This window comes from Lissotriton vulgaris, chromosome 3_1, assembly GCF_964263255.1.
Source record: "Lissotriton vulgaris chromosome 3_1, aLisVul1.2, whole genome shotgun sequence".
NCBI classification, from domain to species: Eukaryota; Metazoa; Chordata; class Amphibia; order Caudata; family Salamandridae; genus Lissotriton; species Lissotriton vulgaris.
In genome coordinates this window covers 708,413,692-709,544,276 of record NC_141689.1, presented here as the reverse complement: position 1 = coordinate 709,544,276, position 1,130,585 = coordinate 708,413,692, and the positions used below count along the sequence as shown (strand labels likewise).

General features: G+C 44.8%; 1 protein-coding gene across 1 annotated transcript; it reads left to right on the top strand.

Moving 5' to 3' along the window:
• The first annotated feature begins 194,049 nt into the window (after window positions 1-194,049).
• On the top strand, window positions 194,050-1,037,659 carry TMEM232 (transmembrane protein 232). The gene is made up of 14 exons (XM_086963014.1): window positions 194,050-194,174; window positions 194,948-195,087; window positions 456,798-456,909; window positions 526,565-526,670; window positions 541,930-542,087; window positions 598,214-598,313; window positions 607,972-608,135; window positions 616,938-617,116; window positions 633,793-633,916; window positions 639,591-639,813; window positions 686,879-687,057; window positions 788,528-788,766; window positions 949,602-949,686; window positions 1,037,301-1,037,659. Exons 2-14 carry the CDS (start codon window positions 194,969-194,971, stop codon window positions 1,037,490-1,037,492), a joined length of 1,980 nt encoding a protein of 659 aa, XP_086819140.1. The 5' UTR covers window positions 194,050-194,174; window positions 194,948-194,968; the 3' UTR covers window positions 1,037,493-1,037,659.
• The last annotated feature ends 92,926 nt before the right edge of the window (window positions 1,037,660-1,130,585 follow it).

The following is a 1,130,585-nucleotide window of genomic DNA, read 5'->3' as shown; positions in this document are numbered from 1 at the left end:
GACAATTATATTCTGATTGTGAACTTTACAATATTAGCTCATTGTGCATTATACAGTTTGTAAAGAACATTTTGGGGGTGTTGTCAAGGAGCAATTTTAAAATACTTTTATTTATAAAAATTTGATTTGAAGAATTTGTGCAGCACAGACATTCACATTAACACATGTGCTCTTAGCCTGTTGCTTGTTCTGGGACGCCATCTTGGGTGTGGACGAGCCGTTCTAGAGTTTCCTGACCGAGCGCTCTAGTCTTGCGGCTCTCCTCCGCCCGCCCTTCTTAAACCTTCCCTCTAGCGCGCAGCGGTGACGCGCAGCGGTCGCGCCTTCACTGCGCCTGAGTCGTGCCAGAGTCCTGCCCGTCTGCGCCCATCAGCGCTTAGGAAGTGCTAGGGCAGGGCTCCACAGCTCTTATTATTCTGCGTCGTTTTCCCCTTTGTTGTAAGTATGTACTCCAGAGCTGAGCTGCTTTGCCTACGTCCGACTCTGTCCCCCTGCTCTGATGTTTCTCTACATCCTCTGTGTGGCCCTTTTCGCTACCCCGGGTGTGCTTTTTCTCTTTCATCCCCTGTTCCAATTTCTGTACATAGCTTAGTCTCCTTAAGAGCGTCTAACAACATTAGCTCTTCTCAGGAGCAAGACTCCTCTGTTTTTAAAGTATGCCATCTTAATGTTAGATCCTTGGTTAAGCATCATTTAGATATCCATGACCTATTATTAGAGGAGACTCCTGACATTCTTTTCATGTCAGAAACATGGCTCCATGACGTTGCTTTGGCGGCGGTTAATCTGGCACTCCCTCCTGAGTATATCATTTACACCCTCAATCGTAACTCCAGAGGTGGTGGCATTGCGGCGGCTGTTAAATCTTGTTAGCCGTGTATCTGGAAGGCCATAGATATAGCTGGCTGCGAAAGCGCCCACTTTTCCGTCTCTGTTAACCATCATTTTACTTTCTCTGGCCTGCTCATTTACCGGCCCCCGGGTCCGGATGCTGCCTTCAGGGCTGCTCTTCCTGACGTAGTTAGTTCTTCGGCCCTAAAAGCTGCTTATTTTAGCATTATCGGTGATCTAAATCTCCATTTTGACTCTCCATGCCCTCCGGCGGTTAGCAGCACTCTTGCCGATCTGGAGGCTCTTCAGCTATTTCAACTAGTCGAACATCACACACATGTTGGCGGTCATATTCTGGTCCCCTTTTTTACTAACCTTACAAGGGTTAAGGTATTGTCTCCGAGGCCTATGGCCTGGACGGACCACCATTTAATTGAATTACATCTTATGTTAAATGATCCACCTCTCAAAGCCCCTACTCCTACTATTCTCAGACGCCCTTGGAAAAAATTGAAATTGAATGACTTCCATCAGCTTCTCGGTGCTCTCCCCTTGGGCCCTTTTACCGATGTGGAGTCTGGCTATGATCTTTATTGCAACTGGCTGACTAAAGCCTTGGATAGGCTGATCCCTATCGCTGAGAGCAAACAGCGGCGTACCGATTCCAGCCCCTGGTATGATGATTCGCTTGGGCTCTTAAAAAAATCTTGCAAACAAGCCGAAAGAGCCTGGCGTAAATCATACCAACCTGAAAGAAAAACACTGTACCTTGCTGCTATCAAGAAGTATCATAGAGCGATCTGCAGGGCTCGGGCCGGCTACTTCTCTCGTGAATTTAGTGCCAGTGCCAATCCGACCAAACTCATTTTCAAGGTGCTTAAGGATCTCACTACTAGCAGAGGATCAGCTGCTGAGATCTGCTCCTCCTCCCATTGTGAGGATTTAGCTGCTTTTTTTATCGGTAAGGTGGAGGGTATCTACCGTGCTTTTTCCAGCTCTACAGGGTCTTCGCAGAAACTGACACCTGCATCGAAAGCTACTTTATCTCTATCTCACCTGCCTGAGCTTTCTATGGAGGATTTCAACAAACTTGTAGCGAAAGTTAAATCAGGTTCTCCTAAGGATCTGCTACGACCTGCTCAATTTAGAGAATCTGCCTCCCTCTGTTTTCCTCCTTTATGTGAGCTCATTAATTTGTCCCTATCCTCAGGCTCAGTCCCTGGCACTTGGAAACAGGCCCAGGTGATTCCCATTTAAAAAAAACCTGCCCGGGACCCACAAAAATTGGAGAATTACCGTCCCATTTCCCTCCTTCCGTGGGCAGCTAAATTGACCGAGGCCCATGTTAACACCATCTTAGCTAACCATCTCCATTCTGCCAATATTTTAGATCCATCGCAGAGTGGCTTTCGGCCCGGTCATAGTACCGAGACTGCGTTTCGCTCTATGGCTGAACACCTTTGCATGCTGGTTGATTCTGATTACACTGCGGCACTGGTTCTTCTTGATCTCAGTGCCGCTTTCGACACGGTCTCCCACGATATTTTACTTCAGCGTTTGGTTGAGGAGGGTGTCGACAATATGGCATTTGAGTGGTTTCGATCTTTTCTATCTGGTCGTACCTTCAAGGCTGCCACTCCACCTTTTGAATCTAAACCTTATTCGATTGACCAGGGAGTCCCGCAGGGATCGGCTCTTAGCCCCACTTTGTTCAACCTCTATGTGCAGCCACTGGCTGCTGTCGCCAAGCGTGGGAACCTGACTATGGTGTCCTACGCTGACGACACGCAGCTGGCGGTTGCAATAAGCGGGGCTTCCGATCTTGAGGCTGCCAAGTTCCGTGAGGGGCTTATTTCGGTGGCTCGTTGGATGACTGATAATTTCCTTCAACTGAACGCCAAGAAAACCGAGGTGCTCATTGTTGGGAAACAGACTCACCTATGGGGCGACAATTGGTGGCCATCTGAGCTCAGTCCTACTCCTATCTCTGTCACTGAGGTTAAAAATCTAGGGGTCTGGTTCGATTCCAAACTCAGTTTCTCCACCCACACTAAAAAGGTTGCTGCCATGTGTTTCGGGACTCTGCGTAAGCTTAAATCTATTTTTAAATTCTTTGATGCGCCGACTAGACAGCTTATTGTACAAGCTATGATTCTGTCTAAGATAGATTATGCCAGTTCTCTTCTTTTGGGAGCTAATCAGGCTGAACTCTCTAGACTCCAACGCGTTCAGAACGCCGCTGCCAGGGCTCTGGTTGGCTTACCCAGATTCTGCTCAGCCAAAAAAACTATTCACAAGCTCCACTGGCTCCCTGTTGCTCAGAAAATTAAGTTCAAGTCTCTTTGTCTTTCGTTCAAAATCCTTAAACACTCTTCCCCTCAGATTTTGAAGCACCTCATCTCTTCATATGTTCCATCATGGTCTCTGAGGTCCTCTGGTCTCCACTTGGCTATAGTACCGCGTTTCAAGAGGTCTAGGATTGGCGGCCGCTCCTTTAGAGTTTTTGCTGCCAAGTTATGGAACTCCCTTCCTGTCCATATGCGTGCGATTGACGGACTTCTGTCTTTCAGGGAGGCTGTAAAACTTTCCTTTTTCCTCTAGACCCCTAGTGTTGTTGTGTTTTGAGTTCCTGTTATCGCTTTTGCCCGGTTTTTCTGCTCTGTTAGCGCCAGGACGCCCCTTTGCTGGGGCATCTGTGCGCTCTACAAATCCGGCTAACGTAACATAATATAACATAACACATCTGATTCCATTTTTACCAGATCCCTGTGAGCCACGCATGAAGTGGCAAGAATGGAAATACTACCTTATAAATTATATGGTTACCATTAACAATGAGAGTCTAACACCTGACATTAACAACGGTAAAGCACCAGCCCCCGATCAAATCCCTGGTGATTTATTGAAGCATGATACAGCAGTATGGGACCCATATATTGATCTTCTATGCAATGCTGTGGCGGCAGAAGCGCCACTATCAGAATCTTGGAAGGGGGCTGAAATTATCCCAATCTTCAAAAAGGGGTGCATCAAAAACCAGCAAACTATCGCTTCATAAGTCTCATCGATACTCTACAAATGATCTATGCAAGACAGCTCCTATCAAAACTGAATAATTGGATAGAGAGAAATAGTATTTTAACACAATACCAGGCTGGGTTCAGAGCTAGAACTAGCACAATTGATCAGGTTCTTAGACTTCTCTGTTTGGGCTAGAAATACACAGTTCTTTAGAAAATACTTCTGTGCATAGCTTTTATTGATCTGAAGGCGGCCTTCGATTTGATTCCCCAAAACACGCTCTGGAAATCCTTAAAAGTACTAGGCGCACCAGAGGACCTACTTACCCAAATAATGAGATTTCATGAAGATAATTTCGCAAAAAAGTTAGGTGGGGACCAAGGGGAGAACTAACAGATGCAACCCCATTAAGGAGGGGTTTAAGGCAGGGTTGCATGTTGGCATCCATCCATTTCTCATTATTTGTAAATGACGCGCCTAAATATTTATTAGGATGCAGCCATAACTCTCCAAAGCTAACAGGGGTTCCTGTTCCGGCTCATTTATTTGCCGATGATACAATTTTAGTTTTACAAACTCCAAAAGGCCTCCAAAATTTGCTAAACACATTTAGTAATTACTGTGCTACTTAGAAATAACCTCCAATAAAACAAAATACATGGCAGTAAAACTACACAAATCATTTAAGAAGAATATCACCCTTTTAGAACAGAGGTTAGAGTGTGTGCCGAATTTGAACTATCTAGGTATTACATTAGAAACACATTTGATGTGGTTTTCCCAATTGCAAAAAAGTAGATCTATTCTGATTCAAAATGCAGTCCTGATACTAAAAAAACACAAGAACAGCATCACTAAAGCTGTTTCCCCTGCATGAGAAGTCTACAAACACAGGGCTCAATCTGCTGCCCTATATGGAGCTGAACTATGGGATTCTCTTGTAAGAACACATTCTTGGGGGCAGAAAACAAGTTTCTTGGAAGCTTACTATGCCTCCCTGTAAGGACGCCCTTGATCCCCATTACTATTGATCTAAACTTAGGGCGCCTAAATCATCAAGCAATCTTAAGACCGCTGCTATTTTTGGTGCTCCCCAGAGTTAATTAGGTATGGGGAGGATTAGAAGAGATGCTAGGACTAGATAATCTGCTTCTCTACCGAGGGTCAAACACATACGTACATGGTTTTGCAGATTGGGGCTGAAACACCTCTGGGAAACTCTGTCTATAATGATAACATCCATGAAAAAGACGCTTAAAAGTAGTCTCTGGGCGTTAATGCAAAATAGCATTTCCGAAAGCTCTACAAACAGCAGGCTGACACACCAGTTTATTTTAACAAATCATCTCCTGTTATACGAACAATTTCTGGATGAAGTTCAACCCCAAGTAGCAAAATCCTTATACATGAAACTTTGGTATAACATTCTACATTACCAAAGATAACATAAGATGGATGGACAGTACAAGACATGTGGAGTGGTCACTTGAAGTTGTCAAGGGCAACATCATTAAAGCACAGCAAGTGTACAAAAGGAACTATGATAAAAGGAATGCTACTAAGGGTGAGACATTAAGAGTAGGAGATTCGGTAAAAAAAAAAATGGGGTAAAGTGCCTAAAGGGCAGAGCGTATTTTCAGAAGCGTTAAGAGATGTGGAATGTTTGAGGAACTCGGCGAGATTGAGTGATAATCAGGTGTGGCACATAAGTCCCTAAGCATCTTGTGAACAAAGCATGGAAGCGTGCCTCGAATAACAACCGCGAGGCACTAATTGAAAAACGCCCATCCAAACCACCAATTGAGCGCCTGACATTTGTCAGTACATTCAATACAATGTCTAACTCTGTCCAGAAACTGGTTCGCAAACACTGGACGATTTTGAATAGTACTGATGCAAACCTTCCGTTACCATTGTTTTCATTTAAAAGGGCACCTAGTCTTCGAGACACTCTTGTCCATACAAGACCCAGGACAACCAGGACTGACAGCTGAACAACCCTATGGAACCTTCCTCCGGTTTCTGGTCATTACCCTTGTGGGTCATGTAGTGTCTGCCCCCAGACTGAGAAAACCACTACAGTCGACATAGGGACAGGGAGGACATGGTTGCTCAAAAAACATACTAATTGCAACACTGACAATGTCATCTATATGATAACCTGTCCTTGTTCCCTTAGATATGTCGGCTACACCACCCGCAAGATCAAAACAAGAATAGGGGAGCATAAAAGCACTATTAGGTGTCGCAAACAGGCCACTAAATTAACAAATCACTTTTTAGATCAAGGACATACTGCTGATGAAATGAAATGGGTCATTCTAGAACGGCCATTTATTCCATCTCACATCAGTGACGTGGCCAAATTTCTGTTCAAGAAGGAGCAGAAATGGATTTTTCTTCTGAAAAGTCACATTCAAGGTTTAAATGATGACATACCATGGACATCGCTGTAATCAACAAGTCCTGAGTTCTTGTCATCTCCTCATTACATTAATTCATTTTGTTATCATCCCTGTGGTCATCCAAGATACTTCATCTCTGACTAATCATGTCATTCTGCCCTTGATGCAGTACTCCACACTTATATCTGCTTTGCTTTAGCACATATAGTCTAATTATGGTCACTACCTATAGTCATCAGGAGTATACATATTGTTGCTCCAACTCTGGATCAATCACTGTACACAATATTTACTTTTTCCTGTATTGGCTTTAGTGATCGGATATTAGCACATGCGCTGCTTTTTCAACCACACCTTCCAGCGCATGCCCTTAGAATTGACCACATTTGTATGCCCTTGATGCTGCTTTGTGTTTATATGACGCCAGCAGTGCTCCTTTTATTATAACGGTGGCACGCAACTTACACTCGCAATGTGATCGGCATCATACGTGAGTGATCCAATATCCGTGCCTGCGTAGTATACTTTAGCAGATCCTATAGCGCATGCGCAGTTCGATATAAACAAACTTGATGTCCACGCATGCGTATTCCAGCCGGGATACTGAACGCATGCGCATAACAACTTACGCTCTCAGTCTACTCATGCGCAGTCTTGCCGGGATGCCTAGCGCATGCGTACAATAGCGCGGGCATCCTGTTACTGAAGCGTTTTTCCTGAATATCGGACACAGCTGCAGCCCATTGCCCAATTAACTTGGGTATAAATAGACATGCGCGCTGAGTGTCGGTACCTCCGTTCCTTCTCGGACGCTGGTGTCGAGGTACCGACGGACAGGTAGGGCAGTACACCACTCTCTGTTCCTCCTTTAGTGTTAGTTCCTTTTTAAGTCATCTCAGCGCCAGAAAGAGTCCTCTAAGTAGTGGCTCTACTCTTAGACCTTGGTTAACTAATTCCTGCAGAGTTTTTAGCCATTTGCCTCATATTAGGTTGAGTCTTTTTTCTGTTTATAGCTAGGTTTTGTTAGGAAAATTGTTGGAAATGACAACAATTATTGTTTTAGTCCCTTTGCTATTTCTCAGAGGTTCTTTTCTCCATTTCCATCCTTAACTAGAGCGGCGCCTCCCTTTTTCCCGAGTGGGTACCGGTTGAGGTGAGGCGTACTCCCACATAATGCTGGGTAAGTTATCACATCTATTCTCACATGCGTGATTTTATACACGGATTAAAATACAGTAGTCTAACTAGCGGTGAGAGACTGTCTCCATCGCACTGTTCGTGTGCTTAGCAACTTGTTCTTGTTTCCCTAATTCTGTTGTACACTATATGGTTTTTGATTCACGCTTACGTCTCTTTCTTAGGAGATACATAAAGTTCTGGACTTCCTACAGTATTCATCTGGGCTCAGAGGAACTGGTAGGACTTATCCAATGTACATAAGCGTGTATTATTATTTTGATTTGCAGTCGCAGTTTCCCAATGGTCCTGAAGAAAGCTAAGACCAACAGTCAATACAGCTGAAACATGTCGACCTTCACTCACTTTGCCCATATATAGTTATTATTTCAAACTATTTTGGCAATTTTTAATCTTGACCCGAGCGCCATACTGATTAAAATTAATTTTGGCCCTTGGAGTCAATTTTACCTTCACGTTTTTCACTTTAATTTTTCCACTTGCACTGCACCCCATTAGCATCACCAGTGAAGCCCAGTGGTCTGTATTCACACCATGATAATCCATCTCTGCACCATGACTGGGTGCACTGTCTGAGATCTGGATTGGTGACATCTCCCACATGACGACATTCCACCAAATGGGTGGGCTGATGGGAATTTCCTTATCAGACCTGGGTCATCACTTCTAGTGTTACTAATGGCCTTGGGGTTATAGTTCAGTTGCGGCACACTTACAGTTTCCTGACCAGGCCACTTCTTCGTGTGTTGATAGTCATTATTAGGGCGTGAGTGGTCTTGGTCGTTAAATATAGCCCTTTTTGACCCTCCCCACGTTTATCTTTTGTGGCACATAAGTCGTCTTGCTACATGCAAGGTGTTAGACCTGTCTGCCTTTGGGTAGCCCCTCCTATTAATTATTTATTTTGTCCCCTTTTTGCCCCTCAAACCCTTTTTACCTTTTTTTATGTCCACTGGATTTTTATGGTATTGACTAGGGGTTAGATGCTCTTTTTGCCTCACAGTCCTTTTTCCTGAGGCCTAGGTGCCTTTTCTGACTAGAAAGTTTAGGTCACGCAAAATGGTGGCTATTAACTGCCACAACTGCCAACTCAGGGACTGGGCCCATAGGGTAGAATAGGAATTTTCCAGAACCTTCTGGCCTGTTCTGGACCCTTGGAACTAGGGGTATAAATAGGACAACTGTAGGGCGAACATTTTGTCTTGTCAGTGAAGGACAGCTGGAGTACAGGCTGTGGGTCTGGAAGGGGTAGGGCCTTCAGAGGGTGGACTACTTTTCAAGGGTTGCCTCCCTACTGGGATCTCCACCCCCATTCCTGTTGACCAGACGTAGTTAGTACCGTCCTGCTGACCCTGGACAGGAAGTTACCTCAAGTTGGGAGTAGGAACTGACCCTAGCTAGAGGTGAGGCGCAGGAGATCTCTGCTGAGGTGAGGGAATTGAGAAGCAGACCCCCTTCTCCCCCTGTCCAGTATTGAGGGCTAGTTCGACCCTTGAAGAAGTTGGAGGACTGGGGCCCAAAAGCGAGGGATTTCATCACTACCCCCCTTCTCTGACTGTTGTGCTATCTGCTGCCTTCGCTTAGCTCCTGACCTCTCACTTGTGTCGAGAGGCGCAGCCAGGGATTACACCCCTCCACCTATGGAGCCCGGGGTGAGGAGAGTCAGGGCTCCGGTGGGGTGTTCCGCTCGTCATGTGGTCCATTGTTGACGGGCCAGGCTGGGGACCGTTGGCGCTGCAGTGGTAGCGTGGCTGAGCAGAGCGGGTGGTCAATCGAGCCTGAGGCAGCGCGCTTCTGCGCATTCTCCAAACGGAGACTACTTTCCCTGTCAGGAGGGGCCTAGGATCGCGGAGGCCCAAAGGAAAGCCACTTCCTGCGCAAGTTGTTCGGAGCAGCCTCCGTTCGGGGCCGCTACTCTCCCGCGCCTGCGCAGGAGCGCCGCCTGTGAGGAAAACGACGAAGGCGGCCTGAGGCGGGATTTCGGGAGGAGCGGGCTTCGGAGGCCGTCCTAGTGCGACCTCTCCTCGGGGCTGGCTTGGGTAATTTACAGCCTGGCCCTCGAGGGAGGCGCTGCTGGGAAAGACGGAGCCTACTGAGGAGAGCTGAACCTCTGGGCTGGAACAGTGTTCAGGGACAGACTTTATGACTGTCTATAACAAGTAAGGAGTGAATCGGGAGCTGTTGGGGGGTCTGAGGTCTTCCACCTAAGAGGTTCCAGAAAGGAGAGTCTTCCCCCATTTCTCCTGATCCCTGACTGGAAGCAGAGAGAATAGAGGCGGGAGAAAGTTCTTGGCACGCAGTGGAGAATGGTTGTATAACTTTTGCTTTGCAGAGTCAGAGGGGGAGTTCTTCAACCTAACTGATGTATTGATGCCCTGGTTCAAGTTACAAATGAAATGTCTTCCAATCTGTGCCTCGCATAATAACCAGAAATCGCCTAACAAGGGAATTTCAGTATAGTTGTTAATCCTTTGATTCTTGGAAACCTGGTACAAGAAAACCTCCTCTTGTAAGTGCAATCCATTGTTGTAGGAGGTGCCGATTCTGAGTATTAAGACAGTGCATCCTATGTAAAATCATTGTAGGAAGTTGAAATGCTAAGAGATCGCTGAACTGAGCACTACTGATGTTACAGGATATGTTTGGAGAGAACAGGTCAAGATGTACAGTGTATTAAATTGTTGAACTACTGAAGAGAGAGAAAATTTAACAAAGTATTTTTATAAAACAGCTCTTATTTTCCTACAAAAGAATTGGTGTAGTGTCATTTTGAGTGGATTGACGTTTGATTACTGAAGGGTGTGACACAAACTTAGCACATGTACTTTGGGATTAGGCCTTCCTACTTAGTGCAAAGCTACCCTTGTGACTTAAGTGTTCCCTAAGTCCAACACAAGGGTTATGGAAAAGGAGAAGGAGAAGATGTTGGTGGTTCTCTTGATTTGAATGATTGGTTGTGGGAAGATGAAGTGGATGAGGAAATTGGGCAGATGCTGCGTGAAGCAGCATGTGCGCAGGAGGTGTTGGATGGATCAGTGGTTGAACAGGAGTGTGTGGATACCAGTACAAGGAGGTTGGGAAGGATGGGTAGAGTAATTCGTATTCATTACAAGCTTAAAGATGTTGTGCTGTGTTAGCCTTTATCTTTAAAATATACTTTTTTTTCTTCGTCATGTGTATAGTATTAGTTGTACTGTAAATAGTTGTTTTGTTTTCTTTCACTAGTTGCTAACTGTATGCAGGAGGGGGATGTGTGGTGTTGCTGCATTCCACATTTGGAATGCATTCTGCATCTTTGTGAGGTATGTTGGAATTAAGGGTTGTGGGAGTTCTGGGGCCGGCAGTTAGGATGTAGCTTTGTCGTGTTACGCTGTACTTGCTGTCCTGTGCTGGCAGAGTTGTTAATAAAGAAAGTTACACTTAATACTTGGAGTTGTACTTTACAAGAACTTATGAATTGATGTTTGTGTACAACTTTACGACAGCGTTGGCATAATTGATCACTGCACTACATTGCACCCATCCTCAATCTGCAAAGAATGGCCAGTGACACTCAAGCCCCCTTCCAAAAAGCCAGTTCCACCCACCAGCATGACGCATCAAAATGGTTCTCCGAAGAGCTAAAGACAGCTAAACTAAAAAATGACAGGCAAAACAGAAATGACGAAGTTCTTACTTGCCAGAAAACAAAGAACTCTTCATACAAAGTATGAAAGATTATAAAAAAGCTATCCTTCAAGCCACAACTACTTTCTTCTCAACCAAAGTATTAAACTCCAACAATAGAACAAAAGACATATTCAAATTAATGGGAGAATTATCTGCCCCAGATCGACTAATACTACTGGTCATTCCAACACAGAAATTATGTGATGACCTAAACCTTTTCTTCGTAGACAAAATAAAGAAAATACAAGCTATTGTTCCCCTAGCAAATCAGACACGAAGTCCCGCTCAGGAAATAGGAACCAAACATCCATTTCTACTTTTCCCTACATCAGCAAAGACCACCTGGCAGAACTAATAATACAAATAAAATATGTCTCTCCCAAAGACATATGCCCGTCAAATACAAAAAATCATCCTCTCATCCTTCCCAGAAGTGATTCTTTCAAATTTAAAGTAATCTCTCTCACAAGGCTATGTTCCCCAATCGTTCAAAGAAGCCGTAATAATCCTGCTACAGAAAACACATGGAGAGGACCCACAGCTGTTAAAAAATTACAGACCTGTCTCCCTCCTCCCCTAACCCAGCTAAAGTCTTAGAAGCACATGTTGCAAAACACCTGTGTTCTTTTGTAGAAGAGAAATTACCTCGACCCCCACCAGGGGGGTTTGCGCCTTTCCCACTCTACCGAATAAGTCATTCTTTCAGTGGTTGACAATATGAGGAATGGGACGGATGACAGCAGTACTCAAGCACTGGTCCTGCTGGATCTATCTGTGGCTTTTGACGCTATATCATAGCATTCTGATGGACTGAATTGCCAAAGCAGGCTTAAAAGGCTTAGCCCTACAATGGATGAAATCATTCCTGAAAGACAGCACCCTGTCATTTCTTCTCTCCTTATATTGCTCATCTAAAGCCCACGTGAATTGTGGAGTACATCAGGGTTCTTCCCTATCCCCCTCACCTGTTTAACCTTTATATCTGCCCCTTGATAAACAATCCCCAGCAGAAGAATGTTAAAATATATAATTATGTTGATGACATGCAACTGATCTTCACCATTGATGGAGCATGATTATTCAATAAATGTTTGCTCGATCAATTCCTGATCATTCGTATGACTCTAAATTGCATACTGTAATTGCAATGTGTTTTTCTCTCTCCCTCTTCCCTTTTCACCATGTACTCAATTTGTGAAGTATTTGCTCCGAACTGTGATGTTTTGTGATTTTACCTGCATACAAATAAATAACTGTTATTAAATGAATCTGATGTAAATTTATACTTTGATCATTTATCTTGAAATTTGATAAAGGTATATTGATAACTTATCCATGTGTTTGTCCTTACTTATTGATGATTTATTGATATTGTATGATTATTGTTATTAGATTGGCACTTCTTTATTACGGTCCTCATGAAGGAGTGGCTTTCCGTATCTAGTTATCTTAGTCCCTTTTAGCTCACGCAAAGATCTATCAGAGGACCTAATGGTTATGTTTTATTGTAGAGTTTTTATTGGCCAAACTGAGTGTTACAGTGAATTGTCAAGCTCTGAATAGAGTTCAGGGTGTGGTGGGAAACTCATTGTCTTAGCCTACAAAATTTACACCGCTTCCGTTGGATCAGTTTTCTGGTAGCAGAGGGTGGTTATTTTTGACTAAAAATATTAGGTAATGAAGACACGGAGTTAAGAGACATTGATGGAGTTAAGATACATTGACAGACTATAGAAAATGTGTTCTTATGTATTTGATGTTGTGGTCCATCATTGACTTTAATGGAAAGTAAATGGGTCCGTCGTGGCCTAAGATCCGGGGATAAAGCCTAAGGGCGGTCTTAGTGTGGCATAAACTACGCATGTTTTGTCTTCTGGGGAAGTAGTACTGTGCATAGGCCTTGCTGGTGCTAGCATAGGGAACTTGAATTGTGACAAGTGGAGATTTTTTAGGTTTATTTAAAAGAGCCCATTTGGAGAGATCTTGAAAGTTTCATTAAGTGAGGGTGAAATCGCGCAGGTCGAGATTTTGCTGGAAGCAAAGGAAATTCTCAGATTGTGTGGTTCTATCGTTTTCCTTTTAGATAAGCAGACACATTGTTTTATGTCATTTGTTTGTGAAAGACTTTGTAAAGATGACAATGACTTTGTAAAGGGAGGGTCAGTCGCAGGAGTTAAACTGATGTCACTAGATGACGCGCTGGTATTGATTGGCCGGCAGGAGATCGTCATCAGGTGCCACGTTGGTATTGGTTGGTTAGTGTGGAGCCACGCTAATATTGGACAGTGTGATCAGTTTTGATTGGTGGCAAAAAATCGTAACACTGAAAAGAAAATTCTTGAAGATTTTCCTTGTAAAGATTTGACATTTAGAGCATAGAATAATTAAGTTTTTTAACTTGATAAAAACCTTGTTTAGTAAAGATGAGCCAATGCCAATTAGAGGAGGAGCTCCCCTGGCTCCGGAAGGCACCTCTGCTACATTTATGGCATTTGAGAAGAGCTATCACACATGTACATGGTTGGAGAACTGGATGAAATATAATGAGCAAGATGGTAGTTTAGCATTTCCAGAGAATGGGACTTTTAATACTAGAATTTTAGAAAATGTATGGACCGGCTGGTAGCGGGGATTTAGCCATGGCCGAAATCTCCACCTCCGGGCCGGAAGTCCCACCTCCGGTCCGGAAGTCCCACCTACGGGCCGGAATCTCGGCCTCCGGGCCAGAATCTCTGGCCTGAGTGCGGACGTAAAGTTAGTAGTTGTAAATCCATTCTGTGAATACCAAAAGTAGTAAGTGCATTCTGTGAATACCAAAAGTAGTAAGTGCATTCTGTGAATACCGAAAGTAGGACGTTTAGGATTTTGTCTTAAGTTAGTTCTGTGAATCGGGCCCAATATATCTTGCAAGTAAACATTGCAATACCACCTCAGCATCAGTACAGAACCATTTCAGCGCCAGTCAGCATTACTCTGCACCACGTCAGCAGCACTGCTACAGCAAAATCTGAGTATCACTCAGCAGCACCCGAGCCCCACCACAACGCCAGCACAGCACCACCTCATCATCACTCACCCCACGCAGAGCACCACTTCAGCACCAGCGCACCACCTCCGCACAAGCACGGCACCACTTCTGCACCAGTGCAGTACCACCTTACTACCAGCACAGCACTACTTCAGCATCAGTGCATCACCACCACCTTAACATCAGCACAGCATCACACTGTACCACTACAGCATCACTCAGCACTACCTCAGTATCAGAGAAGCACCACTACCTCAGCCTCAGCACATCACCAGCACAGCATCACTCAGTGCCACAACAGCATCACTCAACGCCACCACAGCACCACCTAAGCATCAGCGCAGCACCACCTCAGCATCAGCACAGCACCACCTCAGCATTAGCACAACACCGCCTCAGCATCAGCACAGTACCACCACAGCACCACCTCAGCATCAACACCCCACCTTCTGAGCACAGCACCACCTCCACTTCAATGCACCAGCAACAGTGCAGCACCAACTCAGCATCAGCGCAAAACAACCTCAACACCAACGTAGCACCACCTCATCCCCTGCACAGCACCACCTCAACATCAGCATAGCACCATCTCAACATCAGCAGAGCACTACCTCTGCATCAGTGCACCACCACTAGCACAGCCCCATGCCAGTACCAGCACAGCCCCACCTCATGAGCAATTCAGCAGCAGCGCAGCACCACTTCAGCATCAGTGCAGCATCACCTCAGCATCAGCGCAGCATAAACTCAGCACAGCAACAACTCAGCATTACCTAGCAACACATGAGCTCAGTCTCAGCACCACCTGAGCCCTAGTGCAGCACCACCACCTCAGCATGATTCGGCATCACCTCAGCATCACCCAGGACCACCTCAGCATCACTCAGCGCCACCTTAGTATCACTCAGCATCACCTGTGCACCACTACAGGCCCACCTCAGGATCGGCACTGTCTCAGCATCAGCACAGCATCATCTAAGAACAGCACCAACTCAGCATCACTCAGCACCACCTAAGAACCAGCACAGCATCACTTGAGCACCAACACAGCACTGTCTCAGCATCAGCACAGCAGCATCTCCTCATCAGTGCACCACCACCAGGGCAACACCAACTCAGCATCAGCACAGCACCACCTCAGCACTAGCACAGTACCACATCAACACAAGCGCAGCACCACCTCAAAATCAGCACAGCAACACCTCATCGTCAGTGCAGCATCATCTCAGAACAGCACCAACTCAGCATCACCTGAGCACCAGCGTAGCACTACCAAGACAGCATCACTCAGCGGAACCTCAGCATCACTCAGCATCACCTCAATACAGCACCACCTGAGCACCACCACAGCACCACCTGAGCATCAGCACAACACCATCTCCTCATCAGTGCACCACCACCAGTGTGGCACCCAGCCGCGGCCGCTTCAGGTAAGAGCAGTTGGGCAGGAGGCCAGGTGAGGGGGATTTTGAGAGACGACCACAAAATCCCCCCTCACCTGTCCCAACCGTCCCACTGCTCTTACCTGCAGTGGCCATGGCTGGTGACACCACCTCAGCACAAACGCATCACCACCTGAGAACCGGCGCAGCACCACCTCAGCAGCAGCAGCACAGCAACACCTCAACATCAGCACATCTCAGCATCAATGCACCACCACCAGCGCAGTCCCACTTCAGCAGCAACTCAGCACCAACGCAGCACCCCCTAGCATCAGCTCAGCACCACCTGATCACCAGCGCAGCACCACCACCTCGGCATGACTCAGCACCAGCACAGCATAACTCAGCACCACCACAGCATCACTCAGCACCAATACAGCATCACTCAGCACCAATACAGCATCACTCAGCATCGCCCCAGCACTAACACAGCATCTCCTCAGTATCACTCAAAACCAAGCGTGGGCGTAAAATCCGCTTCGCGGGTGAATTTGCGAATTTTTGACGATTTTGCGATCCGCGAATCGCGCGAATTTACCCAATAATTCGCAAATTCGCAAGCTACGAATTATTTTGCTTGGTCGCGCTTGAAAAATACAATATCGCACGCGGGGCGTTGACTCTGAGCCTGCTGAGTTGTTTTTCTCCCGGTTTTGCGTGGTCTGCGCCATATTCAATCTTGCTGCGTGATCGCACAAGAGTTTTTTGAACGCAATTACGTCATCGCGGCTTGCCATCTTGCACGGCGAACGTGAGTACGTCATAAATGCCCGCGACGGCGGCAGCTGACTTCCGATGGGAGGTTTGAACAGCTCGCGTTCCCGAAATTGCAAAAATTGCAATTCTGCACAAGAAATCCACACAAGGACGCATAAACCTTGTGAAAATGATGATTTTGATCAGAATAACTCCTCAGATTGACATTTGACTGCACTTTTTGGTGCAGGAGTCCATTTTTTGGGGTGGGGTGGGAGGAAGGAAGTGCCTCAGAGTCTCCAACTTCCTGTTCCTGTCCAGCAGGCTCTTCCTAGTGCTTTGTGCATGTACTGGTCACTTTTCATTTGGCGGTTGAGCTGGAAGAATTACTTTCTGTGACTGCTGCTGGATTTGTATTTGAGAACTTTTTGGACTTTGGAGTTTGGATCACTTTTGGACTTGAGATTTTACAAGTAAGTTGGTGTTGTTTGTTTGGAGCATTGCAGTTGAGGCAACTACAGTTCTAAAACTTTTTTCACAACTTTAACAAAATATATATTGTGGTGGGCAGCCACAACATCCAGTAGGCCCAGGGTTAGTCATGGGTGCATGATACAACTGTTTCTGTGATTTTTTAAAACTTAATTCTCATTTATGTCATGGAATTTTAGCTCGCTGTTATATGTTGATTTTTTTTTTCATTTTGGGTTGCCTGTAAAGCCTCACTAGCCAGTAGGCCCAGGTGTAGTGAGTGGTGCATGGGCCTAGTCTTTCAGTGGGGTGTCTTGAATTTAACATCATTGAGGGCATGATGGCATGGGATTGTGGTGATTTTTGATTGTTTTTCGACTTTTTGGGGTGTTGTTGGGGACTGGCCATGTGGGTGGGGGCCATTTTGAGGGCTGGTACAGGCAGGGCCTGGCCATGTGCTGGGGGTCAAGGGGCCATTTTGAAGGCAGGCAGTGTGCACAGGCCTGCACCCAGTTTGCCTTGCTTTCAACCATTATGCCCAGGGGTACTCAGTCGTGCATGGGCCTAGTCTTTCTGTGGGGTGTCTTGAATGTAAACATCATCGAGGGCATGGATGGCATGGGATTGTGGTGATTTTTATGTGTTTTACGATTTTTTGGGGTGTTGTTGGGGACGGGCCATGTGAGTGGAGGCCATTTTGAGGACTGGTACAGGCAGGGCCTGGCCATGTGCTGAGGGTCAAGGGGCCATTTTGAAGGCAGGCAGTGTGCTCAGGCCTGCACCCAGTTTGCCTAGCTTTCATCCATTATGCCCAGGGGTACTCAGTGGTGCATGGGCCTAGTCTTTCTGTGGGGTGTCTTGAATTTAAACATCATTGAGGGCATGGACAGCATGGGATTGTGGTGATTTGTATGTGTTTTTTGATTTTTTTGGGGTGTTGTTGGAGACTGGCCATGTGGGTGGGGGCCATTTTGAGGGCTGGTACAGGCAGGGCCTGGCCATGTGCTGTGGGTCATGGACCATTTTGAAGGCAGGCAGTGTGCTCAGGCCTGCACCTAGTTTGCCTAGCTTTCATCCATTATGCCCAGGGGTACTAAGTGGTACATGGGCCTAGTCTTTCTGTGGGGTTTTCTTAAATGTAAACATCATTGAGGGCATGGATGGCATGGGATTGTAGTGATTTTTGAGTGTTTTTCGACTTTTTGGGGTGTTGTTGGGGCCTGGCCATGTGGGTGGGGGACATTTTGAGGCCTGGTACAGGCAGGGTCTGGCCATGTGGTGGCGGTCAAAGGCCATTTTGAAGCCAGGCAGTGTGTTCAGGCCTGCACCCAGTTTGCCTTGCTTTCAACCATTATGCCCAGGGGTAATCAGTGGTGCATGGGCCTAATCTTTCTGTGGGGTGTCTTGAATTTAATCATCATTGAGGGCATGGATGGCATGGGATTGTGGTGATTTTTGAGTGTTTTTCGACTTTTTGGGGTGTTGTTGGGGCCTGGCCATGTGGGTGGGGGGCATTTTGAGGCCTGGTACAGGCAGGGCCTGGCAATGTGGTAGGGGTCAAGGGGCCATTTTGAAGCCAGGCAGGGTGCTCAGGCCTGCACCCAGTTTGCCTTGCTTTTAACCATTATGCCCAGGGGTACTCAGTGGTGCATGGGCCTAGTCTTTCTGCGGGGTGTCTTGAATTTAAGCATCATTGAGGGCATGGATGGCAAGGGAATTGTTGTGATTTTTGAGTGTTTTTCGACTTTTGGGGGTGTATAACTTATGTTCCTCTGGCTTCCATTGCCTTTAGGTGCACAAGAGAACCACCCGTGCCAGGAAGAAGACCTGCAGCGGTGTGTGCAGCACAACGTCACGTGATGTCACGTGTGGCCACCGACAAGACAACTCTGCAACTCGTGCAACTGCGGCCTGCTGTTCTGACATCACAAGAGGATGGCCCCAAAGAAAGTCGGCCATAGCGCCTCAGCGAAAAAACTTGCCAGTGCCACTGCCAGTAAGAAGGAGCTGAAGAAGCAAGTGGCACCCCCTACCAAGGAGACTGGTGTGCCTACCGACACCTTTTTTGGGAGAAAAAAAACTACGCCTGCAGCAGCAGCGGGGCCTGCCGGGGACCAAGCTGGAAGCACCTCTGCTTCATTGGGCTCAGTGCCACCACGCCAACTTAGGTCCAAGACCATGAGTGCTGCTGAGGCAGCCACTTTACTTTCTCAATCACCATCGACCAGTTATGTTGGCTCATCACAAGAAAGTACCATCCAATCAACGCGGGGTGTAACTCAGCTGTCAAGTGTTCAACAACCACAGCCTCAACGACAACCACAAGTGCAACTAGTACAAGCGCAAGTACATGGGCAAGGAGAGGCGCAAGTACATGGGCAAGGAGAGGCGCAAGTACATGGGCAAGGAGAGGCGCAAGTACATGGGCAAGGAGAGGCGCAAGTACATGCACAAGGAGAGGCGCAAGTAGAGGTGCATGGAGAGGTGCAAGTAGAGGTTCATGGTGCGGCACAACTTCCTACAACGCTTGTTCCTCCAGAAGTAGGGGCACATCAGGAAATTGATATTGAAGCAGAGGTATCATCCGAGGGAGGCACTCCTCCAGATGATGATCCACCATTGTCTACCAGATCCCCAGCAAGAAAAAGGTCATGGAGGGCTACTACTACTACAAGTTCTTCTTCAAGCCCCCTTCATTCTGATGACCTTGATCTTGATTGGAACCCACAAATTCAGTCTGAGAGTGAGGCAAGCCATGGGCCGACAAAGGTAGCTAAGCCTAAAAGGAAGGTTCCCGCAAGGCTTCGACTTATGGGTGATGACGACGAACAAGAAGTGGTGTCTTGTGCTGCTGATGAACAGTCTGATGATGACCCAGACATCACAGACGTCACTCCAGCCCCAGCGGGCATGCAGCAGACTTACATTTTCACCCTATTCCGAATGGCTGCTGAGCGGGATGATCATGTGGGCGGTGTGGCACTGGTACCACCACCAACGCAGTTAACTACAACACCAAAACGACCTACAGCTTCCATATTTTCTCGTCAGAAGGGCTGGCAGGGACCTCCATCCAGCTCGACCTCCATTACCTCAAGCAGTGGTGCTGTAAGTCAAGTACAGAAACAAATTCAGCCCAACCCATTTTCCACTTCATCTGGCATTGAAAGTCAAAGTAGCTCCTCCACCACCAGCAGACATCTCCAGTCCCCAGTTTGGGACTTCTTTACTGTCAGCAAAAAGGCGGAAAGCATGGTCGTTTGTTCGATTTGTAAAGTATTAGTTAGTCGGGGTAAGCTTGGTACCGGAGGCCAGAGAGGTCATCTCAAACAACACCACCCTATCTAGTGGTATAAGCACCTAAGTGACATTGAGGAAGCCAAAACAAATCCAAATGTATCCCTTGATATTGCATCTGATGATGATGAGAGGCTGATCGTGCAGGGGGGAAGTGAAGAAGCGACAGCCATTTTTTCTGGTACACCCAGTACCCCTGGCAGCAGCACTGCAGTGGTAGCGCCCACACCCTCTACCCCTGCAACATGTATGAGGAACACTAAGAGTTTGGGACAGACACCAATGCCAAAAACGAAATCACTGAGCCTAACTGGTTTGACGTCTGCATCATCATTATCATCATCATCATCATCACGTAAAATGGTCCAGCCCACCATTACCAGCATGTTTTGGTCGGAACCGCCATTTGAAAGCAACCACCCAACGGTGCGTCTGTATAATGCCAAGCTGGCTAAAATGCTAGCCCTGGACCTTCTCCCTTTCTCTTTCGTGGAAGGGGTGGGTTTTCGTGAATTGGTGGCAACAGTCCGCCCTAAATGGAAGGTTCCTAGCCGGTCCTATTTTGCAAGGGTTGCTGTTCCAGCACTACATCAAGATGTGCTGGAGGTGATTGGCGCAGCTATTCTGAAGAGTGCTGTTCACACTATCCACATGACAACAGACATGTGGACCAGTTGCCAAGCCCTTGATTACATGTGCATCACTGCACACTGGGTCTCTTTTGCAGGAGTCGAAAAACCGTTAAAACACAAAGATGTTGACACAAAGGAAGTTTTTCAAGCTACTCGCAAACATGCAACAGTAGGCATATTTGGCATGGAGAAATCTCACACTGAATCACTACTTGTGTCTTTAATGGGACACTAAAGACATCCCTTTGGGCACACCTTTTCTCCTCAATATAAAAAGAGGATTCCAGACAATTATTCCTTTTGTTGTGTACGTTTTTTTATTATTCTTCTTTCATTTCTCTTTTGATGCATTTAACATTTTGATTATTGTATGTCTTTTATCGTGTTTATATCGGCGACACAGTTATATTTCAAATCCAATGCATTTCGGGCGTGTTTATACCACCCTTCATCAGGGAATCAACACTACAAACAAAATATGAAAACCATGAGTAAATGTACTGTGTGTGCATCACGTTCAACTAAGCAGTGTCCAATTCAAAAAGCGAAACAAAACTAAGCCTGTGTGTATTTTACCGACTTCACCATGAAAACCTTAAATGCCCGTGACGACAGAACCGAATATTGCCTCTTTAAATATCACTTACGTGTCGCATATGTACATGTTCATACTCCATACTTAAATCGCTGCAACGAAAACCAATACAAACTATAAGGCTCCAAGTTAGATGTTGGATCACATCTCACAAGCTTTACACCACATAATTTAACTTCCTTTTGTGAACTAACCTGAATTGCGGTATAATGGCATCTCATCGCCTCCTTCCCGCCAAGCTTACAACAACCTCCTTTCGGATCATTCACCATATTGACAACCAACGCGGTCCGCTATAGGTTAGTGTTCCGATCACGTGCTCATTAAACTCGATGAAATACTACGGACTCCGTACCTGCGTGTCCAACCTAAAACTTCACCTCTAGACTACGTGCCTGTGTCTTCTACCATAAAGCTAAGAATAACCGGTCCTAATTACGGGAGGTGAAACATTAATTAATGGTTCAATTCCAAAAGTTTCTAAAACAAACCTTGGGGGAATAGAACCCCACCGTACCAAGGTGTCAAAAACAATAACTATACTAGTGTGCTATCTCTATTGAGGAGAGAATGTGTGTAATGTGAAGTGACATGGTTACACAGTGAATGCTTTTTTACTCATTCATCAACAATTAAAATTCAACCTCACAGGTTTCCCCTATCTGAATAAGGAAACACAAAACATAAAGTCTATTAAAGGTAACAAGACAGTTCCATACGTTCATTGAGCCCATTCGGACTCTGGGTATTCAGTTTGTGAATCCAGAAATTCTCTTGTTGCAATAAAATTTGGGGTTGTCCCTTCCTTCAGTTTTTTCCACCGTCTCCAGTCCCATATATTTTAATTGGGAGATGTTATGCTGCGCCTCCATAAAATGTGTGGCTACTGATGATTTAGTGTTCTTCATACGGATATTTGACTTGTGCTCGGTTAATCTTGTCTTTACACTTCTTTTCTGTTTTACCAATATATAATTTTCCACATGGACATTTCAATGCGTAAATTACATTTTTGGTTTCACATGTCGCATTGACCCTCACTTTAATCTCATGTCCTTTCATGGGGTGGTTTATTTTATTGCCTTTGATGATACTGTTGCAATTCCCACAGTTTAGACATGGTTTCGTACCCTTGTATGTTCTGATTTCAGGTTGACGTTGTTTCAAGATTTCTCCCAAGTTTTGGGCTCTGGTGTAAGCAAATAACGGTATTTGATCAAAAGATTTTTGAAAATCTGGTTCGAGCTTGAGCATCTTCCAATGTTTGGTGATGATTTTCTTGAAGTTATGGCTTTGTGTCGAATACTTGGATACCGCTACAATCCGAGCTTCTTCATGTTTTGGTGTTGATTTTAAAAGTTCCCTTCTCTCAGTGGCATCGACCCTTCATTTTGCATTCTCTATAACTTCTTTTGGATAATCTCTGTTCAAAAATCTTGTTGACATTTCTTCCAATGTTACATCCACTTTAGTGCTATCAGACGTGATTCTCTTGACTCTTGTCATCTGTGAATAGGGTAAGTGCTTTTTAAGACTGGGTTGATGAAAACTTGCAAAATGCAACATGTTGTTCCTATCCGTTTCTTTTCGGTACATGCTGGTTTCAAATCCTTCTTCCGTGATTGTTATTCTGACATCCAAAAAGGTTACTGTTGTGTCCGAAATATCCCATGTTAGTTGTATCCGGCTGTCCGTTTAGTTGAATTCACATAGAGCAGACTCCAACAACTCTTTTGATGATTTCCAAATGATGAATATATCATCAATGTATCGTACAATAAATTTGATGTTATCTTTCCATACTGCTTTAGAGAAAATATTAGTTTCTTCGTAGTCCTGCATAAAGATGTTGACGTATACCGGCGCCGCCGAATTTCCCATGGCCGTTCCTGTGAGTTGTTGATACCATGAGTCTTTATATCTAAAATAACTTTGGTACAATGTAAATGTCATAAGCTCCATTAGAAATGTTTGTAGATCATGGCTCAAATCCGTGTTTAATAGAGCTTTCTCTATTGCTTCCATTCCCACAGATGTGGTATCGAGGTATATAAGGAATGTACATCAGCTGTACACATAATGAGAGGTTCTTCCGGCTCTATGGTCATGGTCTCCAGTTTTAATAAGAAATCCGTGGTATCTTTGACATAAGTTCTCATGTTTTTTACCGTGGGTTGTAGATGTCTGTCTAATAGTTGACCGATGGGTTCATGGATACTTCCTCGTGTCGAGACGATTGGGCGTAAAGGTGGATCCATTAGGTTCTTATGTATTTTCGGTATCATATAAAGTACCGGGCTCTTGGGATTTGGTTTAGTGAGAACGATTTTTGTCTTCATGTTGATGGAACGCATTTCATACGCTCTTTCAATGATAGTTACTAAGGTCTTTGAGAATTCCATTGTGGGATTTCCACTTAACTGCATGTAGTTGTTTCCATCTGAGATATGCTCCAAAACATTCATCTCGTACATAGAGTTATTCATGATGACTAAGGCTCCACCCTTGCCTGCTTTGGTGAACCTTAGGTCTGGGTTAGAAGCCAATTTCTTCAAGCAGTTCAATTCCTTCTGGGTGATGTTTTTCTTGATACGCTTGTCACATTTTAAATGGGATAGGTCTTGTTTCACCATTTTAAAAAAAATATCCAACGTCTTGTGGCTCACTGGAGCTTGGAAGGTACTTGTGGCTCGTAGTCCACATTGTTGGTCTTCAGGTTCTTTATCTAGTTGGGGAAGAATATTGTCAAAGAAATGACGTAGTCTTATTTTTCGCATGAGTTTAAAAAAACTCACCTCAAGTTCCAATATATCCGTGTTGGTCGTTGGTACAAATGATGTTCCTCTTTGCAACAGATTAAGTTCATATTTGCTAAGTTGATAGTCACTGATGTTTATGACCAGTTGGTTTAGATTTGAGTATTTTTCTTGTCCTTGTCTTTCCTCGGTATCGTGGTGCTCCTCGTAATGGGATATTCCTTCTCTTAGTCTTTTTCTTTTGTTCTTTCATCTCCGGGGTCTCCTTTTTGGGCTTGGCCTTGTTCTAAAAAAGGATTGACTGTTACTGGAATACTCATGGTAGGCTGTTCAGTTTGAGTGTTATCCTGTAATCTTCCTTCTGATTGAGACCTTTGATCTGTCCGGGTAGGATCCTGTTGTTTTGAACTTGGTTGTGGTCTTTGGGTTCTCTGTGAAGTGTCACTTCCTGAGGATGACGTGTCTGTGTTGGGAGAATATGGACGAAGGAAGGGACAACACCAAATTTATGCTGCAACGAGAGAATTTCTGGATTCACAAACTGAATACCAAGAGTCCGAATGGGCTCAATGAACGTATGGAACTGTCTTGTTACCTTTAATAGACTTTATGTTTTGTGTTTCCTTATTCAGATAGGGGAAACCTGTGAGGTTGAATTTTAATTGTTGATGCATGAGTAAAAAAGCATTCACTGTGTAACCATGTCACTTCACATTACACACACTCTCTCCTCAATAGAGATAGCACACTAGTGTGGTTATCGTTTTTGACACCTTGGTACGGTGGGGTTCTATTCCCCCAAGGTTTGTTTTAGAAACTTTTGGAATTGAACCATTAATTAATGTTTCATCTCCCGTAATTAGGACCGGTTATTCTTAGCTTTATGGTAGAAGACACAGGCACGTAGTCTAGAGGTGAAGGTTTAGCTTGGATGCGCAGGTACGGAGGCCGTAGTATTTCATCGAGTTTAATGAGCACGTGATCGGAACACTAACCTATAGCGGAACACGTTGGTTGTCAATATGGTGAACGATCCAAAAGGAGGTTGTTTTAAGCTTGGCGGGAAGGAGGCGATGAGATGCCATTATACCGCAATTCAGGTTAGTTCACAAAAGGAAGTTAAATTATGTGGTGTAAAGCTTGTAAGATGTGATCCAACATCTAACTTGGAGCCTTATAGTTTGTATTGGTTTTCGTTGCAGCGATTTAAGTACGGAGTATGAACATGTACATATGCGACACGTAAGTGATATTTAAAGAGGCAATACTCAATTCTGTTGTCACGGGCATTTAAGGTTTTCATGGTGAAGTCGGTAAAATACACACAGGCTTAGTTTTGTTTCGTTTTTTGAATTGGACACTGCTTAGTTGAACATGATGCACACACAGTACATTTACTCATGGTTTTCATATTTTGTTTGTAGTGTTGATTCCCTGATGAAGGGCGGTATAAACACGCCCGAAATGCATTGGATTTGAAATATAACTGTGTCACCGATTTAAACACGATAAAAGACTTACAATGATCAAAATGTTAAATGCATCAAAAGAGAAATTAAAGTAGAATAATAAAAAAACGTACACAACAAAAGGAATAATTGTCTGGAATCCTCTTTTTATATTGAGGAGAAAAGGTGTGCCCAAAGGGATGTCTTTAGTGTCCCCTTAAAGACACAAGTAGTGATTCAGAATCAGGTGCCCAGGGACGTTGGTCGCCACCTACGGAGCACCCACAACGGATACTAACTTTCATATAATAATTGTCAGAGCTGTGCACTAATCCCTATCTGAAGTATTGAAATCTCACACTGCACCTAACCTTTTGGAGGAGTTTAACAGGAAGGTCAATGAATGGCTGTATCCAAGAAATAGCACAGTTGGTTATGTTTCCACGGATAATGGCAGTAATATAGTTAAGGCCATGGAGCACGGCGGCTATTTCAGAGTGCCGTGTTTGGCACACAGTATTAACATCGTGGTGCAAGCCTTCTTGAAAACAGAAGCGCCAGTCGTCAAATTACTGACCATCTGCCAAAGAATCTGCACACATTTCAGCCATTCTTTTAAGGCCCGGAAGCAGCTGAGGAGCCTTCAATATGAACGTAAACTGCCAGTCAAAGGACTAATCCAGGAGGTGGCAATACGTTGAACTCAACCTTTTACATGCTTGAGCGTCTGTCTGAGCAGTGGGAGGTAATACATGAGTTTGTCTTTAAACTGGGTTCTACTCATAAAGACATGAGGCTAGAGTTGGAGGAATGGAAGCTAATTGCAAGCCTGACAGACATGCTTCGTCCTTTTGAGCTATTCACGCGTGAAGTCAGCAGGGAGGACTGTTCTTTGAGCAAAGCTATCCCATTGTTGCACATGCTAGAGCACCAACTGAAGGAGGTGTGTTCAATGTTCCGAGATGATGGTGCAAAGCGAGAAGCATATTATTTGGCGGAGAAGTTATTAAGGCGCCTATTTGACAATAAAAGACTTAAAAAGATACATACAGAACAACATTACATTTGTGCCACTATTCTTGATCCACGGTACAAAAAGGCAGTGGCTAGCAAAGCATTCATTCCTTTTGATGAAGCAGATGTTTCAAAGTACAAACATTGGCTCGCTTTGTCAGCCACTCGGTTCGAATGAGAGCGGCAGAACCTTCAAGGAGGCAGCACAAGTACAACTGAATCAGCAGGCTATCAGGCATCAAGTTCCACTTCTCAATCCGTGGCCGAAGGGAGTCACTTTCCCTCACAGCCGTTAACGACACCAGCAACCATATCATCATCCTCACCTGCACCAGGCCGCAAACAAATATTGTCGGAAGGGGATTGGCTAACTCAGCAAGGGTTAGCTCGGTCCACTGATGAAAAGGTCGCAGATGGTACGCAAAGTGGATCAACCCTGGAGAACCTTCAGTCGGTGGTGCAGGCCTATCTGGATGACCCAACAGAGGTCTGTCATAATGAGAACCCATTGGGATATTGGTATACGAAAAGCTCTGTATGGCGACTGATCACCAACCTGGCTCTAAATTAATTGTCTTGCTCACTCGCAAGAGTGTCTTCTGAACGTGTTTTCAGTGCTGCTGGTGCCATTGTTACTTCAAAAAGGACCCGCCTTTTGCCCACAAATGTGTAGAGGTTAACAATAATCAAGATGAATCAGCACTTCATACCAACCGATTACAAAATACGTGAATGCACGCAGGAAGAAGAGGACACCAACTTAGGTGAAGCCGACGGAAGTTCTTCTCAGTCACCAGACCTACTCCCGTCTCAATTCGTAGACTTGGAGGACGAGCTCCGTTTCCCTGACACAGAGGCCTGAAAATTACTTCCTTTTTTTCCGTACTCATTCACTTTTATTCCTGTGTGTCTTTCTTTGTTTTGCTACTTTTACCACAACAAAACTCTAATCACCTAATCACAATAAGTCCATCATCAGCACTGTCTTCATCTTATTTTCCTTATTGATTTGAAGGTGCCGCAGTCTGCATTCAGATGTTCACAAGTTCACAACTCAATCATGCTCCTCTAACCTCCTCCTCCAGACTCCCCCTATCCATTTCCCTCAAGGCAGATGGATGGATTATGGAGAAAAAACAAACTTTGTCTTCGTAGACGAGTCCCCTCAAGTGGGACTGAAATAACTGATTGACTACATGGTTGCTGATTGTTGACAGACCTACTTCTGAAATTTAAAGGAGAGGCTGCCCTAAGGGACCTCACTTTCCAAAGAAGATGCTGACAAAAAGTAGAACAGGTAATGAATAATGAGAAGATGGCATGCAGTGGACAGCAATGTTTGTCTGTCTCTATTGAAACCAATTGCTGTTTGTTTTTTGTGAACAGCGCAATTTGCCATGTTTTGAATATACCAGTATTGCAGGTTTTTTGGGGTTTCTTTGGGGGTGTTCTAGATTTGCGGTGCTGGGTCGGGGTATCTGGGAGCACTGCTTGCACAGTCTAATGTTGATTGCATTTCTTTTTCAGGAAATCCATGGTGGAAAAGGGGAGTTAGGGCCTAGCTGCACAGCGTATTTGGACTGAATTGAAGGTAGTAGGCCCATTTTTGCTTTGGCCTGTTTGGGGGTGTTCTGCTTTTTTGCGGGTGGCTGCAGGGTCTGGGGGTATAGCTCGGAACGTCTAATATCGGAATCAAGTGTTTTGGACAAAATCCATGTTGAATTTTTTTTGCGTTTTTGCTCACTTGCCTATGTTTGAGTGCAGTTTGGGGGGCTTCCAGGTTTTTGTGGGTGGGTTTTGGGGTCTGGGAGCACTGCTGGCACAGTCTAATGTTGATTGCATTTGTTTTTCAGGAAATCCATGGTGGACAAGGGGAGTTAGGGCCTAGCTGCACAGCGTATTTGGACTGAATTGAAGGTAGTAGGCCCATTTTTGCTTTTTGCCTTTTTGGGGGTGTTCAGCTTTTTTGAGGGTGGCTGCAGGGGTCTGGGGGCATAGCTCAGAAGGTCTAATATTGGATTCAAGTGTTTTGGACCAAATCCATGGTGAAATGTTTTTTGCGTTTTTGCTCACTTGCCTGTGTTTGGGGTGCTGTTTGGGGGGCTTCCAGGTTGTTGTGGGTGGGTTTGAGGGTCTGGGAGCACTGATGGCACAGTCTAATGTTGATTGCATTTGTTTTTCAGGAAATCCATATTGGAAAAGGGGAGTTAGGGCCTAGCTGCAGAGCGCGCGCGGAGTGATTTTGGACATTTGCCTCAAAATTTCTAAGTCCCCATTTTTGTATTTTTGCTTTTTGGCTGTTTGGGGGTCTTCTACTTGTTTCCGCCTGGGTTGACGGGTCTGGGGCCATTGCTGGGAATGTCTAATACCGGATAAAAGTGTTTGGATAAAATATATGGTGAAAAAGTTTTTCACTTTTTAGAGTTTTCGCTCGCTTTCGTGTTTTTGGGGGCATGTTTGTGGGGGGTTCCTGGTGGTTGGGGGTGGGTTTTGGGGTCTTGGAGCAATGCTGGGTATGGATAATTGTCATTGCAAGAGGTTTCAAGCAAATCCATGGTGGCAATGGAGAGTTAGGGCCTAGCTGCTGAGCGCGCGCGGAGTGATTTTGGAAATTTGCCTCAAAATTCCCCCATTTTTTTATTTTTGCTTTTTGGCTGTTTGGGGGTCTTCTACTTGTTTCCGCCTGGGTTGACGTGTCTGGGGCCATTGCTGGGAATGTCTAATACCGGATAAAAATGTTTTGGAGAAAATCTGAGGAGAAAAAGTTTTTGCGTTTTTGCTCACTTGCTTGTCTTTGGGGTGCTGTTTGGGGGGGTTCCTGGTGTTTGGGGGTGGGTTTTGGGGTCTGGGAGCAACGCTGGGTATGGATACTTTTGATTGCAAGAGGTTTGAAGCAAATCCATGGTGGCTTGTCCTTCCACACTTACTTACACCCTTCTTTCCCTTTTCGTTCATCCCATCCATTAAATTCATCTCTGATCTGACTTGGATTCTCATAAAAACTTTCACAGCTGAGTTGAAGTCAATTAGAGGAGGCTACTACCTGGTTAATAAAAACTTAGTTCTAAATTTGTAAGTCTTCTTAACAGTATAGTATACTTGTACTGTACAATATACACCCGTGCAGAGAGCACACTCTGCAGTCTGCTATCTCAATAAGTAAGGAATATAATAGCTTACCACTGTCCGCCACTACCGTGGCATCCCCCACAGCATCTTCCGCTGGCTGTTGCACCGCCTCCGCCCCAGGAGTGCCCACCTCCGCACTGGCCCCGGCACCGGTGGATGGTTCTGCCGATGTTCCGCCTAGAAAATACATTTCAGATTCTTAGATGCCATATACACCACTCCCTAGTATTTTGTCTAGGAATGAAAAAATGTCACTACGACTACACAAAGAAATGTAATAATTTGTGACTGTCTAGTCAAAACTAAAAATTGCACTTTTTTTTCAGGGAAGGGTGTTGCTTGTCTTGCTACAGTTTTTGGCACAGCTGACGAATTCTTGCTTTTTAACATGCACCGTTTTTCTCATAACAAACAGAAGCTTCCTTTCTAAGAACAAGAGCAACATCAGATCATCATCACTAGGACGCAGTGAGCAACAATTCAGCACCACAAAGAAGATTTGAAGTTCCAACCAGGTGAGGGCTCGCCCACAATTAATGTGTGAGATCACTAAGCACTTTTCCATTTTCAATCCACCGTTTATGTTGTATGATGAACTTGGTTTTAATAAATGTTTTTACTTTTAATAAAGCTTTAAAACTTACATAGACTCTGTGGTTTTTAGTCATGAGTGAGTGAGCGAAAGGGTTTGCAATTTGCAAGCATGAGTCCGTGGCTCTGACAATTCTGGACTCTGAATCCGTAGTCTTATGTCCTGGGTTGGATAATCATCATTGGGGATCAATCACAATGAATTAGGGAGCTAAATGACTCTGTCACACTAGCTAGTCAGTGAGGAGATGGGGGGTTCAAATTCTGTTATGACTGAGGTATGTGGAAAGTCTAACTGCGCCTATTATAAATTGATAAACAATGCACTATTTAGTGTCCATAGTTCTGTTTGTGAAGAATTGTCCCTGCAACAATAGTAGTATGGATTGTCCTCCTATCCAATCAAAAAGTAAACTAGTATCTTATTCTTTCTTGGTGGTCATTGACAGTTTGTTGTTGGGAATTGTCAAAGCATAAACATTTAGAAGACTTCAAAATACATTATGGACAACCCAGAGGACTGCACTCAGTGCATAGAGCTATTGATGAATAGAATGGGAGTTTCGTTTAACACCTTTTGCCAACTGTGCAAGCTTAGTTAGCTACACAGACAGACTAATAATAATAATCTAGTAGTACCACAGGGAGTCATAGTAGAGGCAGGATAAGAATTTTGAAACAGTCTACAAGAAGATCAAAGATGATGTAGGAAAAATCGAATAAGGAACGTCAGTAAAAAATAGGTACTCTAAAAGGTAGGGAAGTATAATTATTAATATAAACATGAAAACTTACTGGGGCCAGCAGAGGAGCCCTCGCGGGACCGATCCTGGCCTTCTTGGTCCTCGTCCACCGGCGCCGCTACCTCCTCCTCCTCTGTCCTCTTGCCCATGGGGGGAGCTGATGTACAACATGAAAGAAAGACCCAAACATGGGTGATTGTTGTCAACCAAATCAAACATTTCAAAAGACCAATAACAAATTATTTCGGGGAAATAGCAAATAGACAACAATTGCACTACATTTATTGACCTATCTGGTGTGGTCTACTAGGATATTAGTATTGCTGGATTCGCGGACCGTCGACTTGGAAAGTTATGTAACTCACTAAACCAACTGCAAAAAGGTTCGTCTAGGACTGGCAGGCAGCACTCCGCAGCACGCGAAGTGACAGACAAAGTTCATTGTGATTGCAGACCAGTGATAACACTAAAAAGTAAGTTTCCTACTACATAACCAGTCATTAAAATACTCAAACTATCAATCCACCACCACTCTTATTAGTGGCAGGTGTACAAAGGAAGGACTGGACTTGAGTCTCTATTGGCAGATTTACAAGTCCCTTGCGGCTCTTTTGCTCCGTCTTTGCGTGACTTTTGTGATGCAGCGGCAGCGCAAAAGAGGTGCCATGGTGCGGGATATATTAACAACGTGACGCATCTGGGAGATGCATCACATTGTAAAGCCCTGCGCCATCAGGGGGCGTTCCGGCGCAAGGGTGGGCGTTCCTGCGCAGGAACGCATCCTAAAAGTGGCTGAGTGAAATCTACAAGATTTCACTCAGTCACTTTTAGTCCAATGCTGCGTCACTCTAAACCCTGCGGCTGCTTGAAGCAGACGTATGGCTTGACGCAGCATTGGGGAGATAGGGCACCCAAGAGCATTGCTGGAGCTGCGTTGTGGTTGCGACGCAACTCTGGCAATGCGCTGACTTTAGGGCACAGATGCGTGACGCTTCTGTGTCGTTTTTGCCCCATGGTGCACCGCATTGTAAATGCGGCGCACCATGGATGGTGGAGGCGTGGCACACAATTACGGGCGCATCCCTGATAATTTGCAGGGATGCGCCAGTAATTGTAAATCTGCCCCTTGGTGTCTAGCATTACGCAGTTCTGTAAAGTACACTCCTACATAATTACTCAGGCCAATGAAATTAACACAAAAAATAAAAAACAAATAAGCATAGTAGCACCGCCACTGAGCAGGAGAGCAGTGCACCTGAAATGCAATCACAGAACATTTTGAAACATAATTTACCTACAATGTAATCGGCAGCATTATTGCTCTTCGGAAACAAAATTTGCAATATGATAACACATAGAGCAGGAGAAAACAGAGTAGTGATTAAATAGCTACTACTACTCACCAAGCCCGGGGATCTCGACGCCTAGCTGATCGAGCAGGTCGCGTTCACGGTCCAGGATGTTGGACCACCGGTGCGTGGCCTGGTTGTAGGTGCGCCAGACCCGAGAGTGTTGAAACATGGCCCGGCACACCTTCTCCCACCGCTTCCGACGCTCCCGGAGCCCGTACCCGCCAGCAATCCTGCTGCCTGCCGCAATGGTTTTGGGGAGGTAGCGCTGGACATAAAAAAACAGTGCGGCCACCTCCTCTGTACTAAAGATCTCCCGGACTGTGACGTTCTCCCCCCGCAATCGCCCGCATGGGAGCCAGGTACGGGGTGCGGGACCCTTGCCCTTATCCTTCCCGGCTCCCTTTGCCATAGTCCTGTACAGCAGGAAGAAAAAAAAAAGGAAAGAATAGGGAACAAGTAAAGTAAAAATCTTCTTTTAAAAAGTAGCTTTAAAAGTAACGAAAAGTTGAAAAAAACACAAAATATAGATCTAGAAAAAAAAAGGGATAGATATAGAGTAGAAAAGATAAAAAAAGTCCAAAGAAACAAAGGATTGCACAGATGAAAGAAGGATTAGAAAGCATGCACAGAACCATAACAATGAATGAAAAACAAGATGGCCGTGCCCATTGAGGACCGCGTGGGTAAGTTTGCGCGATATTTCCCTTGCGAGCACGCGAAAACGCCCGCGAATACTAATCGCGCGCCGCATACGACGTGAGCATGCAACTAGAGGCCGGAAACGGAAACACGTTACGCAAACAAGATGGCCGCGCCCATACACGACCGCATGGGCAATCTCGGGGTCGGTGCACTGCAAGCGGTCCGTGAATAAGCAAAAAAAGCGCGAACACTCAAAAAAAAAGAAATCCGCAAATTCGCACGAATTCTCGGATTGCAAGTTCAATTTCGCACCAATTTGCGCCCCACGAATCTCGCGAAATGGCAGAAAAACGAATTTTGGAAAACTGAAAGCACTTAGCAGGTGCAAAAGTTTGTAACCATTCCCTGTTGTGCTTCCTGAGGGGCCCCTCCAGAGTTCAGTTGCCTATTTTCAACTATTCTCTGACCCTGCTCTGACCCTCAAAGCAGGGTTAGAGAATAGTTACAAGTATGGCACAATGCTCTTGTAAAAATGTTTTAACTGCAACAGGAAGCTCTTACAGCTAAGGAAGCAGGTGCCAGACTTGAAGCTCAAAATCAGTGACACAGTAACCAGCCCCAAATTAATTCATCTCAGTTGAGGCTGGGCAGGTGTGTTTTCCCCCCATGATCTACAGTGGTGAACCAGAGGGTGCTGTGATGAACCAGAGGGTGGCAGTGCTGAACCAGAGGGTTCGTATGACTCTAAATTGCATACTGTAATTGCAATGTGTTTTTCTCTCTCCCTCTTCCCTTTTCACCATGTACTCAATTTGTGAAGTATTTGCTCCGAACTGTGATGTTTTGTGATTTTACCTGCATACAAATAAATAACTGTTATTAAATGAATCTGATGTAAATTTATACTTTGATCATTTATCTTGAAATTTGATAAAGGTATATTGATAACTTATCCATGTGTTTGTCCTTACTTATTGATGATTTATTGATATTGTATGATTATTGTTATTAGATTGGCACTTCTTTATTACGGTCCTCATGAAGGAGTGGCTTTCCGTATCTAGTTATCTTAGTCCCTTTTAGCTCACGCAAAGATCTATCAGAGGACCTAATGGTTATGTTTTATTGTAGAGTTTTTATTGGCCAAACTGAGTGTTACAGTGAATTGTCAAGCTCTGAATAGAGTTCAGGGTGTGGTGGGAAACTCATTGTCTTAGCCTACAAAATTTACACCGCTTCCGTTGGATCAGTTTTCTGGTAGCAGAGGGTGGTTATTTTTGACTAAAAATATTAGGTAATGAAGACACGGAGTTAAGAGACATTGATGGAGTTAAGATACATTGACAGACTATAGAAAATGTGTTCTTATGTATTTGATGTTGTGGTCCATCATTGACTTTAATGGAAAGTAAATGGGTCCGTCGTGGCCTAAGATCCGGGGATAAAGCCTAAGGGCGGTCTTAGTGTGGCATAAACTACGCATGTTTTGTCTTCTGGGGAAGTAGTACTGTGCATAGGCCTTGCTGGTGCTAGCATAGGGAACTTGAATTGTGACAAGTGGAGATTTTTTAGGTTTATTTAAAAGAGCCCATTTGGAGAGATCTTGAAAGTTTCATTAAGTGAGGGTGAAATCGCGCAGGTCGAGATTTTGCTGGAAGCAAAGGAAATTCTCAGATTGTGTGGTTCTATTGTTTTCCTTTTAGATAAGCAGACACATTGTTTTATGTCATTTGTTTGTGAAAGACTTTGTAAAGATGACAATGACTTTGTAAAGGGAGGGTCAGTCGCAGGAGTTAAACTGATGTCACTAGATGACGCGCTGGTATTGATTGGCCGGCAGGAGATCGTCATCAGGTGCCACGTTGGTATTGGTTGGTTAGTGTGGAGCCACGCTAATATTGGACAGTGTGATCAGTTTTGATTGGTGGCAAAAAATCGTAACACTGAAAAGAAAAATCTTGAAGATTTTCCTTGTAAAGATTTGACATTTAGAGCATAGAATAATTAAGTTTTTTAACTTGATAAAAACCTTGTTTAGTAAAGATGAGCCAATGCCAATTAGAGGAGGAGCTCCCCTGGCTCCGGAAGGCACCTCTGCTACATTTATGGCATTTGAGAAGAGCTATCACACATGTACATGGTTGGAGAACTGGATGAAATATAATGAGCAAGATGGTAGTTTAGCATTTCCAGAGAATGGGACTTTTAATACTAGAATTTTAGAAAATGTACGGACCGGCTGGTAGCGGGGATTTAGCCATGGCCGAAATCTCCACCTCCGGGCCGGAAGTCCCACCTCCGGTCCGGAAGTCCCACCTACGGGCCGGAATCTCGGCCTCCGGGCCAGAATCTCTGGCCTGAGTGCGGACGTAAAGTTAGTAGTTGTAAATCCATTCTGTGAATACCAAAAGTAGTAAGTGCATTCTGTGAATACCAAAAGTAGTAAGTGCATTCTGTGAATACCGAAAGTAGGACGTTTAGGATTTTGTCTTAAGTTAGTTCTGTGAATCGGGCCCAATATATCTTGCAAGTAAACATTGCAATACCACCTCAGCATCAGTACAGAACCATTTCAGCGCCAGTCAGCATTACTCTGCACCACGTCAGCAGCACTGCTACAGCAAAATCTGAGTATCACTCAGCAGCACCCGAGCCCCACCACAACGCCAGCACAGCACCACCTCATCATCACTCACCCCACGCAGAGCACCACTTCAGCACCAGCGCACCACCTCCGCACAAGCACGGCACCACTTCTGCACCAGTGCAGTACCACCTTACTACCAGCACAGCACTACTTCAGCATCAGTGCATCACCACCACCTTAACATCAGCACAGCATCACACTGTACCACTACAGCATCACTCAGCACTACCTCAGTATCAGAGAAGCACCACTACCTCAGCCTCAGCACATCACCAGCACAGCATCACTCAGTGCCACAACAGCATCACTCAACGCCACCACAGCACCACCTAAGCATCAGCGCAGCACCACCTCAGCATCAGCACAGCACCACCTCAGCATTAGCACAACACCGCCTCAGCATCAGCACAGTACCACCACAGCACCACCTCAGCATCAACACCCCACCTTCTGAGCACAGCACCACCTCCACTTCAATGCACCAGCAACAGTGCAGCACCAACTCAGCATCAGCGCAAAACAACCTCAACACCAACGTAGCACCACCTCATCCCCTGCACAGCACCACCTCAACATCAGCATAGCACCATCACAACATCAGCAGAGCACTACCTCTGCATCAGTGCACCACCACTAGCACAGCCCCATGCCAGTACCAGCACAGCCCCACCTCATGAGCAATTCAGCAGCAGCGCAGCACCACTTCAGCATCAGTGCAGCATCACCTCAGCATCAGCGCAGCATAAACTCAGCACAGCAACAACTCAGCATTACCTAGCAACACATGAGCTCAGTCTCAGCACCACCTGAGCCCTAGTGCAGCACCACCACCTCAGCATGATTCGGCATCACCTCAGCATCACCCAGGACCACCTCAGCATCACTCAGCGCCACCTTAGTATCACTCAGCATCACCTGTGCACCACTACAGGCCCACCTCAGGATCGGCACCGTCTCAGCATCAGCACAGCATCATCTAAGAACAGCACCAACTCAGCATCACTCAGCACCACCTAAGAACCAGCACAGCATCACTTGAGCACCAACACAGCACTGTCTCAGCATCAGCACAGCAGCATCTCCTCATCAGTGCACCACCACCAGGGCAACACCAACTCAGCATCAGCACAGCACCACCTCAGCACTAGCACAGTACCACATCAACACAAGCGCAGCACCACCTCAAAATCAGCACAGCAACACCTCATCGTCAGTGCAGCATCATCTCAGAACAGCACCAACTCAGCATCACCTGAGCACCAGCGTAGCACTACCAAGACAGCATCACTCAGCGGAACCTCAGCATCACTCAGCATCACCTCAATACAGCACCACCTGAGCACCACCACAGCACCACCTGAGCATCAGCACAACACCATCTCCTCATCAGTGCACCACCACCAGTGTGGCACCCAGCCGCGGCCGCTTCAGGTAAGAGCAGTTGGGCAGGAGGCCAGGTGAGGGGGATTTTGAGAGACGACCACAAAATCCCCCCTCACCTGTCCCAACCGTCCCACTGCTCTTACCTGCAGTGGCCATGGCTGGTGACACCACCTCAGCACAAACGCATCACCACCTGAGAACCGGCGCAGCACCACCTCAGCAGCAGCAGCACAGCAACACCTCAACATCAGCACATCTCAGCATCAATGCCCCACCACCATCGCAGTCCCACTTCAGCAGCAACTCAGCACCAACGCAGCACCCCCTAGCATCAGCTCAGCACCACCTGATCACCAGCGCAGCACCACCACCTCGGCATGACTCAGCACCAGCACAGCATAACTCAGCACCACCACAGCATCACTCAGCACCAATACAGCATCACTCAGCATCGCCCCAGCACTAACACAGCATCTCCTCAGTATCACTCAAAACCAAGCGTGGGCGTAAAATCCGCTTCGCGGGTGAATTTGCGAATTTTTGACGATTTTGCGATCCGCGAATCGTGCGAATTTACCCAATAATTCGCAAATTCGCAAGCTACGAATTATTTTGCTTGGTCGCGCTTGAAAAATACAATATCGCACGCGGGGGGTTGACTCTGAGCCTGCTGAGTTGTTTTTCTCCCGGTTTTGCGTGGTCTGCGCCATATTCGATCTTGCTGCGTGATCGCACAGGAGTTTTTTGAACGCAATTACGTCATCGCGGCTTGCCATCTTGCACGGCGAACGTGAGTACGTCATAAATGCCCGCGACGGCGGCAGCTGACTTCCGATGGGAGGTTTGAACAGCTCGCGTTCCCGAAATTGCAAAAATTGCAATTCTGCACAAGAAATCCACACAAGGACGCATAAACCTTGTGAAAATGATGATTTTGATCAGAATAACTCCTCAGATTGACATTTGACTGCACTTTTTGGTGCAGGAGTCCATTTTTTGGGGTGGGGTGGGAGGAAGGAAGTGCCTCAGAGTCTCCAACTTCCTGTTCCTGTCCAGCAGGCTCCTCCTAGTGCTTTGTGCATGTACTGGTCACTTTTCATTTGGCGGTTGAGCTGGAAGAATTACTTTCTGTGACTGCTGCTGGATTTGTATTTGAGAACTTTTTGGACTTTGGAGTTTGGATCACTTTTGGACTTGAGATTTTACAAGTAAGTTGGTGTTGTTTGTTTGGAGCATTGCAGTTGAGGCAACTACAGTTCTAAAACTTTTTTCACAACTTTAACAAAATATATATTGTGGTGGGCAGCCACAACATCCAGTAGGCCCAGGGTTAGTCATGGGTGCATGATACAACTGTTTCTGTGATTTTTTAAAACTTAATTCTCATTTATGTCATGGAATTTTAGCTCGCTGTTATATGTTGATTTTTTTTTTCATTTTGGGTTGCCTGTAAAGCCTCACTAGCCAGTAGGCCCAGGTGTAGTGAGTGGTGCATGGGCCTAGTCTTTCAGTGGGGTGTCTTGAATTTAACATCATTGAGGGCATGATGGCATGGGATTGTGGTGATTTTTGATTGTTTTTCGACTTTTTGGGGTGTTGTTGGGGACTGGCCATGTGGGTGGGGGCCATTTTGAGGGCTGGTACAGGCAGGGCCTGGCCATGTGCTGGGGGTCAAGGGGCCATTTTGAAGGCAGGCAGTGTGCACAGGCCTGCACCCAGTTTGCCTTGCTTTCAACCATTATGCCCAGGGGTACTCAGTCGTGCATGGGCCTAGTCTTTCTGTGGGGTGTCTTGAATTTAAACATCATTGAGGGCATGGACAGCATGGGATTGTGGTGATTTGTATGTGTTTTTCGATTTTTTGGGGTGTTGTTGGGGACTGGCCATGTGAGTGGAGGCCATTTTGAGGACTGGTACAGGCAGGGCCTGGCCATGTGCTGAGGGTCAAGGGGCCATTTTGAAGGCAGGCAGTGTGCTCAGGCCTGCACCCAGTTTGCCTAGCTTTCATCCATTATGCCCAGGGGTACTCAGTGGTGCATGGGCCTAGTCTTTCTGTGGGGTGTCTTGAATTTAAACATCATTGAGGGCATGGACAGCATGGGATTGTGGTGATTTGTATGTGTTTTTTGATTTTTTTTGGGGTGTTGTTGGAGACTGGCCATGTGGGTGGGGGCCATTTTGAGGGCTGGTACAGGCAGGGCCTGGCCATGTGCTGTGGGTCATGGGCCATTTTGAAGGCAGGCAGTGTGCTCAGGCCTGCACCTAGTTTGCCTAGCTTTCATCCATTATGCCCAGGGGTACTAAGTGGTATGTGGGCCTAGTCTTTCTGTGGGGTTTTCTTAAATGTAAACATCATTGAGGGCATGGATGGCATGGGATTGTAGTGATTTTTGAGTGTTTTTCGACTTTTTGGGGTGTTGTTGGGGCCTGGCCATGTGGGTGGGGGACATTTTGAGGCCTGGTACAGGCAGGGTCTGGCCATGTGGTGGCGGTCAAAGGCCATTTTGAAGCCAGGCAGTGTGTTCAGGCCTGCACCCAGTTTGCCTTGCTTTCAACCATTATGCCCAGGGGTAATCAGTGGTGCATGGGCCTAATCTTTCTGTGGGGTGTCTTGAATTTAATCATCATTGAGGGCATGGATGGCATGGGATTGTGGTGATTTTTGAGTGTTTTTCGACTTTTTGGGGTGTTGTTGGGGCCTGGCCATGTGGGTGGGGGGCATTTTGAGGCCTGGTACAGGCAGGGCCTGGCAATGTGGTAGGGGTCAAGGGGCCATTTTGAAGCCAGGCAGGGTGCTCAGGCCTGCACCCAGTTTGCCTTGCTTTTAACCATTATGCCCAGGGGTACTCAGTGGTGCATGGGCCTAGTCTTTCTGCGGGGTGTCTTGAATTTAAGCATCATTGAGGGCATGGATGGCAAGGGAATTGTTGTGATTTTTGAGTGTTTTTCGACTTTTGGGGGTGTATAACTGATGTTCCTCTGGCTTCCATTGCTTTTAGGTGCACAAGAGAACCACCCGTGCCAGGAAGAAGACCTGCAGCGGTGTGTGCAGCACAACGTCACGTGATGTCACGTGTGGCCACCGACAAGACAACTCTGCAACTCGTGCAACTGCGGCCTGCTGTTCTGACATCACAAGAGGATGGCCCCAAAGAAAGTCGGCCATAGCGCCTCAGCGAAAAAACTTGCCAGTGCCACTGCCAGTAAGAAGGAGCTGAAGAAGCAAGTGGCACCCCCTACCAAGGAGACTGGTGTGCCTACCGACACCTTTTTTGGGAGAAAAAAAACTACGCCTGCAGCAGCAGCGGGGCCTGCCGGGGACCAAGCTGGAAGCACCTCTGCTTCATTGGGCTCAGTGCCACCACACCAACTTAGGTCCAAGACCATGAGTGCTGCTGAGGCAGCCACTTTACTTTCTCAATCACCATCGACCAGTTATGTTGGCTCATCACAAGAAAGTACCATCCAATCAACGCGGGGTGTAACTCAGCTGTCAAGTGTTCAACAACCACAGCCTCAACGACAACCACAAGTGCAACTAGTACAAGCGCAAGTACATGGGCAAGGAGAGGCGCAAGTACATGGGCAAGGAGAGGCGCAAGTACATGGGCAAGGAGAGGCGCAAGTACATGGGCAAGGAGAGGCGCAAGTACATGCACAAGGAGAGGCGCAAGTAGAGGTGCATGGAGAGGTGCAAGTAGAGGTTCATGGTGCGGCACAACTTCCTACAACGCTTGTTCCTCCAGAAGTAGGGGCACATCAGGAAATTGATATTGAAGCAGAGGTATCATCCGAGGAAGGCACTCCTCCAGATGATGATCCACCATTGTCTACCAGATCCCCAGCAAGAAAAAGGTCAAGGAGGGCTACTACTACTACAAGTTCTTCTTCAAGCCCCCTTCATTCTGATGACCTTGATCTTGATTGGAACCCACAAATGCAGTCTGAGAGTGAGGCAAGCCATGGGCCGACAAAGGTAGCTAAGCCTAAAAGGAAGGTTCCCGCAAGGCTTCGACTTATGGGTGATGACGACGAACAAGAAGTGGTGTCTTGTGCTGCTGATGAACAGTCTGATGATGACCCAGACATCACAGACGTCACTCCAGCCCCAGCGGGCATGCAGCAGACTTACATTTTCACCCTATTCCGAATGGCTGCTGAGCGGGATGATCATGTGGGCGGTGTGGCACTGGTACCACCACCAACGCAGTTAACTACAACACCAAAACGACCTACAGCTTCCATATTTTCTCGTCAGAAGGGCTGGCAGGGACCTCCATCCAGCTCGACCTCCATTACCTCAAGTAGTGGTGCTGTAAGTCAAGTACAGAAACAAATTCAGCCCAACCCATTTTCCACTTCATCTGGCATTGAAAGTCAAAGTAGCTCCTCCACCACCAGCAGACATCTCCAGTCCCCAGTTTGGGACTTCTTTACTGTCAGCAAAAAGGCGGAAAGCATGGTCGTTTGTTCGATTTGTAAAGTATTAGTTAGTCGGGGTAAGCTTGGTACCGGAGGCCAGAGAGGTCATCTCAAACAACACCACCCTATCTAGTGGTATAAGCACCTAAGTGACATTGAGGAAGCCAAAACAAATCCAAATGTATCCCTTGATATTGCATCTGATGATGATGAGAGGCTGATCGTGCAGGGGGGAAGTGAAGAAGCGACAGCCATTTTTTCTGGTACACCCAGTACCCCTGGCAGCAGCACTGCAGTGGTAGCGCCCACACCCTCTACCCCTGCAACATGTATGAGGAACACTAAGAGTTTGGGACAGACACCAATGCCAAAAACGAAATCACTGAGCCTAACTGGTTTGACGTCTGCATCATCATTATCATCATCATCATCATCACGTAAAATGGTCCAGCCCACCATTACCAGCATGTTTTGGTCGGAACCGCCATTTGAAAGCAACCACCCAACGGTGCGTCTGTATAATGCCAAGCTGGCTAAAATGCTAGCCCTGGACCTTCTCCCTTTCTCTTTCGTGGAAGGGGTGGGTTTTCGTGAATTGGTGGCAACAGTCCGCCCTAAATGGAAGGTTCCTAGCCGGTCCTATTTTGCAAGGGTTGCTGTTCCAGCACTACATCAAGATGTGCTGGAGGTGATTGGCGCAGCTATTCTGAAGAGTGCTGTGCACACTATCCACATGACAACAGACATGTGGACCAGTTGCCAAGCCCTTGATTACATGTGCATCACTGCACACTGGGTCTCTTTTGCAGGAGTCGAAAAACCGTTAAAACACAAAGATGTTGACACAAAGGAAGTTTTTCAAGCTACTCGCAAACATGCAACAGTAGGCATATTTGGCATGGAGAAATCTCACACTGAATCACTACTTGTGTCTTTAATGGGACACTAAAGACATCCCTTTGGGCACACCTTTTCTCCTCAATATAAAAAGAGGATTCCAGACAATTATTCCTTTTGTTGTGTACGTTTTTTTATTATTCTTCTTTCATTTCTCTTTTGATGCATTTAACATTTTGATTATTGTATGTCTTTTATCGTGTTTATATCGGCGACACAGTTATATTTCAAATCCAATGCATTTCGGGCGTGTTTATACCACCCTTCATCAGGGAATCAACACTACAAACAAAATATGAAAACCATGAGTAAATGTACTGTGTGTGCATCACGTTCAACTAAGCAGTGTCCAATTCAAAAAGCGAAACAAAACTAAGCCTGTGTGTATTTTACCGACTTCACCATGAAAACCTTAAATGCCCGTGACGACAGAACCGAATATTGCCTCTTTAAATATCACTTACGTGTCGCATATGTACATGTTCATACTCCATACTTAAATCGCTGCAACGAAAACCAATACAAACTATAAGGCTCCAAGTTAGATGTTGGATCACATCTCACAAGCTTTACACCACATAATTTAACTTCCTTTTGTGAACTAACCTGAATTGCGGTATAATGGCATCTCATCGCCTCCTTCCCGCCAAGCTTACAACAACCTCCTTTCGGATCATTCACCATATTGACAACCAACGGGGTCCGCTATAGGTTAGTGTTCCGATCACGTGCTCATTAAACTCGATGAAATACTACGGACTCCGTACCTGCGTGTCCAACCTAAAACTTCACCTCTAGACTACGTGCCTGTGTCTTCTACCATAAAGCTAAGAATAACCGGTCCTAATTACGGGAGGTGAAACATTAATTAATGGTTCAATTCCAAAAGTTTCTAAAACAAACCTTGGGGGAATAGAACCCCACCGTACCAAGGTGTCAAAAACAATAACTATACTAGTGTGCTATCTCTATTGAGGAGAGAATGTGTGTAATGTGAAGTGACATGGTTACACAGTGAATGCTTTTTTACTCATTCATCAACAATTAAAATTCAACCTCACAGGTTTCCCCTATCTGAATAAGGAAACACAAAACATAAAGTCTATTAAAGGTAACAAGACAGTTCCATACGTTCATTGAGCCCATTCGGACTCTGGGTATTCAGTTTGTGAATCCAGAAATTCTCTTGTTGCAATAAAATTTGGGGTTGTCCCTTCCTTCAGTTTTTTCCACCGTCTCCAGTCCCATATATTTTAATTGGGAGATGTTATGCTGTGCCTCCATAAAATGTGTGGCTACTGATGATTTAGTGTTCTTCATACGGATATTTGACTTGTGCTCGGTTAATCTTGTCTTTACACTTCTTTTCTGTTTTACCAATATATAATTTTCCACATGGACATTTCAATGCGTAAATTACATTTTTGGTTTCACATGTCGCATTGACCCTCACTTTAATCTCATGTCCTTTCATGGGGTGGTTTATTTTATTGCCTTTGATGATACTGTTGCAATTCCCACAGTTTAGACATGGTTTCGTACCCTTGTATGTTCTGATTTCAGGTTGACGTTGTTTCAAGATTTCTCCCAAGTTTTGGGCTCTGGTGTAAGCAAATAACGGTATTTGATCAAAAGATTTTTGAAAATCTGGTTCGAGCTTGAGCATCTTCCAATGTTTGGTGATGATTTTCTTGAAGTTATGGCTTTGTGTCGAATACTTGGATACCGCTACAATCCGAGCTTCTTCATGTTTTGGTGTTGATTTTAAAAGTTCCCTTCTCTCAGTGGCATCGACCCTTCATTTTGCATTCTCTATAACTTCTTTTGGATAATCTCTGTTCAAAAATCTTGTTGACATTTCTTCCAATGTTACATCCACTTTAGTGCTATCAGACGTGATTCTCTTGACTCTTGTCATCTGTGAATAGGGTAAGTGCTTTTTAAGACTGGGTTGATGAAAACTTGCAAAATGCAACATGTTGTTCCTATCCGTTTCTTTTCGGTACATGCTGGTTTCAAATCCTTCTTCCGTGATTGTTATTCTGACATCCAAAAAGGTTACTGTTGTGTCCGAAATATCCCATGTTAGTTGTATCCGGCTGTCCGTTTAGTTGAATTCACATAGAGCAGACTCCAACAACTCTTTTGATGATTTCCAAATGATGAATATATCATCAATGTATCGTACAATAAATTTGATGTTATCTTTCCATACTGCTTTAGAGAAAATATTAGTTTCTTCGTAGTCCTGCATAAAGATGTTGGCGTATACCGGCGCCGCCGAATTTCCCATGGCCGTTCCTGTGAGTTGTTGATACCATGAGTCTTTATATCTAAAATAACTTTGGTACAATGTAAATGTCATAAGCTCCATTAGAAATGTTTGTAGATCATGGCTCAAATCCGTGTTTAATAGAGCTTTCTCTATTGCTTCCATTCCCACAGATGTGGTATCGAGGTATATAAGGAATGTACATCAGCTGTACACATAATGAGAGGTTCTTCCGGCTCTATGGTCATGGTCTCCAGTTTTAATAAGAAATCCGTGGTATCTTTGACATAAGTTCTCATGTTTTTTACCGTGGGTTGTAGATGTCTGTCTAATAGTTGACCGATGGGTTCATGGATACTTCCTCGTGTCGAGACGATTGGGCGTAAAGGTGGATCCATTAGGTTCTTATGTATTTTCGGTATCATATAAAGTACCGGCCTCTTGGGATTTGGTTTAGTGAGAACGTTTTTTGTCTTCATGTTGATGGAACCCATTTCATACGCTCTTTCAATGATAGTTACTAAGGTCTTTGAGAATTCCATTGTGGGATTTCCACTTAACTGCATGTAGTTGTTTCCATCTGAGATATGCTCCAAAACATTCATCTTGTACATAGAGTTATTCATGATGACTAAGGCTCCACCCTTGCCTGCTTTGGTGAACCTTAGGTCTGGGTTAGAAGCCAATTTCTTCAAGCAGTTCAATTCCTTCTGGGTGATGTTTTTCTTGATACGCTTGTCACATTTTAAATGGGATAGGTCTTGTTTCACCATTTTTTTAAAAATATCCAACGTCTTGTGGCTCACTGGAGCTTGGAAGGTACTTGTGGCTCGTAGTCCACATTGTTGGTCTTCAGGTTCTTTATCTAGTTGGGGAAGAATATTGTCAAAGAAATGACGTAGTCTTATTTTTCGCATGAGTTTAAAAAAACTCACCTCAAGTTCCAATATATCCGTGTTGGTCGTTGGTACAAATGATGTTCCTCTTTGCAACAGATTAAGTTCATATTTGCTAAGTTGATAGTCACTGATGTTTATGACCAGTTGGTTTAGATTTGAGTATTTTTCTTGTCCTTGTCTTTCCTCGGTATCGTGGTGCTCCTCGTAATGGGATATTCCTTCTCTTAGTCTTTTTCTTTTGTTCTTTCATCTCCGGGGTCTCCTTTTTGGGCTTGGCCTTGTTCTAAAAAAGGATTGACTGTTACTGGAATACTCATGGTAGGCTGTTCAGTTTGAGTGTTATCCTGTAATCTTCCTTCTGATTGAGACCTTTGATCTGTCCGGGTAGGATCCTGTTGTTTTGAACTTGGTTGTGGTCTTTGGGTTCTCTGTGAAGTGTCACTTCCTGAGGATGACGTGTCTGTGTTGGGAGAATATGGACGAAGGAAGGGACAACACCAAATTTATGCTGCAACGAGAGAATTTCTGGATTCACAAACTGAATACCAAGAGTCCGAATGGGCTCAATGAACGTATGGAACTGTCTTGTTACCTTTAATAGACTTTATGTTTTGTGTTTCCTTATTCAGATAGGGGAAACCTGTGAGGTTGAATTTTAATTGTTGATGCATGAGTAAAAAAGCATTCACTGTGTAACCATGTCACTTCACATTACACACACTCTCTCCTCAATAGAGATAGCACACTAGTGTGGTTATCGTTTTTGACACCTTGGTACGGTGGGGTTCTATTCCCCCAAGGTTTGTTTTAGAAACTTTTGGAATTGAACCATTAATTAATGTTTCATCTCCCGTAATTAGGACCGGTTATTCTTAGCTTTATGGTAGAAGACACAGGCACTTAGTCTAGAGGTGAAGTTTTAGCTTGGATGCGCAGGTACGGAGGCCGTAGTATTTCATCGAGTTTAATGAGCACGTGATCGGAACACTAACCTATAGCGGAACACGTTGGTTGTCAATATGGTGAACGATCCAAAAGGAGGTTGTTTTAAGCTTGGCGGGAAGGAGGCGATGAGATGCCATTATACCGCAATTCAGGTTAGTTCACAAAAGGAAGTTAAATTATGTGGTGTAAAGCTTGTAAGATGTGATCCAACATCTAACTTGGAGCCTTATAGTTTGTATTGGTTTTCGTTGCAGCGATTTAAGTACGGAGTATGAACATGTACATATGCGACACGTAAGTGATATTTAAAGAGGCAATACTCAATTCTGTTGTCACGGGCATTTAAGGTTTTCATGGTGAAGTCGGTAAAATACACACAGGCTTAGTTTTGTTTCGTTTTTTGAATTGGACACTGCTTAGTTGAACATGATGCACACACAGTACATTTACTCATGGTTTTCATATTTTGTTTGTAGTGTTGATTCCCTGATGAAGGGCGGTATAAACACGCCCGAAATGCATTGGATTTGAAATATAACTGTGTCACCGATTTAAACACGATAAAAGACTTACAATGATCAAAATGTTAAATGCATCAAAAGAGAAATTAAAGTAGAATAATAAAAAAACGTACACAACAAAAGGAATAATTGTCTGGAATCCTCTTTTTATATTGAGGAGAAAAGGTGTGCCCAAAGGGATGTCTTTAGTGTCCCCTTAAAGACACAAGTAGTGATTCAGAATCAGGTGCCCAGGGACGTTGGTCGCCACCTACGGAGCACCCACAACGGATACTAACTTTCATATAATAATTGTCAGAGCTGTGCACTAATCCCTATCTGAAGTATTGAAATCTCACACTGCACCTAACCTTTTGGAGGAGTTTAACAGGAAGGTCAATGAATGGCTGTATCCAAGAAATAGCACAGTTGGTTATGTTTCCACGGATAATGGCAGTAATATAGTTAAGGCCATGGAGCACAGCGGCTATTTCAGAGTGCCGTGTTTGGCACACAGTATTAACATCGTGGTGCAAGCCTTCTTGAAAACAGAAGCGCCAGTCGTCAAATTACTGACCATCTGCCAAAGAATCTGCACACATTTCAGCCATTCTTTTAAGGCCCGGAAGCAGCTGAGGAGCCTTCAATATGAACGTAAACTGCCAGTCAAAGGACTAATCCAGGAGGTGGCAATACGTTGAACTCAACCTTTTACATGCTTGAGCGTCTGTCTGAGCAGTGGGAGGTAATACATGAGTTTGTCTTTAAACTGGGTTCTACTCATAAAGACATGAGGCTAGAGTTGGAGGAATGGAAGCTAATTGCAAGCCTGACAGACATGCTTCGTCCTTTTGAGCTATTCACGCGTGAAGTCAGCAGGGAGGACTGTTCTTTGAGCAAAGCTATCCCATTGTTGCACATGCTAGAGCACCAACTGAAGGAGGTGTGTTCAATGTTCCGAGATGATGGTGCAAAGCGAGAAGCATATTATTTGGCGGAGAAGTTATTAAGGCGCCTATTTGACAATAAAAGACTTAAAAAGATACATACAGAACAACATTACATTTGTGCCACTATTCTTGATCCACGGTACAAAAAGGCAGTGGCTAGCAAAGCATTCATTCCTTTTGATGAAGCAGATGTTTCAAAGTACAAACATTGGCTAGCTTTGTCAGCCACTCGGTTCGAATGAGAGCGGCAGAACCTTCAAGGAGGCAGCACAAGTACAACTGAATCAGCAGGCTATCAGGCATCAAGTTCCACTTCTCAATCCGTGGCCGAAGGGAGTCACTTTCCCTCACAGCCGTTAACGACACCAGCAACCATATCATCATCCTCACCTGCACCAGGCCGCAAACAAATATTGTCGGAAGGGGATTGGCTAACTCAGCAAGGGTTAGCTCGGTCCACTGATGAAAAGGTCGCAGATGGTACGCAAAGTGGATCAACCCTGGAGAACCTTCAGTCGGTGGTGCAGGCCTATCTGGATGACCCAACAGAGGTCTGTCATAATGAGAACCCATTGGGATATTGGTATACGAAAAGCTCTGTATGGCGACTGATCACCAACCTGGCTCTAAATTAATTGTCTTGCTCACTCGCAAGAGTGTCTTCTGAACGTGTTTTCAGTGCTGCTGGTGCCATTGTTACTTCAAAAAGGACCCGCCTTTTGCCCACAAATGTGTAGAGGTTAACAATAATCAAGATGAATCAGCACTTCATACCAACCGATTACAAAATACGTGAATGCACGCAGGAAGAAGAGGACACCAACTTAGGTGAAGCCGACGGAAGTTCTTCTCAGTCACCAGACCTACTCCCGTCTCAATTCGTAGACTTGGAGGACGAGCTCCGTTTCCCTGACACCGAGGCCTGAAAATTACTTCCTTTTTTTCCGTACTCATTCACTTTTATTCCTGTGTGTCTTTCTTTGTTTTGCTACTTTTACCACAACAAAACTCTAATCACCTAATCACAATAAGTCCATCATCAGCACTGTCTTCATCTTATTTTCCTTATTGATTTGAAGGTGCCGCAGTCTGCATTCAGATGTTCACAAGTTCACAACTCAATCATGCTCCTCTAACCTCCTCCTCCAGACTCCCCCTATCCATTTCCCTCAAGGCAGATGGATGGATTATGGAGAAAAAACAAACTTTGTCTTCGTAGACGAGTCCCCTCAAGTGGGACTGAAATAACTGATTGACTACATGGTTGCTGATTGTTGACAGACCTACTTCTGAAATTTAAAGGAGAGGCTGCCCTAAGGGACCTCACTTTCCAAAGAAGATGCTGACAAAAAGTAGAACAGGTAATGAATAATGAGAAGATGGCATGCAGTGGACAGCAATGTTTGTCTGTCTCTATTGAAACCAATTGCTGTTTGTTTTTTGTGAACAGCGCAATTTGCCATGTTTTGAATATACCAGTATTGCAGGTTTTTTGGGGTTTCTTTGGGGGTGTTCTAGATTTGCGGTGCTGGGTCGGGGTATCTGGGAGCACTGCTTGCACAGTCTAATGTTGATTGCATTTCTTTTTCAGGAAATCCATGGTGGAAAAGGGGAGTTAGGGCCTAGCTGCACAGCGTATTTGGACTGAATTGAAGGTAGTAGGCCCATTTTTGCTTTGGCCTGTTTGGGGGTGTTCTGCTTTTTTGCGGGTGGCTGCAGGGTCTGGGGGTATAGCTCGGAACGTCTAATATCGGAATCAAGTGTTTTGGACAAAATCCATGTTGAATTTTTTTTGCGTTTTTGCTCACTTGCCTATGTTTGGAGTGCAGTTTGGGGGGCTTCCAGGTTTTTGTGGGTGGGTTTTGGGGTCTGGGAGCACTGCTGGCACAGTCTAATGTTGATTGCATTTGTTTTTCAGGAAATCCATGGTGGACAAGGGGAGTTAGGGCCTAGCTGCACAGCGTATTTGGACTGAATTGAAGGTAGTAGGCCCATTTTTGCTTTTTGCCTTTTTGGGGGTGTTCAGCTTTTTTGAGGGTGGCTGCAGGGGTCTGGGGGCATAGCTCAGAAGGTCTAATATTGGATTCAAGTGTTTTGGACCAAATCCATGGTGAAATGTTTTTTGCGTTTTTGCTCACTTGCCTGTGTTTGGGGTGCTGTTTGGGGGGCTTCCAGGTTTTTGTGGGTGGGTTTGAGGGTCTGGGAGCACTGATGGCACAGTCTAATGTTGATTGCATTTGTTTTTCAGGAAATCCATGGTGGAAAAGGGGAGTTAGGGCCTAGCTGCACAGCGTATTTGGACTGAATTGAAGGTAGTAGGCCCATTTTTGCTTTTTGCCTGTTTGGGGTGTTCTGCTTTTTTGCGGGGGGCTGCAGGGGTCTGGGGGCATAGCTCGGAAGGTCTAATATCGGTGTAAAGTGTTTTGGACCAAATTCAAGGTGAAATGTTTTTTGAGTTTTTGCTCACTTGCCTGTGCTTGGGGTGCTGTTTGGGGGGCTTCCAGGTTTTTGTGGGTGGGTTTTGGGGTCTGGGAGCACTGCTGGCACAGTCTAATGTTGATTGCATTTGTTTTTCAGGAAATCCATATTGGAAAAGGGGAGTTAGGGCCTAGCTGCAGAGCGCGCGCGGAGTGATTTTGGACATTTGCCTCAAAATTTCTAAGTCCCCATTTTTGTATTTTTGCTTTTTGGCTGTTTGGGGGTCTTCTACTTGTTTCCGCCTGGGTTGACGGGTCTGGGGCCATTGCTGGGAATGTCTAATACCGGATAAAAGTGTTTGGATAAAATATATGGTGAAAAAGTTTTTCACTTTTTAGAGTTTTCGCTCGCTTTCGTGTTTTTGGGGGCATGTTTGTGGGGGGTTCCTGGTGGTTGGGGGTGGGTTTTGGGGTCTTGGAGCAATGCTGGGTATGGATAATTTTCATTGCAAGAGGTTTCAAGCAAATCCATGGTGGCAATGGAGAGTTAGGGCCTAGCTGCTGAGCGCGCGCGGAGTGATTTTGGAAATTTGCCTCAAAATTCCCCCATTTTTTTATTTTTGCTTTTTGGCTGTTTGGGGGTCTTCTACTTGTTTCCGCCTGGGTTGACGTGTCTGGGGCCATTGCTGAGAATGTCTAATACCGGATAAAAATGTTTTGGAGAAAATCTGAGGAGAAAAAGTTTTTGCGTTTTTGCTCACTTGCTTGTCTTTGGGGTGCTGTTTGTGGGGGTTCCTGGTGTTTGGGGGTGGGTTTTGGGGTCTGGGAGCAACGCTGGGTATGGATACTTTTGATTGCAAGAGGTTTGAAGCAAATCCATGGTGGCTTGTCCTTCCACACTTACTTACACCCTTCTTTCCCTTTTCGTTCATCCCATCCATTAAATTCATCTCTGATCTGACTTGGATTCTCATAAAAACTTTCACAGCTGAGTTGAAGTCAATTAGAGGAGGCTACTACCTGGTTAATAAAAACTTAGTTCTAAATTTGTAAGTCTTCTTAACAGTATAGTATACTTGTACTGTACAATATACACCCGTGCAGAGAGCACACTCTGCAGTCTGCTATCTCAATAAGTAAGGAATATAATAGCTTACCACTGTCCGCCACTACCGTGGCATCCCCCACAGCATCTTCCGCTGGCTGTTGCACCGCCTCCGCCCCAGGAGTGCCCACCTCCGCACTGGCCCCGGCACCGGTGGATGGTTCTGCCGATGTTCCGCCTAGAAAATACATTTCAGATTCTTAGATGCCATATACACCACTCCCTAGTATTTTGTCTAGGAATGAAAAAATGTCACTACGACTACACAAAGAAATGTAATAATTTGTGACTGTCTAGTCAAAACTAAAAATTGCACTTTTTTTTCAGGGAAGGGTGTTGCTTGTCTTGCTACAGTTTTTGGCACAGCTGACGAATTCTTGCTTTTTAACATGCACCGTTTTTCTCATAACAAACAGAAGCTTCCTTTCTAAGAACAAGAGCAACATCAGATCATCATCACTAGGACGCAGTGAGCAACAATTCAGCACCACAAAGAAGATTTGAAGTTCCAACCAGGTGAGGGCTCGCCCACAATTAATGTGTGAGATCACTAAGCACTTTTCCATTTTCAATCCACCGTTTATGTTGTATGATGAACTTGGTTTTAATAAATGTTTTTACTTTTAATAAAGCTTTAAAACTTACATAGACTCTGTGGTTTTTAGTCATGAGTGAGTGAGCGAAAGGGTTTGCAATTTGCAAGCATGAGTCCGTGGCTCTGACAATTCTGGACTCTGAATCCGTAGTCTTATGTCCTGGGTTGGATAATCATCATTGGGGATCAATCACGATGAATTAGGGAGCTAAATGACTCTGTCACACTAGCTAGTCAGTGAGGAGATGGGGGGTTCAAATTCTGTTATGACTGAGGTATGTGGAAAGTCTAACTGCGCCTATTATAAATTGATAAACAATGCACTATTTAGTGTCCATAGTTCTGTTTGTGAAGAATTGTCCCTGCAACAATAGTAGTATGGATTGTCCTCCTATCCAATCAAAAAGTAAACTAGTATCTTATTCTTTCTTGGTGGTCATTGACAGTTTGTTGTTGGGAATTGTCAAAGCATAAACATTTAGAAGACTTCAAAATACATTATGGACAACCCAGAGGACTGCACTCAGTGCATAGAGCTATTGATGAATAGAATGGGAGTTTCGTTTAACACCTTTTGCCAACTGTGCAAGCTTAGTTAGCTACACAGACAGACTAATAATAATAATCTAGTAGTACCACAGGGAGTCATAGTAGAGGCAGGATAAGAATTTTGAAACAGTCTACAAGAAGATCAAAGATGATGTAGGAAAAATCGAATAAGGAACGTCAGTAAAAAATAGGTACTCTAAAAGGTAGGGAAGTATAATTATTAATATAAACATGAAAACTTACTGGGGCCAGCAGAGGAGCCCTCGCGGGACCGATCCTGGCCTTCTTGGTCCTCGTCCACCGGCGCCGCTACCTCCTCCTCCTCTGTCCTCTTGCCCATGGGGGGAGCTGATGTACAACATGAAAGAAAGACCCAAACATGGGTGATTGTTGTCAACCAAATCAAACATTTCAAAAGACCAATAACAAATTATTTCGGGGAAATAGCAAATAGACAACAATTGCACTACATTTATTGACCTATCTGGTGTGGTCTACTAGGATATTAGTATTGCTGGATTCGCGGACCGTCGACTTGGAAAGTTATGTAACTCACTAAACCAACTGCAAAAAGGTTCGTCTAGGACTGGCAGGCAGCACTCCGCAGCACGCGAAGTGACAGACAAAGTTCATTGTGATTGCAGACCAGTGATAACACTAAAAAGTAAGTTTCCTACTACATAACCAGTCATTAAAATACTCAAACTATCAATCCACCACCACTCTTATTAGTGGCAGGTGTACAAAGGAAGGACTGGACTTGAGTCTCTATTGGCAGATTTACAAGTCCCTTGCGGCTCTTTTGCTCCGTCTTTGCGTGACTTTTGTGATGCAGCGGCAGCGCAAAAGAGGTGCCATGGTGCGGGATATATTAACAACGTGACGCATCTGGGAGATGCATCACATTGTAAAGCCCTGCGCCATCAGGGGGCGTTCCGGCGCAAGGGTGGGCGTTCCTGCGCAGGAACGCATCCTAAAAGTGGCTGAGTGAAATCTACAAGATTTCACTCAGTCACTTTTAGTCCAATGCTGCGTCACTCTAAACCCTGCGGCTGCTTGAAGCAGACGTATGGCTTGACGCAGCATTGGGGAGATAGGGCACCCAAGAGCATTGCTGGAGCTGCGTTGTGGTTGCGACGCAACTCTGGCAATGCGCTGACTTTAGGGCACAGATGCGTGACGCTTCTGTGTCGTTTTTGCCCCATGGTGCACCGCATTGTAAATGCGGCGCACCATGGATGGTGGAGGCGTGGCACACAATTACGGGCGCATCCCTGATAATTTGCAGGGATGCGCCAGTAATTGTAAATCTGCCCCTTGGTGTCTAGCATTACGCAGTTCTGTAAAGTACACTCCTACATAATTACTCAGGCCAATGAAATTAACACAAAAAATAAAAAACAAATAAGCATAGTAGCACCGCCACTGAGCAGGAGAGCAGTGCACCTGAAATGCAATCACAGAACATTTTGAAACATAATTTACCTACAATGTAATCGGCAGCATTATTGCTCTTCGGAAACAAAATTTGCAATATGATAACACATAGAGCAGGAGAAAACAGAGTAGTGATTAAATAGCTACTACTACTCACCAAGCCCGGGGATCTCGACACCTAGCTGATCGAGCAGGTCGCGTTCACGGTCCAGGATGTTGGACCACCGGTGCGTGGCCTGGTTGTAGGTGCGCCAGACCCGAGAGTGTTGAAACATGGCCCGGCACACCTTCTCCCACCGCTTCCGACGCTCCCGGAGCCCGTACCCGCCAGCGATCCTGCTGCCTGCCGCAATGGTTTTGGGGAGGTAGCGCTGGACATAAAAAAACAGTGCGGCCACCTCCTCTGTGCTAAAGATCTCCCGGACTGTGACGTTCTCCCCCCGCAATCGCCCGCATGGGAGCCAGGTACGGGGTGCGGGACCCTTGCCCTTATCCTTCCCGGCTCCCTTTGCCATAGTCCTGTACAGCAGGAAGAAAAAAAAAAGGAAAGAATAGGGAACAAGTAAAGTAAAAATCTTCTTTTAAAAAGTAGCTTTAAAAGTAACGAAAAGTTGAAAAAAACACAAAATATAGATCTAGAAAAAAAAAGGGATAGATATAGAGTAGAAAAGATAAAAAAAGTCCAAAGAAACAAAGGATTGCACAGATGAAAGAAGGATTAGAAAGCATGCACAGAACCATAACAATGAATGAAAAACAAGATGGCCGTGCCCATTGAGGACCGCGTGGGTAAGTTCGCGCGATATTTCCCTTGCGAGCACGCGAAAACGCCCGCGAATACTAATCGCGCGCCGCATACGACGTGAGCATGCAACTAGAGGCCGGAAACGGAAACACGTTACGCAAACAAGATGGCCGCGCCCATACACGACCGCATGGGCAATCTCGGGGTCGGTGCACTGCAAGCGGGCCGTGAATAAGCAAAAAAAGCGCGAACACTCAAAAAAAAAGAAATCCGCAAATTCGCACGAATTCTCGGATTGCAAGTTCAATTTCGCACCAATTTGCGCCCCACGAATCTCGCGAAATGGCAGAAAAACGAATGTTGGAAAACTGAAAGCACTTAGCAGGTGCAAAAGTTTGTAACCATTCCCTGTAGTGCTTCCTGAGGGGCCCCTCCAGAGTTCAGTTGCCTATTTGCAACTATTCTCTGACCCTGCTCTGACCCTCAAAGCAGGGTTAGAGAATAGTTACAAGTATGGCACAATGCTCTTGTAAAAATGTTTTAACTGCAACAGGAAGCTCTTACAGCTAAGGAAGCAGGTGCCAGACTTGAAGCTCAAAATCAGTGACACAGTAACCAGCCCCAAATTAATTCATCTCAGTTGAGGCTGGGCAGGTGTGTTTTCCCCCCATGATCTACAGTGGTGAACCAGAGGGTGCTGTGATGAACCAGAGGGTGGCAGTGCTGAACCAGAGGGTGACAGTGCTGAACCAGAGGGTGGCAGTGGTGAGTGCTGAAACAGAGGGTGGCAGCAGGGGTGAACCAGAGAGTGCTGTGATGAACCAGAGGGTGGCAGTTATGAACCAGGGGGGACAGTGATGATCCAGAGGGTGGCACTGGTGAACCAGAGGGTGCTGTGATGAGCCAGAGGGTGGCAGGGATGAACCAGAGGGTGGCAGTGATCAACCAGAGGGTGGAAGCCTTGAACCAGAGGGTGGCAGTGATGAACCAGAGGGTGGCAGTGATGATCCAGAGGGTGGCAGTGGTGAACCAGAGGGTGGCAGTGATGAACCAGAGGGTGGCAGTGATGAACCAGAGGGTGGCAGTGGTGAACCACAAGGTGATGAACCAGATGATAGCAGTGATGAACCAGAGGGTGGCAGTGGTGAACCAGAGGGTGGCAGTGATGATCCAGAGGGTGGCAGTGGCAAACCAGAGGGTGGCAGTGATGAAACAGAGGGTGGCAGTGATGATCCAGAGGGTGGCAGTGGCGAACCAGAGGGTGGCAGTAATGAACCAGAGGGTGGCAGTGATGAACCAGAGGTTGGCAGTGGTGAACCACAAGGTGATGAACCAGAGGATAGCAGTGATGAACCAGAGGGTGGCAGTGATGAACCAGAGGGTGGCCGCGATGAACCACATGGTCGCAAACAGGCTGGACACGTAGAAGCAACATGGTCGCGACCGTTGCGACCACATAAGTAAGTTTGCGTTCCTGAACTTGTACAAAACCCTCGCGAACTGGCAAAAACAGCAAATTCACAAATTTGCACGAATTCGCAAATTTTGTGAATTGCGAGTTCACTTTCGCGCAAATACGCAGATCGCAAATTCACAAATTTCACCCATGATTACTCAAAACCACCACACCACCACCTCTGCATCAGTACACCACCACCAGCGCAGCACCAATTCAGCCCCAGCGCAGCTCCACCACTACCAAACTATTACCCAGCACCACCTCAGGATCACTCAGCAGCACCTCAGTATAACTTAGCACCACGTGAGCAGCCCCAGAACAAGCACACCACCACCTCAGTATCACCCAGCGCCACCTCAGTACTAGTGCTGCACCACCTCAGCATCACTGCAGCACCACCTCAGTATCAGCACAGCACTACCTCAGCATCAGCACAGCACCACCTCGGCATCATCACATCACCACAACTTTATCAGTGTACCAGTGCGGCACCAACTCAGCTTCAGCACATCACCACCTCAGCTCTAGCACACATCACCACCTCAACATCTGCGCAGCACCACTATCAGCGCAGCTCCACCTCAGCATGAGCGCAGCCCCAACTAAGTGCCAGAGTTGCCCCACCTGAGCAGCAATTCAGCACCAATGCAGCACCACTTCAGCATCAGTGAAGCTCCACCTCAGCGTCAGCAAACCATCACCTCAGCACAGCACCAACTCAGCATCACCTGAGCACCATTGCAGCATCACCACCTCTGCATCACTCAGCACCACCTCAGTGTCACTCAGCTTCACCTGAGCATCACCTCTGCACCAGCACACCACCGCCTCAGCATCACTAAGTACCACCTGAGTTTCATTCAGCATCACCTGAGCATCACCTGAGCATCAGCATCCCTCAGCACCTCCTAATTCTGACCTCAGAATCTAGAATTTGTTTATTCTCTCCTAGTGCCCATCCTCTGCCCGTGTTGAAATTGAGGTACTATTTCCCAACCTTACCTCCCAATGTTGATATTCCCCCACCCCATGACAAAAAAAATGCTTTAAAAAGTTTCCAGCATTGCAAGGACCCAAAAACTAGAAGACCTTTTTTATGGTAATTATTTTTTTATAGATTCGTTCAGCTGTACACAATGTACATTATAATGTTTCAACATGCTGCACAACCACCACACTGCTTACAACATAGATTAAAGATATTGGTAAAGCCAATAGCGTTGGCTAAGTACGTATAAGGTCCCAAAGCAAGACCTAATGGTTATGCCAATGCTTGTTTATTTTACGTTATTGTGTGAAGAAGGGGCCCAAGAAAGGTAAACAAGGCAGATAATTACACTATTCTTGAAGAAGAAGAGTGTAGAGGGACCATAAAGCTTAAAGCAACTTAGAAGAGACAGTAAATAACTATACTAATATTTCTTCCTTAAACATGCATTGTCCAACCATGACCAGTAATGAATGAATCTGTCTGCTGCATGCTTCCATGTGCTGCAGAAGTTCAGGAGCTGGTACTCTTGACACTATCATTAAAGGAGTGATTGGATGATCTGTGAGGGAAATACAGTTGCTAAGTTACAAAGTCTGTCAGCCCTAGCTATTGAACTGACAGCACTTTGCATGTTAAGAGTTTCAACACCTATTGACATGGTAAAACTATTAGTCCCAGAATGCAAAATGCTGCAGGTTCATAGCCAAGAGTGCCAGAAGTTGCCACACTTGATATTCAGCTATACCAATAGTCTGCCTTGAAAGAAGGGCTCAGGAGCACAGGAAGAAGGTCTTGGATAACAAAGGAAATGGTACTAGTACACAGTGCGAAGGGGGATGTGCTAGAATGAATGCTTCTGGAGGAGTGTTGCGAGAAAGACGGGGCCGGCATTGGCCACCCCACAAGTATGGCGGGCACATCGGCCCCCACCTCACGATCACGGAGGCGAGCCTGTCGCGCAGTGATGACGCGACAGGCGAGCCTCGACGCTGGTTGGTCTACGGTCCGGAGCGTGACCCGTAAGTGCTAGAATCACTTCCGGGTCACGCGATGGGCGAAAGTCAGGCCGGTTAGAACCGGCCTGGTAGGTGAGGTTTAAAAGGCTGGGGAATGCGGGAGTCTGTCTCTTGACTTGTCTCAGGCTGCGGCAGGCTTCACAGCCTGCCGCACCAGCCTCGCTAGGAGGCTATAACTGTTTTCTCTATTTTTCTCTTTCAGGTGATTTGGATGTCCTTACAGAAATCGCATCCGAGGCGGCGGAGGAAAGAGTTGCAGCAATGTGGGAGAACCGGCTTTGCTTTTTCTCCCTTTTGTCGTCCCTTTGCAGGCGCGGCATTGAAGATACGGGCGGCAGCTGTGAAAGGCATCGAGGGATATCAGCGTGTTTGTTGAGGAGAGGCGCATACAGCGCTTCTCAAAGGTACCGCGGGGCTGTGTTGGAAGGAGCTTGTTCGAGCCACACGTTGGGCAAAAGCGAGTTACTTTGATAGCGCAAAAGGGAAGTATTGTACCTTTGGTGGTGCCAGCCCTCAGAGGCCAGGGTTCGAATCCGGTCAATACATAAAAGTATCCCCAGGTGGAAAAAATTTTGCACAGTGAATCTATAATAGTGCTGGGGTATAATAGCCCGTATTGTGGGGAGTTTTCAAATGACAGATAGACTGTTTTAAGTGTGAGGCATAGTGCAACAAAAGCACAGTTAGAGAGTGGTGTGTAACTTTGGCTGAGCGCTGTATTACGGGGACAAGCACATTTACATAAATTGTGGATTACTTTAGGGACAAGTATTGTTCTTTGCCCAGGTGCATTAGTAGAGTGGCTTACATCAGCACACTCAATTGATGATCAATTCTGCAGGCAACTGTTTTAACAGAGTGTGTGGGCCCAAGTGCAAGTACATTTATATAGCAGTGTGTAACCTTTCCTTGCTTGCCGGGGCTGACCTTTATGGGAGTGTACAATAAGCAAAACAGAATACATTTTGAGGTGTTGTCAGTGAACTAATCTTCTGCTTCTCCCGATTACAGAGTCCAAATACAAAGAGTCTCACCGGGGTAGCGCATCTGAAGCGACACGAGAGGCATTGGTTAAAGAGAACACAGACAGGCCTGCATTTTCACCACTTCTGTGGGCCGCATGGGATTGAGATTACTCGCCTAACCCCCAGGTTAGCTGGTGTGGCGCAGCTCCAGTTGCGTGAGTTCTTACGGCCGGTTTGTGTACCTCTAACAGTACTAAGGTAAGGACCTGGACAAGGTACCAGGCCTGTAAAATATTGTGGGGTCTCTCTCAGTAAGAGTAAATACTTAAGTGCAGATAGCATTGTGTACGTGGTGTTATTGTTTAACATTTTATAAGTGACCCTGCAAGTTGGTGTAGAAGCTATGGCCAGTAAGGCAAAGCGTGGCAAGAAGCGCTCCCGCATGGAGCACATGATGGAGACAATGATGCGCAAGATGGTGACTATGGATAGAAGGTGGAAAAGGTTGATAAAATAGGGCAGAGCCTTGCAGATCTCAGAGAGAGATTTGAGGGTCAGGGTGAGGCGGTTGAGATGCCTAAGCAAACCATAGTGCCCCCCAAGCTCAGGGGAGAATTAGATTCACTCCCCAGGCGGGCTAGGCCCAGGAAAGAGAACAGTCTGCCAAAAGCACCCATGCCAGTCCCCCATCTCGGTGGAGATGGGGAAATTCCTGGTGCATCGGGTGTGGTTCCTCTGGAGGAGTCCTTTGGGGTCCCGGTGGTCCCTGTGAGGGGAGTCCTGCAGGGGGGGTTGCACCAGTCCCAGTGGTCCCTGCACCTGTCTCAGTGGTCCCTGTGGGGGGGCCCCGCAGGGTGGGGTTCCATTAGGTGCCCCTAAAAGGCATGGTTCAAGCAGGTAGCTGCGCCCAGGATCCATTAGCCACAGGGGGCAGGGATCAAAAGGATGTTCCTGCGGGTGCCAATCAGGTCCTACACGACTTAGTGGCACAGTTAACAGCAGTTCGCCCTTGGTTAGGGAGGGCGGGGATGTTGTCAACATCAGTTGGGGCAAAAGAAATAGGGGAAGACCCTTTGGCTGAGGCAAAAAAGATGGTGGCACAGTTTGTAGCAACACCGGGGGTGTGCCAGACAAAGGGTCGGGTACTCCTTCTCTTTCCCCACATGGAATCAACAAAGAAGTGCCAGTAAGCAGCCTGGCGAAGTAGAAGTTGACGGAGCCAGCTGGAGTGGCTTCAATAGGTAAGGGAGTGACATTGCCATTGTTGGGCGTCGGTGAATCACGCACCAGGAGGGAACATTTGGCCAGGCATGTAACACGAGAAGGGAAAGAAATGATATGGTCTGGTAGTTACGTTAACATGTTCTCTCTGCTCCTGGATGAAAGAGAAAGGGAGGAAGCAAGGAAACAGAAGGATTGGATGCTTCTTAGGGAATAGCATAGTGAATTGTTGAAATTTAGGATTTTCAGGGAACACCTACCCTCTGCAGAAGCTCCCCCAACATCCTTCCCGGAAGTACTTTGGCAGATTGAGTCCCCCAGCTACAGAACCTCGTGGCTGCTAGCCTAGCTCCCAAGACCAAGAAAGCTTATGAAGGGGCATTTTGGGCATACTGTGCATTTTTGGGGAAGGATTGGGCTGAAAGATGGCATGACACAGGGGCACTCCTGCTTTACTTAAATGCATTGAATAAGGAGGGACGCTCAGCGGCGGCAGCCAAGCGACATGTTGCAGCAATCTCCTTCTTCACTCAAACTAGGGGCAGGAAGACCCCGCCAACAGTTTCATTGTTAGGAAGGCCTTGAAAGGGTGGCAACGCCTACAGGGGTCAGCATCAGACACGAGAAGTCCAATTGGGGTAGAGCTGCTAACATCTCTACTGGCGGCTCTGGACGTCAGATGCAGAACTACAGGGGAAGCTTTGCTATTCAAAACCACCTTTTCACTGGCTTTTTATGGGGCTTTTAGGATAGGGGAGTTGGTGGTGCAGAATAAGCAGTATGTGCAAGGGGGTCTGCAGTTTGAACATGCATAGGTGCACCGTAGTATGTCTCAAATGGTACCCAGATTTAAATGGAGGGGTGGAGATTCTGTGAAGGCGTTGAAAAAGAAGGATCAACAATAAAATAGAAAAGTTGTTCAGGTCTCCTCAATTACAGACGATCGCCCATGGGTGTATCAGGGGGGAGCCGTGCTTCTTAAAATACGGTGTCCACTTGTCTAAGGTAGGGAATGAATGAGAATCTATTGGCTTGGTTAGGGGGTTTCAGAGGCAGGGCATGACCTTTCAGTGAGCAATTTGGGTTGGCCAGATAGTTGGCTGGCCTGTGGCGGTAAGGTCATGATTGGTGAGCAGTAAATTTAAGGTCCTTAGAGGGCAGCGTCATTCTTGGATGGGGTCGCCCAAGGGAAGGGACAAGTGGTCTCTCCTAGAACTCCAGGGGCAGTTACAGACGGTTGGCTGGATGAGTGCGGGGGAGGGGGAAGTCACGCTTTCTCTAGGCTGGTTGGCCACTCCGAACTTGCACAATGATGCCAGTAAACTGCGCAGAACTGCAAGGGCTCCCTTTATGGAGTTAATAGAGCATACGGGGGAAGTACCCTCACGGTAAACGGGCCCTCTGCCCATGTGCACTTCGGCTGCAAGGCGTGGTTAATTGATAAGGATCTGACACCAGTTAGGGACTTTTCCGTAGGCCCAAATAGGATACACAGAAAAGTAAATGCTGTATGATTATGGATGATGTGTTAGATTTGGATAGGAAATACCTTTGTACTAGAACTATGTTAAGGTTAGCCATCTGACATCTGTACTTATCAATTGTAATCAATGTAATGCAAATGTGTTCTGCGTAATCATGTAAATATTTGTTATCATACATTTTTTGTTTATTTTTATGTTTAATAAATACGGCCGGGGGTTGTACGACCCCTGCTTCCAAAGAATTCTTGTCATATCATTAAATAAGGTTTGATAAGGGAGGAGGGGGTATAGGAAGTCCCTGGCCATATAGAACCTGGAACCCTGGAAAATAATTGAGATACTGCCCTTCTGGCCTGTATACATTGAGCATGGGCGTAAAATCCGTTCCGCTCACGGAATTTGCGGATTTTTTGCAAATTCGTAATCCGCGAACTCTTGCGAATTTGCCGAAAATTCGCACGCAGCGGTTTTTTTTGAATGGTTATACAATATTGCGGCGCGCGGCGCTCACTTACCGTCATTTAGCGTTTGCAGAGTTGTTTTTTCTCCATATTTTGCGTGTGGTGCACCATTTTGGATCTTGCTGCGGGATTCCACGGGAGTTTGGCGACCGCGATTACGTCATCGCGGCTTGCCACTTTGCACAGCATGCATCGCGAGAGCTCGCAATTGCGAACACGTAGATGCGGCGGGCAGCAATAATCTCGCACTCGCGAAATGGGAATTTGCAATTCTACACAACAAATCCACCAGCAAGCAGCATAAACCTTCTGAAAATGATGATTTTTATCAGAATAACTTCTCAGGTTGACATTTGCCTGCACTTGTTTTTGCAAGGAGTCCATTTTTGGGGGGGGGGGGGGTGGGAGGAAGGAAATGCCCCACAGTCTCCAACTTCCTGTTCCTGTCCAGCAGGCTCCTCCCAGTGCTTTCTTCATGTGCTGGTCACTTTGATTTGGATCTTGACCTGTAAGGATTACTTTTTGTGGATGCTGCTGGATATTTGGATTTGAGGCCTTTTTGACTTTCTTTGGATCACTTTTGGATTAGAAATTTCACAAGTAAGTTTGTTTGGGGTATTACAGTTGCTGCAACTACAATTTTGGAATTTTCGATTTTTGGGCTGTTGTTGGGGCCTTTTGTCCAAGGGTACTCAGTGGTGGATGGACTGAGTCTTTCTGTGGGGTCTCTTTAATGTAAACATCATTGAGGGCATGGATGGCATGGGATTGTGCTGATTTTTGTGTGTTTTTCAATTTTTGGGGTGTTGATGGGGACTGGCCATGTGGGTGGGGGCCATTTTGAGTGCTGGTACAGGCAGGCCCTGGCCATGTGCTGGGGGGCAAGGGGCCATTTTGAATGCAGGCAGTGTTCTCAGGCCTGCACCCATTTTGCCTAGCTTTCATCCATTATGCCCAGGGATAGTGAGTGGTGCATGGGCCTAGTCTTTCTGTGGGGTGTCTTGAATTTAAACATCATTGAGGGCATGGATGGCATGGGATTGTGCTGATTTTTGTGTGTTTTTCGATTTTTTTGGCTGCTGTTAGGGCCTTTTGCCCAGGGCTAGTGAGTGGTGCATGGACTGAGTCTTTCTGTGGGGTTTCTGTCTTTAATGTAAACATCATGGAGGGCATGGATGGCATGGGATTGTGCTGATTTGTGTGTGTTTTTCGACTTTTTGGGGTGTGTAACTGATGTTCCTCTGTCTTCCAATGCTTTTAGGTGCACAAGAGAACCACCAGTGCCAGGAAGAAGTCCTGCAGCGGTGTGTGCAGCATAACGTCACAGACGTCACGTGTGGCCACAGTCAAGACAACTCTGCAACTACGGCCTGCTGTTCTGACATCTGAAGAAGATGGCCCCAAAAAAAGTTCCCCGTAGCTCCTCTAGCAAGAAAGTTGCCAGTAAGGAGCAGAAGAAGCAAGTGGCGCCACTGTCATGATTCTTCACTTGGTTCCATGCCTATTTAGGAGGCAGAACCAATTATCTTTAAAAATCCCGCCCCATTCCCGTGCACCTGCACGTCCTGAGTGTGAACTGTATTTATTGCTTGTTTTTGTGCTTAAAGGACAAATACGTGACATTTTGTTTCATTTCGTTTTCTAATGTCTAATTTCACTGTCATTCTTTGATGTCTGGCATGATGGTATTGTACGCTGTAATGGTTGAAGTATAGACCTGGTTTGTTTGAAAAGCCTTTCAGAGAATTCGGGGAACATTTGCTTAGCAGCTGCTTCGAGCGCATTCTGCTAGCAGCAGCCTTGCGCGCTAACGTGCGCACTATTTCTTCTGGGTGCGGTCTACTATTTAAACCGCACCCAGGCTTCTGGAAGACGCTTTGCCTTCCAGATTTCATCACAGAAGGATCGCATCTGGGGGTTCCTTCTGCAAACCCACCTGGGACTCTGAATTCTTCAGCAGGACGACCTCGTTTTGGCTAATCCTAGCTTCCTGTACCTGTAAAGACAAAGGACAAGGACATTCAAGATAAGTACATTTGTGTTTAAAAGGGACAGGCGCTCAACGCAAGCAAGTCCTTTGGAAACATTTTCGTTTTTACAGAAAATAAGGAAAAAACGTTTGAAATCATTTAAAGACAAAGAAACCTTTTAAAGAATCGTTTTTTGATTGTGATTTAAGGATATTATGTGGAAAAGACATTGCAAGAGTATATTGTGATGCATTAAAAACATAGAAACATGAAAAAGACTGTTTAGAATTGTTTTGTCATATCTTTAGGGTGTTGGCATAGAAGTTGTGTTTTCTTCTTTTGTGTTGACAACAGGTTTGGACACAAAGAAAAAACAGAAACTCAAATGAAGGCTTTGAATGAAAGCAATTGCAAGTAAGTCTAAATAGGAGAAGAGTATAAAGAAGAAATATTTTAAAGAATGTAATTTAAGGGTTTTGTTTTCATCTTTCCTTAGATAATCTTTGCTTCACCCCTCAAATTAAAGAACCCCTAACAAGAACTCAGACGACTCACACACACAAGACAAAGAAATACTGGACTAAGGACTAAACAACGCTGATCGCAGGTAGGAGTCTAGTTAGATAAAAGTGATAAGTAAGATTTCGATGAAAGATCTCGTTTTAGGATTTCTTAAGAATTAAAAGGGGAAAGGTTAGGTAACTACTAAAGTCCTTGCTACTTGTTGTTTCGCAGGTCGACAGCAAGAAACCTTTCCAGAACGTCCAGTACCGGCCCTCCTCCCAAATTTCTAGTTTTATTTTAGATGTTATTTTAAATCAGCAAGTTTATAGTTAGATATTGGGGAAGTTGGTCCCTTGCGTCTCTGCGAAATCTTCTACATCCTCCAAGAGAAGTCTGGTGCAGGTTAAGGTAAGGGACGACGTAGCTTTGTTTGACAGCCACTTACCAAGGAGACTGGTGTGCCGCCCGCCACATTTTTTGGGATTAAAAAAAAAAGTACGCCTGCAGCAGCAGCCGGATCTGCTGGGGACCATGCTGGGAGCAGCACCCCCGCTCCATTGGGCTCAGTGCCACCACCACGCCAAGTCCAAGCCCTTGAGTGCTTTAGAGGCAGCCAGTCTAGTTGTTCAATCACCATCGACCAGTGATGTTGGCTCATCGCAAGAAAGTAGCAGTATCCCTCAATCAACACAGGTTGTTGTAACTCATCTGACGAGTGTTCAACAACCACAGCCGCAACAACAACCACATGTGCAAGTACAAGCCCAAGTACATGTGGAAGGAGAGGCAGCGCAATGAGATGCGCAAGCAGAGGTGCATGGAGCGGCACAAGTGCCCACAATCAGGAAATCGACATTGAAGCCGAGGTATCATTTGAGGAAGCCACTACTCCTGATCATTCATTGTCTTCCACATCCCTAGTAAGGAAAAGATCAAGGATAGTGTCTACATCTTCTTCAAGCCCCCTTCCTTCTGATGATATGGATCCAAATTGGGAACCACCACTGCCATCTGAGAGTGAGGCACACCATGATCTGACAAAGGTAGCTAAGCGTAAAAGGAAGGTCCCCGAAAGTCTCATAGTTATGGGGTGTGATGATGACGCTGAAGAAGAAGTGGCGTATACTACTCCTGCTGATGAAGAATCTCACAAAGACGACGCAGTCATCATACACGCCACTCCAGCCTCAGCGGGCATGCAGCAAACAGACATTTGTACCCTAGCCCGAAAAGCTGCTGAGCGTGATGTTGTCGACGAGGAGGCAATGGAACCACCACCATTGGAGTTAACTAGTACACCACCACCTACTGCTTCCATATTTTGTCGCCAGAAGGGGCCTCCATCCACCTCGACCTCCATTTCCTCAATTAGTGGTGCTGCAAGTGCACAACGTAGTAAAGTTCAGCAACACACATCCTCCACTTCATCTGGCATTAGCAGCATGACCAGTATGGCCTCCTCCGCCCCCCACAGACATTTGAAGTCCGCAGTTTGGGACTTCTTTAGTGTTTGCACAACAAGGGAAAACATAGCCATTTGTAGCATTTGTAAGCTTGCAGTTAGTCGTGGTAAGCTTGGTACCAACTATGGTACCGGAGGCCAGAGAGGTCATCTTGAGAGACAGCACACTGTCTAATGGCATGCGCACCTAAAGGAGATCAAGGAAGCCCGAATTGCAAGTCACCAAACTATATCCGTTGATGTTTCATCTGATGATGACGAGGAGGAAGAAGCGTCAAACACTTCACTTACACCCAGTAACCCTGTCAGCAGCACACCCCCTGTGAGCCACCCTAAGAGTGTGGGAGAGAGTGAGACACCAATGCGAAAAAGTTCATCATCACCGAGCATAACTGGGTCGAAGAAGTCATCATCATCATCCCGTAAAATCATGGTCCAGCCCACCATTAGAAGCATGTTGTTTTCAGATGCGCCATTTGAACGCAACCACCCAACGGCGCGTCTGTATAACACTAAGCTGGCTAAAATGCTAGCGCTGGACCTTCTGTGCTGTTCACACTATACATCTGACAACAGGCATGCGGACCAGTTGCGCAGCCACTGATTACATTTGCATCACTGAACACTGGGTCTCTTTTTCAGGGGTTAAAGCAAAGCTAAACGCAGGTGTTGACCCGGAGAACGTTTTTAAAGCTGCTCGGAAACATGCAACACTAGCCATGTTTGGCATGGAGACAAGTCATACAGGAGAAAACATTTTGCAGGAGTTTAACACAAGGGTCTTTCAATGGCTGTCCCCAAGAAATCGCAAGATTGGTTATGTTTCCACGGATAATGGCGCCATTGTAGTTAAGGCCATGGATATGAGTAACTATTTCAGAGTGCCGTGTTTTGCGCACTGTATAAACCTGGTTGTTAAAAAATTCTTGAGTGAAGAAAGTCCAGTGTGCGAGTTACTGACCACCTGCCGAAGAATGTGCACACATTTCAGCCATTCTTTTAAGGCCCGGAAGCATCTGAGGGTCCTGCTACATCAACATAAACTGCCAGTGAAAGCACTCATCCAGGAGGTGGCAACACGTTGGAACTCAACCTTCTACATGCTTGAGCGTCTGTATGAGCAGTGTGCGGTAGTCGATCAGTATTTCTTTAGACAGGGTGCAGCTATGAAGGACCTGAGGATACATGCGGAGCAATGGAAGCTAGTTCAAAGCCTGACAGACATGCTTCGTCCTTTTGAGGTCTTCACGCGTGCAGTCAGCAGGGAGGACTGCAATTTGTGAAAAGCTATCCCATTGATGCGTATGCTAGAGCACCAACTGAAGGTGGTGTCTTCTACATTTCAAAAAGATGAAGAAAAGCAAGAAGCTTTGGATTTGGCGGAGAAATTATTAGAGCACCTACTTTGCGATGAACGTTTTCAAAAGATCCACACAGAACAGCATTACATTTGTGCTACTATTCTGGATCCACGCTACAAAAAGGCACTGGCAGGCAGAGTATTCTTTCCTTTTGGTGACGCAGAAGTTTCAAAGTACAAACGTTGGCTAGCTATGTCAGCCATGAGGCTTGAAAGAGAACAGCAGGAAATTGAAGGAAAAGACAGTACATCAGCATCAGCAGGCCATCCGGAGTCAAAAGAATCCACTTCTGCACCTGTGGCTGTGGCAGAAGTGAGCGATTTTCCCTCTCAGCCGTTAAAGACACCAGCAACCGGATCATCTGCACCAGACACAACAGTAAAATTGTGTGAAGAAGAGGATTGGCTAACTCAGCTTGGGTTTGCTTCTCAAAAGGTCCCAGAAAAAGTAAGCAAAGTGGAGGAATAGTGGAGAACCTTGAGTCGATGGTGCAGGACTATCTGAATGACTCAACAGAGGTCTATGTTCATGATGACCCATTGGCGTATTGGCATGGGAAAAAAGAACTGTTGCCAGAGATCTCCAACCTGGCTATAAATTACTTGTCTTGCCCACTCACAAGCGTGTCTTCTGAACGTGTTTTCAGTGCTGCTGGTGGCATTGTAACTTCCAAAACCTAGCTGCACAGCGCGTTTGGACTGAAGGCCGAAAAATATTGTAAGTATGAGATTTTCCATTTTTGCTTTTTGCCTGTTGGGGGGTGTTGTGCTTTTTTGCAGGTGGATTGGTGGGTCTTGGGGCATTGCTGGGAAGGTCTAATACCGGATAAAAGTGGTTTGGAGAAAATCCATGTGGAAAAAGTTTTTGCCTTTTTGCTCACTATCATGTTTTCGTGGGCCTGTTTGGCTGGGTTCCTGGTATTTGGGGGTGGGTTTTGGGGTCTGGGAGCACTGCTGGCACAGTCTAATGTTGATTGCATTTGTTTTCCAGGACATCCATGGTGGAAAGGTGGAGTTATGACCTAGCTGCACAGCGCGTTTGGACAGAAGGCCGAAAAATATTGCAAGTATGAGATTTTCCATTTTTGCTTTTTGCCTGTTTGGGGGTGTTGTGCTTTTTTGCGGGTGGATTGTCGGGTCTTGGGGCATTGCTGGGAAGGTCTAATACTGTATAAAAGTGGTTTGGAGAAAATCCATGCTGAAAAGCGTTTTGGCACATTAACTTAGGGCTCGTTAGGGTTAGCACTAGCAGCAGGATTGCATGTGTTTCGGGGTGTTCTAGATTTATGCTACTGAGTTCTGGGGTCTTAGAGCACTCTTGGGAATGTGTAATTTTGGTTGCAAGTGGTTTGAAGAAAATCCATGGTGGGAAAGGGGGGATTTGGCCTAGTTAAAGAAAGCGTTTGACACTATTCTTAACTTAGGGCTTGTTAGGGTTAGCAGTATTGTATTGCATGTGTTTGGGCGGAGGGCTGTTTGTGGGGGGGTTTGTGAGTCTTGGAGCGATGCTGGGTATGGATACTTTTGCTTGCTTGCAAGTGGTTTGAATACAATCCACTGTGGGTAAGGGGGGATTTGGGCCTACTTTACTTTCAAAGTACGTTTTGTCACCATTTTTCTACTAGGCCTCGTTTTTGGAGATCTGATTGGGGTCTTCTACATTTTTGCGACTGGGTTTAGTAAGGGTCTGGAAGCACTGCTGGGAAGGTCTAATTTTGTTCTAAAACACAGTTTACAGTACACCTAGCTTGAGGGGAAAGATCCGCTAAAATAATTCGCCCATTCTTATTTATCCTTTAAAAGGAGACTCAGACAGAGTACGCACTTTCAAAAATATTGTACTGTCTATTAGGAAACTCAAAGTGTGACTTTTTGCACTACACAGCGTACATACCTTATATTTATTTGTCAGTGGTGTTCTAATATCACTTCCTGTTTTTCCATCAATAAGTACAGGCCGGGTTTCAGTCTGTGCAATGGGAAAAAAAGGATGAAGTCAGGCTTCACATTAGCGAGCCGCAATTCAGCATACGCCAGGCAGGCAGTGGACAGGGTGTCTTCTGGTCACCAACATTGATGGACGGAGCGTCAGCTGGAATGGAGGAGTCCCGCTAATAAGAGGAATGGTTTGATGCATACAACTTACCAAATTCAACAGGACAACTACAACAACATACAGATACAGTATCTGTTCTTTTCTAATTATCTTTTAAGTAATGTTATTGCTGTGAACTTCTATGAGTGTGACTCTGCATTTCTTTGATCTCTGCTTCTAAATTCATCCCTACAGCCATTCTATAGGTTTTACTTGTGCTATTTTCTAAACCTAATTTAATGTAAGAAGTGTTTCTCTGAGTGCAGAGATAGGCAAGTGAAAACGCATAATTATTACTGCAGCCCTGTACTGTCTCATTCTTTCATTCACGGTTGTCGAAAGTACTACTTACTTTTCAGTAACCATGCATGCAGTAGTGCATGCACTTCCTTTATGTCACTTAAAAGATTTATGGTTAGCTTTGTACCCAAAGATTTATTTATCTTCAATTATTGTTTGTCCATGCTGTGCTTTTTTTTTTTTCTCAACAAAACTTTCCCAAAATTCCCCATTCCCATCCATTTTCCCAACCCTAACCCTCTTCCCCCGGGCTGTATGGTTTTTATTGATGTGTGACTAAATGACAGCAATAATTCCACACACTTGCTGGGGAGGATAAGGTCATAGCAACAGGCTGGTGAAGGAATCCGAGGATATATTCTATTCTTGCTCAGCTTGACACTCAGTCACTATTGGCAAATGAAAGCAGATTTTCATGTGTGCCATCAACTTGATTGGTCATCAAGAACATCCTCCTCCTAGACGTGGCAAATTATTACGCTGCTGTGTCCTTCACCTTCGGTACTATTTCTTGTAGTAGTAGCCATTGTCAAAGAAATTCAACGCAAGTACTAGTTATACTTTCAATACTTTACCATTTGTTAGGCTACATTGTGGCACTGTTCTAGTGTACTGTCACCTGCTATATTCTCTATCGTACCGTTCTAATGCTACGGTAAGGACAAACAAGGTTTCATTTTCTTTTTTTCCAGATGCTGCAACTGCCACTGTGTAACACCACAAGTACCACCGCAAGGATGACATTTCATCCACCCAGGATTGCCAACCTTAATCGCCATTTCGCATACACAAATTACAGGTAAGATAAGCGTTTTGGGAGAGGTAGTTTAATGGAGTATTAGGACTCGGAGAGACGAGAGACTGACGGTCCTAGGACTATTGAATTCACTTACTCTGTGAGAGGCACTTAGTTTTGAAAACATTTGGGCCATTAGTACTTACACAACTTGAATCAAGATGCCACTTAAGTTTCTGGACTGTTAAACCCCCACCCACCAGCCTCAAAAGCAGTAAAAAACACGTATGCTAAGATAAAGTTTAAAGTATATTTATATATCCCTAACATAAATAATCTCCCGCAAGACCAACCCACCCCCCCTCCCGAACCCCAACGAATGTCCCTGAAAACGAAGTCCAAAAAAGTAGAAAACCCAACTCCCAATTCCCACCCCCCAGAAGTCTCCTCCTACTGCTGGCTGCTGTTGACTTTTTGGGCCGGGTCGGCATGCTCCTTGCGGAGGGTCTCGAGCAGGGATTTGGTGTTGAGGAGCTCCTGCTCGACGTAGGAAACCCTCAGGGAAAGGCTGTGCATCCTTTTTTGTAACTGCTGTGGGGGCAGCTGATTTCTCTGCTGCTCGGCGGTGGCGGGTGGCTGCGGTACCCCGGCTCCGTACCGCTGGAGACCTGCAGCGCTGACTGGCTCACCCAGGGAGCGCGGAGGAGGATGCAGGTGTCGCCGTGGATGTTGTTGACGTACTAGTCTGCGTGTCCTCCTCCTCCTGGGCCACCAGCCGGCGATATTCGGCGACTGTGGCCTCCAGCCTCCGTTGCCGGGCCCTTTTAGCCAGCTCCTTCGGGTTGGTTTGTAAGGAGCATCTATATGAATAAAGAAAGACATAGTCTGTAACCAATGCTCTTTAAGATTAACACAAAATGATTCAGCAGAAAGTTGTGTCACAGTAGAACTAGCAACTTGCAAGCGCAGTACATAACTATTGTGGCCAGTATCTATCTAACCTCCCACTTCTTCATCCTTGCTCTAACATTAGTGGGAGTTTAAGGAATCAATTCTACGAGCACTATGGACTCACTCCATTAGAGTCGACTATGACAGTACACCACTCTTATTCTTCTTCTTCTCTCTTGTTTAGCAAAATTGGTACGTTAACTTCTGCACGCCATCATAATGCCAGCGCAGTCAACTTGCACCCGGGAAAAACAGACGCCCACCACGATGAGTGAGACAGGCTTGCGTTACTGTACCAGTCCAGTACATGCAGGTGGTGATGCTCTTACTTTTCTATTATGGGTGGCACTGAGAATACTCTGTTACAAGGGCTACTGCTTAATTAATTTAACTTTCACCCTACAGTGCCAATGAATACTAGAAAAGGAAAATGACGAAGATAAATAATCTGAATATCTATCACTGCACATGGTATGTATTTGCTTATATATGGGATGACTTTAGGTGCTTTGGTTTTTATTGAGTGAACAGTGATACATCCACACATGAATGACCGAGTTCTACTAAACTTATCAACAGAGGCAGTGAGTGAGTGGCCATCGTAATAGCCGGATATATGCTGTGCTTGCAATACAAACTACTGCTACTATTCATGGTAGTATTCGGCCAAAATGACAACTTCTTTTCCTTGCCTTTCCTACACTGGGACGGACGTGCGGGTGCGGTGTTACATGCTCTTCAAAGTAACACTTAGTTCATTCAGTGACCGTCTTCTCTCTCTAAATACACATATGCTATCTAAGAGTCAGATAGTACCATGATCCAGGCATCCATCCATTCAAACTATATGTCAATCATTCTTCTTCATGTCTCTCATCTGTACAAACCTTACGCTTTCTCACGGGGAGCACACTATGCAGTCTGCAATCTCAATAAGTAAGGAATATAAGAGCTTACCACAGCCCGCCACTACCGTGGCAACCCGCACAGCAGTTTCGTCCGGCACTTGCACCGCCTCCTCCCCTGAAGTCTCCTCCACCTCCGCGCTGGGCCCAGCAATAGATGTTCCACCTACAAAGTACATTTAAGAATGTTAGTTACTAAGGGACTAATGGGCGTTTGCTAAAAGAGTGCGTATGAAAGAAGGGCATACAGAGGACAAATTAAAAGAGGATCTAGGGGCATGATTTCAGGCGTTGACGGACCTCAAAGAGGAGCCAGGCTCAGGGGCTCAGGCGTCGGGGAGTGAGAATGGGGTTGCCATGACGAGGAGGAACTAGGACAGGGAGATGGAATGCACTAATGCTTAGTACTGGTGAATGATGTACAATAACCATGCACACAATACATTGACAGGATGGCTTCATGTTGGAGGTGGGAACTAGGAGGGATGGATGGGTAGGGGAAACTTGGAAGTTGGGTTTGGCATGGTCCATATAGCCTTCACAAGTGTGTATTATGCACATGAGACATTACGGAATGGACCAGTAGTCCGGAAGATGGTCTCCCCCATGTCAGTTCTCCTTGAGTTGTAAGATGGATTCTTCCCATTGCAAAATCGTGATATTCCATTGTACAGGGGCTTCTAGGGGGAGATCGGAGGGGGGGGGGGGAATTTTTGACACAGGATATGTGCTTGTCTCTGATGTCTGGGTGATTCATAAATGCCAATATAGGGCCAGATGTAGGTAGGCCGTTACCGATCGGTAACGGCCGAAAATCCCGATTTTGGGCCCTTACCGATCGGTAAACAGCCATCGAGATGTAGGGCAATGAAAAAACTCAAAATCGGAGCGAAAACCGAATCGGAATGAGTACCGAATGGGAAAGAATCCGATACGTACATACCGAAAATCGGATATGTAACGAATCGGTAATACACCGAATCGGATGCAAATACCGATTCGGTCCACATACCGAATCGGTAGTGACACCGAATCGGAAATTATCCGATTCGGTCCATGTACCGAATCGGTAGTGACACCGAATCGGAAATTATCCGATTCGGTCCATGTACCGAATCGGTAGTGACACCGATTCGGAAATTATCCGATTCGGTCCATGTACCGAATCGGTAGATGAACCGATTCGGAAATTATCCGATTCGGTCCATGTACCGAATCGGTAGATGAACCGAATCGGACATAAGCCGAATCGGAGAACCTACCGATTCGGTAGAATCACCGATCGGGAAATTCCCCGATTCGGACAGATGGGGAGATGTAGGGAGGCACAGAAACACCGATTTCGGCTCAAAATCGGTAGAATTCACTCGGTATTTACCATGGATTACAATCAGGTGGTAACCAACTCCAACCCATAAAAACAGCCCCAAAATGCATTGCAACTTGCAGGATGGCAGCTTGTTATGTCATTGCGAGGCGGCTACGGCTACAGCAGGAAGGACAGAGGGAATGGCTAAGAAATGAACAGGTCTACAGACAGAGGATAACCCTGTTCATGCTCACAGAGGCTGAGATCCTACAGAGATACAGGCTGGACTCTGACACCATACTTGAGCTCATCAGGGACCTCAAACCATTGTTGGACCACCCCACCCCAAGGGCACACGCCATCCCAGCACACGTCCAGGTGCTATGCAGCCTACACCTGCTGGCGTCTGGCAGCTATCAAAGTGGAGTTGCAGCGGCAGGAGGAGTGACCCAGAGCAGCCTGTCAAGGTTCTTCCACACATTCCTTGACGCCATGATACACAGGATGGACCAATACATCTCGTTCCCTGCAACCCACGCAGAACTGCTACAAACTAAAGCTGACTTCTACCAGATGGCACAATTTCCCCAAATCATTGGCTGCATAGATGGCACGCACATTCCGATATGCCCACCAGCGGACACAGAATACATATACCGCAATATATTTGATTTACCGTCTTAATTTCTATGCAGGTAAGTACTTAAACAAAAATAACTCAATCGGAAAGAAAGAGGCAGAGTCCGTGGTGTTAGAGTTCTTCGGGGTTTTATTCCTTAAAAAGGAATGGGTCAGGTAACGGATATCGGGTTCCTGCCACCACAGGGGTGCAGGAAGGGATAGAGCATAGTTTATTGACATTACATTACTTTTATACTTAATATACACAATAGAAGTCAATGCAGAAGGCGTAACAGCTGAGAGAGACAAGATAAAGATACACACGTGTTAGCAATACGTAATCAAAAGGCATGAACTAAGGCGTGCACAGAGGTGTGTTCTAGAAACGTCACATGTAAGTGTCAGAAGTGGGTGGCTCTATGACAGAATAGTGCAGAGTCAGCAGGAATCGTTAGCTAGGATGCGCGCGCAGCTGCATGACGTGAGACTGACGTAAAGTTGGAGGGTGCAGGGGACTTGACATTTACACTAGAGGAAAGAGACAGAAGTCTGGCATGTCAGATCAGCTCGTTCCTATATCATATCTGGTATCTGATGTTTGGGAACCATATTATCTAGAAGGAAAAGGTCTCTCGAACAGAGGCTATTCTATACTGACTGTGAGTGCGTGTATAAGCGTCTAGGTGTCTGCATGAGATGCGAGGGGGCATGGGCCTACCATGGTAACAGAGACTATGAATTACTTTGGACGGAGACAGTGAGGCCGGGCCCTTTGCTCTGCAGCTGGAAGGATGTTTACTTAAACTAGTAGGCAGGAATGTATTTTCGAGGAGCGGAACAGATAATTCGAAGGTTGAATACAGTCTTGGCAGGCAGCAGGCTGAGCTAAGCGCCGTGAGCCGCGCAGGAGTAAGGCAGAGGTCACGGGTACAGAGGCCGGCTCAGGCTGAGGCATTTCAGAGTCTGAAGGCAGGAAAAGGCTCGATGGCAGAATTCAGGGCCTACTTCGCCTGGGCTGGAAAACGTGTAAAGTACACCACAAAAAGACGTTGGCAAGGCATACTTAGAAACGGAATATTCAACCCGTTCAGGGTGGGTCTGAGAGAGGACATGTTAACGTTGGACGCAAATGTGTTTGCGTCTCCATAACTGGCACAGGAGGGAAGTTACATGCACTTTAAGTTCGTACATGGAGACGGTGGGGTACACGTTAGGGAACATTTCTTGACAATAAAATTTATATTTCCTCATTCCCTCCTTGTTCCCTACGGACCCTTCCTGATATATCGATCCTCATGAACCGATCAGTCTGTTCACGTAACATCATTTGCTCTTCTTTCTTCTTTTCGCGTTTTGCATGAAAACTGGAATGCGGAATACATGATGTGGCGCACAGACCGCAAATCGCTGGCCCACATTGTAGACATAAGCAACAACTGAATACTATGAGAAGGGCAATGCCTAGGAAGGATAGGATCTTCCATCCCCAAGCAGTCAATGTTGTCCAGAACCAACCGGACCAAGTCCAGGTGCCTGGATTCTGATGTATCAAACTTGCAATTTTATGAAGACGTGTGATAGCTTTATATACAGTTGGCGCGTTTTCTGGAATGAAAACACAGCAACTTGACCCGATGACCTTACAAGCTCCGCCTCTATCTGCCAAGATGACGTCAATAACGAGACGATTCTGAAGAACAACAACCCGCATGGCGGACTGCTCTTCTGTTAAGTTGCCTAGAGCGGAGGTAGTTTCATTCACTACTGCTTCGAGGGTTCTAGTTAATTTGCGTATCAGTTTACTATTGAAAACAGCACCGAAGTAGGGAAAGAAACCTTTATTAAAGTCTGTGTATTGCTCCCATGCCGTTTCAGTATAGTCGACAATCGGGAGATCTCTTCTGAGTCTACTGTTTACTAGATTTGTATTTCTGTGATAATCAGGAGGAGCTAGGAAAACAGGGGGCAGAAGAAAGGCAATGTAACAGGTACCATCCCAATCTAGAGGTAAGCGTATGTATGCGGTATGGCCACAAACAAAGTAGGAATGACGAGTAGCTCTAAATAAAGACCTGCCTTGATCACTGAATTCGATCACAGTGGTACATTTACTATGACCTAAGTGTACTGAACCCTTCTTTCTGAGACATAAATCACTTCGGATTCAACAGTAAGAATCATGAGGTTAATTGTGTAATTACCTAAACCATATACTTCATTTTCTAGATCAGTTCCTGTCCTAGTGGGAAGTCCCTTCTTGTCAGGGTAGCAGGCGTTAAGCAGAACTAAGTTCAGGTTTCCCCAAACCCAATTCCCTTCGAAAATAGCAATATCAGAATCTAAAGAATTAATTAATCTGAACCATGCACCACAGGAGCCATTGTGAGTGAACGGGTACGGAAAAAGAGGCAGAACTCCCTTGTATTTCTGGTAGGGAGGGAGTCGGCCACATATCCAACAGTTGGTAGCATTGTTAGTCTGATGGGAGTGATGTAACATACTAATGAATGTATTGTTGCGCAGCGCGAGTCTGTAAGATAACTCATGTAATGGTAATTCACTAAAAGAATGTTCGGCAGAGACATTGTAAGCAGATTGTGTATGCTTGAAGATAGGGTAATATACAGGCAACAATATACTAGCAGCAATAATCAGAAGGCTCAGAAAAAACAAAATCAATAATGTCACTATACAGTGACTACGGAGTGATTTACAATATGCACGTTTCTTGAATTGTCTCTCTCTCTCTCTATCTCGATCTAGGGGATACATGTCAGAAACTAATTTAACCGATTCACCTAGGGGAGGACTTAAACAATTAAACTGTCTGACTTGCTAGATCGTAATTTAGTTCTGTACCTAGAGTCTAGGCAGTCCTTTGAGGGGGTGGACGAGTCAGTTTCGGGTAAAAGTTTGTTAAATTTTTTTATATGACTCGTGTGGATCCACCCCTTGCGGCCTTCAACCTTGATAGCGGTCCTCGTGGTCAGAAGGACGAGCTTCGGCTCCTGCCAGCGGGGCTCCAGGGGACTCCTCCTGTCGAAGTTGCGGATCAACACCGTGTCCCCTGGATGGACATCGTGTGGCTTTACATCAGTGTTGTCGGGAAAGGCTGCAGCAACCTGTGAACGACATGATTGGAGTGCAGACATCAAGGAGGCAAGGTAATCTGTCAGCATATTGCAATCAACATCAGTTATTTTCTTAGGCATAGGCGTCCCCCACATATTTGGTGGCCTGCCAAAAACCACCTCATACGGGGATAGCCCTGATCTCGAATGAGGAACAATCCTCATGTAGAATAATGCAACTGGCAGGGCGACTATCCAGTCGACCCCTTTCTCTTTACAAACTTTAGCAAGACGGGTCTTTAATGTCTGATTATGCCTTTCTACAAGGCCAGCTGCCTCGGGATGTCGGACGCAATGGAATTTCCACTGGTATCCTAGCAGAAGTGAAACCTGCTTCATGAGCTCGGACGAGAAGGGCTGTCCGTTATCTGAGTACACGATACGAGGCAAGCCGTACCGTGGGAAGAATTCTCGAACCAGCTGCCTGGCAGTGGTCGGAGCAGTGTAGTCTGGGACTGGATATGCTTCGGTCCAACGGGAAAGTGCACAAACAACTACGAGGACATACTTAAATCCTCGACATCGGTCCATCTGGATATAATCCATCTGGAGGACTTCAAAAGGGTGATCGGGAGGATGAAATCCACCTTGCTCTACAGGGACGCTTTTACCTGGATTGAACTGACAACAGATCATGCAAGTACGCACTTTCTGTTTTGCTGCTGCTCGTAAGTGTTTGTTGTACCAGAGATTCTGTAAGCTGTCTAACATGGCTTTTTCTCCTAGGTGAGCTGGACTATGTGCAGTATTTATTATGACTTGAACCATAGAGTCGGGGAGAAACCATGTAGATTTTCCCTTCGTCATCCATCCCTGATCTGTCTGGATCCCTCCTAGTTCAGTCCATTTCTTGATTTCATCTGAAGTGGCATGTGTCTGAATATCGATTACATCTAGTGTGGGATCCTTAACAGTCATACAATGTGTCGGTACTATAATCTTCGTCACATCAGTTGTCTGGGTGTGAGTCAATGCTGTATGCTTTGCTGTTTGATCTGCCAGGTCATTACCCTGGGAAACAGAGTCTGTAACTTTAGTATGTGCTTTACACTTCATGATAGATATGCCCGAAGGCAGATGTATTGCTTCTAACAGTGCTTGAATGAGAAGACCGTGTTGAATCTTGGCTCCGTGGGAAGTCAAGAAACCTCGTTCTTGCCATAACATTCCGAAGTCGTGTACGACTCCGAAAGCATAACGAGAATCAGTGTATATGTTAACATTTCTGTTCTTGGCTAGTATACAGGCTCGGGTCAGAGCGATGAGCTCTGCTGCTTGAGCGGACAGTGTGTCAATACGGTGTGTTTCTTTGACTTCAGTTTCAGTGGTTACTGCGTATGCTGCCACTAACTCTCCTGTACTTGTTCTCATGCATGAACCGTCCACATAAAGTGTCAGGTCTGGGTTGGTCAGTGGAACATCTGTCAAGTCTCGTCGGGGCTTTGTTACTGCATTAATAATCTCTATACAATCATGCGGGGCTGAATCTGTTATAATCGAGGGTAACAGTGTGGCAGGATTTAGAATGTTACAGCGTCTGATTTCTATGTAAGGCTGGAATAGTGTCAATTCATAACCTGTCAATCGTGCTATAGTCAAGTGTTGAGTCTGGGTTCGGTTTAGAAGGACCTCTACAGAGTGTGGAACTTGTACTGTCAATGGATGTCCTAATACAATTGAGTCGCTCTTTCTGATTGCTAAGGCTGTCGCTGCAACTGACTTTAAGCACGCAGGGAGTGCCTGGGCTACTGAATCCAATGTACTCGAAAAATAAGCGCAAGGCTTATGTGAACCTGCTTGGTCTTGAGTGAGGACAGACAACGCTGTACCATCACGTTCTGTAACAAAAAGTGTAAAAGGTTTGCTGTAACATGGTGTCGCTAGAACTGGTGCCTGACATAAAGCTTTCTTCAATTCCTCAAAAGCCTGTGTATGTTCCTGAGTCCAAGGAAGGGCAGTCGAAATCGCTGCCTCCTGTGTTGTCAACTGAATGAGTGGTTTAGCTAGAAATGCATACTGGGGAATCCATTGTCTGCAGTACGAGGTGAGGCCTATAAAGGCCTGCACTTCCTTTTGTGTCTTTCATACGTCTTTGTTCATGTTCTTCTCTAATTCTGTTCTGATGATATTGTAACATTTGTAACATCTGGGATGGCGTATTTGCTTGCCATGTACTTTCGACTTTATATACTCGATTCTTAACCTGCGTTAGTGAATTCTCTACTAATTTACTTACAAAAAGGTGTGGGTATGACTCGCTACTTGGTTTCAGGCCACTATTAATAATAAAACATTTCTCGAATCTTGAATAGAAGTCACTAGTATCTTCGTCGTGTTTCTGTTTACAGGCTGAGATCGCGTCCCAGTCTTCCTTCTTAGTTGTCAATAATCTTGGCAAAACCTGTACTATCAAACCTGGTAATGCTTTAGCTTTTTCCCCAAGGCCTAGCCCTGGAGTGCGAAGTTTTTCCTCGTCCTCTATTTCAGCCCATATAATCTTTTTCTCTCCCACCTCCCATTCTTTTTCTTTTAGTTTCTCGTAAATGCCAGTAGGCAGCAGTACCTTTAACAATTTCATAATATCCATATATGTGTAGTCTCCCATGAGTAACATATCCTTAAGTTCTCGGTGAAAACCTGCAGGGTCTTTATCGTGACAGGGTACTAGTTTCTTCATTTCTAACAATTCTAACTTTGTCAAAGGTGTGTACACATACACGCGTTTTAGAGTATTATCTGTACCCATGACTGGGTGCACTTCTCGTAAAGGATTCTGTCTGTCCAAATGCTCCATATGAAACATTTTTCTTTCTGGGGGCGGAGCTGAAACATGTTGAGGGCCTAAGAAAGCGTTATATCTGTGTCGTTGTTCTAGAATTATTTGAATCAATTTGGTACTTAGGCCTCTCCATCTATTCATAAGTAGTGCTTCTAATGTATCAGGTAAAGGACCTGGGTCCGAATGTTCGTTTCTGTATAACGTGAGAAGATGCTGAATCATGTATACACTCGCTAATTTCTGCTCGTCTGGGGAAAGGTTCAGAAATGTCTGTGCTACGGTATCATCATTGTATATGCTAGGATTGTCAGCCCATAATACTGCTGATCGGGCTAGTTCTTGTTCATCCATAGAATTGAGTACATGGTACCCCATTAGTTCTTGAAGCATTTTATCGGTATCTTGAAACAGATATTCAGAAGAATTCGGTTTTGATATACCAGACATAAAAACTCTCTTGCTTTCTGGGCGAATACCTTTCCTAAGATAATTTCCCTTACCTACGTACGCTATTGTTTCTTTAGGTTGTTGTTCGGGTTCCTCTCGGTCTTCCTCCCCGGAGGAATCAAGCCGGTTGCTATCTGCTTCACTTTCTTGTTTCTTTCTTTCATGTATCTCTATTACTTCTTTCCTGATCTTTTTGTACATACTTGCTATACAATTCTGTTTATCGTGTTTTCCCTCGGCTATGTTCTGGCCCCACTTGTTTAGTGCATCCAATTCGTCTTGGTCTACCCCAGGCCTGTCTCGTTCTCTTATTAAACAGTTTATTAAGAACCGTAATATACAACCTTGAGTGTCAACTTTCTGGTAAGCCAGGGCCTCTTTAATACAGTCAGGATCTTCCCCAGTCTGGATAAAATGATATATTCTATCTAAGTGATCAGTCATTCCTGGGAACAACATTAAGTAATCTGTGACTTTTCGTAAACGAAGGGATGCTAATAACATCCTATCGTCTTTACCGGGTACTGGATCGTATCTGCAAACCGGAAGGGGTTCTTTAAGCATGTCAAAATTTGTGGTTCGGGGTGTACGGTTCTTTAATATGTCCCTTATGTTTAACCTAGGTTGTGGTGGCGGGGTCTGGTGACCTCCTGTCGCACCTCCAGAGGCGGATGCTTGAGCATGACTTGTCTGTGGGGACTGTGTAAGTAACTGAACTGGTGTTCTTCCAGGGTCAGGCCTAAACGGATTCAGAGTATCCATCTTAGGTGTAGGAAGTGGTGGGGGAATAGGTGGAGCAGGATTCCGGACGGGTGAACTTTGTTGTGGTAAGGGCGGGATATGGTCTTGGGGTGGGTTGCCACCTCCGTCACCACCAGCAGGTGGTACCTGGGCAGGTGGATTGGTGTAAGCGGGAGCTACATCATCTAGATAGGAGGCAAGGAATATATCTTTTGTAGTTCGGTGATTTACTTTAGTTGGAACCAATGGCGGTGGCAGATCTTTCGGTATTTCTGAAGTGGCTTCAGGCGAACCCTCGGTCACTAAGTACATGCCATTTACAAGGTTATTTCGCATGCGGTCTACTTGTTCTGCCTTTACTCGGATCCCCTCATTAACTAATTCATTTTCTCGGACTTTATCCGACTCTTCTCTATGTCTGTCTTCTCTTCGGAGTGCTTTTTCGGCACGTTTATGTGATTCTTTTCGCCAAATTCTATGGCATCTTTCTGAGATTGTCTGGCTTTCTTTTTCCATAACGCTTCTTCTACTTTTAGGATGCACTCGGCATCCCACGTTCCTGTAACGGGCCATCTGTGTCTTTCTTCTAGATGCTTAGTATAATCGGCCCATAAATCTAGTTACAGTATGGCATCTAAGCCATGCTTATGATACATAAAATTTCCAGGAGTGTCCCTAGGGGGGATAGGAATTTCTTCCTCTAGCATCCCTTTCCTAGTTCCTATCTGTCTTAACTTATTGAAAAGCGGCATCTTGTTACTTAGTACTGGATACTCGATACTTGTTACTTACTTCTGGATACAGCTAGTTACACAAAAACACAGTAATGTACACAAAACAGTCACTCATACCACGACATTAATCACATGAAACATTTTGAACACATATGACTCCCCTTTACACTAGATGTACTGCTAAACAGCACAGATACACTGTTTGAAAACAGTGCAAGAACTTGTATGCTAGATGTACTGCTAAACAGCACAGATACACTGTCTAAAACAGTGCAGACCGCGTTTGCGTACCCAAACCCGTCTTTACCGGATACATAATAATGCACCCGTCTTGATGCGTCCCCAGCAACGGTACTCACCGGGAAGCACGGAACACAAGGCCTCGGAAAACTCGACTGGACTGGACCGGACTGGACTCGACTCGACTCGATACGTGAATACTTCGGAACTTCGGAACTGGTGGGCCTCTTGACACCTCGGACCTTGCTTCTTTCGGCTAGGCTCTGGTCGGGATCCTCCGCACTCCTCACCGCCTCGTCTGGGTGCTGATCGCAGTCTCCGTCACCTCCGTAGGCCTGAGGGAGATACAGGAAATCCTGCGGGTACGCGTAGTGTCCGTCACGACTGTGGCAGGGGACCAAAGCTGCAACGCACCAACCGGCGCGTGGGTTGGGGGAGGGGTCCCTATTCGGGCACCAGAATAATGTGGTAAATATTTGATTTACCGTCTTAATTTCTATGCAGGTAAGTACTTAAACAAAAATAACTCAATCGGAAAGAAAGAGGCAGAGTCCGTGGTGTTAGAGTTCTTAGGGGTTTTATTCCTTAAAAAGGAATGGGTCCGGTAACGGATATCGGGTTCCTGCCACCACAGGGGTGCAGGAAGGGATAGAGCATAGTTTATTGACATTACATTACTTTTATACTTAATATACACAATAGAAGTCAATGCAGAAGGCGTAACAGCTGAGAGAGACAAGATAAAGATACACACGTGTTAGCAATACGTAATCAGAAGGCGTGAACTAAGGCGTGCACAGAGGTGTGTTCTAGAAACGTCACATGTAAGTGTCAGAAGTGGGTGGCTCTATGACAGAATAGTGCAGAGTCAGCAGGAATCGTTAGCTAGGATGCGCGCGCAGCTGCATGACGTGAGACTGACGTAAAGTTGGAGGGTGCAGGGGACTTGACATTTACACTAGAGGAAAGAGACAGAAGTCTGGCATGTCAGATCAGCTCGTTCCTATATCATATCTGGTATCTGATGTTTGGGAACCATATTATCTAGAAGGAAAAGGTCTCTCGAACAGAGGCTATTCTATACTGACTGTGAGTGCGTGTATAAGCGTCTAGGTGTCTGCATGAGATGCGAGGGGGCATGGGCCTACCATGGTAACAGAGACTATAAATTACTTTGGACGGAGACAGTGAGGCCGGGCCCTTTGCTCTGCAGCTGGAAGGATGTTTACTTAAACTAGTAGGCAGGAATGTATTTTCGAGGAGCGGAACAGATAATTCGAAGGTTGAATACAGTCTTGGCAGGCAGCAGGCTGAGCTAAGCGCCGTGAGCCGCGCAGGAGTAAGGCAGAGGTCACGGGTACAGAGGCCGGCTCAGGCTGAGGCATTTCAGAGTCTGAAGGCAGGAAAAGGCTCGATGGCAGAATTCAGGGCCTACTTCGCCTGGGCTGGAAAACGTGTAAAGTACACCACAAAAAGACGTTGGCAAGGCATACTTAGAAACGGAATATTCAACCCGTTCAGGGTGGGTCTGAAAGAGGACATGTTAACGTTGGACGCAAATGTGTTTGCGTCTCCATAACTGGCACAGGAGGGAAGTTACATGCACTTTAAGTTCGTACATGGAGACGGTGGGGTACACGTTAGGGAACATTTCTTGACCATAAAATTTATATTTCCTCACACACACCATCAACGTGCAGGTGATCTGCAATGCAAAGTGCACCATCACAGACCTGGTAGCAAAATTTCCAGGGAGTACCCACGACTCCTATATTTTCCAACAGAGCGGCATCTATGCACGGCTGATGGCTGGCGAATTTGGTGAAGGATACCTCCTAGGTGAGACACATCATCAGACCCCCATAACACAAAGTAGCTAGGTGTAATACATGTATGCATGTGTGTAATGTTACTCCTTTCCCTTCCAGGCGACAGTGCATATGCCCTCCGCTCATTCATACTCACCCCCTACCTCAACCCCTCCACACCCAGCCAAAGGAGGTATAACCGGGCCCACAAAAGCACAAGGAATGTCGTCGAACGGACCTTTGGCATCTGGAAAAGTCAATTCAGATGCCTGCACAAGAGTGGAGGTGCAAGGCAGTATACCCCCATCACCTGCTGCAAGATCATAGCTGTATGTGCAATGTTACACAACCTTGCGGTGAAGAAGGGCACTGAGGTGGAGTTGTCTGACTACGAGGACCATGACAACGACGAAGCTGTGCCACCAACACAGCCAGCTGGGGTGTCTACGCCAAGTGATGGCAGATACAGACGTGAGGAGATTACAGAAAACTATTTCTGAGTGAGTACAGATGCACAGACAGGTAAATGGTTGTGGTGAAAAGCAAATTTTAATACTGTTGCAACACAGTTACTGCACTGATGTGCAACAAAACAAAATAGTGTAACAGCTTGGAAAACAAAAGTCTAAGGTCCAGGTTGCCTCACCCGCCCTTGCAAGCCTACTTCTTTGAGCGCTTGGCAGCCCCACTGGGGTGTCCCTCACCCCCTTCAGGATGGCCAGCGGCTTCTGCGGAGCGCCTGGTGCTCCTGCGTGGCTCTGACGCAGCGCTGACCGGGCTGCTGCGGCTGCTGCTGTCCCCAGCATCCCCCAGGTCCAGGGCAGGATTTGCGGCAGTGTTAGAGATGATCATGGCCTCCATTGCCGTGGTGATGCGGGCCATTCCCCTTGTTAACTCCGCGGTATTTTGGGTGAGGCTTGACTCCATGTTGGCACTGCGCTGACAGAGTTGCGCAGTTGCAGCTGCAAGGCGGCTCATGGAGCGGTTTAGCACGCGGGCATCCCGCCTGCGCGAGAGCTCATGCTCCTCTAGCCTCCCGCATAACTGGGTAATGGCAGTGGTTAGCCTGCCTAGACCTGCTGCTACCTCCTTGTTGCTATCTACAAAGGCCTTGAATCCTGTCGCCATCTCCCCCATCTGCAGGTTGTGCTGCCTGAGCTGGCGTTGGCAGGCCATGATGGACTTCGCCTGCTGCCTTTGGATCTTCACCATCTTCCCTTCAAGGCCCAGGAAGACACTGCCCTCCGGTGCTGGTGCTGCAGTGCTGGGAATGGCACGGCGACGGGTACTGCTGCTGCCGGCCTGCTGAGTGGGCTGGGGTGCCACTGGTGGGGGTGTGGTGCTGGCCGGGGCCTGAGCCCCTGCTCCCAGGACAGGGTGTACTGGAGCCACAGCCATGATCGTGGCAGGAGCTGGTGTAGGTGGAAGGAGGTCCCTTGTCGGGGAGTTCTCTGGGGAGAACTGCAAGGGGGGTGTGCTCTGCATTTGTGGGGAGTGAAGTGAATCAAAGTCAATTGCCAGGTCTCCCTCAATACCCAGCCCTATGGTGTTTTCCTCCTCCTCCTCCTCGGCAGCCTGACTCGTGCTCGGCCCTGCGAGTGCAGTGGTTGATGGTGCTGCTGCCTCTGTTGTCAGTGGTTGTTCGCCTGATGGTGCCCCTAGGTACAAAGAAGCATTTGTAAATTGAGTGCCGATGTATTACAGTCAGTACAATTAAAGCATACCACATGTCCTTGCATCTCCGTAGAATGTGTTCCACTGTTTCCTGTCTTGTGATTCTGCACTGCCATATTTTGCTAACTTCTGCTGACTACATGTACCATGATGCTTGTCTCTTGTATGTTGGTTACAGTACTGTGCTGGGGATTGGCTGTGCATTGTGTCTAATGGGGAGGTGTCTGGTAGGGTGTGTCATGATGCGCATGCTTCTTACCTGTAGCTGTGGCTCTGGCTGAGCTGTCTAGGGTCCCAATTCCGATCACGCTCTCCCTCTCAATGGTGCTGGAGACCAGTTCCTCCAGCTCGGTGAGGGGTGGCGCCGGGTTCCTGCCTCCACCAGTGCCTCCAGCTTGCCTCTGGATCTCAGCCATCTTCCGTTTGGTCAGGCTGCGGATATCATAGAAGCGCTTCTTCAGCTCTTCAAGGGACCTGGGGGTGACACCCACAGCATTGACCTTTTGGGCGATTTCGCTCCAGAGCCTCCTCTTGGTGCTGTCTGGCACATTGAGGGACAGCTTCCCAAATAGCTGACGGTGCTCCCTCACCACCTCCTCAACCAACACCTGCAGCTCGGTGCTGCTGAACTTTGGCTTCCTCTTCTGGCTGGATTTCTGGCTCTCACTAGGGTTTGCCATCTTGATCTGCACAGTTCACTACCTCCTACTCCCACTGCTGCTAACTGTGAGTGTTCGGCTCAGGCTGGCTCTCCAGAAAGTTCTTAATTAGCTGCACCTGCCAGGGTTGCCACTCCCTGTTTGGGTGGGGGAGGGGGAGCCACCTCATTGGCTGAATCGGCTTTTACCGAATCGGCTTTAACCGAATCGGATATTACCGAATCGGTAAAATACGAATCGGATTTTACCGAATCGGTTTGTTCAATGCATTCCTATGGGCTTTTTATTATTATTATTATTATTATTATTATTCCGAGTTTTGTATAGCGCCTGGTTACCAATAGGCATCCCCGCGCTTATCAGAACATAACACAGCTACAAGAATGCAAGGATTAAACAGAGAACAAAAACGTTTTTAAAAGTTTACGAAACCTGAAGAGACTGGCTTTTTGGCCATGGGTGTGTTTCCATACCTCCGATTCGGTAATTGCCGAATCGGATTTTACCGACTCGGCTATTTCCGAATCGGTGGTAGCCGATTCGGCTATTTCCTATTCGGTGGTAGCCGATTCGGTACTTTCCGATTCGGCCCGTGCCGATTCGGTACGTAGCGATTCACATTACCGATGCCGACCGATTCGCTATAATTTCGCGGTTTGTTTGCTACATCTCGTTTTCCGATTTCAGAATACTGATTCGGCCCGCCTCGGTATTTTGAAATCGGAAAATCCCTTTTACCTACATCGGGCCCATAGTTACTAGAAAAAAAATGTGAAAGAAAACATGGATCTGGTTTCAAAACTACTGCATCATCCAAACACTTTAGCAAATGCAGACGACACAAAAGATCTGAATGTTCACCCAAACATTGTTCAGAAGTGATAGCCACAAGAAAAGACACTTTTACAGGGAGAACAATTAGGTCAAGTATTTCTTAAGGATCAACGGGGTGAGATTGGAGACATTTTTAAAACCAAAGGAACATCCAAAGGAAGAGCCACATTACAAGGTAAATGGTATAGTTATGGGGGAATTCTTGAATAGCCTCAAAACCAGAGTCTCATCTCATTGTAAGGAAGAATCATCACTACTGAAAGCTTTTATCGAAAATCACTGCAACTTAAGAGTTGCAAGACATAGGGCCTGATTTGGATCTTGGCGGTATTACCATCGTTCTACCACAGCTGATGTCCCAAGTACTCCATTGAGTTGACGGCAGCCCGCACGCCTTATGTAGATGTTGCGGCAATAGAGCGGAAACCATGGCGGTCTTCTCTGCTGGCTGGCAGTATTCTATCAGGCTGGTGGCATTGCGCTGTGCCACTATAGATGTTCCTGTTGTGCTGGCGGTGTCCTGGCGTTGGAGTCCTGACGAAGTGACGCAATGGTGACGTGGGACAGGTAAGTGCTACTTTTTTGCATCTCAATACACATATATGTGTGTACATGTCAATATGTATATGTAGTTAATGTGTACTGCCCATTTATTAAACAGATATCATTGCACACCAGTAACAATACACATACCATTGACTGTACACGCACACCCACCAGAAAAGTCTAGCTTACATTTCGGGGGCAACAGGGTAGCTGAGCATTGAGGTCAAGGAGCAGCAGCCCAACAAGGACCAGGACAATGATATTGAAGACAAAATCGGAGATGGGACCACAAAAAAGGTGAGTTTTCACCTAATTTTCTTTGTTTCCGCCAACCCGAGCTTGGAGGTTGCCGTGCCACAGTTGTCTTGACAGAAATGCACATCGTAATCTGGATGGCAGGAATCTCCCTGAGACTCTCTCCAGCAGCCGCTTCAGCCTCTGAAGCCATTGACATGGGACACAGATCCTGGCAGAATCTGCAGGACCATGACAGTCTTCCCCTGGTACCCAGCCGACATCTGATTCAGGCAGGCGGACTGCCAAGGCGACAGGAGGGAAGACATAAAAAAAAACCAGAGCGGGACCAGTCCCACCAAGATCTAAATCAGGCCCTGCGATTTTTGTCAAATCCTTCTAGCAAGAATTCCAAACTAGCAAAACTTAGGCACAAAGTGGAAGAGATATTATAAGATAAAAACGAAGAGTTGAAAATTGACAAATGTCTAGTATAAGATTTTATTTTTTTAAGGTCTTCTAGAACAGCCTCAACAACACTGGAGGATAAGCCTCTTTGCAATACATTCAGTCCTTCGACCTCTGGACTGAAAGGTTCAGCTTTAGGAAACCCAGTGTGTTCCCAGACTTCAGAGGAGGTGGACATAGAGGTAAAACCCATCAAGGCTGAAGGGCCATCCTCTTTAAGAGAATAAACCAATTTCTGCAAAGCCAAAGTGGGCAATAAGGTCCAGAAATAGGGCTCTGAATCTTTTGCAAATTTTGCCACAAACACAATTTTTGATAGAACCCAATTCTGCAAGAAGAAAAGCAGTCTGCTCAGGCGATCCACTTCCAGATTATCCTCCCCCTTTGTAGATACTGATGATATTTGTTAGACCTGTCAGCCATAGGGTGGTCGTCCCCCAATTTTTGCCTTCCAACACAATTTTGTGCTGAACTTGTTTTTGCTGTCCGTAGGACTCGGTACACTTTATCACTGCTAACCAGTGCTAAAGTGCATGCGCTCACTCCTTAAAACATGAAAACATTGGCATGTACCCAATTCTGTAAATTAAATGCTACCAGTGGGCTACCAACTTAGGTAGCTCTTTAAAATATGCATCAGGCCAGCCACTGCAGACTGTTTTAAACTGCCATTTCGACCTCGCAAAATAAACCTTTTGCTATGCCCAAACCTTCCTATTTCATCGGTATAAGTCAGACTTAGGCCTTTGAGAGCCCAGACGGCAAGGTGTAGTATTTAAAAAGTACTTTTAAGTCCTGGTATTGAAAAACTCTGAAATTCGTTTTTCGCTACTGCAAGGCCTACCTCTCCTATAGGATAACATTGGAGTTACCTTATTACATTTAGTAAGCTATAACCTCTAAATGGGAACAGGTAACCAGTTCATGTTTGGTGTCTTTGGAATTGTAATGGAAAGTTCTCTCTTATGGTAAAGTTGGATTTTTATTACAATTTGAAAATGACACTTTTAGAAAATTAAACCAAAGGGGAAGATTGACGGAGTGTTGAATATTGCAAGCACTCACCCCCAGTCAACTGATCTTGGTTTAATCCATCATCATTCTTTAGCTTACTCCGCCACACCAGTTCAGACATAGCCATATGCAAATCAATCTGACCATGTGCCTCATGAGAACAGTCCTACCCGAACTGCCAAGCCATGTGTTCCCTGGACTGGAAACAAGCATCCAGGGACCGGTTTCTGGCTAATCAGCCGTTAGCAGCCAGGCTAGCTTTAATCCAGTGTCAAAGTGAGCAAGGGACCCGCGTCTGGGCATACCTTGCCAACTTAGGGTGAACAATGCAAAACCAAAGGGAATGATGGACGGAGTGTTGATTATTGTAAGAACTCACCTCCAGTCAACTGATCTGGGTTTAATCCATCATCATTCTTTAGCTCACTCCGCCACCCCAGTTCAGACATGGCCAGGGTTAAGACTGATTTGCATATGGCTACACCAAACTGGGGTGGTGAGCAAAAAAATTATGGATTAAACACAGATCCTTGGGACTGGGGGTGAATGTTTGCATTGTCCAGCATTCCTTCCATCAATTGTTTCTTTTGCATACGTCACCCTAAGTGGGAAGGGTATGCCCAGACATGGGTCCCGTGCTCACTACACCACTGGATTCAAGCTAGCCTGGCTGATGAAGGGTAATCCCCTGAAACCGGGCCCAGGATGCTTGTTTCCGGTCCAGGGAGGATTTGGCTTGGCAGTTCGGGCTAGACTGTTCCCACAAGGAACATGGTCAAGACTGATTTGCATATGGCTGCATCTAAACTGGCGGGAGTGATGGATTAAACCCAGATCCTTGTGACTGGGGGTGAATGTTTGCATTGTCCAGCATTCCGTCCATCAATTATTTATTTTACACACTTTTAGAAAGTTGGAATTTTCATGCCTTAGCCATTTGGTGTCTGAAGCATGTCTCTGGGTCACATTACTGGGTGTAGGTGACAGGTGGGCTTTGTGTATTCCTCCTAGATAGCCATACACAATGGAAGGCTTAGTTGTGCCTGTATGGCCACCCCTACCAGGATGGGAGGGAAGAGCTGGGCAAATCTCTACTTACACTTGAATTGGCTGTCTCCTGCCTCCAGAAAAAGCGCTGCCTACCTTCTATAGTTAGTCTGGACCCAGGACCAGGATGGCAGGGCAGCTGTGCATTTCAAAGAAGAACCTCTATAAGCTTCTCCCACTTCCAAGTTAGAACTTGACACCAATTCTTCAGTACACTTCTGGAACTGCGGATACTCTTCCAGGAAGAAAGGACAAGTGGGGTGGCGGACTAGCAATTGTTATTCAGGACACAATGCTGAGAAAGAGCTCCCTAACAGGAAGCTGTCCCGAATGTGAACTACTTTCATTCAGAATCACACTAAGTGACAACTATACCTTAAATGGTACATTACTTTACAGACCTCTGGGAGAAAAAATTAAATTCGAAGAAACAAATAGTCATATCATTTGATCTAGTATAGATTCACAGGATTTCTCCATCTTGGGTGATTTTAATTATCATCTTGAAAATGAAAATTTTAGAGTTGATGGCTAGTGCATCGATGCAACAGTTGGTCAAGTATTCTACGCATGAGGCCGGTCACACTAGATGGAATGTTCAAGTCCAATTCCCACTTGGAAGTACAGGAATTTCTGCCAATCTCATGGTCAGATCACCAGGCCATCTTGTTTGTACTTACCTCCTCCCACCATGTACCACGTGCTCACTGTTATGATATTAAATTATTTATTGAGCGCACTATCACTGATTATTTTCTCGGCGCTAAGATCAACAGTAACAAAGTCAAGGTGAAGGGTGGAGAGTTAATTAACATGCTTGTCTAAATAGCCAGGTCTTCAACGCTTTCCGGAAAGATAAAAGATCTTGGCAATACCGGATCTCCAGAGGAAAGGTATTCCACAAGCAAGGGGCAAGTGTTGCAAACCTACGTCCACCAGCACGTTTCAGTTTGAAAGGGAGAGTCTGGAGAAGGCCTTGGTGGAGTGAGCGGAGGTTTCGAGGGGGAACGTATCTAGTGATTAGTTGGTTGATGAATTTAGGGCTTTTGCCATGCAGCGACTTAAAAATCATGCAACCCACTTTAAAGGCACAACGTTGCGTGACCGGAAGCCAGTGCAGTTTGATAAGTAGTGGAGTGGCTGCATGCCACCTTGGTTGCTTTAAGATCAGCCTAGCGCATAGTTATGCACCATCTGGAGACGCTTGAGTAGATAGTTTGGAAGACCCAGGTAGATGGCATTTGCGTAGTCCAGATGGGACAGAACAGTGGCGATCACAACCTGGGTGATTGCTTCTGACGTTAAAAGTCGCCGGACCTTCCTAATTTTTTTTAGCTGAAAGAAGCATTTGGAAACCACCTGGCCCACTTGTGCTTTTAGTGAGAGGTCACTGTCCACGACGACTCCAAGCGTTTTGGCCGATGGTGATGGTAGTGGAGCTTGACCCAGGTCTAACGGCCAGTAGTGGGGGCCCCAATGCTTGGTGCTGTCCCCAGTCAGTACCAGTTCGGTTTTACCTGGGTTTAATTTCAGCTGGTTTTGATCCATCCAGGATTTAATAAACCTCATGGTTGACTGGAAATGGCTAATGGATTTTATAGAGTTGTCAATGGTAAAGAGTAGCTGCAAATCGTCAGCATAATTGAAGACTCTCACATGTTTGTCTCTGAGGGTTTGTATGAGAGGGAGTATATATATATTAAAAAGGTGAGGTGACAGGGAGGAGCCCTGTGGCACTCCACATAAGATGGGATGTTTAACACCGGTTAGGTCTCCCAGGCGCACCGCTGGAGAGCGGTCCTCCAAGAAGGACCTCAGCCAGCATGCCGCCGTGTCCCGTATGCCGGCCTGTCCGACACGGTTGATCAAGATGTTGTGGTCGACCGTGTCGAACGCGGCCGACAAATCTAGGAGCACCAGGGCCTGGGGGGAGCGTCTATCTGCACAGTCTCGAAGTGTATCCAGCACTGTGGTGACCACTGCCTCTGTTGAGTGTGCTGGCCGGAATCCAGCCTGATGGGGGTCAAAACAGGAGGACTCCTCCAGGAAATTAGAGAGGCTTTTCGCCACGTTTGCCTCCAGGACTTTTGCCAAGTAAGGCAGTAAGGAGATGGGCCGGTAATTTGCCTTACATGCCGGGTCAGCCCCTGGTTTTTTTAATAGAGGTATGACCGTGGCTTCTTTAAAGGCAGACGGGACTATGCCCGAGGTGAGGGAGTCGTTTAAAAGTGCAAGGGCAGGGGCTGGGTAGGTAGAGAAGCACTCTTTTAAGATGCGGGGGGCAGATGTCCAATGGGGAGCCGGATTTGACTCTTGTCATTAGTTCCAGGAGCTGGACCTGAGTTATAGGCTGAAAGTTGGTAAGGATGGCAGTACTGGTCTTAATTGCCATACCGGTCGTGATTGGAGTCATAGATTGGGGAATGCTAGTTTTTATATCTGGGATTTTATCACTAAAGTAGGTGTTAAGTGAATCATACAGGCACTGGGTAGGAATTACTTTAGGGCGGACATTCTCTAGATTCGTCAGTTCGTTAAAAATTGAAAAAATATCCTTAGATTTGTTTGAGGAGTCTAGGATTCGAGAAGAAAAGTACTCCGCCTTTGCTGCGGAGATGGCATTCATATATTCGTTTCTCGCCCTGATATATTTAATTTTTTCCTCAGGATCATATTTGCGAGGGCAAAGGCGTTCAAGGTGCCGAAGGGCCAGTTTCCTATTTTTCAGGTCAGAGGGGAACCATCTATTGGCATCCGTGCGTCTTGCCAGTCTAATTCTTTTATACGGGGCATAGAGATTACTAGCCACTTGTAGCCAGCCAGTGAGAGTGGATACTGACATGTTTATATCGTTGTCCAAGGAAGGGATGGCATTAGCTAGTGACTGTAAAAAAGCGGATTTATCCATTGCATTCCAATTTCTAGCTGACCTGCCGGCGACTGGCACCGTGGTCCTAATGGGGGTGATACAAACCTTAAATTTAAGAATAAGGTGGTCTGACCAGAGGCATGGCAAGGTTATCGGGGTGGTTACGCATGTGGTATTGGACCACACATGATCCAATATGTGACCTTTGCAGTGAGTGGGATAGAGCACTAGTTGGTTAAAATTTAGATTAGACAGAAGATCAGTCAGTTCTGCCGATTGAGGGCCCTCTGAAGGATCTTTGTGCCAGTAATTAAAATCACCTACTAAAAAGAACCTGGCGGGGGCGTGGCTAAGATGGCGGTGTGAGCAGTCGTGCCTGGCTGAGCTCCCGCCGCCGGACGCCGTCTTACAGCACCAACACAGCATCCATCCCGGCCCAAAGACTCCCTCACGGCGCCTAATCCCAGCGGGGCAGCGGCGGGGGGGCCTGCGGTGGTGGAGACAGCGGAGGAAGCCCAGCCCTGACCCGATCGTCCGCCGCGGCCGTTGAGGCCTGGAGGGTGCGGAGCGGCGACAGCGAGGCCGCGGTGGGCGGAGCTTGTAGGCCGCCTCGGTGACTTCCCGGGCGGGCGGCGGTAGTGACGGCAGGTCCACCCACGGAGGCTTCTGCGGACCTGCTGCCCCAGCCCAGCCATCGGAGCCGCCCCTGCCCGGACGATTACCGGCGGGTAGCAGCGGTCTGCACTGCAGCGCCGAGAGGCCACCAGAGAACCCAGAGGTGAGGAGCAGGGGACGCACGACGGGCCCCCACGGCAGCGGCACTTGAGTGGGAAGTCGGGGGGGGGGCGCAACGGTGACAGTAGGCCCCCCCCTCCTGCGGAGCGTCCACCTTTCCCTCGCCCAGTCGGGGCCGAGCAACGAGACAGGCCGCCATCTTGCGAGGCCTAGCACCACGCATTGGAGAACAAGGGCAGTCGGCCTGTGCTTCCCTATCGGGTGGCCGCGACTAAGGGACCGGGCGCCCCCCCAAACTGCGCGTGGGGCACTGAACTGAAGCGACACAGCCACCACAGCGCCCAAGAGCACGTGGGGTACCCGACCATTGGGGGCCCGAGACCACTAGAGCCAGGGGCATCAGCACAGCCAGCTAGGGGAGGCCTCGTTGGGTCATGTCCAACGGGAAGACCCGGAAGACCCGCACTATCACAGAGCTTTTTACCCCTGGCACAATGGGGAAGCGAACAGACATTGCGTCAACTAGCCAACGAGCGGGCCCCGAGAAGAAGGCCCCAGACTCTCCGTCGTTGGGAAAGACAGACTCTGAGGCCCCAGTCACACGCTCCTTCCTGGAGTCTCTCTTTACCAGCCCGCGCGAGGACATCCACGCCCTGAAGAAGGAGCTTCAGGAAGAAATAAAGGAGGTGCGCCGTGACACCGACGCCATTGGGGAGAGAGTAGCTGATTTGGAGGCGAAGTGCGACACACGCGATGCGGAACTCGAGGCGCTGCGCCAGGAACTGGTTCGCGTCAATGACCAACAAGTGGACCTACAGACCCACGCCTAGGACCTGGAGAATCGCTCCAGGCGGCACAACATCAGGATTCGGGGTGTGAAACACTCCCCGGACACGGAGGATCTTTTTCACTTTACTCAGAGCCTGTTTAATCACATACTGGGCCGCCCGGCAGACGCTCCCCTAGTTCTCGACAGAGTACACCGGACGGGCCCACCCAGGGCTAACACGGCGCAACCGGCGGACATACTGGTATGTGTGCAAGACTTCCGAACCAAAGAGGAGATCCTCAACAAGGCGCGCCAGATAGCGTCCCTCACCTTCGGCGCACACACCCCAACTTTGTACCAAGACCTTGCAGCCCTTACCCTGGAGAAGCGCCGCATCTTCCGGCCGATCACGGCAGAGCTGCGTAGACGCAACATCTCTTACAGTTGGGGCCACCCCTTCAGACTGGTGTTTAGAATGGGCAACAACCTCCACCAACTGCGCTCCCTCAGGGAGGCTTGTACCCTCCTGGGCATCGACGAGCCGACGATGGACGGAGACACCCCGGGCGGGGGCGCCTCCAGCGAGGACACAACCGGGAGATGGAAGCAGCAACGGCGCCGTCACAAACCGCGGCGCCCCGCCACCAAGGAGATAGAAGAGGGCCGGCGGGCAGCTGTGGAGACTGTCGCGCAGGGCCTAGCGAAGCCGGACAGTGGCTGACTCCCACGTGAGCTGCACAGATCGCGTCAGCTTTGATAAGACCGGGATGGCTCGCGCCGGCGGCGGGAGTGGCGGCATCGGACCCACCACCCTTTCTTTGTTGTCCCGGTCCCACTCTGCCCACAAAGGCGGCCGGGACCGTGCTTCATCCACCTACACCGCTGCCATTGCCAGCTTACCAAGAGACTTCCCTACCACGGGTCCAGCGGACTTCCACCTGGACCTGGGACTATGTTTGCTCGAATCCTTTTCAACGTTGGGACTACGGGGAGGGGGGGGATCCGTGAGGGGGGAGTTGCACCAGTTGGGGTTGGGGCTGGGGGGGAGTTGGGGGAAGAGGGGGAGGGGCGGGGGGGGCTCTCCTTGTCCAGGGGGTTCTAACGTCACTGACGGAGTCAGTGGGCATTCACGCGCAATGTCTTTCATGGTCTTTCAGCTCGCGCCCATCGCCCTTGGGTGGGACCTAGCACCTCTCCTGTTCCTTCAGACATGACACGTCACCTGACGGTACTCTCACTTAATGTACGGGGCCTTAATAGCCCAAACAAGCGCAGGGCGATACTGTCCTTTTTGGAGCGTTCAAAAGCGGACATATGCCTCCTCCAGGAAACACACCTTGTCCGCAGTGACCAACACAGGCTTAAATCGCGCGCCTTTCCCTGGCAGTTCTTCTCCTCCTCCCAGAAAAAGGTAGCCGGGTTAGCAATTCTGGTGGCCAAATCGTTCGAGGGGAGGGTCCTCCAGAAAGTAGCTGAACTTAAAGGGCGGCTTCTACTTTACAACTTCCAGGTCGCAGGTCGCACTCTGCTTGTGGGTTCGGTCTACGCCCCGAATGAGGGACAGGAAAAGTTCTTGCACACGGCACTAGAAGCCGCCACATCCACCACGCACGCACACTTACTGCTCAGTGGGGACCTCAACATTGTGTTTCACAACACGGCAGATCGCTCAGGTCAGAGATCCGGACAAGTAGGGGCACTCACGGCCGCAGGGCACGCACACATAGCAGACCTGGGCCTCATAGATTTATGGAGACATACTCACCCACAAACGACGGCCTACACATATTACTCGGCGGCGCGCAAGTCCTATGCGAGGCTGGACTATTTTTTGTGCTCCTCTCAACTGGCGCCTCAGGCCAAGGAGGTGGAGATACTACCGGCCTCGCTGTCGGATCATTCCCCAGTCGTGGCGACATTTCGAGTGGGGACCACACCAGCTCCACAACGGCACTGGAGGCTGCGTGATGGCCTTCTGCAACTGCCCGACACCCAAGAACGGCTCAAAACCGCGATTGACCACTTCTTGGAACACACCGCTAATGACGACACTACAAAGGCCACTCAATGGGCAGCCCTCAAGGCGGTCCTACGCGGTGAACTTATTTCCATTGCCACCGCCAACAACAGGGAAAGGGCTCTGAAGCGAGCCGAACTTACCCAACGGGTGGCAGAGCTGGAACAAATGCACCAACGCACAGGGGCGGCACTGGCATGGCGCCAATTATGCGCCAAGCGGAAAATGTTAGCTGCCCTGGACCAAGATGTGGCGGAATATGCCGCCATGCGCCTCAAACACGCATACTACACCGGGGGCGCCCGCTGCGGGAAGCTTCTGGCGAGCAGGCTACGGGCACAGACCCAACGGCAGCAGGTGCGCTCCCTCCAATCTGCTAGTGGCAGCCAGATCACGGAGGATGCAGCTATAGCGGCAGCCTTCGGCAACTTTTACGCAGCACTTTACGATGCGGACCGCCTGGACCCCGATGCCGGACCGGCCTATCTGCAAGGCGCTGTGCTCCCCACCCTTAATCAGGCCCAAGCGGACTTCCTAGAGCGGCCTATCGGCCTGGAGGAGGTCATCTCGGCGATATCTCGCCTCAAGGTGGGGAAATCCCCGGGACCCGACGGCTATACTGCGGCCTTCTACAAGGCCTTTTGTCAGCAGATCGCCCCCCTCCTGCGCGACCTGTTTAACACCTTCGATAAGCCTGGTGCCATACACCCGGATCTGCTGGAGGCGTCTATCTCTGTGATTCCCAAACCGGGCCGCGACCCGACAAATTGCGGCTCATACAGGTCTATCTCGCTGCTGAACATAGACCTGAAGCTCTACATTGGCATACTCGCAGGTCGCATAGCGCCGTACATGCAGCAGCTGATAGACCCTGACCAGTCCGGCTTTATCCCCCAACGGCAGACCAGTCACAACACTCGGCGGGTTGTATGCTCCTCACCATCGATGCTGAGAAACCATTCGATAGGGTGCATTGGCCCTACCATGACCAAGTGCTGTACCACTTCGGGTTTGGGGAGAAACTCCGTCACCGCATCTTCAATTGCTACCGCCGGCCCAACGCCATGGTGCGGGTGATCGGTCATACCTTCCCGAGGATCGACATTGGCAGAGGTACGCGCCAGGGTTGCCCACTCTCGCCGCTCCTATTCGCGCTCTACATGGAGCCGATGGCACAGAGGGTGCGGCACCACACGCTCATCTCTGGCATTCGGTTCGGTGCTGACACGCACAAAATCAGCCTTTACGCTGACGACATACTACTGTCCCTCACCAACCCGATGCAATCCCTGCGTGCTCTCTTTGTGGAGCTTCATGCCTTTGCCCTGGCCTCGGGCTTTAAAATCAACGAAGCGAAATCGGAAGCCCTAAACATCTCACTGCGACCAGACGTGGTGGACGAGATCAAGGCCGAGTTCCAAATGCAGTGGTCGGACGCCTCCGTCTCCTATTTGGGCATCCGCCTGTCCCCGACAGTGCGGGGTACTGCACGGGTCAACTATGAGGCACTCACGAGGAAACTCCGGGAGCAGCTAAGGCGTTGGAAACCACTTACGTTATCATGGCTAGGCAGAATTGCCGCAGTCAAAATTACGCTGCTGCCGCAGATCTTATGTCTGTTCCAGACGCTCCCCTTGAATCCCCCAGCTGGATGGCTTCAACAGACCCAATCGGAGCTGTCGCGATTCATTTGGAATGGCTGTCGGCCACGGTTTAAGCATACCCTCGCCACTCTGCCCCCTGCTAATGGGGGGTTGGTGTGCCTGACCTCACCCTGTACTTCCAGGCGGCACAGCTACGCACCTTAGTGGAGTGGTATCAACTGGAGTCAGGCAAGCACTGGCTCTTCCAGGACCAGGCAGTGGCCGGCCGTACCCTTCAGGGCGTGCCTTTCCTGCCGCGCCGGCATAGACCCCCTAACCTTTACGCCTCTGAAATCACGAGCACCGCCCTGGGGGTATGGGACAGAGTGGCCGTGGTCAAGGGATTGACCACCTTTCCCTCGCCTATGACCCCCATTTTCGAAAATCCAGACTTCACGCCTGGTTTGGACACCAGAGCGTTCACGACTTGGCGTGCGACGCCCTGTAAAGCGGCGGGACACATGTTTGACCTCAAAGGGATCCTCCCGTTCCATCAAGTTAAGACGGACTACGGCATTGCCGAGTCAGAACGCCTACAGTACCTGCAAGTGCGACACTGGGTGCTTCACCCCTCGATCCAACCTGGTGCCCAACGACACCACACGCCTTACGAAAAGTGGCTGCTGACTCGCACCCATTGCAGAACAGATCTCTCTCATAGTCAGAGCAGATAAATCAGGAGCACCATCAGTTCCATGCCCCCCAAAAATATACCAGCTGGCATCTGATGATATTAGTGAGCAACTCAGCCTTCTTTTTAAAGAGATTATCAGTGCTGGGTTTTTTCCAGTGGCATGGAAAAAGGTCTCAATCCTTCCTCTATTAAAAAAACCATATCTGGATCCTAGTGAACATCACAAATATAGACCTATTGCAAGGATTCCTTTTCCACCTAAGGTCCTCATAAACTCCCAATTCACCACATTTGTGTCTTCCGAAGACTTGCTGGACCCCTCACAATACGGTTTCCGTCAAGGACATGGCACGGACACTGCCCTGGTAATGGCAGCAGAGGAGTTTTGTACCACGCTGGATTCAGGTGCAAGGGTCGCCTTGATCTTATTGAATCTATTGGCGGCTTTTGACACCGTGAACCACGACATTCTTATTAAAAGGTTCCAAAAAGTGGGAGTCAAGAACTCAGCTTTAAACCTGATTAAATCCTATTTAAATAACAGGCTACAATTTGTTCAGATAGGTGACTCTTGCTCAGAACAGTTTACACTTCCATGTGGGGTGCCGCAGGGCTCATCATTGAGTCATACTTTGTTCAATCTCTTAGCTGATGTTATCAGGCAGTTTGGCTTCATATTGTTTTCCTAGGCAGACGATACCCAGATTGTAGTGTCCATCTCAAGCAATCTGGAGGATACCGCTGCTCGCTTTAATCAATGCATGTCCCATGTAGACCACTGGATGAGCTCAAACTGCCTAAAGCTCAATGGAAGTAAAACAGAGGTTCTGTTGATGGGATCTAATACCTCTTTTTGGTCACTGAACGGGTGGCCTCTGTTCATGGGAACTCTTCCTACTCCAGTACACAAGGTTAAGAACCTCGGCATCATCTTTGACGACAGACTTACCTTTCATTATCAACTTAATAAAGTCGCCTCTCAGGTTAATTTAACACCGAAGTTAATTCGGAAAGTGAGAACATTTATTACCTCAGATGCAGTAAAAAACACAAGTGACAAGTTTAGCAATGTCCAGAATAGACTATGGAAATGCCCTTTATTTGGGCCTTCAGAAACAGCACTTGCTGAAACTTTAGGAGGGTCAAAATGCTGCCGCCATTCCTAAGTACCAGTCAGTTTCTCAAGGTTTAAAAACACTTCATTGGCTCCCAGCAAAGAGAAGAACAGAGTTTAAATCTCTTTGCCTGGCGTACAAAGCTGTACAAGGAACAGGACCTGCGTACCTGAAACAGCACTTTTCATGGTACCATCCTTGTAGAACACTACGCTCAGCGCAAAGTAAACTTCTTTAGATACCCAAATTTAGGAATGCTTGCTGGGGAGGTAGCAGCTTTATCCTGAACACCGCAAAATTGTGGAACATGCTCCCTCTAGCCATTAAAACCTGCCCAACTCTGCTTTCCTTCAGAAAAGTGCTCAAAACTTGGCTCTTTTCAAACCAAATCCGCCTCCTTCCTACATTACTGGCAGATTCCTCCATTGCAGTGCCTAGACGCCCCTGGGCATTCGAGCGCCATATAAATCTCAAAATCAAATCAAAATCAAAGAAGGACTGAATTTCTGCTGAAATAATTGACAACTCTGCTGCTCTGATGGACTTTTTCCAAGCTATGCTGACCTGCTACCCTCTTGACTTGGTGAAAAGTAGTGCACCTTCATTTATTGTACCCAGGACCCCAGACTGACCCCAAGGGCTAACTGGCTGTCCTCCTGACTTGAGTCTCAGGGACAGAAGGCTCCAATAACCTAGAACCCAACACCTGAACTCTGCCACTTTTGAGTCTACCCTGCCAAGGGCTGCCACCCCAGCCATGGGCCCTTGGAAGTAGGCCTAAGTTGCTGTGCTATCCTCTATAGATCCAACAGAACCAATGCATCCATTATGCTATGCCCTGCAACCCTGAGCAGAACTGGTTCATCGTCGCTGCTGCATGGATTGCCTCTGTTTCAAAGACCTGCATCGTATCACAACTTGTCACCTCATTGGAATAGCTGCTGTGCGAGGCATCCTTAGAACATGTCCTCACCTCCCTCGTCGACGGCAGCCTCAACGAAGATGCTAAACTCTGCATTGCAGCCCTGCAACTCTTCTTAACTGACGCATCCCTGACTGTGCAATCCATCCTTGACAATGGACTTCGCATCGCAAGCTCTTGAAGATGACACAGGTCCCCACACCACAGCCTCGCTTTATCACAGACCTGGTGCATCATTTCTGCTGCGCAACACATCTTCGACGTTGACCCTCGCAATGCTTTCCAAATCAGGATTTGGGGTTCTTTGTTCAGCGGGCCTAACTGGGTCCCTGTAGCTGTCCCGCACTCTATCAAGCTTAGAGAGGGGATGGACTCCAACTTGCCCCCAGGCCCTTGTCCTCCTTGATTTGTCCGCCGCCTTTGACACGGTTGATCATTCCATCCTTCTTACCCGTGTCAGGGCGGCGGGCATCGGGGGGTCGGACCTGGCTTGGCTCAGCTCCTTCCTCATGAGAAGCCAAATTGGCTGATAACATTAGCTAAGGGGGTCACATATAGATTGAACAAAGTAGGACTCAATGATGAGCCCTGCGGCACCCCACATGGAAGTGTAAACTGTTCTGAGCAAGAGTCACCTATCTGAACAAATTGTAGCCTGTTATTTAAATAGGATTTAATCAGGTTTAAAGCTGAGTTCTTGACTCCCACTTTTTGGAGCCTTTTAATAAGAATGTCCTTCCTCAGCGATCGTACTCAGTCTGTCCATCTCGGTGACTTCTCTGCCCCTCCTCGCAAGGTGCAGTGCGGTGTTCCTCAGGGCTCTTCCCTCTCCCCTTTATTGTTGAATCTGTACATTTTTCCCCTGATTTTTGCTTTACAGCACATGGAGGTCACGGTGTTCAACTATGCCGATGACCTCCAACTTATTTTCAATCTTTCACACTCCTGGCTCCATTCACAACTTTCAATCAGTCATGACCTTCATCAGGGACTGGATGAACTACAACCATCTCAAGTTGAACCCGGATAAAACCGAGCTTGTACTTACCGGAGGTCATCGCAGTCCCTGGACTCCTACGTTCCGGCCCCCTTCTCTTGGTTCCCCTCCGTCACCTTCTCCCTCAGTCAAAACATTAGGGATCACACTGAATCAACACCTCACATTACACTCCCAGATTAGCGCCGTAGTCTCATCTTGCTTTTTCACCCTCCGCACCATTCGAAAGATTTCTCGCTTCATTTCCTTCCCAGCTTTAAATTCATTCTCATGGCGCTGGTCTTATCGCGTCTGAACTACGGCAACATTCTGTATAATGGCATCCCTGCATTATGCCCTCCAACGCCTCCAACTGGTCCAGAACCAGGCTGCCCGCCTTGTCTATGGCCTCTCCAAATCTCATCATGTGACCCCTCTGCTTAAGGCCCTGCACTGGCTTCCTATTAAAGAACGTGCCCTCTTCATGCTGGGTTGTATAACTTTTCTGGCTAGTGCCGGGAGTGCTCCTGCTTTCATTAGCTCTGACATTAAGACGCATACTCCCTGCAGAGAGCTACGCTCTTCCTCTCAGTCCCTTCTTTGCGTACCACGGTTCAAGAAAAATAAATCTGGGGGGATGAAATTTGCGGTTCTTGCGCCCACCTTTTGGAACACCCTACCCCCTCATATAAGATCCGCAGACTGCTATCTTAAGTTTCTCAGGGCACTTAAAACTTTCCTCTTCTGGCAAGCCTTCCTCTCCTAGTACCCGCCCCCATAACTTCTAGGGTCTGCGTCCTTCAGCGCCAAGAAACCGCCTGGTAATCGTGCGCTTAATAAATATTTTTAAATTCAAATTCTATCGCAGTCGGCCTGAACTTGTGATTTTGTACCAGTCCGGCGCAACTAAATATCCATAGTTGGCACTTTGTGCTATTGGCACCATTTTTACCGAAATCTTTCAAATTTACTATCTTCGGTCCAGAACAATGTTCTTGGTCTGTGAGTTACCTCCTTGTTGATGTAATAGTAATGGTCTCAAAGCACATGTCACTTTATAATGTTCATCACTTTATACTGTCATCCAAGGTTAGTTTACCTTGCACCAGTGCTACGCAAGGCAAAAGTCAGACAACATCGAGCAGCCCTAGAGTTTTTACAAAAACAATCAACGAAAGAGATCTGCTATGCTGTCTAAATTTCAGTAAGAAAGCTATGGGTATCAGGAAAAAAATGGAGTTATTAATTTAACATACCTTCATTTGTTTTTGCATGCCCTTAAGAAATGACTGTTGTATGGCCTGGGATTTTAAGTTGATACGTATGTTTTATGTAATTTATAATATTTGCATATTGAATTATTTTATATTTTTATGGCGCATCGCCGAATGAAGTTGTTCTGATTGACTATCTCCGGTACTACTGATTGGATTTTTGTAGTTTTGCTCTTGTTTCATTTATGAAAAATTACTCTATTCTAATTTTGTGTTGGGGCCTTTCGTGGTGTGTTTTCACTTTGTTACTGTTTGAAGAGTTCCACAAATACTTTACACATTGCCTCTGAGTTAAGCCTGACTGTTCTGTGCCAAGCTACCCGAGGGTTGCGCACATGTTAATTTAGTGATTGATTGTGACCTACCCCTGAGAAGGATTGCGGTTCCGTTTTGAGTAGGTCCCATCCCCCTCTCAACCAGTAACCCAATATCTTACACTGGTGTTCACCTGGGAGGATTTGAACTTACATTTGTACAGTGCCATACAATAATTTTGTTTTACACTACCATCCCAGATAAATAACTTGAGACCAATTTGAGTTTGAAATTCACCCTGATTGGCTTTTTTCCAAAACCACTCACATTACTACTACCTGACTGTCTGTGACCATGCCTGCAGTAATAGAATTTGAACTGGCTAACCTGGAAAATTACACTGTGGTTGAGCTCAAGCCCTTCTTCCAGCAAAGGAGGCACCCCACCAGGAAGGGTACAAATACGTTTGAGCTATAGTAGGTCTGATGCCCTGGTAGGAGGTTCAAAAGTCACTAACAGCCACAGAGGTGCAGGATGATGAGGATGATCTGGATGAGCAGGACTAGGATCTGGACATCAGCCCTGAAACACAGCTGTCAGAGGTGGAGGATGACTTAACACCTGAGCTGGAACTCCCTGCCAGAGCAGGAAGCAGTTTGTGCTCACATAGCCTGACCCCAGAGGAGTTGGTAGGCAGGAAGACACATAGTGAGTTTGGGGTCCAAATGACCCAACACAGGGTGGAGGAAAAGAAATTGTCTCTGAAGGAGAAAAAGTGGGCTCATTAAACAACCCTCAGAGTGAGGGACACTCTTCTGACCATAGAAGTAGAGACCAAACCAGGTATACATCCATAACGCCATTCTTCTAGCCAAATTTACTCTGACCCCTGAGAAGTACCATCAGATGTTCAGGCACAGTCACAAGCTCCCAAATCAGTCTTGGGTGGATTTCTTGAACTACTACTCTAAGGCACTGAAGGGCTTGATGGGGAACAGCAATGTCAATGCACCTGAACTCTGCCACTTGTGAGTCTACCCTGCCAAGGAGTGCCACCCCAGCCCTGGCTGTACAACTTGATTCTTACGGAGCACCTGCTCAATATTTGTTTTCCAGAGCTGCACCAACACCTAGTGAAAAGCAAGCTGACTGGGAAGCTTGTTGGGAAGGTGGACCCCTGGGTCAGCACCAGAGTATTCAAAGGCATCTGGAGGATACTCCAGGAGGGTAGTCAGGGGTCCCACCAGAAGAAACAGAGTGCAGAAAAGCTTTAAAGTAAGGCATTTTCCAAAGGCCCCCAAAATAGCTCCCAGGGGAACAGTGGTAATCGGTCCCAATCTGAAATAAAGAAGGGATTCTTTGATAAACAGACAGGGTGGTTTTAACCCCAATGTACTGAGTGATACAAATATGGGCACTCCAAGGGAGACTCCAAATGTCCCAAGAGGGCACTGCCCCCTACCGCTGGGCAGACACCTGGGCTGGTGAGTGTATTTGGGATGAGGTGGTCTCAGTTAGTTTTGGCGAGTAGATAGAGGTTACTCTAGAGTAGCTGGCGGATAAGGAAATGGCACTAAAAGCCCATGGGCCTGCAAATACTTCCAAGTATAACTAGTGGGTCACCTCCAATGGGCATCGTGGGGAGGCTCTGAGGGACACAGGAGCCAACATGACTACATTGTGGTGTTAGCTGGTGTCCTCAGAGCAGGTCCTCCCTATCACAGGGTAACAAATGATAGTCGTAGACAACTGTGAGAGTGATAAACCAGTGGCTCTGGTTGCCTTTGAGTGGAACAGGGTCTCAGGTTCTCTAAAAGTAGCTGTCAGCCCAGCCTGTAGATTGTCTTTTTTAGGCAATGACCTGGAGCACACTATCTCGAAGGGGATAGGGCTCGGGTGTCACTTGAAGATGTTGGGATTGTCTGAGTGTCCACAAGGTCCATGCCTGCCCAGGAAGGGAGTTAAGGTCGCCTGGAGGCTGGAACCTGGAACAATGGCACAGGCAAGAGTAAGGGAAAGGGCGTGTCAAATCCGCCCCTGAAGTTCCTGTAGTCCAGGATGATGGGGCACCTGAGGAGGATGCTCTACAGCGTACCAGGGAGGACATTGCCACCCTTGGTGACTTGCCAGAGTATGCTGGATGGCAAGTTAAGGGTGAGCCAACCAGGTAGGAGTGCAGACAGAGCACCCCACTCTAGAGTTCTTGAGGTGGCAAGCTGAGTCCCAGGCAGCAGGTGAGACCTCTGGAGATCACCTTATCTATTGGGAGAATAACCTCCTATTGAGCGAGTCTAAGGTTCCTGCACCCGGGGCAGCCTGGGTGCTATGATCTCCACTGGTAAAGGACCTCCCAAGTGGGGTTGGCTCATGATTTCTCCCTGGCAGGACATCTGTGTCAAGAGAAGACCTTCGCCAGGCTTGTTGCCCACTTTTATTGTCCCCTGATGAAGATAGCCTCAAATACATTGTATAGGTCTGTCCCAGATGTCAGCCTGGGGGAGGTCAGGGAAAAAGCTCAAAGCTCCCCTGACCATATTACCTCTCGTTGGCACTCTATTTGAGAGAGTGGACATTGACATTGTTGGTCCCTTGGACCCCAAAACAGCTGTGGGCAACAAGTTCATCCCGGTCTTGGTGGAGAGTGCCACCCGCTACCTAGATGCCATCACTCTGAGGTTGGTGACTGCACCTGCTGTGGGGAGCTACTAACTAACCGAACCGACGAGGCCCAGGCGCCCAAAGTCAATGTGCCCCCCAGAAGCCATAATGTAGATTTTCTCAGATTTCTCGGATTCAAATAAAGACCCGATCATTCCCCAAAGACCTGCATAATATGAAGCAACCGGGGGCCTGTCCGATTAACGTCTGTGAGAAAAAATAACACGTCATCGGCATATAGTGCAATACGATCCAACAATCTGTGCGCTTACTCAAAGCCGGTCATCTGCGCATCCATACGTACCCAGGCAGCCAGCGAGCGGTTCAACCTCCAACGCAAACAAGTAGGGAGACAGCGGACAGCCCTACTGGGTACCCCGTTGAAGAGAGAAGGTGGAGGAAGTAGAGCCAGCAACACGTACCAACGCAGTAGGATCAGTGTAGAGTAGGGACAGGTAGGACAAAAAGAGCGTTCCGCGATTCAGTCAGTCAAAATACTTTATTCGATTTCATTAAAATCATAAAAAGGTATAAAACATTTATGTACATATAAAAAATGTATATTACACTTGCGTTATAATCAGTACATTGGGTTATAATCAATACATTGGGTCAAAACTTAAGCTACATGAGGTATGCAATTAATAAAAACTTCTTACAATATACTCAGTGGTGCTTTACGTGATCTAATTCTGGACGCCGCCACTAGATAATTTGCCATGCAAAATATGATACGAGTGTTGCTCAATGACTGGAGGTAAAGTAGTGCCGGCCTCAATTGCAGGAAGCCTGCCTCCCTTCAAGTGAGGCCGGCACTACTTTACCTTCCGCGATTCAATCTACATAGCAGAGCGAATAAGTATACCTAACTAAGGGAATCAAATGCCCGGTTCATATCAGCCAGCAAGAGCACCGCCCGGTCACTATGCCCCCGAATGGCCGCCACTGCTACCTGTGCATGGCGACTATTATGTTGGGTCGCCCTCTGGGGCATGAACCCAGATTGGGCGGGGTTAACCAAGGTGGTAATGTGGGACCGCAAGTGGTTGGCCAGTTCCTTGGCTAATATTTTAGCTTCTACAATCAGGAGCGAGATGGGACGGTACTTTGCATGCTGGTCTGGGGGTCTGCCAGGCTTACGGAACACCTCCACCTCCCATTGTCTCCAATCCTGAGGAAGAAAGCGCCGGTCGCTGGACTCCTCCACCACTTTAAGGTAACGGGTCCTAGTTGCAGGAAAATTTTCTTAAAGAACTCACAAGGGAACCCGTTGGGTTCCCTTGTGAGGGATTAAGGTCTCCCAGGGCTGCACCCAATTCCTCCTACGTGAGTGGGAGATCAATCTCTGCACTCGCCTCATCGGACAAGGCCCAAGGCGGGAGGTCGTTCAGGAACCAGCATATATCATCTTCGTAAAGACATTCTTTGAGGGCATATAGCTCCGCGAAATATGTAGAGAAGCTTTCAGCGATAGCAAAGGAGTCCCAGCCCCTTCGCTATCCCAGGGAGGGGCTGGGAATGGAACATCCTCTGCCAGAGCCTATGAACCATCTTGCAAGATTTATACCCTCATTGGTAGATCCTGCTGCGCATTACCAGCCAGGTAAGGCGGGCCTCATCTATGAGAAGGGCTGCATAGTTATGTTGCGCCAGCAGCAGCTGTTGCCGTATTTGGGTACCCCCCACTCCTCGACTACGATGCTTGAGGTCCACCATATTCGCCTCTGCTTGGAGCAGAGCCTCCCTCCGTGTCCTACGGGCTGCCACACTAAAAGAAATATCTACTCCCCGCAGGGTGAGCTTCATTACCTCCCACAGAGGTTCGGCCTCTGTAACCGACCCCACATTAAGCGTCAAATATTGATCCAGCGCGCTCTCCAGGTACTCCATGCAATCTGACTTCTGGAGGTTCAACGTCAAGAGGCACCAGCGGAAGGGCAGTTTTGCCCAGCTGATCTGTACCGTAAGAGTAATTGGCGAGTGACCAGAAAGACCACTCGGAAGTATATCCGCCTCCACCACCCTATCTGCAACCGCCCGGGGTACAAACAGATATTGAAGATGAGAGTAGGAATTGTGAACCGCAGAGAGATATGTATAGCCCTGGACCCTTCAGTGCATCCGGCACCAGGGGTCCACCCAGTCCAGCCCCGATACTAATGAGGAAAGTTTTGTAACTTCGCTAGCAACCGCACCCTCCCTAGGCCTCCAACGATCGCCTGGCCACATCTAGCATGTCATTCCAGTCGCCCCATATCACGGACAAACCCGCCGGCATGTCTGCCCATAGGAACATAAGCCGCTCAACTACACCCCATGAAAGATGAAGAAGGGCATAGACCCAGCCCAGCACCACGGGTTCCTCTCTGACCTTGCCTTGCAGAAATAGGTAGCGCCCCTGGGTGTCCGCCCACGTCTTAATATGTGCATAAAGGACTCGTTGGTGAAACAAAGTCGCCCCCGTGACTCCCGCAAAACCTGGGAATGGAACCCCTGAGCGTAACTATAATGCTGGAGACAGAGCGCCTTTGAGCCCATAAGATGTGTTTCCTGTAGCATGAGTATGTCCACATGGGCCCTCTTAGCATATTGGAGAATAGCTTGATTTTATTGAGTATACGCCTGACATTTCAGCTTACCACCTGGAGAGTCCCAGGGAATACCCGGGCGCCATTAAGTGGGTCTGCCGGAGAACCCTAATAAAATAGACTGGTGCAAAAGAAAACATGTGGTGCGAACATAGAGGCCTTACAACACAACAATACAGTGCGACTTGTTGATAAAAACATAAATAACCCAACGAACCCCCCACCCTATACTTCAACAATGAGAAGCATCTGTCACGGCGGGTGCCGCCCGCGGACCCCAACAGGGTGTCTCGGTGCACCTTGACCAATCGATCCCCAAAGTACAACCCAAACTCAGCAGGCACCCTCTTCGCTGGAAGCCCAACAGAGAAGCCGGCCCTCACTTGAACACCTCAGATCCAAGCAGCAATGTCTAAGTTGCCAGGGACTGTGAACTCCCCTTCTGATTAGGAGACCGATGTAGTCTGCCGGGAGGCCGATCCAGCCTGTGAGGATGCACTGCAGGAGCGGGATCGGCAGCGGGATCTAGAACGTCTGCGATCTTTAAGCTTTGAATGAGGCTGCTTCTGAGTTGCCTCACTGGAGCAAGAGTCTGATTTCCGTTGAGGCGGTTTATGAGAACTCAGCAGTATGGTCTCATCTGTCCACTGAAACACCTCCTCCGGTGAGTCAAAGAAATGATTCCAGGACCTATGCACCACCTGCAGCCGGGATGGATACAGCAGAGCGTATGGAAGCTTGAGATCTCGAAGTCAAGCCTTGGCCGCAAGAAACAATGGTCTCTGTTGTTGGACCAACTTCGTGTAGTCAGCAAAGATCAAGATGCGTGCATTATCAAATAGCAAAGGTTATTTGGACCTGGCCTGCTTAAGTATAACATCTTGAGCATGGTGATTTAGCAACTTTGCGATGACTGACCTCAGACGGGCCCCAGGCGGAGGTTTCTGTATAAGAGCCCTGTGGGCCCTCTCTATCATGAAGCAGCGGGACAGCTCTCCAACCATTGAGTAAGGAACTGCTCCATATCCCCCCTCACAACCCTCCAGAAAACCAACAAAGCGGAGGTTATTACACCTGGCCCATCCCTTTGCATCCTCCACGTGTGTCACCAGGCCCCGCTGGGTTGTCCCAAGGGTGGCCAACCGTTTCTGCAGGATGGCGACTTCATCTTCTACTGCAGAGACCCGTGTTTCTGTCTCCGTGATGCGGGTCACAGCATTCCGCAAGTTTTGGCAGAGGAGCATAACATCTGAGCCGACCGTCCCGATTTTAGCATCAAGGACATCTCTGGACTGTGTGATAGAAGCCATGAGCACAGCATTGTCTGGTGCGTCCGACCCAGTCCCCTGCGCCCCTCCAGGCTCCACAGCGGCGGCCCTAGGGCTGGTATATTTATTGAGCGTGCTCTGTTTGGCCGAGCCACCACTCATCTTATCCCTCGTCATAATATCCCCTAGGCCTTCCTGTCCGCAGGCCACTCAGCACCAACTTGCCTGGCCACTGCATCCGAGAACCACAAGCTCACCAGCGTAAGGGTGAGATCGTCACCCTCCTGTGCATGTAGTCGATTCACTCAATTCCCCAGGTATGGGAAAACGCAAGGTGGAGAGGACCCTTGCACCGCGAATCCGGGTCCACCGCGGCCCAAAATGGCCTCCAAGCGCGGGAACGCAGCAGGCCTCAAGGAAATAGCGACAAACAGAGGGGGCCCAGGGAATGACCAGAATCCGGTAGACTGGTGTCCAAGGTGATCTCTCAGGGCAGAGGGGTCATCTAGCCGCAAACAGGCCCCCCAACCATCTCAGCAATACTAACGGCCGCCGCCAGCAGGGATCAAGGACCGGGAACTGGCGGGTCACCCACGCTCTCTTCAGGGCCCTTGAAGTGGCTGCCCTTCTCTGATCAGGGCTCTAGGCAGCAGCCATGGACCACCACTAGCTCCAGAGGTCTCACCAGGCACCCCCTCCGCCACCTTGCGTGACCCGATATGGCTGCCGGATTGAGAGCACAATGCCAGAGGGAGAGCTAGGCCAAGATCGGCCCTCCAAGCATCCAGCAACTCTGGGGGACTGGCCCAACTCCCGTCTTAATTCAGCCAGGCACTCACAGCGCCTCCCTTGGTCGACCACCCCCGCGGCCCGAGAAGACTGCCGATCACTCAATGCTGTGTCTCCCCACGGCCAGAGAAAGCCACCAATAGTCCTGCCACAATCCCAGCAGTAGAGCGGGGGGAAGGTGAGGAGGCTGCAGATGTCCAGAAGCTATCACCGCCGCCCAACCCCCTCACCGCTCAAGCCGCAGCTGCAAGCAGAACATCCTGAGCCCCAAGGACATCGCTCCTCATATGCCATCCACCGCCTCAGGCTATGGCGCCGCTCCACCTCTTGCCAGGCCACACCCCAGGCCACCACCTCCGCAGCTCACCTCGCTGAGATGGGGGGTTAGAACGGGAACAGATTGCAGACCCTGAGCGCGCCCCACCAGGGACACGATCCAAATGTGTTTAAAGGATCGGAGGTAAGGATAAATTAAGGATAAATGTGCAGGCTGGACGGAGCTCGACTACCACACATCCACCATCTTCGCTGCCAGGCCACGCCCCCCCTTCGAAAGGCATTTTTAATTAAGTTACTCTCTGTGCAGCATCTGTGTTAGAATTTTTCAAGAACAGGTTCTGAAAATAAATGTCAGACAAAAATTCCACCTGGCATGCTATTTTCTCCAGCAAGTCAGTGGAATCTTGACCATGTTGAATTGCCTTAAATAGAGATTTCAAATAAGTTATCCGAGATTGAGAGGTGTGCGCACTATAAACTCCAGCCTGGAAAGCTAATTGACAAACTACATACACTTTTTTTTAGGGTTGCATCATTTTTTTTCTCCTTCGGATGTTTGGAAAATATCCTCTGGTTTGGAAGATCTGCCAACCAAGCTTGCCACAACCAAGTCCACGTGTATTGATTGGATCAGGCAAGTTAACCTTCATATTTTCTGAAGGATATATTTTGGCCATGAATCTTGGGAGAATATCATCCAGATTTTCCCACTCATTCAATGTAACTTACTTCACAAAATCATAAATTGGTATAGCAATACATGGCAATTTTCAATATTGCCTCAAAACACATTCATTGGCGTTACCAGGAACATCATCAATCAGGGGCGCAACTAGGTCTTAATTTCGGGGGGGGCTAACATGGCAGATGAAGGGGCGTGTCTAATGTAAATCAATGGGGCGGAGCTAAAATGGCAAATAATCAGGATCGGTTAATGCTCAGGTCAAGCTGAGAAAAAAATGTGGTGAATTCTGCATTTGAAACTGGACAACAATTAAAGCAAACATTTTTGTTAGTTTGATGCATTGCCCCCCAAAACCCATATTCACCCTGAATCGTAAAATTTCCCCTGGCACACCAAAACACATACCCACGCTGAACCCTAAAATTAACCCCTTCACACCCTAAAACCCATACCCGCCCTGAAATCTATAATTACCCCTGGCACCCCAAAACCCATACCCATCCTATCCCTAAAATTATCCCTCCCCGGCACCCCAAAACCCATACCCACCCCACACCCTAAAATTACCCCCTGGCACCCCAAAACCCAATACCACCCTGAACCCTAAAATCACCCCCCTGGAGCCCCAAAACCCATACCTGCCCTGAACCTTAAATTACCCCTGGCACCCCAGAAACCATACCCATGCTGAACCATAAATTCCCCCTTGCCCCCCAAAACCCAAACCCACCCTGAACCTTAAAATTACCCCAGGCACCCCAAAACCCATACCCATGCTGAACCATAAATTCCCACCTGGCACCCCATAACCCATACCCACCCTGAACCCTAAAATTGCCCCTGACACCCCAAAACCCACACCTGCCCTGAAACCTAAAATTACCCCTGGCACACCAAAACACATACCCACGCTGAACCCTAAAATTAATCCCATGGCACCCCAAAACCCACACCCACCCTGTACCTTAAAATTACCCCTGGCACCCCAAACCCCATACCCATGCTGAACCATAAATTCCCCCCCGGCACCTCATAACCCATACCCACCCTGAACCATAAATTCCCCGCTGGCACCCCATAACCCATACCCACCCTGAACCCTAAAATTGCCCCTGACACCCCAAAACCCACACCTGCCCTGAAACCTAAAATGACCCCTGGCATACCAAAACACATACCCACGCTGAACCCTAAAATGTCCCCTGGCACCCCATACCCACCCTGAACCCTAAAATAGCCCCCTGACATCCAAAAACCCACACCTCCCCTAAACCCTAAAATTACCCCTGGCACCCCCATACCCATGCTGAACCATAAATTCCCCCGGCACCCCATAACCCATACCCACCCTGAACCATAAATTCCCCCCTGGCACCCCATAACCCATACCCACCCTGAACTCTAAAATTACCCACTAGCACCCCAAAAAAAAATGAACACTACAAACTTACACTACATTTGCATATTTGGAGGGGACTGTCCTCTTTGACGTTTCTATGTATGTAAGTCAAGAACAACATTCACAGTAACCTTGATATGCAGGCAGTAGGTAATGCTGTGCTGAAAAATGCATTAAAGTTACTGGAACTTACACAAAAAACTGCTGCCTGCTCTTCTGATACTATACTGTGGACTCTGGCTGATCAGCAGCACTGTGTCCTGGCATCCAGCCCCTCCCGAAGGTCTCACTGTGTAGATCAATGTGGGTCAAATGCACAGACAGCAGGGGGAAAGGGATGGCCAGTGCAGGTGAAGCTTTTCCTTTGTAAATTAATTCCTGCTGGCGTCATAGGGTTTGCTGTCTGTGCACTTGTATGGAATACACATCTATACAAGTGCACAGACAGCACACCCTGGGCTAAGATGCCAGCAGAAATTCCTTTACAAAGGAAAAGCATCACCTTAACTGGCCATGCCTTCCCCCTGCTGTGCACATCTTCACACCCCATGCTCACAACCCATCAAGTGCTTAGGTGAAATCCCTGCCTTCAGGCAAGGATTTCACCTCTGCGCCACTCTAAAGAAAACACAAGAGGTCAGGCCAGGGGGGTCGGTTCACTCGCTGAAACCTTTCAGAGGCTCGCTGTCTGGCTCGGGCTGCTGGGCCTCTCAGAAATCATTAAAACAATCACATTCTCGGATCGGATGCGCAGCCTTCCTGCACCATTTCAGTGCGTGTCATCTTAGCCCGGGCAGAGGAGGCGACGGGGGGGGCTGAAGCCCGGTGAGCCCAATGGGTGTTGCGCGCCTGTCATCAATCCCATATACCAAACGCAGTTGTCAATTGCAATGCATATAGCCTTATTTTGTTTTAGTTTTGAAAACCTTTATTGAGAAACAATTTGCACTTTGAGTTACAGTATTACAGGCGGGAGGTTCGCAATCGCAAAGAAAAACACATTTGTTACATACATCACATGGGCCATCATATGCAGGAAACTCACGGCATTACACAGAAAGAGAAATACTAAGGTGGAGCAGGGGGGTGCCCAGGGGAGACCCCACATAGATTGGAGAGTGCACACAGGGCCCAGGGGGCGCAAGAGTAGGGGAACGGCACCGGTGGCCGCCGCGGGTGGAGTGTCGGGGAGGAGTGCCGGCGCAGAGCCGGGAGAGGTCGCATAGGGCAAGGCATCCCATCGCACAAGATAGGAATACGGGACTCCTGATATCAATCGGACCTCAAGTGGCTGGCACCAAGTCCCAGAATTCAGACAGAAGTGTCTGACAGCAGGAAGCATCCTCGAGCCAAGCGCTAACTTTGGGCACAGACTTGCGACCCCAGCACAGGGATACCCTGCGCCTTGCGAGAATGAGAAGCATTGCAGTCAGCCTGCGAGTAGCGTCTGGGCAGAATTTGACAAAGCCTAGGAGGCAGACCAGTGGGTTAGGCATGACGGAATAGAGGTAATCTCAGTTATAGCGACGCATATGTCTCACCAGTATGCTGAGACCTTAGGGCATAGCCAGGCGAGATGGGAGAAGTCTGCAGCAGGAACAGAGCACTGCAAGCATCTGTCACTGGGAATGAGGCCCATTTTGTGCAGCTGAGCAGGAGAACGGTATAGTCTATGCAAATATTTAAAATGTATGAGGCGCAAACGATAATTTGAGGATAGGTGCTTGGTCTGATTACAGCAGTACAACCAGTCCTCAAGAGAGAGATCGGTGCCCAGGTCTGCACTCCACGCTGCACGGGCGCAGTCAGTGGCGATAGAGGAGTCCGCTAGCACAATGGCGTAGATCTTAGTGACCAGCTTATGGGGGGAAGGGGAAGTATAGAGGAAGTGAAGGCCAGTCATTGAAGTGGGGCAGAGGAAACGTGGGTGAAGTTACCTGCAGAGAGCTCTGAGTTGAAAATAAAGCAGAGTACCCATGGGACCGGAATCAGCCAGTAGAGAAAAGAAAGTGTTGCTGGGGTAAAGGTCCGATACCACGAGAGAGTCCCAAGCGAGAAGCGCGCTTGACCATACCCCCCATCTGTAGGGGGGGTATGCCGGGTAGTGCGTAATGGGCATAGCATTTGCACAGAGCAAACTAAAGCCAGAATATCTCCGGAGCCCGTCCCAGGCCCATCGCAACATCTCAACCATGTCTATCTCGCTGCATGGGGGCTTTGATGGGGCAAAAAGAGCGGTTGAGAGCGGCCAGGGGGCTGCGAGATCAGCCTCCATGCAACATGCATCTGGAAAGGCATCAGGTGTAGCCAGAAGTGGAGAAAGCTAGCTTGGGCGCTGAGGTTGTAGATTTGGAAATCCGGGGCACCCAGTCCGACACACGACAGAGGGAGAATAAGTATATTATATGCAATTCTAGGTTGCCGTGCCGCCCAGACTAGGGTGATTATGAGTGAGTGGAGTCTGCCGCAGAAGTGAACTCTAAGGGGGATGGGGACGTTCACAAATTAATACAAAAACTTCGGGAGCTCCACCATCTTGGCAAAGGCTATGCAGCCAGCTAGAGACAAAGGTAGCCGTCGCCAGAGTTAGATCTTAGACTCCAGCCAGCCTACAACGCAGCCGAAATTGGTCTTCCAAAGTTCGTCCACATCCCAGCTGAGCTAAATGCCGAGGTATCTGGTAGGTCCTGATGCCTATATAAATGGGTAGTCCGGGGTGAAGGGGAAGTGGTGTCAGTAAGGGGAAAAAGAATGGATTTGCTCCAGTTAACCTGGATGCCGGAAAGGCCCCTGATTCAACCATAGCGCAGCGGTGCTCCTGGGGGTTACGGACATAGAGTGTTACGTCGTCCGCATACATGGAGACGACAAGACACGACCCGCGAAGCCGAGGCCCCTCTGGGTATGGTGTTGCCGGAGCCTCGCGGCAAGGGGTTCCATGGTGATGGCGAATAGCATGGGTGAAAGCGGGCACCCCTGCCTTGTGCCCGGACAGATGGGAATAGGCTCCGTGGTCAGACCATTGATCCGAAGGCGAGCCATGGAGAGGGTGCAGAGGAGCTGGACTTTGCTGAGAAAAATTGGGCTGAAGCCCAAGCGAGGGACAAGATTTTAAAAAAGGGCCTCTCCAGACTATCGAATGCTGGCATACAAAAGGGCCGCACAGCCAGAGGAGAGGGATTAATTTGATGAAGGACGGAAATAATGGTCCTGAGATTATGTGAACTAGCACGGCCAGGGATGAAGCCGGATTGGTCCGGGCGAGCTATAAGCGTCATGAGGGGGAGAAGGCGGGAGAAGGCGGGAGGCCAGCAATATGGCAAAGGTCTTATTATCAGTATTGAGAAAAGAGAGAAAAAGTGATCAGAGTCGTGGAGCTCGGGGGCCTGTCTGGCTTTAGGAGAAGCATTAGCAGAGCCTCGCAGAGTAAGAGAGGGAATTGGCCACACTCAAACGGGTCGTTGTACATGGCAGCGAGGTGCGGGACTAGAATGGGTGTGAACACCTTTTAATAGGATGCAGGTAAGCCGTCAGAGCCGGGAGCCCTTGTCTCTGGGCAGAGTGTTGATAGCCGCCATAATCTCCACCTTCGAGAAAGGTTTGTCCAGGTGTTCCTGGTGCAATTGCCCAGCCATAGAAGCTCGAGGGTATCAAAATATTGATCAAGAATATCACACTGGGGCACAAACACAGCTGTATAGAGCTGGGAATAAAATGCGGTGAATTGAGCCAACACTTCCTCAGGAGAGGCAATTCAATCCGGACCACCGTCTTGAAGTGCAGTGATATAAGAGGCTGCGTGAGGCTGCCATAAGAGATTAGCCAAAGTCTTGCCAGGACAGTCCAGAGTACTGCGAATGGAAGGCAGCATGCCAGATTGTTTGGAAATGCCCTCACCTTGGATCACCACATTAAAGCCCTCACAAAGTGTAGAAGGAGAGTCAACAGAGCCTTCGTTGAGGTCAAAGTAATTCTTTATTGCGGTCTGGATTTCATCACAAAATACGGAGTCTCGGAGTGCGTTGGTGGGGCAGCCGCCAAGAGAACGCATGCCATGGGAAGAGGGGAGTTGCATACAGAGGCAAACGGGAGCGTGGTTGGAGAGGGTGCGCGCCATGTGTTTCACCGAGGTGAGCCACGCGAAGGCATCAGGTGTCGTGATCCAGAGGTCCAAGCGGGACCAGCAGCTCCAGGAGCCCATCATGCAAGTACCCTCGCACACCAAAGGGCGAACATGCCACCACATATCAAGCCATGAGTTGTAGGTGAGTATGGAGTTTAGAAGAGAAGTCCTGTGCGGGTGGAGAGCATGAGATGAGATGTGCTGCCAAACCTGCGCAAAGAAGTCAGGGTCATCGGATTGGGACCAAAGAGCGCCGCAAGTGTCAATGACTAATGGGGGAGAGTGCCAAGTAGGAGAATGAATCGCCCCCGGGGTCCGTAATCACCCAAGAAGCGGGCCAGGGGAGCACTCTGCGCAATAAGATAGACACCCAGCAAGAGTAATTGGAATAGAAGTGTTGTGTATCGAATTAGATTTTGTATGAATTTCCCGGTTCATGCGCTTATATAGGTATAATTACCATTGCCCTTATATAGGCATAGAAATCCAGTCCTTATTTAGGCATAATCTATGCTACCCAAATACAGGCATGGCTACTTCCATCCGTTCATCTACGTCACAACGAGTTCTTGGAAAACCAGACTCTTAAGCTTTAGGGACTTCCCCTTGCCTGGATATTGATTTCTCCAAGAACTCATTTATTATGCATGAACATCTATTCCTTAGGGGTTCATTCATTACGTTCATATGCCAGACTTTTATGGCAAAGCACAGTGTGGTTCGGTGCAGTTCGACTACCTACTTGCACAACGCAGCTCGCCACAGCAAGTACCGAAGGAAGCTAACTCCCCAGCTGACGCACTGACTAGACGCTGTCATCCTCCTGCAGAGAATCCAACTTCAGTGTTTCTGACTCCCCTTGCGGGGTGTTGGGAAATTGAGTCCCGGGAAAGAGATACCAACCTCTCTCATTCTATGGTATGAAGCTGATTAGAACCTAGAGAAAACTTTGGCAATTCTTGGCGAAACTAAACTAAACTTATGCTAAAGCAGCACCTACTTCTTCCCTTGTACTAGACTTAGGTTAGGTACAATGGGTTAGGATTATTTAGAAGCACCAGTTGAGTATTTTAGCCTGTGTTATTTATGTATGTATTTTTATATATGTCATAGCAACAGACCATGCTATTACAGTAATATTTTATATTACTGTTTACGCTGTACGCATTATACGTCGCATTCTGTTTTACGATTGTAGCAGTTCATATCTCTTGCATGAGAAAAAAGACTGTTCAATAAACCCTTTTTATTGAAACACCCGTCTCTCTATTTTTGTGCAACTCTGTAGAAACGAAGCATGCACGATTGACTGAGTGAAATAGTTATCTATTGTTTCCACACTCTGAAGATATTGTCCCGACTCTAAGGGAAACAAAGTTGTCATGTCTATGCGGTTGTCAGAAACTAATCCCTTCTTGTTTATTCTAGAAGTTTCTAGTGACCTCTGAGTTAGCTGGCACACACACACAATTAGTTTAATATACTCACTAGGGACATACTGACCTCAGTCCTATGTCAAATCTATAGTGTATATTATTCCAATGCGCTGAGCCTATCAGGGATATAGGAACTACAGTACATGGCACCCAACAGTTTGGTAAGGCACTAATTTAATGCTAGATACTGAAGTAACTCAGACCTCTTTTCCCGTAATAATCCAATAGACGTCTGGATTGGGTAAGGGATAATATCCGCCATAGCTAAGTAGAACGGAAAATCCTATGTTTTAGCTTTAATTTAATTTAATTTAAAAGAATTTATAAAGCGCACGTATGCCATGCGGCTTCATGGTGCTGATGAACACTAAAACCAGAAACAGGGGAACAAGAAGATTTTTAGGCTGGGAAAGGTTTCAGGAAGAGGAAGGTCTTGAGTTGAGTTAGCTTTTTGGTTTGTTCAACGTTGAAGGATACAGTGTTCCAAAATATTGTACACCTTATCTTTGTTCCCTTGAAACTAGCTCTGCAAAACTTTCAGTAAACAATGGCTGACGAGGTCAATAACACCGAAGCCGGTAGAGCTACAGGCTACAACGCTGAAACAGCTTTAAACTATACAGGTTTCCAGGAAACCAATGGAAATGCTGTTATTATTCCTCCAAATTTAAGGAAAGCCATCACTGTAAAACTTATAAAACATGGCCTATTATCAAGAGGAGGTAGAGCAATTTTTGTGATAGAGGCACATGAATATCACCAGACAGAGGTATTCTATTCATGCATAGTCTTCCCAGAAGCAAATCCAGTAAAACGTATGTTTCACTTCTACAAAGAAGATGATCCACCGGATGAATATATATTCCTTATGAGGATAATAAAATTCCACACACATACCAGGAGCATGAACTCTGGTTTAAAGGCGCCCTAAAACATTTTCATCACATTACAAGGCTCAGGCCACTAGGTAGACCAGGAGCAACATGGCCGGTTTTAGCAGGTTACACACCTCATCCTGAAATCGAAGACATGACAGATGTAGACTTACTTACTCAACTCAAAGAGCTAATCAAAATCTGTAGACAATTGATCCAATATGTCATGCAGACTCTCACAATCCAACCTCCAGTAGTTATTCCACAACAAACCTCTCACCAGGGGAATACATTAAAAATTACACCACAGACTTTACACGCAGTCATGGGTAAAATACCCGCAAAATGTGAACAAATTCCGTTGTGGCTAAAAAAATTACTCAAATTGATGCAGTATTTACTAATACCAGCCCTCATGAGAAACACTGAATTTTAACAATCTGTTTACCAATGGGGAACACACCACATCTGGAGGACTGCACCACTTGGGGTACAGTCTTTGCTGCAATCTACACTAAAACAGATGGTGTTCCGTCGATGGCGGTAATACCTGATGTCCTGAAACAGATTCAAAACAAATACGGGTCAGAGCCTGCTCTAAATTTAGGTATGAAATGACTGAAAATTTTTAGCCAGGTCTCAGCAATAACATTATCTAATATTAAAGGAGAAGCAGCAACAGTGGCGATCCACCAAAAATTAAGGGACGTTGATGTAACAGAACAACACAAGAACTAGCCAGAATAATTGAAAAATTCTATGAAGAATTAGGCAGAGACAGTTTAGGTGGAAAACCAGTAAAACCACAACTGTCGAAAGTTCTGAAAAGGTCTTTACTAAAAACACTCCTACCTCTTTTAAAAAGAAGTGGGAGAATAGCAAACAAACTTCCAAAGAGAAGCGTTCTCATTCCCGCGGCAGGTCTCCTCAAAATAAGCCCTCTGAAATGAGGTAAAACCTCAGGAATAGGGATAATTTGAGAAAACCTTATAGATATCAAAATACTGATACACGTTCCTCTCGTACGTTTCAGAATTCGTCACAGAAATCTGAAAGAAGAGGACGGTCAGAAAACAAGGAAAAACGCGTGAAGTCCAAAGACGATCAACAAGTAAATCAAAACCCCAATTCACAAAAAAGAAGGTCGCAGGTCTAAAAATCAGACATGTCGCGGATTTTGAGGACACAACTCAAGAACGGAGAATGGGCTCAGACAATGCTGGACAGCGCAGCAGAAAGTAACAATAGCTCGCCAGAACTTGAAGGGACTTCTGGAGACAGTGGACTTGAATGAAGACATAGAAGTTGAAACTGCAGATACCAGGGTTAGCTCTTCACATAGGTTATATGAGATAACACTCCGGATGGAGGGAGACATACCAAGAAAAGTGAAAGCACTCTTTTGGGAGCGACTTTCAAAGGGCTATGATATACTTCTAACTGAAGAAGACTGGCCACCAGAATTTGTCAGGGAGTTCCCACATGGCGAATACATCATTATGCCAGCCTCCTCTAATCATATTCCAATACATTTAAAATATACTTATGCCAGGAAATGGGCAGTTGCCCAAACCCCAGCATTACCCAAAAATCATTTAGGATGGGATGAGGATTCTCCTCATCTCAAAATCCAGTTGAAAAATCAACCAACTGTCAAAAGGCAATATCCAGTTAAGCAAGAAGCAAAAAACAGGTCAGGGAGATCTTAGATCAACTTGAATACCAAGGGGTGATTGAAACATGCACCTCATCAATGACCAATCCTTTGTTACCTGTCTCCAAACCAGACAATACATATCATCCAGTATTGGATTACAGACATCTAAACTCTTGTTGCAAAACATTTGCAGTGCAAAATGCACACAGTACAGCATTAATGAATAACATTGTACGTAATAAATACAAAACCTCATTAGACATATCAAATGGTTTCTTTTGTCAAAAAATTGCCCCTGAAAGTAGGTATTTGACGGCTTTCTCAATATTGGGGACACAGCGTCACTTCTGTCGTCTCCCTCAAGGATTCAAGAATAGTCCTGAGTTATTCTTACCAAGCGTAACAGAGTTACTACAAACTTATGATGATGAGGCATTGTCATATGTCGATGACCTGGATAGGCACTTGAACAGGGTGAACACCATTATACTGGGCTTCGCCTCTGAAGGGTAACAATTCAATTAAAAAAAATCAAGAATTGCCCATCTCAACGTCCTTTTTCTAGGATATGAAATATCAAGTGAAGTCAAAAGCCTGGCAGCCAACTTTTTAGAAAAGTATGTGCTGCTCCAACCACCAAAAACGCTGAAAAACTTACAGTTGATTCTAGGTTACCTGAATTTCAGAAGAACTTACATTCTAAACTACGCAGAAAGGGTTAAACCTCTCTACGAATTAATAAAACCTGATTTTAAAATCATTCATTGGAAAAAAGAACACACAGAAATTTTACGTTCACTCCAAACGGAAATGTTAGCAACTAAACATTTACAAACACGCTTAAATGTATGCAATTTAGTGATCCGAATCATCCTGGGTCAATGCTGATTCACCTACTTAACTTTTAATGAAGGTGAAAAAGTACCAATCGCATACAAATCAAATTTGTATACATAAGCAGAAATGAAATTTACATCGACAGAAAAAATTCTGACAGCTGTTCAAACTGCTGTAGTAAAAGAGAGAGCCCTAGCGCAGGGAAAATGCATTATGGTCGTGACACCTGCACTTGTACAAAAAATGGTTAATCTGGCCCACAGACATGAACAACTGTCAAGGTAGATTCTTGAACAAAACACAAGGGTTTAAAATCAATAGGCCAGACCCAAGATATGTTCAAAGACAGCATCCTGGAATAGTAACAACATACAGTGTAGGGAAACTCTGTCTTGATTGGTTACAGGGATCTACACTTAAGGATGTAAAGCAACACTTATCTTTACTTAACGATGGCGCAGACCTTAGGGAATTCTTGCTAGGATCAGAAGACCGCGTCAAAAACGTTTCATATATGCCGGTATATATGCTGCATATAATGAAGTATGGAAGGTTACGCAAGCAGAGACTGCAGAACGAATACGAGAAATTGATCGTATTCATTTAGAGAAATCTCTCTCTGTAGTTGACAATGGGTTAACGACTCTGTCGTCCAGGATATATTCATGGGACAGCATAATGTCTTCTGCCATAGACATCATGGAACAAGACTTGGTCATGTTGCAATATGGTCAGTCACAATTGCGTTCTATCATGCTATTAGGCTGGACGTTAAAAAACCTTTGTTCAGGCTATGTGCCTTGGCGTTTAATCAATACTACGTTACTGTTTTCAGGATTTAATCTCACTAATAAACAGATCAAATTGGCACAAAGGGGAGCAGACTATACGGTGCTGAGCATTGAAAACTTGAAAGATTACCATTCACAGTGGCAGAAAAACCAGCTACTGAATGGATAATACATGGAACAATCACTCTGCCTGTTATAATTTTCCATTTTCAGTATTGCCTAAAACACATACCAGCAGGCAAATACATCCAGACATCCTGGGATTTATCATACACACGCAGGTGTTGGAGTGGGGAGCATGAAGCGGTTCAAACTGTGAAAACGTACTAAGCGGTTCTCTCCTTTGTCAGGGTATTCATTAACCCTGTGACGGTTCCTCTAACAACTTATCCTCTCACGTGCAAGCTTCACCAGCTGCATTGATTGATCCAATTTTTGGACAACTTTCAAATGGAAGTTACCTCATGTTGAACATCACAGCTGCTGTGCCATGTTGCCAGGTATTCCATATCTAGTAACAGTGTCCTCCAGGGTCACTTGCTGTATTGTTTCCAAAAACTAAGACAGTTAGGGAGTTGCCACTTTGGCCTTCACTGAACATCTCGTCTATATGAATTGATACTGTAAACAGAATGAAAGTTATTCTTTTGCAGAAAACTGTGCCACTGACCTCGGCCAGAGAAACCTATGATCTACAAGTCGCAAGGACTTCTGCCGAGATACATGCCCTTTTGAGTACAAACTGCCATACATTTCTCAGAAATGTTAAGTCGTATCTTAAACAAGTCTGATACGAGCAAAATTGACATCTATTTAAGAACATATCTTTCAAGCAGTCCTCTGAATAATTCCAAACTTCGTGCACTCTGTGTTTGGCGGACTGCCCCTCTTTTTTGGGAGTCGTTGCACGGATACTATTTTTGCTCCTACTGCTACGATATGGCAAGCCAAATCACCAGCGACACCCAGTTCTCCATGGAGACAACTCTACTGGCAATGAAGTGTCGTGAGCGCATTGTCCAAATTCTGGAGTTACCTCGTCTACGAGAATTAAACACCACATGGTTTCTGTCATTCAGACCAATGTGGCAAGATTGCATCTTACCTGTTCTACGCTGCCTGCTTTGCGGTGAAGAATGCATGCTAGATATCTGTCTAACACTCCCATCAGTCATGCCTACGGATATCGATACTCTGCTGGACCCTTTAACTGCCCATGCTCTGTGTTGTCCCGAGCGGCTACCAATTCTGATGACGGCATTCATTGAGATCTCACAGACGCAAAATGCTGATGCTGAGGTACGAGAGGAAATAACAGGCGCACGGTAACATCCGATACGAACATTGCTGTTGCGACCAATGCTGAAGGCGATACTTCACATCTATGTGCAGTTGATCTTCTAAACGAGGTAATCCAACTTTCGCCTACAATGATAGACAACTTTTTGTCTACAGACATAGAAGATTTCATGTTTTCTCCAAGCCCTAACAATGACTGTTGATTTTGGCACACAGTGGGGCATATAATCAAGGACCGGTGTTAAAATTATCGGTTTTATCCGCAGGAAACTGCAGATAAAACGGCGAAAATGGGCTTGATAATACGCCCTTGTTAATTCCCAGAAAAGCCCATGTGAACATCAGAACCTGGGCTTCTATAGGAATTAACAAGGGCGTATTATCAAGCCCATTTTTGCCATAATTGTAACACCGGTCCTTGATAATATGCCCCAGTGTTCTCAAAAACTTTTAATTTGACCTTCATTTTTAAAAACAAGGTACTAACTTTGGAACGTTCTTCTATGATTAATTTTGCTTTCCCAAATTAGTTTTTTTCATTTTTTGGCACAAGTAATCTGCTTAAGGTAGAACTATTCTTTTTTTTTTTTTTTATTTAGACAACTTCATTAGAATTGAATATAAACTTTTCACCACAGAATTAATACAATCATATAAAATGCAAAAAACACATAAATGAGAGAACAAAATACGAGAGAAAAAAAAAATATATATATATATTTTGCAAAAGAAAATAGGTTACTTTTTCCATAAAGAAAAATAGAATGAAGGGGAAATTGAAAAAGAAAATGTTTTAAGGGGATCATAGCTATTATACATATACATATACATATGACTGAGCATACCCAATTTAAACCATTCAATTTGAAGTTGCCGAGGCACTCCAAGCCATGATAGAAGCCCACATTTTTTCCCCTTGCTTTTTAGACTTCACCCCCCTAGTGGCATAGATTGCTATCTCTTGATTATAAACGCCCAAGAATCGGGCTAGCCACATTTGAAAACTAGGAGAATCCTTCTCCTTCCATCGTGCAGCGAGTATAATACGGTATAAGAATAGCTTCCTCTCTATGATTCAGGTTTAACGTGCCATCATATCCGAGCATACAAATAGCGGAAGATATGGGCAATTCACACCCAAAAACCTCTTTCCAAAATTCCCATATCATTTTCTTTAGTATTGTTAATTTGGTGCAATCGTAAAACATATGTAAAAGTGTTGCTGGACCCTGATTACATCTGGGACAAAGGTCATTAATTCTTTTTCCCCATACATAAAGTTTTGCGGGGGTATAGTAAAGATTAAATAATGTTTTATACAGTTGCGCTTTTAAGTTGGTGGATAGTAGTAATTGTGATGCAAGAGCCAGAACTTTATCAATATCTATATCTGGATTATCCAGTCTTGTTGGCCAAGCTACTTCGGTATGTTCCATATCATCAGGTGACTTTTCAAGGAGGGTAGAATAAAAAGTGCCAATTCTAGTAGATGGTCTAAGAATATCTTCTATTAGAGGTATTCTATCCCAATTTATGCGGGGCAGCCGACAGTATAAACCTGTTCTTATTTGGTAAAATTTAAAATAGTCTGTTGCAGATATATTAAACTGATTTTGCAGGGTGGCAAAGCTGCAGTTCTTGTCTACACCTAAAAAGTCGAAGAGGGAAACTATCCCCTGTCTTTCCCAGTTAGCTGAAGTTCTATCATTTACACTTAGTGGTAGTGCCGATGAGTGCCAAAGTGAAGTGTATCGGGTTAATTTGAGGATTTGCATGTGTTTAGTAACTTTTGTCCACACTTTCCATGCTCCATTTATTATTTTAAACTTAACTTTTTTGAAGTAACTGGGCTTGAGTTGCCTTAGAAGTAATCCTCTGGCTTTATGACCCAGGGCCAGTTCATATATTGATGGGATGCCCCCTACTTCACTGCTACATGCTATGTTAATCATCGGGGCGAACTGTTGCAGGTAGGCTGACCAAAAATAAAACTGTAGATTCGGTATTGCGAGTCCCCTTCTATCAAATGGCAGAGATAAGAGTTTTATTGATCTCCTGATCTTACCATATTGCCACACAAATTTAGAAATTTGGGAGTCAAGATTTTTGATCAGATTGTCCTCCACTATTAAGGGAATCGCTCGAAATAAATACAATATTTTAGGAAAAATAGTCATTTTTATATAATTCCCTCGCCCTATAGTAGATAAGTGTAGACTATTAACTCTTGTTAAATCTTGTTTAATTAAATTAATGAGGGGTTCGTAGTTATTTTTAGTGATATTTTGAATTTCAGCCGATATGCAAACCCCAAGATATGTCGCCTTCTCTGACCGTCTAGAGTCAATGCAATGTATGTTTTCTGTACATAATATGACCGTTTTGTTTTTATTAAGAGAGTAGCCTGAATAGGACCCAAATTGTTGCGTGATTGCCTCTATCTCAATTATATCTGCGTCAGGATCAGGTGTTAAAATGGCGACATCGTCTGCGTAGGCTAAGACTTTGGTTTCAAACGCTCCTGTCACCATTGGCTTAATTCTGGTATTTGCTAAAATTTCCAAAATCAAAGGATTGATATATAGGGCAAATAGAATCGGGGAGCACGGGCATCCCTGTCGCGTTCCCCTTGAGATGCAAATACTGCCCGAATCGCGTCCCATAATTTGAAGCCTAGGCTTAGGATCAACATACATTGCTTTTGCAGATTTAATAAAGCCTTGTCCAAATTTGTAGTGTATTGAAATAGCCACATAAATTCCCACGACACTCGGTCAAATGCCTTCTCGGCATCAAGGAGAATCATTGACATCTGGCCGCCCGTAGCTGACATAATATCAAATAATGCAATTGCTCTGCGGGTGTGGTCGGTGGTACCCTTCCCGGGAATGAATCCATGCTGCCACGGGCTAGCCAGATGCTCAATGACTCCCCCCAACCGATTGGCCAAAATTTTCGAGTATAGCTTAGAATCAGAATGTATTAATGAAATTGGGCGGTAAGATGCTGGGGAATTGGTTAGTTTTCCCTTTTTAGCGAAGATGATAATATTGGTCTCTTTCCAAGAGGTGGGTGTATTAACGTTCCACTGTACCCCTAGAAAAAGATCAAGCAACGTTGGCAAAATAATTTTACCTAGGATTTGGTATAGCTCCAGCGGAATTTTGTCCGGGCCCGCAGCCTTCCCAGGGGCAAGTTCTGCAAGTGCAAGCTCGACTTCGGCCATTGAGATCTCTCTCTCCAAATCATTCTTTGTCGTTTCATCTAAACTATTGTCTGAGCAGGTTAGAAAACTGCTAAGGAAATTCTTTATATCTTCCCCACTATGAGTAATATCACTTTGATATAAATCTTGATAGTACTTCTGGAATATCTCCAGTATATCCTCTGCTTGCGTGTAATCTTGGTCACCTATTTTAATAGAAGAGATTACATTAAGGGAGGCCTTTTGTCTTGTTCGTAAGGCTAATTGTCTGCCGACCTTTTCCCCATTCTCATAAAGAATTCTTTGATGAGTTCTAAAGGTTTCGGCTGACTTCTGGGTTAACCCCTTATTTAGATGAGTGTTGAGGATTAAAATCTGATGAAGTAAGTTTGATCCATCTGTTTTCTCTACAATTGACCTTGTGTGAGCAGTTTCCAATCTGGCTAGTTCAGCTAGTTTCTCGGAATACTCAGAGGACTGCAATTTCTTGAGCCTGGCTACATAACTAAGGGTTTCTCCCCTGAGTGCAGCTTTAAATCTGTCCCATACTATGTTCCTTGGAGCACTATAACGATTGATATCAAAGTAGCCCTGAGCCCAGTTTCTAATGAAGTTAATATATTCACTATTAACCAATAGTTTTCTGTTGAATGTCCAGGTTGAGGGTTTCCGGGTGGAGCTATTGAAATTTATTGTAAGAGCCAGAGCATTGTGATCGGATATTAGTTTAGGGTATTTAATAATAGTTGTAAGACTTGAAATGTCTCTGGTAGTGAAAATATAGTCGATTCTGGTGTATTTCCTATGGGGATGAGAAAAAAATGCGTAGCCCGGGTCATCTTGATGTTTAAGGGGCCAAATATCAACAAGATTATGGCTAGTTATAAGTGAGGAAATTGCCTTATATACTCTGGAATAGTTATGTTCGGCTGAGCTGCTACCATGCGTTCCAAGTGCAATATTAAAATCACCGGCAAAGATTAAAGGGCCGGGCCAACCAGCCAGCTCTAGTTCTAGACTCTCAAAGACCGCTGGGTCGTCCAAGTTAGAGCCATATGCTGAGCACAAGGTTAAACCTAGAGCTAGCTCTACAATTACCCATCTTCCATATTGGTCTAGGGCCTGACGTTTAGGGGTCCCAATGTGATTCTTACCTAATACGGCTACCCCCCGAGTATTTGTCGTATGATTTGTTGTGGCTAAAACATTATAGCCCTGTGTTTTTAGTAAGCTCCGCTTAGCCCAAGGTATGTGCGTCTCTTGCAGACAGATAATGTCTGGCGGGTTGCGCTTAATTATCTCGAACAGCCGCCCCTGTTTATCTCTATCATGTAGCCCAGCCACATTCCAGCTACAGATAGTTATCTTCCCCATGGAACTAGATTGTTTGACTCCTTGTTCATATTGTTGCTCACATTATTGTATGTGTTGATAAGTGTGTTCGTTTTATAATCAGTAGTTTGGTGACTAAAAGATTCGATTCGTTCTTTTTGAAATGAAGTTGTCTGCGTTTTTTGTGTTTCCCCCCTCCCCCCCCACTTCCCCCCTTCTCCACCGACCCACTTCCACCCCCCTTGCTCCCAAATTAAAGCAAAAAGACTCCATTGGAGTCTAAAAAGTGATGGAGGTGCCCGTGCTGTCAGGCCCCCGACCAAGTGTAAAAAAAAAAGGAAAAAAACAGCGAGAGAGAAAAAGAAAACCCAGAAGGAGCTCAATTGCGGAAAAAACATCTGTCAAATCATAGTCATTTGGCACAGCGAGTACTGACTGTCGAACTACCAGACTGGTGTGCTAACAAAAAAAACTCATCTGCAGGAAATAATGCTCCACGCCTTATGCGGAACCATTAAAATCCCACACCTGTGCCACTATATACGTATCTCACCCCTCGTGCAATACCGACAATCTTACATTTGTTACATTGCTCAGTAAGGCTCAACAGTCTCGGGGAGATAGGGAGAAGTTTAGTTCACATTTCCCTAAAAGCAAGTCTCCATTTTATCCATTTTATCAATTCGCTTTAAGCTATTTTAAACTATCAAGGTATTCCTGGGCAATAATCTCGGATACAAAAAACTTTGTCTGACCACCAAATATAACCTTGAGTCTTGCAGGATTGTTAAGGTATACAACTGCGTTTTTATCCTGAAAGGGTTTTATAAGCTGGCGTAGCCTCCACCTTCTTTCAACGGTGGTATGGCAGAAATCTGGACGTGTAAAGTATGAAATGTCTTTGAAAGAGCGCTTGGCTTCAGGTCTGGCCTTCTCGAAGATCGCCTGTCTAAGAAGAAAATTTCCAATATAGACTAGGATGGCCCTAGGATACGCGCCAGGTTTGGGAGGGACTCTTTGGGTTAGTGGCATTCGGTGGGCTCGCTGTATTTCAATGTCCCAGTTCCAATCGGAACGCTCAGGGAGGGAGGCTCGAAGAAGGTTAATCACAAAAGTGCGAAAATCCTCTCCCTCAGATTTTACCGGGATCCCCAAAATGCGCAAATTATTTCTGCGCTGGCGGTTTTCAAAGTCCTCCAGCTTCCACCTGATGTCTCCTATCTGGGCTTCATTGGACTCAACTCGTTCCCTGATGGCACCGACTTCCATCTCATTTGCTAGGGTTCTAGACTCTACCTCAGTTAGCCGGTCCCAAAGGCGCTGCATGTTTTAACGAGCTTTTGTACAACTCCTTGAACCTTACGTAGCGCTGCTTGAGCCCTGCGCCCGTCCTGGGAGGTCTCTTCCCGGTGTGCTGCTATCGCCTGCAAGACAGCATCTATATATGCGGGTACTGGGGGAGTTGTAGAGTTGGATGCTGCGGGGGTCAGCTGTTCAGTATGGGTATGGTCCCAGTCAAGGACTGCCCCCTGAGACTTATTCCCTCGCTTTCTGGTGACTTTACGCTTTGGTTTAACAGTAAGAGTAATAGCCTCCTCGCCTATATCGGTCAGGCTATCTGATTCATCTGTAGCACAAGGTGTATCCCCCCATTCATCTTCCATTTCATCAGAGAAGGAGAAGAATTCAGGGTCTTTTTCTGTGATATTTTGCACAGGGCCTGGTTTCCCTGTAGTGGTGCGCCTTGCTCTACATTAGTCTCTTTTTGGTCACTACAATCATTAATTAATATCCAATATCCAATATAAATAATATAACTATAAAAGAAATATTACCCCTTACCTGGACTGACCATTTTGCTATTCTAAGCAGTGTTAGCATAAACAAGGCCATTAAAACTAATCAGAACACCCTACCTTCAGAACCTTTCAGAGTTTGGAAGGACGCGGATACCAAGATGTTGAGAACATCGCTAGCCGATACTTGGCCACCCATTTCTGAGGATCCCAACGTAGCTGTGCAGCAATTCTCAGATTGGCTAACTTTGGCAGTAGAAACTTCGGTGCCTCTAAAAACCATATCTAAAAACCGGAGGACGCCCTCAGCCCCCTGGTTTTCGGAATCCTTGAGAAAACAGAAACAGGTTTGTAGGAGTTTCGAGAGGAAATGGCGTGAAAATTACGATAATGACTCAAGAACACTTTATAAGCAGACACTGGCATTATACAAAAATATGATCTTGGAGGCCAAGAAAACCTTTTACGAAGAACAAATTAATGGCGCGAAAAACTCCAGTAAACAACTATATGAGGTAGTGAAATCCTTAACTGGAAATCAACCTGACCTGACCCCTCCCCCCTCACAGACCTTCTGTGACGCCTTAGCAAACTTCTTCTACTCCAAAGTGAACGATATCTATGCCGAGTTTGCCACGATCAGCTCATCCAGCAATTCGGCACCTAAAATGATAGATAAACAAACTACATGTTCACTCACCCAATTTAGAGAGGCGACAGAGGATCAAATAATAGATTTGATTAAATCTGTTAAAACAGGTTCCGCACTGGACACTTGTCCACCTAAGATTTTTCCTCCAGTGATGGACCTGATCGGTGCATTTGTAAAGCAAATTTGTAACAATATGTTCACCTCGGGTGTCTTTCCGGATAAATTGAAGACTACACTATTAAAACCACTATTGAAGAAACCAGGCCTAGATAAAGAGCTATTAAAAAACTATAGACCTATTGCAAGCCTTCCCTTTGTAGCGAAAGTGGTGGAAAAGGTCATGAATGCCCAGCTATCGGATTATATTGATCAAAATGACTTACTGGATGAGTCGCAGTTTGGTTTTCGGAAATTACATGGAACCGAAACTGCGCTCATCAAGGCAGCTGATGATATCAGGGCCATTAAAGATCAAGGTGGCACGGCGGTCCTGATCATGCTGGATCTATCGGCGGCCTTCGACACGGTCAATCATTCTATATTGATTGACCGTGTCGAGGAGCTGGGCATCCAGGCCGTGGCTAGGGCTCTGCTCGCTTCCTTCCTTTCAGGAAGAACACAGGCAGTAACAATGGGGCCTTTTCGATCAACGAACCTGGCTCTCCCATGCGGTGTGCCTCAAGGCTCATCCCTAAGTCCGACCCTTTTTAACATTTATGTGGCGGACTTAGCTAAGGTCATCAACATCTACCGGATGAGCCTTACCACCTATGCTGACGATACTCAGCTGGTCCTGGCCATCAACGATGACGGCGAGGAGGTGGCAGCTAGGTTTCAAGATGGCATGCTGGCCATCAAGGAATGGATGGCTTGTAATTGCCTAAGGTTGAACTCAGAAAAAACTGAGGTGATCATTTTTGGAAAGCTTTTCCCGATCTGGTCCTCAATATGGTGGCCCCCGTTGCTAGGGGCACTGCCATCCCCGGTGCAGAAAGTCAGAAATCTAGGGGTGATTTTTGATGAGAAACTCAACTTTGTTCAACACGCCAATCAAGTAGCCTCTACAGCTTTTTTCAAGCTCAAACTCCTGAGGAAAATTATACCATTTCTTTCAGACAAAGGAGGAAAAACAGTGGTGAGCTCATTGGTACTGTCCGCCTTGGATTATTGCAACGGCCTGTTCCTGAATGCTCAGGCCCGGGTTGTGGCTAAAATGCAAATGGTCCAGAATGCGGCGGCAAGGCTGCTGTCTGGCACCCCGAAATTTCAACCAATCAAACAGACTATCAGGAGCTATCATTGGCTGACGGTGACAAATAGAATCAAGTTTAAGACCTTATGTATCACTTTTAAAGCTACTCGTCACCAAGGGCCAAAGTTCCTGAAGGAGAAGCTTATACTCTACCGGCCTGCTAGACAACTAAGGTCAGTAAATGCTCACCTCCTCACTGTACCGAGAACAAAGACTGTTACTTGGGGAGACAGATCTTTTACCATCGCCGCAGCCAGACTCTGGAATACACTTCCACTGGAAATCAGATCCTCCCCCACTCTGCTACAGTTTAGGAAACGGTTAAAGACGTGGCTTTTTAACCAATAATACCCTCCCTTTCCCGCATGGTTAAATTGAATATATATCCTGAGCCTAGGCCATAATTGAGTCACAGCGCCAAGACGCCCATGGGCATACGTTGCGCTTTATAAATTTTAAAAATAAATAAATAAATAAATAATTGGGCTTTGATTAGTGTTAGTAAGATTGATTGTAAGACAATCTTGTGCCTGTGCCACATTATCACCTTGCTCCAATAGTCGATCCTTGGTCGATCCAAACGTTGTACATATGTCTGTGCCTGTATCAGTACCTGTATCTGCACACTCATCAATGATTACCTCTAAGCCAGGGTTTGGCTCCAAGGTACCTGCGTTATCATAAATAGTCACTATGTTACTGTGCAAGCCAAGAATCACAGCAGAGCTCACCTTTACAGCTGTAGGTGTTTGTTGTGGATTCAGGCAACTTGTTTCTATGCCTGCTTCACTGGAGCCTTCAATCCCTTCAATCCTGGCGTTAACAGTATTGCTGCCGGTAAGTGCTGGTTGTACGGCATGGTTATTCAGGTTGCTCGGCAATGAGGGGCTGTGTGAGTCACTTGTGCTGCCGCTGCGCGTGGACTGATGCTGCTTCCCCTGGCCCGGAAGCATACTCGCCCCCCTTCGCATCAGCTCCACCACTGTAGGTCCCGCGGCATCTTTGCAGGTTTCCTTTTTCTTCCGGTTCGCCGTTGGCTTGTTCGGCTCGGTTACTATCTCGCTCCGAGGTAACCGTGTGGGTGTTGCTTTGGGTGTTGCTGCCTTCTCCTTTGCATTGATGTCCTTCTGTCCTTCACCTCCGCGCTCCGCCGCCTCACGTTGTACCTGTCTCGCAGCCCTCGCCCGAGCGGCCGCCGTTAAAGCAGGTGGAGCTACAACCTTTGGGGCCATCACCGCCGGATCAGAAGCCGGAGTCCGACTCTGCTTGTCGCTGCTCCCAGAGGTAATTACACAGTGAGTTCTGCAGGCACTGTACGGTGTCTTAGGCGGTCTTCGCAGCAGGTGTCTTATGGCTGCCCAGCCGATATATGAGTAACAGACCCAGATTGCATGGCGTGTGGATGGGCTGAGATCCATTCGGGTTAGAGTTGGTCCCCACGGAGTTTTAGGCGGGCAATTAATTCTTATGTAGAACTATTCATAGAGAACAAGAATTCTTTTAATACTTCCAGAGACAATATTTGACCTTGTCCATTGTCAGGATTTGGGTCAAGTCCCCTTTCAGTGCCCATGGTCTGTCATCACATGATCTACCAGTACAGGGATATAGGTCAGTCCTACCTTTCTTTCCTTGCTTGATATTGCTAGTGTGTGGGTTCCTGGTTCCTGGTTCCTGAGATTGTTGGTTTTCGATTCAGTTTCCTCACGGGCTCGTGAGTGATTCTGGATCCCCTTCTGATTTGTATTTAGCCCTTTCTGTTCCCTCTTTTCCCTATTCCTTGCTTCCTGGTTTAGTTAGGTAGTTAGTTCCCTTCCCTCCCCTCCCGTTTTTGCCAGTTCCCGTCATTTGATTCAATTCGGGGTTTGTTGGGGCTACAGCTCCCCCTTTTGAAAGCCTTTTGTTTTCATTTGTAATTGCCTCGGTGTTCTTTGGAGCATTCTGCAGACATGCTGTCAAACGAACGTTTTGTTTGTTTCCTTCCGCGTCATCATTACCGCTCCATATCGTTGTGTGCGGAAATAACGTTTTGGGTCATTCCGCGAGTTTGCTTCTGAACCGAGTGCTGGTACAGTCGGCTTTCCTTGTTCCTTACGTCTTGTTCCTTCCCTTGTTGAAACGAGAACGAGTAGGGTTTTTTAATGCCGGTAACAAGGCATTTTTTCCCCTGATGGCCAGAGAGACACTGTGGAACCATTGATTAGTGCTTATTATTTCCACGAATCTGAGGAGTTATCTTGGATCGGTTTTGGCATTCTCTGCTGCCTGAAGCCTCCATGAAGCAAAGCCTGCATCCCTGACTGGTAAGAGAAACATGAATGTTGTGGCAGAACATGGTCAGTGGTTCTGGATCTATTTGAAAAGTACATGAAGTGTATTTTTGTTTGTTTAGGTGCAGAGGCGTGGAGGAGGGAGCAGTGATCTCATCGTCCTAACAAGGGTGGAAGTTGACTTGGTGTCTCCTTCTATTTATTCCACCCTCTTTCCTGGTTCATCTGGGCACTCATAGTTATAACCTTGTGAGCGGCATATGGGCAGGGGAAGTGGATTGGGTCATACTACGTTCCTGCAGTGTGCAGGCTAAGTGGACGGAATTCAACATCCATAAACAAATGATTATGCAATCTGACATGAAATGGTTTCGGCACCTTTTCTTCTGTATTTACGAGCCATTTCATAAATGTATATTTTCATGATTGATTCAATTAGCATTCAAATATAAATATATGCTTAGAATGAACCATTGCTTTAATGTGTACAGCACCAATGTATTTTTATGCTTACAACCAGTTCTAATGCATTTTTAATGTATTTTGGACATATGTTTATAGACATATTTTAGATATGTTATCATGTTTAGAATTTAGTAACATCATACATAAGAAAGTGGAGTGGATGTTGTGTATCGATTTAGATTCCGTATGAATTTCCCTCTTCATGCCCTTATATAGCTATAATTCACATTGCCCTTATATAGGCATAGAAATCCAGTAATTTTTTAGGCATAGTCCATGCTACCCAAATACAGGCATCGCTACTTCCATCTGTTCATCTACGTCACAATGAGTTCTTGGAAAACCAGACTCTTAAGCTTCAGGGACTTCCCCTTGCCTGGATATTGATTTCTCCATGAACTCATTTATTATGCATGAACATCTATTCTTTAGGGGTTCATTCAAGACTTTCATGGCCCGACTTTTACGTCAATCCTGGCATTCCTAAACGCCTACAAGGTATAAATATATCTTCACTTGCTATGGCAAAGCACAGTGTGGTTCAGTTAAGTTCGACTACCTATTTGCATGACGCAGCTCGCCACAGCAAGTACTGAAGGAAGCCAACCTCCCAGCTGACGCACTGACTAGACGCTGTCATTCTCCGGCCGACAATCCAGCTCCAATGTTTCCAAATCCCCTTGCGGGGTGTTGGGAAATCGAGTCCCAGGAAAGAGATACCAACCTCTCTCATTATAAGGTATGGGGCTGATTAGAACCTAGAGAAACCTTTGGCAGTTTTTGGCAAAACTAAACTAAACTAAACTTATGCTAAAGCAGCACCTACTTCTTCCTTCGTACTAGAATTAGGTTAGGTACACTTTGGTAGGATTATTTAGAAGCACCAGTTGAGTATTTTAGCCCGGTTATTTGTGTATGTTTTTTTATATATGTCATAGCAACAGACCATGCTATTACAGTATTATTTTATAATACTGTTTACGCTGTACGCATTATACTTCGCATTTCATTTTACGATTGTAGCAGTTCATATCTCTTGCATGAGAAAGAAGACTGTTCAATAAACCCTTTTTATTGAAACGCCTGTCTCTCTATTTCTGTGCAACTCTGTAGAAACGAAGCATGCATGATTGACTGAGTGAAATAACTATCTATTGTTTCCACGACTCTGAAGATATTGTTCCGACTCTAAGGAAATAAAGTTGTCATGTTTCTGCGGTTGTCAGAAACTAATTCCTTCTTGTTTATTTGGGAAGTTTCTAGTGACCTGTGAGTTAGCTGGCACACACACACAATTAAGTTTGATATACTCGATAGAGTCATACTTACCTTAGTCCTATGTAAAATCTATAGTGTATACTATTCAAATGCGCAGAGTCTATCAGGAATATAGGAACTACACTACAGAAGGAGGAATGAATTTCACCCCAGTGTCTGGAGAGGAGCCTGGAGGAGGTGGCAGGCAGCAAATGGGTCTCTTGAAGGAAACAGATGTCAACCTTATGCCAGATAAGGTGGGCGTGCACCAGGTGGGCCTAGCGGTGGTCATTAAGACCACGGACGTTCCAAAGTCCAGAGAATGGTATCTGTCATGTCTGTGTGCCAAGGGAGTGAATGACGGATAGAGCCAATGTGTAATGGGGAACATGAGCAGAGGAAATGAGAAGTGCAGTGTGAAGCGAAATGTAGCAGTTATCATGTTACAGAGAAGTACAAAAGACAAAACAATCAACAAAGCCTTGCAAGGAGGCAACAAACCCAGAGAACCCATCCACCCACTCCAACCCCCCCAAATAGGCTGGGAGACCAACCCCACCCACCCGAGGGAACCACAACTGGGCAACTCAGTGTCCAGGAAGGGAATTATCCCTTGGAGGCATGGTTTTGCCCGGCGTACACCCCTGCTGAAGAGACAGGGTGGCCAAGCTGTGAGTGTGGCAGATAGCGTTTTGATCAGAGAGAACCGCCGGGAGACAGGGAAACCCAGCATGAGAGCGAGCGGAGAACATAGGGGAAAGGAGATGAGGGGGAGGCCTAAACGGCTGGAGAGGCGAGTGGCCCCACAGCCATGTCAAGCCTCTGGGCCAAATGAACAACAAGCAGGAGCCTGACAAAGAAGAAGAGAGCCACCTGCAATGGGTGGAGCAAAGTGGAAGTCAGCCATGGAAGGCAACACTACACCAAGAAGCATAGATTACAACGACACAATAACAATAGCAGGAGTCAATCATTGTCACTTAAGTTGCTGTCAGCAACAGCCTGGGAACCAGAAGGGGAAGAGCGGTGTGCCTGGTCAGGTTTTTTCTCATAGGTCAATGTGGCCTTCAGTTCCAGGAAGGCATGCATCTTGGAGCCCTGCCTGACTTGCAGCTTAGCAGGGTACCCCCATGTGTAGGAGCTGTCAAGTTTTTGAAGTATTCTCTTGGCCGGGAGGAATTTGCGGCAGGCAGCCTGCACGTGCCATTGTGTAGTCGGGGAAAAAGGCCAGGGAATTCTCTTGATGACTTATTTTCCCCTTTCTCCCTGGCCGCACGAAGAACAGCATCTCGGTCCCTGAAGTTCAGCAGCTTGGTGATGATGGGGCGGGCTGGCAGGCCGGGAGCAGGATGAGGGCCAAGGGAGCGGTGGGCGCGCTCAACAATAAAAACACTGGAGAGGACTTCGCCAAAGAGATCATGGGGGAGCTGATCCACAAAATCTTCCATTTTGGATATGTTGGAGGATTTGGGCACACCAGTGATGCGGAGGTTGCTCCTACAGGAACGCGCCTCCAAGTCCTTGTTCTTATTCTTCATCAGCTCAAGCACCTTGTCCATTTGGAGAAGTGATGGTCTTGTGTCAGGGCATCTTCAGCATCTGAAACCCTCGCCTCTATCTGAGTCAAGCGTGTGTCATGCAAGTCGACCCGGGCCTTAATAGTGTGCAGGCGGGCAGACAGCTGGTCGAGTTGGGGGGCGATTCCAGTAACAGTGGTCTGCACTTCCAGCATGATGGCCTTCAGATCATCCTCCCTGGTCGGACCAGCATCGGACTGGCGGGCCGACTCGCCCGCATCGGTGACCACTCCATCTTGCTGCGTCTTCCGGCGTTGCTCAAACGCGATTTTAGGTTTTTTGGGGTCAGCTTTCCCTATGGCAAGGCAAGGTGCGTAGACGGAGACGCCGAGGATTGGGAGAGAAGAGGCAACAGCACCAACCGAGGCAGATGATAGTGGGAAATGGAACATTGCGGCAAGTGATAGTCACCAAGGGAGGCTGGTGAGGGTGGAAATCAGGCCAGCTGCTCAGTGTCACAGATTCTAGTCCCACTTTAGAGAGCTGCGTGAAGCAAGGCCCCCCAGGGAAAGGAAATGGCAGAAGAGAGGGCTACTCTTACCAAGTCAAAATCCAACAGGCATCAGCAGACGAATTAACAGAGTCAGGCAAGGGGAGCCAAGCGGGCGGGAATCAGGTAGTATCATTGTTTGGAGAGGCAGACAAAACAGTAGCCGACCGCCGAGGTCGGATCACCCACCAGGCCAGCCCAGCACCAGTCGCAATGGGAATACAATGGGAGTCTGCGAGGGCCGCTGCCCCAACGGAGATAGGTGGAGGCAGCATTAGCCGGTCCGCAGGCCTCGACGAGGGAGGAGTGTCGGCGTGGAAGGTCAAGAGCACCAGCGGCGGACGAAGAGGAGACGGCCGCGTGGTCCCCGGTCTCTTAAGGTGAGCGCAGCAGGAAATGCAAGACCGCGGGGGTAGACACAGCAGGGATACACGGTGGGCGCGCTCACCACATTGCAGGGCCCAGGGAAGGCAACGAGAAGTGGTAGGCCTCAACTGGGGGACGGGGAGGCCCAGGCTCGCTGTATGGTGCATGCCACCACTCCACTGCAGGAAGTCCCTGTGGCAGCATGACTCAAGAGGAGAATAAGAGGCCAGGCGGCAAGCAGGGTCCGATGGAGTGGTCTGGTCCCTGCTGGTCAGCAGAGGCAATGGGGAGAGGCAGCGACATCTCAGCGGTGTGGCGCGGGCTCCAGCCGCATGCTCGCAGGAGGGCCCAGCAGCCGCGCCAGGCCTCAGTGGCTGGCATTGGGTGCATCGACAGCGGTTAGGGCCCAAAGGGAGACCGATCAACGCCCCTGTGCAAAGAGGAGGATCAGGATTTCGGGTAGCAGGAGGGCAGCTCCCCTAATGTCCGCAGGATCATGGCGGATTAAAGGCTTGACCGGCAGAGCCCACTCAAGGTGTGGCAATCTTGCAATTGGCTAAGCCACGCCCCATATAGCCTTATTTTTAAAAGGAGAACGTAACAATACCCCTATGATATATCCTCACAATTCCTGAATGAGCTGGGAAAGAGGTTCCCATCTTCCCGTGCTCACATTCTGGAGGCAATAAGACTCTCTCACAAGTCCAGATGGCCTTCTAGGATAATTGCATGGATTACAGTAAGCAAAAAACCCTCATCACGTAATACTCTGTATCCTCATTTGAGCTGAGAATCCTTTCCCTCGCCTTCCCTTATTCAGTTTAAAGGGAGCAAGGTTTCACCACATGCCCAGCAGAGAGGCTCCTTGCTCCACAGTGGGGAAACCGAGGGCAGCTGGCATGTCAGCCGTCCCTTGGCCTCCTCCCAGACAGGAAAATGCCAGTCTTTTTTAGCTCCCAGCGGATGGTCAATGGGGTTGGCCATAACATTTCCTGTTTTGTCTCCTGTTGTGTGGTAGGGTCACGCCTCAAAGGTGATGAATAGGATGTCGGAGTAGAGGTAATTGCATTTATATATCGCTTACAAACCCTGATGTGGCAATGAAGTACTTTAATGAAAACTGCTTCCTAAATGTTTGACTTCACACTCATTGGAAAGTGTTTGCCAGGTATAATGTCACAATTACCATAGTATTTTTGAATTGCCTAGTAAAACTCGCACCTAATTTTACTGGGAGAATATGGGGCCATATGTATGAAATTTACATTTTGCGATTCTCAAATAGCGATTTTTAGGGAATCGCTATTTGAGAATCGCAAAATGCTATGTATATAGGATTTGCAAATAATTGAGCAAATCCTACATATTCCTTAATTCCGAATCGCAAATTGCAATTCGCAATTAAGGAATACCTCCCCATTCATTCCTATAGGAATGAATGGGAAGACATTCTCAATTTGCGATTCTCAATTAGAGAATGGCAAATTGAGAATGCAAATTCAAGGGTGCCAGGGTGTCAAAAGGACACCCTGTTGCACCCGTGAAATGTGCATGAGTGCCAATGTGGCACACATACATGCCCTAAGGGCATGTATGTGTGCCACTTGGCACCTTGAAAAATGCAAAAAAGTGCATTTTTCAAAGAAATCGCAAATTACCACCAACTTGAAGTTGGTGGTAATTTGCGATTCCTTAAATGCAATCGCAAAATAGGGAATCGCAAATTTGCAATTTCCGAAATTCTGCGAATTTCAGCGTTTGCGATCGCAAAATTGCCTTCATACATATGGGCCTTAGTCCAATGCTGTATGCTTAGATGAGGTTTAAAATGGCCAAAATATATATCAAAAAGATGGGCACTTCCTTCAGCAAATGCTTCCTTCACATATTTATTATAATCTTCAAATTAATCAGTTTTTTTCTTCCATCTCTTTCTGATGCACCACATTCTTAATTTTTTACATTTTCCAGGATGACCTCAATGAGCTCAGTGTATCACTACTAGACAAAACAAATTGTGGCACCCTAAATTATCGTAGGCCAACCCTCTGGTAACTTGGCACAGAGCATTCAGGCTTAACTTAAGAGCCATTGCGTAAAGTATTTGTACAGCACTTCAAACAGTAACATAGTTAAAATGCCACAGAAAGACTCCACATCAGATTAGAAAAATAGAACATGACTTTATAAATAAAACAAGACCAAAACAACAGAAATCAAACAAGTAGAAGTTGAGATATGAATTTTCAAAGAATACACTGTCAAATGGGTGATCTGGACGCGCTGGACCGGGAGAAAGTCAAAAGTTCAGTATGACTGCGATGGAGCACGGGTCGGCTACAGTGACCCACTTAGGCCTGCTGAACAACAGTACTTCGATCTGGGAAACGTTGACTTCGAAAAAGATGCAAGGTACAGCCAAAGCGATGCTTCTGTGTCGAGCCATGCAGTGGGCGAGATGCATAGGAATTCTCCACACAAATGGTGGCGAGGCATTGGTTCCGAGAACAATGTGCTGGTTTCCAATGCGATGCATGGCTATTGCTTCCGCCGCAGAGGATAAATCGATTCCAAAAGCAATGCGCTGGGGCAGTGAGGTGCGCTGGTTCCGTTCCTCGATTTGAAAAAAAGATGTGCCAGATCTAACCCACGCAAAATCAAAGATGCACTGGTTCAGATGAGGATACATGGGCTGGCTTGAGAAAGCTCCTTACGCCTCACTTCCAGTGGTCCAAGATTGGGGTGGCACAACTTGGCAGGGAAGACTCACAGCTTGCAGAGTCCAGATGCAGATGCAGGTAGTTGGAAGTCTTTTGTATTCCTGAGACTTCAATCAAGAGTCAAGCCAGCAAGTCCTTGGTGTCACTCGGGGTTCAAGTGATTCAGGTCCAGACTTTCTCACCCAGGCAGGAGAAGAGCAGGCAGCAGGGCAGATCTGCAACACAAGAGCACAACAGCAAGAGTCCAGCATAGTAGCAGTCCAGCAGATTGGTAGTCCTTCCAGCAGCACAGCTGTTCTTCTTCCTGGCAGAGTGGTCCAAAAGTGTACTAATGTCATGATGTCATTAATCCAGTACTTATACCCAGTTGTGCCTAGTGCAGGAGAATTAAAAGAAAGCTTAGAAGTGCACAGAGGCCCTTTCTTCCTGCCCTGGTTCCAGACTCTCTACAGAGGGGTATGCAGCCTTTTGTGTGTGGACAGGACATAGTATATTCAGGTGTAACTATGAGGCTGTGCCCAGCTCCTCCATCCCATTTCCCAGGTTGGCCCAACAAGACACACCTAAGCTCCCTTGGTGTGTGGCTGTCTAGAGGGAACACAAAGCCCAGCTGATAGCTAACACTATTAACACTGGGGCTTATATGTAATCAGAGTCCAGACAACACCCAGCTGCACATTTCATTAAGAAATACAGGAGATTACCTAACTGAGTTCTAGAACCTCCCTTCTTTTTAAAGGTGTACTATGCGCGTGTTTCCTTTTCAAACTAAGTTCTGTGTAGTATATGACTACCTATTACAAGCATCCTCCATGATGGACACGGATCACAATTGATCCATGTTGGGTTAAATTAAACATAATACCCTGTTATCACGGTCTTTCTCTTTCCAGTTATAGGTACTATTAAGACCTGTAACTATTGAGAAGAAGGGTAAGTGACCAACTTTCCTTTGCGCGTCACTAAATTAGAAACAAGCTTCATACTGGTCCTGAAGAAGGCCCCCCGACCCGACTGGGTGACGCATGGGCTGAAACATGTCAACCATTCACTTTTGTATACAGGTGCTATAGAACAGTAGCGCTTTTTTATCTGCACCGCCTTTTATTTTAACCTTGCCCCATCTCCAACTGAATAAACCACTACTTTTTGAGAGATGAAGGTAATGTTAAATTCACTTCACTTACACTTACACGATTACTGAGCACTACTGTAATTACCAGTTGGTGTCCCTCCAGGAGAAGGAAAGCATATTTTAAAGACTCTATGATGATGCTTTTCACATAGCCTCAGAAGCGGATAATCAAGATATACCGCTCCTTTACGTGAATGAGGGTTTTTTAAGTCGGTTAGAACTCCAGACACTGGTTACAATACAGTGATTCATTCTCCTTTGATTATCTATCTAAAGTAAGTAAATGCCAACTTTCTAGGTGTTCATAAACGGGGAGAGAGGGGTGCACTTATCTCGACTGTTGTTCCTGAGCTAATAAACTGACCATAAACAGATCGGGAATGTAGTAAACAATTTATGCCTTTGACTTGCATGTGCAAAACAAAATATATTTGTTTGCAACTCACAAAAATAGTTTGAGTGTGACTGCTATTTAACAAACACTAACAAGAATAACTGTTGATGAAGATCTCAAAGTATTCTTATTAGAGCTGAGGCCTTTCACACTATATCACAGTGTTTCCAATGGGACGATAAATATTATTGCAACTCACAGGAACATCCATGGGAAATTGTGAAGCTCCATGCTATGCTAATGTGTTTATGCAAATATTTCAAGATGATCAAATTTTTTCCAAGGCCATGCGGTACAACAATTTAAAGGTGTGTTTGAGATTCATTGATGATATCTTCCTTGTATGGAAAGGAGCCAGAGGTGAATTCGAGGATGCCGTCAGACATTTGAATGAAGAAGAAATCGATTGGGGTTTACACATGAAATCAGTGAGAATCAAGTGAAATTTTTAGACGTGGAGCTCACATTAAAGGAGAGTAAATTCAGTACTAACATATTTGTGAAACAAACTGACCGTAACAATTTACTGCCCTTTCAGAGTTTTTAACAATTTACATTAAAAAGACACTTACCCTGTTTGCAATTTTTACATATAAAGAGAATCACTGCAGATAATGATTTAAACTAAACAGGCAAATCCATGATGTCCAATGAGTCCAAAGAAAGAGATTATCCAGAGGGTATAATTGGTAAGGCAGTGGAAAGAGCAGATGAAAAGAATAGATTATGATTATTGGCAAACAAGAAACAAAAGAAAGATTCCACTAGAATGATATTTGTGGTATCTACAAAGAATTTCAAAATCAAGAAAATAATTCTTAAACATTGGCAAATGTTACAACAGAGCCGTATTTTAAAGGAATATTTGGTCAATTACCAACGTTTGCATATGAATGGTCAAAAAACTAAAAGGAACTACTATATCCAAAGAAGGAAATTAATGAATCCACCAATCAAACTAAAGCATGCATGGGTACCATGCTATGCCTGAATTGCAACAATTGCAACAACATCATAAAAGTGATTAAAATAAACCATCCTTCTAAGGGCACATAAATTAAATTGAGAACAAATGAAATCTGTGAGTCAAAACATTTGGTGTGCATGCTAAAGTGCCCATGCTATTTGGCACACGTGGGCAAAACAGAATGACTGAACATAAAGCAATATAAGAACAAAAAATGAGAAATCATCAGTGGAAAGCACTTCAATATTAAGGTCACAATATCAGCCAACTGAGATTTATTTATTAAAACAAGTAAAGATACATGGGAATATGGATAACAGAAAAACATTATTAAAGATAGAAATATACTGGATAAAAAATTGGACACTGTTGCAAAGTCATCCTGTGCCCTGGGACCCCCCAACTTTTTTCTGACTGATACTGGTGGTAACTGGCATGACCTACCCTATAGGCTCCTAGTACATATTAGAGGCAGGGGGATTTAAACTACCTAGAAGTCCCTACTGAGGTGCCGGGTTTTTAGGAACCCGGTGGTGCCAGGGGATAACACCTGAAGACCTCTGAGTTCTTCCTGTTCCGGACCACAGAAACCAAGAGTCTTCTAGTTGAAGTCAGAGATCGAGTTTTATTGGCTGCAACCAAGTAACATGTGTCCTAGAAGCACGACAGCACGGGTCGTAAGTTCTCAGGAGACTGTTCGTTTTTACAGAACCAGCCTTCTCCTTTTATACACAATATTACACTTCAGGCAAGACTTCTTGAGTTTACAATACGGTCATAGACATATTTACACAATAGAGCAAAACGCACAGTCATGTTGGCCAACCCATATTTTAGATGTCCAGTTTGTGATAGATGACCCAACCCAGCCCGGAATTACAATCAGATATCGATGAAACCCCAATAAAACAGGGCACCTCCTCGTCATAAAACTGGCCATAAACAAGGAACATGGACAGGTGTATGTGTGTAGAAAACATGGTCTGTATGTGGTGAATGGTTTATGGCATCTTGTGCTTTGATGATATCTTACTCGGCCACTGGGCGAGGAGCTGCCCAAACAGGTTTGGCTGGAGGCGGTGGAGTCAGTTCGGCCAGGTCATGGGGAAGTCAGCTAAGGTGGACGTGTCCTTTCAGATCAAGCTCGACCTTAATCAATTGACTTATATGAGGGCAAGGCATAAGATGGATGCCGTTCACAAAATGGAGTCCGAGGGTTCAGAACGGAAACCACGATTTGAGGGTGTTGGCATCGCTCAATCACGACGCAAATGCACAGGGATAATGTCCTAATCATTACCGGTCTGCCAATACCAAATTCGTCATGGTACGACGATATTTTGTGGCACGAGTTTTGGACCTCGGTACCGGTATTACAGCAGGGTCCAGAATTTCAGAACCACAGCCCCTCCTTTTGCCCTCATATTAGGCAATAACTCATGCTAATCTGAGTCCAAATCTGTATTAATGAATTCTTGGATATGCTGCTGTAGCATCATTCTGTTGCTCAATTCGTCCCTGGACACAGGCTTCCTTACACATGAGGTAGCACAGAGGCCACATATTGCAGGAGCGCACTGTGCAAACAGGCAGAACATAAACAGAACGGCTAAGATCATCCCAATGAAGATCAGAGTTTTCCATCCCCAGTCAGAGATCAGTTCCCAGAACCACCCTAGCAGGGACCAATCCCCTTTATCCACATGAAGGCAATCAGAGATTTTGTGCAGTTTGGAGATGGCCTGATACACTGTCGGAGCATTATCAGGGATGAAAATGCAGCAACTGGATAGGATCACCCTACATACACCACCACGGTCTGCAAGTATGACATCTAGGGCAACCCGGTTCTGAAGAGTCATAAGCCGGTCCGACTGGAGCTCAGCTGTCAAATTACTAAGCAAAAACAACAGGTGATGGACCGAATGTGGATCAATGCCACACACGCACCCCAGTCCAAGGATCTGGGCCCAAATCCATCGTTTTTTTGCACTCCACACCACCCTGGGTTAGACAATGGCGATATGCAAATCAGCTCTGACCCTGTGCCCCATGGGAACAGTCCAGTCCAAACTACAAAAGCCATGTCCTTCCCAGAACGGAATCAAGCATCCGAGGACCGGACCGGTTTCGAGGTAACACCTCTCATCAGCCCGGCTAGCTTGACTCCAGTGGTGTGGAGTGCCTGGGACCCACGTCTGGGCATCCCCAGCGCACTAGACCCTAGCAGCAGAACCGGATGGCGGTTCGAAAATCAAAAATGAGCAAGTTCCCTGGGCGAGAGAGCTGTAAAATCAAAAATAGTTCTTAGGAGAAGAGAGAATCGTAGTAATTTGTTTTTATTAGTCTCTTGTTCTTGACCTCAGATTATATTGTTGTTTCCCAGGTACAGTGTGGTCTTCGAACAATGTTTCAGGTTCTGTAGTGTCCAACTGCATTGACGGAGGCACAAATCCTTGCAAAATACGATCACTCTCCTTTTCTGTACCAGTTCCTTTCAGTCGTGCATCGCTGAAGAGTGCAAAGCGAGGTACAGCTTCGGTCTCAGAGTCAGCGATTCCGTCCTGGACCCACCGGTCATATGGAAGAGGCAGAGGGACCTGTTTACAGTGGGTCCCGTGGATCCAGTTCTTCTTACCTTCCACCCGAACGGCTGATCTTGTGGAAAGAAGGACGAGGTACGGTATGGTCCACCTGGGCTGTTCGTTGTTCGTGCGCTGAAAATTCCGCACCAGCACCCAGGTGCCGGGTTCAATGGAGTGACCTGGATCATCAGAGGCTGGCGGAGAGGAACTGTGAACCTGTTGTTGTAAAACACGCAATTTAGTTGTCAATTCGTGTAAATAGCTATAACCAAAAAACTTAGGGGTCTAAATTAGAAATCCTTTGGTGATTCTTTGTTATTGTACCTATGCCAACTAGTGGGAACAGAAGACAAGTTAAACTAACAAACCATATCAATAGAATGCGAAACACCAGCAACCGTCAGTCAAACTTAGTTGAGGATTCCCATCAAAGTCTTGTATTAATCAATATTCTCATCTGGTAATCCTTCCAGGGTATTATGTCTCTTGATTATTGAGACACCCAGCATACCCTGCTGACCGGTTCGGGGTGACGACCCACAGTCACTCGGTTGTACCACATGGTATTGATATGATGGGAAGGTGCAGTGCAAAAAATAATATGTGTGGTGATTAAAAGAGGATAGGGAACTTAACAAAAACCTATTTAATAAACGTAAGCCCCTTCCAATTTAAAAGCAAGAACAGTATAACACAATACTCGCAGTACACACAAATAGCTGCGAAAGGACCAACATGTTTCAGCCTCAAACGGAAATGTCCCAGGCTTTCATCAGGGTCTCTGTTCTATTACAGTGCTACTGCCTATCAGTGAATAAATGTGTGAAAAACTATATGAAAAAAACACACAAGTGAAACAACAACAGTAAAGGATATAGTGTTCCCTCATCTGTCTAGAATCCTCTCTTCGGCACCTGGTGTCTTAGTAGTGTCTGTTGAAGACAAACGTGCAAGTGAGTCACATTCATCTATCATGGTCTGTTAGAAACATTCATAGTTAGTGAATATATACAAATTGATGACTCACCCAGTGTGTCCGGGGAGTGGACCTCACCTCTTCCTGGACCTGGCTCAGGATATGTGAGACCCCGCTCTGCAAGAACAGAAACCGACTACGTGACTATCGTGAGCAGAGAGATCAGTAACTGATCTGCTCTGACAATTCACAATCTACGAGGTCGCATGGTCTTCTGCACACAGAGTTAACTAGCATATAGCAACTAGTCCCTAATAAAAACCTCACATCCACTCTCTCATTAACTATAAACTAAAGATGTAGCCAAGTTTTGCCACATGGTCAAAAGGAAATAAAAACGATGAAAAAACTGGAAAAACATATATCCAGACTCACTATCTCTATTAATTATCCAAGTAATAATGGTAGAGCCAAATTCCACACAGCAAACCTCTATAGCTGTGTTCCTACCTGTCCGTCGTTGTCTCGAACAGTGACTGAGTCGTTGTCTCGAACAGTGACTGAGTCAGGGGGAGGCACTGGGCTCTCATCGTCACTCCCATTTCAAATATTCCAATAATTCTGTCATCACTTCTGCTGCCAATCCGTGACTCGGAGGGGAGGGGCTGGAAGAAAAGACCATGGTGGGGAACCCTGCCTCCTTGCAAATATTAATTATACATGCTAAGAATATTTTGGTTGTTAGGAGTATCGGGTTGCACTCGATGAAGACTGGAAACAGGAAATGCTCTTGCGCGTAGTCCCGCGAGGCCACCGTGCCGAGAACTACAAAATGATGTAACGCGTGAAGCGTATGTAGTTCACTGGCTCAGCCATAGCTAGGAATAGCGCTGTTGTACGCTCGCTCGTAAAGAACTACAAAATGAGATCACACATTCGATGCGTGTAGTTCAGATTGAGCGCTATTTAAGTATGAGCCGTTCATGGGTCGACAAGGAATTCCGTTAGACGAAATTCCCATATTTATTAGAACTAGATACAAAAGGAGTGGATTGAGCCTCTGTTTTGGGTTCTAACCATATGATCACAGCGACGAGAGTTCGTATACATCGCGTGATCTCGCGAGATATTACAAAGAACTACCAAATGACGTGGTGTTTCCAAAGTTGGTAGTACAAACCTACATTCACCCATCCAGGAACACAATGAATGCAATCCTCATGTTTACAATGGAAAGTCAGCCAATTAAATAAAGATACAGTAAATCAGTATCCACAACTTCGTGAGGGTCTCAGCAAGATCATATATTTAATACATAAACTTTCTATTGGTGACAGATTGAGTTGATGACAAAAGTTACATCAAATCAACAGGGTGTCACAGTTAAGAGTAAATGTATTGATATAGTCCTGTGGGGGCAGAGCATGCTAATCTCCATAAATATGCTCAAGCCAGATTGAACCAGGGTATGTCATCATTCAGTCCGTGTCTATCTGTGCCCAATTTGAAGACCCACTTCTGCTCTTTCAGGAACAGAAATTTGGACAAAGGGGGTTTGTCAGGTCGTGGTTCGAGTAATGCAGCATGGTGATTATTGGCTGCTCGTTTATATGAACGCTGAACAAGCCTTCTAGGGTAATGTCTAGAGGTCAGCTGTTTAGATAGATCGCCGGCGTGGCGTTCAAAAGTTTCTGAAGTTGAGAAGTTCCGTCGGTTCTTCTTTTCCATCAATTGCTTAATACACAGAACAACTATCTGCGTTTTACCATCGAAATAAGCAAAGAAAGGGTATCCTTTCTGGACCTCTTGATCTACATCACCGAGACAGGCTTAGAGAGTGAACTATACTGCAAGCCGATGGCAAGAAATTCTCTTTTGCTGTATGGAAGCCAGCACCCTAAGTCACTACGAGATAACTTGCCCTTTGGGCAGTTTCTTTGAGTCCGACGGAACTGCTCAACTTCAGAAACTTTTGAACGCCACGCCGGCGATCTATCTAAACAGCTGACCTCTAGACATTACCCTAGAAGGCTTGTTCAGCGTTCATATAAACGAGCAGCCAATAATCACCGTGCTGCATTACCCCCTTTGAACCGTTTGACATTGGTCAGCACTTTTAATACCAAATCGAACTGCGTCCAAAAAATCATAAGACGACACCGGTGTATTCTGAACAGCGGCAAAGATAAGATTGAGTTCCCACTTTTTGCCTTTAAACGGTCCAGAAACCTCAGGGACCGTTTAGTACACACTTGCCCGAAAGATACACCCAGAAGAGAGGTGGGCACTTTGTGGGACCTGCCCCCAGTGCTGGGCCACCATCCCTGTGGAGGTTGTTCCGTTTGCCCTCTAACGTCCAAAATCACCAGTATTGATATTGGCACCGATCGGCCTTGGGAACTGAGACAGTTTTCTAACTGTAACAGTACCAACCTGATCTATCTCCTCACATGCACGCGTAATGAACGGTATGTGGGGATGACCACAAGAAAGGTGCGTGTGAGGATGCAAGAGCACAAAAGCACGTTCCGGTGCAAAAAAGACATCTCGAAACTGACTAAACACTTCATAATACAGAACCACAGCGAAACAGATTTTAAGTGGCATGTCCTTGAAAAACCGTTCATTCCATCACATGTGAGTGATGTGTCCAAATTTCTGTTCCTGAAAGAGCAGAAGTGGGTCTTCAAATTAGGCACAGATAGACACGGACTGAATGATGACATACCCTGGTTCAATCTGGCTTGAGCATATTTATGGAGATTAGCATGCTCTGCCCCCACAGGACTATATCAATACATTTACTCTTAACTGTGACACCCTGTTGATTTGATGTAACTTTTGTCATCAACTCAATCTGTCACCAATAGAAAGTTTATATATTAAATATATGATCTTGCTGAGACCCTCACGAAGTTGTGGATACTGATTTACTGTATCTTTATTTAATTGGCTGACTTTCCATTGTAAACATGAGGATTGCATTCATTGTGTTCCTGGATGGGTGAATGTAGGTTTGTACTACCAACTTTGGAAACACCACGTCATTTGGTAGTTCTTTGTAATATCTCGCGAGATCACGCGATTTATACGAACTCTCGTCGCCGTGATCATATGGTTAGAACCCAAAACAGAGGCTCAATCCACTCCTTTTGTATCTAGTTCTAATAAATATGGGAATTTCGTCTAACGGAATTCCTTGTCGACCCATGAACGGCTCATACTTAAAAAGCGCTCAATCTGAACTACACGCATCGAATGTGTGATCTCATTTTGTAGTTCTTTACGAGCGAGCGTACAACAGCGCTATTCCTAGCTATGGCTGAGCCAGTGAACTACATACGCTTCACGCGTTACATCATTTTGTAGTTCTCGGCACGGTGGCCTCGCGGGACTACGCGCAAGAGCATTTCCTGTTTCCAGTCTTCATAGAGTGCAACCCGATACTCCTAACAACCAAAATATTCTTAGCATGTATAATTAACATTTGCAAGGAGGCAGGGTTCCCCACAATGGTCTTTTCTTCCAGCCCCTCCCCTCCGAGTCACGGATTGGCAGCAGAATTGATGACAGTATTATTGGAATATTTGAAATGGGAGTGACGATGAGAGCCCAGTGCCTCCCCCTGACTCAGTCACTGTTCGAGACAACGACGAACAGGTAGGAACACAGCTATAGAGGTTTGCTGTGTGGAATTTGGCTCTACCATTATTACTTGGATAATTAATAGAGATAGTGAGTCTGAATATATGTTTTTCCAGTTTTTTCATCGTTTTTATTTCCTTTTGACCATGTGGCAAAACTTGGCTACATCTTTAGTTTATAGTTAATGAGAGAGTGGATGTGAGGTTTTTATTAGGGACTAGTTGCTATATGCTAGTTAACTCTGTGTGCAGAAGACCATGCGACCTCGTAGATTGTGAATTGCCAGAGCAGATCAGTTACTGATCTCTCTGCTCACGATAGTCACGTAGTCGGTTTCTGTTCTTGCAGAGCGGGGTCTCACATATCCTGAGCCAGGTCCAGGATGAGGTGAGGTCCACTCCCCGGACACACTGGGTGAGTCATCAATTTGTATATATTCACTAACTATGAATGTTTCTAACAGACCATGATAGATGAATGTGACTCACTTGCACGTTTGTCTTCAACAGACACTACTAAGACACCAGGTGCCGAAGAGAGGATTCTAGACAGATGAGGGAACACTATATACTTTACTGTTGTTGTTTCACTTGTGTGTTTTTTCATATAGATTTTCACACATTTATTCACTGATAGGCAGTAGCACTATAATAGAACAGAGACCCTGATGAAAGCCTGGGATATTTCCGTTTGAGGCTGAAACATGTTGGTCCTTTCGCAGCTATTTGTGTGTACTGCGAGTATTGTGTTATACTGTTCTTGCTTTTAAATTGGAAGGGGCTTACGTTTATTAAATAGGTTTTTGTTAAGTTCCCTATGCTCTTTTAATCACCACACATATTATTTTTTGCACTGCACCTTCCCATCATATCAATACCATGTGGTACAACCGAGTGACTGTGGGTCGTCACCCCGAACCGGTCAGCAGGGTATGCTGGGTGTCTCAATAATCAAGAGACATAATACCCTGGAAGGATTACCAGATGAGAATATTGATTAATACAAGACTTTGATGGGAATCCTCAACTAAGTTTGACTGACGGTGGCTGGTGTTTCGCAATCTATTGATATCGTTTGTTAGTTTAACTTGTCTTCTGTTCCTACGCACACTAGTTGGCATAGGTACAATAACAAAGAATCACCAAAGGATTTCTAATTTAGACCCCTACGTTTTTTGGTTATAGCTGTAGTTTCCCTGGGGGATAATACTTAGGCAGGTCTCTAAACATCCCTCGAGCCCTATACTACCGTATGGTTTTTCAATTCATGTAAATAGTCAAGCAGTACAGGATGCTCTACTTCGCTTAGCCTCTTTGGCCTTGGCACGCCCCAGATGTTAGCTGGGCAGCCAAACACTATTTCGTGAGGGCTGAGTCCTAATCTAGAATGGACAATCATTCTGGTAGACAGGAGTGCTAAAGGCAGGGCGTCAGGCCATTTAAGACCTGTGCTGGCTTGGATCTTGGCTAATTTCAGTTTTAACGTGCCGTTGTAGCACTCTACTAATCCTGCTGATTGGGGGTGATTTGCAGCGTGAAATTTCTGGTGGATGCCTAGACATTCGCACACTCTCTTCATTACCCGTCCCACGAATTCACTTCCATTATCACTCCAGACCATTCTAGGCATCCCAAACCTAGGGAAGAATTCCTTGACAAGGGCTTTGGCAGTTGACAAGGCAGTGTTGTCCTTGAGGGGATACGCTTCCACCCACCTGGAGAAGGCGCAAACAACAACAAGCACGTATTTCAGATTGTTGCACCTCTCCATGTGGATGAAATCGAGCTGCAATACCTCGAACGGGTACTTTGGAGGCGCAAAATGACCAGCTGGAGTTGGGGTCCCCCTACCGGGATTGTACTTCAAACACACCATACAATTCCTGACCAAATTCTCTGTGTATTTCGGGATACCACTATTCTGCCATACTGGGGCCAACAGTTTACAGATTCCTTTTACACTGATGTGCGCCATTCCATGGGCCATTGTCACCACTGCGAGTACATATGCGTCGGGTAACAGCCATCGTTGGTGCTCTGACAATTCGACCCAACAACCATTCGCATCCAATCTTCCCTTGCATTCTCTCCATTCATTCACCTCTTTTTCAGTGGCATCAGCTTGTATGGACTTCACACTTTCAATAGTGTCCTCACACATACCCACATCAGCGATCCATCTAGCAGGACCTACAACATACATCCGACTCATTGTGTTCCTTGCAGTCTCTTTCGCAACCTCGTCTGCAAATGCATTCCCACGACCAACATCATCTTGAATCTTTCGGTGTGCACTGCATTTTACAATCGCAACTTGTAGTGGCAAGGTCAGTGACTCGAGGAGCTCGTTAACTAGCTGACCATGTTGGATTTTTGCACCATGTGACGTCAGGAACCCACGTTCACGCCACAATCTTCCAAAACTATGGGCTACGCCAAAGGCGTATTGGCTATCTGTATACACATTCACTCGCTTTCCTTTTGCCAACACACATGCTCTTGTAAGTGCTATTAACTCTGCTGCTTGCGCGGAATTCTGGGGGATGCGTGCGGTCTCTACAATAGTGTGCAATGTTGTTACAGCATGTGCTGCAGTCGTATCACCATTCGGCAACTTGAAGCATGAACCATCAACCCATAAATTATCATTACATTCAGGAAGGGGTGTGTCCTGCAAGTCTACTCTCCCGTTTGTCTCTTCTTCTGTCCTAAAGCAGCAATCATGTTTTTCAACCTCATCTGTCTCTGCCGGAATAGGTAATAACGTGGCGGGGTTGAGTGTATCACACCTCTTTATGTGTTTGTGGCTCGCTAATAGTGTCAGCTCATAGCTGGACAGTTGAGCACTAGTTAAATGCTGCGTCTTCGTTCTGTTTAGTAAAATGTCTACTGCATGTGGGACCATAACGATCAGAGTATTATTCATGACTAACCCAGCAGACTGTCGAATACAGACAGCTGCTGCAGCAGTGGCCCTCAAGCAACTTGGTAATGCCTTAGCTACAGGATCTAGAGTCGCTGAGAAATACGCGCATGGGCGCTGTTTGTCTCCAAAGTATTGTGTCAGTACTGATAATGCGCAACCTTCCTTCTCATGGACATATAACGTAAAAGGCTTACTGTAGTCGGGGTTGCCCAACACAGGAGCCGAACACAATGCTTCGCGCAACTCATGGAAACTTGTCTGACAATCTTCAGACCAAGGCATAGGATTGGGTGTGTCTTTGCAGAGTAGTGCCAGCAAAGGTTTGGCCAATAGGGAGAAATTCGGTATCCATTGTCTACAGTATGATGTAATGCCCAAGAAAGCCCGAACTTCTCTTTGTGTCCTTGGGGCACTCAATCTTGCAATTGCCTGTATTCTTTCTGGGGTCAGTCTCCTTCCCTCCTTCGATAAGATGTGACCTAGGTAGGTCACTTCTTGTCGGCAAAATTGTAATTTTGAAAGAGAGACTTTATGCTTCATGTCACATAAATGACGCAACAACGACAGTGTGGCTTGCTTGCAAATCTCTTCAGTATCTGCAGCGATCAGCAGATCGTCTACATACTGAATCAGAGTCGCACCATCAGGTAGAACAATCGTATCAAGTTGTGTTTTCAGAGCTTGGCTGAATATAGATGGGCTTTCACAGTAGCCCTGAGGAGCGCGTTTGAAACGGAAGCTTCGCCCTCCTAAATTGAAGCCGAAAATATCTCTGCTCTCCTCGGCAATCGGGATGCTGAAGAAAGCGTTCTTCAGGTCAATCACCGAAAACCAAGAGGCTGAAGCTGGAACCATTGTCAATAAGGCAGTAATGTCAGGGACAACTGGAAACTGTGGTACGACAATCTTATTTACTTCTCTAAGATCAATCACGAATCTGTATACAGGGGGCTGTGAAGGATCAGTACGCTTTAAGACAGGCAAAATAGGACTGTTACAAATGTTGCCTGTTGTTTCCTCAATGACATCTTTCTCAATCAGATCGTAAATGATCGCTAACAACGCCTTTTCACATTCGCTAGAGATCTTGTATTGGGGAATACATGGCAACCTAACATTGGCTTTCAATGTTATTACATACGGTGCTATCTCCAAACGACCTACATCATTAGAACCGGTAGCCCAAAGTATATCTGGAAGAGATGACAATTCGGTTGGAGTATCTTCCTTTGACAAATACATTGGGGAAATCACTTTCTTACCAAGGGTAAGTTGTACTCCCGAAGGAGAACAGTACAAAGTCGCATATAATCTTTTTAACAAATCCAAACCTAACAAATTTTCGCCACAACCTGTTGTAAGGATGAGGGGTGCTTCTAATTCGCATGGGCCAACAGAAAGGGGCATAGGACTAGAGATCGGGTTTCTAACAGGGGCGCCAGAGAAACCTACTGAAATATTCATTTCGCCAGACAAAGGTGCGCCAGGAAGTTTTGAGTGCATAATAGAACTTTTTGTAGCACCAGTATCCAGCAGAAATGGCTCTGACACTCCGGATGTAATCACCTCAACATAAGGTCCATTCTGATCTACTGGAACTGAAACAACTCCCTCTCTTTGTCCATGGCCGTCCTAGCAATTATTACCCTCATTCACGTTTTCTGCGTAATAGTCATCGGCATAGTACTGAGCTGACCTAGAGGATGCATTATTCTGTTGATCAAAGCTATTCATAGAATTCTGAGGCGGAAAAGAAGTGTTATTCTGGGGGAAATTTCCACGGCCCCTACCCCTAGGAGCCTGTTGAAAACCTCTACCTCTTGCACCAGAAATACCAGAAACACCATTCAGACGTCGTGCCAAAGCTGGACAATTATTCTTAAAATGACCCTCTTCTTTGCAATAGGCACACTGATTCGGGCCGTACGGTAAACGCTGATGGGAAAACTCGTTCCCTTGCGAGTTTCTTGAATACTGCTGTGGTTGCTGATAATTGGCTGACTAGGCGTGCGAGGCGGATAGGCTTGTTGGAGAAGAACTTTGGTCTTTAAATCTTTAGTCTTTTTATCTGCCTTATCTAGCTCGTCTTTGCGCCTATTTTCGTAGTACTGGGCTGTGGCTAAAATCTGCGCTGACGTGGAAACAGCCCAAGCACTCTCTGAATCTTTCAATTTATTGCACAGTTCAGGAAGCAAATTATGTACGAATTTGTCTACGAACAATCTTTGACCACCTTCGGTAGCCATATCCTGACCACTATGATCGACGAAAGTCTCTTCAAATCTCGTGAAAAAGTCAGACACATTCTCATCTTTCTTTTGCTTGCACGCAGATAACTTATCCCAATTGACAAGCAATTCAGGCATTAAGGTCTTCATGCACGTGATAATTCTACCAGGAAGTTCAGCTATTAAAGGCTCAGGTTTGGAACCACCAACTTGTCTAGTATCCGTAGCAGTAATATTAGCCCATGTGTCACCTAATTCTTGATCATGATCTGCATGACGAATTTTACTCCATAAAGGCTGTGGAACGACGTTCCCAAACAACATGTCTACATCTGCTAAATTCATTATACATGAGCTGGCAGTCTGTGATAATTCCTTATAATACCCTGCGGGATTTTTACGTGGATCAGGTAATGTCTGCTTGAGTGCTAAGACTTCAGATCTTTTCCAGGGGACATGTACCCATACACGCTGGAAATGCGGTGGAACAGGTGGATGTGCATTCGCATCACCTTCCCTCCAAACTGGAGGAACCTCTCTCATAGGGTACTGTCGCGCCTTTTTCCTACCTGACACGTCATCTTCATACAATGATCTAGAGACATTTCCCTTACTCCTATAGGATAATAACAGATCTATTGCTTTTTCAACATCGGCACCTACAATCATGCCTTCATAGAACTTAAAACGCATACGAAATAATTCCTGCATTTTGCGCTTTGGATCGTTTGTCTCCAAATCTTCACAAAGATATACACACATCTCTTCGAATACATATCTCTGAGTGGGTGCATCCCATTGTCGGAAAACTTCCATAACAGACTGAACATCGTATCTAACAGTGTCAGTAACCCATTTGCGTGCCAACTCATTCAGTACTTCTCTTTCCTCATAATCAGGCAGTTGACTACGCAACTGTCTACGTCCTGTTTTAGGGGTCGTTCTAGGCGACCCAAAGAAAGGTGAGAACAGACCAGTGACAGTACTTGCTACTCTCTGTCGAACGGAAGGAGAAGCTTACGGAGAGGCAGATGCGCCAGAAAAGACAGGCTGATGTAAAGAGGAAGTCGAAGCAACAGCAGAAGAAGTCGAGGCAGTGGCAGAAGTAGTATCAGGATAAACAGGTGGAGCGGTAGGCAAAGTTGTAGGAGAAGTAGACGGAGTATGTAGCAAAGGCGGCGGCCCTTGAGAAGGCTGCGCCGGAGAAGTAGGAACCAGCTGAAGAGGAGCTGGTGGTTGTGCAAGAGCTGCATTTTGTGCGCCGGGGAGCGGTATAACCATATGCTTCGGGGGTACAACAATACTCGATGTATATGGGGGTGGTGAATTCAACAAATGGGACATTAATGGATCTTTGTCAGATGCTCCCTTTGAATCTTGTCCCTCATGGGGCAACATCGGGTAGCATTTATCTGCTGCTAGTTTCTTGCTTCTGAGCATTTGTTCACTTTCCTGCTCTTCCTCATTATCCCTGTATGCGATGGCAGCTTGCACCATCGACATACCTCTTTTATTTTTCTTAGCTAATTTCATTTCTTTCTGTTTGGCTTCTTTGCGCCATAAGCGAAAAGAGTCAAACATCGCCGGCCGGGCTTTCTTCTTAAACAATTTGACCTCGAGGTTATCTAAAATTTCTGAGTCAAAGCTACCATATTGGGGCCATTTTAAAACACCATCCTTGCGGGTGTATTTTATCCATACTTCATTATACGTGATAGGGCCTACGCCATGCTTGATATATAACTCATATGTTGGAGTTCCAATCGGAGGAACCGGACACGAATCCTCTAATCGGGAGTCCTTACTACAACCAAGACAAAACAAGTTTCCAAGTCTGCTAAGACCAGGCATTTTCGCTCACTAGTCTAGCTTCAAACTTCAAGGGATTATCTAACTATGATATTTTCGTGAATACACGAATCCTTCGGTTTTGGCGCTTGCAAGTTCCAAACAAGGTGTACCTCAAGGATACCAAAGACTAAGAACCAAACTAAGGACTAGGAGACGCTCCACTTATACTTAACTGAAGTATTGAAGATCGGTGACGTCACTAGAAGACTCGTCTATCGTTTCGCTCTACCAAGGATCACTGGGTCCAAAACAGGGCGATAGTCAGGGCAGCAGTCCTTCGTAGCCGTCGGGACGCGGGGAACCTCGCAGCAAAGACCTTCGGAACCACGTCGACATACAGGGGTCGCTGAAGTGGCTGGCCGTCCTCTGGAATTTTCACACGAAGCTCCTCACGAACATCTGGCTTGGACCGTCACCGCTTGATACCGCCCTGAGTTGGGCGCCAACTGAGGTGCCGGGTTTTTAGGAACCCGGTGGTGCCAGGGGATAACACCCGAAGATCTCTGAGTTCTCCCTGTTCCGGACCACAGAAACCAAGAGTCTTCTAGTTGAAGTCAGAGATCGAGTTTTATTGGCTGCAACAAAGTAACATGTGTCCTAGAAGCACGACAGCACGGGTCGTAAGTTCTCAGGAGACTGTTCGTTTTTACAGAACCAGCCTTCTCCTTTTATACACAATATTACACTTCAGGCAAGAATTCTTGAGTTTACAATTCGGTCATAGACATATTTACACAATAGAGCAAAACGCACAGTCATGTTGGCCAACCCATATTTTAGATGTCCAGTTTGTGATAGATGACCCAGCCCAGCCCGGAATTACAATCAGATATTGATGAAACCCCAATAAAACAGGGCTCCTCCTCGTCATAAAACTGGCCATAAACAAGGAACATGGACAGGTGTATGTGTGTAGAAAACATGGTCTGTATGTGGTGAATGGTTTATGGCATGTTTTGCTTTGATGATATCTTACTCGGCCACTGGGCGAGCAGCTGCCCAAACAGGTTTGGCTGGAGGCGGTGGAGTCAGTTCGGCCAGGTCATGGGAAAGTCAGCTAAGGTGGACGTGTCCTTTCAGATCAAGCTCGACCTTAATCAATTGACTTATATGAGGGCAAGGCATAAGATGGATGCCGTTCACAAAATGGAGTCCGAGGGTTCAGAACGGAAACCACGATTTGAGGGTGTTGGCATCGCTCAATCACGACGCAAATGCACAGGGATAATGTCCTAATCATTACCGGTCTGCCGATACCAAATTCGTCATGGTACGACGATATTTTGTGACACGAGTGTTGGACCTCGGTACCGGTATTACAGCAGGGTCCAGAATTTCAGAACCACACCTAGTACCCTAGGGCATGGCAGATTAGAGGCCAGCAGCTCTTTTTCCACTTGCATGTGTGCACTGTTGAAGCCTGAGGTCAGTTTAAAAGCAGCCTTGGGTTCCAGGACTGCTTTTAAAAAGTAAATTGTGCTCAAACTCGACTTTGGGGTTTGGGGCACTTTACTATGGATAACCTGCAATGTTGTGGCATATATGGCGACCCCCAGGGTCTCCCCTAGGTATCCCGGGGGAGTGGGGGGGGGGTCAGGTATTTATAAGTTACATTCTTATAAAATTAGTTTTTGTATGCCTGGGTAAAGTGAGAGTTCACATTTTGCTCCCCACATTGTGGTAAAGTGCTGCCCAAATTTGACTTTGATACTAGGAGCACTGTGGAGGGAGAATCTGCAATATTTCTACAGATTCAGAACCCATAAAGTCTCTCATGTTGCACATAGGATGGGGCTCCTCTAGATATAAAGCAAATACTTATAAAATATGTTTTTGTAAGTCCTGGTGCTGGAAAAACGGCCCAAGTCATTTTTCCGATTGCAAATCCCCTGTTGCACAGGTTAACATGGTAGGACGTTATTGATTAATAACTCTTGATAGGAGAGGGATAGAAATGCCACTCTAAGACTTCAAAGAATGGTATTAATAAATCCAACAATATCATATTGTTGAATTTCTCTTAAAATGCACATATAAGAAGTTATAAGACTTTCTTGTTTGTAAGTCCAAATTCAGCCTTCCAGTGATGTGCCCTGATTGGTCAGAATTAAGTGGATTAGCCAGGCTGCCTTGTGGAGGTGAGAAAGAGCCCATGGGGTTAACCAGCTCTGCTGGCAGGGCAGTGTGCTGTTCCATAGGAATGCCAGGCCAGGGGGAGGAGTCGTACACTATGTTCTTCAAAAAGGAGAGCAGAGACCAGTGTCATTTACACCTCTGAACTTCCCACCTTAGGCAGATGGTAGGATTAAGGAAGGTATGATCAGATGCAGGGGGGAGAGTCCATGTAAATTAGCCATCCTAGGGGTGTGTTTAGCCAGCTTTTACCTCCTTGCTGGAAATTCAGCCATTTTAGATTTGGAAGATTTGATGCACTTTGGGACAAAAACAATGCCACATTCTACAGGATGTGGTCATATATTGGATGAGTTACCCTGCTCCCATTGGTCAGAAGTGACCTCCTGCTTAACCTACAGAACTAGAAATAAGTATCTGAGAGGGGCAGAGCCCTCCAGATCTGCTGCTTGAAACTTACTGAAGCAAGAAGTGCCCTGTTGAGAAGTGTTCCTGTGCAAAGATTTCTAAGGCAAGACCTCTGAAGACGGCACTATCTGAAACTACAGCCCTGTGGATTATCTTGCTGAGAGAGAACTAAAGAGGGGACTCCATGAAAGCTACAGGTTAAAAGAGCTCACCTGGAACATCACCAACTAAATACGCACCTTGGAGAACCACCAGTATATTTGTAAGGGGTTTGTACCAGTGGATTGTGGGAACCGAAGTCCTCAACTTTCAAGGACCATTTTGGAGCTTTTCAGACCCTTGGAGTGAGTTTGAGACACTTTGGGCCCCCATGAGGAACTTCAGGAAGAAGTTCAAGAACTTTGGAGAACTTTGGAGCAACTGTGGAAAAAAGCTCCATAGAGGAACCGACTCAACCTGGCCAGCCTTCAACCGCGAACCCGCCAAGCCATCCAGGTTTGTCCCACTAAATGCTTCCAGAGTTTGACCGGGACTAGAATAAATCTGAAGCCGGTGAACCCTCACCAGATCCGGCTATATGAAGAGCATTGAGAGACCCCGTGAGAAAAAGCTCCAGAAAAGTTCGCTTGTAGAAAAGGTGACCGGAGCAACCGCAAATGCCAAGCCGCCTGCCTTCGATTGCATGTCCGCCTGGATTCCTGGGTTGCCCTGCTGAAGGGTAAATAAAAAATTTCTAAGTCTGCTCCAGGGAAGTTGACCGGGAGCTTGTTGAAAGGCAATCCGGCAAACCCTCACTGAATCCGGAATGGCTGGGAGCTTCGAGGGACCTCAGGGAGAAAAGCTCCAGAAAAGTGTGAAGGTAGAAACCGAGACCGGGACCTGCCGCAAGCTGTAGCCGCTCAGGGCTCCATTGCGTTCGGCCTGAAACTTTGACTTTGGCCTGGTATCTCGCGAGTAGGTATCACAATATGGTGCTACCATCTTTTATGTGCTATATTTTATTAAATCTTTGAAAATTCATATCTCCGGTTCCCTACATTGGATTTTAGTCGTTTTCGTTTCATTTTAAAGATACAAATATTTGCTATATTTATAAATTGGTGTTGGATTTTTATTATGTGTTGTGTCTTCATTATTTACTGAAATTGTGTTTTTAAATGCTTTGCATACCTGTTTTTGAAGTTAAGCCTGTCTGCTCGCAGCATCGTTACCAAGGGTTGAGCATAAGAATAATTTTCTAAGACCTATGCTGAGTCCGTCCATGTGTTAGTGGCCTTATTGGCAGTGGCAGACCTACATTTGCCCCTACCAATAACCCACTTTCCAACAGACAGATTGGTGTCTACTGGGTTAAATGATGGAACGGAATATGCTTGTTTCCTATAAACTCAAAAGCATGACATCAATGTATCACAGGTGAAATATAAACAAGAATTTTTCAGGACACCAAGAAGGTTCATGATTTATTACAAGAAAGATAGCAGCGATAAGAGAAATAGATAATGAACTCCTATGGCTACTAAGTGTGTTTTACTGAGTCAGAGTAATTATGATTTGTCAATTTTATTACATATCATAAGGAATGTTTTAAGATTTTTTAATGATTGCTTTTTATGTTTAGGAATCTAAGGAATCAGGGTTCATGATTTTGTATTATTTTAGTTTTTATTATCTTATTTCAGGGAATAGATGGGTAATTGAAGAGACCAAATGAATATAAAGGATGAGACAGGCCATGCAACACTGAGAAATGTTGCAGTCGTAGCTAGAAATAATTGTTGATAGGGTAAGCACCTATTTTGAGGGGAATCTTGACACTTCTGATATTTATTGAAGTCTTATATTTATGTTCACTAAACACTCGACCAGAGTTTACTTTCAAACTTGAGTGCCAGTATTTGGAAGGAATATTCAATTTGATTAACATTTATATTTTCATCTGTCTAATACTTACCATGAATATTAATACACATCACGTTCTATATAGAACACGCCAATGAAATACACAGTAGTCTTAATGATTTATTCATATATCATGTAATTCCAACACAATTGCATTAGAATTTTTTTATATTATCAGGACAATTTGTCCTTGTTCTATTTCAATTAAATACGATCCTTGACTACAGTTTTTATTTTTCATAATCATTATATTTTACACAAAGCATAGTAAGGAAACATAAGGAAGCACCCTGCAATTGAGTGATTACTGAAAGTCTCAGGGCCCGATTTACAGAACTAACTTAAGACAAAATCCTAAATTGACTACTTTTGGTATACACAGCACGCATTTAGTAGTAGTAAAGTTAGGATTTTGTCTTAAGTCTGTCTTAAATCTGTCTTAAGTCTGTCTTAAGGCTGTCCTAAGTTTGTCCTAATATTGTCTTAAGTCTGTTGTAAGCCTGTCTTAAGTTTGTCTTAAGTCTGTCCTCTCTCCTACTACTTTTGGTATTCACAGAAGGCATTTAGTAGTAGTAAAGTTATGGTTTTGTCTTAAGTTTGACTTAAGACAGCCTTAAGACAGACTTAAGACAGACTTAAGACAGTCTTAAGACAAACTTAAGACAAACTTAAGACAAACTTAGGATAGACTTAAGACAGACTTAAGACAGACTTAAGACAAACTTAGGACAGACTTAAGACAGAGCTAAGACAGACTTAAGACAAAATCCTAACTTTACTACTACTAAATGCCTTCTTTGAATACCAAAAGTAGTACCTTTATGATTTTGTCTTAAGTTAGTTCTGTGAATCGGACCCTCAATCTCGTTTCATCTGTATGTGAGCAAACTTAAATCCCAGGACAGGTTGTCCTCTTTTCTTGACCATACCACATGAATAACAACAGGGTATAAATAATCTAAAAAGTTGGTGCCCACACACAACACCAAGAGAACGACGTGGAGCAGTGTGTATGGAGCGGCTCACACTGCACCGGTAAGATTTTATGACTAGCGCATTAGAATGAATGATGTTCAACGTTAGCCAGATAGATCGGTTTGACATGGACTACAGTGGCTCACACCGCACCAATAAGCTTATTAAGATTTACACATTATAATGAACAAGTTTTCCATATTAGTTTAATAGATTAGTTTTAACGTAGATTGCAGCCTTTTAGTATTTGTATAAATATTGATAACAGGATTGTAGCGAGCTTAAACTTGAAAGGTTTACACTCAATTCAATGAGTGTACATATACATGTGTGAGAGGTTTGTCACATGATTATATATATTCAGCATAGAATTGTTGGTTTTGTGAAGTACATTGCAGTATTTAGCTTTAAACATTTCGAAATAATTTGATGTTATTCAGCTAGGACTTATGAAGGAAATTGCACATCACATTACCTTTTTCCATTACACATAAAAAACCGCCTAATGAAAGACCTGGGGGGTTGGAAAAGGCATTGGGGATTAAGTTGGATGAAAATAACATATATAAATAGCAACCCATAATGGCAAATTGATGTTTAAGATGAAAATGGATGAATAAAGCATACACATTTGATGGAACACAGATTTGAACACTTTATTTTCAGTATATGTTTAAATAGTATTAACTATTAAGAATATAGATTGAAACCCAATAAGGGACCACAATTAGTGCTGGGTGGCAGACAGCATTTGTGTGAAGGTAAAGTGTGAAAGCTCAAAATTTGTCACAAGGAGACAGTATTTGAACCTTAACCTTGCTACCTCTGGGTGCAATATAGACTATTGAAGTGCATTCATACACACCACTTAACGCTTTCAAAAATTGTGGTTGGGACAGGCAAGAAATGACCATGCTCTAGGTACATGTTTTTTGCAATTATATAATCACTTGTGAGTAAATATTAATGTTGTCCATTTGTGACTGTTTATATGTATTTTTATAATTTTGTACTACTAAACATCCCTGTATGCATTATACCAAAATAAATGCACACAGGGTTGTGCACCAAGATAGTTGGTAATTGGCTGTCACTTCAATACTTTGAGCCTCACACAAATTATTTTTGTGAATTGCAAACAAATATATTTAGTTTTGCACACGCAGGTCAATTACATAATTTGATTCCTGTATTCCCCATCTCTTTATGGTCAATTTTCTAAAAGTGGAATTTTACAATACTGTAGTTTAAAGTCTGACTTTACCATAGGTTGTGATTTAAAATTGTGAGTCCTGGACACCAAACCTGAAAAGTCCATCTCTTCACAATTGGGAATTACACTTCAAATAAATAGGGTGCAGGCTAGAGCCACAAGTTCTTGCTTTCCTCTCTGAAGAAGAATTGTCCACTAGAGCACAGCCTTGAGCAGTAAGCAGGAGCAGTGAGCTGCGGCGCGGAGGCGAGGAGGCGCGGAGGCGCGGAGGCGAGGGACACGAAAGAAGCGGAGTAAGCGAGAGCGAGGGCTCCGGTGGTCTGCAGCAGGGTTGAGACCCCCGCAGGGCACCGTTATGCACTGTTGTGTACCGCGGAGCCAGAAATGAAAGTGTGGTTCTCTGCGTGCCGCTCTGAGCTCCGAGCTCCAAGGGGGAGTGACCTTGTGACCTCGTGAACCTGAGATCCTGCATTGACTAGGAGAGACCTTCTGTTTCTTAGGCTGTTCGGCTGTTCCTCTGCGCTGTATATCGCTCTGAGCTTCAAGTATTGAAGGGACCAGTGAGGCGTGATTCTGGTGAGAAGCTTAAATCAAAACTTACATTTTATTTGATTGACTCTGGCTGCTTGAACACTAAGTGGTCACACCGTAGTGGTCTCGGCGGCTCTGAGGTTGAAACTGTTTGCAACTTCTACGAGTGCCACAAGTCTCACTTTGTTTCACTTTACTTTGCTTTGCTGCAGGTGGTATTTCAACCTTTATTACCTGTATTACCTGCATTGGCAGAATCACTGCCCCAGGGTCTGAGAATCTGAGAGTCTGAGGTCGAGTCAGAGAAACCACAGCATAAGATATTTAGTTACTAGCTAAACTAAACAACTAAGCAAACAATACAAACCAATAATGAAATAATATACCCCCACAAGAGGACATATTTGTGCTTTGCTACCAAGTTGCCGAGCTGCGGCGAGTGTAATTTAAGCCCCTGGAAAGAAGGAACTCCAGCCGGCTGCCTGTTGCCAGTGCTTTTACCAACCCCGACGGCTGCTGCTTCTGGTGCCTGTTACTGCCTCCATACTGCCACTACGTCCCACTTTTGCAATTTGAGGGTTTGGCAGACAGGCAGGTAGTGAGCAGACAGGCTGGGGTGGTAGTGCGGGTGGCAGTAGGCTTTACGGGATTGGGACGCTAAGCCAGTGTGCGATTTACTGGTTCTATATGTAGCCGGCGGCGGTGGCAGAGGTAGGTTCCAATACCTTCCATATAATAAGGGGGGAAGGAGCCACGGTCTCTGCTGGTAAATAATGAGGAATTTTTCTCCCTACTGTCAAACCTCCTACATAGCAGTATACAATATGCAATAATCCAAATCAATGTTATGTTATGTTATATTAATAACATTTATTAGGCGCAACAGCTGCCCCAGCAAAGGGGCGTCCTGGCGCCTGATCATATGCAACAACACAACAGATCATAGCTGACAGAGGGGGATATTAGCCTACAGAGATGAACAAGTGGGTTTTGATGGCCCTTCTAAAAAGGGTCAAGCTGTTGAGGGCCCGAATGTGAACAGGAAGGGAATTCCATAAATCTGCCGCCAACACGCGGAAGGAACGTCCTCCCATCCTGCTAAGCCTGAACCTAGGCTTGTTCGCCAGATACTGGGCTTCGGATCTAAGGGATCGCGAAGGGACATAAGAAGAAATAAGGCCTGTCAGGGCCGGAGGTGAAGACAGCTTTAAGATCTTAAATGCCAGACAGAGAACCTTAAATTTGATTCTCTGTCTGACCGGAAGCCAGTGCAGAGAGGCCAAGACAGGAGAGACAGAACATCGTCTCGGGAGACCTACAATGGCCCGTGCAGCAGCATTCTGCACCCTCTGAAGCCTCGTCGCCTCAGCCTGATTGACTCCAAGGAGCAAGGCACTCCCGTAGTCTATCCGAGAGAGGATAGAGGCCTGAACCACCAGTTGACGTGTGGGAGGGTCGAAAAATTTGAGAACTGGTCTAAGTCCTCGCAGAATGCCATAGCAGGTGGCTGCTGTCTTCTTTCTATGGCTGGCAAAGGAAAGGTTAGAATCCAGCCATACCCCCAGATTTTTAACTTCGTCCACTGGAATAGGCATCGCCCCCAGTTCAAGAGGCCACCACTGGTCTCCCCAGAGTTCCGCCTGCTTCCCCACAATCAGAACCTCGGTCTTTTTTGCATTAAGCTGTAAGCAGTTGTTACGCATCCAGCTAGCCACAGCTATCAGTCCTGCCCGGAATCTGGGCGCAGTCACCTCAGGGTCCCCACTGAGTGTCACCGCCAGCTGCGTGTCGTCGGCATACGATGTCATCGTAAGGCCATATTGCCTAACGACAGCAGCCAGCGGTTTCACATACAAGTTGAATAATGTGGGGCTGAGGGCAGAGCCCTGAGGGACTCCCAGTTCCAGAGAATGGTACGAGGACTGGCCAGGTGGAATGGCTACTTTAAAAGACCGGTCCGAGAGGAATGAGCGGAACCACTTAAGAGCCTTCCCGACAATCCCCACTTCCTCCAGACGCCGCAGCAAAATGTCATGAGACACCGTGTCGAACGCGGCGCTCAGGTCTAACAATAGGAGCGCCGCGGTCTGCCCCGCGTCTAGCACTGATCGCAAGTGCTCAATCATGAAGAGCAAAGCCGTTTCAGTGCTATGTTGAGCACGAAACCCATTTTGAGTCTCGTCAAGGATGTTATTACGCGAGAGGTGGGCAGACAGAATGGTATTCACGTGTGCCTCCGTGACCTTGGCGGTCCAAGGCAGGAGGGAGATGGGCCGGTAGTTCTCCGGGAGCAGGGGGTCTGAATTCGGTTTCTTCAAAATGGGTTTGACCACAGCCTGTTTCCAAACATAAGTAATAAAACACAGGAAAACTAGGGCTTGCAATCTTAAGCGGCCTATGAGCCAGAAACCTCTCCGGAAAAATCTTGTAACCTGCATAAGTTCTTTTGAAGCCTTTGGGGAAAAAAACAAGGGGGCTTCTACCAGCCGAACATTTGATATCTGACATTGTGTTGACCAAATTACTATTTACAATTTAAAACTGTTTACTGGCTGCAACATCTGTGACAAGAATACTTTCCTTGTTCAACATTTGCTGATTACTTGTTGAGTATCTACCCAGGCCTAATATCTGTTGTTCAGTTGCATAGGGGTGCATATGGTTGCATAAGGTACTGTTGAACGGTTGGTCTCTTTTTCAATTTCTCTTCCTGTGATTGTTTCTGCATACTAAATTACATAATCGTCTTCAAAAACAATGCACTCTGGAAAGGAGAGGGTGCCTGGTCTCCCACCACGTAGATCCCATAAATCGAAAGTTACAAGCATAACAAAAAAAGTCAAAGTACAACCTAAGGAGCTGAGTCAAACACTCATATCGCCAATAGCAAGAATGTTTGAATAAAGTACAAAAGTTCTTCAGAAATGTGATTTTCTAAAGGATCCAGCAGGAGTTTTGTAGCAATACAAAGTGATCCAGCAATAGGGAATCTGCAGTCACCTATTTTACCTATCAGTAATCAGAAAGTCATGACTCAACAATTGGGACTAAAACAAGGTTTTGTAGCGGAAAGTAATGCTGTCATCGAACCTAACAAACTGGTTAAATTAGTAAACCATACAGCTATGAAAACTAATAACCTGGAACCACTACACATAAAGAACATACAGGAAGGGGATGTCTTAGTGATTAGTATGGAAAAAACAAAAACTGAGGTCTCATATGTTGATCATTCTACGGATCCAGGCATAGTAACCATTTCATCTAGGATGCCGATAGAGGTTAATGTCGAAATAAGGAAAAACAATGCTCAAAGTATGGCACCTATGACTAATAGCCTCAATATAGGGGATGACTCTCCGTGGAAAAGTCTGTCTAGAAAAAAACAAATTGCTTCACCTACATTGGAAATACCTATGCTGCCATACAAGAATAAGAGCATAGGCCTTATAACACTACATAATGAACAGGGTACTCAAATTCAGGAATCATTGGATTTTAAATCAATTAGAGTACTGAATCAACCAGACAAATTAAAATCAGATAAAGCAAAATGGGGCATAGAAATGACACAACCTGTGGGAGAGAGAGCAAGACGTAACTCTGAACCAGTGCAATCAATACAATACGATGACTATAATATGATCCATTTAAATAATATCCCCTCCAACGATCAAAAACCACTGCTGAGTAATAGCATCAAAACCACTGATAACCAGGATTTGGGTTCTATTTGGGATATTTTTTATCAAACCTCAACACCTACTCTTGAAGCTTTGTCACTACAGTCCAATAAAATGGATGTTCAAATTGACATATTAGGGACAATGGCAAAAGCAGTTGCGGGAATAGATCTCAAATTAGCGGACCTCAATTCATTAATAACCAGAGTTCAAGCAGACAAATCCGGTTCTTACTTAGAATGTTCATGTGGGCCCATAATCAACGAACTAATAGCCATACCAGAAGTTATTAGTACAATCCTAGAGGACGCTAAGTAACTCTCAAAAGGGATCAAAGCTGTAAAAAAGAGGAAGATAACAAAGGTATCAAAGGTATAAGTTGTTTAACGGAAAATGAACACACCAAAAAGGATTATCCTCCAGTCCAAAATGAGCTGGTAGCTAATTATCAACCATCCGTTACAACAACATTTCATACTCAAGAGAACACTAAAAAAACTGAAAGTAAGAAACGCACTAATCAAACAGAGGAAAATAAAAAAGGGGACAATGACGACGAGGACAAAACTGATCCGGACCCAAATCCCTTTCAAATGTCAAAACGGTGCAAAAAAAAGTTAGGTAAAGCACGAAATAAAGCAAAGTTACAGGATCAACATGATCAAGGATCATTTGAAGAATCATCTAGAAATATACCCATCCAGGGAACTAAGGGAAAACAATCTTTAAGGGATACAATATTGCATATAGGTAAAGACTCGCTAACAAAACCGAATGCAACAAACACTAAGTATTATGACATCTTTGCACACCATGGAAAACATACAAACACGGCAAATGATCAAGAAAATAGGATTGCCACAGATAAGAAACTTAAAAGTGGCACAGTCAATCCTGTAAGTGATACATGTGATCTTGTTTCCGAAAAAGTCGTTAAATCTTGGAAAAACTTAACATCAAATAAATCCCCTGATTATAAGAATAGAATTGACTCTGGGGAAAAAACACTTAAAGTGGGAACCCTGGTTGGCACCCTACTTAAATGTGGCCCACAATCAGTGCAACAAAACAGGAAATAGGCAAGATAGTGCCAGAAAGAAAGATTTCAGTTCCTCCGAAAGTTGATGTCATGGAACAACAAATAAATACACAAATTTCAAATGAAGAATCAAATATCACCCAACTATCGTCTACAAACATTGAAACAAACTATAAATAACATAACAGAAAATAAACAACTTCCAATTATCAAACAGGCGAAATCATTGGAAGCAATTAATATAACAGAGGATGCGGTTGATTTAACAAAGGGAGACCAAATAGTAATAGTTAGAAGTGGTAATAAAAAACGAGTCATAAATATTGTCAAAAAGGAATTGAATCTAGATAAAGAAAGTGATATGGAAAATCAGAGGAAAGTACAACTAATCTTTAAGCCAGTATATGAGTCCAGAGGACATCAAGATACGTTAAATAGAGGAAATCTCTTGTGTCTATTCAAATCAGGTCCAACCTTGGCAAATCTTACAACTAAAGCAATAGACTGTGTCGGCTTCATAGAAAATTCGAATGTATTACCGCCACTAACAGTACTAACAGTCACATCCCCGGCTGTAGCAGAACAAATTATGAAGGAAGAGGACACTTTCCGCAGTTGGGGAATAATGATCAGTACAATCAAGCCAAAACAATACCCCACACCATTTTTAAAAGTACAAAATTTACCAAGCTTTGAGAAAGGAAAAAAGAAGCAATCAACATTCTCTGTGCTAAAAAATCCAATTCAAAAAATAGACATAGGAGTTGAAAATCGACCAGAAGATATTAGAGTAGACAATGAAAACAGGATAAATGATTCATGGATTAAAAGTGCCCTACATGGCAACAACGCACAGTGACAAGCAAACCAGGAAACATCAGATGAAAACTCATCTGATAACGAAAAGGCCATAACAATGTGCTGTTGGAACATTAACGGTATAGGTAATAAAATGGAGAAAATAACTGATTAATTAAAGAACTATCAGATAATTCTCTTACAGGAAACCTGGGCTACAGCCCCGTTTAAAATCGATGGCTATAAAGGATACTATGAACCTGCTACTAAGTTAAGTAATTTCGGATGCCCTTCAGGAGGTCTAGCAATTTTTATGTCAATTGATATAAATACGAAACATATGGAACTAGTCACGAATAACCGTAATGTTCAATCAGTATTGCTAAAATATACGATCCACAAACAAAAAAGATCATTCATTTTGGTTAATATCTACATTCCACCTACACCTATTTCTAGGAAGAGCAAAGGATAAAGGACCCCTTTATAGTTTTTATTATTACAGGTGATTTCAATCTGAATCTCTTAGCACCATTCATTAGAGATGAGGTGACACAGTCACAAGACCACAATGGTTAATTACGGCCCAAGTATTAGAGCCCTTAGCTAAGCCAGGACAAAATCAAATAGGTATACATTTTGTGAAAGATATAGAAGCTTCAGGGTTACGGATACTAAATGGCCGATTTTCAACGGATTCGCCTCCATCATGGTCTTTTAAAATCCGTAGCAGTAAATCTCGTATTGACTATACCATGGTATCACTAAACATTTTTAACTACTGCACCTCATACTATTTAAAGAAGGTCCTGGAGAGTGATCATAGTCAGAAAGTAATCACCACATCATTTACAAACAAAGGACATCAAACTTATTTAACAACTTTAGGTCAGATCGGAACTACCAACTACCAGAAACCAACCTGGGAAACAAAGTCACAAGACAAAAGATTGACATTTGATTTGGCATTAAAACAGGCTAGGGAATGTCTCAATGAAACCGCAGCTACATCTATAATTGATCAATGGGCTAGTTTCATTTCAAAATTACCTGCACATAAAAGGAATTATAACAAACCTAGAGATAGCTGTGTGACTCGGGCATTAAAAGGAGTAATCCATATTAACCTTCCGTATGCAGTTATGCAGTACAGAAAATGAAACGAACTCGAAAACGACTCAGGAGAGAGTTGACTAACTTCCCAAATAAAGAAGAAATTAAAACCGCCCTAAGGGAGCTAAATCAAACCATAAGGAAATTAATCTGGAATGAAAAAATGGCAGCTAATAATGTTCTTTGAACTCGTATTTTTTATGCTAGTAACCAAGGAAACTCAAGGGAGTCCTGGAAAATGATAAATAGCTTAACCAGGCCAGATAAAACCATAGTCTCATCAGTATTAACTGAGATGGAATGGGGGAATTTTTTGGGGCACCACCTAAACCCAAATTCTACAATATCCGGAAGTGTAGAACATTTTCCAAAGGATGAAATTGTATTTACAAGGCAAGAACTTGGCCTTGAAACAATACGAGAATTTGATCTAGAAATAACTCAAGAATAAGTTGCCAAGTTAATAAAAAAACAGAAAGATGGAGCACCAGGGCCAAACGGTATACCCTTTGCCCTATATAAAGCAGATCCGGAAGCATGGGCAGAACATCTCGTAAGGTCTTCAAAGAAGTAGTTAGGAAAGGGGAAATACCGGAGAGTTGGAGAGGTTCCTTAATATCCCCCATATATAAAAAAGGAGACTGGGCGCTGCCAGAAAATTACCGTCTGATAACCTTACAGGATACCGACGCAAAAATATTCGCAGGTCAGCTATTAACAACTTTATCTGATTGGGTAAAGACTAATAACATTCTCCAGCCAAATCAAACCGGCTTCATAAAAGGACTAGGAACAACTACCAATATCCTAGCCCTATCAGTTTTAATCGATAAAACAATTACAAATGGCCAATCCTTATATTTATGCTTTATTGATTTTAAGTCAGCTTTTGACTGTGTAAACAGAGAATGCCTTTGGGGAAAGTTACATGCTCAAGGGATTCCCTCCTGGCAAATATACCTAATCCGTCTTCTGTATACAAAAACATGGGCCAGAGTACTTATCGGTAATGGTCACTCATTAACTAAAGAAATACCAACACTAGGTGGAGTGAAACAAGGGTGTGTATTGGCTCCCTTATTATTTAATTTGTTTTTAGCCGACTTAACTGAGGCCTTAAACAACATAAATGCATACCCCCCAAGCTTGCTGATAAACATTTATCTAATCTACTGTATGCAGACGACATCATCCTGCTAAGTAACACAAAGGTGGGTTTGCAACGGTTAATAACACTCATACAGGAATATGCGATAGAAAACGAAATGGTAATAAATGAATCCAAATTCAAAGTTATGGTTGTTACAAAAAACTTAAGGAACAAGTATATTTCTAAATGGTTCTTGGGAAAGGAAAATTTGGAGCAAGTTAAAACCTATAGATACCTTGGAGTTATATTTAACAATAATGGTAACTTTAACCCTCAAAAACTGGATATCACCAGGAAAGCAAACGCACTAACGGTTTGCAACCTTTACAACGCAACTTTTACCACGGAGTGCTGTTACAACGCATGTATTACAACGAAAACCATTACAACGCATTACACTGGGGGGTGCTCTAGGATAAGGAATAGTTTTAATTTATTATCCAACACCTTCCCTAGTGGCCACGGGGACTGGAGTTGGAATAGTAAATTAAACTATTCACTATCCAGCACCCCCAAGTGTAATGTGTTGTAAGGGTTTTGTTGTAATACTTGCGTTGTAACAGCATGCGTGGTAAAAGCATGCGTTGTAACGTCATACATCTGCACTAACAGGAGCATTCGGGATAAATAAAAAATCTACTAGCAATTTAACTTACCGACCGCTACTTAAGGTGATATCGGCAAAATTGCTACCTTCATTAACCTATGGAAGTGAGGCATTAAACGGAAAAGATGTAAAAATCATAAATAAAGCTGTCTCAAAAACCTATCGGTCTCTCTTTCTCTTACCAAAAAATGCCTCACAAGGCCAAGTCAGACTGGAATTCGGCCTGAATAAACAACTATATGCACGAAAGGGTCATACAATTAAAGTATGGAACAGAGTAAAAAATGATAAGGAGAACTTAATCTCACAACTCTTATGGAAAGAAATTGAGGGTAATACTAAATCTTCTGCCTGGAAATATCTGAATAAGGCTCTGGACGAGTTTGGGGTCAGGGGTATTTGGACTACTACCATAAACCAGGAATCCTTTAAAAAAGTTGTGAATAAAACAACAGATCACCTATCATTGATAAGCGATAAAGAGACCTTTGTTAAAAGGAAACACGCTTGGTCCATAATAAATAATTAATTACAAAAAGAAGAGGCCTCAGCAGTATCTGGACACAGCATGGTCTTGGGTAAATAAAAATATATTCATGAAAGCAAGATTTGGAATTTTGCCAGGAGAAATCCATGCACTTCCTTGGAAAAAACTCGGAAAATAACATATCATGTCGGTTGTGCAAAACTGGAGAGGAAAATATTATACATCTTCTGTGCATCTGTCCAGAATTAAAAAATGAAAGACTAACACTATTAAAAAGGCTTTTTAATGAAAGAGTGATAAGGACTTGTAGACAAGCACTGCTTTGGTGTCTTTGCCCGGATGATGTACTTATTAATTCTGCTTTTACAAAATTTCTAAAAATTGCATGGAAAAAATTAGAATGATATTATCTTAATTTTCAAACTGAGTGTACTTTCTGCCAATTTTCTTTAAACATATGAACTAGCGTTATTCAAAAGAATTTTTATAATACATGTGAATAATTTTAAAAGTTTTATTGTGATTTAAAAGTTTTTTTATTGAGTTAACTTAATTGAAAGACCATAAATGTGTACCCATTCTTTGTAATGATTTTAAATAATCAATCAATACATTACTTACTTACTTACTTACTTGAAAGAAATAATAAGGTAGTTCCAATGTTATCCCATAAGAGACATAGTCATTGCAGTAGTAAAAAACAAATGTCAGGTTTTTTCACTACCAAGAGATGTAAAACTTAAAAGTACATGTCCTGCCTTTTTAAATTAATGATATCCTGCCCTGTTGTTAGAAAGGGCTTACCTTAGGAGAGACTTATATGTATAAAGAGGGAAGGTTCAGGTCTGGCAAGGGGTTTATCTTGAAATATGGGGGGGTCTGCATACCTATTGTAAACTCAATCTGTTCAAAATTAAAGAACTGTAACTCCTATTGTCAATGTATAAGCGTGCATGAACATTGGGGAAGAGTACCACCCCCCCTATGTAACATGTGTTTTTGAGGAGTGTGAGAAGTTGGCCTGGTATGTGATGCTCACTAATTCTAGTGATCACCTTGTACCATGCCAAGCAACCCTTATGATGATTGGTTGTAAGTCAACCTTATAGACCAGCTATCCTAGAGTTAGCTTGGACAAAGTAGTATTAGGCTAAACTCTGAAAGGCATGTGAAGCAAGCTGTTTTACCATATGCAACCCCCTTGAATACCAAATGAAAGGACACCACACAGATATATATTGAAAATATATATATATATTTATTAACTACAAATATCCCCTATACTCTTTAAGAGCACAGAAGCACAAGCGTTAAAACAAAACACAGTTGAAATACACAAAAGTTGCACAATATGGATGAGCCCTGGGGGCCACCTAAGCCATATACTAAGAAAGTGGTATAAGGGATACCAATCGAAAAGGAAATAGGCATAAGGCCTTGGGAATCGCTGGAGCTGGACGGGACTAGCAGTGACTAAGTCGGGAAAGGCCCGCGGGACTCGGGTGCAGTGTTTAAAGTGCACGCACTCACCAATGCAATGTCTATGGTGCGTAAAAGTTAAAAGGTTAGTTAGTTAGGAACCTTCCGAGTGACCTAGAGGAGTGAAACTTAAGACACAGACACTAGAGGTGTGTTTCAGTGTGGGAACACCAGCGTTGCTGAGTTACCTCACCCACAGGACGCGGGTGCATAGGGTCGAAGTAGTGTCGGGTTTCGTCACGCTGGTCGATGGTGCTTGGAGCTGAAGATGCTGCAGGCGGCTCGATGTGAAGAGTTCCGGTGGATCCAAGGGTGGATCTGTAGTGGTGAAGACCTGAAAGCAGAGGGGACAATGTTCCAAGTGACTAGCCAGTGACTACCGTGGAACCAGATTGGAACCAGGCGATGTCGGGTGCAAACAGGTGTTGAGGTGTAGCTTCTCTCAGCAGCCACATGGACACGAAGAGGTCGAGGACGTCCAGGCATCAATCACCAGCTGTTCCATGCAGGTTTCTCGCTGTTGGCGGTGTCGGCAACTTGATTGGAGCAAACAGGCCTTGGCTAATGCAAGCCACGCAAGAATCAAAAAAGGCTTATCACTCGGACCAGCAAGGTCAGAGCAGGTGCTCCCTTTTACAGGAGCGAGGGCAAGTCTGGAGCAACCAGACCCGCAGTGTAGTTTGTAGATTTTGTCACCAAGGTGGCCGCTGACCACGTGGCAAGTGACCGGGATGGCGCATCGAGTGGCACGATACAAAAGGGCCCCACGCAGATCGTGGAGATACTGGGGGGCTGATCTTTGGTGCAAGGGCTGCTCGTTGGTGGGGCTTCTAAGTCCCCAAAGCACAATGTCAAAGGGTGCCTCGGATGCTGCGCAGTCAGCTTCTCGGGGGTCTTTCAAGAGGTCCGGTCCCACGTCTCTCGGTGCCTCCACGGGTCCCTTCTTTGCAGGGACTGTGGATCGGGCTGTGAGAAGTCTGGGAGTCTGGGTCTTGTCAGGCTCTGGGCTCGGGCTCTGGCGGGAGGCGGCGGCAAAGCAGATGTTGAGTTGCTGGATGGTGCCTGTGTTCACAGGGTGGCCACTCCTAGGCCACAAGGGAGATTCTCTTCAGTCTTCTGTGCAGCAGAATGTCGAAGTCCAGTTGTCTTCTCAGTTTAAAGTTGATTTCAGGATGGTCTGAGGTGCTATGGCACTGCTCTCACTCTTATTCCCAATCTGAGGGGTGGATCACCTGCTAGGTCCCTCCTCTGGGTGGGACCAGGAAGGGGGGCGGTTATACCCCCTTTACTTTGTCCAGCTCCTCGCCAGGCCTGGGTCTGGAAAGTCCCAGGACCGGTTTGGATTGGATTATGCACGGGGACACCTTGTGTGCCCTGGGCATGTCTCAATCTATTCGGCCCTGTCCTACCCAATAAACAAAATCCTGTCTGGGGTGGTGCTCGCACCTCCCAAGGCAGGAAACCCTTTGTCTAAGCCTCCCTCGCTGGAAGGACTCCCAGCAGCAGGAGGTCAGACTTGTGTCTGTGGTGGCAGCATCCATTTTGTGATGCTGAGGCTCTGGTTAACTTTAACCGGTGTTAAGGCTATGTACATGTCGTGTCCCTCTAGAAGGGTGGAATGCTATCCCCGTCGACAGAACTGTGGAGGGGATAGTATTCCAAATCGTATGACACCTTACTCGACATGTTTTGATAAAGCCAAACCAAAGTTAGCATATAACCGCAAGGATTATAATGCACTTAAGAGTATATTGTATGGCAATATCCCGGAACAGCTAAGGGAGTTGTTCCCGACAGCTGCAGACAGGCTCAGCTCATGCTAGAGCACCATCTCACATGAAACCACGCATTCTGCCCCCAGGATTGCAGGGGCCTTCCCTAGGAATGGCTTATAGGTTAACATGTGTCCAGTTAAGGTTAGATATAGGGATACTAAATCTAAGCAAGAGGTGATTACACCAACTTACCCCATCTGAGTGATCAGCCAGTTGTGACAAATATGGAGGCCAGGCCAGGGGTGGCACAATACATGCTGCAGCCCCTGGTAGGCCTTGGAAACACCTATGCCCTGGGTACCTAGGGTACACTGTTACAGGGGCCAATAAGGTGAACCAGTTCCAATTCGTAATGCACCTAGAGTGCATTGACAGTAATTTAGAGAGAGAAAAGCAGGCTGTGGGTCTGATTAGCAGGCCCACAGCCACATTAAGTCATAAACCAGTGAAGCAAAAAGCAAAAATTTGGGGTGACCATAGGATAGCAGACCCTACTCTCCTACAAGGAGACCCCGGAAACCAGGGACTATGTTCTGCACAGCTAATTGGCGATAACGCCTATAAACTCATTAATGAACGTTAAATGCACTTTTATTCATGTATTTATAGCAATTTCATTGCATAATTAGAACTTCATAATTCTAACTTCATTGAAAACAACGTATCTCATGTTTCATTGTACACAAAACGTGGGTATATCAAGACAATTTATGAAAAACTGTATTCATCATACTAAGTAAACAAAAAATACAGAAAAAAGAACCCAATGCATTTGGGGTTCACACTGAACCCTTCATCAGGGGTTATAATAACTTTGGTGGTTGTGGTAAGTCTTCAAGGGAGTGCGGTTCTGGTGTCTACAACAAAATTCACAGTTCATAAAAATTAGAAAACTGACGGTTTCAACAACTGCATCATACACATGTAATCACCTTCACCAACTGTCTCAATGTTTGCATTCTCCGTAATATAAATCAATAAATACCCAAGAATTGAAGAGTGCCTCATGTTTAATCAATAACCTCTCAACATGTGTGCCCAAGGCCAAGAAACCAAGAAACCCCCTTGGTGCATAAGGTGGTGAGTATCATCCAAAAGTGAAATGTGATGGATAAAATTAAAAGAAGCTGTGTGAAGAAATTACCTCCCGATTACAGAAGGTCTATTTCATCATATGCAGGCCAAATACTCAATGGGTTCATGAATGTCTTCTAAAAGTAAATATAGTTCAACTCAACGTTACTGATCCTTAACGTGCAAGTATGCCAAGGTTATTAAAATACGAGACTGAAAGATAAATAAACGTACCACTCTAGAAGCTCCGTGTCAAATACGAGTGTAACTTCGCTGACAAAAAATGTTAACTTCTGTATATAGTCTGAAAATAAAAAAGTATGCTGTGGATGTTCTAAATAACCCCTAGTTCATCTCGTGATCACTTACTTATAAATCCGGGACAAGCGTCTCCCTCTTACCTACTGACGAAAATCTCTTCTATGACGTGAATGAGTACTGCAAGATGACGTCCATTATTTATTGAGCGGTTTTCCACCTGAGAACAAATATGTAAACCTCAGTAATCTCCTCGAGAGGCGATAACATTTTCCCTAAATAACTACTTAATGATAGTTACTCTAGTCACTGCGGGACATACCTTAATCAGCCATTCCTGATGTCAATTCTCCTCAGTCTCCACAATTAATCCGAACGTCAAGTCGCCGAACCGGTGAACAAACAGCTATTTAAAGTGGCGTATGCCGTGTAGCTAGTGATCATAAAAAGTGGACTGTACAGGTCGAGAGGCCCGGTCCAAAATGGTGGTCACATCACGTTTCAAATGTCAGGGTTCGAGACTCCTGACGGGGGTGTTTTTGATGAAGTGTATGAAGTATTTAAATAAACTAAAGAAAACTAAGATATGTGTCCTAATGTGAGGCATCTATGTTCTTATATTATGAAGAATACAATATTACCCCGTACATTCTGAATTTGCAAGGTAATTTATAAAAAGCACAACAGTTCATAGTGGTCATTGAGACCCCCCGGAATAACTGTTCCAAGTTTTTGGATCCATTCTGTTTCTTTAAGAGCCAGTGTAGTGTGAATGTCTGTGCCTGCTGTTGGGGTAATGTGTTCTAGAATGGGTGAATAGTGCCCATTCTATTCCTCAACTTAGATTCACCATTCTAGAACACATTACCCCAACAGCAGGCACAAACATTCACACTACACTGGCTCGTAAAGAAACAGAATAGATCAAAAAACTTGGAACAGTTATCCCGGGGGGTCTCAATGACCACTATGAACTGTTGTGCTTTTTATAAATCACCTTGCAAATTCAGAATGTACGGGTTAATATTGCATTCTTCATAATATAAGAACATAGATGCCTCAAATTAGGACACATATCTTAGTTTTCTTTAGTTTATTTAAATACTTCATACACTTCAACAAAAACACCCCCGTCAGGAGTCTCGAAGCCTGACATTTGAAACGCGATGTGACCACCATTTTGGACCGGGCCTCTCGACCTGTACAGTCCACTTTCTATGATCACTAGCTACATGGCACACGCCACTTTAAATAGCTGTTTGTTCGCCGGTTCGGCGACTTGACGTTCGGATTAATTGTGGAGACTGGGGAGAATTGACATCAGGAATGGCTGTTTAAGGTGCGTCCCGCAGTGAATAGAGTAACTATCATTCAGTAGTTATTTAGGGAAAATGTTATCGCCTCTCGAGGAGATTACTGAGGTTTACATATTTGTTCTCAGGTGGAAAACCGCTCAATATATAATGGACGTCATCTTGCAGTACTCATTCACGTCATAGAAGAGATTTTCGTCAGTAGGTAAGAGGGAGACGCTTTTCCCGGATGTATAACTAAGTGATCACGAGATGAACTAGGGGTTATTTAGAACATCCACAGCAAACTTTTTTGTTTTCAGACTGTTAGACCTGTCAGCCTTTGGGTAGTCCCTCCAATTTATTATTTATTTTGTCCCCTTTTTGCCCCTCAAAACCTTTTCAATCTTTTTGTGTCCACTGGATTATTTTTACGGCGTCGTCCTAGGGGTTAGGTGCTCTTTGCCCTCATGGTTCTTTTCCTTGAGGCCTAGGCGCCTTTTCTGACTAAAAACTGAGGATACCTAAAATGGTGGCTACTAACTGCCATAACTGCCAACCTCTGAGAAAGCCCCATAGGATAACATAGAGACCTTCCAGAACCTTCTGGACCCTACTGGACCCTGGGTGGACAGGCTATTAAAGGGCAGAGGTCAGGTAGCCATTTTGTTCAGTTCACTGAGCTTGAGGAGAGGGGCAGTGGTGTGGGGAGGTGGACGCGCAAGAAGTAGTTAGCTTGTCAGTGAGATAGGCAGCCTCTTCGTGAAGACGTTCACCCGCTCGCCCCTGACCAAACACTCTTGCTAGACTTGGTCGTCTGAAGGAATCGGTTGGTAACTGATTGGCCCCTTTCGGCCCTCCGACTCCTGCTTTCTGAGTCGCTGACTGGAGGAAGCCCCCACCCCCCCCTCGCCAGATCACCTCACCGATTATTCAGGAGAAGACCGGAGAGAGTTGAGGCGCCCTGCGCTGCCCGAGGAGCCTCTGAAGTGGAGGTGTGTGTCTTTTGAGGCAGTGCCAGGCTCGGCGCATGAGCAAGGGAGCGCTGAACCTCGCGCAGGCTCCGTGGTGCCATAATTTGTGAGGAATTGGAGTAGCGCTGAGCTCTGCGCAGGCCCAGGAAGCGAAGCGGATCCCTGCGCGGCTGAGGCGGCGCTGGTCGGAGACGCTACTCTTCCGCGCATGGGCAGTGGCGCAAACGACGAGGGATCGACGCGAGCAGCGCTGGTGACTGGATCAGACACTCTGTTCATCACCACCCCCTTTTCTAAATCGGTGACTGGATCACCGGCAGCCCCAGTCTGGCCTCCCTTCGGTGCTGGCGTGAGTGCGCTGGTCCCGTTATCCGTGTGAGGAGCAGATGGGAAACGAGAGCAGAAGGACTGTGCCCTCACTCTACACCAAGCAACTCCAAGTAAGGTGGAGAAAGGGGGGAAAGATTGACGAGTGACTGGGGAAATTAATGGTGAGGCCAGAAAGGAGTTCTTTCATGCCCGATCCCAGGAGTAACTGGAGGAGCTCTCTTACATCCCCCTGACTCCCTGAATTCCCGCAAGACAGCCCTGACAGAGTGAAGGAAGACTGAGTTGAAAAGTCATCTGGGTCAGACGTACAGAGGAGAAAGTATAGTAGAGGGATACTAAAGGGCTGAGGACGTGAACAGCGTCATTGGGATTGATAAAGTTGGTGACTGGGGTGTAAGGTGGGATTCTCTTTCAGAGGAGGAGGGGAATCTGCGACTTCACCTTGTGCTAACGTCTAAATAAGTTATAACAGAGCTGTTTTCTGGTATTGTTCTGACAACTGAAAATTTGGGGTTACTCATCTAATGTGAGAAAGGTGCCACACAGTGGTTAGAAAGGTAACCTTCCAGGGTCCTATGGCCTGGACACTCCCAAAGTAGTAGGCTGGAGTGAGTTAAGTGTTAAAAGGTTGGGATTGTTCTCTTGTGTAACCAGAAAACATCAGTTTGTGTGGGCAATTTATTGCTGAAGGAGGTCTATAGCTGAACGTTGAGAAAGTGTTTCCCAGACTAATTCACTGCAAAAAGATTATTCAACTACTGAACTGGGTTCTTCTGATGTTACAGGTTATGTGTGAAAAGAATTGGTAAAAATTGTACAGTGTATTAAATTGTAAGACTACGGAGAAGAGAGAAAAGCTAACAAAGTATTTTTATAAATCAGCTCATATTTTTCCAAACTTGGTGTAGTGTCCTTATTTCTGTAGTGGTGGATGTCTTGTTACTGATGTGTATGACGCAAACTTAGCACATGTTCCTGGAGATAGGCCTACCCACTTAGTGCCAAGCTACCTTATGTGACTTGGGGTTCCCTAGGTCCAACACAGACTATGTACAGAAGTTAACATTTTTCGTCAGCGAAGTTACACTCGGATTTGACACGGAGCTTCTAGAGTGGTACGTTTATTTATCTTTCAGTCTCGTATTTTAATAACCTTGGCATACTTGCACGTTAATGATCAGTAACATTGAGTTGAACTATATTTACTTTTAGAAGACATTCATGAACCCATCGAGTATTTGGCCTGCATATGATGAAATAGACCTTCTGTAATCGGGAGGTAATTTCTTCACACAGCTTCTTTTAATTTTATCCATCACATTTCATTTTTGGATGATACTCACCACCTTATGCACCAAGGGGGTTTCTTGGTTTCTTGGCCTTGGGCACACATGTTGAGAGGTTATTGATTAAACATGAGGCACTCTTCAATTCTTGGATATTTATTGATTTATATTACAGAGAATGCAAACCTTGAGACAGTTGGTGAAGGTGATTACATGTGTATGATGCAGTTCTTGAAACTGTCAGTTTTCTAATTTTTATGAACTGTGAATTTTGTTGTAGACACCAGAACCGCACTCTCTTGAAGACTTACCACAACCACCAAAGTTATTATAACCCCTGATGAAGTGGTCAGTGTGAACCCGAAATGCATTGGGTTCTTTTTTCTGATGAATACAGTTTTGCATAAATTGTCATGATATACCCACGTTTTGTGTACAATGAAACATGAGATACTTTGTTTTCAATGAAGTTAGAATTATGAAGTTCTAATTATGCAATGAAATTGCTATAAATACATAAAAGTGCATTTACCATTCATTAATGAGTTTATAGGCTTTATCGCCAATTGGCTATGCAGAACATAGTCCCTGGTTTCCGGGGTCTCCACAAAAACAAGGGGTTTATCTTGCCAGGTCGTAGTGGCAGTGTAAAACTGCTATGACAGGCTCTATAATGGCAGATCTGAGCCATGGTTAGAGGGCTAATTAAGTGGGTGGCACAATGAGTATGCAGACCTACCAGTAGCATCTATTTTACAGGCCCTGGACACATTGAGTGCACTTTATTAGGGACTTATACGTACATTAAAAATGCCAATTGGGGTTAAGCCAATATTACCATGTTTAGGGGAGATAGCACAAGCACGTTAGCCCTGGTCAGCATTTGTAAAGTGCACTGAGTCCTGAAGCCAGCAAAAGCGAGGTCAGAAAATAGAGGGAGGTAGACAAAAAGTTGAGGCAAGGCCACTCTAAGGGTGTCAGGTCTAACATGTGGCTTCCCAAGCTGAAATTGGGTAGAGCTAACTAACCCCTTGGGGTTCTCTTCACTTAGGCTGAAGAATCTAGAGAGACCATCAGCTTTGGCGTGGTCAGTTCCCGGGCGATCCTCCGCTGTAAAATCCATTCCCTGTATAGAGATGAACCACCTCACCAGTTTGTAATTTTCACTCCTCATCTGCAAGAGCCATCCGAGGGCCTGTAGTCTGTCTGAACCAGAAAGTGAGTCCCAAACAGGTATTGCCTCAACTTCTTTAGTGCCCAGACCACAGGAAAGGTTTCTCTTTCCATGGCACTCCTACGGCGTTCCTGTGGAAGAAACCACCTACTAATGAAGTCTACCTTTTGGTCTAGGCCCTCCTCATTCAGTTGTGCTAACACTGCCCCAAGCCATGCACTGAAAAGTCCATTTGCACAAAGAATTCCTTGGAAAAATAAGGGACTGTGAGCACAGGTGCAGTGCACCTGGTTTTCTTGAGTTAGTCAAAGGCTTTCTGACAAGCCTCTGTCCAGGTCACCAATTTGGGCTGCTTCTAAGAAGTCACCTCAGTCAAGGGGACAACCATGGTGCCACAGACCTCAACAAATCTTTGTTAAGAGCGTGTGAGGCCTAGGAAGGCTCTCACTTCTATTTGGGTTTTAGGCGGTTACCAGGCCATGATGGTTTACATCTTGACCTGGAGGGGCTGGACTTTGCCTCTACCTATCAGGTGTCCTAAATACATCACAGAACCCTGCCTAATTTGGCACTTACTGGCCTTAATAGTCAGGCCTACCTGTTGCAGAGCCTGCAGCACCTCATGAAGGTGAAGCAGGTGTTCCTCCCAGCTGGAACTATTGATACGAATGTCATCTAAATAGGCGGCACAGAACGCCTCCTTAACAGCCAAGACCTTTTCATCCAACCTGTGGAAGGTAGCAGATGCATTTTTCAAGCCAAAGGGCATCACCCGAAATCGTTTGTGACCCTCTGGGATGGAAAATTCTGACCTCTCTTTAGCTCCCTAAGTCAGAGAGATCTGCCAGTACCCTAAAGTCAAATCAAAGGTACTGAGGAATTTGGCAGCGCCCAGCCTATCAATGATCTCATCAGCTCTGGAGATGGAGTGATGCATCTGTCCTAGTGATGGAATTGAGTCCTCAGTAGTCCACTTGCAAGCCTTACACCTTTTTAACACTGAGTACTGATGATGGTGTCGGAGATCGAAATTATAGTACCTGGGTTGAAAGCAATGTGTTTAGTGAGAATTATTCGATGCATAAGGCATCTGCTGACCCTTTTGTGCAGACGTGTTTTGACTTTGTAGCAGGCTTTACTCCTTTTCAACACTGAGTCCAGATGATGGTCTGGCAGACCTGTTGTGCCAAAACATCGACAGTCTGTCCTTTTTAACATCATTGCTTACACATTATGGTGCTCCAGTCCTTCTTCAAAAGTTGACAGATAATGATTTGAATCACATTGACTGTGGATTTGTGGAACTGTATAGTTAGGAGGATTTTGCCCTTCCCTAGATCCCCAGATTGAATAACTGTTATTAAACTTACAGGGATCATAAGGTGGCGCCAGTGTTATCCTACTGACGTACTACTATGTTTTATATTATTATTTGTATGGAAATTATGTATAATAGATGTGAAGTTATGATGATGTATTCTCCATAAATACATTCATGTTCATAACAATACATCGTTGGTACAGTACATGAGTGATTTCCTGATTTTATATAGTTGGATCATATTAATGACAAGTATAATATTGAATTTAGTATAAATAATTCCTCCAGGAACATATTTTCTGTAAATTACATTACCCAGTTCCTTGGGGAAATATTGGATTGCCCTGTCTTATAAAGCATATCTTTCTAAAAGTGGCATTTTTAGACTTGCAATTTAAAAACCAACTTCACTAAAAGATGTATTTTTAAATTGTGAGTCCTAAGACACCAAAGTCCAATTTTCTAGCAGCTCCCAATTGGAAGATACGCTTGTAAGATGTTACAAGGCAGCTCCAATGCTAACCTATGGGAGAGATAGGCCTAGTAAAAGTGACTTTAGCATTTTTTCACTACCAGGACCTGTAAAACTTAAAAACACATGTCCTAGCTTTTAAATACATTGCACCCTGCCCACGGGGCTACCTAGAGGCTACCATAAGGGTGCCTTACATGTAATAAAAGGGACGGTGTTGGCGTGGCAATTAGGGGCACTTTCCAGGTTGACATGGCATTAAAACTGTGCACACAGGCACTGCGGTGGCAGGCCTGAAACACATTTGAAGGACTACTTATGTGGCTGGCGCAATCAGTGCATATTGTTATTGCCATTTTATTTTATTATTGAAGTGAGTGGCGCTTGAGGAGGGGTGGGGCTGGCCATAGCATTGAGAGGAGTGGTTTGCACTCCTTAAGTGTGCATGACTGCTTGGCCGGCCAGAGAGTCCTGTGTACTTTGCATCTTCTCCACTGTGCTTGGTTTACACAGCTGGGCGAGGAATATGCAAAGCTTCCCAGTAACCGTCTGAGTGCCGTGATTTGGTGCTCAGACCAATCACAACACTGCATTGCAGCGTTATAATTGCCTATGCGGAGCACAGGTGCTTTCTCATCTGCTGGAGCTAGCGGAGACAGGAAGAAGAGGACGGAGAAGAGGGGGCGGCTGGCCAGCCCAGGTGTTTTTTTCTTTTGATTTCGTTCTGTCCAGCACACTCGCGCCACTCCCCCACCCCTCCCGATCGGTAGCAGATTTGTAGCAATATTTGTTCTAGTGCAGAAGATGTGTTTGAAAACATACATATTGTAGAATAATGACACATTTTCTAAATGGATTTTGTTGCAACTGTTTTAATTTACTTAATGCTGATTGGCTAAATGTGTGGGAACGATGTTCAACTATGCTAATGTATGAAATCCTTTGTTCAGAATTTCATAAAAGTATATCATTCTTTGTGTTTATTGGAACCCTTCCCTCTATCGTTAGGAGACTAATTTATGTCTGACTGCTCTCCCGTATTATACTTGTACTTTGCTGACCTGAACTTTGCTGAGTTCTTTGATTGGCTCTGTATGTTGACTGATTTTTGCACTCTGATTATTGATTAATTAAATCTGGCTACATTACTCTATTTCTGTATGACTTTAAAATCTTAAAATAAACCATTAAGGTTGAATCTTTCTCTGTCTGCCATCCTTCTAAGACCAAATGGGCTCTTCGGGCCTCAGGCCTCATTTATGAGGAAACCACGCAGTGCAGTGCAGCAAGTCACCTTGCTGCGCTGCACTGCTTGACAGGGAAAGGGCATGAATGCGCTGTATTTAAGACAATATGATGCATTCCTGTCCTTTCCCTTGCGCGGGCGCCCTTTTGGCAGTCTAGCACCAATAATGCTTTGATTACTGGAGGTAATCCCCATTACTCTTAGTCCTACTCGTCCTCGACCCAGTCATACACATGAGGTATTCCACCCGACAGGAAACAAAACAGGAAACGCTTTTTAGACTCCACCCACCCTCCTGTCAGGTGCTATAATACACCTCACCACCAGAAGCAAATCCTGATGTCCCAAGCACCAAAGGCCAGGAAAGGGAGGGCGGGCGGGTTGTATGACTGGGTCGAGGACGAGTAGGACTAAGAGTAATGGGGATTACCTCCAGTAATCAAAGCATTACCTCTACGTCCCTCGTCCTCGACCCAGTCATAACACATGAGGCATACCAAAGCAACCCCAAAAGGCCTTTGGCACACCAGATACAGAAACAGAACAGACACAAAGGAGTGCAGCAAGACAGAGTTTAATAATAAACAGAAACAAAACAGAATCAAACAGGGGGGGGGAACCCCCACAGCTTGCAACACACCCGAACCAAAATTAGGGCGGCCAGATAGAGCACAATTCAAGCGATAATGTCGCACAAAAGTGGATTCGGACTCCCACGTCCCCGCCCTACAAATCTCGTCAAGGGGAACCCCATGGAAAGCAGCCCACGAAGCAGAAACACCCCTGGTAGATCTCGCCTGAACACCAGAAGGGCAAGGCAAACCAGAGCCCCGGTAAGCCAAAGATATCACAGCCTTGATCCAACGACCCAAAGTAAGGCGAGAGGCAGCTTTCCCCCTACCAGCCAGACCAAAAGTAACGAAGAGGGAGTCAGAAGACCGAAACCCAGCAGAACGTGCAACATAAACAGACAAAGCACGCCTCACATCCAAAGAATGGAGCAAGATGTCAGAAGGCGAGGAAGGAGAAGGACAGAGAGAAGGAAGAATCAATTCCTGGGAGGAATGGAAACGTGAACGAATTTTAGGCAAAAACCCGGGGTCCAAAGAAAGGACCACCGCATCATCCAGAAACCTCAAGAAGGGGGGAGAACAGCGCAACGCCGTAAGCTCGCCCAACCTCCGAGCAGATGTAACAGCGACCAAAAAGGCCACCTTGAAAGAGAGGAACTTCAAGTCCACGGACTCCAAAGGCTCAAAGGGAGGTGACTGTAAGGCACTCAAAACCAAAGAAAGATCCCAGGGAGGAACCGGGGAGCGGACCAAAGGAGCAGAAAGAGAGAAACTCCGAAACAGACGGGAAACCAACAACCCGTCTGAAGGCAGAAGAGAAGCTGGATCCCGAAAGGCCCGGATAGCAGCCCACTGACCCTTCAAAGTGGACAAAGCATAGTGTTTTTGAAAGCCATCCAGAAAAAACTAAAGAATAGAAGAAACATCACAGGAGGCAGGGGACAGGGCCAGGGAAGCACACCAAGAAGAAAAGGAAACCCAGTGCTTGGAATAGGAGGAAAGAGTGGACTTCCGACGGGAAGCCTGCATCACAGTGATGAGGTGATCGGGCAAACCCCGGACACCAAGAGACAGCCGTTCAACCTCCAGACCGCCAAGGTGAGAGGGACCAACAGGGAGGTTGACTGGGAACTCAGAGGAGACGGGTAGCGGGGCAGGATCCAAGGAGGGCCCACCGCCAGACTCAGCAGTAGAGGGAACCAGGAGCGGCGAGGCCAATAAGGCAGAACAGCCACCACCTGAGCCCCCACCCGCTGAACCTTCAGCAAGAAGGCAGGGATCAGAGGAAAGGGGGGGAATGCATAGAGGAACCAAGGAGGCCAAAGGACAGTCAATGCATCCACTCCCCAAGCCCCCGACTCCGGAGTCCTGGAGCAGAACAGGGGAAGCAGGGCATCCTTCCGCGAGGCAAACAGATCCAGCACCGGAGTCCCGAACCTCAGGCACAGCAACCGGAAAATCCGAGGGGACAGACACAGGGTGAGAGAGGACGGGAACCGCCGACTCAAGGAATCTGCCACCACGTTGTCCACACCCCGGATGTGCTGAGCAGAAAGGGCCACCAGATGACACTCAGCCCAACTCGCAATTGCACACGCCACCAAGTTCAGGGAAAGGCAGCGGGTACTGCCCTGGTGGTTGATGTAGGCCACGGTCAAAGTGTTGTCCGACCTCACCAACACGTTGCACCCCAGAAGACGATCCTTGAAAAGGCGAAGAGCCATCTCCACCGCAGACAGCTCCCTCCAATTCGATGAACGGTGCGACTCCGAAGGAAGCCAACGCGCCTGCACCGCCCAAGGACCCAGAGTCGTACCCCAACCGGAAGCGCTGGCATCCGTCGTCAACACCAAAGGGGGCGGAGGATGGAACCACATGCCCCTCGCCAGATTTGAAGAATCCAGCCACCACTGGAGAGCAGACACCAACTCTGGAGACACAGGAACAGGAATCGAGAAGTCCTGGACAGGAAAAGGCACCCAACGCTGAATATGCCACAACAGAGGTCGAAGATGAACCCTGGCCCAGGGCACTGTGAACACAGTGGCAGACATGTGGCCCTGAACCACCAGCCACTGCAGGAGAGGAGGCGAAACCTTGGAAAGCAACCTCCTCAGCAAAGACTGAAGACGTAGAATCCGGGACTCCGGGAGAAAGACCTTGCCCAGCACAGAGTCGAACACTGCCCCAATGAAGGTCCTCCGAGTAGCAGGGTCTAGGTGACTCTTCGGCAGATTGACAAGGAAGCCATGATCCTCGAGCGTACGCATGGTTAAGGAAAGGTGGTGGGACATGACCTCCGAAGACGGAGCCTCAAGCAGCCAATCGTCCAAGTACGGAAACACGGACACTCCCAGGAGATGGAGATGAGCCACCAAAGGGGCAGCCACTTTGGTGAACACCCTGGGGGCAGACCGGAGACCGAAAGGAAGGACGCAGAACTGCCAATGACGACCATCCAGGCAAAAGCGCAGGAACATCTGATCCTCCAACGCCATCGGGGCATGCAGGTAGGCATCCTGGAGATCCAGCGACGTGAACACCCAACCCTCCTGGATCAGGGGAATCACTTTCTGTAACGTCTCCATTTTGAATGGTATTTTCTGAACAAACAAGTTCAAGGCCCGAAGATTGATGACAACACGGAACCCCCCGTGATCTTCGGAACTACAAAAACAACGTAATAAGTCCCCAGCCCACGTTCCAGGGGGGGGACCGGGACAATCGCCTGTTTGTCGAACAGCAACTGAACCCCCTCCAGCAACGCCATACGGCGAGCAGGGTCCGCCGGCAAAGAGGTCACCACCACACCCGAGGGAGGAGGAGGGGACAGGAACTCCATCCGGTAACCCCGTGAAAGAACATCCAGCACCCACTGGTCCGAGGTCGTCAGCAGCCAAGCTTGTAGGAACAGCCGCAGTCTCCCACCAACCGCGGGCTGACCACCAGCGAGAACGGGTACTGGAACGGAGTAGTCGGGAGCGAGGAGCACCAGACCCACCATCGGGCTGGGGCTTTTTCTGGAACCTCCGAGGAAAGGACCTGCGAGCACCACGTTGGCCCCTAAACGAGGACTGCTGGAACCTGGAAGGCTGGCGAAAGGACCTGGCATTCGAGAAGGAGGACCCCTTCCGAGAAGGAGTATGACGGAAAGACAACGAATGCTTCCTCTCGTTGAAGACCGTATGGAGCTTGATCTCCAGGGCGTCCCCAAAAAGATGAGTACCAGAAAACGGCAGCCTCAAAGCCATAGAACGCTGCGCAGCATCCGTCTTCCAACCACGCAGAAGTAAGTTCCGACGGGCAGCAACCGAGGAACCACAAGATAGAGCAGAAGCCCTGACAGAGTCAAAAGCGATGTCCGAAAGGAACTCAGTTTGACGTTCCATAGACTCCAGCAACTCCGGACAACTGATCCCTTCCTGCATAGCAGAGAACAAAGTCTTGAAGTCAGCTAGCAAAGACTGCACAACATAAGCACCATATACTCCTGACCGCAGCGCCAAGTGAGAGCCAGCATAGGACTTTTTTAGAGCAGAGTCAATCTTTTTATCAACGCCATCCTGCAGGATATTATCATCAGCCATGGAAGGCCGACCAACCAGAGAAGCAACCACAGAGTCCACCTGCACTGAATCAGGCAGGGCAACCTCCAAATGCTGCAAAGGATATAGCTTAGACATGAATCTGGGCACAGAAATATGGTCCGGGTCCTTCCATTCCTTAAGTAGGACATCCATGACAAATGGGTGGATGGGCATAGAAGAGGATGCAGGCTTCCTAAACTGCGGCAAAACAGCATCCTGGGAGCTACTGGGCACAGACTCCACAGGGAACCCCATATTCTCCCGAACATGGCAAAGCAGATCAGGCATCAACTCCCTCGAAATGTATTTGCCCTGTAGATCCACCGCACCCAAAGTAGACTCATCAGAGGAAGCAGAGGAAGAAATATCCGAATAGAGGGGGGCAGCCGCCCCAGAGCGACCCCCCGCACCTTTCTTCGAAGCCTTGAGACTGGACAGTGTCTCCAAAAGCAGGCGCTTCAGGCGCCTAGAGCCCCCCAGACCAGCACTCCGACCAGCAGGCGCAGAATCACGACTGTCGGAGGAGGATGAGGAGGAGGAAGATGACCTAACAGGAGAGACATGTTTTCTCTTCCTGTGGTGTTTCCCCATCATAAGCAACGATCTCCACCAAACACAGGAAACAGCCACACGCAAAACACAACAACACAATAGCGTCACAGGAGAGAACTGAACTCCCGCCAAAATATAGGAGGAAAACACTCACCCCTGCAGCTGCAGCCACTACGAACGAAGAAGGAGGGGCAGAAACCAGCCTCCCAGGAGCGGCCAGCGAGGGAAAGCCTGCCAGGTCACACAGGCCGAAATGAGCCGATGACGTCACCGTTTAACGCCATCCAGCCAATCAGGTGAGGAGGCAGGGAACCCGGAGCCCATCCAGGCGCCCGCCCAGGCAGAAATGAGGAATCGAAGCCCGGAAACGTCCTGCTGATTCCTGACAGCACCAGGCCCTGGGAAACACCGTAGAACCGGCGCCCGCCAACCAGGGGCATCCGCACCAGAAGGGAGGGCGTCCCCGACTCCTCCGAAGCAAGCGCGTCCCGCCCACAAACACCGGCAAAGGCAGGACGCGCGGGCAGCAGTCTGCCCCTCCCAGCAGCAGCCAGCCCACCGGAGCCCTGGAAACGGGTTGAAAGCTCCTTAGTTCCTTGAAGCCAGGCCGAAAAGAAAATCCACGGGGACCCGAGAAGCCCCGCAACCCAGGGTCCCCGTCAGGAGGAAAGTACAGGAAGCCCAGCAGCCTGACTTTGCAAGAGGTCCCACGTAGGTCCATGAGCACCCCCAAGGCCCCGCCAAGGAAGAAACCACAGGACAATCGTAGCAGGTAAGTGCCCGGCACTCACCCCAGCGTCACCCATCAGTAGTCCAACCGACAGGAAACAAAACAGGATTTGCTTCTGGTGGTGAGGTGTATTATAGCACCTGACAGGAGGGTGGGTGGAGTCTAAAAAGCGTTTCCTGTTTTGTTTCCTGTCGGGTGGAATACCTCATGTGTATGACTGGGTCGAGGAAGAGGGACGTAGAGGTAATGGCACCCTTGCACTGTGGTGCAAGGGTGCCTGTGTTGCATACAGGATTGTTTTTGTGCAGTAAGGGGCAACTTCCTGCACTAAACATGTCCTGGGAGGCATATTCCTGTTTCTATGTGTGCTGCAAAATGCAGCACAGATAGAAGAATGAAGAAACTCCTCGTTATGCCTCCTCTGGGAAGGTATCCGTTTTTGGCACATCGCCAAGTTTACAAGTTCTTTCAAATCTGAGGATGCGTCAAAATCCATGGGAGTGGCATGGGAACACCCACGTAATGCCCATGGAACGCCTACCAAGATCAAAGTAACGCAACACAGCGATTTACGTTGCATTGCATTGCTCCTCATGTTTTTAAGTCACTCAAAGACACGCAAAGTAAGTGACTTTCAAAATCTGACTCTGTGGTCTGCGTCACACATGTAACCACTTTGTGTGGTGCAAACGTAAGGCCCCCCTCTCATAAATGAGGCACTCCGTATCTACATTAAAATGAATTTTTAGAGATTCCACGCGTCCAGCGGGGGGCACAGCTCCTGGCGCATACATTAGTGCAGTAGAATCATAATACCGGTTTCCTACCTAGCCTGTAAAATCATGTCACGCTCTTAACAATGTGTTGCTTCTGGGGCGCTTACGCTAAAAACGTCGCAACTTTTATTGTTACCAAGGAACCGCTGGTTAAAATGCGTTTATGGAGTAGCAGCAGACCTCGTGTATAACCGTCTTTACCATCTGCCATAAAACAGGGAAGTGAGGGCCGTTTGCAGTGTTGACTTTATTCCAGCATGGCGGACAGAGCTGTTGCTAAGGCGCCAGTTGCTACAACAATACGGAATTCTGACTGACCAGTAAAACGAGTCCTATGTGAGCGCTGGTTCTGAATGTTTCTACAATTATAATCTGTGGGATTGACAAGAGTCCAGACAAAACTGCTGATACGGAGATTAATAATTACAGTAAGTATCTTCTCATCCCACAGATTTTAAGCACACAGGACTAGGTGTAATTCAATGACCTTGAGAGAGATGCGAGAGAGCGAGCGAGAGAGAGTGAGAGAGAGTGCGCGCGCGCGAGAGAGAGAGAGAGAGCAGGAAAGGAGAAGGGGGGAATTACATAAGAGAGCCAGAGAGGTCGTCAGAAAGAGATTGATTTTGACTGTCAATGTTACATGCGAGACATGTGCGTCACCAGATAACATTTTTGGGGCTTATTTACTAGCCTCTTGCGCCACTTATGCGTCATTTTTATGATGGGAAAACTGTCGTAAGGGTGGCGCAAGGGGCTTGTAAATCTGCCCCTTTGTATTTACGTTTTGAATATGCGTGAAATGTGATATTACATCATATTGTTTTATTGGGTTTATATGCGCTTGCTGATATTCAGCCTTTTGCTCTATTCACAAAATACATTTTCAAGCATGCCTTCAAACATTTGACATTAATATCACATGCTGACAACCTAAGTAAGTATTCAAAACGAATTATTCTGCTGTATTGTTGTTCGGAACCGCAACACGATTTGAGGACTTGAATTACAGCGCACTGACATTAATTACACATACCATGTATTTGTAAAATGTGAAACTTCATTGTAGGCACTTTAAATAAAGTGCTTCAGAAATACGTTAACATTTTGTTGACCTGCAGGTGGAGATGGCCTAATTAATGTGTATACATTGTTAGGGTTGTTTAAATAGTAAATTTTCATTTCCATTTCCGTTTACATATAGGGTGGCCTTCGGAAAGACAACATGCCGATCATTAAAGTGCCACCGGTTCACAAATTTGGAATAATAGCCAAAAGACGGTATCAAGATTTACAACAGAAATATTTAGAAAAAACAATGGAACGTCCCCGTGCAGAACTGAGGTATGAGTTAATATTTGTGATTTAATAGGTCTTTGAGTAAACATACACTAAATTTTACTGCAGAATAGCAGCAGAAAGAAAGTAATGCCTGTAGAAACACAGAGTTATTAACTGAGTAGCACAACTGCTTGTGGGAGAGTGAAGGTTTTGGGTTTCAAATCAAGGGTCACATGTAAAAGAAAAAAACCCGAAAAGACATACCATGGTCATGAGACTGAAGATGGTTTTGACCAAAAGCTCAGGAGATGTGTTTTAGTTCAGGGCTGGATTCTTTTATAATCCTCACCGGTTAGTGTTTCCTTCTTCTGATTTTTAGGTTAAAATGTTTTTATTATGGAGCAACACAAAGAAAAAGGGCAATAAGATCGGGCCACGCAGGGCCCGGTAAATCCAATGATAAATGCGCTAAGGTACGAGAGCTCCATTAAAAAAAATACGTTCCCACCACCCACCCAAATTGAGAAGAAGAAAGAAAACTAGAAGAAGGAGATACCGAAAAAAAAAACCACCCTTCACCCTCCCAAGGTTCATTGCCTCTGAATAGCGCAACATAGAACGGCTTGTCCTAAATAAGACTGAGATGACTCATGTATGGGTGTCCGGAGTAGTAAGGTGTGTTGTATTTCTATCTAGGACCCTAATTCGATATTCCTGATTCATTCCCTTATGTGGTTATAATAAATAATATCCTTATAAAGGCATAAGAATCATATCAATATTTAGTAATAGCCCATGCAGTCCAAAGCACGGCAAGGCTACTCCCATAGACTCCTAGAAAGCACAACGCGTTCTTTAAACAAACCAAGCTCCAGCAGCCCGGGAAAACCCCCTGCTTTTGTTTTGATTTGCACAAGAACTCCTGGAGTCCAGAAAGAACTGTTAGTTCTTAGTGACGTCTTAAGTCCAACCTTACGTCAAACCCGGCACCTTTCAGGTATAAATATACCAACGTTGCCTTAAGCAAACACACAGTGGTGGGGAGCAGAGCGACGTTCTACTTGTCCGAGAGCCCAGCTGTTGCCAGAGCCGAAGAAAGCCGCCCCTCCCTTTTTGACGCGGAGGAGAAGCTGCCTTTTCTCACGCCGAGAAATCCAGCTCCGGGGTTCCCAAGTTACCCTCGCGGGTTGCTGGGAGATCGAGTCCTGAGAAGCGAGATACAAGACCTCCTTCATTCTATAACCAAGGTACGGAGCTGATTAAGACCTTAGAGAGAATTCTTGAATCCGATCCTTGGCAAAAACCTAACTTTAACTTAAAACTGCTAATTACTTACACTTTCCCACTTATTAGGCTTAGGTCAGGTACACTGGGGTAGGCGTATCTTAGAAGCATCAGTTGAGTATGTATATATTTTATCCATTTTAAAGTATCATATGGCTAAGAAACCATATCAATGCTTTTACAGTATTATTTCATAATACTACTTTTACTGTACGCCCTTTACTTTATAATAAGTATTGCAATTGTGGCAATTCATTTCTCTTGCATGAGAAAGAAGACTGCTCAATAAAATAACACCTTTTTATTGAAAACGCCCGTCTCTCTATTTCTCTGCATTCTGGTGGAACTAAGCATGCACAATTGACTGAGTGAAATAGCTGTCTATTGTTTTCACACGACTCTAGAGATACACTCTTTATTCTGAGGGAGCAAAGTTGTCATGTTTATGCGGTTGTCAGAAACTAATCCCTTCTTGTCTAAATAAGGACGGTTAACTCTTTCCTGAACATTCGAGAAAGCTTCTAGTGACCTCTGAGCTAGCTGGCAAAACTAATTAAGTCTAACATAGTCAGTAGAGACCTGGATGACCTCAGTCCTACGTCTACACTGCTGTTTATGTTATTCCAATGCGCAGAGCCTATTGGGAATATAGGAACTACACTACAGGTGCAGGAGGCATAGGTATTTGGAGCAGTGCAATTCCCTAAATTCTGAAGCAATCAGGGCTAAAAAGGGTTTCCAAAGGTCACTGAAGGAAAAGCCCTTGCCGGCCATGGTGAGAGAGATCCTTTCCATGCCCAACACGTGCCACAGACGCTGGTACCACCCTGTGTGTGTGGGAACCCGGGTTGTCTTCCAATGTATGAGTATGTTCTGGGTGGCCGTGCCTAGGGCAATGGCTATCTGTTTACCCCTTCTGGATTTCAGGGGGTAAGTGAGTAGATTTGGCGCTCCCAGCAGTACGTATGCAGGGAACCTGGAGAGTTCAGTGTCCAAATATTGATCAATCTCGTCAAGAACATGTGACCAGTAAGTCTGAGTGTGTGTGCAGTTCCATAGTAGGTGAACCAACGAGCCCCTCTGTCCACACCTCCTCCAACAGTCGGGACTATGTGTGGGGTCGGCACGGTGCAGCCTCTCTGGGGTGTAGTACCAGTGGTATACGAGTTTGGTGAGGGTTTTGGTCAGGACTATATTGGTTTTGCTGTGTGGCGTGCCCTATAACATGCACCTTCCCATTCCTGGGAGCTAAGGTCACGCCCCAGGTCTCTCTCCCATCGTGCCCACCCGGCATGATAAGTGTGAGTATATCTAGATAGGAGTAATTTGTGTAAGTCCGGGGTACATTTTGTGTCTGAGGACCCCGTGATGAGCCATTGCTCACAATGGGTGAGGAGCCACAACACCTGCGCCCGGTTAACGGGGCGCATGGCCCAGTGTCGGACCTGAAGGTAGCGCATGCGTTTCGATTCAGGGAGGCCATGGCCGGTTCAGAGTTGCGAGAAGGGAACGATCTCGCCTTTTGGGAATAATTGACCTAGAGTGCGGCAGCCTGCTTCTCTTCACAGCGGGAAGGTCCGTTGGCCCACACAAGGTTTGAAATCTGGGTTATCATAAAGGGAGGTGAGTGGGGAGGCAAAGTGGTGAGGGCATGCCATATGTTAGTCCGGTCCAAGAAATTTAGGATGGAGCGCGTCACCTGAGAAGCATACAAGTTGGGTTGGTGATGGGGTTTCAGCAGAAAGGGAATCTTCATAAAAGACGTACCAGCCACTACCCGGTCTTGAAAGAGCCAATGCTTCTCAGAATCTGCTCTGCTCCATTCGACCAGGTTCCGGCGTTGTTTGGCGTTATAATAAAGTGTGAGGTCTGGGACTCCACTGCCTCCCCCGTGAGGTGGAAGGAAGCTCACCAATCGCTTCATTCTCGGTTTAGGTCCCTGCCAGATGAAGGAAGAGAGGTCAGACTGGACCCTTTGTAGTCATCCAGTGGGGGTTGGAAGTGGTAGGGTCTGGAAGAGGTACAAAATCTTGGGGAGGATTGCCATTTTAACGGCTGTGACTCACCCCAACCACGATATTGGGTAGTGTTTCCATTTCTGCAACGCAGAGCGGAGGTGTGCCTGTAAGAGGGAGCAATTAACTTGTCTCATAGCCTGCAGAGTCAGGGCCAATGTATGCCCAGATAGGGAACTGTCTCATTGGACCAGTTCAGGGGGTGTCAGGTCTGAAGGTCTGCCAGCACTGCCGATGGCAGAGACAGGTTTAGTGCCATGGATTTTGCCAGGTTGACTTTGAAACCAGAGGCTCTCCCAAACGCCTCTAGCTCCTCCAAGAAGCTCTCCAAGGCGGTCGTGGGGTTTGTGAGAGTGGCCAGCACGTCATCCTCATATAGGCTTATTTTAAGCGTATCCCCTCTGAAGCGGATACCCGTAATCAGGAGGTGGTCCCAGACCCTCTGAGCCAACGGTTCCATGTAGAGTGCAAAGAGTAGGGGTGACAGAGGGCACCCCTGTCTAGTGCCTCTATGGATAGGGAATGGTGCAGATGTGTGGTCATTAACGCAGACAGTAGCGGTAGGAGAGCGATAACAATAAAAAATGTGCATCTGCATTTTGTCCCGGATACCAGCGCGTATCAGTGCCTGTTCGAGATATGGCCAGTGGACGTGGTAGAAGGCTTTCTCCGCATCTACTGTTAAGAGCATGTATTCTCCAGGAATGCGGAAAGCCTTTTCTATCAGATGCGTGACTTGTTTGGTGTTATCACTCATTTGACTCAGTATGAATCAGTATGAATCTTGCCTGGTCAGGGTCTACCAGCCCCTGCATGTAAGGGCCCAGTCGGGTGGCCAGGATCCAGGTATATACCTTCAGATCAATATTTAGAAGTGAAATAGGTCGTTTTATCTTTCCCAGGATTTGGGATAACGGCCACTGCAGCCTCTAGCATAGGCACAGGGATTGCTCCATGGGCCGCGTTAAGGTGGGAAGACAAGCTTGAGCTAGGTACATATCGATGTCCGCTGCCTCTAAGAGCTGTTCATCATATAGCTGCGTATAAAACTCGCTGAATGTCTTGGCTATGGCCGTGTCATCCACGTAAAGTATTCCTGAGCAATCCCTGATCTCCCAGACCCCTTCTCTTTGACGAACTTCCCTCAGTTTGTGCGCAAGTAACCGCCCAAACTTAACCCCATCCACATAGAAGGAATGTCGCAAGGGCATCGCAGCCTATTCTGTCCTGTCACGATCCAGGGCAGCCAACTGCGTCCTGGCCGCGGTAAATTGTCTCCAACCCCGTGGAGCCCTGGTGCGCTGGTGTATCTGCTCCAGTTCTCGAAATTTAAGGGTCAGTTCCTCCATCTTCCGTTTCTGCTCTATATTGTCAGCCATGGATATAGCTATTACTTCACCCCTGAGTACTGCCTTGAGGGCCTCCCACCTAGTAGAGAGGACTGCTTCTGAGTTATTGTTGTATTGCAAGTAATCGTCTAGTGCTCGCTGTAGCTGTGTGACCGTGCCTGGCCGGTGTAGGAGGGCATCCCTGATTCACCAGTGTCTGTGCCTGTGGGAAGGCTAAGGTGATCACCACCGGGAAATGGTTGGACAGGGTCGCCACAAGTATGTCAGCTGAGAGCATGGTATCTAGAATAGGTTTGGTGCCCAGAAGGTAATCTAATCTAGCGTAGGTTTTATGTGCATTGGAGTAAAATGAAAAGTCTCTTGTGCCGGGGTGGAGGTGTCGCCACAGGCCTAGGTCATGTAATTTGGCTTTTCCAGTCAGGGAAAGGGCACCAACCTGACTAGTGCACTGCTCAGAGCGATACATGTCATTATTGAACACCAAGTTGAGGTCACCCCCAATCAATATGTGGCGGCCCTTAGTGGCCATTGCTTCTACCAGTGCCTCATCTAGAAAACGATCTTGGTCTTCATTTGGTGCGTAAATATCCCGTATTTCAGCCGCCTTTGTCCGCCACCCTCCCTTAAAAACCCTTCAAAACTAATATGGCCACCCCGGATTTCTAAGTGGGTCTGGAGGAGTGAAATTGGGTTGGGAAGGACCGAGACCGGAGTCTGTGACAGTCCTTGGAGAGTAGATGTGTTTCCTGGAGGAGACAAATATCCACCCATGCTTTCAAGATAAGAGAGTAATGCCATCTGCTTAACAGGGTTATTAAGGCCCCTCACATTGAGAATGAGGATCTTAATCGAGGGAGGCGGCATTCAGATCTGAGAATGGTAAGGGTGCCACTCAAGAGTCCCTGCATTGCCAGGACCCCGGACTAGCTGGGGAATATTTATACACAGTAGCGGCCTTGCAAATAAAAGGTGAGAGTGCCCTGTGGGCCAAAGGAAACCCTGTGCTGTAAAGAGAGGAAAAAGGGTGAAGAATGGAAGGAGACCCCAACTATAAAAAGGAAAAAAAAACATAAGGCGCAACAGGTGCCAGAAATAGTTCAGTGTTTGAACATTGTCCGTCATCCAGGGATGAACAGAGAGGAAGCCTGTCAGGCGATTGCGTGGCCATTATCAGCTCTTCTTCCTCCCCCCTCCATCCCAAGTATGTTAAAGAAAGGATACATCAAAATAACCAGGATTGGTCATTCAGTTGACGCCTTGGCCAAGGCCCCTGTCAAGGCCTCCAGAGCAGCTTGTTGCTCCATCTTGATCACTGTAGGATCCGGTCGACGGGCACAACACCGTCGTCTCTGCTGTCTCCACTGCGGTCTGAGTGACCCCCATCATCCGTATCCTCCGGGAGAGTGATCCCAAGGAGCTTGCTGGTTTCAGACAAAGAGTGGAGTTGGAACAGTTTACCATCGGGTCGGAACACTAGGCAGAACGGGTGTCCCCAGGAGTAGGGGATGTTGCGTTGACGGAGGACTTCTGTGATGGGCCAGAAGGTTCTGCGATTCTAGAGAGTGATTGCTGCAAGATCCTGGTAAAGGTTGGGCGTCTGGTTGCGAAAGGTGATTTGTTGTTGGGAGCAAGCTTTGCGCAAGATCTCTTCCTTAGTGGGGAAGTCCTGGACACAAACCAGTATGTCAGCGTGGGGTGCTGTCGCTGCTCTGGGTGGACCCACCCTGTGAGCGCAGGCTAACTTCAGCGGGGTGTCCAAGGGGTTGCCTAGGATGTGGTTGAAGAGTTCTCGCACATAGACAAAAATGTCCCACGCTTCCTCATTAGAGCCCACTCCTCGGATCCTGATATCATGGCGTCGGGAGCGGTTATATAGGTCCTCTAAGTGAGACTGCACATCCACCTGTTGTTCGTGAATGCAGAGTACCTCCTGTTGTAGTACTGCCATCTCAGTGTCTCGGGAGTCACTCTTGTCTTCCAGGGTTGCCACTCTTTCCCCTATGTCAATCACATCCTTGTGGTCATCTTTAAGTTCCGCTGTGAGATCGCGCTTCCCAGTTTGGAGATCCTCGCGCAGTATGGCAAAAAGAGATTCCAGAAAGGCCCGCATCACTGGTGCCTCCGTCGATGTTGGGCTCAGTCGATCCAAATCACCGGGCCGCCCACTTTGTGCTTTGGCGAACAGGTCTTTCAGCAAGTTTTTTCTCTAGTAGCAGACTTATCCTTCCTACCCCATGTCATGGTCAGAACCTCTGGTGCTCTAGCTGTGACGGCCGCAAGAGGGGTGGAACAGGGTCCTTTCAATGTTGTGTCAAGCGGTCCGGTAGATCAGAGCTGTCCCCCTGATGCACTGGCTGTGAGGGCTGGCAAGGGTCCTTGCCAAATGGTGCTAGGGTGCCCCGGGATCTCGCGCCAACGGGCTTTGGAACTGCTTTGTTGTGGGTGGGCTAGCTGGTAACTCCTAGAGAGCCCACTATGAAAAAGTCCCACCTGTACTGGCCACGGGGGCCGGCCTCACCTGTGTCCCTCAGAGGCACTGGGCCCATTTTAGCTGGGGTCACAGAGTCGTGTGGTCGTTGGCCTCAAGGCCTAGTCCAACCTGGGAGCGGCAAGAGGGCAGCGCAGCTCACCAAGGTGGGCCGCTGACAAGGGCTACAGGCCCGGAGGCCGAAATGTCCCCTGATTGACCGTCCCACGTTGCACCATTTCAACCTCTGTATGGGGGATGCCTTGTGTCGCAGTTGTGCAAGTGGGGTGAGGTGTCATCCAAAATGGCGCCCGATGCACGATTAATCTGCTTTCACTCACCGCGTTCGGTTGAGGGTTATAGGCACACGCGGCTTGCCGGGTCCTGGACACCAGATGAGGGAGAGGGCCAGAACCTCAGGGTTCAGGAAGGCTCCCGGTGCTATGTAGTGCATCAGGTTCCATGGGGTAAGGAGCGGCGGGTGCAGGGATATTGCCAGGACTCACCACCCTGGCTCTGAAGGTTCTTCCCGTGGTGTCGGAGCTCTGAGCGTCTCCCTAGGCACCACCTCACACGCCAGCAGCACCACAGCTCTCGTGGGAGTCGCCTAGGTTGCCAAGGCTCGCTGACGGGCCTCCGTGTCTGCTCCCCGGGGTCACGAACTGGAGTAGAGGAAGCGCTGCTAATTCCGGGAACGTCCTGGGCGGGGTAGAGTCCTCCTCCAGCCGGAGGTTAGGACAGCGGTCTCTTTCCTTGAGACGCGCAGGCCACCATCGACACCATTCCCGAGGCCTAGGATGGGCCCGGCCCGGCAGCTGAAAACACGACCGCAGGAACCCGGGGATCGCCCGGTAGGTCGTCTGTTGTTCCTGGGTGCGTTAGGAAGCACAACAGCCATTCCTTGTGCTGATCATGGCCGATGGCCGGTGCTGAAAGTCGGTGGGTGGAGGAGCGAAGACAAAGCACATCTCAGCTCTCCGCCATCTTGGCCACGCCTCTCTTTCTTCTGATTTTTGAAGGCTGTGTTCATTACCCAATTCTCTTTAGTGGTCCTGGCAGTCATCATCATTGCAACAGCTGCACGGTTTCTGACAGGCTCCCGCCCTGGCTACACTCTTCACTTGTTAGTGACTATATAGTGATGGTAGAAGTGGAGGTCACATGAAGCTGGAGTAGGAAATTGTTGAACAATTCCTTTTTTAGGCACCCTTGGTTTGGACTTTAAGGAAGGGCTCCAGGGCATACCTGTTAGTGAATGCTCTTCCAAATTTCACTTGCTTTTTTTTATTTTTTTTAATTTATTTATTCATTGGTAAATTCAGAAAATCAAAGCAAATGCTCAAAAAAAAAGAACAATAATGCAACCAATAATGTAAATAGATGCAATAAGCATGAGATACAAAAATAGGAACACGTTATATATTGCAATGAATAGTTAACATAGTACCTAGAGAGTAATGAGCATTCATGAATTAAATAATTAAAAAAAAATAAAATAAATAAACTCTGCCCATATCTTATATTTTTAACCAGAACTAAACATCGCTATGATGCAAACTCAAACACATAGAAAAATCAAAATAATTAATTAGGGAAAAAAGAACATGATACATCGAAAACAATGTTATAACAAAAATAGATAATTAAATAGTTACAAAATTTGATTTCCGCTTTCGATACTATACCATCTAGTGATGGGCTCCCACAGCTGTTTCCCTATTGCCCTCATTTTTCTACCTCTTGTGAGATAGATTGCAGTTTCTTGTTTATAGATGGCAATAAACCGACTAAGCCACATATGAAAGGTGGGGGGCTCTACATCTTTCCATCTAGCTGCCAAAATTATTCGAAGCACGGCATATCCTAAAAAGATTACCGCCTGTTCTTCACTGTTGTGATCCAAAGAATCATCATGACCTAATAGGAGCAGGGTTATAGAGTCTCTAATTTGATGCCCAAAGACCTTGGCCCAATATTCCAGTATCATAGCCTTAATTGTTGCCAATGCCGGGCATTCAGAAAACATGTGCAGGAGGTTTGCAAGTGACTGATTACATCTAGGGCAATTATCATCTGTCCTGAGCCCCCAAGCAAACAATTTAGCTGGCGTATAGTATAGATTAAAAATGGTTCTGTAATATTGGGCCTTTAGATTAGAAGCTATAAAATACTTTGCCGAAAGAGCTAGTGAAAGATCTATATCTACATTGGGGTTGGCTAGTTTTGTGGCCCAGGATTGTTCCGTACGCTCAATATCGTCAGGGGCTTTTACCATAAACATCTGATATAAGACCCCAATTCTTGTAGACTTTTTCCCTATAATATCCAATAATGGTATGTTATCTAATAGAATTTTTGGTCTAATATTACAGATATTAGATGAAATTTGATAGAATTTTAGAAAATCACGATCAAGAATGTTATATCTTAATTGGAATGACTCAAAAGCTGATGGAATGCTATTACCCAAAAAATCGCCTATTGTTCTAATGCCTAAGAGCTCCCACCTCTGTAATCCAATATCATTAAGAAGGGGAGAGAGAGTTTTGCATTGCCATAGTGGTGTATATTTCGTAAATGTAGGTATGTCCAGATGTTTACAAATAGCTTTCCATACCGCACGTGCGTCTAAGACTGTCTTTAATTTGATTTTTTTGTAGTATGATGGTTCTACTTGTCTTAAAAACAGTCCCTTGTATTTCTCACCTAAGCTTAGTTCGTATATTGATGGAATATATGTAACTATAGGGATTAAAACTCCAGATTTGGCAGTTAGGAGAGGGTCCATATGCTGTACTAATGTTGCCCAAAAATATAGTTTTAAGTTCGGTAAAGCCAGGCCACCTCTATTTTGGGGGAGCGCCAGCAGGTGAAGAGCCCGTCTTATTTTACCATAGCTCCACATGAACTTTGAGATAAGGGAATCTATTGTCTTAATAAAATGTTCTCCCGGTAGTAAGGGAATTGCTCTAAAAAAATATAGAACTCGTGGAAATATATTCATTTTAACATAATTAGCCCTTCCTATTATCGAAAGGTGCAGGGTGTCTATCCTTCGAAGGTCGCTTTTGATTTTGTTAATAAGGGGAGAATAATTTAGGTCGGTAATCTTATCTACCTCCACCGACAGGCATACTCCCAGGTATGTGGCCTGTTTGACCCTAAGTATGCTTTCATAATGAGTATTATTAGTGGCTAATACCATTGTTTTATCTCTATTCAAAGAGTACCCTGAATACATCCCAAATGCTTGCGTAATTGTCTCGATTTCAGAGATTGCTTCAGCCGGATTGGTTGTTATAACGGCGACATCATCAGCTTATGCCATGACTTTAGTGGAGAATTGCCCAGTGATGACTGGTTGAATTGCAAGTGAGGTTAATAGTTTCTGAATAAGGGGATCAATATACAAGGCGAATAATCCTGGAGAGCAAGGGCAGCCCTGCCTTGTACCTCTTTGAACCCTGATAGACTCCGACTCGTCACCAGCAATACAGATTTTGGCCATGGGATTAGTGTAAATGGCTTTAATAGCTTTAATGAAATTATTTCCCAAATTTTTATTTTCCAAGATGTTCCAAAGAAATTGCCATGATACTCGGTCGAATGCTTTTTCAGCATCGAGGAGGATCATCGACATCTCGCCCCCCGTGGCGCCCATGATGTCAAATAGGGTTATGGCTCTCCGAGTGTGGTCTGTGGTGCTCTTGCCGGGGATAAAGCCATGTTGCCACGGGGACACAAGGTGTTCGATGACCCCACTCAGTCGATTTGCAAGTATCTTAGCATATAGTTTTGAGTCTGAATTAATCAGGGATATGGGCCTGTATGAAGAAGGAAGGTGAGGTGGTTTGCCCTTTTTATGAAAGATGACTATATTTGTTTGCTTCCATGATTCTGGTGGGTTTGTATTGTATTGCACTCCAAGAAACAAATCGAGCAGGAAAGGGGTTATTTGATCACCCAGGATTTTATATAGGTCTAGTGGGATCTTATCCGGACCAGCCGCTTTACCATTCGCCAAACCGGCTAGAGCAATCTCCACTTCGGTGAGCGTAATTTCTCTATCTAAATTAGCTTTGGTCTCATCATCAACGGATTTATGTGAAGCCTGATCTGGGAGCCAATTATTTAAAAATGCTGTAATTATGTTATCAGAATGTGAGATTTCACTGCTATAAAGCTTTTGATAGTATTTTTGAAATACTTTAATAATCTCTTTAGGGGTTATATACTCTTTACCCTCAAATTCTATCTTCTTAATACTACCCAATGATTGTTTTTGTCGGGTGCGTAGTGCTAATTGCTTCCCCACATTTTCTCCTGATTCATACAGTCTAGTCTTATTAGCCTGATAAGTTTCGGCAGCTTTTTGAATAAGCGTACTATTGATCTCATTTTTAAGTATCATTATTTTGTTTAAAGTTTTCCCAGGATCTGAGGTTAAATCTACTAGCCCTCTTTGAACCTGATTTATTTCCAAAGCATGATGAGTTTCAAGATTAGAGAGTTCTTGCATCATTTGTATGTTAGTGTGTTTTTCCTTTTTTCGTTTATTAGCTACAAATGAGATCGTTTCTCCCCTCAGTGCTGCCTTAAAACAGTCCCATACTATCAGACGGGGTGCACTATACTGGTTACAATCGAAGAATGACTGGGCCCATGATTTAATATAAATTATATATTCCTGATTAACCAATAACCTCCTATCGAAAGTCCATTGGGGCATCGACTTAACCAAACTGGCGGTATCAAAGATGAAGGTCAGTGCATTGTGATCGGATATTGTTTTCGGGGATTTCGTTATTTCTAGAATGTCCCCTTTCCCTATGGATGACATAATATAATCAATTCGGACGTACTTATTGTGGGGGAAGGAAAAGTACGTGAAGCCATCTATATTTGGCCCTTGAAGTAACCCCCAGACGTCCACTAGATTATGACTTTTCATCATCCGGCCTAATGCGCTATATACCTTCGGTTTTCGCCCTTTATACTTTAGCAGTAGGTGATTATCTAGGGGCAGCCCAATATCGATATTAAAGTCCCCGCACAGGATAAGAGAACCAGGCCAAGAAGCCAGTTCTATTTCAAGCTCCTGAAAAATATCAGGATCGTCTAGGTTTGATCCGTAAATTGCACAGATAGTAATGCCCAACTGCAATTGAATTATGACCCATCTACCTTGTTTATCGGCTAATTTGCGGATTGGGGAACCTAAAATTGGTTTGGCTAAGATGGCCACCCCTCTAGTTTTAGATGTTTGAGATGTAGTTACCATTAGGTTATATCCAGGTAATTTGAGTAAATCTCTGTCTGTATATGCTATATGTGTCTCTTGAAGACATATTATATCAGCTGGATTTTGGCGTGTTAATTGAAATAGCTGAGCCCTTTTATTTTTATGATTGAGGCCAGCCACATTCCACGAGCATAAACTTATTCTCCCCATTTACTAACAAGAAGGCCTAACCCAGGTTTAATGTATTGAATCCAGAGACCACAAATATACTTAATAAGCATAATACAGTTTTGCTTTTTGTTTTTTAGAATTTTGTTTTTCGTTTGGTTATGTTGGTTAACATCACGCCATAATCCCTGTGTGCATCTTGACTCGTGACTGAACTTACCAATTTTTTTTAGTTTTTCTCCCGCACCCCCCTTGCCCCCCTTGCCCCCCTTCCCACCCTTACCCACCATTCCCCTCCCCGAATCCCTCCCCACACCCCTCCCCTCACACGCCACCCTTTGAGGCGTATAGACTCTCAGTAGAGTCTGTAGCGATGGAGAGATACCTCTGTGCCGTGCCATATTGTTACTCCGTGTTTATCTAATAAGACATGTACGGGCTACCGGAGGAATATAAAGCAAGAAACAGATATATCCTAGGTAAAGTAATCAATTTAGGACCCTATAGCACCCACTAAGCAAAAAAAAAAAAAAAAGAACCCAAAAGTGCCAAACAATAAATCATTGAAAACAGCGATAGTAGCAGCATATTCAACAAGAGACAATCATGTTCTAGATGACTATGGGAAAAAATGGATGTTAGTGTCAGGCCTATAATTCATTTAAATATACATATACCATCTCTGTCATTAAACATAACCCGCCGTCAAGTAATCCTCTTTCGTACTTATGTCAGGCTATCTAGAAAGGCCTTTGCTTTGATTTCGGAGGTGAAGAATTTAACCTGACCATTATACAAAACTTTAAGTGTAGCTGGATTATTCAAATAGACCTTGGCTTTTTTGTCTAGAACGGGTTTAATTAACTGTCGGAGCCGCCATCTCCGCTCCACAGTTGTGTGACAAAAATCTGGCCTGACAAAATATGAAATATCTCCTCGAGAGCGGTGGGCATCAGGTCTCGCTTTCTCTGCAATAGCCTGGCGTAGAAGAAAGTTGCCAAAATATACCAGTATCGCCCTAGGATATTTGCTTTGTGAGTTAGAAGCCCGTACAGTGGCAGGGGTCCTGTGGACACGTTGAACTTCCAGCTCCCAATTCCATGAAGATAACTCAGGAAATGTATCTTTTAGAAGTTGAATCACAAAAGTGCGTACGTTATCTCCCTCACTTTTCTCCGGAACCCCCAAAATTCGGAGGTTGTTGCGGCGCATACGATTTTCCATCTCCTCAAGTTTCCACTTTACGTCAATCAGTTCTGCATCGTGGGAGTCAACCTGTTCTTTCACTACTGTTGCTTCGGCCTCGTTAACCACTATTCGATCTTCCATATCAGCCATTCTTGCGTTGGAGGCCGCCACAGTCTTAGAGAGCTTACGTACCACCCCTTGTACCTTTTGTAGGGCTTGCTGTGCCTTCCGGCCATCTTTGGAGGTTTGTTCCCTATGGGATGCGATCGCCTGTAGAACCGTGTCCATTACCGAGGTTAGAGTAGTGCTCTGCTCCTCCAAAAAAGAGGGACGCTGGCTGTTGAAGGCTGTTGCGGGAGCATGTTCACGATGGGGACCTGGTGTACCATGGCGATTTCTCTTTTTTTTTTAATCACTGTGTGCCTTCCTGTAGCAATTTCGCCCAATAGCTCATCCACATCGCTATCTTGTGTGCTGGAGCTGGAACCTGTTTGCAGATCAGATAGAGACTCTAGATCGGAATCCAGGTCATGGTGCCATCCTAATTCCTCACGCCCTTCAGAAATGGTATAGAATTCTAACGGTTCCAGGTCCGTGTCTGAAGGGATCCCGGTCCCCCCAATGGGGTCTGGCATGAGTGCTGATGGCACATCTTCATTTTTATTTTATTTTCCGCCTAACTTGCCAGGAGTGCCTTGTGTCTGAGCCAGTGTCTGTACCAGAGGGAGCGAAGAGATGTCCCCCACATTAGCCGAGTTGAGTGGTGCAAGGTGTGTTTCAGACTGTGGCTGGTTGGCGATGTTACCTGTGCACGTTGTAGGGCTATGTATAGCATCAACTTGTAAAAGCAGTTGTGTCCCCGGTTGTACAATCACTGCTTGCAGAGCCTTGTTTGTAATAGGTGTTTCGGTTTCGGTTAGTACTGAGCCTAGGTCCTGAGTCTGTAAGTCTGCACCCGTTAGTGCTACTAAATCTTGTGCCGGTTTAGTTGCATTTTCTTTTTGGCCTGTAATCTCTACAGTGAAGCCCCCTGGAGTGTCTGATATCACTGCTAACCCTTGCCGCGATGTGGGCACGTCAGCTGCAGAAGGAAGACTTACTGTGTTACTCTCCACCTCCGGAGACTCAGAAAGGACTGCTGCTGCTGCTGCTGGCTCTGGCGAATCCGTGCTGGAAGTGCTGGAAGGCGCCACCGGGGTTACTGGCGGCGCTGCAATCAGCGGTCCGCTTGTTGCGTGGTGAATGGAGGGGGAGGATGCAGCTCCAGCCGGCGTTTTCCGAAGTAGGTCCACAACAGAGGGACCCGGACCCGGGGTGTTGGCGATTCGTGCCGCCTTGTGCTGCTTCTGTTGAGGCTGAGGCTGTCCTCCATCAGACCCGATGATCTCGTCCGTCAAGGAACCAGCGCGCCTCGCCGCTAGCTTTTGATCGCGAAGCGCTTGTTTAGCAGCTCGGGTCTTCGAGGCGGCTGCCACCGCAGCAGCGTTTTTCGGGGCCATCTGGGTGTCCTGTAATGTGAAGCCAGTTACAGGAGAACTTTTAGGCTTGTCCTGCTCGCCAGCACAAAGTTGTATGAAGAGTCTTAACACCGTAAGACCGAGGGCTGTTGCTATATAATGAAGTAGCGGCCGTGATTCTGATGAAAATGCTGAGTCTTCTGGCACATCAAGGTAAGCACCAATCATCTCTGCGCTGCATCCTTGTAATATCACAGTTATCCCAGGTTAATTATTTCTAGTGTCGCATGTAGCCGCTGTACTGTTTTTCAACATGCCTCAGTATGCCTCAGTAGGTGCGGAAAGGATCCTAACCCTCCTCGTAGCCCATTAATCTGGCACGGCACGAGAGAGTGTCTCACAGCGGTCTAGTGAGCCGCCGCCATCTTGCCTCCCCTCTCCAAATTTCACTTGCAATGTATTTATAACTCAATCTATATAGCTCGCTGATAGCCCTCAAGATCTTTAGTCCTGAGATACTACTCCCTCCAGATGTTGGGTCATCAAGGATTGGTCACTGCCCACGCTCCTGTGTACCACTCTGTCTATTTGTTCTGTTGATTTTGCAAGTTTCTGCATATTGCTCCAAATCCTAACAACTGTGCTCATGCCTACATCTTCAGTATTTATTCCCTAAAGTATTCCTTTCTGACACCTATGTGTTTAGTGACGCTGAGGGCTTCACCATTTCTCATGCGTTGTGCTCTTTGTGACACTATTGGGTCTGGTGGCTTAGTGGACTAATATGCCCACTGTAGGGGCCTGTGTTCCACCTCCTGGTCACAGGTTCAAATCCCAGCAGGTCCACTCAGCCTTTCATACTTCGATGGTAGATAAAAGGTGTACCACTGAGTTTGGTAACAATAAACATATGGTATTCAGCACCAATATACCTGTTGTGGTGAACCTGTGCTTTACAAATACACATCTTATTTTATCTGTTTAACGTGATACATTAATTCCTCACCAACAGGCTGGAACTGCCATTGAAGGGCAAGTCATTATATGAATCCTCACATCATCTCCTCTCCTCCCCATTGGGTGCTCCCTTTTTAGCTAACTCCCTATCTCAACCCTTCTATTCCTTCCCTTTGGATATCTGTGGTGATTCCCTATTCCTTTTTCATACTTGCATGTCCTCAGAACCACAGTATGGTCGAGAACCCATTGAAATGTACATACTCCTTATATTTTGGCTCGTGATCTCGGTTAACCCATTATTCCAATTCGGACAATCCTTTGAAAATGTAATATGTGAGGTAAACTGCTTTTTACAATTTGTACTCTGGGCCTGCACCCAGTAAAGCTGGAACTGCCTAAAAAATGAATACTCATCCCCTTTCATATTTCCTCTAATTTAATTCTGGAAATGTCCTAACGTCTGATACGTGCTTGAAATAAATACAACAGCATAGTGTGGGTAACTTTGCCAACATTTTGAGAAAAAGAGAATTATTATCTGGCTATGAGTGAAACAGTTGGAGGACAAAATAATACCCACAGGGATGATTTAGAAGGATTTGAGTACCTTACAGCTTTCAGCAATCCACAACTAAAGGATGTTCCTGGATTGGTTTGTCGTCAACATGCTCAGGACCCTCAGATAACGAGATTATGTGCCTAATAATAGTTCCAGAGAACTTTCTGTGGGATGACAATGATTATAAGGAATTAATACCTGTGACAATACTTTCCCAAATGGGATTAGGACTTCTTTCCATGCACCAGGTAGACCATAATTTCCAAACAGGCTATTAAGCCTTGGAGGTCCCTTGTGCCTAAGATGAATGGATGAGGCCAGTAGCTGAATCCAAAAATCTTGAGAGGTCAGGTTGTCCGGAAAGATTCCAGGAATCAGCTGGAGACTGCTAATAGAATGCATTAATGAGTTACTCCCCAAACATTCAATAGTAATCTTGAATAAAAGGTGAGAAGAACAGGAATGTCCATGGGCAACTACGGAAGAGAGTGAAACAGGAGCTGAGCCCTACATAAACTAGCAATTATAACCACACAAGCCTCTTTCATGCGACTCTGAGCTGTTGACGAGTTCTGCTGAAAAGTATCTGTTGCCAGGGCTCTTGGTTCCAGTTTCCAGCAGCAAATGAGGTTTAACTAAGGTTTCAGATTGGAAGCAAATAGATCGATAATATAAATTAAATTAATGGAACATCCGTAAATGCAGTAGTAACTGTGGTCCCTCACAGGTCTGGAATACCAATCTGCAAACATATTGTGCGCATTCAAAAGGTATCCTGCTCTAACTAAAACACTTTGCTTGAGGCAGAAATCTCAAAAGGCTTTCTCAATCTAAGCCAAAGGCTTTGATTCAGTGACTCCCAGTTGATTTATATATCTCATTGTGAAGCTATCCATTCGTAAAAGCAGTACACAACTAGCCCTGTTTTTCGTGAAACTGCGAATCGCTTAGGAGCCTGCAAGTAGCTCTACACACTTGGGGCTATATGTATCAAGCCTTTTTTGATTCACAAAGGCCGGAATTCGCAGAATTTCGGCCTTTGCGAATCGCAAAAGTCTGTTTTGCATTTATTGATATCTATCAAAAACATTGCATCTTAAGGAATCGCAAATATTTGCGATTCCTTATTTTGCTATAGCATTTAAGGAATCGCAATTTTGCGATTACTTAAATGCTATGTATGAAGCATTTAACTGTAGCGAATTTAGCTTAAGAAATCGCAATTTACCACCAACTTTCAATTGGTGGTAAATTGCGATTTCTTTTCAAAATACACTAATTGGCATTTTTGAATGTGGCATGTGACGCACATACATGCCCATAGGGCATGTATGTGCGCCATATGCAGACACATGCTGATTTCAGGGGTGCAGCAGGGTGTCCTTGAGACACCCCTGCACCCTTGAAATCAATCTCATTTTGCGATTAGCAAATTGTGAATCGCAAAATGAAATGCATTTCACAATCTTTCCTATGGGCCTCCTGGCCCATAGGAATGAATGGGAAATTATTCCTTATTTGCGAATTCGCAACTGGCGAATTCGCAAATAAGGAAGATTAAGGATTTTTTTCATACATACCGTTTTGTGATTTCTAAATAGTGATTCCTTAAAAATCGCTATTTAGAAATCGTAAAACCGAACTATGATACATATAGCCCTTGATGTGCATCCATGACTCTTGGCCATGTTCTGCCACCTGAGAACTGGCCAAACTGAGCTCCCCGCGGCCGCTGACTGGTGTCTTTCTTAGAAAAGATCTGGGCATGCACAACCATTCCAACATTGGTGGATGCTGTAAAATTAAAGTCGGGAGGAGCAGCCTGGGGCAGCGCGGGTGAAAATATTTTAAATAAAATAACACTTACTGGCAGCCACCACTTCAGTGTTCTTTTGTTTTTCTCCTCCTCTCTACTCTCGGCAGTCCATGCACAGGCTCCCAGAGTCCCTACACCAATCCTGACGCTGCTCTCATACTGGTAATACCAGCATGAGAGGAAAGCAGTGATTGTTCTGAGCAGTCTGTTTGACACTCATTCAGGCCCTGGGATCCATGCTGCTGCTGCTGCTGACCATTAGAATACATTGCCCCCAGCTCTAGACTCAGCTCAGTGAAAAAAATAAAATGATAATAAGCTTTTTATTATCATTTTATTTTCCATGTTTTCACTTCTAAGAGAGCAGTGGAGCGACGCTCCTCCGCCTTAACAGAGGAGCCGCCGCTGCATTCGAAGCATCTCGAGGATCCAGCTACCCATTTTTTTCTCCCAGCGTCTTTGTGTCCAGAGGGACATGATCCCTTTTATATTTTTGCGTTGATTTGCATAATAATGGAAAGGCTATGATAATGATTGAGTGAATGGAAGAAGGACAAGAATTTGCAATGCAATTGGTCTCGCATTTGCTAGAGTTTGAGCTATTGGCATTGTAAATGACAAAGCGTTTTATTTACGTGTTTAAAAACCCTGCAATGATAAAAGGCATTGTGATTTACAATACCAATAGGTCAAATTTTGAAAATGCAAGACCTATTGCATTGCAAATGCTTGTTTTATTTAATATCCAGAACAAAGGAAGCCTACGCGCGCTGGTCTAGGTTAGTTTAGTACTGGGATCTAATTAGCAAACCTTTAGTTTTGTGTGTTATGTTATGCAGATTTGTATAGGACGCCTGGAAAGCTCGTGGAGGTATCCAGGCGCTTTGCAGGAGGGTAGGTGGGGGCGTCTTCCCCGTTAGCCCTGAAAACATCCCTCCTTCAAAATATGCTCTTACAATGCCCATGCTGGAACAGCAACAACGTACATAACTTCAAAGCCAAGACAAAACTGAACACAGCCTAAAACCTACCACAAAAGTCTGTCATTAGCACTGCATATTTCATCTCCACGCAGCCCTCTGATCTGAAAGCTTAGCTGCTAATTAGTGCCAACAAGCTTAACCGGTCAAAGGTTTGGAAAATATTTCCGAAAGAAGGAAGAAGTTCAGGCGAAGAGTTTTAGGTTAAAAAAGCATAGCTGAATAAAAAGGGCCGCAAGTTGTTTGCAGGAACGTTTAAAATGTTTTAATTGATGGTAAGGTACACACAGGTTGCACCCCTTAGAAGAGTCTCTAGTTTGTACCAAAGGGCTGCTCGGTTTCCCTTCTCCCCCACATTTCGATAAAGCTCTTTAAAAATACCTCGTTGTTTTAGAGATATCTCTGCGGAGAAAATAGTTGATTTCCCGCTTTGTTCCTCATTCTTTGCACAAACTGCGTGTTTTTAATGCAGACCATCTGGATAAAAAGTATTTAAAAAAATGCCTGGACCGAGGTCTCCAGCTGTCTGACCTCTCATTTCCCCTACCCACCCCCGACCAAGGTCTCCAGTTGTCTGACCTCTCATGACCCCTACTCACCCCTGACAGAGCCGGCGCGGCTCCTGATACAACGTGTGGTTCTGATGAAAAGCGTCACCAGAGAAAGCGCTACACCTTTCATGTCACAGTGCAAGCGCATACACAGCATCTTCTCAAGGAGCCTACCCCTGCCTCCTTTTATCACTGCTCACAAACAGGGCAGTGCCTTGGGTTTTGAATTATACATGCGTCCTATTACTCAAAATGAATTATGCATTTTAGCGACCTCGCAAGGATGAAATATTGATCGTTTTTGGCGAAATTGGAGCCTGTGAACTGCTAGGTTATACACAAGCCTCTAAACAGGTGAGTTAACCAACCGAGCTATCTGAAGAAATAAAGAAGTCCAGTAGACAGTTCTTGTAGTTGTAGTTTATTCTTCAAGTTACAGCTTGGTAAATTCCAATGTAAGTCTTAATATAAGCCCCACCAGGAGCAGCCTCCTGGCTGCTCATCCCATCTTCTCCTACAGCTCCACCTTCAAGTACAAACATCCATAACATTCCAAATGACATCATATAGCTAGAGCATCAGGCAGAGAATCAGGGCCAGGGAGATGCATTACATAAGAAGCAGATTACTACACAATCCTCTTGGGTCATTATATCTGGATAGTGCAGGGTGCACCCCCATTCGCATGCACGCATGCACTTACTTCCTGAAGGGTGGGGTGGTGTCTCTCCTGAGCAGCTGGCCTGTCCCGCTCCTGCAGATATGGGTGGCCCTCCGAGCCTCCCGCCCAAACCCAGGCTGTTCTCCACGTATTCGAGAAGCGCTGCCTCAATATATACATCCCTGCACCTCCCCTTCCCGATTCTAGGAGGGGCCAAGTGGGGGCACCTGAGCGTCCCGTCCCCCTCCACAACAGTTCCAGCCTCAATGGGGGCTGGGGGTGACATGACATTTAGTTAAGCTCCGAGAAGGATCTGTTTGTAATTGTTCAGCCAGCAATTCTGGAACACAAGAGACGAGTATAGGGCTGCGGGCGGCACCCTCGACTGTAGGCACTTTGAGGGTTTAGCACCTGGGAGTGAACAGGAGAGTTTTTGAGCTTTTGTTTGGACCAAAGTCATATCCTCGAACTTCCCGGGGTACTTTTGCTGCGGCTCTGGCCACACAGCTGATCATGTCCATCACCGACCCCTGACCGAGGTCTCCAGCTGTCTGACCTCTCATGTCCCCTACTCATCCCTGACAGAGCCGGCGCAGCTCCTTATCCAGGCTGGAAGACCTCAGCCTGCAGAGAACAACAAGGAGCTAGGGGTGCGAACCAGGCGCCATGGGAAAAAACACAACAAAGTAGTGCCTACATTAAAAGATGCCGCCCTGCAGCGCATGTTAACAGTAGTTGATCGATGCTGCTCCGCCACAAACAGAAGAAAACGGAAATGACGTGACGGACCACCAGCCAACAAAGAGCACGTTAGGAAAAGCAATGACAGATTTCATTAATGGTAAGTGACGAAGCAAAGAGAAATTCAATGGGTGGAGTTTAACTAGTAATGCTAATTACTTGATGCCTCGTAGAGACAGCGCCATGCGCTGCCCTATGCGAGACCTAAAAATGACCCACCAGTTTTGCCAACTGGTTAATGGATATAACAGAGAGGGATGGCATCTATCTCAACTCCCTCTAGAATATATTTATTTTGGTTGCCAGGATTTGCAGAATTTCCCTCTTGCAGTTCTCTAGGAACTCCAGAAATTCCATTAGTTGAGATAGGATTAGATCCCATTTCTCCCAATTCACTACAAACACAAGTTCCCGCATGGGATGTGTTAGACCTGACATCCTTGACATGGTATTCCCCTAGACTTTTTGCCTTAAGTCCCCTATTTTTGTCTGAGCCTGTGTTTGTTGATTTAGGATTCTCTGCACTTCCCCTTGCTAACCAATTATAAAGTGTTTGTGCTCTCTCCATTAAACGTGGTAAAACTGGTACACACCCAATTGGCACTGGATTGTACAAAGAAGCCCAAATGTACACATTAGATCATTACAAATAGGTCATACTGTGCATTCCACTCACTACAAGTTTGGAAATATTGACTTGCTGACAAGTTACTACCATAATGAAATAAACTTTATATTAAAAATGTTTTTCATATTTTTATATCTGGTACAAAATATTGAACAATTATGAAGCAGTCCTAATTTTTCGATATTCTTTGGTAAGAATTACTATTCCCACTCCAGTGAGTGCAACAGTAGGAAAAGTGCTGGATAGCAGAGAAAAACAAATTACTAATAATATTTAAACAATAGAATTTTTTTAAAAAAAATCATAAAAATAAATACACAATAGAAAAAAATTATACAATTAAATATATGAACCATATAAAAAGAACACATATCAAATTACAAATTACATATAACAAAAAGCTACAAATGTTACATAAAATAAATTAATACATTTATAAACAATAATTATTTAAAAAGGAGCAAATATTAACAAACAAAAACATTATTTAAAACATAAATGTATTTATTTTATTTCCTACCCTATAACACCACACCAATAAAAAAACACTTTAAAAGTTTTATTTAAATGTATATCCAGAATTAACATAATTAATAATCAATTCAAAAAATATTATTAATAAAACAATAATAAACATTCATCACATACTTTAACACCAGAATATCCACAACACACACCTAAAATGAATTACACCAATACCATCATTTATTAAATTAAATTCATTAACAATGAATAATTAATTTATCAATTCCAAATAAATTACTTCCCACCATTTACACCTATAAACACCACAATACACAACTGAAGACTAATTACGCAAATACCATAATTAATTACTAATTAATTCTTTAAAATTAAAAACAATAAACTATTAATTAATTCATAATAAATTACTTTACATATGACACTATCACATCTCGTTTAAACAAAAATTAATAAATAAAAATTAATAAATAAAAATATTCAATACATTTAACATAATTAAATTACTTCCCACCCTATTCCCCTATAAACCCACAACATGCTACGGAATCAAAAATGCAAATTTCAAATAAAAAAATATTAATAACAAGTAAAAATAATCTATAAATGTTATATAATTACATTACTTCCCACCCTATTCCCCTATAAACCCACAACCCGCTACAGAACTAAAAATTCAAAATCCAAATCAAAAAATGTAATGACTACTATCATTGTAAAACATGATAAAAATACAAACAATTCTTATACAAAAAAATACATCACATTCATATAAAATATATACTAAAAGAAATTACATTAATAAAAAATTGATATTTTTAACAACTATATTTTTGCAAATGATATTAAACACTTCGATATTTTAAACATCGATATTACTGACATAACATCGATATTCTTGACCATCATATATTGTCTGTCGATATTTTTACCTCGATATTTGTGCAACTCTATATTTTTGTATCAATATTCTGTCTCTGCCCCAAACTGGCATTAGGTTAGATGCTATGCTGACTTCATCAATAATTAGTAGCTTTGATTTCTTTAATACTTTTTCCACTTCATGACAAGCATCACCAGATGATTTGTTGTATTCTAATTTGTTTTCATGTCCTACAGGCAGCATTAATAATCAGTGAAGGGTAACTCCTTTAAAATTATGTGCAGCTAAGCCTGTTGATGCAGTACCTACTCACAACAAATTGGAATCTATTGACTTCTGTAGTTAACATGTCAGTACTTTAACCATGAATTTTTTTCTAGTTCCATCGTGACCGCTTATGTACACTAGAACTGGTTTATATGTAGAACAGGAACACTCTTTTTTCATAAGCAAAAATACATGTTCTACTTTACCTTTTATGTCTTCAAATATTTCTTTCTGATATGTATTCAATTGCTGCTTTAGTTGTTCTACATCCGCAGTTTCCTGTCTTGCTTGCTACATTGCATTCTCAACCTCATTAATAGCTCTTTCAGCTTCATTTTGAATTATTGGCTGTCCAAGAGGATCATGAGTTCCAGGAGATAAACTTTGGCTGCTTAGATTATTTTCTCTAGCTATCTCATCAGCAATTTTTTTATTCTTGTTCAATCTCATCAACATTTGAAGATACACTGGAAACACTCAATAGTGCCTTTCACAGTGTTGAATGAGTTTTCATAACAGTCAAGTTCTCTAAGTAGCTCACTTTCAGTTCGCAAGGCTTGAACAACTAAATAGAAAAATTCTCTTTTGTCTGGAGTTTGGCAACTTAGCTTCCGATGGTTGATTAAATTTCCTTTGTTATGTCTTACCAAACACCCTTCACATCTATCAACAGAAAATGTTCCTTCTTCTATAGTTTCACTGACATTTTTTCTGTATGTATAATGTTGAAGTATTTCATACAGCAAATCCTTTCAATATGAGGACTCCTTCTTGGATAATACATATCCACCTTGTTCATCTTGATAATATCTGTACTATGTGGCTCAAATTCTGTAAGATATTGGATTTCAGGAAAAGACAACAGTGCTCTATTACGACTACTAGCAAGCCTGTTTTGATCCAAATAAAGCCTCTAGCTTTTGAAAAGAAACTAGCTGAGCTTAACTGGCCTGCACATAATAGCCGATCTCTCCGTGAGAAAGCATTTTCAAACTAAAACTGCACAATTTATTTGTAAGAGTCCTTTCCGCTAAAATCTCTCCCACATCTCCTTCATCTCAGTTTTTCTGACTTTGCTTTATAAGAGGTGACATACAGAGCAACAGCAATTTAATTATCTGCAAAATACTGTAGATCCATATTTACATTCCACATCTTAAAAATCACAGGATTGTAGACATTGATGTATTTTGAGGCTTCTGTTCTTCTGAGGTTGTATGTTTTCTTTGATGATTTCAATGTGAGAGTGTGTCTGACTGAAGACAAAACCTGTTAACTCTTCCTTCTGAGGTCATAGGCAGTGGAAATCAAAAACAACATCTTGTATAAAATTTTGCTTTCGATGTATATTTTCTCCGACATTATTTCCAACACCTATAGTTTTGGAATTGCAGAACTTGTTGTCTTAACATTTTGCCATCAGTCTCCTTTAGGATGATGTAAGTGACATACTGCTCTATGAAAGACAACACAGACCCATCAGTATCTGTTCCAAACTTTCGGGCATCTTTTACCCAAAATAGCATGTGAATATGTGGAGCACCTGTGGCTTCATATTCTTTGCGCCAAAAGAAATCTGTCACTTCAGCGAGAGATGGATCACTCTTGTTGCAGATAAAAGCCATCATGACTTGAAATCTGTGGTTAAAATATCTGCAAAAGTTTGCAAGGTCCAATGAGCAGGGTTCTCCTGGTGTCTTTAGATCGATGTCTTTTATATTTGAATTTGCCTCTCGCAAGAATTGAAGCAGGTCTTTCCAGGCATACTCAGTACAACTGAGTTTTAGAAACCATGTAGGTGCTCCTAAATTTCCCAACATGTATTTTAGTTCCCCATCATGACAATGCCGATAATTTATTGGACCCAAGTTGACATGCTATGAGGTTAATCAAGTTGTATTCTAGTTGTTCATCTTTTCCATGCATTTTCCCAACAAATTCTCTTGCAGATAGATTTTGCAGATAGATTTTGCAGATTTACACCTGTTGTCAAAATGTAGTTTACAGAATAAGACAATGAAGACAAATCACTTTCAAATATTAGATTAAACATATAAGGGATACATTGACCAAATCTACAATCCCCTGAATAGAGTCTAGTACATCTGTACTCGGCAGCAGGGATTTGTACAGACCAATCATCTTACCTACCACCTACTCCAGTATGAAAGAAATGAGGGAAACAGCAAGCTTCAATTTTTTTTCCCATACACTTAAGGGAGTTATTTTTGCTTCTTTTAATTGATATAGATGGACAGCATCACCAACAATTTCTTTTGAATGTAGGGGATGTATGCTGTAATGTTCATACCTTTCCTCTACTCTGCATCAATCCACTTTTTCTATCTGACCTGTTGATGATGATGTATTGTCCTCCAGATGTGTGTGATATCTTGAGGAATTTCTGCATTTTTATAATATGTGTTATTTTGTATGAGATATGCAGTTGCATTTTTAACTTTGCTAACTTCTACTAACTCTTGCCATATTTTTTGCTCTTGGTCGGGCACCATTCACTAGAATTACAAGTCCCTCTTTCAAATTTCTCTGTACCACTATAGTTTTAATATTTTCCTTAAAATCCAATGGCAAGTATACAAATCTACCCTTGAGATCTTTCTGGACCTCAGTTGGGGGTAATTTCCCTGTCTTTGGCTCCTTGAGAACTATAGCTTGAAATGGATGTATAGATTGTATGACCATGGATTCATAAACATTCAAATCTTTAAGTACTTTTGGAACAGGTTCGATTTCTAAGTTGGTGTCTACTGCTCTGGCAGGCATTTTGTTTTCCTCTAACTTATTATAGCAGTACTTACATATAACTTGTCGCGTGGACAAGTCAAATCGTCCCTCTACAAATAAAAAAACAACAAATCATTCTCCTTTTTAGTTTTCATGTAGCAATCCATATTATGAATTTGATTTTTGTAGTGAGTGCATCAACAACATATAAAACACTGTTTAGTTGCTCTGAAGAAACTTTCTAATCTCTTTGACAAAATTGGGAACACTAATACATCTGTTCTGTTCCACAACTCCTGTTGTTACTAACTCTTCATTTTCCCTACATTCCTGTTCTGGTCCCAAAAAATGAAATTCAAAATCATCACAAACTGTTTCTACTTCTACTACACTACCATCCAAAAGAGCACTATTAATTTATCTTTAACTTAGAGCAGGAGTTTTTACATAATAATGCTTTCTAACAAAAGTTCTCCTTATTGAATGGTGAACACCTAACATTCTAAAATGATGAAAACTACTTTGATACACATTTTCTGACAGACAATCTAGTTAGTGTCCATATAAATTAGTATAAGTATGCTTTCTTACTTGGCATGGATCTAATCCTTGCAAAGTACTTAATTTCTGTTTTTAAACTTTTGGAGGCAAACATAAGGAGGACATTTCTCAATATATCAATTGACAAATACTACAAACACAGCTGCGATTCCATTTGTACACAGGGGCCTGTCTACACCTTCCTTGCATCTCTTCAGCAATCTCGTCCTCAACATTACTAGGTACCATTACTCCCTATAAACGTATATGGGGCCAATGGCTGGGACCTCTGGTTTGAATTTCCACTATTTGGGTGGAGGAAGATTACATACGAGCAGATTAGGGAAATGTCTTGTAACTGTATTGCAGTATTCATCATGTCTGAATGGTGCTACTTCTATGTTGTTGCTGCTGATTCCCTCTTAAAAATTTAAAAATGCAGATAAAATTGGTTATCAAAAAAAACATTACTCTCTTTGGAACAGGAATACCATTATTCATCCCTTAACATTGTCCAGAATCATCAACCGCATGCACTAATGTGTTGTCCTCAAAATAGCCTTCTTCATTAAAGAAAGGCTCAGTACTTGAATTATGTATCCATTCACCACTTAAAACTTTGCAAAAATTACTTCTATTAACAAGTCTTTTCTTTTGGCTCTGTCTCCTCATAGACAAGACTATTTTGTCCAGTGTCTTCATTCTGTATTAAACCAAGATAAATAGTTTTCTCTTAAAGAGCAAACACTTTATCAACTACATCTTCAACATATTCCTTCTGTCTGATTGCTTGTGGTCTTCTGTTATACTTTTTCATAGATGCTAACAATTTGCAAACTACTCTAGTACAGAGCATTCTACTGATTTCCTTTTTACTGCTTCTGCCTTCTGCCTTTCCAATGACTCTTTACTTTTTACAGGAGTGATTTTTTGTGCTTTAGTACTCGGTGTTGTCATTTTCTTTTTCTTTACTTCTTTTTGCTCTTTTTCCAGTTGTGCACAAACAATTTTAAGAAACGTCTTGATCCTTTTACCACCAAGCCTTTTGTCTTTCACAATCTTTTCTGCATTTTGCCCCTTTGTTTCTTTGGGGTTCATTATGATGGTGAGAGGATCGCCACGGCCAGGATGGCGGTGGCGATCCTCCCGCAATGAGAATGAGATTTACCCACTGCCAAATTATGATGGCGGTGGGAATCACAATGGTTCCGTGACGGACAGAAAGTCCATCCGCCATGGTTCCACAAGGCGGTCCTTTACCGCCCACCTTGTGGAACCCGGAAGCAGGGCAACGTTGTGGCGGTGTCGTGCAGGCACCGCCATAGTGATTATAATATTCCCTTCTGACTGTCTTTCTGCGGCGGATGTGCAGCTGCAAAAAGACAGGCGGAAACTGGCTTTGGAGGCCCATGGCGGGCCCCCTCTGTGCAGCACTGGGAGGGTACCCATGGTACCCTCCTGCAGTTCCATGCACCAAGTGACAGGCATCACGTGGTGCCTGCCACATGGTGCAGGGAAATGCTGTTCATGCTCTTTACTCATTGCGGATGGTGCTGCACCCAGCAGCATCGTCAGCAATGTTAAAAGGCCAGGATGCGCCCGCCAGTATGGCAGGCGCATCCTGATTGCACTGGTGGGACCGTCGCACGTCTGATGAGCCCCTAAGTTCTAAGGAAACGCTCTATTTGCTGTTGCTTCTTTCTTCTCTGAGTTTTTGTTGGCATGATAATTCTGTGTAGATAACTATATATTTATGTCTGAAATCAAAAATAGAAAACTACATTCATCACTTAATTATATAGTATCACATTTCATATTTTAACTATTTAAACCTTTAGTTTATATGGGGATATATATCTTAGGCAATTTTCAGACTATATTTGTTCACTTTTAAATACATAGCACCCATCCTATTAACTACCGACAGCCTATGTCATTGCTTAGTTATGTGTATGGGTGAGTAGGAGGTTTCTCATACAGCTACTCACACACACACACCTAATCACCCATAAAGTTACTTACACACACTCTTACTCACCCATAAACCTACTTACACAGACATTAACTTAAAGGGGCATACCCTATTTACTACCTCAGCCTACTTCAGAGGACAGTCGTATGTTGTAGAAGAGTAGCTTAAAACTTGAGAAGGGCTTTACATGTTAGACTTGAATGTCTAATTTTTTTCACATATATGTCAATAACTGTGTGAGTCCCTATCAGGAGCTCATGTTCCTTAAGTTTGTCCGTTTGTTGATAAATGGCCATCTATCTTCGTGATACTACTGGTCCTCTAAATGTGTCTGTAAAAAATTTGACTATTTAAGCATGTGAAACTGCCTTTATTTGCACAACATACATAGAAGTTGTGCATGGGTGTGAATGAACCTTTGCATGCCTCTTTAACTACCACATTGGGTGTTTCAGTGTCTGGCTTCTTTTTTCCTTAGGTATGTCAGATTTTAGTCTGGATGAAGGCTGGATGTATAATGTGCACATACATTTCTATGAGTGCAAACACCAAAGGGCATCTTTTAAGTTTTTAAGCAAATAGGTCCCTGCACTATGGCGTAGCTACAGCCTACCTTAGTGCTCACTCATGTCTGGTACAAGAACAGTTATACCTTGTCTAGCAGTTTTAAGTGATAAGACAGCTCTACCCGTAAAGCTACATGCCCTAGCTTAACTATACCAGGCCGGAAACATAATGCGAGGGCTACTTGTCTGCATGGTAAACCTGAAAGTGTCAGTTGTTAAGCAGATACCTGAATGAGTTTTTCTTTTGTTAATCTGTTTATTAGTTTAATCAGTGTTCCATCATCACAATACAAACAACAAAGCAATACGTTATAGTCCATCTGTACCCAATAACTAGACTCCGTACAAAGCTCACAATACGCATGTTGTGGGAGGTGTCATTTAAGGATTAATATGCACATTTACATTGTGGCCTAGGCCATACATGTTGACACTGCTTCTTGATAGGTACTACTATAACTATTTGACAGCTTCTGGCGGAATGGGTGACCCTCCTCGAGTTACAGTGGTGCACCCTGTCACTGCGTGTAGGCGCAGTCTCAGTGTGATGCAGCTTCTCATGCTCCCAACCCCCCCACCCACCACCGGGCACACCAACGTGGGGGGAGCAGGGAGGGCCGGGGTCCGCACTGAAGGGCAACGCCCCAACCACGGGCCGGCACCGCGGCACAGCCCATCCGCGGGGGGGAGCCAAGCAAAAGTCCACAGGGGCCAGGGGAGCCCGGGTGCATGCATATGTTGCCTCTGCGCGTGGTGAATGAGTTTATCACTTCCTATCTGAGGCTGTGATTCCATATGTTTGTAAATCATTTACCAAATCAATGCCTCTCCTTATGTGATATGTGATTATGTGAATGTGTCTGTAAGGGCTTGCATAAATTGCTTCCTGGGTGTACGAGTGACTATTGAGTTATTTAAGTATGTAGGAAACTGCCTTTTTATACCAGAAGATACATAACACGTGTGCCTGTCTGTGTGAGTAAATCTTTGTGTGCTTCTATACTACTTCACTAGGTCTTTCAGTGTCTGTCTGGTTTTCTACTTAGATATCTCGGATTTTAGTCTGGGTGTAGGATGGATGTATAATCAGGCACATATATTTATATGAGTCTACATAACTCACTGAAACTTCAAAGTGCATCTTTTACTTTTTAAGTGAATGGCTCCCTGCGCTATGGCCTAACTAAGCCTACCTTAGTGTCACTTATATCTGGTAAAAGAACAGTTAACGCCTTGTGTAGCACTTTTAAGTGATAAGAGTGCCCTACAAGTAAAGCTACATACCTAACATGAAGTATACCCGGCATGAGACATAATGCACGCACTACTTGTCTGCCTGATAAACTTGAAAATGTCACTTGTTTAGCACACATGTGAATGAGTGTTTCAATTTCTGTCTAGAGCTGTGATTCCATATGTATGTAAATATACTACTAAATCTCTGCCTGTTTTATGTGATATGTGGTTGTCTAAATTTGTCTGTAACGTCCTGCATAGATTGCCTTCTGGCTTTACTAGTGAATATTGGGTTATTTAAGTGTGTGAGAAACTTTCTTTATTACCAAAAGGTACATGTTTGTTGTACCTGTCTGTGTGAGCGAATCGTTGTGTGCTTGTCTATCTACTTCAGTAGGTCTTTCAGTGTCTGTCTAGTTTTCTACTTAGGTATCTCAGATATAATTCTGTGTGAGGCTGGATACATACTTAGGCACATATGTTTATATGAGTGCACATAACTCACTGAAATATTCAATGCATCTTTTACTTTTAAAGCAAATAGCTCCATGCGCTATGGCCTAGCTACAGTCTACCTTAGTGCTCACTTATATCTGGTACAATAACAGTTTACACCTTGTGTAGCACTTTTAAAAAATAAGAGAGCTCTACCAGTAAAACTACATAACTAACCTGAAGTATACCTGGTCTGGGACATAATGCATGCACTACTTGTCTGCCTGATAAACTTGAAAGGGTCACTTGTTTAGCACACATGTGAATTAGTGTTTCAGTTCCTATCTGGGGCTGTGATTCCATATGTAGGTAACTGTTTCACTAAATCTCTGCCTCTCTTTATGTGATATGTGGTTCTCTAAATGTGTCTGTAACGGCCTGCATAGATTGCCTCCTGGGTGTACTAATGCTATTGGGTTATTTCAGTGTGTGAGAAACTGCCTTTATTACCAGAAGAACATATCAGTTGTGCCTGACTGTGTGAGGTATCTCAGATATAATTCTGTGTGAGGCTGGATGCATAATTAGGCACATATGTTTATATGAGTGCACATAACTCACTGAAACATTCAATGCATCTTTTACTTTTAAAGCAAATAGCTCCATGCGCTATGGCCTAGCTACAGTCTACCTTAGTGCTCACCTATATCTGGTACAATAACAGTTTACACCTTGTGTAGCACTTTTAAGAAATAAAAGAGCTCTACCAGTAAAACTACATAACTAACCTGAAGTATACCCGGTCTGGGACATAATGCATGCACTACTTGTCTGCATGATAAACTTGAAAGGGTCACTTGTTTAGCACACATGTGAATTAGTGTTTCAGTTCCTATCTGGGGCTGTGATTCCATATGTAGGTAACATTTTTACAAAATCTCTGCCTCTCTTTATGTGATATGTGGTTCTCTAAATGTGTCTGTAACGGCCTGCATAGATTGCCTCCTGGGTGTACTAATGATATTGGGTTATTTCAGTTGTGCCTGACTGTGTGAGTGAATCTTTACATGCTTCTCTAAATGCCTCACTAGGGGGCATATTTATAAGCCCCTATCGCCACCACAACATCACTTTTTGTGACGCTGTGGTGAGCATTTGATGGGCCTTGCCTTATTTTCAAGGCAGTGTAACGTGGCTTAACACGGCCTCGTAAATAAGGCACCCTTTCACGCTTTACTTAGCATGAAAGAGGTGGAGAATGGGTGTTGCAGTGGGCGTTCTACCACAACATCCATTGATTTTGATGCTGCCCCATATATACAAGAGCAGCACAAATATGGGGCAGCTCCAAAATTAAGACCAGAACAAACCTGGTCCTAAACAGGCGCAATGAGGAGAAAGGTTTCATTTATCCTTGTTTTTGCTGTTTCTATGTGTGCTGCATTTTGCAGCACACATAGAAACAGGGACACTATACTGTAAAATAAACAATCTTTCCCTGCAACGCCGGCATCCTTGCACTATGGTTCAAGGGTGTCTACGTTGGCACTAGGTAGCTAAAATTAGCACCAGCACAGGGGGAAATACAGGGCTGCACCATATCCTTGTAAATATGGTGCAGCCCTTTGTTTTGAAAGTGGCGGTGCGCGTTGTTAAGCCAAGGTAGCTAACGCCGCACTCTGCCACTTCCTAGTAAATATGCCCCTAGGTCTTTCAGTGTCTGTCTGGTTTTCTACTTAGGTATCCCAGATTTAAGTATTGGTGTAGACTGAATACATAATTAGGCACATATGTTTATACGAGGGCATATAACTCACTGAAACTCCGAGTGAATGTTTTACTTTTTAAGCAAATAGCTCCATCCGTATTGCCTACCTACAGCTTACCTCAGTGTTAAAGTTAATTTGGTACAATAACAGTTTACACCTTGTCTAGCAGTTTTAAGTGATAACACACTTCTACCAGTAAAACTATATGCCCAAGCTCAAGTATACAATTTGTGAGACATAAGGCAAGCACTACTTGTCTGCATGGTAAACTTGAAAGTCTCATTTGTTTAGCAGATATCTGAATACGTGTTTCATTTCCTATCTGGGGCTGTGCTTCCATGTGTAAGTAAATGTATTACTAAATAACTGCCTCTCTTTATGTGACATGTGATTGTCGAAATGTGTCTGTAAAGGCATACATAGATTGCCTCCTGGGTGTACTAGTGAATATTGGGTCATGTAAGTGTGTAAGAAACTGCCTTCATTATCCCAAAATACATATCAGTTGTGTTTGTCTGTGTGAATGAATCTGTGTGTGCTTCTCTAACTACCTCACTAGGTGTTTCAGTGTCCGTCTGCTTTTCTACTTAGATATCTCAGATTTAAGCCGGTGTAGGCTAGATGTATAATTGGGCACATAGGTTTCTATGAGTGCATATAGTTCACTGAAACATCAAATTGCTTCTTTTACTTTTTAAGCGAATAGCTTCCTGCGCTAAGGCCTAGCTACAGCCCACCTTACTGTTCAGTTATATATGTTTAAGAAAAATGTGTACCTTGTGTAGCAGTTTTTAGTGATAAGACAACCCTACCACTAAACCTCTAAACACTGATCAATTCAGATTTATAATTCAAATACAGCAATAGTGCATAGTTTCCACTTTCAAAACTGTGTTAAATTAATCTTTTATAATGGAACAAATAAGAGTACATTTTCCAGAATTCAAATAAAAACATTAGTTATACTCAGCATATTGTATATATGCATATAAAACTTTGACATCATACACTACAAGATTACAGATAGGTGTAATCATCAGTGCAGTTATTTCTCCTACCACTTCCAGAATGCAGTAAAGCAATACAAGTGCAACAGTGACTTCCGTGGAAACACATTCTAAACTAACTTGGCAGATACCTGATCTGCACCTGAGACAAACTATGTCTTACTTACCTATTAATAGATGTATAAAAACACTTACAATTCAATTTATATGTCATCCTTTCTTTTTTTACATAATTATATATATATATTTCAAAATTGTTTATTACAATATGACCTAATTATATTCCTTATCAATTATTCTTTTGATTTTTTAAAATTAACATACCAGAAGATTGAGTTATTTGATAATATTCTCTTGGTTTTCTCTTATTAGATAGATGCAATATTCTCAGTGTTTGTGAAAACATAGCACAAGAATGGCACACCACTCTCATACAAAGCAACCATAAATGGCAATCTTCTGAACTTTGGATTTCCTGATACTGCAAAAGTCAGCAAATAAAAACATTGCTTTCATATTTCAGTCTTGTAACTGTATTTATGAATGGGTACTCTCTATTAACCATATCCCTCCTGTTTGAGGTAGCCCCAATATGCATGCTTTTGTGTCAATAATCGTTACGTAATTGCGATCATCACGATGAATTTGCGTCAAAAAAGCGGAGTCTGAAAACCTACTTCTCTTAATACTTTTATATTTCTATCACTATACTATAGTTTCTTGGAATGTCCTCACTAGGGAATCTTACCTGCCTTATAAAACAATAAACCTAAACCTCTCCAATTTATCAAAATAAATACCTGTTTTTTAACACCCTTCTGCAGATTCTCCATGGAAACCCACTAGAACCAGTAGATCACAAGTTCACAACACATTTCAGAAGGACCATGCTAGTTACAAATTAAATGACAGCAGGTGTGGTTTACTGCACATACTGTAAAGCATATCCAACTCTCTATTGCTTTTTTCTATGTACTAGAGCCAATGAAACATCTATTTACTAATCATTTCCAAATGCAACCTACTTTTATTCACCTGCATATTACCTTCATCCAATCAAATTTCAAGTTTTTTCAAACCACCAGCACGGATACATTTTCACTGTCTTTCATAGTACCAAGTGTGATATTCAGCTGCGGACCTGTGTGCTACTCTTCCTTTCTACAAAATGCTTAAAGTGTTGATTGTTGCCCACAGCTATGTCTAATGGGTTAAGAGGCTGCAAAAAACAAAGGTATTGACAGCAGCTTGGGTTTGCCAAATGTGAAGTTTAGTTGGTTTGGCCAGAGAGGGTTAAAGTTTCATCAGCTGCTGGCTTTGGTTAACACTATTGTGCATTTCCAAAATCCTCACATGATTGTGCACTGTGGTGGCAATTACCTATGCACATTGACTGGGGTGAGGCTGGAAATACTAATGAAGGACTCCTTTGCAGAACTGATGTGGCGTTTCCCTCATACTATCTTGGTGTATTCGAATTTATGCCAAAGACAGAAATGGAAGAGGTCAAATCAATTCTGTCCACAGATTGACAAAGCCAGGAAACATGTTAATAAAACAGTTTTTGCTTTCCCCAGAGACCATAAAATGTTCTCTATCTACAGCAACAATCAGAGTTTTGGCATGCATGTAATATGTAGAGATGATAGAGTTCACTTTACAGACAAAGGGAACAGGGTGTTTCCAGGCAATCTGAAACTTTGCATACAGTCTTATATGTAGCTGCACCCAAGCGCCTGAACTGTTGTTCATTTCTTGTTAAATTATTTTGGGGGGGAATTTTAAAAATTTCCGGCAACCTCACGATGATCGTGATTGTGGTGCAAAATCATTAAAAAAATGCAAACATTCAACACCCACCACATCATTCAAAAATTATAACTAGAAAAATTCATTCTAACTATTACAATACACACATTGCTAACTTAAAGAACATGTTTGTACACATATATTTGTAATAACGTTTCTAAAACCAGTATGAACCCTACTTCCTATTTTCGCAGTGACGCCAAGAGTCACAATGACTTCGGTATCCGTGAGGATCACAGCTTTTTTAAGAGATGTAAAACACATATATGCACACATTTTACAGTATTATAGACACTAGGGGTTTATTACTGCACTGTTTAAAGGAAAATTTTTGTAGGGACTTTGTATAAAAACAATCATTTAAACCGATATTCCATTTTCGCATTGACACCAAGCGTCGCAATGATATCGGTAGCCAAGATCTCAGCGAATATGTCATGAAATTTCCAAACAAATACAGACATTCAATAGCCACAATCACATTCAAAACTTATAACTGCAAAATGGATTATAACCAACAGACTAAACACATTACTATCTAAATGACTGTATAACAGCATGTACAACTACTCCCTTAGTATCTCTATAGCACAGTGCATAACTTTTTCAATTTTCAATGTAATCTATAACTGCATGCACTGTATCAATAAATCTCTCATTCACTGTGTAAGTATTTTAGTGAATCTGTAGGACGGCACATCAGTCTATCAATGCTTCTATAACGAACCTCGTGACTGCCTCAGTGTATCTATGAGTGGGTGAATCAGTGTTGAAAAGGGTCTGTGATTGGTTGCATAAGTCTCTCACTCAATCTTTAAGTAGGTGCATGAGTGTCTTTGGGCATTTATAAGTAAGTATATAACGGTCTGTCTGGATCTGTGAGTGGCTACATGAATGTCTAAGTGGGTGTCTGAGTGGGTGAGAGAGTGGGTGCATGAGTGTCTGAGTATGACTGTGAGTGAGTGCATAAGTCTCTCCGTGGGTCCATCATTGGCAGGGTGAATGTCTGAGTGGTTCTGTCAGTGCGTGCCTAGGTCTCTGAGTGTGACTGTGTGTGGGTACATGAGTCTCTGAGTATATAACTGACTGGGCGAATGCATGAGTGTCTGAGTGGGTCTGTGACAAGGAGGTTGAGTGCCTGGGTAGGGCAGTGAGTGAATTCAGAAGCGTGATTGGGCGATTGAGTGGGTGTGTATCTATCTGAGTGAGTTTGTGAGTGGGTGTGTGAGTTTCTGAGTGTGTGCCCATAGGTCCCTGAGAGGGTCTTGTATTGAGTGTTAGAGTGACTGTATGGGGTGTGAGTGGGTGTATGAGTGTTTGAGTGGATCTGTAAGTAGACATATTAGTGTCTCAGTGGTCTGTGAGTACAAATGTGAGTGCATAAGTGGGTCTGTAAGTGGGTGCGCAAGTCTCCAAGTGGTCTGTAACTGGATGCATGAGTAGCTGAGTGGGTCTGTGAGTAGGTGCATGAGTGCCCACGTGGGTCTGTGAGTGGGTGTAAAAGTTTCTTAGTGGGTACGAGACTGTACACATGAGTTTATGAGTGGGTCCCTAAGTAGGTGCACAAGTCTCTGAGTGGGTCTGTACACTGCATCTCTGAGTGAGTTAGTAAGGGGGTGCATGAGTACCCGAATGGGTATGTGAGTGGGTGCATGAGCATCTGAGTGGGTATGTGACTGAATGTATAAGTGTGTGAGTGGGTATGTGAATGGGTGTATACGTGTCTGAGTGAGTTAGTGAGTGCACACATGAGTGTGTGACAGTGACCAGCGGGTGTCTACAAATATATATATTTATATATTTTTACCAATATTCGCAATGAGGTCGTGATACTCGGGATGTCCCCATGATGATACATGGGGGCTGAGATGGCAATCGTGTCGTCATCGTGAATATTGTTCTAAGTTAATAAAATCAATTTTCTACACATAATTTGTGTCGCTAATATTCCCATTTTTCAAACACGGGGTCAGAGTACCTCCACCCTGATCCCTTTTGTTAGATTTCACAGAAATGTTCATCCCCAGGAACTGTTCCCAATCAATAAAATGGCAGGGGCAACTTTTTGTTCAGATTGCGTCCAGACAATCATAGAATTCCTGGTTAATTAGCGAAATCGTCACAAAATATCTGTGGTCTGAGATATCACTATAATTTTTGGCTTACATTTTGCAAAAAGTACTGAACAGATTTGCACCAAACAATCTGCATAACAACATCTACCTTTCTACCAAATTTGGTGTAATTCCGTCCAGCAGTTCAGGCTGTAGGTTCGACAAAGTGTTCCTATGGAAATTAACATTACACATGTACCTTTATTTCGCGCCTTTATTTCTCGGTCCCCACTGCACGGATCACTCCTAAATGTCCCATGACACACAGACTCTACTTTGACACTTTTTGGGAAAATTTCAAGCAGATTGTTCAAACAACACCAACGTTATAGGCAAGTAAAAAAATGCTTTTCCTATGGAAACTAGGTCCTAACTATAACTACCTACCAGCAACTGCCAGTAGGTAATATATATATATATATATATATTATATATATATATATATATATATATATATATATATATATATATATATATATATATATATATATATATATATCTGTATACAAAAGAGGCGGCACAACCAGGATACTTTTAAGCCTTTTTATTTAGACTTCACCCCACCAACGCGTTTCAGCCACAACTGGCCTTGCTCACGGTCGGTTAGTACCTCCACAGTGTTGCTTTTTATTGTCCCATAGTGAGCCAATTATGAGGCATTATGGGATTTGTATTTACTCTTAGTGAAATAAAATTAAAAACAAAAGAAAGACTTTGTGTGCTATTCAATTATTGCACTCATGTGACTGATAGTCCACTGTGGCTTATTTAGATAAGGCATTTATCGGGTATAGTACCCTAAGTCTTTAGTTCACAGTTCTTTTGAAATTCCAGGGTATAGTACCCATTTCCAGAACAATTCACTCCAGATGAATATGCAGATCCTCTCCGAAATTCATCCCTTTCGGATGTTTCGTTCTGAGCTTGATTATCATTCTTGATTCGATTTGACGGAGTTTTCGGACTGTATCTCCGCCTCTTTCCAGTTTGTCAAGCATTTTTACTCCGTAGAACTGCATCTGTCTCCAGTCTCCATTTTGACACAAACTCATGTGTTTAGCAGTGGCATATTGCATGTTTGAGTTTTTCACCGCTCGGATATGTTCTAAGATTCGTTTCTTTAGCATACAGGTTGTACATCCCACGTACTTCATTCCGCATTTACATTCAACAATGTATATCACATTTTTAGAAGAACACGTGATCTGTTGGTCAATTCTCATTATTTTTCCATCTGGTTCTTCGATTGCTTTCAAGCTTTTACCGATTTTACATGCCTTGCATGAATTGCATGGTTGAAAACCTTTTCGCTGATTCTGTAACCAGTTTGATTTCGGTTTTTCTTGAAAATAACTTTTGACCAGTAAGTCCTTCAGGGATGTATTCTTTTTGTAGGTTATTAGTGGTGCTTTACCGAGGGTGGTTCCAATGTCAGGATCTCCTGACAGAAGGTGCCAGTATTTTTTCATAATACGAGCAATGTTACCACTCTCTTTGCTAAATGTCGTTATGAATCTTGGAGAAACACTAATTTCTGTTTTTTTGTTCTGTTCTATTAGTGTTTGAGTCCTAGTTTTAAATCGATTTTTCTTTTACATTTATTTAGCACTCTTTCTTTATATCCTCTCGATCTAAACCTGCATTTACTTTCCTCTATTACTCTTTCAGCATCCTCTGGTACTGAGCAATTTCTCTTCAAGCGCGTGAATTCCCCATACGGTATGCTGTTAAGAAGGGATTTAGGGTGAAAACTGGTCCCGTGCAACACACTATTTGTTGCTGTTTTCTTGCGGAATAGTGTGGATTCAAGTTTGTCATTAGACACGTATATCTTAGTGTCTAAGAAGTCTATTTCTTTAGTGCTGGTGTTGCAAGTAAATTGTAGACCCAGTTCATTTTCATTCAATTTGTTGAAATAGCTTTGGAACTGGATATCTGTCCCATGCCAAATAACAAACAGGTCGTCTATATAACATACCCATAATATTATTCGGTCTAGATCTTGTTGATTGTCCTGGTTCCATGCTATGGTCTTCTCCCACCATCCCATGGTGATATTCGCATAATTGGGAGATAGAGAAATGCCCATGGCAGTACCACATATCTGTTTAAACAATTGCTTTTCAAAGAGAAATACGTTATTCTTCAAACACAAGTCAATCATTGTGATTAGCATTTCTGAATGTTCCAGATACACAATGCTACGTTGTCTAAGGTAGTACTCACATGCTTGCAGCCCGACTTCATGGCGGATCGAAGTGTATAGCGACACCACATCAATGGTCACTAGCAGGTATTCCGAACTCCAATTTACATTCATAAGAATTCTCAAAAAGTCGCCAGTGTCCTTGATGTAAGAAGGTAGACTTTGGGCAATAGGAGCTAGAAACTTATCAACATAGTTGGACATGTTTTCATATAGTGAGCCACACGATGAGACAATAGGTCTTCCAGGAGGGTTATTTAGGGTCCTGTGAATCTTTGGAAGAAAGTATATGCAGGGTGTTATTGGATAATCAACAGTTAAGTATTTCTTTTCGTCCTCATCAATTAAACCCTTCGCATACCAGGTTTCCAAATGTTCTTGTAATTCCTTCTTCATATTCATGAAGGGGTTTGTTTCCATTATCTGGTAATTGTTTTCCTGTTTCAATTGTCTCATGGCTTCACGTTTATAGTCTGTTGTTCTCATTAGCACGATATTGCCCCCCTTGTCTGCCGGCTTTATGGTAACTTGTTCATTCTCCATTAATTTTTTAATGGCTTCACGTTCAGTTTTTGAGAGGTTTTCACGTGTGCTATTCCTCACTTTCGACAGATTGTCCAATTCCTTTATGATCGCTTCTGAAAACAGATCTTTTTTATTTCCTGGTGATAGTATCGGATAGTATCTGGATTTCCGTTTTAATCCGGTTGTTGGTCTTTCATCTGTTGGAATGCTTAATTCCTCCAGCATTTCTTTGTCTGACATTGAGGTGCCATTCGAGTCAAAGAGTGATTCAAAACAGTTTCTTAAATCCGGTATTTCAGCAATAGTGTTGAACTGGACATTATCCATTAGTTCTTCCTGTGTGTTTACTGGTTCGTTCTGTTTTCCAGGATGTACTTTAGCCAATTTGAGCTTTCTGATATACTTGTAGAAGTCAATCCGGGTTTCTGTGTAGTCGAAATGGGTTTCAGGACAGAATGACAGTCCTTTATTCAAAACATTCCGTTCTGTTTCAGTTAGCTGATAATCCGAAAGATTTACTATTAAGTTGGTCTCGGATTGCGATTGCGAAGGGGTACTGTCGTCTTTCTCCGTTTCGCCCTGCGGGTTTTTCTGACGTTTGGGCGGGGGCTGCCTGGTTTGGAGTCCCCCTTCCTCTTCCTCTTCTGTTGGGGTATGGTCGTCTTCCCCTTCCCCTTCCTCCGCCTCTCGAAATGCTTTTCTCCAAGTTGATAAGCTCGACTTCCTCTAAAACAGTCCAGTTTTTTGACTGGTAAGTACCACGTGTTGAACCATCATCGCTGATACTTGATTCACTTGCACTAGATGCCAGTTTTTGTGAAGGGTAGTTCTTTTTCAAATTGTCATATCTCCTGGCGAACGTTAGAATTCTACCATGGATGTAATCCAGTTCGTCTCTTTGAAATTTCCGTTCTTTTCGCTCTTCGATTTCACTCTCATAGGAGTCCAGTCTCACTTCCATTTCTTTCCGTAGTTTGACAACTTCTTCTTGGTTGCTGTCATTTGATATTTTGTCTTCGAGTTCTTTTATTTTTTGAGTGATCTCACCCACTTCAATCCGTGCATGTTTTACCAGGATGCGCATCATATTTAATGAGCATTGCGTGTTATTGTCAATCCATTCCTCTATTAGTTCTTTCTTTACTTCAGAATGTGTAGGCATTGGCGAAAATCCTTAGACCGCGTGGAATACGTTTCACTTCCACATACTTCTCTAAGGCGATGGCTTCCCAACTCTTGTTGATTTCTTTCTTATATAATTTCTCCAAAGCATTCAGCTGTTATTTCACAGTACTCTCCGACGTTATGGGAGTTGCGGGAGCCGCCTGAGTTTCATCTGTTTTCGCCCCAGTTTGGAAGCTCTCTTAGCTACACGGGCTTCCATTCTTTCAGTGATTTTCTTGCTGCACACTTCAACTTTAAGGGTGAAAAAACATTTGAGTCTGTCACTTTAAGGCTATTCTCCCGGTCTGGCAAACTTCGCGGAGCCGCCCGTACTGTTTACGGAGTCGGCGTTTCGTTGCGGAGTTTTTCGGCCAGCCACTTCAATGTCCTGCTTTGATCATCACGGAGATTTGTACTCCGCTTACCTTGTGCGGAACTTCACCACTGACGGAGGTTTGTCGCTCACAGCTCCTCCGTTGGTTCGGCACAGGTAATCTTACTTCAGCTGCTTTGCAGTGCAGGAAATTGGGCGCTTCTCTCGGCTTAATTTGTCGATACACAAAGAGATCCTGAAGCCAAACGAGAGCGCTCCGCAGTGTGTGCTCCGCCCAGGGATCGGATCCTGACCCTGGAAATTTCTGTATACAAAAGAGGCGGCACAACCAGGATACTTTTAAGCCTTTTTATTTAGACTTCACCCCACCAACGCGTTTCAGCCACAACTGGCCTTGCTCACGGTCGGTTAGTCCCTCCACAGTGTTGCTTTTTATTGTCCCATAGTGAGCCAATTATGAGGCATTATGGGATTTGTAGTTACTCTTAGTGAAATAAAATTAAAAACAAAAGAAAGACTTTGTGTGCTATTCAATTATTGCACTCATGTGACTGATAGTCCACTGTGGCTTATTTAGATAAGGCATTTATCGGGTATAGTACCCTAAGTCTTTAGTTCACAGTTCTTTTGAAATTCCAGGGTATAGTACCCATTTTCCAGAACAATTCACTCCAGATGAATATGCAGATCCTCTCCGAAATTCATCCCTTTCGGATGCTTCGTTCTGAGCTTGATTATCATTCTTGATTCGATTTGACGGAGTTTTCGGACTGTATCTCCGCCTCTTTCCAGTTTGTCAAGCATTTTTACTCCGTAGAACTGCATCTGTCTCCAGTCTCCATTTTGACACAAACTCATGTGTTTAGCAGTGGCATATTGCATGTTTGAGTTTTTCACCGCTCGGATATGTTCTAAGATTCGTTTCTTTAGCATACAGGTTGTACATCCCACATACTTCATTCCGCATTTACATTCAACAATGTATATCACATTTTTAGAAGAACACGTGATCTGTTGGTCAATTCTCATTATTTTTCCATCTGGTTCTTCGATTGCTCTCATGCTTTTACCGATTTTACATGCCTTGCATGAATTGCATGGTTGAAAACCATTTCGCTGATTCTGTAACCAGTTTGATTTCGGTTTTTCTTGAAAATAACTTTTGACCAGTAAGTCCTTCAGGGATGTATTCTTTTTGTAGGTTATTAGTGGTGCTTCACCGAGGGTGGTTCCAATGTCAGGATCTCCTGACAGAAGGTGCCAGTATTTTTTCATAATACGAGCAATGTTACCACTCTCTTTGCTAAATGTCGTTATGAATCTTGGAGAAACACTAATTTCTGTTTTTTTGTTCTGTTCTATTAGTGTTTGAGTCCTAGTTTTCAAATCGATTTTTCTTTTACATTTATTTAGCACTTTTTCTTTATATCCTCTCGATCTAAACCTGCATTAACTTTCCTCTATTACTCTTTCAGCATCCTCTGGTACTGAGCAATTTCTCTTCAAGCGCGAAGGGGTTTGTTTCCATTATCTGGTAATTGTTTTCCTGTTTCAATTGTCTCATGGCTTCACGTTTATAGTCTGTTGTTCTCATTAGCACGATATTGCCCCCCTTGTCTGCCGGCTTTATGGTAACTTGTTCATTCTCCATTAATTTTTTAATGGCTTCACGTTCAGTTTTTGAGAGGTTTTCACGTGTGCTATTCCTCACTTTCGACAGATTGTCCAATTCCTTTATGATTCCTTTATTCCTTTATGATCGCTTCAGAAAACAGATCTATTTTATTTCCTGGTGATAGTATCTGGATTTCCGTTTTAATCCGGTTGTTGGTCTTTCACCTGTTGGAATGTTTAATTCCTCCAGCATTTCTTGAGCCATGAGACAATTGAAACAGGAAAACAATTACCAGATAATGGAAACAAACCCCTTCATGAATATGAAGAAGGAATTACAAGAACATTTGGAAACCTGGAATGCGAAGGGTTTAATTGATGAGGACGAAAAGAAATACTGAACTGTTGATTATCCAATAACACCCTGCATATACTTTCTTCCAAAGATTCAGAAGACTCTAAATAACCCTCCTGGAAGACCTATTGTCTCATCGTGTGGCTCACTATATGAAAACATGTCCAACTATGTTGTATGTTGATAAGTTTCTAGCTCCTATTGCCCAAAGTCTACCTTCTTACATCAAGGACACTGGCGACTTTTTGAGAATTCTTATGAATGTAAATTGGAGTTCGGAATACCTGCTAGTGACCATTGATGTGGTGTCGCTATACACTTCGATCCGCCATGAGGTCGGGATGCAAGCATGTGAGTACTACCTTAGACAACGTAGCATTGTGTATCTGGAACATTCAGAAATGCTAATCACAATGATTGACTTGTGTTTGAAGAATAACGTATTTCTCTTTGAAAAGCAATTGTTTAAACAGATATGTGGTACTGCCATGGGCATTTCTCTATCTCCCAATTATGCGAATATCACCATGGGATGGTGGGAGAAGACCATAGCATGGAACCAGGACAATCAACAAGATCTAGACCGAATAACATTATGGGTACGTTATATAGAAGACCTGTTTGTTATTTGGCATGGGACAGATATCCAGTTCCAAAGCTATTTCAACAAATTGAATGAAAATGAACTGGGTCTACAATTTACTTGCAACACCAGCACTAAAGAAATAGACTTCTTAGACACTAAGATATACGTGTCTAATGACAAACTTGAATCCACACTATTCCGCAAGAAAACAGCAACAAATAGTGTGTTGCACGGGACCAGTTTTCACCCTAAATCCCTTCTTAACAGCATACCGTTTGGGGAATTCACGCGCTTGAAGAGAAATTGCTCAGTACCCGAGGATGCTGAAAGAGTAATAGAGGAAAGTAAATGCAGGTTTAGATCGAGAGGATATAAAGAAAGAGTACTAAATAAATGTAAAAGAAAAATCGATTTGAAAACTAGGACTCAAACACTAATAGAACAGAACAAAAAAACAGAAATTAGTGTTTCTCCAAGATTCATAACGACATTTAGCAAAGAGAGTGGTAACATTGCTCGTATTATGAAAAAATACTGGCACCTTCTGTCAGGAGATCCTGACATTGGAACCACCCTCGGTGAAGCACCACTAATAACCTACAAAAAGAATACATCCATGAAGGACTTACTGGTCAAAAGTTATTTTCAAGAAAAACCGAAATCAAACTGGTTACAGAATCAGCGAAAAGGTTTTCAACCATGCAATTCATTCAAGGCATGTAAAATCGGTAAAAGTATGAAAGCAATTGAAGAACCAGATGGAAAAATAATGAGAATTGACCAACAGATCACGTGTTCTTCTAAAAATGTGATATACATTATTGAATGTAAATGCGGAATGAAGTACGTGGGATGTACAACCTGTATGCTAAAGAAACGAATCTTAGAACATATCCGAGCGGTGAAAAACTCAAACATGCAATATGCCACTGCTAAACACATTAGTTTGTGTCAAAATGGAGACTGGAGACAGATGCAGTTCTACGGAGTAAAAATGCTTGACAAACTGGAAAGAGGCGGAGATACAGTCCGAAAACTCCGTCAAATCGAATCAAGAATGATAATCAAGCTCAGAACGAAGCATCCGAAAGGGATGAATTTCGGAGAGGATCTGCATATTCATCTGGAGTGAATTGTTCTGGAAATGGGTACTATACCCTGGAATTTCAAAAGAACTGTGAACTAAAGACTTAGGGTACTATACCCGATAAATGCCTTATCTAAATAAGCCACAGTGGACTATCAGTCACATGAGTGCAATAATTGAATAGCACACAAAGTCTTTCTTTTGTTTTTAATTTTATTTCACTAAGAGTAACTACAAATCCCATAATGCCTCATAATTGGCTCACTATGGGACAATAAAAAGCAACACTGTGGAGGGACTAACCGACCGTGAGCAAGGCCAGTTGTGGCTGAAACGCGTTGGTGGGGTGAAGTCTAAATAAAAAGGCTTAAAAGTATCCTGGTTGTGCCGCCTCTTTTGTATACAGAAATTTCCAGGGTCAGGATCCGACCCCTGGGCGGAGCACACACTGCGGAGCGCTCTCGTTTGGCTTCAGGATCTCTTTGTGTATCGACAAATTAAGCCGAGAGAAGCGCCCAATTTCCTGCACTGCAAAGCAGCTGAAGTAAGATTACCTGTGCCGAACCAACGGAGGAGCTGTGAGCGACAAACCTCCGTCAGTGGTGAAGTTCCGCACAAGGTAAGCGGAGTACAAATCTCCGTGATGATCAAAGCAGGACATTGAAGTGGCTGGCCGAAAAACTCCGCAACGAAACGCCGACTCCGTAAACAGTACAGGCGGCTCCGCGAAGTTTGCCAGACCGGGAGAATAGCCTTAAAGTGACAGACTCAAATGTTTTTTCACCCTTAAAGTTGAAGTGTGCAGCAAGAAAATCACTGAAAGAATGGAAGCCCGTGTGGCTAAGAGAGCTTCCAAAGTGACTAACATGTTTAAAACTGGGCGAAACCAGATGAAACTCAGGCGGCTCCCGCAACTCCCATAACGTCGGAGAGTACTGTGAAACAACAGCTGAATGCTTTGGAGAAATTATATAAGAAAGAAATCAACAAGAGTTGGGAAGCCATCGCATTAGAGAAGTATGTGGAAGTGAAACGTATTCCACGCGGTCTAAGGATTTTCACAATGCCTACACATTCTGAAGTAAAGAAAGAACTAATAGAGGAATGGATTGACAATAACACGCAATGCTCATTAAATATGATGCGCATCCTGGTAAAACATGCACGGATTGAAGTGGGTGAGATCACTCAAAAAATAAAAGAACTTGAAGACAAAATATCAAATGACAGCAACCAAGAAGAAGTTGTCAAACTACGGAAAGAAATGGAAGTGAGACTGGACTCCTATGAGAGTGAAATCGAAGAGCGAAAAGAACGGAAATTTCAAAGAGACGAACAGGATTACATCCATGGTAGAATTCTAACGTTCGCCAGGAGATATGACAATTTGAAAAAGAACTACCCTTCACAAAAACTGGCATCTAGTGCAAGTGAATCAAGTATCAGCGATGATGGTTCAACACATGGTACTTACCAGTCAAAAAACTGGACTGTTTTAGAGGAAGTCGAGCTTATCAACTTGGAGAAAAGCATTTCGAGAGGCGGAGGAAGGGGAAGGGGAAGAGGACCATACCCCAACAGAAGAGGAAGAGGAAGGGGGACACCAAACCAGGCAGCCCCCGCCCAAACGTCAGAAAAACCCGCAGGGCCAAGCGGAGAAAGACGACAGTACCCCCTTCGCAATCGCAATCCGAGACCAACTTAATAGTAAATCTTTCGGATTATCAGCTAACTGAAACAGAACGGAATGTTTTGAATAAAGGACTGTCATTCTGTCCTGAAACCCATTTCGACTACACAGAAACCCGGATTGACTTCTACAAGTATATCAGAAAGCTCAAATTGGCTAAAGTACATGCTGGAAAACAGAACGAACCAGTAAACACACAGGAAGAACTAATGGATAATGTCCAGTTCAACACTATTGCTGAAATACCGGATTTAAGAAACTGTTTTGAATCACTCTTCGACTCGAATGGCACCTCAATGTCAGACAAAGAAATGCTGGAGGAATTAAACATTCCAACAGATGAAAGACCAACAACCGGATTAAAACGGAAATCCAGATACTATCCGATACTATCACCAGGAAATAAAATAGATCTGTTTTCTGAAGCGATCATAAAGGAATTGGACAATCTGTCGAAAGTGAGGAATAGCACACGTGAAAACCTCTCAAAAACTGAACGTGAAGCCATTAAAAAATTTATGGAGAATGAACAAGTTACCATAAAGCCGGCAGACAAGGGGGGCAATATCGTGCTAATGAGAACAACAGACTATAAACGTGAAGCCATGAGACAATTGAAACAGGAAGACAATTACCAGATAATGGAAACAAACCCCTTCATGAATATGAAGAAGGAATTACAAGAACATTTGGAAACCTGGTATGCGAAGGGTTTAATTGATGAGGACGAAAAGAAATACTTAACTGTTGATTATCCAATAACACCCTGCATATACTTTCTTCCAAAGATTCACAAGACTCTAAATAACCCTCCTGGAAGACCTATTGTCTCATCGTGTGGCTCACTATATGAAAACATGTCCAACTATGTTGATAAGTTTCTAGCTCCTATTGCCCAAAGTCTACCTTCTTACATCAAGGACACTGGCGACTTTTTGAGAATTCTTATGAATGTAAATTGGAGTTCGGAATACCTGCTAGTGACCATTGATGTGGTGTCGCTATACACTTCGATCCGCCATGAAGTCGGGATGCAAGCATGTGAGTACTACCTTAGACAACGTAGCATTGTGTATCTGGAACATTCAGAAATGCTAATCACAATGATTGACTTGTGTTTGAAGAATAACGTATTTCTCTTTGAAAAGCAATTGTTTAAACAGATATGTGGTACTGCCATGGGCATTTCTCTATCTCCCAATTATGCGAATATCACCATGGGATGGTGGGAGAAGACCATAGCATGGAACCAGGACAATCAACAAGATCTAGACCGAATAATATTATGGGTACGTTATATAGACGACCTGTTTGTTATTTGGCATGGGACAGATATCCAGTTCCAAAGCTATTTCAACAAATTGAATGAAAATGAACTGGGTCTACAATTTACTTGCAACACCAGCACTAAAGAAATAGACTTCTTAGACACTAAGATATACGTGTCTAATGACAAACTTGAATCCACACTATTCCGCAAGAAAACAGCAACAAATAGTGTGTTGCACGGGACCAGTTTTCACCCTAAATCCCTTCTTAACAGCATACCGTATGGGGAATTCACGCGCTTGAAGAGAAATTGCTCAGCACCAGAGGATGCTGAAAGAGTAATAGAGGAAAGTAAATGCAGGTTTAGATCGAGAGGATATAAAGAAAGAGTGCTAAATAAATGTAAAAGAAAAATCGATTTGAAAACTAGGACTCAAACACTAATAGAACAGAACAAAAAAACAGAAATTAGTGTTTCTCCAAGATTCATAACGACATTTAGCAAAGAGAGTGGTAACATTGCTCGTATTATGAAAAAATACTGGCACCTTCTGTCAGGAGATCCTGACATTGGAACCACCCTCGGTGAAGCACCACTAATAACCTACAAAAAGAATACATCCCTGAAGGACTTACTGGTCAAAAGTTATTTTCAAGAAAAACCGAAATCAAACTGGTTACAGAATCAGCGAAAAGGTTTTCAACCATGCAATTCATGCGAGGCATGTAAAATCGGTAAAAGCATGAAAGCAATTGAAGAACCAGATGGAAAAATAATGAGAATTGACCAACAGATCACGTGTTCTTCTAAAAATGTAATATACATTGTTGAATGTAAATGCGGAATGAAGTACGTGGGATGTACAACCTGTATGCTAAAGAAACGAATCTTAGAACATATCCGAGCGGTGAAAAACTCAAACATGCAATATGCCACTGCTAAACACATGAGTTTGTGTCAAAATGGAGACTAGAGACAGATGCAGTTCTACGGAGTAAAAATGCTTGACAAACTGGAAAGAGGCGGAGATACAGTCCGAAAACTCCGTCAAATCGAATCAAGAATGATAATCAAGCTCAGAACGAAGCATCCGAAAGGGATGAATTTCGGAGAGGATCTGCATATTCATCTGGAGTGAATTGTTCTGGAAATGGGAACTATACCCTGGAATTTCAAAAGAACTGTGAACTAAAGACTTAGGGTACTATACCCGATAAATGCCTTATCTAAATAAGCCACAGTGGACTATCAGTCACATGAGTACAATAATTGAATAGCACACAAAGTCTTTCTTTTGTTTTTAATTTTATTTCACTAAGAGTAACTACAAATCCCATAATGCCTCATAATTGGCTCACTATGGGACAATAAAAAGCAACACTGTGGAGGGACTAACCGACCGTGAGCAAGGCCAGTTGTGGCTGAAACGCGTTGGTGGGGTGAAGTCTAAATAAAAAGGCTTAAAAGTATCCTGGTTGTGCCGCCTCTTTTGTATAGAGAAATTTCCAGGGTCAGGATCCGACCCCTGGGCGGAGCACACACTCCGGAGCGCTCTCGTTTGGCTTCAGGATTTCTTTGTGTATCGATATATATATATATATATCCAAGTTCAAAACTCTGTTTCTCTCCAAACAAAGAAGAAGCACTCCATGGTGGGTGATCCGAACGTATTTAATCCGGTAAAAACAGACGCGTTTCGGACGTCCGAAACGCGTCTGTTTTTACTGGATTTTTAAACTTGGATTTTGACACGCGGTACCGGCATGTTGAAGCACCCGTCCACGAGTGCCCTGGGATTACTATGGTACAATGGGAGCCGGAATATATAAATATATATATATATATATATATATATATATATATATATATATATATATATATATATATATATATATATATATATATATATGTATGTATATATATATATATTCAATGAAAAAACCATTGGTTATAGAACATATATAGTTAGGAATTTGCATTTCAAAACCTTATTTTACTCGCATAAAACCATTGAAATTCCATATATAGTTAGATGCGCTAACTATATATCGCGCACCCGCAATCCACTGCTGATGATGTCACATATTACATCATTCATGACATGGTCAGTGACATCACTGATGACATCACTGATGACATCTCAAATGACATCACTGATGACAACATCCAGTGACTGTATGTTTCTGTTGTAGCCTGAGATCGCCCCCGACATAGGCGGCCGGCTCCCGGGGTCCGGCGGAACTTTTTGCCTTTTGATGACTCTTCTATTCTGGACCTTGTCCCACAATCCGTTTGACCTGAAGACACGCTGTAGTGGGGCGCCCCTTTACCGTTTTAGTTGCCATTCCGCCCGCTTTTGCTACACTGTGCCTCTTCCGCCATTCAGCTGTTTACCGCCCGCTCTTGCAACTACAGCGTCTCGCTCACCATGTAGTTGAGTTGCTCCCGCTCTTGCGATGCAACGATAAGCGACTGCCACAGGACTCTCAAAATGGCGGCCGGCTCTTCAGATTTGGGCGTGGTCCACTAAAATGGCCCTGGGACACCTTGGAACTCGGACGCTTCCCTGATAGGGCTTGGGTCCCATTCTCGAAAGCGTCCCCTCAGCCGTGAAGATTCTACAAAAGTCTTGGGGGCCCCCGACTCCCGCAGGCTTCTGGTGGGGAGCGGCTGCCATGTTTGCTCGTGGAATGGCCACAACGGACCTACGAGATGGTAGTGCTCTCATGCTGACGCCAGCTTTAGTCTGAAACATCCAGAAACACTGTAGACTACCAATTCGATCAGTTCCGGTAGCGCCCCAACATGACCCGGTAGAGAAGAACTTGCCCTCCCCTCTTTGACTGATGGTTCTTGTTGCCTGTCCCCTCTGTTGTCATTTTACAGAACTTTTTGGACTGCTGAAAGGGGTTGTGTTCCGAACGCTGGTTGGTGGAGACATTTTGACTATATTCTTGACCTACGTTGTCGCGTAATGCGTTATATGACACGCCGCGTTAGCGCACCCGGAAGTAATCCGGGGTGCGGCGCGCAGCGCGTAACGTAAGCATAACCGGTCATGTGACTTGTTAATAAAACTTTTTATTGGTTCATTTTACTTTTGTTATTTTAATAATGAAAAGCTTGGTCATATGACCTAAAAAATACGCTTTTTATTGATTTCGAACTTTTTTTTTTAAAACATATATGTTATAATATTCCAGGCTAATGTACTTTCCCCGAAAATGTACAACTGTCCTGTAAGTAAAATATATTCCTTTTTCGAGAAAAAGGGCGTTTCTTCGTTCCATGACGGAGCCGTTGAGTAAAAGAGACTCGGCCTGCTGTCTTAGTCGCCGATACGCCTGATTATCAGATTCTTATCGATCACTTTATGTTGCAGGAGAGGAAAACACAACTGCCCTTGACCATTTATCTTTACTGCGTTCCTACATATTATACCTTTTATCCGTCATGTAATTGGACTGCTTTATTTCACTTGCCTTTTACTGATTCGAAAACAGTGACTAAAAGTAAAAACTTTACCAATGTAAATACTACTACCATGTTTTGTTTTAAAAACCTTTATTGTGAAAATGTCAGCATACAAATACGGGCCTATAACCACGTGGGCCGGCCACGGAGCAAACTGAAATTCAAACTTTCAATAGTACAGTAATCAATAACACATCAGAACTTAATATCAATAGGGATGTCGAAATATTCAATCAATTCTCGTCCCCGCCCGCCATGAGCATCACAACTGCATTCATATCTCGTGATATCAAGGTTGTTCAACCAGTACACAACAATGAGTTACGAGTCCCATTTATACCGGCGCCATTTTGGACGAGGCCGGGCAGGTCCAAGATATAGTCAAAATGTCTCCACCAACAATCGGCCAGACCTGAACCCCTTTCGGCCCTTTATGCTACAAGATGGTGTCTTCCATTCAGAAAATATTGTTGGCAGCATTTTGAAAGGAAACATAAACAGCCGTTCTCCTAGTGAGTCTCACATTGTTACATTTAGGAAGAATGTTGAAGAGTAGTATGTGGAAAATCTGAAGCCATTTTTCTACAAACTCTCAATCAGCCTTGGATGGAAAAAAAATCCTGAAGAATGTACAAACTGAAAACCAATTTTTGTCTGTATAGCATCAACAGCAACGCTTGAGTCAGCTTTATGTCAAGCCGCCATTTTGATTCAATCAATAACGTCCCCCTGCACACATTCAGGGACCTGGTCATGTCTTCAGATGCAACGGATTCTGGGACAAGAAGCAAAAAGGAAAAGGAAAAAAGTTCCGTCGGACCTCAGGAGCCGGCCGCCTATGTCATGTGCGACCTTTGGCCACACCAGGGCAATAGTGAAGCTGCAGCAGGTGCAAATAAGCTTCAGACAGTCTTCAACTTAGTCTGATTCTTATAATAAGTGCGTCGACAACACACACAAGTGAAATTAGGCCTCTCACATGAATTCATTTGACTTTCGGCGCAGCATTGTAGGATGGCCACACCAGTGCGGCAACTTGCTGGACACCACCTCGGTGCCATCCGGATCTCGGCGCGTTCGAGTCACTGTACCGCAAGAGTGACCGGAACTCAGCTGGACACGCCGTCTTTCGGCGCAGCATTGTAGGATGGCCACACCAGTGCGGCAACTTGCTGGACACCACCTCGGTGCCATCCGGATCTCGGCGCGTTCGAGTCACTGTACCGCAAGAGTGACCGCAACTCAGCTGGACACGCCGTCTTTCGGCGCAGCATTGTAGGATGGCCACACCAGTGCGGCAATTTGCTGGACACCACCTCGGTGCCATCCGGATCTCGGCGCGTTGTGCTGCCTTTGGCCTACTGTAGCCGCAAGTGCGGACGCAACTCAGTTGGACGGCGAGTGAAACGCTAAGGGGCGCCGCACTGCAGCCGAGGAGCCTCCATCTTGGGGGAGACGCACAGCCCCCACTGACTGACGCGACCTCACAGGCCAACGGGGCGCCCCACGCCGACTTTCGGCGCAGCATTGTAGGATAGCCACACCAGTGCAGCAACTTGCTGGACACTAACTCGGTGCCATCCGGATCTCGGCGCGTTGTGCTGCCTTCGGCCTATTCGCACATCGGTCCGCTACTGACGCCGCCTCACGTGCCAACGGATTTTCTACGCTTTTTGTAGCCCTATGCCGCATAACAGGTCATGTGACTTGTTTATAAAACTTTTCATTGGTTCATTTTACTTTTGGTTTCCTAAAGATGGAAGGCTTGGTCATATGACCTAAAAATAACACTTTTCATTGGTTTAGAACATTTTTTTTTCCCAAACGATGAAAGCCCCACCTTGTTTCTGGATGATTCAGACTGAAGCTGGCGTCAGCATGAGAGCACCACCATCTCGTGGCTCCGTCGTGGTCATTCCGCGAGCAATCATGGCAGCCGCTCCCCACCGGAAGCCTGCAGGAGTCGAGGGCCCCCAAGACTTTTGTAGAATCTTCACGGCTGAGGGGACGCTTTCGAGAATGGAGCCCAAGCCCTAGCAGGCAAGCGTCCGAGTTCCATTTTAGTGGACCAGGCCCAAAACCGAAGAGCCGTCCGCCATTTTAAGAGTCATGTGGCAGCCGCCTATCGCTGCACCGCAAGAGTGGGAGCAACTCAACAACATGGTGAGCGAGACGCTGTAGCCGCAAGAGCGGGCGCAACTCAGCTGGATGGCCGCCACCTGGGGAGGCCCGTTCATGCCGCCTCCCCCACGCCACCCCCCGGGCCGCCCCACGCCAATTTTCGGAGCAGCGTTGTAGGATACCAAAACCAGTGCAGCAGTTTACTGGACATCACCTGGGTGCCATCAACATCTCAGCGCGTTCTGCTGCCTTGGAACTATTTGCACAACAGACCGCTACTGACGAGGCCTCCTCCGCACCACCCGGGACGCCCCACGCTGTTTTTCTTTGCTGCATTGTAGGATCCCAAAAACCAGTGCGGCACCCAGGTGACATCACCTGGGTGCCGTCCAGAACTCAGCACGTTGTGCTGCCTTGGGACTATTCGCACAAAAGACAGCTTCTGACCATTGTTGCTTTTTTTGTCAAAAATGTTTAAATGTTTGTTACAGTTTTTGTTTCGTTCGTTATATTTAAAAGTTAATAAAGTTTTATAATCCCACTTTATTGGAGTGCTATATATTTTTAAAAAATCGGGTGAATGGGGCCTTGAATCGGGTTATTGTCATGTGTGGGCTTTGCAAGTGTACTGCTACAGGATCGGACATTTCAAACTCAAATGCACGTTCTTTTTCTTACCTTTCCGAAGCATGGAGCGCAATAGCAGGCAGAGAAAGGGTGATGCAAGTGTTGAACACTGCCTGGCCTGGCAAGTTGCTGGCAGTGCCCCCCCCCCCGCCCGCTCCTGAAAGAGGACACACACACACCGCCGCCCCGAGTACTTCACAGATCATTAAAAGACCATGCGCTTGTTCATGAGGCTTAAATGGTTTATCACCCCTTCTAGAACCCCTGCATCGACCCTCTGACGTTTCCTGGAAAAATTACCACGTAACACAATACCAAGCCCTGTCAGCTGAAACCCCCGAGGAATCGTGGGGCATATTATCAAGGGGGTTTATCTCCGCTTTTTTGGCTTTAAAAGCCAAGAAAGCGGAGATAAAATTATCTCCCTATTACCAAGCTGTCGCTAACACCAGTTAGTGACAGCTAAAAGGAGATAGCGACCATCTTGGGCCCCGCTTTGCATGTCTGTGATATTTATCACTAATGACATGCAAAGTGGGCGTGCCAAGATGTTACCGACTGGAAACAGTCCCTAACATCGCTAACTCCTATTACCAACTTTTGGAGATATTCGCGCTAAGCGCGAATATCTCCACAAGCTAACACCTGACCTGAGCAGTTCTTAGCCATGTTATCCAATGGGAGGTGGATAACATGGCTAAGAGCATTTGCTCGATAATGCATGAATATCGCTGACTTTTCAGCGATATTCATGCATTGCGGCCGTTTTTTTCGCATTTGCGATAAACCTTGCTAATAGCAAGGTTTATCTGCGATAAAAATCGCCGATGTGCGGCGATAATTTTTGTCTCTAAACAAGTTAGAGACAAAAATTATCGCTAGTTGTTGGTAATATGCCCCCGGGTTTTTGCTTGCAGAAATCGGGAGGCGGGAGACTAGCACTGAAATCAGTAGTCTCACGCCTGAATCGGGAGGGTTGGTATGTCTGGATTCTCTACAGCTGGGGCCATAAACTACATCCGCAGGGCTAGGTGATAGCCTGGGTCCGGCCTGGACAATCGGACACAGAGGAAGAGGAGTGTCAGAGGGTGCGGTAGTGAATAGGGTGAAAGGGAGGTGTCGGGCGGGCACAGGGTGTGATTCTCAGGGAAGAGCAGCGCAGATGGGGAGAAGTATATGGCCCATGCATGAGAGAGAGAGCGGGGGTGACCAGTGCGTGGGGGAGATGCTTGCGAGGGTGGGGAGCCGTGCTGAGAATCGACAGCGTGCAGAGAGTGGGTCTGGTCAAGGCATCTAAAATGGCTGCCGTGCACGACAAAAGTGTGGCATTGGAAAAAAAGCAAGATGGCGCAGACAATGTTTATCAATACGAATTAATTTATAACAATTATTTTTAACAATATATTTACTCGCAGTGTCAAAATGGCGGTCAACACTTCCTGATTTCCATCGAATCGAACGTTAACAGACGCCACGCAGCAAAAAAAAAAAAAAAAGCTCACGCACAGCCGCTGGAAGACATGTATCAACATATATGAGCCTCCTCAGCCACCCTCAGAAAACATAAGGGGTCAGGATACGTCTCCCGCACCCCCTTATACCTAGTAATTTAATTAAAACGAAACACAAAATGGCGAATTCCCGTTTCGCTACCAGTTTGCGGCCCAGTTCGCGGCCCGGGAAGCGCTTCTACCGTGAAAAATATATATTTTTTTATTTTCCCCACGGGACCCTTTAATAACCCCAACATCATTCCTAGGGGGTCAAGAGAGGTATACCTTGCCCCCTTTCATTAAATTCCCCCTTCGTTTTTCACCTCTTCTTCTCTCTCGATCCTACCGAGAGATAAGATGGCGGCCGCTCCGGACTGTTTAGAATGTTGACAGACACCGGAGAGCCAATCAGCTTTCTGCACGCAAAGTTCAGTTTCGCGAAAAGTAAGCGGACCGGAGCGCAGCCCGGAGCGCTGTTACAGATATATATCTTGTTTTGAACGTTAATTTCTCAAAATCCACTGGAGCACATATATTGAGACCTAGCAAAGGCACATCGGGCTAACAGTCCCTACAATTTTGCCAAGTTTCGTGCAAATCCATTCAGCCGTTCGAGCTAAAAGTGAGGCCAAAGGCCCTATGGAAATTAACATGGGAAAAACGCGTTTTGGGACCCCCCTTTTTTCTCGGCCCCCCCTTGACGAAACCCCCCCAAATTTTCGGGGGCTGCTCAGAAACAAAATGTGCCATTTTCCTGAAAATTTCAGCCGATTCCGTCCACAAACGCCAAAGTTATTAGACATAGAATTTTCAAAAGTTCCATAGACAAATAATCCTAACTATATATACCTACTGGCGATAGCCAGTAGGTAATATATATATATTGTTATACCGTCAGTTACAGGAGGTGGAGATGGGGGCCAGCTTCTCCCCAAGCTTCGCGTGTTTGCACATGGGAGCTTGGGAGGATCTGGTCCTCAAAACCACATACCTGCAGACAATTCGGAACAATGTGATTGGATGGTATCGTTTTATTGACGATTTACTAGTAGTATTGAGGGGTACTGAGGTAGAAGCAATGAGATTTATTGATGACATCAATCAGAACAACCTCAACCTCAAGTTTACAGCTACTCTCAGTCAAAGTTCTGTTACATTTTTAGACACTGAGTTATTCATAAAAGATGGACGGTTGGAGACAAGGATTTATCGCAAAGCCACCGCGGGCAACAGTATTTTACATGCTGCTAGTGCGCACCCAGCTCATCTTGTTTCCAGCATTCCCTACGGGGAGATGCTACGGATGAGATGTGTATGCAGTAACCCCAGTGATCTTGAGGTGGCCCAACAAGAGAGTAAGGCCAGGTTCTTAGAAAGGGGCTATACTGAATCGGTGATTGAGAGGGCCAGAGTTAAATCTATGGCCAGAACTAGGGATGAGCTCCTTACAAAACACAGTACAAGCAGTCAAACTGTGCTACAGCCAGTTGAAAACAAGAGACATAATGATGAAGCCAAAAGTTTCAGAACTATCACTGGCTATAGCAAGCAACATAAAGAGATTTACAGGATTGTGAATAAAAACTGGCCTATTGTAGCCAGTGACCCTGTTATCGGTGCTACCTTACCTAAGAGAGTATCATTAACATTCAGTAAGGCGCCATCACTTAAAGATCAACTGGTGGACACTAGACCTGAGCGTATTGAGAGATCTACGTGGTTCCAAAACAACAGGGGGTTTTATAGGTGTAAGACCTGCAAGGCCTGCAACCATGGTATCAATGTTAAAACATTTACAGATGGATTTAGTGGCCAGGAACACCCCATAACTCAGGTTTTAACATGCAAGACCGAGTTTGCAATATATGTTTTGCAATGTCCCTGCCCACTGAAATATGTGGGTAGCACTAAGTTACCGCTACATAAACGTATCCTCCAGCATTTAAGGACCATCACTAATGGGGATAACACATACCCGGTGGCTAGGCATTTTCGAGACTGTCATCAAAGTGTGAATACTAATCTAAAATACTTTGTAATTGATGCAGTCAAGGCAAACAGACTGGGTGGTGACAGAGAGGCCAAACTCAGAAAACTGGAAACCCGGTATATCCTCCAGCTTGACACCAAGGCCCCAGGGGGGCTGAACGTAACTGAGGACATGTACACGTGCCTCCCATGAGAGATATCCACACATTTTATACTCATAGTTACTCGTGACTGTCCTATTGGATTATGTCTCAAGTCAATTCAAGTCAAGTCAAAGATTTATATAGCGAACTACATACCCGTAGGGTCTCAAGGCGCTTGAAGAGGGTGGGGAATTACTTGTCGAATATCCAAGTTTTAAGTTGCTTTCTGAATGCTAGGTGGTTCTGAGTGAGACGAAGGTGAGTGGGGAGTGAGTTCCAGGTTTTAGCTGCGAGGTAGGAGAAGGATCTACCTCCCATGGTGGTTTTGTTGATGCGAGGTACGGTAGCAAGGGCTTGGTTGGAGGAACGAAGCTGGCGGGAGGGGGTGTAGAAGGAAAGTCGTGTGTTGAGGCATTCGGGACCAAGTTCGTAAAGTGCTTTGTGTGCGTGGGTTAGGAAGCGGAAAGTGATCCTCTTATTGACGGGAAGCCAGTGGAGGTTTTTCAGGTGACTAGAGATGTGGTCTTTACGCGGGATGTCTAGTATGAGTCTGGCTGATGCGTTCTGGATGCGTTGGAGTTTTTTCTGGAATTTTGCGGTGATACCGGCGTAAAGGGTGTTTCCGTAGTCCAGGCGGCTTGTAACCAGTGCATGGGTGACCGTTTTTCTGGTTTCGGTGGGGATCCAGCGAAATGTTTTTTTGAGCATGCGGAGAATGTTGAAGCAAGATGATGAAACGGCGTTGACTTGTCTGTTCATAGAGAGTGAGGAGTCGAGGATGACGCCCAGGTTCCGTGCGTGGTCCGTCGGGGTGGGTGCTTTTCCAAGGGCCTCTGGCCACCAAGAGTCATCCCAGGAGGAGGGGGAGGTACCTAGGATAAGGACTTCTGTTTTGTCTGAGTTTAGTTTCAGACGGCTGTGCTTCATCCACTCGGCCACTTCTTTCATTCCTTCATGTAAGTTGGTTTTGGCGGTGTTAGGGTCTTTGGTGAGTGAGAGTATCAGTTGAGTGTTGTCAGCGTAGGAGATGATGTTGAGGTTGTGTTGGCGTGCGATGGCCGCGAGGGGGCTCATGTATACGTTGAAGAGGGTGGGGCTGAGTGAAGATCCTTGTGGCACGCCGCAGATGACTTCAGTGGCCTCTGATACTAGACATAAGGTTTTAAATATTTTAGGTGTTTTACCTATGTATGATGAAATGATCTATGCAGATTTTAACGTTTTACCTACTAGAAAGACTATTTGCACATATCAGTAATTAACTAAATTGGCGGGCTTTGCACAGTTTAAATACTATTTGCACTTTGAATGTCAGTATTATTATGACAAGCTATTTGCACAGTAGCGTATTTTGCACATATCTCAAAAATTATTTATTTGATGATATAATATTTGCACTATTACGTAATATGCACAATCTTCATGCATTAGCACTTTAGTCTGACTGATTTGTATTCTGGTAGGTATAAGCAAGAAAATATATCGTTGACTGCACTACTGTATGGCAACAATAGGTACTTGTATTTAACCATGACTTTTGCCTAGTTTCACCATTAACTGATTTAACTGAATTTTAAATTGATTTTCCTCGTTTTACACAAGTTTTACGGTATTTTACCATGATTGTATCACTTTGTGTTAAATATCGCAACATATTTATGTTGAAGCTTTATTTATGAGGTGTCTCTAACAACATACTACTATGAAGTATTTTGTCCATATTTACTCTCAGCATTATCACGTGACGCTTTTACATTTGAATTCTGGCACTTTAAAAAGAGCATTTTTTCATTGAGCACGTTGTCATGTGAGCAAGGCTCCTCAGAGCCGAAACGTCATGCGGCTGAATTTGCACTAAATAAAATTCATGCTCTTAACTGGTCCGTGTCCGTGCTAGCCTTGCCTGGGCGAAATTCTGCGTGCTGGGAGCGAGACGCAGCTCTTTGGATATATATATATATATATATATATATATATATATATATATATATATATATATATATATATATATATATATATATTTTATTGCTGGAGCAAATAATTCTTCAGTAAAGAAGACGCCGCACACCACTTTGGATTACGTTGATTTGTTTATTCTCCTGTAGGTTTTACCCCACCTACGCGTTTCGGACTGTTGCAAGTCCCTGATCACGGTTTACAAACATTTGTCCTTTGTTTGTGTTGCATATTTATACTGTTTAGCCCAGTGAGCACATTATGATTCATTGTGGGAACAGTAGGCAAACTGATTACTTGCTAATGTTGTTAGCGTGGTCACTGTGCAGTAACGCCACTGTTTGGCGCTTTGCATTATTTTATTTTGGGATGTTGACCCAAGGATTTAACCTTGATATATGCATTAGATTGGCGTTTAGTACGTCAATATCCAATTAACTTAAAGCGTTATAAATTGGAATAATGCTTGGACATTTTAATATCATGTCATGAGGTCATGGTGGCTGAGTGCCAAATTTAGATCCTATATATGCATGCGTCAACCTATACAGCATCCCCACACCGTGACAATATATCAATTTCAGTTAGAATCTTTGTATCATCTGTGTCATATTTAGTTCATTGAAGCAAGTTAAAGCATTACTATTCATACATGTAAGTTTCAACAAGGAATATCATTAAATGGTGCAACATTTGATTTCAGTTTTTCACTGTTCGGTGAGAATATATATATATATATGTGTGTATATATGGCAGTGGCCACTGGATAGTGATAGTCAGGATTGTGTTTCCATAGGAAATTTATTTTTTGTGTTGCTAATAACTTTGCCCCCGTTTGTTAAATCCCAACAAAACTAACCCAAAAAGTGCTACCTTTTGACTAGTTTGTAAATGGAAAGTTTTGGGGCGATCCGTCAAGCAGGGGCTGAGAAAAAGGGGGGATTCAAAATGCATTTCACAATTCATTTTTCCATAGGAACTTTACACACAGCTACAGCCCAAACCGCTGAATTGATATCAGCCAAATTTGCCCGAAAGCTAGGTCTTGGCCCAGAAAGAGTGCTTTTTTTAATTTGGTGACATTTCATTCAGTAGTTTGTGAGCAATTAATGCTCTAATACTTTGCATATCTAGGGACGCAGAAGATCCGTGGAGCGGACAGATCTCCTGCTGAGATCTGTTTAGCTGCCACCACATCAACAAAGAAGTTGTGGCAGCCATCTTAGGGCTCAGGATTAATTTCTGAGTCCTTAAGGAATTGCAAAGAAAGACTAACGGGGCAAGATAGGGATTACCTGATCCCCTAGGCATGGTGGTGGGGTCTCAGAAGGACCCTGTACATGGCAAAATACATTTATTAAAATAATTTGCAGTGAATTTGCAGAGCATCTGTGAACTGTGGTAAAATGTAAATAAAAAAGTGTGGTCTCCCACTTCTATTTTAACCCCCCCCCCGGTGTTGTACAGGGCCTAGGGGGGTGACATGTTTATTTGTTGGGGTAGGGGAACATGTGGAACCCCCTCCACTGGACTATTTCAGCCCATGGTCCCCATTCCCTGATTCCAATGTATTTATTGGGGGATGGAGATGCGCGCGCCCCCCCTGCCCAGGCTGTACTTGACCTTGGGAACACCAGGGCCCAATGTATTATTTTGGGCTGGAGGTGCGTGTGGTCCCCCTGCCCAGGCTGTATTTGGCCCCAGGAGCACCAGGGCCCAATGTATTTTCTAAGGGGAGGAGGGCCTTACTGCCTCTCTCCCAAGCTTTTGAAGGGCCCGGGTACTCCATCTCTAAAGGCTGCAAACTAAGCAAAAGGGAAGGGGGCCACTTGGCCCCCCGCCCTGAGCCATTACTGGCCTTGTGGATACCATCCCTCAGGGCCACTTCACTAGCTATGTCCAGGGAGTCCACCGTAGGGCCTAGTGATTTTCCTGCCTTCACTTCTGCGGGCAGGGGAACCTGTCTTTGCTCCCGCTTGGCAGGAGCATTTTCAAAACATCTGGCATGTAGGAGCAAACACAAAGTTTGCTCTCAGAAGGCGGGAGCCTTGGAAATGCTTTCGCTGGCTGGGAGCAGGCTTTTGATCTGTTTCTGAACCAGATCCAAATATTGTTTCCACCCGGAGGGAGCAGCATAAGTATCTGCTCCCAGCGGGTGAGAGCAGTGCCGGCTAGCGCTTCAAGCGAGGCCCTGGCTGGGGATGTAGAAGTCTTGGGGCGCACCCGAGGCCCCCAGTGAATGTATAGTGTGTGCCCTGGGTGGGATAGGTTCTCAAGGTTGGTAAAGACTCTGGAGGGGGATTGTGAAAAAGCTTTGCTTCACATAAAGTATAGCAAATGGATTCAGTATAAAAATAAAAAGATTGTAATATTTAGCTGTTGGTGCACTTTGGAGCACATTGTCAAACCGTTTGGGAAACACTGCTGTAACATGTATACCTTTTGCCAGGACTAAACCTACTTTCTTTAATAACATAAAATACCCCTACTGTAGGCTCTAAAGGCTCATAGAGCAGAGTGCATGGTATTTGAAAACCATAGGGTACACCTGTACCAAAGATTTATATGTCCTAACAGTGACAAACTGTTGCAAGGCTATCTCTCCCATATACGTGCCCCAATACACATAATACATAATAACTTCAGTTTGGGAACAGATAGAAAAATGCTTATTTCACTCATTTAAATTGTAGTTTAAAATCCTCTATGATGGTAAAGTCATATTTAAGGTTACTCTTGTTGGCGTTTTTCTCCCTAAACCAAATGTGTTTTTCATTCATTGTACAGGGTCACATGACTTTAATAGCTCTTCTGTGGTTTGTTGTGGTAGTTTTTCCAGACACGGGGACAAAACAACTTTGGGTGTTGGGCAATGTGTTCCCCTCCTGGACAGGATGTCGTGGAGTATTGTATGCAGCACTTCCTGAGATTTAAATGTATAGCCAGAAACTTGTGCCCACTCCCTTATCTGTCTTCTAAGGCTGCCTGCTCAGCCCTGACAAATTCAGCTCACACCTAAACCTGCCAGCCTTTGTCCCCCAAGGCAGATTGTAGCCAAACCCACAAAAGGGGAACGGATAGGCAAAGGGGGCAGCCCCCTCCCACAGGCTGGCGCCGGGCGTAAGGATGGCAACTCCAGAACCTCTTGTCAGAACACTCCTGGAACTGTAGACGATTCAGAAGGTCTGATCTTACTGTTTGAAGAAAAAAAAGACTGGACCTGCTTGCCTTGAACTCGGGACTCCCATAAGTGACTCCAAGGGTCAGTTAGCTGACCCCCTGCTTAAGCTAAAAGGACACAAGAAGCTTCCTGAAGCTTTCTTCTTTGAAACTGCCCAGCTGACCAGCACCAAATAAACCTGCTTGAGCCCTGCTCTTGGCCACAGTTGGAGTGAGTCCTGATCCCCAAGAGGTGCCCCCCGTGTAGCATTTCCCCTTTCGGGCCCACTTTGGCTCACCCTTGGTGACACGTATTAGCAGCTTTAGGCTGCCTTTGCTTTGCACAGTCACACATAATACATTTGTTTTTGTGACATGATATTATTTCAGCCCGCTATGCATAATATTTGTTATACAGTGACGTTTCTTGGAATGTAGTCTGAACATTTCGTACAAGGTTGAACAATATGGAGTATTGTTTTTCTTGTGCCCAGTCAGCAATATCTCCTACCATTTTTTGACATAACACAGTAGCAGAGTTGCAGGTTTTTAAATCCAACAGGTTCCACAATATAAACTGTGCCCTTGGAAGCTAGAGGGGAAAATTCCAGCAGAGAGACAAGTCCTGGAACAGGGGCAGCCGCTATGGGTAAACTGAATTTACACCTACGATGCAGACCATCTAACTGAGCACACTAGGTATGGGATTCGGCACAAAACCCAGAGATCACTGATATATACCTGTGCTCACAAGTCAGGGTCGTCTAAGATAGATATATTAGCCATGGTCGGGCTGTTCATAGTTTATAGTCTGTTAGTAATGTTAATCACTTTTCTTAGTAGTATTTGTTTACTAATTGTAGCAAACCTGCTTCAAACTACACTATGATAGTTTCAATTAATACATTCTAATCTTTATTTGTGTCTTTCTTCTGTTTACTATGCACATGCATAAGTGAGGACGAAAGGTGATGATCTGTTTCCACTGTTGCCTGGAGGGCTAGATGTTCATGTTTTAGGTTTGCCAAAATCACCTGTTATTCTGGAAAGGGTAGGAATGCAGGTGAGGCATTGTGAGCTAGTCAGATTTAGGCCTACTGGTACTTATGTGGTAGTGAGTCTCAGTCCCTACATCCGGATGTCCTCTTCGCCCAAGGTACAGTTCTATTTCAAAACAGAGTCTCTGCAACATGGCGCCAACTATGATAGTCTGGTACTAATTCAAAGGGTCTCCTGAGTAGTGCTTGTGTGTACCCTTGGGTCAATTTCCGTCTGTGCATGTTAACCACATCGCTGCTTGATAGTTTCCCCTGCTGTGCTGGACAGCAACGAAAACGGGTGTGGTCATGACAAGCTCAGCTCGGCATGAGCACCTGAGAGGTATATGCCATGACGAGCTGAGCTCGTCATGTGCTTGGAAGGGGTTAATACAAAACATTTCATAAATGCACTAATGTTAACCTACCACAACAATTTAGAGTGTATGAGCATTTAGAAATTACACTTTCACATTGGAAACATCGAAATTAGTTCAGATGCGCCCTTGTACATGTCCTTGCATCAGTACGCACATGCCCTTAGTAACGAAAGGGCAAACTAGTCTATGTTAGCTGGTAATACACCATTCCTTAAGTTACAGTGCCTCAATGTTAATGATCTACATGGCTTAGTTAGACAATATAGGTGCCAAACTCAATATGCTTAGTGCACCTTGGTGGATGCCCTTGCCATCACCCGACCTGCTATGGCAATCCTAGTTGCCTGCAGTGCCTACAATAAGCCCTGTGATTGTTTATTCAATTATGGGCAAAATTACCTCAAATCATGAAGAAATTCCATTTTGAATCAACAAAAAAACTCGACCAAATTGAAGCTGTGTATCCCCTTATGGGACCCCATGACACGCACAGAATCTTGACTATTTGCTTACCCCATGGGATGGTTCCCATAATAGGTTACTGCGCCACTTGGGGCACAGTCTTTGCCGCTGTCTATACCATAATGCATGGTACTCTGTCTATGTCAGTCTTAACTGAGGTGTTATAACAAATACAGAACAAACAAGGGGCAGCTGTGGCCCTTGATTTGGGGATGAAACTAATGGGAAATTGTCCCTTAGTGCCTGCAGATTCTGGCTAACATTAAAAGTAAAGTGGCTTCTATCGCTATATGCCAGCGGCTCAGGCAGGTTGTACAAGTTGACCGAAAACATGAGCTACCTTTAAATATTGCGGATGTCTATACTTCTTTGGGACACAATAATTTGAGAACCAGACTAAACACACTACAGCTTGGCAAACCTAGTTCTGACAAGGAAACTGCCAAGTTGAACCCAAAGTTTTTGATGAGATAAACTAAAACCTAAAAAAAAATGTAAATCTTGCAGGGGATCTCCGCCTCCAAGTCCTCAGACTGTCGCTATAATTTGTGTGGTCGCAAACAGATAAAGGCACCAAAAAGGTATCAAATTTCTGATACTCATCCTTCTTGTTCCTTTCAGGCCTCATCTGACAAGCAGTATGAGAGAGGAGGGCGTTCTGTTTTCAGACAGGAAGAGTATGTGAAACCGAAGAGTGACTCACAATGCTCGTCTGACTTGAAGATGAAGAAGGAAGAAAAAAAAAAACCTCAATTTAACTCCGAATTTCAGAAAAAGAAAGTTGCAGCTATTTTTATGTTTCATATAGGTACCCCAATATACAGACCCTCCAGCATTTCGCCATTTCGCGATTCACAAAAAAATTGCGAAATCGGCTGAATAGCGCGATGGCCACGATATTTATAATTCTCGCCGCGATATTTGCCAAAGTGACTGCAAAACAAACAATGCCCGATAATAGGCTGTGCGCGCACACGTCACTACGTGCCGCCGTCCAATACCTGCTTCCTCCTGTCCAAGATCTGTCTGTTATTCTGCCATTACATCTGCCAAAGAACAACAAAAGCGCAGTAGCGCCAACAAAGTTGCCAAAGTAAAAGTATTTTCTTTTGTCGGTAAAATCTTATTGAAGAGGCAATTTCCTCATAATCCTTTCCGCCGCCGTCAGCATTGGAGCACCGGAGCTGCAGCCGTAACGGTTGTGGTGGCAGCCGAGTAGGATTCGACATTGGCTATTTTGACATCGTTTGTTGTGTTTGCCCCCACCCCCCCTACTCCCCCCTAGCCTCTTGTAGGTAAGGGACTGTGCCGTGCAGGTAGTTTTTCACTGATAATCCCACCACAGTGTAACACATTTTAAAGTGAGCCAGGAAAAATATGTCGGAGCTGAAAGTTGGGGAAGGATGTTGCAATGTAAGATGCACTTCGTAACCTAAAAGAAATTAGTATGGTTAGTGTTTTAGACAAGACTTTAATTTCAAAATGCTAAACACCTTAGGTCTTCGGATCCCCCTCGTTCCCCCTTTATCGTTTCTTCAAGCAGTAATTAACAAAATGGATATATCAGGTCAAAAGGCATGAGTTTGGAAAATACACGGAGACAGGAGATAGCAAGTCTGAGAACCATAGAGGACTTTTTTGCAGGGCCTTTTACCACTGTTACTTCAGCTACATACCTCTTTCTGCTCTGAGGTCACCAAAATGTGTTTTTGAAGGAAGCGTTATTAGACATATAAGTGTAGCTTTTATATGTAACAAAACATGTTCCATTTAATAAAATTGTCATTCAATCAACTGACGTAATGTTATGTAAATATTAAATGTTTAAAATGTTTTTACTAGCAAAACAAATATTTTAAAAACGTCCACCCAAAGACACTGACTTACTGTGGTATTAACTGTGCACAAGACCGACCTTTCTTCAAGTGACACAGGCTCATACAAAACTAACAATCCAGCCACCTATTGGCAGCATTGTCTCAGGCGATTTTTGTACTTATAGCTACCAGCTTTCAACACTGCTTGTGTCTGAGTCAGCATCTGTTTTTTAACTGTTATTTCACGGACCTCTGTGTGCATGACACTCACTCATGCCCTTGATATGTGGGACCTGGAGGCAAGCCATCAAGGAGGAAAGCAGCAAGCCCCTGGTATGTATTTCTTTGCTGCAGTTTCAAGATATTCATAGAGTTTCTACTTGCTCAAATTGGAGGTAATATCTGAGATTTATTTGTTTCCCTAGACTTCATTGCTTGATTTTGTTCAGGAGAAATTGTCAGTCATTGAATTTTACTCATATGTCACTCATATGTACAGTGAATTTATGAAAATGTCCCACATAAGCAATCTGAAACCTTGGCAGCTTGTACACTGCAGCAGCGCTTCAGAACTGCTCGGGATGTTTTAAGGCCCCTTTTAGACCATTGGGTTTCAGAAAAGAGGAAAGTTTTTTAAATGAATATCCTTGTCTTCGTCCACTCACAGATTTGCTGCATTACTTTCTAGTAAATCTAGTGCTCCAGCAGCTAAGCAGAGCTTCCACTATGGGTCATATTTGTATTATCAATATATTTTCAATGTTAAAAAGGGTAATAGAATTTTTTTTTTAAACTGACGGGTCCAGGAGGCAGCGGTGCCCTGGTAGGGGTGCATACATGGGTGCTAGAACACCCAAGGGAGAAATACAGCCCCCTCTCAAGAGTTACAGATTGAAGCTGTGCTTCCATAGAGTCACAGACACTTTAAACATGTCAGTTTCACAGTGGAATACCCTGCTCAATCAGTTTACATTGATTTAAGGCTGAAAAGGAATGATTACGAAAAAGATAAGGTGCCGCAATAATGCCGCTAAATTTCCACTTTTGTGCCGCTAAATTTCCATTTTTGTGCCCCGAAATTTGACAATCTATGCCACTATATCCTGGGGGGTCTGATTAGCTCAGGTAGCAACATAACCTCTCACCTATATTTGTCCTGCCATTACACTACATAAAGGTTCTTGGTACTGACCTTTTGCCTAGTTACGGTACTGCTAACAGGTCGTGGGGTTTTCCTTGACAACTGCCCTCATTCATTATGCATTCAGATTCTTGGAAACTCAGCAAGACTACCATCTCCTGCATAATAACTATGTATAATGGTCATTCCTTCTGTCATCCTAAGTCTGACATGACACAGCAAGGTAGATCCCCCTGAGGGTACCACTTTAAGTATATAAGCACCATATCTTTGCTGAGGCAAGGAAAGGAAAAAAAGGACTTCCGTGTTGACACACTGACGTGAGACGCTGAGGTTCCTGCATGCAGACACTCTAGCTCCCAGTGGTGTGACATCCCTCACGGGGTGTCCATCTCAAGTCCAAGACAGGGTCCCACAGTCTCTCATTTCAGGTAATGGGGTTGACTTTATCCTAAAGGCATTCTTACCTTTACACTTACATGCATGCTAGTACACATTTTATTGACATGCATTTTTATACCTGCCTATATTCATCGTTTTAGCACTATGGTAGAAATCTACCATCCTTTTACTCTATGGGTGCTTATAATAATTTATATCAGTTTAGTTTACAGCCCATTGGAAGTATTTTACAAGAAGACGCAAACAAGAGGCATGCATTTAACACCAGCGACATCCTATAATCCACTGCAAGGAAAAAGTCATCAAATCACAACAAAAACCTCTTCACAAATGCAATTTGTTCAGGCACGTGTTAATCAAGTAACATCTTTTGAATGCAAGACAGCATCAATTATTAACCTTAATTGAAATCACTGAGTTCCAGTTTCTGCCAGCATATTCAGAGGGTGATTACTGTAAAGTAAACAATGCTTATTAGCAGTGAGATGAAAACTGTTCAGCTAATGGTGTTTGTCAATCCTCTGCCAATTTTGCTGCCTGCCACAGATGTTTTCTGAGCTGCTTCATAAAAACAGAAATGAACTTGGGATGAGGAAAGTTTTTATGTCTGTCTGGATAAGAGTACAATGCCAAGCCTGTACACAGCAGATCCATCTGCTACAAGCTCACAACTCCACATGGAGTTTTAGGATTTTGTGCTGCAGGTAGCTGCACAGTGTTTGTACAGACATCATCAGCATAAAAGGAAGGGAAATCCAAACCTGTGCATGTCACAGTAAAGTCTACAGCCAGTGCTCCCCATACTGCCAAAGCAGACTTCAGCAAACTAAAGATTGTTTGCTATTTTTTTCCACCAGGGTTTCAAGATGTGTTTTTATATAATCTGCACCCTTGTTTTGGAAATGTGGCCTGATAAAAGCACTATTTTGCAAAATGTTTCCTATTTTTTAAATACCTTGCAACATAAGATTTGTAAACCCCTGCAATCCCTGGCAGCAGAGCACCCAGGATAATGTCCTGCATGTTCAAACACTTATGAGGCCCCAAAGGCGGGACCTATTGACTATGCCAGTGCTTGTTTTAAAGTAGTTTGGGGTTTGTCTTGTGTTCTGTTTTCACTTTATTACTGTTTGAGTGCTGCAATAATACTTTACACATTGACTCTTTGTTAAGCCTGACTGTTTTGTGCCTAACTACCAGAAGGTAAAGCACAGGTGTATATAGTGCCTTTTTTGGCTCATCCTGACAGGACTGTTTGTTACTTGAATGGGTCTGTCACCCCTCTAAACTAATAACCCAATTTCTTACAAGATGTATGGCAGATTGAGGTTGAGAGTGCAGCGATGGACACTCTCCTGCCAGAAATATTATTGTGACATGCTAACATAAAAAGACCTGAGTTTGAAGCACTACTACCAAAGGTTTGTAGAGATTGGCGGGGCGCCAAAGAGGATGAGAATAGCCTAAAAGCAAGGGATTGTGATTAATTGGAAAACATATGTGTCTTTTAGACCCATTTCACCATTCAATCCGCTTTGAGGAGAACATCTGTGGCAAGTGTAATTGTTTCAATTTTGAAGGGACAATAAAGGATAAATTAATGTATAACTGCATTGTATCTATGTTTATGGTATTTCTATAGCTTGAACCTATCCATCAGGCCTGATGGATACTAAGATGTTGTTTCAGATTCTGAGTGCATAGATGGAAAAGGCCTGCTGTCTTGTCTTTTTTCTTTTTTACACTGCTTAATCTTAAGAATGATGATGTCCTGGCTGAGCTATGATGAGCTTGACAGCAAGACAAGCAGGGGTGATGTTTGTGATAGCTTTGTAAATGATGCAGCTGGTTTTGAAGATGTTTCGGCGGGCAAGGCGTTCTAAAGGAGTTCAATCAGGTGAAGTGATCATAGTTCTTCAGGCTCTGGATGAGACATGTTGGAGCATGGAGGATGCCACTAAGTGGTGCCAATGTGGACCACCACCATCCAGATGCAAGCATATGAAGAATTGCAATTGTAAAGTCAGTCAGTCAGACATTGTTTGGCTTTTTTTTAGCATTGGAGCTGTTGTTTTCTTTTGGCAATGTGCTCCTTAAGGGTTAGATTTGGGTTCAGAGTGAATCCAAGTGACTTGGCATTAGCTGAAAGTTGGGATTCGAAGCTGTCAAGGTACATGCCATTGAGCCAGGTTTGTAGTTTATCATGTTTATTGTTGTTGGCAAATAACAACAATTCTGTCATGGATAGGCTAAGCTTCAGCTAGGCACTGTACATTCAGGTCAGGATAATGTGCAAGGTGTATTTGAGGTGTTCGATGTCTGAAGGAGAGGAGACATGCAGGTAGAGTAGTGTATGATTGGCATATTGGTGAGTGTTGATGCTGTTATCTGTGATTAATGCAAAAACCACAGTTGATGGACAGAATGCAGAACAATGTCATACATTCACCCCAGTACAGAGATCTGGGCCTAAATCCATCGTTTTTGTGCACTCCACACCACCCCAGTTCGGACATGGACATATGCAAATCATTCTGACCCTGTGCCTCATGGGAACAGTCCGTGGTACAAAAGGGGGTGGTGATGGACGGAGCATCTGAATCAATCAAACACTCACACCCAGTCAAAAGATCTGGGTTTAGTCCATCACCGTTCTTTAACCCACTCTGCCACCCCAGTTCAGACATGGCTATATGGAAATCAGTCTGACCCTGTGCCTCATCGGAACAGTCCAGCCCGAACTGTCAAGCCATGTCTTCCCTGGACCAGAAACAAGCTTCCAAGGACCGGTTTCTGGCATTCCAGCCGTCTTCAGCCGGCTTGCTTGAATCCAGTGGCAAAGTGAGCAAGGGACTCACGTCTGAGCATACCCTGTCACACTAATGGCGGCCAAAAGCGGTACAAAAGGGCATGGTGATGGACGGAGCATCTGAATCAATCAAACACTCACACCCAGTCAAAAGATCTGGGTTTAATCCATCACCGTTCTTTAGCCCACTCTGCCACCCCAGTTCAGACATGGCTATATGCAAAAAAGTGACCCTGTGCCTTATGGCAACAGTCCAGCCCGAACTGCCAAGCCATGTCTTCCCTGGACCGGAAACAAGCTTCCGAGGACCGGATTCTGGCATTCCAGCTGTCTTCAGCTCGGCTTGCTTGAATCCAGTGGCAAAGTGAGTAAGGGACTCACGTCTGTGCCTACCCTGCCAACTTATGGCGAACAAAGAAAAACCAAAGGAAATGATGGACGGAGCGTTGACAATACAAGCACTCACCCCCAGTCAACTGATCTAGGCTTAATCCATCACCGTTCTTTAGCCCACTCTGCCACCCCAGTTCAGACATGGCCATATGCAAATCAGTCTGACCCTGTGCCTCATGGGAACAGTCCAGCCCGAACTGCCAAGCCATGCCTTCCCTTGACTGGAAACAAGCTACGAGGACCGGTTTCTGGCATTTCAGCCGTCTTCAGCCCGACTTGCTTGAATCCAGTGGTGTGGAGAGCATGGGACTCACGTCTGAGCATACCCATACCACTCGGGGTGACAAATGCAAAAACCACAGTTGATGGACAGAATGCAGAACAATGTCATACATTCACCCCAGTACAGAGATCAGACACTCGCCAGGCTCTGAAAGCCACCAATTCGGAGACCAAGCAATGGGTTTGGCGCCTAGCAACAATACTTCAGTCTTACTGCCATTAAGTTTAAGACAGTTGGATTGCATCCAAGCATAAACAAGCGGGCAGCAGTTTCCTCCTCATTATTGGTAACTGAGACGACTATCTGCGTGTCGTCAGAGTAGGAAATTACCGAAAATCTGTGCTGTCTTATCAATGCTGCCAAAAGTGTCACATAAATGTTGAATAGCGTTCTAAGCATTAGCTACTGCATACATAAAGTGAACGTAACGACAATCTGTAAAGGATATACATAAATAGTCCAAAATCGTGTTCCTCTGTACCAAACGGTGTCTCTTACATCTGTTAACAAGAAACAAGAAATAAATTGTAGTAAGTCCTATCAAAACAGGAAAGACATGGCACTGGCTTCTACTAATTAAGCCAATTTTTTTTACTAATGTTACTCACCTGAATAGTACAGGGAGTGTACCTCACCTCTCCTGGAACCCAGCTCAGGAAAAAGGAGGCCCCGCTCTGTGAAGGCAAGGAAGGGGTAATGAACGGAAGGGTGGACAGTACTACTCTATCTCTCCCTCCAATACATATTATAGCCCCTATAACAGTCAAGCTTCACAGAGCCACAAAAAATCCTAAGGGTGGAATAAGTCACAGAGCCCATAAAAGTCCCAGGTTCCCAAGATCCATCACTTAATGTAAAAAGCTTTCCTCTAAATATGAGTGTCCTCAATAGGATGGAGCTAAACTGTAGCACATTTAGATCTGGGCTAGCAAAAGTTCGACAGACCAAGCCTGCTCTCATATCCCAGAAACATAGGTGAACCAGTCTATGCCACCCCAAAAGAAAAAAAGGCCAAAAATAAATCCTAATGAGCCACTAACCTGTCTGGCGTTGTCTCATTGCAGGACCTGAGCTTCGTGGGAGGCAAAAATGGCTGCCCACAGGAAGCTTATAAAGGAGATAGGGCCGGAGTATCACGTACTCTCGCGGGATTCGATTGAACTACAGAGTGATGTCACAATCCACTGTGTTGTAGTTCACCCAAGAACTACAAGATGACATCATTACGGCCATCTTTGTAGTTTGAACTGGTTAAAAAATAAAGGTGCTTTATTTAACCATAGCGCAAGTGTTTGCAAGCACGAAATAGTCGACCGAGCTGATGTCTATTTATAAAGATCCATCAAAGTGATCTCTGATAATGATCCCCAAATGAACCCAAAGAAAGGTAGCCAATGGTGGGAAGGGGGAGGAGGAGGGGGTTGAATCATCCGCCCCTCACTTCAAAAACTGAAGTGGTAGAGGGCTGTCAAAACAGTACAATATTGTGCTGTGCCTGCCATATCAGAATAATGATGTTGCTTGTTAGTTCAAACTCACCTATAGGCAAACAGTGTGCCAAGGGTACATCTGTAGAGAGCCCTAAAGGACCAAAGTGAAGGTGGGTGACCCTAGACTCAAAGGAAACTGAACCTAATACCTCCCCAGAAGATTCAGTGGTGCGGACTAGAGCACACAGTGTCCCTAGCGAAAGAACTACCTCCATAAAGTGTAGTCTAAGAGAAAGACCCGCAGCTGGCAGCTGCTCTAAACAGTAAAACACAAACAATTGAAGAAGGGTCTGAGGGAAATTTAAAGACCTGCCCAGTTCGTATCCCCCTAACTGTAATCCTAACAACAAAAGAACCGGGGGTCTATAACGGAGCTTCAAGTACTCCGAGCTGCTGCAAAACTCCTACATAAGTGAGTTAGGCGCTAATAGAGCTATATAAGTCTCTATATCAGAATGTGTGCCAGGACAAACCTGTCGAAGGACCTACTGAGATTGTTGGTAAGACCCGTACAGAGATGTGTTGGATTCCCATCAAATAGGTATGTAGATCAAGTGTTCTCATTTGGTCATCCAAAAATGGGGTGATATGTCTCTTGATCAATGAGACCCATCCATCGCCCTTACTCAATTGGGTCGCACCATCAATCGCTAAGGTACCCATGAACAAATGATAAAGATGGGATCGAGTGCAGTGCAAAAATCAAAAGATGTGTGAGTTAAAAACAAGGGGTAAAAGGATCAATAGGCGAAAAACTCTAATGTAATTTGTCCTTTCCCTCAAACAAACAAGAACAATGCAGAGGAAGCAGTCTAAACATATAACTGCATTTACAATGCCAACATGTTTCAGCCGGTAGGGACAAGATCCCATGGCTTTCTTCAGGGCCAGAGTTCTAAGCATTAGCTACTGCATACATAAAGTGAACGTGACGACAATCTGTAAAAGATATACATAAATAGTCCAAAATCGTGTTCCTCTGTACCAAACAGTGTCTCTTACATCTGTGAACAAGAAACAAGAAATACATTGTAGTAAGTCCTATCAAAACAGGAAAGACCTGGCACTGGCTTCTACTAATTAAGCCAATTTATTTTACTAATGTTACTCACCTGAATAGTACAGGGAGTGTACCTCACCTCTCCTGGAACCCAGCTCAGGAAAAAGGAGGCCCCGCTCTGTGAAGGCAAGGAAGGGGTAATGAACGGAAGGGTGGACAGTACTACTCTATCTCTCCCTCCAATACATATTATAGCCCCTATAACAGTCAAGCTTCACAGAGCCACAAAAATCCTAAGGGTGGAATAAGTCACAGAGCCCATAAAAGTCCCAGGTTCCCAAGATCCATCACTTAATGTAAAAAGCTTTCCTCTAAATATGAGTGTCCTCAATAGAATGGAGCTAAACTGTAGCAGGTTTAGATCTGGGCTAGCAAAAGTTTGACAGACCAAGCCTGCTCTCATATCCCAGAAACATAGGTGAACCAGTCTATGCCACCCCAAAAGAAAAAAAGGCCAAAAAAAAATCCTAATGAGCCACTAACCTGTCCGGCGTTGTCTCATTGCAGGACCCGAGCTTCGTGGGAGGCAAAAATGGCTGCCCACAGGAAGCTTATAAAGGAGATAGGGCCGGAGTATCACGTACTCTCGCGGGATTCGATTGAACTACAGAGTGATGTCACAATCCACTGTGTTGTAGTTCACCCAAGAACTACAAGATGACATCATTACGGCCATCTTTGTAGTTTGAACTGGTTAAAAAATAAAGGTGCTTTATTTAACCATAGCGCAAGTGTTTGCAAGCGCGAAATAGTCGACCGAGCTGATGTCTATTTATAAAGATCCATCAAAGTGGTCTCTGATAATGATCCCCAAATGAACCCAAAGAAAGGTAGCCAATGGTGGGAAGGGGGAGGAGGAGGCGGGCTGAATCATCCGCCCCTCACTTCAAAAACTGAAGTGGTAGAGGGCTGTCAAAACAGTACAATATTGTGCTGTGCCTGCCATATCAGAATAATGATGTTGCTTGTTAGTTCAAACTCACCTATAGGCAAACAGTGTGCCAAGGGTACATCTGTAGAGAGCCCTAAAGGACCAAAGTGAAGGTGGGTGACCCTAGACTCAAAGGAAACTGAACCTAATACCTCCCCAGAAGATTCAGTGGTGCAGACTAGAGCACACAGTGTCCCTAGCGAAAGAACTACCTCCATAAAGTGTAGACTAAGAGAAAGACCCGCAGCTGGCAGCTGCTCTAAACAGTAAAACACAAACAATTGAAGAAGGGTCTGAGGGAAATTTAAAGACCTGCCCAGTTCGTATCCCCCTACCCTGTAATTCTCCTGAGGCGGAAGCCGGGAGACATCTTGTATTTTAAAATTGTTTTCTTGAATTTTCACTTTGCGCATTACTTGCTTTTAAAAAACTTCACTCACCCCCTGCCAGCACGAATCAGGCGACAGAAGCGCCGAACAGCGACCCTTCGCTGCAACGTAGGAACCGGCATTGTAACTATTGTGCCGCCATTGACGGCGAGGTAAACAGGCCACGCCTACCCCGAGGCCACGCCCACCCGCCCTCCACAGTATAAATACGCTGCCTTCAGCGCCACCAAAGCAGACCCTGTAATTCTCCTGAGGCGGAAGCCGGGAGACATCTTGTATTTTGAAATTGTTTTCTTGAATTTTCACTTTGCGCATTACTTGCTTTTAAAAAACTTCACTCACCCCCTGCCAGCACGAATCAGGCGACAGAAGCGCCGAACAGCGACCCTTCGCTGCAACGTAGGAACCGGCATTGTAACTATTGTGCCGCCATTGACGGCGAGGTAGACAGGCCACGCCTACCCCGAGGCCACGCCCACCCGCCCTCCACAGTATAAATACGCTGCCTTCAGCGCCACCAAAGCAGACCCTGTAATTCTCCTGAGGCGGAAGCCGGGAGACATCTTGTATTTTAAAATTGTTTTCTTGAATTTTCACTTTGCGCATTACTTGCTTTTAAAAAACTTCACTCACCCCCTGCCAGCACGAATCAGGCGACAGAAGCGCCGAACAGCGATCCTTCGCTGCAACGTAGGAACCGGCATTGTAACTATTGTGCCGCCATTGACGGCGAGGTAAACAGGCCACGCCTACCCCGAGGCCACGCCCACCCGCCCTCCACAGTATAAATACGCTGCCTTCAGCGCCACCAAAGCAGACCCTGTAATTCTCCTGAGGCGGAAGCCGGGAGACATCTTGTATTTTAAAATTGTTTTCTTGAATTTTCACTTTGCGCATTACTTGCTTTTAAAAAACTTCACTCACCCCCTGCCAGCACGAATCAGGCGACAGAAGCGCCGAACAGCGACCCTTCGCTGCAACGTAGGAACCGGCATTGTAACTATTGTGCCGCCATTGACGGCGAGGTAAACAGGCCACGCCTACCCCGAGGCCACGCCCACCCGCCCTCCACAGTATAAATACGCTGCCTTCAGCACCACCAAAGCAGACCCTGTAATTCTCCTGAGGCGGAAGCCGGGAGACATCTTGTATTTTAAAATTGTTTTCTTGAATTTTCACTTTGCGCATTACTTGCTTTTAAAAAACTTCACTCACCCCCTGCCAGCACGAATCAGGCGACAGAAGCGCCGAACAGCGACCCTTCGCTGCAACGTAGGAACCGGCATTGTAACTATTGTGCCGCCATTGACGGCGAGGTAAACAGGCCACGCCTACCCCGAGGCCACGCCCACCCGCCCTCCACAGTATAAATACGCTGCCTTCAGCGCCACCAAAGCAGACCCTGTAATTCTCCTGAGGCGGAAGCCGGGAGACATCTTGTATTTTAAAATTGTTTTCTTGAATTTTCACTTTGCGCATTACTTGCTTTTAAAAAACTTCACTCACCCCCTGCCAGCACGAATCAGGCGACAGAAGCGCCGAACAGCGACCCTTCGCTGCAACGTAGGAACCGGCATTGTAACTATTGTGCCGCCATTGACGGCGAGGTAAACAGGCCACGCCTACCCCGAGGCCACGCCCACCCGCCCTCCACAGTATAAATACGCTGCCTTCAGCGCCACCAAAGCAGACCCTGTAATTCTCCTGAGGCGGAAGCCGGGAGACATCTTGTATTTTAAAATTGTTTTCTTGAATTTTCACTTTGCGCATTACTTGCTTTTAAAAAACTTCACTCACCCCCTGCCAGCACGAATCAGGCGACAGAAGCGCCGAACAGCGACCCTTCGCTGCAACGTAGGAACCGGCATTGTAACTATTGTGCCGCCATTGACGGCGAGGTAAACAGGCCACGCCTACCCCGAGGCCACGCCCACCCGCCCTCCACAGTATAAATACGCTGCCTTCAGCGCCACCAAAGCAGACCCTGTAATTCTCCTGAGGCGGAAGCCGGGAGACATCTTGTATTTTAAAATTGTTTTCTTGAATTTTCACTTTGCGCATTACTTGCTTTTAAAAAACTTCACTCACCCCCTGCCAGCACGAATCAGGCGACAGAAGCGCCGAACAGCGACCCTTCACTGCAACGTAGGAACCGGCATTGTAACTATTGTGCCGCCATTGACGGCGAGGTAAACAGGCCACGCCTACCCCGAGGCCACGCCCACCCGCCCTCCACAGTATAAATACGCTGCCTTCAGCGCCACCAAAGCAGACCCTGTAATTCTCCTGAGGCGGAAGCCGGGAGACATCTTGTATTTTAAAATTGTTTTCTTGAATTTTCACTTTGCGCATTACTTGCTTTTAAAAAACTTCACTCACCCCCTGCCAGCACGAATCAGGCGACAGAAGCGCCGAACAGCGACCCTTCGCTGCAACGTAGGAACCGGCATTGTAACTATTGTGCCGCCATTGACGGCGAGGTAAACAGGCCACGCCTACCCCGAGGCCACGCCCACCCGCCCTCCACAGTATAATTACGCTGCCTTCAGCGCCACCAAAGCAGACCCTGTAATTCTCCTGAGGCGGAAGCCGGGAGACATCTTGTATTTTAAAATTGTTTTCTTGAATTTTCACTTTGCGCATTACTTGCTTTTAAAAAACTTCACTCACCCCCTGCCAGCACGAATCAGGCGACAGAAGCGCCGAACAGCGACCCTTCGCTGCAACGTAGGAACCGGCATTGTAACTATTGTGCCGTCATTGACGGCGAGGTAAACAGGCCACGCCTACCCCGAGGCCACGCCCACCCGCCCTCCACAGCATAAATACGCTGCCTTCAGCGCCACCAAAGCAGACCCTGTAATTCTCCCGAGGCGGAAGCCGGGAGACATCTTGTATTTTAAAATTGTTTTCTTGAATTTTCACTTTGCGCATTACTTGCTTTTAAAAAACTTCACTCACCCCCTGCCAGCACGAATCAGGCGACAGAAGCGCCGAACAGCGACCCTTCGCTGCAACGTAGGAACCGGCATTGTAACTATTGTGCCGCCATTGACGGCGAGGTAAACAGGCCACGCCTACCCCGAGGCCACGCCCACCCGCCCTCCACAGTATAAATACGCTGCCTTCAGCGCCACCAAAGCAGACCCTGTAATTCTCCTGAGGCGGAAGCCGGGAGACATCTTGTATTTTAAAATTGTTTTCTTGAATTTTCACTTTGCGAATTACTTGCTTTTAAAAAACTTCACTCACCCCCTGCCAGCACGAATCAGGCGACAGAAGCGCCGAACAGCGACCCTTCGCTGCAACGTAGGAACCGGCATTGTAACTATTGTGCCGCCATTGACGGCGAGGTAAACAGGCCACGCCTACCCCGAGGCCACGCCCACCCGCCCTCCACAGTATAAATACGCTGCCTTCAGCGCCACCAAAGCAGACCCTGTAATTCTCCTGAGGCGGAAGCCGGGAGACATCTTGTATTTTAAAATTGTTTTCTTGAATTTTCACTTTGCGCATTACTTGCTTTTAAAAAACTTCACTCACCCCCTGCCAGCACGAATCAGGCGACAGAAGCGCCGAACAGCGACCCTTCGCTGCAACGTAGGAACCGGCATTGTAACTATTGTGCCGCCATTGACGGCGAGGTAAACAGGCCACGCCTACCCCGAGGCCACGCCCACCCGCCCTCCACAGTATAAATACGCTGCCTTCAGCGCCACCAAAGCAGACCCTGTAATTCTCCTGAGGCGGAAGCCGGGAGACATCTTGTATTTTAAAATTGTTTTCTTGAATTTTCACTTTGCGCATTACTTGCTTTTAAAAAACTTCACTCACCCCCTGCCAGCACGAATCAGGCGACAGAAGCGCCGAACAGCGACCCTTCGCTGCAACGTAGGAACCGGCATTGTAACTATTGTGCCGCCATTGACGGCGAGGTAAACAGGCCACGCCTACCCCGAGGCCACGCCCACCCGCCCTCCACAGTATAAATGCGCTGCCTTCAGCGCCACCAAAGCAGACCCTGTAATTCTCTTGAGGCGGAAGCCGGGAGACATCTTGTATTTTAAAATTGTTTTCTTGAATTTTCACTTTGCGCATTACTTGCTTTTAAAAAACTTCACTCACCCCCTGCCAGCACGAATCAGGCGACAGAAGCGCCGAACAGCGACCCTTCGCTGCAACGTAGGAACCGGCATTGTAACTATTGTGCCGCCATTGACGGCGAGGTAAACAGGCCACGCCTACCCCGAGGCCACGCCCACCCGCCCTCCACAGTATAAATACGCTGCCTTCAGCGCCACCAAAGCAGACCCTGTAATTCTCCTGAGGCGGAAGCCGGGAGACATCTTGTATTTTAAAATTGTTTTCTTGAATTTTCACTTTGCGCATTACTTGCTTTTAAAAAACTTCACTCACCCCCTGCCAGCACGAATCAGGCGACAGAAGCGCCGAACAGCGACCCTTCGCTGCAACGTAGGAACCGGCATTGTAACTATTGTGCCTCCATTGACGGCGAGGTAAACAGGCCACGCCTACCCCGAGGCCACGCCCACCCGCCCTCCACAGTATAAATACGCTGCCTTCAGCACCACCAAAGCAGACCCTGTAATTCTCCTGAGGCGGAAGCCGGGAGACATCTTGTATTTTAAAATTGTTTTCTTGAATTTTCACTTTGCGCATTACTTGCTTTTAAAAAACTTCACTCACCCCCTGCCAGCACGAATCAGGCGACAGAAGCGCCGAACAGCGACCCTTCGCTGCAACGTAGGAACCGGCATTGTAACTATTGTGCCGCCATTGACGGCGAGGTAAACAGGCCACGCCTACCCCGAGGCCACGCCCACCCGCCCTCCACAGTATAAATACGCTGCCTTCAGCACCACCAAAGCAGACCCTGTAATTCTCCTGAGGCGGAAGCCGGGAGACATCTTGTATTTTAAAATTGTTTTCTTGAATTTTCACTTTGCGCATTACTTGCTTTTAAAAAACTTCACTCACCCCCTGCCAGCACGAATCAGGCGACAGAAGCGCCGAACAGCGACCCTTCGCTGCAACGTAGGAACCGGCATTGTAACTATTGTGCCGCCATTGACGGCGAGGTAAACAGGCCACCCCTACCCCGAGGCCACGCCCACCCGCCCTCCACAGTATAAATACGCTGCCTTCAGCACCACCAAAGCAGACCCTGTAATTCTCCTGAGGCGGAAGCCGGGAGACATCTTGTATTTTAAAATTGTTTTCTTGAATTTTCACTTTGCGCATTACTTGCTTTTAAAAAACTTCACTCACCCCCTGCCAGCACGAATCAGGCGACAGAAGCGCCGAACAGCGACCCTTCGCTGCAACGTAGGAACCGGCATTGTAACTATTGTGCCGCCATTGACGGCGAGGTAAACAGGCCACGCCTACCCCGAGGCCACGCCCACCCGCCCCCTTTCCACCTATTAAAAAATGTGCAATTACCGGACGCGCAGCGGACGGGCGCAGTGGGCGCGCCGTCAGCGCGCCGAAGGCGCGCCAAAGGCAAGCCCGTCTGGGCCCGTCCGGGCCCAGCCGGCCCTAGGACCAGACACTATGCCCAAATCTCAGCCCCATCTATCCTACTCCTCGGACACCCTCCGTCTCTGGAACACTAAGAAAAGTCCTCAATGCGACTTCATCCTACAGGATGACACCCCGTTCAGAGGATGTCCCTGTTGCGACACCCACAAAGCTATGGAACCCTGCCATATGCTTCGACTAGGCCTCCTGAATTGCAGGTCGCTAGCAAAACACTCACATGAGATCAACCTTCTCACTCAAACCCTCTCACTATATGCCTTGTTCCTGACCGAAACCTGGCTGACCCCCAGCAACGGCTCGGACCTGTTCAATGCTACCCCCCCCGGCTATCAAATCTGCTGCCTTGATAGACCAGTGTGAAGGGGTGGCGGGCTCGCTATTCTCTATAAAAGTAATTTTAGCTGCAGGCTCAGCGAGGGCACGGTCAAGGACTGTGAAAACGGCAATTTCATCCTCCAGATCTCCCCCACCACTTCACTATCGGGTCTGCTGATATACCGACCACCAGGCGCGATAGGTGACTTCCCAAGCACGCTGATGGACCACATCCTCTTAAAAACATTAGAAACGCCCAATTTCCTTCTTTTAGGGGACTTGAACCTACACTTTTTAGATAAAGCAGATAACATAGCCGCCAATCTCCAAGCAGATCTCTTGTCAGCTGACCTCCTGCTGCTGAACTCGAAACCCACGCACGAGAAAGGGCACCTTCTGGACCCCGTTTTCTCTAATATCAATAATCTCCAAACACATGACCCTACCCCTCTTCCATGGACCGACCACTTTCTGGTCCCCATGCACTGGTCCTATCAGCCCGCCACGGTTCCGAAACAAAAAACTAAGATTCTAACTAGACGTTGGAACAAACTAAGACCAGAAGAATGGGAAGGGAAGCTGAGGGAATCCGAAGGTCCCCTCTCCACTGACCCCAACTCCGCTGATAGGGAGTTTAACAGCTGGCTCACCAACCCCCTAGACAGCCTCATCCCACTTACAAGCGCCCTCAAGCACGTAAAAAGGATTAACCCTGCCCCCTGGTACACTCCGGCCCTGAACATCCTCAGGAAGGAGTGCAAAAGGACGGAGCGGACTTGGAGAAAAAATAAATCGGTAACGAACAAAAACGCCTACCAAACAACCATGAAGGCATACAAACAAGCCCTCCACAGCACAAAAAGCTCCTTCTTTGAAGAAAGAATAAAGAGTTCAGCATGCTCTGCTAAGGAGACTTTTTCCATCCTTAAAGAGCTCCTCCATGTTCCAGCTCCCCCGCAGATAGCCCTGGACCCCAAAGCAGCCGAGGAAAAATGTGCCAACCTGGCCACTTTCTTTGATAACAAAATAAAAAAAATCCTTTCCTCCCTACCCACCACCAATCAGGCCCCCCCCGGATCAGCCAAGGATTGTACCCCCACTTCAAGAAATCCCACGGACTCTTCCGAACTTCCACGTTTAGCCTCATTCGGACCATTTACAGAAGAAGAAGTGGCAACCACCCTAGCAGCCACGAAAAGCGGCGCCCCCAGCGACTCAGTGCCCGTACGGTTCACAAAAAGCATCGCTCGGACCATCGTAGCTAGACTCACGGCCCTCATTAACACCTCTCTCTCCCAAGGAGAAGTCCCTCTAAGCTGGAAGGAGGCCGTGGTCAAGGGATTACTAAAGAAGCCGTCTCTAGACCCCATGGACTTGTCCAACTATCGACCCATCTCGCTCCTCCCCTGGATAGGGAAGGTTGCAGAGAAGCTGGTAAATAAACAACTGTCCCACTTCCTGGAGGCTAACCTTCTCTTAAAAAACTCCCAAACCGGCTTCAGACCAGGTCAGGGGACAGACACCGCCCTCCTGGTGGCCGTAGAGAAAGCGAGAGAGATCATTGACACAGGAGGATCAGTGGCAGTGGTCCTCCTGGACCTCAGCGCGGCATTTGACACTGTCAACCATCAGGTCCTAGCCCAGCGCCTAGACAACATAGGTATACAAGACAGTGCTCTGAGATGGCTCACATCTTTCCTCTCCCAACGCTCCTTCCAAGTCTGGGAAGGAGAAAGCCGCTCCCCCCCAATTCCCCTCCGGTGTGGAGTGCCCCAGGGCTCCTCACTGAGCCCCACGCTTTTCAACGTGTATATGGCCCCACTGGAGGAATTGGTCGCCCCATTCGGAGTCACGATCGTCAGCTACGCTGACGACACCCAGCTGGTGGTGACTCTCTCACACTCCAAGCTAAAACCCTCCAACCTGCGTGACTGTCTCTCCACCGTCCACCAATGGATGAGCGACTCTGACCTAAAGCTCAACGGGTCAAAAACAGAGATCCTGCTCCTCGGCCACAAATCCCCGAGTCTTCCACCTGACATCTGGCCCGCCTGTATGGGTGACCCCCCCTCCCCCAAAACAGAGGTCAAGAGTCTAGGAGTGTGGCTTGAGACAGACCTCACCTTCAGGACTCAGGCTAGGAAAACTGCCGGCATCTGCTATGGGCTTCTAAGATCATGCAGAAAGGTACTGCCCCTACTACCATTTAAATCTCGCCTCCTGCTAATCCAAGGCCTAGTGCTAGCAAGGCTAGATTATAGCAACGCCATTTACCTCGGCGCACCGGAAGCCACCTACCAGATCTTACAAAAAACCCAAAATGCCGCAGCCCGCCTGCTCACAAACACCCCATCAAGAACATCGGCCAAACCAGCGTTGAGAAAACTTCATTGGCTCCCCGTGAGGGAAAGAGTCGCATTCAAAGCCCTCTGCCTGGCCCACAAGACCCTGCACAACGCTGGCCCTCCCATTCTGAGCACATGGATCACCCCATACAAACCACCGAGAGCGCTCCGGTCTGAACAGGGAAACCTTATTGTGGTCCCTAGGGTGAAGAAAACCCGCGTTGGCGGCCGCAGATTCTCTGTGAACACAGCCAGAAAATGGAACGCACTTCCCCCGAACCTTAGAGCGGAACCAAACCTTTTAAGATTTAGGAAATCCCTCAAAACCCTCCTCTTTCCTTGATCTACTCGAAGTTTTCTTTGCCCCCCCCTTTAGGAGTACGAGGTTCAGCGCTGGGATACTCAAGGGTGACTATGCGCTCTATAAAAACCTAAAAATAAATAAATAAACTGTAATCCTAACAACAAAAGAACCGGGGGTCTATAACGGAGCTTCAAGTACTCCGAGCTGCTGCAAAACTCCTACATAAGTGAGTTAGGCGCTAATAGAGCTATATAAGTCTCTATATCAGAATGTGTGCCAGGACAAACCTGTCGAAGGACCTACTGAGATTGTTGGTAAGACCCGTACAGAGATGTGTTGGATTCCCATCAAATAGGTATGTAGATCAAGTGTTCTCATTTGGTCATCCAAAAATGGGGTGGTATGTCTCTTGATCAATGAGACCCATCCATCGCCCTTACTCAATTGGGTCGCACCATCAATCGCTAAGGTACCCATTAACAAATGATAAAGATGGGATCGAGTGCAGTGCAAAAATCAAAAGATGTGTGTTAAAAACAAGGGGTAAAAGGATCAATAGGCGAAAAACTCTAATGTAATTTGTCCTTTCCCTCAAACAAACAAGAACAATGCAGAGGAAGCAGTATAAACATATAACTGCATTTACAAGGCCAACATGTTTCAGCCGGTAGGGACAAGATCCCATGGCTTTCTTCAGGGCCAGAGTTCTAAGCATTAGCTACTGCATACATAAAGTGAACGTAACGACAATCTGTAAATGATATACATAAATAGTCCAAAATCGTGTTCCTCTGTACCAAACAGTGTCTCTTACATCTGTGAACAAGAAACAAGAAATAAATTGTAGTAAGTCCTATCAAAACAGGAAAGACCTGGCACTGGCTTCTACTAATTAAGCCAATTTATTTTACTAATGTTACTCACCTGAATAGTACAGGGAGTGTACCTCACCTCTCCTGGAACCCAGCTCAGGAAAAAGGAGGCCCCGCTCTGTGAAGGCAAGGAAGGGGTAATGAACGGAAGGGTGGACAGTACTACTGGGTGTTTTAGCTCTATGCACTGTGTGTGTGTGCCCGCTGAAGGGTGCTTTAGCACTATGGACATCTACATCATAGAAATAAAGGAATACGCGTACTAAGAAAATAGAGGTACAGCTGGAGACCATTCGGAGTCTGAGTTTAACTGGTAGGCAGGCAATTGTCAGGCTGGATGAACTTAGCTGTCTTAAAGGACCATGTCTACTTGTAAAGCGACTGGTCGCCAGTTTATCTTGGCGCTGTCAACATCTGATCTCATACTCCCTCTACCTATAAAAATAGAATTCAAGAGGTCTGATTGATATGTATTTACCAACAAGCTTTTTTTCTTTTTTTTTTGTAAGACCTTTATTATTACAAGATATATTTACACAGCTAGGAGCCTACAACCCTCGGGCCGGCTGCGAGACAAGAAATAGCACACTTCCATGATGAAATTACACAGCTTTTCAGCCGACAACTTGATGTTCGGCGGCGTGATGCATATCATCGTGTCTTACTTTTTTCTGGTTTTTGGTTATGTCTAATGACAAACGATTAACACTAACTCATAAACCTGAAAATGAGACCATTACAATCTAGCATTCATATCAATGAAGTTCAAATAAATCACAGTGTATTTGTGCAGACAGAACCATAAGGCACTCAACCACAGCGGCACCAACAGAATCATGTAGTATCGCTCTCATAGGTGACTCATCCGTGGCAATCCCCAATGTTCGCACATATTCCGTGAGGTAACACCAGAAATCTTTAGGCCTAGATTTCGCCGAAAGTTCTTCCTCATACGTCAGAAGCTTATCTCTGCAGCTGGACATATGTCGTAACCATCTAGATGTTAATGGTACCTTTGTACTGTGCCAACATTGTGCAATTTGTCTCTTGGCAAGCAACAGTGAAACAATACAAAATTTACGTTTGGTGGCTTTGAGGTGTTGTGTGATACCTAGCAGGCAGGTAAGTATCATGCAGTCTACCTCCACCCCTATCATAATAGATAGTTTTGCAGTTACAGCTGCCCAGTACTCCTGGATCTGCGGACAGGACCAAGCTAAGTGTGTAAAATTCTCACCCTCTGTACCACATCGTTTACATCTATCTTCATCTTGCAGACCATATTTACACATTCGTGCAGGTGTGTAGTATGCCTGGTGAAGAAACTTATAATGTATAATTCTCAGATTGCCATTAGGAGTGAGAATTTGTATTAATGCGCACGTCTGCTGCCATTCCCGTTCTGTTAGTGGAACCTCTAGTACCGAGTCCCATCTTTTTTAGCCTTCTCCGAGGTGTGTGGTATTTCTGTCTGTGCTATGGTGTACAGCCTCGACACCAGGTGTGATAGGTCTTGGGTTGTGATGATCATCTGCAGCGCATTAAGACTTTCCGGTTCGTTGGGAAAGGTGGGATTGAGCTCCTTCAATGCACGCTTCAATCTGTTATGAGTAAAGCAGAACAGTTGCGATTTGTTTTGGATATATGTCAGGTCCCCAATGTCTATAAATTTGCCATCGTGAAATAGGTCCCCCATCTTTTCTATGCCTACCTGTTGTAATAGTGACATGCCCACTCCTTCACCCGTGACCGACAACGCCTGATGATGATGTAGGGGCATTTCTGGTGTGTATAGGGGGGTTTTATGCGCCATTTGTCTCAATTTCGGCCACCCTTTGACTGTGGTGTCGATCGTATTTATGTCTTGAGCATGTAGGGGCTGTCTTACATGTGTCAGGATAGCTGTCAGCGGTATTGGTTTTGCGTCCCCTTCCTCTATAGCAGTATGAGTGAGGTACGGTAGCTCGTGGTACCAATAAGCAGCATATTGGGCCTGTGCACATAAATAATACAATAGGAAGTCCGGCACCCCGAAACCTCCCCTAATATATGGAAGTGTCAGTGTCTGGAGGTCTATGCAAGCTTGTTTGCCCGCCCATATGAGCTGTAGTATGAGTGATTTTATTCGGCGGAAGACTTCCCCAGGAGGCGTAATAGGTATGTTATTAAAAAGGTATAGGAACTTGGGTAATACATTCATTTTCACGATCGCTATGCGATCTGCCAAAGATAATGGTAATTGTATCCAGCGTTGCACTTTGTCTTCCAACTTGGAGATCGTGATCCCATAATTTGAACGGATCACCACCTCAGGGTCTCTATGATATAGAACCCCCAAATACCGTATAGCAATCAGATAGCTCCACTCTATAGAATCGAATGCCATGGCGGCATCTAGCATCACCGCCACTGCCTTGGTAGAAGGCTTAAGATAGTGGGAGAGGGCAAATAGTGTCCTAGTGTTATGGGATGTGGACTGTGTCGGTATAAATCCCGCCTGATCGGGGAGCACCAAGTTTGTCATCAGTGGCGTCAGTCGAACCGCCAACATTTTTGCCACAATTTTGGAATCAACATTGATAAGCGACAGTGGCCTGTAGGATTTTCATAATTCTGGGTCTTTGGAAGGCTTCAGAAGGGCGATTATGACTGCTTCCCTAAGTGTTGGGGGCAACTCTGCTTGGTCAAATGCTGCACCGTACATTGCCACCAGGTGAGGAGCCAATATATCCATGTATTGTTTATAAAATTCGTTTGTGTACCCGTCCGGACCGGGTGCCTTCCCATTCGGCAGTGATTTTATCACATCCGTGACTTCCTCTACCGTTATGGGTGACACTAGGTATTCCCTCTGGCCATCCGATAACCACGCTATTGCCACATCTTCCAAGTAGCTAAAGATCTCCTCCGCCGACGCTATTGGTTGTGATTTATATAATGCCCCATAAGTGTCAACAAAACTGTTCAAAATGTCAGATGCTTGTGTCTGTAGCGTACCATCCCTTGATTTGATACGTAGAATGGCCGAATGTCACCTGCCCTCGCATATTTTGGCTGCCAGTACTCTGCCAGGTCTGCCTCCCTCTCCATAAGATCTAGCCGTGTGTTTCTTATCTAAATATTTTATCTCATCGTCGACAAATGTTTGATGCTCTGTGTGGATTTGACGCAGATCCCCCAGAAGAGTGATATCATGCGTGGTCTCAAAGGCCATCTCTAAGTCCTTCATACATGTTTCACAGCGCTTTATTTGCTGCCTTATGTCCCTGAGTATGCCTACTGTGGTGCTCATACACACGCCACGTAGCGTAGCCTTAAAGGCTTCCCCCAGGAGACCCGGGTTTTCCACCACCGGTACATTTATCTGAAAGTATTCCTTGATCGCTTTATGAATGGTGTCAGCGTAAACTGTGTCTGTCAGGGCACGTGAATTGAATCTCCATTGAAAGGGGGGGTGGTACGTAATTCGGGATTGTGAGTTTTTTTTTTTTAAAAACCTTTATTGTGCGAATAGAAGCATACAAATACGGGCCTACAACCAATCAGGCTGGCCACGACACATTATGAACGCACAAGAGTCAACATTTAAGTTCCCCAGCAGTCATCCAGTTGTATATAGACAAGCAATCCAAGATGAAGAGGCCGAGTGTAACCGCTAGAAGCAGGATTAAATAAGGTTACGTTTTTTTATTATAATAGGAAGTATAGTAGGATCAGTTGCAACTGTCGACATCTAAAGTCCCATGGCGGACTATAGGTAAAGCATCAATACAAAGGGGCCTTGATAAACGGAAATACTAGCAGCAATTGACAGAAATCAACTTATGATCGCCCCATTTCAGGTCAGTTCCCACCACGGCCCGCCACACACCCGCTACCACCTGAATACGAGCTGGCACAGATCAGAAGAGTCGGATCAGCAACGTAATAACCATCCACTATACTAACCCAAATAAAGAAAAAAAGCGGGGAGGGGTAGAGAAGAGAATGTCAGAAAGAGGGAAAGAAAGAACGCAGCGCCATTGCACTCGCCCCACGGCGAGCAAAGCACGCAGAGATGGAGGACCCGCTATCGAGCAAGGCATGTAAAACATGTTGTATGTGCAGTCGATATCGTAGAAGCGGGAAAGCAACTCCTTACTATCCACCAACGCTCCATGGAAGACGCGCGCAGACACCACGTCCTGATAAAGGGATACAAAAGAGCCATAGAACTAAAGAAAAAGGAAAACCAACATCAGAAAGATCCCGTCCCTCCCACACCACCCTGCACCCCTGCAGAAGACTACGGACTACCCCCCCAGCAGCGTGCCTGTCGCCCTAATTAGAACCCGAAATATAGAAGAATCAGAAAGTAAGAAAAAGAATACACCAGACCAAAAGAAGAAGAAGAGAAGGGAAAGGGGAAGGGAATCCAGTGGGAGAGGAGATCTACAATCGAACATTCAGCTCCTACCCCCGCCTTAACACAGCTGAAACCCACAGCAAAGCGAGAGAGACACAACCTCAAAAATCAGGAACAGGAAAAGGAGTCGGCCATATTGTCCCAACTACGGGTAGTCCTCGTCCATGTACATTAACCAGTAGTTAGCCGAAGCAATCCCGTCTCACCCCTGTCCTTTCCTAAGTATAGCTTTCGTGCGCAATAAGGTGGTAGGTAGCAAGCAGTTAGGCATAGAGTACACACAGGATCGAAACAAGGCAGGCCAAGGGTGCAGTCTAGAGGACCCCAGTCTCAAACAGCGAAGCAAGTAGTGGCTGCGATGAACCAGACTGTCAAGTAGCAATATCAGGAGCAGCAAACAGATTGGGTGCGGCCCCGCCGTCCAAAACAGCGAGGTAACCCCTGTAAAGCAGCCACGGGACCGCACTAAAGCAGTTCGATTCAAACATCCGCCGGGCTCCCAAGCCCGACCGGCATGGACGGGTCTCAATGTGGGGCCCCTGCTCCTGGTCGCCACAGCCAAAGCCTCCTGGAGATTCGGGGCCGCTGACATACAGTCTCGTGGGTGCACGACTGCATCGCTCTTCGCAGCAGCCGAGGGGAGCGAATCAACACTCACCATCAGTCGAGCCATACTCATGGGGGACGGGCCAGCAGGCATGGCGGCAGAACCGCTGTCTAGCAGAACAGCGTCGAGGGCCATGGCCGTATGCAGAGAACATAGGGCGGCCAAGACATCACCGATCGTGGGCTCACGCCCACAAGCCTCAGCCATCGTGTGGCTCGACAAACTAGGTTCGCCGCCCCAAGCCGGTCCGGGACCCGGGGCGCCGGCGGCCATCTTGTCAGTGCAGCAGGGACTCTCCGCTCCTTAACTTCTGGACCGGGCGTTCGAATGAGGCCCACCGGAGTCTCATCGAACCCCAGCAATGGCAATCTTGGTGCAGAAAGATGGGCCACCAGAAAACAGGGGTCGCCGGCGCCACCGTCTCACGGGCGCCGCCCGCCGAGTCCGGGCGGAGGGCTTCAAGATGGCTGGACAAGGCAACAAAGGGGGGACCAGCCTCCCATACGGTCCACCCCGTCCGAGGCGGGCCGCGCCCCGCCACAGAGCCCTCGGGCCACCAGACCGGGCCCGGTCAGTCGCCACCGGAACAACCGCACAACGGCCTCTTCAGCCGACCCCTCTCCACCACCGGGGGCCGGCGTTGACACACCACTCCGGCCGGCCGTCACATGCGAGTCCCCGGCCTGCACGCCATGGAGGCTCCGGAACAAACAGGGGCACAACTCCAGATCCACAGCACCCAGGAGTCCCCGGGACGGACGGTAAGTGCCAGCAATGTTTGACCTTCCCATATTTAGTCGATTGGTTCTCCTCTGGGCAGGATGAGGTGCAGGATATGTGCTTCAGGCAAGAAGGTTGACGGAGCCGAGCTACAGTGCGGCCATCAAAGAGTGATCTGTATTGTCCACCAAAGCCACATTCCAGTCGCCGCCGCATATGAGGTGTGTGTCTGTTAGCGTCTGTATATGCCCCACAGCTCTTGAAAAAATTCTGGTGTATCCACATTTGGACCGTACACATTAAGCAATGTTAATCTTTGCCCACGCAGTGTGCCTGTCACAATAACATATCTACCATTTGGGTCCTGTATAACCTGTTGTGTTGTGAAGTTCATGCCCTTCCGAATCAGCGTTATCACCCCTCTTGAGTATGATGAGTAATTGGCTGTATAGGACGATTCCGCCCAGCGCTTGCCTATGGATTGATGTGTGTTAGGTGCAATGGGTGTCTCTTGCAACAAGGCCACGTCTATATACCATCTGTTTAAGTAGGCAAATACCGGTCTTATTTTCTTGGGCTGTGTGAAACCCCTAACATTCCACGTGAGGAAATTTACATGATTTCTACTCGAATCTATGACAGAATTTCGACAGACAGAATTTCGACCTACACAAATATCGGCGTAATTATATCGATAGCAAAAATATCAACGCCCTATGTACAACATGGTAAGTACCAAAATATCGAAAAAATAATATCGATGTTAAAAATATCGTTGTCAAATATATCGATTTTTTTTGGATTTCAAATAATATAAAAAATACTGTAAATAATACTTATTAATTACTTAAACATATTTAAATATATGTAATAATGGTAAAAAAAATAATAATACATATTTAATAAAAAAAAATAATATTTAAAATTCATATATAATATATACTTACTTAAAAATAATTACTATTCCCACTCCAGTGGGTGCAACAGTAGGGAAAACTGACCCTGAACCCTAAAAATACCCCTTTACCCAAAAACCTAAAACTGACCCTGAACCCTAAAAATACCCCTTTACCCAAAAACTGAAAACTGACCCTGAACTCAAAAAATACCCCTTTACCCAAGAACTGAAAACTGACCCTGAACCCAAAAAATACCCCTTTACCCAAAACTGAAAACTGACCCTGAACCCTAAAAATACCCCTTTACCCAAAAACTGAAAACCGACCCTGAACCCTAAAAATACCCCTTTACCCAAAAACTGAAAACTGACCCTGAACCCTAAAAATACCCCTTTACCCAAAAACTAAAAACTGACCCTGAACCCTAAAAATACCCCTTTACCCAAAAAATGAAAACTGACCCTGAACCCAAAAAATACCCCTTTTCCCAAAAACTGAAAACTGTCCCTGAACCCTAAAAATACCCCTTTACCCAAAAACTGAAAACTGACCCGAAACCCTAAAAATACCCCTTTACCCAAAAACTGAAAACTGACCCTGAACCCTAAAAATACCCCTTTACCCAAAAACTGAAAACTGACCCTGAACCCTAAAAATACCCCTTTACCCAAAATTAATTAATATTACAAATAAATTACTTCCCACCCTATTCCCCTATAAACCCACAACCCGCTCCAGTAGTAAAACATATAATTTAGTTAAAAATATACATAAATTATCAATTAATTATTCAATTAATCAATTAAAATAATTCATTGCCAATTAATATTTAATAGCAAAATAAATTAATCATTAAAAAGTAATTATTTAATTACAAATAAATTACTTCCCACCCTATTCCCCTATAAACCCACAACCCGCTCCAGTAGTAAAACATATAATTTACTTAAAAATATACATAAATTATCAATTAATTAATCAATTAATCAATTAAAATAATTCATTGCCAATTAATATTTAATTGCAAAATAAATTAATCATTAAAAAATAATTATTTAATTACAAATAAATTACTTCCCACCCTATTCCCCAATAAACCCACAACCCGCTCCAGTAGTAAAACATATAATGTACTTAAAAATATACATAAGTTATCAATTAATTAATCAATTAATCAATTAAAATAATTCATTGCCAATTAATATGTAATTGCAAAATAAATTAATCATTAAAAAATAATTATTTAATTACAAATAAATTACTTCCCACCCTATTCCCCTAAAAACCCACAACCCGCTCTGGTAGTAAAACATATTATTTACTTTTATATATTTTTTATTTATAGAAACATGTTAAACACATATTATAACAATTAATTTAAATACTTAACTAAAATTTCTAACACATATTAGTAAATCGAAATTACTTACATCAATATATATGCTATCGATATAAGTAATTTCGATATTACTTACCTTAGGGTCGATATTCTGGCCATCGATATTCTGGACATCGATATTCTGTCCCATCGATATTAGCAACTCGATATAAGTGTAAGTCGAAATAAAAAATTCGATATTTTGACTGTGAACCTTTCTACTCGTACCACTAACCCCTTGTGTCATTGATAGGGCAAAGATAGACTATCCTTCAGAAAAGTACAAGCATGAACAGGACCAGTAGACATTTCAATGCTTGTGTTCGCAAGTGTCAGAGTAACCATCTGCCGCATAACAAGAAATAGATTGACATATTCCAGTTGTCTTGGTCTCACAACATTAACAATACCCCAACCCCTCCCTCCCCACCCACTCCAGCAACCCAATCCTGCCGAAGCCATTTACCCTTCAGAACAAAACCCTTTAACATAGCTAGTCACTCAACAATTCCCATCTGAACAGAACTCTTTTGGGGAACACCCTTGTAGAGGACCGCTTGGGGCACAACTCAGCATCCAACTTAATGGATGTGGACGACTCAAATAACATTTGTGTTACTCATATGCGTTTCTTCTGGATGCTCCAGTGCCTCTTACACCCAACACATACCTGTTCATAGCCTGTGAATAGCATCAAACACTACATTATTGCAATATCGCTCTTAGTGAAGTCAGAAGTAAGTTAGGACAGATATGCAAAGTTGCCAATATTGTTCATGGGATTTAACAGCCTGTTTCCCGCCCAGTGCAAACGTTATCCCTTTTAACCCACGTATTGCTAATGCATCTTGACACGTGTGTATCTCACCACAACAAAGGGCTACAATGAGTTTGTCACGCTCCGCAGGTCATGTGCGTAGCTGCCATTATGCACTTAACCCAGTGTACCAAGCCAAAATCAGTTTATGTAGTGTACAGTTGCGTTCAACATTGAGTCTTAAGCTGTCCATAACTGTATGTGTGTTGTGTCAATTCTGGCTCAGTATCTCCTAAAATCAGGGAACTCAACGCACCCCAGCAGCAAGTGTTGCCGTGTATCGAAAATGATCTACATCACCTAATCCCCCACGTCTTGGGGGCAAGAAGCGCGCCGTGTATCACAACAGTGAAACCTTACCACTGTCTATGAAGGATCATGCACCAGCCGAGATCGTCCCTCAGTCCGATTCTAGTTGCTGCTCTTCATGTGCTTTAGCTTTATTCTGTTTCGCTATTTTTTTCACAAACTCTTGCGCTACCTTTGGGCTCGACAGGATAATTGCTTTACCTTTCCATGTTACTCTCAGACGAGCTGGGTATAGCATAGAATAAACAATGTGAAGGTCTCTGAGCTGGCTTTTACTGATGCAAATTCCTTCCTCGCCTGCTGGACAGCGACAGTGTGATCCGGATAGAATTCCAACTTGTTTCCCTGATGGGTCCCTTCTCACGTGCAAGTCTCAGGATTGTATCCCTGTCCCGATAATTCAATATTCTCGCCACGATGGGCCGTGGTGCAGCACCTGGTGGAGGACGTGGCACGAGGAACCTATGTGCCCTTTCAACTATGAAGATAGACAATAGTGCTTCTGATCCGAATAATTCTGTGCACAGCTGCTCTATATATAATTCCATGCATCCCGTGTTTGTCGTCTCCGGCAGGCCTGTGATGCGTCTATTATTGCGTCTTTATTGCGCTTCCAATTCCTCCTCCTTCGCTCGTATCACATCTAGAACACGTTCCATGTTGGTACATTTGGTGGAAGTAGTGCGTGCCTCATCCTCTATCTCTGATATGCGAGTCTCAGCCGTTTCTAATCTTTCGCCATGTTTTTCTAGTTTGGCAGTCATTCCATCCATTCTACATGTCAAGTGGTCCAGCTTCCCATTAATATCTTGTAAGTTCGACTGTATGGCAGAAGTATTTTCTCCTTGTTGTTGCTGGGCGGTAACTCGTTCCGCTCACCTCCCTCTGCTATTGTTTCGGTGCTTTTAGGTGTTTTCTTGGCTTCGAAGTTGATTTTCTGCTGTTGCTTGTCCGGCCTCACCATCGTCACTGGCAAGGTAGTTGGTGGTTTTGCGTTTTGCAGTGAGGACCTCGTTTTCCTGATTGACGTCGCCGTTTTGACGCCCAGATCGGCTAATAAGTGTGAATGTCTGCGGTCCGGCAATGATCTGAGGACCCTTTGCGACTGCAGGCTACCCTTGGCCTGTGAAGGTAACCTGGAGATTATAGTAACAAAGTGGAAGTACAAAGTTCCCCAGAAAAAAAAAAAAAACCTGGAGATTATGCATGCACCTATGCAGAGCTGGAGTGCAAGGGCAGTGTCCTTGTGTGATTGGTGGTATGTCGTCGCTCACAATGATCGCGAAGTGACGCTTTGTAACCAGTTCAAATGCGTGTGGAGAAGGGGAGGACTGTGCGCCAAACACTACTCGCGCCCAACTCTGTGCGTACTCACGGCTTCACAATGTGCCAGGATTCGTTGCAGGTCAAGAACCCCTCGGTGGTATCTCTTTTGCAGCCCCAGCGCTCCCCGACCGCACACAGACTGCAAGCTCCGATGTCCTTGGTTTGCGCCTTTTTTTAAAGTGCCGCTCGGGCTATCCACGCCGGCCAGCCAACCTCGCACTGCATGTTTCCATTTCGCCCTCGTCAATACCAGAGCCAAGCCACGTTTTGTAGCACTTCTTAACGCTCTTCCTCAGAGCCCTTCGTGAACCCAAAATCAATATTTCTGCTTTCTGATCACCGAGCCACTGGGCGCCGCCATCTTGTCCCAACAAAGCTCCGTATGGTGAATTAACAGTACTTCGCTGTGTTCGGGCTCAAAATCTGTTCATATGTCCCAGCGACTCTCATTTCCACCACATTACGGTCCTCACCTCCTGGTCTCATGGTGTCTCAGTCCGTTGCTTTACTCACTGCGAGGTGCTGGGGGAGTTCTATTCATTATATGCGGCGACCGCCATCTTAGCTGTTGTTGCATTCTGGCCTCCGTTTTCCGCTGTTATCACCAGTCCGCGCTCACTTTAACTACTCGCTCTCTATCCACCATGTTCCTGATGCGTTCACACGCCATAAATTATTTCTTGGTGGCGTTTTTACGGGCATTTAGGCGGGCACCATCCATAATGCTTTTGGTCGTCTGGCGTAGCTGCGGTCTCACCCAGCCATCCCGCTGTGCGCCCCCTAGCGCCTCCATTTACCAACAAGCTTTGATCATTATCATTAATGGTGCCATACCTAATATGCAAACAAACATTTCAAGCTGACTTAAATAGGAAAACCATGGGCCACATTGCATGAAATACATTGAAGCAAACAAGTGTAAACATACTGTACATTCTTTTTTTACCAGTTTTGTGTTAGTTTCACTTGATGTATTGCAGAAGGGGTTCAGAGTGTAGGAAGTTGGCTCTGTATTTACTATACCAAAGTGAGGTATAGTGTGCATTGAGTGCAGTGGAACCTCAAAGGTAAGCAGTGGTAAAGTTAGATAGCACCTTACCCTCTATTTGTGGTAGTGTGTCGAGCAGTCAGGCTTTAACAGAGGACAGTGTTAAGCATTTGTTGTACACACTCTGTCAGCAAATGATGTCACACACTCAAAGACTGAACTTCAGACCAATTGTTTTTGTATAAAAATATTCTTTTAGTTATTTTATTTCCTAGAACCAAGCAAGCCTGGCAAAGGTAAGTAATAAATACTTTGCATTAATAATCCAGTTTGCAATTGTAAATGTACTTTGATTTGACTTACAGTATTGTTTCAGAGAATTGCAATGCTTTGTAAATTCAGTGCATGAACTTGAATGGGGTTTTCTGCAAAATACCAGGTAAGTTACTTTTTGGATTAATTTTCTTACACAGAGTAGTATAACTGGACACTACTCTATGACATTTCCTGTAAAGAGGTAAGTAAAATAGTTTTTGTTAAACAGTACAAATTCAAAGAATTTGTTTAGGTTTTCAAACTCCACACTTGAAAACTTTTCCAAGAAAAACAGTCAATGTTATCATATGGAGGAAAATAGTGTTATCGGTTTTAAGGTAAGTATTCGTTAGTGGGAGTTTAGGTTCTGGGGTAGACTGTGTGGTCCCCCAGGGTCAAGGTTGTACTCTCATTAGACCCTCAGCAGCACTAGGGTGGCTGGACCGATAGGGGTCCTCCGGTTGGTGGCTGCTGACAAGCAGGCCACTAGGCCGTGGGAGCCAAGCTCCTGGTGTTCGGCTCAGGGCAAAGGGGGATCTGGGTTAGCACACAAAGTGCACCTGCAGCGGCACAGGGGCGGCTGAGTGCATGGTGCTGTTTTGGTGTCTGGTGCCCTATTTTTTTCAATGGGGATTTTTGGTTTTGGTTTTTAACTGCAAGCTCGGTCCAGGAAGACTTCTGGGAGGAACCAACAGCTGGGCAGGAAATTTGAAGGGCTCGGGGAAGTAGGTGCATCTCAGGTTCTGTTCTCCCGGGCGCAGGGCGGCTGGATGCAGGGGTGTCTTTTGAAGTCGGATTTCACCTTAGTGGGCCACTTGCTTTTGGGGGGTCTCCGTGTAGAGGTTGCAGGCAGGGCGTAACACAGGCCCCCGCAACCCACACGGTGCGGGGGCCCCCTCAGCATAGTTCTCTGGCCTGAGAGCTCTGGATTAAATCTGGAGGAGGGGTCCCTCTGTGTACCTTGCAGGGGGCCCCCTTCAACTTTCGTTACGCCACTGCACATTATATGAATGCTATCAGCATTCCTTATACAGATGAGGATATGAAAACCCACTGATACAGGCTGCACGATTGTATTTGTTCCAACCTTGTTTTTATCCCTTTGTATTTCGCTAATGGCACATTTCACGCAGTAGCAATATACTTTTTGTATGGTCCTAAAGAACGCCAAGGATTGATCTAATCCAAGTGGCTGAAACATGTATAGCTGTCTTTGTTCCAATCCCTGACAGTTATTATGCTAAAACTGTTGTTGCACTGTTTTTACTCGGGGCAGTAGGAGATACCCATTAAAGTTGTTCTCTCCTGTTAATTTTTAATTCACTTTTTTGTACTGTGTCCATCAATCTTTAAAACATCTCTTCACATCTAGTGGATCTGATAGAGCGCTCTATCGCGCAATAGGTCTTTGTGTAAACATCCGTGAACCCCCCTTTACACTGAAAGGGTTGTAGCCCTTGGCGCCACTAGGGTGTTGCTAGGATGAGACCCAGTTGATGAAATATGTCACCTTGGTGAGTGATGGGAATCCGTCCTCCTGAAAGAAATTGTCCTGGTCTGTATACTGTTCATTCTGAATAGGGACACGTATCTTTAAGCCCACTTGTGGGACACCCCCGCGCCGCACGGCCACCAGCTGCTGCGTGTGTTCCCCTCTGCCTGCCTTCTGCCTCGCCGCCGGCCTCGCTGACGCCGTGGTCGCTCCCCTCTGGTTTCCCAGTTGTTTTGCCCTAAATTTGTGCTTGTCTGTTTCTGCCGTCTGCTCGCGTATTTCGCTGTTTTTCCTCGTTTTGCCCGTAATTTGTGCTTGTCTGTTTCTGCCGTCTGCTCGCGTATTTTGCCGTTTTTATCTGTTTTGCCCTAAATTTGTGCCTGTTAATTTCTTTGTATCCCCTGTGCCGTGTCCAGTTTCCTTCCTGATTGGCCGCCTACCTCGCCGCCCTCCGCTCTCGCTTCCCGCCACCGCCATTGGCCCCGCCCCTTTTTCTCTTCTGTTCCCTCCCCGCTCCCGCCTCCCAGCTGCTCCGCCCACCCGCGCACTTCGCCTTAAATGGCGACCGTGCGGACGCGCAGCGGTCATGCGCAGCGGGCGCGCCGATTGTGCGCCGAAGGCGCGCCAAAGGTAAGCCCGTCTACGCCCGTCCGCGACCGGATCGCGACCAGCGCCAGGACCCCTGGCCCACGAAGACCCCGACCGACCCGCCTGACGTACTCCGCCGCCACCCTCACCGCTCTCAACACCGGCCGACTCCCAGAATGCCATCAAGCCTCTCCACGACGTACCCACGGACCCTTCAGCTGCCACGCCTGCAAGTTCACCTGCATCCGGACCTGCCTCGCACCAGCACCCACCAAGCCGAACACCAGCAGTACCCACCTCAAGTGCATCCTGCTCAACACCCGCTCCATCCACAGACATGCCATCGAACTCTGGAACCTCCTCGACACCACAGCTCCAGACGTTGCCTTCCTCACGGAGACCTGGATGAACGCCTCTTCAGCTCCCGACATCGCCATCGCCATCCCAGAGGGCTACAAGATCGTCCGGAGGGACCGAAACGCCAACCAGATGGGAGGAGGCATCGCCATCATCCACAGGAGCACCATCCGTCTCACGACCAGCACCGACAACTCCCTGACCACCGCCGAACACCTACATTTCCAGATCCACACCAACCCGAACACCACCCTCAGAGGCACCCTGATCTACCGACCCCCTGGACCACGCACACAATTCAGCGAGGACATCGCCGACTTCGTCAGCCCACATGCCCTCCCCTCCGCTGACTACATCCTCCTGGGAGACCTCAACTTCCATCTGGAGAACAACAACGACCGCAACACCAGCACCCTGCTCGACAACCTCACCAACCTGGGACTCAAGCAACTGGTGTCCACCCCCACCCACCTCGCCGGACACACACTCGACGCTGTCTTCTCATCCAGCAAGGACATCAACTTCAGCCACACCACAGAGCTTCAATGGACGGACCACAGCTGCGTCCACTTCACCTTCAAGAAAACAACGACCCACCACCACCAGCAACAGACCGCCCGCAGAAGCTGGAACAAGATCACAGCAGACCAGCTCGCCACCTCCCTGAGCCAGCACCCTCCTGCCAGCTCAGCGAACCCCAGCCAGGCCGCCGACAACCTCACGAAGTGGATCAGCAACTGCGCGGACGAACTCGCCCCACTGAGGACCCCGCCCAGCAGACCCGGCAGCAAGAAAGCCCCATGGTTCACCGACGAACTCAAGAGCTCCAAGAAGAACTGCCGAGCCCTCGAGAAAGTCTGGAGAAGGGAACCGACACCGGACAACAGGACCTCCTTCAAACTTGCCACCCGGAAACACCACCAGCTGATCCGCGCCGCCAAGAAAACAGCATTCAAAGACCGGTTGGATAACAACGCACACAACTGCAAGGAACTCTTCAACATCGTCAAAGAGCTTTCCAACCCCAGCGCAGGAAACAACGACATCACCCCATCGCAAGACCTCTGCAACTCCCTGGCTTCATACTTCCACAACAAGATCGCGGACATACACAACAGCTTCAACAACCAACCAACGCACACCATGACCGAACAACCACCCCCCACCACCACCCTCCACGCCTGGACCCCGATCAGCACCGAAGACACCATCCGCACGATGAACTCCATCCACTCCGGATCACCGACCGACCCCTGCCCTCACCACGTCTTCAACAAAGCCGACGCTGTCATCGCACCCCACCTGCGAGACATCATCAACACATCCCTCGACACCACCATCTTCCCCGAGAGCTGGAAACACGCCGAACTCAGCGCCCTACTCAAGAAACCAACAGCGGACCCCACCGACCTCAAGAATTACCGCCCCATCTCGCTCCTCCCGTTTCCAGCCAAAGTCATCGAGAAGACCGTCAACAAGCAGATGGCCGCTTTCCTCGAGACGAACGGATCCCTCGACCCCTCACAGTCCGGCTTCCGAGCCAACCACAGCACCGAGACCGCCCTCATCGCCGCCACCGACGACATCCGAGCCCTGATGAACAATGGAGAAACAGCGGCCCTCATCCTCCTAGACCTCTCCGCGGCATTCGACACGGTCTGCCACCGAACCCTAGTACGGCGCCTCAGCAACGTCGGAATCCAGGACAAGGCGATGGAGTGGATCACCTCCTTCCTCGACGGGAGAACACAGAGAGTCCGCCTACCACCGTACAAGTCAGAGGCCACCGAAGTCATCTGCGGCGTCCCCCAAGGATCATCTCTGAGCCCCACCCTCTTCAACGTCTACATGAGCCCCCTCGCGGCCATCGTACGCAAACACAACCTCAGCATAATCTCCTACGCCGACGACACCCAGCTGATCCTCTCCCTGACCAACGACCCCGCCGCCGCCAGAGCCAACCTGCACGAAGGGATGAAAGAGGTAGCCGAGCGGATGACGACCAGCCGCCTGAAACTGAACTCGGACAAGACGGAGGTCCTCATCCTGGGCTCCTCTCCCTCCGCCTGGGACGACTCCTGGTGGCCTCCCGCCCTGGGCACCGCACCCAAACCGACAGACCATGCACGCAACCTGGGCTTCATCCTGGACTCCTCCCTCTCCATGACCAGGCAAGTCAACAACGTCTCCTCGGCATGCTTCAACATCCTACGCATGCTACGGCTGATCTTCTGGTGGATCCCCACCGAGACCAGGAAGACCGTCACCCAGGCCCTCGTCACCAGCCGACTGGACTACGGCAACGCCCTCTACGCCGGGACCACCGCCAAGCTCCAGAAGAGACTCCAGCGGATCCAGAACGCCTCAGCCAGACTCATCCTCGACATCCCACGAACCAGCCACATCTCCGGACATCTGCGAGACCTTCACTGGCTCCCCGTCAACAAAAGAATCACCTTCCGCCTCCTCACCCACGCACACAAAGCCCTACACGACCAAGGCCCGAGCTACCTCAACAGCCGAGTCAACTTCTACGCTCCCAAACGCCACCTCCGATCAGCCAACCACGCCCTCGCCGCCGTCCCCCGCATCCGAAGAGCGACTACAGGAGGAAGGTCCTTCTCCCACCTGGCCGCCAAGACCTGGAACTCCCTCCCGACCGACCTGCGCCTGACCCAAGACCACCTCTCCTTCAGGAAGAAGCTGAAGACCTGGCTGTTCGAGCAGTAGCGGCTCCCCCCCCCCCAGCGCCTTGAGACTCCAGGGGTATGTAGCGCGCTTTATAAGTGTCACTGATTGATTGATTGATTGAGTGTTGCTCTAAGTCTGATTAGACTTGTGGATACTTTAGTTGTGTTATGTACTAGTTTAAATAACCTTTTGTAGTCAGAAAGCACCAAGTAGCAGCATGATTGAGATCAATGTTGGGCATGTTGAAGCACAACATCATTTTATGTATTGTTTATGGTCAGTATTGTTATTTGTGTTTTTGTTCATTTTCCTTTCAGAAACATCAAGTTTTCAGAAATCCTGAAGACATATTAAAAAAAAACGTGAGTTATTGAAGTCCTTTTTTCCCACAACGGTTAGGGTGCGCCTTAGCGTGTGCACCCCGCCGGGGTGGTTCAGTCCTGATGAATTCCTGGTGAATATCGCGGAGAGGCAGATACATGTTAACCACCTTTGTTTTTTTCACTTTAGGATAAAACTGGTATAATTAACCAGTAATTTTATATCCTTTTTACTTATGCCTGGTTTTCCACCAATAAGGTTTTTTTGGATAAAATCTAGGCATTTTTAAATCACACACCTTTTTGCACTCATTACTTTTGCACACTCCCACCATCCACAAAATAACCTGCTCCGTTGTAAACAGGCGTTGTAGAACACCAGGGAGGCACTAGGCCTCTCTGGTGGGAACCCAATGATAAAGAATGTCACTAACTAGGTTGGTGAGTGAGGATACTTTTTACAATTTTAAAGTGACCTTATGCTGCTAGCTCTTTATTTCTATGTTGCACTCTTTTGTTGTTTATATAAGAATGTTCCAGGGGGAGTAAGAGTGACTTGTATACCCTCTCTCTCCTGTTGTTGAACTATATTTCAAATACACATGCCAGAGAAATCTAACTTGATCATGAGAAAACAAGGCCTATACATATCCTCCTTTCTCTTTTATAAAGTGACTACCAAGGAGAAAACTCTGCGTTGGAATTGGATTATGAGCTCGTACGTTTTCTCTGCCTTGTATCAGTCTTAAACAGTAACCCCCTACATTTGTCTGTAGATATAATCTTATGGGCATTTCCCAAAAAAGAGAAAGCCCTCTGGGCCTAATTAGCTAAAATATCAGAATCAGTTTGTGGATCCTTGCCCTGTTCTGCAGTACTTCAAATTTTTGCAAGAGGGGCAATCAGTTTCAAAATGCTTTATTCGGTATATATATGTATATAACCATATAGCAACAAGATAACAAGACATGAAATATTACAGATACAAGATATATTTAACCCGACAATGTTACATTCAAATCTTAAACCATCAAATGACGAGTCCAAGCTAAAATTTCTCCTTCTTAAGCCAAAAAGTACACATGGTAAAGTGCGGTTTACCTTTATAATGCATGTGCAAAATTCGCAAATAAAGTGACATATGGTAACAGTCAATGAAGGTAAAAACGCAATACATATTGTATAATTTTAAACATATGTGCAAAATTCGCATTCAAAAATTCAATCTTCGTCTTTCGGTATATGTGCAAAACTAGCAATATTAAAGTGCATATAAATTTAGGACAGATATTTACCATTTAAAATTCACAATGTCACTGATGTACCGAACACATAATAAATTTGGAACACAGATTTAAAACTCACAATGTCATTAATATACCAAACTCATAATATGGCCATATCCATACAATCATCGATTTCCGTGTAAATATGCATTTTAAAATATATGTAGCTACATAAAAACATATGTCTGGACTCTGCAGGTTAAACATTGTCTGCATAGCTGTCTTATTGCGTCATAGCTCATATTTTAAAAAGATGGGCTTTAAATAAAATTTCCTAAATGAAATATAAAATTTGCAAAATGACAGCTACTCTCCTTAGAAGTACCATCACAAGGGCATGGGGAGGTTCTGTACTGATTAATCAAAGGGAATGCCACCAAGTGGTGCACAGTGCCCAAGCGTAAGCGAGTTAATACAAAGCGATGTGAGCTTTTTGTAACTGTTGTCAGGTACGATGGAAAGCCTTCGCTTACGCTATACTCCTGATAAAGAGAAAACGTGCTTTATTTCCCGTATTCAATGGTTCTGGTGTTTCTTTTATGTTTTAAAAAGGATTCTACAAGTTCTTTTTTAGATATACAAGCCCCCATCTCAGGTTCATGAAAAGCGTCGAAATCATAGAGTATTTTATATAATATTGAATGTGGCTAAGCCATGGTATACGTGTACAATAGTCGAGCTTTATTTATCATGTCCTGGGTAAATTTGGTTTCGATTTTTGGCCAAATTGATCGCCATAAGGCCAATGGGCGCAGAGCTGTTAAATCCTTGGCATAATTAAGGCCCACCTCTCTATGGATTATCTCAGTGGAGGCTGAAGCCGGGGCACAGAGCAAACGTTTCAGAAATGAGTTTTCCTCAGTCTGAATGAGGGCTGATGAGAGACACCTTGAATTATAGATCAACACCATCTCCTTTATTCTATGACCCCCTAATTTAACAGCAAATCTAAAAGTACGCTTTCCTGTTCGTTGGCCCACCTTCCATCTTCAGAAAATTTAATGCCTAGGTAGGAGAACTTTTTAACAGTTTCTAATTTCTCCCCATCTAAATAAAAAGTCCTGTTTTTTCTGGTCTTCTTCCCACATGACATTACAAATATTTTACCTTTATTAATTATCAATTTCCTACTAGTTATAAAGGTCTGGAATTTATTAATGAGATATTGCAGACCATTTTGGGTACGAGACAGGAGGACCGCGTCGTCTGCGTACAGCAAAATTGGGATGGGGTTACCATTAATAATTGGGGCATCCGCTGGGGTTAATCTGAGGGTTTGGTCAATTTGATTTATAAATAGAGAAAATAAATGAGGTGCCAAAACGCATCCTTGCCGAGTGCCTCTATTGATCTTAAAAAAAGGGTTACATTCACCGGCAGTACCGAATCGAACTTTACTAGACAAGTTTTCGTAGAGTCTTGCCAGAAAATGAATGATCTCTATTGGTGCTCTCATTTCTAATAAAACTGGCCATAAAAGAGAATATTCAACCAAAACAAATGCAGAACTTAAATCGGCGAAACATAAAAATAAGTTACCTTCCTTAGCTCTTGTATATTTGCTAATAATAAGCTCGAAGTTTACACATTGCTCCATCGTTCCCATCCCCCATCTGAACCCGTACTGCACTGGTGATAAAATAGTGTTTTCCTCAGCCCAGGCTTCTAATCGCTCTCTAAGAGGACTCTACTAAGAACCTTAATTGACGAGTCCAGGAGGGAGATGGGACGATAATTGCATGCCTCTGACCTCGAGCCCTTCTTAAAAAGGGGAACAATGATCGACTGACCCCATGTCGGTGGTAACCTATCTTCAATAGCAGCATTAAATAAACATGTCAATATGGGTGCCCATAAATCCATTATAGAGGTCCACTGGTGCCCCATCGGGGCCCGGGGTTTTACCGCCCTTGCTCTTTCTTAGTCCCTCGTATACCTCAGTCAAACCGACAGATAACTGCTTTTTCTGCCCTTTCGATTTATTTTCCATAATTGTGTCTAAAATCAACCCATCTGAAATAAAAATACTAGAACAAGCATTTGTAAATGCAAAGGTCTTGCCTTTGTGATAAATGAATAAACAATTTGTTGTTGTAGCTTGTAGCTTGGTGAGCAGTTGTTCAATATAAGTTAGTCTGTTAAATTGTTATATCTTGTTTATTGAGAAAGGCAGTATATTGTGCTGTTACTGGTGGCACTATAAAGCGGGGAGATTAGGTAAAGGGCAGAGGCAAATTAAAAAAACATGCACCAGATAAGTACGCTTAAAATGTGTGCAGCAATGGGGAGATTAGGTAAAGGCCATAAAAAGGCCCACAATCTACTAAAAACTGATCCACACACTTATGTGTCGGATCAGCCGAATGGGCACTTCCACATTGCTTTATAGACCACACCGACCCTGGACGGGTGACTGGAGTTTTCTCCTGAAACCTGCCTGCGGACTAGCCGCGGTCCATGCAGGTAACAGCGGTGGGGCGGTTAGGCAGTGTTGGAAGGCTTTTGAGGGACGAAGCCAATGGAAAATGATTTATTTAATTTTCCCCTCGGCATCGTCCCTCGGAATCCCCCCCCCCCCCCCCCCTCACTCAACACCGCCCCACCGCTGTTACCCGCACGGACTGTTGCCGCTGCGGTCAATGATCTGAAAAACCAAGGTCAGTACAGCAGTGGTCTGGAGAACTACTGCTGACCTCAAAGCTTTTACCCTCTATACCCACAGGCTCAAGGCGTGTGACGCTTCGCTTGAAGGTCAGCGGTGAAAAATATTCTTAAAGTGTTTCAATACCTTGTCATGGTAGTAAGAGCAACTATATACATACAATACAACAGCAGCTCCTGAGCGCACAGGCCATTATGTGGACATGCAAAGCTACAAGATCTTTCCTCACCATGTAAAAGCCTGGAGCCCCACACCACTTTTATTTTGTTGCAGTTTAATGCAGTGCGAACCCTCCTCAAAGGTACTGGAGCACTTTACATGAGCATCAGTTACATTACACGAGTTCACATTCATTTCAACGCTCCCGGGAGTAAAGTTGACTTGGATTTGCCCATATTCACAGGATGTTGAGCCGACGCCAGACTCGAACCTGGATCCCCAGTTTCAAACCCAGCAGCTCTGATCCTGCACTCCAAAGCCACACCAACAACATTGCGTTTGTTAGGAATTAAATAAACTAAATACACCTGTGAAAGAATGAAATGTCTTAGCGAACTAACACGTCTGCAAAGTCTCACGAAGTTAAATAGGTGCATATTTTGAAAGGAGAACGGGGCTTGTTCCCATTATGGTCTGCAGTGCGCACGTATTGAAACACAGAATAAAAAATCAATGTTAAGCAGTACTGAAGAAAGCCACGCACTCACGAAGCATCAACCCTTTCTTGTGAAGTGCCTCTCATTTGAAAACCAACACTGAAAATGCATTCTAACAGTGAATTTCAACGCCGTGCCTGGTAATCAAGTGTAAAAGTGCGTAAAGTTAAAGAAAGAAGAAACTTGACATTTTGCAAAAAAAAAAAAAAGAAATAGAAAGAAAAGCAAATGTGTTGCCAAACCATTCTCTGCAATATGCAGATATTTGTTGAACAAAAAGGCATGTTACACTTGAATTGGACTGTGTGAAAGCACACAGCCTGTAATATCGCTTGTAATACGCTGCTGTTCTATGCTGGTGTCAGTGCTCCTTTATGCAAGAGGTGTGCAGGGTGATCTTAGGGTGCTTCAAGCCTCACACACAGTAGGCTGGCATTTTTCCGACTACCATTCAAACGCATTGCATTTAAGCGTTCCAAAGTGGCACCGGGTTAACGCTAGACCTCAATACACACTATTACTAGGTTAATACTGGAGCTGCCACCCTGCTAATGCACCCCTCCACTGCCACTGATTTACCACTGCCAGTGCACTCGCTTAACACTATTCCTGCTGCTTGGTGAACACCATATCCGCCATTCGTTTAAGGCTGTCATTTTCTTTCTCTTTAACAGTAAAATATGTCCATCGTGATTTTTTAATTAATTTGCATTTGACTGTGAATTTAATTATAACACTTGACCGCATATGAAGCGGATTACACATTTAAAAGATCAATAATTCAGTGCTGCACCTATGTCATGACTTTGACAGTTTATTATGCGCACTGTATCGTTCCTTTTGCACATTTCAGGGCTTCTATTTGTTTTTGTTTTATTTCACCTGCCTCTGAGGGTGTTAGTTCCTGTCAGTCTGTGACGCAGCAGGCTTTGCTGTTTATCCCCTCCTAGTCCTCGTCCACACTCCCACGACTGGCCTCAGAGGAGGCACCGGCGATGTCAGGGGAATCCAGGCCTGAAATAACCCCCGCCCCCGCCCTGAAACCGGACGCTAAGGAGCACCTGCCGGGACTCGAATGTTCATCAAGATGCCTGGCAGGGCACCCGCTGGCATAGACCCAGCAGCGCCCGGTATGCCAGGCACGCGCCACCACAGCTATATCTGGGCCCTGTCAGGGTTCCTGTGTTGTCACACTGGGCAGCAGCTCCCCCTCCCCTCCCCACCGAAAAGGGGCGGCCATCTTCGTGGTGTCCTTAGACGGAGGCAAGAAACATACCCGAAATAATAATTTCTTTTTAACGCGCACCTCACACATTCATCCCCGCTCCTTCACAAAATAAAGAGAAACTGATTGGCAGGAATCTGCTTACCGGGGGCTCGTGCGCCTGCAATTCGTTTTGCAGTGATGTAGAAGCCAGGAGTATGTTTGGAAGGCACTCGGGCACTCGGATTGTGTAGGCAATTCTACTGGCTTATAATGACACGTTCGAAAATACCGAGCCAAAGCAAATTCTAATCAAAATAAAGAATCACTAAATTCAAGTTACAAAACAAGTCAGGTCCCGGCCGCGCTGTGATTAGCTGACGTCACGGGGGTGTCCCGGGCCGGCAGCCAATCACAGCGCGGCCCGGGGAATGACATCACGGGGGTGTCCCGGGCCGGCAGCCAATCGCAGCGCGGCCCGGGACAAAGGGGCGGGGCTTAAAAAAAGCACCAGAAACGCCCCCGAATCGCGTTTTCGAGAGAAAGCGAGATTGACAGCCTCTGTCTCCCAATGGCTAGCCTCCATTTATGGAGCTAGCCAATGAGAGGCAGAGGCGGGTCATCGATCATATATAGAACTCAATAGGTTTTTTAGCGAAATGCTCACTACGTGAGCATTTGCATGCACAACCTAAAAATGAGCTATCCAGGCACTACAGCTTACATGGGAGGTAATTTCAGAGATATTTTCTTTTTTTTTTAAAGGACAATTAATAGTGTCCCAGAATAACTTATGTTTTTTGGTAGCTGCCGCCATATCCAATTTAAACCAAGCCTCATTTTGTAATTCCTTTTTCCGCTTTACCAACGAGGTCTTATAGTTATGGCGCTCCTCTCTAATTCTTTCTATGTCTCTGGGCTTGACAACTAGGGCCAGTTTTAGTTTAGTTAATGCCAAGGCACATTTTTTGTCGAACCAAACCACCTGGGTTTTCCTCAACTTTCGACTCCTAGCAGTCAATAAGTCCTAAATTACCATATTTAGTTTTTAATAAGTTGGTAAGCAAATTACCAGGGGTCACCTCGGTACCTAGACAGTAGTTTATTTCTGCAATACATGTGGAGTGAACATCCTCCAAAAGTTGGTCGGGGTTAATATTGACCCATTTTATTCTCATGCCGTTCGGTCTTTCGGCTATAATCCCTTGAACAGGTCTCCCATGAGTATAGGTTTTACGTCCCCAACCATACAATGTGAGTGAAATGCTGGTATGATCACTTACAGTCTGCTCAACTACCCATAGTTCAGAATAAGCTGAACCACAGGACACAAGAATATGGTCAATATTAGAATGGGCATCCCTTCCCTTAAAAGATGGACACTCTCTGTTGTCACTATTTTTTGTGCAGTCTAGCAACTCCAAGTCCAATTTGGCAACTAAGTTGTTCAAGGCATTTCCATAGTTAGTATGAGGGAAATGGTTATGTGGGGTGCTGTCTCTACTATCCAACTCGCCTAGGTGACCACAAATCCCCTTTTCTGCATATTTACAGGCTTGTACGTTAAAATCTCCTGCCCAAACGATGACCGGTAAGTCTCTAGGTTGGGATAGGATTCCCTCTATTGCCCTCTTGTATTATCGGTTCCCGGTTAACTCCTGAGATATTATTATAAAAATTTATTATAACCAAGTCCCTACCTTTATCATGTACCAAACGCAATATCTGTGCGGAGCAACCTCAGAACAACTCCCAAATTTAAACTCAGTTAGCATAGTTAACACCAAAGTTAAAAGCCCACCTTTTGCCCTGCCCGCTGCAGGGGTTAATGCATCCACACTATAAGATATATACCCCTCAACATGGGTTTGTTCTCTATGCCATGTCTCTTGGAGACAAATTATATTGTACCCTTGTGTAATAAAGGTCTTCCAGAATGGGGTAATTAATTTTCCGGCAATACCCGCTAAATTCCATGTGGTGATCTTAAGACCTTCATCGGTTATGTCATGCGAAATAATATGAGGTTGGGCTATTACTAAGTTCTCAGTTAGGCTGGCATCTATAACAGAGGTAGTATCACGTTGGACTGTTGTTACAGTTATGTACATGCCATCTCTCGCTAGCCTCTCTATATTGTCCCCACTTGCACTCTTTGAGCCGGCCACTTCAGGGTCAGTTTCATATCTAAGCAATTTCTCCTTCGAGACGGCTATGCTTCCGAGAGAGGCCTTTCCCCTGCTGTCGGCTATTACATTGTCTGCATGCAATAGTTCAGGTTGGTCCCTAAGTCAGTCAACCTCCTTTATTGAATCAAATACCTGGAATCTATTGTAAGTGGGAATTGGAAAGCTGTCCCAAGGCTTAGGTAAAGGGGTACAGTTGTGAGCTGTATTATAATGGTTAGCTCTAAAGCGATTGATCATACGCACTTTGTGTTGATTGCCTAACTGGCCCCTATAGAAATAATCTAACGGGAGTAAAGTTGTGTCATATTCCCAGTTAGAAGGCAGGGGTGCATTAAGGATTGTGTCCCTAGCCCAATCTGGCGTCCTGAAATTGATAACGATACAATCGCCATCAATTTCCTTTTTACTGGGGCCCAACCAACCTACTCTCTGAGTCATAATTATCTGATTTGCCCCGTGCAGGGGAAAGCCACAATTTCTTGAAAGCCAATGTAATGTTTTGTTTTTGAGTGTTTCTTGATTTTCGGGTTGGGTAGGCTTTAACTTTGGTACATTGGCAAGAGTAGCTACAAAGGCACTACTTTCAGGGGGTAAATGTATCACCGCAGGAATTGCATTATATATTTTTTGCACAGGAACTGCCCTGCTCATGTTAGTAAGTTCGAAATTACCTTTCTTTATTTGTCCTGTGGCACCTATATGCCCTGTGATCATAGTAGGGTCATTTGATGCTACTTTTTCCAGGATAGTGGCTGTGCTAGTTGGTGCAGGGCGACTAATTTCTCTCGGTCCACCACTTGCTGGTTTATTTATGGATTTTTTCATGGGGAAATTTTCTTGAGCTGACTTAACTTGTGTGTTCATGTTTTTCAGTGTATCTGAGGTGGCTATGCCCAACTTTTCTAGCTTCCCTACTTTGTCTACTAGGACCTTTAGTCTTTCCACTATCGGCAAAGTAAGTGACTTGACTAACTGCTCAATTTGAGTCATAAGGTCCGCTACAATTAGGGATGATATTTCTTTTTGGGCAGTACACCTGTCTTCATTAATCTGTAGATCAGTACTATGATCTGGCTTACTCTTATCACCTTTTTGTTTCGAGGAAGTGGGTACTATTTTCTTCTGTTTACCCTTTGGTTTCCCCCTAAGTTTGTTTACAGTCAGCAATTTCCTACTAGTTGCCGGTTTACCTTTAAAACCTTTGCCACCTGGGCTTTGTGGGGGAATCATGTTATCCATTGTGTCTAAGTTAATATTATTATTACTGCATTCATCCAACCCCTCCATAGCGTCAGATACATTAATTAAAGGAGGAGATTTCTCATTTGAGCGCATATTGGGGGTTAGTGACAACCTACTTTCCCGACATGTGAAATCAATGGGGGATGTTTGTTGTTGTATAATAGCGCAGTTAGAATCTTTCCCCGGGAAGTCCACGTATGTTTCCATAAGGATGGAATCCTGTGAATACGCCGTGACTGTGGATCTATATACCTATATATTTTTATCTTGTGTGGGTTGAGTTGGTAAACACATGCTTGGGGGTAGTGAGAGACACCTCTCAGTACTCTCTATTGCATTGACAACAACCCCTATAGTTTTTTTGTAGCATCTTGTCTATCGCAGTCAGGCTTGGAAGTGGGGTAGTTGCTTGCGCTTTTTTCCTCGATGTTGAATGAGTTGGCATAGGACTATTTTTACCCATGTTTTGCATTTCCACCTATTGATGTACTATGTAATATTATCATTCGCTTACAGTCTAATGTTGCAACATAGTTTACCTTGTACAGAGTCCCAAATGAAAGAGCCAAGAGAGGTGGCCCAGCCCAGCCTCTGCCGGCCCCGGACAGCCACAGCCGGCCCGCCCTTTGCCCGGACTTAGCCCGGGGCAGTCCCGCGACATGGGGTCTGTGGTGCTTCTTATGTGCCTCCTGGCACGAGAGGTGCCGTGTCGGCGGGTTCCGCTTCCGGTGCTGGGAAGTCTGGAGATTGTGGTGCAGGATTCTCCCTCCACTCTGCGGCCGCTCTGGGGTGTTTCCTGCGGTGGGAAGGAGTCAAGCAGGCATTAGCTGGTCCGGTAAGCCCCTAAACAAACAACAAACAAGGTCGCCCACTCTGCCGGGGCTGTGGTGCTTCTTATGCGCCTCCTGGCGTGAGAGTTGCTGGTGTCGGTGGGTTCCGCTTCCGGTGCTGGGAAGTCTGGGGATTGTGGTGCAGGATTCTCCCTCCGCTCTGCGGCCTCTCTGGGGTATTTACTGAGGCGGCGGGAGGGAGTCAAGCAGGCAGTAGCTGGTCCGGTAAGCCCCTAAACAAACAACAAACAAGGTCACCCACTCTGCCGGGTCTGTGGTGCTTCTTATGCGCCTCCTGGCAAACAGCAAACAAGGGGCAATCATATCTAAAAGCTTATCCTGGCATGATTGCACTGTTCTATCAAAACTCTTTCTCATGTCAAGATCACTGTTACATAAATAAGAATCCATCTTTGGTTTAAGGTAGGAGTAGTTACCACCTCGGTTTGAACAATGTACCTGGGACATTCAGTTTTCATCTTGAAATGGATATATTTATTCAGATGCTGTCTTGGTTTATTTTTAATGTTCTCAGCCACATGTTTGGGTGATATCCAATTTGATACGTTAAGATGTTGAATAAGTGCCAGATTAAATGTGGGCTGACCACTAGCATCTGGAATAAACATACGTAAATCATCTTTAGTAGAAATCCAGATAGATACTTTTTGCTTTTTTCGAGGTATCAATGACATCAAATTACGAGGCAATGCCATCATATATAAATCAATCTCTATCATTATCATCATCATTAGCATTGTCATCCATTTGTGGCTTAATAAACAGTCATTATTGGCGTTTTGCTCCTTCTGTGTGTGCTGCAGAATGCATCTAACATAGAAAGAGCAAAAAACAAGAAAAAATTAAATCATTTCTCCTCGTTGCACCACATTAATGCCTCCTTTTGAAAGGCTTTAGTTTTTAGTGCTGCCTTAGATGTACAGATTCTTATAAATTTGGGGCAGTGTCAAAAAAGCAATGGGTGTTGCGTGGGAATGACCAGAGCAACTCCCATTGCACACCCTTTTGCTGCAGAAAACTGCGTTGAGGAGGGCCATATTTTCAAGGCGGCTTTAAGCCATGCAAAGTGGCTTAGTGCCGCCTTGTAAATATAGAGCAGGCCACAGTGCCACTGGAGTGTCGGAAAAAGTAATGCTCCGGTGGCCCTATTCCCTTGTAAATATGCCTCCCGGTTTCCAGGCTAGAGGGTCATGGGTTTGACCGTACAATGTCATGAGGCGGTTGAGAACCACTAATCACAACTCTGACAAAGTCAGATATCCAGTGTGCTTTAAAGTACAAAGGGACCACTGCTTTTAATCTTGATGTATATTTTTACCACCATGTGAAGTAGATGGAGAACCCTTTTCTAAACAATATTCAACCCAATCCTTGTGAAATGCCGTGGAACATACAGTACTACTAACAGCATTAGGGGACAATTAATCAGACAGTAATTTCAGCACAGATGTGTCAATATCAGAGACCACAGATTTGAATGTTAAGGTCATGGCTTCTTGTTTGATTGGAAAACTGAGTTGTCCAACAAGAAATATAAATTCCTGTTTACCAACTCCTTCTCCGCAAGCTCAAACTCCTGCTCTTATTGTTGGTCTTCGCCTCTCTAATGTTAGACAACAAAAAGGAATCTATCAAACCCTGAGTGAGCAGCTGTTTCAGCTCCATATAAGCATTACAAGGCAACACAAATGTGAGTACTCTATCTCAAAATAACTCCCTCTCTTGCAGAACTGAAAACTAAAACTCTCTATACCACCGACACCCCAAATGTGCTCGCCTCAAATGTCTGTTTTTCCTTGCAGAGTTTTAAGCATAGCTGAGCCCATTGAGAAAGTGACAAATGCTGCGACCACGCTCAGGCTGCACATGGGGGCAAAGTCTAGTCAAAGTCATTTAGATATTTAAACTTGTAAACAGAGATCTCATGAAGAACACTGCATAGAAAAGAAAGGCGAGGTGGAGGTCTTTGAACGTATGTTTGTGAAAGGCATTTTGCAGTGTGTGACTAATGTAACAATACACACGGACTACAACATTTGTAAAAGGCCCCTTTAACTTGTGTAATAGATTTGTACACAATAGCTACTGTAACAGCTGAGTTATATCGTTTACATTACCAACATTATTTGGTTCTTAGTAAGAATGTTAGAGTTAGGGATTGACTAGTATTATTGTTTCTAATTGACTGTAAATAGAGCTCTAGGCCAGTACTACTTTTGATAGGTAAGTCCTTCCTAATGAGTTCTGTAGCTCTGTTCGGTCTTGGATATCAACACACATATTCTTGAAGTGCATCTTTAACCATATCCTATCAGTTTTAGTAATAGTGTTTGAAGTAGTAAAGGAGCATTGGCAAAGCCAATAGGCCTTGGTGCTAAAAAACGATTTGTTTTCTATTAACGCGTGCATATCACACATATGATGTGGCGTGAGTAGGTTATGTATGAACTTCAATGTATGAACTCCTGCAGACCCTAAGAGAGAAGGGTACACACAGAAGAGTGCACATGTATACTTAGGTCTAAATTACCTTATATACTGCTATAGGCATGTGTCACCTGTGTACTATGTTGTGATCTAATTTTATGGTTACAGCCATATAGTTACATTTTTACAATAAATAAATTGCAATCAAGAAAATAGAATATTACACACCTAAAATACTATACGGACGACATTTCTTTGTGTTTAAATTTTAGGGGGAGTTTTTTTTTTACCTTAGGTAAAAACGGATGTGGGCACCTTTAAGAGGCACACACTGGTTTGTTCTCCTTATGGAGCTTTCGTAATATACAATGGTGATTATGTCCTCATCCAACTCTCCAGGATTTTGCGATTTGAAAAAAAATTGCTAAATCAACACTTTTGTAAAAAGGCTGTGCTTTTTCACAAAACTGCCCCCAAAATCTGGGCCTACCACGTTCCCATACTGTTTTTAATGCACTTAGACCGCTGCTTGGGACACGGAGCACGAAGTGAAGCAAGCACCACCTGCATAATTGCCAGAACACTTTCACTCACTGTAGGAATGGGGCTTGTTTTGCCCCAAAAATGGAGGTGGGTCTTAATGCTTAGAAAATTAAAATAATAATGTCAGCCTGAATGGACGTCCTAGCGCACCAAGTACTCAGAGGCTGAGCTGGAGAACTCTTTGATTGGAAGAAGAGCAGCTGAGAAGCTTTGGGTGCCCCAGGGAAAAAGCGACATTGACATTTTACTCAAAACAAATGTCATGAAAATTACAAAGCGTGCTATCACACAAGATAGTAAAATAATGACTTCTAAACAAAATAGTAACACACCAGTAAAGTAAATAAGGAATTGAGAGGTTACTTAATTACATGCTAGAGGCAAGAAAGAGGAAATGGCGGGCTTTGGATGGCAGAGCAGGTCTATTTATAGTGCTATAATGCTGAGCCTATGTAACCTACTTTGTAGTCCAAAATATATGACTTCTACTACATTATACTGGAATTACTTGGTGGTTCAGTCTAATTGAATATCTACATTTGTGAATTTTGGCTCAAGATCTGATCAGACTGAACCTCCAAGTAATTCCAGTATAATGTATAAGAAGTCATTTATTTTGAGTAAAATCCCTTGAGGGCACCCAGACCTGACACTACTTGAACTGCCCAAGCCTCCAAGGATATATTGGATCTTCCCACGTTCTCAACTTACTTTGTAGTCCAGCACCAGGATCTGCTGGGCATTGTAGTTTCTTTTTTTTATTGCTATGTTACTGTCACTATCTGGCTGTTTTACACATGGGTTTCGATTCACCAAAATTGCAGGGGTGGCAGAAGTGACATCACATGCCTCTGACCTCAATGACATCACAGAAAGTGACATCATATGACCTATGGCCCTGATCTGTTCCAGATTTGGCCTGTCACATGACATAACAGCTCAACAATTGAGGATGTGTGTTGGATACAATCACAAAATGACACAAAGTTGTGCTATGCACTACTTTGCATTATTTTGTATCACAGAGGAGTTTATAACCATCCATCTGCCTTGCACACATCATGGTCAGATTGTTTTCCCCTGGGGTTTCAGTCGGATCTACACCAGATCTCCCTATGGGACATAGCGAGTGGATTTCTTTGAACAATCATTATCAAATGCTATTTTCCAAAGTAGATAATGGCATTCATTATATAACGATTTTAACTGCAACAAAAAACTCAAATGCATGCTACAAATCCTCAGTTTGAAAGAGAGATTTTAACTGGGCCCAACCCATTACCAGAGAACTTCAGGACATATTTGTAGCAGCAGAGGCATGTACAAACATAGCAAATTAGAGGCTGAAGACTGTAAATACAAAGTCATATTCATAAATAAGACTACTAGGTATAAAAACACGTAGAATGAGGCACAACTGTGGAAGACAACTTTACAAAAAGAAAACAAATTTGCTCTATAAATCACATTGAAGCCAGGGTTCCCGAGCATCAGCTAGGCCTTTGTTAGATAAAATATTACAACAGGCAGAGGTGATTTTTTGCTATGCTAACCAACAGAGAAACACTCCACCCCCTCCCACTTTCCTTGTTAATCGGGGTGTTTCTCCTGAGCAGGAAGCCCACCACATTTAGTGAATTAGGTAGATAAAACAGTGGCCTTCTTGATGCCTCATTCAAAAAGGTGACTGCACACAATGCCATATCAAACATTCTGGATACTTCAGCACCCGAGCCCTGCCTTTCCAGGCGTTATTTACACCTTCACTTCTCCTACACACACTTATTTCTACCTCTTGGTAGACACAGGTCATCAGAATGAGGGGCTGGTAATTACCAAACTGCAGATTAAACTACCATTTCACATTTGATGGTAACTTTTCAAACAATCTTGGACCCAAAATCTGGTCCGGTGATAAGTAATACTGTAGAAATACCAAATGCAAAAGCAGCAAACACTTTAAACATGCCTATTTCAAAGTGGAATACTCTGCTAAAACAGTTTCCATTGATTTAAGGCTGTAAAGTAATGATTGCGGGTAAAATAAGTTCAAAGGTAATTTTATTGAGAAAGCATAGAGTAAACATACATAATACAATAGGCAATAGAGAATCGTAACTAAGCATTTAAGTAGGCTTATTTAAGTAAATAATATCAGGCTGACATGGTTGAGATGGATTGAAAGAGCAACAAGAAAATAGTATAGTCAATAAGATATTACAGTTCTTCTAAAATATACAATAATGACATTAACAGAAATATACCAATATGCTACTAAGGTGAGGAATGTTATGGAGGTTTTGCAACTTCTTGCTGAATAGGGGGCTTGGGAGAAAGGTTTAGCGCTGGCATCTTAATATAATGCATATCACGAGGCCTGAAATGATAGTTTAGCAACATATTTCCAATTTTTGGTAATCTGCTGAAAGGCAACTGCTAACAATAGATCTACAATTTTAATATTATAATTGCAATCATCCTAAGCAGGTGATAGACGTCCCAAAAATAAGTGATCAACATAGAAAGGGATGTTGGAGCCAAAAATTAAGTTAATTTGAGCCCAAACACTTTTCCAGAATGTGTGCACATGTGGGCATGTAAAAACTAAGTGTTTCAGATCAGCAGAAGTGGAAAAACATGTCCAACAGGCATCAGTAATGTCAGTATGTCTTTTATTTAAGATAACCGGATATAATAAAAGTCTATTATAAATAAAAAATAGTGTTTGTGTAGTGTTTGCCGTGCTAGAGGATTTTAGGGCATATTTTGTTCCACAAGAGAATCATCCATTCTACCTCAAGATCCTGTTCCCAAGATAGTCCTACCTCAGTTTTCCCTCTATAAGGTACGTAGATGAGTGTAAATAGTTGATGCTCCAGGGCACATGTAAAGGATAGTGTGCAAACTATTGACAGGGTGAGGAGTGGGATGGCTGTTGGAAAACACTTGAGTATACGTAATGGAGAGGACCTGCTTTAGAAGAAAATACTTAGACTGGAAAGAGGATGGTTAGTCAAAAAGCTGACTGGCCTGTGAGAAGGACATGACTTCATCTTGAAGAAAATGTTAGTGTATCTAAATTAAGCCCTTGTGTCTCCAAGATTTCCAATAAAAGGGTTTGCCACGGATCAGTACAGACTTATTATGCCATATTGTGGAATTGAGAAAAGATTTTGAATCTGTAGAGGGTATTGCTGGACCAGATTCTAAAATTTAGCAGGTATGTTTAAGGATGGGAGTAGTTATGGATTGTGGTCTGTGGGTGAAAGAAAGATATTCCTGAAATGAGATAAATATGAATGTTCAAGGTCCACCCACAAAGGACAATCCAAAGGGGATTCAGTAAGCCATCTCGCGGATTGGCGGAGTAATAAAGATTTTTGGTAGGTGGGAAAATCATGAAAGTTAACACCACCTTCTAACATTGGCCTTGTTAATCTTAGTAATGACATGCAAGCCCTTTTATTATTCCACAAGAATGATGATAGTATAGTTAATTTGTTTCAAATTTGTTAACGGAATGGGTATTGGAATATTGGAAATTGTACATAATATTATGGGAGTTAGCATAATTTTAATGGTGTCTAAGTGATCCCACCATGAGAGATAGAAGGGGTGCCATTTGGTCATTAATGTGAAGATTTTCTATTTACATTTCTCCATACACAGAGAAAGTGTTGTTGAAATTGAAGAGGTAAAATATAGTCCTAAGTATTTTATGTGCTGAGAATTCCAAGTAAAGTACTAAAATCATCCTTGAAAGTATACTTGCTCAAAGGTAGCATTTCGCGTTTATCTCTATTTAGTTTGTAGCCTGAAACAGAGACAAAGAACTCTACCTCATGTAAAAAGGTAGGGATAGTGGATTGCGATCTTGATATAAATATTAGTATATCATTTGCGTACGCTGCCAATTTAATTTGTTAGTTATTAAAGTCAAAACCGTATATGTCTTTATTTTGACAAATTCTAGACAGAAAATGCTCAAGAGCTAGGTTAAAAAGGAACGGGGACAAAGGTCAGCCTTGAGGAAAACCTCTTCCCAAACCAAAGTAAGGGGATGTGTTACCGTTTACACATACGGCTCTCCATGGATAAGAGTATAGAACTGAAATTAAGGATATCATATTTGGCACAAAACCAAAGCATTAAGTGTTGGTAAGAGATATGACCAGTTAACTCAGTCAACACTTTTTCAGTGTCTAAGGCCACAGCTGCTAGTGAATGAGGTAAGTGAGAGGATTTTGATAGAATATCCAAAAACAGGCAAGTGTTATCTGAGATAAGGTGACCTACAAAAAATACGGATTGTTCTGCGCCTTGTAATTCGAGGGAGGAATGGTTCCAGGCGCATGGACAAAGCCTTAGAATTTTTTTTTAGTCAAATTTGATCAGTGAGATGGCCTGTACATTTTTACAGTATTTTAAATTTTTCCCTTCTTTAGGAATGAGACAAATTAGGGCTTCCAAAAAAGAACCAGAGGAGTCATCTGAGTGTAGAATTGTTTTTTTAGAGGGTATGTAATTTGGTAAGAAGTAGTTGTGCGAAATGTTTGAAGAACTCCACTGTAAAACCGTCTGTACCTGTGGCCTTGTCTTTCTTGAGTGTTTGTAAAGTGATGAGGAGTTTCTGTTGTGACATGTCAGATTCTAAGGGGGTGAAATCTATTTGATTGTCGGAAGAACGTTGGATGCCTGAAAGGAATTGAGAAATCCATAGTTCCGAGGCTAGAGTTTCTAGCGTATATAATGATTTATAAAAAAGAAGAAATTTGTTTAATAATTCGGGATCTTTGAACATTAATATTTTTTGCTCATTCAATATTAAACTTGTTATGTTTAACTTTTAAATATTTCACCCAGAGTTTACCAGCTTTGTTCTGGCCGCCATAAAACTTTGCACTAAATTTGAATAAATATAGAGAGGAATTGTCTGTTGATTCTTTGTTGAATGGAAACTTTGCATTAATAAGCGGAGACAAACAACCTTTCGATTTCGAAGAATAAAAGGAATGCTCCAAATTCTTTATCTTAGCCAAGAGATATCTGGTTAGCTTACATGAGATTTTGAGCTTTTGGATACAAAGCTAAATCTCAGGTGGCTGCTTTAAGTGCATCCCAAATAAAGGGGAATGGTAAGGTATCAGTTTGATTGAAGGAGAAATATTCATTAAAGAAGGAAACAAAAGAAGAATTAAACTTGGGGTCTAAAAGGCGAACATTATTAAAACACCATCTCTTAGGTAGATTAGATTTTGGCAGTATATCCAATTGAATAGAAATGGGAGCATGATTAGATATTAGAATGAATCCAATATCTGCATCTCTTAAAAATTGAGATACATTTTGTGATACAAAAAATGGTCTATTCATGAGTGGGTTTGATGAGCCGGAAAGTAGTCAGTATATTCTCTCGTGGTAGGATTACAAAGTCATATTGGATGCTGTCAAGCTTGACAGAATGGCCAATCGCACTCCTTAGGGAGATGTGTTGATCTCTCCAATGTTTAGACCAAAGTGAATGAAAACGTACTCCAAAGTATGCCAAAGAAAAGGGACTTTTCACTCAGCTTTATTCATATGTTCAAAGTTATTCTCGATGTATACTGTTACATCACAGCTGTATAATGGTTCCAAAAAGTTCCAAGATATTTAAACAATCCATTCAATTGATATTACAATCCTCCAAATACCAAATGCATTTCGTGCAGTCCGCACTTCATCAGGGGAAATACATTATCATCTATAAAGCAAATTCAAATAAGGTTTTTGTCAAAGAAAGTGGAGCAGACCACAGTCTATCATAGAAAGAACAATAACAAATGTTACAAAACATTGATAACCAATCTGTTTACATGCGGAATGAGAGAAACTGAAAAAGAGTGTGAAAATGATAACAAAACGTGTTCAGTGTGAAAATATTTTAAAAGCTAGTGGGTTCGCATGTGTGTTAAATGACCCCCTCGTGGATTTAAACTGAAATTCCGGTGTAAGTTAAACAAAGATGGTAGTGCACATTGTGGTTCACTCAGTTACTCAGTGTATACAAAGCACTGTGAACATGGTCACTGAAGCAGAAATTACATGCAGGTGATATCATGTACCTTAATCATCGTGACTACGCCAAGGTTTTTTTAAAATATGCACCGTCTGTCACTTACCGATGGGTAATCGGGTATGGAAACGTCCTATCTTCTAGCTCAGTCGGGATTGAGCTTGAGCGTACTACGCATGCGCTTACACGAGATGTATGTAACCTATCCCCTCGTAACCCGGAAGTGTGTTACATGTCGGTGAATCTAAAAAATCGTGCGTAATTTGCAATTATGGGATGAAAATCATTACGATGTTGTCAACAAAAAGATGTGGCGAACAGAGCTAATTTAAATCGACCGAGTGTAGCTCTTTATTGTTGGTGGTACCAAGGAGTGTATAAAGGTAGCGGCCATGTCGGTGAAGTATGGTTCGCGTAAAATGGTACTATTGACTACAATGAGAGTCAAGAATGTATGAAAAGGGTGTCAACTATGTAAGAGGGTGTAGTGTAAAACTAAATATCCATATTGTAAACAGAAAGTTGTCAAATAAATCAGGGTAAAAAACGGTATGAACACAATGGTATTCTGCAGATAGTAAAGTGGTGGAAAGTTGAATAACAACGTGAGGGTTATACAATTAGTTTTGTAAACATGCTGGAAAGGTATGTCTATTGAAGTTATAGAAAGCAACTATAGTCAAGCCGTTCATTTAACCCTGTTGGGTTGCAAGAGTTCAGTTTTTTAATCCAAAACATTTCACGTTGAAGCAGTCTTTTCTTGTTCTCACAGCCTTGTTTCACAGGAACACACTCCAAAACCATAAATCGAATCTGACTGATGTTGTGGCTGTTAGAAATGAAGTGTGCAGCTACAGGAGCTTTGGTAGTCTTGTTTCTTATAGTGCTCTTATGTTCTGTCATGCAAATTTTTATTTTCCTCTCTGTTTTCCCCACATATGGGAATCCATATGGACATTTTAGTAGATATACCACATTTTTAGAGTCACAAGTGGCATTGGTAAAGAGTTCAATAGGTCTTCCTGTGGTAGGATGGTTGATGATGTTACCACGGATTATATTATTACAGTGTTCGCAGTTAGCACATGGAATCGTGCCTGTGTACCTTGCAGTTTTGTTTCGTATATCCGTTTCAATTATATCCTTGAGGTTTCTCGAACTTTGATAGGCGAACAGAGGTTTTGTGAAGAGTCCTTCAAAGTCAGGTTCTTTTTCAACCATTTGCCAATTTTTCAAAATAATTCTCTTTATCTGCTCACTTCGGTTTGAGAATTTAGACACAAAAACTGGTCTATTCTGATTGGTGTCTTTTGGGTGTGTCTTGAGCAACTCTGATCTGGAAATGGTTTGTGTTCTCGCTTTCGCTTCTTCAAGAACATTTTCCGGATATTTCCGTTCACGAAATTTTGCAATCATCTGATTTTCCTTTAATTCATAAATTTGATCATTCGATGATATTCTTTTCATTCTTAGCAGCTGAGAATAGGGTAAATGGCGTTTCAAAGACATGGGATGACAACTGTCGAAGATCAGCATGTTGTTTCTGTCTGTACTTTTAATGTGCAAGTCTGTTTGAAAACAATTATTCTCTAGAGAAACTAGCACATCCAAGTATGGAATGGATCTGGTATTGATAGATTACAAAGTCTCCAGGCATCTATATGCTTATATTGTTGAATTGTTTGAGTAAATAGTTTATGTGTTGTATGCTGTTTTAAAGGAGTCCAGTGACTTGCGATCTATGAAGAGATCAACTACTTGATTGGAGTCTCCAGTAAGGATGAAATTATCATCAATGCAAGATGAGATCTGTTGAGCTAGAGACGTCCAAAAAGAGGGGTCTCCGTTAGCGGGAGCATAGTTATAAAGCAAAGAAACAGGAGCATTTCTAATTTGTAAATTAGTATATAACCATCTTCCATCTTCATCAGATATCTGAGAAAGCAAATCAACAGAAAGCGATTCATGACAGAGAGTTAATGCCCCATTTCATTTGCCATCGCCTGGTGAGCAAAAGACTTCCCCTACCTGCCCTCTTTTCAGTTTCAAGGATTCAGTTGCCGTTAAATGAGACTCTTGTATAAGAGCTATATCAGCCTCCAATTTAGATAAGTGTGTTAAAATACTTTGTCGTTAAGTGTGTTAAAATACTTTGTCGTTTAACGGGAGGCTTCACACCTCTGACATCCCACGAGACAATTTTCAAAGACATGGGCACAACTACAAGAATGTAAAAAATACAATAGTGTAGATAAACCGATCACTGAAATAATATCGAGCCCATTAATATCGATGTGCAAAAATATCGATGAGAAAATATCGAGGGACAAAATATCGAGTTTCTATCTTTATACAGGTAAGTACAAAAATATTGACTCTAAAATATCGACTGTAAATAATATAGACTGTCAAAATATCGTTTTTTTTTATATATCTTTAAATTAAGTTAAAACTAATATAAATATATTTAATATAAACTTAGTTAAAATGATTAAATAAATGTAATATTAATAAATAATTAATGTAAATTACAAAATTAAAAAAATAACAATAAATATATATATATAATTACATATAATTAACTAAACATATATAATATTTTTACCGTAGCATAGCAAATTGGTTAAAATTTATTGTAACAACTATAGTGAATTCAACAGTAGAAAAACGCTGGATAGCGTAGGGGTAAAAATTACTATTCCCACTCCAGTGGGTGCAACAGTAGGGAAAACGTTGGATAGCGTAGGGGTAAAAATTACTATTCCCACTCCAGTGGGTGCAACAGTAGGGAAAGCGTTGGATAGCGTAGGGGTAACAATTACTATTCCCACTCCAGTGGGTGCAACAGTAGGGAAAGAGTTGGATAGCGTAGGGGTTAAAATTACTATTCCCACTCCAGTGGGTGCAACAGTAGGGAAAATATTGGATAGCATAAGGGTTAAAATTACTATTCCCACTCCAGTGGGCGCAACAGTAGGGAAAATATTGGATAGCGTAAGGGTTAAAATTACTATTCCCACTCCAGTGGGTGCAACAGTAGGGAAAGCGTTGGATAGCGTAGGGGTGAAAATCACTATTTCCACTCCAGTGGGTGCAACAGTAGGGAAAGCGTTGGATAGCGTAGGGGTTAAAATTACTATTCCCACTCCAGTGGGTGCAACAGTAGGGAAAATATTGGATAGCGTAAGGGTTAAAATTACTATTCCCACTCCAGTGGGCGCAACAGTAGGGAAAGCGTTGGATAGCGTAGGGGTAAAAATTACTATTCCCACTCCAGTGGGTGCAACAGTAGGGAAAGCGTTGGATAGCGTAGGGGTCAAAATTACTATTCCCACTCCAGTGGGTGCAACAGTAGGGAAAGCGTTGGATAGCGTAGGGGTTAAAATTACTATTCCCACTCCAGTGGGTGCAACAGTAGGGAAAGCCCTGGATAGCGTAGGGGTTAAAATTACTAATAATTAATTAACAATTAACAATTTTAATTAATTTACATAATTAATTAATTATTATTAAATAACTTCCCACCCTATCCCCCTATAAACTCACAACCCACTAAAGAAAATAATTTACTAAATATTAATTATTTATCAATTAAATATTTATAATTATTTACCAATTATATTTTAAGTAATTACCAATTAATAATCATTTAACAATTATTATTAATTAACATAATTAATTAATTATTATTAAATTACTTCCCACCCTATCCCCCTATAAACCTACAACCCGCTACAGAAAATATTTTACTAAATATTAATTATTTATCAATTACATATTTATAATTAATTACCAATTATATTTTAATTAATTACCTATTAATAATGAATTAACAATTATTCTTAATTTACATAATTAATTAATTATAATAAAATTACTTCCCACCGTATTCCCCTATAAACCCACAACCCGCTACAGAAAATATTTTACTAAAAATTAATTATTAATTATTTATTATTTTTTGCCAATTATATTTTAATTATTTACCAATTAATAATTAATTAACAATTATTAATAATTTACATAATTAATTAATTATAATTAAATTACTTTCCCCCTATTCCCCTATAAACCCACAACCCGCTACATATTTATATTACACAATTATTAAAAATTATTAATAACTACCTTATTTTCGATTTTTTTTGTCTATATTCTATCTAGTCGATATTATGTCTAGTCTATATTTTTGATTCGATATTTTGGCTAGTAATATCGATATTACTCGATATTTTTGTAGTCTATATTATGTCTGGTCGATATTTTGGCTAGTCTATATTTTTTACTCGATATTTTGTCCAAACGATATTTTGGAATCGATATTATGTCTGTTTACCAGATAGACCATCATAAAGCAGAAGGCAAATCTTATATCAGCCCAACCATGTAAGCAAGTAATAGGACGATAATTAGAAGCTAAAAAGAGTGAATACAAGTATAAATGGGAAACACTGAACGGGAAAAAAATAGGACTAAGAGAGAAAAGAAGAAAGGAAGAGAAAGGTACAACAGTAAAAAAGGTACAACATACCTAAGGTTATCATAAGAGGGCCGGGGGATGAAACCACATCGAACGGATGGCACGCCCGGACTCAATAGAACGAAGGGCGAGGAAAGACCATGTCACATCACATAGGGCACAAGTACAAGGCGGGCACAGACATCAACAACCTTGCAAATGAGGAGAAAAAGCCATTATTATAAAATAAAGGGAAAATATAAAGTAGAATGACAACATAAACTGTTAAGAGACAATGCAACAAACAGTGATAAACTATTAAACCATATATTAGAACTCTGAAACAGGAGAGGAAGAGAAACTACTATGGGCGTTGAATAACATCAAATGTTTTGAGATGATGATGCTCCAGAGAAGTCCATAGATTCTGATTTGCAAGACTTAATGAAGCTCTGCAGATCTTCATACGTTGTAGTTTTGTTCTTATAGGTTACCTTAAACAGACATGGGTGAAAAAGTCCCTACCGGGCGCCCAGAGAATGTAGATCAGGTCTCATGTTGAGTAATTCTTTGCGTCTATTCTCTATGGTCCTGGCATAGTCTTGAGCAAAAATTAAAGTGGAGACGGACCATGTAATACATTGAATTGATTTAACTTCTGAAAGAACTTTGAGCAGGTCTGCATACAAGAGAAAATATAGGATAACTCTTCTTGGTCTCCAAGAAATAGACACCCCTGTTTGCAGATGGCCAAGTCTGTGAGCACGCTGGATATTAAGCAATGTTCCTAATTGTAGATGAAGCAATTTAAGGAGGAAAGACCTGCAGAAAGAGAGGGGTCAGAGCCCTCTGAACCTTATAGCAGACCATAAATACAGAGATTATTTCTTATATTCCGATTTTTAAGGTCTTCGACCTGCCTGAAGAGTGTTAACTTTATCGTTGGTGAGACCGAAGGAGGAGTCGTTATGCTCTACTGTTGTAAACTGATCATTCATCTGAGACCAGTTCTCTGTTATGAACTGCAATTTGGTAGTTGTTTCTTCCTTGAAGGGACGAAGAGCACATATCTCCTCCAGTACATATCTAAGGAAGCAGGAGAAGAGGGCTTTGACGGAGAGTGCGCATCCTTTTTCAAACACTTAGTGGCAACCTTCCCTGCAGCAAGGGAGTCAGAGCTCGAGGGTGAAGAGCCCTTAGATATAGAGACAAAAGAGTCCTTCATTTGGGAACATTTTGTGAAAATCTTAGAGTTTTTGATGAATGATTGTGTAGAACCTGATTTAGGGCTGAAGAAAAGAAAGAGAAATAAAATGCAAATAAATCCCCCCATTGGTTTAGAAAAAAAGAAAGAACCAAACTGTCACCAGAGAAATGTGGTGTAGAAATGCCTCACATTTGACTCTGCAGGAAGGAGAGAGAAGCATAGATCAGCCCTTTTAAAACGACTTACATGACTATTCTCATTGTAATTGTGACAGAAGCAGGGCAGGCAAAGCAGTAAAAATGACGGACGTAGTTATTTCTGCCTTGATAAGTATATTTTTGTCAATGAGAGAAGTCCCAGAATGAGAGAGAAAACAGCTACATTGGCTACCTCTTACATAATTGTGCACTGTCCACAAAGAATACTGCATCGTGAGTGATAGAGACCGCTGAATGACCCTTCACACGTCCTGTAAGCAAGGGGCTGTCGTGCTTAAAATGGTGGCTGCAGTCTGCACAGCTTGAAGTAAGAGTTTGGCATATGAAAAGTTAGATTGCACGTCCTGTGAACTGCTCATCAAAGGTGTCCGCTGCATCAGCCCATCCTCCGCTGATCAAAGCGCCTCACCATATGCATTGAAAAGACTCCAAAGTGTGGTCGGTCCGTGCCGCTCTGTGGAGCCTCACTCGGGCACTGCCATCTTCCGCGGGTGTCAAGCCACGCCTCCTCGATTGCAAGTAAAATAAAGTGCTGCAATGATGCTGCAAAATTTTCATTTTTTTCAGAAAAATTTGCAAATCTATGCAGCATTGTCCTGCCTGATGGTCAGTTTCCTTGTCACATTCCTCGCAATTACCATCACCAGGGAGTGAAAGTTTTTCTCCTATTAAACAGTGCAGTACCATCACTCTTGTGACGAGCCAGGGTAAAGGCACTGTATTTATTTTTCGCATTAGTGACTAGTCACTTCTCACCTCTTTCCTCAGTTCATGACTTTTCCTCAAACTATAACGCAGATCAAAAGCTCAAGCATACTGAATGTTTCCGGTTATTGTCTTTGGACCCTGGCTAAATTATTATTTTTTTTTATTTTAACCGAACCAGAACCTGTTAATTCCTTACCCCACCTCCAGGTTTTATAGGCTAAAACCTACAATTCATATACTCAGCCCTGTAATCATCACAAGTTATCAATTTAGTATTGCAACAACTAACTGCTATCTTTTTTGTTTTGTTTGCACCTACCAGAAATACTAATAATATCCATACAATAAAAACCTATAACAAAATGATTACAGCTGAACCATCTCATTTGTATTAACAGGACCTGTTTAATCCCTACTCATGCTAGGTGAGCACAATGCCTGACTTTGAAGTTGCCAGATTCTTTATATTTTCGTTGAAAATGATCACATTCTGTAGATTCAACTAAAAGCGGTTACCATCTTTGATGGATACCCAAGAACAAGTTAAAATTTGTATTTAAATTCCTGTTATGACTTGACTAGTGAAATACATCATCCCATTCATAGAATCAAGTCCTCCTTCAAGAACAATTGACTATTGTTGTACTTCTTTAATTAAAGCCTTAGATGTAACCTTGAACTCCTTTAATTACACACTCAAAAACCTTCTATTTCGGAGAGTATATACTCTGAAAATTCCTTTACCGGGCCTCTAATGGTCAATGGCACAGTATATAAGTATCTCAGGATGCACATTTTCACCAACTTTCATGCCATGTATTGATGGTAAAACTTGAAAGTAGGCTACCTCCAAAATCGATTGCTGTTCTTTCCTGAGATTGTGATACTAGTAGTAACTTTTTTTCGTAATAGCAACACAACTGTATGTCTGTGGTCCTGGATGGGTTACTGTAGGCAAGAAGGATCTGCTTCTATGTTTACCCCCACTTTTTGATTGATGTAAGGTTGTTTCTGACTAGTCTGACTGGGATCCTGCTAATCAGGACCCAAGTCTCTCTGCTTTTTCCCCTAAATTGATATGGTAAGTACTAAGGTACATCCCAGATTGGATACTGGGGTACCCTTATCAGTCTCTAGTATATGATACTAAGGTACCCAGGTAAAAGGTACCCCTGAGGTCCCCCATAGGCTGAAGCATGTATTATGCCATATATGGGAGACCATTCAAACTATCTCAACATGCCTGCCATTTCAGCTGTGTAAGCTGGTGCTAGCACCACTTACAAAAGATATAGGTTTCCCTATATCTAAGGTCACTGCACTTAAAACCTACAAGTCACCCCTACAGCAGGCCTTTTCAATCCTGAAGGCAGGGTGCTTGGTTCTAAGTGTGAGGGTGCAGGACACCCCTACAACCTTGGAGTCCATTCTCCCGGGTTGTAAGTGAGACAGCCATATAACATATAGTGATGACCATCTCTAAACTGGTTGTAACAAACCCTGTCGCATTTGATATCAAACATGTTGGAATCATACCTCCCACACCGTAAATGGTGTGGGAGGTATGATTCCAAGCACTGTAAAGGCCCTCCGTTAGGCCCTCTGTGCCTCCGGTACCAGTCTTCTAGATCCAGACCGCACAACATGGCTGCCGCTGACCAGAGACATGATTCTGCCCTCCTGCTGCTTAGCCAAGCTCTAGCAGGGGAAGGCAGAACAATAGGCATCCTCCTGGACAGGGTTTTGTTGTTGGGGCTGGGTGGGAACGTTGCCAGTGCCACATAGCCTCGTTACAGGGCACATTTGGTGCCCTCCATGCATAGTCCAGCTCAGATCAGTTCAGGGAGCTGTTGGCTTTCACTCTGGTGTAAAACTGGACAAAGGACAGGAAAGTATCCTCCCCCTTATCCAGCCCCTCCTCAGGGACATGATACAATTCAGACCTTCGAACATCTGGGCACTCTGGACTTTGCTCTGGGCATCAAGGGTGCAACCGGGAGGAAGGACTCCTGATCTCTTTGCCCTGCTCATCTGCTGGAACGTCCGTGCCTGTGCTTCATACAGGAACCTGTCCAGGGCCTGTGGACATCCAAGACACCTAAAGGAATTTCTCTTGAAGTGAAGGAGTCACTTCCCTGCATCTACAGGCACTGCAACCGAGCTGACCGGTCTGCTGATCCTGGGCTCAAGGCTCAGCAACACAGGTGGCGGTTCTTCACATCCCTCGAGGCCTGCCCTCTCCTCTCACCAAGTTTGAGGCCAGTATCCCTCGACAGAGCCACAGGAACCGAACCCCTGTGCACTGCATTGACTTGCAGTGGCAAAGGCTTATTGTATTCCTTCCAACTAGATCTTCGGGCACCAAGTAGCCCTAACCTCAAGCATCTCCAGTAACCAGGATCTTTGTCCTGACTGCATTACTTGCAACGTGCGCCTGCTTCTTTGGTGAGCTGCATGAGGTCTTCTTGCGACTCCAGTGCCTCAGGCCTGTGGGTCCTATTGAGGGTTACTTTTGAATTCTTTGGGCTACCCTGATTGCTCAGGGCCTGCCCTGACTTCTCAGTTTGTGGTGAGTCTCCTGGACCTTGCTGGTCCCAACTTTGCACCTTCGTCTACTTCTTTGTTGGTTGTAGTTGCCAAGGCTTGTTGGTGCTCCCTCCAGAAAGCAGCCCCTCAACTCTCGACATCCGATGTGGGACAGCTCATGTATGGCTCCTGGTCTTCCACAGCATCGCCCGGTTGACACAGCTGCAAGAGCACCGTCAGCTCTCCTGTAACACCAGACATCGGTGGGCATTCGTCTTCTGTGCCTCCTGGTCACTCCTGAGTGGCACAGACTTTGTCCCCTCTGCTTGCAGGTTCTTTACATCTTTAATCCATCTTTGGGTTCCACTGGACACTTTCACCTTCTTCAGCAGCGGCATCTTCCAGAAGTCTCCCATCGAGGTTGACAACGGTTTCCGACGCCACTTCACACCAATGCACCCGGCTTTCCTGGTGTAGGTAACCTGGTTCCCAGGGTATCCACGGGTGGGGTGGCTCCCCAACCTCTTGTCTTCCATGGGGTTTCTTCAGGGTCCACTGGGAAGCTTCCTCTTTCGTTAGAATTGCAACCCATGACTTTCACGTTGATTTGTACGAAGAACGCAGTTATGTTCCTACGCTGCACACAACCTCCTTGAGGCTCATAGATACTCACCTTGGGTGGTTCCTTGGGTCCCTGGCACTTCTATGTCCTCTGACTATTGTCTTGACTCAAATAGTGACTTGCATACTACTATTTTAGTATGTGGTTTGGTCTCCCCCTGGGGAGCACTGTGTATTCTGTGCTACTTACCTGTTTCTATTGCAAAGTATAATGTGCATTGTGTATATCTCTGGCTAGGAGATATCTGTATGTGTTAGTGTATGTCTTATGATAAATAAAGAAATTTATTTTTCACTTAATCTATACCTATAAGATTGTGTTCTGGTGAAACAAGCTGCTTTACACTCTTCTGGACTAAGCCTGAAGGCTACTCTCCACAGCTACCACTTAGAAAGCTTCCTAAGGTTCTTTAAGACCACTACAATCACCAAAAGGGTTGTCTGGATCAGTGCAAGGTGTCCACTTACATAAGTGAAAAAAAGTTGGTGAAAAGCGCACACTGATTCTCAAGCTAAACTATGAACTCAATTCAATATGTGTGCTATGTTAGAAAATATGCCCGTGTAGCATATGTATGAAACTAAAAAAGTGGCCTAGTCCCAGACTGGGCACTAGGACTCTAACATGCACTACAAGTTTGTGGCTTACTTAATTTGAACACAACATTTTTAGTGAAAAGTGTATACCAGTCAATGTTCCATAGTATACATATTAGCGTCCTATGATTCACATATAAATGTTAACATGAATAATATCTCGGTTTTTTTTTTAATGAGACAAACATTGTTAAACAATACAAAATAATAACAGGACCCAATGCATTTCGGGACAACTGGTCCCTTCATCAGGGGTGATCTGTAAAGAAAGAATGGAAAACATTTCAAATGATGCACATTTAGGATCTACCCCAAATTTTTCTGAAAAAAAGAATTCTGTGAAAATCAAGTACATCATGCAGCCTACACCTTAAAGTGCTTGAATAAGTGATCTGATGAAGTGACCATGTAAAATAAACACTTACAGTCTTCACGTAGAAGAGTACTAAACTCACAAAGGCCACCTTGATCGACCGTGTCGAGGCCATAGGAATCACAGACAAAGCCAAAAACCTCCTGGCTTCATTTCTGGCAAACCGTCCGCAAACTGTAAGGCTAGGCAATTTTACATCCCAGACTTTCTCCCTGCCATGAGGAGTACCGCAGGGATCCTCGCTAAGTCCGACACTATTCAACATCTATGTGTCGGACCTGGCGAGGGTCATAAAATCCTGCGGAATCTCCCTGACTACTTATGCTGACGACACCCAATTGGTGCTGTCAATACACAATGATGGAATCTCGGTGGCAGCCAACTTCCAAATGGGAATGATGGCAATAAGCTCCTGGATGTCATCCAACTGTCTTAAACTCAATTCTGATAAGACAGAAGTGATGACATTCGGGAGGCTTCAACCTACCTGGTCCCCACAATGGTGGCCCCACGAGATGGGACAACCCCCAGAACCTGTAACGAAGGTACGCAACCTGGGCGTTATCTTCGATAACAAGCTGTCATTTCAGCAACATGCTAATGCAGTGGTTTCCTCTTCCTTCCACACACTAAAAAGGATAAAAAAACTAATCCCATACCTTCCTCCTCATGCAGGCAAAACCCTGGTCAGTACTTTGGTATTCTCCAAAACTGACTACTGCAACGCATTGTTTCTCAATGCACAACAAAAGGTCCTCAATAAACTGCAAACAGTGCAGAATGCAGCAGCCAGGACACTGCTATCCATCCCTAGGTTTGCATCGGTCTCCCCCTACATCCGACAGCTGCACTGGCTACCGGTGAGGAGCCGTATCAAATTTAAAGCACTATGCATAGCATACAAGGCTATCCATGATCACGGACCCCTATTTTTAAGAAGAGCCTTCCGACCGCTTGAACACACAAGAACCTTGCGGTCATCCTCAGCACATTTACTCATGGTCCCCCGTACAAGAAGGGCCAACTGGGGCGACAAACGCTTCTCAGTGGCAACAGCCATTTTGTGGAACACACTCCCTCTACACATCAAGTGTGCTCCGACCCTTCTGAATTTCAGAAAGAAACTAAAGACCTGGTTGTTCCCTGCCTAAACCTCCATACCCCTCCCCCCCCATGAGAGTTCTGCATCTACAGCGCCGAGACACCCAAGGGTATTTGCGCGCTTTAAAAATTGCCAAATAAATAAATAAATAAATAAATAAATAAATAAGGAAAAAGAAAATGGAGAAAAAAAAAGAAGACAAAAGAATAATTAAGACGACATAGTGTTTCTACTCCCGGCGGTTTTCAATGAAATACACTATGGGTTTCTCATACCTGCTCGACTTGAGCCTGAATCCTGTATGTTTCAAAAAGTAGATTCAACAGGGTAAAGGTGAGAAGCACCTGCGGATGAAATATGACAGATGACCATAATCTGATGGTAAAAAAAATAGAGAACTGGTGAGATTACCTAATGACCGTTCTCACCTTCAATCTATACAGACAAAACGTTGTCGTTTCTAAAGGCTGTTGGCGTTGTGGCAAAAACCAGAGGCGCAGCCTGGTAACTGTAACAAAAATGGTCAAATCGGTGGTTAATCTTACTGATGATAATGCAGGTAACTATAATCTCTGCTACACAATCACTGTAACTAACCTTGCAAATGATTGATGTTGCAAGCAATCCTAAATACCGGGGCAGATGATGGCGTCCTGATGCCTAAGCATGAAAGCTGTTTCCTGAAACATAATGGCCAAATTAACTAAGACGTTCCGACATGCCAACATAAAATGTTGCACACATTCAGCACGCATTTTTGTTGTGCATTATTTTCCATTTTTTTACTTTATTACTTTTACATTTCTTTTCACTTCACAATATTATTGTTCTATTTATTTCTAGTTATACTCTCATAATGGTGATTCCTACTTGTCAGTTGGTCCTGACAAGCTGCATTCAGTGCCTACAGTGAGATTTTACGTGTTCCTGACGATTGATGTTTTTCTAGTGGTCACCTTGCAGGTTATGTTTCTATTTGAGTAAAGTCCTGAGTCTGCTCTTTATGTCCGTGTAGACGCGTCATGACGCGGGTGTTCACCCAAACCAGGAAATTAATACCGACGCTTTGAATAGGTTAGTGTGATGTTAGGCGAGCGTCACGTGTGGATTGTGTTCAAACTTCGGGTCTACGTTTACGGTTGTGTCGGGGCAATTTTAGGTGTGCTTTGTTGATAAATGGTTCTTGATATTGGCTGCATTTTAGAAGGCCTTTAGGTGTTTCATGAAGGTTCCATATGATGGAGTATCCCTCAGGGCCTTAGGCAAGCTGTTCCATTACTTGGGCGCTAGGTAGGAAAAAGCTCTGCCTCCAGTACGATTCAGACGGATGCGAGGGATGTGAAGCAATTGCAGGGAGCCAGTTCTCAGATTGCGGCCTGGAATGTGTTTTTTCACTTTCTTTTGTATATAGTGCGGGCCTTGGCCATTTAAAGCGTTGAATGACAAACAGCAAATTTTAAAGATGGATCGTTTTGTTTACCGATACCCAGTGCAGTTCTTTTAGCAGAGGTACGGAGGGGGAGCCTGCTGGCTTATTTAGGATCATTCTGGCGGCAGTATTTTGAATGACCTGTAATTTATTTAGTAGAGTCACACCCACCTCGGCCAGCATGGCATTTCCGTAGTCCAAGCGGCTGATCACCATCGCTTGGACCAGCGTTCTACGATGGGCAGTCGGCATATAAGGAAGGATTTTATGAAGTAATCGTAAGCTGTAATAGCAGGAACTCGTTGTGGCTGCTACGTGATCCTTCATTGACAACGATTGATCCAGTTTTACGCCCAAATTTTTAACACTCTGCTTGGGGATGGGGGCGATGCCCAACTGCGGGGGCAACCAATCATTGGACCAGACTGCAGAGGCATTTCCCAGTAACATGACTTCCGTTTTACCTGGGTTCAACTGGAGACAGTTGTTATTCATCCAGTTGGATATCGCCAATATACCCTTGGAGAAACGGGATTTGTCAGATTCTGGATTGGGGCCGATGGTAAACAGCAGCTGTGTGTCGTCAGCATATGAAATCGTTTCAAAACCCAGGGCTTCTACTGCTTTTGCCAAAGGGGCCATATAAATGTTAAAAAGGGTTGGGATTAAGCACGAGCCCTGAGGAACACCCTTGTCCAGTAGTATTTTATCGGATTGAAATGGGCCCAAGATGACTGTTTGGGTTCTGTCAGCCAGAAAATTCTGAAGCCATTTAAGGGCTACTCCCTGAATGCCACAGGAGATTAACCCCTCCGCGAGCCTTGTGTGGGAGATGGTATCAAAGGCCACGGAGAGGTCGAGAAGGATCAGTATAGCTGATCCACCTGCATCTATTGTCATCCTCAGGGAGTCCGTCACAGCTAATAGGGCAGTCTCCGTGCTGAAACCTGAGCGGAACCCTGATTGTGAGGGGTCCAGGATAATGTAATGTAATGTTGGTTTCAAGGTAGCTACTCAGTTGCCTGTTAATAATACTTTCTAGCATTTTGGCCAGTAATGGGAGCAGGGAAATTGTGCGATAATTGCCAAGGTCCTGTTGGTTTGCCAAGGGTTTTTACAAGATAGGGCCTATGAACGCTTCCTTCCAGGCTGTAGGTATGATACCAGATTGAATAGATTGATTAAACAATTTTTGAATGGCCAGGGCACAACTGGGGGTCAAGAGAGCCATGATTTTGGGAGGGTAAGGATCTGTGGGTGAACCAGATTTAGCCGAGCACAGTGCTTTCAGTCATAAATCAAGATGATAAAAGACAGTTGGCTTGCTAAAGCAAATTTACATCTCTCATCTCTCCATATCAGACTAAACAAAATTAATAGATAAGTAATCTAGCTCTCAAGTTACAATGGAAGAGCAACTAGAGACTGTGACCTGTGCTTATACTAACCTCTGATGTAACCCACGATTAAGACTTTACAGAGACATGTAAAAGATCTCCTAAAATTACAATTGTTCCACCCTTTTAGATTTCAAGATTTACTGTTGGGGCATAAATGCCACCATTTAAAAAGGAAATATATGAAGTACACTTAAAGATTGAAAAATTCGAAATCAACTTCATAAAAGTGAAAATTATATAAGCTAAGTGTTGTGTGCTACTTGTATCCAGAATTTATTTATTTATTTATTTAAGGTATTTATAGAGCGCGTAATCACCCGTGAGTATCTCAGCGCTATACCAAGTAGCCGGGCAGGGACACAGGACAGGAAATTAAGAGGGTTTGGGGAAGAGGAGGGTTTTGAGTGTTTTTCTGAAACGGAGATGGTTGGATTCCGTTCTCAGTTCCCGGGGCAGCGCATTCCACTGCTTGGCTGTATGCACCGAGAATCGGCGTCCTCCTGCCCGGGCCTTCTTCACTCTCGGTACCACTAAAAAGTTTTCGTGGTCCGATCTCAGTGCTCTGGCCGGTCTGTAGGGGGTGATGCAGTTTTTAAGGATTGGAGGGCCTTTATCGTGCAGCGTTTTGTGGGCCAGACAGAGCGCCTTGAACACCACTCTTTCCCTGACCGGGAGCCAGTGGAGCTTCGTCAAGGCGGGTTTCGCAGATGTTCTGGCCGGTGTGCCCGTGAGCATCCGGGCAGCGGCGTTCTGAATTTTCTGGAGAGTGTGAAAAGTGGCTTCTGGGGCTCCCAAGTAAATGGCATTACTATAGTCCAGCCTGGACACAATCAGGCCCTGGATCAGTAGTTTCCGAGAGTTAAAAGGCAGCAGGGGGAGAACTTTCCTGCATGCCCTGAGAAGGCCGAAGCAGACACCAGCCGTCTTTTTTGCTTGTGTCTTAAAAGTGAGGTCTTTCTCCAGCCATACTCCCAGGCTCTTCACCTCAGTTTTGGGAGAAGGTGGTTCACCGAGACAAGCCGGCCAGATGTTAGGGGGGAGGGAAAGATCTCTGTGCCCCAGGAGTAGGATCTCCGTTTTAGACCCATTGAGTTTGAGGGCTGAGTCATTCATCCACTGATGTATTTTGGTGAGACAGCCGTGAAGGTCCGAGGGGTCTTGCTTCGGGTGGGAAAGCGTAACCACCAGCTGTGTGTCGTCAGCGTAGCTGTTATCTTTCTCAATTCAAACATCGGTTTAACAAGCCATTATCATATAAATCAATCAAAGGGAAAGCAAATTATAACTGTGAAAAAGTCATACAAATGTCTGTGTGTCTCTATCAGCTTTTTAGTAGGACCAAAATCAAAGTTAAGTTGACTGCTGAGTGCACATAGTCAATGTAGAAAATGGGTTCTGCTCCATTTAAAAGCAAACACAAAAAGATGATTGACGGAGTGCTGAAACTTTTCAACCACTCACCCCATGTCACAGATCTGTGTTTAATCCATCCATCTTTTACTCACTATGCCACCCCACTTTGGACCCAGCCATATACAAGTCAGTCTTGACCATGTTCCTCATGGGAACAATCCAGCCCAAACTGCCAGGCCAAGTCCTTCCTGGGCAGGAAATGAGCATCCTGGGACCCTTCATCAGCCAGGTTAGCTGGAATCCAGTGGCACAGAGAGCAAGGGACCCACGTCTGGGCATACCCATGGTCACTTACGGCAAACATAGCAAACACCCTATGTTGTTCCCTTTTGTCTTTGGCAGCAAAAATATTTCCCTGAGAGCAGACAGCGGTCCAACGGACCGCCGCCTGCCCTTAAAAAATGTAAAGAAACGTGTTTTTCTTTTAAATGCATCCATATTTTCCTTCAAGGAGAATGGGCTGCATTTGAAAAATATATATTGCTTTATTTAAAAAACAAACACAGACATGGAGGTCTGCTGTCCCCAGCAGGCCACCATCCTTGTGTTATTGCGGATTGGTGTCGTTACAACGCAGGCTATTACAACGCCTGCTGTTACAACGCAGTTTTTACATCGCATACCATTACAACGCATAGTGCTTTTAAGCGCTGGATAGTGAATTATTTAATTTACTATTCCAACTCCAGTCCCGTGGATAGTAGGGAAGGTGTTGGATAGTAAATTAAATATATTCCCTATCCTAGAGCGCCCCCCAGCGCAATGCGTTGTAATGGTTTGCGTTGTAATGGTTGCGTTGTAATGGTAGTGCGTTGTAATAAATGCGTTGTAAGTGATGTTTCCCGTTATTGCCCATTACCAATGGGTCGCAAATTGCGACCTGATTTATGAATATTGTTTAGGCAGGTCCTTTGCAACTCCATTGGGAATAGCTGAATGTGTCTGACACACATTACTACATTCCATTTTCCAAGTCTAAAATTGCGAGTATAAAAAAATTGCAATCCGTGACACGCAAAAATGGAATGGTCGTACAACTGGCCCTCGGTTCGACTGTGAAATCCTTGGCCAGGTTGTGCCACTTTGTGTATCCGACCTTGGGATCTATCATGGTCAGCCTCAAAGTGCACTTGGGTCTCTGTCTACCCTTTTTTTATATATGTTTTTTATTGAGAGTTCAAATAAAGCAGATAGAAAAAAACAAGACATGTTTGAAATCAGATTATTACAGTACGAGGCATGAGAATATAAGCGACATTTACATAATTTATCATTTCAGAACCTAGAAGTTTAAAGTGCAGAGTGCATTAGAAAACAAGCTAACAGGCTGACAATAATATTCAGGAGACTTGGATAATAATAATAAAGTGCGAAACATTTAGATACGATAAACATCATCACAGTCGTCCTTTCATAGCTTGATTGTAAAGTGCAGCGTGCGTAAACAAGACAATCTAGCAGACTAATAAGAATTACAGGGAATTGCGGGTCGGGTTAGATGATGGCAGACAAATTAAGAGTCAAACACACTCCAATATTTATCATCTTTTTTTAGAGCCCCTGATCTTAAAGCATATTTTCTTTCCCAACCCTGGATTCGAAGTAATTTTGCCTTCCAAGCCTGAAAGGATGGTACAAGATCTGTTTTCCAGTACTGTAATATAAGGGAACACTCCCAGACAATGTGTTTCCAAGTGCCTTTCTCTTCGCACCGGAAGCATTTATCGGCTACCTGGGGGAGAATACTATATAAAAAGGAGGGGGTTCTGTATAATAACCATTTATTATAAAATTGCATACGTTTAAAATTTGCTCCTCGGAATATGGATTTGTTAAATTTATTTATTTTATCCCAAACCAGCTGGTTATTACAATATCTTCCCTCTTTTTCCATCTCTCAATAATCTTGTTGGAAGAGTCCAGCTCTTTGCTTTCTTTTAATATTTTAATCCAGGCACTCATTTTCATTTGTGTCTTATTATTGAGAGTATTAGAAATATTTTCTTTATTAAATACATTTCCTATAACAAGCTCTTTAAGTTTTGGATTTAGCATGATGAAGGACCAGTTCAAATTTGTATGAGACTGATTTATCTGACTGGAGATTTCATCCCAAGATTTCCACCTATTTCCCATCAGGAAGTCCTCAATTTTCTCATAACCATTTTCCTTCCAGAGATTTAATGTATTTTTGTCCATACAGCCAGCATCACCCGAGCTAAAATTTATTAAATTTGTCTTATTACTTAAATTAGATAAGTCATAGAATTTAAAAAACTGAGTTTTCAGCTTAAAAATCGACTGTAATGTCTTATGGCGTACTTTCTTTGGGTCTTTCGTGATTCTGAACGGATCGGAAAGTTTTAATTCTAACAACATCTTCTTCATAAAAAAATTGTCTGTCATCCTTGTATGGATGGTAAATATAAAGTGCTCAGTGCAAGTCTGGCAGATTTCTTTGCCCATAAAAAAGAGGAGATCAATGCATCTACTTTTTTAAAATAGGAGGCCTGAATTGCGCAGGGTATTGCGCTAAAAAGGAAATTAAAAAGAGGTAGCACCGACATGCGAACTAGCGCTGCCCGTCCCATAAGAGACAAGGGTAGCAGATTCCAGCGGTCTAAAAGTGAGCCCACCTTTTTTAATAGGGGTAGGAAATTAAGTGAAAAAAGGTCGTCCAGACTATACGATATAAATATTCCGAGATATCTCTTTGGATTCGTATTGTATGTCCGCCTGAATTCTGGTACTGAAGTGTCTACAGTGCAGTTAGCTAAGATAATTTCCGTTTTGTTAACATTCATTTTATAACCCCCTAATTTTTGAAAGTCAGAATTTTTTTTTTAAATCTTCAGTTGACTTGAGGGTTTAGAATCCAAAAAAAGGGCAATATCGTCTGCATATAATTTTATATTTGCCATTCCTGCTATTGGGGCAGTCTCAGTCTTAATATTCCTAATAGCAATCGCCAGGGGTTCAATAAATAGTGCAAATTAAATTGGGGACAAGGGGCATCCTTGTCGCGTGCCTCTAGTAACCTGGCAGGACCCAATATTAGTATTATTGACGATAATCTGTGCCCTAGAATTCGTATAAAGTTGTTGTAAAAGAGACATAAAAACATTTGGGTAATTAAAACTATGCAAAATTGCAAACAGGCAGTCCCAAGACACTAGATCAAAGGCTTTCTCCGCATCTAAAAACCAAATTTGAGCCTTCACCTTGTTAATTTTAAAATAATCTAGTGCCTCCAATAAAAATGTAGTGTTCGAATGGAGATGTCTGCCTGCAATAAAACCGCACTGATCGTGGGCTACCAATAATCTCACTATTTTATTTAATCTGTTTGCTAAACGTTTTGTAAAAATGTTATAGTCTGAATTCAGGAGACTTATCGGTCGTTACAAATTGATATTTTCCTTGTCCTTTCCTTTTTTTAAAATACTAACCACCACCGCTGTATGAAAAGAATCCGGTGGGGGACCTCCTTGAAGGAGATAATTAACTAATAACAAAAGTTCTTTGCGCAGAGTTCCTCCAAATTTTTTTAAAAATTCGATCGGAAGGCCATCTTCACCATTGGCCTTGCCATTGGGGAAGGACTCTATCACATCATCTAGTTCTGATAATGTGCAATCCTGTATGAGGTAATTCTTACCCTCAGCATCTAATGTAGGTATTTCAAGTGGCTGTAGGAATTCCATATTAGAGTCGGGTGTAGCCCCCCCAATCGCTTGATATACCCCCTCGTAGTGTTTAAAAAACAACTCACTGATGGAAGTGGTGGTCTTAGCTTGTACTTTGGTAATGGGGTCTGTTAATTGGTCTCTTCTATTTCGGACCTGCTTTTCTTTGGTTTGCCAGGACAAGAGCTTTCCTGTATATTCGCTCTCCTCATATATCTTTTGGGCATAAAGCATACTATTTGTCTCACCCAATTTGTTGTAAAAATCCTTCATCTTGCACTTTGCCTCAGAGAGTTTATGCCCAGAGATCGTAGATCTGACCCTATAATGCTCTAGGGTTGCCTGGGAGAGTTCAGTTTGGAGTTTAATTTTCTCCTCCCTTCTTGCCTTCTGCTTAGGTATTTCTTTAGATGTAATTAACCCCCGCAGAGTGGCTTTAAATACATCCCAGGTTATATTTAGTGGGGCTGTGCCTCTATTTTGTATAAAAAAAATGCTCTATCTTTTCTTCAATATCAGTGCACCATTGCTGATCTAAAAGGTTGAGTTTGTTAAAAAACCATCTTCTTGGAGGCCTTGCTTCAGTAGCCCCTAGATTGGAAAGGGGCGACCACTCGGTCCCCCCGAACGTATGGTGGAGTGCCTCGATCCCCCCGGGAAGCCATTTTTGGGCGGGAGGCGTGTCTCGGCTGGTATGCCCGAAGCGGCGTAGCCGGGGCGCGCTTTTTCCCGCCCTAGAGTGGGCTGGCCTAGACACCGACGTAGCCAGCCCCGCCCTAGGGGCGGGCAGGGGCGGGTTCTCGCCCGCCCTGAAGACGGATAAAAAGAGACGCAAGACCAGAAGACGTCCTCTTGTTCTTGTGCTCCGAAGCTGCACCTCCTCGCTACACGTGAGCTCGGGACAGAACGAAGAGCCAATTTTGAGCGTTTTGATCCTTTTCTTTGTCTTCTAGATACTTCCTCGGGGAGATGCCCAAGAAAGGCGCGAAGAGAATGACGACCGACCAGATGGTGCGGGCCCTTTGCAAAGAAGTGTCCGACATAAAGAAACGGTTGGCAGAACGGGACGGGGAGGAGGGTACGGGCCCTGCGCCGGCTGGAGGGAGACCTAAGAGGCCGAGAAGGGTTCCAGCCGGTGGAGACGTCCCGGTTCCCTCTGCCCCGCTCGAGGCGCCGACCCCAGTACCGATCGAGGGGAATCCAATCCCTGTTGTCGTCACCCCGACACCCAAGGGAGACATGCCCCCCGAGCTGGCAGCACAGCTAGCAGCATGGTTGGGGGATAGTAGTGATGGCGCCGCGGCTGCCGAGGCACAGGCGCTGATAAAAGGTCTCCGTGAGAAAAGGGAGGCGGCTAAAGACAAGCCGCAAGCGGCAGAAGTCGCGTCCAGTTCAGGTAAGCGGCCATTGCCGATTGCAAGGGACGAGTCAGCACCCTCTCGTAGAGAGAGACTGGGACAACATGTGCCTTTGGCTATAAAGGAAAAGATCTGGTCTGGGGAGTATGTGAATATTTTCTCCTTGCTTGTTGACCATTATGATATGGAGCATGTTAAAAGTCAGAAGGACTTAATGCATCCGAGTGTTTGGCGCGCAAAAATGGCCGCCTTTAAGGTGAATGAGACTATTGGCAACTGGGGCAATGCGTGGGGTATTTTCACATCGATTTTGGGGGGTCGTAGGCCCGAGTTGCTTCCTGAGTTTCCCGTTTATCAATCACGAATTATGGGGTACTCGGCATCGTATCAAGGTAACCATTGGTTTTGTTATGACAACCTGTTCAGGAAAGAGAAGGAACATAACAAGAGTTTGACTTGGGATTGTTACGATTCTATAACATGGGATAAAATGAAAGAATCGGGAATGTTAAGAATGCCATTGGTTGGGAGCAATGTTATTGATTACTCCCGCCAAAATGTGGGGACGCCCTTTCGTCCAAGTACGAGCACCGACGACCAGTCGAGGCCCGCAGGCAATACAGGGAGAAAGGGTTTCTGTTTTAATTTTAACAAAGGGAAATGTACCAGGCCTCCGGGATTGTGTAAATTCAAACACGAATGTAGTACGTGTGGGTCGTCCCATCCTGAGTCATCGTGCAGAGCCAGAACGGGTGAGAATGGGGGTAAGGGGGGCGCCAAACAGGTCTAAGCTTGGCCGAGGGGCGCCGTTACCAACCCCGATTGATACCTTGGCAATGATTCCCTGGCTCAGCGAATACCCGGATCGTACTTCTGCCGGGGTGCTGCGGAACGGTTTTTCACATGGTTTCCGCATCCCGGTGGGGGACTTTCGGGGGGTAGGGATGTGCAAAAATCAACTTTCCGTGTTGCAACATACATCTGTAGTGCATGAGAAAATTCAGAAAGAGGTTAGCCGGGGACGGGTTGCCGGCCCGTTTAGTGTACCCCCGGTACCGAATTTTGTTTGTTCTCCGTTAGGGGTGGTCCCCAAGAGGGACCCAGGTGAGTTCCGTTTGATCCATAATCTGTCTGCTCCACATGGTCTTTCGGTGAACAACGCAATTGATCCGGAAGTTTGTTCGGTGCGATACGCATCGTTTGATGAGGCAGTAGCCATCTTGAATCGCCTGGGGCCCGGGACGTTGATGGCGAAATCTGATATCGAGTCAGCGTTCCGGTTGCTCCCGGTACACCCAGACGATCAGCGTCTTTTGGGATTCGGGTTCCAGGGGTCATTTTACATGGATAGGTGTATGCCAATGGGTTGCTCTATATCATGTGCTTATTTTGAGCAATTCAGTACTTTCCTGCAATGGGTGTTTACTAAGAAAACGGGTTTTCGAAATGTAATGCACTACCTTGACGACTTTTTGTTCCTGGGCTCCGCCGGAAGTCCCGAATGTGCCCAGGCCTTAGATGAATTCTGTGTGTTGATGGGTCATTTTGGTGTGCCATTGGCAACGGGTAAGACTATGGGTCCCACGACTTGCCTCGAGTTTTTGGGGATCGAGTTGGACTCAAGGGAGGGGTGTTTCCGTTTACCAGCTAGCAAAGTGTTGAAATTCAGGACAGCCCTCCAAGTATGTTTAAATGCACCTAAGGTTACACTGCACCAGTTGCAACAATTAGTGGGAAAGTTGAACTTTGCCTTGAGGGTGATCCCAATGGCTCGCCCGTTTTCCCGCTCGATTGCCCAATCAATGGTTGGCTTAAGAGAGGGGCATCATCGCACGAGATTATCGGCCGAAGTCCGCCAGGACATGCGGATTTGGTTAGCATTTTTGGCGGACTTCAATGGCCGAGTCGTCTGGAACAAGCCAGCCGTGTCCTCCGAAGAGCTTGGGCTATGGACAGATTCAGCAGGAAGTATAGGTTTTGGCGCCATCTTCGGCACAAAATGGTCTGCACAAAAGTGGCCCCTATGGTGGCACGAGAAGGGGCTGACGGGTAATATAGCTTTCCTTGAACTATTTCCCATTCTGGTGGCCCTGAGAACATGGCCAGACGGGTTCAGAGATCATTCTGTCGTGTTCTGGTCCGACAATATGACCGTGGTAGAATGCATCAATAGTCAGGCAGCCCGTTGTAAATTGATTTTGAGGCTGCTCAAAGAAATTGTCTTACTGTGTATGCAACTGAACGTGATATTCAGAGCAAAACATGTCCCAGGGGTGATGAATCAGGCTGCTGATGCACTGTCTCGTTTTCACATGCAGGCTTTCTCGGGTTTCCTTCCTTCAGCGGACCCAGAGCCGGCACCCTTCCCCGAAGCTCTCTGGTCTCTCGGTGCCCCGAACTTCGTCACCTCGTGGGAGAGAGTCTAGCACCCAGGACAAGGAAGGCATATGAAGGGGCGTTTCAGGCCTATTTAGCCTTTTTGGGGGAAGAGAGAGGGGGACTGTGGGGGCAGGAAGAGTGTGTAGTACTTTTTCTGATGTCTTTACGTAGGGCTGGGAAATCGGTGGCTACGGCCCAAAGGCATCGTGCCGCCATTTCCTTTGTTGCCAAGGCCCATGGCATCCAGGACCCGACAGCGTCTTTTACGGTACAAAAAGCGCTGCGTGGGTGGCAACGCCTAGAGGGTCGCAGAGTAGACGTAAGACGACCGATAGGTCTGGATAGGTTGGCCCAGTTACTGGCCTCACTCCCTAACACGTGCTCGTCCCCTTTCGAGACCTGTTTGTTCCGGACTGCATTTACACTGGCATTTCACGGGGCTATGAGAGTTAGTGAGCTGGTTGCAAGGAACAAACAGGATGTGTCGGGGGGCTTGTGCAGGGAACATGTCCGGATCAGGGGCGATGCGATGATTGTCTCCTTTCTCAGGTCCAAGTCCGACCAAGACGGGAGGGGGGACTGCACGATCATTCGCCGGACCCCCGGATCCTCCATGTGTCCGGTACAGTGCTTAGAAGACTACCTAGCACGAAGGGTGGCATCATGGGGGGGGACATTGTTGAGGCATGCAGACGCCACCCCACTGACGAGGTTTCAGTTTCAGCGGGTGCTTGCAATGGCCATTGCCGCAACGGGCTTGGACCCGGGCGAATTTGGGACCCATTCCTTTCGGATAGGGGCTGCCACTGAAGCTACAGCCAGGGGTCTTAATGTAGAACAAGTAAAACGTGTGGGGCGTTGGTCCTCCAATTGTTATAAGAGGTACGTGCGATTGCACATGTTGTGAAGCTGTAATCATGTACTCACGCCTCTTGTCTTTGTTTGTTTTCAGTTGCGCAAGCCTACGAGGCAGGGCGGACTGTGCAGTCGACCCAACACCAGGCCAGCGGTTGCACATCACCGGCTGTAAGGAAGGAGGTGTGGGTCGTGGGCCACTCATACGTGAGACGGGCCGCGGACGTATTCAAAGCAGGTGACATGGTTCACGTACCTGGGGAATACGGGTACAGAGTGTCCTTCTACGGAAGGGGCGGTCTCTGTATTGACCAGTTTCAGGCATTTTTTGAGGGTTTGTTAGAGCGGATGAGGTCACCGCCGTCCATAGTCATAGTGCATTTAGGGGGTAATGATTTGGTCACTACCGGTAGACGACTTCTCCTGGAGACTATGCTTTCCACGGTAAGTTGGTTAACAAGGAGAGTTCCGGGGTGCATAATTGCGTGGTCTCATATGATCCCACGAAAAGTATGGCGGGGGGCTATCTCGATCCCTGCTTTAAATCATTCTGTTAGAAAACTGAATAACAAAGTGAGTAGGTTGTTCCGTTCCAAGACATTGCATTCGATCTCGCATAGTTGTATTAATGATGACAGTATGTATCTGGGGGATGGTGTGCATTTGTCGAGGGTGGGGAATGAGTTACTCATAGGAGACTTCTTAGCCTGGTTAAAATCATTAAGACATGACCTTTAGGTAGGAGTTTTGTGGGGGGTCCGGATAGCCGGTCAACTATCCGGACCTGTGGCGGTAAGGTCATGATCGGTGAGCACTAATTGGTAGATCCCTATGAGTGGGCGTCACCCAACACGGATGGGAGCGCTCGGGAGAGGTGGCCATTGGCCCCTCAGTGGGGAGGCGGTCCCGTCTAAGGGCGGGTCACCGGAAGTAAAGGAAAGGCGGTCAAGGCCCCTTCCGTTGTAGGAGGGGTTACAGCCCCCTCCTGGGGAATTTCCCGGGGCCAGGGTCATCTGCGACGGCAGATGCGGTAAGTTGTGTGGGATGGGGGGAGGTCCACGATACCTTCTAGATACCACACACAAGTCTTCGAACGACCTTTAAATGGCGTCGAGTCTTAAGTGCCCCCGTCAAGTCAAGGGAAATTGTTAGTAGTTGCACTTGAGGTAAGCCTCTGTGCTGTCGCCCCTCACAAGTGGGAGGGGTAAGTCTGGTTAGGGATCTTGACACCGGTTATGACCTTGCCGTTGGCCCTTAAACGTTAGGATGTACAATTTCAGTGTTTCTAGAGAATGTTTTTGTTGGATGCTAGTTCGGCTAGGAGAAACTCTGTATTAGAGAATATGTTAAGGTGAGCCAAACATCGCAATGTGATAATGAAATTGTACATAAAATGAAACGTTTAATGTTTTAATTTTTTGTTTTAATAAATACGGCCGGGGGAGGGTCACTCCCTCCCCACATCCAAAAACTTCAAGAACTGTTTCCGGTTTCCCTTCCTTTTGGGGATTGTGTTGAGAGGGGGTGGCGGGTATCTCAGCCATATGGAAAGGGGCGACCACTCGGTCCCCCCGAACGTATGGTGGAGTGCCTCGATCCCCCCGGGAAGCCATTTTTGGGCGGGAGGCGTGTCTCGGCTGGTATGCCCGAAGCGGCGTAGCCGGGGCGCGCTTTTTCCCGCCCTAGAGTGGGCTGGCCTAGACACCGACGTAGCCAGCCCCGCCCTAGGGGCGGGCAGGGGCGGGTTCTCGCCCGCCCTGAAGACGGATAAAAAGAGACGCAAGACCAGAAGACGTCCTCTTGTTCTTGTGCTCCGAAGCTGCACCTCCTCGCTACACGTGAGCTCGGGACAGAACGAAGAGCCAATTTTGACCCACCCACCAGCCCCTGAGGACAGCAAGTTGTTGTGCAATAAAGTGAATTTATAAGTTTGTTTTTCCATTCCGTTTACAGGCTGTGAAAGTATCAGTTTGTTGTTGATCATAATAAAGTATGGTGAATATTGTGTAGTTTGTTTCGAGTAAAATGATTTGATGTAGTGTTGTATTTTTAGCATGTTCCTTCGGTCGTAGCGACCAATGTTTTTTGTAGGTTTGAATAAAAATTGTCGTATTTATTTTTTGGTAGGCGGTAAGGTCATGATCGGTGAGCACTAATTGGTAGATCCCTATGAGTGGGCGTCACCCAACACGGATGGGAGCGCTCGGGAGAGGTGGCCATTGGCCCCTCAGTGGGGAGGCGGTCCCGTCTAAGGGCGGGTCGCCGGAAGTAAAGGAAAGGCGGTCAAGGCCCCTTCCGTTGTAGGAGGGGTTACAGCCCCCTCCTGGGGAATTTCCCGGGGCCAGGGTCATCTGCGACGGCAGATGCGGTAAGTTGTGTGGGATGGGGGGAGGTCCACGATACCTTCTAGATACCACACACAAGTCTTCGAACGACCTTTAAATGGCGTCGAGTCTTAAGTGCCCCCGTCAAGTCAAGGGAAATTGTTAGTAGTTGCACTTGAGGTAAGCCTCTGTGCTGTCGCCCCTCACAAGTGGGAGGGGTAAGTCTGGTTAGGGATCTTGACACCGGTTATGACCTTGCCGTTGGCCCTTAAACGTTAGGATGTACAATTTCAGTGTTTCTAGAGAATGTTTTTGTTGGATGCTAGTTCGGCTAGGAGAAACTCTGTATTAGAGAATATGTTAAGGTGAGCCAAACATCGCAATGTGATAATGAAATTGTACATAAAATGAAACGTTTAATGTTTTAATTTTTTGTTTTAATAAATACGGCCGGGGGAGGGTCACTCCCTCCCCACATCCAAAAACTTCAAGAACTGTTTCCGGTTTCCCTTCCTTTTGGGGATTGTGTTGAGAGGGGGTGGCGGGTATCTCAGCCATATAACCTCCATGCAGAGTGCTACATGTTCTAAGAAAGCGTTAGGTAGATGGGCATAGTTGTACAGCTCTAGATCGTGGGATGATAGAAAAAAATCTAGCCTTGATGCGGAATTATATTTTGCTGAGTGGCATGTATATTCTCGCTCAATGGGATATAAAATTCGCCAGTGATCGATAACGTCAAGGTCTGTTTTACAACTTTGGACGGCCAAGGCAACTTGGGGTTTGGTTTGTCAGCGATCTTTTTTGGAGGAATCCAATCGGGAGTTTTGTAATAAATTAAAGTCTCCCCCCAGATTATTGGGCCAGAGAGACCTGTTATTGGCTGTTTTAACTGTAGTATTGGTAGAGGGTCGTCCAAAATTGGTGCATAAATTGTAGCAAGAATGACATTAACATTGTTTAATTTACCATGTGCAACTGCCCATCTACCTCTGGGGTCTATAAGCGTCCCTTCCAGAAGAAAACCTACGTGTCTGCCTATTAATATGGAAACTCCTTTCTGAGCCAACCCAGCGTTAGCAGATATCTTGTGACCCGCCCAGTTTTTGAAAAGTTTATCTGACTCAGCCTGATCTTTATGGTGGGTTTCTTGCAAATAGATGACGTCTGGAATGAGATTTTTTAGCCAGCACTCAATGGCATTCCTTTTGCGAACGTTATTCAAACCATTTGCGTTAAAAGAGATAAACTTCACCATACTATTTATTCTTCACAGTACTGGGCAAAACTCTAGGCTTGTGCAAATATGCAATCAGTAGCGTATATAAATAATAGCAGCAAATAATCATAGAGAGGTTGAATTTCTCTGTGCAAATATGCAAATGAGCAGCAAGAAAAAATAGCAGCAGAGCTTGGAAAGTTGTACCCCTCCATGTGCAAAATATGCAAATAGGCAACACATGATATAATCTTATCTTATATAAAGAAAAATAAAAGTAAGCAGCATGTATATATAGTATCAACAGAAAATCATAGAGGAACTGCCTTTCTCTGTGGAAATATGCAAATAAGCAGCAAAATTGTGCAATAGCAGCAAAGCTTGAAAGAGTTATGTCCCCCCTAGTGCAAAATACGCAAGTATACTTAAAAAATCTTATCATGATCCATTCGACTTAAAGTGGCGAGTGCCAAATATCAGAGTTAGATTACCCTTTTTTTTGCGCAAAAAAGAGACAAAAAAGGGAAAAAGAAAAAAGAAAAAAGAAAAAAAAAGAAAAAACCTCTTAGGTATAACATTGCTCGTACCATAACTGTGACAGTTACATTTGAACTCTCTTTTTTCCCCCTTGCGGCACCCCCCTTCAGCCCCTTCCCTCCCCCCTTGAGTGGACGGAGACCTCCAGTGTCCCACTTCCGTCCTTCTCTGATATTTCTTCTTTTTGGATGCCATCTCATTGCATCCTTGTGTGCTTCCTGTCTCCGTCGTAGGTCCGCCGTTAAATGATAGTGAATGATGCAAGGAGATCCAGCGATGCAAGGAGCTTGGCATCACCGCCCTTCATATTAAGTTACGCGCAACAGGTGGAAACAGGACCAAGACACCAGGACCAGGTGCTCAGTCAGCCCTAAGAGCCCTGGCCCGTTCTGGAATGAAGATTGGTCGTATCGAGGATGTGACTCCAATTCCCTCCGACAGCACTCGCAGAAAGGGCGGTCGCCGTGGTCGTCGTCTGTAAATTTAGTTTGTCAAATAAAAAAAATATAAAGCCAAAAAAAAAAAAAAAAAAATGATAGTGAATGATAGTGAATTCAGCAACATATTATTCCCCGAGGCCATCGAGGAAAGTCTGGGCTTCATGCAAGACCGAAAAGATAAAAAAATTTCCTTTGGCCAGGACTTTAAGTTTCGATTGTTGCACTATCATGGCTTGGGCTTCCTTGCTCTTAAAGGAGTCGATAAGTTTCCCAAAGTCCCTGCGTCTGTGAGCAGATGCTGCCGACATGTCCGCAAAGATTCGAAAGAAATTCACCCCCTCCACACTAAAAGTTCTTTTAGAAAATGCGGTATTTAAACATTTTTCTTTTACCCTAAAGTCTGAGAAATTGAGCAGAATTGTACGGGGGTATTTCAAGTTATTAGGTTCATGTGCAGGAACTCTGTGCGCCCTTGTAATAGTGAGACCTTGGAGCTCGGGAATGGCTTTTTTCAGTAAAGACTCTGACCAACTAACTGCATCCTTATCTTCAAGCCCCTCTGGTATGCCTACTAGTCGTAGATTAGACCTCATATTATAATTCTCAACCCTGATATTAGACTATCATTGACACTCAGTGATGTTTGGCACTATTTTCACTTAAATCTTTAAAAATCTCTATCTCTGTTTTTTTCTTATTGGATTTTTGTTGGTTTTAGTGTCATTTTGTTTATTCGCTGTTATTCTATTTTTCTAAATAGGAAATTCCTATCATTTTGGTGCTTTTATTTTAAAACTGTTTTGGAACAGCATAAATACTTTACACACTGCCGTAAATTTAGCCTGTCTGCTCTGCAAAATAGCTACCAGGTGGTTGAGCTCCAATTAATGTAGTGGCTTTTGGGATTCACCCTGACATCCTGGCAAGCTCCTGTCCTTACTCCTTAAGGTGGGCAACCACCCAGACCAAATAATATTCCACATTCTTAAAATCAATCTGCCTTTAGCGATTTCCCTGAAATTGAAGAATTTGGCTGCGTGTAGCAGTTCTTTTAGGGTATGTCTAATGCCAGGGACTGCCCCAGCCAGAGTTTAGTAGATTTTGTTTCTGAAAGCCTTTTCACCAGCATCACAGGAACATGTTTGGCAAAACAGTGCATTCACAGTTGGCCGTTAGTGCCATGAGGAATGACATGTCAGCATTTACTACATTTTTTAAAGACTAACAACCAAGGTGGGGTGTGTTTCTGAAATAAAACAGTGTACCTGATGTACTATGAATTTCCCCCAGCACATGGTGTATATTAATATTATTCATGCTTTTGCAGGCACATCCTGGGTAGGAAATAAACATAGACAACAATGCATTGGCAGACCTTCAGTAAATAGGGGGATGTTTGTTCACCACGTGGCCCTACCTGAATGTTTTCAGAGAGCTGAGCTCTTTTAGCTCTAAATGTGGCGGAGGAGCTGAGAGGAGCCTGGATGTGGCAGATACACTGTAAAAATCAAGACCTGAATGAGACCCGTACACATTTTATGCTGCTTAATGTCCTTCAGCGGTGGTAATCTTGATACTGTATCTGGTGACTGATAAGCTGAAAAGGGGGTGAAATTACAGATAACGTTGCTGGTGAGAGAAGGTGCCTTGACAGAATTACCTGCTTTAATTCTGCATGCTATTCCTCCTTCCAGGGAAAGTAACAGACCAGAATCCACACTCATTTACCACAAGCCTGATGCCGGTGGTACATTTGTCTGGGGTCTTTTTGAAGGTCTGTGGTGTGAGGAAAGAGTGGTCATAGTAGGTGAAGGGACATTTTTTGCTGTTTTTCACCAGTGCTTTATTTGGAGGGTGACCAGGGGCCAGAAACAATAGCTGCATACAGCCCCTGCATCCCTACACAAAGGTCTGGGACTGGTGTCTTTGGGGCCAGAATTGTTGGGTCTAGAATTGGGCCATCGCACCTGGCGCCAAGGTCGAGGAGGAACCATTTCAATGACAGGCTGAGAAGAGATAAGAGCAGCCTGCAAATATCTTTGTATGTGCCGACAACAACATTCTAACTGTAGTGGTTAATACGTTTGATATAGAGATCCGTGGTTTGTCTAATGATAGTGTTGGTTCTTGCTAAAGTAGCATAGAGGGTTAATGTTCCTGCTACGAAGCACAACATTGTAGCATGAATACAACAGATTTATATTTTTTGTAGATTGCTCAGTGGGTTACTGCTTTTTTTTACAGAGATTTTGCTCCTTGTACTTCATAAGTTATCACTATTCTAACAGAACTCAGGGGCATATTACCAAGGCAGGTGAAATGAAATTATCGCCGCTTTTGCAGCCGCTTTCGGCCGCAAAGAGGCGATAATTTCATTGCCCTTTTAGCAAGCTGTCGCTAACATCAGTTAGCGACAGCTTTGAGGCGATAGCGAGCGGTTTGGGGCCCGCTTTGCATGTCAGCGATATTTATCGCTAATGACATGCAAAGTGGGTGTACCCAACCGTTTAGTGACTGAAAGCAGTCGCTAACATCGCTATCACCTATTATCAACGTAGGCGTAGCAATAAACAAATGTGCGCTAAGCGCGAATATCGCCAAAAACAAACGCCTGCTCAGACCAGTTATTAACCTGTATATCCAATGGGAGGTGTATATTCGGGTTAAGAACCTATTGGCGTTAATGCCTGAATATTGCTGTATTTCCAGAGATATTCACGCATTAGGCCACTATCGCCGAAAATGTTATCGCATTTGAGATAAACATTGCTAATAGCACGTTATCTCTGCGATAAAATCCGGTGATGCACGGCGATAGAAAAAATGTCGCTAAGCTTAGCGATAAATATTGCTAGTTGTTGATATTTTGCCCCACAGTGAGCTAACAACTGGTTTCAAAGTGCTGCATTCAAACTGCAAGGCATAGGTTTAGATCCTTTTTGCTTTTTTCTCAATTGTTCATCATTCTAAGGCTGCTAAAGAAGGAATCCATTTGGTAGTAAAACATTTCGATTAGTCTAGACATCCCTAACCACTGTGTAATGCTTTATATTCTGAGTTTTTGAGGCAGATTTACTATCACTTTACACCGGATGTGCTTCATAAAAGTAACACACACCTGGCGCAAATCTTGAATTGTATTGGAAAATAGCCCTAAAGTAACATGAAGAAGCACCATGCTCTACTTGCGTTACTATGTTTCAAGTGGATGTATCATGGGTGGCACCCACCCATAGAGTTGGATGCTAATCCCTGTTATTGGTAGAGATCAAACAAGTACAGCTCCTTGAAGCAGGCGTAACTGTTCAGCACACCAAGTGCAAAAGTGCTAAACCTTGTCAAAGCAGAGAATGTTGTATTGAAAGGGTACCCATCTAATACAAAACCAAATGGTACCCTTGCAGTCCAAAGCTTGTGTTTGAGATCACATACACACCCTTGTACTACTGTGCAAGTGTGTTGGACAAGGCAGGCTAGGGTAAGCCAACGCTAGGGGAAAAGAGCAACAGCCCCATACCATAGTAGAGATAGTGTTGTTTTGCTCTCTTATTTTCACACAACATAGCGCAGTAATTATGTTATTGCCTGAAAACATGTTGAATATGCCCGTTCGTTTCTCCAGAAGTAATACTCTTAACATATAACGGTCAACAGTATTGGTGGTAGGTGACTTCTAGACCGTGTGGCTCTCATTGTCTCATTGCCTATAAATTGATTTGCACATTCATTTAATGTCTTTATTGATGTAAAAAGCTCTGACACCGTAATTGGTAGGAGTAGCGCTCATAAATGTGAGAGAGAGGCTAAGGAGACATAAACGGCACCATTGGTGGGAGGTAGGGAGGGAATCCATGGAAAAGAATGTCACCGGGGCATGGGCGGGGGTGGGGGGGGGAATGGTAGGGTGGGGCATAGGCTGGAGGGGTGGTGATAGATTGCTCCAACAAAGATTTTTGCACTGGGATTCACCAAAGCTAAAGCCAGCCCTGGTGGTGGGTCTTCTGGGGTCTAGCATGGAGCCTGGCATTTCCTAAAAAACAATCCGTTAGTATTCATATGTGTCCTATTCAGCAATGGTCCTAGTCAGAAACATATGTATCGGAAAGATGATTTTGATAAAGAGATAAGTTTAACTCTGTCTCAAAGTATACCTTTGAATAACACATTTAAAAGACCAACTCATATTTAACATTTTCTAACAATACTGATTCCATAGTTCATAAAGTATGGGGGTCCACCAGTGAGATCCTTGTAAGAGTTGCTATTTTACAAACTGACTTTGGTCTTATTTGTTGCATCAGCTGGTAAGCAGGATGAGCGTTTCTGTACAGGCCTTCTTTTAAAGTAGTACTATTCCTGACAGAACCTCAGTTCACTTTGCACAAGGGTCAGTTTCAGACATGCTCTTTTTCTGAAAAATATTCCCAAGGATAATACCAGTAGGCCTGTGCCTCTATTTTTTAAAGTGTCCGTAATGGATTGAAAGGTTTATCTATTTCACAAACACACAAGTGCTAAGTTCAGAAATATATACCATTGTTTTTAATGTCAGTCCAAGACCATAGGTACCAAGGTCAACTAAAAGAAATGTAGGTATTCACAATAAACTGACAACTTTGAGGAGAGACGTCTTATTTTCTCTTGCTATTTCCTCTTTCAACGTGTGCTGCAAGAGGAATTTGCCACTAAGGATTGATTTGGAGAAGGAAGGTATCCTTTTTACACAAAAACAATCCTGCCTGTAAGGGAGTCACCCTTGCACCATGGTGTGCCTTCATTGGTGCTAGGTAGTCTTACGTGTGCCAGCACAGAACGAGAGCTGAAAAGCGGCATGTTTTAGTAAATATGCAATTTTCACCTCTCTATCAATCACACAATGCAGATCAGCGCAGCAACTTACCCCTTTGCCCTGCATTGCATGAATTCTAAGTAAATCTGCCTCCTCTGGCCCTGATTACTAGTGAGGCTGATCTCTGCGCGGAGATTGCCAGCGGCTGGAAATACTTTTACCAGCCAGTATCGCTGGATGAAAAAAACCTATTATGAGTAACACCCCTTCGGAATGGGGAGTAACTAGCCATGTACAGAATTGAAGTGGGTAATTTTGCATGGTATTCCCTATTCGGAGGGGTTGGATCAGGGGCGGCCTTAGGCATGTGCAAGCTGTGCACCTACACAGGGCCACCAAATCCCAGGGGCCACCACGCCATTATATATCCTTAATATAATAATCCTCTGAGGATGGATATATATTTGCGTGGCGGTCCCTGACAGGGATTTGGCGGCCTCCGGCTCTGTTCCACTTCCAAACACCTTCCTGAGCTCCGGGAGGGGGTGGGGGGGGGGGGGGAGGATCCGCCCCACCCGGTCCCCTTCTTCCGGGGCCCCCTATCTACGCTCCCTGCCCATGGCCGCCATGAGCCTAGAGCCGCCCGTGGTTTGATGCTCCCATTGACCTGCAGGTGTTAAATGGGAGCAGCCGTTTCCTGTGGGGTAAGGGTGGACTCAGGGGAGCTGGGAGGGCATGGAAGCAAAAGAGAAGAGCAGAAAATAATTATCAAAGACTCTAGGATGAGGCTCGACAGCAGCCAAAAAATCATGCAATTTCAGTGGAATTACCAGCTGGTTAAATCCAGACTGGACGCTATCCGGCAGAGCAGAATTGCATACATTAATTCAGCCCCAACTGATTCATAGTCAGGGCTTCTGTGAGGCATTATCTCTTTTTTTAGCATCTTTGTATTGAAAGCAACTTGTCCTTAGTAACGTAAATGCAGGCAAAATCACTGACAAAAAACATCCCACCAACACTCCTGACTCTTTTTTTTTTTAAAAACCTTTATTTGAAAAATCAAGGCACACAGCTATTTAGCCTTACATCCCGGAGGCTATGCAGCATTCTTGAAAAAAGGATATGTAGTGTACACAGTACATGTTATAAAATCGTATCAGGTTTAATTTTATGATATGGTAACATTGAACCTATGAGGTAGCGAACTAAGGAAACACCAAAACCAATGTGAGTAGGCAAGGAAAAAGTACGTAAATGCGACAATACCCAATTCAGGGGATGGCAGGGCCGTGCGCCCACAAGGTGCAACTAAGCAGTACAAAATGGACGACAACAGGGGGAATAGAACCAGGATGGCAATGAAGTGACGAGTAAGTTGGAAATAAGGGCTAGGGGGAGAGTCGTACATCCAATGGGGCAGTGTCGGGAGGTAGACAGATATCACCCCTATATTCATTCCAGGCCCCCCAGACCGTATTCCACTTCTTGGGCTTACCCCTGGCCACATACACCATTTTCTCGCGAACCTCCACAGAGGGGGGCGACGGGGCCCCCCACTTCTGAGCGATGTCACGTTTCGCCACCATGTTCCCCAGGGTGACCCATTGGGTTTGAGCGTTATTGTAATCTGTGGGGCCCCACACATTCAGCAGACAACACCGGGCCTCCGCCGGCAAATCCACACCAGTCACCTCACGCATCACCGCATGGACACGCCTCCAGTAAGAGGCTATGGCATGGCACTCCCAAATGATGTGCATGAATGTGGCCAGTTCTCCACATCCGCGCCTACAAAGACCATCCACTGAGAGTCCCATATGAATCAACCGGGGGCCGGTTACATACACTCTGTGAAGAATTTTCAATTGGACCAGGCGTAATCTAGCTGGGATTGCCACTTCCTTGGGAGAAGACACTGCACACTGCCAATCCTCATCGTCCAATTCGACTCCATCACACACCCACTGGTCCCTCACACCCAACAGAAGGTCCGTGCGGACATTGATCAATTTTTTGTAGACCAGAGAAATGGCACTGTCCGGCATATGTCCATCCAGGACCCGGTCTTCTAACGGGGATGATTCAGGGACCTTCTCACCCACCGGCAACACCGCCATAAGAGCGTGTCGCAGTTGGGCATATCTAAAGAATTCCGTCGCTCCCAGTTGAAACTCCGTTTGTAGAGCGGCGAAAGACTTTATCACGCCCCTGGCCATCATATCATCCACTTTAGAAAGGCCAATAAGGTCCCACCGATCAAACCCCTTTGTGTGCCACAGTTTGCCCAGTAGATCTGAGTCATACAGCCAAGTAGCCAACGTAAGCCTCCCCTGCCACCCCTGCGCCTTCGTGATGGCCCTCCAAATACGTACGGCTGTCTTAGTGGGACCTGTCATTCCTCCATCCAGAGATCTCGAGTTTAGCGCTCTGTAGTACTTCCCATCGTCGAGGAGCCACCGATCCATGGCGTACCCCAGACTATCAGCCGGTCCATAGAAACCATGGTTAAGGGCGGCCAACTGGGAGGCCCAGTAGTACCGTCGGATATCCGGCAGAGCGATGCCGCCGTCGTACCACGGGAGCGTCAATTTGGTGATAGCAATGCGTGGCCTACCGTCCCAGAGGAGGGTCCGCTGCAAACCTTCAACCTCCCTAAAATACCCAGAGGGGACAGGGTCCTGTGTGTTCTGGAGCGCGTACAAGAATCTGGGCAGAGACATCATCTTAAACAGTGCCGCACGTCCGAGCAGGGAAAGCGGCAGCTTGCGCCACCCCTCCACGTCGCGCCGAAGGCGAGCAAGATGGGGAAACAAGTTATTTGAATACCATGTTCGGGCATCGGTTGAAATATAAATGCCCAGGTATTTGAACCCCTGCCTCGCGATCTGTATAGCGCAGCCCCTGGGAAGACGCGGAGTCTCACCGTTCAGTACATATAGGTGAGATTTGGACCAATTAATAACCAGGCCCGAGTATCTACCGAAGGTATTCAGCACATCACAAGCCACAATCAAGGATTTACAAGGAGGGGTGAGGTAGAGCAAAATGTCGTCCGCGTATAAAGACACGCGGTCCTCAAAGCCCGACGACCACTTCATCCCATCAATGTCAGGGTGGGTCCGTAACCAAGCAGCAAGGGGCTCAAGCGCCAATGCAAATAGCTTAGGGGACAGGGGGCATCCCTGCCTGGTACCTCTTTGCAAGGAAAAAGATGCTGACACTCGGCCGTTGACCGTGACGTTGGCCAATGGGTTAGCGTATAGAAGTCTGACCCATCTGATAAATTCAGGGCCAAACCCAAACTTCGTCAGCACTGCCCACAGGTAATTCCATTCAAGGGAATCAAAAGCCATCGTCGCGTCCAGAGATGCCAAAACGGACGGCTCCCAGAGCGTACTGACCCTTGCCATGACCGCATGGAGTCTCCTAAGGTTGAGGGCAGTGTTGCGATGAGGAATAAAGCCCGATTGGTCCAGGTGGACCAAATCGGTAATCGCACCCACCAATCGATTGGCCAATAATTTAGCCAGGATCTTAGGCTCGGCGTTCAACAAGGAGATTGGGCGATATGACCGGCAGAGGTCTCTGGGTTTCCCGTCCTTGTGGATGACCACAATGGTGGCCAATCGTTGATCCGGAGGGAGTTCACCCACCTCACGCGCCTCAAGGAACATGTTCCGCAAAGGCAAAGCAATGGCGTCAGCCTTTATTTTATAAAGCTCCACCAGGAGGCCATTGGGACCGGGAGCCTTGCCAGACCTTAAAGAGCGTATCGCAAGTGCAACCTCGTCTGCCGTTATACCTCTGTCCATGTCGTCGCGTTCAGTATCTGACAAACACGGAATTTCGATCCCTTCAAGGAGAGAGGCAGAGTCCGCCTCGGTCATGTCGGAAGCCGAGGTGTATACGGACTCAAAATAATCGGCGAAGACCGTAACTATAGCAATCTCGGATCTCCGACTGTAGGTCCGTTACGTCCGAGGTCAGACTCGACGATATTATGCCGAGTGACTTGACTCGGTCATTAGTCTTGCTGAGATCGGCTCTGATCAAATTGATCTCGATGGCTAACGTGTCGACCTTGTGCGATAGCACCTCATGTTGCTTATGCATCTCCGCCTTGATGTCCGCAATGGCGCCCATTACGTCCCGGAGAGTTGGAGCCGAGTCATCCGGTGACACTTCCCGCTGCATGTCCTTTGTCCGCACAGTGGCTCCGGGCGATCCCCTAGGGAGGGCGTAGCGATCGGAGATAGTGGGCTGAGAAAAAGACGTTTTTCTGCTGACCCGGGGTTTCCCTTTATCTGGATCGCCTCTGCCAGCCATGTTAGGCAAAAAGGCCACTCAATCGGGAAGACTCCCTGGTCTTCGTCGGGGCCCCAAGTCGGTAGGCGATAGCATCCGCCCCTACCGCTCGAACAGCACTTCAGTCCACAGAGTAGCCTGGGTGATTCCTTGAGGTGGGGCAGTCGTTCACTCCTAGGACCACCACCGTACAGCAGCGCTGCAGTCGCCCATGTAAATCCGGGCTCTGATGGCGTCGTCGTCACCAATCTTCAACACGGTGTAACTCCACCTAGGGAACTAGGATCTTCAATCGGAAAACGAGTCCCGCATCAGCAGCAATTCAACAGCATGTTCCCACTTCCGTGGGACAGGATAGACAACAGGATTAATTCGGAGGATCGGAGGGTCTTCGGAGCTCCGAGCTCACGCGGCCATCTTGGTTGCCCGCGAAGCTCCTCCTCCCACTCCTGACTCTTTAAAGGTACCATCCAACAAAAATGTATTACTCTTTACCCAGTCTTATTTCACTAACATTTACCAATAATAGGAATTTCAAAATGCTGCTTTGCTCCATGATGTTAGTTGTGAGTTTGCGATCTGTTGTGACATCGTTCACCAGAGGACCTCTTTAAATAAACATTCCTACATGTTATAACCAACTCACATTGTTTGGAGCAAAAACCTGCAGTACATTTATGCACATAATCTTCGTGTAATGACAAATAAGGTTAAGCAGTTTATTCATTTAGATGTCATAACCTCATTAGGGGCATATTTATCAAGAGTGTGCGTTGCGTAGCTGCCTCCTGCAGCACACATAGAAAGAGAAATATGCCTTAGGGAATTGTTTTTGTGCAGGAAGGTGAACCTCCTGCACAAAAACAATTCTGCATGCATTGTAGGCACCCTTTCATCTAGGTGTCTGCATTGGAGCTAGGCAGCCTATGGTGCGCCATTGAAGGGGAAAGTGCAAACAAATTCTGTCCATCACCTGTTTTGGTTGCAATTGCCGCCATAAGTGCGCTGGGGATGCTCAGACATGGGTCCCAGGCACTCCACACCACTGGAGTCAAGCTAGCCGGGCTGATGAGAGGTGTTACCTCGAAACCGGTTCGGTCCTCGGATGCTTGATTCCGTTCTGGGAAGGACATGGCTTTTGTAGTTCGGACTGGACTGTTCCCATGGGGCACAGGGTCAGAGCTGATTTGCATATCGCCATTGTCTAACCCAGGGTGGTGTGGAGTGCAAAAAAACGATGGATTTGGGCCCAGATCTTCGGACTGGGGTAAATGTGTGACATTGATCCACATTCTTTCCATCACCTGTTTTGGTTGCAATTGCCGCCATAAGTGCGCTGGGGATGCTCAGACGTGGGTCCCAGGCACTCTACACCACTGGAGTCAAGCTAGCCGGGCTGATGAGAGGTGTTACCTCGAAACCGGTCCGGTCCTCGGATGCTTGATTCCGTTCTGGGAAGGACATGGCTTTTGTAGTTCGGACTGGACTGTTCCCATGGGGCAGCTGATTTGCATATCGCCATTGTCTAACCCAGGGTGGTGTGGAGTGCAAAAAAACGATGGATTCGGGCCCAGATCTTCGGACTGGGGTGAATGTGTGACATTGATCCACATTCTGTCCATCACCTGTTTTGTTTGCAATTGCCGCCATAAGTGCGCTGGGGATGCTCAGACGTGGGTCCTAGGCACTCCACACCACTGGAGTCAAGCTAGCCGGGCTGATGAGAGGTGTTACCTCGAAACCGGTCCGGTCCTCGGATGCTTGATTCCGTTCTGGGAAGGACATGGCTTTTGTAGTTCGGACTGGACTGTTCCCATGGGGCACAGGGTCAGAGCTGATTTGCATATCGCCATTGTCCAACCCAGGGTGGTGTGGAGTGCAAAAAAACGATGGATTTGGGCCCAGATCTTCGGACTGGGGTGAATGTGTGACATTGATCCACATTCTGTCCATCACCTGTTTTGTTTGCAATTGCCGCCATAAGTGCGCTGGGGATGCTCAGACGTGGGTCCCAGGCACTCCACACCACTGGAGTCAAGCTAGCCGGGCTGATGAGAGGTGTTACCTCGAAACCGGTCCGGTCCTCGGATGCTTGATTCCGTTCTGGGAAGGACATGGCTTTTGTAGTTCGGACTGGACTGTTCCCGTGGGGCACAGGGTCAGAGCTGATTTGCATATCGCCATTGTCTAACCCAGGGTGGCGTGGAGTGCAAAGAAACGATGGATTTGGGCCCAGATCTTCGGACTGGGGTGAATGTGTGACATTGATCCACATTCTGTCCATCACCTGTTTTGTTTGCAATTGAAGGAGAAAGGGCAGGACTGTGTTGTATTGTGTTAAATACGGCACATTCCTGCCCTTTTCCTGTAACACAGTACAACAAAATGACTTGCTGTGCTGCGTTGCTTAGGTGTTTTCTGAAAAGAAATCGAAGAATGGAGCTCATAAAGGTAATATGTCTCAAGCGCCTAACGCTTGCAGATATATTTTTTCATTAACACCAGATGGAAAATCTTATTCCATCATAAATTAATTCGACGTTTACGTGTGGATATGTGTCAGTGTTATTCTTGTGGCTAGCAAGATTTGTGATATGAGATTGCCAATTGAGAAGGAGGTGGTTCAAGTGCTTTTTCTAGCCACCAACATTTATAATAGTAGGCTATAGGGATAGTTGAATTTTGTACAGCATATTAATATGGTACGGTATTGCATTCCAGAATGTCTGCTAGTACACATGACCACCAATTATGCCACCATGTGACCTACATAGTCACAGCTTCACCAACAATTTATTTGTGAGACTCAGCCACAACCTGTATATTGTACTAAATGAGGCTAAAACGAAATATATGATCTTCTCTAAGAGGAATACCAAACCATCTAAAAGACACATGTATGTAGGAAGTAGCCCCTTAAAGCAAGTTTCTGCATTCCATTATCTGGTTATCCATTTAACCCCAAAGCTAAATTGGGCATTACACATCTTAAAAGCCCAACTGTCACTAATCCAGCAAACTGCTCATTTAAGTAAAATTCATGAAAATATGTCTAGGAAGATAACCCCAGCATTGGATATTTATAATACCAAAATATTGGGGGGAGGGGGCTCTTTATGGGGCCGGATTGTGGGGCATTGTGAACACAAACTTTATTACCTCTGTAGAAAACCGTTTCTTCTATCACTTTTAAACATTCCCAGTGTTACCCCCTTGGTTCCTATGTTTTTGGATTTGGGCCAAAACTACTAGCCTACAAATTGGCCGATAAGCAGCTAATGTTTTGGCACCGTCTGTGGTCGGTTAATGAGCTCTCCGCTACAGAGCAGTGACAATTGATCTCCTGAAGCGACCCCAGGCAAACTCTTTTCCGTTGTTTAGCTCCTTGAAAAATCGACTTAAGAGACTTGGGATGGAGGAGTATTGGTCTACTCCTGAAAGTTTGTCCCACATTCCAAAATGCAGGGTCGAGGAAATATACTAGGACACTATTATGGCGAAGGAGATGGTTAAACCGGTGGGTATACTGACCCAGGATTTTATGAGTTTTACATTCATCCCATTTTATGAGGAAAGTATTGATAAAATTGTTCCACCCCTGGCACGTAAACTATTTATACAATTCCATTTTAAAACTCTACCCACTAAACTGTTCTGCAAAAAGTGGTGTAGTAAGGCCCCCTCGGATGATCAGTGTCCAGTGTGCAAGGCTAGCTCCGAATTAGTAGTCTACTTGGTATTTTTTTGCCCCATTACAGAACCTTGAGGGGTAAGTGGATTATTCCATTGTGTAAACTAATTAGTGCTGGACAATACTTTGAGGTTTCGATAATTCTAGCCACTGACACCCGTAGGGTGGTAGTTTTTGGTCTGGCCAGATTCTGGCTCACATTATGGATCAAACGTTTTAATTGTATTAAATGTATTATATGAGCTGTTTTTTTAAAGTCTTACAAGCTTTTTACATCAAATCCTGGTTCACTTTTTGAATAATTAGCCCTAAATTCTGCATTGTTTTAACTATTGTCACATTTTGCAAATTTCTTTTTATTGCCTGTACTATTTTTTATTTGTGTTGCACTACGCACTATGTAAGATGTTTGAGATCGAAAATAAAGTTATTTGATGATGAGGATGGTATATTGTTTCTTAGCTTAATTTATAAAAAGAAGTAGTCCCCAATGTTTTGCTCAAAAGCCAGCGGCTATTGAATGTTGTCACAGCAAACACCAAGGTTGTGTGGTTTTGGTTTGACCTCATACCTCTTTAATCCACAACAAGAATGCCTGCATTGGACGTTTTTATGGAGAAGAAAGTTTTACTATATGTAACTCCACATTTATTAACGATATATATATATATATATATATATATATATATATATATATATATATATATATATATATATATATATATATATATATATATATATGCCATCTGTGTCTCCCCCGTTGTGAAGAGATATATAGATGAGGCTCACATTCTGCATAATTTTCAAAAATAACTGCACTCTCGGGGGGACGCTTTCGTAAACTTCTTTATTGCAAGTTGAACAAGCGCGTTTAGGCGTCTAGCCTTCTTCGGTGTTCACGACACCACGAATTTGGTACATTAATAAAGTTTTCAGGATACAGCCACAACAATCAAAAAGGGACTATACCACCTTAGCAAAACTTGAGCGCCATCTTGGAATATAGCAGCGCATTATCATAACATATAGCCACAGTGCACAATAATATACATTTTGAGCTAATGTTCTAGCGTATTGTAGCCAAAAATCGGCAAATCCAAATCTACCAAGGTGTAAAGCTTTCATGCAGTGGATCGGCTCTTATCCCTACATATCTCACACGTAGGGAATGACACAACCCCTAATGAACCACACCATGAGCACCCTATTCCTATGCGCCAGTTATATAAACCAGGTGCATTTACGACCTGTTGTCATCGGCGCTCTGTTAGTAGTTACCCAAATTATAGATAATCTAAAATTAAATTAAACCATATATATAAGGAGGTGTCAGAGTCCATATCTCGCCGTTTATCGGCAAATGTCCCTTCCCATCTAAGAATCACTATAATCTATTATAGGTGCAGCAGCAGTTATACAGTTAATCAATCATATTAGTGTAAAACACCAAACGAATACATCAATGTTCTAATCATATTTCCACCAATCACATACTCAAATATCATCCACAAAATGGTATTTACATATAATCAGTTCAAATCACAGCTTTGAAAAACCTAAAATGCAGTTCTAATGTATACATGTAGATCATAACCTCATATTTTCCTAAATGCACTGCCAGTTCCTCTCCACTGTTTAAGCCCCTCGGGGATTTAGACATAAGATCAATAATATATCTGGATTATAAACGTCATAATTTGCGTAACCTATCACCCCCCCTGATGTTATTGGGGATGAAATCCAGACCAAAGTACTGCAGTTTCTTTGTATCGCTCTGATGGAACTCAGCGAAGTGTCTCGCGACAGTATAGGCAGGGTCAGCTTTATCTATTGCCCTCAGCTGTTCTAAAATTCTGATCTTTAGCTGATGTATGGTGCTGCCTATGTAGTGTAATCCACAAGTGCAAACTAAGCAGTAAACGGCATAAGATGTGCTGCACGTTATAAATGTATTGATTTCTTTAGATCTTCCTGTATCAGGTAAGTTGTATGCCAAAACCTGTTTGCTTGCAGCGCAGGCTTTACACCTGCTGCAGGGGAAGAAACCTTTAATTTCTTTCAGTGTTCCTACTTTGGGTGTAACCTTTTCAAGGTGGCTCCTTACTAACACATCTCGTAAGGACCTTGCTTTACTGAATGTAACCAAGGGATGTGCTGGTATGTCATCCTTGATGATGGAATCAGTTTTCAGGATATGCAAGTTTTTACGGAGCATCTTCCTGAGATGGTTGGCCTCAGAGGAATAGGGAGTAAATTTTCCTCCTGTTCTAGTATCTGTGTTTTTAGGTTTGTCCAACGAAGTTGTGTTCTAGGGATTTGTCTCGCCCTCTTAAATGTTTTCTCTAGGGAGTCCTGATTGTAACCTGTCACCTTGAAGCTACTGATACACTCCGAGGCAGCCGCCTCGAAGTCCTGATCTCTAGAGCTATTCCTCCGTAATCTCAAAAGCTCCCCATACGGTATGCTCTGGATCAGTTTTGGAGGATGGTTACTGTTGGCATAAAGGATCGAGTTGCCAGCTGTTGGTTTGCGGAAGAGTGCAGTGTGTAGTCTCCCATTGTCAGTGAACAATCTCAGGTCCAAATAGTCCACTGCCAATGGACTAATGGTACCCGAGAAGTGCAGGTTGTACTCATTATCATTTCCATGTCCATCGTCCCTTGCCACACGATGAACAGGTCAGGTATATCGATGCCACTGTATTACTCTTCCACTGTCCTGCCCCTGATGCAGCCTGGGCACCCGCTCCTCCCACCAGCCAACGAACAAGTTTGCATAGCTGGAGGCCAAGTAAAATTACGCAGAATGTGAGCCTCATGTTTAGCGGCATTCTACTACCACATACGGCACCCGCAGGAGAGTTTCCGTTGTGAGAAGTGGATACAGAGCGTATATATACTATATAAACTCCACAATCCTGCAGCACACAGTCACCCAAATGGATATGAGTGCAAAACAGGTACAGACCACAGCGATGGGTAGTGGATGTGGGTAGCAGCATTACGCGTTTCGTCCGGGAAACCCGGACTTGATCACATGACATACCCAGAGAGACATGCGGTTTAAATACTGTGCAACACCCATTCCTGACTCCACCTCCCCCTGCATAGAAATAAAGGACATACATTTTGCATTACAACACCATACATCGAATATATAGAACAACTCCAAATAGTGCCATAAAGACAGTACTCTAAATATAATATGATATAAATAGTGTTGCAAATGATGTTCTTCCAACAACAGGTATATAGGGCAAGTGCCCTTATAATAATGTTGTATGATCATTTCTATTGACTTAGTCGTAGCAGCAGGATTTCGAGAAGGTGATTTCAAGGGTATAAGCACAATATATTCGTAACCACATAAATAATCAAAAGTGCAAAATAATTTTTTGTATGCATGATCTTAGATTCAATTCAATAGAGCAAAAAGTACCAGAACTTCCGGTATAGCAGAATACGTCTAATAAATAATAAAGTGTCCAGTGCAATATAGTGCAATATAACATATAATCAGCTAGTTCATAGATAATACTCCTAAAATTACTATTGGAGGAATCGGGATTATTAAAATGCATACAGTGTAATAAAGTCACAGAACCTGATAGACCAAATCTTATTTGAAAGTTCATTAAAGGGTAATTTTGCAAAATTGCTAACAATATTTCATCATTCATAAATACCATGCCCCATTAGAATTTATAGGTCATCCTCTGCACGGATAAAAACCGGTAAAACCATAAAATCGGTAAAACCAATAAAAACGTGCTATTCACAATATTAATAAAAGCTAAGATTCTAAAAAGCTATATAAATTAATACTGCAAATTTGAGGAAAGCTCTCAATGGTCAGGACTTATACCATCATACCTAGAATTACATTGGTATAATGCTGTTACTAATTGTCTATATTTACAGGAAATTGTGGAGGTCCTTCCCGTATTGAGGCCATTCGGAATTTTACTATTGATTAGAACTATATAGTGGCTCTCTAACTGCCTCAGTCTTTTCTCTCTATCTCCTCCTTTCTTAGAGATAGGAACTGTGTCAATTACAAAGTATTTTAAATCATTTAGATTGTTCTTATGGACTAATTTAAAATGACGCGCTACTGGATAACTGGCATCGGAGTTAACTATTGCACGTAAGTGTTGCAAAATTCTGTTGAACACCTGAAGTTTAGTGCTTCCTATGTATTGCAAATTGCAGGTACATTGCAAAACGTACACTGCATAATCCGTTTTGCAAGTGTAAACACTATTGATCTTGCCAACACTTTCTGAAAAGGCCTCACGATACTCAGTAATATTCATTCCGAATTTACATGCTCTACAGGAGCTACATTTTTAGAATCCAGCTCTCTTTGATAACCAGTTAGATTTTAAAATAACTTCCAGACTAGATCTAACCAATGCATCCCTCATGGATGGACTCTCCGGAAAGTTATAGCTGGAGTATCCTCTAATAGGGGGGCTAAAGTGAAATCTGTCTTAAGGATAGGCCAGTTAGATCTCACAATTTGTTTGATTTTACGTTCCTGGCAGTTATAAGTAGTGATGAGCTGAATTTTAGTTTTCTCAACCCCACTCTCTTCAACTTCTGAAGGGATATTAGTTGTCACCACAGTATCTACCGAAGTGATAGGGGTTACGCCATCACTTTATTCAGAGAATTAACTAGATCATTCTTATTATAACCCCTGATTAAAAATCTCTGTAAAGAATCCTCTAGACAGTTGCTCAAATCCACCTCATTGTTGCAGATTCTCTGAATTCTTAAAAATTCCCCATAAGGAATACTTTTAATCAAAGGGCGAGGATGATTGCTCTGGGCATGTAAAATCGAATTACCCGCTGTTACCTTTCTATGCATTCTGGTCTTAATCTCATTATTCAAAACATATACTTCAACATCAAGAAAATCAACTTTAATATTGCTGATGGTGGCTGTAAATTCAAGATTCACTGTATTAATGTTGATCCTTTTAACAAAATGCTCTGCTGATGCCCTACAACCCTGCCAGATTATAAACACATCATCAATAAAATGCCACATATTGATAATGCCAATTTCTGTGTCCTCCAAAGAACCACTTGGCTGACCCAGAACATGCCTCTCCCACCAGCCCACGTGTAAACACATGTAACTGGGGGAGAAGCATGCTCCCATGGCCACACCACAAAGCTGCTGGTACACCTCATTATTAAATAAAAAGTCATTATTTTTGGGGCATAAATCAATCATTTGAATCAACATCTTATAGTGATCATAGAATCTTATATCCTTTTGTGATAACAAATATTCTATTGCTCTTAGGCCATCACTATGATTTATGGATGTATATAAAGAGGAAATGTCCATTACCAGGAACTGATATTCCGGTTTCCAATTGACTCCATTCAATTTATCCAAGAAATCACTAGTATCTCTTAGATACGTTGCATAAAGCCATGAAGAAAATAGTCCACATACTTGGATATCGCCTCCAATAACCCATTCTGGGCAGAAATGATAGGTCGCCCCGGAATGGGAGATATACCTTTGTGTACTTTGGGCAACAAATATAGAGAAGGAGTTTTCGGATGGTCTTTTTTTAAGAATTCAAACTCCTTCTTACTGACCAGCCCATCTCTTTTCCACTCTGACAAGGGACTGTGGACTAGCTGCTTCACCTTATTTAATTCATTGAAAGAAGCCTTTCTATAGCATAATGGATCATTTAGTTGTATATATCTATATATAATCAAGACCACAGGCTTGAGGTCTTGATCACAAATAGTCTTGTGGTCACAACGTCACAACGCGTCATCCTGACATGCTAAGACAATAACATTTCTTTATTGCATCTTTAACTGGAGTCTGTGCCCTTGTTTGGCTCACCGCGGTCGTTCTTTGGGATCCTGGTTTATACATAAATATTATTCGAATGTCTAAAAATTCAAACTTTTCTCCCGAAGTGTATAGAGATATGTTACTATTTCTCTAAATGAATAATGAAGGATTGTTTTATGTATTTATACAGTCAGTAACTGCTATTAGCAATGTGAGAATATATGTATTTATACATGTAGTATTTTGTTTATGTCCATCATTGAGACATGTGACTGCACGATATCACTTTAAAAAGGGCTTAAGCAATCTGTAATGCCATGTGACCAAGGCCGCTGGGACGGCCGAAACGCGTTATGACAATCTGTCTAATGGCTGAATAAAAAGAATGCTGAAAAAGATGGTCCTTGCCTCGTGTTTCGCCAGGGGAAGCGTCGCTGCTGCGAGGTATTTGCATATATATATATATATATATATATATATACATATATATATATATATATATATATATATATATATATATATATATATATATATATATATATATATATATATATATATATATATATCTGGAAACACTCGAACCACTTCCTGAATTCACCAGCGGCAAACAGGCGAGGAAAGAGACGCAGACCTCCGGAGCTTCAAGTGGGCAATATTTTATTTCAGTGACCCAACACAACGCGTTTCAAGCCCGTAAGCCCTTGATCACGTGTCACAAAATTGCATACACCATGGTTTCAATTTAAAGTGCAAAAAGCGCCCCTCCTACTGTTTACATCACAGACCACATGTGTAAAAACATGGAAAAAATACTGTGCATTGTAGCTTTCTTTTTTTGTGTGTAACAATGTAACTGCTTGTAAAATGAAACGGAATATCACATTTGGCATATTAAACATATTTATACAAGTAATCTAAAACTTGAATTTCATTAGATAAAATATGCCACAGAACTTATAAAAAAATGAATATAGTTATAGTTCTTTATATTTTAAAATTTTCTTTTTACAAAAAGGTAAAACAACCTTTATCTATTACCGTATTTGCAAGCAGTAATTCAGGGAAAAATAAATAACCGGTTAAATCCGTTTTATCAAAATGCCCTGTACAAAAGCTGAACTGTTATCCGTTGAAATCAACCTCTAAAACAGTTTTTTTAAATGTGTACACATACATAGTCTATAACTATGGAGAGGGTTCAAAAAAGTGCTTATAAGTGCATCCCTTACAAAATAGTAAAGTGCAAGTGCAAAGAAAAATGGTGCAAATTTCTCTAAATAATCAAATTTGGATCGAAGGGTCTGATTTGCCATTGACCACAAGAATACATGTAAATAAATTCAAGGCAAATATAGGTATTCATAAAAACGTCCCAAAACCATTTGATTATAAAAACAGTGATTTATACTTCATTGTTTTTTTTAAAGGAGAGAAATTCTACATGAGGGAGGAATATGTGCATGCTATATACATGTATTATATTTACAAGGACAAAATTTTATATATATACACATATACACACACAAGACTGGGGTACAAGAACCAACGGGGTTAAGACCATGCTGTAACTAGTTTGCTATTACAGAAAACTTCGCATGTCTTCCGTCGTGTTCAACCCATTGGGCCATTTGCAATCTAAGTCCAAGATATACTTGGTCTCTAATTGCCGGAGTTGGCGTTCTCTATTGCCCCCTCTTCTCTTTTTATTTACAGCGTCAATTACATAGTAAGAAAGACAGTTTATGTTGTTCGCATGCACTTTCTTAAAATGTCTTGCAACAGGATATGTTGCATCGCTGTGTAAAATGGCCCTAATATGCTGCAAAATCCTGACGTGCACCTGTAGCTTCGTGCTACCCACATAGCGTAGCCCACAGGTGCACGTCAGGACATATACGGCATATTCGGTCTTGCACGTGTAATTGCCAGTTATAGGGTTGGAAGTAGTCTTGAAGGGCGTGTGATATGAGGTCATGTTGCATCCAAATTTGCACGCTCTACATGTAGAACATTTAGTGAACCCTTTCTTAGTAGGCATCCAAGTAGTGACTTTTTTAATCTCAGGGGATACTTTATCCAGTCTACTGCCCATAGTGCTGCTCCTTCTGAAGGTGATTGTAGGTTTGGCAGCTATCCTAGTTTGTAGGATGTTGTCTGTCAGAACTACAGGCCAGTGCCTATTTATAATGGACCTGATCTGACGTTCCTCTCTGTTAAAAGTAGTAATTAACCTAGGAGTATCTGGTGTCTGATCTGGGCTGGTAACACCAGCTGAGTTGGGGCATTGTTCCTCTGTGAAAAGACTACTTCTAGGTCTAGTTTTGGCCTTTTCTTCTGCCTCCCTGATTATTTTGGAAGAGTATCCTCTGTCTTTTAATCTGATTATTAAATCACACATATATATATATATTCACTGAAAAAACCATAGGTTTCACATACGTTAAAGTTAGGAATTAGCATTTAAAAAACCTTAGAAATTCACTGAAAAAACCATAGGTTTCACACATGTTATAGTGAGCTGGACATTTCACTCATACAAAACCATTGAAATTACCCCGTTGTAGTTAGTTCAGCTAACTATAACTCGCGCGCCCGCAATCCACTGCTGATGGAATACCCATACGGACATAATTTGGACGCTGAGCTTTATGTCCATCTGGAAAAGTAGTCAAATAAATGTGATCCATGACAAATCCTCATAATCCAATCTCTCAATGAGCATTGTCTGGATATGAACTCATAAATTGTAAACAAAACTGAAAGCCCTAGTAAAAACAGATATCCAAAGGAGGAATTAACTGAATTTGATGGAACGAACTGATTCACTCAGTTAAAATATCGGACCGGTAAGATAAAGGAAACATCAGATAAAATGTACCTTATGGAATCGATCACCTTTGTGCAGGAATAGACTCCCCCATACTGAAAAGGACAAACATCGTTAAGGGAGGACAAATCTACTTTAGAATATAAACTTTGAATGAAAAAAGACAATATAACAAACAGGAGAAAATAAGAAAAAGAGAAGATAACTAAATATCAATAGAAAGCCTTTTTTGTTCTTTTGCACATATGGGATCGATCGATCATTGTAATTTTAATAGGTTTAACCTAGAATGAACTCTTGCAGTCCCGTAGCAACTTTTGCAACAATTGTACTTTACAAATATTTTTGCCTGAGAGAACCGCTTATCTCTTTGATATGAACTCCTCAAAATGAACTCTAAAAAAGAACTTTTCGAAAAAGAACTCCTAAAAATGCACTTTGAAATTGTAATAGAATCACACCTTGGTCTATGTAAAATGTCAATGTGAATGAAAAGCAGAACTTTAATTGAGTACTTTACGTTATATATATCACACTTTTGTAAATTTACTTTTATTTGAGTACTTTACTGAATACAATGAGGTGAATAGACTCAAGGTGTAAAAAATGGCGACCCCAATATGCCGTGATCTCTCACTCAGAATTGGTAGTCTAGTTGTTTTTAAAGGGTATGGAAACTAACAAGGGTACTTAACACAGAGCACAATATAAATTGTCTAGACACAAGGGACTCTATGGTCCAGTTGAAGACTAAGTATAGTCGAAACGCGTAGGCCGTCCTGTTGCTTAATGCACGTGGTGTTTGTGTAATAAAGAAACTTGAAACTTAACTCAGCTGCTGTGGTGCCGTGACTTCTGTGGTGACTACGTGAGCCCAGGGGATCCGAGGTGATATATATATATATATATATACATATATACATATATATATATATATATATATATATATATATATATATATATATATATATATATATATATATCTATATATATATATATATATATATATATATATATGTATATATGTATATATATAGATATATAGATATATAGATATATAGATATATAGATATATAGATATATACAACTATACAACGCTGCAGGCGCCCAAATTCAGGTGAGGCCACACGAGTGTAGATTTAAATCCCCTTTATTGATTGTCTGCTTGCCAGCAAGCTCCTTAGCAAAGACACGACATCCAAGTATTCCTTAAGCCAGACGCGTTTCAGGGAAGTCCTTTCATCAGTGGCTTTGGGATTTGTGAAACAGCGCTGTTGATATTGCTCATTTTCAACACCTGCTTCAATGTGCAATGTCGCTTTGACTTCTGGGTGTTGTAGTCATTTCATAAACCCAAGTGGGTGCGCTCTGTTCAACATTAAAATTAAAATGATGTGCACAGTCTTGCCAGGGTACTGCCCTGCTTTGTAGCAGTCAATCTGGACAAAGCACACGCCAACCTGCCCTGGTGGCAACTTTCACTCGTTCCATTCCAGCGCCGCAGTGAGCACTCTGGATCCGCTTTCTTGCAGCGGGCCCCTCCCAACGACCGGGACCGGCCATTTCAACATACAACGCTGCAGGCGCCCAAATTCAGGTGAGGCCACATGAGTGTAGATTTAAATCCCCTTTATTGATTGTCTGCTTGCCAGCAAGCTCCTCAGCAAAGACAAGACATCCAAGTATTCCTTAAGCCAGACGCGTTTCAGGGAAGTCCTTTCATCAGTGGCTTTGGGATTTGTGAAACAGCGCTGTTGATATTGCTCATTTTCCACACCTGCTTCAATGTGCAATGTCGCTTTGACTTCTGGGTGTTGTAGTCATTTCATAAACCCAAGTGGGTGCGCTCTGTTCAACATTAAAATTAAAATGATGTGCACAGTCTTGCCAGGGTACTGCCCTGCTTTGTAGCAGTCAATCTGGACAAAGCACACGCCAACCTGCCCTGGTGGCAACTTTCACTCGTTCCATTCCAGCGCCGCAGTGAGCACTCTGGATCCGCTTTCTTGCAGCGGGCCCCTCCCAACGACCGGGACCGGCCGTTTCAACATACAACGCTGCAGGCGCCCAAATTCAGGTGAGGCCACACAAGTGTAGATTTAAATCCCCTTTATTGTTTGTCTGCTTGCCAGCAAGCTCCTTAGCAAAGACACGACATCCAAGCAATGTTCCCTCTAATTTTTTTCCTCTGTGGGTGGCATTGTATGGACTCTGTGCACTGCAGCCAATGTTATGTGCGCCAACATATGCACTTTTTTATCAACTTAATAAAGATGAGCCATTGTTTCACGAGAACACAAAAATACTGTAGTTCCCTCTCTTTAAGTCCTATTTATCACAGTACAGGATGTATCTGTAGACATAAGCATACTCAAGTTAGTGTCAAAATCAAATTCATGATTCCAGGTTATGTTCCTCAGCTAACTCTAAGGGAGTCCTGCTTTCTGTTTTTACCATCTTACCTATACTTTGATGTAGATAAGTATTCAGGTCGGTGTCCTTCCTAATTAATCGATTTCAATGCACTGCCATGGTTTGCTTTTAAAATTCGCAATAATATAATACAGCTCTAAGTATACATGCCTAAGCCTAATGAGTTGACCTGTTGTTTTGCATACTATAATAGACCCACCTTTAAAAATGGAGCTTGATGTGATCCATTAAAAATCTCAAATCATTTTGATCATTTAGGGTTTGTACAAATTGGCCCTTTATCCATATGGAACTGAAAGAGAGCAAGGAGGAAATTAATAAACAAAATGTTTCTCTCCTACTACCAGAAAAGTGACCATAGAACTCACATTCCCCACCTATTCTTCCTATCATAACAGTGCCAGCGCTCCATTCTAGAAATCCCGTTCAAGGCAAAGAATTGTATACATGTTGAAACCGGAGGCCCCCATTATTGTTCGGGAACCCAGGACCAAGCAGGGATTCTCTCTTGCAACCAACTAGTCTTAGACCTTTGGCCTCACAAGTAAGTGAGACTGACAGTGCTTGCTGTAGCTAACCGAGTGAGTTAATATTAATTACACATTATTTGTTTTTAGAAGCAGCACGATCAGCTACCTCGGTGCCAGTCGTGTTGCAGTATATGCTAGTTCAGAGTGCTGCTCAGGCATTGCTACAGGCTCGAGGCTGCCGGCGTGCTGTGTGTTACCAAGTGTGTGCCTGAGACTGCCTTTCCGAAATGCCCGGGGCTCAGTGCATGCTGCTGTCTGCCCCTGTTACTGGAAGATATGTGGGAAGATATGAAGTAGTGTGGCTCACTGGTTAGAGGCGGCAGACCCGAGAGCAGAGGACGGCCCGGGACCAGGGTTCGATTCCCGGCGCGGCAGGTTTCTGGACCAGGGTCAGCGGACTCGATAATTCTCTCGCCTCGGTGCCCACTCTGATCAGCGATCACACTCGGCAACTCTGGGCATTAGCTTGCCTCATCTTCACTAACGGCCCCACCAGACCGCCGGGGATGCCTGGTCTCACCCTGGAGATACCCATTAAGGGACCATCTCTCAGGGAAGCCAGGAAGGGTTTCGCAGCGGTCGAAGCGCCTTGGGACCCTACGGGTAAGTAGTGCGCTATATAAATGCCAATACATTTACATTTACATTTGGGTTTCAGAAGTCCTCACAAGGTCCAACTCATAGGCGAGACCTAAATAACATAAAAGAAATGTAACCAACCTCTGTGAAAACAGTAAAGTGGAAGGCGAACCAATCAAACCTGTGCCGGTCAGTACACCACTTCCTGTATGTAATTCCCTGTGTATTGGCAATAAGTGGAGATCTCTTCTCAGAGTGCAGTCTCTCAACCATGAGGGCATAGTTTTGCACCCTGAGTTAGAGGGTAAAGGGCAGAGATTCTGCATGTAGGAGGGAGACATCACACGTAGTGGAAAACCCAGATGTGATGAACAGTGACTAAATACAAAAAGGAATGTTTTATGTATCTAATATGTGTATGATTATATAAGATATTTACTGTTTGCCATAAACCATGAGGATCGTGACTAAGGTACCGTGGGTTTCATTTGACTAGAACTTCTTCAGGGCTTATTAAGTATTATAAAAATTATTTCACCAACCCTTGATCTTGCGGGATATTTCTTATTGCATGAACTCCAAGTATGCATCATCTCTAATGACTGCTGACCTCTCCAGACCAGAGTAGGATGTTAAAAAATTAAATAATAGTCTCACTTGAAGTTCATGGCACTATCAATCTCCTGCAGGAACAAGGAATGATGAACACATCTTTTAATTATCAGTAAGCCCTGAAGAAATGCAAGTTGAATGAAATGCGATGGCTACAAGCAGGTTTTGCCATAAATGAATGATGACCAATAAAAAAACTACTAAATATTACAACGGACCATTGTGTGCTTTTATGCTTTTCAACCAGCACGATTAAATGTATTTTACATGTGTAATTTGGAGACACCCATTTGTATATAGGAGTTACTAAGAAGAGCGCTTCAATCTGTCCGAGGCTGGCATGCAGTGAGGGGCGGTTGTCTCTCAGCATGTGGGACGCAAGAGGAGGCATTCTTAAACGTAGGCACTGCTCCCGGCCTGCTAAATATATACCACTTTGCACTGACAGAGCTAACTGTCTGAACAGCACAAAAACACAGGAATAAATCTGTGCAAGCAGCTGAGGCTGCGACAACAGCTTACATAACAAGATAAATTCATGCGCTAAAAGGCACCAACAAATGCCACGTTCAGTCCTGTCAAGTATCACGCATCAGCCGTGACGCTCACGCATTTCAGTGCGGTGTTCAGCATCACTACATTGAAATGCATTGTCATGCATTTTGCCACCCTCAACCCGTTCCTCCAGCAGCGCCTGTGCACGGACTCTCTGCTGCTCCAACGGACGTGCTGCTGCCTGGGCTGAGTTCCTAAAGAGTTAAACCGATCTGCTCTCAGGTCTGCGGAGTGGCTGAGAGCGCTACAATGTATCTCTGCACTCTGCCTGTCAGCTGCCTGCTGTGTTGCCTACAAACAATAAATGCTGCAATTGGCGCTGGCACGGCGCACAGCTTTACACACACTCACACTACTCCATGTATGGGGGGGGGCTGCCCTCTCAGCAGTCGATACTGCTGTCCATCACTGTGGCACACCATGGGGGCCGGGATTAATCCGGATGTGCGGTAGAGGGCTGTCACGTCCGGAGGAAAAGGAACTAGGCAGAAGCGGGACTCCGCTGGTGCAGCACAAGACTCGACTGTCCCATGGCCCCAGCACTCTGAAGCAAGGCACTGCATAGCTGCCAAGGTTTCAGATTGCTATGTGTGACATTTTCATAATTTTGGTGTAATTATGAGTAACATTTCAACGACTGAGTGGCACTTTCTTGCGCTACTCTTACCATTGTAGGGTGGCAGAGCACTTTACATCGCACAGAAACAATGAATCCCAAGTGTATAAATCAGTGTATAGCAAATGTTACATAAGAGGTGTAGGAAATAAGTCATAGGGCATTCATACTGGATATAGTTTTAGTGCTTGAATCTAAGAAGCACAAACTCAGAATTTAAAATGAAACATTGTGGCTGTGGGTTGTCTTTACAAGTAAGAATTAATTTCCACTCAAATGAACCTTTTTTGCATTATTAGGATAATTAAAAACCATGAGAGAAATCAACTCTAACCTATACCTTTGAGTTTCCAAACTGTTCAATATTACGATTTTCATTTATAAATTACATTTAATAAATGGATCTCTCTGACAAAAGCAGTAACCCACTGAACTATTTACATTATATGCATTTCTGTGATCTGCATTGTGTACGTGCTTTGCAGCAGGCATGTTAACCCTCTGCGCTACTTTGTAAGTCAAAACTTCCACTAGAGAAAACTCGATCGATCCCCAGAAGGTCCGTTAGTCACCAGAGTTCTCTTGAAATTTTGAATTGTTGCCTAAAACTTGCTGGGTGCAGGAAACCTGTCTGGTGCCATTGGAATGTGACAGATACATCGGCAGGTGTGGGATATTAGGTGACACGAGGTCACTAATGCCAGTAAAGGTGCAAAACCACCAAGGAGTGACCACTGCGCCTCGGCCTGGTCACCCCAACGCTCCTAGTACCTCCTGCTCCTGCCACCTGCCTCCTGCTGCTGTGCCTGCCTGCCTGCTCGCCTACGCCGTCAGCGAGCGCCCCAGCCGCCGCAGGGCCGCCCGCCAAGCCCGCACTCGCTTTCCCGCCACTGCCTGCCTGCGGCCCCGCCCCCGTCAGCCGATTGGATCCCACGCTCCCGCCTCCCAGCTGACCCGCCCTCCCGGCTCCCTTCTTATGACGCCCCCTCAGCGACCGCGCTGCAGACGCGCGCAGCGGGAGCACCGATTGAGCGCCGAAGGTGCGCCAAAGGTAAGCCCGTCTGCGCCCGTCCGCGCCTGGACCGTGCCCAGGGCCAGGACCCCTGGCACCCGCAGACTCCAGCCGACCCGCCGGACCTATGACGCCACCGAACTCTACGCACTCAAATCCGGCCGAACCCCGTGTTGCTACCGAGCCACCCTGAGACGCACCCACAGACTTTTCTGCTGCCACTCCTGCAAGTTTGCCTGCATCCGGACCTGCACTACTCCAGCACTGACCAAGACCACGACGCGCAACAGCAGCAGCCACCTCAAGTGCATCCTGCTCAACACCCGCTCCGTCCACAGACACGCCGTCGAGCTCTGGAACCTGCTCGACATCACAGCCCCAGACGTCGCCTTCCTCACGGAAACCTGAATGAACGCCTCCTCAGCGCCCGACATCGCCATCGCCATCCCAGACGTCTACAAGATCATCTGGAGGGATCGCGTCAACCAGACTGGAGGAGGCATCGCCATCGTCCACAAGAACACCATCTGCATCACGACCAACACCGACGACACCCTCGCACCAGCCGAGCACCTCCACTTCCAGATCCACACTGACCCAAAGACGACCCTCAGAGGCACCCTCATCTACAGACCCCCGGGACCACGCACACAATTCAGCGAAGACATCGCCGACTTCGTCAGCCCGCACGCCCTCCTCTCCGCTGACTACATCCTCCTCGGGGACCTCAACTTCCACCTGGAGAACAACAACGACCGCAACACCACCACCCTGCTGGACAACCTCGCAAACCTCGGACTCAAGCAGCTGGTGACCACCCCACCCACTACGCCGGACACACACTCGACCCCGTCTTCTCATCCAGCAAGGACATCACCTTCAGCCACGCCACCGGACTCCACTGGACGGACCACAGCTGCGTCCACTTCAGCTTCAGAAGGACCCCGATCCACCACCACCAGCAACAGGTTGCATGCAGAAGCTGGAACAAGATCACAGCCGACCAGCTCGCAACTTCCCTGAGCAAGAACCCACCCACCAGCACAATGAACCCCAGTGAAGCGGCCACCAACATCACGAAGTGGATCAGCGACTGCGCAGACGACCTCGCCTCTCTGAGGACCCCGCTTAGCAGACCCGGCAGCAAGAAAGCCCCATGGTTCACCAACGAACTCAAGAGCTCCAAGAAGAACTGCAGAGCCCTCAAGAAAGCCTGGCGCAAAGACCCAACACCGGACAACATGACTGCCCTCAAGCTCGCCACCCGAAAACACCACCAACTGATCCACGCCACCAAGAAAACTGCATTCAAGGAACGCTTGTTCAACAACGCACACAACAGCAAGGAACTCTTCAACATCGTTAAAGAGCTCTCCAACCCCCACGCCGGAAACAACGACATCACCCCTTCGCAAGACCTCTGCAACTCCCTCGCCTCCTACTTCCACAACAAGATCGCGGACATACACAACAGCTTCAGCACTCAACCGACGCACGCCACGACCGAACCAGCGCCCCCCACCACCACCCTCCGCGCCTGGACCCCGATCAGCACCGAAGACACAGTCCGCACAATGAACTCCATCCACTCCGGATCTCCGTCCGACCCCTGCCCTCACCACGTCTTCAACAAGGCCAACACTGTCATCGCACCCTACCTGCGGGACATCATCAAAACCTCCTTCAACACCGCTACCTTCCCGGAGAGCTGGAAGCACGCCGAACTCAGCGCTCTACTTAAGAAACCATCAGCCGACCCCACCGACCTCAAGAACTACCGCCCCATCTCGCTGCTCCCGTTTCCTGCAAAAGTCACCGAGAAGACCGTCAACAAGCAGCTGGCCGCCTTCCTCGAGACGAACGGATCCCTCGACCTCTCGCAGTCTGGCTTCCGGGCCAACCACAGCACCGAGACCGCCCTGATCGCAGCCACCGATGACATCCGAACCCTGCTCGACAACGGAGAAACAGCGGCCCTCATCCACCTAGACCTCTCCGCGGCCTTTTACACTGTCTGCCACCGTACCCTAGTACAGCGCCTCAGCAACTTCGGAATCCAGGAGAAGGCACTGGAGTGGATCATCTCCTTCCTCGCTGGAAGGACACATAGAGTCCGCCTCCCCCCCGTTCAGATCTGAAGCCACCGAAGTCATCTGCGGCATTCCTCAAGGCTCCTCGCTCAGCCCTACCCTCTTCAACGTCTACATGAGCCCCCTCGCAGTCATCGCACGCCAGCACAACCTCAACATCATCTCCTACGCCGACGACACCCAGCTGATCCTCTCCCTCACCAACGACCCGCCACCGCCAGAGCCAACCTACACGAAGGGATGAAAGAGGTAGCCGAATGGATGAAGAACAGCCGCCTGAAACTGAACTCGGACAAGACGGAAGTCCTCATTCTGGGATCTTCACCCTCCGCCTGGGACGACTCCTGGTGGCCCCCCGCCCTAGGCAGCGCACCCAAACCGACAGACCACGCACGCAACCTGGGCGTCATCCTGGACTCCTCCCTCTCCATGACCAGACAAGTCAACGCCGTCTCCTCGACGTGCTTCAACATCCTGCGCATGCTACGAAAGATCTTCCGGTGGATCCCCACCGAGACCAGGAAGACGGTCACCCAGGCCCTCGTCACCAGCCGCCTGGACTACGGCAACTCCCTCTACGCCGGAACCACCGCCAAACTCCAGAAGAGGCTCCAGCGAATCCAGAACGCCTCAGCACAACTCGTCCTGGACATCCCCCGTCGCAAGCACATCTCCGGACACCTGAGAGACCTGCACTGGCTCCCGGTCAACAAGAGAATCACCTTCCGTCTCCTCACCCACGCACACAAAACCCTACACAACCAAGGCCCAGGATATCTCAACAGCCGCCTCAACTTCTACGCTCCCAAACGCCAGCTTCGATCGACCGGCCATGCCCTTGCCGCTGTCCCCCGCATCCGAAGAGCCACCACAGGGGGAAGGTCCTTCTCCTACCTCGCCGCCAAGACTTGGAACTCCCTCCCGACCCACCTCCGCCTGACCCAGGACCACCTCGCCTTCAGGAAGCAGCTCAAGACCTGGCTGTTCGAGCAGTAGCGGACCCCCCTCCCCTAGCGCCTTGAGACCCTCTGGGTGAGTAGTGCGCTTTATAAATGCCTTGATTGATTGATTGATTGAAAAGGAGGTGGGTACATTACCGCCGATCCGGGAGAAGGCCTGGGTGGCCTGTGGGGATGAGTCTGCAATACCATGTGGAAACTGGTGGCGTCAAAAGAGGCACTCAAGTGAGCATAGATCAGCAGTGCACACCGATCATGTGTGACAAGGTCGGTGCGTAAACCTGTCGTTACCAAACATTGCTCCATTTGTGTAATTTGGACTGGGGCCAGGGTTGTTTAAATGACTCGACACTGTGCACTGTAGTGCATTTGTTGCTGCGCTGAGCCCCTTTGGATCTGTACCCCAATGAGGGAGTCTGCATCTTGAGTTTTCAGCTCAATGCTGTTTCCCCTACTATCCAGTCTAACACTGCCAAGTTCCCTCCTATCTCCCCAAGGAATGCCCTACTGGCCGATGCCCCATCCTTCTGCCAATGCCAGCGCTCCTTGGATCCCATCTGAAGTCAGAGAGGCTAAGGGTGACTTCCGTATGGGAGTTTACTGTTGGGTCTCACACCTTTGATACCCTCCATCTTCCTTTCACTTAACTGCTGCTCTCCACACACACTTCTAATCTTAGTGACAGTTTTCATGCTGCTCAGGCATCTCTATGTTGGGTGAATCCGCCCCACTGTTTATAGTGCTGTACGTGAATGCTGTGTCATTTTAAAGTAAGCCACATGAATTCCACCTTCAGTAGTGACAGAGGCATGCTCACGTTCTTCCACATGGAAACGAAATGAAAATGAAATACATTTTAACAACAACGCTGCAGCTAAATCTGGAATTAAGAAATGTCTCCCCGCAAAAGCACGTATGTCTGCGGCACAGCCCGACGGAGTTCAAAATCGAGGACCCCATATAAGAATGTCCTACCTTCTTTCTTCCCTAAACAGTAAATAGGAGATCATGTCAATGTAACCCAGGCAATGATGTGAGTCAGACAGGGGATATTCTTCGAGCACCAGACAGACGCCCAACCAACCCTCCTCCACTTAATAAACCATCCATATTGTGCTTCAATCTCTATTAAGAGAAGATATGCAGCACCAAACACAGCGTGTGCTTTTAGGTGATTCTAAAAGCACACGCTGTGTTTGGTGCTGCATTTCTTTCATTTTCTCGAGTGCGTCTGTGGGGCTCATTGTTTCCTTTTGTTTAAAGCATTCATGTTAATCGCAGCTCCTGATGGGCTCTGCCATTAACACGATTACTTAAACAAAAGAAAACAATGAGCCCAACAGATGCACTCAAGAAAACAAAATAAATTTAGCAAGTGCTCCCCTCTCTCCTTGGGAGGCAGCACTTGCTAAATACCTCTTCAAGTTTAAAATGCCCAATTTTCGCGCTGCAATGGAGGCGCCAATGCCCTCGGGGATGTGTGTGCGTGCCACACGCACAGCACTGCGCGCTCGGGGGCACTGATGTGCGCGCGGGTTCGAGGGAACACTGCATCCAAGTATTCCTTAAGCCAGACGCGTTTCAGGGAAGTCCTTTCATCAGTGGCTTTGGGATTTGTGAAACAGCGCTGTTGATATTGCTCATTTTCAACAACTGCTTCAATGTGCAATGTCGCTTTGACTTCTGGGTGTTGTAGTCATTTCATAAACCCAAGTGGGTGCGCTCTGTTCAACATTAAAATTAAAATGATTTCCACAGTCTTGCCAGGGTCCTGCCCTGCTTTGTAGCAGTCAATCTGGATAAAGCACACACCAACCTGCCCTGGTGGTAACATTTACTCGCTCCATTCCAGCGCCGCAGTGAGCACTCTGGATCCGCTTTCTTGCAGCGGGCCCCTCCCAACGACCGAGACCAGCCGTTTCAACATACAATGCTGCAGGCGCCCAAATTCAGGTGAGGCCACACGAGTGTAGATTTAAATCCCCTTTATTGATTGTCTGCTTGCCAGCAAGCTCCTTAGCAAAGACACGACATCCAAGTATTCCTTAAGCCAGACGCGTTTCAGGGAAGTCCTTTCATCAGTGGCTTTGGGATTTGTGAAACAGCGCTGTTGATCTTGCTCATTTTCAACACCTGCTTCAATGTGCAATGTTGCTTTGACTTCTGGGTGTTGTAGTTATTTCATAAACCCAAGTGGGTGCGCTCTGTTCAACATTAAAATTAAAATGATGTGCACAGTCTTGCCAGGGTCCTGCCCTGCTTTGTAGCAGTCAATCTGGATAAAGCACACACCAACCTACCCTGGTGGTAACTTTCACTCGTTCCATTCCAGCGCCGCAGTGAGCACTCTGGATCCGCTTTCTTGCAGCGGGCCCCTCCCAACGACCGGGACCGGCCGTTTCAACATACAATGCTGCAGGCGCCCAAATTCAGGTGAGGCCACACGAGTGTAGATTTAAATCCCCTTTATTGATTGTCTGCTTGCCAGCAAGCTCCTTAGCAAAGACACAACATCCAAGTATTCCTTAAGCCAGACGCGTTTCAGGGAAGTCCTTTTATCAGTGGCTTTGGGATTTGTGAAACAGCGCTGTTGATCTTGCTCATTTTCAACACCTGCTTCAATGTACAATGTCGCTTTGACTTCTGGGTGTTGTAGTCATTTCATAAACCCAAGTGGGTGCGCTCTGTTCAACATTAAAATTAAAATGATGTGCACAGTCTTGCCAGGGTCCTGCCCTGCTTTGTAGCAGTCAATCTGGATAAAGCACACACCAACCTGCCCTGGTGGCAACTTTCACTCGTTCCATTCCAGCACCGCAGTGAGCACTCTGGATCCGCTTTCTTGCAGCAGGCCCTCCCAACGACCGGGACCGGCCGTTTCAACATACAACGCTGCAGGCGCCAAAATTCATGTAAGGCCACACGAGTGTAGATTTAAATCCCCTTTATTGATTGTCTGCTTGCCAGCAAGCTCGTTAGCAAAGACACGACATCCAAGTATTCCTTAAGCCAGACGCGTTTCAGGGAAGTCCTTTCATCAGTGGCTTTGGGATTTGTGAAACAGCGCTGTTGATCTTGCTCATTTTCAACACCTGCTTCAATGTACAATGTCGCTTTGACTTCTGGGTGTTGTAGTCATTTCATAAACCCAAGTGGGTGCGCTCTGTTCAACATTAAAATTAAAATGATGTGCACAGTCTTGCCAGGGTCCTGTCCTGCTTTGTAGCAGTCAATCTGGATAAAGCACACACCAACCTGCCCTGGTGGTAACTTTCACTCGTTCCATTCCAGCACCGCAGTGAGCACTCTGGATCCGCTTTCTTGCAGCGGGCCCCTCCCAACGACCGGGACCGGCCGTTTCAACATACAACGCTGCAGGCGCCAAAATTCAGGTGAGGCCACACGAGTGTAGATTTAAATCCCCTTTATTGATTGTCTGCTTGCCAGCAAGCTCCTTAGCAAAGACATGACATCCAAGTATTCCTTAAGCCAGACGCGTTTCAGGGAAGTCCTTTCAACAGTGGCTTTGGGATTTGTGAAACAGCGCTGTTGATCTTGCTCATTTTCAACACCTGCTTCAATGTGCAATGTCGCTTTGACTTCTGGGTGTTGTAGTCATTTCATAAACCCAAGTGGGTGCGCTCTGTTCAACATTTAAATTAAAATGATGTGCACAGTCTTGCCAGGGTCCTGCCCTGCTTTGTAGCAGTCAATCTGGATAAAGCACACACCAACCTGCCCTGGTGGTAACTTTCACTCGTTCCATTCCAGCGCCGCAGTGAGCACTCTGGATCCGCTTTCTTGCAGCGGGCCCCTCCCAACGACCGGGACCGGCCGTTTCAACATACAATGCTGCAGGGGCCCAAATTCAGGTGAGGCCACACAAGTGTAGATTTAAATCCCCTTTATTGATTGTCTGCTTGCCAGCAAGCTCCTTAGCAAAGACACGACATCCAAGTATTCCTTAAGCCAGACGCATTTCAGGGAAGTCCTTTCATCAGTGGCTTTGGGATTTGTGAAACAGCACTGTTGATCTTGCGCATTTTCAACACCTGCTTCAATGTGCAATGTCGCTTTGACTTCTGGGTTTTGTAGTCATTTCATAAACCCAATTGGGTGCGCTCTGTTCAACATTAAAATTAAAATGATGTGCACAGTCTTGCCAGGGTCCTGCCCTGCTTTGTAGCAGTCTATCTGGATAAAGCACACACCAACCTGCCCTGGTGGTAACTTACACTCGTTCCATTCCAGCACCGCAGTGAGCACTCTGGATCCGCTTTCTTGCAGCGGGCCCCTCCCAACGACCGGGACCGGCCGTTTCAACATACAACGCTGCAGGCGCCCAAATTCAGGTGAGGCCACAAGAGAGTAGATTTAAATCCCCTTTATTGATTGTCTGCTTGCCAGCAAGCTCCTTAGCAAAGACACGACATCCAAGTATTCCTTAAGCCAGACGCGTTTCAGGGAAGTCCTCTCATCAGTGGCTTTGGGATTTGTGAAACAGCGCTGTTGATCTTGCTCATTTTCAACACCTGCTTCAATGTGCAATGTCGCTTTGACTTCTGGGTGTTGTAGTCATTTCATAAACCCAAGTGGGTGCGCTCTGTTCAACATTAAAATTAAAATGATGTGCACAGTCTTGCCAGGGTCCTGCCCTGCGTTGTAGCAGTCAATCTGGATAAAGCACACACCAACCTGCCCTGGTGGAAACTTTCACTCGTTCCATTCCAGCGCCGCAGTGAGCACTCTGGACCCGCTTTCTTTCAGCGGGCCCCTCCCAACGACCGGGACCGGCCGTTTCAACATACAATGCTGCAGGCGCCCAAATTCAGGTGAGGCCACATGAGTGTAGATTTAAATCCCCTTTATTGATTGTCTGCTTGCCAGCAAGCTCCTTAGCAAAGACAAGACATCCAAGTATTCCTTAAGCCAGACGCGTTTCAGGGAAGTCCTTTCATCAGTGGCTTTGGGATTTGTGAAACAGCGCTGTTGATATTGCTCATTTTCAACACCTGCTTCAATGTGCAATGTCGCTTTGACTTCTGGGTGTTGTAGTCATTTCATAAACCCAAGTGGGTGCGCTCTGTTCAACATTAAAATTAAAATGATTTGCACAGTCTTGCCAGGGTCCTGCCCTGCTTTGTAGCAGTCAATCTGAATAAAGCACACACCAACCTGCCCTGGTGGTAACTTTCACTCATTCCATTCCAGCGCCGCAGTGAGCACTCTGGATCCGCTTTCTTGCAGCGGGCCCCTCCCAATGACCGGGACCGGCCTTTTCAACATACAACGCTGCAGGCGCCCAAATTCAGGTGAGGCCACACGAGTGTAGATTTAAATCCCCTTTATTGATTGTCTGCTTGCCAGCAAGCTCCTTAGCAAAGACACGACATCCAAGTATTCCTTAAGCAAGACGCGTTTCAGGGAAGTCCTTTCATCAGTGGCTTTGGGATTTGTGAAACAGCGCTGTTGATATTGCTCATTTTCAACACCTGCTTCAATGTGCAATGTCGCTTTGACTTCTGGGTGTTGTAGTCATTTCATAAACCCAAGTGGGTGCGCTCTGTTCAACATTAAAATTAAAATGATTTGCACAGTCTTGCCAGGGTCCTGCCCTGCTTTGTAGCAGTCAATCTGGATAAAGCACACACCAACCTGCCCTGGTGGTAACTTTCACTCGTTCCATTCCAGCGCCGCAGTGAACACTCTGGATCCGCTTTCTTGCAGCGGGCCCCTCCCAACGACCGGGACTGGCCGTTTCAACATACAACGCTGCAGGCGCCCAAATTCAGGTGAGGCCACACGAGTGTAGATTTAAATCCCCTTTATTGATTGCCTGCTTGCCAGCAAGCTCCTTAGCAAAGACACGACATCCAAGTATTCCTTAAGCCAGACGCGTTTCAGGGAAGTCCTTTCATCAGTGGCTTTGGGATTTGTGAAACAGCACTGTTGATCTTGCTCATTTTCAAAACCTGCTTCAATGTGCAATGTCGCTTTGACTTCTGGGTTTTGTAGTCATTTCAGAAACCCAAGTGGGTGCGCTCTGTTCAACATTAAAATTAAAATGATGTGCACAGTCTTGCCAGGGTCCTGCCCTGCTTTGTAGCAGTCAATCTGGATAAAGCACACACCAACCTGCCCTGGTGGTAACTTTCACTCGTTCCATTCCAGCGCCGCAGTGAGCACTCTGGATCCGCTTTCTTGCAGCGGGGGCCCCTCCCAACGACCGGGACCGGCCGTTTCAACATACAATGCTGCAGGCGCCCAAATTCAGGTGAGGCCACACGAGTGTAGATTTAAATCCCCTTTATTGATTGTCTGCTTGCCAGCAAGCTCGTTAGCAAAGACACGACATCCAAGTATTCCTTAAGCCAGACACGTTTCAGGGAAGTCCTTTCATCAGTGGCTTTGGGATTTGTGAAACAGCACTGTTGATCTTGCTCATTTTCAACACCTGCTTCAATGTGCAATGTCGCTTTGACTTCTGGGTTTTGTAGTCATTTCATAAACCCAAGTGGGTGCGCTCTGTTCAACATTAAAATTAAAATGATGTGCACAGTCTTGCCAGGGTCCTGCCCTGCTTTGTAGCAGTCAATCTGGATAAAGCACACACCAACCTGCCCTGGTGGAAACTTTCACTCGTTCCATTCCAGCACCGCAGTGAGCACTCTGGATCCGCTTTCTTGCAGCGGGCCCCTCCCAACGACCGGGACCGGCCGTTTCAACATACAACGCTGCAGGCGCCCAAATTCAGGTGAGGCCACACGAGTGTAGATTTAAATCTCCTTTATTGATTGTCTGCTTGCCAGCAAGCTCCTTAGCAAAGACACAACATCCAAGCATTCCTTAAGCCAGACGGGTTTCAGGGAAGTCCTTTCATCAGTGGCTTTGGGATTTGTGAAACAGCGCTGTTGATATTGCTCATTTTCAACACCTGCTTCAATGTGCAATGTCGCTTTGACTTCTGGGTGTTGTAGTCATTTCATAAACCCAAGTGGGTGCGCTCTGTTCAACATTAAAATTAAAATGATTTGCACAGTCTTGCCAGGGTCCTGCCCTGCTTTGTAGCAGTCAATCTGAATAAAGCACACACCAACCTGCCCTGGTGGTAACTTTCACTCATTCCATTCCAGCGTCGCAGTGAGCACTCTGGATCCGCTTTCTTGCAGCGGGCCCCTCCCAATGACCGGGACCGGCCTTTTCAACATACAACGCTGCAGGCGCCCAAATTCAGGTGAGGCCACACGAGTGTAGATTTACATCCCCTTTATTGATTGTCTGCTTGCCAGCAAGCTCCTTAGCAAAGACACGACATCCAAGTATTCCTTAAGCAAGACGCGTTTCAGGGAAGTCCTTTCATCAGTGGCTTTGGGATTTGTGAAACAGCGCTGTTGATATTGCTCATTTTCAACACCTGCTTCAATGTGCAATGTCGCTTTGACTTCTGGGTGTTGTAGTCATTTCATAAACCCAAGTGGGTGCGCTCTGTTCAACATTAAAATTAAAATGATTTGCACAGTCTTGCCAGGGTCCTGCCCTGCTTTGTAGCAGTCAATCTGGATAAAGCACACACCAACCTGCCCTGGTGGTAACTTTCACTCGTTCCATTCCAGCGCCGCAGTGAACACTCTGGATCCGCTTTCTTGCAGCGGGCCCCTCCCAACGACCGGGACTGGCCGTTTCAACATACAACGCTGCAGGCGCCCAAATTCAGGTGAGGCCACACGAGTGTAGATTTAAATCCCCTTTATTGATTGCCTGCTTGCCAGCAAGCTCCTTAGCAAAGACACGACATCCAAGTATTCCTTAAGCCAGACGCGTTTCAGGGAAGTCCTTTCATCAGTGGCTTAGGGATTTGTGAAACAGCACTGTTGATCTTGCTCATTTTCAAAACCTGCTTCAATGTGCAATGTCGCTTTGACTTCTGGGTTTTGTAGTCATTTCAGAAACCCAAGTGGGTGCGCTCTGTTCAACATTAAAATTAAAATGATGTGCACAGTCTTGCCAGGGTCCTGCCCTGCTTTGTAGCAGTCAATCTGGATAAAGCACACACCAACCTGCCCTGGTGGTAACTTTCACTCGTTCCATTCCAGCGCCGCAGTGAGCACTCTGGATCCGCTTTCTTGCAGCGGGGGCCCCTCCCAACGACCGGGACCGGCCGTTTCAACATACAATGCTGCAGGCGCCCAAATTCAGGTGAGGCCACACGAGTGTAGATTTAAATCCCCTTTATTGATTGTCTGCTTGCCAGCAAGCTCCTTAGCAAAGACACAACATCCAAGTATTCCTTAAGCCAGACACGTTTCAGGGAAGTCATTTTATCAGTGGCTTTGGGATTTGTGAAACAGCGCTGTTGATCTTGCTCATTTTCAACACCTGCTTCAATGTGCAATGTCGCTTTGACTTCTGGGTGTTGTAGTCATTTCATAAACCCAAGTGGGTGCGCTCTGTTCAACATTAAAATTAAAATGATGTGCACAGTCTTGCCAGGGTCCTGCCCTGCTTTGTAGCAGTCAATCTGGATAAAGCACACACCAACCTGCCCTGGTGGTAACTTTCACTCGTTCCATTCCAGCGCCGCAGTGAGCACTCTGGATCCGCTTTCTTGCAGCAGGCCCCTCCCAACGACCGGGACCGGCCGTTTCAACATACAACGCTGCAGGCGCCCAAATTCATGTGAGGCCACACAAGTGTTGATTTAAATCCCCTTTATTGATTGTCTGCTTGCCAGCAAGCTCGTTAGCAAAGACACGACATCCAAGTATTCCTTAAGTCAGACGCGTTTCTGGGAAGTCCTTTCATCAGTGGCTTTGGGATTTTTGAAACAGCACTGTTGATCTTGCTCATTTTCAACACCTGCTTCAATGTGCAATGTCGCTTTGACTTCTGGGTTTTGTAGTCATTTCATAAACCCAAGTGGGTGCGCTCTGTTCAACATTAAAATTAAAATGATGTGCACAGTCTTGCCAGGGTCCTGCCCTGCTTTGTAGCAGTCAATCTGGATAAAGCACACACCAACCTGCCCTGGTGGTAACTTTCACTCGTTCCATTCCAGCGCCGCAGTGAACACTCTGGATCCGCTTTCTTGCAGCGGGCCCCTCCCAACGACCGGGACTGGCCGTTTCAACATACAACGCTGCAGGCGCCCAAATTCAGGTGAGGCCACACGAGTGTAGATTTAAATCCCCTTTATTGATTGCCTGCTTGCCAGCAAGCTCCTTAGCAAAGACACGACATCCAAGTATTCCTTAAGCCAGACGCGTTTCAGGGAAGTCCTTTCATCAGTGGCTTTGGGATTTGTGAAACAGCACTGTTGATCTTGCTCATTTTCAAAACCTGCTTCAATATGCAATGTCGCTTTGACTTCTGGGTTTTGTAGTCATTTCAGAAACCCAAGTGGGTGCGCTCTGTTCAACATTAAAATTAAAATGATGTGCACAGTCTTGCCAGGGTCCTGCCCTGCTTTGTAGCAGTCAATCTGGATAAAGCACACACCAACCTGCCCTGGTGGTATCTTTTACTCGTTCCATTCCAGCGCCGCAGTGAGCACTCTGGATCCGCTTTCTTGCAGCGGGCCACTCCCAACGACCGGGACCGGCCGTTTCAACATACAATGCTGCAGGCGCCCAAATTCAGGTGAGGCCACACGAGTGTAGATTTAAATCCCCTTTATTGATTGTCTGCTTGCCAGCAAGATCCTTAGCAAAGACACGACATCCAAGTTTTCCTTAAGTCAGACGCGTTTCAGGGAAGTCCTTTCATCAGTGGCTTTGGGATTTGTGAAACAGCGCTGTTGATCTTGCTCATTTTCAACACCTGCTTCAATGTACAATGTCGCTTTGACTTCTGGGTGTTGTAGTTATTTCATAAACCCAAGTGGGTGCGCTCTGTTCAACATTAAAATTAAAATGATGTGAACAGTCTTGCCAGGGTCCTGCCCTGCTTTGTAGCAGTCAATCTGGATAAAGCACACACCAACCTGCCCTGGTGGTAACTTTCACTCGTTCCATTCCAGCGCCGCAGTGAGCACTCTGGATCCGCTTTCTTGCAGCGGGCCCCTCCCGACGACCGGGACCGGCCGTTTCAACATACAATGCTGCAGGCGCCCAAATTCAGGTGAGGCCACACGAGTGTAGATTTAAATCCCCTTTATTGATTGTCTGCTTGCCAGCAAGCTCCTTAGCAAAGACACAACATCCAAGTATTCCTTAAGCCAGACGCGTTTCAGGGAAGTCATTTTATCAGTGGCTTTGGGATTTGTGAAACAGCGCTGTTGATCTTGCTCATTTTCAACACCTGCTTCAATGTGCAATGTCGCTTTGACTTCTGGGTGTTGTAGTCATTTCATAAACCCAAGTGGGTGCGCTCTGTTCAACATTAAAATTAAAATGATGTGCACAGTCTTGCCAGGGTCCTGCCCTGCTTTGTAGCAGTCAATCTGGATAAAGCACACACTAACCTGCCCTGGTGGTAACTTTCACTCATTCCATTCCAGCGCCGCAGTGAGCACTCTGGATCCGCTTTCTTGCAGCGGGCCCCTCCCAACGACCGGGACCGGCCGTTTCAACATACAACGCTGCAGGCGCCCAAATTCAGGTGAGGCCACACGAGTGTAGATTTAAATCCCCTTTATTGATTGTCTGCTTGCCAGCAAGCTCCTTAGCAAAGACACGACATCCAAGTATTCCTTAAGCCAGACGCGTTTCAGGGAAGTCCTTTCATCAGTGGCTTTGGGATTTGTGAAACAGCGCTGTTGATCTTGCTCATTTTCAACACCTGCTTCAATGTACAATGTCGCTTTGACTTCTGGGTGTTGTAGTCATTTCATAAACCCAAGTGGGTGCGCTCTGTTCAACATTAAAATTAAAATGATGTGCACAGTCTTGCCAGGGTCCTGCCCTGCTTTGTAGCAGTCAATCTGGATAAAGCACACACCAACCTGCCCTGGTGGCAACTTTCACTCGTTCCATTCCAGCGCCGCAGTGAGCACTCTGGATCCGCTTTCTTGCAGCGGGCCCCTCCCAACGACCGGGACCGGCCGTTTCAACATACAACGCTGCAGGCGCCCAAATTCATGTGAGGCCACACAAGTGTAGATTTAAATCCCCTTTATTGATTGTCTGCTTGCCAGCAAGCTCGTTAGCAAAGACACGACATCCAAGTATTCCTTAAGTCAGACGCGTTTCAGGGAAGTCCTTTCATCAGTGGCTTTGGGATTTTTGAAACAGCACTGTTGATCTTGCTCATTTTCAACACCTGCTTCAATGTGCAATGTCGCTTTGACTTCTGGGTTTTGTAGTCATTTCATAAACCCAAGTGGGTGCGCTCTGTTCAACATTAAAATTAAAATGATGTGCACAGTATTGCCAGGGTCCTGCCCTGCTTTGTAGCAGTCAATCTGGATAAAGCACACACCAACCTGCCCTGGTGGTAACTTTCACTCGTTCCATTCCAGCACCGCAGTGAGCACTCTGGATCCGCTTTCTTGCAGCGGGCCCCTCCCAACGACCGGGACCGGCCGTTTCAACATACAACGCTGCAGGCGCCCAAATTCAGGTGAGGCCACACGAGTGTAGATTTAAATCTCCTTTATTGATTGTCTGCTTGCCAGCAAGCTCCTTAGCAAAGACACAACATCCAAGCATTCCTTAAGCCAGACGGGTTTCAGGGAAGTCCTTTCATCAGTGGCTTTGGGATTTGTGAAACAGCGCTGTTGATCTTGCTCATTTTCAACACCTGCTTCAATGTGCAATGTCGCTTTGACTGAATATATACATATATATGCATGTATATATATATATATATATATATATATTCACTGAAAAAACCATAGGTTTCACACACGTTAAAGTTAGAAATTAGCATTTAAAAAACCTTAGAAATTCACTGATAAAACCATAGGTTTCACACATGTTATAGTGAGCTGGACATTTCACTCATACAAAACCATTGAAGTTACCCCGTTGTAGTTAGTTCAGCTAACTCTAACTCGCGCGCCCGCAATCCACTGCTGATGATGTCACATATTACATCACTCATGACATGGTCAGTGACATCACTCATGACATCACTATTGACATCTCAAATTACATCACTGATGACAATTTCTTTATATTAATTTCCTACATTTTATATAATAATTATTTTTAGTTATTTTATTTTTTATATTGCATTACATATATTTAATTAATGTAAAATAATGAAAAAACAAAATTCCACCTTTTGAATTTTTTTTTTCAATACATTAAAATTATTTTCTATATTTTTTTTGCATTTTTTTTGGCGGTAAACGTACGGTACGCGTACTGACCTCGCACCATCCTTCGCATCTGTAATCGTACTTCCGTGTATGCCTGCATACGTTACGAATACGTTTTGACATTGCGCGTCGCATCAGCGCTTCCGCGTGACGTCAGGCACAGTTATACGGCGCCCCGTATGCGTACTGCGCGAAAGTTTCTAAATGTTTAAAAAGATATATTTACGTATTTAATGTAAATATTAAGGGAAGACATTATCTGGGATAATCATGAAAATAGTATTCATTGAGTTTTAATAAGCGTATATTACTTTTAAAAGCAATTACGCAAATCGCGGGGTACGTCGTACGTACGCGCACCGTAAACGCACCCTACGCGCACCTCATGTGATGTCAAAACAACAGATTTGATTGGTTTATAATACTTCCTATTCTAACTGTTGAAGGACCCCACACATTTTAATCATTCTTCTTTGACCTTCACTGAAGAAACACCTTTTTGTGAAGGAGCTCTTTCTTCATATCTTCACCATGGCTGCCCAGCAAGAAGATATTTCAGAACACTCTTCTGAGGTAGAATTTGTGGCAGAAGACCCACCCACAAAAAGGAAGGAGGCACTAATCTGGAATGATGAATCCCAAATGTAAAAATTGCGCTCGCAAAGGGCCAGATTCTCAGAATCTGGCCCTTTGCGAGCGCAATTAAGCTTCATGAATCTGGCTGTTACTTCACTGGTCAAAAAAAGAGCTACATTAGTATAATAGTGTGTAAACGTTTTTGGGAATGAATGTGTAGTGCATAAATGAATGAAAGAATACTTTAGTAGTGTATGGTGAATGTGAAAGTGCAGAACTATAAGGAAGTGCTACAGCATAAGTCTATAAGGTGTTTGCTTACAGTATACTGTAGTAATTCCGAAGCACTTGAATGTAACATATGTACATCAATATGTTACAAGTCTATGCTTCCCTTTGCACTGCTAGTGAAACTGCCTGGGTGAGTTTGTAAGTGTTAGGGTCAGATTTCCAACCCCCTTACGCCTCTTTTAGGCCGCCGTTGCATCACTTTTGTGTCGCAGCGGCGGCGCAAAAGATGCGCCATGGTGTGGGGTATTTACAACATGATGCGTCATGTTGTAAAAGCCCTGCGCTAGAAGGAGGCATTTCTGTGCAGGGGGGGGGGGCGTTCCGGCGCAGGAACGCCTCCTAAAAGTGGCTGAGTGAAATGGGTCCATGCTGCGTCAAAACCCTGTGCCTGCTTGAAGCAGGAGTAAGGATTGACACAGCATTGTGAGCATAGGGCCCCCAAAGCATTACTGGAGCTGCGTCACACTTGCAACGCAACTCCAGCAATGCGCAGCCTTTACGGCACAGACATGTCACGCATCTGTGCCGTTTTTACCCCTTGGTGCGCCGCATTGTAAATGGGGTGCATCCATGGTGGTGGTGGCATGGGGCAAAATAACTGGCATATCCCATATATTGTAAATCTGCCCCTTTGTGTTTTAATGCAATGAATGGATTACTACACACTGATGAATGAGTCACTACAACAGTGCAAAATCAGTGACAGAGTGCTTGGTGAAAGTGTAAGGATACAGACTAGGGAAAGTGAGCAGGTGGATACAAGACTGCATGCATAGTACATAGAGGTTTGAAGAAGTGCATGTCCTAAGGCTTACTTTCTTGCATCAGTACTTGGGTACTGACTGAATGATTACAGTTCTGCAAGGAGAGTGCATGACTGAATTTATAACTGCTTCAGTTTTAGCACAGTGAATGGATAAGAACATAATGCTGAATGGCTCACTACAATACTGAAACAGCAGTAACAGAGTGTTTGGTGGAAGTGTAAGGATACAGACTGGGAAATTGAAGGTATAAAAGGCAAGTGTGCAGGTAGACACAACACTGCATGCATAGTGCATAGGGATTTCAAGCAGTCCATGCCCTAAAATGACTCAGGCTCTTATAGTAAAATGCAGGAATAAAACATGTAGAATATGTATGTTCACCTTACCCCTTCCAAACTAGTAAATGTGTTTTAGTAAAATGCAAGGAATACTGTTGGTTGTCCAGAATAACACTGTTTATCTGTATGTATTTAGGTACCATTCTCACACTAGTTTTTGAATACTTCATGTGTTTTCACACACATTAATCCTTAAAGACCTATCCAGTACTCACCTTCTAACACAATTAGAAACTAGTCATTGCTTATATAAGTCGAAAATACTCACAGCAACAGGTATAGAATGCCCCTTCAATACAAAGTACTGTGTATGATGAGGACATATATACATAGAGAAGAAAAGCTACACACAGTAACTTATCCTGTCCTTCTAAATATAAAAGAGTATTTGAAAACACACTCTGTGACGTATTTTATGTTGAACAATTTGATCTGTTTAAATCCTGAAACTCCCTGGTCTCTACTAGCCAAGCATGTCTTACTATTCAATACCATACTGGTGCGTTGCAGAAAGCTGTTCTGAAGCCATGTCCCATTTTATACATCTCTGTAATAAAACTCTGTGGCACTTTTTCAATATTCTTCAAAGATAGTGGGTCCCCAGGGATACTCACTATGTATATTAACTTTCTCATATCTCTTTAAAAGATACAAACCATTTTTGCACAGATATGTACTCCGTCCATCTCTTGTTTCTTCAGCTGTGTAGAAGCACAGCACATTCACCATTTTTTATAGTTACTTATACTTACCTTAAAAATAATAAAAAAAGTATATATTATAAAATTAGCATCTGTAGAAGACAAGAAAAAATACAGTTACAATATATATTTTAGAACACTGAATAATTAGTAAAACATTTAATTTGCCTTTTTTGCTGTTCTCAGAATATTGTGAATTTCACTAGAAACAGTGAGTTCAATTGTACTCATCACATAACAGCGGGGCAAAAAAAGACAATCAATAAGATTATCTTAAAAAAACACATTCAACATTCTCAATAACAATCTAAAAAATAGAAATAAAACATATGTTAACTGTTTTTTTCTAAGAACAATTTCTTACGTAAATATGAGACATATCAAACAAGCATAAAATAACAAAACATTATTATTAATACACTGTAAATAATGTTGTTTAGAAATATATACTGACAAAATATACAACAAAAAGTCCTTAATTGTTTTAGATACTTTTCCTCATGGCCAAATAATATGCGTCAAATCCTTTGTTTGGAAGTTGTCCAATAGTAATCCTGAGCGCCCGCCTCCCAACCTTCTGATCCGAAACCACCGACATCATCTGCGTCGTCCCCCAGTGCTCATCCCTCAGCCCGACGCTAATCAACATCTACAGGAGCTACCCTCACACAAGTGGCCCGCCATCATGACCTCAACATCATCTCCTACGCCGATGACACCCAGCTCATCCTCTCCCTCACCAAGGAGCCACACACCGCCAAAGCCAACCTCTACGAGGGAATGAAGGCCGTCGCCGACTGCATAAGGAGCAACGTCTGGAGCTGAACTCGGACAAGACGGAAGTACTCATCCTTGGAACCACCTCCTCAGCCTGGGACGACTCCTAGTGGCCGACTACACTGGGAACAGTACCAACACTCACCGACCATGCACACAACCTAGGATTTATCCTCAACTCCTCCCTCTCCATGTCTAAGCAAGTCAACGCCGTCTCCTCCTCCTGCTACAACACCCTCCGAATGCTCCGCAGGATCTCGAAGTGGATCCCGACCGAAAGAAGAACAGTGACACAGGCCCTCGTCAGCAGCAGAATCGACTATGGCAACGGACTCTACGCAGGAATCCCACCCAAACACCTACAACGTCTACAACGAATACCTCTGCCGACTGATCGTCAATGTCCCCTGCCGCAGCCACATCACCCCCACCTGAGAGACCTACACTGGCTCCACGTCGACAAGAGGATCACCTTCAAGCTCCTCACCCACGCTCACAAAGCACTCCACAACACCGGACCAGCCTACCTTAACAGCAGTAATCCTGAAAGGCCAAATTTTGTTCCTAAAACTTTGGCTTTAAGAATATTAGGTAAGAATTTTGTAATTCTTTAGGCAAATGTTGTTTAAAAAACAATTGACTATCATTACAATGTATCCAACCTTTAGCACATTTTAAATAAGCAGTGTAATGTCCAGATGTTGTAGAAGGACCATCATGAAAAATATTTGCTACAGCTACAAAAGTTCTTCCTGATATTGATACTTGAGTAGCTACAACATTTTTAATTAAAGTTTCCAACTTTCTTCCATCAGCTGTACAACGTTGCATCATTAAAATTACATACTGTCCATATCTTTGTATAACTAATCTTGATACCATTTGTGATTTACATTGCATACACTCCATGTTTTGACTTGCTCCTCCAACTAGGTTGTTAAAAGACACTGATTCACAGTCTGGTAAAGTTAAATATATAAATCTTTCAGTGTCTATGTTAGTGCTACATGTAAACAAACAATTTTCACAGTCATGTTGCCATTTATAAGAAAGGCCAAAAAGATTTTCAATATCTATACCTTCATCTTCCAACCAGAACATATGTCCAATGCATTTCGAATATCAGAAACACTTTGTATTTTTACTTTTATCACTACTACCTTTCTCATAAACAGAATACAACAACGAACAAAATCTTTTTACCCGATTTTCAACAATTTGCTGTTGCAAACTTTGAAGACAAAAAACAACATTAACAACTACATTAGCATAGCAGTTGACACCAGAACTATTTTCAAACTGATAACCAACAATCTCTTCAACAGTGTCTTTTTTCTTTTTGCTTGCAATCACAACTTCATCTTGTTTTTTTCTTTCTCTACAGCTTCACTACAGATGTTCTCATAACTTCTTTTGCGACCTACCACACGCTTTTCAAATACAGGATAGTGACCTAAATTGGGAGCATATTCTGTTCTTAACCTATTATACTCTTTTACACAATTTGCATCTGCACTAATCTTTCTCTCATCAAAATCAATCAAGTACAATCCAGATAAAGTTCTGACTCGAGACAAAGCAACATATGCCATACCCTCTTTAAACACAGTACTTCCAATATTCATCAAAACACTATCTACACTTAAACCTTGAGATTTATGAATTGTCACCGCATACGCCAAAGAAACAGGAAACTGTTTTCTGCGAACATACAAATCTTTTACAAACAAAAACCGAGCTGAACAACTATTAAATTGTTGTACTTCTTCAATTTGATCAAATTTGATTTTCAAAAATTCAATGCATCTCTATTTACATAATTGACTAAATCAACAACTTTACCCATTGCTCCATTTCCTAAACCTTTTTCCACATTGAAATTACGTCGTAATATTACCCGACAGTTTCTACATGCATATAGATTCTTTTCTAAACCAGCAGTTTTAGATATCGATTTCTCAAAAGAATCCAATTTTCTTTTCAACTTTTCTGTAAAAATAATAGTGATTCCTTCATGCTCTATTTTATCAATAGCTTCCAATTGTATAATTTCTTCATTGAATATAGAACATTCACGCAGTGTTGGCATTAAGCAGATTACAGATGTTTTTTCTGCAATTCTCATATATATTTTCTCAGGAACTATATTTTTATTGGGAAACAAATTGTAAAGTAACCGTCTCTGTAAAGCTTGTTTGCCATGTTCAGTCACTTTGCCAGTTCTTATATCTTGAAGAATAGTTCCATAATCAGCATCATTTGCTTGACGCATATTTGTAACAAGTTCCTTATATTCAAAATATGACCAAATGTTAACATTTCCAATGCTACCCAAAGACTTTCTGGTATCTTCATGCTCAAGTGTTTTAAATACTGGTTGTCCTTTTACAGGAGTAAGTTGTAGTAGATCCCCAAAAACTATGACGTGTTTTCCTCCAAATAACACGTCGTACTCTGTTTTAAGAATTTTCTGCATTCTTAAATGCACAAAGGCAAGCATTAAGTTTGATACCATGCTTACCTCTTCAATAATGAGAAGTTTCATTTTTTTCAACACTCTTTAAACTTCACAACAAACTTCTCCAGATAGCTTGTGGTATTCCAATTTGTTTTCATGCTCTACTGGTAGCATTAGTAAACGATGTAAAGTAATTCCTTTAATATTGTGTGCTGCCAACCCAGTTGGAGCAGTGACAACACAAGACAAATGCGAATCAGTTGTTTTCTGTAGATAAGTTGTAATTGCTTTAATTAAAAAACTTTTTCCTGTTCCACTCACGTACATTCGGATAGGTTGAAATGACGAGCATGAGCACTCTTTCTTTTCATGAAGTAATCCATGGTCAATCTGTTCTCTCACTTGGCCATATATTTGTTTTTGCTCAACATTTAGTTGTTCTTTCAAGTTTCCTAAGTTTTTACATCTTCTTGAGCTTGATACATTGCTGTTTTCCCCTCATCCATAGCAGTTGCTGCTTCATTTTGAATAATTGCTTCTCCTAGTGGGTCCTGACTCAATGGAGCAGAAGTTTGACTGTCTTGAGAACTGTCTCTAGCAATCTCAGCTGCAATTGTAGCTTCTTGCTCAATTCGTCGTTCAACATTTTCACATAATTAGCAAAAACAGGACATTCTATAGTATCTTTAGTTGCGTTCAACAAATCTTTGTAGCTCTAGAAATCTCCAAGTAATTCCAATTCTGAACGCCACAGCTTGAAGAGTTGCAAAAGAGCTAAATAGTAAAATTCCCTTTTGTCAGGAGTATCGCAACTCAGTTTACGGTGAGTAATCAAATGTCCTGTTCTTTGTTTCACCAAACATCCTTCAGAACCAATCACAGCATATATACCATTATTGATGTTTTCTGTAATATTCCTTTTAAAAGTATAGTTTTTCAGCACTTCATAGAGACAAATGTTCTCAAGATGATGACTTCTATTTGGATAATATGTATCCAACATATTTGTTTTCACAATATCTGTACTTTCTGGCTCTTTTTCAGCTAAATATTCAAATTCTTGTACAGATTTAAGTACTCGATATTGTGTTGCTGCAAGACCTAGACTCACCCAAATGATTCTTCTAGATTTGGAGGATAGACTTGCAGAGGATAAGCGATCTGAGCATTCATACGCTCCAATTTCTCGATGAGATAACATCTTCAACCTATAACTGTATAATTTCTTACTTAGACTCTTTTCGTGGGAAATCTCTTCCCACATTTCTTCAAATCCGTCTTTTCTGATTATGTTATGTAGGATGTTACACATCGAGCAACAGCAATGGAATTATCCGCAAGGAATTGAATATCCATGTTAGCATTCCGCATGGACAAAATAACTGGGTTGTAGTCATTTATATATTTTGACTCTTCATTTCTTCTAAAGTTGTTGGTATTTTTGGAGACTTTCTTGTGATAGTATGTCGCAAAGATGACATAAAACTGTTCACTCTTCCTTTCGGTATTACAGGACGGGGGAATCCAACAAGATATTTGGTGTAGAACTTGTCCTTAGATTTGTACTTTTGACGTCAGTATTTCCCACAACGATGGCGTTGAAATCGTAAGACTTGTTGTCTTAAGTTCTTTACTTCTGTGGTTTTGGGTATAGCACATGTAGCATATTCTTCAATAAAAGACAACACAGTATCATCCGAATCGGTTCCGAATTTGGGGGCATCTTTGATCCATATTAGCATAAGTATGTGAGGAGCACCTCTTGCTTGATACTTCTTTCTCCAAAAGAAATCCACAACTTCTCCAAGAGGATTTTTTTATTGGTAATAAAAGACATCATAGCTTCAAATCTATGATTGAAATATCTGCATACATTAACTGGATCCAAAGAGCACAATTCTCCAGGGGTCTTCTATTCAATATTTACTATATTTAGATTTGCCTCTTGAAGAAATTGAAGTAAATCGTCCCAAGTATATTCAGCACAGCTTAGAGTAAGGAACCCTGTAGGAGTTCTTAAGTTCCTTAGCATACATTTAAGTTCTCCATGACGACGGTACCAATACTCATTAGTACCACGCTGATATGCCATGAGATTAATCAGCTGAGATTCCAAAACATTATCTTCCTGCTGTACATAATCCATAAATTCCTTTGCCGAAACATTTTGCAGATGTACACCTGTTTTCAATATATGGTTGACTGCATAAGAAAGTCCAGACAAGTCACTCTCAAACAAAAGATGAAACAAATACGGAATACATAGTCGAAATCTTGGATCTTCTGCATACAATCTTGATGTCCGGTATTCAGATGCAGGAATCTGCACAGGTCGTTCATCATATTGTCCTCCTTTTCCTGTTGAAAACAACTGAGGGAAACAACGAGCTTCCAAGCTTTCTTCCAATGCACTCATGGGACTTCCCTCTGCTTCTTTCATTTGGAATAACTCAATAGTATTCCCCATCACTTCTTTTGAATGAAGTGAATGAACACTGTAATGTTCATAGATTTCTTCAGTTCTGGACATGTCCACTTTATCAATTTATCCAGTTGATGAGTCAGTATCTTCTTCTACAGTTATTTCTTCTTCTCCCACATACACATTTTTATAGTACTGAATATTTTTGACCAGATACAACGTTGCCTTTTTCACTTTCCAAACATCCACTAATTCTTGCCAGATTTTCTTACTCTTAGTAGGAACGCCATTAACAAGAATAACTAGAGGTTCATCTTCTACATTTTTTACACCAATTGTTTCAATATTTTTCTTTAAATCTAGAGGCAAATATACAACTCTTCCCTTTAATCCTCTCTGTAAATCTGAAGGAGGCAATTTCCCTGTCTTAGGCTCCATACGAACAATAGCCTGAAATGGATGCACACATTGAATAAGAATAGACTCATAGGTATTTAAATTCATCAGTTCAGAAGGAATATTTACCAACTCAAGATTATTATGCACAGCTCAAACAGGCATTTTTTTCTCATCTAATTTGTTATATCAATATTTACAAATACTTTGATCAGAACCCAAATCAAAACAATTCTCTATCAACCAATAAGTTGCAAATTCCTTCCACTCATTATTATTTTCTCTTTCAATTTTTTAATACAGATCAACAGTCCTGGTCTGATTTTTATAATGAGTGCTTCGACAACACATACAAGAATAATTTGACCTTTCACCTGAAATCACCTTAAACTTCGTAAATTCTTGCTCAAAATGTTCTGTACTAGGCCTTAGGATATGGACTGCTTCAAACCCCTATTCAGTATGCATGCCGTCTTGTATCTACCTGCACACTTGCCTTTCACACCTTCAATTTCCCAGTTTGTATCCTTACACTTTCACCAAGCATTCTATCACTGCTGTTCCATTGCTGTAGTGACCCATTCAGCAGTATGTACTAATCCATTCACTGTGCTAAAACTGAAGGACTTATAAATGCCCTAAGGCCTACTTTGCTGCATGAGTACTTGGCTACTGACTGAATGACTACAGTTCTGCAAGAAGAAGAGTGCTTGACTGAATTCATAAGTGCTTCACTTTTAGCACAGTGAGTAGATAAGCGCATACTGCTGAATGGCTCACTACAATACTGAAACAGCAGTGACAGAGTGTTTGGTGGGAGTGTAAGGATACAGACTGGGGAATTGAAGGTATACAATACAAGTGTACAGGCAGATAGAAGACTACACGCATAATGCATAGCGCTTTGAAGCAGTCAATGCCCTAAGGCCTACTTTGCTGCATGAGTACTTGGGTACCGACTGAATGATTACACTTCTGCAAGGAGAGTGCCTGACTGAATTTATAAGTGCTTGAGGTTTAGTGTAGTGAATGGATTAGAACAAACTGCTGAATAAGTCACTACAATAGTGCAACACAAGTGACAGACTGCTTGGTGGAAGTGAAAGGATATAGAATCGGGAATTGAAGATATAAAAGACAAGTGTGCAGGTAGATAGAAAACTACAAGCATACTGCATAGCGCTTTGAAGCACTTAATGCCCTAAGGCCTACTTCACTGCATAAGTGATTGGGTACTGACTGAATTATTACAGTTCTGCAAGGACAGTGCCTGACTGAATGTATAAGTGCTTAAGTTTTAGTGCAATGAATGGATTAGAAACAACTGCTGAATGAGTCACTACAACAGTGCAACAGCAGTGACAGACTGCTTGGTGGATGTTTCAGGATATATACTCGGGGATTTAAGGTATAAAAGACAAGTGTGCAGGTAGATAGAAGACTACAAGCATAATGCATAGCGCTTTGAAGCAGTTCATGCCCTACGGCCTACTTCGCTACATAAGTACTTGGGTACTGACTGAATGATTACAGTTCTGCAAGGACAGTGCCTGCATAGCGCTTTGAAGGGGAACAGCCATGACTAAGCGGGGATTACCCCGCAATGCCATTACAACGCAGGGATTGCAACGAAAGTCGTTACAACAACTTTCGCTGGAGGGCACTGTTGGATAGGGAATAGTTTAATTTTCTATCCAACACCTTCCCTACTGTCAACGTGGGCTGGAGTTGGAATAGAAAATTAAACTATTCCACTATCCAGCGCCCTCCAGTGAAAGTCGTTGTAATCCCCGCGTTGTAATGGCATGCAGGGTAAAAGCTCGCGTTGTAACGTCATACAACCCGCTTTGAAGCACTTCATGCCCTAAGGCCTACTTTGCTGCATAAGTGCTTGGGTACTGATTGAATGATTACAGTTCTGCAAGGACAGTGCCTGACTGAATTTGTAAGTGCTTGAGTTTTAGTGCACTGAATGGATTAGAACAAACTGCTGAATGGGTCATTACAACAGTGTAAGAGCAGTGGCAGACTGCGTGGTGGAAGTGGAAGGATAGAGACTTGGGAATTGAAGGTATAAAAGACAAGTGTGCAGGTAGATAGAAGACTACAAGCATAGTGCATAGCGCTTTTAAGCAGTTCATGCCTTAAGACCTACTTCGCTGCATGAGTACTTGGGTACTGACTGAATGATTACAGTTCTACAAGGACAGTGCCTGACTGAATGTATAAGTGCTTCAGTTTTTGTGCAATGAATGGATAAGCACATACTGCTGAATAGGTCAACAAAACTGTCTCACAGTGTGATTCTAGACAAATAACAGTATTTCTTATAAATTGAGTGTATAGATACTGACTGGGGAAATATAGGCCTTAAACACAAATGTGAAGGTGGTTACACTACTACTTGCATAGTGCATAAGAGTTTCAAGCACTGCATGCTCTAAAGATTGGCTCACTGCAACAGTACATGTACTTTTATATCTGCAAACACATCAACCAACCAAATCATTCTCTCTCAAGTTTCTCAAATGGACACTGACTCACACTGTGATTCTAGACAAATAACAGTATTTCTGATAAATGGACTGTATAGATACCGACTGCAAAAACGTAGGCCTGAAACACAAGTGTGAATTTGGTTAACGTACTACTTGCATATTGCAAAAATGCTTCTCTTAGAATGATTCCTAAATGCACACAGATTCACAATATGATTCTAGACAAAAATATTAAACATTGCATTTTACAAAAACACATTTAGTAGTCTAGAAACTGTTAGATGACTAAACACATTCTATATATATGACTGCTGCATTTTACTATAGAATCATGACTCATTTTGCAAGTACATAAGCAATCTGCCGCATTATTGGCACCAACATTACATCAAACAAGTGACACAATAGAACTGCCCCAGAATGTATGCAGCAGTGTATGTATACTGACTGGTAAATTGTAGATTTCAAACACAAGTCTTATTCTAGACAAGCAACACTATTAATTACTCTTAAAAGGCTAATATGACTGCACACATTCCAGAAATATAAATACTGCAGTTTACTATACAACCATGAGTCATTTTGCAAATACAAAAGCAAAAACCGGTTTCAAAATCGATCAAAACTTGATAAAAGGATAGGTTTTTAAGCACTTATATGTCTGCAAACACAAAATGTACAAAAAAGCTTCTCTCAGAATAATTCCTAAAAGCACATAGACAAAAAATATTAGACCTTGCACTTTAGTGTATGTATACTGCCTCAAACATTATAGATTTGAAACGCAAGCCTAATTCTAAACAAGCAACACTATTAAGTACTGTAGAACTGAAACAGTGACTGAACACATTCTACATTTTTTAGTACTGCACTTTACAGCACAAAGCTGACTCACCAAACACATTAACTTACCTAATGCTTTTATGACAATGGTTATCCAAATGCAGACAAACTCAGAATGTGATTCTACACATCTAAACTACTCCTTGCACTTTAGAAGCATAAACACATTACTCTTACTAAAAACAAAATGCACCACATACATTCCCTTACAATTTATCAACTCACCTTTCAAATTGATTTGTAGATTAAAAAGAATGCCAGTCACACAGCAGATATTCTTATACAGAATCTTTCTACTTCAGTGTTCTCAGCAAAACCAGAAAATGGCACACTTTCCCTATCAATCTACACATATATACATGTAAATACCAAATCAAATTGCTTAACACATTAATTCAAAAGCAAACACATTTCTATTGGTTGAACATTTGAACCCTTTCCAACGGACATAACTTTGAACCCTACCCCCAATTTGCTTTCTACTGTTACCATACTAACAGATATTGCAAAACTCAACTGACCACAGAGGTCAAAAGATCAGCACACTGTAAAACACTCCTCAACAAGTTTAGACTCTGCATAGGTATTTACTTATAAGTACCAATAAAGAGAAAGGCTCTTGTTAGAACCAACCAACATCTAAACACATAAGCTTGATAGCTATCTGAAAAATATATATTTTTTATTGTTTTTTTCTTGCTTGGTACGCATACGGGACGACTTAGAAACCTCACAGCATACGTGGTACGGCCGCGCTTGGTACGCGTACTCTAATTTTACTGTAAACAAAAAAAATAGCCCCTATCACAAATTTTTATTATTCCCGGGAACTCCATCCGCCGGAGCTCAAATAAAACGTTGGGGACCGTGGGGGAAGCCCCATTGCCCCCATGGTCCCAGCCGGCTCCCCGCGGCCTTCGGGAGCCAGCATTGCTTTTTGTCAGGGAGAGCAGCTAACACACTGCACCCCCGGACAAAAGTTATCTGCTTTCCTATTTGCTAGAGAGAGCAAAGCAGTTTGCTATGGTAGGGTGGGAGCTGTGAGGCTCCCGCCCTACCATAGCAAACAACAGTGTCCCGGGGTAGGCACCCCGGGACACTGCAGGAGCCGGCCCTGGGGGGTGGCGGTCCCCAGGGCCACGACATGGCTCCAGGAAGGGGGGCCGCGCGGCCCCCCTCCCAACATTTAAAATCCTCGGGTGGTGGTCCCCGGGGCTTGAACCCCCCAACTTTAAAATGCAGTGCCGCATCGGGTGGCGGTCCCCGGGGTGTGTGGGGGGGCTTGAGCCCCCATTGGTATTTTTTTTTTTTAAAGAAACCCCCCGCATACGTATTGTTAAAGCCCCGGGGGTGGTGGTCCCTGGGGCTGGGGGGCCCCTTTGGGCCCCCCATTATAAATAAGTACATTGCCCCCAGGATTTGCCCCCCCCCGGGAACTAATTAACGATAAAGTGGGCTTTTTTTTTTCTGATTTCACGGCGTACGCGTATCACGCGATTTAAAAAACATATATATATATATATATATATATATATATATATATATATATATATATATATATATATATATATATATTTTTTTAGGCCTTGAGGGTCCTTGTAGGACACCCAGATCAGGCTTAGGGGGTCAGGAAGTCATATGGCAAATAGCAAACTTTTCATATCAATCTACACACATATACATATAAATAACAAATCACATTTCTTCCCACATTAATTCAAAAGCAAACACACATTTCTATTGCTTGAACTTTTGAACCCTTTCCAACTGACATAACTTCATCACACAATGTTGCAAATCAAAACAGCAAGTGTGCTTGAGTTGTCAATATACCAGCTTATCTTATGTAACGTTCTTTTCTATCAGTTTTTGTTAACCAATAAAAATCAGGCTTTTAAAAAACAGAAACATGCACCCTAGTTTTCAGTGTAGAATGTTCTCAAACAACCAATCATTTCTTTTCTTTTTTCAAAAGTGCATGTTATCCACCATTTTAGAAAAATCTTACTTTTCAAACTGCCATTTCATTTACAGAGACCATGTGTGTATCCACACCTCTCTTCAAGATGCTTAGAGTGTGGATTGTGGGACACAGCTTTATTTTCCAGAGCCAAAGGTATGCAGAACTGAAAAGAATTCACAAAGACCTAGGTTTACCCAATGTAGACATTAAATGGATTGGACAGAGAGGGTTAAAGTGGCACCAATTGATGCCATTGGTTAAATCCTTTTTATATCTCCAGCAGCCTGACCTCATAATAGTGCACTGTGGTGGCAATGACCTAGGCACTTTGACTGGGGTAGGTCTGGAGATGCTTATGAAGGACACCTTTGGAGAACTGATGGCGCTTTTCCCCCAAACTACCCTTGTCTATTCTAATATATGCCAAAGGCAGAAATGGAACTGGTCCAACCAATATTGTCCACAGATTGAGAAAGCTAGGAAACATGTGAATAAATCTGTTTCTGCTTTTCTCAGAGACTATAGAATGGGGTCCATTTACCACAACAATCTGTGTTTCAATATGCATGGCATCTATAGGAGAGATGGTGTACATTTTACAGATGAGGGGAACAGAGTTTTCCTCTTGAACTGTAGACTCTGCATCGGTACGTACTTGTAAGTACTAAAATCTCCCAACAAACACAAGGGCTCTTTTTAGAGCCACCCAACATCTAAACACATAAGCTTGATAGATGTCGGAAAAATATTTTTATTTTTCTTGCTTGGGTACGCGTACGGGACGCCTTGTGAACCAGGTAGCATATGGGGTACCGTACGCGCACTGAATGCATGCACACCAGAGGTCGCGCTGAAGGCCTCGCTCCATATGTGTATCATAATTTTTCCATTAAAATTTTTTTATAAATATGCACTGAATTTAAATCTTTTTGGAGGAGAGGGGCCGCGTGGCTCCCCTATGGGCCTCTTCTAACCCGGGGACCCCATCCCCCGGGGCCAGCTTGCCTCCTTTAAAAAAAAAATCAATTATTTGGGAAGGGGTCCCCATCCCCGGGGCTGGCCCTTCTTTGTTGGGGACCGAGGGAGGGTCCGCAATCCCGACACGGTCCCTGCCGGCTCTCCGCGTCCTGTGGGAGCCGGCATTGCTTTTCTACATGGGGAGCAGCTAACACAGTCTTTGGTTTTTGGAAGAGAGAGCAGGTTTCCTGCTCTCTCTTTCAAGAACCAAAGTAGTTTGCTATGGTAGGGCGGGAGCCTACCATAGAAAGAAAGATTCTGTGTGAAGCGAGGAGCAGCATTTTGGATATAATATACAGGGAATAAAAATGCAAGTAACAATAAAATTGTGCATTTGATGATAATAGGATTAAGGCCCGTAAATACATCTTAAAAACAAGTAATAATAATACATCTTAAACATTTCTTTTTAAATTCTAAAAGGCATTTAAAATACATCATATTATTATATTGCTATCAAATAGTATTGGGATCAATCCCTTGTTTATATTTCATGTTATCATGGCATAAATGCTTTCATATATACAATTGCCTATAACTACATATGCTTGCCCTCGATTCTATGCTTATTTTGTGATGAAAATGCTAAGTGCTACCTAATACCAAGATGCAAATTACATAATCACCTTTCACTTTTTAGTAAGAGTAGTGCTAAAGTTTCAGTGCTAAACTTAAAGTTCATCTGGCTTTAGCTTAAAAAACCACGATGTTTGCTGGTTTAGGTCGCCTCCTCTTTTAGTTTTAGGTATGGCATCTATAACATAATACGAAAAATCTTTTAGATTATTGTTATGAACTTCGCGAAAAGGCATGTCTTTTTTTGATTTTTATTAATCGAATAAAAGTATTTTGACTGACTGACTGCCTGGCGACAGGGTAAGTAGGGTCACAGTTATTGCTCTCCTTAATGTGCTGCAAGATCCTCTTGTTGACCGGTAATTTAGTACTGCCCACATACTTAAGTTGGCATGCACATTCCAACACATAGATCGCATACTCTATTTTACAATGGAGTGGTTTGTTGATTTTAATCTCCTTGTCCAATAATGCAGTAACATAAGTCTTTTTATTAATGCCATATTGGCATGCCTTGCATGTCTTGCATTTTGTGAATCCATTGGCTGAACCCAACCAATTAGTTGGTTCAGATGACTCTGGGCTCCTGTTGACTAGGCTGTTATACATTGAGGGAGCTCTTTTGAACGTAATGTTAGGTTTGGGCGATAGCTCCAAACCAATTATGGGGTAATTTTTGACAATTGGCCAGTTTCTCTTTATAATTTTTTTTATCGACCTTTCTTGAGCACTATATGTGATAATTAATCTCAACTAATTGGGGTTTTGTTTTGTCTTATCAGTCACAATTCTGTTTTTTGGGGGGATTTGCAATTAATCTCTAACTGGATTTTGTGTTTTGTTGATGGCATCTTGTATGATTTTATTCTAGTACCCGCTAGATAAAAATCTCCTCTTGCTGTCTTGTTGAGCTTTCATGAATTCTCTGGGGTTGCGGCAATATATATATCCAAAGTAAATGACCTCCTTCTGGGGATCAGTGCCCATCGAGGGGTGGCAGCAGAGAATTACCGGTAATCAATATACAGCAAAGTTAGAGTTGCAATGCTCTCTCAGGTCACAGAAACAACATCCACCACTCCAATTACTGATAAGGGGATTTATTGCAAGTCATATGGAGGATTTATGACTTGCAATAAATCCCCATATCCATAATTGGAGTGGTGGCTGATGTTTCTGTGACGTAGGAGCGCGTTGCAACTCTAACTTCGCTGGATATATATGCGTATATATATATATATATATGTATATGTATGTTTGGTGTATATATATATATATATATATATATATATATATATATATATATATATATATATATATATATATATATATATATATATATATATATATATATTTTTTTTTATTAGGGAGGCCAAAGCCCATACAGGGCAAGAGTAGAAAAACAAGGAAATATGCCCATTCAGGGAGACAAAAAAAAGTGACCTTCTCGGAGCACGTACAAAAACATAGAGAGAGTGATCCAATACACACGGTGTACACAAACAGTATGTTCATGCATATAAATTGCATACAAATGTCTAATTTTCCAAGATATATAATATAGAGAGTTATGTGAATTTCTGCAAAACACTGCACTTGATACTGACTCTTGACATTTTAACAACTCTAGAGATTACTTGAAATATTTTTTGCACCGTGTCTATGTATATATATATGAACTTATTACTGTGGTCACATGCATACTTTTCTTTTCTCCGAACAAGTCATACATGTAACAAAAGAATTACATGGGGTTTACCCGTTGTTTTTAACTGCACGAGCACTTTATCAATCGCCATTCTCCGTGTATTATTGTAAAATAACATTTACTTGCACATTACAAGATGTCTGCCATAATTCTAACCAGCTTTTAGCACAGTCCTCTTTTGATGGCAATGAAGAGGTGGAGATAAAATGGCGTGTTTTGTTATGCACTTTGACACTGAGGAAGCCGTTTCACGGCGAAACGCGTTTGTCTTTTTATGGGGTAGGGGTCTGTCAATAAAATCAACGAAACACCACCAGCTTGGAGTGCCGTCTGCTTTCTTCTAAAAAAGTGAGCGTGTATCGGTATTACGCGGTTCACCACCGCGAGACGCCAGCACCCGGGACGTAGGCGGAGCGACGGCGGTGACCGTTCAGTGCAGCAAGCTAATTTGGCCGTCTGCCCGAGGTAAAAGAGGAATCCATGATGGGATCCGCATCGCGGAACCGGGAAACATAAGGAGTTACAGAGGAACCCTGTTTGCAGCCTGCCTAACCCGTGAGACCACGGAACGCCGTCGGCTACTGTGGACGTCCGGAGAGGGTAAGCGCTGCATGCACAAGTACCCGGCAATACGCTTTACAATTACTTTACCTCTGTCCCGTCATAAGCTAACTTGACAGACCCCCATACAACTTTTTGTTACCCCGTTTTAAGTAATCGCTGAGATTGTCACAGCGGTCAACGCTGGTGCCACGGACTCCCTTGACATCATGTCCCTAATTGCGGAGAGGGAGAGAGAGGCGGATGATGTGTTTAAAAGCCTCAATACAGTGACAAAAAGAACAGAGACATTGGCCTTGCCACAAACATCCATGAGCAACCTACAGACTCTATTCCATCAATTAGAGAAAATGCAAGAGCGAGAGATAAGGAAGTGGTGGGAGGCCACATCACTCCAAAAATACGTGGACTGCAACAGAGTCCCCAGAGGTTTGCGTATTTTCACCGTTCCATCGTACGAAAACCCGGATCCGCAATTGTTGAAAGACTGGGCAGCGTATACAGCTGATTCGAGTAAGGGCATGTTACTACTGCTCATAAAATACGCATGGAGTGATAGGGACAAAGCCCTCTCTGAGATCCAAAAATTGGAAGATCTAATTGCTAAAGAAAAAGACACGAAGACCACTGACGATCTACGTGTAAACATGCAAAAACGACTTAAAGAATACGAAAACGGAATCAAGAAAAGGAAGCAAACGAAGTTCCAGAGGGACGAACAAGATTATCTAACGGGCAGAATACTCACCTTCGCGAAGAAATTCGACGCTACAAGAAAAAGGCTCGCTCAGGGATCCCAACGAGCTAATACCAACGTTACATCAGAATCAGAGGTCTCAACATCAGAAGATGAGTCGACCAGATCAAATGGAAGACCAAACGTGGAGCCCAACACAACCGAGCCTTTTTAGACGAATTTCAAGTAATGCAAGAAACGCGACAACGTCCACAGTCCCAGATGGCGAAAAAAGCCACAAAAAAAGGAGGAAAACCAGGCGCGGCAGAAGGGGCCGCACAAAACACAACACCAATGGTAACCCGGAGCAGGGGCAGGAGGGGGAGACGATAAAACAAGAGAATACCATCATCAACCTTTCTCAGAGAAAACTTTCAACCCATGAGGAACAAGTACTGAGAAGAGGTTTGACTTTCTGCCCTACAGCCAAATTTGATCCTGTGGAAACAAGAATCGACATCTTCAAGTTTGTACGGAAATTAAAATTGGATAAAATCTTTGCTAACCGCCCCCAACCAGAAATGGCAATGAATACTGGAACAACCAATGAAATGACCAACGATCTCATTGATGATGACTTATCTCTCCTTCAAATCACGCACTCCTTAGCAGGCACGGAGGACTTGCCTAGCTCAAGTGAAGTACTCAGGAGAGAAGAAATCACACAGAGGAGAGACCCAAGCAACCTAAAAAAGAAATCTAGATTCCTACCGCATGCAACACACGACGCCATTGACGTCTTTAATGATGCAATTTTACAAGATCTAGAAAAACTCACCACCAAAAAAGTGGAAATCACCAAAAACAATTCCAATATCTCCAGCATGGAATGGCAAGCCATAAAATCACTTAAGGAAGACAATTCGATAGAGATTAAATCCTCAGACAAGGGGGGAAACATAGTGATTTTTGACAAGGAACAATACAAACTGGAAGCGTTAAGACAACTAGAGGATAAAGAATGCTATGAGGTGATAAACAGAATTGACTTTGAGAAATGTATCTCAGAATACCATGGACTGTTAAAGAATTGGTTGGATGAAGGCATGCTGAGCAAAAGCGAACATGAGTACCTGCATTGCGAACATCTAATTATCCCTACTTTTTACCACCTGCCAAAGGTGCATAAAGACATCAAGCACCCACCAGGGAGACCAATCGTCTCATCCATCGGAAGCCTCTTAGAAGCAACTTCTAAATTCATTGATAACTATCTATCTCCCTATGTCAAAGATCTTCCCTCTTTTGTAAGAGACACTCAGGACTTCCTTAGGATTATTGACGACATACATTGGGACAATGATATGCTCCTCATCACTCTAGATGTCGCCAATTTGTACACTTGTATTGGTCACCAAGATGGACTCCTAGCTATTGATTGGTTTCTAAAAAAGAAAAGCATGCAATTTCATCAACATAATCGCATGTTATTGAAAATGACTGAGTTTTGTCTTTACAATAATATCTTTCTATTCTCAGGTACACTGTATCGTCAAATCAGGGGGACCGCCATGGGCACGTGCTTCGCCCCCAGCTATGCGAACCTTTTCGTAGGCTGGTGGGAGAAGCACGTGGCCTGGGGGGGGACCAACTAACACTGGCTAGACCACATTATGGTTTGGACCAGATATATTGACGACTTGTTCGTCGTCTGGCGGGGCGACAGACCCTCGGCTGAGTGGTTTGTGGCGACGCTAGACGACAACAGTCTCAACTTGAGATTCACCAGTGTGATAAGTGACAAATCAGTCCACTATCTAGACCTCGAGGTATTTGCGGCAAGGGGTACTATCCAAACTAAACTCTACCGCAAGCCGACTGCAGGAAATGCCGTCTTGCACGCTGCCAGTCACCACCCCAGATCAATGGTAAAAAACATTCCTTATGGTGAACTCCTGCGCCTGAAACGAAATTACTCAGAACACAGCGATTTCCTACAGGCACAAGAAGCAGCAGTCTCTAGATTCCAAGAGCGAGGCTATTCGAAAACATCACTGTTAGAGGCCTCCAAAAAAGTGGAACTGAAAAATAGAAAAGATCTCTTGGTGAACAAAAACCTGAGCAAGAGAGTAGAGGCAGAACCAGTGACAAGAATGATCACGACCTATAATATGAGATCGAAGGAGTTGGTCCAGATTTTTAACAACAACTGGCATATTCTGAAAACAGACAGTGTCCTAAAGAACAGAATATCGCCTAGACCAATGATTACTTATAGGCGTTGTCAATCCTTAGGCGACCATCTAACTAGGAGTCATTACAGGGACCCCCCAAAACAATCCAGATCCAAGCCCATTCAGGGCTTCTACCCCTGCTTGCATTGTAAAGCATGTAAATATAGCCAGAAGAAGATCAAATATGAGGGTAGACACAATGACCCCCGGCCTACAGGAACCATCAACAAATTCCTGAATTGTAATTCGGAATTTGTGATATATTGTCTTGTCTGTCCGTGCTCTAAGAGGTACGTTGGAAGTACGATCAATCCAGCAAAAAAGCGTATCCTGGAGCACATGCGTGCCATCACCAACAGGGACAAAAATTACCCGGTGGCACGCCACTTCGAAACCCATCATAACAGCAACAGAGATTTACTGTCCTTTTACCTGATAGATCAATTGGAAAGGCAGGAGAGAGGTGGGGACAAAATCAGAACTCTCAGGGCAATGGAGTCGAGATATATCATCGACCTCCAAACTATGAAGCCGATAGGTTTAAACAATGATGAAGAACTTTGGGTACATCTGGATTAACATCATAGTGGGGCCAACTGTAAATAAGTGAACATGTAACATCTGAAACAAAAATTAGATACCATCATCTGTTAAACTCCCCCTCACACGCTGTGTTTTATTGATTATGAAATCTATATACTTTTATTAGGGAGGCCAAAGCCCATACAGGGCAAGAGTAGAAAAACAAGGAAATATGCCCATTCAGGGCAACAAAAAAAAGTGACCTGCTCGGAGCACGTACAAAAACGTAGAGAGAGTGATCCAATACACACGGTGTACACAAACAGTATGTTCATGCATATAAATTGCATACAAATGTCTAATTTTCCAACATATATAATATAGAGAGTTATGTGAATTTCTGCAAAACACTGCACTTGATACTGACTCTTGACATTTTAACAACTCTAGAGATTACTTGAAATATTTGTTGCACCGTGTCTATGTATATATATATGAACTTATTACTGTGGTCACATGCATACTTTTCTTTTCTCCGAACAAGTCATACATGTAACAAAAGAATTACATGGGGTTTACCCGTTGTTTTTAACTGCACGAGCACTTTATCAATCGCCATTCTCCGTGTATTATTGTAAAATAACATTTACTTGCACATTTGCACATTACAAGATGTCTGCCATAATTCTAACCAGCTTTTGGCACAGTCCTCTTTTGATGGCAATGAAGAGGTGGAGATAAAATGGCGTGTTTTGTTATGCACTTTGACACTGAGGAAGCCGTTTCACAGCGAAATGCGTTTGTGTTTTTATGGGGTAGGGGGTCTGTCAATAAAATCAAGGTGCATAGATGTGGAATTAGGAATAGTAAATCACTACTTACCTATTTGCACTCACCTTCTCAGTATTTTGGTCCTCTGTTTTTCTGACACAATATTCTGTCCACTCACTATATTTGACATCCATATCCTAGCAGACAACCCACTCCTGAAGCTTCTTTTTTATGCCTGCTTTCTCCTCTCCCTCTGTCATGTTTTTTCAGTCTTTTTCTTCTTCCTCCTCCTCATTAGTGCGTTTTTCTCTCTCTCTGGGTCAAAGTCTGATCAGAGAATATAAGTTCTGGTCCCCAATAATGAGTGCCAGAAGGCCGCAGTTGCACCCACTGACTCAAGAACTGTTTGTAGCTACTCTTTCTGAACGTGTATATGCTTTGGCAGGACAGGTTAAAATCTAGTTTTGCGTTCTCTTAACAATTTCTCTCTTCAGACTTGTCCATATCTGAGTATGTACGATTTTTTGCCACATTAATTCCATGCTGAAGCATAAATGGCACTAATCAATTTATGAATAAAAATAATTAGTCTACAAGAAATGAGTCATACAATTTTAGGAGGTGAAATCCAACTGGGTATTTTCATGTAACTGTAGTGTAATTTATCATCACGAGTAAATGTCAGATTACATGTTGTGAAATCCAAGAGTGACCCATTATCGCATAACCAACCACTTGACTATGTGTTGAAATCCTGTAATCCATTCATTTAAACTTTCATTCTGATAAACTGGGACAAAGTTTGCTTTTCCATTATAGACAAGTGTGGGAAAGTGGTAAGTGGGTTTGGATTTCGTTGATGCTGACTTCTGGTAATCTAATTTGGATAATTTAGAATACAGGAGGGTGTTTATCTTCTAGTAGTGTTTTTGGTAAGATCAATGGCAGATCTTTTAGTGGGATTGCTACATGCCTCTCCCACGTCCTTCTATTTTTTTTTGTCAGTCATGGCTGAATTCCCAATCGAGTTCAGTTTTTAAAGAGAGATTCTAAGACATACATATATATACTGTGTGGAGACAGTCGAAACGCGTAATGGCGGACAGGCTCAGCAACATGCAGAAATAAAGCACCTTGTTGTTTGGCACCTAACCTGGGTTCAGCTCTTCGTTCTTTCAAGACCGATTGAATCACTAATTGGCGGCGCAGGCTTGCGCCAGGATGAGCACTGTTTTATATATATATATATATATATATATATATATATATATATATATATATATATATATATATATATATATATATATATATATATATATATACATATATATATATATATATATACATATATATATATATATATATATATATATATATATATATATATATATACATATATATATATATATATATATATATTCACAGAAAAAACCATAGGTTTTAGGCCATATATAGTTAGGGATTTGTATTTACAAAACCTTATTTTACTCGCATAAAGCCATTGAAATTCGCATATATAGTTAGATGCGCTAACTATATATCGCGCACCCGCAATCCACTGATGATGATGTCACATATTACATCATTCATGACATGGTCAGTGACATCACTGATGACATCACTGATGACATCACCCAGTGGCTGTGTGTTTCTGTAAAGTTAAAATATGTCTTACATATTGAAGAATGAGTGGATGTATAAGTGTCTGGATGAAGGATTTAGTAGGTGCATGACTGGCTGTATGAGAGAGTGATTAAATGTGTCTCACTGAGTGCATGGGTTAGTGACTAAACTATCTTAATTTGTGCATCATTATATCTGTTGTTCTATGAACTGCTGCATGTGTTGATCAGTAGCTATATGAGTAACTGTATGGGTTATTGATTGGTTGCCCAAGTATTTGTATGGGAGAGTGAGTGTGTGTGTGGGGGTGGCTGGGAGGTGTGTGACTCTGTGCATACATGTGTGAACAGTTTATTCACTAGATCTATGGGTTCAAAACTGCATGTGGAAACAGCTGTATGGGTGGTTGACTGTGTACGAGTGTATTGGTGAGTGAATGGATATCTCAGTGCTACATGTCAAAGTAAGTACATATGTAAAACACAGTACATGTGAAAGTTCACATATATAAATTACTGTGCATAAGAGCCAGTGAATGTGTGAGTGGCTGTATGGATCATTGTGAACTTGTATCAGGGATTGTATAAAAGAGTAAATATATGTTAGTATATGTTTGAATAAGTAAGGTGTGTATAACTGTATAGTTGAGGATATGGAGGTGTGATTGATTCAGTGCATGACTGACTAGGTGTGTGAGTAACTCCATGGATGAGTGACAGTCTGTGAGAGTCTGTTTACTCTGAGTGTATCTAAGGTTATATTAGAGTCTGAAGAGGTTGATCGTATTATCACATGATTGATGTCATCAGTGATGTTGTCAGTGATGTCATTTGAGTTGTCATCAGTGATGTCATTTGAGTTGTCATCAGTGATGTCATCAGTGATGTCACTGACCATGTCATGAATGATGTAATATGTGACATCATCAGCAGTGGATTGCGGGTGCGCGATATATAGTTAGCGCATCTAACTATATATGCGAATTTCAATGGTTTTATGCGAGTAAAATAAGGTTTTGTAAATGCAAATCCCTAACTATATATGGCCTAAAACCTATGGTTTTTTCTGTGAATTTCAATGTTTTTTTAATACCAAATATCAAATGCTATCAAATGTCAAGTACATGATAGGTAAAAACATTTTCGTGTTTATGCACGCTGATGTGCTTTGAACGCTGCCCCCCCTCCCCCCCTCTTTTCTCTTAGCAGTACTCTCTCTTTGCAGATAGTGAAGGGTAGTTAACGCAGGCCTTTGCCCCCGTTGTAATCCGTCGTGCCTGCTTCTCTCTCTATTTGATTGATTGCTATCCAAGCATTTACTGTTTTAGAATTGGTTCTCTTTGGTTCATTCTGTATTTACAAACAAGCACAGAGTCGCAATACTCTGTTTAGTCTTTGCAGATAGTGAAAAATAGTTTAAAAAAACTAAAGGAATCGAGCAAAATCAGTAGGCCACTAATGGGATCTGTTTTTGACCTCGCTAAAATAGAAACATTAAGAACAACCCCTCATGAGAAATACGAAACTAGTAAGATGAACTTAGCTCCACACCATGATGGCTGCAAGACAGCTCGACTCTGCCGCCCACCCCACCCCACCCAAAATAACGACAAACCCTATGCAAATATTATAAATATATACAACACACCAGCAAAGTAACAGGGTAAAACATTTTATTAAATAACTATTTACATAACTATTTTATACTTTTTGTTGCCCGATCCGGCTAGCTCAATCGATCGAGCATAAAACTCATGCACTCTGATAGCAAGCGTTGCTGCTGATGCTATGCAGACCAAAACTGGTTTTCAGTTTGTACATTCTTCTAGATTTTTCCATCCAAGGCTGGATGACAGTTTGTAGAACGATGGCTTCAGATTTTCAACATACGGTGTGGTGGCGCGGACTGGGAGGGGGCGCTTGGCTCCTGCCCCCTCCCCAAGTAAGATTTTCATACGTGAGTGTACGTTCATGGTTTTGGTCCCTGAGTTGCTTCGATGTCACTGCCATGCTCAAATGGCATAAGTCCTGGATGTTGGGTGCCATAGTTCAGAGTTCTGAGCAGCGCTTGTAACACTGTCTGAAGCTTATTTGCACCTACTGCAGCTTCACTATTCTCAAAGTAAGTGAGGGCCGTTTGTGGACCTGACTGCATTGTTAAACAATGTGATGCGGTGCCTCCCTGAACCGCTTGACGGAGGCCCCCGAGGGGCGGTGAGATGGCACTTAGCTCCTGCCCCCTCCCCAAGTCGTGTTGCCCTGGTGTGGCCTGAGATCGCCCCCGACATAGGCGGCCGGCTCCCGGGGTCCGGCGGAACTTTTTGCCTTTTGATGACTCTTCCATTCTGGACCTTGTCCCACAATCCGTTTGACCTGAAGACACGCTGTAGTGGGGCGCCCCTTTACCGTTTCAGTTGCCATTCCGCCCGCTTTTGCTACACTGTGCCTCTTCTGCCATTCAGCTGTTTACCGCCCGCTCTTGCGACTACAGCGTCTCGCTCACCATGTAGTTGAGTTGCTCCCGCTCTTGCGATGCAACGATAGGCGGCTGCCACAGGACTCTCAAAATGGCGGCCGGCTCTTCAGATTTGTGCGTGGTCCACTAAAATGGCCCTGGGACACCTTGGAACTCGGACGCTTGCCTGATAGGGCTTGGGTCCCATTCTCGAAAGCGTCCCCTCAGCCTTGAAGATTCTACAAAAGTCTTGGGGGCCCCCGACTCCCGCAGGCTTCTGGTGGGGAGCGGCTGCCATGATTGCTCGTGGAATGGCCACGACTGAGCTACGAGATGGTGGTGCTCTCATGCTGACGCCAGCTTCAGTCTGAAACATCCAGAAACACTGTAGACTACCAATTCGATCAGTTCCGGTAGCGCCCCAACATGACCCGGTAGAGAAGAACTTGCCCTCCCCTCTTTGACTGATGGTTCTTGTTGCCTGTCCCTTCTGTTGTCATTTAACAGAACTTTTTAGACTGCTGAAAGGGGTTGTGTTCCGAACGCTGATTGGTGGAGACATTTTGACTATATTCTGGACCTACGTTGTCGCGTAATGCGTTATATGACACGCCGCGTTAGCGCACCCGGAAGTGCTCCGGTGCGCGAAGCGCAGCTTCCCGGAAGCGATCCGGGGCGCGGCGCGCTTAACGTAAGCATAACAGGTCATGTGACTTGTTTATAAAACTTTTCATTGGTTCATTTTTTCCTGCGTATTATACCATTTATCCGTCATATAATTGGACTGCTTTATTTCACTTGCCTTTTACTGATTCGAAAACAGTGACTAAAATTAAAAACTTTACCAATGTAAATACTACTACCATGTTTTGTTTTAAAAACCTGTCAGTATACAAATACGGGCCTATAACCACGTGGGCCGGCCACGGAGCAAACTGAAATCGTATATGATGAGGAGACATTTACATTGTAGAGGAACGTAACGAGCGGGCCATTAGGTTGCAAGAACTAAGGTGTCTAACAGTTGCGGAATCGGTGGACGTACATTTCGTAATTAAAATACGACAGGGCCACTTTCAATAAAATTATCTAGATATACATTTGCGGGCAAGTACCATGGGTGACGTTAATTCGAACTTTCAATAGTACAGTAATCAATAACACATCAGAACTTAATATCAATAGGGATTTCGAAATATTCAATCAATTCTCGTCCCCGCCCGCCATGTGCTTCAAAACTGCATTCATATCTCGTGATATCAAGGTTGTTCAACCAGTACACAACAAGGAGTTACGAGTCCCATTTATACCGGCGCCATTTTGGGCGAGGCCGGGCAGGTCCAGGATATTGTCAAAATGTCTCCACCAACTAGCGGCCGGACCAGAACCCCTTTCGGCCCTTTATGCTACAAGATGGTGTCTTCCATTCAGAAAATATTGTTGGCAGCATTTTGAAAGGAAAGATAAACAGCCGTTCTCCTAGTGAGTCTCACATTGTTACATTTAGGAAGAATGTTGAAGAGTAGTGTGTTGAAAATCTGAAGCCATTGTTCTACAAACTCTCAACCAGTCTTGGATGGAAAAAAAAATCCTGAAGAATGTACAAACTGAAAACCAATTTTTGTCTGTATAGCATCAACAGCAATGCTTGACTCGGCTTTGTGTGAAGCCGCCATTTTGATTCAATCAATAACGTCCCCCTGCACACATTCAGGGACCTGGTCGTGTCTTCAGGTCAAACGGATTGTGGGACAAGATACAGAAAGGAAAAGGAAAAAAGTTCCGCCAGACCCCGGGAGCCGGCCGCCTATGTCATGGGCGATCTTTGGCCACACCAGGGCGATAGTGAAGCTGCAGCAGGTGCAAATAAGCTTCAGACAGTGTTACAAGCACTGCTCAGAACTCTCAACTATGACACCACCTCGGTGCCATCCGGATCTTGGCGCCTTGTGCTGGTTCCGGCCTATTCACACATCGGTCTGCTACTGACACCACCTCACAGGCCAATGGGGCACCCCACGCCGACTTTCGGCGCAGCATTGTAGGATGGCCACACCAGTGCAGCAACTTGCTTAACACCACCTCGGTGCCATCCAGATCTCGGCGCGTTGTGCTACCTTCGGCCTACTGTAGCCGCAAGTGCGAACGCAACTCAACTGGATAGCGAGTGAAACACCAAAGGGCGCCCCACTGCAGCCGAGGAGCCTCCATCTTGGGGGCGACGCACAGCATCACATTGCTTTCCAATGCAGTCAGATCCTCAAACAGCCCCCACTGACTGACGCGACCTCACAGGCCAACGGGGCGCCCCACGCCGACTTTCGGCGCAGCATTGTAGGATAGCCATACCAGTGCAGCAACTTGCTGGACACCACCTCGGTGCCATCCGGATCTCGGCGCGTTGTGCTGCCTTCGGCCTATTCGCACATCGGTCCGCTACTGACGCCGCCTCACGTGCCAACGGATTTTCTACGCTTTTTATAGCCCTATGCCGCATAACAGGTCATGTGACTGGTTAATAAAACTTTTCATTGGTTCATTTTACTTTTGGTTTCCTAATGATGGAAGGCTTGGCCATATGACCTAAAAATAACACTTTTCATTGGTTTAGAATTTTTTTTTTCCAAAACGATGAAAGCCCCACCTTGTTTCTGGATGTTTCAGACTGAAGCTGGCGTCGGCATGAAAGCACCACCATCTCGTGGCTCCGTCGTGGTCATTCCGTGAGCAATCATGGCAGCCGCTCCCCACCGGAAGCCTGCAGGAGTCGAGGGCCCCCAAGACTTTTGTAGAATCTTCACGGCTGAGGGGACGCTTTCGAGAATGGGGTCCAAGACCTAGCAGACAAGCGTCCGAGTTCCAAGGTGTCCCAGGGCCATTTTAGTGGACCAGGCCCAAAAAGGAAAGAGCCTGCCGCCATTTTGAGAGTCCTGTGGCAGCCGCCTATCGCTGAACCGCAAGAGTAGGCGCAATTCAGCTGAATGGCGGATTTTGGCACAGTGTACCAAAAGCGGGCGGAATGGCAACTGAAACGGTAAAGGGGCGCCCCACTACAGCACACGAGCCGCCACCTGGGGAGGCCCGTTCATGCCGCCCCCCCCCCCTCCCCCGGGGCGCCCCACGCCGTTTTTCGGAGCAGCATTATAGGATACAAAAACCAGTGCGGCAGTTTACTGGACATCACCTGGGTGCCATCCACATCTCAGCGCGTTCTGCTGCCTTGGAACTATTCGCACAACAGACCGCTACTGACAAGGCTTCCCCAGGGACGCCCCACGCCATTTTTCGGAGCTGCATTGTAGGATACCAGAAACCAGTGCGGCACCCAGGTGACATCACCTGGGTGCCGTCCAGAACTCAGCTCGTTGTGCTGCCTTGGGACTATTCGCACAAAACACAGCTACTGACCATTGCTGCTTCTTTTTACAAAAAAATGTTTAAATGTGTTTACTGTTTTTGTTGCGTTGTATATATTTATAAGTTATTAAAGTTTTATAATCCTACTACTTTGTTGAAGTGCTATATATTATTAATGTGACTCGCCGCCCCGAGTACTTCACAGATCTTTAAAAGACCATGCGCTTGTTAATGAGGCTTAAATGGTTTATCACCCCTTCTAGAGCCCCTGCATCGGCCCTCTGACGTTTCCTGGAAGAATTAGCACGTTACACAATACCAAGCCCTGTCAGCTGAAACCCCCGAGGAATCGGGTTTTTGCTTGCAGGAATCGGGAGGCGGGACACTAGCACTGAAATCGGTAGTCTCACGCCTGAATCGGGAGGGTTGGCATGTCTGGATTCTCTACAGCTGGGGCCATAAACTACATCCGCAAGGCTAGGTGATAGCCTGGGACCGGCCTGGACAATCGGACACAGAGGAAGAGGAGTGTCAGAGGGTGCGGTAGTGAATAGGGTGAAAGGAAGGTGTCGGGCGGGCACGGGGTGTGATTCTCAGGGAAGAGCAGCGCAGATGGGGGGAGGTTTATGGCCCACGCATGAGAGAGAGAGCGGGGGTGACCAGTGCGTGGGGGAGATGCTTGCGAGGGTGGGGAGCCGTGCTGAGAATCGACGGCGTGCAGAGAGTGGGTCTGGTCAAGGCATCTAAAATGGCTGCCGTGCACAACAAAATTGTGGCATTGGAAAAAAGGCAAGATGGCGCAGACAATGTTTATCAATAAGGATTCATTTATAACAAAATATTTTATCGCAGTGACAAAATGGCGGTCAACACTTCCTGATTTCCATCGAATCGAACGTTAACAGACGTCACGCAGCAAAAAAAAAAAACGCTCACGCACAGCCGCTGGAAGACAGGTATCAACATATATGAGCCTCCTCAGCCACCCTCAGAAAACATAAGGGATCAGGATACGTCTCCCGTACCCCCTTATACCTAGTAATTTAATTAAATCGAAACACAAAATGGCGAATTCCCGTTTCGCTACCAGTTTGCGGCCCGGTTCGCGATCCGGGAAGCGCTTCTACCGTGAAAAATCAAATTTTTTTTATTTTCCCCACGGGACCCTTTAATAACCCCAACATCATTCCTAGGGGGTCAAGAGGGGTCTACCTTGCCCCCTTTCATTAAATTCCCCCTTCGTTTTTCACCTCTTCTTGTCTCTCGATCCTACCGAGAGACAAGATGGAGGCCGCACCGGACTGTTTAGAATGTTGACAGACACCGGAGAGCCAATCAGCATCGCTTCGCAAAGCTCCGTGACGCAAAAAGTACGCGATCTGGAGCGCTATCTGGGACGCTGTCACAGATATATAAATTTTTTAAAACGTTAATTTCTCAAAATCCACTGGAGCACATATATTGAGACCCAGCAAAGGCACATCGGGCTAACAGTCCCTACAATTTTGCCAAGTTTCGTGCAAATCCATTCAGCCGTTCGAGCTAAAAGTGAGGCCAAACGCCCTATGGAAATTAACATGGGAAAAACGCGTTTTGGGACCCCCCTTTTTTCTCGCCCCCCCCTTGACGAAACCCCCCCGAATTTTCGAGGGCTGCTCAGAAACAAAATGTGCCATTTTCCTGAAAATTTCAGCCGATTCCGTCCACAAACGCCAAAGTTATTAGACATAGAATTTTCAAAAGTTCCATAGAGAATTAATCCTAACTATATATACCTACTGGCTATCGCCAGTAGGTAATATGTATATATATGTATATATATGTAGATATATATATATATATATATATATATATATATATATATATATATATATATATATAGTTGCTCCAAGGTTGTCCACCTTTGAATAGCACACGAGCAGCAGCTTGATTTATGTGTAGGTGAGGAGGGGGATCCGCTTGTAGATGCCGCTCCATAATGGATCTGCCCGACGCAATTCGAAGCTCCATATGCTTCTCTTCAGGGGCTTTAAAGGAAGCGGTGTACGCAACCGTTAACCCACTTCTCCATTTTCCATATGACACACCCACCAATGGGAGGCTCAAATGAGACTGCGTATTATGGGAAGTGTGGTGCGGAAAGCACACAATCAAGTCCTGTATGGACCCTGCAAGTGGGCCCGTCCTCGATCCCGTGTACGGCTGCTGTTTCACTTCCATGACCTCCAAGGATGACGGGGTGGTGCATAATCCGTGGCTGGACGGCCGCGTATAATTCGTTGCTCCTTAGTTGTCCACCTTTGAGTAGCACACGAGCAGCAGCTTGATTTATGTGTAGGTGAGGACGGGGATCCGCTTGTAGATGCCGCTCCGTAATGGATCTACCCGATGCGTTTCGAAGCTCCATATGCTTCTCTTCAGGGGCTTTAAAGGAAGCGGTGTACGCAACCGCTAACCCACTTCTCCATTTTCCATATGACACACCCACCAATGGGAGGCTCAAATGAGACTGTGTATTATGGAAAGTGTGGTGCGGAAAGCACACAATCAAGTCCTGTATGGACCCCGCAAGTGGGTCTGTCCTCGATCCCGTGTACGGCTGCTGTTTCACTTCCGTGACCCCCAAGGATGACGAGGTGGTGCAAACTCTGCGGCTGGACGTCCACGTACAAATATGTCGCTCCAAGGTTGTCCACCTTTGAGTAGCACACGAGCAGCAGCTTGAATTATGTGTAGGTGAGGACGGGGATCCGCTTGTAGATGCCGCTCCGTAATGGGTCTGCCTGGCGCGTTTCGAAGCTCCATGTGCTTCTCTTCAGGGGCTTTAAAGGAAGCGGTGTACGCAACTGCTAACCAACTTCTCCATTTTCCATATGACACACCCACCAATGGGAGGCTCAAATGAGACTGTGTATTATGGGAAGTGTGGTGCGGAAAGCACACAATCAAGCCCTGTATGGACCCCTCAAGTGGGCCTCTCCTCAATCCCGTGTACGGCTGCTGTTTCACTTCCGTGACCCCCAAGGATGACGGGGTGGTGCATAATCCATGGCTGGACGGCCGCGTATAATTTGTCGCTCCTTAGTTGTCCACCTTTGAGTAGCACACGAGCAGCAGCTTGATTTATGTGTAGGTGAGGACGGGGATCCGCTTGTAGATACCACTCCGTAATGGATCTGCCCGACGCATTTCGAAGATCCATATGCTTCTCTTCAGGGGCTTTAAAGGAAGCGGTGTATGCAACCGCTAACCCTCTTCTCTATTTTCCATATGACACACCCACCAATGGGAGGCTCAAATGAGACTGTGTATTATGGGAAGTGCGGTGCGGAAAGTACACAATCAAGTCCTGTATGGGCCCCGCAAGTGGGTCCGTCCTCGATCCCGTGTACGGCTGCTGTTTCACTTCCGTGACCCCCAAGTATGACGGGGTGGTGAATACTCCGCGGCTGGACGGCCGCGTATAAATTGTCGCTCCAAGGTTGTCCACCTTTGAGTAGCACACAAGAAGCAGCTTGATTTATGTGTAGGTGAAAACGGGGATCTGCTTGTAGATGCCGCTCCATAATGGATCTGCCCGACGCGTTTCGAAGCTCCATATGCTTCTCTTCAGGGGCTTTAAAAGAAGCAGTGTTCGCAACCGCTAACCCACTTCTCCAATTTCCATATGACACACCCACCAATGGGAGGCTCAAATGAGACTGTGTATTATGGGAAGTACGGTGCGGAAAGCACACAATCAAGTCCTGTATGGACCCCGCAAGTGGGCCCGTCCTCGATCCCGTGTACGGCTGCTGTGTCACTTCCATGACCCCCAAGGATGACGGGGTGGTGCATAATCCGTGGCTGGACGGCCGCGTATAATTCGTTGCTCCTTAGTTGCCCACCTTTGAGTAGCACACGAGCAGCAGCTTGATTTATGTGTAGGTGAGGAGGGGGATCCGCTTGTAGATGCCGCTCCATAATGGATCTGCCCGACGCAATTCGAAGCTCCATATGCTTCTCTTCAGGGGCTTTAAAGGAAGCGGTGTACGCAACCGTTAACCCACTTCTCCATTTTCCATATGACACACCCACCAATGGGAGGCTCAAATGAGACTGCGTATTATGGGAAGTGTGGTGCGGAAAGCACACAATCAAGTCCTGTATGGACCCTGCAAGTGGGCCCGTCCTCGATCCCGTGTATGGCTGCTGTTTCACTTCCATGACCTCCAAGGATGACGGGGTGGTGCATAATCCGTGGCTGGACGGCCGCGTATAATTCGTTGCTCCTTAGTTGTCCACCTTTGAGTAGCACACGAGCAGCAGCTTGATTTATGTGTAGGTGAGGACGGGGATCCGCTTGTAGATGCCGCTCCGTAATGGATCTACCCGATGCGTTTCGAAGCTCCATATGCTTCTCTTCAGGGGCTTTAAAGGAAGCGGTGTACGCAACCGCTAACCCACTTCTCCATTTTCCATATGACACACCCACCAATGGGAGGCTCAAATGAGACTGTGTATTATGGGAAGTGTGGTGCGGAAAGCACACAATCAAGTCCTGTATGGACCCCGCAAGTGGGTCCGTCCTCGATCCCGTGTACGGCTGCTGTTTCACTTCCGTGACCCCCAAGGATGACGAGGTGGTGCAAACTCTGCGGCTGGACGTCCACGTACAAATATGTCGCTCCAAGGTTGTCCACCTTTGAGTAGCACACGAGCAGCAGCTTGAATTATGTGTAGGTGAGGACGGGGATCCGCTTGTAGATGCCGCTCCGTAATGGGTCTGCCTGGCGCGTTTCGAAGCTCCATGTGCTTCTCTTCAGGGGCTTTAAAGGAAGCGGTGTACGCAACTGCTAACCAACTTCTCCATTTTCCATATGACACACCCACCAATGGGAGGCTCAAATGAGACTGTGTATTATGGGAAGTGTGGTGCGGAAAGCACACAATCAAGCCCTGTATGGACCCCTCAAGTGGGCCTCTCCTCAATCCCGTGTACGGCTGCTGTTTCACTTCCGTGACCCCCAAGGATGACGGGGTGGTGCATAATCCATGGCTGGACGGCCGCGTATAATTTGTCGCTCCTTAGTTGTCCACCTTTGAGTAGCACACGAGCAGCAGCTTGATTTATGTGTAGGTGAGGACGGGGATCCGCTTGTAGATGCCACTCCGTAATGGATCTGCCCGACGCATTTCGAAGATCCATATGCTTCTCTTCAGGGGCTTTAAAGGAAGCGGTGTACGCAACCGCTAACCCTCTTCTCTATTTTCCATATGACACACCCACCAATGGGAGGCTCAAATGAGACTGTGTATTATGGGAAGTGCGGTGCGGAAAGTACACAATCAAGTCCTGTATGGGCCCCGCAAGTGGGTCCGTCCTCAATCCCGTGTACGGATGCTGTTTCACTTCCGTGACCCCCAAGTATGACGGGGTGGTGAATACTCCGCGGCTGGACGGCCGCGTATAAATTGTCGCTCCAAGGTTGTCCACCTTTGAGTAGCACACAAGAAGCAGCTTGATTTATGTGTAGGTGAAAACGGGGATCCGCTTGTAGATGCCGCTCCATAATGGATCTGCCCGACGCGTTTCGAAGCTCCATATGCTTCTCTTCAGGGGCTTTAAAAGAAGCAGTGTTCGCAACCGCTAACCCACTTCTCCAATTTCCATATGACACACCCACCAATGGGAGGCTCAAATGAGACTGTGTATTATGGGAAGTACGGTGCGGAAAGCACACAATCAAGTCCAGTATGGACCCCGCAAGTGGGCCCGTCCTCGATCCCGTGTACGGCTGCTGTGTCACTTCCATGACCCCCAAGGATGACGGGGTGGTGCATAATCCGTGGCTGGACGGCCGCGTATAATTCGTTGCTCCTTAGTTGCCCACCTTTGAGTAGCACACGAGCAGCAGCTTGATTTATGTGTAGGTGAGGACGGGGATCCGCTTGTAGATGCCGCTCCGTAATGGATCTACCCGACGCGTTTCGAAGCTCCATATGCTTCTCTTCAGGGGCTTTAAAGGAAGCGGTGTACGCAACCGCTAACCCACTTCTCCATTTTCCATATGACACACCCACCAATGGGAGGCTCAAATGAGACTGTGTATTATGGGAAGTGTGGTGCGGAAAGCACACAATCAAGTCCTGTATGGACCCCGCAAGTGGGTCCGTCCTCGATCCCGTGTACGGCTGCTGTTTCACTTCCGTGACCCCCAAGGATGACGGGGTGGTGCATAATCCGTGGCTGGACGGCCGCGTATATTTTGTCGCTCCTTAGTTGTCCACCTTTGAGTAGCACACGAGCAGCAGCTTGATTTATGTGTAGGTGAGGACGGGGAGCCGCTTGTAGATGCCGCTCCAAAATGGATCTGCCCGACGCGTTTCGAAGCTCCATATGCTTCTCTTCAGGGGCTTTAGAGGAAGCGGTGTACGCAACCGCTAACCCACTTCTCCATTTTCCATATGACACACCCACCACTGGAAGGCTCAAATGAGACTGTGTATTATGGGAAGTGCGGTGCGGAAAGCACACAATCAAGCCCTCTATGGACCCCTCAAGTGGGCCCGTCCTCGATCCCGTGTACGGCTGCTCTTTCACTTCTGTGACCCCCAAGGATGATGAGGTGGTGCATACTCTGCGGATGGACGTCCACGTACAAATTGTCGCTCCAAGGTTGTCCACCTTTGAGTAGCACACGAGCAGCAGCTTGATTTATGTGTAGGTGAGGACGGGGATCCGCTTGTAGATGCCGCTCCGTAATGGATCTGCCCGACGCGTTTCAAAGATCCATATGCTTCTCTTCAGGGGCTTTAAAGGAAGCGGTGTACGCAACCGCTAACCCTCTTCTCTATTTTCCATATGATACACCCACCAATGGGAGGCTCAAATGAGACTGTGTATTATGGGAAGTGCGGTGCGGAAAGTACACAATCAAGTCCTGTATGGGCCCCGCAAGTGGGTCCTTCCTCGATCCCGTGTACGGCTGCTGTTTCACTTCCGTGACCCCCAAGTATGACGGGGTGGTGAATACTCCGCGGCTGGACGGCCGCGTATAAATTGTCGCTCCAAGGTTGTCCACCTTTGAGTAGCACACGAGCAGCAGCTTGATTTATGTGTAGGTGAGGATGGGGATCAGCTTGTAGATGCCGCTCCTTAATGGATCTGCCCGACTCGTTTCGAACCTCCATATGCTTCTCTTCAGGGGCTTTAAAAGAAGTGGTGTACGCAACCGCTAACCCACTTCTCCATTTTCCATATGACACACCCACCAATGGGAGGCTCAAATGAGACTGTGTATTATGGAAAGTGTGGTGCGGAAAGCACACAATCAAGTCCTGTACGGACCCCGCAAGTGGGCCCGTCCTCGATCCCGTGTACGGCTGCTGTTTCACTTCCGTGACTCCCAAGGATGACGGGGTGGTGAATACTCCGCGGCTGGACGGCCGCGTATAAATTGTCGCTCCAAGTTTGTCCACCTTTGAGTAGCACACGAGCAGCAGCTTGATTTATGTGTAGGTGAGGACGGGGTCCGCTTGTAGATGCCGCTCCGTAATGAATCTGCCCGAAGCGTTTCGAAGCTCCATATGCTTCTCTTCAGGGCTTTAAAAGAAGTGGTGTACGCAACCGCTAACCCACTTCTCCATTTTCCATATGACACACCCACCAATGAGAGGCTCAAATGAGACTGTGTATTATGGGAAGTGTGGTGCGGAAAGCACACAATCAAGTCCTGTACGGACCCCGCAAGTGGGCCCGTCCTCGATCCCGTGTACGGCTGCTGTTTTACTTCCGTGACCCCCAAGGATGACGGGGTGGTGAATACTCCGCGGCTGGACAGCCGCGTATAAATTGTCGCTCCAAGGTTGTCCACCTTTGAGTAGCACACAATAAGCAGCTTGATTTATGTGTAGGTGAGGACGGGGATCCGCTTGTAGATGCCGCTCCGTAATGGATCTGCCCGACGCGTTTCGAAGCTCCATATGCTTCTCTTCAGGGGCTTTAAAAGAAGCGGTGTTCGCAACCACTAACCCACTTCTCCATTTTCCATATGACACACCCACCAATGGGAGGCTCAAATGAGACTGTGTATTATGGGAAGTACGGTGCGGAAAGCACACAATCAAGTCCAGTATGGACCCCGCAAGTGGGCCCGTCCTTGATCCCGTGTACGGCTGCTGTTTCATTTCCGTGACCCCCAAGGATGACGGGGTGGTCATACTCCGCGGCTGGACGGCCGCGTATAAATTGTCGCTCCAAGGTTGTCCACCTTTGAGTAGCACACGAGCAGCAGCTTGATTTATGTGTAGGTGAGGACGGGGTCTGCTTGTAGATGCCGCTCCGTAATGAATCTGCCCGAAGCGTTTCGAAGCTCCATATGCTTCTCTTCAGGGCTTTAAAAGAAGTGGTGTACGCAACCGCTAACCCACTTCTCCATTTTCCATATGACACACCCACCAATGGGAGGCTCAAATGAGACTGTGTATTATGGGAAGTGTGGTGCGGAAAGCACACAATCAAGTCCTGTACGGACCCCGCAAGTGGGCCCGTCCTCGATCCCGTATACGGCTGCTGTTTTACTTCCGTGACCCCCAAGGATGACGGGGTGGTGAATACTCCGCGGCTGGACAGCCGCGTATAAATTGTCGCTCCAAGGTTGTCCACCTTTGAGTAGCACACAATAAGCAGCTTGATTTATGTGTAGGTGAGGACGGGGATCCGCTTGTAGATGCCGCTCCGTAATGGATCTGCCCGACGCGTTTCGAAGCTCCATATGCTTCTCTTCAGGGGCTTTAAAAGAAGCGGTGTTCGCAACCGCTAACCCACTTCTCCATTTTCCATATGACACACCCACCAATGGGAGGCTCAAATGAGACTGTGTATTATGGGAAGTACGGTGCGGAAAGCACACAATCAAGTCCAGTATGGACCCCGCAAGTGGGCCCGTCCTTGATCCCGTGTACGGCTGCTGTTTCATTTCCGTGACCCCCAAGGATGACGGGGTGGTCATACTCCGCGGCTGGACGGCCGCGTATAAATTGTCGTTTCAAGGTTGTCCACCTTTGAGTAGCACCCGAGCAGCAGCTTGATTTATGTGTAGGTGAGGACGGGGATAGGCTTGTAGATGCCGCTCCATAATGGATCTGCCTGACGCGTTTCGAAGCTCCATATGCTTCTCTTCAGGGGCTTTAAAGGAAGCGGTGTACGCAACCGCTAACCAACTTCTCCATTTTCCATATGACACACCCACCAGTGGGAGGCTCAAATGAGACTGTGTATTATAGGAAGTGCGGTGCGGAAAGCACACAATTAAGTCCTGTATGGACCCCACAAATGGGCCCGTCCTCGATCCCTTGTACGGCTGCTGTTTCACTTCCGTGACCCCCAAGGATGACGGAGTGGCGCATACTTCGCGGCGGGACGGCCCCGTATAAATTGTCGCTCCAAGGTTGTCCACCTTTGAGTAGCAGACGAGCAGCAGCTTGATTTATGTCTAGGTGAGGACGGGGATCCGCTTGTAGATGGCGCTCCATAATGAATCTGCCCGACGCGTTTCGAAGCTCCATATGCTTCTCTTCAGGGGCTTTAAAAGAAGCGGTGTACGCAACCGCTAACCCACTTCTCCATTTTCCATATGACACCCCACCAATGGGAGGCTCAAATGAGAGTGTGTATTATGGGAAGTGCGGTGCGGAAAGCACGCAATCAAGTCCTGTATGGACCCCACAAGTGGGCCCGTCCATGATCCCATGTACGGCTGCTGTTTCACTTCTGTGACCCCCAAGGATGACGGGGTCGTGCATACTCCGTGGCTGGACGGCCGCGTATAAATTGTCGCTCCTAGGTTGTCCACCTTTGAGTAGCACACGAGCAGCAGCTTGATTTATGTGTAGGTGAGGACGGGGATCCGCTTGTAGATGCCGCTCCGTAATGGATCTGCTCGAAGCGTTTCAAAGCTCCATATGCTTCTCTTCAGAAGCTTTAAAGGAAGCAGTGTACGCAACCGCTAACCCACTTCTCCATTTTCCATATGACACACCCACCAATGGGAGGCTCAAATGAGACTGTGTATTATGGGAAGTGCGGTGCCGAAAGCACACAATCAAGTCCTGTATGGACCCCGCAAGTGGTCCCGACCTCGATCCTGTGTCCGGCTGCTGTTTCACTTCCGTGACCCCCAAGGAAGACGGGGTGGTGCATACTCCGCGGCTGGACGGCCGCGTATAAATTGTCACTCCAAGATTGTCCACCTTTGAGTAGCACACGAGCAGCAGCTTGATTTATGTGTAGGTGAGGACAGGGATCCGCTTGTAGATGCCCTCCGTAATGGATTTGCCTGAGCGTTTCGAAGCTCCATATGCTTCTCTTCAGGGGCTTTAAAGGAAGCGGTGTACGCAAGCGCTAACCAACTTCTCCATTTTCCATATGACACACCCACCGGTGGGAGGCTCAAATGAGACTGTGCATTATGGGAAGTGCGGTACGGAAAGCACACAATCAAGTCCTGTATGGACCCCTCAAGTGGGCCTCTCCTCAATCCCGTGTACGGCTGCTGTTTCACTTCCGTGACCCCCAAGGATGACGGGGTGGTGCATAATCCGTGGCTGGACGGCCGCGTATAATTTGTCGCTCCTTAGTTGTCCACCTTTGAGTAGCACACGAGCAGCAGCTTGATTTATGTGTAGGTGAGGACGGGGATCCGCTTGTAGATGCCGCTCCGTAATGGATCTGCCCGACGCGTTTCAAAGATCCATATGCTTCTCTTCAGGGGCTTTAAAGGAAGCGGTGTACGCAACCGCTAACCCTCTTCTCTATTTTCCATATGATACACCCACCAATGGGAGGCTCAAATGAGACTGTGTATTATGGGAAGTGCGGTGCGGAAAGTACACAATCAAGTGCTGTATGGGCCCCGCAAGTGGGTCCGTCCTCGATCCCGTGTACGGCTGCTGTTTCACTTCTGTGACCCCCAAGTATGACGGAGTGGTGAATACTCCGCGGCTGGACGGCCGCGTATAAATTGTCGCTCCAAGGTTGTCCACCTTTGAGTAGCACACGAGCAGCAGCTTGATTTATGTGTAGGTGAGGACGGGGATCCGCTTGTAGATGCCGCTCCATAATGGATCTGCCTGACGCGTTTCGAAGCTCCATATGCTTCTCTTCAGGGCTTTAAAAGAAGTGGTGTACGCAACCGCTAACCCACTTCTCCATTTTCCATATGACACACCCACCAATGGGAGGCTCAAATGAGACTGTGTATTATGGGAAGTGTGGTGCGGAAAGCACACAATCAAGTCCTGTACGGACCCTGCAAGTGGGCCCGTCCTCGATCCCGTGTACGGCTGCTGTTTTACTTCCATGACCCCCAAGGATGACGGGGTGGTGAATACTCCGCGGCTGGACAGCCGCGTATAAATTGTCGCTCCAAGGTTGTCCACCTTTGAGTAGCACACAAGAAGCAGCTTGATTTATGTGTAGGTGAGGACGGGGATCCGCTTGTAGATGCCGCTCCGTAATGGATCTGCCCGACGCGTTTCGAAGCTCCATATGCTTCTCTTCAGGGGCTTTAAAAGAAGCGGTGTTCGCAACCGCTAACCCACTTCTCCATTTTCCATATGACACACCCACCAATGGGAGGCTCAAATGAGACTGTGTATTATGGGAAGTACGGTGCTGAAAGCACACAATCAAGTCCAGTATGGACCCCGCAAGTAGGCCCGTCCTTGATCCCGTGTACGGCTGCTGTTTCATTTCCGTGACCCCCAAGGATGACGGGGTGGTGCATACTCCGCGGCTGGACGGCCGCGTATAAATTGTCGCTCCAAGGTTGTCCACCTTTGAGTAGCACACGAGCAGCAGCTTGATTTATGTGTAGGTGAGGACGGGGATCCGCTTGTAGATGCCGCTCCATAATGGATCTGCCTGACGCGTTTCGAAGCTCCATATGCTTCTCTTCAGTGGCTTTAAAGGAAGCGGTGTACGCAACCGCTAACCAACTTCTCCATTTTCCATATGACACACCCACCAGTGGGAGGCTCAAATGAGACTGTGCATTATGGGAAGTGCGGTACGGAAAGCACACAATCAAGTCCTGTATGGACCCCGCAAGTGGGCCCGTCCTCGATCCCGTGTACGGCTGCTGTTACACTTCTGTGACCCCCAAGGATGACGGGGTGGTGAATACTCCGCGGCTGGATGGCCGCGTATAAATTGTCGCTCCAAGGTTGTCCACCTTTGAGTAGCACACAAGAAGCAGCTTGATTTATGTGTAGGTGAAAACGGGGATCCGCTTGTAGATGCCGCTCCATAATGGATCTGCCCGACGCGTTTCGAAGCTCCATATGCTTCTCTTCAGGGGCTTTAAAAGAAGCGGTGTTCGCAAACGCTAACCCACTTCTCCAATTTCCATATGACACACCCACCAATGGGAGGCTCAAATGAGACTGTGTATTATGGGAAGTACGGTGCTGAAAGCACACAATCAAGTCCAGTATGGACCCCGCAAGTAGGCCCGTCCTTGATCCCGTGTACGGCTGCTGTTTCATTTCCGTGACCCCCAAGGATGACGGGGTGGTGCATACTCCGCAGCTCGATGGCCTCGTATAAATTGTCGCTCCAAGGTTGTCCACCTTTGAGTAGCACACGAGCAGCAGCTTGATTTATGTGTAGGTGAGGACGGGGATCCGCTTGTAGATGCCGCTCCATAATGGATCTGCCTGACGCGTTTCGAAGCTCCATATGCTTCTCTTCAGGGGATTAAAAGGAAGCGGTGTACGCAACCGCTAACCAACTTCTCCATTTTCCATATGACACACCCACCAGTGGGAGGCTCAAATGAGACTGTGTATTATGGGAAGTGCGGTGCGGAAAGCACACAATTAAGTCCTGTATGGACCCCACAAGTGGGCCCGTCCTCGATCCCTTGTACGGCTGCTGTTTCACTTCTGTGACCCCCAAGGATGACAGAGTGTCGCATACTTCGCGGCTGGACGGCCGCGTATAAATTGTCGCTCCAAGGTTGTCCACCTTTGAGTAGCAGACGAGCAGCAGCTTGATTTATGTGTAGGTGAGGACGGGGATCCGCTTGTAGATGCCGCTCCGTAATGGATCTGCGCGAAGCGTTTCAAAGCTCCATATGCTTCTCTTCCGAAGCTTTAAAGGAAGCAGTGTACGCAACCGCTAACCCACTTCTCCATTTTCCATATGACACACCCACCAATGGGAGGCTCAAATGAGACTGTGTATTATGGGAAGTGCGGTGCGGAAAGCACACAATCAAGTCCTGTATGGACCCCGCAAGTGGGCCCGTCCTCGATCCCGTGTACGGCTGCTGTTTCACTTCCGTGACCCCCAAGGATGACGGGGTGGTGCATACTCCGCAGCTGGACGGCCGCGTATAAATTGTCGCTCCAAGATTGTCCACCTTTGAGTAGCACACGAGCAGCAGCTTGATTTATGTGTAGGTGAGGACAGGGATCCGCTTGTAGATGCCCTCCGTAATGGATCTGCCCGAGCGTTTGAGTAGCACACGAACAGCAGCTTGATTTATGTGTAGGTGAGGACGGGGATCCGCTTGTAGATGCCGCTCCGTAATGGATCTGCCCGACGCATTTCGAAGCTCCATATGCTTCTCTTCAGGGGCTTTAAAAGAAGCGTGTACGCAACCGCTAACCCACTTCTCCATTTTCCATATGACACACCCACCAAGGGGAGGCTCAAATGAGACTGTGTATTATGGGAAGTGCGGTGCCGAAAGCACACAATCAAGTCCTGTATGGACCCCGCAAGTGGGCCCGACCTCGATCCTGTGTCCGGCTGCTGTTTCACTTCCGTGACCCCCAAGGAAGACGGGGTGGTGCATACTCCGCGGCTGGACGGCCGCGTATAAATTGTCACTCCAAGATTGTCCACCTTTGAGTAGCACACGAGCAGCAGCTTGATTTATGTGTAGGTGAGGACAGGGATCCGCTTGTAGATGCCCTCCGTAATGGATTTGCCTGAGCGTTTCGAAGCTCCATATGCTTCTCTTCAGGGGCTTTAAAGGAAGCGGTGTACGCAACCGCTAACCAACTTCTCCATTTTCCATATGACACACCCACCGGTGGGAGGCTCAAATGAGACTGTGCATTATGGGAAGTGCGGTACGGAAAGCACACAATCAAGTCCTGTATGGACCCCTCAAGTGGGCCTCTCCTCAATCCCGTGTACGGCTGCTGTTTCACTTCCGTGACCCCCAAGGATGACGGGGTGGTGCATAATCCGTGGCTGGACGGCCGCGTATAATTTGTCGCTCCTTAGTTGTCCACCTTTGAGTAGCACACGAGCAGCAGCTTGATTTATGTGTAGGTGAGGACGGGGATCCGCTTGTAGATGCCGCTCCGTAATGGATCTGCCCGACGCGTTTCAAAGATCCATATGCTTCTCTTCAGGGGCTTTAAAGGAAGCGGTGTACGCAACCGCTAACCCTCTTCTCTATTTTCCATATGATACACCCACCAATGGGAGGCTCAAATGAGACTGTGTATTATGGGAAGTGCGGTGCGGAAAGTACACAATCAAGTGCTGTATGGGCCCCGCAAGTGGGTCCGTCCTCGATCCCGTGTACGGCTGCTGTTTCACTTCTGTGACCCCCAAGTATGACGGAGTGGTGAATACTCCGCGGCTGGACGGCCGCGTATAAATTGTCGCTCCAAGGTTGTCCACCTTTGAGTAGCACACGAGCAGCAGCTTGATTTATGTGTAGGTGAGGACGGGGATCCGCTTGTAGATGCCGCTCCATAATGGATCTGCCTGACGCGTTTCGAAGCTCCATATGCTTCTCTTCAGGGCTTTAAAAGAAGTGGTGTACGCAACCGCTAACCCACTTCTCCATTTTCCATATGACACACCCACCAATGGGAGGCTCAAATGAGACTGTGTATTATGGGAAGTGTGGTGCGGAAAGCACACAATCAAGTCCTGTACGGACCCCGCAAGTGGGCCCGTCCTCGATCCCGTGTACGGCTGCTGTTTTACTTCCATGACCCCCAAGGATGACGGGGTGGTGAATACTCCGCGGCTGGACAGCCGCGTATAAATTGTCGCTCCAAGGTTGTCCACCTTTGAGTAGCACACAAGAAGCAGCTTGATTTATGTGTAGGTGAGGACGGGGATCCGCTTGTAGATGCCGCTCCGTAATGGATCTGCCCGACGCGTTTCGAAGCTCCATATGCTTCTCTTCAGGGGCTTTAAAAGAAGCGGTGTTCGCAACCGCTAACCCACTTCTCCATTTTCCATATGACACACCCACCAATGGGAGGCTCAAATGAGACTGTGTATTATGGGAAGTACGGTGCTGAAAGCACACAATCAAGTCCAGTATGGACCCCGCAAGTAGGCCCGTCCTTGATCCCGTGTACGGCTGCTGTTTCATTTCCGTGACCCCCAAGGATGACGGGGTGGTGCATACTCCGCGGCTGGACGGCCGCGTATAAATTGTCGCTCCAAGGTTGTCCACCTTTGAGTAGCACACGAGCAGCAGCTTGATTTATGTGTAGGTGAGGACGGGGATCCGCTTGTAGATGCCGCTCCATAATGGATCTGCCTGACGCGTTTCGAAGCTCCATATGCTTCTCTTCAGTGGCTTTAAAGGAAGCGGTGTACGCAACCGCTAACCAACTTCTCCATTTTCCATATGACACACCCACCAGTGGGAGGCTCAAATGAGACTGTGCATTATGGGAAGTGCGGTACGGAAAGCACACAATCAAGTCCTGTATGGACCCCGCAAGTGGGCCCGTCCTCGATCCCGTGTACGGCTGCTGTTACACTTCTGTGACCCCCAAGGATGACGGGGTGGTGAATACTCCGCGGCTGGATGGCCGCGTATAAATTGTCACTCCAAGGTTGTCCACCTTTGAGTAGCACACGAGCAGCAGCTTGATTTATGTGTAGGTGAGGACGGGGATCAGCTTGTAGATGCTGCTCCGTAATGGATCTGCCCGACGCGTTTCGAAGCTCCATATGCTTCTCTTCAGGGCTTTAAAAGAAGTGGTGTACGCAACCGCTAACCCACTTCTCCATTTTCCATATGACACACCCACCAATGGGAGGCTCAAATGAGACTGTGTATTATGGGAAGTGTGGTGCGGAAAGCACACAATCAAGTCCTGTACGGACCCCGCAAGTGGGCCCGTCCTCGATCCAGTGTACGGCTGCTGTTTTACTTCCGTGACCCCCAAGGATCACGGGGTGGTGAATACTCTGTGGCTGGACAGCCGCATATAAATTGTCGCTCCAAGGTTGTCTACCTTTGAGTAGCACACAAGAAGCAGCTTGATTTATGTGTAGGTGAAAACGGGGATCCGCTTGTAGATGCCGCTCCATAATGGATCTGCCCGACGCGTTTCGAAGCTCCATATGCTTCTCTTCAGGGGCTTTAAAAGAAGCGGTGTTCGCAAACGCTAACCCACTTCTCCAATTTCCATATGACACACCCACCAATGGGAGGCTCAAATGAGACTGTGTATTATGGGAAGTACGGTGCTGAAAGCACACAATCAAGTCCAGTATGGACCCCGCAAGTAGGCCCGTCCTTGATCCCGTGTACGGCTGCTGTTTCATTTCCGTGACCCCCAAGGATGACGGGGTGGTGCATACTCCGCAGCTCGATGGCCTCGTATAAATTGTCGCTCCAAGGTTGTCCACCTTTGAGTAGCACACGAGCAGCAGCTTGATTTATGTGTAGGTGAGGACGGGGATCCGCTTGTAGATGCCGCTCCATAATGGATCTGCCTGACGCGTTTCGAAGCTCCATATGCTTCTCTTCAGGGGCTTAAAAGGAAGCGGTGTACGCAACCGCTAACCAACTTCTCCATTTTCCATATGACACACCCACCATTGGGAGGCTCAAATGAGACTGTGTATTATGGGAAGTGCGGTGCGGAAAGCACACAATTAAGTCCTGTATGGACCCCACAAGTGGGCCCGTCCTCGATCCCTTGTACGGCTGCTGTTTCACTTCTGTGACCCCCAAGGATGACAGAGTGTCGCATACTTCGCGGCTGGACGGCCGCGTATAAATTGTCGCTCCAAGGTTGTCCACCTTTGAGTAGCAGACGAGCAGCAGCTTGATTTATGTGTAGGTGAGGACAGGGATCTGCTTGTAGATGGCGCTCCATAATGAATCTGCCCGACGCGTTTCGAAGCTCCATATGCTTCTCTTCAGGGGCTTTAAAAGGAGCGGTGTACGCAACCGCTAACCCACTTCTCCATTTTCCATATGACACACCCACCAATGGGAGGCTCAAATGAGAGTGTGTATTATGGGAAGTGCGGTGCGGAAAGCACACAATCAAGTCCTGTATGGACCCCACAAGTGGGCCCGTCCTCGATCCCGTGTACGGCTGCTGTTTCACTTCTGTGACCCCCAAGGATGACGGGGTGGTGCATACTCCGTGGCTGGACGGCCGCGTATAAATTGTCGCTCCAAGGTTGTCCACCTTTGAGTAGCACATGAGCAGCAGCTTGATTTATGTGTAGGTGAGGACGGGGATCCGCTTGTAGATGCCGCTCCGTAATGGATCTGCGCGAAGCGTTTCAAAGCTCCATATGCTTCTCTTCCGAAGCTTTAAAGGAAGCAGTGCACGCAACCGCTAACCCACTTCTCCATTTTCCATATGACACACCCACCAATGGGAGGCTCAAATGAGACTGTGTATTATGGGAAGTGCGGTGCGGAAAGCACACAATCAAGTCCTGTATGGACCCCGCAAGTGGGCCCGTCCTCGATCCCGTGTACGGCTGCTGTTTCACTTCCGTGACCCCCAAGGATGACGGGGTGGTGCATACTCCGCAGCTGGACGGCCGCGTATAAATTGTCGCTCCAAGATTGTCCACCTTTGAGTAGCACACGAGCAGCAGCTTGATTTATGTGTAGGTGAGGACAGGGATCCGCTTGTAGATGCCCTCCGTAATGGATCTGCCCGAGCGTTTGAGTAGCACACGAACAGCAGCTTGATTTATGTGTAGGTGAGGACGGGGATCCGCTTGTAGATGCCGCTCCGTAATGGATCTGCCCGACGCATTTCGAAGCTCCATATGCTTCTCTTCAGGGGCTTTAAAAGAAGCGTGTACGCAACCGCTAACCCACTTCTCCATTTTCCATATGACACACCCACCAATGGGAGGCTCAAATGAGACTGTGTATTATGGGAAGTGCGGTGCGGAAAGCACACAATCAAGTCCTGTATGGACCCCGCAAGTGGGCCCGTCCTCGATCCTGTGTACGGCTGCTGTTTCACTTCTGTGACCCCCAAGGATGACGGGGTGGTGCATACTCCGCGGCTGGACGGGCGCGTATAAATTGTCACTCCAAGATTGTCCACCTTTGAGTAGCACACAAGAAGCAGCTTGATTTATGTGTAGGTGAAAACGGGGATCCGCTTGTAGATGCCGCTCCATAATGGATCTGCCCGACGCGTTTCGAAGCTCCATATGCTTCTCTTCAGGGGCTTTAAAAGAAGCGGTGTTCGCAACCGCTAACCCACTTCTCCAATTTCCATATGACACACCCACCAATGGGAGGCTCAAATGAGACTGTGTATTATGGGAAGTACGGTGCGGAAAGCACACAATCAAGTCCTGTATGGACCCCGCAAGTGGGCCCGTCCTCGATCCCGTGTACGGCTGCTGTTTCATTTCCGTGACCCCCAAGGATGACGGGGTGGTGCATACTCCGCGGCTCGACGGCCTCGTATAAATTGTCGCTCCAAGGTTGTCCACCTTTGAGTAGCACACGAGCAGCAGCTTGATTTATGTGTAGGTGAGGACGGGGATCCGCTTGTAGATGCCGCTCCATAATGGATCTGCCTGACGCGTTTCGAAGCTCCATATGCTTCTCTTCAGGGGCTTAAAAGGAAGCGGTGTACGCAACCGCTAACCAACTTCTTCCATTTTCCATGAGACTGTGTATTATGGGAAGTGCGGTGCGGAAAGCACACAATTAAGTCCTGTATGGACCCCACAACTGGGCCAGTCCTCGATCCCGTGTACGGCTGCTGTTTCACTTCCGTGACCCCCAAGGATGGCGGGGTGGTGCATACTCCGCGGGTGGACGGCCGCGTATAAATTGTCGCTCCAAGGTTGTCCACCTTTGAGTAGCACACGAGCAGCAGCTTGATTTATGTGTAGGTGAGGACGGGGATCCGCTTGTAGATGCCGCTCCGTAATGGATCTGCCCGACGCATTTCGAAGCTCCATATGCTTCTCTTCAGGGGCTTTAAAGGAAGCGGTGTACGCAACCGCTAACCCACTTCTCCATTTTCTATATGACACACCCACCAATGGGAGGCTCAAATGAGACTGTGCATTATGGGAAGTGTGGTGCGGAAAGCACACAATCAAGTCCTGTATGGACCCCGCAAGTGGGCCCGTCCTCGATCCCGTGTATGGCTGCTGTTTCTCTTCCGTGACCCCCAAGGATGACGGGGTGGTGCATACTCTGTGGCTGGACGGACACGTATAAATTGTCGCTCCAAGGTGGTCCACCTTTGAGTAGCACACAAGTGTGAGAAGTTGGCCTGGTATATAATGCTCACTAATTCTTAGTGATCACTTTGTACCATGCCAAGCAACCCTTATGATGATTGGTTGTAATTCAACCTTGTAGACCAGTTATCCTAGTGGTAACGTGGACAAAGCAGTCTTAGGCTAAACTCTGAAAGGCATGTGAAGCCAGCTGTATTACCATACACAACCCCCTTGAATACCAAATGAAAGGGACACCACACAGATATATATTGAAAATATATATTGATTTATTAACTATAAAATCCCCTGGACTCTTTATGAGCACAGAAGCACAAGCGTTAAATCACAAGACAGTTTAAAATACACAAAAGTTGCACAATATGGATGAGCCCTAGGGGCCACCTAAACCATATACTAAGAAAGTGGTATAAGAGATACCAATCAGAACGGAAACAGGCCTAGGGCCTTGGGAATCGCTGGAGCTATTCGAGACTAGCAATGATTAAGTCGGGAAAGGCCCGCGGGACTCGGGTGCAGTGTCTAAAGTGCACGCACTTTCCAATGTAAAGTCTATGGTGCGTAAAAAGTACAAAGTTAGATAGTTTGGAACCTTCCGAGTGACCTAGAACGTTGAAACTTAAGACACAGGCCCTTGAGATGGTTACCAGTGTAGGAACACTGGCGGAGCTGAGTTACCTCACCCACAGGAAGCGGGTGCACAGGGTCGAAGTAGTGTCGGGTTTCGTCACGCTGGTCGATGGTGCTTGGAGCTGAAGATGCTGCAGGCGGCTCGATGTGAAGAGTTCCGGTGGATCCAATGATGGATCTGAAGTTGTGAAGACCTGAAAGCAGAGGGGACAATGTTCAAAGTCACTAGCCAGTGACTACCGTGGAACCAGATTGGAACCAGGCGATGCTGGGTGCAAACAGGCGTTGTCAGGTAGCTTCTCTCTGCAGCCACGTGGACACCGGGGGTCGAAGACGTCCAGGCGGCAAAGCAGATGTCGAGTTGCTGGTTGGTGCCTGTGTTCACAGGGTGGCCACTCCTGGCCACAAGGGAGATTCTCTTCAGTCTTCTGAGCAGCAGAATGTCGAAGTCCAGTCTTCTTCTTTCTTTAAAGTTGATTCAGGATGATCTGAGTTGCATTGGCACTGCTCCCACTCTTATTCGAATCTGGTGGGTGGATCTTCTGCTAGGTCCCTCCCTATGGGTGGGACCAGGAAGGGGGGCGGTTACACCCCCTTTCCTTTGTCCAGGTCACACTGGAGCTGGGGCTGGGATGCCCCAGAACCGGTTTGACCGGATTATGCAAGGGGAAGCCTTGTGCTCCCCAGGCACTGTCTTGTTTCTTTCAAACCTCCCTGCTACAATCCACTATCTCCTGTCTGGGGTGGTGTGACACCTCCCTCCGACAGGAAAGCCTTTGTCCAGGCCTCCTCTGCTGAGTTTCGGTCAGCAGCAGGAGGTCAGACATGTGTCTGTGGCAGAAGCATCCATTTTGTGGATCTGAGGCTCTGGTTAACTTTAACCGGGGTTAAGGCTACACACATGTCGTGTCCCTCTAGAAGGGTGGAATGCTATCCCCGTCAACAGAACTGTCGAGGGGATAGTATTCCAATTCGTATGACACCTTACTCGACATGTTTTGATAAAGCCAAACCAGAGATAGCATTTAACCGCGAGGATTATAATGCACTTAAGAGTATATGGTATGGCAATATCCCGGAACAGCTTAGGGAGTGGTTCCCGACAGCTGCAGACAGGCTCAGCTCATGCTAGAGCACCATCTCACATATTTCCAAGCACTCTGCCTCCAGGATTGAAGAGGCCTTCCATAGTAGTGGCTGATAGGAACATATGTGTCCAGTTTAAGGGTAGATATAGGGATACTATATCTAAGTAAGAGGTGATTACACCAACTTACCCCAGCTGAGTGATCAGCCAGTTGTGTCAAATATGGAGGCCAGGCCAGGTGTGGCACAATAAATGCTGCAGCCCCTGGTAGGCCTTGGAAACACCTATGCCCTGGGTACCTATGGTACACTGTTACAGGGGCCTATAAGGTGAACCAGTTCCAATTGTGTATGCACCTAAAGTACATGGAGTCCATTTTAAGGAGAGAGCAATCAGCCTGGGGCCCTGAATAGCAGGATCCCAGGCCAACTATGTCAAAAACCAGCTAAACACCAGGCAAAAAGTTTGGGGGTAACCATAGTCAGATATCCACCTTCCTACAACAAGCAGCAGCTTGATTTATGTGTAGGTGAGGACGGGGATCCGCTTGTAGATGCCGCTCCGTAATGGATCTGCTCGACGCATTTCGAAGCTCCATATGCTTCTCTTCAGGGGCTTCAAAGGAAGCGGTGTACGCAACCGCTAACCCACTTCTCCATTTTCCATATGACACACCCACCAATGGGAGGCTCAAATGAGATTGTGTATTATGGGAAGTGCGGTGCGGAAAGCACACAATCAAGTCCTGTATGGACCCCGCAAGTGGGCCCGTCCTCAATCCCGTGTACGGCTGCTGTTTCACTTCCGTGACCCCCAAGGATGATGGGGTGGTGCATACTCCGCGGCTGGATGGCCCCGTATAAATTGTCGCTCCAAGGTTGTCCACCTTTGAGTAGCACACGAGCAGCAGCTTGATTTATGTGTAGGTGAGGACGGGGATCCGCTTGTAGGTGCTGCTCCGTAATGGATCTGCTCGACGCGTTTCGAAGCTCCATATGCTTCTCTTCAGGGGCTTCAAAGGAAGCGGTGTACACAACCGCTAACCCACTTCTCCATTTTCCATATGACACACCCACCAATGGGAGGCTCAAATGAGACTGTGTATTATGGGAAGTGCGGTGTGGAAAGCACACAATCAAGTCCTGTATGGACCCCGCAAGTGGGCCCGTCCTCAATCCCGTGTACGGCTGCTGTTTCACTTCCGTGACCCCCAAGGATGACGGGGTGGTGGATACTCCGCGGCTGGACGGCCGCGTATAAATTGTCGCTCCAAGGTTGTCCACCTTTGAGTAGCACATGAGCAGCAGCTTGATTTATGTGTAGGAGAGGACGGGGATCCGCTCGTAGGTGCCGCTCCGTAATGGATCTGTCCGACGCGTTTCGAAGCTCCATATGCTTCTCTTCAGGGGCTTTAAAGGAAGCGGTGTACGCAACCGCTAACCCACTTCTCCATTTTCCATATGACACACCCACCAATGGAAGGCTCAAATGAGACCGTGTATTATGGGAAGTGCGGTGCGGAAAGCACACAATCAAGTCCTGTATGGACCCCGTATGGTGGTGCTGAGATATTCAAATGTGTTGTAGGTGAAGGAATCTGTTTCACCCACATTGATGTGTTTCTTGTGGATAATGGCGATGCCTCCACCGCGAAAGTCCTTCTGGTCTCTCTTGATGATTGAGAACCCTTGTGAGACTTGTGAGTCCATGATTGGGTTGGAGGATTCATTTAGCAATGTTTCCATGATGAATGCAATGTTGTAGTTCAGGATGGCTTCTGCTAGTACTGTTCCATGCTTGGTTGCAGATCTGGAGTTAATGAGCATGTATTTGGTTTCTTTGCAGATCTTAAGAGCTTGAGGGGAAAACGACAGGAGTATATAGATGAGGTGCGTTGGTGGCCTGGTCGTTCCCGTTCATGTGGGATTTTTCCTTAGGCCTGTGATCACCTGAATTTTAGGGGAGGGGTTGATTCTATTAGGAGTCAGGTTGTAAGATTTGGCAAGCTTGTCGACTTGGCTCAGAGACATTGTGGCTCTCATTCTTTTTGGCCTCTGAGCAGTGCTGTTGTGGGACAGCTGTGTGTCTGTGTTCTGGTTCGATTAAGGTGTTGTCCGTTGCTGCCTGTAAGGGGGGGATGAGGGTGAAAGGCAGGAGTTGAATACCTATTAGGCTCATTGTGATAATGTGTAGACCTTGTAACATTTTTATTGTCAGTTTTTTCATGTGAGTTAGTCACTTCCTTATCTTCAACGTGGATTTTGGATTTCTTGAGGAGGGGGTGGGAGTTCTTTTTTTTTTAATTTGTTTTTATTGCCACAGTACTAACGTCAGAGCAATACAATCATCAGTGAAGTAGTGTGGCTCACTGGTTAGAGGCGGCAGACCCGAGAGCAGAGGACGGCCCGGGACCAGGGTTCGATTCCCGGCGCGGCAGGTTTCTGGACCAGGGTCAGCGGACTCGATAATTCTCTCGCCTCGGTGCCCATTCTGATCAGCGATCACACTCGGCAACTCTGGGCATTAGCTTGCCTCATCTTCACTAACGGCCCCACCAGACCGCCGGGGATGCCTGGTCTCACCCTGGAGATACCTATTAAGGGACCATCTCTCAGGGAAGCCAGGAAGGGTTTCGCAGTGGTCGAAGCGCCTTGGGACCCTACGGGTAAGTAGTGTGCTATATAAATGCCAATACATCAGTATAGCCTCATTGTGCATTATAACATCTCTCCATACATAATTGCGAAAATATGCTGTGATTTTTGTTACATCTAGCGTACTTTTCACTGTGAAACTGCAACGATCCCCTAACCCCCCTCCCCCCTTGGCACTCATAGTACATACATAATTAAATAGTTTCAGGTAATGTCTTGCAGGTGAAGTCTCTGAACTGCAGATTAACTGGAATGTCTCTTTTTCCATCCTCCTGACTTTTATAGCATATATGCAATGTGGTACATAGTAAATAAAACTATGTCCTGCTTTGTGAAGGGTTCATGTGTGTAACATTATTCATGCACATACTAGTGTCACCAGGTCGTAATCTCCCGTTGACATGTACTGGCGCCTAGAAGCACTATTTGACCTCACTCGGTGTGGGTCGAGGAGTGGGTTTCAAACTCTCCCAATATCGCGTGCCAGTCTAGGGAAATGTATCCAAACGTGGAAACCCAATTTACCCTTGTAGGCTTGGGCGGTCAGTGATCAAGATAAAGAGTAGCTACAAGGGATTTTGTTTAGAATCTTACTCAATTATTTTTAGATTCTTGGTTCTAGCAATAGAACCCAACGTATCCTCAGGATAACTTAATGACTTTGTTAGACGCTTTTATCAAACGACAATACATTCATTATTGACAAAATTAAAAAAGAGTAAAAAAGGCACACAGCAAGGAAGGGTATTATGTTAAAAAGAATTATTTATCTTGATATAAATCACAAAGAAAAATGGGGATACAGGTTGAGCAAATCTATACAAAGACTATTATGAAGAGCAACAAATATACATTCAAATGACAATTCATAACAGTAAAATCAACTCCAAAAAATATACATAAGGAAACCAAATACACAAATATATCTAGGTGTCCTATGGCAGAAATGCCTGAGGAGATGATATTTAGGTTGACGTTTCGGTCTTTTTAGGCTGTCGTCAACAAGACCATCATCAGGACTCTTAGTAATCCTCTCAGGTATGATGAAAATTAATTACATCGGTATTCTTGCTTTAATCTGTTTTTAATACAAGCCCAAGACTTACAATCGAATATGTATTTTTCCAGAGTGCATTAAAAAACCACCTCAGAGTGAAACACGATCCATTACCTTAAGAACGTTTATATTCTCTGGCCCTCTCAAGTGAGTGTAACAAATCTTCCAGTCTCTGAAATTTATATGCGACTAGCTTAAAACATTAATAAACAGAATAAGACTTGTAAATAACAATATGAGCCAACTCAAGTAGCTTACGTGAATCTATTTGACAACGTATGTTTTTTAGTTTTAAGGTCCATCAATAGGATGTGACGCACACAGCACTTTAGCTAGGGTGAGAAAAAATGTATCCTAGGTGGATGTATTTGTTTTGTTACCACATTAATGAATTGTATTTAATTGTATGTCATTTTTTGTACAGGGGGTTTAACATAATACCCTTCCTTGCTGTGTGCCTTTTTTACTCTTTTTTAATTTTGTCAATAATGAATGTATTGTCGTTTGATAAAAGCGTCTAACAAAGTCATTAAGTTATCCTGAGGATACGTTGGGTTCTATTGCTAGAACCAAGAATCCAAAAATAATTGAGTAAGATTCTAAACAAAATCCCTTGTAGCTACTCTTTATCTTGATCAGTCTAGGGAAATGTGCGTCTTTCTCAGGCCTCTACGTTCCTCCCTTTGTAATTCTGCACCTTCTGCCTTCCCCATCTCAGTACCTCTCCGCGCCAGGTCTCTATATCAGGTGGCCTGGCTGATTTCCATTTCATCGTTATTGCCCTTTTTGCTAGTACCATAGCCAAATCTGCAAATCTGGTGGCTACACTCTTTTTCTTTTCTGTGTGGCCTAAACGCAGAACTCCATATAACAAGGATGTGTACGGCCTGCCCGGCGCCACCGCCTCTAGTATCTCCTGTACCTCCCCCCAGTATCGACCGAGCTTGGGGCAGACCCATTGCATATGTATTAGGCCTGCATCATCCAGCCGCATCTAGTGCAGTTATGCGCTGCTTCTGGGAACATTGCGTGTAATCTGTGTGGAGTGAGGTAGGCTCTGTGGACTATCATCAACTGTATATATTTAAATTTAGGGTTCCGTGCCACTCTTTTGGGGTATTTCAACACTCTTTCCCACTCTTTGTCTCTGAGGGCCCTGCCTGCGTCCGCCTCCCAGCGGGATCGGAGGGGCTGTAAGGAGACTGCCCTTACCTAGACGTATCCCATTTGTAAGCCATTTCGTCAGGTGACTGCCTGTCCCCATTACATATTGCATTGTGAGTAACGTGTTTGTGTCTGGTTCCGTTCCGGTTGTCGCCCAATGTGTGGTGATATAATGCGCTATCTGCGCATGTGTTAGAAACAGGGCTCTTGGGGTGTGGTGTAAATGAGTGAAGTCCGTATATGTCAGTAGCTTCCCATCAGAGAAAAATCTCCGACCTGTAGTACTCCTACATCGTGCCACAGTTTCAGCCTACGTTCCGTGAGTGTGCCTGTTCCCAGGGGTATACCCAGTAGTGGTATTGTGGGTGCGTACGTGGAGGTTTTGTCCGTGTATTTCTCCAGTATTTTAGTGCCAGTCTGAGTAACGGCGGGGTACTGTCCGGTATTTTAGCTCGTGGGAGAAGTAAACTATGTATGGTTCCTCTAGCTCTGTCAGCATCAGACATGTCAAGTTCATGCAGGTTACATCCCGCTAACCAATATGCCAGCCATTGCAACTGGCATGCATAACTATATGCGTTCAGATCCGGGACTCCCATACCTCCCCAGTCCGTCAGCAGCTGCAATTTTGCTAGACTAATACGTCGCCTGCCTGTGCCCCACACTAGTTCCATCAAAACCGCATTTAAAGCCTTAAAAAATGGGGGGGGAGGGGGTTTGGAATGGTAGGTTCATGAAGTAATATATAAGCCTGGGCAGTACTACCATTTTCGAGATCGTAACTCTACCTGCCACTGAGAGCGGCAACGTCGTCCAAAAACGTACCTGCGTCCGTAGAGCACTAAGAGCCCTCCCCAGGTTACCCTCTAAGAGGTCCTGTGAGCGTCTATAAATCTGAATACCCAGATATTTAAAAGTCTCAGGGCAATCTGGAAGTTGTATGGTGGAAACTGCAAGTGATCGTCCGCAAGGGGCCTGTGGAAATAGTATCCATAGGACTTATTTTCATTGATTGTGAGGCCCGAAAGCTTCTGGAAATCACTGAATAGTTCTGGCAGTGGCGTCAAGGGGCCCGACACATCTTTAAGAAATAATAATATATCATCCGCATAGGCAGAGATGACATGACGAGTGTTGAGACTGGTTATTCCTCTATGTGTCGCCACTGTCTGTGCCTTCGTTAGTAAGTGTTCTAAGGCGATGATAAAGAGCAGGGGTGACAGTGGGCATCCTTGTCTGGTGCCTCTCGCTATTGCGAACTGCTCCGAAACACACGCGTTGGTTCTGACTCTCGCTGTAGGGCCGTGATAGAGCAACCTCACCCATGTTATATATTCCTCAGGAATGCCAAATTTGGACAACACTGCAAACATGTAATCCCACCTCAGGGAGTCGAAGGCTTGCCTAAGGTCTAGGGAGATACACCCTTCGTTTACTCCCTCTCTACCTTGCGGTATCATCAGCTGGCTCAACCTCCGTAAATTCAGTGCGGTGCTCCTCCCCGGGACAAATGCGTTCTGGTCCGGATGAATGATATCCGCGACACATTGAGATAGTCTCGTTGCCAGTAGTTTACTGAGAATTTTATAATCCGTATTCAGTAAGGATAATGGCCTATAATTCTCTAGCTGTAGGGCATCTCTACCCGGCTTCAGTAAGGATACTATTATCGCCTGCAATGTCGAGTCTGGCAATGCGCTACCCGCCAGAGCCTCCCTATATGAGGGGGTGGGAGTTACACTTTATGTTGTACTGGGCAAGGTAGTCCCGGATCAGATAGTGTATGTCGGTGGGAGTGGGATTCGAGATGTTGGTGTGAGTGCGATTAGGGATGAAATTTAGTTTTTGGTTGTTAATGACGGGTCTGGGGGGTGACTATTGTAGGCCCCTTTAAAATGGGGTCGTCAGCGAAGTGGTGAGCGAAGAAGGTAGTTAGTTGTAGTTAGGGGCATGGGCATTTTCGTTCGATGTTCCAAGAGGTCAGAGGAGAAGGGGAGTGGGGTGGAGATGTTGCTTGTAAGGTGTGGTGGTAGTCAGAGGAATTGATGAGTTGTTGGGTGGGGTTAGTGGTTATATTCTGAGCTGAGCTGGTATTCTGAGCTGGACTGGTGATTGTGTTGGTAAGTGAGTAGATCCAACTTTGCACACAAGGGGTAGTGGTGTGGCCCAGTGAACTATCAGGTACAGCGGGTTCAGCACCAGGAGGCGTGAAGGCAGGATGAGGTGTGAGGGAGGGAGTACAGTTTGTGGTGTGTGTCGTGTGTGTTTCATTGAGGGTAGGTTGAGTGGTGAGGGAAGGAGTAGGGTATGCAGTGTGATTCGTGCATGTTGCAATTTGTGTAGTGTCCTGTGGGGGACTGAGACTTGGGAGTTAGGAGATTTGCGCCATTGATATGCTGCTTTCTATTGTAGGGAATAAGGATTCAAAGGTGAGTATATTTGGCATCGCTGGCTTATTTCATGATGGTTTCGGTAGCATCACATTTGAACTTTGGTGAGAAGGATATTGTTAATTTACAGCAATATTCAATGTTAGTGGTTTTGGTTATGTGCAAGTATTTTGTTAGGGCTATGTTCCATTTTGCAGGCCGGGTAGTGTAAAAAATGGGATCTGTTCTCTTGATGCCTTTTGAGAGGTTGTGATAGATATCAGCGATGAGCAATTCGGGGAATTGTTCAATCAGTTTCTGTTTGAGATTTTTTGCCACTATGGTAGAAAAGTTGGGGGATGGTAATGGAGAAGGAGTTTCGACTGTGAGGTTTCAGGAAGGAGGGCAGTGCAGACATGGAAGGTGCTGGGGAGGTCTGCATCATAGTGGTTCTTTTTGGAGTAGAGGTGGCATTATATTGGTCCATACAAGGTCATAGTGAGCTGTTGATTATGACTATTTACAGGTCAGAAGATCCATGATGGTCCATGATGATCCAGAAAAAACTATGTGAAATACCGAAACGTTGAAAAAATCCCAATAATTGTACTATTTATAAGAATGTTTTATATTATCTCTGTCTAATGGTGTTATATTTTTCTGTTTTTGTGTTAATTATTTGTGTAATATCATGTTGTGTTCATTTGGTGCTACTCTGTTCTCATTGACCCCCCCCCCCCCCCTACAAAATCCTAGAAAATATATTTACATATGTTTGGAAAATTGTCTGGTTTAGCCCGCTGATGTTCTGTGATTTTGATATAAAATATTGTAAGAATGAAGAATTACTATAATTATGTGGTACAGTTCGAAACACTTGTAGAGAGCAGTGAAATCCTTAGGGAACCTTAGATATGTACGTGTGATTAATGCAACCCACAAATTGAGTAGCCCCCTTTTCTTGTGTTTATTTTAATATGCATTATTTCACTAAGCATGCACTAAGCATCTGTTGCCATGGTATTCCTACGGTGGGAGGAACAGACTAATTAGACAATGACAATCAAGTAGAATGTTGAAAGAAAAAAGAAATTACCCTGGGCAATGCTTGTTCAAGCTTTGATACTACTTGGCTGGCAGACACGGGGCAACTTGATATTTCAGCTGTTTTTTGCATCCATGTTTCCAAAATTTAACCTATAATTCTGTTTTTCTTCTCATCATTTGAGGTTTAATTAGTTGAAAATGGGTGATAAATTTAAAGATGTTCTGAATAGTGCACCCTAAAATATGCCTTGGCCGTGGCCCCAATAATCTTTCAAATAACCCTGCTTGCACATACATTGCCTTCAAGTGTATTGATCAAGTTGCAGTAAACTAAAATATTGCAAGGCAATGATACTCAACATAGTTTAGCAATAGATGGAAAATAACATAGAAGTGATTAATAGAATAATGTCTGAGTCCTGAACTATGTAAATAACGCTCTCTATAGTTAAAAAATTCTGTCATATTTTCAGAAAACACAGAGTTATGCACTCTTCTGTCTCTTACCGTTTTCATCATTGACCACATAGGCAAGGAAATGAGGTTCAGTTATAGAAACGAGAAAAATTGAATGGGATAAGAGAGGAAACAGAGACACTGGACTCCACCACTCTGACTTCTCACTTTGCTGGGCTTTCTGTCTGGAAGATGTACCAGGTATCTAAAGGCAATAATAGGTATCTTTATGTTACAAGTGGGGTAGCGTGGTGCAGAGCGGGCGGGCCAAACTCCAGGGGACATGTGCAAAGCATCCACACAGCACACGCAGGCGACATGCAAGGCACACTACAAAAAGAGACTACACCAGTTTAGGTGAAAAACAGCATATGTATTATGCACAACACAGCAAGAAGTAATCACAGGGGTGAACACGGCGCCAACTGGCACCCGGTAGTCATGTACAGAAGGGGACTATTTACAGGGCAGGGCCACTCGGGCCGCTGCTAAAACCATCACAAGAGTATGTGGAATAAACGTAGGTGCAAGGAATAGATGTAGAGTCCAGCAGCTGTAGCTTTAGGGGAAAAACCCTTTCAGCATGGCTGTAACAACATTAGCACCACAGTATTGTCATACGGCCTAAACCTGGGGCATAAATAACATTAGCATGACGCATTAGGCAGGAACAACCCATTATATTCAACACAACAAAGGGGAGAGGGCCGTTACTGTTTAAACTCCACTACCCCAGGCCCCCAAACAAATTCAAATGTTCACGCAAGAGGGGTGTGTAGAGTACACACTAAACATAACCAAGGAAAATTTCTCAGTTTAGAAAAACTGCCCTCACTCACATACCGAAGTATGTGACATGCTTCATCATAGGGCCTGCTACAAACGCCCTGGTGTAGCCACATCCAGGGCGAAGCATTAGGGAGGGGGAAAAATAATAAATTCCACGCTACAAGACGTAGAACCAAATAATATCAACACATACAACGAGTAACACAAAATGAGGTGAAAAGCGTGTGCAAAACACCCTGTGACTGGAACTGATAGTGCGACAAAAAAGTGCAGTATAAGGAAGTGATTAAAACTGATTAAGGGTGCCAATAGAAAGAATTACTTTATTCAATACAACTTGGTACCCCTACCAGGATTAAAAATAAGAAAAGGATGGGAGATGTCTTAAGGAGAAAGTGAAGTTCCTCAAGACTTCCATCCTACCACTGCTGAAGTCAACATCCCATTAGCATTAATAATGAACGTAGAGCAGCCTGTACCTACTGGCAAGGTCAGGAACTTAGCCGTGCCTCACGATAGGCCTCAATCGCTGTTTGAGCAGGCCTGAAACAGCAACCCCTCAACACCTCCTTAGACATAGAGATACAAGCTTTGCAGACTCATTGGCCAGCGACACCTTAAATCAGGCCTCTTATGCATTCAACCTTCTTAGTATTAGGTATAAACAGGCGAGCACCAAAACATGTCTGTCAGGGAAAATCACATGATTGTGAATATACCATCCCAAGACATCACTTACATTAGGCATACCCACATTAGCAGGACCTTGGGCATACCATTAGCATAAACATCACATTATGCCTCTTAACAGCAGAGCAGACACAGTAGCACTTGGAACATTGTGCCTTATCATTGGGCATCAGTCACCTTCTGCATTTGCATGAAAAACACAACGGCATAAACATGTGAGCATAGGGGCCTATTATGCACAACAACCTTCAGTGTAAGGCCATATACCTATTTGCATAAATCCTGGGGCATCTCATTGGGTAATAATCATAGCGTGGGCTCTCAGTAGACCCTGACATAAGCAGGGGGCGTCCCAATAGGCATAACCCTTATTATCATAAATGCATGGGTGCGGGAGGCCTGGAATAGAACATCATTGCATGTCAATAGGCTGAATGGCAGGAACCCCTCTAGGTAGCCAATCTGGGGCAATACTGTCACTAGGCATTAATCACAATGTGCATAGATCAGCTTCACTGAATTGGACATCAGCATAAACCTTAGCAGCACTGCAATAAGCATAAAAACGTTAGCATTGACACATTAGCATAAATGCACTAGGATCACCACATTAGCGTAAGTCACATTAGAAGGGGGCTTAAAACATTAACAGCCATGCAGTCATTGAGGGAGAGCGGTGTACATTATAAGTGCCATCAGCCTTGCAGGTTAGCCTATGGCGCCACAGCGCCTGGGGAAAATGGAGTCTCTCTTCTGGACTCTACAATTAAGAGTGCCCAATTAAGAGTGCCCTACAATGTTGAAGCTGCCCACTGTCAACCAAGCAGGCAGGGTGGAATCCCACACGCCAGATTAAGGGTTCCACCAAAGGACATAGCGCCCACGCTCCTCTCTCCTCACTGGCCATGTTATGTTATGTTATGTTAAATTTAGCTTATAAAGCGCACGTACGCCCGTAGGCTTCATGGCGCTGTAGGAAGTTTTCAGAGCATAACACAACAACAGGAGGACCACTTAGAACATCTAGGGATAGGCTTCTCTAAAAAGCCAGGTCTTAAAGGCTAGTCTGAAGGCTAGAATATCTTCGTGCGCCCTTAAAGAAGCTGGCAAGGAGTTCCAGAGGGATGCAGCAAGAAAATGAAAGGAGCTGCCGCCCTGACGTTGTTTCCTAACAACCGGCACAGTGAGCAAGTTTTTGTGACCAGAACGGAGGTTGCGGGAGGGAGTGTATCTGGCAAGCAGGTTGATGATGAATTTGGGGCCTTTGCTTTGTAATGCCCTAAAAATAATGCAGCCGGTTTTAAAAGCCACCCTCTGGGCTACCGGCAGCCAATGCAGGTCTGCCAGGCCTGGCCTGATGGACTGCCATTTAGGAAGCCCGCAGATCAGCCTGGCCGCCTGATTTTGAACCAGCTGCAGCCTCTTGAGCTGCCCGGCTGGAAGGCCCAAATATAAACTATTTGAGTAGTCCAGCCTAGACAGCACAAGGGCGATGGTCACCTGTATCAGGGCAGAATGGGTTAGGAAATGGGCAATCTTTCTAATCTTGCGCAGCTGAAAGAAGCATGCGGAGACAACTGACCCTACCTGGCTTTTCAAGGAGAGGTCTTCACTGAAGGTGACTCCAAGGCTCTTAACCGTGTGGGATTTGGAGGGGGGATTTCCCATCTCCGGAGGCCAGAATTGAGGTCCCCAGCTGAGTTCGCTCTTCCCAGGCAAGATCAATTCAGTCTTGCCTGGGTTAAGTTTTAGGTGGTTAAGACCCATCCATCTCTGGATATGAGCCATGACCTCCCTAAACTCAGTGACAGCATCCGACGACCCCAGGGGGAAAACCAATTGCAGATCATCTGCGTAATTGAAGATCCACACTTTGAATTTCCTCAAGGAGTACAAAAGGGGACGCAGGTACAAATTAAATAAAAGGGGAGACAGGGATGAGCCTTGGGGGACACCGCAATCGTTCTTAATTCTAGGGGCTGTGAAGGTGCCCAGTCTCACTGCTTGAGTCCGGTCGGACAGGAATGATTCCACCCAGCTCAGGGCAGTACCTCTAAGGCCTGCCTGCTCGACACGGCCGACCAAAATAGTGTGGTCGACCGTGTCGAATGCAGCAGACAGGTCAAGAAGCACCAGTGCCTGGTGGACATCCCTGTCCGCATTGCACCGAAGTGTATTCTGGACTGCCAGGGTTACCGTCTCGGTCGAATGGCCTGGACGGAACCCAGCTTGATTTGGCTCCAGAAATCCAGTGGTTTCCACAAAGTTGGAAAGGCAATTGGAGACGTGAGCCTCCAATATCTTGGATAGGAACGGCAACAGGGATATAGGACGATAGTTTGATGAGTCCTGAGGGTCCAGACCTGGTTTCTTAATTAGAGGGATTAGCAAAGCGTGTTTAAAGCCAGTGGGTACCCTGCCCTGGGTCAGTGATTTATTTAGTAGGGGTAAAATACCCTGAGGGATAGTCCGACCGATTTCCGAAAAGATGTGGGGGGGGCAGATGTCGTTAGGGGATCCGGACTTTACCCTCGTCAAAAGTGAGGAAAAGGTTTTACCATCAATGGCCGGGAAGGTATCTAATACAGAGGGATTGTAAAAAACGTCATCCAGAGGAAGTGACGTTGGGGAGTTAGCAATGCTCGATTTGATAGTGACAATTTTTTCTCTGAAAAAATTATTCAGGGAGTCACATAGCTTCTGCGTAGGAGCTATTGAAGGGGCTGTCCTGTCGTTGTCACAGAGTTCATTAACTATATTAAAAATATCTTTGGACTTGTTAGATGACGATAAAATTTTTGTGGAGAAGTAATTAAGTTTGTGTTGTTTTAAAATTTTTTGATAACTTTTCCTAGTGACGCAGAAGGTTTCCCTATCCTGTGAAGAGTAGGTGGCTCTCCACTGTCTTTCTTTCTGTCGTACCCCTAATTTAAGTGCTCTAAGTTCTTGAGTGAACCATTTGTGGGCATCATTGCCTCTGATGTTAGGTAAGTATACAGAGGGGGCGAACAGATCTGCTGCGTGGAGAAGCCAGGAGGACAGTGCCCTCTCATCAACCTCCAGATCTTCGTCTAATGGGGGAAGGGTGTTGTTCAGCGTGTCCATGAACCCGGAGCGGTCCATGGATTTCCATTTGCGGAACTCTTTACCCATGGGAGGTTTGGCCATCTGCATATCGCGCTTGGGCAGTACAGTGCTAGAGTGCAGGCAGGGGGAGGGTACAGGAAGTCCACATGGATGGCTCATGAGGCACTAGGTCCCACCAGCAGACTCAGGGACAACAGGTTGCACTCCTCACCTCCTTCTGGGCTTAGTCAAAGGTGCTCCTTGGCAGTCACTCAAAGCGCTATCCTTTTCCAGGCGCTAGGGAGCAGTCAAGGCTCAGGTGTAGTATTCACAAGGCGCTAGGGCAGGAGAGCAGGCAGTGCTAGACCAGGTCATCGGTCAGTGGGTACTCATCAGTACAGGACAGCAGCTCCTCGGAACCATCATCCCCTGCAACGTGGCACTCCTCCTGGTACAGCAGTCTGAACTCCAGCAGCGGGGTTTCACTGGCCCTGTGGACAGTGGGGGGGGGGTACAGATGGGTTCAGCGGCCCACACAGGCCCATGCGGCTGCACCCCCTGGCAGCAGGTCCCCTCGCTCTCAAGTCCATGCTCTGACTGAGCACATGGCATCTCTACTGCTCTACAAATACCAGAAAGACTGGAAGCTTCTAGAAGGTCCCTGGCAGTTCCAGCCTCAACTGCCTCTGTGGGGAGTATAGAGCACCTTGTCACTTCAAACACTAGACCGCTAACCCACCTCAGTCAGGCGGCACAAGCAGACAGAAATGGCCTCCATTTTAAAAGTGACATTTTACAAAGTAACCTGATATGAAAGTACTGTATTTAACTCAAGAATGGGTATACCTTAGTGATAGTGTTTTGTAACCAACTCTCTGTACTTTGATGTGGAACTTGTTATACTGAAGCTAAACATTCAAAAGAGATGAGCACCTTAAGTATATGTTCATCAACACTTCTCTGTGGGAGTTAGATAACTACCTCAAGGTTTGCCACTATGCACTGTGTGGAAGATGAGTTTTAGTTTTTACTTAAGTTTAGTATGACTGCAAGGTAATTAGCAAACATTAATATCTGTCATTAGTATTATTAGCAATCTGAATACCTTATTCATAATCCTGTATGCAATATAGTGCTGACTTAAGAATCCCTCCTGTCCGTTACAGTGTATGTTAAATGTTCAGGATTCAAGGTTCAGGTTAAAAGTTTGATTTTAATTCACAACACGACTCCAATATACCTCTCTGTATTCCCAATGCCCCAGAAAAACTCATAGGAAGCGACTTTTCTTTGCAAGACACAATATAAATCTTAATAACAAGGTCTTGGCTGCTGCTACATAGTATAGTTTCACAATTGCCTAGCAAAGGGAGATGTACTTAGATATCCAGGATGGGCACCACATCTCCAAACTATACGAGAGTTCAAGGCCGGCTGAAAAATATACTTTGTGGCCGGGAGCAGTTGCAATAGTGATTTCTCAATATACACAGAGCCTGTCTTCAGGCAGTGCTGACTCTCTGCAAGGAGAGTCAGTCTTCCGTTTCCTGAGATGGACTCTTCACAAGCAGGTTTGGAGTATCGCTTCTCCTCACCCGCTGAGACTTAAGCTGTAAGCCGCTCCTCTTGCCTTGCTTCATGAAATGTAGAAGCTGAAATTATCGTCTTCCAAGCAAACCATGGTTCCTCAGCATTAATTGGGCTGTTATTAGTAACAGAAAGTTACTCATGGCTATTGCAAGCTTTATTAATAGTAATGTCTTTGTGCACTTCTTTATCTGTGCCACCCATTTTACTGTGCTATCTGTTCCAGTCATGCAGGTAGCCCATTTCTTCTAAAGATAGGTGACCAATCATAATGTTAATGCTGTCTAATGTCTGTTAAAGCTGATAACTTATCATGTATAGATTTGTGATGTTGCGCGATAGCGAAGGTCCACCCCAGCTATGCTCACCCACTGTTATTTTCTACCTCTGTTGGTGGTGCTGTTTTTGGGAAAACTAAAATAAATGTTATAAAAAAATAAAAGATAGGTTACCAATATGACTTACTCTTGGCATTTATTCAACTGTGTTTAGACACTATACTACCAATATGTACACCAAATAGTCAGAACTTTCAGAACTTTACACAGGAGCATGGATGTGTCATAGAGTTAACCTAAGCTCCTAGAATGGGATCTGCCATTTTTTATTCTTTTTGGCGGTTTATGCAAGTTTGCCAATCTTAATGGGTGTCTGAGATAACTTATCCATTCCCCGCTTGTCGCTATTATGTTTCTTCTGCTAGCGGAAACCTTACGTGCAGTTGATGTGTCTTATTTTTTGTGATAAAGGGGGTTTGCAAGTAAAAGACTTCTCACTTGCACAGACTTTCCTGGAGTTATGTACTCATGTAGTCAACTTTACCACAGCTCAACTGCATTGACTGTGGGTTTATTTTGTCAGGGCTAATATTGCTCTATACTAGAATATTTGATTTACTTTTATGTTTGTTCATGACAGATGGAGCAGTTTTATTGTTTAATTATAATATTTTCTATTTCAGTTTTCGCGTAAAATGAAGGTAAATACCTTAGATTATAAATCATTGTTATTATAATGTTCATTAAACGAGTCATGTTATTTATTAGGGATTTACTTTGTGTGCTTAGAAGAGTGTTATTTTTCCAAAATTTTCCATCGCTAAATTCTGGAATAAAGGCAGTGCTATCAACCACCTTTCTAGTTAGTGACTTATGCTTTCTAAATCCTACCCCACTCATACTAAGCCTTAAAGCCTGCTGCAGAGGGCTAATCTGGTTGTTGAAAGCCCTGATCCTGAATTATAGGCCTGAGCGGCGGGCAAGGGTCTATAATGAGGGAGAGGACCTTCAAGAACTGGTATGGCCGGATACAGAAGGGCTATAAGGCAATTGGAACATTGCACCCACTGGGGGTAAAATTTTCTAAATTAAAAAGTTAGAAACATAAAGCCAAACATTTGAATGTTGGAGCTCAGGGCTTATACCAGCCATTATAAGCCCGAGCTACTCTATTTTCTTCCATGAAGCTCTCAACATTCCATTGTTCTAATACCTCATATTTCACTCGGTGTGCGCTCTCTACTCCCTGTTCCATGCAAGCTTGAAAGGCATGGTAAGGAAAATTGGGAGACAGGAACTTTCTTCTCACCTTATTTCAAGAGAAAGCACGATTTCCCAGGCTGTGCAAGTGTATATGAAAATACTCTCCATTACGTTGTGCATATAATTATACCCAGATTTCCTCACATTTCTCAATGGAAAACATACATAATTAAGGTGCACTTACCTTATGATTATTGCTAGTTACTATTTCTAAAATGATCTCAATCCAAATCAGCAAAATATTCCTCATTATTGACCCCTTTTTATCAATAACTTTGCAACATCTTCACAGCATACTGTATGCTGGCCCTCGACTCTCCACATGCCTATATATGTATGTAATTCATAGAGTGCTCTATTGCACATCTCACCTTGGTGCTAATCATGTTTTAATATATGGATGTCTTGTACAGTGTTCCTAAACTTGAATCTAGACTTAAACATGCCCAAGAAATACATAAAAATAAATTAAAACGTTTATGAATCATAATTCTTGTGCATTGTTAGTCATTTCAAAGGTGATGTAAAGAATGTGATGTCATTGTGTGGAGAAACCAGATGCCTCATTTGAAATAGTTTGAAGTAGTAATTTAATGTCGGTTACATACTAATGCTAATGTCGCAATAATTAATTTATATACTATTTAGAAAGCCCCAGGAAGTGACAGAGGAATTTATTAATCAATTCAACGCTGCCAAGGATCCCGAGGAGCAAGAACGATTTCTTGATCTTGCTGGGAAATTACTAAACAGATCCAAGGTAATGTAGTGGCATTCCTTTGGAATTCAATGCATGTAACATGTTTCTTTGGTTTGTAAGAATGCTAGGTAATAGAAATGTACAATAATTCCTGAGAAAGTCCTATACATTTTAGGGATAACATTGAGTGTGCTGTCTGAGAGTGCCTTTTGCTGAGGCAGTCTTTGTTGCTTCCTTATGTCAGTGGTTATCTTGGTGCTGTTGGAGATCAGCTAGTTTGCTTACCAGTAACCTGCACTGTTGCATGCAATTGTCCTTTTCAAATTATATTAATTAGCTGTTTGGGGTGAATCGTCTGAATACCACTGGAATAAAGATTTTTCTTCTTAATAAGTTTCAAAATTGAATAACATGTACACATTTTCTGTGAACGTATGTAGCCTTCTGTGAGCTCAACACATTTTACATATGGAGATAGAACTAATCAGTCCTCAGGTTGGTGAGAAAAATCATGTGAGGAAAAATAATGGGACTTCATGAGAAGAAATTGCTGTAAAGAACTCTAACTTTTCTGCATGCCCCTCTTTGGTTGCTTTGGACATTTGGGGGTAGATTCCGATTCAGGAAAAACCGCTCTGAATAGCCGTTCAGAGTGTTTTTCCCGTACGAATCGTACCCTGCAACGTCCCCCGTACGTACGATGTAGTACGATTCCCTCCCAATGCAGTTCCCCATACGAATCGTACCAGGAACCGTATGACTCGTATTCCCATACGAATCGCCGCTGGAACACGCAGCAAGCGACGTTTGGACGTTTCAACGCAGGTTTTCCCGACCCAGCAAGTACGATCTGTGTTGGGTACGCACCGTCTGACCCTTTTTCTACGGGAGCTGAAAACTACAGTAAAAGCAGAGTTCACCTCAAAACAGGTACGGAACGGCCCTCCCGAGTAAGGTGCGTACACCCCATGATCGCAGGGGTACATTGCATACCCCTGCGATCATGGGGGGTATGCACCGTACCCGGTGATCATGGGGTGTATGCACCGTACCCCTTGTTTGCTGGGTGTACGGCACATACACCCTGCGATCGCAGGGTTACGGGCGTACACCCCATGATCGCGGGCGTACGCACCGTATCCCTGCGATCATGGGGTGTACGCACCGTACGGTGTGTATGTGATTGTGTGCTTTTCCGTACAAATCGTCCTTACCTGACGTGGACCGTACGAATCAGGTCCTCATCTCCCGGTCCGGATCGTACTCGTCGGGTCGTACGGCATGTTTACGGATCGTACAGTTCACTGTGCGGATCCGTGTCGTACGGTTTCAGCCTTGCAATTTGTACGGTTTGCGACGATTCGGACGGATTGATGGGAAACGTATCGTACTACGCAATTCGGACGGACGTGTACGATTCGTACGGCGAGCGCTCCGGATACGATTCGGATGGACGCTTTTTTTCCCGAATCGGAATCGACCCCTAGGAGTTTTGATATCTGCTTTGGCTATGGTGCACTACAGAGCTCCACACACACATATGCTCTGTTAAATTTGACAGACTTTTATTTCAAAATAGCCATAAATGTCAATCTGGTAAAATAATTGTCTGTGCGCAGGAATCATGCACAGTGGCACATAGTGCAGATGTCTGGTGTGTTTAGCAAAGAAATGTTGTATTCCCTTTCATTGTAGATATAACTAGATTACTTGTTTTCCCAGAGCCTGGGCTGAGGGACATCATCTCAATACATATAAGACATTTAAGCCTTAAAACTGTAGCTTTTATTGAAAAAGAGTGATCAGAACAAAGGTTGCAACATATTGGTAACCAGATATGATAAATTCAGTAATGCCATTCGATCTTTATTACTTATTACCCTTCTAATAGTTTGACAAAACGAAATATCTTCTGCATGAGCTCTGTTGAACATATTGCTATAACACACATATATCTCTCTGGCATCGCACGAGTTCAAGTTCTTTATTCAAAATTTGGAACTCAAAAGAGGTCCAAATGAAAAATTAACATTATGATACAATTATGCACAATCTGCACAATATTTAAAAATGGTACATTCAATGCAAATGTAAGAAACATTTAAAAATGATTAAACAAAATATTTCATTGAGTGGAGAGAACATTCAATGGTGGGCTTAAACTAACAGTTGAGCGTTGTATTTTACAAGCAAGGGTCTCAGAAATGTACAATGTAAAGGAAGCAATGTAGGACATACAAAAAATACATGATTCAAATCCTGAATAGCAAGATTACAAAAATTACAGAGTCCTTCAACCGAGCTGGACTTTTCCCATGAGGCACAGGGTCAAGACTGATTTGCATATGGCTGGGTCTAAAATTGAGTGTTGATGTGAGCTAAAGAACGATGATGGATTCAACCCAGATCTGTGTCAAGGAAGGTCTATAGCCAAGTGACAAAATCAAAATATGTTTATGTGGAGATCATGGTTGATATAGCTTACATATGAGATTGAGAATGGAAAGTCCAACTATATATAGATAATCTCAAATAATGAAATATTCTCATTTGATTTTATTGGTATATATTATATATATTTATCAATTCTTTTAAGATTTACATATTTTATATTCTTTTTGTGTTTTTCTCTTCTGTTTTCTTTTCTTTTCTTATAGTTGTTGTTCAATATAACAAAAGTCAGTTAAAAGCATACTAGAAAAAATATACATAACCAATAGACATGAGACTGAACAAAATGTTGAAGGCAAAGCGGTAGATGCCACCCAGATCTGTGACTGGGGGTGAGTGTCTGAAAAGTTCCATACTCCGTCCATCATCCCCTTGTGTTTGCTTTGTTTGCCCTAAGTTGGCAGGGTGTGCCCAGACACAGGTCCCTTGGTCACTTTGCCACTGGATTCAAGCTAGCCTGGATTATGAGGGGTGTTACCCCAAAACAGGTCCCAGGATGCTTGTGTCCAGTCCACGGAAGACCTGACCTGGCAGTTCGAGCTGGACTGTTCCCATGAGGCACAGGGTCAAGACTGATTTGCATATAGCTGGGTCTGAACTGGGGTGGTGAAGTGAGCTAAAGAACGATGATGTATTCAACCCAGATCTGTGACTTGGTGTCAGTGTCTGAAAAGTTTCAGCACCCCGTCCATCATCTCCTTGTTTTTGATTACTCCTCAGATATTAACATATTGTTTCATCATGAGTTGGAAAATTGGAATGTAGTCTAATGTAAAATACGTATTCCTAAACATCAGATTGTTCTATTGGGATAATTTGTTTCTCATCCATCCAGGAGTGAATATGCTCCAATATGCTTATCAACAACACTTTACCAGCTGTATCTAATAGGGAAATTGCAGATAATTTTTGGGCAGATAAGAGGAACGCTTTATGTAAAAAGAAACTATAATTCTTATGGTCCAAGATGGATGAATTGTGCCATGTACATAACAATGTTAAAAAACAGGAGCTAAAAAAGTTTAGACTCTCTTTTTATTATCAAGATTGGAATTTCACCTGGGCCCATCGCACCTAAGGATCTAATTTCACAGATGAAATCCACAATCCGTTCCACAGAAGGAGGACTATAGAGTATTTGTAGCTTAGATTTCAATGGAAAAGAAGAATGTTTCGTACTTTACTCCTCACTACGATTGGCAGCACATAACTCTTTAAAATAACTACTCTATGTTTCCTTCTTGACTAAGATAGGGAGTGACTTCACTATAGTCCCACTACATTCTGCACTAATCTCTCAAAATGTTCTCACATCATTACACTTAGCTGCCTCTCTAAGATCTGTCTATTTATGATCACAGTCTTGCTTTTTTATGGGCACTTTTAATCTTCTTCTCTGCTTTAGGAAAGATTTGAATTTACCTCCTATGACAGAGAGGGATATAAATTGGCTTCTAATTAGCCAATATATAACTTCATTCAGGTATGAGAATGGCTGTTGATAATGTCTCAGATGAGGAATAATATGCTCTTATCTTACGTTAGCTACTATTTGCTTCATATACTGAGTGTGCTTAGGGATAATATTTGGATTCCACTTCTAGGTTGAGCTCTAAAACCTCTCCATGTCTCCATTAAAATGCCATGAACCCACATCTGACAGACTGAACTGTAGCTGGAATAAATAATTTATGATCACTAATGTGACTATCAAAAATAGTCACTTCAGAAATGACATTATGAATTGAACAGGAAACAATTAGTTGATAATAGAGCCCCCAGTGGGAGATTTATGGGTCTATTGGGCTGGAGAATCATCATCAATTCTATCATTTACAATTAAGTATACATTTTTCCTTAAGAGATGTAGGAGGAGCTGGAGAATCATTATCAATTCTACCATTTACAATTCAATCAATCAATCAATCAATCATATCATTTGTAAAGCGCACTACTCACCCGTGAGGGTCTCAAAGTGCTGGGGTGGGGAATGCTGCTACTGCTCGAAAAGCCAGGTCTTGAGGAGTTTTCTGAAGGTTAGCAGGACTTGGGTCTGCTGTAGGTGGATGGGGAGGGTGTTCCAGGTCTTTGCGGCGAGGTGGGAGAATGATCTGCCGCCTGAGGTTGCTTTTTGGAAGCGGGGGACTGTAGCGAGGGCGAGGTCGGCGAAGCTGAGTCGTTTGTTGAGGTACGTTGGACCGGTATTGTGGAGTGCCTTGTGTGCGTTGGTGAGGAGCTTGAAGGTTATCCTCTTGTTGACCGGGAGCCAGTGCAGGTCTCTCAGGTGGGGTGTGATGTGGCTGCGGAGAGGGATGTCGAGGATCAGGCGTGCAGAGGCATTCTGGATGCGTTGGAGCCGTCTCATGAGTTTGGCAGAGGCTCCTGCGTAGAGGGCGTTTCCATAGTCCAACCTACTGCTGAGAAGGGCCTGGGTGACTGTTCTTCTCGTTTCAGTGGGGATCCACTTGTAGATTCTACGGAGCATGCGGAGGGTGTTGAAGCAGGAGTAGGAGACAGCGTTGACCTGTTTAGTCATGGAGAGGGTGGAGTCGAGGATAACCCCTAGGTTGCGTGCGTGGTTGGTGGGTGTTGGAGCAGTTCCCAGTGCGGTCGGCCACCAGGAATCGTCCCAGGCCGAAGGGTTTGATCCGAGGCTGAGGACCTCCGTCTTGTCCGAGTTCAGCTTCAGTTGGCTGTTCCTCATCCATTCAGCAACGGCCTTCATTCCTTCCTGAAGGTTGGTTTTGGCGGTGTGGGGGTCCTTGGTGAGAGATAGTATCAGCTGGGTGTTATGGGCATAGGAGAGGATGTTGAGGTCGTGCCGATGGGCGACGTGGGCGAGCGGTGCCATGTAGATGTGAAACAGAGTTGGGCTGAGGAATGAGCCCTGGGGTACGCCGCAGATGATCTCGGTGGCTTCAGAGCGGAAGGGGGAAGGCGGACGCTCTATGTTCTGCCGGAGAGGAAGGAGGTGGTCCATTCCAGGGCCTTCTCTTGGATCCCAGCGTTGTGGAGGCGTGTTCATAGTGTGTGGTGACAGCCCGTGTCGAAGGCGGCTGACAGGTCCAGGAGGATGAGGGCCGCCGTTTCTCCGTTGTCCAGCAGGGACTTGATGTCATCGGTGGCGGCGATGAGGACAGTCTCGGTGTGGTGGTTGCTGTGGAACCCGGACTGGGAAGGGTCCAGGATGTTGTTCTCCTCGAGGTAGCGGCTCAGTTGTTCCTTGACGGTCTTCTCGATGACCTTTGCTGGGAACGGGAGCAGGGAGATGGGCCGGAAGTTCTTGAGGTCCTTGGGGTCCGCCTTGGGTTTCTTGAGTAAGGCGTTGATCTCGGCGTGCTTCCAGCTCTCCGGGAAGGTTGCTGTCTCGAAGGAGGTGTTAATGACTTTCCGGAGATGGGGTGTGATTGATGTGCTGGCTTTGTCGAAGATGTGGTATGGGCATGGATCTGACGGAGATCCGGAGTGGATGGTGTTCATGATTTTGATGGTGTCATCGTCGTTGATGTTGGTCCAGTAGAGCAGGTGGTCGGTGGTCGTGGGGGCAGAGGTCACAGTGGTTGTCGGGGTGGTCATGGCATTGAAACTGTCGTGGATGTCTGTGATCTTGCGGTGGAAGAAGGTGGCCAGCGAGTTGCACAGGTCTTGCGAGGGTGGGAAGTCATTAGTGTTGGAGCTGGGGTTGGAGAGTTCCTTCACAATGTTGAAGAGCTCTTTGCGCGTTGTTGTCTAGGCGGTCTTTGAAGGAGGCCCTTTTGGCGGATCTGATGAGGTGATGGTGTCTGCAGGTGGCATTCTTGTGGGCGGCGTGGCTGTCCGGTGTTCGTTCATGGAGCCAGATCTTCACCAGCTTTCGGCAGGTTTGCTTGGGGCCCCGGAGGTCTTCAGTGAAATAGCTGGCTTTCTTGTTGGTATGATTGTTGGAGGGTTTCTTAATCGGGGCAAGGGTGTTGGCGCAGTCGTTGATCCACTGTCTAAGGTTGCGGGCGGCTGTATCGGGGTCCGTATGGTCGGCGGGTGGGCTCTGGGCAAGGGTGATGGTTAGCTGGTCTTCGGTGACTTTGCTCCAGCAGCGGTGAGGCATCTGTTGGGTGCAGTGGTGGGTTTCTTAAAGGTGAAGTGGATGTAGTGGTGGTCGGTCCAGTGGAGTTCGGTGGTATGGTTGAAGGAGACGTGGGGGCTTGCGGAGAAGATGGGGTCAAGCGTGTGACCGGCGGAGTGGGTGGGTGTTGTGACGAGTTGTCTCAGTCCGAGGTTGGCTAGGTTGTCGATCAGGGTGGTGGAGTTGGTGTCTTCATTGTTCTCGAGGTGGAAGTTCAGGTCCCAGAGGAGGATGTAGTCCGTGGAGGCGAGGGCGTGTGTGCTGACTAAGTCGGCGATGGAGTCGCTGAACTGTGGTCAGAGTCCGGGCGGTCTGTAGATGAGGGCTCCTCTGAGGGTGGTGTTGGGGTCGGTGTGGATCTGGAAGTGCAGGTGTTCGGCAGTGCTGAGGGTGTTGTCGGTGTTGGTCGAGACTCTGAGAGTGTTCCTGTAGATGATGGCGATTCCTCCTCCCACTCTGTTGGTGAGGTCCTTGCGGGTGATCTTGTAGCCTTCTGGGACGGCTATGGCTATGTCGGATGCTGAGGCGGGGTTCAGCCAGGTCTCCGTAAGGAGGCGACGTCTGGGGAGGTTGAGTTGAGTAGGTCCCAGAGTTCAATGGCATGTTCTCGGCCGGAGCGGGTGTTGAGAAGGATGCATCTGAGGTGGTTGGGTTCTTTCCTGGTCGGCAGCATGCTGGGGTGGATGCTTGTGAAGCTGCAGTTCCGGCAGGTGAAAGCTCTGTGGGTGCGCTTCGGGCGGCCAGGAAGCAGGTGTGTGATCTTCTGGTGTTAAGTGCATGGAGGGTTCTGGCATTGTAGCAGTGTTGGGCATCATGGCGTTCGTGGTGTCCAGGGGTCCTGGCGCTGGGCACGGTCCAGGCATGGATGGGCACAGACGGGCTAGCCTCAGGTGCCCCAGCGGCTTGCCCGCTGAGCGCGGCCGCTAAGCGGCTGCGTAGCGGCTTCCATATGAGGAGATGTGAGAGGGAGGAGCAGTTGGGAGGTGGGAGCGGGGCGGCGAATTGGATTCCAGGTGGGGGCGGGCCGCAGGGACGCAGCTGCAGGAGAAATGGGCGGGGGCCGCCGGAGAACTGGGCACAAGGAGGAAAAACAAGTTTAGGCAAGAAAACAAGTACAGGCACAAAGGAATAAAAACAAGTCTGGGTAAGAAAGCAAGTTAGGTACAGGGGAATAAAAACAAGTCTGGGCAAGAAAGCAAGTACAGGCACAGGGGAATAAAAACAAGTCTGAGCAAGAAAGCAAGTACAGGCACAGGGGAATAAAAACAAGTCTGGCCAAGAAAGCAAGTACAGGCACAGGGGAATAAAAACAAGTCTGGGCTAGAAAGAAAGTTAGGCACAGGGGAAAAATACAAGATTAGGCAAAACAATGCAGGCAGAGCCGTGCAGCAGCGTGGGGAGCGACCTGCCTGCGAGGCATAGGTCACTTTTAAGTATACAATTAAGTATACATTTTTCCTTAGGAGATGTAGGAGGAGCAAACCTCTATCATCTGTTTTTATTTTTGCTGGGAAAATTTTAAGACATCTTCTCTACCAAAGCTAGCAAATAATCTTATTTATTGGTTAGAGACAAATTCTATCTGCCCAACATATTCTTTTTCCAAAATGTCAGTTATAAAAGAAAACAGTTCAGTGAGTGATTTCTTATAAGAAGCCTCAGGAAGATTATAGGCATTTACTAATAAAACTGAATTGCCAGAAACCAAACCCCTCTTCTGAGTGATCTTTACGGCGTGAAGATAATTGGATGTGTTTGTAAAGCTACTGTGACCTTCAAACTATAATTATTATTTAGAATTATATTGATGCCCCCTAGTGTGACTCCTTCTATAAACTCTAAACTAACTGTAACTACACAGTGGCACCTGCCACTGTATGTTTATTGTACTTAAATATATAATGTGACGATTCTTTAAAAAATGGCTGGCATACAAGATGTCCTGCTGTCAACAGTGTTTCATTTAACTAACACTGTGGCCATGTCAATGTGTTTCTGCATGAATGCCTTTCTCATGACATTGTCTCATGACCTCACACAACTGAATTTATACAATGGCATGTCAAGGAATAGAAATAAAAGACTACATGCCAATAAATATGGATGGCTTTTAAAACCGTTTTTTAAATGTATGATTTATGGTGAAAAAGTGTTTTGGGACCCCGTGTTTTTCCCTGCCGCTGCTTGACGAAATATCACAAAACTATCCAGGCAGCAGCTTAAGTGACTGGCATACTAGTTTTAAAAATTTCGTAAAGATTTGTCAAACAGATCCAAAGTTATTAGCAAAACCAAAAACACTTCTTCTATGGAAATGAGGTCCTAATTATAACTACCTACTGGCAACTGCCAATAGGCAATATATAAATATACTTGGGGAGGAGGTATATATGTATATGTGTGTATATCTATCTATCTATCTATCTATCTATCTATCTATCTATCTATCTATCTCTCTCTCTATATATATATATATATTATATATATATATATATATATATATATATATATATATATATATATATATATATATATATATATATATATATATATATATATATATATATAAAATATATATAATTTATATTTCTATTTTCTCCCACCACTGGTCTCAATTGATCAAAAAAAACGAGCTCCGACACAGGTAGGATTCACAATACTTGAGCAGTTTATTGTCAAGTCGTGACTTCTCTGTAACACATTTCGGTCATGAAACCGGCCTTTTTCACTACAACAGACTCCATCTTGTGCAGACTATTTACAGCATTGCATCATTATTGTAAGTGACAGGTGCAATGGAAAGTGTAGAAAGACTCACAGCAGTACAAATACAAGCAAAATGCAACATAATATCACAATAACGTGTCCCCAAAATCAATCCTAATAGATGTCACCCCGATACATACAGGGGAAGACAAGGCATTTAGCAACAAATATATTGTCAAAGAATTAACAAGAAAAAACACAATAACAAAATTGAAGTTCATCATTGACATCACGCAGATTACGCAGTGTAATCCTGCCACATATGTTAAGTCCGCAAAATTCATTGCAGGATCGTGGAATAAAAAGCATTGTGGATACAATGCTACAAACTCAAGGGCTGCTCGGAGATCATGGACAATTAGTGTGTCAAACAGGAACATCTGAAACCCTAGTGGGACGACTTCCTAGACTATTCTGCCTTCTATTAGAATCCTTTGACAAGCTTAAGCCTACCCGCCCTCTCAGGAGTACATTCACTGCAGTTTCCTATGTTTGTGCTTTACAAATAGTTATGTGACATGGGATGCGACTAGAGTCAACAGTACCAAAAATTAAAAAACTGCTGTGAGTCGTGTTAAGTGAAAAGTGTTAATGCCACGTAAGCGGGCACTATCCCCTAACCCCTATTACGCTGTGCCCCATTCGTCAGTGACATAACTGCAAAGTACCTCTAAAGGCCCTATTTCTTGAAAAGATCAGAAAGACATTAATTTCTCCATATATCAGTCAGTCAGTCAATTAGCTTTATTCGTTACTTTTCAGTAACATAAAAGTACAATACGCAATAAGATAAAAAAACTTTAAAAAACCTGGTAAAAACACATTATCAAACCTATTAAAACACATTTCATATATATCATATATTATATAGGCCAGATGTAATATTTACAGTTGATTTTCTGGCATTGTTGCCCCGCATACTTTTCCTTATTTTCCCAGCTTGCCACAAATAGGAAGATATTGCACAGCATACAAGTGGAGTGTGTAATTGTAATAAAAATTAGAGAGCTGGCCTGCATTGTTTAAAATTAAGAGTTTTAAAAATAGATCAAATATATCTCCTCCTTGGTGTTACATAACATTTACAAAACAATATAATATGTAAGTTATTTATTGAGGACCTATTATCACATGGGCATAATGATAGCTCAGACATAGAATGACAATTATCTGGGAAACCTATCATCAACTGGAGCTCTTTTACCCTAAATTGGGTTAAGATGAATCTCTGCTGGTCATTACAAACCACTGTTAAATATGATTTAAAACCCTCTTGGGGGATCAGAGTATTAAAAGTCAAAATAGATGGTTTTATTCCCTCCACCGGTTCTCTCTTCTCTAATAGCTTGCACTGGAGACGTTGTTTCAGCTGGTCTTTCCCAATCAATTTACTAGTTTCTGGGTCAAGAAAGAGTTTTGGTATACCGATCAGCTCACATGTGGATTTAATATATCCCAATAATGGGATCTTTGTGTGCTGTATGTTCATGGCGTCATTAAGTATCATTTTTTCAGGACTGTGTCCTCATGTGACCAAATCGAGTGCCAAAGCAGTATGGGTTGATATCTTAAGTCTGTTGGAAATAAATGGCATGCCAAGTTCCTTGTGGGCGACATATTTTGACGTGTTAGAGGGAAGGGAGAGGATTGGCTTAAAAAATGAGTCCTCAACTCTTACCGCATATTTTGTACTTGCCATTCCCATACTCCTGGACTGTATGAGGCCACAGTCACTACCTTGCTTATGTACATATTAAGAAGTTCCCTCATCGCTAATTTCTTTGTAAATGAACGCAGCCCATTTATGCCCTTCCATATTTGTGCACATCTGTTGACTATCATTTGAGTCCACAAGTTCTTGTCATCAAAAAGTAACCCCAAGTAGTAAAACGTAGAAGTTTCTGTCAACCTTTGCACATCTGCGAACACAGTGGGGTTTGTCTTTGGATTGGTCCTGGTTATCATAATGTAAGTTTTGGGGCTGTTTACTCTTCAGTCCAGGTCTGCCATGAAAATTATGTAATAATTTATAAGGGTTTACAATCCCCGCCGGGTTCTAGCAGTTAATACAGAATCATCTGCGTATAAGATGACCGGGAGGGGGCAAGAACCCATCATTACTGTGTCTCTGGTGGGTAGAATTAGACAGGATTCTACCCGATTTAAATATGAGAAACAAATATCGGGGCTAAAACGTAACCCTGCCTAGTGATGTTAAATCTGCCTGAGTACTCACCCCTCCTGCCAAAATGGACCTGGCCTTTGTGTCCACCTAAAATCCCTGACTCAATCCCCATCTCCTCCATGATTTCCCACAGCCTTGAGTGAGAAACGCAATCAAAGCCTGCGGAAAGATTCATGAAGGAGAAATACAGAGTTCCTTTCTTCACCACTGTATATTTCCTGATAACAGTGTTTAAATGTAAACACTGGTGGACAGTACTTAACCTTTTTTAATACTGCATTGAATGTCTGCCAGTGTGTCATTTTCTACTGCCCATTCTTCCAGTCTATTAAGTAGAATACGCCCCATGACTTTAGCAGTAGCTTCCAGTAACAATATTGTGCGATAGTTTTGTGGTAAGCACTTGTCCCCCTTCCTGTAAATCGGGACTATAATTGAAGTTTTCCAAGAACTAGGCGGTCCTAGGTTACATAGAGGCATTATAGACGTTTGTTAGCAGGGGAGCCCATAGATCAGGCTGCTCTTTATATAGGTCCAAGGGGGTACCGTCAGGGCCTGGGGCCTTCCCTTTGCTGCTCTCCCATAGTGCCCTTTCCACTTCATTCAGAGTCGCAGATTGAAGAGGGAGGTACAGAGTAATACTATTTTGAGTTCTACATTTTGTATGTTGTGCACCTCCACAGATGGCTCATTTGGGCCCTTAAAATAGCTATTATTAATTACCCTCCAGAATATTTTGCTATCCTTTAGGACACTAGCCTGTGTTCAAAGGCAGGGAACTCATCCGTTATCTCCACCAGGAGGTGTAGGCTGTCACGGTCAGGACGGTGAACAGGCAGTCTTGGCGTGCAGAAGGCCTAACGGAGGCTACAGGAGTACGAGACCCGGTCAGACCACCTCGTTAAGGGCCAAAAAGGGTCTCACCCCTCAAGCATCAAGCTTTTGCCGCACCTCAGAAGATCATCCGGGTGGCAGGGAAGGGCATTGAGGTATATGCAGGCCCACAAGGGAACCCTCCGCCACCAGTCCCGCCCTCTCCGCATCCAGCCAAGCATGGCCACAAAGTCTCCCTCACAATATGCACTGGCCTTGGGCGGGCGGGTAGAAGAGCCTGGATGGCTCGGTAGGGGTCTCACAGGTGGGTAGCGGCAGGGATCTTTAAACAATGTTGCCGGATGGCGCATAGTAGAAGTCTCCCAAGGTGTGCTGCATTCCAGGGCCTAGCAGCACCCTGGCCCCAGTGAGGCAAGCACCGCCATGTTGGCAGAGGGTGAGTTATTCAGGGTACAGCAGATATGCAGACACTGGTGTTGTCCATGTTCAGGCCACACCTAGAGCAGGTCCAAGAATATCATATTGCATTGTTGTAGAGAAATGGGGTTCTTGATTGCTCGTAAATGGCAGCGGATGATGGAGGGCTCCGGGGCTCTCTTAGAGTGCAACCACCATATTGACACTCCAAGACACATCCCCTCACAACCTTACATCAATAATGAAGACAAGCATGTCATCTGCATATAACGAGAGTGAGTGGATGCTGCTACACTGGGAGATACCCCATTCCAAACTCGCCGCCTTCAGGGCTTTGGTGAACAGCTCCACTTCCAACTCAAATAATATAGGGGTTGGTGGTCAACCTGACATGCCTCTCTTTCTATGGTGTATTGCTGTGAAATGGAAGAACCTATTTTAACTCTGGCCAAAGGTCAGGTATAGATATTAGCTGAATCCAACATAGCATAGATTCAGTGATACCAAATTTTCGCAATGTGGAGAAAATATATTTCTAGCTTATGGCAGCATGGTTACTCTGCCCTGAGAAGGCATTCAATGGGCATTGCGTGGGTGTTCCCATGCAACTCACATGGTTTTTGATTCATTCCCAGATTAACCAGAATTGGTAAACCTGGGAATGCACCAAAAAGGTACACCTTCCCAGTGGAGGCATAATGAGGAGAAATATCTTTAGTTCTCCTTATCATTTCTTCCTCTTCACACGTAGAAAGAGGAATATGCCTGCCAGGTTAGTTTTTGAGATGTAATGTGCCCTTTTCTAAACAAAAACAAGCCTGAATGTAGCACAGACACCATTGCCTTGGCTCTAGGCTGCCAAAATGACACTAGCGTATGGAAAAGGACAGGATTGCGCCATATTGCCTTAAATACTTCGCATTCGTGCCCTTTCCTTGTCACACAATACAGCACAGCAAGATGAATTCATGAGCTGCATTGCGTGATTTTTTCCTTCATAGATGAGACTCTAAGTGATCTTAACCTGCTAAGTTAAACCAGCATTTTTGTAGAAGAGCGATAGTACACAGTAAAGGCCATAGTAATAGCTGACTGTGGTTGGTGTAAGTGTACATCAGGGTCCTGTATATTGGTGACAGGGAAATGTCTAGCTCCATCATCCATCAATATCTACCAGATTCACTGGTTCTAACTGCCAGTAGGGTATGGGGCCATGTATTCACCCATTGCAACACTATTAACAGAGGATTGAGGTCTGACAATATTTTACCCAGATGGTCTGCACTACTTTTTGCCCTAGCGATTTCTAATTTGCAGAATATATAATCTAGTTTGGAGTGGAGGCCATGTTTTGCAGAATAAAAGGAATACTCCCTCGTTTTGGGTCCATTGTCATAATTGTGTTTGCTTCAGGCTTTCCCATTTCAAGTTTGTATAAACATGTCCTGTCACATGAAGCATGAGAGAGCACTACTGCTAGAATGGAAGCAGTTTACCTAAGGTCACCAGAATTTGTAGCAAATTATGTAAAGAACTGCATACTGTTGTGGGCTGAAATTTGTTCTGGGATGGATAACACTTTCTGGTCACTGCTGCTTTAAAGAATAGATTTTGTAAAGTGTTGTAATGAATTCATTTGTGACCACTAGATGAAGCTCCTGGTGTCCAGTTCAACATGGCTTGGTCATTGAATTCTGTGCTGCAGTTAACTACCATAAACAATACTTCAACTTGTATCATATACCTTAACTTTTGTTTTTCAGAACAAGCCTGCCTACCAAATAAATAGTCATTAGGTAAGTCATTGTATGACCCACTACATATTGCACTAGGTTCTTCTCAGGAAGGTAAGGTAAAGGCTTCTGTCTTTGCCAAATATGAATACAGTAGCAGCTGCTACCAAACGGGGTGGTGGGGCAGAGAGGGGGGAAATGAAAAAGATTTTTTTTAAAACACACACACTTACCTGCCTTTGGCCAGCTAGTCGACACCCGCCTCTCCTCCGTCTTCTTTATCTCCAGCCGGCCGTTGCCTCTCTTCCGTCCTCTTCATCTAGAGTCCGGCAACAGGAAGCATCCGTGGTTCGATGCTCAGACAGGCTCTAATGCGGCCTGGGTAGAGAACATGCACAGTACGCATGACCCTTTGGCCGGCCCGAGACAGCCGGTTAAAGCGTCATGTGCACTTACCAGTGCTTAATTTGTGCCAGTGCTTTCTGGTGCTTAGCACCAGCACTATATTATCAGGGTGGGGTCCACAAGAATCTTGCTGCACATCATTCATTGATATATTGAATTCACCACCCGGACTTGGGGCAGAGTGTTGTGTTTAACCTCTTGTCGGTCTCCGAGGTGAGTCAGTCCCGTCCCGGTGAAGTGTGTTGCGGGTGCCGCTGTGAGGCTGAGCCAAGAAGAGATTCCTATGAATGAATTGTAATCTGATGTGTTGATGGCAGCTGCACGGCCCTTAGATCAGTGTTGCCAGCCCGGTGGGCCTCGGCGGGACACTGATTTGGGCTGGATTTTGGTTCTGTGGGGGTTAGGCTCTGCAGCATCATGCAGCATGCGCAGATTTATTCAGATTGCATTACCGCACCCCAGCATACCGGCACGGCCGCACCCCACTACCCAAGTCATCATTCAATGGTTCAACTGGGTGCTGCCAGCCCAACCTGACCTGACAACGACGTTGAGGACTGACAGCACCAGGTGAGGCAGGCCTAATAATTAGTTAATAAAGCTATAGGCAGTGCAGTGTGTGTCCCGGCTGCCCTGGCCACCACGAGCTGTAAATTAAGGACTAACTAGTAGCCATGGTGTGTGGGGAGTAGGGGGGAGGTTTGAGGGGTAATAGTAGTCTGTATTTCAATGGTCTGGTTACGAAAGTCCTCAACGTGTCTCTGTATTTTAGGCAGACCCCCCAGGATATAGCGATACAAAAGGGGATGATGGACGGAGCGTTTGAGCAAATCAAACACTCACCTCCAGTCAACTGATCTGGGTTTAATCCATCACCATTCTTTAGCTCACTCTGCCACCCCAGTTCAGACATGGCCATATGCAAACCAGTCTGACCCTGTGCCTCATGGGAACAGTCCAGTCCGAACTGCCAAGCCATGTCTTCCCTGGACTGGAAACAAGCACCCTGGGGCCGGTTTTGGATTCATAATCCTCATCAGCCAGGCTATCTTGAATCCAGTGGCAAAGAGAGCAAGGGACTCACGTCTGAGCATACCCTGCCAACTTAGGGCGACCAAAGCAATACAAATGGGAATGATGGATGGAGCGTTTGTTTCTCTTCCCTGGACCAGAAACAGTCATCCTAGGACCGGTTTCTGGCATTACAGCCGTCTTCAGCCAGGTTTGCTCGAATCCAGTGGCAAAGTGAGTAAGGGACTCCTGTCTGAGCATACCCTGCCAACTTATGGCGAACAAAGCGATACACAAGTGTGTGGTGATGGACGGAGCATCTGAACCAATTAAACACTCTGAACTGGGGTGGCAGAGTGGGCTAAAGAACGGTGATGGATTCAACCCAGATCTGTTGACTGGGTGTGAGGGAGTGATTGGTTCAGATGTTCCGTCCATCACCACCCCCTTTTTGTACCACCCCAGGATATATCGACATGGATTAGCAAATTTAGCGTCACAAATATGGAAATTTAGCGGCACAAATATGGAAATTTAGCTGCATTTTTGCGGCACTTTATTTTAATCATAATCATTCATTTTCAGCTTTAAAATAATGGAAACTGTTTTAGCAGAGTATTCCACTCTGAAATAGGCCCTGATGTGATCTAATTTCCTTTGATGTCCCTTCCACCATCCCTAGCATTTTAGCGAATTGAAGCCCATGCTCTAGTTGGCCATGTTACCCCCTCACCTTCCATGTCCAATGTGCCTATATTTAAAATATATCTTGATGCATTGAGACAACCCATACTTTCATATATTAAAGCAACTTCAGAATTAGAAAGGTTTATTCTGTCCTACACAGAGAGACGGGCGGCCAAGCTTAGGGTCGCCTTACTGGATGTGGCCGAAATGGGATTACTGAAAGGACAGTAAAAACCTGTATCTTGTTTTTATTTACACAACAAACAGCCGCCTTTTGACTCGGGTTGCCGGATTTTCCAGCCCCCATGCTGTTATGTTATGTTACAATGTTTTTGTATAGCGCAACTCACCACTGGTCTCTAAGCGCTTTCACAGAAAAAGTACATAACCTACTGCAGCCCAAAAACGCCCTCCGCCATCTAACCCAGTTAGGGTATTGATGTTATCTTTTTAAACAGTTAGGTCTAAAATAAATTAGCACTGAACCCCCCTGAAACGTAGCAGGTAGCTCGTTCCAGATTTGCAGAAGGAGTACCGACAAAGCTCTGCTGCCCTTGGATTTGAGCTTAATTCTAGGATGAATCAGTTTGCAGGCTTTGCCAGAGCACAGAGCTCTGCCCGGAGTGTATTTCCTCAAGTGCTCTTTGATGTAATTAGGGGCCTTTCCATAGATGGCTTTGTGGGCCATACAAAGACATTTGAAATGCACTCTAAGTTTGATAGGCAACCAATGCAGTTTCAAAAGAAGGGGGGGTCGCATGAGTTCTCCTCTGCAGGGAATAGATCAACCTGGCCGCATCATTCTGCACAACCTGCAGTTTCCTCAGGAGTTTCTGCGGGAGGCCTAGATACAAAGCATTGCCATAGTCTAGCCGCGAGATAACCGTAGCGGACACTATGGATTGCAGTGTAGAGACAGACAAAATGGGTACCAGCTTCCGGAGTTGTCTAAGCAGACCAACACAAGAACCCACCACCGCCGAGACTTGGGGGGCCATAGATAGGTCTGCATCAATTTTCAGCCCTAGGCTTTTGACCACTCTTCCCGGGGTTGGCATTGCCCCTAATTCTGAAGGCCAAAACAGCTCACACCAAGGGCTTCCTTGATTAGTGATAACCAGCACCTCCGTTTTCTCGGCGTTAACTTTCAGAAGGTTGTTGGTCATCCAATTAACAGTGAATCTAAGCAAGTTCTTTACAGATTCCTGTGCCTCCCTAGTATTCTCCAGATGGACAAGCAGCTGGGTATCATTGGCATAGTTAAAGAATTGGCAATTCCTATGTGTTAGCTCCTCCATCAGAGGTTGAAGGTAGATGTTGAACAGCAGGGGGGACAGTGCAGACCCCTGGGGCACACCCAAGGTCACAGCACTAGCCTCGGATAGTTGGTTTCCCATTTGCACTCTTTGGGTACGGCCAGTAAGGAAAGATTTGAGCCACTTGAGTGCTTGCCCTGTTATTCCTAATTTCATGATACGGTCCAGCAGAATGGTATGGCTGACCGTATCAAACGCTGCTGACAGATCCTATAGAATGAGGGCACATGGCTGTTTATTGTCTGCCCTGATTCTCAGATCGTCAGCAACTGTGGCCATAACCAGTTCCATGCTATGCTGTGGCCGGAAGCCTGCCTGCCTTGGATGTAATAGACCATGTTCATCCAGGTAGCCAGCCAGCGTATTCAGGACTTGCTTTTCCAGGATCTTTCTCATGAATGGAAGTTGAGAAATAGGCCTATAGTTCTTTAGATCCTTAATATCCGCTCCCGCTTTCTTCAGGAGGGGGATGACCCTGGCTTCCTTCAAATTCTCTGGAAGGTGACCTGACTCCAGTGACTCATTTAGTAGATTCAGCAGCTGTTTTTTTAGTCCGGGCAAGGCCATTTGGAATATTCTCGGGGGGCACAGGTCCATGCTAGATCCTAATTTAATTTGGCAAATAATCGCTGACAACCTCTCTTCATCCAAACATGGGATGCTATTCAAATTCAAGGCCAGCCTCTGGGAATTCAGGGGGACTAAGGGAATAGAATCAGCTGAAGATTTTTTTATATCCATAATTATATATTGTACTTTCTGGAGAAAAAACCTCTGGAAGGTGTCACAGTCCAGGCGATCATTTGCTGGGGTTTTACCCTCCAACTGTGTTAATTCCCAGAATAGCAAAAATCTCCAGTTGCTTATTCCCTGCATGAATAATTCTGTCCTCGTAGAAGACTGCCTTCCTCAGCAGTAAATCAGCTTTATATTTCGACAGAAATGCCTTATAAGTTTCAAACTCTGACTAGCTGTAATTGAGTCTCCACCTTCTCTCAGCTTGCCGGAGAGCTTGTTTTTTTCCTCTTAGCGAGACATCAAACCACGGGGCTCCCTTCCCCTTTGCTCTGGTCCTCTCTGCTGGCAGACTTACTCCCTCTGACAAGGCAGCTGTTGAAATTTCACCTTATGAAGGATTAACCAGCAGTGCACAGGAGAGTTGTCCACCAAAGTTGCAACATCTGCCATGGGAAGAAATACTTTGGAGGGTTTCGGCCTTAATGTTTTATCACCAAAGTGGTTCCTCCCATAGGGGGAGCAGATACTCTGTTGAGTAACATCCAACGATGAGGAGAGTCCACCAGTAACATAGCATAAGTATTGGTAAAGCAACCATTCACCCAAGGGCATCTTGATGCTGAATAACAGATGTTTATTGTTACCCAACTCCGTGGTTTGATTTTATTGACCTCAGAACGATGAAAGGCTAAGTGGACCCACCGGGATTTGAACCTGTGACTATGAGGACCCGGCTTAACCATGGCCACTGGGAAGGCCACGCGAAGTGGAAATACAAGGTATGCACGACATATCAGCCTGGATTCGGCACAGATTTGGGGCGCCATGACTGCCTTTCCATGAAGGCCCACCACTTACTCCCTGCTGTTCTTGCACAGAACTAACTCCACTGGCCCAAAACTGGACCAGCCACAGCAGACTGGTCAGGAGTTCTGCACCTATGTGGTTAGTGACAACTAAACATTAGTGGCCCCAAAGGCAGTGCAGGAGGAGTCTACACCAGCTTAGTGCCCCCTTGAGTACACTACACAGGGTGGTATCATGGGTGAGCTATCCCTTGCCACCATCCTCATCAGGCTATTAAGCTGAAAGATGTGGGCAACACCTCGACAGAAGGGCAGGGGGTGCCCTGCTGGGGTTTAAACTGTTACCCTGAAAGTTGAGGGCAGCACATCAACAGAATATAAATATCTGTCATGTTAGAATATACATGGATTTTTTTATTTACTTTTTAATCATTTAATATATAATATTTGTTTTTAAAGCCACCCTCTTGGATCTTAACTGCTTCTTAGTGCTACAGTGTTGACATCTAGGTTATATGTATGCTTGGATCCAAATTATGGTAACGCTGACACGGCTTGCAATTTAATACATGTAAAAGCTGCATAGAATGCATATGATGGTACAGAGTCTGCATAGCATTAAAGGTATGTTTTCCGTGACAAACTGGCAGAGAAATGAGCAGTGTATAGCAGCATAAGTCACAGCAGTGGCCACACAGCAGCACCACCAGCCTGAGTTGCACCCCCCGGAAGGGGAGAGGCAGATTAGAGGCAGACTCCCATGAGGCATTTTTGCACTTTAGCCCTGAACTCCATGAAGCTGCACAGTAATCGCTGTGGGGGGGAGGGGTGCAGGAGGGTGATTAGAGTGCCTCACATATGCACTGCATGTAGTAGTAGTGTCAAGAGGAAGGTGGGACTGAGACATCTAAGCATTTTTTTATGCAGTCCAAAGTTTTTAAAGGTGACTTTGACTTTCTGTTGGAACAAATGTAACCTTAGAGGAAGGCAGCAGTTTGGCATTTAAGTGCAAAGACAAGCCGTCCAGCGGTAGACTGGACTTTACGTTATCAGCATTTGTAAATGCCTTTTACCTTTAGTATGGCGCTGAAGAACTATCATAATTGGGGACCTATTTTCAAGGTCCTAGAATTCCATGTATCTGCTGTACATGGTTGTTTATTTGCAGTGTGTTACTAGACTTTTTTTTGAATGTTTTTTGATTTGCATAGGGTTAGTAGAGGTTTGTTTCTGATGTTGATTTGCATTAGGTTTATTCATTCTCGCCCCCCCCCCCCCAAACTGACCCACACATAGCTGCCAAGGATTTAGATTGCGATGTGTGACAGTTTCAAAATTTCAGTGAAATTATGAGTGACATTTCAACGACTACGAGTGACACTTTCTTAGCTGCAAAATCAAGCAACGGAATCAAGCAATGAAAACGAAGGAAACATAAATACCATCAATTACACCCATTTGAACAACAAGAAATTCCAAGAAGATCTTTCAACTTCTGTAAAGCACCGCAAATAGAAGGGCACTAACCACTCTGTCAATGCCGCCCACCCCACTGTGATGCATTATAGGAGGTATAACCATGCCACACTTTTGCGCCCCCCTCTTCCCAGGCCGCGTGATTGACAGGTGCAGACAACAGAAAACTCCCAGGCCCCACTTTCTGCAGTGCAACACAAGGATAATTACTGGGGGCCTGCTCGCCACTGACTGAATCACTGGGCAATTAAGAGAAAAACTTACAACTAAACCAAATGCACAAAAGATGAAAACATGTCCTAATCAGCATTCCACCTGCACGTGCCGAGTATGCCCGGGAAGCAATCTCTGGCAAAGGAGGGCTGCAGGCACAACTCCAAAAAAGCCTGAACAATGACGCATTCCTATAAACTTGCCTGGAATCAAAGCACATTTTAACAGTTTTATTTTTCCCCCAGCATATCGATGTTTCAGCATGTTTGAAACTCATTTGCAGTGAAAGACTGGGGTCGGTCTCCAAAGGTCATTATCTGCAAATGAGGCCACACTCCACACCACCTTCATTTTCGCGGGCACTTATGTAAAAATCGCTGCAGTTTTACAAAAGTGCCAATTTCGCTGCAAACCGTGAAATCGTGAAATCCTGGAGGGTCTGTTTAGGGCACGTTGTACAGACAGGCTCCCTTTTAAATACGCTCTGTCCAACTTGGCTAGGCTTTTGCTAACACACGGCTGCGTTGTTGCATATTAATGATGGATCCTTCGGTTATTGTGTCTCGCTGCTCGATCCGCCATTTGGAGCCAAGAGAGAAACCATCAGCTCACCACCAATAAAGGAGGCTTGAAATGTGCATCGCATTATCTCAGTAAATTTGTCGATTTTGGAGTCCATCGTCAGCATTTTTAACTAACTTTCGCGGTAGTTAGAGTGTACCCACCACATGTACCTGTTTTAAAAACCACAATTAAACTATTTAATGGTGTTTGTTGTCTTATTAGGAGACAATGAAGGGCTGTCAGCACCGAGACATTTGTTTAAATGTTCTTTTTGCACCTTTCTTTCTGGCAGCCTTACGCTTTGTATCTGTTGCAATTTCTGTGAGAGTTAAGATGAGATAACTTATTTGTAATAATTCAGGCCTGTGCCTCTGAATCGAGGTCGTTTCCCTGAGAATGCCTCATTTATGTGCATGTTTGCATAGCATTGACTGCAGTGCTTAGTTTGTAAAAGAATAAGTGCTGGGGCTCTCGTCGTAGGCCAATTCAGCGTGCATCACACATTGCCCCTGCTATGCTGCCAGTGACAGTACAAACACAGCTACTAAACATCACCCTCTTACAAGTGTGACAATTCATACTATTCCTAGGCCCCCAAAGCTATAGGTATAGCTTGGGAAGCGGGTATTACATGTAAATGTAAACTAAACTAACAATGTAAATGTAAACTGAACTAATAAGCAGCTGCTGTGCTCATACCCAAATTAACCTGTCTGGTCAAGTGACAGACTAACATAAACCCGGTGATGGCAATTAGGTGTCGGTACCGAGCACCGGAAACCACCAGTTCAAATTAAGCACTGAGTACAAGCCTTTTCAAGTTAAACTAAGGTCAGATACCCCTCACAGAGTCAGCTGCTACCTACAGACAAGGATTTCCATTTGAAGACTCCCGCCCCCAATATCAAGCTTTCCAACGTAGCCCCAACCACAATGCTACATGTGGGAAAGCGTCTGGTACATGGTGTCCACACATCGTTTGTCACACTTTCCAAATACACCTGCACATGGAAACAGACAAGAAAACATGTCATGGCACAGTGATGCTGGGAAAACAATGAGATACCTGAAAGTGGCTGATGGATAATAAATGTCCTCTTATAAAACCCAGCAATAAGCAACTAATGTTTATTTCTAAATCGAAGTTGCCATCTTGAAAATACCCAACCACCAATATTAAGCAGATGTCAAAACCCAATACTGAAAATCTTATATTGTTTACAACTTATATGTCAGTTGACTAGTAAAGCAGTGACGACCTTCACAGGCCTACTGTACTCCAATGAAGCATAACAGTCAGGGCTGCTGACTTTGGAGCTGGGGAACCAGGTTCGAGTCTCGGGGTCGGCTTAATATGTGGTGATTCTGGGCAAATAAATCATTTAATCTCCCTGTGCCTACCAAAAACAAACAAATAAAAATGAATGTGGGCTTGGGTAATGTAACTGGTGCTCATGTAAAGCTCCCCAATAACTATGGGTCGAGTTTGCGCTATATAAAACTGCAGGAAAAAAAGACATTTTAGTAACACCAAGAAACACGAACATTAGTGACAGGAGATCTGACGTCATAGCACACCCCTTTTGGGACAGCTTTCCCTCAGACATCAGCACCACTCCCCGTGCCAACCTCTACACTAACTTCAAACTTAGCGCTTTTGAAATGATTTGCTGAAATATAGTCGAGTTCTGAGAGGGTGACAGTAAGTTTGGTGTCGTCAGCCAAACAGCAATTGATTCTTATGTTATCAATAATATCCTCTAGTGGTCGAATGTAAATATTGCAAACACAAGGAGATGATGGACAGAGCTCTGAAACTTTTCAGACATTCACTCCTAGTCACGGATCTGGGTTGAATCCATCATTAGTTCTTTAGCTCACTTCGTCACTTCAGTTCAGACTCAGCTATATGCGAATCAGTCTTGACCCTGTACCTCATGGGAACAGTCCAGCAAATGTAAATATTGAACAGGGTCGGACTCAGGATAGATCCTTGTGGAATTCCTTGGGATAAGGTAAAGGTCACGGATACGTAGGGCTTTTGAGTGACCTGAAAGGTTCATCCCTGGAGGAAAGACTTAAACCATTTGAGCATCTTTCCACTGATCCCACACTCCTGTGGCTTGTGAATTATGAGGCCATGGCATACGGGTCAAAGGCTGCCCTTATTTCCAGTAGCAAAAGGGCGGAGGTCTGACCTTTGTTAGCATTCTGTCTGAGGACTTCCCCGACAGGATTAGAGCCGACTCGGTGGAGTGATTGACCCTGAAGCCGGATTGAGCTGGGTGAACAGGGCCGTACTGGGAACAAAATCGGGCCCTGACAAAGTGCTTGGCCAGACTCCTCCCCCTCCCCCCTGGGGGTTGGGGGTGCGGCCGAGCTCTTTGCCAGGGCCGGTTTTCGCCTGATTTTGTTACAAGTCCAATTTTGCAGCTATACTGCTAAAACGACCCAAAACCGGCCCCCACCCGTGCCGCGCACCATGGGATTGCCCGGTGCTCGCTACGGCCAGTCCGGCCCTGTGGCTGAAGCACTTATTCAGATTCTATAAGAGCGGTTAGCAAAATGTTCACATGTTTCTCTAAAAATGTTGTGCAAAAAGACAGAAGAGATATAGGCCTGAAATTCTCCAAGAATGAGGGATCCAGTGAGAGGTTTTTCTGGATAGGGAGCATAATGGCATGTTTCCAAAGCGCAAACCTGATTCAATTGTCAGGAGGAGAGAATTGAGTTCATCCAGAGAAAGGATGTCAGAACCAACCAAAGCACCGAGGTGGCCTCGCCGATGGATAGCCTCCCTTTTGTGTTGCCATGGGAAAAGTATCATAGAACGTGGCAACTTTTGAGGAGAAAAAACAGGCAATGTTATTGCAATTTTCCATAGACGAAGTTGCCATGGTGGATACTCATTCAAGAGAGGATAAAGATGTAAGTAGATAAGAAAGTTATTTAGTGGGTTTGATCGCTGAATCAATTTTCAGGGCATAAAACTATTTGAGCAAGCTTCTAATGAATGAGCTTGTGATACTGCTTCATTGCTATTTTGTGACAGGAGTGGCTAATTGAGCTATAATCTTTTCTCCATTCTTGTTTGAAGCATTTGCAAGGTTTTTTGTCAGCCGCTAGCTGTTCATTAAAGCATGGTGCAGAAGGGAGTATTCTAGTGTTGTCTCTGGAGGACCGGGGAGCTAGGCCTTCTATGGCACAACACAGCACAAAACACAACACAGTAAAGCCCCACAACCAATTTAGAAAAGAAGAAAAAATGACATGAGTAAAATTACACCAAAATGAAATAAAGCAAATAAAGCAAACTAGAAATGTAGATTTTTTAAATATTTAAAGTAAAAAAAGCACCAAGAAAAAGTAAAGCACCACGCAAAGTCACTGTTTTTGCCATTTTGTTAAAGCAATATACGACTCAATTTTTCAATTGTAAGCTTTATTCGGTTTTAAAAACACAAACCATAAAAGCATCCTAAGATCATAAAACTTTGTACATCACAAAGTATTAAAAATTAATTAAAAATGAGAATCCATGGATAAAAAACAAACACTTAGCAGTTTATCCCCGCAAGCTTTGTATACAGAATATCTAATTAATGATTTTCCTATCTATAACTCAATTTATTTTTTTCTTTTTCTTTTTAAATTTACAGTAGTGTTTGACATCTCAATATTTAATATTATGGTACAAGGAATAAGGAATAAAGTGCAAAGTACAAAGGCATATATTTTAACCACAAATAAGTATACAGTACAAACATCATTTGTCATATTATGTCCCAGTTTCTTCATAGACCAGTGCTTCGAGATATGAATAAATGTGTCTTATTTGATTGCTTTCTGAATGAAGATCGCCACGGCATTACAGACTTTAACATTACCTAGACTGCAGATATATTCAAAAGCGGGTCTATATAAAAATAACCTCTCCTTTAAGAACAGAGGTCGTAAAAGACACTTCCTAAGCTCCCTATAAAAGTTCCAAAACAAAATAAAATGTAACGTCTGGTTTGATTTTCCATCGCATGGGCACTATGGCAAATGTTTGCTCCACATGCCCATTTTTGGAAAAGCTATTAAAAAGTGAGCCAGACCCATCTACAATTTTATAAGGTAAAATCTGTGTGTTGTGTTTGCAGCCTGCAGTAAATAATCCTGTGTCCCAGTCCCGAAAGTTCTCTCACAGTAATCCTTTGTCAAGGGTTTCACATTAGCATCTACTTCCCTCAACCAGTTCGTGAGTGCACCAGACTTCTTTTTAATTCTTTTTTTATCATATTTGAGTACTTGGGAGGGATTTTCTAGGTCAACATCCTCAACACAATCCTTTAAAAGATTTCTCATATATATTACCCACAGTATTTTATTCCCATGGTCAAGGGCAATACAGTCTCTGATTACCTCTTGTGTAAGTAAACCTTGCACCCTCTTTGCTCCATATCCTGTATCAAGTATTTAAACTTACGGTACTTATAAAATCACTAATGTGCGGTGCCCCAAGTTCTTTATGTACACTATATGTAGGGGTGGAGTTTGGTACAGTGAGCAATCTTCGTAAGAAGTTATTTTCTTGGGTTTAGAGGGATGAACAATTTGCCACCCCCCAAAGTGCTGCTACGTAATAAGTTCAATTTACACATTTACTACTATATAAAGTCATGATTTCCCTAATAGGCTTATTTCCAATCTTTTTTGAAAACCTAAAGACTGCCTCTGTAGACCTGGTAAGCTTTAATAAACATTGCTCAATCTGGGTTCTCCAGTTTCCTTGTGCATTGTAAACTAACCACAAATATACAAATGAGTTTGTTTCTTTAATAGGAACACTATTTACATGGTGAATCTTTTTTTTTGGTTTCCCTTGTCCACACACCATCAAGAAGGTTTTATTCAAATGTAACGCAAGGTCCCTATCCTGCATATATTCAGCAAATGTTTCTATCAGGGACTGTAATCCATTCGCAGTTCTTGATAGAAGAACTGCGTCATCCGCATAGAGTAAAATTTGAACGGAGCGTTTTCCTACTCTTGGGTGTCAGCATTTACATTTTGTAACTCTGCATCCACTCCGTTTACATATAGGGAAAATAAAAGGGGGGCAAGGACACAGCCCTGTCTAATTCCATCTAAAACTTGATGTACACTCCCCTTCAACCCCGTAATGCACACTAGTACTCAGACGACTATAAAATTGTGAAAGATAATTCACAATGTCATTTGGTGCCCCCATGTTAATCAATGTTTTCCATAATTTTGAATGATTTACTAGGTCAAATGCACATGTGAGGTCAATAAAACAAAGATGTAAGTGACCCTTTTTCGTAATTGTATATTTGGAAATAAGAAGGTGTAGATTTATGCACTGTTCTATTGTCCCAATCTCCCTTCTGAAGCCATTTTGTGTTTTAGTAAGGATTTGGTTCTCCCCTGCCCACAATTCGAATCTCTCCAGGAATATCCTACCCATTACTTTAGATGTTGTGGCAAGAAGGGAGATTGGATGATAACATTTGGGGTCATTCCTATTTCCCTTTTTAAAGATTGGGACAATGATACTTTCTGTCCATGTTCTTGGGATCAAACCTTCAGCAATACCGTTGAACACATATTGTACCAACGGACTCCATAGGCCCACATTCTGTTTGAAGATGTCAATAGGGACACCATCAACACCAGGTGCCTTTCCATTAGCAAATTGTTTTAAGACTGAAGTGACTTCATTTACAGTAATGGGCTCTAAATTAACATTATCAAAATTCATGAAGATATTATTATCGTCTGATTTAGAAGAATATATTGTGTCACTATGAACTGCTAATACAGAAACGTCATTTTCTGAGTTAAAAACCTTCGTAAAATGGTTAATCCACTCTTGGGGTTATACTAAGCTTTCAATCTATAAAGCACTATTGTCTTTAAAATGTGGATGGTTTATCATTTTCCAAAAAAGAGAGAAGTCCCTAGTATTTGCTGCCTGTGTAAGCTTCTCTCATGCCTCGCTTTGAATTTCTCTCTTTCTTCTTCCCACTGTCAATTCATATATCCTCCTCTGATTTTTAATCTGTTCGATGTCTTTTGGTCTAATCTTCAGAGCATTCTTTAGTAGGCAGTTTGCCTCTGTACATTCTGAGTCAAACCAACTAACTATCTTCTTCTTTTTTTTATTTTTCTTTACTTTTAAGCCCTGAGAAATTGCTTTGGTTATTTTGCGAAAAGCCCCAATAATATCTTTATTTGTAGAATCCCCGCTGTTACATAATTCTATATCATTTTTACACTTGCTCAATAATCTCTCTATAAAATCGGTCTAATTTATCCCAGACCATTTGATCGAAATACCATTTTCTCCCTTGGTTTTTATACTTTGTGCCAAACACAATCCTCCACAGGGGATATCATTTAAACTGACAGTTAAAAATACTGGGCTGTGATTGCTTAAACAGCTTTTTTCCACCTCCATTTTTACTATCTGGTTCTGGTCTTGTACCGAGATTATTATATGGCCAATTATTGAACACTGGCCATGCCCTTCAAATGTTGGCAACTCCACTTGTCCCTTCTGTAGTGTCTGATCCACTACTTCCAAATTATATTTGCACAGAACCCAGTTAATTGATTCCCCATACATATTATGTGGGAAATTAGTATAACTTTCTCCGAACTCATTCTCATATCCACGGTACTTCCCTTCGAGAATGTCACATTTCCTACACCCACTTGGGGGTCCAAAGCACTGCAAATATGCGGGGTAGGCACCTGCTCGTGCGTAACACACCTACGGAAGCACTGCGGGGTGGGCACCCGCGCCGCCAAATCAGCACACAGAGCGGGGTAGGCACCCGCTAGGAACAAAATGCAGGGTGGGCACCTGTCAAACCTATAAATCACCAATCCGACGAGGCAGCTCAGTGCTGCGGAGCCCACGTGCTTCCCGTGCAGGAAAAGTGCTCCTGCACTGGAAATGAAGCGCCTTCAAGGCACTAAGGCTAAAGGTCCCACGAAGTCCATTGACAGTCTCTCAGGATGCAGGGGGGGGCAAAGCTGGGGCCAGGGGCCAGTTCACAGGGCCCTCCCGCTGGGAGGCAGTCCCCAGAGGCGGTATCTCCTGGCGCCCAGCAGCAGCAGCAGGCCCCCCTCAAGATAGGATCCAGAGACCTTTCACATGGGGTCACAGCCCCTTTCTATACACAATTTCCTTTTATCTAAGGTTGTAGGGCAGGGGAGACCCAGCACTTTGTTCTGCCCAGCCCCTCTCCCCAATCACAGGACAGGCTAGGGACATCAGACGTACCACAGGGGGCGGAGCCACCATTGTGGAGGGAAGGCACAGCCCTATTCAGGCCGAGGTGCACTCCTCCCTCCCATCTACATGCAGATCTCCCCATTCACCACCGGGCAGACCCATCCTGACTCCTGGGGCCAAGCACACCAGCCAGCTCCTGTCACTCACAAGCCAGACAGGCAATCCACATTCACTGCGCACAGACATGCCAACTTCTAGAAGTGGCACTTCTCCACTAGACACATGAAATCTGCGCACACCGTCGCGCAGCATTTAATCTCATGAGTTCGCACATACCAAACTCGCCCCTGCACTCCTCTCACATCAGGAACTACCATGGACCCATATCCCCCATGCATTCCTATGGGAGGGCAGGCCAATCTCACCACATGCACTAAATGTGCGCACGCACTTTACACTGGGACACAGTGTTAAAGTGCGCAGAAGCCAAAAACAACTAACACCAGGTCACATTTAAAAGCAAAAAGTTTAGGGGTGAACCTGCCAAAAGGGCCAAGTCCAACAGTTATGGAGAGAATGTTTCGTAAACCAGTGCAGGACTTTCTTCTTCAAATCTACCCAACCCTCATTGACACCATCCTCCTGTACTGGAACATCCCTAAGGATAATAGTGTAAGGTGTAGCCTCAGGTGGTAGATGAAGCGGACCTCTGTAGTTATATCTGGGTTCAGACCTTTCCTTTGTTTTATCATGACTTCTAGTTATAGAGCATGTAGGGCTTGTTATTCTTATCACATTTTGAAAAACTGATGGTAAATGCAAATCTCTTTTGTAGTATCCTTATTTAAATTCTCTACAGTTTCTCCCCTGTCTTTCTCATAATATCTTGGTACAGGTTTCACAGGGCCTCGTAAAGTTTTATTACTAACAATATCAGTCGTTTTGTCATTTCTCACTGTTCTCACTGTTTTTGATGGATTTTTGTCCGATAGTGCTTTTTCATGAGATGACAAGTCTATAATGATTTTCAGAATCTGCGCTAAATCTTCCTTAATTTTTCCAATTTCCTTCAGGAGATTTTTTTCAACCATGTCGATTTTCCCTGTTAACTTTTTTGAGGTTAGATCCAGTTTTGTTGTACAGTTATTCTTGATATTGGCCTTTATCCCTCCATTGTGTTTAAGAAGCATTGGATTCAGTTTTTTAGTTGAATCATCATCTTTTCCTTTTGCTAGTTGTTTACTTTTGGCTACTAGTGTGATAGAATTACTTATGTCCTGCGGAAAAGTCAATATTTCCAATGGGGGCAGATGATACACAGGGTGCCCCACATATGTTATGCACTAGGGCTGTTGCTATTTTCGTTTTGGCATTATCGGTCGAATCTACTTCCAATGCCTGCCCAAGTGTAGCCGATGTGGTTCCATCTATCACAGTAGTTAATGCATTCTTTGTGGCTGCTAAGCGTTCTTCAACATTTTCAATTTCACTATTGATTAAGCCTATAGCATCATTAAGGTAGTTAGTTATAGGGGCACTTAATCTAGCCGTTTTGCTCTTTCTACCAGCTGCAGCACCCATGAGTTCACGTTTCCCCATAACTTTTGATATATACTGACATTTTCCAAGTGGCACCACCTTACCACTACATAAAATAGGGGTATTTATATGAGAGAAGTATTTAAAGTCTTGATCTCTTACCCCAATTGTCTATATTTGCACAGCAAGTTGCAGAGCGGGAGCCCGCTGGAGACTTTGAAATGCTTCTAAGCGCTATGATAGACTGTGTGGCTCCGGCCGCAATCCGGGCAAAAGCTGGAAGGCAGGAGGCTGTTAACGGCCGGTCTCCTGCTTACCCCTCCGGCCGCAGGCTTAAGCCTTCCGCCTGGATGGGCACTGAAAAGCAGAGCTGTTTGCCACCCGGCAGGAGCATCTAACCCAGCGCACCAGATTCTTCTTCGTTGTAGTTTTTTGGATGGCCTGGCAGGTCTGGGCCCGGGGCCAGGCATACTGCCGGCTGCGATCCTCGGAAGCCGAGCCCATCACACGGCCGCTCACACGGCTTCCTCCGCCTCTGTCTTACCGAACATGCTCTCACAGCGTCTCACAGCATCCACAAACGTGCTCATAGTGTCTACAACTCTATTATATAGTTTCATTGGTTATCATATCTGTTCATAACATGGTATAGAGCACACAGTTGTAATGATTTACATTCTTTTCGTTAAGCATCTTTGAGAATTAATCATGCACAGGAGCTCCACTTTGGTACGGTGTAGCTATTCCTGCTGGTGTCGTTGGGGATAACAGTCATGTCTGTTCTTACACTGTCTTATTTGTGCATTCAAGAAGAGTGATGTAGCATCCCTTTCCTAGGAAAACATGGCTGGATAGGGAGTGTTACTGTGCCACGCAGTTCTCCTAAAATAAGCTCTCAGCAGTTACTGAGGACGAACAATATAGCCATTATTAAAGGAAAGTATAAAGAAGGCAATAAAAGAAAGACGAAAGGTAAGAAAGCAAAAAAAAAGAAAAAAAGAAACAATAAAATGGATTGAGACAGGCTGTGGACAATATTAGAGGCCCTAAGGGTGCATGTGGACCCGGGGGTCGTTTCCTGAGGTAGATGGTATACATATCTGTTGACTTTGTGGTACACATCCAAGTTCCTGAATGCTTGGGCTGCATCCTCTGTAGTTGTCAAGTTGTGAGTTAATCTCAAGTTAACTTTTCTTCTTATGATCTTCAGCAACATCACCTTCATTAGGTTCCCATTGTTCAATTCAAATTTATTATTGAACCTGGAACACACTACACAGTAGTCACTGTTCATGGTTGACCGGGTTCGAGGCATGATTTCTCGCTGACCACAATAAAGTGTTGGTTAGTAACCGAGTGGATTCACCCTGGTCATAGATTTCATCTTTTAGTGTGTGAAATGAAATTCAGAATCTTGTAGCGGGGCAGGTTGCAGGCTGTATCTGGCAAAGTACTTTTGAAGCTGGATAGCCACTGGACGAGGTCCCACCGAAGCCATTGGTTTTGCCATCAGAGCTAAAAGTAGGAGGAATTAGAATTTCTTGGCTGCCGAAGTCCTCGTATTAGGTGAATACTTTTTGCACTTTTGCCCGGTCACAATTTCATTTCAGACTTAGGTCCTCATGAATATAATGTATAATGGTTGCAAATCCTCAGATTCTGTAAAAATGAGATTTTCCAACCACTAAAACACTTCTTGAAATGTGCTAAACCCACTTAACAATTCGGAAAGGTTCTCCGAAATGTTAAATGGGTTTAGAAAACAATAAAGAATAGGTATTCGGAAGAGGCGTGTCAGAGGTTCATGAAGTGCTTAGGGCGTCCCTTACAAATATTGGAATTCGGTTGAAAAACAATAATATTTTACCACCAACTCAATGGAGGAGGTAACCCTGCTCCTTCGCTTCCGCCACCTTCCCGGAGAGCTGGAAACATGCCGAGCTCAGCGCCCTCCTGAAGAAACCCACTGCGGACCCCACAGACTTCAAGAACTTCCGCCCCATCTCGCTCCTTCCTTTTTCTGCCAAAGTCATCGAGAAGACCGTCAACAAACAACTCTCCGCCTTCCTCGAGACAAACGGATCCCTCAACCCCTCGCAGTCCGGCTTCTGAGCAAACCACAGCACCGACACCGCCCCCCTCACGGCTACCGATGACATCAGGTCCCTGCTCGACAAAGGGGAAACAGCCACCCTAATCCTCCTAGACCTCTCTGCATCCTTCAACACCGTATGCCACCGCACCCTAGTACAGTGCCTCAGCAACACCGGAATTCAAGGAACGGCCTTGAAGTGGATCATCTCGTTCCTCGCCGGAAGAACCCAGAGAGTCCTCCTCCCCCATTCCGCTCCTCAGCCACCGAAGTCATCTGCGGCGTTCCGCAAGGATCCTCGCTCAGCCCCACCCTCTTCAACGTCCACATGAGCCCCCTTGCAGCCATCGCACGCCAACACAACCTCAACATCATCTCCTACGCTGACGACACTCAGCTGATACTCTCCCTCACCAACGACCCCACCACCGCCAGAACCAACCTCCAGGAAGGAATGAAAGACATTGCGGAATGGATGAAACTCAGCTGTCTGAAACTGAACTCAGACAAGACGGAAGTCCTCATCCCGGGACCTTCCCCCTCTGCCTGGGACGACTCCTGGTGGCCCCCGGCCCTAGGCTCCGCCCCCACGCCAACGGACCATGCACGCAACCTGGGCTTCATCCTGGACTCCTCGCTCACAATGACCAAACAAGTCAACGCCGTCTCGCCATACTGTTTCAACACCCTGTGCATGCTCCGTAAGATCTTCCGGTGGATCCCCACCGAAACCAGGAAGACGGTCACCCAAGCCTTCATCACCAGCCGACTGGACTACGGGAACAGCCTCTACGCGGGAACCACAGCCAAACTCCAAAAAATACTCCAGCGCACACAGAACGCTTCGGCACGACTCATCCTGGACATCCCCCAACACGACCACATCTCAGCCCATCGGAAAAACCTGCACTGGCTCCCCGTCAGCAAGAGGATCATGTTCAGGCTCCTCACCCACGCACACAAGGCTCTCCACGACACGGGCCCCAAATACCTCAACAGCCGCCTCACATTCTACACACCCACCCGCCAGCTTCGATCCGCCAGCCTCATCCTCGCCTCCATCCCACGAATCCGCAGAACCACCGCCGGAGGAAGATCCTTCTCCTACCTGGCGGCCAAGACATGGAACTCCCTCCCCACCCAACTTCGGCTGACCCAGGACCATCTCTCCCTCAGGAAGCAACTCAAGACCTGGCTGTTTGAGCAGTAGCGTCTCCCCCTCGTCCCAGCGCCTTGAGACCCTAGCGGGTGAGTAGCGCGCTTTACACATTTTTGCTGATTGATTGATTGAACCCATTTTCAAACAAACTGAAAGGGCCCCCAAAAAGACCTCTACCTACTCCTAAAAATCAGGTTTGTTTAGCTTTTCATTTTTTTTTAAACACATCCCATTTTCCTTTAAAGAAAATGGGCTCCATTTAATGAAAATTTTGCTCTATGGAAATGCAAGTACAGACATGGTGGTCGGCCACCATCCCTATGGCAATCACAGTAAGTTGAAATTTGTGACCAACCTCATGAATATTGATGAGGTAGATCAAATTGCTACCCAATATATTCTGTATTTTGTAAACTTGACTATTAGTTCATAGGGGGAAACAGCCTGAACAACAAAGTCTGAACCACGCAAAAGTATTAACCCCGCGTGGTTTAAGCACGCAAATTGATTAACCATGCACAACTGAACAACGCGTTAAGTACAGTAAGTACATGATGTATTATGCATATTTAACCATATATATTACACTAATAATTTGAAAATGGAAAATAAATAGGTGTTCTTTAGGCTAGATGGCAGTATTTGCTTAAGATACTACTTGCTTCTGTCTTCGTTGTTCAGGCTGTTTCCCTCATTCGACAGCAGTAAAGCTTAAGTAAGTGGTGGTGGAGCAGTGTGTTGCCGGTGGCAGAGGCAGCCCCCTTCACTCGGCGCTATTAATTTCAGTTTATGAGGGACACTGTGCGCGCTGTTATCACGGCGAATGTTTTTAAATAGCAACCAGGCTTGACTTTTAAAACGCTCAGTGTGGTGAATTCTTTGTGTACTTACTTCCTGCACACTAACTCTCCCTCTCCCGCCCCGGTCCGCCGCGTCCAATCATGGACGATTGATGCGGAGGGCGAGGAGGAGCCTTGTACATCCGGGCTCTGGGAGCTGAACTCAGCGCTCTAGCGACGCTGAAACTGACGAGGGTATTTAAACAGCTGGGATACCGCGCTCGCTGTGGAGCAGTGTGTTGCCGGTGGCAGAGGCAGCCCCCTTCACTCGGCGCTATTAATTTCAGTTTATGAGGGACACTGTGCGCGCTGTTATCACGGCGAATGTTTTTAAATAGCAACCAGGCTTGACTTTTAAAACGCTCAGTGTGGTGAATTCTTTGTGTACTTACTTCCTGCACACTAACTCTCCCTCTCCCGCCCCGGTCCGCCGCGTCCAATCATGGACGATTGATGCGGAGGGCGAGGAGGAGCCTTGTACATCCGGGCTCTGGGAGCTGAACTCAGCGCTCTAGCGACGCTGAAACTGACGAGGGTATTTAAACAGCTGGGATACCGCGCTCGCTGTGGAGCAGTGTATTGCCGGTGGCAGAGGCAGCCCCCTTCACTCGGCGCTATTAATTTCAGTTTATGAGGGACACTGTGCGCGCTGTTATCACGGCGAATGTTTTTAAATAGCAACCAGGCTTGACTTTTAAAACGCTCAGTGTGGTGAATTCTTTGTGTACTTACTTCCTGCACACTAACTCTCCCTCTCCCGCCCCGGTCCGCTGCGTCCAATCATGGACGATTGATGCGGAGGGCGAGGAGGAGCCTTGTACATCCGGGCTCTGGGAGCTGAACTCAGCGCTCTAGCGACCCCTCCCCCTTTTAGGATAAATGTGCTTAGGACAGCGTCCGCGCAGAGGACGCGTGCAGCGGGCGCGCCGGAAGCGCGCCGAAGTCGAGCCAAAGTCCAGCCCGTCTGCGCCCGTCCGCGGCCGGACGGGGCGCGGGGCCACGGACCCTGGCAGGCTGACACTAACCTCTATAAGGTATGATAGACATGCTTTACTAGCACTTCAACCCGACACGTATGCTACCTGTAAGCATACCATGATGGCCCAGTCACTCACAAAATGCGGGAGGTGTAGATTTGATCCCCGCCCCCAAGTCCCAGATACCAACTCCGGGCCCATCATCAAGGCAGCTCTACTGAATTGTAGATCGCTGCGAAAGCATGCGCTGGAAATCTACCACTTGGTTGACGACCGGAAACTTGACATCCTGTTCTTAACGGAGACCTGGCTGGATGAATATTCGGATCCGGATATCATTCAGGCGTTACCTAACGGATATTCTATATCCAGGTTAGATAGAAAGGACGGTAGAGGTGGTGGCATTGCCATTATCACTAAAGTACCTCTCGTCTGCTCCCTTGCACACACTCAGGTTGATCATAGTGAAGCTGGCATCTTCAATATCAACACTGGTCCTAATCACTCGATATCAGGCATTCTGATATATCGCCCACCGGGTAGATTATATGATTTTACTTCCACCCTCATGGAGGTGGTCACCCATCTTGCTCTAAGGAAATCTAAACTGTTAGTTCTGGGTGACCTTAATGTTCACTTTGATGATCCTTTAGATAAAGATGCAGCTGACATATGTATGGAACTGCAATCGGTTCAAGTTGACCTCAAAAATAAAGAACCCTCACACCAACTAGGGCATCTATTAGACCCCGTCTTTGGTAACTGGCTGGGAGTGCAGACTACTGATCCCATACCTATTCCCTGGTCGGATCATTTTATCATTCCCATATCAGTCCAACTGGAAAAAACTGAGCTCTTTCGGCAGCAGTCTCTGCGGTATAAACGCAGGAAATGGAAAAGTTTTTCCTTAGACTCCTTTACTCAAATTGTCAAGGATGAAGGTCCTCCGAAAGGAACTGACTGTGAGGCTGCCAATGAAAGCCTAAACAATATTGTCACAAAGGCTCTGGACATTACAGCCCCTAGCCGTACCATGTCTATTGCCAGAAGGTCTCAGAAAAGTGCTCCTTGGTTCGGACAAGATCTACAGACCATGAAAACGGTCTGCAAGAAACTTGAGAGAGCCTGGCGTTATAAATTCTGTGCAGACATAAAAATACAGTATAAAACCGCACAGAAAGAATATTATAAAGCCGTCCGCCTTGCAAAAGCTGAGCACTATCACACTCGTATTACGGAAGCTGGCAACTCCTCTAGGGAACTATTCCAAATCTATAAGGAGATATCCATAGTGGAGATGTCCTCCTCTATCCAAAATGATTCAGTGGAATCATGTAATAACATAGCTCAGTACTTTGCTGGCAAAATAAGTAAAATCTATACCAGCTTCTCTAAACAGGGAGCCCCGGCCGCAGATTTCGTTGAAAATGAGAAATGTGTAAACACACCGGTCTGTCTCAAATCTTTTGAAGTCCCTTCCTATGAAATGCTGTCTAAGATGTGCAACAAGATCAAGTCGGGATCGCCCAGAGATCCGGCTCCTCCTAAAATACTAGCTGAAGCTTTCTCAGTTCTGGAACCTCATTTGAGGCACTTGTTACTAACATCCTTTTCAACCGCATGTCTCCCAGAGGTATGGAAACAGGCTATAGTGCTACCTATTAAGAAAAAGCCCAACATCAGTGTGGATGTAATGGATAATCTACGACCCATATCCCTTCTACCGTATGTTGCCAAGTTGGCAGAAAAAATTACTAACACCCAACTGATGGAACATCTGGAGACATATAATGTTTTCCATAATTCCCAGTCGGGTTTTAGATCAGGGTTCTCAACGGAGACAGCCCTCCTGAGGGCCACCGAAACCCTACGTGAGGGAGCAGATGAGGGAAAGACAATGGCCCTCATCATGCTTGATCTCAGTGCCGCTTTTGACACTGTAGCACACTCCATCCTGCTACAGTGTCTAAATAAAGCTGGAGTCACCAATAAGGCACTGGGATGGCTGAAGGCTTTTTTGCTTGACAGAAGCTTTCAAGTCCAAAGGGGGAGCTTTCTCTCCGACAGGGTGAGGCTGGAGCAGGGGGTGCCTCAGGGCTCTGCCCTGAGCCCCACCCTGTTTAATCTATATATGGCCCCTCTGGCAGAGGTAGTGCAATCGTTCGGCGTGGAGCTTGTCTCCTACGCCGACGACACGCAGCTCCTTATTTCTCTGACCCAAGCCCCCTCTAAGGAAGCTGACAATTTCAATGTCTGCATGACTAAACTTGCCACTTGGATGAACGACCACTGTTTGAAACTGAACGGGACTAAGACGGAGGTCCTCATCATGGGAGGCAATGAGGCTAAATGGACGAATGAGTGGTGGCCCAGCTGCCTTGGTCCTTTGCCCTCCCCATCCCGAGAGGCGAAGAACTTGGGTGTTTGGGTGGACAATAAATTGTCCTTTGACAGCCACGTAAGAAAAACGGTGGGCAAATGCTTTGGGGTAATGAAAACTCTGAACCGTACCCTTGACCTGTTACCTATTGATTCCAGGCGTACCATGACGTAAGCACTTATAACGTCCCGTATTGATTACGGAAACGTGCTGCTCATGGGTACATCTGAGAAAAATATTAAAAAGCTTCAGGTGCTACAAAATTCGGCAGCTCGCCTGGTCTTAAGGCTCCCTCGGCGAGCTCCATCTCGCCCCTCTCTTGAAGCCCTTCATTGGCTGCCCATCAGGAAGAGGATTGATTTTAAAGCTATGCTGTGGTGCCATAAAATAATTCATCACAGAGCACCGGCCTACTGGCTACTGTCTATGAACCGAGCAGGTCGCTTAGGTCTAAAGGTATGGGCCTGCTCAGAACCACACGCCCCAAAAAGGCCAGAATGGGAGGCAAATCCTTCCGGACTTTGGCGGCAAGGAAATGGAACCTTCTTCCTGCAGATATCAGGATGGAGAACAATGAAATCCTGTTTAGAAAGAAACTAAAAACCTGCCTTTTTACTTGGTGATGGGTTTTTCCTCTACTCTCTCTTACACTCTCTCCACAGCGCGGGGACACGCCGGGAGGCGTCACCAGGCGCTTTACAAGCTCCTTTAAATTAAATTAAATTAAAAATCCAGTGTTTGGGCAACATGACTTTCAGTGTTACCTAGAATGCAAATATTTCCGCCCCTTAATCCATTTATTTTAACTTCCAAGCCTCTCATTTGTATAAATAAACATCGAAATCAGTGCAGCAGCACAGCTGAGCTTCTTCACTGATTTGCAAAATAAGTGTTATGGCTCAGAACCCTGGCGTGTGTTAAATTAGCGAAATTTAATATCATCACTTCACGAATCCATTACATTTCTATCCCATAATGCCTTCCAATAAAGGTTTGCAAAATTACTTGTCAAGATAGATTTATTTTCTGAATGGATTCATTTCTCAGTGTCAATACTGCCATGTTAGCACCTAGCTAAGACCGAGCTGATGTTACTGCACTTCTAACACTCACCACACATTGGTGAATAGTTCACTTCTAATGTATAGCATTTACTATCCAGATCTCTTTACCTGACTAATTTTTCCATCTTGGTCTCCTATTGAGTATCTGACATCGCACTATCATCACTCGGAGATGTAAATGTATCAGTAAAAAAGCCCAAATCAGGGCCACTAAGATTCTACTAGGAAACTTAGCCCAGGGCATATTCAAAAGGTCCTGGGTCCTTTGTATGAGAAATATAATACTTTTGACCTGGAACCCAATGTATGTATATTTTGGACAGTCCAGTGGCCCATTTGAAAAATCTGATATTATTTTGCAGAGCAGTTTTTTAGATTAATAGAAACATATATCACCCTGTTGACATAGGGAAATCTCACATTTAGATTTATGCAAATGAATGGAAAGGAACACAAAAGGTGCTGACCTGGATGGTGTTAACCAATTGTGCGTGCATATATCTGCCAACTAGTAGGAGTATGGGTCTTACGAAAACAGCCTGAACAACGAAGTCAGAAGCTAATAGAAAGGAGGGTTTAGGTACAGTTAATATACTAGCATCTATTTACATTGTTCAGAAGTGCGTGATAAACACTTCTGTGGTTTAGGCATTGTCGTGGTTGCACTTGCGTGTTTAAGGCACACGTGTTTCATGCAATCGTAATTCTGTCATACAACCGTACATAGGTTGGTTTGCAAAATCAAAAACGATTCGGTAAATGTTGGGCACAGTTTGCAACCACTTTTACCGAATTGTGGGGCATATTATCAAGGGGGTTTATCTCCGCTTTTTTGGCTTTAAAAGCCAAGAAAGCGGAGATAAAATTATCTCCCTATTACCTAGCTGTCGCTAACACCAGTTAGCGACAGCTAGTAGGAGATAGCGACCATCTTGGGCCCCACTTTGCATGTCAGTGATATTTATCACTAATGACATGCAAAGTGGGCGTGCCAAGATGTTAGCGACTGGAAACAGTCGCTAACATCGCTATCTCCTATTACCAACTTTTGGAGACATTTGCGCTAAGAGCGAATATCTCCAAAAGCTAACACCTGCCCTGAGCAGTTCTTAGCCATGCTATCCAATGGGAGGTGGATAACATGGCTAAGACCATTAGCTCGGCCGATTTTTATCGCATTTCTGATAAACCTTGGTAATACCAAGGTTTATCTGCGATAAAAATCGCCGCAGCTCAGCGGTAAATTTTTGTCTCTAACCAAGCAATAGCGATAATAATCGCTATTGCATGGTAATATGCCCCCAATTTTTTGTACAAAAGGTTACATTGTCTTTTTAATGGAGTTCAAAATCCTCCTGCAGGGCAAGATTGGAGATATGTCTGGTTAAGTCCTTTTGAAATCGGACACTTTAACGCGAGATCCTGCTGATAATCCGAGCTTGAAAGTCAAAAACAACTTTTCAAAGTTTCTGGAGTTTCTCCTCTTGTTCACTTCTAAGGCTCCTGGGACCTCATAGGAAAGTACTCACTCCAGCAGATACCACCATCAGAGTCCAGGTCAAGTCTACCTGGACACTTCAAGAAAAAGACCTCGGGGAGCCTGCTGGGTTCCTGTAGTCATACAAGAGCTGGGCCAACTGATTCTTGAAGTCCACTTCTTGGTCCTGGGAGCAGGTTCAGCCCTTCTGGTTTCCGACAGGTCTCAAACAGCAAGTCAAGTATTCTTCTGTTTTTCCTCAGGTCCAGAAATATTCTGATGAGCTGTGGGTGAGGTGTAAATGTTGTAGGATTTATCCGCCAGTTGGTAAGGGGTGACTCCTGGACACTCCTTAGCAATAGGGAAAAGGTTCACATTGGCAAACCTTGCCCGTTTGGCAGCACATCATGTTTGCCTTACTACTACCTATCCACAGTGGATTATTCTGATCAAAATCCAATATGGCAAAATCTTTCTTGCCCTGAAGGGAACTTGCCAGATAGCCAGGGGAGTGTTTAGGCAAATGAGCGGTCCCTTACTTCTTTGCTGCACCAAACTGCTTCTGGAACCAGCTCCTCCTCCCATTCTGCTGATACCAGACTGGCTATGGAGATACCAGGGGACAAAAGGCTTATGTTCCCTAGGCCTCCCTTTACATTGAACTATTAATGGACAAGCCCCTCCCTGGTGCTTTTAAAGTTAATGAAGTTCCTGAACTTCCTGAGCTAATATGTGACACATACCCCCCACGTCAATCTTCCTGCCAAAAGTACTAAGCCATTGTTCCTGCTCTGGGATTATTTTTCACACCTCACTAAGAGGATGCACTCACAGGGTCATCTGGAGGTTCAGGCAGTCCCTCTAATTTATTACAAATCTTATCACTGAATTGAATTTTTCATAAACATGAAAAAATACGGTTTAAACGGTTCAAAACTGTGTCTCAAATCAGAGTTAGAAGACCTTTCAGTTTTACCTGGTGTTGATGGCCAAAAGAAACATGCATTACAATTTCCACCCTAGATAGGGCGGGCAGTGTAACAATGGATTTTTGTTAGGTCAGAAATACTATTCCTGCTCTAATCCAAATAGCATTATGAAGAGTGTTTAAATTTGGGGAGAACACATTATTAACCCTTTCGATGCTGATGACGAGCTCAGCTCGTCATCAGCCACGGGTGTCGTGTGCTGATGACGAGCTGAGCTCGTCATGAAAAGGGGGATAATGAAAAATGCAGCATACCGCAAAAATCGCCGCAGCAGCGATGCGGTTAAAAACGAAAAACATAAATATTAATACATAAAAAAAACCTTAGGTGAAAAAAATGTGCAGCAAAAAAATGTATATCGGCAACTTGCAAAAACAAAGCAAAAAATACATTAAATGCAATGACATTAAATACACAGTATTATATACACTGATCGCTTTAATGGTTAAAGGTTTCAATCTTTACATTAGATATAATGTTCCATGATATTCTAGATACCACAATATATCTGCAACAATATTATTGCCAAACGACATTCTTGTGTCAATAGTAAGGTGGAAGACCCTTTCTAACTTATCAGAAATGTGTGTCTCCTGCTTTATGACATTGTGCCTTTTGGTACAACATGAGGCCTATTTTATCCATACACCAGACCACCACTGACAAAAACTGTGACCTCTCAAACATACTTAAAAGGGCTGATCTGATCATAAAGAAACGTAAATATTCATGATCAAATTCAGCTGGAAACACATTGGAGAGTAACACATCTATCAAGCTTGTGCTGGGGCTCAGCCACCCCAAACATTTATCTCCAGATCGATGGCCTTTATAGCTGCATCAGAGTCAAAGGGAGAAAACTATCACTTGTTAACAACTCAATACAATATGACCAATGTGGTCACACAATAATCCACTCGAAAATCAAATCTGAGTTTAGTAGGGTTTAATTATAAATTAAGAAACAAATCAATACAGACCAATCTCAACATGATCATATCGAATACATGAAGACCAAGATAAGTTCAAATCTCCTGAGGAGATTTACCTTGTGTACTACAAAGAAGACAGCTAACTCTATGAGGGCGATAAAGATGATCAGGGAAAAGTATTTAGTATTAAATCGCATTAGATGATTTTTTCAAAGTAAGCATGAGCAAGCTGTCTCTCCCTACAATACCTTAAAAGTGCAACCCTGAGCAATGAAACATTTAGTAAAGTTGAAATGAGAATTGAAATGAGAAAGCCGTCAGCTGTCGGAGTCTTCGGCCGAAGGAACTCCAACCATGACTCAAGTAGCATAAAGCCACACAAGCAAAAGCATAGATCTGCTCTCCGTGAACTCCTAAAATGACTCTCCTGTTACTCAATACGTTTAGCTCAAGATATAAATTGCATTCAGAGTAGATAATCCCACATAATCCTTGCTAGTGAATTTCCATGGCTCTGGCCCAACTAGATACACCACCACCTTTCTACAGCGACAAGTTGCAACTTAGTTCGTCCTTGGTATTCTTCTCCTCAATGAGAACTGGCCTAAGTCGCCTCATTGCTCGTTACTATGCTTCTCCTTGCCAACTTCATCTTCTCATATCTTGCTATCTAATGAAAATAAAACCCTTCTATGCTTACTAAACTGGGCACTTTCTGCCAGTCACCCAAATGAAAGAGGAGGGGGTGTTGCTACTATATTCTCAAATCACGTCAATTTGTTGCGAATATGAGAACAGCAATCATAGCACTCCTTTAACCATCAAGTCTTGCTCTTCCTTTGAAACTTGACTGTCAAATGTAAGACAGACATTCTCTCTCTGCCCCTCAGGCTCAACATCTGACCCATTGCTTCTGCATCTAACTAAATTCATTAATCTTCATCCTAGCAGAGGGACTTTCCCAAATGATATACGTGGCTCAGATACCACAGTGCCTGCTTACTATATACTTATCTCTTCACTTCCATTACTGGCCAAAATCACTGAATATTCTGATAGATACATCTGCCAGTGGATTCCTCACCTTGTGAATATCCCGCTGCGTCAGCAACGTTCGGAAAATTCTTTTGCAGCACGCCGGCGTGGACGACGTCATAGGAGCACAGCATCACACGCGACTCCGACTGACGTCACCGACTCCTTATTAGGCCTACGTCGGTGTGATGACATCAGTTCCCTTTTTTCCGTGTCGTCTACGCTAACGGTTTCTTGGGATCTTCTATTGTGCGGATAGTAACTTTGTTACTATCGTGAACTTTTGTTCTGTATCTGTTGGAGTGCTGTCTTCCGTCGAAGATGTCATCGAAGAAGACTGGATTTAAGCCATGCGACTCGTGTGCCAGGATGATGTCCATTACTGATCCACATGGTGACTGTTTGTGCTGTCTAGGCTTGGATCACGACATCAAGAGTTGTCTTTCCTGTTCGAAGATGAACAAAAAGGCTCTTTGAGAACGAGAGTCGAAACTCCTTCTTGCCAAAATTAAGGATAATGATACCAAGAGGACTTCGAGGTCAAGATCAAGACGATCGAGGTCGAAGTCGAAGACGAGGTCGCGGTCGAGGTCGAGGTCTCGGTCGGAGTCGGCTTCGGGGAATGCTTCGGTTTCCTCGAAGAAGAAGCATAAGAGAAAGAAGCACAGTTCGAGATACCATTCCAGCAGGGAGTCGGACTCAAAAAAGAAGTCATCATCTCGAAGACATCATAAGGGCATGATATCTCCCTCTCCAGCTCGTAAGCCTGAAGGTGAGACCTCGCCTTTACAGTCTCTGGAACTGACACCGAATCCGGATTCGAATCCATCTCCGGAGCCGTACCAGTCTTCGGTGCATGATGAAGAGGAAGTTGATGCTCTTCAGGTTTCGGCGACTCCGGTACACCAACCGGAGGAACAAGAGGAGTCGAATCCGGTACAGCCTCCTCAGGAGCAAACGGTGGGTTCGTACCCTCAGTTTCCTGGTCCAGGTCAGGACCCTTCGCATTTTCTAAATGCCATGTATGGCATATATGCGAGGGCAATGTACCCCTCTGGTGCACCGGCTGGTCCCATGGGTCCATTGTCTTTTAATCTGGGCGTGCCTCAAGCTTATGCTCTGGCGCCTTTCTTGCCGTTTATGCCAGCGTGGCATAGCTCGGCTCCACAGAGGTCATCAACTCCGTACACGCCGTCGCCGGCGCCGGAGCGACCTCAGGATCAAGATCAAAGTTCGACGCTGGTTCCCGCTTCTCATTCAGAGGTGGTTCCAGCTCCTCGTTCGACGCCGGCCCCCACTCCGTCGGAGTCGTTACGGAATCCGACGACGTCGATTCGGATGGAGTGGTCGAGGCGTAGAGCGCAGCGCCTTATGGAGGAGAGAAATTATGAGGAACCTGAGGTTGAAGAAGGCCAACTTCAGGATCAGGAGGATTACTTTGAAGAGTTACAGGATGCAAGTGGTTTGGAACTTTCTCCCGAATGGGAGTTGCCCGCTGTATCTGATACACCTTCAAAGGACGTGGCTCCTTACCATGCGGTGATTAAGAAAGCTGCAGAACTCTTAAATTTGACTTTACCATCTGTAGAGTTCAAGTCTAACATCCTTACGGAGGTTCTCCATTCTCCGTCCTCTGTGGTTGAGCCAACTCTACCATTTACTGAGGCTCTAACTGAACCTATATTGGAAGTCTGGAAGAGGCCTCTTACGGCTCCAGCGGTGTAAAAATCAGTTGCAAGACACTATAGGGTGGTACCTGGAGATCCTGAATTCTTGTCAATTCATCTTCTGCCAGAGAGTTTGGTGGTCCAGGCTGTGTCATATGGATACTTCATTACATATATTGCGTTAAGTTAGCATGAGTGTATTACATGTTTAAACAGCCGGTTTGCCTTCGGCTTCAGTTTTGCACACGACACATACTTGTTGTTGTAGCTTTCACCCTAGAAGCGGTGAGGTGGTTTATTTGAGAATAATATGTTATTTCTATGCTATCAGCTTTGCCTGGTACACTTGGTACAACTGTCTGCACACTGAGAGCTGCACACTCTAAGATTAACCTAACACAAGGTTGCTGGGAGGCCTGATCCTCGCACCACATTAGACATAACACAAATAATGTTGATGCCAACATTTTGGGCTCTACGCGGGTTTAAGATAGAGTTACACGGAATGAACGCAGACACTTGGTGCTGCGCATGAAGAGAGCTGGAAGCTGTTGATGTGAACTGCTCCTACTGACATTGAGAGGTATGGGGCCGCCCTGCTAAAAGCCCGAATGAGACCTTCATATATATAAAATAATATGCTAGATAGGGTGCGCGAAATATAGGTGCTATAGATTTCTATAGAATTTGCATTATAACATGCTAGCACCTTTTGCTTACTATGGATTAGTGACTATGCTGCTGACTCTGATTTTTATAATCTGCATTTTGGTATTATACAAGATACTGCGTTTGAGAACTTTGCATTGAATAATAAATATTTCAAACTTGCACTTGTGTTCTTTGACTCTCAGTTTTGGTTTGAAATGATTATATAACGAAAGAGTGTTCATGTGTTCCACGATTCCTGAGGTATTCTAAAGATCATGTTCTGGTTTGTCTAAGACATGGTTCATTCCATAATGATCCATGAGACACTGTAGCTAGCTAGGTAAGGGGATTTCTGACACTGAGATGAGTTTTGGATCATCCTAACTCACTGAGGTTCTAGATCTCTATGCACAGTTCTGTGGGAGAACGGAAACCCTGCTACATGGCGCCCAACGGTTTGGTTGGCCTTAAAACATGACACTCGAGTAGTATATCATTCATACCTTGACACCTTCATTCCCGTTTCCGGTAAACGGTGGTGTCGGAAAACCTACCTGTTTTTGAAATAGGTCTTTTCAAGCTTGAATTCTACTTTAAACGGTTTCTTTGAATTACTACCCAGTTGTGCTACAAAGTGTTCTTTGTCTTTTTTCACTTCCGGTGCTATCATGGCCGTGGACATAGCGCAGCATAGCCGCGTCGCGGTTCGCGACCACTTGCGGGCATATAATGTCCCTGCGGAAGGTTTGGCTGTGGTTCTAGTGGTGAGTGCGGAACATGCGTACCCGTACGAATTGTTTTATTCCTGGGTGACGTTTCCGGAAGTAAACGCTAATTCGGGCGTCTACCACTCATACACTGCCTCGGCTGTTCCGGCGGCTTATGCTCCGTACAGAGCACTGGAAGTACCTATAGATGTTTGGCAGCACGGAGTTTGGTTTGGTGGCGCCCTACCCCATTCTTTAACGGCTCCGAGGTTAGGTCCGTTGTCCATTGCGGGCACGGCCTGGCCCGCCTTGGGTGGCTTTACTCCACATCCTAATCGCGCCACTTGTAATGTGGGTGATCTGCGGCGACTGCATGATGTCGCGGTTGACGTGATTAGAGCGCTTGTTCATTACATTGGTCGTAATATACATGGCGCAGCCCCCGCAGGTGCGCAGCTTCGAGCGGAACAGGCTGGTTTGAAAATCAGTCCTGTCTTGGTGAATTCCGTAATGGGCAGAAAGCCAGAAAATAAGGATGATTTTCCTTACTGGCTTGCCGAGAAATTCGACCAGCTGGAGGCTGTGTTTCCTAATACGACTCCGGGTGAAAAACACCGGATTCTTACGCTTAGTTTACCGAAGGATTTAGCCCCTGAACTTGCTGACTGTGAAACATGGGGTAAGACTTTTGCAGCGGTTTACTCGAGGTGCTTTGGCACCCCGTCAGTGTCGAACCTGTCTGCGGTCCTAAAACGTGTTCAGGATGATCACGGACCGGAGTCGGCGGTCGAGTTGGGTATGCGCCTGAGCGGTTCATTTGAGACGGTTTGCGGTATTATCCTTGCTAATGTAAAAGGGGATGCAGTGAACTTTCAGGTGGCCAATGGTCTGGCGTTAGTTCCCGATGCCGAGAAACCCCGTCAGCTGGCAAGAATTATTGTGGCGGCTTATAAAACGGTTGGCCGCAATTCTAAGGGTGTAAAGGTTTTTCTTGAGAAAGAAAAGAAGCAGCCCCAGGGACAGTCTTCGGAAACGGGTGGACAACCCAAGTCCAAAAAACAAAATTGGCCTAAAAAACAGAATCAGGGTAAGCAACAACAACAACAGACACAGGTTTCTAGTCCGGCGCCTTCACAACCTGCGCAGTCGGATCGAGTTTATGAATTGCGCGATCGCGCTACGATTAAATCGCCTGACAGATATCAGGCATCTGACCAACGCTCTCCTCGTTCCTTTCAGGACTCATCGGCTCCGTCAACCGGTGGTGGAGGGGGCGGCAGGGGCAGGGGTGGCCAGCAAGGACGTGGCCAGCCCCGCACGCGAAGTGAAGGGGATCAGCGGGACGACTCTACGCCAAAGAGACCGCAGTTTGCCAAGAAGAAAGTCGCTGCCTTAACGGCGCATCGATATGCCCCAGATAGTGAGAACGCGGCTTCGGAATCTGACGTGGGCTCTGACCTTGCTGGACAGCGCGGCGGAGATTACCATAGTGAGAGAGGCCCTCCGTCCACTGTTGAAGGTGACAGCGACTGAGACTTTTATTGTGATTGAAACAGCTGATACACATGTTGCTCCCCCTGAAAGACTTTTTGAAATTGTCCTGTTAATTGAAGGTGACATGCAGCGAACTGTAAAAGGGGTATTTTGGGAGAATCTTTCGGATACGTATGACATTTTGCTTTCGGAGGCTGACTGGCCCCCACCTTTTGTTCTCGCAGCTCCGCGAGGGGAGGAGGTAATCCTCCCCAGTTTCGCGCACACTGTATCGAGAGTGGAAGCGCTGCATTTTGCAGAAGAGTGGGCTCTGGCGCTTGCGCCGGCTGTGTACCGAAATCAGTGTGGCTGGGATAAATTGTCCCCTAGCCATGAGATTCCTTTACGGTCACAGCCGCAGCCACAACCCCAGTATCCCATACGGCGTGAAGCTAAAGCTTCGGTCGCGGCTATCCTTGAACAATTGGAATATCAAGGTGTAATTGAAACGTGTGAGTCACCAATGAATAATCCCCTTTTTACTGTTAACAAACCGGACGGCTCATATCGTCTGGTTTTGGATTACCGGCATTTGAACTCGCATTGCCGTAACTGTGCAGTACAGAATACTCACGGCTCTGCCCTAGTGAATAGTCTTGAGCGTAAACGGTTCAAAACCACGCTTGACATTTCCAATGGTTTTTATGCACATAGATTAGATGGTCTAAGTTCCCAATGGACCAGTTTTACGTGCGGCGGCGTACAAAAAAAGTTTAATCGACTCCCAATGGGATATAAAAATAGTCCTGGAGTATTTTCCGCCCGCATAGTCTCTCTTTTAGAGAGTTTCGATCCAGTTGCATGTTCGTATGTGGATGATATTTATCTCACAGACGACGAACTTTGGGTGCATCTGTGTCGAGTAAACAGCATAATTTGTAACTTTGCAGACATGGGTTACAAGTTTAACTTTGCAAAATCGCACATTGCGGAGTACACAGTGTTGTTTCTAGGTTATGAACTTAACCATGAAGGAAAGGGATTGGCTCCTCAGTTCCTGGAGAAGTGCGCGCAGTTGCGCTCTCCGACAACGCTGAAAAAATTACAGTCTTTGCTGGGTTTTTTAAATTTCGGGAGGACATACATTCCGGAATATGCCCAGCGTATCAAGCCTTTATATGCCTTGGTACAACCATCTTTTTCCAAATCATGCTGGCTGCCTGAGCATTCAGCCATTCTGCAGTCCTTGCAGGCTGATATGCTAGCTTCTGACTACTTACAGACTCGTGATAACCAGACCAACCTGGTGATAAGGATTATCCCTGGGACGGTGGGTTTCACGTACCTGACTTTTAATGAAGGGGATACTGTACCTATTGCTTACAAGTCACACTTGTACACTTCGGCTGAACTGCGTTTTTCCACTGTGGAGAAAGTTTTAACGGCTGTGCAGATGGCAATTCTTAAGGAACGTGCCCTGTCGCAGGGAAAGCGCATGTTGGTTGTCACCCCGTGTCTAGCCTTGGAGGCGGTCACGAAAGCCAGTGTACCGAATTCTAAAGCTTTGCACCCTCGGTGGATTCAGTGGGCTACATCCTTGACATCTCAGGATGTCACGTTTATTTTTGACGCCGCTTTACGGTCGCAGGAGTATTTACAGTATGAATTCGTTCATCCTGCTCCTTTAGCAATGCGGCCGTTGGAGGATTTCCATTGTATCATTTACACGGATGGTTCGGCGCAGGTTGCGCATGGCTCTAAACACGCCTACGTTTCCGCTTGCGCCATTGTGGTCGGTGCCATGGTGAACGATGAGTTCAAGTCCAGTGTTGTGCATACGCAAACGCTAGGGGACTGCACCGCACAATTAGCAGAGCTCCGTGCTCTTATGCTCGCATTGGAGTACGCTGATCCTTGTGTGACAACTTTAATCGTAAGTGATTCTTACTACTGTGTCCAGTCTTACAATGAGAACTTGTTCTTTTGGATTCAGAATGATTTTCGTGATTCCAAGGGTAGCACAATAAAACATAAAATGATCTGGGTCCGAGTGGCGGAACTTAAAGAGAAACTGCCGCTCGTGTTTGTGATTCATACTCTCGGCCACCAGCGCGTGGGGGTCCACGCTGTTGGCAACTCGCTTGCTGATGAAGCAGCGAAGTCAGCGGTATCAAAATACTTAGTTGCAGCGGTCACGAGGTCCAAAAGCAAAATAGATGATGACATCTTGGCGGCTGTTGCTGCCACGGAGAAGGGAGGTAAATATCCTGCGGGGTTCCCTTCGAAGTACACATACCACTTAAGTCCCGATAAGGTTCCTTATGTGAAAATTCCTGAAGTTGGAGAGCGTCTAGTTCCCAACTCGGATCGCAGAGCTTCTCTGATTACAGCGGCTCATGAAGGTGTGGCGTCTGCGCATGCGGGCGTCTCAGCCACTGTATCTCAGCTACAACAGAGGTTCTGGTGGCGGGGACTGTACAAACAGACGCGCGATTATGTCCTTATGTGTGACATTTGTCAGCAGATCAAGCCTTCTACTGCTGCGCGTCCGCCTCAGACACAGTTGTACATCTCTAATAAACCACTTGGTTGTGTTTATTTGGATCACTGCGGTCCTTTTTCTTCTGATACTGCGTATAAATACATCTTAGTAGCAGTTGACTCATGCACACGCTTTGTATGGGTATGGCCGCATCGAAGCGCTGATTCGCGAACTGTCATTAAGGATTTGCGTGTCTTTGTGGGAATCTTTGCTTGTGGTACTTTCCATTCGGACCAGGGTCCGGCTTTCGCCTCTAAGGCGTATAAGGATGCTATGGTTTCGTTGGGAGTACAGGTGAAGTTTTCAAGCCCCTACAGGCCTGAGGGCAATTCTGTAGTAGAAAGAATGAACCGCGACTTAAAGCAATCTTTGACAGCCCGTGTTATAGGCACTGGTAGAAACTGGCTGACCCACCTCTATGGCGTGCAGCGTGCGCTTAATAATCTCCCTAGAAGGTCTCTGGGTGGGCGGACCCCATACGAAATGCTCTTTGGTATCAAGATGTATGTACCTGACCTTGATGGGCCGGACTACAAGGCCCAGGCCGGGGCCTTTGACGTAGATGAACATTGCAATGTTTTACAGAATCTACAAAAGACCAGAGACAGTCTTGCAAAGGAACACTTGCCCTCCACGTCGGATGATGCGTTGCAGATCCCGGTAGTTGGCTGGCTACCCCAAGTTGGAGAACTGGTTCGAGAGAAGATCGATAACAAGAAAGAGTTTGGTCCCTCATATCGAGCACCAGTCCGAGTACTTGGAGTGAAGGGCACAAGAACAGTCATTTTACCACCACTTCCAGGTCGTAAAGAAAACAGATTTATTTCTATTGACAATGTCAAGACACACAGGGTGGCCGATTCTTCATAGCATGACACCGGCTGTATCCTGTCCTTCCATGGTGAGGCACTCTGTGCTGGCTATTACATCTGGTGCAGATCAGGAGGTGTCCCTCGAGATGCCTGCCATATCCAGTCCTTTATTAAATACTATTCCTGTTACTAACATTGATGAGGTGACCTATGCAGATCCTGCTGATTTATCCATGTCCGATTTACAAGCTCGTTTGGCTAACCAATCCAGATTCTCTTTTGACTCTGATTCGGAACTTTCAAAGAAACCATCGACTATTGCAAAATATGCCACGTTGTTTAAAAAACATTTTTTAATTCCACCTTGGACATACATTTGGCTAATACTATTTTTATTTCATCTTTTTATGTCGATTGGTTTTGTGTTTTATTTTTTCCGACTGATCGATGGCCATTATGTGAAAGAAAGAACAGGAATTCGGTACCTTAATGGAACATTGGCCCCTCTATCCTCCTCACATTCAGTACACAGACTAAAGAGAGACTTACATTCAGTACAGATTACTGCTTGGCCAGTCCTTGATGGGATTGTGTGGGATGCGGTTAGGTTTCAGATACATGGCCCCACAGAAGTTATTAATGTTCCTAATGTGCTTAGAGTAAACATGGGAGATGTGATTAAGCAAAATGTTCGTTCTGATGATTGGGATCTTCAGGCCGTAGAAGCATTGTTCTCTGATTTGAAATATTATGCGGCCTTTGATGCTGAGGATTTGTACTTAGATTCTGTCAATTATGGTGATTTGTTTTGTTATCAACATTATGGGAATCATTTCTTACACAAGACAAGTTCCAGGAGGGTTCCTGTGAATTACACTCAGTGGGAACATTGCCCTACTCCCTTACAGGGGAGTTCAAGTACATTTCTGGGAAAATACTCTTATTTTACAGATTTTAATCAATCGAATCCTGAGTTGTTTTATTTTAAAGTGAACAAGAAATTCATGCCCAAAGTTAGACTTACTGATACAAAATTGCTGTATTCAAAGTCCTTTTTAGAAAGGTTATCTGTGGATGGCTATGAGTTATGGAAGGATGCTATTGACCTTAAATCGGTTTGGGGTACCAAAGATTGGCAGGTACAAGGCACTGAGGCTTTGCATCGTGCATGTCTCATCCCGAATCACATGTTGTTTTTAAATTCTACTGTTTCTCAAACAACATGTTTTGGATTGGCTACATCTAAAAAATTAAATACCCCTACTATCCCTGACTTGGAAGAGTATTCTGGTTGGAGTAATTTCACTACAATATCCATCAGTGGGATACAAGCGCTTTTGCAGAATTCCTCCTTTAATATTTCCCGTTTTGATCCGGAGGGGTGGCTTTTGTGGCAAAGAAGCACTGATGCTTGCCAACGTAGGTTTTTGGGTTTATCTGAAGGTTTTACGCACATCAGGCCAGATCCCAGGTTCGAAACAGATCACACTGTTACCACTTATTCAGTAGGTAAATTGTGTCAGAACTGGTTACAACATTCCACTTTGGCTGCAGTTAAACTGCATCTGTCCCAGTTGAATGAGAATATAGAGCTAAATGATTTTATAAAAGGCCCGACTAGGGGTAGATCTAAACGCTTTATTTATGCTGTATACAATGAAATTTGGAAGTTTTCACAGGTTGAGGCAGCTAAACGCCTGAGAGCGATTGATCAAGCAAATTTGGAAAAAGTGCTAGCAGTAGTAGATAACAGTATTAACATGCTTTCTTCCAGGATTTACACGTTGGATAATATTGTTTCTTCTGTTGTTGATATTGTACATGATGAAGTGTCCACGTTATACCATGGTCAAAATCAATTACGTTCTGTAATGCAGTTTGCCTGGACTCTACAGACAATTAAGGCAGGTCGAGTTCCCTGGAACTCATTGAACGTTTCATCCCTTTTCGCCCCTTTTAATCTTACTGAAAAACAGCGCATGCTTTCAATGCGTGATGCATCATTTTCTATGTTACATATTGAGAAGCTAGAATCCTTGCCTTTCTCTGTTGCTGAAACCACTACTGCCACGTGGCTGATTCATAGTTTAATTACATTACCATTTCCTTTATATAAATTTACTAACTGTATGCGGTATATTGCTATAGGACGATATGAACCACTAGGCAATGCATTTTTACACGAGGCATGGTCATTACCATACACTTACAGATGTCTGAAGGATGGAAAAGAAGTGAATCTTAATGGTGAGGATTGCACACAGTCACCTGACCAGTCATTAATATGCAGACACATTCAGTTACACGGTTCTTGTAATCAGGACCGCCCAAATTTAGCATGTGTTTTAAAAGGCACGCCAGTTCCAGCAGTAGTTCCCACGTTTACATTATTAGCTAATGGTAGTTATTTACTTTTAAACAACGAATTATGTTGTGGTTTATTAATTGGTGTGGCTTATGTGGTAACTGTATCAGAGCGTGTGGTGTGCTGCAAGAATGTTCTATACCCACCCACGCATGGGTCTTCAGATGTCTCCATCTGGCCACAGATTCCAACCTTGGAAGCAAAATTCAATGGTTTAAGCAGAATAAGGGCCCTTTTGTCTCAAAAACAAGTGACCCTGAGTTCGGCCCGGGAAACTTATGTCCTTCACATAGCTAACACCCGCACAGAGGTGCAGGCGCTTTTAAATACTGATTTGCCGTTTCATTTCTGTGAACTGGTGCACCAGATTTTTAATGCTTCTTCAACGACTGGGCTTGCACATTTTTTTAAGTTAGTAAGCAGTGGCCTCGTGACTACGTTTGAAAAAGTTTTTGGTATCATTCCCACGTTTTTCCACTCTATTTTTTCGAGTCTGTTTGGTGGACTACCTGTGTTGCTGGCTGTAGCAGCAGGCATTCTGTTGGTGTTTTTCTTCATAAAACATGGATGCCCATCCTGCGCAAGACGCCGTTCAACGCCTCCTGACACTGTGCCGTAATCGGATGCTCAATTACTATGGAACATTGCCGCTTGCAGCATTAAGCACGGCCTATAGATTGTCATTTCGGTTCACCGACTTCACGTGTGTCCAACCTGTGTTTCACTGCCTGAACTGCTAGTTCGATTGGGCCATTGATTTGTGCCTATGCTTGAGGACTGCTCCTGACGTCGATTTTGATCAGCTAATGCGTCCCGTGGTGGCTCACGAGCTGATCTGTTCTGGCGAGAGAGTTATGGCCTTGGCAGCGATAAATGGAGTTCTGGGCCAATGGGAGATCTCTGCAGCGGCGGATGCCTTTCTGACACACAGCGATCTGGTGAACCCACCGAGTTGTCCTCTGACGTTACAGGAGGATCCGATGCTGGAGGAGCACGTATGTTCTTTCCCATTGCTAAATTGGATTGCTGAACTATTTTCGGATGATGGCAGTGATTTCATGCTGGAGGCTGTTGCAACTTTCTTTGCATATACTTTCCAATCGTGAGATGCCTGGGAGGAATGCTTTGTTGTGAAATATGACTTTCCCCTCGCTGAATTGGAGGGATGGACTATGTTCAGCTGATGGAGAGTACAATCACGTGATGTCGCTGGGGATAACGTCAATGTGGCACATGACTTTGGAAATCGGATAAGTGCCTTGTTTTTTCTCTTACAAACATTTGAATTGATGAGACCTGGTCCTACGTTTCATATTTTTGAGACCTGGCGGACGACTTTTGGTTCAAAAGTTTTGTTTTTATTTTTTTAGATTTGAGGCCACTGTAGGCATTCATACATATTCATTCATACATATTTTTAGCTTATTTTAGCTCAAGATTATTGAACTTTGCTTTCAATTGTTGTGTCTGATTTAGTATTGCCTTTTCCCTTATGTTTGACGGTGCTCGGACCAATGGGGGGGTGTCATATGGATACTTCATTACATATATTGCGTTAAGTTAGCATGAGTGTATTACATGTTTAAACAGCCGGTTTGCCTTCGGCTTCAGTTTTGCACACGACACATACTTGTTGTTGTAGCTTTCACCCTAGAAGCGGTGAGGTGGTTTATTTGAGAATAATATGTTATTTCTATGCTATCAGCTTTGCCTGGTACACTTGGTACAACTGTCTGCACACTGAGAGCTGCACACTCTAAGATTAACCTAACACAAGGTTGCTGGGAGGCCTGATCCTCGCACCACATTAGACATAACACAAATAATGTTGATGCCAACATTTTGGGCTCTACGCGGGTTTAAGATAGAGTTACACGGAATGAACGCAGACACTTGGTGCTGCGCATGAAGAGAGCTGGAAGCTGTTGATGTGAACTGCTCCTACTGACATTGAGAGGTATGGGGCCGCCCTGCTAAAAGCCCGAATGAGACCTTCATATATATAAAATAATATGCTAGATAGGGTGCGCGAAATATAGGTGCTATAGATTTCTATAGAATTTGCATTATAACATGCTAGCACCTTTTGCTTACTATGGATTAGTGACTATGCTGCTGACTCTGATTTTTATAATCTGCATTTTGGTATTATACAAGATGCTGCGTTTGAGAACTTTGCATTGAATAATAAATATTTCAAACTTGCACTTGTGTTCTTTGACTCTCAGTTTTGGTTTGAAATGATTATATAACGAAAGAGTGTTCATGTGTTCCACGATTCCTGAGGTATTCTAAAGATCATGTTCTGGTTTGTCTAAGACATGGTTCATTCCATAATGATCCATGAGACACTGTAGCTAGCTAGGTAAGGGGATTTCTGACACTGAGATGAGTTTTGGATCATCCTAACTCACTGAGGTTCTAGATCTCTATGCACAGTTCTGTGGGAGAACGGAAACCCTGCTACAGCTGCTTGGTCAAAAAAATCAGCAGGTGCTTTTCCCCAGGTTCCTGGAGATAAAGACTCTAAAAAGCAGAATCAACATGCGAAAAAGGTGTTTTCGTCAAGTAGTATGGCCCTAAAATCCACGAATGCTACTTGTCTGCTAGGCAGATATGTTCATGCTTTGATCGACACAGTGAAGCAGCTATCTAAGCTTCCTGAGGAGGATAGGAAGAACTTTAGTGAAGTGATATCTGACATGCAGGCTGCAGCTCGTCAGGTCATACAAAGTGGTATGGACACAGCGGATTCAGTGGCTAGGATCATGGGGTCTTCGATTGCCACTAAAAGAGTGGCTTGGTTAAAGACTTCCGAGTTTTCAGCTGATGTCCAGGCTGCTTTGATGGATTTGCCTTTTGATGGCACAGGCCTTTTCGGGAAAAACACTGATGCTGCCTTGGAAAGCTTTAAAGATAGCAGGGCGACAGCAAGATCTTTGGGCCTGCAGACTAAAGGCTCTTTCACCAAGAAGTACAAGGGTTTTGGAAGGTCTACTTTTCGTACCTTTAAGCAGAACCAACAACAGCAGCAGCAACAAAATCCTTTGTACAAGTCCTACTGGGAGAGACAAAGGGGTCGTCCTCGTGGACGTCAAGCCTCCTCCTCCTCTACTTCCTCCTCTAATACCCACCCCCCACCAACAACAGCAAAGCAGCCCTAGATCCGCCATTCCGGATCATGTGGGTCCTGTAGGGTATCGGCTTACTTATTTTCTACGGGATTGGGAATCTGTTACTTCAGATCTTTGGGTTCTCAATCTCGTAGAGAATGGGTCTGCTCTTCCCTTTCGGGAATTCCCTCCCAATTACCCTCCTTGCCAGGGTTTTTGCTCGGAGGACCACCTGTTGCTCCTTCAGGAAGAGGTACAGGTACTGTTCAGAAAGGATGCGATAGAGGTGGTTCTAGAGCAGGAAAGGGGTCAGGGGTGCTACTCCCGGTATTTCCTGATACCCAAGAAGGATGGCAGGCTTCGTCCAATCCTGGATCTCAGGATCTTGAAGTTCAAGATGTCCACCCTTGCACAGGTTCTTCAGGCGCTGCTGGAAGAGGACTGGATGGTGTCAATCGGCTTGCAGGATGCGTATTTTCACATCCCAATCCTGAAGTCGCACAGGAAGTATCTCCGTTTTACAGTGGGTTCGCAACTCTACCAGTTTGCGGTCCTTCCGTTTGGTCTTACTACTGCGCCTTGAGTCTTCACCAAGATGATGGATGTGGTGGCTGCACATCTCAGAAGGTCAGAGATTCCGGTATTCCCTTATCTGGACGACTGGCTGATCAAAGCAGAGTCTCCAGAGATAGTGCTCCATCATCTACAAGAGACAACTCAGTTGTTACACAGGTTGGGTTTTTCGATAAATGTACCCAAATCTCACCTGGTGCCCTCCCAGTGAAACCTGTTCATAGGTGCGGTACTGGATACAACTGTGTGTCATGCATTCTCTCCTCCTCAAAGGATTCGCGACATATAGGAGTTGATTCCTTTATTTTTCAATGAAGCTGTTGTTCCAGTCCTGAAGGTCCTTCGCTTGCTCGGTCTTATGGCTTTCTGCATTCTGTTGGTCAACAATGCACGCTGGCACATGGGGGCACTCCAGTGGTGCGTCCGCAGGCAGTGGTATCAACACAACGGAGATTTCAGGGAGTCTGTGAGGATCTCCAGAGAAACTGCAGCGTATCTGACTTGGTGGGGAGTGGAAGGCAACCTGTCTCAAGGGAAGCCCTTTGAACTGCCTCCAGCTGTGGCCACAGTGATAACGGATACATCCACTCTAGGGTGGGGTGCTCATCTGGGGGATCTGGAGGTCAAGGGCCTTTGGTCTCCAGAGGAAAGGTTGCTTCACATCAACCTTCTGGAATTGCGGGCGATATATTTGGCACTCAAGGCCTTCCTCCCTTACCTTCGCGGTCGGTCGGTTCAAGTCCTGACGGACAACATGACCACGATGTGGTATGTCAACAAACAGGGAGGAGTAGGGTCGCAGTCTCTCTGCAGAGAGGCTCTGCGTCTCTGGTCCTGGGTTCAGGACCATCAGATTTGTCTGATGACAAATCATCTGGCCGGAGTTCTGAACGTGTGTGCAGACAGTCTCAGTCGGCAGTTCTCAGCCGACCACGAGTGGAGGCTCCATCCGGAGGTAGTTTGTCACGTCTTTCAGACGTGGGGAACTCCTCAGGTGGACCTGTTCGCCACTCGCGAGAATGCTCACTGCCCGTCGTTCTGCAGTCTCCAGTATCCGATGCTGGGAGCTTTGGGGACGCGTTTCAGTTGAGTTGGGGCTCACAACTCCTTTACGCGTTTCCTCCCACACCCTTGATTCCTCGGGTTCTGAGGAAGATTCGACAAGACCGGCCAAAGTTATATTGATCGCCCCGGATTGGCCGAGAAGAGTGTAGTACACAGATCTTCTCCACCTCTCCTCGTGCCCGCCGCTCCGTCTCCCTTTCAGGGCAGATCTCCACTCTCAGATGGAGGGGTAGGTTCTACACCCCCACCTCCAGACCTTACACCTTCCTGCCTGGAGATTGAATGGGGCAACCTGAATTATTTTTCACTCCCGCACGATGTGGTGGATGTCATTTTATAGGCTAGGTGTAACTCCACTAAATCCATTTATTCTTATAGATGGTCCAAATTTGTTGTCTGGTGCAGAGAGAAGTCCATCGATCCTTTGAGGGCTCGTTTGTCAGAAATACTCCTATTGTTTTGAGATTTCTGAAGGGGCTTACAAATAAGTTTCCGCCTACTTCCTTTATTGTGCCTCAATGGGACTTGAATCTGGTGCTTACTTATCTAATGGGTTCTCCTTTCGAACCTCTGCATAATTGTCCCTTGAGGTTGTTGTCTTTTAAGATGATTTTCCTAGTTACAATTACCTCAGCAAGGAGGGTAAGTGAGCTTCAAGCTCTTAGTTCAAAGCCCCCATTCTTGACCATTCATGCTGAACGAATGGTTCTTAGGACCAGGGCTGCTTTTCTGCCTAAGGTGGTTACTCCATTCCATTTAGGACAGTCTATTACCCTTCCTACCTTCTATCCTCCCCCTCACCATTCCAAGGAGGAGGAGCGTCTTCACCGTCTGGACCCTAAGAGGGTGGTGAGCTTTTTCCTTGATAGAACGAAAGACTATCGAGTGGATGACCAGGTCTTTGTGGAATTTGCGGGCTGTGCACAAGCGCACACTCTCAAGATGGATCATAATTTGCATCAAGATCTGCTACGCCCTGGCTGGTAAGGAACCCCCAGAGGGTATAAGGGCTCATTCTACTAGAGCAAAGTCATCAACATCAGCTTTGTCTAGGGGTGTTCCTGTGGAGGACATTTATAGAGCAGCGACATGGGCCTCCCTCCACACTTTTGCAAAGCATTACTGCTTGGATAGCGAGGTGAGGAGGGATGGCCATTTTACGCGCTCTGTCCTGCAATATTTTCTGGCATAGGAGAGAGGACACCCTCCTTCGGGAGTGGGGACTGCTGTGGGACTCTATTCACAAGGTGAGGAATCCACTGGCAGATGTATCTATCAGAAGAACAAGTTACTTACCTTCAGTAATGCTTTTTCTGGTAGATAAAGTATCTGCCTGTGCATTCCTCACATGCCCACCCGCCTCCCCGTTGTCCACTCTTCTATACCTGTATTTATGTATTTTATGTATATTTATTTTTATATATATATATATTGGGTTTTTCATACCTTGGCTATGCACTATGTGTGTGTATTTTTGAATTATATGACTATATACATTGTATATGTGTATATCTACAGTCATTGGTCCATCCGGGTGCCTCGAAGGCATGGAAAAAAGGCGGAACTGATGTCATCACGCCGACGTAGGCCTAATAAGGAGTCGGTGACGTCAGTCGGAGTCGCGCGCGCTGCCGTGCTCCTATGACGTCGTACATGCCGGCGTGCTACAAAAGAATTTTCCGAACGTTGCTGACGCAGGGGGATATTCACAAGGTGAGGAATCCACAGGCAGATACTGTATCTACCAGAAAAAGTGTTACCGAAGGTAAGTAACTACTTGTTCTTTAGCCCCCTTCACGCTGATATTCCTAAAAACAAATAATCTATTTTGAGATTACCAATCAGGATTCAGACCACACTGTTTTAGAGAAACTGCAACCCTAAACACCATTCAGTATATAAAACAGCAGCCACAATGCAACACTAATATTTTAAGACTTATTTGCAGCCTTTGACACAATTGATCGCTAATTACTTCCTTCTTGTCTTGACAGTAATTTCTGAATTCATGGAAAAGCCCATGCTGGGATATGATCTTTCTTTTCAACTGGAAACAATGTGTCAAACTCAGGCAGCACACATCTAAGCACACCAGGATCAGTTACGGTGTTCAGCAAGGCTAGTCTCTCTCCCCTACACTTTTTCATACATATGTTTGGTCTGATGCAATTTCCTGATTTGGTATAAACTTTCAAATTTATGCTGATGACACCCAAATCTGAATAAACTTCCAACAAGACAGTCCTGACATCTCAGCCACTTGCCCAAGTTTTTCTAGCTACCAAAAGCTGGACGTACAATCCTTTCTGTTTTAACATTAAAAAAAACGAAACTTTAATGTTTGGTATGAAAATCCTTTTAATTGGCCTTCAAAACATGAACATCTCAATGCTCCTTTCAAAACAGTGCACAATCTAGGAGTTATCTTTGACTTAGATCACTCATTTACCTCCTCAAACCCATGCAATATCTAAAAACGCACATCATCTCCTCTACAGCATGATCAAATCTACTCCATGCTGGGCGTGACACAAACAATCCTTCTCATTTTATCTCTTGTACTATCCAAACTAGTCTGCTGCTCATCAGTCTTCTTCAACGCCTGGTCCAAAATAGAGCCACAAGAATGATTTTGGGTCGAAAACACATGAACAGATATCCTTCTATTGTTCCAAACTAAAATACCTGACCATCAAACAACAAGGCATATTAAACTCCTTATCCATCATCTGGAATGCTATACATAATTTAACCCCCAAGGACTTGACATAGCTAGTCACACAGAAGACCAAATAGGAAAGAAATCTACTCTGTAACAAAGTCACTAAGCTTTCTGTAATTTAATAGACAAGAAAAAGGCTAGGAGCAAACCAAATGACAGAATTATGGAACATGCCACCTCCTAAATGCAAACATGTTCTGCAATACAATAGGTTTGGCTTATGAACGAAAGTGCCTTTTATGTCATTATTGGGATTAGGCACTTAATAAGTCATCCTACATGCACTATTTGTGGAGAAGTGTGGCTCAGGGGTTAGAAGCGGCAGAACTGGAAGCTGAGATCGGCCCTGGACCAGGGTTCAATTCCCCGCCTCAGCGGGTCTTGGGCTCAAAAAAATTCCACGGACTCGATAATTCTCGCTCCGGTGCCTTCTCAACTCATGGGTTCACACTCTGCGACTCTGGGCAATAGCTTGATTAATCTCCACAACGGCCCCTCGCGGCGGGATGCCTGGCTTTCACCTTGTGGATACCCTGCCGGGGTTATCTCACAGGGGAATACCAGGACGGGTTCCCTAAGCAAGCGCCGGGAAACCCTTTGTGGGTAGCTGTGCGCTATATAAGCTCAAATACATTTACATACACATTTACATATTTACAGTGCAAATCTTCTCCCCTAGGGTTTGTCAAAGGCAGTAATCTTCATTAAAATCTTTACCTACAAAGGTAATCAGAGATATTTCATGTAACAAAATAGGTATCTTTAGGCTTTAATACAGAAAAATAACCCTTAAATGCTTTTTAACATATACTTTTCACAATCAATAAGTCAGATCTAATGCATTTATCAAAACTTTTCATAGCAAACAGATCAGACCGATTGCAAAAGAAATATGTTTTCCTGGTGAACCAAACAGGTCTGTAGCTGTTATCATTGGCTTATAAGTTACCTTAGCCAACTGAGGCCTTCTTTACTGAGGATAAGCTTTTCCACAAGGTAACCATCTCGCATACAGTGATAAAACCACCTCGTATACAAAATTATACTTGGCAAAGCAAAATACAATCTCTCCAAAGAGGGGTAACAGGGATCATGACAGTGTACTCTATACCCACGATTTGTTAGAGGGGGCAACAGCACTAACACCCTTGCCTAATATGGTAATCTGTGTGATTCCACGTAGCACAATACATGCCTGTAAGTTTTAATAAATAGTGATAACAATCTACCCTTAAATGACTATTGACTTTCACATAGGCTTTTCACAGTCAATATGTCAGTCCTACTGCCTTTATCAACACTTTTCATTATAAACAATTAGGACTATAACCTATATCATTGGTGTGCCATCACATCCAAATGGGACATTCTGTGTTGGTTCATAAACCTTTCCACAAGGCAACCATCAGGCATATCATAACCACACCATAAATATGCACAACATCCTGTTGTGAAAACAATATAAAATTCCTGCTAATGGTGTCTAATAAGGATTACCAAAGTGCAAATCGTTGAGCACCATGGTTTATTCAAGAAGGTCACCAACACCCACACTCTTGCCTACTACAATAATCTGCGAGATTCCGAGTAACAAAATACCTGACTACTGGCTTTAGCACAGTGTATCACAATCCACCCATAAAAAGCCCATTGCTTTTAACACATGTTCTTCACAATAAGTAAGGCCTTCTTGCTTTGTCATAACTTTTCATTATAAACATACCACATGTAAAAGGAATCTGACATACTTTACCCATTGAACCAATAAGGCTTCTAGACTTTACCAATGTCTTGACACTATATAAAATGAGGGCTATCGAAGTGCACATAAACCGCAAACATCAGGCATTCATTTATAAAATTGCAAATATGTTCAAAATTGCAGTTTGCACAACAATACATAAGCACTTTCGATGGAGACTACCTAGAATTAATACAGTGAAATTAAACTCTCAGGGTTTGCCAGAGAGTGTCACCGACGCCCAAATTGCATGTAACCAAATGCCCTTCTCTGGCCGGTAAATGTGATAAAAATCCACTGTTGAAGGCTGATTGGCTTTACCATATGATTTTCTCAATAAATAAGCCACACCTACTGCCTTTGTAATGTATTTTCATACTAAATAGGCAGGACCCATGGCATCCCACCACACCAATCAAGCCTATAGCTGTTAACATTGGTTTGTCAGCAAACCTAACTCAGGCCTACTGAAGTTAGTGTAATCTTCCTCACAAAGCAACCATCAAACATACAGTCAAGCAATTGCAAATGTATGCAGAATTACAATTATAATTAGCAAAGCTAAATAGTGTCTCTTCTAGCAGGCTTAACAAGGATTCTCGCAGTGCAAATCTATACTTATCTTTTGTCTGCACGGGTAATCAACTCCTAAACCCATGGCTACTAAGCAGGGCTGGCCTAAGTGCTGGTGGCGCCCGGTGCGACAATGTCTGTTGGTGCCCCCCAATGACCTCCTTCTCCATGGATTCCCTCACTACCACCCTTCAGCAGTGTCCCTCAAGTCTCCATTACCACTTTCTCTCACATACATTTCTTTTGTTTTATAGCGTTTTGTTTTATAGCGCCACTCATACGCTCGCCTCGTTTTTCCACAGTAAGATCGCAGACATACACAACAGTTTCAGCACACAGCCGACGCACCCCACGACCGTACCAACGGCCCCCACCACCACCCTCCGAGCCTGGACCCCGATCAACACCGAAGACACCATCCGCACGATGAACTTCATCCACTCCGGATCACCAACCGACCCCTGCCCTCACCACGTCTTCAACAAGGCCGACGCCGTCATCGCACCCCACCTCCGGGACATCATCAACACCTCCTTCGACACCGCCACCTTCCCAGAGAGCTGGAAGCACGCAGAACTCAGCGCCCTACTGAAGAAACAGTCAGCGGACCCCACCGATCTCAAAAACTACGACCCATCTCGCTACTTCCTTTTCCTGCCAAAGTCATTAAGAAGACCGTCAACAGACAGCTGGCCGCCTTCCTCGAGACAAATGGATCCCTCGACCACTCGCAGTCCGGCTTCCGGGCCAACCACAGCACCGAGACCGCCCTCATCGCAGCCACCGACGACATCCGAGCCCTGCTCGACAACGGGGAAATAGCAGCCCTCATCCTCCTGGACCTCTCCGCAGCGTTCGACATGGTCTGCGACTGCCACCGCACCCTAGTGCAACGCCTGAACAACGTCGGAATCCAAGAGAAGGCACTGGAGTGGATCATCTCCTTCCTCGCCGGAAGGACCCAGAGAGTCCGCCTCCCCCCGTTCAGATCCGAGGCCACCGAAGACATCTGCGGCATACCACAAGGATCATCACTCAGCCCCACCCTCTTCAATGTCTACATGAGCCCCCTCGCAGCCATCGCACACCAACACAACCTCAACATCATCTCCTACACAGATGACACCCAGCAGATCCTCTCCCTCACCAACAACCCCACAACGGCTAGAACCAACCTACATGAAGGGATGAAGGACGTAGCCGCGTGGACGAGGAACAGCTGCCTGAAACTGAACTCCGATAAGACGGAAGTCCTCATCCTAGGATCATCACCCACCGTCTGGGACGACTCCTGGTGGCCCCCTGCCCTGGGCAACGCACCCAAACCAACGTGCCACGCACGCAACCTGGGCTTCATCCTGGACTCCTCCCTCTCATTGACCAGACAAGTCAACGCCGTCTCCTCGTCATGCTTCAACATCCTAAGCATGCTGCGCAAGATCTTCCGGTGGATCCCCACCGAAACCAGGAAGACGGTCACCCAGGGCCTCGTCACCAGCCGACTGGACTACGGCAACTCCCTCTATGCCGGAACCACAGCCAAACTTCAGAAAAGACTCCAACACATCCAGAACGCCTCAGCACGACTCATCCTGGATATCCCCCGACACAGCCACATCGCCGGACACCTGAGAGACCTGCACTGGCTCCCCGTCAGCAAGAGAATCACGTTCCGACTCCTCACCCACGCACACAAAGCTCTCCACAACCAAGGCCCCAGATACCTCAATGACCGCCTGACCTTCTACACCTCCACCCGCCAGCTTCGATCGACCAACCACGCCCTTGTCACCGTTCCCAGCATCCGAAGAGCCACAACGGAAGGAAGATCCTTCTCCTACCTGGCTGCCAAGACGTGGAACTCCCTACCCATCCACCTCCGCCTGACCCAAGACCACCTCTCCTTCAGGAAGCAACTCAAGACCTGGCTGTTCAAACAGTAGCGAACCCCCCTCCCCCAAGCGTCTTGAGACCCTCCGGGTGAGTAGCGCGCTATACAAATGCTTGATTGATTGATTGATTGATACCAGTGTAATGTGTCAGAACACTTTACACCACGTACACATTACAAGGAGACAATAAATCATACGTGTGTAAATCAGTGTATAGATAATGTTACATAAGACAGATGACTACATGGTGTAGGAGTCACAAGTCATACTGGTAGACAGTATAGTATAAGAGTGCTTGGTCTGGAGAAGCACAAACTCAAAATTTAGAATGTAACACCACGGTTGGGGGTTGGCTTTACTGATAAGAACTGATTTCTACCCAAGTGAACCTTTTTTGCAACACTATGATATGAAAGACCGGGGGAAAAATCATAACACTCTAATCTATACCTTGCAGTTTACATGCAGCTCTTTGATGATAGTTAATAGCTCACTATTCTAAATTAGGATTTACACTTATAAACTGCAAGTAACAAAAGGGTCTCTCTGACAGAAGCAGTAACGCACTGAGATATTTACATTGTATGCACTTTGTAATCGGAATAGCACATGAGCTTAGCAGCAGGCATTTTAACCTCCGGCGCTACTTCATGAGTCAAAACGTCCACTCGACAAAACTCCGATCCCTCTGCAGCAGGTCCATCAATCACCAGAGTTACTTGACATTTTTATGGTTACCTGAAAATTGCTGGAGGCAAGGACTGCGGCAGCCGGTGCTTTTAAAACCATATTGTACTTTAAAACATGCCCCCCCCCCCCAAAGTCAGCGCCCAGTGCAATGGTACCGATCGCACCCCCCTTAGAGCTGACTCTGCTACTAAGGTAATCTATCCGAGTAATAACAATTCATCATTAAACATATATGTACTTTAACGTATGCTTTCTACAACCAATATGTCAGGCCAACTGACTACTGCCTTTCTAGTACATTTTCATAATGAACAATCAAGCATAAAACAGTTATCATTGGATTGTCACAAAAAAGAGTTCAAGCAGCTGTACTTAGCGTACGCTCTCCATAAGGCAACCACCTGGCTTAAGTCATAAAAGTAAAAATGTATACAAAATTACACTTGGCAAAGCAAAATACTTTCTCTTATAAAAGAGGATTATTGTAGTGCATGTCTTCTATCCCTTACAGTTTGTACTTTGTTTGGTTGGCTCACCAACACAAAAACCCTTGCGTGACACAGTAATGTGTGAAATTAGATCTAACGAAATACCTGCCCATAGGAATGAGCACAGTGTATTAATGATGCATCCTTAAAAGCTGATTGTCTTTAACACATGATTTTAACAATAGGTAGGTCAGGTCTACTGACTTTGTCATAAGCTTTCATAATCAGCAGATCAAATCTATTAAATCTGGCATGACTTTTCCTAAGAGGCCTTTCATCTTTAACAGCGGCTTTATACTTTGCTTAGCTCCAGCCTATTCAAGTGCAAATAAATTAGCAACCATCATCCATAGAATTATACAATTACAAATATATAGAAAAAAAGCCACTTGCAAAACGATATAAAACCCCTCTCAACAGGGCCTAACAAGAATAGTCACAATGAAAATCTCCAGGATTTGTTAGAGGGGATGGTTAATGCCAAACTCCTTGCCTACCACAGTAATCTGTGAGATTACATGAAATAAAACACCTGTCTATGTCCTGTAACACAGTATGATAACAACCAGCTGTTAAAACCATACTGGCTTTAACATATTTTTTCACAACTAATAAGCTCGACCAACTGCCTTTGTCATAATGTTTAATAAATAGTCAATAAACACAAAAGGAGCCTAAGGGGGTATACAGTCAGCTTGCCCCCCCACTCACCAGTCTACAAACACAATTCCTGCTTCAAGCGGAGCACGAAGTACGAAGCGGCCAGCTACACGAGGTAATGATGATACTGACGATCGCAGTTATCATCGGGACACGTGACCGGTTGTTGCGTGATTCCCTGAAGAGTGGGTTGCAGGTACGAGGGATGACAGCAACCTCTCGGTCTGGTGTGAGACACAAATGAGGCGAATACAGGTTACCCTGGCAGCCCTGATGAAGTTGCATAAATAGGCGGCAACAAAATATGTCAGCTTGTGAAAATGGCTTAAATTAAACCATTTTTTAAGTGAGGACGCTCATGGCACCAAATAAAATTACAAGTACGAAGTAAGTGGTACCTCGTTTTAAAATTGAGAATTGCATTTCTCTTCTCACGGGGACCAGCGGGCACTTTAGTAACACAAGCACTGACAGTGCATTTACACACGTTTTTTCACTGTTTCTTTCCCTTTTCTCACCTTTGATAATTCTATGAAGCCGCATACTCTTTTCTTTTTGGGCAAGAAAGTTACAGATGATGATAAATGTGTGAGCTAGTGAGTATCAACCAGCAAGCCTCACTTGGTGTTACTACCATGAGGTACTTTCTTCCTTTTCTCACATTTTTTCACAAATTTTGTGTGGACACAAAAATCTTTCTTTCATATGAGATGGGGTATTGACATTTTTCTTTTGAAATTGAACAATTGGACACTATGCTAATGGTAATGTGCCTTGCCTTGGAAGACGTTTTGTAATTTCTTACAAACTCCTCAGGTGTCTTTAGAATATATTCAGTTGTTCAGAATTGGTCAGGTCTACTTGTGCTAATAAATAATCAAAGCAGAACCATAACTTCAAACATGAGGTTTCCAGTGTACCAAATGGTCATACATAGCATGCTACTATTACCAACTGGTGCCTACAGTTTTGAGTGTAAGCTTTTCCACAGGGCAACCATCAGACACAGCCACAAGATTAGAAAGGTTTGCAAAATTATAGTTGGCTAGGCAAAATACTATCTCCTTAAGATGGCCCAGCAAGTATTCTGACATACCAAACCATTTTTATATCCATGGCTTGCCACACTAGGTGACTAACACAAAAATCATTGCATACAACATTCCATGTAACAAAATACCTATATGTAGGATTTAATTTAGAGTAATAACAATCAAACTATAAATGCTTAATGACTTTAACATATCTGTTTCACAATAAATAAGTCAGTACTAGTTCTTATCTCAGCATTTTATTATAAACAGATCAGACTTATAGACGTGATTGTTTGCTTACCACCATAACTAGTTCAGGCCTGCTATAACAAGTATAAACTATACCACAAGCCAACAAGTGCAGTCCGAGCACTCATTGTAGTAGAAGCACACAAAGTCAGCTCAATCAAATCTAGTTCTCATGGGAACCATGATGTGGGTGAAGCCTAAATACCTCTATCTTAGCGGGACTCTGAAAGCTCTATTTTACTGATCACATAAGGTTGAATGCTAGTTGCATTGTCAAGCTAGACCTAAAAACCCATGTAGATTAGTGTAGCCCTGGGTTCTCAAGCACAAAACTGTACTATGAAGTCTCATGGTAATAAATGCCCTCCTCCCAACTGTGCTGCCGCCAGACAAAAAACACTGTACCTTTCTAGATATCTAAGGCACTTTAATAACATTACAGAGTCATGTGTGCGACCCTGAAAGTTCAAATTCAGGCAGCCTTACTCTTGCCGGCTCAGGCAGCTGGATAAATAAGCAAAATGATCACAACTGTGTGTAGAGCTAGCACTTTTTTCTGGAAGCACACGACGTCAGCCCAATCAAAACATATACTCCTTACAACCAAAGCTCTGTCCTAGCAGTGCTTCTTAAAGCCTTTTTAGGTTGATTAGGTAATGTCTGGTGACAGCTGCACTGTTAAACCAAGCCTAAAAGTCTTAATGAACAGTATATCTCCTGATACCTAATGAACTCACAATCAATTTGTTATTTTCTCTGTTTCATTCCCCCCAATTTGTCATTTTCATTCTCTCCTCCCACTCCTTTTTCCAACTCCCCTACACCTTTAAATTTGATTGGTTTACTATATGTTGTACATAATGAATACAGACACAAGTGTTCCAATGGGGTATGCTGCCAAATTTTGGTTCACTTTTGTCACACTGCAGTTCTGAACAATGATTTTGGTAAGCGTCTATGGATGTGCCCTTATGTATTTTAAAGCAGGCTCATTGGTTGGACAACACCTGTGGTGGCGGAAACCGAGTTGGTTAATTCTCTTCTAGATTTAGCATTTCCTGCTGAAATTAGTGGGGTTTCCATTATGGCACAAATCTAAATCTGGCCTTTAACCTTTGTTGGTGACACTGTGCTTATTTGTCTGGTAGTAACCCAGAAATTAATTAACTTTTCCCAAAACAATATTCTGCACAGGAAAAGTAAACTATCTGATCCTATACACCTGTCAATTAATTATTCTATCAATTGTTTCTTTTTTTTAGAGAAGAGCAGGCTACAGCTCTATGGGAACTGGGGAATTTGTGGATCTTCCCAAGGCATGGACAGAGCTCATTTTGTTGGCTCAGTGCAAAGGAAAAATCCAAGAAGGTACTGTCTGTCTTTTAATATCCGTAATCTCTGCCCAATTCACAAAGATTGGTGTATAAGTGGGTGCTACTTCAACCTAAGCTAGAGCTTGGCAGATGTCCTGTCCACCTTAGTACAAGTACAATATATCCAAAAATAATTGTAGGAAGGCAGGTGTTGTGTCTGTCATGTTTGCGACATAGTACCCGTCCGCCAATTCTAAATCAGGCCCTTACTCTTGCGCACTTGTGGGTTACTCTTGGAAACTGGTAATAGCTATTAGTAATCCACAGCAAAATCTTTGTGAATCGAACCCTCTGTATCTACAGTAGATATGATCATTTCATTAGTAATTTCATGTGAATATTTTGTGGTGATATTAAAGCAACTCAACAGTCCTCCTGTAATATTTACGATTTCACCTGAGACAGCACGTGCATGGACATCATGTACATAAAAGTCTTTAACAGCTTGAGGAGCACCCATATAAACAGCTCTGGTGTTGCTAATTTGAAATGATTTACTCTTTAGCCTCCTATTAAATATTTTAAAGGTGGGCTTCTTTACTCTTTTTCTATTGGCTTCAGTGTTTGCTGGGTTGCTGCACAAAAAATCACTGTTCGGAATGTATTTGTAAGTCAGAACATAACCATTGAATTGCACTGCTGTGTAACAGCACTGATTGCTGGAAAAATAAATTGAACTAAATACTCACCTCGATTACTTCACCGTGTCCCTAACACTGTCTCACTTCCAAGACGTGTTTGGGCGCCATGTACCTAGGATGGCCACCCAGTCAGGTCCTTACGGATACTAACTCCAGGCCTGAACTTTTCACTTGGAAATTATTTAATCTTAGGTGTGTTACTACAATTACTGCAACTGAAGCATAACAAGACTTCTACACCCAGAATGCATCAGGACATTACACAAAGTCAAGGGTGGGAAATAGAGTTCGAAATTACTTGGAGGGATGTGGTGACTCTACATGTAGAAAGCAGTATTCAGGCCTCCCCGCCAAGCATCCATTTATCACTACACCACCATCCATGAGTCTAACTGCAAGACCTCTGATGTTTGCCAGAGGCATGTTTTTTCCATTCAGTGATCTCCCACTGTGGTGTCTGTGTTTCGTCCAGAAAATCTTTCCACCCCTCCTGCCAATATTCCTGTTTTGCAACTTCTTAGCACTTTTATGGCCAGCTATGCACTTGTTCTGTGCTTTATTACGCCTCTGTGTTGCCTCCTTGCCTTCCCATAGACACGCCAACAAATTCCTCCACAACACCGGACCCCAATAACTCAACGATAGAGTCTCCTTCCGTGTACCCAAGAGAGACCTCCGCTCCACTGACCTCACCCTCGCTGAAACCCCCCGCATCCGCAGAGCCAGAGCTGGTGGAAGAAGCTTCTCCTAAATCATAACAAAGAACTGGAATCAACTCCCGGTCAACATCAGACGCTTCCCCACTCTGCACACCTTCATGAAGAGCCTCAAGACCTGGCTCTTCGGCTGACTCTGAGCTGCACACCCCACCCCCCAGCTCCTTGAGACCCTGATGGGTGAGTAGTGCGCTTCACAAATCCTTGATTGATTGATTTAGTTCTTGCAAAGCTCATGAAATAAAGTAAAATAGGAAGAGCATAGGGAGTCGCTTCTGAAGATGTGGTGCAAGTAAGGATGTGGACAGTGCAAAAACAGGAAGAGTGAAAAGAATGGAAACTGGTATGTTGCGCTAATAAAGAGATGGAGTGCAGTAAAAGAGGGTCACAAGGAGGTACAAGGAATCTGTACAATGAATTGAGCAAGAGAATGGAATGGGGTGTCTGTGCAGAAGTGGTGACTGAAATAGGAGGAGAAGGCACTGGGTGTTTATATAGGAGAAGATGGAAGCCGACGAGTAACGTCATCATACCACTTTGCTATTACCTGGGAGTTGAGAGAACAATGCTGGCAGAGGAAGAGTATAGACACTGAAGAAGTCGCACCCACCGGACATTACTGAATTAAATGGGTTGGCACATGCTAAATGCTAGTGCATAACTATTGAGTAAAGCCTTCTAGCAATCAAAACAGAGGTAAATATATGGAAAACATAAAGCCAGTAGTTGAGCTGGGGTATGTCTGAATTTTTATAGACCCCTGCCCTCTATGTTGCAGTTTATCTGCTAATAAATGCGACTACACCCCTGGTCATAGTACTGGCTATTTTAGAATGGTGCTGAGGGCACTGTAATGCATACCCAACCCCAGATGGGCTACGTGGTCCTACCAGGCCTTTAAAAACAACAGAAGCCCCTGCTCTAGGATAAAAGTAATTAGAACTCAATGGTTTCTGTTTGGTGTGTCAATATTGACTAAAGCACATTAACCATGTTACAGAGTCAGTACAATGTGCCCAGAAAGAAAGTTCGTAATGGAGTAGAATTCTTCTTAATGAAAACACTTTATTGTGGTTCCCGGCGCCGTTTGTCGTTTGGCCTCAACACTTAAATCCCGTCTTTTCTCGCAAGAAAGGCCCTGAAGATTCGCAGTCTGTTTCCCTGCGATGAAACACGTGTTGGCCACAACAAGAGGAACAATAAAGTGTTTTCATTAAGAAGAATTCTACTCCATTACGAACTTTCTTTCTGGGCACATTGTACTGACTCTGTAACATGGTTAATGTGCTTTAGTCAATATTGACACACCAAACAGAAACCATTGAGTTCTAATTACTTTTATCCTAGAGCAGGGGCTTCTGTTGTTTTTGTGCATTGTGTGTGGATTTCTGATCCACCCTTGAGCGGTTACGAGGGATTACCGCCCGCCCCATTGCCTGGAAACTCATACCCCACTACACCACAATACCCTACGGTTACTCGGCTGTGCGCCTTCTTTAATCTGGAATACCTTAAACCCTCTCAGCAGATCTATATCCTACCAGGCCTTTGACTGTCCCTCCCCTCCACTCGCCCTTCTTTCAACAAGAACCTTGTTGGAAATGGCACTTTTTGCATAGTTAGCCACAAACCTTTGCTTCTTCCTCCTTTATTTTTCCTGACCCGTGGTTGTTGGCTAAAGGACTCTAGGCACTTTACCACTGCTAATCAGTGCTAAAGTGCATAGGCTCTCTGTGTAAATTGTTATTGTGATTGGTTATCCATGATTGGCATATTTGTCTTACCAGTAGGTCCCCAGTAAAGTGCACTGAGTGTACCAGGGCTGGTGATACCAATGCTACTAGTGGGCCTGCAGCACTGTTTGTGCCAACCACATGAGTAGCCCCAAAGAGATGTCTCGGGCCTGCCACTGCAGTGCCTGCGCGCAGTTTGCTAACTGCCATATTGACCTGGCCAGTGTACCCACTTGCCAGGCCTTACCCTTCCCTTTTCTTATACCTAGGACACCCCTATGGTAGGCCCAAGGTACCCCTCTGGACAGGGTGCAGTGTATGTTAAAGGTAGGACATGTACTAGTGTGTGTAACATGTCCTGATAGTGAACTACTTCCAATTTATTTTGTTTCTCACTATTAAAAAGCTATCTTGCCTATAGGACAGAATGGGGAATGCTGTGTAACATGTTTACCTGCATATCTTCCTATAGGAGCGAGATAGAAACTTGGAGTCTGGTTTGCCTGAACTCAGAGTTTAATAGCACATATCTTAGGAATGATGTTTTTTAAATCCTGTGTTTGAAAATAGCACTTTTAGAAAGTGGCTATTTCCTTGTTCAACCTTTCTGTGTGCCTCTGCCTGTTTGAGGATTGACTGTTTGGTTTGAGAGGGGCAGGGGCTGGGGTGGCTCTCTGAGTGAGTCAGCACCAGGTTGAATAGACATATCTGCATTTGGAGTGGTGGGAGGGGAAGCACCTGGGCCTGAATAGGGCTATGTCTGCGTTCCACAATGCTGGCTCCACCTCCTGTGGTGGGTCTGATGACCCTGGCCCACATTGGCAAAGGAAGAAGTTGTGCACTGGCAGGGTGCACCCAGAACTGGTTTGGACTGGGTCCAGGAGTTCAAGACCACTCACACATAGTGAACAAAGACTTTTGGGGTTGAATATGAGAGCTGAAACCCTTGAACTTTAGACTACTTTGGAACCAAGGAGGAACCTTTGCTGAGGAGAAAAGCTGAAGAGCTGGAGGAGAAGTACTGCCTTTGCTGTGTGTCTGGAGTTGGCCTGCAGTTGCTATTTCTGCCAAAGGAAGGACAAAGGACTTTGCTGTGTGCTGTGTCCCCCTGCTTGACAAGGACTTTGCTGTGAGCTGTGTCCTGAAAAGAAAGTCTCCAAGGGCCTGAGAAGAGCTGGCCTCCTGTTGTGGAAAAACAGGGACATAAAAGTTTCCAAGACTACTTCGTAATCAAGAGGAACCTGTTGCCAAAGAGGACAGCTGAAGAGACTGAGGAGAAGTACTGCCCTTGCTGTGTGTCTGGGGCTGGCCTGCAGTTTGCTGTTTCTGCTGAGGAGAGGATCAAGGGACTTTGCTGCGTGCTGTGTCTCCTGCTTGAAGAAGGACTTTGCTGTGTATTGTGTCCATCTGAAGAAAAGTCCCAGACACAAAAGGACTTCACCCCCAGCTTCCCTGACTTCCTTGCTGGAAGTTCTAACCTGCCCTGAGGTGCATGTAACTGTGTGTGAGGCCCTTGCAGCTGGAAGCTGGAAGCGCAACACAACGAGGGAGAAGCATGATGCCACCACAGCAGCCGCCATTGCATCGCCAAGGAAGAGTGTTGTCGCTGCCGCTGTTCACCGTTGCATCACCGGAGAAGTGTGTTGCAGGGCCTTTCGCGGCTGAAGAAACCACCGATTTTGCTGCACGGCCATCGAGCGTGGACACAACACAACCACGTTGACGCATCGCTCCAAAGACGCCATTTTATCGAATCGCACTGGTTCGTCGCAACGCAACGAGGCACCATCTTGTCGCATTGCAACCTGAGCAGGAAGAATTGACACATCGCCTTCTCTGCGACCCTTTTGTTCTGCATTACGCATCTAAGGTACTCTGAGAGTGTTGCATTTTCCATCTACAAGATTATTTTTACAACAACCCTTTTTAAAGACATTCTCCTGAGTATCTGTATGTTGGACTTTTGTCGTTTTGGTCTTGTTTAGTTTAGATAAAGATATTTTATTTTTCTAAACTGGTGTGGTGTCCATTTGTGGTGTTTTCACTTTGTTACTATGAGTGCTGGTACAAATACTTTACACATTGCCTTTGGGATAAGCCTGTCTGCTCGTGCCAAGCAACCAAGGGGGTGAGCAGGGGTTATCTAAAGTGTGTATCACCCTTACCCTGACTAGAAGCAAGGGTCCCTATTTGGACAAAGGTAACTGCCTCTGCCAACTAGAGACAACCTTTTCTAACAAGCCTAAAGAACAATAGATGGACGGAATGCTGAACAATGTCAAACATTTATCCCCAGTCCAGAGATCTGGGACCAAAGCCATCATGTGTTTGCTCCCCAAGCCATTCCAGTTGGACCCTGCCATACACAAATCAGCTTGGGTCTGTTCCCCATGGGAACAGTCCAGCCAGATCTGCCAGGCCAGGTCCTTTGTAGACCGGAAACAAGCATCCTATAACCGGTTTGGGGTATCACCCCATATCAACTAGGATAACTTGACTCCAGTGGAATAGTAAGCACGGGACCCACATATGGGCATACCCTTGGCACTTAGGGAGACAAATTCAAAAAGAACAATTGATGAACAGAATGCTGAACAATGTCAAACATTCACACCTATTACAGAGATCTGTGCCCAAATCCATAATTTTATTGCTCACCACGCCATTCCAGTCTAGACCCAGCCATATGCCGTTCAATCTTGACCCTGCTCCACATGGGAACAATCCAGCTCGAACTGCCAGGCCAGGTCCTCCCTAGACCGGAAACACACACCCTAGTACCGGTTTTGGGGTATAACACTTCATAAGTCAGAATAGCTGGAGTCCAGTGGAATGGTGAGTGTTAGCAATGGCGGTCTCTACTTGGCAATGGTTTGCTCCTTTGTCCAAATAGGGACTCTTCCTTCTAGTCAGGATAAGGGGGCAAGCCTTCTAAAAAAAACACTGCTCACCCCGTGGTAGCTTGGCACGAGCCGTCAGGCTTACCTTAGAGGCAATGTGTAAAGCATTTGCACCTGACACACAGTAATACAGTGAGAACACTACAAAAGGACACCACACAAGTTTAACCCTTTGGATGCACTGGCGTATTGTGCGTTGGACGGCCGGGGGGCGTACAATTTTCACACACGTGAAATTTTCCCGCACTGTGAGAAAATGTTATCAGCATTTAAGGGTTAAAAAAATACCCAATATTTATCTGTGCAAAACATGACCAAAACAATAAATTTCCAACATACAAGGATCGGAATCTGTACTCTGCAAGCATAACTTTAAACTGCAGTTCTTTGAAGGCAGTAGCTCCATCCGGTGCAACCGCAGTGCTGAAACAACCAAGTGCGCCAGGGTTGGTCGATAGCGTTGGTGCAGACCTGTGTCGATATCAGAAGGCATATAAACAGTAGCTTTTTGTTCTGGTCGACCTCTGTGGTGTGCTCTGACAGTGGCAGTCATCAAGGCTGCGGTGTGAAGCAGAGTGGTGCATAGTGTGGTGCCCACAGGCAGCAGTGCAAGCAGCGGCTCGGTGGTGGTGCCAGTTATCATTGTGGGTGAGACCAGGGTTACGGTTTGAAGTACGGAGGTTCCCTCTTTGGTGCTGATGATCACAATGCAACCTTCAGCAGCCATCTCAGATTGGCGGTCGATGGGGCTGGTGTCAGTGGGCTGCGGATGCGGTGTGGGGCGGGACGGTGCTGCGTGTAACTTGTGAACTGTGCCTGCAGACCACGGTGCAGACCACAGAAGCAATTTCAACTGGCCATGGCATTGTCTGTGAGACGAGGGTGGCACAGTGAAGCAAGTTGGTGCAGAGTGCGGTGCCCACAGGTCGTGGTGCAAGAAGCGGCTCGGTCGAGGCGGCAGTCGTCATCGTCGGTGAGACCAGGATTGCAGGGAGAAGGGCGGCAGTGCCCACTGTGGTGACTTCCAGTCATGGAACCCCTGGCGGTCTTGGTGACGGCGTTGGGGTCCGGTTTTCCATCTGTGGCAACTGAGACACACAGTTCCAGAGGCGGTACCAAGAGGTAAGTAAAGTCTTTGCTGTCCCTGAGGCTTTGTGAACAGGAGGCAAGCTCTATCTCAAGCCCTTGGAGATACTCAGCAAACAAGTGAAGAAAGTTCAGTCCAGTCCTTTCACTGCCCAAGGCAGAAGCAGTAACTGCAGGCCATCCCAGAAAAGCAACAACACAGCAAAGTGGTGGTACTCCTTCTGGCAGTTCTTCTAGCTCTTCTTCTTGGCAGTTTCCTTGATCCAAGCAAGTTCTAAAATCCTGGGGTCTGGGCCCCAATATTTATACTCAGGTTCTCTTTCTTCTCTTGGCCAGAGAGTGTCTGTGGTCAGTCCAAACCAGTTTGGCCCAGCTTCCCAGCAGGAAGTGAAGACAGCATTGTCTAAGGCAGACCAGACCCATTCATGTGCAAGGAAATCTCCTTCCACTACTCTAAATGCAGCTTAGGTCTATTCAGCTAACCCCCTGTCACTCAGCTGAGGCACACAGGATGGCTAAGCAAGAAGATACCTACTTTCTAAAAGTGGTATTTTCAAATACAGAGCATAAAAATCATCTTTACTAAAAGATGCATTTCTACATTCTGAGTTTAGGCATTCTAAACTCAATTCTCCTATCCTGTCCCAATGGGAATATATACCCATAAGATGTTGTAAACTATTCCCCTGTCTGTCCTATGGGACAGATAGCCTTTTAATAGTGAACAACAAATTACACTGTATTTCACTATCAGGACATGTTACACACACCAGTACATGTCCTACCTTTCACATACACTGCACCCTGCCCATAGGAGTACCTTGGGCCTGCCGTAGGGGTGACTTACACATCATAAAAGGGAAGGTTATTGCTTGGCAAGTAGGTTCACTTGCCGAGTTAACATGGCAGTAAAAACTGTGCGCAGACACTGCGGTGGCAGGTCTGAGATACCTTTACAGGGCTACTTCTGTGGGTGGCACAATCAGTGCTGCATGCAGGCCCACTAGCGGATTTGATTTACAAGCCCTGGCACTCCCAGTGCCGATTTCTGCCTGTCTGCAGAACTCCAACGAATCTCACTCCATGGAAATTTGCGGAGTGAAACTCCTCGAGTTTCGCCTACCCCTGGTCATGATCAGGTGGAGCAGAATTCTATATGGTAATTCCCCTTTGCGAGACTTGTAATCAGGACCTGATTATTCAAGATTTGGCTTGCATTACAGTTTTAAAGTGTTCTGTATGATTTATAATTCTTCGGTCTGCTCTCCGCCCAGTTTCAACTTGTGGCAATGGCTGCCACCCTGTGGTTGGATAAGAAACTGCTTTCATACTAGTACTGTAGAAACCAGGATCATATATTCATGGGTAGCCCACATAATGCCTCATCTTCTGTTTTTTAGGTCTGGCATTAGCCAAGACCTTTTGATTTTACTAAAATTATGTTTAATATAGTTACATAAAGGGGTTTTCAGCACCCTCTCTTCATCCATTCATCTGTTGTTGTGCCATTTACATTTTGCTTCCGCCCACTACAGCGTACAGCATGAGAGAATGGGTGAGCCTACTTATGCCACTGGTTAAATTTACTTTGAGTGACTGCATTTTCTTTCAGAAGGAGCACATCCTCACACAAGCTAGTTCCGTTCAGTGCCAGTGGCCTTGTTTTTACTTTATAATTACTTTTGTGTTCCTTTTGTGTAGAGCTTGATGTGATAACAGAACACTTCTGATGGAACACAGGGCACATTCAATCTTTATCAGATCCCAATTTCTGCCAATGCTGTTGTAAATTCCTTTTGGAGTGTTTTGCTTTTCTAACTGCCGACATTTCATAGCATACCAGATGTGTCCATTTGAAACTTTTCTGTATTGTTATCCACTTTTACTTTTTTCTTTCTCTCCTTTCTTTCCTTCTCTCCTTCCTTTTTTCTTTCCTTCCTGCCTTCTTTCTTTCTTTCTTGGCTTTTCTTTCATTGTTTCTTGCTCCTTTTTTGCCTTCTTTCTTTTCTTTGTTTCTTGCCTTCTTTCTTTCTCACTTTCATTTGTGTCTTCTTTCTTTCTTACCTTTTTTCTTGCCTTCATTCTTTCTCTCCTTTGTTCCTTTTTTCTTTCTTGTTTTCTTTCTTTCTCTTCTTCATTTATTCTCTCCTGAATTCGTTCTTTCTTTCCTGCCTTCCTTCCTTCCTTTCTCTCTCTCTCTCTCTTTCTTTCTTTCAGGACAGGTGACTTGCCCTGACCTTGGTTGCTCCACACGCCGCGCGGCTCCCCCTGAGTGCGCCCGGTATCCCTGCATGTCTCTGCTCCGCCGCTGCCCCCGTGGCAAGGTTGCTTCTGTACTTTTTGCTCCCTGTGCTTGGTTCCACTGTTCTTGTTGCCCCTGATTCTGTGTCCGTTCGCTCGTTGCTTTTTTGCTCCCTGTGCTTGGTTGTACTCTTCTTGTTGCCCCTGATTCTATGTCCGATCGCTCTTGCCCCCTCGGGATCACTTTCCCGCTTCTGTCCCCTCCCTGCTCCCTGCCGCTGCTCCCCTGCAGCCCCGCCCCCTTCTTCCTTTCTGTGTCCTCCCCTTCCCTGCCCCACCCTGCTCCCGCCTCCCAGCTGCCCCTCCCTCCCACCGGCTATTTGAGGGACTGCCCGTGCGACGGTGAGCTGTGACCTGCCCTGACCTTGGTCAGCGCCGGTCGCTCCACTCGCCGCGCGGGTCCCCCTGAGTGCGCCCGGTATCCCTGCCTGTCTCCACTCCGCCGCTGCCCCCGTGGCAAGGTTGCTTCCCTACTTTTTGCTCCCTGTGCTTGGTTGTACTGTTCTTGTTGCCCCTGATTCTGTGTCCGTTCGCTCGTTGCTTTTTTGCTCCCTGTGCTTGGTTGTACTGTTCTTGTTGCTCCTGATTCTGTGTCTGTTCGCTCGTTGCTTTTTTGTTCCCTGTGCTTGGTTGTACTGTTCTTGTTGCCCCTGATTCTGTGTCCGATCGCTCTTGCCCCCTCGGGATCACTTTCCCGCCTTTGTCCCCTCCCCGCTCTCTGCCGCTGCTCCCCTGCATCCCCGCCCCCCTTCTTCCTTTCTGTATCCTCCCCTTCCCTGCCCCACCCCGCTCCCGCCTCCCAGCTGCCCCTCCCTCCCACAGGCTATTTGAGGGACTGCCCGCGCGACGGTGAGCTGTGACCTGTCCTGACCTTAGTCGGCGCTGGTCGCTCCACACGCCGCGTGGCTCCCCCTGAGTGCGCCCGGTATCCCTGCCTGTCTCCGCTCCGCCGCTGCCCCCTTGCAAAGGTTGCTTCTGTACTTTGTGCTCCCTGTGCTTGGTTGTACTGTTCTTGTTGCCCCTGATTCTGTGTCCGTTCGCTTGTTGCTGTTTTGCTCCCTGTGCTTGGTTGTACTGTTCTTGTTGCCCCTGATTCTGTGTCCGTTTGCTCTTTGCTTTTTTGCTCCCTGTGCTTGGTTGTACTGTTCTTGTTGCCCCAGATTCTGTGTCTGATCGCTCTTGCCCCCTCGGGATCACTTTCCCACCTCTGTCCCCTCCCCGCTCCCTCCCGCTGCTCCCCTGCGGCCCTGCCCCCCTTCTTCCTTTCTGTATCCTCCCCTTCCCTGCCCCACCCCGCTCCTGCCTGCCAGCTGCCCCTCCTTCCCACCGGACCACTTATGGCGGAGTCCACGCGTACGCGCAGCGGCCATGCGCAGCGGGCATGCCGATTGTGAGCCGAAGGCGCGCCAAAGGCAACCCCATCCGTGCCTGTCCATGCCTGGACTGCGCCCAGCGCCAGGACCCCTGGTCCTCGACGACGCCAGCCCACCCACCGGACTTACAACGCCACCACCCTCCACGGACTCAACACTGGCAGAAATCCCGCCTGCTACCAAGCCACCTCGAAATGCACCCACGGACCCTTCACCTGCCAAGCCTGCAAATTCACCTGCCCCCGAACCTGCATCGCACCAGCCAAGATGAACACCAGTAACAACCACCTCAAGTGCATCATGCTCAACACCCGCTCCGTCCACAGGCACGCCATCGAACTCTGGAACCTCCTCAACACAACATCACCAGACGTCGCCTTCCTCACAGAAACCTGGATGAACGCCTCCTCAGCCCCAGACATCGCCATAGCCATCCCAGAGGGCTACAAGATCACCCGGAAGGACCTCGTCAACCAAACCGGAGGTGGCATCGCCATCGTCCAGAGAAATACCATCCACATCACGACCAACTCCGACGACACCCTCACCGCCGCCGAACACCTTCACTTCCACATACACACCGACCCCAAGACCACCCTCAGAGGCACTCTCATCTACATACCCCAGGGACCACGCACACAATTCAGCGAAGCCATCGCGGACTTCGTCAGTCCGCACGCCCTCACCTCCACAGACTACGTCCTCCTAGGGGACCTCAACTTCCACCTGGAGAACAACAAGGACTGCAACACCGCCGCCCTGCTGGACAACCTAGCCAACCTCGGACTCAAGCAACTGGTGAACACCCCCACCCACTACGCCGGCCACGCGCTTGACCCCGTCTTCTCCTCCAGCAAGCACATCTCCTTCAGCCACTCCACCGGACTACACTGGACAGACCACAGCTGCGTCCACTTCACTTCAACTTCAAGAGAACCACGACCCACCACCACCCACAACAGGTTCCCCGCAGAAGCTGGAGCAAGATCACCGCTGACCAGCTCGCCACCACCCTCAGCCTGAACCTGACCACCAACACGACGAACCCCGACGAAGCAGCCCCCAACCTCACACAGAGGCTCACCGACTACGCCGACGAAGTCGCACCACTGAAGAAGCCTCCCAGCAGACCCGGCAGCAGGAAAGCCTCGGGTTTACCAAAGACCTCAAAAACTCCAAGAAAACCTGCCGCACCCTTGAGAAAGCCTGGCGCCACAACCAAACAGCAGAACACATGACAGCCCTCAAGAACGCCAGCCGCAAACACCACCAGCTGATCCGCACCACCAAGAAGACAGCATTCAAAGAACGACTGGACAACAACACCTACAACAGCAAGGAACTCTTCAGCATCGTTAAAGAGCTCTCCAACCCCAGCGCCTGCAACAACGACATCACACCCTCTCAAGACCTCTGCGACTCTCTCGCCTCATTCTTCCACCGCAAGATCGCCGACATACACAACAGCTTCGGCGCACTGACCACGCACCCAACCACCGAGCCAGCACACCCTACCACCAGCCTCTGCACCTGGACCCCCCGTCAGCACCGAAGACACCACCCACCTGATGAACACTATCCACTCTGGCTCTCCTACCGACCCATGCCCGCACCACATCTTCAACAAAGCCGACTACATCATCGCACCCCATCTCCGAACCATCATAAACAGCTCCTTCACCTCTGGAAACACGCCAAACTGAGCGCCCTCCTGAAAAAACCCACCGCGGACCCCACGGACCTCAAGAACTTCCGCTCCAATTCGCTCCTTCCCTTTCCAGCCAAAGTCATCGAGAAGACCGTCAACAGACAACTGTCCGCCTTCCTCGACACCAACGGATACCTCGACCCCTCACAGTCCGGATTCCGAGCAAACCACAGCACCAAGATCGCCCTCATCGTAGCCACCGATGACATCAGGTCCCTGCTCGACAATGGGGAACCTGCAGCCCTCATCCTCCTGGACCTCTCAGCAGCCTTTGACACCGTATGTCACCGCACCCTGATACAGCACCTCAGCAACACCGGAATTCAAGGAGCGGCACTGGATTGGATCATCTCATTCCTCGCCGGAAGAACCCAGAGAGTTCGCCTCCCCCTGTACCGTTCCGCGGCCACCGAAGTCATCTGCGGCGTTCCGCAAGGATCCTCACTCAGCCCCACCCTTTCAACGTCTAGATGAGCCCTCTCGCAGCCATCGCTCACCAACACAACCTTAACATCATCTCCTACGCCGACGACACCCAGCTGGTCCTCTCCCTTACCAACGACCCCGCCACCGCCAAAGCCAACCTCCATGAAGGAATGAAAGATGTCGCAGAATGGATGAAGATCAGCCGCCTGAAACTGAACTCAGACAAGACGGAAGTCCTCATCCTAGGACCTTCTCCCTCTGCCTGGGACAACTCCTGGTGGCCCCCTGCCCTGGGCATCGCACCCAAACCAACGGACCACGCACGTAACCTGGGCTTCATCCTGGACTCCTCCCTCATGATGACCAAGCAAGTGAATGCCGTCTCGCCATCTACTTCAACACCCTGCGCATGCTCCGAAAGATCTTCCGGTGGATCCCCACTGAAACCAGGAAGACGGTAACCCAGGCCCTCGTCACCAGCCATCTGAACTACGGGAACACCCTCTACGCTGGAACCACAGCCAAACTCCAGAAAAGACTCCAGCGCATTTAGAACTTCTAATCCTGGACATCCCTCACCGCAGCCACATCTCTGCCCACCTGAGGAACCTGCACTGGCTCCCAGTCAACAAGAGGATCACGTTCAGACTCCTCACCCACGCACACAAGGCTCTCCACGACACGGGCCCAAAGTACCTCAACAGCCGCCTCAATTTCTACACACCCATCCGCCAGCTCCGATCCACCAGCCTCGCCCTCGCCTCCGTCCCACGCTTTTGGAAATCCACCATCGGAGGTAGATCCTTCTCCTACCTAGCAGCCAAGACATGGAACTCCCTCCCCACTCACCTACGGCTGACCCTGGACCATCTCTCCTTCAGGAAACAACTCACGACCTGGCTGTTCGAGCAGTAGCGACCCCCCCCCCCCCCTCAGCGCCTTGAGACCCTACGGGTGAGTAGCGCGCTATACAAATTTTATGATTGATTGATTGATCTTTCTTATTTTCTTTCTCTCTCAAAGGCAAGACGCTTTCAGCCAATGCCAGTCTGATTGACTTTTTTAGGTCTGTGCTAGCCAAGACCTTTTCAGTTTACTAAAATTATGTGTATAACATGCTTACCTATAGGTGCTTTCAGCCAGACTTCATTCATTAGTCTGTGGTTGGTGTCATTCACAATTTTCCTCCACCCACTCCACCCACCTTCATTAAGGTTCAATGCATCAGCCTACTTCAGCCATTGGCTGACTTCACTATGATTTATGGTATGTCACCCTTTTACAAGGAACACATCCACACACAAAGCAGTTCCATTCAGTGCCAGAGAGTACTATTGTAATGTGTGGCTTTTTGAGATCCCCAAATATTTTTTACCTGTAGCGTTTTATTTTAGATTGATGAGGGCCCAGCATATTCCCAAACTATAACTTTTCGCAAAAAACATGACAAAACAAATCAAGAATTGCCAGAAGGCTGTCTGCAAATGCCAGACCTATCAGGTTTGCCAGCACTTGTTTACTATCTGGGACTAAAATCTGCCACTGAATCACAACAGACCTAATGTCTGCCTTGGGTTTCTGCCACATGCCTTTTAAGGCTTACTTCTCATCTGTGATGTGAATACGGCAAGGGCATTAAGGACTTGTTAGAAGGATAACAGCACGCCTAACTGTGCTGTCCTTTCTTGGATGTTGGCAGTTTTTAGTATTAGTTTTAGCGCTGAAACAGGGAGTCTAGCAGGGGGAATTTGTTGGAAGGGACACACACGTATATTAGCAATCATATACACTTTCACTGCAGGGGTTGCACAATTTGTTTCACTTATACCCAACTTTGGAGCATATTATCAAGAACGGCGTTAAAATTATTGCCGCTTTAGCGGCAGGAAACTGCCGCTCAAGAGGCGATAATGGGCTTGATAATATGCCCTTGAGCATTCCAATAGAAGCCCATGTTCACACCAGAACATGGGCTTCTATGGGAATTCACAAGGGCATATTATCAAGCCCATTATCGCCGCTTTATTCCTGCCGTCAAAGCGGCGATAATTTTAACGCTGTTTCTTGATAATATGCCACTCTGTATTTTGCATGATGATTCAGCTGACATGCACATGCTGATATCCAATGAGCACGAACACAGTACAAGTGTTTTTATTCATCATTTTACTCATATCTTCAGATTTAGCACTTACTTCAGAAACCAGTCTATTTAATAAATCTGGAACAACGGTTCTAATTGCTTGTGTTTTAGATACACAAACAGCCATTCTGTAATTATATTGCATGGAGTATGACTAACAAAGTGAAAATCACAAGTATCTACCCAGTTCCATAGTTGTCTCTATATCTTTCATTTCAATATTCTAGAGGCACTGGACATCCTTCTTGCATCTTTGGACCAGGCACCAGTGGAGTCAGACCAATGTCCGGCTTTGTTTTTCCTTGCGGAATCAGTTTTATATAGGATTTGTTGTGATGCAGTTCAAAAACCATATTTATACTCAAGCGAAGTAAAACTTTCAAAGGTAAGTGTGAAATAATTTGCTTTTCTGTTTTACCAAATGTTAGATTTACTGCTTCATTTCTACATCCTGCATCCCTTTGCCTTCTTAATGGTTTTACCTCACCTAACATGGCCACCCTATTCAAACGTAAAGATGTTAGGAAACAGATTATCACGCTGTTATAGTATTAACAGAGACGATTTTCCTCTCACCAGGTCACATTAGCTGGCAACAATATGGCTGATAAAGGCGTAAAGAAATGGTGATAATGTTTGTCACTCACAGATGCCCATATTGGGAAAGCATAAACCGGGAGAATTAAAAAAAAATATTGGTGATTTATTTTCCTCACTGATTTGTTGCTTACAAGAAGCAAGGCAGGCTGCAGTAATTGTGCCTCTTTTACTGCCAGCCGCCCTTCTCGTAAGCAAGGACTATAAGTACAAAGTGCATGTTTACGCACTACTTGCAGGTTTTCAAAACACATAAATACTGGCATTGTCATTTACAATGCCAATAGCTCAAACTCTTGCAAATGTGAGACCTGTGCATTGCAAATGCCTGTTTTTTCTTGTCTCTGAGGTGGGATATACCTCAAGCAGTTATGAGTGGGACAACAACAAGGACTACAGAGGTGAGGTAATATAAAAAATATACATTACCCATCTCCCTTTCTTTTCGTCTGTGCATGCACGTGCACAAACACAATCTGCTCACTTTTTCAGGGACACTAGCATAGTTTGTTTCAACAAAAATCACCATGGCAGAAAGGCATTTCTAGAAGAATGTTGTCTTGGATGGGTTTTCGGACCTGTCTTTTTGCAGGCAACGCATTATACTTTTAAACATGTTTTTTTAAAATAAGTACTTTGCTTACCAGTTGAGACCATCTCAAAACAGTTTTTCCCAGTGTAGTTGTTTTTTGCGAGGGAAGGCTTTATGAAACATACATACAAAGCAAGCAATTGAAAGGTATGTAAAAAGTAAAAAATGAGACAAGTCCTGGTTTTCACTGGAAGTTTAGTGACCTCCAGTGGACAATGTAAGAAGGAGCATGAACTCTCATTTTCTGTTAGGAGACTTGAAGGAACAAAACCATTAAATCACGTTTTCAGGAACCCTTTCACCTAACATAAAAAATTATAGAGGAGCCTCACACGAGTGAACAAGTTGAGCTATATATGGTTTAACTTTCATAACAATTAAGAAGGGAAAAGGACGTGCATATAAAATGACGAGACTTTAATATATTGAGACAATTGACTTTTTCTCTAATTCACATTTACTTACTTCCCTATTTTTGCTTTCAACTATACTAGATGTCACTGTATACTCTATTCATCACTTTGCTTCTAACTTTTCTTCTTGAGTTTGCTGGTAAACATACATAAATATGTGCATAGAAAATAAATGATTTACTGCGTGCATATTTACTGATTATAATAATAGTTCTTTAAAGTATTCCACTTTACATACCAGTTAAATTAATGATTTCAAGAATATTCACTTAAGACCAAAACAATTAAATAATCTGTCTAATCAAATGGGAATTGAATAAATGTGTTTCGAACTACTTTCCAAGACAACCCACATAGCTATTCATCTTGCTGATCGGATGAGTAAAAATCGTAAGCGTAGCAGATAGAAATTCATAAATTGCCATGAAATGCTTGAAATGTTTATAGGTGTTTTTAACTAACTGGCAGTAGGGGCTATCTCCGCCTTGATCCGTTAATGCCACCCCAGAGGTCGTGTTGATTCGTTCTGCTGATGATTTACAGCTGTGAAAGTCACATTCTTTCCAGATGAGTTTAACTGGGTGAAATTCAATATTAGCAGATAGGGCAAAGGGGCCTTTAGCTGTCCTTGTCGTCAGGTCTGGTCTGCAATGCATCAGGGTCCTTCAGATAAAGGGGGGATTAGTGGGCATGTGTAAATAACTCTGCTGTCTCCTCGGAACTGGTTTGGAGGAAGGCTGAAGGAGGAAGGAGCTGAGAGAAGATGGTCTGGAGCAGACATTCAACCATGGCTTTCTCCACAAACCTCGCAGATGTAAAATAAGTGTGTGTTGTGCCGGTGTTTCTAAATGAACCTGATTTACAGAGCAAGAATGCTCTGCAAATGAAAAGGGAAGCTTCGCTAAACAAAAGTTGGAAACCAAGAAGAAAAGAGTCACCAAAGAACACATAAACATGACAACATGACAAAGCGTAATGATACAGAAGTTAATCCCTGCTGTGTGGGAGGAATGAAAGAGAAAAGGAGGGTTAAAGAGGCAGGACAGACCACTAGCGAGCAAGGATTTACAAAGCACACTGAAGCAAAGCAGGGAGATGGCTTTAAGCTCACAATATAAGTATACTAAAGTAAACAAGCAGTCGTATGCTTATGCTCGACCTAAAAAGGTGATGGATGGAATGCTTGAATTAATCTCAGCCATTGGTAATTACTTAAGCTGTATCGGAGTCCATCGTTCTTTTGCACACCATGCCACCTCACATTGGACCCAGCCATCTGCAAATCAGTATACTTTAGTGTGTTGCCCATAAAAATACAGAGCAAGTGCCTATGAAATATTTACAAGGGGACTTTGATTCTTGAAAACAAAAGAATACTGGCCATGTCACATAGGAATTTTTCTACCTGCACACTCGGGCAATGGTGTTTTTTTCTATACCCTTGACCACAGGTGGTGAAGGGTACAGAAAAAACATCAGTCTTGGGTAAAGAAAATGAGTGACGGTCACCTCACGCAACACAGAGTGGTGTCACTGTCCTTTTGCCATAGATATCTTCAAGTCAAAGGTTTATGCTGGCAGAGCCAACTGAGTGCCCACTGGTGTAAACCAAGCGCTTCCTCGACTCTAGCTAGAGTTGAGAACTGTAAGTTTGGCGACAGGACCAGAGCTGATATACAGAAGTGCGCCCTCTCTAGCAAACTCTTAATGGCTCCCCTGTGTTTTTGTTTTGTTTCTCCAATGAAACCCTTTTGTCTATATACTATCCATTTTACCCTTTTCCCTCCCCTTTCTAACCATTCAAAAGGAACATACTCCTTACATTCCTTTGACAGGTTTTGGATGCATTTCTGTGGCGGGGAGCTTCCTACCTAGAGATCGTTTGTGAATTTGTACAAACGTATCAGTTTGCGGCTGTTCGTAGAAACATACACAAATTAACACCCTGCCCCCAATTGCCATCATTTCAGACCATGCATTTACAGGAAATCAACTTTTCTGTGTTCATATGTGATAATTAGCGGAGTAAAATTTCAAGATGTGGAAGTTACAGTCTCAAATTCTTAATGTTTGTATGCAAATAGAATTTAGGGGCACACAACTGTATCTCAGAGATTCTTACCATATTTAATCCAGTCTACCCATGCATCACATATTATGTAACAGTTTGCAGCCATATTTTCATTATATTCTCTCTGCCTCTTAATTGTTAGTCAGTGTGTATAAACCTGAGGAGAGCTCTGTTGTATTGTCATCCTAGTTCTACTGTTTGTGAAGTACCTACTTCCTGCTTTTGCATTTTTAATTTTCACTACCTTACACTGTGCAAGTAGTACGCATATTTGTAGAGCACACGCTCCACCTTAGACAGACCACATCGCTCCCCATCTTCGCAAGATACCGCAAAACCTTGCATCTTCGACAGACCCCCTCCTTGATGGAATGAAACCTGCGCTTTAACAAACTCCTGATTGATTGATTGACGCTCACCCCAAGGACATTTCTTGGTCATACTGACAGATGATGGGTCTTTATTATTACCCTACTTAGTGGTGCTTAAACATATATCAGCACTTTTCTGTTCCTCATGTACTACTGCTACAGTGGTAGCAGGGGTGTATTTTACTCCTTAAAGTTGTTGGGAGTTGGTTGGGTGAGTTTAAGAATCTCCACCATTACTTGAATGTTGGGGCTCTAGGACCACACAGGGTTTAAGGGCAGTATCCAGACAGTGATTTTATATGGTAAGAAGAAGTACTTAAATATATAAATTCTTAACACAACAGAAATATTTGGGCATTGGAATGCAAGGCTACTACTACTATGCTGTTATCCAATACTTTAGGGAATATGCACTGCAAGGGAAACGCCAGAAAACTGCTGCTCCTGGCCTATAAAGGAACAGCGTTATGCAGTGACACAAGGATCAGTCTCTGATTCTCACTTGCACAAAAGTCTAGTTTTTTTGCAGTTCTCCACCCTACGGGGAGGGGTTGGGGTGGGAAGGGATTTTGATGCTGTGGGTAAGTGAATTTTCCTGCTGTTGATTGAGCGGGTACCTCTGACACAAAGCGATTGCCAATGATTTCAGCTGATGATCGAGTCCGCCCCAGCCCTACCTCCTCCAGGTGGCATCCAACCTTCAGACTCACCACAGTCAGTGGTTGAGGTGCATCTCATGCCCAAGGCAAACCACCTGGCCCAGCAAGAAGCACAGTGATCCCACAGGAGTTCAGAGGGGTACTTTAGAGAGTCCAGAATTCTTCCCTTGAACCCCAGGTTGTGCGACAGAGTCACTGGGTCCCTGAGCTGCTCAACAGGAGAGCAACAGTCACTTAGTCCCTCATGGAACCTGGGCCAGAGTCACACATAAAGCTCAGATCTTCTCAACCCTAGGGTGCACACAAGCACATTTGAGACCATGGGATGCAGTATTGATTGGCACAGCACACCAGGGCACACAGGACCCACTTCTGGGTTGCTTTTATTAGTGTTCTTCTCTTTGACTGGTAACCACACTGACCACTCCGAGGCCAGGGAGGAGGCTGAAGTATTCATTGTGGCCCGATGGTGGGCAACTGGTGGCACACTAAGAAAGAAAAGCCTGTCTACGCCTTGGGCAGTGCCACCGTCACACTAGATGTGATGTTGCTGAAAATGATTACCCCTTGACTGCGGTGCGAATTCCGCTGCGGTGTGGGCATTTTAATCAGTGGGTGGGGTTTGGACACCCCCCCCCCCCCTCCCTCGGCAGGGGGTCACCTCAGCTTGGAACGGGTGAAGTCAGCCCTCTTGCTCTGAGCAGCTCCACTGCAGGCAGCTGCGACCTGGCCGATCCTTGAGGCAGACTGCATAGGTGTATCAAGTCTCTGTTCTTCAGAAGGCCGTGCAGAAACCTGTTCCAAGCAGATTGACAGCCACTTAAGTAGACTGTTGAGGACTGCTTCATGAGCTGTCCCCTCACCACTGGGAAGCGGGCTGTCAAGGACACCTGACATTAATCTTAGGATGCCCTGCGGGTGGTCAGTGGGATGTTCTGGAACCCTGGTAGCTCCAGTCCTTCTTTTACATCTTTCTCAGCCACGATTTGTGTATTCCACATATGATGTCCTGGAACTTGATTAAGGTAGTTCCTTCACTTTGTGTATCCCTCGTCTTCCAGAACCGACACACCCTTTTCCCCTAGGTAATATCAGGTGGTATGGGGTGATGCTTGGGGTCTCTACTTGGAGACACTCACAGCATGAGTCCAACGAAGAGCAAAACCGTCACACGTGACACCGATCAGCCTTTTGGGAGTAGCAACTCCGGGGGAACCAATAGGTCTGGCCTCGTGAAAGGGTTATCCCTACACTTCAGAGGAGAGTGCTGTCTCAAGAATCCCCACACCCTTCAACTAATGTAATGGCATTGCTCCTGGCAGGAACAAATGAAAAGGCAGCAAAAAGTCACTTCTGCATACTTCTGCACTTTTAAAGGGAGCCCTGTGTCCAACCGAACCAGGCTTCAAAGTCGTACAAAAGCTTCTGGAATTAACTCGTCTGCTAGTCCGGCAGAGCTTCTCCAACCTCCATCTTGTACAACATTATGTTTTGCCACTGACTTACAGCTTATTGCTCTACAGCACTTTAGGAAAGTTTGGAATGCTCCATGAAGGGCAGAGTGTGGTATTCCATTATTTCATGTTATTTAGAACGTGTTAATGTCACTTAGAATTAGCCCATGTCATATGGAATGTTTATGCTTGATTACTGTACCAGTTGCTCTGAGGACTTTCCTGAGTGAATGTTCTTTTTCCTACTTGTGGTTGTCAAGCTGTTCTTCTTCTGAATAAATCTATCTGGAACCTACCTATGTGTAGTTGGTAATTACTAGACATTCACTGGCAACGAGGATGGGAAGATGGATGATCAGATTTAAAGAAGACAGCATTCACTCGTTTAAAATCGGAAAAAAAACAGTCTGGAATTTATGACCAAGCAAAGGAAAACTCATCTGCGGTTACATTTTGAGACTTTACTAAGGAGCGGTCCGCTTCGCATCTACAAATGTAAGTTTTTTTTTTCCTTTCAAAACGACTCTTAATTCGTGCTAAAACTGTGCTTCAACGATGTTTTGACTGTTTCCATCGTTTACCGACCGCACTCATCGAGCGGTGTTCTTCGTGAATGAACCAGCCTTTTTCTAATTTAAGGTTTATTTTGCTGATTTACTGAATCTGATGTAAAACGCATGTAAGCGTTTTCCTCGAATTATTTACTTTTAAAACTCAAAAAGCTTACCACGAGCTTTAGCGTTCTTCCTCCTGAACACGTTCTCCGCTCGAGCTTAACGCGGTGAATCCTGGGATTCCGACGTCATCGCGCAGAATAAACGTCTTGGCGGCCATCTTTGTTAAGTATTGATTGATTTCCAGCGTGATTATTAAGACTTCGTGACTCGAGATAACTTTCTGAGGAAAACAAAAATATTTATCTGTAAATGTCATCTTCGTTTTTGTCATCCTTTAACATCTTGATGCAAGTCAGTACCCACGGTGATTTGCACACCTATTTCAAGACGTTTCGCTGCAAGTCAGTAATTTCGGTGATTTGCACATCTACTTCAAGACTCTGTATGCAGAATTCAACGTTAGCAAATCAACAACACCTATACTGTTTCCTTTATTTCTTTTTAAAGGAGTTTTTGGTTTTTTTTCTCTTCCAATTTAATCAGAAAATGTCAAATATTGCTGCACCTCCACATTTTCTTCAAATTGCAGGTGATCCTAAAATAGAATGGGATCTTTGGTATCCTATGTTTATTGCGTACGTAGAAGTATTAGAAAAAGATGGTTGTTCTGCGAAAAGGAAATTAGCTCTTTTAAGACATTGTCTTGGGGGTGCTGGGATCAAAGAATTTGATAATTTACCACCTTTAGAGGATGCTGGTGACATGGATGTGTTTGATAAAGCTGCTAAACAAATGAAAATTCGTTTTGGTAGAAGAATAAATACTGTAATGGAAAGGTTCAAATTTTATTCTTGTGAACAGAAGACTGATGAATCAATTGAGGATTACGTTGCAGCATTACGCTCTCTTGCTTGTTCTTGTTCTTTTGAAACTATATCCTATGAACAAGTTCTTAGGGATCAAATTATGATGAAGACTAAAAGCAAAAAGATCCAAGAAAGACTTTGGTTGGGAACCAAGACTACATTAGCTGCAGTAGTGAATATAGCAAAAGGTATAGAACATTCTGAATTATTTGTGTCAGAAATTAGGGGAAAAAATCAAAAGACGCATGTACCTGACAGAGAGGTAGCTATTGTTAAAAGTCAACCTACTTCCAGTGGTTCTACTAGTAAAAGCAATTTCAAGAAAGAATATGTAAGAAATGCTAATGATAACAAGAGTTTTGTAAAAAGGGGTACGATACTTTGTTATAGATGTGGGAGTTCCAACCATGTGGGTAATTACAGGGGTTGTCCTGCTTGGGACAGAATTTGTGTAAAGTGCAAGAAGAAAGGGCATTTTGGTAACGTATGCAAGTCAGGGCAAAACATTAATTACATATCACCTGAAGAAGAGGAAGTTCTTAATAGTTTGAACTGTATACTTTCTGTGGATGAATGTGCTCAAAAGAATTTTCCCTCATGCACAATTTTCATGGATGATAAACCTGTTGAAATTTTTGTTGATTCATGTGCATGGTACACCATCATTAGCAAGAACATTTTTGAACAACTATGGTGCCAAAGAGAATTATTAAGTCCAGATATATATCCTAGTGGGTATACAGGACAAAAGATTGCTCTAGAGGGATTTTTCTGGGCGAAGCTATCCTTTTAGAATTGGGACATTAAACCAAAAGTTTATGTCTCTACCAAAGGGGTATCTATTCTTGGTTGGCCTCACCAACGTGATTTAGGAATTAAATTAGTTCCTAATGCAGATCCTCCTGTCTATGTTGATGAGCCTCGTTTTGAAAAGTCAATAACTGTGTCTATGGTGAATTTAACTCTAGATTCATCCAACAGTGTTAGTTTCACTAAGAGGGTTTTGGAGAAGTTTTCTGAAATCTTTAATGAGAAATTAGGTACATTTGCTGATTTCAAACACAAAATCATTTTGAATGATAACGCTGTTCCTGTCAGGCATAGAGTAAGAAATCTTCCTTTAGCCTATAGGTCAAAATTAAAAGAAATCTTAGATGATTTGGTCAAAAAGAACATAATTAAGCCAATTTAATCATCCCCTTGGGTTTCCCCCATTGTGATATCACTTAAGAGCTCAGGCGATCTTCGTTTATGTGCGGATCTTCGCAGTCTCAAAAAAAGAAATTTGGATAGATAAACACCCATTACCAAATATCCATGAGTTGATTGCTGCATTATCTGGAGCTACTGTTCTTTCCACTATTGACCTAGCTAGTGCTTACCATCAGGTGGAGTTACATGAGGACTCCAGAAAATTGACTGCATTTGTCACTCCAGAGGGCATGTTTCAATATTTGCGTATGCCTTTTGGCTTGGCGAGTGCAGCCTCTGTTTTCCAGCGTCTGATGAAGGAGTTGTTGATGGAATGTAAAGGGGCTATAGCCTTCCAGGATGATATATTGATTTTTGGGGAAGATAGCAAAGAACACGATGAGAATTTGGTTTCTGTTTTGGAAAAAGTAAGGTCTAAGGGTCTTACATTAAAACTTACTAAATGCAAGTTTAGGCAGGATAAAGTCGAGTACTTGGGTCATGAAAGTTCTAAGGACGGCATCAAATCTAAGGTTAATCATGTTCAGAGTATTGTTAATGCTCCTACCCCCAAATCAAAAGAACAGTTACTTTCTTTCTTAGGCCTGACTGAATTTTAGGGTAAATTTAAAAAAAATTATTCAGACATTGTTCATCCATTGAGGATTTTACTGAAAAAGAATACTAAATTCGAATGGGGCAAGGAACAACAGGAATCTTTTGAAATCTTGAAAGGCAAAATTGTTGAAGCTCCATTTTTAAGGCCATACTCAGTGGGTAAGGAGTGCATCGGCTATTTTGATGCAAGTAACGTTTGGTTTAGGTGCTGTATTAATGCAGAAAGATAGGTCTGGTGAGTTTGTTGTGTCATATGCTTCTAGAGCCTTACGTGACGCTGAAAAGAATTACTCAACTATTGAGAAAGAGTTACTTGCCTGTACTTGGGCATCTCAGCACTGTAGACAATTTTTGTGGGGAACTAAATTTTCTTTGAAAACTGATCACAAACCTTTAATCACTATGTTGTCTGCAGGTGGTGGTAGAGTACTTACTGCTCGTTTAGCAAGGTTAGCAGCCAAATTACAGGAATATCGTTGTGAGGTTGTGTATGTTCCAGGACGTTTGAATGTTCATGCGGATTGTATGTCACGTTTTCCTGCAAGTGTGGCTGTTGGCAAAAGCGTTGAATGTGATGTTGCATATTCGTTTGCGGATGTGAATGTGATTTTAAGTCAAGAGGGTTCTTTAGTTTTATCTGAGAAAGATTGGTTAGAAGCTATGAACAATGATGAAGTTTTGAACCTGGTTAAGCAGTTCTTGACTATTGGTTGGCCTGAAGAGAGGAAACTTTCCGGTGAACTGGCATCATTTTACAAAGTCAGAGATGAATTAATGTTGACCCAAGACATTATTGTAAGATCTGACAAAATTGTTCCTCCATTGAAATTAAGGGAAACCATTTGTAAGTTGGCACATGAGGGGCACATGGGTATGTCTACAACTAAAAGGAGGATTAGGGAACATTACTGGTGGCCTGGTGTTGATTCTATGGTGGATAATTGGGTAAGAAATTGTTCTCCTTGTTTGTTGAGTGACAAGTCTGTGAAGAATGTTACTGTTGAAATGACTCCTATTGAGTACGCCAATGGTCCTTGGCGGAGAGTAGCAATTGACATCATTGGACCTTTCAATTATCAATCTGGTAAAGAGTTGTTTGCTTTAGTCCTAATTGACTACTTTTCCAAATGGCCGGAATTGAAAATTGTTGAGAGAACTTCTTCTGAGTATGTGATTGAATTTCTTGATGAAATATTTGCGAGAGAAGGTTTACCCGAAGAACTTATTTCGGACAATGGTCCACAATTCATTAGCAAAGAATTTGAAGATTTTCTTAGTAAATGTGGAATTGTACATAAAAGAACTTCAAATTATTTTCCACAATCTAACGGCCAAGTCGAGAGGTTTAACAGGGTTATTAAGGAGTCTTGTCAGCTAGCTGTGAAGAGTGGTTTGAAGTGGAAGAAAGCTCTTCAAGCGACCTTGTTGACTTATCGTTTGTCTCCTAATTCTGTGACTGGTTTGTCTCTGTTTGAGTTGTTACGTGGCAGGAAACCAGGTTCTCGACTTTTACCTTGGTGGTTAAAAGGTAATTCCTCTTATGAGGTGGATTTTAAAGAATTGAAAGATAAAATTGGAAAATACCAGGAAAAGATGGTTCAACATATTTCTAAGAAGAAGTATAATGTTTGCAAATTAAAAATTGGTGATTTTGTACGTGTGAAAGTTGGCGGATTATTGCATAGGAGGGTCTCTAAATGGTCTGATCCTGTTAAGGTTATTGAGGTTTTTAGCAAAGCTGTCAGAGTCGAAGGGGGGAAAATATGGAATTTAAGAAGAATCTCCTTATGCAAGACCACCGTTGTTCCTCTCACTCAAAAGATCACTTTGCCAGAAAAGCATGTTTCAGATCATAATTTCAGTGGCTTTTCTGGCACACATGAGGTATATGACAACCTAGAAAATAAGTTTGTAAATAATTCTGAAGCAGTGATCAGTTCTGATGCTAGGCCTGATCCTTGTGTCGAAGTCGACAATTGTTCTTTGAATGTAGCTTGCGAAGAAATTTCCTTAAGACGTAGCGAGCGTGTAAAATGTGTTCCTTCAAAGCTTAAAGACTATGTTAGAACTTGATGTTTTTTTTTTATTAACTTATTCAACTGTTTAATTATTCTCTCTTGTTTTTTTTTTGTTTTTTATGTAAGGGGGGAGGTGTGTGGTATTCCATTATTTCATGTTATTTAGAACTTGTTAATGTCACTTAGAATTAGCCCATGTCATGTGGAATGTTTATGCTTGATTACTGTACCAGTTGCTCTGAGGACTTTCCTGAGTGAATGTCCTTTTCCTACTTGTGGTTGTCAAGCTGTTCTTCTTCTGAATAAATCTATCTGGAACCTACCTATGTGTAGTTGGTAATTACTACACAGAGGTGTCTTAATACCTATGCAATAAAGAAGCATCAGAACGTGTAATTCATCACCATGAGCCTGGGAACTTCTAGTGCTCGAAAGAGACTGATATGAGAGGATTTGTTCCTCGATGATAGGAACCTAATGTATATGAGCCCCCCTCCCTCAGGGCTATTGTAATCTTACCTAGTTAGATCAATTTCTGTCTGTAGACTGAATGATGATGACCATTGCATTGGATCATAGGGCTATTAATAATGGCGCATGGAGTCAGCCAATGCAGTGGCTCTGATCAGGACCTCTGGGAAGGGCGTACAGGCCTATTCTGCACACTGGTTTGCGCAAGAGTTTGCCCTCAGGTAAGCAGGTTGCAAAAAGCTGAAAAGAGCTTGCCGATGACATTACAAGGAGGCTAATAAGGTGCGTTATAAACAGGCCCTTAATTGGACCCAATTTGTTTTTAAGTGGACACACACAGCTTTCTACTCCCAATGCATCAAGGATGCCAATAATAATGGGAAAGAGATTTTTAAGATGGCAACCAATTTCATGGATTCGCCTTACGAGATCAATCATGACATCTGCATGAGATTAAGTGACTTCTCAATGACAAGATCGCTAACATTTAGGCAAACCTATTGAATCTCAACAGTTTAGACCCAGTACAAGTGTCTAGAGATATAGCAGGGCGTACAGCGAAAAGGAAATTGATTCATTTCCAACTACCTACAATAGAGTAACTGAAGGCCCAATTCTCAAGTTGCAAATTTGGGCCCCCCTATGAACCATTTACCCCACATATCTTGAAACTAATAGTCAACTTTATTGCTCCTTCTTACCATGAGCTATTCTCAGCTTTTCTCCAAACTGGGGTAGTGCTAGACTCATGGAAGAGGGCAAATGCAATTATCCTGCTCAAGGAGGCTGATCTCACTATTGATGGTTGCCAACAAGATTCTTGAAAAAAGAGTGAACCTTCACCTGACGGCTTTTATATCGAAAGGCAACCTCTTGCACCCTTCTCAATCTGGGTGGAGGACATGACACAGCACTGAACCAGCAGTGAATCCATTAAAACAAGCCTGGATTTAGGACTAAATGTAGCCTTGGTGCTATAGGGCTTGACAGCAGCATTTGACACTGTGGACACAGGTTGAAGTCCTTGGGCGTAGCTGGATTGGCTCTGAGTTGGCCAGGCTTCTTTGTGGATACCAGAGAACAGGTAGTTTGGATGAAGCCCTTTTCCTCCAGGGTAAAACCTTTAAAATGAGGTATTCCTCAGGGCTCCTCTCTGATCCCCGCTCTTTTTAATGTTTATATGACCCCACTGGCATTTCTGGTAGAGTCCTTTGGCATCAAGTTCGAATCCTACTCTGACGATACACAGCTATTGCTCAGATATGAAGAGGATTCAGACACAGCGAAAAAAATGTTTTCACTCTGCATGAATGCTCTACTGGGCTAGCTTAGAATGAATCAGCTACAATATAACCGAGATTCAGTTGTATAGGCCTGATTCCCTGCCAGGGTGGACAGTAGCCTGTCTTAGTAGCAACACACCACTGCCCGCCCAACTAATTATTATTATTATGTTTCTTATATAGCGCCTGAATCGACCCCCGAAGGGGTATCTCTGCGCTTGCCTTGGGAACCCGTCCTGGCTTTTCCCTGTGAGATAGCCCCTACAGGGCATCCCCAAGGTGAAAGCCAGGCATCCCGCCGCAGGGGGGCCGTTGTGGAGATTAAGCAAGCTTAATGCCCAGAGTTGCAGAGTGTGAACCCATGATTAGGTCAGGCACCGAAGCGAGAATTATAGAGTCCATGGACATTTGAGCTCAAGACCCTGCTGCGTCGGGAATTGAACCCTGGTCTCGGGTCTGACCTCTGCTTCAGGGTCTGCCTGCTCTAACCAGTGAGCCACACTTCTCCACTAAGGGGGCAAGAAATCAGGGCATACTGTTTGACACATAACTCCTCTTCGATACCCTGAATGCAGTGGCTGTGAAATCCTGAATTTCAATCCTTTGAATGCTCAGGAAATTCCTGAACTCCCTTCCACGTGAGTGTGGTGTCAACAGGTGTTAGTCCTGTACCCAGATAGTCAAATTCTGCTTGTTCTTGTATTAATCTCTTGATATATTCCTCAGTGTAGGACAAAGTTTCTTTTTCTGACATATTACTTATGAGTCAGATGATCAATAAATGTGTGAATGAACCCTCTCAGGTGTGCACCTGCACCTTAATACCATTAAGTGTAATGGGGTAACCCTATAAACCTAAGAACCTGGGCAGGTAATTGAACAAAAAACAATGGTTCTGTCGGAAAGCGAAGAACTATTTAATTCATCATAGTACTTCATACATGGCTTAATCCTAAATATCCCAAAGGGGATAGATTCAATAATAATACACTGACCCCAGATAAAGAGAATAAACAAGTCTTTAGTTATTCAATTTTTTACAAGGTTTTTCTTATTCTAAACCTTTGTCATCTGTAATGAATCAGATATACTGTCAAATAAACATAGAATACATAAATTGCAATGAATAAATTGCTCCTCGAGGTCTCAGAAACCATTAAAGGGGTTCTGGATACTGGGGGTAAAGCCATGCTGGTGATGCTGGATTTGTCGGCGGCTTTCGACATCGTCCCCCATGATGGCCTGCTCACAAGACTCAGTGAGATTGGACTACGGGGGACGGTGCTCAGCTGGTTTTCGTCCTTTCTAGCCGGCCGCCGGCAAACGGGCTGGGCCTCGCCAGATTCTGCCGTGATGCCGCCTCTGGGAGTTGGGGTCCCCCAGGGCTCTATTTTGAGCCCGACCCTCTTTAATATCTTTATGACCCCTTTGGCGGCGTTGGCGGAGTCGTTTGGGGCCCGGATCGTATCCTATGCAGACGACACCCAGCTCCTCTTCTCGTGCAAGAGAGGAGGAGATTTTGATGGGGAGAGTATCCGGGATTGCCTATTGGCTGTGTTCCAATGGTTCCAACTGAACAGCCTCAAGTGCAATTCCGATAAGTCCGAGGTACTCTTCTTTGGGTGTGACATGGAGCCAGACTGGCAGGCATGGTGGCCTACTGGTATGTTCCCCCCCACTTGTTCATCTCAAATGGCTAAGAACTTGGGGGTCAAGATGGACAAGGGGTTGACTATGAAGTCCCAGATCCTGGGGTTGTCGGGCACCTGCTTCGGCCTCCTTAGGATGCTGCGGAGGTTTCTTCCCCTCTTATCGGAGGAGCACAGGAAGCTAACTGTGCAGGCCCTGATAGGCTCTAGGCTAGATTATTCAAACGTTCTGTACCTGGGCCTGCCAGAGTACCTGCTACAGCGGCTTCAAGTTGTGCAGAATGCGGTGGCGAGAGCGATTTTTGGCCTGAACAGACGTGCTAGTGCAGCGGGCTTGCTGCAGACCCTGCATTGGCTCCCAATCCGCAAGCGGATTGCCTTTAAGGCTTTGACCTTGACATACAAGGCCCTCCATGCGACGGGAGCTAAGTACCTCCAAAAGAGACTTGCCTTCTACCGGCCGGCTCGTTCTCTGAGGTCAGAATCCCTGTTTTTAGCGACTGTCCCACGAGTGAAGAGAGCGCGCCTGGGAGGTCGCTCCTTTGGACTACTGGCGCCACAGCTGTGGAACTCTCTGCCTCTTATACTTCGGGGAGCTACCAGCTTACTAGCTTTTAGAAAAGGCCTCAAAACCTGGTTGTTTACCCAGTAGGCCTTTTGCTTGTTCTGTTCTTTTTATCTGTGATATTTGTCTCTTTTAATGTGTTATGTTAGTAGACTGCAGCCCTCCTTTTTAATAAAGCGCCAGGACACTCTTTTTGAGTAGCCATGCGCTCTACAAAAGCCATTATAACATAACATAACATATACAATGTGTAAGTTGTGACTGGTGACAAAGTGTTTACAAATGACAATACATAAATACATAAAATAGTAAATTTTTTCCAGGTTATCCAGTGAGTAGCACCATAGTCACAAGGGGGTTTTAATTGTTCCTTTTGCTCAGTTGTGCTTAGTGCGGACTGGTATAAGACATATAACGTCAACGTTTCGACCCTAGGAGATGTTCTGATTTATGCGCATCCAAGACGGGTCTTCATCGGGACTTGACGGGGGTTGGACAGCCTATTAATGTAAATAAAAATAAGGTCAGGGCCTTTGTGTCAGTGTTTTAATTGATAAATGCGAGATCTACTTGACTTGCTCACCTTATTGTTAGGTGTATGATACGTCCGATCATCTACTATGGCAGGTGCATGTCAGCCGACATGTGCCTGGGCTCACGTTGATTCTGGAAGCAACATATGAATTGGACCTTAGTATTGGGTATGTAATACTCAATAATGGTGTCTCACTTGTCTCTGTATACTAGGTACTTCACCTACCTTATTGTTCAATCGTGGAGCGTCTGCACCAGCCGGTGCAACGTATTTAGGGTTCTGCATCTTTGGCGATTTCCTGTTAGGATAGATGATGCACGGTCTTAATGAGGATCCTAAGGCTCCCATTGATAGACAGTCCACTTATGCCAAATATGGGAGTGACGCACTAGCATGTTGCAGCGTAATAACGGATATAACCGATTAAGAAAACGCTGGAGACATGTGTGGTGAAATGGATGGTGGTTAAGCCGGCGTGTACACTCACTCATATATGGTGAACCGTGCCCTTTTTAACCATCGTTCTATTCCCAGAGTGCCTGTAATAATGGACTGAAAACAACGCGGTATTTCTAACGTGAGTGAGATAATGGCTCAGTAGGTCCTATGTTCGCGGAATTATTCGGATGGAAACAGGAGTGCATATTAATTACAGTGTGTAACCTGGGGGTGTCTTTGAGTACTTCAAAGCTATACGAAGGAAGGGCTCCATGGGTCCCGTGAAGCTGTTACTACGGCGAGTGGAGTGCCTTGGTGAATCTCAAATTACTTTGGCTCCTACATTCGTGAACATATTCATGTGGATACACAGTGTACAACCTGGAGTGTCTTTGATTATTTAAAGGCTATACGAAGGACAGGCTCAATGAGTCCTGTGAAATTGCTAATACGGCGAATGGAGTGCCTTGGTGAATCTTAAATTACTTTGGCTCAATTATCCGTGATCGTGAGTGTGTCTTAGTTGTTAAAAACATATGTGAATTGTGAAATTATAAAAACGGCGAGGAGGTGGCCTCGTTCCCGGGGTTAAGGCAATTGAAATAAAACTGCCCGAAGGCCTTCTAAACGCGCTTGGTGATATTATACACAATGTTAAATTACTCGGTTCAGTGTGTAATGACAAACCCGTTACAAACAGGATGTTAAAGGTCTTTCTATTTGCAAAAAAGTTGCGCTATACGTGAGCTCATCCAACTTGAATTAGGGAGATCGCGTTTCAAATGAGCACGTACTGCTCATGGCTAATTAATGCCTGGGTGCCTAGCAATATTAAAGCAGTGGGCAATCACAGTTTCACTTACTCTATAGTGCTGTGTGGGGCGTCTGTCTTCTCCACTTTGAAATTCTTGAATGACGGCTACGGGACGGAGAGAGTGTCCTATTTGACATGCGCTCTGTGGTCTACGTGGAAAACGTGACGGGTGTGTTTCTCGGTAATCTGTACCACGCTAATGTAGTGTGCTAGTACTGGCTGATTGAGGTATGGAGATACAGTAAAACCTGGTTATACGACTCTGTCTGGTGGTAGCTATTTTGGAACCATGTGACTCGAATGATGTTTAGACATATATTAACAGGTGCAACAATATACTACCCAAGCTACACCAACATCCATATTGTCATGTGGAGGGGCGCATGGATATCTTTACACACACATCACTTTTTTTCACATCACCCTGTGTCCACATAATCCATAAGAAATCTCAATGAAACCAGAAATAGTCCAATCAAAGCTTCTGTCTTGAAGTCTTTAATTTCCACAGATTCGTGATATTCCAAGTTACAGCCGACGCGTGTTTCGCCCTCTGGGCTTTCTCAAGGCTGCAATACAGATATTCATACATGTCCATCAGACACTATACAGGTCATTTTGGTACATATCACTGCATATTCGCATGCGAAATCCCATGTGAAGGATGAGTTGTATTCATGCGATATGAAAATCATTACCCTAGACCTAACACCCTTGTGGACAGTATCTCCCAGAGACCAACTGTTTATGTTGGCGGACAGGAAAAAGGATAACATAGTAACGACCATGCTGAGAATTTCTATATCATGCTCTAAGTCCCGTGATTTATGATTGGCGACCTGTGTCAAATTATCTTCACCAAAACCGTCACCTAGTGCAGAGTACATATGGACCATTTATTGATCAATCTCACCTTATTTGTGTTTGAATGACCTGGAGGAGATGGGGAGGGTTCCCTTTACTATAACGTCCCTCGGTATTGTGTAGTATTTCAATACGCACATAGAAGAGGGTACATTCACGAATATATAGTGAATATTCAGGCTTCAATCGACATGTTTATAAGGTTCTGTAAAGAATAGTAACCATATTGTTTGGATTTATTTAATAACGTTAGACCGACAGGACAAAAGAATCAGGATACTAGATCAATGAATACCAAGACGCCAAGTATATCAGAGGCGTCAAGTATGAGTAGCATTACAAGTGCAGAGTCTAGTTGTCTATCAGAACCAATTCCCAGTACTAGCACAGATCCCTTTTTTTTAGAACTACAGAGCTTCCACAAAGGGAACAAGCAAGCACAACAAAAAGAGCGACAAGGAGGGGCAAATGCAGAAAGAGATCCAAATGTAAAGGTGGGAATGACCACAAGATCAGCGGCACGCAATCAACAACCATAGATTGTATTGACAGATGATATAAATGTGATTAATTTGTCTGATTATGATTTGTCCAGAACTGAAATAAACCTTCTAAGCAGAGGTCTTGGGTTTTGTCCGTATGCTTATCCAGACTTTACATCATTTCATGTAAGTTGTTTCAAATTTACAAGAAAACTTAAATTGCATAAATTCTTTCGGGCAAAAAAGCAGATATATTTGAACAATACAGAACTGGAAACGTTAGAACAAACCCATTCAATTAAAGATATCAAAGCTGTACATTTACTGATGACCATGGGGGATCAGGATACATCTATGTCATTGGAAAGTTTGGCATCCGAGCTGAATCTTGATACATTTGATGGTTCAGACAGTGGGCTAAAACCCAAATCTAGATTCACGCCACAACTCCCCAGTAATAACTCCATAGATTTATTTCAGGAATTAGTACATGAAGATCTATATCATCTGGAAGACAAATTTAAAATCACTCAATGCAGCAACAAATACAATCTTTCCTATGATGAGTGTAATGCTTTGAAAAAACTAGTTAGTAATACCTCCCTTGTCATACGAGAAGCTGACAAGGGAGGTAATATAGTCCTTATGAGCAAAACAGACTATATTCTAGAAATAGACAGGCAACTAGCTGATCAAACTACATACACATTACTATCTGGGAATCCTATGAGGCCAACGATCACATTAATTGAAACACGACTAAAACATTGGAAAGGCAAGGGACTTATTTCGGAAACGGAATTCAGATACCTATTCAATGACACACCCACCAATCCATGTATATATGTACTTCCAAAAGTACATAAGCAAGGTAGATTCCCTCCCGGAAGACCAATCATTTCCGGCATAAATTCACCTGCAGAACAAATATCAGAATACATAGACATGTATCTGCAGCCACACATAGTGAATTTACCTTCGTATATAAAAGACACTCGCGACGTCCTAGGCAAGATATCTGATGTAGAATGGACAGAGGGCCATTTATTGGTCACAATGGACGTGTGTTCTTTATATACTTGTATACCAGGGGAAATGGGTCTGAATGCGATTGAACACTTCTTGGACAGCCGTCCTATTGAATGCTATGAGCACACAGTTATGCTACTCGACTTGATAAATCTGGTCTTAGACAACAACATCTTTCTACATAATGGTCAGTGGTATCGCCAAAAAAGAGGAGTGGCAATGGGGGCTAAATTTTCCCCATCCTACGCTAATTTGTATATGGGATTATTTGAACTAATACACATATGGCGCAACTGCCCGGGACATCTCTTGGAACATATTCTCTATTTTGGGAGATATATAGACGACATTTTACTCTTCTGGGCAGGTTCCAAATCAGAATTAGATCTATTTTATACATATGTCAACACAAACAATCACAACCTAACTTTCACCATTGAATCAAGTACTGAAACGGTTAATTTCTTAGACATCAAAATCATGGTGGATAAAAATAGGCTGGTGACTTTACCATATAGGAAACAAACAGCGTGCAATGCCACACTGCATGCAGAAAGTGCACATCCCCTATCACAAATAAATGCCATACCATTTGGCGAGATGCTACGCATTAAGCGCAACTGCAGTGTGGAGTCAGCTCTGGAAAAAGAACTTGACAAGGTGGAACATAGATTCCTAAAGAGAGGCTATTCACCTACGAGCATCAAACTAGCAAGACATAAAGTTAATCAAATCAAAAGATCCACCCTACTGACCAATCAAGAAAGTAATTCTAAAAAAAGAAACAAAAACATGAAGGTTAACTTCATTGCACCATACTCCTGTGCCAGTACGGATGTATTTAAAATACTAAGGAAGCACTGGCATCTCTTGACACATGATCCTGATCTTAACTCCGTAGTGGGAAAAAAACCAATGCTTACACATGCAAGAGGCAAAACACTTAGACAACACTTGTGCCCGAGTTTTGTACCACCATTAAGGAAAGACAACTGGTTACGAGGAACACAAAAGGGTTTCTACCGATGTGGAAACTGCAACATTTGCTGTTTTGGACTAAATAAAAAAACTGAGCTCAAATATAATACAGAAAAGACCTACCACATTAATACTTTTATAAATTGCAATACAAAATTTGTAATTTATTGCATTATCTGCATGTGTGGAAAAATTTACATAGGGAGCACCATCAGACCCCTTAAAGAAAGAATCCAGGAACACATACGTGCCATCAAAAACAACAATACACGATACCCACTAGCAGTCCACTTCAACGACATGCATAATTCCAACGATTTACACAAGCTCACACTGCATGGCATAGAAAGTATTAACATGGGACCAAGAGGTGGGGATCCAATATCTTTTCTACGCAAAACAGAAAGTCTCTGGATCATAAGGTTACGTGCGGTAGAACTTGGCATTAACATTACCAAAGACTTTCATGAATTTCTATAATCAATATGGATCGTAGGTTTTATGCATATACAACAAGTGTTGTCTCTTACTAAATGAGGGTATACAATTATGAAAAAAGAGCTTTCCCCATATTTAGTGAAATGGTAAGCATTGATAACGGACTCAAATGAATAATGGTAAATAAATTAAAATGTATATTTGCAAAATTTGTATTGCACACAGCGATTAATTGGACACTGTCTGTAAAGATTTTCTCTCTCAATTCTTTGTATTACGAGCGTGGGAATTATTCTCTCATAAAGATTGTACCAAGTGGACGGTGGATCCTATGGATCTGCAAGCTATGTTGGCGGAATGGATGTGATTTTGAACACATCCTTGACTGGCTGGGTTTCACTCAGTTACTCACATAATGAGCCTAACCCCCTATTCACAGTTGAATACAATAACATGATTCAGCCTATACACTATGGCGAATTACACACGCCTTACAATTTTTAACATAATTATGCTTGCTGACTGGCTTCAAATGCAGGAAATCAAAACATATAATTGTGTCTTAAAGATAGGGAGTTTGTAAGATATATGCCCCTTTTGGTCCTCGTAACCTCAGGCGCTAATATTATTAACATGTTCATAAATGGCCACCATTTTCGGCACCTAGACTGACTTGGTCTAGATACACTGTTAAGTCCGCTTTCTATGTTGCGTGTCAATCAGGCGCTCGCGGTTTCAAAACAAACCGCAGGGAAACGCGAGCCGAAATGAAAGTCAGTGGAAGAACTGACCGGGAACACACCATGGCCAAGAACTAATAATTTCAGGTGAGATTTGCCTATAAATTAACATGGCAAGGGATTCACCGAAGGGTGATTCCATATTGTACTTGCATACTAAGAAAGACAGCGCGTAACGCTATAACTCCGTTCGAGTCAATACGAACGGATTTTGGGGCGCAAACATAACAAACCTGGCTAACATATTTCCTTTTACATATTTCTTCTTTCCTGCTTCAGTCATTTATTCATGCTGACTTGTCTGCGCAACCAGTCGGGAATACTCGGGATATATCATAATCCCATCGAACATGTGGCCAAAATGATGAACATTGAGTATTAACTCTAATGAATTTCTTCGATTGATATCACGACATACTGCTTTCTGGTAAGGCCACGGCTTTTTTAACGACTTTCTTATTATGTGAAACAGTAAATATGTGTCTCACTACATACAAGACAAGTGACCTGTGGGCAAATTATGTACAAACATTGAGACATTTTTTAATATTTAGAGTTCTTTTAAGAAATCAATGACATTTTATATATTAATGCCTTATGGTGAAACAATAAAGCCAAACAATATGGTTACTATTTTTTACAGAACCTTATAAACATATCGATTGAAGCCTGAATATTCACTGTATATTCGTGAATGTACCCTCTTCTATGTGCGTATTGAAATACTACACAATACCGAGGGACGTTATAGTAAAGGGAACCCTCCCCATCTCCTCCAGGCCATTCAAACACAAATAAGGTGAGAATGATCAATAAATGGTCCATATGTACTCTGCACTAGGTGACGGTTTTGGTGAAGATAATTTGACACAGGTCGCCAATCATAAATCATGGGACTTAGAGCATGATATAGAAATTCTCAGCATGGTCGTTACTATGTTATCCTTTTTCCTGTCCGCCAACATAAACAGTTGGTCTCTGGGAGACACTGTCCACAAGGGTGTTAGGTCTAGGGTAATGATTTTCATATCGCATGAATACAACTCATCCTTCACATGGGATTTCGCATGCGAATATGCAGTGATATGTACCAAAATGACCTGTATAGTGTCTGATGGACATGTATGAATATCTGTATTGCAGCCTTGAGAAAGCCCAAAGGGCGAAACGCGCGTCGGCTGTAACTTGGAATATCACGAATCTGTGGAAATTAAAGACTTCAAGACAGAAGCTTTGATTGGACTATTTCTGGTTTCATTGAGATTTCTTATGGATTATGTGGACACAGGGTGCTGTGAAAAAAAGTGATGTGTGTGTAAAGATATCCATGCACCCCTCCACATGACAATACGGATGTTGGTGTAGCTTGGGTAGTATATTGTTGCATATGTGACCTGGATTCGGCTGAATCCCAGGACAAACTGACACTTTGGTGGGTAGGTGCCATATGCCCTGAAGCACCCAGGCCTTGGTTGCCATAGATACGATCAAATTATTTCAGTACAACTGGCATTACTTTGGAGATAGTGCGGTTTATGGTAAGCAAACCCATAATCTATGCTCACATATATTAACAGGTGACTGTGATGCATATATAAGTTTGTGCCGGTCATTACCAAATAAAGAAATACAAATATAGATTCGGTAGTGACTTTGTTAACAATTGGTATATCTTATCACATGGACTTCCTTTGTGTAGCTACATATGGCTAATCAAGCATATCACATACATAATTCTGTAGGTAGTAAATAGGTGGTTATCACTGTAATTGCCCTGATCATTGTAGCTGTTTTACATAAGGCTAAATAAACACCGTTAATTTAGCAGTTTGTAAATGAATGATTACCACTGTGATTGTCCTGATCATTGTAACCACTTCACATGAGACTTAACTTATTATGCAGATTGTCCTGATCATTGTAACCATTTCACATACGACTTGACACAGTTATGGGCCGTGTGCTGCATCACAGAATTTTGTGGAGGTATTAAGGGTGTTATTCCTAAGTGTACGTGGTCACTGACAGTGTGGTGTATATATGTAAGGACCCTCCTCTGGTCAGTGATGTTTACAACCTTCTCGTTTGTGTGTAGGTTTCTTCCGGTTCTTTCAAACCATGATTCGTGGCTTCAGTGATATGGATCCAGCGGCACTCCTTGAAATTTAGTTGATTTGCAATGTTCCCCCCTCTAGGGTGTGGTATTACTTTTTCAAGAACTGTCCATTCTAGCTGTTCCGGTGTATGTCCAAATTTGATGTAGTGGTCAACCAATGGGGCTCCCTGTACCCTGCATTTGATTCTACTTTGGTGCTGTAGAATTCTGTTTTTGATCCTCTGAGTTGTTTGGCTAATGTAGATGAATTGGCATGGGCATCTTATGGCGTATATCTCGTTTTGGCTATTGCAGTTCGTGAAGTGATTGAGTGAATACGTTTTACCACGATGGCTGATCTTGTTGCCTGTTATTGCATATTTACAGGCCTTGCAGTTGCCGTATCTTTGATGTCCCTTGACTGGTGAGAGGCCTAGTTGTGATCTTATGTCTGGTGGCTGTGTGGTGTCTAGGTAGGAAGACACTACATGGTCCTTGACATTTCTAGCCCTTTTGAAAGCAAACATTGGTGCTTCTGGTATACCAATCTCAGTTCCAACCAGGCTCTATTATTTCTTGATTACTTTGATGATCTGATGGCTTCGTGTGTTGAAAGTAGTGACACAAATGAGTCTGTCAATTTCCTTATTCTTGGGTTGAATCTCCTGCAGGGTCTCCCGCGGTCTTTACCACACCCTTTTCCTGGCTCTGTTAAGAAGTCCTTTAGGGTATCCTCTGTCTTAGACTCCCACCCCACACCACATTGGATACCTACAGAATTCCTGATCCAATTACTCACCATTGCCATGTTCAAAAACTACTTTAATTTTCAAAATATTTTCTTCTTTCAATGTAAAGGAGTCGCTATGGGGGCTGGATTCGCCCCAAGTCTGGCTAATCTATATATGGACGACTTTGAGCACCAATATATATACCCAGACCAAAATCCATACAAAAACAATATCTCATCTTGGCATCGATACATTGATGATATCAGCATGATCTGGACAGTAACTGAAGAAACCCTACAACTATTCTTCACATGGCTGAATGCACTATCTACAGACATCAAATTCACAATGGCACACAACAAAGACTCAATCCCATTTCTTGATCTCATCCTGGAAGTAGAGGATGCCAGAATCATAATGAACTTGATCAAGAAACCTACGGATCGGAATACATTATTAAGATACAACTCACACCATCCAAGAATTTTGAAGGATAACCTCCCATATGGACAATTTCTGAGGGTCCGCAGAAATTGCACCAGGAGAAAGGATTACTTCACAGAAAGTGATCTGTTGATCTCAAAACTCAGAGACAGAGGATACCCTAAAGGACTTCTTAACAGAGACAGGAAAAGGGTGCGGTACAGACCACGGGAGACCCTACTTGAGATTCAACCCGAGTATAAGGAAATTGACAGACTCATTTGTGTCACTACTTTCAATACACGAAGCCATGAGATCAACATGCAGTGTAGTTCCTATTTTCCCAATAGGCTCTGCGCATTGGAATAACATAAACAGCAGTGTAGACGTAGGACTGAGGTCATCTAGGTCTCTACTGACTATGTTAAACTTCATTTAGGTTTGCGCCAGCTAGCTCAGAGGTCACTGGACACTTTCTTGAATGAATAGGGAGAGATTAGCTTCCCTGGCTCAGACAAGAAGGGTTTCAGTTTCCGACAACCGCATAAACATGACAACTTTGCTCCCTCAGAATAAGAGTGTATCTCTAGAGTCGTGTGAAAACAATAGACAGCTATTTCACTCAGTCAGCAGTGCATACTTAGTTTCACCAGAATGCAGAGAAATAGAGAGACAGGCGTTTTCAATAAAAGGTGTTATTTATTGAGCAGTCTTCTTCCTCATGCAAGAGAAATGAATTGCCACAATTGCAATACTTAAAGTAAAGTAAAGTGCGTACAGTAAAAGTAGTATTATGAAATAATACTTTAAAAGCATTGATATGGTGTCTTAGCCATATGATACTTTAAAATGGATAAAATATATACTTACATAAATACATTGACTAATGTACTCAACTGGTGCTTCTAACTAGGCCTACCCCGGTGTAACTGACCTAAGTCTAACACGTGGGAGAGGATGAGTAAGTAGCAGTTTAAGTTAAGTTGGTTAAGATAGTTTTGCCAAGAATCTGCATCAAGAATTCTCTTAAGGGTTTAGTCAGCTCTGTACCTTGCTAATAGAATATGGGAGGTCTGGTATCTCTTTCCTCAGGACTCGATATTCAAGCAACCCGCAAGGGTAGGCTGGAAACACCGGAGATGGATTTTCTCGGCTGGAGAAAAAGACAGTGTCTCTCTCAGTGCGTCAAACGGGAGCGGCGGCTTCCGTGGGCTTTTCACATCAGCTGGGCTCTCGGGCAAGTAGATGGCCGCTCTGCTCCAAACCACTGTGTGTTTGCTTAAGGCAACTGTTGGTATTTTATACCTGGAAGGTGCCGGGTTTGACGTAAGGTTGGACATAAGACGTCACTAAGAACTAACAGTTCTTTCTGGACTTCAGGAGTTCTTGTTCAAAGCAAAACAAAAGCAGGGGGGATTTCCCGGGCTGCTGGAGGCTTGGTTTGTTTAAAGAATACGTTGTGCTTTCTAGGAGTCGATGGGAGTAGCCGTGCTGTGCTTTGGACTGCATGTAATGTAATGTAATGTAAAAAGAACTTATAAAGCGCAACTATCACCAGACGGTTTCTTGGCGCTGGAACATAGAAAAAAAAAAAACAGACAATCCAAGGGGCAAAGGGGGATTAGTTATAGGCGTTGCGGAACAGGTGGGTTTTTAGGAGAGACCTGAAGTGGGTTAAGGGGGAGGCTAATCTCACGCCTAGCGGGAAGGCATTCTAAAAGGACGGGGCAAGGAATGAAAACCTCAGTCCTCCCTGTCTTTTGCGTTTGAAGGTCGGGATCCGGAGTAGAGCCAACTGGGCGGAACGGAGATTGCGGGATGGAACGTAGGGGTACAGTAGTGAGGAGATGAACAAAGGACCTATGCCAACAAGAGACTTAAAAATTATGAAGCCCAGTTTAAACTTACACCGCTCAGAGACAGGGAGCCAGTGAAGAGATTTTAAAAGGGGGCGTGCATGTTGGTGCTTGGGTTGGTGATGTATGAGCCGTGCTGCCTGGTTCTGAACCAGTTGAAGCCTATTTAGTTGGTATGCCGGTATGCCAACATAGAGAGAGTTGGCATAGTCTAGCCTGGAGATGACTAACGCCAATAGAGCCAGGGTGAGTGCTTCGGTGGTCAGGAAGCGGGCAATCTTTCGGATTTTTCTCAGCTGGAAGAAGCTGGAGGACACCACTGCATTTATCTGGGATTTCATTGCAAGATCATTACTAATGATGATCCCAAGACTTTTTACTGAGCTAACGGGTTTAGGGGGGGGGCCCAGCCTGGTGGGCCAAAAGGTGGAGTTCCAGGGGTTGGCCATACCCCCGACAAGCAGCAATTCTATCTTGTCGGGGTTAAGTTTTAGATGGTTAGCCCCCATCCAGTCACTAATGTGGCAAAGAGTGGTTTGGAAATTGTCGATTGACCGGTCCGTAGAATTGATATCAAAGACTAGCTGAATGTCATCCGCGTAATTAAACGCGGTGACACCGCTGCCTTGTAGAGAGCGAATGAGGGGAGTAAGGTATAAATTAAAAAGAAGATGGGATAAGGAGGAACCCTGTGGGACGCCGCAGGTAAGCTCAACCTCGTTCGCAGAGAACTGAGAGAGTCGAACCGCCTGGCGGCGGTTGCTCAAGAAAGAGCGGACCCAGGCCAGGGCATCGCCCCGGATGCCGGCCTCTCCGACACGGGCAACCAGAATATCGTGGTCGAGCGTGTCGAAGGCGGCCGACAGATCCAGGAGCACCAGAGCCTGGCTGATGTTCGAGTCCGCACCTTTCCGCAGCTCGTCCATAACTGAAAGTATGACCGATTCAGTGGAATGATTGGGTCAGAAACCGGCCTGTTGGGGGCGAGGAAATGAGAGTCCTCGATAAAGGTGTTCAGGGTGTTAGTCACATGGGACTCGAGGACTTTACTGAGGTAGGGAAGAAGGGAAATGGGGCGAAAATTGCTCAAAATCGTTGGGTCTGCTGTGTTTTTTTTTAGAATAGGCATGACCTCGGCGCATTTGAAGGATCCGGGGACAATGCCGGAGGAGAGAGAATTGTTCAGTAGTGTCAGGGGGGGGAGGGGCAGGCTGTGAAAGCCTCACAGAGGACCAGAGGGGGGCAACAGTCTGTGGGGGATCCAGAGGCGACCCTCCTAAGGAGGGCGGGAAACTCGGTCTCCGAGATTAAAGGAATCTGGGTCAATTGCGTAAGGTTGATAGAAGGCGAGATGGGATCTGGCCCAGGAAGATGAGATGGGGCTGAAGATAAGATACAGTTCTTGATGTTGACTATCTTCTCCACAAAAAAAAGATTTAGAGAATCGCAGAGTGCCCGAGAAGGAAGAGTTTTAGGGGTGATCCTGTCTGGGTTTGACAATTCCTCCACGATGGAAAAGATGTCTTTAGTTTTGGTGGCGGAGTTTGCGATCTTGTTCGAAAAGTATGTGGTTTTAGTTTGCAGGATCGCCGACTTGTAGTCTTTGAGCAGGACAGTGAAACGTAGTTTCATGTCAGGGGCATAGCCACGTCGCCACTGGCGCTCGGCCTGCCTAAGGCCCAACTTCAGGGCTTTTAGATCTTCCGTGAACCATTTTTGGGCGTCGTGCGGACGTCTGAGTTTTATCTGTCTAGGTGGAGCCACGGTGTCACTGGCTGACTCCAGCCAGTGTGTGAGGGCAGAGGCTTGGGTGTCAATGGAGCCCAGATTGGACGGGGTGGAGGTGTTAAGTAGGGTGACAAAGTCGTTGAGGTTGGCCTTGTTGGGCATTACTGAATATGGATCTGATTCTTATGCCTTTATCAGGATATTAGTTATTATAACCTCACAAGGGCATAAATCGGGAATATTGAATTAGGGTCCTAGATGTAAACACGACACCCACTCCACAGATTGATGTCCATCATTACTAAAACTAAGCAATAGTAATCATTCAATGATGCATGTGTGTTTTCCGACCCACCCCAAAATACATATTCCGCATTTGAAATGGTATAAGGTAAATACACGAAAATTAAGTGTTGGTACTGTACGCTTTTCAAGCAGTGTCATCATTCAGATAAATGCATATATATATCAGCTGAATGAATTGCGAAAATTACACATGTAATGGCTCTAAATACAGAAAAGAAGGTTGAGACCATTTCATCACATATTTATACAAATTGCTGTATATGTGCTAGAGGCTGAGGTAAAATATTGTCTCTAGTATCCTAAAATAGAAGCTCTGTTCTCTAAGAATAGTTCTACTTTAAGCAGAGTGCCATATGCCAAAAAAAGTAAATATTTTGAAAAATGGGCAAAAATAATTTCGCTTTCAGGGGAAAATGAGTTCCAAATATTTTCTGTAGCTTTGTTTATCAAAAACTGAAGGCCGAATTCAGAGTTCAGGGAACGCTGTGTGCTCATTGTTTTTATTAAGAGTTATTCTCGTTGATTGGAGAGAACATTATTTCAGACAGACCTGCAAAAAATTGGTCTGCAACGTCAGGTGAAAGTTTGACCAAGTTCGAAAATACTGCAACAGTGCAGTTCTCTGCGTGATTGCTATCATCGATGGTTGGATCAGCAATACTCACAGAAGGCTGGACCTGTTTGGTGCTGCTTTCCTCTCGTACTTCACCGCCACCTATTCGTAGTGGTGAAGTCTCAACGAATGCCGTCATCAGAATCGGTAGCCGCTGGGGACAACACGATGCATGAGTCATTACAGGACCTAGCAAAGTATCGATATCCATTAGTACTGCTGATTGTAGTGTAAGACAGACGTCCAACACACATTCTTCTCCGCGTAGCAGACATCGAAGCACAGGTATGATGCAATCTTGCCAGATCGGTCTGAATGAAAGAAACCAGGTTGTACTCAGATCTCCGGGGGGCCATAGTGATACGGTCTCGGTATCCTATTGCTAGGATCGTTTCTTCCATCGTTGCTAGAGTCTTGTCTGTGGATTGGCTTGCCATATCGGTGCAGAAGGAGCAAAAATCAAATTCCTGCCACGAGTCCCAAGATTAAGGGTAGGCCGCCAAAAACAGAATGGACAAATTTCGGGAAGATGCCCAGAACTGTTTCAAAGGATGCTAACAGTCCTGAAAAAATTGTCTTAAATACATGTGCGATGCCACTGGTATCAGACATGTTTAAGATTTGGCTTAGTATTTCTACGAAATGCACAAGGCAATTTGTCGATAAAAGGGAATGTATCTCTGCCGATGTCCTTGCCACTTGCAGATCATACATTTCTTTGGATGACGTTAAAGGCACAGTTGTCTGTAAAAGAATAGGCTTCATTCTGCTTAACGTATCAATTTGAATATAAGAGATATTCAACCGAGGCAATAACGCAGCCCCCATATCTGGATTGCTGTGTGGATACAATACTTGCATACAGCAAACGGCCCTGGAAGTTACAGTTGTCAGATAGGCTTTTCCTGGCAGCATGCCACAACAGCTGTGGTCACTTATTAAAACGTAACTGGCGTTAGAAAGTGGTCTAAAAAATGTCTCTATCCGTTTTGCAGGCGTGCCATGCAGGTGACATGAAAGGTTATTTGATGACCCTTCGCAGGCTCCATGCAAATTAATACCTTGACACAGAAGTGTACCGCTTAGTGATTTTTTACAATTGTTACCACTAAGAAATACCTCCTTGTTCCCTTCACTATAACATCTGTGTGTATAGGGTAAATCCCAAGTTGATTTGATGTATTCTTTACCTAACCTTTCATACTGGCCTACAGGTATATACTCTTGACAGTATTTGAACTGGAAAGTTGTTATCGGAATTGTAATTATTCCATGTATTATCCATTCAATGACAGGTCTCTCTGACATTGTCAATGGTAATCTCTCGAGTTTTTCAATGCTCAGAATCGTACAGTCTGCTCCTTTTTGTGCCAAACTGATTTGTTTATCAGTAAGGTTAAAGATACCGAATAATGACGTTGTGTTAATTAAACACCATGGTACGAAGCCTGAACGCAGATTTTGCAACGTCCAACCAAGCTGTACAATAGAACGCAACTGAGACTGACCATGTTGTAACATTAGTAAGCCCTACTCTAATATATCAAAAGCAAATGATACAATGCTGTCCAGTGAATATCTTCTGGAGGACAGAGTCGTTAACCTATTGTCCACAACAGAAAGTGATTTTTCCAAATTTATACGATTAATTTCTCGTATTTTTTCTGCTGTTTCAATTTGCATTACTTTCCATGCCTCGTTGTACGCAGCGTATATACCGGCCGCTATGAAACGTTTTTGACGCTGTTTGCGTGGTCCCATTATGAAATCACGCAAGTCAGCACCGTCTTTAAGTAAAGTCAAGTGATTGCTTAATTTCAGCAAGTGTGGATTTCCCTAGCCACTCAAGGCATAGTTTCCCTACACTGTATGTTGTAACTATCCCTGGATGTTGGGAGTATCTAGGGTCTGGTCTGGTCATTTTGAACCCCTGTGTTTTGTTCAGGAATCTATCTTGACAGTTATTCGTGTCTGTTGGCCAGATCAACCACTTTTTCCGATCAGGATGTGTTCTGTTTTGGTGTAAAAAATGGGATACGTCTATCTCCACATCTGCAGTGCTGTCACTATCAGTCATGGGTTTCGGAATAGACGGTGTATTTAAATCTTTTATCTTAGCTAGGCCAAGACAAGTAGTTTGTTGAATTGTGTCATTCAAGAATATCATTTGTTCTGGGATCATGCAGGCCCTAAATAATGCTTCTAGGCCTTGTACTTGCCAGTCTTTGGAACCCCAGATCGTTTTTGTTCCAATGGTGTTTTTCGAAATTTCGAAACTAACTGTAGACATTTTGTCATAAAATTTTTCATAATAAATCAGTTTAGTATTTGTCAATATTGTTTTCATTCCTGTCCTACTTAACATTTTAAAATAAAACGTTTCTGGATCACTGTTATTAAACCCTGAAAAGTATTGGAATTTCTCATAAAATGTTTTCGAACTGCCTTTTGGTGGAGTTGGACAGTGTTCCCACTGGTTATAAGATAAAACATTTCTAGGCTGAGCAGTTTTATGCAAATAGTGATCACCATAGTGGTTGTAACAGTATAACTCTTCATAATTTGATGAACCCTGAAAGTAATCATGTTCTGTAAATTTGGCTGACATTACTAAATCTGACATCATATTATTAAAGTTTTCAAAGTCCCAATCATCAGAGAAGGTACTTGGTGTCACAAAGTCACTTAATGAAACCTTGAACTGATGTGGATATTTCAAGAGCTCAACCGGGCCAAAAATTTCATAATCAGTTCTGTCCCATGCTACCCCACCAGGTATTAGTTTGGCTGAGATGTTCACAGATGACAGTTCTCTTTTCTCAACGTGGGAGGATGTGTGAGGCTTTAGGACCAAGTTGATGTTCTGACTTGCTGTGTCCATTGTACTATATTTTCCCTCAATGAATTTCCCCAAACAGAGGACCATGACGAGCCAAAGCAGGAGAGTAAGTACACCTAACACAATACAAAATTCAATCCATGGTGAAATCAGATATGTTTCTTTTAGTTGGTGAGAAAGTTCAATTAACTTGTCTTTGAGAGTTTTTGTTGGAGGCGTTTCTTCATTCTCGCTTGGATCTTCAGAGAAGTCGTCGAAATTGATGAAGTAGTCAGATGCAGTTCTGTCAATTGTTGGAATTTTTCCCGGATTTTCATTTGCTTTTTCATTTTTCTTTGTTTCATTAGCATACTCAGAAGCTACATAATTGTAGACTGGTGTTTCTTGACGAACTGTCGTTATTTGGGTTTCAAGAGGCACTAGTTCCATGGCATTATTGCATAGTCCTTTGTTATTCACTGCAGGCTTATCAAATGTGATTAGTCTCTCAGTATGAGCCTCTTGGATTGTATCAAATTTAGGTATTCTGCTATTTCTTGGGAGTCTACTTGGCCTACTACTTATTATTGGCCACATGATTGTGGTTTTACCAGGTCGATGGATACAACTCTGTTCTCCCTTTTACCCGCAAGGGGCGGTAGTACGACTGATTTTGTTCCGCTGATAGCTAAGACAGGTACTGCTTTTCCGTAAGAAGGCCCAAATTCCTTCTTTACCGCGATCTTCTCTCTGACCAGATCCCCCATCTTTGGAATCCAGACAGGTCTTGCTGGGACAGGTGGTTTTTCTTCAGTAGCTGTTGGCTGTAGTTTCAACTTTATGTCACTCAGGTTTTTTCTTGTTTCATTTAAATCCTGTAAAACAGCCAAACGATCTTTGATATCAAAGGATTTATCTTCTACTACTGAAGTGTGACTATCAAGATCCTGAATAAGCATTCTAGTTCCGAACAATAGTTCGTATGGAGAGTTTTTAGAGAGTTTCTTGGCAGATTATTAAGACTACGTTGGACACTTGTTAAATGTTTGACCCACCCATCACCCAAACCTAATTCCCTCGCCGTTATAGATTGCTTTATGTTGCATTTTTTTCTTTCCACGACCGCATTTCCCTCAGGATGGAAGGGAGAAGAGAACACAATGCGATGTCCATGCTGTTCATGGCCTCTTTGTAAGCTCGAGAGCTAAACGCAGGACCCTGATCAGAATGTAGCATGCCAATTGCGTATGTGCTGATAAAGGCTCGCAAATCTTTTATAACAGTTCTGCCGTCAGCCGAGTGCTGGGGTCTACATTTTTAAGTGAATTCAGTCTTAATAATTATGGGGACGCATTTCTCTGACTGGATTTCTGCGCTATAGATAGCCTGATGCTATCTAATAGTGGTATCTGGGCTACAGGCTGGTCCGGTTCACAACTGCGATCTCTGTTGCAGTCCTTGCAACATTTTGTAAAATAGTAGATATCTACGCTCATTCCCGGCCACCAGTACTCAGATTGTAGTTCCATCAGAGATTTCAGGATCTCTTGGTGCCTCAGGCCCAACCCCATATGTGCTTCTTGTAGTAAGAAGATTCTCCGCTTCGTGTTTGGAATTAATCTATTCCCCACTCCAGGGATTCGTGCAAACGGAACGGAGTTTGCATCAATTATGTATGTACTAGCAGCCCGTCCTGACGTTGTCCGGGTATGAATTGCTGCCGGCCAGTAGTATATTGTTTTGTAGGATTTCATTTTGATAGCATTTCTTATCTGTGACAGGCCTGTGAAACGCTCCGATTCACAGTGCACTGCTGATGCACTTAAGAGTGCGCGTTCAGTAGTGTGTGAACTCGAGTTTCCCTACTTTATTTTTCCTTGCAATATTATATAGCGCGAACTCGACAACATGGCATGAGCACAATTTACATTACAGAAGAACACATTCATTTGTGGTAGGCACGGGGAGACAAAACGATTTGCCTGGAATCATAGGATGTTGAGCTGATGCCGAGATTCGAACGTAGCTCCCCAGCTCTAAAGTTCGCAATTCTAGAACTTGTGGCGGGAGGTGTGTCTAAAAGTGTATGTTGGTGCTGGCCATCAATGAGAGAGACCTGTGCATTTTTCAAATGGGTGGTGAAAAAATATGATTATGTTGCTGGAGATGTGGGCCGTCATGCCACCAATGTACTTACCGGAGGAGGGTAAACACCCATTATTCCGCAACTTTCTTTCCGCATACCATCACTCCGAATACTTTCATTATGAAAGTATCATGACTCCGCAATGCCATTATAACGCATGGCATTACATTTTATATGCTTTTACCACGCATACATTTACAACGAAATTCGTTGTAAATGCATGAATGGTAAAAGCATGTTTTTAAAAAATGTTTGTATAAGGTAAGTATGGGTATAGGGGTATATGTTTTGGGGTACTGAGGTATATGTTTTGGGGTGTTTGGGTATTTTAAGGGTTCAGATATAGTTTTGGGTTATGGGGTACAGGGGCAGTTTTAGGGTTTAGGGATAGGTATGGGTTTTGGGGTACAGGGATATTTTTAGGGTTAAGGGCTAGGTTAGGGTTTTGGGGTATAGGGGTATTTTTAGGGTTCAGGGGTAGGTTTGGGTTTTGGGGTACAGGGGTATTTTAAGGGTTCAGGGCTAGGTTTGGGTTTTGGGGTACAGGGATATTTTTAGGGTTCAGGGCTAGGTTTGGGTTTTGGGGTACAGGGGTATTTTAGGGATCAGGGGTAGTTTTGGGTTTTGGGGTACAGGGTTATTTTTAGGGTTCAGGGCTAGGTTTGGGTTTTGGGGTACAGGAGTATTTTTAGGGTTCAGGGGTAGGTTTGGGTTTTGTGGTACAGGGGTATTTTAAGGGTTAAGGGCTAGGTTTGGGTTTCGGGGTACAGGGTTATTTTTAGGGTTCAGGGTTAAGTTTGGGTTTTGGGGTACAGGGGTATTTTTAGGGTTCAGGGGTAGGTTTGGGTTTTGGGGTACAGGGGTATTTTAAGGGTTCAGGGCTAGGTTTGAGTTTTGGGGTACAGGGGTATTTTAGGGTTCAGGGGTAGGTTTTGGTTTTGGGGTACAGTGGTATTTTTAGGGTTCAGGGCTAGGTTTGGGTTTTGGGGTACAGGGGTATTTTTAGGGTTGAGGGGTAGGTTTGGGTTTTGGGGTACAGAGGTATTTTCAGGGTTTAGGGATAGGTTTGGGTTTTGGGGTACAGGGTATATTTATAGGGTTAAGATGGGTTAGTGTTTAAGGGTGTTGGGGTATTTTAAGGAGTAAGGGTGGGTTATGATTATGGGGTACAGGGGTATTTAAAGGGAGCAGGGTGGGATTAGCACACGATATGAGACATGGCATGCATGGCGGAACGTACCACACACCCCCAGCGTTTGTCACGCCCCCAGCACACGCCCACAGCACAACGCAGACACACCCACTAGGGACTACTTTGCTGGCACGGTTCTTTTACCTTTTAAATGTATATGCTGGGCGTCTGCATAGCCTATGTCCTTCTTCTGCAACTTCCCTTTCCAACGCTGTATTGGGTGTTGTGGTTGGTGCTGTGGTTCCTGAGATTAACCGCCTCAAAGGTTTGGGCTCTCTCTTTATTATTTTATTTTAAAAGTTTTATATAGTGCTGGCTAGACCCGGAGGTGTCAGAGCGCTTCTCCGGGAGCAATCATGGCTCAGGGCCCCAGCCCGCCCTGACATTGTGTAACCTGCCCACGTCACTGCTCACATCACTTTTTCCTGCTGTAATGCCCCGTTTGGTACCTGCTCAACTTTTACGCTTTTGTCACCTGCACACGTTTCTTTTTGCTCCTGTTATCCTTCCCACGTCACTTTTTCCTCCTGTGATGCCCCGTTTTGTCACCTACACACGTTTTTTGCTCCCCGCTCAACTTTGTACGCTTTTGTCACCTGCACATGTTTCTTTTTGCTCCTGTTAACCTGCCCACGTCACTTTTTTTCCTCCTGTAATGCCCTGTTTTGTCACCTGCATACGTTTTTGCTCCCCGCTCAACTTTGTACCTGCACACATTTCTTTTTGCTCCTGTTAACCTGCCCACGTAACTTTTTCCTCCTGTAATGCCCTGTTTTGTGACCTGCACACGTTTGTTTTTCCTCCAGTACCTGTGGCTCCCTCACCGCTCCTCCCAGCCACCGCTCCTGCCTCACGTTTGCTTTGCTGTTGACTGGTCCTCCCCGCTGCAGCTCCTCACTGTCTGGCAGCCGATCCTCACCGCCTGTCCACCGGTCATGTCTGCTGCTCCCCACGCTGATGTCCGCGGCTCTTCGTCACTGCCCCGTGCTGATCTCCGCTCCTCGTCAGTGCTCCTCCCCGCGCTGAACTTCGCTGCTCCTGTACGCTGCTCCTCGCGTGTACGTCGCTCCTGACATCAGCACACACGTCGCGGCTGGCGCTACTTTCAAGGGACTACTTTTTTTTTTACTTATATTTTTTAATAACGTATTTTTTAAAAATTTATGTAGGATTCCAACGATGTATCCGGTGTGTGGATTGGCGCTGTGGTTCCCGAGTTTACCCGCCCCAAAGCCTGAAAGTTCTTCCTTTATAATAGTAGTATAGATTACAGAGTGGATAGTTGAGAGGTAATGCTGCATAATCGCCTTTTGATGAGGCTTTTACTGCCAGCATGGTTTCCCCATCTATTTGTTTTTCTGAATGCTTTTCAGTGGCTACGGAAGCCGGTTCAACCGCTTCCGCTGTGGCTGTGTTAGCCAATGAATTCCCTGCAACGTGAACGCCATCACGTCGATGACTCAGTGCGTGTATCATGTGAGTCTTTCGTAGTTCTTTCTTTACAAGAACTACTTGTTCCCAAAGCATTTTATGCTTTATTGTGGCACCTGTGTCATCTTTGTAACCGTTTTTTATCCATGTCTGCATGTCACTGTTGTATGATTTGACACAGAAATACGAATCGCACACTATTAGTGTGGGGAATTCGCGATCTGCATTTTCAAGCGCCATCTTTAAAGTTCTTAGTTCAGCTCGCTGAGCTGAACATTTCCTGAGTGATTCAGCTTTGGTAATCATTGGTTTGAATTTACCAGAGCGCCAGCGACCTTTAACAATCGGCACGCTGCATCGTAGGATTTCTTTTCTACATCGTAGTGTTGTGCGAATCTGTCAACATAGATTACGCAGGTATATTGTTCTAGAGGCAGAATTTCAGCTGGCCTAAGGATATATGGTCGTTCACATACTAGATCATCTAGTTTTTTCAGTTTTGGGTCAAAATAGTATTTCACGTCTTCTGTAGCAAAATAATTTTCCGATTCTATCCATTTTGGATCTAATACCCCTTTAACCAGATTACGTGGACTTGTTAACGCCTCAAGGGCTGATTCTGATGAAAAAACAGCTATTCTTCTGCCTTGGGCTAGGGATCTTTCTTTTGCTACAGCAGTTTGAACCGCAGTCAGAAATTTTTCTGTAGAGCTGATTTTCATTTCAGCTTCAGTGTACAAATGTGATTTGTAAGCTATAGGTACCGTTTCTCCCTCATTAGAGGTCAGGTATGTGAGTCCGTATCTTCCTGGGATGACTCGGATTACAAGATTGCGTATATTTTCGCGAGTTTGTAATTTTGTTTTAGCTTACATGTCTGTGTTTCTGAGTCCAATTGGTTTGTTTGAAATCTGGTCTTATTAATTCATAGAGAGGTTTAACCCTCTCAGCATAATTTAGAATGTATGTTCTTCTGAAATTCAGGAAACCTAGTATTGATTGTAAATTCTTCAGCGTTTTTGGTGCTTTTAGTACAGCACATTTTTCTAAGAAATTGTCTGCAGGCTTTTGCCTTCACTTGATAATTCATATCCTAAAAATGGGACAGTTAGATGGGCAATTCGTGACTTTTTAAAGTTGAATTTGTAACCCTCTGACGCGAACCGAAGTATTATGGTGTTCACCCGTTTTAAGTGAGTCTCCAGGTCATCATCTGTGAGATAGATGTCATCGACATATGATAATGCTTCATCATCATATATTTATAGTAACTCTGTTACCCTTGCTGAGAATAATCCTGGGCTATTCTTGAATCCCTGTGGGAGTCTGCAAAATTGTTTTTGCGATCCAATTATTGAGAAAGCTGTCAAATACCTGCTTTCAGGTGCAATGTTTTGACAGAAGAATCCATTAGAGATATCTAATGTTGTTTTATATTTTTTGCGCACAATGTTATTCATTAGTGCTGCACAATGTGAGTTTTGTACTGCAAATGTTTTACAACAGGAGTTAAGGTGTCTGTAGTCCAAAACTAAACAATATGAATCGTCTGGCTTGGAGACAGGAAGCAAATGATTGTTCAATTGAGAGGTGCATGTTTCGATCACCCTTTGATATTCAAGTTGATCTAAGATCTCCCTGACTTGCTTTTTAGCTTCTTGTTTAACTGGGTACTGCCTTTGTGCAGTGGGCTGATTTTTTTAACTGGATTTTGTGGTGAGGAGAATCCTCATCCCATCCTACATGATTTTTGCATAAAGCTGGAGCTTGGGCTACTGCCCATTTTCTTGCCAATGTGTATATTTAATGAATGGGGATATGATTCGACAAGGCAGGCATAATCATTTCTTCGCCATGAGGGCACTCCCTGACAAACTCTGGGGGCCAGTCTTTCTCAGCTAACAGGATGTCATAGCCTTTTGAAAGTTTTTCCCAAAAGAGACCTTTTATTTTCCTAGTTTTATCTTCCTCTATACGTAATGTTATTTCATATAGTTTATGGGGCACACTAACTCGTGTGTCTGCAGTTTCCACCTGAATGTACTCAATCGTGTCCACTGTCTCCAGAAGATTCATCAGGATCTTGCGAGCTATGGTCACTTCTGCTGCGCTGTCTAGCATTGTCTGTGCCCACTCTCCGTTTTTCAGTTGTGTCCTCAGAATTCTCGGCATGTTTAATCTTAATACTTGCTACCTTCTTTCTGGGAAATTGTAATTTTTTACTTTGATGAGCAGGTTCCTTGTCTTTGGACTTGCCGTTCTCTTCTCTGTGTTCTGACCGTCCTCTTCTTTCTGATTTTTGTGAGGAAGATCGCGAAAGATTGAGTGAGAAGGATCGAGAGGGACGTGTATCAACATCTTGATATCTGTCAGGTTTTCTTATTTTATCCCTATCTCTAAGGTTATATCTTTTTTCAGAGGGCTCCCTTTGGGGAGACTTGTCTTCTCGGCCTGGAGATCTCTCTCTACACTGAGGAGACCTTCCTCTGGACTAGAAATGTTTTTCCCTGGGAGTGGATTGTTTATTACTATCCCAACTCTTTTTTGGAGTTTTTAAATTTTTTTTAATAAGTGTTTTTTCAGGATTCTCAGTTAGTTGGGGTTTTACCGGTTTCCCACCCAAACTATCTCTTCCTAGCTCTTCATAGGATTTTTCTATAATTCTGGCGAGTTCAAATGGTTGGTCTTCTATATCTGTTTCCTTCAATTTCTGGCGGATCGCCACAGATGCTGCTTCACCTTTTATGTTGGCTAATAATATAGCCAAGACCTGCTTGAAGTCTTTCAGTAATTTCATACCCAGGGTTAAAGCAGGTTCTGGACCGTATTCATTTTGAATCTGTCTTAATACATCTGGTATGACCGCCATAGACGGGACACCATGTGTTTTTGTGTAGATCGAAGCAAAGAATGTGCCCCAAGTGTCACAGCCTTCAACATGTGGTGCGATCCCCATTGGGAGACAGATAGTCAGAATTCTGTGTTTCTCAGTAGGAGTAGTATCTGGAAATACTGCCTCTATTTGAGTAATTTTTTGTGCTAACCAGAATGGAATTTGCTCCCGTTTTATGGGTACTTTACCAAGACATGATTGTATGTTATGTGGTGTGATTTTATTTGTGTTCCCCTGGTGAGGGGCCAACTTTGGAATATTAATTGTCGGTTGGACTGTTGAAGTCCGCATGACATATTGGACCAATGGTCTATGTATTTTAATTAAGAGTTTTAGCTGAGCTAACAGTTCAGGAACTGACATTTTATCAATGTCTGGATGTGGTGTGTAGCTGGCTAGAACCGGCCACGTTGCTCCTGGTCTACCTAGTGGACCGAGCCTGGTGATGTGATTATTATGTTTTAGGGCGCCATTAAACCAGAGCAGGTGCTCTTGGTAATTTAGTGGGTTTTCAACGTCCTCAAAAGGAGTGTATTCATCCGGAGGTTCCTCTATTTTGTAATAGTGGAAGTCTTTTGTCACAGCTTGTGCTGCTGGAAAATGTATCCATGAATAGAATACCTCTGTCTGCCGATATTTGTGTGCCCCCACCATGAATATGTCTTTACCACCTCGTGGTGTCAGTCCGTTTTCTATAAGTTTAAGAGTTATAGTTCTTCTTATATTGACGGGAATGATTATAACACTCGGGTCATTTTCTTGGAGGGTTGTGTCTTCCTCTAAGAGTCGAGCTGCTAAGGCTTCTCTTTCTCTTTCTTCGTCACTTTCTGACATTTTACTGACTGAAAGTTTTCTGTCGCAGATCTTGTTTCAAGGAAACAAAGATTAGGTGCACAATATTTTGGAACACTGTATCCTTCAACGTTGATCAAACCAAAAACTAATACATAGGATTTTCATCCTACTAAGTTCCGGCGGATATTAACCTTTCACCCACTCCAGACGTCTATTGGAGTTTTTACGGGGAAAGGGTTCTGTGTGAAAAAGCACGACTGAGTTACTCTAGTGTCTTGCGTTAGATTATCGCCTTACCAAACGTTGGGCGCCATGTAGTGTAGTTCCTATTTTCCCAATAGGCTCTGCGCATTGGAATAACATAAACAGCAGTGTAGACGTAGGACTGAGGTCATCTAGGTCTCTACTGACTATGTTAAACTTAATTTAGGTTTGCGCCAGCTAGCTCAGAGGTCACTGGAAACTTTCTTGAATGAATAGGGAGGGATTAGCTTCCCTGGCTCAGACAAGAAGGGATTCAGTTTCCGACAACCACATAAACATGACAACTTTGCTCCCTCAGAATTAGAGTGTATCTCTAGAGTCGTGTGAAAACAATAGACAGCTATTTCACTCAGTCAGCAGTGCATACTTAGTTTCACCAGAATGCAGAGAAATAGAGAGACGGGCGTTTTCAATAAAAGGTGTTCTTTATTGAGCAGTCTGCTTCCTCATGCAAGAGAAATGAATTGCCACAATTGCAATACTTAAAGTAAAGTAAAGTGCGTACAGTAAAAGTAGTATTATGAAATAATACTGTAAAAGCATTGATATGGTTTCTTAGCCATATGATACTTTAAAATGGATAAAATATATACATACATAAATACATTGACTAACGTACTCAACTGGTGCTTCTAACTAAGCCTACCCCGGGGTACCTGACCTAAGCCTAACACGTGGGTGGGGATGAGTAAGTAGCAGTTTAAGTTAAGTTGGTTAAGATAGTTTTGCCAAGAATCTGCATCAAGAATTCTCTTAAGGGTTTAGGCTGGTCCGTACCTTGGTAATAGAATGTGGGTGGTCTGGTATCTCTTTTCTCAGGACTCGATATTCCAGCAACCCGCAAGGGTAGGCTGGAAACACCGGAGCTGGATTTTCTCGGCTGGAGAAAAGGACAGCCTCTCTCTCAGTGCCTCAAACAGGAGGGCGGCTTCCGTGGGCTTCTCGCATCAGCTGGGCTCTCGGGCAAGTAGATGGCTGCTCTGCTCCAAACCACTGTGTGTTTGCTTAAGGCAACTGTTGCTATTTTATACCTGGAAGGTGCCGGGTTTGACGTAAGGTTGGACATAAGACGTCACTAAGAACTAACAGTTCTTTCTGGACTTCAGGAGTTCTTGTTCAAATCAAAACAAAAGCAGGGGGATTTCCCGGGCTGCTGGAGGCTTGATTTGTTTAAAGAACTTGTTGTGCTTTCTAGGAGTCGATGGGAGTAGCTGTGCTGTGCTTTGGACTGCACGGGCTATTACTGAATATGGATCTGATTCTTATGCCTTTATCAGGATACTATTGACCTCATGAGGGCATAAATCGGGAATATTGATTTAGGATCCTAGATATAAACACGACAAACAAAGTAATCAAGAAATATTGGAGCCTGGTTGGAACTGAGATTGGTATACCAGAAGCACCAATGTTTGCTTTCAAAAGGGCTAGAAATGTCAAGGACCATGTAGTGTCTTCCAACCGATACACCACATAGCTACCAGACATAAGATCACAACTAGGCCTCCAACCAATCAAGGGACATCAAAGATGCGGCAACTGCAAGGCCTGTAAATATGCAATAACAGGCAACAAGATCAGCCATCGTGGTAAAACGTATTCACTCAATTGCTTCACGAACTGCAATAGCCAAAACGTGATATACGCCATACTATGCCCATGCCAATTCATCTACATTGGCCAAACAACTCAGAGGATCAAAAACAGAATTCTACAGCACCAAAGTAGAATCAAATGCAGGGTACAGGGAGCCCCATTGGTTGACCACTACGTCAAATTTGGCCAGTCACCGGAACAGCTAGAATGGACAGTTCTTGAAAAAGTAATGCTACACGCTAGAGGGGGGAACATTGCAAATCAACTAAATTTCAAGGAGTGCCGCTGGATCCATATCCCTGAAGCCACGATCCATGGTTTGAACGAACAGGAAGAAACTTACACACAAATGAGCAGGTTGTAAACATCTCTGACCAGAGGAGGATCCTTACATATATACACCACACTGTCAGTGACCTCGTACACTTAGGAATAACACCCTTAATACCTCCACGAAATTCTGTGATGCAGCACCCGGCCCATAACTGTGTCAAGTCGAATGTGAAATGGTTACAATGATCAGGACAATCTGCATAATGAGTTAAGTCTCATGTGAAATGGTTACAATGATCAGGACAATCACAGTGGTAACCATTCATTTACAAACTGCTAAATTAACGGTGTTTAGGCTTATGTAAAACGGCTACAATGATCAGGATAAATACAGTGATAACCATCTATTTACTACCTACAGAATTATGTATGTGATATGCATGATTAGCCATACGTAGCTAAACAAAGTAAGTCCAAGTGATAAGATACCAATTGTTAGCCAAGTCATTACCAAATCTATATTTGTATTTCTTTATTTGGTAATGACCGGCACAAACTTATATATGCATCACAGTCACCTGTTAATATATATCTTAACATCATTCGAGTGAACTAGTTCCAAAATAACTACCACCAGGCCGAGTTGTATCACCAGGTTTTACTGTATCTCTGTACCTCAATCAGACAGTACTAGCACACTACTTTAGCGTGGTACAGATTACCGAGAAACACACCCGTCACGTTTGGCATGTAGTCCACAGAGCGCATGTCAAATAGGACACGCTCTCCGTCCCGAAGCCGTCATTCAAGAATTTCGAAGTGGAGAAGACAGACGCCCCACACAGCCAGCGCTCTCGAATAAGTGAAACTGTGATTGCCCACCGCTTTAATATTGCTAGGCACCCAGGCATTACTTAGCCATGAGCAGTACGTGCTTATTTGTAATGCGATCTCCCTAATTCAAGTTGGATGAGCACACGTATAGCGCAACTTTTTTGCAAATAGAAAAGACCTTTAACATCCTGTGTGTAACGGGTTTGTCATTACACACTAAACTGAGTAATTCAACATTGTATATAATATCACCAAGCGCTTTTAGAAGGCCTTCGGGCAGTTTTATTTCAATTGCCTTAACCCCGGGAACAAGGCCACCTTCTCGTTGTCTTTATAATTTCACAATTCACATATGTTTTTAACAACTAAGACACACTCACGATCACGATTAATTGAGCCAAGGTAATTTAAGATTCACCAAGGCACTCCATTCACCGTATTAGCAACTTAACAGGACTCATTGAGCCTGTCCTTCGTATAGCCTTTAAATAATCAAAGACACTCCAGGTTGTACACTGTGTTTCCACATGAATATGTTCACGAATGTAGGAGCCAAAGTAATTTGAGATTCACCAAGGCACTCCACTTGCCGTAGTAACAGCTTCACAGGACCCATGGAGCCCTTCCTTCGTATAGCTTTGAAGTAATCAAAGACACCCCCAGGTCACACACTGTAATTAATATGCACTCCTATTTCCATACGAATAATTCCGCGAACATAAGACCTACTGAGCCATTATCTCACTCATTTTAGAAATACCGCGTTATTTTCAGTCCATTATTACAGGCACTGTGGGAATAGTACAATGGTTAAAAAGGGCACAGTTCCCCATATATGAGTGAGTGTACACGCCGGCTTAACCACCATCCATTTCACCACACATGTCTCCAGCGGCCCACGAAATAAGCACTGTTGATGAGGCAGCTGTTTTCTTAATCGGTTATATCCAATATTACGCTGCAACAGGCTACAGCGTCACTCCCATATTTGGCATAAGTGGACTGTCTATCAATGGGAGCATTAGGATCCTCATTAAGACCGTGCATCATCTATCCTAACAGGAAATCGCCAAAGACGCAGACCCCTAAATACGTTGCACCGGCTGGTGCAGACGCTCCACAATTGAACAATAAGGTAGGTCAAGTACCTACTATACAGAGACAAGTGAGACACCATTATTGAGTATTACATACCCAATACTAAGGTCCAATTCATATGTTGCTTCCAGAATCAACGTGAGACTAGGCACATGTCGGCTGACATGCACCTGCCATAGTAGAAGATCGGACGAATCATACACCTAACAATAAGGTGAGCAAGTCAAGTAGATCTCCTATTTATCAAGTAAAACAATGACACACTGTAGGCTCTGACCCTATTTTTATTTACATTAATAGGCTGTCCAACCCCGTCAAGTCCTGATGAAGATCTGCCTTGGATGCGCATACATCAGCACATCTCCTAGGGTCGAAACGTCGACGTTATATGTCTTTTACCAGTCCGCACTAAGCACAACTGAGCAAAAGGAACAATTAAAACCCCCTTGTGACTATGGTGCTACTCACTGGATAACCCGGAAAAAATTTACTATTTTATGTATTTATGTATTGTCATTTGTAAACACTTTGTCACCATTCAAACTTACACATTGTATATAATCGCAATTTATGTATTCTATGTTTATTGGACAGTATATCTGATTCATTACAGATGACAAATGTTTAGAATAAGAAAAACATCGTAAAAAGTTGAATAACTAAAGACCTGATTCTGTTCCAGGCTGGATTATGTCAATGTTCTTTACCTGGGAATGCAGGACTACCTCCTGCAACATCTCCAGATAGTACAGTAGATGGCTATCCGCCTTCTTTATACACTGTGTAAACACTCTCCTTTTTAGGTTTCAGCTGCAAAAAAGCTGCGCAAGCAGCTTTTGTGCAGGAGAAATCTATTGAGTTACAGTATGTGGCTCTGGAATCCACCCTCTGTTTCATTGGCTAGCTCCATAAATGGAGGCTAGCCATTGGAACAGAGATTCGTCCGTCATGGCCGGACCAGATTCGGGGGCGTTCCCGAAAATTTTTGGCTTTTGGCTACGTTGGGCTACGTCAGCCCAAAGCCAAAAATTAATTGCCCATGAAATCGTCCCTGCCGCCGCCCGGCGCCCGACCAGGAAGTCAGGCAGGCCTGGGGCGGGCCCCCGGGACACCCGGAACCGGAAGTAGGAGGGCGGGAGCCTACCCCACCTCCCCCGGAAAAATCGCGGCTGCATTGGGCGCCGGGGCAGGCAGGAGCCTACTCTGCGCCCCGGTGCACTCACCCGGAAGAAGAGAGGCGGCGGATGGTGCAGGCGGGGCTCCGTTGCGAGGAGGAGAACCCCGCCGCCCAGGAGAAAGGAGCCGTCTGCCTGTCAAGCCACGGGACCTCCATGCAGGAGCCTACCCCGGAAGAATCGCGGCTGCATTGGGCACCGGGGCAGGCAGGAGCCTACTCTGCGCCCCGGTGCACTCACCCGGAAGAAGAGAGGTGGCGGATGGTGCAGGCGGGGCTCCGTTGCGAGGAGGAGAACCCCGCCGCCCAGGAGAAAGGAGCCGTCCGCCTGTCCAGCCACGGGACCTCCATGCGGGAGCCTACCCCGGAAGAATCGCGGCTGCATTGGACACCGGGGCAGGCAGGAGCCTACTCTGCGCCCCGGTGCACTCACCCGGAAGAAGAGAGGCGGCGGATGGTACAGGCGGGGCTCCGTTGTGAGGAGGAGAACCCCGCCGCCGAGGAGAAAGGAGCCGTCCGCCTGTCCAGCCACGGGACCTCCATGCGCTGAGGAGGGCCCTGCATCCTGCCGGAACCGCAACAGCAGGAGAAGCCGGTGAGTGGGGCAGCTGTTTCTGCTGTTCCCTGCTTGTGCCTCGGTTTTCGTGCCTCTGTGGCCGGCTTCTGGGTTGTCGCGCCTGTGCGCAGATCTATAGCAACCCAGCTTGGCGTGCATCTCCCGCTGCCATCTCAGTGGGCGATGTACTGGATTTCTAGGCCTTGTTTGGTCTTTCATGTCTGGTTTTGCTGGGGAATAGCTATAACCTCCCACTCAGTCAAAAGATGGAGGAACAAGTCAGTGCAGATGTCCTGAAAAAGAAAGAGCTCCAAATAAGGAGTGTTGTTCGTATGTGTCTTGAAAGCTGGATTCATTATCCTGCTATGGTTACACTCATTTTTCCGTAGTGAATGTCATGTCAGTCTCCTCGCTTCACGGGTTGGCTGAATCTCCAAAACCTGAATGTTGCTCCTGATAGGAACTGGACCCCTCCTAACTACTCTTGAGCTACAATAGATACTGCCCCCTTTGAACTAGTACTGCAAGTTCATCTCATTGGCTTTCCTAAGTAGTTACTGATTTCACTGGATCCTCTGTGCTTTGATCGCCCCAACACTGTTCTTGCAGTCATAAATCAGGGCCCCAGGTCCTGATACATATCCTAGTCTCATTCCGTGCAATTAATATCTCTGGGTCCTCGTGTGACTCGCAGGGTATTTCTCTACTTTGTTTAGCTCTTGCCACATTGTCCCAGGTCCTCTAATGGGGTTCTTGCTTCTTTCTCTTAAAATCTTGATAATCCCCGGACTCTGGGTCCACCACCTGGCTTCTGCTTTCCTCTTCTTTTAATTAGTATAACCGAGGTCCAGGTTCTCTCCTTTGTTGATGCGTCTCTCTGCTATAGTAATGAATTCCAGCTCATCTGAATGGCTCATGCTTCTCTTTATCTAGTTCATGAAAGCCCGAGGTACCCGTTCCCTTGGCTGGCTGGAGCTTCTCTTACTTTGGAATTCATGACAGTCAGTGGGTTCTCTGAGATGATGTTACTAATCTCTTGCTGTGATTAACGATAGTCCCTCAGCCATGAATGGCTGCCTGTGATTCCCCTTAATACTCGGCCACACAACCTTTCACTCACTGGCACCTGCTTTTTTGTAGCTCCTTTAAAATGATTGTGTCACTTTCACAGGACCTCGGGTTAAAAGCTGCCTTTTTTGGTCTGGCTAGAGACTGCATTAGCTTCAGTTTACAGCTAATGTAATCACACAGAAAGTGCTTTAAGAAGCATTATTGATGGCGGCTTGTGGCCCACCTGTAGATTGGTCTTCTGTACAAGTATTACACTGAGGAGTAGTTCTGTGATTCAGTTTATTAAGTAGTTCTATTTTAGCTTATGGAATGTCAAATGTCCTTGTACTGCAATGGACTTGTATTGTTACACTATATAGCATCAATAGAAATGAAACCACATGTGTTTATTATGTACTAGAAACTGCTGCCGGTGTTTCAGCAAGAACAGAGTTTCAGGCCACACGAGCCAGCAGCATGGCCAGCTCAACGGGCATGATTGCCTCATTTGAACATCATGGCATTGTGGCAGATTAAGTCTTATCTAGAGCACAATTCATTCCTGTGGCCCGAAGGTGAGCCACGTTGGATTATAAGGGGAATATCTTCATTTACAATTGCATTGATGTCAAAGTCATGAAAAACCAACCATCTAAATTGATGAGATTTCCTCACAATTTAGTTTCACTGGAGGGGTTTGAGGGTTTCTCTCAGCTTCCAACTTCCCTGGTCTGGCAGGCCAGCAGATACATACCTCACTGACCTGTGGTGAGAGCTTGCAGCAGAGTGGTCGGAGGAAACTGCACCCACTCAGCTGTATCTGTACAGCCCCTGCCCCCAAGTGCTACATCTGTGCCCTGAGGCTCCCCTACCAATCTACTTTCCAGACCTAGTGCAGGCAGATCATTGTAACTGGCCTGGTTGTCTATAAAGAGATTATATATATAGGATTAACTATTGCCTGTCATATGTAATAAGGATGTTGTAGTTTACCGAGGAGTCCCATGTCCATGTAAAATAACGAGACAGAGGTCACAGCTCCCTTATAAGGTCATGGACTCTAGGTGACTTGCAATATCTTTACATGGTATTGAGGAAAATCAGCCCAAAACTACTACCGATGCCCAGGCTGCTGGCGCAAGGCGCCTCTTAGTTCCCGTTTTGAATAGTTACCAAACAAAGAGACAGGCGCTGGAAACAGGGACACAAGAACAGAGTTTTATTACTCATGAGGAGAGCCTGTCATTTCAATGTATTCATTCTGCTTACAGTGAGGGTATGATGAAGTGAGGGTATGATGAAAGTAAATGAAAGCCGCTTATGTGCATTTAACATTGTAATTTTCCACAGTCGCCGCTTTTTAACATAAGTTAGTTCATTTTCCTGTTCTTCCCAATTGATGGGCGTACATATAGTCGCGCGTGGTCAATGAGATAGCGTTTGTCAATACTAGCAGATTGTGTATAACCATGAACAGTCGATACGGGTGGCAGAATGCAGTACATATTAATTTACATTTAGTGGGTTATTCATCTAGGGATCAGCATACTACATACTATAAATGTTCTGACTTTCTCTTCGGTGGTATCAATGTACAGTTTAAAAGTGACCGATAAACATTTTGAAAACAATACTAAGTGGTTGAGGGAGGAATTCAGTTCAATACAAGCAATCAGTGAAGGGACAGGTGGATGATATCTTCGTCACAGTGTCTTTTTAGCAGCGAGCCATCACTGGTAGGCTCTAGTCCATTTCCTTTCGTTGGCGCTGTTGAGCACCGGCGGTGGAGCTATAGGTCCAGCTCGGATCCAACCTTATGCGTTGCAGGGTGCGATCTGTCCTCTGCTGTTAGACCACAGTCCTGTTCCCTAACCAATCCTTTTAGGGGTGCCTTATGCTCAGCACCTGCATTTCCTTTTCCTTCCGTGGCAAACCCCATTTCCACCTAACTGCTGTTCTTCTTTTCTGAGTCAAAAAGTCATGTGGAAAAAAGGGGGGTGTTGTTGGATAGTCGAGGGAAGTGAGGGCGGAGTGGGATCAGATCTTTTGGACACGCCAAGGGACCAAGGGAGCAAAGGATAACGAGCAGCAAGGCCCATCAATCGGGCTCAAAAAGGGGACGGGGACTTCAGGCACACGTGGGTTAGCAGACAGAGGGCTTCAAGACAGCCCTTCATCCTTTCATTTTCCGTGTTTGAGAGTGATGCCTCGTCCCGCGTCTTGTTGCTCTGCGGCTCCACCTTTGGTCGAGGTCACATGTGTCTCACGATCTGCAGCCAGGCTGTGCGTCACGTCCGACCCTTCTCCTCCGGTGATCGTATATCTTTGAATGGGTACAAAACAAGCTTTAGAGAACTGGCAGGAGAAGACATTTATACATTTTGAATTCCGCCCTCAATCCTACGCATTTGGGGATACGTTCATCGGTCACAGTCAGAAGTTATTACCATGAAGTATGTATGTAGGCATTTCTACTGAGTTTGTAGTAAGTCTATTTGACGTTCATTCATGACATATATGGAGAGAAGTCAGACTCCTATCAACTGCGCATTTCATCAAACTCGAAATTGGAACCTTCAGTAGAGACTCGTCTTTCCAACCCGAGCCCCAACAGTCTTACATTTCCCTTCAGGGCCGGCTAACCCTTTCAAACAGAGGGGAGTGTTATCATTGAAGGAGGGGGGGGGGGGGTTAAACAGGCTTTTTCTCGAGGAGCGATAGTTAATCGAGGTCATCAGTTATACTTCGAGGACAGCTAATATGGAGCTGGGGTCAACCAGGAGAAGCGGGGACGCTTTGGACATTCGCACTTGAGTGCAGAGGGGTGGGGCAATCTGGGCATTGGGGATCAATCTGGGCATTGGGGATCAATCTGGGCATTGGGGATTGCATTTCTAACGAACTGAAAAATAGGAGGCCATTGACATATAGTCCCCCCTATAAAAGGCCAGATTAGGGGACATCAGTCGTCTTACCTGTCCTTTCCTTCTTAGCCAATTCAAGTTCCTTCATTTTGCAGAAAGGAGAGGTAGTAATATGACGAGTTAAAATCGTTTTAGTTCCTGTCAATTTTGCTGAACACCTTCGCGTTCAAAAAGGACCCAATTAGACTGGTGCCGGCGGGGCACAATGTTACCACACAAAAGGAAGAGGGAGCAGGGGGACTCTCATAGAGAGTGAGAGTCGTCCCCATTCTAAACGAACCATTCGGTACACGCACGACAGAGAGAGAGAGAGAGAGAGACGTGTACGAGAATAGGCCATTTAGTGCGCACACAACACAGAACAGCAGGGGTCAAGCAATATAGATGCACACGCAGAGGGAAGGACGTAGATCCATATATTACGTATACACAAACTCGGGTGGGGGAGACAGTACATGTATTACATACAAAAATCCAGGACAAAACATAGAACAGTTGCTGTCCAGAAATGTTTAATTCTTGCATGCTGCGCATCCTTAGTATCCTACTTAATTCATCTGGGGGCTGAGCTCTTTTTACCCCTTTTTTTTTGTTTCTTTCCTATCGTTGGCTGTCTTTGCGAGTGTTCTCGGTTGCTAATACTTACACCTCTGCCAATTGATCGGGAATTAACCTGGCCGGGCTAATGCTCAAGGTGGAATCCCTTAATCGTTTTTCTCTTTCTTTTCTGGCGAATGATCTTCCAGGCTGCGGCAACGGGACAGCTTAGCTAAATGCCTATGAGGGTGCAAGAAGGAGGTGGCACATTTTAAGCACCGACAACATTTCTAGTCTTCCAGACGGGTGGTACTTAGGTAAACCTTACCTCGGAATAGCCCTTTAACCTTTTCCTATCCAGTTAAACGTATGAAGTTATTTATGGTGTCCATCATTCTCAGTTACATTAGTTGGTGTGCCGGTTGGGGTCATACTTAGTCATACTGTAATAACCCGTCAAATTTCTACGTCAGACCACCCTCCCAGCCGCTGGGTTCTGAGAGAGGGATAGTCATTTCTAAGTAAGGGAGTGCTATATCTTTCAGGGCACGTCGTGTATGAGTACCATGTTCAAGTCCCCCTTTTCCCATTCCATCGGTCGTCCGGTTATCGCTCCTCCATACTTTAATCGACGTTCCGTCGTGACCTGCAGAAAGAGGGGAAAAAGAAGGGGGGCGGGGGCAGCGTTTTAAAACACATCAGCGCGCATAAACCCGAAAATGTTTTTACTTACCACATACTCGACCTATCTCCACGGGATGCATTCTCTACCATCTCGGCATTTAAGCCCAGAGGGACCAATAGTGTTGGAGAGATAATCATCGATGGTCTGCGTATCCGCATGAATCACTCGAGCGTGGCCTTTCAGATCATGTGCAAGGGAGGGTCAAAGCAAAAAAAATCAGTCGGTGTAGAGCCGTGTGAACTCGCGCTTTCCTCCGAGGGGGAGGGAAGGTCCACAGTTGTACAGGATCGTTTCCGTTCGTACTAGGGGGGCAGGTGGCATTCCTTCGGGGTGGCTTAGGGGCATCTAGAACATCTTCCCTACTGCCTGTGGCATATAAGGTAGCGGCTAAGTATTGGGCTTTTTTAACCTTCAACCTTAATCAAGCTGCCTACATTTTGCTTATATCGGAGACAGTAGCCATACATTCGAAGCTCATTAATCCAATCGCTACAATTATACTTGCTTTTTTCAAAAACCTTTAATTAAAAATGTTGGCGCACAAATACGGGCCTACAACCCCGTGGGCAGGCCACGGAGCAGACTGGAATTGTGCATGAGGGGAACGGAGTAGGTGATCATTGATTTTATAACAGAAGGTGCGGCAAGTGCAATAAAATCATATCGAAAATTCATTGTGAGCAAGTATCGTAAGTGTCGAAAATTCAAACTTTCAATAACCATGGTGCGTTAAAACCTAATATCAATTTGTTGTCCGAATGTTCAATCAGTACCCATCTCATATCAATTCATTGCTCGAACACATAATCAGTACTCATCCTATATCAGTTCATTGTCCTAACACATAATCAATACCCATCTTATATCAATTCATTGTCCCAACACATAATCAATACCCATCTTATATCAATTCATTGTCCAAACACATAATCAATACCCATCTTATATCAATTCATTGGCCTAAAAACTACATACATATCTCAGAACGTCAAGGCTGAGAAATCAGGGTACAACAAGGAGTTGAAAGTTTTATTTGTATCAGCGCCATTTTGGGTGTGGTCAGGCAGGTCCCAGTATAGTCAGAAAATGTCTCCACCAACTTGTGGTTGGACCTGGACCTCTTTCGGCAGTTCGAAAAGTCTTATGTTGAAGGGTAACAGAGGGGACCGGCGATATGAACCATCAGTCAAAAAGTGGGGAGGGAGGCAACAATCTTTCCTACCGGGTCATACTGGTGTCCCACCGGAACTGATCACGTTGGTAGTCTTGCAGGATTTTGGGCATTTCAAAACTGAAGCTGGCGCCGACATGAGTGCGCCGACGTGTCGTGGTTCCATCGGGGGATGGGGGCGCCCGCGTGGAGGGGTCGGGGCCCCCCGGCTCTTATAGAATCTTCAAGGTCGAGGAGAAGAGCACAGGACGTGCGACGGTCCTGGGCAAAAGCGCCGCTTTTCGATAGGGACCCTTCAAATGGAGCGTTGGGGTGTCGCTGGAAGCCTCCACCTGGGGAGGTGGGGGAGGCTCGTTCCTGCCGCCTCCTCCTCCCAGCGAACCCACGCCGTTTCTCGGCTCCAGCATTTCAGGATGGCCGTACCAGGCAAGGAAGAGAGGGGGGGGGGGGTCGGTAGCATATGCAAGACATCCCCCCCCTCCATTGTCGCAGTCATCATTGGAAGTGCTGTCGTAAGCAACAATCCGGTGTTGTTGAAGCATGGCGCTGTCGCAGCCAACAGTCCAGCATTGTCGAAGCCATTATTCGAAAGTGCCGTTGTAGCCATAATTAAACAAAAGGAGTGTTGTGGCAGCAATGATTGAAGAAAAGGTGCTGTCGGCCAGGGGACCCTGTCGGCCTCGGTCCCAGTTTTGCATGGCCAGAGCAGGCGATAAAGAGGGGGGGGGGGGGGGGTTCGGAGGCAGAGGCAAGACATCCCCCCCCCCCGTAGCCTGCAGGGCGGCAGAAGAAGGGAATGGGGAGAACAGCACATTTTCGGGCCTTCCACCCCACAGCCTCTCTCTCCGATGGAGCCAGCCGGGCCCTGCTCTGCACGTGTCGAGGCCTCGCCTTCCGGATGGGCGTAACCGTGGACCTGCTGCACTACGGGAGCTTCCGGAATGGGGGTAGGTATCTGCTGATTTGTATCTATTTCATTTTACCGTTATTGGGCGTGGCGGGCGGTGGGACAGACATGTTTGGAGCAGTGAGGGGCGGTGAAGCCTAACTACCTCGTGTCTGCCTTGGTGTCAAGCTTGGCTTCCCTCGCCATTTTTATGTTTCTCATTGCGGGTTATTTCTCAGATTTCAAATATTTTTATTGAAAATAAATTTGTTTTACATATACATCTTTTTTAGGCCCTACCCTCTGGAATTCCCTCCCTTCCTCCTTCCGCCATTGTCCGTCGTATGAGCTGTTCCGAAAAACCCTGAAAACCCACCTTTTCAAGGCGGCCTTTGAGTAACACCTCTGCCCTGGCTAGCTATGTTTGTTATGAGCGCCAAGAAACCGTCTCGGTGTACGTGCGCGGTATAAACTTTTTAACATAACATAACATAACATAACATAGACATACAGTAGTCTTGCTTGGGCTGTTCTTGTAGTGTGCCATTTCGTATGAGCTTTATTTCTAACATTTCTTATTTTTAGCGAAGTCGAAAGCTCATCAGTGGCCTACTGATTTCGTTCGACTTCTTTTTCCTTTCTTTCCTAATGTGTTTCATGCTAAAGTTTCTGTTAACGGGATATGGTGTTTACTTCATATTTTAAATATGTCCTTTTTACTAGGGCGGGTGTCCTCCGGTTAAGCCAGACGATCCACCTCTAATAAATGGTCCGGGTGGAACTAGTTATTCAATCAGTGGGGAGTGGATAGGCATGACAGGTTACAACGGGGGACAAAGGTCCGCATTACCTACCCTTCACTACTTGCAAAGACTAGACAGAATATTTCTATTCTACGTTATTTGCAAACAGAGAATACCTCAAGCGAACTATTCTTTGAACAGTAAATGTCCAGACAATCAATCAATCAGTGGGGAGAAAAACAGGCATGACGGATTACAACGGGAACAAAAGTCTGCATTACCTGTCCTTCGCTATCTGCAAAGGGAGACAGAATATTCCTATTCCTCTCTATTTGTAGACAGGGAATATCTCAAAAGAACAATAATCGATACAATCGATAACAAACAATCAGTGGGGAGAAAGATAGGCATGACGGATTACAACGGGGACAAAAGTCTGCATTACCTATCCTTCACTATCTACAAAGAGGGGGGCGGAATATTCCTATTCTTCCTTGTTTGTAGACAGTGAATGTCTCAAAGAGCAACAGAGCAACCAATCAATCAGTGGGGAGAAAAATAGGTATGACGGATTACAACGGGGGACAAAAGTCCGCATTACCTATCCTTCTCTATTTGCAAAGAGAGGGGAACGTTCCTATTCGTCGCTGTTTGCAAACAGAGAATGTCTCAAAGAGAACCAATACTTCAAATAGCAACCAAAGTAGGCCGTTGCGCTCTGGTAATGCACGCCTGTTATCAGACCCCCATTTTAAAAGAAAACGTAGGGGGTAAACGCAAATATCTGGAACCAGATGCCTTTTCATCTGAGAAGCTTTACAGATGAAGACATCCTTAAAGGATACTTGAAAAGCTGCATATTTAAACTTTAATCGGACTGCTTGCCTTAGACTACTCTTCTGACCTGACGTCCATTCTTTTATGCCAAACGCTTGGACGCTCATTGAGTAGATGTCCGCTATATAAAAGCTAATCATTCATTCATTCATTCATTCATTCATTCAAGTATTGCACCTTGCTATCAGAGTGTGGATCTTTATTGTTGTTGAGTATTTTGTACATATGTTGACTTCCTAGGCTCAATAATGTGGTACAGGCATAGATTATATTAGCAGTGATGATAGTCAAAATAAATGTAGGGCCTTAGGTGCACTGCATGCATGCAGGTATACTCATGCCCACCAAATCGCAATGTGAGTTTACCCCTATACGGGTTAGATTCAGTCTGTCCAGGAGGGACAGCAGACACTGAGTGAGTGAGTGACAGCTCTGGGGAAGAATGGTTGCACACAGCAACATGAGTTACCAAATGTAGCTTTTGCAATGAGACACTTGTTGTGGCATTAGGAGAGAGAGAGAGAGAGAGAGGGAGATTGCAGGCAGAGCTTTCTTGTCCTGTAGGCCTCTGTCTCCGAATATGCACCTGGTAACAATGCTTCATAGAAGAAATCATATCTCATCAACATTCATGAAGTAAGATTTAGGCGACGCATTGGAGGAACCATTCTCTTTGCAGTGTGGTGGGTCTAGATCATGCTACACGCGACAAAATGGGGAAAGCAATGCTTGTATTTATCACAGATACTGGCGATTGCTCGAGGTCACATTTTATCTCTGCCTTCCATACATTTGCTGTTTCTTTAATTGATACATCCGGCAAATTGCAAAGAATTGTCCGGGTCAGATCAGACATATCAAAGTAATTTGACCATACCATTGTTTAACCATTGACTGCCCAGGAGTCTATGTTGCCTTACATTTTGACAAAAAAGGCTTCAGTGGTATTACTGTAGAATTATGTAGACCCTGAGCTGGTGACATAACATGGCCTGGTATGATGGTTGATATTAGCATATAATGGTTGATATTGGCATATGTTGGTATATTCAGTCGCACTAGTTATTTTGACTGTGTTGTAATCATTACATTTCTTTTCACAGATTGGATTCCTGACATCTTTAAGGCTATATTGGTGTCACATGTCTGGCCAGCTAGCTTGCCATGATGAGTATAAACAGAGGCTTTACACCTATTTGCAAGGTAACACGTGTCAGTGTAAGCATGTATTGATAAAGTCTGTTGCTTTTGACTGTCTTTTTGTTTTATAAAATAATCTGAAGAATTTCCATTATTTGTAATTGTGATTTTGTTTCCTGGTTCTTTTGGTGGGTGACTCACTCCATATAAGACGGACGAGGGGTTTAGTTCAACCTTGTTTTTCGTTCATCGAGTTACCCCTTAGCAGTATGGCACTCGTTTATATTGCTTTTAAGATGATACATGCCTCATGTTCCAATTTAGATCTCGCAATTCCTGTTCCAAAAGGAAGAGAGACAAACGTAGCAGCCAGGCCTGCTGTACTAACCTACACAAACATTTTCTTCATTTTGTCACTTTGGCACGCAGGGCCTGATTCACCTTTGTCTCCACAGTTGCCTCCACAGTTGTGGCGGGGGTCCTGCACTTGTGGCGGGACCTCTGTACTGCAGCTTCCCATTGCGGAGGTCCCGCCACGAGTGTGGGTATTCCCCCCGCCACGACCACAGGGCCTCCGCCACGAGGGGGGGTTCTCCACCACGGGTGCAGATCCCCCACCACAACTACAGGGCCTCCGCCACGAGTGGGAGCCCTCCGCCACAAGTGTGGAGGTCCTTTGTGAGTCGGACACTTTATTTCTTAAAGTAGACCATGCAAATGCAGAAGGAAAGCTTGCTCAATGAGCCAGGAAAATGATGGTTTCATTCCAATCTGTTTAAGTGAATGCCGGATGCTCCAATCAGTTTAGCTAGCGGGGTGAGCAGTGGTGTAACAAAACGTGAGTGGACCCTCCTGCAAGATGTGCTGAAGGGGCCTCTCACACTCACTTCATTAGGGGCTGAGGTGGCCCCTCTAAGTATGAGTAAGCCTTACGCCTCCACACCGTGAGGGCCTTTGTTACGCCCTTGAGGGAGAGGGAGGAGCCCTTCAGGACCCCCATTGATTAGTTGTCTTGTTAAACATAAAGTTGCCTTGCATGAGATTGTGATTGGTCCTCAACAAAGATTTAAATCATTCTAAATCGGCCCTGAATTTTTCAGAGGCGGGCAGCAGGTCGAGTAGAATTAGGTCCTGCGAGTCTTCCTTGACCAGGATTGGCCCCAGTTCCTTTGAGGCGTGGAGCAACACTGTTTCGAGGCTCTGGGATGATGATATCCAAAAGTTGGGGATAATATTTGATTCATTTCAAGATATGAAGATAATTGTTTAACTACTATTTGGTTTAGGAGTATCTCAGTGATGGTAATTGGCCAGTCGTTGATGAGGTGTTTGGAGCCAAGTTCTCTTTCTCCAAGAGAGGCATTACAAGATCCATTTTCCAGCACTGGAGAACTATTCCTGTTGTCAATGAATTTTTAAAGATTTACTGAACAAATTTGACAATGCCTAGAGCAATAATCTGCAGCAGAGTTCCATTAGGGCGACCTATTTTATTCTCTTTACAGGGGATTCTAATATTCTGATAGCTGGCAATTCAAATAGCGGCCAAGAGACGAGCGCTGCAACCATGCTGAGTGATGGCTCGGGGGATTTCTTTTTTTTAGTTTTATATAGCGTGAAATAGATCTGAAGGTATCAAAGTGCTTTACATAAGTACCAGTTGTGTTACAGACGGCCCCGCTCCTGCCTCGCCGAACCCCTTTTTGAACCGCTTGCAAGATTAGGGTTTTTTTGCTGCCTGGTGAGCAGTTCTTTTGTGTTCCCAGTGTGGGGCCGAAAAAATAGGCACCACAATGGGAACATCAAAGACAGCTGCAGTCCATGCCGTGCAGGTACTGGTGTGCATGCACGCAGAGGGACACATGTTGTGCCCTCCTTTGTGCATTCACATGGCGTGAGGCACTTTGTTTCCTCATCGCCACACTTTTCATGGCAGTCGCACCGCCATGAAAAGTATAGCAGTAATTAAACTAGGAATATGGTTGGTGCAGCTGCAGCAGCCCTGCCAAGCATCTTATGGCCTCAGGCCCAATAGGCAACTGCCAGGGAAGTGCTGTTCCCTGGCTGATGTGCCAGTTGTGGTGGTCCCAGGGTGGCACTACCGCCGTAGACATAATAGGGCGGTCGGGAGACTGCCACAGTGAGTCTGGTAGTTGTGGCCTGCCAGACTCATAATAAGGCCCTAAGGGATTTGCCTAGAATCATAGGATGTTGAGCGTCCCTGCCGAGTCTCTAACCTGGTTCCCCAGCTTTGAGGTCGACCACTCTAGCCCTTAGGCTTGGACTGATGATTTTGTTAATATCAGACCATAGCATTCTGGTTATGAAGCCCTCCGAGTCTGGCGTTAGATATTACTCTACCATTTTTTGGTTTCGTTTTTTTAACAGAGAGATCCATGTGCTGCCCCTGACCCTTTCGGAGTCACCTACTGCAGTGTGACCTGTGGTGTTCGTCAGCATTCATATTTCAGTGCCACTTTGTTCAATTACTATGTTACTCTATTGTAAGCCCTGATCCCTTTGTTTGGGTTCCCTTTCTTTTCCTATAAAGGGGACACAGAAGGCATGGCAAAACCCTGCCACCCCCCACCTCTGATTGTCATGCCTGCCTATTCTTTCGTGCCACTTGGATGAATAATCTACCATCAAATTAAACACAGAAAAGACGGAATTGTTAATTATAGTGGGCCCATATTATATTCTGATGTCTTCCTGTTTGCCTGGAGAGCACTACCTTCTTTTCATAAGCTGAGAAACACAGTGTTCCTGTTTGATTCTAATCTTTTACTGATCAGCAAATTTCATCGGGTGTCTTCTACCTGATAAATACCTCTTAATATAGTGATAAAATAAAATGCCCCAGCAATAGAGGCGGCTGGTACCCTTTGAAAGTGGTGAGGCACTTTACTCACCCCACCACAGTTATGCCCAAAGCCAGCTTGTGGGTGAGGGATACTCCTGGCTGCTCCCTAACCAATGAGATTTCAGTTCACAGGGTTGACTCTACCAACTTTTACAGGTTTTTTTTTTTTTACTGTAATCAATCCCAGAGTGCCCCTCATTGTCCAAAACCAAGATGTCAGAACATTTCTTCCTCTGTGCAGAGCTCATGTGCTCGCCCTGGAGGTGTTGCCAAGGAAAGGAGCAACCCTTCCTCTGTGGTGACTCAAAGCCACAAGTGGACAAGTGGAGAGACGGGAAGATTGGAAAGAGTCAGAGGGTGAGAGAACAGGCTGAAGGGAAGGCAGAGACATTGGGCAGAGCAGAGAGACTGGGTAGAGCAGAGAAACTGGCATGGAGAGTAGCAGTCAGAGCAGACAGACTGGAGAGAGCAGAGTGGAGACCGGTGAGAGCAAATAGATTTGGAGGTGAGAAGACAGACTACAAGGGAGAGCAGGCACACCAGGAGGGAGAGAAGGGAGAAGGGAAGACTGCCAAGACATGGTATAAGAGCAGACAGTCTGGGGCAAGAGCAGAGAGATAACCCGAGAAACCCGAAGGAAGAAGGGGCAACATTGAGAAGAGCTACGAGACTGGAAAGAGCAGAGAAACTGGCAAGGACAGCAGAGAGACTATGAGAGAGCACAAACTGTAAGGAAGAACCGACAATCTCAGAGGAGAGCGGAGATATTAGAGACGAGTGCAGGGTGGCGATGAGAGTGAAGGGATTGGTGTGGAGAGCAGGCCACAGATGGAGAAGCTGGTGGGGAGAGCAGGAAGTCTGGGGGAGCGGAGAGACAAAGGGAAGCAGACAGACTGGACAGAGGAAGAGAGATGAGAGGGGAGTTGATGCGTTGAATTCACAAATTACCCTTTCGGGGAGGCATTGAACAGACTTAGGGGGAAAGTGGACAAAATGAGGAGAGCTGAGAGGCCTGTGGATACAGAGGGTGGGATTATTATTATTATTATTATTAATGGAAATTTGTATACAAAGAGCGCAACTAAACCCGTAGGCATCATGGCGCTGAGGATGGTAACCAGAGAGCTCAAATATCACCAGCGGGGGAATTAGAGATAGGCTTCTTGGAATAGCCAGGTCTTGAGTGCCTTACTGATCAGAGTGTGAGAGGAAATCACTTTAAGATCATTGGGGAGCGCATTCCAGAGTTTGGGTACGAGGAAGCGAAAAGACCTTCATCCCCACCTGACCTTGGCTATACGGGGGACAGCAAGCAAGTTTTTACTGGAAGAGCGGAGTGTTCTCCCAGGGATATAATGGGCCAGAGAGCAGAGACATTTTGGAGAGGAGAGAGGCAGGTTTGGGAAGTGCAGAGACTGGAAGGTAAATAAGACAGGTGGGGAGAGAGTAGTGCTGATGGTTATAGGATGAGTGAAAAGGCTTGAGTGGGAACGTTTAGTAGAGGAACTAGTAGCCAATGGACATGAAGAGGAGAGAGGAGAACAAGACAGACAGAATAGAGAATGGGCCGGCTGAGGGCATCAGCTCTGCTTTAAGCCAAACTGTGACAGTAGGGGTCATGAAGAAGCCCGGGATATGCGAATACTACCTGAAGGAAGGGCTATCCAAAAGCAAGTGCAACTCAGAGGGGTGAGAGGGGAGGAAAGGGAAAGTTTAGGTTACTGTTGAAAGAACCAACTTGCATGAAGACAAGATTGTGACTGTAAGACACGTGATGCACACACTTTGAAAATCAATAAAATCAATAAAATCTGAGTGTAGAGGCTTGAGAGGCAGCAGAGAGTGGTGAGTCTGGTAGGCAGTACACACAGGGGTAATTGGATAGATGCAAGGAGCTGTGGCAGATTGAGAGGGAGAGGGAACAGACTGGGCAAAGTACAGAGAATGGGGGAGAACAGAGAGGCTGGCAGAGGGCTGACAGCCTGGTGCAAAGCAGATGTACTGGAGTAGAGCAGTCAAACTGGAGGGAGAGCGGGCAAGCTGTAGCCATGAATAACACTCGGGTGGGGGGGTGAAGCATCTGGGGGTGATAGATGACAGAAAGGAGCCATTTGGAAAGAACAAAAAGACTGGCTTGGAGAGCGGTGTGAGTGCAGATTGCTGAGGTGAGAGAGGGAAGGGCAGGGTTGGCAGGTAAAATGGGTAGACAAGACAGAACACAGACAGGCTAGAATGAGTTGATAGATGAGGGAGCCAAGGCAGGCTGGGGGAGCAGCCACAGACTGGGGGAGAGAATTGATACTGAGGGACAGCAGATAAATGCTGAAGTCAGGACCGAAACTGGATGAGGAAGTGTACAAGCTGAAGAGGGCAGGCTTGGAGGACAGCAGGGCAATGGGGTGAAAACAGACAGACTAGGGGAGAACTGAGGCAAGCTCATAGACTTCAGATCCAGAAAGAGAACAGGCAAACCAGGGAATGTGGGCAGACCTGTGGGTAGAATGGGCAGAATGGGGTAAGGCAGTGGGCACGCTAAGGATAAACAGCCTGATTCATCATGCAGAAGCCTTTTGGCCCATAGGAATGAATGGGGAGTTATTCCTTATTTGCGATTAGCAATTTGCTAATCGCAAATAAGGAATCTGTAGGAATCGCATTTTTTTTTGCGATTCCTACATGAATCCCGTTTTGCGAGCCTGTAATAGCGATTCCTTATGAATCGCTATTATAGACTAGCAAAACTGGTCGTTGATGAATCAGGCTGTAAGTGACCAGACCCAGGGGTGAGGAGTAGAAGAAGCAACTAGGGGAAAATCAAGCAGACTGGGAGTAATCTGGTTGGCTAAAAGGAAACTGGGCAGACTGGGACGAAGTGAACATGCTTGAGGGCAATTAAAGCACACCCGAGAAAAATAGTCATTCACTCTGGGAAGTAGGTGGGCATGGGGTTTTGTAATGAATGAAACAGCATTTGTAAAGCACACAGCTACTCCAAAGAGTGTCCCGGGGCTGCCAGGCACCTCCAAACTTAGCAGCTAGGAAACACTTAGTTGCGGTATAGCCAGGTTTTTGTTGCTTCCTGAAAGAGGGCAATTCTGTTGTGACTCGAAGAGCCAGGGGGAGTTTGTTCCAGGTATGTGTGCCCAAGAACACAAAAGATCTACCTCCAGTTCTGACCCTGGGGACCTTTGGAATGATAGCCAGATGGCTGGGTGAAGACCGCAGAGTCATGGAAGGGGTTTAGTGCGACATCCTCCTCCTAATGTAACTGGTGCCATTAACATGTAGGGCTTTCTCTACCTCCACTCCCACTTGGACGCTGGCCATTGGGGTACCGACGGACAGAGCGGGGCCTCCTTCCTCCCGAGTGGGTGCCGGGCGAGGTGAGGTGTTCTCCCACAGATTGTTGGGAAAATCACGACCAGTTGGATGACTACCAGGGAATACTTTGGGCTCAAAGATCCGGTAGGATTAATCCAAAATGTTAACCACACTTTTTGTTTCATATAGTGCAGATGCATAACATCTGACGGTCCTGAAGAAAGCTTGGACTAGTTGTCCTCCCAGCTGAAACATGTCGACCACTATGCACTACGCCATGACATAGCCATCCTTTAAGACCATGAGGCGTTGTTTTTATTCTTGACCCTGGACAATACTGAATAAACATATTTTTTGTCCCAGGAGCCAATTTTACAATCACTTTTGTTTTCCTTTTCACAAGCACTGCACTCCATTGGTCCTACCTCTGAAATACTGTGGTTAAGAATTACACCTTCCAGAACCTATCTCCGCATCAATATCAGGTGCATTGGGAGAAATTATGGTTCATGGTCTACATCCCACATGACGACACTCCGCCAATAATGGTGGGCTGATGGGAATTTTTCTAACCCAGGATTATCACTGTGAGGACATTTTGGTGTAGCGGCCTTTTGGGCATGACACAGCACGTAGATAAGTGATCTGACCAGGTACCTCCTGTTTGTTTCTTCTGTTCTTTCTCTACTAAAACCAGTGTAATCCTCTTTTTCACTGGGAAGCAATCAGGCTGAGGGTAAAGTGGGTCAACTTGAGGAAGAATCAAAAAACCCGTAGGAAAGCTTGAAGACATATGGGAAATCAAGCAGTTTGAGGGGAAATGGGCAAACTGGTTAAAGACAAGTAGAATACAGACGAGCAGATAAAACAGGGATGCAAAAAGGGGGGACATGGGTGCAGAGAAGAGAAATCAGGCAGGCTGAAGTGAAATCAGGCAGACTAAGGGAAAGGAAGTAGGCTCACGACAAAGTGATAGACCCGGGAGGATCGGCAGCCTGGGAGGAAAATGAACAATGTGGGGGAAAAACAGGGTAAGCAAGCCGTTTGAGGGAAAGTAGACAGACCAGGGAGAACAAGAAAACTATAGAAAAAGGCAGACTGACTGGGGGGAAAACAGGCAGGAGGAGATGAAAGAGTGCAGGCTGGGGAAAAGTGACCAGGCTCAGAGGAAGTGAAAGTGAACGGAATTGGGAAGGAAATTGGCAAGACTGTGGGAAGGTTAAAGGGGAAACACACTTGGTGGATTATTGACAGACTGAGAGGAAAGTGGGTAGGTTGAGTGTAAAGCAAGCAACTGCAAGGGTAAGTAGTGAAGCTTCTTTGCTAATTGCATGGCCAATGGCCAAATCTGGCCACATCTCTGCTATTTTTCCAACGGTTGGGTTAGTAGCAATGTTTCTTTGCTATTTGCATAGCCACCAGCCACATAGTGTATAATCTCTGCTTTTTAACCGGTGACCAGTATATAATTATGTTTCTTTGCTAATTACCAGTCTGTTAGGTACATTGTGCATAATTGTAGCTATTTAACCAGCAGATTGATAAATAAGGAAGCTTCTTTGCTATGTACGGCTACCTCCTTTCCTTCTCAGTTGACACCACCCCTATTTCCTTAGATATAACATACAAGCGTCAAATAGATGTTCTTTGGATAAATATTTGGAAAATTCGTGTTTCCTCTCTTTGGCTCAGGGATCTGAAGCCGATCCAGTGTGTGAAAAAATTAAGGAATTTGATATATTTGCTTGTCACAATTCTTATCATTCCTTTTCTATTCTTTCTCTTCTTCACAGCATCACGCTACCTCACCCTTCCTTTTTTTTCCCCTTGGGGCACTGTTGTTATTATTATATTGTAGACCTTGCCCAAAGTGATTAATTTACATTGTGTTTGCTCTAATTTCTTTGTTATTGTTGGTTTAAATAAATGTGAATAATGCCTGTACAGTTCACTGGGACCCTCATTTATATACCATCTTTGCTATGTGCATCACTCTTAACAGTGCATAATCTGTACTATTTACCCAGTGGCACAATAATTAGTGATGTTTCTTTTCTGCTTGCATGGCGGCCGGCCGAACAGTGCATTATGTCTACTCTTTAGCCAGTGGCTGGTTAAATAGTGAAGTTTCTGTGCTGTTTGCACAGCCTCCAGCCAAGCAGTGCCTAATCTCTACTATTTAGCCAGTAGCTCACTAAAGAGTGAAGTTTTATTGCTATTTGCACAGTCACGCCAAATCATACATATTTTCTGCTGTTTATCCACCAGTTGGATACATATTGAAGTTTCTTACTATTTGTAAGGCCACAGGCCAAAAAGTGCATCTGTCTGCTTTTTAGACAATGGCCTGGTAAACCGAAAAATGCCTTTGATATGTGCATGGCCACCATTCAAACTATACCTAATGTCTGCTACCTAGCCAGCAGCAGGGAAATAGTGAATTTTCATTGCAATCTGCACAATCACTGGCCAAACAGTGCACAATCTCTACTTTGTAGCCAGCGGCTAGTTAAATAGTGAAATATCTTTGCTGTTTGCAGGCCTGTCAGCCAAACAGGGCATAATCTTTGCTATTTAGCCAGCAGCTGTGTAAATACCAACGTTTATTTGCTTTTTACATGGCTGCCAGCCAAACAGTAAATAACCTCTCTCATTATCCTGTGGGCAAAAAAACTGCAGAGAAAATGCAATCTCCTCAGCAGGCGGCTTTCTTACCGCTGCCGTAATGTTTCCTTACTTGAAGTCAAAGGGCCGTATTACAATAAGTGCCCTAGGGGCACAATGGGTGTTTGAGCCCAGTTTGCATGCCCCCGGGGCACTTTGGTATTTTAGAAGGGGGTACAGATGCTTGTGCGTCCCCTTCTATAATACCGATAACGCTGGCGTACTTAGAGCACCAGGGACACCTTCAGAGGGTGTTCCCTCATTTGCATGGGGGTGTGCCCAATGCAAAAGAGGGAATTCCTTTGACTCTGCACTCGCGCCATATTACAGATGTGGGTGCAGAGTCAAAGCACCCCTCCTGAGGCGCACTGACACTGCACCATTTAAAAGGTGGTGCACTGTCTGTGTACCTCCTGAGCGCAGCCCTCTGCAGGGGCTAAAGGGGGTCCCATGGACCCCCCCCCCCCACATCCCCACTGACTGCTCCCGCTAGCAAGGGGATCTCTATTTCTCTGTAAAAATGCAGGCAGGTGCTGCATGCCCTGTGAGAACACGGAGCGGCTGCTGCGTGTTTTTACATGTATGCGTTGCCCCCAGGGCAGTGCGAGTTCGCAGCTGCGCTGGGGGCAGTGCATAAATCATATGCGCCAGGCGCAAACAATCACAATGCATAATACAGCCCAAGGTGTCTTAACTTTATGCAGGCACATTTTACTGTCCTTCTGTATTCCACCACTAGAGGTCACTATAAGCATTCTTCTTTGTATATATGCTTGGCATCTCTACTCTAGACATCCACAGAACCAAAAGTCGAACATCTATGAATAACGGGGAATATACTTTTTTTTAATATGCTTGTCTCTTTTGTTGTAGCAATTCCAGCATGTGAAGAAACGTATCAACCATACCCCAATGTCCTTTCAGCTTTACATCTGATGCTTAATGCGGGGGAAATTGTGTGTGGTTCTTCGGTGACGAGGAAAACACGTGGGACAAACAAGGAATTCCCAGTAAAAGAATGGAACTCTCTTGGCAAGGTAGGTAAGGATTTTTAGTATGTCGAACATTGAAGCAACGATTGAAGCTGGAATGATTTCTCCAAATCCAAGAAAGAAAATGTCATTAAAATGATCCTTTTCATCCCCCCCAAAAAATGTGTGATATAGACAATGCATGATTCATTTCCCTAACAATGAATTAGTAAGTAACTATTATGTAAATGATATTAAACCAAACCTCGACATGTGTTATATATATTTTATTTTTTGGAAATTTCGGGGAGGTGGGGGGGCTGAAAAATATTTCTGTAAATAGTGACTGTAAGAATGGGTGAACACACAACAAAAGCCTCATTTACAATTAATGGTCTTTTAAAGACCTGTTAAGTACTCGTGTGCGGCTGCAATTAAGATGTTCGCCAGCCCGCGAAGACCTGTCAGCCCGGGCTGACACACACGACGGGGGCTGAAGCCCCGTGAGCCCAATGGGTGTTGCGCGCCTGCCCCTACATAATGTGGCGTGAGACAGCTGGGGCCCTGAGGCAACCATGTTTCACAGCTTTGGGCTGAATGCAGTAGCGTAGCAAGGGTACCGTGGCCCCGGTACAAGTAAGGGAGATGGCCACTTTCGCTTCTGTTGGGGTAGTAAAACACAACACACCAATCAGCGGGGTGCAGTGGGACTCTCAGGGGTCTGGTCACTATGCTACTGCACCTGCTGCATCAATGCCAGCTACTGTGGCCCAATGGGTCCCTGCACTGTAGGGACCGCCCACATGAGCAAGCCTGCATGGCAATCCTGAATGAACGAGCCGAGCCAAGATGGTGGAGTCGAAGGCAGAAGCGCTGTAGTTTATTCAAAGAACTCACGTCTGGGACTTCGAGGTTTTTTTATTTAACCTTTGGATGTTTTGATTTTGTTCACGAAATCTTGAATAGTTGGTAAAAAATGGTGCCTACAGTTACTTAGCTCTAGCCTTGAGTGTTTCAGATGGGTGTACATGGTGAGTAGCTGTAAAAATATGAACTGAGCTACCAGCTGTTTTCAGCTTTTCACCATCAAGGGGTGGAGTCATGACAGTAAAAGATGACCGGTATACACCATATGACAAAGCCGCCTTCCTTTAATGGTATTAGGGACGCAGCCCTTTCTCCCTTTCTGCCACATTTACCACCCACGTTCATGTTGGCAGAGTGTGAAATACTAGTTGGTATCAGTCGCCGTGCAAGGCTCAAACAGAAATGATTGTTGTGTGTGGTTGTGTGTGTGGTTGTGTGTGTATGTGTCTGGAGTTAACGTTAAAACATGAGTAATGGTTCTGGCTTAAACCTGACCATGTGTCTGTTATGAAGTTATGATTACCAGCGCACACCTCACATGCCACAACGTGCTCCACTCAACATGTTGTTGTTCCCTCTTTTCTTTGTTCACAAAACACTAAGACAGTACCAATTTGATTCAGTGTTTGGAAGGAACGCCCTAAACATGTGCTTTCCAAATACCAAATTGGCATTTGGTATGTGTTACCGATTCGCAACTCCAGTTTCATCCATAATAAAAAAAAACTTTTGCGGTCACAAACGCAAAAACACAAAAGGCGTCAAGCATCTGGCACTATCCTATAGATGCATCAAGCATCCATTCTGCGAATCCTAATTAGCGAAAAATAACAAATCGCTATTTAGAAATCGCAGAATGGGATGCATCATCCAAATCGCAAAATATCTGCGATTCGCACCCGCCCGCAATCGACAAATGCGACTCCGCAAAAATCCCTACAAAATCTCAGAGTCGCCTGTTTCCAAACCCCTAATTGTGAAACCTCAATTACTGATTTCGCAAATAGCGATCTCGCAACTTGCGAGATCGCAAAAACGTGAAGTCGCATTTGGAGCCCAATGATGACATCACTACCAGGAATTAGCTTGCTCCATCTTCATTCGGACCACAGAGCTGGATACAGGAGTAGGCAGAGCACTCAGCTTAAGAAGCCACACAGTGCAGTGCCCATACAGGAGTGAAAATCCAACCACAATGTCCCAGGAAGCTGCAGGACCAAGTGAAAAACCCCGCCAGCGCAAAATCAAGTTCAGTGAAAAAGAACTTCAGTACCTGATTGAAGGAGTGAGCAGGGACCACAATCAACTGTTCGGGAAGCTGTCCCGGAAGGTGCCCGAGGCAACCAAGAGGCGCATCTGGGTGCGCATCAAGGCAAAGGTGAACGCGGTGGGAGTCACCCACCAGACCATCAATGACTTAAAAAAGAGGTGGTACGACCTCAGAGGCCGTGCCAGGAGCGAATAGCTGAGAGACTGGGAGAGACAAGGGGTACGGGAGGAGGACACTCCACAGTCCCTGAAAACACCCCCATGAAGGACCTAGTGGAGGACACCATACACCCTGAAGCCTGTGTGGGCGTTACCCAACTGGACACCTCCAGCACCACACACCAAACTCAAGGTAAGAGGCATGCTACTGCTACCCGTACCCTAACAATGCCCATGCCCCCAGTGCAATCCATATTTGTGACCACAGTATTCCAGTCCCTGCTCCTCCCAAATGACCAAATGCATTGTGGAACCTGTAGTGTGTAAATGTGCCTTGAAAGCCACACACAGCCAGAATAGTCAAGATACACAGACCCCTAAAGCCAGCCAGGGAATGCAGACATTAACCAATAGTGAGCCTGCATGCATGTTGCAACATCCCAGGTGCCTGAATCATATCAGTAATCATGCACTCATCCACATCACAGGTGCTGCGGATACTGACACTTCCGACAGTGACATCCTCCACATCGCGGAGACACCCGAAGAGACGGAGGGGGAGAGGCAGCCTGCACCTGCACCGAGACCCAGGGCCACCCCTGCAGATACAGGCGGAGCACAACATCACGTCTCCGCACATATGGCAATGGAGCAGACCCCACCCCCACCCAGGAGGCAGACATGAATCACAGTAAGTGTGCAGGCCCACGCCAGCAGCAGGTCAAGGCAGCAGCGCTCCGTGCCCACCACATCACCCATGGAGCAACATGCACACAACGTGGGCTTGGGCATTGAGGCTCAGATGCTGCATGTGCACCGCAAACAGGCGCAGCACATGGCAGCAATGCAGCTGCAGCTATACAAAACAGCACGCAACATCAGTCTCCTCACAGAGAGTGTGCAGGAACTGACCATGGCGGTGAAGGAGAGCAACCAGCTGATGGTAGCGCAGCAAGACATCACCCGCAGACACCGCAGGCAGCTGCTCACACGGCTGTCAGCCTACACCTGTTCCAATCACCTGATCGGGAACACCACATCCCAGCTCTCGCGAAGATCATTGGCCATGCAAATCCAGATGGTCCAATGCTGTGCTGACGTAGCAAGGGCCCTGGAGCAGGTCACCAACGCTGTGGAGCACCACCAGGCTGCGGACCATAGCAATGCAAGGGGGGGGTGATGCCAGCGAAGGGGCATCTAGCCTCAGCAGCCTGTCTGTGCCAGTGCAAACAGACAGGAGGCGCAGTGCCCAGCCCAACACTGCATCCCGACAGAACCAGCCTAACCTGGAGGTTGAGAGGCGACAGAGTGCGTGCGGCAGGAGGCTCTACTTGCATTACATTTCAGGCTGTGCCGTGGTGAGGCAACCATGCACGCCAGCTCAGGATATATGACCTTGGATGTTTAAAAGCTGATCCCTTATTTGTTGCTGATGGAAGCACATTGAGACCTTGTGAAATAAACAAAAGCTTTATTTTGACAACAAATCTTCCTCATGTCAATCATTGATGTAGCTTGCATGAGTGCAGTGTTGTGTGAGGGGTATGGATGCACAAGAAATAGTTCTGTGTGATGTGTGCGCGGCATCTGTGACCTTCAGCAGGATTCTCCCCATGTGCATGATGCACATCTGCAGGTGGCAGGTCGTCCCCCTCTGACTCACTACCAGACATCTCAACAGGTATCCTCCGCTTGGTGGCAATATTGTGCAGCATAGCGCACATGGCCACGATGCGGCAGCAGATCTCGGGCCGGTATTTGAGGGCCCCGCCAGTCTTGTGGAGGATGCGTAATCTACTCTTTAACATGCCAAATTCTCGCTCAATCACATTTCTGGTGTGTATATGCGCACCATTGTACCTTCGTATCTGTGGTGTTGCTGGGTTGAGGTATGGGGTGAGGAGGTATTCACGGAGGGCGTAGGCGGTGTCACCCGAAGGGAGGAGCAGAGGGTCAGTGCCTGTTATGCGCGGCAACATGGTCTTAACATACTGTATGTGAGCATGTGTACTTACCTAGGAGATGTCCCTTGCCAAATTCACCCCTGACCAAGCGGGTGTGTATGCCGCTGTGCCGGAAGATAAATGAATCATGCGTGCTCCCTGGGTATTGTGCCACAATGTCTGTAATGATGGTCTTCCCATTGCAGACCACCTGAATGTTGATGGAGTGATATGACTTGCGGTTCCTGTACATGTTTTCGGTCTCTGCGGGTGGACAGATGTGAATGTGGGTGCAGTCGATGCAGCCAATTACATGGGGGAAATGGGTGGTTTGATAGAAGTCCTGTTTAGTTTGCATTAACTCCTGTTGGGTGGGCACAGCATTGGTCCTCCGTGTTGGGTGCTGCACCAAGTGCTCAAGGTCTCTGATGAGCTTCAGGATCATTGCCCCATTGAGCCTGTATTTGGAGTAGATATCATCTTCAGTCTGTCCCAGTAGTGTAATCCACAGCCGGAAGATGCGTTCATGTTTCCTGCGTCTGTTCTGGGCTGCAGCCTGGAGCCTCAGCCGCCTTACCACGATGTATAGACCTGCCATTGTGACTTTCCTCATGCTCCTAATGAGTCTCCTTAAGTGTGTTTGATTTAGCCAACACCTGTTTGTTCTTTCCAAAATTTCTTTTTTTTGCCACTTTGACTTCATGGCTACCACCTAGTTTAGCTTCTCCTTAAATTGCGACTCGTATTTTGCTAATTAAGGTGTTTTCGCTATTTGCGATTGCTAATGCATGTGGATAGCTATTTGTTTGCTAATTCGCTATTTGACTGCGAATTCGCTATTAAATTCGCAGAATATGTGGAGAATCACTTTTAAACTTGTAAACTAAACTTGTAAACTTGGGGATTTATAGAGCGCAGTTGTTGCCCGAAGGCGTCCAAGCGCTAGGATAACCGTGACCTACAGAGAACAAGAAAGGGGAAAAAACAACGGTTTTAGCAAGCGGATGTGAATAGGTGAGTCTTCAGTCGTTTGCGCAACATAGTAAGGTTCAGAGTGGCTCTGAGATGAAATGGTAGAGTATTCCAGGCCTTGGCTGCGTTGTACATCCTTCCGCCCGTCCTAGATTTTTTATTCTTGGGACTACTGCTAAGAGAGTCTGGCTGGAACGAAGACTACGATTTGGGATGTAATGGGTGACCAGATCACGGGTGATGATAGGTCCCATGTCCCAGAAGGCTTGATGGGCTATACATAGCGCCTTGAACAGAACTCTCTGCCGGACCGGTAGCCAATGAAGGCTAGTCAGTCCGGTCCTCACTGAGTGTCTATAAGGGATTTTAAGTAGAAGGCGAGCTGCGCAGTTCTGTACAGTTTGCAGCCTACGAAGGGTGTATTCTGGTGCACCCAGATAAAGTGCGTTGTTGAAATCAAGACGAGAGTGAATGAGCCCTTGAATGGCAGCCTGTTTGGCTTCCATGGGAAGGAGGGGGAAGATTTTATTTAACACTCTCAAAATGCCAAAACAGGTGGCTGACAGTTTTGTGGCTTGGACATTGAAAGATAGTGAACTGTCCAGCCACACACCAAGGCTTTTGATGGTGTTTTTGGGGGTTGGAGGGGGTCCTAGGCATGGGGGCCATAGGGAAGGGGGAAATGCCGGCTCTGATGGTCCTAGGAGCATCAGCTCAGTTTTTTCTCCGTTCAATTTCAGGGATGATGACGACATCCAGTTCCTCACTTCCTTCAGGCATTCTCTGAGCCCCCCTGGCGCAGTTCGAGATGCCTCCTGCGCCAGTGAGACCACCAGCTGCGTGTCGTCCGCATATGAGATGATTTTGACTCCAAATGGGCGGACGACATTAGCCAGCGGTCTCATATATAGGTTGAATAGAGCAGGGCTCAGAGAGGAGCCCTGAGGTACTCCACAATTTAGAGGCCTACTGGAGGAAACTGAATCGCCATCAAAGACCCTGAAGGATCTGTTCCCCAGAAAGGATTCAAACCATGCCCAAGCTTTATCCTTAATCCCCACACAGGACAGGCGGCTCAGTAAGGTGTCCTGACTGACCGTGTCGAAGGCCGCGCTTAGATCAAGGAGGATCACTGCCACTGATCCTCCCTGATCCAAGATTTTTCTCGTTTCCTCTATGACCATGAGGAGGGCGGTCTCTGTCCCGTGCTTAGGTCTGAAACCCGTCTGGGTGGGATCCAGTATGTGGTGGTCCTCTAGATAGTTCACTAACTGTTGGTTCACATATTTCTCCAGAACCTTGCTCAACCAAGGGAGCAGAGAAATAGGGCGGTAGTTAGCCAAATCAGACGGGTCCAAATTGGGTTTCTTGATCAGTGACCTAACCATGGCCTGATTCCAAACGGTTGGAACGGTGCCAGAGGAGATGGAAGAGTTTAGTACCTCTCTGATGACGGGCAGGATGGTATGGGATGCTGCCATTAGGATGTCAGGAGGGGCAGGGTCGGCCGGAGAACCTGATTTGACACTGAGGGCTAGTGATTCTAAAGTGGAGAGGTCTAGTGGGGGAAAGTGAGTTAAACTGTAAGGGGTGGGGGAATGTGGCAGGCTAGGAAGGTTATTAGGTTGAGTAGACGGGCCAATGTTTGGGGAAGAAAAAGTTGAATACATTTTGTTGATTTTCTGATAGAAGAATTCGGCAAGGTCATTACATTGGGTGACAGATTTCTCGACATGCACCGCAGGGGATGTGTTCGTTAACTTTTTAATGATCTGGAAGATCTCTTTGGGTTTAGATTTAGCATTCAGGATTTTGTCGGCGAAATACGTCGACTGAGCTGCTTTTATTTGAGTTTTGTACTCGTTAATGGTTTCACGGTACCGGGTTTTGTTAAGGGATCGCAGTGGGGGTTTCTACGGGTTTAGCGATTCTTTGTTTTGCGAATTCGCAAATTGTTGCTTTTCCACTTGATGCATTGCGGAAGTGGAATTTGCAATCGCAACCGCTGTTTTGCTGTGATTGCGATCGCAGATTCGCTTGATGCATCTATGCCTATGTTCCTTAATTATAAGGACACATTTACAAAGTTCCGCAGAAAAAAACATTTGAGATGCTGGTAAAAGTAATATATTATAATCAAACAAGCATTAGGAAAAATTGTCAAATTATAAAAATCTAAAAAAGTTGCAAGACATTTTTGTGGGAACACTCTGGCAACAGATTCTGTATGTGAAATTATATTGAGTTTCACCACAACCTAAAAAATACAAACAAATATCAAATTAGATGCAAAGTATCCAATAAGGACTATTTTTATAGGATCAGAAAAAAATGTGTTTGAAGAGGCCTCTTTACTTGGCAACATTTGTGTAATATTTTTATTGCCTTAGTCGTAAATTGAGCTATACATTTGACAATTATGTACATTTGACCATTCATACACTGTGCTGTTGCCTCTACGCAAGACTCAATCCACAAGTCTCCCAAAATAGAGCATAAATATCAAATACATAAGTATTCTCTGCCAGAACAAATTGTGATGTGTTTCAGAGATGTAGGGCCTGACTCACAAACTGCACTTTGTGGTAAGATTTGTAGCACTACAGTAGCACTACAAAACTTTCTGCGTTTGTTGTAAATCTGGTGGCAGAAAAGACAAATACAGTAAATAATCCTAGTTATTTAACACCTTGGCTGCTGTGGTCATTTTTCCCCTGTGCTGGAAAACTCTTGTTTCCATATATTCATGACGAGCTCAGCTCGTCATCAGCACACGACCACCGTGGCTGATGACGAGCTGAGCTCGTCATCAGCATCGAAGGGGTTAAGACACTTTTACAGCATTACAATGTCATGTTTTTGCCCCAGAAAGTTCAAGATCAGCCAGCAGGATAGATACAAATTATCACATCTACAGGAGAGCAAGCACTTTTTTTGTGGATGCACACAACGTCTGCCCAATCAAAACATGTGCTCCAGGCTCCCAGCATGTGGGAAGCGCCAAAGCCCCTCTCTTGGTGATGCTCACATAATTGTCTGGCAACAGTTGTACTATCAAGCCAGACCATAAAAAATGTTTTACCAACTGGATCTTCTGTTTCCTTCATCAGGGATGAATGAGCAACAGTTTCAAGAACTCTACAGCATCTGTGTCAGTCGACACTAACTTGTGTGCTTGTGTTCTGCTTTAAGCATGTATCTGTATAGACTATTTTGCTTGTGGTGCATGTGTGCTCAAGTGTAGGTTATTTCAGGAGTGACTCATCTATGCTCCCCGCTAAATACATATATCCCTTTTCTTAGGAACCACATGCTCTTAGGGAGTACATTTTTTGATCTGTCACTAATATAAGAATTTCATTAATAATAATAAAACATTTATTACATTTAATACTAGAGTTACCTCCCAACTTTGTACCAGGAAAAAAAAGTAAGAAAACATACCCGTCTACCCTGTCTCAATTGAATGAGAGGCATGTGTTTGATCAGTCGAAGAATTATTTAGTAGTAATTGATTGATAAATTACAGATTGTGAGTGTGTGTGTGTGCGCGCGTGTGCGTTCACGTATGTGCTCCAATCGCCACACAATTGTCTTTTGCTGTATATTCCATGAAAGGGATTTTCCATTCATGCATCTCTTTATTTTTTTCTTTTAGTCTGATCCGACCCCCATTCGTCAATCAAGCTATAAAGATAAAGGCACAGAATGTGGCATGAATCCGGTCCTTTGGCACAGCCTGTTGGCTTGGTTTTGTGTTCGCAGCAACAATCCACACCTGCCTGATGTTCTAAGTCATCTTCCTGAATTCCAAGAGGAGCTTTTCAACGAAAACTGGTAAGAATGAGCCCGTGGTGGGAAGGTGAAACATGAGGTAGAAAGAACCTTCACACTTGAATGCCATTTACAGAGTATGGGGATAGCAGTCAGCTGCTCAGACGTGTTAGAGAAGGGAGGGATGGTTCTTCCATGTGCCCACCTGTGTTAGTTGATGCCAGAACCTTGTGCAAAGACTTTTCACTCCTAGCAAATGATCTGGTCGGCAGACATGTGACATTCTCACTGGTGTTTATAGTGAGATGTATCATTGTGGTGTCTAAGGCCGGGAAAATAAGGATGTTTTATAGATGTATCTGGGAGAAAGTGGTCTCACAAATAAGGATATCTCTGTAATTAATACAAATTCCTTGACGGCAGGTCATCAATTTCCTCCAATGGATGGATCCACACTAAGGGTCCAGCTTTCAAATAATTTGTGTAGCTCACTGTAATTTAGGTGCACAAAGACTTTAATTTGCAAGTGCAAATCCTCTATCCCAATTGACGGAATGCTAATTTACACTTGTAATTTAATTTTCTCACACACTGAACCCCTCCTCTCTTTTGGAATTACCCTTGTGTGGCAGTCAGCTTACAGGTGGGTTGGTTGGTGTTTCAGAGTGGAGTCAATTGTTTTGAAAAACCATAAAGTTGCATGTTTGTCAGTATTTTCAAACCTCTTCTGAGGCAGTTCCCCAGCCTGAAACAGTAAAAACCTTCTCTTTGTTAAAGTGGGACAATGGAGAGAGAAAACCTCCAATGGTTGGTGAAGGTTTACTGGATAGGATTTCTACATAGGGAAATTATTTTGTCTGTGGCATGGACATGTTAGACACCCTGTCTTACATAGAGGCCTAAGTATGAGTATGCCTACTTCTCTTTAATAAACATTTGTTTAAATCATGCACTTTCTGTTACATGCTGTCCCAAGCTCCAGTCCTCTTTGGGCTTGAATTCATTTCATATGAAGAGCTCTGAGGATTTCTTTGACCATGTCCCAGGTTGCATACAGGCTCTACTGTTTGCGTTGCTGTTGCTTGACAAACTGATTTGGCCCAAGGAAGCAAACAGATAGGATATGTTGGATTATATCCTGGTAGGTCACAGTGCACCACCTGTATTCCTAATCTTACAGAGTGACAAATGAATGTGCAACCTCACAACCCTGACTCCCCGAAGAAATCGTGATAATAAACCTAGAACTCTTTCGCTCAGTCACTTAGGCATACCAAAAGAGATACACAAGAAATACACAACCTGCAGTTTCAATATTTATTGAAGCATTGCTATTCTTGAGTAAAATACATGTGCTGCAATGATTAATAGAAGGAAACAGAATAATGTGATTTACATTAGAAGAATGGTGAAAAAGATGACCAATTCAACCATTTTGCTGATTACACAAAACTATATGTTTGCATACAAGTACTGTAATATAGAGAACTCGTATATATCGCATTCTACCCTATTATGTCTAAGGTGAGTGGATCTGCCAAATCCCTGTTGGGTAGCTGCCTGTCTTGGTGAAGAGTTGGACAGCATCCCTCGCATTAAGGTAACAGATCAGCTGAAATGGAATTCCGGCATGGACCGACCTCTCAGTGCCAGTGAAATGCTCCTCTGAATAAACAAAGGCTTGATGTCATATATACAATACCATCCACAATGTTACCATGCTGAAGCCCCAGTCAGGCCGCCATTGTTTATTCTATTATGATAGTTTTGTCGCTGAGGAGCTGAAAACAAATGACAACATCTTGCGTTCTGAACTTAGCTCTTGTACAGAATGTTCATGGTGTTCTGATAGAGTGCCTACGAAGTGGTATTGTAAGTAAAACTAGTTTGAGTATTGTTATCCTGTGCGTGCACGCAAATGAATGTGTGTCAAATGTCACCATGTTTAGGTGAAGAAAGGCAACTTAAGAAAGTGAGCATGTAAAAATGGCGTTTCTTAACCAGGCCTAATACCTCCATATGACAATAGTATTGCATACATTTATATATGGGCACATAATAAGATGCCTTTATATTATACAATTCATGAGATATCAAGCACATAATGACCGTCTCTCATTTTTGATTAAGGCCTCTGAAGGAATCTCGAGTCAAACGCCGAGCACCACAGTCTGAGAAAAGACTGGGCACCCTTGTGTTGAAAGCCTCACCTGTATGATTTTATCATGCCAAGTACCCTGTGTTAGGAGGGTATCCTGCAGCCAGCTCACAATTGCTGGTCCAGTGCATTATAAATTCTGTCTTCAAATGTATTTTCCAATTAGAAGGGCCTCCAATTCCCAACAGCAGAGTCAGTAGCGGTCGGTGGTGGGAGTAGCTGCCGGGCTGTGACGTAAGTAAACAGATAAACAAATAAAACAAATTTCCTTGCACGCACTGCATCCCCAAATGCGATGCAGTGCACGCAACGAAATTCGTTTTATTTATTTATATGTTTACTTACCTGTAATCCTCCGTAATCCATAGATTACTACCTCCCACCCTGCCCCTCCCCACGTCACCGCCCGGCAGCTACTCCCACTACCGACCGCTACAGAGCAGAGTGCTCGGAGTTGGTTGAAAATAACAGCAGTGATGTGGGGCCAGTTGGTAGCTGTGGTTCAGTCACTGCTGTAGGTCACATATACAAAGGATGTTTTCTATAGTATATATGTGGAGAAGGAAGGGGAAGAGAGGAAGTAGAAAACTACAATGTGCATTTAGTTATATTTCATGTCTGAGAAATATTTAAAGGTAATTTTTTGCTCTGTTTGGCACCTTTTACAATAGGCTGAGTGAGGCCTTACTTCTGCCAAACTTGTCAATGTAGCCCTCCAGTGTTCTGCAGTTAAGTCAGCACAGTGTATGTAATTAAATATACAGAAGTTCTAAGCGTAACAGAAACTAATCAATTTGTCCCTAAACACATCCCATTTTCTCCAGAGTGGTTTACGAGCTTCTCTTTTAATAATATGCAGTGATTGCAGTGGTGCTTGGAAGCTGACGTTTCCCACTCGTTCATCTTCTGTCGCATCGAAGAACTGCACTGCAGCGAGATGCACTCGCCTCTACCTGTTCCCTCAGGCTATTTGTTCTGTGTTTCTGATAGCTGTTCTTTTAGTTTGGACCTGTGTAATGCATCTGTTCAGGTGGTGAGTTTGGGCCCAGGATTATACTATTGAATAATTTATAAACGTTATTATTACTTATAACACGATTGCCACGCACGTCAAAAGTGAAATGAGTTTGAGAGAAAGATTGTGTGGTGTTAGCATTCTAGACGCTACCGGCTTGCGTGTGACGTAACACGCGCCGGTGGAAAACGTGGCTCTGCGCATGCACGAAGGGCGGTTCGCACTAGTCAGAGCCCGGCTCAGCGCGAGTCACACCTGTTGCCCGGCGCTCTTCCCAAATACCTTATTATAATTAAATAAACGCAACTTCCCTCTAATCCTGCCTCAGTGTGATTTTTAGGAGGAAACCTGTACCTCTACAGTGGCGACGAGTAGTGGGATCTGTCCACTCGTTGAAGAAGATTAGGTGCAACACGTGGCGGGACCGAGCAAGCAGAGACGCAGGAAGTCCAGAACTAGACTATCCGCGCCATCCACCTGCAGAAGAAGGAAGGAAGCGTGGAGGCACTGCAAATACGTAGGGAAGAGCGTGGCAGAGGCACAGAGACAAGATCAAGTGCACTCGCAGTCGGTGAGCCAAGAAGTGAGGCGACCTGCGCATAAGCACGGTAGGAGCACACTACCACCCCACCAAGGGCCCTGGCTGAGAAGGGTGTCCACGAGGGAGCGGGAGGAAGCGAGCCCAGCCCCACCACGTCGCAGGCAGAAGGCGCCAACGCACCTGGCAGCCCCAGAAGCCAGGGAGGAAGCAATAGCACGCCTGGCAGCCTCACGAATCAGGAAGAAGGGCCAGAGAGACAGGTCAAGATGAGCAATCAAGCGTCATCCCTCACAGCACCGATCCCGTTTCTGCCCAGACCAGGGGAACCACAAATGAAGTGGGAGTAATGGAGGGAGTACTTCAAGAACTACTTAGAAGCCCTGGAGAACGAATCAATTTACGAATTCACCCCGCAAGACGGAGATGGATATTGCTGCACAACCTGGGCCCGGAGGGAATAAGGGTGTTCACAAACATTGCGAGGACGCCGCTACAAGCAGCAGACGCAGATGTCTTCAAACAAGCCCTAGACGACCTAGACGCCCATTACCGCCCAGCTGTTTGCGTTTCTATAGACAGATTCAACTTTCAGCAGAGGAAATAAGGCGATGGAGAGTCAGTTGACGATTACGTGGCAGCCCTGAGGAGACTAGCAGTCACGTGCAAGTACGGGGCGCTGGAAGAGGAATTTATCATGGACCAGATAGTAAAGCACACCACCAACAAGAATGTGCAGGACAAGCTATGGGCTCATGTCGAGGCAACACTGAAAAAAGTGATCGCTATGGTGAAAAAAGCTGAGCTCTCCAAGAGATGTGCGGAAGCTGCGAAGAAAGAGAGTGCGCAAAGAGTCATGGTTAACAAGATTGACGACACGGAACCATCGAGCAGATACAAAATGGCGCCGGGAGACAACCGCGGAACCAGTAAATGGGTGGGAAGACCAGGTCAAGCAGGAAAGCAGTCCTCTTTCGCCAAATCGACGTGCTACAGGTGCGGAAGTGCAAACCACGCAGCCCAAGACAAACGCTGCCCCGCTTTTTGTGCGAAGTGCATGTTCTGCGGCCTGATAGGCCCCTATGAGAAAGTGTGTCGGAAGAAAGAAAAGAAAACGATGGTGAAAAACATAGCGCAACAGCAGCAGGATGAAGGCGCCGAGGAAGAGTCTGACGAGGACGACAGAGTGTTGTGCATCGAGGAGCAAGTACTAGGCATCGACACCCAGCGATCTGGCAAACCGAGAGCAGACATGCTAATAGGAGGTGTGAAAATCAGGATTGCAATTGACTCTGGATTCCCGTACACCGTTGTGCAGAGATCGGTGTGGGAAGGAGAATTCAAACCGAGCCTAGGCCCACAGCTAAACCCGCCAGACATCAGGCCGGTGTCGTACACAAGCAACCCGATCCCCATAGAAGGATACCGGAGCCTGAAGTTCGAGTTCGGAGGGAGAACGGCCACATGCAAGCTATACGTAGCTGAGAAGGGACCCTCTGTGCTAGGATGGAGGGACCAGGGAGACTTGGGGACCAAGCTAGACCCAGGAGGCAAGGAACAGGTGCTGCTAACAGATTGTGAGCAATCGCCAGACCTAGAAAGAGTGAGAAGAGAATTTCCCAACGTCTTTGGTGGCAAGGTGGGCAAACTGGAGAAGTTCATGCATAAAATCGTGCTCAGAGAAAACTCCCAGCCGGTGTCTCACAAGGTCCGCAATGTGCCCATCGCAGTGAGGGAAGCGGTCCAGAAGGAACTGCCTTGACTGGAAGAGCAAGGGATCATTGAACCGATCGACAGCTCAGAGTGGTTGGCCCCCTTAGTGGTTGCCAGAAAGCCCAAAGGCAAGGTTCGCCTCTGTGTGGACCTGCGCGAACTGAATAAATGCTTAGTGGTGGAGAAGTTTCCTCTTCCTGGGATAGAAGAAATGTTGGCGGGAACCGGGGGGGTGAAGTGGTTCTCCACAGTAGACCTCACGTCGGCATACCACCAGATCGACCTACACCCGTCCAGCAGGAAACTTACGTCTTTCATCACCCCCTATGGCTGTTATCAGTTCCGCAGGATGCCCTTCGGTCTGGCATCGGCCGCAGCGGTATTCCAAAAGCTCATGCATCGCCTGTTCAAAGATGTCGAAGGCATCCAGTACTTCCAGGACGACATCCTGGTAATGGGGATGGATCGTAAAGACCACGATGCCAAACTGGACAAAGTGCTGAGCGTTCTACAGGAAAGAGGACTCACAGCGGAATGGGAGAAGTTCAGATTTGGAATGACATCCGTGACCTGCCTGAGGCACAAAAAAAAAGCGGACAAGGGATCACGCCCAAGAAAGACAATGTCAGAGCAATCTGCGAGGCCAGAGCCCCCAACAACAAAGATGAAGTACGGTCATTCTTAGGAATGGCCCAGTACTACAGCAAATTTGTCCAACATTTTGCTACAAAAACGCACAGGTTACGGCAACTTATAAGAGACAAAGCAACTTTCCAGTGGGATGACGAGGCCCAGAAGGAGTTCGAGGAGCTGAAAGGGAACATCAGCCAGGCCGTGCTATTGCAAGGACATGACCCGGCAGGAGCCACGATCCTCACCACTGACGCCAGCGAAAAAGGTCTGGGCGCAGTCCTTGCCCAACAGAGAGACAACAACACGGTTGAGACACCCAGCTTTGCATCAAGGGCGCTGTCGCAAACTGAACAGAAGTTTAGCGTAATAGAGAAAGAGATGCTAGCTGTTGTGTGGGCAATGGGAAAGTTCCGGCAGTTCCTGTGGGGCATGAGGTTTCACCTACAAACTGACCACAAGCCCCTAGTCAAGGTACTGACCTCAAGTGGGCATGCCACGGCCACCCCGCGGATTGCCAAGATGACTCTCAAACTATTAGAGTACACGAACGACGTGGAATACATCCCGGGGACACGCAACAAGGTGGTGGACTATCTCAGCAGGGCCTCAGCCATGGAAGATGCACCCACACCTGCAGAGGAGAGTGAAGAAATTGTTGCAGTAATGTAAGACATGGAGAAAGCTATCAGCATGAAGGAATGGGCACATGCATACAGGCAAGATGAGACCTTGGAGGAGATCAAGAGGTACCTAGTCGATGGGTGGCCGGAAAAGAAGAGGCTGAAGGAAGCAACCATGAAACTGTACGAAGTGAGAGAGGAGTTATCTATGAGTTGCTCGGGAACATTTCTGTATCGCGGGGATAAGGTAGTGCCTCCAGAAGAGCTTATCCCTACATTACTGAACCAGCTGCATGAAGGTCACCTCGGCATTGTAAAGACCAAGTCGAGGGTGAAGCAGATGTACTGGTGGCCAGGAATGGACAGCATGATTGAGAGACACGTCAGAGACTGCAGCCAATGCCAGGAGTCAGACAAGGTACTCAAACCATTGAGACCAGCGTTAGGCAGCTTTGAACAACCTTGTGATCCCTGGGAAGACCTAGCTGTCGACATCCTAGGGCCAATATTAGATGGACAAGGCACCGCCAAGAACTTGTGTGTACTGGTGGACAAGTATTCCGAATGGCAAGAAGTGCATGTGCAAGAGGAGATGGACTCGGAGAGTGTCATAAAATTCCTCACTTCGGTGTTCCTTAGGGAAGGCATCCCGAGGACCATAGTGACAGACAATGGCCCGCAATTCACATCCGATAAGTAGCACAGATACACTGAAAGAAATGGAATCAAGTCCAAACACACCTCAGTGTACCATCCTGCCAGCAATGGACAGGTGGAAAGGTTTAACCGAGTTCTGATGGGGTCAATCCAAGCAGCCATTATGCAAGGAAAAGACTGGGAGGCAGAAATTCGAAGAATGCTGTGGGCGTATAGAATTACTCCCACTGTGACGGGGTACAGTCCCTTCCAGATTCTCAGAGGCAGGCACCCGTTCACGAAGGACAATGTAGTTTGGCGAGAAAAAACAGTCACCAGTAAATGGTGGCGCGCTGTGGTCCAGCACAACTTGGAGAAAGCCCAGAGAGTGTACACGGACCACTACAACCAAAGAAAAAGAGTGAAGGAGTCAACGTTGGAAAAAGGGGAATGGGTGAGAGTAAAACAAGCGGTACTGAAGAAGAAAGGCGAAAGTAAGTACAGCCCACCCCTACAAGTGGAAGAGGTGTACAGTAGAGGAGCCCTCCTCAGTGACGGAAAGGTGTGGTCTCAAGATCGCATGGCCAAGATAAACAAGATCGTGAAATGGCCGGAGGAGAAAGACAACTGCACTTCTGGTCAAAGAAAAGAAGGAAGTATTGAGGAAAGAGAATCAGAGTATGGAAGTCTGGGAGGTGGAGATGAGTGCATAGAAAGTGAAGACCTGGTGGAGATAAGCGTGAAGGTAACCCCAGCAAAAGAAGAGTCGATACCCGGGAGATCGGGATATGGCCAAGAGAGAGAAAAGGTGGAGAGCTCCACTCCTGAGGTCATCCAGGGAGCCACCACTCCGGTGAGACGCACGCGCGCTGGGAGAATGGTGATCAGACCATTACACCTCAAAGACTATGAGTGAGACATCCATGAACACTGAACTGTTAAAATTCATTTGTGTAAAAAGGGGAGATATGTGGTGTTAGCGTTCTAGACGCTACCGGCTTGCGTGTGACGTAACACGCGCGGGTGGAAAACGTGGCTCTGCGCATGCGCGAACGGCGGTTCGCGCTAGTCAGAGCCCAGCTCAGCGCGTGTCACACCTGTTGCCCGGCGCTCTTCCCAAATACCTTATTATAATTAAATAAACGCAACTTCCCTCTAATCCTGCCTCAGTTTGATTATTAGGAGGAAACCTGTACCTCTACAGATTGCATTTTGCACGATGTTAACAATGCAAGACAGATGCATGAAATAACTCTTCGTTGCAGTATGTTTACAGTATTCTTTTCAGTCATACAAAGATTTTCCACTAGATGTTGCTGGTTACTAAGTGAATTGATGTAGAAACCACAATGTGTTAAGTACCAAAAGCAAAGAACACAGCAGAAAACCGAGGAGAGGTTGTTTACTTTTGAAAAGCATGAAGACAAATAAATAATGTTTACTGACAATAACCAGGTGCCTATTAATAATACCTGCGTGTTATGATCTTGACCAGTAGCATCCTCTCTTTTGTGTATGAGTTGCATGTGTAATTAAGTAATGTAAGAAAACATTTATGACATTTTTATGTGAAATTCTAACTGTACTTTGTGCTGTCTTGTACTGTCCGAATGGCATTTTATGCATCTCACACCCAGTGACATGTTGTTCATTCTTTTCGAACTGTGGGGCATATTACCAAGGGGGGGCGATAGGCAATTATCGCTGATTTAGCGGCCGTTTTCGGACGCTAAGCTGCAATAATTCTATCGCCCTATTAGCAAGCTGTCGCTAACTGATGTTTGCGACAGCTTTTAGGCGATAGCGAGCGGTTTGGGCCCGCTTTGCATGTCTGGGATGTTTATCGCTAATGTCTTGCAAAGTGGGCGTACCCAACCAGTTAGCGCCTAAATGCAGTCGCTAACGTCGCTATCGCCTATTAGCAAGGCAGGCGTAGCGTTGGAAATATTCGCGCTAAGCGCAAATATCTCCAAATGCTAACACCTGCCCAGACCAGTTCTTAGCCATATTATCCAACGGGAGGTGGATAACATGGCTAAGAGCATTTTGTCGCTAATGCGTGAATATCGCTGTATTCTCAGCGATATTCATGCATTTCGCCGCTATCGCTGGATATTTTAGCACAATGGAGAAAAACGTTGCTAATAGCATGTTTTCTCCGCTAACATATCCAGCGATAGGCAGTCGCTAAGCCTATTTAGCGATAAATATCGCTACTTGTTGGTAATATGCCCCCATGTGTATTCAGACACCGATATATAAATCAATGTGGACTAGCTAGTTTAGGGGGGAGGTTTTTAAATGACTCAGGTACGTCAGACAATAATAAATAAGGAAAAAAGCACTGTTTTCCTTATAAAGCCCTCACCCACCGACCTAGTCGGTGGCATACTTCATCATCGGGCCCACCACAGTGGCACCGAATGTGCCCCGGGTGTGCTACAACGCCAGGTGACTGCGGAGCTGGTATATTGCTGAGTGTGCAGTGAGGGGGTGAGATAAGTGAAGTTTAGAATGCTATACAGGAGGTCCCAGCACCCGAGGATTAACAATATTTAATAAACTGGGCCTCTGTTAGCACGTTAAAAAAGGCAAGAGGACGTTAAAGGAGTGTTATAATGACCTCCGGCGTCCAGTGTGGTCTACATGTTTCAGCCAGTGCCTTTTAATTCTAAGCTGGCTTTCCTCAGGACCAAAGAGAAATGTGAAAAGGTGCAAACTTATAATAAACTTAACTTAAGTGTGTGTCTTATTTTGACTATGTGTTGCGCACGCTAAGGCGCTATAACTGTTAGAGAGGGATTCCCTCAAGCTTTTCTACACAGAACACATAGGACAAAGACAAGACGTACAAGGTAGAGTCATATTAGGGTGGCATGAATAAAAACCACTGTTTGCCGGCTTATAAGGTGGTGTGCGACCTATGTGCGGCTAGAGTGAGCTCATGGAGACTCCATGGAGCTGGTGAGGGTATAATGAACCGTTAGTGAGGGGTGGTGGGCTAAAAAACGAAATCACAAGGTGAGGTACAGGAAAGTATAGATACTAGGTCCTCACTCTGTTATTTCTCAGTAAAAAGCCTCATGGGTCGCCTGGCAGAGAAAGAGACCCTGTGGAGATAAATGAGATACACAAGGCTATCTAACCTGTAGGGAGAAGAAGAGTAGTTGCTTACCCCATTTTGCAGGACAGGAGGTTTGTTTTTACTCACGAGTAGTTCGGTCTGGTTCCTCCTTGGACCTATTCGTCCTTCCGCGGCGCCCGATGTGAGGTGAGTGGGCCGCCTTACTTGTAATTTATACTGTTCTCTTAATTTGATTCACCTGTTCGGGATAGAAAGAGAGGGAGGGATGCGCGCTAACCGCCTTGTCATGGTGGTCCTGTTTGCGCAAGTGCGGGAAAGTAGTGCGCGTCATAGCGCATGCGCGGAGCTGCTATGTTATCGCGCATGCGCAGTGCCTCGCTCTAGTGTTATGCAGCACGCGCATGCGTTATCTTGTATGCGCATGCGTGCTGGGCGAGTCTAGAGGTTAATATTGCGCTCTAAACGCGGTTATGATAAAATAGCGATGTTGGCCATATTGAGCTCAAATGCTATATGGGAAGTGAGATATTCTCACATGTGTGGAGAGTGCATAGTGTGCACTGAAGGACACTGGGGAAAAAACACTATGGGAGAGGGAGGGTCAGAGAAGGGGCGCTCATGCAGGGGCAAATAGGCACTGGTAATCTTCCAATATATGGTGCTATAAGGAAGTTGTTCCACAGTAGTGTTAGGTAGTGTTTATATAGTAAGGTTGTTCTATGGACAAGCATCGTCCAGGCTATGGATTTTTGTGGAAAACTGGCTTATGCGCAATGATGTTAAAGAGTTATGTTTATACAGTTAGGTTGTTCCATGGAATGGCATCGTTCAGGCCATGGATGTGTGTGGCTAACCGGTATATCCAGCGCTGCTCTTTTTGTAGAAGGATTCTCTCATCTCTGGCATTGTCAAACTTCTCAATGACAGTCCAGGTGAAGTCATTGGGTGTGTGGTTGTGGGTTAGGAAGTGATCTGTGAGCTTGCTTATATTTTTCCCACATCTTATTGTACTTCTATGTTCCGTCATTCTTGTGCGTACTTTTCGGGTCGTCATGCCGATGTATCTCAGGCCACATCTGCAGGTGATCAAGTATACCAGATTGGTAGAGTTACAGTTCGTGAACTGTCGTTGTGTCCAGGTTTTGCCTGGTTCCAAGTTGAGTGTTTTTGACGGAGATGTTAGGTGGCATACACTGCAGTTGTTACAGGGTTGGTGACCGGTGATTTTGGGCAGACCCCATGCGTTGACAATGGTGTTATCTTTGCTCTGAGTTGTACGTGGTCTGGTGTTTACCAATTGGTCCCTTAGATTGGTGGCCCTTTTGTAGGCGAAGCGTGGTTTCTCCCATTGTCTGGTGCCGGAGTTGATGATTTTCCAGTTTCGTTGTATGATGTTAGATACTTGATTAGATACTGTATTATACGTTGTCACGCAGGTAAGGATTGGTTCTTCCTCTGGTTTTTCGAAGGTTTCTAGGAGTGCCTCCCTGTTCTGGTTCCTAGCTCTTTTTTGGGTTTGGTTTATTATCCTAAGGGGTAGCCACGGTCCCTGGGTTTTTGTGTACCAGGTCGTTGGACTGCTGTTTATAATCCTTGATGTTGCTGCAATTACGCCTGATGCGTAAGAACTGCCCATAGGGCAAGTTTTCCCTCAAGTGTCGGGGGTGGAAGCTGTCAAACCTTAGTAAAGAATTTCTTGCTGTAGGTTTGTAGAAGGTGGTGGTAGTGAGTTTTCCATTCTCGGGTCTGATATTTAAGTCTAGGAAGGGTAGTTCAGTGGCACTGCTGGTGCAAGTGAAACGTAAATATGGGCCTAATTGGTTAATCGAAAGCATGAAGTTGTCCAATGATTCTTGGTTACCTTTCCATATTAAGAGTATGTCGTCGATATAACGACGCCATACTCTTATGTTGGTGGAGAAGGGGTTGGTGGGTTGTTGTACGTGTATGTCTTCAAAATGGGCCACATACAATCCTGCCACGCTTGGGGCAAAAACACTGCCCATAGACGTACCATTTGTCTGCAAGTAGAAGGTGCCTTCATATTCAAAATAGTTCTCTTTGAGAGCCAGGGCAGCGCAGTCCAAGATGAAACTGCGGGGGGTGTTATGTTCCCAGGGGTTTGCCATTCGGACGTCGTGTAACACTTGTAGTGTCGCGTCCTGTGGTAGGCTAGTGTATAGACTTTCTATGTCTAGTCCTGCCATTAGTTCTGCGGTGGGGTCAAAGTCAAGTTCCTGAATTACACTTAATAGGTGTTTGGTGTCTTTTATATAGGAGGGGGTCTTTTGGACCAGGGGGTTCAGAAAGAAATCACAAAACCGGGATAGGGGCTCCAGGAGTGACTTTATCCCAGATACGATAGGTCTCCCCGGTGGTGGAGTGATGCCCTTGTGTATTTTGGGAACAGTGTAGAAATATGGGGTCTTTATTTCTTTGGGGCATAGATAATCCGCCTCTTGTTTTGAGATATGTTCATTGTCTCTGGCATTAATAACCAGTCGGTTGATGGTGACTTGTAGTTGTTCAGTTGGGTCTTTGGTGAGGCGTTTGTAGTTCCTGGTGTCGATGAGGAGCCTCTTACATTCCTGGTCATAGTCCGTCTTGTTCATGAGGACTATGCCACCGCCTTTGTCAGCCGGTTTGATGACAAGAGTGGGGTCACTCTGTAGGCGCTGGATGGTGCTTCTGTCTTTGTTGGATAGGTTATTGAAAGTGTCTTTTTGCTGGAGTTGTTGTACTTCCGTGTAGACTGCCTGTTCGAATGTCAGGATTTCGACTGGGATACTGCCTGGCGGGGGGGTGAAGGTGGATTTCACTCTCAATCCCGTCTCGTTCGGCGTACCTCCTGCTTCAATGATGGTATTATCTTTTTTCTCAAAAAAAGCCTTTAATTTGAGTTTTCTGAAGAACTCGGCGAGTTCTACATGTAGTGTGAACATGTCCAATCTTGGTGTTGGGACAAATGAAAGGCCTTTATTAAGTACTTCCATTTCCTCTAAGGTTAGCTGTGTATCCGATAGGTTGAACACCAGTGGGCATGGGGGTGTTATTTGCAGCTGTTATTTGCTGGTTCCCGGTTGTTCCCTGGTTTTGTTTCTTGTGTTGGAGCTCACGGGTTCTTCCTCGGGTGCCCATTGGACATGTCCCGGGTTCCGTCTCCTGCCCCGTCCTTTTCTGCCCTGGGATTAAAAAGGATACCGCTGGTTTTAGTTTCCTTGAAAGAAGGGCATATTGCCTTGGGGGTACATATGTGGGTATCCAAAGTAAGGGGGTGGTAGATGGCCAAAGAGGGGAGGTGCTGGACCAAAATTGTGGTTTTGGGGACCTTGCCATGGTTGTTGCCAGTGTTGTCCGCGTCTGCCTCTCCCTCTCGGTGTGTTGGATCCTGAGCTTGAGTTGCTTGAGGCGCTTGAGATGGAACTGTTGTCCGAGTTATCAGACGATTTTTTGGGGGGGGTGTAGTCATCCTCCGAGTACGGGTAGATTTTGGAATAGCTGAATCTCTTCAGATCTTTTTCGAATTTTTAGATTTTGGTCTGAGTTAGATAATCTTTATATTCCGCTATTTCGCGGTTTTGGTCCTCAAGTTTCTTCTTGAAGCCTGTCAAGGTGGTTTTGAAGTGTGACTCCGTCGCTTGAATCTCTATCATAATTGCGTCTGATAGGCGTTTTGCAGTTTTGATAATGAGGACTAGCCAGTCCCTGGTGCAGTGCCAGGCGATCTGGGCCCAGTCCTTGCGAAATGCTGCATCATCCAGGAAAATCCTGGGGGCATTGGTGACCAAAAGGCCAGTTGGAGCTGTATTAGTTCGTAGGTATTGTGCCAGGATGACCCCATGCAGAACTCAAATTAAGAGAACAGTATAAATTACAAGTAAGGCGGCCCACTCACCTCACATCGGGCACCGCGGAAGGACGAATAGGTCCAAGGAGGAACCAGACCGAACTACTCGTGAGTAAAAACAAACCTCCTGTCCTGCAAAATGGGGTAAGCAACTACTCCTCTTCTCCCTACAGGTTAGATAGCCTTGTGTATCTCATTTATCTCCACAGGGTCTCTTTCTCTGCCAGGCGACCCATGAGGCTTTTTACTGAGAAATAACAGAGTGAGGACCTAGTATCTATACTTTCCTGTACCTCACCTTGTGATTTCGTTTTTTAGCCCACCACCCCTCACTAACGGTTCATTATACCCTCACCAGCTCCATGGAGTCTCCATGAGCTCACTCTAGCTGCATATAGGTCGCACACCACCTTATAAGCCGGCAAACAGTGGTTTTTATTCATGCCACCCTAATATGACTCTACCTTGTACGTCTTGTCTTTGTCCTATGTGTTCTGTGTAGAAAAGCTTGAGGGAATCCCCCTCTAACAGTTATAGCGCCTTAGCGTGCGCAACACATAGTCAAAATAAGACACACACTTAAGTTAAATTTATTATAAGTTTGCACCTTTTCACATTTCTCTTTGGTCCTGAGGAAAGCCAGCTTAGAATTAAAAGGCACTGGCTGAAACATGTAGACCACACTGGGCGCCGGAGGTCATTATAACACTCCTTTAACGTCCTCTTGCCTTTTTTAACCTGCTAACAGAGGCCCAGTTTATTAAATATTGTTAACCCTCGGGTGCTGGGACCTCCTGTATAGCATTTTAAACTTCACTTATCTCACCCCCTCACTGCACACTCAGCAATATACCAGCTCCGCAGTCACCTGGCATTGTAGCACACCCGGGGCACATTCGGTGCCACTGTGGTGGGCCCGATGATGAAGCATGCCACCGACTAGGTCGGTGGGTGAGGGCTTTATAAGGAAAACAGTGCTTTTTTCCTTATTTATTATTGTCTGGCGTACCTGAGTCATTTAAAAACCTCCCCCCTAAACTAGCTAGTCCACATTGATTTATATATATAACATTGGGGATACGGGCTAGCTTATCTAGTCCTCTCTCTCTCTTTGATCTGCATATTCAGACACCGAACCTTCATCTGTACACCACCTAGGGCAATATCACAAAACATTTCTCCCTGATACTATTAAATCATCCTTGGTGTTACATAAGGCAATATTTGGTGCAAACACCATTTACCTCTGTAATTTGAATGCAAATTTGTGGAGGTGGTATTGTGTGAGAAGAATATTTGTGCATGTTTATTGTGTTACATTTTGTTATGGTGTGGATGTTTTGAGTTATTTTGTGTGTTGTGTTTTTGTTCTGCAGTAATGTGTTTTGCTGTGGATTTTGTCTTGTGCTCTTTTTGAGCAGTGTGGTTGATTTATTGCCTGTTACTGTTTTGCTGTGTTATCATTTTGCTTTATGGTACTATTTTGTATTTTGTTTTGGTGTATGATTACTTTAGAGATGTCAACAAATGCTAATACATTTCCTTCAAAAAGCAGAACATGTCTTCAAAATCCTGAGGACAAACAACCATTTACCTCTGTCTAAGGTGGTGAAATACCGCTGTTCCAGCTCTCTCTTCAACTATTAAATACACCAGGTTAGCTCACAACTGTGGCAGAGACATGTTCTAAAGTAGCACATTCTGGGGCTTACTTATGAGAGCCCTGTGTCACCTTTGCACCACGTATAGTGGTACATGCGTGGCGCAGGACTCTCATTTCAATTTATGAAGCCACTCAAAGCCACCCAAGTAACTTTGACTGGCCACAAAAATCATGAATAAGGCAATGCAATGCAAATCGCTGTGTCACCTTACTCTGTGCCCTGGAGGCTTTCCATGGGTGTTGCGGGTGGTTTCACCATGCAACATCCATGAAATCTGAGGCTGCCCCAGATTTACAAAGTGATGTAAACCTAGGAAGCATCAAATCCTTATGCCTCCAGAGGTGAGGGGTAACAAGGAGAAATGTGTTAATTACTCCTCGTTTTTTCCTCTTTCCATGTGTGCTGCATTTAGCAGTAAACATAGAAAGAGGAAAACGCCTCGTAGGATTATTTTTGCACCTTGGTGCAAGGGTGCCTATGTTGGCGCTAGGCACCAGCGCAGGCAGAAAGGACAGGAATGCAACATATTGCTTAAATACAGTGAATACCTGCCCTTTTACTTTGGCGTAGGGCAGCGCAGCAATGTGCTGTGCTGTGCTGCCCTGCGGCTAAATTCCATGAATGAGGTCCTCTGTGCTCACATTTGTAATTCGGCCTCTTACCTTTGAAGTGTTCCAACTGCATTACAGTGTTTCTACAGAACTGCACTACCCCTTGTTTCGAGAGCTGAGCTACATCGATTATCTCAAATACAATACATATATACTCATATTACATTTTGTTATTTCGTCTTGATTTAAAATATCTATTTTCTGTTTTGAAACATTCAGGATGGATTCGGTCCTAGCTTTGTTTGTCCTGGGAGAAGCAGCCAAACTAAACGCGTGCTGTTTGCAGGCGTTACTGGATTTAATGGGAGCTGTCATTCCAAACACCGACTTTCTGCAAACGCCGGTAACAGCATTACTATTTAAGGAAGTATTGTATATGTGTAGAGAAGAACTCGATGCAGTGGTGTTGTGGTGGGCTCTAGAGTGCACTTCCATCTGTAGTATTTCCGTGCCTGTCTGGTACCTGGCAACACTTGCTTGCCAGGAGTATGTGCACAGACAGACGTGTATGCCAGGTACCCCCAAAGAACATGCCTGATTCTAGATACAGGTAAAGATATCTTCTCGTGCACTACATTCAGCATGTCTGTTTGGTAGAGAATTGAGAATTAAATAGTAGCAGTAAAATGTATGTTTATTTTCACTGTAGGGCCTCACCTGCAAGAAAAGGACGCAGTGCGGCTCAGCAAGCCATTTAGCTGCGCCATGCTGCATCATTTTCAATGTACAGGGATCTCTCATCTTAACAACACTATGACGTATTCCTGTGATTTCAACTGCACTGTCGCACAATTGCTGCCATGCAGGGATTATTGTTTTTGTGTAGGAAGGGACACCTTCCTGACAAAAACAATAATTAATGTATTTTTTCTCTTTCTATTCTTACTGCAGAGTGCAGTATGCTTAGAAAGAGGAACAGAAGAGGAGAAATAAAAGTATTTCTCCTCGTTGCACCATTCCTACGCAACGGTTGCGTCATAAAGTCTCACCCTGAAAGCCATTCTTGGTGTCAGAAAACACCAACTGTATATGGTGCCTCAATCAAAAGGGATAATCTCTGGCACAATTATGATTATTTCGATAGGGTATTCTGACCCTCCCAACTATGGGACAGTCCCCAACCTGTCACTATGGTACATAACCTTGGCTTCTGTTTAGGCATGTACTTTCACGTGAATCATCAAATCTCCAGTATCACCCACACCCTGTTTATATCAAATTTGTCTCTTAAAATGTGTTTTCCTTTTCTTAGCTTCTCTCATAAAATTCAAGTGGCCAGTATGTTTGTCCAATTGCGTCTTCACTACACCAAATAGCCGATATCGGATTACCTTTTAAATCAATGAATACACTGGAAAAGAATAAAAGTTCCCTAGCAAGGGGCTATCTATGGCTACACAATTTTGAATTAAGCAACTTAATTGGTGTGTCCATAAGGGAACTTATAACCTTTAGATTCTCATGCAGCATTTACAAGATCTACAGTACTGTAACTTCCTTTCTGCTTACCAAAATATTAAATAGGTATACGCCCTCCCACAATCTAAGATCAGCTTCTAAACCAAACCTCTTGGTTCCATGACAAAGGGAAGAAGGGTGCAGCCATTCCTTCCGGATTTTGGGAGCCTTCCCATTTAATTCTGTTCCTGTTGAAATCGATGTTTGCCATCTTTGTTGCATTTGAGGGAGACGTTAAAAACCGGACTTTTTAACAGTGACCTATACCTCCTTACCTGCACCTTTGGCTTGCAGCTTCTCTCAGTGCCGAGAGTCTCCATTTGAAGTGAGAGAGCGTTCTGTCAACAAAAAGAAAAAAACGAGGGGGCATATTACCAAGCAATAGCGATAATTATCGCTATTGCTTGGTTAGAGACAAAAATTTACCGCTAAGCTGCAGTGATTTTTATCGCAAATAAACCTTGGTATTACCAAAGTTTATCGCAAATGCGATAAAAATCGGCCGCAATGCATGAATATCGCTGAAAGTCCGCGATATTCATGCATTACCGAGCTAATGCTCTTAGCCATATTATCCACCTCCCATAGGATAACATGGCTATGAACTGCTCAGGGCAGGTGTTAGCTTTTGGAGATATTCGCGCTTAGCGCGAATATCTCCAAAAGTTGGTAATAGGAGATAGCGATGTTAGCGACTGTTTCCAGTTGCTAACATCTTGGCACGCCCACTTTGCATGTCATTAGTGATAAATATCACTGACATGCAAAGTGGGGCCCAAGATGGTCGCTATCTCCTACTAGCTACGACAGCTAGGTAATAGGGAGATAATTTTATCTCCGCTTTCTTGGCTTTTAAAGCCAAAAAAGCAGAGATGAACCCCCTTGATAATATGCCCCGAGGTCTTTCAAGGAGGGACTCAACACCAGACACATACATAATTGCACACCTAAGCATACATAATGTACCAGTGCTTAATTTGAGCCAGTGTTTTTTTGGTGCTCAGCCCCAGCGCTTAATTATGAACACCAGCGCTTTTCATGGGCACCAGTTAAGGAAATTTTTTTAGGCACAGGAATATTAAATGATTGGCCTAGAATCACAGGATGTTGAGTTGACGCTGAGACTTGAACCTGGTTCCCCTACACCAAAGTCAGCAACTCTGACCATAATGCCACACCCTCTCCCACTTTAATGGTTAGTAGTTGGTTCTACTTTAGGCAGCGCTAACAGGAGAAATGGGCTGGTGCAAGCTGCTTCCTGACCAGAGCCCCGGCGCTGTTCGACGGATACAGTGACCCTTGCAAAGTGAATAATCTGCATGTGATTTGCTAAATTGAGCCTGTGGTTCATGTTGCAGATACCATCGGTTGTTACTGTGTGTGTAAACATGGGGCACTGAAATTGGTTTGACTGGTGGCCACTCCAAGAGTACAGAGATGTGCAGTCATCTTAAAAAAAAAGACTTTGAACATGAATTATGTACTGTGCTCTACTTCACGGAGCTACTTCCAGGTTGCTAGCAAGCTACTGTCGGAGGCCCCTGATTTAATACATGGCTACAAGCAGTTTTTCAGTTAAACTCTGAATCGGAGCATTTGCCACCAAAAACTGCTTTGTATGTTTGGCCTATTCTGTCTTGATACCAGGGTAGTGGATCTCCAGGGCATTGCTTTCTATCACAAGCAATCGCATCTGTGTTCATGACAGTGGTTACAACGCACACTGAAAGAAGCATGTCTGCTTCAGTGGAACTACAAGCAAGATTGCCAATAAAGTGCATCCGGTGAGCTGCCACCTGGAATAAGTGCCAACTGACGTGGATATTAGACCTGTATATGCAGTGGACCTTGCATTAAATTACATTCAATAGTATTGTGTCAGCCTCATAAAAAAAAAAATTCATAAAATCAGTCTAACTTTTAAAGCACAATGAACACAACTCTATTCCAGATAGGATGAGCTTCCCAGACCTTTCACTCAGTCAGGAGTTACCCTGTTACAATCAAATAAATTAATCAGGTGTTTGTTAAGCGCCACTACTCACACGTAAGGGTCTCAAGGCGCTGAGTGGTGAGGGGAGTCGCAGTTTCCAGTCCATCAAGGAGGGGTCTGTCAAAGATTCAGGTTTTGAGGTTTCTTGCGAAGATGGAGAGCGATGTCTGTCTGAGGCAGAGCGGAAGGTCGTTCCAGGCTCTGTCAGTGAAGAAGGAGAAGGAGCGGCCTCCCGATATGGTCTTTCTGGTGCCGGGGACCACAGCATAGGAGAGCTGGGCTGATCGTTAGGTCCTTTGGGGTGCGTGGAATTTGAGTTGGCTATTCAGGTATGCTGGTCCGGTGTCGTGGAGGGCCTTGTGAGTGTGGGTTAGCATCTTAAAATTGTGACTCTAGCTTCGATGGGGAGCCAGTGGAGTGTGCTCAGGTGCTGGGAGATGTGGCAGTGTCTTGGCAGGTTGAGGACCAGTCTTGCAGCAGCGTTTTGGATGTTCTGTAGCTTGCTGTGAGGTTTTTTGTTTATTCCGGCATAGAGTGCGTTGCCGTAGTCTAGCCTGCTTGTGACCTGGGCATGAGTGACGATCTTTCTGTGTTCGAGGGGGATCCATTTGAAGGTCTTACTTAGGAGGCGGAGGGTGTGGAAGCAGGAGGACGAGACTGAGTTTATCTGGCAGTCCATTTTGAGCTCTGAGTCCCGGATGATTCCCAGTTTGTGTGCGTGGTTCGTGGGGGTGGGCGGGATCACGAGGGCAAGGGGCCACCAGGTGTTGTTCCTGGCATCGGGGTTTGGGACCATGATGAGTACTTTCGTTTTGTTGGTCTATTTAGTTGTAGGCAGCTGTTTTTCATCCATTTGGCGACAGCTTCCATGCCTTTTCGAAAGTTGTGTCTGGTGATGTTGGGTTCGTTAGATAGGGAGAGGATGAATTGGGTATTGTCTGCGTATAACACAATGTTGAGTCCGTAGGTTCTGACAATGGGGGCGAGCGGAGCCATGTAGATGTTGATGAGCGTAGGGTTGAGGGAGGACCCCTGGGGGACTCCACAGGTGGTAGATGTAAGGTCCGGGAGGAAAGGGGGGAGTCTGATCCGCTGTGTTCTGCCGGAGAGGAAGGAGCGGATCCAGTCAAGGGCCTTTTCTTGGATCCCTGAGTCATGGAGTCTGCGTATAAGGGTGCGGTGAGAGACTGTGTCGAACACCCCAGAGAGGTCGAGGAGGGCGAGGGCTGCTGTTTCTCCTTTGTCCAGTAAGGTATGGATGAAGTCTGTTGCGGCGAGGAGGGCGGTTTCCGTACTGTGTTTTTTTCTGAAGCCGGATTGGGAGGAGTCGAGGATGTTGTGCTCTTATATGAATGTGGCGAGTTGGCTGTTGATTCGTTTCTCAATGACTTTCGCTGGGAATGCGAGCAGGGAGATGGGTCTGTAGTTTTTGAGTTCGGTGGGGTCCACCGAGGGTTTCTTCAGGAGGGGTTGATCTCAGCGTGTTTCCAATTATCAGGGAACAAGGCAGTTGCCAGGGAGCGGTTGATGGTGTGGCAGAGCATGGGTGCGATGGTTTTGGCGGCTCTGTTGAAAATGTGGTGGGGGCAGGGGTTCGTGGGGGCCCTGGAGTGGATTGACTTCATCGTCTTCAGTGTGTCTTCGGTTGGGAGGGCTGTCCAGTTGTCAATTGCTGGCTTCAGGGTGTAGGGGGTGGAGGGTGAGAGTTCAGTGTGTTGGTTGCCTTCGTCAAAGTTGTCGTAGATGCTCTTGATTTTGTGGTGGAAAAAGGTGTTAAGCTTGTCGCAGAGGTCTTGTGAGGGAGGGATGACGGTGGACTCGCTGGTGGGTTGGGCGAACTCCTTGATGTTGAAAAGTTCTTTGCTGTTGTGTGCATGAGTGGAGATTCTGGCTTCAATCGCTTTTTTCCTCATTTTTCTGATGAGTTGGTGGTGGGGGTTGGTGGCGGCTCTGAAGTTGTGAGCTTCTGTGGATTTGGTGTTATTCCAGGCCTTTTCGTGGTGGCGGCAAGTGTGTCTGGACTCTCGAAGTTCGGTGGAGAACCATCAAGCTTTCTTGGCATGGGTGTTGTTTTTCTTGAGGGGAGGTATGGTGTTGGCGCTGTTGGAGATCCATCTGTGCAGGGTTCGGGCTGCGGTGTTGGGGTAGTCGTTTTCCGCGATGGTTGGGGTGGACTTGCTGAGTGATGAGGTTAGCTGGTCGTCAGCGATTCTTGTCCAGTTTCTTTGTGGAAGCAGGTGCTGATGCCTGTGGATGGTGGGTGTTCTGAAGGTGAAGTGGACGCATCGATGATCAGTCCATGGGAGTTCGGTGGTGTGGCTGAAGGTGATGGTATTACACCCTACATGAACCTTGAATGACCACTTTATAAATATTACTAGCATAAAGTAATAGAAGAAAAGTACAGGAGTTACATATTGAGTAATGGAACCGTGTAAAATCGAATTACATTTTTTTAAATAAGGAATGATGTATATTTTTACGACAATCTCACTGTGATTTTAGCTGTGGTGCACCTTGCACACATGAACACAATTCTTAATTTGTGTTTTCAAAATGTGCACAGGATGAAGACTGCCCCCCTGATTTCACCTCCTGGCCCTGGGAGGTGATCTCCGTCTACAGCGCGGTGCTTGCTGACATCTGCGTGAGCGCTGACACCGCCGAAATTCAAAAATATGCACTTGTTGGTTTTAACACTGAATCTTCGTCGGCCAATCCAAGAAATGAAATGCAAGACTCAAGTTTGTGCGGACTCTTGGGGCACATAATCCCATCTGGCTATAACTGTAAGTATGGCGGTACAGGGGTATGTTTTGTGAAAATAATGTTTTTGTCAGTGGTGGGCTTGATGCTTTCTCTAGACACAGTGCGTCGAGAGTTTGATTTACTGACGCGTCATTGGAGAGATTAATATGATGTGCTGAAACCATTGCTAAAGTCTGCACGTGGAGAATTGTTCTTCTAACCGCAACATTTAAATGCACTGTAAGGACGCAATAAAAACCAAATTTCTGTCCGCTGTAAAATGCACACTGGCTGTGCCTGTAAAGGAAGCTAGCACTGCAGGTTTAGCTTCATGAATATCACGCAATGGAATTCATACAGGCCAAAGACTTATGAATACAATATCTAATTAGGGCAGTGCTGTGATGAGAGGAAATGCTGCACTATGATTAGATTGAGCAGCCAGCATCATTTTTCAAGAGTGGATTTTTGCTTCTCTGTTGCATTATTTTATGAGCATTTCCAGATTTATTTTCTACCAGAGCCAAGTAAATGAAATCTGGTCATGTGAGGCAAGGCAGTCCATCGCCTCACCAGGTTCAGTCTGCGAGTCTCTGACCTCTAATATTTTGCTCATGCACCACACAGCAGACACAGCAGAATGCACTTTAGTTTATTGCAGCAGCAGCTGCAAATACACTGTCACCATTAAGATGAGATATATTATTTTGTAAAACAAAACCATGCCAAATGTACATCATTCACTGAATGCAACTTTTGTACAGCACCCACTGAGTGCACTCATCACGCAGCCCTGGGCCTTGAACTGCACAAAAAACAGTGTTCCATTGATGCACAGCACTCATGCCCCAATGTAATAAATCACCCGGTGCTTGTCTGAGGTCCATCTCACAAGCCCCCCTTGAGGCACGCACCCTGTACTCCCAGGTGACCCGCCCTGTGCTCTCCTGCTGCACCTCCCTATGCTCCTCGCTGAACACCATCCTGTGCTTCCCTGCTGCTCATCACACTGTTCTCCGTTGATTGCTTTTTATTTTTTTATATTTATTGATTTCAAAAACGGAAAACATCAAAAATAAAGAGGAGTAAATCTATCAATCCAGCAATATGATAGTCGTATGAGTATGGCGATCAATAACAAGACGCGTGAAACAGTCAAAATTGCAAAATAAACTTCACTTAAGAAGTAGGTTTCTCAGGCGTATGACAATATAGACCTAAATGTAGTTCTAATATCAGCACTGGGGAAGAAACGCATTATTATCACATATACAATCAGTCTACTTCCAGGCAGAATTATCGATATTAGCATCGTGTTTTTTTAGGTACATTTATCTAAGTACATTCGCAATGGGGCTAAAATATCTCTAGGCCTAGATCTTGTCAGCACAAGCATGTTAAATTATCTGACATAGTAATGCCATATATTAAAATCCTGCGATAGCAGCTGTACCTGGCTGGGTATAGCTGTCCCCCCGGGCACCGATGTGTGCTGAATCAGCTCTCAGTTTATCTTTTGTTCATTCACTGAAGCGTTTATGGGTTGTATTTCAAAATAACACAATTATTCCATTGTTTCTGAACATTTCATTTATTTCTCATGAAATTGTTTCTTTTTTCAAAGCATTATTTCCGTTATTTCACGTAATACATCCAATGCATTTCGGCAGTATAATCTGCCTTCATCAGGGAAATAATTGATCTACAAATGAAAAATACGCATTTTCAATTTAACATGCTATGATATGTTTTGCATACTTCTACAACTTAACTCTATACATTTCAATCAAATATTATCTTGGTTTCACTAACGGACCCTTGTGAACCTCTATTCTCAGGTTTATCGAGTGTATCAAACTGAATGTTCTCTCCTCTATTTCAGTTTCTATCATGCATTACGCTCTATTCCTGCTCTTGGTTAACTGCCATCTATGTTACGGGGTTCACCTTTAAGATTATATACCTCGCGTTGCGCGCTGGTTATACCGCATTTCAAAAACGTCAGCGCGTTTATCTTCCATGTAACACTCATGGCTGTTGCACCGGTACGGGTTAATGCTCTTATCTAACGCTCTGAGTTTAAGTTGCAAGCAATGCGGCTTACCACAGCGTTTCTGTCTTCCACGCCATTCCTCTGCGGACTGGTTCTGTTTCCTTTCGGTTTACGCCCCTAGCGCATGCGCATTATTAAGTTCTCGCGGACCCGTTTTTTTTGTGTGATTTCACTAACTTTACTGTTCTATGTTAGGGGATCTAAACCAGGGCTCGTACTACTATGTGTATTTGCTGCTGATACGCTAGCGTAATGTTCATAAAGAATACTGTGGTGATATACAATAATGTAGTTATTATGAATGCCGAACTAACAAAAATTATAAGTAACAAAGAAATTCAGTCCTTTCATTGAGTCCCCCAGGCTTTAAACTTCCCAACTTGTAAATCCAATAGTTCTCTTGTTTTAACAATTTGTTTTTGTTTGTAAAACTTTCAGTTCTGGGTAACATTTCCAATACACATACTCGTAGTTGGCCAACGTTATGTTTCTTCTCAGTGAAATGTTCTGCCACACTCGTTTTGTTGGATTTGAGTCTAATTGTGCTTTTATGTTCGTTTATGCGGACTTTTAGTTTTCGTTCAGTGTGGCCTACATAAACGTCTCCACAGGGGCATTTAATCATGTAGATTAGGTTACTTGAGTCGCATGTTGCATTTACTTTTAGGGATATGGGAAAACCCTTTTGTGGGTGTGTTATACTTGATCCTTTGATGATGTTATTACACGTGTTACAATTATAGCACGGAGTAGTACCTCGAAATTTGGTGACTATGTGACTTTCCTCCTGTGGTTTTAAAAAGTCTGCTAAATTTTTTGCACGGGTATGTGCAAATATGGGTTCTTCTGAGAAGATTCCTTTGAAGTCGGGTTCCATTGTGAGCATTGACCAATGCTTCTTGATGATCTTTTTAAACTGAGTACTGACCGTTGAAAATTTACTTACACATGTGATACGGTTGCTAGGTGTAGTAGTTTTCCGAACTAGTAACTCCTGTCTGGATTTTTGTTGGGCTCGTGTGAGTGCCATTTCGGTGATTTCTAGAGGGTACCCTCTTTCGATGAATCTCTGTTTCATTGCTTTCATTTGTTCATTGCATATTGAGGCTTCTGAGACCACTCTCTTTACCCTTAACATCTGGGAATACGGGAGATGTTTTTTGAGTGCTGGCGGATGATGGCTGTTGTATAACAACAGGTTGTTTCTGTCTGTTTGTTTGCGGTATAAGTTTGTGGAAAATTTGTTTGTTTTTTTGGTTATTTCTACATCGAGATATTGAATGGTGAGTTCTTGGATGTTCCATGTAAATCCGATTTGATCCATTTGGGAATCTAATGTTTGTAATTGTTGTTCCAGTTGGTTCTTTGGGCCCTTCCATATCAAAAATATGTCGTCTATGAATCTTACATACATCGCTATGTTATTAATCCAAATTGTGTCTTGAAATACATAGGTTTCTTCAAAAGCTGCCATGAACAGATTTGCGTACGCCGGAGCGGCGCAATTTCCCATTGAAGTTCCGCTTTGTTGCATATACCATTTGTTGTTATGTTCAAAATAGCTATGTTGTAATGTGAACTGCATTAGTTCGAGAAGAAATATTCGGAGATCTTGAGGATACTCACTATCCAGGAGGGCGCTTTCAATAGCTTCCAGACCTTGTTGATGTGGTATTGAAGTATAAAGAGCTTTGACGTCAACTGTGACCATGATCATGTTTTCTTCTGGTTGGATAGAAGATAATTTTAAAAGGAAATCTGTTGTGTCTTTTAAATAGGATCTGGTTTTCAGGACTAGTGGTTGAAGGTATCTGTCCAGATATTTCCCTACTGGTTCGTGGATGCTTAGCTTGGTAGACACTATTGGTCTGCATGGAGGTTTCCATAGATCTTTGTGGACTTTAGGAACTAAATACATTGTTGGAGTTCTTTGATGTTCCTGTGTTAGGTATTTGGATGTTTTTTCCGTGATCGTTCCTTGGTCGTGGGCTTTCTGGACTATACTCTGTAGTACTTTTTTGATTTCCGTTATTGGGTTTGTGTCAATTTCCATGTATAGGTTCAAATCTCTAAGGTGTTCGGACATGGTTTCTTGGTAATAAGTTTTATTGAGGATAACTGTGGCACCTCCCTTATCTGCCTTTTGACATATGATCTTCTGATTCCCAGCTATTGATTTGAGAATTCCAAATTCTTTTTTGGTGATGTTCATTTTGTGTGGTTTTGGTTTGGTATTCAATAGTTTTAGATCTTTGCTGCATAATTGTTCGTATAGATCTATTGTTTTGTGGCTGAGTGGAGGCATGTAAGTGCTTCTCATTTTTAGTCCTTTTAGTTCATCCGTTTCTGTTATAGTCTGTTTTTCCACTACGTTTTCAAAAAAATGTCTAAGCCTCAATTTTCTGGTGAGTTTGAATAGGCTTACTTCCAACTCCAAGGTGTTGGTATGAGCTGTAGGAATAAAAGATAATCCTTTTTGTAGGGTCGCTATTTGGATTTCACTGAAGGTATAGTCTGATATGTTCAACACTAAGCTTTGCTGGCTTGTTGTTGTTTCTTCTTCTCTTTTTTGGTTAGTGTGGACCGGGTTTGTGGTTGGTTGGATTCCGTTTCTTTTTCTACGTCCCCTCCGGAGTCTTCTGTTTCTATCCGGCCTTCCTCTATTTTGAACATAACAACAAATGGTATATGCAACAAAGCGGAACTTCAATGGGAAATTGCGCCGCTCCGGCGTACGCAAATCTGTTCATGGCAGCTTTTGAAGAAACCTATGTATTTCAAGACACAATTTGGATTAATAACATAGCGATGTATGTAAGATTCATAGACGACATATTTTTGATATGGAAGGGCCCAAAGAACCAACTGGAACAACAATTACAAACATTAGATTCCCAAATGGATCAAATCGGATTTACATGGAACATCCAAGAACTCACCATTCAATATCTCGATGTAGAAATAACCAAAAAAACAAACAAATTTTCCACAAACTTATACCGCAAACAAACAGACAGAAACAACCTGTTGTTATACAACAGCCATCATCCGCCAGCACTCAAAAAACATCTCCCGTATTCCCAGATGTTAAGGGTAAAGAGAGTGGTCTCAGAAGCCTCAATATGCAATGAACAAATGAAAGCAATGAAACAGAGATTCATCGAAAGAGGGTACCCTCTAGAAATCACCGAAATGGCACTCACACGAGCCCAACAAAAATCCAGACAGGAGTTACTAGTTCGGAAAACTACTACACCTAGCAACCGTATCACATGTGTAAGTAAATTTTCAACGGTCAGTACTCAGTTTAAAAAGATCATCAAGAAGCATTGGTCAATGCTCACAATGGAACCCGACTTCAAAGGAATCTTCTCAGAAGAACCCATATTTGCACATACCCGTGCAAAAAATTTAGCAGACTTTTTAAAACCACAGGAGGAAAGTCACATAGTCACCAAATTTCGAGGTACTACTCCGTGCTATAATTGTAACACGTGTAATAACATCATCAAAGGATCAAGTATAACACACCCACAAAAGGGTTTTCCCATATCCCTAAAAGTAAATGCAACATGCGACTCAAGTAACCTAATCTACATGATTAAATGCCCCTGTGGAGACGTTTATGTAGGCCACACTGAACGAAAACTAAAAGTCCGCATAAACGAACATAAAAGCACAATTAGACTCAAATCCAACAAAACGAGTGTGGCAGAACATTTCACTGAGAAGAAACATAACGTTGGCCAACTACGAGTATGTGTATTGGAAATGTTACCCAGAACTGAAAGTTTTACAAACAAAAACAAATTGTTAAAACAAGAGAACTATTGGATTTACAAGTTGGGAAGTTTAAAGCCTGGGGGACTCAATGAAAGGACTGAATTTCTTTGTTACTTATAATTTTTGTTAGTTCGGCATTCATAATAACTACATTATTGTATATCACCACAGTATTCTTTATGAACATTACGCTAGCGTATCAGCAGCAAATACACATAGTAGTACGAGCCCTGGTTTAGATCCCCTAACATAGAACAGTAAAGTTAGTGAAATCACACAAAAAAAACGGGTCCGCGAGAACTTAATAATGCGCATGCGCTAGGGGCGTAAACCGAAAGGAAACAGAACCAGTCCGCAGAGGAATGGCGTGGAAGACAGAAACGCTGTGGTAAGCCGCATTGCTTGCAACTTAAACTCAGAGCGTTAGATAAGAGCATTAACCCGTACCGGTGCAACAGCCATGAGTGTTACATGGAAGATAAACGCGCTGACGTTTTTGAAATGCGGTATAACCAGCGCGCAACGCGAGGTATATAATCTTAAAGGTGAACCCCGTAACATAGATGGCAGTTAACCAAGAGCAGGAATAGAGCGTAATGCATGATAGAAACTGAAATAGAGGAGAGAACATTCAGTTTGATACACTCGATAAACCTGAGAATAGAGGTTCACAAGGGTCCGTTAGTGAAACCAAGATAATATTTGATTGAAATGTATAGAGTTAAGTTGTAGAAGTATGCAAAACATATCATAGCATGTTAAATTGAAAATGCGTATTTTTCATTTGTAGATCAATTATTTCCCTGATGAAGGCAGATTATACTGCCGAAATGCATTGGATGTATTACGTGAAATAACGGAAATAATGCTTTGAAAAAAGAAACAATTTCATGAGAAATAAATGAAATGTTCAGAAACAATGGAATAATTGTGTTATTTTGAAATACAACCCATAAACGCTTCAGTGAATGAACAAAAGATAAACTGAGAGCTGATTCAGCACACATCGGTGCCCGGGGGGACAGCTATACCCAGCCAGGTACAGCTGCTATCGCAGGTTGAAATAATATCTCTCCAGACGGGGAGAGAGCCCCGGAGGCACGTAAACATCGATAATTTCCAGTAAAAATAGCGGTGCTCCACCCTACACTTTCAGCCATATATTAAAATCCATCAGCTTTAGGAACAGAACCTCTGTCCCAACCGAGAGCATCGAAGACCAAATCTATGCAATCGACTTATAACACATTTGTAGAAATGTAAATAGTATCAGTCAATGCCTATGTGCGCAAGGAAACATTTATTAAAGCTGATTTAAAGAACATCCATTGCTCATTTTAGCTTTCCTGAGCACTCTCAGTTTGTAAAGTTCAGTATCAGAAATAATAAAGTTCCACTGAATTCATCCAAAGCATTACCAGGTGGGTAATCCAAAATAATATATCAACAAAGTCCTTCAAATTATGGGTTTTTATTTTTCTCTTTTCTCCGAATTCAAATCCTCCACAATCCACATACAGAAGTCATTGGATTATTCAGCCAACACGTGTTTCGTCTTGTAAATTATTTACACAGCGACTTCATCAGGGCGTAATCCAAATATTTTGAATCCTTCCCGCCAGATAGGGGAACGCGTTCGTGGATAGACGAACACAAAATGAGATAGAGATCGTGAATAACTGATTACTTTGGAAGATATGTAAAGACTCCTGACTGCAGAATAAGATTTAAAGAAGTAGGGGTCTTTTACTTCATAATTTGAAGTGACGAAGAGACAGATTATTTCAACTGAAAACTTTTCAAAATATTTGGATTACGCCCTGATGAAGTCGCTGTGTAAATAATTTACAAGACGAAACACGTGTTGGCTGAATAATCCAATGACTTCTGTATGTGGATTGTGGAGGATTTGAATTCGGAGAAAAGAGAAAAATAAAAACCCATAATTTGAAGGACTTTGTTGATATATTATTTTGGATTACCCACCTGGGACTGCTTTGGATGAATTCAGTGGAACTTTATTATTTCTGATACTGAACTTTACAAACTGAGAGTGCTCAGGAAAGCTAATTTGTTTTGTAGACCTACTGGATAGGTTGTGTGGGGTGTTGGTGACCACACCCTTCCTTAGGAGCACCGACATATACTGGGAAACTCATACCACTCCCTTACTTGCAGAGCGCCCTTCTAACCTGGGTTACCGATTGTTTGTAACATCCATTGCTCACCTGTGATGTCTTGATTAAATTTGGTTTGGTTTGCCATCTCAGACGGGACTGTATCAGGCTGATTGGACACAGCTCCAAGTAAAAGTGTATAGATGAGAGATTATATGCTTGGGGCTGGCACTATGGGCACATGTATGAACCTATTTTATGAACGCAAACAGAATCGGCCGGTTGGCGAATGCAAAAAAAGGCTTTTCCTATGTATCAAACCCTATTTTGCAATTTGGTAACCTGTTACTGAATCGCAAAATGGGTTTGCGATTTCTGTATTTGTAGGAGCGTGTTTAGGGTGTTTCCGAATCGCAGCGGTATGTATGAATGCAGTTGCCGAACATTCACATTTCACCACCAATTTCAAATTGGTGGTAGCCTGTTTGCAAGGAAAAAAATTATTGCTTTATTCGAAAGCAATCACGAACATGGTGGTCTGCTGACCCTAGCAGGCCACCGACCCAGTGATTTTAGCGATTCCTGGGAGGTCGCAAATTGCTACCTACCTCATTAATATTAATGAGTTAGGTCGATTTGCGTCTCCCTAGGAATCCATAAATGAAACTCTTGGAGTTTCATACATTAGGAATAGCGATTACATATTACGATACGCAGAAAATTGCAATTAGGTAATCGCTATTGCTAAAGTAGATACATGTGGTCCTATGTGCTAAATCAGTCAGTTAGGAAAAGGATGGAGGCTGGTAGGAAAGCCTCGTAATCAACAAACTGGGGGGCATATTTACAAGACCCTAGTGCCACCACAACGTCAATTTCAGTGGCGTTGTGATGGCGATTGGCACTAGGCAGCTAAATAAAGCACCAACGCAGGGGGAAACACGGGGCTGCACCATATTCTAGTAAATATGGTGCAGCCCTGCGTTTCTAAAGTGACGAAGTGTGTTGTTAGCCTTCTTGGCTTAATGACAGGCTTCGCCACTTTACAGTAAATATGCCCCTAAGGGTCTTGCAAAACCCGAAGAAGAGAAGTATATTTAAGGCAGTTAAAGTCAGACATGGACTAAAAATCTGTTCAAGAGACTTACAAGTATATTCAGAGAAGTCCCCAATTATTGCAATATGCAGTATTTTAATTTTTTGCAAATATGCTGCTCTCCAATCATTTTGGAAGCCAGGCACACCACTGTAGTCTCATATAGGGGAATTTAGGAGAAACCTGCTGCAATGTTTTAACCGCCAATTCCATGCATATGCTCTATTCTTAAGTGTGTCTATGCAGCTACATTTCCTAATAGGATGCTCGCACAATCTCTTTACAAGGAATGCAGGGCTAGACGTGTCTCTCTTCATGTACAGATGTGGGAGGTGTGCCAAAGAGATCCAGTAGTGTGCAAACTGGCACTGAGCAAAATAGTAATAAGGCTCAAAATCAGGGACCACCAAGCCGCCCTGCCCATATAGGAGAACCAATGTGGACCAACCGAATGTGGGCTTCTTGCCTGCCCGAGCCAGTCGAATCATGACTTGTTGCACATTTCAAAAGAACCCCTGGGTCACGGTAATAGGATTATTTTAAAATAAATATCAAAGCTGGGGCAAGATCATAATTTTTATGATGCCAGTTCTGCCAGCCAAGGTAGTTTTATCTATCCACCTATCAGCTTATTTAGAAAGATTTCACAGTTGTTGTTAATAATAACCATGGGGTCTCTATGTACTTTAATACCCAAGTAAAGAACCCAGTTAAGTGTAAGCATGGGCGGAAAATCCGTTACGCTCGCGGATTTTGCGGATTTTTGGGAAATTCGCAATCCACGAGATTTGCGAATTTCCCACAAAATCCGCAAATTCGCACGCAGCGGATTTTTTTTTGCGGCTCGCGTCGTTGGTGATACAATTTTTGCGGCGCGCGGCGTTTATCATCGTTTGCCGAGTTGTTTTTCTCGATATTTTGCGAGTGCTGCGCCATTTTGGATCTTGCTGTGTGATCCCGCGGGAATTTGGCGAGCGTGATTACGTCATCGTGGCTTGCCAACTTGCACAGCGAGACTTTGTCAACGCGAGTACGGCAAGATCACGTCTCGCGGTACTTCGCAATTGCGAGATTTGAGATGCGGCGAGCAGCAACAATCTCGCAGAAGCGAAAATATCAAATATGCAATTCTGCACAAGAAATCCACCAGCAAGCAGCATAAACCTCTTGAAATGATGATTTTTATCTGAATAACTCCTTAGGTTGACATTTGCCTGCACTTTTTTAGCGAGGAGTCCATTTTGGGGAGGGGGGGAGGGGGGTGGGAGGAAGGAAGTGCCCCACAGTCTTCAACTTCCTGTTCCTGTCCAGCAGGCTCCTCCCAGTGCTTTGTCCATCTCCTGGTCACTTTTCATTTGGATCTGGAGCTGGAAGGATTACTTTTTGTGGATGCTGCTGGATATTTGGATTTGAGGCCTTTTTGACTTTCTTTGGATCACTGTTGGATTAGAAATTTTACAAGTAAGTTTGTTTGGGGTATTACAGTTGCTGCAACAAAAATTTTGGAATTTTCGATTTTTGCGCTGTTTTGGGGCCTTTTGCCCAGGGGTACTCAGTGGTGGGTGGACTGAGTCTTTCTGTGGGTTGTCTTGAACTTAAACATCATGGAGGGCATGGATGGATTGGGATTGTGCTGATTTTTCAGTGATTTTCGTTTTTTGGGCCTGTACTTGTGGCCTTTTCACCGGGGGTATTTGAGTCTAGCATGGGCCTAGTCTTTCTGTGGGCTGTCTTGAACTTATAAATCTTGGTGGGCATGGATGGATTGGGATTGTGCTGATTTTTCAGTGATTTTCGTTTTTTGGGCCTGTACTTGTGGCCTTTTAACCAGGGGTATTTGAGTCTAGCATGGGCCTAGTCTTTCTGTGGGCTGTCTTGAACTTAAACATCATGGAGGCCATGGATGGAATGGGATTGTGCTGATTTCGCAGTGTTTTTCGATTTTTGGGGGTGTTCATGGGGAGGGACAGGCCATGTGGCTGGTGGCCATTTTGAGTGCTGCTACAGGCACTGGCTATGTGCTGGGAGAGGCAAGTGGCCATTTTGAATGCAGTCTTTGTTGTTAGGCCTGCAACCATTTTGCCTACTTTTCAACCTTTATGCCCAGGCCAGGGTAGTGAGTCTTGCATGGGCCTAGTCTTTCTGTGGGTTGTCTTGAATTTAAACATCATGGAGGGCATGGATGGATTGGGATTGTGCTGATTTTCAGTGATTTTCGTTTTTTGGGCCTGTACTTGTGGCCTTTTCACCAGGGGTATTTGAGTCTAGCATGGGCCTAGTCTTTCTGTGGGCTGTCTTGAAATTAAACATCATGGAGGGCATGGATGGATTGGGATTGTGCTGATTTTTCAGTGATTTTCGTTTTTTGGGCCTGTACTTGTGGCCTTTTCACCAGGGGTATTTGAGTCTAGCATGGGCCTAGTCTTTCTGTGGGCTGTCTTGAACTTAAACATCATGGAGGGCATGGATGGACTGGGATTGTGCTGATATTTCAGTGATTTTCGTTTTTTGGGCCTGTACTTGTGGCCTTTTCACCAGGGGTATTTGAGTCTAGCATGGGCCTAGTCTTTGTGTGGGCTGTCTTGAACTTAAACATCATGGAGGCCATGGATGGAATGGGATTGTGCTGATTTTGCAGTGTTTTTCGATTTTTGGGGGTGTTCATGGGGAGGGACAGGCCATGTGGCTGGTGGCCATTTTGAGTGCTGCTACAGGCACTGGCCATGTGCTGGGAGAGGCAAGTGGCCATTTTGAATGCAGGCTTTGTTGTTAGGCCTGCAACCATTTTGCCTACTTTTCAACCTTTATGCCCAGGCCAGGGTAGTGAGTCTTGCATGGGCCTAGTCTTTCTGTGGGCTGTCTTGAATTTAAACATCATGGAGGGCATGGATGGATTGGGATTGTGATGATTTTTCAGTGATTTTCGTTTTTTGGGCCTGTACTTGTGGCCTTTTCACCAGGGGCATTTGAGTCTAGCATGGGCCTAGTCTTTCTGTGGGCTGTCTTGAACTTAAACATCATGGAGGGCATGGATGGATTGGGATTGTGCTGATTTTTCAGTGATTTTCGTTTTTTGGGCCTGTACTTGTGGCCTTTTCACCAGGGGTATTTGAGTCTAGCATGGGCCTAGTCTTTCTGTGGGCTATCTTGAACTTAAACATCATGGAGGCCATGGATGGAATGGGATTGTGCTGATTTTGCAGTGTTTTTCGATTTTTGGGGGTGTTCATGGGGAGGGACAGGCCATGTGGCTGGTGACCATTTTGAGTGCTGCTACAGGCACTGGCCATGTGCTGGGAGAGGCAAGTGGCCATTTTGAATGCAGGCTTTGTTGTTAGGCCTGCAACCATTTTGCCTACTTTTCAACCTTTATGCCCAGGCCAGGGTAGTGAGTCTTGCATGGGCCTAGTCTTTCTGTGGGTTGTCTTGAATTTAAACATCATGGAGGGCATGGATGGATTGGGATTGTGCTGACTTTTCAGTGATTTTCGTTTTTTGGGCCTGTACTTGTGGCCTTTTCACCAGGGGTATTTGAGTCTAGCATGGGCCTAGTCTTTCTGTGGGCTGTCTTGAACTTCAACATCATGGAGGGCATGGATGGATTGGGATTGTGCTGATTTTTCAGTGATTTTCGTTTTTTGGGCCTTTACTTGTGGCCTTTTCACCAGGGGTATTTGAGTCTAGCATGGGCCTAGTCTTTCTGTGGGCTGTCTTGAACTTAAACATCATGGAGGGCATGGATGGATTGGGATTGTGCTGATTTTTCAGTGATTTTCGTTTTTTGGGCCTGTACTTGTGGCCTTTTCACCAGGGGTATTTGAGTCTAGCATGGGCCTAGTCTTTCTGTGGGCTGTCTTGAACTTAAACATCATGGAGGCCATGGATGGAATGGGATTGTGCTGATTTTGCAGTGTTTTTCGATTTTTGGGGGTGTTCATGGGGAGGGACAGGCCATGTGGCTGGTGGCCATTTTGAGTACTGCTACAGGCACTGGCCATGTGCTGGGAGAGGCAAGTGGCCATTTTGAATGCAGGCTTTGTTGTTAGGCCTGCAACCATTTTGCCTACTTTTCAACCTTTATGCCCAGGCCAGGGTAGTGAGTCTTGCATGGGCCTAGTCTTTCTGTGGGTTGTCTTGAATTTAAACATCATGGAGGGCATGGATGGATTGGGATTGTGCTGATTTTTCAGTGATTTTCATTTTTTGGGCCTGTACTTGTGGCCTTTTCACCAGGGGTATTTGAGTCTAGCATGGGCCTAGTCTTTCTGTGGGCTGTCTTGAACTTAAACATCATGGAGGCCATGGATGGAATGGGATTGTGCTGATTTTGCAGTGTTTTTCGATTTTTGGGGGTGTTCATGGGGAGGGACAGGCCATGTGGCTGGTGGCCATTTTGAGTGCTGCTACAGGCACTGGCCATGTGCTGGGAGAGGCAAGTGGCCATTTTGAATGCAGGCTTTGTTGTTAGGCCTGCAACCATTTTGCCTACTTTTCAACCTTTATGCCCAGGCCAGGGTAGTGAGTCTTGCATGGGCCTAGTCTTTCTGTGGGCTGTCTTGAATTTAAACATCATGGAGGGCATGGATGGATTGGGATTGTGATGATTTTTCAGTGATTTTCGTTTTTTGGGCCTGTACTTGTGGCCTTTTCACCAGGGGCATTTGAGTCTAGCATGGGCCTAGTCTTTCTGTGGGCTGTCTTGAACTTAAACATCATGGAGGGCATGGATGGATTGGGATTGTGCTGATTTTTCAGTGATTTTCGTTTTTTGGGCCTGTACTTGTGGCCTTTTCACCAGGGGTATTTGAGTCTAGCATGGGCCTAGTCTTTCTGTGGGCTATCTTGAACTTAAACATCATGGAGGCCATGGATGGAATGGGATTGTGCTGATTTTGCAGTGTTTTTCGATTTTTGGGGGTGTTCATGGGGAGGGACAGGCCATGTGGCTGGTGACCATTTTGAGTGCTGCTACAGGCACTGGCCATGTGCTGGGAGAGGCAAGTGGCCATTTTGAATGCAGGCTTTGTTGTTAGGCCTGCAACCATTTTGCCTACTTTTCAACCTTTATGCCCAGGCCAGGGTAGTGAGTCTTGCATGGGCCTAGTCTTTCTGTGGGTTGTCTTGAATTTAAACATCATGGAGGGCATGGATGGATTGGGATTGTGCTGACTTTTCAGTGATTTTCGTTTTTTGGGCCTGTACTTGTGGCCTTTTCACCAGGGGTATTTGAGTCTAGCATGGGCCTAGTCTTTCTGTGGGCTGTCTTGAACTTCAACATCATGGAGGGCATGGATGGATTGGGATTGTGCTGATTTTTCAGTGATTTTCGTTTTTTGGGCCTGTACTTGTGGCCTTTTCACCAGGGGTATTTGAGTCTAGCATGGGCCTAGTCTTTCTGTGGGCTGTCTTGAACTTAAACATCATGGAGGGCATGGATGGATTGGGATTGTGCTGATTTTTCAGTGATTTTCGTTTTTTGGGCCTGTACTTGTGGCCTTTTCACCAGGGGTATTTGAGTCTAGCATGGGCCTAGTCTTTCTGTGGGCTGTCTTGAACTTAAACATCATGGAGGCCATGGATGGAATGGGATTGTGCTGATTTTGCAGTGTTTTTCGATTTTTGGGGGTGTTCATGGGGAGGGACAGGCCATGTGGCTGGTGGCCATTTTGAGTACTGCTACAGGCACTGGCCATGTGCTGGGAGAGGCAAGTGGCCATTTTGAATGCAGGCTTTGTTGTTAGGCCTGCAACCATTTTGCCTACTTTTCAACCTTTATGCCCAGGCCAGGGTAGTGAGTCTTGCATGGGCCTAGTCTTTCTGTGGGTTGTCTTGAATTTAAACATCATGGAGGGCATGGATGGATTGGGATTGTGCTGATTTTTCAGTGATTTTCATTTTTTGGGCCTGTACTTGTGGCCTTTTCACCAGGGGTATTTGAGTCTAGCATGGGCCTAGTCTTTCTGTGGGCTGTCTTGAACTTAAACATCATGGAGGCCATGGATGGAATGGGATTGTGCTGATTTTGCAGTGTTTTTCGATTTTTGGGGGTGTTCATGGGGAGGGACAGGCCATGTGGCTGGTGGCCATTTTGAGTGCTGCTACAGGCACTGGCCATGTGCTGGGAGAGGCAAGTGGCCATTTTGAATGCAGGCTTTGTTGTTAGGCCTGCAACCATTTTGCCTACTTTTCAACCTTTATGCCCAGGCCAGGGTAGTGAGTCTTGCATGGGCCTAGTCTTTCTGTGGTTTGTCTTGAATTTAAACATCATGGAGGGCATGGATGGATTGGGATTGTGCTGATTTTTCAGTGATTTTCGTCTTTTGGGGCTGTACTTGTGGCCTTTTCACCAGGGGTATTTGAGTCTAGCATGGGCCTAGTCTTTCTGTGGGCTGTCTTGAACTTAAACATCATGGAGGGCATGGATGGATTGGAATTGTGCTGATTTTTCAGTGATTTTCGTTTTTTGGGCCTGTACTTGTGGCCTTTTCACCAGGGCAGGGTATTTGAGTCTAGCATGGGCCTAGTCTTTCTGTGGGCTGTCTTGAACTTAAACATCATGGAGGGCATGGATTGAATGGGATTGTGCTGATTTTGCAGTGTTTTTCGATTTTTTTTGTGGTGTATAACTGAACTGATGTTCCTCTGTCTTCCATTGTTTTTAGGTGCACAAGACTCAAGAGAACCACCAGTGCCAGGAAGAAGTCCTGCAGCGGTGTGTGTGTGCAGCATAACGTCACGCGACGTCACGTCTGGCCTCAGACAACTCTACAATTCGTGCAACTGCAGCCTGCTGTCTGACCTGCTCTGAAGAAGATGGCCCCAAAAAAAGTTCTTCGTAGCTCCTCTAGCAAGAAAGTTGTTAGTAAGGAGCAGAAGAAGCAAGTTACCAAGGAGGCTTGTGTGCCACCCGCCACGTTTTTTGGGAGCAAAAAAAAAAGTACGCCTGCAGCAGCAGGATCTGCTGGGGACCAAGCTGGGAGCAGCACCCCTGCTCCATTGGGTTCAGTGCCTCCACCACCACGCCAACTTAAGTCAAAGCCCTTGAGTGCTTCAGAGGCAGTCAGTGTACTTCTCCAATCACCATCGACCAGTGATGTTGGCTCATCGCAAGAAAGTAGCAGCAATGTCCCTGAATCAACACAGGTTGTTGTAACTCATCTGACAAGTGTTGAACAACCACAGCCGCAACAACAACACCATGTGCAAGTACACGCCCAAGTACATGTGGAAGGAGAGGCAGCAAAAGGAGATGCGCAAGCAAAGGTGCATGGAGGTTCACAAGTGCCCACAATAGTTGTTGCTCCCGAAGTAGGGGCACATCAGGAAATCGACAATGAAGCCGAGGTATTGGAAGCCACTCCTCCTGATTATCATTCATTGTCATCCACATCCCTAGCAAGGAAAAGATCAAGGGGGGTGTCTACATCTTCTTCAAGCCCACCTCCTTCTGATGCAAGTGATCCGTCTTGGGAACCACAACTGCGGTCTGACAGTGAGGCACACCATGATCTGACAAAGGTACCTAAGCGTAAAAGGAAGGTCGTCGAAAAACTCATAGCTATGGATTGTGATGAGGCTCAACAAGAAGTGACAGATACTGCTGGTGATGAAGCCTCTCACGATGACGACGAGCCAGTCATCACAAAGGTCACTGCAGCCCCACCGGGCATGCAGCAAAGAGACATTTTGACCCTATCCCGAGAAGCTGCTGAGCGTGATGATGATGTCGACGAGGAGGCAATGGAAATGGAATCATTAGATTTGGAGTTAAGTAGTACACCAAAACCTACCGCTTCCATATTTCTTCCTCGCAAGAAGGTACCCACCTCGACCTCAATTCGTGGTGGTGAAAGTGCAAAACGTACTGAAGTTCGGCAATCCACATCCTCCACTTCATCTGGCATTAGCAGCAGGACCACCACCACCGGTATCGCCGCCTCCTCCGGCCCCCAAAGACATTTCAAGTCTCCAGTTTGGGACTTCTTTAGTGTTTGCCCAAAAATGGAAAACGTAGCCATTTGTAGCATTTGTAAGCTTCGAGTTGGTCGTGGTAAGCTTGGTTCTAACTATGGTACCGGAGGCCAGAGAGGTCATCTTAAGAGAGCGCACCCTGTCCAATGGTTTCCGCACCTAGAGGCGTTTAAGCAAGCCGGAATTGCACGTAATGAAAACGTTGATTTTTTATCTGATGATGACGAGGAGGAAGAAGACGATTCAAACACTTCACTTACACCCAGCACCCCTGTCAGCAGCACACCCCATGTGAGGCACACTAAGAGTGTGGGAGAGAGTGAGACATCAATGCAGAAAAGTTCATCAGCGAGCGTAACTGGGTCGAAGATATCATCATCATCCCGTAAATCCTTGGTCCAGGACAACATTAAAAAGATGTTGTTTACAGAAGCGCAATATGAACGCAACCACCCACTGAAGCGTCTGTATAACACTAAGCTGGCTAAAATGCTAGCTCTGGACCTTCTCCCTTTTTCTTTTGTAGAAGGGGTTGGTTTTCTAGAATTAGTGGCAGCGCTCTGCCCTAAATGGAAGGTTCCTAGCCGGTTCTATTTTGCCCGATGTGCGGTTCCAGCACTACATGAAGATGTTCTGAAGGTGATTGGGGCAGCTTTGCAGAAGAGTGCTGTTCACACTATACATCTGACAACAGACATGTGGACCAGTGGCGCAGGCGCTGATTACATGTGCATCACTGCACACTGGGTCTCTTTTTCAGGGTCTAAAGCAAAGCTAAACGCAGGTTTTGACGCGGACATTGTTTTTAAAGCTGCTCGGAAACATGCAACACTAGCCATGTTTGGTTTGGAGAAACGTCACACAGCAGATAACATTTTGGATGTCTTTAACACAAAGGTCCTTAACTGGCTGTCCCCACTAAAACGCCAGGTTGGTTATGTTTCCACGGACAATGGCTCCAATATAGTTAAGGCCATGAGGGACGGTGACTATTTCAGAGTGCCGTGTTTGGCGCACTGTATAAACCTGGTTGTCCAAAAATTCTTGGGTAATAAAGGCAGTGCAGCGTACAGTGTATTGGACACCTGCCGAAAAATGTGCAAGCATTTCAGCCATTCTTTTAAGGCCAGGAAGCAGCTGAGGAGCCTGCTATATCAACGTCAAATGCCAGTGAAAGCACTCATCCAGGAGGTGGTAACACGTTGGAACTCAACCTTCTACATGCTTGAGCGTCTGTATGAGCAGTATAAGGAACTCAATCAATATTTCCTTACAGAGGGTACAGAGGAGCTGAGGATGGGTGCGGCGCAATGGAACATAGTTCAAAGCCTGACACGCATGCTTCGTCCTTTTGAGTTCTTCACGCGTGCAGTCAGCAAGGAGGACTCTAATTTGGGAAAAGCTATCCCATTGTTGTACATGCTGGAGGACCAACTGAAGGAGGTGTGTTCTGTGTTTGAAAAAGATGAAAAAAACCAAGACTCTTTGCTTCTGGCTGAGAAATTATTAGAGCTCCTACAAGGTGATGAACGTCTTAAAAAGATCCACTCAGAAGAGCATTACATTTGTGCTACTATTCTGGATCCACGCTACAAAAAGGCTCTGGCAGGCCAAGCATTCTTTCCTTTTGATGATGAACATGTTCCAAAGTACAAACGTTGGCTAGCCTTGTCAGCCAAGAGGTTTGAAAGAGATCGGCTGGAAATTGAAGGAAATGGCAGTACATCAGCAGGCCATCCCCAGTCAAAACAATCCACTTCTGCACCTGTGGCTGTGGCACAAGTGACCTCTCAGCCGTTAAAGACACCGGCAACCGGATCATCTGCACGAGACACAACAGAAACATTGGAGGCTGAAGAGGATTGGCTAGCTCTGCGTGGGTTTGGTTCTCAAAAGGTCAGAGGCACAGCAAGAGCTAAGCAAAGTGGAGGAACCTTGGATGAGGACCTTGAGTCGATGGTGAAGGACTATCTGAATGACTCAACAGAGGTCTATGTTAATTCTGACCCATTGGCGTATTGGCATGGGAAAAAAGAATTGTGGCCACAGCTCACCAACCTGGCTTTAAACTACTTGTCTTGCCCACTCGCAAGCGTGTCTTCTGAACGGGTTTTCAGTGCTGCTGGTGGCATTGTAACTCCCAAACGGAGCCGCCTCTCGCCCAAAAATGTGGAGAGGTTAACAATGATCAAGATGAATCAGCACCTCATACCACCAGATTTCAGAGTACGAGAAAGCGTGCCGGATGAAGAGGAGGTGGCCAGCAACATAGATGAGGGAATTTCTACTCTGTCAGGTGACACTGAGCTCACCCTGCCTGAATTTGCAGAGTATGATGACGAAGCCTTATTCTTATTCCTGGACCGTGATACCGAGCCCTGAAAATGAGACAACGAATCAATAACTTTCTTTTTCGTCCTTATTCACTTTTATTCCTGTGTGTCTGTCTTTCTTTGTTGTGCACAGTTAATATATTTCAAACTTTAATCAGATAATCACAAAATCAAGCCCATCAGCAGAACTGTCTTCACTGGTTTGCTAATTGATTTGAAGTTGCCGCAGTCTGCATTCCTCAGGTTCACAAGTTCAGAAGAACATGCTCCTCTATCCTCCTCCTCCAGACTCCTATTTCCATCAAACCAGAGGGCTGGTTTACGCCCAATGAAGAAAGACTCAGCACTTGTGGGGGAGTTGTTGTTTCTCTTTGCAGGTGAGTTGACGGCTCTGGGACCATTGTTGGGAAGCTCTAATACCGGATAAAAGTGGTTTGGACCAAATCCCAGGCGGAATTTTTTTTGTGTTTTTGATGACTTGCTTGCCTTTGAGGTGCTCTTAGGGGGGGTTCCGTCTGTTTGTGGGTGAGTTTCGTGGTCTGGGAGCACTGCTGGGACACTCTAATCTTGATTGCATTTGCTTTTCAGGAAATCCGTCGTGGCAACCCCGACTTATGGCCTAGCTACGCAGCGCGTTTGGACCGAAGGCCGAGAAATATTTTGGCTATTTCTGACATTTTGCTCAATGTAGCGTTTTCGGGGGCCTGTTTGTGGGGCTTCCTGGTGTTTGTGGGTGGGTTTCGGGGTCTGGGCGCACTGCTGGCTATATATACTTTACTTTGCAAGAGGTTTGAAGCAAATCCATGGTGGCAGAGGGGAGTTAGGGCCTAGCTGCAGAGCGCGCGCGGAGTGATTTGGGAAATTTGTGAAAAATTGACAAAGTCCCCATTTTTGTACTTTTGCTCTTTGGCTGTTTGGGGGTCTTCTACTCGTTTTCTCCTGGGTTGACGGCTCTGGGGCCATTGCTGGGAAGCTCTAATACCGGATAAAAGTGGTTTGGACCAAATCCCAGGCGGAACATTTTTTGTGTTTTTGATGACTTGCTTGCCTTTGAGGTGCTCTTAGGGGGGGTTCCGTCTGTTTGTGGGTGAGTTTCGTGGTCTGGGAGCACTGCTGGGACACTCTAATCTTGATTGCATTTGCTTTTCAGGAAATCCGTTGTGGCAACCCCGACTTATGGCCTAGCTACGCAGCGCGTTTGGACCGAAGGCCGAGAAATATTGCAAGTATGAGATTTTGCTTTTGGCCTGTTTGGGGGTGTTATGCTTCTTGGCGGGTGGGTTGGCGGGTCTTGGGGCATTCCTGGGAAGGTCTAATACCGGGTAGAAGTGGTTGGGACAAAATCCAGGCCGATTTTGTTTTGGCTATTTCTGACATTTTGCTCAATGTAGCGTTTTCGGGGGCCTGTTTGTGGGGCTTCCTGGTGTTTGTGGGTGGGTTTCGGGGTCTGGGCGCACTGCTGGCTATATATACTTTACTTTGCAAGAGGTTTGAAGCAAATCCATGGTGGCAGAGGGGAGTTAGGGCCTAGCTGCAGAGCGCGTGCGGAGTGATTTGGGAAATTTGTGAAAAATTGACAAAGTCCCCATTTTTGTACTTTTGCTCTTTGGCTGTTTGGGGGTCTTCTACTCGTTTTCTCCTGGGTTGACGGCTCTGGGGCCATTGCTGGGAAGCTCTAATACCGGATAAAAGTGGTTTGGACCAAATCCCAGGCGGAACATTTTTTGTGTTTTTGATGACTTGCTTTCCTTTGAGGTGCTCTTAGGGGGGGGTTCCGTCTGTTTGTGGGTGAGTTTCGTGGTCTGGGAGCACTGCTGGGACACTCTAATCTTGATTGCATTTGCTTTTCAGGAAATCCGTCGTGGCAACCCCGACTTATGGCCTAGTTACGCAGCGCATTTGGACCGAAGGCCGAGAAATATTGCAAGTATGAGATTTTGCTTTTGGCCTGTTTGGGGGTGTTATGCTTCTTGGCGGGTGGGTTGGCGGGTCTTGGGGCATTCCTGGGAAGGTCTAATACCGGGTAGAAGTGGTTGGGACAAAATCCAGGCCGATTTTTTTTTGGCTATTTCTGACATTTTGCTCAATGTAGCGTTTTCGGGGGCCTGTTTGTGGGGCTTCCTGGTGTTTGTGGGTGGGTTTCGGGGTCTGGGCGCACTGCTGGCTATATATACTTTACTTTGCAAGAGGTTTGAAGCAAATCCATGGTGGCAGAGGGGAGTTAGGGCCTAGCTGCAGAGCGCGCGCGGAGTGATTTGGGAAATTTGTGAAAAATTGACAAAGTCCCCATTTTTGTACTTTTGCTCTTTGGCTGTTTGGGGGTCTTCTACTCGTTTTCTCCTGGGTTGACGGCTCTGGGGCCATTGCTGGGAAGCTCTAATACCGGATAAAAGTGGTTTGGACCAAATCCCAGGCGGAATTTTTTTGTGTTTTTGATGACTTGCTTGCCTTTGAGGTGCTCTTAGGGGGGGTTCCGTCTGTTTGTGGGTGAGTTTCATGGTCTGGGAGCACTGCTGGGACACTCTAATCTTGATTGCATTTGCTTTTCAGGAAATCCGTCGTGGCAACCCCGACTTATGGCCTAGCTACGCAGCGCGTTTGGACCGAAGCCCGAGAAATATTGCAAGTATGAGATTTTGCTTTTGGCCTGTTTGGGGGTGTTATGCTTCTTGGCGGGTGGGTTGGCGGGTCTTGGGGCATTCCTGGGAAGGTCTAATACCGGGTAGAAGTGGTTGGGACAAAATCCTCGCGGAAAAGCCTTTTGGCACTTTTTGTAACTTAGGGTTCGTTAGGGTTAGCCCTAGCAGCAGGATTGCATGTGTTTCGGGGTGTTCTAGATTTTTGCAACTGAGTTCTGGGGTCTTAGAGCACTCGTGAGAATGTGTAATTTTGGTTGCAAGTCATTTGAAGAAAATCCATGGTGGGAAAGGGGGGATTTGGCATAGTTAAAGAAAGCCTTTGCCACTATTCTTAACTTAGGGTTCGTTAGGGTTAGCAGTATTTCTATTGCATGTGTTTGAGTGGGGGGGATTTCGAGTCTTGGAGCGATGCTGGCTATGGATACTTTTGCTTGGTTGCTTGCAAGTGGTTTGAATGCAATCCACGGTGGGTAAGTGGTAATTAGGAAGGGGGTACTTCGGCCTACTTTTACTTTCAAAGTAAGTTTTGTCACCAGTTTTCTGCTAGGCCTCGTTTTTTGAGATTTGATTGGGGGTCTTCTACATTTTTGCGACTGGCTTTAGTAAGGGTCTGGGTGGGAGCACTGCTAGGAAGATCTAATTTTGTTCTAAAACACAGTTTACAGTACACCTAGCTTGAGGGGAAAGATCCGCTACATTAATTTGCGCCTACTTATTTATCCTTCAAAAGGTGACTCAGACAGAGTACGCACTTTCAAAAATATTGTACTGTCTACTAGGAAAATCAAATTGTGACTTTTTGCACTCCACAGCCTACATACCTTATATTTATTTATCAGTGGTGTTGTAATAATATATCACTTCCTGTTTTTCGTTGAATAATTACAGGCCGGGTTTTAGTCTCTGCAATGGGGAAAAAAGGATGGAGTCAGGCTTCACATTAGCGAGCCACAATTCAGCATCAGGCAGGCAGTGGACAGGGTGTCTTCTGGTGACCAACATCGATGGACGAAGCGTCGGCTGCAATGGAGGAGTGCCGCTAATAAGAGGATTTTTTTTCTGCAGGCAACTTACTTACCACTTCCAACAGGACAACTACAACAACATAGATACAGTATCCCTTGCCTTTTTCTCTGACTGTGACTGCATTTCTTGGATCTCTCTCTGCTTCTAAATTGATCCCTTAACACATCACTTAGTCCACTCCACTATCACATCTGCACCACACATAGTCATTTGTAAGTGCTCCTACGTAATTCGCAAGTCGCAGCACGCCCCAGCCCGTAGAGGACTGGGATGGCCCCAATGATGAAGCATGTCACCAAGGGGCAACCCTGGTGATTGAGGGGACACCTAGAAAAAAAGCAATTTCTCCTTTTCTATCTACTATACCTTCCAGACCAACCCCATTGAGTGTTGTTGTGAATGGATTTATAGTGACCAGCAAGGCTCTCAGGTATCTGGCTACAGAGACCTTATGTTGAATATAGTTATCAATAATTCCACACACGCCATGTACTGTCGCATTCTTTCTTCCACAGTTGTCGAAAGTACTACTTACTTTTCACTGACATGCATGCAGTAGTGCATGCACTTTCAAAGATTGATGGATAGGTTTGTACCCAAAGAATTGTTTATGTTCAATTGTTTGTCTATGCTGTGCTTTTTTTACAGGGTGTCTTCTGGTGACCAACATCGATGGACGAAGCGTCGGCTGCAATGGAGGAGTGCCGTAATAAGAGGATTTTTTTTCTGCAGGCAACTTACTTACCACTTCCAACAGGACAACTACAACAACATAGATACAGTTTCCCTTGCCTTTTTCTCTGACTGTGACTGCATTTCTTGGATCTCTCTCTGCTTCTAAATTGATCCCTTAACACATCACTTAGTCCACTCCACTATCACATCTGCACCACACATAGTCATTTGTAAGTGCTCCTATGTAATTCGCAAGTCGCAGCACGCCCCAGCCCGTAGAGGACTGGGATGGCCCCAATGATGAAGCATGTCACCAAGGGGCAACCCTGGTGAGTGAGGGGACACCTAGAAAAAAAGCAATTTCTCCTTTTCTATCTACTATACCTTCCAGACCAACCCCATTGAGTGTTGTTGTGAATGGATTTATAGTGACCAGCAAGGCTCTCAGGTATCTGGCTACAGAGACCTTATGTTGAATATAGTTATCAATATTTCCACCCACGCCCTGTACTGTCGCATTCTTTCTTCCACAGTTGTCGAAAGTACTACTTACTTTTAACTGACATGCATGCAGTAGTGCATGCACTTTCAAAGATTGATGGATAGGTTTGTACCCAAAGATTTGTTTATGTTCACAATTGTTTGTCCATGCTGTGCTATTTTTTCTTGTCTCCCAAAACCTTTCCCAAAAACCCCCGTACCCATCCATTTTTCAAACCCTAACCCTCTTCCCCCGGGCTGTGTGGTTTTGATTGATGTGTGACTAAATTACAGCAATAAATCCACACACTTGCTGGGGAGGATAAGTTGATAGCAACAGGCTGGTGAAAAAATCCGAGGATATATTCTTACTCTGCTTGACAAAGACCCATGGCTAATGTCAAAGAACTTCAACCGAATTAGTTATACTTTAACATTTGTTAGGCTACAATGTGGCACTGTTCTAGTGTACTTCTGTCACCTGCTATATTCTGTATTGTACCGTTGTATTGCTCAGGAGGACAAACCAGATTTCATTTTCTTTTTTTTCATAGGCAAGCAACTGCCACTGTGTCACACCACTAGTACCACCGCTATGAGGAAATTTTATCCGCCCAGGATTGCCAACCTTATTTGCTGTTTCCCGTGGAGCCAGCCCTGGGCCTAGCCCTACTTGCAAACAGAAATTACAGGTAAGATAGGCGTTTGGTTGGAGGTAGTATAATGGAGTATTAGAAGAGACGAGAGATTTGATTGACGGTAGTACTACTAAAGTCCTAGGACTATTCAGGAAAACAAACTTACTGTTATGTTAAACCCCCACCCACCAGACTCAAAAGCAGTAAAAAACAGGTATGGTCAGATAAAGTTTCAAAAAGTATATTTTTATAGCCCTAACAAAAGAATCTCCCGCAAGACCCTCCCTAACCCCAACGATTGTCCTTCAAAAGTCCCCAAAAATCCCAACTCCCAATTCCCACCCCCCAAAAGTCTCTAAAAAAGGGGCAAGGGACACTATGGCAGGGTGCTGTTTGAATTAGCAGCCAGGGCATCATGCTCCTTGCGGAGGGTGGCAAGTTCGAAGCGGAGGCCCTCCACCACGTTCTTATAGTTATGGACCTCCTGCTCCAGGTAGGACAGTCTGAGGGATAAGCGGCGCCGGTGTGCCTTGCAAATCCTGTGAGGGGCAGCTGCTTTCTTTGCTGCTGGGCGGTGGCGTTTGGCTTTGGTAGCCCGGCTCCGTACCGCTGGAGCACTGCGCTGGCTGGCAGCCCGCACGGAGGAGGATGCAGCTGTCCCAGTGGACGTTGTTGTTGTACCAGACTGCGTCTCGTCCTCCTCCAGGGCCACCAGCCACCGATATTCAGCAACAGTGGCATCCAGCCTCCGTTGCCGGGCCATTCGAGCCAGCTCCTTCCTCCTTGATGGTGCCTTGGATTTGGAAGGAGCAACTACATGAAAAAAGAAAGACATAGTCTGTAACCAATGCTCCTTAAGATTAACACAAAATGATTGAGCAGAAAGTTGTCACAGTACAAGTAGCAAATTGAAAGCACAGTACATAACTATTGAGGACAGTATCTATGTAACCTCCGACTTCTTCATCCTTGCTCTAACATTAGTGGGAGTTTAAGGAACAAATTCTACGAGCACTATGGACTTCTATTACAGTCGACTATGACAGTACACCACTCTTATACTTCTTCTTCTCTCTTGTTTAGGAAAATTGGTACGTTATCTTATGCAAGCCGGCATAATGCCAGCGCAGTGAACTTGCACCCGAGAAAAACAGACGCACACCATGGTGAGTGAGACAGACTTGCGTTACTGTACCGGTCCAGTACATGCAGGTGGTGAAGCTCTTACTTTTCTATTACGGGTGGCACTGAGAATACTCTGTTAAAAGGGCTACTGCTTAATTAATTTAGCTTTCACCCTACAGTGCAAATGAGTATTAGAAAAGGAAAATGAAGAAGCTAAATTATCTGATTATCTATCACTTCACATGGGATGTATTTGATGACATATGGGATGACTTTAGGTGCTTTGCTTATTATTGAGTGAACAGTGATACCCCCACACATGAATGACGTACTACTACTAAACTAAAGTTATTAAGGGAGGTAGGGAGTGTCCACCGTAATAACCGGATATATGCTGTGCTTGCAGTTGCAATACAAACTACTGCTACTATTCATGGTAGTCTTTGGACAACGTTACAACTTCTTTTCCTTGCCTTTCCTACACTGGAACGGACGTGCGGGTGCGGTGTTACATGCTCTTCAAAGTAACACTTAGTTCATCCAGTGACCGTCTACTCTCTCTAGATACACATATGCTATCTAAGAGTCAGATAGTACCATGAATGATCCAGGCATCCATCCATTCAAAGTATATTGCACACATACAGTTTCTGTCTCACCCACCCAGGCTGTTCTCCTTCCACCCATCCTTGCTTCATCATTTACCCAGCCATGCACCATACCATTTTCTTACCTTCCCAGCCACCTCGCGGACCAAGCAAACACATATCATTCTTCTTTACCAGTCATCATTACATTTCTCGTGCTTCCACACTTACTTACACCCTTCTTTCGCTTTTCGTTCATCCCATCCATCAAGTTCACCTCAGATCTGATTGGGATTCTTCTCGCCAAAAACTTCACAGCTAAGTCGAAGTACATTTAGAGGAGGCTACTACCTGCTTTTTTTATAATACACCCGTGCAGAAAGCACACTCTGCAGTCTTCAATCTCAATGACTAAGGAATGTATAGCTTACCTCTGCCCGCCACCACCGTGTGAACCTTCACAGGCATGTCCTTGTCCGGCACTTGCACCGCCTCCTCCCCAGAGTTGTCCTCCTCGTCCAATGCCACCACCACCTCCGCGCTGGCCCCGTCTCCAGATGTTCCACCTACAAAGTACATTTAATAATGTTAGAATACACCACTCACTACTATATAATATTTGGTCTAGGAGGAAGAAAGAAATGTGAAAAAAAGTGTACAATTTAATAATTTGTGACTGTGTACTCTAGAGTAAAAATGTCCCTTTTTCCAGGGAAGGCTGTTGTCTTGCTGCACTTTTTGGCACAACTGATGAATGTTTGCTTTTTACTTTTTAACACGCACCACTTTTTCTCCTAACAGACAGAACCTTGACTTCTAAGAACACGAGCAGGATCAAGTTAAAACCAGGTGAGAGCTCGGCTCGACCACAAGAAATGTGTCCAAATAATCGTCAGCACTAAGCACTTTTCCATTTTCAGTTACACGTTCACTTTTATGACAAACTTGAATTTAATAAATGTGTTTACTTTTAATAAAGCTTTTAAACTTAAATAGACTCTGTGGTTTTTGGTCCTCCAGACTAGAGTGGATGAGCTAAAGGTTTTCGAATTTTTGCAAGCATGAGTCCGTGCCTCTGCCATCGGTGACTTTGGGAGCTAAATTACTCTGCCACACTATCTAGTCAGTAAGGAGATTGGGGGTTCAACTACAAAGTCTGTTATCACTGAGGTATGTGGAAAGTCTAACAGTTACAGCACCTATTATAATTGATAAGCTAAGCGATGCATTATTTAGTGTCCATAGTTCTGTTTGTGCAGATTTGTCCCTGCAACAGTAGTAGAATGGATTGTCCTCCTATCCAAACCAAAAGTAAAGTAGTATCTTATTCTTTCTTGGTGGTGGTCATTCACCTTTTTATTGTTGGCAATGGTCAAAGCATAAACATTTAGAATACTTGAAAAGACATTATGGACAATCCCAGAGGACTGCACTCAGTGCATAGAGCTATTGCTGACTAGAATGGGAGTCCAATGGAAATGCCAAATGTGCAATCTTAGTTAGCTACACAGACAGACTAATAAGAATAATCTAGTAATACCACACGGAGTCATAGTCGAGGCAGGATAAGAATTTAGATCCTGTCTACAAGAAGATCAAAGACGATTTAGAAAAAATCGAATGAGGAACGCTAGGAAAAAATAAGTAATCTATATTAAAATTAAAACTTACTGGGGCCAGCAAAGGAGCCCCTGACTGCCCGGTCCTGGCCTGCATCGACAACAGCACCCTCCTCCTCCTCCTCCTGTGTCCTCCTCTTGCCCCTGGGGGAAGCTGATGTACAACATGAAAGAAAGAAAAACAGAAAACATGGATGATATTTCTCAACCAAATCAAACATTTCAAAAGAACTAACAAAGTAACAAAATATTTTTGCGAAATAGCAAATAGGGAACGACTCCACGGGATTTATTATTGACCAATCTCATGTGGTCGACTACGTCATTACTTTAGTATTGCTTGATTTGCGGACCGTCAAATTGGAAACTACCCTATGTAACTCACTAAACAAAGTACTAAAAAGGTTTGCCTAGGATTGGCAGGCAGCAGTCCGCAGCACGCAAAGTGACAGCCAAAGTCCATCGTGATTGAAGATCAGCGACAACACTAAAGTTTCCTACTACATTCACCAGTCATTAAAATACTCAAACTATTAATCCACCACCACTATTTCTTCTTATCGCCATGTGTACAAAGGAAGGACTGGACTTGAGTCTGTAGGGGCTGATTTAGAAGGCCCTTGCGGCTCTTTTGCTCCATTGTTGCGTGACTTTTGTGACGCAGCGACAGCACAAAAGAGGCGCAATGGTGCGGCGTATATTAACAACGTGACGCATATGGGAGATGCATCACGTTGTAAAGCCCTGCGCCAATAGGGGGAGTTCCGGCGCAAGGGAGGGCGTTCCTGCGCAGGAACGCATCCTAAAAGTGGCTGAGGGAAATCTACAAGATTTCAATCAGTCACTTTGAGGACAATGATGCGTGACTCAAACCCTGCGCCTGCTTGAAGCAGACGTACGGCTTGACGCAGCATTGGGGAGATAGGGCACCCCAGAGCATTGATGGAGCTGCACCATCGTTGCGACGCAACTCCAGCAATGCGCCGCCTTTACGGCACAGATGCGTAACGCTTTGGTGACGTTTTGGGCCCATGGCGCGCCGCATTGTAAATACGGCGCACCATGGGTGATGGTGGCGTGACGCACAATTACTGGCGCATCCCTGCAACTTTGCAGGGATGCGCCGGTAATTAAAAATCTGAACCTTAGTGTGTAGCATTACGCAGTTCTTTCAACTACACTCATACATAATTTCACAGGCCAATGAAATGAACACAAAATCTAAAACAAATAAGCATAGTAGCAACACTACTGAGAAGAAGGAGAGCAGTGTACCTGAAATGCACAGAAGATTTTGAAATAAAATTTACCTACAATGTAATGAGCAGCATTATTGCTCTTGGTAAAAAACAAAAATTTGCAATATAATAACACAGCAGGAGAAAACATAGTAGTAAAGACATAGCTACTACTACTCACCAAGCCCGGGGATCTCAAGGCCAAGGAGGTCGAGCAGATCTCGCTCACGAGTCAGGACATCTGTCCAGCGGTGGGTGGCTGGGTGGCCTGGTTGTAGGTGCGCCAGACCCGAGAGTGGTGGTAAATGGCCTGGCACACCTTCTCCCACCGCTTCCGGCGCTCCCGGGCCCCGTACCCGGCACTGATCTTGCCGCCTCCCATGATGGTCCTGGGGAGGCGGCGCTGAACATAAAAAATGCGTTGGGCCACCTCCTCCGGGGTAAAGATCTCCCGTGGCATCACTAGCTCCCCCCTCAAACGCCCGCACGGGAGCCGGACACGGGGTGCGGGACCCTTCCCCTTCTCGGGATGCTTCCCGGCTCCCTTCACCATGGTCTGGGCGGAAAGGAATAAAGAAAATAGAATAGGGAAGAGAAGAAAAGAAAAGAGTTTACAAAAGTAGTTTAAAATTAACCAAAAGTAGCAGTAAACACAAAAATATAGGGCTAGAAAAATAGAGGGATAGATAATAAGTAAAATAGATAAAAAAAACTTCAAACAAGCAAAGGATGGCAGAGATTGACAGAGGATACAAAGACCATGCCCAGAACCATAGCAATGAATGAGAAACAAGATGGCCGCGCCCGTTCACGACCGCGCGGGTAAGTTCGCGCGAGATTTTCCTTGCGAACACGCGCGAGACTGTACTGGCAAGCCGCGGACTTTGCGAGATTACACTTCGCGCCCGGAAACGGAAATATGTCAGGCAAACAAGATGGCTGCGCCCTTGAACGACCGCGAGGGTAACTTCGCGTCTTGCGCTACGAGCGGCTCGCAAAAACGCACAAAACCTTGCCAACTAACACGCCGCAAAAAAACCAAATTGCATATTCGCACGAATTTGCGGCTTCCGAATCCGATCTTGCGCGTCTTCGCGCCCCGCAAACCCCGCGAAATTGCAGAAAAATGAGTTTTTCAAAACTGGAAGCACTCGGCAGGGACAAGAGTTCAAACTCATCATTAGTAACAATTCCCGGTAGTGCTTCCTGACTGGGGCCCCTCCAGAATTCTGTTGCTAGTTGCAACAATTGTATGACCCTGCTCTGACCCTCACAGCAGGCTCATACAATAGCTACAAGTAGGCCACAAAGAAGGTCCTGGGGAAAAAAAATGCACTGCAACAGAAAGCAAAATTACAGATAAGGAAGCAGGTGCCAGACTGGAATTTTAAAACAGTGACACATTAATAAACTAACCCCAAATTAATTCATCTCAGTTGAAGCAGGGCTGGTGTGCTTGCTTTCCCCCCCCATAATCTACAGTAATGATGAACCAGAGGGTGGCATTGATGTAACAGAGGGTTGCAGTGGTGAAACAGAGGGTGCTGGGAACCTGTGATGATGAACCAGGCGTAGAAACAACATAATTCGCGACTGTTGCGCGCCGAAATGTAAGTTCGCAATTGCGAACTGGTACGAAACCCTCGCGAACTGGCAGAAATCCTTGCGAACACATAAAAAAAAATCTGCAAATTCGCAAGAATTCGCGGATTTTGCGGATTGTGAGTTCGCAAATCCGCAAAATTTGCGAACGCGAGATTCGCAAAATTCGCCCATACTTAGTTAAGTGTCCATTTCAAGGGGATTTTCAGTGGCTACTGCTGAGAAACTGCAGTCAAAGGGAAGAGAAGGGATTTGTCCCAATTCATTTTCAGGCCTGACAGGTCTGCAAATTGTGTTATCTCATAAAGAACCAGGAGAATTTCTAGAAGAATCTCTGACTTAGAGCAAGGGTCCATTGACATATGCAGATAGTATCAGCTTATACCCTGGGAATCTAAGGCCTCTGTAACATGTTATTCCACGGTTGCCCACACATGTGCCTCAACGACTGAGGTTCTGTGACAATTAAAGTGGTGTTTTCGACTCGTTCGAATATGGACGAGTTTGGTATCTATGAACCGCAAATGACGAGTTTAGTGGGTGTACGCGTTTTCGCTACTCTGACCTGAACCGTTCGTCTTATTCGTGGGTTTCTTCATTTGAACCCACGGGTTCCATTTTAGATACAGCAGCCATTTTGTCTCTTGCCCTCAAGTAGCCAGCGAACGGACACTATCCGCTTCGTGTCCCTGGGATTCCCAAGCTCTTGCGGAAGACACGTGTTCCTTTGAGGGTGTCTTTATGACGAGGGGGATGACACTGCAAAGGCAGATGGCCTCGCTCGAGGCTCATCTTGCCGTGCCGGTCTATTGTTTCAGCCGTGCATTCATTAGGCATGTCTCCTTTGATCCTGCAATCGTGTTTCCGATATCACCCCCTTACACTCTTTTCAATCTGTTGACTATCTTTGTCTTCCCTTACACCTGTTTCTGACTCCTTCCTTAAACTCGCTTACAGCCGGAATGGAATGTATCTAATGGTGGGATAATGTACTTTTACAGTTGGGAACCGGCGATGCTACTGTAATTATGTTCCGGGACCCTGAATACATGAAAGCAACCCTTTTGAAGTTTACTGTGGGAACTGAGTTGTAACCTTTTGTTCGCCATGTTGTGCTATGACAGAACTATGTATAAAAGGAGCGATCCACAGTTGCAATTTGAAGCAGTCTCCTAGAACCTACATGCGTTGTACTTCTTGTGACTTCTGTATTCCCTGCAGTAAATAAATCTCGATCTTTGACGTCAAAGAAAGTGTCCTGTGTCTCTGTCATTTGTACGTCGGAACAGGTAACCCACGAAGGTTTCAGGTGTTGTCCCCTGGCACCGCTGGGCCTTAGAATAGCCCAGTCCTTCAGTTGGCGCCCAACGTGGGGCTCAAACTCACGACCTTCAGATTATGAGACTGATGCTCTACCGACTGAGCTATGAAGGCGCTTGCGTAGTCCTTTGTACAGCGAAACAATTGACGGGCCTTCCTGGTGACGCCATTGCTCTTTCAGTTAAGTATTTGTGGGTCGCTCCCAGAGTCCTTGGTAGTCGTTGGTGCTCGGTTGTTTTGCATGGTTCCATTGCATTTGTGGTTCTTAGTATTTGGTTCTTAGTTGTTGGGTTTTATTTGACGATTGCAATTGCCAAAAACCGAGGGTTTTGCATTTTTGCGAAGACATCGTAATTCGATAACCCTTGAAGTTTGTGAAACTCGGTTAGTGTGCACGATGCCTGGCCGTAGTACTTTGTTTAGTTGCTTTAAAAGTTGCGGTGCGGATTCCCGATTGGAGGACTCATGTCCGATACCTCCAGTTGGAACTCCGGTGTATGAGCTATATAGTCGCCATGGAGTGGGTCCTATCGCTTATAATGATTGCTGGGTCCGCTACACTAAAGATGACGGTGTCCTTAGTTGGCCACCTCATGGTAGTTTTGAAACAGCGATTTTGGATAATCTCGAAGCAAAATTGTTCAAAAAGAAATCTAGGCCGGCCATGTTTGATTCCTTTCGGTTATGGCGTAAAGAGGCCAAGCAGAAAGAAATCAAACAACTAAAATGAAATAAGGGAAGGTATCGTTACGACGATGAGAAATGCAGAGCAGTTTCAGCGAGACAAAGAAGAGAAGGAAAAGGAAGTTTTTGATAGATTGCAACGTATGGCGGTGGATAAGTGTTATCCTGTTTTACCGTCGAGTACTGATAAGAAGGGAGAGGAAGTAGTAGAGGACCCTTTGTTGTCCTACCTACTCAAGTCACCACCTCCATATGCACAGGATACTGCGGCTCCTGTGGTTCCCCCTGTTCCTCAACCTGTTGTTCCGGCAGCTGCTGGTCAGCCTGTCGCTGGTCCTGTCCTTCCAAATCCCCTTGTTCCTCAAGTCGTCCCTATTGCTTTACCTGCTCCTGTTCCTACTGCTCCACTGCCTATACCTTCTCAGTCTGCTGTTCCCGCTACTTCTGCTATTGTGGCTAATCCTACTGCTCCTGTGTTTAGTCCCCATGTTGTTGCTCCTGTACTTCTCTCCTCTTCTCCGTCTGTTCGCAGTCGCATACCCAATGCTGTCGCTAACCTTTACTCCCCTTTTGGACCGATTCTTGGGTACGATGTTTCTGATGTCCCTCAAAGACGAAGTCAACTTCCTGGTGGTAGGGAACGTGATACGTTAATTAGAATGGCGCGTAATTGGATTAGGTATCCCGTTAAAAACACCCCGCGAATAATTTTCGAGACCTTCTCTCAATTCAATGAGCCCACACAGAGATTTGTGTTTGAGGAAATGTGTAAATGTTTACGAGAAGTGATAGATAATGATGAGGTAGACAATGTGCCACCCGAAGTGACTGAACTTCAGCATCAGTTTTCGAGTGGTATGATTGTGGGTAGTAATGTTCGACGTGCTGTAGAACATCTTCTATCTTTTCGTCCTACTGTAATACCTTGTTTAAAGATGAAACTGAGGAGTGGATGGCTACACCTGGTCAGTATCCCATGAGAGAAGTTCCTCCAGTGTGGATGCCAGGTGATGCTAATGCCGTTCCTATTATTCTGCCACACTTCCAGAGAGTTTGGATACACCTCCCATGGAAACGATCGGAAGTTTTGCAGGTGAAACAATCTTTGCCTGACCCCCGCAAAAATCCTGCAGGTTATTATAAAGAGTTGTCCCAATTAGTGGATGCTACTATCATGAATCTTGCCGATATCGACATGTTGTTCGGTAACGTAGTACCTCAACCGGTTTGGGCGAAAATACGTCAAGAGAATCACGCAGCTGAGTTAGGCGGTGATTGTGCTGCACTTGTAGCGGCTGACGCATTACAGGTTGGTGGGGCTAAGCCTGAGCAGTTAATTACGGCTCTGCCTCAAAGAATTATTACCCTTATGAAGACACTTATGCCAGCGATGAAAGTTAATTGGGATAAACTGTCTGCGTGCAAGCAAAAGAAGGACAAGAGTATCTCCGATTTCTTTAAGAGATTTGAGGAGGCATTCATCGATCATAGTGGTCAGGATATGAGTACCGAGGGAGGTCAGCGGTTGTTCGTAGATAAATTTGTATCGAATTTATTGCCTGACCTTAGCAACAAATTGAAAAATTCTGAGAGTTTGTGGGCTGTTTCTACCTCTGCTCAGATATTAGCCACGGCTCAATATTACAAAAATAGGGAGAAGGAGGAAAATGATCGTGCGGATAAGAAAACAAAGGATCTCAAAACTAAAGTTCTGTTACAGCAAGCGTATCCTCCGCGCTCAAATCAAAATCACTCTCAGCAGCGGAATAGATCGCAATCACAATCTGCTAGGTCACAGTCGCGTAATGACTCTTCCACGCAGAGATCTATGCTTGGTTATAACCAATGCGCATACTGTAGAGGTGAGGGCCATTTAAACTTTGATTGTCCGGTTTTGCGCGACCGAAATAGTGGTGGTTCAGCTAGAGGAGGTCGTAGTGGTCCTCAACAGGCTTCACGTGGTAGAGGTCGTGGTGTTACTCAAAATCAAAACGAGCGTTCTAATAATTCGTCTGATTCTAATAATTGCTTTGATCCGCGTGGTTCATCGTCAGGTAGATCTGCACAGTATCATGTGGATGACTGTTACGTCGAGCATGATATTGATGACGGTAACTACTAGGACAGCCACAGACAAAGAGAGGGAGTAGTATCAGGTCCGGTTGATCAGAGAGGGCCTTACGTCTCAGTTGCCACATCGGGCGTAGTTGAGCCTTTTCTGTTGGACACTGGTGCAGCGAAAAGTTCCATCATGCATTCGAAACTCCCTGGCGCACCTTTGTCTGGCTTAACGAATGTTTCCGTTGGATTCTCTGGCGCCCCCGTTAGCAATCCGGTTTCTAGCCCTTTGCCCCTTACAATTGGGCCTCGTGATCTGAAAGCTCCTTTGATTTTGACTACTGGTTGTGGTGAAAATCTTTTGGGCCTGGATTTGCTGAAACGGTTATATGCGACCTTGTATTGTTCTCCTGCGGGAGTGGAGCTTACTTTGGGTCAGAGAGTGATCTCTCCTATGTACTTGTCAACTGATAAGCTCCCACCGGAATTGAGTTCTCTTCCTACATCTTTGTGGGCAACAGGTCCCAATGACGTGGGCCTGCTTGACATCTCACCTTATGTTGTTCAACTGAAATCGAATGTGCGATTACCACGTATTCCCCAGTATCGTATCTCTCTTGATGGTGAACGAGCGTTGTTAGCGATCATCTATGATTTGATCAAGATGGATGTTATCGAGGAAACTCGGGGAAACGTGTGTAATAGTCCTGTGTTACCTATCTTGAAACGCACTGATCCATCCAAGCCTCCTGTTTACCGTTTTGTTATTGATTTACGGGAGGTGAATAAAATTGTGATTCCACAATTTCCTGTGGTGCCTGACATTACGGCTTTATTGACTCTGATTCCAGCTTCTGCTTCTTGGTTCTCAGTGATCGATCTGAAGAATGCTTTCTTTAGCATTGCGATTGCTGAGGAAAGCAGAGATCTATTCGGTTTCTCATTAGGTGGTCGCAGCTTTAGGTTTAAACGCGCTCCTCAGGGCTACTGTGAGAGTCCATCGATATACAGCCAAGCCCTGAAGAGTCAACTTGATGCGTTTGTGTTACCGGCTGGTGCGGCCTTGATCCAATATGTTGATGACTTGTTGGTGGCTGCTGACACAAAAGAAATCTGCAAAACCGCTACGGTATCGCTGTTACAGCATCTCTGTGACTTACATCACAAGGTGTCACCTTCTAAACTGCAATATTGTTGTCAAGAAGTAACCTATCTAGGTCACTTATTTTCAAAGGAGAGAAGAAGGTTGACCCCAGAGAGAATTGCAGCGATCGCTCGAATGACTGTGCCAACAACTCAGAGAGATGTGCGTGCCTTTCTAGGTATCACGTCATACTGCAGGCATTGGATTCCAAATTTTTCATTGCTAGCGAAGCCATTGGTAGCCCTCACGTGCAAGGATGTTCCAACTCCTTTGCCATGGACTGAAGAGTGTCAGAAAAGTTTTTCTGAATTGCGTGATGCGTTGTGTTCGGCTCCTGTGTTAGGTACTCCTGACTACAGTAAGCAGTTTACATTATACGTTCACGAGAGAGAGGGTTGTGCGGTGAGTGTTGTGACGCAGCAATTTGGTGGAAAGCAGCGTCCATGTGCATATTTTTCCTCGACCTTGGACCCAGTAGCTAGAGCGTTGTCGAGTTGTCTAAGAGCGACAGCGGCGGCTGCGGTGTCCATTCGACAATCTGCAGGATTGGTCATGGATAATATGCTTACGGTAATGGTTCCGCATGCATTTGACACTCTCTTAAATCGTACAAAGACACAACACTTGACGAGCGCAAGGTTGTCCGGTTACGAGTTGACGCTTTTGGCAAGTCACATACAAATAAGCGCTGTAATGTCTTAAACCCGGCGACGTTGTTGCCAACTAATATGAAATCAGATGATGTACCACCACATGATTGTTATTTGCGAACTGAGGAAGAAACGAAGGGTCGTGTTGACCTAAAAAACACTCCATTGGCAGATCCCGATGGTACCTTGTATGTTGATGGTTCGTGTTTTAAGTTGCCGAATGGTGATGTGACGACTTCGTATGCTGTGGTGACGTTGAGTACGGTTGTGGAAACTGCAAGATTGAGTCAGAATTCTGCGCAGGCGGCAGAGTTAATTGCGTTGACGAGAGCGTGTGTTTTGTCAAAGGGAAAGCGAGTGAATGTGTTTACTGATAGCCAGTACGCATTTGGCGTTGCACATAGCTTTGGTCGATTGTGGAGAGAGAGAGGCTTTATGACATCGCATGGTACGAAGATCCAACACGGACAGCTCGTGAACGATCTTTTGGATGCACTTACATTGCCTAAGCAGGTGGCGATTATTAAATGCAGTGCGCACCGAAAGGTGACGGATGATGTTGGTCATGGTAACGCGTTTGCGGATGAGATTGCTAAAGAGACAGCTAGAAACCTTGCAACCCGAATGTACGTGACAAGTTCAGTAAGGTGGCCTGCAGAGACTGGTATGTGTGAGGACACTGTTGAGAGCGTGAAAGCGATTCAGAATGAGGCCACCGAAACTGAAAAGACTAAGTGGAAGGAGAGCACAGGAAAGTTAGATGCACACGGATGTTGGATTGATTTGTCGGAGAGTCGGAAGTGGATGTTGCCGGATGCATATGTGCTAGCCGTTGTGACTATGGCACACGGTTTGTCACATATCAGCGCGAAAGGTATATGCAAGTTACTGTCCCCTGTATGGAAGAATGATGGTATCGCTAAGTGTGCTGAGAGAGTATGTATGGTATGTATGATGTACAATCCCGGCAAGGGCACCCCCACACCACCTGGCCATTTTGCTCCTCCTACATGTCCCTTTGAGGTTATCCAACTAGACTTCATCCATATGGAGAGATGTAATAACTTGAAGTACGTTTTAGTTGTGGTTTGCGCGTTCTCCAGATGGATCGAAGCCTACCCTCTCAAAGACAATACTGCTCTGTCCACAGCGAAAGTCCTACTGAAGGAATACTTTCCTCGGTATGGAATGCCACGGATTGTATGGTCAGATAACGGAAGTGAGTTTGTGGGGAGTGTGATGAAGAGTGTGTGTAAGGGCCTTGGAATTAGACAAAAATTCCATAGTGCCAACCATCCCCAGTCAGCGGGTTTAGTTGAAGGGTACAATGGTACTCTGAAACTGAAACTTGCTAAAATCCAAGCTACGACTGGTTTGTCATGGCCTGATGCCTTGCCTTTGGCTCTTTTATCGACCAGGGTGACTGTACACTCTCGAGTAGGGCTTAGCCCATATGAGATTGTGTTCGGCCGTCCTGCGAATGTTTGGGAGTCCCTAGGCCTAAGGCCTTCGATAGTCTTGAATACCCAATGTTAATTGATTATCTTCATGATCTGACTGCTAAACTGAGGTTAATTCATCAACAGGTCTTTGAAGCACTGCTGGCACAGACAGAGGGTCCTGGACATCGGCTCCAACCGGGTGACTGGGTAGTTACCCGTAATTTTGGCAGGAAGCGCAATTTGGAGCCGAGATTCGTGGGCCCGTATCAGGTCCTCCTCGCCACGAGAACTGCAGTTCGTTTGGAAGGCCGGAAAAATTGGGTGCACGCCACCCACACCAAGAAGGTGCCTATACCTTTACCAGCGGATTTGTGGGTGAGGACAGGTATCGCCGCAACAGAAATAGAAACTCCGGTGAAATTTGTGCCGTTCAGTGATACTCAACCTGTAGGAGACACTTCAGTGCAGTCGGATACATTTGTTGAACCTTCATCATTGGAAAATTCAAGACTTGAACTATCGTCTGATCGACAGGACTCTGTTCCGCAACCTGAGCAATTATTCGAAGAGCAGACTCGTTCTGGGAGATGCAGATATTTTCTTCGTTCTCACAACAAAGACTAATAAAGACTTTTTGCCTTTTTTCCCCTTTTTTGAAATTCACATTACCCCTTATTGTCATTTTTGAACATTATGAACAATTGTAGCCTCTATTAATTTTTGAGTTCTTTTCCACGTGTGTTTTTCCACAGCTAGGAGATTTTGTATTACACTTGAATGCTTGATTAAAGAACCCTACATCCGGGTTGACCGTAGGGCCGTGCGGGTACTTCCTTCTGTTTAGCAGGTTCCTGACTCTAGGTCGGTACTTTTGTCGATTCCTAGGAACTCCTGGGAATTGATAATCGCTACTCAGAACGAAGTGCGTCAAGAACGTTGCAGACGGTTTTTAGAGGATGGAATTCTCAAAGTTGTCGGAAGTGGAGAAGACTCTAGCTCAAAGATCAACACTACACAGGGTTATACGAACTAAATGCTTTCTGTTTCAGGTGTTCCTGCTGTTCTTGACTGTTTCCATGTTATTGGTGGGTGGAGTGTATTTCGGAATACAATCGTTATTGCCTTCTGCTCTACCTACTTCTTCTTCTGAACCAAAATCTACTCCCACTGTTTCTCCACATTCCTTTCACCCTCTACCCCAACACGAACAGGTTAGACGTGCGGAATTCATGAATAACTCCTTTGTTCAGCTTCTTCATCAACATCAGTTGGTGATGAGGTGATGAATACTACCAACTGTTGGGTGTGTGGGTTAATGCCACATACCATGGATAGGGGAATTACGTATTTGGTTCTTCCTTATAGTTCCCAGGGGTCAGCTTGAGCATTCCAAACTATGTTTCGTAACACACTAGATTCCTACCCCCATCGAGAGCCACGCACTGCAGATCATGGTCCTGGCCCGTACCACAAGCCTTTGGCAAGAGCGATTGCTGATTTAGATAGAGATATTTTTGACGCATCGCTTATTCCAGAGGAAGAGGTGCGAGCATACAGAGATCTGAGTGAGGCTGAGTATAGCATGTCAGTCAGTGGGTGATAGACAGCTTAAAAGCTCGTCTCCAATCTGGATCGTACCCCATCTCGGTAATTTCTGCTTGAAAGGTCTTGGCCGAAGCCCGTGAGCTCAGCTTGGGAGGAGTTCTTGTACTGAAACGTATGTTTTACCAACGTCCTCTTCCCCTGTTCTGTTGACTGCCAAGGGTACATACTTTGTATGTTATGACCGCGCATATACATGGTTGCCCGTGCCTTCTCGGGCACCTGTTATATTGCGAATCTGTTGCCACCGACTTTCACAGTTGGGTCAGACTATCACAAGACTAGAGTTGTGAGAGGTGTTATTAGCGAAGAAGACACTGCCGGTCAAGAAGCAGGAGAATTCTTTAAGGGTTTCTTGCCGTTTTGGGGACCTATGATCAATAGTAGGAACCTGAGACAGTTGACTCGAGTGGTGGAATCGACTGCTAATATAACTGCAAGTGCTCTTGGTAATCTGACAGCAGAGCTTCAGGCGGACAGGCTTATGACGTTACAAAACCGTATGGTTTTAGACGTTGTTCTTGCAGATAGAGGTGGTGTATGTAAGGTGATCCATTCGAGTTGCTGCATTTTCATCCCTGATAACGCTCCAACCGTCTATCAAGCCATCTCGAAGTTGCATAAGATCTCCGAGTCCATACACGTGGACGTAGGTGATTGGACGCTACTAGGATGGTTTTGGGGCCTGATGTCGACGTGGGGTTGGAAGATTCTGATGATCATTGGGGTTGTTGTAGCATTTCTGTTCACGTGTTGTCTTTGTGTGCAGTGCGGTTCCGCCTTATGTGGCCTCTGTGCTACGACGTGTATAAGACGGCCATCTGTTACCAAGGAAGCATTGATGGATAGAATGATGCTGCAGCAACAACTGAATGATCTGATGAATATCGAGATCGATTTTGATATCGACTAGTGCTTGCCTACATGAGGGCAAAAGGAGCGTCTGAGGTTCCGTGACAATTAAAGTGGTGTTTTCGACTCGTTCGAATATGGACGAGTTTGGTATCTATGAACCGCAAATGACGAGTTTAGTGGGTGTACGTGTTTTCGCTACTCTGACCTGAACCGTTCGTCTTATTCGTGGGTTTCTTCATCTGAATCCACGGGTTCCATTTTAGATACAGCAGCCATTTTGTCTCTTGCCCTCAAGTAGCCAGCGAACGGACACTGTCCGCTTCGTGACCCTGGGATTCCCAAGCTCTTGCGGAAGACACGTGTTCCTTTGAGGGTGTCTTTATGACGAGGGGGATGACACTGCAAAGGCAGATGGCCTCGCTCGAGGCTCATCTTGCCGTGCCGGTCTATTGTTTCAGCCGTGCATTCATTAGGCATGTCTCCTTTGATCCTGCAATCGTGTTTCCGATATCACCCCCTTACACTCTTTTCAATCTGTTGACTATCTTTGTCTTCCCTTACACCTGTTTCTGACTCCTTCCTTAAACTTGTTTACAGCCGGAATGGAATGTATCTAATGGTGGGATAATGTACTTTTACAGTTGGGAACCGGCGATGCTACTGTAATTATGTTCCGGGACCCTGAATACATGAAAGCAACCCTTTTGAAGTTTACTGTGGGAACTGAGTTGTAACCTTTTGTTCGCCATGTTGTGCTATGACAGAACTATGTATAAAAGGAGCGATCCACAGTTGCAATTTGAAGCAGTCTCCTAGAACCTACATGCGTTGTAGTTCTTGTGACTTCTGTATTCCCTGCAGTAAATAAATCTTGATCTTTGACGCCGAAGGAAGTGTCCCGTGTCTCTGTCATTTGTACGTCGGAACAGGTAACCCACGAAGGTTTCAGGTGTTGTCCCCTGGCACCGCTGGGCCTTAGAATAGCCCAGTCCTTCACGACTAACACATACAACAAGGGAGAGAGGGGGATCCCTAACAGATTCTTCTACGTAAGTGAATAGGCTTGGTTATGCAGTCATTCATGCAAATACAGCCCTTAGGATATGCATAAAATAACTGGACTAGCTTAAGAAATGTCTACCCTACTACCAGATTCATTAGCAGTGCAAAAATATATTCCCATTCAACAGATCAACAGAGTTGAATACCTTCTCAGCATCTAGAAAAACACGTGTAGATCAGAATCTATGAGAGTTCTGAGATACATAGCAGTTGCTTTCCCAGGGATAAAGTCTGATTATTTGGGTACTAGACTGGGACAGAAAGGATTAATCTGGTTGACTATTATCTTTGCAAAAATGATGCCATCTGCATTTATATCGATTTCTTTAACTACTAAAGAGCAAAGATTTGCTGGCTTATGCAGTGAAGGGATAGCTACCATCAACGCTTATGCATGGTAGGTGAGAAGCGACCATTCTCCACCACAGTCTCAGAGAGTCTCATAACATTGCGGGGTCAGCTCCTCTACATATTCTTTGTTATAATTAGTCTTTTGGAGATCGAAAGTTTAAAACTTATCCAAAGTAGTGATATAAGTTTAGTCACCATCTTCAAAACAGAAGTTGGGTATATAACGAGGGTAAGGTTTAATTCCAAAATTATTGTAAATCTTACACTCCAATGGTCAGAAGGCCTACAAAGTAGGTGGATCGATGTCATCCCTCTTTTAGAGAAACCACAAGTTCTTGATAACAAGCTCCCGATAATTCAGGCAGACTCAGGCAGTAGAGATCGTCCTCTTGAAACTGAGGACTTAAAAATCTATATCTCAAAAAACAGTAGACAAGTGAAACTTAAAGATCCTATCTCTCTCTCCTCTCAACGGAACTCCATAGAGGAGAGCCTACAATGGAACTGGTTACCTGGGGTCCTGTCGAGCAGATCTAACAATAATCTCCCCCTGCATCCGTTCTTTTAGCAACACATTAAAAATAATATTGTGGAATGCTGCAGGAATAAAGAATAGTAGGGAAAAGCTGCAATTTCTACATACATTAGATGTAAACGTGATCTGTCTCCAAGAGACTTGGTGTACAGAGAAACTAATATTGGGTAAGGATTATTTCACGCTAGAGCAATTCCATCCAGGAGAGGACATGCAAGGGGCGGGGTGGCTTGCCTGTTGTCTAATTAGATAAAATGGAATTATGTTTATTACTTAGACCCTAGCAACCTTTTTCAGGCAATAACATTTCTCAACTTTGACAACGCTGAAAAATGTAAACCACTGATTCTGATAAATGCTTATATTCCACCAGACGCCTGCCACAATGCACTTTTAAAGAAGGTCTTTTTATACATAAAGAAAGCCATTGAAGCAGAACCCACCCCTCATATAGTTTTGTTAGGGGATCTTAACTGTAAAATCTTAGACTTATTCAGAAATAAGGATAAAGAAGAATCCTTGCAGATTCCTCAAGCGCTCTTTCCACGAAACATTAGGACAAATAAGAGAGGGAAACTGCTCCTTGATGAATTGACAAAAGTTGATGGCATTATAGCAAGTGGAAGGCTACCTTCAGATACACCGGCGAACTTTACCTGTAAATCAAATAACAGTGAATCCATTCTAGACTATTTGATAGTGGGAAGCACCTCCTTCTTTCTTTTGAAAGATCTTAAGGTCTCTAATACTCTCCATAGTGATCATAAAGTACTAACTCTCACTGTAAACTTAAATCCAACTCTGACCGATTCACGGTCATTAAACAGTGAATCTGTTGGTCTTAGTAAGAAATCAGGGAAATGCCACTGGGATATCAGGGCAATTAGGGGTTTGGAAAGTATTCTAAAGGCCGCTGCTGAAAATTTGGTTAACTGGAACAGCTTTGAAATAGCATGTTTTGCTGACTTCATGAATACGGTGATTGCAATTGCAAAAAAAGTCGAACCAAAAAAGTCATATTAAAGTAACTCCCAGATCTCTACGTCTATTTAATATTGAAATAAACAATGAATTAGGGAACAGTATTTGACCTACTCCTCCGAAAGATATCGTAGAATTTTACTACTAAAGAGAAGGAGGACTAGGGTGAAGGTTAAGATGAGAAAAGAGAGGGAGGATAGTCTATGGATCAAATTGAGGGAAGCTGCATTGAAAGGTCAAATAAGAACATTCTGTGGAGTTAGATCAAGACCACTCCCAGTTGCTATTGAGGAGCATATATGGGTTGGTTATATCCAGAACCTTTATGCAAGTAACGGAACTGTAATTGACTGTAGTGGAACAAATGAAGACCTCTCACCAAATGGATCGCCTTCCGAAAAAGATATAGAATTGGCCATCAAGGGTTTGCGCTCCTCTGGGGCGATGGGCTCGGATGAGCTCCCAATTTCAGTCTTGAAACAAAATAGTGCAATGTGGAGTAAAATCCTATTTCCGGTGTTTAGATTCTGCTTTGTAAATAAAACGGTTCTCCCGTCTTGGAAAGGGAGTATATTAGTCCCCCTCTTCAAGAACGGAGACCGCGACGCTCCACATAACTACAGACAAATTGCACTTCTAGATGCCGTGGGTAAAGTCTTCGCCAAATGCCTCTTGATGCAAATCAATGATTGGGTGGACTTGGGTGAAATTTTACCCTTTGAGCAGACCAGATTTAGGCGAAAGCATTGAACCATGGATAATCTAACGGCATTGCAAGTAATAACTGAAAAATATGTTAAAGACAGAGGAGGGAAAGTGTATGCAGCTTTCATAGATTTCTCCACGGCATTCGATAAAGTAGTTCGTCCTTTGCTGTGGAGAAAACTATCGGACTTCGGCATGCCGGCTATCCTTCTGGAGTTAGTTCGAGCTCTCCATACTGACATTTGGTCTAGAGTCTTGATGGGAGGGGAAAGGGGTCTATCCCAAGTTATTCCTACAACAAACAGCCTAACACAAGGTTGTTTATTGGCCCCTCTATTATTCTCCCTATATATATCTGACCTCCCCTATGCCCTGTCTTTAAGTGAAGGTATCGCCCCATTACTGGGGGGAAAATCGATTGTCTTTTTGCTTTATGCCGACGACATATTAATACTGGATTTAACACCAAGGGGATTAAATAGTCGTCTGCAGGTATTACATGAATATGCAGAGGCCCATCACTTAAAGATAAATGTGTCTAAAAGTAAAGTAATGTGCATGCAGGGAAGGAAAAAGTTGAAGTATGGGAATTATGCTTTGTCTGTAGGTGGACAAAAATTGGAAGTGGTAAAATCATATGTCTTCCTAGGAAAAACAGTGTGCGGAAATTCAAGTGACAAGGCTCATAAAGAAAACAATATTCAGAAGGCAATGGCACAAGGTAAAAGCTTAATCTCCCTCTACAGATCCACAGGCAGAAGACACTTTGCACTCCTACTAGAGGTTTTCCGTGCTAAAATCCCAGCTTCCCTGTTGTATGGTATTGAACTACTCGACTTAGGAAAATGGGGCTTTCTAAATATAACAGAAGGTAAAATCTTGCGGAACCTAGCCTCAGTTAACTCTGCTTGTTCTGTTGCCGCCCTTAGGTTGGAATTTGGTCTGCCTAGTAGTTGGGTACAGGGTCTCGCAGGGATAGTGTGATCGGTTACAAGCCTTGTAAAGGGTGATCCTGGTACATTCAGATCTTTTATTCAGAAAGAAATATTAGGAACCTTAAATGAGCATTCATTTATTGTAAAAAAAATTAAAACTGCGGTTGACTTGCTTCAATTGGACGAATCTGTACTTTTTACTTTATCATCATATCAGCTAAAGGTCATTTTGAAACAGGCCACCTTGAAATTAAGTTTTACTATGGACAGGAAAGCCCGTATTTTAAAGAGAGGCATTCACCCAGCTATTGACTCCTGTTTGATAAATAAGGTACAATCTTACGATTACTTGGAACCTTCCCCATGGAGTGCGTCGTTTTTGGTTTTTATTGAGGCAGGATTCTCTTCCACTGAATAATATGTTGTTCAAATGGTATGGTTCCTCCCAAGTTTGTAATTTGTGTAATAATTCTATCCAGGATGTTACCCATGTGCTCTTTATTTGTCCGGCTATTTTATTATATTGACGTAAGTGGATGAGGACAATCTGCCTACAACTATCCATTTTGTCTGCCACCTCATTTATAGACGCCATTTACAATCCACCTAATAAAATGTTTTGTCACAGGATTTTTAACTTTTTTAAATGTTTTTAGATATGTATTAAAATTTCATATGGATGTTATGATTATCATTAGTGATTTTATCTGACGTCTTACAAGATTTTGTGTATTTGTAAACCATATTTTACTGTCCGAAAATGTATGTTTTATATTTTGTGCTCTCTTTTTATGTGGATCTCTTCTGAGTTCTAAAATCATAAATAAATTGAACTTGAACTAGTAATAAGGCTATATATGACAGGGGCACAACCATTAGACATGCTTCTAATTAGATTTCTTTTTTCTTCAAGAGCTAGGGAGGCAAGTGGATACTCCATGTGTTCCTTCTCAAGCCAGGGCATGGTCATATTGTTATGGTCAGTGATATCAGTTGATGAAGTGCTAGTTTGGGAAACGTATAACTCCTCGTAATATTGCTTAAAGTGCTTCCCTATTTAGGAGGAGTCATAAAGGGGTACTCTTTGGTAGACTGTGTGCAGGTCACAATCCTCTCCGACAACCTGGGATGCATCAAGCACGCAAGAGTTTTACCAGGCCGTGCTCCCTCACCATATATTCTAGCTGCAGAGTATTTGCCAATATATTTGACATCACTGTCCACAAATTCATGAAATTAATAGAGCTTGGACTGAATTGTATGCAGACTACAATCATCCGTAGACTGTTTAAGGGAACATATATCCTATTCAAAATGAGCTACACTGATATATATGGATCGCAGGGCACCTGCATGTTTGGTTATGCTTATCCCTGAGATATATGTTTTCAGTACCCCCTATGGAGTTTAAAAATGCTGAATGGCGGCTAAATTATGGTAAAAAATTACCTAAAGCTGTAGCAATTTCAGATCGAAATATTTCTGGTTTTGAAGAAAGCTAAATATAGTCTTTTCTGGCTGCAGGCCTTGTTTACTCTTATTTTATGTACCTACAGAATGACAATGGCAACTCCTCTGACATAGATTCAATCAGTCAAAATTACAATAATGGAAGACATTTTTATCTGTAACTTTTGGAAGAGTACAAGTTACTACTCTTCTCTATAATCGCTCTAATTTATGTTAGGTGCACTTGCTGTTTGCAATTAATATTTTTATAATTATTAGAACACAGTTTGGTATTGCTTTAGCAAGTTGCTTTTGTATGCAACTAATGCTCAATGAATTGTATTTTTTCAGCTGATCCCCTGTTCTGGATTATGCGCTACAGTGGACTTTACAATTTGGTCAAAGTCTACAATCATCTCCGTGGAGATGTGAATCGAGAAGGCCTAAGAAATGCAGCATGGAAAGCTATTCACATTCAAGAGAGGAACGAGCAGGATTCTCGAGTTTTGGAAGCTGTGAAAGTGGCTGAGGTACAGAATGGCTTTCATCAGTAGATGTCTGGATGAAGAATTAATTGCAGCAAAATTATTAACTAACTTTAACAGAAACAAGTTACTGCAAAATGAAACACATTGGGGGTTTATCTTTGAATGCCAACGTGCTTAGTAAAGATTTTATCTACTGTTTATGACATTCAGGGCATTCTTATGACTTTGGCAGTCCTCCTGCAGCACCGCCACCACTCCTTCAGCAAGAGGACCTTCAAGACCTTAGTGCGCCCGCCCACCCACCGGATTCAGAGTTGATTCCAGATCGGGCGGGCGATGTGCAGCGGTCTCACGGCTATGGTCTCTTAGGCTCATGAGAGAGCCTAACATACAGACGGCTGCCGTGAGAGTGCTGACTTCATGTTCCTCCATGGTGTGGCATGCACCATGTTGTTTTCATCACACCATGCAGGAATGGGGTTCAATTCCAGTGGTGCGCTCCCTACATGCACCTCCAGAAGTGACAGGGCACCCTGTTAGGGCTCCCTGAGATGCTCTCAGCCACCCTTTTCATGGTGGGCTTACCGCCATGAAAGGGGCGGTGGTCAGGCAACTCGTAATGTGCTTGGCGGTCCTCAGCGGCACCATCAGCTTATTACAGCTCATGACCGCAGTGCCGCCGCTGCGGGTTCCTGGATCCTGGCAGACGCAGTGGTCCTGTCGGCGTCCAACCTCCACATTCAGAATACTGCAGGCAGAACCGCAGTGTGGCAGTGGTCAGACCGTCATCGGGAGTATGTCGGTCCTGTGGACCGCCGTACTCATAATCCGACCCTCAGTCTTTATCTATTTAGTGGAAAACAATCAATTATACACAAACACAGTTGAAATTAAATGTTTGGCTAAAATTACTGGAGTCTGGAAGAGATCCTTTCTTTTTTCTTTGTAAGCACTTCAGTGGATGCCCCAATTGTTATCAGTTAACACGAGGGCTATGATCCCTCATCATGTATCCAACTCTTCTTTGTGACAGGGCAAGCCTACATGAACCTTCTTGCACTGCATCACCCAAGGGCCCCTGCTTGACAATGTTTCATTCATCATTTATTCTTTTCCATATTTATATCTCACTAGAGAAAATATTTGATTCTAAATCATTGAGTAATATGGTTACAGTTTCTTTCCTTGGTAATTTCAGCGCTCTGGTTACAATACAGTGCCCAAGGTGTACAGTATAGTACAGTACATTCTGTGAAATGCAAGGTTGGATGACTGGTGTTGGGTTTGGCAACACTGTCTACCCATAATGCACGTGCAGTGACACTCATGATGCAGCAAATTGGACTAGCGAAAAGCTCTTTGAGCTAGCCCAAATGTAAGGAAAACATATCTTGTCACAACAGCGTGTATTCTGTGTTGGCTAAGTTGAAAAAGAATGGAAGTCATTGTTTAATTTCCTTTTCAAACAGAGAGAGCATCCCTGAAAAAGCTTTAAGGGGGCTTTCTATAGTCTTTCAAAAAATAGGAAAGTTGGATAACCTAGAGCTGGGTTACATAAACTGGGTAATTCTCTTCGTTTTGTCTGTGTTCATTTGCCCAGAGGTGCTATTTAGCATCACATTACATATTTCCAAACAGTGTTTTATTCTTCAACTTTACTTTTAATGGTGGAAAGTGCAATGTTTGCATCATCTGCAATCAATATCTTTGCTTTCTGTTTAATATACTATTAGAACATTATTATTTTCTAATGCAAAACAGAACCAACATCATCAAAAAGTAATGGAGCACATCATTTGCAAATATGATTTGTTTTAAATTCTGTTTATTTGAGCCGAGACTAAGACAACACAAAGCGATAACTATCAAGGCACATACATAGGTACATTTCCGTATCGGTACAGAATCTTCACATTCATGACTTGCACACAGTACTCACGTGGGAGCATCCATTTCAATACCAGTTTCTCAGTTCTTTATGTATTCTGAAAATTTGATAGCCCAGCCAGTTTTCGACTCTGTTTCCTCCAACGATCTCATATTTTACAGCATTTTGTGGGGCAACATCTGACTTTGTATACCGAGTTCTCCGCAAGCATGCACCAGTCTACGTTTTGGGTCCATTTTAAAATGGTTGGTATGTTCTCTTTTCCCACGGCTGAACTGTTTCTCGCTTTGCTACCATCAGTGCTGTGTTGCAAAAGAGCATGTCATATTTTGTGAGGGTTTGCTGTTTCCAGAGTGACACCCCCTACAGCTATCTTTGATGTGATAGCTATGTCTGTCCCCACCTTCACTGGTCCCTGAGAGGCTGTGTTGTTGAAATGCTCAAGGAACGGACAAGTCCACAGTGTTTGCACCAATGTGCCCTGTTGCCCAAGTGACCAAGGTATCTGTCGTCACCATTTCTAACCATTTTGTGTAATCCGGTGTGCATGAAGTGCTCTCTATGAAGGATCTTGACTTGCACCATTCTGAAACCTGCCCTCCTGGCAGAGACTGTTAGAGGCACGCCTCCCTCCAGTCCTCTTCTTCAAGCCTACCCAGGTCTACCTCCCCATTTCCTTTAGGCTCTCAAGTGGTGTGCTAATAATAATCAGTGTCCTATATATTTGGGAGTTTGCATGATTGTAGAGGGTTGCTGCCAGGACTCTGCCTTCCACTGGGGATTTCTCCTCTAGGGGATCAAGACTTACTGAAGAGGCTCCATTATCAGCGTGAATATTGCGTCCTGTGGCTGAAGTGGGTTCTGTTTCCCCCTGCAAAGATGGGGGTTGAGGGTGTGTCCTGCCTTGTGAGTGGGCGTGGTGACAAGTTGTTTCAGTCCAATGTTGGCGAGGTTGTCAAGGCAGGTGGTGGAGTTGTGGTCGCCTGGGTTGTCGAGGTGGAATTCAGGTCTCCGATGAGTATGTAGTCCATGGAGGCAATGGCATGGGGTGCAATGAGGTCAGTGATGGTGAAGGCAAAGGGGATGCGGGGGGGGGTCTGTAGGCAAGAGTGCCGCAGAGCGTGGAGTTGGGCCTGGTCTGGACCTGGAAGTGTAGGTGTTCAGCGGTGGAGAAGGCGTTGCTCGAGGTGGAGAGGCAGAGGGAGTTTTTGTGCATGATGGCAAGTCCTCCTCCTGGGTGAACGGGAGTACGGGCTTGCCTTTGGTGCGGCGTTTTTGGCGCGCCAGCAGCACGACCTCGCAGCAGCCTTCATTAAATAGGCAAGGGGGGAGGGACGTGCAACTGGGAGGCAGAAGCTGGAACCAGCAGCGGGAAGGGGCCGCAGGGGAAACAGCTGCAGGATGGAAAATGGGATAAAAACACAACAGGAATTAAACAGAGGTAAACAAAGAATAGACCAGAAACAATTAAATAGACCAGAAATAAACAAAAATCCCACCAGAAGCAGGGTCAGGCACAGCAGGAGAAGCGGTGGCAGAACGAAGCGGGTACAAAACAGGACCTGGGCAGCTTTTAACACCTACCAGGAGGAGGTCAACGGGGTCAGCAGTGAATGCGCAACAGCGGAGCTGCTGGGAGAAGAGCAGTTCTCAGACCAGGAGGTCAGAGGACTTTCTTGTGCTTCCCCTCCAGTGGCCGCCATTAAATAGGGAAGGGGGAGGGATGTGCAGCTGGGAGGAGGGCGCAGGAGCCAGAAGGGGCCCCAGGGGAAGCAGTGGCGGGATGGAAAATGAACTAAAAACACAACAGGAAAACATCGAATAGACCAGAAACAATTAAAGTTACCAGAAATATACAAAAATCACACCAGAAGCAGGTTCAGGCACAGCAGGAGAAGCGGTGGCAGAATGAAGCGGCACAATACAGGACCTGGATCGCCTTCGAACACCTACTAGGAGGTGAACAGGGTCTGCGGTGAACGTGCGGACAGCGGAGCTGCTGGGAGAAGAGCAGTTTTCAGACCAGGAGGTCAGAGGACACCATCTGCAGAGCTATTGAAACCAGTGTAGTGTTTAGAAGGCAAACTTGGGTGTGATCGACTGATCTGGAGCTGTACAAGCAGGGCTTGATTAGGGCACCACGCAGGTGGACGGCGTCCTCCCACTTATTTTACCGGGTGGATGCTATCCCCCCTGCCAAACAGCTGGACTTCACTCTTTGGGCTCTCTGGGACGAGGAGCTCGGAGCTCACAGCACGCTGCTCATGCGCTGATTTCTCAGATGCAATCGCATCTAATGGGTGAGCGAGGGGAGACAATGAGCCCGATGGTGCAAGCCACCTTTCGTGACATCACTTCCTGTCGTGACGTCACTTCTTGTGACAGCGCCCCCCCCCCACTTCTTCTTTTAGGACTTGTGCCCTGTTTGCAAGCATCTTTAATTGACCTGCCTTTGAGGGGCTCCCGGCTATTTGGAGAAAAGGCTGATTCGGCACTAAAATAATTCAAGCACAGTTGCATCACAGCACGATCTATAGGGTTAATGACGCCAATTAAACTATTTTTCCACCAATAGAGTCGACATATGACAGGATAGGGAAAATAAAATAAATGAATGAATGAAACCCCTTACCTTGGGCTCGCCACATCACTGATGCCGCGAGTGCAAGGTAAGTGCGGCTATTTATTTATTTTCCCTATCCTGTCGTATGTCGGTTTCAGCTGCCCTTGCTATAAAACATATAAAGTGCACGATTACCCCAGGGTGTCGTCGCCCTGAATTGGGTATTGCAATGTAGCATGAACAAGAGGAGGCCAGATATTGAAAAGCCAAGTTTCCTAAGACTAAATAGAGTGGGAGCTGCTTTGATATTTATGGGCAGACTGTTCCATAACAACGAGGCTTCGGAAAAGAAACAGCTGCCCCCCCATTTAAGTCTCTTAAATCTGGGACAGGAGATCGTCAATGTATTTTTTGATCGAAGGCCTCTATTGGGTACGTACCAAGAGAAGGATTGCCCCTCCCCACCTCACTGCTCTTACTTGTACTAGCCGCGCCTGGCTAGTTTACAGACAGCACCAAGCCTCTCAACTTGTACTGCACAACCCAACATAGTAGTTTCAAGAACGTGGGCATGACTCCAACAGAACCCTTTACAGCCAGCAGCGGCATTCAAAATTCAGGTCTTAATTCATTCAGCATGTGTTGGACAGGCCTCGTGAAGGGGGCCGCTTCCTCCCCGCATCACAAGACTCGGGCACCGGCTCTCCCGGTGTCACCAGAAGAACCACCCCGGCAACCCACAGAAGCAACCCGCAACCCGTCCCCAACGCAACGCCTGCTCCCGAACACCCCGACATCGGCCGGCCCGGGCCACCACCGACAGCCTTGCCCCGGCCCAGCCGCCATCTTGGACACTGCACCACGAGGCCGCGTGGCCTCAGCTCGACCCCAACCCTGGGCCTGGCCCGGCCCCGACATCGAGGCACCACCATCCACCCAGGAGGTGAGCGGACCACTTGGCAGGTCAATGGGAGAAAGGAGTGTCGATGGCTCTCCCCCGCCAGGTGCCGATCGGCCCCAGCCTCCCCGGGCGCTGGCTCCACCCCCCCGCTGGGTGTCTGGACTCCCTCATCCCGGACCTCCCGACCTCCAAGAGCGAGGGTCCGGACATCAAAGGATGGCAGACCTATAACTGGGGCAGCTCCAGAGCAGGAAGGCAGTTGTATCCTGGAGTCGAGAGACACTTTGAAGAACTCATCCTTGAAGGACTGCTGGCGCTGCCGCAGCCCTGCCTTGTGAATCATCGTCCTGCCTCCTGCCTGCTGCTTTCTGCAACCTACATCCTCGTCGGGACCTGCTGGCGCTGCCGCGGCCCTCTGCAACCTACATCCTCATCGGGACTTGCTGGCGCTGCCGCGGCCCTCTGCAACCTACATCCTCGTCGGGACCTGCTGGCGCTGCCGCGGCCCTCTGCAACCTACATCCTCGTCGGGACCTGCTGGCGCTGCCGCGGCCCATCCTTGTGTGAACCATCGCCTTTGCCGGCTGGCGCTACCGCGGCCCTTCTCAAGTGAGACTTATCATCCGAGCCTGCTGGCGCTGCCGCGGCCCGACCTTCCAGAACTCCGAGCTCGAGGATTGTGAGCTATTCATCGTACCACCTCAGTACCAGACCGGTACCAAGACTGTCCCGCTACCCCCTTTCCCTTCCAGAGACTAGAATTGAGAGGACCCTTGTGTCCCGATCTCACTGTATCGTTGATATCCTTGCTGCAAGAACCGTATATAAAGAGTGTTGACCTTATCCTTGTGTGGTGTCCATCTGTGGGGGGGAAGTTACTTGTCTGTACGATCGCTGGAGACGGCCCTCACCGGAGGCCTCTCCTCTTGTCCTCGGCCGACCCTCCAGGTCCCCGTCTAACAGCATGTTAACAAAATAAGAAATAATACGGTCACCATAATCTGGAATTAATTTACACTAAAGTGCTATTTAGCACAGGATTATGTGCTTGTGAGTGGTAGTCTATTTCTACCCATCCAATTCTTTTTAAAAAAAGGGCGGTAACATTTTGCTTTTTTCGTAACATCAATATATAAATTGTGGGAAACAGCCTTAATTACAAAAGTTTAAAAACGACTGACCTGAACAAAGAATCCTAAGCAACGACGACGTCCTTAACCACAACATCCTTAACCACCAATTATTCGAGCACCGACTTTCCTAAACCACGAAAAAAAATACCTTGTGACTGGCCAATAGATGGCACTATTGTAATTACAAGCACAACTTGACAATTATACTTAGCACGGTTTAGGGCTGCCTTAGTTTTGTTATGGAGTGTTGAATGAGTCTGGCAGTTGCTCCCCTCAGCAGGTAGGCTGATCGTTATCTAATCTCCCTATATACTCTGTAAAGCATACAGCATGCCTGGAGGCCTTGGCTCATTGGAAGTGCTTGCGCTGACAGGCACAGCTTAATAAAGTTTTTATCCTAAAAATTACGGCACTTGTAGAAACATTTGGGGCAGTTTACTTTTACACTTCTTTTGTTTAACACTGTACCTTTACACTTAGGTTCAGTGATTGATGTCACAGCGTGGGGGCTTCTGCTGAGAGTGCTTACGCTGATAAGCACAGCATTTTCGTTGTTAACATGGCAATGCAGCCGTTGCTCCTGTAGGCTGACTTGGAGAGCTGAAAGACTCGGCTGGCAAAGTACTGTGTCAAGCATTCGCTCCATGTTTTCCAACCTTACGAGTCTACTCTTCTTTATTGTGCTTGCGCTGATGGGCGCAGCTTGATGTATTTGTGTTCCTCACTTTTTAGGTGCTTATGCAGATAACACCATCGATGCTAGTGTTATTTTCCTCCTGTGCTGGAACTTGAGATTCCCCATTGTTCATGACGAGCTCAGCTCGTCATGAGTGTATGGAGGTGTACATCATGACGAGCTGAGCTCGTCATGAGCGTCCAAGGAGTTAAGCACAGCCTTACCACTCTCTCTGCTTGATTGTGCTTCCTGTAACACGCCGGTAATGATTGGAAAAAAAATATTGTGGGTAGCTGAGGAGTTTGTGGAAGCGTTTTTAGGGCTCGGCCTATGTCACCACTGCGTCAGCAGTGGGGCGGAGCTCCAAGCCGTATTGTTAAGGGGCTCAGAATAGTGTAGCAAAAATTCCTCAGTGTGTGAGATTTTCAGTAGTTATTTTTGCCATCTGCATGGTAATTGGTCCTCGCGGTGCCGTGTTTGTAGTAGCCTTGACGCAATAGGCCATATATATTTAATGTTCAGCACTTCCTGCATTTTCTGTGTGGTTATGCGCAAGGGAGTCTAATAAATTTCAATTACGGGCTGTCAGGGTGCCGCGGTAATAGAATCCAGATGGTCGGGGCGCGTTCACCAGTCTGTATTGAGTTTGGTGGGCGCGCGTTCGTCTGCATTCTTTCATGTGTAAGTGTTGGCCTTTGAAGAGCTGGCTTGGTCCTGCTATAAGAAGAAATTAAGACGAAACAGATGTTCCCTTGTTTCTGTCAATATAGTTTCGATTCTGCATTTCAGTTACTAACTTCACATGTTTTTAAAACTAAACATTTGCTGTCTTATGACTTATATCAGTGTGTTCTTAGAACCATCTATAGACATAGGTCAGTCTAATACTGAAAACAGCATGTGGGAAACACATGCACAAGCATCACCACAACTATGTGGCGCAGCTCTCCTTGTCAGTGTATATGTGTTTCGCAGTGCTCTTTAATATTTATTTTGTTGTCAATTTACTGCAGCTAAAATGTGTTTTTATTACATTTTAGTGCACATTAATAGTCTGAGCAGAGTTCACCTGAGTATGCAGGGTGAGCACTGAGTATGCAGCGTGAGCAGTAAGAGTATGCACAGTGAGCAGTAAGAGTATGCAGGGTGATCAGTATTACTATGCAGGGCGAGCAGAGTGTGAGTATTCAGGGTGATCAGTATGAGTATGCAGGGTGATCAGTATGAGTATGCAGGGTGAGCAGTAGGAGTATGCAGGGTGAGCAGTATGAGTATGCAGGGTGAGCAGTATGAGTATGCAGGGTGAGCAGTAAGAGTATGCAGGGTGATCAGTATGACTATGCAGGGTGAGCAGAGTGTGAGTATGCAGTGTGATCAGTATGAGTATGCAGGGTGAGCAGAATGAGTATGCAGGGTGAGCAGTAAGAGTATGCAGGGTGATCAGTATGGCTATGCAGGGTGAGCAGAGTGTGAGTATGCAGTGTGATCAGTATGAGTATGCAGGGTGAGCAGTAGGAGTATGCAGGGTGAGCAGTATGAGTATGCAGGGTGAGCAGTATGAGTATGCAGGGTGAGCAGTAAGAGTATGCAGGGTGATCAGTATGACTATGCAGGGTGAGCAGAGTGTGAGTATGCAGTGTGATCAGTATGAGTATGCAGGGTGAGCAGTATGAGTATGCAGGGTGAGCAGTAAGAGTATGCAGGGTGATCAGTATGGCTATGCAGGGTGAGCAGAGTGTGAGTATGCAGTGTGATCAGTATGAGTATGCAGGGTGAGCAGTATGAGTATGCAGGGTGAGCAGTATGAGTATGCAGGGTGAGCACACTGAGTATGCAGGGTGAGCACACTGAGTATGCAGGGGGAGCACACTGAGTATGCAGGGTGAGCACACTGAGTATGCAGGGTGAGCTCACTGAGTATGCAGGGTGATCAGTATGCAGGGTGATCAGTATGAGTATTCAGGGTGATCATTATGAGTATGCAGGGTGAGCAGTAAGAGTATGCACGGTGAGCAGTAAGAGTATGCAGGGTGATCAGTATGACTATGCAGGGTGAGCAGAGTGTGAGTTTGCAGTGTGATCAGTATGAGTATGCAGGGTGAGCAGTATGAGTATGCAGGGTGAGCAGTAGGAGTATGTAGGGTGAGCAGTATGAGTATGCAGGGTGAGCAGTATGAGTATGCAGGGTGAGCAGTATGAGTATGCACGGTGAGCAGTAAGAGTATGCAGGGTGATCAGTATGACTATGCAGGGTGAGCAGTGTGAGTATGCAGGGTGATCAGTATGAGTATGCAGGCTGAGCAGTAGGAGTATGCAGGGTGAGCAGTAGGAGTATGCAGGATGAGCAGTAGGAGTATGCACAGTGAGCAGTAAGAGTATGCAGGGTGATCAGTATGACTATGCAGGGTGAGCAGAGTGTGAGTATGCAGTGTGATCAGTATGAGTATGCAGGGTGAACAGTATGAGTATACAGGGTGAGCAGTATGAGTATGCAGGGTGAGCAGTAGGAGTATACAGGGTGAGCAGTATGAGTATGCAGGGTGAGCAGTAAGAGTATGCAGGGTGATCAGTATGACTATGCAGGGTGAGCAGTATGAGTATGCAGGGTGAGTAGTATGAGTATGCAGGGTGAGCACACTGAGTATGCAGGGTGAGCACACTGAGTATGCAGGGTGAGCACACTGAGTACGCAGGGTGAGCACACTGAGTACGCAGGGTGGGCACACTGAGTATGCAGGGTGGGCACACTGAGTATGCAGGGTGAGCACACTGAGTATGCAGGGTGAGCACACTGAGTATGCAGGGTGAGCACACTGAGTATGCAGGGTGAGCACACTGAGTATGCAGGGTGATCAGTATGAGTATGCAGGGTGATCAGTATGAGTATGCAGGGTGAGCAGTAGGAGAATGCAGGGTGAGCAGTATGAGTATGCAGGGTGATCAGAACGAGTATGTAGGGTGATCAGTGAAAGTATGCAGGGTGAGCAGTAAGCGTATGCAGGGTGAGCAGTAAGAGTATGCAGGGTGATCAGTAAGAGTATGCAGGGTGATCAGTATGACTATGCAGGGTGAGCAGAGTGTGAGTATGCAGGGTGAGCAGTATGAGTATGCAGGGTGAGCAGTAGGAGTATGCAGGGTGAGCAGTATGAGTATGCAGGGTGAGCACACTGAGTATGCAGGGTGAGCACACTGAGTATGCAGGGTGAGCACACTGAGTATGCAGGGTGATCAGTATGCAGGGTGATCAGTATGAGTATGCAGGGTGATCAGTATGAGTATGCAGGGTGAGCAGTAGGAGAATGCAGGGTGAGCAGTATAAGTATGCAGGGTGAGCACACTGAGTATGCAGGGTGAGCACACTGAGTATGCAGGGTGAGCACACTGAGTATGCAGGGTGAGCAGAGTGTGAGTAAGCAGGGTGATCAGTATGACTATGCAGGGTGAGCAGAGTGTGAGTATGGCGGGTGAGCAGAGTGAGAGTATGCAGGGTGATAGGTAAGAGTATGCAGGGTGAGCAGTGTGTGAGTATGCAGGGTGATTTGTATGTGTGTTTCCAGGGCCAGCATGGTGAGCAGAGTGTGAGTATGCATGGTGATCATTATGAGTATGCAGGGTGATCATTATGAGTATGCAGGGTGAGCACACTCAGTATGCAGGGTGAGCACACTGAGTATGCAGGGTGATCAGTATGCAGGGTGATCAGTATGAGTATGCAGGGTGATCAGTATGAGTATGCAGGGTGAGCAGTAAGAGCATGCACGGTGAGCAGTAAGAGTATGCAGGGTGATCATTAAGAGTATGCAGAGTGATCAGTATGACTATGCAGGGTGAGCAGAGTGTGAGTATGCAGGATGAGCAGTAGGAGTATGCAGGGTGAGCAGTATGAGTATGCAGGGTGAGCAGTATGAGTATACAGGGTGAGCCCACTGAGTATGCAGGAAGAGCACACTGAGTATGCAGGGTGATCAGTATGCAGGGTGATCAGTATGAGTATGCAGGGTGATAAGTATGAGTATGCAGGTTGAGCAGTAAGAGTATGCAGGGTGAGCAGTAAGAGTATGCAGGGTGATCAGTATTACTATGCAGGGTGATCAGTATGAGTATGCAGGGTGATCAGACTGAGTATGCAAGGTGATCAGACTGAGTATGCAGGGTGATCAGACTGAGTATGCAGGGTGAGCAGTAGGAGTATGCAGGGTGAGCAGTAGGAGTATGCAGGGTGAGCAGTAGGAGTATGCAGGGTGAGCAGTATGAGTATGCAGGGTGAGCAGTATGAGAATTCAGGGTGAGCCCACTGAGTATGCAGGGTGAGCACACTGAGTATGCAGGGTGAGCAGAGTGTGAGTAAGCAGGGTGATCAGTATGAGTATGCAGGGTGAGCAGTAGGAGTATGCAGGGTGAGCAGTATGAGTATGCAGGGTGAGCAGTATGAGTATGCATGGTGAGCACACTGAGTATGCAGGGTGAGCACACTGAGTATGCAGGGTGAGCACATTGAGTATGCAGGGTGAGCAGAGTGTGAGTAAGCAGGGTGATCAGTATGAATATGCAGGGTGAGCAGAGTGTGAGTATGGCGGGTGAGCAGAGTGAGAGTATGCAGGGTGATCAGTAAGAGTATGCAGGGTGAGCAGGGTGTGAGTATGCAGGGTGATTTGTATGTGTGTTTCCAGGGCCAGCATGGTGAGCAGAGTGTGAGTATGCAGGGTGATCATTATGAGTATGCAGGGTGATCAGTATGAGTATGCAGGGTGAGCACACTGATTATGCAGGGTGAGCACACTGAGTATACAGGGTGATCAGTATGCAGGGTGATCAGTATGAGTATGCAAGGTGATCAGTATGAGTATGCAGGGTGAGCAGTAAGAGTATGCATGGTGAGCAGTAAGAGTATGCAGGGTGATCAGTAAGAGTATGCAGGGTGATCAGTATGACTATGCAGGGTGAGCAGAGTGTGAGTATGCAGGGTGAGCAGTATGAGTATGCAGGGTGAGCAGTATGAGTATGCAGGGTGAGCACACTGAGTATGCAGGGTGATCAGTATGCAGGGTGATCAGTATGAGTATGCAGGGTGATAAGTATGAGTATGCAGGGTGAGCAGTAAGAGTATGCAGGGTGAGCAGCAAGAGTGTGCAAGGTGATCAGACTGAGTATGCAGGGTGATCAGACTGACTATGCAAGGTGATCAGACTGATTATGCAGGGTGATCAGTAGGAGTATGCAGGGTGAGCAGTAGGAGTATGCAGGGTGAGCAGTAGGAGTATGCAGGGTGAGCAGTATGAGTATGCAGGGTGAGCAGTATGAGAATTCAGGGTGAGCACACTGAGTATGCAGGGTGAGCACACTGAGTATGCAGGGTGATCAGTATGCAGGGTGATCAGTATGAGTATGCAGGGTGATCAGTATGAGTATGCAGGGTGAGCAGTAAGAGTATGCACGGTGAGCAGTAAGAGTATGCATGGTCATCAGTATGACTATGCAGGGTGAGCAGTATGAGTATGCAGGGTGAGCAGTATGAGTATGCAGGGTGAGCAGTATGAGTATGCAGGGTGAGCAGTATGAGTATGCAGGGTGAGCAGTATGAGTATCCACCAAACACACACACCAACAGCCATCACTGCACAATTCCTACAGGCACACACATCCAACACCCATCAATGCACACACCAATTGATAACGCATCCACCAATTAATATTGTACCTATCGCACTATGCTGCACTTTACCTTTTAAAGATAATGCGTTAAAGTGCAGCATGCCACCATTGATAACATTCCAATCCAACACACATATCTCCAACACACGCCACATGCTTCCACTCCAAAACACATGCCTAAAACACATTGCCATTTACAATGCCATTATCTCAAACTCAAACAAACCCGAGCCCTAATGCATTCCTAATGCTTGTTTTAATGTTGAGGTCTGCCCGGTACTTTTTAAAATCATCGGTGAGTGCATTTTAAACATAGCACAACCATGCATTCAAACTGCTTAGCTCGAGCCTGAGGAGCCATGTAGGAGGCTGGACTCTTCTCTTTTGTTCTCACATTCCATGGAGCTGCGCGCCGGCTCAGTTGTGGATGTTGTGACATTTCCCCGTTTTCATACGACATGTGCAGAAAGCAGGTTGATCAGGTATGTTCTGTTTTGCACATAGTGGGAAATTCGGGATATATGTAAATTACATTTTTTTCGTGGTTCAGGAAGTCGTGGTTCAATACATTAGTGGTTTGCCTTTGATCGTTGTTGAGCCTTCGTGGTTGAGGCACTCGTGATTTACTAGATAGCTGTTTGATCATACAACCATAAATTGAACTGCTCTGACACGGTGCAAACAGAAATAGGGTAATGTAGTACACCATTTGCAAATATGTCAAAATAAAAAATAATAGAACCCCAAGCACATAATGATATTTTGAGCTCTGGAGTGCTATGCAGTCCTTAAAAGCTTATATACCAGGGAAGTTCTTTTTTTCATGCTTCACAGTGTTTGACATGGAGACTTTAAACACATGGAAATTGAATTTTGGTTTCATAAATCTTTGAGATATCCGCGAGGCAGTAAAACAAGGAAAAGAAGAAAGTTGCTTTTTGGAATTGGATAGCACGCACAACAGACACGCAGAACTGTTTTATTAGATGCTATTCAGGAACATGGGAGTGAGTTACAGTTTCTGTTCGGAGTAGTTTTCAGGACATTTACAGGCGGCGTTAAAGTCATGTCAGTATGCTGCAGATCCTCTTAAATTGTAGCAGCTGCAAGCTTGAGTAATCAATGTGTCACATACCTTAATTAGACTAGATGTTAACTTTCAGGAAAGGTTTTGTTCCCTAAGCTCAGAAAATCTCCATGCTAGAAACAGCCTTCTTCAGACCTTGCCTTACTGCTAATCTTTGGAAGTGTGTAACACTGGAGGGTTAAACTGAGAAGCCAGTTCTGTTTGAGACTGCAAATACGGCCACAGCTGACCACCCATGAATATGCAAATTAACACGACAGGTAAAATTAAAGTTAGAAGGCTTGGTAGGCAGTGCTTAATTTGCACAAGAATAAGTGCTGTTGTTTAAAGATCTGCTCAGAAGCCTGTGACCGGCACTGTGCCCAATGCAAGAGTGCCCAGTCTTGAATCCTCCTCAGGCCCCTTTAATTCCCTGTCAGACACTGCCTGCCCAGTCATCTCACTCCTGCAGGTTCCTGCTTTCTCCCTTTGTGATGTTTTTTCCGTCTTTCCCTTCCTACTCCTTTTCCCTTTGTGTGTTTTTCCTTCTCTTTCTCTCCGGAAATGTCTGAATAAGAAAAAATAAGTAACAGTCCCCAAAAATGAGTGCCGGTATTCCCTACTGACAATCAAAGGCTCAAAGTTGGTACTATTCTGAAGAAGGCACTTGGGATTTAATGGGAGGGACTAAAATTAGTTAGACCGAAATGTCATCACTATGTCCTGATTTTAATGTTTACAACTAGAAATTAGAAATTATTGAAACAAATCTATAGACCTGGTTTGTCATGAGTGAGGTGTGGTATAAAGTATCTGAATTAAGAAATCCAAAAACCGCCTTTGAGAGGGCAGTTGGCAATAATCAGTTTTATAATGATCAATCATTCTGATGTAATGAAACAAATGATTGCGGAGAGACATTTGTAAAAAGCTATAAAAATGTAGTTTCATGCCAATGATTATTCTCTAGATTTGTGAACTTCACTTGGTACAACATAACCATAAGTGGCAGAGTCAAACTATTTGATGTATTGATGCACTCCTGTGAACACTGCAACTAAGATAATTTTTTTACCTGTTCAACTGTTGGTTCAGCTACAGTTTCCTCTTATTTTCACCCACCAGTGGTGGCCCGGCACGAATTAGGGGTTGGCAGGGCGGGTAGGCAGGGGCAAGTAAATAAAATATATAATTTAACTTACCTCCTTGCAATGTCTTGCTCCGAGGTTTTGCGCTCAGCCAGGTAATGGGGTCCTGGGCATGTTCTCTATGTAAGCTGGAATTCAGCCGGTGTGGAGAACAGGGAAAGTGTGCATGAATGTTTGGCTGGCTCGAGAGGATGAAAACCACTCCTCCCCTCCCTTGCTCTGTCAGCTAAGCAACCCCATAGTTGCCACGTCCACAAACAGGAAACAATAAAATGATAGTAACTTTTAATTATTATCATTTTATTTCTCCTTACACTTCTGAAACACAGTGGGGCGACGCTCCTCCGCCTAAGTGAAGGAGCCGCCACTGTCACCCATATCTTTTTCATGTAAGGTACCACATGAATAGATTATGCTATAAACACATGGTAACCTTCTTGGGGGTTCCCCAATACATATCACGTCTTATGGATACACTTATGCAGTCCATTAACTTCTGAATCCTAATCTATTGTAAAATGGTCCGTAAAATAATGGAAATATAAATCCTTTCTACTTTTTTACTTTGGACCAGATTGAGAGTTTGGTAGGCAGTAGTCTGTTTGTCAGGCTGGCAGAGGACCACCCTAAAAGAAAGCCAACTTTCAAACTGAGCAATCACCACCAGGCCCACAGTGATCTCTGTACCTTCAGAGGAACTGCTGTCCCTGAAATTCTTCTGAGTTGACAACAACTTTGGTAGTCAGTCACCACCGGTTTTGATGGCAGTCCAGCAAACGTTTTGTTTTTCCAAAATAAACTCTCAAATTGTGAGTTTCTTTTTGAAAAACAAATAAACAATGACCTGACCTCCATAGAAAGGGAGCTTTTTGCCAGGTGTGGGGTCATTATTTTTTATTTTTCTGTTCATTACTGCTAAATGATGAACACAATATGTTTAAAAATGGACATCACACCGTCTATGTACAGCCTTTCATCTCTTTTCTGTCGAACAGATGGAGGAAGCTTTCCGTCAATGGAGTCAGCTGGTGCTACGTTGACAAAAAGCTGCCAGTCTTTAGGACCTTAAATAGGGCAGCAGACCATCAGTTTGGAGGATAGGATACTCCATCACGTTGCTGACAGAGAACCCTGTCCAGTATTTGGACAGAATGTCGGATTAGAAATATCGAGTTGTAGAAATTTCAGAGAAAAAATTATTGTGATACAAAAATATTACTGTCAAGAATATCGAGTTTTTTGTTTTAGGTAAGTAATATTGTTTTTAATAATATCGCTGTTGTTAGTATAATTTTCAATAAAATAGTTGTAAAAATATCTTTATGTGTTAATTCATATATTAATTTTATGTGTTATTATTGTTTGTATAATTGTTAGTATTTTGGAAAATAGTTTGTAATTTTAAGTAATTTATGCTTTTAATTTTATTGCTAATAGTAATTTATATTTTTGTAGCGAGTTGCTAGGTTTGTAAGGGTTAATTACTTATAATTAATGAGTATTAGTTTATTATTTATTAGTTGAATAATAATTATGTACATTGTATAATAATATATTTTTAAAGGTATATATTAAGTGCTGGTAGCTGGGTTTTTAAGGGTATAAGGTGGGAAATTAATTACGTCATAGTTAATTACTAATTGATAATTCATGTATTATTAAATATGTAATTGATTAATAGATAGGCAAATTGTTTAATATTTATATATTTTATGTTATATCATGTGTGGGCTGTTGGGTTTCTAGGCGTATAGGGTGGAGAGTTAATGTTAACTATAATGAATTAACAATTAACAATTTATCATTCATTATTCAAATGATATTTATGTTAATGGTGCAATAATTGAATTTTTTTAAGTCACATATTAGGTGCAGGCTGCTGGATTTGTAGGTGTATGGGGTGGAGAGTTAAATAGTAATTAGTAAATTACTTAATAATTAACTATTAAAATATAAATTAACATTTATGTGAATATTTTGACAAACTGTGCTTCCCCGTCCACACATCCATCTGTCACACGCCAGGAAAGCCACTATAATGGACTCCTTTCCAATGCACAGAACAGGGTTATTCGAAAACTGCAATCTGTTCAGAATGCAGCAGCTCGAATGCTGCCAGGAACCCCTAAATTTGAGCCTATTTCACATGTCATCAAGAGATACCACTGGCTCCCAGTGAGGCACCGAATCAAATTTAAGGCATTATGCATTGCCTATAAAGCCTCCTGTAACCTAGGTCCCCAGTTCCTAATAAAATGCCTAGCCATCCACATTCCCAACAGGCCACTTCGATCCTCCAATGCATTTCTCCTGACAGTACCTCGTTCTAAAACTGCCTCTTAGGGTGATCGGCGTTTTGTTGTCACGGTCGCAAAACTCTGGAATTCTCTCCCATTGGAGATCAGATCCTGTCAATCTTTGTAAGCCTTCAGAAGAAAAATAAAGACTTGGCTGTTTAATCAATAACCTGCTCATCACTCTGCCACAGTCCGCAGCGCCGAGACGCCCTTGGGCATTTGCGCCATTTATAAGTTTAAAAAATAAATAAATAAATAAATAAATGTTGGCTGATGTTCAGTGTTGCTGCTTGTTATGCTGGTGCTGGTCATCTAATCTACCAGGCTCCTAGAGAGAGGAGTGAGGGCAGTGAGGGTGGAGACCTTACCGCTTGAGAAATAGGCTCTGCACACTTTTCTGTTTCCTTGCTCCCGTCTGTAAAGAAGATTAGGACCCTCAGCCTTAACTCCAGGACACAATGCAACTGTAGGGCTGAGAGCTACCAGCCTGGTCTTGCTCAGCCTGATCTTGCCCGCACTGCTGATAGTACCAGCTGCTTCTGTGCCTGATCTACTCGTGGAGATGGGTGGGTTTGGGTGTACAGCAGGGCGGGAAGATATTTTTTGACCTGCACTGTGCCTGGGCAATTGAGTGGCCTACGCTGTAATAGCCATGAGGGAGTGCCTACGAGAGAAAAAAGTGCAACGACTCACTGGAGAGGCACTAAAGGAGCCTTGGGGACCCAGTTTTGGTCTGGAGCACAGAGACTGTTTGCGGAATTAAGCTGGTATTCATTCAGATACTTAATGCGGGTGGTGTGTGTGGAGGAGGCAGCAGCAGGTTTCTACTACCAGGGGAGGAGGTACATGACTGGTGACAGTCATCGGCCAGTCAGCCTATTTGATTTTTTCTCAGGCTCACAATAAGTTTGAGTTTAACTTACACAAATCATGGGAAAACGCAAGTTGCCAAATGGGAGCGACTTTGCCACAACTTGTTCTAATACTGGCACTACCTTGGATTCGTTTCTGGTGTGGGCTGTTGGTGTGGTATTGAATTGAGATTGATCTGGTGGAGTGACGGCTGTCCCTTGGGCGAGAAGAAGATTCAAGCCCTGCCATCTCATGGTTGAGTTCTTCACAATCTGCAAAATCTGCTCCAGCTGAGACAGTTCATGGCAATAAATTGCTCCCTGAGACTTTTGTGCTCGGGTCAGGGGGGCTGAAGGAAGGGGAGCTAGTATCTAGTTCATGTAGTCCATCGACAGCTACAACTGATCCTTGTTCTGGTCTTGGCCTCAATAACAGTTCATGTGAACCTGTGGTGAAAAAGGAAAGGAAATTAAAATCAGGCCCAATTTCAGCTATCATTAAAAAAAACTGGCACCAAAATTAATTGTATTCAGCAGAATCCAGGACCACTGCACCAACCGTTCTCTCTACAAGTTGTCATACAAAAATATTGGCCATATGCAGTTAGATTGACTTGGGGAAAAAATAGTAGATGAAATAGAGAAGATTTTGACTTCTGCTGTTGCACTGATTCTGGAAAGGCTAAATGTTTTGAAATGGATGATTATGGAATTTGTTTACAAGAATATGCTCACATGACTCAATAAATATTTCTAATGCTGTGAACATTCATCGGAGGACCAATAAGCAACTGCGGAACGTATCCATTAAAACGGGTTCCACCACCTTTTTGATAAAGACCATTATTCCTGCTACAGCAAAGAGGCATGATATAACCTTGAGGGGTTTTCATTTGCCGGCTGGACCCAGTTGCAAAAGGCCTAAAGATTTGCCAACCATCACCGGCATTCCCCACAATCCAGCTGCCCACACTCACATCTGGTCCTATATTTGAAGCCAGAGTGTTGCCCCTATGTGGCAGTTCTGGTTGGGATACCCCTTGTTCCATTGCATACATATGAAAAGTACACGGCCCTAAAAAATAAAGTGAGTCATTGGCTCACAAGAAACTCTGCCCTGACTAACTGCGAGTTTGATGATATGCACATGGTAAGGAGAGTTGCTGAATTGCTCCTTCCCCAAAAGCACTGGAAGGAGATTGCATTGAGGGCAGTTGCAGGTTTCCAAAGCTGGTGCATTGCTTGATTAAATCTGGCAGTAGGAGTTGGGTCAAGGGACTTCCTGATTTGCTTTCTATTGTTCCACTGGGTTGTTTCTATTGCTCATTCAGAGCAAGTGGCCAGGGGAAAGGGTTTGTAGACTCATGGAGAGTCCATGGTATCCCGACTCACAACAGATTCTAGATGCTCGCAGATCTGGATGCAAATGACTGACTTGAGCCAAATGTTGTTTATTTAAAGGGGCAATGTTATCAAAAAGAGGGTTCTGTTAGATCTGAGCCAAATATTGTGCTATCCCCTAAAAGGACCAACTCTTACCCATTCGAGGGCAGGATAGGGTTATAACAGGATGACTTGTTTGTCATAACTAATGTAAAAGAGCCATTGGTACTAATGACCATTTCAAACGAACTCCTCCTAAATCAGAAGGAACCTGCATTAATTGAAGACAATCCTCCTACACAACGTATAAAGGGTTTGCGGATTCTTTCTATTAATGTGTCAGGGATCCAACAAAAGATTGAGGGGAAAAGTGTAGCCCGTAATGGAACTACAATTTCTCCCAATGCGAAGATATTGTCCAAAGAGTACATTATTTTTAAGAGCCCTGAAGAGTGGCTGCTGTATAAAAGCAAGCTGTTCCTGTCCGAACCACAGCAGTTGAGTTCCAATCTGAGACTAAGAATGCCAGATTCTAAACTCGTCTAAAAGAGCTAGAAACAATCCCCGCAAGGCTCTATTACAACCTACCCCTAAGGAACAAACAGACTCTTTGACTTGTGTAACGTACTTCACATCAGACTTGACATGCATCAAAGACATTATTTAAAAACATTGGAGTATTTTGAAAACGGGGGACCTGAATATCCGATACCGCGATTTGACTTTAAGCAAACACAAAACCTCAAGGACATTCTTACACACACTAGAACTAGGAGTGTGAGCAATAGGGTGCCATGAATGCTTTGGCATCTCTCCCCTGGTAACAGATCACTACCCATGTTGCACCTGCTCAGTGTGTAACCAGACTGGGGTGATCAAAGAGGTTGCTTTCTCAGATGCTTTTACTTGGAGATTGCTGAGACACACCAATTGTAACACAACACACTGTATTTATTTAGCCACCTGTCCGTGGAACATGAGATACGTGGGGATGACCCTGAGACCTGTAAAACCATGCATACCAGAGCACAAGAGCAATATAAGATATCAGAGGGTCACTACAAAGATGTACACACACTACAAGGAACGAAACTATGCCCGTAATACTTACGTTGGCTGGTTTTGGAAACCCACCCCAAGATAACACAAAGGGCACTGTTCAGAATAGAACAGAGATGGGTTCACAGTCTTGCATCAGACCAGGACTGTTTGAATGACTAAATCCCTTGGTCCTCCTTAACGAATAGATGAGCCTTGCTACCCATACATTGACCATGTTGTCTGCACACCACCTGTAACAACAGTAACTGTTATACATTATGAGGGCATGAATGGACTCATTATCTTGCCTAGCACTGACATACTCAGACCGGGAAGCACTTGTAGGATAGCACCTGTTTCTAATTCACCGGGTCAGAGGGACAGTATGAGCGACCCCTTATGACTGACGCTAATCATGTTTTTTAGCGCATTGGGTTATACACTAGTTACTTCACAACATACATTCCAGTTGGCAGTGCCACACTAACTAGACACAATGGCACTGTTGGTCTGCTGTAACACCTTTGAGCAGCATTGACAAGACTATACTATAAGATGGGCGCATACTCCTATGAATGGTTACCTCTTGGAGCACTGATCTACGCTTCAGTCACGTGCCTCCGTACATGAAGACAACCCGGAAGCCAGTATTTCAACGCGAGTCATAGGCAGTGTTGGTCTTCCCAGTTTGAGTGACGAGGGGTAGGTTTTCCAGGCCTCCCCGGCCACCACAAATCATGAGTAAATAGTTGAAGGTTATGCCCTGCTTTATGTACTTTGTACAGGCCCTGACCACGCACTCTTGAATATCAGCATGCTGATAACCCCCATTTACACTAACCATTGGGCACACTTGTGCGTGCAGTTGAGCAAACATACCGACCACGTACATACTCACGCGTACTTGGAGGCACTATTCTCCCAGTGACTGGCTTGAGTGGACCTATTGAGCACCCCAAAGTTGGCCCCTCAAGGTGTGGCGGGGTACTTGGTCTGTTTGGAGTAGTGTTTCAGATGGTCACCTCCCCGCTACCTTTACGCACATGATACATTGGCACTGTGCCTATTCACATTACCTGTCTTACCTTATTATGGTGTCCACAGCTCATACAGTTGTCTGTGCTATCTTTTCACCCGCAAGACACCAGACTATAGGTGTCACGGTACCGCTTCGGACACGGATTGGAGTGTGTGCCAGTACTAAGTTAGGTGAGTGCCTCCTCTGTCAAGTGCAACCCGCTTGCTTGTGATTTCAAACCCGACTTTGTAAATAATCCTACTCGTGCAATTGTTGCACTTGGTTCCTCAGTCTTCTGTTTTTACTTACATTTTAACTATTGCTTGTTTTTATCTCCACTTTAACATAGGTTACCTAACCTTTACGGCGGCCATCATTGATACATCCTTTGTCATCACCACCACTGTCTGTATGATTCAACACGGAGAGAGAGAGTTGCTAGTGTAATACTGGAGAGAGGAATTTGTACTTTTTACTATAATAGTTGTGGGTATCTTATGTATTTCTCTTAGGTCTCCCAACATTCATGGAGAGATTGTTTCCCTAGTATTAGACATGGTAGGTAGCATCTGCACCCACCACATTGTGTAGATAGTTCCTTTACCCTAGGTCCTGAAGAATTGCAGAGGATCACTAGGACCAAGAGGTATGCAACATGTTGACCGTCAGAGTTGAGCATAGCTGAACTGAACCCTTACGTCATCAAGCTGCCACTCTTAGTTTGTTTTTATTCAGGTGGATAGCCAGCCTGAATGAAATTCATATTTTGGACTATCCAACTTGTTTTAAACAACCTTCATTCACTCACATCTAAACTACCAGGCCCCTCACACGCACCATACCATACGGCCAGGAACAAAAGATTTCCACTAAAGAGCCTCTTTATAGGTGTTGGTCGGGTATTGCAGCGCCGACCTGACGAGGAGCAGGTCCCTATGATGAAGCATAACTCCTATCTTGCAGGGTGTGTGAGAACCCTAGTTCCGACAAGAGGCATTCACTTCCTTTTCTTTTGTGAGCCTGACTAATCTTTTGATTAGCTGGCTCCGTTTTGTTTCCTCTTTTCTCTCGCTTTCCAACCCGAGGAACTGCATACCCTTTTTCCCTCACTGCTTGACAGGGCATGTATGCTGGACCTCTATAAAAATCCCCATAGTCCCTTCTTGTTGATTGGGTTCCAACAAAAGATTACCAACAATGATTGGTTGAGTTTTATTGAAGCATTTGACATCATAAGCTGTGAGAAGAGATATGGACCTATGACCACATCTCAATTACTGGGTTTAGATCTGTTTTTCACCTGCAATCCCTCACCTGTTGGAAGGGGGAACGGTTGTCTTTTAGTCCTTGTATCAACTATGGCTGGAAATGTTCAAGTAAAAGATCTGTTTTTTAACTCTCATTTCCAACTAGTGAATATGTCTTATCCTAAAGAGTTTAACATAATTTGAATCAATTTTTATTACAGTTATTTTGCGACTCAACTGGTGGGAATTATTGAAGACCTGATTTTAATATAACTAAAAGCATCTCTATTGCAAACCATGTCTATGGAATCATAAGAGGCTGGGTGATCCTGTTTGCCACTTCACACATTCGGTAAATAATTTGTCCAATGCAGTTGACTTAATGGTTGAGAATCCTGCAGATATTCCAACCTTTGTGGGGAGAGGCAAAGGAAGCACCAGTGACCATATTCCTGTCAAGGACTGCCCAGGACTATGTTGAGAACACAGTCAGGGATTTGGGCAAGGACTGGGAACTGGGTAGAAAACGTACACAGAAAGAGGAGTACAGTGCTGCCCAGGCTCAAACGGGAAGTCAGAGGAGAAAAAGGGACCCAAAGGGGTAGCGTGTACAAGTGAACAAGATGGCTAAGACTCAAAGGATGGGCACTCAAGAGGCAATTTAGCATTCAGAATAACTACACCTAGGATGGACGTGCAGACATGTATACGAATATATACACATACAACAACATTAACAATAAAGAGAATGTGGGATAAAGCACTCAGGAGCTCCATACGGTAAGACTGAAGCTCAGTAAGTTCCTCACCAACAATTCCTGTTACAGATACTGACTGCAAAAACCCACCCATAGGATATGCAGGCAAGTGCAGGGTCTGTAGAGCTGATACATATGGTGATGTTATAAATGAAACTCAAAGACAATACCACCTAGGTTGTCAACTGTGCCCACGGATCCTAGCGATCAAACAGGAACACACAGCGCAGTAACAGCAAGGGGGTAGAACTAAATACGAGCACAATAGACAAGGAGCTAACAAGAAGGAGTACTTACAGGAAAGGAACAGGAAAGGAACAGGGCACACTTGGCATAAAGCAAGTAACAAACATACAAGGTAATAGAAGCAAGACAACAGGAATAGAATGACAGTAAACTAGGAACTGGAACCAAGGAAATGGGAAGAAAAGCAGGCACTGGAAAAGGATATACAGTAGGGGACGCTACAAGGGTATGCTAGAATAGTATTTAATCAGGAGTCAAGAAAACAAAATAGCACAGAAGGCTGTGCTGGAGCAGGGACAAGAATTGAGCAAAAGCTCAAAAGTCAAGGGAGCACTGCAGGCAGTACTAGGTCAAGACCAAGGCTAACTGCTGCAGCTCAAGGAATACTAAGGCCAGGAGTCAAGAAAGCACTGCAGGAAGTGATAATTCAGGAACAAGGAAAACAGCAGCAGCTTCGGAACAAGGAATAACTAAAGCTCAGGAAACACTGGAAACAAGAGGCAGTTCCACATCACAGGTACACAGCTACAATGACCAACCTTTGCCTGTAGGGAGCTGGGGCTTAAAAGAGCTCACAGTAATCACATGCAGAAGGTGTGAGCAGGTTAGCAGCAGCCAGCCACAGGTCAGCTGAATTCCTCCATTCATCTTTGGCCTCCAGGGGTGGAGACGAAGCAGTGATCAGGGAATTTTAAGTAACAGAGTGTCAAACATTAGTAGGCTGGCTTCAAGCATGAGCAGGCTGGCTTTCACAAACCCCAGCATGGATTGGGAATTGATATCAATTCCCAAATAGTGACCAAAGGGCTGGAAATCAAGATATGCATGCAGGGAAGTATCTGGAAGCTTATTATAACACAGGAAAGTCACACTATGCACCCCTCTGGTGGTGGGCACGAGAGTGCAGGGAGCGAATCGTGACAGTTCTAGTGTCAGATGACCTGGTCCCGTTGTTAAAAAAGTTGTAAGGTCTGTCCTGCCCCCTTTAGTGATCCGTATTCTGTTACTCTTACTCTTGCTTAAATATTTCCACTTTCTGAGTCGCTTGGTAAATCCCAGCCAAGAACCATACTAAAAAAGGGGTAATAGAAAATGGCAACATATTGACCCTAGTAAAAGTTTCACAGAAATGGTTGGCAATAAGTGCATTGGAATTCTAAACTGCTTGGGGGAAAATTGTGGGCCAGTAAGTATATGTGAAAATGTCTCTAGGATTTGTAAACCCATTTCTCATTTATTACTGACTGATAACTCACAGATGGTATGCCCTGTTTGTACACGGTTTAACTCGAAATGCACAAATACTTATAAAGTATTAAAAAGTATTTCTTATAAAATTCCACGGGATGCAGTGGCGGTGAGAGCATCTAGAAGGAACTATAAAATAGCCATTGAAAAAAGAAAGGATGAAATAAAAATAAATGACTGGAACAATCTGGAACAAGCAGCGGCTCTGAAAGATAATAGAGCCTTTTGGGAAATAGTCAACTAGCCCTTCTTAACTAAAGAGCCAGAGTCAGGATTAGATGAATATATATTGGAGCACAAATGGGTTTCTCACTTTGCAAAAGTATTGAAACCGGAAATACCTGATTAAAGTCAAAGTCTCCCAGCTGATCCTGTTGCAAGGGCTGTGGCTTTAGTTGGGTTTAGTAAAACCATCTCAGTGGGGGGAGTATATACAAATATACTCCGTACAGCAACAAGCAAGGCAGCAGGACCACACAGGTAGAGGAAGAGATTTTTAAACATAATTTAGAATTCTGGGCTCTGTTGCTTACAAATATTTTTAGGTCTATAATACTTGGAGGGACGATTGAGTCATGGAGGCTGTCAGTTACAGTCCCTATATAATAAAATGAGACAAGAATGTCCCTTATAATTATAGCCTGATTGCACTTCTTGACTTGTCTGGAAACATTTTTAAAAGGGTAATTGCTGGGGAAGTTGGAAGCCTGGGCGAGTGCAAAATCAATTTCTACCAAAGTGCAATATGGGATTGGCCACTACTGAGCAAGCTTTAAATCTTTCCCTAATTTAGGGTAAATATGTCAAAGACAGGAGAGGTGCTATACAAGTATGGACATCTCCTGTGCCTTCGACTTTGTGGAGAGAAATAAATTGTGGGACATAATGGGAAATGTAGGAGTGGATGTATCTTTATTGAGTGTGCTAAAAAGTCTCCATAAAAAAAAAGAATATGATAATTCGTTATTCTCAGACAGGAGAAGAGACTCCCCCTATTCAAGTTACACATGGGGTGAGACAAGGGTGTATTTTGGCACCTTTTTTATATAAATACCCTTGATTCTCTTTTTCCCAACAGTACTTCCTGAAAATGCCCTGAAGATTGGTTCTCGCTTAGTTCCTGTGTTACAATACGCGGATGATGTTCTTCTTTTGGCCCGCACTGCCAAAGGTTTGCAGGCACATTTTCATGGGTTTTAGTTTCATGCAGGGGCTAAATCGTATGGTACATGGTGGCAAATCCTATATTTTAACATGTGGGCCAAAGACCACCCGTTTAAAGAAGTTTTTTTGTGGAAATACACCCATTATAAAAACAATGAATTTTAGTAACCTGGGTATTTTATTTAGTACCAATCTGAGATGGAACCGTTTAATTACCCAAAAGTCCCATTCAATGGAGAAAGTATGTGAATCTCTGTTCAGATTAGCAAAACATTTGGGATATAAACCTGCCAAAGATCTGACCACGCTATATAGAAATAAATGTCTGTCTGAGGGCACATATAGTGCTGGAGTGTGGGGTCATACGTCTGTAAAGACGCTTCAGGCAGCAGAAAATACGGTTCTAATCAGACTTTTAGTACTCAGCTGACCCAAGTTTTCTCACTCACAATGAAATGGGTCTAGATGTTTTAGAAGTTACGGTGGGCTTGGCTGTGGATTAAAATTAGGTCTACCCAGCAGCTAAATTTTACTCAGGGAATAGTGGAGGATTGCCTGAAACAGATTAATATATTAGTTATCTCTTAAGTATATAAAAAGTATTTTTCAAAACCTGAGATTATCTAACTCTTTGAGAATACTAGTGAGATTAACTCCCACTTGAAGGCCATGGTAAACCCACAGAGATAGGATGAGACTTGAGAACGTTTTCAGGTATGATCATTGTCCATTCATGTAGGGATGCCAGATATTTTTCTCGCACATGATACTGTAAGCCCCAGGGATGTTAACATTATAAAAGACTTATACCATAAACATTCTTTTGCTCATTGTGAAAATATTGAGCTAAGAAAATCATCAGTGAGAGCTTATGCAATGTTAAAGTCAGTTCTGGGAATGGAACATTACCTTTTCTCCCTTACTAGTGCTCATGATAGATTTCTTATCAATCGTTTTAGATTTAATTATTTCCATTTCCTTTTCTAATCCTTGGCAGGTTTTCTCCCGCCAATCCAAAGAGGTGTGCGATTCTAGATCTCCATAGGACATGTTACATTTTGTATTATTGTACAAATTCTTTTCTTTGTCAAGAAGGCAATTTCTCCCTCCCCTTTTAAAAAGTTTGAAGTTCAGACATGCCCGAGTGGCACTTTTGTATTTACAGCTGATGCCAAAGGCTTTTACCTTATGTGCAGTGACAAGCTTTCTGCGGGCATCTTACAGATTTAGCCTTTCTAGACCGAATAGAATTGTGCTCGGGTCTGTGCCTACATTGTACTTTTTATATCTTTAGTACGGACTGTTTCTGTTTGTGAGTTTTTTTAAATGTACTCTTCACTTCTTAATACGGCTTGTGCAATAGTCCTATTTATTATCTTAAATTATGTTTCATTTTTTTCATTCCTTGTTTTTAATGTATGATTGAATCTTTTATAATTGCATTTGCTTCTAAATTTATTTATTTATTTATTTATTTAAAGAGTTTTGTATAGCGCGAACAGGACCCGTGGGTATCAGAGCGCTTTACATATCATGAGGTAGTTAGCAGATACATCTTGTATAGAAGGGTTGAATAAAGAGGTATACCATAAAATAAAGACATAAAACATAATATCTACAAATGTTTAAGTGTTCTTTTCGTGGAAAGAGGTAGATAAGGATTACGGTATTTAAGATCACTTGTCCCGTATCTTGACCTGTGATTTCCATCTTCTCCATCCATGGAGAATACCTCTGCCTCTATGTTAAAGAGGGACCAACTAGAGTTATGGCAGGAATTTCCTCATTAAAAATATTTTTGTTTCCCTCTTAAATGTTACTGTTTGTTATCTTTCTGATGTTAGGTGGAAGAGAGTTCCAGATTCTAGGGGCTGCTCCGGAGAACGCTCTATCATACGTTCTTTTCTTCCTGAACAGGGGTGGTCTCAGTACCATCTCCTGGGCACTCCTAGCAGGTCTAGCTCCTCAGATAGTACTATTTTCTGGGCAAGATATCTTGGAGGGTTGTAGTGAAGTGCTTTGTGAGTGATACATGCCATTTTTAGCTGAATTCTGGCTTCGTACGGAAGCCAGTTTAAAGCTTTGAGGTGTGGAGAGATATGGTCGAACTTCTTTGAGCCGGTTATAAGTCTTGCTGCTGCGTTGAGGCATGCTTTAAGCGGTGCTATGGAGATTTGTGGTATGCCTGCTAACGTAGTGCACCCATATTCAATCCTTGAGATGACCAATGATTGGACTGCTAGTTTGAGATCTGCTTTTGAAATGAAGGGTTTCACCTTTCTAATGTAGTTCAGGTGATAGCGGGCACTTTTTGCCATAGCCTTTATATGTTCTTTCATATCCAAATTCTCATCAAGGGATATTCCTAGTGATTTAGCTCAGTCGACTAAGGTAGGGGTGCAGTTTAGCGCCAAGATCATTCTGGTCCATTCCTTAACTTCTGTATGTTTCTTTGATGGTGATATTTAAAGAAAGAATATTTCCATTCATATATTCCATTGTCAGCCTGCGAGGACATGGAGCCCTATCTATTATGGATACAGGCACCAGAACATAGATTCTATATAACTTGCCTTGGAGTAAACGTGATTAATTTTTTAGTGGCTTTTCCCCTCACTGGCACTTGGTTTACTTCTTTACACTGTAGTCCGTGCGACAGAGTGTCCATACAGTCCACTAAGCCCTTTAGCTCATTTTACACTTTAGCCTCTGTTTTTAGAATTCCTTATTATGTCCAATTTTATCAGGAAAATGTCTTAAAACACATCAAGAGGCTTACTGATTCTACAACGTTTTGAGTCCCCAACAATTTGTTACCCAGGTGATGAGTTTAGGGAAATAATATGCTGCATGATTCAGCTATGATGATACGGAAGGCCAATGGTGACGTATATATAAGTAACTGAAATTTGTTATACTGAATTGTGTGATCTGTTTACTCTTGTTTTTAATATGTGGTTTTTTAATTGATAATTAATTAATATTTTATTTACTAATAACGCTAATTGTTTTATATATATATATATCTATATATATATATTCAATGAAAAAAACATAGGTTTCAGACATGTTATAGTTAGGAATTAGCATTTAAAAAACCTTAGAAATTCACTGAAAAAAATCATAGGTTTCAGACATGATAAATTTAGGAACGCAACACAGCTCTGTGGCACTTACTGGAGGTACCTGGTGGGCTAGTTGGCCCACGGGGACCCTCAAGATTGACAAGGAATTAATTCCCCAACTTAAACCGCGCCACAGGGTGTGTTTGCACACATGTGAACTCAGGCCCCGCTCCCTCCCTTCATCACTGTGCAAATGCGCCCCATGGCTCGCTTTAAGTTGGGGGATTAACTTCCCTTGAATACTGACGGTCCCTGGGGTGCAACTAGCCCACCAGCTACCTCCAGTAAGCGCCACAGAGCTGCGCTGCAGAGAGGTGTAAAAAGGGGCGTGGCCTTAGAACTCCTCTCTGCAACGCAGCCCCCTGGCGCATCCTGGAGGTTCCTTGTGGGCTAGTTGGCCCCAGGGACCCCCAGTATTCAATGGGAATTTAATCCCCCTCTGCAAGCATGCCAGGGGGCGCGTTTGCGGAGTGATGAAAGGAATCAAAGCTAACATGCTGCTCCCCATGTGGAAAATGAATCTGCTTTGCTATGCCAGGGTGGGAGCCGCGAGGCTCCCGCCCTGCCATAGCAAACTACAGTGTCCCGGGGTGGGCACCCCAGGACCCTGCAGGAGCCGGCCCTGGGGGGTGGCGGTCTCCAGGGCCCTCAAGGGCTCCAGGAGGGGGCCCGCGCAGCCCCTCCCACCTTTTTTAAAGCCCCAGGGGCGGTGGTCCCTGGAGCTGGGAGGGGGTCCATCACGGACCCCCCAATTTACATATTTAGAGCCCCAGGGAGGTGGCGGTCCCCGGGCGTGTGGAGGGTTCAAGCCCCCCCACACAGGCTTTTTTTAAAAATTCATTAAAAAATAAGCCCCGGGGTTGGCGATCCCCGGGGCTGCAGGGGGGCATTGTGCCCCCTGCAATTTTAATGTAGTCGAGGCCCGGGGGTGGCGGTCCCTGGGGTTCGGGGGGCCTTAGAGGCACCCCATCATTAAACTTTAAAACCCTGGGGGTGACATTCCCCGGGGCTCAGGGGGACTTTGCGACCCCCATCATTAAACTTTTAAGCCCTGGGGTGGCGGTCCCCTGGGCTCTGGGGCCGTGTGCCCCCTGCAATGTCAATCAAGTGGAGTCCCGGGGGTGGTGGTCCCTGGGGCTCGGTGGGAGCTTAGAGGCCCCCAAAATTATTCTTTAAAGCCCTGGGGGTGGTGGTCCCCAGGGCTGCGGGGGCCATGTGCCCCCGCAAATACACATGCATTTGCCACGGAGGTGCGCTCTCCGGGGCAGTGTGGGGGGGGGATGGGCCCCCCCACATTTTATTTTTAGAAACATGCCCTTGGGATTTGGCATCCCCGGGGGCTAATATTATAGAAGCGTGTGAGACCGTGCTTAGTTTTTTTTCTTCATCTGCAAAATATGCGCACCCAGTGCAAATTTAGCCCATTTAAAAAAAGAAAAAAAGGGTGGGGGGCTGGGGTATCCTAGTGGGACCACCTGAGCAGGCCTAGGGGATCAGGGTGTTTCTACCCTGTACCCTTTTTGCGTTTTGCGCGTTTTTTATTTAGGTTTCTTGTGCCTTGGTTCTACCGAAGCACAAGATGGCTGCCAACACTTCCTGGTTTGAAGTGTTGACAGCCAATTAGAATACAGCTTGTGCACAGGAGGGTGTGCGGATCCTCCAAGGCCATAGATATGTATGTACTTTTAAATATATTTTTCTCAGGAACTACTGAACGGATTTACACCATTTAAGCAAAAGTCACAATTCTGAACTGAGGACTAACTCTTTGCCAAATTTGGTGTATTTCCGTTCAGCAGTTCGGGCTGTAGCCGCGATAAACGGTTCCTATGGAAAATTGCATTGGAAAACACGTTTTGGGACCCCCTTTTTTTTCTCGGCCCCTGCTTCACGAATCACCCCGAGACTTTCAGGATAGGAGTGGACCGAAGCTCCCCATTACTTTTGAAAATTTAGAGAAGATCGGCCGAATTCGCGCTGCTGGTGCGAATCCCATTGGGAAATTTAAAAAAAAAGAAGCACGGGCTCCCGCTCTTTGTTGTATTTAAGCCCCCGGGTGGGCCAGGTCCCAGGGGCACTGAAAGAAATGTGTTGGGGGGGTCCCAATCCCCCCCCCCCATGTTGCCCAGGGGACTGCCACCTCCCTGGGGTTCTTAATTGAAAAACAATTTAAAGTGTGGGGGGGCTCGATCCTCCACACATGCTCCAGCGACCACCACCTCCCCAGGGCTATTCAAATTTAACACGGGGCACACGGACTCCCCGCAGCACCAGGGACCGCCACCTCCCTGGGTTCAGTTTGAAAAAAATAAACAAATGTGTGCGGAGGGCACGAGCCCCCCCACACACCCCAGGGACCACCACCTCCCTGGGGCACTGTATATTTAAATTTGGGGTCCCTTACGAACCCCCAAGACCCGGGGACCACCACCTCCCTGGGGTTTCAAATACGTTGGGAGCCCGAGGGAGCCCTCAATGGCCCTGGGGACCGCCACCCCCCAGGGTCGGCTCCCACAGTGTCCCGGGGTGCCCACCCCAGGGACACTGCTGTTTACTAAGGCTGGGTGGGAGTCATGAGCCTTCGGCCCTGTCATAGCTAACTCTGCTTTGCTTCATTAAAGCGAGAGAAGGGAAACCTGCTCTTGCTTCAATAAAGCAAAGCAGATTGCTTTTCCACAAGGGAAGCTGCATGTCAGCAGCTCCCCTAGCGGAAAAGCAATGCCGGCTCCCGCAGGGGGCAGGGAGCCGGCAGGGCCGTGGGGCATTCAGCCTTGATTGTATCTCATAACCCCAACCTACAATTCCTGGATTTTATCCTAATCTAACAGGTTCCTTTTCGTCCCTACTTTTTCCTTTTGTCACTGTTTTCTTTTCCTTCTCTTTCCCATTCTTTCTACCGTTTCTGCCTTTCACTCTCTTACCTCCAAGTAGGAGAACACACTCGACTTAGGGATCGTGGTAAGCACTACCTTGAAGGTATATGGTCTGCTGGGCCGAGTCCCTATTTGCATGTTTTTGAGTTGTTATTCATTAGGTCCAGGTCTTCCATAAACTGAGCAAGGGTGGTTAACGCCTTAACCGGGGTGGTTTCTCCGCCGCGGTGCGGGCGTTCTAAAGGGTGGGCGGGGCTGCGTCGCCCATTGGCCGACTGCAGCACTAGGGAGGTAGTGCTCCCGTCGGCCAATGGCCGACGGCAGCATGTAACGGGTTAAAAGAGATTGCAAACCCAATTCAGTCCTAGCCATCAGGACAGTGAAATCTGCATATATTAGGACCGGGAGGCCCCGCCGTCCTGCCTGGGGGAAGCCTGCCTTAGCCTCCAAGAGGGTTTTCTCTAGGTTATTGGTATAAATGTTGAATAAAATGGAGGAATGAGCGTGATACAGTCAAGCTGGCTGAATAACGCACTACTGCCTTAGTTTCTCGATGAAGATCGTATAGGAAGGAGACTATTTCCCTGTCCACCCCTAATGTAGAAAGGATCTGCCACAATTTACATCTGTTCACGCAATTGAATGCAGAAGACAGATACATAAAGGCTAAAAAATTGTACCAGGGCCTGCTAGCGTGTACTTATTTATTATCATAAAAAGGTTTAGACATTGATCAATTGTGGAGCGGCCAGAACTGAAGCCTTATTGGGCCTCCAACAGGATGTATTGTTAAGGGCCCAAGACGATAACCTCCCAACAGTATCGCCCGCCCACTTTCACCACAGAGTCTATAACAGTGGGTACTATCCCTGTTCCCCTTTTTAAATACCGGGACAATTATGGCAGTGGCCCAGAAGGCAGGGGTGCCAGACCGCTCGGCCACGTTAATTACAGAAGTAAGCAATGTGGCCCAGAACTCCACATCGGACAGATAAGCCGCGTTGCGTGTCATACCGTTGATACCTTCTCTTCATCCTCCGTTATAGATAGAATTGCGATTTCGCCACCATTCTTAGATGGTAGTGACAGAGCCGAGGTTCTTAAACATGCCCTCAAAGTGGCTAACCCAATAATTCTTAGTAATGTGTTCATCAAGGATATTTGAGGCCTCAACTCCAAGAAAGGTGCTGCTAATAATGCTCCAAAACTTGGCACTACACTTGATAGTTGTTTCTTCCATGAGTTTCCTTCAGAGTCTCCATGTGCTTACTAAGGGATGGCTTATATTGCTTCCTTCGAATTTTAACTAGGGAGCTGCTCCTGGGGATGGCATGCAGCGCTAATCTAAGCCTCCTAGCAGGAAGCGAGCATACTTGGTCAAACCATCTAGGTACCCTTTCCTGTTGAACTCTGGGTGTCGGGACCATTAATAACTCAGAAACAGACTTGGTGATTGATTCAAAGGCACGGATGATAGACTCATCTGACTCAACCTCTGTGTTCCTGGCAAATCTGGAACTCACTCTGGCACTTCTCCAAAAGTGACTCATACAGGGAGCCTGAGGAAATCTGTGCCCATTTGAGCCTTCTCCCTCCATCCGTGGGCTGAAATATCCCTCCTCCACTACTCCACCTTTTCAAATCAAATATAGGCAAGCTAACTTTGATACACAGTGAGTGGTGGTCGCTGTGGTTACTGGCTTTACTAAAAATTCAGAGATCAGATACAAAAGAGAAGTAGAGACTAAGATAAAATCTATAATAGAAGGTTCACGACCTAGCCCCTTGAAGGTAGGAATTCTGGTCCTCCTATTGGGGTCTAATTTTCCCATAGTTGGTTGCAAGTCCATGTCACAAACTAGGGAATTTAGTTGATCCCCCTGCTTACTACTTTCAAAATGCTCACCCGCTACACGTGGGCAGGAGGAACCCTCAAAACCCCCTAAACTCTGCCGCCTTAAGTCCCCACATGGGTGGATGTTGAAAAACAGTAACAGGACTATATTACCAGTCTTACTTGGGCCGGCCATAAGATTCGACAGGATTGTGTCCAATCAAGTAACATTACAGACCTCATGGAGGAAAGATGCAGCATTATAAAAATTCAAGAGCTGTAATCTATGAGACCCTGATGAAAATAATAGAGGCTGGAGACACGAGTCATTCGTTTTCAGGTCCACAATATCTCTCCTTATAAGTGACTCATAAACTGCAAGACCCTCCCTTCCATCGACCAGTCCTTAAGGGGGTTGCAAGTATGTTAAACAACTTAAAACCGTCCAAAAAGTAAGTATTCTCAATGGTCCAGGTCTCCTGCAGGCAAATATTATCCTATTTTCTAATGAAACACAGCCATTTCAGGTCTGCGAACTTACTAGCCAAGCCGGCTAAGTTCCAGGAGATAATGTTACAAAAAGTAATATCCAGAACATGGCTACAGAGGTTCCACTGAGCCGGCTGGTCCTTGGGATCAGCATGTATACAAGGCATCTTGTGGTTCATGGGTACAGGCATGTCTAGTCAATCACAGTTATCAGGTTGCCACAGCGGTGCAAAGGTGTTAAAAAGATGGACCAGTGAAGACACTTGAGGCCACTCGAATAGAGGCGGGGTCGCTGGTATCCTTGACTGAAATGCCACAGGTGAAGGTGTGTAAAAGTAGCCCAGAGGAAATGCCCTAATGGAGGAAACCAGATCTTTACTATTATAGTGGCTGGCTGCATGAAGAACTCTTTCTGCCAGGTGTGGTCGGTTAAAGTTGATGATTATACATCCATCACAAGTAAACTGTTTAAACCTCCTATCCAGGCCACCCTCCGGACCATGATGATGTGCCTCTTCCCTTTGAGACCCAGAGGTGTATCATTATTAAGCCAGTAAAGGACCTTGTTCTTTAACTGGTAAAAGTTCTCTGTGACACCCGGCTTCAAACTGGTACATTACCCAAGACCATGACATAGGGAGTTGCTTCCGGGGGTAAATGATTGAAATTAGGTCCCTGGGACTGTGTGTCCTGCACCCTGGTAGCAATAATTGAGGCTTCCCCGCCTGCCAACCTCTTGCTGGATTCCAACTCACTTCAGTGCCTAGACTCTGACCTAGGTAAATCCTGAGGGCGTGCCCTCACCTGTGGTCCACTTGTGGAGGGTAAGTATTGTCCATTACAAGTAGGAGGGCCAGACTGGGGGATGATACTCCCATGGTGCGTGCTACATACATTATTGGCTTCTCCTGTAGAAGTTAGGGGGACCGTAACTGTGTCACTGGAGCTAGGAATGAGATTGTAGTTTTTAATTAGTAGAGACAAGTTGGTGAGTTCCCTCTCGATGGTGGATAATCGTTGCTCTATTTGTTCTAATTTGGAGTCCAAATCTTCAAGAAGGGAACCCACAAATGCTTCTAGCAGGGCAGTTGATTAATCTTTCGATATGGGAACTGCTCCCTGAGTGCCGGGGATTGGAGTATCTACTTTAGGGCATTTTGCCCTGACCCCCGGAGTGGAGCACTTGTGATTGGCCCCAAGTCTGACCCCCTTGGGACCGCCCCTCCTGCACAACACCTTGAGAAGCTTGAATATGGGCCAGCATCCTGACCCCTGGCTTAGGCACCAGGATTGACTGTTCCCTTTGGGTCTGCCTCTCGGTAATCTGAGTTCCATTATTCATCGAAGTGCCTAGTACGTGGTTTGTATGAACGGTGGGGGATGAGGAAGGAACTGCCAAATCTCTCACCTCCAGGGAACACTGTAAACCACGTGCAGGAATATAGACTGAGGGGTACTGAAGATTAACAGGTGACTGTGAAAGTCAACGAGCAACCAGTTCAATTTCCTTATCGTCATCCCCCACCGCTCTCTGTAAAAAACAGTCCATGGCCGTAATAATCGGGGCTGCATGTGCAGCAGCAGTTGTCTTGCGCTTCCCAATGGCTCTTAACTCTATGAGTATGTAAAAAGGGCTGGACAGAGCTTTACCAGATACTCAGGTCCTTTGGCTTGGCTAATATCCCAGAGTAACCAGGGGTACCAAGAGTGACAAGGGGCACCAGAGATGAAAGAATATGTCCCAATTTTAAAATAGTGTCCTAGCACTGGGTGCTTAGAACCTATGTCATTTTTCCTCACAGTTAATATGAAAGTGCCAGTTAGTAAGATTGATGTAGTGCCCCCAAAGGGCTTACCTTGTTGTCTTGCGGACTTTCACTCCGGGCATGTAATAGCGTGTTGAGTGGATCTTAGATCTGGCATGCCGTTCTCTGGTTCCCTGTAGAGTAGCCTCACTAGTGAAATTCGGTGGAATTCCCTAGTCGAGGCACCGGAGCATAACACAAAGAGGGAGGGCCCAGCCCAGCCTCCTCCGGGCTCTGACAGGCACAGACGCGCCCGCCCTTGGCCCAGGCTTTTCCTGGGCGCAGCCTGGGCAAGCCCACGTGTGTCCCATGCTGCGGGACTCAGCCGTTGGTTTTAGGTGTTCCAGCGCCGTAAATGTCAGAAATACTGTCTTGGCTTCGTGCCCCTTTCCGGCAGAGTGCAACTTGTTAGCGGTAGTCTTCCCCACTGGGCTGCAAAACAACAGAGTCCCGTGCTGCGGGACTCTGTCGGTGGTTTTAGGCGCTCCTGCACTGGAAATGCTGGAAATGTAGTTGTAGTGTCGCGGACCCCTCCGGCTGAGTGCAACTTGGGAGCCGTAGTCTATTCCACTATCCTGCAAAACAACAGAGTCCCCTATAGTCATATAATCTACTGCATCTCTATTAGTGAAAGAATACTACAAGAGCTCTAGCTCTGGGCAGCATTTAGAAGCGTCTTCCTGAAAGCTCTTTAAGTTGCTGATGAGGAAACAGATGGTTGAACCAATGTCTTTGGTGTTGATGCATTTATTGTTATGCAGCTTCTAGTAAGGACTTATTGGTTTGGTGATAGAGTTTTCATTATAGCAGATGACTCTGAATCTCAGATCATCAAACCTGGCAGTGTTATTCCTGGAGTTGGTAGAGGCAGTGATCTTTAATATCCTGAAAGGGTAAGGAAGAAGATTTGTTGAATTCAAACAAAATGACTGCCTTAAAATCACCGTCTGTAATTTGCAAGAGAACGGCTGTTTCAGGTGTGAGATGTGGACTGGAGACAGATTGAGAATAAGTTGTTGCTTAAAGGCAGAAGCATACATTTGGACATGACTTTGATGGGCATAGCTTTAACGATGCAAGAAGAATATTTATGCCACGAAAATTATTTAAGAGAAATTTAAATTCATTTTTTATATAAATCTTTTTATTAAACAATGCTCCTTCATCATATCATGACTTGTACATCCTTAACAATGGCAAGATCGATACATACTCAATTAAAGTGGATGGTCATTTAATACAGAAATCTCAAAATCTCATTTCTATTTCTGGATCATTCTACTTGTGTGGTACTCCCTCCCCACCCACTCAATTGTCTAGGATCCCCGGTATTTTTGCCAGGGCGATCATACTTTGTTCCATTTTTGCGAGCGACCTCTGTTTAGGTATATTGCTTTTTCCGCACCCGAGCACCAGTTCATGTCTTTTTCCCAGTCTCTCCAATCTTGTGCCCGATTGGACCCCATAATTGAGCGATATTTCTTTTGGCCACTACTGCTGCTATTTTAAGCCATATTAATGTATATTTCGCCCATTTGTCTTCGCCTGTCACACATAAAATCAACCAAAGCGGCTCCACTGGGATCTCTAGACTTGTGACTCGTCTTATAATGCGTGTCACTTCCATCCAGGACTTATGTACTTTTCTGCATTCCCAGATTATGTGAAAGAAGGAGCCAATCTCCTTGCATCTCCTCGTACAGTATCTGGATATACCTCGGCCCATGTTGTGCAATTTCATTCTGGATGCATATGATCTGTGTAAGATACGCAGTTGGATAAGTCTAAAACGGGCCCTTATCACAACCTTCCTTGGGCTTTGGACCGCCTTTTCCTAATCGGCGTCCTCTAGGATTCCCACATTCATCTCCCATGCTCCCCTCAGGGGGTACACCGGATTGAATGAGCTATATATATTTTTTTATATGTTAGGGAGATTGCCTTAACTCTCATGAAGTCGACCAATAATCTATCTTATAGTGCTGAGTATTTCGGAGGCGCTTCCCCTTTTCTAATATGTTGATTCAGTGCATGTGTCAGTTGAAGAAGATATTTGTATCTTTCCAAGCTCGCCAGCTCATACTCAGTTTGTAGTGACTCAAATGTTATTTGTTCCTGTCCTCTTCAGAGGTCACCCAGTTTTTCTATCCCCAGCAGTTCCCATTTCTTGAAACCAGAGAGTTCTCCAACCTCCCGTAGCATGTCGCTGTCCCATAGGGGAGTCCTCCCCGTCAACCTCCTAGATGTTTGGAGGTTTCCCGCGAGGCCTGTACCACTGACTGTGTGTCTGGTGGAAGTTGTTTCTCCCGTCCTCTGCGATAGAGTGCTTCTAAGTACCCTCTCTATCCCATTATCCAATGGTCTTCCCTGAAAGCCGGGTTGTTATGGTCTGTAAACGCCCAGTCGTTTATCACCGTCAGTTTAACTGCCCACTAATATTTTCTGGCTGGGACTCCAAGGCCGCCCTCATAGACCCCTCTTTGTAGCTTACACTGTGCCACACTTGCGCAACCCCCGCCCCACAACAGTTTACGAAGCTCACTATCTATACCCTGGAACATGTTCTTAGGTATTTTGTAGGGGGTATTTTGCATGATCTAGATCAGTCTGGACAACCAGAAACTCAAATTCTTAAACATGAACAGCTAACCGAGATGGAATAATACACCACCCAGGTTACAGAACCTAGAACTACATCTTCCAGAGAAAGGGATAGAGTTCATAATTTAGAAAATGTGGGGGTATGTATTAAATTAGTTTGGGAGGAATAATTGATGTTGCTGTTTGAGGCTATCCTCGACACTAGAGGCCATATTCACAAAGCAGGTCTGTCAAAAGTCTGACATCTACTGCAGGAGCTGTACATCACACTATGAATAGGTCTCCACAGTTTGGAGAATTCTCAAAGAATTCCAGGAATGCTCTTGCAAATAACTACCATTGTAAATTACCGGTGGTCATGAGATTGGGCAAAATGTAATCACGCTGTTCTTCCTCTGGGTTGAAGATCTGCATAAGCAAATCATGTGAAAATACGAAAAGAATGTGAAAATACACAAAACGTGCATAAAACCAGCATCTGGAAACATAACTTTAAATGCTGTTTCGTCTCCACTACATCCCTGTGAAGTATGAGGACGTCCCCTTCCCTTCCCCAGCTCGAGCATCCACTAATTCTTTTTGAATAGTGGTAAAAGTATGTGTTTGTAGTAGGACTTCACAGCCTCATGTAGGACCTTTGTAACTATCCATCATTGCTCACGCCAGTTAGTCCTAAATTGACAGTGGTGGAAAGTCTGCTGTACATTTTGTGTTTCTGCTGCTGCTGTTTTAAGTTCAATTTAGATTTTGTAAAATTCCATGAATCCCGTTTCTGTGACGCAGGATGTCAAATTTACATTTTTTTTCTTTTTGTCTAAGGTGAGCAAATAAGTATGTGAATGTGGCTCGTGGTGCATTTTGAGGTTCATTTAATAGGAACAAACGTGGAACGCACAGTCTCTGTCTTTAGTTATTACCTATGCATAGCGTCACCAATCATGTTGTCAACGAGCAGACCTCGCTGTTAATTACTGGCACGAAATGGCTGCAGTTCGCACATATAGTTCGTCATTTCCTGTTCTAACCGCTCTCATTATAACGATGGATTGGTACATGAGACAGAGCGTGGGTGATTGATAGCAGGCTGCAGATTTATAATATTTAGTAAATATGTGATCTTTGGCATTTTGTAAATGGAAATGACAGAATATAAAATTGAATGTTCTCTCAAAAGAGAGCAATCGAAGCATAACTTGTAAAAATATGTCAGGTAATTACAATGCATGACATTTAGAAAATAGCAACTTCATTTCTTATATTCAGCCAGCTCGCTCGCCTTCTGGGATTTACTCACTCACGGCACCTCACTCTGAAGAACAAAATAATGAAAAATCAGTCAAACGCATTAACATGATAAAACATCTACCGGAGACACACAATAAATTAATGTGTTACTGTAGAAAGAGAGTGCGCTAACTTTCATCCACATTGTGCCCGTCTGAACACCTCCCCGGAGCTTAATGTCTTCAATCCAAGGTAATTGTACAACAGTGTATTTCCAAAATGTTGCGCCATTTTACACAATCAAGTATTGTTACAAGATCAGCGTAATTAAAAGATTGGCCAAGTACATTTATTATTACCTGACCTAAATTAGACGCCTGTCCGTATAACTCCATTCAAACCAGCCGTAGTAATGAAACCGCAGTCCCATTAAGTTGTGTGGGCTTGTCAAGCTCAACAGTTTGCAGTTTAAAATGGAACAACAGAGTTGTATTAAAAACAAGTTTTGCAAAGTCTGTATGTCTTACCTGTGACACTAAAGGACAAACACATAGGGCTTTATTTATGAAAAGTGACGCATCGCTGCGTGAAAACAGCGATGCATCACTTTTCACTGCGCACTCCTTGCGACACCAATGATGCGTCATATTTAACTCCATGGCTGCTAAGGCAATTCCCCTCCTGTGCTGGGAATTGCTATTTTTCATTGTTTTATGACGAGCTGGGCTCGTCATCAGTGTACGAGGAGGCTACACCATGACGAGCCCAGCTCGTCATGAGTGTGGAAGGGGCGAATGTATGACGCATCATGTCGCAAGGAGTTACAGATACGTCAGTATTTCTGACGTATCTGTAAGCGCAAAAGTGACGCATTGCCGGAGTGTGTCACAAAAGTGACGCAACTCCAGCAATGCGTCCTTTCACATGGGGAAAGCCCCATGTGAAAGGGCTTGCGTCAGTCTTACTCCTGCTGTGAGGCAGGCGCAAGATTTTGACGCAACAGCGTCCTAAAAGTGACGCAGTGAAATCTCATAGATTTCACTGCGTCACTATTACAAGGCTTTTTGCGGGGGAACGCCCCCTCTGCATACATTATACCTGACGCAGGTATAATGTGGCGCAGGGGTTTAAAAAGTGACCCAGCTACGTAGATGTGTCACTTTTTAAATATGGCGCAACAAGGCGCATGTTTTACGCCGCCGATGCGTCACAAAAAGTGACGCATCAGCAGCGCAAAACCGACGCAAGGCCTCATAAATGAGGCCCATAGACTTTGCCAATATATTTTTTTTCACCGATAGCCCCTACGCATGTGCAGGCCATCTTGGAATTGTATTTTTCTTTTAAGAATAGCCGTTCTATGATGGCCACTATATGTGTGCATGCATGGCACTCTTATTGAAATTGTTCCTCTTAAAACAAAACAATAAATATCGTTGCAAGTTGCAGCCATTGAACAGAGCAATATAACTAAGGATCACAGTAGCTACTCTGGGGTTTTTCCTTTTTAAATAACGAGCATGAGTGCATGAAAGGGGAACACATAGAACAAAGAGTGACAGAGAGAGAGGGGGGTAAATACTCACTTAGGGGGCACATGCATCAGCTAATTACCGGTCGCAAAGGGGCCGATTCGCAGAATCAGCCACTTTTCGACCAGTAATTAGCCTTTTGGGATGCATCAAGCCCAAAGCCATTCGCAAAATAGGTAATCTCAAAATTTGTGATTATCTCTTTTGGGAATACAGTTAGGGAATCGCAATTTTAAATTGCCTAAATGCAATGCAGGAAGCATTCTCAGAATGCAACTTTGCATGTAGGAATCACAAATTACCATCAACTTCAAGTTGATGGTAATTTGTAATTCCTTAGAAAAATGCACAAAATTGAATTTTTTTAAGTGCCATGTGGGGCACACACATGCCCATGTGCACACATGCCAAATTTGGGGGTGCATCACTTTTGGCCTCCTAGCACTCTTGAAATTGCATTCATATGGGCCTCTAGGCCAATAGGAATGAATGGGAAGGGATTCTCTATTAGCAAATCGCAATTCGCAATTTGCTAAAAGGGAATGTGTAGGAATCGCAATTTATTTAGCGATTTCTACATGCAAAAGGAATTGCAATTCCTAAATAGCGACTCCTTAATAATCACTATTAAGGAATCACAATTCCTTATGTTGATGCATGTGCCCCTTAATCCCTGCAATACAAGGTTCTGACCACAGTAGTAGCTGGATAAAACTCATCCAAACAAAACCTGATTAGTCTGAAATGCTGCTTAGGTGGAACACACACAAGAAAATGGAGGAAAGCAAGTGAATTAGGAGCACAGAATGGAGATCAATTAGAAAGCCATTGAATCATGAGCAAGGAGCGGACACTAACTCGCTCTAGATCTATATTGAATACATTAGGTCTATTAATCAACAGCTGAAGCTGTGTGTAGCAAGACATAAAACGGACAGTTCCATTTGTTACCTCATCTATAGAGTAAATTGAATGATGCTGGATTTCGATGTTGTGATGTTTTTCCAGCAAAACATGAGTGAAGAGACTGGTAACCTCATTGGTGTCTTTTTGTTTGTAAAATAAAATCTTTAGGCCAACTCTTGAGCCTCTATTGGTCATCAAGAGCATGGAGAACATAATGAAAGTGAACATTTGGTGTATCAATATTTATGAATGGGATGTTGTATTCAAACTTTTGACTTACATGACAGCAGAGTATTATCATAAAAACCCCCACAGAAAACGTGTGAAGTCTGTGCTTAATTCAGAATTCTATCATTCAGACACATTTAGCTTCAATAGATTTTAAGCAACTGAATTACCCCACAGGCACTAAAGTTTTAAATCTAAGCAACAACTCTATGAATTGACTTCCCAAAGCCAGGTTCAAACGGAACTATACATCTCTCTATATCAAACACTTGACAATTGATTATTTATAGAGGACATGTTTGAGGCCTTCTGGATTCTTTCCTTATGAAAAACACCCTTTTGAAGGACTGGTTTTCTGCAGTTTCTCATCCTGTGCTAATGTTCTGCCGAAACAGTAACTAGACATAATATCGAATCCAAAATATCGATTGGACATAATATCGAATGGACATGATATAGTTGTTAATATTATCGAAATGCAGTAAGTAATATCGACTGTCAAAATATCGAAATACATAATATAGGCATTAAATTATATCGAATTTTTAATAATATCGAATTTTTTTAAGTGTTTTGTATGTTAGTATATGTGTTAAAAGTGTATATTATTTTTGTAATGTATGTTTAATTTTTTTAAGTAATGAATTTTATGTTATTTAATTTTTGCATAATTTAAATTCATAGCGGGTTGTGGGTTTATAGGGGAATAGGGTGGGAAGTAATTTAATTATAGTAAATTAAATATTAATTTTTAGGAATTAATTATTTTTAATTTAATTTCGCGTTTTAGTTTTGTAGCGGGTTGTGAGTTTATAGGGGAATAGGGTGGGAAGTAATTTAATTGTAATTAAGTAAATATTTATTGGTATTGATAATTAATTTATTGTTAAATAAGTATTAATTGGTAATTAATTTTTATTAATTGGTAATTCTTTCTTATTAATTGATTAATTGATAGTTATGTTAATTGTATTAATTTATTATTCGTAGCATGTTGTGGGTTTACAGGGGAATAGGGCGGGAAGTAATTTAATTGTAATTAATTAATTATTCAAACTATTTTTGTGTATTGATAATTAGTTTACCATTCATTAATTATGAATTGGTATTTTTTAAAGTATTTATACATTTTTGGTATTGAAAATGAATTGGTTGTTAAGTAATTATTAATAGGTAATTAATTATTAATAAATAATAGTTATTTATATTTAGAATTACTTAATTATTACATATTGTGTAATTGGTAACTCATTTTTTATTGGTATTGATAATGAATTTTTTTAAATTCGAATATTAAATCATTTACTTTCCCTACTGTTGCATTCACTGGAGGGGGAATAGTAATTTTTACCCCTCCGCTATCCAACGCTTTCCCTACTGTAGCACTCTCTGGAGTGCGAATAGTAATTTTTACCCCTGTGCTATCCAACGCTTTCCCTACTGTTGCACTCACTGGAGTGGGGATAGTAATTTTTACCCCTACGTTATCCAACGCTTTCCCTACGGCTGCACTCAATGGAGTGGGAATAGTAATTTTTACCCCTACGCTATCCAACGTTTTCCCTATTGTTGCACTCACTGGAATGGGAATAGTAATTTTTACCCTCCCGCTACCCAACGCTTTCCCTGCTGTTGCACTGTCTGGAGTGGAAATTGTAATTGTTACCCCTACGCTATCCAATGCGTTCCCTACTGTTGCACTCTCTGGAGTGGGAATAGTAATTTTTACCCTTGCGATATCCAATGCTTTCCCTACTTTTGAACTCACTCGAGTGGTAATAGTACATTTTACCCTCCCGCTATCTTACGCTAAAAATATTGAATATATTTTTATTAATATTACGTTAATATATGTATGTATTAAAAAATAAAAGTGCTAGTTTATTTTTCTTTAACTTGCATTACTTATTTATTAATGTTAAGGTTATTTAAGTATTGTTAAGTATGTTTTAGTTTATTATATCTATTATATCAATAATTTTACATTACTTTTAAGACATTTTAAAAAATTTGATATTTTGACTAACTATATTTTTTACAACGATATTTTGGATTCGATATTTTTGTACTTACCTGTAGCTAGGAATTCGATATTTTGGCATTCTATATTTTTTCCTCAATATTTTGGCAGATCGATATTTTGCTAATCGATATTCTGTCAGTGATCCGCCACAAAGTCTATATAAGCCACCTCAGTGAAAAAAATCATCTGCTGAGATGATTTATATTCTTTTTGCTTCCTTGTATGTATATCTAAGTAATGACTTAAGAGCTGCAAGAGCAAAATACAGGAAAGAACTTTGGCACCTGAAGATGCAGTATGGCGAAAGATTCTGGGCAACCTTCTCCAGTGAAGAAAAAAACTCTAAATCGTTCTGGAGAATAGTGAACACGACAGAAAGTGGTGAATTGACTGCAAACAACGCAGATATAGCTGAATTAACATGGGTCAACTTTTTACAAGCTCAATTCTCAATTTATATAGCGGAGAAGTATGCTATTGCAAGGCACTTAGAATTCACAATTACCCATAATGAAAATGTTTGTTAATCCCTGGAACCTCCCCACAGAAGCTGTAAGACGATCTGGGAAGGTGGCATCTGCTGAATAAACCTTCTTCTCCATGGCGGCTCAATCAAAAGGCTTAATCATCAAGGGCTATGGAGATGGTGCGGCTGGCCCTCACGGTCTTCCCCAAGCTCTATTCAGAAAACTATTGCTTAATTGTGCTATTGGATAGTGAAGCCAAATATTGTGGTGGTCTTTTGTTGCAAGATTTTAACAACTGGGCCAAGGAGGCAACAATAATTACCGTTAATCAAACATGGATTTGTCAAGGAACAGGAACAGCAGCAAATCTATTGGCACTTTAACTAATCATTGGAAAAACCCTGGAGACTCACATTTCGCTACCTCTGTGTTCTGTGCACTTTGCACATTGATTGCAGACAGAGAAACACACTGTTGGAAAAACTGTCCCACTGGAGAATCCCAGTGACGTTGCTTTGGGGCATAAAACGTCTGTACATAGCACTGGATACGAGTCAAGATAGGGATATGGTCCCCACAACTTTTGATACTTCCGCACCTCTCTTTGTATTAAACAGGTTTGCGTGTTCGCACAACAGTTATTTAATCTCTCATAGCCGATCTTCCACCTGAATTAGAGTAATAAAACTTGCACCCTGATTCCTCCCAGCAGACCATTATTATTGAACCTGGTGTACGTAGTTGATGTGGCTTTACCAAGCAAAACCTAAACAGGGCTGCAGAGGATCCTCAAGAGACTGTCAGAATATTCCATCTGCACATCATTAGAGGTGAACTCAACAAAGTCAAAGTCCTGGTAATTGCTGAGAGCATCAATACAAAAATGAGGAGATGATACGTAAATGGTCTAAAATCAAGAGATTTTGCAAATATATTTGAGGTGATAATAATCCACCTCAGAGTTTCCTTTTATCTGCAAAGATATTGAGTAATAGGCAAAGTCTGTGTTCTAATGACAGATCTTATGAACCTTTCTAAAAACACCAAGGGGTCCCACACTGCTCCCCTGCATATAATGAATCCCTAACACCTACAAGCAACTGTTTCGCCTTCCAAGATTGGCTTCCCTGGCACAAGTTCGACTCGAATTTGGAATACGAAACCGATTATAGCCAGACAAGGAGCCTTTAGAAGATGCTGTCAGACACTTAGGGCTAGAAGAAGGGAACCCCTAAATCAGCTCCTCTGGGCCGAAATAAATACCAGCACTGGGAAATCCCTCGCACGATCCTGCCTAGAGACTTCGCTTAAAATAATAAGAGAGCTTTAGAACGCACCAGTCACTTCGCAAAATTGTAAAAAAGCTTTTGGACACCAGTATGAGGACAATTACCTTTAGTCAGGACAACAATGCCATGACTGACCAGCCACATGCTTGGATGGTCTTCAATAATTACACAGCCTCGCACAGCCAACCGTACCTGGCAAAAGGATACTCATTAATTTATACTTTATCACTTCAGTGGTGTTTAGCCTCTGGACCACTAACGCCAAGTGGGTCAAGAATAGCGAAAGTAAACTGCAGCCCATATAATAGAAGTATGGAAACTCCGACCGACCTGGTGTGTATCTGTCCGGCTCTTCTACAAGAAAGGAGGAAACTGCTTTGTTAACCGTTTCATCTCGGATGCATCTGGCCTTGCTGGCAGGCCATTATTACCTCCTTTAATTCAAGTGACCCTGTGCTGAACACTCGATCTGGAAAGTTCCTGATATTGGTGAAAGAAACCTGAAGGGATGTTCGAAGATCCTGTCTAACTAGCAATCATTGTTTTATACTGTCATTAAAATACCCTTTTCTTTAGGATTTGAATGTAATTTATGTATATTCAAAACACGATTATAATAAAGGGTAATCACATGCAATCATTTTTATTATTTACCATGAATACATGAAGTAAAGCTGTATGCATGTATTTAAGTGGTTTATAGCACAAACCTAGCCAACCAGGCAGTAGAGTGCCATACTGAGTCAAAGGCAGGCATACAGTCAACGAGTGATAGGAGAGACTCCGGTGTGTATACTGTTGGGGGCCTATTTACTAAGATTTAATGCCGTGTTTCCTCCACAAAAGTGATGCAAAACGATGCAAATACATTTTTTACCTGTTTACATTCCAGTGTAAAACCTATTTTACACTGGAAAATAACTTGCAAGTAGCGAAGAGCAGCACATAGCGCTACTTTGCATTACTTAGCGCCAGGGGGCATGCCATGGGTGGTGCATGGGCCTTCCTATGCAACCACTCAAGGTTTCTGATGCTAAGCTCTATTTACTTAAAAAAGTAAACAGGGTTTGGCTCCAGAAAATAGCACCGATTTCAAATTGGCACTATGAAGTTTTCTGAGTTTGTATGTGTGCTGCACTTTACAGCACACATACAAAATTGGAAAAGGTTTCAAATTAGGCTAAGCATGGTAATTTGTACTGAAAGTTTTCCCTTAAGTAAAAAAACTATGCTAGACTCAGGGAGACACCTTTGCACTATGATGCAAAGGTGTGTCTGTGGCACACAACAGCATATTTTAGCGCTGGCTCTAGGGATACGGGAGGAGAGGAGAGTGCCATATTTCTGTAAATATGATGCTCACCAGCTCTCTCCTTCTCATGCAGCGTAGCACAGCATTTGCAGCTGCTGCACTGTGCTCCATTAGAATCTAATAAATATACCCTTTAATGTATCGTGGCATACTGTTCTTTAACCCCTTCGGCGCTTATGAGGCACAGTGGAGCTGTGCTCATGACAAGCTGAGCTCGTCATAACTGCAGTTGAACGCCCACGCAGGGCTAATTCCCCTCCTGTGCAGACGTTCCACGGGAGTGGGTGGAGTCGTGAAAAGCTCAGCTCGTCATGAGCACAGCTACAGTGTTCAGTTCAATAAACTTTATTCGGTTAAAAGCAAATAACCATAAAAGTAACAAACATAAAACAAAATACAGTAATTACAGTAGTTACAATAGATACTTCTCATGATTAGTAGTACAGTGAGGTAGATCGATAGGGAGTCTATGATATTTCAGTTTGAATTTGTTTCCTAAATTTAAAAACACTTTTTAAATAGTTTAAAATCACAGTAACAGTTAAAATCGTGTCCATTTTCTGTACTTCTAAAAAAGCTGGGCGACATCTGGTTAAATTCATATTTTTTTAAAAAGGGACTATGATTTTCCTACGTATAGCAGTATAAAATTTGCAGAAGAAAAGGATATGAATATCAGATTGTTGCGACGTACCATCACACAAGCAGGTGGGCAAAATATGAATCCATGAGTTCATGCATGGAAAAGACACTAATCTAAAAAATATACAAAATCTAAAACGAGTTAAAAGAAAACGATCATAGTTAGTCATGGGCAGGGATAAATATGGCTGTACGGTATTAGTCTCACAGAGGGTAGGAAGGTGCGAGTGTACTGTAGATTTCAAAATTTCCACTCTCTTCCTCTTATCCAGCAAGTGGTCCAGGCAGATAGTTTTTAGTAACTTCCTAGGAATAGTGCCCATTGAGGTTGGGTCCGAGAAATATGAATGTAGTCCAATCTCGGTCAAAAAGTTCTTTAAGTGACTCAACCATTCCATTCTGTCCGCATGGTCCAAACTGAGGGTGTCACGTAGCAGGGCCCGGTTCATAACGCATTCGTTAGTAGTCCATGCCCTGTGCCACAGTAGGATAGGTTGAATTCTGATAATGCCCGTTATGTAGGGTTGGCCAAGTTCAGCGTGACAATTAAATGTGGCTGCACACTGTGGAACTGCTAGAACTCCCCTCAGAAATTTGTTCTCTACCAGCTGGATTTGATCAACATTTGCATATCCCCACAGACCTGAACCATACATAGCCACAGACAAGCATGTAGCTTTATAGATGGTTAACATTTCTTTTATCGGCTTCCTGCCCAGTTTCCTAACAAAGTTCTGTAAAGCCATGATCGTTTTCATAAATAAAAGGGTTCTAACCTTAATAGCGCTTGTCCAGGAACCTGATTCATGGAATAAAATGCCCAAATAAGAAAAGGTTGGGGTGTTATCCAGCGGCACATTGTTTAAGAAAATACGCTTCATTAATTTACCTGGTTTTAGGCCACAATTCATTGTGAAGGTCTTACTACAGTTTACTAGTAGGTCCAGGTTCAACATAAATTTCTCAAAGCTAACTACTAGTTTTTGTAGAGCGCGGGGAGTGCGTGCCATGAGTACTGCGTCATCCGCATACATGAGCGCAGGGATTTCCCTCCTCCCCACCCTGGGCATATCCCTACACTCCTGCAGCAGGTGACACTCAAGCCCATTAATATAAAGAAGGAATAAAAAAGGTGCCAATACGCAACCTTGCCGCACTCCGCGACCTATGCTAAATTGCCTGGAGCATTCTCCTCCCCTGCCATAACGAACAGAGGCTGTAGCTCCACTGTAGAGTTCCCTCAAAAAACAGATAATGTTATTGTCCACTCCCAAACCTTTCATTATATCCCACAGTTTAGAGTGTGATACACAGTCGAACGCTGAAGAAAGATCGACAAAAGTAAAATACAAGCGTTCAGATTTTATCCTTATATATTTATGCTGCAAAAGCATTAGGTTTAACCCTTGCTCAATTGTGCCAATCCCTTTTTGGAAACCAAATTGCAAATCACTAATAATATCATTTTCCTCTGCCCAGCTTTGGAGTCTTGCCAATACAACGCGTCCTAAAATTTTTACTGAGGAATCAAGAAGGGAGATTGGTCTGTAACAGGCACAGCTGTTCCTATCCCCCTTCTTGTAGATCGGGACAATGACTGAGGTGAACCAGGATTCTTTCAGACCCAGTGAGAGAGCTGCATTAAAAAGTTGTACTAACATTGGCCCCCAGATTTCAATATTCGCTTTAAATAGGTCTGCCGGAATCCCATCAGGTCCGGCAGCCTTACCGCATTTAGTTGATCCCAAGGCTAAAAGCACTTCATCAATTATTGTAACCAGGTTGTAACTCTGTTGTGCATCCAGGCTAGAGTTAATACCCCCACCATGGATGTCTTCCTGTGCCTTATAGAGATTTGAAAAATGGTCTACCCATTTATCCTCATCTATTGCAATCTCGATTCGCGCCGTGTGGGTTTCATAGGGGAAAGGGGTGTTAATTGCTTTCCAAAATGCAGCGGAATCTTTAGATTGCGAGGCCTCACAAAGGGAATCTAATGCCTCCTTATTCAACGCGGTTCTCCTTGCTTTCAGGGCCTGAGTATATGTGTTCCTACACTCTCTTATTTCATTTTTATCCCTAGGGCATCTGTGTACTGCCTGTTTTAAATTTTTCAAAGCCCTTGTACATGCAGTATTAAACCAACTCTTGGGCCCCTTGCCTCTGCGTTTTGCCTCCACCCTTAGGCTACTTTTTATATTTGAAGCTATTGTTCCAAAGTGCTCAATAATTTGATCGTTAGTGGAGTTGTCACTTAGGCAAATCATAAAACTATTTGAGCACACCTCCCATAGTTTCTCAAAAAAGGTTGTGGGGATTACTTTACTCCATTTAAGTGTGTACCCGTTTTGTCTCCCAAGGACAACATCAACCGCTGTCTCTACAAGAGGCGCGGCCGTCGATGGGTCTGGAAACAAATCTGCTACCTTAAGAGATTGTGGAAGGTGGTCACTTATGGGTAGTTGGATGTTCGTAACCCCCAAGAGTCTATGATTGAGGTTACTGGAGGTAATAATAAAATCAATAGTTGTCGATAAGCCTCTACCAACAAAAGTCGGAACAAAGGGTGTGGGTTCTGGGGCAGATTCATTGGCAAACCCCAAGTCAAACATGAATAATAATTCATTTGGTAAGTCCCCCATCAGGGTATGATCAAAGTGTGTCAAGTGCATGTCTCTCTCAATCATTAGGCCACATAGGCCCTGATTCCTTTTAGTACATAATGAACAATTAAAATCCCCCCCCCCCATATGATTATCAGCTCCCTTTCATTTCTGTCTACCTCTAACTGAATTTCATCTTTAAGCTGCTTCATTACAACCAGAATATCATCTTTCGGGACATTGTTATAAAAATTAATAATTAACACTACAGCTCCTTTATAATTCCGTAAGGTTATAATTTGGAAATAACAGGAATTTAAATGGCAATGAGCTTGTTTAATTTTAAGTTGATTTGAAACAAGCGTTGTCAACCCGCCCTTAGCTCTTCCAAAATGACCTCCAACAGCTGGTGTAAAGAAGGTTCTATAGCCACTTACATGGATTGATTCCTGTATCCAAGTTTCTTGCAAGGCCACTATATCCTGACCATTTATTACTGACTCCCAGGCTGGATTTGTGATTTTTTGCCTAAACCCTGCTATATTCCAAAACAACAGTGCACATAGATCTTTCTCTTTCTGGGTCAGGCCTTCACCTGCCTGTTCCCCGCCCCTAATATTGATATCAACTATGGGGTGTTGCATCTGTTCCAGGGTATTACTGTTGCATGGTAACAAACTGTCAGTATTAGGGGCCTTTTGTAAAGTTGGCAGATCTTGGAGAATCCCGCTCAAAATCTCAGTACTTTTAAGGGGAACTATATCCTTAATAAAGGGGTGAAAAACTGGAGGATGAAACTTGTTCCCAACCAAATTTTCTTGGGATGTCTGAGCTTGTTGTCAATCCACCCTGTCCAGACCATCGAAAATCTGGAAACGATTTTGAATAGGTAGATTGTACATGGATGGGTGGAACTCTCTGTTATTCCATGGCCTCCCTTGCAGGAGGTTGGGCTCAGGATGTGGTGGGTATTGGCTGTTTATAGGGGGGTATTGATAATCTGATACCCGGTATCTGGGATAGAACTCCTCCGACCTTTGCATGTGGATATGGGGGTCCTGAGCATTTACATAAACAGGATAACCCATCAAAGGTGGTGGCCCCATTAAACCGGGCATATCCCATGGTCCCACTTTTCTAGAACCCCGCTGTCGGTGTGATGTTTTCTTAAATAGCTGCCTATTCCAACCCTGTTTGCTAAAATCTTTTGACGGTGCATAGGGATAGAAATAGGATATAAGATGTGTGGAGAGGGCATCGCTGCTACTAGCATCGAACCAATCTCCAATGTGCCTCACGGCCCTATAATCCTTAAAATTGATGACTATTACGTCACCCCTTCTATCCTTGGGTCTGACTCCCACCCAATGGGCACGCCTTACACTTAGGATTTCTCCATTGATGGATGCAGGCAACGGTCTGTTGTCTCGGAGCCAAAATGTAACCTTGTTCCGTAAGGCAACATGATCTTCCCATTTACCTGCAGGTAGTTCTGGAACCCCTGCCATTACAATGACAAAAGGGGCAGAATCTGGGGGTAAGTCTATAGTATGGCTCGTTTTTTCTAAGGCAGTGGTTGGTGGATTCTTATTTCTCGGATTAGTTGTTAAAGGGTCTTTTCTGCCTCCCTGATTTTGAGCTCCCCCAGGTTTTTGAGTTTGTTCTTTAGTTACTGGGGCCGCCAGCTGAATTGCGGGCGGTTGCAGCGTGGGAGTTGATGGCAAAATCGTTGGGCTACCCACTCTTCCCTTTTCTTGCACTAATTTCTTTTTTAACACGGGTGCTGATTTCTTAATTACTGGAGTTATGGGAGCTGGTGTTATAGGGGGCGTTACAGCATTAGATTTTGCAGGAAGGTTAGTCTTAACTGTGGGATTCGTCTTAGCTTTTCCCGGGCCTTTTATTAGGTCATGTAAAAGGAGGGAATTCTGTTCAACCTTTTTCTCTATGATGTTCAAGTGTGTGGACATCAAGTCGGTCTTATCCAAAATCGGTTGCATCACACCCCTGTTTAATTCTAAAATTTTGGCCAACATGGCCTCTTCGCCTAATAAAGTTTGCCCAGTATGTGACTGTGGGGTCTGAACTACCCCTTTCCTTATCTTCTGAGGTCGGTTACACAGTGGCTCACCCCCCCTTTTTTTACTTGTTCTTATAGTGGGGGGTGAGATAAAAGACCTAGAAGATGCCTCAATGGGTATTTTTGGTGATCCTGATAACCTTCCATTATCATTCCCTGTAGATGAATCTAGTAGAGATGGGCTAGTTGGCGTGCTAGACAAAAGGTGCTTACTCATTATAGTGGGATCAAGGGGAAAATTACCAGTATTCTCTATAATCCCTGATTGTGAAAAATCAATAAGCATCACGGAATCTGTGGGTCGACTCTGTGAAATAGCATCCCCCGTTCCTCCCAAGTTTGAAGATCTCAACTCAAGAAGTAGAGGTGCAGTTTCAGGCACACTCCCCCCTCCTTGTGTAATTTTATAACTTGTCTTACTTTGCTTCCCCCTCCGTCTCACTCGGGCTTTCTTAAATTTTCTAGGGGATTCTTTAGTTGCACGATCATGTAATCCTGTAGATGATATGGGCAATACTGTGGGAACAGGAGCACAAGGAATTTCATCATACTGGCCTGCATGGACCATGGCTGTTACAATGGTTACTTTGCCTGCAGGGACCGAGTGTTCCTTAGCCACAGGGTTATCAGAAACAGTTACTGGGGGTTCTGGTGCAATAATAATAGCAGATGAGTGTTCCAGACCCAGTGAAGCCCTCCTGTTACTGTTAATTTGCGCTACCTTCTTTATAAGAAAATTGTCCATAGTAACCACTTTAGTAGTCATAGTGGCTGATAATTGAATGCTAGCTTAATATGAGAAGTATAAAAGAAAAATAACAGGTTCTCACTCACATATCAAGGAGCTGCTCGAATGATGGATAGAGGGACGTAAAGGGTATGGCCACGGCCCGGCTCCTCGGTCCCCGGAGGGCCACAGAGGGCCCGCCCTTTGCCCGGGCTTAGCCCCGGGCGTCCCGCGATGCGGGGCTTCTCTCCGCTTTATGCGTCCGTGTGCGCTCCCTCAGCGCGACCCGCGTCACTCAGCACGCGCCGCCGCGTTGCCTGCCGGGAGTTGTAGTCTCCCGGAGCGGCGGCGCGGAGTCCTGTTGGCGTCTGACTCTTGGCGGTGTCGGCGGTGTCGGCGCGGTCTGAGGTGAGTTTCTATGAATCTCCGGCCTCGTGTGACTCCTTGGCGGTGGCGGCGGTGATATGGCAGTGTCCCCCGCTCTGCCGGGCTTCTCTCCGCTTTATGCGTCCGTGTGCGCTCCCTCAGCGCGACCCGCGTCACTCAGCACGCGCCGCCGCGTTGCCTGCCGGGAGTTGTAGTCTCCCGGAGCGGCGGCGCGGAGTCCTGATGGCGTCTGACTCTTGGCGGTGTCGGCGCGGTCTGAGGTGAGTTTCTATGAATCTCCGGCCTCGTGTGACTCCTTGGCGGTGGCGGCGGTGATATGGCAGTGTCCCCCGCTCTGCCGGGCTTCTCTCCGCTTTATGCGTCCGTGTGCGCTCCCTCAGCGCGACCCGCGTCACTCAGCACGCGCCGCCGCGTTGCCTGCCGGGAGTTGTAGTCACCCGGAGCGGCGGCGCGGAGTCCTGATGGCGTCTGACTCTTGGCGGTGTCGGCGCGGTCTGAGGTGAGTTTCTATGAATCTCCGGCCTCGTGTGACTCCTTGGCGGTGGCGGCGGTGATATGGCAGTGTCCCCCGCTCTGCCGGGCTTCTCTCCGCTTTATGCGTCCGTGTGCGCTCCCTCAGCGTGACCCGCGTCACTTAGCACGCGCCGCCGCGTTGCCTGCCGGGAGTTGTAGTCTCCCGGAGCGGCGGCGCGGAGTCCTGATGGCGTCTGACTCTTGGCGGTGTCGGCGCGGTCTGAGGTGAGTTTCTATGAATCTCCGGCCTCGTGTGACTCCTTGGCGGTGGCGGCGGTGATATGGCAGTGTTCGTCACGAGCACCGCGGCCCTGCGTGCCGCTCCCCCTCCCAACAGCAACGCGGGGGAATTAGCCCCGCATGGAAGGGGTTAAAGATGTGCGTTTTCAACACTTTTCTACATTGGAACAACATGGGGCAGTCCTAATGGATACGGGGATGTTGCTCCAGCTCCTGTTTGCATGGATTGACAATGTTTGGTGCCTTGTTTTTTCTTTGTTATTCTTCTTAGCTTACAGTCTGATGAGGTTCTTGCTGTGTGTGTACTACCAGAAGTAATGAAAGTGTCAGCAAAATAAGTTGAGGTGTTGCGTGTGTTCGTTTTATAAATGAGGTAACTTGTTTTGAAGATGGTATGGGCCTGTCCGGCAGGTGAGACATGCCGTTCTATGTAGGATGCCCATACCCAGTCTGGGAGGCCAAGGAGTAGGGCATTACACCATCCAGATGTGAGAGTACATGGGCCTGAACAGCAGTTTCACTTTTCTTGGGAGAAAGAGCTGTAACTTGGCTGTCTTTGTGCTTTTTTGGCAAATTAATATGCCCTTTCAGGGTCAGGTTGGTGTCCAAGGTAAATCGAAGTGACTTGACATTCAATGAAAATGGGGGGTTCAAACCCAACAAGGTTAAAGTCCTTCAGCCAGGTTTGTATTATTTCTTGATTTCTTGATTGGGTTGAGCTTCAGATAGATGCAGAGATCCAGGTTTTGATGAGGTGCAGGCAGTGTTTGAGGCATTGAATGTCTGGAGCAGGGGAGGCTTTCAGGTACAGTTGTGCATCATTGGCATACTCCTAAATCTTGATGCGGTTCTCTTTGATTAAAGCCCTAGTATAATCTACATGGAGGGTTATTGAATATCCTGTAATGACTAAGTTCGGCCCGTCCATCATATCTAATTGCGTTTCTAGGAGCATTTAGGAGTCTTGTTGTCATTGTGCTATCCAATTGTCTGTCCAGTATACAGTTACTATCATCCAACCCCAGGATGTCATGATCCACAAATGGGTCTAAAATATTATATATTGTCACCAAGAACTCTGCGGTATCTATGTTGGGTGTGTAGGCATCTCATTGTATCACTGGACTGCCACACAGAAAGCCCTCTGCTCTGATACACATGCTGTTGGGGTCTTGAAAACATTGCCAATCTAGGCTGACATATTTTCATTGTTTATATTATGGTCGCTGCCATGTTAAGACGGATGCTTACAGGGACAGCTAAAATGTCGAACTATGAATTGAAATGACACATTCAATGACATACTTATTTTGTCTTACTGGGACTTTATTGTTGCCAGATTTATAAACATGACTTAAAAATCGGTGATCAGGTATTATTAAAACCCCTGTATTATGCCATAGTTTGGAGAGGCTTTGCAATAGAACTATCAGGCCATAAGCCATGCCAGTGTGCTGCGAAGCAGTCAGGGGTTGCTCTAGGGCTCCCAGAGTGGCATAGAGACACAGCCTTCAGCTCGGCATTGCTTATCATTTCCGAGCAAAAGATGTGACAAATAACCGTTATTTCTCACGAAGAACAGTATTCTGGCTGACCCATCTTTTTTTTCACAACTTTTTTTATTGAGAAATCGCATGGAAGACACAGCACTCCGCACTCCGGAGAAGCTGTAGCAAGTACAGTACATCAGAATCAGCGATTTATTTGTCATTAGACAACTTCCCTCCGACCCCTCGTCCCTTTTCCCAACCCCCCCAGTCCCTCCCTCCTTCCCCCCCTTTGCACAACGTCTCTCCGATGCTGTCTGAAATATTTATATACAGAATAGTGAATACATCTTTGCCTCCATATGCCCATTACACCTGCTCCTCCACGCCTCCCGCCTGTGCTGGGGGCTCAAGCCATAGGCCCCTGTAGTCCGCCCACCTTTTCCATATTTTATAATGTTTTTTGGGACAGCCCCTGGCTTCGAACACCAGTCGTTCCAATCCCATGCAAAAGTCTAGTGCTCTTTTCCATTCGACCACCGTGGGGGCCCTGGGGTCCTTCCAGGCCTGAGCCACATCTCTCTTTGCCACTGTAAGGCCCAGCAGGAGCAAATGTCTTTTGTAAATGTTGCCTCCTACCCCTTCCAGGACGTGTAGTAGCCCCAGTTTTGGAGTACGAGGGAGGTCCCACCCCAGCACATCAGACAGACAGTTCCATATTCCAGTCCAAAATCTCACTAGGCCACTACAGCCCCATACTGTATGCAGGAGGCCACCTGTCTACTGGCTACATCTCAAAACACATCGGAGACTCGATCAGGCCAGCCTTCCACAATCTCTCTCTGGTATAATAGGCACGCTGTAAGTACTTAAACTGTATCAGGCGCAGGCGCACAGCAATAGCCACCCCCTGGGGGATTCAAGGGCTTCTCGCCAGTCCTCCTCTCCCAGCCCCCCCACATCTCTCACCCACCTATCCCGTAGGGGCTGCAAATCAGAAGAGCAATGCGTGACCAGTGTCTGATATATATGGTATATTTTCTTCTACCCCAGGTCCCCCATGAACACCTTCGCTTCTATCGGACTGAATTCTGACAGGGTGTCTAGTCGTTCTAGTGTGGGAGTGAGGGCATGTCTCAACTGTAGGTATCTAAAGAACTGCATGCGGGGCATACTGAATTCTTCACTAAGTTCCTGCAATGATTAAGCGTAGTGGCCTTCAAGACATGCCCCAGCGCAGAAATTCCTATCGAGTCCCAGCCTCCGAAGCCCTGCAGCAACGCCAGTGCCGGCAGCTGCCCATTGTGCCAGAGCGGGGTCTCCCTCGTCAGTTTCCCCCACCATCCCATACGATGCAATGTTTGTCGCAAGAGCTGAAATACCACCTGCATTGCTCTTGGCAGCCCTCTTCTCAACCGTGCCGAGTACAGAATAGTGTGTAGCGTGTCTGGGTCCATCAGGTACCTCTCAAGGGCGTAGGCCGGGTCCCCCCTGTCACCATACCACCAATCGTTTAATACCACGAGGTGTGATGCTTGGTAATATGACAACATATCTGACGTCGCCAGTCCCCCACAATATGTGGACAAAAAACAGGTACGTAAGGCCACTCTCGACGTCCCTCCGGCCCATAGAAATAGGCCTAGAGCGGAGTTAACCTGTTTGAACCATTGAGATTGGATCGGGTACGGGTGATTCTGCAGCTGTTACAGCATTCGGGGGAGGGCAACCATCTCGAATATAGCTGACCTGCCGTATATATTAAGGGCCATACAAGACCAGCACTTCATCTCCTGTTGTACTTTGTCCCACACCGGAACTATATTACGCTCCAAAGCAGTAGCTGGCGAGGCCGCCAAAAACACCCCTAGGTATTTGAGGCCCCCAGCTGCCATCTGTAGTACCGATGCCCATGCCCCAATCCCGGAGTATCGCCAAGCATCCAAAGCATGGACTTCCGTGGATTCAGGTATAGCCCTGATACTTCCCCGAAAATTTTCATAATCTCAAGGACCCGCGGCCTGGACCGGTTCACATTTGTAAGGGAGAACAGGACATCATCCGCATATAATGCGATTCTATCCGAAGGTCCCGCCTCCCATTCAAAGCCCCGCAGCTGCGCATCCATCCGGACCCATGCAGCTAACAGTTCCATAGCCAGGGCGAAGAGGTACGGCGAGAGGGGGCACCCCTGTCGGGTACCCCGTCCTTTTGGGAAGGCCGCTGGCGTCTCTCCCGCCACTCTCACCGTGGCTGTCAGGTCGGTTTAAAGCAGCCGAATATAATACATAAAAAGTGGCCCTAGATTTAGACGCGGCAGGAGCGCAAATAGAAATGTCCAGCTCAGGGAGTCAAAGGCCTTGTCGATGTCTGCTAGTAGCAGCGCCGCTTGATCCCCGGTCCTACTCATCGCCTCTACCGCCACGTGCGCACGTCTGATATTGTGCCTCGTTGCTCTTTGTGGCATAAAGCCGGCCTGATCTGGGTGAACCAGATCCGTGCTATACGGGAGTAGTCGATTTGCAAGGGCCTTGGCCAATATTTTGGCCTCAATATTTAAAAGGGAGATTGGACGATAGGACTCGTGGCGGTCTGGGGGCCGTCCGAGTTTGCAGAACACTACGATTTCTGCATGCCTCCAATCTGCTGGCAGGAGACCATCTTCTCTCGCCGCCTCCAGGGCCGCCCTATAGTGTGGCCCCAGCTGGAGGTGATATATTTAAAAAAACTCACTTGGGGACCCATTAGGCCCAGGGGCCTTGCCGGTATTAAGCTCTCCAAGGGCTGTACCTAGTTCCTAGGCTGATAGTGGGATCTCGAGCCGCTCCAGCACGTCGTCCGGGAGTGTGCGAGGCAGAAGGTCAGTTATGAATTTTTCAACATCCAGTGCTGGAAGAGATTCCCGCGGAGCATATTGGGCCGCGAGGTAGCGAGCAAAGCTGTCTGCCAGCTCCTGCAGGTCTGAAATGGAGGCCCCGGTGTCATCTTTAAGGGCCGGCATCTCATATGCCTGAAATGTGCTCTGGCAAAGCCGGTGAAGCATTGTGCTGGACTTGTCGCCCCATTGGTATATTCTGCTTCTGGTTGCCAACCAGATCTGTCGGGCCTCATCCAGTAGTAGGGGCGCGTATGATTGCTGTGCCAGAAGCAGCTGCCCCACTCCCTCTTGATGACTCGCAGCCCCGCATTGAGTTTCCAACAGCTCTACTGCCGCCGCTGCCTTCACTATCTCCTCTTTCCGCTTCCGGCGTGCTGCTGCACACCAGGCTATGTCTATCCCACGCAGTGTGGGTTTCAGGGCCTCCCAAGCCGTTCTCGCGTCCGCCACTGTACCTAAATTCTCCTCCCAGTAGCAAGCAATAGCCGCCCCCATATGCTGCTGGTAGGCTGCCTGCTGCAAGTTCCAGGCGAAGAGGCACCACCGAAATGGCAGTCTCCTCTTGTCTAATGTGACTTCTATCACAACCAGAGAGTGGTCCGAGACACCCCGCAGCAGGATGAAGGCCGAGGCAACTCTCCTTGCCATAGCGGCAGGGACAAATATATAGTCAAGTCTCGAAAACGAGTGGTGAACCGCCGACACATAGGAGTATTCTCGTTCGTAGGTCTGGAGGTGTCGCCATGTGTCTACCCAACCCATGCCCCTCACCATATCACTCAGTTTAGTGGGAGCATCTACAATGGGGTCGCCCCCAGGCCCAAATCGATCGAGTCGGCAGTGCATGACATCATTCCAGTCCCCTCCAATCACTGCCAGTCCTTCTGGAATTTCAGCCCATACAGTAAACAGTTTCTCTATCAGTGCCCACTGGAGTGGGGGCGGGGCGTAGACACTCCCAAGTATTAGTGTCTCAGTGCCTACTGTCCCCTCTATAAAAACATATCTACCTTGTGGGTCGGTCCACTGTCTCGTGTGGGTGTAGGACAGTCTGCGGTGCACCAAAATCGCTACCTCTCTAGACCCCCTCACAAATCCCGCATGATAGACCTGGTCATAGCTATATCTCTGCAGACCCAACGCTTTGTTACCCAGTAAATGTGTTTCTTGTAGGAGGAGGACATCCACCTTCTCTCTCTTCCCCAGCCTTAGTACTGCACCCCTCTTAATCTTATCGAGCATGCCCCTCACATTCCAGCTCATCACTTTCATTAGGGCCCTAGCGGGCCTTTGCTCAATGTTTTCAACCGGCATCTAGGCGTAAACGCAGTAGCGTAGACAGCAACTGGCATTCTGGGCTTGGACGCTCTAGCAGCATCATTCGAGACAACCATGTGCAAAACAACCCATTCCCCCTATCCTTCAGTCTTCCGACCCCCCTTCCCCCTCCCCTGCCCCAAAACCACCCCACTCAACAAACATGTCCCCAACTTGCCCTCAGTCCCCCACCCTCCCCCACCCCATACTTCAACAACATTGAAGTACCTGTCGCGGCATAGAGCATCTCTAGTCCCCAACGGGAGACCTGAGACCGTCTATCCCATCAGAGTCCCCCCAACAGCCCCAAAAACAGTACCAACTGGTCCCCTAAAAGAGCAAGCCTCCCCGAACTTGAGGTACGTGTCCGCCTTTTAGTCATCCCTCCCCACCCATCCCGCATCCCGTGTCTGTAGGTCAATAATCTGTCGCACAGTTGTGGCGCCCCTGAAGGTGTACCTCTTCTCCAGCCAGGCCATCAAATACTGTCACCTGCCAATGCTATGGCGTACGATCCAACACAGAGGGGGTAGATTGCGTTCCTGCGTTCCTGCACTCCTCACGGATCTACCTTCGGAGCGTCTGGTGTTTCAGTCTCCTCTGTGTTCCCCCTTTTAGCAGGAGAACATTTCGACAAGCGAGACCTCCAGTTGCTTCTGCTTCGTGAATGCCTGGGGGTCCGCGGCGGCGCCGTTGAGGAGGATGAATCCGAGTCTCGGGCTGGCGGGTTATGAGGTCTTACCCATACTGTCTCATCCGTCCAGGCAAACACTTCCTCAGGAGAGTTAAAGAATTGGGTACGTGACTTAAAGACCACCCGCAGGCGAGCCGGGTAAAGTAGGGCATACTGAATTTTAAGGTTTCTCAGGCGGGCGTTGGCCGCCGTAAAGGACTGCCGTTGTTGCTGCACCAGTTTTGTGTAATATGGGAAGATCATGATCCGCTGATTGTCATACATGAGAGGCTCTTTCAAACTGGCTTATTTTAGTATTGTGTCCCGGTCATGATAATTAAGAAGTCTGGCTATGACCGGCCGCGGCCGTTCGCCAACCGGCGGCTTCTGTGTTAGCGCTCTATGGGCCCTTTCAATAACAAAGCAGCGGGAGAGGGATCCGGCGGGAGCCAGCCCTCCCACCACTCCGTAAGAAAGGCCTCCATGTTGCCCTTTTCGCAGTCTTCCGGAAAGCCAACAAATCGTAGGTTGTTGCGCCGAGCCCGTCCTTCGGCATCCTCGGCCCGGAGCGCCAGGGCTTCTGTATGCCTTCCATGTTGGCCACTTTCTTTTTTTAAATCACCATGTCGTCTTCCACTCCAGTAATCCGTGCTTCTGCTTCTGTAATGCGGGCCACCGCATTTCGCAGGTCTTGACGCAAGAGTGTAACGTCCGCTCCAATGGCCCCTATTTTGGCGTCTAGCATATCCCTCGATTGGGTGATCGCAGCCAGGAGGGCCGCATTGTCCGGACCTTGGGCCTGATGGCTTCCCGCGGCCCCAGAGTTCCCACTCGGGCCAGTGAATTTGTCGAGGGTCCCCTGTTCTGGCTGACCCATTTTAAGAAACTGTATTTATAGATTTTCTGTCTTTTGCTTCCGCAAAGTATGTAAAAGTATTGGTATGGTGTTAGGATACTAGGAGCGTACTAACCATGTTAGAATTGTTCATATTGTATTCGCTGGCCATGTCATGTATTACTGCATTTATTTTCTAATTCTGTTCGGTTACCATTCATGGTTTATTCACTAGACTTGGGTTTTAGAAAATAAAAAGTTTAAAGTTTTACCCCCATGTTTCCTAGTGCTATTTTGAGTATGTTTATGGTCTGTCTTGGGAGCATCTGGAAAGATGTCTTAAGTGAGAGTTGCATTGACAAAGGTGAGAAGGGGTGAGTGAGCCTCCCTGGAGAACGCTTTGATAAGGATGAGGGTAATGCATCATCTTCATTGGAAGTGGCTTTGATGGATTTGAGTATGGCAGCGAGATCTGTGAAGGACAGGGCTTTGCAAGATAACCATTGTGGGATTCTAAAATAAGGTGTGGGAGATAGATGATTAGACTTGGTGCTAACAATGTGCTTTCGGATCTTCTTTATCTTTTCACTGAAGACGAGGTTGATGACATTGCACTTGTCTGTAAAGTGTAGGATAGGTTATGTAGGCAGGGAATCGACACAGCGCTTGATTGTCTTGAAAAGTTTTTCACTTCTTTTGGTCGCTTCATTAATTGGGTTGGTATAGTAGTTTGCTTTGGCGTATGTGATTTGCTGTTTCTGTGATGCTCTGTGGGACTTCAGATCATGAGGTCATCCTTTTAAGGTGAATAGCATCTCTGCCGCTAAGGAAATTGCCCCAAATATAAAATGAATAAATACTGCAAGACCATGGCAGCAATTCTTATATACATTTGAATCTCACAGTGGCATTTCAAGAGAATATGGCGTAAGAAATCATACTGTCTCTAGAAAACTATGAAAATATTTCCGCAGCAATTACACTCTCAACAATGCCATCAATTTGCTCCTCGTACCCATCACTTTTTAATAAATGAGGGAGATTTACGTTGGGTTATTCACATTTAGGTTGCCTTGCCTGTAGGTGCTTCAGGTAACTCTTGCTGTTTTCTGGAAGTGACCAAGCTACAGATCAACATTTGGGAACCAAATATAGTATGTCTGACTCGTCTAGTAGGATGTCTGAATCCTCTAGATGTTGTTTACTCTCTGTATGTCAAACCTGAGATAATTTTGAGCATGGCATTTATCAGGTTTTAGTTTTATCAGTAGCTATAACTTTATTGATTGCTGTTCTCTCTGCCTTGCTGGTAGATGTTGTTAGCATTATTGTCCTAGCCATGGTAGCAGCTGTGATCACTGCTGTGGCCACTGATTTTTCAGCAGCTGTTGTTACTGCTCGCATGACCGCTGCTGTTGCTACTGTGGTCCTAGATATGGTAGCTGATGTGGTTGCTGCTGTAGTTCCTGTCCCTGTTACAACTGTTGTTTCTACTATGGTCCCTGCATAATGGCAGTTATGACTCTAGGATATCTGTTGTGTTCTCAGCTATTCTTGCTCTTGTGGCCCCTACCATGATGACAGCAGTGTTACTGCATTTCTCCCTGCTACATAGGTGGCTGGATAATTTGTTGTGGTTAAATTCATTGTCACTGCTGTTGTTCCTTTCATGTTGGCCTATGTATTTTTTTTGTGTGGTTACAATTGTGATGGAAACTGTCCTCACTGTTGTGTCAACTGCTGTACATGCAACAGTTGTTGCAGCTGTTGCTGCTCACGTAGCTGTGATGGTGTTTGCTGCTATTGTCGCTCCTGATAGTGATGGGTTTTCTGCAAAGGTAGACACTATGTCACTTGCGTTGTTGCAGCTCTGGTGGAAGCAGCTCTGATTGCTCTGGCTGTGGCCTTTGGTTGCTGTTCTTGTCCCCGCTTGGTGATAGGTGCTGCTACTGTTGTCCCTGCTGAAGTGGCAGCCTTGCTCACTATTGTGGTCTGTGCTGTGGTTGAAGCTGCGGTCGCTACTCTGGTTCTTGCTCTTCTAGCAGCTGTGGTGACTGCTGTGGCTCTACTGTTGTTACAGCTATGCTTTCTGACGTGGTCCATACTGTGCATGCAGCTATTGCTTATGTGGAGGTAAAAAGTGGTGACCGAGTGATTACATCCCTTTGTTATATGTTGATGGGTCACCTGGAGAATTAACAGAAGTACTGATGCGGAAAAGAAGCCTGGGATCAGACTGTATTCTACACATGCACTTTTACCTTTTATAAATGCAGCTGTTGCTGTTAGGGGTCAGTACATTTCAGGCAAGCTAAGGTCAGTGTGGGTAGGGAGCAATAAACTTACCTAACAAATAAAGCCGAAACTGATGAATGAAATGTGTATGAAAGGAATGATTTTAGCAGAAGCATACTGGAATTGTGGACCACTTTTTCATTGTAGTCAGCATTTCAAACTGGAGCTGTCCTGTCTCAGAGCTAGCACTCAACTCAGGAGTAAACACAGTGGCAAGGAAAGTAGGGCTAGACGTAATGAAGTTTACTGCCAGTGGCGGCCGGCATGGCTTGCGGTTGGCGGAGGAGTCGGAGAGGGAGTCAATCAATCAATCAATCACATTACTTTTTTGGTATTAAAAAAATACCATAAAAGTACAAGTAAAATACATTAAAGTTAAAAAACAATTCAACAAACTAAAATTCACCATAAAATATATTCAATACATCAATATTTAGGTACCCCTTCCCTCAGCTAATTTCTTCATAAGGCCATACAAAGAGTGACATCATGGGCGACCTATGATCTCCCAATGCCCCTTGTTGCTCTAAGCCTGACCGCTGCACTTAAAAAATAACAGTACAAAACAGAGTCAAAGCATCTGAGGACAGTTTTAAAAATAACAAGGCCACCCTTGCCTGTTTCAATCTAGCTTATTTTCAAATTCTCTTTAAAAAAAAGCTCATGGGGTGTGAATAAAAGGGACATAGTAAAACAATTGGAGGGTATCCTGTGGAGACCGTTGGTCGCAGCCACATAGTCCCTTCATCTCTATAGATGATGTATATACTGCCGAGTCAGCTAGTACGTGGTGCAGAAAATTTAGCCTGAACCGTGTCATTAAAAGTCTATCATGGGCATTCTGAAAATAAGACAGATAAGATTTAATGCCCATGGATGTTTTAGTTAAAAGGTGTTCTCTCACTGACGGCTTAATCAGCTCCCTATCTTCCCTGAGTGTTATGACATGCTTAAAAAAACGGTCCTTAACCAAGGCCTTTTCATGCGTAGGTATTTTAGAAGGGTTAGTAAAAAGGTCTGCACATCCTATTTCCTCGAGGGTCTCCTTCACATACTTAAGCCATGGGATATTAAGCCCCCGGTTGCGGGCGAGGCAATCTGCTATGACCTGCCTACTGAATGTCGCCTCCGCGTTTGCCGACATTTTAACCCAGCAGACTAGGGGTTTAACTCCCAACCTGTCCCTAATGTAGCAAATGCCAAGTTCTTCATGGACAATATGGGATGACGTGCTCTGAGGCACTTTGAGCAAACGCTGAAAATAATAGTTTTTCTCAATTTGTAGTTGGTTCACATCAATAAAACCCCATACCTCACTTCCATACAGCATTTTGGCACAACACATGCAGCTATATTATCTCAAGATTTGCTCAGGTGGCCATTGACCTAACCTTTGTGAAAAATTCATGAACGACCCACAGCAACTAGTTAGAGTACGACATTTCTCCTCTAATAAGTTTTTCAAATTTAGACGGACATCAAATAAAATCACCAGGCCTTTCACAGGCGATGTAAACCAATGGTATAATTTTACATTTTACTTGTTTTTTTGCCCACTCCCATAACATATGATTTTGACAGATTGGGGGACAAATCTAAATTCTCCTTAAAAGAAACAAACTTGTCTATCAAAATCTGTAGCCCTGTGGGGGTGCGGGCAAGGAGGACAGTGTTGTCCGTGTAGAGCAGGACGGGGATCCCTCGAGAGACAATCCTGGGTGTGTCAACCTTTAAAGTGCTAAGTGCCTGACCAAGTCTATTTATATACAATGTAAACAGAAATGGGTGCTTCCCTCCTGGTTGTATCTGACCGCGGCAGTGGTATTCAAGTGCAAAGATTTAAAAATTTTAATGAGTCCCGGGTCCACACCTAGGTCACCCATGATTGCCCTTAATTTTCCTCGTCTGACTCGGTCAAAGGCGGCCGCCAAGTCCATAAATGCCAGGTACACAGTCCCTTGGCTGGCAATAGTGTACTTGGCTGCAAGAAGATATAAGTTGAGATATTGATCGGTGGTTGACTTCCCTGGCCTAAAGCCAAATTGGGTGTCAGTTATAATGTGCTGATCCTCAGCCCAGTCCATTAGCCGGCTGAGGATAACCCGCTCTAAAACCTTTGCTGACACGACAATTAGGGAAATTGGTCGATAACAAAGTGGGCTATCCTTGTTACCTTTTTTAAAAATGGGAACAATCGTGGCTGTGGACCAGGATGGTGGCATTACTGTGTCAGCTGCTGCATTAATAACTCTAGTCAGAATGGGTGCCCAGATATCTACCTTACTCAAAAAAAAGTCGGGTGGGATACCATCGGGACCCGGGGTCTTGTTCCGGGTCAAACCTTCATTCCCAACCTTGATCTCACCCAGAGAGAATCTTATTGGGTGATATTCCGCTCTCCCCTAATATCCTCCAACTGAGCCTTATCTGTGCAGTGATTGTAAAGCCCATAAAAACACTCAAGCCATTGCCCCGGCAAGATATTGTTAGCTAACCTGGGTTTATTTGCCTCCTGGAAATAAGGATTGTTTATGACTTTCCAAAAGGCAGTTGTGTCCTTTGACTCCATCGCCTCCCTCAGGTCCTCCAAGGCTGCTGTTGTAAATTTTTTTTAAGGCCTTTACTGGCTAACTTATAGTTAGTCCTGCAAAGGGTCACCCTACCCTTATCTCTTGGGGAAAATTTTAGAGCAACTTTCAGCTCACTCAAAGCACGAGAACATTGTTGGTCAAACCACCTCGGGTTGTCCAATCTAGCTCTGTGTGATGTAGTTCTGATCAGACCGTCAATCAATTGAGTGACACCCTCGAAGGCCCTGACTAGTTCAACCCCCTCCACATCCGGGTCTAAACAGTCCGAGATAACCTGTTCACCGTCTTTCAGTAGTGCTCTATAAAAAGCTTCACCGTTAGCCTGTGACCATCCCAGCCTCCTGTCTTGATCTGTGGCACATACCACCCTCGCACACCCCCCACACACACACTAGGCGGTTTCTTACAAAGGTTTAACAAGACAGAACAAGAGGATTATGGTCACTAAAAATATTCAAACAAATTCTAAAACCCGACACCCAGTTTTTTAGTGCTATGGAGACAAAGATGAAATCAATAAATGAGACACATCCTCTTCCTTTAAATGTGGGGTGGATCGTTTTGTCCTTTCCAACTTCAACCAGATCCATGATATGTGTGAGGGCATGCATATTTAATAGCTTACATAGTACCCTTCCCTCTTTAGTGTGTTCCACATGCAGGCCCTCTTCCAATGTTCACGATGACCAATCCCTACAATTGACCCTCAGATTTTGACACAGGTGGCAATTAAAGTCGCCAGCTAAAACTAGATGGGGCGCCAACGCCCCTCTCTCCTGTATGTAAGTGAGCCTACTATCCAGCTCATGAAAGCTTACAGTGCCCTGACCGGTGACGTTGCATTATAAAAATTTATGAAAATTATCTTATGACCCTTGTTATAAAACCTAAGCCCCTGCATAATATCTGAGTCCCAGTACAAGACATTGCATCTGCCCTGTAGCCTGAGATCAATGTATATTACCAGCCCTCCCCTTGCTCTTCCTGATAATGCCTTATGAGCCGATACAAAGTAGGTTTTATAACCTTTAAATGGAAGGTACTATTCTCTATTTCCCATGTTTCCTGTAAACATTTGAAATTTCCTTATACAAAATAACCAATCTTCGTTCTTGAATTTCGTGGATAAGCCTACTATGTTCCAGGAAACTATTTTAAATTCTCTCTCATTTTGCCTATCTGATGTCAGGTGGGTTTGGGGCCCATGGTCTTCCATGTTTGGGTTGTTAATCTCTTGCGTTCGAGCTGCTTGATAATCTAAACTGGTTGGACTTGCTACTCCCCCAATTATGCTTGCCACTTCTGTCCCTCCCGAATCTATAACAGTGACTTTGCTTGCATGGACATGGACACCCTTGACTGCTCCAGGCAGACCCAGTCAATCAATATCATTTAAATCTCTAGCGTTACTGAGGTGAGTTTAAGGATTGTATGTCGAGACTATAAAGCCTCCCCCATGCCCTCCTACCAAATGCCCCCTATGTTCATGCTGGTTATTCGGGTTCATCATATGTCTATAAAAGAAGCCCAGTTGGAGCATTTTAATGCTTAAAGCCCCCCTCATCTTGATGGAGCCCCTTGCTCTGAGTGAGCAACTTGCGCACGAGCCCGGGGTACCTTAAAGCCACAATCATGCAGTGATTTCCTAGTACTACCAATCCAAGACACCCTTCTGGCTATCAGGATGTGGTTATGGTCGGTAATATTGAACCCTGCATTCTTACACATCCAGTGTGCTGCCTTATTGATGAACTTTGAGGTGAATTCTTCTCTATCACTCGTATAGGCTGGAGCGCCCGTCAGAACCACACTGTATGGGTAAATCTAAAACCGGCAGTACCCCGGGTACTCTGAGTTGGCAGCTCCCTAGAGTGTTGATGTGTAATGGCTCTACCCACTATATTAGTAGGGGCTGTTTGTTGTACATTGAGGTGTTGCCTGCGGTCCCCCCCTCAAGTCCCTAAATCCCCTAGTAATAATACATGTACTATTTCTGCTTCCTATCGGAGGGGCTGAGTATAACACTCTACTACCCACATCATGTATGCCTGTGGACTGTTCGTTGGCCCCATATACCCCCACCTTCGCCTGCTGCTACAGCGGGTGAAACTGGGGATTTGGAAACTTCCAATTCCCCTTGAGGGCTAGAAACACGCTGGCTATCCTCATTAACAGGTACACCAATGTGGGCCGAGAGTAACAACAATTTTTCCTCTATTGACCTTAATTTGCCTAATAGGGGCCCCAAAAGAACAGTTATCAAATCAAATCAAATCAAATCATAGACCATTTATTGAGCGCACATATCACTCAAAAGTCTCATGGCACTGGTGGATGTCTCTGAGAGGATAAGACTTTAAATGCAGCTAGATGTCAAACAACCATGTCTTTAAATTTCTGCGGAAACAGTTGTGATCACTTAAGGTGCGTAGATGTAATGGTAGTTTATTCCAAAAAGATGGCGCAAGGTAGGAGAAAGATCTCCCTCCGCCTGTAGTAGTGCGTATTCTAGGAGACACAAGAAGCGCTTGATTGCTGGATCTAAGGATTCGACCAGGTAAATACCAGGTTAGTTTTTTGGCCTAAAAAGCTGGGCCCTTTACATACATGTTCTTGTGCGTAATACAGAGTAACTTAAAGCATATACTTTTTTGTATGGGCAACGTTTCCAACGTTTATCAACGTTTCCACTCTTTTCCAATACTCAAGATCAACCCCCAGCTCCGCACTAACACCTTCACCACTGTCGGACATTTGATTGGCTCCTAAACCTACTATGTCAGGGGGCCTGGTTACTTGGGTCTCTGGTCTGGACTTTTGTTTCTGTTTTTGTTTTTGTGTTTGTAGTGGCCTAGAAGACACCCCACCCCAGGTTCGCTTTGCTGGGGGGCTCATCTTTATTTAAGGGCTTCGTGGAGCTAACACTGCAAAGTTTTCGGGCCCTTTTTGAACGGGTAATAACCTCCCCCCGCCTAAGCTTGGTATGGTTGCATTGCTTAAGGTAGGCGCGATCGACGTTGTAGCCCCAGCCCCCCGCCCTGACGGAGAGCCAGAATCAATGTCCCCTACAACGTTCTGGAGGAGGCCACTACAAACAGTCTGTGCCTCTATAGGTTCTTGCAACGGAGGTGGTGGTGAAGTTGGTGGCGCGATGATGGAGATAGCTCTTTCCCTGTTGTTGTTACTACCAGGTGTGGCAGGACACGAATAGTCCCCGTCCTTAGGAGATTTAGTCATAGCTAAACTGCCCATAGATGAGCATTTTTGGGTCACAAGGATGTCTAGGGAAAGTCTTTTTTCTGTAAGCTGGATCTCATGAACCAACAGTGATTTAAGAAAGCGTCTAAAGTCCCGAAAGCCTCTAAAGTCCCTGTAACCCCACCGCCTACCAGAGAGCCTGTGGCCTTGCGCTTACTCATTCTGCGCTCAGTTTACACTTAGGCACGGATGTACCGCAGAACAGTACTTTGTTTGTCCAACCCTGGGTCCGATTCCTTGATTACCTTGGCCCCGAGAAGTCAGGGAGTGGCCCAGCCCTGCTGCGTCCGGTCGCGGACGGGCACAGACGGACCTGCCCTTGGCCCGGGCTTTGCCTGGGCCCAGCCCGGGCACGCTCACGCGCGTCCCGTGCTGCGGGAGGGCCGCTGTGATTATATTGCACCCTCCGGTTCGGTGACGGGATTGCAGGAGTGCAAGGGCCTCTGGGGAATGCAGTCTCGTTGGGCCATTCCCCTCACGGCCGGGAAAGAAGCAATCCAGCCGTTCACCTGACGGCAGCAGCGGAGGCTGCACAACAATGGACCCGGTCAGGTCAGTTCCAGAAACGCATCCCCCGGTGGAGGGAGTCACACAGGGCGGTAGTCACACGGGGGGTTGGGGTACACAATATAAATAAAAATAAATGTACCTTGCTGCCTGGTCCCGCGTCTCTGCTCCTGCTCTCCTTTCATTGGAACAGGAAGCACAGCTAGGCTCCACTGACCAATCACAATGCTGCAATTCAGCATTGTGATTGGTCTGAGCACTGTAACATGGCGCTCAGCCATGGGCTAGAGGGGCGGGCATGTTCTCCATGCTCTCTATTCTGCAGCCTGCATAGGGAACAGGGAACGTGTGCATGACTGGTCTGGGCGGCCCGAGAGAGCAGATCAAACAGTCATTGCACACTTAGGAGTGGGCAAACCACTCCTCCCCTGCCCTGCTTCGAGAGCAGAGCAGCTCCACCCACCTGCAAATGAGCTCGAAGAATAAATTGATAATAACTCAAAGTTATTATCATTTTGTTTCCATTACTATGCGGTGTATGGCTTAAAAGCAGTGCGGAGCTGCCACTGATTACTGGTATTGATGAACTTCAGATTGTCTCACAATATTGGATAGCTCCAATGACTATTAAAGGCCTTTGCCTGTAGCTAGTACATCACAACAAATATCTACTTGGATAAAAGCTGTGTTATTGGTGTCATGTCGTGATGCCTGACTCTGCCTAGGGACAGAGCAGGCAGACAGGAAGAGGAAAGGCGGAAACAGGAACAGGAACACTAATCTAGTCTGTAAGCCAGTTACATCCTGGCAGGGAATAAAGAAGGATGTGAAAAGTTTAACTCCGACTCCTGTGTCGTTTATGTGCGGGCAGAGCGCGACATTGGCGACGAGGGTGGGATGCCATTACCCCACAAACCGAGTCGCGTAGCCCAGCCGCCGACACGGCCCAAAATGACGAGTCCGTGGTTTTCCGCGCCGGCTGCCTAGAAAGGCGCAAGAAACTGCCCGGAGCCGCGACCTGGCTAGACGACGACGCGCTGCCACCCAAGGTGCACAGAACAAGGAGAGTGCACACACATCACCGGACGGCTGATCCCCGGAGCAGCCCAAGTACCGAGCGGCGCCACGGCAAGCGCGGAGGCCCCGCCCACTCGCGGAGACGCTGAAGCAAGAGCAGACGCGAGGGTGAGTCCCGCTACAGTGGAATAAAAGACTGAAGCAAAGAGAGCGTAATTGTGGCAGCTAGTGCAGGCGTGTGGACAAAGAGCGTCTGGGCTAAGAAAATAGCTTCCCATCTGGCGGCCATTTTTAGGTCAGGCGCCGGCCCTTTGCATAACCCACGCCTCAGATGCGGCGGCCATCTTAGAATCAGGCATAACTAATTTCAGGACATAAGGCTAGCAAATAAAGCTGGAAAACAAGCCTACAATAATCAAAAGGGGCAAGAAAAACAAAGAAACACATGCCCAACTACAACAAACCCCAGCAACAACGAGAAAGCAGGGAGATACAACAAAGGGTGAATAAAACTCTGAATTAGCCAAACTACTAGCCTAACAGCACCTCTGGAAGACACGTAGTAGCGGGCCCAGCAGCACAAGCCAACGCAGCCATGATGCCTCAGGCATCCGTGGGGCACCTTTTATGCGACAACAACTGCCGCTGACACTGACGCCCGGCAACACCATGGGGCCCGCATGGAAAACCTGGAGTGAGGATTTTGAAGATTACATGGAGGGCTCCTTAGTACAAGATCCCAAACGTAAACTGGTTGCACTGCAAAATCTAGCAGGCCAAGAGATAGCACAAATCATCAAGGAGATGCCGGACGCAGCAACTGCCACCTATGATGAAGTAAAAGCTGCCCTTGATAGACGATTCTTACACAAACGCAACGTGGATTACGAGCGATATGTGTTTAACCTGGCCACCCAAGAAAAAGGAGAATACATGGGCGATTTCATCGTGCGTATTAAAAGGATGACGCGATACTGTGAATTTAAAAACTTCAAGACGGAAGACGCACTGCGACTTCGCATCATCGATGGGTGCCAATCTGAATCACCACGCAGGTGACTCTTGAAGAAACCATACACCTTAGAAGAGATTGAAGAACTAACATGAATCAATGATCAAGCGGAGGATCATGCCAAGCGAATGGAAACTCATAAGCCCGATCATAAAGAACACGCCCTCCGAGTACAAACACGCAAGACCACTCGATCCGTGACAAACCCACATAGATCGAGCAAACACCACCATAGCTCCCGGAAAATGTCACCCAGACGAGAATCACGACATGACAGACCTACCAAATCAACACCGGCATGCTATCGATGTGGACAAGAATACCCCCATTCGGGACAATGCCCAGCAATTGGCCAGCGATGTCATCGCTGCGGAAAAGATAATCACTTTGAGGTAGCATGCCAAGCCAGACAATCAACGAGCCGGTCTCCCATCCCGCGACCTAGCACACGACACCACGCACGTGCTATAACGGAAAGAGAAAGACACTCATCCAGCTCCTCAAGATCAAGTAACCGATCAACAAGCTCATACCAACCGCGAAGCCGATCCACGAGCACGCATTACTCTCGACATCATACGACAAGCTCACATCGAGCGCACAGATCCACATCCAGCGACTCATCATCACACACACCTGCGTCGCAAGACAGTGACGAATACATCTGCATGGTGTCTGACCCGGACCGTTTGAAACGATATCCCAAACTAGACATCATGATAGGGGACCATCCAGCAAAGTTCGTCCTGGACTCAGGAGCATCGCTAAATTATATCTGTGCGCTGGAGTACTACAACATGAAAAATTGACCCAAACTGGAGCCAGCAGCGGTTCGTATATTCACATGGATGTCTCGGAAACCCCTACCATGTCTAGGTCGTTTTCACACCACACTGACTTTCAAGGATAGGAAAGTTCCAGCATACGTCCATGTGGTAGAGGGACCTGATGTCGCTGACTGCCTGCTCAGCTTGCCAACAGCCGAAAGATTAAAACTAGTGGAACTGCTGTACATGACTGAAGATGCCCCTGACATCGTGGCGAAATTCCCAAACCTCTTCAAGGGCCTGGGGAAACTAAATCACTTCAAGGTGAAGTCACACATTGACGAACGTATAACACCCATTGCCCAGCATCACAGGAAGGTGCCCTTCCACCTACAGCAAGCTGTTGATGACGAGCTCCAAGATCTCTTACAAACGGACATCATTGAACGCACATCAGGACCCACCCCCTGGGTATCCCCAGTCGTGGTGGTCCCGAAGAAAGGACAGGACAATAAAGTCAGATTATGTGTGGACATGCGCGCACCCAACACCGCCATCGAGCGAGAACGCCACCCGGGGCCACACATAAGTGACATGATCACGAGACTCAACGGCGCTACAATATTTTCCAAACTTGACCTTAACAAAGGTTACCACCAGCTAGAGCTCCATGAACAATCAAGGTACATTACAACATTCACCACGCACCAAGGCCTTTTCCGTTACAAACGTTTACATTTTGGCATTTCGTCAGCCGCTGAAATTTTCCAGGTAGCCATCCGGCGAGTTATTCAAGGGATCCCCAATGCATTCAACTATAGTGACGACCTGCTAGTATTCGGTAAAGATCGAATCGAACACGATACTGCACTGGACAGAGTATGCCACGCTCTACTGAAAGCAAACTTGACGCTAAATGCCAACAAGTGTGAATTCCACAAAAACACCCTGAAATTCTACGGACACATCTTCTCAAGCGAAGGGATGAAACCAGATCCTGACAAGGTGGCTGCACTTGCTGACACCCCGACACCCCGAGACATGAGTGATCTCCGCTCTTTCCTCGGAATGGCGAGTTATTGCGCATGCTACATCCGCGATTACGCCACCATCAGCTACCCACTTCGAGGACTCACGCGTCAAAGAACAGCCTTTCGAGTGGTCACAAGCATGCGAGCAAGCCTTCATGGAAATCAAACAGGCTGTTGGCTCAGCCATCAATCTTGCCTATTTTGACACAAACAAGAGAACAGAGATCACCGTCAACGCCAGTCCAGTGGGCCTGGGCGCCATCTTGGCTCAATATCGTGAACACTCTGATCAACGCCATATCATCGCATACGCCATCCGCAGCCTCACGGACACAGAGAAAGCGTACTCCCAGCCGAAGAAAGAAAGCTTGGCCGTGGTATGGGCGTGCGAACACTTCCACCTGTTTGTATATGGCAAACACTTCACCATCGTCACTGACCACCAAGCATTGATCACCATATTTGTCAATCCCAACGCCAAGATGCCGCCACGCATTGAGCGGTGGGGGCTGCGTCTCCAAGACTACATATACACCATCGTCCACAAGCCGGGAAAAGCTGAAAATCCAGCTGATAAATGTCTCGGCACCCCTTATCCAGCGCCACGACTGCACATTCACTAGCGGACGACTATATCCATTTCGTCATCGATGCGGCATGCCCTCCTACAGTTCCCCTTGAGGCCATTCAAGAAGCATCCGCCTTGGACCCACTCATTCAAGCAGTCATGGCCCACATACGTGCGAACTCCTGGCGACATGTCAAAAATACACCTCAAGGCTCAGATGCACACCTCCGTGATCTCACAGCTTTTCAACGCATACACGATGAACTCTCCATCAGTGACAATGGACTCCTCTTGAGAGGGGGGAGAATTGTGATCCCACACAAGCTGCGCCTAGGAATCATCAACCTGGCCCACGAAGGCCACAGAGGCATAAACGCCACGAAGAAGATCTTGAGAGAACGAGTCTGGTTCCCTTCTCTCGACCATATGGTAGAGTCAACCCTAAAAGATTGCATGACATGCCAACTGGTTAGTCGCGAGGAACCTCCAGCCCCACTTCAAATGTCCGAACTCCCAGACGGAGTGTGGCAACAAGTCGCAGTCGACTTCTTTGGACCACTGCAGTCAGGACAGTACATCATGGTTGTCATGGATGAGTACTCAAGATTCCCTTTTGCACACATGATACCATCCACCAGAGCAACAGCAGTCATCCCCATACTAGATGAAATCTTTGCAGCATGGGGCATTCCTTCAAGAGTTAAATCTGACAATGGACCCCCGTTCAACGGCCATGAGTTCACAGACTTTGCGAAACACCTCAACTTTAAACACCAGAAAATCACTCCCCTATGGCCACAAGCCAACGGCATGGTGGAGCAATTCATGGGGACGCTGAAAAAGACAATCCAGCAAGCGGAACTAACACACCGAGACATCCAGCAGACCCTGAATGAGGTGCTGAGGGCCTACCGGACCACTCCGCATAACACCACGAACCAGTGCCCAGCCACAATAATGCTGGGGAGAGCACCCCGCACTCGATTACCCACGATAAGCACGACGTCCCAACCACGGACCATCACCGTTGATCACAACACGCTGGTTGAAATAGACAGAGAAAAGAAACAGAAGATGAAGACATATGCAGACCGACGCCGGCGCGCCAAAGTCGTCGACATCCAAGAAGGAGACTGGGTCATAGTACGAGGTGACCGGCGAACAAAAGCAGATAGCCGATACCTGGACATTCCACTGCAAAAGCTGATCACAAGCAAATAACAAGAAACATATCGCATTTCAAGAGATACACTCCCTCAAACCACCGAGGAACCTCCTTGAGTCAAGTATCGAGCGACTCAGCCAGTCAAAGTGACAACAACGATCCCCATCATCACAACTCTCCAAGAATTGTCAGCAGCTCCAGTCGACATGGCCAAACGCCAGAACAGGAGGTCCGTCCAAGACGTCAAGTAAGGAGACCCAGGCGACTTGTTGAAGAAATGTAGGGAGCAGTAGGACTTTGTACAAAAGGGGGAGATGTCATGTCGTGATGCCTGACTCTGCCTAGGGACAGAGCAGGCAGACAGGAAGAGGAAAGGCGGAAACAGGAACAGGAACACTAATCTAGTCTGTAAGCCAGTTACATCCTGGCAGGGAATAAAGAAGGATGTGAAAAGTTTAACTCCGACTCCTGTGTCGTTTATGTGCGGGCAGAGCGCGACAATTGGGTATTTTTTATTGAAGAGTTTCAGGTCTGGGATGAGGCACAGCCACAAAGAGAGCTAATTCATATCTGGAGGGGCAGGTGGAAAAAGAGCTGCGCCTATCTGTGTATCTTCGGAATCTGGGGGAAAGTATGCAGAATTTCCTCAAATTTGGTTTTGAACAGTAGGAAATAAGCTTTTCACTGTAAAGTCAAGGAACCAATTTGAAAGGGACCTGAAACATACAATGGAGGAGAACTGCATAGGAGGAGCGGGCACCGAGAGTGACAGCTGGAGGTGGGTACGGCACAATGGGACACGCATGGAGAAAACCCTGGTGAAGAGCCCAGCCCGAAATGCATTGGGCATGTTGTGAAGATTGTGAAGAACAAATTGTAATATGATTGCAACATTACTATCTTTAAATACATAAGAAATGGAAAATGATTAAAAGAAAGAAAACAAGAATATAAAGATTTACTTAAACTACTTTTTCTACTTAAATGATTGAACCTTTCAAGGAATGAGTGCAGATTGGGGACGTTTTTCACAGTGTGAGGAAAAAGGATGAGATATTGAATGATTGTATGTCTCAACCCCAGGAGACGAATCCCGTCAGCACCAAAACACAGTATACCTTCAATTTACACTCACAGAGTAATTTAAGGAATGAGAGTGTCTCACCTAATCCACTTTAGCACCTAATCCACTTTAGTTCCATACATAAAGAGCAGAATGAATCCCTCTGGTGGCTGCAGCAACAGAGCAACCATCTCACAAGGGGATAGCTCAATAGACACTAAGAGGCATTCCCCTGGCAATATGGAAGTAGGACCTGCAACCAATAAAAACATGACCACCAGCTGGCACGGAAAGCCCCATCACAGGGAAAATTGTGTTCAAACTGTTCAAAATCGCAATTTATAAGCGGTGACTGTAGGAAGGTGGATACCTGACTATGGTTGCCCCCAACTTTTTTCCTGGTGTTTTGCTGGGTTTCCGACTTAGTTGACCTGGGGCCCTGCCAATCAGGACCCCAGGCCTACTGCTCTCTCTCTAAAATGGATTCCATGTACCTTAGGTACATTTCCAATTGGGACTGGGCCACCTTATCAGACCCTGTGACTCAGGGCATAGGTGTACCCAGGGCCTACCAGGGGCTGAAGCATGTATTATGCCACCCCTGGATGGCCATCTAAATCTGACACAACTGGCTGCATGACAGCTGGGGCAAGGTGGTGTAATCACCCTTTGCTTTAGATATAGTATACCTATATCTAACCCTAAAAATGGACACACAGATTCCTATCAGTCACTCCTATGGCAGGCCTTGACAATCCTGAAGGCAGAGTGCTTGGAATCGTGTGAAATGGTGCTCTGGCATGAGCTGAGCCCGTTTGCAGCTTGCGGAACCAAGTCCTAATAGCTGTTCCATGATAACGCATACCATATACTCTTAAGTGCATTATAATCCTCGCGGTTAAATGCTATCTTTGGTGTTGCTTTATCAAAACATGTCGAGTAAGGTGTCATATGAATTGGAATACTAACCCCTCGCCAATTCTGGCGACGGGGTTAGCATTCCACCCTTCTAGAGGGACACGACATGCATGTAACTGTGAACCCCGGTTAAAGTTAACTGAAGCCTCAGCTCCACAAAATGGATGCTGCCACCACGAGTCTGACCTCCTGCTGCTGGGAGTCCTTCCAGCGAGGAGAGCATGGACAAAGGGTTTCCTGTCAGGGGCGGTGCTAGCACCATCCCAGACAGGGTTTTGTGTATCCTGGGTAGGCAGGGCTTTACAGGAAGGTGACTGCAAGTGGCACCCCGGTGCTCACTACGCATCTGCCGGCTAGAACCAGTTCCAGGGGCACACCAGCCCCTGGCCTGGGGAAAGTCCGGCATGGGAGAGGGGTGTAACCACCCCCCTTCCTGGTCCCACCCCTAGGGCAGGACCTAGTCGCGTACCCACCCCTTTCTTTAGGATAAATGCAGGAGCAGGGACCCTTCCAAATCAGATCATCTTTGAATCAAGAAACTACTTTCTATGAAAGGAACTCTCGACTTCTTCTCAAGATTTCTCCCTTGTGGCTAAGGAGTAGTCACCCTGCATCCGCAGGCACCATCTAAGAACTCTGCGGTTTGCTGCACGTCCTTCCTCAGGAATCCGACCGACCAGCACGACAAGACCCGGCTTCCCTGGCACCTCTGACCTCTACCTACCTCTACAGCTAAGCTGAGAACCGTAGGTGCGACGAGACCTCGAGGGACCGGCTATCATCAGAACTGCACGACTTCTATCCAGCACGACCGCCGAGGGATCCTCTGGTGAGTGCTTTGGGGTCCGAGAAGCCCCGACCCTGAGCAGCTCCAGCACCGAAGTCCAGCCTCCCAGCATCTCCACGATCTGTGTGGGGCCCTTCTGCTTTTTGCTGCTCACCGCGTTGTTTGGCTACTAGCCCGCTGGCTTGTGGCCTTCTTAACGACGCCCGACGACATCACTGCTGCTGGTCTGGTTGCTCCAGACTGGCCCTTGCTCCCTTCCAAAAGAGGAGCACCCCGGACCCTCCTGGTCCACTCCAGACGCCATTTTGAGTCCACCGCGTAGGCTTGAATTTGCCAAGACTTGTTGCCCCAATCCTGGGTCCAGCGACGTCGACAACTTCATCCATCGTGGGACAGCTCGCACCTCCATCCTGGTCGCCGACAACGCCTCCTGGTCTGTGAGATCTGCAGAGCACAGCATCGCCCACTCACCTAGTCGAGCGGACTACCATCCGGTGCCCTCCTGGTGCCCCCTGACTACTGGCTAGTAGTCACGAACTTGGTCCCCTCTGCTTTCAGGTGTCATCCATCTTCGATCCAGGCTTGGATCACTCGAACAATCTTCACTGGTCGCCTGCCAGCAACTTCTTTCTTCAGGCTCCTGGTTTGTCTACGAGGATTCCCGACGTCTTTTGAGACCTATGCAGCTGCAGCCCCTGGGCTAGGTAAACTCGGCATTTCGGTGCCCCAGCATAGCCTCACTATCCAAGGGTCAGGACCCACTGTCGTTTTCGATCTACCTTATCGGGTTCGCCCGAGAACACTAACTTTGCCTTTACTAGCTCCCATAGACTTTGTCCCGCATCCCGCGTGAGAGTGCACACTCTGCACCCGAGTCCCCTAGGCCTCCTCCTAGTAATCTGAAGGTTCAGTAACGTAGTCCTAGCGATTCCAAAGCCTATTAGTACAGTACTTACCTGCTAGTAATTTCGCATTCCACTTCCATAGTATATGGTTTTTCGTGCCCCTCGGGCATCTGTGTAAATTGTGCAACTTGAAGTATTTTCGTAAGAGTTTTGTTGTGTGCTTAGTACCCTGTCCTCATAAAGATTACAGGGCTGTTGTGACTTAAATATATACACTGTTTATTTTCATAACACTTGTGTGGTGTCCTTTCACTTGGTGTTCAAGGGGTATATGTGATGGTATAACAGCTGGCTTAACACGCCCTCTAGAGTTTAGCCCGAAGACTGCTCGTATCCACGCTACTAGGATAGCTGGTCTATAAGGTTCACTTACAACTAATCATCAATAAGGGTTGTTGGACTGATACATAGTGTTCACTAGAATAGTGAGCACTGCATATCAGGCCACCTTCTCACATTGGTGAGCAGCGGTTGGGATTTGAGCTTGCTGTTGTTTTACCACACATATCCTAAGAATATCTTGTGAAAGATCACATAAGTACTCCAGGTACATATAACTTAGCTTAGAATACTCTGAGTTCTACTGAACCAGCTGTTGTAGCTCCTCAAGGCTTAGCACACCTTGGCTACAACTCTTATCAAGGGATCAGTAGGCAAACATATAGTGTAGGTAGGTGCATCACTTACACCACACTAGAATCAGCATGTCAGACAAAGGAGGAAACTCTTGAGTCTCCCCTTGTGTCAGTGGACCTTACACAGGTCACTTCCAGATATGCTGCTCTTAGCTTCCAGGAGATGAGACAAGTGTTGTACCTCCAGGAAGCTAAAACAGGGGTCTAACCCCACAATCCCATTCCTGATTGGTCTCTTAGAGACTTATGATGCCAGGAGGGCTGGTAACCCAGACCCTTCTAATCCAGATGGGAACATGCCTCCCCTAGAGGGAACCACAGGTGACCCTGACCTTATCCATCTCTCTGCAGAAGGTGAAGAGGAGGATGAGGATCTAGAGCCATCTGAGGATGAGGCAGACAAAGGTCATAAGTAGTTAGCCAGCTAACTAGGGACAGCTTAAGCAGGCATGAGAATGGCACTAGGAGACCCCTGGGGCCCCTCTCAGGCCAGCTTAACATTGGGAATGGACGAGTTAGGTCTCTATCCAGAGGCTCTAACAGATCCATTCAAACCAATGGCTCTCAGGCCTCTTCTCACAGAGGGATGACATTCCCTCAGAGGAGAGTGTATGAAGCCAAAGTGAGGGAAGTCAATATGAGGATTGAAAGGGAAGAACTTGCCCTGGCCAAAGAGAGACTTGCCGTTGCTAGAGAGCAAAAGTTAAGTGGACTAGATTCCACTGGTGGCAGCATTCTCCCAAGAGAAAAAGACAGGAGTTTAGACACTAGACACCTGAGTAAGATAGTGCCCCCCTTTACACAAGGGGATGACATCCACAAATGGATGACTGCTTTGGAGAGGGCTTGCACTGTACAGTGTGTCCCCCAGAGTCAGTGGGCAGCTATCTTGTGGCTCTCCTTTGAAGGTAAAGGTAGAGATAAGCTCCTCACTACTAGAGCTGAGGATGCTAACAATTACCAAGTCCTGAAGAATACACTGATTGATGGGTTTGGTTTAACCACTGAACAGTACAGGTTGATGTTCAGAGATACCCAGAAAACTCAGTCTCAGGATTGGACTGACTTTGTTGATTGTGCCACTAAGGCTTTTGAAGGCTGGCTACTGGGAAGTAAGGTTACTGATTTTAAAGGATTGTACAATCTAATTTTGAGAGAGCAAATCTTAAGAAATTGTCAGAACCAGTTATTACACCAACACCTGGTAGACTCTGAACTGACCTCTCCACAAGAATTGGGTAAGAGGGCAGACAAATGGGTCAGAACCAGGGTCAAGCCTAAGAACCAGGGTGGTGACCAAAAGAAGGAATCAACCAAGCCTCAAGAGAAGGGTGGGAATAAATCTTCTGATCAAACCACAGGGCCCCAAAAATCCTCTGAAAAGGGTGGGTCCCCAACTTCTCCCAAAACCCAAAAGAAACCTTATTGTCATACCTGCAAACAGGTAGGCCAGTACAAAAGTGACAGCAGTTGTCCTAAGGCCAACAACAATAAGGAGAACATACCCCCAAGTAATACTCCCAGACCTCCTGTTACCACTAGTGGTAATCCCCCAGGTGGTGGGAGTGCCCCCAAGAATGTGGTGGGTATTACTTTGGGAAACCAGGTGGACTATGGCCTAGCCAGGTCCCCTAACAACACTCTTGTCTGTGAGACTGGCATGGGGTTTGCCAACTTCACTACTGGTTGCCACATTTTGGGAAAGTATAGACAAGAGCCCTTTTATCAATGGTCAGAAGGTTGAGGCATACAGAGACACAGGGGCCAGCATCACCATGGTGATTGACCATCTGGTCCCCTCTGCTCAACTGACCCCTGGTTTTCTTTATCAGGTGACAGACGTTCATGGAGTGAAAAGAAGGCATCCCATGGCAGTAGTCGAGCTCAGTTGGGGTAATGTCACAGGGCCCATGAGAGTGGCAGTGACAGATAACCTACCTGTAGATTGCTTACTGTGGAATGACCTGGAACTCTCAGCATGGGCTGAGGTGGAGCAAGAAACTCACTCCAGGATGATAGGCCTACCCAGAAAGGTTAGTGGGGCAGTAATAGCTACAGCCCCAGTCCAAGCACCATTCCTCCCTGAAAAGGTTGGAAGAGCAGTGGAAGCCACTGCCCAGGCTCAGACAGACTTTCCTGAACAGGATAGGAGGGCTGTGACAGTCACAGCCCAAACACAGACTGAGTGCCCTCCTGAAAAGGTTGGCAAGGTTGAAATGGTCTCAGCCTCTACTCAGACAGATAGGGGGGTTGTGAAGCCTGAAACAATGGATCACTCCACCCAAACTGAGAGCATTGAGGAGGAAGAAAAGTCTTTCCCCTCCCAGACACTAGGTGAGAGCCAGCCTCCTCTGGGAACTGACTCTACCCCTGGTGAAGGAACTGCCCCAGAGGTAGTCAGGCCTAGCCTGGCAGAGCCCCTGATGACAGTGGACCCTTCCCAGGTGGGACCCAGTCTGGAGCAGGTAGCCTGCACCTCTCTACCCTGCCCCCATCAGCCCAGGGCTGTAAAGGTCAGGAAAGCCAGTGGTGGACCCCAAAGGGCTCCCTGTCCAAAAATCCCCAATCAGCAGATTAGGATCACTGAAGCTAGTAGTCCTAGCCAAGTGAAAATAAAACACACTCCTGAGGGATCCCCCTTAAACTTAGTTAGGGAACTCCCACAGCTGGACACTGTTGGGCACAGCCAAACCTGGGGCCTAAAAACCCCAAACCTGACCTGCCCCTCCAGTAAGCCAAACAGAGGGACTCAGCCTCCAGCTTTAGGTAGCCAGAGGTTGACCCTGAGAGCTCATAGCAACTCAGTACTGGAAAGAAAGGCACATATGGTGGATAGTGATTGGAGGAAGTTGAGCCCAACAGTAGTGGAGTCTCACTTCAGTACTCCATTCCCACACCAGCCTTTTACTTTGCCAAAGCACACCACAGGTAGTGATTCCCTATGGTGGAGACCCTCAGATACCCTTAGGGTGAGGGGTTGCTTAGTGGACCATGATACAGGGGGTAACCATGCCAGTGCATGTACCACCTCATATGGCCACTCAGGCAATATAGGCTTCCCTGGTCAAGGATAGCCTTATCTCCTTTCGTTTGGGGGGGGAGGGGGTTGTGTAGGAAGGTGGATACCTGACTATGGTTGCCCCCAACTTTTTTCCTGGTGTTTTGCTGGGTTTCCGACTTACTTGACCTGGGGCCCTGCCAATCAGGACCCCGGGCCTACTGCTCTCTCTCTAAAATGGATTCCATGTACCTTAGGTACATTTCCAATTGGAACTGGGCCACCTTATCAGACCCTGTGACTCAGGGCATAGGTGTACCCAGGGCCTACCAGGGGCTGAAGCATGTATTATGCCACCCCTGGATGGCCATCTAAATCTGACACAACTGGCTGCACGACAGCTGGGGCAAGGTGGTGTAATCACCCTTTGCTTTAGATATAGTATACTTATATCTAACCCTAAAAATGGACACACAGATTCCTATCAGTCACTCCTATGGCAGGCCTTGACAATCCTGAAGGCAGAGTGCCTGGAATCGTGTGAAATGGTGCTCTGGCATGAGCTGAGCCTGTTTGCAGCTTGCGGAACCAAGTCCTAATAGCTGTTCCATGATAACGCATACCATATACTCTTAAGTGCATTATAATCCTCGCGGTTAAATGCTATCTTTGGTATTGCTTTATCAAAACATGTCGAGTAAGGTGTCATACAAATTGGAATACTAACCCCTCGCCAATTCTGGCGACGGGGTTAGCATTCCACCCTTCTCGAGGGACACGACATGCATGTAACTGTGAACCCTGGTTAAAGTTAACTGAAGCCTCAGCTCCACAAAATGGATGCTGCCACCACAGACACGAGTCTGACCTCCTGCTGCTGGGAGTCCTTCCAGCGAGGAGAGCTTGGACAAAGGGTTTCCTGTCAGGGGCGGTGCTAGCACCATCCCAGACAGGGTTTTGTGTATCCTGGGTAGGCAGGGCTTTACAGGAAGGTGACTGCAAGTGGCACCCCGGTGCTCACTACGCATCTGCCGGCTAGAACCAGTTCCAGGGGCACACCAGTCCCTGGCCTGGGGAAATTCCGGCATGGGGGAGGGGTGTAACCACCCCCCTTCCTGGTCCCACCCCTAGGGCAGGACCTAGTCGCGTACCCACCCCTTTCTTTAGGATAAAGGCAGGAGCGGGGACCCTTCCAAATCAGATCATCTTTGAATCAAGAAACTACTTTCTACGAAAGGAACTCTCGACTTCTTCTCAAGATTTCTCCCTTGTGGCTAAGGAGTAGTCACCCTGCATCCGCAGGCACCATCTAAGAACTCTGCGGTTTGCTGCACGTCCTTCCTCAGGAATCCGACCAACCAGCATGACGAGACCCGGCTTCCCTGGCACCTCTGACCTCTACCTACCTCTACAGCTAAGCTGAGAACCGTAGGTGCGACGAGACCTCGAGGGACCGGCTATCATCAGAACTGCACGACTTCTATCCAGCACGACCGCCGAGGGATCCTCTGGTGAGTGCTTTGGGGTCCGAGAAGCCCCGACCCCTAGCAGCTCCAGCACCGAAGTCCAGCCTCCCAGCATCTCCAAGATCTGTGTGGGGCCCTTCTGCTTTTTGCTGCTCACCGCGTTGTTTGGCTACTAGCCCGCTGGCTTGTGGCCTTCTTAACGACGCCCGACGACATCACTGCTGCTGGTCTGGTTGCTCCAGACTGGCCCTTGCTCCCTTCAAAAAGAGGAGCACCCCGGACCCTCCTGGTCCACTCCAGACGCCATTTTGAGTCCACCGCGTGGGCTTGAATTTGCCAAGATTTGTTGCCCCAATCCTGGGTCCAGCGACGTCAACAGCTTCATCCATCGTGGGACAGCTCGCACCTCCATCCTGGTCGCCGACAACGCCTCCTGGTCCGTGAGATCTGCAGAGCACAGCATCGCTCACTCACCTAGTCGAGGTGACTACCATCCGATGCCCTCCTGGTGCCCCCTGACTACTGGCTAGTAGTCACGAACTTGGTCCCCTCTGCTTTCAGGTGTCATCCATCTTCGATCCAGGCTTGGATCACTCGAACAATCTTCACTGGTCGCCTGCCAGCAACTTCTTTCTTCAGGCTCCTGGTTCGTCTACGAGGATTCCCGACGTCTTTTGAGACCTATGCAGCTGCAGCCCCTGGGCTAGGTAAACTCGGCATTTCGGTGCCCCAGCATAGCCTCACTATCCAAGGGTCAGGATCCACTGTCGTTTTCGATCTACCTTATCGGGTTCGCCCGAGAACACTAACTTTGCCTTTACTAGCTCCCATAGACTTTGTCCCGCATCCCGCGTGAGAGTGCACACTCTACACCCGAGTCCCCTAGGCCTCCTACTAGTAATCTGAAGGTTCAGTAACGTAGTCCTAGCGATTCCAAAGCTTATTAGTACAGTACTTACCTGCTAGTAATTTCGCATTCCACTTCCATAATATATGGTTTTTCGTGCCCCTCGGGCATCTGTGTAAATTGTGCAACTTGAAGTATTTTCGTAAGAGTTTTGTTGTGTGCTTAGTACCCTGTCCTCATAAAGAGTACAGGGCTGTTGTGACTTAAATAAATACACTGTTTATTTTCATAACACTTGTGTGGTGTCCTTTCACTTGGTGTTCAAGGGGTATATGTGATGGTATAACAGCTGGCTTAACACGCCCTCTAGAGTTTAGCCCGAAGACTGCTCGTATCCACGCTACTAGGATAGCTGGTCTATAAGGTTGACTTACAACCAATCATCAATAAGGGTTGTTGGACTGATACATAGTGTTCACTAGAATAGTGAGCACTGCATATCAGGCCACCTTCTCACAGTGACGTCCGAGCTGTTGATAACAAAGATGAAGATCTGAATGAGTTGCTGCTACCTGAGGTAGACCTGCTCATCAAACATCTAAACAATGAGGTGTGTTTTTTGTTACACAGAACCTATACAGTTCATAGACCCATTTCTTTTATGTAGCGTTATTTTTATCCCTTAGTGGCATTTTTTAATCTGCTGAAAAACCTGATCTGAGCATAAAGGTATATACAGAACACAGCCTTTATAATCATCCACTGATTCCCCTCGTCCCCGACCTTAGTGACCCTTAACTTGAAGGTCTTGCATCGAATGCAGGGCATTGGAGCTATGCTTTTCAGTTAGGTGGTATCAGGAAAGGTTACTTACTTTCACGTCTTCTGGCCAGGCAATCACAGAGAGAAACATAATGTAAATATTGCTGGGCACGGCGCTTTTTAATTGCAAAGATGTTATACCAAAAATAGACATATGTCTTTAAGCTTTGCACACCACATCACTCCCTGAAGTCACTTCAGTGCACTGCAAATCGTTTTTCCGTGGAATTTGACCTAAGATTTGAGGCAGACGCATTGAGTTTACCGAAAAAAGTCTCATTTGCTAACACATTTCCAAAACACAACCTTCAAACACTGTGACAGTCTACACCAGTGTTACTTTACTTGCTAACTGACCTCCTGAAAGCTCTTGAGCCTGCTTGCTCTTTACCTCCTAAGATCTGGAGTCATCCCATAGGGAGCTTCTCTTTGTGATGATCTTTCTGCTTTGAAATACATTACCCTTCGAATGCGTTACAGCAAAAGATAAATGCATTTGCTATATTTTGAAATCAACAAATTAGTTATTCATTTTGATAAAAAAAACATTTTGATGTGTCTCAAAGAAAACGTTTATCGCACCTTGGTGCTGCGTAGGGAGATAGTTGGGCTCTATAAATACTCTGAATGGTTTTCTCAGGGCCCTTGTCTTAGATTTGAATCAGAGAGTACTAGATTAAGAGGCTTTAGGATATTTAACTCACAGTTTTTCGGTTCTGCTTTTAAGTAAACGTTGGCTTATTTTTAAATCTGTTTAATATGATTTTGACTTTGAGGTTGGAACAGAACATACAACCCTTTAATAAAAACACGATATCTGGGGTCGGTGGAGGCAGCAAGTTGAATCATATATTCCAGGTATGCCCCCCATATGTCTCTAGGCCTCATTCTCGGAGTTTCAGAGAGGCATAAGTTACAGCTTGTTCATTACAGAACGTCCTTTAACCAATCACATTGCTTGGGAAGAGGACCTTTCATTCACGCCTGGGCCACCCGGCGCTGGGCTAACAATAACAGTAAAGCTACTAGTCCTCTCTTGAAAAGGTTTATATCCACAACATAACCCAGGAGCACAGAGAGCAGGGAGCAGGGGATTGGTGCATGCATTATTTCACCGATTGCGTTTGCTACTTCAACCCATAATAATTGGATCAGGGACCAGCCCTATTCCAAGTGTAAAGAGGCTGCGGGGTCTGTAGAGCATTGCGTGCATTCAGAACCCCGGGCCTGGTCCATCTGGTGCAAACGCAGTGGTGTGTAGTCTACTCAGTTAATGAAGTTAAAGTCAAGGAGTCTGTGTCTGTGGTTGACAGAGACACGTTTAATCCGTTCACAGCAATCTTGTCAGACAATAAGAAATCCAAGTTCACCTTCCACTTCGCCCAATGGGACATCATCGGATGGGGGAAGAAGGCTTTCAGTCAACATAGGCAGACGGGAAACGCATCCCCTGGTACTGTCTGATATGTACATTTGTGTGAGAAGCAGGAATTTTGTGATTCACAGGGAAAGTCGGGCCACTGGCCTGCAGTGACATGGCAAATCCTAAAATAGGAGAAAATGTTGAGAGCATTGCTCTCGCCCAGGGACCGAAACTACTCAAGGTGACCCTTGACCCGGTCACACCACTACCGCATGGCCCCTGTGTCCCTGGATTCTGCTGCCGCTGCCTGCTTGGTCCTCTTGCTGCCGCCTCTCCTTAGGGCCCCTGCTCTCCAGGCTTGCCCTCGCTCTCCAGGCTTGCCCAGGCTTGCCCCGATCTCCAGGCTTGCCCTCGCTCTCCCCCGCTCCGCTTTCACGCTCTTTCCCCCCCTCTGCTCCCCGCCGCTGCTCTCCTGCGGCTCGGCCCCCTCTCCTGTGTCCCGCTCCCCATTCGCCGCCCATCTCCCGCCTCCCAGCTGCTCCTCCCTCCCACTTGGCCATAAATGGCGGGAACCGCGCAGCAGTGAGCTGTGACCCTTTACCCGGTCACTCCACTACCGAACGGCCCCCGTGTGCCCGGATTCTGCTGCCACTGCCTGCTTGGCCTTTTTGCTTCCGCCTCTCCTTAGGGCCCCTGCTCTCCAGGCTTGCCCCCATCTCCAGGCTTGCCCAGGCTTGCCCTCGCTCTCCCCCGCTTCGTTTTCCCGCTCTTTCCCCCCCTCTGCTCCCCGCCGCTGCTCTCCTGCAGCCCCACACCCCTCTCTTGTCTCCCGCTCCCCATTACCGCCCCGCTCCCGCCTCCCATCTGCTCCTCCCTCCCATTTCGCCATAAATGGCGGTGACAGCGCGTACGCGCAGCGGGCGCGCCGAAGTCGCGCCAAAGGCAAGCCCGTCTACGCCCGTCCACTCCAGGACCGCGCCCAGCGCCAGAACCCCTGGACCCCACCAGAGCCAGCCAACCCGACTGAGCTACGACGCCGCCACCCTCCACGCACTCAACACCGGCCGACATCCAGCCTGCTACCAAGCCACCCCGAAACGAACCCACGGAGCCTTCACCTGCCAAGCCTGCTACTTCACCTGCACTCGGTCCTGCACCGCGCCAGCCAAAACAGCCGCCAACAACAACCACCTCAAGTGCATCCTGCTCAACACCCGCTCCATCCACAGGCACGCCGTCGAACTATGGGACCTCCTGGACAAAACGGCACCAGACGTTGCCTTCTTCACGGAAACCTGGATAAACGCCTCCTCAGCCCCCGACATTGCCAGTGCCATCCCGGACGGCTACAAGATCATCCGGAGGCACGGCGTCAACCAGACCGGAGGAGGTATCGCTATCGCCATCGCCCACAGACACACTATCCGCATCACGACCAACACCGACGACACCCTCGCCACCGCAGAGCACCTGCACTTCCAGATTCACACCGACCCCAAGACTACCCTCAGAGGAACCCTCATCTACAGACCCCCGGGACCACGCTCACACTTTAGCAAGGCCATCGCAGACTTCATCAGCCCACTCGCCCTCGCCTCCCCAGACTACATCCTCTAGGAGACCTCAACTTCCACCTGGAGAACGACCAGGACAACAACACCACCGCCCTACTAGACAACCTTGCCAACCTCGGATTCAAGCTACTGGTCAACACCCCTACCCATTACGCCGGCCACACGCTCGACCCTGTCTTCTCCTCCAGCAACCACATCTCCTTCAGCCACACCACCGAGCTCCACTGGACCGACCACAGCTGCGTACACTTCAACTTCAGGAAAACAACGACCCACCACCGCCCTCAACAAACCCCCTGAAGATGCTGGAGCAAGATCACCACCGAACAACTCACCACCTCCTTGCGCCTAAACCCTCCCACCAACAACACGGACCCCAAAGAAGGAGCCCGCAACCTCACACAGTGGATCACCAACTGCGCCGACACCCTTGCTCCACTGAAAAACCCTCCCAGCAACCTCAACATCAAGAAAGCTGCGTGGTTCACCAATGATCTCAAAGACTCAAAGAAATCCTGCAGTGACCTCGAGAAAGCCTGGCACCACAGCCAGTCAACGGATAACATGAGAGCCCTCAAGAACGCCACCTGCAAACACCACCAGCTGATCCGCACCACCAAAAGGTCATCCTTCAGAGAAGGACTGGACAACAACACCCACAACAGCAAGGAACTCTTCAACGTCGTGAAAGAGCTCGCCAACCCCAACGCCAGCGACAACTACATCGCCCCTTCTCAAGACCTCTGCAACTCCCTGGCCACCTTTTTTCACCGTAAGATCGTCAACATACACGACAGCTTCGGCGCTCAGAACATGTACCCCACCACCGAACCTACACCCCCCCCCCCACCACCATGTGCGCCTGGACTCAGGTCAGCACGGAAGATACCACCCACATGATGAACACCATCCACTCGGGCTCCCCAGCCGATCCCTGCCCACACCACATCTTCAACAAAGCCGACTCCATCATCGCACCCATACTTCGGGACATCATCAACAACTCCTTCATATCCGCCTCCTTCCCGGAGAGCTGGAAGCACGCAGAGATCAGCGCCCTCCTGAAGAAACCCACCGCAGACCCCTCAGACCTCAAGAACTTCCACCCCATCTCGCTCCTCCCCTTCCCTGCAAAAGTCATCGAGAAATCCGTCAACAAACAGCTGACAGCCTTCCTGGAGACGAACGGCTCCCTCGACCCATCGCAGTCCGGATTCCGAGCGAACCACAGCACCGCACCTCATTGCAGCCATCGACGACATCCGGACCCTACTGGACAATGGAGAAACCGCCGCCCTCATCCTGCTCGACCTTTTGGCTGTGTTCGACATGGTCTGCCACCGCACCCTGACAACCCGCCTCCGCCACGCCGGGATCCAAGGAACGGCTCTGGAATGGATCACCTCCTTCCTCTCCGACAGAACCCAAACAGTCCGTCTCCTACCCTTCCTCGCAGAAGCCACCAAGATCATCTGCGGCGTACCTCAAGGCTCCTTGCTCAGCCCCACCCTCTTCAACGTCTACATGAGCCCCCTCGCAGCCATCGCACTCAAGCACAACCTCAACATAATCTCCTACGCCGACGATACCCAACTGATCCTCTCCCTCACCAACGACCCTCACCTCCGCCAGAGCCAGCTTCCAGGATGGAATGAAAGACATCGCAGACTAGATGAAGTTCAGCTGCCTGAAACTGAACTCAGACAAGACGGAAGTCCTCATCCTCGGCCCATCCATCTCCGCCTGGGACGACTCCTGATGGCCCCCTGCTCTGGGCCCTCCACCCAAGCCCACGGACCATGCACGCAACCTGGGCTTCATCCTTGACTCCTCCCTCACTATGGCAAGGCAAGTTAATGGCGTTACCTCCTCCTGCTTCAACACACTCCGCATGCTCCGTAAGATCTTCTACTGGATCCCCACTGGAACCATGAAAACGATCACCCAGGCCCTCGTCACCAGCCGTCTGGACTATGGGAACGCCCTCTACGCTGGGACCACCGCCAAACTACAGAAAAGACTCCAGCGCATCCAGAACGCCTCAGCACGACACGTCTTGGACATTCCCCGACACAGCCACATCTCCACCCACCTGAGGGACCTGCACTGGCTTCCCGTCAGCAAAAGGATCACGTTCAGACTCCTCACTCACACACACAAGGCTCTCCGCGACTTGGGCCCGGAATACCTCAACAACCGCCTCACGTTCTACACGCCAACCCGCCAGCCTCGCCCTCGCAACCGTCCCACGGATCCGCAGAACCACCACCGGAGGAAGATCCTTCACCTACCTGGCGGCCAAGACCTGGAACACCCTTCCCACCCACCTACGACTCACCCAGGACCATCTCTCCTTCAGGAAGCAACTCAAGTCCTGGCTTTTCAGCAGTAGCAGCCACCCCCCCCCAGCGCCTTGAGACCCTAGCGGGTGAGTAGCACGCTTTACAAATACTCTTGATTGATTGATCAAGGGAAAGGAAATGGCCCTCGCTAAACAGCTGTCTCCAGTCCATGTAGCATGTCACAAATAGATCTGTCCAATGGAGGAGGTAAAAATGGGCTGTCAAAAATAGGCATTCTTGGTGAATAAAGCAACAAGAGTCCGGCACTCTTTGCCAGTGTCCACATGGCCCACTGCGTGCAAGGGACCTACTCACTTAATTACTGGGGCACGTTTGCCTTGCAGCAAGCATAGTGTTGAGTCTGCCCTTTCAAGAAGATCGGGAGATGGGGCACTGGGAACCCTGGACTGATCCGGTATATGCAAAAACAACAGTTGATGGACAGAATGCAGAACAATGTCATATATTAACCCCAGTGCAGAGATCTGGGCCAAAATCCATTGTTTTTTTGCTCGCCATGCCATTCCAGTTTGAACCCCGCCATATGCAAATCTGTCGTCATCAGCCAGAATAGCTTGACTCCAGTGGCGTGGAGAGCACAGGACTTACGTCTGAGCATACCCGTCCCACTCAGGGTGACAATTGCAAAAACAACAGTTGATGGACAGAATGCAGAACAATGTCATACATTCACCCCAGTACAGAGATCTGGGCCTAAATCCATCGTTTTTTTGCTCACCACACCACCCCAGTTCAGACATGGCCATATGCAAATCAGCCTTGACCCTGTGCCTCATGGGAACAGTCCAGCCCGAACTGCCAAGCCATTTCTTCCCTGGACCGGAATCAAGCATCCTAGGACCGGTTCCTGGCTATCAGCCATCATTAGCCAGAATAGCTTGACTCCAGTGGCGTGGAGAGCTTGGGACTCACGTCTGAGCATACCCATCCCACTCGGGTGACAATTGCAAAAACAACAGTTGATGGACAGAATGCAGAACAATGTCATACATTCACCCCAGTACAGAGATCTGGGCTTAAATCAATCGTTTTTTTTTTCTGTCCATTCTCTTGTAGTGGGGGACGCTATCGGGCTCTAGAGATGACTGGCAAAGCTCAAGGAGCCGGGGGAGCGGTAAAACATAAACTCTTTTTAGAATTAAATGGTTGAATCATCAGACCCAGGTGCTTTGCCAACCTGAAAAGCTATTTATGACTTTTAGGACTTCATGTACTGTCACTGGTGTCATGAGGAACTCCTGCACTCCACCCTCCATCCACACCAAAGAAAAGTCTTCCAGAAGGTCTCTACTTGGTCAACAGAAGATAAGAGCTTTGGCGTGTAGAGGTCTGTTAGACCTTGCATCCTTAGGGTGGTCTTCCCCCAATCTTTTTGAATTTTACCTCCATGTTTTGCTGTATCTTTTTGCTGTCTCTAGTACTCTGAGCACTTTATCACTGCTAATCAGTGCTAAAGTGCATGTGCTTCTACTCAAAAACATGTGTTTTGGTTGATAGATACATGATTGACATGTTTAATCTACTTGTAAGTCCCCTGCAAAGTGGTATCCAATATACCAAGGGCCTATAAGTTAAATGCTGCTAGGGGGCTGCAGCTCTTATTGTGCCACCCACCAAAGTAGCCTTTCAGAATTGTCTCAGGCCTGCCACAGCAGTGCCTTTGTGTGCAGTCCTATTGGTCCATTGGCTTCACCTTTATAACTACTTGACAAGCCGCTAAGTCCCCTCTTATTATATATGTCACCCCTAAGGTAGGCCGTAATAGCCCCATGGCAGGGTGCTATGTAAGTAAAAGGTAGGACATGTACTGTTATGTTTTGCATGTCCTAGTGGAGATAAACAGCTACATTCTTTTTTTCACTAGGTCTACCCCTCTCGTAGGCTTACCATTTGGAATTCCCTTTTACCTGTTTAAGTGGTAATTCCTAATCAAAGAGGAGTAGCTTTTCATGTTTTATCTTGGGATTGTTAATGATAAATTCTCCTTACTGGTGAAGTTGGATTTAACCTTACTAATTTAGAAATGTCACATTTTTAAAGTGTATATTTCTCTGTCCTTACTGCTCTATTTTCCTGATACCCTGTCTCTAATACACGTCTGGATTGGGCTGGGTGACAGCTACATTTGTGAATTCCCTCTAGACAGCCACAACATAGGACACTCAACTGCATCTGCATTCATCTGCATTCTGATGGGCATTCCGGGGCAGGGAGGACTGAGAAGGGCTGGCACTCAGACTTCAATAGGTTGAGTCCTGTCCACACACAAAGGGCTGATTACCCCCCACCAGTAGCCTGGCAGACAGGACAGGGTTGAAATGGATCCTTGTTGACTTCAGAGGGCTCCATACATTAAAGGCACTTTTGGTTATAAGTACTGGGGCTCTGACCCCTTCAAATCAGACACTTTTTGGACCTTTCAATAAATATTGCTGGATCTACATCTGCACATTGCCATAAGGACTGCTGTGCTGTGAAGAGGGATTGCCACTTTGCTAACTGCTCCGCTGTGTTGACCTGCTACTTGTTGAGCTGCAGGAGAGGCAGCCTATTTGCTACCTGCCTTGCTGTGCTGAACTGCTGCCTGCTACTTTTTGCTTTGCTGACTTAAGTGTTCTCCAAGGGCTTGCTGGCTTGTCCCCTTTTCTTGAAATTTCAGGGCCATCAAGGATTTCACTTGCTTGCCATTGCTTTGAGATTCTGTCACTTGTGAGTCTGGGGTTCACTGACGACGCTGAGCCTCGCTCCTCCGGGCCCAGGCAGGATGCTGCATCACAACCAGCCCTCCCAGGCTTGCGGACACCGGGGACTGTTAACAGAGTACTCCCCTCAAGATCGCCGCCCTTCACTGCAGGTGCAAAAGACTCTTCTTTTATATCAATTTAAGCTTACTAAGCACTTAATGTCACCATACCACATGTCACCTTTGTCAGTAATTTTTGTATTGACAGCCTTCTGATTACTTGTAAACATTGACTTAATCTTAAATTGATATTAAAGGAGAGTCTATTGCAAGCATATTCTAGTAGATGTTTTGCTTCAACCTGTGTTCCAACATGATTTGATATGCATTTCATGATTTAACCAATGTATATGCTATGAAATGAAATGAAATGAAATGAAATAAGGTATTTATAGAGCGCACGGTGGCCAAACGGCTTCCTGGCGCTGGGAGCTCTCCTGAACGGAACAGACAGGGCCGAGGGAGTTTAGCGGGGGTAGGCCTGGGCAAACAAGAATGTTTTTAGCGCTTTACGGAAGTGTGAAAAGATGGGAATGGAACGCATGGAGAGAGGGAGAGAGTTCCAGAACCGGGGGCGAGGACGGAGAATCTGGTTCCACCAGTGCGGGATTTACGAAAGCGGGGAACAGTGAGGAGGGCAAAGGAAGATGAGCGAAGGGTACGAGCAGGGGTGTGAGTAGAAATCAAAGAATTAATGAACGCCGGAGCAGAGCGATCAACAGCCCGAAAAACTAGACACCCTAGTTTAAACAGGGATCTCTGTAGAACGGGGAGCCAATGGAGAGATTTGAGGACAGGAGTGATATGGTGAGTTTTGGGAAGATGAAAGATGAGACGGGCAGCCTGATTTTGGATTGCTTGGAGACGACGGGTTTCGTAGGCAGGAATGCCCACGAACAAGCTGTTTCCGTAATCAAGACGAGAAGTGATGAGGGCCGAAATGATAATTTTAAGGGAATCAAGGGAAAAGAAACGGGAAATTTTACGAATCAAACGAAGGGAGAGAAAGCAGGAGGACACTACAGAACTGACCTGGCCGTGCATTGACAGGTCATGGCTGACCTTAATGCCCAGCGTTTTGACGGAAGGGACAGGGGTAGGAGGGGGACCAAAAATGGGGGGCCAGAAAGCGGAGGACCAAGGGCTGGATGAGCCACCCGTCAGGACAAGCTCAGTCTTGTCTGGATTGAGCTTGAGGTGATTGGCGCTCATCCAACCAGAGATGAAAACCAAAGTGGAACGAAAAAAGGATAAGGAGTGAGAAGAGGAAGAAAGATCAAAGACGAGCTGGAGGTCATCTGCGTAGTTGTACACAGAGACCCCCAGTTCGAGAAGAGAAGCAATAAGGGGGCGAATGTAAAGATTGAAAAGAAGAGGGGAGAGAGAGGAACCTTGGGGAACCCCACAGGACACCGGGAGGGGAGAAGCAGAGAAACCAGAAAGGTGAACAGCTTGCGAACGTCCTGAAAGAAAGGACGTGATCCAGGAAAGAGCGGAGCCTCGGATGCCCGCTGCGCTGACACGGTCAAGAAGGATGGTATGGTCGACCGTGTCAAACGCAGCGGAGAGATCCAGGAGAACCAAAGCTTGAGGAGAGTTGGTGTCAGCCTTTGCCTTCAACTCGTCGAGAACCGCAAGCACCACTGATTCGGTCGAGTGGCCCGAGCGGAAGCCTGCTTGATGGGAAGCAAGGAGATGATTCTGCTCAATATAAGAGGAGAGACAAGAGGTAACATAGCTTTCGAGGATTTTAGCAAGATAAGGAAGAAGAGAAATAGGTCTGAAATTAGAAGGGAGGGAAGAGTCAAGACCAGGTTTTTTAAGAATGGGAAAAACAATCGCAGATTTAAATGTAGAAGGGACCAAACCAGTGAAGAGGGAAGCATTAAGAAAGGAAAGAGGAGTAGTGGGGCAAGAGGTGAAGAGGGTTCTCAGCACGCGGGCAGGGGCACAATCAGCAGGGGAGCCAGACTTGATTTTGGTAAGTAAAGCTAAGAAGGAGTCCAAGGAAATGGGTGGAAAGAAGGCAAAAGAAGAGTTAGACACAGGAGGGGCAGGATGGGGAAGAGGGAAGGGTGTGGTAGGAATGTTGGACTTGATTTTTGCGATCTTCTCGATAAAGAAGTCGTTTAAAGAAGAGCAGAGGGCCTGGGAAGGGATAAGCTTGGGACAAACACGATCAGAAGTGGCCAGATTAGTGACCAAGGAAAAGATCTCTTTGGATTTATTAGCAGATAATGCTACCTGCTCAGAGAAGTACTTGGTCTTGGACACAAGAATAGCTTTCTTGTAATCATTAAGAAGACGTTTATATTTGGCCTTAAGATCGGGGCAATAACTGCGGCGCCAAAGACGCTCAGAGCGTCTAAGTTCCAGTTTAAGGACCTTAAGTTCAGAATCGAACCATCTATGGGCCTCGTGAGGGCGAATAGACTTAACTATTTTAAGAGGGGCAACTAGATCACAACCAGAAGATAACCAGTTGCTGACTGCAACGGCCTGAAGATCAAGAGAAAGACTGTTGAGGTCAGGAAGGGAGGATGCCAAGGAGAGGGAAAGGGAGGGGAGGTCCACGCGATTCCAGCTGCGTGCAAATATGTTCTTGGGGCGGGAGGGTTTGTGAAGGGAACCGAGATTAATAGTGAAGAAAATGAGAGAGTGGTCGGACCAGGTGCAAGGGAGAATGCTAGGGGGAGAGACAATGTCCTGAGATGACCAGACTTGGTCCAATGTATGACCAAGGTTGTGGGTGGGAGCAGAGACGTGAGACAGGAGATTGAGACATGAGAGAGTGGCCGTGAAGTCCTTGGACGCCAAATCCTCCCTGGGATCACCAGGCCAGTAATTAAAGTCTCCCAGCAGGAGAACCGAGGAGTTGTTAACTACTAGAGTAGCAAGGAGTTCCTGCAGGGAGGCCACAAACAGAGGCATATTCAGGGGGGGGGGCGGTACACAAGGACAACTGTCAGAGGGGCAGGAAGGTTAGTGGAGCGGGCAACCAAGAAATCCACTCCAGCTATGGAAGATTGAGGGAGAAGCTGGAATTGGAGACTGGCCCGAACAATCATGGCTACACCCCCTCCGATCCTGCCGTCAGGGCGATCAGCCCGGAGGACGTAGTAGGAATCGGGGAGGATGGCCAGGATGTCAGGGAGTGAAGCCTCCGAAAACCAAGTTTCTGTTAAAAACAGAATATCAGGGGAATCGGAGGTAAGAAGGTTAAATAATTGCAGTTGGTGCTTGCCTGCCGAGCGGGTGTTAAGGAGGCAGGCAGAGGCAGTGTGAGAAGTAGAAGGAGTGGTGGTGGACAGCGTAGGATCCTGAGAAGGTATAGAAGATATAGAGGAGGTAGCTCGCGAAGAAATGACACGGTCAGGATGGGGGGCGTAGATACCTAGGGAAGTGAGGTGCTGCGTGAGGGAATGGGAAAGGGGCACATCAGCAGAGCAGGAGAGGAGTTGAGCAGAGGAGTATGCGAGTAGGGAGGCAAGGGCTATACTTGCCATACTTATTTAATAGGTATAAAGCAACTCTTCCTGGTTCTCTTTAATATTATTTTTTCAAAGCAATTGGGTTCTCACCTACAGAACCATTGCAGGCTACTTTATACATACCCCGGTTCTGAAGGACACAGGGCCGCCCTATTGTTGCTATATTTTAGGTGTATACCTCAGCCAACCAGAAGCCCCATTTCTAACAAGGTCTCCATAGAAGGCATAGCACTCCTGCTTGATTGACTCAACACCTAGCACGGAAGTCCCTGTAGGGGAACGCAAAGGCAGAAAGATTGTTGTTGGGTGGGTGTCCTTCATAGCCAGGTGAACATTTCCACTAGGTATCTCTTCTTCACCAAATATCCGTGCTCTGGCATGTTTTCCCAAATAAGTGATTACATGATATGCAGTCTCTCTACACTGAGCGAGCTGCCCATAAAGTCCCGCCCACAAGGTGATATCAGGTGAGGATTCATATTGTTGCTGTGAGATAATCATTTGCGGTTCAAGAGAGAGGTGTTGCATCTGAAGGGATTTAAGGATCCCCAACTCTTTGGAAAGGGCGATACTCGAACATACTCCTTTAAGATCTCCCAAACTGTCAAGGGTGTGGGCACTGGGGCCATATTAGCCTCAAAGAAATTCTCAATTGCCTATGCCATTTCTGATTTAAACAATGAGTCTAACAAGGCTGCTGAGGTAAATGAAGCTTTGTTTAGGTGGTTTCTCCAGCACCATGCGATAGTGAACCACAGATGCAGATGGTAAAGTAGACCAGGATAATTTAGGAGGAAATTGTTTGAAGAGAGACCTTCAGTTGCCAAAAAAAGTAAGAGCTTCAAACAATAGGAGCTGAGTTGTGTATCTGTTCCTTGTGTTTTCTTTCCTGAGCAAAAATCCTAACACTACTTGCTCTGTAATGTGAGAAATCCTAATAGGTTTTCTATATTGTGTTGGAATGCCTTCGGATATAACCAAAGCAAGTCTGATATCAGTCCTACAGGAAAAATACAGCTCGTGATTACCAGTTTGAAATTTCAAGTTACCTCGTATTGCAGGGATATGTGGTATAATAATGTTTTCAGGAAAAAACTCTGGTCCTCGTTCAAAACAAAGATCGCTGACATCTTGTATGAAAAACGTCAACGGATTTAAAACGAGTTTCCCCGATTGAAACTCGTGTTTCCAATTACAATCTTTGTGAATCGGCTGAAGATACCTGCATTGAAATCATGCGGTTCTGTATAGGTATTTACCCAGGATGAAAATTCCTGGGATAACAAAATCTATACAATTGTGCAACATGAAGTTAAAGTATGCCTATGAGCATTTGTTACTGTAGTGTTTATAATATGTGTATGATCAATGTGAGAAGTTTGATTTTGCGCACACAATGTACTTTGTTCAGTTTAATTTGGTGAATTTTTGTTGATCTTTTAATATTTATTTAAGTAATATAGGTATTACTTATTGTTTGTGATTGCAATTCACTCTTCAATAGAGCCTGTTTGCCCGAATTAACAACCTCTTTTACTTTTAGTCCAAATGTGACTTTGTCCACTAAAAACAAACCTCTTTCAAACAAATACCCCGCTAAGTACTTGTTTTACTCAAAAAGGAAGCATGGACATGTACAGGCCAATTTAGTATAAGGTGCCCCTCTTGCTCTTGACGGTCATTTGATGAGATGAAATTGGTGCTAGCAGGCCTGGTAGGACATCAGAGAGTGAACTACCCAGGCTCATCTGCTGCACGGGTTCCAATCATGCAGCCACTGGTTTCACTCTTAGCTGCCCTAGGGCGCCATCCACCAGGTGGCTGGGATCATTTGGGGGCAGTGAACATGAACACTGGCAGACCCAACTCCAGCAGACTGCTGCATTCCATTCCACTGCTTTCCTGTTGGATTCGGTAAGCAATGGTCGCATGTGCACCATGAAGGTGACCTTCGTGTGTAGATTTTGGTGGGAACTGCTCCTGTGATTGTTTAACGTCTCTGAAAGTGGCATATTTCATTGGCCAAAGCCACAGGTAGATGCCAAGAAGTAAGGTGGAGATTTTCTGTGTTATGTGGAAATAAGGGAAGTCTTTTCTTCCCAAGACAAAGACTGCAAATGATGTCATGTCAATCTCAACTCTTTATAAGGGAAGAGCCAGGGCTCAAACTCCAATTACTACCCCATATCTTTATGGCGAACTTTGGGTTAAGGGAAAGTGCTTCTCTTGGCCCATATTTCGTTTGACAGTGCCCACCTCCAATTCAAGCTTAGATCGCATCCCATGCAGAGGCCAAACATCTTTCAGCAGGGAAACGTGTTCTTAGTAATATAATAGCTACTTTATGGCGGGAGAGTCGTGCTTCTAAAGCCAAGCCCCGAGATCTTTCTTCCCACTGTGTGCCAACTAGTTTAGACGTAAAAGCTCGTTGAAGGTAGAAATGGCTGTGGGAGAAGCCGTGCCATCTGTCTCTTGTGAGTCACCTGCTTCATCAAAATGTACACCATGCCACATACTTTCATCATAGGATTTGCAGATCTGTATGCCTCTTCCCATCTTACAAGAAGCAATCCTCCGGTCGTAATTTTGAAGTAAACTTGGCACGTCTGAAAAAGGGTTTGTTATTAATTCAAAATATTGAACACTGGGCGAAAATGAAACTTTGAAGGAGAAAAAGAATACACATTTTTTAGAAAAGTAATGTTTTTCAAAACATCAATTGATTTAGCAGCATCTTTCCAACGTGTGACTCTAAAACGTGTGTTCGTTTTATATCGTTTGCATCTAGTCATGCTCTCTATTCCGAACAGAAACACACCCAACTACATATCAGTACGATACTATGTAATAAATGGTACAGTCGCCTCAGAGGTGCGCTGTTGATTGCCTTTCTGTTCATCTTGTTTCAGCATTTAAGCGCACCTTACCTGAGCGTCTCCTTCTGTTTTTCTAATAGGCTGAAATAAATGGCCCAACAAATCCGTTCCTTAGCCCGAATGATAAGCCTTCATCGACTTCGTGTTGCTCCCAACATGTGGGCTGGAGGCTCACCAACGCGCTCTCCCAGCTGTTCCTACCACGCATCGCTCCTCGTATCTCCGTGCCAAAGAAACACTTGCCGCCACCCTGGCTGACTGAGCGATGGAAGAAGCAGAAAGCCGCCAAGGAGAAGAAAGCGGCTCGACCCCCTTTACGGTATTGCATTCGCACCACGCACTGTTTACATTCTGCGCGCCATTTTTTTCCCATGCGTTGTATCATTCTTTATTTGACAGGAGGCGGAGACACTCGTCGCAGTACTGAGGCCCCCGAGGTTGGTTTGTTTACTTTAAAAAGCTACACATGTTGGTTAACAAATCAGAATTATGATAGATTGCTGCTCCCATACCTCTGCGTGTTCATTCTTTTCGACGAGTGAGCAGGAATATTGTTAACATGCTTCGTGTTGCGAAAATGTATTGCTCTGAATTACACGTGCCAACAGTTGTTTCCTTTCTCTGATACAAGTTCACCTTTAAGCATATTTTGTTTTACTCCATGGAATAATGGTAGTCTTTCTTTGATGTTTTGAGTCAGGTGTTATTTTTAGGTCTTGCCTTGCGCAAGGCCTATAATGGGCTTACAGTCCGCCTAGTGCTTATTATTGGTTGCCTTTATTGTCGCTCTCTTTTGCTTGCTTCTTATTCGATGACTTGGTTTATCCATCATGTGTTTGTCCCTTCGCTGGAGACATCCCCTTTTACATCATTTTGCTTGACTGGCTTGTTTTTTTCCATTGCTCACTTTTAGGGAACAAATGTTCTCCTTTTCTTTCTACATTCCATGAGAATGCATGTATTTTCTAGCTCTCATCTTCCTATGTTGCTTTCATCATCCAAACTCTTCCCACCATGCACCTGGTGTTCTTTCTGTCTCTTGGGTGACTCTCCCCATGTGGCCACAGTCCATGTTCCCTCCCCTTCATATACTGTCGTTCCCCTTCTCTACCCACCTGGGTTTATTTTTATTTTCGCACCACCTTTGACCCCTCCATCCTCTTCTCCACTGCTACTCCAACCCCCCACAGGCAATTCAATTTTTTCCACGTTTGGATGGCTCAGCAACTGCCACGTGCTGCTAGGCATTCCGTTATAAATTAAAAAAGCACTTTCTCACACTTAGCAGTTCTTTTTAGGTCTCGCCTGTCGATGCGCATGCGCATCGAGCAAGCGAGACTATAGGGGCTCATCAACTCTTTATCTAACTGCAAGGAATCGTGGCGATTCCTTGCAGTGCCCGTGACTTTTAAGGTCAATGCGCATGCGCATTAAGCTTATGCGCATGCGCATTGACCTTAAAAGTCACGGGCGCGTGCACGTCCGTGTTTGTTTACCCTTGCCTACTCTCTCTCTCCCCGCTCCGCCCCCTCCCCTTCCCTCCGTGTCGCATTTCTCCTCCCCCCTCCCCTGTCTTCCGTCCGTCCGTCTTGTTTTCGCACGTCCGTGTTTGTTTACCCTTGCCTACTCTCTCTCTCCCCTCTCCGCCCCCGCTCCGCCCCCTCCCCTTCCCTCCGTGTCGCATTTCTCCTCCCCCCTCCCCTGTCTTCCGTCCGTCCGTCTTGTTTTCTAAGTAAGTTGGAGTCCTTGCCCACCCGTAACTCTGCAGCCTTTGTTTATGCCGCCTCCATTAAGTTATTGTATGTGTCTTAGACGTTCGACCCCTTTTTATGTTCCTAGGACGTTTTCTTCCTGATCACTACTGACCCTCCGTCTATACCGTTTCTCCGTGGAGGCAATTATTCTACCTTGAGTAAGTACGTGCCCCTGAAATTATATTTCATGATTCACAGCAAATAATAAGCGGTTCTTGCCACAGAGGGCACAAAATCACGCGATGAGCAGCTGGTTTTCTGCACAGGTTAAACAAAAAAGTTAAGTATTTTACTTGCAAGGATTACCGAGCTAATACTCTTTACGGTGGTGTACCCGTCGTGTCTCTGCTGCTTCCCCCTGTCCTGTCTCTCCTCCTCTCTCTCTCTATACCCTCCCCCTCCTCCCCACCACTCCCATCAAGTCCCTCTGGCCCTTCCCTCCTCCCCGGACCCCTCCTCCCCTGCCCCCTCCACCCTTTCTTGTTTATTTTATGCCAGTGGAGTTAATGTCGCTGAGTGAGTAATGCATCTTCCGTTGAGATCTGTGTTTAATCCGCAGGACTCGCGCAACAAACCAACGCATTTCATCCTTCTAAGGTCGATACTTGGTCAAGGAGGCAACATCTAAAAATGCCGGCCTTCCTGATCATTATAGATGTTGAAGTTGCTGCTCGTCCGCATGTATTTGTATTTATTTTGATAGCGCTGACGTGGCGGTGAAGCGCTTTTCGGTGAATAGCATGCTACTTCGGAACCATGTGACACATTCCTTATTTTGTAGGACTGACCATCGTTATAAAAGTACCGGAGAGAGGTTTGGACCAAACTGCCATGAATTGTGGATTTCGTTCTACCAAGATAAGCGTCATTGGCAGTTTTAAAATGTATTTAATGATTAGATAGATTGCTGGCGAGTTCGTTTGCTGCAGCTAATATGCACTTAACGCCACAGGGGCACGGCAGTCCTCCTCACCCCCGCTGAATGGCTGAAGGAACACAGAATAGCAGCGTTTGAACAAATAACTTGCATCGTCTCTGATAGATTTTGCAATCTCCCCCCAGAATGAGAGATAGCAAGGCAGAGAGCGCAGCTCACTGCAAATACTGCTGCTGATTCTGTTTGACGTTATACGTCAGTGGACTTGTATCCAAAATACTGTTTTCGGTGAATCGGGGATGACAACTCAATGTATGTTCGGTATTGTATTACAGTGTTGTGTGGTCAGATTCTGGCGTGTTTTTAAAACTGCTGTATTGACATATGCTTCCTGATAGCGTGTGCATTGCTGGATCCCAATCGACCACACCTACATTATTGTTATAAAAACATGTTTTTGTGTGTGTGGCAGCTCTTTAAAAACGTTTGGTAAAAGGTCTGTGCATTCAAGGAACACTTACCATGTTCTTCAGAAGATCCGCAAGTTTGAGCAAACAAAAAAAAAGCACAGCAAATAATAAGCGGTTCTTGCCCCAGAGGGCACAAAATCACGCGATGAGCAGCTGGTTTTCTGCACAGGTTAAACAAAAAAGTTAAGTATTTTACTTGCAAGGATTACCGAGCTAATACTCTTTACGGTGGTGTAGTCCCACCCAAAATGTGTTCATAGATCATGTGTTTTTTAGGGCGGGTCCGACCAGGCCCTTACAGATGTTTAGAATGTTGTGCAAAACTAGAAATCGTGCAAAGGGGGTTATTGATTTAAACAAGTTTCAAGTCTATTTTTTTCCTCTCCCGCCGTGTCGCCGTGTCTCTGCTGCTTGCCCCTGTCCTGTCTCTCCTCCTCTCCCTCTCTATACCCTCCCCCTCCCCCCCACCACTCCCATCAAGTCCCTCTGGCCCTTCCCTCCTCCCCGGACCACACAGTCCAAGGATGCGCCAGCAGCAGCTCGGATTCCCGAAATACTTCCACTTTTTTCTCTTTAAACATAAAGCAGCTCGTGGCGTCCTTGGGGGTTTGGGGTCTTGGTGGAATTTTTCACTCACCCTCAACCCCTCACCCTCAACCCCTCACTCACCCTCACTCTCACTCATCCTCACTCACCCTCAACCCCTCACCCTCACTCACCCTCACTCACCCTCAACCCCTCACCCTCACTCACCCTCACCTTCACTCACCCTCAACCCCTCACCCTCACTCACCCTCAACGCCTCACCCTCAATCACCCTCAACCCCTCACCCTCACCCACCTTCACTCACTCTCACCCTCACTCACCCTCACTCACCCTCACTCACCCTCACTCACACTCACCCTCACTCACCCTCACTCACCCTCACCCACCCTCAACCCCTCATTATCACTCACCCTCAACCCCTCACCCTCAACCCCTCACCCTCACTCACCCCCACTCACCCTCAACCCCTCACCCTCAACCCCTCACCCTCACTCACCCTCACCCTCACTCACCCTCAACCCCTCACCCACCCTCACTCACCCACACTCACCCACACTCACCCACACTCACCCTCACTCACACTCACCCACCCTCACTCACCCTCACTCACCTTCACCCTCACTCACCCTCAACCCCTCACCCTCACTCACCCCCACTCACCCTCCACCCCTCACCCTCAACCCCTCACCCTCCCTCACCCTCATTCACCCTCAACCCCTCACCCTCACTCACCCTCACTCACCCTCAACCTCTCACCCTCAATCCCTCACCCTCACCCACACTCACCCACACTCACCCACACTCACCCACACTCACCCACACTCACCCACACTCACCCTCACCCACCCTCACTCACCCTCACCCTCACTCACCCTCACTCACCCTCACCCTCACTCACCCTCACCCTCACTCACCCTCAACCCCTCACCCTCACTCACCCTCAACCCCTCACCCACCCTCAACCCCTCACCCTCACTCACCCTCAACCCCTCACCCTCAACCCCTCACTCACCCTCACTCACCCTCAACCCCTCAGCCTCACCCTCACTCACCCTCAACACCTCACCCTCACTCACCCTCAACCTCATGCTAAAGATTTACAAAAAAAACCATTAACAATTCTAAAAGCACTAACTCTAATGCTGCGAGACCTATTGCATTTCTAATGCTTGTTTTATTTACTGAGCTAAGTGGCATTTGCCGTTTTAGATCAGACAATAAAAAAATATATAATTATATTGAATGTGCACACTTTCGTAGTGATGAATGTGCCTGCTTAATGAATGATGTGACTGTCAACAGTAGCCAAGTCATCGTGGCTTTTTCAAGGCTTGTTTTCTCTCCCTACTACAGAAGTAATCAAAACATGATGCAGTTTCCAGTTTGTAAAAGGGTACCACCTCAGGTGTGGTGAACCTACTTAGTAGTAATGTGACTTGCAGTAACAAGGTCCAGACTATAGTGGAGGGACGGCAGAGCAGGATTTGGATTATCTTCACTCTAATGACTTCAAAACATTTCGGTGATTCACATTACTAAGTACTAGGTTCGCCACACCTAAGGTGTTACCCTTCGGAGTACTTTATTGCTGGATCTGTCTTCACGCACTTCTATTGTAGGTATGGATAACCCTAGTTTACGAACAGTGCATTTTTGAAAAATATGCAGAAACTGTTATTTCGTGTGGCTATCAGTTGGAACATCAAAACCTTAACTTTGGACTTTAAGGGCCTGGTTACGATATTGGAAGGACTGCAACCAACCGACAGTCAGTTGCAGTTCTTCTGACATTACAGTCTGCCAGCCGCATTATGATGCGGCGGGTGGAGGGACTTTCTGCAGTGCCTCGGACGGGCTCCAGCTGAGTCTGAAGGCACCATAATCACTCAATGACATCGGAGCCAGGCTCAGCTACTCTGTCGGGATTATGATGGCCCTTTCTGACAGCCATTTCATGTTGGCCTTTCCAACATGAAAAAGCAGTTGGAAAGTCTCTTTGGGGGGAACTAACTGGGCCCCATTCCCCCCCTGGCCCTCTGCATTGGGGCCGGGTGCCCACCTTGACATTCCTGCACCATTTGGCAGGCACCATGAGGTGCCTGCCAAACGGTGCAGGGATGTTTACAAGCGTTCATTTGTCAATGGAAGCTAGTGCTGTGGGTTTTTTCCTTCTGCGCACAAGCTTCCATTGAAAAATGGATGTTTGTGACTGCATCGTAATACTGCGGTCGGAACCACTGATCTAAGGTCGGGCGGTTCCTTTCTGTAACGATCCCCCCAACATCATAATTTAAACCCATAACTGTGGTGTGCACCAGACCTTCTTATTATGTTGTGAGTGTGGCCTTTTTGGCACACTCTTATTGCATCTATCTCAAAGAGGGGGGACTAGAGGGCTGTTTAAAGAGGTTCAGCAACCGTGCCCTGTCAGATCATTGATATCAAAAGTGGATACTGTTCCTCTAGTGGTTGAGCCTGGGCAGTAGATGTGTACCATCCACCAATGGGGGATGGTAGTGGTAAAGGGGTACTAGGAGGGGGCGAGAAACACAGGGGATCCCACTATAGCAAAACTTGGGTCCTCGTACACCCAGCAAGCTAGGTGTCATGCTTCATGATTTGGACCTGCTCCTCATTGGGTTGGCGCTGCAATACCCAATGGGCACCTGCAAAGGGGCCCTTTGTCGGAGATCTTTTTTTCCTTTGCCGTTTGATGAAGTGGGGCTGTGTGGCCTGTGAAAGTGCAGATACAGTGAAGTGCAGTGAGTGCATTTTCTAAAAAAAAGGTTGGATATTCCAGAAAACAATTTTATTCAGGTTGGTTGCCCACCTTATTAAAAATGTGAAGAGTGGCAGCTCCCCTGACGTGAGGGTTCTGTTGAAGCTATGCTCATCTCTTAGTGGTCAACATGTTTCATGCCCATTGGTTGCTAGATACCGTGGCAATTCATCAGGACCGTGAGAGTGAAATCTATCTACACTTAATGGTGCAGCTAGTTGCTGACTACCATTGAGAAAGAACCCCACGACAGGATTCTCCAGTAGTGTTGTTTGACGACCTAGGGAAAGATAAAATAAAGAATGCGCAAAAGTAGTCTTAAAAACAGGATCTGGGCATCCCTATAGTGATTGCTCAGCGTGTTCCTCTGATTGCACTCATTAGGTAACAAGTGTGCAGCCTTTGTAGCACCCAGTGACACTGGGGCTCTGGTAATATACACCTTGTTTATTTCTACATAGCCTTATACGTATTTTGATGTGTGGTTAAACTCAACTACTGCTAACAATGTAAAGTTGAATAATTCTAGTTATCAAGATTAAAGGAGGAATGAATAGATGTGCAATCATCTCTTGCCAGTAAGCATGGGCGGATTTTGCGAATTGGCAATTCACGAATTTGCGGATTTGCGAATTGGCAATCCCCAAAATTCGTGAATTCGCAGATTTTTTTATTTTTGCGTGTTCGCGGGTGTTCGCGAGGCGCTTTGCGTGTTCGCGGGTGTTCGCGAGGCGCTTTGCAATTTCGCGGGGTTTTTTTTTTTTGCCTGCTTAATCACTGCCACCCTCTCGTTTTTTATGCCCATCTGCCCTCTGTACCACTTGTTTCTGTGCCCTTCTGCCCTCTGCCCCACTCATTTTTTGTCCCCTTCGCCCTCTGTCCCACTTTTGTGCCCTTCTGCCCTCAGCCCCACTTAGAATGGCAAGTTGCCAGCGCCATTCTAAAATAGCTAGAAATAGCTTCAACAGGAAAAAAAAATAGATAAAGTAAAGCAGGTGCTCCAGTTGAAGGTCAAATTAAGTTACACAATCATTAATCACCCCAAGTTTGGGGTGGTTAATGATTGTGTAACTGAATTTGAGCAGCACCTGCTTTACTTTATCTATTAGAGTTTCCTGTTGAAGCTGACTTTTGTAACTATTTTAGAATGGCTCTGGCAGCTTGCTGGCGCCATTCTAAAAGAGTTACAAAAGTCAGCTTGAACTTTTGACCCAATCCGTTCCGTTCGCGGATTTTGCGGGAAATTTGCGAATCTCGCAGATTGCGAATTTATTGAAAATTCGCGAAATCCGCAAGCGGAACGGATTTTCCACTCATGCTTACTTGCCAGTCTAGCCATCCAAAAACAACAGTTGATGGACAGAATGCAGAACAATGTCATACATTCACCCCAGTACAGAGATCTGGGCCTAAAACCATCGTTTTTTTGCTCAACACACCACCCCAGTTCAGACATGGCCATATGCAAATCAGTCTTGACCCTGTGCCTCATGGGAATAGTCCAGCCCGAACTGCCAAGCCATGTCTTCCCTGGACCGGAATCAAGCATCCTAGGACCGGTTTCTGGCTATCAGCCGTCTTCAGCCAGGATAGCTTGACTCCAGTGGTGTGGAGAGCAGGGGACTCACGTCTGGGCATACCCATCCCACTCGGGGGGACAAATGCAAAAACTACAGTTGATGGACATAATGCAGAACAATGTCATACATTCACCCCAGTACAGAGATCTGGGCCTAAATCCATCGTTTTTTTGCTCACCACACCACCCCAGGCCATCCAGGCTTAGGGTTAGGGCTACTTTGTCGCAATGTAATAACTTTTTGTAGGTGTGTACCTTCATGTGTAATGAATTGAATCTTTGACATGACTCTTAATGAACTAACATATTAATCAGAGTCGTATTGGGAAGACAGGTTGTTGGGCAATGGCGATGGGCCAGCTCCTAAGTGTCACCTGTGAGCCGGTTTTTAAGCCCTTCCTCTATCACCCGGCACACAGAACTTTGCTATCTTCGTCAGCCCCCCAGCCAGGCCGCTGTACAGTAAGACAGGCTGACTATCAGGGTGGAGACTTGCATTACTAGGCCTGCTGTCGCAGACTTAAGCTTAGCCCCTGAGGGGCTGCACACAGACCCAAAAGCAGTGTGCCTTCTCCCCTGCCAGGTTGTCAAACAGAGCAAGGGCGAGGAAGAGTAAAGCAGGATCGCTGTGGGGTTCAGTGTCAGGTGATATGGCCATTTGGCCATCTTCACTTCCAAGGCTGGCCCAGAAGCATTGTTCTATGCTTCCTTCCACCTCTGCCAGGCCATAGCCCTGGGTCTATAGTGGGCTGGGGAGGAGGTGAGTGGGAAGAGGCCTCCCTGGGGCTAGTTGTTGCTCTGGCTGTAGGGTTATTCTCACCTCCCCCCTCTTGGGTTCGACCCAGCCAAAAAAGCATGGTCTTTCCCCTGGTCCCACCCACTCTGTGCCATCACATCAAATTCAAACCTTGGTGGATAGGGAGTGAGAGAGTATGCAGGGGCATTGCTTGGGGCCAGGTGTTGTCACCTCAACCCTGTGTCTTTCTGGCCTGGAGTGTAAGGTTTCTGAGTGTGATAGAGCGGTTTTTGGTCTGTTTGCATAGCCTAGTTGTGAGGTTACCTTGTCCAGAGCTGCCAACTTTGGAACTCGGGAACTATTTTGGAGTCCCGACGTTAGCTCAACATCCTGCGATTCTGGGCAAATCACGTGCTCTCCAGGGGCTGAAAAATTAAAACGAATTTGAGCTCCTCTAACGTAACTGGGGCTCATGTAAATAGATTCAATGCCCTTGGGACCAGTTTACGCTATATAAAACTACAAAAAATATTAATAAAACAACCTGAAATTGATCATGTTTTAAAATTCTGGAAACACCAGAGCATGATAATTAAAGACAAATGTTTTATCTATAATACATGGCGTTTCTGCCTTTGTTAAGTTGACGTTCAGTCACAGACCATTAAGGCAGCTGTAGAAATCAAAATAAAATGCATGTGCCTTATGTTTACTGTTTACAGTACAGGCTGGTTAGGGGAAAAAATTGCAGATTTGGTGCTTTTAGTCATTTTTGTGCAGGCCAAGATATTACAATACCCATCCGATCAGGTGTTGTGGCCCTTGGACCATTACATTTCACCTTGCCCGCCTGGCCAAAACTCAAGCTTCTAATTTTTACCCACGTTCCTGGCTCTATAAGTTATAAAATGTTATAATTACCAAACATTTCTAAAAAAAATGCGCCCAGTGAGACTAATCAAATGGTCTTTCATGTAAGGGTACAATCTGGGAATGTGGGTAACTTTTTTCAGGAGTTCCCGGTCTAATCGTGATCCCAATGCGACCCTGGCGTTAAGGCGCATTTCTTGTAAGGTGAACATTTCCTTTCTCTCAAAGAGGCTGTGCTTCTCGAAGATCTGTGTAATTTGACGTGCTTAGTAGGACAAGTGTTGTATTTTGAAACCGAAGCCTGTCCTTCTTTTTTACAACTGTATATCACATAGAAATCAACAGGGCCGCTCAGGAGCATTGTCATCGTAATGACGGCCCATTCTGCATATTTTTATGCATTCATTTAGATACGCCTGGTGTCTTTAGGGTGTCTAACTTCTCCCGCCTCTCGCTCTGAAGCAGCATGCCGCCATGCATACTGATGTTGGCTTCTGCATATGAAAATAAGACGCCCATTCACTCCTCTTTTAACATTACTGAGAAACTATTCAACAAAATGAACTGACAGCATTTAGGGAGCAGAATTGCAGCTCATTGCCTTAGCAACCCGCGGGTTGACTCTATGCTAAAGGCAGCAGCAACAGTGACTGCCTAATTACTCTTGAAGAGCTTAAGTCAGAATCATGTAGTCTTGGTTTGTGTCCGCTTGGGCCTAATTATAACCCATTCACCAAACAAGGATCGACAAAGCCAATAGGTCTGATTTATTTATTTTACATGGAAACGTGTATTTAAATGGGGATGGGAGCAACAAGCACGGAGTGATGCATTCACTGTTGTAATGTAAGCACAGCATGAGTTTTTGCTATTGCATTGTATTTTTATATTTATAATGCACAATAAATGTCGGGGTCAAGACCAATCTTTGGTTTTGGGCTCCTACAAATAAAACAGCAAATATAATAAAAGCCCATGGGCCAGATGTAGGTAATCCTAATTTACAGATTTTAAAATACCGAATTTTACCGAATCAGTATTTTAGAATCAGTAAATGGCATGTAGATAAAAAATCGGTAAATAATACCGATTCGGTAAAATTCAGAATAGGACATTCGGTATTTACCGAATCGGTATTTTCTGAATCGGTATTACTGAATCGGTATTCCCTATTCATTCCTATGGGCCTTTTGGCCCATAGGAATAAATGGGAAATACTGATTCGGTAAATCCCGAATCGGTAAGTACTGAATCGGTAAATACCGAAATGGAAAGCAAACAAAAGTGAAACTTAAGTAGGCAGCCAATCAGGTGCTACCACCCTCCCCCTCCATACCAGGAAGTGGCTACACAGGCAGCTGCAACTAATTAGAAGCTTCTGGAGAGGCAGTTGGAGCTGAGCTAATTCCCTGAGCAGCAGAAAGAGTTTTGTGCACTTTTAAAACTGCAAAATGGCAAGCAGCAAAGACAAAGAGCAGCCAGAGAGGAGGAAGAAAATGAAATTCAGTAGCATGGGGCTGCAGGTCCTTGAGGAGGTGGTGAAGGTGCACCAAAAACTGTTTGGCAGGCAGTCCCTCACTGTGACAGAATCTGCCAAAAGGAAACTCTGGCTGGACATACTTGACAAAGTGAATGCAGTTGGAGTCACAACCAGAGACACAGAGGACCTGAAAAAGAGATTCTACGACCTAAGGAGCCAAACTAAAAAAAATTGGCTGAACTCCACAAGCAGGCAAACAAAACTGGTGGAGGCAAGAACCCAGCACCCCCCCTTACTGACCTGGAGGAGATGGTGGCTTCAACCATTGAACCTGACATCGTCTGCGGATTGGGAGAAGTAGACAGCTCAGCCAGAGCTGCAAACAGAAAAGGTAAGACGCATGCACAGCATTCCCCCCATTCCATCATCCTTACCTTTACCCTTTGTGGCCAAGTGAACCCCAGTCCAGTACTGCTAGCACTATACAGGAGCAATGCATCATGGTACATGTATTTAGGAAATGTAAGACCATGTCATACAGCACAGCAACCAGCAAGTTAGGGAAATGACTGCAGAGAGAATAAAGCTAAAGTCAGAAATGTTTAATTTTAGTGACTGTGAGACAGTAGCGCTTAGCTAATGTACGCTCATATGTCCACAGGTGACACATCTCGCAGGCGTTCCCAGGAGACTGAAGGCACGGCACCAGAGAGGGAGGAGAGTCATGAGCCAGGTCCAAGTACACAGAACATCTCACAGGACACAGGTGCACCAAGTAGCCATCCTCCTGCACTAGACGCAGAAATGGCTCCAGAGTTGCAGGCGTCCCCTGAATGATCACAATCCCCTCTGTTGCTGTCATCCCCAGAAATTCCTGTATCACTGCATGAGACAACATCTGCATCACAACCAAGCAGAAGGCATGTCGTGGCCCCACATTTAGAAATGGAGTCATCAGCAGGTGACATGGAGGGGGTAGAAACACACACCTTGCCTGTGGATGGTAGCTCTGCCACACTGCAGACCAGTGCAGAGGTGGGCCTTACTGGTGCAAGACGCCGCAGAGTCCAAGAAAGCAGTGCATCTGCACATGTGGAGGGTCCAAGTGTGTTCCGTGGCCTGGAGGGGAACATGGTAAGAATCCAGAGGATGCAGGGGAAAGCCATCTTGTCTTGCCAACACCAAATGAGGTCCCTGAACAACAACATGGGAGACATAGGAAAGGACATCAGGGAACTAGTAGATTTCAACAAAAACATGGCTGCAGGGATTCGCGAAATGACCCAATTGGTGCAGCTGCTATGCTGGACAACGAATTTGCATCAAGGCGCAAGGAAAGGCAGCGTGTGCATGAACAAAACAAAACAATCAACCGCCTGGCCACAGCCACATCCCTGCTATGCAGGAGAAGCATAAACATGCAAGAGGCTCTAACCCAAAACAGCAATGAGGTCACTAGGGGCATGGGCAGGATGACCAGTGCTCTTGAGGCGCTGTTAAATGCCCAAACAGCACAAACTGCTGCTCTGGGTGTGCCAGAGAGTGAAGAGAGCACAAGCAGGAGCAGCATGGTAAGATCCCTTGTCCTAGAGACAAGGAGGAGCAGCAGGTGCAACGCTGAGGCTACAGGCCAAACAGAAAGTGAGCACAGTGAGCACCATACAACTGGCACTGGGAAGCGAGGACGCAAATGACTATTACAGTTCATGTGGAAGTGACCCAGGACGCACATCATCGAATGTAAATAATTTGTGTTGCACATTTGTGCTTTAGAAACCTATGTAATGACACATTTAAACTACGTTGGGTGCATACTCCAACTGTCTGTGTCTCTTTACTTACTTAAAAAAAGTTGCGTGCGATCTCTTCCCGTCTGTGTCTGCCATCAGTTGGTGTTGCAACTCCAGATGTGTGTGGTTCAGGCACTGCTTGCTCGTCATCATGGTCCTCATAATCAGAGATATCCACTTCGGTGCCCTGTGCAAGGTTGTGCAACATTGCACAGGCTGCAATCATCTTGCAGCAGGTGATTGGTGTGTACTGGCGGGCCCCTCCACTTTTATGTAGGCAGCGAAACCTGCTCTTCCACAGACCAAAGGTGCGCTCCACAATGTATCGGGTAGATTTGTGTGCCCTGTTGTATCTCCTCTGGCTGGGTGTTGAAGGGTTGAGGTAGGGTGTGAGGATGAAGGACCGGAGTTCATATGCACTGTCCCCTATTAGTAACAAGAAAAAACATTACTCACATGCACACAAACACATCCATCTGCAATATGTATCAAGGGAGTTTCTCACAGTGTGTTACCTAGCAAATAACCTTCGCCAAATTCCCCCGCTGTCAGGCGTGCGTAGATCCCACTGTTTTGGAGGATGCAAGAGTTGTGGGTACTCCCGGGAAATTTGGCACTATGTCTGTGATGATGTACTTGGCATCACAGATCACCTGTACATTTATGGTGTGGGTGGACTTCCTGTTCCTATAAATGTACTCTGTGGAAGCAGGTGGACATATCGGTATGTGGGTGACATCACATACCGAATTTCATGCAAATTCGGTATTTAAGAGGTTACCTACATCTCAATAGTCATTTTTACCATTTCTTAATTTCCGAATCTGTAAATTTACAGATTCAGTAAATTTACTGAATCGGAAACTTTACCGATTCGGTAAATTTACTGATTCGGAAACTTTACAGATTTGGAAACTTTACCGATTCGGTAAATTTACCGATTCGGAAACTTTACCGATTCGGATGTTTTTGTGTCCCCTTGACGCCCAATGGGCTAAGTTGCGCTATATAAGTTTATTTTCATTCATTCATTCCCTACATCTCACAAGCCAAATACAAGTCGGTAAAGGCCGAAATTCGGTATTTTCGGACTTTACCGACCGGTATTTGGTTACCTACATCTGGCCCCATATGTACAACATTTAACAAAATGAAAAATGAAACAAATCTTTCCTAGAACATAAATAACAAATTGAATCATCTGGGGATTGGATCCTGCAATCCCTAAAAAAAGCCCATCTCTAGCGACGTTTCTAGCCTCCTGCGTTAAGAACATGATGTAGCTGCTGGACTGAACAAGCTACAGTTCAGTTGTGATGTCATAATGTCTATTGCCAGGGAGAGCAGCCAAGGTGAAAAATCTGGCACTGTAGATTAGGATATGTCATGATGCAGGCACGATACTTGATACTGTAAAAGGTCAAATACTGTAGTGATTGAAAAGTATTGCTTAGCCTGATATTTGGCCATTAGCTATTGGGAAGTGTGATAAGAAGCACACAGGCAGTTGTCAGTTCAAGCTTTTATTGGAATCCACCTCCAGCCAGTTCAGTTTCGAGCTCGCCAGTCCAGCTTCTCCCCTTCTACTGTCCCCAGGTGGAATCTCTGCACCAAAGATTTAACCTGAAGACATGGCTATATTAAAGAGACATTAACATGGCAAGATACAGGCCACAATCCATGTTCAACCATAAACATAACGTAGTACAACCCAGTAATAATATAAGCAATAACAAATAAAACAACTGAGGAACAGTGGGATAGCAGGAAACAAATGATGAAACACGGGGAATAAAAATGAATTAATAACAGCGCACTAATATTTATAACGAGGAAAGAAAGAGAAACATGAAAACAACGGAAACCCTTCACACATAACCAAAATATGAAAAAGTAAACATTTCAAGAATCATACATTTCTGAAGATACAATGTAAAACTAATCTATTACATAATTTTTGAATGGCGCCGGATGTCTCTGGTCTCTCGCACTCCTCCAGAAAAGTCCACATCTCCCACACAGCTTTTCAGGCACCCTCCATGAAACCGGCTTCTCCGTTGCACATTTAGTTAATAGTGACAAGCTCCAAAGATCTCCACCCTCCAGAGCGATATTTTTATTTAGTTCTATAATCTTTCAGGGTTCTGTGAACTCATATTCACTTCTGTGACTCCACATAGGTTTCCTGATACAGACTGCATCACCAACATTCCAATCCCTCCGGTGAACACATTGTTTGACTTCAAACCATTTTTAGGTCTCGCTAGAGCCAGCGCATGCGCTATTCTGGTGAGAAATTTAGTAGCTGGTTTAAAAAGTGCTACCCACAGGCTTTTGCCGGCCACCAGCTTGCGCGACGTGCACAGCTGCCTTATGGCTTGCTGCAATGGCTCATTAAGCCTTACAGCGTGCGCGTGAATCCCCTCCACTACCCCCTCCCTTCTCCCACTCCCTCCTCGTCAGCAGTGTCTCCTTAGAACCATTCCTTCAGTGGAAACCAGCACAGCTGGCGACCACTTGAGTGCACAGCCCCGAGCAATTAGCGCTGGCAACTAACACTTAGAAAGGCAAGGCTACTCATTTTAAAAGCTTGTCATAGCCTCCGTTTGCTTATATACTTCAGATGTGTTTGTTTACCATGTATATTTACATTCTCAGTGATAGATAACTAAGATACAGACTGTGTTCTTAGTATTTTCTAATGGTACGTCCCGTGACATTGTGGGTTTTTAACTTTTTAATGTCCAATCTCCCTTCTGATTGGTTCATCTCTTTACCCTTCAGAAAGACAACCTAGGCTGCATTGCATTCATGTACTCGGCCTTTAGGAAGCACTCCAGCGCACAAGCGTTCGAGCATTCAGCATAGTTGTCAATCCATAAAACGTGTTGTGGGCTGGTCTCTGGTTGGCAGCTTGCAGAAAACGCTCCCCGAGTCAGCCCCGTGCCCACCCGTCACCCAAGAGTCACAGTCTTTAATGAGTACCACCCTGCCTCTGAATTAAAAGCAGAGGCTAGACCTTTCAGAGAGACTTCTGACTTGCAAGAAGTCATCCCGTTTAGAAGCAGCCTTTAATGTTTTAAAAAGCCGTTTATGACTTGTAATTATGGTAATTAAAAACAGAGAACGAGAAACACCTTTGGGAGTGAACCTAAGTGCTCTGCTATGTTCATACAACGTGACATAAGATAAGAGAAAACAAGCCATAACTTAAAAGATAAAGGAACCTTAATTATTCTTACTGGAAGGAAGAGGGGCTATTTAGTACTACCCTATCAGTATGGATTTATTACACATACCATTTATGTCTAACTTTCAAACCACTATGATCTTTATCCAGGACTGGATGAACCACAAACACCTGAAATTAAACCCAGATAAAACTGAACTGGTTTTGACAGGTGGTTGTGCCAGTCCCTGGTCTCCCCTCTTTTGGCCCCCCTCCCTTGGTCCCCCGCCATCCCCCTCTCCTTCCATCAAAACGCTTGGTTTTAAGATTAATGATCAACTCACTCTGCACTCCAAGGTGAGCTCAGTGGTGTCCTCTTCCTTCCTCTCTCTCCGCACCATCCGCAAGGTCTCCCGCTTTTTCTCTTTCTCTGCCCTAAAACTCATTGTACTGGCTATGGTCATTTCCCGATTAGACTACGGCAACGCCCTATACTGTGGTATGCCTGCTTATAATGTTCCACGGCTTCAGCTGGTACAGAACCAGGCCGCTCGCCTAGTCTACAATTTGGCCAAATCCCATCACGTCACCCCGCTTCTAAAATCCTTGCACTGGCTCCCTATTCGCGAACGCTCCCTGTTCAAAATGGGCTGCATCACTTTTCAGGCTCAGTCAGGATCCGCCCCTGCCTTTATCTCATCCGAGATTAAAATCTATGCCCCCGCAAGGGAACTGCGATCTTCTTCTCAACACCTGCTGACTGTTCCCTGGTTTTGGCGAAAAAAATGGGGAGGCTCTAAATTCTCCACACTCGCCCCCACCTTCTGGAATTCTCTCCCCCTCCACCTCAGATCCTCCACCCAATACCCTCTTTTCCGAAAGGCATTAAAAACCTTTCTTTTCCTACAGGCTTTTCCTCAATAATTCCTCTTTATGCCCCCCGGTATCCTCCGCTAATTGAGGTTCAATGAACTACAGCGCCATGAAACCGTCAGGTGTACGCGCGCTTTAGAAATAATTTAAACTCAAACTCAAACTCAAAAGGAGTGTGTGGCTGCAGAGCCACATAGGGCTTGGCTTCTCCCAGTGAGTCGTTTGTTGCACACATTATCTTGACATTTTCTACATACTTTTACGATCCATTTCTCGAATCCTACCCCTTCTGCTGAGGGAAACCAGCTACCCTCCTCACCCAACCTTTACATTTGGGTAATGTTCTCTTGATGGCTTGATGGCATCAGCCACCAAAGATTTTGACGTTCCATTCTTCTGTCCCACATCATTCCCTTTGCAGCCAGTTATCATCATCCAGGCCTGAATTTGTAGTCGATACTTAAACGAAGTTAAACGTGAAGTTACAGGTCCTAGAATGCAAAGTGCAAACGAAATGTCAAATTTGATGGCGTAATAGATGACAAGTGACAAGGGACCATGCATCACATTGGTCACAGTACCCCTACTACTACTTTAATTTGGAAATTTCACCAATAATTATGTATAGATGTAAGCAAGGCAGGACCTTGTAATCAACAATTAACAAGCATTGGCATAGCCAATAGGTCTTGCCTTTGGGACCTTATAAGTGTTTAGCCATGCAACACTTGATGTTGTTGCATCAAGGATATTGTGCTGGATAAGTAAACACTCGTAAGGTTGGCTATCACCTTGTCTGGCTAGGTATTACCTTGTCAGATACCTCAGGCCTACCGCTCTTCCTCCTATTCAACCGTAAAGGGTGCAATTTAGATCTAGCTAATCTCCCTCGGGCATTCCAAAAGGAGATAACAACGTCACAGTGTTAGGTGCATTCCTATGAGCCCACAACTTCTTCTGGAGGACAATTTTGAGAGTAATCTGTTTTCTAAAGCAGTTTGCAAACTAGCACTCACAAGCTGGTTCACCTTTTTGCCTGAGGGGCATAAAGAGCTGTGCGGAAATGGGAAATAGACAAGTCATTAAGAAATGTTCTCATCTCTTGTGAGGTAAACTGGACAACATTGCCCGTGACTATTGTTTTGGGGATCCCTTTACAAGCAAAAACTTCTTAAAAAACTCCACATCAGTTTTTGTAGAAATCGATTGCACACAACTAGCCGGGACCCACTTAAAGGTGTATTCCACCAGAACAATGACAAATCTCTCATTGGATGGCAACAAATCGAAGGGTCCCACCAAATTTAAATCAAACTTGCACCAAGGCTCATCCGGAACAGAGACTGGGGACAAGGAACCTGTTCTTACTACTCTAGACTTGTCATTACCAGCACACTGTATGAGGACTTTCACAACCTCCTCCACTTGCCTGCCAAGACCCAACCACCCATAACACTCTCTTGTACTAGCCGTTGTAAGGTTTCTGCCCAAACGTCCTTCGTGAGCTAAATTAATTAACTTTTCAACCAACCCTGTCGGTGGGACCAGTCTGTCATTTCTATACAGGTCACCTTCTACAATGCTCAATTCCTCCTTAACACACCAAAATGGCTGTAAAGAAGGACTCTTCCTCAGATCAGTATCAATCTTCTTTATTGGCAACTCTGCTCACAGAAACATTACAGCTCATATCGCTTCAATCCCCTTCAAACTGTCCTCCCTACATTCTATGTTCTACAAATGATGTAGTTGCATTCCAAGCAAGGAATGCTCCAACACGACAATTACTTAACCCCATCTGGACAAGCACTCAAGTTAGGCCACACTTCAACAATATACTCAGACATCAATTTGGGAACAGTGTTTCTCTCAGCTTCCAAGCACCTTTCTTCCTTACTAAGAGCTGACTATTTGACCCACAAAATAGGAATCTTTTCACCTGAGGCTTTGCTTTTTCCTGCAGCCACCTAGACAGAAAATCTGCTGAGATATTTCTTTTCCCAGGCAAATATTCTACCTGGAAATTGAATTCCATGAGACTTTCTACTCAATGATAATGTGGGGATTAGTGTTCTCAACCCTTCTACAGGCAAAGATTTGTACAAGAGGCCTGTGATCACTGCTGACAACAAAAGGTGAACCTCACAAGTATACTTGAAATGATTCATGGCCCAAGCCCTTGCCAGCAGCTCACCATGTTCTACTACTGAATAGCACTCTTTAGCACCCTTAAGAGATTGTGAGGCAAAGGCCCACACTCTCTCTCTTCTTCTTCAACTACTTCTAAAAGTATAGCTCCAAGGCCCTTCATACTAGGATCGGTAGTGAGCAAAGTCTTTTTTTTAATATCAAAATGGGTAAAAGTAAGCATGCTTCCACAATCTCACTCATTACCTCCTTGAAAATGTCTACATATTCTGAAGATCCTTCAAAATTCATACCCTTCTTCAATAGTAACCACAAAGGTTGTACCACACCAGCAAAATTGGGAATAAACTTCGAGTAATACCCTGCAAGTCGAAGGAAAGACCTTACTTGGTTCTCATCAAAAAGTGTAGGTACAGATGTGATGGAATCTGCCAATTCCAGCTTCGGACAAATACCATCGACCGAGATGGTGCGGCCTAAATAGGAAGCTGTGCCTACTCTAAAACTGCAATTTTTCCTCCTCTTTAAGGTGGGCCCGCTCCCCCTTAACCTTGTGAGCACTTCTCTTAGAACAGCATCATGTTTACCATTGTCCTCTCTATAAACCAACATGTCATCTTAAAAAATAGCACAGATTTTGCACCCTTAAGTACGTCCTTCATCACCCTCTGGAAACACACAACAGCAGAAGCCAAACCAAAAGGTATTCTGACAAACCTAAAGGCTCCCAAATGGGTGACAAGGGAGGTAAGGGGTCTTGAATCCTCATGGAGTAGGACTTGATGATATGCTGCAGAATGGTCCATTACACTAAAGACTTAAGCTCCTATCAACATGGTTAGGGTTTCACTGGTGTTAGGTAGAGGTTGGTAATCAATAGAAATATATTGCTTGAGTCCTTTCAAGTCCACACACATTCTAATTTTGCACCCATTATCCATAGGAGCAAGCACTATAGGTCCCAGCCATTCCGAAGCCTCAGTTTCCTCAATTACTCCCAGTTGCAGTATTCTGTCCAATTCCTCCTGTAGTGGGCTCAACATAAGATGTAGTACTAACATTATGCACTACTGGCTTTGCATTAGCTTTCAAAATGATCTTATGTTTGAAATTTTTCAAAAGGCCAAGTTTGTCGTTAAAAACTTCAGAAAATTCCTTTACAATGTCTACTTCGCCACTAACATGTGATACTAACAAAACTTGGTCAGGCGAACTCAGGTTCAAGGTGATTCCCAAATCAGTCTGATGCCACCAACCCAGAAGGATATCCCTGTGGTTTGCTACATAACTGTAGTGTAATGTTATTCTTGTATTGTTCTTATCTCATGCTTAATTGTTCTTATCTCGTGCTTGCATGCATGAGCGCATGCTGAGCGCATGCATAGAGTGTACACATGTATTCTTTCAAATGTGGGGTGCCTTCAGAAGCCAGGTGTCCGTTATGTATGTTCAGTTGCTGCTTGGACTCCTGGCTGATGAGGCGCTCCTCTTGTGTTTGGAAACCTACAAATAAACCTCTTTTGGAATATCATCCTTCTCCTGGATTTTATAAGACTATTCGTCTTCTACATATTGGCGACGATCGGGATTGTTTCCATCACCGACCCACGCAAAGGAATTTCCTTTTATTTGCCTTTTAGTGGATTTCACAGTTTCTGGGATTTGAAATCTTTCGTGTCTAATTTGGATTTGGATGAGCGTTACTTCTACATGCTCATTTCAGACACGGAGTGAATAATTTTGTCGAGATTGTACTTTGGAGGAGCGGATTTAGCCTATTCTCGACACTTTCAAATCTACAGAAGTTATTTGCAGTTCGACCGAACTATCTTTTTCGGATGTTCCAATAATTTTGGTCTGAACCTGAGGACTAGAGACTGGATCGTGCATTTCATCTTATAAAGGACCGACGATACACGCATTTTGAATTGCGCGCTTACCGGTCTACTCCAGGATTCCAGAGCGCTCTCTTCGGATCTTCTCCACGCAAAGCCGGAACTCGAATCTGGACTCCGCTTGGAATTCTGGGATACGCACGACGCTGCACGTCAGACGCTACGTACAGCGGCCATTTTGGTGAAGTTTGAAGCTTCAACCATCGTACAAGACTGCGTGTGGCTCTTTATTGACGATCCACACGTCTTTCATTATTATTTGCGTGTGACTTTTCTCGGCGATTCACACGCCTCACATACAAATATTAGCAGTTGTATCTGGAGTTATTAACAAAGTGTTTTCCTTTTGGGCAGAACGTTTGATGATTCAGGTTTTTATATTTATGATTGTGAAATAAGTTTTGCATTCTCGTTCATTTCGTAATACTTGGCATTATATATTTATTTTTATTTTATTTTACTTAGTGATTACTGTTTTAATATTTCTAGTATGTCTTCAGTTAGGGAAGTTACTCAACCTCCTCCTTTTCTTGAAAAACCTGGAAAACCTACATTGTTATGGTCTGAGTGGTTTTGCTTGTTTGAAAATCACATTATGGCGATTGATGCAGCAGACTATTCTCCTCCTAGGAAGTTTGCTCTTCTCTTTGGTAGTCTAGGTTTAGCTGCTCAACGCATTTTTAAGAGCCTCGTACCCATTCCACCGCCAGCTGCTCATTCTGGGGATAGTGAGTGGAATGTTTATGTTGAGGCTATCGCCAGATTGAAAAAACAGTTTGAAGAGTCTCCTAATATCATGTTAGAGAGACACAAATTCTATAAAAGAAAACAAAAGGAGGATGAAAAAATTGATGAATATATTTCTGCGTTAAGGGTGTTAGCGATTACTTGTGATTTTGGTCCTTTGCTGGATAATTATATTTGTGACCAATTCGTGTTCAATTGTGCTTCACCCAAGGTTAAAGAAAGAATTCTCAGTTGTAAGGATCCATCATTATCTGAAGTTATTGATCTTAGTCTTAGCATTGAGAGATCAATAACTTCTATGAAAGCAATGTCAATAGATACTTCCTCTAAAGTAAATTTTATTTCTGAAGAAATGTCAGAGGAAGGGCTATATGCTGTTTCTGGTAAAGATAGTAAGGAGAAATGGCAAGGCAAACCAAATGCTAACCTTAACAAACAAAATGTTTGTTTCAGATGTGGGTCTAAATTTCACATTGGGAATTTCAAGGGGTGTCCTGCCATTAATAAACGCTGCGTTTTGTGCAAAAAAGTTGGGCACTTCCAAAAGGTCTGCAGGTTCCAAAAGAAATCTGTTAAGGTCAACTATGTGGACATGGATGAATGTTGTGACAACTTTGATAATCTGATGTTAATGGTGGATAGTGAGGATTCCGAACCTATTAAAGGGCCTTTATGTGAAGCCCTGATTGACAATATTAAGTTACAAGTGATGGCAGACTCTGGGGCTCCCGTCACTATCCTCAGGGACTCTACATTTTTTGACAAATGGGGAAATGGTATGAATTTAAACCAATCAGATATCAACCCGAAAGCTTTCGGGGAGAAAAATATTGACATGTTAGGCATTTTCTTAGCAAACCTTCAAGTCCTAGGTAGATCCATTGTTACAAAAATTTATGTGGCAATTAAAGGGAAGGATATTGTAGGTTGAAAGGACCTTGCTAAGATGGGGTTATATCTTGTCCCGGTGATGAGAATCCAATTAAGGTGCGAGAGTTCCCCATCTGTTTTATAGAAGAAGCAAAAATTGATAGAACTGTTCTTTTAAATGAGTTTAAAAATGTATTTAGTAACAAAATCTGTCTGGTAAAAGGGGCTGAACACAAGATTAGACTCATTCCGGGGGCATCTCCGGTTTTTCATAAGGTTCGTCCAGTTCCCCTTAGTGTCAGGTCTGAACTTAAGAAAATGCTGGAGGATTTATGTAGAGACAAAATTATTGAACCTTCGGAATCTTCCCAATGGGTTGCCCCCATCGTTGTAGCACGCAAGAAAAATAATGAGATCAGGCTATGCGCGGACCTCAGGGGTCTCAATAAAAACATTAAGATTGACTGTCACCCTCTTCCTAAAATTCAAGAGCTGTTAGCAAATCTGGGTGGGGCCAAATGTTTCTCATTGTTGGACTTAAAGTCCGCGTATCATCAGATTCCCTTGGCTAAGGATTCACAAGAGTTAACCACCTTTGTTACACCATTTGGAGCTTTTAAATTTCTGAGGCTACCATTTGGGCTAGCTTCAGCTGCCAGCGTTTTTCAAAGATTAATGGACTCTTTGTTTGGGGATCTGGTAGGGGTACAAGCATATTTGGATGACATTTTGATTTTTGTTAAGACGATGGATGAACATAATATCTTGTTGAGGAAAGGGTTGTCCATTCTGGGGAACAAAGGAATGACTGTCAGAGAGGACAAATGCAAGTTTGGTGTGTCCGAATTGGAGTACTTGGGTCATTCAATTTCTGAATCTGGTATTAGGCCTAAATTTTCTGTGGTTAGAGCTCTGATGGAGGCTAAGCCTCCAGGTGATAAAGATGCTCTGCGTTCATTTTTGGGACTGGCAGAGTACTATGCCAGGTTCGTGGAAGGTTATGCACAGGTGGTAGAACCCCTGCGTTTACTCCTTAAAAAAGGTCAGAGGTTTATTTGGACCAAAGATTTAGATGAGGTTTTTGCTAAAGTCAAGGACTTGATTGTTTCTGCACGTTCCCTTCAGGCATTTAGGGACGATTCCCCGTGTATTATCGCAGTAGATGCCAGTATGAAGGGCTTAGGAGCTGTGTTATGTCAACAGGTAGAAGGTAAAGAACACACTGTGGCTTTTGCCTCTAGATCTTTGAAAGATTTTGAAAAACACTATAGCACGATTGAGAGGGAGGCGTTGGCCTGTGTGTGGGCGGCCCAAAAGTTTAAAATGTATATCTGGGGTCGCAAGTTTATGATCTTGTCTGATCATAAACCCCTTTCATTTATCTTTAGCAAGGTTTCTGGTTCCAATAGCCTTTCTCCTAGGTTGACTAGACTAGTCTCTAAACTCCAAGAGTTTAACTTTGAATTAAAGCACATTGCTGGGGGAAAGAATTTCAGAGCAGATTGCTTGTCCAGGATGCTGATGGATAAAGACGATGAGGATGATATGGTGGAGGAGGATGTGGAATGTGTCTCAGTGGTGGACGCTGTTGAGGAATGGAATTCTGTTGTTTCTGAAAAAGATTGGAAGGAGGCCAGTGAGAAAGATGGCATTTTGTCTCAAGCTTTAGAGTTCTCTTCTAATGTTTGGCCGGAGGCTAGAAATCTAACAGGAGACTTAAGGAATTTTGCCCAAGTGGCTGAAGAACTTTCAGTCAAAGATGGTGTTTTGTTGAGGGGCGATAAGTTTGTTCCTCCCAGTGGTTTAAGAAACATTATAGTCAAAGTGGCTCACGAGGGTCATCTTGGGGTGACAAAGACTTGTATGAGAATCAAATATCATTATTGGTGGCCGGGTATTGATTCCCAAGTGAGAACAGCGGTTGACAATTGTGAGGAATGTTTATTGTCTGATAAACATTGGAAGACCCATCAGACCCCGTTACAACCTTCTCAATTTCCGGTGGTTGCTTGGGAGAAGGTCGCTTTGGATTTTTCGGGCCCGTATAAAGTGCTTCCTGAAGGGAAAAGATACCTTATTTTAGCAATTGATTACTTCTCGAAGTGGATGTATTATAGGTTTGTGGAGGCTCCTGATTCAGATAATACTATCGCTTTTTTGGAAAGGTTATTTCTTTTGGAGGGAGCTTCTCAAGTCTTGGTGACGGATAATGGGACCCACTTTGTCTCGGATAAAATGTGTAAATTTCTGAAAACTCATGACGTGAAGCAACTGAAAGTTGCTCTTTATTCTCCTTCCTCCAAATGGATTAGTAGAACGTGGCAATAAGGTTTTGAAAGAAGGAATTCAGACAGCTTTAGCCTCTGGGGTGGATGTTTTTAAGTTTTTGGAAAAGAAAATTTGGAATTATAATGTCTCTCCTCATTGTACGACTCAGTTGTCCTCATTTCAATTGTTGGGGGTAGGAAACTACATTCTCCATTGTTCCCCGCATGGTTAGGTAAAGTGGAGGGCAATCAATATTCTTTAACGCGGAAGAATGACATTGACTTCACTGTCAAACAGAAACAGGCAGTGATGAAGGAGAACTTTGACAGAGTTAAGTGTGTGAGGGATGTACAAATGCTTGTGGGAGACTGGGTTATGATCAAAAAACCTTATAAAGTTGCTAAAGGTTTGTCTATGTTTTCAAGTCCTGTTCAAGTTATTAAAGTCAGCAAGAATGCTGTTTTCTTGAGGGATAAAGGCTGGTGGAATGTGAGACAATTAGCAAAGTTGACTGCGGATCAAGCTGCTCTTATTTCTAAGAGAAAACATTTGTCCACTCAGAAGGGGTGCGATTGGATGCATTGGTTACAACCAAATATTGGTTCGGATCCTCTTCCCCTTTCTTCCTCAAATGATTGTTCTCACTCTCCTAGTGCTACAGTCATTCCTGTTGTCCCTTCCTGTAGTCGCAGTGGTCGTATCAGGAAGCCCCCCGCAAGATATAACGAATTTATTTCTTCTTAAATTATTTTTATTACTCTTTCTTTGTGTTTTTGCATAAGGGGGAAGGTGATGTAGTGTAATGTTATTCTTGTATTGTTCTTATCTCGTGCTTAATTGTTCTTATCTCGTGCTTGCATGCATGAGCGCATGCTGAGCGCATGCATAGAGTGTACACATGTATTCTTTCAAATGTGGGGTGCCTTCAGAAGCCAGGTGTCCGTTATGTATGTTCAGTTGCTGCTTGGACTCCTGGCTGATGAGGCGCTCCTCTTGTGTTTGGAAACCTACAAATAAACCTCTTTTGGAATATCATCCTTCTCCTGGATTTTATAAGACTATTCGTCTTCTACAATAACCCTTACCCACTGTTTCACAGCACTTGTATCTCATTGTCATGAAAGAGTAGTCAAGCAAATCATTTTTTTGTCCACCATAGCCTACAGGGATAATATCTAGTGGCAACAATTTGATGTCGTAATGGGCAGGACTACCACACTTATGACATTTAATTTTAGAGTACCTTTGTGTATCACAGGTTATTTTTAGGTGTGCAGCTACGTTTTGTACAAGTTCCACCTCTTTATTTCCATCTGGCGTGGAGACCCTGTCCAAAGTGAAGTTAGTTCCTGTGTCTCTCATCTCCTTAACCCACGATGTTGCATGCTCCATGCTTTCGACAATGATTACCACATCCTGCAAAGTCAGGTTCCTTGCCAATAACTTTTCCTGCACTCTCGGATTTTTGGCGCAGCCCACCAGCTCATCTCTTATTAGAGGCTCAGTTAGATCAGCAAATTCACACGTTTGTGCAATAGTCTTCTGAGACACAATATAGTTCCCTACTACCTCTTCTTTGACTTAGATGCTCATAAAGAATTTGTGTCTCTCCTTAACAACATTTATACAGGCTCTAAAATGTTTTTTAAGCATCATAACCAACATCTCATAAATGTCTCTAGGTTCTCCATCAGCAATACTAATCGTTATTAAGTCAAAACTGCCATAAATGTTCCTCTCTTCAATGCAATTGTAAAAAAAATACCATGTCTTCTAGAAGGGGAAACTTTTCACCCCCAATGGTAACAAAATGGGAGTCAAAGAACCTTATCCATTTTTTCCAAGGTAGTATGGGTTCCCCTCGCTCAGTTAGAAATTGAGGCGTCTGCGACATGCTGAGAGGTGAATGGTGAGAGATTGTGAAATACTCCTGTAGAGTAATATAAAATAGCAATCTACCAAAATAAATTGACACAATACATTAAGATAATAAATTACCACAAAAAGTTAATATAACAAGTCACTAAAAATAACTAAAATAATAACATTGTGCTTTAAGTGCTTCTGTATACACCAAATACTTACTGGCTGTACCACTGGCTGAACGAAAATAAAGAGATACATATCTGTTTCAACTGAGGTAGCACACTTCATGTGAGAGAAAATAAGAACTAGACAGTTAACTGGGTACACATGCTCATTAAAGGAACAAATGTCCTTGTTGCGGGTGGTAGCCGATCAAAATCGAGAGCTGGCAACAGTCCCGGGCAGTTATGAGCAAGGAAATGCCATGCGTATTAGAAGTTGTACAGATGCTGACAAGACAGCGTTGTATTATTGAGAGCTTCTTCGCTTCCAGAAGCACGATGTCGTCACAGTGAAAACAGGCAGCAGCATTCTAGTGTTTTCAGCCTAGCACTGTGATGTTATGGTAATTATTCTTATGGCGCGCACAAATCACCCAGAGAGCGGTATTTTAGCATGAATGAACAGGGGCAGGTGTTATGCTATGTATATCATTACATGTTTCTCCTGCGCTCTGTGCCTTCGCATTCCATAGAACATCTCCTGTGGCAGGTCCTTCTCCCACCTCACTGCTAAGACGTGGAACACCCTCCCCCCCCACCTACGCCAGACCCAAGACCTACTGACCTTCAGAAGACTCCTCAAGACCTAGCTCTTCGAGCAGTAGCAGCACCCCTCCTCCCCAAGCGCCTTGAGACCTTCATGGGTAAATAGTGCGCTTTACAAATGATTTGATTGATTGATTGATACGTGTCCCAGAGCCGTGCGCCTGACACAGCCGTCAACTTGCCCCGTATGTAAAGAATCCTTGCTTCCTGATAAAGAGCTTCTGCAAGTAACCCATGCTCTAACATCTGCAGGGCTGTGTGGACTCCTCCCAGACCTGGAGAACAGGATGTCTAGGCGCTTCTTTACAGTGAACATTTACAGCCTTTTCGAAAATATGCAAACAATGCCAATAGCACAGTGCTTGGTTTGTTGTACCAGGGTTGCAAAAAGGTTCCCCTATGCCATGGCTACAATAATCTCCAGGGTAACATTCAGCAATGCATTTGGGGTGTCTGGATTGAATGAACGATGCCATAGTTGTGCCAGGGTTGGACGTTGCAGTGTGGTGCACAGTACGTGCCAGTGTTTTAGTGAGTGGTGCACTATTTGTGCCAGGATGAGAGTGAGCGCTGTGTTCACGCTGCAGGGAATGGAGCGGGGTGCAATGTTGTGCTCGAGTTGGTGAAAGGTGCAGTCATTGTGTCTGGCTTGCAGCGAGTGGTGCAGTGGCTGCGTTGGGGAGTGTGATCGCCGTAATAGGTTAATTTATAGAAAACACAGAGGCCGTTGTGCCAGGTGCACTATTTGCTCCAGGGTTAGTAAATGGTGCAATTGATGTCTTGGGGTTGTGCTGAATGGGGCAATAGCATTTCCAGTGTTAAAGTGAGTCTTCCAGTAGCTGTGCCCTAGACCAGTCTCATGGTCCAGACTTCAGGTTCCTTGAGCTTGTAAAGAAACATTACCGGGGCCACTTATCAAAGACTAGATCTGTGTACCCAGCTTTAGAAACACATTTCTCTCCCCGATTTAAAAACCCGACTGAAACCTCGGCTGGGACTTTGCAGCTTGAGAAGGCGTGTGAATGGCTTTGTCGGAAAGGCTGGCCACAGCAACCTACGAGCAGCCTTGAGTCGAAAGATCAAATTACCACGGATGACCTTTCATCTGTCTTCACAAATAAAACAAACATTGGCATAGCCAATAGGTCTTGCCTTTGGGACCTTATAAGTATTTAGTTATGCAGCACAATATCCTTGGTGCAAAAACATCAAGTGTTGCACGGCTAAACACTTAGAAGGTCCCAAAGGCGAGGCGTATTGGCTATGCCAATGCTTGTTTTAATTGGAAAGAGGTACGGATTTTCTCTTTCTGCTATCACCCACAGAATAGGCTAGTAAAGTTTTGGACATCAAATTTAACTTTTCATGTTTTCACGGAGGCCACAACTGCCTGCTCCACTGAAGAATGAATAAAAAAATGCAAGTGTTTTTAAATGCCTCCCCTTCCTAATTTTCTGTATGAGAAACAGGAGAGCTATCAATATCCAATGGAAAGCCCACAAAATAAAAGGACACTACCTCAAACCAGCAGAACAAGGGTTAAACACTGAAGAGAAGAAGGCGCTGCCCCCAGGCGTGTTCTCGGTGAGGAAACAGACCAAGGAAAATAAAATGCCATGCCCAATGAAGGCTGCCCGATAGTGAGGAAGGAATCGGAGCAGCCAGGCAAAGGGACACACTAAGGGAGAGAAACAGGCACAGCATAGCGAGGAATGAAGGCAGAAAAACTGCTGGCTACACAGCGCCTCACAGAAAGCCGACCAAAGGACTTAGGCTGACAAATGATGGACACTCGGGAAATGGCTAACTCGCGCCACGCTTACAGGATAGTGTGCATCGCGCACAAGCGCTATTAAAGAATCACTGGAAGCATGACCTGCATATTTAACAAAGAAACAATATGACAGTGAAAAACCAGCAAACATAAAAGGGCATAAAATACCAATTAAACAAATAATGAAATATCTATAAATGTGAAATGAAGGTAGTTATCTTGACTGAGAGCAGCTATAAAAGAAGGTTGTTCCTAATCAAGAAGGATGTTATACATTCTGTGATTGGCAACTATATTGTTGATTGTAAGTTTTCATTTGCCAGCTTGCTGCTTGGCCTTTTGGGAGGTGTGGTTTATTGTTATCTTGGCTGCTAATAAAATTCAAGTCAGATTAGAAAGCATAATAGGAACCTCCAGTCTTGAGATCAAATTTTCAGTTTACTCTGTGTTTTGGAATGCTGTAAATCTCCAACAGGCACATGCATCAATCCTTTAAGAAATCGCAAAATTTGCGAATCGCAAAAAATGGCTTTTGTGATCACAAAATACTGTGTAGCAATGCATCAACGGTATATTTGCGAAAAACACAGGTTCTCGCAAATATAAAGAATCGCATACAAATTTGCGAAATTAATTTTGATTCTATATTTGCGCCTCCCAAATAGAGAATCGCAAATAAAGAATCGCAAAAGACATGCATGAAAAGTCGCAAATTGCGATTTTCAAGAAAATCACAATTTTGCAAGCACTAAATAAGAAGGATCACAACCAGGTGGTAATCATGAGTGCAAATCAGATACAGCTGAAAATTAACTCAAACTTATTTAAACACACCCAGAATGAGCTACCACATTTCACAATGGCAGGGCATTACCTGATGGCGAGGAGGATGAGGCTGCAGGCTGCTGGACACAGACAGAGGTGAATAAATGAGCGCATTTTCAGAGTCTGCATAACTTTGCTAGGACGCAACAGGATGAGATATACGATAAGTATAGGCTAAATGCAGCAATGATCCATGATCTGATCAATAAATTGGACCCCATTCTGCAACAACGGACACGTAGGACCAATGCCATCCTAACTCATGTGCAGGTCCTATGTTGCCTACCTCTACTGGCATCAGGCAGTTTTCAGGGAGTCATTGCAGTAGCTGGTGGTGTGTCGCAAAGCGCACTTTCAAGAATATTCAAAGCATTCCTTGATGCCATGATGGTCCGGATAGGGTCACACATCAATTTCCCTTTTATATAGGAATAGGAAATGTTATAATTCCCTCGATATTCAGGTTGTTTGCAATGCCAAAAACATAATAACTGACATTGTGGTGCAATTTCCAGGCAGTGCACATGATTCTTATATATTCAAGCAAAGTGGCATTTACACCCGTATTGTCAGGGGTGAATTTGGAGAGGGACATCTGCTTGGTAAATATGTGTAATAGATTCTCACAGTCATTGTACGTATGCCAATGTCAAACTGCCACTGACCCTTTGCTTACTTACATGTAGGTGACAGTGCATACGCTTTGCGTAATTACCTTATGACGCCTTACCTCAATCCTACAACTGCCAACCAACAGAGGTACAATGCAGCACATATATCAACAAGGAACTCCATAGAGCGCACATTTGGGCTGCTGAAGAGTCGATTCAGATGCCTCCATAAGACTGGTGGGGCACTTCAATACAACCCTGAACAATGCTGCAAGATAGTAGCAGCATGTGCCATGCTGCACAATATCGCAACAAAGGGAGGAATGGAAATCGAGGTGTCTGACAGCGACTCGGAGGATGGGAACCAGCAAATAAATTGTGAACTGAGTATTGATGCACACTTTCAATGTGACCAGTGGCACAGGAGTTTAGTAATGGACATATGTGGAATGAAAAATAATGATGGCTTGAAAGTCAGTCAAAAGGTCACATTGCAACAATGGTTACGTCACCATATATGAATCTCATTGTACATGGCAGCCTAGGGCTTTCTTCCACAAACACCCAGACGCCTGTCAGAGCCAGCATCTTCATCCCTCATGTTTGAAGCAGAGGGGGTACTGTTGCGTGTGTTGCATCTTACTGCAGTGTGACTGGCATAGCTATACTGCTCATGCTTGAGGCCTCCTCACTACCCTCTTCTTGGACATGTTGTCCGCACTTGTGGAAGCATTCATAATTTTCACTGCATTGGTCACCTGGTCCAGTGCTTTAGCCACATCCCCGCTCCAATGGCACATTTGTGTTTGCATGGTCACAGCCTTATGTGCCAGCAGTGCAATTGTTGTGGCCGGCCTATTCTTGGATTCCTTATACATTTTGAGGTGCTGCATTAGTTGGCAATGGTGTCTTTTCTGGGATACATGTCCCTCCTGCATGACCTTTGTCAGTTGCTGCACACTATCGGACCGTACTGCATTGTTGGCTGCCATCTTTCCAATTTGGATCGGTACTAAACGTGTGTTCTTGGTATGCAGGTGCTGCATACAGAGCATCTGTCCCTCAAGACTACCCCAGACATCATTTGGTTGCTCCTCCTGCTGTGTTCTGCGTGCTCTAGCTCTTCTATGCCAGACTCTGACATTGCTTCTGTGGACCTGTGTTAGTGGATTTGGGATTGGAGTAGCTTGGCAATGGCTGGCCTCAGGTGTTGCATTGGCCTCATCATCTGAATCCATGGGGACCAGTGGTGGGACAGTTGCCCTGCGTGAGTTTGATGCATGTGATTGATTTGTTGGCAGAACCGGTGTGTTCACATGTTCAACTGCGCTGGTGTCCTGCATGTCCTGGAAATCACTCCTCAGCTTCACATCACATCCTCAGCTTCTACACATTCTGCATTTGTGAGGGTAAACAGTGCAACACAGCATTAATTCGTGCTTGTGAGGTCATGTCACAGTAATCAATTATTTGATTTGTCATTAAATTGAGGATATATTACACTATTTTGAGTTGTTTTTCGCATATTTGTGTGTTCGTCATTGTAACTGCTTTACCTGCCTACATCTCCCATAATGCACTTCCCTTTCTGAAAACATTGTGTACTGGATGTTAAAAGTGTGTACTTGTGCTGTACTGAGTAAGTGTGAGCGCAAAATCCGTTCCGCTCGCGGATTTCGCAGATTTTCGGTAAATCCGCAATCCGCGAACTCTGGCGAAGTTACCGAAAATACGCGAATCCGCGAGCGGTGGATTCGGGGGGCAAAAGTTCAAGCCTTCAAGCTTGAAGTTGTTGTAACTATTTTAGGATGGCACCGGCACCGGCAAGCTGCCAGCGCCATCCTAAAATAGTTACTAAATTAGTTACTAAATTAGCTTCAACAGGAAGCACTAATAGATAAAATAAAGCAGGTGCTCGAGCACCTGCTTTATTTTATCTATTAGTGCTTCCTGATGAAGCTAATTTAGTAACTATTTTAGGATGGCGCTGGCAGCTTGCCAGCACCATCCTAAAATAGTTACAGGATGATGGATGGACAGCTCACTCAAGGGACCCCTGCGCACATCGGTGTGCATAGTAACACACACATGGCCGCTGGAACTAGTTGAAGCTCAAATTCAGTGACTCATTCATCAGCCCAAAAACAATCGTGAGCGTCTTTGAGGCTGGGCAGGTGTGCCTTCTTCCCAAATCTACCCTCGAAAATCAGCTGTGATGCTGGATAGAGGCCTTTGTATCCTTGACTTTCACAAGCGCAATCCTCGTGCTGTTCCAGTGACCAGGAGCTTCTTTCTCTTGATCTGCTGCTCTGATCGGTATCTGACATTTTATACACACAAGAGGCATGTGAACTCGCATGGAAGCCCCGCCCGTTTGGCCCCGCTCACACACTCGCGGTGTGCACCGTCTTCCCGCCATTTACCCACTATGATGGACAGCTCACTCAAGGGACCCCTGCGCCCTTCGGGGCGATTGCATAGTAACACACACATGGTCGCTGGAACTAGTTGAAGCTCAAATTCAGTGACTCATTCATCAGCCCAAAAACAATCGTGAGCGTCGTCGAGGCTGGGCAGGTGTGCCTTCTTTCCAACTCTACCCTCGAAAATCAGCTGTGATGCTGGATAGAGGCCTTTGTATCCTTGACTTTCGCGAGCGCAATCCTCGTGCTGTTCCTGTGACCAGGAGCTTCTTTCTCTTCATCTGCTGCTCTGATCGGTCTCTGACCATTTATACACACAAGAGGGACTTGAACTCGCACAGAAGACCCCCCATTTAAAAAGCCCGCAAAATCTGCGAATATGCAAATTCGCGGATTTTGCGGATCCGCGAATACGCAAATCCGCAAATTCCTGGATTGTGGATCCGCGAAATCCACCCATGCTTAGTACTGAGCTTAGGTTCTAACTTTATTATTCTGATGGATACACCTGCCAGTGGATTCCTCACCTTGTGAATATCCCCCTTGCGTCAGCAACATTCGGAAATTCTTTTTGTAGCTTCGCGCCGATGTGGACGATGTCATAGAGGCACGGCATCGTGCGCGACTCCGCTGACGTCACCGACACCATAATAGGCCCACGCCGGCGTGATGACATCAGTTCCCTTTTTTCCGCGGCGTCGACGCTAACAGTTTTCAAGGGATCATCTGTAGCTGTCCAGTAACTTTGTTACTTTGTGGTTTTCTCTGTGTTCCATTGTCTTCTATCAAGATGTTGTTGAAGAAGACCGGATTTAATGCTTGCCAGGAATGTGGCAAGACAATGTCAATCACTGACCCGCCTGAGTGCTGCGTCTGGTGTCTGAGCTCCGACCATGACATTGAGGATTGCCAGTCTTGTAAGAAGATGACTCCGAAGGCCCTTCGAGAAAAGGAGACAAAGCTCCTCGTGCGAAATTGAAAAGTAAGAAAGAAAAGAAGACTTTGAAGTCGTGAACTCGGCGTTCGAGGTCGAGGTCTCGTTCGAGGTCGCGCTCGGAGTCGTCTTCTGCTCATGCTTCGAGGTCTTCGAAGAAGAAGCACAAGAAGAGGAGCCATGAGTCCAGACATCATTCAGAGAAGGAGTCGAGTTCGAGACCGAAGTCGCAGGTTAAGCTGCTTCGGAAGGAGGTGACTTCGGCTTCGGAAGCACAGGACTCTGAGGGTGAGTCTTCCCTTGCAAATTCGCCTGGGTCACCGAAGGAGATAGTGAATCCATCTCCGGTTCCGTCCAATCCGTCTGGTAAGGAGGATGAAGGTGAGGTGGAGGAAGTTGGTCAAGGCGAAGTTCCGTTGCCTGCGGGTCCATCGACCCCGGTGCACCAGCCTGAAGAGGAGGTCGACGTTGTGATGACTCCGCTCCCTCGAGAGCAACCCGAGGGCTCTTATCCAGCCTTTCTAGCTCCAGGTCAGGATCCAAAGCAGTTCCTGAATGCCATGTTTGGAGTTTACTCCAGGGCAATGTACCCCTCTGGTGCACCGGTTGGTCCCACGGGTCCTTTGCCATTTAACCTGGCTGCCCCCCAGGCTTATGCTCCTGCACCCTTTATGCCATTCATGCCGGCTCCAGCACCGCATTGGCATTTTCTGGCGCTGACGAAGCCTTCGACGCCGAAGCCGTCGACGCCGAATCCATCGATGCCGATTCCATTGACGCCGATATCCTCGACTCCGATGCCGAATCCGGATCCACCTCGAGTTAAGCTGCCTCGTCCGACTTCGGTTTCGACGCCGGCACCGACTCCGGCAGAGTCGTTCATGGATCTGTTGGCTTCATTTATGAACGAAAGGTCGAGGCGTGAGGCCCAGAGGCTTATGGAGGAGGAGAGGTATCGGGATGAAGGCATGGAAGAAGGTGAGCTACAGGATTCAGAGGATCCTTTTGATGACTTGAGGGAGGCTAGTGGCCTGGAACTGTCTCCTGAATGGGATTTGGCCTCTGTCTCTGATGTACCATCTAGGGATGTGACTCCTTACCATGTCGTAATTAAAAAGGCGGCGGACTTGCTGAATACTAATCTGCCTACCACTGAATATAGATCAAATCTTCTTACTGAGGTCCTTCATTCACCTTCCTCTGTGATTGAACCAATGCTTCCATTCAATGATGCTTTAGCAGAGCCTATTTATGAAGTGTGAAAAAACCTCTGAGGCCCCTGCCATGTCAAGGACGGTTGCGAGGAGATATAGGGTGGTGCCTAATGACCCGGACATTTTGTCTACACATCCCCTGCCTGAGAGTTTGGTTGTGCAGGCTGCCTGCTCAAAGAAGTCTGCGGGTGCTTTTCCTTAGGTTCCTGGGGAAAAAGAGTCAAGAAAGCAAGATCAGGCGGCAAAGAAGGTCTTCTCCTCCGCCAGCATGGCGTTAAAATCTACTAATGCAACTTGCCTGATGGGACGATACATCCATGCCTTGATGGATTCCGTGAAACAGTTGGTGCCAAAAATTCCTGAAGGGGATAGAAAGGACTTTCAGGAAGTAATTTCGGACACTCAGCCTGCTGCAAGGCAAGTGATTCAGAGTGGGCTGGACATGGCTGATTAGGTGGTGAGAGTCATGGGCTCTTCGGTGTCTACTAGGAGAGCTGCGTGGTTAAAGTCATCAGAATTCTCTGCAGATGTTCAGTCTGCCTTGATGGATTTGCCCTTTGATGGGTCAGGATTGTTTGGCAAGAAGTCTGACGCTGCTTTAGAACTGTTTAAAGACAGCAGGGCTACATCTAAATCTTTAGGTCTTCAGACCAGGGGTACTCCTGGGAGGCGTTTTAGAGGATTTGGTAGGACTTCCTTTCGGCCCTACAAGCCATCTCAGCAACAGTCACAGCAGCCGCAAAATACGCTGTACAAGTCGTACAGAGGCAGAGAGCTCGCCCTAGAGGTCGTCAAGCCTCTTCCTCCTCCTCTTCCCCTTCCCAGTCCCCTGCCAACGCAGCAAAGCAGCCCTAGATCCGCCATTCTGGATCATGTGGTTCCAGTGGGGGGCCGGCTCACCCATTTCCTTCGAGATTGGGAATTGATTACATCAGATCTTTGGGTTCTCAATCTTGTGGAGAATGGGTATGCTCTTCCCTTTTGGGAATTTCCCCCAAATTACCCTCCTTGCTAGAGTTATTGTTCGGAGGACCATTCGCTTCTCTTGCAGGAAGAAGTCCTGGCTCTGTTCAGAAAGGTTGCGATAGAGGTGGTTCCAGAGCAGGAAAGGGGTCAGGGGTGCTATACCCGGTATTTTCTGATCCCCAAGAAGGATGGCAGACTTCGTCCTATTCTGGATCTCAGTATCTTGAACCTTTACCTGAAGCAGGAGAAGTTCAAGATGCTCACCCTTGCACAGGTTCTTCAAGCGCTGCTGGAAGAAGACTGGATGGTGTCGATCGATTTACAGGATGCGTATTTTCATATTCCCATTCTGAAGTCACCCAGGAAGTATCTCCGTTTCACGGTTGGGTCGCAACACTACCAGTTTGCGGTCCTTCCATTTGGTCTTACTACTGCACCTCGAGTCTTCACCAAGGTGATGGCTATGGTGGCTGCGCATCTCAGAAGATCGGGGGTACCGGTATTCCCGTATCTGGACGATTGACTGATCAAAGCAGAATCTCCAGAGATAGTGCTCCATCATCTGTAAGAGACAACTCAGTTTTTGCACAGGTTGGGTTTTTCGATAAATGTACCCAAGTCTCACCTGGGCCCTCCCAGCGCAACCTGTTCATAGGTGCGATAATGGACACTACTGTGTGTCGTACATTCCCTCCTCCTCAAAGGATTCACGACATACAGGAAATGATTCCTTTATTTTACAATGGAGCGTCGTTCCAGTCCTGAAGGTTCTACATCTGCTCGGTCTGATGGCTTTTTGCATTCTGTTGGTCAACCATGCAGGCTGGCACATGAGGGCACTCCAGTGGTGCCTCCGCAGGCAGTGGTATCAGCAAAGCGGAGATTTCAGGGAGACAGTCAGGATCTCCAGAGAAACTGAGGCGGATCTGTCTTGGTGGAGTGTGGAAGGCAATCTGTCACAAGGAAAGCCTTTTCAACTACCTCCATCGGTGGCCACATCTGGGGGATCTGGAGGTCAAGGGTCTTTTGTCTCCAGAGGAAAGGTTGCTTCACATCAATCTTCTAGAGTTGCGGGCCATTCTTTAGCGCTCAAGGCCTTCCTCCCTTCCCTTCGCGGTCAGTCAGTTCAAGTCCTGACGGACAACACGACCGCAATGTGGTATATCAACAAGCAGGGAGGAGTGGGGTCACAGTGTCTCAGCAGGGAGGCTCTGCGTCTCTGGTCCTGAGTTCAGGACCATCAGATTTGTCTGATGGCAAATCATCTGGCCGGGGTTCTGAACGTATGTGCAGACAGTCTCAGTTGGCGGTTCTCGGCCGACCACAAGTGGAGGCTTCACCAAGAGGTGGTTCGTCACGTCTTCCGGACGTGGGGAACTCCTCGGGTGGACCTGTTTGCCACTCACGAGAATGCTCACTGCCCGTTATTCTGCAGTCTCCAGTTTCCAATGCAAGGAGCACTGGGGGACGCGTTTCAGTTGAGTTGAGATTCACAGCTCCTTTACGCGTTTCCTCCCATACCCTTGATTCCTCGGGTTCTGAGGAAGATTCGACAAGACCGGGCCCAAGTTATATTGATCGCCCCGGATTGGCCAAGAAGGGTGTGGTACACAGATCTTCTCCACGTCTCCTCGTGCCCTCCGCTCTGTCTCCCTCACAGGGCAGATCTCCTCTCCCAGATGGAGGGGCAGGTTCTACACCCCCACCTCCAGACCTTACACCTTCATGCCTGGAGATTGAGCGGGGCAACCTGAATTCCTTTTCTCTCCCACACGATGTGGTGGATGTCATATTATCGGCCAGGCATGACTCCACTAAGTCCATTTATTCTTATTGATGGTCTAAATTTGTTCCTTGGTGTGGGGAGAAGTCCATAGACCCTTTAAGGGCTCGTTTGTCCAATATACTTCAATGTGCACTTTCCTTGGCCCAGGAGGGTTTTGCAGTGGCAACTATCAAAGGTTATCTATCAGCCTTATCGGCTTCCCTTTGTCTGCGCGACCAGCCCTCTTTGTTTAAATCTCCTATTGTATTGCTTTTCATTAAGGGCCTTACTAATAAATTTCCTCCTACGCCTTTTATTGTGCCTCAGTGGGACTTGAACCTTGTACTAACATTTTTGATGGGTTCGCCTTTCGAACCTTTACACAAATGTCCCTTAAGACTTTTGTCTTTTAAGACTATTTTTCTGGTGGCAATTACCTCAGCAAGGAGGGTAAGTGAGCTTCAAGCTCTTAGTTCTAAGCCCCCTTTTTTATCTATTCATGCTGAAAGAATGGTTCTCAGGACAGGGCTGCTTTTCTGCCTAAAGTGGTAACTCCTTTCCATCTGGGGCAGTCCGTTACCCTCCCTACCTTTTATCCACCCCCTCACCCTTCCAAGGAGGAGGAGAGACTTCACCGCTTGGACCCTAAGAGGGCGGTGAGCTTTTACCTGGACAGGACAAGAGATTTCAGGTTGGGTGACCAGCTGTTTGTCAGATTTGCTGGCTGCATGAAGGGGAAAGCGGTGCACAAGCACACGCTCTCGAAATGGATCATACTATGCATCAAGATCTGTTACTCCCTGGTGGGTAAGGAACCTCAAGAGGGTATAAGGGCTCATTCTACTAGAGCAAAGTCTTCAACATCTGCTCTGTCTAGAGGTGTACCTGTTGAGGATATTTGCAGAGCGGCAACTTGGGCCTCCCTCCACACTTTCGCGAAGCATTACTGCTTGGATACCGAAGTGAGGAGGGACGGCCACTTTGCGCGCTCTGTCCTCCAAGATTTTCTGGTATAGGAGAGTGGACACCCTCCTCCGGGAGTGGGGACTGCTGTGGGACTCTATTCACAAGGTGAGGAATCTACTTGCAGATGTATCTATCAGAAGAACAAGTTACTTACCTTCAGTAACGCTTTTTCTGGTAGATACAGTATCTGCCTGTGGATTTCTCACTGACCCACCCGCCTCCCCATTGTCCTCTAATCTATACCTGAGTTTATTGTAATATAAATATTTTTATTGTCAAGGAGATATTTTATTTCAATTGTATTCCTGCATCTGCTTCACACTGTGTGTGTTATCTTGACATTTGTGTACTGTGTATACTGTGTATATATATATCTACTGTCATCGGTCCGTCCGTGTGCCTCGAAGGCACGGAAAAAAGGGCGGAATTGATGTCATCACTCTGGATCGGGCCTATTATGGTGTCGGTGACATCAGAAGAGTCGCGTGCGATGCCGTGCCTCTATGACATCGTCCACGTCGGCGCGAAGCTACAAAACGAATTTCCGAATGTTGCTGACGCAAGGGGGATATTCACAAGGTGAGGAATCCACAGGCATATACTGTATCTACCAGAAAAAGCGTTACCGAAGGTAAGTAACTTGTTCTTTAGGACAATGGTAACATGCATTCATCTTACCTTCAGATGTGTTTGCTGCTCCTGAGGTGTCTAGCTGTGTCACACCAACAACAGATTCAGGCTGGATTGTGGATTCCACCAAGTCCTCTATGGGAGTGTTCCCAGTGTCTGTTGGTGTTCCCCCTTCTGTCTTCTTTGCCTCCTTCAGCCGGTCAGCATTGTGCACCTTAGCCCGACTGCGCAAATCGTACCATCGTTTTTTCAACTCTTTAGTGATGCGGTGTGTCACCCCAAATGCATTCACCCTGTTTTGGATCCGGATCCATATTTTTCTTTTCTCCTGCTCTGCCACTTTTAAAGATGCTTTGCCAAACAGCTTATCATGCCTGTGGACTATTCCCTCAATGAGGGTGTCGATTTCTTTTTCAGAAAATTGTATTTTCCTTTACCTACCTGTTTGGCTGTCCTCTGCTGTTTGTGCAGCTTCCATTTTTTGATGGATGCCAGGGGCCTCATTTATGAGGCCCCGAGGCCCCTTGCATCATCGGAACTTCACTTTTCATGAAGTTCCGTGGCGCAGAAGCCTGCGTGGCATTTATCAGGCAGCAGGACGCCAGTTTTTGTGGCGTACTGCTGCCTGATAAATATCAGTCCCTTTAACGCAGTGTTCTGCGTTAAAGGGGCGTGCAATGGGTGTTGCTGGGGGCGTTCCCAGCAACATCCATGGCCTTTTGACACTGCCCCAGATTTACGAGAAATCGTAACTCTGAAGCAGTGCCAAAAGCTTACGCCTCCCCAGGGGAGGCGTAAGGGAGGCGCAACAGGGAGAAATGTCTTTATTTCTCCTCGTATTTCCTTTTTCTATGTGTGCTGCATTCTGCAGCATACATAGAAAGAGGAAAAGCCTCTTGTGATTATTTTTGTACAGAAAGGTTTCCCTTCCTGTACAAAAATAATCTTCCCCGCAACGCAGGCACCCTTGCACCATTGTGCAAGGGTGCGTGCGCTGGTGCAGGCAGCCCATTGTGCGCTGGCGCAGGGGAAAAGGACAGGAATGCGCCGTATCTTATAGATACGGCGCATTTCTGCCCTTTTCTTTTGCCGTAGGGAAGCGCAGCAGGAAGGCCTGCTACGCTTCCGTACGGCAAAAAGTCATAAATGAGGCCCCAGGTGTTTCCAATCTCTCAGTTCCACTCCTGTTCAGCTCCCAGAGCCAGCTCCCTCCTCTCCCTGAGACTGTGCACTGAAAATGAGGCTTGGGATGCTCACTTCCTGGTTCTGATACCATCAAGATGCATCAAAAGGCAGTAATTGCGGTTTCGCAAATAGTGAAATCGCTAATAGCGAGATTGCAATTACCGAAATCGCTAGTTTATTTGCGATTTTTTGCGAGTCTTTATTTAATTGCAATTATTTGGTTGCATCGCGTTTTGCGATTCTTTATTTGCGATTCCATAAAAATCGCAAATAAGGAATCACAAACTTTAACAATGATGCATGTGCCTGCAAGAGTTTTCTTTGTTTTGAGAATTGTTTCAACCACTATAGTCTCGGTATCTACACTGTTCGAAATAACCACAAGATGGCAGGCTAACACAAACTTTCGTCCTCGATGTGTTGAATTACTTTTTCTAAAACATGTTTTGCAATTACTTGTATTTAGCTAGTGCATGTCGTGAAAATATACCAATCATTCCGGTAATTAGCGTTCTTATGTTTGTATATCATGATCCTTATCATTAATTTAGTGTTGTGTCTTAAGCAAAGCAAAGCATTAGATGCTGCCAAAAATATCAATGCCATCAGTGCATTTTATAGTTAGTTTATGGTCTCTTTTACTCTATTCTATGAGTTTTAGAGGACTGAGAACATTCGCTACATGACTAACACTGCTATACATTTTTAATTACATACTGCTATTAAAAGGTAGCATTAATTGTATGTTTCATTGAAGAAGCCTTAACACATGACTGAATTTTGCAAATGTACTTTTTCATAGAGTATCTTAAATTACGATGTTGTAGACTTGCAAAAACAAATCTGAAAATAAATATGAAGTAACAATAGTTCATAGAATACCATATGTCTTTAGCAAACCAAACGGAAAAGAGATTCACAACTAAATATGTTGTGCCATCATGTCTCTTCAAATCCTGGTTGAACGAGCACCCTTCCTAGCTGGCAATAAATAACATGAGTTTTCAAATCAGGACTGGCAAAAACAGTAAACTCAGTAAATGTAATAGACTGTGGCGGTTGGGGGGCTAGGAAAGGGTTACAGACGGCCAAGCAGCGCGAGCTTTCAGCTCCATTGCAACCAATTAATTAGGCAACAGTAACTGCAATGAGTGTTATTGTGGGTGATGATTCACTCTCCCAGAAGCATAAGAGATTATGAGCGGCCAAGTGTTTCAAAGCCATGCATTGCAAAGCTCAGGAAAGAACCTGAGGCAGTAACAAGTTTAAATCGAAACAAATCTTTTTTTTTTCCGCATTTTTAGTTTTTAATGCAGTTTTATATAGCGCGAACTCGACACAAAGGTATTGGAGCACTTTACATGAGCACTGGTTAGGTTACGCAGTCAGGCACGGAGAGATTAAGGGCCATATTATCAAGGAATGGCAATAAAATTATCGCTGCTTTAGCGGCAGGAAACTGCCGCTAAAACGGCGATAAAAATGGCTTGATAATTTGCCATGTAGAATTCCAATAGAAACCCCTGATAACACCAGAACATGGGCTTCTATTGGAATTCTCAAGGGCATATTATCAATCCTGATATCGCCGCTTCAGCCGCAGGTTCGGCGATAATTTAAAAGGCGTTCCTTGATAATATGCCCCACAGTGATTGGACAAGGGATGTGGACGCAGCCCCGAGGTTCGGAACCCTGGTTTCCAGCACCAAAATCTGCAGTCTAGCCGACGGACCACATCCTCTCCCCCAAGAAGAGCCCATTCCGCAGGAGGGGGGTGGTTTAGGGGGAGTGGTGTGGTGGAAGATGGTGGTGGTGAGGAGGGGATGGGGGTCGAATATCAAACACTGGTGCTGTCAGACTACATCCTCATTGGTCGCTATTTTTTATTTACTGGCAGCCATTCTATAGCTACTCCCATTTTTGCTTGAGTGTGAGGGGAAACCACGCAGGGACATCTTAAGGATTTTATTGACCCTGGGCCAAACTTATTTTGGGGGCCCATGTTTTGAATGCGCTCAACAATAAAGGACGAATCTATCTAGCTAAGAAATTGACCAAATACCAGCCAGTTAGAACCCTCCGCTCTAACAGCAAACACTTTTTAACCATCACCAAGTTTTCACTGTAAGGAACGGCTGTAGGTCTTTCTCCAGAATCGCGCCTGAGCTATGGAATGCACTACCTGTACAGCTCCGCCTAGAAACCAACCACAAAGCATTCCGTAAAGCCCTCAAAACGTGGTTATTCTACTGCTCTGTCCTGTACTTCCTAGGTTTCTGCTTCTCGGCTAGCGCTATGAGACCTACTGGTGATATATGCGCTCAATAAATATCTAATAAATACATACATACAATGTATGATCCAAATATATCTAATGTTCAGGGATAGCGACGTGTGTCTTCAAAATTGTAACGCAGCAGTAGCTCACTAATATTACTGCAAATCATCTCTGTGACCCCCTCCCATCTCCAATATGGGAGGTCCTGTTTTAGACCTAAAAGAAACTTTTTTATGGATGTTACCTGAAACATAAACACAATTCTCTGCAAAATGCCTGTAATAGACTCATGCCCATCACCCACATTACAAATAAATGAAAGGAAAAATTAAAGAACAATATTTCAAACAATCTGTTTAAGAATTATACAAGGTGATCTGGGCAAGTCTCTTCACAAAACAGAGCTGGCTCTATAAGGGCCCCAAAATGCAGAGCCCGCTTTGCCCATGCCTTGGCTTAAAAGGTCTCTGAATCCACGCCTTACTCCACATCTTCACCTGTTACAGCCACTACACCACACAACTGCAGCTCCCTGCTAAATACTCGTCATTGAACCACAACCTCTGAAGCCCTTGAAAGACAGTAGTGTTCCTAACTCACTTGGCCACAATTTACCAGTCCCTCAGAGCATTCAAATTGCCTCATGCCAGTTACACGTGCATCATCCAGTCCTATTTATTTTTGTTTGCATTCTTATACCTGTAGTCTTGCATTTACAATGAAGAACAATAACTCCAAGTAACCGAATGCAAATAAAATAAACAGAATTGTATGAACCACCCTCCTCTGGAGAGGGACAAATTAGGTTTCTCGGTGCAAGCTTTACATTGTTTCAGTGTGAATAAATGAAGTCTATAGTCTATTGCAAGCTGAATTGCTTTAAGCCATTCTTACATTTTTGGTACACAATAAACCGTAGCCAGAGTTTGGGAGTTATTTAGTCAAGAGCATTAACCCTGGGCATAGCACTACTCTACGCTCACGGAGCGCACGTAGTTTGCAATACTACGTGGTACACGAATTGCACGTAGCACTGTGCAAAAATGCGTAGCAGGCATTTTTTGCTTGCTCGCGGTCCTCAGCGTCAAGGTGGCGAATGCGAGCGAGCAAAATCAACATCCCGGCGAGACTTTTTCCTTCTTCGTGATCAACAACATCAAGTTGCCGATCGCGAGTGTGGAAAATATACCTCTTGGCGAGATTCTCAACGCAAGGAGGTCAGGTTTCTCATTGCGAGTGGTCGCGTATGCTTGCGACCTCTTGCGATGAGAAACTACCAGTTGGCGTTGAGAAAGCTGCCGCTCAAGTACAAATCTACTCGGGCAGCAGAAAACGACCGCTTGCACTGTGCAAGATGCAGTTTGCAATGACTGCACAGTACGTACAAGCATGCAATCAGTGCAAACAGCATTTTCCCTACCACACTACGCAGTTCGCGTAGCTACGTGCAGCGCCACTACGCGAATTACGCCCAGGGTTAAAGAGCATACAATTTAAGCACCTGGGAAGGCTGGGATTCTAGGTCACCACCACTAAGGCATTTTGTAGTCACAAAGGGTCCGATTCACAAAGTCAGACCGTTTGTAACTGCATGATGGCCATTTCGGTGCGTACCAAACCCAAATTGCAATTCAGCAATACATTATCAAATCGCAAATTGTGTTTGCGATGACACAATGAATTGCTATTTGGAAGGGGTATGTTTAGGGAATTTGCCACCAATTAGCGATTCATAGAGGGATGTTATTAAAAACTAGATTTTTGTTTGATGGAGATGAGAACCCACTTAAAATAATCACCTGAATCGCCTGAATGGTCTGTTACCACGCAGTGAGGAGAGGAGACACCGCCGGGAGCGTCCGGATTTCCTTACTTTTCACGAAGAGCCAGCATCGACTGGGCTTCGTCACGCTGATCGTAAACCATTAATTCGACCGCACCACATGTCAGTTGAGTGGCAGGAGTGCCCTCGTGTGTTTCCTGTATTGTGCCTCTCCTTGGACACACCGTTAAACATTCTTCACGGATCGATAGACCGCCACCCCAGCCCGGTTGCTTGCTCACTGTACACCCTCAGCAGGGGTCCCGGATGGGATCCCTGTAAGTTTTTTTATTCACCTTTACTTCACGGTGCTACACCTGCACGTCCTTCAAGCAAGGCAACCACACACCAGGTGCCCCTCATTGAACATTCCTGAAGAGACCTGACATCCCATTCAGGTCGAAACGCCGTCGACAAAGATACAGAGACAGACCCTGTCCAACAGTTGTTTATACACTCCAACTGTTGTACCTCAATTGTTTATACCCCTAACTACGTTCTTCTTCCAACTGAAATATACACTAGAAACCTTATGTCATCCACACGTTAATATGTTTCACTTTAGCTACTTAGGTTCTTTTTTGATAAAATTCACTTGGGACACAACATCACTTGTTGAATTGCATAAGTGTTTATTATGTCACAGTATTTGTATGTAAACTGTTAATATACAGATTTTCATAAATGACTTTTACATTTACATTGTGTATATACAGCTTCCTACCTGTTTCCTTACACTTAGCACAGGGTGAACGATTCCTTTTGCTATTTTATCTTGCCCCCTGTTTTAGGAGAAATCCCAGGGACATCAAGGATTTCCTTCCCTGTAGCTGCAGGGAACCTCAGCTTGTAACATGAAACAAAGACCTTCCCTCTACATGGGATTTGAAGCACTGAAACAATTGCCGCTCTACAAGCACGCGGGGAGCAGCATACTTTGAAACCCTTAGCGTAATAAATTAAAGTGGGTTGACCTCGTCCTGAGCACCAATGGAGCAGTGGTCTTGTGATCAGCAGTGCCCTCTCCTCTTTGCAAGCACCACAGATTGCAACAGTGCACATTACCAAGTTTTCACCACCTACATGGGAGCCCTTTGGAGTCGTACATTCGTCCCGCACTACCTTTGTGGGCAGCTTTGCTTTCTTTGGTCACGAGGATGCCACCCAGTAGCCATGGAGGGCACCATCCATGGGAGACAGAGTTATGGTTCCCGTTGGAAAAAGCTTGTTGATATGGGAGCTGCATTAGGTCTTTGATATGTGCACCAGTTGTCTGCAGGGATTTGCATTAGTCTTCCCTGCACACAGTGGGTTGGGGGAGACCCAGTGAGGTTTTCCCATCGAACCCCGTAGTGGGTGCTCCCGATTACAACATTCAGGTGATTTCCACATTCACTAAAATTGCCATAATGAATGTAGTAGGAGTGCAGATGTTCCTGGTTTGTACGCTTGTAATCTAATTACTGCATAATACCTAATAGAAGCACATATGCGCTGTAATCTAATTACTGCATAATACCTAATAGAAGCACAGATGCGCTATGCCCTATAGGGTGATTTATGTTTTTTCCTAACTAACTCTGCATTACATGCACCAATATATTCCATTTTGTGCCTCACATTAGACAGGGTCGTGAGTACTATCTCAGGGTTTGCCTACTATGTGCAGTCTTTATAATCTTTGACATGTTGGTGCACAGTATTGCTGATTCATGTGTTTTCTTTTATAATCCTATGCATTTCATGCCCTTATGTTATACTGTATGTAATTGTGTTTCTTGCACTGACAAGATAGTGAGTACCATTTCATAAATGGAATATTATGCAGTTCATCATTTCGGTATATGTGTTATGTACAATATATACAATATGTTTATATAATCCTCTGTGGAGCCTTTTTGTGTGGTGTATTTTTTGTGTCAGTGTGTTGCGCAAACGCTTTACACATTGCCTCTGGGTGTAAGCCTTCCTGCTCTGTGCCAAGCTACCAGGGGTGCACACAGGTTATCTTTGGTGTGTAACTGACTGTCCCTGATTAGAGTGGTGGGCTCTGCCTGGTTTGGGGGCATACCCCCAGCCAACCAGAAACCTAATTTCTAACAATGGTGAGGTTTAAAGTTTTGAACCAGACACACTCCTAGTGGTCCAACATCTAGTACAATAAATTAACATACGGTTTGTGCACCTTTTAGCGGTTGTCTAATGCAAATTAGCAGAATAAAGCTCCTGCATCAGCAATTTCCAGTCTTAGAGAAGTTGCCCTGGTCACTGCTTTATCACTAGAGGGTTGGAGGTATCCAGCCACTGGTGGACAGTCAGAGTCATGTATGCCTCTTAGGTGGGAGAACATATTTCTCATGTTAGAAGGATACAAAAAGGGATTCCCTGCAGAAAGTAGACTTTCTCTACTATCCAGCCCGCATTTTACATTGGCTGAACTTTGCACTCCTCCCAGCAGGTGCCCACAGACTCCTCAATATGAATTGTGCTTGCTTACCCTGCATCTCCTCTCTAAAACCTAGGAAAATAAGATAAAAACATTGATTTGCACTTTACAAAGTCCTGCTTCACTTTTTGCGCAAGTTCAGATTACTTGTCTTCCTCCTAGAAGAATGTAATTATGGACTGCAGTGCCAAATGTTGGGATCTCCAGGTTTCCTATTCTAATGTTCCCTGTGAGACTGACCACAAGTTTGCGACCAATAAAGTTTTTTAAGAACTGAGATTTTCTTTTATATGGTAACATAGGACTTCCTAACTCAATGGTTAGTATATGCATAAGCCATCCCGGGTTGTGTCCTAACTTCTTTACCTGGTCTTTATTCAGTGGTATGTACTATTCCATTACTTGACTGTATTTACTTTGTGGTACTGGTTTACACCCATTTATAAGCTCATCGGAAAACTGTATTTAATATTGACCTCAATCTCTGATTTCGAAACACTAATAACATTATGTAAACTCAAAAGGAACAGCCTATCTAGCTCGGTTCTTAAAAACCTGAATCACTCTGGGTCGCAATCCAACCTTCCTCATGAATATAAATGAGGCAGTTTGCATAATTTTTAAATGTAGCCCTTTTTAATCTCCAGTGGTAACTAAATTCTAAAACTGCACGCCTCAGAGAAGATGCATTCCCATCAATGCATTTTACTTACTCTGTCGGTGTGGTGCCAGTGCCCTTTATATACGCATGAGTCTTTAACCTGGATCTTTTTCTTTAGTTTTACATATCAGTTACCCACTTGCCTGCCTCTATCCATGCTTTTCGAAGCTAAGAGATTAATGCAATAACCCAAAATCAATCATGTATTTGAATTCTAAAACAATAAACAACATGAGTGGCACGAATACTGAAACAGTAAGAATGAAAGTTGAATCTGTGCATGTTAATAAAATTTAAAGATTCTGATATGAATTTTGTGTTACTTACAAAAGGTAAGTGATATGAAATGCTTTGTGAAGGACTAATTATATTTTCAATGTCATTGTCTCTCTAGATTTGAAAACATTATGTTTTTAATACATTTTATTTAATATTTATGATATTATTACATAGTTCTTTTTGACAAAGAAAGAAAGTAATATATTGCAAATGCCAGATTGCATTACCATCTCATCTGCTTTTCTGATTTTGTTTGCAACATATTCATACTTATGGAGATGATTCCTATCAAATGTCCCCAGTTCTATTAAAAAAACCTGGAGTACACTTGTCGAGTCCTTTTTAATTATCTATTCAGATACCCATCATTGTATTTTTTAGTTCCTCATTACCATGCAGTAAAAGTTACAGAAAAGCTGAAAGCACACACATCTTTTCTTCCGCTAAGAACATAAAGAAAGTGAGTGGAGAGCAGATGCCTGTCAACACACACAGTTGCCCGGTGAAGTGCAACTGCATGTCTCGGCTTCTTGTTCTGTCACAGCTACTGCGACTCAGAAAAGTATCTCAGATGGCATTGTAGATGTGGCTGACCTGTATTAAGGAAACCATAGGAATTGCAGTGGGTCGCAATTCAACCTACCTCATGAATATTAATGAGCTAGGTTGCATCATTTTTAAATGTATTCCATTTTTCTTTAAGAGACGAGACTGCGTTCAAAAAGATAAGTTTACTTTTTTTGTTTAATAGTTGCCAGTAGTCCCATGGTGCATGACCCAACCTTCAACAATTTTTTTACAGTCACAAAGTGGAAGTAGTCCCTATTTTGTGAATGAATTGCCACCTCCTTCGAGTTGTCAGATGTTGAAGCTTGGTTGTAGTATGTTAACACATCAGAAATGGATTCAGTATTTGGAAGAGATGCCTATAAACATACCCCTTTCAGATACCAAATCAGTATCCATTTGAAATAGGCATTAGTAGACAGGAAAACACATTTTAACAGTGGCAAACACTGAATTAGGGCGTTCGCAACTGTTAATATGCATGGGGCCTCATTTATGAAGGCCTTGCGCCACCGGTGCGCCACTTTTTCCCATTTTAAAAGTGACGCACCGGTGGCGCAAGGCCTTCATAAATGAGGCGCATGGTACATTAGACCCTAAGGGCCCCATGTTTTAACTTTTTTAGAGGTAGCTAACAGTGCAATTTTCAGAATCATGCCGTTTGCAACCGAAAAAACCTTTTTTTAAAGTTCTATGGATCAGTTTGCCCTTGGGTGGCCTATTACCAAATCACAAATTGGGTTTGCGATCGGTATTAGGAAGGGGTGTGTTTAGGGCACCCCTTCCTAATAGCGACCTGCAATGGTATGTGTAATGTTTTGCAACTGAAATGTGACCGCAAAACATTTGCATTTTACCAAGAGCAGGCAATGGTCCAACAGGCCACTGTCTGCTCTTAAAAAAGGAAAACAGTTAATTTTTCATTTTGAAATGCATACCGTTTAAAAAAAAAAAATTTGCTTTATTTAAAAACCAACAAAGGCTCGGTGGTTTGTTGACCCCAACAGGCCACCATCCCCGTGATTTTTGCGATCCCCAGTGGGTGTCAAAACAGGACCTACCTCATGAATATTAAGGTCTAATTGTGACCAACTGGGAATCCCTAAATATATGAAACGCACATTTGTACATTGCTGTTTGCCATTACCAAATAGCGAATCGCAAACTTTCGGTATTAGTTAATCACAAACACAAAGCTATGTACATCAGGCCCTACATCCTTAGCCGACATCCTTGTGGAAGCCAAAGTCACCATGCTGCTATGTTCCTCAGAGTCAGATCCCTCTCTCACAACAGCTTTCACCAACTTTGCAGTTGCAAGTTGTGCTGCCTATGGGCCTCACTAAAGTCCAGAGAACTAAGGTCCCTGCCACCTCCCCTTCATTTGTGAACATATGGTGAATGGACCCATACAGTATTAGTACAAAATAAGGTGTAAATAGCAATGAATAGATGAATCCGCAAAATAAGGCAGTTGAAGCGATACACTCAATAGAGGGAAAAAAATATATATATATATATCCGCCCGAAACGCGTCAGACCGTTGTGCTGTGGTGAAATAAAATAACATTTGCTATATCTTACTAATAGAAAAACAGTGCATTGCCTGTTTCAACCAATAAACGATTTTAGTGGGCCTCACATAATTTGTAAATAAATTCACAATCCATAAATCACGACTGAAGGACATACATTTAACCCTTTTCTCCATGGGGCACATATCTCAAGATGCATGTAATGCATTCCTGTGCAAAAATATGTATTCTAACCGTGTGCCAATCTTGTGTTGCACAAAATGTCCCATATTTGCACCGCACTTACAAAACATACACTGATTGTGTCATCATTCATGGAAATACAAATAATGCTGTACTTGCATGACACTAAATACTATTGTGTTATCAAAGAGACTAGCTTAAATATGACCAATATTGTTAGGACTCTGATTAGATTTGTCATGGGCACCTCGTTGGTGAATTCATGAAGCCCTCACCCACCAACCTGGTTGGTGGCATGCTTCATCATCGGCCCACCCAGTGACACCTAATGTGTCCCGGATGTGCTGCAACGCCTGATTACAGCGGAGCTGGTATTTTACTGAGAGTGCAGTGTGAGTGTAAAGTGAAGTGTGAGTTAAAACGGCTTGGCGAGAGTCCCAGTACCCAAGGGTAAATTAAATTTTAATAACTGGGCCCCCGTCAGTAGTTAAAATAAGGCTTGGGGATGTTTAAGGGAGGCGAGCTACTACCTCCTACATCCATCAGTTGGTCGACATGTTTCAGCCAGTGCCCTAAACTAAATCTGGATTTCCTCAGGACCTTTTTAAAATAGAGTGTAGTGCAGGATAAAAAGGAGTGTAATCCAGGCTGTGTGTTACACTCACTAAGGTGTTTCTCTAAATGTGAACTAAATACTATTTAACATTCACAATGGCACAAAGGCAGGACGAGCGTTATTTGGCGAGTTTTCCATTTGAGGCACACTCTTAAGTAACATTCTCTTCATGCAGACAGCCGCTGATGGTTAGATGCCATTATATACACAACAGTCATGAACATTGTACAAATTATGTGTGGAACTATAACACAATTTCTTTTTGCCCATTGTTTGTGCCTATTTTCATTTACATCTAGTATTTTATGCACTTTTCTAGGGGTGTTGGCAGTGTTCACGCCCCATTACAAACACTTTGCATAACGTTTTGGGTCAGGAACTGGCCAGCCACAAACCTCTACCTTTTCTAGTCTATAAAGTTAAATACATCAGGCAAAGGGGGTATTCTGGTTCGCTGACCAGCACCCATCGTTCTTCTTTGAGCGCCAATGAGTTTTATTGTCCATATAATTATATTAATAGAGGGTTTTAACTGACATCCCGACTCTTGTAGATTAGGGACCTGATTACAACCTGAGTGTTAATATCTGATCCCTGTGCAAGCAGGAGTTTAAGTTGATATCAGAATTCTGAACTGTGCAATAACTATCACTCCACAGCTATTTTCCCTGACAGGTTTCGGCAGATCACACCTACTGAAATAAGTAAGGAACAAAGTCTGGAAAAAAGTAAAACAGGAGGAACCCACTTTAATATACATTTCTGCCTGCTTTGCCTCTTTTACAAGTGAAAAACGTGGAATAGGAGGCATTTTCCCCACCCAGTAAATACCTCATCTCCAGGTAATAGTATCACTATTGGACCTAACAGGGTTGGATTGGGATCACAATTAGGCTCAGGCACTCCCAAAAAAGTGGCACACATTCCCAAATAATTAGTATTTTATTTGTAGCTTTATATAGCGTGAACTAGGGCTAAAATCATTGGAGCAATTACCATGAGCACCAGCTACATTGCACAAAATCAAATTATTTTTTTATTTTAGGTAGGGAGATTAAATGATTTGCCCTGAATCACTGGACATTGAGCTGGGGCCAGAATTTGAATGTACTTCCCAAGATCCATCGTCAGCAGCTCTGATACCATAAAGCTACATCCTACGTTTCTTTTTCTTTGGCAAAGGTGACCTGACAGCAAGGCCGATGGAAACAATCTCCCAACCCTCTACCAAGGACTAAAAGACACTGGGACTGAGGTGACAACACCTGGCCACTAACAAGGACAATTCTCTTACTAACCCCATCCCATTATAGCCATAGGGTATGACCTAGCAGAGGGGGGTGGGTCAGGAAAAGCACACAGCTTATGCTACTACTCTAGGGGGCTTGGATGAGACTGCCCCTTCCTCCACGAGGCCCCTGCATACTCCCACCCACCCCACCCCTGGAAGGGATGGCCCAGAGGGGGTATGACACTGCTTCTGGGCCAGGCCACGTACAGGAGGCAGGGGGACGAAGTGATAATGCTCTAACAGCCAGCAGACTGCCTGGCCCCCATCCTCAGTTTGACAGCATGGCAGGGGAGTGCCTTGATACTGGCGACATTTTACAGTGGTCTGGCGGGGGCCGGGGTAACAAGTACGTTTCTGTTGGCCAGTTTACCGAGGCCCTTAAAAAAACGCCCCATAGATGACCCTGAGGCACCTGCCTTTCGCTATAATTGTTTTGACTATAGATTTCCCAGTCTTTTGTCCTTTGCCTTTTCTAAAGATTATTATCCATTGTAACAATATAATTTCAGCGACTGAAATAATAAATTACAAGTGACCATATGACGTAATATTAATTTATAGGAGAATAACTTGTGGATTTTTTGCTTGGCCAAGTTGTAATTGTTTTCCATTCTCATTCAGTAGTTATCGCCCTAGTCACCCGTCATCATCCCGAACTTATATGTGCATTCAAAAATCCAACTCTTCGTTGATCACAAGAATTCCTTACCTACCTTCTTTGGTCTGCAATACCAGTTGCATTGCTGTATTCCTTACCATACTCATAGGCTGGATCACAAGTATGGTGCTCAATTAAGAGACGTGTGGTAGAACCTACCCAAACACTTTAGGTGTTGTGGCTGAGGTTCCAAGGATGAAGCATGCCGCTAGTGGAACTGTTGGGTGAGGGTCCTTTTTTATAAACCAATTAGGTACCTCCTTCCCTGTACATATCCAAACGAGGGACTGATAATGTTAAATTGTAGGAGTTCTCTCTCGAGTGATATGGGTATTTAAAGTTTTGGAATATGAGTCAACTCGCTTCTCACTACCTTCTTTCCTTTGATATGAGATGAATCTCTCAAATCTGCACTTTCTCAACAACTATTTACTGCAACACACTATGTAAAACTACTATCAAACTATCAGCACCACACTTGCCTTTAATAAATTATTTAGTTGTCTATCTCCTGGCTTTGGGGCCCCTCTTCTTCATCTTTACAGACTGTAACTTCTGAAATGAATCGCCTCAGTTTTGTTTCTTTCTGCTTGATGTCACCTTTTTGTGGATACTAAGCACGTATTATGTTTTGTTATGTCATCTTATCTTGTTATGTTATGTATATTTGTATGGCACACATATAACAAAGGAAGGTGTTCTGGTGCCTTAAGAAGGAGGAAGCTGCCTTGACTGGGTACTATTGGAAGAGCCAGTTTTTAAGTTTCTTATTGAATTATTTGTTAGAGCTCTGATGTGGAAGGATAGGCTGTTCCAGGTTTTGGGAGTCAGGTGCGAAAAGGCGAGGTCGCCGGCTCACACTCTTCGCATGCAGGGGTGCGGGCGAACAGTAGGCTAGCTGAGCAGAGATGCCTGGTTGGTGTGTGGAAGTTGATACTGCTGTTGTACTATGCCGGGCCTTGCTTATGTAATGCTTTTTATGTGTGTGTAAGGAGCTCAAAGAAGGCCCATTTGTATATGGGGAGGGGGAGAGGCCTTTGAGCAGTTTGGGTTTGCGAGTGCAGTGTGGTTGCTTAAGATTGAGTCTGGCTACTGCTTTTTGAATGATGTGGAGTTCTTGGTCAGCTGCCCGGTGATGCTGTAAAGTACATTTCCATAGTCCCGTTTGCTGATGATCAGGGCTTGGGCAACCTCTTTCTTATTTCCTCCCTTTGTCGATTCTGAGCTCTTTATCTTTCTAAAATATACCAGCCTTGTTAGAGAATTATTGAATTGTGATTCTGTTTTATTTCCCTGTTGTACCCCGTTTTACCCTTATGCTAGCTTAGTTAGTTAGTCCTTTGGCCTGGTATGGTGGCTCAGTAGTCTAAGGCATCCACTAAAAAAAGATCTGTTTTGACACCAAGGGGCACATTAGTATGGCGGGCAGACTTTGTCCGCACGCCATACCAGTGGGGAATAGGACCGCCCGCAATGCTAGCGGAGGTCCCGCACACCCCATTATGATGCGTCTGCCACACTGGCGGGTGCATTCAGTATTTTTAACATTGCGGCGGACGGTGCTGAAAGCACAGGCCGCCGCAATGCTAAAAATGCATGTTGTGCTTTTCAAAGCACAACGTGACAGGCCCCACGCAGTACCTGCCACGTTGTTCTTTGAAAGGCAGGGGCGTACCAAAAGGTACCCCGCATGTGCACCCCCCATCCCCCCGGAGTCCTTAGGGGCCCTTAACGGGCCCCCCCAAGCAGACTCCGCATGCCTTTCCGTGGCGGCAATGCCGCCGCGAAAGGTATTCAGAAATGTACATTCTAATATGGCTGGCGGTGTCTGAAAGACACTGCCACCATATTGAACCCTTTTCCGCCCGGTCTACATGTTGATTGGGCGAAAAAGCGGCGGACGGTCTTTCCGTCTGCCGCGGACCCCGCCCGCCATCCTAATGGGGCCCCATATGTTCAAATCCTGATGGGTACCCTCAGCCTTTCATCCTTTTGTCAATAAAATGAGTACCATTGATTTGGGTAACCATAAACATCTGTTATCCGGTGCCAAAATGCCACTAGGATAACAAAGTTTGCGCTTTACAAATATGCGTGTTGGGTAAAGTTTCCATTCTGTGTGCATCATGCCTATACTCTTTCAAGCATGTCGTTGATTCTCTTCCTAAAAGGTACTCCTTAGACACTTTGATCCCAACTGCTCTGGTGTAACGATCTTCAGGGATCTATGCAAAATGACGGTATCCCATGTGGGAATTCGCACTCCTCTAGCACCAAGGACATTTTTGCAATCTGGCACCTGCTGGTTACCGCTTGGTGTGATACCAAGACATGTTCCTGTAGCGGCCCTAATGTAGCAATGGATCTGTCTACAAACTTCCCTGCCCTCTCATTTTGTCCCTTTCTACCCCATGTTACTTGAATACTTAGCAGACAATGATTCAAGCAGCATTCCATGTTTCACTTTGTTGCTATTTATGTGTGACACTCTCTGTGGCATGGGCACGTTCAGTCACAGACTCTGACTCTCTGTGCTGAGTCAAACCCATCTCACTGATGACGTCTATCACCCTTGTGTTTGTGCTTTCTAAGTACTTCACCTACAATCAATTATTATGCAGTCCTCCTAAAAAGTACTCCCATCCGAACAAACTACGAGGACCTGGAAATGTACCAAGAATGGAAAAGAGCATTTAAGAAAATAGCTGTGGACGTTTTGGACTGCTGATCAAAATATTCAAAATTACGACAGAAGTGCTCAGCCCCCTACTGGGGTTCTCTGCCTATTTATTTTAGTTACTGTCTATTTTCAAGCGTGCTTTCACATTTCTTCTTTAAAAGCTTACAGCTCATGGCCCCTGTGTGATTTGTATCAAGCTGCCTTCATTTTCACCTTCAGTTCCCTTTCTTCTTCGCAATTGCTCATTGTATACATGATCTTGTTCCTGCTTTGGTCTGCTTTCTGATTCCCGCCGTCTCTTGTCGTCTCCTCTGAGAGCTCCAGTCCCTCTTACCATTTCAAATCTGTTGCCTCTAATGCCCGCAAACAATACAAGACCATCTTCTCTCATTCAATTATTCTGCTCCCTCTCGACCTTGAAAAAAACTCCTCGCTCTCATTTTCCTGGTAAATGTCCATTATTGTAGCATGTTCCCGTTTCCAGTCCTAAATTGTCATAATTTATTTAATTCTTCACTGCTGTGAACCTCCTGACCTATGTTAGTGCTTTAGCAGAAGAAGAAACAGACAAAAGTGCATTTGTAGCTGTTTATTTCCCCCACTTGAAAGCCCGTAAAGTGTGGATCATTATAAAAGGTTTTAGGAGGTCATTCAAAGAGTTGCTGCAGTTGTTTAAAAGGGGATCAAGACTCACTCCTCTCAGCATAGCCTTTAGGATGTGCACAATACTGCAAAAAGAAGGGTTCCCAAAGTATTTTCTGTGTACAATCAGGATATCAGAAATAGAGATTCACATATCATAGTTCCAAAATTCATAATTGCTAAATATATTCAGCAAGGCATGTGGCAAAATTACTAGTATCCCAGACTTATCAACAAGTAGTTGCAAAATAAATAAAAATAATATCAAAGAAAAAATAAATGAAAGACTTGTTGCTGACAGCCGGCTTGCTGCTCCTCTCACCGGACTGGAAGAGGATGGGCCCTCAAGGCACAGACTACACTCCCAATCCATACTCTGCTTCATAGGGGCCAATTCCGATTTCGTCCGAAAGGGCTCCGAACCATGGGGCCCATTAGGATGGTGGGTGGATCGCCCCCGCCAGGCCGGCGGTTGCCACCGCCGGCCTGGCGGGGGCAAGCCGCCCGCCATCCGTGCTGCAATAACCCCCGCCATATTAAGATGGAATGGGTAGGGGGCCCGCGGTAGACAGAAAGACCATCCGCAGCTTTTCCTCCACGGTCGTCTTGAGATCGGGGCGGAAAAGGTTTACTATGGTGGCAGTGTCTATCAGACACTGCCACCCATATTAGTATGGGCATTTGTCAATGGCTTTCCGTGGCGGCAATGCACACGGAAAGGCATGCGGAGATTCCATGCGGGGGCCTGTTGCAGGCCCCCAGGGACCCTGGGGAGATGGGGGTGCACACGGGGGGTACCTATGTACCCCCCAGCATTTTAAAGAACAACATGGCAGACACCGCGCGGTGACTGTCACGTTGTGCTTTGAAAAGCACGACATGTATCTTTACCATTGCGGCGGGCGGTGCTTCCAGCACCGCCCGCCGCAATGGTAAAGATACAGGATGCACCCGCCACTGTGGCAGGCGCATTCTAATCCCATGCACGGGACCCCGCCCTTATGGCGAGCGGTCGCTAGTACCGGGAGGATGGTGGGCGGGCAAAGTCTGCCCGCAAACCTAATGGGGGCCCATGTTCGGAGCCCTTCCAACCGAATCGGTCAGTGCCGGCTGGATTCCTTTCTGACTGAGCCATTCCAATGGGCTCGGTCGGAAAGGAATCCGACTCGGATTTCCGGATTGCGGACGACAGGTTTGGAGAGCCTGTCTGCAGTGCGGAAATCCCTCAGTACTCCCCCGGTCGCCTCTTTACGACCGAGGTAGTACGATGGCAGCTTTTCACTGCCTTTTCGTGTTGGTGTGTCTGGCACAAAAAGGCAGTCGGAAGCTGTCTCTGGGGGCCCCCAGTAGGGCCCCCCATGGGTGTGAGGCTGCCGGATGGCAGCCTGGGGGCACCTATGGTGCCCTTCCATTGATCCTTGCACCCAGTGGCAGGCACCTTGGGTTGCCGGACATAGGGTGCAGGAATGAACTGCAATGCATTCCGCTCAGAATGCATACTTGTATTGCAAAGTATATAAATGCGACCGAACCCTGTTCGGTCGCATCGTACTAGCAGAGCTGTAACCGACGACAGCAAGTCGGTCGGTTACAGCTGCTGGCCGATGTCGGACGGGCTCAGGTCCGGCTGACATCAGAATTGGCCCCTTAGTATGAGAGCAGCGCCAGGATTTGTCTGAGCTGCCTCATCTGCCACTCAGAAAGTAAATTGGAGCCAGTGCCTTTATTCCAACCCGGCTTTGTATCACAGCTGGGTTAGAGAATCATAAGTATGCATTGTGTTTGGCTGGCCAAGGACGGCCGGTCAAACACACATGCGCATTTATAAGTGCACTCTACCCTTCCTCCCTGACATGCCCGGCCCACTCAATCCTTTACTTATTGCGGGGCTCAGACAGACAGCATGAATAATATGATAACTGTGTTATTATGATCATATTTATCATCTGCTGCCACAGGCTGTGGAGCGACAATCCTCCACGATTACGGAGGAAACGCCCCTGCTTTTAGGATTGGTGCATTGCAGGAAGAAAATTTGCAACATGTGCTAAATAATTCTCTGACCTCACATTATGTAGTGCCTGAATCTTGCAGTTTTTCACTTCAGATTTTTGTTAGGAAATGTTTGTTATATTCATACTGCATAGGTAATTTCGATGAAACAGTGGATAGTGCAGGAGAAAATTCTTCCTACCCTATTTTTGCACTGCTACACTGCTTCTCTGGTATGATCTTTTGTTGATGTATAATATTTCGGCTCATTATGTTTTTAACATCTAGTTTTATTGCAGTAGATTTGTATTATTTTGCTCCATCACTTGTGTGAATAATCATTGATGATGTATGACTTTGAACACAGCTCTGTTTGTGACTCCCAGGAAGGGTCAAAGAGCCATATTTTGTTAAAATAAGCCAATCAATAGTTGTAATAACAATTCAATTTACTGTAGCAATTTCAAATTCTTTTCACAGCAGTCTTAAGCAATAAATAAATAAATCACTTAACCCTTTATTTAAAAAGTAATATCATGACAAAGGAGGTGATTATGATGGTGGGCGGATCGCCACTGCCCGGCCAGCAGTGGCGATCCGCCCATCATCATATTATTATGGCGGGGGTAATTCGGCAGATGAAAAGTCTGTCCGCCACTTATCCACCGGTCGGCAATCGTTACGATTTCCGGGCAGGTAGAGCAGGGGCATAATATGGCGGCGTTGCCTAGAAGGCACTGTTATCCATATTATAATGCCAGTTCTCAAAAGCCTTTCCATGGTGGCGATGCCGCCATGGAAAGGCTGGTGGGAATGTGCTTTGGGGGCCTGTTGTGGGCCCCTAGGGGAGGTGGGGTGTGGCGGGTGCACTTGGGGGGTACCCATGGTATGGTGCCTGCCACGTTGTGCATGGGAATGCACAACATGCCTTTTTACCATTTCAGCTGATGCTGCTGGAAGCAGTTTTATTTCTGTCTAGAAAACACCTACAACGTTTTGTAATGAATATTTTAGAACATACACTTATTGAAAGTTAAAAGAACAGATGATAGATGGAATGATGAACAATGCAAACATTCACCCCAGTCACAGTTCTGCGTTTAATCCAACATTTGTTTGCTCATTAGGCTACCACAGTTTGGACACAGCCATATGCAAATCAGTCTTGACCTTGCGCCTTATGGGAACACTCCAGCCAGAACTGCCAGGCCAAGTCCAAGCGGGAAGGTTATGCCCAGATGTGGGGCCCGTGCTCACTGCCCCACTGGATTCAAGTTAGCCTGACTGATGAGGGGTGATACCCCAAAACCAAGACTAGGACGCTTGATTCCAGTCCAGGGAGTACCTGGCTTGGTAATTCAGGCTAGACTGTTATCATGAGGAGCAGGGTCAAGACTAATTTGCATATGGCTGGGTCCAAACTTGAGTGACGTGGTGAGCAAAAAAACAATGGATTAATCCCAGATCTTTCTGACTAGGGGTGAATGTTTGCATAGTTCAGCATTCCGTCTGGTGCTGAGACAGAATATTGAGTTGGAAATGTCGACTTATACAGATATCGAGATAGAAATATTGTGTTCCAGAAATATCAACAGTGAAAATATTGTGGTCAAGAATATCGAATTTAAGGTAAAAAATATCATTTTTAAAAATATAGAAGACATTAATATTGTTTGCAAAAAAATAGATATTTGAAATATCGATTTTTTTTATTAGTGTTATGTATTTTAGTTTACATTTTAAATGTATGTTTTTTGTTTAAGTATTGCTTATGTTTTTATTATGTGTTACATTTTTAGTAGTTATGAATTTTATTTTTATTTCATTTAGCATTTTTCAGTTCCGTAGCGGGTTGTGGGTTTATATGGAAATAGGATGGGAAGTAATTTGTTTATAATACATTAATGATTATTTTTTATTTATTTAATTTAGATTTTATAGCGTTAATTGTGGGAAGTAATTTATTTGTAATTAATTATTAATTGGTTGTTAATTAATAATAATTAATTAATTAATTGATCATTAATTATGGTAATTGTGTGATTTGTTTAGGTGTGGGTTGTTGGGTTTATGGGTAAAGGATGGAAGTAATTTATTTTTAATTAATTAATAATATTTTCTTAAAAATAATGAATTGATAGAAAATTAATTACGGAAATTGTGTAATCAATTTAGGTGCGGGTTGTGGGGTATATAGGGGTAAAGGGTGGGAAGTAATTTATGTTTAATTAATTAATAATTCATTTTTAATTTATATTAACTAATTATTTGAAAATTAAATATGGAATTTGTGTAATTAATTTTATGTGTGGGTTGTGGGGTTTATGGGGTAAAGGGTGGGAAGTAATTTTTGTTTAATTAACTAAGAATTCGTTTCTCATTAATATTAATTAATTAATTTATATTTAATTTGGGTATTTGTTTATATTTTTTGTGTGTGTGTTTTATTGTTATGGGGTACAGTGTGGGGAGTACATTAATTTTACTCACTTTTTTATTAGTTGTTAAATTCCATTCGTTTTGTAATTGAAAATGCATTTTAAATGTGTAATAATGTTTTTTACAGTTGATTTTTAGCTGTGGGTTGTGGGGATTATCGGGGTAAAGTGTGGGAAGTTAAATAATTTGTATTAGTTTTATTTGTTTTAATTAATAATATTTCTTCAATTGTTAATCAATTATGTTAGTTTAGGAAGTGCATTTTTTTATTTGGATGTGGATTGTGAATTGTGTCTTGTTACAGGGTAGGAAATAAAAAAAGTACATTTATATAATAATTACATCTTTTGTTTCTGAATAATTTTTAACTCAAAATAATAATTTGTTTGGAAATAATTTTTCTTTTATTTCATATAATATTTGTAGGTATTTGTTATATGCATTTAGCATTATAATATGCGTTTTTATTTTATTTAATATTAAATATATTTGTATTTTTAACATATTTATATATTTTTTCATTTATTTTGTTTTTAAAATATATTTATTGTAAAAATGTTGCATGTTTTTAATTTCAAACTGACTGGAAAGAGAATATATTTATTGTTACTCCTCTGCAATCTTTCACTTTCCCTACTGTTGCACTCACTGGAGTGGGAAAAGTAATTGTTACCTCTCCGCAATCCAACATTTTCCCTACTTTTACAATTATTGAAGTGGGAATAGTACATTTTATTCCACCACTATCCAACACTTTTTCTACTGTTGCGCTCACTGGAGTGGGAATAGTAATTTTTACTCCTCCACTATCCAACACTTTCCCTACTGTTACATTCACTGGAGTGGGAATAGTAATTCTTACAGATCCGCTATCCAACACTTTCCCTACTGTTGCACTCACTGGAGTTGGGATGGAATTTGTACCCCTCTGCCATCCAACATTTTCCCTACTTTTACAATTATTGAAGTGGGAATAGTGAATTTTATCCCACCACTATCCAACACTTTCTCTACTGTTGCACTCACTGGAGTGGGAGTAGAGATTTTTACCCCTCCACTGTCCATCACTGTCCCTACTGTTACACTTACCGGAGTGGGAATAGTAATTTTTACTCCTCTGCTAGCCAACACTTTCCATACTGTTGCACTCACTGGAGGTGGAAGAGTAATTTTTACCCCTCCGCTATCCTACACTTTCCCTACTGTTACACTCACTGGAGTGGGAATAGTAAGTTTTACCCCTTCGCTATCCAACACTTTCCCTACTGGTGCACTCACTGGTGTTGGAATAGTAATTATTACTTCTCTATCGAACACTTTCCCTACTGTTGCACTCACTGGAGTGGGAATAGTAATTTTTACCCCTCCGCTATCCAACACTTTCCCTATTGTTACACTCACTGGAGTGGGAATAGTAATTTCTACCCCGACGCTACCCAACATTTTCCCTACTGTTGCACTCACTGTAGTGGGAATAGTCATTTTTAACCCTTCGCTACCCAACACTTTCCCTACTGTTGCACTCACTGGAGAGGGAAATTTAAGTTTGAACATTTTTAAATAGTGTAATGTTTTCATTTATAATAGAATATTTTTTTATTTAGATTTAATATTATTGGTACACACACACACACACATATATTTATACATTTTTATATAATTTTAAAATTAGAAAATAAAGTAAATTTAATATTTTATTAATTGTTTCATATATGAATTATTATGTATGTGTTTTTCTTTAAAATTAAGTTTATTATATTGTTTTATATTAATTTATTATTTAACATATTTAAGCTGTATTATTTTGTATTATATATATATATATATATATATATATATATATATATATATATATATATATATATATATATATATATATATATATATATATATATAAATATATATTTATATACAAAATCCATTCCCGTGTCGAACAGAAGAGCACACACACGAAGACTGAAAGTATTCAAACTCTTTAATGCAGTGGGTCTTCCTCGACCCAGCAAGTTAAAAGAACCATCAGAGACGCTTTTCAGCTGTCTTGCAGCCTTTCTCAATCTGAATACACCTTAGTAGGGAGGTGCAGTTAACATAAAGAAAATACTACGCGTTTGGCAGGAACTTAAATGAGCACATGAATACAATAGCATTGGGGCATGAAAAGACCTAAGCACATTGCATAACGTATTTCACATAAATGTGAGGCAGCAAATTTGTAACATTGCTTTAGGCATCACCAATTGATTTTAGTGAAGACTGGCATTCCTCTTGTCCAACATCAGTTAATCTTTAACATTTTTATAAATGCAAATTGGTTATGACTTTTCACGGACTCGGGTTTCCTTGCAATGTGACACTGATGTGCCTTGAATACGTGCAGCCTCACTACTGAAACGACAATATAAGCTTAGAATATAGCATTTTCACTAATGAAATAGCTGAAATAAAAATATACAAAACCGTCTGTGCCACACATCAATTATACTTAATAGGCTCTGTTGCCAGAAAACGGGATGACCAGGCAAATACTATGGGGCAGATTTATGATGCCCTTGCGCCGCAATTGTGTCACTTTATTTGACGCAACTGCGGCGCAAACAATGCACCCTATTTACAACGTGACGCATCTAGGAGAGGCGTCACGTTGTAAAGCCCTGCGCCATAAGGAGGCGTTCCTGCGCAGGGGGGCGTTCCTGCGCAGGAACGCCTCCTGAAAGTAGCTGAGTGAAATCTATGAGATTTCACTCAGTCACTTTCTGGCCAATGCTGCGTCAAAACCCTGCGCCTGCTTGAGCAGGCGTAGGTCTTGATGCAGCATTGTGTAGATGGGGCACCCCCGAGCCTTGCTGGAGCTGCGTCGCGCTTGCGACGCAACTCCAGCAAAGCGCCACATTTCCGGCACAGATGCGTCACGCATCTGTGCCGTTTTTGCAACATGGTGCGACGCATTATAAATGCGGTGCACCATGGGTGGTGTAGCTGTGGCGCACGTTAACTGGCGTATCCCTCGGGATGCGCCAGTTAACATAAATCTGCCCCTAAATTTTTAAATTAAGCATTCCGGCATAGTGGGGCTAATATGAAAAATGTCACCTTGCTCTTAAAAGTCCGTTTGCAGTATACAGAGATGAAATCCCAAGGTCAGCACAGAGGTAAATAACTCAAAGGTCGGAGAAGCCCTTTCCATAAAAGCGATAAGAGCCCACAGTCCTCACTGCGACGATATTTTGTTCGGTGCCCAGAACCAGAAATTATTTCTTTTGACATCCTGAGTGCGTGAGCCCATGCTTATCGTAGAGAACACAGTCCCTGCGCTGAATGTCACCCGACTTCCTCGTGCTGAAACCTCCTCTCCACCTCAGCCAGTGCCGCATATTACTCCTCTCAGTTGATGGTCTAGGGGCTCGCCAACGAGGTACTCACGTACCGAATCCTTGAAGTTTGCAGTTGAAGTTTGATGGCCCAAACTCTGGTGCTGCGTGTAAAAGCATCACAGCTGCATGTTAAAACACCCAAAATCCACTCCTGTGTTTAACAGAAGAGCACACACATGAAGACTGAAAGGGCCTTATTTATGAAGACCTTGCGCCACCGGTGCGTCACTTTTTCCCGTGTTAAAAGTGACGCACCGGCGGCGCAAGGCCTTCATAAATAAGGCCCAAAGTATTCAAACTCTTCAATGCAATATTTTTTACAACTATATTTTTCACATCGATATTATTTTCCTGATATTTTTGTACTTATGCGTTTAAGTATAGGGAGTCAATATTTTTGCATTCTATATTTTTGCATCAATATTTTTTACTTCTATATTTTTAACAATATTTTGTCAGTGAACCATTCCGTCCAACTTTTTTTTTGTTTGTTTTACTTATTGAAAGTTACCTGTTATCTACCTAAAGCCTTTAAAAAAACATTTGCATCAGCTTCCAGCTGTCACCCAGGAGCTGAATGGATCCTTGATGAGGTATAAAATTGCTCCAGGAGCTGAGACAAAGCTCCTGGGTGTGGGAGGGAGGGGGTTTTCTGTTCCTCTGAAAGGAGGACCATCTGGGTTATGTTCAAAAACCAAATTAACTTCAAAGATGCCTACCATGTCACAGGCCAACCTGGGTCCGCCCCTCCTTTGTCCATCTAGTCAGCCAGGTACCAAGCCCATATCCGGTTTTGAATGCTCACAGAGGGGTGTTGTTAATTGCTTGGCTACCCTTCATGGATTTAGATAAAGGGGGCACTGCAGGATTGCTTGCACTGAGACACAAAGGACCTACTGCAAAATATGGTAGGGTTACCCCAAGGAACCTTTTCTCTATTGGTTAAGGAGGGGTCTGGAGTCTCCCCAACCCACATGCTAGATCTAGTCATACATGTGGCATCCCTTGGCACCTTAATCAGAACACTACTGGAATTGTGGAATACAGAAAACACTGCATCTGCTGTTGAGACCTTTGAGGAGGCTCTAAAGGCTTCACCTGCTCCCACTTGCACCCAGGGCAAAGAAGTGGGATCTGCGGTTGACCTGTTTAACTACATGGAATAACAAGCTTAGAAGCTTTTTGACTCCAAAAAACTCTGGCAGACTCGGACACACCTGCCAAGTCTATCTGACGAAGATGCATTCCAGCTGGGTGAAAGATTCAGGTTGTTCCTGCTTCGAGTTTTCCACAGCAGCAAATCTGTTTCTCCACGATGTCACAGAGAAGGTATCGGGCCTTTTGGAGCCCTGTGTGGCTACAGCTTTCAGCCTTGACCTGAAAGAGCTCTAAAAAAAGTGACTTAGTCGAATGTAGAAATCTTCACTAGACAAAGACTCCAACAGTATTGGGCCGGCGAGGGTCCTAACATGGTCAAGAATTTAGAATGTCTTCTGCTCAGTGCTTTCCTGACAAAACTCAGCATCTTTACTGAGACCTCATCTGCCAGGTATTCAGGCTTGTGGGACCCATTTTGGCCAAATCCTGCTACCTTGCAGCGCTGAAGATTTTTAACTTCCATTTCAGAGACTAAGCTAGAAGGAAAAACTTCCGATGGGTTCAAACCTGGTTTCTGTATCCAATCAGTGCTCAATCACTGTTGGCCTTAATTCACACCTAGGTACCAGTTAAGCGTAACCAGATGATCGCAGCTGACACTTAGCCCTTGTTAGTGTTATTTCTATTAAAATGTATATCTCTGGTTTTCCTTATTGTATAATTGTCATTTTGCTCATAATATTATTCACTATTTTTATAAATAGGAGGGGGATTTTTATTGTGTTGTCTATTAAACTTTTCTGAACTGTTGTGGTAATTCTAGAGGTCTTCAATGATTTCCTAAGGTAAGCCTCTCTGCTCTGTGCCATAACTGACAAAGGTTTGGCCTCGGTTTCAATTACTGAAACCCCTACTGAACCTAGAAAAATAGTAACATTAATACTTGTGGTGGACTACCACCCACCCCAACTAATAATCGACTGTATTACACTTGTGGGTATTGAATATTCTAGAAGTATATTACTTATAGCTTGAGTCGTAGACCAATTCGTAATTTTGGAGAAAAGTAGAGAAAGATGATAAGAGATATGTTACGGCAATGGGATTTTGATATTGCAACCACAGAAACATTGAGGGCCTAATTACGATGTTGGTCAGAAAGCCTCTCACCTTTGGTCGGAGGCTTTCTGACTGACATGGTAGCATCATTACGATTTCTCCAGATTTAGGTGTCGGAAATGTTTGATTCTGTTCAGTATCCCTGAAAATAAATTCAGGCATTACAATTTATTTTCGGCATAAAGGGGAATAACACGTGGGGAAAATAATGTGTTCCAAAGGAGTGCGACCTATGTGGTGCAGAAAAACAGGATTTCATTCATCTGATCTGCATTTGTCCCGCACTGGACCAGGAACGCCAGAACAGGTTAAAAGCAAAGTTCAAGGAATATGGAATTCGTATCTGTCGTTCTGCGATTAAAGAAGTCCTGTGCACAGTGGACCCTCAACTTATTTGTAGAGCAGTCAAATTTATCACGGACTTTGAGAGAAAGAGAAGAATTTTGGCAAAGATCCAATTTATACCCTGAACTTACATCGTTTTATCTGTAACTGACTCTGCGTCTTTGAAGTTCGAAGGACATTTTCACTCACGATTTTTAACTTCTAATTATGTATGTATCTCCAGATCAGTTTTTTTTTCCTTCTTTTTTTTTTAATACTTCGGCATTTTATCTTTTGTAATGGTTTTCATCAACTATACAATAAAGAATTTACTTACTTACGTGTTCCAAAGGTGTATAAGCCGTTGGCTAAGCAGATGCCAGAATCATTCACCCATAGCTCAATTAATAAGGCACAACCTCCTAACCGAAAACTGGACGAGAGCACACTGTGTGTAACACATCATCCACCACGTGACGATTTAGACTCTGCTTTATGATAGAAAACCTCAAAACCTGGATTTTTTTCCTTTCTTGGTTCACAGAGCTCAGAACCATATAGGTACTTTCACTGCATTGTCACAGCTGTTATTATCGCTCAAGGTAATGGTACTAATTATATCTGTATTAGAAATGTCAAAGTTTGAATCAAGGGACATCGTTTTGGGCCTGACTGAAAGTTAAATCAAGATCTCAGCTCAGACTAATTCATCGAAGTATCGGCGGGGGAGGAGGGAGGGGAGGAAAGGGGGGAGGGGTATTCTTAAGACTTTCTGGTTCATTAAGACTGTAAACAGCATGCGCAATTCTTGAAACTGGAGGCCATCGGAACAATCAAGGGGACAGTGGGCACCAGGGGGAGGGCTGAGGTTAAGAGGCTTGAGACAATCAAATTTGCTAATAATGCTGAGGTGGAAAAAACCACGTGGAAGTTGAAAATTGCCTGCAGGTCATCGTGCCAGGAACTCTCAGTAATACACTACAAACTGACATTTGGGAAAGGTAATGAGGAAAAACTTATTAACTACAGAAACAGCTACAGCAAAAAACTGAGGAAATTCTCAACTACCAAAAGGTGTCTGTCTGCCAAACCATTGCTAACAAAATGTTACAGTGCTAAATCTGACGCAGATAGTTTCTTCACAGAACATGAGACCGTGCGCTGCTTCAGTCCTCAAACATACATTTATATAGAAAAAACGCCATGGTCCGGTTTCCTCATGGTCGTAAATCAGGCCTGAGAAATAGTGTACCACTTAACTAAGAATATCTACTCCATTCCCCGCATGAACATCCTTATTTTGCCTTCTCAAGAACCGGTTTGTTTGCCAATAGGTTGCAGAGAGTTTGTGAGGCAACATGTTGAAGACTCAATTGCAGCTCCATTAGTCTGATCTGGAGGGCGCGTGCCAAAGATGGAGGAAAAAGATGTGGCAAAAGACGTAAACCATTGCCAGTTTCGCGCTGAAGCCACATTAAAATGAATAAAGAAATCCTACCTGAGCCTACTGAAACAGAACAGCCGCATCACTGCTGGCAAGTGGGTGGAAACCCCTCTCAGCCAATCCTGGCGCAGCCAGCTCCAGGATTGACTTAGGGCACGGTTACTTTCCGTCTGCCTGCCCTTTAGGAGACCAAGGTTTGAGCCTTTGCTCAACCCTTGCTCTCCTAATGAGCATGTGCCAGTCTTTGCAGACACTAGTGCGCATGACTGGGCACGGCAGAAAAATTCACTGAGCTTCCCCTGTCATGCATACTTGTGGTGCTGCCTGCTGCCCCTGGTCTGACAATCATGTCAGTCAACATGACGTTGGACCGCCCACCCATTCAGACTCTGAAGGGGATGGGCGGTCCGACGTCATGCTCACTGACATGATTGTCAGTTCTCCCTCAGCGTCTCTGAACTTAAGTAAACTGAGAGTTTACTTAAGTTCAGAGACGCCGAGGGAGCTGCGGGCGCGGGCGGCTTGTGGGGCAATGCCAGAGCGCCCTAATGGACGCACCTTCCCAGCTAAAGCCTCATCTAAAAAATTATTTTGTACAGTTGCAGGCAGTTTATGATGCATTTGAGAAGTGTTCCCTTTTTGAAACTGCAGAAAATACCAGTGTTTAAAACGCATAGCTGATACAAAATATGGCATACAATATATCCTATGCTTTTGTGGTGAGATTTAGGAGCCAATCAGACTTCGGCTTCAGGAGTTACATTTGTGACATTATGAAACTTAATCCAGCATAATAAAATCTAGAACAGCACTAGTAGCTGGTAACATATTGTGGATGTAGAAGTTGTTCATTTACGAAACTATACAAGTGATAAATACAGTATGTTTATCAAATATATATAACGTACTATGGTGTCATACTGCACAATTGTGGAGAGGCACCATGGGGCATATGTAAATGGGAGTGGTGGAGAGAGGCGTTAGCCTTCCTGGTTTAATGCCTCTCTCTGCCACTTCTGAAACGCAGGGCTGCACTATATTTACATGAATAAGGAGCACCCTGCTTTTCCCCTGCGCTGGAGCTACACTTAGCAGCCTAGCGCCAACACAGGCACCGTTACACCATAGTGTAAGGGTGTCTGCGTGAAGGGGACGATTGTTTATGTGTAGGAAGGTGTCCCTTCCTGCACATAAACAATCTTTAAATGCCGTTTTCTAACTGTTTTGCAAAACTTCATGTTAAAAAAATTATTGTTTATGTGCAGGAAGGGGGACCTTCCTGTACATAAACAATCATTGGCCTTTTGCTGTTTTCATGTGTGCTGCACACATAAAAACAGCAAAAACGAGGAGGAATGAAACATTTCTCTTTATGGCGCCAGGGTAAGACCAAGTTTTCCATAGTCTTAATTGAGGTGCTGCCTCCTATTCACGCCTCCCTTTTAAATAGGAGGCAGTGCCAGAATCAATAGGTGTTTCAGTGAACTCCCAGAGCAACACCCACGGCCATCCCCTTTCACGCTAAGCATAGCATGAAAGGGGGCCTTATTCACAAAGCAGCGTTAAGCCACATTAAGTTGCTTAACGCTGCCTTGGTAATAAGGGGAAGCCCCTATCACCACAGGAACGCCACAAAAGGTGATGGTCCTGTGGCAATAGGGGCTTGTACATGTGCCCCCATGTGTATTTAAATGGTGACAGGTGTAAAGAATACAGAATCAAAGTCCCATTTCGAAATAGTTATCAAAAGTCATATTCATTCTGGAGATAGCCGATGAAATTGATAGACAGCGCTAAATGCATTACCATGTGTAAAGGTTTTTATTTTTAACAAAATGCTTTTCTAAAATCAGCTCGACGGCTGGAACACACGACACCAGACACTGCACACTAGCCAGATTAGGGCTTTGTGAGAAGATGGCCTGGTATGTGATGTCCACTAATGTAAGTGGGCACCGTGCACCAGTCCAGACAACCCTTAGGGTGATTTAGGAAGTCTCAGACAACCTTAGAAAGCTATCCATGTGGTGGCTGTGGAGAGCAGCCTTCAGGCTTAGTCTTGAAGGAGTGTAAAGCAGCTTGTTTTACCCGAATGCAATCTTACAGTATGGACTAAATTAAAAAGAACCACACAAAGTATTTATAAAAATATGTATTTATTATATAACACTATCTAGTATGTTACAGTATCTCCTACACGGAGATAGACACAAAGCACACAATACTTAGGCAAAGGAATCACGGTAAATAACTCTAATACACAGTGGGCCTCGGGAGGGGGGTGGGGGCTAAACAATATACTAAGAAAGTGGTATAAGAACCGCGACTCGAGTTGAGACAATGTCGAGAGGACGTAGAATTGCTGGGGACCCACAGAACCAACCATGGCCAGTAAACAGGGACCCCATGGAGAGTGTGTGCAGTGTGAGAACATGAATGCATGCTCGGTACAAGTCTATGTGCAAGTCGCTGTTGAAGTTTTAAAGATTACAGGCTCTTCTCAGTGGACCCTGAAGAAACCCAGTAGAAGACAGAAGGGTGGATAGCCACCCCACCTATGGAAACCATGGTACCCAAGTTACCTATCCCAGGGAAGCCGCTGCATAGGTGTGAAGTGGCGTCAGAAACCACAGTCGAACCCCATGGAGGACTTCAGGAAAGTGTCGCTGCTGGAAGAGGAGAAAGTGTCCTGAGGAATCCAAATGTTGATTCTTGTAGAGGAGTACCTGAAAGCAGAGGGGACAAAGTCTATGTCACTCAGGAGTGAACAGGAGACTTGGAAGACAGATGCCCTCCGATGTCGGGGTGCTTCAGGAAAGATGGGGGTGACCTTGACTCTGCAGCTGCGAAGACCAGGCGATGCTGAGGACAACCAGGGCCCTGATATGCGCTGTCCCACGAAGGATGTCAAGTGCTGAGGGGCTAGTGTTCGGCGGGAGCACCAAAAAGCCTTGGCAAATGCAGGCCATGCAGGAAGTCAGGAAGGTGCACTGTTGGGACCAACAAGGTACAGGAGACTAACCACAAGCAGGGGAGTCAGGGCAGACCCTAATCAATCAGGGGAGCCCAGGAAAACATAGGTGACCCTCATATGGACAGGTCGAAGGCACAGTAGTCGCAAGAGGACCTCAAGCAGCTCACTAAAAGATGCAGGCCATGATACACACAATGCGGTGTGGATGAAGATTCGGGTCACTTAAAGTGCTTGAGGTTGGGGTTCCTTGGAGAACGAAGATCTTCTTGCAAAGATGTCAACAAGCCTTTGTAACTGCAAAGGGGACGTTGTACTCAGGGGTTCAGTTATTGCAAGCCCATGAGGGCTACTGGCCTCACACTTGGTGAGAGGGCACAGCAGGCCTTGGGAGCTGGGGAAAATCACCACCTGTGTTGCAGAGCCCAAGGAGTCCGGAGGAGCTCAGGATCTGCAGACCGGTCAACTTAGGTGAGGTGCCTCTGAATGCAGGGGAGGGAGATTACTGCAGTAGTCCTTGATGCTGCACAGGCATTGAAAGGTTCCTGCATGATGCACAGGCAGAGACAATGCAGCAGACTGGAAGGGAGACAAAGTTAGGCTCAAACAAAGTCAAGCGAAGTCCAGAGGGCCCAGTCAATAGAAGTGCAGTAGTGTAAGTTCTGAATCTTATCCACGATAAATCTAGGGACCTACGCCCAGGTAAGCTCTTAAGTACACTAGGTAAAGGGTAGGGAAGATTTAGGGCACCCTCCCAGGGGAGGGTCTGGACAGGAGGGAGGTTACTCCCATGTCCTTTGTCTAGGTTCATGCCAGAGCAGGAGCCAACCGGTCCCAGGACTGGGTTGAACTGGACTATGCACAGGGATACCCAATGTCCCCCTCATGCAGACTTCCAGGCACTGGCAATTGCATCCACCCAGCCCTAATACACTATTTCCTGTCTGGGAGGTTGTCACACCTTCCTGTGACAGGATGCCTATTGTTCTGCCTTCCCCTGCTCGAGCTTGCCTCAGCAGCAGGAGGGCAAAACAGTGTCTCTTGTCGGCAGCAATCATTTTGTGCTGTCCGGGACTAGAAGGCTGGTACCGGGAACACTGAGAGCCCTTCCAGTGCTTGGAATCATTCTCCCGCACCATTTACGGTGTGGGGGTATGATTCCAACATATTTGATACCAAACTTGATAGGATTTGTTGCAGCCATTTTCGAGATGGTCATCGTGTGATTACACAGTGCCTCTCTTTATAGTATATGGCTGCTTCATTGACAACCCTGGAGAAATGAACTCTGTAGGCTGCAGGCGTGTCCTGCTCATGCCTGGGAACCCTCTCACTGAGAACCAAGCACCCTGCCTTACGGATTGTAAAGGCCTGCTATAGGGATGACATCGTTTTTAAGTGCTGTGAGCCTTAGATATAGTAAATCTACATCTTTAGTAATTGGTGCATGCACCGACTTACACAGGCTGCTATGGCAGGCCTGTAGTTCCATTTTGAATGGTCTCTCATGGGTGCCATAACACATGCTGCAGCCCATGAGAGACTTCTGGGGTACATATGCTTTGGGTATATGGGTACCATATACTAGGGACTGACAAGAGTACCACAGTATATAATCTGGGATGTACCTAATTACTGAACACAACAATTTAGGGAAAAAGCAGATTGACTGGGGTCTTGATTAGCAGGATCTAAGTCAGACTAGTCAAAAATCAGCATAGCACCAGCACAAAAGTGAGGGTAACGACGCAGAAGGATCCTACCTTCCTACAGGCTTTCTGAGCAAATTCATTACATAATTATTTTAAAAAGGCAGGACTTTAAAGAGCCCAGCAGTCTCAAAGCCATAGAGAGTGTTGAATGCATGCCCTCTGGCCTCCCCAAGCAAGACAGTTGTTGCCAAACTGTGTGCTTGATGTGTGGTGCCCCTGGCTATTTTCGACGGTGCACAGGGGTGCTGCGGCACACAGATTGGGAACCACTGAGCGACTTAATCACTCCCAACCGAGTACAACTTAACAACCTGGGTTAGCGACTGTGGATGCATAGGAAAATGGTTTATTAGTAGGCAGGGGTATTCACCCTCAGCTAGTAAAAATAACATAATCGCTAATCGGTCCAGTCAAGTCTCAGCAAATGAATCCTTGCTGAACATTTGGTAACTTGGCAAACGAGCAGGCAAGCTTAACTTAGGAGACAGGCATGTGTAAAGCATTTAGTACCATCAAAACAGTAAATAAGTAAAAGTCCCAACACAAAAATAGGAAATATGTATATCTTTAACATGACACCAAAAAAAACAAAAATTCAATGTAGGGAACTGGAGATATGAGTTCCTAAAATGTAGGTAAACCTAGCTTCAAAAGACACGGAGGGCACCTGAGGGTATCAGGTCACGCTGGACTGGGACAAAGTCACACGTTCAGGCCGACTACGATGGAGAGAAGGCTGAACACAGGACCATGTCAGGCCCACAGAGTATTGTATCTTATGTTTTTGATGTGCGGTGCGTGCAGCGTTGTTTCATGAGACTTCATACTGCATCGAGTTGCACTGCGTCAGTTCTGATGAATCAACGTGGCTTTGCGAGGCTTCATGTCAATGTGCATTGGTTCTGTTGAAGCTGTGCAGTGAGTCTTTGCGAGGCTTCATGTTGAAACCCAGCAGTTCTGTTGGAGCTGAGCGACAATGTTTCAAGTCCTCTTGCCTCGATTCTGATTAGGCCTTCAGCTGTTTTCTTGGTTCCTTAGGGGAGATTAGTATCCTCTAGCACTGGCCAAGGGTTCAAAGGCTCTAGGTTGTCACTTAGGTGCTGGGACTCAATCTCCTTCTATGCACTTGCACAGACAAGGACAGGTCCAGTTACTACTGGTCACCTGGAATGTCCTCACTTTGGCTTTGCAGGTTTAGCTCGTTTGTACTTATTGCTGGTTAGGGAGTCTGTTGTGTAGTTCCTACCAATCCGTAGGACCTGACAACGTAAACTAAGGGCTTGGTGTCAAGACTGATTCCAGCCAGCCCCGCAGGATATGCTGGCCTATAGATTAGCTAGCTCACAGTGCCACTGTAAGCCCCCCTAACTACCAGGAAGCGAATAATTTCTGGCAACCATTGAACAAGATAAACCTGATTCCTCAGGAATCGTGTACAGAACCTTACACTCAGTCACACGTGCTCACCTATTCCCAGAGAAATAAACAGAGACTACACAGTAGGATGTTTTCAATAATATTTATTGAACCAACATTATTCTTGCATAAAATACATGCTCTGCAATGATTGGCAGACAAAAGCAGATAAACGTGATTACAAGCACCAACAGTGTAAATAGTAGATATAGTTCAACCATGGTGCTAAACAATTGTATATATGCAGACATATATACAAGAAAATAATCTAGCGTACTCTACTATGCAGACCCTACTCTAAGTGTACCTAGAGTGTGTGTAGGTGTAGAACAAAGAATTCCCCCAAAGGACTATCCAACCCCATTACCTGATGGGATAGAGTGAAGGATCCTGTCTTGATCACGAACTGGACACACCTTACGAGTTTTCATGTTGCTGCATTGTGATTTCTCAGCATGCGAGGACCCTTGTTCTCAGCAGAAGTACCTTCTCTACTAATCTATCGGGATGCTCATCTTTTATAATAGAAAACAGCCTTGCGATGTACGCATAGATTAGTGATGTTGTGGATGTGTAGATAGCCTTGTCGCCCGTTGATGAAGATAGTGATGATATATGTAGGAACGTGACCTTGTACATTATGTTAGGGGCGTTGTGATAATGTTGTGTGAAGCTAGATGTAAAACGAGTATAGTTTCAGAGAAACTAAGACAACATTTTTGTGTGTGCAAATGTATGCAAAAGGTCACAGCTTGGAAACGTTATTCGTGAGGACACTGTAAGAAATAATCTCTTCATACTAAGGGTCGATATAAAAAGCTATCTAAAAAGCCAGCAGACAGTTTTAAAAGCGTTGGAAAACTTCTCTTTAAAAGCATCTAAAAGCGGGTTTCCTAATAAAATATGTAAAAAGTTTTATAAGTATTATATTATTTGAGATCCCAAGTACTCTGAAAGTCACGATGCCTAGAAAAAGATAATCTGTTTTGGTGCCTTTTGTTTCAAAAGAGACCACATTGTTCCCACACGGAAAAAAGCCAATTGTTTATGTGTTCCAGGTGGTAGATGCAACATTGTTGTTGCCCTCATCCACAGACGATCCCAGTGGTGCACCTCATAGCATGTTCATGGAGCACAGGTGATTCCATCCAGTTCCCACAACAGCAGCAGCTGAGGGAGGCGTTTTGTCTCACAGGTTGTCTGCAGAGTCTTTGAGCACAACACCAGGAGCTGAAGCATCCCAGGTTGGCTCTAAGAATGCGTTCATCCTCAATGAAATATGCTAGGGACAGCAATTTGCATGGGCCTTTCAGGGGTCCTTCAGTATTCAATGTCCAGTGGTGCAACCAATTCTGATCCGAGACATACATCCAGGACACATTCTTGGCTGCAAAGCAGGCAGTGGAAGACTGGTTGAATCCAGTCAAGCCAGACCAGCCTGAATGACAAGAACCAGTGCTCATTTAATTCTCAAAGCAGAGATGTGCCGAAGCAGTGTATCATGTGCTCACGGCAATACAGCACTAATAGTGCTGTGTCCATTCCAAATTGTACTGGGATGTCCATTGTGGAGCAAATAGAATAAAATCAGTATTCCCGCCACACGTAGCAGAACAAGCGTAAGCCCTCCAAACACGCATCCCAACGTGGAGTGATGAAAGATGGTATAACTCCGCATATGACCTGAAAGGTGCTAACCAAACCAGACCCAATATATTTCAAAAAGTGCGCTATTCCTTTCATATCAGACATGTTAAAGATACGGAGGAGCAGCTCCCCAAAATGCAGCGGGAAGTTAGTGTGGAGTAGTGTCTGGATCTCAGGTGAGGACCTTGCAACCTGGAGATCAAACCTCTCTTTGGTTGAAGTTAAGGCCACATTCTTCTGTAAATTCATAGCTTTCAGTTTGCTCAGGGAGTCAAATTTTATGTTGGAAACATTTATCGCAAGTCATAGCAATGCCTTCCTAACTGTGCGGGCAGGTGAAAACTGTAGTTGTGAACAAGTGACTATGGAATTAACTGTCAGAAGATTAGTGATGCCCGGTTTCATTCCAAAGCTACCTTGATCATTCAACATCAAATAGCTCCCATTCGATAGCAGCCTGAACACATGATGAATCGTGGCAGCTGGGGAGCCCTTCAGATACCAAGACAAGTTCACCATTGAAGCATTGCATGCTCCATGGAGACAAATGTTCCTACAAACCAAGGAAAGGTTAAGGCTTCTTCTCAGTCGCAGCCACTAAGAAAAACTTCTGTATCCCTATTCCTACATCATATCTGCCTACCTGGTGTTGGAATTGAAGGGTCTTGACCGGTAGTGTGATGTAACCCTGGATTATTTAGTCAGTGGATGGTGTTTCAGCTATGGTGAAAGGTAATTGGTCTAATTTTTCAATGTGCAACATGGTATATTTCGCATCTCTACGTGCCATTGTCATCTGTCTTTCTGTTAGATTATATGCTGAGAACAGATGTGTACTGTTGATGTTAAGCCATGGCACGTGGCCAGAGTGTAATGTTTGTAATGTGAAGCTCGATTTTACTCTTGACCATAATTGTGACTGTCCATGGTGTAATATAGACATGTCTTGCTGTATTATAATAATTGCGGACGACACTATGTTGCCCAGTAAATACATTCTGGATAATAAATTGCTCATACCATTGTTAACCACAGCCAAAACCTTTTCTAGATTAACCCTATCAATCTTGCGCAATCTCTCAGCAGCTTCCTGTTGAGAAATTATTGACAGCTCATTGTATAGTGCATACAAACAGTGCTTTTGACGTCGGTTCTAGTAAAAATCCCTGAGGTCCATGTCATCATGTCATCAGAAAAAGACACAAGTGTTGTTTCACCTGGGAGAATGTTGAAGTTTTCAGCAAATTTAGGCATAACTTTTCAACACTATATGACATCACCACCCGAATTTTCTGTAAGTACCTATCGTTGATCAGGCCTATTGATCTGAAACCCTCTGGTGTTACCCAGTAATCTAAATTGACACATGGCTTGTCTCGATAGACCAAACTAACCAATCCTTTCAATCAAGGTCTGATGAACTGAAAGAACAATTACGTATTATGCTGTCTAGTGTATCCTCATTAAAGTGTGTAAAGTGCTGCCAGTTCTCGAAACGTGAGAATGCGGGAATACGAGTTGTGTTCAAATCCTTTGTTTTTGCTATGCCTACACATTAGGTTTGTTGCACTGTCTTGTTCCGTAAAATGATTTTGGTGTGGTATGAAGCATGCTCTAAATCAGAACTCTGTCCCCTGAACCTGCCAATCTTTTGTCCCCCAGATAGACTGTGTGTCTATTATGTTGTTCCAAAAGTCAAAACCTTGTGTAGACAGTTGGGAAATAAAGGAAGCAGAGTATATCAGCTTGGTGTTTGTTAGCTTATTTTTCTTTGCAGGTGTAGGTGCAAGCCTATAGAAATATAAGGCCGGTTCTGATATTTCAAAACATGAAAAATAAGCAAACATTTGTTCAAAGGTCTTTGAACTACCTTGCGCTGGGGTTGGGCAGTGTTCCCATTAGCTGTAATTATAAACAGCGCTTGGGGTACTGGCTTTATGTAAAAAATGGTGAACATAATGCTGGTAACAGAACATGTCTCCAAAATACTCGTACCATCATACAATTCATCGTTTGAAATGCAGCTGATTGCTCTAAATCTGAAAGCAAATTATGCACAGTTTCAATGTCCCAATCATCAGAGAAAGTACTAGAGGTGATGATGTCATTTAAAGAAATTTTGAACAAATAAGGAATTTTCAAAAGTTCAGTAGGACCATAGATATCATGTAAAACCCTGTCCCATATAATTTCTTCAGGAACTGGAAACACTGTAATGTGCACCAGGGACAAGTCTCTTAGTTCACAGTGTGATGATGCATGTGGCTTAATAACCAAGTTCACAAGTTGTATTGCAGAACATTCTGGGAGAAAGTGTCCATTCAGAAGTAGGAAGAAGACAGATTGCTATACCATCCAAAGTACCAAGAAAAGTGGTTCAATTGTAATCCATAGATGTATTCAGAGAAAAACGATGTAAGTCTTTCTCAGCTAAAGATAGTAAAGCATAAACTCGCAGCTTGAAAGAGAGAGGCGGTGTCGGCAGCTCAAGTTCACTTGGATCTGATGAGAAATCATCATAATGCCATAGAAGCCCGCTGTCCGGTCTATTCTTGGCAGCTCAGCGGGTTTTGTAGAACTGGGAGATGAATCGATTTGAGGCATGTTGACAGAGACGTCAATTTTTAAAATGGTAATTTATGTACTTCCTGACTGTACAGTTGTAGTTGTTTCAATAGGGAGAAACATTTAATTTTCGTTTACAGCTTCTCTTTGAAAAGTGAAATGTTCAGTTGTCATTAAAGCTTCCATCTGAACTTCCTGTATGGTAGCGAGAAGAGTGAGGCGGCGACCCAGGAGCCCAGGTGGCCTACTGTTGAGAATCGCCCACATAGAATAGTTTGATTAGATCAATTGAGACAAATTGTTTGTCTCGGCAGCCGGCAAGAGGCAGAAGAAGGACAGTTCTGGTTAGTTCAACAGGTAGGAAAGGCACAGGTGATCTGTAAGATGGCCCAAACTCTTTCTTGTCCACAATTTTCTCTCTGACCCGGTCCCCAATCTTTGGGACCCAGGCAGGTCTTGGCGTTACTGTTTTCACTTACCCAGTGACGGTGTGTTTTACTTGGACGTTGCTTTGTAAAGCTCTGTATTCTTTTAGGTCCTGTAATATGCAAACGATCATTGAGGTCAAATGGTGTTTCAGCCGCCACTGTGCCGACAATATTGAGGTCGGGTACCCATATACTTACTATATACCACACGAGAGATACCAAGGGTCTAATCTAATTCTGTTACTAATAGGAACCTATTTGCGGTGTCCCAGAGCGCATATACCAAGAGGTTGTATGAGGGAGAGAACCAAGAAATTGAAAATAAGCGTAAAGTGTACCCATCAGCCCGCATAGTATCGGAACTTCATCATATGGGTTGTGGTTGTCGGTTGGTATCCGATAAGCTCTTCCACAAGAAGACACCTGAGGCTAGCTAATCTTGGACCCACCGAATTGGCAATCAACCAAACAAAAACCATAAGAGTTATAAGGCTGTAGGGGCAAGTTGCAGTCCTGAAAAAAAGTGAAAAGATGTAAACAAATAAAGTAATAAAGTGGTGATATAAAAATGCCTGTCTTAATGTCTTGAGAAACTTTATTAGGTGCGCCCATCAAGACGGCATGATTAAAAGCAGAGTGGAAATAGTATGTAAAGAATGTAACTATTCACCATGAGTGTTAATTGGTCAACATATTTCAGCCCCTCCGGGCTTTCGTCAGGACCTATGATGTTCACTACTGCAACACTTACCACGTGCTGTGATAGATATTTTTCATTTTTTGACATACCCAACGTGAAGTAGTCGCAGGTCTATAAACACAGCTTCCCCTAGGGCCCTTCCACATCTTTTGTTTTTTGTGACCCATATACTTACCCCAAATAGGGTAAGTTGTGTATGACCCCCTAGGGATTTGCTTGGCATGTTGTTAAGTGCCCTCTGGAACCTATATAGGTGATTGACCCAACTACAACCTAATATCCTTGCTGTTAAGGACTGCTTTAAGTCACGTTTTTTTCCTCTCCACGACTGAATTTCCCTCAGGGTGATAGGGGGAGAAGTACTGCAAGGCCACACCTGAACTCCCAGTGGCTTCTTTGTAAGCCCGAAAACTAAACGCTGGGCCCTGGTTGGAATGTAGTGTGCCAATTGCATACATCTTGATAAAAACTTGCATACCCTCTATAACAGTTTGAGCATCAGCCGAGCACTGGGACCAAACCCACAGGAATCTAGAGCATGAATCCACTGCCACCAAGATGTACTTGCAAGTCCCGTCAGAGTATAAGGGGCCTTAGTGATCCAAATAGGCACATGCAAGATGTTTGCCTGAGATCAATAAAGGTGTTTGTGGTGGATGTGTACTGGAAGAACCCTTCATCTGCTGACAGATGCCACATTTGAGGACAAAGACCTTGGCCTGTTTAGTTAGACCTGGCCAACAATAGAGCTCCTTTAGTACAGAACTTGTAGCAGGGATCCCTGCATGTGCTGAACCCAGACCCTCATGTGCAGCTAGTATTAGTCCCAACCTGCGATCAGTGTTTGGTATTACTTTATCCCCCACTTCTGGAATTTGAGTACATGGAATGTTTTGCAAATATAATTTGTAGGAATACTTCAGTGGAAAGTCTTTCAGCAGGGCTGAGCCTTTGCTTGTGGCATTGGCAGTCATAATAGTTGTTACGTCTATTCTCGTGCTATAACGAGTTATTGCAGTAATGGCAGCAGTGCGCACTATTGCCTTGGCGGCCTCATCCACCATTGAATTCCCTTCAATGTGAATGCCAACATATTGATGACTCAATTTATGAATAACATGAGCCTGTATAGGCCTTCTTTCAGGTTTGCCAATTGTTCCCAGAGCATCTTGTGCTTTACTGTGCAACCTTTGGAATCCCTAAATCCATTCTGGCCGCAATGATGTGCATATTTATGATAGGACTATACATAGTAAAATGAATCACGCCTATGAGTGTGGGAAATTTGTGATCCGTATTTTGCAGTGCCAGTATTCGGACTTTTAGTTCCAGCAGGTGTGCAGTACAGTGTGTGTTTTTACCCGGAATACACTTTCCTTCCTGCATGCGCCCTTTTTTTCAATTGTGCATGCCACAGAATATTGCTGTTTCCAGTGGCGTTGCCTCCATTAGGGCGCTGCGGCATTGCCCCACAAGTCGCCCACACCCACAGCTTTCTCAGCGTCTCTGAACTTAAGTGAACTCTCAGTTCAGAGGGAGAACTGACAATTATGTCAGTCAGCATGATGTGGGACCGCCCACACCCTTCAGAGTTTGAAGAGGGTGGGCAGTCCGGCGTCATGCTGACTGCAAGGCATTGGCAGACCAGGGACAGGCAGCAGCGCGCATGACATGTGAAGGTCGGCAAATTTTTCCGCCGTGGTCAGTCATGCGCATTAGTGTCTGCTCAGGCTGACGCATGCTCATTAGGAGAGTGAGGGTTGAGCTAAGGGCAATGTCTCCTAATGGGCAGGCGGGCGGCGAGTAACCCTGCTCTAAGTCAATACTGCAGCTGCTGGAGCAGCGCCAGGATTGGCTGAGAGGGGTTGCCACTTGACAGCAGTGATGCAGCTGTTCCTGTAGGTGCCAACAGACCCGAGGTGGTACGGACAGGTAGGATTTTTATTTACTGTCCCCCACCCTCATACGACCCGCCCGAGACAACCTTCCCCAATCGCGAGCCTCGACTGTATACTGGTGTATTAAAACCCCACCGAACAAAGCATGACCCAATGGCTCCTTTAAATGTATGCAATCCTTTTTCAGAATGTAATCTTAGTTCAACATCAAAGGCGATATGTAAACTGTTTTTTGATAAGTTAGAAATCACATTGAAGAATATCCAGTGAGACGTGCTTTCCAAAATTCAGACACTGGGAGAGAAAGTTCAGGCTTTCACGAATCATCACAAAGCTAGCCTATGCAAGGACAAAAATAGCCTTCAATTCCAGACTTTACCTTTCAATCTAAGTAAACTTCTTTTTGCGTTCTCTCCCACAAAATCTATAACTGTTGGTCACCCAACCACTCAGCCACTGCCCGTCACCGCCAGCCGTTTGCTACCTTCCAAAGGACTGAAAGAGGGAAAAGGATCCAAATTCTAAAAGTTCTTTGCTCACTAATAAATCAGGTGATGACGTTTTGCAGTTGCCACTGGAATGTACACCCTACGTTATGGTCTTAAAGGGTGTGCTATAGAGGTCACTGAAGTGCTGAATGAAGAGTAGGCATGTGTTGTTACGGTATACATTCCTCACCAGTGAATCTTGCGTTCGTGTCCCTATGCCATGCAGGACACTTTATACCAGTCTGGTGTTTTTTAACACAAAGGCACTTTACTTATAAGAAGATTAGTGTGGTCTCATAACGATGCTATCGCTCTTGATTCCACCTAATATGTATTTGAATGTACAAATGAATAAACATACATGGGTATCTATTTCTAGTTCTTGACGTATTTCTGTAATGTAAATATGTTTTGTAATCAATCTACCACATATGTGAGATTTCCCTCATCACTTTTTTGTAAAGCGCTTTAACATTTGCTTGGACAAGAGATGTGAAATGGGAACGTTAAATACAAACGAATAAATGAATAAATAAATATATTGGCAGTAATACTAAATGAGAACAAGAGGCTGTTGGCTAAGTGCTAGAACTGGATGGAGATGTCACACTTGAAATATGCCTCTTGCTCTTGGTAGCCCTGGGCACACAGTGCAGTATTCTAGCACTCCACAAATCTTGTTTTTTTTCTTCAGCACTCTTAGGGCCCCATTACAAGTTGCTCCTTGTTGTCTTCGGTAACCGTGAAGTTTCCTCTCAGGGCTCCCTCCTGCGGAGAACCCACCCATCAACCCATCCATCAAGCATCCATCCATCCACCCATCCACCCATCCACCATGCACCCATAGACCCACCCATCCATCCAGCATGCACCGATCCATCCACCCATCCATCCACCCATCCATCCATCCATCCACCCACCCATCCATCCATCCATCCATCCATCCATCCACCCATCCACCCATCCACCATGCACCCATCCATCCATCCATCCACCCATCCACCCAACTTAGTTCCGTTTGAATTGAAAATAATTACACGATTTCCACAGCACATATTATTTGTGTCATAGCTAATATAGCGACCCTTTACGTGTTTTGTTTTTGTTTGCATTATTTGGTGACATTTGAAAATCCGTGCGTTTTTCCATATTTCTATCGGAAGAGATGTTCCTCAAAGTATGGCCCGGTAGGGCTGCCTGCGGCCCTCATGACACCATTACATGCAGGCCCCCCCCCGTAAAATGTTTCCGAGTACCCATACAATAAAAATCTACAACAGAGAAAAGCAACATTTGTGAACGTTAATACATATTTTTTTGTAAAAGTTAATACATATGGGCCTGTAGCCAAATTGTGCTGTCAAATGTACCGGAAATATAGCTACGTTTGTTTCTTTCCACTTTCAATGCACATGTGTAGGAGATGTTCTTGTTATATATTTCGCTGATGCATGCAACATGTTGCGAAAGACATTTCAAGATGAATACAGCTGCAATGCTGGAAGTTCCCTGTAAATTATAAAATAAGTACAACTTCATAAGAGCAACTTCAATGTTGTTGTCGTTTTTGCATTTCCATTTTTATTTCTCAGGGTTTTGCTGTCGTTATTATGGGACGGCACAGACGCAAAATGGCACTGTTTTAATTGGCCTCAGAGCATCCTATAAGGACCTTGTATGGACAAGAAAATAAATAGGCCCTGCACTCCAGTGACATCAGAATTGAAATGAAACCATTTTATAGAAAAGAAAGGAGCTATACAGATTGGAAGTTTTCTGTAAATTATAAAATAGGTTCACCTTCACACGAGCAACCTCAATGTTGTCGTTTTTGCATTTCCATTTTTCTTTTTCTGTGTTTTGCTGTTGTTATTTTGGGATGGCACAGACATGAAATGATACTGTTTTAATATGCCTCACAGCATCCTATAAAGGTCTTGTGTCAGAGCTTGTATAGCGACCCTTTACGTGTTTGTTTTTAGTTTGCATTATTTGGTGACATTTGGAAATCCGTGCTTCGCCTGAGGCCCTCATGACACCTTTACATACAGCCCCCCCTAAAATGTTTCAGAGTGCCCATACAATAAAAATGTACAACAACAGAGAAAAGCAACATTTGTAAAAGGTAATACATATGGGCCTTTAGCCAAATTATGGTGTCAAAAGATGTTCTTGTTATATAATTTGTTTATACATATAAGAAAGGAGCTACGCAGATTGAAATAATTACAGCACATGCATTTTAAAAACAGAACAGAGCATCCTCCTTTGAAGTGAAGTCTCTTCTAATGACCCCTGACCCGACCCTTAACCCGAAAGCACACGTTCCACAACAATGACAGCACATGCGTTTTAAATGCATGCGTTGAAAAAGCCTGTGCCATGTATGGGGCCGCGTGGTAATGGCCCGCGTCGGAACGTCGCTTGCATTGTAACGCTTGCGATGTAAACGCATACGATGTAACACATGCGTTGTGATAGGTGTTTCCCCTGTGAGCGCCATGTTGGTGGCCATGTCTTAATCCTCGGTCTATGGTTGCATTTGCTCATGTGACATCTAACATCTGAAAGTGGATTGATTGTGAAGGTGTCTTCAGTAGAGGACATCACTAAGAGACATCAGTGCAGTGGTGTATTAAATTTCCTTCCTTGCCTAGCTTGAACGCTGGAGCATGAGGCAAATTTTGGGTGTATGCTTCTATGCTTTGGAACTCATTGCCTCCCGCTCTCCGCAGGGAATCCAATCTCCAGATCTTTTGCCGTCTTCTGAAAACTCATCTCTTTATGAATCCCTTCTAACCAGTCTTACTCTGCCCCCAGTCTGTCCGTCAATAGCGCTACAAGGCCTCAGGGTAGCATACGGTTTACAAAAATCCCTTCATTCAATCATTCATATTTCTGCAAGTAGCAATGTGTTATAAAATAGTTTTTACATTATTTTCAAATTCTCTATTAGCTCTTGTAAGAAGCCCTTTCACTCACCCAATACTTTTAGAGAGCTCTGTACATATTCCAACCTTGAAACACAATTACCTGTGCTCTGGCCTAGAATACATTTGTATTTGTTGCCAGAGTCAAGCACTAGTAAATTGTTAGTGAGTATCAAAAACATATGACTTTGTGGCCGTGAATCAGCATTTTCATGTGGATGCACCAAAAAACAAGCCTTGGCAGAGCTAATAGTTCCTGTGTTGATCACAAGTGTTTTGGCTTTGAGTTTTGTTTGTTTTAATCATGGTTTTTGCAAAACTTTATTTTTGGAAAACCTGCCAGGCATCAGCATCATCATTCTACAAAAGAAAGTCCACAAGCAAAAATATTTTGGCTCTCAAAAAGCACACATTGTCATACCAGTCACTTGAAGGAAATGCTTTGTGTGTGTATGTTGCTCTTGTACAAGGTCAGAATGTTATCACTCACAGTGAGGTAGACTGATCTATTGCCTTATGCTGTAGTGAGTGGAAGGATAATGGGAATGACACAAAAACAAGTCAATGGATGAAGATGGCTTGCTAAAAGCCCCTACATACAAGTATACTTTACATATAGTTGTGGCAAAATCCAAAGGTTAAGAACTAACTCCAAATCGAATAAGCAAGCATTTGCAAAGCCATTAGGCATTACCTTTGGGACCTGTTGGCTTTGGCCATGGTTCTAGGCGTGCTACTAAGCAGCCATGCTGTGCAGCATCCTTTTTTTTCTTTTCAATGCTTGCAGATCTGAGTTGGATTGGTAAAAAAGGAGTGCTTGTGGAGCGAAGCAACACAGGGCATGGGCAGTGATGCAGAGAAAGCAACACGAAATGGTAAAGAAATAAGAGGGGTGTGTGACGAGGGAGAGAGAAGCAATGGATTTGTTAGAGAGAACAAGAGAGAGGGGGTGAAACAGAGAGAGATGGAGCTAAGCAGAGCCAGAATGAGAGACTGTGGCAAAAAGAGAGAGGGGTATAATGAGTAAGTTGAGCTAGAGAGAGTAAAAAGAGGGAAATAGGAAGAAAGACAGATATAGGTATGAGCATACGTACACAGTTATCTCTACTGTAATCCGACACTGGAACAGACCATTGTATGTTGGAATGTAAAATCTTGTCCCGCTTTGGGGTAACTTAACATTTTGTCTGCTACAGGAATTTTTAAATATGAGAGAATGTTAATTTGCTTTTGCAAGTCATGCATTTTAGACGGTACTCAGCCCACATGAAATGACACGTGAGAGGTCTGCTTTGGCAGTGAATTGGATCTGGAATTTCTGAGTTTGAGTTGCATGGTCAATATTTATGTGTCACTTTCATAGTTATTTAGACTGTTTCTGTTTTATACTGTTTCTGCCAATATGTAACCTTGAGCCCCAGTTTTGGTCGATTTTGATTGCAGTGGTTCTGTTTATTTGGTGATTCACAATTTTAATCATGGGTAAAACATGGCTTGTCGAACATAGATAAGATGTACTTGCAAATTGTTCGATTGCGTATTGCACTTCAGGTTTTCAATTTGACCAATCTTTTGACTTCTTACCAACGAAATATGAGTGTCTTCCTGGTCGAGGACCACACAGCTTTTTCTCTTATCTGTTCGTATCAAGACCCTGCTGGACTATTGAGTGAAAGAAAGCTTGAATACACAGCTACCTATGTTATATGACAACTCTTTATTAATGTAATAACGGCACTTTCACAATTGCTTAATTAACCATCCTGCTTTCTCAAATTTGCTTGAAAATGCATCATTTGTACACTCTTTTTCAACATTTTCCCGGGGGGAGAGCCTCCCCGAACCTCCCTTAAGTTGTTCGGGCTCGCTTGTTACGCTCGTTCACTGCAGTACATTGTGACAATCCGTTTACGCCCCACCACTTTCAATTGTCACCATCAGCCACTGGCTGGTTCGTTTCAACGGCAGGCTGGGCAGATCCATAGGTATAAATGGCACATTCATATCCATCTAGAGGCATTATTTTATTCGGTAGAGGATATTCTTGTTAATACTGCAGGAATGCTTGTGTTTGTAATATAGAATCAAATCTGTAATTTACTTCTGTTGCAGTGAGATAGGTAGCCCATTGAATCCATTGTGGATGCAGTGCTTAAGCATTCGGAAGGCTTGCCTTTGTAACGGCCTCCAAGGTTGATACTGGGGTTATGACAATTGTATTTCCCCTTTGCTAGTGCTTTCTCTTTCACTACAGCAGTCTGTACTGCTGTGAGTTTTTTCTATTGGTGCAAAACGCATTTCAGCGTTTGTGTACAAATGTGATTTGTATGCAATAGGTACTGTATCGCCTTCATTGAAAGTAATCTAAGTGTACCCGGTTGGTCCAGAGACTATGTGGATCACCAGGTTAGTTGTGTTGACATGTGTGTGTAAATGTTTGGAAGCTATGTTGTCAGCGTATACGGAATATAGGATATCATTATGTTCCTGTGTCATAGGGTGTACTGAAAAATCAGGTCAAATTAAGTCTTAGAGAGGTGTTGTCCTTTCTGTATAATCCAGAATGTATGTCCTGCCAAAATTCAAGAATCGTAAAATGAATTGTAGTCTTTTCACAGTCGTTGGAGGTTTGAGCAGTGAACATTTTTATAGAAATTGTGCTGCCAGGCTTTTGCCTTCACTTGACAACTCACACACTAGAGATAGGACACTGAGGTGGGCAATTTCTGATTTTTTAAAATTGATTATGTAACCCAGGCGAGCAAATCCAAGGTTTATGTTTTTCACTCTGGCCAAGTGTTCCATTAATTCATCCTCCATCAGATAGATATCATCGACATAGGACAATGCCGCTCCATCAACATTTTTAAGTAACTGTATTACCCTGGTTTAAAACAACCTGAGCTGTTGTCATACCTATGGGTTAATCGACAAAATATATTTATCAATGCAGTCAAGAGCCTCTGGAGCCCCACCGGGGTTTGGCCGAGCAATATTGTATTGATTGAATTTTGATTTCAGCAAGTATTCGGGGAATGTTCACACACCTGCCAAGCACCCTGGTTGGTCTGCCAAATGGAAATTAAACAGTAGCGGGACCAATATGCATCCTTGTTTTAGTCCATTGTTGGTTTTGATTTTGTTGGTCGTAGACAATCCAGAAGGGAATCTTATTTTCACCTAGGTTTCTGAATACAAAGTGATGAGTGCTTTTAATAAGGTTTGGGGTATACGCCATCTGTTTAATTTTTACTACAATTTTGGATGGGATACACTATTGAATGCTGTTTGAAAGTCAATATATCCTAGTAACAAGACCCTCCCTTTTGTATATACAGCCAATATTATCTTCAATGTGACAGCCCTTTTAAAAATCTGTTTGTGTGTATGGAACAATTTATGCTCTTCCACCCAAACCATCAGTTCTTGGTGTAAGATACTAGCATAACACCTCCCCTTTATGTTCAGGAGAGCGATCATCTGATAGTTTTCGGAGTTTAATCTGGAACATTTTTTGTGGACCAGAACTAAAAGCGAGCCTCTCCATGACTCTGGAATGCTTCCTCCCGATCTGCATTCCCAGAATAGGGGTGCCAGAATTGTGGCCCATTTTTGCACAGACCCTTTGTACACCATAGTTGGGATGCCATTTGGGCCAGGCACCCCCCTGATCGCATTTTTTAATGATATATACAACTTAGGCAAATGTTATTTCCGTAGTTTCCTTAGTTCCTTTTTGTTGCTACGCACTCTTTGATTCCTTGTTACTTTCCATTTTGTTATGTCTTGTGACTTCATCACTAGTAGGTTGGACATAAAGTGCTTGAATGTAGGGTTCCCAGGCTGTGGGGACAATATTTGTTGCTGTTGATGGTTGATAAATTTGAAGCATTTGTTCATCAAGATCCAAAATTTCCTTTGGTCCCTTGATTTTATAATTTGATGTGCATTTTCTCAGCGTTTATCTTCCATCATTCTCTTATAAGTGAATCTAGCTTTCCTTTATTCCTGGCTGGTTGCTGTGACCCTTGCCTATAGTGTTATGTGTTCACTATTATTGGTCGTGATCCTATGCATTATACTATTTAATTTGCTTTTTATTTTCCCTAATGTTTGTTTATATTCGGTAAGAAGTTGGACTTTTGATGTTAATTTGTTTATACCTGACTTCATTCCGGTGGTTAGGTTTTGCCTCAGTTCTTCCGATATTGACTCCCACAATTTGTGGTCGGTAGTTCATCTCATTCTTGGATTAATTTATCCACAAAATGGTCCACTTTTTATTCAATCTTCTCTTGATACTCCGTGGTCCACCGTACATTTTTACGCGTTCTAATTTGTCTTCAATACCAATCGGGTTGGTTTTTGGACGAGGGCACTGTAAGAGCATTATTTCGCAGGTAAGGATTGCATGATCACTTGCCATAGAAGATATTACTAAAACTTTTTGAATTGTGTGGAAATGAGCAACAAGACCCAGATATAATACAATGTGGCCATTCTAAAGCAAGAAGTGTGTGTATAGGCTGCAGGGGAATCTGTATTTAATCTTCCATTTAAAATACGAAGACCCAATTGATTCAAATGAGCTTTTACTTTTATTCCATGGTTATCTTCCCATGGATACAGAATTCTCATATCAAGAATGGCCCACTTTTGATCATCCAGGGTTACTAAAGGAGAGTTTAATTCTGATACCATAAGATTTGCAATAAAATCGCCCATTATTATCCACAAGTCGTTTGGAAACTGAGATGATAGATCCCTCATAGCTGATATGATTCCACTTAATGTCTTTTCGCGTTTTGCCCTGGATGGGTGGGGATAAATGTGGCCTAGGATCACTGTTTGTTGTTCCAGGCTGCTTGTGTCTGTTTTTTGGATCTTTGCCTTGAGAAATATATAGTCTCAGTGGCCTTTGCACAGTAGTGAGGTCTGCACTGCCAAGTTGATTTTAAAATAAAGTGACAGACCCCCAAGGCGTGACCCCCAACTTGGGAAGCTATTGCATTTGATTCATAGATGGTATAATCCTGCCAAGTTATTGTTTGCGGGCCCATGTTTCATTTAATGCAATAACGACGTAGCTCATCAGTTGGTGTATTGACATCCTTTTGTCTTCATTGTCGATTAATCCTCGAATGTTCCAGGAGCAAATTTTAAGTTAAAGATGGAATTATTTTTACGGTATTGTACACAGGAATATTAGGAACGTGGACTGAGGGCCAGTGGAAGCCAAGTTCAATCTTGAGAATTCTTCCATTTGATAAAGTACTGGTGTGCGCCCCCTTCTTTACCCATTGTAATTTGAAGTGATCCTTTTCTTCAAGGCCTGGTTCTTTCTTAGTCCTTCTCTGGTGCTGTGTAAGATGGAGCCTGCTATGGGCCTTGCTGTGTTGTTATAATACTCTCCTTTTTTTTTATTCCTTTGGTGCTTTGATAGTTCTTTCTTTTAGGATTGCTGGGTATTTTGTTCTTACTTCATCTCTGATCTGAATTTCCCAGCCTCCTAGATGATTTTTATTTAACTGGCTGAAGAATGTTATTTCTGTTGCCTCATTTATCTCACCCACCTCTAGGACACTAAATGTCACGATGTCTGCAGTTTTAATTTTCTCTAGATCTGGCAAGTATGAGCACAGCTACAGGATGTTTCCTCTGTTAAAAGTGTCCCATTTCCCTTGTGACATATACTCAGGGTATGAATTCACCTTTAAGTCTTCGGGATTCATTTTTATGTTCTCTATTGGATTATTTTTTTCTTGTTGTCATCACTGTCTTGCCAATGAGCCAGCATTGACCTCCCTGGGTTCTGGAGGAGACTTTTACGAATGGGTGTTTCTTCTTGTGAGTAGTTGAGCTGTGCTTCTCGAGATAATTCCTCTCCCCTTGCCTTATATTGGGAGTGCTGTAGCTTGTCACAGCTTACCTGGGAGGTATTTAATACCCTATCATTTTGGCTTGTCTCCGTCAGGTCCCATTGTTTTACTTGGGTTGCTGTCTCTTGAGTGTCTAAGGTTTTTTTGGTTTAGAGACATTTTCTTCAATGCCCCCAGATCGATTGCGTTCCTAATGGATTGGGTTTGTAATTACTTTCTCCCAGTTCGTTCCATCTCTGGCTACTTTTAGTTGATAATTGTATTCATTGTTTTGCCATGAACATAGTTCTTTTCCTTTCTGTAATGGTACTTGACCTCCTATGGTGCATTTGTGTTGTGGTCCCCCTGTTAATCCTTTGTCACTCCCCCCGGGTTGCATTTTCCCCATTCCTCTCCTACCTGGACTGGAGGAAGGCTCCATTTGCACTTTACATTCCTTGTTTGCATTCCGAAGCAAGTGTAGAAAAGGTCCTTCTTTGTCTTTCTTATCCCTATTCACTTTGTTTACTTCTTTTTATTTTGTCTTGTTCTTCCTGGATAGATATTGGCCATCCCTAGGAGGTTTTTTGGGACTATTTGTTGCTTCTGTGCTCAGCATTAGATTATTAGCTCTTCTTTGAGGTTTTGTTTTTGCTTTTATATCTTGTTCCTTGCTTATATTCTTTAGTATGGTGTGACTCTCTTGTTTGTAACCATGATTCAGAGATGTGTGCAGCTCCTCTTGTTTGCCTTTGGCTCTTTGTTCTGATAAATCTGAAATCCCTTTGGTAATTGACTTAATTCTTCCCCTAGTTCCGTTTACATTATCTCCCATGCCTCTACTTGGGTAAGTGTTTTTTTTTATTTAACTATGATATGATTTGATATGCATTTTGTTCAGGGCCGGTCCTAGGATTTTCGGGGCCCTGGGCAAAAGGGAATGTGCGAGGCCCCTGAAATTTACATAAGTGACTCCTTCTGATCTCGGGAAGCTGCTTTGTGCAGACTCCAACTGGGCCCCAGCTCCTCCTCTAAGCCACCCCAAACACCTCTTGTACAGCCCATTCCAGACTGAAGGTGTGAGAATTGCTTGGGGGCTGAGTTAAACCTATATGGGTTAAAGTGCTGACAATGGGCACCCTGCGGAGTCTCTGAATGGGCAGCCCGAGAGGTGTCTCCCTCCCCTAGGCCTTCCCACGCCATCCCTTAGAGACTCCAGGAGGGGGGCACCCTTCCATGAGCCCAATTGTAAAGAGACGTATTTCTTTCACTTTGATCGGCAGGGGTACACAAGGACTGGTGGGGTGTTGCCATTGTGTGGGGCCCCATCCTGGTAGTGACGATGATCTTGAATTTGTGACAGTCAGTTATTCATTCATGCCATTCAGCAACACTAGGGCTATTTAATGGCTGTCATGTTATTCCCGCTGCCCGCAACTGCGGGGCCGGCGGCGGGGCCCCCCTGAGCACGAGGCCCTGGGCAGTTGCCCATACCGCCCATGGCTAGGACCGGCCCTGATTTTGTTGTTGCTGAGGGTATGAATTATGAATTGATTCTGTCTTGCTGTCTATTTGCCTCTCTCTTCAGGTCCCTAATTAGGGAGCTCATCATAACATTTCCAACTTCTTTAATATAGGGCTGAAACAACATTCCTCATAATTTTGGGGCTGCTCTATCCTGGCCTGGGCTCTGTGTATCAAGGAGTTTGGTCAATCTAATTTGGTGTCAATTCCAGATATTAGGCCGGCCACCAACTGGAGTATATTTATTTGAACATTCAGCGTGTCAGCATATAGGCAGGCCGCATTGGCCATTGAGCTCAATGCTTTATTAGTGTGGTTATAAGAAGGTTCTTGATCTTGCGAACCGATAAGGCAAAGTTCTCTTCCCTTGACGATGTTCCTGATTTAGGGGGCTCATTATCCCAAGTAAGAAAGCAAAAGTTTAAATGATTTGAGCAACAGCTTGCTTTTTCTTTTTTTCTTATTACTTTCATGTCAGCAAGCAGTTATAGAAGAAATAGATCTAACTTATAAATAAAAATAACCAAGAAAATATTCATTATATACAGTAACACATAAAGCAAACGATAGTACATACACATAAATTGATCAAGCAGTAAACAAGAAATTCAAATCCATTTTGTTAGAGGGGCCCATACATTTTGACCAAATATATTTTTTCTAGCCCCCTTCAATGTATAAGCCGCCATCTCCAAATGATATATAGATAGTAATCTAGCCTGCCAATTGTTAAAAACCGGTGGATCAGAATCTAGCAATCTGGAAGTAATACAGGATCGATATTCTGACATACAAATACTGCTGATCTAATTCCAACTTGATTTGTCTGGAGCCCTAATATTACCATTTCTGCAGACAATTGTAGATGAATCCCCAAACTCGTATTTAAGAAAAGTTGAACATCCCTGATAAATGAAAATAATTTGGGACAATTAAAGAACATGTGAACTGAATCAGCAGCCATAAAACCACATTGATTGCACTTATCCCCACTTTTCGATTTCCATTTTGCCAGTTTAGCAGGAGTATAATATAAATCCAAAATTGAAATAAAATGTTGACTTTTGAGTGACCCATTAAATAAAATGTTAATGGATAATTCAATTGCTCTCGTCAAATCTATTTTATCCACTTCCAGTTTTCTTTGCCATTTAATTTCAATTAGACATAGGTCATCTTTTAGCCTATTTAACATCACCTGATATACTGAACCGATTTTCTTTTCTCGTCTGCTAACTTCAAATATATTGATCCGATTCAATAGTGGTTGATCTAGAAGTCCTTTGTGGTCCAGAAAACATTGTATTTGGAGATATTTGAAAAAATCCGTTCTCATCAAATTATATTTTTGCTGCAAATAAAAGAAGGAGGCCATTTGATCCCCCTGATATAAATTTCCTTATGTATGAACTCCTGCAAAATGCCAGTTTAGCATTACTTGGTCCCTAAAAATCTCTGGTAAAACCCGACAATTAACTAGGGGCGTGGAATAGTTTAAGTCTGAACACACTGTAGGTAGCAAGGACCCCCTGATAAGGATAAATATCCTGGGACAGGGTAAACAATATGTGAAAAAACAATCCCAGGCATAAACTGAGGAAAATACACAATAGATTAAACAAACAAACTAGTTCAGTTAGAAAAATTATTTATATTTTAATTTGATAAAAAGGGATAATAAAAATTAAACACATTAATCACAGTTGATAAAAAGGTTGATACATATGTATTCACAAAACTGATAAAAAAAGGGTTAAATGGTCTCTAGTCAACGCGTTTCGACATATACAATATGTCTTCATCAGGACATTAACCATCAACAAGCTCTGTAAGACATAATTATAGCATAAAATTACTATAAATGTAAAAATATTATCACATGATTACTACTGAACTAGTTTAAAGTTTGTTAGTACATTCTATTGGTAAACAGTACATTCTTCATTCCAAATATATGATATACCGCTCTAATAAGACAGCAAAATAGTTAAATACCTATATCTACAAGTGGGTCTTTGTAAAAATGCAAGAACTGGTTTAGCAAACAACAAATCTTGATTGATTGATTTAGCAGAACGAGACATGGTGTAATTATTGTTCACAAGCTTCCTAATAGACCACCTTCCTATTAATATAGGATAACGCTCACTTAATTTCATTTGGGACAGGTTGTAAAACAGGGAGTGGTGTGCTTGTTAGATATCCTCTGTATTAAGTGTTTCACATCATAAACATTTATCTACTATTATTTCAACTTTAATTTGCAAAAGGATTTTTTGAAGATCTAAGAGCATATTCTGTCTCTATCATTATATAGGTACAAGGCAAAAGGTGATAAAGGCATATTCACCAAGATATACACAAATGTCTATTACTAAACTCTTTATACAACCAATATAATGTTATATACTAAGACCGTGCAAGAATAAAGGTAAAAGAAAAAAGAAAAGATAAGAAAAGGACAAAGTAGATAATTAATAAAGAGTTAATGCGTCAATGAGGAAAGGGATATTTATTCTTTTTATTATGTGTTTACCATTGGACTAGTCTACCTAAGCTAAAGCGTTGCTCTTTTACTTAAAACAAGGCAGAGATGCATTCTTATTTTTTGGTAGGGTGGCCCAATAACCATACTTAAAAGTACTACATTCTTACCTATGGGGCAGCAAAATATGGGGACATGTGTTGCGTCTCTTCTTTATTTGTCCAACAATTGGAAGCAAGGTCAAAAAGATCCTAAAGTGAAATGATATAGTCACAATAATGCGCATTATAGTGTTAAAGGTGGTCTAGAATGAAAAAGGGTTTTTTTTTTAAAGTTTTTATTTTTAATTTTTACTCCCCCATTCTTACCCTAAAAGTAGAGTTTATACGTCCCACAAAGTTGATTCCGATCTTTAAGATGGAAGGTAACGTAGTGAATTAGAAGGCTGTATTTGCTACCTATCAAAGAGGAGAAGGAAAATACACACGATGGATACTTAAATCAAGAATACTATGATACCTATCAGAGTATAGCCTATACACTGCTTACCACATGGAAAAGGTGAAGTCGCTTATGGTTCGGGGCAACTGTTACTAGTAACAGCTGCACACGACGATGACTTCTGAAGCTGTATCTTAGGGGGCGGGGAGACTCCTAACTGAAAGAACAATTGTCCTTAATTTAATTTAATTGGAAACTAGTGTGCACATGATATTACAGATAATGCTTCACAAAGAGCGATGGCTCTAACATACCTTTCTGGACGTTATATAATCATCATTGTCGACAAGGTTATATGGAAAATGACGCCGGATGTAGAGCCGGCTTACTGCAGAGCGGATTAAACTCCCAAAGCGTGCGAGAACGCTTCACCACACAAGCATGTCCTGTGGGGGGAGGACAGAACAATTCAAGTTTTTCGGGCAGACTCCTACGGGAGTTCAAGGTATTATTAACTGCATGATACACACGCTTACCGTAAGCGCTAAGGGAAATACGCCGTTTCCAAAAGAGGTTGCAATTAAAACTACACGCACGTGATTCTTCCTAGATATATATCGTTCCTGTTGAGAAAGGGAACGCTTTAATGTAACCAGCGTCAAAACGAAGTAAATAAATTGACTGTCCTCATCGAGGTTTAAGGTAGCTTACCGAGAGCGCCAAAGGTAGCCAGCTGCATCCGGGGTTCTGCCAGCGGGTCAGTTTGTGGAAATAGAGCAATTCTAATAGGTCGATTTATGCGTGCTTTTATATGCACATTTCCAATTGGGTAAGCTCTAATCTGCGTGTTTCTTAAAGGGAACAAGCTCTGATATAGTCTAGTCTATGAATGTATGTAGCGCTGGAAACAAAACTTGTAGGAAAATACAGGGGAAAATGCAGCACTATGCTTCGAGGAATAAATGGATGCTACTACATACTATAATGCGTTTATCTCGACTCCATACTCTGCACTTAAGTCGGTAATTATAAAAAAATATATAGTGATCAAAATTGAATTACATTATAAGCAAAGGCTATTATGTCAACTCTCCATGAATAAATACACCTTAATACTGAATGGAAACCTTAAGCAGTTTAGAATCAAGGATTCAAACCGACTTGAAAATTTATAAGATAGCATTCTCCCAGGGCAATTCATTATTGAGTCCCTGGGTGAAAGTCTTGAGGGAGAAGATCCAAAAGACTTCGCGTTTCTTTCGTATCTGTTCTCCTCCCTTATTATTTGGAATATTAATTTTCTCTAGTATGCGCCATCGCAGATCGGATGGGGCATGTTTGTAATCATTGAAATGTGCAACCAGGGGTGCAGACAGTTTATTGGTCCTAATGGCGGACCTGTGCTCTGTCAGCCGAGTTTTTATCGGTCTGGAAGTTTCGCCCACATATCCCAGATGGCAAGGACACAGGAGCAAATAGATAACATTACTAGTGTTACACGTCCATAGATCACTGGCTTTGATGTCATAACCATTTAGTTGAAAAGATTCTCCTATTATGATGTCTTTACAGGATTGACAGGAACCGCATCTAGAGGTGCCTTTCACAGGGTTGGATCCTTGTATAGATTTTTGTATGAAAGGAGGCTTTTCAGAGGTACCTATGTGTCTTGATCTTACAATGAAATCTTTAAGGTTCTTATTTCTGCGATGCGCAGACATAGGTTTCTTCAGTTTGGGTTTTGAGGGCTCTATGTTTAGCAAATGCCAATTTGCATTTACTATCTGCCTAATGGTGGCATTCATGGTAGAGTGTCGTGTGACACACACCAATTTTGTTTCCTGGGTCTCATTTTTGGGTTTCAGAAGTGCATCCCGATCATAAAATCTAGCTCTCTTGTAAGCTTGTCGGACTAATCGATGGGGATAACCTCTGTCAATGAATTTTTTCTTCATTATTTCTGATTGGGTGTCATAATCCTTGATGTTAGTACAATTACGTCTTACTCTGAGAAACTGTGAAAATGGTATTCCATCCTTTTGGCTCCTAGGATGATAGCTGGAGAAATGGAGCAAGGTATTTCTCGAGGTAGGTTTAGTATATAGGTCCACTTCTAGTTTTTTATCTCCATTCCTGATATATATATCTAGGAATTCAACTTTCGTGGTATTGAACCTAGCAGTGAAGTGTAAATTTCCATCTGCAAGGTTGATCCACTCCAAGAATTCCACAAGAGTCTGTTCCCCACTGGTCCAGATGAAAAAAATATCATCAATGTACCTGTGCCAGTGGGAAACAGACTCGTAGAATGGGGCCATCTCATTGTAGATATTACGTGCCTCAAAAAGAGCCATATATATATTCGCTATCGAAGGGGCCATGGCTGCCCCCATGCTCACACCCTTGATCTGTTGATACATACGATTACCAAATTGAAAAACATTCTCCTGTAGCACTATGGACAAACACTCGTAGACAAATTGTTTATTGCAAGGTATCTGGTGGAGATCTATAAACCACATGGTCGCATCCAAAGCGCCTTTCTGTGGGATGTTGCTGTATAAAGCTTCAACATCCAGTGTTACAAGAAGGTCTTTATTTTCATTGAATGTTAGGTTTTCTACTTTCGCTATTATCTCTCCAGTATCTTTAATGTAGGATGGAGATAAAGATATATAAGGTCTTAAGACATTATCAACATACTTGGAGATCGCTTCAGTGGGGGTACCAATTGTGGACACTATTGGTCGATAAGGTGGGTCCTGCTGATTCTTGTGCATCTTGGGCAAACCATAGATGCATGCTAGTTTACCCTGGGAGGTGTTTAGAAATTCATATTCTTTTTTAGTTATTATTTTTCTATCTAAGGCTCTTTTTGTTGTTTCACGAATCTTTCTCATCACTTTGTTTGTTGGATCATTCATAACTTCCTTATAGAAAAGATGGTCATTGAGCATATTGAGCATGTTAGTTTCATATGTTTGACAATCTATGAGGACAATGCCACCTCCCTTGTCGCTACTTTTTATTATTAGGGATTTGTCATTTTTCAAATCACTCAAAGAGTCATGCTCATCTTTAGTAATGTTGTACTTTGATTTGGGTATGAACCTTAAAGCGTGTTCTAATTTAGCAAGAACCACCTTCTCAAAAATAGCCACCTCGGGACCCACTTGGTCCAATGATGGTGTAAATGTAGAGGGTAAGGCTACGATGTTATTTGCAGTTTCTTCCTGTTCCATTTCTATCCTATCTAAAAAGAATTTTTGTAGTCTTATTTTTCTAAAAAATGCATGAACATCTTGGTATAGTTCAAATGAATTGACATTTGCATGAGGTACAAAGGTCAAGCCCTTTGATAATAATGAGATATCTGAGGTTTTGAGGTTATGTTTTGATAAATTGAAAATGGGGATCACATCCATTGTCTCTGGTACTGCCGGCTGCGAGTCTCCAGATAGTATTGGGGCTGGGGTTCCATTTGATGTTGGTAAGACTGATGTTGACCCCGAGTTGTCGGTTGAAAACGTACCCTCTGTCTTCCCCGTTTCCCTCCTCGGTACCCTAAAAAAGGCTGGCGAGTATTCCTACGGCCATTTTGGGGGTTATAGTGACCGTCGTCCGGGTAATTTTGCTCATTGTCGGATTCAGGATCTGACGAGTCAGTGAAGTTGTTTATTCTCTGATGGTTGTAGTTTCCATCACCCTGTTGGTTGTCAGGTTTGTAAAATCCTTCACCTAAATAAGGGTATGCTCGTTCCAAGGTATAGAACTTTTTGTCCTTGGCGAATTTTTCTTGCTTTCTTTTGGTTAAATACTCAGCAAAAGACAAAATATCGTTGTTCAGGGATTCAAGTTGTTTATCTGCGTCTGTTAACACTGTTGACGTTCTGATTTTATTTTCTAGCTCTTCTATTTCTTTTTTAATATCTGAGGCTATCTCCTTGGAAGTAGATATAATAAGGATCATTAGGTCCCTAGAGCACCTACTAGCTATCAGGCTCCATTTGTGTATAAATGTCTTAATATCTACAAACAACCCAGGGATATTCCTGACCCGTAAACCTAAAGGAATGATGGCAGATTTGAGGTAATTTAACATAAACTCACCATGAGCTTCTATCCTTATTAGTTTCTTTTTTAAGTTTGACAATTTAACTAGATCACTATTACTTTGTGGTTTAGACATAAAGTTAGTACCTGATGGTACACTTGTGCCAACAAGGGTAGCGAATTCATCGTCAGAGAAACCAAATGTTTCCATGTGAGCCATATTATGTACTTGTCTATATAGGATATAGGAAATGGATAAAAGAAAAGAAAATTATGAATCAGACGACAGATTGAAACAAAGACCACCACAGTCTAGATAGAGTGAGCGGTAAATTAATAGACAAGAAAGGTCCCACACGGAAACCGTGGGTAATATACTGTAGGTAGCAAGGACCCCCTGATAAGGATAAATATCCTGGGACAGGGTAAACAATATGTGAAAAAACAATCCCAGGCATAAACTGAGGAAAATACACAATAGATTAAACAAACAAACTAGTTCAGTTAGAAAAATTATTTATATTTTAATTTGATAAAAAGGGATAATAAAAATTAAACACATTAATCACAGTTGATAAAAAGGTTGATACATATGTATTCACAAAACTGATAAAAAAAGGGTTAAATGGTCTCCAGTCAACGCGTTTCGACATATACAATATGTCTTCATCAGGACATTAACCATCAACAAGCTCTGTAAGACATAATTATAGCATAAAATTACTATAAATGTAAAAATATTATCACATGATTACTACTGAACTAGTTTAAAGTTTGTTAGTACATTCTATTGGTAGCTGCAGCTGGCTACCTTTGGCGCTCTCGGTAAGCTACCTTAAACCTCGATGAGGACAGTCAATTTATTTACTTCGTTTTGACGCTGGTTACATTAAAGCGTTCCCTTTCTCAACAGGAACGATATATATCTAGGAAGAATCACGTGCGTGTAGTTTTAATTGCAACCTCTTTTGGAAACGGCGTATTTCCCTTAGCGCTTACGGTAAGCGTGTGTATCATGCAGTTAATAATACCTTGAACTCCCGTAGGAGTCTGCCCGAAAAACTTGAATTGTTCTGTCCTCCCCCCACAGGACATGCTTGTGTGGTGAAGCGTTCTCGCACGCTTTGGGAGTTTAATCCGCTCTGCAGTAAGCCGGCTCTACATCCGGCGTCATTTTCCATATAACCTTGTCGACAATGATGATTATATAACGTCCAGAAAGGTATGTTAGAGCCATCGCTCTTTGTGAAGCATTATCTGTAATATCATGTGCACACTAGTTTCCAATTAAATTAAATTAAGGACAATTGTTCTTTCAGTTAGGAGTCTCCCCGCCCCCTAAGATACAGCTTCAGAAGTCATCGTCGCGTGCAACTGTTACTAGTAACAGTTGCCCCGAACCATAAGCGACTTCACCTTTTCCATTTGGTAAGCAGTGTATAGGCTATACTCTGATAGGTATCATAGTATTCTTGATTTAAGTATCCATCGTGTGTATTTTCCTTCTCCTCTTTGATAGGTAGCAAATACAGCCTTCTAATTCACTACGTTACCTTCCATCTTAAAGATCGGAATCAACTTTGTGGGACGTATAAACTCTACTTTTAGGGTAAGAATGGGGGAGTAAAAATTAAAAATAAAAACTTTAAAAAAAAAACCCTTTTTCATTCTAGACCACCTTTAACATTATAATGCGCATTATTGTGACTATATCATTTCACTTTAGGATCTTTTTGACCTTGCTTCCAATTGTTGGACAAATAAAGAAGAGACGCAACACATGTCCCCATATTTTGCTGCCCCATAGGTAAGAATGTAGTACTTTTAAGTATGGTTATTGGGCCACCCTACCAAAAAATAAGAATGCATCTCTGCCTTGTTTTAAGTAAAAGAGCAACGCTTTAGCTTAGGTAGACTAGTCCAATGGTAAACACATAATAAAAAGAATAAATATCCCTTTCCTCATTGACGCATTAACTCTTTATTAATTATCTACTTTGTCCTTTTCTTATCTTTTCTTTTTTCTTTTACCTTTATTCTTGCACGGTCTTAGTATATAACATTATATTGGTTGTATAAAGAGTTTAGTAATAGACATTTGTGTATATCTTGGTGAATATGCCTTTATCACCTTTTGCCTTGTACCTATATAATGATAGAGACAGAATATGCTCTTAGATCTTCAAAAAATCCTTTTGCAAATTAAAGTTGAAATAATAGTAGATAAATGTTTATGATGTGAAACACTTAATACAGAGGATATCTAACAAGCACACCACTCCCTGTTTTACAACCTGTCCCAAATGAAATTAAGTGAGCGTTATCCTATATTAATAGGAAGGTGGTCTATTAGGAAGCTTGTGAACAATAATTACACCATGTCTCGTTCTGCTAAATCAATCAATCAAGATTTGTTGTTTGCTAAACCAGTTCTTGCATTTTTACAAAGACCCACTTGTAGATATAGGTATTTAACTATTTTGCTGTCTTATTAGAGCGGTATATCATATATTTGGAATGAAGAATGTACTGTTTACCAATAGAATGTACTAACAAACTTTAAACTAGTTCAGTAGTAATCATGTGATAATATTTTTACATTTATAGTAATTTTATGCTATAATTATGTCTTACAGAGCTTGTTGATGGTTAATGTCCTGATGAAGACATATTGTATATGTCGAAACGCGTTGACTGGAGACCATTTAACCCTTTTTTTATCAGTTTTGTGAATACATATGTATCAACCTTTTTATCAACTGTGATTAATGTGTTTAATTTTTATTATCCCTTTTTATCAAATTAAAATATAAATAATTTTTCTAACTGAACTAGTTTGTTTGTTTAATCTATTGTGTATTTTCCTCAGTTTATGCCTGGGATTGTTTTTTCACATATTAAGTCTGAACACAACCTGAATCTCTTTTTTAATTGCTTCCATATTTGAAATACAGTTATAATAATTTTTAATTTGTTTTTTTTTGTAGTAGCTAGGCTCAATTATTCTAACTAGACATTGCCTAGCCTCTGTCCCTAATACCATTTCATATATTGAGGGGCTGACTGATTCTCCCAGGCAGACATCCAGAAATATTAAAATACCCATATTTTTCAAAAAGACAGCCCAGTAATACAAACGAAAATTCGGAATACCCCATCCTCCTCTAGCTCTTGGTAGAATGCACCACTTCATGGTTCTTGTAGTTCTATGATACCCCAAAGAAACCCCGAAGTCATTCTATCTATCTTACCACAAAAAACGGATGAGAAAAGCAGAGGTATCGTACAAAATAAATATAAGAATTTTGGAAATATGTAAATTTTTTATACGTTAGTGCGACCATATAGTGAAAGATGTAGATTATTAATCTTTCCAAGGTTTTATTAGCTGAATTTAATATAGGATCTACGTTAAGCCGTACTATATCATCTATTTTAGCCGATATTGTAATACCAAGATAGAGGGCGACTGAAGAGAAGACTAAATCATTTGTGCGGCCTTCCTCCGAATGAACAGCTGAGTTTTCGAAACATTTAATTTATAACCCGAATAACCCCCGAATTCTTGCGCCAACTCAACTATTTTAGGCAGAGCACACATAATATCTGAGGTTACGATAGGCACATGGTCTGTGTAAGCAAAAACTTTATATTTGATCTGATGTATCCTCACCGGAGTAATTCTGGTCTCTTTTTCCAATCCAATTAAATAAGGTTCAATATACAGCGCAAATAACAAGGGAGATCAGGGACATCCCTGCCTAGTCCCCCTTGTTATTGCCAAATTATCAGACACCCCCCCGCTATCTGAATTGCAGCCTTCGGGTAAGTGTATATTGCCTGTATTGATATTGTATTCAATGTGGCCCACAAAAATCTCCAGGAGACCCTGTTGAATGCTTTTTCAGCATCCAATGGGCCACCGAGACAGGAGAGCTTGTAGCTTGTGCCCAACCCAATAACAATATAATCCTCTTCACATGATCAGTTGTATCCCTATTTAAAATAAATCCATGTTGTCTAGTTGAAACTAAGAATGGCATAAAGTCATTCAACCTATTGGCCAGAACGTTTGAAAAAATCTTGCTATCTGCATTGATAAGCGAAATGGGTCTATATGATCCTAACTCAGTGCCCAACTCTCCCTTTCTTTTTAAAGTTAACTATAGTTGCTAAGGACCATGACCATTGCCCAAAAAAGCTTGATGAAACACTTTCAACAATTCTGGTTTTAGAAATCTACGGAAGGTGCAAAAGAATTCCAGAGGTATATTATCTGGTCCCATAGCCTTACCAGAAGCTAAACCTAAAATAGCTGTTTTAATTTCTTCCCATGTGATCGGGCGGCTAATATAGTTTTCTGTAATTCCGAAAGTCCTTCAAAGTACTCTAAAGCATTCTTTTCTACGTCTACACCATCAAAAGACTCATTGTATAGTGAGTGATAAAAATCACAGAATGCTTTTAATATTCCAGTTTTGGACTCTTGTACAGCCTCGTTCAGGTCATAAATTTTCAAAATATCGTTAGATATTGCCTTCTGTTTTAGTCTTTTAGCTAACACTCTACCGGTTTGCTAACTAAGTTGAGAACATCCTGTCTTATATTGTCTATGTTTGAGAGCAATTTGGTCAGCTATGTTAGAATAAATTGTAGCCCTTTTGATGGTTAACTCTTGTTGGGCAGCTTCAACACCCTGACCCTGTTTAATAATTTCAACCAGATTAATTTCTGCCTTTAATACCAAATCGGATTCCTCCCTAAATTTACTCCGTCTAGCTTTACGTTGAAAATTCGAATAGCTAAGAGTTTTCACCCTAATTATTGCCTTAAAGGCATCCCAAACAATTTGAACAGAAGCAGTTTCATAATTAATCTTAAAAAACTCCTCAATAATTTTACCCATACATTGACAAAAGTCCTCCTCCAATAATAAGTTTCTTTGAAACGACCAGCTGGTTTTTAAATTCCTTGTTTGAGAGGCTAATTTTATTTCAAGTATTAGTGGGTTGTGATCTGATATGAGTTTTGGAAGAATCTCAATATTAGCATTTTCTTTAAGACATTGAGAAATAAAAAAGTAGTCCAAACGAACCAGTTTTTGATGTGGGGCAGAAAAAAAACCTAAATCCAGGCTCATTCGAGCGAAAAGTGTTCCAGACATCAATAAGCCCATTTTCTAAAATCTGCTTGCGTAGAGCTCTATAGGTCTGAATTTTTCTGCCCATGTACCTCCCACTTAGCCTAATATCAGACCCAGCCTCAATATGAATATTTAAATCCCCACACAAAATTGTCGGTTGAGTCCATGAGGCTATTTCCATACTAATAAAATTCATAAGTTCAGCGTCGTCCAAATTCGGACCATACAATGTGCACACAGTAAACCTATTTTCGTCTATCTTAAGCTCTGCCAGTCCCCATCTCCCCCATTTATCTGCCAATGTTTTAACACACACGCCTAAGCCCCGTTTCATAAAAATAGCAACCCCTCTTTTAATCCCGGTCTGCTTTGAGCATACTAATAGATCTAAACCTAAGTTTTTTAACCATTCCCTCTTTTCCCAAGGAATATGTGTCTCTTGTAAGCACAATATGTCTAATTGTAACAGCTGGATAATTTTAGACAAAATCCCCCTTTTCTTAGCGTCATTAAGCCCATTGATATTCAACGTACAAATCCTTAGTTTCCTATCCATTTTCTTGTATGAAGTAAACAACAAACGTATCTTGCTTCTAAAGGAAAAAGACTTCACCCTAAAAAATGACTTAGAAAAAAAACCATCCTAATTTCCGCCGAATGATAACTGCTGCTGACTTACACCCCCCTACCACCACCACCACCCTACCATCACCTCCCTAGCACCCCCCTCCACATACCCCCACCCACCCATACCACCATATGAGGCACAAGGACTATTAGTTCCTGAAAACACAGAGTGCCCCCCCCCTTTCCTGGGTCGGAAAAGAAGAAAACATCATTATCAATAAAGCCAACTGTACACAAACTTAGTGTTCACCCTAAAAGGAAAAACCACCCCTCAACAAGGCCTGTTTAAAAGGAGCAATCAAAAAAAGACACAAACATAAGAAAAACCAAGTGGGCCCCCACTAGAGAAGCATTCGTAAAAAGAGCAAAGTTAACATCCCTTTGTTTCACAATGACATCAAATATTCTTTTGCAACATTTTTGGAAAAAAAGAACCCAGTTTGCCCTTTTACAATAACTTTTAGCTTGGCCAGATTCTGCAAATACACCACTGCTCTCTTTTCCTGAAACTCAGCAATTTGTTGACGTAAATGCCATCGTTTGGACACAGTAGCTTGGCAGAAATCCGGCGGAACTAAAAAAATTACACCCTTTTGCTGCTCTTTTCTTGTCAGGCCTGGCAAGATCAAAGACTGCTTCTCTTGCTAAAAAAATATTAAATCTAACCAAAATGGCTCTTGGGCGATCACCCTCTGTTTGTCTACTCTTTTTAATTGTGAATGGAAAACGATGCTCCATCTCCATTACTAATGACCAGTCCCATGACGTTAATTCTGGAAATGCCTCACAAAAGAGCTCACACACAAGTTTATGCACATCTGGCCCCCCCAAAGCCTCAGAGACCCCCAAAATTCGCAAATTGTTTCTACGTGTCTGATTCTCCAACTCTGAAAGCTTAAAGCTAATATCATCTCGCTGAGCTTTTATAGAGCTAATCTCTGATTTCTGTGCGGCCACCTCATCCTCCAACGTCGATATTCTAGCCTCTGCTTCTGTGACTCTTATTGAAATATCAGTACAGATTTTTGTGACCTGTCTTACTGCATTTTGAACCTTGCGACACGTAGCTTGTGTGCGGGCAATCTCCGTCTTTGTGTTCCGCTCTATGTGCCACCATAGTTTGATAAATCATCGATAATGTCACTTCTTGACCAGCACAATGTTCTTCAAATCGCGTACTTTCTTCGAGAGGGACAGACTGAGCTCCAACTTCAGGGGATGCAGCACAAAGATCAAGAGATTAATTTCTAGAACCCTGAGACCTCCTAGCTCTATGTATCTTAACAGTTGTAGCAGATCCAAAAGGTGTCTCGCTCATCCTTAGCTAATCCTCAATACTACTGCCTTCGTCTGGATAGTCTGCCCAGTCTTTATCAGTGCTTTCGTCCGATGAATGGTCTGACATCGAAAAAAATGTATCCGCAGTTTCTTGAAAACCTGTAGGGTCAGGATCCGAAGCTTCAGTAGGTACTAATAATACTATTGACTCAGCCGAGTGGTTCATGCTACCAAAATCCTCTGTAGCTGTTAGAGAGACAGGTCGTACTCCAACTCCCACAATTCCACTGGATGGGTTTTCCTCGTTGATTTTTTTAGGATTAGACAATAGCGTTTCTACTGGCATAATACACGGCATCTCTACAGAAAGAACATCCTGAGCCGTCAAACTTGCAGAATTCCCTCTAATATCATTCATAGGAGCGTCGATAGCCTCCGTTACTGGGCTCTGTGTGCAGAGTCTGAGCATTTTTAATATGCTGCTTTCAAATAATTTAGTATATACAATGGTTCTGTCGGGTATATAGATTGATTACTTCAAATACATATTCATTTTACAAAGTTATTTCTTAATCAATCATCAATTACCTTGAATGATAAACATGGAGTCCAAGGCGGCTTGGCAGCTTTGTTGGTGAGGCGGGAAGCTGTGGAGGCTGTTCTCTGGTCAGCCCGATCAGCTTGCGACAGGTTGCAACAGCCTCCCACCACTCCTTCAGTTCCTCTACTCCTCGGTGACCAGATCCTCCTGCCTCTGTCGCCGGACTCCAAGAACTCAAAGAATGTGGGATGGTTCTGCTCTGGGTGTACACTAGACAGCCTGGCCTAACCCAGGAATATAACAAGTCGACTCCGTTCTTGTTGGAGTCCTGCACAGTCCTTTCTTTGTTGAACCTTTTAAGTGCAGTATGTGCAGTATTTCAGAGACCAATCCTCTCTTTGAGGCAGTTCAGGGGTCCAGCAGGACACTCCTTCTTCTTTTCCAGGCAGTTATCTAGTGAGCTCTGCAGAACTGCCTTATTTATCCTTCGTTTTTGGGCTTGAGAGCGGGGCACCCTAACCAGAAGGGACAAAGCTACCTCCCTCTAGTATGATCACTTCTTGTGAAGTGCAGCAACCTTCTAGTCCAGAATGCAAAATTCACCCAAAAATAAAAAATTGAGAAACTCTCTCCTTGGAGTGTGTGTCTGTGTAACCCAACCTAGAGGTGTGTGACTAACAACAGACTACTCTACACAGTCCCCTTCCAGCCCCCCTCCTGATCGTAGTAGGTCCTCTTATCTGGTCTGGCTAGAGATCGAGAAAGTAAGGGTGGTCTAGGTCCTGTGACATCTTTTTTTCTGTAGATGCTCCTGGTTTTGAAGTCCTGCTTATCTACTCAGCCCCTTTCCCTGCCCCAATGATAGAATCACCCTCCTAACTGATCTACATAAACAAAAGGATTCTATCAATGTGTAATGGTGACTAATTTTTGATTTTTTTGTGATTATCTACTATATAGATGTGGAACGAGGCTCTCTCTTAGAATGACAAGACGAGGGCACTATGTGCTTTTAAAATACCCCTCACACATTAAGAATCCCTTAGTGTCATTCTTCATCATGGGGTCTTCCCGTCCCTCTGCGGGGCAGGGCGTGCTACGACCTACGAACTACGTGGGAGCACTAATTTCGTTGTGACAAAAGGCCATGTGTTAGCGCAGTGTAGGTGATATCAGTGAAGTGTAGGGACCTATATATGTGAGTGCAAAAAAATTAAAAATTCCCTGGCTAGTAGAAAAAATATCTTTTATTAACTTCTCTGGCTGGGAACGTTAAACAAGGGGGGTTTGTGGTAGAGCTATTAGCTAGCTACCTGGTCAACATGTTTCATAAGCAGTCCCCTACTGGCTTATTCATCAGGACCTCTGGTGGTCCCTACAAAATTATACTCTAATTGGTTCTAAAGTAATATGCCTAAAGTCCTACAACAAGGTGGCAAAAATCGGCCACCTGGTTGAGCTTCTGGGCATGAGTAGGCCCTAGGTGAAGCATGAAAAATATTGACCTATTGTGGTCTCTGTAAAAGAAAATGGGAGAAAAAATACAAGACATATTTACAAGGTTATTTCCACATAGTTATCAACGTCTGTATTATATCGAGGGTCACACAATTATTGCGTGACCCCTCTTGATTTAAGCATTCGTGTTACGCTTCATGAGGAGAGAGAAAAGCTAAATGTACTTTTCTTAAAGATAATGTCACTCGTTTTGGCAAACTATTGTCAAGCGGATATCTTCAACCACACAATATGCGGGCAAAATGATCTCAAAACACACACACATGTGACTCCATACACTCAAGTAGCACCCTCACGACAAAGAGACTACGGAAATAAGGACTCGGTTGCTATGAATATCGAATGAAAGATCGTGGGTCCGGATTTCAAAAGTAATATTAAAAAGTTTCAAATATTTTTTAAATGAAGGAAAATAAAATAAAAGGAAGCAAGGGGACATTGTCAATCCACGAAAGGTGTGGGAAACCAAGTAAAAAGCATGCATACATACTAGTAAGGCAAATGTTGCGTGCCCCATGAGCTGGCAAACGAAGGGTGTTCCACGCGGTAAACTGTAAAAGAAAACCGCACCCTTTTGTCAATTACGCGTTACTCGTAAATAAATTTGGTCCTGGTGGTGTAAGTGACTAAGTTTAGAGACTCGTGGTCGGAGTCTATTACTTACGTTACGTTATTACTTTAGAACCAAAACTGAGTATTATTTTGTAGGGACCACCAGAGGTCCTGATGAATAAGCAGTAGGGGACTGCTTATGAACCATGTTGACCAGGTAGCTAGCTAATAGCTCTACCACAAAACCCCCTTTTTTAACGTTCCCAGCCAGAGAAGTTAATAAAATATATTTTTTCTACTAGCCAGGGAATTTTAAATTTTTTTGCACTCACATATATAGGTCCCTACATTTCACTGATATCACCTACACTGCACTAACACATAGCCTTTTGTCACAACGTAGTTCGTAGGTCATAGCACGCCTCGCCCCGTAGAGGGACGGGAAGACCCCCATGATGAAGCATGACACTAAGGGATTCTTAGTGTGTAAGGGGTATTTTAAAAGCACATAGTGCCCTCGTCTTGTCATTCTAAGAGAGAGCCTAGTTCCACACCTATATAGTAGATAATCACCCAAAAATTAAAAATTAGTCACCATTACACATTGATAGAATCCTTTTGTTTATGTGTACCATTGGAGCCCCAGGCCTCTTCACTCCTACTCATGGAGCAGCTTGGCTCAGGCTGTCAAAGGCTGACCATTCAAACTGCTACAGGGCTGCTTTAGGCAACTTCAGGATATTACGTTTTAAAATTACTTTCCTGCAACAGTTTAATTAAATCCAGCATTGGCAAGTTGTTGAGTTTAATGAAACTATTAATTTTATATGTTGAATGATGTGTGTAGCAAGCTCCAATCCAAAGTTAGATGTTATTAAATGTCATAAAGTACTCCCATGCTAGCCTATAGGGTTAGAAACATTGAAATAGGGAACAACAACATAGGCTGTTTTTCCCTTCCAGGCCATATAAAACATTATTTATATTGTCCTTGCTTTCTATAACTATTCACTCTACCCTTGGGGCACATGGAGCAGACCTTAAGGGTGATATATAAATAATGAAAAGGGAGTTTTGGACGTTGGCGGTGCGTTTAATTCCAAAGTCGAATGTGGACATCGTTTTATGTTAAAACCAGCCTGCACAGCAGGCTTGGGTTTAAATTACATCAGCCACTACTTAGCTCACACTTAAGTGAATTAATGCCACAGGAGTCTCTAAACCTGCATCCCAACCAAATAGTTGGGCTGACCTTACTAATTAGAAGTGTACCAATCAGCATATATCTTTAGAGGATAGAGCACTGGCACTGGGCACTTTCAGAATCAGAAACCACCAGCATTAGTCCAAACATGGAGATGATAATGGAAAAAAGGATGACCTTCCTACAGGATGGCTTTCCCCTAGTTGACGCCCCCCTAACAAGGATCAGAACCTGTGTCCCTTACGATATCTGCAATAGTCACAATAACCCAATGAGGTTATCAAGAGAGAGGGATGGAGAGAGGGATGGCCAACGAGTGAAACGAAAGAATATGTGGAGCTGCAAGAGAGGAGAAAGTGAACAGAAAATGAAGGGAAAGGGAAAACATAATGCTGGGGAAAGCAACTGCGGAAAAAAGAAAATGAGACAGGCCGAAAACAACAAATAGAAGAGATAAGACAGTATTATAATAGATGGGAACATGTAACATATGAAGATGGGAAAGACGAAAATGATGTTGAAATGAGAAACAAGAAACGAGGACAAACTAGAGTAAAAGGATTGCAGAAAAGGCTACCACCATTGTAGCGCAGCATATTCCCTGAATCTCGCATTACACTACAAAGGAAAGCCCATTCTTTTGTAGCATAAAATTCTGGTCAGAACTAACAAGGACTTCATGAGAATTATAGTAGCGCTTGCCTCAGGAAGATACATAATTAGGGGTTCAACCATTTTTAGTGAAGCAACCAGTGCTTTTTTGTTTCATCTATCAGGGTGTTAAGCTGCCTGCCTTGGAAACCAAACGTTTTAGATTTATTGAGTTTTCGACCCCCATTTGAAAATTTCCCTGAAATCAGGAAAGTACAGCTGGATGCTACCTGGAAGAGCGTGTATTCACTTATGCACATGTACATATAAACATTGCCTACCGATGGGACAAAGCACTCTGCTTGGCAGAGCAGGGACAAAATAGTGAAGATAAATGCTTTTGAATTGGCTAATTTCAGATCTGCAAACATAAATGTTTGGGGAAATATTCAGTAGCAGAATTGGATTTTCAGTGCGAGTCCCGGAAGATGGCTCAGTGAATCAACACATGGCTCTGACATTTGCAACAATCTGGAGATCACAAGTTCAAATCATAGAAAAGTAGACTCAAAATCCCATCCTTCCTGTATTCATCACAAATGGCAGAAGGGAAATATGAATGGATCTATCTTAAGCTCTCAGTATAGTTTTGTGTGTAAATTGACCCATTGTTGATTGAATGAAGTGGTAAAGCATCAGAGGTGCAGTACATTTAAGAATTCAGTTGTGTATGAGTGTGTGCTAGGGAAAGTAAGGCAGTTTGAAAACAGACTATTTTCCCTGGGATATCTTTTGGCTTGATTCTTTCACATTTTCTTGAAATTCTAGCTCGAACACCTTTCAGTTTGCTATACTAGCTTGTGCGCTGCTACTATTTTAAGTTCCAACCCACCACTTTTCAAATCCACCTGCTGACACTGCCCATCTACAATGTAAAGTTTTTCCTCCTTTAAGACAGTCTCCCTCACAAAACTTCAGTCATTGATGACCATAAATTCTGTTAAACTTGACTCCACTAAAATTAAATTTCTCCTGTTGCTCAGCCGCCCTAACCCACTCACGTTCACATGTGGCTCAACACCCTCTGCATGTTCAACAGTAAATCATCTATCACTGAGCATGCCAGATCTTTGGGATTTATATTTTACAAGAATCTGAGCCTCCATGCTCACATAAACTCCCTGTGCACAAAATCAGACAGATTCCTCCTGGGAGATAAACCTTTCATCCCAGAATATGACTCTAAATATGTGACTCAATCCCTGGTGCTTTTTGAGATTGGCCTCTGTATTTCTCTATTGGTCAGTAAAGTAGACACTGTGTCATGGGCCCTAGTGCAAGGAAAGAAATGGGCCCATTTGCTCGTGTTTGAAATATTAAGCTCAGCAAAAATCAGAGTTCAGTGGGCCTCAGTGATACTGCACCAGCTGCACCAATGGAAGCTACGCCCCTGCTGTTGGTTGGTATTTCCAAACTCCACAATACTCCTTCTTCCACCCTCCCCATAAACTTACTTTTCATGCTGCTGCAAGATTAGTTTCAGGGCTCAGAAGGTCTGAGAATATCAAATGTGTTCTTCTTACCATAAATTGACTCCCCTCGGAAGGGAAGAGCCTTTTTAAACTGGCCTGCATAATGCTCTGCTCATCCGAATAATAAACTCACCATCTCCTGATGATCCATATCACTGCAAAGCTCTGACAAACTACCTACCAAAATCCTAACTGTTGAGAAAAAATAACTCTCAAAGTAGCTTTCTCATGTAGCAGCTCCATGGCATGAATCTTCATTCGCCCGGACGATCAGAACCAATCCTCGCTTTGAGGTATTTAAAAAGAGCTGAATTTCATCCTATTTCAACTGGACTTCCACTTTAAAAGACTCCTATTAACCTGTGAGCTCTGCCAACACTCTCACTGATCTCCCCACTTAACCCTGGACCTCATTTGGGAGTAGTCATGGGTCGCAGCTGTGACCTCTAACGTGCTCCCTGCTACTCTTGGCACTTCTTTTGCAAACCCTGGCCTCAGAGGAGGCACATGTTTTGCCTACTCTGAGGCCAGGGGTTGCAAAAAAAGTGCCAAGAGTAGCAGGGTCCAGGGAAAAAGCTAGAGGTCCCAGCTGTGACCCCTGAATAATCCCAAATGACATGCATGCACTTAACCCACTTTATCATTGTTGCAATGACTCACTTACCCTGACTTGCACTCATGCTGTCATTTTTTAATATTTTTTCTTGCTGTTACACATTGTGTTTGCACGATATGTCCTTTTGTACTGTATACACTCCTTGCGTTTGTTGCAACTCTTTATTACTCTCACAACCTATGTGAAGCTATCTGAACCCATCTCAGGTTTTGTCTGAACTATGAAAAACTGCAAACTAAATACATACATTCATTGGGTGAATTCATCTTTTAAGTTAATATTTTCTTTTGATGCTTAGTGCTTTTTTCTGACACCGTATCAAATGAGGAGCAGCATTAGGCAACAGAGGTAAGTAAGGTCTTCAGAGAGCAGTATATAGAATCAGGGCCGGACTGCGAACCACAACCGGCCATGGCAAAGTGCTCGGACGGCCCCCACTCCCCACTCGGGGTGGTTGGAGGTGCCGCTGAGCTCTTTGCTGGGCCGGTTTTCAGCCGATTTTGGTACAGGGACGATTTTGCAGCTATGCTGCAAAAACGGCCCTGTAACAAAACCGGCCCCCACCCGTGTGGCGCACCAGGGGATTGCCCGGTGCCCGCTATGGCCAGTCCAGCCCTTTATAGAATAACCTGAAGTTTCGGCCCCGAGTGACAGCCTCCACCAACCCAGCCTCCACCTTTTCTACACCTTGGTATAGTCCTTGTATGTGATGTTTTGCTTTTTTTCTGTGTGTTCCATCTCTATCTCGTAGTTTTCCCTTGGATCCCTGCTTTGAAAGTGCCCCACACTACCTCAATGGGAGCAGTCCCCAGATTCTCTGTCATAAATAGCGGTATCCACTCCTTAATATATGAAATATATTCCACATCCAGCAGCAGAGCCCTTTCAAACTACCATCCCACTTTAGGTTGTACAGTTGCATGAATATCAAGTTCTAATACAAGGGGGTTATGATCAACATCACCCGAGGGTATCTAAATATACGGGAGGCAGAGACCAATCTACTGGAGATAAAGAAATAGTCCAGGCGTACATGGACCTGACGAGGAAAGGAATAGTAAGTGTAGCCTAGTCGAGTAGTTCTTCAGGTTATTCTAGCTAAATCAGCTATAGGGGATATCTCTGCCAAAAAAGCGGCAAAAAAATACACTGTATGGAAAAATAAAGCCTCCGAGCTTAGTGAAAAGGTGGGGCACAATTTTGCGTTCCAGGACAGACAGCAGACAACTTGTAGCAATATCAAACTAATTTTAGATCCTGAGCTGGGCCCCATTTCTGAAGTAGGGGGATAGGCTCCGCCTTCCAAAGATTCTACCAGAAATGTTATGCCAAGAAGGAATCGGATCTGGAAGGAATAGAGTCATATCTAGATCAAGTGTCTGTGGGTAGTCTGGACATGGAGGATTGGGGCCATCTAGATCTTCCTATCGAAATTGAAGAAGTCGCAGCAGCAGTGTTGGAATTGGCAGCGGGAAAGGCAGTGGAAACTGACTATATCCCAAGGGAATTTTATCGACTGTACCTTAACTACGTTTATATTGGAGGTATTCCTGGCCATACAGAAGGGGAACTCTCCTCCTGATTCATGGGCTGTAGCGAGGATGGTAATACTTCCTAAAAAGAAAGTTGTTACTAGATGCTGAGAAAGCTTTTCATAGGGTCTCCTGGCCTTATCTATGGGTGATATTATAGAACAAGCACTGGCGTTGCCAATAGGTCTCGCAGTAGGAAAGTTGGAGCTATTAGTTTTGTAAATGACAAAGCCTTTTATGTTGTTAAAATAAAAACAAAAATAAAAGGCATTGTTATTTGCAATTGTAATAGCTCCAACTTTCCTACTGCGAGACCTATTGGCAACGCCAGTGCTTGTGCTGCTAAGATGCCAAGCGAAGGCCTGGTCTGCAATCTACACACAGTAAACATGGCTCATTGAGTTCTGTCTCCTTTCTTTTCCTTCCTCTGCCTCCTGGCTCCTTGAGATCATGGGTAACAAGGCAAGATAAATAGCAAGTTAGGGGCAGCAGCTGCTACCCCCATTTGACGTCCATGACACGCATCAGTTTCTAGTAACAGTGAGAAATCTTACATTATGTCAGTGGCTTCGTGTGTGGCAAATAATGTAGTCTACTGAACACATGTTCGTGCAGTACTAAAATATTAGACAAGCAAAGTCAGGTAGAACATAAAAACGAAAATTAAAATGAAAGCAGACTGCTAAAGTTTACGTGTTTAAAAGAAAACAGCCTACTCTTCCCACAAAGCTCAGAAGCGTGTCCTGTTTACATGGGCGCCTTGGAACAATCTACTGGTCACTTCTCACACAACCAAAGCAGGCAGCTGTCTTTTTCAAGTTAGGGAAACGTCGTGTTTTTTCAAGAATGTGCAGGCCCAGGGACTCAGTAGTTATGTTAAAAGCAAACAATTCGCAACCCTCTTCCTTACTAGTTCCTAACAGGCATGGGGAAAGTACACACTTACCGCCAGGGCTTCCATTTCACAAGAATCGGTGCCCTCTTAAATTCACACCAGTGGTGGTTAAAATAAAAGACGAGTGCTTCCTGTCAAATATGCCTTCCAGCTTAAAAAAAAGTGAAAGCACATACCGTCAGCATATGTATACCGCGAATGTACGTGTAAATCGGCAGCGTGCATTCAGCTTAAAGAGCTTACTTATCTGACAAAGTATAGTTGCAAGATTTGAGCACGGAAAAAAGTACACGGGAAAAGAAGGACGAAAAAGGCTGTTCTGCGTTTTTGCAACGTGTTTTTCTTGCAATGCCCAGGATATATAGCCCTGAGCGATAATAAAATAATTTGTGGTTCTCTAAATTCCACTGCAGGTCTGTGAGCAGACTCAGTGCATTTTACACCCCAGAAACGAGTGCCACACCTCGCACGTTATCAATCCCATGATTTAAAAAAAGCAACAACAAAAGCATCCCAGTAGTTGAATGGCTGCAGGAAAGAACTGAGGACCCGTGGCAGGGCGGTCTGTACTGAGGGATGCTGCAGCTGAGGTTGGCGCTACCCTGTGTGCGTGTCGGGGGTGGGTCATTGGATTTGAAGCCTACAGCCGAGGTCAGGTGTGAGCTTCTCCACTGGACCAGTGAGCGAGCGTTCTGCAGTGAATGGTTCATTCACAGAGCCCTGTCACATTCCAGGAACAGAAAGGGAGTGGCAACGCCCTAAGAAGAGGAAAGTGGCGGGACGGGGGCAGAGGTTAAAGCGTTGGAGGGGAGAGGGAGCAAAACACTGGAATCACATAGGCACACTCGGAGACTGGACTGGAGTATTTTTGTAATTGTCGAACAATGTAATCTAGCGCTACAGAAACAAAGCATTGCACTGTTATTGCATTCTTATGCTTTTTTACCCGAATATCGAGGACAAATCTAATGGGGCCAAAATACTGAGATTTTTTTGTTTGTGAAGCTAAGTGTATATAGATGTGTAAGTACACATAAATTTACCTTCAAAGTATGTGTATATCGTCAATAGCGTTAAGAATAACAAGGAAAAGGGTTATCAGATGTTTTTTTTCTTATGCGTCACTCAAATGCAGGCAATGCAAACACAAGCATGCACGTTCAAGCGTTGCCGGGAAACTGAAAGTACGGCCCGCCTGCGGCCGGCCATGATTCAATTAGGGGAGGAGAAGGCGCAGAGCGCATGCTGGGCAAAGCCCTTTGATGTGCTCTGCGGCCGTGAATGCACGTGCTTGTTTGCTCGCGTGATTCACGTGAACTTCAAGAAAACCGCGGCTGAAAGCCCTTGGCTTGACTTGAATTCTCGCTCCCTCAATGCGCTTGCGCGCATTGTAGGTCACGAGACCTAAAAAGGGCCTAGGCATAGATTTCATTTAATTGGTAAAGAAGCTGTATTTCAATCCTATGGCCAGAATCTTGTTAATGGGGGGAGAGTTGTAGTTGGTTAAGATCCAGTGGGGGACAAGGCAGGGCTGTCCGTGCTTCCCCTTACTATTTGCCCTATATACAGAACCTTTATTCTCACAGATCCAAGGGAATGCTTTTTTGAAGCTCAACATAATTTACAGATAAAAATCATCCCCAACTGGTTTTACTAGGAGTTCTGGAGCAAGAGCAAGCAGCTCTTTCTACGGCTTTCCCATTAGCGCTGTTTTTATTTTTAGCTATGGCAGTGATGAGATTGTGCCTGGCAACTGCTTGGCTTGACCCGGCACCTCCTCCGTTTAGTCACTGGTTGGCCGAGCTAATCTCCGTGTATTAGATTGAGAGAGCTGTTTATGCACATAAAGGGGTCCGAGCTAGGAAAAGAGGTCTTCAAATCTGGACTCCTTTGAGGGAATGGTTTCTACCTCAAGTACGTCAAATATGTCCTGAGGCTATTATATTATGCTATGATATATGTACATTTTTGTTATATTTCCGGCTACTCGCTCAAAGTGTACTTGTTTATTTTTTTTCTTGCTTTTTATATGCTTGGTTGGGGGGCTGGGAGGGGAATTAAATGTTTTGGAAAATGCAATAAAGACGGTTTAAAAAAAAAGAGAGTAGTATTTAATAGAGACTCTATAGTTGGCACAAACTGTGAACCAGGCAAGGCTTTACCTGACATCTATGGAAAAACCTGTTCTTAGTGTATGTATAGCCTGTTTCAGTGTTACCCTTTTTTTTGTATTTGTGCTTCATTACCCCCCGCCCCACCCACCCCCTTGCCCTGGTGCCACCCGTCAGTAAACTCTGTAGTCTAGCAACCAACCACTCACCATACTCGTGTCCGTTTTTCTCTTTCTTCCTCTCGCCTTTCTCCTACTCACCTGTACACATTGTCTCTTCCTACTTACGTAGGCAACGCACCTTTACGCTGAAGTGCAGCCAAGATTATAAGTCGATTATGTATAAGCATCACTCAAGCGTCTCTGTAAACCAGAATGTACCAACAGCTATGTTTGTAGCGACAGCAAGACCAGTATTGCCTTCGTCTTTGTCTGACTCTGTACTGTGATTGTAAAAAAAATATTTCTAATAAAATCTTTTGAAATAAAAAATAAATAAATGACACTTGTGGTAATATATGTTTTGCCACTCATCTCAATAAATCATTCTGCAACCTTATTATTAGACTTATGATGCCACCCTTCCTTGTGCCACGAGTCAATGCGAGTGTGGTACACTCAGGTACCATAGAGTACCTCTTAACAGTAATCCCATGGCTAGGTTGCCCAAGTTCAATACTACTACTATAGTCTGCAGTGCTGTGTGGCACCCAGCAGCCTAAAAGACTGGGAATGGCAGAGGGGCTTTAATCATTTATTGGTACATCACATATTTCAGGCAATGTTGTCAGGGGCGTAGCTTGGTCAGTAAGCTGGGGGGGGGGGGAGCTTCAGATTTTCCAATAATTACGCAGGCATTCAATGTTAAAATGCATTATATGACAAGCAGGGCAGTGGAAAGGGAGAGGAATGTGGACTGGTAGGAGAACTAAGTGAGAGATAACGCAATATTTTGTAAAACAACTATCATTTTCGAGGACTTTCGAAACAGAGATGCAGAGAGTGTATGTGCATGTATGTCTGTGTGAAATCTGACAGATACCAAGCCAATAAAAGCACCTGTCCCCAGCTATTTGTCAGAAAATAAACTTAATAGGGATTATAACACCCCAAACACCCCCCCCACCCGAAGCTACTACCTTAATGTTGTGCCCAAAATGGGTGTGGCTCAGGATTGAGCGGCCAGCAATGTGGCTCACTGATAGTGAGATCATAGGGGACTTTAGGCTTACCATTATTTTAAAGAGAGACTCTGGAGACCAGCTATATTTTCAGGAGCATCCTAAAAGTCACTATATGTGCTCAAATTAATGTTATTTCTACCATTATTTACTCTTACATTGAGTGTTTGTGAACGTATAACGATTGTCTGCACTGTGCTACACCAAGAACTGATGCTAGTAAACGATGTCAATATATTATATCTGTAAAGTGAACATTCTGCCCTTAGTTACGTATACCTTTACCTGATTACTACAGCCAGTATCACCTTAAGGATTTTGGGACCCCGGGAAAAACATATTATGGGACCCCATGTTTGTAGTAATTTTTAATGCTATACCCCACTTTTGTGCTAATTGTAGCCCAAATGATGCAAAACAAACATTTGGAAATGGGTTTCACACAAAAACAGCTGAACTGTGTCTTTCTGAGAACCCACAAATCCTTAAGACGTCACTGGCAGGAAGAAGATGGGTTCAAATATAGAAATAGACAGAAGTTAACTAGAGAGAGCTACAGTTGCCTTTCTCAGGGGCTCCCTTGGAAGGTGGGGTCCTGGTCAATTGCCCACTTTGCCTGAGCCTTAAAACGTCTCTCACTACAGCATGTCCATCTATTGATCTGCTGAGTTGTGTAAACGCATTCATAACCAGACATTTGTTGTCATGTCTTAATGAAGCACTTTGGTACATTCACAAAGTATTTGTAGTCATGTTTGTAAATAGCTTCGCTGTACACAGTACTACACCGACCACTCATCACTGAGTGGTGTGTCTGCTGGGTGCTGTTCAATCCGACTGCATATTTATCTTTGGGAAGAATGATCTCTGAGGATGTATATGCAAAAACCTCTTCTGCTCAGTGTCCACAAAGAGAGCAGATGTTTGATAAAATATTAATGAGCCGTTCATTAGTATGTGAAGGGTACCAGAAAGGGGACATGCATATTAAATTTCTATCTAAGATGCAAAACTATGCAGCAGCTCCTTTAATACAAGTATCAAAGAAACTGATGAATCTTCCCAGACACCAGTCTCATGCTAATTGCAAGGGAACACTATAGGAATAAATCTGCCGGGGCTCGTGATAAGGAGGCTGCCTCATTTGCCTGTCAGAAGTGGATGCAGAACATTATCCCTTTTTAGTTTTCTTTTACTGAGCTGGCAGGGGTCGCATGCTGTTGCTCAGTATTCGGCGAAATCAACTGAGCCGCTTTTTTAAAACGAATTCTGTAGTCCGATGGTGCACAAGCAGCCATTTTAAATGATTTCCATGAAGTGCTTAATTTGTAAAACAAATAAGTGCAGGTGCTGAAACTTTTGCTAAGGAGGCCACAGCTCATTTCTTACTCCGGTGAGCCCTACTTTCAACACTCTCACTGCCTCAGTCTCTATCTTCTAACCTTGATCTGTTGTCTGTCCCCTAAGTCTTTGCTTTAAGAGTCTATCCTCTCACCTCTCTAATTGTTTTCTATCATCTTTTGTCACACCTGGTGTGTTACCTTATTCCCTGTATTTCTGATTTGCCCTCTATTCATTCTAGCCCTGCCCTTTTTCCTCTTCACTTTTATCCATCCCCTGCTCTCTCTCCCCTCAATCTTGGCTCTTTACTATCACTCTTCTAGCAGTGATTGGCTGTGTCTCCTCTTGGATTTGTGATCGGCGTGATGACATCATCACTAACGTGGTGATACACAATCATGCCTGCCTGGACAGGAGTATGCTGGCCTATCTATGAACATTTTCCAGCCAGTCACCATGCAATGTATGTTATTCTTTTTATTTTGAATTTGAACAATTAATATTAAGACCACCACCTGCAGAGGCAGAAGTTGTAGCCCCGGCCCTGTGAAAGAAGTGCCGGTGCTGAGCACCTGAAAGCACCTGCTCAAATTAAGCACTGTTTCCATCAGATATGCAGATTGTCTTTTTGACAGAATTTCAAGCACCCGTCAATAACGTCACGATTGTGCTGTATATCATCAAGATGATAGATATGTGTTTAGGACCCTCCAGTTTTACATTTAGGACCCCTGGAACTGAAAGTATTACGCTAAAATTTAACATTGCTTATAACAGTACAGAATTTGAGATTTACATTTTAACTTGACTCTATTCAGTGTGGGCATTGCCAAAAGCTTTAGAGCACGTAACAAAGAGAAATACAAAACTTAACGATTTAAAAGCGAGTAGTTCTAGATTGATACCCGAAGCTACATCTTCCTTGTTAACTGGTGACTTTGTGTGTGTACTGTTGACGGGAGAGTGGTTGAATACAACACGAGCCAGTAGGTGGTGATTATATGTATGCTTTCATCCATGCTCTTAATTACTTCTCATCAATGGAGTTTCCACTCATGTATCTATAAATTTACTGTTGCAATTCTTCTTGCATGTACCCATCATTCAAACACACACACGCACACGCACACACACACACACACACACACACACACTCTCCCCCCTCTATAAAGAAACACTTTCACTTCCTAGCTAGACCTACTGGCTAAGCAGTGATTCCTTATATTTAAAGTTATGTCTAATGTAGGGAAGGACAGCTAAGGACTTCCCTAGTTAGCTAATAAAAATATACATATCTTCCACAAATTTTCTGTTGTGCCTCTCTCGCCATTTTACTACTATAGATCTGGTCACAGCTTATAGGGAGGCTGGTTGTTTGTCAGATACACTGGAAAACCATTAAGCTACCTAGGGCCGCGTGTGCCAGAGTCTGAAGTAGCTTTTTGTCTGGCATGTTTTTTATTACGTATGTCATGAACCGGATGTTGGAGATGGGCCAATAGCTAAGAAGGTTAACAATGGTTTATTATAGCCTTAGAGCCCGACCTTGCGGGCTCTCCCGGCCATTAAAGGCCCAAGCCGAAGTCAAGGGCCTTTAACCACTTCGGTGCTCATGATGGCTCCAGGCCGTCATAAGTCATGGTAGTCGTGTACTCATGACGGTCTGGAGCCATCAGAAAATTGCAGCTCCTCCCATGCGTAATTAATTCCCCGCCTGTGCGGGTGAATTAATCAGTGGGCGGAGTTCTGATGAGTCCAGGCCGTCATGAGCACACACCTACTGCGACTCATGATGGCCGGGAGCCATCATGAGCACGCCGCGCCCACATCCCCCGCACTGCGGCAAAATTCGCTCTGCAGCGAAGGGGTTAACAAGGGAGCGGGCCATTATTGGCCAGTAGAGCCTGCTAAGGGGACTCTAAGGCTATTAGAACATTCCACCCCTAGCGGGCAGAATGTTCTAATTAGTAAAACAAAGGCCTCTCTAAGTCTGATGAAAAGAGCAAGAAGTCTGACCAGTCCTTTTTGAAGAGGTCACAAGACAAGGAGGAGAGTTCTCCTGCGGGAGATGCCCTGGTACCTGAGGAGGGAACTGCATCTGAGGGAGCTTGGCCTGACCTGGCGAAGCCCCTGGGTACAGGGGAACCCTCCAGAGAGGACCTATGCTTAGGGCAAAGCACTTGCCCTATTCTTGAAGGCCTTAGGCGGCAGGCAGAAAGGCATGAACACGGAGATGTCAGTGGCTCCCATAAAGTCTATTCGGAAGATGGGCTCCTGTACACTGAGGCCAGGGACCAGGAGAGTGGTGGTCCCCCAAGTGTACAGAGAGTTCACCCTAACTTTAGCCCATGACATCCCCTTTAGATGGACATCTGGGATAAACCAAAACCCGGGACAGGTTGGTTGCTGATTTTTATTGACCCAAGATGTCTGAAAAAGTAAAGGAGTTCTGTCACTCACGAGCCACCTGTCAGGCGGGTGACAAGACAGGTGGACAACCAAAGACTCCCTTAATTCCACTTCCAGGTGTTGGGACTCCCTTTGAGAGTGTAGGGTTTGATATTTTTGGTCCACTCAACACTCAAAGTTCATCTGGGAACATATTCATTCCAGTAATAGGGGTCCACTCTACTACTAGGTACCCAGAGGCAACCCCCCTCAGGATTGTGACCGCCCCTGAACTGGCAAAGACCCTTCTTGGTATCTTTACCAGAGTGGAGTTTCCCAAGGAGGTGCTATATGATAGAGGGAGCAATTTCTTGTTTGCATACCTAAAAGCTATGTGGGATGAATGTGGTGTTAACTATAAGTTTACTACCCCAGACTTATAGTTTGATTTAGAGATTCAATAAAAGCATTAAAGGCATGATAATGGGCATACCTGAACACCTCCGAAGGAGAAGGGATGTATTATTACATTATCTCCTGTTTGCATACAGGGAGGTGCCTCAGAAGGGGTTTGGCTTTAGTCCCTTTGAACTAACTTCTGCTTGGCCATCCTGTAAGGGGTCACTTAAGTTTGGTGAAGGAAGGCTGGGAGAAACCTCTCAAAGAGCCCAAACTGGACATAGTGGACTGTGTACTGGGCCTACGTTCTTGCATGGCTGAGGGCATGAAAATGGCAAACAAGCTGACTTGAAGTGCACAGTTGTCAAAAGGTAGTTCCTGCCTTTACATCCGGAAATGGAGAAATTTCCAAAACAGCATTTTATTAAGATACATGGAACATTACATTATGGCCCTCATGTGATGATGTGCATACAAGGTGAGGATAAAGCCATAGGAATCTGCAATATGGCTTGTGTAACACTGCACAACAAACACAGGCGGCATACTCGTGTAAAGTGAATACCTCCTGGAACTAAACTGAATATCAGCTTACCCTCAGCTTAAGGAAATAAAGCTTCATGGACTGGACAGAAGTGGTATCCTCTCTAGTGACACACTGTTTGTGATACCAGAGATGATAACGTTTTCCATCTGCAAAGCATTTAGTTCACAATTATATTGATGGCGTGCCAAGAGATTATTGGGTTATCGTTATCCGACAAATGTTCACCCCATAGTGCTCCACAGAGGTCATAATACTAAACAGAAGACTCACATTAATGTATGTGTCATGATTCGTGAATGAGCAAAGAAATCCAGGAGATAGAAATCATCACCCCCATTAGTATATAACCATCAGTAGTTTTCCTAAGCAATCGTAGTATTGGGATTTCTACAAGACTACACTCATGCATATCTTCGGTGTCCTCGAATCATTAGTTTTATGTTATGCTCTCTCGGTACAGCGCAGTGAATTGTCCCCGAAAGGAATATCTCAAGCACTTCTGCTGAAGTATATGCCTAGTGAAAATTGACTTAAACAGCCACAGTATATTCCTAGTGAAAATTGACTTAAACAGCCACAGACAAATTGTTAGGGGAAGTTTAGTCTAAGTGCCAAGTAGGAAAAATACCTTCCTCAAAAAGTGGGAGTGTGAAACCGTGGAATTTGAAGAAGGGCGTTATCTGTAGATCTTGGTACTCTAATCAGGTGATAGTAACTGATTCTATTTTGTAGTTAGGTTGGAGCCTTACAGTTCAGAGTTTTAGATGGAAAGCCAGACTAAAGATTACACACCAGTCTGGCTGCAGTATTCAGGACCACCTACAGTTTAGATAGTAAAGCCTCATTTGCACCAGCAAGTAGAGTTTTTCCATAGTCAAGATGACTTGTATCTCAAGGTTGAACTAGGGTTTTCCTGGAGGTAGCAGGCAACCAAGTAAAGGCTTTCTTCAATAAATGTATGGTGGCAAAGCAAGTTCCGCAAAGCGTAGAACCATGTTATCACAGGGAAAAAGGAGTATTGAGCTTTATGCCAAGATTTTTAACTTCTTGTTTTGGGACAGGGCAGGTCCTAATGCGGATGGCCACCAATCCGACTTCCATAGATGTAGACCTTCCCAAAAAATTGGTACAAGTGGGGACAACAGTCAACACATCTATATATTTGAGAACATCAACTCCACATGTGTAAAATAGCTTACTTCATTGAGAGGTATACCGGCAAAAGACCTACTTGGCCTCACCTGTATGCTGTGTCGAGTGCCAGCATGTTTAAATGCAGGGTCAGCAGCATCTGATATCATTCCCATAACGCTCCTGATTTGAGTCCATCGATGGAACTGATGGGAATAGTAGTTCCTTCAATGGCCGAGCAGGACCTTAAAAAAAAAAATGCTGCACATTGGCATTTGAGGTCACATGCCTTAGCACCCTAGCGGAGATGCAATCCCTTCAACATATGAGGGGAGGCAATTTTTTAAAAACAATTTTTTTGAAAACTATTTTATGAAAACACACTAGGGACATACCCTATAATGTAGAAACAGTCTGGTATGATCCCTCAGAAAAAAAATATATATAGACCACTGTTAGAATAGAGGAACATAAAAAAACTGGTGACAAAATAACACTGTTAAATAGTAGAGATGTAACAATAAGAACCTAAACCACTGCTTTACTGGTAGACCTGGGATTCTTGCAGTGGTTTCCCCTGGCTTTTTGCCCTGCCTTCTGTTTTTTTGCTTTTGTGCTAGACTTTGTTTTTGCTAGTTTAGGTGATCTGGACAGTTTGCCACTGCTGATCAGTGCCAAAGTGCAAGTTCTCCCTGTGTAAATTGCAATTATGATTGGTTCTCAATGATTGGCATACTTGATGTACAGGTAAGTCCCTAGTAGAGTGCACTGTGTTCCAAGGGGCTGTAAATCAAATGCTACTAGTGGGCCTTCAGCACTGATTATGCAACTCACACAAGTAGCCTTTCAAATGTGCCTCAGACCTGCTACTGCAGTGTCTTCATGTGCAGTTTTTAACTGCCCTGTCAATCTGGCAAGTGCACCGACTTGCCAGGCCCTGATCTTCTCTTTTCTTACCTGAAAGACACCCCTCAGGTAGGCCCAAGGTACCTTTATGGGCATGGTGCAGTGTATGTGAAAAGTAGGACATGTGCTGTGGTATTTTACCTGCCCTGTGAATACTGTGTATTTTGTTTTTCACTATTACAATGACTGTAACATTTTACATGTGTAACTTTCAATTGGGAACAGCTAGAGATTTGAAGTTTAGGCTCTCTGAACTCAGAATTTAATAACACACCTTTTAGTAAAGGTGGTTTTTAAATTGCGTGTTTGAACATGGCCCTTTTAGAAAGTGGGCATTTTCTTGTTTCACCATCCTGTGTTTGGGAGTGACATGAGTGGGATATCCATTCACTCTAGACACAAAGGGGGTTGAGAATTGTCCCGCCTTTCCTGTGTGACTCATCTGAATAGACCTTTCTGCATTTACAGTGGTGGGAGAAGTTTTTATTAGCACCTGAATAGGCTCTGTCTGCTGAGCACAATGATGTCCTCACCTCCTGTAGTGAAGCTGGGGCAGGGAAGACTGAACTGTTTTTTACTGTACTCAGAGACTCTTGAATCAAAGAATACAAAGAGAAAACGGGGTATAAATATTAGACCTAAAACCCCAGAACTTGAGATGACTTCTTGAATGAAGAGGAACCTATGCCAAGGAGAAAGGCTGAAGAGCAGCGAGGAGGAGTAATGCCCCTTTGCTGTGTGTTTATTTGCTGAATTGACCTACAGTTGCCTGCTACTCCCCGAATAGATGACAAAGACTGACCTTTGCTGCAACTCCCACTTGAGAATATCCCCAAAGGCTTGATGTAGAGTTTGCCTCTTGTTCTGAAGTCTCAGGGACACAAAGACTTCACCTGCAGCATCCCAGGGCCCTAGATATTCAAGTCTTCTCTGGGCATTCAGAACAGACCATGAAATGTCATCATTAAGCCTCCTCAAATCTATGCGTAAGCTATAAATCTAGCATTTTTTAAACACCAACTGTGGTTCGGTCATGTCCTTATGCAAGGGTCTAAGTTTCTCAATGACATATCAGACTAAGGGCTAGATGTACGGAAATTAAAATAGCGATTACCTCATTGATATTTTTTTGCAATTCGCATTTAGGAAATCTCTATTCCTTATGTATGACACACATTGAGTTTCATTTAGTGATTCAGAGTGGGTCGTAGATAGACCTACCTCATGAAGTAGGTCATAATTTGCTGAGGTCAGCAGACCACCATGTCTGTGACTGCTTTTGAATAAGGCAATTTTTTTTTAATGAAGTCCGTTTTCCTTAAATGAAAATGGAATGCATTTAAAAAGAAAAATTTTAAACTTCGAAGTTTCATTTTTCAAGACCGCTTCCTACTCTTAAAAAGTAAAAGTATTTATTCAATTATTCTTAAAGGGGAAGAGGTCCCTTGCAAATGAGTTAACACCAGCTTTCACCAACTTTAAATTGTCGGTAAATTGTGAATATTTTGTGGCTGCATTTTGGTCTCAAAACATTTGTACATAATGCTGCGATTCAGTATTTGAAAGGGATGCCATCAAAACGCCCTTTCCAAATACCAAATCGCAATTTGGTAACAAGTTATTGAATCGCAATTTGGACTTGGTACATCAGAAAAATACATTTTTGCCGTCACAAACAGCCCTATTCTGAGAATCAGGTGGTTTTCGAATGCAAAATGCTTCACAAATCTAGCCCTATATTCTGATCATTATGTCCAGATTCAAAGAAGCGTTTTGTCAACTTCGTAGCTTCAAGCTTACATCTTATAGTGCTGGGAAGCTCAATTTCTACAGAGCGTATATTCCTGGTGTTCATGTCTATGTAAGGGCACTTAATGACATACACCACTTTCCTAGAATTTAAATTTGTGAATTGTTTCAGTTTCCACAGTTTCTGTACTCCTAAGTCAATTTCAATCACTTTTCATGTCAAGAACAGTTTGCCATGAAAAGGATGTTGTCCCAATGGGGCCTGTAGATTCCACACGGTAGATTTATTGTCCTTGGCTTCAAGTTGTTTCTTAGGGCATGTGTGTACTAAGATGTCTTTTCTACTTCTTCCTCCCCTAAAAGATAACATTGGCTTCTCAAAAGTGAGTCCATCCGATTCGAAAATCCTTCAGTTTGTTAATGATTTATCTAATGGTTTTGGAACTAGGACCAAATGTATTAACACAAATGAGACTATCCAGTTTTGTATGTTTAGCCAGAAGTTGGTCCATTATTTTTTAAATGCTCTCTTCCTAGCCTTCTCGTACAGATGGCAATAATAGTTCTTCTGCATTAATTTGTGAGTGGGTTTCTTCAACTTCAGTGCAAGTTAGTCTGAGAAGTAAAAATTGTCCCACAGGAAAATTTTCTCCAAGAGAACAAGGGTGATAGCTCTGAAACCAAATATGATTTCTATTGGTCGGTTTATAAAGCACTTAGGCCCCCCTTCTCAGGTGGAAATCACTAGGTCGAACAATTAGAACTTCTCCTTATCCAACAGCATCGAAAATTTCAGAAAGGGGTCAAGGGAGCCCGTTAGAAAATATTGCAGCCTCCTTCTAAATGTCTTGTCTTTGAATTAAAAGTATTTATTCAACCATTTTCCATGGGGAAGGTGTCTCTTGCAAATGAGTTAACGCCAACTTTCAGTTGCTGTTAATTTGTGAATGATTTGCAACCACATTTTGGTCATAAAACATTCGTACATAACACTGTGATTCGATGTTATGAAGGGATGCCCTCAAAATGCCCTTTCCAAATACTGAATTGCAAAACCCATATTACAACTCAGTAAAAAGTTACATAATCGTAATTTGGGCTTTGTATATCAGGAAAAGCATTTTTGTGGTCAGAAACAGCGAATCGGGCCATAAATCTAGCCATATCGTGATCATTGTGTGCACATTCAAGGAAGTGTTTTGTCAACTCTGAAGCTTCATGCTTACATCTTATAGTGCTACGATTCTCAATTACTCCAGTGCGTATATTCTTCTGCCTCCCCTAAAACAAAACGTTGGCTTCTCAAAAGTGAGACAGCTAGGACCAAATGTAGTAATACAATCTAAATTGGGTTTTGCATGTGAAGCTCTCTTCATAGCCTTCTCGAACAGATTTTGTGGATAATTCTTCTCTAATTTTCCGGTTTATGGCCATCTGCTGGAAAACTGTTATACTTGGAAAATCCCACTTGCACCTGGTGTTTGTGGACCTCAAATCCACGTTTGACCTGGTCCCCCATTCTAAACTATGGCAGACATTAAAGAACAACAAGATCCCATTAGACTTGTTGGATATACTTATTCCACTCCACCCAAGTCTGCTGGGAGTGAACTTATTGAGAGGATTTATGTCCACAAAGGCGTCCGCCCGGGATGCTTTCTTAAACCCACAGTGTTTTCTTTATACTTAAACGATGTGGTCGCCACCTAGAAAACTGGAAAAGAACTCTCCTATGCTGACTAGTAGTAAGATACCGTTGTTATTGTTTGCAAATAATACTTTACCTATTTCTAAAACCCAGGCAAGTCTGCAAATTTTGGTAGATAAATTCCTGTCTTTCTGCAATGACCGTGGGTTGGTGATGAACCATCCAAAAATAAATTTATAGTTATTAGCCTACACAGATCCTATAGAGGTTTCATCATGCCAGAGAGAAAACCCTTAGATAGGGTAAATGATTTCAATTACCTTGGTTTAACACTGACAAAATATATGGCTTAGTCCTGCGAGGTGGACAATATTTCTTTGAAATTAACACAACAATCTGCTGCAGTTATAAGGCTATACAAATCCTCTAAATGTAGGCATATCTCTTCAACCCTAAAAATCTATGAAGCGAAGGCTGAGGGTAGTTCACTCTATGGGAAGTAGCTCTAGGGCCACATATGTCTAACTAAGCTTAGCTCAGCAGAAAATAACTTCCTTAGAGCACTGACAAGGAGTAGGATTTATTTTATTTTGCCTATTCCGTCGTCTATCGACTTCCCTGAGCCCCGCCCTCCCCTGCACCACCACACTGCGCTTACCTGCTGGAGCCGCGACTGGATCTCCCTAAGAGTACTTCTTTGCTAAACCTACGACACGATCTGGGAGTTTTACCAACAGCTACTAAGGTTCAGCTAAGACCACTGCTTTCTGTATTGGCTAATACTTTACATGATACTGGTCCTCGATAGCTTCACACTTGCTCTAGTTAGGGTAAGAAGTAGATAAAGGATCGCCTTTGCCCTGACGAATGCCAGTGGCCAATATCGGCTGAGAGAGGGAAGAAACATGTTGGTCTAAATACAGATGCATGGGTCATTATACCTGTTTACCATACCGTTCTGTTTTTAGCCGTACCTAAGGTACCCACTAATAAAGGTATAATCCTGGGTTTACGTAAAAGTATTTTTAGATGGTCTGGATCCTTTCCTGTCCAGTATTCTTTTATTACAAGCCCCAACTAATTAGGATCAGTTCACCCTAGTACTATATCTTACCAGGATGGGATGAGGCTGCCAAGGATGAGCAGGCCATGAATAGTAGATGAAGCTTCTTCATCCAATCTAATTAGCACTCTCTGGTTAAGTATATCTGATTTGTGATTGGTAGGAGGGCTATCTCTGACAAAGGATTTGCTGGTTGCCTAGTTTGGTATTACAGTGTTTACCATCACATTCTTTTTGTGGTTTTCTTGGCGATTTTGTGGTGTTGTACCTCTAACTAACACTCTCTCTCTCTCTCTCTCTCTCTCTCTCCCTCTCTCCCCCCCCCCCCCCCCAGTGCACTTTAGGCTGCATTGCACCACTTCTGGCCCTGTGTTTTTAACTTCCTGCGGTATTCATCTGTTAGGTAGGTTGTCAGTGATGTAGTAAAATGGATTGACCTAAAAGAGCATTGATTTAGGTCAAAGACTTCTAAAAGCTAAAAAACAAGTCCTCGTTCAAAGCAATTCATGGGGACAAATGTGGTCACCTCTGCCAAATGATTAAATAGGTTATCTGCCTGCAAACTATTGCACAGGTGTCCAAGAGCTCTGTCATTTCGGAATTGAAATATACAGTGAAACAACTTTGAAAACAGAGGAGAGTAGATGGGTAACTTCTATATCTCCTTTAAATGACAATGTAAAAGTAAATTAAGGAAAAACATTATATCGTTGAGCTTGCTGTAGTTCAGAAATCTATATTCTTATATTTTCTCAGTGTTTTTTCTGTATGTAGCCCCAACCAGCCAAAATCAACTTGCTTCTCTGGATGTGGCGTCTGCTAATGTCAAAAAGTATTTTGAAATTCCTTTTTCTCCGTGTCTGACATTTGCAACCAGCAATTTGAAAGCAGTGGTAGCACTGCAGTGGTTATATTTGAAGTTAAATATATACACACAAACACTGATTACGATGTTCTTGTATTCTCTTCACAAACCACAAATAAACATAGAGGCATATGCACAAGGGTATTGAGCCAGGAACGCCACTTTTTTGACATTCTGGTGGGGCAATGCCCTGCGCCATACTTACAAAGCCTGCACATGAACAGTCATCCCTGCAATTTAGGGACCCTTGCACAATGGCCCAAGGGTGTCTGTGTCTGTGTTGGTGCTAGGCAGCTAATTTTAGCACCATCACTAGGGAAAGCCTAGGTGTCTTCTTGTAAATACAGCCCATCCCTGCCTATTGGAAATGATACATTGCGCCACTGCAAACTTTGCTGCAGCAACGCGCTGCACCATTTCCTGTACTTATGTACCATAGCGTTTGGAAAGCATATACCTTCTAAAAGCTACGTTCTGAATCAAAATTCCTCAACTTCTTCTTTGGTAGTCATAATGTTGCAATAAATTAGGTGGCCTTTAGCATCTTATTAATGCAGAGTAAAATTTACATTATCTTACTGTCAAGAATAAAATTTGCAAAAGCATATTTTTAATCAGGAGAATCCATTCACAATCTGCAGATTGTACAGAATGCAGCAGGCACGCTTATGATGGATCTTCCTAAATTCCCCCCTGCTTCAGCATCTATTCGCAAGTTGCACTGGCTTCCACTAGGATAGAGAATTTTGTTGAAGGCCCTTTGCCTCGTCCACAAAACTCTTCATAATTCAGGCTCCGAAGGTATCAATAAGTTTTGTAAATCTGATTTTCAAACAACTACGATCTGCCAGTAAACACTGGCTGGTAGTTTCTAGGATCAGGATAGCCAGGTGGGGGAAAGAGCTTTTTCTGTTGCTGCCTCTAAGCTTTGGAATACTCTTACGCTACCGATCTCTGGACAAGACTCTCGCTCTCTGTTCCATAAGGCCTTAAAAACATGGCTCTACACTATTTAATTGTTAGTTTCCCTTCTGTGCTTCTGTGCTTCCTGCGACTATTGACTCTATCTGCAGTGCCTTGACAACTTTGGGCAAAGTTTCCGCTTTATAAGACTAATATTCATTCATTCATTTCTGATAAACATAGAATGTATGGTAGCTGATACGTTAGTCATACACGTTTTTCAGAATGTGAGTGGCATACATGTAAGTGGTGGGTGACACCCAAGATATGGCAGTGCAAAGCTAACTCCTTAATTTGGGATGCATCCTTCCTCTTGATTAGGATTGTAAAACATTCCCAAGTCCTAAATTGCGATTTGCAACTTCACATATTTTTTAATTTTGCAAACTTCATGAACTTGTAACTTTTTTTTTTAATGGCAGCATCAGCCGTCAGTATTATAAGTGAGAATCTCTGTAACTGTCCTCCGTCAGATCCACCACTCCGGGGCACTTCCCCTGTTGCTCCTAGCGCAGGCACTGCTTGACAGCGTTCCCAACCTTTCCAAAGTCCTTTTAGTGGTGTTCTTTTCACATGCAGGTGTTTCCAGATGTGATTTTCACTGATGCCACTGTCTCATTTACTCGCATTGCCCCATGAACTGCCACCCCAAAGGGCCGCCTTGAACATTGTGTCTTCATTCTGTGATGCGCATATTGATAGCATGACCGTTAGAAACTTCGTCATCTTGTAAAAATTAAAGGGTTACTTTGTGTCTTTGGGTCTTCCTTGAAGATGACTCAATCCTTTCATGGCTGTCTTACAGCAGTGACTGGCATTTGGATCAGATCCTGTTTCTAGCTTGGTGATGTATGCCCAGGACTTACTCTTCTCACAGTTGAACACCAGTGTATGAACCTCTGTACTTTTAGCTAGGCCTGAGTTTATTCCCCTCGAGACCTGACACCTGTCAGTTGCCTAAATGCTGCCAATTACTTATGGTACAATCTGGCTGCCTTGGGCACTAATGTTAATGAGCTCTCTTAGAGCCGGTCTATCAATCCTCACAGCTCCAGGGGGAATGTTGTCATCTCCCAGTCTGCAATATGACACATGCCTTGCTTTAATTTCTGTATTTGCCCTAAGTTGCCTCTTGACTAGTTAGCAGAGTAGAACTAATGTATTAGGGCAGTCCGCTATACCATTGTTATTGAGTGGGACCATTGCATGACTGTCTGACTAAAATGAGAACTTTGTACCCCGCAGCTCATTTTCCTATATTTGGAGTGGGACTATAATTGGGACAAGCTTCAACATTGTGATGTTTCTCATAAGGCCATGTGCCTTCCAACTGTTTGGCCAGGCCATGGCACACAATGCTCCCCCAGTTGTTCCCCAAACCCACACTACCAGCCACATCGGTAAAGAGTTGGGCCAGCAGGAAGAGGTCCATGGCTCCCTCCAAATCAAAGTGCCATTCAAATATAGCAAGCAACTATCCCGCATTTTAAGTTCATGCCAAACCTCTACTGTGAACCTGGTATGGTGGTGCATTTTTATTACCTTGGTGGTCAATTTGATCAAGCATTTGGCAAAGGACGTACCAGCCAGAATGCCTTTTCCCTGCAAGGTTCAGCTTCCCCTAGAGCTCCTGGATCGCCCTTGATGTTAATTTTTCCTTTGTCTCTACTCTTTGTATAGCTGTAAGAACACAGTCTCCAGCACATGCATAATTACAATTAACACATGATCAAAAGTCAGTGTTGACATACATATTTTCTTCTTTATTGTTTTTTTTTCTTTCTTTTAGTCAGTTTTTATAATTCCTTAGCCAACACGTGTTTCGTCACGGATTGGGCACACTGTCCCATGACTTCTTCACACCTTCCCCAGACCAGGAAGAGCCACCTGTGGCAGGCGAGCGTCAAAGGTCTTGCAGCCTTTGTAATGCAACCCCCCCAGCCTCTCCTGCTATCTATCAGAAGCAGCCCCCTTTCCTGTCTCCCCTGCTTTTCGGCAGGAAGACAAGCAGGAAAAATTAGCCAGCACAGAAGGTATGCCTACCTCTGCCCATCTCACCCATCTTGCAGATGGCAGGCACTCCCCAATCAGGATTAGGGATTGTGCTCACTCCCCATGTAGGGTGAGCACACTAAGAGTGTATCACCCTATGGTCAGTAGCCTATTGGCTACTGACCTTGAGACCCCTAAAACGCCTCCTAAATACTGTATTTAGGGGCAGCCCTGAACCAAGAAGACAGATTCCCCCAACCTAAAAGGACGAAAGAAGACGCCCAGCAGAGGAGACTGCAGAGAACAACTGACTTGGCCACAGCCCTTCCGACCTGTCTGCAGTTTCTAGAGAGGATGCATCTGAAAACCAAAACTGAAAATCCCCATTTAAAACAACAGGGCGCCAAATCAGCATCCTGCACCCTGCCGTCCCTGCTGGTGCACTTTTTGTGCTAAACGGGATCATCCTGTGCCCTGAACCTAACACCAGGAGCTTTGCTCCCACAACCCAGTGGCCTGCTCGTAAGCAGCCACCAACAGCAGGCTTCCTATCCCCCATTGGATAACATTGGGCCTCAGCACTGTGCACCCGGCCACCCTAGTGCCACTGAGGGTGTAACAAGAGTTGAAGCTTGACCCTGGGGGAACCCTTGTGCTAACCCCAAAAACTCAACCCCAAAGACCGATTACTTACCTGGTAACCCTTAACTTCATATCTCTCCACAGGAATACATTGACTGATTTTCTCTGAAAAATGTTCTAAGTGTGGAGTTGATTTGTATGGAAACCTAAAAAATAACAATTGTACAAAAGTGATTTTACTTACCTTTTCTCTAGGAGATGTCCAAGTTTGTTATCTAGACATGTCACACTGAGTAGAAAAAGTGATCTATGAAGTAATCTAAAAAGTAATCTGAACAGTAATTTCAATACCTTGACTTACCTGTATTTCAAACAACTGCATTTGAACTTGATTTTACTTGTAAACACTGCATAACATATTGCAAAGCATTTATTTACCTTACCTGTGTCAGGCTTGGCTTGGTTCTAGAAATAAAATAACAAAACAATACTTTTATACAAACAACATTGTTCTGAGCTCAGTCTTTGAGTGTGTGATATCATTTGCTGATTGAGTCTGTGCAACAAATGCTTAACACTACCCTCCGATACAGCCTTACTGCTCGCCCACACTACCATACTTAGAGAGTAAGGTGCTATCTACTCTTACCTCTGCCTACCTTTGGGGTTCCACTGGACTCTTTGCACACTATACCTCATGTTGGTATAGTATATACAGAGCCAGCTTCCTACACAGTCTGTCTGTCTTCAGCCATGAGTGTGCTCTCTGTTCACGTATCGGCCTTCTCTCACTTACTTTTGATAATCCAGGGAAGTCAACAGGAAGTAAGCATGAAAATAGGCCACAAGTCCTGACAGCTAGTGTAGTGACAACCCGGGCGCCACTGCAAAATATACATATGGCATGTGCTGCTCAAAACTTTAAATATGCAGGCAGAATTTCTAAACACACAGAATTACCTATTGTATTGTATGGGTGTTAACCGTCCCCACCGCAGAGTGATTGCAGTTTCAAACAACAAAGTGTGTGCCTAATAACAGATACCCAAAGTGCACACGCAGTATCTGTAACGAGTAAGCACAGGGAAAAGACTGCTGTCTATGTCGACAAGTGGAGTAACATCAAGTGTGCCATAGTAGTGACGTTGTCAATTTCAAACTGTTTGAAATATAGATTGGTGTTCCCGCATGGGCTTTGATTACTAACATCGGTTTCTGATTCACAAAATATTGTTGAGTAGGGAAAGAAAAAAGCCCAGAAGAAATATATTTTATAACTTGCATAACAAACAGGAGCATTCCTACCAGGGTGTAAAGCACTCCTAATGCAGACCTCCGAGCATCCTTATTGTGTACAAAGATTCATTATTAATCCTTCATAATGAGCCAGAGTTTTTGACTAAGTCTATATCCTTATTAGTGCAAGTAAATCCCCATACTAGTACCAGCTAATACATTGCTCAAACATATTATAGACTTCATAATTGGATCACAACATGGTATAGATCACTCCCTATTCATGGTGATTTCAAAATACACAGACCTCACATATTCCTTTACATTTATCTATTTGTATTTATTCTCACGATAAGGACATTTCCATTTCTATTATTTGCCAGACATAAAGCACATTTCCCAGCAATTAGCTGTCCAGAAAAAAATGCAACTCTTGATCAATTTAAGTCCAGTCTCCACACAGCGCAATTTTAAAATCCATAGTGCCTCTCGTCTACCTCTTCCTATACTCTCTATACCAATGCACTCAGCTTTATACCACTCAACTCTACGCCCCTGCAGGCTTCACCAATTTGCAGTATGTCACTCAAATCTTCTCTGCACCACTGCATTGTATACTACTTAACTCTACACAATCCTTTTGAATTCCCATAGCAGCCCAGGTTCTGGTGTTAACCTGGGCTGCTATGGGTGGGAATTCACAAAGACATAGTATCAAGCTCATTATCGCCGCTTTAGCGGCAGTTTCCTGCCAATAAAGCGGCAATAATTTTTTCGCCTGTTCTTGATAATATGCCCCTATATTCTACTCTTGCCACTCCCCAATCTACTCTGCACCACTCTACATCACTACACTACAGTAACAGAATTTCCATTAACACCATTACTAGTCTTATAGTAATTAGTACATATCACAGTATATGGTGTTTAAATGTCAACGGCGTTTCGATCCCATTTAAAGAATCACAGGGATAATCATCAGGACTGAATAATGCCTAAGTATTGCAAGCCATGATAGCCTAAAAGGAAAGGAAAAAATAGAAAGATCATCCAAGGAAGGACGCGTGTTAGGAATACCTTAAAAATTACACTTTAAAAGTGACTTGTTTATACTGTGAGGAAATGGTGACAATACATGTTTCCTTAAGGGCCTATATATACAATGTGGGACGCGAAGAATCAAAGCCCCTAAAGGGTAAGGAAGTACCTACACAAACAAGATTAAACAGTTTTAAAAATTACACTGTAAAAGTGACTTGTTTATACTGTGATAAAAATGGTGTTAATGGAAATGCTGTTATTGTAATATCTACAGAAAACAACAGCTCTTGCCTAAAAATTCTGCTCTACTTTCTGTCCACTCTGTTCACTATGACAATTTGTACATGTTTGGGTACAGGCTTGTGCCCCTCTCTAAGAAATTGTTGAAGGTATCTTCTCAAAACATTTATTGTTTAAAGTAAAAATTGGACCTCTGTCCGGCTGGGCAAGTCAGTACATAATATAGTTTCCAATGTGTCTATATTTATTCTGTGCTTGAAATTCCTCTATGCATGGGACCACTGTTGTTTTCATTAATAAGAACTGCTCAGGGGCAAGTGTTAGCTTTTGGAGATAATTGCGCTTAGCGCGAATATCTCCAAAAATTGGTAATAGGAGATAGCGATGTTAGCGACTGTTTCCAGTCGCTAACATCTTGGCACGCCCGCTTTGCATGTCATTAGAGATAAATATCACTGACATGCAAAGCGGGGCCCAAGATGGTCGCTATCTCCTACTAGCTGTCGCTAACTGGTGTTAGCGACAGCTAGGTGATAGGGAGATAATTTTATCTCCGCTTTCTTGGCTTTTAAAGCCAAAAAAGCGGAGATAAACCCCCTTGATAACATGCCCCTGCGATCTTTAGGGCCCAGCGAGACCTTTCCTTTTATCTGCACTAGCGCCAGTTCATCTGCTCCACCATTGACATCTATGCCCCTCTGAATGCTTAAAAAGCTTTATAGATGGAACAAAAAACAGAGCTGGATAATAGCAGCTTTTGTTAGGAGGAAGCCCAACTCGTAGTGGCTGCTCTGATCACATGCAACATGCACCTTCATGGCCACATTACAACATAGGCCTACATTTACAAACATTTGGCCCTTAGTTTGTGCCACAAATGTGATGCACACATCACATAATTATTTTTGGGATATACTTTCTAGCGAAAAATTTGTATTCTGTTGGAAAGTTGCTATAAAGTAACGCAGAGCAAAGTAATGCTTTGTGTTTTTCTGGGGCAAGAAAGCATTTCTTTCACATTAGTACGTGGACTTTCCCATGCAACCACCCATGGTCTTTGGCGCAAATCCTATCTACTGATAGTAGGCAAGGTTCTACACGAACAAATCGCACCATTTTGAAGCAGGCATAAAAAAGAGGAAGGTTTTTATTTCTGCTATTCCCACTTTGCATCCGTGCTGCACGCTGCAGCATAAATCTGAAGTGGGTGTGAGAAGTTATAAAGTTTGTCTAAGCATTGTATTGTGTATCTTCCAGTACAAAACCTATGCTTGAGATGACACAGACACCTTTGCACCACATGGAAAGGAATCTGAGTGCCACTAGTCAACCTGAATGTGGGCTTGCGCTAGGGAGAGAGCAAGGCAGTGTTATATCATAGTAGATATTGCACTTTCTTGCTCTTTCCCTCATGCATTTAGCGCAGCAACTTTGGTTAATGCACTGCCTTGTGTGACACCTTTGTAATTCTCGGCCGTTGTGTAAAGCCCAAAGAGCAAGGCCTCGTCTAGTGTGGTGGAAAAGCCAAGTGTGGAAAGTGAAGAAAACCAGGAAGTACATGCAAATGAGAAAGTGCTGGCACTTTTAGGAGCGAGTCTGCATGACATATATTAAAGATGTTAATTTTCTGTTCCATGGAATCAGCGTTCGGGCATAAATACGAGGAAAGCCATTTAATTCTGCGGCCGTTTGTTGGTATCGACCTCCATAGCTGAAGATTTTTACTTTCTGTACGAAAACCCTCATTTTTTACTACCTACATAGCAACTTCAAACCTGCAGTCTCTATTTGCGTGTTAACATAGGTTTTTGGTCCATATCACTTCTGCTTTATGGATTACATTGGCCTGAATTCTTCTAAATGACCTAGCTCATCGCAAATCAATTTGAGGTCATTCTGCACACTGGGAAAACTACCACTTGCATTTCAGCTGCTCGAAAATCAATTCTGAGTAAATGTAAGCAGTTTGGACGGTTTCTTGATAATACTGTGTTGGCTTGTGCAGCAAAAAGCCACAGTGAGGGTTCTGATGTGGAACTAAGAAGCCGTGCAAGGGCAGCCAACCAGGAACTCTACAGTGGAAGAGCTGTTCAAGAACAGAAGGAAGTGCTCATATATCAAACAAGGTGTCAGTTTCAATACTACAGTCTGTCCATCACAGAGCAAATGCTTCACTTCTCGGTACTCAAGTCACTGCCCTAGAGGTTATGGAGCTGAAAAGAGTTTATTATTTATTTAATTCTCTTTGTCAACTACAAGTCATTTTTTAACCAGAGCAAATTATAGATCAATACTCATACATTTTTTGTTTGCAATCTCCGAGCCAGTGGTTTATGAAGAAAGGCTGTGAAAAAATCCCCAATCCCAAATTTTAAGAAATACTAAGATCATAGAGGTTACGGGGAACTTGGCTCCTAACCTGCTTACCTGCGCAGAACACGCGATACAGGTGGAATTTGTTCCTGGCCTACCCCTTAATATAACAACACAAAATCGGGCTGATCCACAATTCTGTCTATTTCTTTAATTTTCATTATGCGCAGAGATGTTTTAGGGCATAGGTAAAGTAAGCAATTGCCCAGGCCCCCACCTTTCAAAGGCCTCCCTCAGAAAGTAAACTTTCTCTTTATCTAGCTGACCTCTGTCTGTTTCTATATCTCAGCCTCTCTGCTCTCAGGCCTACCTCGACCTTTGAGTATCGCTCCCTTTGCCCAGTGGCATCTTAAGGATTTTTGGGGTCTTTGGAAAGAGATATTGCAACTGATTTTGTGTGAAACCTATTTCTGAAAGTTTTGTATGGCATCCTGTGCCCTTCAATTAGCAGAAAATGGGTAGTAAGATTATGAACAAGGCGCCCCAAAAATCCTTAAGGCAACACTGATTACGTGAACTCTTAACCTACAGCTGCAGCTGCCACACTAGACCTAAAAAATTATGTATATGGGGAAGGTGCACCATCACCCTATGGCTGAACTTCCGTGTATAACAAGGCACCATCAGTATATTTCGTCCTTATTCTGCCTTGCAGAGTGTATCTGGATAATTAAATTAAGCAACTCAGAAGAAAAGCTTTGGTGATGACATCTAATAAAGGAAGGTGTTGGAAACTCCAAACCTGTTTTATTAGTGTCACCTCAAAACCAAACCATCTGGAGTCCATCCCAGAAAAGAGATGTTTTATAAAATAATTATAATTTCTACTTGATTTCTGTACAACCACAAAATAGACAATACTGTTGATATTCTATTGTTCCATAATCTTAGCAGTTGTATATACTTACAAGAATTCCAATTACTTCTACATGACTTTTGTAAATACATATAAAACATTCCACTTTAAGAGTATTTTTTTTATTTCTTCACAGCTTAGATGTATCAGAAATAAACCCCATTCTCACCAGTTCAGTTGTCATCAACAATATGACTAAAGGATACGTCTCTGTAACTCAATTAAAAGAATCCTTTTGGAAGCAATAGATCTTTGCGAGAGAATTTGAAATCAATGTAGCGAGGTTCTGGCTGCAGCAGAACTGTAGTACAATTACTCATCAAAGGACTCTGTTAACCTCGAGGTGGGTTATACCCAATAATCCAAGAGGGCTGCTATTCCTCTGGAAGATGCAAGAATCTGTGGCATGCCAGGACGCTGCCATGCAGTCCATTCTCCCCACAGGTGTAGCTTCCAATCATACAGCACTGGCTTTCTATGATAACCTCCAGCCTTTCTTTTTTTTAAAGGAACCTAACACAAGGAGAAACAGTGTACTGCTTTCACGGACATGAGGCACATAAAGCAGTAAACAGTACCTGTAACCCTGGTTTCTGACAATTTGCTACTGATCTTTAATTTGTGAGGAGGCTTGGGAGCGCCCGTAGTTTTTAATAGTAGAGTGATTTGACCAGTATTTATTGAGTCATAGAAGGTACATTCCAGTAGGGAGGAGTTGATTATGTGACACCCTGTTTTAGAGATATTCACAGAGATGGATGAAGATAGTTTTACTGGGGATGTAAATCAACCTCACCAAGAGGAAGTGCAAGTACAATTCACCTTATTCTACTAATTGTAGATGTTGAAATATACAAGTTTGAACACTATTGGACTTTTATGGTGCTAGGGTTGTCTGTAGGGTATTTCTTAAATTGGCACGCTTGTTCTCACCCTTACTGGTACCATGATGTTAGAAAAAGTCAGACTACGCAAAAGATGAACTTCAATACAAAATCCATATTCATGAGAATCACAGGTATGTTGGTCTAAAAATGCAAAAGACTCAATGTGTTTCTTGGGGTCAGCTAGTCAAACCAAGATCCCCTTCAAAATCTTTGGTGAACTCACTAAAGCCAGCTCCAATTAAAGGGCAGTTGCTGCTACTCATGAGCTTTGCAAATGTTTCAGCTACTCCTTGGCTAGAAAATCTAGCATCACTACAGCTGTTCATCTAAATGAGCCAAGCGCTGTTCCTCCAAACCTCTGAGAAAATCCTTGTATCCAATCTAATGGGACCCTGGCGCAACAACATGTTTTAAAACCTGGATTAATAGATGGACACCTGACATTACAAATCCACTACACTTGTCTGTCAGTCAGAGCCTACTCCCAAAAAGGCTTAAAGCATGCAACCATCGCCCTGTTTCTTCAAAAAATGAGTGCTGATTCCAGCAACCCTGCCAATTACTGACCCACTTCTAAACATCCACTTCCTAGCAAGATTCAGGAAGCAAGATTACCTCCGAACTCTAAAATTTGGTGGAAAGACAAGAGTTTCATCATAATCATCAATCAGCTTTCAGACTTGAAGGGTCACAGTGGCAGACAACAGAGATGACCTTTGTTATCCAAACCAGCCTGAACTTCTTATTGTTCTAGATATTAATTTATGTTGCATTTATTTCAATGATTTGTGTAGCCCTTTCTTGTGGCAAGAAAGTCAATTTTCAGAGCAAAATCTCGCCAAAGTAGGAAGTTTATATTCTCAGGACTACCTCCAGGGTATATTTGTTACAGGGTTACAAGGGCGAATATATTGTTCTTTTTGGGGGACTGCCCTCCGTAAGTGGGTGGGGGGGGGGGGGTGATCCTTGTGACAATTAGTAGGAAAGGAAACCTCTCTGAACAGGCTAGTTTTCATAACTATCAGCAGTGTACAACCTATTGAACCATAGATTACTTTTGCAACACTTAGGACAATTGACTTTACTAACTGTCTCAGGACTCCCTGCCTCTCTTTCGTTGTGGTTTTCTTTGTATACAGCGGGGGAGAAGCTAGTCACGAATAACAATTGATTGATGGAATACTGAACAATTTCAAACATTCACCCACAGTACCAGTGACGGCTGGTGACTTTTGTAAGTGGCGAGGCGTAACATTTGTGGCAGAGCGCACCATGGAGCGACCTAAGGGGGGAAACATTTTCCAGTACAAGAAAATGCAGGTGTACGTTTCCAAGCAGCAAAATGTGTGACTGGACAACAGTTAATCTGGGGCATACCATGATTATTAATGTTATGCTCAATTAGGCACAGAAGGTAAAGGGTCCTGTGAGCTCTGCAACAATGCAAATGATTTTGGGAAAAAATATGCACAGTTCCCTTCCTATTAGTCTGCATTTTACTGACTGGTGTATATATTCACTATTTTAAAATGTTTCATTCTGCCTACTGTACGTCGTTACATTTGTTTGGGGGTGGTGGGTGGTACAAGGTGCTGAAAATAGCCTGAATGTCTTAACTGCACAGCAGATTACAAGAAAACTGTTAATCCTGAAACAGATCTCTAAATTACAACTATATCTCAGTCATAAAAAAACCTACCCACACTGATGGCGAATCCCATGTAACATCGAGGAAGCAGCTGCTGCTCAACAAAAGGGGAGTACAATTGAGCAGGCCCAGGCCTCAAGCCTGACAGCCGCTGGACACACCCTCACTGGCACACATTTGTTTTCTCCAGCAGAGGTGTATCGTAATCGTATCCTCAAAAGGACTAAAGAAAGAACTTTTAGGTAAGCCTGGGTGGTGAACTCTGCTCTGCTCACACTGAGTTTTTTGAGTTTTTCACACTCCACGTTACGCGGAGCTCGCAGAGTTTTTTTCCTCGCTTGTGCTTGTCAACATCAGGTTGTCAAGCACATGCGAAGATAATCTACCTCCTGGCGAGATATTTCCTCATTCACGCTTGTAAACGTCTAGTTGGTGAGTGCCAGCGAGGGAAATCAACCAACCAGCAAGATTTACCAACGCGGGTGATCTGATTTCTCAATGCGAGTGGTCACGTATGTTTGCGACCGCTCGCTTTGAGAAACCGTCCGTTCAGGCTCAGAAAATCTACTCGAGCGGCAGAAAGGAAGCGGCACCCGTTTTTGCCTGCTTGCGCTTCATATGGTGCCATTCGCGATAAATTCACAGTGCGAACAAACAACCACACTGAAAATTACTTCAAACAGCATTTTTCTAACACACTCCACCGCTTGTGGAGCTCTGTGTAGTGTGGAGGAGTTTTTTCTGCACTACACAGAACCCCACAAACTCCCAGGCTAACTTTTAGGCACTTTACCATCTAACTATAGTAGACTTTTTAAAAATGCTATAGGAGACTTAACCAAGGCCCTAGCAGGAATTTAAAACAATTGAAAACATTGTCACTTCAAAAATACAGTTAAATCTAAAGGCTTTTTGGGATTTTGGTCCTGTGGTCACTTTTTGTCAGAGTGGTTCAGCAAACGCAAAGTCGGACACCTCGCAGCTGATCCACCAATGTAGGTAACTGGCTCTGTATATACTATGCCAAAATGAGGTACAGTGTGCACAGAGTCCAGTGGATCCCCAGAGGCTCTGTATGTACTATGCCAAAATGAGGTACAGTGTGCACAGAGTCCAGTGAAACCCAGAGGCTTTACAGAGGCTCAAGTAGATAACACTAATGCTCTCTTTTGTGGTATTGTGGGTGAGAAGTTAGTAGTCCTAAGCATTTGTTGCACACACACAGGAAATAAATGATACAGATACTCAATGACTAAATCTGAAACCAGTGGTTTGTAAAAATATTACTTTTAGTATATTTATTTTATGGAACCAAAGATACTTTGTTGCAAGTAAATACGTTTTGCAATATCACTGCTTTTCAATGTAAAAAGTGGACACTGCATATTTCAACAGTTCAATTTTATCCTGTGGGAGGAAACACAATAGCAACATGCAGGTAAGTAAACAATATACGATATTGAGTTTCTGGATAAAAAATCAGTACCAGGTAATGTTCAAGTAAATGACAAAACTACACCACCAGCATCACTAGGGCGACTGGGTGCAGAGATCAAACTTGGTAGCTGGTGCCAATGTTATCCAATGGAGAAAGAGGGCAATCAAAGTGGTACTACTTACTGGTAGGCAGCACATTTTGTTAACCCATTAAGGTAAGCATGGGGGTGCATAAGGCAGCACCAAACTTACACCTCCAGCGGCACAGGTGCGGCTGGGTGTAGTGTGCCAACACACCGGTGGGCTCCCAATGTAAACAAACGGGGAATCTCAAAGGCCATAATAAGTATGCAGGCTCAGGCCAGGAGGCCAATCGAAGTAAGGTAAGGTAACTTGGAATGTTCTCAACAGCCTATCGGTGCTGGTAGCGGTTGGGTAAGGCTCATCATGCAGAGGCTGCAGGCGTCGATGTGGAGCCTGGCAGGGGTCACCCCACTGAGGACTCTTGCTCAGAAATGCTCGGGAACCTTTGCTGGAACAGTGGGCCACTGGAACTCAAGCTGTGGCCATTGGGTGCAGCGGTAGTTGGTTTCGCAGTTCAGCAGGCAGGGCTTTGGTCTTTAAAGTTCTTTTAGTTTTGGACAGGTCCGCTGCCATGGAAGATCAGGAGTCTCTATGGAAGACAGGCAGTCCTGCCAGGGTTTTGGAGGTTGCTGGTCTGCAGGACTAGTCGTGGGAGCTGCAAAGTTCAAAGTTCGCGGACAGGCTGGTCTAGCTTGGACCAAGTCAGTAGCTGCAGCTTCTTGTCATGCAGGGATCGGCTCTTCTTTGTCCTCTTCTTCGTTGGTCATCGATAATCTGAGGATTAAGTTCCAGGGGTGCCCCTAAATACTAATTTTAGGGGCATTAAACAGGTCAGAAGGTTGAAGCCAATGGGCTACTTACCTTTAGGGTCCTACACCCTTTGTATGTCTATTTCCTTTTGGGAGGGGGCATATCCCTAACTCTATTAGTAGAGCCCTCCAAAACAATATGGAGGAATCTGAAAGGAGGGGTCACTTCAGGCCTCTGGTGTACTAGTTTTCCGGATGACCTTTCCACCAAAAATGGGACTTGGTCAGGGGTACAGGCACCTCAACTAGCTGTACCCTCAGCATATCAAAGAATGGGAAGTGTTTGGGGTTCACCACTTTTCTAGATGTTCCTACTTGGGGATAGGTGTGAAGCACCTCCACCAGCAGACTGTCTTTCTGATCCACGAGAGGAAAATGCTTCCATTTCAGGGGGTCATAAAAATGTCTAGAGGTAGCAGGCTGGTGGGGACTAGTCAGGCACACACCAGTTAGCTGGTAGGATTTTAGGGGAGAGGCCCTCTGGGTGCATTCCTAATAAATTCAACACTGGCATCAGTGGTACCAAACACCTTGGGATTCGGTGAAGCCATCATGGAGCTGTGGAACTCCAAGTGAGAAGCTCCATCCCATGTGCTCAGTATGGCTTCAGTATACACATATAATGTCTAAGATATGATTTAAAGACTATAGGGGCATATCTGCTCATGCAGATATGCCCTCACATGATGATAGTGCACCCTGCCATAAGGCTGTAAGGCCTGCCTACTCTTTGAGGCCGAATTACTGATAATGATGCGATTACTCCTGCTTGCGTAATTAAAAGTAATTTGAGGGGAAAAAAATCCTACCACAAGAGCAAACTTATCAAGCGGTTTCTTGCACTCGCTCCCCCTGTTTAACTGACATTTAACACTATTCTTAGCACAAAATGAATCTTTGCATTCATTTTGGACACAAGGGTACATTTTGCTCTAAGAAAATAGCGCTAAATGTTGAAAGTAAGTTGGGCGGAATCCTACCCCCAGAGCAGATTTAGCAAGAACGAGCGGCTGCACAGTTCTCGCTATTCATGGTCTGTTCAATCACTATTTCCTAGCGCAAAATGCATTCGTAACCCTATTGTGGACACAAGGGGGGATTTTTGCACTAAGATATAGCTCAAAATGCAGAAACACGTAACTCTTCTTGCCTAATCTTGCAGAATTTCTCGTGATTATGCTACACTGAATGACGGAAGTTACGCCCACATTATTCAATACAGTTTAGCCAGCGACCCAAGAATCACGAGGCAATGAAACACAAAACTTCATTTGGGACTTTCTAGTTCAAACAAAAAACAACTTGGAAGTCATGCATAACCGTTGGACATACCTTTACAGAAACATTGTTCATACTGTAAAGTTTACATTCCCTATGCATTTACATAATCTTGTTTACATTCGCCATACCAACACTTCAGGGCAAGTGAGAGCTGGTGAGATGCAAGGCGTGATGACAATATTAATGAGTGTAGTAAATAGTATGTCTACGCAAATCAAGAACTTTCAAAGACTAGTATTGGAGTACAGCATTCTCTATTGCTGGCTTCTTCTTCCATACTCTTATCACAGGCTCCATTATTCCACAAAATCTGGAGCCATGGTGTATCAGTTTGATCATTTCCGACCTTAAATCATGTTTCCTCGCCCTCTCTTCCTGACATAGTACAGAGTGTCTCAAGAAAAAAGTTAATCTTTCCGTTCTTTGGGTTGGAGAAATATAACTGTTTTGCTGAATCTGACTCTATTGACAAAAACTATATTTATTTCAAGAAATTGAACACATCTTCAAGGAACATTTCTATAGTGCCAGTCACTGTAATAATGTAGGAATAAATTCACCTTGTTGAGGCGCAAGAGAGGACACTACTTCTGGTTGAAGAACAAAACGAACAAAGAGCAACATTAGTGCATAGGGATGGTTAAGCTAACCATTGTACCATTTGGAGGAACATGGTTAAACTAAACATTTTACTACGTGGAGAGAGTGACACAAATTACGAAATGGATTGGGTGGTAATCGTCGTGTTACTGCTTCATGGAAGTAGTGGACGTGGCAGATGATGAATCTCAGATTTTTTTTATATTTCCAAAACATGAGTAAAAATTTTGTGTCAGAGTTATGTGAAAGGACGTGTTGGATGGTCAGTGGGGAAAGGTCGAACTATGGGGTATATTATCAAGAAAGCTCAATACATTATCACCGATTTTATCGGCAGGAAACTGCTGATAAAGCGGCGATAATGGGCTTGATAATATGCTCTATGGAATTCCAATCGAAGCCCATGTTAGATGTGAGAGAGCGCAAACTGACCAAAAATGTAGAAGTACATCACACTTACACGTAGTAAGCACAAGTCATGAAGAGAAATGCCATGAGTGCTGATAAGTACCTACATCTATATTCTGAAATGTGTAGTTAATATAGAGATTTAAGTAGAAGTGGAACTAATACAGAAATGTGTGAAACGATATGATTTTATTAGACGTGATTATTCCTGAATCCATGTTGTGTAGCTGCTAAAATGTAAGATGGCATACGGAAACGCTGAACGTGGTAGGCCTCAGGGCCAGAGCTAGGAGGGAGGGGGAAGGTGGTTCAATTTCACAACATGGATTGCACTAATGTTTAGTAATAATGAGTAGGCCATGATTTATAGATGTGTTTACCGAATCAATAGAATAAGAGTATTAACATACTAATAATTAAAGAAGAAGTTGAATACTATAAAAATGTTGTAGGGCTGGAAAGCTTTAACGTTGATTTACACATATTAGTCTGGGCCGGGGAATGTTGCAACGCGGTTGGAAGACCATGAGAATTGGGATTTGGCTGCAAATGTCTGTCTGGAAGAGAAAAGGGGGTATTCAATTATAAATAATATGAATAGAAGTTTGTTCAAGAGATGGACCAGACATGGAGGAGGGTTCCGGAATGTTTAAGGGGTATCAGCGGGCCGGAGAAGAGTCTGAGAAGCAAGGTCGACTCTAACCACAAGGCCTCATCATGGAAAAAGCCAGAAGCTACACCACGTGAGGGGCGTCTCACGAGGGGCGTCCTAAATGTTGTTGTATTTTTGTATTAGGGACAGCACCCCTGAGTGGAGTTAGAGCAGAAGCCTGAGGACCCTTTAGAGAGCGGATGGGTAGGCAGAGAGGGGTCATGATTGGAGAACTATAGGGTTTCACCAAGAGACTGAGAGTGGGTGACTTCCCTTGGGGGTCATTCACTGCTGACACCTTTTGATAGGTTGGGACCTGGTTAAGTAGGGATACCATCTAGAGCAGGGTAGGGACAGCCTAACCTGTATTTTCCCTCCGGCTGTAAATGACTGATAGATTTCAATATGTGTCTATGCTAATAGCACTATTATTTTTAGAACTGGTGCTTGTAGTTTCCGTTGTTCGTCTGAGGGCTTTCAGAGAGCACATGTATGTAGTTGGGCCCGTGTATCTGGTGAATCTCATTTTGAGATGCTTGTACCTGCAACTTATCTTGACTTTATAATAAATCTTTGAAAGCTAGAAGTTGTTTGTGATCCTTTGAAGCGGAGTCCTTTATTGGGTGAACTAACTTGGTAAGAGATGCACTTTCTTCCCTCAATGACAGGCAATAAAGGTTCAGTCGACCAGATCGGGGTTTTAGATCTATAGTGATAAGGTATTGATCGAAATCTCGCCCTTCCAGTTGGTAGCTATAGAGGATGGTTGCCTTCTTGAGGAAGGTGATCTAGGCCAGGTTAGATTACCCCAAGGCCCCTAGAGATCGATGATCGGAAGAACCGCCCGCCGAGGAAGGACCGGATGACGTGAGACAGAAAAGCAGCAGTATCGGTCGAGAGTGAGTATAAAGGGTCATGCGTGTTAAGATTGCGGTGTTTTGTATTGTATCTATGTTGTAATGTCTGGCGGAGTTGAATGCCTGTAGAGTGACTGCGGAACAGGTTGTGAGCGCGCACAACCGGTGGAAATCTTAAGTTCAAGGAGAGCTTAAGTGGTTCGGGTGTATCGGACACCCAGAGTAATTGTTAACTAGTGTGAAGGGGGTCACGAGGTACCATTGATCACCCGAAGGACCAGATAGGGGGAACGTAAGAGTGAGTGCGTGAGTAACGGACGCTGGTCGGAAGTTACTGTGTGTGTAAAGAACCTATCAGAGAGACGATAGACATCTCGTCAGTTGTGTTGACAATTACAGATAGACTGTGGACGTACAGTCGAGGGAAGTGACCGCTTGGTCGGAAGTAGTCATTTTTCAGAGTTTGAATGGGACGCATGCATGACCGCGAGGAGAGCTGAGAAAGGAGGGGTGCTGCTGCGAAGCGGAGACTAGTGACGTCAGAAAGTGCCGCGCTGGGATTGGTCGGCCGGTGAAAGACCGCGCTGCGATAGGCCAGCTAGCAAAGCCGCGCTAGGATTGGTGGATTGTCATCAGGAAGTAAACAGAGTATTCAAGCTGGAAATTTTGTGCATAATTATGAAGTGTTTTAAATGGTTAAGAGCGCTGTTTAAAAGAGAGCGGCGGGGATCGTATGAAGGGGAAGAAGCCCCACCGGAGGGTACACCAGCTCGTTATATGGGGACAAATGTTGGGCTGCACACGATTCTGTGGATCTCAGAGTGGAGTAAGATTACAGACGGAAATGAGGAACTCACGTTCCCGAAGTACGGGACGTTCAGATTAGAGGTGCTACACAGATTAAAAGCAATTATGACCTCAACGAGACCCTTGCCTAGACCAACCCAGTTTGAAGCCCTTAATGCATGGATTAGGGCAGCGCATGAAAAGAACATGAATAGACGGCAAGAAAGAGTGAAACGTTCGGTAAGGGCAGTACAGGATGCCAAGTGGGATGCGGATGCTAAAAGATGGAGGGTGCATAACATGGAAGTAAATAAACTATATCCAGTGTTAGAGATGCCCGGGAACAAAAGCCCCCTAGAAGAAGATGACGAGAGCGAGACAGAGGACAGCCTGATAAGCAGATTATTGACAGACAGGCCACCCCCGTATAACAGAGCAGGGGGAGATGTTGAGAATAGTGAGAAGGGGGGGGGCAATGCAGGAGAGCATAGGCCGCTTCCCAGCCCTGATTGGGATCCCGCTGCAAGGAAAGAACTGTCCCAGCCTAGCCAGGTGCAACAGGTGGTCGGGAGGTTTGTGGTGCAAAGAGCGCCAGAAACGGAGTGTGCCACATCCTACGCATTACCTGATGCACTACAGGTACCTGTTACCATAGGTCCTATAGTATCGGTATATGACCCAGACAGGGCTAGAGGGGAAGAACGGGTACGGAGGGACAGAGAAAGAGCAGAGATGGCAAGGAGGAATGATACGATCAACTCCCCAAGTCAGTTGCCGATACCAAGAGATTGGAGCACCCCAGTACACACAACAGGAGATCTGGGGGACATTAGATGGCCAGAGGATATGAGGGGATCAGGACGGAAATCCTTTCAAGAGTTAAACGAGTACATGAAGAAATGGGATGAGGCAGTTGAGGCTCACAAGAGCATCATAGCGGCGGAAGCTGAAAGGGAAAGTCAGGATAGCAGAGCCCGGACTCACTGCGGGGCTGAAGAGAGCAGTCCGGAGTGGGACGGGAGGGAGAAGGACGGTAGGAGAGTCACCCATTGGGCCCGGAGTGGAGGTAGATCAGACCTGGAAAATGGGGGCCCAGAGAATGGGGGGGTGTCTCGCCCAATACATAGTGAAGAAGACAGGAGGGCTCGGGAGTACAGGGACAGCTTTAAGTGTATCCACTGTGTGCCCGGCAAGAGAGAACAGAGTGGGAGTTGCGAGAGGCCGCACCATAGTCCCTGTGACGACGGACATGAGCGCAGCCCAGGGAATATGGGAAACCAGGAAGGATCGTATCAGATACTAAGTGATACGAGGCCAAGAGAGAATGGAGACCGAAGGGAGAATAACAGAGAGTCCTACTATGAGAAGAGAGGAGAGAATGGACAAAGTAAGATAGGGGGTAACAGGCCCGTGTTCCATCACCTTCCAAGATCGGATGGCCGAGCATGGGATCTGGAGAGATGGGAACAAGAGAGAGCACTCCCCAACTCTCCCGAACCCAAACGTAGTCCCCGGAGTTGGGATGGGAGAGAAACCTGTGAACCTCCCTCGAAGGAGTTATTGCGAGCAGAAATAAAAGCCAAAAGACTCGATGTCTCCAGCTTAAAGTCAGATCTGGATGACATGGTAGACGGTACCCTGCCCTTAGAAAGAATGGACATGTATGAGCAGGATGAAATTCTGTTCATGGCAAAGGACGTAACTCGAAAGGCGAGAGCAATCCATGAGAAATTAGTCGAACTAGCAGGCAAATATATGGTAGACCTGTCAAGGACCAAAGCATTACAGGGCAACCACAGGCTACATTACACAGACCGAGATCTAGATGAGAGGAGAACCATCGGATTGAAAACACACATAAGGGAACTGATCACTGGAATAAGGACATGGAGGGCCCTAGATAAGTGGGAAGAGAGGTGGTCCAAGAGAGGGACCGTCAGGAGAAGCACACTTGGGATGACACCAGGAGGACAGCAGGGAGTAGAGACATACCCTTTGAGGGAAGTCGCAAATGGGACCTATGTCCACGTCCCTTGGAGTAGGGGGGATTTAGCTGCTTTTACCACCTCTTTCCCCAAACTGCGGGAAAACCCAGTGGAGTGGTATAAGCAAGTTGAGAGATTCGTAAAAATCTCAAAGGTCCTATGGATAGATTTGAACACGCTGTTTGACATAGTAGTGCCAGGAGATTTGTGGACCGCATGCAAGGTTAGCGCTGAGTGGCCCACCATAGAGCCCGAGAGAGATGCTAAGACTAATGGGCCGTCCGAGAGTGTGATGGCAAAGTTCGAGAGAGTATTGACTTGGCTGAAAGATAAAGTGCCAATGCAAGACATAGATTGGGTAAAAATTGACCGAACAAGACAGGAACCCAAAGAGACAGTTCACGAATACTATGAGAGACTGCTGAAGGCGTTTAAACAGAATAGCGGTCTGGATGTCATGGATCCGAAGGACATAGGGCAATTTGTGTCCAAGTTCGTTTTGGGCCTGAGACCGGATATTAGTTTAATGATACAGCAACACTTGATTTGTTGGCAAAATAAACCCCTAGATGAAATATTGAGGTATGCCAGGTACTGTTGTGATGAGATAGACTCCAAGGCTAAGAAACTAAAGGAGAAACTGATGGTGGTACAGATGCAGGCAGCTGGGAAGGGGGGACAGCAGCAACAGCAACAAGGAACAGGTACTGGAGGAAAGAAACAGTACAGTCAGAACAAGGGCAATGAGGAGAACTCCACCTTTAGACCCAGGATAGATATAGCTGCCTTAAAGAAAACAACTAGGTGCCACCAGTGTAACGAGGTGGGACATTGGAAACGCGAGTGTCCCTATAATGTTGAGATAGGAGACCAAGAGGTAGAAGAGGAAGAGACCCAGAGTGCGCCTACAAGAGGGGTAACGCAATACCAGGGAAAGGTGCTCAAAGGGGGGGGGGCCACCTCCCCGAGCTCAGTTCCCGCAGCCACCCAGAGTAGGGACCATGGGTAAGACGTATAGACAGATGCCCCTGTTTGTCGGAGGAGAGGAATGCTATTATGTGGACCCACTAACTGGACAGAGAGTGGAAAGGGATGACTGCACCCTCGGGGCAGCTCTGGAGGTAGACCAGAGGGGACCCTATGTTGAGGCTGAAGTGGCAGGGTTCCCTACGACATTTTTAGTGGACACAGGAGCCACTCGATCCACGATCAGGTCAGCCGCAGTGCCAGGCCTGCCCATGTCTGGAGAGACCATACAAGTGGTGGGGGTCGCTAACAGGAGAATGACCAGTCCTCTGACTGAACCCGTGCAGGTGAAAATAGGGAAGTATAGTGATGAGCATCAGTTTGTGGTTTGCGATTCTAGTCCTGTATGTCTGCTAGGAAGAGACCTTTTGTGCAAGTTGAATTGCACCATATACTGCACACCACAGGGAGTGGAGGTATTGACTAATGACGATGATGCAGACTTTAAAGTCGCAAATTCCAGAATATGTGTGGAATTGTATCCCACTCTGACAGTAGACGAGCTCCCCTGGGATCTGAGAGAGACAGTAGCTCCAGAAGTGTGGGATTTCACTGGGGAAGAGATAGGGTTGGTAAAAGGGGTGGACCCAGTGAAAATTGTAGTGAAACCACATGCTGAGTTCCCAAGAACCCCTCAGTATAAATTGACTCCAGAAACGATTGCAGGCATAAAACCCGTGATTGAGTCCATGATTAAGCAGGGAATACTGAAGGAAATCGTGGGTAGTCCATGTAACTCCCCGATTATGGGTTTGCAGAAACCAAATGGGAAATTCCGGATAGTGCAGGACCTCAGAAAGATTAATAACATAGTCGTTTCGTGTTGTCCAGTGGTACCGAATCCATCAGTGATACTGTTTCAGATACCGTTCCAAGCAGAATGGTTCACTGTAATTGATCTTTGTCAGGCTTTCTTCTCGATCCCTCTGGACGAGGAAAGCCATTTTCTTTTCGCATTTAAGCTGGAAGGTCGCGTCCTAACATGGTGTCGTATTCCTCAGGGGTATACAGAGAGCCCATCGATCTTTAACCAGCTTCTAAAGAAAAATCTTGAAAGTCTAGTGCTGCCCCAGAGGTCAGTTCTGGTCCAGGACATAGACGACCTCCTTGTGGCGTCAGAAACAGAGGAAGCTTGCAGGGAAGACTCTATTGCTTTGTTAAATCACCTAGCTGAGAATGGGCATAAGGTGTCCCCGGGAAAATTGCAGTACTGCCTGACAGAGGTGCAGTACTTGGGACACAGAATTGAGAAAGGTAAACGAAAAGTGTCACCAGACAGGATAGAGGCCATCATGAAGATGAATGCGCCTAAAACACAGAGAGAAGTCAGGATGTTCCTAGGAATGGTGGGATATTGCCGACAGTGGATTGCAAACTTTTCACTGAAAGCAAAGCCCTTGCAAAAACTGACGCACAAGGAGGTGAGTGATCCGGTACCATGGGACAAAGACTGTTTGATGGCGTTCCTGCAGCTGAGAGAGGACTTGTGTCGTGCTCCGGCTCTGGGAATGCCAGATTACGATAAACCATTCTTGCTCTACTGTTGTGAGAGAGAGGGATGCGCGCTGTCTGTGTTGGCCCAAATGCATGGGAATGCCCGTAGACCAGTCGCTTATTTCTCGGCTACTTTAGACCCAGTAGCCGCAGCGTTGCCCGGATGTCTCAAATCCGTTGCCGCAACAGGTGTCAGCATTGAGAGGTGTGAAAATATCGTCATGGGGCACCCGTTAGAGGTGCATGTGCCCCACTCTGTTGAATTGTTGATGACCAGGACCAAAACACAGCATCTGACGAACAGCAGGCTCACGCGCTATGAGCAAGTCATTCTTGCTGCAGAAAACGTGACCCTCAGGAGATGCTCTGTTTTAAATCCTGCTACCTTGATGCCACTTCCAAACGATATTGAGGATGATGATGAATGTACAGACCATGACTGCCTCGATGTGACTGAACTATGCACCAAACCAAGACCCGACATTGTAGATGAGCCACTGACTGACCCAGATGAAATTTTCTTTGTCGATGGCTCATGTGTAAGAGACGAAGTTGGGCAGTTGAGAGCAGCTTACGCTGTTTGTACAATTACTGGAGTTGTGGAAGCTGGATGCCTGGAAGGAGTACACTCCGCTCAGGTAGCCGAGATTATTGCCCTGACGCGTGCCTGCCTGGCAAGCAATCAAATCCGAGTCACCATATACACTGATAGTCAATATGGTTACGGGGTAGTTCATGATTACGGGCAGTTGTGGTCTCAAAGAGGTTTCATGACCTCTTCAGGCTCTCCCATTCGCAATGGAGAGTTTGTGCGCCTGTTGTTAGAGGCGTTGCAATGTCCAGCAGGTATCGCAGTTGTGAAGTGCACCGCACATACCAGAAATATGGACTTTGTGTCACAAGGCAATAGATATGCCGACGAAGTCGCGCGGTATTGCGCAGAAACAGGGTACTCTTTCACAGAGGTGGAAGTAGGTGGAATCAATGTAAGGACTGAATTAGCCATGATATTAGAAACGGTTGATACTTGGGACGAACTGAAAGATATGCAAGAAAATGCTCCTGATTGTGAAAAAGAAACATGGCAAAAGGCAGGATGTGTGATGGGTGAGGCCCATTTCTGGGTTTCAGCAGATGGCAGAGCAGTGTTGCCCAATGAGATGGTGAGCCCAATGGCCAGACACATACATGGTCCCGTCCACTTAGGAAGAGATGCTATGCTGAGAGTGTTTAGACAGACCTGGTACAACCCTAAGTTCAGAATAGCAGCCGAAGCAGTATGCCAGCGTTGCGTGACATGCCAGCAGTTGAATGTAGGGAAAAAGACACCAGTTGCACTGAGCCACATTGGGAGGTCAGGAGGTCCATTCAATCGAATGCAGATAGATTTTATTGAAATGCCAAGGTGCAGCCGCCTCCGTTATATCCTGGTGGCTGTTTGCGTTTTCTCCAGATGGGTTGAGGCATATCCTACACGTAGGTGCGACACCCTCACAGTAGCCAAGTTACTGCTTAGGGAGCTTATCCCGCGCTTCGGGGTGCCGGCCTCTTTGGAATCAGATAGGGGAACACATTTCAACAGCTCGCTTGTGAAAATGATTTGTGCAGCTTTGAACATAGATCAGAAGCTACATTGCAGTTATCGACCAGAGGCTTCAGGAATTGTGGAGCAAATAAATGGCACCATCAAGGCCAGAATTGCAAAGGTGTGTTCATCAACATCCTTGAGTTGGCCTGATGCGTTGCCATTGGTCCTTATGAGCCTCCGTAGTACCCCGGATAGGAGAACGGGTTTGTCTCCTCATGAAGTGTTGATGGGAAGAGCAATGAGGTTACCTTCTGTCCCAACTGCTGCACTGATTAGCATCACAGATGATATGATCCTGGACTATTGTAAGGGGCTGTCTGACGCCATTCATTCTGTGTCCCTTCAGGTGCAGGCTGCCGAGGTACCATCGTGCCAGGACCCGTGTCATGACTTGCTTCCTGGGGACTGGGTCCTGGTGAAAAAACATGTGAGAAGAAGCTGCTTGGATGTTCGTTGGCGTGGGCCCTTCCAGATCATCCTGATCACGAACACGGCAGTGAAGGTGGGAGGCCTGCCCAACTGGATCCACGCGTCGCATACGCGGAGGGTTCCAGCACCTCTGGAAGAGACAGCTCCTCTCTCGGATAGACGTCCAGCGGCGGACCGAGAAGCCATAGAGGGGGCCAGCCAAGCTGTAGAGGTGCCAGCGGAAGCAGGGAACGAGTCTGACCAAGCTGAGGACGGTCAGTACAGCAGCGAAACAGACGACGCTACAGAAGGAGAAGGTAGCTGGGAGTACGAGTCAGACACTGACAGGTCTGACAGAGAGCGTGAACAGACAAGAAGAAGAAGGAGTAGAAGGGTACGTGGAGAAGCGGATTGGCCGCAGAGAAGAAGCTCTAGTCTGAGGTCAACTCCAGAGAGAACCCTTCCTCCGATATCAGAGGATTCAGACCCGGAAGAAGGTGCTCAGGGCGCTGAAGCACCGGTCTTGAGGAGGTCAGGAAGAGTGCGTGTACCTAGCAGAAGATACTCCACCCCTGAGTGGACATATCTGGCGACAGATGGCTTCGAAACCGGTGACAGGGAGGATCCGAGCGGTGGTGGTGTCCAGTTCTGAACCCATCGTCACAGTGGAAATACGATTGTTAGTGCCCGGAGTCGAACAAGAAGGGTCACTGACATTCATGATTCCCCGACCTCCCCGCCTCAGCAAGTTAAAGCACATGTTTCTCACAGAATTGCAATTCCCCGATTTTGGTACAAGGATATCAGCCCAAGAAGAGCACAATCTTCGTATGGAAATATTGAACTTTGCTGTCGAAGCTGCAGGCGAGCGCCTGATAGTGGATGCTTAAAAGACTTTGTAAATAAGCGTGAAGAAAAGAAGATTACCTAGCGCCCAGGAAGCAGAGAATCTTAGGGACTTTCCCTGAGTTGATGGAGAAGGGCTAGGGTTGTCTGTATTGAACTATAAAGAACTTTTGCGAAAAAGGTTGTCAGCTTCCAGTTGCGTGGTTCTCAGGACAAAAGGAGTAAAAGAGACTGTAAAGGAACGAAAAGAAAGGAACTTTGTGCTGAGTTACGAGAGAGCCACACTGTCTGACGAAATGGAGGCCGGCACCCAGAACCGCAGAGCGAAATGTATAATAGGTACACTAATAGTAGGAGTGATAATATTAATAGCTTTAGTAGTAACAGTCTCTTATGTAAAGGGACATGAGGAAGAGGCAAAGGTAACAGATGTGAAATCTGTAGAGGCGCTTACACCCACCGTTGCTGGTGAGAAAGGGGAAAACACACAAGAAAAAGCGTTATTAGCTGCAGAAGCCCGCAGGTTACACGTGGATGAGTCCCAAGGAGACTTTAGGTCAAATGCTTATGCAAAGCTTCTATACGAATACGTGGATGCCATGGAGGTTAAGGACTGTTACGTCTGCATGCAGTTGCCGGCGTCTGTAGATGAAGGCATTCGATATCATCACCTCCCGCTGACATATGGCATTACATGTAGCTTGTTGCTTAGTATATTTTATGGGAGAGATAGTTTTGAATACTATTTCTCCAATTACGATGCAGTGTTACCAGAAGTCCCAAATTATAAACAAATGAATAAATGGGACTACTGGAAGAGTGAAGACAGGTTGGCAAAGTTTTTCATTCCTTGGATTACTTTAGATACTTCACATGCCCGCAGAAATAACCTGACATGCAAGGTGTCAGAAGTCGAGAAAAAGTTCATAGGGCAGGTGGATGATCGGAATAGGAGACAAAAGATTTTGAAAAAATCAGGACAATGGAAAACAGATTGGACCGAGGAAGAAAAGGCACACAAGAGAAAGGGTAGTAGTGGTCCAATAGCTTTAGATAGAACGCAGAGAGGAAAGTTATGTCTCCATAGAGCCAAAACGTATTATGAAAATGTATACGTGGGAGAAGTTAGCTGTGAACATGCTTTCAATTTAGAGTACTATACTAAGGACTTCCTGAAGGGAATGCAAGTGATTCCAAATGTATATTTCGTATGTGGAAGAAATGCCTACGTGAGACTACCTGACAACTGGTATGGCTCATGTTACTTGGCAATTATCTTCCCTAAAATATATCATGCCCAAGACTTAGAGATCATCGAGGGCAAGACATCATCGAGGGGAAGGAGAGATGTAGGAGGTGTAGAAATGGTTGGAGATGTCTTTGGAGCTGTGTTCCCTCTTCTGGGATTAATCCTTAATGATGTTAAAATTAGACGACTGGCAACAGTCGTAGACAGGTTGTCTGCCAGCACTGCTCAGTCTTTAATGCTGGTAGAAGGAGAGATGCAATCGATAAGGGCTATGGTTCTCCAGAACCGTCTTGCTTTAGACGTCCTATTAGCAAAAGAGGGCGGAGTCTGTAAGGCTTTGAAGGTCCAGGAATGTTGTACTTACATTCCAGACAATTCGAAGCCCCTTGAGAAAGTTATTAGGAACATAACTGACATTCACAAAGAGATCGAAGACCTGAGCAGAGAAAATGTCTGGGAAAAGGTGGGCCAAGGAATAAGTGAAGCTGTAGGTTGGCTCACCACCTTAGGCAAAAGCTTTGTGTGGAAAATACTAAAACCTATCATCATAATATTGATCTGTGGGATCGTGTTGTGGGGATTGGTGAGGGTATTCAAATGGTACAGAGCAAGAAGGTCAGAGAGGGCTCAGAGAAAACAGCTGCAGAGATTGGCTGCCATACAAGATAGTCAGTACCGGAGCCTGAGAGCTCTGGAAACACAGAAACGAGTTATGCTAGCAATCACTGCAGTTTAAATGTTAATGATGACCCCGAGAGGTCATCAAAGGGGGGAACTGAGAGAGCGCAAACTGACCAAAAATGTAGAAGTACATCACACTTACACGTAGTAAGCACAAGTCATGAAGAGAAATGCCATGAGTGCTGATAAGTACCTACATCTATATTCTGAAATGTGTAGTTAATATAGAGATTTAAGTAGAAGTGGAACTAATACAGAAATGTGTGAAACTATATGATTTTATTAGACGTGATTATTCCTGAATCCATGTTGTGTAGCTGCTAAAATGTAAGATGGCATACGGAAACGCTGAACGTGGTAGGCCTCAGGGCCAGAGCTAGGAGGGAGGGGGAAGGTGGTTCAATTTCACAACATGGATTGCACTAATGTTTAGTAATAATGAGTAGGCCATGATTTATAGATGTGTTTACCGAATCAATAGAATAAGAGTATTAACATACTAATAATTAAAGAAGAAGTTGAATACTATAAAAATGTTGTAGGGCTGGAAAGCTTTAACGTTGATTTACACATATTAGTCTGGGCCGGGGAATGTTGCAACGCGGTTGGAAGACCATGAGAATTGGGATTTGGCTGCAAATGTCTGTCTGGAAGAGAAAAGGGGGTATTCAATTATAAATAATATGAATAGAAGTTTGTTCAAGAGATGGACCAGACATGGAGGAGGGTTCCGGAATGTTTAAGGGGTATCAGCGGGCCGGAGAAGAGTCTGAGAAGCAAGGTCGACTCTAACCACAAGGCCTCATCATGGAAAAAGCCAGAAGCTACACCACGTGAGGGGCGTCTCACGAGGGGCGTCCTAAATGTTGTTGTATTTTTGTATTAGGGACAGCACCCCTGGGTGGAGTTAGAGCAGAAGCCTGAGGACCCTTTAGAGAGCGGATGGGTAGGCAGAGAGGGGTCATGATTGGAGAACTATAGGGTTTCACCAAGAGACTGAGAGTGGGTGACTTCCCTTGGGGGTCATTCACTGCTGACACCTTTTGATAGGTTGGGACCTGGTTAAGTAGGGATACCATCTAGAGCAGGGTAGGGACAGCCTAACCTGTATTTTCCCTCCGGCTGTAAATGACTGATAGATTTCAATATGTGTCTATGCTAATAGCACTATTATTTTTAGAACTGGTGCTTGTAGTTTCCGTTGTTCGTCTGAGGGCTTTCAGAGAGCACATGTATGTAGTTGGGCCCGTGTATCTGGTGAATCTCATTTTGAGATGCTTGTACCTGCAACTTATCTTGACTTTATAATAAATCTTTGAAAGCTAGAAGTTGTTTGTGATCCTTTGAAGCGGAGTCCTTTATTGGGTGAACTAACTTGGTAAGAGATGCACTTTCTTCCCTCAATGACAGGCAATAAAGGTTCAGTCGACCAGATCGGGGTTTTAGATCTATAGTGATAAGGTATTGATCGAAATCTCGCCCTTCCAGATGTCTTCACATCTAACATGGTCTTCGATTGGAATTCCATAGAGCATATTATCAAGCCCATTATCGCCGCTTTATCGGCAGTTTCCTGCCGATAAAAGCGGCGATAATGTATTGAGCTTTCTTGATAATATGCTCCCTATATATGTTATGATAAAAGACAGTGAAAATGAGTACAAGGAGAGGGGCATCCCTTAAAAACTGGGGCTCACCCCGTCCACCAACTTCTCACATCCACTCCCTCTTTTAGATGTCGGGGGATGATGATTATCTGGAGGGATTAGGTGCCACCAGCCCTGCCATTGGGAAACGTGTGCTGTGATCTGAGTACCAGTGAGAATGGTTTTGGGAGGCCTTATTTGCAATGTCCGACAGCCTTTTCTGCCCAGTGCTAACCAGTGCTCAGGACATCAAAGACCAGCAATCGGACAGCAGTGGAGCCACACCGCCACAATAAGCTGTCAGCCCAGAGGCAAACCCACAATATGCAGGTTCTGATACTGCTTGGCTGACAGAGGCAGTGCAAGCCATATAAAGTCCTCACAATGTCCTTTACTTATGCAAAGCTAAACACTGTTATTATATGTGTGTTCTTTTGTTACATGTAAAGTGCTTCACTGCCTTCACCTGTAGCCTTTGTGGCCAGGTTTGAGGTATACAAATACTGTTATTAAATAATGAATAAATAAGCCAATTAGACTGCATTTTATTAAGAAAGTATACAAATTAGAGGTGGTCTCCCATTCATCACCAGGAAAGATGGTGGTACTAATATGTGTCAAATGGTCGTACATTCCACTATAATCTGTTCTGTAACTGCCAAAATATGTTTAGTAACAGGTGTAGACACACCAAGCCTGACCTTCTGCACTGAATTAACTTCACTAAGAATAAAAAGTACTTTGAGGCTTGCTTCAATATTATTTGTACTTTGTTGACATATGCAATATTTTCACCACAGGGAAGAGATGGGGCCTCCAGAAGGCGCTTCTACCTCCAGCGCAAACGTGGCGGATTTGTATTTAAAAAGGGTCTTGGAGAATCAGGTAAGGCAAGCTATGTGTTTATTAGATTACAGTGAGCATGCTTACACCAGATATAGCAAGAGATGTTTACCTGTTTCAAAAAAGGCCTATATATGTATGATCCTTCAGGTCTTGGCTTCATCAAGGAGCCAGGTGCACAAAATCTTTGGTGGGATAGAGAGCCGCCCCGCCAGCAGCAGCAGACAGAGATGCATCTCTCTGTGGCCAAAAGCGGTAGAAATTTGAGGAAACTGGCAAATAAGTTACTTACCTTCGGTAGCGAAGTATCTGTAAGAGACATAGGTTAGTTATAGACTACTTACCTGGGAATTTCCCTCAGGCGTCAGACTGGATCCGTGGAATTTTTTCTCAGCAGTACCCCTGCGCGTCCGTAGAGGGTGTCGGTCGACTCTGCATCCGTCGTCGGCGTTGTGGTTGCCAGGATGACGTTGCGGTGCCTACTTAGACGCCACCCCTGCACGCTGACCTCAGTTCTGACACGACTTTCCATGCTAAAAGCACAGAGTCATGCAACACTCTGGCCACTGGTGTACTAAAACTAGAGCCTTGTAAGGGGCTCCCTATCCCTAGAAGTCAGTTCGCAGAAGGGGGAGGATGGGTGGGACGGTAAGGAATCTATAACTAACCAATGTCTCTTACAGATACATTGTCACCGAAGGTAAGTAACTTGTTCATCTGAAAGAGACAGTTAATTATAGATTCCTTACCTTAGAATAGATGCCCCAGCAATATCACCCCGAAGGAGGGTCTGGGAACCAAGTTCATACCAGGAAGTCCTGGAGGACCGAACAGGAAAAATGGTCGTCCCGCCGGACTTGACTGTCCAGGCAGTAATGTCTGGTGAACGTGTACAAAGATGCCCACGTGGCTGCCTGACTGATGTCAGGGAGTGGAACTCCACGTACCAGTGCAGTGTTGGCTGCCTTAGCTCTAGTGGAGTGAGCACCAGCCCCACTGGAGGTTCCCTTTTCGCAAAAGCATAACAGATTTTAATACAAATGTCAACCCATCTAGAGATGATACACTTCAGCCCGACCTTTCTTGGCACCTACATAGCCAACGAAGAGTTAATCATCTACCCGAAGTCTTTTGTGCGGTCAAGGTAGAAGGACAGCACACATTTTTTGGTCTAGACGGTGGAGTCTCTCCGCCTTAGAAGGGTGCGGAGGTGGGAAAAAGGTGAGCAAAGTAATGGTTTGTCCAATGTGAAAAGGTGTAGCCACGTTTGGAAGGAAAGGGGGCCTTGTTCGAAGCATCACGATGTTCGGATGCACAGAGACGAAGTAAGAAGCACGAGAGAACAGTTATGACGGGGCTCGAAGGGAGCACATATGTAAGAACAAGATTCAAGTCCCAGTAGGGCATTATGAATGGATATGGAAGAAAGAGATGAGTAATGCCCTTAAAAAATCAATTAACAATAGGGGGCTCGAACAAAGCAGGCTGATCAGGCAGACAAAGGAAGGTAGAGATAGCCGCACAATAGCCTTTAAGAGTGCCCAGAGCAGAGCCCTGCTGGGCTATAGAAAGTGTATTCAAGAGGACCTCTGAAAGCGGGGCAGAAAGGGGATCCAAAGCCTTTGCTTTCCACCATGCCAAAAACTTGTTCCATCTACAGGTGTATACCGTTTTAGTGGAGGGACGCCTGGCTGTCAAGATGACATCACAGACTTTGAGTGGAAGGTCAAAAGCTATCAACTGTCACCACTCCATCTACACTCAATGAGGTGAAGACTGGACAGGTTTGGGTGAAGAACCCTTCACTGCTGCTGCGAAGGAAGATCCTCCAGAAGGGGCAGTCTGAGTGGAGGATCGATGGACATGCTCAGGAGCTCTGGGTACCAGGCTCTTTGTGCTCAATCTGGAGCCACAATAATAACTTCTGCCAGGTTATGGTTGATCATCTTCAGCACTCTGGGCAGAAGTGGTACAGGCAGAAAGGCATACACAAGGCTGCGCAGAATTGCTGACGTGTGTTTTCTTCGGTGGCACACCGATCTAACCAAGACTCTACCCACCGCTTAAAGAGACCTTGCACCACCTCTGAGTGAAGATGTCATTCGTGATCTACCAGGCAAAATCGGCTAAGCTAATCTGCCCTGGAGTTCAGATAACCTGGCAGGTGTTTAACCACCAGGGTCATGCCCTGATGTTCCAGCCATGTACTGAATCAAAGGGCCTCCTGACATAAGGATCTCAACACCCACCCTGCCCTGTTTCTTGCAATACCACATGGTGGTGGTGTTGTCCGTGAACACTTGCACTACCTTCCCTTTGAGAGAGGAAAGAAATGCTTTCAGTGCCAGGAAGATCACCCAGAGCTTCAGCAGTTTGATATGGAGCCTGAACTCCGCCGGAGACCAGATGCCTCTGAACTCCGGGTCTCCAATATGGCCACCCCATTCCAGGAGTGATGCATCTGTCACTAATGTGAGTTCTGGTTGGGGAAGGGAGAGGGATCTGCCTCTTGGCCACTGCAGTTATTCCGCAGTTCCCTCCGAGATCTGGACCTAGTTGGAAAGATTCCCCTGATACTGCCCCCACTGAAACTTCAGGTCCCATTGCAGAGCCTGCTTGGGCCATCTGGCATGATCCACCATCAGGATGCAGGAGGCCATGAGGCCCAGAAGCCCCAGGGTCATTCTAACCAAAATCGGGGATAGAGGATGAAACATCGGCATCATAGACCGAAAATATCTCGGAGTCACTGCGAAGGAGGACAGGCCCAAAACTGCACTTTGTCCAGAACTGCCCTGATGAAAGGGATCGCCTGAGAGGGAGTCAGGTGTGACTTCAGGCACATTGATAGTGAACCCCAGCGAATGCAGGAGGTCCATCAAAGTCTAGAGGTGGGAGACAACAGCCTGGGGCTAGCCCTTCTTCATCAGGCAGTCGTCGAGATAGGGGAAGATTAGAACCCCGGATCTGCGCAGATGAGCTGCGACCACCACCATCACCAAAGGGTAGCATGGTGAACTGAAAATGCTCATGGCCTATTATTAACCGTAGGTAGCGTGTGTGAGCTGGCAGGACAGCAATTTGACAATAGGTATCCTGCAAGTCCAGTGCCACCATCCAGTCACCAGGGTCGAGGACAGACAGGACCTGAGCCAGTGTTAACATTTTGAACTTCACCTTCCGTAGGAAGTTGTTGAGGATCCTGAGGTCTAGAATAGGACGCAAGCTTTTATCCTTCTTGGGCACCAGAAAGTAGCAGGAATAGCAATCAAAACTTATTTTTGGCGTAGGAGCACTCTCAATAGCCCCCTTGGCCAAGAGAGCTGAGATTTCTTGGCGAGGAAGTGCCAAATGATTCTCCGACACGAAAAAGATGATGGCATGGAGGGATGGGTGGTCTCAAAGGGGAGGGAGTACCCGCTTCGGACTATTTGGAAAACCCACCTGTCTGACGTGATGGTTTGCCAGTGGGGGAGGTGATGGGGAATCCTGACCCCCACTGGTCTTTGGTGCTCCTGAAAGGTCATACTAGGAAGTCTTGGAGGTTGCTGCAGGGGAGAAAGGAAGTACTGGCCCACCCTCTGGCTTCCACACCTGCGAGGTCACTGGGTCCCACGTCCGCTGCCACGCAGAGGCTGGCCAGCTTGCGTAAACTGGTGGCTGGACTGAGTCGAACGTGGTTGGGCACCCTTTCCGTAGCCACAAAAGGGGCAAAAAGCAGACTGAGGTACACAGGAAGACACAGCGAGGCCCAAGGATTTGTCCGTAGCCCGCGAATTCATAAAGCGCTCCAGCGCCAAGTCTGCTTTGCTGCTAAAAAGGTGACGGCCATTGAAGGGCATTTCACGCAATGTTGACTGGACATCCCCCGAAAAGCCAGACATCATCAACCAGGCGTTGTGCCTAAGGACTGCTACCAACGTGGCAATCATTCTGCCTAGTTAGTCGTGGTATCCAGTCCACATTGAATTGTGAATTTAGCTGCATCCCTCCCATCTGCCATGGCTTGGGAGAGAAGGGCCCGGGCCTCCTCCGGGCACTGAGGCAGCACTTGCGTGACCGTATCTCAGATAGTAAGAGAGTAACACCCAAGAGGCAGCTGTATTCACGGACCACAGTGCCAAGCTGGAGGGAGAGAACATGTGCTTCCCAAGATGAACCAGCTTTTTGGATTCCCTGTCTGGGGAGCAAAAGGGAATTTGCCCTTGGGGGAAGAGGCTTGGACCACCAAGATCTCAGGGGAAGGGTGTTGCTTGAGGAAAACTGGTTCTCCCGGAGCTGGCAGGTCGTGTCAGACAATCGTCCTTTTCACAGAAGCCCCTGTACAGGGCTTGGACCAGGTGCCCAAAAGGACGTCAGTGAGTGCTTCATTGAAGGGCAGAAGGGGTTCGGAGGAGGTTGTCGCAGGGTGAAGCTCCTCTGTCAGGAGGTTATCCCTGGCTGCCAATAAAGAAAGCTCCAGGCCCAAGGCCTCGGCTGCCCTTCGCACCACCACAGTGTAAGATGCTCCCTCCTTCATAGCCATGGTAGGGGGAGAAAGCATGCCAAGGTCTGGAGAAGTGTCCAGACCACTGGTGTCACCAAGGTCCTCTCTCCAATCCGGTCTGGGGAAGGTCGAGTTAGGTCGACCGGTGTTGATCCGGATCCAGTCCTGGATCCGCAGGGGCCCGAAGGCATGCCAGCAGAGTCGGGCTGCCCAAAGATATTGTGGACCGATTCGTAAAATGTACGAAGTTGGGCAGGGGACACCCTAGCTCCCAGAAATGGGGGGAGGTGCGGAGTCGTCCTTAAAGGAGGCACTGAAGACGGAGCCTTAGAGCGACGACACTCCGGGTCCCAAGCCGTGTTACCCGACCGACGGGGAGAAGGCAAAGAGCACCGGTGATTTTTCACCTTCTTCTTGTGCTTTGACTTACCCGAGGACTTCAAAGACTTGGAATGGGACGAAATGTGAGGGCTTCGCGAGTGGCCTCGAGAACTTCCCCTTAAGCGAGACCGGGAGCGGTGCGGAGCCAACTGTTGAACCTTCCTGAGCTTTTGGGACCACTCCCACAAAGTCTTTGGATTCATGGCCTGGCAGTCGGAGCATGACTTTGGGTCGTGGTGGCGCTCCACACACCAATGGCACACGAGGTGCGGGTCCGTCACAGACATCAGCTTGTGACAGACCTTGCAGGGTTTGAAGCTGGTCTGATGGTGAGACATCCCTCGTGCACCAGGGGCCTTATTTATGAAGGCCTTGCGTCAGTTTTGCGCCGCCTGCGTCACTTTTTGTGACGCACCAGCGGTGTAAAAAATGCGCCTCGTTGCACCATATTTAAAAAGTGAATCATCTAGGTAGATGCGTCACTCTTTAAACCCCTGCGCCACATTATACCTGCGTGAGGTATAATGTATGCAGAGGGGGCGTTCCCCCGCAAAAAGCCTCGTAATAGTGACGCAGTGAAATCTATGAGATTTCACTGCGTCACTTTTAGGACGCTGTTGCGTTAAAATCTTGTGCCTACCTAACAGCAGGCGTAAGACTGACGCAAGCCCTTTCACATGGGGCTTTCCCCATGTGAAAGGACGCATTGCTGGAGTTGCGTCACTTTATGACACACTCCAGCAATGCGTCACTTTTGCGCTTACAGATACGTCAGAAATACTGACGTATCTGTAACTCCTTGCGACATGATGCGTCATACATTAAATATGACGCATCAGGAATGTCGTAAGGAGAGCGCAGTGAAAAGTGAGGCATCGCTGTTTTCACGCAGCGATGCGTCACTTTTCATAAATGAGGCCCCTGGAGTCTAAGACAAAACTTCAACAAAGCTTAGTCAAAAAGTGACTTAAGGGGGAGCTCTCTCTGGATCAGTGCTAGGCAGGTGTGCAAAAAGAAAGAACTGATGGCAACGCGCAGGGGCGGTCCCTAATTAGGCACCGCAACGTCATCCCGGCAAACATGACACAGACACGGAGTCGACCAATGCCACCTACCGATGCGCAGGGGTACTGCTGTGAAAAAATTCCCAGGATCCGAAGACTGTGTTGCTGGCAGTGCAAAGTGTGCATGTTAGTAGCACAATCAACGGCGGGATTAGGGCTCCATGGACTGTGGATGAATGAGAGGCTCTTTTTATTTCAGCCCCTATCACACATTCACTATCCAGAGACTTGCTGCATATGCCCTGTGCAGAACAGCATGTCTCAAGATAGGAACCTGCTCAGGTTATGAGGTGTTCTCAACGTCGCCCTAAGCCCTATCAGAAAGTAGGATAGAGCAGGGAAGGGAAACTTTATGGCTTGGATAAAGAGTGCACAAAAGTGAATCCGCAGCGGTAGACTCCACCTATGAACTGAAAATAACACAACCACCATTTTTAAAATTTGACAAAGGGTGGCACTGAGATTTTGGAATTTTGAACGATAGCGGTAAACATATCAGTCCAGTTATCACAGCTGTTTATCAAGAACTTTCTTTTCATTTAAATAGTGGCCTTCTGCACACACGGGGCACACTTGTAGAGCTGAAGGCACACATTTGATGACTACTGGTGCTACAGAAGGTTCAATGCGTGATATCGGCTAAACATTTCGCTTAAAAATATGTGGTTTGCGTACACCCAAGGACAAAGAATGAGTATTTTCTGTCATGTTTGCATAAGCAGATGGTCAGTTTGGGTGCTGCAGATAACAGGAATTCACAGGTAAAGAACATTTTAGGGAGAATTTACAAAATAAGAGCCTGCCTACTGCATCCACCACAAAAAGCACACTGTCCATGTGATAAACTTGGCAAGTGCACATAGACTTTTTTTTTTTTATTGGCCTAATGTATGTTGGTGCTTTGAATATGTGACAATATTATTGAATGATTTCTGCTACCATTGCAGACGTTAGATGATCACACTTTCAAAATACATAAAAAAATCAACACGTGTGAAGCTAAGAACATATCGAGTTGTACATATTTCACAAGACCTAGCATATACATATTTCCACAGATAATAAATAATGTATCCATATTTTGAGTATTTCTGAAAAAATTACCATGTTTCCATGTTATTAATGTGTCAGCTACTTTGACCTGATTCCTGTAAAGCAGCTAATCCTTATTCCAAGCACAGTGACGGCATGGGAAAGTAGTATGCTGGGATGGAAGATTACTTGCACTGGTTAGTCAGGAATGATGGGCCTTAGAGTCAGGAATACCTTTTACTCCACTGAAACAAGCCAAGCATCACCTCACTTCAAGCAGTCACTCCTAACTCCAGCACAGGTAATTCTTACTCCAGACACAGGAACTTCAAAATCCAAGCATACAACTTTGAGTCTGTGCTTGGAGCCGGAAGTGACAGTTCTTGGAGACATGTTTCAGAACTGTCACTGTGCTGAAGAAAGTACCACGTCAATGAATGCCATCTAATATTCTGCTGGGGTAGAACCATTGCACCCCCGTTGGTTGACTTTGGCCTGATCACTATTATTATTATTATTATTATTATTTATTTTTGTAGAGCGCATAGTCACCCTGAGGTATCCCAGCGCTAGGAACCCTATCTCTTAAATTCAGCGGGACCGAGGGCAAAACAAAGTAAAAAAGGGGGGGTGGGGGGACAGAAGATCAGTTAATGAGTGGAGAGGAGTCATTGGGGAAAAAGATGAGTCTTCAGTCGCTTCCTGAAGCGCAGGTATTGTGGTTCGAGCCGCAGGTCGCGGGGGAGCGAGTTCCAAAGGCGTGCAGTTTGTACTGAAAAACGTCTTCCTCCTGAGCGGGCTTTCTTGAATCTGGGGGTAGTGATGAAGTTTTCTGTGTCCGAACGAAGGGATCTGGTGGATTTGTAGGGAGTGATGAGTTTACTAAGAACTGGGGGGCCTTGATTTTGTATTAGTTTGTGGACTAGGCATAAGGCCTTGAATTTGACTCGCTCCCTTATAGGAAGCCAATGGAGGAGTTTTAGAGCAGGTTTAGCGGAAGTTCTGGCAGGCGTATTTGTGATAATCCGGGCCGCAGTGTTCTGGATTCTCTGAAGCTTGTTGAGGGTGGCTTCAGGAGCGCCCAGGTAAATCACATTGCTAAAGTCGAGCCTCGATAGTATTAGGCCTTGAATAAGCAATTTTTGGGAGTTGAAGGGCAAGAGGGGCAGGACTTTCCTCAGAGATTTCAAGAGTCCGAAGCAGGTCCCGGCAACTTTCTTTGCCTGCACTGTGAATGAGAGGTCAGTGTCGATCCACGCACCTAAACTTTTTACCTCTTCTTTTGGATCAGGTGGGGGGCCCAGACAAGCTGGCCAGATGTTCGGGGAGAGTGTGAGCCCTTTCGGGCCGAGGAGCAGGACTTCAGTTTTAGTACCGTTTAATTTTAGGGCTGAATTATTCATCCAACAGTGGACCTGCGTAAGGCAGTTGAATAGGTCTGCTGGTTGTTGTCTGGGGTGGGATAGAGACACCACTAGTTGTGTGTCGTCAGCGTAGCTGACGACGCTCACTCCGAATGGGGTGATGACCTCCTCCAATGTGGACATATAGATATTAAATAATGTGGGGCTCAGGGAGGAGCCCTGAGGCACACCACATTGGAGGGGAATTTCGGAGGAGCGGGCGTTCTTCTCCCAGATCTGGTAGGTCCGATGAGCTAAAAAGGATGAAAGCCAGGATAGAGCCGAGCCTTTCACACCAACTCCTTTAAGTCTTTTGATGAGAAGCTGGTGGTTGACAGTATCGAATGCCGCACTTAGGTCGAGGAGGATCACTGCCACTGATCCTCCTCCGTCCAATAGTGCTCTGGCCTCCTCTACCGCTTCCAGGAGGGCGATGTCGGTGCCCTGCCCTGGTCGAAAGCCCGTCTGGGAACTTTTTAGCTTATTGTTAGCTTCCAGGAACTGAGAGAGTTTCCTATTGACCAATTTTTCAGCAATCTTGCTGACTCCTGGGAGTAGGGAGATGGGCCTGTAGTTAGCCAGATTTTCGGGGTTGAGGGAAGGTTTCTTTAATAAGGCTTTTACGACGGCCGTCTTCCAGCTCGGGGGTACAACTCCCTGTTGGAGTGAGGCGTTGATCAGCTGGGTCAGAGGGGGAATGATTGTCGGGGCTACCTCCTTGAGGATCCGGAGTGGGGCGGGGTCCCTGGGAGATCCGCTCTTTATGGATTTTAGCATGTTTCCTACTTCCACTGACTTGCAAATTACTAAGATTGGGATTTAGAACCACCACTGTTTCAAATGACCAGCAAACACTGATGCATACTGTCACCGATGCCCACAGAGCAGTCAAAAAACGTATAGGCTTCAATAAGGACAAACCCATTCATGTGTGTGCCTCTATCGGAATGGCAGTATTGATGGGGCTCTCCTCTGTCAGACAGTGAACATAATGCTCCATTACACAGTTTAATTAGTAATGACTACTACCACTATGAGCGTACAGCTGAAGGGAAAAAAGCTTGAGAGAACGAAAGTCATGGTACACGAGAAAGGCCTCTGACTCTTCTGTGGGGAATAACTATTTAGGGCCAGATTCGCAAAAGTAATCTGAGACAAAATCATAACTTAACGACTTTTGGTATTCACAAAAGGCATTTAGAAGTAGTAAAGTTAGGATTCCTAACTTTACTACTCCTAAACTGATTAAAAATCCTAACTTTACTACTTTCGGTATTCAAAAAAGACATTTAGGAGTAGTGAAGTTAGGATTCCTAACTGTAGTACTCCTAAATTGAGAAAAATCCTAACTTTACGACTTGCGGTATTCACAAAAGGCATTTAGGAGTAGTATAGTTAAGAAGTGGAGTGGTGTGGCTCACTGGTTAGAGGCGGCAGACCCGTAAGCAGAGGACGGCCTGGGACCAGGGTTCAATTCCCGAGTCGGCAGGGTCGTGAACCAGGGTCTAACGGACTCGATAATTCTCACCTCGGTGCCTACTCTAACCAGGGAACACACTCGGCAACTCTGGGCATTACGCTTGCCTCATCTCTACAACGGCCCCTCACAGACGCCGGGGATGCCTGGTTTCACCTTGGAGATACCCAGAAACGGACCATCTCACAGGGAAAACCAGGACGGGTTCCCCAGCGGTCTTCAGCGCCAGGATACTCCTTGGAGTCACAGTGCGCTTTACAAGTACACCCACATTTACATTTACAATCCTAACTTAACTACTTCTTAAAGCCTTTTGTCAATACTATTAGATTTTGTCTCACATTATTTTTGTGAATCAGGCCCTTAGTAAATTGGTGGTGTGCATAGGCTCTCTAGCAGGGTCTGCCTAGGACAGAATATAGGCCTGGGCACCAAAACATAAGTGGCTCCCAGTAGTGAATTAGGAAGTTAAATAAAGTGACCCATTTTTGCAATATGGGGCAGTTTTAAAACTGTAAATATAAGCTGTAAAATGTGTAGCAAGGTATGAAAGACTATATACATTTTGCTTGCTGCAGGCAATGTTTGTTTTAACATCTTGGAAATCAACAGTCAGGCAGACCGGCTAGCACACTGACCTATCAGACCAGTTATTCGGTTACTGCCTGATTGCCCTCAGGACCAGTCCGACCCTGCTCTTGCTTGCACCCTGCAATGCATATGTACCAGAATGCTGAGAGGTATTGGAGCATGATCACAGGTTTTGAGGACTGCAGCTTTTATTGTTTCATTGTTAGCGTTCTATATTGGATTCATCTGAGGAGAATTTATAAAGAAACTTCTTATTTTCCACTCTCTTCTTGTTTTTTGAATGGAAGACAAATTTGTTTAATCATCAAAAAATATATGGTATCCGTTTGGAGAGTTCTAATTATGATACGCTTTAAACAGTGGTGTTTAAGGAACTTATTTTATCATATGTCCTTGAATGAGAAACGTTTGTCTACTTCTTTATGAGTACAATTGTAATTGTTGTGTACACCTTGCACGTATATCTGTTTTTACCATAGGCTATCGGGCCACTTTTATTAACTGAAAGCCGTGAGTACTAGGACATACGTTTAGTGAGGTATTTCAGATGAATGCTTACTTCATGTGAATTAAGTTGTTGGCAATGTGAAATGTCTACGCATTTAATGGGTTGGGTCTACTTGAGTTAGATAGAGGGTGGAATTCAGATGTGGAAGATCAGGGGGCTACTGCACTATGTAGCGTTGGACAAATGACTAAGGCTTTTGAGAATGCTTTGGGAACTTTTTTCTTATGCAACTCTGGTTAACAGACTTTTTTAGTAGCCTGAGAGGAAAAGAGGTTGAGAACAGTTTAAATCTTAAGGTACAGTGTGATCATTATGATCACACAATAAAAGTCTGAGTCAGTAACTTAAAGTTAAATCGTTTATTCAAAAATTCAAAGACAGACTGATCTAAATCAATGTCAACAAAATACGGTAAAAATTTGACATAATCAAAGAAAGACCAAAACGGCATACAATATTGGTCCTCAACAGCAAAGAACACATAAGAATTTCAGTGGCAGCGATGCAAAAAATAGGGAGAACACTTTGATGACTAGATGAATGGTTTCAATCATTCTCCCTAAACATGGAAAACATTTGCAGCATCTACTAAACCATACACTAAACTAAGGATAGGAGAAACCCTATTGAATCAAGGAAGTAAAGAAAGGTGTCCTCATCAGAACCTCTATAAGAAGTTCTATAGCTAAGGAGTCATCTATAACATAATGCCACACAATCTAGACGGTATACCCATTTCTGCTCTCTCAGGAGGAGAGCTCTCATCCTTTCACCAATGGAAGGGTTCAGAGTGGGTTTTTCAATTACCGTCCAGGTAAGGTCGTCGATGATGTGGCGTTTCTCTAAGTAGTGTGCTGTCAGTTGGGTGTTAGACTTCAAACACCTTATTGTGCTGCAATGCTCCATGATGCGTGTCTTGACCTTGCAACCCACATACTGCATGCAGCAGGGACAAGTGATAAGGTATATCACAAAGTCGGAGTTGCAATTTGTTTGTGATCTCTGTTCCCATGGATAGGTGAGTCCAACATCTATGGTTTTAGTGTTGTTAGTAAGATGGCAAAAGTTGCATGATCCACACCGGGAGTGACCTTGTAAGGGAGGTAATTAGGTAATTGTTCTGGTGTTACTTTCCTCCTCCCGCTGTTGTGTCATAGGCCTGGTGTGCACCACCAGATTTTTAAGGTTAGCGCTTTTTTTGAAGGAAAAAAGGGGCCTTGCTAAATTCATACCATTCAAATTCCGTATGCCCCAGTGGTAATGGCTGGTGCTTCACGGAGACATTAACAGGACTGTCTCGCTGCTCTCCCGCATACCTACACAGCAAGGGTAGGCAAGCAGTCGGTGGGAGGAGGACCACGCTTAATGTAGTCAGGAATCGGGGCACGCAGGGGGGGGCAATCTTAACAGGCGGAACACGCTACTGATTATCGCTGGGCACCGAAGTATTTACTGGCAGTTTTTCCAACAGATGGGCCATAATGACGTTTTTTTCTCCCACAATGTGGTACTTGAGGGCTTCCTACAGCTAGCACCCGCATTTTCCCAGTATACCGCATTGGGCTACGATATTAATATATTTCTCAAAAGCAGTAAGCTTAATTGAATAAGGTGGGCCCAGATCCACTCTTAGGATACCCCGTAGCACAACCAGCCTACAGTAACTGTCATCCTTTGCATTTCCTGCAGCACTGAGCAGTAAGGCCTCTATTACGGCATGTAATTGATCAATATAGTCACTACTTGTCCTAAATTATGGGGATTCATCATTTAATCCTGTTGAGGTGAATACAAACCACACCTCTTTACACCAATATAACATGATATTGTGATCATTAACTACGACAATGTCTTTTCTCTTTTTTTGTAACCTTCCTCCCCAGAGTGTGACTACAGGGGGTCTCTCCTTGCCTCTTGCCATTTTTAACACGGTTTAGGGTTAAACTTGGTAAGTGAGGATTCACCGAGTGCCCTTATGTTTGTTTGATTGTATGAATGTACAGTACGATGTATGTGTCGCTTGGATCTATGCCTACTTAGTGGATAGGGCATGCAAATGGTTAATTAAGAGCAATTGGCTTGACTCCGACATTCAGGAGTATTTTAGGATGATCTGCCCATGTCTTTGGTGGAGTGAGTTGTCGAACAAGTCATAGTTTATTATATATAGAAATACGAGGCAGAACAATTCTTTTAATGACCCTTTATTCTTATGTCTCTTGTCCCCCTGTTCCTATGTAATGTAGTTCCAATATTCCCAATAGGCTCTGCGCATTGGAATAATATATCCTATAGATTTGATGTAGAACTTAGGTCAGTAGGTCTCTATCGAATATACTAAACTTGATTGTGAGTGCCAGCTAGCTCAGAGGTCGCTAGAAACGTTCTCGAATTCACAAGAAGGGATTAGTTTCTGACACCGCATAAACATGACAACTTTGTTTCCCTAGGACTGGAATACCTATCTTCAGAGTCGTGGAAACAATAGATAAGTATTTTACTCAGTCAATCGTGCATGCTTCGTATCTACAGAGTTCGCAGAGAAATAGTGAGACGGGCGTTTTCAATAAAAGGTTTATTGAACAGGCTTCTTTCTCATTCAAGAGAGGTGAACTGCTACAATCTTTAGACAGAATGCAAAGTATAATGCGTAAAGCGAGAATAGTATTATAAAATAATACTGTAATAGCAGTGTATGGTTTCTAAGCCAAATAAAAATACATACATAAATAACATAGACTAAAATACTCAACTGGTGCTTCTAAAATACGCCTACTCCAATATACCTAACCTAGGTCTAGTACGAGGGAAGAAATAACTATGGTCTTCAGCATGGGTTTACTTTTTGCCAAGAATCTACCAAAGGTTTCTCTAGGTTCTAATCAGCTCCATACCTTTGAATGAAGGAGGTCTGGTATCTCTGTCTTAGGACTCGATTTCCCAACACCCCGCAAGGGGAGTCAGAAACACTGGAACTGGATTCTCAGTAGAGGAGGGCAGCTTCCTGATCAGTACGTCAGATGGAGAGTCTGCTTCCTTCGGCACTTGCTATAGCGAGCTGCGTCGGGCAAGTAGGTCGTCGAACTGCTCCGGACCACTGTGCTTTGCCATAGCAAGTGAAGGTATATTTATACCTAGAAGGTGTTTAGGAATGCCATGTTTGACGTAAAGTCGGGCATATGAACTTCATGAATAAACCCCTAAGGAATAGATGTTCATTGTAAAACTAACAGTTCTTTGAGAAATCAATATTCAAGCAAGGGAAGTCCCTAACGGCTTAAGCTGGTTTTCCGAGAAATCGTTGTGACGTTTGGTGAATGGATGGAAGTAGTCATGCCTGTATTTGGGATGCATGGGCTATGCCTCAATAAGGGCTTGATTTCTACGCCTATATAAGGGCAACGTCAATTGTACCTATATAAGGGCATGAATTGGGAAAATCCATTCGGAATCTAAACGCCATACAATACCCACTCCACTTTCTTATGTACGACATTACTAAGTTCTAAACACGTTAAACATATCTAAACATGATGTGTTAAAACCCACCCAAAACACATAAAATTGCAATGGTACTGGTTGTACACAAAAACTCATTGGTGCTGTTCGCATTAAAAGCAGCGTTTCATTCTAAGCATAAAGTTGACATTTGTAAATGCTGTCTGAATGAATCACGAATATACATTTATGAAATGGCTCATAAATACAGAAGAAAAAGGTGCTGAAACCATTTCATGTCATATTACATATAACTGTTGGTATGAGGACAAGGTCAAATATTGTCTCCGGAAGTTTTTCAAAGAATTCTAGTTTTCTATGAATAGTTCTACTTCAAGCAGATTACTTTGTGTCAATAAATAGTAAAAATACAAATTTGAAACAAATAATATTCATAGAAAAAAGAGTTCCAAAGTTAGAATTTTGTTTTGAAAAAATGAAGGTCGAATTCAGTGTCTCTCAGAACACTGTGTGCCACATCAAAATTCAGTGTTATTATTTGGAGAAAACATCAAATCTTCTAAGTCTGTAAAGAATTTGTCTACCATTGTAGGTGAAAGTTGGATTACCTCGTTAAGAAGATCAACCGCACATAGATGTGAAGCATCTGCGTCAGCATTGGTCGCATTAGCAATGTTTGTAGTGGATGATACCTGTGTGCCTGTTTCCTCTCGTACCTCACCGTCAGCATTTTGCGTCTGTGAGATCTCAATGAATGCCGTCATCAGAATTGGTAGCCGCTGGGGACAACACAGTGCACGGGCCGTTACTGGTTCAAGCAAAGTATCAACATCCGTTGGCATGACTAATGGGAGTGTCAGACATGTGTCTAGCATGCATTCTTCTCTGCATAGCAGGCAGCGCAGAACAGGTAACATGCAATCTTGACAAATTGGTCTGAATGATAGAAACCATGTGGTATTCAATTCTCTTTGATGAGGTAGTCTCAAAATTTGGACGATGCGCTCATGACACTTCATCGCCAGTAGAGTTGTCTCCATGGTGAACTGGGTGTCGCTTGTGGATTGGCTTGCCATATCGCAGCAACAGGAGCAAAACTAGTATCCCTGCAGCGAGTCCCAAAATTAGAGGCAATCCTCCAAACACAAAGTGCACGAAATTTGGAAATATTCCTAGGATTGCTTCAAATACTGTCTTAAATATGTGTACAATACCACTCGTATCAGACATGTTTAAGATACGACTTAACATTTCCGAGAAATGTATAGGGCAATTTGTAGTTAAGAGGGCATGTATCTCTGTAGAACTCTTTGCGAGTTACAGATCATAGGTTTTTTTGGCCGAGGTCAGTGGCACAGTTTTCTGTAAAAGAATGCCTTTCATTCTGCTTAAAGTAATAATTCGTATGGAGGAGATGTTGAGTGAAGGCCATAACGGCGACTCCCGGTCTGTCTTGGTTTTTGGAAACAATACTTGCACACATCAAGTGACTCTGGCTGACACAGTTACTAAATAGGGTAAACCTGGCAACATGCCACAGCAGCTGTGATCGCTCAACATAATGTAACTTCCATTTGAAAGTTGTCCAAAAAGTGGATCAATCACTGCAGCAGGATAAGTTGTTAGAGGAACCATCGCAGGTCCCGTGCAAATTAATACCCTGACAAAGGAGAGAACCGCTTAGTGGTTTTCACAATTTTTACCACTAAGGAAAACTTATTTTCCCCCAATCCAACATCTGTGTGTGTATGGTAATTCCCAGGATGTCTTGATGTATTCTTTACCCAACCTTTCATATGTGCCTGCTGATATGTGTTTTAGGCAATACTGTAACAGGCAGAGGGATTGTTCCATGTATAATCCATTCTGTAGCTGGCTTTTCAGTGACAGTTAATGGCAATCTTTACAGTTTTTTAATGCTCAGCATGGTATAATCTGCTCCCCTCTGTGCAAGTGTGATCTGTTTATCAGTGAGATTGAATTCTGAAAACAGTGACGTAGTATTGATTAAACGCCAAGGCACATAGCCTGAACGCAGGTTTTATAACGTCCAGGACGTAATTGCGACTTACCATGTTGCAACATGACCAAGTCCTATTCAATGAGGTCTATAGCAGAGGATACTATGCTGTCCAAAGAATATATCCTGGATGACAGAGTTGTTAACCCATTGTCAACTACAGAGAGAGTTTTCTCTAAGTTAATACGATCAATATCTCGTATTCTTTCTGCAGTCTCTACTTGAGTAATCTTCCATGCTTCATTATAAGCAGCATAGATACCGGCATATATAAAACGTTTATGATGCGGTTTTCCTGGTCCTAGCAAGAATTTCCTAAGATCAGCGCCATCTTTAAGTAAAGATAAGTGTTGTTTAACATCCTTAAGTGTAGATCTATGTAACCATTCAAGGCACAGTTTCCCTACACTGTATGGTGTTACTATTCCTGGATGCTGTCTCTGAACATATCTTGGATCTGGCCTAGTGAATATGAACCCCCGTGTTTTATTCAGGAATCTATCTTGACTGTTGATTGTGTCTGTGGGCCAGATTAACAATTTTTTCCAATCTGGATCTGTTCTGTTGTGATGCAAAATAGTATGTATGTTAACCTCCCCCTCTGAAGTGTTTTTGCTATCAGGTGTAGGTGTAGGTATGGACGGATTGTTTAGGTCTTTTATCTTGGCTGACCCAAGACAAGATGTCTGTTGGACAGTGTCATTAGAAAACATAATTTGCTCTGGGATGATACAGACTCTAAATGAAGCTTCTATCCCCTGCACTTGCCAATGTTTTGTGCCCCAGACAGTTTTTGTTTCAATGTTGTCTTTTCAAAAGTCGAAACCTAGTGAAGACAACTGAGCATAAAAGGCTGCAGAATAAATTTGCTGTCTTATTAAAATTTTAAAAGTAAAATGATTCTGGATTGGAAATATTAAAACCTGAAAAGTATGGAAATGTTCCCAAACATATTTTTGAGCTACATTTTAGTGGCGTAGGACAATGTTCCCATTGGTTATACATTAACACATTTCTAGGGTTTGCAGATTTGTGCAAGAAATGATGACCATAATGATAGTAACAATACATTTGTTCATAATCTGATGAACCTTCTAAGTATTCATGATTTGTAAATACAGCAGACATTTCTAAGTTGGACATCATATTATTAACAGTTTCGAAGTCCTAATCATCAGAAAAGGTACTTGAGGAAACAAAGTCATTCAAGGAAATCTTGAACTGGTGTGGAATCTTCAACAGCTCCGCAGGGCCGGAACTGTCATAATCAGTTCTGTCCTAAGCTATACTCCCTGGTATAGGAATGGCTGTGATGTTCACTGATGACAAGTCTCTTTGTACACAATGAGATGATTTGTGTGGCTTGAGGAGTAAGTTGAAGTTCTTACTTGCTGTGTCCGTTTTACATATCTTCCATTTATCAGCATTCCCAAAGGTATTAGTTACCAGAGTCAACCAAAGTAGAAGAAAAAGCACACCCAACACAATCCAAAGTTCAATCCATGGTGAAACCAGATAAGTCTTTTCCAGGTGATGAAAAAGGTCTGTTGCTTGTTCTTTGAAAGTCCTTTTAGCTGGCGTTGTTTCAGGTTCGGTGGGATCCTCGTAAAACGTATGAAAGTTAATGAAATAGCCAGAGGATGGTCTGTCAATTGTAGGGATTGCATCAGGATTCGGTGAAATCGCTAGAACCACTTGATCACTTGATACATTCGTGTAGTCTGATACTACTTTGTTGTGGATAGGTGTTTTTTGACAAACTGTTATTTGGGTCTCAAGAGGTACAAGTTCCATAGCTTTGTTGCTTAGTCCTTCTTTTCGCACTGCTGATTCTTCAAAGGTGATGAGTCTCTCAGTTTGAACCTCTTGGATGGTAGCCAGATTAGGGTATCTGCTACATTAGCGGAGTCCACTTCACCTACTGCTTATGATCGGCCACATGATGTGGTTTGACCAGATCGGTGGACACAAACCTGTTCTCCTTTTTACCAGCAAGTGGCAGCAGTAATACTGTTCTTGATCCGTGAATTGCTAGGACAGGTACCAGTTGTCTGTAAAAAGGCCCAACTTTCTTCTTGTCCGCAATCTTCTCTCTGACTAGATCCCCAAGCTTAGGAATCCATACAAGCCTCGCTAGGATGGTCGGTTTCTCTTCAGTGGTGTTTGGCTTCAGGAACACTTTACTTTGTTTTGTTCTTATTTCATTTAGGTCCTGTAAAACAGCCAAACGGTCTTTTATATCAAAGGGTTTTTGGTCTACCACTGAAGTCTGACAATCGAGATCCGATACTAACATTCTGGTCCCAAAAAGGACTTCATATGGAGTAATACCTCCTAGAGAACTTCTTGGCAGATTGTTAAGACTATGTTGGACACTTATTAGATATTTGACCCACCCGTCACCCGAGCCTAATACTCTAGCTGTTATAGATTGCTTTATGTTCTGGTGTTTTCTCTCCATAACCGAATTTCCCTTAGGATGAAATGAACTAGAGTACTTCAATGCAACGCCCAATTTGGCCATGGCCTTCTTGTAAGCTCGAGAGCTAAATGCAGGACCCTAGTCAGAATGTAGCGTGCCAACTGTGTATGTGCCGATAATGACTCACAAATCTTTTGTAACAGTTCGAGCGTCAGCCGAGGGCTGAGGCCACATCCAAATGAATCTTGTCTTACTATTTGTGGGACTTCATTTGTCCACAGGGACGTCTGCGTGTAGAAAGTCTAATGCTGTCTAACGATGGTGTCTGTCCTGGGCTGGCTATGCTATAGTCTGGAATCAGGCGTTCTGTGCTGCAATCTCTATTGTAGTCACGACAGTTAATTGCAAATGGGTGAATGTGAGCATTCATCCCGGGCCACCAGTATGTCTATTTTAATTCTAGTATAGACTTAGAGATCCCCTGATGTATAAGACCCTGTCCCAAATGTGCTTTGTGTATCAAAGCTACTCTATGTTTCCTGTTTGGAATTACCCTATCCCCCACTCCAGGGATTCGAGCAAAAGGAACGGATTTTGCATCAATTATATATGAGTATTTGAGTGGAAACTTATTAGGTAAAGCTGCACCGCTGCTTTGCTTGTGGCATTGACAGCTAGCATTATTTTGCCATCTATTTCTGTTTTTGAACGAGTGATTCCAGCTACGGAAGCTGTTTGCACAGCTGCCTTCGTGGCTTCATCAGCTAATGAATTCCCTTCAACGTGATCACGTTGATGACTCAGCGTATGTATCACGTGAGTGTTTTGTTGTCCTTTTTGTAACTGAACTACTTGTTCCAAAAGCATTTTATGCTTGATTGTGCCACCTTTTGCATCTTTGTAACCGTTTTGAATCCAGTTTTGAAAGGATTCATTGTAAGATAGAACACAATAATACCAATTGCACTCTATGAGTGTGGGGAATTCACGATCCGTATTCTCAAGTGCCATCTTGAATGCTTGTGGTTCAGCTCCCTGAGCTGTACAATCTCCTAGAGATTGTGTTTTAGTGACCATTGGTCGGAATTTGCCATCGCGCCAACGACCTTTAACGATCGTGCACGCCGCACTATAGGCTTGTTTACCCACCATAGCGGGTTGAGCTGATCAGTCAGTATAAATTATACATTTATACTGCTCTAGAGGCAGAATTTCTGTAGGTAGAGGATATTCTTGTTTGTATTGTAGAAATGCTTGTGTTTTCAAATAAGGATCAAAAACGTATTCAACGTCTGCTGCAGCAAGAGAATTAACCCATTGTATCCATCTTGGATGTAAAGCTTTAACATTCAGAATGCTCTCTTTTGTCACTGCTTCTAAGGCAGGTACAGGTATAACGACCATAATTCGTTTACCCTGTGCGAGGGCTCTCTCTTTTACTACTGCAGTTTGAACCGCTGTTAGAATTTTTTCTGTTGAAGTGAATTTCATTTTTGCTTGTGTGTACAAGTGTGATTTGTAAGCTATTGTTACTTTTTCACCTTTGTTAAAAGTTAATTACGTGAATCTGCATTGTCCTGGAATGATTGGGATCACTAAGTTGCGTACGTTTACACGTGTTTGCAAATGTTTTGTTGCTAACATGTCTGTTTGCAATGAACTCAAAATTTCTGTGTGTTTTTGTGTCCAATCAACTGTTTTAAAATCAGGTTTGATTAATTCGTAGAGAGGTTTAACCCTTTCTACGTAGTTAAGAATGCATGTTCTTCCGAAATTTAGGAAATCTAGAATCAACTGTAAGTTTTTCAGCGTTTTTGGAGGTTGGAGCAGCGCACATTTCTCTAGAAAGTTCGCTACCAGGCTTTTGTCTTCACTTGAAAGTTCATATCCAAGAAAGAGGACGTTTATATGGGCAATTCTAGATTTTTTTAAATTGAATTTGTACCCTTCAGAGGCAAATCCCAATATAATTGTATTCACCCTATTCAAGTACCTATCCAAGTCATCATCTGTTAGATAGATGTCATCGACATATGATAAGGCTTCATCATCATAAGTTTGTAGTAACTCTGTTACCCTTGCTGAGAATAACCCAGGACTATTCTTGAATCCCTGTAGTAGACGACAGAAGTGACGCTGTGTCCCCATAATTGAGAAAGCAGTCAAATACTACTTTCTGGTGCAATGTTTTGACAGAAGAAAACATTAGAAATATCTACTGTGGTTTTATACTTTTTACGCACAATGTTATTCATTAATGCGGCACTGTGTGCATTTTGTACTGCTAAAGTTTTGCAACAAGAGTTTAAATGTCTGTAATCCAATACTAGACAATACGTATTGTCTGGTTTGGAGACAGGAAACAAAGGATTGTTCATTGACGAGGTGCATGTTTCAAATACCCCTTGGCATTCATGTTGATCTAATATCTCCCTGAGCTGTTTTTTAGCTTCTTGCTTAACTGGTTACTGCCTTTGTGCAGTTGGTTGATTTTTCAGTTGGATTTTATGGTGAGGCAAGAGAGGTGAACTGCTACAATCGTTAGACAGAAGGCAAAGTATAATGCGTACAGCAAGAATAGTATTATAAAATAATACTGTAATAGCATTGTATGGTTTCTAAGCCATATAAAAATACATACATAAATAACATAGACTAAAATACTCAACTGGTGCTTCTAAAATACCCCTACCCCAATGTACCTAACCTAGGTCTAGTACGAGGAAAGAAGTAAGTATGGTCTTTAGCATAGGTTTAGTTTTTCCAAGAATCTACCAAAGGTTTCTCTAGGTTCTAATCAGCTCCATACCTTAGAATGAAGGAGGTCTGGTGTCTCCGTCTTGGGACTCGATTTCCCAACACCCCGCAAGGGGAGTCAAAAACACTAGAGCTGGATTATCAGTATAGGAGGGCAGATTCCTGATCAGTGCATCATCTGGAGAGTCGGCTTCCTTCGGCACTTGCTGTAGCGAGCTGCGTCAGGCAAGTAGGTCGTCGAACTGCTCCGAATCACTGTGCTTTGCCATAGCAAGTGAAGGTATGTTTATACCTTGAAGGTGTTTAGGAATGCCATGTTTGATGTAGAGTCGGGCATATGAACGTCATGAATGAAACCGTAAGGAATAGATGGTCATTGTAAAACTGAATGAGTTCTTGGAGAAATCAATATTCAAGCAAGGGGAAGTCCCTAACGGCTTAAGCTGGTTTTCCAAGAAATCGTTGTGATGTTTGGTGAATGGATGGAAGTAGCCATGGCTGTATTTGGGCTGCATGGGCTATGCCTAAATAAGGGCTTGATTTCTTTGCTTATATAAGGGCAACGTGAATTGTACCTATATAAGGGCATGAATCGGGAAAATCCATTCAGAATCTAAAACGCCATAAAACACCTATACAGTAAATCCACGAGCACAGTTGAGGGAATACCTCGGGATCAGAACTAGTGGTTCTGACACCCTCTTATTTCGACACAAGGTGAGGGAGATAAACCGATATTCTGGGACCGGCAGAGTACTGAAAAAGGTCGGCGTGACCCCAACCGAGAGGCACAGATACATGGCCGAAACATGTCGACAACCGGGTAGTACGGAGGGGTGTAAGGAGCACATTACATCTCCCAATCACCACCATCCTTCACGTTTTTAACCCTGTGCGGAGGGTCCAGGAATAAAGAATAGGCATTCCGAGCTAGTTTACATCTACACTGCACTTTCACTTCAGGTGATCCCAGGCACTTTTGAAATCATTGTTTCTCTTTTGTGTTGTGTTTGTCTTCCCCTACCCTATTGCTCCACCCCAGCCATTGGCTGCTCGGGGTTGTATGGTAGCAGCCCCATGATGAAGCATGTCACACAATTGTGTGAGTGAGGGCAGTATTAAGACACACAGCACATGCCACCACCAGACAAAGACACCTTTTATTACTCCCTACTCCTTAATGTTGCCAAACCAAAAATGCCTGCTATTTATGGGGTTCCTAAAATGTACAAGAACAGTACAGATCCACCGTATAAACCCATAGTAACCAACATAGGGTCCATTACAGAACCCCTGTCTAAATATGGAGACCACATGTTTCAAAAATCCAGTCCTATGTCAGATATGCAGGATATTATTAACAAAGTAGAGCATTTACCTTTTAATACCATGAGAGCCACCATGGTCACTATGGATATAGAGGCCCTTTATAGCAATATCCCGCAGGAAGAGGCCCTAGAGACAGTTACCTGGTTTATCAAGAACTTCAGATTGACTTTTCGAGGATATTCATTATAGATTGTTTATGACTTATTCTACAAGAGAACACCCTCGAATTTAATGGCTCATTATACAAATAAACCAAGGGAGTCAGCATGGGGTATCTTGTGTCCCCACAGTAGCGAATATATATATATATGGCTCAATTAAAATCCAAATATATCTACAATGAAATTGCCCCCTTCAGTGAGTCTATTACCGTCCAGGTATATAGACAACATTTTCTTAATCTGGACAGGCAACCAAGAGGAGCTTTCTGAAGTCATGATGTGACTTAACCTCTGTGACAGCAACTTGCATTTCACAGACTGCATCAGTAACGAATGTGTCTAATTCGTAAACATACAACATAATCAACAACATCTTGAGGTCGACTTGTATGTCAAATCGGCATCAAGAAATACTCTTACATTTCGAGAGTTATCACCCTAGTCCCAAAAAACTAGCATCCCATTCGGCCAATTCCTGAGTCTCCTCAGGAACTGTACTAATCTAGCTGACTATGACCAACGAGCATTAGAGATGAAAGCTAAATTCGTATCTAGAGGATATCCGAAACAGTTTGTACATGTACAAAGAGCATGATCCTATGACAGACAACAACTGCTTGGCCATCGAGACCCAAAACAGCTTTTGAACTTGGTGTTTGTCACTCAACATTCTACCATGAGTGAAAAAATATGTTACATCATCAACTCCCACTGGCACATTCTCAATGCAGAAAGAGAGAAGGAGAATCACACACACAAACCATTATTTTCCCACAGAAGGAACGAAATCTAAAGGATTTGGTGGTGAGATCTCGTATGACACAACCCAAGCCTGCCATCCAGACTACCATAGTGGGCAATACACCTCCCATAGGAACCTACAAATGCATGTCATGCACAGCGTGCCAGTTTGCTGTTGAAGCCACCATAAACACCCTTAATGGTGTCAAGATATCACTGAGAAATCTTACAAACTGCAAGACCAGTAACATTTGTATATTTATTACTGTGCCCAGGTAATCTAGGATATGTAGGGGTAACTTCCTGTACCATGGTGACAAGATTAACAGAACACCGGTCATCCATCCACACCAAGAAATACAGTACACCACTGGTGAAACACTACATTGAGGAACAACATACCACAAATGACAAATAATAGCTCATTTTAGAGAAAATCCACATCAACACAGGAATTCTCAGCATAGAGATCTGGAAACAGAGGGAGGTTTATTGGATTTTCTCCCTAGATACTTACAAAAAAGGTTTAAACAGTGAAATACCATGGGATCAGGTGATTAGATATAATTCTAAATGATCCCCTGGTTTTCCAGCTGTCATTTCTGCCACAGTTAGATCTCTCGGGCACTTTGCCTTCTTAATTTTTACATTTCTGTATATGATTTTGCTGATTCCAACTGCTTTGCTTATCCGATTACATTTGGATTGGGCCATTTTCCATCCCTTTTCAAGATGGCCGGCCCAAATTTGCCAATTATCCCATAGTCCTCTCTCTATCTCTATTGCCTATTACACACCTGATCCCCAGATGACCGACGCGCCTGGGTTTTAATCGGGTCCATTTAAACTCAGTATTTTAGCACTCCCATGCACGGCTAGGCCCGCAAGGTCACTCCCGCCCTTGACTCTGCACTTGTGGGATCCCCACCGCATTGACGGCTCCTCAAGCACGCTGGAACACTCTGACCAGCAAAAGTGCAAATTGTGATTCTCGATGAAAAAAATGTGATTTCATGTAGGCTATACAAATATACAATTCATCATAACGATAAACCTTATCCATAATTGTCTTCATAGACATAGAAGAACATATATGAATATGCATACTTAATAGGCTTTTAACTCCATATATACCATTGAATAAATATGCATGCACAATAGAAGGATTAGTGTTGAGGTATGACTGAATAGCTAGGCTTCTTCCATTCACTTTCAATGGAAAAACAAAATTGGTTTAAAAATAAATATTTAAAAAAATGTAAATATTTTTGGAGATTATGTATTTATTTAAGTACATTGATCATGTCTTTACATGTCTAGTATTTTGATACCAATACATTGTTTTCGACATAGATTTTGATCTGGCTTTTTGTATTCATAATTGTCTGCCAATAATTTCATTAGTTGCCTAAGTAGTTATATATACAATTGTTGTCCTTTCCCTGACTTTGGAACGCATCTAGTGACAGGGGAACCCCTTTATGTACAATTCAAAGAACCACTATAAACAGCAAAATACTATGTAGTACGTTAATTTGAAATATGTCACAGTTTCCTTTAATTAAGAGGTCAGCAATTTTAAAACTCATACTTGATGTTGACTGAGCTGAATTACAAATGATTTTGCACACATACGCATATGAAAGAAAAAGGGGCCAGATGTACTCTCTCCCCTGCAGCTCTGCCAACCCAACACCTTGCCACAGTGCTGAATCCTTCGTCCAGTTCAGGGTTCACCGCTGCCACTGCTGCTGCCACATGGCCCCTTCCCCCTGTACAGCTCCCGCCATCCAGCCTCTAGTACTGCCCCCCTTCAATACTTAATGGCGGCCGCTGCGGGTGAGCGCGAGTAGGACCGTGACCTCCGGCCGTGGTCCACTCTCTCCCCAGCAGCTCCGCTAACCGGACACGTCGCCGCGATGCTGAACCCTTCCTCCAACTCAGGGTTCACGGCTGCAGACGGACTTCTGCCACATCAGAGCAGCGCCTGTCTCCGCCTGCCTGGTGCCTTAATTGAGCTATGTGTAATTCTTTTTACTGTGTGCCTTTTACAGCTTAATTCTTTTTCCCTTAACTTTCTTCTTAAATCTTCTGCATTCTCTGCCGTATTTTCCCGCCGCTGCTGCCTCGTGGCCCCTCCCCCCTGCAACGCCCGACTCCCGGCTCCCAGCCTCTAGTACTGCCCCCCTCCCCTACTTAATGACGGCCCCTGTGTGGGAGCGCAAGTAGGACCATGACATCCGGCCTAGGTCCACTGTCCCCCCAGCAGCTCAGCTAAGCCGACGCCTTGCTGCGGTGCTGAACCCTTCCTCCAGTTCAGGGTTCACAGCTGCAGATGGACTCTGGCCACATCAGAGCCGTGCCTGTCTCCGCCTGCCTGGTGCCTTAATTGAGCTACGGTGTAATTCTTTTTTACTGTGTGCCTTTAACAGCGTAATTCTTTTTCCATTAACTTTCTTCTTAATGCTTCTGCATTCTCTCCCACATTTTCCTGCTGATACTGCCCGGCGGCCCCTCCCCCCTGCACAGCCCCAGCTCCCGCCTCCCAACATCTCGTACTGCCCCCCTACCCTACTTAAAGGCGCTCTTCAGGCATGGCCATCCGCACCCCGTCCGCGGCCCGACCAGCTCCACGAACCCTGGATCCACGACCCTCCATCGCTACGACTCCACCGCCCTCCTCGCACTCAGACCTTCACCACTACCCTGACCTCTGGCACCACCGACACCTGCGGCAGCTATACCCTGAGATGCGCTCCTCCTCAATGTTCGCTCTGTACAAAACACGCCATAGAGATCTGGAACCTACTTGACTCCCTATCACCCGACATCGCCTTCTTTATGGAGACCTAGACCAACTCCGCCTCCACAGCGACATCAACACCGCCATCCAGGATGGATACAAGATCCAGAGGTAGGACTGTCCCAACCCCCCCGGAGGAGGCCTCGCCATTGCCCACAAGAGCATCCTCCGCCTCACCACCTCCATGCGAAACCTTACCCTCAGCCGAACACCCGCACTTCCTGATCCAGACCAGTCCCACCTCCACACTCCAAGGAACCCTCATCTACAGACCCCCTGGACCCCCGGACACACTTCGCCACCACCAACACAGATTTCATTGCACCTAATGCCATCGCATCCATGAACTACATACTCATTGGAGACCTTAGCTTCCACCTCCACAACCCCAGTGACACCAACTCCGCTATCCTCTGGTACAACCTCGCCAACATCGGACTCAACCAACTCATCACCAAACCCACAAACAGAGCAGGACACACCCTCGACCCCATCTTCGCTGCAGGCTGCAGCTTTCACTTCAGCCACACAACACAACCACCATGGACCAAACAGCACTGCGTTCACTTCAGCGCTGACAAACCCAAGGCACCAAATCACCCCCCGCCCACCACGAAGGAACTGGAGCACGGTTACAGTTGAACAACTGAACTCCACCCTCACACAAGACAACCTCGCCAGGGCTTCCAACGCAAACATCGCAGCCAGAGGACTCCACCCTTGGATCTTCAACTGCGCAGACTAGCTTGCCCGCTACACAAACTTCAGCAAACAGTGCCTCAGGAAAGCCGCCTAGTTCACTACCGATCTCCAAGAAGCCAGGTGCACCTGCAGATGTCTGTAGAAGAACCGGAGGAACACCAAGACAACCAACAGCTGCTCCACCTACAAGGACGCCATGATGTAATACCACCACCAAATCCGAACAATCAAGAGGAACTTCATCCAAAAAAGAATCCTCACCAACTCCGCCAACTCCAAGGAACTTTTCAGTGTCATTCAGGAATTCACCAACCCAAGCAGTGAAGCCACAGACATCACCCCGTTCCAAGACCTCTGCGACAAGCTTGTAACCTACTTTCACCTCAAGATCAGAGCACTCTACGACAACTTTGTCAACTACCCACAAGACACCACAGCCAGCCCCCGCCACCCAGAGGCATCAACCAGCCCGCTATCTCCACTGGACACCAATCACGACCGAGGACACCAACACGACAATGAAAGGCATCCACTCAGGCCACCCACACATCTACCACAGGGCCACAAACAACATAGCACCAGAACTGCAATGGACCAACAACTTCACCTTCACAACAAGCACTTTCCCAGATGACTGGTAGCTCCCAGAAGTTAGGCTCCTGCTCAAGAAGCCCACGGCAACCCTACCGACCTAAAGAACTACCAGCCCATCTCGCTCCTCCCCTTCGCAGCAAAAGTGGCAGAGAAAGCAGTCAACCGGGAACTGACAAGATTCATCGAAGAGTACACCATTCTCGACCTGTCCCAATCCGAAGCAACCACAGCACCGAGACCACCCTACTCACCGCCACAGACAATATCCGCACCATCCTGGACTGAGGCCACTCCGCACCACTCATTCACCTCGACCTGTCTGCAGCCTTCAACATTGTCTCTCACCGCTTCTCACCGCACACTAGTCGACAGACTACACAACGCCGGCATACAAGGAACAGCCTTTGGCTGGATGCGATTGTTCCTCACCGGAAGAAGCCAAAGGATCAGGTTACCACCCTTCCTCTCCGCCCTCATGGAAACCATCTGCAGTGTCCCACAGGATTCATCACTGAGTCAGACCCTCTGCAACATCTACGTGGCCCCCCTTGCAGCCATCGTCCGGCAACACGGCCTCAACATCGTATCTTATGCCGAGGACACCCAACTCATCCTCTCCCTCACCAGTGACCCACACCGGCGCAAATCTTAACTTCCAGAGAGGAAGGCAAGATGTCGCACTCTGAATGACCAGCAGCTGCCTTAAAGTCAATGCTGCCAGACTCATCGTAGGCATCACCTGGCATGAACACATCTGCCAAAAACTGCGGAGCCTCCACTGGCTCCCAGTGGAGAAGAGGATCACCTTCAAGATCCTCACTCACGCCGACAAATGCCTGCACAACAACAGACCCAAATACATCAATGACAAAATAAACTTCCACATACCCAAAAGAAACCTCCGGTCTGCCAATCTCGCACTAGCTGAAACCCTGTGCATCCACAGAGCCAGAGCAGGTGGAAGATCATTCTCTCACATTGCAGCCAAGACCTGGAACAAGCTGCCGACAGACATCAGACGCAATTTGTTTCTGAATCACTACTTGGTAATCAGTATTCTAAATGTATGAAATGTTTATTTCTAAATGTATGGTTCCTAGTGGGTGGCAAATTGACCTACCTCATGAATAATAATGAGGTAGGTTACAATTTGAGACTCATTAGGAATTGCAGCCATCACAAAGATGGTGGCCTGCTGAGGTAAGCAGACCAGCATGTCTGTGACTGCTTTTTAATAAAGTAATCTTTTTTTTTTTTTTAAATACAGTACGTTTTCCTTAAAGAAAAACGGGATGTGTTTAAAAAGAAAAAATGAAACTATGAAAATTCAAGAGTAGGCAGAGGTTCGTGGGACCACTGCCTGCTCTTACTAAATATTTTTTCATCATTCACAAACTGGAAAAGGCCACAAGGGGAATCTTTCCCATTTGCGAATGGGTTATCATCATTTTCAAAATGGTGGTAAAGTATTACTGATTTGCAACTAGAATTTGGTCACAAAACAGTAATACATACCATACCGATTCGGTATTTGGAAGGGACACCCAAAACAAGGCCCTACTAAATTCCGAATTGGAAATGCAAAACAAGTTACCAAATAACATTTTACATTTTGTACATTTGAAAAAACATTTTTCTGCAAATCGGGGCGTTTGCGACTGGAAAACTGCTTTGTACATCCGGCCCTAGGATCTGTGTGATTTCTCAAATGCAAAGAGCACTTAAGATGGCAGAAAACGCGGCAAAATTGTTCATTGCCCATTGTTACATATTTAGGTTAAGTAGGGGCAGGGGATGGTCAGGAATTGACCACTGCAGATGTGATGACAACAAATGTTGCATTTTAGTTTGTATTCACTAGCATACCTAATACATTCTTCCATTTCCATTTACATACCTCAAACCATTCCAAAGAATGTTGGGGAGATTTGGTAAATGGTACTAGAAAAGCCTCCAAAAACCCAATATTTGGAGGGCTGACACAGACGTAAGGGAAGACATTTATTCACAGAAAAAATATTACACCTTGAAAGATAAAAATAAAACAATGTTAGCCACATGTTAAACTCGTGAAGAGCCGTAATGAGGTGGGGCTTCTTCCAATGTGAAATAGTTTACGGTAAGCAATGCCCATGTACATCTATGATTTTAATTGACTTGTGCAAATCCTTTGGGACTACCATGAAAATGATCAATCTAATTACGCAATAGGAATACATTTATATGAGGTAAATATACACACAATAAAACATCTTTGTGGATTGGGCCATTCTTTCATTCTTTGACTTCCCGGAAGATAGATTCCAGATCTGTTAGACCTAGTGGTTATTTACATATGGATTTAAGTCTTCCTTCTCCCTACCATTGCTCCCAAAAGATTGTTCGTTCCATAGCCTGTAGAGACTCTGTATACATGAGGGTGTAATATTCTTTATTTCAGTCTGGTGATCGTAAACACAGTAGCTCTGAGCCAGAAACACAATCATTACTCCCCAAGGGAGTAGAAATAAGTCAACTCTTTTCTCAGCTGTACATCCTTGAGCTGTTCACAATACTGTTTTTCCAGGGGTAGTTTGTGGCTGTGTTTTGCTAGAGGTACTTACACAATTCCTGTTTAGATTTTGTCTAAGCATCGGCAATGCTTGGTATGTTACCTGAATGTTTTCCCTAAGGAATGCTTTTACCAGTAGACAATCTTCTTTCCCTCCATCTGCCAGAATTTAGGAGTGATTCCCTCCACTCCTTACCCTAAAAATACAGTAGAACTAATATGAATCTGATACATATTTTCAAATGTTTCCGAAGCGACCTTTTTCAGTTTTTTTTATTCAACAACGTTCTGGTATTGTGCAATGTGGAAAACATGTGCAAGGCCGTTCCTTTGTCCTGCCCTACTCCTAAACCGGTAGGCAGATTTTTTTCAACTCAAGTAAGCGGATCTTCACGTGGAAATCTTAATAATTTGAATCAGAATTTCTAAATGAAATGTAAGGATACACAGGTTTATTCCTGTTAACGAATTTGTGGATTCACAGAAATTCACCAATCACTTCTGTGTTAGAATGATATATTTCTGCTTCCAGCTCCTGAAAGATAGAATACTGCATTAAATGCTGCAATGGTGCTTGAACAAAAGAAAAAATGGTGGTTTATGACTGTTACTTTTGCTTCTTCTTGAACCTCTGACTCAGAATGGTATTCTTGGAACCAGTGGACCCCTAATGAACTTCTCCTCTAGTTGGGGAAATGGTGAATGTCAAAAGAAATAGATTGAGTTGCGTATGGTTGGAACACCATCAGCAAATGCTTGGTATTTGGCTGTGGTTCTGACTGAAAGTGAACAAAAATTGTTCGCTCGCTGGAACCGTAATCCTGGGATTTCTCTCAGAAACGTTTCACTTCTAGGTGCTAGATTGTTTACCTCTGTGGGAGCACAGCTGTAGCTCCCATCAAGATTGACTCGTCCAGTTACTATTTCTGTTTCTTACATTATGTTTTAAATGTCCTTTTCCTGAGCATACCAGTGTACAATATCTTTTTCATAGGCCCTCAACAACTCTTTGCATCACAGTGCGTGTTAGAAGTTGGTCTGGCATATGCTGTCCACTATTCTATTGGGCACCTTGCACCAGTCCAAATGACCCTTATTGATGGTAGGTTTTAAGACAACCTATATAGAAAGCTATCCTAGTGGTAGCTGTGGAGAGAAGACTTCAGGCTAAGTCTTGAAGGAATGTAAAGCAGCTTGTTTTACCAGTCTATAATGTCATGAATGACACAATGAAAGGAGAACCACACCAGGTATATATTTAAAATATATGCATTGATTCTAACACACCCCTCTAGTCTCTTTATGAGGCTAGAGGCAAAAGTACATTCAGTAAATTTGTTTAGCACACAGTAAATTCGCACAATATATGTTGAGCCCTAAGGGCATGCCAAACCATATATTAAGAAAGTGGTATAAGAACCACAACTGACATTGATACAAGGCCTAGAGCCTTTAGAACCACTGGGGCCACGAGGAACCACCCAAGGTAGTGACACAGGGGACCCACGGGGGACGCGTGCAGTGTCTAAACACGGCAGCGAATCACCATTAACTTCTATGGGGAAAGTCGCGGTTGGAATTTTAAAGATAAAGAGCACTTAGAAGAGGACTTGGAGCAAACCCCTTTAGAACTAGGCAGTTCTAGAGTCAATACCCACAGGAGCACTGGAGTACTCAAGTTACCTCACCCAGGGAAGCCGGGTGCTAGGTTTCTTTTGGTGTCGGGTTTCGTCGTCGATTTCAATTGCGATCTGCTGCAACGTGCTGCTGGCGACCAAGTCAAAAGTGTCCGGGTGGATCCAAGGGGGGATCGGAGATCTGAAGAACCTGACAGCAGAGGGGACAGAGTCTGGGTCACTTGCTGGTGACCAGGAAGACGATGAGCGGATGCCCATCGATGTCGGATGATTACTTTTTTTGTCCTCATCTCACCTTAGATCTGGGCAGGTTTTGCAAGCCGATTAGGATGGACCTGGACGCCCTTCGACTCACTGCATGGATCCATGCCCCCCCGGGGCTTCCTCACGTGGTTGAGGTCAGGTGTAATCATTGGATCGGGAGTGGACCGCCATTGTTCTAGTAGTTTATCAGGTGCAAACGGCGTCCCCAAACTAAAAGGGGAGACCAGATGTTAACATGTGATCATGGCCTATCTCCCTGGTCCATGCGGGCGATATTTAGCACAGCTTTTACCCAGTTTTCTTCATTGGGGGGGTGGGGTCTTTCCATCTTAGACAGATCTCTCTTCTGGCTAACATTATAAGGTATACTAATAACCCTTTGTCTATATGTGACAGCAACTCTCCTGTAAAATCATTTGAGCCAAAAATGACCAGGTTATTATCGATTTCCAAATCTATACCAAAAATAGCAATCAATGTTTCCCCCACATTCTTACAAAATAAACTTATTTCCCTACATTCAAAAAACATAAGGACATCGTCAGCTTTATCTCTTTTACATCTAGGGCATTGTGGGATCGGGAGTGGGCCGAACTTCGCAATTCTAGCCGGGGTATAATAAAACCTGTTTAACACAAAAAGTGGTTCTTTTTTAACCTTGCTGGCTTTATAAATCTGTAAAGCAATTTAAGGAAAGATTCAAATCAAGCTTCTGCAGGGAGGGCCTGGGGAGGGGAGTTCCACGCCATGGATTGGGACGGGATCTCGCTATCTTCTGCCTCAAGCAATTTTGCGTACCAATAAGGTATTTCTTTTTTCTTTAATTGTGGGTCTAGAAATAGCTGCTCAAGATCCCAATTCCCCTTAGTTTTACCCTCTTCCACCTCGTACCATTATCTCAACTGGAGGTACTTAAACCTTGAGAAGGTGGGACCAATCTTGGCTAATAACAATTCCCATGGAAGTAGACCATCCAAGTCAACCAGTTCCGACCATGTCCGCAAATCAGCCACCCTTAAAGGAGTCGCTAAGCTGTCATTCAAACATTCTGGGGTCCTTGGAGAGTCCCATATTGGGGCAAGATCAGAAAAATACCCTATACCCCAGATTCACCTCAATTTATACCAGATTGACAAAGCGGTTTTCAAGATCTTGAGGAGAACTCGTTTAAAGAATCTGGGAGCCCCAAATTTATACAGGAACCCACCTTGCCCGTTGTCCCCCTCTGCTGAAACCATTTCCCTCAAGAGGCTACTCCACTTAGTCTCTGCTGGTGTTGTTAGCAGCATCCTAATTCCTTTAAACTGGAATGCTATTAAATACCAGTTAATATCTGGTAAGGCCAAGCCGCCCTTTAAAAGCATTCTTCTCAGCTTCTTCCAGGACAGTCTTGCACTTTTTTGCCCCCATATAAATCTTCAAATCTTGCCCTGAATTTTATTAATAGATTTCTGTGGGAAAGTGAGGGGAATTGTGTTGAACAGATAAATCAATTTGGGGAGGACCGTCATCTTTACTAGGTTCACCCTACCATAGATGGACAAAGGGAGATTTTTCCACCTAGCAAAGAGGTGCTCTATATCTTTTTCAATTTTAACCAAATTTAGCGAGGGGATTTTCTTCAGGTCTTTCACAATTTTAATCCCCAAATATCTAAACTCCCCACTTTCTGAACCTCCCCTTTAGACTGTGTTCCAACACATAATCTCAGTTTTGGCCGAGTTAGCAAGGTATCCCGACAATGACCCAAACTCCTGTAGCAATATCTCAATCCGAGGGATGGCAATATTGGGGTCACTAGTATAAATAATAACATTGTCTGCGTAAAGCTATTTTACACAGATAGTCTTGTGATTTAAATGGTCTGATACCATTGTCCAACCTGATCATCTGCGCCAGGGGTTCAATATATATATTGAATAAAAGCGGGGACAGAGGACATCCCTGACTTGTTCCCCTCTTTATTTCAAAGCTTGGAATCAGGGAGCCATTTAACAAGATTTTCGCTGATGCCCCAGTGTAACACTTTTTTAAGGTCTGCACAAATACTGGGCCCATTCCCACAGTCTCTAATACCCCCCGGAGATATCTCCAGCACACTTGATCAAATGCCTTAGCGGCGGCTAAGGCCACTACTGCTAGGGGATCGTTCATTCTCTCGGCCAAGTCGATATTACCGATCAAGATTTGAGTTTGCTCCTGGATGGATCTTCCCACCATAAAGCCTTTCTGGTCGGGGTTTATTAGGCCTGGTGCCAGTTTTGCCAACCTCCCTGCTAAAATGCCCATAAAGATCTTATAGTCGGCGTTCAGCAGGGAGATTGGTCGGTAGGAATCTGCCAACAAGGGGTCTTTTCCTGGCTTCAATATTAAGACTATTGAAGCCTCTTTCCAAGATCTTGGAATCACCCCAGAAGTGGAATAAACTGAGTTAAAAAGTATATGAAGAATAGGCAAAAGCTCATCAGCTAACAATTTATAAATCTCATTGGGAAGAGAGTCAAGGCCGGCCGCTTTTTTATTTTTTGCCCTCTTAATTTGGACCATTATCTCCTCCATGGAGATGGATGATTCTAACGAATCTTTGGCAACTTTAATTAAGGCAGGCATGGACTTATCCCTTAACCATGAGCTAATTGCTTCAGAAGAAGGTGTTATTTCCTTGCTATACAGGGTTGAAAAGAGGGACTGAAAACATTCCTGCATTTCTGTAGGATTACTTGATTTTGTACCTGTACTATCTATGATAAGTTCATTTATATCATTTTTTGCTCGGTCCAACCTTGCTTTCCAGGCCAGTAATGCTCCGGCTCTTTCCCCGTATTCAAAATTCTCCATATTCGGTGCTTGCCACTGGGCCTTGCATTTCTCATCTCGGAAAATCCTTAGATTCTGTCTGGCTTTCTCAAGTTCCTCCTCTAACTCAGCTAAGTCTCTAGGGTTGTCTTGATTAACAAGATTCCTTTCTTTTTCAAGAGCCAATATTCTTGACACTAGGGACTGTAATTCCAGGATTTTTTCTTTATTTTTAATTATTCTTATTTGGGTACCCAACACCCCTCTCAAATTGGCTTTATAAGCATCCCAGACTTGATCTATCAAAGTGGAGCCTATGTTAAAAGTGAAAAATTCTGTAGAGGCCAATTTGATTGTCTGGATGATCTCTGAATCCAACAGGTATGCTCTATTCAAAGTCCACCTTGTTTGTATACAAGAACTACTAGTGGAATATAAAAAGAGCAAAGGAGCGTGGTCTGAAAGATGGCTTGGTGCTATGGAAATACTTAGGATCTTATCTAGGGCCTCTTTATTGATCAAACAGTAGTCTATCCTGACTAAGTGGTGGTATTTTTTACTGTGGAAAGTTAAACCCTGTGAACCACCCATCTTAGCTCTCCATACGTCCACCATATTGATGTTGAGTAGGAGATTTTTCAAGACCCTTCGAGATCTAGAGGATCCAATAACATGCCTTAGATTGGACCTATCCTTAACTGGATCAAGGCGGATGTTAAAATCACCTCCCACTATTAACGGGGAGGAGGGCACTAAGATGAGGTGATCCTGTAGTTTAACCAGAAAGGAGGGATCATGCACGTTAGGACCATAGAATGAGCTATAGGTCAATTTTTCCACTTCAAAATAAAACTGGGCGATGATCCATCTCCCTGATTGGTCTGTTAAAACTGATCGCAACTAAATCCCTTCGTGACCAAAATTGCCACCCCTCGGCAGTCCATTGTTTGTTGGGAGTGGCAGAGACATTGGAAAAGATGCTCTTGGACTCTGTTTGATTGAGGTGAGTTTCCTATAGTAAACAAACCTGCACTGGTAGCATCTCTAAATGTTTAAAAGTTAATCTTTGCCGTCTAGCTCATCTTAGACCATTTATATTCCAAGAAATAAATTGGATATTACGGCCCGCCTTCATTTTGTCTTTCCACGGTGTATTCCCTGCTTAGCAAGTTGACTTTACAGTATAGTTTGGTTAACCAGTGAGATTAGAGGTTTTTTTTCCTTTTTCCTGCCACCCTGTGGATTCCTTTTAAACGGGTCTCTATGGACTCTCTTTATTTCAAAGCTTAAATCTGTTCCAGGGTGGTCTTTCAGAACTGTACGCTTCAAAAGGGAGATCAGAAAACCCTTAGTGTCATCTCCTTCCATTGCTTCGGGGATATTCATAAATTTCAGGTTATTTTTCCTTGCATGGTTCTCCAACCTCTCAAGATCGTCTTTAAGATCCTTATTTTGGGTAGACAGTTTTTCCAGCTGTGATGCAGTAGCCTCCATTGCAGTTTTAATCCTGGGAATCTCTTCCTCAATTGTGTCAGTCCTTGCAGTCACTAGTTCCAGTTTCTGGGCCTGCATCTCACAGGAGGATTGGGTGGCTGCCTGATTTGCCTCAGAAACCAAAAATCTGTTTGCCAGGTCGGCTTGGTTTGCCTCGGAAACTGTAAATCTATTTGCCATCTCATCCTTCAGAGCCAAAAGGATATCTGCCAACGAATGGGATATTGGAGCTCGAGTGTCCTTAGTCTCCGAGGGACAAACGGAACCTTTTACCAACTCTTCATTTTGCCCCCTTATTAACGGCTCTGATGAATCTAATGAATCTCTGAGTTGCGTTTGTTGCTTACTGGGTAGTTGGTCTAGCCACTGATTAACCTTCTCTTGCTGGTCTAAAATGGAGAATCTGTTAACGAGGGTAATAGCTGGATGCACTTCCAATACCTGATTCAATTTTAATGTATATTCTGCTGTATCTTCCGTACCAACTACACCACTAGCCAGACCTCTCAACTCAGGTAAGGAATTCTCCTTCTGCTGCACACTGTTCTGCTCAGGCCCCAGTCTTGGTGTAGAAGCTGCTTCAGGACTAGAAGGGACTTGGGGTTTGAGTTGGGGTTGAGGGTTCATTTTTGTGGAGTTAATAGACATGACCTGGTAGTAGGATTTCAAAGAGGGCGTAATTCTTACTTTAGCCTCTACAGGTTTCATATCTCTTAATATCACCTTACTTTTTTGCACTTTTAGGAAAACCGGGGCCACTAATGTTCCTAAATGCCCCTCCTGTTTGATCTTTTTTCCCTTCCTGATCACAATGTTGACCTCAGCCACAGGCGGGGAAACTCGCTGGGGAATAATCGAGTGGGTAATCTGTTTATTTGGAAAAATGTGTGCTGCCCTGGCCCTTAACGAGTATCTGGTGGGTTGGGGGGACGAAGTACCCTCTTGCGTGGAGGCCCTGCTCTCCATACAATCAGACAAAACCCTGCCTAAAATATGCCCTTCTGTTGTGACAGGTTTGCCTTCAAGTATGCCTTTCCTATTACTGGGGGAATATAATAGTGATTTATTCTTGGTTAAGTAAAAGAAAGCCACCTCTATTCCAGAGAGTGCTGCTCCCACCGATACGCCATATGGGGGAGAAATTCCAAAGAAAACCGCTGAAACCTCTTCGGCCTGAAATCCTTGCCAAACTTTCCTGGATCCCAATCCAGCCCCTTTTACCTGCACCGCATAATCCAGGCCCGAAGCACCGTCCACACAGCAGAGCGGCAGCCGCCCAGACCGCCTCAGTGCAACTACCGCGCTTCCCCACCTCCAACTCGGAGGCTGCTCAGTTGCTCTACGCCCACTCTCCGCCGCCGCCTAAAGCACTGCCCAGCCCTCAGATCGACCGCTCCCGCAGCACACATCAGAACTGAATCCGGGAAGTCGGGAACAGCCTCTCTGCCTCTGCCCCGCCTCCACCGCAGCCACTACAGCTGCCGACGCCGGCAGAGGTACATGTACCGGGACTGGGGGGAAAAAATGGAAATCGGTCCACACCATATCAATGCAAGCTAATGAGGGGTTGTTAATTTTCGCCCCGAAGTCAAGCCGCCATTAGAGCCCAGAGAGGAGCGCCTGCGGCCGTTCAGCCAGCGACCGCCATGTTCCTACCTCAGTGCCGATTTGAACCGCAACCGATGTCGGATGATTTCAGGTGAAGAAGGTGAAGCTTGACTCTTCAGCCACGAGGACCAGGAGGCATCGAGAACAACCAGGAGCTGGATTCGAACTGTCCCACAAAGGATGTCGAGTGCTGTGGTGTCGGTATCCGGATTGGACCCAACAAGCCCTGGCAACAGCAACCCACGCAGGAAGCAAAGATTGGCTTTGGTACAGACCAGCAACGTCTGAGGGACTCACCGCTTGGTGGGGAGTCAGGGCACGTCTGGAGCAACCAGAAAAGCCCAAGAAATAGAAGTGTTATCTTCGTGGGGACCCACCAGTTGACAGACCAGGGATCGCAAAGGAGCCTTGAGCGGAAATGCTAGAAGCAAGCCCATGGAATACTCGTTGAGTGTAGGCCCACAATCTCGTGCAAATGGTGCTGGGGGCTTGGACTATAAGTATCCCAACGCACAACTTCAGGAAAGCTCAGGAAGTTGATGCTCTGGCAAATGTGTACATGTCCAGGAGTTTCGGTTCCACGTCACTCGTGAGGGCTGCGGGTCTCAGCTTTGCTGGGATCTCGTATCGGCCTCTGAGAAATCTGAAAGTCCATGTCCTGAGTCACAAATCCTTCTGGATCTGGTGGGAGCCTTGGAAATGCAGACAGGCAAGATGCTTCTTTGGTGCCTATTTGAACAGGGGAGTCACTCCTTTGCCCCAAGGGAAATTCTTACATCTTCTAGTCGTGTAGAATGTCGAAGTTCCAGGATATATGTTGCAGAGTGTCGTCCAGGTGTAATCTGAAGTCCTAAGGACTGGGGTCCCATGCTTATACTAAGTTCGGAGGTTGGACATACTCTGGGGACCCACCTATGGGAGGGTCTGGGAAGAGGGGTGGTTACACCCATTCCCTTTGTCCAGTTTTGCACCAGAGCAGGGGCTGAGTGCCCCTTCAACTGGTTTGAACTGGGGTATGCACAGGAACACTAAGTGTGTCCCCAGCACTGTCTGAAAAGCATTCTCTGAATACACCCACCCAGACCCAATACACTAAAGCCTGTCTGTGACAGGAAACCTATTGTCCAGGCCTCCCCTGCCGGAGTTTCATCAAGCAGCAGGAGGACAGACCCGTGTCTGTGGCTGTGGCATCCATTTTGTGATGCCAGGGCTCTTTTAAATTAATACTGGTTAGACCAGTGTGTACTTGTCTCTCCCTCTAGAATAGTGGGATTCTACCAGTGCCTCCAGGACTGGCGGGGGCGCGGGGGGGAGTATTATTCCAAAGTGTTTGACACCAAACACAACATGTTTCCATGCAGCCATTCCAAAGTTAGCATTTACAGCAAGGTTATAATGCACTTCAGAGTATATGGTCTGGCTGCACAGAACAGCCGCAGATAATAGATTCTGAAAGCTGCAGGACCCCACTGCATGGGGGCCCTCTCACACAAAACCAAGCACTCTGCCTTCAGGATTGATAAGGCCTGCCATAGGAGTGACTTATAGGTTTATATGTGTCAGTGATTAAACGTAGATATAGGTAACCTAAATCTTAGTAAGGGGTGCATGCACCACCTCACCCAGGCTGCAGTAGCAGACCTTTGGTGACATTTTGGAAGGCTTCCCAGGGGTGCCATAATACATGCTTCAACCGCTGGTAGGTATCTGGGGTACCTATGCCCTTAGTACCATATACCAGGGACTCACAAGGGTAACCCAGTAACCAATCTGGAGTGTACCTAAAGTACATGCAATCAATTTAGAGAGGAAGCAGCTAGGCTGGGGTCCTGGATAGCAGGGCCCCAGCCAGACTAAAGTTGAAAAACAGTGAAACACCAGCAAAAAGTGGGGGTAACCATAGAAAGCAGATCCTGCTCTCCTACAGTGCGTTTTTTTCTGTCTCAGAAATTCCACTGTTCACTTTCCTGCCTGCATTTCTTGGATCTGTAATAAACAAGTACTTAGAGGTTCAGATTCAGAACGAGATTTATGTGAGCAGATTATGTCTATTTTTTAGCTTAGTTCTGATTTATTTCTGATTTTCCAAGAGTATGTCACAGATGTTTATGGACAAACAGCTTAGCAAATTGGATCCTTCGAAATGTATTTTTAGTAACAAAATATGACAGTAGCGTCTGTTAACAATACTAATGCTATTCCCAATCAAAACTCTGCATACTAGAAAATGTATTTTTTTGAAAGCTGTCAAAATGCGCATTTCCATACATGTTTACAGTTAATGGCTGTAGCTTCCTCTTGAGGTATTGAACTTGAATCTGTATACATTGCAGATTTTCTTCCGATATCTAGGTAACATATAAAAATTAGTTTGCGGAGGACATGTTTTTATTAAATAAAAACATATGTAGCTCCTAAAATATTATTTTGCACCAGATACCTGCAACTAAATGATATTCATCATTTTACAAACATTCAGTTATGTGAATATCATGTTCAGTGTGTTAAAATTGCCAGTTTCTAAGTTAACTTAGAGAAATCTTAGAGAATACCATGCAGATGTAATTTGTCTGTTTGGAATTCTCATCTTTTTTATCCTTTACATGCTTCATCTTATTTCAATTTATTAACTCAGAAAGGCTTATAATCTGATTTATTCCCAAATTTCATCAATAAGATTGCCACTTCTCTACTGCCACTCGTTTCCTTGTTCTAGGGATCACAGACAACCAAACTGTCCATACTTTTACATTACTATGGTCAGTTATTTAGTGTGGGCACCTTTGCTGCCTTCCGGTTCAGCATTATTGTATGATTGCAAGTAGTAATTCCAGATTAGAGAATCGCCCCTCCTCATTCCTTGACACTGGACGATCTAGTAAGTCCAAAAGAAAAATATCTGTTGTGGCCAAGACATACTTACATGAACAATTGTCCAAAAACCCAAAACTGTTTTCAGAAAAAACAGCTCAATAACATATCAGCAGGCCTTACAGAGTCCACTTCGTTTTGTTCAAGTCACACCTCAACTTTTTTCTCACAATCTTATATGCAACCTTGAGTTTTAAAGAAGCTCATTTAATAATGTCAATGTCAATGTCAAATGCTTTGGTATAGCGCAACTTATCACCAAAAGAGGCCTCAAGGCGCTTGGCAAAAAGAAAGGGAGCATCCTTGACGGATAAAATGTCGGCGGAGAAGCAAATTAATTGGGAAAGAGCCAGGTTTTCAAGCTCTCACGAAACTCCTGGTGATTGGAAAGGCACAGAAGATGAGCAGGCAACTTGTTCCAAAGTTGTGGGGCTACGTAAGAGAAAGACCGACATCCATTCCTTGATGTCCGGACCCAAGCTGAGATAAAAGGGATTTCGATCTGGAGCGTAGTGCTCTGGACGGTTCATACCAGACCAGTTTTTTCGCTAAGTAAGAAGGACCAGTACCATAAAGGAGTTTATGAGTTAAACTTATCATCTTAAATTGGCATCTCTGGCGCACAGGTAACCAGTGCAACTTTTTGAGGTTGGGTTTGGAGGCAGATCTTGGGGGCAGTCCCAACACTAGTCTAGCAGCCGCGTTCTGAAGGGTTTGCAATTTTGTCAGCAGACACTCGTTGATGAAGACGAACATCGCGTTTTTATAATCTAGACGGCTTACAATCAGCCCCTGAACCAGAGGCTTTCTGGACTCTAGAGGAAGCCATTTAAAGATTTTTCGCAGTTGCCACAGAATTCTGTAGCATGTTCTAGATACTTGGTTAACATGCGCTTTCATGGAGAGAGCATTATCGAGCATGATGCCTAGATCGCTTACAACTTCTTTAGGTTCAGGGCAGGGTCCTAGTTCACGTGGCCACCAATTCTGAGACCATACAGTCTTGGCCTTACAAAAAAGCAGATTACTGATGTGGACCATGCACTGTTTAAATCTAGTAGAGGTTTTGAGGAATTCAGAGCTACAAGTGATAAGCACCTGCGTGCCATCTGCATAAGACACTGTAGTAAAGCTGTATGATTTTATGATATTGGCCAGGGGGGTGAGATACAAATTAGATAATAGGGGACTTAGAATTGACCCCTGTGGAAACCCCACAGTAAGAGGAGTGTTCCGAGATACAAGGGTATTCATCTTAATGTAATACGGCGGTCCGCAAGGTAATTCTCAAACCAGGCAAGGGCGTTTGCCCCTGACACCAATCTCCCACAGCCGATGTTTCAGAATGCTGTGGGAGATGGTGTCAAAAGCTGCCGATAGGTCCAGTAAGACCAAAATGGCTGACTCACTTCTATCCAGAGTTAGTCAGATGTTATCCACTATCTCAATTACTGCAGTTTTCGTACCATGGGCAGCTCGAAACCCAGACTGCGAGGGATCAAGAAGCGCATGGGTTTCAATATCGTTAGAAATGAGTTTGTTGACTAGATGTTCTAATACCTTCCCAAAGTAGGGCAGTAGAGATCTAGGTCTGTAGTTAGACGGAATCGAGGGGTCACTATTGGGCTTTTTAAGGATGGGCTTCACCTGGGCCAACTTCCAGCTACTGGGAATGGAGGCACTCTCAAAGGAGGTATTAAAGATGTTAGTCAAAGTGCCGACCAGAAGCGGGAGTATCTCACTGCACTTTCGTGGGGACAGTGAGTCGGTGGGGGAACCTGATTTAATTTTCCTAAGTGCTTCTAGCACTTCGCCTGTGGCGGTGGGCTTGAATTCAATGATAAGCGGAGTTTCAATGGTTTCCAGAGTGGATACAATACGCAGAGATGCCACATCTGGTGGGGACGCATCGTGGAGAGGAGCTGGAAACGTAGAGTTAGCTTGATTTTATTGTCAAAATAAGAAGACATAGAGTTCACCCAATCCGCGGTAGGAATAAATACTGATTGCTCCACCGAAGGGGAGGTGAACTCCTTCAATATTTTGTACAGTTCTTACTAGAGTGGGCCGCCTTGTTTATTCTTTGCGTGAGATAGAGCGTTTTTGCCGCTTTTATATTTTTAAGTAATTAGAATGAGATAATTTGTAGTTCCTGCAGTTTTCCGGCGTTCTAGTTTTTCGCCATAGCCTTTCAGCTGATCTGCTGACCATTTTCTCTCTTTTCAAATCCTCAGTAAACCATGGTGAAGCAAAACTTTTTACCTTAACTTTGGTTTCAGGAATAATTTTATCAAGAGTGTTACTGATGGACAGTTCCAATTGAGTAGCCATAGTTTCAATATTATTAAAGCTATTATTAGGAGGTTTGAAATGCCTCAGAAAGGCCTCAGGAGTCAGTTTGCACCAAGGTCGTATAGATGCTGTTTCTTTATGAATAATGGTCCTTGAACCGAGAGGTTTGAGAAATTTAAAATTTACTAGAAAATGATCGGTCCAGATCATCAGCATAGGTGATTCACAGATTAGGTTAGGCAGGTTGGAAAAGATCAAATCCAACGTATGACCAGCCTGGTATGAATGCTGACACACGTGATTGATCGACTCGAACAAGTGCACTTGGCCACCACGTATAGGGGCAAGTGTTGGACTAAAGTATAGCAGAATACATGACACCAATCACGTTTTTAACTGTCTGTTGTTTGCCCTTTATTTGTCATTTTTGTCTTACTGGTTTATTCTAGCAGTGGGTCCGCAAGTGCAGTCTAACCACAGCATGCACAGCACACCTTAGTGCGTGTGCTGTAAAAATATACATGTGGCGTATTTTTGCCACTTGCACTTTTTTTCACTTAACACTACTTCACTTTAATGTGGTCCTGAAGAAAGTCTCTACAATTTTTCAAAAGGCTGTTACATGTTGACCAGCAGGATAATGAAGACCAATTGTTTATCTTCATGTTTTTCCTTATCTTTGTTTTTAATATATTCTGGGCCGCTGGGAATAAAAAGTCGGTCGGTAGGGTATCCCAGAGATATTTGTAATCGCACTACTTCACCACACACCACAAAAGTCCCGCTCCACTGTAATCAGGCGTTGTAGCACAGCTGGGTAGCATTCGGCTACCCAGCTGCGAACCCGATGATGAAGCATGCCACCAACTAGGTTGGTGGGTGAGGGTTCTTCTTACAAACCTATTGGGTGGCCAGCACTATTAGTGTTACAGAGCCATCTGTATTGGGGGTCGTCCACGTTGTGTATAAAATAGATACCCAGGAACAGGACCGTCCCACTACTTGTTGGTCCTTACTATCTCGTTTGTTTTTTACATGAATACTTTGTTAACCACAATTAGTGTTTTCTAACTTTAATATATCCTGTTTCGATAGCCTGTCATTCTGTACTGAATCAGTTACTGTTTCTGGTCTAGCCTACGTGGTGACATTATCTAGCTCAACCATCAGAATCCTGTAAACTGATTGCTTGCCCACTACAGGGCTGCTGCATCACAGTGGTGGATGCCAAGCACAAGGTACATGGGCTTTTCTTTTTCAATAGCTAAATACCACTTTAGGGGTTTGTTTCTGAAAAATAAAAAAAGACTGCTGAGTGGGCCTTAACAACATGGCAGCCCACTCTGTATTTGGCTTTCCTGAAAGTGCATCTGTCTCATGGGTGGATGCACTTTTGCCAAAGAGATCCCCACCAAACAGTTGGAGGGCTCTAAATAGGGCGGATCGTTATATGCTGTAGGACAGAGAAGAGGATTTCCAGTTGCCCAGTGGCTTGAGGTCCACCCGCTAGCCTCTAAACAAGACCTATAAAAATGTACACAGATGGTGAATGCCAGTCATGGATGACACCTTAAATTAGAACTAAACACCATTCCCATATGGTATGGAAATCCCAATGCTCAGTACCACGTCTCCCAGTGGCTCGCTAAATAAATTGAACAAAATGGTGGACATGATGAAATCACATAGGCAAAATACTGGAAAGTGGCAAGGAGTTGGCGTAAATTAATTGTCTAAACATTTGTACATGAATAGTCCTGGAATCACCTTGCTTTTTTTCCGCTGAGTTTTATATAGCGCACACTTGACCCAAAGGTATCAGAGCCCTTTACATGAGCACCAGTTACATTACATTAAATTTTTGTTTTTTTTGGTAGGCACAGGGAGATTAAGTGATTTGCCCAGAATCACAGGATGTTGAGAGTCATTGCAGAGACTCGGACCGGGTTCCCCAGATTTGAGATTGACCGCCCCAGCCCTTTAAGCCACATCCTCTCGACTTTACTATTGTGTATGCCATCATGGCATGGTAGCAGCAGAAAGTGCTGAAGGACTTTGAGCTTTATGGGGAGTTTATTGAGTAATAGGAAAGGAGTATTCCTCTAACACAATTATGCCTCATGCTTGTTGGAATTTGCTTTGTAAAGGGTTCAGTAAGACTTCTAATGCCACTCGAAATATTCTGAGATTATTAGCTATAATGACATGGTAAAGAGGGCAGTAGGAAATGTTGGAACATTCTAGGATTTGGATTACACTCACCTATAAATAGTGTGACAATTCCATAAACAAATATATACTTCAACCACTGGAACTTCAGAATGAGAAATGAAGATCTAGGGGATGGAGTTCCTGACTACTGTGTTAAGAATGATCCCAGTCTGAATACCTACTATTGTACTCTAGAAGCCTTCTTACTAATGCTGTCTGAATCTTTGCCTTCCAGGTTTTTATTGATGGTCATTTTCTGCCTTGACTCTCAAGAATATTTGGATGATAGGGTACTTGTTATCTTTTGGATAAATTAGCTGAGCACAACCAAAAGTGCAGGAGGTTGAATACGTTCCAGGACCATAAGAGGTTACTGGCGTGTCCACAGTATCCCAGTTACATGAAGGGGAGACTTTGGAAGACTTAAACCCATTGCTGCGTTGCCAAGCCCTCTGTTTTACACCCTGTAGATTTCAAATGTCCCCAGGGTAGAACAAGTATACCAGTTATAATTTGCCAAGGAGAAATGAACAGCTGTCCAAAGAACATCCCTGATTACTGACATATAAAAGGATCCAAGGGGCATATTACCAAGGAACGGCGTTAAAGTTATTGCTGCTTTAGCAGCAGAAAACTGTCGCTTAAGTGGCGATAATGGGCTTGATATTATGCCCTTGAGAATTCCAATAGAAGCCGATGTTCTGGTGTGAACATGGGCTTCTATTGGAATTCTCAAGGGCATATTATCAAGCCCATTATCGCCGCTTTAGCAACAGTTTTCTGCCGCTAAAGCTGTGATAACTTTAATGCCGTTCCTTAATAATCTGCCCCCAAGTTATTAGGAAGAAACATAACTGCCAGAGGCTAACGTGCTGGATGTTTGGTTTCACCTCATCCATTTCCTGAATCAGCACACACAGGCATCTTGATCAGTATTATTAGGACCAGTAGTTTGCCTTTCTTTTAGAAGCCAACTAGTTCGGATTATGTTCTAAACTATAATTGAAAATATCACATTCATTGCGCTACAAGAGAAATAAGGATAGATAGAGGATAAATATCATAAAGAAAATTAACATTTTCTTTTTTCTTTTTTTTCTTTCTACGAAGCATCTGCTATTAATTGTTAGTAGCTATAACGTGTACTGTTGTGTAGGTGGCATAAGGCAAAAGCAACCCTCGGCTAGCAAAGCTCACTGTTTTTGCATAACTATTGAGCTCCTTTTCATATGTTCCTTAATTTTGTGTTACCTCTTTTCTAAGACAGATTTTTTCGAACATTAGTGTGGGTCTGAAAGTTCTCCATTTCGTTAAATGTTTTTGTTTTGATAGATGTATTGCAAACAACACCTCACACTTTTTTCCTGGGCAGAGTCTTTCTTCTCAGGCTAAGCTCACAAGGTTAAGCCTAGGTTTTCTTTAATTAAACCAGTTCACCTCTGATGAATTCTCTATTTAGTCAGAAGTATGCCCCTCTTCCAAGGCCTACTGGTGTATGCGTAAGAAAACGCTAAGCATTATTTAGGCATTTTTTAAAAAAAGAGCACAGGTTAACATGAGACGTAAATTAAACAAGAGGATAAGGTAGAGCGGGAGGACAGAATACTTCTTGCACATGGATGTGTTAAGCACCAGACGTGTTTGGCTTAATTTACCGTGAAAAGTATCTCACTGTCCAGAATTGTAATAAGCTTCAAGGACATGCGCCTCCGTTAGAAAAAATTACCTGCAGAGAGATATGGTCCCAAGCACATCTCAATGCCAATATTTCTGTGTGTTATCTTACCCCCTCCACGTGGTGGTGTTTATTCACAGGTGTCCTGCTGCGCTTTCCACCGTGTCATATACATCTGTTCAGGACCGGAACCGATGCATGTGTTGTGTCCTATAGCTGCACCCCCAGTCCTCCTGCCAGTGTCGCGCGTCGATATTGCCCTATACCAGTAGCAATTTGGTGCAAAAGAAATGTTCTCGACTATTTATTTTAGTTTGTTTTTGCAATTTCTACAATTATCTGCCTAAACTGTCAGCATGCACACCGCAGCAGCTCAGATTTAAATTAGTTTTGATAGCTCTCGGTGGTTTGTTGTCAGACATTTCAAACAGATGAGTTTGTGAGATGTGGTTTGTTTTTTGTTAGAATATCATTACATAAATAGAATATTCCCAGCGGCCTTCAGCCTAACCTACCCAACAGACGTGGCGACTCTAATTTGCATCCTGAAGCCTAAGAAGAAAGTACCCCCTCCTGGTGTTAGACTTAAACAAGGTTTTACAACAGCAAGCAGATTTTATTTCTCTTTCCTTACTTTCCGTTATAGTTTCAGTTATACATGTGGAAGTGGAGGCGACAGCTCTTCGGATTACTCTGCTGCTGAGAGTCGAACTTTGCTCATTGATAGGCTCGTGCTGGCAGCTGTGCTGCTGAGACTTCCAGGCACTAGAACTGGATTAAAGGCTATCTGTGATGATAATGACAACAGAGGCTGTATTTAAATCACCTTTTAGCTGAGGCCTAATAGCACCTTATAAAATGCATTTTGTGAACCATATCTCCAAACTTAATAAGATGCTGAAAAGTAAAGAAAAAAAAACAGGCATTCAAAGCACTCTGAATTTTCTCCTTGCGTCCAGCTGTCAGGCTGTGCAGAATAAATAGGCGTTATGCAGTGAACCCTGAGAAGCCCCTTAGGATTAAGGAATTAGTAGGTGAATCAATAAAAGCGGCTCCCATTCCCCCATCATACCTCGTTTCTCCCTAGTGTTTCACTTGGTGACTTCTGTTAGTTTCACAGCCCGAAATCCCAGGGTGAACAAAGGTCCGCAGTGTTCCCGCAGACCTGATATCTGATGGGGTCGGTAACTGTGTCCCGGCCCATCAGTTATTCCGTGAACCTTGAGGAAGCCCTTAAGCTTATCTTGTTAACTGCAGTAATATAATCTACCCAAACCTAATGCTGAAACATCAAAACCAGAGGAGAAGTATTCAGGGCACAAGCAAGAGCCCCATTTGACAACCTCGTTAAGGGTTGATTTCAAGCACATTTTTGCCTCCTTAGTATTTCTGATGTGTAGCAAAAGCATATGCTGCAACATGTCTATCCCTTCCAAATACTAACTGTTAACAAAAGGGGGAGGGAGAGAATAATCTTAGAATGGATTCGTTCTCCCTGGGCTAGTCTTCATAAACAAAATGAATCCATCAAATAAAAAGGGGAAAGTGTACCTAAGATGGTTGGGAACACCCTGGTTGTTTTTGGTACCCCTCACACACCAACAGGCCCCTTGGTGTCATGCTTCATCATAGGGGTCCTCGCACCCCTCTACGGGATGCGGCGTGCTACGACCTACGGTTTTGTGGGAGCACTTATGACGGCTATGTGTGGTGTAGGTGAGGGAATTTTATGTGAGTTGTGACACAACCAACGGAGCCGGTGTAAGGGGCAGCCAAGAGGGACTCTCCTCAGAGACTCGCAGCAAGGAAGCGCGAGGAACCCCTATGTTCTCACAGTCTCATGGGGCAACAGACTCCTGAAAAACAGTCAGCTAAAACAGCGGATATCTAGTAGGTACATTGTATTACCTACACTTGTAAATCTCACTTTTGTAGTAATACATTCTGAAAAGTAGAAAAACGTGAGTAATGTGGGGATTTGTGTACCCCAGTCCTGAAGAAGGTGTTTTTACACCGAAACAGGTTGACACACACATAGGAGGTGGCGCACATTGTTTGCGCCATTTACCTCTTTTCTCACCATTTTAATAGTACCAGCCGGGGGTCAAATAAAGTTTTTTGTGACACCCCTAGAGCCAGGCACTTTTTAACATCACCCACTAAGAACCCCACCACGCACTCACATAAAATTCCCTCACCTACACCACACATAGCCGTCATAAGTGCTCCCACGTAACCGTAGGTCGCAGCACGCCGCATCCCGTAGAGGGGTGCGAGGACCCCTATGATGAAGCATGACACCAAGGGGCCTGTTGGTGTGTGAGGGGTACCAAAAACAACCAGGGTGTTCCCAACCATCGTAGGGACACTTTCCCCTTTTTATTTGATGGATTAATTTTATCCCTTCCAAATGACAGGAGTATTCCTGATCCCTCTTGTGTGGGAGAAGGGCCACTGGTAATGGTGAACTGGACGTTTTTTTCTCTCTCACTTTGGTTGAGGGGTCAGAGTTCTGTAATCTGTAGTGTCGTAAGAAAAAGCACTGGCAATGCTGTTCAGTGTCGGCAAAAAAATGAGTTCTTGCTGAATTCTGTGCATTCGGCACCACAAATGTGCGCGTATGCGTCATCATACTACAGCAGCACCAGCGTAATGAAGTATGTGCAGGGCTCGATATCGGGGTACCACGCAGGTGGACGGCGTCCCTCCACTTATTTTAATGGGTTTTTACCGGGTGGACGCCGTCCCCCTCCCCTGCCCAAAAGCGGGACTTCACTCTTTGGCCTCTCTGGGGCGAGATCAGAGCTCATTCAGAACGCTGCTCACGCGCTGGCATCTCTGATGCAATCGCATCTAAGGGGTGAGCGAGGGGAGGCAATGAGTCTGATGGTGCAAGCCACCTTTCGTGACTTCACTCCCTGTTGTGACGTCACTTCCGGTGACAGCGTCCCCCCACTTCTTTTGTTAGGACTTGTGCCCTGAGTATGTGGGTGCATATGGCACCACGCATGCGTGCACACTCTCAATGGCATGTCAGCCATTTTGTTATTATTATTATTATTATTAATCAATTCTTGTTGAGCGCATGGCTACTCATAGGCATCCCGGCGCTGTCAAGCAACAGACGTAGAGATGGAGTCTTTACTGCATGTTCTGGAATAACCATGTTTTTGTTGTTTCCTGAAAGTTAGATGGTCTGGAATGGATCTGAGCTTAGGCGGGAGAGAGTTCCATAAGATGGAGGCATTGTACGAGAACATGCGTCCACCTGCTCTTCCTCTCCTTGTTTTGGGTACACTGGATTGAAAGAGGTTGGCAGATCTTAGATTACGCATGGGACGGTGAAAAGTTTAGAGGGCATGATTTATTTTTGGGTCTGTTTTCCAGAGCGTCTTGTGCGCGATGCATAGTGATTTGAACTTAATGCGTTCTGTTATGGGCAGCTAGTGCAGTGCTATTAATGCTGGTTTCGCTGATTGTTTTCCTGGAATATTGTGTAGTAGTCTGGCTGCGGAGTTCTGCACTACTTGAAGCTTCCTAATCGTGGTTTTGGGAGTTCCTAGGTAGAGTGATTTACAGTAATCCAGCCGGGGAAGAATCGGAGACTGTACCATGGTTCTGCGCGCAGTATCCGAGAGTAGTGGCAGAATCTTTCTTAGTTGCCTTAGGATGCCGAAGCAAGTGGCTGCTACTAGTACCGCTTGATGGTCAAGTTTGAGAGATTTGTCGAGCCAGATTCCTAAGCTTTTGATCTTCTCTATGGGCTGGGGGGGGGGGGGGGGGGGGCAAGGCGGCTTGGCCAACTTATGTTTGAATGTTTTTCAGCTTTATCATTACTTTAATTTGCCATTTCAAGATGGCAGGTGCTCATCTTGGAGCAGTAAATTTGTGAGAAAGATGAAGCCTGTCATACACTCTGTTCACAGCAATATGTGGTTATATAGGTTCTTAATTTGTGCCACCAAATATCTTGAGTTTTTTATTGTGAGATCCACACCAAACAAAATGTGGGTTGATGTGTTTCAATTAACAGTTGCATCATTCTTTGGTCAGGACCATATTGATTGTCACAGATAGATAATTAGTTCCATCAAAGTAAAAATGTTGCCAATGATTCATTTTTCCAAAAGGGTTTTTTAGACATGGGAAATGCTGGTATAAATTTCGAGAAAAAGGACAAGGGAATCCAACTCACTAAGGAACCTGGTTGGTTAAATTATTGTTAGAAACAGTGGTTCCTGTGGAATAATAGAATCAATATAGATAATAAGGTGCACAATCGCAATGGAAGGGTTAAAATTATGTCAGAGGGCGAAGAAACCACATACACCTATGGTTTTAGTTTGATACAATCATATTTCATATTTTACAAACAAAATTCTATATACAATGAAAAAGAAAAATGTGCGTAGTGTCCCCAGTGAGAAACAGGAACCTAAAATATTGGTGACATAATTGTGACAGTATTTTACAAGGTTTCCAAGGTATTCAAAAAAGTTGATCATTTAGCAACTCAATACATAATGTACAGCAGCTATATACAATAATACGCACTGTAAATGGTTCGCTTTCTTTTGTTGTCGACGACGTTTCAACCCTATACGTGATTTAGGGTCACCAATATTTTAGGTTTCTGTTTCTCACTGGGGACACTACACGCAGTTTTCTTTTTCATTGTATATAGAATTTTGTTTGTAAAATATAAAATATGTTGTATCAAACTAAAATCATAGGTGTATGTGGTTTCTTCGCCCTCTGACATCATTTTAACCCTTCTATTGCGATTGTGCACCTTATTATCTATATTGATTCTAATATTCCAGAGGAACCACTGTTTCTGAAAATAAGTTATAAGTTTCAGCAAACATTTAATATTGAGGCAGCAAATAAATGTATATTTTGCTATTCATTGTGTTCTCCCCTTGCAATCTTAGAAGAGTAAATTTCCCTGGGGGACTGAATCTACGTCCTTGCTGACCACCACAGTGCCTCTTCTGTTCTGAGCAGCGGGGAAGGCAGTTTCATCCCTAGAGTCTCTCCTTCTGGTGTCATGGTGTGCAGGTACAGATTCTCTCACCCCCAGATTCAACCCACCTTGATAGACCTGTCCAACCCATTTTCCGGCCAAATTTAGCACAAACAATCCATTTGCAAGGCATGTAATCTAGCTTAAGCTCCAGAATGTATCACTATGTAACCCAGATTCCATAAAGGCAATTGTCGATCTATTTTGTTTAAGAAACATTGTAAGTAGATGATAGGAGATTTCAAGCCAGTAATTCGGCCTCCCATGTACACCATTGCTCGAAAATGTCAAACCCAACCATAAACCTTCCTAGAGTTAATATCAAGATGTTCTTTTCAGTACCCTGTTTACCAAAAGGTTCAAAAGGTAATATGCAATATTTTAATAATTAAAATAATATATCAAATGTTGGTACATCTGGAATCTTTTTGGGGAAATTGTCACTTTGAAGTAAGCGTATATCTATTTAAAAAAACAGAAAACAGAAGCATTCTGCTCTCACTTATGGCGGTGCTTGGCACTAATTGGTTGACTCGGACCAGCCAGACACTAGACGGGAGGAGCCAGTTTTTGCCCTCCGTCTATTTTTGCATTTCGGAGTGCGGACGCAGGGTTTCCCTGCCAGGTACTCGTGCTTGGACAATACCGGGAGGTTGGTAAGCCACTAACATATCTGCACTTTGATCCTCATGGTTTCAGCAAAGCTATTTAAAAAAGTTTTTTAAACTTGGATGTTTTGGTGAAGTAAATGTATTGCCATTTTAAAAAACAAAAAACAGAAGCATTTTGCTTCTGCTTATGGATGGTGCTTAGCGTTGATTGGCTGACTCGAGCCGATCAGATGCTAGACGGGAGCAGCCAGTTGTATCCCACCGTCTACTTTTCCACACCGTAGTGTGGACGCAAGGTTTCTCAACCAGATACTCGTGCTTGGACAGTACCGGGAGGCTGGTAAGCCACTAACATCTTTGCACTTTGATCCTCATAGTTTTAGCAAAGCTATTTTAAAAAGTTGTTTTAACTTGGATGTTTTGGTGAAGTAAACGTATTGCTATTTTAAATCCAGAAAACAGAAGAATTTTGCTTCTGCTTACGGATGGTGCTTAGCACTGATTGGCTGACTTGAGCCAATCAGACGCTAGATGGGAGGAACCAGTTGTTTCCCACAGGCCATTTGATGCACACTGTAGCGCAGACACGTGCAGCGAGTGCACAGCTGGTGCGCCAAAGGCAAGCCCGTCTGCGCCCGTATGCGTCTGGATGCCGAGCTCTTGTCTCTTGAAGCACAATGTTCCATCTGTGTCAATCATGCCTGGTTCCCACTGGGGGGTCCTTTTAACTGCAAACAATGTGCATTTAAAATAAGACTGGGAGGTTTAAGCTCAATTCTTCGTCCCCACATTTCTGAGTTAAGGTTTCTCAGCCTTAATTGTGGGTCCCTGGCCAAGCACCATGCTGTGGTGTCTGACCTACTACTTGAGAAATCCCTGGATGCATTGTTTCTAACAGATACCTGGCTCACACAGGACACCGTTGCTGAATCATGGCTAGCACTGCCCCCAGGGCTATACTATGAAGCAATTAAATAGGGTCGGCAACAGAGGGGGGGGGGGTTGCGATAATCTTTGAAGAGTACTACCAATGCAACTTCTTTAAGGTGGATATTCCCGGCTGTGAAAGTGCCCTCTTTAAAATTACCCTAAACCACAATTTTACAATCTCTGGTCTCCTTATTTTTCGACCACGAGGACCATCTAAAGTCTTTAGGGAAGAGCTGGTTAACAAAGTTAACATATAGGCCAGTAAATCTGCAAATTTTAATGTTCTGGAAGAACTCAACTTACACTTGGAAGATGATCTTAAAAAGGAGATCACCAGGTTCTTTGCAGAATTAGAGGCCTACCAGCTATTGCAATGTGTTCCCAATGTCATGCACCCAGCAGGGCATCTTGTAGATCCTGTATTCTCCAATCTGGCTTCTATAAAGGTCTCCCCTTCTCCCTATGGAGTGGTCGGACCACTTCCTTGTCTCTTTTTCCTTACGTTGGTAAGGTAATCCACTACAGAACTGTCCGCAGCCTGCTCTAAAGCGACCCTGGGACAAATTAGATGCTAACCATTTCTCGGATCTGCTGCTAAGTCATAAACCCCAGTTACCCTCGGACATAGATGCAGCAAATTACCTCTTTCAGGACTAGCTGACACATGCCATGGACAGCTGTATTCCTGCTAAACTGAGCTATAAAAAGAGAGCGCAGTCTAACTTCTGGTTCAATGAGTCTTTGACCAACACAAATAAAAATTGTAAGCAACTTGAGTGTGCTTGGAGAAGCACTTATGACCTAGAAGCAAAAGACCAGCATCGCGCATCCATCAAGGTCTATCACAAACTGGTTCGGAAAGCGAGGGCAGAGTACCTTGCTGCGAAAATTAAAGAGAGTAATAATCCCTCAAAAACAATCTTCACCCTTCTCAAGGTTATGAAGAGTTCAAATTCAAAAACAGAATCACCCATCACCTCGACCAACCAGTGTGACGAGTTGGCTGGCTATTTTGTGTGCTAGGTGGAGAAAATCTACTGTACTGTTCCAGCCGTAAATGCCAACATGGACTGTATGGGAGGGTAAATGGATAGCGGAAAGAAGGATGGAAGAACAGTCTCTTCCTTCCCTTTATTATCCCTCACCAAGGTAGAGTCTTTCTGTACTAAAATTAAAGCAGGCTCCCCAGCTGACCCCATGAAAACAGATTTACTCTGAAAATTCAAAAACATATTCTAGCAGTATGCAGGGAGTTGATACATTTATCCCTGACTTTGGCGAGTGTACCTCTTGCATGGAAACATGCTAAAGTAACTCTGTTGAAACACTGCTGGGGCAATTTACTCTCCACCGGACCTTTGAGCAATCTCTACAGTTTCCCACTGCTTCCCGCTGGACACTGGTTCCCTACGCCGAGTTCTCCCGCCGCCGCGCTATCTACACCTGCGGCCGCTGTGTGGAGAAACTCGGTTTCCCAGGGGGCACTGCTTCGGCGCTCAGTGAGCGCGTCACCACCTTGCGCCTGGAGGCGCTAGAAAGCTCGGGACCGCCCGACCAGCTGGGCATTCCGTTGAAACACTGCTGGGGCAATTTACTCTCCACCGGACCTTTGAGCAATCTCTACAGTTTCCCACTGCTTCCCGCTGGACACTGGTTCCCTACGCCGAGTTCTCCCGCCGCCGCGCTATCTACATCTTGCGGCCGCTGTGTGGAGAAACTCGGTTTCCCAGGGGGCACTGCTTCGGCGCTCAGTGAGCGCGTCACCACCTTGCGCCTGGAGGCGCTAGAAAGCTCGGGACCGCCCGACCAGCTGGGCATTCCGTTGAAACACTGCTGGGGCAATTTACTCTCCACCGGACCTTTGAGCAATCTCTACAGTTTCCCACTGCTTCCCGCCGGACACTGGTTCCCTACGCCGAGTTCTCCCACCGCCGCCGCGCTATCTACACCTGCGGCCGCTGTGTGGAGAAACTCGGTTTCCCAGGGGGCACTGCTTTGGCACTCAGTGAGCGCGTCACCACCTTGCGCCTGGAGGCGCTAGAAAGCTCGGGACCGCCCGCAACGCGGGACGTGAGTGGGACGCCCGAACGAAGCCCGGACAAAGGGCGGACAGTCTTAGACAGTCCGAGACTGTCCGTGACTGGACTGGGCCAGGAACTTTGCAATCCTCATACTCTGCAGTTGATCAGCAGCAGGTACCGTGGTTGAGGGTCACTGACTTATAGATTTCATTTGTGAAATATTGTTATTGGTAAGAGAGTTCGGAATGTCTAAACAAAAAGCTTTATCTGCACCCAATAATACTATGGATAACTATTTGGTCCAGGTTTTTGCTAAAATAAATAATGACAGAAGGTCCTCCCTGGGTCTGAGCCACCCTTCTATTAACAATTCGGCTGAACAACTCCCAGATAACCCAATGGAGCTGGATCATACCAATGAAATTCCTGTACCCTCCCAGCCTATCTCTGATAGTTCCATGCAGAATGTATCAGCTAATGTAAACTTGGATATTAATGGTGAGGTTGATTTAGATGTCATAGATATTGAAACTGTCGAGAATGAATCCCTTCGACCAGCGCCTGTGCCAGCTCCCAGAGTGACTAGAGGGAATACCAAAAACCAACCCAAACGAGTGGGGCTGCGTTCTAGTAGAAAGAGACCAGCTTCCCCACCTAGGAAAAATGATATAGATGATCCTGGGTGTGATGATGAGGATGATGCCCAACTCAAGAAACTAGTGAGCATGCTGGATTTAAAATTAAGGGGGATCATCAAGCCTTTGATTGCTGAGATTGACCACCTAACTGACAACGTCAACAGATTAGAGGGTCTTTTGAATAACACCTGTGACAGCATAAGTGACTTACCAAACCAGGTGTTAAGCGAAATTGATCAACATAAAAAAACGGAGGGAGTTGTGGAGGGGGGAACTGAGAAGCTAGATACAAACCCTCCCCTCATCCCCCACCTATCCTCAGGAGCAAGTGGATAACCAACAGAGGGTCCCCAATTCAGATCAGTGGGGCGAAATGTATCTAGCCTAGAACCTGGCCCAGTGGAGTTAATAGTAGAGGCCTCCCCCCTGGTCCTGGTTCTGGCTAATGTGCCACCCTTGAAATCTGGACAGATAGAACCCCCCCAATCCCTACTAAGCAAAGCATTACACTGGTTGTCTAATAATAAGTCCATGTCCCCGTGGGGTAAGCAACAGCTCTCAGATGAATTAGTCTCAGCTAGAAGAGTAGAATGGATAGGGAGCAGCAAGAAAAGATTTGCTGGTGACTGTGTGGTATTGAATTTCATAGGGCCTGATGTACTGCCCAACATCTTGCAGAATTTGTTTCCCCCACAACTTAGAACCGCGGAAATAATTCCACTCACCCTTGACTTTTTCTATAGTAGAAGAGGAATTATTGCTAACCCAAGTGTGCTAAGGACCAAATTGTCTGTTGTACCTAATAGAAAGGCATGGGGTGGTCAAAGTAGTGAATGGGGGTTGCACCTTGAAAACAGATATGCAGCACTGTCTAATTTGAATGAGTGTGATTGACTCGAATGCAGCACACTTATGGAAGAAAACAACTTTAAGGTGAACAATAGCCTAAGCATTGTTAAAAAAAGTGTTTACTGGACACGACATCGGTAGTAAATAGGAGGGGATGCCCTGTCACCCACGCAAGGGGAGGGGGGACGGACGTCCTTGAATGTCATACAGAAAACGGCTTTGAGCAGGAAACTGGCTTGGCATCTGGGTCTCAACTATCTAATTCCTTAAGCACCCCCTCAATATCTGTGTCCCCCAAAACACCTCCACTTTTTGAGAATCGAGGAAAACCCTCTTGCATAGGGCAAGCAGGCCTAAATATTGATAAATCAAAACTCACCTTTATCTCCTGGAACCTTGCTGGTATAGCAAGCAAATTGGTATCTCCGGAATGGTGTGATTTCATTGATCAGTTTGATATCATATTATTACAGGAAACTTGGTCCTTGATTCCAGTCTATCACCAGGGATATCTCAATTTTTATATCCCGGCCATAAAAAACCCAAAAGGACGTCCATCAGGAGGCTCGGTGATTTGGATACGCCAATCATTACACTGCACAATAGAGCAAAGGTACATGGCAACACATGACATATTGGCAGTAAATATAAAATGGGTTAATGGTCAAGGGTTGGCTGTCTTCAATATATATGCTAGGGGAGTAATGGGGGGTAAGACCTCTGAAGTTATATCCATCCTCGACCAAGAGTTGGAAGCGTTGCCCATGGAGTTATCCATCATTGTTGGGGGGGGATCTTAATACCACCTTTGAACCCTTGGGAGATGAGGACAAGTATCTTTCCCAGGAGGAAGACTGTAAATGGGGAATTCCACAGCTTGAGGATGCCATGATCAATAGATGGAGTGCAGTGGCTATCCAAACCAAGAGCCTATGTCTAGCAAGTGGTCTGAGAGCTTCAAATGGGCGTACACTCTCTGATCGTCAAGGGAGTAACACATTTGACAATAGCAGGGCATCTAGTAGAATAGATTACTTCTTGGTGGATATCAGGGCTTGGGACAAACTGGTAGACATGACTGTGGTAAATAGGGTTGAAAGTGATCACAATCCTCTTTGCTTGGTTTTTCAACCTTACCAAGAGGTTTTAGGAACAAGCATTGTGGAAGACAGGGTGACCCTAGATGTTGTATGTTCAAACAATCAACGACACTTAAAATGGGGAAAGCTAGCAGAAGACCCTGATTGGGTTGGTGAGCTCAAGAGAGTAGTGGTAGAGGAAATAAATAATCTAAAACCTCTTACTAATAAACCTAATCACCCAGAAATTTTGATAGAGCCTCATACCAAGTTTTTTAATAGACTGCAGGGATTTTTCTTAAAAAAAACAATAAAGACAAGCAAGGACATGAAAAACCAACCAAAGCAGGGGTGGTATGACAAAAACTGCAGAATAGCTCGTCAGAACCTGAGTAGTGCACTTAGGTCGGGAAATTCTGAAATAGTAAGGAAGGCTAGGGATACATATAGAAATGCATTAAAACTAGCAAAGAGGCAGTGGGATTAGGAATATTGGTGCGAGCTGAAGCTTGCATGTGCAGCCAAAAATTCAAAGCAATTTTGGGCAACTGTAAAATGGGATAGGGGTGGAATCGCTGCCCACCCTCAAAATCATGTTCCCAAAAACAAGTGGATAGAGTTTTTAAGCCGCAATATGCTTGTAATCTAGCTCCAGATAGTTATATTCTGCCACCCACCGCCTATTACAATCATCAAGTATTTTATGTAAATGATGTCAGCATCTCTTTGGATTGTGTAACAGGGGGGAGAGCACCATGTGTGGATGGCATCCCCGCAGATGTCTTTTTAAGTGATCAAGAAACATGGTGCCAGTATTTTGTATGGCTAGCCAACTCAGTGGCCCTAGGCGCAGATGTACCTTCTTCCTGGAAGGGTGCGGAAATAATCCCAATATTAAAAAAAGGCAACAAATCTCTTCCAAATAATTACAGACCCATCAGCCTCATAGATTTAGCACAAAAACTGATGGGTCGACTAGTGCAGAATAAGTTGCAAACATGGATAGCGAAAAATAACATCCTGTCTCCATATCAAGCGGGTTTTCGCCCCTTAACTAGTTCCATCGATCAGGTCTTTTATTTTATTGCCCTTTATTGGAGGAATGTGACCTTGATAAATGGCCCTCTTTATGCTGTCTTTGTTGACTTGAAGTCAGCTTTTGACTTAGTTCCACGACCAAAGCTATGGAGGGTTCTCGATGAAGCTGGCATAAGCCCAGAACTCCTTACACTTCTGGTTCGTTTGCATGAAAACAACTATGCCAAAATCAGGTGGGGTGCTCAGGGCGAAGTAACTGAGCCCTTCCCTGTCGAGCGTGGTGTGAGGCAAGGGTGCGTTCTGGCCCCTACATTGTTTTCAATATACATTAATGGTATAGTGGATTATTTAAAAAGAACTCCGACAGACACTCCAATATTGGCAGGGGCCCACGTGCCTATCCTCATGTTTGCGGACGACACGTTAATACTTTCCCGCACGCCAAGCGGTTTGCAAAAGGCAGTCAATGCATTTGGTGAGTTCTGCGAGATTCGTGGACTAGAATTGAATGCTTCCAAGACAAAGTTCATGTGCATGAACCAAAGGTCCACATTCAAAGGCGTAATTACTTACAATGGTACTCCTTTAGAACAGGTAGAGGCTTTTACCTACCTAGGCATAACACTCCAGGGCAACATGAGATGGAATACCCATATTGATACGGCAGTTCTAAAGTTTAATCAGCTAGCAGGCGTAGTAGCACTCAAACATCGAGCCTCGCTGACTAAACCAGTAAATTGTGCCCTTGAGATCTACAACATGAAGGTAATTAGCGCATCTCTCTATGGTTCAGAATTATGGGGATTTTCAAATCTAAAAAATCTGTCACTAGCTGAGAATAGGTTTTTACGGCGGTTAGTAATGGCACCACAAAGCACCCCTATTGTCCCTTTATTGCATGACCTGGGAAGGAAAAGTGTAGAGGACCTAGCTCGTCTGCGCCCTCTGTTATATTGGCGACGCTTAATGGTGGCCCCGGAACTTTCCCACTATGCTGCAGCATTGGCTGATGTCATCACCATGGACCGTTTCCACACCATTTTGTGGTTAAAAGAACTACGGGGGGTGCTGGCTAAGCTGAAGTTAGATCATCTCTGGGGAAACACGGATATCTCATGTTTTCCTACAAAGGCAAACTTAAAGAAACTTTATTGGGAGATGGTCTACTCTACAGCTTTTCGCTCTGGATGCAGCTCCAACCTAACTGGCCGCTTTTTAGACATTAAAATGGTCCCACTCTGTGAAACCTACTGGGACATCATTGAAAAGCCACAGGACAGAAAGCTGTATTTTCAATTTAAATTTGGAACCCTCCCAGTCAATGCATTTACAAAACACGGGTCACTAACAAGGGATGAACATTGTCATCATTGTAAAGATCAAATTGAGAATGTTTCCCACGTGTTGTTTGTTTGTCCTATATACGCTGGTCCACGCCGCAAATGGTTAAAACCAGTGTGTTTGAATCTTGGGACTCGCAGGCAAATAGTTGCACTCAGAATATTAGAAACAGATTGCACACCTTATTTTGCAATTGCAGTCGCAAAATTCCTTGGTTGGGCATGGTTAATCCGCACACGTATGCTACTGGGAAAAGCAACCTAATGATTTATGGTAACCATGTTTCTCTTTTTTATCAAAATTTTACAGATTGTAATGGAATGATTTTATATTCTTGTACTAATTTCGTCAGCATTAATTGTTTAATACTTGTTTTTATGAAAGTATTTTAGATTAGTATTTATTGTATAGCGTTAGGGTCAAAATGCTTTTATGACTGCTGTCGAATAAAGCTTTGAAAATTGAAATTGAATTTCTAAAGTAACTCCACTATTAAAGAAACCATCTCTAGAGCCATCCAAGCCGGAAAATTATCGCCTTATATCTCGGCTCCATTTCCTGGCCAAAGCTACTGAATCTCATATGAACAGTGTCCTAACAGAATTTGTAGAGCACAATGAGATACTGGACCCCTCACAAAAAGGTTTCAGATCACGCCACAGTACCAAATCCGCACTGTTGGCAGTGACAGAGCAAATTAGAAGCAGTTTGGATGAAGGAAACTCTACTGCTTAATTCTTCTTGACCTAAGCGCCGCTTTTGATCGGTATCCCATGAGATCCTATTGTGACGCTTGCAGGTGACAGGGATCGGGGGTGTGGCCTTGGCCTGGAACAGATATTTTCTGGATGGTAGAACTTTCGGGGTCACTGTACCACCCTACAGCTCCCAAGAGTATGCTCTCAATCACGGTGTACCACAGGGATCAATACTAAGCCCGACGCTCCTTAATATTTTCCTGCAACCCCTCACGGCGATAGCAAAAAGCAGAGGGCTGTCATCAGTGTCTTATGCTGATGATACCCAATTATTTATCTCTGTTTCCAAGAAATGCAAAAACAACCTTCTTAAATTCAAGGAAGACCAGCTGGCCATTGCTGACTGGATGACAGCAAACTGCTTGCAGTTAAATGTCAGCAATTCTGAAATACTTCTATTTGGGAAAGATAGCAATTTGCGGTCGGAGACATGGTGGCCAGATGAGCTGAAACCTGCACCCCTGCCTAAGGAGCCAGTAAAAAATCTGGGAATTTGGATTGACAGAGGGCTATCCTTTGAAACCCTAACAAAGGTGGTCGCCGGGGACTGTTTTGGGCTTCTGCGAGGATTAAAGCCCCTTCTTGGTTTCTTTACTATTGTCCAGGCCCCAATCTTATCCAGGCTGGACTATGGTAACTCCCTATACCTAGGCGCTAATAAATCTGGTATTCAGCACCTTCAAAGGGTACAAAAATTGGCAGCATGCACTCTTTTTGCTCTCCCTAAACTTTGCTCAGTTCAAAGCTTTTACCTAAGCTGCATGGTTGCCTGTGGATAAAATAACTAAATTCAAGACATTGTGCTTGGCACACAAAATTTTTACCCAGCAGGCCCATCCTGTCCTAGCGAATATTCTAGCACCTTACTCTCCAAGACGTAACCTACGTTCAGCCGATCAGTTTTTAGACTGTACCCCCCGAGTCCTACGAGCTAGAGCCGGGGGACGCTCCATTAAGGCTTTGGGGTCTGGACTCCGGAACTCGCTCCCTGTATCCATTAGGGGTATTCAGAATCATCCAACTTTGCAGCAATGTGATTGGCTAAGAGGAGAAGAGGGAGGCAAGCTGCTTCAGCTTCCTGTGAGCAGAGAGACGAGACGCGAAGCATGACCGGGGACGAAGCTAACTTTGAATTTTTATTTTATTTGATTAAATCAACCCCCTCCTCCCAGCGCGACCCCCCCACCACCTTCACCCGCCAATCATGCCAGCCGCGACTGATAGCAAAGCATAAATACTAAAGAACTAGTAGCACCAATCATACACACTTATCATGATGATGATCACCTCCACTCAGAATGGGGGTGGTCGTGTGGTAGCAGCTCCATTATAGGCTAGTGAGTCTGTGGCCCTTCCTCGTCCCCATCCATATGTACCTCCCTGCATTCTTCTGGGATCCTCAGTAGGTAAAGGCCTATAGGAAGTTGAATCAATAATTGGCAAAATACTCTAGGTACTCAGCAAAGAAGCAACCACTTATTGTAATCAATCAAGTCATCAATAATGCACAATTATTTCTTTAAAAATATATATTATTTTATTATTAATATTTGTTTTGCAAATCACATATTTTTTCTTTTTTTATAAGAATTCATATCAAATATATATATAGTGACATACATAAATACATATACAAAATATAGAATTCAGATAAAATGGTTCATCCTATTCAGAACATAGTTCCAACATTGACAGTGAATATACGACAGAAGTAGAGTTAATGGAGGCAATGCGGTAGATGTGAGCAATGTTCGTTTCAGGATTGCTGCCTTCATCAGAAGACCGCCTATTGCACTGAAATTCAGTATTTATTAACTTGCTCAGCAGGCAAAAAGCATTGTATCAGTTTGCAGTCTACAGAACTCCAAGGACATATGTAGGAACGTCTTTGGAGCTGTCCTACATCTGGTGCATGCTCCTGATCTTGACAATCTGATTCTGTGTAGCCGTTGTGGCGTTAAATAGGTGTGGTGAAGGTAATAAAAGTACGTACGCATGAACCATGCATTATTGGCCACTTCCATAACCTGGACACAGTTGGCATACTGTGAAAACTGACCAAGTTGTATCCGAAACAAGTCCTACGCTGCACCCATAGTTATAAATGTGCTGTTTAAATAAAGGTCTCCAGCCACGGTTCAGCCACTTTCAAACCACTGTATTGGGTACATTCATTCTTTCACTTGCCGGAAAAGGTTGTTGCCACTGAAGGTGAAGTGACCTGGCATAAGATGCTCTGCGCAGCGTGCGGGTGATTGCCAGCTCCCACGCCTCCGCTACCTGTTGAACAATAAACATACATTCCCTTGGAAGTTCAGCGCCTCAAATTAAGTACTTTGGGAGGTCTGCACTGTCCCTCCACCTAGCTAGCAATGTCTCCTTCCCATTCGCTCAGTTTGCTAACGACTGTGCTGCGTATTTCAACATTCTGGTTATATAATACATTTACAGGTCTGGGATGCTGAGTCCCCCAAGCTCCAGGTCCAATTTCAGTATCTCTAGTTTCACTCTATTTCTTTTGCCTACCCACACTACAGACACCCGTAGACAATTTCATTTCTTGTGATACTAGAAAGTGAATTCTGTAAAATATATAGGCATCTAGGTAGCAGTAGTGGCAGTTAGTTCCAGACCGGATGGAGGCTTCTGGGTTTTTAATCACCCTACCCATATTCAGACGATAGTGGTCTTCCGAGAAGTGCACCACCTGGATCCCCTGATACTGGGAATGACCTCGCTCCCATTGGAGCTCTGTCATGGGGAGATTACCCTGGGGTCGGCTCTCCAGACTCGCCAACGGGAAGAGCATTGTCTTATGTTTATTTACATGTTGTCCCAATGCCTAACCAAAGTCAGCCATGATCTCCAGCAAGAGTCTCACAGACCTTTCTAAGTGTGTGATATAGAAATGTGCATCATCCACATACAGCAAAACAACATGGGTGCACCCGCCCACCCAGATACCCTATTCCGTCAAATCCTGTCACAGATTAATCGCTAAGGGCTCCATCCCTACGGTGAAAGAAGCAGTGACAGGGGGCATCCCTGTCTCGCTCCCCCTATCAATAGGCAATCAGAAATTGTATTCCTGGTTTGGAGCCTTGCAACAGGCTGGGTATAATGTAGTCATACCGAGGATAAGAATATCAGCCCCATTCCTGCTTCTTAACACCTGCCAGAGATGCTACCAGTTGAGCATGCCAAATGTTTTTCCAATATCCAATGGTACTTATGCTGCTTCCAAGGCTGTATGTCCTTCTGGTGTAGTGCATGGGGCAGTCTTCTTAGATACATATGCTTACCTCTTCCAGGCATGAAACCACACTGGTCCTCGTGTATGAGGTGAGGTGCTACCCTGCGCAATCTAGTCACAAGAATCTTCAACAGTATTTTTAAGTCTACTCCCAGCATAGACAGTGGTCTGGAGGAACCAGGATCCATTGAGTCTCTAATTGGCTTTGGGATCATGACAATCTGAGCTTTGTCATGGACCGTGGCAGCACCCTCAACTGCCTTGCCTCCCAGAGAATCTCCAGCAGGCGAGGGACCAGAAAGTTGGAAAATACTTGATAATACTCCACCAGGAGCACAACTGGTCCCGGTACCCAGTAGTGCGCCATGTCCCAAAAAACCTCCTTCAACTCCTCTACCTGGAGCTCCTCCTCCAGCTCCCTCTCCTATGTTCCTGTAAGTCAGGGAAGCTCAAGTCTCCCCAGAAAACGCCCAATGTCTACCGACTGGTCCTGTGTTGCCTCACTATAAACCACCAACTAGTGTCCATGCAACAAGGAATTGATGCCGGACTGTGTCCCAACCTCAGTACCATCTCATTGTCAATGAGAAAATCAACGGGGGATGCTCCCTTTTAAGCAGGCACGCTAGGAGCAGCCCCAACTTATCGCCCTCCCTGTGGAGATGTTGCCAGTATTGACGCCAGACAAGGCAATCTAATCTGTCCCACAGCCCTCGCACCTTCCTCTGGGCTGTTAACAGCTTATTTTGTCCTACTCACACCACATGAGCATCTCGCTGGAGGCTGGCCAGCTTCTGCTCCTCCACCGCCAACTCTGCATCGAGTTGCGTCTCATACCACTTATCTTAAAGGTACATTCCCCCAATGTCACCACTTTCATGGTATCCCATTCTGAACCACTATGAGCTGTTGTGTTCAAATTAGTGTCAAAGTACTCAATCAGTACTTCTTGGAGCTCCTCCAGGTACAGGGCATCTCCCAGTGTCTCTGGTCTGGGGCGCCACATTGGCACCGTCAGTCTGGGTCCTCCTGCTCCCCACTTCAAAAACAGCATTGCTTTGTCCTTGAGAAACCTTCCCAAAAACAACACATCCACTACACTAGTATCTAACTCTACAGTCACCAGAAACCTATCAAGGCACCTCTATATGTCATGCGGTGGGGTGTAACAGAAAAATTCTCTCATGCCTGGATGTGTCTCCCGCCAGATATCTTTGCAATTCACTCATTCCATTATGGATCTCAGTTTTACTGCCATAATGGGCTTGGTAAGCAGTCAAGAGGTGGTGTCTGTCCATCTAGGACACAGTTAAAATCACCTGCCCATATATATATATATTTTTTTTTTAAACAGATTTTATTCAATTTTCTCATGTGTCACAAATATAACATTCCCATGATCGTACGGGCATCATATATGATCACGTAATTATACAGCTCCGTAAGATTCCAATAAATTATAGTCCTGCATCACACTAGATCGTCCATACCTTTATCTCCTTTTATACAAGGGAAAGTGTTCATCAGATGCAGGAATCATTTCCCATCCGAATTGCGTCTTAGACCTGAGGGGTCAATCCATCCTATCCCAGGAGTATTCGCACATTGTCTTCATCAATCCACCTTGCCAGAGAGCGAAGAACGCAACCCCCCTCTCCGAATCTATTCGCCCCCTTCCCCGGTCCCCCCCCTTAGCCCCACCTCCCTCCTCCCCTCAGACATACCGCTCTCTCCCTAACAGCGCAATTGTTGCACAATCTACATTCCTATCAGTTTGTTGGATTCCCTATGGCAATAACCCATGTCACATCTAGGAGGATGCACTTGCATTAGTTGTTCCCCCACCTGCCATCCCATCCCTCCACTATCACCCGCCCATATGAGCGAGCTCCCAATATAAAGAAGCAACCCCGCTCTAGCCCAAGAAAGAATCCCCAATCATTAGTATTGGCAGCAAACACATTCAGGAGAGACACCGCCATGGCATCAAGAAATCCGTACATTGATAGGTATCTCCCCTCGATATCTGCTTTAATGCCCTGGATCAGGAAAGGACCTGCGTTGCAGAACATAAATCTCTGAGCATTGTTAGAGTATGTGGCAGAATACAATTGACCCCTCCATTAATTATGTAATTTCTGTGTTTCTCCCTCTTTCAGGTGTGTCTCCTGCAACATTGGCATATGTACACCCTGTCTACAGAGATTACACAAGGCAAGCGCTATCTAGCACTCGCCACCAATATGGCGGTCACGCCAGACCCCGCCAGTAAACCGGAAGCACTTTTAGTGCTTCCGGTTCACACAAAACGCCGGACGTTTGGGGGACACAGGTTTAGACCAGCCTCCCGCCTGGTGGTCCCACTGCCCCCTCTTAAAAGGGGGCGGTGGGCGCAGGAACCGTCTCTTGTTCCTCGTGCTCCCCACCAGGATGCATCCAGGCCAGCGGCGGCCCGTAACTTAAAAAACAAAAGAAAAAAGAAATGCACTTACCGAGCCTGAAAACGGTGACAATGTCCTCTGCATTCCGACCTCGTCTGCTGCTGGGAATGCAGTGTAGGCCCCAGCAAACTCCCTTGACCCATCCAGGACTGCTCACGTGCTGTTAACCGTTATGTGAGCAGTGCCCTGATTGGTGGGAGTGGCTTCCTTTGCCACTCTCGAAGGTAATGGATGTTTGAATTTGCTCTCAACTTAGCTGTCTCAAGACAGCTGCTTTGAAAGGTTTAAAGAGCACATGTGAGGCTGGCCATCTCAAGACGACCGGCCAAAGACACATGCACACTTTAAACAAATGCAAAAGGCAGCTTTCTGGCCACCCTTCTGCCCTGATCACTGAGCAGGCACTGACCCGTCCTGACACTTGGTTCAGGATGGGACGATAAAAAATAAGATGGTGATTATTTCCCATTTTATTTTTTATCCCTGGGGCTTTGGGGGGCACATAAGTGGGGCGACGCTGCTCAGTTCCAATGGAGAAGCTGCACCTGGTCTCGACCCACGGGGCACCGCCTTAAGTATTCGGCTGTCCCCACGTACCTACATCCCATACCACATGGCCTCAGTTGTAGTAAAGGACTGCATGCAGCCCTTATGGAATATTTTCATCTTTGCTGGGTTGAGTAACATATACCTTAGTGCCAAATGCGTCTCCTAAATGTCAGTTCCATTTTCTACACTTATCGTGTGTAATTAGGGAAGATTTGGATCACATGATTCTTGAATGTAGGATCTCCAATTTGTCGGACCGCCTGCAAGATGGCATTTCTATCTCCATATTTGAGGATTTTAGTGATCATTGTGGAAGGTGGTGCACCCAGTTGCAGCTGCAGTACCAGGGCTTAGTGCTCCCTCTCAATCGCAAAGAGTGGCGATAGCTTTGTAGACGGTATTGCTGAGGTAACCCATCACTCCAGGAAGACAGCAAGCAAAACAATAAAGAGCTGAGAGCACCACTCTGCATCCTCAACACTAATTTTGCGTTCTAGAGCCCTTGCCGAGAGATTGTTTATCGTCGTCCTCAGGGCAGCAATGTTCTCCTGCAGCTTAGTCACATTTTTCTCAGTGGCCAGTTACCAATTCGCAAACGGATGTCCTCCTTCAGCAAATTGACATCCTGTGAGACCGCTTCAATTTTAGCCTGAACATTTGTGCTTGATGTCTCAATAGCTGCCAGATTCTGAGCAGTAATGTAGCCCTGTGGCTCCTGCAGACCCCCAGTTCAGTCAGAGGTGGGGGTCCCCACAGTGCCCAATGCCGGCATCGTGAATTGATTCATTTTTGTCTGCTGAGCATTAGGTTGCAGCCTGTCCTTCCTCATGCTTTGCCCCCAAAAGGTGGGGGGCAATAGCGCTCTGAAGTGTGTCCCACTCAACTGTCACTCCAGTATGCGAAGACTCAGCACCAATTTGAAGGCTTCCACGGCTACCTCTATCTGCCCAAACCATGTTAGCATATGTCATGAATTAGTTCCAGGAACCACAATGTGGGGAGACGGCTCCAAGCCTCATCATCTACGGTTCAGCACCCGATGTGAGCGTCAATATGCCCTAGTCCCCAGTCAGTCACTCACCAGATGATGAAAACAGGTCTCAGCAAGGCCTGCGAGTGCGAAAGGGTTTGCCCTTCTGTACGCTAAGTCCTCAGACTACATAAGAAATTGGCACGGAAACTGGAAATACAAAAACATACTTTAATAAACCTTTAAAGGTGGTACTACAGCCCACACAACACTGTACAGTATTGTACAAGGTAGCACAAAGAACACGAACATGAGGTCCCCTTTTATACACAAAGAAGGGGCTCATAAGTGGGCGGTTACAGCTCAAAAGTATGATTTACATCCATGTAAGAACATTTCTCAAGCATGATCGATACATGGGTGGAGTTAACGGTTCATGAAGCCCTCCGAATGCACATTCCGATCCCCTCTAAGCAGAAACAGATGTTACATGTACTGGGCATGCGCTAGATAAGCTGGAACTATTTATAGCTTGTTGCTGTGCAAACTCCAGGGGTGATGGTCAGTGAGGTAGGACTTGCCTCGTGGTGAGCACATGGCAAAATGTAGCCTACAAGATGGAAGCCGGAAAACAAAATGGAGTCCGACCGTACTTTCAAGTATGAGCGGGAAAACTACTATAAAGGCATAATAGCATGTCTTCAGCGAATGCTTACCTTATTGCCGTTTTATTTACAACAGACGACCCTTTCAGCATTTGCTGAAGACATTCGGTTTTCTTGGATAATCTAAATAGTCATCGTTTATATCGATGCTCATCATATCCGCTATCTCTCTAGTTATAGTTTTCTTATGGGCAGCATCTGCAACAGCTTGTTTATTGGGCACACAAAGTGAAACACATAACGAACATATCATAGGGCTACATTGAATGCATACACAGCAGGTGAATAATGCGGCAATAATTATGCATAGCCCAGTAAGAACTTTCCAACCCATGTGGAAATCAGGGTCTAGAACCACCCAGAGAATGTCCAAGATCCATTTTCTTGATGTATATCAGCTGCAATTTTGTGCAATTTGTTAATGGCTTTATACACAGAAGGAGTATGGTCAGGTATGAAAACACAGCAGCTACTTCCAATAATTCTGCAGGCTCCACCCCTATCTGCTAACATAACGTTGAGAACCATTCGGTTCTGCAACGCAACAATCCTAGTAATTTGTAGCTCTTCAGTAAGGTTCCCAAGAGCTGCTGCAGTTTGATTAGTAATAGCTTCCACTACTCTTGTCACTCACTGTATTTTCCTGCTATTCAGAGCAGCGCCCACAAAGAAAAACAATCCTAAATTGAAGTCTATGTACTGTTGCAGACTAGTGTCCGTCTGATCAACATCATCTATGGATAAAGTCCATTTAAATCTGTTTACTGTTACGTTATTCAACAACTTCAAATCTTTATGATATGATGCAGGTGCCAAAAATACAGGTGGCAATAGAAACGATACATAACATACTCCAGACCATCCAGCTGGTAATCGATAATAGCCCTTATTCCCACATACAAAATAGGTGTTATGTGAAGCACGGAAAGTACTGTTGTTCAGGCCATCAATGTTCAATACAACAATACAATCACTAACACCTACAGGAATATGGCCTACACTTTGTACACATAAATCAGCTTGTGCTTGGGCCACAGAAATCACAAACTTCTCTTGTCCAACAGTGTCTCTAGTGTTTGTGAAGATATAAGGAGTCGATTCATTGTCCGGTCGATACTCTTCCCACTCCCATATAGTTCCATTAGCTTGTGGATAGCTGTCTTTATCTTGATGGCATTCCTTATTCAATTTGAAAATCAATCGTCCTACGGTAGGCTTCCTTGTAGCAAAAAGCAAAGTGTACCATGCTCTACAAGAGCCATTGTGAGAAAAGGGAAGCGGTATGAATGGCGTTCCCCCTTTCTTTTGATGCGCTGGCATCATCCCACATATCCAACAATCTGTGGCCTTTGTAGCAACGTGGGCATGATGCAACATCTGAATGAAAGTGTTATTCAAATAGGTCTGTCGATGTTTCAGCTCTTGATATGGGAGTGTATAGAAAAAGTGCTCATCAGGGACTGGAGTAGAAACAACATACAGTTCACGGGCAGGAGCTTTCTCCTCAACAAACCACATGACTGTAGCGATGACTGCTATGATGAGAATGAATCCTACAGAACCAAAAATCTTTAGTTTGTCCATTTCGAGCAAGGTACACAGTATCTTCCTGAAACTAAAGTGTTGTCAGAACTCTTACCCCTGAGGTAGCCGTTGTTTTCTTCACCATCGGGCCAAGACGGGTGTCGCTACTCTAATGCCTGGCTGATCCCCCTCCCTTGCCTCATTGGCTCTCCGTTTCACAAACCTAGGGACCGTTCTGACAACTTCTTATACAATTGCAGATTCTTTCCTTGGACGCAGATTGTATCTTTTCGATGCAGGCGTTGTTTGGTCCGGGAAGAACTCCTCAGTATCGTCATGTACCACAGCGCGGCCTCTCTCCGTAGTCAGGATATCTCGATGGTCAGTCAGTACAGCAGATTCCACCAGATCAGGTTGCACTTTCTGGCAGTGTATCGAATGAATCCAATTTTTGCGATTCGTCACCCGTACTGCTGTTCTCGTGGCTAGGAGGACTTGTTCAGGGCCACACCATCTCGGTTCCAGACTGTTCGACCTCCCAAGCGATTTCACGAGGACAAATTCACCAGGCCGGAGATTATGACCTTCTCCTGTGGACCGATCAGGGAGTGCTTATCGAACCTGTTGATGAATGGAAACCAAGCTATCAGTTAATTGTGCCAAATAGTCATTCATTAAAACACAAGGTACATCATACACTGAACTCGGTTAGGCGCCCAAATACTATCTCATAGGGCGTTAAGCCCATCCGAGAGTGTGATACCGATCTGATAGACAACAACGCCAAAGGCAGAGCATCTGGCCAAGTCAGAGAAGTGGAGGCCTGTATTTTCGCAATCTTTAATTTGAGCGCGCCATTATACTTTTCTACCAACCCTGCTGATTGAGGGTGGAACACTGCGTGGAACTTTTGCACAATGCCTAATCCCTTCAGGACATACTTAATAACGTCTGCCACAAAATGGGGCCTGTTATCACTCCACAGTAATCTACAAACACCGAAATGAGGAAAGAATTCCTTCAGAAGCACCTTAGCAGTAGTCATTGCAGTATTGTCCTTAGTAGGGTATGCTTTAATCCATTTACTGAATGCACAAACCACAACCAGGACGTACTTCAGATTATTGCAGCGTTCCAGCTGAATATTATCCATTTGCAATACTTCAAAAGGTGCAGTGGGTGTTGCAAATCCTCCTGCTGGAGTTCGTGTCCCTTTTCCTGGATTGTATTTAAGGCAAATCATGCAAGTCTGTACCACTCTCTTAGCTGTGCTAGCAATCTCTGGATGCTCCCATACTTGCGTAAGCAATTTCACAATTGCCGAAGCTCCAACATGTGCTAGCCCATGTGCCATCTGAACCATAGGTTGTACGACGGCCGTGGGTAACTTCCACCCATCCATCTGCTTATTCCTCCAACACCCTTCATCATCCAATTCTCCATCTTTGGACCATTGCTCTCGTTCCTTCTCAGTAGCAGTCTTTTGCATTTCTAGTACCTTCTCCCTGGCATCATGCCACCGTTCAGCTTGTGACTTCACAACATACATCGAAGTGGAGCCAGGCTGCATCGCAGTTTCACGTGCCACTCGATTTACAAAAGCGTTTCCTTGTCCCACTTTGTCTGTCACTTTCTTGTGTGCACTACATTTTACTACAGCTATTCTCTTAGGGAGCGTCAGTGCGGTCAAAAGCTGTTGTACTAATTCTCCATACATGATCTGAGTTCCATGTGATGTCAAAAAGCCCCTTTCCTTCCAGAGCAGGCCGAAATCGTGCGCTACTCCGAAAGCATAGCGGCTATCTGTGTAGACATTCACACATAATCCTGCACTAAGCTCACAAGCTCGTATCAACGCTATCAGTTCTGCTGCCTGAGCTGATTTCTGTGGTATGCGTGCTGTGTCCACTATCGTGTGTAATGTGGTAATTGCATATGCTGCGGAAGTGGTTCCATCTGGTAACTTTAAACAGGACCCATCCTCCCACAGCTCTCCATCCACATCTGTAAAGGGCGTATATTGTAAATCAATACGACCCTTTGTCTGTTCTTCGGTCACAAAGACACAGTCATGCGTCTCTTGCGCCTCAGACTGAGTCGCTGGAAAGGGCAACAACGTAGCTGGATTCAGTGTTGCACATCTCTTCAACGTTATGTGAGGAGCCAACAATGTCAGCTCGCATCCTGTCAGATGAGCACTAGTTAAATGCTGCGTCTTCGTCTGATTCAAAAGGGCATCAACAGCATGGGGGACCAACACCAACAGCTTATGAGATAAGACTATCCCTTCACTCTGGCGTATTGACACAGCTGTCGCCGCAACTGAGCGAAAACACCCAGGCAACGCTCGGGCAACAGGATCAAGTACTGCCGAGAAGTATGCACAAGGGCGCTGCTTATCTCCGTGCATCTGCACTAACACTGATAACGCACATCCATCTCTCTCATGCACATACAATGTAAAGGGCTTTGTGTAGTCAGGGGTGCCTAATAGTGGTGCCGAACAAAGGGCCTGACGTAATTGGTGAAAAGCATTCTCACATTCATCCGTCCATGGAAGGGGAACCGGGGTATCCTTTGTCAACAACCCTAACAGTGGTTTAACTATATATGAAAACCCTAATATCCACTGTCTACAAAAGGAGGTGAGACCCAAAAAGGCTCGAACTTCTTTCTGCGTGGAGGGTAGTGGTGTGTCTAAAATGGCTTGAATATGATCTGGTGTGAGTGCACGCCCCTCCTTAGACAAAAGGTGACCTAAGTAGGTTACCTTTGGTCTACAATATTGCAGTTTCTTTTTCGATACTTTGTGATTGTGAGATGCCAAAAATGTAAGTAAGGACAAAGTGCATTCTTCACATTGCTCAGGGGTGTCGGCAGCCAACAAGATGTCATAGACAAATTGTATAAGCGCCACACCGTCGGGTAAAACAAATGAATCCAATTGTCGTTTCAATGCCTGACTATAAATGCTGGGACTCTCAATATAGCCTTGGGGAACTCTACAGAATCTGTACGATCTATTATTCAACGTGAAGCCGAAAAGATATCGGCTGTCAGGATGAATAGGGATCGAAAAGAAAGCGTTCTTCAAGTCGATAACAGAGAACGTTGTTGCAGTTGGTGGGACCAAAGTAAGAAGTGTCGTGATATCAGAAACCACTGGGTATTGAGGTATCACAATCTTATTGACCTCCCTCAAATCAATAATAAATCGATAAATCCTGGTGTCAGTATCTTTTTTCAAAATCCGTAGTATAGGACTGTTACACACATTATATGGAACTTCTTCAACCACCCCTACTTTAATCAAGTCCTGCACTGTCTGTATGAGCGCCTCCTCCCCCTCCTGTGAAATCCGATACTGAGGCAGGCGTGGCAGCACAGCTCCCTCCTTTACACTGATGTGCACCGGAGGGTAATCATCTGTCCCACGTCGGTATCGGACGTGGCCCACAAAGATTCAGGCAAAGAGGCCAATGCAGCCTCTATGGTGATCATGTACACCCTCTCCATTGGAGGACCGTATCGTGGCCCGAAAATATTTGAGCATATCCAGACCGACGATATTATCAGGAGTGTTTGGGGAAAGTAGGAATGGGCATGGTGCAGCAAACTGATCTACATAAAGTGCAAGAGGTTGTGATAGTGGGCTAACAGAAGGCGTTCCATCAACGTAATTGTTGAGCCAGACAGGAGATCCCTCAGAACGGATTTTTTGGACAAAGCGCTACGAGTAGCTCCTGTATCAACCAGGAACCTATCAGTAGAGCCCAAAACATGTGCTGTAACATAAGGACCCCCCTGATCTACTGGCACTTCAACTGGTTCCTTACCCCATCCTACGCAATCCTATGCATACTGCGAATCATGCTGCTCGGGAGGTGTATAGTCAGACATTTGGTACTGATTTTGTTGATCAAAAACATTAGACCCATCTCGGGGTCGCACATTAGAATCAAATCTAGCTCGGTCATTCGTGTTATTTCTAGGGCCTGAAAAATTTCCTCTACCCCTTATAGACCCCTGCCCACGCTCCTGGCGCTGTGCACGCAACACCGGGCACTCATTCGCCCAATGGCCTTTCTGTCTACAATACGTACATTGATCCCGGGCCAAGTCAGTACGGCCTGAAGGAGAGTTAGAAAAATGTCTGCCGCCCCTATCGTTATTCCTTCGAGGCGGCCCATATACTTGCGCTAACATAACCTTCGTTTTTAGATCTTTAGATTTCTTTTCCTCACTCCCCTTTGCTTCTAGTTCCTGACGCTCGTAATACTGAACCATCGTCAGGAGGGATGCAGGTGTCGAAGTCGTCCAAGAACTTTCACTCGCTTTTAATCGAGCTGCTATACTTGGTAATAAATTCAAGACATATTTATCAACAACGAGATGTCGACCCGTATCGACCGTGAGCGACTGACCGCTAAAATCATGGAACGTTTTCTCAGACCGCGTGAAGAAATCCGAAACGGATTCATCTACTTTCTTTTTACAGGACGCTAACATAGTCCAATCAATCTTTTTAGGGGGAATACGCGTTTTTAATTTAGTTACAATAGCAGTAGGAAGATCTAAAATCGACTGGGGCGGCTTCTGTGCTGGTTTTCTCTCCCTGCCCTCATCCTCAAGATCCGCCCATCGAGCTTTAAATGCTGGAAGATCATCAACCTTTCGTATTGACATCCACATATCTGGTGGTAATATAAGCCCGAAGAACAAATCAATATCGGCCAAAGCCATAGTACAAGAATTCAAAGCCCCCTCAACTTCCTCATAAAAGGCTGCGGGATTCTTTCGAGGATCAGGTAATGCTGCTTTCAATGCCATAACATCTGCCCTATTCAAAGGAGTATAAACCCAATTATAGATCAAATACCCTTGAGCATCAGGAGACCCTCTATCCGTACTAGTACCCGCTCCCTCAGGGGGAACGTACAAAGGCGCCGCCTCCCGCATTGGTTTAATATGCACTGCATCGATCTTATATAAATAAAAGATGGATGACTGCTTCCCGCTGCCAGCCAGATTTGATGGCTCGTCGCCAGCCTTCCGTTTCCGTGCTTCATCCCGGAGCCGAAACATTTCATCCCGTAACGCAAATAGCCGTCAAATTGCATTGGGCACCTGGGGAGAAAGAAAAAGACCTTTACGCAGTTCCTTTGCATCAGCTATCACATCCGCTAGTTCAAGAACATCAGAATATTTCCGAAAGGCTGACACCACTTCACCAGAAAGAAACCCAACAAAATATAATCTTTCCCTATCTTCCCATGTCTCAAGCTCTGTCAACAAATCGGCAAGGGGAATAGTATCTTTGGTGACCCGATAAGCAATCTTACGAAGATCAGCCAAACGATCGGTCGATAACATAGACCGCGTATCCCTCTTCTGGTCGGGCGGCCTAGAATCTTGGTGGTGAACGATCTAATAACGAAAAATCATCATCCAATTTATTAAGGACAGGATAGAGAGGCTGACGAACAGTGTACTGGCTAGATATTTGCAACCGACGTTCTCTCTCCTGCTTCTCTTCTAATTCCTTTTCTTCTCGCTTTTTCATCTCATGCGCCTTTTACGCTCACTCTTTCGCTGCTCTTTCTCAATCAGTGCTTGCTCACGCTTCTCACGTTCTCACACCTCTTTCACCCACATTCGTATACATTCAAACATATCTTGTCGCACTCTCCAGTTACACATTCACTGTTCCACATACTCAATCTTCCTCAAATCAAACTATCCATACATTGGCCATTGCAACTCAGGATCCTTCTTTGTATATTTCCTCCATAACGTGCTGTACATTATGGGGGAAAGGCCAAATTTGACGTACATGTCTCTATTGGGCGTCCCCTCTGGGGGAGCCGGCTGTGATTCTTCAAGTACCAACCGGTCATTTCCAAAACAGCAGCACCACTTACGGAGTACGCTAAAAACAGGCATGTCTAGAAATAATGCAGAATATGCAATGTTATAATTAAATGGCACTTAAACGTTGCGCCGCTCAAATTCACAGATCAGGAGAAATATCCCCACATTGCCTGCCTATATGGGTTGCAACTCTTATATGACTCTCACAGGATCAATAACATGACTAGTCATTACCAAACAATCAATCAAATTAGTCGGGGCAAGCGTATAAAACTGCCTTGCCAAACAAGACTAAGGCTCGGAGCAAGCATCGTACAACGATTCTTACCAATCAAGAGCGTCCAGATTCCAACTGCCAAGTTCCGAATTCGCCCAAACGGCCACTACGCGGCAAACCGACAGAAGAGGTCTCAGTCGATGACCGGCGCCACCCAGATGGTCAGATCGGAAGGGAAGGAAGAATACCTCGGGATGTCAGGACTAAAGGTGCTGCTGGCAGTGATCACATCCCCGGCAAGGTTCCAAACCTTCGTCACGACCAGTCCTTCGAGCATCCGAGTCGTCGATGAGCCCCACGTGACGGGCGCCAATTGATGAAAACAGGTCTCAGCAAGGCCTGCGAGTGCGAATGGGTTCGCCTTTCTGTACGCTAAGTCCTCAGACTACATAAGAAATTGGCACGGAAACTGGAAATACAAAAACATAGTTTAATAAACCTACTACAGCCCACACAACACTCTACAGTATTGTACAAGGTAGCACAAAGAACACGAACATGCGGTCCCCTTTTATACACAAAGAAGGGGCTCATAAGTGGGCGGTTACAACTCAAAAGTATGATTTGCAACCATATAAGGACATTTCTCAAGCATGATCAATACATGGGTGGAGTTAACTGTTCATGAAGCCCTCCGAATGCACATTCCGATCCCCTCTAAGCAGAAACAGATGTTACATGGACTGGGCATGCGCTAGATAAGCTAGAACTATTTATAGCTTGTTGCTGGGCAAACTCCAGGGGTGACGGTCAGTGAGGTAGGACTTGCCTCGTGACGAGCACATGGCGAAATGTAGCCTACAAGATGGAAGCCGGAAAACAAAATGGAGTCCGGCCGTACTTTCAAGTATGAGCGGGAAAAATACTATAAAGGGATAATAGCATGTCTTCAGCTAATGCTTACCTTATCGCCGTTTTATTCACAACACAGAGGCAAGCCTTCACAGCATAGGACACTCCGCTATGTCAGGATTCTCATTTAGCTACTGCCCTCCGGCAGACCCAGTCGGCACCAACCAGAATCCAGGGGATGCAGATCACTCAGGGACTATACTTGCCAGGCTGTCTCAGGCATCGACGCAAGGAAGGAGGTTCGCTAGGCCTAAATCCGCTAAGCTCTTCCCTGCAGTTCAATAATGGAGGATGTAGCCTCACGACTAGAGCTGCCGGCCTTGAAGCTGGGGAACTGGGTTCGAATCTCTGCAATGACGCTCAGCATCCTCTGATTCTGGGCAAATTACTTAATTTCCCTGTGCCTAACAAAACTTAATGTGTCCATCTGTAAAAGAAACTGGTGCTCATGTAAAGCGCTCTGATACCCAAAATCTTTGGGTCTAGTTTGTGCTATATAAAACTCTAAAAAGTTTTTTATAAATAATAGGATGGGGGGCCAGTCAGCATGCCCCACATCAGGCTGGCCGCAGACCCCTCCTCCAATTTCCCGAATTGCTCTCAGGATCGAATCAGGCCCCACCGGGGCTTCAAAGTCTAGCGGCTCTCCCCCTCCTTGAGCTGGTCAGGCAGCAGCTCCCCTGATATACAGGAAGCACCTGTGGCATCCTTGGCCTCTCAGCCGCCTCACGCTCCCAGGCTGCTGTATCTCGCACAGCCTCTTCACCACTCTGATGTCTCCTCTCGCCAGCTGCCTAGCCACTGCTGCCACTCTGCAGCTCGCCCCGGGTCTGCAAGTCCTCTCCTCTCAGTGGACTGTGGCAGATAGGCAACACCGCCCTCGGAGGCCTCAGTAGTATCTCAGGAGATCTGCAGTCCAGAAAATGCCGGGCAAGCATTGCTGCATACCCAGGCCCTCACCAGAACGTCAAGAGGCGGATCACATGCCGCAGCAATCCCACATGATTTACAGCGACTCCCAACCCTTCAACGCCCCGGATGTCATCAGCAGTTTTCCATTGAGTAGCTGCGGTAAGTTAGGTGGTTCCACGAGCAGCACAGATACAGGATGATTGAGGATGTAGATGGGCCACGATGGGAGCTGTGAAGTCCATGTCCTAGCGGCCATCTTACCAAGCCACACCCCCACCAGTCTATAATTGATATCTGCCTTTGACACTGCATATTGCTCCAGCCCTATTCTCTACTACAGTAGAATCAACATTGAACAGACTTTTCTTCAACTGTAAATAAAACTTCCACCTTTAGAAAAACGTTTTATATTTCATACCAAAGAACTGTCTAAATCTCCTTACACAACTGTCATATTAGAGGCCACTGATACTAGAAGGAGGGTCCAGTTGATGCCTGTCGTAGACAGTTGCAAAGATGAATTAAACTGTCTCTAATATCTTTAAATAGATCATCATTATAGGAAAGCCATTCTATGATACCATGACTCATACTGGCCAGGATAACCAAGGAAGTTTCCAGCAGAAACCTTAATGCACTGGGCTCCACTACCAGACATGTGGCAAACCTGTACTAAACCATCAGTGTCTAGAAAATAAAGTCAACATAATATCATGTCAAAATCTGCCAGGAACTTTGTACTCTGATCAAAAGATTGTTACCACTGGAGGCCTTCAACATTGCTTCAAATATATGATACATTTCCATTACTAAATCTCTGCTATGTGTAATCTACAAAACTCCTCTCCTACTAATGTCCTTTTATATTGCCCAGCTAGACCTATATGTAAAAAAAGACCAGAATGCTCAATCATTAAGATAGTTAAGGATTCATCTGAGTCTGAATGGCACTGTCATCAAAATTCTCTCATTGCCTTAATGCCTGACCACTGTATCTGTGATTGACATGTTCCTAGGATTTGATATTGCCATATAGGTTTACCTTTTCCTATCCACATCAGTAAGTGACACCTCTTTGCCATTGGTATGCTGGTCCAACAGATATGGATTCTGTAATGGGATTGATGATATACTTTGTCATACTCTTTCTTATTGTTTCTCTGTAACGATGTCCTCAAATTTTGCAACACTTGACACAGACTTTCAAAATTACTTTTGTTGTTTCTCATTAGCTTTCTCAACATCATCAATATGTACATAGGAATGAGAGAGTGCTCAAAATAGTTTCTTGCATCAGCACCATGTTGCTTTTGGTAATAATATAGATCTCCATGAAGTGACCTGTTAGCTCACTAGTTATCTGTAATCTAATAGCCTTCCTTGTTCCTTACATTATGCTTTCCACTAAATTCACTCTACTAAGACTCCCTCACTTATATGACTGCTTTTGTATTGTTGCCAAAAAATAACCACCTTCCCTATCCTTGTTCTACTCTACCTCTCTATAGAATTTGACAGTATCAACAAGCCCTACTAATTACGTATTTCTCTATTTATGTTACCAGCATTGCTCAGCATTGTTTCCCGTCCTATCTTAATCACTCATTTGCTGCCTTCTGCTACTCATGACACTTCCCATTAACACTCCTAGATGTGGTTCAATCTTTTCTCTCTCTTATGTGCACTTTGCACCACCACCCTGAGCGATAAATTACTATTTGGCATTTGACAGTATCTTAGCAATGATCATGTTAGACCTGGCCTGTCCAGCGGGTTTATCCCCAGACATTTTGCTTTTTGGCCTTCTGTTTCTGACTTGTTTTTGTAGGTTTTATGACTCTGGGCACTTTACCACTGCTGATCAGTGCTAAAGTGCATATGCTCCCCCTGTAAATTGTTATGATGGATTGGTGATTCCATGATTGGCATATTTGATTTACTGATAAGTCACTAGTACAGTGCATTGTGTGTGCCCAGGGCTTGTAAATCAAATGCTACAAGTGGGCATGCAGCACTGATTGTGCCACTGACATGAGCAGCCTGTTAATGTAACTCAGAGCTGCCACCACAGTGTCTGTGCACAGTTTGGTAGTGAACTAGAAAGGAGTGTGCAGTTCCTGTAAGGACAGTGGGGAAGACAGGTCTTTCTTCGTGATGCCCTCACACACCCCAAGAGGTGTCATGCTTCATCATTGGGAGCTTGATGAGGAGCTCGACAGGGCTCAAGCCATGAGGCCCTTAATGCAAGAAAAGGAAATGTGTGTAGCTCATGAAGTGAGCTTGGCTGGGCTGGAGGTGGAGTCCAGCTCAGATGGTGGCAGCAAAAAGGTGTTATCTATTGCTGAGGGAGTAGTACACACAGCCAAAGATGTGGAACCTGATTTGAAGGAGAGGGTTGACACACACCAGGGGGTTCAGGTTTATGAGGTAACTCCAGTGATGCTCAGTGTCCCTGAAGTGGATTGGGGAACTGGCACAGGGGATCATATTCCTAGTAGTGGAAGGGACACTCTACTGACTTTAGATGAGAGGTGCAGTGAGAGCGGTTCTCCTTGGTGGATTCCAGAGGGTCTGAAGAAGCATATGGGGTGATCCTGAAGGAGGTGGCTCAGGTTTTCTCCCACCAAGTGAGGTAGGGGAAGGTTGTGGTGGCCCAGATAGGTCCCAGAGTAATGGGAGGGGTGTAGGGTCCAATGTCCTGGTTGCCTTCATGAGGGAACACCAGGAGGGTGTTCCCTCATGGTATATTGTGATGCCAATTTCCAAGAAGTAATCCTCCAGGCGAATGTTGTATGGTTCGTTTTCTTTATTCAGAACAATATGTTGATGTCAGTTAGCTTCCATGCAACAGTAATATTATTAATACAACAAAGTTAACAGCCAACGCGTTTCGTCCCCATTTGGTACATCATCAGGGCTTAGAAAATGTTAATTCCACTGTAATTTTCCACTAGTATATTTTTCTCAAACCTTCCAATCCTCAACCCAAGTTCCAAATGAGCATGGCATTAAATTCAAAAGTCTTCCTCCTATACTTCGTGGTTCTAATCAATTTTAATTTCAATTTGAGTCTCCGCTCGTAATTCCTTATGACCTTCCAATCCTCCAATTCCTTCAATTCAATCCAATTTCCAGACTATCGTGGAGTACATTCCAAGCAAATTTGGCATAAACTTCTTCATGGCAATCTATTGCTCCCTTCTAGTCCCGCAATGTCTCTCCAAAAAAGTCCCAGTCTTTCCAATACTACATTGCGCCATGATCAGTGCAAAACGTCAGAGACCGCAACGTACACCAGGCTCCCGGCCCGATAAATCCGGAATGCGCCCCTATGAAGTTGAGCGTGTCGTGGTATAGAATCAATAGTTGAGTACTTTATTTTGAACTGATAGCTGCTCAGTGCACACAGTAGTACCCGACATCATCTTGTCGTAGAGGAATAGTGTTCCCTCATGGTGTAAAGATGATTTTTATATTGTGTGTTTGAAAATACCACTTTTAGAAAGTGGATATTTTCTTGCTTAGTCATTCTGTGTGCCTCTGCTGGTATGTGGTTGACTGTTGGCTTTTGAATGACAGGGGCTGGGGATGTGCATTCTCTCAGACGGCCACCAGGGTGGGGGGGTTGATGTGTGTCCTGCCTTTTCTGGATGAGTCAGTTCTAGGCTGAATAGACCTGGGCGGCATTTAGAGTAGGGGTAGGATATTTAATTCACACCTGAATGGGCCTTGTCTGCCTTGGACAATACTGTCTCCACCTCCTGCTGGGCCGCTGCATCACAGAGGACAGAACTGGTTTTGGCCAGGCAAAGAGCTTCTCTGCTACCAGAGAACAAAAGCATTTGTCCTATAAAAGTGGGGCCTAGACCCCTAAACTTTAGATTACTGCTGAACTAAGGAACCTGCCAGGAAGAAGAACTGGGTAAGCTGGAGGAGGAGTACTGCCCCTGTGCTGTTGGGGTTGGCCTGCAGTGTTTACTTCTGTCTTGGGCTGGGGAAGGACTCAACTGTGCTTTCATCATCCTGCTGCTAGAGTTTTCTCCAAGGACTTGAAGTAGAGCTTGCCTCCTGTTGGAAGTCTCGGGGATAGAAAAGACTTCAAAGATTATTTCTGGGATTCAAGAAGAACCTTTGCCAAGGAGAAGAGCTGGAGATGTTACTGTGTGCTGTCTGGGGTTTGCCTACAGTGGCTGTGTCCCCTACTTGAGGAAGATCTCTGTAGGATTGAAGTAGAGCTTGTCTCCTGTTTTTGAAGACTCAAAATATAAAGACCTCACCCCCAGCTCTCCCTGAACTTCCTTTCTGGGAGTTCTGACCTGCCAAGAGGTGCATGCTGCTGTTCTGGCCTCTGGAGGTTGTTCCTGCTGTTGGGTGCTGGGAAAGCAATGCAACTAAGAGAAGCACATCACAACCGTGCCTCTTTCCAATGCATTGCTGGAGAAACCAATGCAGCGCATGCCAACAGCTTGAGAAATCTCTGCACACCACATCGAGTGCACAGATCTACAAAGTCCGAGATCATCGCATCGATTCCGACGCAGGTCCAGTTGTGCAGCTGCAAGAACCAACACATCGTGGGACCGTAGCTGGAGAAACCGACACATCCCTGAACCTCATGCATCGCATCTGTGTGCCACGCCTGCAAGAACACCGGGGCCGCAGTAAGAAACCGGTGCATCACCTCCCCACACAGTAAGAAACTGATGCATCACATCCCCTTTAGTAAGGAACCAACACATCACCGACCCTGCGTGGCAGTAAGGCACCAATGCAGCACCTCCCCTGGGTGTAAGGAACCAACGCATCACCTTTCCTGGGCGTAAGGAACCGACGCACCACCTTAACAGGGACAGTTTGTGCACATGACGCATCTAAGATACTTTGTGTGAAACGTGTTGCATCTGCAATTTGCTTTGAACAGAACTGTTTCTACATTTTGAAAGTCATATTTGTATTACTGTATTGTGGATTTTTCTCGTTTTGGTCTTGTTTGGTTTAGAAAAAGATTACTTCTCTTTCTAAACTGGTGTGGTGTCCATTTGTAGTGTTTTCACTATATTACTGTATGTGTGCACACGTACTTTACACACTGCCTCTGAGATAAGCCTGTCTGCTCATGCCAAGCTGCCAAGGGGGTGAACAGTGAATATTTTAGAAGTGTAGCCCCCTTACCCTGACTAAGAAAAAGGGTCCATTCTTGGACAAAGGTGCAAACCATTGCCAACAGTAGACACCCATCAATTCTTATTTGTTTTTTTATCAATTACCACCAACCGCCATACAAGAATTTCTGACTGCCTTACAGTCATCAGGGTGTAGATGGCATTCTGCATTGTAATGCTAAAGCCATCTGAAACAGAAAGTCTTCAATTTCAGCATATTTTTCTCCCTCCTCTTACTGCCTTCCCTAGTGCACTAACACTCACATGGTGCACTAGTAATCTTTGTGTGTAATTTGATTCCAACAGGTGATGGCCCTCATTTGATCTCAATTGCAGCTGTTATAGCCGAGCTACTCAATACCACAGTACTCTACCAACAACTCTTTTTCTACATAACCTGATTGACATCCGTCATGAGCAAGCTGCATTTCTGCAACAACCTAGTGTTGGCTAGTTTGACAATTGCAGCACCCCTGACCCCTCTCCTAAATAAAATGGCTTCCTTATCTCTCTGTTAAAAAAAGTGAAATATTATTTGGGATGGACAAGTGTCCACCTCAAAGAATAAGGCAACCTGCTAGATGTCTTCCGAATTAAATAAAATAAGCATGCGCTCAATCTCAAGTAATGTGACTCACTTCTTCTGCTTGCTTGACGGATTCCTAGTTCTTGCAGAAGTTGAACACTGTCTTCCCTGTCAGTGACACATTCCTATGCGTGCGGCTCCTGTAGATCGTACATGGATACTAAAGTTAATCTTGTATCGTGCTGTATCCAAGGTGACTAACGTGCTACACACTACTTTAGAAATTAGAATAGAATAGAAAAGAATTGCATAGACTTAAGGTGGGTTTCCCTCACTAGTTCAATCTGTCCTGAAACTTCTGATGAGCAGACGTGAGGAACTTTCATACCGACTGTTCCTGGCCGGTCGTGGCACTTTTGCCAATTACCTTGGTTCCCTCCTATTCACGTTTGACCATGGATTATTTCACAATGGAGTGACTATACAATTATTTTTCTTTCTTGGTAGATAAGGAGCTGTTTAAACGCAAAGCAAAAGAAATCAAAACTTTTAACTAACTCGATATCACTAGTGGCACCAATCTCTTGATTATCTGGACCACTTCCTTCGCTCAACATATGTGAACTCTCTTTGTCTATTTACAGAACAGTTAAGCTGTCTATACTATATCCACTATATCCTCGGCTACTCTCACTTTTTGGATCATTCACCGCCCTAATAAGTGTACAGATTTATTTCGCCCTGAAGAAGTCCTTTTGTAAGGACGAAACACGTCAGCTGGTTTTTTGATCACCCTGATCATGTTTTAAACCTTTATCAAAATAAAAGAAGAACTTGGAAGAATATACATGTGGACATGGATTTAAAGATTCTTTTTCCTTGTCTGGGTCTCTTGGTGGTGCACCTGTGTTTTTGTTTAAACATAGAATTAAGGTGGTACACACTACTTAGTTCCTCTATTCCTGAGAATACCTAACAAAACTCTCATCCTAACTGAATAATTAGTACCACAATTGTGAAAGACTGACATACGGCAGGCCACATACCCTTAAACACTACTTTTGATAGATTTATGAAACTAGAGTGTGGAGTAAATATGCCTAAATATGCAGTCATATTGAAATCCTTATACGTTTAAATAAGTAGTAGGTAATGGGACTAGTAGAGTAATATGCAAATCCTAATATAGAGTAACATGTTAATCCTAGTATACCAATAGGGGTAACACATTTGTCAATCCTCTCCATTGTTCTCTTTCCTTTCTGCAAAGGGGTTGAGCTGTCAATCAGCTTAGCAGAAATATTGGGGGTTTGATATTAGATATATTGATAGCTAGTGGGATTAGCATAGTATTGGGAGCTATAAGCATGTCTCTAATTCAAATCAACAAGTAATGCTTTTGGGCTCTCAATGAAGTTTTATAGAGGCCTCATTTTGGTTCATAACCTCAAAGTAAAATGCTAGTTCTATTACATGAATATACAAAGGTTCATTTATATTGTAGTAGCCATATGCACCCCCTCTCACCTCATTGCTTATGTGTTCTAACATAGAGTGTAGGGCCTATATTACAGAAAGTGCATATTTAACTGGGTGTGCCGGTGCAGACCCGGACAGGATTCCCTATCACAATAAAGGAACTGTTTCTTCTACAGGCACAAGCTTCAACCTGCACTGGGAACAGTGCATTAGTGAAAGATGCGCAGACTGTGTGTATCCACTGCTTGGCCTATCACTTGATAGGCAGCTGCCTAACCTACATTTTAAAGGGGGCAGAGATCCCCCAGTGGTGGATACAGTGAGTGACCTATGGGCAGATGCTCGGGAGGAGGGGTCCCTCGGGCCATTTTTCCCTCTTTTTAAGGGGCACCCTCAGTGGGGTAAAGTAACAGTACATCCCTTCTATGTAGTACAGTCCGTGCACCTCCTGATAGACTCTTTCCCTCCACTTCTGCATATGCAATATGGCCACAGGAGAGAATGGTTCCTCGTTGCATTAGGCCACGCCCCCATGTGAATGCAGGAATGCCCCCTTGATGTTGACTCTACACTTTTAGTGGTGTCATAATCTGCATTACAGAGGATGTTGCGTAAATTACTGTTTCTCTTCTACAATACCAGAGGGCCCTTGAGTGTCAAAAGCATTCTCATACACTCCCAGGGTACTTCCAAAATATTCACCTCTGATCTTTTTCGTTTAATAACTCTTTAATAATTGTAAATTTGCACACCTTGCTAGTTAGCTCTGTACCCTCTATGCATATGCATATTCACAGCTGAGGAGCCATGCACAAACGGGACTAAGGAAGAGGCGAAACTGACACATAAAACCCCCTTAGAGCATGAAGCCATTAAGCAGGCCCGACACCATGCTCGAACTTTCAATACATGCTAGCCAGACAGGGGCTCTGGTTGCATTCGCCTCTTTTCACTATATTGTACCATGCAGCCAGCCGATAATTAGCTCGACACAAAAGCCAAAGGTGTAGGGATTATTGAGAGGAGAACAAACAGATAGCATATGTTACTTGTAGTGGGAAAGAAACATGCACTATGCGAGCAATTGTAAAAGTCTTCAGGTAAAGGAATGTTACTGTTATTTTTCCACATAATGCTTTCCGTTTCCACTTTCATATACAGTGGACATTGACAGAGTGCCTAACTCCAAATGCATCAAATGGATCCACTGGATCCTAATATACAGAAGGGACACGTGCTACATGGAACTCACTTGCAATATGTTGCGATTATTTCTTAATAATGTATATTGGAAGTGGTATAGTTAAGTAAATGCTATACTCACCTTTATGTAGGGTGCATTCAATTAAATAAGTCTATTGTGCCATATTGAATGATATCATACATCCTAGAGATGTGCAGCCATAGCGTTTATAGGGTACTTCAGTTGTCATAAGAAACTTAATGAAAAAGCGACTTTGTGAGGAAACCAGAAGCATGTCCTTTTTGCATGTTGGGCTTTATTAAATCTCCTTCCACTTTTGATTCACTGTTAGTCACTTTATTTTCTCCACAGTTGGGTCGGCAACTTCTGAATCAAATGTCAAAGGAAGAAGACCTATGGCGGACGGATCTGTCCTCAAAACAGAGAAAGGAGGATGAGAGCTTCATAGAAACAATGCAACAAAAAGAGCAAACACTGAAAATGGATAACAGGGCTTATGAACTACTTGCTGCCACATACGAGGAGATGAAGTTGGGGCTGTAGAAAATCGGACAATACATTTAGACTTAGAGTATCAAAAGTTTAAAGAAATTTCACAACTTTAATAAAATTAGTAAAATAAAATAAAGTTAAGCATGTGCGTGGTGAGTAGTTTTGACGACATAAATTGTTGAGTTTTGACACAACCAATAAAAATGGCCATGAACATGAACAACACAACTTCTCAGTGTGCCATATTTCTAGTTTTTATAATAAGGAAAATTCATTTGTGTTAGTGTGTTTGGGTGTAAATGCCGTTTGACTTCAACATTTGTATATGCTTCCGTTTTGAGGGCACGCGCATAAAATGACCAAGTGTGTACTGCTGGTATTGCAAACTATGTAGCGTTGTAAAAAAATGGGGTTCTTTACTACGTTACTTTATTCTAGATAATAACTAGTTATTAATAATTAAATAATACAATTTGTGTTTTAATTTCAGAGTGAAAAAGAAACAACAGGCGACATTTTGTTTATTTTGTTTATTTTGTTCAATACAGTTTTACAACATAACAAACAAACGAAAAGAATACCGGGTTTTGCTGGGGGTAAAAAGCACGCACACAGCCCGTATCTGTTCGAATAGTGCATAGCAAGCCAAGGAATACAGAACAGTAGCCACTCAACGCAAAGCATGCAAAGCACTGATAAGCCATTGGCAATTTTTCATTTAACCATGTCCCGGGGGCTCCCTGAGCAGGAAAGGTCCATCTGCTGCTGAGTCTGTCCAAGAGTGCTCAGTGATGCGTGGGCGAGGGTACAGATAATCATAACCAATCGACTGGACTCGCCTAGTCCCTCAAAGCTGGTGTTCCGCGTTTGGTCTCAGCCCCAGCCTGCTGTCAAGTAGATGGTCTGTAGGCCCCAAATGTCTTTGGGCTGCAATTGTGCAGTAGGCTGCAAACTGCTCCAGACATTATGACACATCTTGCAACCAGTTTTTGATTGAGGGGCAGGGCACCTGCCCCAATGTATAGCCATGCTGCGCTTAGCTAAGACAAGCAGCATTGAGCTTAGTTGTCGGGTCTCAGAAGGGACCTCCTCTACGTAGCCCAGTTAGGCAACCAGGGGCAACTCTTGCAAGCAATGACCCGTGATCGGGTGACAATTCTACAAAAGTCTGTCGAGAGCATCGCTTTAGAAGGGCAGTGCCAAGCAAGGTGCAAAAACTTGGCTGAAAGGGCAGCACACAGGAGGCATCTTGTCTCCCCCACGACTCCCAGCCCATGTAGTTTAGCAGATATGCCATATGTCCGATGAAGGAATTTGAAATGAATCAATCTGAGTTTGTAATTGGGAGACAATGTGCCTGATTGGATACAACAATAGTGTCATTGTTCCATCAAAGCAAGGGGGGACATGTCCGCTGCCCAAGCATTTGGAGATCCAGGCACAATCACCGGGTTTTCTCTTAGATTCCTGTGTAAAGTTGAGTGATGAGCTTGCGAAGTGATGAGTGTGTATGTTGCTCAATGCATGCACTGTCGGGAGGGAGGGTTTCAGAAAAATGCAGTGCAACCTATTGTTCGGGCGTGGAGCAATCCAAGGCTGTGTGCGAGAAGTCTTCCATTATTCTGTGTATATGGAAGAACTACTCCTCAGGATAAAGGCTGCCAAGCATATCACGGCCCAATTGGCAAGCTCAACGGCATGCCCCATCATCCGAATCACTGGGAGGGTAGGGTTTCAAGCTAATGGCACACTGGGTGCAAAAATGCAATTCATAGCGACTCATTGATTTAGGCCATCCCACTTCTACAACATGCAAGCCACCATATCTATTACGGCACATGGACACCTGACTGGTAGATATAATTCACTGGGAAAAGGGCAGGGGTCTACACTATCTGCCTTTATGGTGGTGTGTGGTTGAATAGCATAGGATGTAACCAAAAATTGGCAAACTAGGCTTAGGCACAATAAAAATATAAGTTAATGTCGGGCACACTCAAACCTCCCTGGGACAATGGGAGGGTTAGTTTTTCCCATGCTCACCTTCCCATATCAGGGACATCAAAGTAGAGAGGATCTGCCTGAGAAAATACCTTGTGAGGGGGATGGGAATATTGATGAACAAGCAGAGAAACCTAGGGAGGATAACCAATTTGGCAATGACAATCCTCCCTCCTACAATCGGGTTAGGTGTGTATTCTGTGACTTTATTATTCGTGACTGTTTTGCAGTGCAGGTCCTGAGGACAACCATCTTAAATATTTTCCATACCATTGTTGAGGTGTTCATTGAGTACTCATTATTAGTGAAATATTCAAGGTCCTCTGTTTGGATCTCGTCCCGGGATACAGAGTTTAGAAGCACATATAGTGGCATCCTCCACAAGAATGCCCCGGGATCAGTATTGGGGTGGGGGGGCTCTAGCAGAACCAGGCCATGGTCGAAAAGAGTCCTCAGGAGATGGTTGGCACCGGTGACCAAAGTGAGCACATACTGTGTGGCCAGCCAGTAGTCGATTCTGGATCAAGTGTTGTGTGTAGACGTGATGCATGTACCTTTGGCACCATGGGCATTGGTTGATTACCATGGTAACAGCCTTTACCACGCAGGCATGCATCAATTTGTGTGTAATGGGTTTACATGCATATTTTTTTACCACTGATATGCCTTTACCACACAGGCCGTTACAACAAAATATTAAGTTTAATCAAGGTAAGTGTGTGGGTATATATACATATATACAAATATATACATTTAGATATATATATAAATATATATGTGTATATATTTATTTATTCATTTATTTTTTTGTTTTTGGAAGACCTTTATTGTGCATAACATTGTTGCCATACATTGTACATTCCGTGGCATGCAAGGGCCGGTCGGGCCATATATAGCAAGTGGATCCTTAATTGAATGACACAGCCATTTAGCCAGTAACCCGGGCGTCCGGCGGCGATATCCATAGACATGTATGTACAACACTCTGGTATTCAGTTGCATAAATGATAGGTCTACATTTTATCTTTTATTATGAACATAAACATTGCAGAGTTAGTCAAGCATTAGTGCTGTTGTGTTCAGAGCTCAAGTCCCCCCTGAGGATCTGGGTATCCGCTGTGGTTAGGAGGTAGTGGGGGTGCTGTCAATAGGTGGCGGTTCAGACGTGTGTGCATAATGCCGACGCGGGTGCAGCAAGATGTGTGGTGGTATAGCTCACTGAGGAATAGGAGCAAGCGGATAAGCTTGGCGTAGCTTGCTTGCAGCCATTGTGTATGGAGAATAGGATATCTGGTAGTGCGGTATATATGTGTCTCTCCAGTGTTGCAAGTAGGAGGTCGCAAAGGAAAAGAATGGGGGGTGATTATAGGTGTACTGTGTATCCTGGTCGTGTCCTAATGTGGGTGGGGTTCCGGTGCGAGTCCGCATCTTACTGCAGTCCTGGGGCGCTGTCGCGGCTCAGCAGTCGGCAGGTGTTATGAGTTCCGTAAGGGGGCCGCTTCTTGCCAGCTGTATGATGCAATGGTTATCTTCGTCTGCAATAAGGGAGGGGGTCTGGTCGGGAACTTGACCAGTGAGTTAACTGTCCCCTATGTCTAGACAACTGTAGGAGAGAAAGTCCTCTGTAAGTGGGGAAGCAAGTGAGGTCAGGGGAGGGAGAGGGGGGGGAGGGCAGAGATCGGTGTGGGTTCCAGTCGGGGGTCAGCTGGTGCAGGGCGAGGTGCAGCAGGATGTTCCGTAATGCAAAGTAATGGACACGGGGGGGAGGAGACACGCAGCTATGGTCACTGTGATCGTTAGTTTGCGTCGTCGTAGTGGCGACGGGGCTTGCTGCTTCAAGTTATCCCTTGCTCCTGGCAGGCGCGCAGGAATGTCTTAAGGAGGTCGTCCCAGAGCTTAGAAAGCGGGGGTTTTAAAGCGGGGGTTGCGTGGAATGTATGTCGGTCCAGCTATAATCATCTCCCATTCCTTGTCAGTCCAGTCCCGTCCCCTGTCTGCTGCCCATTTTTCCCGTAGCGGCATCGTTGATGGTTGTGAGTGTGCCTGCAGGGCTTGCGCTAGCCAGTGTATGATGTGTGAGCCGTTGCCCGTAACGTGCAAGTATTGCATAAAGGTGTGCATCGGTGGCTCCACTGTCATGTCGCCCCAGGAGGCGGTAAGCGTACGCAAGAGGGACGCATGTAACAGGAGCTGACCAGCTGGGAGGCCTGTGTCAGCTGCTAGATTCGCAAAAGGGAGCAGCTCTCCATCCGCATACAGATCGCTTAGCGTGTCTACACCTGCTTGCGGTCAGGCGTGTCTCAGTCAGTGCACCTGTCGGGCCTGGAGTACCCTGTAGGGGCAATATCGGGGCATATGGTGTCGTTGCCCGGGTGAGTCTCAGACATCTCAGGAAGCACTTGCGTGCTACTGCGAGGTGCAACTGGGAGGGGCAGGGGCCTTGGTTAGCGGGTGGAACAGTGTGCAAAGTTGGGTTTGCGTCCAGGCAGCGGTGTCCGAGGTAGTGTCTTCCAGATGGTTGCCGCTTAGCCATCCCGTCACCCTTTGCATTTGTGCCGAGAGGTAGTTCAACTCCATGTTGGGAACCGCTAGGCCTCCAGAGTCAGTAGGCATATACAGCTTGGTCAGTGCCACTCGGGGGCGGCCCGAATTCCAGATGAGGCCGCGCAGCTGGACCTCCAGGTCTCGGAATATTCTGTTGGGCACATACGTGGGAAGATTGGCGAAGTAGTTCAACAGCCTAGGCAGCACAATCATTTTGGTCAGCGCTATTCGGCTAGGAACATTAAGGGGCAAGGTGTTCCAGAAGCTGATTTGTGCCCTAATTGAGGTGACCGTCCGCAGGAGATTCCCCTCCAGGACATCTGTTGGGTCCCGGTAAATTCGTATCCCTAGAAACCGAAAGGTGGTAGGGTACCATTGTAATCTCCCTCCGCCCAGGCGGATGTCGCACTCGGGTGTGTCCGGGCTGAAGGAATAGGCCCCAGACTTAGCCCAGTTGACTCGCAGACCCGACATCTCCTCAAATGTCCGGAAGACGTCAGTGAGGGAGGCAGGGATATCAGTTATGTCTCTAACGTACAGCAGTAAGTCATCTGCATATAGTGACACTGCATGTAGATCGTCCGCCAGTGGTATCCCCCATTCAGGCCCCTGGGTCCTGAGAGTCGTGGCTAGGGGTTCCATGGCTAGTGAGAACATTATGGGCGATAAGGGGCAGCCTTGTCTAGTGCCTCTCCGCACTCGGATTGCGTCCGAGAGCAGTGCGCCCGTGCGGACCCGAACTGTTGGTCTATCATATAGGAGGCCCACCATAGCTATGTAGTCATCCCCCAGCTGGCACTTCTCAGTAACCGCTCTCAGGCACGGCCACTCGACCGAGTCAAAGGCCTTTTCCAGGTACAATATCAGGCATCCTGCTCTGGGCCATTGCTGGACAGCGTACTTCTGTATCCGTAAGAGGCGGCGGATGTTGTGGGAGGTGTATCGCGTCGGGACAAAACCATTCTGGTCCTGGTGAACCAGACGGGGTATGTGAGGAGCCAGTCTGCGGGCTAGTGTGGAGGCCAGAATTTTGTAGTCCGTATTCAGTAGCGCTAGGGGACGGTAAGAGCCAGTCTGTGTGCTGTCTTTATCAGGTTTAAGGATAGAGATTAGAGTGGCTTCATTTAGCGTCGGGGACAAGGCCGCGTCTTCCGCAGCAGGGGCATACATTTTCAGGAGTTCCGGGACAAGGATGTCAGAGTTAGCCTTGTAGAATTTGGCCGGGAGCCCGTCCGGTCCCGGGGATTTGCCGTTGGACAAGTTAAATATAGCTTCTCGGATTTCGTCTGGGTCAAGCGTGGCTCCCAATTCGGTCTGCTGGGCAGGTGTGAGTTGTGGCATCGGCAGGGGGGAAAGGTAGCCAGTAATGTCAGGGCAGGGGTTTGATAGTCGGGCGGTGAACGCATCGTGAATGTGTCGCTGAGTGTACAGTAAGCCCTTTCCTTCCACATGTATAGCTGTTACAGGGGTCGAGCGATTTTCCTGTGATATCAGCCAGGCCAGGAGTTTGCCGGGCCTGTCACTCAGGTGGTGTGTCCTTGCCGAGTGTGCTGCGTAATTAATGTTGCGCTGTCGTTCCAGTAGTCGCGCATGTTCTGCTTGCGCCTCCCGTAGCGAGTCAGCATCCCCCCAATGGCCTCCTCCTCCCTGTCAAGCAAGTCAGATTCCAGTCTAGTTAGATCGCCTTCCAGTTGGTGCCCTATGTGTCCCTGTGTTCTCAAGCAGTGGCCTCGGATCACTACCTTGAAAGTGTCCCGGTCTACCTGGGGGGAGGACGCTGTGTCTGCATTTTCCTCGAAGTATTGGGCAGTACGTGTGAGGAGGGAATCGCAAAAGGTCGCATCAAGCAGCAGCGCGGGTTGTAGTCGCCAGGTGGGTACAGGGGGGCGCGGGCGTTCCCAGGATAGAGATAGAAAGTGTAGGTTATGGTCCGAATGCGTGCGGCCCATGTATCGCGAATCTGTTACTAGAGGTAGGAGTTAGGTGGATGCCATGAACCTGTCAAGGCGGACATGTAGATCGTGGGCGCCAGAGTAATAGGAGTAGACCCGCGCTCCGGGGTTGCGCGATCTCCAGACATCATGGAGGTCCCACTGCGCAGCCCATCCAAGCAATGCTTTTTGTGGCGGCCCGTGTGGGCGCATTAAGTGTGGGTGGGGAGGAGCGGTCCAGTGTCGTGTCAAGAGTGCAATTGTAGTCCCCGCCCAGTATCCATGGAATTGCGTGCCAGGTCGCCATTGCAGTGGAGAGGCGCGTCAGGAAAATTCCCTGATCTATATTAGGGGAGTATAGGGATACCAGAACCTCCTGTTGCCCATCCAGTCTGCCCTGCACAGCAATGAATCTACCCTCCTGGTCTATGGTGGTATCGGTGGCTGTCCAGGGGGTTCCAGGACGAACCCATATAAGTGTGCCGCAAGCATATGAGGAGTAGTCCGTGGCATAAAGTTATCCATGCCATCTGCGGCGTAGTGCGTGTACCTCGGTCTTATTCAGGTGCGATTCTTGGAGCAGTGCTATGTTTATCTTGTGTCTTTTCAGGTATGAATAGATCTGGTAGCGCCTGGCCAGTGTGTGCATTCCCCTGACGTTCCAAGTACATATTCGTATTTCAGCCATATCTACCAGTTGTGTGATATCTCCCATCCCCCCCGCATTTCAACACTCCGCGTGCGGTTCCCCACCAAATCCAGTGTCCCATTCTTAACGCAAAAAGGTTACCAGTCTTAAACACACTGTGGAACAATCTTCACTGGTACGGAGGGGTAAGGAAGGGAGGGAAAACATATGGCCTCAACATGGCAACAAAATCGAAAATACCAAAAGGTCGGCTACACAACATGTCGCCGTCCAAACGCTCTAATGAGCTCGTAAACTATACAGTTCTAGGGGGTATCGTGTGACTTATTCGAGTGAGAGTAGTAGTTACAGTGTGGTTCGTGGGGAGTGTAGCATCCCTCCCGGGTGGGTAAAGAGGCCGTTGCTGTCTGGCGGGTGCCCAGGCCTCGCCGCTCGGCATAGTGTCAGTGGTTTGCCCCAAGTGTCAGTGGTGGGGGGTAGGGCCCCCGGGGGAGATCCCCCTTCTCCAGCAGCTAGGGCAGTAGCGGCAAGTATATGCAACACTGCAGTCTTGTCTCTGGTTCTTGCCAGTGAGTGGTCGGCTCGGGTGTAAAAAGCAAAAGATTACTCACAGTGTCTGGTGCATTCCCGGTCCCTCAGGTTGGGGAGTCTGCATCCATAGATAGGCGCACAGCTTACCTGTGAAGGGGTGAGCAGCTATACAGGTCCCCAGCTGCGTCCGTGCTGCATTCCGGAGGCGTAGCGGTTGTTTGGCCCCCCTGGTTAGCCGAAAAGGTCTGTTGTCCGAGGCGTAACTTCTGGAAGCTCCTCGGAGCGCTGGGTGTCCGGTAGGCCGTACACCGCTTCATCGTCCATCAGGGATGCGGTCGGGCTGGCATTCGGGTGTGGTGATTGGGATGGTGAGCTGCTATTTTCCACCACTTTGCGTAGGGCGTCTCGTTGGTCCTGTAGAATTTGATCCATGGGTGGAGAGTGTGTAGCCGCTTCTCGATTCTGTGGGCTCCTCGAGTCCGTTCCGTGGTGGTGGTTCCTTGTGCCTTCCTAGGTGCGTCCGGTTGTCCTTCATCTAGCCAGGCCTCTGCTTCCTCCGGGCTTGTGAAGAAGCGTGTCTTATCCTGTGCGACAACTCTAAATTTGGCCGGGAAGAGCAGCGAGTACTTGAGATCCGCTTTGCGTAGGCGTCTCTTCACTGCCAGGAATGAGTGTCTCTGTACTTGCACAGTGTAGTCGGGAAAGAACATCACTGTAGCATTGTCTATTTTGACTTCCCCCAGCTTCCTGGACTCGCGTAGTATCGCATCGCGGTCCCTGTAGTTGAGTACACGGAGGAGGAATGGCCTGGGGTTCGAGCCAGGTGGTTGCGGTCTCGTGGGCACGCAGTAGGCCCGTTCCACCACGAAATAGGGTGAGAGCGCGTCTTCCGGTAGCAGGTCACGTAGCCAGTCCTCTACGCGGTGAGCAGGATCTGTCCCTTCCCATTTCTCCGGAATGCCCACCAGGCGGATGTTGTTCCTTCGCGCCCGTCCTTCCGCATCCTCAGCGCGGTCTTCCAGAAATTCCACTCTGTTTAGGAGATCCTGTATGTGTTTATCCGCCTGGGTTATCTTCGGTTCGATGGTTGTCACCGCGCTCTCCAGCGTCGTGGTGCGGTCTTGGAGTTTTTTGTGGTCGGCCCTAAGGTGGGTCAGGTCAATGGCCACTCCATCGATCCTGGTCTCCAGGGAAGTGCGTGTCTGTTGGAGGGATTCTTCCATCCTTTCCATGGCTGCCAGTACACTGTCCAGGTTCGACGCCACTTGCTCCGCGTCCATCTTGGGTGCCGCTTTCGTCTGCTTCCCCTTCGTCAACGCAGTCCCTAATCCAGAGCGTGATCTCACCTCTCCAGACATGGGCCAGGCAGGGCGTGCAAGCGATCCCCGCTATCAGGTGGAGGAGAGGCGGCAGCGTGGAGCGTGTAGTCGTTGAGGGAGGATAATCTCCGCAGGCTCCAGGCTACCCCTGTGTGGAGGGGTGTAGTCTGTGCAGCCGCTCAAGGGTCTTAGTCGCTGGCCTCCGGGTGGTGTGTAGTGGGCACCTTCCTTTGCAGTGGCTGCTACCCCAGGCCTCAGGGGGCGAGTATCTTGCAGGTGGGTCATGAGGTCTGCCCGCAGCTCGGCCCGCGCCCGCTAGGCAGGCGAGGTCTGGGGCGTCCAGGCGCGTAGGGCTCTTCAGTCCGTCCCCTGCGTCTCATGAAGTTCATATACTTTAATTTTTCTGGTTTTTGGCGCCAGCGTGGGGGGGGAGCGCGTGGGCGCCCCTAGCAACTACAGCCTCTCTCCAGTGTCCCCGCCCGTGTCCGGGCGTCACCTGTAGCAGTCTGTGGCTCCTCAGTGGGTACTGCGTGCAGGGGGGGGGCTCCCAGGTCCTGGGGGGTGTGGGGATTGCGTGTCCGGCCCAGGTGTCTCGCGGCTGTTGTGTCTCCCAGCGCGGGTCCCTGCTCCTGGGTGTGTGCGGTGAGGACAGCGCACGACGGGGGCAGTCAAGGGTGTCGTCTTCTCCTCGGCGCCGCACCTCCGGTGTCAGGCCCCCGCTCAACTCCGCCCCCGTGGAGCTCCTCAGGTCCGCCACAGGGCAGGGCCACCGCCTTCCACCGCTCTCCATCGCCTCCTTACGCTCCCTCAGGGGTCACAGGTGCCGCTGCCATGGGCGGGGTAAGGCATAGGGTCAAGTCCAGCACCGACAGGTATCGCCCAGTCGTCCCCGCAGGTCCGCGCCGGCATCGGCGCAGGCCGCACGCCAGGGCCTAGCAGCCCGCCAAAAGCCGCGGCCTTGCCCAGCAAGGCCTCCCAGCCGGGTTGCGGGCAGGCCGGCGTCAACGCGGTCGGCGTCCTCAGAGCGGAATCCCGTCACCGATTCTCACCAAATTCAGGCTGCAGGCGGGAAATGAGTGCGGGTGGGTCCGCCAGCAGTTTCGGGCCAAAAGGATAATTGTGAACGGAGAAAGGACCCGGGGTAGGGGAGCTTAAGCTGGAGCTCTACCCGGGTGCGTCCATCTCCATTGCGCGCTAAGCCACGCCCCCCATATGTGTATACATTTATATATATATTTTCACTGAAAATACCATAGGCTTCAGGCAAGTTATAGTTAGAAATTAGCATTTAAAAAACCTTAGAAATACACTGAAAAAACCATAAGTTTTAGGGAATGTAATAGTTAGTTGGAAATTTCACTGAAACAAAACCATAGTGAAGTACTGCAAAAATAACATAAAGGGCTTTACCTACCAACAGCCCAAATCCCATTACTAAATAATCAGTCAGTTGGCAGTGAAGAAAGTTCAATCATTTATTAAGCAAAATACTCCATAGAGGAGCCTCTCTGTCCTCACCCATCCGGTGCCCAGAGAAGACTGCTGGCTTACAGTCAAAACAGAACATATATACTTTCAGATCAACACATGAATTCACTGTAAAATGTAAAACACCACTTGGCCCCCTAGCTCCAGGTAGGAACCATATATGGCACAGCTTTGATAGGAACAAAGGCATAGCTATCTATTACTGGGGAGGGCAGGGAGGGTGACTCCCTTTCATCTCGATACCCGGGAGTGTAGGCACAGCGCCTCCAGGAATGTGCTTATCGCACCTAAAGCCAGATGCAACCTTGAGTCTCCGGAGAGCAGGAGAACAGTTTACTTTCAGCTGCTCTCAGTAACTCAAATTAACTGGGACCTGACAGCTGCTGGAGAGGAACAGGTGATCACAGCAAGATGGCGTCTGTCTAGTTCCCGGCCTACTCCATTAATGGGACAAATTGAAGAAGGATAACCCTTTTCCTACCAACTAAATCATATGTGGGTTATGTTATATACATATGAAGCACAGAAGATATAGATACATCATGCTCACACAATATACTTGTTCTGACACTCCGGTATATATGAGAAAACCTAATTTTTATCCCTCAGAACGTCCCTTTTAGCATGATGTAGCTAACTAAAGCAGTTCAGTCTTCGAATATTCTCTCTATCAGTTCCATTGAAACTAACAAGTTGACATTCCATTGCCTGCAGAGGGGTGAGATCACCACTACCTTGCCCAAAACCATTTTTCATTAAATCAATCATTTCACTGAAAGCCAAGGAGATTTCATCAGGAAAATACAAATTGAAGCCTAAGGCCTAGGTCAACTTATACTGTTGGATAACATGTATAAAATAGTATCGTTCTACTTGATTATATGCAGATATCCGGATACATATCCAAATAATGACATTCCATGTTATATATGTCTGATTGATTCAACTAAATACCCACTTTATTACACAAAAAATACTTATTTGCTCATGGGAAACATTCTGCTAATGGAGAGACCTGGAGTACTCAGTGATGGTGAACCTTTGGAAACCCTACATTTCATTTTCTTATCTAGCCAGGAAACATTCATGCTTCCCCATTACATTTAGGCAAGTACTTAGATGCACTATACATTTTTCTCTGTCCTTCTCTCAGAATCTAACTCTAATGCAATGCACTGTACTCCAGGACACCTTCATAACCTAATTTACTAAACCTAGGGTGTAATAAATATATATATATATATACACCACCATAATTAGGCCTCTCAACCTACACGCATATGCAGAAATAGGGACAAATGGGAAGCAATCCATGGGCCCTACAGCTAGTAGATACTATCATCACTCCATCTGTGTCAGTTCTTGTGTGGAATCAAAACGGGTCATAGATATACTCAGGTGAGACAGTGGCGATCCTTATCAATGCTCTCAGCTGAAATGGGGATACTCTTTATCAGAGTAAGGAATTGATGCTATTCTACTAAACAGAACACTACTTTAAAACAATGCCAGCAGAACAGTAAGAACAGTCACACAAATTCACTTCTGGTGGACCATTTTGGATGCTAGGGGCAGAGCCACTTCCTCTCCCATGGCAATTCAGTCATATTGGGAAAATATCTAACGCCCACATTATATAATTGTACTGGAATCACTTGTGCAACTATGCCCAAAGTCCGTTCTAAGCCTCTTTGGTAAGCTTCTATCGTCCATCAAATCTGCTTCCATTGTCTTCTTCCACGTTGGGCCTCTCGCTCCAGGCCTTTCCATGAAAATAGTGCTTCTTAGTATCTGTTGGAGTGCCCTCCTGGCAAACACTTACTTGAAAGTCTCAATGTCTCAAAGCAGTGCACCAATGTTTCTCCTCTGCGGCAGGCACTACAGATATCGTGCTCTTCGTTGGTTGTGGGCTCAGATCATATCGTGCAGACCCAAGTACTGTTTAATCAGGAAAGAGCAACAGACTTTCACGTTCAGCAACACCCTCAGGCTCCAACACTTGTTATTCAGTGTCAGAGGACGCTCAGGCTGCTCTTTCATTTTATTTTTCCTTTCAACATGGGTATCACAAATGTAGTGCCTTTTGCCAATCTTGGATCCTCTGGTGCACTGCCCTTCTATTGGAGCAAAGAAAAGGAGATGGGGTGGCCAAAACCTAGATCAAGGGGCTCAAGGGACCGCGCGCTGTCAGTGGTTACCAGCACATGATAGGTAGAAAACTGAAGCCTCAACCAGCCCTGCCATCAACAACAGGGATCCATCTCTTTCAATCATTTTGCACTGAAACGCTTGTTCTGTAGTAAACAGGTAACCAGATTCTCCTTCTTCTCTGATGTCCAACGCCGTCTGATGGAGCAAGCACAATGCTTTGGAGATGTCATCGATGACGGGCTGGCAATCGTTGTCCAGCCTTGCTACTTTCTAGGTGCTGGGAATGTAGGTCCAAGACATCCGCCTCTCATCTGTAGCTGTCACTGATGGGAGTTAGGATTCTTCTTTATCATTGTTCTGCAGGTTATTATGAATCTACCTTTTACTCTGGAAGATCCCACAGAACCTAGTGATGTAGGCAATGTGATACAGTTGTTAGTTTCCTTCAATTTAGCTCAAAAACAATTTATTGTATTTAACAATGGGACTGCAAGCAGGTGGCCTGCAATCTCCAAGGGAGTGGCCCGACGCCATGGGACAACTCTGGTCTAGAATACACTATCACTCTCATAGAATACCAAGGCAAAGACAGTGCTTCTAGTCTCTTCAATTGGGTACACTTCATTATCCTCACTAACTTATTACCTCTGCCATCTAAGGGTAGATAGCTACATGGGAATTCTATCTGAATGTATTTCCTTACACATAGTGGCATTGTCTAATGGGGTAAACATCTTTTGAATTACTACATCTGTGTGTTCCTACATTCCTTGTCTAGAACACCTCAAAAAGGGGAAACACAATGATACAAATTATCAGGGGCATGCAGATACCTCCCTTTAATAATAGTGCATCAGGTGCACTATGCAATAAACAGGCTAATGATAAAAATGTGGAAACAAAAGACAAGAACTGGAGAGTCCTTTATTTCCACGATTAGAACACATCTGATCCCACCAAAAATCAAAACAGCAGGGACAAAAGTGTAAAAACCAAACTAAAATAGGCATTGAAAATATATCATGTTAAAAAAATTTACTTTAAGTATCCCCTATTGAGGTGGAAAACTTGTCTACTATAATAAAAGATCTTATTGAGTCAGTTAATCAGTCCATCACTACTCTGACAGTCAGACTGGAAAACATCGAAGAGGGCAAAAAAAAAATTCTTGAAAACCAGTCTACTCATACAAAGAAATTTATACATAATATGGGGTCCCTAGTACATCATTGCAGTCTGGGAGTGTGAACTTGAACAATACACCAACAATAATAAAAGGGCTGACTGGTGAAAGGAATACGGGGAAAAGAAATGGGACTGGGACTCAGCTAAAATCCCCAATAACTAGGCACAATGCGACATCGATTGGGGAGAGGCGACAAAATAAAAATCTATAGGAAGAACAAGAAATTACTTGAGTGATAGTCAGGCATGTGACACAACACCAAGAGTACGGGCGATACACAAAAGTCAAAGTAGTACACAGATTTTAACTCTACCGCCGGCCGCTACACCATATACTGTAATCTCAGCTAATGTTCCAGTTCCCTCCCAGGGGAAAATGAAACTTGTTTTCTTTTGAGGAACAAAGCCATACATTACCTAGGAAGCAGAACAGGATTAACTAGTGCAATAATATGAGAAATGTTAGGTCACCTTTAGCAAGAGCCACAGATTTATAGTTCATCCTTAGGGTCCAATCAGGGAACATTTAATCAAGGGCTGCCCGTCCCTTAAAGGAAGGGGCAGTAACATGACTAACTGCAGGTGACATACTTTTAATCCTGTAAATCTCTTTTGTTTTCTTTATTTTTTTCTCTTCAATACCATTATAGCCAAATAGACATGCACTGGTGAAGTGTTGTCTGTCATGTTCACAGCATGAAATATTGTATCTGTGAAATTTAGTAACCAGAACAAGTCCAACCAACTGTTGCGTAGTGATGGGCATCTTCATGACCACCCCTTCACAACACAGGGGAGCTTGTAATAGTATCAAAAGTAAAATTGTCAAAACAACGCAAAAACAAAAACGTACATAAAATTAAAACACACATGCCAAGCCATCAGGTATACTTGCTGTATACCAAGCACAGAAAGCATTGACAGATTACAATAGCATATGTAAATGAGTGGTGATGCACAACACTATGTTATGCACTTTATGCACAGTGAACCTGCAGCCCAAACACCAATAATCTGTCCCGCCTAATTTGTCAGGCTTAAAATTAATATTCAATTTCCTTACTTTCCCCACCCCCCTCTGACAGCAGGCCACCAAAGAGCTGACCGGCTGTCAACACAACTTACTGTGTCGCTTCTGACACACAGGAACAGCAGGAACAATTCATAGAAAAACAAAATGCACAAAAATGAAAAACACACAAACGTTTCTTTTCAAAGAAGTTATGCAAAAACACATCTGTTTCAGCACACTGCTGACAGCACCCTCCTTTTTGCAATTCGCACATTGATTAGGTCCCACAGGGACACATGGAACACTCGTTCCACCACCTCGTGGTATGGACCATTGCTGTTGCGTTTGCTATTGATCCCTGCATTTTCACTACTTTCCTGCACCTACTGTAACATTCTCAGTCCGTTCTAGTCTTCTCTCACCCTGATTTCCTGCCTATACCCATTCAGGGCGCTCCTTTCACCATTATCCCTTCACAACTATGACGTCTTTTTCAAACCAACTCACGTGTCCAACTGTAGTCTTGTCAGCCCTAGAATCACCCAGAACAATCCATGAATGATCAGTGGGCAGAAGCAAAAATACACAACACACAAAAGAGAGACATTTCACATAACACACAAAAATATCAACTGTAACTTTTAATCAGGAGACAAAACATAAAACACATTAACAAAACACAAAATAGAAAATATAAACCTAGTAGTACTTAACTGTAACCATCTTGTCAACTTTGCAATGACTAAAACATGTAAGCATGTTAAGCCACCTTAACCTTGACTTACTAAAAGTAAAACTGTTTCATAGACACTATGGGGTTGATTCTGATTCGGGAGAAACCGATCCGAATAGCCGTTCGGAGCGTTTTTCCCGTACGAATCGTACCCTGCAACGTCCCCAGTACGTAGAACGAAGTACGATTCCTACCAGGAGCTGGACTCCGTACGAATCGTACAGAGACCATACGAATCAAATCCCCGTACGAATCTCCCTCGGAACCCACTGTACGCGACATCTGTATGGTTCGCGGCTGCTTTTTCTGACCCGGCAAGTAAGATTTGTGTCGGGTACGCACCGTACGACCCTTTTTCAACGGGAGCTGAAAACAGCTGTAAAAGCAGAGTTCGCCCCGAAACAGGTACGGAACGCCCCCCCCCGGGTACGGTGCGTACACCCCATGATAGCAGGGGTCCGGTGCGTACCCCTGCAATCTTGGGGTCTATGCACCATACCCCGCGATCTTGGGGTGTACGCACCGTACCCCATGTTCGCTGGGTGTACGGTACATCATCTTACTTTTTGTCTAAGACTTATGCAACATTTTTTAAAAAATAAGGCAACTATGTGGACATTATTCTTCAAAGCAGAAATACAAAAGGATCATTTTCTTCACAGCACCTCTTTTTTAATTTGTCTTGAACAATATTGGAACAGACAGGGCTCCTTAAGTTTCGATTCTCGGCCGCCCTATCTTATCAGAAAAGCTAAAAATAGCACCTCAGCGCTGAACATTCTGAGCTGTTAGCCAGCCACTGTGAGCACTCCTGGCCTCCACCTCTTTCCAAGGCTCACCGGCTGCAAGCATTACACATTTTCATATCAGGGAAACTTTCTAAGCAGTGAGTTCACCTCCTGTTTTACTCGCTCCTATTCCTAGCCACCACTTTACAAACTTCAAGGTCAAAATATGCCTTCAATTTCTGCATTGCGCTCTGCGCTCTTTAGCCCCCCACCTTCTCCTCACTCTGAAGCTGTCAAGTACAAAAAACCCTCCTAATTCTTTCTAATCTTCAATAATTAACCCTATTTAAAAATAAATTTTTTAAAAATACTGTCTCTTTTTAGGGGCCATAATTTATTTCTATTCTCAGATTATTAAAACACTTACTGTGAATAATTCACAGAACATAATAACATAACATACCAGCATAGAACAGATGTTGGTTACTACCCCTCGCAATGGTACTCATTTTATCAGCCTCAAATGGATGAAAGTCTCAGTAGGTCCAGCTAGAGTTAGAACCTACAACCATGATGTTAAACACAAACCTCTGCACCGGGCACGTTGGCTTACTTAGCCACCAAAAAATGGGAACAACCTACAAATTCCAAATGCACACATTTTTGTTCTTAAACTGAACTTTTGATCTGTCCATATTTACTTTTTATTAGTACTTTTGTACATCAAAGTTATCCTCAAATCACAAGGGGTGCTCTTTTTCTAGTTACACCCCTTTCAATAACCTTTTGCGACGCATTAATAGCAATGAAGCCAAATTAAATTCTCTCCTTGACAACTTCACTTCTCCCATTCTCTCACACATTCACAGCCACAATGCATTAACAAAAGTGCGTAATACCATGCTTTACATACATATCATGACTCAGGCTGACCTCAGGCGGGGCAGATTGACTCTCAGCCAAGCGCGTATCATTAGGGCGACAACAACTGCCAAAACAACTCAATTTGCTAACACACGACATGGTGATTGTTGTCACGTATTTCTCATTCAATCATAACAACACACTTTTAAACATTGCAACATATTCAACCTCACTCTAACTCAAACATACATAGAACAATAATATATGTACATACAAAGATATTCAAAATGACATGTCCAAACAAAGAACAGAGCCCGTCGATTCCTGTTCATGGAGAATCAATCAAATTCAGATTCAAGACCAAACAGGTACCAAAATCAGGCAGTCCAAAGACTACCAAGAGACCGTCAGACAAGTATAACCACAGACTGTCTGACAGACCATCCTGCAGTCCCTTCTGGTTCACCCCAGGGTCTATTCTGACTGAGCCTGCTGCCTTAGCATCGCTTCAGATGTATCCCCAAGGCTACCCAGGTACCCCCACAGACCTTTCCGAGACCAGTCCGGCTGGGTGCGCACCACACGTGCCACACCAAGGCGTCCAAGTGAAGTCTCTATTATTCACAAAACAAGTCTGTGGAGCATCTACCCGTGCAACCACAATGCTGCCCCGTCAGACCCCCACATTTCTCCGTGGTACACCGACCACCAAATTCCAGACACAGTTAACTGTTTCAAAAACACTGCTCAACTGCGCATTCCAAAGACACCAAAGACAATTCACTCACCTGGTGAACACAGGTACAATTGCGTATTCTCCACTGCCAACTCCTGAAGACCAACACGGTCAGCTCCTGGGTTACGCCCGTAGGACTCCGGTGAAGGGTCACTAGCAGCTGGGGCTCCCTGATCGCGAGAGCGGAGTAAGTCAGAATCTCTGGTCAGTCCAACCCTCGACCAGAGCTCCCCTTTCTTTGTCCTTTTCTACCCAGTTACGGGAGGACGACCCCAACGCGGAGTCCCTTCGTGGTCTGCCAACTGAAGTACTGCAAAAATAACATAAAGGGCTCTACCTACCAACAGCCCACATCCCATTACTAAATAATCAGTCAGTTGGCAGTGAAGAAAGTTCAATCATTTATTAAGCAAAATACTCGATAGAGGAGCCTCTCTGTCCTCACCCATCCGGTGCGCAGAGAAGACTGCTGGCTTACAGTCAAAACAGAACATATATACTTTCAGATCAACACATGAAGTCACCGTAAAAGGAAAAACACCACTTGGCCCCCTAGCTCCAGGAAGGGACCATATATGGCACAGCTTGAATAGGAACAAAGGCATAGCTATCTATTAATGGGGAGGGCAGGAAGGGAGACTCCCTTTCATCTCGGTACCCGGGAGTATAGGCACAGCGCCTCCAAGAATGTGCTTATCATACCCAAAGCCAGATGCAACCTTGAGTCTCCGGAGAGCAGGAGAACAGTTTACTTTCAGCTGCTCTCAGTAACTGAAATGAATTGGAACCTGACAGCTGCTGGAGAGTAACACGTGATCACAGCAAGATGGAGTCTGTCTAGTTCCCGGCCTACTCCATTAATGGGACAAATTTAAGAAGGATAACCCTTTTCCTACCAACTAAATCATATGTGGGTTATGTTATATACATATGAAGCACAGAGGATATAGATACATCCTGCTAACACAATATCCATGTTCTGACACTCCGGTATATAGAAATTCCCCCTTTATAGTTAGTTCAGCTAACTATAACTTGCGCCCCCGCAATGCATTGCCGATGACATCTCATATTACATCACTCATGACATGGTCAGTGACATCACTCATGACATCACTGATGACATCTCAAATGACATCACTGATGACATCAGCCAGTGACTGTGTGTTTCTGTAAAGTTTAAATATGTTTAATATATATAGGGAAAGGCGTATTGAAGAATGAGTGGGTGTAGAAGGTTCTGAATGGATAATTTAGTAGGTGTGTGACTGACTCTATAAGTGAGTGATTAAAAGTATCTTACTGAATGCATGGGTTAGTGAGTAAACTGTGTGAATGTCTGTATCCGTCTGTCTGTTGGTGTGTAGGCGGCTGCATGGGTTTGCAAATAGCTACATGAGTGTCTATGTGGGTTATTGATTGGTTGTCTGAGTATCTGTGTTAGATTTGGGGGTCTCTGCTTGGCACAAGTAAGTACTTGTGACAAGCAGGGACCCTCTCCTCTAGTCAGGGCAAGGGATTTACTCTTTAAAATAACCCCTGCTCACCCTCTAGGTTGCGTGGCGCGAGTAGACAAGGCTAATCTCAGAGCATTATTGGTTAAGCATTTATGATTACATACAGTAATTCAAGAATACACCACAAATGGACATCAGTCAAGTTTTATATCAAAAATAGGTTTCTTTTATATAGGTATTTCAAGCAGGCTTAATACAAGACCCAGATAATGTTTTAAGTCAGGCCACAATACTATTCAGCAATCAAAATAAGGATTCTGGTCAAAATGCATAGTTCTTGGTTTCTGTGCACATTGCGCACTCTTGTTCGACTCTCAGTGTTGAAACAATGTCAGAAAAAGTATTAATCACACATTGCCGACTCCTGGGTCATTGGCGTACACTCTGTAGCACCTGTTGATGCAACAATACCTTTTGCGAGGTGGAGTCCGGTTCGTAGGTGGCGTCCGGGACTTGCGGGCACCCACAAGATGCTGGGGGCTCCTTACGAGGCATACCCCGGCTCTGGCGGCATCTCAGTGCGAGGCAAAGAGCGGGGGGCCTCAAGGAGCGGGGCGGGCAATGTAGATTGACAGGCGCGGTCACGGCATATGAGCCATACCTCTGGTTCGGGGGCTGCTGGGGAAAGGCAGGCGGCGCGGCACGAGGCAGCCGGTACGAATCGTACATGCAGGCTCTCTCTGTGCGGCGTGGTCCCGGGAAACCCAAGTGCGATGCGAGATGGTGTGGATGCTTCATGCGTACGGGCCTTCCTGCAATCAGAAAAGCACTACGGTCAGCTTCCAGCGGTGGGGGGCAGCGATGCGAGCAGTGTGGCTCGTGAAGGGGCAAAGTGCAGCAGAGAGCGGGCGGCCCAGTGGAACGTGCAAGGATGGCTCAAAGCTTGAGCAGGCTTACACGATGCAGGGGCGGCCAGGCACCAGCGTCACGGCAAGGAGGGGGAACGGGGCGCACTGGGGATCGCAGCTCCAACGATAAGGAAGCCCCAAGCTCAGCAGCAGTCAGCGAAGGCAGGAGGAATACAATAATCCTGGGACTCCGTTCAGTGGGCAAGCTCACCCACAAGCCCTTGGAGATTAGTTTGAAGCACAGGTTCTGCAAAGTCTTTTTAAGTCTTTTCCTCTCCTTCTTCAGCAAGGCACCCACTGCAGGCCAATCCCACAGGTCAGGGACAGTACTCCTCCTCACAGCTTCTTCCAGGTCCATCTTGTTGGGCAGAGGTTCTTCGTGGTCAAACAGGATCTGATTTCTAAGGAGCAGGGCTCCTATCTTTATACTGCAAATCTTTTGTTCTTTCAGGCCAGGCAGGATTTTGCCTAATCCAGTCCAGTTCCTGAGCAATTTGTTTTGGAGACTCTGGCTTCTTCTTTCAGTGTGCAAGGCAGAGACATCAGATGCTCCCCAGGGGGTGGAGCCAGCATTGTGGTGGCAGAGCACAGCCCTATTCAGAGTAAAGGGGCACTCCTCCCACTCATCCTGGTGTAATCTCTCTATTCGCCACCTGGCATCCCCAGCCTGTCTCCTGGAATTCCTCAGCCCTGTCACTCACAAAAACTAGACAGCAGATACACATCCTAGCAGAGGCGGGCTGAAATAGTTAGGCAAGCAAATACTAACTTTCTAAAAGTAGTATTTGCAAACACAGGATATTAAAATAACCTTTATTAAAAGATGTATTTTATCATTCTGAGTTCAGGCATACTAAACTTGACTTTCTACCATGTTCTCTGAGTCTGTTAGGATTATATGATGTAATAATTCCAGCAGCCTATTCTGGCCTATGGATAACAGGTAGCCTTAAATAGTGAAAAACGAAAATGGTTGTAATTCACTATCAGGACTTGCCACACACATCAGGGCTTGTCCTACCTTATGCTTACAATGCACCATGCCCTTGGGCCTACCATAGGGGTGACTAATATAAAGTTAAGGGAAGGTTTAGGGACTGGCAAGTGGGTGCACTTGCCATGTCAGCATGACAGTACCAGACTGCACACAGGTTCTGCAATGGCAGACCTTAGTCACATTTTACCAGTGCTGCAAGCCCACCAGCAGCATTTGTATTTACAATCCCTGGGCACTCCTGGTGCACTGTACCAGGGACTGACAGTAAATGAAACAAGCCAATCATGGAAACCAACCAATGTATACATTTTTATATGGGAAGCACTTGCACTGTGGCATTGGTTGGCAGTGGCACGGTGCTCTGAGCAGCTAACACCAGCAAAAACACATGAGGCAACAGCAAAAATGGAAGGGAGACCGATGCCAATGGTGCCAGGTCTAACAATCTGTATGGGTGCCTGAGTGTTTTTGTGGGTGGGGTGTGTGTGACTCTGTGCATAGATGTGTGAGTGGGTGATTTACTGGGTGCATGGTTTCAAGAGTGCATCTGTGATGGACTGTATGGGTGGGTGAGTGTGTGTATCGGTGTATTAGTGAGTGAATGTATATCTCAGTGATACATGTGTGAGTAACTACATATGTGATAGGCAGTATAAATGTGTGTTGGAGTTCATAAATGGCTATAAGTGAGAGTGTGTGATTGTGAGAGTTGCTGTATGGATTAGTGTGTGCTTGTATCAGTGATTGTATAAAAGCATAAGAATGTGCTAGTATTTGTATGAGTAATTGAGTTGGTGTGTGTATAACTGTATAGGTGAGTAAATGGCAATGTGATTAATTATTTGCATGACTGACTAGGTGTGTGAGTACCTCTATGTATGATTGACGGTTTGTGAGTGTCTATATAGGTGTATGAGTGCATATGATAATCCTGTACTGAGTAACCATTAGTATGAGTGATGGTATGAGTGAGTGAGTGGATGTGTGTGTAAACCTAAGAATCAGTGAGTGGGTATGTAGTTATTGGTGTTGGAGTGTCTATGGTTTTGAGAATGGCGGTCTGTAATTCAGCGTGGGTGTATCAAAGGTTATATTAGGGTGTGAGAAGATACATCAATTTATCACATGGATGATTTTACCAGTGATGTCATCAGTGATGTCATTTGAGATCTTGTCATCAATGTTACATTAAAACAGCTTCAATTACAACTGGACAAGTACTGCCAGTTTATGCTCTCCTTGGGATTAAAAGTTAATAAGAGCAAGACTTTTGTGATGCATATCGGCCCGAAAGTGAAGAAACCGAAACCTCTTTTTGTAGAAAAGGTTAGACTGGATTATGCTAGGGAATATCTCTACTTGGGTATTCTCATTGATGACCGAATAACCTGGAAACCCGCCATTGTGAGTAAAAAGTTGTTATTTCAGCGAACAACTGCCTCGCTGATTTCTTTTTCTAGGAAACTGGGCAAACCCGCTCCCGCCGAGTTGCTCAAAATCTACCACGCTAAATGCCACAGAGTAGCAACTTACGGTGCGGGAGTTTGGGGCTATGCTCCTTCTGACGAGCTCCAAAAAATTCAAAATGGGTTTTTAAAATACATTCTCGCGCTTTCTCAAAGCGCTCCAATCTACGGTTGCCATATCGAGCTCGGCTTGGATTATCTATCGGATACCATCAGATACCAGCCGATCCTCTTATGGCACCGTATTTGGACTAAAGAGCAATGCCACCTTACACGGTCTCTAATAACTGACTGCTTATCCTTGGCTCACTGGAAAAAAGATTCCATGGTTATTGTATGTTTTTAACTTTCTGAAAGATCTAAATTGTATAATATTTTTTACAGGCCCCTCTTCACTTTTTGATATATCCAGGAAGGCCTTGAAGAATTTGTGTGTAAATCACCTTAAAGATCTACGTTTATGCTCAGAGATAGGCAAACGTACAAATACTCATGTACTGATGATACAAACCTCACCTGGCATTCAGTTGTATTTGTCCTTCTTTCTGTCAAATCACGAAAAGTTTGTCTTAACCAGGTTTCGTTTTGACTCCTTTTTTCGTCTTGTTTCTTTTCCGGGGGTTTCAAACTGGTCTCACGAATTGATTAGATGTCCCTGTGATGGAATTGCACATCAGTCAATCCTACATGTAACATTGTTTTGTAGCTATTATGAGACCCCACGCAAACGTTGGATTATTCCTCTCCTCCGGCAAATGGGCCTGAGAAGATGTAGGCCTGCGCTCTTGGCTTTACAGTTTTTAGAAACTCAATTTGTTGCTAAATGTATAGCCTGTTTTTTAAAAGCATGCTTGAAAATCCGCTTACAATCACCTGAGTTAATTTTGTAATTCTCATCTAATAGATATCAACTGTCTTTTCTTAAATCGAAGCGCTTTTAACTCATTTGTCAGAAATGTGCATGTGATAATCTGTTTTTTAGAAGTTTTGATGTAATTTATTTACTATGCACTTTTTATGATTGTAAAAAATTCAATCGAAATAAAGACTTTTGAAATGAAATGAGATGTTATCAATAGTGCATTGCGGTGGTGCAAGTTTTTAGTTAGCTGAACTAACTATGACAAGGGTATTTCTATGATTTTGTGTGAGTGAAATTTCCAAATAACTATAACTTTCCATAACACCTATGGTTTTTTCAGTGAATTTCTAAAGTTTTTTAAATGCTAATTTCTAACTATAACGTGCCTGAAACCTATGTTTTTTCAGTGAATTTCAAAGGTTTTTTAAATTTCTAATTTCTAACTATAACGTGCCTGAAACATATGGTTTTTTAAGTGAATTTCAAATGATTTTTAAATGCTAGCTTCTAACTATGCCTACAGAGGTAGGACATGTGACGAAAGATGAAAAAACACACAGAAAGGAGCAAATGAAATGCTGAAAGAAGCAACAGAAGTCCACAAAGATGTAGAAAGGTGCAGGAAGAAGAAAGACACATGCAGAAAGAACCAACAGAAAAGCCGAAAGAGGCCTTGTTGTAGAACCATCCTGGACCCACAACCTTTTCAGACGGGTACTGGTGGTAACTGACTCTGACTAACCAGGCCTAGAGCCAGTGCTATGCTAAAAGACACTTAGAATACAGTGAAAACATCTACATACACTAGGGAACACTATGTGTTGGGGTACCCCTGTGATTAGCATGACCTCCTCTGTAAGGCCCTAGTCGATAATAGGGCAGGGGGATTAAAACTACTTCTAAGTCATAGGTGCAGTAATATGCTACCTTAACTAGTAGTCGCGTTTGCAGAGTGGTGGAGAAAGGGTGCTGGTCGTCCGACCAACAGGAATTCTGCTATGTAGCACTTACAGGAGGTACCAGGAGGGATTCTTGGTCCCCAAACTCCCTCAGGACTAAATTGGATTTCATCCCCCATCCCCCTGTCTGCCACGAGGCATGTTTGCAGAGTGGTAGAGAAAGGGGGCCATGTCCTCGGAAGATGTCTCAGCAATCCCACTGTGTGGGACGTACTGGAGGTAACAAGAGGGGTAGTTGGCCCCCAAGGATATCATTGGGGGCCAACTTACCAAACTATTACCTTTAGTCAGTCCCACACAGCAGCACTGGTAAGAACTCGTACCAGCCCACGGCCACTTTGCCCTCCACTCTACAAACGTGCTCCCTGGCACTCTCTTGAATTGGGACTGAAGTCCCCTTCACTGCTGGGCATCCTTTAGGGGCCAACTAGCCTACCTTTTACCTCCAGTAAGCCCCACGCAGAGGGATTGGTGAGAGGTGGACAAAGACCATGCCCCCTTTCTCTACCACTCTGCAAACGCTCCCCTGGCGCGTTGCAAGTTTGGGGATTAGGTCCCCTTGAATCGTGAGGGTCCCTGGGGTCCAACTAGCCCACCAGGCACCTCCAGTAAGCATTACAGAGCTGCGTTGCAGAGAGGTGTAAAAAGGGGCGTGGGCTCTGAACACCTCTCTACAACGCAGCTCCCTGGTGCATACTGGAGATTCCTGGTGGGCTAGTTGGCCCCTAGGGACCCTCAGTATTCAAAGGGAATGAATTCCCTAACTTACAAAGCGCTAGGGGGCACGTTTGCTGAGTGCTGCAGGGAGGGGCAAGTCTAGCCGCGATGCCAGTTTTTTAAAAGGGGGCTATGTGGCCACTCTTCTGTTGCCTTTTTTCAGGCCCTGGGGACCGCATCCCCCAGGGCCTGACCCCCTTTTTTTATTTATATTAAAATGTAAATGGGAGGGGGGATGTGTGGGGCCCAATTTCCCATGGCCAATTCCAGCCCCGGGGACGCCCTCCCCCGGGCAATGGCCACATATTTTTTTTATAGGAACGGGGGGCCAAGTCCCCCTCATGTGGTCTCTATTGGCCCCGGGGACCCATCCCCCGGGGCCGGCCTTTATTTATAAACATTTTTATTTAGGGAGTGGCCCCTCTCCCGGGCCACTTCTGACCCCAGGGACTCCATCCCCCGGGGCCTGGCCACTCCATTGAGGACCGTGGGGGGAGCCCCAATGCCCCCATGGTCCCTGCTGGCTCCCCGCCTCCTGAGGGAGCCGGCATTGCTTTTCCACAGGGGGAGCTGCTAACATGCATCTTCCCATGTGGAAAAGCAATGTGGTTTGTATTTTGAAAGAGAGAGCAGGTTTCCTGCTCTCTCTTCCAAAATCCACACCACAGTTTGCCATGGCAGGGCAGGAGCCTTGCAGCTCCCGCCCTGCCATAGCAAATAGCAGTGTCCCAGGGTGGGGCACCCCGGGAAACTGCAGGAGCCGACCATGGGGGGTGGCGGGCCTCAGGGGCATCACAGGCTCCAGGAGGGGGCTGCATGGGCCATGCCCCCAAACATTACAAAAACAAGCTCCTGGGGGTGGCGGTCCCCAGGCCCTGGGGGTCATTGTGGGACCCCCTGAACAGGCCAAGGGGGTCAGGGTGTTTCTACCCTGCCTCCTTTCCTTGTTTTTTGCATTTGATTTTCTGTTTTCTTGTGACTCGGTTCTACTGAGTCACAAGATGGCTGCCAACACTTTGGAGTGTTGACAGCCAATTATAATAAAGCTTGTGGTCGGGAGGGGGCGTTGTACTACCACGCCTCTATGTATCTAAACCTTTATTTTTAGATTTTCCCAGCAACTACTGAACGGATTTACACCATTTAAGAAAAAAGAGTTCTTTCTGAAACAAGGGCTACTAATATGCCAAATTTGGTGTAATTCCGTTTAGCAGTTCAGGCTGTAACCGTGTCTAAAGTTTTGTATGGAAAATAACATGGAAAACCAAATTTTGGGACCCCCTTTTTTCTAGGCCCCGCTTGGCAAATCACCCTGAAACTTTAAGGATGAGAGCTGACCAGGGCGTGCCACAAGTTTTGAAACTTTCCCGATGATTCGTCAACCGGCGCCCAAGTTATTGGGAAAACATAAAATGCTTTTCCTCTGGAAACTAGGCTCTAACTATAACTACCTACTGGAGACCGCCAGTAAGTAATATATATAATATATACACACAACCATATATGCATGAATATATATATATATATATATATTCAATGAAAAAACCATAGGTTTTAGCCCATATATAGTTAGGGATTAGCATTTACAAAACCTTATTTTACTCGCATAAAACCATTGAAATTCGCATATATAGTTAGATGCGCTAACTATATATCGCGCACCTGCAATCCACTGCTGATGATGTCACATATTACATCATTCATGACATGGTCAGTGACATCACTGATGACATCACTGATGACATCTCAAATGACATTACTGATGACATCTCAAATGACATCACTGATGACATCAATGATGACATCTTAAATGACATCACTGATGACATCTCATTTGACATTACTGTTCACATCACTGATGACATCATTCATGTGATTATACGATGAACCTCTTTAGACTCTGATATAACCTTAGATACACTCAGTGTAAACAGACACTCACAGACTGTCACTCATCCATGGAGTTACTCACACACCTAGTCAGTCATGCAAAGAATCAATCACACCTCCATTTCCTCAACTATACAGTTATACACATCTTACTTATTCAAACATATACTAACACATATTTACTCCCTTATACAATCCCTGATACAAGTTCACAATGATCCATACAGCCACTCACACATTCACTGGCTCTTATGCACAGTTATTTATATATGTAAACTCTCACATGTGCTGTGTTTTACATATGTACTTACTTTGACATGTAGCACTGAGATATCCATTCACTCACCAATACACTCATGCACACAGTCAACCGCCCATGCAGCTGTTTCCACATGCACTTTTGAACCCATACATCTAGTGAATCAACTGCTCACACATCTATGCACAGAGTCATACACCTCCCAGCCACCCCCACACACACTCAGTCTCCCATACAAATACTTGGGCAACCAATCAATAACCCATATAGTTACTGATATAGCTACTGATCAACACATGCAGCAGTTTACAGAACAACAGACATAATGATGCACAAATTAAGACAGTTTAGTCACTAACCCATGCACTCAGTGAGACATATTTGATCACTCACTTGTACAGTCAGTCATGCACCTACTAAATCCTTCATCCAGACACTTATACATCCACTCATTCTTCAATATGTAAGACATATTTTAACTTCACAGAAACATACAGTCACTGGCTGTTGTCATCAGTGATGTCATCAGTGATGTCATTTGAGATGTCATCAGTGATGTCATCAGTGATGTCCCTGAGCATGTCATGAATGATGTAATATGTGACATCATCAGCAGTGGATTGCGGGTGCGCGATATATAGTTAGCGCATCTAACTATATATGCGAATTTCAATGGTTTTATGCGAGTAAAATAAGGTTTTGTAAATGCTAATCCCTAACTATATATGGGCTAAAACCTATGGTTTTTTCATTGAATTTCAATGGTTTTTTAATAGCAAATATCAAAAGCTGTCAAATGTCAAGTACATGATAGGTAAAAACATTTTCGTGTTTATGCACGCTGATGTGCTTTGAACGCTGTCCCCCCCCCCCCTCTTTTCTCTTAGCAGTACTCTCTCTTTGCAGATAGTGAAGGGTAGTTAACGCAGGCCTTTGCCCCCGTTGTAATCCGTCGTGCCTGCTTCTCTCTCTATTTGATTGATTGCTATCCAAGCATTTACTGTTTTAGAATTGGTTCTCTTTGGTTCATTCTGTATTTACAAACAAGCACAGAGTCGCAATACTCTGTTTAGTCTTTGCAGATAGTGAAAAATCGTTTAAAAAAACAAAAGGAATCGAGCAAAATCAGTAGGCCACTAATGGGATCTGTTTTTGACCTCGCTAAAATAGAAACATTAAGAACAACCCCTCATGAGAAATACGAAACTAGTGAGATGAACTTAGCTCCACACCATGATGGCTGCAAGACAGCTCGGCTCCGCCACCCACCCCGCCTAAAATAACGACAAACCCTATGCAAATATTATAAATATATACAACACACCAGCAAAGTAACAGGGTAAAACGTTTTATTAAATAACTATATACATGGCAGCCTGCTGCAACATCGATCCAAATGCCTTTTGGTGACTCTTCCATTGTGAACATTGTCCCACAATCCGTTTGACCTGAAACGATTACACAAATAAAACATTTGTGAGTTTTAAATTTCCGGAGAAGTATAATTCACCAATAGTTTTCTCTGTAGATCTTTTTCCATTAACAATCCCAGTTCCATCACCTGCGCAGGATATCACTACTGTTAGTTGTCATTGTTGCTTCTGTTTTAATAAAAAATGTTTTACGGTGTTTACTGTTTTTGTTGCGATGTATATATTTATAAGTTATTAAACTGTTATAATCCTACTAATTTTTTTATCGATTATTGCTGTTTGAGATATTCCCTGTCTACAAACAGAGAAGAATAGAAATATTCTGTCTCTCTTTGCAGATAGTGAAAGATAGGTAATGCAGACTTTTGTCCCCCGTTGTAATCCGTCATGCCTGATTGATTGATTGGCTGGACATTTATTGTTCAAGGAATAGTTCTTTTGAGGTACTCTCTGTTTGCAAATAACGTGGAATAGAAATATTCTGTCTAGTCTTTGCAAGTAGTGAAGGAAGGGTAATGCGGACCTTTGTCCCCCGTTGTAATCTGTCATGCCCATCTACTCCCCACTGATTGAGAAACTAGTTCCACCAGGACCATTTATTAGAGGTACATCATCTGACTCAACCGGAGAGAACCCCTAATAAAGAAGACATATGTAAAATACGAAGTAATCCCTGTATCCTGTTAAACAGAAACTTTAGCATGAAGCACACTTGAAAAGGAAAGGAAAGAAATCGAACAAAATCAGTAGGCCTCTGATGAGTTTTTGACTTCGCTAGAAATAAGAAACATGAAAGTGGTGAAAGAAGCCAAGCTTGACGTTACGGCAGCCACAAGGTAGCTAGGCTCCGCCACCCCCCCACTGCTCCAAGCATGTCTGTCCCACCGCCCGCCACGCCCAATAACGGTAACATGAAATAAATACAAATCAGCAGATACCTACCCCCATTCCGGAAACTCCCGAAGTGCAACAGGTTCGCGGCTACGCCCATCCGGAAGACGAGGCCTTCGGCACGTGTAGGGCGAGTCCTGCTGGCAGCCGTCAGCCGGGGAGGTCATCCCGTAAGGTGGGCCAGGAGAGGAGCCGAGGCCGACGGGATTCTTCTTCTTTCTTAGATAATGGCTGCGACAACGGGGGGGGAATGTCTTGCACATGCCACCGACCCCCCCCCTCGTATCTCCTGGTCTGGCCCCGGCTTGATATGAGCTCCCCGTTCGGGCCTGAAGCGGCGCCCTGCAGGCCACGGGGGGGGATGTCTTGCCTCTGCCTCCGACCCCCCCCTCTTATCGCCTGGTCCGGACATCACGGATATCAACGCCAGGTGTCGGCGTGGGGTGCGCTGGGAGGGAGAGGCGACGCGAACAAGCCTCTCCCACCCCCACAGGTGAGGGCCCCTCGGCTGCACCCCCAACGCTCCACTCACCCAACAAAAGGGTTCCTCCACTCTTGCGATACAGCGACGCTGCATTCACCGGACAAAAGGGTTCCTCCACTCTTGCGATGCAGCGACGCTCCACTCACCCAACAAAAGGGTTTCTCCACTCTTGCGATGCAGCGACGCTGCACTCACCCAACAAAAGGGTTTCTCCACTCTTGCGATGCAGCGACACTGCACTCACCCGACAAAAGGTCTCGTCCACTATTGCGAGGCAATGATGCTCCGCTCACCCAGCGGGGGTCTCGTCCACTGTTGCGGTGCAACGGCGCTTCTGAGTTCAACTAGAAAATGAGTCCTGCATCCAGAAACTTTGAAGATTCTATAAGAGCCACGGGGGCCCCCGACCCCCGATGGGGAATGACTGCCATGATCACCCACGGAACGACCACGACGTAGCCGCGGGACGTCGGCGCGCTCATGCCGGCGCCGGCCTCAGTCTTGAAATCACCAAAATCCTGCAAGACTACCAACTTGATCAGTTCCGGTGGGACACCAGTATGACCCGGGAGGAGAGATTTTTACCTCCCACCCCTCTTTGACTAATGGTTCATGTCGCCAGTCCCCTCTACTACCCTTCAACGAAAACCTTTAGACTGCCGAAAGAGGTCCCGGTCCAACCATGAGTTGGTGCAGACATTTTGACTATACTTGGACCTTCCTGACCTCACCCAAAATGGCGCCGGTACAAATGAAACTATTGTGCCCCGATTGCTCAGCCTTGATATCATGAGATATGTATGCAGTTTTTAGCACATGAATTGATATGGGATAAGACTGAATATATGTTCGGACAATTAATTGATCCGCGATGGGTATTGATTATACGTTCGAACAATAAATTGACATGGGACTTGTACTGATTACACATTCGGACAATGAATTGATATTAAGTTCTAATGCATCATTGATTACTGTATTTATTGAAGGTTAGAATTGTCGACACTTTTGGTACTTGCTCACAATGAATTATCGATATGATTTTGTAGCACTTGTCGCACTTTTTACTGATTATATATTCGGACAATGAATTGATCCGGGATGGGTATTGATTATAAGTTCGAACAATGAATTGACATGGGACAGGTACTGATTACACGTTCGGAAAATGAATTGATATTAAGTTCTAATGCATCATTGATTACTGTATTTATTGAAGTAATACTGATCTCTCCGCATGAAATTAATTTTCCACATGCTACACAAGTCAATCTCATCTGCCCAAAGTTCTTTTGCAGATTTGGGACCGTTTCCCTTGCCTCTGACTCACTTATTGCTAAGTCATTGGTGGATGTTTTTGCCGGTCGGGGGTTATCCCCCAAATCTCGAAGTTGTGCTTTAGAATAATTAAAAGGGTGCCACCTCTCCATGTGCCGATGCATGGTATGATTACCATAGCAATATTTTTTTTCGGTCCCTCTCGAGAGGTTTTTTTTTGCAGATGAGGCAGGTAACGAACCTGGCTTTAACTTTCTTTTCATGAGAAGGAAAAGAAAAAAATTGCCAGATAAAATTCACTTTCACATGGGACGTTCTTGGCATTTCTTTTAGTTTTTTAATGTACATGTTCATAAAACGATTAAACAAATGAAACATTTTTGAGTTTTAAATTTCCGGAGAAGTATAATTTACCAATAGTTTTCTCTGTAGATGTTTTTCCATTAACAAACCCAGTTCCATCACCCGCCCAGGATATCACTACTGTTCCCCATGTCATAAAACCTTAGGATGTTCAATAACTGAAACAGCTAATATGGGTTTACTTACAGGGGACATCTTTTGTTCTGTTTTGTAAAGTAAAACTATTGTGAACGCAAGTATTATACATAGTAAGTGTTTAATATAGCATTTGTCAGTCATTGGTTAAGCAGCTAGGACCTGTTCACTCTTGACACCCCAGGTGCTGTGTATGTTGCACTATAGTGCTGCATTGGGAATACGGACAACCCTATTGATGTTGATTTTTCATTATTGATTATTGTAAAGAAATGGCGACTCCCCCCTTTAGCAGATTAGCTAAATCTTTGCTTAATTTGGGCATAAAAGTTATATTATTGGAAGTAGATGGTTATAGTTCTGGTTAATTTCCATTCAGAATGTCCTACACAGCACCACTCTAGGTAAATATGCTGCCTTGGGACTATTCGCACAACAGACCGCTACTGACCATTGTTGCTTCTGTTTTAATAACAAATTTTTTAAGGTGTTTACTGTTTTTGTTGCGATGTATATATTTATAAATTATTAAAGTGTTATTTTCCTTCTACTTTTTTGTGAGTGCTATATATTTTTAATGTGGCACATCATTGTGAAGACTTTGATGTACAAAAAGGCATCCCTGGAATCTTCCGCTTCAGGCTCGGTCCCACACACCCTCACAGTGAGAATCCCCTCTCCAATCACAATACAGGATGGTTATCAGATTGCAGGAACGCGTGTAGTGTGACGGATCTCATCGGGTGGGGGCCTTGATCTACTGTAACTTCTTTGAAGAGGGGTGATTCTTTTTAGTTGAGGCCATAAACTACATCTGCAGGGCTAGGTGATAGCCTGGGACGGGCCTGGACAATCGGACACAGAGGAAGAGGAGTGTCAGAGGGTGCGGTAGTGAATAGGGTGAAAGGCAGGTGTCGGGCGGGCACAGGGTGTGATTCTCAGAGAAGAACAGCGCAGATGGGAGGAGGTTTCTAGCCCATACATGAGAAAGAGAGCGGGACTGACCAGTGCGTGGGGGAGATGCTTGCGAGGGTGCATACAGTGGGTCTGGTCAAGGCATCTAAAATGGCTGCCATGCTCAACAAAAGTGTGGCATTGCAAAAAAGACAAGATGGCGCAGACAATGTTTATCAATAAGGATTAATTTATAACAATTATTTAAAACAAAATATTTACTCGCAGTGACAACATGGCGGTCAACAGTTCCTGATTTCCATCGAATCGAACGTTAACAGACGTCACGCAACAAAAAAAAAAAACGCTCACGCACAGCCGCTGGAAGACATGTATCAACATATATGAGCCTCCTCAGCCACCCTCAGAAAACAAAAGGGGTCAGGATACGTCTCCCGTACCCCCTTATACCTAGTAATTTAATGAAATCGAAACACAAAATGGCGAATTCACGTTTCGCTACCAGTTTGCGAACCGAGAAGCGCTTCTACCGCGAAAAATCAAATTTTTATTATTTGCCCCACGGGACCCTTTAATAACCCCAACATCATTCCTAGGGGGTCAAGAGAGGTCTACCTAGCCCCCTTTCATTAAATTCCCCCTTCGTTTTTCTCCTCCTCTTGTCTATCGATCCTACCGACAGACAAGATGGCGGCCGCACCGGACTGTTTAGAATGTTGACAGACACCGGAGAGCCAATCAGCTTCGCTACGCAAAGCTCCGTTACGCAAAAAGTACGCGATCTGGAGCGCTATCTGGGACGCTGTCACAGATATACCTGTTTTTTAAACGTTAATTTCTCAAAATCCACTGGAGCACATATATTGAGACCCAGCAAAGGCACATCGGACTAACAGTCCCTATAATTTTGCCAAGTTTCGTGCAAATCCATTCAGCCGTTAATTTGCGAACCGAGAAGCACTTCTACCGTGAAAAATCAAATTTTTTTAATTTTCCCCACGGGACCCTTTAATAACCCCAACATCATTCCTAGGGAGTCAAGAGGTGTCTACCTTGCCCCCTTTCCTTTATTTCCCCCTTCGTTTTGGCCTCCTCTTGTCTCTGTTAATCCTACCGAGAGACAAAATGGCGGCCGCTACGGACTGTTTAGAATGTTGACAGACACCGGAGAGCCAATCAGCTTCGCTTCGCAAAGCTCCGTTACGCGAAAAGTACGCGAACTGGTGCGCTATCCAGGACGCTGTCACAGATATATACATTTTTTAAAACGTTAATTTCACAAAATCCACTGGAGCACATATATTGAGACCCAGCAAAGGCACATCGGGCTAACAGTCCCTACAATTTTGCCAAGTTTCGTGCAAATCCATTCAGCCGTTCGAGCTAAAAGTGAGGCCAAACGCCCTATGGAAATTAACATGGGAAAAACGTGTTTTGGGACCCCCCTTTTTTCTCGGCCCCCCCTTGACAAAACCCCCCCAAACTTTCAAGGGCTGCTCAGAAACAAAATGTGCCATTTTCCTGAAAATTTCAGCCGATTCCGTCCACAAACGCCAAAGTTATTAGACATAGAATTTTCAAAAGTCCCATAGGAAAAAAATCCTAACTATATATACCTACTGGCGACCGTCAGTAGGTAATATATATATATATATATATATATATATATATATATATATATATATATATATATATATATATATATATATATATATATATATATATATATATATATATATATATATATATATATATATATATATATATATATATATATATATATATATATATATATATATATATATATGTCCGAAAGGGTTCCCAGCCAACATCCACGCCGGAACCACACAAAGAGACTCGCACTCCAGGGTCTGTGTTTTCAGATGTCTTTAATGGCGACGCGTTTCGACCAAACGGTCTTCTTCCAAAGCCAACCATAAATAAACAAAATCACCATTTTATGCAAAAAGTGTTCCACACAATAAAGGAAATTGAGGTAGGACTGCTCCATTACTTGGAACTACATTTTAAGTAAACTACCATGAAGGTAGAAGACAGACTGTGCCAAAACGGTCTCAGAATAAAAATTAGAATTAATGATGACAATTTGTTGAACATATAAAAGGGTACAGATTGAATAGTATAAATTAAATCACTATACTATTAATGGTAATTTTACAAAATATTGTGTACTTAAAAATATGGGCTACTTATATGCCAAAAAACAGTTCATTTTTCACTGCACATAACAAACATGTCATTTCAAAATATTGTTTAACCTTTCCTAGACCGCTTGAAACTATCATAGTTTCATATTGAATGCACAGTACTGTTAAGTTATACCATCACGGCCAAGTGGCCTAATTCACAACAACGTTGAAAGTTAACACATCACGGCCAAGTGGCCAAATAATAATGTCGTAAATACTCCAGAATGGTAGTCTTAGTTGCTGATAAGGATTAAAGCAGTCGAACCTACTCTCCATCTAAGGAAGGATGGGGAAAAACCCCCTTATATATAACGGGAGTTCCCAACGTTATATAGGAATCATTTCAAACCAACTAAAAAAGTAAACAAAATTAAAGGGTGAGGTGCTGAAATACTTCTTTCAGCCCTGTGAGCTAAAAAAGTGAACCCTGTGTTGTCTGAAAACTTACCTAGCCAGGTATATCAAGGACAAGCACAATGGTGTGAATGTGAAAAAATAATAAAATCAATGGTATTAGCATGGATACCCTCATTCGGATAGGGGACATTTCATTACACATGATAGATTGTATAATAGTACAAAACCGGACATTTCGGACGGATTGGGCCAAGTAAGGTAACTCTGATCCCATTTGGAGTATAAGGGTACTGATGTAATTGACCCACCTGTGTCAGAGAGAGCCCTCTCTGAGCAGGTTAGTGAGGGAAGGGGGGACAAACACAGACACCATTGAAGAGGGATCTGGGTAACAGAGGGAGTAAGGACACAGTTAGAACTGGTGCAGAGTAAAGGCAGATCTTTCGGCTCAACATAGGGTCTTAGCCAATATGCACATACAGTTCTTCATCTTCGTTCAGACCAAAGGGGTTCATCGAATCCAGGCGGATGATATAGCGGGATTCTAGGACACGTAGTTGTTTGAGACGGTTACCCCCTCTGGGGTTTGCTGGGACCCTGTCGATGCCAAAAAAGGAAAATTGGTTAACATCACTGTTGTGAACACGAAGCCAATGTCTTGCAGTTGCATAGGACAAATCAACATTTCTGATAGCACGCATGTGCTCGAGGATCCTCTTTTTTATAGGGAAGATGGTGCTGCCATCATAGAGCTTTGAACATGGACACATAATTACATAGACACAGTGATCGGTGTTACAGTTCATGAATTTGCCTATACTCTCAGTTTTTCCCGTAGGGAGTAAATAGGACTTCACATTTCGACTGCTAGCACAGGCTTTGCATTTGCCACATTTATAGAACCCTTTTTGTTCTTTGAGCCAGTGTTTCTTTTTTATTGGGCCCTCAAAGTAACTCCTAACAAGCATGTCTTGTAGAGAACGTGCCTTTCTGTAGCTAACCTGTGGTGAACTATTGCTCAATTTACCAATGGTCGGATCACTTTTCACTATGTGCCAATGTTTCTTGAGAATACCTCGTATACTGCCTGCCTCAACATTGTATGATGTTATCATCCTAACATTGCTAGACCCAGAATTCTCAAGATTTTTTGTAACCTTCTTGGTTAGAAGTGATGCCCTATTCCTTGTTTTCACTTTTTCTTTCGCTGTCATAAGTGTCTGGTCTGAGTAACCCCTGGCTCGGAACCTTTGAATCATTTTGCCTTGTGCCCTTTCAAAGTTATAATTGGTGCTGCTATTTCTTTTTGCCCTTAAAATTTCACCATATGGGATGCTTTCTTTTAAACTGTTAGGATGATGGCTTCTAGCATGTAAAATGCTATTTCCCGAAGTGGGTTTCCTGTAAAGGTCTGTTACAATTTCCCCTTCAACTACCCTGACTGTGACATCTAAGAAATCCATCTCCACGGGATCTATCTTACTAGTGAATCTAAGATTCACATCATTTCTATTGTTGTCAAGGAGTAATTTGTTGAGGTCAGATCTCGACCCATCCCAGATCAGGAAGATGTCGTCTATGTATCTGGTGTAAAACACAATATGACGAGTTGTATCAGCATTGTCTTCAGACCACAGAAACTGTTCCTCCCACCATCCCATTAACATACAGGCAAAACTAGGAGCAAAACAACTCCCCATAGCCGTCCCAACTTGTTGTTTGTACCAGGTATTGTCAAACAGGAAGAAGTTGTTAGTAAGGCAAAATTCCAGCATCTCTAAAATCATTTTTGTTTGGTTAAGATGGAAAATCGACCGGTCCCTCATGTAGTGTCTACAAGCATTCAGACCATCACTGTGATTAATGCACGTATACAAAGAGACCACGTCAATGGTAACCATACAGTAGCTGTCCTCCCATCTGATACCCTCAATCTTGGAGATAAAATCAGTGCTGTCTCTACAGTATGAGGGAAGATTCAAAACATAAGGAAAAAGAAAAGTGTCCAGAAAAATCGAAGTATTCTCAAGCAGGCTACCATTTGCAGATACTATCGGCCTACCTGGTGGGTCATCTTTGTCCTTGTGGACCTTGGGTAGCATATAAAAACAGGGGGAAATGGGATGTTGTACATGCAGGAATCTGAACTCGGATTCGGCTAACAGGTCCCTGTCTCTCCAATTCCTTAGTTTGTCATGATAAGTTGAGATACTCAACATGTATTCCTCCCTGTTCGCCCTTCTGTAATTGCCTGACAGCTCCAGTTGTTTCCTGGCTTCCTGTTTGTACAGGTTAATGTCCCACAAAACAACGTTGCCGCCCTTGTCTGAGGGTTTGATTACAAGGCTCCGGTCCCCATTAAGGGTTTTCAGAGCTTCCCTCTGCTGTGGGGTCAGAATATGGGCATGCATATTCTTAGTTTTCTCCCACAGGATAAGCAGATCCCTATTGACAATATCGTGGAAGGTTTCCAGGTTGTCATGGGGGGTGGTAGGATTGAAAGTGGATTTGGGTCTATGGTTAGTGGCACTTCTGCCACCCAATGTTAATCCCATCCTGTTTAAAATTTCTTCATCATCCAAGCCACTCACATCTTCCCCACACAGCTCAAATGCACTCGCCAGACTGTCAACATCTTGTATTTGTAAGATTCTAGACACCTGTGTGCTACAAATGGTATCATTGCTTTTATGTTCTAAGGCACGTTTCTTCTTCAATTCAAACATTTTCATCAATTTCAGTTTACGGACAAAGAGAAACACATCAATCCTTGTTTGGCTGTAATCGAAGTTGGCTGTGGGGCAGAAAGTCAGGCCCAACTCCAAAACCGATTTTTCAGTCTCAGTTAGGATGTGGGAGGAAATGTTTACAATGGTCAAGTTTTGCTCACCCATCATTGTTGCTTGTTCTGTCGCTGCGTTTTCCCATGCTACATTCCTCCTCTTGTGTTGTTTCCCCCCATGCCTTGTTGTCTTCCCCTTGCGTTTCCTCCTCTTCCTCTTCCGTAAGTTCGGTTTGGTGGTCTTGCCCTCAATGTCTGTGCCGACTGTAAAAAATCATATTCTTCCATAGGTTTAAAGGAAAGCAAACTCCTCCCGCTTGTGTCCAGACTTTCTTCAAAGTCCGAATAGTTTTCTGATCCAGATTCGGAAACTGTTACATTCCGTTGTTGTCCCGCAAGTTGTTTAAATTGTTTAATAGCCGCATCGTATTTCTTTCCAAAGGTAAGAATACGCCCACTGGCATAGTCTTGTTTGTCTCTCAAGAACTTGGTCTTTTTCTTCTGTTTAATCTCATTCTCATACTTGTCAAGCCTCTTTTCCATCTGCTCAATGGCTTTGGCTATTTCTTCCTTTGTATCAAGTTTATCCAACTCCGCTTTCAATTTGGCAATGTCTGTAATCACTTGTTCCAGCTCCATGCCTGCATATTTTGACAGCAGGCCAAGCATATTTTTACAGGTGCCTGCCATTAACTCGGACCAATCCTCGATCAGTTTGGGGTGGGGATTTTGGTATGTTGGGGTAATCATAATCCTGAGGCCCCTTGGCACCCTCCCAACTTCTATATAATTGTTTAGTGAAGTCACCTCCCACCACCTATTGATTTCTTTTTTCAAAAGTTTTTCATATTGGAACAGTAACTGCTTCGTTGATTTGTCAGGTGTTGTTGTTATGGTCTCATTGCTGTTCGCTGGTCCTGTGTTTGCCGGTTCACCCTCACAGAACAGGGATCGAGCTTCTTCCATTCTGCCCGCTCGTCGGCTCACTGTTATGGCATTTGCGCTTGTGCTCGCATCCATGCTTGTAGATTCAGCATTTGTGTTAGTTTCACTGCCCGTGATGTTTTTCTGGGTAGTGTTCGCCGCGGCAGCCGCCGCCGCTTTTTGCGAGCCCCTGGTCATAGTTTGGTAAATGAAAATGTCCCGTTTCACTCTGGGGATACCAATGCTTGTTGGTATAAGAACACAGTTCAAAACCCTGCCGCGCCGCTACTAGCGATTTGCAGCGCGGTATCTCTGCCCGTTTACCTGTTCTCAGTCTCCGGTGTCCTGCGAGCACTGCGGGTCCACCGCTTGGAAGCGTTAAACGCGGTAACAAGTCACTCCCGCAGCCCGTCTCCACGATCACACCCCCAGCCGCGGACACAAGCAGTCGCAGTCAATTACCTTAGTTGAGGACAGGCGGTCGGAGCGAGTGATGTGACCCAAGGGTCGGTGTGTTGGAAAAGCTTTTCGGCTCCACTCGCTCACGTCCTATCGAGATTGGTGCAAGTCCCGGGTGCCGAAAACCCGGAAATTTGTCCGAAAGGGTTCCCAGCCAACATCCACGCCGGAACCACACAAAGAGACTCGCACTCCAGGGTCTGTGTTTTCAGATGTCTTTAATGGCGACGCGTTTCGACCAAACGGTCTTCTTCCAAAGCCAACCATAAATAAACAAAATCACCATTTTATGCAAAAAGTGTTCCACACAATAAAGGAAATTGAGGTAGGACTGCTCCATTACTTGGAACTACATTTTAAGTAAACTACCATGAAGGTAGAAGACAGACTGTGCCAAAACGGTCTCAGAATAAAAATTAGAATTAATGATGACAATTTGTTGAACATATAAAAGGGTACAGATTGAATAGTATAAATTAAATCACTATACTATTAATGGTAATTTTACAAAATATTGTGTACTTAAAAATATGGGCTACTTATATGCCAAAAAACAGTTCATTTTTCACTGCACATAACAAACATGTCATTTCAAAATATTGTTTAACCTTTCCTAGACCGCTTGAAACTATATATATATATATATACCAACAATACTAATGAAGGGCGAACAGATTAGCTGTGCTTGCCGCAAGGTTGGACTCACCCTTAAATATATAGTTACCACCAAAAGTAGCACACAGCACTCTCCAGAGGGTTTTTCTTTCTTTTATTTTGGTAAGATTTTGGTAAGCCATCCTTACTCCACCTACGTGTTTCGACCAAACTGGTTTTAATCACGGTACATGGTAGTAGTCCATCTTTGCTTTCCTCTTTCTATACTAAACTCCAAAATTGTCTAATATGATGCCTTATGGGATAAGTAGTTTTTAGAATATAATCACATATTTTTGCAAGATACTTACAAATTTAATTATACCAACATTAGTTACTTTCTCAAGTCGTTTCACAGTACTGCTTCTTTCAGAGTGTGGATGGTATAACAATCTCAAAGTCTTATTGACATTTTGAATTACATGTCTCTGTAATGTAGTAATTCTTAGAAGTACTTGCATATGTATGTATGTTTATGTGCGTGTGTGTGCATTTATAGTATGACTGGCGGTTGTAGCTATAGATAGGACCTGATTTCCAATAAAATGCTGCTTTTGATTTGCCAATAAATTTGCACTGTTTGACGAATCTTTGCAAACTTTTTAATAGAGCCAATTTGCGAATTCGCGGTCCGCGAATTCGTGCGAAATGGCAAAAAAATCCGCGAGTACGCAAATTTTCCCGTGAACTCGCTGATTTTTGTGCCATTTGCACAAATATGTAACCATGTGTGCCTGTAACTTTGCCAGCACGCCAAAAGGCGCCAAGGTCCCTTGAGTGAGCTGGCCATTATACTGGGGACTGGCGGGAAGACGTTTCATACCGCTAGTGTGTGGTGGACGGGGCCATGTGGTATGAGAAGTTAAGGATGAGTCTGGCAGATGACTTCTGGGTGGCTAGTTGTCTTCTGGTGAGCTGCTTAGTTGATCATGGACACCTCCTAAACATTCATGTTAATGTAAAAGCAATGTTTTCACATACTAAAAGCCCATTTGTGTATGTATAAAGTCTGTTGACTTGAATGTAGGGCCCTTGAACCCAAAAAGTACTCTCAGGCAGGACTTCCAGTTGTGAGTCCGCAGACTTCCCATGCAAGTCCAGTGATCTTGTACATTTCTTTTGCTGAGTTCAATATTAATCTTAGCACCAATTTGACTCTATGCACCTCGAATGTGCTTATATGTGTAATAAAACCCTTTAAGTATGTATAAAGTATGCTGGTTCATGCCTAACGTCTGCTGACCCACAATCTGCATGTCCAAACCCTGCTTATGCTCACGGTTTGCAGACAGTCCACTGACTCAAACAAATCAGCAAAAGAATGTAATTGATTACTACTTATACATTGTTTTACCATACACAATTGTACCCTCGGTCAAATTTTGAACCACTGCAGAGAGCATCACTCTTCAAGTACCTCATTGTGGAAAGGTTCTTCACCTCTATGAACAGATCTCATACTGTGCATTTTCTCTTCAAAGGAGATGGCTACTTCAGGAGACATCGTGACCAACATCACAGGTTCTCTACGCTGAAGGGATTGTACCTGAATTGCAGATGGCAGACGAGAGAGCTGATGATACTGGAAGTAGTTCTCTACTCCAGAGGATAAGAAATATTTAATGCTCAACGTGTTGTATCATATGGCTAGTATGTACCTAAACCCTCAGTTGATCTTAAACTAAGAAATTCAGTTTTGGCGTGTGATCTATGAGCAGGTTCTTGAAAAACAAATGTGATCATGCTTTTCAAACTGAACAGCAAACTAGCCTCAGTGAAGAAGAGCTAGGTGGCCCATTACGATGGCATAACGATCGCCCTGCCGAGCCTGCTGTGGCGACCATTACGCCATCGTAACGTGAAATACCCACCACCATATTAAGATGGCAGTGGGTATTGGGGCAGACGGAAAGTCCGTCCGCCACTTTTCCTCCGGTCAGCAATCTTTACGATTGAAGGCCGGGTGGAGCTGGGGCACAAATATGGTGGCGGTGCCTAGCAGGCATCGCCATCCATATTAGGATGTTGAGATTTCAAGGGCTTTCCATGACTGCATTGCCGCCATGGAAAAGCTGCAGGGATTTGCTTTGGGGCCCGTTGCGGTCCCAGGGTGGGTGGGGGGATTAATGATTGACTTGACGGTATCTATGGTACCCCCTACATGTCCATGCACAAGGTGGCAGACACCTCGCAGTGCCTGCCACGTTGTGCATGGAAATGCACAACATGCCATTTTACCATTGTGACGAGTGCTGCAGCCAGCAGCACCCACTGTAATTTTAAAATGCCAGACGCGATCCCCGCGGTGGCGGTCGCATCATGATCAGGGGTGCGGGACCGCTGCATGGCAGGCGGGGGGTCCCGTTCCTGCTAGGATGGCGGGCGAACTCAGGTCCGCCCTCCATCCTAATAGGCCCCCAAATCCTGGGAACTGCCCTACTGGCAATATAATTGAATTACATTTTGCTACCTACAGTGCTGAAAGAAAAAAGCGATATACACAAATGTGTCCAGTACATTTAGTCTAATGGATTTCATTGCAGGCGTATAATTGTGAGTGAACAGTACAGCACTTTGCGTTCCCAGTTTATCAACATTCACATGCAACAGTGCAATCCTTCATTTTCTCCTTCTCTCAGTTACATACTCCTTCACTTAATTTTTGAAAACAATAGGTTCTTCCTAATAAAACCCCCAATAAATCTCATAACTTTATAAAATATAAACTACCTCCCTATTTAGATCTACATTCACTGGACCAAAAAGTAGAGCACTTTCTATCTGCTTTATTTTCCTTTTTATCTCTAAGCATAAAGGCATTTGTGCAGTCAGGGTTGGTAGCACAAGTGGATGGACTGAAGTATGGCTGCACGACCTTACCAACCCTTGCTGCTCATTGTCTACAGCCAATGACAGCAAGGGTTGGATAAAGGGGATTTTATTCTGCTAGACTCTAAGTGATAATGAATCTGACCCCTGCTGCACATGGTCGATGGCTGTGTGTAGCAGAGTTTAGATGTCAGGCCTGGACTTTGACCAGGCCCTGTGCCCAACTGTTCAAGTGCCCAACTAACCATCTGGATTTACCTTTTGAGTTTTTTATTTTTCAAACTCAAAGAGCTGCATTCTATTGACAAATTCTGTGGATGATTTTCTGCCACCTATTGAAAGGGCAATGTCCTAAAGAGAGATAGACAAATGCTTTCAGTAGATTGAAAAATATTGTTTTTGTTGCAGCAAACAAATAATTGGGGGCAAACAGCAAAACACCTTTCACTGCCAACTTACAGGCACTTAGATTTAGCAGTGTAAGTTGCATTTTTTTGCTTCCTTTCTTCATGCCTTTTGTTATTGTCCATAGACATACTTGTTTGTGGACATTTACAAAGTTTCAAGGCAAACCACTCCTTGCAACACACAGTTTCCCATCCCTCAAATAGTATTTACAGGGGAGGAGATCTCAGCACAAGTAAATGGCTATACACCTGCCAGGAGCTCCTGAAAGGCATAAAATAGGCCAGTTCAACTGCAAATTAATGTTTGACCACATTTACTTGAATATGGGCGCACATATTCAGTCTGATCTAATTTTATCCCACAACCTAAGGTTGGCAGTGCAGTCTGCAGGCATGTGGTTTCACTGCCAAAACAAAAAGGAGTAAACCATGAGCATCCGTCTGTATGCCGTGCTCCCCATGTCTGATATGGTAGGTCTTACAAGGGACAGTGGTTCTTGGATAAAAGACCATTAGTCAAAGTTCATCCAGCGAAGCACATAGAGAACATAGGGGCATATGTATCAAAGAATGGTTTTGCAATTCTCAAATAGCGATTTCTAGAGAATCGCTATTTGAGAATCGCAAAACGAGATGTAATTAAAAATTAGCAAATATTTTGTGATTCCTTAACATTCCTTAATTGCGACTAGCAAATTATGAGTCGCAATTAAGGAATGGCTCCCCATTAATTTCTATGGGCCAAGAGGCCCATAGGAATGAATGGGAAGATATTAGTAATTTGCGAGTACCCATTGCGCTCTCGCAATTTGCAGATGAAATTTCAAGGGTGCAAGGGTGCAATGACACCCTTGCACCCTTGCACCCCTGAAATATGTATGTGTGTACATGTGGTACACATACACGCCCTAAAGTATGTTTGTGTGCCTCATGGCACTTTGAAAAATGCAAAAATTTGCATTTTTCAAAGAAATCGCAAATTACCATCAACTTGCAATTTGCGATTCCTTAAACATATTGCAAAATAGCGAATCACATATTTTGCGTTTCCTTATTTCGCGATGCCCTTTTGGGATGATACATGCAAACAAAACAGGTGATGGACAGAATGTGGATCAATGTCACACATTCACCCCAGTCCAAAGATCTGGGCCCAAATCCATCGTTTTTTTGCACTCCACACCACCCTGGGTTAGACAATGGCGATATGCAAATCAGCTCTGACCCTGTGCCCCATGGGAACAGTCCAGTCCGAACTACAAAAGCCATGTCCTTCCCAGAACGGAATCAAGCATCCGGGGACCGGACCGGTTTCGAGGTAACACCTCTCATCAGCCCGGCTAGCTTGACTCCAGTGGTGTGGAGTGCCTGGGACCCACGTCTGAGCATCCCCACCGCACTTATGGCGGCAATTGCAAACAAAACAGGTGATGGACAAAATGTGGATCAATGTCACACATTCACCCCAGTCCAAAGATCTGGGCCCAAATCCATCGTTTTTTTGCACTCCACACCACCCTGGGTTAGACAATGGCGATATGCAAATCAGCTCTGACCCTGTGCCCCATGGGAACAGTCCAGTCCGAACTACAAAAGCCATGTCCTTCCCAGAACGGAATCAAGCATCCGGGGACCGGACCGGTTTCGAGGTAACACCTCTCATCAGCCCGGCTAGCTTGACTCCAGTGGTGTGGAGTGCCTGGGACCCACGTCTGAGCATCCCCAGCGCACTTATGGCGGCAATTGCAAACAAAACAGGTGATGGACAGAATGTGGATCAATGTCACACATTCACCCCAGTCCAAAGATCTGGGCCCAAATCCATCGTTTTTTTGCACTCCACACCACCCTGGGTTAGACAATGGCGATATACAAATCAGCTCTGACCCTGTGCCCCATGGGAACAGTCCAGTCCGAACTACAAAAGCCATGTCCTTCCCAGAACGGAATCAAGCATCCGGGGACCGGACCGGTTTCGAGGTAACACCTCTCATCAGCCCGGCTAGCTTGACTCCAGTGGTGTGGAGTGCCTGGGACCCACGTCTGAGCATCCCCAGCGCACTTATGGCGGCAATTGCAAACAAAACAGGTGATGGACAGAATGTGGATCAATGTCACACATTCACCCCAGTCCAAAGATCTGGGCCCAAATCCCTAAGTGCGCTGGGGATGCCCAGACGTGGGTCCCAGGCACTCCACACCACTTGGAGTCAAGCTAGCCGGGCTGATGAGAGGTGTTACCTCGAAACCGGTCCGGTCCTCGGATGCTTGATTCCGTTCTGGGAAGGACATGGCTTTTGTAGTTCGGACTGGACTGTTCCCATGGGGCAACAGGGTCAGAGCTGATTTGCATATCGCCATTGTCTAACCCAGGGTGGTGTGGAGTGCAAAAAAACGATGGATTTGGGCCCAGATCTTTTGACTGGGGGAATGTGTGACATTGATCCACATTCGGTCCATCACTTGTTGTTTTTGCAATTGCCGCCCTAAGTGCGCTGGGGATGCCCAGACGTGGGTCCCAGGCACTCCACACCACTTGGAGTCAAGCTAGCCGGGCTGATGAGAGGTGTTACCTCGAAACCGGTCCAGTCCTCGGATGCTTGATTCCGTTCTGGGAAGGACATGGCTTTTGTAGTTCGGACTGGACTGTTCCCATGGGGCAACAGGGTCAGAGCTGATTTGCATATCGCCATTGTCTAACCCAGGGTGGTGTGGAGTGCAAAAAAACGATGGATTTGGGCCCAGATCTTTTGACTGGGGGAATGTGTGACATTGATCCACATTCGGTCCATCACTTGTTGTTTTTGCAATTGCCGCCCTAAGTGCGCTGGGGATGCCCAGACGTGGGTCCCAGGCACTCCACACCACTTGGAGTCAAGCTAGCCGGGCTGATGAGAGGTGTTACCTCGAAACCGGTCCGGTCCTTGGATGCTTGATTCCGTTCTGGGAAGGACATGGCTTTTGTAGTTCGGACTGGACTGTTCCCATGGGGCAACAGGGTCAGAGCTGATTTGCATATCGCCATTGTCTAACCCAGGGTGGTGTGGAGTGCAAAAAAACGATGGATTTGGGCCCAGATCTTTTGACTGGGGGAATGTGTGACATTGATCCACATTCGGTCCATCACTTGTTGTTTTTGCAATTGCCGCCCTAAGTGCGCTGGGGATGCCCAGACGTGGGTCCCAGGCACTCCACACCACTTGGAGTCAAGCTAGCCGGGCTGATGAGAGGTGTTACCTCGAAACCGGTCCAGTCCTCGGATGCTTGATTCCGTTCTGGGAAGGACATGGCTTTTGTAGTTCGGACTGGACTGTTCCCATGGGGCAACAGGGTCAGAGCTGATTTGCATATCGCCATTGTCTAACCCAGGGTGGTGTGGAGTGCAAAAAAACGATGGATTTGGGCCCAGATCTTTTGACTGGGGGAATGTGTGACATTGATCCACATTCGGTCCATCACTTGTTGTTTTTGCAATTGCCGCCCTAAGTGCGCTGGGGATGCCCAGACGTGGGTCCCAGGCACTCCACACCACTTGGAGTCAAGCTAGCCGGGCTGATGAGAGGTGTTACCTCGAAACCGGTCCGGTCCTCGGATGCTTGATTCCGTTCTGGGAAGGACATGGCTTTTGTAGTTCGGACTGGACTGTTCCCATGGGGCACAGGGTCAGAGCTGATTTGCATATCACCATTGTCTAACCCAGGGTGGTGTGGAGTGCAAAAAAACGATGGATTTGGGCCCAGATCTTTTGACTGGGGGAATGTGTGACATTGATCCACATTCGGTCCATCACTTGTTGTTTTTGCAATTGCCGCCCTAAGTGCGCTGGGGATGCCCAGACGTGGGTCCCAGGCACTCCACACCACTTGGAGTCAAGCTAGCCGGGCTGATGAGAGGTGTTACCTCGAAACCGGTCCGGTCCTCGGATGCTTGATTCCGTTCTGGGAAGGACATGGCTTTTGTAGTTCGGACTGGACTGTTCCCATGGGGCAACAGGGTCAGAGCTGATTTGCATATCGCCATTGTCTAACCCAGGGTGGTGTGGAGTGCAAAAAAACGATGGATTTGGGCCCAGATCTTTTGACTGGGGGAATGTGTGACATTGATCCACATTAGGTCCATCACTTGTTGTTTTTGCAATTGCCGCGCTAAGTGCGCTGGGGATGCCCAGACGTGGGTCCCAGGCACTCCACACCACTTGGAGTCAAGCTAGCCGGGCTGATGAGAGGTGTTACCTCGAAACCGGTCCGGTCCTCGGATGCTTGATTCCGTTCTGGGAAGGACATGGCTTTTGTAGTTCGGACTGGACTGTTCCCATGGGGCAACAGGGTCAGAGCTGATTTGCATATCGCCATTGTCTAACCCAGGGTGGTGTGGAGTGCAAAAAAACGATGGATTTGGGCCCAGATCTTTTGACTGGGGGAATGTGTGACATTGATCCACATTCGGTCCATCACTTGTTGTTTTTGCAATTGCCGCCCTAAGTGCGCTGGGGATGCCCAGACGTGGGTCCCAGGCACTCAACACCACTTGGAGTCAAGCTAGCCGGGCTGATGAGAGGTGTTACCTCGAAACCGGTCCGGTCCTCGGATGCTTGATTCCGTTCTGGGAAGGACATGGCTTTTGTAGTTCGGACTGGACTGTTCCCATGGGGCAACAGGGTCAGAGCTGATTTGCATATCGCCATTGTCTAACCCAGGGTGGTGTGGAGTGCAAAAAAACGATGGATTTGGGCCCAGATCTTTTGACTGGGGGAATGTGTGACATAGATCCACATTCGGTCCATCACTTGTTGTTTTTGCAATTGCCGCCCTAAGTGCGCTGGGGATGCCCAGACGTGGGTCCCAGGCACTCCACACCACTTGGAGTCAAGCTAGCCGGGCTGATGAGAGGTGTTACCTCGAAACCGGTCCGGTCCTCGGATGCTTGATTCCGTTCTGGGAAGGACATGGCTTTTGTAGTTCGGACTGGACTGTTCCCATGGGGCAACAGGGTCAGAGCTGATTTGCATATCGCCATTGTCTAACCCAGGGTGGCGTGGAGTGCAAAAAAACGATGGATTTGGGCCCAGATCTTTTGACTGGGAGAATGTGTGACATTGATCCACATTCGGTCCATCACTTGTTGTTTTTGCAATTGCCGCCCTAAGTGCGCTGGGGATGCCCAGACGTGGGTCCCAGGCACTCCACACCACTTGGAGTCAAGCTAGCCGGGCTGATGAGAGGTGTTACCTCGAAACCGGTCCGGTCCTCGGATGCTTGATTCCGTTCTGGGAAGGACATGGCTTTTATAGTTCGGACTGGACTGTTCCCATGGGGCAACAGGGTCAGAGCTGATTTGCATATCGCCATTGTCTAACCCAGGGTGGTTTGGAGTGCAAAAAAACGATGGATTTGGGCCCAGATCTTTTGACTGGGGGAATGTGTGACATTGATCCACATTCGGTCCATCACTTGTTGTTTTTGCAATTGCCGCCCTAAGTGTGCTGGGGATGCCCAGACGTGGGTCCCAGGCACTCCACACCACTTGGAGTCAAGCTACTGGGGTGATGAGAGGTGTTACCTCGAAACCGGTCCGGTCCTCGGATGCTTGATTCCGTTCTGGGAAGGACATGGCTTTTATAGTTCGGACTGGACTGTTCCCATGGGGCAACAGGGTCAGAGCTGATTTGCATATCGCCATTGTCTTACCCAGGGTGGTGTGGAGTGCTAAAAAACGATGGATTTGGGCCCAGATCTTTTGACTGGGGGAATGTGTGACATTGATCCACATTCGGTCCATCACTTGTTGTTTTTGCAATTGCCGCCCTAAGTGCGCTGGGGATGCCCAGACGTGGGTCCCAGGCACTCCACACCACTTGGAGTCAAGCTAGCCGGGCTGATGAGAGGTGTTACCTCGAAACCGGTCCGGTCCTCGGATGCTTGATTCCGTTCTGGGAAGGACATGGCTTTTGTAGTTCGGACTGGACTGTTCCCATGGGGCAACAGGGTCAGAGCTGATTTGCATATCGCCATTGTCTAACCCAGGGTGGTGTGGAGTGCAAAAAAATGATGGATTTGGGCCCAGATCTTTTGACTGGACTGTTCCCATGGGGCACAGGGTCATAGCTGATTTGCATATCGCCATTGTCTAACCCAGGGTGGTGTGGAGTGCAAAAAAACGATGGATTTGGGCCCAGATCTTTGGACTGGGGGAATGTGTGACATTGATCCACATTCGGTCCATCACCTGTTTTGTTTGCAATTGCCGCCATAAGTGCGCTGGGGATGCTCAGACGTGGGTCCCAGGCACTCCACACCACTGGAGTCAAGCTAGCCGGGCTGATGAGAGGTGTTACCTCGAAACCGGTCCGGTCCTCGGATGCTTGATTCCGTTCTGGGAAGGACATGGCTTTTGTAGTTCGGACTGGACTGTTCCCATGGGGCAACAGGGTCAGAGCTGATTTGCATATCGCCATTGTCTAACCCAGGGTGGTGTGGAGTGCTAAAAAACGATGGATTTGGGCCCAGATCTTTTGACTGGGGGAATGTGTGACATTGATCCACATTCGGTCCATCACTTGTTGTTTTTGCAATTGCCGCCCTAAGTGCGCTGGGGATGCCCAGACGTGGGTCCCAGGCACTCCACACCACTTGGAGTCAAGCTAGCCGGGCTGATGAGAGGTGTTACCTCGAAACCGGTCCGGTCCTCGGATGCTTGATTCCGTTCTGGGAAGGACATGGCTTTTGTAGTTCGGACTGGACTGTTCCCATGGGGCAACAGGGTCAGAGCTGATTTGCATATCGCCATTGTCTAACCCAGGGTGGTGTGGAGTGCAAAAAAATGATGGATTTGGGCCCAGATCTTTTGACTGGGGGAATGTGTGACATTGATCCACATTCGGTCCATCACTTGTTGTTTTTGCTTTTGGGATGATACATCACAAACGGCCTTTTTTCCGTTCGCAAACTGGCCGATTCGTAGAATTGTCCCGTTTGCGAACGGGAAAAGGACTTGATACATATGCCCCGTAATCCCATCTGATTGATACTGAACTCTTTCTCTGTGTCCAAAGACACCAAGGCAAACTTCTTTTCACAATCCGTTGCTGCTGTATCACAAGGGAGAATCTGAATAGTTTCAAAACTCTCCTTATATTTGGCATAGAGCTGCACTGCGTCCTCATGAACCAGCTACACTATAACTTACAATAACTTCTTTGCAAACAACTTTCCAAGTATCTTGTTAATGTTCACAGTGGCAGCTGGCATGTAAGGAGGGCAGTGGGCGGAGGGGCAAAAATAAAACAAAAAAGTAAAGAAAAAATAATCCCATTTACCTTCCTGGCCCGACGTCCTCCTGCTAGCTCGGGTCTTCTCCAGGCAGGCAGGCTCCAGGATACTGCAGTAACCAATCCTGGTGCTGCTTTCATGCTACATGAAAGCAGCACCAGAATTGGAGGGAGCAGCCTCTCTCGCCGCTCCCGAGGACACAAAAAACATGTGTATTTTAAACTTAAAGTGCCCTGCCCATCACTGCTTTCTGCTGGTGCCTGACTGGCAGCAGCAGAAATCAGAAAGCCCCGCCCTCTTTCCTGGCACTCGGCTCGGGACAAGGTTTTGAAAAATAAAATGGTAATAAATGAACATTAATACCATTTTATTTTTCTATCTCAAGGGGCAATTTTTTAGTGGGGTGATGCTCCTCCACCTTAACAGAAGAGCTGCACCTGAATGTTTATATGAACTAAAGATGTTCCACTTTGTAATTCAACAGGGCTTTACTGGCTTTGTGAACAATACCTACCCATGCTTCCATGTTGGATTCCGAGAGCAAAACCCATTCCACATTACTGGGAGTTGTGTATTAAAATATACATTCTATTATGTGTTATAGCAGTAAGCTGGCAGGCAGTGACCTCATGTTCATTTATCCACTTTCAAGCATTTAACTGCTCATGTAATTTCCTCTCCGCACAGTTCTTCTTTCATTCCTTTCCTTGGCTAATCAGTCAGTTCACTAACAGCACCGTTATAAAGGCTCCTGTTTCTGGGGGTGACTGTACGAGTAGTCCTTTCTTTAATATTGTTAGAAGATGTAGGGGCATATCATCAAGGACAGGCGATACATTATCGCCGCTTTTATCGGCAGGAAACTGCTGATAAAGCGGCGATAATGGCCTTGATAATATGCTCTATGAATTCCAATCGAAGACCATGTTAGATGTGAACACATCTAACATGGGCTTCGATTGGAATTCATAGAGCATATTATCAGGGCCATTATCACCGCTTTATCAGCAGTTTCCTGCCGATAAAAGCGGCGATAATGTATCGCCTGTCCTTGATAATATGCCCCGTAATTTTTACCTCTCTGGTGTAAACTTTGTTCTCATGATTGTCTTCTATCAAAATTTCCACCACTCAGAATAGGAGCAGAATGAGGAGTAGAATTAGCCACTCAATCACTTTGAAATCTTTTGTCTCTCCTCCAAAGTTAGACTTTCCTTCAGGAATGCTACTTGCACCCTCTGTTCATGGATAGGTTTGGACCAAATGCCTCTTAATAAAATAGCTTAGACCTCTGATATTCCAAGTACAAATGTGAATCCTTTCTGCTTTGTTCTGTGACTCAGTTCACTTAGGCTTCACACTCCTTTAAGTTGAGCTTTATTGTTATTAGCCAGGACCCTATAGTCTTCTCCTCTGCCTCCTTGAATGGGACTCTACACAGGTCTGCCTGCACCGAGTTCAGAATTACTGCATTTATACTGGTCTCCAGTACAAAGGTGTATAGAGAGACAGCAATTCCCACAACGTCTGCTGTAAAAAGCTTTGAGTTCCTATCAATCCAAGTTACCTTAGTTTACCTATCCATTTTGAGAGTTTATGACAGCCATCCTTGTTTTCCTTGAAAATGGTAAGCTGCACTACAGATTCCTGCTCCACAATAAACCGTTGTCATCACTGCTCCTCCAAGGTTAGCCTCCAACAAGCAACTGTCCCGAACAACAGGTGAATCAATGTGCCCCATTGTGTGTTTACACATCAATTATTTGGGTACTTCAGGGTTTGCAAACATTCATTCTGCTTTGTAAGGTACATCAAGATCCAAAGGAGAGAGCACAGGCTAGGCTTCAACTTTATAGTCAGTCTGCGTGGTTCACTGACAAAATATCAAAACCACAAATATCGAGGGACATAAATAGTATATATCCTATACTTTTAATGTAAATAACAAAAATATCGAAAATTGTTATACACTTATATCGAACACAAAAATATTGTTTTTAATACAAACATAGCTAAACACACAGAAACATATTAATATAAATCTAAACATTATAAACATAACTAAACAAAACTATAAAACTGTAGGAATAATACATATACTATTTAGGAGGGATAAAATGTACTGTTCCCTCTCCAGTATGTACAACACTACACAAAGCATTGGGCACAGGAAGGATACAAATTACTATTCCCACTCCCGTCACTGCAACAGAAGGGAACGTGTTGGATTGTGGAGGGGTACAATTTACTATTCCCACTCCTGTTGGTGCAACAGTAGGGAAAAGTTTAGAATCAGGAGGGGTAACAATTTACTATTCCCACTCCAGTCAGTGCAACAGTAGGGAAAGTGTTGGATTGTGGAGGGGTAAAATGTACTGTACCGCTTCAGTCTGTGCAACAGTAGGGAAAGGGTTGGACTGGATAGTAGAGAGAGAGAGAGTAGTTTACTTCAAACAAATAAAATATTTTTAAAAAATCATTAAATATGAACACATTTAAATATTAAAATCTAAAATATACATATATTTTCAATGAAAGAAATTGCATATGTATTACAATGTTTGAAAAATATGTTAAATTAAAACCAATAATGATAATATAATTGAAATACAACATTATATTTTCACAATTATAACAACCAGAAAACATAATGCTAAGCATGTACTCAAGCATGTAAAGCATAACACAATTAACACAAAATATAACAAATAACACATTTTCAAACAATAAATTAGAATTTTCACATTTAATATTACTCTAATAGCTTCCTACCCTATACCGCTACAAACTAAACAACACACCTAAAATACATCTTAATAATGGAAAAATGTACATAATTAATTATCAATGGAACAATTGACAGAAATAACTAATAATACAATGATTATATCTAATTAACTTCCCACCCTTTATCCCTACAAATCCAACAATGCACACAAAATATATATTTAAATAAAATCTTAATTACATAATTTACGTAATTAGTTACCAATTAAACAATTAATAAGAGGCTCATTCTGGGTGAAGTCAAGCTGGCGGCTGTGTGACTGCAGTGAGAGACGCTCACCTCACCACTGAGAAGGTAACATGAAATGAGCCTGAAGATTAAAAACACCCAAGAGAGACAAGATACCGGATGAGGCCGGACCAAGGGACCGGAGCATGGCTAGCTCGCGCAATAAAAGAAATTCTTCTTGGCATCTCTAGAACGAGGAGGAAAGTTTACCTGTGTCCTGGGGTACTTTGCGGTTACTGGCACCAATGTGGAAGGACACGACGGTCTTGAGGCTCGCTACAATGCCCCCCAAACTAAAATCATCGATGAAGGAAGGTGGAGCAAAGGGGATGCCGTCAACCCGTAAGGCAACCACTGAGGGGAAGAGTGTGGACACTAATCACTCTGCCGGCCAGGAAGAGGAGGGGATCAGCGGCAGGACGCTCAGCGGTGAGCAGCGTCATATCGACCTGGTAACCAAGCCCAAGCAGCAGACTGTGCCTGGGTTGTTTGCCAGCCGCGGACTAGGTGGCAACCAGACAAAATCAACAAACAAAGACAAAACCAATCCTAACGCTCCAAAACTGGCTAAAGAAATGAAGAGCACTGAAGGGCAGGCAGCTGGAAAAGCGACAAGCGAAGGTAGGCTGCCCCTTGAGGCACTACAAAAAGAAAATATTGATGTTAAAATGACTAAATTGATTGACATGAATAACGTGGTTTTTGGGCCAAATACTGGGAGAGGAACCAAGTCGGGGGATGCAAGTAAATGTTCCTCTGCAAGGAGAACAGGGTACTCCCAAGAGCCAAATACCTCAGATATCGCCCACGCACCTGGCAAGATCACAGGGACTCCAGAGGGAGAGAAATGTTATTCTCTTACGGAAGAGTCTGAACTCACCAATACCAGTGAAATTGAGGGTACAGACGTGGAAGTCACAGGAGAGGATAGTGGAAGCCCTCCTATAAGACTTGATACACAGAGGCGGGTACCCAACCGTACAAAAAGGAGAAGCACCAGGGGCAAATGCAGGGCTCAGACTCTGATCACAGCCAGACAAGTCAGTTAAAGTGGGATTACTCCACCACTCACTTTGGGATAGAGACCGATGAGGCAGAGGAGAATGGAGTGCAACTCGATGCCTCAAAACTGTTTGCGGAACCCAAAACTAATACAGAATCTCCTCCATCCATGGGACTAATTTACTCAGCACTTAAGCAGATGCAAACAGAAGCTTGTCAAGAACACAAGGGGGCTCATATGGAGACGAAAAAACTTCAAGGGGCCATCCACAAGGTTAATAAACTTGCTCAGAAATTGCTGAACGTACTACAGCACTAGAGGAACGAATTGTGGCGCTTGAGGCTAGAGCTGAGGATACAAGACAGTAAACTGTGGCAAATTAAGCCAGAATGATGGACGTATTATGGAAAATGGAAGATTTTGAAAATCAACAAAGGTGGAACAATTTGAGGCTACTATACACTGAAGAGAATGCAGATATACGCAGATTTGTTCTCTGACTATTTAATACCGATTCCCTCTGATGATGAAAAAGAGAGCGGGCAAAATGAAAAACCTGGGAAACATCCTTTAAAATGCAACCATTACATCGCACTACACTTATAACGCAGTAATTACATCGCAACATCCTTTACAACGCATCTCACTACAACACTCTTCTCGTCTGGCATGAAAGAAGTGGCGAATTGGATGGCTAATAATTATCTCCAATGCAATGTCAGCAAAACAGAGATTATGTTATTTGGGGAAGCTAAGATACTCTGGACTCCTGATTGGTGGCCATCAGAGCTAGGAGCAGTCCCTGAACCTAAGCAGGTCGTGAAGAACTTGGGCATTCGGCTCGACCACGACCTGTCATTAAAACAGCATACCAACTATATTTCAGGGATCTGTTTCCACACCATTGGCCTGCTCCGTAAAATCTTTCCACTTCTACCCAACTCGGTGAGAAAAACTCTTGTTCAAGCACTCATTCTGAGTCGGATCGATTATTGTAATGGTCTGCTTCTATCTGCGAACAAAGGAGTGCTAGACAAATTACAGGTCATTCAGAACACGGCAGCTCGCCTTGTTCTGAATGCCCCTCCGAGAACTGCCTCCAAACCCCTCCTTGAACAACTGCACTGGCTCCCAGTCAGACAAAGGGCAAAGTTCAAAATATGTTGCCTGATCCACAAGTGCCTGAACGGACAGGGACCTATCTATCTTGAACGAAGATTTGTTCCCTATGTTCCAACACGATCTCTTAGATCAAGCAACAGTCTCCTTCTTGTGGTCCCCCATGTTAAGAGAGCTAGACATGGAGGCAAAGCTTTGTCCACCATGGGCCCAAGGTTATGGAATAAATTACCCCTTGCTCTAAGACAATGCAAAGAGCATTTAACCTTTTGCAAACATTTAAAACGATCCTATTTAAAAATGAAATCTAACTCCTCCCTTTCTGTACGTTTACTGTTTTACCGGTCAAAAGCGCAGAGATACTCCTGGCGGAGTGATTCAAGCGCTATACAAACCCACAAATAAATAAATAAATAAACACAGTCATTACAACGCATGACACTACATCGTATGGCACTACATCGCATGTCACTACAAAGCAGGCATTCCAACGCATACCATCACAATCCATACCATTACAACGCATAGTACCCCTACACTATCCAAAACCTACCCTACTGTTGTATCCCCTGGAGTTAGAATAGCAAATTGTACCCCTACACTATCCAACACTTACCCTACTGTTGCACCCCCTGGAGTTAGAAATGTAATTTTTACCCCTACACTATCCAACACTTACCCTATTGTTGCACCCCCTGGAGTTAGAATAGAAATTTTTACCCCTACACTATCCAATACTTACCTGAAATGCAACCTAACGGTATGCGTTGTAATGGTATGAGTTATAAAGGTATAAAGTGATGTAATGGAATGCGTTGTAAAGGTAGTTTCTAAAAATGCGATGTCATGTCATGCGATGCAATGGAGTGCGTTGTAAAGGATGTTACGATGTAAAAACTGTATTGTAAAGGCATGCATTGTAAATGTATGCGTTGTAACGTCATACATTCAAAAACCTAGGGCTATCCTCATATTTTTGGGAAATTTTGTGCCAGTAATTTTTGAAACAGCCAGATCCAATGCTAGGCGGTCAGCTGAAGGGCACTCCTTCTTTGTAAGACCGGATTTTTGTCACACTATGCTCGAAAAGAGATGGAGGCTCCATCAGTTAATCACCCCTTTTCAAAAATTGGGCTGTGAGGTCTTCTTAATGAACCACGCCGGACTCAAGGTCATTTCCAAAGGTACAACCAGGGTGTTTACCTCAGAGATTCAAGCCCAGGAGTATATGTAGGAAATCTCATGTTGATAGGGTCACAATACAATGGCAATGCTCTGCTCTTACTTTCTAAAGGGTGTTTGGGGATGACATGAGGATGCTCTTTTTGGATATTAGTAGGGACTCTCTCTGTTCCTTTTTCTTTCTTCTTTTTTTTTTGGTGGGTTCTTTTCTTCATTTCATGTCCTAAATTTAGAGGGAGAGTGGCTAGAGGCACAGCAGGATACAGGAGGCATCACAAGGGTCCATGGACCTTTCTTGCCTTTTTGAGGGGGTGTGGGAGGGTGAGGGGTTGATCCAAAAGAAGAGTTTTGTGGATATTATGGTAATTATGGCAAGTGTGTGTAAAGAGATTTGGGTATGGGTTACGTCGAAAATCGAACCTTCTTGGTTAATGGGCAATCTTAGAATAGCATCTATTAACATCTGTGGCTTAAATAATCCCCCCAAAAAAACGTAGGGTTAGTGTGGATCTCCAATTCTTGAAGGCTGATCTCATCTCCCTTCAGGAGACACACATCGAAGCAAATAGGTGGGAAGTCTCAGAACTGGCAGGCTATCAATTGATTTACAGCACTACACAAGGAACAAAGGCAAGAGGGGTGGCAGTTATGGCACTGACAGGATTAGCTAGGTTCCCACGGACTAGCTCGGATAAACTGGGAAGATGGGTAATCATGCAATATTGCCTAGAATATAACATGTTTACATTGTGTTCGGGTTATGGCTCGGTTCTCGATGATTCGGCATTGTTCGGATGGCTTAATGTGGAGCTAGTGGGCTGGCCGCTTCATCTAATAATTTGTGGGGACTTTAATATCAATATGAATTGTCAAACAGTTAAACAGGCGAGGCGGGGTATCAAGGTTGTAATTCTAAAGTGTTTAGGTCTCGGTCACAACTAAGCCTTCTCCATGGGTTGTCTGATGCTTGGGCAATGCAAGAACCTAACGACCCGGGATTTACATATTTTTCGGCACCACATCAAATACATGCTCAACTGGATTACTTTTTTGTATCGCAGGAGCTGGCGCAGTGCTGCAAAATATACAAATACCCTAGAGTCATGTCTGATCACAACCCCCCTGGTGTTGGAAGTGAACACTTACACTAAATCCTCGCCAGCGGCACGCTGGGTGTTTAATAGGGCTTTACTTAGCGAGGAGGGTTTTGTACAGCAAATGAAAGTGTGGATTCCTAGGTTTATGGAAGAGAATCTTGGGAGCGCTAACATTCATGTAGTCTGGGATTCCCTTTAAAGCTGTTATTAGGGGGGATATGGCTGAGCGAGCCAAAAAAGAAGAAACTTCTACATGCGCTATATGCAGAATTGGTAAGAACTGAAACATATTTAATAGAAACTATCGCCAATGGGGGAGACTTTGAGACAGCACAATCAGGGGTACTGGTTGTGAAATCGGGAATTACAGAGATCACAGGCAAGAAATCTGATGAAGATTTTTGGCCTGGCGTAGAAAGGTATATGAGAGCAATGAAAGATTAGGCCATATGCTGGCAGTTCGCATTAGGGAACAGGTAGTCCAGGCTCGAATTGCCGAAATTAGGGACCCTAGCAGTGGCATAGTCACCGATCCAACACCAGTTTGCGCCGCGTTCCAAACATTTTATCAGAAGCTATATACAGAGGATACCCAAGCTGAGGATATAGCAGTAAAAGAATATATGAAGGGTCTGTTTGTGGAGCAGCTTTCCCCTGAGGAGAGAGAAAACCTAGAAGCACCTATAAAGGAAGAGGAAGTAAGAAAGGCGATTGAATCCATACCATCCGGTAAAGCTGGGGGAATTCTATAAAAAATTCACTCCATATCTATTGAAACTTACGCAAGAGATATTTTTTAGGGTGCAATCAGGGGAGGAGGCTCCCAAATCTTGGAAGTCGGCTAACATATAGTCATGTTTCCAAAAAAGGGCAAACCCATCAATGAATCGGGATCATATGGACAAAATACACCGGTCAACAGTGATACTAAGATATATGCTACAATCTTAGCTATTCGACTAAATATAGCATTTGTTTCTCCTTTCCAACATGGGTTTGTCCCGGGACGGGGTACAACTGATCATATACATAGGACTATCACCCTTTTTGATACTTCCAAGGTTACCGGAGACCCTATGGCTTTAATATTATTAGATGCTGAAAAAGCTTTTAATAGGGTCTCCTGGCCTTTTCCGTGGGCAACTTTGGAGAGTAGAGGCTTGGGTAAAGGGTTTATTAGTGCTAGTCAGATTATTTACCAGGAACCTACTACTAGAATAGCCATGATGGGTTCCATGTCTGATATAATTAAGATCTTGCGTGGCATTCGGCACAGCTGTCCCTGTTCCCCCCTATTATTCGCCCTATACATCGATCCATTATTTAGGAAGATAGAAGGGAATGAAGGGATTCAGGCTATGCACACCAAAGGAGGGAACACTTGGGGGCCGATTCACAGAACTAATCTGAGCCAAAGTCCTAAACGTACTACTTTTGGTAAATGAAAGTCACCCTGAGCACACAAATAGTTCTTAAATGGTCCAAATATCCCAAAACTCTTGATCCAAGTTCAAAATATTCATTCAAGTTGATCACTTCTCCAATGTAGCCAGGTAATATTTTCAAGACACAGCTTGATTTCAAATTCTAATTTCAGTAAAACCAGCCAACACGTGTTTCGTTGTGTGTAGTAATGCACAATTGGCTTCTTCAGGGCTGCTAGAAGTTCTTCCGTAAAACCCGTACGATAAAATGACCGAGTTGAGGAAAACACGAACGCCAAAGTCCTTTTAACTTACTTAATCCTTCTTTGCCAGTACATGAACTCCTGATACAATGTATTTTATGTACACCGATTCTCTCTGAATCAAATATTCTGTAGTGTGTAATTAGTCACTGACTAAGTACGATAATCCAACAGCAAACGTCTCAAAAGTAGGATAAAATTGCGTAATTCGGTGTATACCATGGAGAAAACAGGACTACCGGGACGCGGTAATTCAGACAGGTCACGAACTTGTGATTTCTTTACTACGAATTACACAATTTTATCCTACTTTTGCAGAGAAGGCTTAGCAAGTTACAAGGACTTTAGGGTTTGTGTTTTCCTCTACTGAGGCATCTTACCGTACGGACATAAGACACTTACGATTTTTGATATTCACAGAATGCACTTACGACTCCTAACTTAACGTCAGCACCCGGGCTGGAATTTCCGCACACGACAGTACTCTCCACACCTGGAGCATACTCTCCACACCCAGACCGTACTCTCTAGCTAGGTCCGTACTCCCGGGCTCAAGTCGTAATCTCCGGCTGGGGCCTGATGAAGTGTAATCAATGGGCCGGATTGCAATTTTTACAAAAAGGAGCATTTGGAATGCGTGATTAATGGTAGAGGAGGTCATGAAAAACTGTTTGGGCAGACAAAAGGGTATGGCCAGACACTACATCATAACCCAGAAAAGTTTTTTCTTTTGCATCATGGTACATGCAGTGCACAATTTGCGCTCCCCTCAGTGTTGACTGTGCCGTCAACACTGTTATATTATTTATTGCTATTAAAAATAATGTTGATCCTTTACACTACTTATAAAACTTTCATGATGTTGCTGATGTCATCAGCCAGGTAGTGATCCTTTCACACAAACACATGACATGCTGTCATCTAATCTCTGTAGCACAATGTTGGCATTGATAGGATAACGCAGGCTTATCCTTGCATTTTTCATTTCACAGAGGCAAAACCCATGCAGTCATGCATTCACTGTGACACTACCCCTGCACTTATGCAATCCCCAATGCTCTACCCATTTACTCATGTGATCACTCAGGCACTACGGTTGAACTCATTCATTCACCTCTTATACTACTTCTGCACTCATTCATTCAGTGATACACTACCCATGCACTCATCCATTAACCCAAGGCATTTCGTTGCAGGCATCCTTTTACTCAGGCACTACCTATGCACTCATATAAGCAACCAGACATTAGCAATGCACTAATTGAGTCACTTAGGGACTACCAATGAACTTATCCAATCACTCAGATGTACCCCTTCACTTATTTATTTATTTATTTATTTATTTATTTATTTATTTATTTATTCAACTTGTAAAGCGCAACTATCACCTTGCAGGCATCCTGGCGCTGGTGGCTACATGAAGGGGGGAGAATATACAATCACCCATGTACAGCCCATTTACTTATGCAATCACTCAGGCATTATTCTTCCACTCAACCATTCACTGAGGCGCTAACCATGCACTTATCCAATGACCCATGCATTAACCTTGCACCCATTCTTCCAGTCAGGCATTACCCATACACTCAATCACTGAGGTACTACCTATGCAGTCATGGAATCAGACAGGCACTACTCTTGCACTCTAGCATTCACTTAGGCAGTACCCATGTACTCATCCTTTCACTCAGGCAGTACCCATACTCATGCTGTGCAGTCAATACTGAGGGAAGTGGTACAAAAGGGGGTGGTGATGGACGGAGCATCTGAATCAATCAAACACTCACACCCAGTCAAAAGATCTGGGTTTAATCCATCACCGTTCTTTAGCCCGCTCTGCCACCCCAGTTCAGACATGGCTATATGCAAATCAGTCTGACCCTGTGCCTCATGGGAACAGTCCAGCCCGAACTGCCAAGCCATGTCTTCCCTGGACCGGAAACAAGCTTCCGAGGACCGGTTTCTGGCATTCCAGCCGTCTTCAGCCCGGCTTGCTTGAATCCAGTGGCAAAGTGAGCAAGGGACTCACGTCTGAGTATACCCTGCCACACTTATGGCGGCCAAAAGCGGTACAAAAGGGGGTGGTGATGGACGGAGCATCTGAAACAATCAAACACTCACACCCAGTCAAAAGATCTGGGTTTAATCCATCACCGTTCTTTAGCCCACTCTGCCACCCCAGTTCAGACATGGCTATATGCAAAAGATCTGGGTTTAATCAGGCTGGACTGTTCCCATGAGGCACAGGGTCAAGGCTGATTTGCATATAGCCATTGTCTGACCTAGGGTGGTGTGGTGTGCAAAAAAACGATGGATTTAGGCCCAGATCTTTGTACTGGGGTGAATGTAAGACATTGTTCTGCATTCTGTCCATCAACCGTGTTTTTTGTCAATACTGAGGGAAGCACAAATTGTGCATTGCATGTGCCATGATGCAAAGGAGAAAACTTTTCTGGGTTATGATGCAGTGTCTGGCCGTACCTTTTTTCCTTGCCCAAACTGTTTTTCATGACCTCCTTTACCATTTATCACACATTCCTAATGTTCCTTTTTGTAAAAATTGCAATCCAGCCCATTAATTACACTTTATTTGTCCCCAGCTGGAGATTACGGCTCAAGCCGGAGCGTATGCTCCGGGTGCGGAGACTAGGGTCCGGGTGTGTAAATTCCGGCCTGAGTGCGGACTTAAAGTTCGGAGTGTCAGTGCATTCTCTGAATACCAAAAATCGTAAGTGCCTTCTGTGAATACCAAAAGTAGTATATTTTGGATTTTGTCTCAGATTAGTTCTATGAATCGGCCCTTAAGATCTTAGCATATGCAGATAGCCTGGTCATAATTACACCTAGGCCTGGGGATGCTCTTTTGGAATTAGAAAGGGAGGCCAGCTACTTTGGCAATATTCCGGGGTACAAGCTTAACCATAGTAAAACACAAATTGTGATGAATGATAAGGTAGATCTGAATGATGAACGAGTAACCCCGAATGCTAGACATCTGGGGGTTGAGATTACAGCCAATGTAGAGAAAATTGCCAAACTTAATTTGAGACCAATACTGCAGAAATTCAAAACAAATTTTGCTAGAATAAATGATCTATAACTCAGACTATTAGGCAGGAACAACGTTATCAAAATGGTGTCTTACCAAAAATGTTACATTTATTTAGAACCATCCCTGCGGAAATTGATGAATCTTGATTTATAACTTTAAATCAGCTGATTTCTAGATGTTTATGGGCCGATCAACGTCCTCGAAGAGCCTTAAAATATATGACTCTTCCAAGAGATGGGGTGTTGGGTGGTTCCAAATTTCAAACTTTATTACTGGGCCGCAACTATCCAGCAGATGGCCGGATTGCTGGGAAGGGATAAGAGTGAGTGGATGGAGGAGCCAACGGTGTCTATATATGAATTAATATATGGGGCAGAATCTAGAGGCTGTCTTATGCACCATATTGATTTTGCTTTTTTCAAGAGGGTTAAATTCAAGATCTTGTTGGGTGCTTTTAGGGAAAGAAACTGAGTTTTAAAAGAGTCCACAGATCCTCTCCCTTGGCTAACAACAATTTACTCCCAGCGACATTTCAAGACGGCTATATGAAATGCTGGGATGAGAGGGGAGTGAGGAAAATAGGGGATTTAATGGAGGATAGGACAATGTATTCGTTTGATACAATCAAGGACAAATTCAGGCTGGGGAACAATCATTTTTGAAAAATATTTACAAATAAGGGACTTCCTAAAAACTCAGGGGGAACAGTTGGCCTTTCTTAGGTCCCTCTGCTGGACACTTTGTAGGGAGCCCAGCCAACATCAGCTATAATATATAAACTATTGAATAAAGAAATGGGAGATGATCTTATAAAACACCCAAATCGCTGGCTGGACCTCTTGCAAGTGGGGACCCGAGGAATACGAGGACTCGCTCCTCTGCGGTAAATCAACATTGACCTCGGCTAACTATCATGTACAATGTTTTAAACCCTGGCTCAATTTATATATTACACCTGCATGAATATGCAGGTGGATGGAGGTGGATGGAGGTACTCAGGCCTGCACTGTCCACAATGCGGATATTTAGCTGCTGACAGTGTACATATGTTCACCACATGTCCTAAACTCGACTCTCTTAAAGCCGAGATCCCTAAACGGCTAAGAAATATACTGGGATTTGGGCTGGATCTAACCCCCAGGTGATAATCCTCTGGTGAGTAATCAGGCTATGGCCGGCTGATCCAGACTTTTGTGTTTACAGCTGACTTTACTTAGACTGTGTCTCGCTACTATATGGTTAGACCACAAACCTCCTTCCGTAAATTATTGGCTTGGTAAACTCCTCACAGTATATCGCTGGGAGATGGCAGTGTATGAACAGAGGGGGCATAGGGTCTAAAAAAAGGATCCGAAATTAGGAGCCCATGAAGCAGAAGGATTAACGGGGATGAGGAATCTATGGAATACTGTTTGGGGTAGGGGAGTAATGCACTGTATATATAAACATATTTCCCTTTTAAGACGTTTTCACTGCATGCCTCGTATCCTGCTCATTTGTTTCATGGAAAAACTTAAATCAAGATTTCCTGATATTCCCGTTATGCCTTCAAATTGGAAAGAGTTTAAGAAATCCAGTTTACTTGAGAGCAAACATTTTCCCCGAGTTTCTTCTTTGTGGAAGTTGTTAGTTGTAGGGAAATCGAACATATGTCAAGTAAAATGGAAATAAAATCCAAACTTTACATTTCAGTTTCTACTTATTTTCCTGATTCCCTGCCAATGGAATACAACAATCTACCCACCGTTAGACAAGTTTGGGTGTGTCTTCATGCTTCAGTTCCTAGTAATCCTTAGATCTAATTTCAAGACAATGTTTGAGTGGCTGTGCAGATATCAGTGATAATATGAGAGAGGAATTCAAAAAAAGGTGGTACATTTAGGCTTACAATTAAGTAAGGGACAGATTTATGACATGTTCCTGAGCTTAAGATGTGCGGGAGGGAATGTCAGAGTGCATGACTTACCAGTCGGGACTCAGTGGGCGTAGGGGTGTAATAGTACAACCACCTGCTAGTGTTGAGATCATTCCATGTAGGAAAGTCTGGTGCTGGTCCTTGAGTGTAGGTGCACCTGGCCAAAGGCTACACACACCTGTAGAGAACACACTAAATACTGGTGCTCCACAAGAATACTATAGCTCCTAGGATTCATTGAAATCTCATGTTACTTTAAGATGGTGGCAGCTTTCTTGATTCTTTGATGTAATCTTCCTTGTGTTCCACAGCGTTCTTGCCAGAGAGTCATGCTACGATGTTTTAAGTCAAGGATCTTTGGATTGGATTCATACGTTTTCTGTTTGGAGGACCATTGTCACAAGACAGTATTTCATGGCAATTTGTATTTCAGAGAAGTATTGAAAAATCAAGTTGTGATGTAAGGAAAATACATTTTGGGCCTTATTATAAGTTTGATGATGTGGGACCTGGGTGCCATGCCAACGCCAAACTCGATCGCCCAACAGATTACAAGTTGTAATCATGGCGGGCAATCCTGCGGCAGCTGGCCCACATCCCTGCCTTTCGAAGGTTCATAGGAGAGCCATGGAAAGGCAGCACTGTGGGACCGCCACAACGCGTTCCAGTATGGCATGGACTGTAAAGGCCATGCTGTGCAGGAACTGAGGGTCAGAAAGACAGTGGGGCACACCATGTGCCCCCCTGCATGCACCGCCGCACAACAAGGCATCCTGTAGGCCACCCTTAGTTTCCTCACTGACACCCTTTTCATGGTTGGCTCATCGCCATGAAAAGGAGAGCAGTGAGGAAACTCATAATTTGTTTGCCAGTGCAGCAGCTGCACAACCAGCATATTGAAGCCTCCGACCTCTGCAAGACCAATAGGGATCGCGGATCCCTGGTGGTAGCAGCGGTCCTATGGCACTTCGACCGCCAAAATGATAATACGGCGGTCGGCCTTCCGGTGCAGAATGTCCGCAACGCCATTGTGGTTTGAAGATCCAGCGGACAGTCAAACTCATAATTCGGCCCTCCAAACATTTAAATATTGATTCAAATTAATTTGAAATATCATTTTCATGTGTTTTCTATTGTCTACCCAGATTACATTTAGATTTTTTTAGATTCCTTAGAAATTTACGTATGACACGTTAAGGCAGTTCACCTACTTTTGTCCAAGATGGATGAATTATTGTTCACACTGCTACTATAAATAATGTGGGACATTTAATTACGTTGGAGGGCATTCAATGGATGAAAAGAAAGTGCCAGCAGCCCTTCAGTGGTCACAACAATCTCAGTCAAAGCTAACCAATGAGTTTAGGATTTGCCAATGTTAATTAGAGGTTACTAAGTTACTACTATGAAAGGGAGCAGTATTTGCTTGATTGAAAGAGGTTGATAAGGCTTTTTATGAAGAGAGATTTCTAGTGCTCTTATTCTGCAACTGTTGCAAAGTCATCCTATGTGCCCTGTGCACCCCCATGTTTTGCATCACTGGTACTGGTGGTAACTGACTCTGTCTGTCCCTGGGCTCTGTCTAACCAGGGTCAGTGCTATATTGCAAACACAGTGAAAATACGCACATATACGAGGGTATAATATATAATAGGCTACACTTTTAGTTGTCATGGCCTACCCTATAAGTCCCTAGTAGATAATAGGGCAGGGGGATTAAAATAACATAAAAGTCCCTTGAAAATAATAGGTCATGGCAGTTTAGAGGCCAGCAACCCTTTCTACACTTGCATGTGTGCACTACTGAGAGCCTGAGGTCATTTTAAAAGCAGCCTGGTGTTGCAGTACTTATTTTAAATGTTAATTGTGCCCAAACTCATCTTTGGAGGTAGAAACACATACACAATGTGATAAAATACAATATTGGGACATTTTAGGTACCCCCAGGGTCTCCCCTGGGTGTTCCAGGGATGGGGGTCTGATCATTATAATGAGAGCCCTTATAAAAGATGGTTTATTTGCCCTAAGGGTAGAGAAATTGCCGATAGTGGTCAGCCTTGAGCTTTCACTTTGTCTTGGTCAAGTGCGACCAGATGTCCCAGAGTGGTGCTATAGGTTTCTAAATGTTATATAGTACTACATTTTAAAACCTTCATATCTACGGTTCCCTACATTGGATTTTTTGTCATTTTGGTGTATTTTTTTAAATAATTTTTTTCCTATGTTTATAAATTGATATGGGATTTTTATTGTGTGTTGTGTTTAAATTAATTACTAAATTGTAGTTTTTAAATGCTTTACTTGCCTGTCTCCTAAGTTAAGTCTGCTTGCTCGCAGCTCAGCTACCCAGGGTTGAGCATTTGCTTCTCATTTTCATGCTCCACATTTGTTGTGTGATTCCTACATCACAATGCAATGCTGCTACCTTTCCTGTCGCTCTTTGACTTGCTTGTCTTTGACCCTGTACAGAACTCCGCCACCTTTAGGCTATGTTTGTACTATTGAAATACCATAGCCACGACCATGGCCAGGAATTGGAGCCGGGTAGACACCAAAGTACTCGACGCCTTACTAGCCACCTCTAAACCCTCTGGTTTGATGGTATCCCCTCACATCCAGGCGGAAAATATTAATGCTTGGTTGGAATCTGCCAGAGATAGTTTAGCTCCCTTAAAGATAATAAAAACAAGAGGCACCATGATGCACAACGTTGGTCCTCTGACAACTTGAAGGTGATGAAACTGGCCTTGCGACAACTTGAACGACAGAGGAGACTGGACTATTGTCCTCATGAAAAGACCATCTTTATGGCAGCACTTAAAGATTACAAAAGCGTCATTATCAGGACCAATTTGCATACTTCTTCTCAAAAATTCTAGAATCAGCTAATAAGGCCAAGGACATCTTCTCTATAGTAGATGAATTTGTCAAACCTGACCATGTCATAATAAAGCCCACCCCGTCACAATCCTTATACCACTCTCTCAACACTTACTTTATTGAAAAAATTGCCATTATGAAATCTAGTATCCCCAAGATCTCTCCACTTTCAGACCCCTGTTGCTCACACACTAATCCTCACCACCTGGATCAATTACCTCTCATCACCCAAGAGGCTTTTGTCTCTTTACTTAAGAAGGTTTGTTCCGGTTCTCCCATGGACAGATGTCCCCCTCACATCCTTCGGGAAGTCTTCCTCCATTGTGAGCCCCCAATGTAGCTTCTTAATAATTCCCTCACTAAAGGCTTTTCCCCAACCTTTTTTAAGAGTGCAGAAGTCGTACCTATTCTATAAAAAACAGGCACTGACCCCTCAACGCCCAGTAATTTTCATACTATTTCACTTCTGCCCTTCTTGGGAAAAATCCTAGAAGCTATGTTGCCAACTAACTCAGCACTTTTGTTGAGCAGTCTCACTATTTGGACCCACACCAAGTCAGTTTTAGATCGGGACACTCTAACGAGTCTGTCATTTTATCAGTTCTCAATGAATTAAGAAGGGGGGCTGACCAAAACACTATGCAAGCTCTGGTGCTCCTGGATCTCTCGGCTGCTTTCGATACGGTCGACCACTTCCTTCCTCAGTCTCGTTTTCCTGCTCCTTGCTGAGAAAAGGAGACTGACTTGTGGAGTCCCAAAGGGCTCATCACTTTCTCCCCTCCTTTTTAATTTGTATATTTTTCCCCTCATTCTGGCCCTCCAAAAGAGAGAGGTTGTTACATTTAATTATGCTGATGATCTCCAGCTAGTGTTCAATATTGACTCTTCCCCTTCATCTATGGAAAGGTTCCAGTCTACTATGATATTCATCAGCAACTGGATGAACATTAATCATCTGAAATTAAATCCCGACAAAACTGAGCTGATTCTCACCGGTGGCTCAGTGAATCTCTGGAATTCCAACTTTGGTCAAATTCACTGGGGTGCCCCCCTTCTTCTGTCAGTTTGGTCAAAAGCCTGGGAATCATGATCAGCAACAATCTCACGATGAAGGCTCAGATAAGTTCTGTGGTCTCTGCTTGTTTCTTTCACCTTTGGAGAATACGGAAAATAAGCAGATATTTAACGACAGAAGCCCGGATCCAAGTCATTCTTGCCCTGGTTATGTCGCGTATTGATTAACGCGTATTGATTAACTCCCTGTATACCGGCATCCCAGCCTACCAACTACGTTGGCTACAACCGGTGCAGAACAAAGCTGCTAGGCTTGTTTACGGCCAACCTAAATCTCACCACTTGAAACCTTTGTTAAGAAACTTACATTGGCTTCCTGTGACCCAACGCTGCCTCTTTAAATTAGGCTGTACGATCTACAGAGCCCTATCGGATCTTGGTCCAGCCTTTATTGCTTCTAAACCACAGCACTATGTCCCCCTAGTGATCTACATTCTTCGAACATGAAACTGTTGACCCCTTGCCCATTCAAACACAAAAAACATGGTGGCCTAAGATTCTCGACTCTGGCGCCACAATTCTAGAACTCTCTTCCCCCCGAACTGTGGCTGGCCACCTCCTATATCCAATTCAAAGGAGGGCCTCAAAACGTGGGTATTTGTTCAGGCCCACAATTAAACTCCTCGGTTACTGTACCCGCAACTGACCCTGCTTAGTGCCAAGAAACCATTTGGTGAACGCGCTTTATAAATTGTTTTTAACATAGCAGAACATATACATACATACATACATAGGCCCTAATTACGATGCCGTTTGGACGAGCGTCCGACAGGCATCGTTGCAGTAGAGGGACTGTCCGACAGGTAGGCCACATAGGGCATGGATGTTTGTGGGAGCACCTGTGGTGCCCTGTTGGCTCATAGTGGAGGCCGCAGAGGGACGGGGTCTTGATAGGGGTCCCCAAAGTACGTTTCCAACAGCCTTTCAATGGCGGTCGGATTGCCTTTAAAAGGTTGTCAGGATGGGCCAATGTAACCCCGATAGCGGTGCCTGAGCAGGCACTGCCCTCATTGTAGGGATCCCAATCAGACCGCAGGGCCGATGTGCTCCCTGAGCACGTCGAACCACAGCAGTCTTTCTCTCAGACATGCGGTGACCGCATTGTAATGAGGCGGTCTGACTACTGCTTCAGATGTCAGTGGGACTTTCACTGATGTGCCTTCTGTGTCATTCCCGCCGGCATCATAATGAGCCCCAAAGTTAAGACATTCTGAACCAGGAGCTTCAATGCAGAGATGGCAACCTTTTGAGTGCGGCTTTCAGCATGCATGGCTTACTGGTCCTGACTTGCTGGCATGGGAGTATATAATTCCAAACCAACTTACACTCGTAGGAAGGAAATGTTGCGGGTCATTGAGTGTTAGCACTGCATGGCAAAAGGTTTCACTTATTTTTCAGAGAAGTATTGAGAACTAAAGATGTGTTAAAAGATAAATGATATTTGAACTTTTGAAAAATCTGAGAATTGAGAGATTGTTTTCAAATGAAGTTGGGGTTTTCTTCTTGTGAGGAAGCAGAAAGAGATACCACAGAAATCACTTTACTCACGAAAAGCTTATATGATTGTGTGCAAGGTACAATAGGTGTTTATCTAATATTAAACATATATATATTATATATTATGTCTACAGCAGACACGCTACGTGATCGAGAGCCAGCAGATGATGCCTTATTTGAAAATCTACCAGAGGTGATGGAGGAATCAAGCAGCAGTAACCCCAATATTAAAACTAATGTTAATGATTTGAAAAGTCTATTAAAGAAATTGGAAAAATTACAAAAAAATGAATTCACTAAATGGTGGGAGAAGAAGTCTCTGGAGAAATACAGGGACGTTAACCGTGTTCCTAGACGACTGAGAGTGATGATTGCCCCTATATTTCAAAATCCACATCCCGCTATGTTAGTCGAATGGGCAACTAACAATTTGCAAGCATCAATGAATATGGTTCTAATACTCATTAAGTATGCGGGAATAGACAGAACCAGTATTATCAAAGACATTGACCAAACCCTATCAGATTTGGAGGGCTTAAATAAGCACAATGAAGTTAAGAAGGCACGTGAGGACATCAATGAATGCCTTAAAAAATTTGAAGAGGGGATGAAAGAACACAAAGTATATAAATTTGCCCGAGACAAAAAGGATTACGAGGAAGGAAGAATATTCACATTTTCAAACAAAATTGATTCCTATTGAAGAAAGTCTTTAACAAGCAATGTATCAACCTTACCACAAATTAACCAAGCTGTAAGCACAGATGCCAGTTCACTGTCAAGTAATTATGAATTTGATACCTCAAATGAGGCTAGTACCTCCTAAGCGAACATTGTAATTCCAACACGAACCCCTGCAGAAGAATTACATTTTATGCAGGAGGCTCGGCGACTCACCCTACGACCGAGACATCCTCAACAGCAACAAGGGTCAGGAGAACAGAGTCAAGGAAACAGAGGCGGAGGGCTCAGAGGGAACGCAAAAGGCAGAGGTGCCAGGAATTACAAGAATTAGTAAAGCCTATTAGAACATTGGAATGTTGGGAGCTCCATTGAAAACAATGGAGTGCTCTGGGCTTATAAAGGCTGGTATAAGCCTGGAGCTCGCACATTCCAATGTTTAGGCTTCAGGGAGACTGAGGTGATTCCAATCCCCTCACGCTCCCAAAAGGCTTTGCTTTTTTGTTAGAGCATTCTGTCCTCTAGTGGCAGAATGTTCTAATAGCCTTATAGCCCTTCGTAGATAGGCTACACCGCTATTAAAGTCCCTCTCCCTTGTTAAAGGCCCTCGCCTTCGGCTCGGGCCTTTAACACTGGAGAGGACCTTTAATAGCCGGTATAGCCCTCTACGGCGGGCTATAAGGCTATAATACAAGCAATGACAATACTGTGATTAATCTTTCTTCTGTTACTTTGACTACAGCGGAGACTCAGTTACTATCACTAGGTTTGACATTTTGCCCGGAGAGCAATTTTAATTACTCACAGTCCCGCATTGATGTTTATAAGTTTATAAGAAAACTGAAACTCATAAAGTTTTTTCAATTGAAGAAATCGACATCAGTGGCGAGTGATCTTCTTGGGAAAACTGGCATCAATTTGCAGGCTTCTGATTCAGATATGTTAAAAACCTTACATGGTTTAGCAACAAACACGGAGATGGAGGAACATTCAGCTCAGGAAATCCTAAAAGACACTGGGGTCCCATTTGAAAATTCTAACAGAAGCCCATTTTGTCCTACATCAACATTTGTGCCAATCATGCCTAAAGATGCCACGGACATCTTTAGTGATATGGTGAAGGAAGATCTGAAAAACTACATAAATCGATCAGAAACAAACTATAAGATGAAGCACAGAGAGCTGCAATATTATAATCTTATGCAAACATTAAAAAAGGACAAAAATGTGATCATAAATAAAGCATATAAAGGTGGAAACATTGTCATTTGGCCAAGGGATTTATACATGACATGACGGAGGCGATGGTCCACCTAAATGATCATGCATGCTACAAGGAGGCTTCATTTTCGGATCTAAATAAAATCAAGGACATGGTTCATAAGGAATTGTTTAATTGGAAAAGACAACGCCTTATAAGTAAGAATGAATTTTTGTTTTTGAAAAAAGATGATCCCATCACTCCCACTCTTTATTTTATTCCCAAAGTCCATAAACAAATTGTTCCTATTCCAGGCAGACCTATAATCTCTGCCCAAAATAGTTTGTTGGAACCTATAGCCAAATTTGTTGATTTCTTTTTACAGGAACACATGAGCAATCTTCCATCATTTCTAAAAGATACTGGGGACTTTCTTAACAAATTGAAAAGTGTTGAATGGAAAAATAACTATTTGGCTTGTTGTTATGAACATCACGTCGTTATATACTAGCATAAATCATGATGACGGAATGAATGCTGTGGAACACTATTTGGGGCAACGCGACATTAGACAAATAGAGCACAACAAAATGTTGTTAGCTATGATTCAGATCTGCCTCACTAATAATTATGTTTTATTTAACAACAATGTGTACCAGCAGCTCCGGGGTGTGGCCATGGGGGAGTGCTTTTTCCCCAGTTATGCATGGTTACATGTAGGCTGGTGGGAGAAGCATGTCCTCATGTGTAGGCACAGGATCTGGTTTGAGGGACACGCTTGCCATTGGTGGCGCTAAATTGATGATGTTTGTTTGATATGGAAGGGTTCCTCTGCATCTACCCTAGCCTTTGTTGATATCATCAATTATAATGATTTGAATTTAAAATTCACTGCCACTATAAGTGAGATACAAGTTGAATTCTTGGATGTTTCAGTTTATGTCGATAAAGGAACATTGCATACCAAATTACATCGTATGGAGACGGCTGGGAACTCAGTTCTTCATGCAACCAGTTCCCATCCTAGACATTTAATTCGCAGTATCCCTTATGGAGAATTTTTGCGGCTCCATCGGATCTGCAGCAATAGTTCCGACCTAAGAGTCTGTCAGGAGGAGGCATTGGATAGATTTCTCAGTAGAGGTTATACCAAAAAAGATCTTATTAAAGCACGTGACAAAGCAAATACCTCACTTATTGAAAGAAATCCTAGCAAAATTACTCCTGACACTGAGACCCCCCTTGAAGTTGGTACCTCGAATACGACCCATATCCAATCAGTAAGGCTGGTCACGACTTATTCTAAACAGCATAAACAAATAAGACAAATAATGTAGAACAATTGGCCTATTGTAAAAACTGATTTAACACTTTCATTGTTACTTCCCAATGCACCTCTATTAACCTTCAGAAAGTCTAGGGCAATGCAGGATGATTTGGTAAAAACTATTCCAGGTTCATGGCTGACACACAAAAATGGGTTTGTGAAATGCAACTTTTGTAGGGCTTGCAAATTTGGAACTAGTACTACTGAATATTGGACTCCATTTTGCAACACACCAACTAAAATTGATGGATTCTTTACTTGTCGCACTGACTATGCGGTTTATGTATTACGCTGTACTTGCAATTTAAGATATATTGGTAGTACAAAATTGCAAGTCTACAACCGCATCAACCAACATTTGAGGGCAGTAGTCAATTCAGACCCTAATTATCCGGTAGCCAGGCACCTTAAGTTAGCTCACAACAATAACTTAAAAGATCTGGATTACTTTGTGATAGGGGCAGTTCCCAAAAATATCAGAGGAGGTAACCGTGAGCGTCAGCTCAGACAATTGGAAAGTAAGTTCATCCTTGAGCTCGACACTAAGATGCCGAACGGGGGCTCAACATGCGGGAGGATCTACATAATTTTCTATAAAGCTATCCGTTGCCTTCCCTATATCTCATGAACCCTTTTTCCTGCATTGTGGCACTTTAATTAGTTAACTGCTGAGTCAATTTTTCTAGCTACTTAGCAATGTACAGTCATTTCCCCTTAGTGGGTTCTTTTTTAATTGTAGGTTGCCCTTTTTTTGCAATTCTTTAATTAAGTACACAGTTGATTTATTGTTTGTGATGATTGGTATAGTTATTGGACACTGGCCCATTATATCATCAATCTTTCACAAACAATGGTCTGTGTATAACACTCTTTTTTTGGGTACTGCTGCTATATTTTATCTGTCCTTTATTTATGGACATATTCCCGGGGCTCCGGGATGATATTCATTACTGCTGCCTTTTCTATTTTAATTGTTATAGATGTACAATATTTGCACTTTTTTGCACTTTCACAATAGCACTTTAAAATGTTTTGTGGCTATATTGAGTCTTGATCTTAGTATTTTGATCAGATACATTTTTTGCACTAATATCATATGTTTACAGAAATGTTTGCTTCATTTGCACATATTTATATATGAGGACTTATCAAATGTTATTTTTACAATAGTAGGAATGGGAATTTCCCTACTCTATTTTTGATGTCCTGACATGCCCTTTTATATTATATATGTGCGAAACAATATTTATTGATTTTAATCTCAATATTTATTTATGTATGCATTTATGAAATATTTATGTGAAGCATATTTACCTTATTTGAAAAACATATATATGGAACAAGTATCTCTTTCTATGTCTATGTTCATGTGACATTTGAAGTGATTCGACTCAAAAGCATTTTTATTGGCCTTTACCTTATTTAGTTTCACATTTAAGTATCACGAGAATTGTGGCGTGTCATGTGATCAAGACAGACTTGTTCTCTCGAAACGCATCATGCTGGAGCACTGGCCAGGACTGACTGGATGCCTTTAAATAAATGAAGCACTGAGAAACTTCATTGGAGACCCTGAGTGGTTCGTACCTGTGATTGCTGTGCTAAAGATTGCTGGCGTACTGCAGGATTTTGCGCATATATATATATATATATATATATATATATATATATATATATATATATATATATATATATATATATATATATATATATTCACTGAAAAAACCATAGGTTATAGACCATATATAGTTAGGAATTAGCATTTACAAAACCTTGAAAATTCACTGAAAAAACCATAGGTTATAGACCATATATAGTTAGGGATTAGCATTTACAAAACCTTATTTTACTCGCATAAAACCATTGAAATTTGCATATATAGTTAGTTGCGCTAACTATATATCGCGCACCCGCAATCCACTGCTGATGATGTCACATATTACATCATTCATGACATGGTCAGTGACATCACTGATGACATCACTGATGACATCATGCAGTGGCTGTCTGTTTCTGTAAAGTTAAAATATATCTTACATATTGAAGAATGAGTGGATGTATAAGTGTCTGGATGAAGGATTTAGTAGGTGCATGATTGACTATATGAGAGAGTGATTAAATGTGTCTCACTGAGTGCATGGGTTAGTGACTAAACTGTCTTAATGTGTGCATCATTATGGCTGTTGTTCTGTAAACTGCTGCATGTGTTGATCAGTAGCTATATGAGTAACTATATGGGTTATTGATTGGCTGCCCAAGTATTTGTATGGGAGACTGAGTGTGTGTGTGTGTGGGTGGCTGGGAGGTGTGTGACTCTGTGCATACATGTGTAAGCAGTTGATTCACTAGATCTATGGGTTCAAAAGTGCATGTGGAAACAGCTGTATGGGCGGTTGACTGTGTGCATGAGTGTATTGGTGAGTGAATGGATATCTCAGTGCTACATGTCAAAGTAAGAACATATGTAAAACACAGTACATGTGAGAGTTCACATATATAAATTACTGTGTATAAGAGCTAGTGAATGTGTGAGTGGCTGCATGGATCATTGAAAACTTGTATCAGTGATTGTATAAGAGAGTACATATGTGTTAGAATATGTTTGAATAAGTAAGGTGTGTATAACTGTATAGTTGAGCAAATGGAGGTGTGATTGATTCTTTGCATGACTGACTAGGTGTGTGAGTAACTCCATGGATGAGTGACAGTATGTGAGTGTCTGTTTACACTGAGTGTATCTAAGGTTATATTAGAGTCTGAAGAGGTTCATCGTATTATCACATGAATGATGTCATCATTGATGTGATCAGTAATGTCAAATGAGATGTCATCAGTGATGCTATCAGTGATATCATTTGAGATGTCATCAGTGATGTCATCAGTGATGTCATTTGAGATGTCATCAGTGATGTCCTCAGTGATGTCACTGACCATGTCATGAATGATGTAATATGTGACATCATCAGCAGTGGATTGCGGGTGCGCGATATATAGTTAGCGCAACTAACTATATATGCGAATTTCAATGGTTTTATGCGAGTAAAATAAGGTTTTGTAAATGCTAATCCCTAACTATATATGGTCTATAACCTATGGTTTTTTCAGTGAATTTTCAAGGTTTTGTAAATGCTAATTCCTAACTATATATGGTCTATAACCTATGGTTTTTTCAGTGAATTTTCAAGGTTTTGTAAATGCTAATTCCTAACTATATATGGTCTCTAACCTATGGTTTTTTCAGTGAATTTCAATGGTTTTTTAATAGCAAATATCAAATGCTGTCAAATGTCAAGTACATGATAGGTAAAAACATTTTCGTGTTTATGCACGCTGATGTGCTTTGAACGCTGCCCCCCCCCTCTTTTCTCTTAGGAGTACTCTCTCTTTGCAGATAGTGAAGGGTAGTTAACGCAGGCCTTTGCCCCCGTTGTAATCCGTCGTGCCTGCTTCTCTCTCCATTTGATTGATTGTTATCCAAGCATTTAATGTTTTTGAATTGGTTCTCTTTGGTTAATTCTCTATTTACAAACAAGCACAGAGTCGCAATACTCTGTTTAGTCTTTGCAGATAGTGAAAAATCGTTTAAAAAAACAAAAGGAATCGAGCAAAATCAGTAGGCCACTAATGGGATCTGTTTTTGACCTCGCTAAAATAGAAACATTAAGAACAACCCCTCATGAGAAATACGAAACTAGTGAGATGAACTTAGCTCCACACCATGTTGGCTGCAAGACAGCTTGACTCCGCCTTGGATGGAAAAATCCTGAAGAATGTACAAACTGAAAACCAATTTTTGTCTGTATAGCATCAGCAGCAACGCTTGAGTCCGCTTTGTGTGAAGCCGCCATTTTGATTCAATCAATAGCATCCCCCTGCACACATTCAGGGGCCTGGTCGTGTCTTCAGGTCAAACGGCTTGTGGGACAAGGTGCAGAAAGGAAAAGGAAAAAAGTTCCGCCAGACCCCGGGAGCCGGCCGCCTATGTCATGGGCGATCTTTGGCCACACCAGGGCGATAGTGAAGCTGCAGCAGGTGCAAATAAGCTTCAGACAGTGTTACAAGCACTGCTCAGAACTCTCAACTATGACACCACCTCGGTGCCATCCGGATCTTGGCGCCTTGTGCTGGTTCCGGCCTATTCACACATCGGTCCGCTACTGACACCACCTCACAGGCCAACGGGGCACCCCACGCCGACTTTCGGCGCAGCATTGTAGGATGGCCACACCAGAGCAGCAACTTGCTAAACACCACCTCGGTGCCATCCAGATCTCGGCGCGTTGTGCTGCCTTCGGCCTACTGTAGCCGCAAGTGCGGACGCAACTCAACTGGATAGCGAGTGAAACACCAAGGGGCGCCCCACTGCAGCCGAGGAGCCACCATCTTGGGGGCAACGCACAGCATCACATTGCTTTCCAATGCAGTCAGATCCTCAAACAGTCCCCACTGACTGACGCGACCTCACAGGCCAACGGGGCGCCCCACGCCGACTTTCGGCGCAGCATTGTAGGATGGCCACACCAGTGCGGCAACTTGCTGGACACCACCTCGGTGCCATCCGGATCTTGGCGCGTTGTGCTGCCTTCGGCCTATTCACACATCGGTCCGCTACTGACGCCGCCTCACGTGCCAACGGATTTTCTACGCTTTTTATAGCCCTATGCCGCATAACAGGTCATGTGACTTGTTTATAAAACTTTTCATTGGTTCATTTTACTTTTGGTTTCCTAATGATGGAAGGCTTGATCATATGACCTAAAAATAACACTTTTCATTGGATTAAAACATTTTTTTTTCCCAAACGATGAAAGCCCCACCTTGTTTCTGGATGTTTCAGACTGAAGCTGGCGTCAGCATGAGAGCATCACCATCTCGTGGCTCCGTCGTGGTCATTCCGTGAGCAATCATGGCAGCCGCTCCCCACCGGAAGCCTGCAGGAGTCGGGGGCCCCCAAGACTTTTGTAAAATCTTCAAGGCTCAGGGGACGCTTTCGAGAATGGGGTCCAAGACCTAGCAGACAAGCGTCCGAGTTCCAAGGTGTCCCAGGGCCATTTTAGTGGACCAGGCCCAAATCCGAAGAGCCGTCCGCCATTTTAAGAGTCCTGTGGCAGCCGCCTATCGCTGCACCGCAAGAGTGGGCGCAACTCAACTACATGGTGAGCGAGACGCTGTAGCCGCAAGAGCGGGCGATAAACAGCTGAATGGAGGATGAGGCACAGTGTAGCAAAAGCGGGCGGAATGGCAACTGAAACGGTAAAGGGGCGCCCCAGTACAGCAGACGAGCCTCCACCTGGGGAGGCCCGTTCACGCCGCCTCCCTCCCCCCCCCCGGGGCGCCCCACGCCGTTTTTCGGAGCAGCATTGTAGGATACCAAAACCAGTGCGGCAACTTACTGGACATCACCTGGGTGCCATCCACATCTCAGCGCGTTCTGCTGCCTTGGGACTATTCGCACAACAGACCGCTACTGACGAGGCCTCCCCCCCCCCCCCCCCCCGGGGCACCCCACGCCGTTTTTCTGAGCTGCATTGTAGGATACCAAAAACCAGTGCGGCACCCAGGTAACATCACCTGGGTGCCGTCCAGAACTCAGCACGTTGTGCTGCCTTGGGACTATTCGCACAAAAGACAGCTACTGACCATTGTTGCTTCTTTTTTCCAAAAAATGTTTAAATGTATTTACTGTTTTTGTTGCGTTGTATATATTTATAAGTTATTAAAGTTTGATAATCCTACTACTTTGTTGGAGTGCTATATATTTTTAATGTGACACTAATTGTAAAAACTTTGATGTACAAAAAGGCATCCCTGGAATCTTCCGCTTCAGGCTCGGACCCACACACCCTCACAGTGAGAATCCCCTCCCCAATCACAATACAGGATGGTTATCAGATAGTAGGAACGCGTGTGGTGTGACGGATCTCATCGGGTGGGGGCCTTGATCTACCGTAACCTCTTTGGAGAGGGGTGATTCTTTACAGCTGGGGCCATAAACTACATCTGCAGGGCTAGGTGATAGCCTGGGACGGGCCTGGACAATCGGACACAGAGGAAGAGGAGTGTCAGAGGGTGCGGAAGTGAATAGGGTGAAAGGCAGGTGTCGGGCGGGCACAGGGTGTGATTCTCAGAGAAGAACAGCGCAGATGGGAGGAGGTTTCTAGCCCATGCATGAGAGAGAGAGCGGGGGTGACCAGTGCGTGGGGGAGATGCTTGCGAGGGTGGGGAGCCATGCTGAGGATCGGCGGCGTGCAGACAGTGGGTCTGGTCAAGGCATCTAAAATGGCTGCTGTGCTCGACAAAAGTGTGGCATTGCAAAAAAGGCAAGATGGCGCAGACAATGTTTATCAATAATGATTTATTTATAACAATTATTTTTAACAAAATATTTACTCGCACTGACAAAATGGCGGTCAACACTTCCTGATTTCCATCGAATCGAACGTTAACAGACGTCACGCAGCAAAAAAAATAAAACGCTCACGCACAGCCGCTGGAAGACATGTATCAACATATATGAGCCTCCTCAGCCACCCTCAGAAAACATAAGGGGTCAGGATACGTCTCCCGTACCCCCTTATACCCTGTAATTTAATTAAACCGAAACACAAAATGGCGAATTCCCGTTTCGCTACCAGTTTGCGGCCCGGTTCGCGAACCGGGAAACGCTTCTACCGTGAAAAATCAAATTTTTTTTATTTTCCCCACGGGACCCTTTAATAACCCCAACATCATTCCTAGGGGGTCAAGAGGGGTCTACCTTGCCCCCTTTCATTAAATTCCCCCTTCGTTTTTCACCTCTTCTTGTCTCTCGATCCTACCGAGAGACAAGATGGCGGCCGCACTGGACTGTTTAGAATGTTGACAGACACCGGAGAGCCAATCAGCATCGCTTCGCAAAGCTCCGTGACGCGAAAAGTACGCGATCTGGAGCGCTATCTGGGACGCTGTCACAGATATATAAATTTTTTAAAACGTTAATTTCTCAAAATCCACTAGAGCACATATATTGAGACCCAGCAAAGGCACATCGGGCTAACAGTCCCTACAATTTTGCCAAGTTTCGTGTAAATCCATTCAGCGGTTCGAGCTAAAAGTGAGGCCAAACGCCCTATGGAAATTAACATGGGGAAAACGCGTTTTGGGACCCCCCTTTTTTCTCGGCCCCCCCTTGACGAAACCCCCCCAAATTTTCAGGGGCTGCTCAGACACAAAATGTGCCATTTTCCTGAAAATTTCAGCCGATTCCGTCCACAAACGCCAAAGTTATTAGACATAGAATTTTCAAAAGTTCCAAAGAGAAATAATCCTAACTATATATACCTACTGGCTATCGCCAGTAGGTAATATATATATATATATGTGATCAAGGTCACCGTGCAGTGACCGAAACGCGTCATGCTGGCGATTGCGTGTGAATAAACCACTTTGAATTTACTTTTTGCGCTGTGGAGTGGTCTCTACCTGTGGGTTTCGTTGATGCGGATTGGATTTCTGTCCATTTGCTGATGCAGCGGAGCAGGATTGTGAACCGTATATATATATATATATATATATATATATATATATATATATATATATATATAAATACAACTTGCTGTTTAACCTTTTCTCCAAACACAGCAGCCGTGGACACAACGAGGACCTTGTGGCAGTCAAATATATTGGTTTAAAGTACAGAACGGCATTCTGGCAAGTCTCAATGCATTTCGGGACTCTCTCACTTTCTCCTTGAGAAAGGGAGAGAGTCCCGAAACCTTCATGTACAGCGAATCTTGTTACACTCTAGTTTTAGCTTCAGAAATGTAAGCTTCACTTCAAGAAAACAGGCAGCAGACAATGCAGAAATGCTGTTACCTTATGGAATTTTCTGCAGGACCTCCTCGCCTAAATAGCCAACTGTGAAATATCAACTTCAGTAAGTAGCTGAACACATATAACTGTGGATATGACATTTTAGCCTCTATTTTATTTTTGGGGGAAAGTCAATACAGTGGATAAAACCAAAGTTTTAACATGTTCTTCTAGTAGAAACAATGTATAATGCCCTTGCCGCCCAAGTTCTGCTGCTCATTGCATTCATAGCAAAACCAAAGGGGATGATGGATGGAGTGTTGAACCTTGCAAACACTCACCCCTAGTCAACTAATCTGGGTTTAATCCATCAGAATTCTTTAGCTCACTCCGCCACCCCAGTTCAGACATGGCCATATGCAAATCAGTCTGACCCTGTGCCTCATGGGAACAGTCCAGCCCGAACTGCCAAGCCATGTCTTCCCTGGACCGGAAACAAGCATCCTGGGACCGGTTTCTGGCTAATCAACCGTAATCAGCCAGGCTAGCTTGAATCCAGTGGCAAAGTGAGCAAGGGACCCACGTCTGGGCATACCCTGTCAACTCAGGCCGAACAAAGCAAAACCAAAGGGGATGATGGACGGAGTGTTGAACATTGCAATCACTCACCCCCAGTCAACTGATCTGGGTTGATTAATTCTTTAGCTCATTCCGCCATCCCAGTTCAGACATGGATATATGCAAATCAGTCTGACCCTGTGCCTCATGGGAACAGTCCAGCCCAAACTGCCAAGCCATGTCTTCCCTGGACCGGAAGCAAGCATCCTGGGACCGGTTTCTGGCTAATCAGGCTAGCTTGAATCCAGTGGCAAAGTGAGCAAGGGACCCACGTCTGGGCATACCCTGCCAACTTAGGGCGAACAAAGCAAAACCAAAGGGGATGATGGACGGAGAGTTGAACAATGCAAACTCTCACCCCCAGTCAACTGATCTGGGTTTAATCCATCATCATTCTTTAGCTCACTCCGCCACCCCAGTTCAGACATGGCAATATGAAAATAAGTCTGAATCTGTGCCTGATGGTAACAGTCCAGCCCGAACTGCCAAGCCATGTCTTACCTGGACTGGAAACAAGCATCCTGGAAAAGGTTTCTGGCTAATCAGTTGTCATCAGCCAGGCTAGCTTGAACCCAGTGGCAAAGTGAGCAAGGGACCCACGTCTGGGCATACCCTGCCAACTTAGATAGAATAAAGCAAAACCAAAGGGGATGATGGACAGAGTGTTGAACATTGCAAACACTCACCCCCAGTCAACTTATCTTGGTTTAATCCATCATCATTCTTTAGCTCACTCCGCCACCACAGTTCAGACATGGCCATATGCAAATCAGTCTGACCCTGTGCCTCATGGGAACAGTCCAGCACGAACTGCCAAGCCATGTCTTCCCCTCACCGGAAACAAGCATCCTGAGACCGGTTTCTGGCTAATCAGCCGTCATTAGCCAGGCTTGCTTGAATCCAGTGGCAAAGGTAGCAAGGGGCCCAAGTCTGGAAATACCCTGCCAACTTAGGGCGAACAGAGAAAAACTAAAGAGGATGATGGATGGAGTGTTGAACATTGCAAACACTCACCCCCAGTCAACTGATCTGGGTTTAATCCATCATCATTCTTCAGCTCACTCCGCCACCCCAGTTCAGACATGGCCATATGCAAATCAGTCTGACCCTGTGCCTCATGGGAACAGTCCAGCCCGAACTGCCAAGCCATGTCTTCCCCCCATTGGAAACAAGCATCCTGAGACCGGTTTCTGGCTAATCAGCCGTCATCAACCAGGCTAGCTTGAATCCAGTGGCAAAGTTAGCAAGGGACCCAAGTCTGGAAATACCCTGCCAACTTAGGGCGAACAGAGAAAAACTAAAGAGGATGATGGATGGAGTGTGCAACATTGCAAACACTCACCCCCAGTCAACTGATCTGGGTTTAATTCATCATCATTCTTCAGCTCACTCCGTAACCCCAGTTCAGACATGGCCATATGCAAATCAGTCTGACCCTGTGCCTCATGGGAACAGTCCAGCCTGAACTGCCAAGCCATGTTTTCCCTGGACCAGAAACAAGCTTCCTGGGACAGGTTTCTGGCTAATCAGCGGTCATAAGCCAGGCTAGCTTGAACCCAGTGGGAAAATGAGCAAGGGACCCATGTCTGGGCACACCCTGCCAACTTAGGGCCAACAAAGCAAAACCAAAGAGTATGACGGACGGAGTGTTGAACATTGCAAACACTCACACCCTGTCAACTAATCTGGGTTTAATCCATCATCATTCTTTAGCTCACTCCGCCACCCCATTTCAGACATGGCCATATGCAAATCAGTCTGACCCTGTGCCTCATGGGAATAGTACAGCCCGAATTGCCAAGCCATGTCTTCCCTGAACTGGAAACAAGCTTCCTGGGACCGGTTTCTGGCTAATCAGCGGTCATCAGCCAGGCTAGCTTGAACCCAGTGGCAAAGTGAGCAAGGGACCCTCGCCTGGGCATACCCTGCCAAGTTAGGGAGAACAAAGCAAAACCAACGGGGATGATGGACGGAGTGTTGAACATTGCAAACAGTCACCCCCAGTCACTGATCTGGGTTTAATCCATCATCAGTCTTTAGCTCACTCAGCCACCCCAGTTCAAACATGGCCATATGCAAATCAGTCTGTTGCTGTGCCTCATGGGAACAGTCCAGCCCGAACTGCCAAGCCATGTCTTCCCCGCACCGGAAACAAGCATCCTGAGACCGGTTTCTGCTTAATCAGCCATCAACAGCCTGGCTAGCTTGAATCCAGTGGCAAAGTGAGCAAGGGACCCACGTCTGGAAATACCCTGCCTACTTAGGGCGAACAGGGAAAAACTAAAGGGGATGATGGACGGAGTGTTGAACATTGCAAACACTCACCCAGAGTCAACTGATCTGGGTTTAATCCATCATCATTCTTCAGCTCACTCCGCCGCCCCAGTTCAGACATGGCCATATGCAAATCAGTCTTACCCGGCGCCTCATGGGAACAGTCCAGCCCGAACTGCCAAGCCATGTTTTCCCTGGACCAGAAACAAGCATCCTGGGACTGGTTTCTGGCTAAACAGCGGTCATCAGCCAGGCTAGCTTGAATCCAGTGGCAAAATGAGCAAGGGACCCACATCTTGGCATACCCTGCCAACTTAGGGCGAACAGAGCAAAACCAAAGGGGATGATTGACGGAGTGTTGAACATTGCAAAGACTCACCCCCAGTCAACTGATCTGGGTTTAATCCATCATCATTCTTCAGCTCACTCCGCCGCCCCAGTTCAGACATGGCCATATGCAAATCAGTCTGACCCTGTGCCTCATGGGAACAGTACAGCCCGAATTGCCAAGCCATGTCTTCCCAGAACTGGAAACAAGCTTCCTGGGACCGGTTTCTGGCTAATCAGCGGTCATCAGCCAGGCTAGCTTGAACCCAGTGGCAAAGTGAGCAAGGGACCCTCGCCTGGGCATACCCTACCAACTTAGGGAGAACAAAGCAAAACCAACGGGGATGATGGACGGAGTGTTGAACATTTCAAACAGTCACCCCCAGTCACTGATCTGGGTTTAATCCATCATCAGTCTTTAGCTCACTCAGCCACCCCAGTTCAGACATGGCTATATGCAAATCAGTGTGTTGCTGTGCGTCATGGGAACAGTCCAGCCCGAAATGCTAAGCCATGTCTTCCCCGCACCGGAAACAAGCATCCTGAGACCGGTTTCTGCTTAATCAGCCGTCATCAGCCAGGCTAGCTTGAATCCAGTGGCAAGGTGAGCAAGGGACCCATGTCTGGAAATACCCTGCCAACTTAGGGCGAACAGAGAAAAACTAAAGGGGATGATGGACGGAGTGTTGAACATTGCAAACACTCACCCCCAGTCAACTGATCTGGGTTTAATCCATCATCATTCTTCAGCTCAGTCCGCTGCCCCAGTTCAGGCATGGCCATATGCAAATCAGTCTGACCCTGTGCCTCATGGGAACAGTCCAGAACGAACTGCCAAGCCGTGTTTTCCCTGGACCAGAAACAAGTATCCTGGGACTGGTTTCTGGCTAATCAGCGGTCATCAGCCAGGCTAGCTTGAATCCAGTGGCAAAATGAGCAAGGGACCCACATCTGGGCATACCCTGCCAACTTAGGGCGAACAAAGCAAACCAAAGGGGATGATTGACGGAGTGTTGAACATTGCAAACACTCACCCCCAGTCAACTGATCTGGGTTTAATCCATCATCATTCTTTAGCTCACTCCGCCAACCTAGTTGAGACATGGCCAAATGCAAATCAGTCTGGCGCTGTGCCTCATGGGAACAGTCCAGCCCGAGCTGCCAAGCCATGTCTTTCCTGCACCGGAAACAAGCATCCTGGGAATGGTTTCAGGCTAATCAGCCGTCATCAGCCAGGCTAGCTTGAATCCTGTGGCAAAGTGAGCAAGTGACCCACGTCTGAAAATACCCTGAAACTTAGGGCGAATGGAGCAAAACCAAAGGGGATGATGGAGGGAGTTTTAAACATTGCAAACACTCACCCCCAGTCAACTGATCTGGGTTTAATCCATCATCATTCTTTAGCTCACGCCGCCACCCCAGTTCAGACATGGTCATATGCAAATCAGTCTGACCCTGTGCCTCATGTGAACATTCCAGCCCGAACTGCCAAGCCATGTCTTCGCTGGACGGGAAACAAGCATCCTGGGACCGGTTTCTTGCTAATCATCCTTCATCAAGCAGGCTGGCTTGAATCCAGTGGCAAAGTGAGCAAGGGACCCACGCCTGGGCATACCCTGCCAACTTAGGGCGAACAAAGCAAAACCATGGGCTGATGACGGCTGATTAGCCAGAAACCAGTGTCAGGATGCTTGTTTCTGGTCCAGGGAGGACATGGCTTGGCAGTTCGGGCTGGACTGTTCCCATGAGGCACAGGGTCAGCCTGATTTGCATATGTTAATGTCTGAACTAGAGCGGCAGAGTGAGCTAATGAATGTTGATGGATTAAACTCAGGTCAGTTGACTGGGGGTGAGTTCTTGCAATGTTCAACACTCTATCCATCACCCCCTTTGGTTTTGCTTTTTTCGCCCTAAGTTGGCAGGGTATGCCCAGACTTGGGTTTCTTGCTCACTTTGCCACTGAATTCAAGCTAGCCTGGCTGATGACTGATGATTAACCAGAAACCGGTCCCAGCATGCTTGTTTCCAGTCCAGGGAAGACATGGCTTGGCAGTTCAGGCTGGACTGTTCCCATGAGGCACAGGGTCAGACTGATTTGCATATGGCAGTGTCTGAACTGGGGGGCGGAATGAGCTAAAGAATGATGATGGATTAAACCCAGATCAGTTTACTGGGGGTGAGTGCTTGCAATGTTCAACACTCCGTCCAATATCCCCTTCAGTTTTGCTTTGTGCATTGCATTCATAGCACAATAAGATCGCACAACTACAGCATTGTTACAGCTTGGTGACCTTCTCCTAAACCTCTGGTTTTTCATTTTATATACACTAAGCTACTTAAATGGATAAGAATATTTCCTAGGTAGCATCTGTTTGAAGTAATCTGGATGTGTCGTTTTTGAATTAAACGACTTTCTGAACATCGTGCATGCTTTTACAAATCTGTTTTTGTGTTTTTTTATGATTTATAGGATTACCTAATCCACCTCTTTGATAAATCTACAATTCGTCAAAGCGAGCACTGAGACGCCAGATAGAACGTCCATTCTGTGAGACAATGTTTGTAAGCTGTACTGTGTTTGGTTTTATGTGCCTATTTATGTGTGGCTTCATTATTGGTATTTACTTTCAACAATAATGTGAGACTATAAATAAATATCAACTTTTTTTACTAATTATCATATTTATTTTAGATATGTAAGCGCTTAAGGTACAAGCAACGTAACACGAGTAATCACAAATGTACAGACTGCATTCTGTTAAATTATCTGCTTATTTCCAACCAATCACCATGAGGAAAAAACAAGAACCAAAGCATTTGTTATCTTTTCTCTATAAATAAGCGTTCATTCTATTTCACTTTCTTTCATATTGTACATACACCATGGAATCACCGAAAAGAACAGAACCACATCTTTAGTGTGCGAAATAGTGATGCCCATCATGGTGTAGTGTCGCAATGCCTGACCTGGCCTGTGACGTCAGGGCCAGGTATGGCTGGAAGTGGAAGGTTAGGAGGAAGAGGAAGAGTTTGGTTAGCAGAAAAGAGAAAGGAGAATAAAGAAGTGTTTCACTACTGCCTTCTTATTTACTTGCATGTAAACACGAAATCTGGAAACGAGGGTTGCGCAGGACCCTACCAGCACCCTCGCTATTGCTCCCAGGCCCAGCACGCCTCGTTGCAGCTCTAAAGGTGTGCCCGCATACGTCAGCCCGACTACCTGCATCCCACAGCTCCTGCAATACCATCAATAGGTATTAGCATTACTGCATTGCCCCCATGCCTACCTGCGCTCTGCATCCTCTGCGTGCCTTTGGAGCACTGGTGCTCCCGGCACGGTACTGGTAGAGCCTGCGTAAGTCCGAGAGGTGCGCACATGCGGATAGACATCCTGTTGAGCCTGGAGTACCGGAGTGTACGGCCCGGGCCACATCGCCTGCAAGAAAATACCTGCTGCTAACAAGACTGCTACTATGTGCCTGAAGCCAGCACATGTCTGCTTTACCCGGTGGCCACCTTAAAGTCAGGCACCCATTACTGTGGAGTCCCGGTCAACACTTAGGGAGCCATTTTGAAGCCAGGCAGAAGAGAAAGCCCTGTTGATCTCGACAAAGAAGGGACTGGGACATTCTCTGCACAGTACTACCGCTCAGTGCTTTTCAGCACTACCAGACGCCAACTGCCTGCTGAGCCAGAAAGAGTGAGTGAGGTCAGTTACGTGTCATCATGTCCACGCGCCCAGATTCCTCCAACCAACACAGAGTACACAGCCCGGGCCAGTGATGATAGAAGCCTCGTTCCTGCGTCCTCTTAAACCCCTTATGCTGACGTCTGGAAACAGCATGGGTCCTAAGAGGTAAAGCTGGCTTGAGGACTTGGAGGACTTTATGAAAGGATCACAGGTCAGTGACCCTGAACAACAACTTATCGTGTTGCGCAATCTAGTGGGCAAGGACGTCGGACAGATTATCAAAGAACTGCCACCAATCATCTCTGCTTTGTATGCCGATGTAAGAGAAGCACTAAACAGAAAATTCCTCCACAAGCAGAATCTTGACTATGAACGTTACACCTTCAATTTAGCGTCTCAAGAAAATAATGAATCGGTGGGCAACTTCATTTCACACCTCAAGCGATTAGCCAAATATTGTGAATTTGACCATTTCAACACTGAAGATGCACTTTGTCTACGAATTATAGAAGGGTGCCAGTTGCAGCCATTGTGTCGTTGTCTGCTGAAGAAGCATTATTCTTTAGATGACATTGAGGAACTCACGGTAAATAAATGTCCAAGCTTAGGAACATGCAAAAAAGATGGAAGGTAGCAAGACGGAGAAATGGGAACTAGCCTTCCGATTACATTCCCAAACAGAATCAAGACGCCAATCGGATCATCAGAATCCTTCTAAATCCACAAATCAAACTTGCAGCGGAAAAAAGAACAGTAGCAGTAGTTACTGCTGTGGTCAAGACTATCCTCATACAAGCCCATGTCCTGCCATGGGGCAACAGTGCCACCGATGAGGGAAAGACAATCGTTTTGAAACGGTGTGTCAAACTTACCGCAAGAAGTCAGTGCCGATTAAACGAACCAGCGGGTCCCGGTCACTATGCGAGGGCAGTGCAAGAGAGAATGGATCGATCCACGAGCTCATCAAGATACAGTGCTCGTCACACTTTTCATACCGATCTCGACGGTCGTCATCAAGAGAATCATCAGCACTCACTCCCATATCACAAGACAGTGACGAGTACATATGCATGGTAGCAGACCCGGACCGACTAATGAAATACCCTAGGCTGCACATTCAAATGAGCAATCACCCCACGAAGTTTGTTCTAGACACTGTAGCATCACTTAATTACAAATGCATGACTGAGTACAGGAGGATGAACCCAAAGCCAAATTTAGGGCCAGCCGCCATGCGTGTCTACACGTGGATGTCCAAAGATCCGCTGCCATGTCTGGGACAATTTTGCACGTCTTTAGAGGGGATGATGAGTGTGTTAAGCGTTTCATCTTAATATCCTTAGGCTCAATCCTTTTTGTGTTCTGTAAACTTCCTCATTCTATACACAGTAGGTTTCAACATTTGGTCCGGTTTGTAAATCAGGACTTGCAGACAGTTGAGCTGCAGCCCCGGGGGCGCCTCGAAGCGGAGGCTTCATCTGCAGGCGCTGTGAGGCCTGATTTACAAACCGGACCAAATGTTGAAACCTACTGTGTATAGAATGAGGAAGTTTACAGAACACAAAAAATTGTAAATAGCCTTGAGAAAGCCCTGGCGCAATTCGCCACAGGGGCGAAACACGTGTCGGCTGTCTACGTCTTTATCCTCACAAATAAAGAGCAACTTTTCTATAAAGAACGGGCTCCTTTAATTCTATTCATACAAAAAGGATTGAGCCTAAGGATATTAAGATGTAACGCTTAACACACTCATCATCCCCTCTAAAGACTTTGTTGTTTGAAAACTCAAGAGGTCCAGATTTTTCTTGAGTGTGTTATCATTAACAAAAAACAGTGAAAACTAATGTGGACTTGGATTCCTTTTGTGGACCACCTCTCCTCTGTAGTGGACAATTTTGCACGTCCCTGAAAAAGACAGGACAGTTCACGGGCAGATACAGGTCATAGAAGGCCATGAAGAAACTGACTGTCTTCTCAGTCTATCCACAGCAGAATGGCTGAAGCTAGTATAAATTCTGTACAAAGTTGACATCATCAGCAAATTTCCGTAACTATTTTCCGGCCTAGGAAAGTTAGCTCACTTCAAAGTCTGATTGCATATCAATGAACAAGTGACACCTGTGGCCCAGCACCACCGGAAAGTACCGTTCCACCTCCAGCAAGTGGTGGATGATGACCTGCAGGATTTGCTGAAAGCAGACATCATAGAGAGGTCAACTGGACCTACTCTGTTGGTATCACCAGTGGAGGACAGGAAAATAAAGTGCGTCTATGTGTGGACATGCGAACCCCAAAGACAGCCATCAAACGTTAGCGGCATCAAGGACCCCATAATAGCGACATGATTACTCACCTAAATAGAGCAAAAGTCTTTTCCAAACTAGACCTGAACAAGGGGTACCATCAGCTGGAGCTTCATGAAAAATCTAGATGCACCACGACTTTCACTACGCACCAAGGACTCTTCAGATACAAGCTCCTCAATTTTGAAATTTCCTCGGCAGCGGAAATATTTCAAGAAGCTGTGCAGCGTGTTATTCAGCATGTTCCAAACTCATTCAATTATAGCAACAACATCTTAGTCAACGGCGAAACACGCAAACAACACGACAAAGCACTTGACCGGTGTGTCATGCCCTTCTCAATGCCAACCTCACGCTCAACAGTGACAAGTGTGAATTTCACAAGTCAACCCGAAAATTCTATGGCCACATCTTTCCAAAGATGGAATGTGACCGGATCCTGAAAAAGTCTCTGCACTATCTGCCACACCACGCCCTAGAGATGTAAGTGATATAATATCCTTCCTAGGTCTAGATAGCTATTGTACTGGATATATCAAAGACTATGCTATCATCAGTTACCCACTGCGGGAACTCACGAAACAAGGTCAAAGTTTCAACTGGTCAGCCAAGTGCTAGCATGCCTTTAGTCAAATCAAAACAGCTGTGAGTTCAGCTATCAACCTGACATACTTTAACCCTTGGAAAAAGACAGAAATAACAGTCGATCCAAGCCCTGTAGGTCTTGGAGCCATCCTAACCCAGTATGATGATGAAGGAGAACCCCCCCACATTGTGGCATCTGCTAGTTGCAGTCTTACTGACACTGAGAAGGCTTACTCGCACCCCGAAAAAGAGAGCCTGGCAGTTCTGTGGGAGTGCAAGCATTTACATCTGTTCGTCTATGGGAAGCATTTCACCCTAATCACTGACCATCAGGCCCTACTCACAATCTTTGGAAATCCCGTGTGAATATGGATCGAACGGTGGGGGATTCATCTCCAAGACTATATGTACACCATTATTCACATCCCAGGGAAGGCGGAGAACCCGGCAGACTACATATTGCGATATACCCAAGTCTCGATGTGGTCAAGATGCTCGTGGCAGAAGAATACCTCCATTTCGTCATCGATCAAGCACTACCACCCGCTCTCCCACTAGAAGCCATCATAGAAGCCACTGCCAAGGATGCCACGTTCCAGAACATCATGCATCGCATCCGCATGGGTTCTCGTAGACACTTGGAGAATGTACCGAATGATGAAACTGTCAACATGCAGGAACTTGTGTCATTCCAACATGTCAAAGACGACCTCACGATTAGTGCTAACGGGCTGCTACTGAGAGACAGGAGAATCGTCATTCCCCAACAACTGAATCAAGGAGTTGTTAACCTAGCGCAAGAAGGACACAGAGGCGTGATGGCAACAAAGAAAGCATTACGGGAGCGAGTCTGGTTCCTGTCTTTTGACCTCTTGGTAAACGCCACACTTCAAGACTGCCCTCAATGCCAACTGGCAGGGCGTGAAGAACCACACTCCCGCTTTAAATGTCGGACCTCCCAGACAGTGTGTGGCAACAAGTCGCTATTGACTTCTTCGGCCCCTGAAGTCTGGATAGTACATCATCAGCATCATGAATGGGTACTCCAGATTCCCTCTAGCGCAACAGGTCTCATCCACAAGGGCAACCTCCGTCATACCGGTCATCGGCGAATCGCTTGCTGCATGGGGAATCCCGAAAGTAGTGAAAACAGACAATGGGCCACCATTTAATGGGCATAGGTTTGCAGAGTTCGCAAGCCATCTAAACTTTAGACACAGGAAGATCACTCCCATGAGGCCTCAAGCCAATGGGATGCTCGAAAGATTCATGGCCATGCTGAAGAAAATGACACAACAAGCCGAGCTGACCCAATGTGACATTCAACCAGCGCTCAATGAAGTATTATGAGCATACAGGACCACTTCACATAGCACCACCAACAGCTGCTAGGCTACTATGATGCAATGAAGAACCCCACACACCAGAATTCCAACTGCTGATATCGTCATACAGTCCAACTCCCCGACCATGGATCATGGGACGCTAGTGAATCTCGACAAGACCAAGAAGGCGAAAATGAAAGAATACGTAGACAATCATGGACACGCCAAGACATCCGACATTCAAGAAGGAGATTGGGTGTTAGTCAGACAAGAACAAAAGACCAAGGCAGACAGTCGCTACTGTACTCAACCACTACAAGTGATGAGGCGGAAGGGAACTCTGAGACCAAGACAACTACACGAAATGTGTCACACTTCAAGGAATGCAACTCTGCAGCATACACCCGAATGGAAGAACCAGAATGGGACACGCACGGATCGAGCCGAGAAGCTGAAGATCAAGAAGAACACCAATCTGCAGTGAATCGGCACGAGCCAAGAGAGGGATGCTCCTCTCGCCGACCGCAGAGGACCATCAGGAGACCTGTTCAGCTCATCGAAGAACTTTGAGCAAGTAATCATGGAACACTTAAAATAAAAAGGGGGAGATGTAGTGTCGCCATGCCTGACCCGACTTGTGACGTCAGGGCCAGGCATGGCAGGCAGCGGAAAGTGTGGAGGGAAGAGGAGGAGTTTGTTTAGCAGAAAAGAGAAAGGAGAATA

Excerpts from the sequence above, each read along its gene's own strand:
- TMEM232 (XM_086963014.1), top strand. The coding sequence starts at position 194,969 with ATGCCGATCATTAAAGTGCCACCGGTTCACAAATTTGGAATAATAGCC. Across the intron at positions 608,136-616,937 it reads AATGGAACTCTCTTGGCAAG|TCTGATCCGACCCCCATTCG; the intron begins GTAGGTAAGGAT and ends TTTTTCTTTTAG. Across the intron at positions 687,058-788,527 it reads AAGCTGTGAAAGTGGCTGAG|GCTGAAATAAATGGCCCAAC; the intron begins GTACAGAATGGC and ends TTTTTCTAATAG.